The 1031621-nt window shown below is 40.8% G+C and overlaps 23 protein-coding genes, 5 long non-coding RNA genes, 21 other non-coding genes and 2 pseudogenes across 71 annotated transcripts; 12 read left to right on the forward strand and 39 right to left on the reverse strand.

Moving 5' to 3' along the window:
- Positions 1-1307: 1307 nt before the first annotated feature.
- On the reverse strand, positions 1308-6341 carry LOC145419944 (uncharacterized). The gene is made up of 3 exons (XR_013901200.1): positions 6278-6341; positions 1561-1690; positions 1308-1474 (listed from the first exon to the last, which is right to left on the reverse strand). It is a non-coding gene; the product is annotated as an uncharacterized LOC145419944 (long non-coding RNA).
- An 82445-nt stretch (positions 6342-88786) lies between these two features.
- On the forward strand, positions 88787-598280 carry lsamp (limbic system associated membrane protein). 3 transcript variants are annotated; one of them, XM_026192044.2, is made up of 9 exons: positions 88787-88987; positions 345627-345705; positions 520216-520360; positions 525089-525176; positions 559005-559130; positions 581247-581378; positions 584196-584334; positions 590521-590669; positions 594632-598280. In XM_026192044.2, the coding sequence occupies exons 1-9, from the start codon at positions 88924-88926 to the stop codon at positions 594727-594729; spliced, it is 1020 nt and encodes a 339-aa protein (XP_026047829.2). In that variant the 5' UTR covers positions 88787-88923; the 3' UTR covers positions 594730-598280. The 3 variants fall into 3 exon arrangements, with proteins under 3 accessions (XP_026047829.2, XP_026047828.1, XP_026047831.1); XM_026192043.2 differs by lacking the exon at positions 88787-88987 and having other exon boundaries at positions 344698-345705; XM_026192046.2 differs by lacking the exon at positions 88787-88987 and having other exon boundaries at positions 344710-345705; positions 584214-584334.
- Positions 457699-460095, reverse strand: LOC145420231 (uncharacterized). Its single transcript, XM_080289277.1, has 2 exons — positions 458831-460095; positions 457699-458659 (listed from the first exon to the last, which is right to left on the reverse strand). Exons 1-2 carry the CDS (start codon positions 458940-458942, stop codon positions 457851-457853), a joined length of 921 nt encoding a protein of 306 aa, XP_080145403.1. The 5' UTR covers positions 458943-460095; the 3' UTR covers positions 457699-457850.
- Positions 477538-486052, reverse strand: LOC113018439 (uncharacterized). 2 transcript variants are annotated; one of them, XM_080289276.1, is made up of 6 exons: positions 485737-486052; positions 484992-485064; positions 481109-482169; positions 480871-481026; positions 479757-479849; positions 477538-478755 (listed from the first exon to the last, which is right to left on the reverse strand). In XM_080289276.1, the coding sequence occupies exons 3-6, from the start codon at positions 482138-482140 to the stop codon at positions 478438-478440; spliced, it is 1599 nt and encodes a 532-aa protein (XP_080145402.1). In that variant the 5' UTR covers positions 482141-482169; positions 484992-485064; positions 485737-486052; the 3' UTR covers positions 477538-478437. The 2 variants fall into 2 exon arrangements, with proteins under 2 accessions (XP_080145402.1, XP_026017291.2); XM_026161506.2 differs by lacking the exons at positions 484992-485064; positions 485737-486052 and adding an exon at positions 482404-482760.
- Positions 575616-576326, reverse strand: LOC145420232 (uncharacterized). 2 transcript variants are annotated; one of them, XR_013901544.1, is made up of 3 exons: positions 576184-576326; positions 575909-576092; positions 575616-575822 (listed from the first exon to the last, which is right to left on the reverse strand). It is a non-coding gene; the product is annotated as an uncharacterized LOC145420232 (long non-coding RNA). The 2 variants fall into 2 exon arrangements; XR_013901543.1 differs by lacking the exon at positions 576184-576326 and having other exon boundaries at positions 575909-576177.
- Positions 598281-601241: 2961 nt separating the features above from the next.
- Positions 601242-614173, reverse strand: gap43 (growth associated protein 43). 2 transcript variants are annotated; one of them, XM_026192051.2, is made up of 3 exons: positions 613742-614173; positions 606552-607170; positions 601242-602569 (listed from the first exon to the last, which is right to left on the reverse strand). In XM_026192051.2, exons 1-3 carry the CDS (start codon positions 613769-613771, stop codon positions 602490-602492), a joined length of 729 nt encoding a protein of 242 aa, XP_026047836.1. In that variant the 5' UTR covers positions 613772-614173; the 3' UTR covers positions 601242-602489. The 2 variants fall into 2 exon arrangements, with proteins under 2 accessions (XP_026047836.1, XP_026047837.1); XM_026192052.2 differs by having other exon boundaries at positions 606543-607170.
- A 7039-nt stretch (positions 614174-621212) lies between these two features.
- mpzl3 (myelin protein zero-like 3) lies at positions 621213-635544 on the reverse strand. The gene is made up of 6 exons (XM_026192050.2): positions 635096-635544; positions 631348-631514; positions 626076-626289; positions 624982-625138; positions 622351-622420; positions 621213-622144 (listed from the first exon to the last, which is right to left on the reverse strand). Exons 1-6 carry the CDS (start codon positions 635163-635165, stop codon positions 622064-622066), a joined length of 759 nt encoding a protein of 252 aa, XP_026047835.1. The 5' UTR covers positions 635166-635544; the 3' UTR covers positions 621213-622063.
- Positions 635545-638903: 3359 nt separating this feature from the next.
- Positions 638904-663453, reverse strand: LOC113036034 (myelin protein zero-like protein 2). Its single transcript, XM_080289278.1, has 4 exons — positions 663080-663453; positions 644272-644441; positions 643657-643867; positions 638904-641877 (listed from the first exon to the last, which is right to left on the reverse strand). The coding sequence occupies exons 1-4, from the start codon at positions 663327-663329 to the stop codon at positions 641702-641704; spliced, it is 807 nt and encodes a 268-aa protein (XP_080145404.1). The 5' UTR covers positions 663330-663453; the 3' UTR covers positions 638904-641701.
- A 2140-nt stretch (positions 663454-665593) lies between these two features.
- Positions 665594-669657, forward strand: LOC113036444 (T-cell surface glycoprotein CD3 epsilon chain). Its single transcript, XM_026192809.2, has 5 exons — positions 665594-665998; positions 666403-666585; positions 666668-666811; positions 666980-667032; positions 668190-669657. The coding sequence occupies exons 1-5, from the start codon at positions 665914-665916 to the stop codon at positions 668250-668252; spliced, it is 528 nt and encodes a 175-aa protein (XP_026048594.2). The 5' UTR covers positions 665594-665913; the 3' UTR covers positions 668253-669657.
- A 3171-nt stretch (positions 669658-672828) lies between these two features.
- Positions 672829-675583, reverse strand: LOC113036372 (T-cell surface glycoprotein CD3 gamma chain). Its single transcript, XM_080288404.1, has 7 exons — positions 675454-675583; positions 675064-675135; positions 674875-674910; positions 674554-674748; positions 674173-674322; positions 673749-673807; positions 672829-673665 (listed from the first exon to the last, which is right to left on the reverse strand). The coding sequence occupies exons 2-7, from the start codon at positions 675116-675118 to the stop codon at positions 673609-673611; spliced, it is 552 nt and encodes a 183-aa protein (XP_080144530.1). The 5' UTR covers positions 675119-675135; positions 675454-675583; the 3' UTR covers positions 672829-673608.
- Positions 675584-676475: 892 nt separating this feature from the next.
- tmem25 (transmembrane protein 25) lies at positions 676476-685342 on the reverse strand. Its single transcript, XM_026192417.2, has 9 exons — positions 683421-685342; positions 681963-682080; positions 681247-681591; positions 680881-681171; positions 680560-680691; positions 680410-680443; positions 680015-680124; positions 677216-677305; positions 676476-677098 (listed from the first exon to the last, which is right to left on the reverse strand). The coding sequence occupies exons 2-9, from the start codon at positions 682039-682041 to the stop codon at positions 677025-677027; spliced, it is 1155 nt and encodes a 384-aa protein (XP_026048202.2). The 5' UTR covers positions 682042-682080; positions 683421-685342; the 3' UTR covers positions 676476-677024.
- A 1334-nt stretch (positions 685343-686676) lies between these two features.
- sik3 (SIK family kinase 3) lies at positions 686677-727387 on the reverse strand. Of its 3 annotated transcripts, none has more exons than XM_026191504.2 (26): positions 726866-727387; positions 707610-707726; positions 706928-706991; positions 705661-705822; positions 705351-705475; positions 705001-705124; positions 704508-704626; positions 702068-702178; positions 701847-701981; positions 701489-701566; positions 701015-701124; positions 700594-700750; positions 700343-700492; positions 700175-700248; positions 699091-699225; positions 697543-697684; positions 695939-696058; positions 695447-695505; positions 695188-695297; positions 693589-693755; positions 692928-693055; positions 691415-692175; positions 691108-691262; positions 690490-690619; positions 690283-690409; positions 686677-690122 (listed from the first exon to the last, which is right to left on the reverse strand). In XM_026191504.2, exons 1-25 carry the CDS (start codon positions 727370-727372, stop codon positions 690288-690290), a joined length of 4062 nt encoding a protein of 1353 aa, XP_026047289.2. In that variant the 5' UTR covers positions 727373-727387; the 3' UTR covers positions 686677-690122; positions 690283-690287. The 3 variants fall into 3 exon arrangements, with proteins under 3 accessions (XP_026047289.2, XP_026047288.2, XP_026047290.2); XM_026191503.2 differs by having other exon boundaries at positions 701489-701569; XM_026191505.2 differs by lacking the exon at positions 699091-699225 and having other exon boundaries at positions 701489-701569.
- Positions 727388-729606: 2219 nt separating this feature from the next.
- sidt2 (SID1 transmembrane family, member 2) lies at positions 729607-748937 on the forward strand. Of its 2 annotated transcripts, XM_026191436.2 has the most exons (27): positions 729607-730009; positions 730180-730450; positions 730543-730664; positions 732939-733103; positions 733229-733274; positions 739104-739205; positions 739452-739535; positions 739627-739792; positions 739959-740052; positions 740951-741009; positions 741232-741258; positions 742012-742050; positions 742134-742211; positions 742771-742886; positions 745254-745327; positions 745520-745586; positions 745689-745762; positions 745846-745969; positions 746097-746214; positions 746531-746667; positions 746767-746875; positions 747133-747209; positions 747395-747441; positions 747530-747635; positions 747736-747846; positions 747942-748055; positions 748162-748937. In XM_026191436.2, exons 2-27 carry the CDS (start codon positions 730205-730207, stop codon positions 748222-748224), a joined length of 2565 nt encoding a protein of 854 aa, XP_026047221.2. In that variant the 5' UTR covers positions 729607-730009; positions 730180-730204; the 3' UTR covers positions 748225-748937. The 2 variants fall into 2 exon arrangements, with proteins under 2 accessions (XP_026047221.2, XP_026047222.2); XM_026191437.2 differs by lacking the exon at positions 741232-741258.
- A 193-nt stretch (positions 748938-749130) lies between these two features.
- cep164 (centrosomal protein 164) lies at positions 749131-768447 on the reverse strand. 5 transcript variants are annotated; one of them, XM_080289279.1, is made up of 29 exons: positions 768285-768447; positions 767816-767899; positions 767463-767574; positions 766086-766157; positions 764534-764759; positions 763313-763477; positions 763108-763218; positions 762954-763034; positions 762684-762788; positions 759406-760290; positions 758796-758849; positions 758228-758358; positions 757440-757979; positions 757114-757245; positions 756827-757022; positions 754856-754933; positions 754589-754711; positions 753570-753713; positions 753360-753443; positions 753215-753283; positions 752872-753131; positions 752506-752682; positions 751831-751987; positions 751644-751751; positions 751231-751333; positions 750448-750834; positions 750272-750344; positions 750052-750171; positions 749131-749905 (listed from the first exon to the last, which is right to left on the reverse strand). In XM_080289279.1, exons 2-29 carry the CDS (start codon positions 767892-767894, stop codon positions 749809-749811), a joined length of 4869 nt encoding a protein of 1622 aa, XP_080145405.1. In that variant the 5' UTR covers positions 767895-767899; positions 768285-768447; the 3' UTR covers positions 749131-749808. The 5 variants fall into 5 exon arrangements, with proteins under 5 accessions (XP_080145405.1, XP_026047220.2, XP_080145406.1 ...); XM_026191435.2 differs by lacking the exon at positions 766086-766157; XM_080289280.1 differs by lacking the exon at positions 759406-760290.
- Positions 768448-776487: 8040 nt separating this feature from the next.
- Positions 776488-778990, forward strand: apoa1b (apolipoprotein A-Ib). 3 transcript variants are annotated; one of them, XM_026192101.2, is made up of 5 exons: positions 776488-776686; positions 776777-776986; positions 777528-777579; positions 777692-777836; positions 778012-778990. In XM_026192101.2, the coding sequence occupies exons 3-5, from the start codon at positions 777537-777539 to the stop codon at positions 778610-778612; spliced, it is 789 nt and encodes a 262-aa protein (XP_026047886.2). In that variant the 5' UTR covers positions 776488-776686; positions 776777-776986; positions 777528-777536; the 3' UTR covers positions 778613-778990. The 3 variants fall into 3 exon arrangements, with proteins under 3 accessions (XP_026047886.2, XP_080145410.1, XP_080145409.1); XM_080289284.1 differs by lacking the exon at positions 776488-776686 and having other exon boundaries at positions 776965-777046; XM_080289283.1 differs by lacking the exons at positions 776488-776686; positions 776777-776986 and adding an exon at positions 777002-777185.
- A 1109-nt stretch (positions 778991-780099) lies between these two features.
- LOC113036061 (T-box transcription factor TBX1-B-like) lies at positions 780100-783030 on the forward strand. Its single transcript, XM_026192100.2, has 8 exons — positions 780100-780291; positions 780387-780561; positions 780673-780774; positions 780942-781113; positions 781338-781493; positions 781640-781707; positions 782028-782137; positions 782471-783030. Exons 1-8 carry the CDS (start codon positions 780258-780260, stop codon positions 782629-782631), a joined length of 978 nt encoding a protein of 325 aa, XP_026047885.1. The 5' UTR covers positions 780100-780257; the 3' UTR covers positions 782632-783030.
- Positions 783031-784043: 1013 nt separating this feature from the next.
- On the forward strand, positions 784044-799209 carry bace1 (beta-secretase 1). Its single transcript, XM_026192099.2, has 9 exons — positions 784044-784493; positions 791788-791876; positions 791973-792189; positions 793339-793476; positions 793996-794130; positions 794241-794342; positions 794454-794603; positions 797425-797596; positions 797728-799209. The coding sequence occupies exons 1-9, from the start codon at positions 784182-784184 to the stop codon at positions 797964-797966; spliced, it is 1554 nt and encodes a 517-aa protein (XP_026047884.1). The 5' UTR covers positions 784044-784181; the 3' UTR covers positions 797967-799209.
- A 6882-nt stretch (positions 799210-806091) lies between these two features.
- On the forward strand, positions 806092-820933 carry pcsk7 (proprotein convertase subtilisin/kexin type 7). Of its 3 annotated transcripts, XM_026191641.2 has the most exons (18): positions 806367-806387; positions 806892-806980; positions 807111-807418; positions 808467-808709; positions 809690-809824; positions 810310-810475; positions 810584-810674; positions 810783-810837; positions 811001-811139; positions 811248-811348; positions 814618-814785; positions 815817-815921; positions 816015-816117; positions 818322-818478; positions 818634-818728; positions 818830-818935; positions 819045-819162; positions 819702-820933. In XM_026191641.2, the coding sequence occupies exons 3-18, from the start codon at positions 807170-807172 to the stop codon at positions 819957-819959; spliced, it is 2289 nt and encodes a 762-aa protein (XP_026047426.1). In that variant the 5' UTR covers positions 806367-806387; positions 806892-806980; positions 807111-807169; the 3' UTR covers positions 819960-820933. The 3 variants fall into 3 exon arrangements, with proteins under 3 accessions (XP_026047425.1, XP_026047427.1, XP_026047426.1); XM_026191640.2 differs by lacking the exon at positions 806892-806980 and having other exon boundaries at positions 806092-806387; XM_026191642.2 differs by lacking the exons at positions 806367-806387; positions 806892-806980 and adding an exon at positions 806126-806230.
- A 598-nt stretch (positions 820934-821531) lies between these two features.
- tagln (transgelin) lies at positions 821532-827360 on the reverse strand. Of its 2 annotated transcripts, XM_026191643.2 has the most exons (6): positions 827089-827256; positions 824096-824139; positions 823116-823304; positions 822797-822968; positions 822430-822532; positions 821532-822345 (listed from the first exon to the last, which is right to left on the reverse strand). In XM_026191643.2, exons 2-6 carry the CDS (start codon positions 824105-824107, stop codon positions 822207-822209), a joined length of 615 nt encoding a protein of 204 aa, XP_026047428.1. In that variant the 5' UTR covers positions 824108-824139; positions 827089-827256; the 3' UTR covers positions 821532-822206. The 2 variants fall into 2 exon arrangements, with proteins under 2 accessions (XP_026047428.1, XP_026047429.1); XM_026191644.2 differs by lacking the exon at positions 824096-824139 and having other exon boundaries at positions 827089-827360.
- Positions 827361-831801: 4441 nt separating this feature from the next.
- On the reverse strand, positions 831802-834781 carry cbln18 (cerebellin 18). The gene is made up of 7 exons (XM_026193136.2): positions 834668-834781; positions 833293-833392; positions 832993-833172; positions 832748-832906; positions 832573-832661; positions 832393-832473; positions 831802-832298 (listed from the first exon to the last, which is right to left on the reverse strand). The coding sequence occupies exons 2-7, from the start codon at positions 833390-833392 to the stop codon at positions 832170-832172; spliced, it is 738 nt and encodes a 245-aa protein (XP_026048921.2). The 5' UTR covers positions 834668-834781; the 3' UTR covers positions 831802-832169.
- A 5323-nt stretch (positions 834782-840104) lies between these two features.
- LOC113036956 (complement C1q tumor necrosis factor-related protein 3-like) lies at positions 840105-841482 on the reverse strand. The gene is made up of 4 exons (XM_026193593.2): positions 841398-841482; positions 841202-841306; positions 840982-841122; positions 840105-840897 (listed from the first exon to the last, which is right to left on the reverse strand). The coding sequence occupies exons 1-4, from the start codon at positions 841429-841431 to the stop codon at positions 840464-840466; spliced, it is 714 nt and encodes a 237-aa protein (XP_026049378.2). The 5' UTR covers positions 841432-841482; the 3' UTR covers positions 840105-840463.
- Positions 841483-843179: 1697 nt separating this feature from the next.
- Positions 843180-844766, reverse strand: LOC113036907 (complement C1q-like protein 4). Its single transcript, XM_026193495.2, has 4 exons — positions 844701-844766; positions 844253-844360; positions 844017-844157; positions 843180-843929 (listed from the first exon to the last, which is right to left on the reverse strand). Exons 1-4 carry the CDS (start codon positions 844705-844707, stop codon positions 843505-843507), a joined length of 681 nt encoding a protein of 226 aa, XP_026049280.1. The 5' UTR covers positions 844708-844766; the 3' UTR covers positions 843180-843504.
- A 3323-nt stretch (positions 844767-848089) lies between these two features.
- Positions 848090-852628, reverse strand: ftr86 (finTRIM family, member 86). The gene is made up of 11 exons (XM_026192091.2): positions 851977-852628; positions 851560-851655; positions 851225-851458; positions 850982-851135; positions 850779-850904; positions 850620-850670; positions 850452-850493; positions 850313-850354; positions 850066-850128; positions 849784-849986; positions 848090-848662 (listed from the first exon to the last, which is right to left on the reverse strand). Exons 1-11 carry the CDS (start codon positions 852484-852486, stop codon positions 848327-848329), a joined length of 1857 nt encoding a protein of 618 aa, XP_026047876.2. The 5' UTR covers positions 852487-852628; the 3' UTR covers positions 848090-848326.
- A 422-nt stretch (positions 852629-853050) lies between these two features.
- Positions 853051-856362, forward strand: nudt8 (nudix hydrolase 8). Of its 3 annotated transcripts, XM_026192098.2 has the most exons (6): positions 853109-853189; positions 853628-853695; positions 853909-854733; positions 854836-854968; positions 855307-855384; positions 855616-856362. In XM_026192098.2, the coding sequence occupies exons 3-6, from the start codon at positions 853910-853912 to the stop codon at positions 855799-855801; spliced, it is 1221 nt and encodes a 406-aa protein (XP_026047883.2). In that variant the 5' UTR covers positions 853109-853189; positions 853628-853695; position 853909; the 3' UTR covers positions 855802-856362. The 3 variants fall into 3 exon arrangements, with proteins under 3 accessions (XP_026047882.2, XP_080145413.1, XP_026047883.2); XM_026192097.2 differs by lacking the exon at positions 853628-853695 and having other exon boundaries at positions 853051-853189; XM_080289287.1 differs by lacking the exons at positions 853628-853695; positions 855307-855384 and having other exon boundaries at positions 853051-853189.
- On the reverse strand, positions 856348-876106 carry mfrp (membrane frizzled-related protein). Of its 3 annotated transcripts, XM_080289286.1 has the most exons (14): positions 876089-876106; positions 862136-862236; positions 860790-860898; positions 860289-860426; positions 859907-860074; positions 859613-859832; positions 859096-859226; positions 858883-859008; positions 858123-858199; positions 857815-857963; positions 857564-857694; positions 857344-857478; positions 856983-857113; positions 856348-856877 (listed from the first exon to the last, which is right to left on the reverse strand). In XM_080289286.1, the coding sequence occupies exons 2-14, from the start codon at positions 862187-862189 to the stop codon at positions 856653-856655; spliced, it is 1794 nt and encodes a 597-aa protein (XP_080145412.1). In that variant the 5' UTR covers positions 862190-862236; positions 876089-876106; the 3' UTR covers positions 856348-856652. The 3 variants fall into 3 exon arrangements, with proteins under 3 accessions (XP_080145412.1, XP_026047881.1, XP_080145411.1); XM_026192096.2 differs by lacking the exon at positions 876089-876106 and having other exon boundaries at positions 856983-857110; positions 862136-862691; XM_080289285.1 differs by lacking the exon at positions 876089-876106 and having other exon boundaries at positions 862136-862691.
- Positions 876107-876255: 149 nt separating this feature from the next.
- On the reverse strand, positions 876256-878786 carry LOC145420233 (uncharacterized). Its single transcript, XR_013901545.1, has 2 exons — positions 878484-878786; positions 876256-877777 (listed from the first exon to the last, which is right to left on the reverse strand). It is a non-coding gene; the product is annotated as an uncharacterized LOC145420233 (long non-coding RNA).
- An 18624-nt stretch (positions 878787-897410) lies between these two features.
- LOC113036216 (uncharacterized) lies at positions 897411-902423 on the forward strand. 2 transcript variants are annotated; one of them, XR_013901546.1, is made up of 5 exons: positions 897411-897660; positions 899092-899211; positions 899468-899556; positions 901193-901364; positions 901441-902423. It is a non-coding gene; the product is annotated as an uncharacterized LOC113036216 (long non-coding RNA). The 2 variants fall into 2 exon arrangements; XR_003274429.2 differs by lacking the exons at positions 897411-897660; positions 899092-899211; positions 899468-899556 and adding an exon at positions 900280-900433.
- Positions 902424-903701: 1278 nt separating this feature from the next.
- trnaq-uug (transfer RNA glutamine (anticodon UUG)) lies at positions 903702-903773 on the forward strand. Its single transcript has one exon. It is a non-coding gene; the product is annotated as a tRNA-Gln (tRNA).
- A 10745-nt stretch (positions 903774-914518) lies between these two features.
- Positions 914519-914601, reverse strand: trnal-cag (transfer RNA leucine (anticodon CAG)). The gene has a single exon. It is a non-coding gene; the product is annotated as a tRNA-Leu (tRNA).
- Positions 914602-936614: 22013 nt separating this feature from the next.
- trnal-cag (transfer RNA leucine (anticodon CAG)) lies at positions 936615-936697 on the reverse strand. Its single transcript has one exon. It is a non-coding gene; the product is annotated as a tRNA-Leu (tRNA).
- A 2912-nt stretch (positions 936698-939609) lies between these two features.
- trnal-cag (transfer RNA leucine (anticodon CAG)) lies at positions 939610-939692 on the reverse strand. The gene has a single exon. It is a non-coding gene; the product is annotated as a tRNA-Leu (tRNA).
- A 9420-nt stretch (positions 939693-949112) lies between these two features.
- Positions 949113-949289, forward strand: LOC145420254 (U2 spliceosomal RNA; annotated as a pseudogene).
- Positions 949290-950537: 1248 nt separating this feature from the next.
- Positions 950538-950728, reverse strand: LOC113037058 (U2 spliceosomal RNA). The gene has a single exon (XR_013901573.1). It is a non-coding gene; the product is annotated as a U2 spliceosomal RNA (small nuclear RNA).
- A 1083-nt stretch (positions 950729-951811) lies between these two features.
- LOC113037064 (U5 spliceosomal RNA) lies at positions 951812-951924 on the reverse strand. The gene has a single exon (XR_003274563.1). It is a non-coding gene; the product is annotated as a U5 spliceosomal RNA (small nuclear RNA).
- A 1882-nt stretch (positions 951925-953806) lies between these two features.
- LOC145420250 (U2 spliceosomal RNA) lies at positions 953807-953997 on the reverse strand. The gene has a single exon (XR_013901575.1). It is a non-coding gene; the product is annotated as a U2 spliceosomal RNA (small nuclear RNA).
- A 1094-nt stretch (positions 953998-955091) lies between these two features.
- LOC145420255 (U5 spliceosomal RNA) lies at positions 955092-955204 on the reverse strand. The gene has a single exon (XR_013901580.1). It is a non-coding gene; the product is annotated as a U5 spliceosomal RNA (small nuclear RNA).
- Positions 955205-957084: 1880 nt separating this feature from the next.
- LOC113037060 (U2 spliceosomal RNA) lies at positions 957085-957275 on the reverse strand. Its single transcript, XR_013901576.1, has one exon. It is a non-coding gene; the product is annotated as a U2 spliceosomal RNA (small nuclear RNA).
- Positions 957276-957764: 489 nt separating this feature from the next.
- On the forward strand, positions 957765-958283 carry LOC145420024 (uncharacterized). Its single transcript, XR_013901302.1, has 2 exons — positions 957765-957897; positions 958178-958283. It is a non-coding gene; the product is annotated as an uncharacterized LOC145420024 (long non-coding RNA).
- Positions 958284-958369: 86 nt separating this feature from the next.
- Positions 958370-958482, reverse strand: LOC113037061 (U5 spliceosomal RNA). Its single transcript, XR_003274560.2, has one exon. It is a non-coding gene; the product is annotated as a U5 spliceosomal RNA (small nuclear RNA).
- Positions 958483-960373: 1891 nt separating this feature from the next.
- LOC113037054 (U2 spliceosomal RNA) lies at positions 960374-960574 on the reverse strand (annotated as a pseudogene).
- An 8817-nt stretch (positions 960575-969391) lies between these two features.
- On the reverse strand, positions 969392-969503 carry LOC145420259 (U5 spliceosomal RNA). The gene has a single exon (XR_013901584.1). It is a non-coding gene; the product is annotated as a U5 spliceosomal RNA (small nuclear RNA).
- Positions 969504-971393: 1890 nt separating this feature from the next.
- Positions 971394-971584, reverse strand: LOC145420251 (U2 spliceosomal RNA). Its single transcript, XR_013901577.1, has one exon. It is a non-coding gene; the product is annotated as a U2 spliceosomal RNA (small nuclear RNA).
- Positions 971585-972678: 1094 nt separating this feature from the next.
- Positions 972679-972791, reverse strand: LOC145420257 (U5 spliceosomal RNA). Its single transcript, XR_013901581.1, has one exon. It is a non-coding gene; the product is annotated as a U5 spliceosomal RNA (small nuclear RNA).
- A 1880-nt stretch (positions 972792-974671) lies between these two features.
- LOC113037050 (U2 spliceosomal RNA) lies at positions 974672-974862 on the reverse strand. Its single transcript, XR_003274555.2, has one exon. It is a non-coding gene; the product is annotated as a U2 spliceosomal RNA (small nuclear RNA).
- Positions 974863-975956: 1094 nt separating this feature from the next.
- On the reverse strand, positions 975957-976069 carry LOC113037065 (U5 spliceosomal RNA). Its single transcript, XR_003274564.1, has one exon. It is a non-coding gene; the product is annotated as a U5 spliceosomal RNA (small nuclear RNA).
- Positions 976070-977962: 1893 nt separating this feature from the next.
- On the reverse strand, positions 977963-978153 carry LOC145420249 (U2 spliceosomal RNA). The gene has a single exon (XR_013901574.1). It is a non-coding gene; the product is annotated as a U2 spliceosomal RNA (small nuclear RNA).
- A 1094-nt stretch (positions 978154-979247) lies between these two features.
- Positions 979248-979360, reverse strand: LOC145420260 (U5 spliceosomal RNA). The gene has a single exon (XR_013901585.1). It is a non-coding gene; the product is annotated as a U5 spliceosomal RNA (small nuclear RNA).
- A 1881-nt stretch (positions 979361-981241) lies between these two features.
- Positions 981242-981432, reverse strand: LOC145420252 (U2 spliceosomal RNA). The gene has a single exon (XR_013901578.1). It is a non-coding gene; the product is annotated as a U2 spliceosomal RNA (small nuclear RNA).
- Positions 981433-982526: 1094 nt separating this feature from the next.
- LOC145420258 (U5 spliceosomal RNA) lies at positions 982527-982639 on the reverse strand. The gene has a single exon (XR_013901582.1). It is a non-coding gene; the product is annotated as a U5 spliceosomal RNA (small nuclear RNA).
- Positions 982640-984521: 1882 nt separating this feature from the next.
- On the reverse strand, positions 984522-984712 carry LOC145420253 (U2 spliceosomal RNA). The gene has a single exon (XR_013901579.1). It is a non-coding gene; the product is annotated as a U2 spliceosomal RNA (small nuclear RNA).
- Positions 984713-985806: 1094 nt separating this feature from the next.
- LOC113037063 (U5 spliceosomal RNA) lies at positions 985807-985919 on the reverse strand. Its single transcript, XR_003274562.1, has one exon. It is a non-coding gene; the product is annotated as a U5 spliceosomal RNA (small nuclear RNA).
- Between the last annotated feature and the right edge of the window lie 45702 nt (positions 985920-1031621).

The following is a 1031621-nucleotide window of genomic DNA, read 5'->3' on the forward strand; positions in this document are numbered from 1 at the left end:
GTGTCCTTGGGCAAGACACTTCACCCGTTGCCTATTGGTGGTGGTCAGAGGGCCCGGTGGCGCCAGTGTCCGGCAGCCTCGCCTCTGTCAATGCGCCCCAGGGCGGCTGTGGCTACAATGTAGCTTGCCATCACCAGTGTGTGAATGGGTGGATGACTGAATGTGTAAAGCGCTTTGGGGTCCTTAGGGACTAGCGCTATACAAATACAGGCCATTTACCATTTGTGTTTTGATTCTAAGTCCTTTTGTCTGAGATGTTTGTAGAGCCCACACTTTCATCTTCAGCTAAAGTTTAAACAGCAACAGTTATGCAATTTTTTATAGCACCTACTCTGTGAGGGACAGTTTGAAAAATGACTGCCATTTACAGATGCTCTATTCCTGATTCAGCGGATATTGATGTTTTCATCTTGAATAGAGCTAACGAATGTCTGGTAAGAACTAATTGAAAAAGAGACAAAAAATATGATGTGCCCTTTTAAAGTAAAACTAATTCTAGTGTTTCATTTTAGGGCTTTGAAAGGGGATAAAATGCTACTACATAATTTACCCCAGTGCTTACATTGAAAAGGGATTATTCAGCTAAAGACGTTAAGAATTGATGTAACTAATCTGCTTTTGATGAGTTTTTTTCCCCAAAAGAATGATCATTTTTTAAAGTCCTTACCCACCTCTAATCTAAAATTAAATCCTGTGTAGCGTACCGTCCTGCGCTCTGGAGCAACTGTTTGTCTCTGCTCAGCTACAAAGAGGAGAAAGTGTCTCGATAAGCAGCCTCTTACAGTAAAGCCTCACAGACACACAAATTTACAAATTACTCTTGGATCTTTTTTTTTCAGTCCACTTAAACTAGTGTTGTTGTAGTATTGTTGTTAGAATTAATGTCTCTACTTAAACTGTATCATACAGTGAAATGTTTACAGTGTGTGGTTGGTGGACCCTAAAATGAAGTGAGGTTCAATTATTATTTATCCTATTAAATTATTTATTTATTTATTGTAAGTGTAAATGTACCTGTGCTTCAGCACCTAATCAAAAGCCACTCATACAAATAGCCATTAATCATGAAACCCCGTTTTCTTAAGACTAAAAGAAGACTAAGATCTGAATGTCTGAATGATTAGCACATAATAAACTTGCTTCATAGGACATCAAATTTCAGCATCCAGGCTTGTGTGGCTTCCTGATGTCCGGATGACATCAAGTCAAACACATGAATCTCTACAACAGATTCACTTGTTTTCTCATTGTCTTTGTAGAGCTGAATATTTTTTAACCGTATATACCGTAGATTAAAATATGGGGAATGAGGACCCAGTGTAATTTATTTACAGTGAAAGCTGTAAACACAATAAATCCCCGCTGCTCCCTTGACTCCCGTGTGTGTGCTCCCCTCCGACGTCTGTGCTCGTGCTCCCCGCTGTCATGTTTCCGCACACCCCGTGCGTGCTGCCTTTCTGGTCCACTCTTCCACCTGCAGGAAAACCACAGAAACAGCCGTCAACACTGACCCCCGCGAGCATACACAAACTGTACTCTTATACACTGCCACACACTAACTTGGGATGACAACGCAATGATCCCACGCCGGCGGGAGCTCCAACACTCTCCCAAGTAGCTCCCCCGCAGAGGCCACACCCATCAGGTCTGCAGGTGGCTGTGCTCCATCCTCCAGCCACACACCCACATCCTGTCCATACATATAATGAGTGGAACACAACGATAATAATAATAATAACAGTCAAAACTGCTCACGGACCCCCGAGTCCTCCAGAGCTGGGTCCGTGACAAATATTTCCTGATTCAAATGTTTTCAGGAGCTTCACTGATTTTTTAAGATACATGTTTGCTGCTTTATAAAGAAATCCCTCTGTAAAGCTATAACATCTCCCTAATCTTCAATGGTTGAAGAAAATAAGAACAACCCTAGGTTTCTCTTCAACACTGTGGCCCTGTTGAGCCAACCATTCCTTTAATGTTAACTAGTAATGACTTCATGAATTGAATTGTCCCAAGTTAAGCAATAATATCATAAATGTTCTCAGAACATTTAACATCCAAACATTTCTGAATGTAATCGGCTGTATTTGTATAGTGCTTTACTTAGTCCTTAAGGACCCCAAAGCGCTTTACACTACATTCAGTCATCCACCCATTCACACACACATTCACACACTGGTGATGGCAGCTACATTGTAGCCACAGCCGCCCTGGGGCGCACTGACAGAGGTGAGGCTGCCGGACACTGGCGCCACCGGACCCTCTGACCACCACCAGTAGGCAACGGGTGAAGTGTCTTGCCATGTAGACTTCACCAATAGCAAAGATCGCAGTAGAAGTAACATTTTTTATTTGTTTCACAACATTATTGCCAACATTCTGGATATATAATCGTAACAAAAGAATCAGAGCCTGTAAGAACAGAGACTGTACTTACAGTCAATTACTGTAATTGAAAACCAATCTGATCCTTTAGATCAGATTGGTTTTCAATGGAAAACCAGTTTAGATATACAGTTTAGATATCCAAAAGCGTTGTTGAAATCTAACAGCGTTTAAAAATCATTGTGAGAAAACAAATTCTATTTATGCATCCAGATAGATTATTTTGTGATGACATATGACATTTTTTTTTCTTTTTCTGGCAACAGCTCACTTATTTCAGCAAGACAATGCAACATTCCATTCAGCAAATAATCCAAAACCAAGGCTCCATCTTTGCATTTTCTCCAGAGCAATTTCTGAAAATTAATTGAATGGCAACTCTCTCGCTCTGTCTCTCTCTCCACGGCTCTCCTTCCCCCTCTTTATACCACTAGCTTTATATAAGCTGTCTGTCTTCAAACTGACACTTATTTGGCTGCAAAAAGATTCCCCGTTCCACCCACCTCTTTATCTTTCTCACTTACAGAATCAGCCACTCACCCGGTTGATTCATAGTCAGCATGAGTGACAGGCCAAAGTTACACAATAAAAAATGTTTTCCACCCAGACGTCTGCTTGAATGTGAAAAAAAAAGGGATCTAATGGTTTATCCTCTACACAACCACCTTTTTCTTTGAAATGCTGGACATACATTATGATTATTGGCAGCAAGATGTCACTTTCATGCAGTATCAATATCACATAAGAATCATTCTTTCATTTAAACTGTTAAGTGTACATAATACATCCTGTGAATGTTCGTGGCTTAAAATGCCAACATACAGTAATCCTTCCTGACATCATTTTGGAATAAGCTGCTCATTAAACTGTGTCTGTCAGCAAATTCACACCGGCAGCTTTATTAGCGTAGTCATATAGACTTAAGACAGATTGAAACACTGACCATTACACAGTGTATTCCCCAACATAGATGAGCTATACCTACAGAGAGTGATTTCTTTGTCTTCACTTTAAATTAATGAGCTGTTTGTAGTCACTTTTATATTTCACATTTCTTTATAGAAACAGAAGAGATGAAAAAAGACACGTGCATACTTTCATAGTTCAAATTTTGGTGTTTTGTCTTGCCCTCTGCTGTGGATTTTAAAAATGAAAATGTGAGAAATATCAGGTTACATTTTAATTTTATTGTGTTTTTTCAAGGATATCCAATTTAGACTGCAGTGAAAGGAAGTCAATCGAAGCGATGACAGTTGCAGTGCTGTTGTCGTGCTAGAAGAGAAGATTTTGAGTAACAGACGTATCTGAACAGACCTGAAGCAGCTGTCAGTCAAATCAGCACAACAGCAGTCACTACCTGTCATGACTGTTGTTCTAGTTTGGACAGCTGCTTTAATAAATTGACATGTTTCCGGTCCACATTACAATAAATGATTAAAAATACCTTTTTAGACTAGTGTGCTGCTTCCAAGGTAAAGTCTCCACTGTACCTTAACTTGTGAAAAGTGGGTTTTGAGTTCAAATACTAATATCAGTCTGAACTGATGTTCTTACGGTTGGTTTTAACAACCTGAGTATGTATAATTGACTAAATGGTTAGACCTGAAATGTAATCTTAAATTCTACAAAGTTAGAAAAGTTAAAGGAACTTACCTACTTAATCTTAATTTAAGTTCATGTAAATAAAAAAAGAAAAGAAAAGGAAGAACTGCATGCAACAGATTTCCTTTTTTTTGTAATCGCTCAAGTGTTCTATTTATTTTACAGTGTAAAATGATTTTTAAAAATTAAAGGATTATGTGGTCAGTGGGTGGTAGTCTGGTGACTCTATAACAATATAGTATGGAAGTAAAAACATATCATAAAAGCAAAAAAACAAAACAAATGTGCATCCATATTAATATTTCATGCTACATTCGGTAAGTCAAGAGGCTGGTGGATTTGTCTGTGTCCTGCAGGTAGCAGTCATTATCCAAAGCTGTATGAATTAGAACTTCCAGATGGGTGCTTCTTCATTTGACTCCTTTTGTGGAGTCAGAGTGATGAGCATGTGCCAAAAACTGACTGGGATGAGCGGGGGTAGCAGCCAGTGTCATTAAAGCCAGCTGGCATCCACCATTGTTCAGCCACCCTTTCTTTTCTAAAGGACTTTTTGTCTGCAAATGCAAAACATTCATCCTACACACCATCCACTAGTATGTTCCCATCTATTTAATGATGACCACCCCCAAAGAAAGGAAGAAACCCATCCACAAAACCCTTTGTGGATGAGGTTTGTCTTGTGGATTTAAAAACATTTATACACTGCACATTCACTAATATATAAATGTATAATCACAATAATTCTGGAAGAATTGTGTTATACTGAATCTAAATTTGTCCTGTATGTACAGCAATTGGTCAGTTGGTTCACAACACAAAACATACACTACTTATCAGCATGTTTTCTTGAACATTTATTTCTTTATAAGTATACATTAGAAAAATTGTGACTCCAAACTTTTAGTGAAGCTGTCCTGGTGAGCGCAATTTTTGTGAAATACCCACTTATACACACACACACACACACATATATATATATATATATATGTATAAACAGAAGAAAAATTTCCCCCCTCGCCCCTGCGGGCGGTCTATCCTTCAAGCTCGGGTCCTCTACCAGAGGCCTGGGAGCTTGAGGGTCCTGCGCAGTATCTTAGCTGTTCCCAGGACTGCGCTCTTCTGGACAGAGATCTCCGATGTTGTTCCTGGGATCTGCTGGAGCCACTCGCCTAGCTTGGGAGCCCCCTCACCTAGTTCTCCGATTACCACTGGGACCACCATTACCTTCACCCTCCACATCTTCTCGAGCTCTTCTCTGAGCCCTTGGTATTTCTTGAGCTTCTCGTGTTCCTTTTTCCTAAAGTTGCTGTCATTCGGAACCGCTATATCGATCATTATGGCCGTCTTCTCCTGTTTGTCTACCACAACTATGTCCAGTTGATTAACCATCACCATTTTGTTCTTTATGTTCTTGACTTATTGACTTGTATTTATTCTTCAACGTTACTCATCATTTTAAAACTCTTAAAGCGCTGCTTTCACGTCCCTGCATACGTTTCCTGTTGCCTTATCTGATCATCAACATCCTGTACACAAAACTGTCGCTGCTGCAAGTTCCTTAACTCTGATCTAAAGTCACCTTTCACAAGAAAATCATTATAAGCGCCTATTCTACTAAAGGATCCAAGAGAAAACAACCACTTTAATCAATTAAGTTTAAGCATATAAGCAATTACTCATGCATAAATTTCATCATAGCTAAACGCTGCCTTGAAACAACTCCTGTGTGTTAACACTAACTTCATTTTAAACCTCACATTTCCTATGTTATAACCTGTTTTTGGTATAGCCTTTTTACTTCATTTTGCTCCTTTTGATGTAACAATACCTTCTAATTCTAGTTTATCAGACTTAACCAAAATATATGCTTTCCTTCCTTTGGTCCTTCTTTAAAGCAAGAAACTCCTATCCAGTTCCTCTTTTCTGTCACTTATTACAGGGCCAGCTCAAGTTCAGTTAAATGCTAAATGAATTTGAGGCCTTTTGCCTGGAATCAATACTGTCATGTGTGTTTATGGACATATACAGTATATGTCTGTAAGCATGTGCAATCCTTCAATAACTCATATCATCCTCACAGTAGATTGGCCAATCATAGCGCTAGCCAAAGGCTCGTGACCCTCAAGAGACGAATTGAGCCACAACTCCTTTAAGGCACAAAATGCAATATGTATAAAAATCATTTCTACGTATAAGCTCTCCCCTTTATCCTAAAATAAATCTATGTACTATCTGTATGTGTAAGCCTACATTATAACCACTTCTTCTAGAAATCAAAAAGAAATCAAACCTTTTCTGCTATGCTTCCTCCCCTGAAAGCCTCAGTCACACACACACACACAGGAAGCTTCTTCGTCACCACTCACTCCAGCTAATTTGCATACTGAGTCATATCTCAATAAGTTGCCGTAACAAGAGAAACATATGTCTGTGAAGGTTCTCAGTCATCCAGGTCATCGTAGTCAAAGAAGCTTGCAAAGAAAAGCGTCTGGACTTCTTTAAGTTACTTGAAGACGTTTCACCTCTCATCCAAGAAGCTTCTTCAGTTCTAAGGTCAAATGGTGGAGAGTCCCAGATATAAACCTAGTGGGAGTAACCCCCCACAGAGGGACAAAAGGACCCCCTGATGATCCTCTAATCGCCTGAGCCAAGGTGTGAAACTGGGTGTGGGTCCCAATCAGCCAGAGTTTCGGGTGAGTTCATTGTGAAACCTGGCCCCACCTTATCATGCGAATTCCTGAGGTCAGATGGCCAAGGATGTGAGTGGGCGTTAAGGCGCCTGGGAAGGGATCTCAAAACTGGATTATAGATGGCAGAGAGTTGGTGTCGTAAACCCCCGCCTCTGTTCAAAGATGGTCGCTCACAGTGGACATAGATGGCTTCTTTCACTCCTCTTTCAAACCATCTGTAAGAGAAACATATGTTTAAACATTACCAACTTATTAAATTATTTTATTTCTTTCTATGGTGATCACTGGTTAAGTCACGCTTTTAAAACTACTTTAATCACTTCTTTGTTTTTTCCATAACTCACTCCCTTTGTCATATAGCTTCTTTGAGTTATTCCTCAACTTCAAACTCATATGTATTTTATTAAACATTCACACCATTCTGTCACTCATACAAATAGCAAGCTGATCTTCATTGCGTATGTTTGTGTTCTTAGCCAGGTTTAATCAATGTCTATGCATTAATCTCCACGAGCTTGTCCTTTTAAGGTTAATGCATTTTCTGCTTGTGTATGTGAATTTGCATATGTTGCTTTTGCAGTGTTTCAGACTCCTCCACAATTCTCCACTTAAGTTTCAGTTTTCTCTTTCCCAAATTTGCTAACCCAAATTTTAAGTTCCCACCTTATTAACAACATTCCTGGTCCTCAAACATAGGTCGGAGTTTGCTTGTGAGGTTCAGGGACACATGGCGCTGTGAACAATTCAACCAGAAACTTGCCTTGACATATCCAGTCATGTTAACCTATAGGTTTCTTCCGACCGCTGCATGTGGAGAATTGATCCAGGTCTGTTTCGCCCCTGAAGAAACACAACTGAGACATTTTCATTATTATCATAAGTACTTAAACTACCCGTTTCCCTCTCTCTGGTCAGAAATACCAACTTATGTTATGTGTATAAGTGTAAGCATGTCTTCATTGCGTTTTTCTATGTATTCTTGCTAATGTTCAGTAAGTGTAAGCTGCTTTCTTCATTGCCTCTGTATGTTATAATCAGGTTTAATTCATGCATCTTTTCACTGATTTCTTAATTCAAAACTATCTCACGTCTGATTCTTTCCAAAAATAATTTCCCATGTAACAATTTGTGTATGTGTGTTTTCTATTCATTAATGTAATTGTCAGTTATTTTCTCTCTTTATTTTAACTTCTTTTTGTTTACCTCTTTGTTTGTCACGTGGACATCCCTAAACCATCCTGAGTTCAGGCTTCAATTTCAACCCAATTATACCCTCTATTCTCGCAGTCGAACTCGTCTGGGCTTCACCTCTCACTGGTCCCTGTCCCTCTCTTCACAGTGTCCTGTGTGGCCTTCAAATCTCCAACAAACACAGTCTGTTTCTTCTCTGTTTCTTCTCCGTATTTTCCTTTTAGATTAAGTCCCAGCCTGGCAAAATATCACATTCAGTGCCTTTAAACAGTTATGTCACACTGTTCTTACCAGCCTGCCCTTCGCCGTGCATCTTTTCATCACGTGGTTTCTTCTTCTCTGTTGATCCTTTCAGTCGTCTCTTTCAAGATTACTCCAAGCATGGCAAATATGAAACTCAATGTCCAGTGCTTTTCCACAGTTCTTTATCCCACTGTCCTACTGCCCAGTCTGTAATTCACAGTACATGTTGCATCACGTGCTATTCTTACATGCTGCTGCTGGTGTCGTCAGTGTGGTTTCAGTTGCACTGTCTTTTGCCTGCTGTTAATTCTTCAAGTCCATGATGTTCTGTTGGTCTTCATCAGGAGATTAACTGTCCTTTGAGCTTCTTCTCAGGATCGGGACAAGTGGGAGGTCAAGCTGTAAAATTTTAAGCCAAAATCTGGCCTATTTTCCTCCCAATTATGTTAATCTATGGTTTTGCCGCTGTACTCAAAATTCCAGGTTGAGAAAAGTCCACCTTTATTTATCTGTAACCAGTGGCGTGTCCAGCGTGTCCCCAACCAGACTGGCCACCCCAGGTGCCACCCCAAAGGCAAAACAATAAAATTCAATCAAATATCAAATGTCCGATTATGTTTTCACGGGGAAGCTCAGATATCCGAGTGTAAGTGAATGCAGCATCAGCTTCTGCGCTATGCGCATCACGTTAGCAAAGGTAGGAGAGTCAAGCACGAAAGACAGCACTGCAGGAAACAATTTTTCGGTGAAAGAAAATGAGGACAGAATAAATGTCCCGGTAAGTAATATTAAGTTTGTTGAGTTTAGTAAACTTCGGTGAAATTAGAATACCAAGGAAAAAATAACACTTAAAGAATTATTGCAGCCCTCGAATATTTCAGACAGTATGCTACTGAGGGCAGCTAACATAAGAGTTATGAGTTATAAGATATAATCTAAGTCGTAACATTGCTGTATGGAACTGCAGATTTGGTTGCAGGTTAACATAGCTGGACTGGCCATCGGGCATACCGGGCATATGCCCGGCGACTTATTTTTTATTTATTTTTGTAAGGGCATGAACAATGAGAGGTGGTGGATTGGCCAGATGCAGGTCGATGTGTAAAAATAACTCAGTTGTTTGGTGGTGGCTATGGCGGGGCTTCCACAGAGGCCAGCAGGTGGATGAGGGAAGGGGAGGCAGGAGGAGAGCCCCGAGGCGGCCACCAGTCCGAGTGTCAGGTGAACTGAACTTCAGGTAAGAAGTTATGACCTGCAGTCTATCTGGGTCAGATATGAACCAAGTTTAGGTGGAGTTTATTTTCGTTGTGCTGACTTTTTACCCTCAGTTGCAATAACTCATACTGCGTTCTATCCAGCTTGACGGAGTTTATATACAGCTGGGTGGGTGCTATGATGTTACTGATAGTGAACTTTATTTTATTCATAAGGTTAGTAGAGTTGCCAACGGCTCCTTAAAAAAATGGAATGGTCCCTCAATCAGAGAAAATATTACACGTTTCGTATTGAGCTGAGAAGAGACGCAGTTTGTCCCGGACTTTCGCTATGATGAAAAAAAGACACAAAGCTGGAGTTATTCTGTCGTTACGCTGCACAGCTGCCTCTTCTTCTCTCATTCTCTCCCCCTGCCTCTCCTGTTGCTACTTCAATCATGAAACTGATCAATAATCAGCTGATCAGCTTTTCTCTCTTGTTTATTTATCGCCCACTTTGTGCCAGAAACAGGAAACTAGCGGATGTCGCGCTAAACAACAGCAGCACGTTTAAGCTTGATCAGCTGTTGTTAGAATTTATTTAATATTAATTTCTAGTATCAGCTGATGTTTGCTGGAGCCACAGCTGTAAAGCTGCTGGTCATGATATCGGTTTGGATGTGTGATGAGAGGGAAACATGAGGATGAAACCAGGAGATGTCCTTACTGAATCATCAGAGCTGAACAGGTGATAGAGAAACAGGTTTACCTTTTAGGTGACATGAATGAGTTGAAGGGAAGCTATGAACTGTTTCTGAGAGACAAATAACACCTGGATCCTTTTTCTACGTAGCTGACAGCTGGTAACTGTGCAGGGGCGGGTCTAGGAAAGTTTTGCCAGGGGGGCCAGGTAGGGCATTAACAGGGAAAGGTGGGGCACAAAGAAATACTTTTCATACATATACCAACAAGACAGTGTACATCACTGTCACAACAGCATTTGTTTTCATTCAAAGGCTTTATGGCTTTAATACCTGGTGGGCCGGTCTGTAGTCAAAATGCCCGATTTTCTGTCCCAGTCCAGCCCTGCAGGTTAATACTGGCAGTGTCACCATGCCAGCTGACTGGATTTCATCATCAGCCAGTGTTGTTCTTTATCAATATTACCAAAGTTTACCATAAGGCAGCATAGAAAGTATTTACTTGCGTTCACGTTTTATTCAAATGTTAGTCTTTTCAGTTGTTTCCCCACTTTTTTCCTGTTTCAAAATCAAACACCAGTTTGTGAGAAGATTATCTTCTTTTTTTAATAGGCAGATAAAGTTTTACATTGGAACTGGCTAATTTGTCAATTTTTTGTTACAAATGTTCGTATTTTAATATTCAAAAATGTTTTTGCCCAAAACATATGTGCACTACATGTCAGTAAAAATACTATGCAAATATTGCTGTCCTTGAATGCTGAGTAAACATTGACAAAGCACTGATTGTATCTCTTGTACTTTATCAACGCAGTATCTAAAAACTTTGCACCGTAGTGGTCCAACCGTATTAAATCCTTCAGCGGTCCAACCGCATTCAATCATTTAAATCCTCAGTACTGTCATGAGATTTTCATCAAAATCAAAACAGACATTTACCGGCAACTTTTACTGAATAGACATTTAATTTCATCATCCAATTCAGCACACTTCGGATAAAATCAACAGGCCTGTGCCTACCTCTTTTATAAAGGCGCCTATCCACTGAGTTTGGTTGCTGGGTCTCACGCCTGTCTGTCTGACCACCACGGACCACCGAATTTCACCGTCTACACCTCCAACTCTCTCCCTCCTCAACCACCGGACGAAGCCCCCAAATGTTAAGGTTCAAATATTGAGGAAGGAGAGTAAAAACAACCATGGTCCAACAAGAGCTTGGTCAAACAATTGATTTTAATGAAATCCGTTCGCAGACAGGGCTGATCTTCGATTACTCAAAGCATAAACAGATTTTTTATATCATCAGGGTTTGAATTTAATGACGCCCCCTCATGCGTCATCAGATACAATATATGCATACGTCAATTCAAAACCACAATGACTTTTAACACAGTTTGAAAAGGAACATTGTCTCTATCTTCATGGCAGGTGTTTCCTGTCAACCTTTCACCAGAACAGAGGCTCATCCTTACATGTAATCCTCAGAATAACCTGCCCTTAGACTCTGCTTTCGGTTTCAGTTCTGCAAAAGGAACACTCTGCAAACCTGCAATTTCCTGTCAGCCTGTGGCTTTAGTCTTTCTGAAAGACACACACTGTTTAAACATCTGAATGCAATATCAATACTGTAGATTATATTATTAATCTGGACAATAGCAGTAAAATAATTTCCCTGATCTCCACACCATCTGTATCTGGAAGTCCCACAGGATCTTAGCTCGGTCATTCTCCACCACCCTAGGGGGCGTCTCCCATTTTGACCTCAGAACTTCCAGGTTATACTCGACTCAGATGTTTCTGTATGCCGGCCGCTTGGTTATGGCTTTCATCTTGCACTCTGCTGTTATGAGCTGGATTGTCAAACAACTCAGTTTCCTTTTTTCTTCTATTTTAAACCCAGTAGTAGCACTGCAGTGGTATTGGAAATAAAAATTGAGAATAGTCAACCAGGTGAAACGGTTGAGGTGTCTGTGTATGATTCTGCTTCTAAAGAAATGTTTTTTGGGCATGGGGCAGTTTTATCTCCTGAGTAGCTTAGAAAAGTTTAAGGCTTCCCCTAAAATAGTTTGAAGTGGTATCAGGGAGGGAGGTAAAACATGGTTGGATGGATGGATGGATGGATGATGGATGGATGGATTAGAAGTGTTTGATTTTGACACATAAAGTTTTCACTGTGCGGCAACATCAGCTAACACTTTTATCATTTCTGATGTGTCTTTGGATTTGATCTCAAATTCAGATATATTTCTGAAAGCAGGGAGAGAGATACAAAGACTAAGGTGGAAGCCTGATGTGTGTTGATGATATCTACACTTATTCATGGAGCAGTTCCTTGAATCAGCTGTTGTGAGTAGAGCGCCTCTGCTTAGTGTTTGATTTTGGTTTCTCATCTTCCTTCTCCTGGCTTGTGTGCATATCAAAGCTCTCAGGTAGAGCCCTGCCTGCTCCTCCACACTTTGCCTCTGATCTGTGTATTAGTGGAGACTGAACTTGTTTACTTAAAACTTATCTCTGTAGTTATTTCTGGAAAATAATACGTAAGTGATGCAGTCTAGTGAAAGCAGCAGAGATTCATCACATTTTATTAATAAAAATAACGAACACTGATGTCAGGCCAGTTCTATGATGCAAAATGTCAGCTAAACTAACCAGAAGGCCTCTGTGATGCACTGGCCAGCTCCACAGTGTTGAAAGGCCTGGAAACAAAAGACAAATATAGTGGGTCATCACAGAAAAACAAAAGAAAAAGTCATTATATTTACAATCATCATAATTTATTTAACTACTTTTGAGTTTCTGGAAAAGTGGGACTGTGTAAAAACAACTGTAATTCTTAAACAGTTAATACAGTCCTGTTGTCAAAGACTTCACAACAGCTGCATCTTAATTTTGTTGGTTTAAAAGCAAGTTTGGTGGTGTAAATAGACAATATTACCAAATTTGTGTCATTACCTATCTATTATGGACCTGACTGTATGAATCTCCCAAACCACATTTGCGGGGCAGATCCAGATTCTCCAACACATGAAAAAGAAGATTAGCATCAGAATATGTGCACCCTGTTATGATAAATAATCTTTTACATTAGTAACACTAAACTTTCATCTTGGCTTGAATACGAGTTGTTCAGAACACAGTCAAATTATGATATAGAGCTGACGTAGAGCTCAAAATGTAAATATATTTTACTAACCCGGCGTGATATTTTTTCCACCGCTCTCTCATGTCAACGTGATAAGATCTGATTTGACATCATGCAGCTAATCTATTGCAGGGAAGACTTCTCCCCCCGCTGTCATCAGGCGCTTACTCGTAGGTATCTGTCAAATAGAGTTCTCTCTCCAACGATGTACAGTCTTGAATTTGGATTTGTGTGTGTGTGCCACTACTCAGAGGTGTGGACTCGAGTCACATGACTTGGACTCGAGTCAGACTCGAGTCATTAATTTTATGACTTTAGACTTGACTTGAAAAAATGTTCTAAGACTTGTGACTTGACTTGGACTTTTACACCAATGACTTGGGACTTGAATTGGACTTGAACCGGTTTACTTGAAAAGACTTGATATTTTACCCCAAATATAAAATTTAACATGCATATTATATAGAGATTGAAAATGTGACGTCATTCACGGGTAGAACCGCAAAGGATTCTGGGAACTCGTGGCAAGCGGTACTAGCGCACGCAGGCTTTCAATTAAAATCAGTTACACAGCGATAAAAAGAAACACAAAAATGTCAAGAAGCCGTTGTATTATTAACTGCAATAGCCGGTCGCATGACAGCCACGGGAAGCCGACGGGTAAAGAGATCGGTTGTTATCGGATTACGTCATTGAAGAGAAATTGTTCGAGCCATGTTTCCGAAGTAACAAAGACGCGACGGATGGCCTGGATTGCAGCCATTCAAAGACCAAATATAACGTCCCAGAACACTCCAGCTCACAGGTTAGTCTGCTCCAAGCATTTACACGAAGGTCAGTGTTTTTTAGTAGTTAATACGTCATTTTCATAACATAATTGGTGATATAGGTTACAAGCAAGTCTGGCGCTGAACAGAAATTGTTGCGCTATGCTCCTTTATTTATTGTGCATAAATAGTGAATTGTCCTGACACAATATTGCGTTTCGCTTCTGTTATTATGGTACATTGACAAAAACATATACTTTTATTCACAGGATAAAACAGGTTTTTTGTATCACTAATTGCCCAGTACGATTACAGCATACAATATTATTGTCACTGCTACATTTCTGTGATGCTACCAGAAATTATTTCCACTGCTAATTAATTACCGTTGAGCTCAAAGGTCCTATTAATAAACGGTTAACGAATGTGTATTTATGAAGACGATTTGTGAGACTGGTAAACTTATGATATGTACGATGGTCTTTCGTTCTACACGGTGCATTTCAAGGTCCTGTACCCATCCGGCGGTAAACTGTACCTGGGCTTGTTGCAGTGACCTGAAGTTACTAAACTTCATGAGTGTATGCACTCACTCCAAGAACCGTATGATTATAAATATGCATATAAATATGCTAAGATGAGATAGCTGACTTCATCTAACTAGCAAATGTTGTCCAGGCTACGTTGGTGATACAGTTTTTTTTTATGTGTATGATATTTTTGTCCTGCGATTTTAAAGCTGGTCCTACAACCACATCCAAGAATAACATGCAGCTTATCTCAGAACTGTTGGTGAAAATTATTCTTGGAGCTAGGTTTAATTGAGCTGCATTTTAAAGAGGTGCAATTTCACAATTTGTGTATATTTTCTAAGTTCACTATTTTGTCATGTGTTGAGAAAAACACAGATTTAAGATTACATGTTCTAATATTTACATTTAGCATAACTGCAACATTATTTTTTCGTTTGTTTTTTTTAAAGACTCGAAAGGACTTGAAATTCAAAGTTTCAGACTTGTGACTTGACTCGGACTTTTACACCAGTGACTTGAGACTCGACTCTGACTTGCCTGACATTACTTGAGACTTGACTTGAGACTTGAGGATAAAGACTTGAGACTTACTTGAGACTTGCAAAACAATGACTTGGTCCCACCTCTACCACTACTTTATGCACCTTATGGCTGTACTACAGATTTTTTTTAATCTCACTTTATTTTTCCTGCTTAAATAAAGTTAAATACAAAAGTAAAATCAAATTCTTGATCGCAGCTCACTTAGCCGAATGTCTTGCAATGAATACAGTCTTGATCAAGGTTTATAAAAATAAAACTAATCTGACTTGAAAATGAGCCATTTTTTAAAATGCACCATTGGGAGAATAAAGTTTAAATGCTCTACAAGGCATTAGAACACAGCTGCAAACACATGTGCCTTTAATGGGGTTCCTTCTATAATTCCTCCTGTATTGTAGTGGCTAATATCCGTATGTCTATTCAGACTACTGAAAAGATGCAGGAAGAAAAATAGCTACAGAAAGAGATTACCCGAAAAGATTTATCGTCTTCTTAAAAATGTTGCTCTCTTATTTTTATCGGCATCTTTGGTTTTGCTCCATCTTCGACATTTTAACCAGATACTTCGATTTTTAAACAAGTCCTTCAACTGTGACTGAGTGGTCTTTTGTTGTGTTGAGCTGAGCTTTTCATTGCTAATGCTGTTCTCGGCTTGTGAATATCTGTAGTGCTGTTTCAACTGCTGTCTGTCAGATTTGTCCTGCTGTCACGAATGCCTCCTGCTCTGTTTACTAATAGTTTCTATTTTCTTGGTCTGGTTTCTGCCATTACTTTAAAACCACTGGCCTGAATACGAACTGATTGCAGTTTCCAGGATGATGATAGCCTGCTGATGCAGTTTAACACTGGTACAGAATTAACTTTTTTTTTCCTTTTTTTAGCATTTGTGAAAAGCTCAGCAGACTCCTCTAATGAAGACACCTTCGCTTATTTTTAAGCGTAACAACACCTTCAATGCAAACAGTGGGCAACTCAGAACTAAATCATGACTGCTGGTTGTTTGGGTGTAGTCCTACAGTGTTTCAACTCATTATTACATTGGATCAGTCCTTTACTAGCAGAGCTGTGTTTTCAGTCATGCAGACAGAAGATCAGATTAAAACTTGCACAAAAGATGACAGATAAAAGCCCAAACACTTGAAAAAATTGCACAAGGCAACACAGCTGTGACAGTTTTGGACACAAAGTTGTTTTGTAGATGCATTTAGAAATCATCACTTTAAAATCAAGACAGTGCAGAAGTGCAAGCATGTTTTTTGATAAGGATGGATAAATGGTTTCTTTAAAGGGAGATTCGATTTCAATAATCTGCCTGACCATGGGATCTTCTTCATGTACTGAGCCTTGAGCAAGAGAAAAGGCCAGCAGTCGACTGTGTGTTTGAATTTTGTGTGAAAGGGTTCATCAGCTCATGAGGTCAGTTTTATAGAGAAGAAACTTCTCACAGCAGTTTTCACTGCCAACATTTGTGATTCAAAGTTTTGAAAACTTCCTTTGATGGACTATATAATTTTCCTTAACGTGCTCTGAGTGTTTAAAACTCAGCAAAGCAAGAAGACCTCAGAAAATCCTTTAGATTTGGATTGGCTATTTTAACTCTGGTGTACACACTGGCTTTACACAAGCTTTTAGGTTAATCATTGTACGACCGTGATGAAAAGTCTCTACTTATCTGATCCATTTTACAGGAACATTCAGCCAATGACGACGCAGCCTTGTAAGATATTGATTACTCCCATTATTTTCCTAATATCCTTATCATAAAGTGTCTCATGTCATCCTGTGTCCTGAAGCTAGGCTAGGCTGTTTGGGCTGGCTCCTGTTTGCTGGATAGATGAAGATTTCGTTCTTGGCTTTTAGTTCCAAAAGCAGCAGCTTTAAAATCCTGTTGATCAAAAAAGATATCTGCGATTGAGGCTCTTTGTGCCTTCCGCTCACTCTGTTACTCCGTCCTGTGTACACTGTGACACTAGTTTTATAATAAGCTTACTCATCATAATGAAAGACTGAAAATGTCTTTCTAAAGAATGAAAGACTCCAGCTTATGCAATTCAATTTTATTTATACAGTGGCAAATCACAATAACAGTCGACTCAAGGTGGTTTATATTGTAAGGCAGACCCTACAATAATACATACAGAGAAAAACCCAACAATCATATGCCCCTCTATGAGCAAGCACTTTGGCGACAGTGGGAAGGAAAAACTCCCTTTTAACAGGAAGAAACCTCCAGCAGAACCAGGCTCAGGGAGGGGCGGGGCCATCTGCTGCGACCGGTTGGGGTGAGAGAGGGACACTAGTTAATATCCCATACCCTTACCCTAAACTGATGCCACTTCTATCTATCTGTCATACCTGGCCAGTGCTTGTAATACGACACCAATAAATGAGTCAAGCATAAGCATATATATGACCCATACAAGTATTTCTCTAATACAATGTTCACATTTGGCCATAAAATGATAAAAACTGCATTTCCCAGTGTCAGGGAATAACTGGGCATGATTTCCAGGAACAAATCCCATAGACTCATGCATATCACTGTACACAGGAAACTGCACACATAGAGTAATCTATCACTAATGTGATTATTGACAGAAGAGCAAAAGCACTAGGGATCTTCTTTCATTTACTTTCATCCTGTTGTTGACCAGTTTCAAAGAAACTCATATTATTCATCCTTTGGTATATTTCACCCTATTCCCCCTTTCTCTATCTAATGTCTTCTTAACAAGTTTTCTTTTCATGAGTTCTGTTACAAGCCAGATTTTCAGCCTTTCATACCAGATATCTTCAGCATTCTTTTTTTTCTCTTCAGTATCTTCAAAATGCCTGAGACTCAAAATACACAAAGAGGTATAATGTGTGGAGAAAAATAACAGAAGAAATCAATTTCAGTCGAAAGTGGTTCCAGTGTTCTTCTTCATGACTCCTTTTTTTCTCTCTCCTTCACAATGATAACATTTTTCAAGAGTTGTTGTCCATGTTTTCTGAATCCTCTGAGGCATTTTGGTACATAATGTGCTGTCAGTGTATGCTTTCTCAAGTCTTCATGTCTCTTTTGGGAACAATTTTTGAAGTCCATTGTCATTTCTGTCAGTCCTTTTATTGAAAAAGAAGATAACAAAATACGGATACCGCTGTAGATATATATACCGATGAGCTGCAGCAATGTGAACATTAAAGCTTGTCTGTAAATTCCAGTATTTAGCTCTCATCTCTGCTGTCCACTGAGAACTAAAAACTGATCTGTTCAGACTCCATCTGTTAATATAGCTAAGCCTTCCTCTTCTCATCTCAAACCTGACTTCGGGCCAGCCTCTCTAATGCTTCCATGCCAGGCAGACTTTACACAGATAGCCTGGCGTAGATCAGAGTCTATCAAGGCTCTGCTCCTGCTGGAGAAATAAGCTAATTAGTAAACAACAAAGAATACCAGAGATACGTTTCTAGCAGCTAGACTGACAGAGATGAAATCCAGTTAGAATGCTGATTTTAAACTACTTTATAAACTGTCAGTGTTAAAAGGCATTTCTTAATTGTCTTGCTTTAAATTCCCTTTCATCTCCAGTAAGTTTATACCAATGATTTTTTTAAAAACAAAGTACCCATGCTCAACACAATGAGTAGAACCTGACGGTGTGACTGTGTGTTTGTGCAGATATATGATTCTATCTCTTCTCTTTCTCTCTCATTTTTTAAATATCATCATTTGTTTTACTTTGTTGAATTTCATCTCGTTTGTATTCATTTACTTATTTTCCGGTTGCTTCGCTCCTGTTTCGGGACCCGCTTCATCCGGCAGGTAAGACATGACTAATGCTTGTGCTAGTGAGGTGTGACAGTTTGCATGTGAGTTTGTGTTTATGTTGCACTGTGGTCAAATTAAATGTGAGAAGACTTGTGTTTGAAGAGTTTGTGGGTGTCAATAGAGAACAACATAGAGTGGCGATACTGCAGTCAAACGTCTCCCCCCCACAGTTAAAGTATGGTATCTGCTCACCTCACTACACCCCACCCCTTCTTTCTTTTTAGACTCCCAGTGGCTTTCCTTGTTGTCCTTTAAACAGAATCATCCACGTCACTTGCAATAGGAGTGAGTGGAGTTGTGTGGGGACCCCACAGGGAGGTCAGGAATCTCCTATTGTCATTGCATACCTTTGCACATTGTCACTGTTGTACGTTCTTGCCTGAGGTCCTAAGCAGTTGCCTGTCTTGCCTGCTGGCAAGAGGCACTTCTACTGATATGCACATGCACTGTCACACATGCACCTGGCACTGGGAAGGTGATTCTTTTTTTTTAATATTAGAATGATTGATATTTACTTTTGGGGGGTTGGAATGCATTTCACCCACAGTTGATGGCAGTCTTGTTTCTTATTTTCTAGTCTTTTGTTGATTGATTTGCTGATGCTTGTGTAAAAGCACCTGTAACACTAAGGAATTTGGGCCATATATGGCAATCAATTTTGAGAAATCTATATTTATGTATCTTTCTTCATCTGCAACTGTCAAAAGATTGAGAATACACTAGAGTTACAGACACACACACACACACACACACACACACACACACACACACACACACACACACTCGTATACATGTATGCATGTGTAATTTGACTGTCCTTTTGCATCAAAACAACTACAGCATCAGAAAATGTCAGCGCGCACACACTTGTACTTCCATCAGCTTATAACCTTTGCTCTTAAGCAAACCAAAGGCTCTGTATCTTTGTTCTTTCAGCTGTCATTGCTGTCTGTTTGTGTGTGTCTCTGTGTGTGTGTTCTTCGAATTTTGTCTGAGCTCCGTGGTGACAGCAAACACAGTGAGCTCCCCTGACATTTCAGTGAAGTGCTGATGCAGATGGTGTACTCAGTGATGTTAACATGCACAGGTTAAACACAACAGTTCCCGGCAGCCTGTATTATCTGGGTGCTGACAGAAGATCAGAAGGAAGCATGGGCAGTGCTAACAGGGTTCTGTTGTATAAGCTCTAAATATGGACAACAGAGAAAGCACTGAGGGGATAAGGTGTCTTTCCTTTTACAGTTTGGGCAAAGGACAGTATTAAAAGACAGAATTCCCCCCGAGGAGAGTTTGCTGATAACATCCCTGCTCCTTTAACCTCTTGACCCTATTAAGAAACCACACAGGTAGGCATCTATAAAGACAAAGCAGACAGTTTGCTCTTAATTATCTATGTAGGGCCCATGTGGACATGCTGGTAGAGTTGTACCAAGCCTTTAGTAAAAGAGTGATTCTGAGGTTAAGCTATGTGATGGAGGATTTTCTTTTTTCATATATACTGAAGCTCTTCACATAATCTCACTGAAACTGTTGTTGTTGATCAAAACATCAGGCATTTTCACTACAATAGAGTTTTTAACATGCTGGCAAACAATAGTGTATAACCATCATTAAATACACAATCTGGTATTTCTAGATTGTTAAAAACAGTCTTTTCAGCTCCGTCAAAATAAACCTCATAGTCATAGTCACAGTATTGCATTTGGATACAGACAAAATACAAAGAGCTGAATTTGATTTGGGTCAGGCACTGTTAGTGTTTTTGAGATGAGGTTCAGGATGTTGGGATGTTCTTTCACCTCCAGCCATGTTTGTATACTATGCAGAGCCATTCAATTGGAATAATTATCAAAACATTGTTTGAAATGGAAATAATTAAACATGATTCTAGTCAGCTACTTTTCTTTAAACCTCTTATGCCATCAAATGCACCAACTGCTCTCCATTGCTTGTTCAACCACTCTGACCCCGAACTTCTATGGGATAACAGTTTTATAATTAATCATGAGTGTAACGTCTCCAAAATTTTACTGGAGCAGACACGCAGTGAGGTAGACATTAATTATAAATGAGACACCTAAAGGTCATGGGCTTGTAACTTTGTGTACTAGCTAAGACTGGAGTGGACTAAACTCTGAATCTTAACTTCCTCTTTAATGAGGCTATGCAATGATGTCAGCTTGGTTTACTTACCCTCATCTGAATGACTGTAAAAGATAAGCTCCCTATAATTAAAGATTCCACTTTTCCACTAGAGTCTGCTAAAAGCCTTTTGCTTTCTAGTTCTGTAATTTTGATATTTGGGAGAAATGTAATAAAAATAATTAAGAAAAAAATCTCTGATCAGGAATCTGACATCGAAAAAATTATCTATCTATCTATCTATCTATCTATCTATCTATCTATCTATCTATCTATCTATCTATCTATCTATCTATCTATCTATCTATCTATCTATCTATCTATCTATCTATCTATCTATCTAAATTTCTTTGATAAGCAGTAAAGTACTGGGTCTCTCCAGTGGGCGTCCAAGTGTGCAAATGCCAGCTGTCTTCAAGTTTCTAACATCAGTGTTTACAGTTGATGTTTTGTTATCACCAGATGCCCAGTGTCTTGTTAGAAGTGAGAAATATATGGAGTATAAACCCACAGGTCAACTGCTTTAGTCAAGTTGGCCCTGCTGCCATGGTCACTTCCTTAACGAATGTTGTCATTCAAAGATCAAAAATGCCATCTGCTGTTTTCACAGGTCCTTGTAATATTATATAAGTGGAGTAAGAAGCAAGGATCCTACATTATCTGTATGTCCTCACTGTAGAAAAACTTTACCTGGTTAAACTGCATTATTTGCATTATATGGCTTGAAATACTCCTCCTGTGCTGGTAATGAATTAACAAGGCCACCTAGAGAACCTTTAGACCAGCTGGTGAAAAAAGGCCCTGCTACTTCAGACAGATGTGAAAGTGAATGTTGTTTTCAAGCGATGTCAATAATGCCTGCTTTTATTTCATGCTGGTAACAAAACAGTATTCTTACTTCAGATGTGGCAAAGTTTAAAAATAAACATAATAAAGTCTAAAAAGTAAAAAAATTAAACCTAGAATTTTTTGTTTGTTTTACAAAATACTTTTACGTATATTCTCCCGGTTTGACCAGGACCTTGGACCCACTAGTTGAATTGCCCTTGTATGACACATTGAGAACATACAGGAAATGTGAATGTTTCTAAATGACTGTATTTAGGAAGTATCAATATGCCACATACAGATTTGTCATATAAAACAGGACTGGTGTGCTGGTGTGCTCCAGGCAGCAATTTTCCGTGCCAGCATGGCAAAGAAATGTAAGAACACTAAGCAGAGCCAGCAGACACTCTGTTGTGTTGAACATTATATTAAAAGGCCAAAGGGGATATGAATGAGTTTAGATGCACAAACAAATGAACACACAAAAGACACTCGACACACAAAGCGATGAAAAAAAGGATTTTTTAGTCAGTCTCTGACTAATTCACTCTATTTACAGATGGATCTCAAAAGACTCTTTGACTAAAGCGTACAGACAGCTTTATTACAGTTTACAGCTATCAATGACGTTTAATGAAAATGTAGACATACAAATGTATAAATGTATTTTTCCATATTCCAGGTTCCAACTTTAGTACCTCTTCTTACAAAGATTATAATACAATTTCCCCATGCAACAAGTTGTTATTCAAAATAACCTGCCTGCAAAGTCTGCGTCTTGTCTCTGCAAAGATAGTTTTAATAAATGACTTGGATTCTGCATCTTAGTGTAGGTCACCTCAGGACCTCAGGACGGGTGTGACCTCAGGAAATCACATGATAGGGTGGGGCTAGGTTTCACAGCGGATTCACCTGAAACCTTGGCTGATTATGAACTACACCCGTTTTCACACCTTGACTCATGTGATTAGGCAGAGGATCAACAGGGGTTACATGACACTTGGGGACACTCCCTTGGACTTAAATCTGGGACTCTCCACCATTTGACCGTAGAACTGAGGAAGTTTCTCGGATGAGAAGTGAAACGTCTTCAAGCAACTTAAAGAAGTCCAGACGCTTTTCTTTCCAAACTCTTTAGACTATCATGACCTGGAGACTGAGAACATCCACAGACACATCTACCTAGACATTATTTGAATATCATTTATTGAAATATTATCTATGAGTATGTAACCTCTTAATAAACATTTAAAACATAAATTATTGTAAGCATGAAACAATCTCAGCTGCATGTATGGTCTTGTAGAAGAACCACTGACTTTGGTTTACAGATTAAATGCTGAAGATACAAAGAGAGTATCCACAAAGAAAAAGAGACAACACAGAAAGCAAGAATAAACGATACCGAGAAACTTCTTGATATGAAGCAACAATGCTAACCAGTGCCCCAACTTTTCATTAGATTATCAGCCCCTGCCACTTTGATTACACATATATTGCTATGCTGTTTTTAAACAAAACATGACATTATGGGTATCTGAAGATGTCCAATGTGGTTTGCCAGGTGAATTTGAATATTACATGTTTTTTACAGGACCTACTTTTTAGTTGAATCTGTTGAAAATGAAATTGAAAATTCAACTTTCTGAAGTTGTTTTATCTGTTAAGTCTAGCTTTGCAACATTTTGTCACTCTAACTGAGTATGGTCCACATTGTGGCTGTCAGCTTTTTCATCTGGTAGTAAATTGGCTTATTTCTACCCACTTGCAGCTGTTACTGCGGCATCCCAGTAAGATCTAAATCTGTGCAGTCCCATATGAGAATCATCAAATTGCTGTGAGGAAGGACAGAACAGACAGTGCTCCTACTGTCCAATCCATCTCTCTCATTCTGTGCTACTGTATCATTGATTACAGCTGCAGCAGTGACTTGATTTTTAGAATATTTCTTTTTTCCCCAAAGCATGATTGTTCGGCCCTGGTCGCTTCCATTTCCCTTACACTTGGAAATGTTTGGAATTTAATGACATGCAGAGTTTAGTCCGTCAAATCATCTGCTCCAGATCCTTTAGTAGCATGTAGCATGGGCGAACTCCTTAAAACTTGTCAACGTGCTTTTGGTGTATTTTATATAGACACTGGAATGAGCAATTGTAATATAAACAATATGAGTGTGTCTTGTAATACAGTGCTGCCAAAAGTCCCTCCAAAGATTTGTTTTACAAGTCAACTATATGTTGGTAACTATGGGTGTCTCAGGGTGTGCATTGCAACGTAGCAGTAGCAATGACAAGCAATAATGGACTGAAAAACACAGTAATGTGTAGAAATATGTTGCATGTTCCTGTCTTCAGAGCAGCACAGCATGTAAATACATAAACAACCAGTGCTAGGTCAACTGATTTTCATACATGCTGGCTTCAGTTGTTTGGAGACAGGAACCCTGACTAAATGTGAGGAAAGTAATTACTCTGTGCTTTTGGCAAAGAACATATTGACATGTAATTATTTTGACGGCATTACTGAGTCAGAAAACAAGTGCAAAACGGCCGTTCCATATTCCAATATAAATTATGTTCAAACACCAAAAATGGGAAGCTAGCAATTTAAACAAAAAAAAAAAAAGTAAATTAGGACCATACAACATATAATTCACTGGTATCTGTTTTTTCCACTTTGGAGACTCATTGTTATACTTTTGCTTGCAGCCATGTTCTTCATTTTGAGCCAGAAGAGACAATATTGGAAGGCTAAATTATCAGCTAACACTAGCAAACTTTGTTAGCAAACTGTATCTACAAATTGTGCACATGCAGCTCCCAATATTGCAGGTTAATAAAATATCAAAATACACACAAACTGAAACACTGTAAAAGGCCCTAAGATCGCACAAATCTGTGACTTAAATTAGCGGAGATGAGGCCAAGAAGACAACCATCAGCAACAGCTGACTCTGTCAGTACACCTGTCAATCAAAGTGACAGTCTCCATTTAAACAATTCACACCTTATATAGTTGTTAAGGAAAAGCTTTTTTTTTCTTTGCAGCAGACATCAAAGCATTCCCAGGCCAGCCGAGAGATATAATCTCTCCAGCGTGTCCTGGGTCTGTCCCAGGGCCTCCTCCCAGTGGGACACCTCACCCAGGAGGCAGCCTTGTCAGATACCCAAACCACTTCAACTGGCTCCTTTCGATGTGGAGGAGCATTGGCTCTACTCTGAGCCCCTCCCGATTGGCTGAACTTCTCACCCTATCTCTAAGGGAGAGGCCAGCCACCCTTCGGAGGAAGCCCATTTCTGCCGCTTGTATAACCATAAGACATCCCATAATAAGTCCCGTCTTATAACGTCCCGTATTGATTACTGCAACTCCCTCTTATTTGGTTTCCCTAAACGGTCCCTTCATAAACTCCAACTTTTTCAAAATTCCACAGCTCAGGTCATAACTCGTACTCCTTCAAGAGCTCATATTACCCCAGTTCTTCAGCAGCTTCACTGGTTGCCCATAGAAGCCAGGATAAACTTTAAAATCTTACTTCTCACATACAAGTGTATCCATAAATCTGCTATTTGTGTGACCTGCTCCATATCACCACTGTTTCCCGCCCTCTCAGATCCTCATCTGCTATTCATCTCACTGTTACGTCCGCACATCTTATCACTATGGGGAACAGAGCCTTCAGTCGCTCTGCTCCTCGGCTCTGGAACTCTCTTCCTCCAGCCATAAGAAATATAGACTCTCATTTAAGTCACAGCTCAAAACACATCTGTTCGAACTGGCTTATTCGCTTTAGTGCTAATTTTATCTGTTGTCAAGTTCTGTTTTGCAATTTTAACTTATTTTATGTATTTTATGACTATAGCTCCTTTTATTAGTTTTGTTCTTTTGTAAGGTGACCTTGGGTTTATGAAAGGCACCCTCAAATAAAATGTATTATTATTATTATTATTATTATTATTATAATTATTATGATTATTATTATTATCATCGTCATCTTCATCATCATCATCATCATAGGGTGAGGGTAGGGACGTAGATCGACCGGTAAATTAAGACCTTCACTTTTACACTCAGCTGTCTTTTCACCAAAACAGATCAGTGCAGCGTCAGCATCACTTCAGGTTAGGTTAACTGGTGATTCTAAATTGACCTTGATATAAGATGTAAGACTTGCCCACTACACAGTGAGAACAAAATGATAACGGATATAAGTAACAGTTTGTTGTAAACTGATTTAAGAAATCAATGATACATTTTGAAAATACATCCTGGTATTTGCATTCTTTGACTATGCCAGAAGATTACAACCAGATAATGTGCTGCTTTCTCAAAGAGACACCCCTATGTTGCGTAATGTATATATTATAGAGTCCTGGATCACAACATGATGTTACATCTACAAAATGCATAAAATTCGTTTATGCTTGTAAAATTTGTTATTTGAAATGTAAAAATAAAAAAATGCAAAACGATTTCAGAGAAGGAATGATCTTTCTCGTAGCGTTATGCTCTAGGTGATTACAGGAGTTTGGTTTTATGGTGTGTTATCAAAAGTATTACAGCTGCACAGCAAACATATCAATTTAGGGATAAGTACAATTGAAAATCGCTTGGAAATTGTTATCCTCTGGTGACTTTCCTTTATGCAAAGCACTTTTGTCCCACTATAGTAAACAGAAAGAAACATTGATCAATGAAGTATTTTCAAGCTTTTTAAGGCAGTAATTTTGGCAAACTGGGCAGTTCAGTAGCTTGGTTTCCACTAATTCCATACTGCATTTCTTTTTAAAAGGGACACAGAGAGTCTCACAGTGAGTAACCAGCCACTCTTTGTCTTAATAACATGACTGCAGCTCCAGACAGCTCATCTCGGGGCAGTGATTTTAATGATTTTCATGCTAAATAATTATTTATTTTCTGACAGTTTTGTTTCAATTAATTTATTCCACTCTGTCCAAACTGCAATGGACAAACCCGAACAATCATGTGTACAACTGTTTGATTTTGCATATAGTAACATTAACAAATGTGTTCATTAAACAAAATTTACCTTGCGCGTTTGCGTTATAAAGTTGGAATAAGGTTGTTCCTGAATTCATCCAAGTGCTGGCTGAATTGAATTAGCAAGGCTTAAGATAAGATGACATAAAGTGAACAGCATGAGTAAGCTATGACTGGAAATAAGATGTAGACCCCAACCTTTTTTGTGCCACGGACCAGTTTATGTCTGACAACATTGTCAGACATAAGATGTTGCGGATAAATGCAACAAAATAAAACTAGTACCGGTATACAAAAAAAAAAAAAAATCATAACACACGGGAAAAGACCCAGGGAAACCAAGTTAATAATAAAAATGATAAAAAAATAACAACACTAAAAACTGATAAAAACCCTGAAAACCATAAATTTCACACCCGAGCTTCAACTCCCGCAGCCCGGTACCAAACTCGGGGGCTGGGGACCGCTGTTGTAGTCAACTCAATAAGGTTTACAAGGAGATGCAGTAACATTATTGAAAATTCAAAAGAAAATTGAAAAAACTCCACCAAACAGCTGGCTCTGTGTTTTTTAATTACTTTCATGTGGTTATTTCTGTCATTTTCACGTCCGTTTATTGGCTATAGCTCTAAAAACAACCTGGTTAGTTTCATAACGATCATGGCCCTGTCGAAATCTTAACCCTGCATGTTAAGAAATTATAGATTTAAATATAAATGGGACCTGTTGTAAATTGAAGATGAATTCTAAATAATTTCTTTAGCCCCAGAATATTTTGGTATATGCCAGTAATCCAAAATTTTCTTTCTTACCTTCTTTCTCTGAATTTCTAATATTCGTATGGCGTCCAGTCTTACAAATTAGAAGCACAAAGATGGGGACGGAAAATGTTGCCTGGCCTCTCTCATACCTCACATGAAATATTTATGAAGGCATTTGAATAATGTGATTTTGTAATGGCAAAATACCGTTTGGTGAAAGGAACAGTAGAGGGCAGGGAGGTGACGAACGTCAACAAGCAGAGATTGAGGAATCTTCCAAATGTCTCGCTGGTTCTTGAGGTGCTGCTGAACAAACAGATGAATGATATTAAATTGGAAATCTATTCTATGATGATGTGGGTCTCCGTGATGACACACATATAGTTTTGAAAATTCCTCACATGTAGTCTTTTGAAAGATGAGGCAGGAAAAAACGTCTAAGATTAGAAATAACAGAGGGCCTGCAATCATCTGCTGTCAGTTTAAATCAGAAAATAAGAGGGCTAAAGTTGCAGGAATAACTAAAACCTTCCCCCAAAGTACAACTCAATTAACATGTATATGAACTGTCAAAGTTAACAGGAATCTCGATGTTTTTATTTGCAAATCATAGCATCCCATTGTTTTGACATAGCTTAATATGTATAGACGAATGGAGGACTGTTGTTTTAGGGATGATGTACAGTCTTACACACTATTAGGAAAGTGCTTAAAAGAAATCCTAACCGGGTGTTCTGGAAAACACATCAGGTTTCAGCACTCATATTATTCTTGACATAGTGATGGACGTGAAATTCAGTATTCACAGACAGAATTTAAAATAGATGAGGGATCTGAAACATTAATTCGTCAGGAGAAAGGACACGTTTTATCTCTATGACTCCTTCAGTGTGAAAGAGAAGGAGAAATAGCAATAGTGGGACCTTAGGGAAGCAAAAAATACATATACAAGATCATAGAACTTATTTATAAATATCTTAAATTGTTTTGCTCTATGTGTGTGTTTTGCTGGCTGTCCTAGCAGACATTATATTGTAATATTTGTTGTTCAAGTCACTTTTATTTGGATTCTCCATCCATTGTCTGTTTTATGAATTTCTGTAGTTTCTCCCTCAAGAAGCTAAAGTTGAGTAGACACTGGAAGCAATTCACCTGTCACACATCCCTTTGAAGGTGACAGCTAGTCACTTGCAGTTACCTAGGTGATCCTCTAATGTATTTACTCACAGGTCATATGTCAGTCAACAGTATTACTTACACTCACTGGTAATCCCTTTAGTTGCTCAACCTGAAGAGCAGAAGGTTTATCATCCATAAGCAACACAGTGAAATAATGCTAGAATATTTTGCGGATTGAAACTATTTAAGAGATAACAGAAAAGGCCTAAATATTAGTAACTTTTCTCACAAAGAAATATGCAGCCAGTAATTGTTTAGAATATGAGGTAATGTACTTGGTGATCTTGTAAAACACTTGAAAATGCTCAATTCTTAAATCAGTTGAAAGATTTCAAATTCTTATTTTGAAAACTTCAACTTCTGATTGAGCACATATAACCGAGCACAATTTAATAACTTTTTAATACAAATTGTCAAAACAATTGGATCGTCTAATAATAATAAAATAAGAGAAAAAAATGCATACTATAAACGTCTTCTCACATTTCAGATTTATAAAAAATAATAACTGGTGTATAAGCTAATTTGAAATATGGGTATAGACTTCTAAACACACACAAACAGAAGCAAAAGCACAAAAACCAAGAAGCAACTGAAATCTTCACTCAAAGACGAAGAGCGGTACGGGAGAGATGACTGACTGGTAGTTAAAAACAAATAAGAATTTTTTTTCAGTGTTTAGCTGTCAAACAACAAATTGGAAACATAGCCTGTAGTATGATGGGTCATTAATTGAAAGATGCACTCAGGAATTGGTATCTGCTTCATCATGTACACTGTCATCCTCCCGTGTAACTCGGCATACTGTATCTACAATGAAATACATTTACATTATTTAGCAGCAAGCCACCACTCTAGCATTGAAGCTTGTCAAACCAGCATTTATTATTAAACGTATCTGTGATGCAACATCAGATAAACTACAGATATCTCTGACAGAGACAGCTTTAACAAAGCTAATGAGATAAAACCTCCACACTTGTACATCTAGCCAAACGCAGTTCACAGCTTGTTTATTAGTAAGAAACGTGTGCACAGTATATGAGTATATAATGATATAATTATTATAAAACAAACTGCTGATATTGCACTTGGTTTAGGTTCATGTAGATATTTCACAACCAACAGCGTGATCCCTGGCAGAAACTGTTTTGGTGAAAATAGGACTAGTTATAGTCTTTGCTAGTAAGACGACCTTTGACACTGATTGTAATGCTTGTGGGGAGAATTTCAAGCAGGAGGTTGGTGTACTATAAAAACAAGGCTGTCTATCTTTCCTCTTACCCTCACCTATGACAAGCTGCAGGTAGTGGCTGAAAGAATAAGACTGAGAATACAACTGGCATGTGCTTTATTCAGCCAATGTGTGGGCTTACCCCCCAAAAAAGGGAAGTGCTCATTGTAGAACTGCTGCGCCTTCTCATCCAAGTAAATTACTTGAAGTGGTTCACTTGCCTGATCGTGTTTGATCATGTTGTCTCCTGGGTGAGATGCCTCCGAGGTATATCATACTGAGACCCCAAAGCAGAACCTGAACATGCTGGAGACGTGTTCAGGTCTCTGGTTTAGGGACACAAAGGTAAACTCCTATAGAAGGACGGAGGCAGTGGATCTGGAGAGTGAGTTACTTTATAGAGCGTTTGTTTTTTTTCAGCCAAAGAACTCTGATCAGATTGATCTTGTCCACTCTTTATAGCCACCGACGTCTGACCATCACATAAAGATAATTGCTTGCCTAATGAAAACAGGGGAATGTGGGAAATCAGATAACTCCTCTAATGAAGAGGCCTAAAAGGACGATCAACCAATTGCATGCTGTGTTATGACTATATTATAATCAATTAGCTTAATTTACACACAACTGTGTCTAATTCTGACTGTGGTTCACAGAATTGTTATGATAAAGGGGTATTTGGTTGAGTACAGCAATGACACCCAAGCAATGACTCTTAAAAAAGGGGGAAAAAACAGTAAAGTAAAACAAATGCGTTCTAGCTGCTGCCTTCTGTGTGCAGATTTTGTTTCTGTAATCACTTAAGAGAATAGCAATGTGTATGCTAAACGATGTGTGACAGCCATTGTGTGAGGGGTCTGCTTCGATTCGAGAGCATGAATGTGAGCCTCTGGGTTTGTGTGCTCTCTAATTTGCTGTGACAGTGGAGACTTCTCTGCTCGGATACTACGCTACAAGAGCACCACAAGTAGCTCCTCCGAGCAGACAAGAAAATATTCTTGTCTGCATTCTTGTGTTTCGTGGTTTTCATCTTCTTTGAAAGTACTTCTCTGTTGGGCTCCAGTCAGAGGAGTTGGTTGGCCAGTCAAACGCATTAATAGCATGGTCAGCAAAGCATTTGCTAGTAGTTTTAGTTTAGTGGACAAGTGCTCAGTTCTGCTGGAAAAGGAAATAAGCATATACCTAAATTTTGTTAGCAGATGAAATGATTAAGTTTTCTAAAATCTCCTGGTAGACACATATGTTGACTTTGGACTTAATAAAACACCGGGAGATAGCCCGACATCACAAATCATCACAAACTGCATGAACTTCACATTGGACTTCAAACACTTTGGATTCTGTACTTCCCCACACCTCCTCCTGACTCTAGGAACTTGATTTCCAAAAGACACACAAAATTGAATTTGAAAAGTGGACTGTTGCTCAGTGTTCCTGAGCAACTGTTTTTTAACTTTGTTATAACTAACACTTGTAACACTTCTGCCAGTGTCTATTGTTTCGAATTGGCTTGGTATTAGGAATGCGACAGCTATCTCTTTCCATCAGATCTGTGTCATGGCTCCCTGTGGGCTTACACTAGCCTCAGTCTGCTCCTTAGTATACGGTTGTCCATGTAGCAGTTTCCTACCACACGTTTCCCTTTAAATCAACTTTCCATTAAGAAGCTTCAGTGTAAGCTTCGGTGTATATAACCAGCCTAATCAGCAATAATTCTTACTGGCTTACCCTCCTCAACGGTATTGATAATTATCTGGCCAATTATCAACTCAGCTATCTACCCCATGATTTTGGTTGTATGTGCTGAACTACACTGAGAGATACATTGTGTCTGAGTTCAATAATGTTTGATCCACTTCAAAGAAAGTTTCACTAATGCTGGCTAACACCTTACAGACCTTTATAGGGTTACTGAAGTTTGGCTAGCTGGTATATAATGATGTGATACGTGACCGCTAGCGACACAGCTATGTTAGCATAATATAAACAGTGAAGCTGGAGGATGAACACTAACTTTTTTCCACTCGATAAAACTTAACGTGAGGGTTCCCAAAGGTTAGGGACAAATGGCAGGATGCTGTAAACGGACCAAACTTCAGTCCGGAGAACAACTGAGATAATCCATCCACAATATGAGGTTAGTCATTAATAGACTGCTGGGCTGTAGTTACATCGTAAGGGTTTAAAAACTGAGCTTGATTGAATTGATTAGCTGTAATAAAAAACTGAGAGAGGCCAGCAGTGATCACTGACTGTTTTTAGGGGCTTGTTGAGATTAAATAGAACAAGATACAAAGCATTAAAACGTGTTAAATACAAACAGGATTCATCATTTTATCACCTAAAGACTAGATTGGTCTACATCTGTTTTGTTTTCCTGTTTTTAAATCAATGGCAGTGAATATTTTATCAGAATAAACAGTAGTTTTTGACACAGATGGGAAACAATATTTCACCAACTGATGAAGGTGTACAGAATAAAAGTGTTTTGGTTTGCTTGAATAATTTTTAATTAAAGCAGAGTCTCAAAAGAAACTCAAAAAATTAGAAAAATAAAAGAAAGTTGACTATATATAACAATAATAAAAAAGTTAAGGGGAATAATTTAAATGAAATCAATAGTTTAATTAAGGACTTCGACTTTGGCAGCTTTCCCAAGTTATAATAAGCAACAGCAACCGTGTTAGTAATTCAGTGGAAACAATCAGCAACATCAAGTAAATCTTGCCACTTACCTATAATTTAGGTTTGTGAGGTTAATACCCCATCAGGAAATCTATGAATTAAAGCACTACTTGGACTGAAATCTAATTAGTAAACTCTTAGTTTTGATTTTTGTAGTACTATAAAATATGAAGATAACAAAGTATTTACATTTTTGCATTATTCCATGTCTTATGTGGTGTCCTGTAAAAACAATACATCTTTCAGACAGATATATAGATATATAGTTTCTCTATTATAACTGTTTAAAAAATGTGTCTCATTGTCAGATCCTCCTATTATATTGAATCCCTCCAGTTCCACAGAAGGTTATAATTCTCAGTACTGAGACAGATTACATTTATTTCTTGGGTTTCTGCAGACATATGTCAGCAGATCTGAGAAATGTGATTTGACTTCTGCTGCTGGGTGTAAGGCAAATGAGAGCTAATAAAAAGCTGTGGCAGCTTGTAAGTTGCTGTAAACCTGTAATGAGAGTAGAAGGAGACCACATCTGACAGAGCAGTGGAAGGACAAAGCACAAGAACCAAAATTATCACTGGTATCACTCTATGAGAGAGACATTTGGTGGGTTACCATAAATGGATGATAAACACTTACAGATGAAGGAATTAAAATTATGATACTGCTGATGTCATGAGCAATATGCCCAGTGTCAACCATGATGTTATCAAAACATGGTGTTCTTCCAACTGGTCATCTTTAGAATACCCTGGCACCATAAAATCAATCCAAGCAGACATGAAGGTCTAAGATCAAGTGTTTCTTCCCCTTACTCGTAGATATTAAATTGGTGGTATTCTGTTATTGAAACCACGATACATCCCATGACACTGATGCTCAAAGGTGGTCATAGAATAAAACGTGAAAAACACATTTTAGACCTTACTCGGTGACACTTGATTCAGTTGTAGGGGTTTTTCTTATGTGTTCAAAAGTAATTTTCAGCCTTGAAAATGTCATGTAGATACCTTTTGTGTCCTTCATTCTCCTGTGAGAGCACCGGAAATCAATCTAGGTACATTAGGTATACTGTGGAGGACAAATAAGAGAGGAGATAGCAGGCTTGCTGACAGAGCTATTATCGAGGACACACAGCTGTAGCTTTTGAGAAAGTGTTATTTTTGTTGTACAAAAGAGACAACACTATACAAACCATGGCAAGTAAAGTACTGTAAACAGTTGGCCCTCATTATTTATAGGTTCCATCTATCCGTCCATCAATTGCTAACACAGGGACAGACAACAACATTACTCACACATGTAGTTAATTTAGAACTGCAAATTAACTTAACTCGTGCATGTGTTTGGGATGTGACACTGGCTACTAGACTGGAGTAGCCAGTGTCCATGGGCTTTTTGTGGGTTCTCTGTCCTAACCTTGAATTTTTAGAACCAAACTCACATGTCTACTCCACAATAAAACTGGTATTTTGATGATACAGAGTCTTAACTTAATGTGGAGTATCAGCAAGAAGGAAAATCCTGATGTGAGAAACATACAGTGATACATATTTATTTCCTTTTTACGGTGAGCAGAGTGGATTCCAATGTTTCAGGCTTTTAATCATGTTTCTGCAGTACAGAAACGAGTACACAATGCATGCCTTTTCTTAGCAGTGCACACACAGCAGCTTTCCTGTTTCTTTCTCTCTCTTCTTCTTTGTTCTCCCAATATATATACTTCCCTAATACATAACATGAAATATGCAATACATTATGTCTGTTAAATTGTCATTGTTTTGAAGATGGCAGATCTGGTTCCTGTCTCCAAAGCAACCACTCTCTTCTGCTTATCCAAGTCAGGGACTTCCAGGCCATAATTGGCACAGATGTTTCTGTATACTATGCCGGCCACTTGGTTATGGCGTTCCATGTATGCCCTGCTAGCATCTTGCACCCTGCTGTTATGTGGATCGTCTCAGGGGCATCTTTACACATCCTGCACCTGACGTCTTGCCTGGTTTGATGGACGCCAGCCTCTATGTCTCTTGTACTCAGAATTTGCACCTGCGCTGTCTTTCAGTCCAGCTTTGTCCAGCCACTGGTAGGATTTCTGGATGTCAGCCACCTCCTCTATCTGCCAGTGGTACATACCGTGCAGGGGCCTATCCTTCCATGATGGTCCCTCCTCTTTCTTGGGTTTCTGCTGCCTGAAGTATTCACTTTGCTCACTAAATACCGTGTATATATATTTCCCTGTCATGTAAAGTGTGTGCCTGAGCTGGCTGTTTATGCATATTACTTTCCAGATCTTAATTTAATAGAATATTTTTTATGATGTTGCAAATTTAGGTTTTTATACATTTGCTTTCATTAGTAGTTCTCACTATGTGTGCCTTGGTTTTAGGCTTCCCAACATCACAGATGTAAAATGGTGGAGCCAGGGTTGATGTTGTTCTCTTGGCATACAATCAGGAGATACAGGCTAAAAAAAAAAAGAAAGAAAGACTGAGGCCGTTTTCTAAATAACAAGCATTCTTTGGGGTGCAAACAAAGGATTTGTATATCAGCTGTTGTCAAAACTCCTTCAGAGAAGACAGAGATAATACCATGAACAATCATGGAGGAAACAGAGAACATTAATTTGCTGAAAAAATAAATGTTGAGAGACTGGAGATCACACAAAGCTCATTATTATTGGGGTTTTTTTTTCAGCTTCTTGTGTGATGATGGAAAGGTGGTAATTTACTCTGTTCCTGATTCAAACAAGGTGAGATTCCAGCTTTGCTTGCAATGACTACTTGTTTTCTTTCTTGAATGTAATACACTGAATATTTAAGCAATAACTGACACGAGGTGCTTATGAGAGAGTTGCAGTCATGCTGAGAAACTACTTCACTGAGTTCTGGATTTTTTTAACCATCATCACACATTAAAAACAAATCCCTTGAAAATGTTTTGATTTACTTCAACAATGTTAAGTATTCATAGATTCTAATCAAAACATTTATTTCCTCATTTATTTTAAGAAAACGATCATTCCAGGATCAACAAAAAAATTGCTCTGAAGTTATGGTAGGACGGGCAGTTAACATAAGAAGTTACCATATCAGATATACCTGCTGTGGTAACCCCAGAGCAAAAAGTGTCATTCAGTGGCTAAACTTTAAATATTCTCAGTTCCATTAACATCATCGACTATAGATTTCAATATGACTTATATACTATATGGCCTACTGAAGGTTAACCAGGCACAACAAGAGGATGATGTTCAATTGAATGACTGCCAGTGTTAGAGAAGCATTGTTGCCTCTGATTTAGTATTAATTAGTATGGTGGGTTTTGGAATTACAATGGTGACCAGAGCTCAGAAGAATATTTCAGTGCAGAAGTGTGCTTGATGTCACCTTTGCTGATCCTAACAAAGCTTTGACAGTGCGCACTGCATATGCCAATCCACTGTGTCCATTTCACGCTTTGCCTCTCCAAAACATGAAACGTACACGCATGGAGAGGTTGCAGTAATCTGCAGTAACAGCAGACGGCGATATTAATTTCAAGCCAACATGAAAATTATCACGGGAAAGTGTTGAAACACAACACATTTACATGTAAAGGCCCCCGTGGCTTCTCTATATATAATATATTATTTCCCCCTGCTAGTAATGCAGTTTCTGCATGCGTGTCCATGTCACGTTTCTGAGAGGCAAAGCATGAAAATGGACACGGTGGACCAGCGTGTCTATTACATGTTTTGCCATGAAACTGGGTTGCACTGCACTAGTTACCACAATGGTAGGTTTCACACAGACCTCCCACTGAGTAGGCCTGACCCTGAGTGATAGCTGTATGAATAATAACCCTGTCTTTAACAGCAATGCAAGCCTACCTCTCTGTTAGTGATTATAACTCGGAGCAAAGAGGAACTGATTGACAGCTCACAGTGAGTTAACATCACCTCCAGCTGCATGAGAAGCAGGAACTCAGAGAATTGGCTGCTGTGAGAGCTGAGCAGACTGACGAAATTGAAATCAAATAGAGGAAACAGACAAAACCAACAAGTCTTCAAACTAAAGGATCATACCAGACTTTCAGTCTTACTCCATACCTCAAATAAAATGTCCATTTAAGCAATCCCAAAATAAACCGCGAAAAATGAGCAACAAATTTATCCTGATGGTTTGACAAGTATTCACATAATTCAAATTCAAATGTATTCACTATAGTGTTTGAATGGGGAAATAAAAAGTCAATTCTTAAGCCTTGAAAGTGCTTAAGAATTGAATTGAAGAAAATTTAAACTTTCCATAATGTCTAAGTCCTAATTTCCAGCTGTATCAGACAAATGGCCACGGTTTAAAACCTTTCTTTTCCCTGGACTCTAGATATAGGGATTCAATTCAGGAAAATGGGAAATATGTGCATATGTGAAACCAGCCTACATGGAAATACCGTATATAAGGCAACGTTTTTAGAGTTTCTACAATTCTAACGAGCTTGAAGTCAATATGTGGTATAGGCACCTTTATTTTTCAACATAGTCTGAATTTTCTAAGGGAAGCTTTCTGGTTATTTCTTTAAGAAGTTATCAGGAATAGTTCTCCAGGCTTCATGAAGGACATTCAAAGTTCTTTGAATGTTGGCTGCCTTTCATTCTGTTCTCTGTCAAGATGATCCCACACTGCTTCAATAATGCTGAGGACCGGGCTCTGGGGAGGACAGTCTATGACTGACAGCGTTCCATTGTGTGTTTTTTCTATTCAGGTTTGCTTTTACTGCATAGGCAGTGTTTTTGGAATCATTCTCATGCTGAGAAAGGAAGCCATTGCCAATGAGACACTTTTCAGGACAAGACCCCAACAGCAGTGGTTGAAATGGAGCACATCGTGACAGAACCTCCACCATGTTTTATTGATAGCTTCAGACACTTACTGTTGATAATTAGAGCCAAAATTTTCAAATGTGGATTCATGAATCCATAAGACCTGTTACCACTGATTTTCAGCCCACTTCTTGTGTAATGAGGCATACTGCATGCAGCCTTCCTGCTTGTTTCTCTTCTTTGAGAATAGCTTCTTGACAGCCACACTTCAACTGAGACCATTTCTGATGAGACTTCAGTGAATAGTAGATGGATCAACTGAAGGGTTGGACACGCTGCTCAGGTCTATGTCAGGATTTCTCTTTCCATATTTCTTAAGCACATGACTTTCAGATGCTGTTCATCCTTTGTAGATATTTTCTTAGTTCTGCCACATCTCCTTTCTTCCTCCAATTCTCCAGTTTCCTCAAATGTTTTAGGGGCACACTGCACACCATGCCAAGATGCACCAAGTTTCTGCCTCTTACGTAATCACCTTATTAGTGCAAAAATACTATTTTATAGTATCACCCTGTGCTATCTTTGGAATTTTTTGTAGATTCATCTAAAGAAATGGAAATAAATTGTGTGTTTTCTGATCACTTAAATAATCGGCTATAATTAAATGTTGAGTTTTATGATTGTATCAAGTGATCAAAAGCTGTCAGACTCATGCAGATCTTTTGGTGGTTTATATCATATGGGTTAGATGATATCTCTCACTAATTCTGCCACACTCCCCAGGATTACACGAGTTTAAGCTTCAATAAATGATACAATTCCAATGCTGCGTGGATGTTTTTATTCCAACAAAAATGTAAATATCTTGTTAATATCAGTATGTGTTAGGAGATTGTTTTATGTGCAGGAGGCAGGTTCTGCATCATTCTTTATGATGAAAATGGAGAACAGGTCTATGTGTAAGGTTACTGTCTTGCCAGATTAAAAAAAAATTTGGTCACCTCTCTCACTTTTTGCACTCTAAGAGGAAATTTAATTGAATTTGAATGTGATGTGAATACATTTGCGCTCCCTCCTTTTCTGCTTCCTCATAATTTTACCCTCTCTTTGGAATCAATTCATCATGATCTAAATGAATGATCTAAATCAAGAAATATTTATGTCTTAGTCATGAAGTTTGACAGTATAGGTACACCCTATGAAGTGATGTGTGCACTGTCTTACAGAAGACATTTACCATCAATCCATCCCTTTTTGTGTGGTGAAGTGCAAACACCTCTCAGCATTTAGGTCCGTAAATATAAAAAGAGAACATTGCTTCAGTTTGAATCTGTCACTAAAAGCAGAATCTGATCTAGAAACAGGCAAATGCACTGTTGTTCGATAGGTGTTACGGAGCTTCATAAGCAGCAGCTGTCTTTTACTTGTGAGTGTGATGATGATAACTGTCATCAGATAGGCCCGCTATAGTGTGGAGAAAATGCATATTCATGTTTGCTCTATTAGGCATACTCAGTTATTATAAATGTAATGGGCTTGCATGCATCCTGATGCTGTTGTTATGCAGTGATGAGACGTGCATGATACCTTAGCTGTAGATGTTGCCTCCCTCAGAGAAGGTCAGCTTTAAAGAGTAACTGGATTATGTGTGAGGTGAAAACGGAGTCATTCATGTTCATCAGTTCATCAGTTTTATTATGCAAGGCTGACAAACTGTCATCCAACTGAAACCTTCCTGAACAGGCTCGGTTTGTCTGTGACCCTCATTACACAGTTGAAGGGAGAAAATGACTTGGTGAGTTACTGGAGGGTGGATGGGCAGATAAAGCCATAAAGCCATAGCTTCTGTCTGAATACAAATTAATAGCTTAAACTGACAGAAACTTTAGAAAAGAAGCACTCCATTTTTTTCTTTGTTTGTTTTTGTTGGGGTTTTTTTGGGGGGTTTTTTTAAGCTACGAACTGAATTTAGTGACCATACAGAGTGGCTCGGGGTTTGGAAAGAAGCCATAATAACTAATATAACATCTGCTTGTATATTGTTGAATTCAGTGGGATGAATCCACAGAGAGCACTGAGCCTCAGAGCAGCAGCAACATGTCAGCTAATCACAGTCTGTCCACAAAGAAAAATCTGCAAGCACCAATAACACAAATTATTATACAACTCATTTCTGAATTATTCTTTTCCCTATGCTGGACTAGATACGAGACCATAGGGTATCCCCCACCTGTCAGTTCCCACTTTAATCCCTGAGCATACAAGTAGCAGCTCTCTATTCTGCATTACTTGAAATAGTGCCAGGTCTACTTTTTTTTTTTTTCTACCGAAGCTGCACACAGCATGTGAGGAGAACGGTAAATCAGGCACACAAACTGTACAGAGAATCTAGTAAACTTTCAAAATTGAAAAACTGGATCAACAGCAGCGTGGTGCTGATGTTGCTTGCTTGCTAAAAATGCACTTTAAAGTTCAGAAAGCAGAGGTTCTCATTAAGTCGAGGGGGATTCCGGAGTTACCCGAGTCATTGATTTCACTTCTGAGCTCACGATGATAGATAAAGTTTCCATCTCAGAGACAGAAAAAGATTTAGAAGATATAATTACCTCACAGTCGAAATTGTCGGAATAGTCGAATTTGACTTAGTAGCACTGTAGACGTTTACCGTTAGCTAGGAACAATCTAGGTTCGCAAGAGCAGTTCTTACTAAAAATTCCATACTGTGAATTCTGAACTGCCAGCTAGTTTATGGAAAATAGAATACACAGAAATATACATAGAACTTCCAGTGCACTTCATCTGTTACATACACATCCCAGAAGAAATTAAATAAAACAAGGAGGCATCCATCCATCCTTTTTCTTCTACTTGTCCGGGGATGGGTTGTAGGACTAATCCAAACCCCTCCCTGTAATGGTGGCGATAACATCACCATGCTTATCGATTGATTGATCATTTATTTTGAGCATGTGTGCACAAATATACAAGATAGTACAACAGGTGCTCGAAAAGGAGTGGGAAGAAGTAATATACCCCTATCCTACCCCCTTCACATATTCTTTGCCCAGTCATGTAGTTGTGCAGCTGCTTCCTGAGGATATGTAATATTTTTTATAACAGTGATAACTTATCACATTGAACATTTCTATACTGAAAACACCTCTTGTAGTCATGCCCTTATCCCTGTACAGTGTGAAAATCATATCTTTGTACACAGTTTTTCTGGATATCTGGACATTGCAGGTGCTTAGCCCCTAACCCATTCCACAATTGCACCCCACAAACAGACACACAAAAACATTTCCTAGTACACCGTAAAAAAAATAAATCCTAAAAAAACAGTAATATTCCGGCAGCTGGGGCGCCAAATTAATACCAGAAAATAACAGAAAATACGGTTATTTTCAGTAATGACAATACAGTTTGTTGCCCTAATTTTACATGGGATTTTGCCTTTTTCAAGTGCTTTTAAACATTAAATTAGGAACAATTTAATGTGATTAAACAATGAAATTACCTATAAAAAAAAAAGGTCAATGAATGTGGCAATATGAGTAATAATACTTAAATATACAGAAATATACAGTTAACCGTTGGTCTCAATAACAATGGATTGCATTCATATAGCGCATTATGAGACCCTCAAAGCGCTTTACAATTCCCCTCTGGCCATCACCAGTAGGTGGTCGGTGAAGTGTCTTGCCCAAAGACTGAGAGGGGCTTGAACCGGCAACCTTCTGATTACAAGGCGAACTGCCAACTCTTGAGCCACGACCGCCCTAAATAACAATAATGATAATAATTATTTGATGTAAAAAAAGTTTATACGGATCATTTTATATATTTTTCCATAGCATTACATTTGAATTTAACGGTTCAATCTTTCAAATAACAGACAAATATTTGTGAAATTATGATGCATTTGTGAATGTGTTTTAACAATCTAAATATGCATATGTACAGACAGATACATTTAAAAAACAAGAAAATTATGTTTTATTACATTTACAGTGATTTTACGTTAATTTACAATTGATATGTAAAATCACAGTCTATTTATGTGAATTTAATGATATTCTAGAAGAACAGTACAAAACTGTAAAATACACAGTAAAATACTTTTATATCACGATTTTTTTTACAGTGTAGTTCACTTTAAAATTCTCATTCCTCCTCAAACTGTAGCCCACATCTCTCTGGTTGAAAATATTTTGAATATTCACTGGTAATAGATAATTTCTAGCTCTAAACGTTATCTGTGCTGTATTGTAATTAACCAAGTGCTTATTTGCACGACCTAAAATATTGGCTTACACATAACAAAATATATAAAATACACTGCTTGAAATACACTTACTAAGTGTCATTTTAGCTATCGGTGGCTTCAACAGTACATTTAGTAAAGAACACGAGGGAATAGCATGATAACTGACATCAAAGTAAACAACACTGACTCACCAAATCATCTCAGTCAAACATGTTTTATCAGCCAGGAACGAAGGTCAGAACATCATTACCCTCAACAGTTTAAAAAAAAAATGCATCTGTTCCCAACTTCATCTGTTGTTTAATCTCTTTTTTGCTGTTTGTGCTCATACAGTCTCCTGCTCACTCTCGCTGCTGCTTTTTTCTTTTCACTGTTGCGTGCTGTGGTTACAGTGTTACAATTTGACAGATGAACAATACACCAAAAACAAAGGTTACAAAATTTAAAAAGCAATAAAACTATAACAACTCGCACCCATTTTGGGACAATTACTGCAATAACTATATTATCACGGTGTAAGCAGTGGATTCGATAACAAGAAGAGAACACTCAGAATGTGTAAGTTGTCTGCTATATATTCTCGTCTTATTCCAAAGGTGTACTGCAGGATAACTTTTTTATGAATCTCATATTAGAGTTTGAAAGCTCACATAAAGTAAGCTCATATGCTGCACTGCTGGTGAAGCTTTGACTCTTCTTTTGTTATAACTTTGCAGATTTTGAGATAAAGTGGATCAAAAAGAGGAGTATGATGAAGAAAAAAGAAATAATACAACTCATCATTGGACGAGGAATGAAAAATACATTTTTTTTCAGAGATTAAAACTCCTCGTCAGTGTAGTTGAAGTGTAAGGACAGCATTTGTGTTAACAGACAGTTGAGAAGCAAGACAGCAAATCATTGGAGAAATTAACAAGATGTCAGATTTACAGTACTGAACACGTTGATATGTGAAAATAAATCTTATTGATAATTAAAGATGAAATAGCATTTTTTTACTTATTCATTTAGATCTCTGTCATAATGACTGCATTGCTTTCTTTTTTAATGAGCTAAGCTAAGAAATATATCTTTAATAGGTTCAGCATGTACTAATTTTTTATTTATATTTTGTCTCTTAGCTTTTATTTAAAAGTCAGTGTTATTAACAATGCTGCAAATATGCAAATGTATAAATGCATGCATGCACATTTGGATATCATGTCAGCATTTTGCTTGGCAAAGTTGAAAAACTGGCTTATTTTAAACAAGATTTTCTTTCATTGCCAGTATTTCCTTATAATCTTCAACTTGAAGAAGCAACAATATGTTGAGTTAATTTAATCAAGAAATTACCATCACCACACAATGTCACCATGGAAACCTCTCGGAAATCTTCCAAGGAATTACAAAACTTCGTCAGCTACTGGCTTGTTTAGTATGCCTTACAAGAAGGCATCCCTATTGCAAAATCAAGGAGAGAAGTACCAGAAAGGCTCAAACCTAAAACTAATCAGCCACCGTTCAGTATGTGTTCTCCCTAGTCCTCTCTCTCTCCACACACACACACACACACACACACACACGCACACACACACACAAAGAAAATGGAAATCATGTTCTGGGAAACTTGATTCGGTTCAGTTGGGTGAATGATGAACACTTCTCCCACAGAAAGCATTGCATCCAAATAAACTGAATAAACTTTCTGGGATTTTCTTACCTGGATTGTTGAACAATCCTCAGGACATTTTGAAAATCACTTGAAATACCTGAAAGTACCCGTATGTATACACTGTCCGTTGTGGATACATTTTCCAAAAACAAAAATTACCCTAATTTTTTTCCACACAGATGTAAACACACAAAAAATACTCAGTGATTTGAACTTAAAAATATTCATTATGCAGTTTTTTAAAACTCTCAGTTGTAGTCTTGATTGGACTGTCATTGCTAAACCACTTGAGCCCCAGAAGTGTTTAATAATTTGTTCTTGTAGGTCCCGATCTGGGCTGCATCTTTTTTGTCAGAGTGCAATGAAGAGGTCTTCTGATGACTGTTATCTCCTGGCTGTTGGTTATACTGACTCTGAAGTGTCTTTGCAATCCATTTAGCCCATAATATGCCCTCTCACATTCATGAAAGCCTCCAAGTAGAATGTCTCTGGAGGACACACATTTAAAGGCTCCCGGTGCTTCTTTTTCATCTGCATCTGTTTATATAGCCGAACCTTTTGTCAGTTTCAGGATTACCTGAGGAAGAGTATTAAAGCTGTTAACAGACCTCAATTAATAGCCAGTCACACCTCTGATGCAGTTTTTTATAACAAAGAAAGTCCAGTTGATTATCTGAATGGGTCTTTATAAAACATTAATATTTCAGGATTCATGAAACTGTTGTTATATACAGCAGGAAGGAGGAAAAACAGTGCAGTGTGCTAGAGGAGTAAAAAAGGGTCTTTTAATGAGTCTAAGTGGTCATCAGTGGTACACAGATAAGTGGCTACTTGTCTTTTTAGTAATAAACATATATTACACTGGAAAACGGAGGTTTTTATTAAGATAAAGGTGGAGAAAAAAATCTGGAATTACTCTTTTTTTTAAAAAAAAAAGGGAAGAAAAAATCAAGTGAGAGTCTCCCACTCATTTTGCATGTGGGGAGATTATATTCATAAATTCCTTTCTGAGATAATATTTGATGAACTATAACAATCTGCATTAGTTTGCCAAGGCTACTTGTTATCTTTGAGTGCTTTTTAATGATTTTCTCATCTTCTTTGCTTCACTGAGGAACTGACACTGACTGGATCTGTTTTTTTCTTTGTTTTTGTAGGATTTTCTCTACATTTTTATTTCCTCCCCCATATTTTCCCTTTTTATAAGAGATGATTGCACCAATTTTAATACTTGACGTCGACAATGTTTATGTTTAGTTTTTTACATATATGTACATTTATTCACTTAGATATCTTACAATCTCATAATTCTTAAGAAACTTAGAAGATCGATTAGAAAGTTTTATTAAAGTTTAAAAAAGGACGAAAGTAATCATGCTCCCGCCAAGCAAAGAGAAATGACTCTAACACGGCTCTGAGGTGGTCCTACACACAGCCCACAGGCAGCTTTGCAGGCCGGCCCTTGCTGATGGTGTTGTTGGACAAATCACAGTGGAGGCCAAAGTTATATACATAAAGCTGAAGTGAAACCGAGTGTTAAAACAATGAGAAGCCACCACTGCTGCTCCTATCTGTGCTTATCCTTCTGTGTTTTTTGATCCTTGGTGGGGTTTTTGTGCTTCTCTGCCTCACTATTCCGGCCCACATTTCAACCAATCATCATTTGATTTATTTGCACATGAAGCCGGGTGCATTTGGGTTGGGCTTTTGGAAGACCACACACAAACCTGTTCACGTTGGTTGCATAACCCGTGCTTATGCTCTATGTAGCAAAAATCCTACACAGATGCAGCCCCGTGAAACAAGCATTGGCTGGTCAGACTGTAGGTAAAATCTAGCCCTTTGATTTAATACATCAGCAATCATTAACATATTAGCTTCAGCCTGAAAAGCAGCCAATTTATCATTCTTCCTGCTCTTTCACATTTGCTCTTTTCTCAGCTTTCAAATTGGATGGTCAATATATTTTGGCTGCTACTTAAATAATGTGATGATTATCTGTGAACGAGAGTCCCTTCAGAATTGCTTTCAGCCGTTCACCATCTTTCATCCCATTTTGTATGAGTAGAACACGGAATACTTTTTTCCCTCTATATCCACTGCCTGAAGCATTTTATATCCTCCTCAAAGTATACTCAGAAGGTTAAAAAAGTCAGAATTTTCTTTTGCCTTTAACCAAGGTTTACTTATAAGTGGTACTCAGAATGCAGCATAATGGATGTGACAAAGGAGATGGAACTGCAGTGAGCCTGAAAGTAATGAGATACAGATACAGCTATCTATCACTGAGTAAGGAAGGGGCAGACAAAGATGGGGGACACGTGAAACAAGAGAGACGTATGGAACAGCTGTATCGAAAAAAGAAAGACAAGTTTCTTTATCTTTTTTTATACATATTTGTGTCATATGTCTTAATTTTTAATGACTAAATTAAGTATTTTGGGGTCGGGCATTTTCGGGCCTTATAATATGAAGATAAAAATCTAAAAACTCATTGTATTTAAGCTATTTCTTGGTGTAAAGCAAGACTGTAACCTCTTTTCCTCTCCTTACTGCACTGCACACTGGCAATGTTTGGAATATTTTACAATCCTACCTTTTTACACTAACCCTCCCTTCGCTTAAAAAATGGAGGGTTAGTGTATTTAATTAACCTGTTAAGGGTTGGTATAAAACTTGAGAACAAGGGATTATTTTTCCCATGGTGTCTCTGCCTGGGGAACCTGGTACAGAGTTGTGACTGGTGACCTACACTGTGGAACAAATTCTGTTGGCAACTGGGGAACAGAAAACCCACAAAAAATCTAATGTACTGCCCACAGATGAATAACACCCATGTTGCATTTGTAAGAGAGTAGCCTTGAGTTTACAGGTTTGCTGAAAACATCCTTATATTAGATTAGCTTTTGTTGTTGCTGCTGCTTTTTGTTCCAACATTAGCAACTGTGTTTGTGACTTTGGTATGCTCTCATTTGTTCTAAATGGCCTCACTGAAAAATATCTTACTCATTCAAAAAATTGGCCGATTTGTCTGAGTTGCAGCGTGTCTCGTAAGTGCAAAGAAATGAACTGATGTATTTAAAAGTATGTGCTTTTTGCCATAAAAGTGAGCTTTGGCAACATGAAAGGCTTCAAGTGCTTTGTGACATTGAGCATTAAGTTCATCATTATCACATATTCAAAAGGTAACAGCAGGGAGTAGCTCAGGTTAGTAGCAGCTTATAGGCAATGCTATTAATGCTATCAGTGGTAGCCTGCAGGCAAAGCAGTAGGCAGGTAGCAGAAGAGATCCGTACTTGAAATGAGCATCAACACAACACTGACAATGAAAGATTCTTGTTAGTGACAAATTTGGTGTAGATGATGCCGAAGTTTTTTTTCCATGAATTTAGAATGATCCATAAACTGTTTTGCTTATTCTGCTAGCAAAGCGACAGACAAATCAACTGAAAAGATTACATACTCCTTCCCTTCAGAGGAAGAATGAATAACCACTGTTATGATACCCATGTTTAGGTCTTGTGGAGCCAGCTATTTCAAAGAAAGCTTGGTTGTGTTAAACTTCCTTTGTACTATACCTCTCTTTGTTCAGTTCAATTCAGACATTTTTTTTCCATTGTCTGCCTTCAGGTCCTGCATTTGGGTCCTCTTTTACATACTCAGTCACAACACAAAGGGTGTCTTTTTCTTGGAAGGGGTTCACTGTTCCTTTTTCTGCTATTGCCGAGTAGCGTAATGTACCAAACATATCTCATCAAGTGGGTAGAACTGGCATCAAAGATATAGCCTTTGTGTTCAAACCAGATTTCTGGTAATAATAAAATTTAGCTTCTGAAGCTTTAAGATTATTTACTAAATTACATGAGAAACTCACAGTTTAATATTAACTCACCTATAATAGTAACCAGGGTTTGGTGTTGCACAAGTAGTTTACGTAAGCACTAGCCAGTTAAAATAAAATGACAGAATGTAACACAAAGACAGCCTATTTGAATCAAACTTTTTAAATAGGTTAATTGGGCCCTGAATATCACCATGCAGGGACAGTCTGTTTCTATTAAACCCTAATCATTGCCCATATTTGTACTTCAACAGTCATCTAATTTATGACAAGGCCTTCTGGGATTTTTTAAATGTTTTTGAAATTAAGAAAAAATCTTTTTAAATCATGAGCTCAATCGTGGGCATAGATTATAATCTGCTTTCAGCAATTCTACAATTATACATTAAAAAGAAATGAGAAGATCTTCTTTCACCAATTAGGTTTGAGTGCTCAAAGACAGGATTAACAGTGGAATTACCAAAACCTGGGAGAAAGGTACGACAGCATCATATATCTTTTTACTTGAAAAGGCAAAAGAAGCTTTTGTTAAAAATGGAATTTCTTCTGTCAATAATGTTCCAAATTTTAAAAACTTTAGGATGAAATATATAATATACTGTGTATATTAAACTCCACATTTATTTAATGGGACCAGCCTTCTTCTTCCAGAAGAAGGCTGGTCTACTTACAAACTGTTTTGTCTACTTAGACCAGTTTAACTTATTTTACAGATTATGAAGTAATTGCTGTATGTCTTTCAAAAGGATGGATGCAATGATTATTATTGTCATTATTTACAAGAACGGATTTAAAGACATGGGTCTATTGTATCTGGATCGAGAAAAAGCATTTCATATTGTAGACTAATGCTTTTGCTTTTTTTGTTTTTTGAGTTTGATTAGCACACCACTCCCAGAGAGACATAAGGCAAAGGCATGCTGTATGCTCTCACCACTGAAACCTTTCTTATCTTAGACCAGGTCTCTCTGTGTTAACCTCTGCTGCAGATTGGCTTCTCTGTTTATGCTGATGATATAATTTTGTTTGTTAGTCACTATAATATCCATATAATCATATATTGGATCAACTACCACTATATGAGAGAATCCGTTAATGGCTACCATCACAAAATCTGAAAACTCATTCAAACCTTCAATGCTCGTCTATTGGCTAATGTAAACCACCTGATTCATGCATGCATGAATGTAAAAACTGTCAGCTCTGATAAGTGAGAAGATTCTCAGCAGATTGTCATGGCTTGGAATGCTGGAATCAAGATGGCGTGATGTACATGCACCACATCCTTCTCCCCAAGGCATTGAAATGATATAATTATCCCTCATGAGTGTCAAGTTACAATGCTCAACCTATGTTATGTTGTGTCAGAAGACATGGCATTTTAATTCTTGTTACTCAAAAACCTTGCTGAAAATTAGTGTGTCTAATCTACCACCTCCCCCAACAGTCTCTGATCTTTAATTCCCTCCACAAAGACGATTTAATTTATTTCACCACCGAGCAGCTGCACTTTAATCTGACATTAATTAGCTGTTAATGGGCTCAGTGATAGACAGTGCAAAATATTATAGAGAAGATTTTTAATTTCTTGTGCCATGAAGTGTATCTAACCATTACAGAACATACCAAAGTCACCAAAAACTCTGCAGTGCTTTAACAAATCCAGATGTTCTCCTTTTAAAGAGCATTCCATTGTTCCTGATGTACCCCAGTTATTTATTTAGTCATTCGTTCATATATTAATCTATTTCAAATAATCACAATTTGGTTTTGTGTTTTGCTTTATGTGTATGATATGAGGGATTTTATAGTTTGTGAATAAAGTATGTATTGTAAACATGTATTGTACAACTACTAAGTATTGCTAGTCATTTATACTCTGGTTAAAATCACAATTTCTTGCTGGTCTAGTTTTTTTTTTTCCAATAAACATGGGAATGTAATGAATCTGAGAATAATACATTTGGAAAATAACTAGTTCACTAGGCTATTATTCTCATGAACTTTTAGAGAGGACTTCAAATGAGCTACACTTAGATGCCTCATTTGGTTTCCAAGGTTCTTTTGCCCTTTGGATTAGGTGTTAATTAGAGGGCAAATGAAGTGTGGCAGAGAGATTATTAAAGGCTATTCTCCAGGTATTACAATGTCTGCTGCACACAGTGGAGATTGTGAGAAAATCCCGCCAAAAGCCAATTCTTATGAATACCAAATTGAACCATATTCCTTGTGAATTGTTGGAGAATGCTGTTTGAATATTGTGTTTCAACAACTATAATTTATTTAATTTCCTCATTTTAGAAGCATATGATACCATGTCTTATAAAAAAGAAATCCAGTAAAGATCTCTTTAAAGCATTTTTAAAAAACATTTAATCAGATATATTATTTGAAAAGTCACTATAATAAACCCACAGTGCTCGGTTTCAGCTTGAAAAAAGCTTAGCTTTGTGTGTTTTAGCAGTTCAGTGCCCATTATTTTTCACTATTGATCTCCTGTTTAAAGTTCGTTGAGCCAAGCTTCAGCTGATATTGGAGCATCTATGGCAGATTCACTGCTAATAATTTATCTATACTGAAACACCAGTGGAAATACACACAACACAATCAGTGAAATGGGCAAAAAAAATTATATCTCATACAGTTTTAGCTAGTAGAAAACATGAACCACTCATACATATTCATCATTTACTCGCCCACTTAAGCTTTAGGTACTTATTTTCAATGTTAGTTCAGTATTTTTGTCTGTTTTATTATATTTCTATGCCAGAGTACTAAGTGGCTTTTGACATTGGCAGCCCACTAGTGTATCTTTAGTCATTGTTTTGCACCTGTACCAGCACAAAGACATTGGACTGTTATCAGTGATACTTTAGCAGGGTGGGAAAAAAATGACAGCATTGATTTCAGTAAACAGCTTTGCTTTCTCCCTCTCTAAACCAGTTCTGGCCACCCTAAGGTTGCTTAGTTTTAGGACTTTGTCCTATATCTCTACAGTAAGGGACAAACAACATTTGACACCAAGGTTCTGCGTTGCTGGTTTTGCCACTTCTGATTTCCTTTTTCAGTCTCTCCAGCTTTGTTCTGCTGCTCAGATCAGTTACAAGTAGTAAATACAATTATCAACAAGCATCTAAAACTGAGTATGTAATGTCTGAAAAATACCTAATTTTGAGAAGAAAACAGTAAAGAGCAAATCACAGTCATTAATTTAAAGGGTGTGAGTATTAAAACCAGTGATGATGAGTCATAGAATAGGAGTAACCTGTTAAAAGTGGTCTATTCATTGACATCTCCTTTCACTTATATTTTTTTGTTGATCTCCATCAAAAAAGTTACATTATAATCATTAGATTAAAATTGCTGTAAAAAATGAACAAGGTTTGATATTTCACTGAGAAAGCTATCCAGTCACCTGCCAGAACAGAAAAAATACTCAGACACAGAAAAGCAGATCAGGCCATTGCTTAATGTGCATGCAAATAAAATTAGCACATGAAAATGTTAGTTCAAGAAAAGAAATGATTGATTTTTAACGTGTATTTTAAAGCAACAGTCTCACATTCTCTTTACCTTCCAGGTATGTCTTTCTCGGTGTAAATGTCACTTTGTTTTGGTTAATTATATAAAGTTTAAGGAATCATCACTTCAGCTCTAAGTAGTCTAGCCATTTAAAGAAATTCACCTAAGAAACCCAGTATAGGCAGGATTGAGTAAGGGGTCATTTGTGTGTGACTGGATGTGTGCTTATATGTGAGTGTATGTTTATGTTTATGTGATATATACTTTATGAACATAAATCTGTTTACATAGCCACATTGCTGGAACCTGGCATACTTCTGGCAAGAGAAAAGCATGGCAATATGCTGCAAGTTAATGCAGATTAGCCTGGGGTGTGTATAATTAGCTGCTGTAAGCTACAACAGTGCGAAAAAATAAAAGAAAAAAAGGGGAAAACTTTGCTCCAGAGTTTAAAACAAGAGACAATGCCAAAGTGCTCAACAGATGGTCATTCTCTTTTTATGCCTTATACCGAAAGCCTGAGAGGCAATATCTTGTGCAACTTTTCTGTTATAACACAATTAACCCAAATTATGAAAATAACTCAGTTTTCAACATGCAATTGTACATATCCAATATAGGTTTATAATATTATGTTTCAGTTTTATTTTGTCATTTTTATTTGTTTTTATTTGTAAATCGTTTCAGTGTTATTGGTGACTTCCAGTCAAGAGCCCGTTCAAGTAATTGTTCTCCGCAAGATATTAATCACATTTCATCAGTGGTCACAAAAACTGCTCTCTTTAACTTTCTCTAAGAAGCTGAATCCATTTTCCTTATCAGATGAAAAAAGAAAAGAATGGAAAGAAGGGAATGAATATAAAGAGACATACATAAAAGATGAGCAAAGTTGCTGCATTAGATTTGAGGACGTGCTTTTATTTGACACATCTTGGTATGCGGTGACTATGTTCCTCCAGGAAAACTGTTTGGGAAAAATTGGGAAAAGAAAGATACAAGGACACACAAAGAAAACCAATGCAGAAACAACTGCTAGATAAAAAAAAGATAGATCTCTAGATTGAGATCTAGTGACTATGGAGACCATCTAAGTACAGCAGACTGACTGTCATGTTCAAGAAACCAGTCTGAGATCATTCGAACTCTGGAACATGTTGAGTTATCCCCCTGGAAGCAGTCATCAGAAGATGGTTATCACAATGTTGATAAACGGTGAGCAACAATGCTCAGGTAGTATATTCATTTGGCACTAAGGGGTTGAGAGTGTACCAAAAATACCCCCACCCAAAGCCAGAACTATTGATACAAGCAGGGTAGATATTTCTTTTCTTTTTGACTGTTTTTTCACTAGTTTTGCAATTGGCAAGGTTGATTGTCATTCATGGTACCACCAGGTTATACTTGGTCCCCACAAAGTCCAGCACCGCCAGGATGGCACATCAATATGTACCATTGCCAGAAGGTTTACTGTGTCTCCCAGCAAAGTCTTGAGAGCATAGAGGAGATTCCAGGAGACGGGCAGTTACTCTAGGAGAGCTGTACAGGGCTGTAGAAGGTCTTTAACCCATCAACGGGTCCAGTATCTGCTCGTTTGTGAGAAGAGGAACAGGTTGAGCGCTTCCAGAGCTACAAAATAACGTCCAGCAGGCCACAGGTGTGAATGTGTCTTACCAAACAATCAGAAACAAAATTCATGAGGGTAGCCTGAGGGCCAGACATTCTCTACTAGGCCCTGTGCACATCAGTGCACCATGGAGCATGATTGATATATGCCACAGAATACCAGAATTGTTAGGTCCACTGGCACCCAGCGCGTTTCACAGATGAGCGCAAGTTAAACCTGAGCACATGCAAAAGAGAAGGTTTGTAGAAGCATGAAGATGACCAGTTTGTCAGTGATGATCTGGGGATGCATATCCATGGAGGGATGCATCGACTTCTACAGGCTAGGCACTGGTACCCTGACTGTCATGAGATATCGAGATGAAATCCTCGGACCCATTGTGAGACCCTACACTGGCCCAGTGGGTCCTGGGTTTCTCCTGGGTCATGCCTGACCGAAATGAAATGGAACATTGTGTTGAAATCCATTTGACACCATCTGGTTGCACCTCATACATCAGCAATGCTTACAAGCATGTTTGGAATTTTCTATTTCAACCTTCATTTTGTGTGTAGTCATTTACATTTCTAAACAATGTGGTGTTTCATTCATAACACGGTCCTTATCAATATAGATATCCAGCATGACTTTGTTCTTTGTTTTCAAAGTGTTCCTTTAATTTTTTGAACAGTACACAAATACACAGAAACCTTACTTTTTGTTTGAAGTGAATATTTTAATCAATCTCCATATATATCTGAAGCTCAGTACCTGGTCATATTCACTGGATTTATAGTATATGACTTTGAGTTTTGGGATAACATGGGATAACCATCTCCTTTCCTTTCAAGGATAGCCCAGTGTACACTGCACAAAAGAAGGTAATAAAGAAAGCACTGAGGGCGCTTTCCTTAGTGTTTAGAGAATTTAATCAGCTCTTATTAAGGCAGCAACTCGGACACTTCCAGGTCACTTCACTCGGTTAGGAAGCCTCTTAAGAAAAATTGACTTTTCGGCTGCAACCACAGCTTTCATTTGATCATTTGCCTCAAGTTTGTGACATCATGGCTGTGACAGACACTGGCAAGAACATTCAAAGAACACAGAGGTTCTTATGCAATAACATTTTTTTCCAACATGCTTTTGTTTTTAATATACATTCCTTTTGCAATGGGCAACTCAACAACACAGCTAATCGAAATAGCCTTGTTAGTGGACGGTTGCAAAGTTCATGCAGCTAAAACTGTGTTATTAGAAATAATAGAGAATCATAAAAATGCTTTCCTGCCACAGTTCAACCATCTGTTGTTGTGGAAGCGAAAACTCACTCTCACACAACATATTTTAAATTACATCCGTTTGGAGAGAAAATTAAAATGAAGTTCTCCGCTGCCCCTGCCATCTTGTCTCCACTATTACCACACATGTCCTCCCTTAAGGCATAAAACTTTCAAGTCCACCAGTCACATTTAGATAATAAGAATGAAGCTGAGGGAAACAGGGAAGAAGGGTAACAGATTGTGCAGTCAGCCTTGCAATGAGTCTTCTGGGCAGTGCAGTAGTTGACAGAAAGTCAGCAGTTTTAATATGAGACGGCTGTTTACAATGTTAGATAAAGCATAATTATAACTGTAATAATCTATTGTAAACACCTCTTTGAATAAGTTTCACATTCTTTGTGGTTTCAGTTTGCAATCCACTGTAATATCTACAATATGATTGTCAAAAGAAGAATTTCTTTATTTTTTCAGCTGTTGCTGTTTCCACGTTACTATGGATCACACAGCTGTATCAGAGTGATCTAGTATTTTACAAAGCTGCACTTTTCAGTTTGCTACATGAGACAACACATCCAAAAAGGTGGTCATATTTCAGAATTTGAAGGCCCTCTTACACAAAAACAATGTGCTGCACAATTAACCACCCTTTGCTCCCACTCAATAATATCTGATTTGGTTAGTTATAAATCAGTAACAATGCTGACTTGGTTAAAATTGACCTCCACTAAGTCACCATGGCTACCTCTAATGAGGCTCATCATGAACCAACACCGATGGCCAAGGTCATTATAGATGTAATTTCCCAGCTACAGTGCAAACACTGCCCTTTATTTGGTCTCTGTTTCAATATTCTGTTCTATAATGATGCATAACTTTATTTATTAGTTTCTTTCTTTCATCGCTTTGTCTGCCTTTATTCATTTACTCTTATCAGTCTTGATGTTATTATTATTTTTGCTCCTTCTTTTTCTTCTAATCGTTATTAATAGTGTTATTATTATTATTATCATATGCTTTAATGAGTCCATACTACATGGTCTGTATTTTGCAATGCTTTTACCCAGGCAGAATTCATCTAACAACCTGGTGTCTGGCTCTTCATCAGGGTGGCATGGAGCAATTAATTAGGACAAACTGAAAATAAATCAGTCATTTTAATGACTGATTTGTTTTTTTCTCGATTTACAGTGAAAGATGAAGAGGTAGGAGGATACCCTACACTAAATTGGCCATTATTGTAGTTGCTACTTCAGGAGGTGAAAATGAAATCCACTCCATATCAAGTAATACAAAGTTGTTATAAAAGAAAATCTTTTCTTAAGGACACAACTGAGGAAAAAGTCCTGTAGGCTTAATCTGCATCTTATTTAATGAATATGTTGTCACGTGCACACTGACATGCAGGTTTACTTCTCTGACTGAGTCATTTCTGTGGTAGCTTAAAACCAGATGGCTGTGGAAAGCTTCATGCTGTAGTAGGGTAATATCTTTGAACAACAGCTGGTCTCGTGTTAACTATGATTCAAACAGTTCGTCTCATGTTTGACAGCAGAGTACATACCTCTATCTGAACAGAGGGAGCTCTTAAATATCTTGCAGTAGTTGTTTGGAGATACCATACGCTTAACTGCACTGAGTCAATAATTGCCAGACTACCTTTGATAATCTGTCAAGATATTGCATCGACATTCTCTGATGAGCCACACCACTGACAAGTGAAGTTCATCAGTCATTTTATTACAGTGGATTGTGGTGCTAAAAAACTCAGGTCTTGGGCATTACTTTGACAAGTGACACTAACCTTTTTGCTGAGCAAGCACATCATCCACATTAAGAGAGGCATTCCTTAATGACTATGGCCTCTACTACACCACTAAAACACATGCTGTCACAGTAAAAATTGCATCGTGGAGCATAACCCAGCACTAAGCTGGCCCCTGACCTTCTTAGATCCCTATTCAATTGAGCATTTGTGGGATAAACCTAAACAAAGTCAATCACCAAACAGCATCTCGAGATCTTAGAAGAGTTCAGAAACATGAATCCAGGTTATTTACTATTATTTACAGATATGGTAAAAAATTAATTTACAAATTCTAGAGAATGATGTTGTTGTGACCGTTTAACTGAGACCAGTTCTAACAGCCATTTTCAAATGGCAGTAACCGAACATTTATGACCTTCTGATTCCTCTCACAATGTCCTTTCCTCTCATCGTCTTAAAGAAATCCTTCACATTATTGAGCCTAAGACTTTACTTTTATTAGATTTGCCATCAGGCTGTATACCAGCTGCTTTCAAACACACTATTGTGTAGCCTGTTTTTATAGAAAGAAATCTTGATCCAAATATCCTTTCTGACTATAGGCCAACATCTAAACTACTTTTTGTGTCCAAAATGTTGTTTTTAATCCACTTCAGAACTTTTTAGACACTTGTAATGGTTTAGTTTTAAATCCCACTGCTGGTTTTCAATGGTTTGCTTTTAATTGTTGACAGGTTGCTCTACTGTTTTAATGTACCTCAAGGGACCATTTTGGGTTCCACTCTATTTTTAGTATGTGTGCTGCATTTGGTATTTATTTTCAGGAAGTAACATGCTCCCTTTCATTGTTATCCTGATGACACCCACATTTATTTCCCTGTTAAACTGGATGTGTCTTTCCCAATGCAGCTTGGTTTTAACTGTCTACACAAGATGTCAAAAATTGGTCAACAAAGAATTTACTTACCCTTCATGAAAAAAAGACTAAAATCATTGTATTTGGAATTCATACAACTACGGATGAGTGAACTCATACCCGTCATCTTCTTATTATTCCCCCACTGTTGGAAATATTTAAATGTTTTTTGACATTTCTTTTAAATTAGACATGCAGTGACCCCAGTTATGAAGACCATTTTTTATCACTTACTCCCAACTGCCAAAGCAAAACCCCATCTTCCTGTCTGAAAAACACATTCATGGCTTCATCACCAATAGATTGGACTACTGTAACTTTCTATATTTGGGTCTCACTCATCTCTCCACCACTTGCAGTTAGTCCTGTAGTAGTAGCTCCCTGACCATTTTCATATTGATTATGAGATTCTTTTACTTACTTTAAAAGTTTTAAATGTTTTGACATCCACCTATTTAACCAAGCTGATCAATTATATAACCACAAAAGAGGCTAGCTTAGAGCTCTAGACTCTGGAATAACCTGCCACTTCATATGCGTACTGCAGAGTCTATATGTTATCCTGTCTTTTTAGGGGTTTTCTTACCTTGCTTTTAGTCAGTTGTATTGCATTTACTTATTTTACATTTTATTGATTTTATTGATTATTTAATTATTTATCTTGTCAAAGTAATTTGGAAAGCACTTGGGTCAACGTTGTTGCTTTTAAGTGTGCTATATAAATATAACTAAGATTGACATTTATAGTATTTATGTCTACACAGCTTTTAAAGCATGGTCTGAACAAGGAAAACAGCTTTGCTAAAGTGCTTGAAGAAAAAGAAATTCACCTGCAATTTTTGAAAGTATGGTAGCAAATTGCAGTTTCGTAGCTATTCCTGTGAACTCAGATGCAACATTTGTCTTTGTTAGGATCTGCTCAGCTCAAGTCTCTTTTATGCAGATAATGAATTCTGTTTATAAGTGTTCATCATCAGCTGAGTATCATTATAATCAAGCTTGTACATTGCCCACTGTTGCACCTACTCTGTAATCATCTGCCAAAGCCTGCTCAGAGCTTTTCTTTAAGTGAAGAAAAGAGACTCGAGAAAATCCAGACTTGTTCTTTTTTCCCCAAATAAACAATAAAGCACTATGGAAAGTTCTCCACACATGTAGCAGAACAAGGGTTAAATGGAGAAGCATTATTTTATATGTAAAGGTCTTTTAAAGGTCTTTTATGCAAATAAAGTTAATCTTTTTAACGTTTTTCCCATAATACACACATAATACACTTCGACCCTGTTCTATGTCATTAGGCATTGCATACTTAAGGCTTGACTCTGCCTGACTGGAAATCTAACACTGAAGGAAAATGTAGTAGCTGCACTGTACGAGGCATCATTATCCATATTTGCTGCTGAGGTGAGGAACAAGGTGATATGTAGTTTTAGTCTATACATCCCCAGACAAAAGAGGTATCCGTGTCCTCTTCTTCTTGACTGTAGTTTCAAGCAGGTGAAATTCTGTAAAGGTTTTGCTTCACTGAGTCCGACATTTTTTAGCTGTCACTCAGCTCTGCAGAACCAGGTGAAAGCAGATGGATTTTCTCTTTTTTACATTTTCTACAGGAGAGAAAAAGAAAGAAAATTTAATGTTAATGATGAGCTTTTTTTTTTAATGTAAATAACAAAAATGTAACGTTTGCATTTTAGGGAAAGACTCTGAATCATGTTTTCTTTTCTTTACGGCACAGAAACACTACACTGTCACTATGTCCAGATTTAGAGCTGACAGCATTGGTATCTACAATAAAATAAGAATGATGCAGAAGTTAAGAGGTTTTCCAATATTAAATAAAGACACTTCTTTTACCTGAATTTCACAATGTGCTCACCTCAAAAAAAACCCAAAAAAACCCAACATAAAATACCGTTTTTAATCTACATCCACACAACAGCACTGATGGGTCTCAACAAATAATATTAGAATCTGACAAAAAAAATCAGATCACTGAAAGTTGCATGCATCCAATACAATACTTGAAGTACAAATATATGTCAAAGTAAAACGAGATGTCAAGAATGAGCCTGGAAGTAGAGGTGTGTCTACTAAAAACATTGTCAGGATAATGGTTCGACTGGTGAAAGAATGTCCAAGGACACTCACTGGTGAATTGTAGAGGTTAATTGAGTTTTGGTATCAGAAAGTCAACAAAAATGCCAACCACCGCAAGGTTTTTGGGGAGCTGCCAGAAAAGAAAGGCTCTGCTGTCAGTCATGAACAAAGCCCTTATAGTTTGACAAATAATTACAATGGTAAAGGATTATGTGGTCAGACAAGACCAAAAATGTCCTTTTTTCACAACTACAAAATGTGGCTTGGAATCCATACAGAAACAAACCTCACACCCATTGCCACATGTTATGATGGATTTTGGATGTTGTGGGTTTTTCTTTTCCTCACAAAGACCTTGGTAAACACGGCATCATAAACTCCAGGGAATACAAATGATATTATGAATAAATATTATGATAGCTGAGTAGTTTCTCCCAAGATACTTAAAACAGGCCATCAGTGGACCTCCCAACATAACAGTGATCCCAAGATCATCTCAAAGCTTAAACAAAAACTAGAAGAATACATTGTTTTCTGATCAATACAGGTCCCTGTCCCCAGTCAAATATAGATGATATGGGAAGAGTTGAGGAGAGCCTGTATGCAATGATCTGCGTAGCTAATGGAGCTGAAAATATCCTCTATGGAGGAATGGTTTAAAATCATGTGTTTCAAGTATACTGATATCAACATAAATCACAGTATAAGACGTGGAGCTGCTATTTCAGCATATTCTAAAATGAAAAGCTTCCAATAATTATAACACACATCCTTTAAGTCTCCCCTATGGAAATAAGTAGACACCCATACATAAAGCAGGCTTACATATATTAATGCCAGAGGTTGTTGTGAACTGAAATTATCAGCCTGTAGGTGAAGTTCATGAATAACATGAACAGCCTCTTCAGTGAATCTGCCTCTCTCAGTCAGCCTCTCTGTGAGAGTTGATGCTCATCAGGCCTTCCCTTCACCCTCACTGATGTGGACCTGGCATTTACAGAGAGAAAAGAAAACCTGCCAATTGCTTTTGGACCGACCCTCCTGAAATATCTGATAATGGAAAAGCAACAGGCATAGATCCATGTTTTGCTGTGTTGTTGTTGTTGTTTTTCTTTTGATTCCGTACAGTCTTTTCCTTTGTATGTCATTCACACATCAGGCATAAAGACACTGACAATGGGAGATGTAAAAACAGCGAGGGGGGATCCAAGAGAAAGCAAGAGTGAAAATCCATTAATGCTCAGATGAGATCATTGTGATTTTCTTATTTTAAAAATAAGAATAATTTCTTTGCATAATCTATTTTCTTTTTTAATTTTTATTTTACCTTTAAATATGTTTAAAGCATAAACCTTCACAAATCTGGGAAACAAGTCAGTAAAAAGAATTACCTCCTCAATGTATTGCAGTCCTCAGCGCATGAAATCCTCCCTTTCCAAATTTGAATCTTCAGCACTTATATAATCTGGAGTATATTGGAGTATATGTCTGGGTTTTTCAGGGGGGGTCGTGATGGTATTTGGTGGGCTCTCCAGTGAGATGTCTACCTTTCGGGTAAATTGTTGCATTAACTTTAACAAAACTGGTAAATAGCTCCTTTGTGGATTGGTGAACACAAAAGGGGCAAATGTTTATCTGGAATTGGATATCTGCTGGACTCTGGAAATTGGTTTTCTCCATTAAGATGTGTCTCTGTGACCAGCAATAGGTCTTGTCCTTGATTGTTTCACTTATTTACACGTGTTATGAGGTGTGAGTATGCATAGCATGGCATGTATAGTGAAAGACAAAAGATGATAAAAAAGAAGAAGTTATTTTTACCTTTCTCCTTTGTTCCTGCTCTAAATCCTAAACTCGACAGCAGGGAATTTGCATTTAAAAAGGTATACAGTGCAGTGAAGATAAAGTGTGAGGCAGGGGATATTTTATTGTTGTAAGTCATCATATCTGCTGTCTATATGAATTAATAAAACAACTCCAGGGAAAACTCGTGAGGGCTAATAGAAGAATTGAATCTTAATGAGCTTCAAAAATATTGTATTTTTTGACAGTTTTGTCAGTCTTACTGTTAGGCTACTGTTTTCATGAAGCATACAATGCCCATGGGTCTTCTGTATTATCAATATTCTGGATACAATGAAATGTTCCATGTCAATGTATAAGCTGGAAGAGTTGTCTGGGTCTAGATGAATGCAAATCCTGTCCCTTCAAGCAAATACTGGGGATTACTTCTGCACACTGTTGTGTACTTATCATCATATGTTAATTCACTTTCTTTGCACACAAAGTCTTATGCACAGTTTGAACCAGACCAATATTTGGTTGCCATTTGTTATCCTCGTGACACAGAATGACATAGATAAACTGAATTTTTAGAACGGTCATGTTAGCAAATTACAAATGTCAGCAACCATCAGATAGACCTATACTGAATAACAGTGGTAATTTTTCAAGTTGGAAGTCACACATTTCATTAAAACTGGAACTGACATGGCAGAAAAAAAAAATAATTTGGGGATCCAACCTTTGAATTTCAAGCTTCACTTTCAACGTAATTGAGGCCCACAGCAGTGAAAACACCTCTTATTTGGAAGGTGTCAGAGTCTTATCAGCTGAGAGAGGAAATGTGTATTTGTGTGTATCCAGGTGGAAGCGCACACAAGAGTGAATGACAAAGGTTAGGAATATTAATGTTTAGAGATGGAGCAGTGGAAGGAGCTCTGTCTCCTAAAAATAAATTTTTCAATTTCTATTAAACTGCATTTTCAATCACATTTGAAGGGGACTGTATTTTCTCTAAGATTACATTTATTTGTGACATTGAAAAAAAAAGATAAATGTCTCTGTGGTACTTTTGCCCTTCCTCCCAAACCTTCTGGGTGTTTTTCTGCGATATATAATACATGGCATGTAATGCATGTTTGTCATGTGGTGCTTCAATGCATACAAATCTCTCAACACCTGAAGCAGACAGAGTCACATTAATAGTATCAACCCAGTGATGTTCTTTTCCTTTTGATTAACACAGTCTTTTTCTTGTGATGATTTCTTTTCTTCTTCTTTGTGTTGCAGACATTAAACATTGTGCTCACATTGGCACTATAACCTATCAAAACACAAGATCTGGCTTTCAGGTTTTCTTTTTTATCTTTAACTATGTAAAATTATCATATTCCATCCATCTACATTCAGTATGTCTCCTGGAAATGCAGCACTTACAGCAAGAATTTATACACACAGCATAATTCTGTTTCCTGCCTACTTATCCATGGTTACCATCCCACCAACCCTGATGGCTCTTTGATTACATTTCCATCTTCTTCTCTTTGTCCCTCACACTTAAAAGCTTTCTGAGTGTGTAATTCCAACCTGTTTGATTAGAGCATTTAGAGAAAAGCACCAACAGTGATGATGGTACGGGAAATGTGTATTGGTTTCTGTTATCCTTGGGGATATGCAATTTAATGTGTAGACATGTGAACTGTAGAATAAGTGAGTTGTGGCAATATATTCAACTTTTGAAGAGTTAAGTTGAATGCTAAGTGCACTACATTGCGTAACACCTACAGAAAGAAATCCCCGAAGCTTCCGGATCAGTTTTTCTGCTGATGTTAATGCCAGGGGAGGTTTTCTTGCAATCTCATAATGCACCTCAGCGTGGGCTGACCCCACTCTATAACTCAGTGCTTCAATCTAGGTGCTTGGTTTCATGGCTATGGGTTTGAAAAAACAGTGATTAAGAGGTGCTGCTCAGTATCAGTATTTTTGTCCATATGACGTCTTCTCTTGTATTCCCTCTCCATTGCATGCTTTTATCCATCCATCCATCTTCTTCCACTTATCCACGGCAGCCTAAGCAGAGAAGCCCACACCTCCCTGTCCCTGGCCACCTGCTCCAGCTTGTCTGGGGGGAACACCAAGGCGTTCCCAGGCCAGCCTTGGTGTCCCCCTGGTGCATGCATGCCTTTAATCTTCTTTAAAATGATAGCGGATTAAATTATTATTATTATTATTATTTATCAGTGTTAGCAAACATCAGGTCAATCATGGTCACATCCATTCATGCAGACTTTGTGGACCTGTATCTGGTGGCCTAGTCTTTCTAATTTTTGAAAAAATATGTTTTATGGTCTCTTTAATAGTTCAATAGTCTCTCTGTATGAGTTATAATAAATTAAAGTCAGGTGGCAGTTTTGTAGTGAGTATATTTTACACAAAAACAAAATTCTACTTGTCATGGAGAAAGAGTTTACATTATGCCATTAAAATATTTAATGTTGACTGTCAAATTTGTTCCTGGTTTAGCTAGAACAAATCTAATTGACAGTGTTTTCGCCAGCCTCAACCTTGAGTGCACACATCAGTCACGCCATATAGTGGGATGTAATTTCAGTATGCCAATCAAGGATATTTCATTTTGGCTGTGTTTTACAATTTACTGCTATTGGCATATAAGTCATACTGAAAATCTGCATACTTGCTGTGCACAGCTGTATGATTTTCCCTGATGACACAAGACTGAAGTCTGCATCGTGAAACCTGAAGCACTGCAAACCCATCGGCTCAGTGAAAAATGTAACTTGGCTGCCTGTAACACGAGACATATCCTTGCACTGTATTCCTTTTGTATTGTGGTTTACTCCATTGCTCTTTGTGATTTTTAATCAATGTGGTAGGACTCGACTTAAGCGGTCAAAGAAGTGCAGGAGACTGATGCTGTCCAGTGTAGCAAGTGATTTATTCACCATTCTGTGGCCCAAGAATATTTACAAAGAAACAAATAAGAAACTGAACTCTATAATTAACTCAATTCAAATAAACATAACTGAACTTAAATCAACGGAAATTAAGGTCAAACTGCACACAGCTACACTGACCTGAACCCTTCTTCTGAAACACCCGAGTTCGTCTGCTTAAATAGTCCCCTTAATCAAACACTTTCTCCTCTGGACTATTCCATTCAGTAGGTAGGTGAGATGAACATGATTATATTCATCCTCTACTACTCCTCTTGACTGGCAACATAAACTCTGGTGTAATCAATACATATCACAACATTAAATCTATTTCTTTATAAACCCTTTAAAATCAACTTTATTAAATTATAAGAATGCTTCCCCTCCTGCCCTTGGTCTCTTCCTGTGACCTCAGATGAACCCAGAAGGTATAAAGCAGGAAGTAGAACTACATTTCCTCCTTTTGCTTCTGGAAGACAGGTAGGTAAAGGTAAGTTCAAACAATACAAATTAACAGTTGAAATAAATAACATGTTAACTTAACAAACTTGTATGAATTGATTTAAACCAAGATGTTATATTATATAATCTGTAAAAGTGCAGAACATAAACAAACCCGGGATAGTAGATGTTTGCCTATTGCAGATTACATGTGAAATATGGTTAAATCAAAACAAGAATGTTAACTAAGAATGTAGACAAATGGTCTTCTCACCCACTTTGTCACAATCAATATACCAGTATTATTAAGGACTAAAAATATGTCATCTCAGCTTTAACATGCTCGTCAGGTGACTATGACACTACACTTCTTTTTTAGATCCCAAATAAGCTTTTCACCACCAAAAGGGAGTCTTATACTGGCTGCACACCATTAGGAAACCTGGCACATAGAGCCTCAGCAGTGGTCCATGTCCAGTTTACTCTCTGTGCAAAGACTGACATCAGTCTTAGAAGAATAAAGGATGGTTTGTCAGCAGCCCTGGTTTACACAGATAACTTTTTGACCTTAACACCGCGCACGCACGCACGCACGCACGCACACAGACACAATTTCAAAGCTATAATTTGAGAGGAACAAGTGTTGCAACTAGACACTCACAGAAATAAACAACACCCAGTCCGTCATTTGAGTAACAAAGACATGCTGCATGAACACAAAGAGTGTCCTCCACTGCTGTCCTCTTTTTTTATTTACAAGGGTGACAAGCACAGATTAATGATAAGTGGAATAATTGTGAAATTTTGTAGGTTGTACAGCTTGGTTTGCTAAACTTATGGCAAAGTAGACCATTTTTAGAGCTGGTTAACAATGATTCACTTGCATTTAGGGGCTCTGTATCCCATGATATTGACGCATGCTGTGTTCACTTCAATAGCAGATAAAAGTCTACTAAATAGATCAACATTGAGTACTGGCACCTTTGGTTTTCTTTTCTGACAAAACGTATGATGTGAAAAAGGTGTAGCCTGTAGTTTTTAGTTGATGCCATCCCTGCACAATTGTAGTGACACTTTGGTTCACTTTGCAGCCAAAAAGTCCAACTTTTTCCTGATTCCCTTCAGTTCCATTTTATTTAAATGCAGCCAAATCACAACAACAGTTGCCTCAAGGCACTGATGAATGCTGGAATCTGCCAAGGATGCTCCTTTTTAACTGATTCTAATCATAATATTTATGAAGGGAGTTTCTAGGCACACAATTTCTAGAATGGAGGGTCAAGAGTTCAGGGTTTTTTTGTCTTGTTTTGGGGTTTTTTGCAGATGATGTGGTTCTGTTGTTCTGTTCTTTATTGAGCCATGACCTCCAACTTTCACTAGGGTGGTTTGCAGCTGAGTGTGAAGTTTCTGGGATTAGCCAGTTAGCACCTCCAGGTCTCAGGCCATGGTATTCAGTTAGAAAACAGTGGAGTGCCCACTCCAGGCAGGGAACAAGATGGTGCCTTAAGTGAAGGCATTTAAGTGTCCTGGGGTCTTGTTAATGAGTGAGGGAGAATGAGGTGAGAGCTTGACAGACAGATTGGTACAGCATCTGCAGTCACTGGGACTGATCAGGAGTGGTGAAGAGAGCTTTGATTTATGAGTTGATCCATGTTCCTACCCTCACCTTCAGGCTGTCTTTCAGAGAAAGAACAAGAAGCTCAGTTATTCAAGAGAGGCTTGGAGTAGAGTAGAATGCCTCCTGGATACTTCCAAGGCTCCAGGGCACGCTGAAGAGCTTCCATCTCTGGTCTGACTGGTGTGTTTATTTCAGTTATTTTATCTTTTGGTCAAAATGACCCTTAATGACCATACATATGTACATAATTGTATCTTTACAAAAAATAACAGTAGCTGCCAATCTTTTTTCCTTTAGATAACATTTAAAACAGCAAACAATGTTTTGAGACCAAATGTTTATAAAATCATTATTTTGCTGTTATGATTGCTTCTTACAGTAAATACCTTTTGGAGTCCGCAGGGACCACATTTAGTAATTCATGTATGTTCAATATGTCTGTAAGATGAGGGTTTAAAAGTGAAATAATTTCAGGGGGTTACCTTAAAGAACTTTAATATGAGAAAATGGTTAGGCTTAGTCTTCCTAGTGTCAATCTTGACAGTAAATATGCACTCTTCCTTTGTCTGTTTCTTTTCAACTGCCTGAAGTAATGACCTCTCTAGTGAGCATCTTTCTCCAGCTCTATAATGATTTCATCATAGTTATGGGACATTTTCCCCCAGAATAACATTTGACCTTATTATAAACTTCTAGTGAAGGTATAACAATTTCACTTCATTTCCTCTGAGCTGCAGGAATCTCCAGACTGTTACAGGCACCTCTTCTATTGCTCTGATTTAAAGCTTTTTGATAGTTGGTTTAATCACCCCGATCATTTAAGTAGAGAAAGTGAATGTTTGTGCGAGTGTTAGAGTAACATGGCGGTTCACCTCTTTGGGACTCCATAGCAAATTCAAGCGAAATACAAGTATATTTTCTTGTATTGAAAAGCCTGTGAGATGTCGTGGGACATTCATGCACACCTCATTCAGTGGATGTTACTCATTTGGCCAGGCAGGTTAAAATGGGGCTTGCTTACCTCTGTTGAAATGTAGATATTTGCCATTACTTCATTTTTTTTTTGACATATTTTTAGATTTACAAAAAATAAATCTGCAGAAGGGAAACCATTCATCCATCTGATTTTCATTTTCCATATACCTGTTAATGTTTTGTAATACCTAGAAACTTAACTATATATGGGGAGGAATTGTGAAAAATCTCTTATAGAAACTGATATTGTGCTCAATTTCATTTCTCAATAGTCTCAGATTATTTTCTGGGACTCCAGAAGTTCATAGTCATCTGTGTAAAAGGAGTGAAAAGGGGAAAACATGAGAAAGATGTTTCTGAGAAAATTTGGTAAATAATTATTATTTACCCTGACACCACAATTTCACGATGCTTATTTGATGTTTGTCAAAAAATAAAAATCCAGGAGGACTCTGAAAGTGTTTTTGCTCTGTAGGAGCTCTTGGTGTTCACAAAGTATCTTTCTATTTATCCTGGCTGGCTCACCTGCTGGATCTCCAACTGGCTACATTATTTGTGTTGATCAGTCTATTACAATGATGGGCAAATAGCTATTCTCTTGTATTTATTCACTTTTTGGCAAGGATCTTTGAGCCACAGCCAAAGGTAGATATTTACATAACTGCCAGCTACACACACACACACACACACACACACACAAGCACAAAATCCTCCACATTAAACGAGGTTATTCACAAGAATTTCACCAGCGAGCTTAGTGACTGCCATTAGCAGTGATGCCATGGCCAAACGAGCAGCTTGAAACAGCAGAAGGACCCTGAATAGAACCAGTTGGGCGATAGCAGACTCTTTCCAAAACGGAATGTATGAGACTTGCAAAGGGCGTGATGCTGTTAAAAAAATGAAAAAATAAGGACACAGTGGATTTGATGAGTCAGAGAAAACAAGAGAGTTTCTGACTCGATTTACGTATTATGTAATTTGCAGGAGTGATCTGTGATCATTAGCATTAATCTTGACAAACAGTCAGATATCCCTCACGTATGTTTCAATAATTTTATATCATGCAGCTGCAGAGGACATTTATTCAAATATTACTGCTTTTTTGTTTTGTTTTCATGAAAAACGATCCAAAATTTATATTTTAAAAATTGAAAAAGATCAAATAAAATACTGTATAAAATTTACTGTGTGAAATACTAATACTCATGTCACTCACAACAGCTTCCTTAATAATGTGTAATGTTTATGCTACTAATATCACCACTCATGATAATAACAATAACCTTAATATTAATTTAAATCAGCGTTTGGTGTCTTGATGGAGCAATGGAAGTCACGACAGAAGACAAGGATTACCATTTATGTACCCTGGCTATTTTTATATTTGATTCTAAGCAGACTGACTTTGTTTGAAGTTAGGCTGAAGTGGTCATTCCAGAAACTGCAGTATTTAACTTATCTGCTCTGGTTGCTAAACACCAATTCAAATGAATTAATAACACTAAGGATGAAAAAATTTTCAGAAATGTTTTTTTCAGCACTCATAAACACGCACAAAGAATACCAACAAAGTTTATAAATGTTTGTAGGAACACATTTATCTCTGAATCAAAACATGATGCCGTGTCCATTTTACTGTAGGTCTCTCTGTGAGTATTGCCATTCCCTCAGCAGCCTTTCAGGCAGTAATTTTGGAAAATAGACTGATTCCCCTGCTCCACTCTGAATAATTTCATGCTGCACTTATCCTTGAAAACAAACGTCAGTGGCAAACAGGAAAATAAAGAAACAGGCATGGGAAGAAAGATTACTAAGATAACAGCCACACAACCAACTCCACATTATCACATGGTGATAAATGGAAACTTTAGGAAGATTAATGCAGATTTGGTCCAGTTTAACAATTAAAGTCCTAACATTACTATTATTCTATTATTATTATGAATATTAGAAATTAAGACAATTTTATTCTGTGAGAGAAGATTGAATGTCAGTCAGACAGTACATCCAGACACCACACTGATGTTCTTACATTATCAGTAATTTAAAAAAAATAGAATAAGTAAAAACATAAATGTAACAAAACTTTCAGTGGTTGTGTGATGCCCAAACCCATGGCACACTCTACTAAAGTCAGTAACTCTTATGTCCTTCATCTAAACACAGTGACACACTTTAGTTTATAATAAGGTTATTGATTCGTTTAGATACATTTGTTCTATTTGAAGTGTGGACATTTAGTTTACTTATGTATTTATATAACTCATTTGTTATTTTTAGTGTCATAGTGATCTGATCACCCATTATATATACACTTGTGTGTCATTTCCTGGTTAGTTCAGTTATGTTTGTTTGGACAGAGTAGGTTGAGTTCAGTCTTGTTTTTTTAACCTCTTTTATGAGCTTGGAATTTATCTTTTTTTTTTTTTGGTAAATATCTTTTTGGGTTAAATAAAAAAAAAAACAACAACAACAAAAACACACAGCCTGTTTTTTTAATCATTCCTGAGTCCTCCTGCTTCTAAATCGGTCCATCACAGGCAGCGAGATAACAATCCTCAGAATGTCAATTTTGAGGATTTTTTCTACTCAAATGTTTATCAAACTTTGCTTCAAATCAGAGAATCAAACATGTTTTAAAAATTCACAGCGCTCTGCAATAAAGTATCCTGAGATCCCAAAAGTGTAGCAGCCTCAGCATTCAGTCAAAAGCCAAATACAGCTGTAACATTTCCCTTTTTAGATGTGCATCATCTTCACTACAGTGTCTCAGAAATACTACACTCTCGCCAACGCTTCCAAAGGAGCTGAATCGACCTTCTTTATGGCTCAGAGCACAAAAGAAAAAGGGTAGGAGGAAGACAAGCACTACTCAGAGAAAACAGAGACAGTAAAATTTGAAAACGGGCTTTGATTTTGTTTTTGTTAGGAAGAAAATGCTCTGCCTGCATAAAATGGCGTGGTCAAAAAGTAGTGTAAAAATACAATGGGTAGAAGGGAAATAATTAAATGAGATGAAGAGAGGTAAAATGAAGGAAAACAGAAAAAAGAAAGCAGGAGTAAAAACAGACTAAATGCTGTGCCATGCAGGTCATGCAGACAACAGACATCATCCTTTTTATTATGTAGAAAAACTGACTTTTTCCCCAAACTACAAATAATAATGGTAATAATGGTATAATATGTGTTTCTCACTCTGTACAGTGTATGTGGTTGTTGATAGTGCAACCACACATACGATAAACGTTTACATTAATGATACTTTCTAATGATAATGATTCTTTTGGGTTATTCTGTTTTTAATATATTAATAATGTGTGCACCACTGGGGACAATTTACAATTTATTACTAGAGGACAATGCTAGTATTATTTAATGCTACTGTAAAAAAAATCTTACTAACTCATGTCAACAGTCTTTGAATGCATTGGTCTTCATTTAGTGTGTCTTTAAACTCTGATGTTGAGGATCTACTGGAAATACATCTGTTTAGAGCTGCTTATTGAGTATTTACATTTTAATTTCAGCCATTAATACAAAGCCAGGTTACTTCATCGTGAAGCCTAAATTGACATCCATTGACTTCCTTTGACGTTACTATACTGGCAATAGTTAGTGCAGTAATTATGGAGACTTACTTTAACAGATATAAACTCGATCTAAACAATGGGTGGAATTGCAGTTCTAGTTATTGATATATTATTTTTGTAAATCTTTTGATTACCACATGGAAAAAAAAAGGTCAAATTTATTTTTCTGCAGTTTATAGAAACTGAGAAAATTCTTCACTTTGAAACCTTTGTTGCCATCTTAATTTATCGCCAGGGTCTGTGAGGCAGAAAGAGGCACCGGGACACTGTTTTTTAAGAGGTGGTGAGTGATAGAGAAGGGTATCAGGCTATTGCGCTTTTACAGCAAAGAGGAGGCTCACAGCACTCTGGCCACATATAAAAATTGTGAGCATTTGTTCCCTTGCAATAAAGCTTCTGTTCCAATATTTTACAGCATTTGTTTTATGTGTACTTTGTGGAGGTATGAAGTGAGAGCAGAAGATGTAAAAAACAAAACAAAAGAGAAAAGTAAATATTTGATGTGGCAACTTGTGGGCCTTTCTGGAGATCAATAATATACTGACTGCAGCATGACTCGGTATTACTTCAGAAAAGTAATACAGAGTTGATTTGTTACGATGAAATCTTGATCTAAAGCCTATTAGAGTATTTGGTATACTAGTTCATAATTTAATTATAAACTTCACTTAAACAAGTTCAGACCACAAACACACACACAGACACACAGGCATGATTTTCCCCAGTCTCATGTTTTACTTGTAATCCAATCTATAACAATATAAATTTGTAAAACAATATAAATTAACATGTCCCTGTCCTTCAATCTTTCATCTCAAAAAGCACAATTTCAAAATGCTGTAACTTTAAAAAAAAATAATTAAATATTCTGACGCAGCAGAGCCATAAGAAAACGGTACTCATTTAATCAGAGTATAATTTCACTAAACTCATAATTTAGAAGCTGCAGAGACATAAACCACAGAGGCAGAAATTACCCCAGATCACTGCAATGGACTGGTGAGTTGTCTTGGCTTTACCCCATTTCACATTTTATAGCAGCTGAGACAGGTATTCAGTGACACAGCATTCAATAAGCATTTGGGAAAATGATGGAAGTGGGAGAAAGGAATAATCTAGGAATGACTAGGTTATTTTCATGGGATAAATGAAAGGTTACATAGGTTTAATGAGTCATCTGCTAAAATCCCAACAGGGAACTCTCATGCGCACCTGTTGTCAAAACGGTCTGAAAGTAAAGCCTGGAGAGTCTTCTTTGACATGTTATGTTCCAGGCTCTCCAAATGTCTCCCAGTTTTCCTGCTTTATGCCACTCTTTCCTCTTTCAATCATGGCATGACATTCTTGTCAAGATGTTAATGTTTTGCACCATAATCACTGCATGACAGAGAATTGTAGGCACAGAGACACAGTTCCCACACCCCAGCTGTGTGCTGTTTGATACTTGCTGTGCTTCACAGAATACCATCTCTACTGCCTGTGGTGGGATTTGTTGGTGCTCCTTTATGCTTTCCAACTCGAAGTGTGTTTCAAATTCATTTTAATAAAGTTTCCAGACTTTACCGTGGTCAATCCTGCTTTTAGCAGGATATCTAATGATCAACTTCCCTTTTGCTAACACTATGCATATATTGTATTTTGACTATAGGGACTATTTTGTTCCTTGAGACACTATTGGAATAATAACATTTTCAACCTAAACCTAAAATAGAGAAAAATAAAATAATTTTAAGTCACGAGTGAACCAGCACGATCAACAGAACTCACCTTCATGAAATGGAGTCATTAACATTGCTATTTGTGTGGAAAAAACAAGTCAGCTTGCAAGTCAAGAGTAGAAATATATAAATATACAGATGACAGCCTGAAACACATGTGAAGTATCCTAGAACTGCAGCATAGGCACTATGTAAATAACACGGCTTATCTCTAGTTTTCCAGAATCGCTATAAACATTACTGAAGCTAAACTGTAACCTTTTGTGAAATTGAAGTTTTCCACTGCTGTTTGATTAATTTCAGGCTTTTCACTGGCATTACAGAAGAAACTAATAGGCTGTAAAACAAAAACTGCAGATAACAGATTTTGTTAAAGTTCATGCTTTAGAAGAGTTCAGGCAATTACAAGAATGCAAAGCGTAGAATATCAGACAGTGATTATCTGGTGGCTGATCCTCTGTTGCCTGCATTAACTTTCTTTACATCTGGGGTGCAGTTCCTGTGATGTAGCTTGCTGTTTTAACATTTTCAAATATAGTAGGTTGGGCTTTGGATAGAGCTATAAGCTTTTTTTATTTGTTCAAGTTCAAGTTCAAGGTTCAAGGTTCTTTATTTGTCACATGCATAGTTATACAAGTATAACACACAGTGAAATGTAGCCTGACACGCTCCTCGACATGTGCAAAAAAATTGGGGGGGGGGGGGGGTGTAAAGGAAGAACATTATATATATATATAGTATTATATATAGTATATTGTGGCGGACCACCAGGTGGCTCCACTCACACCCAAGTTGAACGGAAGTGTTGGGGTGGAGATTTTGGCGCTCAATATATGTGAAGTTCTGAGAGTCAGTTAAAAAAGTTGGAGTGAGACACAGAGACTTCTCCTGTCGTTATTACATACCTCCACATTGGTGACCCCTGTAGCGAACATGCTAAGGCTCGACGACAAAGCCAGCTCCGGCCTGGAAGCATCGGCTGCCGCCGGACTTTCACCTCCGCCGATGGCTGCGTTTGCTGTGGCGCTTAAATTGCCTCCGGCTTAAATGGACTCCGGCTCACAGAAGAGCCTTCTTCTCCCGGCTGGCTCGGACAGGCTAGCTGAGGGCTGTGGGCCATTGCTAACAGCGGCTAATGGCTCTCCCATCAAAACCTTCGGTGAAAGGTTGGTGACTGTTTGCTTTCACGACCGTGACTTTCAGTGGAACTTTGTTGCTGCTGCTAGCTCTGTGCCTATAATAGGCGCTGATTTTCTTTGTGCTCACAGACTGCTGGTTGATGTTGCTAACAGACGTTTAATTGATGCTGTGTCATTTTCCTCATTACCCTGTTTGACTCGGGGTGCTCAGCCCGTGGTGCATGCTAACTCAGTAGATTCAGGTGACGTTTTTCAGTGTTTGCTTTCTGAGTTTCCCTCACTCTCTGTCCCCACTTTCTCGAGCACTGTGACGAAGCATGGGGTGGAGCATTACATAACTACAGTAGGGCCCCTGGTGTTCGCGCGCGCGCCGCCTCAACCCTGCCAAACTGGCTGTCGCTCGGGAAGAATTTGCCACCATGGAGCGTCTGGGCATCGTGCAACGTTCGAACAGTGCCTGGGCTTCTCCGCTACACATGGTGCCTAAATCTGATGGTCGGTGGCGACCTTGTGGGGATTTCTGCCGTCTTAATAATGTCACAGAGAACGATCGTTATCCCATTCCCCACATCCAAGATTTTTCCGCCCATCTTGCGGGGACCTCGGTTTTTTCGAAGATCGATTTGGTACGGGGATATCACCAGGTTCCCGTGCGCGCGGAGGATGTCCCCAAAACCGCCGTAATTACACCTTTCGGCCTTTTCGAGTTTCTGCGCATGCCGTTTGGCCTGAAAGGTGCCGCCCAAACCTTCCAGCGGTTGATGGACTCGGTCTTGCGCGGGCTGCCCTTTGTTTTTGTATATCTTGATGATATACTGGTGGCCAGCAGCTCGAAGGAGCAGCACATGTTCCATCTGCGGCAGGTTTTTCAGCGTTTGGCGGCGCATGGACTGATTATTAATCCGTCTAAATGCCAGTTTGGGTTGCCCGTTCTCGATTTTCTTGGGCACCGTATTTCCGCCGAGTGCGCGGTTCCGTTGCCTGACAAAGTCCGAGCTGTTTCGGAATTTCCGCGTCCCACAAATGTTAAGGCACTGCAGGAATTTTTGGGGATGGTGAATTTTTACAACCGTTTTCTCCCCAGAGCGGCACATCTGCTGAAGCCCCTTTATGGGGCGTTAAAGGGTAAAAAAGCTAATGACTCCGTTGACTGGTTTCCGGAAAGCATCCAAGCGTTTTCTGATGCTAAGTCAGCGTTAGCTAATGCTGCCCTTCTGGCCCACCCATCCCCCTCAGCGCCGATTGTGTTGACCACCGATGCGTCCGACATAGCGGTGGGTGCGGTGCTGGAACAGCGAATCTCGGGTGTCTGGCAACCGCTCGCCTTTTTCAGCCGTACGCTACGTGACAGCGAACGCAATTACAGCATTTTTGACAGGGAGCTACTGGCGCTCCACCTGGCGACTCGTCATTTCCGTTTTTTTCTCGAGGGTCGTCACTTTACCGCATACGTGGACCACAAACCCTTGACGTTTGCCATGTCCAAGGTTTCTGATCCATGGAGTGCACGCCAGCAGCGCCAGTTGGCAGCCATTTCTGAGTTTACCACGGACATTTGGCACGTGGCTGGTAAATCCAATCATGTGGCTGACTGTTTGTCCCGTGCGCTGGTTTCTCCCGTCTTTCTCGGCATAGACTACTCCGCCATGGCTGCCGATCACAGCGGTGACCTGGACATCCTCGCGCTTAAATCCACCCAGACGGGCCTCATACTAGAGGACAGACCCGTGCAGGATGGTGGTCCCCTCCTCGTCTGTGACGTTTCCACCGGCCGCCCTCGCCCAGTGGTTCCCGCTTCCTGGCGTCGTCAAGTTTTTGACTCGGTACATGCTCTCTCTCATCCAGGGGTCCGGGCCTCTGTTAAACTGGTCAGCTCTAAATTTGTTTGGCCAGGCCTTCGCAAATCTGTTAAGGAATGGGCGTCGGCGTGCATTCCCTGCCAGCGTGCGAAGGTTCATAAACACACCAAGGCGCCCCTGGAGCCGTTCTTCATACCCGGCAAACGTTTCGATCATGTGCATGTCGATCTGGTGGGTCCTCTGCCGCAGTTACAAGGTTTTACGCACCTTTTGACTGTTGTTGACCGGACCACCAGGTGGCCGGAGGTGGTTCCCCTGGCGTCCACTACCGCAGCAGTGGTGGCCAAGGCGTTTTTGTCAAGCTGGGTCTCGCGTTTCGGCCCACCCGCGGACATTATGTCAGACAGAGGCCCCCAGTTCATATCCAAGCTTTGGTCGGCCATGGCTGATGGACTGGGGGCTAAAGTCCACCGCACAACCGCATACAACCCGCAAGCTAATGGGATGTGTGAACAGTTCCACCGGTCGCTTAAGGCTGCTTTTCGCGCCTCCTTAAAGGATGGCAATTGGGTTGACCGCCTCCCGTGGGTTTTGCTTGGGCTGCGCTCTGCGGTTAAGGAGGATCTCGGCGCTTCCCCAGCTGAGCTAGTGTTTGGTCAGCCCCTCCGCGTGCCTGGAGAATTCTTGCCCGAAAATCCTCCTCCCTGCTTCGATCCATCGGTGCTATCTCTCAACCCGCTTTTGCACTCGCTTCGGGTTCCTGGTCCGGTGCACCATTGCGTGCCTGAAACCTTTGTTCCAAAGACTCTAGAGGCTGCTAAGTTTGTTTTTGTCAGGCACGATGCCCACAGGACACCGCTGCGGCTGCTGTATGACGGCCCAATCAGGGTTATTGAACCGGGCCAGAAACATTTTGTTTTGGATTTTGGGGGTCGAAGGGAGACTGTGTGTGTTGACAGACTTAAACCTGCACATGTTCTTCCGGACAGTAATGTAGTGCCGGCCCAGGCCCCTCGCCGTGGCCGCCCTCCTTCGATGGGGTTGACAGACTCTGGTTTTCCCCCCAGGACTACCCCCGGACCACCGGTGTTTGAGCCTCCTCCTGCCTTTCCTGCTCGCCTTCACCAGCCTCGTTCACAGGATGGACCTTCCTCTGCATGTTCTCTCCCTCCCAGGTTCAGTCGTTCGGGTCGTTTGCTTAGACCCAGGGTCCTGGACTGAATAGGGACCTAACTGTGTGTTCAGGGGGGGGTATGTGTGGCGGACCACCAGGTGGCTCCACTCACACCCAAGTTGAACGGAAGTGTTGGGGTGGAGATTTTGGCGCTCAATATATGTGAAGTTCTGAGAGTCAGTTAAAAAAGTTGGAGTGAGACACAGAGACTTCTCCTGTCGTTATTACATACCTCCACAATATAGTATATACATTGGGTGAATGTGCAGTAGTAGCAGCAAGCAGGTGAATTCTGTACATTAATATGAATAGACATCTGACTATTTTACAGGATAGACAATATAAACATATTTAAAATTAAAGGAATTGAAATGTACATTGTGCCTTGGTTTAGTGTCTGGAAGAGTCCTGACTCAGTCAATTATAGATGATGTGAGAGGGCGGGTGTGTGTGTTTAGGGCACGGATGGCTTGGGGATAGAAGCTCCTCTTGAGTCTCTCTGTCCTTGCCCGGATGATGCGGAACCTTCTACCAGATTGCAGAAGTTGGAACAGTTTGTTGCCAGGATGGGACGGGTCCTTCAGTATCTGCGCTGCTCTAGTCCGGCATCTCCTGGTGTAGGTGTCCTGAAGCGGGGGGAGAGCAATCCTGCAGCAGCGTTCTGCTGTACGGATCACTCTCTGGAGAGCTTTTTGGTCCTTCACACAGCTGTTCCCAAACCACGATGTCATGTTCTGTGTGAGGATGCTCTCCACAGCGCCTGTATAGAAAATCCTGAGGATCTTTGGAGAGACCCTGAACTTCCTCAGTTGACGTAGGTGATACAGGCGCTGCCTAGCCTTTTTGGTCTGGACCTGAATGTGGGCAGCCCATGTCAGGTCTGAGGAGATGTGGACACCAAGATACTTGAAGGACTGCACCCTCTCCACTGGAGCTCCATTGATGATAATGGGCTTGTAGTCTCTGTGCTGACCCCTTCTGAAGTCCACCACCAGCTCCTTGGTCTTGCTGACGTTCAGCTGGAGGTGATTGTCCTGGCACCACGATGCCAGATTCTTCACTTCATCCATGTAGGCCGTCTCATCGTTGTTGGAGATGGCACCCAACACCACTGTGTCGTCAGCAGTGTTGGGTAAGTTACTTTAAAATAGTAACTTAGTTACATTAATAGTTACTTCTCTCAAAAGTAACTCAGTTACTTCAAGTTACTCGTTACTTTCAAAGTAACTAGTTACTAGGGAAAGTAACTTTGGTTTTACTCAGAATTCTCTTGTTAATGTGTTGCTTCCATAACTTTGCCAGTCTTCTAGCTTGTTTACTTGCCACAAGTGCACTGTGCCACCGACCAATAGAAAGAAAAAGATAATGTGCACATTTCCACGAGAGGAATCCCACGCCTGGACCGTCATTGACTGCTGCCATGATTCTAGCCTACGTCACAGAGTCATGTGCGCCTTTTACATCCAACACAAAAACTGCAGTCGTGGTGCTTTGATTGTACTCAGAACTCAGAAATTCTGCCTTCTGAATAGGAAGATGTAGGCAACACCAGACTGCAGATGAGCTGCATACAGGGCTGGACTGGGACAGAAAATTGGCCCGGGCATTTTGACTACCACCAATATAGGAAAAATCATAAAGCCTTTGAATGAAAATAAACACTGTTGTGACAGTGATGTACACTGTTTTGATGGTATATATGCATCAATCTATCAATCGTTTGTTGTAAGATTCAGATAATTATTTTTTAAAAGCGAGACATTTTAAATGAGAATAAGAAAGAAAAGTATTTCTTTGTGCCCCCCTCTCGCTGTTAATGCCCTACATGCCCCCCTGGCAACACTTTGCTAGGCCCGCCCCTGCACAGTTACCAGCTGTCAGCTGCTTAGAAAAGGATCCTGGGGTTATTTGTCTCTCAGAAACAGTTCATAACTTCCCTTCAACTCATTCATGTCACCTAAAAGGTAAACCTGTTTCTCCTTCACCTGTTCAGCTCTGATGATCCAGTAAGGACATCTCCTGGTTTCGTCTTCATGTTTCCCTCTCACCACATATCCAAACCATATCATGACCAGCAGCTTTTTTGCAGCTGTGGCTCCAGCAAACATCAGCTGATACTAGAAATTAATATTAAATAAATTCTAACAACAGCTGATCAAGCTTAAACGTGCTGCTGCTGTTTAGCGCGACATCCGCTGGTTTCTTCTTTCGGAGCAAAGTGAGCGATAAACAAACAAGAGAGACGATCAGCTGATCATTGATCAGTTTCATGATTGTAGAAGTAGAAACGGGAGAGGGAGGGGGGAGAATGAAAGAAGAGGCAGCTGTGCAGCGTAAACACAGAATAACTCCAGCTTTGTGTCTTTTTCATTGTAGCTGAATTACGGGACAAACTGTTCCTTTTCACCTCAATAAGAAACGCTAATATTTCTCTGAATACCAGACGGGACGGTTGGCAACTCTAATAACTTATGAACAAAATAAAGTTCAACATCAGTAACTTCATAGCACCACCCAGCTGTATAGAAACTCCGTCATGCTAGCTAGTAGCAGTACGGAAAAAGTCAGAATAACGAAAATAAACTCCACCTAAACTTGGTTCATATCTGACCCAGAGAGACTGCAGGTCATAACTTCTTACCTGAAGTTCAGTTCACACTTGGACCGGCGGCCGCCTCGGGTCCCCTTTCCTTCATCCACCTGCTGCCTCCACCACTTGCTAATGTTACTGAATCTGTGGAAGCTCCGCGATAGCCACCACTCGAAGTAACGAGTAACGACCCTATCTAAATCCCAGTAACGAGTAACGCGTTCCTGATTTTGGCATAATAACTAGTTACCGTGCTCGTTACCACAATAATAACGTAGTTACTGTAACGCGTTACTTAATAACGCATTAGTCCCAACACTGGTCGTCAGCAAACTTCACAATGGTGTTGGAGCCATGGGTGGCCACACAGTCTGAAGTGTAGAGGGAGTAGAGCAGTGGCGAGAGGACACATCCCTGAGGTGCTCCTGTGTTGATGGTGATGCTGTTGGAGAAGCACCTGCCCACCCTCACCACCTGAGTTCTGCCAGTGAGGAAGTCCAACACCCATGCACACAGACGGCTGTTAAGTCCCAGATCCCTCAGCTTTGTGAACAGTCTGCAGGGCACTATTGTGTTATTGAAAACAATATCTATAGAAATTCACTGTCTAATGGGGTAGGGATGATTTGTTGCATTTTGTTTGTCTACTACCTACTGGCTACATGCAGTTTTTTTTTTTCTCTGCGTAATGTGTGGCCAAGCTGAGCTGGTGAATATTTGTAGCACTGAAAGTAACTTCCATAAATGTGGCCTTCAGCAGGGTACGTCTGCTAGCCTGAGTGGGAACTAGGTTCTGCATGAAACCTTTTCACTATAGACATTTTGAATCATAGCAGGAAAAGTAAAGATGAGACAAAGTTTGCAAATCTGCATAGCCAATTCTATGGAAGAAGGCACTGAAGTCCAATGATACCAATAATGAACAAGCTGAAACAGCAATAGTGCCAGTGGCTGGAGCTCTTTTAAGTTACCAATTAGTTGTACCTGTGCTTTTAAATGTTGAACATAGCTGTTTTGGGAGGTTTTTTGCACACATAACATTAGCCGTCCTCATTATCCAATAATCCACTGTATGTTTGTGATTTTCACAAATGTTCACGATTGCCCTCATCATCGGAAGCAAGTAGGGTCATCAAATAACCCTTATGAGAGTCAAAAATACTGTGCACTGATCCATACAAGCTATCCGGTCTTTAAGTGATGACGTGATGAATCCTGCTTCTGAGCCCAAACTACCCTCCGTTTAATAAGGCTGTTGTGTTTTTAGCATGTTTTAATGCTCTTGCTCTATTTAATTTAAAAAAAGCCCCTAAAACCAGTCAGTGATCACTGTCGGCCTCACTCGATTTTTATTACCAGTATTCATTTTAAAGCTCGGTTTTTAAAACCTTACGATGTAATTAAAGCCCAGCCTATGCAGCAGTATATCAATGACTAACCTCATATTGTGGATGGATCATTCGAGTTGTTTTCCTGACTGAAGTTTGATCGGTTTAAAGCGTCCTGCCATGTGATTGCATTTGTTCCTGACCATCGGGAACCCTCAAGTTAACTTTTATCGAGTGGAAAAAAGTTCATCCTCCAGCTTCACTGTTTATATTATGCTAAGATAGCTGTGTCGCTAGCAATCACGTAGCACATCATTATATACCAGCTAGCAAAAATTCAGTAACCCCACAAATGCCACTGCTGTTTACTTTGCTGTCTTCATTCATGTCGGAAGTGATAGCAGAGGTGTACGTCTTAATTGGTTTCAGAAATCTCTCAGTCAGAACATGGTGTGTTATATTTAGATGGAAACTAGCGAGCTAACTCCCTGGTAACTTCTAACTCCATTCCATTTTCATGGATGCCTGGATGTTAAACTTAATTGTTACCCCTGGTAGAGCAGCCACACTGATCACTTTATTACAGATGAAAGAATTTAGACAGTTGTTCGACTCTCAGTGATCCTGCAGTGATCGTTTGCCTTAGGGACCTGCAGCGGAGTTTGGGCCCAGACGCGGCTAATGACGTCAGACTTGAAGACTGGATTGCAGCTAATCAGTAATTACAGCAACACTTGGCTACAAGACTAAAGGAATGGTAGATTAAAGACTTTCATCACTTCACAAGCATAAACTATAAACCTTGCTTTATAATAACAGACATAGCACATAGTCTTACGTCTATTCCAAAAAGGCTTCTAAAATTGCAAAATTGTTTGCGCTGACTGCTAATCTTATATTTCTGCCACCTTTGACAGACTCTGTGAATAATTTTGTTTTACTCTGAACTTCTTTCTCACCCAGTTAAAATACTCCCAGTGACCTTTTAACCTGCTGAACATGTATATATTACAGCATCAAATTCTTCCTCTACTACAATAAGATTATAAAAGATTTTATTGGCTTGTGGCTCATCATCATTCAGGTTGTAAATCATGTTTTTAAAAAGTAACTAAGTAACTAAGTAATTAATTACTCTTGAAAATAAGTAATCAGTAAAGTAACAGGATTACTTTTTGGGGGAAGTAATCAGTAATTAGTTACTGATTACTTTTTTCAAGTGACTTGACCAACACTGATGTGGACAAACACAAACTGCTCTGTAACCTGTAAAGAAACCCGCAGGAGTTTCTACCACTTACTGAAGTGTGATTTGGAAAAAAGTGCAGTAAGCACTGATTATCCTCTGAAGAATGAAAACCTCTGCACCATGCTCATCGTCAACTGTTGTGCCGAGGTACTACTAGATGTCTATGAGCTTCTTTTTATTTATTTTATTTACTTAGTCTTAAATACAGAGTATATGCTATTCCGTCTGTGGTGAGGGAAATATTTTTAAAGTCTTTAATGAGGCTACTTCCTCTCCCCTCTGTCTAATCCTTTTGAGGTGATTTATGTCTACAAAACATGCACATTGTGCCTTAGTTAATAATGTAGTTCATGGTGTTGGTAGGATTTAATGAGAGTTTTTCAATAAAGAACTTGTCAAAAAATGATTTTCGAAACAACATTTAGCTTTCAAAGAAATGTCGTAATTTCAAAGAGGTTTTAAACAAGTGTTATTTTGGGAACTCAGCTATCACCATTCTTGCTCATTGTCTTATGCAGTCTTGTTTCTATAAGGTATCTTTGTGCTGAGATAAGAGTGTGGAATGTGGGGACAGGTCCTGAGAAAAAGAACCATCTTTTCATTTTACATAACAGGATGTTGCAAAGGATGAATAATCACTATAATGCACTAGCAAACACTAACACACACACACACACGCTCATGCAATGATATGTACACAACAATCTCAGTCCAATTTTTGTTTTGTTACTGTAACATCTGTGACTCTACAGACAACAGCAGACTCCTACACATTTTAAGTGTTGATTTTCCACGGAGACTCCGGATGGATACGCTCTGATTTTTCACAGTAGTGTTCCGATGAGATCATTTCATGGTTTAGAAAGCTGTGCGTGCTTCTGTCTGTGTAGGTGTTTGTTTGTGGATGCGTGTGTGCGTGGAGGGTTGGGGGCTATGATTGTGTTTGCGTTCTTATCTTTCTTGTTTTGTTGGTGCAAATGGCTAAAATTATACTGTAGTTAACAAATACATACAGAAATGATGAAGTCAGCTGATTTGAGCTTAAATCAGATTGGTTTGCAAATAGAAATTGCTTTTAAGTGCTTTTGCATCCCCCCTATTCCATATTGACTCCTCTAACATGCATTAAAACATCTAGCTCTAGCTGTAAGGAGAAAAGAGCTTCATTATTCAGCCTGCTGGTATGCTTAGTCCTGAGAGGTTTGAAGAATCTCATATATCCAGATTGTTGACACTCATGCTCATCTGGTATGAAATGTCACTGTGTTTGTCATAACATGGACTGTTGAGACCTCTGGCTTCACTAAATAGATCACCAAGACTTTCTTATGACGAGTCAGTGACAGGCAGCTGAGTGGAACCAAGCAGAGGGGAGAAATCAGTCAGTTTGACAGTTCCCATCACACATCTCACACTCCTCACCCAAAAAGCAGGTGGAAAATGTATAATGTGTGTATGTGTCTACATTTGCAGGCAAGTCATTTAGCAGAAAAAAATATCACTCTTGAGTTTGTTTTACACACGAAGGAACTTTTTTTTTCTAATTATGTACTAGAGCGGATCCCAGTGATTTCACAGGAACTTACTGCAAGAGTGTTTGCCGGTGAAAGACTTCATAAGCGTGCTTTCATTTTATTTATTTACTTAATAGTATGTAAGAAAAAAAACATTATCAGTACATGTGGGTTTTCTGTATTTCCTGAAATAAAGAGCAACTTGAGGTGGAAAGAATGACAGTATAGAAAGATGCTCATTAGCGAAGAAGCAGCAAGTCTGCTTGGAGAAAGATGAAAAGAGAAAAAGGTAGATAAGAACAAAGGTGGACCTTCAGCTGTTGAACATGTCCACGAGGATCTCTGTTTGTGTTCATGCAGCAGGTATCTGTATCCTGTTTCTGGTTCAGTTACTCTCACTGGAGCAGAACGGTTTTTATTCAGCATGTCTCCCCACCTGTCTGATCCTATTAGACCACAACACGTCTGCTTAGCTGATCAGGGCTGGAACCCAGCAGAGTGTGAGCTGATGACTGTTGATAATGAAGAAAATGAGGATTAAATCACTTGGTAATAGAAATTAGATGAGTGCATGTGACCGCTCTAATGTAATGGTGGTTCAGACCATTTTTTTTAAAATAGGGCAAAGTACAGTAGCTCATATACAAATTCATTCCACATTATCCCATTATGCGAAGATCGTGACTCCCTCTGTCTCTCCGACACTACCACCTCCAACAAACAAACACGCACTTCCATGTTGTGTCCTTTAAACCAGGACAAAGCTCCGTGTATCCTTCAGTCATGTCACTGTCTGTCTGTCTGCTTCATATCAGAGAGCTTTGAATAAAATAAATAAAACAACAGTGCCATTCTATTGAAAATAATTAGAGATGTTATTGTCCATTACATCCACAACTTTACATATAAATAATTTTTTAATGTGACATAAAAAAAGATTTATCTTGAATTGAATAATGTTTTATTTACTGTGAATTCTTTTAAGTTGTGTTTTTATGAAAGGGCTGAGGAAAGGTTATGGAAATAGGCTGATGGCTGCATTTCTGTTTAAGGAGTCAAAATTTCCCAGCATTCCCAGGCTTCCATTGAAGTTGCAGCTTGAGTAATTGTTCATCTTTATCTCCCTCTGCTCGGTTTTTTTCTGCTTCCTTTCTCCTACCACCTGCTCCTTTTGACAGTCTTCCTAACTGAGCAGCTACAGACAGTATGGTAACAAGTGTTAACCACTGTGCTGCTAGTTGTGAAAAGAAATAACATCAAATTACAAATGAGCCTCATTTGTGCAGCAGGTTCAGCTCAACAGAGCCTGAACACAGACCGAAAGCTAAACGAGTAAATACGGGTGATGAACAGACTCGATTATCTTTAACAGATGAGACTATTACATTGGAGCTTAAAGTTAATACGTTTCATCATATATATCTATATATCTACATGTATGTGCTCTCACATTTCATTAACCTTCACAATCATATATTCATTGACCAATTTCTTTTTTTTATTCGTTTTTAAAGAATGACAAATGCAGGATTAAAATGAATGCTTTACTTTGCCTTCCAGTTTGAATTGATGAAATATAATAACATAGTTAAAGCAGTGGTTTTGTATGGATGATGGTGATTTACTGTCTTAACTGAACCTGTGGACATTTTTTTTTCACTAGATGGGCATCGTTTTTATTCCTCTGGCATCTAATATTGCTGTTCTGTCAAAGCCACTGGAATCTCAGAGTGCTTGTGTTTGGTCCTTGTAGTGTTGTAATACTCAAGGTATTGATAACTGTGAGAAAGCTCCCATTGAAACAGCTCTAATTACCAACTCATGACAAACAACAGGTATTTATCCAGAAGTATTTGGACAATGATATTCCATCTTCTTCCTCTTATCCAAGGCCAGGTCGCGGTGCAGCAGCCTAAGCAGAGAAGCTCAGACCTCCCTCTCCCCAGCCACCTCCTCCAGCTTGTCCGGGGGAACACCAAGGCTATCCCAGGCCAGCCGAGAGATATAATCTCTCCAGCGTGTCCTGGCCCTGAACCTTGGCCTCCTCTTGGTGGGACATGCCTAGAACACCTCACCCAGGAGGCGCCCAGGAGGCATCCTTGTCAGATGCCCAAACCACCTCAACTGGCTCCTTTTAATGTGGAGGAGCAGCAGCTCTACTCTGAGCCCCTCCTGGATGGCTGAACTTCTCACCCTACCTCTAAGGAATAGGCCAGCCATACTTCGAAGGAAACTCATTTCTGCTGCCATGACAATGATTGTAATTTTACTTCTGCGCAGTGCTATAGTGGGGTTTACACCAAAAATTCAAAATGTGATCAAAGTGCAGACATCCAGCTTTAACCTCACTCTCTGTCAGTTTCAAGGAAACTTCAGATCTTCCAGGATATTAACAAGACAGACGGGACGGCTCATTGGTGAGCCCCAATCACAGAGGATGTTGTAGTCCACTGAGAGTTACTGCTGATGCAGTTCCTGTTGTTCAGATCATCATTTTCGAATGATGCTCTTTAGAGAAAACTCACCACATTGATATCAAGCTTCTTCAAGACTTCATAGGAAAGATTGTTTGATTTATTCTTGTCAGCAACTTGTGATGCAGTGCTCGCAAGCACCGTTAGTGCTGTTAGTTACTGAGGATGTGTGACATTAATATGTGAAGCAATTAGTGGAGTTAAGCGCAAGAACAGTTAGCTTGTAATTAGCAAAGCACCATCTGTGGTTACCATGACGAGACATCGTGGTCGGTGTTACTTCATTTTGTGAGGTCGAATATTTTCATGAATCTTACTTTAAAGGCATTTTTATGATTTTGCCTGCAGTGTAGTGAACAATAACAAAGCCCGGAATATGTTTGCATTTCACATACCTCTATGAACGTTGCTCATAGTCAGATTTTGCACCTACATCTCTGATGGTTATACATTTTATGACTTTGCCCATGTTAGGAGCGCTAAGCTTGCATACATACATTTGGCACCACTACACCTACATATATTTAGAAGTTGTTTGTGCAGGCCTAAACGGAAGCCGGTACAGAAATGGGGAAGCTAAACCAGGGTAAAGGTTGTTATACAGAAATAGGAGAGGCAGATTACCACCCCAGATGGAAAGTAGCGGGCCGAGAGGATGGGACCAGCCCGTGTAAACACGACACAGGAAACTGATCTTTGACACCACAGTCGGGAACCCCTTTTACAGCTAAGAAACAGCAATGATGAAGTGAAGAAAAAACACTGTCATTTTAATCGCTAACTTTTTATTTATTATATTTTTGTAGCTGTATATGCTTGCCTCATCTATCTGTTCTCTCTATATTTGGGATGACCTCTGTTAGAACTGAAATCAAGCTCCCTGTTGGAAATAAAAGGCCCAGTGACAGAGTCCAGCACACTTTAACTATATCTGAACCAGAAGGTGGTGCTTTGCTCTGCAGTCATTTGGCTCTCTGCTGGATGTAAAGCATAATGAGACCTCAAAGTCTTTAGGGAAGCTCTCATAGGTTTTTCATGCCAGCTGAGGGCTGCAGTGTTGCAGCGGGGAGCTCAAGTCTAATAAGAGAAAAACAGTCATAAATCAAATGTTCTCAGAACAGGCACAGGTAATCAGCTGGGGTCTGGTGTGGTGGAAAACACTGGGGTGGAGTCACTAGAAATAGACAGAGCAACTCTTTATTGAGGACACAGACCAACAGCAAAACTAGAGCTCCAAGAGTCATTAGCATCAGAGTACCACGGAGCATCTGTGACTTTACTGTAAATGATTCCTTCCTGGAGGATGCAACGCAGAGTGGAGAGAGTGCTGTCTAATGTGGTGTCATATTTAGAGGTTAAATCAATAATTATCTTTTCTGGGCTGTATCCTGATACTTGATTGATGGAAGTTGAAGCTCACACTTTGGGAAGGAGTGCCGTCAGACATGATGGACTTTGCTCATCATTACTCCCCATGTGATTTTCGCAGCGGTACTTACAGGAATGGTGGACACAGCTATACACTCACTGTCCATTTTCCATGACCTTTGGACATTTTTTCAGTTTTATTCTCTTAAATCTAGAATGCAGTTGGAACAATCTTACAGTTATATCTCAACGTGACTTGTTAAAATCTGCAGGAGGCAGTAAACATACTGACCGCTCGTAGGAAGTAAATGTACCAGAATATTAATCGTTCTCTTCACATTTCACCTCTATTTAGCATCACATTGGCTTTTTGCTTTGAGGGATAAATGCCATCTAATGTGCAGACTTGCTGGGATGGATATTTTTTGCTCTCACAGGTGATGTTCAGAAAAGTTCAAGGCTGCAGCGCGTGTGTGAAAATGGCTACAGTTTGTTACCACTCCAAGCACCAAAAACGGGTGGCGGCAATCTGGATTTGAACAGAAGCTGCAAGCAACACCTCAAGATAACAGTTTAGAGCAGAGTCTGTGAAATAACTCAGAACTGACTCAACTCAACTCTAAAGTCTGTGAAATTACCAGCTCTTAATATTGCCTCTCTCTACTCTTTTTTTCTGTATAATTTTCTTTCTTTGATCTTTCTGTCTTCAGTCGTCACTTTCTCGTTATTTCTTTGTCTGCACTCTGAGGTGTGTCGATTATTTAACAGAATAACTAAGCCTGACGTGTGTTCTACACAGTCCTGTATCTATAGTCCATCATCACTGCAAGGCTACATACTTCCTCATCAGAGGGACCCAACAACTTCTAATCACAGTCGGCACAGGCTGAAATTCATTAGAATTAGCTTAAGGATTTCACACTCACATTCAAAGGTTTGCCTGAGGACAGAAACACTGTGGGCTGGAAATTAATTATGAATCAGGACACTTAGCGGTCAGGAGCTTTGACCTTGGCGTTCAGTGTTAGACATGAGTGGACGGCGCTCACTGTTAAAGGAATCAGAATGTTTCTTTTGAATTAATGGAAAGGAATAAAGATGGCATGTTCTGACTGACCAGGCCCCTGTAACAGCTGGGAAATTGCCCGGAATTAGTTAGTTTGATTAGAACGGCTACATTTAGCTCATTTCTGGATTCATAGGACATCAGTGTCTTATTCCAGAGTTGGCAACATTCCGTTTTTTTTTTTTTTGCTTTGAAGCATGCAAAGTAATTAATGTGAAATAACCAAGCTAATAATTACAAAGAAAAGTGTTTAATATTCAACATTTCAGTTTTTATTTATACATATCTTTATGCAATTCACATTGAGAGAAAGCTGAGAGATGGTCAGTGATTACCACATGTGAAGGACTAAGGCTTTGACTGAAGATTAGTATTATGAGCCTGTTTCGAGGCTTTGAGGAGCACTGAAGATATGAAGAGGTCCATAAACCCTTAGGTAGATATCCACATGCACAGAGAGCTCTGATATCCTGTGGATGTGAATAATGCATAAAAGCATAATACACTTTTCATCCATCTGGCCAATTATTTATTTCTTTTTAATTTTTTTTTTCTAAAACGAACTCGAACATGAAACGAATCTTCCGTCTGACAATCAGCACTCAGTTCTCTGACAGCGGGTTATATTTTTCAATGTGCCGCTTCGGTAGGATACCATCTAACCTTTGCTGCTGGCGTGTTATCATAAAAGCACTCCAAACTATAAATGAACACAGTGATGGAAACAGGTGGGGGAATGTAAATGAACTCTCTGAGCACAATCCCCCAGTGATATGAGGTCCTGTGGGTGAAAGCGTCACAGGTGAAAATGAGCAGAAAAGTGCAAATAATAACACGGAGCTCCAAGCAAGTGAGTCTTGTACAGGATGGCAGAGACACAAATTAATACTGTGACATTAAACATGTAGACTTTTTTTTTTTGCTAATTTCTCTGCATTTATAAAACAATGAGCTGGTCTAGAAAAAAAGTCAGTTGATGAAAAGCTTTGAGTGCAGTGAGGTCTTTATATATTTGGACTTAAGTGTTGCAACTTTGCATCTGAATGTCAGCACAGTGGGATAGTTTTGTTGTACTTCAGTCACATGTTGGTAGTTTTTGTGATTTACAGAGGCGAAATTACAAACAACGCGATGTAATTTCTTCTTTGCCTTGTGGCTGTGACTTGTCTGATTTCAGAATGAAAGTCCTGGTCTTATTTTGCATCCAGAAAAAAGAACCAAACTCATTTAAAAAAACCAAAAAACTACTGTAAGATTTCGGAACAGCCTGCTGCAATTACAGTACAGGCGGTCACATAAAATATCGTATTAATATTGCGTATCTGTTTATAGTGTCTATATATTTTGTACCATATGAAGCCACATGATAGCCTTAATCCATACAGTACGAATACATGTAGAGATGTGAGTATGAAGGGATGAAATACGGGACATCCTTCTTTTTGAGTTCATATCTAAAATTGTGAATACCTGTAAAATATTTGGATCATAGCTGTAGTGCCGCCTCAAAGTGAGAGCCACCGGGGTGACTGTAACGTGGGTGAGATGGAAGATTCTCGGTAGGGGTCGCTAATGTCCGCGCAAAGGTAGCAGAAGAATCAGTGACGGTCTCAGGCTCTCCTACTCATCAGCTCCGCTCAGGCTGGGATTTCTTCCTCCGCTCGGCTTCATCTGCAGCGCTTTCTCGTCGGGAAACTTACCGCTGGAGACGGAGCCTCATCTGGAGGAGCGCGGAGCTTTTGCACCTGAGTGAAGGAAACCATGGCTTACTTCTGGATACACACCGCGTGGATCGCCTGCGTCGCTTTCCTCTTTGGATTTCAAGGCAAGGGACCGTTTTATTCTTTTCATTTGGTTTCCCGCTAGGAATCACTGGAGTTAAGAGGAAAATGACATCAACAGTGGATATTTAATGTGCGTCTGTCCGTCCGGTGCTGACTCGAGTTATGAAGGTATGTGAAGAGACTTCCCTTCCTGTGAAACACCTGACAGGGCAGAGAAGTGGGGAGTCCTCGCGGTGAAGCTTCTCACTTTTACTGTTACAGCAGAGCGCCGTTTGGTCTGAATAAAGTTAGTGGTGAGTGTCTCGGAGCTGAGCTGACAGCAGTGAGCGCGCAGTAGCGCCCTGTGACACAGAAAAGAGCAGCACTGGAGGCTGATACCCCTGACAGCTTCACTTGAGTCTCCTCAGCAGGGGAGTAGAACATTGCAGAAACGTGGAGGGTGCTGGACTGTCAGCTCAACAGTTGTGGTTTTGTAGTGACGCATACTGTAGATCAGTTTGGATCATTCGTTTATGATCCTTTGCAGTCTTTTTGGCACTGCGCTCATCGTGGCAATGAGCCCATTACTGTGGATATGTGATTCATGTGGACTGTTGAGGAAGGGAAAAAACAAAACAGTGTGTGGTAGAAAACGAGTAAAAGAGGATAGTATGTTTGCAGTTAAAGGGGAGATTGGTTTTCGTGTCTTCTCGCTTGTCTATTTTAGCAATTAAATGCCGGCTTTAACTAATGATGCTCTCCAGACTGTGAGCAGATCGGCACTAAAGGAATTTAGGAAGAGAGTGGTGACAGAAGCTGCTTAGTCTGAACTGACGAGAAAAACATTTTTAGGTAAGAAAATATTATCAAATACTTAACAGTCAGCTGGAATAATAATAATAATAATAATAATAATAAGAAGAAGAAGAAGAAGAAGAAGAAGAATTAAAAGGTGATAGTCAGTGAGTAAGAGCAGTTAACACGTTTCTGTTTAAACCAAGGCACGTGCTGAAGTGTTAAGGATGAACACCACTGAGAGAACCAAGACCTCCATCACCTACAAAGCTGCCTTCCAATTATGTGCATAGATTAGCTTCACCCGCAGCAAATTCTTTCTTGGCAGGACCACAGATGCTGAGGAATGTGTGCATGTCAGTCAAAAGCAAGCAAAAAAAAGCTTATGAATTGTTGATTGGTATTATATTTCAGGGGCGTTAGCACTTAACTCATTGATCTGCTGATGGAAGAAAATGATTTCCTGGCTTGAAGACAGTATGGAAACATCCATCCATACTTAAGCAAGTATATATGGATAAACAAACAACCTACTTCTTTTAAAACCATTGTATTCTCCTCTAAAATGAAACAACATTCACTGACAATTCTGTGTGTCAGTGTGTGCATGTTCTCCGTGTGCTTGTGTGGGTGTCCTCTGGTTACTCTGGTTTCCTTCCACAGGCCAAAAACATTGTCGTACTTCTGAATTGGCCATACGTAGACTGTGAGAGTGTGTGGTTTCCTGTCTCTGTGTCTCAGCTCTGTGATAGACTGAAACTGATGTGTCCATCCCAGAGTGTAGCCCTCCTTATCATTTGACTTTTGTCAAGTGACCCAGACTCAAACTTGGATAAGCAGTTAAAAAAATGGATGGTGTAAGAAAGTGGTTGATGGATGCGTGCCGCCCACTGCAGCATGACATACTTACACTTTTAGAGTTTTTGCAGTATTTTGGTACATGCTGAGCATGTTTAATGATCAGCGACGGTACTAAAAACCACCTGGCTAACATTGTGTCGGTACACCTGCAAAAAATGTTCTGACTCATCACAGCATTGACACGGGACCTCAAGGGGTATTGCTGGGTTTGTGTGGATGACTTGAGGCACATAGCAGTAAAATCTTGTAAAATTGCAGAATCTTTAACCTCCTAAGACCCGAACTCTTCCACGGCATGCATTTTTAATTTATCTTTGATATGGCTGATTAGGGTCCGATGAATGAAAAAACAAAGAATTACCAGATTTATTTTTTTTTACCCATTTTTGCTTCTAAGAAAAATGAGAGCCACAAATAAGGATATTCGTTTAAAATTTCGATAGAACAGTAGCAGTATAATGTCTTTGTAAGTGGATATCAGGCCCTTGTAGAGCAAAATTGAGTATTTGGGTCAAAATAACCAAAAATGTGATGTCCACATATGTGGACGCCAGGTCCTAGGAGGTTAAAAAGTTTGCAACTAATAAGTAATGAAAAACAGTTCCCTTTTTACTGTGGGAAGAAAGAAGTCTTCAGAACTGAGTCAGTCTACAGAAAGATTGTCAGTGCTATGAATAAAAATTGGCATATGTCTACATTAGCAGAATTATGCCTATTATGTTAGCATTGTGAAGAAGCCAGATGTAATCACTGCCTATTGTATTTTCTGTTCACTGAAGCATTATAATTTTGCTATTACTGTCATGCAGACCAATCACACTAGCTGTGGCGTGGGTTGCCACAGTTTGTAGTTACATGTTTAGGAGGGTGCAAGTCAGGTCGCGATGTGGTCAACAGTGTAAGCTATGCTGTAGGTAAGATTATGCTGCAGGTTACAGCCACAAGTATGGGACTACGCTATACTGAAGATGATGAACACAGTATTATGAATACAGCTTGACATTAGCCTCTACTATACAGCAGCGACAGACCAAAACCAAAAAGAAAATATAGCAGTTCGGGAAAAATATGAATTCATTTTGAATTTAAAATTGATTTAAAGATTTAAAATTGGAGAAATCTCTGTGCCCAGTGGACAAGGATGAAAATCAATGTTAAATGCCTGTGATCTTTGGGCCCTCAGGTGGCACCGCACAAAAAATGAGGTATGATTCTGTCATTGACCCATACCTGATTCCACGGGCTCGGGAACGTGTTCAGAAACAACCCAGTGTGCCATGCATTCCACAAATACAGGTCAAATGTCTATCACGCAAAGAAAAAGCCATATTGGAACATGATCAAGAAATGCTGCCGTTTGCTTTGGACCAAAGCACATTTAAAATGCACTGAGGGGAACTAGAAAATCCTTCTGTGGTCAGATGAATCGAAATGTTTATTTCTTTTTGGAAAACATGAATACAACATCCTCCAGACTAAAGAGGAGCAGGACCATATGCTCCATTTCCAATTACATGTTTTTCAGTGACGCTCTTGCATATTTCAGCAAGATAATTCTAATTTCTCTACAGCAGAAAACTCCCATCCCAACATTTTTGAAATGTGTTGCCACCATCAAAGTCAAAATAAACAACTATTTTTCTTAAAAAGGTTCAATTATTCAATTTAAGTTTTTTTCAATCATGGGTTTACAAGATTTGTAAATCACTGCATTCTGGTTTTATTCAAATTTTGCACAGTGTCTGAGCTTTTTGAGTGGACTTGGATTGTATTTTCCGAACTCCTAGAAAATAATGACTTTACCTGTTGAAAACCTGAACTGCACGAGTGAGGGGCAAAAAAAGAAAAGATAAAATATCTATAGTTAGGATTCCTGTCACTATCTCTTACATTAAACTACGAGTTAGTAAGCTGTCAAAGTTTTTCTTTTTTCTCTTTCCCTCCCCTTCAACATTTCTCTCATTCTCTCATGAGCTCCTTATTGTCCCTTAGTGGCTTTTTGAAAAAATCTTTGTCGACCAAAGCCATCCTTTCTTTGTTTATATCTAGACCTCTACTGGAATTATTTTCCCAGTGCTGCATGCGCATGACAGACAGTAAAATCATTGACTGCAGGCTGAGCCATTGTTTCCTCTGAGGGGAGCAGTGATAGCCATCTCTCTGCAAAGCTACTTTAAAACTGTCATCTGCTGTGACTTCAATTGATTTGGATGTTGACACTGTTTGCTGCCGGCTTTTCAAAGTGCAGCCAATGAACCAGACCGCCTGATAAACCAATTTCATGAAATAATATACTTGCATGAATGTGGGGTGGGCTTTTGGGAAAGACTTTGAATTTTATGTGTATATTTGCCCTTTTCCTTAATTATGTAATCAGCTCAGCTACTTTCTTCAGTTAACAAGTATTTATCAATCAATCAATCAATCTTTATTAGCAGACTTGATGTCCATAAAAACAAGACAGAAGAAACACACAACACCCCCCCAACCCCCACCCCACCCCCCCACCCCCCCAAAAAACCCCACAAGGTATAAACCTTAAAAAAAAAAAAAATATATATATATATATATATATATATATATATATATATAAAGCATTTGTAAAAATATAAAACCATAATATACATAAAACACAATTACTTAAAAGAAATCAATAAATACACAAGCACTTCAACCAGTGCTTTCTCAGACTGGATGAGTAACGGGTACTACTCACTGTCAGATCTGTAAGTGCTAAAATTATACTGTTACTCGAACCATCCAGTCGTTCTCTAAAATTGAACATTAACTTTCTTAAAAGTGCTTTAAAAGTCCAAACACCCACAGCTACAAACATCTGTCTGGCACTACCCCTTCTAGGTATCCTGCAAAGGATTCTCATCGTATAATTATATGCAACATGCAGCTTCTGCATGCTACATTGTTTGTAGGATGACCACAAGGGGGCAGTATATAGCGGTGTGCAATACGCTTTAAACAAAACTTTTTTTAACTGGAAGTGAACAAAAGCTGAATTTGCGTGCAATAGTATTTGCCTGCACATAGAGCTTACACCGTTGTCTGTATATGTCATCATCATCATTCATTTGCTCAGTAATAAAATGACCGAGGTATTTCACCTTTTTATGAACTTTTTTTGTGCCAGTTTAAACAAAGGGAAATTTAGTTGTTTATCCTGCTTGGTTCTACATATCAAAACAGCACTTTTAACAGCATTGTACTTCATGTCATATTGCACACCATATTCAGTACAGACATTGAGAAGATCCTGTAACCCAGCACTGCTTGGACTAAAAACAACCAGATCATCTGCATACATAAGATGATTTATCAATGTTTTACCTAATATACACCCAGTGTTACAGGCTCTCAGCTGTATGGACAAATCATCAACACATAGATTAAATAAAATTGGAGACAAAATCCCACCCTGTCTAACACCATTGCTGACACCAAAGGGGGCAGAAATACTGCTTCTCCATTTAACCTGCATGTTCTTATGAGTGTAAGAGAGAATCCTCACGATGTATTGAGGAACTCCCCGTCTCTTCAGTTTATCAAAAAGTTTTCTGTGGTTCACTCGATCAAAAGCCTTAGAGTCATCAATGAAACACATGAGGACAGATGAATTTTTAGCCCTATACAAACTGACTATTTCCTTGAGTGCATATATGCACATGTCAGTGCCGTGCTTTGGTTTGAAGCCAAACTGATTATCCAGAGAAGAGATGAACACACTAACTCTGTCAAACAAGATTCTTTCTAACACCTTAGACAAAATACTGGCGAGTGCAATCGGCCTTTAATTATCCAAACAGCTCACTTTTGCAGCTTTGTCCTTCATAACTGGTACCAGTAAAATACACAGCATTGAGTCTGGTAATATGCCATGAATCATAAACCCAGTGAAACAGAGTGCTAGAAGAGGAGCTAGCCTCAAACTAGCATGTTTTAATACCCAGTTTAATACCCCTCCAGGTATTCTACCTCTGACTATAGCTGTGCTGAGATCAGTTGTTGATTCCCCCACTCCCAAAAAACTTGCATTTAGACAGTTAAGTTTTCCCAAGTCCTGTTTGGACAACCATGTCTCTTGCAAGCATAAAATGTCACAATCTGCAAGCAGACTGTCCACAACAATCCGTCGAGCTTTATCCCCTGCACTCTGTCACAAACGTAGACCACGACAGTTGTAAGATAATACCCGAATAGACATCTTCATGTTGATACGTTGGTACCAGAAGGCGCCGTTATCTCCCCTGCTGGATCCACTGTGCTTGGCACCACCGTACCGGGCTTACGAGGTTCATAAAAACGCCGGACCAGAGCCCCTTCAGGCCAGAGTTCAGGATTGTACATTTCACCCACATCATTACATTCAGCAGTAACCTTGAAAGAGCCGAACCTGCTACGTTTACTAGCAATTTTTTGACAGGTCACATCTCTTTTGAGTTTCTCTCTCAAATACAGAGCAAGAGTTTCTGCATCTACATCCAGGGCAAATTTAGTGGCAAACACGCTCACCAATTTAGTTTTCACAGTTCTGATTGTACTCACAGCTCCAGTGCCGATAATCGATACAGGTCCAGGCCTCTTATTGTGTCCAGTAGTAGCAGCATGCATTCCTGAACCCGGATTAATCTTCTCCGGCTTGTGACGAGACTTGCCATTTTTCACAACTTTACTCTATTGTGGGGAGCATGTAAGAAGTACTGTCTCAACGGGATCCTCTGTTGTTGCTGTAGTTTCCATATTACGACCTGAGGCTGTCGTCGGAGCCCGATCTTTACCACATAGCAACATCTCCGGACAAAAAGCTGACACTGTGCTTGTCCCAGTCCTTGAAGCAGCCAAAGCTCCGGCTCCCTGCCTTCCGCGCGGGCCGCCTTTATTTTGACTCCCCCACCGCTTCTCTGCGTGTTTCCCCAGGGGAAAGTGGGAAGCGGTCCCCGACCCCATTCAGAGTAACAGGCTCAGCCGGTACCTCAGGCCAACACTCAAGAGCAGTCACACGTTGGTCGACCTCCACAGCATCGGTCATAACTTGCTCTCAGACATCCGCCTGTAGTTTAACTACATGTTTTAAAGCACCCACCTCAGCATACAGCTGGTCCATTCGCCGTAGTAGACAACACACATCCATGCTGGAGTATGTAACAGGCGGCAAATCATCCAGATGATGAAAGACAAATCTTGGGATATTCTCCCCACACTCATTCAGCACTTTAAGACGGAGTCTAATATTGTTGGCGTCTTTATGCTGTCCTTTATATCCAACGCACCGCTGTGAGGTACTGGGGCAGAGCTCAGGGGGGCGACTGTGGCTCAGGGGGTTGGGAAGCGTATCTGTAACCGGAAGGTCGCCGGTTCGATCCCCGGGCTCTCTGCCCTGGTCGTTGTGTCCTTGGGCAAGACACTTTACCCTGCCGCCTACTGGTGTGGGCCAGAGGGGCCGATGGCGCGATATGGCAGCCTCGCTTCTGTCAGTCTGCCCCAGGGCAGCTGTGGCTACAACCGTAGCTTGCCTCCACCAGTGTGTGAATGAATAGTGGCATTGTAAAGCGCTTTGGGTGCCTTGAAAAGCGCTATATAAATCCAATCCATTATTATTATTAAAACTTTCTTGGAGGCTTCAATCCCCTTGGATTCAAATGTGTTCGTGGCCAACAACACAATTTCATCCTGACTTAAAGTTTTTTACAGCAATGAAATTAAGTAGTTCATCCTCTACAATTACCCTTCCATCAGTTGTTTTATATATCTCTGGTTTTACCGCTTGTGACCGTTTGAAAAGTCGGAGCTACGTCTGCACCACCACCTGCTACATCCACCATCTTGTTTCGTCTTAGCCTTATTTATCTTCTGCTGAGCATCAATTTTAATCACTCAGGTAGATTTGTGTTCCACCTACTCTGTCTCCCTCTAACAAGGCCAGCTGCTAAAATGTGAGTAATAATTCATCACCAGCGCGGTGTATGGATTCTCGTTTATATTTACACTATATTAAGTAGTTAAATTGAAAAATACTGCATTTATCAAAAGCCGCAAACAGGATAACTGAGGAGTTATAAGTGGTCCTGTTTAATAAAGTGAGACAATGCAGTAAGAGCTCATTCATTATTCCCTTGGCAGTATGAAACAAAGCTCTTGGCTTTCATGAGCTTTAATGATGCTTTAGCATCATTGTATTTTTTAATGAAAGAACAGAGATCAGACAGACTGTTTAAATCATTGACGATGTGACCAAAACGAGTTTAGTGGATTTCACGTTGGTGCTTGTAATCCCAAATTTGCTTCACTGAAGAGTACCTGTCACTGATATGTCATCTTGTCTGTTAGGTTTTCTAGTCTACAGCTGGGAGAACCATTTTCTTCCTCTCTGAGTTTTAATTTGCTGCAAAAAGTTGTGCTTCAGTGATTATGACATATTTTCATCATTGGTGGCCCAGGCTTTGTGACTTGGGAATCACTGACATTAGAATCATGCAAACACGCATTTGTTTTCTTAGCCAGCAGACGACTTCATGGACGGTTTACAGGGAGAGAAGTGGATCTGTCATTGGAGATGAAGATGAAGATTGCTGCACTTCCTCTGACTGTCGGTGGTTTCTAGATAATATACTCAAACAAAGTTTCAGGCTCTTCAGCTGTTATCTTCTCTCTAACTAGCCAAAACAAATTTCTATCATTTCAAAAGGGAAATAAATCTTTTGAAAAGTATTCTTTTCTCAACTTTTAAAAATAAGTGTTTTGGTCACTGCTTTATTGATAAGATCCATTTGCTGTCTAAAAGTGGACTTTATCTGTCCTATTAAAATAAGATAAGGAATGTCTGTTTTTGCCTTGTTGTGTGGCCAAAACTAGTTGTGATATCTAATTCCAATGAAGTCTCTTGAGATGTAAAAAGTAGATAATCACTCCAGTGATCAAAGCCCTTTGACTTTAGGCAATCATCAAGCATGAATTCTCTTTATTTTTTCCTAATTAAGACCTTTTAACCATTTATAACACCCATACCATATCAATCACTTGCATGTATATGACATATATAGATAACAAAAAGTGCAGCTTCTGTTTTCCTTCCCTCACTGCATGTACACTCTAATAAGTACTTTTTAATGTCAAATGTAATTATAAATGCCTGCAGGTCTGTGGCGTAGCTTGTGTGATTCATAGTTTGCGACCCTGTGTATTTTGTTTATTTGGGTGAACGCACTTGATTAGTGTTAGATCATTTATGCAAAGTTACATTATGATTTCATTTCATTTCATCTGCATTAACAAAGCTATCAAATGAGCTGACCTTAAGTAAGTCAACTGTTGCTAGGAGGTTGCTAGTTCTGACATAACATATCTGCCATGGTTGGAGTTTTTGAAAAAGACTAACAGGAAGTAACATATCCTGGCATACTTTAAACCTGTGGAACCAATGCTCAGGAAAATGGACATCACATATTCAACAAATACAAACAAATACAGCATTGATTTGTATTTATATCAAATCAATGCTGATACTGCGTATCAGTACTCATCAAACAAGAGTAAGCTCTGAAAGGACTTGATGTGTATACAGACACCACACGGTTTATTAAGTCATGGGCTTGTATGGGCTTGGACCCCTTTTTACCTTCAGAACCGCCCTAGTTCTTTGTGGCATAAAGTCACACGGAATTGAGATCTTGTAACATTACAAATTCAAAAAACAAGCTGTAGATGGTCTAAGGAGCTTGGAAAGAAAAGCGTCTGGACTTCTTTAAGTTTCCTTGAAGACGTTTCACCTCTAATCCGAGAAGCTTCTTCAGTTCTAAGAGCAATTGGTGGAGAGTCACAGATTTTAAGCCCTATGGGAGTGTCCCCAAGAGGGTCATGGACCTCTTATTGATCCTCTACCTAATCACACGAGCCAAGGTGTGAAAACGGTTGTGGGTCACAATCAGCCAGGGTTTCGGGTGAGCTCATTGTGAAACCTAGCCCCACCCTATCATCTGATTTCCTGAAGTCAAATGGCCCAGGATCTGAGTGGGCATTAAGGCGTCTGGGAAGGGATCTCAAAAGTGGATTATAGATGCCAGATAGTTGGTGTCGTAAGCCACCACCACAACTAATTTTAACATGTTGTCGCCTCTTGGCCAGGACTCCCTTGAAAAAGAGGTTTTTAATCTCAATGGGACTTTTCCTGGTAAAATAAAGGTTAATAATAATAGTAATACCACTTCTGTTCAAAGATGGTTGTTCACAGTGGACATAGATGGCTTCTTTCACTTCTCTTTCAAACCATTTGTTTTCTCTGTCCAAAATGTGAACATTGGCATCCTCGAAAGACCTTTGTCCTTTAAAAGCAGATGAAAAGCTGAATCCTGACCACCTTGACATGAGTCTCAGCTGTTCATCTGCATCTAAAGGATGCCAATGTTCACACGTATCAGGAATTGGGCAAATAGTTTGAGTTTAATTGACTTTGAACTACTTGCAAAGTATTTTCCTTTTTTTTTTATTTGAAACTTGTAAACTGCTGCCTAACATTATAAATGCTCACACAATCGCAATTTAAGGAATGTTATACCTCATAGTAATGTTAGTAGGCTACTCAGAAATCATCCTAACATTTTAGCCCGTGTTCTGACAACAAAATTTAATTTTCACATTGTAAATAAATGGTCTGCCACCACCATGCCTGTTTAATAAGGCAGTTCTGATGTACATTGAGGTCCCAACAAAGCAAAAATCCATCCATTATGTGCAGCATGTGTCCCGGTCGTTTAGCAAGAATGTTTTTTCTGCATTGTTGTACTGACTGTGTTTAACACTCATGTACAAAACAGTAACACTGATGTATCTGGTGAATACCTAACACAATATTACATTAATATTACACATGCATAAATAAAACCTGCCTCTATACATGACAGACTGCCAGCAGAAGCAGTGTTTGTTTTCAATGTTTCCTACACACACCTGCTGCCTGTAATTTACAGTTTAACTGCTAATGCTAAAGATGTTATGAAATCTTGTAAGATCTGATAAAATAAACATGCTGTGTTTTCTAGGAATCCAAAACTACTCCGTCAGAAATCATTTAAAAATGATTAATTCTTTCATTATGGTGACTTCAACTGAATCTGTCAGTGTAAGGCAATTAAAAATTTTATTTAGTCGATTCTTTATTTAATTAATGAAAAATAAAGTAAAGTGCTCTGAAAGTAAATAGAAATATACAACATTTAATGAACAGCAAACATTTTGGGCTAAAAAATAGGCTAAAAAAATGACTTTACCAAAATACTGTAACATTTTACTGAGACTGTTATCTCTTTGGTTCCTCACAATAAACAGCTGTACTGATTTTTATAGCATTATTCCTGAATTAAGTGTTTACCCATTAAATATATACATGCATTTATTTCCTATTAATCCTACTTTCAAACTGGTTAATCCTCTTCATGAAAACAACCCTAATACTGTGTTCAGCTGATGGATTCAAGCAGTTTACCAGAGTGCAGACAGTTCTACCATTGGGCAAGATTAATGGACTGGTGAACCATTTAAAATCTAATTGTTTTGTCAGTTTTTTGCTCGTTTCAGAGTGAATGGAAAACGATTTTTAAACTGTTTAATGTGATTTTTTTTTTGATGCCATCTATCTGTATTAGGGCATGGGGCTGTACATGAGCCGGAAACTAAATCTTTTATAAACCATTTTTCTACTCTCTATTTCTCATAAAATGTCCTGATTTGCAGTTTCCTCCAGCCCACCAGTTAATCTTATACCATCCTACTGAAAAAATCCTCAAAACATGTACTTTGTCTGGATACCATTTCAATTTCAAGAGCTCTAATGTGCAGCCATCAAATTTAGAAATAATCAGAAGCACTGAGGATATATACTTTGAGTTTCAACGAATTTTTTAATTGCTATTATTTCTCGAGCTTTTTTCAGCATCAATGTTTCCGTAATGTTTTTTTTTTCTTCATAGTTATACTTGAACTGCTCCTCTTGACTGAAGTAGGTGGCACTTGATCAGCACATTTTCAACAGAAGAAACAAATGATGTATCACATGCCTCTCTGGCAGAGAGCGCACTGAGCGCACCTGATTTTAAAAAATGTTATCAAAGAGATTCAGTAACTAAAGTCATGATAGCCATTATCTGTGAGTGGGATTTTAGGTGTTAACAGAAAGAAAATCTGCTCCGTGAAACGTGCTTTATAGTACATCACTTAGGCCAAAAGTCGTTTTTAAATGAAACATTTGGTTAATCAAAAACGAAGAAATAAATCTGGTTGAATATGTAGCACCATAATAACAGGTCTTAATGATGCCTAACAGTGGCTTATAAAGCCCAGAAGTAAGAGCTGGACATAAACTGGTCACATTTGTGAACAAGTCTGTGTGAAAATTGCTGCAAATTCTGCTGGACACTCTGCACACGCTGTTGTGATCAAAGCCAAATGCAGTGATTAGTTTCAGTTGCAATCCTGACGTTTCCTCTGTCCAAACATGTCCGATTGGATTTTGCCTGCGGTGTAATGCCAATCGTACTGGGCTGACAAACAGAGATTCTACAGTAGCTCAGTCTGGATGACAGTGAGAGCATAGTTAGTGGACCTACATGACTGGAACAAACAGATTCAGATAACACACTAAGCAAGTCTGAAAACACACTTAGCTTTCAGCCAGTATTTTAGCACATGTCAGGATGCCGAATACCATAATTTGTAGATGGAAAGGAAAAAACGAGAAAATACTTTCAGCAGAGAGGATCATACACTGAGGAAGAGGAAATAAATGGATGTGTGTCACTCCGTGCTGCATGCGAGGTAAGGCGTCTTTTATAGCCATCCTACATGATGTGTGGGTGTTATAACAGACTAGATTTATACAGTCAAGAAGCTTAATGATGCTGTTGAGCAGCACTCTGCATGCAGAGTCACACATATACATTCACACTTATGTGAAACAGAAGAGCAGGAACCTGCAGTACCGTAGAAAAGGAGAATTGCATTGTAGATATGTGTTACTACTGTTACTATTAGGGTGAATCTAATACTAGTTACTCAGCAGTTACTATAAAAAAAAAATCAGCTCTGGGATGAAACGTGAGTTCATATCACTTAGATCACATAGGAGCCTTTAATCAGAAAACTTATCAGTTTTTCCATAAGCGTGCTTAAGGTTTAATAATGTCTAAGAGCTGTTAAGACTAACAGAAGAGTTTAAGTTTAACTGGGATAATTTATCACCTCGAGAAGAATGCTGTTGTTGTGATTTGTCGGTATATAAATAACATTTAAATCAAATTGAACTGATTCATTTACCAGATGTCTGTGAAGATAAACCTCATTGAGTTCTGAACAACATGACCCCGTGCAAGCATATGATTCATTATTTCCATTGTTCCAGTTCTGAATAGGCTTCAGAAACTGGTGGTAGTAGGCCATATCAACACAGGTGGGCATCTTTGTTTGTCTTGCGTGCTGCAGTAAATTTACATAAGCCAGGTTCTTTCTACATAAACATGGTCTTGCAATTTTTTGACAAGACACAAACCACATTAGTGATAATTAGCTTTTCTTTATCCTATTCATCAGTAAATAAAATGGACACATTTAATTATTTGTAACATTATCACATTGTTTACGACAAGCGGGGGAAAACAGGTGTGGAGCTTTCACAAAATATGACATTCATGTCAGAAAGATACGGAAGGAAGTCTCATTAGGATTGGGTTTCATTTTTCAGGAGAGACAATTAGAGCGCAATTATAGACAGATAATATGAAAATCCATTATACATTTTCAGAATTATAAATAACCTCTGCAAGATTGATACTTAAATAAAACATTTTCATGAAAAAGGAGAATGTAACTTATTAGGTTTCTTTTTTCGTGCTGCTAGTAGAAGCAAAAAAAAGATTTATTTTTGTGTGAAAATCCAAATCCCCGTACCTGAGAACAAAAAAATGCAACTGCTGTTGTGCTGTGATTAAATCCTGACTTCTCTGTAGGAGTAGCAGTATTTGACTTCAGGCATTATCAAGCACGAATAAGTATAAAACAATAAAAAAAAAAAGTAAAATATTGTATTCAATGAATTTGCACATTGCTTTCTGCACATGTAATTTTGCATTAATTTGGGGTATACACAAACACGAGACACTTTCTAAATCCTCTACAACAGCTAGTGGGCATCATTTTGACCCTGTCCTGCAACAAAATTAGTAATGACATTAGCAATGACAACAAAGGTATTTTGTGAAGAATTTAAATGGTAGCCTTCATTTAGATTAGACAAAATCATAATGTAAGATTAAGTTTCAGGGGGTGTATTTTATTTTCAGAGTCTTGTATTTACAATACCACAAAATAGCCTTGATGTGATTTTAGCCAGACACTTTAAGCCACATGTTTGGGCTTGGTGAAACTCTGAGCACAGCCTCAGACACTCATTAGCTCAGGTATTCATTAGCTTTGTAACAGACTCTCAGTTGCAGATCTTTAACATTTTCACATCGCCTAACAGCTCATCTTAGGCTATCAGCTCTACCCACAGATAACAATGTCTCAGCTGTTAAAAGAGGGTGATCTCTCTCAGACAGTCTTGCTGCTTTTCCATGTCCACATTGAAGTAGAGAAGAAGAACAAGGGATAGATGGAGATTGACAGCCGACTTCTGTTTCTTTGATTCCAATTTGTCATTAGTTCCTCCAAAAATTCAGAAGGTTGAAATGCTGCACAGGAGGCATGAGCAACCCTGTGTAGCCATCCAGCCTGAGAGAAGAAAGGCTTTTTTTGTGCTGAAAACCAAATGTATGTACGTCTGCTTTCACAGGGTGTCTTTAGTGGTTTCCCTCTTTTTATAATGCACATTTTTTTCCATCTGATCTCCTCATCTACTTTACATAGCCATTCATGGATAATTTATACTACCATAAATAATTGCTGGACTTTAAAAAAAATCTATTTGTAAATTCAAATTCACTTTATAACGTGCATATTAGCATGACTCCACTGACAGTTCTTGTAAATGAGTTTCTAATGATTGTTTGGAGTTGATTTCCACCGCTGTACATTATTTTTGCATTAACCGTGTACTTTGTTAAAAATACAAATAGACATGAAATTGATCATACAGAACATATTATACCGTGTCATTATGTTTTTTTTAAGAAAACAACTAATCCAAAATGCAGAAGTAGTTTGTGGTAAAACTAAATACACCCGTACTAATTCTATAGAAATTAAAAGTGTAAGTAGCAGCCAGGTACTGCTAATCAAACTTGTAATTGATTACTTGATGAGCACCTCTATAATACCAGAACAATTGTCCGTTTGCTGGTATAAAGCATCAAGGCGTGTGTTTGCACGATGTCAAGCAGAAGACATTGTTTTGGGTGGCTGTATCTCAGGAGGTAAAGCAGATGGCCTCATCTACTCATCAAAATGTTGGTGGTTCCAGCATACATCATAACAGGTCTCACTTCCATTTTATAAGCATTCCCTTTCACTCTGACTTCTATCTTCTTTCTTCTATCCTCGTCTCTACCTGCTCAATCCTCCCTGCTCTCAGTTCTTCACATCTCCTGTGTATGGTCTACTGCTTTGAATCGCTGACTACAGGTATTTAAACTCCTACTTCTACTTTTTCCAGCTTCACCTGCTTTCTTCTTATTCACACATGTATTCTGTCATGCTTTTACTGACTTTTCTCTTCTCTCCAGAGCGACCTGCACCTCTTTAGGTCCTCTTCCTCTCTTCCACCCAATCATCACTCCCACTGCACACCTCACCACCACCTTATTTTATCATCTTCCAACTAACACAGTGCAATTCCTTTTGACCTTCTCTATACTTTATTATAGATACAATATACTCTCTCAGGACTCTCACAGCAAGCATCACAACTACAGTGCTCGCGAAACTTCAACAAGCGTTTTCCATACCTTCTTGGTACGGCTGATCAACTTTATTTCTCTGCAGTTACTACAGCTCTGCAGATCACCCTTGTTTTGTGACATACTTGTAATTATGCTGCGTGATGAAGATAATTCACAACAGAGTGGCTGAAAAAAAGTTGCAATAACCCAGACCTCGATCTGGTTGAAATTCTTTAGAGAAAAAGAGGATGTACTTTCTTTTTCACATGACTGTACTTGGGATCCTTTTGGATATGTTAAGATGTTGAGTTTACTAATTCATCCACTTCATATTATCTAAGAAAATACAAGGCTGGTTTCTCTTGAGTTGTTTATATTCTAAGGATGTTCAAAAGCTGATTTTATAATAGATGGAGACTTAGCTTGTTCTCAATTAAGATGAGCTGATTGCAAATTAGAGTTGAAGTCTAAATGAAGTTTGATTGAATGATTCAAATAAGCAGGTTTAACTGTTGCTTAACAATGTCTGTAAGGGAGCATGTGCTACTTGAAAGGCCAGATTTACTAAGTGAGGCAACAAGATTTAGACACTTCTAACCTATCAGCTTACAGTAAAAAGTAATAGAGCCTGCTATGAGATGCATATGAGTGTTTGGGATCAAAATATATTCTTTCAGTTCAGTTCTTTCTGTTATTAACAATAGTGAAAAATCTGTGGGTGAGCAGCTTTACAGCATGCGTTTCCATGGATGAGCAGCTCCTGGAACTGTAAGGTGACTCGGTTCTTATCAATTTATTGTATCTAACTGAACACCAACATAGAGAACAGATACAAGCTGGACGAGTACTATTTTTTTTCAATATGACTAATCTATTACTTTTATGTTATAATTTTCATTAATCTTGGCATCTGTAATCTTTAATTGTGATTTATCTTTGATGTGCTGCTGTGTTCATGGTTTGTCTCAACTCACTGTTCGATTTCCAGGTTGCTCTTCATCACATTAACGTTGCTTATGGTCACAGTATGTATATGTATGTGGACATCTGAAACTGTAGAACTCATTATTGCACTGTTAAGATTCATTATTGAGGAAGGGTACAAGAGGTGATCGAAGAATAACCACACCGATCCGGCCGGGTGAAGTCAAACGATGATTTTAATGAATACACGCGTGGGAAGACACTCTGTACGCAGACAGCCAGTAGTCTTCAACTTAATCAAAGCATGAACAGATATTTTATAGCATCAGGGTTTGTTTACTGACGCCCCTTCATACGTCACAGACACATTTTATACATAGATCAGATCAACATCATCATGACTTTTCACCCAGAAAATCATCTCCTATTTTCATGGCTTGGTACTTTCCGTTCTTATCTTAAAATGAATTGTTCCTCTTTCTTGTCGAGACAACAAGAAACGGTTCCTCTTTTACCGAGACAATTTTGTAGTTACAACCAAACATAACTAACCTCTTCCTCTAAATAAATCTAATTTAAAGTGTGTGTGTGTGTGTGTGTTGACCTCACATGCTCTTTCTCAATTCACCTGTTGCACTTCTGACCTTTTACCAGACCAGAAGCTCACTGAGACTATGTGTATGTCTTCTACTAAATAAATGTTTTAATCAAGAACCTCTACTAAAACCTTAATATAAAATGATAAAGCTATCTGTTATATTGTTAAAGCCTCGTCTTAGCCTGCGGCTCAAAATAACTTCCTGCTTCTTTCTGCATACAACTTCCTGTCAGCCTGCAACTCAGTCTTTCTGAAAGAGACACTGTTTAAACCTTGGAGTGCAATATCCATGCTGCAAATTATATTATTAATGCAATAACAATTATTTAACAATAGCAGTAAAATAATTTCCCTCCTCGACACTCCCCCTTTTGACCTCTGGAACACCAGAGGTCACAATACATTGTGTCCTCACGCAGACCCTTCTCTGGTGGTCTCGAACCTCGAGATCTCCAGGATCCTCGCCCCTCCTGTGGTCGCCGAGATCTTCTGCAAAAGAAACAAAACACCTTTCCTGCATCTCCCTAACTTATCCTATCTGGGACTCTTTAATCAAAAGCCTGATCCTAATTATCTTCTTAACTTATTGACTTGTATTTATGTATACTCTTCAACGTTACTCATCACTTTAAAATTCTTTTAAGCGCTGGTTTCACGTCCGGTTGCTCGCTCTATTTTCCCTTATCTGATCATCAACATCCTGTGCACAAGTTGTCGCTGCTGCAAGTTAATCTACTCCAAAAGAAAACAACCACTTTAATCAATTAAGTTTAAGCATATAAGCAATTACTCCTGTATACATTTCATCATAGCTAAATGCTGCCTTGAAACAACTCCTATGTGTTAACACTAACTTCATTTTAAAACCTCACATTTCCTATGTTATCACCTGTTTTGGTATAGCCTTTTTATTTCATTTTGCTCTTTTAATGTAACAATACCTTCTAATTCTAATTTATCAGACTTAACCAAAATATATGCTTTCCTTCCTCTTTGGTCCTTCTTTAAGTTCAGTTAAAAGCTAAATGAATTTAAGGCCTTTTGCCTGGAATCAATACTGTCATGTGTGTTTCTTAACTCTGTGTCTGTAAGCGTGTGCAATCCTTCATGAACTCATATTATCCTCACAGTAGATTGGCTAATCATAGCGCTAGCCAAAGGCTCGTGACCCTCCAGAGACAAATTTGAGCCACAACTCCTTTAAAAGCACAAAATGCAATATGTATAAAAATCATTTCTATTTATAAGCTCCCCCTTTATCCTAAAAATACCTCCTATGTAATATCTGTATGTGTAAGCCTACATTATAACCACTACTTCTAGAAATCAAAAAGAAATCAAAGCTGTTCTACCCCTTCAACCCTCACTAATTTTCCCTCTAAGATTTATTCACAGCTTTGAAAAACCGGCATTGTACCTTCTAAACAGGATTCAGTTCTGTCATGGTCCTGGGCCATGTTGGCCCAGTATTCTTGGTTCCTTGTATTTTCGCTCCTTATTTAGGCCAGGTTTTCTGAGGTGTCCTGTTGTAGTGTTCCCTAAGTATTTTTCCTTTGTGACTCTTACCCCTTTGTGCCCCTCTGTGTATTTATGAGCTCTCGTCTCTCTTTGTATTTATTCCATGTTTCCCCCAGCCTGTTATGTCTGTGTTCTCCCCGTACTTTTTCTCCTCCTGTCTGAACCTCTGTGTACTTCCTGTTTTACTTTGACAGTCTCTCGTCAGTATGCGTAATGTTGTGTTCACTCCTGCCCTGTCTCGTTATGTTTATCAGTGTCACCTGTGTTCCCCACCTGTGTGTAATCTCCCTGTGTTCTCTGGGTGTATTTAAGTTGTGTCTTCTGTTATGGTAGTTGCTGGTTTGTCTGTGTTGTTTCCCCTCGGTCTCCCTGCGTCTCGTTTCTGGTTTGTGTTATTAGCTTACCCAGTTTAGGTTTCCGGTTTCTTGTTTTTCCACCAGTGCTGTTTTGTGCCCACCGTTGTAAATAAATATTCACCTGCACCAGAGGTGCCGCCTTTTGGGTCCTTTTCTACAACTCCACACGGCTTGCCTCGCAAACCGTGACAAGTTCACTTTTAATCCTTTAACCTTAACTTAAAAATAACAGTTTCAGTTTTACCATATCCAAATGATCAAAAACCCAAAAGGTCCTAAAATGATCCTAAATTATTAAACAATTAAATTATTAAACCCTAAACCCCCCTTTATCTTGATACATTTCATGTGTCAAGATACTATACAAAACTTAAAAATGCTCAGTTTCCCCACTCATGATCCAATCTATGTCATAAAAATAAACTTAAAACAGAACAGTTATCAGTCATGTGCTTCTTCAAACAATGATAACTGAGTTACATCAAAAAATATTTCCCCTTTAGCATTTGGCATTCTCCCAACAATATACTATAATCCCATAATCTAACCCCACCTAATAAAACAAAACAGAAATTTTCTCTGGTAAAAACAAATTGTTTATCCACATTTATTCATCCTCACCTTCATCCAGTCACACATTCACTCACATGCAGTCACACCATGTATTTGCTGATAGTGGAGCCTCCCGCATGATCAGATACTCCACCCTCAGCAAAATGAGCTCCGTCATTTTTTATTTTCCATAGGAAAATATTTCTTTATGCTTTTGGACTGGATTGACTCGCATAAAATCCTTTTTACAGGGACTTACGACCTTGATCAGTCCCCACAGGTAGCTCTCCTCAGCCAATTGTAATCTGGAAAGCCCCCTTATATTTGCTCTTCCCGAGAATTTTCAGCGCTGTAATTCACTGTTGCAGGCCTGCTTAAAACAGAAATGAAAAAAAAATAGAGCTGATTGTTAGCTCATAAAAACAAAACAAAATCACCTGACAGGTTTTCTTTAAGTGCACTGTTACAAAATAATGGGCCCAATTTTAGACATGTCCATGTTTCCTAAAACTCCCTCTATTAAAAACAAAAATAACAACAACAACCTACCTGACAGAATCAACCCATCACCACAACAACCTTAAACACACAAATCTTGCCACCACATAATTTCACCTCCTCAATACACCAAAAGTCTCATTAAAACCACTCAATTTGCACACAAAAATCACCCCCTTATACTCTTAAATTCAGCATAAGACCCCTTACGACATCATATAATCACTAAACTATAAATTTCCTACCCCAATCTGCACTTCTCGTCTCTACTATGCTTCCTCTTCCTGAAAGTCACAGTCACACACACACACTCAGGAAGTTCTTTCGTCACCACACACTCCAGCTAATTTGCATACTGAATCATCTCTCAAGAAGCTGTAACAACAGAAACATATGTTTAAACATTCCCAACTCATTAAATCATTTTATTTCTTCCAACAGTGATCACTAGTGTTGATCACTCAGTACGAGAGCACTCCTAAGTCACTCTTTTTTTAAAACTACTTTAATCCCTTTTTCGTTTTCATAACTCCCTTTGTCATATGGCTTATTCTATTCCTCAATTACAAACTCAAATGTATTTTATTAAGCATTCACACCCTTGTATCATTCATACAAAATAGCAAGCTGTTCTTCATTGCCTATGTTTGTGTTCTTAGCCAGGTTTAATCAGTGTCTATGCATTAAACTCCATGAGCTTGTCTTGTCTTTATAAGTTTAATGCATTTCCTGTTATGTGTGTGTGAATTTGCATATGGTGCTTTTACAGTGTGTCAGACTCCTTCATAATTTTGCCTTTAAACAGTCAATTTTCTCCTCCCCAAATTTACTAACCCAAATTCTGATTTCCTACCTTAAATAGCAGCATTCCTTGTCCTCAGCCAGAAGGTAGGGCTCCACTTGCCACTTTCCACCTCCACCCTAGCCCAGCGGCCTTACCCGTCAGGACCCGTCTTCTTACTGAAGCCGAGTATTCGTGACTGTGCCTGCCTTAGGTTGTCCCAGGGTTTCGAGGTGGGATCTTACCCGTCATGGGCTATCCAGCCTTCCATACTCGCCTGATACGGGGCCCAAGTGGGCAGGGGAGGGAACACACTGGCTCTGGGAATTAAAGGAATGTAAGCTGCTTCCTTCATTGCATCTTATATTAACCTATCTCTATAATAAGCTATCTCAATTCTGACTCCTTCCTAGAATAATTTCACATATGGCGCTTTGTGTATGTGTGTTTTCTATTCATTAATGTAATTGTCAGTTATTTTCTCTCCCGGTCAGGGAACCACATTATTTTCTCTCTTCATTTTACCTTCTTTTGTTTGTTTGTGACGTTCTACTTTAGCTCTACTAAGCCTTGATGTAAAAACAATACTCCCTTATTTCACGCACACACTCTGCCTTTTGCCTACACACACACTTCTCTCTCAGACTTCCTCTGTTCACACATCACCTTATATGGGCATGCAAACTTCCTGTCACCCACACCATTTCCTGTTACACACACACCGCCCGCAGCTGCTCAGAGCAGCTCAAACTGCTTTGCTGTTTCTCCAGGCTAATCAAACTTATTTTGTATTTACAATCTACAAACCCTCTGTAATTCTACTAACTTTTGACCTAAAATGTAGCATCATTCACACAATGATTTCATAATCCTCTCACACACACCTTTTAAATAAACTAAACTCTTATAACATCACTCATGCCTCTCTCAAATTAAAAACACTTTCAAAGTTTAAAACGTCCTACTTTACATCACCCAAGAAATACCTCTCACACCTTCATTCATCATTCAAAACCTTCTAGTCACCGCATTCACACTTAAACTGTGACTAGAGTTGAAGAATATAACTCAAAACACAATTTCCTAAGAGTATTTTAGACATGCTTGTCATAATCAAAAAAGCAAGTAAAAAACAAACAAACAAAAAATTGAAACCTCCATTAATTCTCACCGCACACACAAGAAATTGAAAAAATAAAACCCACCAGCAGCTAATGCTGGAGAACAGTTACTACTGAAAGTCATGTGTTAGTCTTAAGTATATACAGTGCACTCAATATATTTATATATCTACATCCAAACTCAGTCAATTACTATACATCCACTACGGCAACTCAAAACTTTATTTATAGTCCTCTAATAAACATAAATGGCATTTGAAACACACACTCAACAATGTTTGCAGCCGTATTTGTAAAACCAACTGTGGCTTAAACAGTTCACTGCTTACTCATTTGCATTTTCACTCACACACACCTCCAAAAATAGCAGCAGGCAGTCAGTGCATTACTGACTCGACACACAGAGATCTCTTATTACAAAGACGTCTTATATTTACAACTACTGTCAGATCTGTCAGCTTTAGCGCCTAACCAATTTAGACAAATTTAAAATAACCGCCCACCAATTAACCAGTATCAAGACTTTAACTGTTTCTGGCCTCATTTCTAAAATCCCTAACTCAATTTAAAAGCGTCAACCAACCCAAACTTTGCCTGAAGCTCTATTTTTGGCATTTCACAGCCAAGGCTTACCTCGAAGTGTTAAGTTAAAGTTACACGCCCGAAGACCAACTTCTCCTGTCCAAAAAAGCGCAGATACCGTTGCAAACGGTAAGGAGATTCTAACTCCTAGTTATTCTGGAGTGCCCCAAACTCCACAGTGACCAACTGACTATCCCTCTTCGAGGACAATGTCTAAGCGTCCTTGACATTGGCAAGCGTTACCTCTGAGCACTGCGCTTCCTAGCAGACTCGAACTGCCGTTCTAGAATAATTTATAATACTTTGAAACAACAATCAACACCCGAAACAAGTGTATAACTGAGGCAGGTGCAACCTAGTGGCCAATTTGACCGCTCAGGTCCACTCTTATGACCAAATTTGGACTCTAACCAACACAATAACCAATTCCCTACCAACTACTTGAGACTCTAACTCAATTTCTTTGGGACTTCAACCCATTATTTAAACTTTTCTTATCAGACTCTTAACTACTTTCATTTCTTCTTAGCAGAACTCTAACTGCTTCAACTCATGAGATTTTCATCAAAATCAAAACAGACATCCACCAGTAACTTCAGTGAGTAGACTTAAATTTTATCATGTCCAATTTGGCACACTTTGGAAATAATTCAACAGGTAGTGCCTTACCTTTTGGATAAGCCGGCTTATGCCCACTCACTTAGACCACTGGAACTCATGTCTGCCCGTCAGACCACCCAAGACCACCAAATTTCTCCATCTAAACCTCCAACTCACCCTCCTCAATAACCGGACGAAGCCCCCAAATGTTAAGATTCATTATTGAGGAAGGGTACAAGAGGTGATCGAAGAATAACCACACCGATCCGGCCGGGTGAAGTCAAACGATGATTTTAATGAATACACGCGTGGGAAGACACTCTGTACGCAGACAGCCAGTAGTCTTCAACTTAATCAAAGCATGAACAGATATTTTATAGCATCAGGGTTTGTTTACTGACGCCCCTTCATACGTCACAGACACATTTTATACATAGATCAGATCAACATCATCATGACTTTTCACCCAGAAAATCATCTCCTATTTTCATGGCTTGGTACTTTCCGTTCTTATCTTAAAATGAATTGTTCCTCTTTCTTGTCGAGACAACAAGAAACGGTTCCTCTTTTACCGAGACAATTTTGTAGTTACAACCAAACATAACTAACCTCTTCCTCTAAATAAATCTAATTTAAAGTGTGTGTGTGTGTGTGTGTTGACCTCACATGCTCTTTCTCAATTCACCTGTTGCACTTCTGACCTTTTACCAGACCAGAAGCTCACTGAGACTATGTGTATGTCTTCTACTAAATAAATGTTTTAATCAAGAACCTCTACTAAAACCTTAATATAAAATGATAAAGCTATCTGTTATATTGTTAAAGCCTCGTCTTAGCCTGCGGCTCAAAATAACTTCCTGCTTCTTTCTGCATACAACTTCCTGTCAGCCTGCAACTCAGTCTTTCTGAAAGAGACACTGTTTAAACCTTGGAGTGCAATATCCATGCTGCAAATTATATTATTAATGCAATAACAATTATTTAACAATAGCAGTAAAATAATTTCCCTCCTCGACAGCACCAAAGGAGGTAGCTGAACATATCTAAAGCAGCATTCCTGCCTGTAGTGGCAGATGAGTGTGACACAGACTGGCTTTCACGTTCCAGCATTTCATCTGGAAGTGATGCATTTGTTTATCTCATATGTGTTTATCTGAAAATTGAAATGATGTACAGCAAAAATTAAATGATTAATAAATCTGGTTGATATTGCAGCTTGTGGTGATTAAACTTCTCGTAGTAACAGTTACTTTGTTACATTTTTACATTACATTGTACACTCTGTCAATTTGTCTCATTATTGGAGCAATTGTTCTACTCTTTGCAGCTTTGTGTTATTACTGTTAATGATGATGCTTAACCCAGATGTGCTACTTACTTACCTTATTCCAGGACTCTGCAGTGTCTGACTAACCTGAGATTGAGCCACGTGCCACACTGAAAGACACTTAAACATTTGTGTTCTTGCTTTTATGTTTGCGTCGAGACCAGCGAAACTGCACATTAATTATTCCGAAGTGATAACAACAGATTTAATGCTGGTAATTCCTGCCAGGTGGGAATAGCAGGGAGATAAATGATTACTCTGTGGTCTCATTATTAGTGATGCTTATAGCTTTTGTTGATTATATCAGAGATTATACTGTTGTCTACTGTATTACTGCTGTACAAACTACAGCATAAACAGTCGATTCCTATTTTTTTCTTATCCAGCAGTGAGAATTATCAGGTAAAATACATGGAGAAATTATGATATGATCCACCCCACAGAGGGTGTTGATGAGTGTGTGTGATTTGACATGATGATGTGAAGAGATGTGTTGATGTTAATTTGGCTGAACTGCATCTTATTTTCCATCATTCTGTCCTTACTCACCAGGGGTTGTCTTGATTATAGCAAATGCCTTAGGTACCTCCTCACCTGTGCCCTCTGTTAACACGGCAGATGCATGCTCTGCTGTATCTTGAAGTAGTGTAACTTAATGTCATTCCTTATCAATAGAAGTGTGTTGGGGTTTTTTAGTTTAAAAAAAAAAGTGGGACAGTGTTGTCTCTGATTGGTTCTAGTAAATTCATTTTTTAAATTTAAATATGTTATAACTCATCAAGAGAGATCTAAAGTAATCGTACCTACTTATAATCTGGAGACAATTATTGTTAAAGCACTGCAACACACTTAAGTGCATATTTTGCATGGCTATTGGAAGGATGAATCTAATAATGTTGCTCACGTCATTACAGTGACATGACATTAAAGTGTAATATTAAACAACTTTACATACTATTCTTAATGCTACAGCTTATGTTAGACTCCTAATTGTAAAAGCCAGAGTGTCATATTTTAACCTGTTAAAGCCTGAAACATAAAATATATCACAAAATTTTTTATTTATTTATTTTTTAAATGGAGCGTTTATTGAGTCTTTGGACAAGTAAAAAGATAAAAGTATAATCTTTAAAGACAGTTCTAAAGGACTCACTGATGGTGAGTTCTCGGTACGTGGCACTTTCATGTGGTCTCACAGATCCATAGCCTGTTCATGAAATGTCTTCTTTCCTTCATATTCCACAATTAGCTATAAGAGGTGTTATTGCAAAGTGACAGACCATGTAAGGTTAGAGTGAAGCTGCCAAACACTGAGTGTGTAAAAGTCATTAGCTGACTCAATAACTGCAGAGTTCAAAACCTTCTCTGGCATTAACATCAGCCGAAATCACGTGTAACAGGAGCTTCATGGGATGGGTTTCCTTGGGAAGGCAGCTTATAGTATAGGGTTTTTTTCCCTGTACTTTTGTTCACATAGAGTGCATTTCACATGACACATTCAGCCTGTTTACAACTCTGCCCAGCTAAAGCCATAGCTTTCATAATGCAGTTTTTTTCTTTCTTTAAGTGTTTGTTTGGCTTGGCCAACACAGAAAAAAAGCGATCTGTTTCCCCCTTTCACAGGTCCTATCATACATCCCCCATCTGTCTAGTACAAAGATTAAAATTCACTTTGACAGAAGGTTTTTAAACACTTTCTTTTTATTTTAAGGAGAGACTACATTTAGAAAAGTGATACAGTAAGTTAAAATAGTAATTCATAGCACATATGGCTTTAATGCAGTAATAACATCCCAAGGTACAAATGGACTTGCCTCCAGGAACACTCATGTGCCTTGCCATGCCATTTGGGAACCACTGATGTAAATGATATACTAATGGCAATGCTAAGTAATGTACCAATGGATTTAGCTGGGAGGAGTAACACACAATTGATTTTGCCTTAATGGTCTCAGTTGTTGAGTAAAACTTCAGTAATGAATCATTGTCTACTTTTAGCAGAAAATAATTTGTCACGTTTACTTTTGATGGTTTTCACCTCAGTTGCTGTAGTTCAGAAGGGCTCAGGCTCAACACTGTGTTTATAGCAGTAAATTTATGTCCTCTCGAACTGAATTTTCAGTAAAACATGAGGGCAGGTAGAGGTTATAATGAAAAATATTTTGTTGCTTAAAAATAAATTGTATCTTTGGTGGATTTTTGAGGAAAATGAAACATAAAGTTTGTCTTTTTTTATAATTTGCAGTCCTCTTCTCTGTTTCAGCTAATGGTAAAATAGTATATTACACATAATCTATGTGAGAGTATAAAAGTCAAAGATGGAGAAAGATTGAGTATATATATCACAGCAAGACTTTACCCTGAGCCAAAAAGGCAATATTCTCACATTTATCTATGTATACTATTTATCTATGCCTTCTTAAAGACTGGTTTGTATGTTGATGCTGATGTTGTTGTCAGATCCTTGAGTACTGACCTCCATCATTAATGTCTAAACTGCAGAGCCTAATGAAGGAAGTGTGCCAAATTTAGACTTATAATGTTGCAAACTCTCAGACAGATTGACTGAGTTTTAGAATGATGTAAAGTTTTTGACCAGTTCAGGAACTCCACAAACTTTTGCAAAAGATACAGTCTTGGAAGTGTGAGTAGCAGGTAAAGCTAATCTCTGTTTTTCTGTCTTTTCCAAACTAGCTGTGATGTTTTTAGACAGAATTTTTCTGTCACCAGCTCCCATCACATCATTGTGGTGTGACTACATTGTTCCTAATATAGTCCATTAAGGACAACTCTATAGAATTGGATTAGTGATTAACCAATTGCTCTATAAATAAACAGTCATGGCAGGTTGGTCTATTGTAACAAGAGAGTTTGTTAGTGTGGTTGCTTTGTGTTTGAAAAGTTTGGAAAAGAAACTTATGGCACATCGCAAAGAATGGCACAAAAATTTTAATTTTTCAGATGCAAAATTGCTTTGTAGCACATATACAGACTGAAAGTGTTGGAATTTTTTGAAAAAAATCATCCAAAAAAGGCACATCAGTCAACAATAAGTTGGTCCTGTTGTTTTCTAAGCATGAAAGAATCGAAATCGAGATTTTGGGTTCATCCTATTCTCACAAGAAGGCAGCAGCAAGGAGAATTTCATGGTTGGATCCAGGAATTAAAGCTGTATCACAGCTGCTTTCGTACATATTTCAGGATGTCAGTAGAGCACTTTGAGGTCTTGTTGGTAGAGTTTGGAACACATCTGAGGAGCCAGACAAATCATTTCAGGGAGCAGATTGAGCAACATCTAGCTCTGTCTGAGGTAAAACAGGATTTTTTTTTTTTAGAATTTCCATATTGCTCAAGACTGGTGCACTTTTTGAACTGTAAGTGCACTTTTTGCCAAATGCAGTGGTCTAATTGGTCAGATCTGTCTAGTCGCATGCAAAAAATCTGAAAAACTGCAGTTGATTTGTAAGAACAAAATACCTGAAATTGCGGTCAGTGTGGATGGCTTCATTAAGAAAAGGTGGGATGAAAAACAGCTTTAAGGCACAAAATTGTGTGTAAAACTTTACGTGTCTGATGTAAAGACCTTTAGTCTGGGACAGAAATACCGCTTAGCTGTGCTTTTGTGGGGTTTTTTGTTTATATTTGTCTTTGCACTCGAGCACGTTAATATGATATATTAACAGTAGTGAGTGAGCTACCAGAAACTAAATATGTTTTTGCACTAAAAAAGAGAAACCTCTCACAAAGGCTTAAACATGACTCACCAGAGCAGTTTATTGTCTGAAACCTCATTTTTGCTGAAGAGACTGTGTGATCGAATGCAACAGCTTTTCATAGGACTCTAGACCTTATTATTGTTTATCTTATCCTCACACACATTCTTCTCACACTGAAAAACTGGGCTGTTATTATTAATATTGTTAAGACAGTAAAAAAAAAAGGCAGAGAAGCATGTGTGAAGTAACAGTAACAGCTCAGGCCCATTTCTGTTTAATGAAAAAATGTTTAACGCATATTCTCCACAGAGCAGTTCCACATCATGTTAGAGATATAGCTGAAGGTATTTTTACTCCACTAACTTTAAAGGTTCAGACATCCACCGTAAGACATGGACTGAATTTTATTATTCCGGTTATTAATCATACAACTTTTAGCTTTGAAATTCAGCTAATTGTTCCTTTATAGCCTTAGATTTGTTTCTCTTGACTCTCTTGATGATTCCTCATTCTCTCTAGCTTTTCAGTGTTTTGTTTTTGTAGTATTACCAACACATTGGGAACAAAAAGAACCATATTTAGAATCAGATCAGGGCTTTGATTTGATTTATTTTCTTTTTTTTTTTGGAGGGGGGGGGGGTTTGACATAGTAGAGGGGAATAAATTAAGGTAATGTAGCTTCCATAAGAATAAGATTATCACCCATATTTAATTTATAAACCACTCTGAGCTGAAGATTATAATGCTTACAGCTTACTGAGATGTTCATTTGTGTGTGTGTGTGTGTGTGTGTGTGTGTGTGTGTGTGTGTGTGTGTGTGTGTGTGTGTGTGTGTGTGTGTGTGTGTAAAACATCTGTTCCACATTTGAAGTGTATCAACACCTGCTGGAGGATTTTATTGGTAATTTGCCAGACATGATCAGTGTGTGTGTGTGTGTGTGTGTGTGTGTGTGTGTGTGTGTGTGTGTGTGTGTGTGTGTCAGTGAATATATGTTTAATTTCAGCACAGAAAAACACATAGAACCTTATCAGTGTCTGTTTTCTCTACCTTCATTGCTTTCTTTATGCTTCACTTTTTGACTTTTGAGCTGCCGATCTCTTGTAGTCATCCTTAAATTATTGTTATACTTTCATCTCTTGCTGTCTGCATTATGTTTATCATATCTGGATGATATAAATGTGCTCTAGCTCTCCTACCTACTCAAAGCAGAGCCATATTGCCCCTGGCAGCATTTTTCAAATGCTTTGATTGATTTAGGAGTTTCCCAGAGAGCAGAGCTTCATCAGTCAAACACATCTTATGTAAGCTTTTGTTGCTATAAATGGTTCAGCTTCCTGTGACATGTTTCTCTGACTTTGATTTATTTATTTTCTTTCAACAACGTGCACATTAATTTATATCAAAAAATTTAACACCTTAGTGAACAAAAAATTTGCTGCTCTTGAATGATTAACAGAGAGACATTAATTAGACTTTATTTTAACGAAGGCCATCATTAATGAAGACTTGACTGAGCGTTAGGCTCAGTTTCCTTATTTTAGCTCAACCTGAATAATGTTTTTATGGCGGCTTGTTTCTCTAAAACACTACACCACAGCCTTTGTTAACAATCCCACATTCATCAGAGTTTATCTAATGTGCTATGAGCAACATTAGAACAATGTCAATGGCGGTCAAACTGTCTATTTGCTAACATGATGCATTATCATCAACTCCAGTAATGGACTTATCGGACATCAGCTGAATGACAGCCATCCTTCTGCTGTGTTGACTGATTGGAGGCAACCAGTTGGCATGGTGCACAGGTACTGGGATGTTAAAATAGAGCTCAGTGGACTGATGGTCTCTCGGTCTCATGTTAGACAGGTTGTTATAAGCTGTCAGTCCAGAACCTCAACTTCATCTGCTCATTTCTTCAGTACCAAGCTGTCAATGCTCTTTCACACACTTTCACTCATGAAAGGGTTCAGCAGTTTAATGCTTGTGTGTGACAGTTAGGAAATACAGTAGATAGTAAGAATAACATTAGTGTCAGTCCACAGCTTTGGACCTTACTGTTTACATCTCTGTATACAACCTCACTGTCTTCCTCATATTTTCTTATTTCATAAGAAAATGATTGCACACAATCCAATTATCTTGCATACACTTGAGGTATTCACACACACAACCTACACACATACACTTCTTGGCATTATACCCTCTCTTTGGGGTTTAGCTATGGGAATACAGCAGCAAGATTAGCATAATAAATGAACATCAGAAAGTCTCACTGTTGCAAAGCTAAGACCAGCTCTTTATCCTTAATGCGCCCCCTGTTGTTAGCTATAACACAGCTGACCATTCTGAACACAGCAATACGCATCTTTGCATAATTTCCAGCACAGAAAAAACAGGGTATTTTTAAAAAACCAAATACACTGTACATTTTTGAATCTATAAGACTAGTGGCCCTGGATAACAACATACATTAATGCATAGCTTTCCAAAGTGTGAGCCATTGCAGCGGGGGCGCGGTATGAAAAGGGGGAAAAAAATAAAATGGCTTGGACACTGCTAGCATGGGGCGCCTACACAAACGCAAAGCAGGAGATGAAGCGTCGCTGAATATGTTTCCAAACCAACATCATTCTAAGCCAAAGACTAGAAAATATGGTGAAGCATATCTTCCCTTTGGTTTCACCTGCACAAGTGCCAAGGTAGGTCTCCCTGCAGAATCCCACATTCTTGATTTTTAGTTCACAAACACTTGTTGTAATAACTAACTACTCCTGACATTTTGGAGATGTTAGCTCTTTATACAGTAAAGTTACAGCGGGATACAAATAACATCAGACTGATCCTGCCACGATTTGTTCCTTCGGTTCAAATCACGGACAAACAGCATCCAACAGTTGTTTATGATTTAAACCCATTTTGCACAGAGAGGCACTTTTTGAAAAATGTATTGACAGCAATGTTGAACATTATTACACAGGGAAAAAACAGCTACACCTAAAATAATCGCACCGTGACGCCTCTGCCTTTGTAAATGGAGGGACAGTAACTGCGTGTGTATATGTAAGCGTGTAAAACCTGCAGATAGTCAGATTAACAGTAACAGTAAATTTTGTCTCTATCTGCCATTCTGCAATTCATCTCATGTAAACAATAACGTGGCGCACAGCGTGACGTGAAAAAAGGCACAAATCTTTGATGTTGCGTGATGAACTCTGTATTCCTCGTCCACACGTAAACGCAAAAAAGGAGTTTTAAAAAAAATCTCCGTTTTCGGTGAACATTTTTCTTGTACAACAAAGGGGGGCCTAGCAAAAAAAAGTTTGGGAACCACTGCATTAATGGACTGTATACACAAACACATATCTGCCACTTAAGTTCTAAGTAACACAGTTAAAATATTAGAATTTCACTCACCTCAAAAGAAGGACAAGGTTCTTGTCCTGTATGTACATCACAGCAAACCATATACTTGTCAGATAATGAAAAATGCTGCAAATGCCACAAGAACATAAACACAGCTGATAAAACTAGTTCAGTGTCTTAGCAACAATGAAGCATAGAGATATCAGTTAGCTCTCTGTGTTGACACATTTGCCACTCAAAGCAGCCATGTCCCTTTACCAGTAGCCAAATAATCTCTGGAGATTGAGCCCAGCTCTTCTACATGCATGAGGCCTCTTAAACTTTAGGTCAACAGTTTGTAAAAGCTTTTTTTCTTTTTTTCTTTTCTTTAGGTTGGACAAAAAATGTGGTCTAAATCCTGTCAAACTTGTTAAAATTAAACTTGAGATTTTAATTTAATGCTTGTGTCATGTTTTGGTAGGACCGAGTGCTACTCCACACATTTAATCATTTATAAATAACCTGTAGATTGGGCCATTCTGGTGTCTTTTCCGTTTCCTTAATATAGGTTCTGCTCACCTCGATCCGTTCTGGTCAGAAGGTGTGCCAGCAAAGGGTTTGCTACCATAAATTTAAAATTTTATTTTTAAATTTAAATTTACAATGATTGCAGTGTAAGCACAGAAAAATACAATAGAAAGATGTTTTTAATGATTTCTATAATTACATGCTCTGTCAATCTTTTCTTATATATTTTCTATTAATTTTATATATATGTATGATACTTTTAGATTTTCCTACAACAGGGGTTAATTAATAATATCCTTTTTTATGTTATTCTCAATATTCTGAATAAACAGTTCTCATCTGGATGAAGGTCATAGAGGAATTAAAGAAGGGCCATGGTCTGCTTTAACACAGAAAATGTCCAGCATGACTTTGATGATATATACAGTGGGGCAAAAAAGTATTTAGTCAGCCACCGATTGTGCAAGTTCCCCCACCTAAAATGATGACAGAGGTCAGTAATTTGCACCACAGGTACACTTCAACTGTGAGAGACAGAATGTGAAAAAAAAATCCATGAATCCACATGGTAGGATTTGTAAAGAATTTATTCGTAAATCAGGGTGGAAAATAAGTATTTGGTCAATAACAAAAATACAACTCAATACTTTGTAACATAACCTTTGTTGGCAAGAACAGAGGTCAAACGTTTACTATAGGTCTTTACCAGGTTTGCACACACAGTAGCTGGTATTTTGGCCCATTCCTCCATGCAGATCTTCTCGAGAGCAGTGATGTTTTGGGGCTGTCGCCGAGCAACACGGACTTTCAACTCCCGCCACAGATTTTCTATGGGGTTGAGGTCTGGAGACTGGCTAGGCCACTCCAGGACTTTCAAATGCTTCTTACTCCTTTGTTGCCCGGGCGGTGTGTTTTGGATCATTGTCATGTTGGAAGACCCAGCCTCGTTTCATCTTCAAAGTTCTCACTGATGGAAGGAGGTTTTGGCTCAAAATCTCACGATACATGGCCCCATTCATTCTGTCCTTAACACGGATCAGTCGTCCTGTCCCCTTGGCAGAAAAACAGCCCCATAGCATGATGTTTCCACCCCCATGCTTCACAGTAGGTATGGTGTTCTTGGGATGCAACTCAGTATTCTTCTTCCTCCAAACACGACGAGTTGAGTTTATACCAAAAAGTTCTACTTTGGTTTCATCTGACCACATGACATTCTCCCAATCCTCTGCTGTATCATCCATGTGCTCTCTGGCAAACTTCAGACGGGCCTGGACATGCACTGGCTTCAGCAGCGGAACACGTCTGGCACTGCGGGATTCGATTCCCTGCCGTTGTAGTGTGTTACTGATGGTGACCTTTGTTACTTTGGTCCCAGCTCTCTGCAGGTCATTCACCAGGTCCCCCCGTGTGGTTCTGGGATCTTTGCTCACCGTTCTCATGATCATTTTGACCCCATGGGATGAGATCTTGCGTGGAGCCCCAGATCGAGGGAGATTATCAGTGGTCTTGTATGTCTTCCATTTTCTGATGATTGCTCCCACAGTTGATTTTTTCACACCAAGCTGCTTGCCTATTGTAGATTCACTGTTCCCAGTCTGGTGCAGGTCTACAATACTTTTCCTGGTGTCCTTCGAAAGCTCTTTGGTCTTGGCCATGGCGGAGTTTGGAGTCTGACTGTTTGAGGCTGTGGACAGGTGTCTTTTATACAGATGATGAGTTCAAACAGGTGCCATTCATACAGGTAACGAGTGGGGGACAGAAAAGCTTCTTACAGAAGACGTTACAGGTCTGTGAGAGCCAGAGATTTTCCATGTTTGAGGTGACCAAATACTTATTTTCCACCCTAATTTACGAATAAATTCTTTACAAATCCTACCATGTGGATTCATGGATTTTTTTTTCACATTCTGTCTCTCACAGTTGAAGTGTACCTCTGGTGCAAATTACTGACCTCTGTCATCATTTTAAGTGGGGGAACTTGCACAATCGGTGGCTGACTAAATACTTTTTTGCCCCACTGTACATTAGTTTCTATGCTTAAACATACATAGTTACGTAGAAATAAAAACAGCTTTTCACTATAGCAAGAACCAGACTGGCATTTAAGTATTTATCACAGTCAGAAACAGAGAGAAGCTCAGTTATAGATGTAAATGTCTACAAAAAAAATGAATGATGTAACTTGGAGTATGCAATCCTTATAATCTAGGATTTGACATGTTCCCATAAAAGAAAGCCTAGAAGAAATCAAAGATTAATGACTACATTAATGCCACTTTGACATTATTTGACACATTATTTTGACACTAATTTGGGATGTCACTGAAGCCAGGTGTGTTACTTTCCTCGCATAAGATGGAATCCAGTGAACACATCAAAGTATGGGCCATTTGAATGATTTGGGACAAATTAATGAGGCTTTAGTTGAAGAGAGAAATACTTGTGTGTGTGATTCTTGGCTCTTGTTACTTGGAAAGACTTGGTGAAGAAGAGCTGAGAGACTATGGCAGGCACAATCTGAGTTTTAACATAACATCATATTTTCTCTGTATGTCGCCATATGTGTGCATGTATATGTCCTCCATCTTCATATCCCTGCCTTCAGCAATGGATAGATGAATGAATGCACCATTACGTTCTTCAGTTTTGCTGACGGCGTGTCTCATTTTTCCACCCTTTATGTCATGTTTACTTTTCAGAGTAAAGAATGGTGCAAAAAGTGCAAAAGAAAAACAAGAATTTGTCTTAGTTAACTATATGGAAGATTAAAAAAAAGAAAAGAAAAAAGAGATAAAATACCAGGAGATATGAATAAAGGGGGGAGAGGAAGACGAAGAATCCTGAAGCTCAAATGATGTAATGTCATGTAATGTGCCACAGAAAGACCTCTGTGAAGTCATTCAGTCAAAATAAGTAGTTAATACAAAGAATGAACTTTTTACCAAGAAGAGATGCTTTGAAATCTAACCCAATGAGTCTGGAAGATAAAATGATTCTTTCACTTAATGTCACTAAAATACAGCTTTTGGACACAGTTCTAATTTTCATTTGATAGAAATTTGCCTGAAAGCTTGTTGGAATCAGTGTTTGTGAAATGTCCTTTAAAATAATTTCTGACACGTAGCACTTCATAACCATTGAGCCGTTACACCTACTGAAGCTAAATTACACATTTCACTCACTTTGACTGAAAGGTAAGGATAAATATAGAAGGAGATGCAAGGTTTAATAACCATGTGACAGAGAAAGCACAACGTGTGCAGGCAAAATAGAGAAGAAAAAAAAAACTGTGTCCGTCTATGATCTGGCCTTTTGCTACAGGTCATTTTTTTCCATAAATCGTTGGATCAAACTGAAAATGTTTCCACTTAGATTGAAATCCACAGCAGTTGGCTCAGCAGTGATTGGGTTGAGAATGGGGCAATAAATGCTGCTGCTCAGCGTCCATCCTTTGGCAACACTGTCACTCAGCATTCAGCATCCGTGGTGTTCATCGTCTCTTCATTCTTGCCCTTGATTGTGGCAGTTTCAGGCCTTTTTTAAAATTTTCTTTCTGGGTGAAACATATCTAGGGCAGATAAGCAAAGGACTGAGTGACTGACCTGTGAAGCCAGTTCTACTGACAATTCATAAAATACTTTGACCCACCAAACATACGAAGGTCAGGTGCTGCACTGTTTGGCTTGGATTGCATTCCTCCATCCTTCTACTGCTTTAACAGTTTTAAACCTAGTTTGAAATCCTGTTTCTGTAGTCATTGGACCAGCACCAAAGCCATTATATTATCTGTGTGATCTTTTTCAGAGCTTTGTTAATAAAGGAATTGAACAGCACGGGGAGAAAAAAAGAAACGCTGCCTGTGAAGGAACAAACAGAAGATGTTGACAGGGCAGCGCTCCTCTGCTTTCAGTTATTGCAGTCAATAAAAACTAGATCTATCTTATGAAGCAGTCAATGATTTCTGCCGGACCTCCATTCAATAATAATCAACCCTGATTCATGTTCATACACAGGGTCATATATTCAGGGTCAGCTTCAGATTATTTTCTGAGCACTGATTTGATTGTAGTTGTTCCACACAGTATCTATTACAGTTACTACTATGGTATGTGACTTTGATACGTCTCTGTACGTAGAATGAGAGATATAAAAGTTTATGAAGCGCAGGATTTAAAGATTCTTCAGTCTGAACTATTAGGATAAGTGTGTTATTACCATCGAAACGTGCAGTATATGATAAGATCGGATTTATATATGGGATTTCAGGGTGGCTGATCATGGCCACGTTTTCCATGTTGAGCATTAGCTCGTGCCAAGCTTATGTAAAATACATGCAAGATAGTTCTGCCTCAGGAATTAATATGCCCTCATGGTCTCCTTTCTGCCGCTATAGTCCTCTTTTTTAGTATTTATTTATTTATTGTCATTGTCAAGAACAATGAAATTGCGTTTGGGGCTTCCATACAACCCAAAAAAAAGAAGAAAATAATAAATACCCCTTAAAACCCAAGTGTACATATTTAACCCAGTGTGACTCCAATGCACAAGGGGGGCAAGTATACACAGCTAAAGACAGCTGACACTTGGGACCTTCAACACAGTAAGATGATCCAGGTGTTTTATTGCAAAATAGTGGAACACAAACATGAAATTTAATTCCTCTCGATTTTTTAAATCTTTTTCTCCATTTGAATACCTACATTTCACCAGATATAATGAAGCTGAACCTTAAAAACACTTGAGATGTAAGCCGTTTTCATGCACAACCAGTCTTTTTGTAGCTACTTTCTGTGTAACCTATTCACCAGCCCAGTAATGTCAAGGAATCAAGCCATCAGGTGCAGGTGCTGATTATCCAAAAGGGCAGAGAGTGGTGACCAAAAGAACACATTTAAATTTGCTTGGACGATAAACATGATGTGAATCAGATGGATTAAGGTGACTGTTTTCGTTGGTTTTGCTCCAACTTCTCTTTTCCAGTCCCGCTGTTTTTTTAGACTTGTTGTTTTTAGGCTTGTCTGTTTTATGACGTGTGTTGAGGAGGTGTAGTGAGAGTCGTCTAGTCTTTCAGTTTAGAGCTAATGATGCGATGCTGCGATACTTCATTGAAGTCATCAGTCTGCGGAGGAATTTGAAGTGCTGTTTGTTTCACTTGTAGAGATTCGGTGCCAACATTTAAATTGCAGGACTTGAGCTCATACCAATGAGCCTGAAAGTTAACATTATGTCACATCCAATAGAAAACATCTTCTTGTCTGGAAAGCAGTGTGTTATTTTTTCTGTTTGCCCCATTAATCAGTATTTGGAGAGTCTCTTTGTTCGCTGTTTGATTTTGGTTTCTAATCTTCCTCCTCCTGGCTTTTCTACATGTCAAAGTCTGAAGCTACAGTCCTGCCCGCTCCCTCTAAGGCCAGTGTTTTGGGTGTGTTTATTCGCTGCACTGTCTTTTATTTAAACTTCAGTTTTAGAAATGGAAAGGTGCGTATAGGGGTTTTGTCTCCCTCAGGTTACATGCTCTGTAAGTTTTGATCATTTTGTTACAGTATCACTTAAATCAACAACTATGCAACTGCAACTCTGATTTATGGGTTGTGACAACACCGAGACACTTCCGCCATATGACTTTCTAAATATCTGATCATCCAGCAGGCTTCTGCTACCTAATTATGCAGCCTAGTCTGAAAGTGACTGTATAAAAACACATTAGGGATTTTGTTGTGAAAATATGTCGTTTGACAAGTGCCTGGAAATAAACCTTCAGAGGAGCCATTACAGGAGCAAATCTTTATTTATATTCCTATGAAGTGCGCCATACTGCTGCATATTTGAATAGGTAAATAATGGTCCTTGAATCCCAGTGTCACTCTCATTATCCTGCTGTACGTACAGTCATTTTCAAAATAAAGACATCAAGCACCGTAAAAGTGAACAATATCCCAGAGGCAATGTTATTCCTTCTTTTAGCAAACAGTTTCTGCGATGCTGAAACAACTTTCTTTTTCTGAATATTAAACATTAAGTCTAATCATTGCAAGAAAATACTTTTGCTAATTTTGCTCCTGCCAGTGGCAAAACATGGCAGTACTGAAGGCATTACTAAAAGAGTGAATAATGATTGTACCTACCCATTCAACTCGTTTGAGAGCAAGTCAGCAAAAGGGCAAATGTTTTTACTTTCTCTGTTTTTTCACTCTGAGTCTCTTTTTTGTTCATTATTCAAGTTCAAGTGTTTGCTCCAGGGTCCATTACCACTCACACATCTTAATATTCACTTCCAAAGTTGTTTATAGGCAAACACAAGATAACCCAAATATAAACTTGCTAACATCTTCCACTCATGATACATAATACATGTATGAAGATAGCAAAAAACAAAACTGTGTAGTGAACAACTTCAGATGATTCAAGCCTATAGTACAAGTCACCATCAAGTGTGGGATCTACCAAGGAGATGCCCTGTCCCCACTGTTTTTCTGCATAGGCCTGAATCTCATAGGATCACACTACCAGGAGGCAACATTTCAGACAATGAGTACAGCTACAAGCATCTGGGAATCCCATGACGAGGTCGCTAGGAAAGCCTCAACCACCAAATACCTGGAGAACGTAAGGCAAGTCCTGGGGAGTCAGCTAAATGGAAATAACATGATCCGGGCTATTAACACATATGATCAGGTACCCTGTGATCGACTGTGATCAGGTACCTTGCTGGGATAATAAGTTGGACAAAGGAGAAGCCACTGACATCAAGACAAAAAAGCTCCTGATCATGCATGGAGAGTTTCACCCTAAATCCAACAGCCTGAGACTATCCACTAAGGGAAAGAAAGAAAGCCAAGGATTAGTTAGTGTCAGAACCACTGTGCAGGATGAGACAGCAAACACCTATGAGTACATGAGGAAGATGGCTCCAGCAGATCCCAGGAACAACACTGGTTGAGAAGAGCACAGCTCTGGGAATAGCATAGACCACCTGCAGGGACAAGAAGGGAGTTTAATTTTCACATTTTTTTTTTAATTGGTCCAACCATTAGCTTGCTTGGGGGACAACTGGAATTGAAGAAAATGATGGTCTAATCCCCAATTGCCAGAACTAGTTATAGTCAGTACATCACCTTTACATGTTAATGACAGCAAAACCTGGAAAGGTGTGATTACGTATACTGGCTGGATCAGGTGACCCTGAATCCTCCCTTACTTATGCTGCGACAGGTCTAGGCTGCCGGGGGCTTTCCGTGATTCACTGACTGTTTCTTGTGCACTCATGTCTTCTCATTCTCTGTGTTTATACATCGTTTTGCATTTAATCATTCGTTATTATTGATCTTTGGCTTTCCTCCAAAGTGTGTTTTTCGTCCTGCCTCTCCCATTACCCTCAACTGGTCACAGCAGAAGACTGCCTCTTACTGAGCCTATTTATGCAGGAGGTTTCTTCCTGTTAAAAAGAAGTTTTCTGTTCCCGCTGTCACTAATTGTTTGCTTAAAGAGGGTTGTTTGATTGTAGGGGTTTCCTCTGTGTTATTGTATGGTGTTTACCTTAAAATATTAAGTGAATAAGATGACTACTGTTGTGATTTGGTGCTATATAAATAAAATTGAATTGAATTGAACTGGGAGGAACCCAAGTGCTGCTTCATTAATGGGCTTTGTGAGCAGTTCAAGGAAGGTTTGGGCTATTAACTTCCAGTGAACTATGTTCCCTACCTTTATTGCTGAGGGGGCAGTGATCATAGGGTGGCTGGTGTCTTTTCATGGCAGCAACCTCTGAGCCAGATGCTTTACTCCGGAAGTGAAGGGAGCTGTCAAGCAGAAGGAGTCTTATTGATCTTGGCTTAGCTTCTGGGACTCAGCTGACAGCTAATGCCAGGCCCAGTGGAGTGTGGTTTGGGCAGTGCCTGAAGCGAGAAACTGAGATCTGCATTTGGTGGGGCAATGGAACAAAACTTTCTGTCACTCAAGAAGCTCAGGAGATGAAAGCAGTACTCTACAAACGATCATTAGATGTGGGATGGAGTCTTACTAGCTGTAGATGTGGATATAGACAAGTTTTGGAATACTTTGGGAATCTGCTAAAACCTGTTGACATACCATATTCCATAGAAGAAACAGTCTGGGGGTGAGGGGGGCAATAAGGCTATTGATCAAGTTGTCTCCAAGTCAGACTGATAGACTACTTTCGTATTAAGCAGTGAAACCACAAAATAATCTATTAGCCCTAATCAGGGTGTAGCTGGCTTTCCAACAGTGAATGATTTCTGACTGTAACTGCACTGTAGGGGCTCCAGGTGCATGGGAGTAATTAAACATTAGTGTTCATGAAAATCTAAAACTTTATTTTTCTTTTCTGTTAAGATGCCCTTCAAGTGTTTTTTACCAGGAGGGATGTCAGCTGTCATTTATCTCTGCTGTCTGATACTGACCTATGCTACACCCCAAGCTCCACTAAAGCCATTAGCTTCCAGCCATTTGATTAAATGTGGCCATTGATTCCCACAGGAAATGAGTAAAGTACAGCATCACCTGATCAGAGTTGCCAGCTCCCTAATTGAGACTAAGAGGGAGAGGGATTGTAGGAGGTAGAAATTCACACTCACAATGAAGCATTTGAGAGGTAGGAGGGGATGAAATGGCTTAATGTGAAATACATACAGTGAGAAACATCCAGCACCCTATTGTTTCCGACTCATTGACAGCTTCCAGCAGCCCAAGGGCTTCACATATTGTTGCTTTAGCGATGAAGAGTGAGCACGTTTAAACACCAAGGCTTCTGATTTTACATTTGCTTTCTCTAGAAAAAAGTGGGGAAAATCATAATCCAATAAAACTGCTGTCATTTAAATTCTGCATGCGCCTTTGCTCTTCTGTTTTGACTGAAACGATATGCCACATTGTGATTCATATTTAAACGAATAGTCTTTATGTATCTGAAACGTGTTCACCACCAACATGGTTGGTGAAAAAAAAGATGTCACTTTCTTTTTATTTTTTATTTTTGTTTCTTATTCACATGTATTTCTTAACTGTGTTTTTTTTTTTTTTAGAGAATAGCATACAAAGCATTACTACAGTTCTACATGCAGCTATCTTAGTTTGTTGTCCGGCATGTTCATAATAGCAGTGTAAGGAGAGGCTGCGGGATACCAAGGAGAGCAGAGCAACACAATCCACTATGGAGGTTAAGTATATGCACAAATCCAGAATGGGGGAGTAATCGGTTTCAGAGCTATGATACAAGACTGCCACAGGCAGTGAAGGAGGTGGTGGGACCTAAAATTGTGTTTCTTTTTCTTTTTATGCCCCATTCCATGCCTATGTGAGGCTGGCTAGATGAGGGACAGAAATGGTAACATCAAAAATAATAGTAAATAAAAGTAATTTGTTCATGAGAAAGTCTTAAGTAGGGCTGGGCCATATTATACCGTTCACCGGTATAATGTTGGGCAATGATAAGAAAATGAAATATCACGATAGAATAATGGTAAAACACGCATGTGAAGTGCTTTTGTTTTCACGCACATGGCGGAAAAAGCATGGCGGCGACGGAGAATGAGGTGGGCGAAGGCTAGGGTTGCCAACCGTCCCTTAAAATACGGAATCGTCCTGTATTTCGAAACAAAAGTACACGTCCCGTATTGAGCTAATAAGGGACGCACTTTGTTCCGTAATACAGTGAGAATCAAAAGTAGTCTATAAATGTTTATGGAATTAACGCTTTGTTTGAAAACATAATTCCCAGACCCTCTCCTGCTTTGTGACCAATGAGCTGACAGCACACTTATGACAATTCGAGTATGACAATTCAGATTACCGCTCATCTCATTGGTCGAGGAAAGGTCGCTTGCGGAGAAAATACCGGAAGACAACAGATGACCACAACAAGAAGCATGGCCAACAGGGAAACAAACGCCGACACTGCGGTGCAAGTCTCGGACGACAGTACACCTAAAGCTGGACAGACACTGTGCGATTTTCAAACTGCACGATTGACTCGCAGGGGTTAGAAGTTGGTAGGTCACGATGCAGGGTCTCACACTATACCGCCCGATGCTCTGATGCGACCTGAGTGCTCACACTGTGCCTCCATAAAATGAAGGTTATAACAGAAAATCTGTCGCTCTCTCTCCCTCTCTGTCTTTCACTCACACAGACACACCACCACCATCAACTTTGCTAAATTGCTAATGAAAAACATTGATCAGGCAGCTGTGATTGAACAGCAATGTAAATCCAACTATTTTCACGGTTGTTGTGGTCGTGATCATTTTGTGATGCCACATCGAAAAGGCTCGGATGAGCTTTACAAAGTTCTACAAGTTGTGCCTCCATTGCTTGTGTCCAGATCACACGCTGCACAGCCGTGCTGCTCAGTCTTTTTCACCGACGTTTACATGTTTGCGAGTGAGCAGTGTGAGCGGCTGCGGTGACACGTCACGAGCGATTGATGATCGGGAGCTGGTCGTGAGGTGTTAATCGCTTCTCGTTACCCCACGTATACTACACGATGCATGATGAAGGCCAAAATCGGGCCGATCACCAAATCAGTCGCACGACTCAAAAATCGTCTCAAAATGGGCCTAAAACCGCACAGCGTGAGCCCAGCATTAGAGCAGCAATGTTTGTTCGCTCAGAGAAAGGAAAGAATGGGAAAAGGAAAACACCTGGCTGGAAAAAGTTAATATGGGCATGTGCAGTGAAAATCAGCGCTATGTGGCCAGAAGTGTGATAATATAACTTATTTTGTGTAATAAACAACTGCAAGGCTAGATGATTACAACAAATAGATCACTAATACATAAAAGTAATACATAGATGAATAATGATGATGAGTTAAGATGCTTAATCATGGGAACAAGCGGGTTTACAAACAGGAGCAGCTGATTAGCATTAGAAAAGCTGAAATAATACCTCAACTGAAGCCAATTGTACTAAATGCACTAAATGTGCACTGTTACAAGAATATTTTTCGTTCTATTGCTTTCTATTAATTTATATAATTTTAAGTTAAGCAGGACAGAGTTCTTTTAAAGAAAGATTTACTTATATTCTCAAAAGTTAAGCATGACAGGCTTCTGTTCAAGAAAGAGACCTGTTTTATTGTGTTAATGTTGTCATTTTGAGCTAAAAATAAATGGCTAAATGATCATTTGTTTCACATGTGTTCATATCACAAAGAATAGAATATGCATCTACTTAAATCAACTTCAAGTCAAATGGTTAAAAAAATAATTTCACACACAAAAAAAGAGCTAGAAAATTCACCACACTGGGAAGGGTGAAGACAACTGGGTCGCCCGGCCCTGGCCACGAGGTGTCCCTTATTTATTTTTCAGGGAGTTGGCAACCCTAGCGAAGGCGGATCGCTGAATGAAACGGATGAACCAGAATTGGTTTGTAAAAATGCTACAACTTCAGTGGTGTGGAACTGGTTTAGCTTTCGTCCATCAAATACACAGCAAAGCACTATTTTTGGTAGCACATGCTAGTGGACTGTCGTTATTACCGTGTTTTTTGGAAAATACGGCACACTTAAAATCAATCCTTTGATTTTTCTGAAAGTCGACAGTGCCCCTTATAATCCCGTGTGCCTTATGTATGTATTCTGGTTGTGTTTACTGACCTCAAAACGATTTTATGTGGTACATGGCGCTTGAAAAAGAGTCAAATGTTTTAGCATGACTTTGCTAAGCTACGAATCCGCACCGTTGGATGGATTGTCGGAGCATTACGGCTATCGTAGATAGGAGCCTCGCGGAGTGATACGTACTGTGCTTCAACATAATATTATCGTATTGTGTGTGTATAACCTCTTTTTAAGTTTTGTGGATATTATACGTTTTTATGCTGAGGATATGTCAGCCAATTTCCACTGGAAATGCCTTTTGGTTAAACTGTCAGAACTGTTACATTTTTATATAACTTTAATGCACATAAAAAACAGCTGCTTGCTTAAGTGAAAATACATTGATGTTTTTTTTTTTTGCACTAATAAAGTTGTGGAGTTGTGAAGTATTTTGTCTAGTGTCAATTATATCGTCAGTTATATCGTTATCGCAAATTTTCAAATGTATATTGTCATAAATATTTTTGGTCATATCGCCCTGCTCTAGTCTTAAGTTATAATTGTTGTTGAATAAGTCGTTTTATACTTTCTGTTTTGTTAGATGATGCCTGTGTTTGTCTGCGTGGTCTTCTAAATACTTTTGTGATGTTTGAAGGAACGTGAAATTGATGATTCATCTTCTGGCAAATTGAAAAGGTTTTTTAATGCGTGTTACTACGACTTTGCCTGTCATGTACCTGTGCCCTGAGACTCAAAGATTGTTTCTCCGTCGTCTTATGATCTTTTACTTATAAAATGTAAATATGATGGTTGTTCTGGTCCATCAGGGAGCCTTTTCTGTGTTAGGAATATAATTGATACTTTGCCACAGCCACTGCTGACTGAAGTTATACAATTTATACAAGTTCTAATTTGTACTTGTATAACTTGTACTTTATACAAGTTATACAAGTTATATAATAAGTATAACCATGAATCCTGTGGCTAGAAAGCAAAGGACCATGTAATAAGGAAATAATTGCACTTAAAGTTTTGAGTATATTTTGTAATAATTACTTTAATATGTGTCTATTTATTTCCAATTTTTTAGAACACGTCATTACCTTAAAATGCATTTCTGTTTCTTAGAAACAGCCAAAAAAGCCTGTTGAATAACATGCTACTATAGGCAAGGCAAGGCAAGGCAAGTTTATTTGTATAGCACAATTCAACAACAAGGTGATTCAAAGTGCTTTACAGAGACATTAGAAACAAAAACAAATAAAAAGCATGATTTAAACTTGATTAAAACAAGCAAACAAACAAACTAACTAATTAACAAACAAACAAAACAGTATATAAAATCAAAACAGATAAAATCAGAACAATAGATAAAATCAGTAGTTAAATGTAAGTTTTGAAATTTAAGCTTAAAAGTGTGGATTTGGTGCTTTATTCAAATGCAGCTGAGAATAGGTGAGTCTTCAACCTGGATTTAAATAAACTGAGTGTTTCAGCTGATCTGAGTCTTTCTGGGAGTTTGTTCCAGATATAAGGAGCATAAAAGCTGAATGCAGCTTCTCCGTGTCTGGTTCTGACTCTGGGAACTGATAAAAGACCGGATCCAGATGACCTGAGGGATCTGGAAGGTTCATACTGGGTCAGGAGGTCACTGATGTATTTTGGTCCTAAACCATTCAGAGCTTTATAGACCAGCATCAGAACTTTAAAGTCTATCCTCTGACGGACAGGCAGCCAGTATAAAGACCTCAGAGCTGGACTGATGTGGTCCACTTTTTTGGTCTTAGTGAGGACTCGAGCAGCAGAGTTCTGAATGAGCTGTAGTTGTCTGACTGATTTTTTAGGTAGACCTGTAAAGATGCTGTTACAGTAATTAAGCCTACTAAAGATGAATGCATGGACTAGTTTTTCCAGGTCCTGTTGAGACATCAGATCTTTTATCCTTGAAATATTCTTGAGGTGATAATAAGCTGACTTTGTTATTGTCTTAATGTGTTTTTCTAAGTTTAGGTCTGCATCCATCACTACACCCAAATTTCTCACCTGGTTTGTGGTTTTTAGGTGTATAGATTGAAGTTCTCTGGTGACCTGTAATCGTTTTTCTTTGGCGCCAAAGACTATTACCTCAGTTTTGTTTTTGTTTAGCTGGAGAAAATTGTGGCACAACCAGTCATTGATTTCCTCAATGCATTTACCAAGAGCCTGTACAGGGCCTCGGTCTCCTGGTGACATTGTGATATATATTTGTGTGTCATCTGCATAGCTGTGGTAGTTTATTTTGTTGTTCTTTATAATCTGTGCCAGTGGGAGCATGTAAATGTTAAACAGAAGGGGTCCCAAGATGGAACCTTGGGGAACTCCACATGTGATACTTGTCTGCTCAGATGTGAAGTTACCTATTGAGAAGTATTTCCTGTTTTCTAAGTATGTTTTGAACCAGTTTAGTACAGTTCCTGAAAGACCTGCCCAGTTCTCCAGTCATTTGAGTAATATGTTGTGGTCAACTGTATCAAATGCTGCACTGAGATCCAGTAAAACTAAGACTGACATTTTTCCACTGTCTGTATTCAGACATATATCATTGAACACTTTGGTCAGAGCGGTTTCAGTGCTGTGATTCTGTCTAAAACCTGACTGGAAGGCATCGTAGCAGTTATTCTGTTTTAAGAAGTAACTGAGCTGTTGAGAAACTGCTTTTTCAATGATCTTACTTAAAAATGGGAGATTTGAGATCGGCCTGTAGTTGTTCATTTGTGTCTTGTCAAGATTGTCCTTTTTCAGTATAGGTTTTATTACAGCAGTTTTTAGTGGTTCTGGAAACACGCCTGATATTAAAGAAAAGTTGACGATCTGTAACAGGTCTGACTCTAAAGTCTTTGAGACCTTTTTGAAAAAACTTGTTGGCAGGACATCTAAACAGCAGGAGGAGGAGTTCAGTTGACCTAAGATGTCCTCTAGGTCTTTGCTGTTAATAGTGTGAAACTGTTTCATGGTGTTTAAACAGTTTTTCGGTGGACACAGTACATATTCTGGATCTGCTGTTGATGTACCAATTGCTTGTCTAATTTTTTGGATTATAGAGAAAAAAGCAAAACAAATACAGAGCCGCATATTACACATGCAACAGTCTGAGAATAATAATTCAGCAGTTGTTCTTATGAGAACTCTGATCTCAAGAGCACATAGGTTTTTTTTTCCCTCAATAACCCACCACTAATATTTATATTTAATGATTATTTAATGACTGTTACATTCAGTAAAATTGCCGCAATAGGCTCCAGCAACCCCATTACCCTGAGTTGGATAAGTGGTTAAGAAAATTCATGAATGGATGCAGTGAGTTCTTGAAATAAATGTGTAAATGGCATGCCTGGTCATTCTTTGTCCTCATTCAACAATGAGTGTTCTTTGTCCTCATCCAACAATGAGTGTTATGATTAAAGTTATTCTTTCTTAGTGAAGAAAATTGTTCACAGAAATGGTAAAATCTGTTTTATTTTTCATCTGATTTATAGTTCAACCTCAGTGGGAATGACGAGGAAAGTGTCCATGCTTCATGCACTGCAGATGCTTCGGGTTATTGTATTTCCCAACAGAAAGATATTGAGGCATCTAGCCACCTAGAAAAGCTTTAATATGCATTAATCTTCATCTGTGATATAAGTTAATCTACATTAGTTGAATGAAGGGAATTTACCTACTGTCAGTTTAGTGCACAAAATAAGGTGTCCACTGGATTCATGTGAAATGGTCTACTTTACTTTGCTTCATTGTAATTTCTTAAAGAGATTCAGCTATTGTCCTCTTCCCAAAGTCTTGCCTACTACTTTCGTAATAGCCTTGAATATACTTAGTTTAATGACATAATTCTGAGTTTCTGGTAAGTTTTTAAGTTGTAAGTATACTGCTACTGCTAAAGGAATGTTAATGAGTCAAGGTCAAGTAACAGCCTCTGTCCCTGTTGCCAAAGAATGTGAACAAATTGTCTTCCTGTCACTCATTCAAAAACAGATTGAGCAGTGGGAGGCTCATGTTAATTTTCCAGGTGGGCTAGGGGATAATTACATTTTACAATGAAGCATTTTATTTTTTGCAGTATTTTTTTTTTTTTAATGTAGCTCTATATGTCATATGTGAGCATAGATGTAAGTGTATTGATGTACTTAATCATGCTGGCAAAACAATCTGTACTTTAAACTGTATAATTTATGTAAGAAACTAATGGATACAACCAAGAAGCCATCTGATCAGTATAGTTACTGCATTTTCAGTCCAAATATTGTATATCTTTACAGTCCCCATTACAAGATCATGGTCAGATTAATATACATATGACACCAAAAGCACTTTTAGGGAGCAACCGATGTAAAATCTCCATCTGTTTTATACCCCAAATTTATAATAGCTTTCCAAAATTGAAAAGATAGTCCATTACTGAGACGTGATGTTGAAAACAACTTGAGATGGAATGTATCTGTTTCATTTGTACAGGAATTAAGTGCAAGAAATGCTTCCAATATTGTGGTGCTAATGAGGGAACCACACAGCATCAATTAAATTATGTTTTCTAAAGCACAGCCCATGCATGTTTTCTGAACCTAGAAAAAAGAGACTCGGGTCATTTATAACTTTGTGGAGGTTTTGGCAGTTGGATAGTGGCATATGTTTGTCTAAAACCATGTGACTCAGCATTCATGGTGTTTTCAAAGATGTGATCACATAATGTGCATGAAGGCACCCTGAAAATAGACTCAGAATAGGCAAACTAGATTGCCTATTTCGTGTATCAGAACTCATCTGGTTATTCACTGCATCCATTGTGTCCATGAACATATTCTATTGGACAGTAAGAACATAGCTGAAAAAACATATTGCTGGCTTCATGCCTATCTGTCTTTTAACCACAGCACACCAGTATAGCATCTGCATCGCTACAGACATTGCACCAGTCTGTCTGTCAATCTCTCACTCCCCTCACTTGTGAACATGACCCTGAGATACTTGAACTCCTTCACTTGGAGCAGCAACTCATCTCCAACATGAAGTGGGCCTCAGACTTGGAGGTGCTAATTCTCATCTCTCCACCTTCACACTCATCTGCAAATGGCCCCAATACAAAGGCGGAGGTCACCACCTGAAGTTGGACTAGTTCATCTGCTAAAAGGAAAGAGGAGATTTTGAGGTCACAGAACCAAAAAACTCTCTGCCATCTTTCTATGCCTGGAAATTCTCTTAACAAAAGTTGTGAACAGACTCGGAGACAGAGGACAGCCACGGAGGAGTCCAACACCATTAGCTTGAAATGCTCTCTCGGTGATAACCTACCAGATAGCCCATACCTTAAAGCACAATAAAATGCAGAGGACCGTGGTATTGTTCCTTCTTCTCGTCCAGAATGCACATATAGACTAGTTGGGCTTCCACGCATCCTTGAGAATACTCATGAGGGTAGAGACCTGGGTCAGTGTACCATGAAGTGTAGAACATTGTCCTCTCAGGGTCAATGTCCCAGCCTCCCTCAGAATGTTGTTAAAGATGGGATCTCAATTTTGATATTGTCAGTGGTGGAAGCTGGACTGGGTGCCTGTGTCTAGATAATTCATTGGACCCTCATTACACCTTTGGACATGCCAGGCCTGTGTCATCCACCCCAGCCACCTGTTCACCGTCCAGCATTAGAATATAATTCTTATTCAGACAGGCACCTTATAGCACCCCTAATTGTGATCTGTTTCAGTTGGCTGTCAGGGGTTTCGACCATGGTGATCCAAACCCTTTTTGGCAAAACTAGCTGGAATAAAATTAAACGTTACTTTTTTTGTGTGTCAGTTTGAGATATACCAGCTAGGGATAGCTGTGGTCAACTTAACAGCATATTTGATTCTTCCACGGTATATGAGAGATTTGTTTCCCTACACCCTCGTCTTGGAGAATGGTTGAGACACTAGAGCAGGTTCGACTTTCCAGTAGCCCGCGTATACTTATATTGTATTCAGCTTGTTCTTAATTTGTCTGAAACTAAGAGGAATAAATGTAGTTTGGCTGAAAAGAAAGTGTGTCTTTTAAAAGAACAACAACAACCTCAACCTTTTTTATTTGTCACATACACAATTATACAGAGTACAACATGTAGTGAAATTCTTGTGTCCGAGCTGGGGACAATTTGCAGACATAACCGCGCCACTTCAGGGCTTGGTTTTAGCATGGGGGGTCTAGCTCGGACCCTTACTAGATACTGGGTAGGAATTAAACTTGTGACTCCCGCTCCGAAGGTGTTTAGTCTTACCATTACACTATCCAGCTGTAACAGAGATCAGTTTATTTCACTATACTCCTACATGGTGGTTTGTAGTGTTCAGTTCAATTCAATTCCGTTTTATTTATACAACGCCAAATCACAACAATAGTCGCCTCAAGGTGCTTTAAGGTAGACCCTACAATAATACATACAGAGAAAAACCTAACGACCATATGACCCCTTATGAGCAAGCACTTTGGTGAAAGTGGGAAGGAAAAACTCCCCTTTAACAGGAAGAGACCTCTGGCCATCTGCCGTGACCGGTTGAGGTGAGAGAAGGAAGACAGGATAAAAGACCATGCTGTGAAAGAGAGACAGAGATTAATAACAAGTATGATTCAGCAGAGACAGTGTCTGTCTCCCAAATACAATCTGGAAGCCGGTTCCATAGGCTCTGCCTTCACTTTCTACTTTTAAATACTCTAGGAACAACAAGTAAGCCTACAGAGCGAGAGCGAAGTGCTCTAATCATAGTGATATGGTACTATCACCATACCACTATCATCAACACTGGAGAAACATTTTAGTCAGTTCACAATTCAGTTTCACAGATATTCACCCCGTCTTAGATTTATTCTGTCTTTTTTTTTCTTATTAAGTTTCACTTTGTTCTCATGTACACAGCCCCTTGCAACTCCTTCTCACTTATCCTGCCAGTTGATGCAGCACTGTTAACATGGCTTGTAACTTCCCAGAGCTCCCAGTGGGATGTGATTACGCTGTTGACTGAGCCCAGTTCAAAGTCAAACCAGTAATATGCACTGCTGACAATAAACAGAATTTCCAGTAACTAGAATTTCATGCCTGTGAGTTAAGAGAGAACTTAAAAACAAGCTGATCATATTACATGTAATTAAATATTATAGTTTGTTTATCCTTCACAGGTGAGGAATCAATGACTCTCTTCTCCTGACTCTGTAATGACATCCTCTATTATCTTTAATGTTCACCTTTACTCTTATCTCTTCACTTAATTGCGGTGATATAATGAGACAAAATTAGCAGAGGATAAAAAGGAGACTGTAAACAACAAGCTAAAATTGCAGGCCAGCAGCATCAGGTCCAGGAGATACGCAATAGCTGAATTCAAGCAGCAGTCTGTTCAGTATAGTCTGAATTAAATAAGCTTTGGCTGATACGTGTTTACATGACTGTGTAATGTGTAAAAAGATAAGGTTTTGGGAAAGTTGTTGCTTTGTACTAAAGTTAGATCACTGCTTTTCTTGAGTTTGATGTGGTAGGCGGTGGATTATGAGCTGCAGTTTTGGTTTACAAATTGTTCTCTTCCCATCATTCTGGTACAAATCCAGTGGTTGAGACCTTGTCATAAACCTTCTGTATTTCAGTTCATTAAGGCCTCTGTTGATTGTTGAAATTAACTATGCTAGGCCTACCTTTAGACTGTTCCACACTTGGCTAGATGTTGTGAAGGAGTTTATTCATCAAGGAAGGAATTTTGTCTTTTGACTCAAAGCATTTTATACAACTTGTCTCATTCACCCATTCACATCCATTCCTATGAAAGGTTTTGTCTATCCTGTTTCTACGTAAGTGCTTTCTGTCATTAGAGATGCTCATGAGTTTATGAGCACATTCATTCTTTTTTAAATGAAGTTGGGATGCTTGAAATCATCTCCATGTTTTATCTGTCAGTCATGTTTGGTAACGGAATAAAGAGTGAATAGGTCTCAAGTAGGTCTTTATAGGTCACTATCAAATCATTAAATTTATGAAAACTGTGTAATTAGTGTAATTATATAATGTTGTAATTATTCCCAAATAGTAAATGCAACAGTTTTCTCACAACCCTTGAATTAAAGCCGTAAGGCTGAGTTTCAATTAATCAATCTTTAAAGTTTAATTTAAAATCCACTGTTGTGATATACGGCAGCAAAATTACAAAAATGTTTCGCATCACTGTTGTTTCTTTCTTCGCTAACTCTTTTTGTGATGCTTGAAATATAATAAGAGTCTTGGTCTGCGTTTTTTGTTATTGTCTGTGCTGATATGGAGCTTTTTGAAAGGTGGTATTAATTTTTATTATATTATTTACTATATTTATTGTCAGTCTTATTTTCAGGGACAACTCCATGAATTTTCTTGGATTTCATAGGTTAAATCTGATTCTACTGAAATATTGAAGCTCTGAAGCAGAATTAGAATTATCGACTCTATGAATTAAATGTTGATTGTATAGAAAATAAGTATAGTAGTCTCTTCCCTGGAAATCAAATGAGTGCATAATCTGACAGATCACACAACATTAAAGTGCAGTACAAATCACACAACAGCTACAATTTTAATGTCCAAGATGATCAAGAATGGGCAGCACGATGGCACGGTGGTTAGCACTGTTGCCGCACAGCAAGAAGATCCTGAGTTCAAATCCACCATCAGTCTTTCTGTGTGGAGTTTGCATGTTCTCCCCGTGTTCGCGTGGGTTCTCTCCGGGTACTCCGGCTTCCTCTCACCGTCCAAAGACATGCAGCTTGTGGGGATAGGTTAATTGGATAATCCAAATTGCCACTAGGTGTGAATGGTTGTCTGTCCCTGTGTGTTAGCCCTGCGACAGACTGGCGACCTGTCCAGGGTGTACCCCGCCTTTCGCCCTATGACAGCTGGGATAGGCTCCAGCGCCCCCCGCGACCCTGAGAAGGATAAGCGGAAGCGAATGGATGGATGATCAAGAATTCAAAAATGCTAGTCTGAGATCCTTCCATTTCTGTTCTGATTTAGACAGCACAGCTAAATTTCAGTTACTATTAGTGTTAATTTCAGAATTGGCTTCTAAGCCAGGCCATCATTCAATCACAGAGTATAAAACACCATCTTATGCCACACCTATCTGGCATAAGGTGAATGTGGAATTATTAAGGGGTTTCTGAGAAATATATTGCATACGTGTGGCACTTTGGTCTCTGATTAATAAGTATAATTTACTGTAAGTGCTCATTTTATATAAACTGAAAGTGGAGCTGTTTTTTTATATATTTGAATGATGTATGTTTTTGACATCAAAATAAATATCCGTTGAGTTTTTTGTAGCAGAAATGTTTAAAAAAGCTCTTCAGAAAAAGCTTTACAGCTTATGAAGCTTTAGCATACTGTATATGCTTAATCTTTATGAAGATAATGAAGTAGCCATGCCCCGTATAAAGGTATAAAGTGTGAATAACACATAGTTATCCTTGAGTTAGCGCTATCATTTGAATTTTTGTGTGCATGATGAAGATTTACTGAACCCCACTGGCACCAAAGAGTTGCAGGGTTGTGACTGGAGGGCCTGTTTGACTAGATGAGCTTGTTAAGTTCTTCATTTACAGTGTGTCAGATAGTTCAAGGAAAAAGATTTCAGTGTTTACACATTACAAAAAGTTTCGTACTAGAAAAGAAGGCCTTGTGTTATTATCAGCCTTGGCATTTTTACTCATCATTATTGAGCTTTGGCTTTCTACCTGCATTTCTCTCTAATTCATCCCTATGCCCTAGTTAGCCTCAAAATGGGAAAAAGATATTTCAGATCACATGAATACTGTAGTGTCACACCTCTCTAAGCAAGTCACTAATGAATTTTATGCACAGAAATAATTTACTTAGATAATAAATGGGAAAATTTAAAACAGTACACAAATTAAAATAACAATTTTCATCAGTCCACCTTTTCTAAATTCCTTTATCATTTGATTTCTTTGTGTCCAGAGTTTATTTATGGGTCTCTTATATCATTCCCTTTGAGTCTGGAATGTTTTGGACTATTCTTCATGAGCTGTCAATGACTACCACCCCATCTCTGGACTTGATTTCAAACTTTTTTCTTTTCTTTTTGATCATTTTTGCCACTCCCGAAGGAGAGGCAAGTGTTCACAAGTGCATCTGGTGAGAAAATATCTGCAAGCTATTGCGCTTGTTTCCATCATGTCCTAGCATACAGGTCATTTTTGAAGGCAGCATGTTGGGCTTTATCAGCAGCAAATGGTGAGGTGCTAATTTTCGAGAAGGCTGAGCTCGGTTCACGTGGTTCGCCTATTTAATCATACTTTGACTCTTATGCATGCGTTTGGAGAATGTCATGTGTGAGTGTCTATAATCTTACTAGGTTGCTTAGGATCGTCTGTACAGACTCGCCGTGCCCAGACACTTCCTTTATGAGATGTGACTGGGCTGTTAAAAAATTTATGCCCTTCTTCTGCATAGCCTTTTCAGTGTATGTGACTGGTTAATGTTTTCAATGACCTCACTCAACTCAGTCTCTGCAGCAACAAAATGTGGGCCATTATCAGAGTGCGTCTTCCAACCCCTACTCTCAACTTCCCTGCCGCAGTTGTGTGCACAAATCCAGGTTAAATGCATTTGTTAATTTTGTAGTTTGAAAGACGAGTAAGCTCTTTATACCATTTCTACCATTTCTCAGTTTACCAGTCACTGATTTCTTTCTTCTTCTTCTTTTTTCTTTAAAAAAAATCCCATTTGTGCTTTTCTTTGCAAAGATCCTTCAGAGGAACCTTAGTAGGAAATACAACAGGTGGCAGGAAACAATATGCAGAATGCTTTTACTGGTCATTGTCTGGTCCTGGCCCTGTAGCTTGATACTGAGTGTGAATGTGTCATCGTATTTTCTCATTCAGTGAGCAAGGCATCATGAATGAGAGTTATTGCCTAGGTTATTGCCTCTATGTTCTGCAGCAATTGCTGACAAAAATCTTTTGGCTATTGTTTACCTGTTTTGTGAGATTAAAACCTCCTTCTATACACAACTCTCAAGGACTCTTAACCAGGGAGACATCTTTGTCTTTTTTAGACAGATTTTAAACTATGTAGAAGTTGCACTAAACTATTTCAGCAGCTTGTAGAGGTGTGGCATGCTTCCTGGTGTTCTTTGTAGAGTATAAGAAGCAAGACTAAGAGGTGATTTTCATCTGAAAACGTGCGCTGGCACCTGATATTCTTTCATCTGTGCACTAAGACTGCCATCTGACCACCACAAACATTGCAGTAGGTGGGAATTTTCTTCGAGAACCCTCACCTAATAAAAAATTTAACGTCTGCCATCATTGCTACAGGCTCGTCTGGAAACCTTAGCAAGACACCAATTGGTGAGGTCAGATCCCCGTAGTAAATGACCATCCAGTGACACATCCTGGAATGATGTTGTGCAGTCAAAAACTACAATTTTTTCTTTTCCGCAGGTAATGCACCCGTGTTGTGGAACATATCAGACTATTGTTATCCTGGTTTAGCTATTCGTGGGGACATTTAATTTTTTTTTACCACCTCAGTTCTCAGATTCCTACAGAGTAATGTTCATCTAGAAACCTTTTATCTGCAAGTCAGTGTCGTGTCCATTATCAGGGGTCTTGCTGCTGCTCTTCCTGCCTTGGGCTCCTGAAGTATGCGCATATAAGTACAATGAGGTACCAAAGCACAGCCCACAGTGCCAAATGCAGATGGAATAACGGTCCTAGTTTATCTGAAATAATCCTGATAGAACTAATCCTGGCAGAACTGTAGTGTTGCAACAAAGAAGAAAAATGGGGTGATGAAAGGGATAGTCAGACAGGCTGTGAGTATGCTGAATTCAGCCTCAGCTTAACAGGTTGTATTTTAAATATTCACAAATTTTCTCAGATTTTCATTGTTATCCTGACCAGTCGCTCTGGTGGTTCCATTTCCTAGTTTCAGGGACTGTCAAATTGAAATCACATGTAACTGAGTCTCTTTTCCATATCACAGATCAGTTATGAAAATGAAACTTTGCAGCAGATCAGTTAACATTTCTAAAATGTATCTGGTAGAGCACGCAACCTGACATGTGCTCAGACGTAAACAAAAAAAGGAAAGTGGAAAGCTAGAAATAATTGATTGGCTGTGTAGTTTCAGGTCTGTTGGTTCCTAAACTTGCAAAGTTAACACGTGTTTTTATTTTCCATCTTTTATATGCTTTTCTTCTTGCTATTGAGTGTTTGCTAATTTGTTCTTTTTCTTTGTTTTGTTTTGTTGCCGTCTCCTGTTCTTCTCCACGCTGAACCTTCGACTTCAACCATGGCGCCCGAAATACAGGTAAAACACAATTAGTTCTTATGTAAACGACACATAAGGCTATGCTTATGTTTGAAGGTACAAATGTATGAGCGTGTGCATTTTGTGTGCTTGTGCATATGCTAGCGAAAATGGCTTCCTCTTACTCTTGGCAGAGTTTCCCTCACTGCTTTACATGGTTTCATGTTGAAGGGTGGACGATGAATCATTCCAGCCCCCACAGCTACTTTCAGCATTGGATTGTGTTGACTTTGACCAGTTGCTGCTTGTTTGTGTTGTTTCACCTCATGCAGTGACAGCCATATGGTGAGTTTGGGTTTCTGTGATGAATTACATTCATCAGTTTCAGCTGCCTTGGAGAGAGAACAGCTCATAGCACAAACCCAAAGATCTAAATAATGGCTGCACAGCAGCCTCATTCTCACAGTGCTAAAAATGTCTATGTGTAGGGTCCTGTTTTTCCTGCCCTGGGTAGTCAAAAGATATTCAGGCAGCAGCACTGGGGTAGCTTGTCAGTATTCATGAGAAGACGTCAGATTTTGCTCTGCTGTGACTTTTCAAATGTTGGTCAAGCGGCGTATTTAATTCCGCACAACAGTTTAGCTCATGCATAATAACCTGGTGTATAGATGCAAAGTGGTGTGTAGTGGGAGAGTTGGTGTAATTGAAAGAGACTGATGTATTCTTTCTGTCATGGTCGTGTTATTGCTCAACCTGAGTGTGAATGCTTCAGAATGTGGGAATAGATGCATTTGCCTGGGAGCTGGATATACTGTATGACATCCACCTCCATACTAACTTTGAATTACTTGAACTGATTAGCATCATCCTTCATTACAAGACCAAATTTATCCCACTATTTGCTTTCAGAGCTATATAATCTATACATACATTATTCAACACTAGAAAAAATAATAATGTTCTCTAAAAATACTTTATTATGATCAGAAAGTTGTGGATACTTAACATACACAGACTTATATTGTGCAAGAGTCAATATGATGACCCAGATAAAGCATTGAAGATACACATCAGAAACAAAGCTGGACATGACTGACATGGCCAGCATGGTCGGTGGTCTTAATCTGGAGGGAGGATTCGATCTGACAGGAGATGTGGAAGTGAACAAGCTAACAAGTCAGCAGAGACCTGAAAGGAGAATCCTCAGGAGAACAGCTGAACTCTGCCTTTTTCCTCCTCACACAGTTCAGGAAATGCGGTTGAATCCAGCTGAGCGAGGAAGACAAAATGCGTGCGTAGGTGGAGGGTAATGTTATAAAAGGTTGAACTATGATTTTATGCTCGCAAAGATGTTGAAGGAACTGCTAAAGAACAGAATATTTGTCAGTTTGCTCACTGATACAAAGGTTACACATCTTCAGGCCAGCTTCTGCACGGCATTTCTTTCTTCAATTTATGCCTCGGTGACTGTCTATCAGTAAACTAAAGGCTGTCCTCGAATGTTAATTCTCAAAATGAACAAAATGTTCTGTCAAATGTCAGATTTCCTGTGTCAGCTAGTGCCGAAATGTTTTCCTCTAAGCAGCCTCATCAAAGGCAGCGGTTCAGCGAAACACAGATCTCCAAGATCAGTGAGACATTCTGGATTAACTTTAACTGTTTTGTCTTTATGACAATTGGTCTTAGGCCTGTTAGACATGTTTTTTTCTTTGTCAGAACTATTGATCCATGACGAGATCTTTGAAAGCTGGAAATAGAAGATTTTTTTGTTTATTTGCTATTTTTTTCCTGTATAAGGACAGTGAGATTTAAGGGACAAACATATTCATAATGTAAAATGTTGTTTCAACTAAAGGCTGCAGTGCATTTCTTTATATATAGTAGAATAAATTCAGTCCACTCCCTGGGGGCTTTTCCATGGTGAGTCTGAACCTACTGTCAGTTCAGACTCACCAGTTAACTAACAGGCATGTCTTTGGGCTATGGGGGTGAAGACGGAGTACGCTGATAAATCTCATTCAGAAAGAGGGAGCCAATGCAAACTTCTGAGACCTCTTGTATGTTCAGAACACATTTCACACGATGAATATTGTGTGAGGACTTGAGCAAGATTTTTACCTAATTTAAAGTTTACAGAATTTAATATAGGCAAACACAGTGGTGCTGTGATTAGCAGTGTTGGATGTCCTGGCCAGGGACTTTCTGTGTTGAGTGTTCCTGTTCTCCCCATGTTTGCGTGGGGTCTCTTCCTCCAACAGTCCAAAGACATGCAGTTAGTGGGGTTAGGTTAATTGGTAATTCAAAATTGCCCATAGGTGTGAATGTGATTGTGAATGGTTGTCTGTCTCTGTGATCTTGGCCCTGCGACAGACTGGCCACCTGTCCAGGGCGTACCCTGCCTATTGCCCTATGGTAGCTGGGATAGGCTCCAGCACCCCCGCAACTCTAACAAGAAGTGGAAGAGAATGGATGGATGGATGGATGGATGGATGGGGAATTTAATACTCTTTATGAAAATTCAAAAAACCGTGGCTAACAAACCCTCCAAATGTCTGACAGTGAAATCCAGTTTAGATATCCAGCCCTCGCTATACCTCAAGATTTATGAATCAAGAACTTAAGCAGAAAAGATTGCAAATTGCAAAATTGTGTTCAGTTATTTCAAAGAGAACATTTAATGTTATTTTAATGTTTAACACCACCAATAACTTCTAAACAGGCCACAGGGGAGAGATCATACAACATAGAAAAGTAGACAAGATGAACCAGAAAGGAGGGTGCGGGACGGAGCTTCTTCCCATTATCAACCTTCCTGTTAAAACCAATGATGACTGTGAGCGCATGAAGAATGGTGGTGTGACAGTTTAATAAAGTTAAGAGGTTTTAGCTGTGAAGCTTTAGATCTATGCATTCGGCCACTGTGGTCAGACATCGATCAGAGCTGAACAAGACAGAGAGAAGGAGAAAAAGACAAGCAGTTTCTTTTACACTTAAAGTCGAGAAGTGTGTCTGACTTCTCTTGAAAAGTGGTTAAAAAATGTTTGTGCATATACCACTGAAAAGCATATGAGACCTTGTGGTATTTTATTTCTTTTCTTCAACAGCTTAACTTAAGGCATAAGGTTTCTGACTTAAAAAACAGAAAAAAGCAGTGAAGCACATTTATTTTTATTCCTGAACAGAATAAAAAAATACTTTAGTGGTCAAATGTTGTTCTGGTTAAATTCTGACTTCTCAAAGAAGTCCAGTTTGGATATAAACATTTGAATTCAATTCAAGACTATTTTTAGACTTTTTAAAATATTTATATTTTCTTATTTTTAAAAGAGGTATTTTAATAGATTCGTTAATCCTTATATTTCTACATTTTTGATAACATTTATACTTTGTGCTATTTATTTCACTTTTAATTTCCCCCCCTAAGAATTAAATACAGATATTTCCGTGTGACCATGTATTTTCATACAGTCAAAATGACAGCGTAATGAATGTGTCAGATAAAACAATGTCTGAGCTTTACTGAACTACCTCCTTTTTATACTCATAATTAGACGTAATAACTTTATTTTTAATATTTAATCATTAGACAGCCATTCAAAATACATTTAGAAGAAATTTTATTTGGGTTTAGCTTATGGAAGATAAAGAGTCAGATTCTGGAAGAAGTCACATTGCAAATTATCATAGGTTAAAGTGTTACATGAAAAAAACAACAATTGCATTATATTCAACTATTTATTCTACATACATTCAAACCCAAATGACCCTGCAACTGAGCCCAAGAGCCAGATACAAACCTTTGAACTTACACAGAATATAGAAGCAAATGGAGGAGCGTGTTCAGAGTGCTTCAGGACAACATTAACAGAAATATCCATGAAACAGATGTTCTCTGCAGAGTCACAGATGATCAGCTGGGCGTCTGGCATGGCACGAAGTAGCAACTAGCCTACAAATCTAAGAATTACACAGAGAAAAAGAGAAACTCTTTATTCAAAGATCAAAATCATCAAAAGTTTAAAAAGGCATTGACATCAATTGTAGCCATTGCAGACTGTCTGCAGCTTTACTGTAAATTGTACTATTTCTTGGCAGGAGTAATTATGTATAACTGTTTTCAGGGAACAGCATCCACTTAATCAAATTCAGTAATTTCTGTAATTCATTCTGATACATCAGCTTTTGGAGACAGAAAGAAAAAACTATTTTCATCAAAGGTAGCATGTATTCCATAGAAAAAGCACTGATTAATAAACCCTAATGGCACAGCTTATAACAACCTATAGCTATGCTCATGTTACCATCAAGATCAGGCCATGAACCCATTACCACAGCCTAAATTGAAAATAGAAAATAGAAAGCTATGCTTCAATGCATAACAGACGTAGTGAGAAAAAGAGAGACAAGTGAATAAATTGTATGCCAAAATCGATCTCACTCAATGGTAAACAGTCATATATTTCATACCTAATGCTTCATATACACTGAGCCTGAAGACTGAAAAGAATTAGCACCATGTGAGAACTACATTTTTCAGGGATAGTAACCACAGCTGGCTGTTTTATTTATATCTATTATATAATATTATTTATTGTATCTATTACTAATATGGGCAGGTGTTCTTTGACAATCATCTAGAATAAGGATTGTATTTTTTGTGCTGAATGAAATCTATTTTATGAGGCTTATGACTTACATTATGTTATGACATCATACCAGACACAGTACAGTAAACAAAGCCACATTTTACATTTTCTGCATCAAATCTGAAAAGTGCATTAGCACATTTACATACGACAATATCAAACTGATCATTCTGCCGTCTTTAACTACACCTGATCTCGACCAAACTTTCTAATAAATTGGCAGGAATCAACAGACCCTACAGTGTTACTGTAGCTGGGCTGGATAAATCCTGTATCTATGTTATTATTTATGATATGAACAAGTTATTATTTACTATTATTTCTTTAGACAGAAAAATGAGAGAAAATTCTGAACAGACAGTGTGCGGTGTACAGGGAGTGCAGAATTATTAGGCAAGTTGTATTTTTGAGGAATAATGTTATTATTGAACAACAACCATGTTCTCAATGAACCCAAAAAGCTCATTAATATCAAAGCTGAATGTTTTTGGAAGTAGTTTTTAGTTTGTTTTTAGTTTTAGCTATTTTAGGGGGATATCTGTGTGTGCAGGTGACTATTACTGTGCATAATTATTAGGCAACTTAACAAAAAACAAATATATACCCATTTCAATTATTTATTTTTACCAGTGAAACCAATATAACATCTCCACATTCACAAATATACATTTCTGATATTCAAAAACAAGACAAAAACAAATCAGCGACCAATATAGCCACCTTTCTTTGCAAGGACACTCAAAAGCCTGCCATCCATGGATTCTGCCAGTGTTTTGATCTGTTCACCATCAACATTGCGTGCAGCAGCAACCACAGCCTCCCAGACACTGTTCAGAGAGGTGTACTGTTTTCCCTCCTTGTAAATCTCACATTTGATGATGGACCACAGGTTCTCAATGGGGTTCAGATCAGGTGAACAAGGAGGCCATGTCATTAGTTTTTCTTCTTTTATACCCTTTCTTGCCAGCCACGCTGTGGAGTACTTGGGCGCGTGTGATGGAGCATTGTCCTGCATGAAAATCATGTTTTTCTTGAAGGATGCAGACTTCTTCCTGTACCACTGCTTGAAGAAGGTGTCTTCCAGAAACTGGCAGTAGGACTGGGAGTTGAGCTTGACTCCATCCTCAACCCGAAAAGGCCCCACAAGCTCATCTTTGATGATACCAGCCCAGACCAGTACTCCACCTCCACCTTGCTGGCGTCTGAGTCGGACTGGAGCTCTCTGCCCTTTACCAATCCAGCCACGGGCCCATCCATCTGGCCCATCAAGACTCACTCTCATTTCATCAGTCCATAAAACCTTAGAAAAACCAGTCTTGAGATATTTCTTGGCCCAGTCTTGACGTTTCAGCTTGTGTGTCTTGTTCAGTGGTGGTCGTCTTTCAGCCTTTCTTACCTTGGCCATGTCTCTGAGTATTGCACACCTTGTGCTTTTGGGCACTCCAGTGATGTTGCAGCTCTGAAATATGGCCAAACTGGTGGCAAGTGGCATCTTGGCAGCTGCACGCTTGACTTTTCTCAGTTCATGGGCAGTTATTTTGCGCCTTGGTTTTTCCACACGCTTCTTGCGACCCTGTTGACTATTTTGAATGAAACGCTTGATTGTTCGATGATCACGCTTCAGAAGCTTTGCAATTTTGAGACTGCTGCATCCCTCTGCAGGATATCTCACTATTTCTGACTTTTCTGAGCCTGTCAAGTCCTTCTTTTGACCAGTTTTGCCAAAGGAAAGGACGTTGCCTAATAATTATGCACACCTGATATAGGGTGTTGATGTCATGAGACCACACCCCTTCTCATTACAGAGATGCACATCACCTAATATGCTTAATTGGTAGTAGGCTTTCGAGCCTATACAGCTTGGAGTAAGACAACATGCATGAAGAGGATGATGTGGACAAAATACTCATTTGCCTAATAATTCTGCACTCCCTGTATCTCTCACTGCTTGTCACTTCCATTGCAACCTGAAAGTTTATCTGTGTTCCACCCACTTTGTGTCACCAGCAGTTATTTCACTTGAGTACCAATGTACCAATGCTTTCTTCCCTTGATATTTCCCATACATATCTAGCTGGGAAAGACTAAAGAATTTAACATTCAATAGCTTTTATATGACTTGTTGAATTGTTTGTGCATATTATTGCTGCTCACCGTAAGGTTCATGCACTTTGAATGATGAAACTTTAAGTGACAGACAGTCAAGATGATTTTCATAATCATATGGATCATTACTATACAGTACAATTAAAATAAGTTAAAATCATATTGTCAAATGAATACTTTCACATGTCCATAACATTGAAAAAAGTCAGATCTGTAGAGGCAAAATAACGTTAAAACATCAAGGCACTGCACCTGAGATGTCTTCTGTGTGAAGCAATATAAAACCCTGTGAATATGCTGCACTTTTTACTATTTTATCATGACATTTTGCAATCTCTTCTTCACACCTCCTGACACTTTCCCTCAAAGTCTCAAAGGATTCCTGACCCTCGAACACCAATCTCTGCCTATTCTATCTGCAATAAACCACATAGACTCTAAGTCTAAATATTTGCAATAGAAAAAAAAAGATAAGATGGAAAGAAGCAAAAGCAATGAATTGTTATTATATGGGCTTAAAAAATAAGAAAGCTCTGGCAAGTCTGTCACATCTAGTTTGAAAGACCCTTTTTCAAAACTCAAGGTCAGTGAATAAATTGAGTGTGTGCAACATTTACTCGTTTTATAAAATCTAAAACTTTTATACACACAGTGTATATACGGCATATATATAAAATCCAAGTATCGAGGGCTGAAGGAACAACTGGAGCAGATGTGAAAGTTAGGCCCAAAGTTGTTATAAAATATTACATTGTGTCATTGTCTCATCTGTATCTACACATAACAAACAATTAGTGGTGCAGACATTCAGTTGTGTTTTAACAGGTTCAGTGAAAGCACTGCATTAACTTTTCTTTTTTGTTTATTTTCATTACACACTTCTTTTTACAGACGCAATTTTCACAAGGTCAAAAGTAACTGTACAATCTCACTGAATTTTAAATATACAGGGAGTGCAGAATTATTAGGCAAGTTGTATTTTTGAGGAATAATGTTATTATTGAACAACAACCATGTTCTCAATGAACCCAAAAAGCTCATTAATATCAAAGCTGAATGTTTTTGGAAGTAGTTTTTAGTTTGTTTTTAGTTTTAGCTATTTTAGGGGGATATCTGTGTGTGCAGGTGAGTATTACTGTGCATAATTATTAGGCAACTTAACAAAAAACAAATATATACCCATTTCAATTATTTATTTTTACCATTTATTTTTACCAGTGAAACCAATATAACATCTCCACATTCACATTTCTGATATTCAAAAACAAAACAAAAACAAATCAGCGACCAATATAGCCACCTTTCTTTGCAAGGACACTCAAAAGCCTGCCATCCATGGATTCTGTCAGTGTTTTGATCTGTTCACCATCAACATTGCGTGCAGCAGCAACCACAGCCTCCCAGACACTGTTCAGAGAGGTGTACTGTTTTCCCTCCTTGTAAATCTCACATTTGATGATGGACCACAGGTTCTCAATGTGGTTCAGATCAGGTGAACAAGGTGGCCATGTCATTAGTTTTTCTTCTTTTATACCCTTTCTTGCCAGCCACGCTGTGGAGTACTTGGACGTGTGTGATGGAGCATTGTCCTGCATGAAAATCATGATTTTCTTGAAGGATGCAGACTTCTTCCTGTACCACTGCTTGAAGAAGGTGTCTTCCAGAAACTGGCAGTAGGACTGGGAGTTGAGCTTGACTCCATCCTCAACCCGAAAAGGCCCCACAAGCTCATCTTTGATGATACCAGCCCAAACCAGTACCTCCACCTTGCTGGCGTCTGAGTCTGACTGGAGCTCTTTGCCCTTTACCAATCCAGCCACGGCCCATCCATCTGGCCCATCAAGACTCACTCTCATTTCATCAGTCCATAAAACCTTAGAAAAACCAGTCTTGAGATATTTCTTGGCCCAGTCTTGACGTTTCAGCTTGTGTGCCTTGTTCAGTGGTGGTCGTCTTTCAGCCTTTCTTACCTTGGCCATGTCTCTGAGTATTGCACACCTTGTGCTTTTGGGCACTCCAGTGATGTTGCAGCTCTGAAATATGGCCAAACTGGTGGCAAGTGGCATCTTGGCAGCTGCACGCTTGACTTTTCTCAGTTCATGGGCAGTTATTTTGCGCCTTGGTTTTTCCACACGCTTCTTGCAACCCTGTTGACTATTTTGAATGAAACGCTTGATTGTTCGATGATCACGCTTCAGAAGCTTTGCAATTTTGAGACCGCTGCATCCCTCTGCAGGATATCTCACTATTTCTGACTTTTCTGAGCCTGTCAAGTCCTTCTTTTGACCAGTTTTGCCAAAGGAAAGGACGTTGCCTAATAATTATGCACACCTGATATAGGGTGTTGATGTCATTAGACCACACCCCTTCTCATTACAGAGATGCACATCACCTAATATGCTTAATTGGTAGTAGGCTTTCGAGCCTATACAGCTTGGAGTAAGACAACATGCATGAAGAGCAATTTTAGCTCTCACACACACAACTGAAACGCTCTCACACACACACTACTGAAACGCTCTCACACACACTACTGAAATTTTAGCTCTCACACACACTACTGAAACGCTCTCACACACACACTACTGAAACGCTCTCACACACACTACTGAAATTTTAGCTCTCACACACACAAGTGAAACGCTCTCACACACACTACTGAAACGCTCTCACACACACAACTGAAATGCTCTCACACACACTACTGAAATTTTAGCTCTCACACACACAACTGAAATGCTCTCACACACACTACTGAAATTTTAGCTCTCACACACACAACTGAAACGCTCTCACACACACCACTGAAACGCTCTCACACACACTACTGAAATTTTAGCTCTCACACACACTACTGAAACGCTCTCACACACACTACTGAAATTTTAGCTCTCACACACACTACTGAAACGCTCTCACACACACTACTGAAATTTTAGCTCTCACACACACAACTGAAACGCTCTCACACACACAACTGAAACGCTCTCACACACACTACTGAAACGCTCTCACACACACAACTGAAACGCCCTCACACACACTACTGAAACGCTCTCACACACACAACTGAAACGCTCTCACACACACTACTGAAACGCTCTCACACACACTACTGAAATTTTAGCTCTCACACACACTACTGAAACGCTCTCACACACACCACTGAAACCAGAGGCATTTCTGCTGAACAGGAAGTTGTTTCCTGACAAGGAAACTGATGGAAAAAGTGGTATATTTCAAAACACTACAAGGATTTCTACTCAGCAACCTGCTAGTACAGCAGTCCCCAACCTTTTTTGCGCCACGTAAATGATATAAAAATAAAAAAACGATAAATACCATGAAAACCATAAATAGAAATGTGTTCGAATTTTTGTGGAGGAATAAAACCCATTACATAGAAAGATCTCAGCTTGTGAAGGGATACAATAAAGGTGGTATCAAAACTCCAGAATTGGAATTTCTGGTTGGCACCCTTAGAATTAAATGGTTAAAATCTTGTCTGTCACAGCCAGACTCTACTTAGCTCCACATCCCATGATTCTTGTTTAATAAAATAGTATACAGGATTAGACTTTATTTTGAAATGTGATTTTGCGGCAAATAAAATCCCCATAAAGATATCAAACTTTCCAAAACAGACGTTGCATTTTTGGGAAAATGAGATTTACCCACAACTTCTCCCCATAATTCAACCTTATGGAATAATAGGGTAATAACACTTAATCAAAAATCAATTTCCAAGAGTGACTGGTTTGAACAAAAATATTATATTCATAACAGATTTGTTGGATGATAACGGTGTCATTCTAAGTTACACAGACTTTTCAGAAAAATATTGTGGAGGAACGCTAAGCCTTCTCTCCCTGGTTTTATTGATGATTTTAAGATATTTTTCTTTGCTAAAAAAGACAAAAAGCACATATGCCAAAAAAAATAACCAGGATAATGCACGTCTCCCGCTATTCTAAATTTTGACTTATGCTGAGGCTAATATATTGTTAAGTAATGCAGCTGTCTCACTAAGGTCCAGAATCGATTTGTTCCACGATTCGATTCAATTCAATTCGATTTGATTATGGGGAATTTTGACAGTCAGAAATATTATAATTCAGATCAGTACATTTACATATTTTTGTATTTAAAAAAAGGAAGCTGACACACGCAAGACTTTATCAAAGGTGTGAGCATCACAGCAGATGCCTTTGTGTCAAAGTAGCTGAAGATAAAACACATAAAAACATGAAGGTGATTTTCCTGGCCTGGGATTTTATAAAAAATATTCTGCAGTACATCAAAAACGAAAGAAAACCATTAATCAACATATGAACGTTACCTCTGACGTTACAGCGGTTTTATTAGAGACACGGCTAACGTTTTGCATTTTGCATAATTTTAAAAAGTTTAAATTTATTCAGTATTGAACGGCAGAAATTAGGTTTTCTTTTCGGAAGTATGTAAAATGAAGAAAAAAAAAACAGCGGCCGACTGCGCTGTAAACAACAGTAGACTTGTGCATAACAAGCAAGCGAATAATACAGAAAACAGATTTTTAGACGAGAAACTGTTCTTGGAGTACAGAGAGAGAAAGAGAGGGTTGTGCATGACGTGCGATTTTATCGTGGTGGAAGCAAAACAGTGAGGGAATTCATGACGATGTTTATGTGAAGCGCAGTTTGGATCTTCTTTTGCTGCTGGTTCAGTCAATATTGTTTGGAAAGAGATAAAACTAACAGCTTTAGAATCGGCGCAAAAACGGCGTGAAAACAAAGCGCGGACCTGCCGACAGATCAGAGTCAGCGAGCTGTCGGCTTTCAGCCCCGACCGTGTCCGTGCTGTCGGGTGAGAAAGGCGACATCTCACTGATTCTGATCCGCGGGTCCGCGCTGTGTGTTTACGTCTTTGTGCAGAAGCCGTGTACCTGCTCTCATTTACTGTCTTAGCTGTTTGGTGGTTGTTGAAATTTTGTGAGGTTTCACCAGAGATTCTGGCATTTCGGGTAAAATAAATTTATATTAAAAAAATCAAAAAAAAAAAAATCGATTCAGGATTTTAATGAATCGATTTCACGTTATCCAAGCCAGAATCGATTTTAATCCATAAATCGATTATAAAAACCCACCCCTAACTAACAGGTTGCTGAGTAGACATCTGTGTAGTGGTTTGTTTGAAATCTAACACTTTTTCCTTCAGTTTCCTTGTCAAGAATTAACTTCCTGTTTAACTGAAATGCCTTCCTGTTCAACTGAAATGCCTTCCTGTTTAACTGAAATGCCTTCCTGTTCAACTGAAACGCTTTCCTGTTCAACTGAAACACCTTCCTGTTTAACTGAAATGCCTTCCTGTTCAACTGAAATGACTTGGTTTTTCAGTAGTGTGTGTGAGAGCGTTTCAGTGGTGTGTGTGAGAGCGTTTCAGTTGTGTGTGTGAGAGCTAAAATTTCAGTAGTGTGTGTGAGAGCATTTCAGTAGTGTGTGTGAGAGCGTTTCAGTTGTGTGTGTGAGAGCGTTTCAGTAGTGTGTGTGAGAGCGTTTCAGTAGTGTGTGTGAGAGCATTTCAGTAGTGTGTGTGAGAGCGTTTCAGTAGTGTGTGTGAGAGCTAAAATTTCAGTTGTGTGTGTGAGAGCGTTTCAGTTGTGTGTGTGAGAGCGTTTCAGTAGTGTGTGTGAGAGCGTTTCAGTAGTGTGTGTGAGAGCTAAAATTTCAGTAGTGTGTGTGATAGCGTTTCAGTTGTGTGTGTGAGAGCGTTTCTGTAGTGTGTGTGAGAGCGTTTCAGTTGTGTGTGTGAGAGCGTTTCTGTAGTGTGTGTGAGAGCGTTTCAGTTGTGTGTGTGAGAGCGTTTCAGTTGTGTGTGTGAGAGCGTTTCTGTAGTGTGTGTGAGAGCATTTCAGTTGTGTGTGTGAGAGCGTTTCAGTAGTGTGTGTGAGAGCTAAAATTTCAGTAGTGTGTGTGAGAGCATTTCAGTAGTGTGTGTGAGAGCGTTTCAGTTGTGTGTGTGAGAGCTAAAATTTCAGTAGTGTGTGTGAGAGCATTTCAGTAGTGTGTGTGAGAGCGTTTCAGTAGTGTGTGTGAGAGCGTTTCAGTAGTGTGTGTGAGAGCTAAAATTTCAGTAGTGTGTGTGAGAGCGTTTCAGTAGTGTGTGTGAGAGCGTTTCAGTAGTGTGTGTGAGAGCGTTTCAGTAGTGTGTGTGAGAGCTAAAATTTCAGTAGTGTGTGTGAGAGCGTTTCAGTAGTGTGTGTGAGAGCGTTTCAGTTGTGTGTGTGAGAGCTAAAATTTCAGTAGTGTGTGTGAGAGCGTTTCAGTAGTGTGTGTGAGAGCGTCTCAGTAGTGTGTGTGAGAGCGTTTCAGTAGTGTGTGTGAGAGCGTTTCAGTTGTGTGCGTGAGAGCTAAAATTTCAGTAGTGTGTGTGAGAGCGTTTCAGTAGTGTGTGTGAGAGCGTTTCAGTAATAATGTCCCTTACGGCACCTCATACAAAGGCCTACAATCACGCGTATAGACTAACATGCATGCATGAGTGCAAACACTCACAGTTATTTGGGATATTAATTAAATTGTTTGTTTCCTTGTAAATCTACTACATGAGTATATACGGAAAACAGTGACATTTTGGCATCCTTACAGCAAATTGCTGCCCTGAAGAAAGGACGTTTCTGATGAGTGAAGGTGGGGTGGGAACCAATTTATAATTGATGTATCAATAGGAACCCCCAAGCTCTCAGAAAGTAGGGAGTTTTATTTTGTTTTCCACCAAATAATAATTCTAATGCTGTAGATGGCGAGGACGTACATGGAATATCTTAATTTAACTGAGACAACATCTTTCATATGACCTTGGCTTTTTTCTCTAAAGAGAAATTTTATCTTTAACCTTGAGCGGCTTTTACAAAATAACCATATTTCTTGAATATCGCAAATTGATAGAAATATTAATAATGGACATGATCCCGTCGCTTAGATGTCAAACTAATATACAGTCCCCACATTGTTGAAGATGTGAAAGGATGAAAATGTCAGAAATCATTTAAAAATATATGTTGCTCTGTAAGAAAATGTATTGTCATAGAATAAATGCAATCAGAGCTGAGATGCACCCTTATTTGTATGTGAAACCTACTTTCAGTTACACGTTCATAAATTTAAGGCATAAAAACCATAATCACCCATCAATAACCTTGCTGTTTCCTTTATGGTAATGTTTATTTAAAAGCTCCCTGACCTCTTCAGACTTGCACTACTGTCATTTGTTATCTAATACTGAATGGCTGCTTATAATAACTAAACAAAGAGAGACCAAATGTTAGAAGGGGGTTCTTTGAATAGGTTACATTGATTTCTTCACTATGTGTAATAAGTGTTGTGATAACCATGATCTTTGTACATGACAGCATTGCAGGAAATGCAGACTAAACCTTGAGTAAATGAAACTGGAATTGTTTATGACTCTATATGGACACATCTGAAGTTGTTGCCCTTTAGAGGAGCTTGTTACCTGACAAGAGTCAGATTATTTCAGACTGTTTCAAATATAATGTCAGGGGTTTGATGCTGGATGAGAACAGTGAGTGACACTTGTAGTAAAACAAAGATAAGAAATGGGGAAGGTTTGCAAGATGTTAGTGAGACCTGCTATGATGACGGTGGAACTGATAAAAAGACAGGAGGCAGAGCTAGAGGTGGCAGAGTTGACAATGCTAAGACTTTCACAGACCAGAATGGACAAGATTCAAAATAAATATATCATAGTCAGACAAAATATATGAAAACACTACAGTGTAGCGATCAAAATCATTTTATAATGTCTGAAAAACCAAAAAACCAGCACTGTGATACTCCACTCCACTCCAAATGGTAGTGCATATGTTGATACGAATAACTGAAGTCACCGAGATCACGGTCAGCTACCCTGTCAGTTTTGATTGTAGCTGTGGCCAGGACTGCCTTGGTGTTGTGGGCAGGAAGAGTGGGCAAAGTGTTACATCCCGCACAAAAAGCCCCACACAGGATGTGCAGGATGTATAGCTGGTGAGGGCTTGTCTCTATTTAGGTTCAAATTAAGTGTTGGTGGAAAACAAAACTTGAAAGGAAGAGACAAGAATCTGAGGTCAGCTAGTATAACTGCAGCCTTCAGGACACACAGACAAACAGCATTTACCAGAGACATGGCTGTCTGGGTCCTATGGCATTTTTTTAAAGATAAAAAAATGTATCTTTTATCAAACTGACAATGAGAAGTTTTGTTTCTTTAGGTTTTGAATGATGCATGCTGACCAGGAAATCAGAGCAGACGTGAAGTATGAAAGACACCAACAGTTACTGTGGAATCAAAGAGTATTTGATAGACATTGTAGACAGAGTTGATGCAGTTGGTGCAGTCTAAAATGTACTGTTGTGCTTCAGCAGAAGCAAAATTTATGAGACTAGGGTTGATTAGTTTTCAAAATTGAATAAAGCATTTGCTTTTCATCATACAGTGTGACGACATCAACACTGAGCCCTTTACTTGTTTTGCTTTTTTGTTTTGTTACTCTTTTGTTTGTTTGTTTGCAAATTTTTACTGCTACTGCTAAAAATTCCAATCATTAAATTGAACAAGAATTCACATACATATATAACTGGAGTGTTTTTTTCTTCTTTTTATGATATCATAATGCAAAAAATAAGAAAAAACATTTCAGTTGTAATTACTTTTTAATTACATGGATGGTGGCTTCATTGTTCTGTGACATAAAAATTGATGATTTAAAACTTAAATGCATTTCTAAAATGTAACCTTTGCGGGCATTCATGTTGTAGGCGAACTAGCTAAACAGTGAGTGATATGGTTTCAGCCTGCATTGGTAAATCCGCATGAGGCTTTGGGCCTATAGTGTGCCTGCAGATGTATTTTTACATTACAGGAGTCTTTGTCATCAGAGCCCCAGGGCTCTAAAACAAACTGCCTGGAAAAAAGAAAAGAAAGAAAAAAATTTAGTGCAGTGTCTTAAATTCCAGTGTAGAGCATACTTTTATTGATAGCAAAGTAGATGGCACATATGGTGAGTGGTTGTGAAGTCAAATGCCTGGAGCAGAGTAGAGAAGCATTCTTGTCTGGAGACTTTTTTTTCCTCCTTTTCTTTCCCCTTCAAGCCATTCCATGTAAGGTGACTCAGTCTCCAGATAAAGAGAAACTGACACTGATTCATATGCATGCATGCATGCATTCTATTTTCTCTGATTCTTGGGTTCTTATGGTATTTTTTATTTATTTTACTCAAAAAAACAAAAAAAGATTAATCATACTGTATAGTCACAACAAAATTACTCATCGTTTACAGTCACCTGATACTTGTCTTATCAGGTGACATTATTCTTAAAATTATGGATCTTTTCTGTGAAACAAGCTGTGAATGCAGTTCCAAGAGGCACAAGTGTCACTGTAGCATCATGAATAATGCATGAAAGCATTCACTTGTGTTTTCATGCTAAAATACAAATCTTTTACACTTCATCCATTTGACCAATCACCATTCCTGGTTTGACTCTCAGTGAGAAGTCCTGTCTTCTATAACATAAAAAACTCAAATCTAAAATGTATTCAGTTTAAGTTTTGTTTTCGCCTTCACATTACTTTTGGCAAATTGGAAAAAACAACTTTTGTTTTCTTTTATTTAAGGTCAAAATTACAAACAGGCCTTGTGAAAGAAAAAGGGGGGAAAGAGGAGAATGTCAATTAGCTTTTACAAGTCAGTCTGTGTAGGAAAACGCAAAACTCATGGGTTTGGTTTAAAATATGTTTGCAAAGTAGAGTTTGCTGTGCTTTCATATGCCTTCATTTGTATTTTTATTATATTTTTTCTTATACAGAATATAAACCACATTGTCAGGACTGAACTTGAATTGATTATTTTTCAGTTTTTTTTATTAGCAAAATCCTTCCTATAATAACTCCATGTGTTTATCGAAATTTGGTCACAAAATGACAAAAATTATCCCTGATTTCATGTACAGTTAGCACCATAGTTTTTTGAAAGTGAAACACTTCCTTTAATTTTTTCCGCTCAGCACTCCCACAGGGCAGTTTAACCAGTGGAGTTAGTCAGCTTTAATTCAGCAAAAGTATTCCATTACTTTCATGGTTTTAAGCTCCGGCACCTTGTTTTGAGGTATAGACCAGGTCTATACAGGGAGTGCAGAATTATTAGGCAAATAAGTATTTTGTCCACATCATGCTCTTCATGCATGTTGTCTTACTCCAAGCTGTATAGGCTCGAAAGCCTACTACCAATTAAGCATATTAGGTGATGTGCATCTCTGTAATCAGAAGGGGTGTGGTCTAATGACATCAACACCCTATATCAGGTGTGCATAATTATTAGGCAACGTCCTTTCCTTTGGCAAAATGGGTCAAAAGAAGGACTTGACAGGCTCAGAAAAGTCAAAAATAGTGAGATATCTTGCAGAGGGATGCAGCAGTCTCAAAATTGCAAAGCTTCTGAAGCGTGATCATCGAATAATCAAGCGTTTCATTCAAAATAGTCAACAGGGTCACAAGAAGCGTGTGGAAAAACCAAGGCGCAAAATAACTGCCCATGAACTGAGAAAAGTCAAGCGTGCAGCTGCCAAGATGCCACTTGCCACCAGTTTGGCCATATTTCAGAGCTGTAACATCACTGGAGTGCCCAAAAGCAAAGCACAAGGTGTGCAATACTCAGAGACATGGCCAAGGTAAGAAAGGCTGAAAGACGACCACCACTGAACAAGACACACAAGCTGAAACGTCAAGACTGGGCCAAGAAATATCTCAAGACTGATTTTTCTAAGGTTTTATGGACTGATGAAATGAGAGTGAGTCTTGATGGGCCAGATGGATGGGCCCGTGGCTGGATTGGTAAAGGGCAGAGAGCTCCAGTCCGACTCAGACGCCAGCAAGGTGGAGGTGGAGTACTGGTTTGGGCTGGTATCATCAAAGATGAGCTTGTGGGGCCTTTTCGGGTTGAGGATGGAGTCAAGCTCAACTCCCAGTCCTACTGCCAGTTTCTGGAAGACACCTTCTTCAAGCAGTGGTACAGGAAGAAGTCTGCATCCTTCAAGAAAATCATGATTTTCATGCAGGACAATGCTCCATCACACGCGTCCAAGTACTCCACAGCGTGGCTGGCAAGAAAGAGTATAAAAGAAGAAAAACTAATGACATGGCCTCCTTGTTCACCTCATCTGAACCCCATTGACAACCTGTGGTCCATCATCAAATGTGAGATTTACAAGGAGGGAAAACAGTACACCTCTCTGAACAGTGTCTGGGAGGCTGTGGTTGCTGCTGCACGCAATGTTGATGGTGAACAGATCAAAACACTGACAGAATCCATGGATGGCAGGCTTTTGAGTGTCCTTGCAAAGAAAGGTGGCTATATTGGTCGCTGATTTGTTTTTGTTTTGTTTTTGAATGTCAGAAATGTATATTTGTGAATGTGGAGATGTTATATTGGTTTCACTGGTAAAAATAAATAATTGAAATGGGTATATATTTGTTTTTTGTTAAGTTGCCTAATAATTATGCACAGTAATACTCACCTGCACACACAGATATCCCCCTAAAATAGCTAAAACTAAAAACAAACTAAAAACTACTTCCAAAAACATTCAGCTTTGATATTAATGAGCTTTTTGGGTTCATTGAGAACATGGTTGTTGTTCAATAATAAAATTATTCCTCAAAAATACAACTTGCCTAATAAATGTGCACTCCCTGTATGACCTAGTAGTAAATACATTAGAGTTACCAAGGTGCAACTGTGTGCAAGTGATCAGTGGTCACTGTGTGATGGATGAATTGCTTCCAGTGTGGGCGGAGCTTAAATGATTCTGTACTGAAACATGCAGTATCATGATGAAGGAGGTGGAGTAAAAGCTGGAAGTTAGCTCTAACGATAGTTTTGTTTCCAATGCAGTATTTCGAATTTTGAACATTGAACAAACCCCTGAATTTTAAATGTGACTTTACAGTTGGCTACAGCAAAATAAGAAACACATTTTAACATGTTATCCCTTCCACCACCGGATTTGTAACCTCTCTTTGTCATATACTTTCGACTGTGCTTCGCCACAGTGTGAAGCCTTTCGCTTCCTCAGCCTTGCTCCACAGTCCCGGAACTCATCCGATTGGGCTGCTCTGCTCTGGAATTTACTTTTTACTTGCTCGGATTAGTTTGCCAATCTAGACTCTACATGGTTCAGCTAAGGTTTCACGATTGCTCTACACAACCAGCAGCTGGCCCCAGTCATCCATTCTGTCTCATCTAAATATTCCATCACATTTAACCCTCCATAATTATTCATCTTCAAACTGCAGTCCACTATATATTTATCGATCTGTCTCTTCTAGCTTGGTCTGTCTTGTGATATAGCAGTCTCGATAGCAAAACGTGTATAAAAAAATGTATTACTGTCTGCATATTGTTTACACACACTTAGTCGATCAGACATGCTTCTTAATACTAATATCTGCCTTGCAGTGTTTTTTATTTACAGTTTTGTGGTGCAGCTTTCCAGCTGCTCTGCACAGCACACACTCCCTCCCTTCAGCTCCGAGCATCCTACTGAAATAGGAAGGCATGACTGATTGATGGAGAACAGCTGTGTGGGTCAGCCTCCCCTGACACCACACCCTAAACCCACTGCTCCACCCCTCCACAGCAGCTGAGCCACAAACTACACCCCGCCACACCCAAGCTCTACTTTTTTACCTTTTCTATATCAGCGCTTTCTATCGAACATTCAAACACATTCTGGTGTATGAATCGGAGAGTATTTGGGGGTTAGTATCTTGCCAAAGGATATTTGGCATGCAAACTGCCAGTTTGGATTCTCCACAGAGTGGAGCAGGAGCAGATAAAGATTTGACTCACCCCGATGGGAGTCCGCTCATTTTGTTCGCTACAAGGAATCAACTCGTAGAGCCAGCTCGTTTATGGACGACACATCGCTAACAGCTGAAATATTTCTACTTTGGATACTATACTAATAGAGGTTTACTTTGAGACAGGCTTAAAATGAAATGGTCTGGAGTTTATGTCACATTTCGCACACTACAGGTCAGAGAGTAGCTGGCCAGTCTTTATAGACCAGTCCATTGCTTCCATGCAGACTATGAGTTACTACAACTTCCATAAACCTCCAAACAAACACTTGCAACTGTTTGGGGAATATTCATTTTTCCCTCATGACTGGTGGTTTCCAGATGGTCTGTAAGCCTGTGTGACTGATTCTGCATCGTCAACATGGTTGTTACGCGTCCAAAATGGCTGACAGGTTAATGTCACATGATTACTGGTCATATCAATCCAAAACCTCAATAATTAAGCACATGATTTGATACTGAATTGTAAGAGGTTCATGACTCCATCAGTTGTCACAGTTTGTCAAAATTTCCCCACCCATTGGCAGGTCTACTGTTGCTTTTTTGCTTGTTTTTGTTGTTGTTTATTTTGTAGAATAGCACATAATTTTGTATATTTACTGTCTTTTGATTATTTATTGCTGTTTAAAAACAATCTGATTGTTGTATGCCACTAATGAAACAGTAATTCTCTAAAAAATGTGAACATCTGAGATGAAAATAAATAAAAGATAAATCAATAAGGACTTAATACAGTAGAAGAGTGGTGATTACACTGAAAGACCCTGCTTAGTACATTGATTTTCTTATTAGCCTTTAATTTAGTCAATAAGTGTGTGTGCACACATACATAGACACAGACAAACACACCCATCCATCCACACACCCTCACACACACACTCATTCAAACCCATAAGCACCCAGAGTCAGTAATAAAAAGTAAAGCAAAAGTTTCTGAGCTCAAACCTACAATGCATGAAGTCAGCCGTCAGGATTTCTTGGGGTAAAACACTGCATTTATATGCACACAGCTAACTACCTTTCTCCAGTGAGACCAGCCAACATCCTTTTTTACTCTGAACTGTAACAAATACAGTTAAACCAGGCAAGAGCCTCACATGAATCCACTTTCACAATACACTCATGGGAAGTCCCATTCACATTCCCTCATTCATTCATCATTATCATATAACATGACACATCAGTTTTGCTATTCTTTGTATATAATTGCATGAAATAATACACATAAGCTAGCTTTAGTTATAACGCTAAAAGGCTGGCTGATTTATGTTCTGTTTACACTGTATGAAACACATTTACCTGATAAACATAACCATGCTGTTAGCATTGCTTACAGAGAGAATATTACCTGGGGTGAAGTTTAAGGCAAAATCACTTCTTGACAAAGGGGATGAATTTAAATAGTAACTGAAAACTGGGTTTACTGTACAAACGTGTTTCAATCGAATAACACAGTATGACCTGCCTTTGGGAGTCACGAGTGGTGGGAAAACCACAAGCCTTCCTGATGTCACAAACCCTCTTCATGGTGCATACACCGTGGGACGGAGTTACAGGGTACCACCTTTGCAAACATCTTGTGCCCAGAAGTAGGTTGGTTGGTTGGATGGATGGATGGATGGATGGATGGATGGATGGATGGATGAATAGATCTTTATTTATCCCTTGGGTATGTTCCTCCGGGAAATTCAGTTTCCAGGAGCAGAACACAGACAGAAATTTGCATAGTAAGAAATAAGAATAAAAATAAAGGGGAAAAAGAAAATATGAATATAGGCATAAATATAGCATATATAAATAAGCAATGAAAGTTACTCGTTAATAAGATAAGGCAGCCAAATGTCTATACCACACAGTACAACTCCCAGTGATGAATGATTTGATGTGGTATAATATGGGCGTCACTTGTACATTGGGTTTTTGATGATATTACTGCAGAACTTTTGTGTTCTCAGTGTGCTACTGTCAGTAATTGTGGTGTCTTTATTGTTGTGGTTAGATTTGTCTGACAGTCACAACAAGGCACAAATAAAATTTCCATTTGTAATAAGACTAGTGTAACAGTCTTATTTGCGATACAATGTGAAAATCTGCTGCTGTACAATAGACCACTGAGCAGTGAAGCTTACCTTAAGTTAATCTAGTATGTTCTCTGTGCATCTTGTTAAAAGTACAGAGTAATTTCTAAAACAGTTGTTTCAAAAATGTGCCAAATGGACAGGTTAAAAAAAAAATCCAGCTTTTAGCTTTAGCTACAGTTCTCCTCCTTCCTCCTGTGGTTCCTCAGAAGTGACCTTATTAACCCAACTCCACTTCACTACATTTAACACAGGCCCGGAAAATTACAGTTAGTTGCTGTGCTGACCCTCATATCCACCAGGATTGTTACCCTAACTTAAATGGGTGGCTGAAACCAGGCTGAGTTCAATGAAAAGGCATGGCTGATAAAGTATTACGAAGGCTGACAGCGATTTTCTCTCCACAGATTATAACTTGATTCTCATTCTGCCTGCTCACTAACACAGATTCACTACACTGCAGGTGACTGGAGGCAAATTACACACAAAAGCCATGGCCAATAAATTTAGCTTTTCTGACAATGTTGGCCATGGCTAAAAGATCCATCTGTAATTATTAGGGGACTACAGCACACGGAGTATTTTCTGCCTGTGATTTTGAGTCTAACCAAGCTGCAGGGGGACAGCATTAATCATTCTGAGCAAAAATTTAACTCACATTTAGGCTTAAGTTTGCAGTATGAGAGACATTTGTTTTAGTTTTCTTTGTTGTTCGGCTTTGTTCATATCTGTTTGCATTTTCTTTATTGTAGAGTGTACGTGTATGCTGGTTTATTATTTGCATTGTAATCACATAGGTAGCAGTGCCATCTCCTCTGTCTTCCTCTAACAGTACTTCATGCTAATTTAAGATGACTTCTCATTGGAAGAGCTTTCTAAAGGCGGACTAATTAGGTGAAAATAAATGTTACTAACCCCCAACACCACCACCTTTAGGAAAGCGCAATTCAATTTGTCTCTGTAACCAATTCTGAGGTTCCACAACAACATCAAGGATAACAAAATAAATGATCCATTAGAGTACATTTATTTGCACTGTGGGCAGCTCTGCATCGGTTTGTAAAGTGGCTTGTCTACTAATCACAGGTTTAGCCATTTAATCTCCTCGCTTAAAAAAAACAAAAACACCCTGATTAATACCGGTGTTAAATTAATAAGCCGTATTCTTCTGAGGAATAGACTGAGAATCATTTCTTCTCCGTAAGGCAACATCATGCTTGACTTATACATGAGAGAGACCTTTGTGACCACATTTTTTTGTTTAATTATAAAACTGTGGCAAAAATACAAGTAAAACATGTCAGTGTAGCTGGTATCTAGGACCTTTGAGCTTTACCGTTAGCTTCCTAACTGCCATGTTAGCTCTCCTGGTAGTGACCTGTGCACTGCTGGTGATATTTGGTGTAGTAAACAATAGGGCTGAGTCATATTATACCGTTCACGGTAATACCGGTATAATGTTAGGCAACGATAGGAAAATGAAATATGAATATGAGTAAAACGCGCATGCGCAGTGCCTTTGTTTTCATACGCACATGGCCGATTGTTGAGTGAAACAGATGAACCAGAATTGGTTTGTAAAAATGGTGCAACTTCAGTGATGTGGAACTGGTTTGGTGTTTGTCCGTCAGATACACAACAAAGCACATTTTTTTGCAGAACATGCAAGCGGCCGTTCTAAGATGCTCTTAAATCTGGGAGTAATCTGGGTCCTAAACTCTGTATGCTTCAGGTCAAACAACACTGCAGCATCACTTAGAGTTAAAAACTGTCTAAATTCTTTCATCTTTAATAAAACGATCAGCATTGCTGCTTTACCAGGTGTAACTATAAAGTTTAACTTCCAGGCATCCATGAAAACAAAATGTATTACATTTAACGGAGTTAGAAGTTAGCAGGAAGCTAGCGGAAGTTAGCATTAATGAATCAATGGTACAGAAGTGGAGGAAGCAAGAAGAATGAGTTTAATAAAGTTTGATTTATCTGACTGCTTTGTTTCGCTTAATGTGCCTTATAATCCCGTGCACCTTATGGTCCGAAAAATGCGTACTGCACACTGCAGTTTAATGTTGCAAAGCACCTCTTTTTAACTTCAGTGGATATTATACATGGTTATGCTCAGGATGTGTCAGCCCATTTCTACTGGAAATGCCTTTTGGTTAAACTTTCAGCAAGGAATTTGCATTTGCACTGTTACATTTTTATAAAACTTTAATGTACATAAAAACCAGCTTCTTGTTTAAGTGAAAATAAATGGAAGGTTGTCTTTTTGCGCTAGTAATGTTGTGGAGTTGTATTTTGTCTCGCATCAATTATATCGTCGGTTATATCGTTATCGCAAATTTTCAAATATATATCGTGATAAATATTTTTGGCCATATCGCCCTGCTCTAGTAAACAACATACGGTAGAACTAATTGTCACTGATACATCCATTGAGGCTTTTAAACTCAGCAATATCCAGTTAAAATACTGGAAAATGTATAATATTGGATTCATGCATCAATGCAATTGAAATCTGCAAGAATATGAGAGTACAAGTGACACATTTTAGCAAAATTAGGAAACAAATGGATCAAATATCATATGCATTTTAACAGTATCAGAATTATATGCCAGGCTATCTAATGGGGATCAGATGTAAATCTTCCAGAAATGCAATGGGGAACTATGTGTCGGCTCCTACTGCTACCTCTCTTCATGGAGAGATGTTAATAGTCACCTCGTAAAGGTGAATATCAATTATTACTTGTGTCGTTTCCTCTGGCTGCCTAGTGTGTAACGTTTATTTTTCTTTCTTGCTACAGATTGCTCTTGCCCTTGCTCTCTTTCATCACACAGACACACAGATGGATTTTCCAATATAGCTTAGTTTTCTCATAAGGGATTATCATCAAATACCATTCATCAAACAAATATGAATGGTTTCTTAATTTTTCAAGAGTAATGTGAACTTGGTCCTTACCTTGAAACACCATGAGAGCCAAAGAGGTGCTATTAAGAAAGCCCCTTGAAGTGGCGGGAGACTTGAATGTGTTTTGTCGGGATGAAATATTATTTTACTGTTACTATTCATGATCATTATTATTACTGTGTAAATATTACACCCCAAGCATTGTCCGGGGAAGATCGACGCTGTTTGAGTGATTGTGCTCGACTTCCCCCCATATGTGTTTCAATAAAATTCTTGTTTTGACGCACCTTACTGGGACTTTGCAGTCGTTTGTCTTTTCCTCAAAAACGCGAATCGGGACAGTTTCATTTCTAAAATAAAAGCTTCTAAGGTTTTGAACTCCAGTGTGGCAGGTTGGCTGTGATAGCAGCTTGCGAGTGACGGAGATGGTTTGGAAATTGTACAAAGTGTTTAAGTGAATCAGTTAAGATGTAAATGTTGTAATGTGTGGTTAAAGTGGTTTCAGACAATCTAATTTTAAATAAATTGATAGTTTAAAATAACATTATTAAGGTTTACACCATTTATCACAGGCAGAATTTCACAGAGGACAGATTTTATTTATTTATTTATTTACTGGTCAAAAGATTAGCAGTACTTCTGTTCTCATTAGGAATCTAAAACAGGACCAGATTACAGATTTTTAAAAAAGAGGATTTAATGTTAAATTAGTCTTTTAGATGATTGGAGGAAAAGTGAAACTCCTTGATTTAGAAAGCAGCACTTTTAACTTGAATATTAATTGCATGTCATCTTGGTCAATTTAAGATCCCAGATGTTTCACAGCACGATAATGATGTGAAGATAATGACTTCAGATTTTTCTTCCCTTTGCCAAAGAACCATGTAAGGATTTGACTTGCAAACTAGTGAAGTGTGAAGAGAGGAATTTCAGATTATCTGGTTTTTGTTACAACTAACATCAGATCCATTCAATTTTAGTGTGTATTTTGGGGGAATAGCTGCTGTAGCTGTTGTACGTTTACATTTACAGCAGTAAAAAAGATTTAATCAAAAAGACGACCGAACAGAAGAGTTATAGGTCAGGAGTGTCAAGATCAAAATAATAGCAATGAATAAAGATTTCAGTGTTTCATCTGGAACAACTGAAGAGTTGTTTAAAGGGTGTAAAGAAGGCATTGTGTGTTTTCATTTCCTCACTGCGCTCTAATGCTGAGTATTGGTGAAAACAAGTCTAATTACAGCCTCATGCATAAAAGAATAACAAAGGTATAATTTCAGTAATTTTCCTTAAAAACACTACTGGGATAGACGTTTTTAATCACAGTCCCAAAGCACTTGGTTTGAATGCTGCATTTTAGTAAAGTGTGACACAGTCCTTGTCTAGATATGTAGAGCCCGTGGCCATGCGGAGGAATAAAGCAATCACAATCTGCGTACACTTTTTGATAAATGTAATTACGTGTCTGCTGTAAATGCCTTCAGGTTGTGTGCAGGGCTGCTGGTGTAATTCATTTTGTTTACCACTGTTTATTTTGAAACTGATTTATTTATTTTTTTAGCTTGTGGATGAATGAGATAAATCTGTACAAGGCAGTTAGTGGATATAGAGACAGGGTCATAATCACGTAAACTGCCATATCTTTATATATACAAAAATACACAAGCTGGAAGGCATACACGATTATCTGCAGCACATAATAAATCAGTCCTTTGAGCCTGATGTTCAATTAGCGTTGGTTTAGTGATATGATGGCTACCGCTTTAGAAGATTGGATTTTTTTTACCATAGTTATGAGGCGATTGTTAGACTAATTCTATTCTATAGACTTGTATTCAGGTAACATTACCATGAGTGTCAGTGCAGTCGTAATCATAGAATAAAATTTAAAGACCTAAACTCTTATTCCTTTAATATCATTTGATTCATCAATGAGAATGTTCTTGTTCCTGCCTCAATACTTTTGGTCAGCTAGGGCTTCCCTTTCCCACGTGTGATTTCTTCCCACACTCCAAAGACAAGTATACATATTTATGTAGCCAGAAGGTTTTTTGCTCAAACATGGGGATCCAGAACTGTGAATGTAGGAATGTTGGAATAATTTGGCAGATGGGAATGTGGCAGTGAACGAGAAGATTAAAATGCACGGCTATATCAAAAAATGGCATGATTGTATAGAAGGATCCCTAAACCATCCTTTGCAGATAATACAGACAAACGAAACACTTCATATTACAGGTTTGGTTAGAAGAAATATTAGAGTTCTGACACATCACATTTATAGCCACCTCACCTGGTTGAAGCTGTGTGACTCTACATACTGTATTGCTTTAAAAGGCATTGCAAAAAAAAAAAAAAAAACCAACACAAGATTTTAACCTGTGATCATCATATCAGATAGTAGTTTCAGTACTGTGATCAACTTGCACAAGCTTACATACTTTAGTGTTCCATCTACGAATGAATCAGGCTGCTGTTAAAAGCTTCAGGTTTCTGTAGCTCATACGAATAGGTGTACCAGAGGCAGCAGAGGGCATGTCTCGCTGTATCTAGAACAATACTTTATCATAACTAAGCAGTTGTCTATCCATTAAAAAAGATCTAATATACATTGAACATAATGTATTTAAATTGGGCTTTTTAGAGCAGTAATTTTTATAACTCCCTATTTTCAGTTCACTACACAAAATGGATGTTAATCTGGGGGAGATTCTTCAGATGATGTATTCTGATCAAAGGTGACTGACTGAGTGTTTGATGTTTTCATGGTGTCCATTACGACTGTGTTAATAACTCATTACAACAGCCTTTTATATCTTAAGCTACACTGAATAAGGAATGACTTTCCTTTATTGCTCTCAAGAAGAGAGTGAGAGGAAGTGATTGATTGAGTAATTTCAGCAAAGGGGAGTGAAATCCTCTTGTGATTTAAATTAGATGATCAGAGGCCCCAATCTACTAAGTGTGGCGTTTATTTATGTTTCTAATCTTGAAAATACTTTCAATGTTTTCAAGTGTATAAGTATGCTTTAATGTTGAGTCATTTATTATAGAGACGATTTCATGGTCTTGACACCAGGTCTGCCACACATCTGAATCTGAAATAATCAGAAGACTATCGTAATTAATTTGGCTCATTCATGCTCTTTGGTCAACAGCTCGTTCTTTGTGTGCAGACGAAACGACGGCCAGGGTTTGCATTTTGCTTGGTTTATCTGTGTATCTATGTATGCTTTTTAATAATTATTAAAGTTATAACATGATGCTTAATTTTGGTACCAAATAATATAATTACCATCGCATTAAGAGGAAGACCACATGGATGTATTACTTGAAGTTGGTGTGACAGAGGAGGAGGTTGGAGATGAGGTGAGATGGAAGCAGGTGATCCACTGTGCCAACCCCTAAAGGGAGAAACCAAAAGAACAAGAAGATTAAAATTAAAAAAGAACACATTCTAAATAAATCCATCTCCTTATATCGATTTTAGACCGAAAATGACAGTTTTTCACTTCTTTAATATAAGCTTCACATTCAAATGGGATTATTTCTTCTGTTAAGAGTCATTCATTTGCTTCTCTCTCTCTCTCTCTCACACACACACACACACACACACACACACACACACACAGCCGCACAAATCCGCTCACACCACAGTAGAATTGCCCTGGGGACATTACACCATTGGGACATGCATGTTCCACGGTGCCAAATGAGCTCTCAGAAGCAAAAAGTGTGTCAGTCATTGCTTGGCTCAGGAGGCTGTGGACTGCACAGAGCTCATATTCTATCAAAGCTGAGTGGAGATCAGAAATGTCTTTGATTTAAAGAAGGAACATTCACACGAACATGCATAGCTACAAATTTAGTATGGTAGGATGTCCTACAATGTGTTTGATGTAAGTTGCTTTGAACCAGTTTTTCATCCAAAAACAAAAACACTTTCCAATTTGATTATCTTTAATAAAACTGTGATGGAGACCAAGGTAAGACGTGAGATTGGAACAGCGATAAAGTAGATGAGATATTAGGGCAGAGTTTTTTCTTTTTACATATGTGAATAATACCTCTAGGTACAGCTACTATTTTTTTTAATCCATCTTGTGATTAATTTGGCCAAAAATTTGATACCATATCGCTCACAGACCGTATCCTCCAGAATCAGAACCAATCATCATCAGCTATGCCACCCAGTTATCAAGTATTTCACCATAATATTAAGCACTTTGGTCAGCACTTGCTGTTTCAATGCACTCTGTAAATAAAGCTGGCTTGGCTTCATTTTGTCAAATACAAAAAAAAAAAGCCTGGAAAACCATTTTTGAAAGCAAAAACCCCAGAGTTGTGTTGCATGACACTGAATCAGTGTCAAAAACATTGTATTACGGATTTTCTAGACTGAAGGGAGCTGCTGCTAAACTAAATGTTCAACTGTTATTTTGAGTGTTGGTTGGATAGAAAGCCCTGATGTTATATGTCTGACTGGTTTAACAGATTAAGATGTTTTCCATGTACATTTTGCTAGTTGTGTTAATGTGAAGCTGACATTAGGTGATCAATAATATTGGCAGCACTGTTGTTAAATAGCTCCAATCGTCTTTCTGTTTTGACACAATCCTACATGCTTGTTAAAGTTAAAGTAGTTTTTTTAAGCTTTTTTGAAAAAAGAAGAACATTAAATTCAGCGTAAAATAAATTTTATATCTTCTAATAATGTTGATGGCATAGACCTTTCCAATCTCTTTATTTTTAAGAATAGAAAAACTCTAATATTTATGTTTTTTTATTTATTGGACACTAAAATAAAGTATTCACAGTCTTTTTTAATATTAAATTGCAAGCCTTCCCCTAACCCCCTTTTCTTTTTCCATTTAAGTACTTGTCCATGCCCAGCTACTACTCAGGTAATGAGTTCATAACCTCTTTATGGAAACAGATTCATGTCTCTAGGTTATTACTGACTTGTGACTTTATTGTTGAACTTCTGTTTTAGTTAATTATCCATGTTCCACATCATGATATGGGTATAGTGATTTGCTGAGATTTGTTTTCTTCTTCTTTTTTACTCAGGGTGCGGGAGACATTTCTTGCCATCAAGTGTGAAAATTAATTACAAAGTGGAGCAAAATTGGTCTAATGCTACCAACACACCATATCCACTCAGTAGCACTCCCTCTGAATGCTGCAATGTAAAACTGTTTCTTTTACAGATGTACACATACTGTGTGGCTGTTGCACTCTGGTGCTAATGACTTTTGGAACTTTTGGTTGTCAGTTAAGTGCTTTAATGGCTATTTGTAAAAATACGACTGTGGTTCCCAGCCTATCTGACCCACAGCTGAATGCATGCAGCTCTTCAAGAGTATTGATTTATAACCTCATTACTTGTATTTTTATTATTATTTTGCCCAGATCTGTAGTTAGCATCTATAGCATTAGTTTCTATAGTCAGCTTCAGCTTCTTTGATTACATATGTGATCACTATATTACATTTTACATATGTCTCCACATTACCAAAAGCACTCTTTATATATACAAGCTAACTACTCTGTAATTACACTGGCAAAGTGCTCTGAGCTGAATGCTATCTTTGGGATGGTCATAAACACAGTGTTGAGATTGTTGATACTGTAATTTTTAACACATGGAAAATGAAGGAAGCCTTGACCTGATTTGGTTCTAGATTAAAAAGAAATATCAAAAGACCACATGAGTTATAACCCTCAATAAACCGCAAAATGTGGGGTGTGGTGGGGCTTTCCAGATTATGGACCTTATAATGTTTTTATAACATTTTTTGCTACTTAAACTCAAAATTCCTGTGCCACCCTAGAAGCAACCATAGAGGGATCTAATAGACCGAAATAGACGAAGGGTTCCAGAAAGTGCTGATAAAAATAACAAGAATAAACTCCATTATCTTTGATCCAGTTTGGATCTAGTACTGCTTAACTTGATTTCTCAGTAGGGTGAAAGAGGCAGGGATTAATTCAGAGCTTAGTGGACCAGAGTCAGGCCTGTGCATTCCTAGGTGAGATGTCCTCTAGTGGGATAAATGCACAGCTATTGGTCCACACTCTCTGGAGGACAGAGAATGAGATGAGTGAATCTTAATATACAGGCTGTGAAAGAAAGAGGAGATTTTATAATTGGCATATGCACTTGATTGCGTCTGCTTTTCCTGTACTTAGAGATACCAGTGTAGTTAGACAAGCACTCCACTTTATTCTGTATGTGTAAAATAGTAAATGTCTTTTTTTTTAGCACCGTTCCATCATACAATTGTGTCATCACAGGTAAAGGCTACCAAGAAGCTTAATGATGCCTGTTTTAGCCCAGGAGCCCCGGCTGTAACAGCAGGTTAGATACAGAGCAACAGATAGAAAAGCTGGACTTGCTCATCTTCAAATAAAGGCACTCTTAACTGTGCAAATTTAGCCCTCTTTGACTTCTGAGGTGTGTGATTTAAGTAAAATGTTGTGTAGCACTGTTTTTAGCACTGTTCAATATGCTTTTTTGAATGTTTTAAAATTTTGTCATGAAAGCCGCACATTAATGCTGCACAGATAAAAAAAAAATTTTTCATAATCAGTTTAACATTTTTATTTTCACCAAAGGGAAATCGCCCTGTGTCTTTTTCAGCTCACCTTGGACCCATCTGTTATGCTGAGTAGCATCTCTGATAGCCTATTTGTTAAGAAGTAAAGTAAAATAAAATTAAATAGAGTAATATAAATACCCAACTGTAATATTTGAGATACTTCAGTAGGAGTCTAACAAATTGAATATCTTCTCTTGCTATGGCCTCAGAAATGAGAACATAATTGAATGAACCCTCACAATATCTGCAAAACCTCCAAAAGCTCAATGATTAAGGGATCTATTGCTGTTTTATTGAGTTATACTGTGTCACACATGTCTAAAAAATAAAGTGGTGATTTGGTAGATCTGCTGGCTATGATTTATTTATATTTATGCTTGTGATGTATTAACACTTCTCCATGGCTGTCTTCATATGCTGCACATGTCAATGTTTGTTTTCTTTAGCTCAGCAGGCCACGATTTCATGATTTATGGTGGTGTCAAGCCAATATCTCTCCTGTGGCCCTGGCCTGGTGCTATTCCCTCTCTCAGACTATTTTCACAAAAACCATTCACGGTTTTATTTCTTTGAATCCCTCTTTGTCTATTCCCCAATCGATTGTAGTGTTGTCCAGCAGAACTGCACAACACTTGACAAATAACTATGCGTAAATCACTCATTCGGTGATGATGATTTCCTTTTATTTACACACAGATTGAGATATGAGGACGCTTGCATACCCCACAGTAGCTACTATCGGGTAACTAACATGAACGTTAGTTATGTAATGGTAAATTAAGCATTTGTATAATGTTAGCTACTGCAGAAAGTTTAGCCGATGTGACAGATTTGATATCAAAACAGCAATGCCAGCTCTCTTATCATTTATTCCAACATAACATAAGTAGGATCCTTTTTTGAATTTGCCCAATGTGAGCTGAAATTAATTTACATTGAATTCCTTAAACAGACTTGGATGTCAGACGTTTAGGTTCTTTGCTTAACTGGAAGTACTTCCTCCATTGGCCTGTAGCATAATATCATTTGAAAAATCTATTATCAACACATGGTCATTCACCTTGAACACAAACTATTCTCTTACCTGACATATTGCCTTTCTTATCAATGAATCAAACTAACTGAGTGAAGCTATTCTGGCAGCTGCAGGAGTCATTATCTTCCACATGTAGTTTTTCCTTTGCTTGTAGGAATCCTTCTTCCCCATCTAAGGATAGACTCGTTCACTCGTAAGCATATGCTGCACAGGGAGGATTGCAGACCTCTTATACAGATCCTACAGTATCTATGGTTTGTATATGCAGAAATCTGGTATAGAAAAGATATTTTAAGTACTTTGAACAAGTGAGTGTAGGCCCAAAAGTGTTATCTCAAGCCATCTATATGTCCAAGGTTCAAGGTTCAAGGTTCTTTATTATTTGTCACATGCATAGTTATACAAGTATAACACACAGAGAAATGTAGCCTGACACGCTCCTCGACATGTGCAAAAATTGGGGGGGGGGGGGGGGGGGTGTAGAGGAAGAACATTATATTATATATATATATATATCAGAGGTGGGACCAAGTCATTGTTTTGCAAGTCTCAAGTAAGTCTCAAGTCTTTATCCTCAAGTCTCAAGTCAAGTCTCAAGTAATGTCAGGCAAGTCAGAGTCGAGTCTCAAGTCACTGGTGTAAAAGTCCGAGTCAAGTCACAAGTCTGAAACTTTGAATTTCAAGTCCTTTCGAGTCTTTAAAAAAAACAAACGAAAAAATAATGTTGCAGTTATATGCTAAATGTAAATATTAGACCATGTAATTTTAAAATCTGTGTTTTTCTCAACACATACAAAATAGTGAACTTAGAAAATATACACAAATTGTGAAATTGCACCTCTTTAAAATGCAGCTCAATTAAACCTAGCTCCAAGAATAATTTTCACCGACAGTTCTGAGATAAGCTGCATGTTATTCTTGGATGTGGTTGTAGGACCAGCTTTAAAATCGCATGACAAAAATATCATACACATTAAAAAAAACTGTATCACCAACGTAGCCTGGACAACATTTGCTAGTTAGATGAAGTCAGCTATCTCATCTTAGCATATTTATATGCATATTTATAATTATACGGTTCTTGGAGTGAGTGCATACACTCATGAAGTTTAGTAACTTCCGGTCACTGCAACAAGCCCAGGTACAGTTTACCGACGGATGGGTGCAGGACCTTGAAATGCACCATGTAGAACGAAAGACCATCGTACGTATCATAAGTTTACCAGTCTCACAAATTGTCGTCATAAATACACATTCGTTAACCGTTTATTAATATAACCTTTGAGCTCAACGGTAATTAATTAGTAGTGGAAATAATTTCTGGTAGCATCACAGAAATGTAGCAGTGACAATAATATTGTATGCTGTAATCGTACTGGGCAATTAGTGATACAAAAAACCTGTTTTATCCTGTGAATAAAAGTATGTGTTTTTGTCAATGTACCATAATAACAGAAGCGAAACGCAATATTGTGTCAGGACAATTTACTATTTATGCACAATAAATAAAGGAGCATAGCGCGACAATTTCTGTTCAGCGCCAGACTTACTTGTAACCTATATCACCAATTATGTTAAGAAAAATGACGCATTAACTACAACAGCAGACTGACCTTTGTGTAAATGCTTGGAGCAGACTAACCTGTGAGCTGGAGTGTTCTAGGACGTTATATTTGGTCTTTGGATGGCTGCAATCCAGTCGCCTCTTTGTTACTTCGGAAACATGGTTTGAACAATTTCTCTTCAACGACGTAATCCGATAACAACCGATCTCTTTACCCGTCGGCTTCCCGTGGCTGTCATGCGACCGGCTATTGCAGTTAATAATACAACAGCTTCTTGACATTTTTGTGTTTCTTTTTATCGCTGTGTGACTGATTTTAATTGAAAGCCTGCGTGCGCTAGTACCGCTTGCCACGAGTTCCCAGAATCCTTTGCGGTTCTACCCGTGAATGACGTCACATTTTCAATCTCCATATAATATGCATGTTAAATTTTATATTTGGGGTAAAATATCAAGTCTTTTCAAGTAAACCGGTTCAAGTCCAATTCAAGTCCCAAGTCATTGGTGTAAAAGTCCAAGTCAAGTCACAAGTCTTAGAACATTTTTTCAAGTCAAGTCTAAAGTCATAAAATTAATGACTCGAGTCTGACTCGAGTCCAAGTCATGTGACTCGAGTCCACACCTCTGATATATATATATATACACATATACACATATATATATATATATATATATATATACACTTTTATATATATATATATATATATATATATATATATATACACATATAGAATATACACTGGGTGAATGTGCAGTAGGGCTGCCACGATTAGTCGACTAGTCACGATTATGTCGACTATTAAAATCGTCGACGACTAATTTAATAGTCGACGCATCGTTTGAAGCTTTATAAGATCACAAAGGACGCAGGAATGAGTAGTAGGATTTAAGAGTGTAATAACGGACTGAAACAGAAGATGGCAGCACTGCATGTACAAGGATGCCAGCTGCCGTTAAACCCCGAAGAAGAAGAAGCTGTGTCCCAGAATTCATAGCGCAGCCCAGCGCAGTTGTCAACAATGGCGGCAGCTAGTTAGTTTTAACTTTACTCTTATTATTCTTTCTGGGTCACAAAATAAACGTTTAACATATTTTCAGGCGAGAATGTAGCTGTGTAAACCTCAAATATCTGCTCAGTTTATCAAGACACCACATATTTTCAAAAGCGCTCCGACGTTTTCGGAGACGTCTGTTACCCACTAGCTCGTTAGCTAGGCGGGGGCAAGGCTAACTAGAGCCGTGAGAACACCGGACTCCCGGCAAATCGTTTTCAAACCCACCGCCGTCTTTTGCTAGTCAGGTTAAACATATATATAAGTCACTTAGATAACTTAAAAATGTTATTGTTTGGCTTTCTTTAGTATTTTATTTGTTCCTGAGTAAATCGGTTTGGCTGAGATTAAAGTTATAGTTTTTGCACAGCTAAAACTGTCAAGCAGACAGCTGATTATCAGAAGTGTGAGACGCTGGAGAATATACTCCGTTGTCCTGTTATATTTTAGAAAGCAAGGAGTTTATTAAACTTCACCGAAACAATCTGCAAATTTCATTAAAAATTAATAAACTACCATCTTGTCTTTATTTTTAGTTAGCACAAACACTTCAAGCTGTAAGCTAATGATAGTTATATAAGACCAGATGCTGCTGGTGCAATAAGCTGTACGCTGTACGTCCAATGGATGATGATCTGATTAGTCGACTAATCGCAAAAATAATCGGTGACTAGTCGACTATCAAAATCGTTTGTGGCAGCCCTAATGTGCAGTAGTAGCAGCAAGCAGGTGAATTCTGTACATTAATATGAATAGATATCTGACTATTTTACAGGATAGACAATATAAACATATTTAAAATTAAAGGAATTGAAATGTACATTGTGCCTTGGTTTAGTGTCTGGAAGAGTCCTGTCTCAGTCAATTATAGATGATGTGAGAGGGCTGGTGTGTGTGTTTAGGGCACGGATGGCTTGGCGATAGAAGCTCCTCTTGAGTCTCTCTGTCCTTGCCCGGATGATGTGGAACCTTCTACCAGATTGCAGAAGTTGGAACAGTTTGTTGCCAGGATGGGACGGGTCCTTCAGTATCTGCGCTGCTCTAGTCCGGCATCTCCTGGTGTAGGTGTCCTGAAGCGGGGGGAGAGCAATCCTGCAGCAGCGTTCTGCTGTACGGATCACTCTCTGGAGAGATTTTTGGTCCAATTTATATATATGCATATAAAAAGAAAACACAAGCTTGTATTTCTTGTTGGCCTGGATTAAAAGGAAGCCCTGATGAATGGTGAATGGACAACTATTGACTGTTGGACATTTCAAACACAGGCTATTACAAACACAGAGCTGTGTAGTGTGAAATTGCCAAGTGATGTAGTTTAACTTCGCATTGACTTTGGAACCAGTGTCCACAGTGGCTCAATCATCCATGCAGGCAGTGAAACCTCACAAAAGACATTTGTTGCCTAGTGTGAATGCTCCTTAACACACTTCCAGTCATTAAATTGAGATTGAGTTTTTCCACTCCCGTAGTTAAACCAGGAAATTATCAGTGATCAGATAGTACTTCTAAACAACAGGCTGAAAAAGCTGGCCAGCTATCTGCATGCTGTTATTCTATTTCTTTCAGTGACAAATGCAAATTGTAGAGAATAACAAGTGGGTAGTGAAGACAATAAGGGTGGATCAAAGTGAGGCAGGGAAGCAATTGTTGTGGCACCATCAAAGGTTGTGTCAACAGTTTGCCACGATTATATGAAATTCAGGTGTCATCCATTTCTTTTCAGTGGCTTCTTTATTATCGGTTAGTAATATTCAGAAACTATTGCATACACATGGCTCAATGTTTCTAAAACCATACATGGTTTAGCCTAATAATGTCATCAGATTTGCTTCTGCAAATACACATCTGAAGAGTGATGAGTGCTGATGAGCATTGCAATGGCAGCTGTTTTGTTCAATGACACCAATTCTAATCAATGACTGGATAGTGCTGTGTTCATGTCAAGTCTGCTCAGGCTGTAAATCCATGCAGCCAAGTGGGTAAAGAAATGAAAACATCCACATGAGTCTCCCAGTTGGTGACATTAGTGATTTATGACAAGGACTACAGAGGAGTCGCCTGCTTTAATCATGGCTGAAAAGTACTGCTGTGTTAGATACAGCTCCAGTATTAATAGAAATAGAACAGTTGAGATAACACTCCTTGTTTTCACTTTCTAACCAGCTGTTAAATGCACATGCAGTGCTGTAAATAATAAGTAGTAAAGTTAGGGGAAACTTTTTTTGTTTTTTGTTCTTGCAGTTCTGTTGGCGGTGAATTCTGAATTCCTGAACATGCACTGCATTGTAGCGAATTGGTTTAAATTTTCTATTATAGATCTTCTGTATAGAGCTGGGCGATATGAGATTTTTTCATATCACGATATGTTTTTTTCATTTCAGGCGATAACGATATCTATCACGATATAAGCCAAATAACTATATTTGTAAGATTTAAATGTGCCGTTGCTCACAAGTAAAATGTGAAATAATCAGCAGCTTGTTTTTATTTAAATATTTATTTCCCATAATAAGTTCAACAGGGTAGATGTACTTAAGGAACATGAGACTTTTTCAGATAAATAAAGGCAAATATTGCAAACTACACAAAAGGCAGCCGCTAAAGCGTTTAAGTTTCAAAATAGAACAAACGAAACAGACTAAATTGTCAATTCCACTTAGAAACAAAATATTAATTCTAAAAATAAATCTTAGTTTGTTTTACAGAAGAACAGACAAAACTGACTAACTTTTGTCAATATCAAATAAACTGAGAACTAAAAGGAAATTCTCAATCTCTCCTTGTTGTATAGCTGAGCTTTTCAAACAGTTTTAACAGTTACTTTAGTCTGACAAAAGCCAAATGACGAATTAGCGCTTCCAGTCAGAGACTGAGGCTACGTCCACACGTACACGGGTATTTTTGAAAACGGAGATTTTCCGTTTTCGTTTTAAAAAATAATCCCGTCCACACATAAAGGCAGAAATGAAGGAAAACGCTGCTATGAACATGCCAAAGCAGCAGGTGGCGCTAGATTCCTAACCGTGCAGAAATGTTGGCCAATCAGAAGTCTAGAAGCCTCGGTGGGAAAAAGTAAACAAAGCTGGGGCATAGAAGCAGAACCGAGTCGTATGTGTGGAGTTACAGTAACTGTGTGTATATGTAAGCATTTAAACACTGCAGAGAGTAGAATTAACAGTATTGTAGAAATTCATTTCACCGAAACAATAACGTGGCGCACAGTGTGACGCATGCACCAGTTTATTGTATTTCCAGACTTGCTTTCGGCACATTTACAGTGCACGCTACTCTGTTTTTGTCAGACTTGAAATAGCCGAAATACCTTCACACTACGGAACTTCTATGGCTCTTCCGTTCGACAATCTCTCCGGCATTGGAACCATCATCTGTTTTCTCTTCGGTCGCGCTCGGTTGATTTTTCTAGTCGGCACACTCATTTCCTCCATTACGCGCTGGCTCCATTACCCGCTGGCTGCTTCCCAAACAAACACACGTGCGGCTTGGCACTTGTGCTGTACGTAACAAGTCACGCGACGTGACGCTGCGGCTGTGATTGGTTCGGCTCTGCGCTGCTTAATTTGGATTGGCTGACCTTTTTTTTTTAATTTTTATTTTTAAGAGGACAAGAGCGGCGAGGTCTATCGCGATAGCTTAATTTCTCTATCGAGTAAAAGTTATATCGCGATACATATCGTTATCGTTCTATCGCCCAGCTCTACTTCTGTAGCATAAAAGGAATCGCTTATTGGTATCTTTTGTCCTTCATGGAGTCAAACATGAAGGACAAAAGCAAAGTAAAGGCATAGTCTTATTGATAACCCCTAGTTTAGTGCCATCAGTGTTACATGCTCTTTAGAAGTTTTCCTTTGGTAAATTATCATTAAAAAGTGTCAATTTTCCTCCTCCGGGTTCTACTGTTCATCTTACTACCGCACAAAAGACAGTTGGTTTTGGCGCCAAACAATAACAAATACTGTGGCATGCTACTTTGAATTCAGCACAAACACTACTTTTTATATAGAACTGTTCATCACAGTTTAATGGAAGGCTCTTCTTCTTTTTGCCAGATCGTTTTAAATAAAATACTAATTGGATGAGAAGTCCTTTTTGTATATTTAAGTCTTTATTTAATTGGTCAATTAGCTTACCGAATCTATCATAAACTTTAGGTACTCAGCCACAAAACAAGTCTGACTTCTAGCAACTTGTTCTCACAATCTGCTGTCATCATTTAGTTGAGGACCATTTCACTTTTCAATGGTTAGTCACAAATGAGTGCAGTCATGCCTGTTTCTTTCACTAAGCAGTATTTGCAATTCTAAATTAAAGATGAGGGATTTATCTTTATCAGTAGAAAAAAAAACACAATTAAATACGCATACATCTGGCATGTGTATGGTGGTGATGCACGGAGGGGCATATAAATTGCTTTTGAAGCAATTTGAAATATGCTGTTTTCTGTCTAGGTGTTGGACTGTCATTTGCATAGAAATGTAGCTAATGGATAGTCTGGTTTTCAGATTCTGTTGCTGTGTGAACTAAGGAGGCACATTTGGCTAGACTTTTAATTCCTTAATATGGCGCTGAAGGTCTTTTGTTTCAACACTGGTGCACATTAGGATGCAAGGCTTGTTGTAATGACTAGGAAGTCATCTCTTGCCAAAACCCCTACTACCCTACTCTTTTCTTATGCAATACTAAGAAATCTACTGATTAGCAGTCTGTTAGCTGAATGTGCTATTATTTGATGTACTGCCAGTCCTCATTTGACAACTCTATCTATCTATCTATCTATCTATCTATCTATCTATCTATCTATCTATCTATCTATCTATCTATCTATCTATCTATCTATCTATCTATCTATCTATCTATCTATCTATCTATCTATCTATCTATCTATCTATCTATCTATCTGCCTTTTTTGCTCTGTATTCCTTTTTCTTCTGAGTGTTAATAGTGCAGTGTAACCTTGAATGTGTCTCCAGTATAGAAACATGAACTACTTTCCTATTCAGAGTGTGTGTGCTGCAGTAATGTCTGTCACAGACCATTTCCCTCTAGAATAGAAAATGCCAGCTGACACACAGCTCGGGATTAACCGCGCTGTATGTCAGTGTGTTGACTCTGTGTATGCGTGTTCTATTCTCACCCATTTCAAACATCCACATTTCTATAATTTGGGCCTATAATGAAATGAAAGTATTATTATTGTTTTCTTATCCTAGTCTTTAGTTAATAATAATTTGTAGATACATGACATATAAAGATTGGTATATTAAGCATAGGAAATTTGGAAGTTGTTAAAATGCTGAGTTGGGTCAATACAGCACATCCTGAACGCTTTTGGACAAAGTTTCATGTAATTTCTTCAAATAATCTCCAAGAACACTTCTGCGGGCGTCATAAGGAAAGCTCAGAGCTCTTATTTGGATGTTGGCTTCCTCTTGCTCCATTTTTTTGTCTAGATAATCGCACACTATTTCAATAATGTTGCGGTACGGGTCTGGGTGGCCAATCAATGACTCATTGTGTTCTATTAGATGTTTTTCTAACCATTCACACTGTATTTGGGATCATTGTAATGGGGAAAAATGAAGCCTTTGCCAATCGGACACTTTCCGGATGCTGAAGCATGGTGGATCCAAACCTGATGGGTTTTTTTCCTGCATTTATACTTCCATCAATTTTAACAAGATCTCGGACACCACTGACTGAAATTTAGCTTCGAGCCATGGCGGAGGACTTCACCATGCTTTACTAGCTGTAGCTGTACACACTCACTGTTGGACCGCTCTCCTACATATTGATGAGAATGAGGAATTTGGATTCATGTCTCCATAAGACCTTTTGCCACTGAGTTATTGCTTAACTTTGCATATCATAGCCTTTTCTCACTGAGGTTTCAGTAAACAGTAGATAGAACAACTGACAGGCCAGCTGGATCTGTCAGACCCTGTGTCAGGCCTGTCCTGTTTCTTAAAAACATGCTTTACATATACTGTTCTTCTGGATGAAATAGTAGACTGTTTTTAGGCCTGACACTTCTTGTGTCCCTACTTGTCCAATTTCCTTAAATTTTTAAAGGACTTAGCTCACATCATATAAAGACAGATCAGGTTTTCACATAATAACTCTTTGGGAATTTCCTTCTTGTTTCAATAATACTATTCCTTCCTATTAAACTGTGTGCTCTTTGGCTTTGTTCCAGCTTTTGCAACAGGCTTTTTGTAACAAAGTGTCTAAAGATAAAGTTTAAGACTGGTTCTTTGGTGAGTATTGTGTATAGACACACCACCCGTTCATCTATTTGTTTTGGTGCCTTTTTTAGTCATAGATCATTGTTAAGTGTCTTAACAAAGAAAGAAAGAAAGAAAACAAAGTGTTCCTCTGAAATTGGTCACGTCAAGTCTAGTTCATTAGGAAAAACATATTAAGAATGAGTGACAACACATACTGTGTTTTGTGTACGGATATTTTTCTCCTACTTCTGCAGGTGTATAAGCATAAGCTGAAATTCTGTAAAAGTACTCTAAACTTGCAGTTGTGTACATATTCTTGGTTGCTTTGAACCACTGGGTGTTGCATGATATTACATTATGCTGAGAGGTGTTTTTTTGCCTACTCTATTTGTAAGAGTGATGACTGGACTTTCACTGACTGCTCATGTCCTCTAGTGGCTTCTTGACAGTCAGATCACATTAAAGTACACTGTTAGTGTCTACCTGTGTGCTGTGAATAAGGTGACAGTGGACTGCACTGTCTCAAACAAATCACCCGTCAAAGTATTTTCACTCTGATTATGACAATATTTTAGTGTGTTTGCTTCACATAAGTTATGTGCAATTAACATGCCGGGATGTTTAAATAAACTAACACTAATACACACAAGGGGAGACTGCCTTGTGTCATGCATTACCTGTGTATATCAACTTTAGACTGCCATTTATACAGTGATAAAAATAGATTCTCCCTCTTGGGTTTAAACATAAGAAATTCCACCCACCCTATTCCTCACTTCGTTCTATTTAACATATACTTAAGCTGAGCCATCTAAAATGCCATTCCAGAGGTCCAGTGGTCTATATTAGACTTATAAATCCTTTCCATTAGGAACAGTCTGTGTGAGGAGAGGATATAAAATCTCCCTACAGCACCTTATCTGACACATTGAATGTCATTTTAATCAGTCAGTCATAGTCTAAGCCCACCCCACCCTCTTTAACCTCTTATCCCATACTTTTTTTTGGTTCCTTTATTCTTCTGTCTTTCACTTTAAATGCAAAACCAATTTAGGAATATATTGCTCTGCCAGACACCATATTAACTCATCTTCATATGGGCACTTTTGGCCTGTAGTATTTTTCTCAGTCTGATTTGCTCGGTGCAGAAACTTTGGTGAGATCTACCTTGATCTTCCTTTCAGTTTCTCAACAAAATACACCTACTTTTTGCTTCAGTTAGCTTGTATGAAATTATAATCAAAGCACTGAAAAGAAAGCAAAAAAGTCGTGAAACAGCTGCAGCTTGGAGAGAGGCTAACCCTAAGCAGGGACCTGTGGGCCTGAAAGAGAACGCAAACATAGAAATCCTGAAAAATACAATTTTTTGGTCAGCTCCCGGAGGTTGACTACAAAAGAGAATTTGTCACTATAGACTTCCTTAAAATGCCTAACTTCATGAAAGAAAGAAACACATTGAAAGGTTACAGCGAGCCAGTGAAGTTAAACCCAGGACCTTCTTGTGTGAGTAGACACTGCTAACCACCAAAGTGCATTACAACCATGAGTTGTCTGCTAGGCTTAAGTTACTAAAATCAACCTCTTGACCATGGTAGCATGTAGCATATTTGTTGCAAGTAATATTGCTTACTCTGCTTTTAATAGTCCTAACAAATCCACTCATTGAGGGTGATATGTTTCTTGGGTGAGATTCTAGTGCTTTATATGTGTGATGCACCTATACAGATACAAGTTCCTAACCAAGTTTGATCACATTAGGTGAGTATGTTGAACTTTACACTCTCTTTTAAATATGGAGTCATTAGTCTGGTCATATTGTTAAAACAGAGGCTTCAAAACTGAACTTTGCAAAATAATTGAATATACGGTATAAACAACAGAGAAATGCACACCTTCTAAGTAGAGTGATTTGGCTTCCTGCACCACAAAAGCAACATATGAAATTGCATTATCAACCCAGTCAGAATCCTACATAAACTTTATTAATTTAACTTCTATTTAGATACATAAAATTCTCTTATTTTTATTTCCATCTTACTCTGTAGTGAATTTTGACATTGGGATTCAATGAAATGCAGCAGTGTACAGAAACATTACAATATTCAGATAGGAACTTATCGCAGGGCTTTGTGTGCAACTGCAGTTGTATTTTGATTGAGTTTGCTGCCCTTTGAAGACTTGAGCGTGTACTTTGGCTCAGAAATGATTTTAGCAGCTTTAGTGGTTACTCAAAAAAAGACGTATTTTACATTCATTGATCATTTAAATGTGTGTTCAAAAAAAACATGTGACATTGAGAATTATTTCTCTCTTATGTCCTTCATAAGCTCATTTATATGAACAGGTTGAACGCATTGAGTTCCATTTTAAAAAAGCAGTCCAAAAGCAGTTATAAACAGTATAAGCAGTATATAAAAAGGACTCTTAGTTGTCGAAATTTCCACCTATAATTATTTGGATATCATCATGTAACAGTGAATGTGTGGTCTGCTCAAGGTAAACAGAATGCCCACTTGGCCAAAAGCTAACAGGCTTTGTGTCCGGCAGTGCCAAGCCCAAATGTCTAAGCAGGTTCAGGGTAATGAAACACCCAGCATGCACTGTCATTACCCACTGAGGTTCATCACCCTGGAGAGTCCATAGACAGGCAACACAACGTCCTGAACTACCAAGTATCCCATCACGAAAAATGCTGCACAGAACATTTGGAGAACACGTCTTAGAATGCATTTTCTTATAGTTATTTAAGACAAACCCTACCCCAGCTAGAGGGCCCTTTAGTAAGATTTGCTAGATATGTAACAGGTAAAATAAAATCATCTGTAAAGCCCATTGGGTGAAAATATCTTCTCTACCCTTATTTATTTTATTGTTATGCAAATAAATACATTCAGCGATACTTAGGCAAACTGAAAACTCCATAAATAGCTCAGATTTCCACCAAATACACTTTTTTGTGTTAAATAACAGAGTGAGACAGGACTACGACCTAGATAACCTGCCAGTATATCACAGGGCCAACATTCAGTTAAATTCAGTTCAGTTTATTAGAGTTATAAATTTAATTATTTATATAGCGACAACTTACAACAACAGTTTTCTCCATATTCTTTATATTGTAAGGTTACCTTACAATAATACAGAGAAAGCCTAACAATCAGATTACCTTCTATGAGTAAGCACTTGGCAACAGTGGGAAGGAAAAGCTCCCTTTTAACAGGAAGAAACTTCTGGCAGAGCCAGACCCATGCAGTGGTAGCCATCTGCAGCACACCGTTCAAAGACCGGTCAAAAGATACACTCTGGAAGAACTAATGATTACATGCAAAGTGGTGTACAAAAACAGAGAGAGAAAAAAATTCACACTTACAACTACAGTCAATTTAGATTCCCCAGTTAAGGTAACCCCATGCATGTCAATGGGCTGTGGAAGGAAGCTGGAGTACCCAGAGAGAACCCATGCAGACATGAGGACATCATGCAAACGCCACACACAAACGACCTGGCTGATGGTGGATTCAATCCCAGGACATTCTTGCCATTTTCATGCAGTGTAACAATTAACTATGTTGAAAAAAAGGTTGTTTTTAAACAGAGCTCTGCTTTTTTTTGTTGTACGATATATTCTGGCTATCAGCCACATGCCTTAAGCACATATTGGATAAATGATGTGTCATTTATTACATTAGCCAACATGATTATGTGGTTTTTAGCTATTTGTGGATGTCATTCTTTCTGTCTTTAAACACGATAGATTGAAAGGCTAATTAATTCTGATAAAACTTTGAAGTGGAGTAGTAGAGGTCATATTAACCAATCCATTAAAGTTTGGCTTGAATCTGCCAAGGTATTCAGCGTCAATATAATGATGTACTATTCAAAGTTTTAGAGAAAGCATTAGAACTTAGAAACTATGATTCATACAAGTGTGGTGTGTATCGTAAACATATAGAAAGTCACATTTGACCTCTTACCTTTCCTTCAAGGTCAATGATTGCACTGAAGGTTGACATGATAGTATTGCTATATAGAGCTACACATATAGAGCTATTTAAAACTATGTTTCTTATTGTGTGTATTGGCAACATATATTTGTATAAAATATTATATATGTGGATTCTAAATAGCACGTAATTTGGATCCCAGACCTGTCCTTCAAGGTCAAATAAGACCAAATTTTCATTAGGTCAGTTTTTATAAAGTTTCTGTTATCGTTAATATTATTCTATGCAGCCTTGAAAAAACCTGACATACTGCTTGTGTGTCAGGTTTTTTTGAGGCCGCTCTACTAGAGCGCCTGTACTAGATGCGCCTGCTCCCTGTCATTTCAAAGAGTATGTCGTTTCCACAATTCTGCTTTCCTCCCGAGGTCGTCAGAGCCATAGAAAGGAATGACTTACTCAAAGGTTCTGTGTAAACTGTGTCAAAAAGTTCAGTTATGCCCAGAAAATTTTCTGTTATTTGGTTGAACTTAGTGCAGCTGTAGGCTTCGTTTAGCGAAGGTGTGTCGCAGTACACAGCGGTCAAAGTTCAGCTGGGTTTTGCGAGTACTCTTCAGGAAACTGTTATTGCACAGCACAAGCAATAGAAATGAATATTTTTGAAGGGGCCTTTATTTAGACAGAATGACTTTAATCAGGGTCAGGTGTACCGATGTCTTCTGATTTCTCCTAACTACACAGTAAAATATTAAGAACAAAATTAGCTTTTGATCCTTCTATTTTAACTAATAAAGGAATGTATGCTGTATTTCGAAAGTTGCGAGACATGTGAGTTAGGAGTGTAGGAGCACTGTGCAAAGTCTCCACAGAATTATAGGTGGCTGACATCTATCATGCACTGCATCCTCCTGCAGTGTTATATGTCCAAACAATTAGAAGGCTGACATCCAGCATATTGTAATGCATAACACATGAACAATACAAAACTGCACCATTTAAATTATGTGATCACAAGGATGAGTGAGAAGTGGAGAGAAAAGGGCACAACATTTCAAAAAGCGATGCATTTTAAAACGTGTAATAATCTTCAATCATGTAATTCATTGTGTGTGACCTTTGAAAACAGGCATAGATGGAACCATGCAGACTTTATGTTTATGAATGTGTGCCTTCATACATTCTTTAGGTTTAAATGTCATAAGAGGCAACTCTGAAAGAACAAACAGTGTGCTAAAACTTCTACTTGAAGTTATATTAACTTCAAACCTCAAACTTTTTTAGTTTTAATTAGTTTAAGGCATATAAATCATGCACTAGCAAAATGTATATTAAGATATTACATTGTCTATAGAAGTGAAAAAATAACCTTGCAAGCTTGAAAGTTAGTCACTTTGTCATAAACCATATACAAAATGAAGCTAAAGACAAAGTCCTCTGCAGTTCACTGTTACCTTTAGAGATGATAAAGTCTAATGGCCCTGATCTCTGCCATTTGGAAGTCATAGCCATCATAGAGAAACAACTAATCACTCTTCAATGAGTCATTCCCTGTGATGTATGGAGATGATTTGGAAGAAAGCACAGTACAGAGTCAAAATCCTCCAGAAAAGAACATTATGAGGGAACATGAGGATGGTAGAGACTGCACTCGTAGATCTGGTTTCAACTATAAAAAGCTTTGGTTTGGATAAATGGCTAAATTCTCCAGCTCTGTAACTGCATTGCAGTGGATGATTTATTCTGACTGTCCACTGCTCTATGGGTGGGGCATTTCATCAATTACAAGAGCACAAAGTAATTATGCTAGAGTAGTGCCTAGAATGTAAAATGCTGTAGTGGCTGTACAGCAGTGATACAAAGTTGTATTTTTTTGCATCATAAACAGTCTTTAATAAAGGACAGGCTGGTCTTGGCAAAAATAAAAATTGAAAATAATATTTTGGACTGTATTCAAGTGAATTGTTAATTAATTACTGCCGATATGACCTGTTTCCAGGGGCTCATTTTAAGCACTGAAAGTAATGATTAGAGTGGCTAAAATAAGGAGCTGCTTCCTGAATGTTTGCAAACTGACTGAGACAGAGAAATAACGGATTTATTAAGCTAATTGGCTTGGGAGATTTTGCCCACCCAGATGTCAGAGTCAGTTGCTGGTGTGAACAAGTGAGTTTTCAGGTTCGCAACCTGTGATTTGACCCTTATTTATATATAATGCGATATAGGTTCCTGGTTTTGGCCAGCCTATATTTAACCTAGTCACACTACCTAGTCAGTTTGTAGTCCTTCACATTTAGTGGCAGTTTGTATAGTTTAAAATGGAAACCCCTGAAACTGGTGATCTTTAAACCTTTATTTCGGCATTCCTTCATTAAAAGCAAACAAAATTCCGCTGTTAAAATCAATACACGAGTTCGCGATCCCTTCCTAAAACCACTGAAAAAGTTTTAACTCTTCTATGCAAAGCAAAAAGATACAAACGTAATCTAGAAACAATCTTTTAATGGATCAAATTGATTTAAGATGCACTGAGGGGAAATGGAAAGTTGTCCTGTGGATTCACTATGTAGATGGTCCTGCTTTATTTCTGAGACAATGCTAGTACACAGTTTGCACATATTCCAAGAGCATGACTCCCTTTTCGTATACTATAGGTGCCTTTCTTACCACTCAGGCATAAAAGATTGATGGGTTATTATAGTCACCCTGGTGGGGCAGGTGAGCAGCAGGTCACCCAAGTTTGTGAATGGGCTAACTCGACGAATGAGGCAACATAGGACTTTAAAATTCCTACCATATCTGCATCTACTAAAAGCCTCAGAATGGTTTGAGTCTTAGTGACCCCATGGGAAAGATCAGAGGTATTTTTTCTGAGGCTGTGTAATGAGATGGAATTTATGCAGCTGATTTTTAGGTCCCTTTATGTCCTGATATCTTGTTCAGCCACCTGCTGAAGGACATTTCTATTGCACAAAGACTGAAATACACCTTGAAGCTGACTAATATGATAAGCTGTAGGCACAGACGAAGGAAAACTCGTGGGAATGTGTTGAGGTTCAGAGGTTTCAGTCAGGAAGAGCTGAGAAGCTTGATACACTTGGCTGACTCTACTCTGGCTTAATGGAAGAAGTTGATCTCAAAGGTGTCATTTAGGGATTGTTTAGGGATCTCAAAGGAGTCCATAACGGAGTCTCTATAAACAGCAAATCAAAGGCTCAGATATCTGACCACTAGGTTTAAGAGAACATCTCAGAGAAACAGAAATCACACAACACTAATACAAAAGACCAAACTGCTGCAACCTCCCAGAACAAGAACGAATCAAAAACCAAATGGCAGACATCCAACAAAACATCTCCAGAATAAAGAGCTGGAAAACAGCAGCACCTGTCATGATCCACATCAATTTATTAAAAAAGCTAATAGCACTCTGAATCTCTAAATGCCTCACAGCACAAATAAAAGAGATTCAAGCAGCATGTAATCATCCCAATTGCATGATGCAGGGTAGAATAATCCTGATCTTAAAGGATAAAGGATTCAGGAGAAGGCACAAGGGTGTAACACCATCAAACTACCAGCCAATTACCTGACTTCACAACATGGAAGCTCTTCTCAAGCATCATTGTAACCAAGCTGAGGCATTGGAATAACTCCAGGCTCAAAGTCCTAGCTACTGGTTGATAGAGCAAGTACAACCGGATTAAGACTTGACAGCTCTGCCTGACTACTTGGCTACGAGAAAACCTATGCCTCAATAACCAGCTCTACCAGCGGCCATCAATCACTTCCTGTACATGGATGGCATCAAAGCCATAAATCACCTCACCAGGATCTACAGTGAGGATACTGGAATCACATTCAGACTGGATAAGTATTGCCGATTGGTTGCAAGAGAGGGAAGGTGATCCAGTAAGCCTCCAGGGTGGAGCTGATAGAAGGCAGATAATGAACATTCGGGACAGCTTCATGTAATTGGGCGTCCCAAAGGCTGATAGGATCAGTGATGAAGATGCAAGAAGGTCAGAGCCATAATCCGAGAGTAAACACAGGGCATCCATGAATAAACTGCTCCAATGGTTTCCCAGCCCGCTGAAGACAGCCAGTGATGAGGAACGAGGAGTCTGTGTCTGGAGGCGATGTGCCTTTGACACATAGACAAGGTGACTACTAGTGACTAGAAAACGCCAGGTCAAAGCACAGACACTCTGATTATAGGAGCACAAGAACAGGTCCTAAGCACCCAATCCATACAGACAGGAGAATAAAAGCTGTAACAGCATACACTGAGACTCACAACCAAATGGCTGGGATAGTTTACGGGAACATTTGTGCCACATATGGATTAGACATCCCCAATACCTATACCTACACCCAATACCAGATGCCAAAGATGGCTAATCAGGGCCAAGGTCCTGTTGGACTGCTGGTGCACCCAGCAGACATAGTGAACAGAAGACTGCAGTTGTCATGTAGCAATTTCAGTAGACAGGAGCAACACAAAGAAGGAGCACAAGAAAACAGTAGTACCAGTGGCCGTGCAGCTACAGTCACCTCCACCCCTTCTTTCTCTGTCTTGCAGGCTCTTGTTTTTTCAGTTCACTGGGTTACTCTGTTGACTTCTGATTCCTGCTAGGCTCATCAGTGCTTTTCTTTTAATAAAATAGGCCTTTCAGTAGTTTCTGTACATAATACAAACCTCTCTGGTGGCTCTTCTGCTCTGTATATTACTAACTCACAAAGGAAGATAGCTTAGTCAAGCCGAGCAGTATTATGTCGCTAAATTAGCATTTTTAAGTAAGAGAAGAGCAGCAGTTTCAGTTAAGTCTCTTTCAATGGTTGCCGCTCAAAAATCTAATTAGTGCTCATTATTGTCCTCTTAAAATGAGTGTTCTTATGAGAATGTGCTTATGTGATTAAAGTGCTGGGGGCTCAGCTGGGCCTTGGACTGACTTACTTTTTGTTATTTTGCTTCCCAAATCCCATTATGGTTTCTCCTTTGCTCTACCACAGTTGTTTTAAACAAAAAGTAGTGATGACTCTACAATTAATACCACAGGACTAATGAGACATGATTAATTCTACATTGTGCATGCTGCAGGAACACCATCTTGTTTCCCTATAGCCTTAATTACAGAGAAATAAATAAGGGGGGGAGGGGGTCTCATGTAATCAGTATCTTCTTTGTCAAAATGTAATCTAAATGGTAATTGTTTATCCTCTCTCACACAAAAAGCAACAACTCATACTCGATACAAAAGCATAGTATTCTGTTCAGTCAGAAATTATCCATAGTGTGTTTGCGTTTCAGCCTCCGGAGATATGCAGTGCTGTCACTGAATAACAAGATTCTTTTTGCTCCATTGATCTCAAGCTGTGTACTTCCAGTATCAGACATGGCTGTGTTAAGCTTTGGCTGCAGTAATCCCTGTATTTACAAAGTCATTCTCATGTTGAGAGCTTTGCTCTGTTCATGGCCACTGAGCTGTTGACTTCAGGCTTTATTCATGCAACAGTGTAATGGACTCCAATGGGAAATACATGTAACTCTATTTAAAGATCAGTAACTACACTGGGACAAAACCAACTGGTGGTATTCATCTTTACACTGCTCACAAAGACATATGACAATATATGAGACAAATGCAACACAAATTGTGTTTCTTAACATAAAAAGCTAACTCAACTCAGTTCACATTTGAGCTGTCATAGGGTGAGAGTCTGGGTACACCAGACTAGCACACCTGCATTCAATTTAGAATATCCAGTTAAGCTAACAAGCTAACAGCTAAGCTAACAGTAAAGCTAACAAGCATATCTATGAAGTGTATATGTGTGTATGAAGTGAAGAGTATCTTGCAAGAACCTATGGGGGTATAGCAAAAACACTAACACTCCACACAGAAAGGTTTAAACCTAAGATCTACTCTCTAAGGTAAAACTGCTTTGCCAGGTTATATCTTTGATTTTTTTTTAAATTAATCTAATAAAAATGTGTTTTTGAAAGCAACTGTTCATTCGTTTATACTCAGATTGATGCTGTTCCGAGCTGTTGAATTATTCCAGCTTGTGAGAAAATGAAAAGAATTTTGACTCTGCCAAAACTCTGTATTTATTTGTTTTGATTTTCAATAAATAGAGATTAAACAATTTTAGTTTTAGTTTTTATTTATTTATTTCTAAAGTCTTTGTTGTCATCCACAATAACTATACTGACATTGTATTGTGTACTGTGTGTGTATGTGTGTGTGTGTGTTTAGTACCGTAAAGCCAAAAGTGGACATTGCTACATGTGTGACTTCCTTGCAAGATGGGCACTTAAAATGTTGCGTTCACTGACAAACTCCTCTTGTTTTCCCTATGAGTGAAACCCTGACAACGAATTACACCAAAACTGCTTTCCTTATTCATCTATTTATTTATTCATTCATTCCCGTGACGTAGTCATGAATTAATTTGGTAGGTGAGTCATCAATGTAATACTAGATCACTGTCAATAACATCAATTTGCAAGCAGGATAAGACAGCTTACCTCTGTAATGCTGTTATTTTAATGTGTCACGGAGAAACTTTCAGTATCAGCTAAATGACAACCTTGTTGCTGCTGCTTCTAGCTGTGACTGTGGATAATTAGTTGGTGCAGTCTGTGGGTAGTGGCGCACTGAAGTGATGTTCAGTGGGTTGATGATCGCTCTCTGGCCTCTTCTAAAGCTCAGTTTTATGTGCACTGCCAGTCCACTGCTTTGACTTTCATCTGTCCATTTCTGCATTCTCCATGCTCTCAGTGCTCTCCCTCTTGTACATGTGCATGAACACTTGAAGTAATTTTTTGGGGTGTGATACCTACTGAATATAATTGACGGATCAGAAATATGTTAGTATAAAGAAGTGGACGTTCCAAATAACCCCATTTATGTTTGCATACAAATCACAAGGAAACAGTAATTATCTGAAATATAAGATCTCACACTTTCAAGCACAGTTTTTATTCCGCTGAAACAATTTCTCTCTGGAATATTGATATGCTTATTTAAACTGCAACAGCAAAAATGCAATATATATATATATACATACATACACATACCGTATTTCCCGGACTACAAAGCGCACCTAAATATTAGCCGCACAAGCTAAAATCAGGGGAAAATCCTGTTTTGTACATACATTAGCCGCACCTGACCAAAAGCCGCAGGTGTTTCAATGTTGACTTATCATATGTAAGAGAATATGCACAAAGGGAATTGTCAGGAAAGAGATGGCTGTTTGGAGACATCACTTTTATTAATATTTTGAAAAACAAGTTATGGGTACATATTTGCACATGTAGTACATTGTGGCGGACCACCACATTTGTGACCCCGACGTGATCCAATGTGGAGGTATGTAACAACGACAGGAGAGGTCTCAGTGTCTCACTCCAACAACTTTATTAACTGACAGAACTTCACATATAGTCAGCGCCAAAATCTCCACCCCCACACTTCCTTTCAACTTGTGTGTGAGTGGAGCCACCTGGTGGTCCGCCACAACATAACAATAACCTACAGCACACCAGAACAATAGATTCGGACTACCTTTTAGGCTCAGGTGCAGTGACACAGCTTTAACAAGAAGAAAAGTCAGTCATTCACCACCATCTTTCTCTTCTTCCGCACTAAAACCACCAAAGTCCTCTTCTCCAGTGTCGGATACAAACAGGCTCATGATGGCTTCGTCATCCACTCTTCTTCTCTCCTTCGTTGTCACTTTCAAAACCAAAGAAATCCTCATTGTCAGTGTCAGAGTCGAACACCCTCAGAAGGGCCGTGGCGGTGTCCTCCTCTCCATCATGCAGCAGTCCAGCCCTTCAAAATCCGTTGGTGATCGTGGATGTTTTCACACTTTTCCACGCTGTCAGAATCCACCGGTGGAGTTGGGCATAACTTGCTTTTTGGGCATAACTTGCAAGTTTATCGCCGCTCATCATCCACGACTCCCGCTGAACGCGTAGCGCTACTTTGAAGTTTGTTTTTCGCGCTACTTCGTACGGCACTACGTTGCCTGGCGGACGGACATGTGACTAACATACCACTCTTGAACCCCGATCCTTCCGCCAGGCAACGTAGTGCCGTACAACAGCGGAACACACAAAACAAATCGTCTTACGATATCACAAAAATCACGGACAATCCATAGAAAAGCCCCACCTGACTAAAAGCCGCAGGGTTCAAAGCTTGTGCAAAAAGTAGCGGCTTATAGCCCGACATTTACGGTATATATATATATATATATATATATATGTCCACACAAATAAAAATAAGTCAAGCATGCTTTGTGTAATGCATATGCATGCATAAAGCTTTCATACTTACGTTTGACATCAAACCCACTCACTTGCTCTTCAGCAATGCAAAGCCAAATTAGCATGCTGAATTAATGTCAGACAACATTATCCAGCCTTTACTGCCTCTCAGCTCCAAACTTCAACAAAGTCGTTATCTTCAATGTGTCCCCTGCTATCAGCATGAGCACAGCTGACCACTCTGTACACAGTATGAGTGACCTTGGTATTGTTTTATCCCCGGTTAGCCACTTTGACATCTCAATAGCAATAAAGAGTTGAACAAAATGTTCAACAAAAATGTTATAAATACATGATTATATATAGAAAATTCAATCAATGCCTCTTTAATGTTCATTATTTTTTATGTGTTTCTGTCATTAGTATTCTGTTCAAGCAGATGGTGAAAAAAATACATCGGGCGTATGGAAACCACTCTGGAGGTTCAGCTCCTCCACCTACACAGAACAGACTAAATTGAAGGCTAGCATCTGGCAGAAGTTTGCCAAAGGAAAGACCATTTTTTCTTAGATTTTTCATGTAGCTGTGGAAGGACTTACAGAAGATTTACCTAGTTTGTCTGAATGTCCTATTTTGCTTAATTTATGCAGGCAGATATTAATGCTATTCCAAATGCACAGAGAACAACATCAATAAAAAGCCAGGAAGGCATAGATCCTGACCCAGCTTTAGGTTAATTGCAAGGCTGAAAACAGTCTCTGAAGCAAGGTGGTCTACTTCAAAATCCCCATTACATTTGTAAGTCAGGACAGCAAATTTTTTTCTCCATTTTGATTGATGATGGTGATGAGTGTGCTTTGGCTATTTAAGTAATGAATATAAATACTTCAACACTGCGACTTATAACATGTAATAGTAGTTCAGCTTCTATTTCCAAGGATTGCGAAAAAGTAGTTATTGCATTTAAGGCATAACAACGAAAAACAACATACCCCATAAATGTATGTTGTGTGTATATGCTGTATTTCTCTTTTGTAGTGAATTTGCTATGGGTAATACCAGTGACTTTAGTGTAATTAAAGCCAAACACTGTGAATCCCAGCACTCTCCCTCAGTCAGATGGGATGGAAGAAACTAATTAGCTGAACCTGCTGTTGTGTTTAACTCAAGCAAAACCTGTAGTTCTACACTATTCTTAATGGCCACAGTTGGGGATCACAAATTTGACTAGATGACCTTGTGTGATTTTTTGTGTTTTTCAAATTTTTTGACACAACTAACAATAATAATTAACTTGATTGCGCCTCTGTTCCTTTCCCTGCTTGTTTTCCCTCCTGTGCAAACACAACTATCTGCAAATGTTTGTGCGGGCGTTCAGTGAAATTAATTTGTATTATCATGAGGCAGTTTCTGTAAGCAAACTTTGTCTCTGTTGGTATCCCCCTCAAAAAAGAGGAGAGAAGACGTGAAAGCTATAAACACTCACTGTACCTCTTTGAAGAAAAATCAGCCATTAGGCTTCTGTGAGTCAGCCAGAGGTTCGACGGTCTCTGTCGCTTTTATGGTATCTCCATCTTTAACAAGTTTACTTCTTACAGACAATCTACATGTGAATGTGATAAATGTTTTTTGTTTTGTTTTGTTTTTTTAGCGAGGCATTAATATTTATCTGATTTTATAGCTTCCTTAAGAGGAAAAAAATAGGGACAAAAAAAAATGAAGAGAGAAATGAAATATGTCAAGGAGAGAGACAACAAATTGAAGCCGGTTTACTGTGCTCTGTCCCGGTTGTCTAATTTGTCAAGCACATAAATGACAAAACAGAGGGGAACGCATTTCTGGAAACTAGAGAATAATATTATGCTAATTGATCACAGTGCACTTTGGCACATTATCTTACACTGGCATGTTAATGTAAACCCTCATCTCTTCTCCGTCAACTCTTGCTGATTATATTTCTAATAAATATCACAGCGAGGCACCGAGCTGGCTTCTTAATTTATTCCAGTCCAAAGTAAACCTTCTGGTAGGTCCTCGTAGAATAGGTGTCATTACAGTGATTATAGTTCCTACAGTGTGTGTGTGTGTGTGTGTGTGTGTGTGTGTGTGTGTGTGTGTGTGTGTGTGTGTCTGTGTAAGGGTTTATTGAATTAATTACACAACTGCTTCTCTAGGAGATTATAAAATGTGCTCACCCCTGTGTACAGTAACTGTGGTGCTGGTTGTATAAATATATCTGCACGTCTGCATTCGCTTCTGTACTAGCTTTGTGATTGCACTCATTAGTTGTTACTATGTGCAGCTCACGTTAAACCACACAAATGTTAAGGCAAGTGTAGCTCCCAGGTATGTGTGTCTCGTTGTGATGAGGGCTCTACTGTAGATATGATATGAGGTTGTAGCCTTTTCAGTAGGTTCACGTTAGTCTGCTGGTATCAGTGTGCGACAGCGCTTTCTCTCCAATCACAGTCATGACTACAATGGCAGATCTAGTTAGTAAATGGATAGCGGCACTGGCTGACAGTATAAAAACATTACTTCTACTTGTTTGTTGGGCCATGTTTCAGAGTGTTGGCACTGCTTTCGATGCATGATAATAGTTTAAGAATGGCACAGGAGAGAGATTTTCACGAGCTGCTTCATTCACACTCAACTGTTCATTGGTCTCTCAGCTTAAAAATAATGCCCACACTGACCTGCTCTCATTGTTTTAAAAATTCTATTCGATCCCCATCTGTCGGTTGTTTTGAGATGGAGAAGATACATCAATAATTTATAAATTCCCTCAAAAAGTATGAAAAAAAAGTGCTCATCCTGAGTTTTTTGAAGAACAATGAGCTTGGTGGGCATTGAGATTATCAAAATCAAATCAAATCAAATCAAATCACTTTTATTGTCACATCACATGTGCAGGTACATTGGTACAGCACATGTGAGTGAAATTCTTGTGTGCGAGCTTCACAAGCAACAGAGTTGTGCAAAATACAATAATGTAAACAAGCAAAATACAAGAATGGCTACATCTGAAACTAATAAATATATGTACAATATATAATAGTATATGCATTTCTGGATGTGTATACTAAATATTTTTCTACGTGTGTGTGTGTGTGTGTGTGTGTGTGTGTGTGTGTGTGTGTGTGTGTACACATACACTCAACAAAAATATAAACGCAACACCTTTGTTACTGCTCCCATTCCCCATGGGATGGACGTAGAGACCTAAAATTCATTCCAGATACACAATATAACCATCCCTCCCAAACAGTGGTCACAAATCAGTCCAAATGTGTGGTAGTGGGCACATCTGCTATATTGAGATAATCCATCCCACCTCACAGGTGTGCCACATCAGGATGCTGATCTGACATCATGAGTAGTGCACAGGTGTACCTCAGACTGCCCACAACAAAAGGCCACCCTGGAATGTGCAGTTTTGTCTCACAGCAAAATGCCACAGATGCCACAAGCAATGAGGGAGCGTGCAATTGGCATGCTGACAGCAGGAATGTCAACCAGATCTGTCGCCCGTGCATTGAATGTTCATTTCTCAACCATAAGCCGTCTCCACAGGCGTTTCAGAGAATATGGCAGCACATCCAACCGGCCTCACAACCGCAGACCTCGTGTAACCACACCAGCCCAGGACCTCCACATCCAGCAGGTTCACCTCCAAGATCGTCTGAGACCAGCCACCCAGACAGCTGCTGGAACAATTGGTTTGCACAACCAAACAATTTCTGCACAAACTGTCAGAAACCGTCTCAGGGACGCTCAACTGCATGCCCGTCGTCCTCATCGGGGTCTTGACCTGACTCCAGCTCGTCGCCGTAACAGACTTGTGTGGGCAAATGCTCACATTCGATGGCGTCTGGCACGTTGGAGAGGTGTGCGCTTCACGGATGAATCATGGTTCACATTGTTCAGGGCAGATGGCAGCTGAGAATGTCCCAGTTCTTGCATGGCCAGCATACTCACCGGACATGTCACCCATTGAGCATGTTCGGGATGTGCTTGACCGGCGTATACGACAGCGTGTACCAGTTCCCACGAATATCCAACAACCTCGCACAGCCATTGAAGTGGAGTGGACCAACATTCCACAGGCCACAATAGACAATCTGACAGACTCGATGTGACGATGTGTTGCACTGCATGAGGCAAATGGTGGTCACACCAGATACTGACCAGTTCTGGGTCCCCAGACCCCCAATAGCGCAAAAAACTGCACATTCCAGGGTGGCCTTTTGTTGTGGGCAGTCTGAGGTACACCTGTGCACTACTCATAATGTCAGATCAGCATCCTGATGTGGCACACCTGTGAGGTGGGATGGATTATCTCAATATAGCAGATGTGCCCACTACCACACATTTGGACTGATTTGTGACCACTGTTTGGGAGGGATGGTTATATTGTGTATCTGGAATGAATTTTAGGTCTCTACGTCCATCCCATGGGGAATGGGAGCAGTAACAAAGGTGTTGCGTTTATATTTTTGTTGAGTGTATTTTACAAATTAAATAGAGTAAACAATAAATAAAATATATAAAATAAAATATACAGAGTGAGACATGTGCAAAACAGTGGCGTTACTGTACAGTATGGAGTGCATAATGTTAAAGTTCCAGTAGTATTTTAATAAGACAAAACAAGGCAGAAATTCAGAATCTACTAGCATTATAACTGTTCATCTTTTTCACTTTGAAATTCAGAGCGAACAGTGGGAAGCAAAATACAGCTTGAAATTCTACAATGGAAATAACCAATTAAAATCCTTAAAAAGTTGATAGTTGATTTCCCACAGGCTTGTGCTGTGCTCAACAGGTCTTACCTACAGCTGTAATGGCATTGACCCAGTGTTTATAGAAAGAAAATTAGCACTGCACACTGAGTCTCCTGTACAATAGCAGTAGAGAAAGTTGATCTCAATGCTTTGTCCATTTCCAATTAGGAGTGGGCTACTGAGGACTTCAAAGGAAGTACAAGATGCTGTATTTATAGTATACTTAAGAGTTTTGTTTTTAACACAGTCATAATTTGAATTTGTTAGCATGTAGCTGTGCATGCTCTAATAAATTTTACAGATAAAGAGCCTTCTAAACATGTTTGTTTAAATAAACTATGCTATGTAGCTGCTGCTGCCTTTGCGTTCTTCATGGCAGACGAAGGGTATGCCTGATGTTGTTTAGTGAAACATCTTATAAGAGAACAGATGGAAGAAGGGCGACCAGATCAATTTGTTGACCTCAATGGGTCAAATTCAGAATTGCTTTCCCTCAGACCATTTACCCACAGTTAGAACTCTCTGAAGCAGTAAATAAGTTCCTCGAGTACAATGGCAAGAACAGCTACCACCACTGGGTAAGGCTGCTTGAGCACTGAGTACTGCGATCCTCCCTTGTGAACATGATTTCCATTAACACTCTCTGAAACTTCTTCGCACTCAAGGAAATGTATTTCTTTAGTTCCCAACTAGTTATGATGGCTGCAGTATTATAAACGCACTTTCACTGTGACTTTATTGATGTTTGTTTGTTTTTTAAATATTCTGCTATAGCTGCAAAAAGGTTTATTAAATTCGTCTCATAAATCAGTCTAATTTCTCTTGTAAAATATCCTAAACCTCCAATTTGCAACTCACGTTCACAATTAAATAGAAAACTTTGGCTTAAGTTACTATATCAAGGTTGACGGGATTTGGAGAAGCTGGAAGCATTCACTGTACAACATAGTTAATAGATGACACAAAATGAAATACACACAACAAAATCTAACAACATGCATTTAATTCAGTTTCTGAAAGGACTGGATTTCCTCTATATGTGTGTGTTTGTGTGTGTGGCTCTGTTTAAAACCAGTTCAAGGTGATTTTTTTGGGATAATTGTGTCCTGTGAAAACAGTTTGTATGTAAGAAGTGCAGTGAACGCTGGTTAAAAACCACCACCGGATGTTTAATAAAAGAAGACTTAATGCACTTAATTAGATATTTGACCTCAAACACGTCGGCCTTGGTTTCTTTTATGTGAGGAACTTTATAAAAGAACATGTTTTCAAGGAATGCATTCTGTTTAACCCCTTCAGAGATTTATATTACATATATGTTGTTCGGGTTCACTGGAAGCAAGGTTAATAAAAGTATTGATCTTCACTGGGCTTGCCTCAATTTTCAGATAGAACATTTTATTTAAGATAAATAAATAAATAAATAAATAAATCACATGTGGCGGTTTCTATAAAATATCTTGTTACCTTTTACTGTGTGTGTTTACTTCTCAGCAGCTGGAAAACTATAGGAGTAAAAGGAAAGTCCTACTTGACCAAGAAAGGTTGAAATCATTCTTGTCTACATGAAATATAAAAATCCAAGGCTGAAAGAAACTTACCAGCCTATGCTGCTGTAATGCGGTGATTACTGTTGTGTGCAGTGCTGTGTTATTAAAACTCTTTCATCATGACAAGGCCTTACACAACTGCAAGCCTGCAGTCCAGCCTGCATCAGGCAGGCTTTTCCACCTGATGAAGACGAATCAGCTTCAAAAACAGACATCAGCCTTCAAGGCTCCTCCTTTGCATTGTAAAGCAGGTCTGTGAACCCTGAGAAGTCTTTTTGAAAAAGCGAGCTCTGTCAGGGAACGGAAATATATAGTAGCATTTTTTTTTTTTCTTGTTACGCTAGATGTTTTCACCACTCCTGGTGGTATAGTGTTAGTAATAAAAAAGGTCTTTTAAAATCTGTGTCAAGGTGTCACAAGCAATATATCAAAGGTTTATGCATCTAGGGAGAAGATTTTTTTTTTTCTTCTTCACCCCATGTTTCCCAGAAGGCTCTTGGTGGAGGCTCATGTGCGAGCTGATTGTTGAAAAATGAATCCCCAAGGGAGGAGAAACACTCACAAAGAAACAAGTGTCTTGCCTCGATCCTTACACAAAAAAGGACAGGGTTTTCTTTTCATCTCTCACAAACAGCTGAAGTGAAAAACCTTAAGCTATAGAAAGGGTAACTAAATTAAAACATAAGAAACCTTGGTTTCATTCCTGGTCTAATCAAACGATTAAAAAACATCCATGCTTATAGGTGCTGTATGTACTTGCTTATGATTATTGGAGGTAATGCTAGCAATAATCATCCCTTTCTACTATGACAGCAACTGCTGCAGATTGTGAGACTGTGCTTCATTTGTGTGTGCGTGATCACTACTATCTGCTGATGAAAGGTTGCAGCAGACCCAAGTCACTCGCTGAAATGTCATATTTTTTGTTCACTTAGATGTAATCACTTTCATCTCTGGCACTATAAATTCATGGTGTCTGCTGGGACATTTGAGTGCATCTCAGAGAAATCAACCACAAACATTATCATACGTCCATATCCTTTCTGTAATGAAATAAATTGCCAACATTTCTCCTACACTTTTGTCTTTCTGCCATTTTCTGTTCTACTTGGGAAACTTAAGCTTCTTAAATGTTTTCTTTACCACCCTTAAAACCTTCACAGAGGAATGTTCTTAGAGGATAAAATGAATGAATGAATATTATTTGTATGAGAACTTTAGTAATGATGTGAAGGGTAATTTTTTAGGGAACGTCATAATTTGGTCTTTATCTAAGACTTTACAGGCCTCAGTTACATTACTCATGTGACATTTGAAATTTCTTGAAAGTACATTTAGAAAAAGATTTAACAAGTTTAGCTTGTTTGGAAAGACTGCCAGGAGGAAGCCTCTTCTCTTAAAAAAATTAAATAATCCCCTGGATTTCTGGAACAGTAAGTGAGACCAAAGTGAAGATGTTTGGCCATAACACACAGCACCACATCTGGAAAAAACCAAGCATCATCAAAAAAATCCCACTTCCAACTAATCTAAGGAGCGTGGAAAGAAAAGCATTAAGTCCAGTTGCTTTTCTTTCCAAGCTCCTTAGACTACAATGACCTGGATGACTGAGAACCTTCACAGACACTTTCAAGCTACCAACTATCAAGCTAGGTGATGGCAGGATAATGATTTGGGCTTGTTTTGCAGCCATGGGACCTGGGCACCAATCTGACGGCTAAAACTTAATTTTGTAGTGTTACAGGTCAGTGATCGCAAGCATAGCAGCAACTCTACAGCAGAACGGCTGAAAAAGAAAAGGTGTTGCAATATATGCCCGCTCAAAGTTCAGACCTCATCCTAATTGAAATACTGTAGTGACCAGCTGTACATCAACAAATGTATGCAGCTTTAATGAGCTGAAGCCACGCTGCACAGAAGAGTGAGTCAAAGATTCATCAACAATGATGTGAGAAACTGCTACAGTCATACAGTTAGTTGGTAGTTATTGCTACTGCCTGTAGAATGTTGAGCAAGACATTATTATTATCTATTGCATATTGATAATTAAGAATATTTACCTGATTAATCAGGACATCTCATAAGTACCGACTGAGTGTGCAGCCAACAGCCCAAATCCAAAGTTGCCCAAAGACGTCATTAAATCTATTCTGATGGCTTAGCCTGCATGCATCCTGCATACACTGGTGAACTTGTTCTAACTAGTGTATGGAACAAAACAAATTAGTTTTCTTAACATTAATTTAACTTAGGTTAAGTTTTGTTGTTGTTTTTATTGCATCACATCAACAGAAGCCAGGATTTGACATCAAACCACCAACCTTTTGTTTTTAACTTCTGATCTACCGTCCTTGCAAAAATCCAACTTAAGATTTCTACAAGTCCTAATATCGTAGACTTAAACTATCCCTGCTCGATAATAGCACTATTTAAATGTCAGTGAGGAAAGAATAACACTGGACGACTCCCGGTGGATTGTCTTCTTTCTGTATTTCTAACAGAGCAGTGTGTCTGCTCTGTAGGGGATCAGGCCAGTTGATCATTTCAATTTTGCAACATGCCATCTCCTGCTAAACTTTTATTCATAACAAATCAATATCTTAACCTGATAGACTTAGTTTCAGTCCAAGACCTTAAGTCATTGTGCCAGGATAAGCTGTATAACACCAAATAGGCTTATGTCAATGTGTCATAAATATTTAATCAAAATTTATGTAAATACAAGTATGGGATCAGACTCGGCAGAAAAAGATCTGGTGATATCTCTACTGAAAGCTAATCAGCCACATAATGCATGTTGTAAAAGGAATATTTTCATCTTGTTTCTTTTTGTCCATTTACAGTTTCTCTCCTCTTGTCCTTTTTGTTTTAGGTAAGGCCAAAGTCTTGTGAACCTGTGCCCACTGTCCATTACAGTAAGTGTGTCCATACTTAAGTGTGTTGCCTAGTTGTCCTCATTGTCTTGGATAATATCAGCATTACACACATACACACATGAACGTACGCACGCATAGCTTGCTAAGGCTCCTTCCTGCCTACTCATCTTTCGAAGAAGACCTCCATCCTGGTGGCTCTTTGATTTGAATTCATTTAGTTTCACTCCAAGTTCTTTGATTAGGATTTCTAATTAAATCAGCAGGATGTGAAGACAATCAAGGCTTCTGTAATCATGCTGGATTGAAATGTTCTTTTATTTTTCAAGATGAAATCTTATTCAGGATACTGCAATAGTGGAGAACATGCAGACGACGGATGTGCACCTGTGCTACGTAATTAGTTTTCAGTGAATAGACATGCCTATTCAATTCAACTAGTCACACTGATAGATTTGGATTGATTCAAATTTTGGTGATTTCATGTCCACAGTTTCTGTTTTGTGAGACTGCTTTCAGCAGGGAGTGCAAAACAGTTGAAATGCAATAACTTGTAATACAGAAAGATCACTTAACGTGCACTCAAAAACTGTGACTGTGGGTGGGTACATCACATTGTTCTGATGGAGAACAGAGCACGTGAGTTACAGTGTGATCGTTCACAATATGAAGACAGAGCGTCTCTTTAGGACGTTTTCATGCCTTTCAGGTGCACATTGCATATTCAGGAGGTGTAAATGAATGTAGTATGTATTCAAAAAAGCATAAAATTGTAATGACATTTCAGGAATTTGGAGGTGAACCTTGAACCCACTATATGCTCATTTCCTCTTTGGTAACTCTCTTTAGGTCATCACCCAGGAATTAGTCTGTTTCCTCTTTGGATATGCAAATGAAATTCATTTACAAGTAAATTATTACAAGACGTGCATTTCAGAATTAGGTTGTGCAGGTCTTTAGCAGGATATAAAAAAATTTTGTGCGCTATTCATTATCTATACAGTCATAGCATATTTAGGGAAACTGTTTCTGGAACTTTTTTTCCATCTGTGAATGTTTTGCATGTGAACATCTATTTAAAAAAGGACAGTGTTTATGTGTTTGGGTGTTTGAGAGAGATTTCTTTCTATTTTAATCCCGAGTTACAGTAGCTCGTATAGTATTCTATGTTTAGAACTAGTGTAGTCAGTGATACTCATCTACAGCTGTGATCTGCTTCACCACAGGGAAGGGCTGAATATTCTCTGTATTGTGATAGAGACATGCTGTGAAGCTGTGAGTGTTTCCATCTGTCACGTTGTCACTTGGCTTCTCATTTTCAGCCCCCCTTTTCTATCTGCCACTTTCCATGTTTGTGTTTGTTTTAATTTAATCCCATATTTTTTTCTCTCTGCGTCTTTCGTTCTTTCTTACTATCTATTGTTGAGCTAATTCATCAACTAAATTGTCTGAGTTCCCACTATGAATTTTTCTATTAAAAGGACAACCAGTTCTCTCAGCTTTGTGCCCAAATAGGATGTTCATGTCCTTCTACTTAAGAATTCAGTCTGTCTCTCTCATCTTGCTTTTGGCACAATTGTCACATCTTCCCTCCTCTTTGTATTTTCTTTCACCCTCTCTATTTTGACTGTAGAGCATTACATCTATCTGGTGTGCACCATGTTTGACTAATTTGATTGGATATTCAAAACCATTTCACAAAACTGGGCAAAGGACAAGTACATGTCCTTAATATTGCTCTTGTTCTTTGAATATTTAATCACAGCATTACTGTGAATACAAAACCTGAGCAGAGAACATGGTCTGGTCAGATCTCTGAGGAACACTGGGCTCTTGGAGAAAAAAAATGAATTCTCCTTGAGTAGTACAGAAATCAATCCAATGTCTCAGTGTGCCAATAACAGGGTTCAGAGAAAAAAAAGTGCGTCAGAAGCTTTGGCTATCTGGCTATATAACAACCCCAGAAAAATTCAAGTGTTTAAAGTTTTTCACATGGTCATTTTACGCAGCCAAAATTTCATCTAATGTCAAGTATTCACTATGTGATTTGGACTGTCCAAGATAAAGGAGGATAAAAGAATTGTGTCATCTTTTTGACATGGCTTCACAACAGTGCTCCTACATTGTACAGAAAGAGGCATTGAAAGGTGACTTTGTAACTGGGAAAAATTCAGGATGAGAGGATTGTGAGATTGTAGCATGAAATGGCTGACTGACAACACTGGCACTTCTTAAGGAACCTAGAGTAACTCAAATGGAGTAGACGAAAATTGAAGTTTTTTTTTTTTTAACCACAAGCCTCATATCATGACTGTATCGGTGTTAATTTTGTTGACCAATAATTTTCAAGTTTTTGACAAAGATCTTTTTTGGGGTATTAACACGTTCATCAAGGAAACAAAATGAAGATGTACGTGTTCTGGACAGACACAATCCATCAGAACTGATTCAGGTGTGTAGAAAGGCAGAGAAATGTTTGGAAGTCATCCAATCAGAAATAATCTCCTTTTGCATGCTTCGATGTGCACATTCAGCTAGTTTACATACTTCTCTTTGAAAAACATTTGTGAAATTGTAAAAAGTAAAAAGTATTTTTTAAATAAATCATATAATTAATGCATGTAATACTGTGACAGGTAGAGTGCGGTTCAAGAACAAGGTTTGCTGTATACACGTGTCTATTTTTCCCCTTCTTGTTTTTCTTCATTTACTTTTTTCTTCTTCTACTGCTTCTTGGGGTGTATAGCTAGCATTACAACTTGCAGCTGAAGTGCCTGGTGTAGTTTTGTTGTGGTTTCAGCAGAGTCAAGGGTGAGAAGAAATGTTTGAGCTACAGGGATGCTTAAGCTGTAGGCAATCAATAAGGGGTGGGTGGCGGTATGGGCTAATTTCTATGTTCCTTTGCCTTTGCAATAAAGTAAAATTAAGGAGTTTCATACATGAACAGAGTTTTGAGTTTTTGAGACCTCCATACTTCCGTTTAGCATACAGTCTCAGGGTGTTAGACCTCAGGTAAAACCCTCCATGCATGGTCAGCAGCAATGTCAGTGGCTTCTATCTCCTCCTTTGGCCAACTTATTATCAAAGCAGGGTACCTGATCACGGGCAGGGTGTAGGTGTTGATAGCCCGGATTTTGTTCGTCACATTCAGCTGACTCCTCAGGACTTTTCTGACCCTCTGCAGGTACTTGGTGGTTGCAGCTTTCCTAGCGGCGTCTTCATGGTTCCTATTTGCCTGTGGGATTCCCAGGTACTTGTAGCTGTCCTCGATGTCTAGCACAATCCCCTCAGTTCTTCTCTGTCTTTGTTGCCATCCAATTACACTTTTCCAATCCGAATGACATTTGTTAATGATCTAACTAATGGGGTTCAGGCCTAAGTAGAACAGCAGTAGGGACAGAGCATCTCCTTGGCAGATCCCGCACTTGATGGTAACTTGTGCATTTGGCTTGAAATTGGCCTCTAGTGTTGTTTGCCACATCACAATTGAGTCCCTAATAAATGCTCTTAGGGTCCTGTTGATTTTGTAAAGTTCTAGGCATTCCAGGATCCAGGTGTGGGGCATCGAGCCATATGCTTTCTTGTAGTCAATCCAGACAGTGCACAGGTTGGTTGGTATTTTTTTTAAAGACATTCACATTTATTGTGACACTTTGGATATTAGTTGGCTCTATATTGCAATGCTGTTAAGCTGCAATGCTGTTGCGCCTGACAAAGTATGATTTGATCAAGTAGCCTTGAGTCACTTTACTTAGAAAAATGATCCCTATTTACTGTTCATTTACGAAGCAGTGGGAGTTAATGTCAGGTCCTTGTGGCACTCAGGTTCCTTCTTTTGTTGTGTGTTTGTCTACCATCTAATCCTTCCTCTAATCTGCTGTGTCCACAGAGTAATTTCTCATGCAGAAAAAACAAACAAATAAAGAAGGAAGGAAATCAGTGTAGAGTCATTCTGGACATATGTACTTTGATAAGATGTTGCTGGGCTCCTGTGGGTAATATCTGAACCTGATCAAAAAATAACAGACATGCTAAAAATGTTATGTTGTTGTCTTTACGTGCATCTAAGAAATGTATCTACTTTTCACTGTAGGAATGTTACTTCCCTGGCATGTTTTCACTGGTGTTGTCAGTAAACAGTAATGTTTGTACAGTGAAGAAGCAGTGAGTAACTGGTTTACTGGTTTACAATTCTCTCAGAAACAGAGGGTTTTAGAAAACTTTGTGACAGAACTTGGTTATTAATTATTAACTTTCCTTTGACTTATTTTATGAATACATTGAGCCTTTAAATGTATTTTTTACACTGTGCATATCTGACAGTTTGTAACTATTCCATGCTCGTTCACTGGAATTTCTAAACCTGGAGTAGAACAAAAAGGCCTGCTGTGAAAAGACACATTGCACGTTTTAAAGCAGTCCTGTAAAACAAGATGTTAGCAAGTGGGAAATCAGACTGCTTTATATAACGTGGTCTGGTCACAGCCCCTCATCCCTGATGAACCAAACTAAGGAGGTTGCAATCTTCATTGTTCCAGCTTAAATGATACAGAAAAACCTGTAAAATATAAAAGGTCCAACCAAAACACTCGAGTTCTGACAGGTTTCCAAAGGCTAAACACCATCCCTGGGCTCATCTTTGATTTGACAGATCCTACACACTAAACAGATGTTTTATGTGTGCGTTAATCAAACTATCAGTGTTTTAGATTAAGTGCATGGCAATAAATTAGTCTTTAAAAGTCCCACTGAATGATTTATGCAGCTGCAGTTTTTATGGAGTTGCAGTGAGACAGACTGTGATCCACAGAAGGCGATACTAGAATTTTGCTGTGAAGCCGTTTGCCAATATACGACGTGCATGGAAAATGCTGTTTCAGCCCTGTCATTAAAATAACAGTTAACCATTTCACATTTTGTTCTGCGTGCATGCTTTTCTCTCCTTTTCTGTTATGCAGGCTTTCCCTTTTTGCTGTGTAAGGTTTTAAATGTAATTGCTGGAAAAAGGAACTGCAGCCTCATGTGTACCAATCATGTGATGGGTCAGGAGTTAATTTATCTTGTGTTATCTCTGGAACCTCCTCATTGCTCATCAGATTATCAGCCTTTGTTAGAGCAGTTTGATATACTTCACCTTTTTTTGCCTTTGTTGAAATATCTCTTCAAGCACTGACAGATAATGTGATTCTTATTCAAAGCCGCTGGAATTGATAATCCCATTAGACTATAGGAGGTAAGAGTGGAGGATCGACGGGGGGTAAAGCTATGCATCTTCAGCGGGGTGTCATTCCAGCTCACTGCAGGGTTATCTCTGCCTCTGAAGACAACTGCTGAGCTTGAGCTGTGTGGCTCTTGGGATGTGTGCGTCACTCTTTTCCCACTATCCTCAAGACAGCTGCATTACTCCATGAAGTGCCTTTTGTGCTTTCTGCAGTCCAAGTGGGGCATAACAAATGGAACCAGTGATAGATCACCTGATCTGTCTTTAACAAGTACATTTTTGGACCTCAACCACTCAAATTTCCAACAAGAGCATTCAGGTATTGGTGGCCTTTTAGAGTAAATCTTAGACTACCTTTCCTGAATTCTGCATAAGAAAATGTCTTTAAAGTCATTCTCTTAACAGTTTTTACATTTAAGTGCTAAGCTGGTGTGTGAACAAGTTTTATCTTTACCAGGATTTATTCTTAACTATGAGGAAGAAAGTAAATAACTATATGAATTTTCTCTGAGCTCTTTCACAAGGACTTTGTTAAGCTTCATTGTAATACAAAATTATCAGTGCAGTCTTGATCCTGAAGGACTTCAGATATTCCACCATAATAATGTTTAACTTCAGGGAAAATTTAGCAAGTGAAATGGATTAGAACATTTGCTCCCAAATTAAAGCTGTCTTTTACAGGCAGCTAAATTAATGCACTAAGAAAGCCACACGTCTAATCTCTCTTGTTCAGTCCCCTCCCACTCATCTTGCTACATCTTCTGCTCTTTAGCCATACTTCTTCTGGTCAAATCTTTCAATTATATATTTTGATACATGGGCTTTCAATCAGCCCAAAGAAGGTTTTCTTTTCTTTTCTTTTTTTTCTTTAAACAGATCACCTTGTGTGTGCTTAGGTGTGTCAGGTCTTGATGGAGCCTAAAGCTGCTCAGTTACAATGATCCACTCCACTGAGCTGTAGGAAGCTATTGTGAACTCCGGATTAATAGCAGTGACACTAGCATGCCCTTCAGCCTCCCTCAGATCTCATCAAGCCTACTTTCAGTTACTCAATCGAGTGAGGAAAAGACATTTTGCTCTGACTGCAACACTGGGTTTACAGCAGAGAGACTATGTACTGCGTGAGGCTTGGTTAAAGCTTATTTGTGTGTCAGCGTCTGCCCTTATATTAATCCGATTCATGGTTGGTGGCATGACATAATCTTCTTGTCTCTTCTGTAATGTTTATCTGCTCAGAACAGTTGTCATCAGGGGACCTGGACTTTGTGCTCATATCTTTCTAGCTGGACTGGACTGTTTACAATAGCCTGCACTCATATTCACATATATGTGAACACAACACAGACCCTGTAGCTCACACACGAAAAAAGGATCATATTTCAGACAGGAAGATAATAACAGGGAGAAAAAGAGAGAATAAGAAAAATACATTTGTCATTTTAATACAATATTCTAAATTTGTGCATCCAGACAGTAATTTCATGATTTTTGATACCTTCTGAAATATGGTCAGAATGTTTCAACAAAGGCCCAGTATGTTTCCAAAAGTTGATTCTGTTCATCTGGACTTTTGGAGATTACTTACCTGGATGATTGAGCATGCATCAAGACGCCCAGTATGTTGCTAAGCAACATAATTAAATGGCATGGCATGGTCTATTGTCATATAGGTTAAGTAGCTTGCCATCAGTCACTGATGGTAGTAGATGTTCATTTGTGTGTTTCCATTAGGTGTGTGTTTATAATTTGTAATCTGGTCCACAACAACAACTGCAGGAAAAGCAGTGTGCATCATCCTTGGAGAGTCTTTGATCATGTTACGTCTCCCTTGTGATACTATTGAATATATTTAAATACAGTGCATATTAAAGTATATTTTCCCACCAATCTAATTCAAACATTTGCCAGAAAGTCTTAATCTATGTTTAATGGGTTGCCAATTAAATATGGTCAAAACCCCACATGATCACTCAGTAATCTTTTACAACAGGTCCAAGTTTTACTTTACAGTAACAAGAATGCAAACCAGTTTATGACTTTCATTCAATATATTTTCTCTTATGGATATGTAGTTGATATTCTGTCTCTGTCCATTAAAACAAACAAAGAAAAAAACCTACCATAAAAATCAGAGACGGGTTCTGTGTGAGTGACCAGGCTTAAAAATTCCCCATTGGATCACATAATCTGTATCTGCATATTGCCTGTTCATCTTCCTATTGTTTCTCTGCACGATGCAATAATAATACAATGGTTGCTAAAACTTATTTTAATCTACGCTTCATTTAGCACTCGTCAGTGAGTGGGAGACATCTTCATTATAATGAAAGACATTTGCCCATTACCTCCAGAATAACTTCTAGAAGCGGAATCTTTCTGTGAGTTACTTCCAGAATAAAAATACTTTACAAGTTGACACTAGTGCAGTAAAGATTTATGACAGGCAGACAACAGAGAAAGCATTCTGACTCTGTTATAGTTGTTTTTCATAATAATTTAATATAGTTCTTCATCATTACTTTATATCAATTGTACATTATTGAGACTGACAAATTGTTGTGAGTTCCAATAGTGTTTACAGTATTCATCTTAGTCCTCCTCCTGTGCCTCAAGCATCTCACGAAGGTTACAAAGTCAACATTAAACATTACATCTCCTTTTTCCTGACTTCTAAGCCTTATAGACTTTAAAAACTGCTACTCTGTTTAATAAAGAACAGAATGGAGCGTACCAGATATGAGATTGCTTAGATTAAACAGAAACAAATGGTTTTCTGGTCTAAATCCACCACGGAGCTCAGGTGAATTGGAGTTTATTATTGGGAACAAAAATAAAACCAAAAGTCATGCATTTCGAACACTCAAATCCTCAGAGCACTGAGCCACACTTCCTTTGTTTCTTGACTTTTTGCTGATAAGCATCAGATCTACAAAATGGTGTTTGACTCCCGCTGCAGGGTTTAGAAGTGATAAGAACCAGTACAACGTTAGGGCTCGTGCTCTGGAGCCTCAAACCTGTCGAGAGAAAGAGTTTCACTAAAGTCCAGTCAAATGTTATGGAGCAGTTGAGAGAAAATGTAGCAGCACTTTCACGGCGGGCAACCGCAAGATTGTCAGCAGTTGAGATCGTTTGGTGTCACTGTTGTGAAATATGGTTAGGTTGGTAATTTGTCTAACAATGACGCAATTGGTAGAACTTTACCTCTGTAAACGGTCTCATTGGCTTTTGTATCAAACAATCAAAATGTGATTAATATCAATTAGAAATTGCAGCCCTTTTTATATAGTCAAACTAAGTTGACAAAGTAACACGATATTAAATATAGGGATTGATTTTAACAGTTGGATGAAAACCCTTTGCAGTCAGTGACTGTCTGGAACCCATGGACATCACTAATGACTTTGTTCTCTCCCTTGAGATCCTCTGCCAGGCCTTTCCTGCAGTTGCCTTCATTTACTGCTTATTTGTGGGTATTTCTATGTTCTGTTTTGTGTTTAAAAGCTGAAGAGCGTGAGCTCAATGACATGTGTATCCCTTTTTTTATTTTGAGAAAATCTTGGATTTCTTTTTTTAGTATGCTTCTGGACATTATTAGTTTGCACTATGATGTACCGTCTGATCAGTTTTGAGGCATTTAGCTGAATCTGAGCAGAGTATAGTCCTGTGCACATCACAATTCATCCTGTTTCTTTTTTCAGCAGTCACATTACCAATAAACATCAGTGGTATGGTTTCACTGGAAGCCACATATACCCATGTCATAACATTACCTCCGTCGAGCTGGACACATAATGTGATACGCTCTTTTTCTGCTCATACATGTCTCTTCCTATCATACCTCCACAAGAATGTGCTTGACTTAGATTTTATAAAGTTGTTTTTCTTAACCATGGAAATGAATCTGTCATCATCATCCACTGTGGCAGTGTACAGAGGCCAAACTACAGGGTGGGCCATTTCTATGGATGCACCGTAATAAAATGGGAATGGTTGGTGATATTAAAGTCCTGTTTGTGGCACATTAGTATATGTGAGGGGGCAAACTCCTCAAGATGGGTGGTGACCATGGTGGCCATTTAGAAGTCGGCCATCTTGGATACAACTTTTGTTTTTTCAATAGGAAGAGGGCCATGTGACACATCAAACTTATTGGTAATGTCACAAGAAAAACAATGGTGTGCTTGGTTTCAACGTAACTTTATTCTTTCATGAGTTATTTACAAGTTTCTGACCACTTATAAAACGTGTTCAGTGTGCTGCCCATTGTGTTGGATTGTCAATGCAACCCTCTTCTCTCACTCTTCACACACTGATAGCAACACTGCAGGAGAAATGCCAGCACAGGCATCCAGTATCCGTAGATTCAGGTGCTGCACATCTCGTATCTTCACACCATAGACAATTGCCTTCAGATGACCCCAAAGATAAAAGTCTAAGGGGGTCAGATCGGGAGACCTTGGGGGCCATTCAACTGGCCCACGACGACCAATCCACTTTCCAGGAAACTGTTCATCTAGGAATGCTCGGACCTGGCACCCATAATGTGGTGGTGCACCATCTTGCTGGAAAAACTCAGGGAACGTGCCAGCTTCAGTGCATAAAGAGGGAAACACATCATCATGTAGCAATTTCAAATATCCAGTGGCCTTGAGGTTTCCATTGATGAAGAATGGAGCCACTATTGTTGTACCCCATATACCACACCAAACCATCACTTTTGTTGTCCCAACAGTCTTGGAGGGATCCATCCAATGTGGGTTAGTGTCAGAACAATAGCGGTGGTTTTGTTTGTTAACTTCACCATTCACATAAAAGTTTGCCTCATCGCTGAACATAATCTTCTGCATGAACTGAGGGTCCTGTTCCAATTTTTGTTTTGCCCATTCTGCAAATTGTGTGCGCCGATCTGGGTCATCCTCGTTGAGATGCTGCAGTAGCTGGAGTTTGTAAGGGTGCCATTTGTGAGTAGCTGATATCCGCCAAAGGGATGTTCGACTAATGCCACTCTCCAGTGACATGCGGCGAGTGCTACGCTGTGGGCTCTTGCTGAATGACGCTAGGACAGCCAGTTATGTTTCTTCATTAGTGACAGTTTTCTTGCGTCCACATTTTGGCAAATCCAACACTGAATCAGTTTCACGAAACTTAGCAAGCAGTTTGCTAATTGTAGCATGGGAGATGGGTGGTCTCGTAGGGTGTCTTGCATTGAAATCTGCTGTAATGACCCGGTTACTGCGTTCACCAGATATCAACACAATTTCGATCCGCTCCTCACGTGTTAACCTCTTCGACATGTCAATGGCTGTGATGAAAAGAGAAACTTGTAAATAACTCATGAAAGAATAAAGTTACGTTGAAACCAAGCACACCATTGTTTTTCTTGTGACATTACCAATAAGTTTGATGTGTCACATGGCCCTCTTCCTATTGAAAAAACAAAAGTTGTATCCAAGATGGCCGACTTCTAAATGGCCACCATGGTCACCACCCATCTTGAGGAGTTTGCCCCCTCACATATACTAATGTGACACAAACAGGACTTTAATATCACCAACCATTCCTATTTTATTACGGTGTATCCATATAAATGGCCCACCCGTACATAAATTGTGTGTTTGCTAAAGATATTAGGGACCTAACTAACTAACTATACCTGTTGATTAATGGCTGTGATTGTGACAGCTGAGATGATTCCATGAACCCAGATTCATTATTGGTGGAATAAAGACTTTTTCTCCCTCTTTGCTCCAAAATGTTATTGAATATCTCCTGTATGTTTTCTTCCCTTTACTACACATTAAGCTCCAAAACATTCCAAACAATATTTTCATGAGGATTTCAGGCGTGGTTATACCGTCATCTGCCTTTCACATCATTTCTTATCAACTATAAATTCAAAGGAGTTTGTGTATCTTTGCGTGTGTGTGTGTGTGTGTGTGTGTGTGTGTGTGTGTGTGTGTGTGTGTGTGTGTGTGTGTGTGTGTGTGTGAGAGTGTCAGTGCCTGAGTGGACTTACTCATGTGTGAAGCATCAGCTCCATTTATTTCAAATCGTTGGAGAAATGATACTATGTTTCCCTTCCTCGGACAATTTCCTTTCAATAGTTATCCACAAAAAAGAAATAGGAGAAAAGACAAAAGGCAGACATGATTACTAGTTATTTGTTTCCTGAATGTAAGAGTAGCAGCAGACTATTGATATTCACTTCTCATCCTGTTGGGCTCTGTCCAGATTGCGGTGTTAGTTGACTGTCAGTAAGTAACGGTATGCAGCAATTGTACTACTAATGATTGTGTGATAAAAGAGTATTCTACCTTGGATTATGAAATTTACATTTTAATAAATGCTTAAAACAAAGTGTTAAAAACTGCAAAAACAACATTAGAAACAGCATTCTTTATACTGTAGAGCCATCTAGTGCATATAAAGACAGAGCATATTGCATTAAAGTACCATCATCGCCATATGTCATAACAGCATGAAAAGTTGAAAATAATATCCATCATTCTGATGTATACTAAGGCAGTCATTTTTAAGAGCCACAGTCTGAACTGCAAAAGCAACTTCAGTATAAATTTGCTCACGGACCATATAATTTCTTGAACCACTAAACTGATAAACTTTTTTCCTACAAAAAAATGTTCTTCTTATCTTCTAAAATGAAATGACAGTATAGCCTAAAATTCATTCAAACCTTTTTTTCCATTAAAAGTTAAACATGATCATCATTTTCCGTGTCATTCAAAAGCCCAGACTCCTTCTTACAGAACAGTTATAAATCCTTTTATCATACAAATGGTCATGATTTGGAAATCAGAATTATTACATCACTCTCTCTTTATAAGAAAAGCACATAACATAGAACAGTCTATTTTGTTTTATCTAATTCCACCTACAAGTTTTCTCTGGTGTTTGTTCCAAAGTCTAAGAAAACTTTGGTCTTCTTGAGTATTTTAACTTTTAATCAGCAATAGATCTAAATGAATAATAAATAGATCTCTTCTGAAGATGTAGGATAGGCTGGTAATGTCACAAATACACCCGGCTTTCAATGGACTTCTGAGCTTTTTTTTTTTTTTTAACTTTTATGTTCACTTCCTGGTTAGATATTGGCTGCAGTACACTTGGGATGATCTGATATCGTCGTGTTGGTGTTGTTCCCAGATCATCATGAAAATGTTGTTTCAGGTTCAACATCGCAAGTGACCAATCACATTGTTGTGACCTTATTCTTTTGCGCGCCAAGCCATTCGTGCATTTATGAAATTCCAATGTTGCAAGGACAATATCAATTCTGTTTACCGTTTATTAAAGGGTTACAGTTAGGGTTAGGGTCAGGGTCCGTTGATCGGCGGTTTCTCACAGCTTAAGTACAGTTTTTGGTTTTACAGTGGTTTTTCCCGAAGTCGCAAAAGTATGACGTCACAACATTCTGATTAGTCACTTGCAATGTTGATCCTGGAACAACATTTAGTATGATGATCTGGGAACAACACCAACACGACGATATCAGATCATGCGTCCACTTGGACATTACCTTGGTTTCTATTGGAGCGCTTAATTGTCCAGTGATGCAGCAGGTTAACTTATTCTTATGATGCTAGAAAGTCTTCTATTTCATTTCGCAGAGGACAGTTTTCCGTCAGTTTTTTGTATAGTTATTGGCCATTAAAATGGCAGCCTTGATGATGGGCAATATGTAAGAAAAATACCTGCAAATTAAGTTGAGCATGCAGGTAAGCCATCTGTCTGAAAGTGTTGGTAAAAAAAAAACAAAAAAACTACTGCACTAAATGCTGCTGTATAATCATGGACCTAGGTGAGACTTGCACTGTTATCCGAGTGCAGGAAAAAGAAGAAGAAAAAAAGAGAAATAACGTTAAATTATCCTAGAAAAGGAGCAGAGTTCAGTCATTTGATCACTTAAATTGCTTTTATTTAGGGTAATAAGGCTTACTACATAGTATTGTCTCTCTAAAACACATAAAACTGTAATTGTAGTCTGTAAGAGCAGAGTGGGCCACAATTTTCCAAGAGCAGATGTGTAGCTGCCTTCATTCCCACAGTGCTCTCTCCCCTGTTCGATGGAAATGCTGTTGATGGTTAATGCATTTGCTTGTAGGATCAGTAACACTCTACATGGTGCTCTTCTCTTAAAAAAAAAAAAAAAAAAAAACCTAGAAAAAACAGAAACACAGTAAAGGATATGTTGCGACACAGATAAAAACAGGGTCTGTTGTTGTGATGATAAGGGTCAAGCTGGCTGTGTAGTGGGTCTGGCCACAATATCAGGAGAGGCTTCAGAAGTGGATGTGATGCACAAAGAGATTAAAAGAGATACACCAGGCACATGGCCATGGGGGAGAGGCAGAACATCACTGAATGTGAGAGTAGCATGCATTCTAGTATAAAGAGGTCTCGTCTATTTTCTGGTTTCAATCTGGCTTAAGGAAAGCAGCAGTAGTGGCTGCTAGCTAGATCCTCAAACGTATTTGAATTTGCTTTGCAACTAGCGTAGAAAATCTAAAATATACTAAAGAGCAAACTGCACCCAGGAAAGAAACAACTGGATTATGCTGCTAACACAACTTCGGCTCTTTGCAAGCACCTGAGCAGATAGCATGCTAATGCTAAGCTAGCCAAAAACCCAGAACAGATTTAATGCCAGTTACTTTATAATCATTCCTCTATTTCCTCTATCACCGGATGTTTCTGTCTGTTAAAATGGGTTCTTCCTTCTCACTGTTGTCAAAGTGCTTATTCATAGGGATTTGTGTGGTTGTTGAGATTTCTTTTTCTTGCTGATTTGCAATTGCATGTCTTTTTTAAATCAGTCAAGACTAAATAGTTGGGTTACAAGAAAGTTAAATTGAGAAATATTTAGGTACTATGTCAACACTATAATAACTTATAATATAAAACCAAAGGCCTGCACTACGAAGCAGGATTTTCTGTTATCCAGATAACTTTGGGGTTAATCCTGGGTTTTCTGTACAACATTGGTTAATTGGTTAATTTCTTACCGGGGTGTATCCCCAAGGTAACTCCGAAACTAGCTTGCTTGAGAGGAGGTCGATGTAAGTGAAACCAGACTTCTCTACTTAGATTTTTTTTCCTAATAGGGAACATGTTAGTTTCTATAATAAGACACATTGCCAGTTACGTAAACTACAATTGTCTATTTCTGAGTACAGTAACATTATGGAAAGTGTCTTTTTACCCATTTACTTAATGCAGTTGTTTGTGTGTTGCTGACACAAAGACCTTTATGCCGAGGAGAAGAAGGGCAGTCTCACTGTGAACCATCTGCTCATTCAAAGTGTTGGTTGCCTTTGATAGCGGAGCAGAAAGTCACACTCATCCATGGGGAACAATGAGAGACAGGGAACAGCAGGGGAGTCACCAGAAAGACAAATACCCTTTCACACATGCAACCTGTGCAATATTAGGATCACTCTTTCTTGAAATACAGTTGGTTTTAACACACAGATATCATCTCTACACATTTTCTGTAAGGACACATTCTATATTGAGTTCTTTCCCTCATTACATTGCAGTTGTGGACAGATTCTCCTCTACTGTTACTAGTGGTGCAACGGATCACAGTTGATGCGTAATCCGAACCGATCCCACTCCACGGTTCGGCACGCACGTGATCCGAAGAGTCGAAAAAGAAGAAGAAAAAGTATGTGTATGGTGGTGTGGTGGGTCTGTCAAGCAATAGTTATGGCCAGCGCTAGTGATCCAAGTGGAGGAGCAGAGAAGTTTGCATTATTTAAGCAGCCCTTTGCTGCCCAGTCCGACCGGGCTAACGCTATTACAAAAGCTATTGGGGTGTTTAGCTGCAGACGGGAGGCCGTATTTTTTTGATGATGAACGTGCTTGAGCCACGCTATGATATCCCGTTGCGCGTCCACTTTAGTGGCAAGATCGTTCCAAGCATGTATGAGCAGGAAAAGATTTAAGTTATGGCTGAACTGTCCCAGGCATCTTCTGTTGCCCTAACTACTACAAATGGGTGGACCTCCAGGGCAACGGAAAGCTACGTGACCGTGACAGCTCATTATATTACAGCGCAGTGCGATATAATGAGCGGTATGTATTATTGTAGGGTCTACCTTACAATATAAAGCGCCTTGAGGTGAATGTTGTTGTGATTTGGCGCTTTATAAATAAAATTGAATTGAGTGGGAGATACAAAGCCCTGTACTGCCCTATATTGTACCTTTTTTTTTTTTAATAATTGCGTGGAATGAGTCTTAAGTTTAATGTTTTAAACAGGCAAAAAATACTTCAATAAGTAAATAATTAAATGTTCAATTTTTGTCTTTTTTCTTTTTTTGCTGATCCGATCCGTGACTTAAAACCGTGATCCGATCCGAACCGTGAGATTTTTGACTAACTGTTACTCATCATGTGTGAGCAAGGCTGAAGGACCACAGGAGAAGCTTTTTCTGGTCTGCTTGTCTTCAAAGGAGGACAATTGTTATTAATTATTATTATAATTATAAATTACCTATGTGAATTAAGTTTTAAATTCCTTTTTGGCTACAACGCAACTTTATTTGTTAGTATAATTTCTGACTGCTGACACGACGTGTACACTTGGCTCTTTTAAAGTAAAGCTGTGTGGAACAATAAATGGCCTCAGATTCACTGGTTGTGGGGTGAGATATATGGACAATCTATAAAACATCCGTTGATTGATTGATTTTCTTTTCTAGATTTACCTAAATGTGAAAGTAGATTTAAATTATGCATGCAATGCTTTTGTCCAAAATCAGGTATTCCAATAATATCGTATATTTTCACTGGTCATTTTAAACCCTTCCTTTTAAACCCCTCCCTGCATTGTAATAATAGAATGTTAAGATCTGAACTTTATGCCCCTTTTGTGAACGGTTCAGTGAAATGTGTGTCATTTGGTCACATAAAAGTTTTGGCTGAAGAATTACTGAGTTTCCTGCTATAGGCCATAACTGAAAGTTCCTCGAGTGATATTCACATTTCTTTTGTTCACAAATGACTTTGACTTGCAAATTTTCCAGATCACTGACTTATTCAAATGGAAGTCTGGGAGTATCTGTTAGAAAACTATACAAAACTGCACAATGACAGAAACTACACAAAAGAAATAAAGAGAAAGGTGTGAGGTGTATGCATCAACAGAAACAAGCCCAGGTCAAAAGTAAAAGCGTATACTTCGAATAAATGGAATTCACTTGAGTACCCCACCCAACATTCGTGCATTCACGAAGCTAGTGTTATGCTTCTAAGTTTACATGACTGCATGGCGTCCTTAAGGACCATCTTCATTCTTTGAGAGACAGTGAATAGAAAGCTTAGATAAAACAAACAGTTTCCACATCTACTGTATAATTGATTGGGTATTGCATGGCTTTTTTGTGTTTAAGTGCTACAGAGTTGGTGGTGCCTGAGACTCTCTGCGTATCCCGGCCTGAAAAGAAAATCCATCAAGCGGGTTGAAAAATGTAGGCTCTTGGGCAACAGAGAATGTTTGTTATCTTAAAAGGATCCAGCTATAATGGAAGAGATGAAGGAGCATTTTATTCCATGCCTGATACAATGTGGCATACCCATGCCAAGGATCTTTTGATGTTTTATGAAGAATAAAAGAGGATATTACTTAAACAGATAGAGCCAAAGTATCTCTCATACCGACTTACTTGAATGAAGGCATCAAAAGATAAAAGATGAAGCTTTCTTTAGAACAAAGGGTGGATGTGTTTGCTTTAAACTGGAAATCAACTGATGTGGGGGAAAATGATGCAGAGGTTAATTGTTCACTTAGAATCTTGTGAAGTAATTAGGCAACAATATTTATCTGTGTAGAATGCTTTTGTAAATTAAATGAAAGTGACCTTATTGTATACCTCTTGAGAGAAAGTATTAGCTCAGTCCCACAGAGGCTAAGAACAGTTGGACATAGTTGCCCATATGTGAGCATGTCATTTGCAGCATCATGCAAATAGAAAAGATCTAATCTACTGCAGTTATGTGGTAGTAACTGCATGCGATGCTGGCTACATGGAGCACTCTCGTCTCAGTGCTTTATAAACCAAGTCAATCACGGTACCCTCAGGGATCCCTCTGTCTCTGTCTCCCTCTCTAAGGTTAAAAGGCCAAAGAAAAGCCTTTTAGACTGTCCGTTGCAGAAGTTGAAGCTAGCCAGCAGAACAGATAATCAATACAGCATGTTGATTCAACCCACTTTACTAAATGAGTGGTCTACTACAGATAGGCATTATAATTAGAGCAGTTTAAAGCATGGAAAAATGCAAAGTAGGTGGATGCTGTGGAGACCCATTCATTTTGTCCTAACTCAATGTGTATATATATATATCTATATATATATAGATATATATATATATGATAGGGGTGCAACGATACTCGTATCAATATTGAACTGTTCGATACAGTACTTTCGGTACGCATATGTATCGAACAATACAAAATTTTTAATTTATTTTATCAACTTTCTTCTGACGATGCTGTCTGTGTTGAGCACTCAGTGGATCTGCGCTCGACAGTGCAGCCTAGGCGGAGTAGTCGAACGCAGATTCACTGAGTGCAGGGCAAGCTAGCGAGACAGAAGTTAAGCTCTCCTTGCAACATGGCAAATGGAACCTCCCCCACCCTCATTCAGATCTGGTGTTTGAAACTATTTTGGTTTTCATGTGACGTATGACCCTGAAGGTAAGCGCGTCATGGACAAAAGTAAAACAGTATGTTGGATGTGCCACGCAATGCTCAATTACATGGGTGGGAACGAGTGCGTTAGCGCAGTTAGCTCGTTAACGTGTTGGCCGTCCAGCCCCACGCACGGGGCGATCCACAGTAGCTTGTTAACGGAGATTTGCCATGTTGTGGCGTTAACGTCATTTCAACGAGATTAACGCTGACAGCACTAGTGGGAACACAACGAATATGACTGCACATTTACTCTGACAGCATCCTAGTGCAAAGACAAGTGGAAGCAGACAAAAACAACAAGCACGCATGCTACAAACTTTACCCGAGTCATTTAGACAGCCATTAGCACATGATTCTCCTTATACATGTTTAATATGCTGCTGAGAATATAGCCCAGAAGAAGCGTATAGTATAGCTTTTATTTTGGAAAGAGCCATTTCTCTGTAATAAACTCTCTTTTCCAAAGATGAGTGATTTCTCAATCAGGGAGATTTATTTTTTTTATCCCCTTGTTGTTTCAGCAACATTAAATTTAAAAACTGTACTTTTGAGTTAAAATGTATATTTATAATTTTAATAAATGACAAATTAAAAAGGCATGAACATTTTTTGTATCGAAAAAATATCGAACCGTGACACCAAAGTATCGAACCGTGAATTTTGTGTATCGTGTCACCCCTATATATATATATATATATATATATATATATATATATATATATATATATATATATATATATATATATATATATATATATATATATATTCATTATGTCTGCCAGCCTACTCTTATCTCTTTTTTATGTGTATATATATATATATATATATATATATATATATATATATATATATATGTATATGTATATGTATATATATATATATCAGGTAAAGTGATCCATAGTGTAGCCTGCGTTTACATCTTAAAATAGAGTTCTTGTCTAATTCTGGAAGCACATGGATGGAACACATAAAACCACACGAAACTTTAAATAAGAGGTTTCATATTCCTGTGTGCATATAAGACACAGATAAGTGTGCAATAAATAAAGACATTGCCAGGACTGGAATTAGTTTAATAGCATATAAACTGTTCAGGCAATGATATTGTGGGATTTAACTAGTAGGTTTTAGAACAAGAACAAAGTTCATAAAGTGCCTTTAAATTTAAAATAATTCACTTAAATTGATGTAATATGAGTTTATTTAATAGTACCAGCGACAAGAGCTTTGATCATTTGGCAGCCAGCAGTGACAGATATGGTGAAGCAAATAGTAGAGCATCTGAAATGAAAACAAGTGAGAAGAGAAATTTGATTAAAATTATTATGAAAAAAAATCTTGCTATGTATTAATTTGATAATGAATGAATTTTAAATATGCCTGTTACGGCTGTGGCCATGTGTGGCCTGTTTTCTGTCTGTGTTTTCTGTACTGTGCTTAAGACAATATTACAGTAGATTGAGGATATCTTACCTGCTTCTCTTTTTTCAATAGAATGACAAATTCATTTAGGAACAGTCAGATGGACTTGTTAAGTTAATAAGGGATTGTAATGACTATTGTAATGAACATCTAAAGTACCTAGTTTTGCAAAGTATTGACTGTACAGTGCAAAAGCCCAGTGAGCTGCATAGTTTAGAAAGATCACATGTGAACCCTGTAGGCCTTGCAGAGTTTAAACCTAGAACATCAATTCTTTGTGTAGTTTAATTAGACATCCTTGTGGCTGACAAGCGGGTGAATTTATTTTCCTGCCAGCGTAACTCAATTTCAGATAGATGTCATAGATTGCTAAAAATTTGAACTTTGTGATATTGGCTTGCAGTTTTCTGATAACTGACAACAGACTGCAGTTCAAACCATCATGGGTGTTACAAAAGTATACAAAAGTATATGTGTGTGTGTGTGTGTGTGTGTGTGTGTGTGTGTGTGTGTGTGTGTGTGTGTGTGTGTGTGTGTGTGTGTGTGTGTGTGTTCACTTACGGGAAGGAACTGTGTTGTGTGTTGAGGCAAGGTTTGCCATGGAGGTAGCAGGTTAAAGATTTACAACTTGATTCGACTAGGAACTTCATATTAAACAGGAGCACAGAGTGAGCAAGGACACTTTTCTCATCTGTTAACATTCCCCTCTTTCATCTTGATCCCTCCGTCCCTCCCTCTCACCCTCCCTCCTGTCTACTCTTCATTATGTCTGCCAGCCTACTCTTATCTCTTTTTTGACATTTGTGTTAAGGATATGCTTGCAGGATTTAGTCATGAATTTGTAAACTAACAAATTTTTAAAAAGATATCACTGGAAACAATTTTAATATAAAGGTATTTTGTTTTTATTTATTCATATACCATATTAAGTAATTTAAGTATTAATAAAATTAATTTTTTATTAAAATATTAATGAATTTGACAGAGTCAAATTTTGTGACATATGGGTGACCCCTCAGAGTTGTCAAACAATTTGAATTAAAAAACATTTAAAAAACTTTATCCATGCCTTAAATGAAGAACGTGGGACAAACACAAGGGTCTTTTTTTCTGTGGGTGTGTGTTGCCAGTGTTCGGGAAACCTTCCTCAACTTAGACTAAATTTTACAACGGCTCCTCAAAGGCATCTGGTACAGATTCAATTTAGCCACACACTGCTAAATGTCCAAACACTCTCTGGCAGCTGAATGGCATGTAAATCCTACAAGGATGCCAAACAAAAGTAGCTAGCTGCCACACAGCTAGAAAAAAAAACCAAAAAAAGAAGAAAAATCTCTCAGACAATACCAGATGCCTGATAGAATACAAAGCAATACGAGATCAGTCTGGTAAACGGAATTCATAAAACTACCTGACAGATTGCCTCCATGCATGGCTGCACAGAGATAAAAAGTGTGTGGGAGTGAAGATCCAGCCCTATTAACTGACCATTATGTTACTATTTGCTGTCATGGTGAATATCCAGCAACAGAGCAATTTGCATTCAAAGTTATGCCCTCCATTTATTTGAACAAGGACTGGTATGGAGGATTATGGGATGGTGATGTCAAAGATGTATAATTGTGGAAATAAAGCACTCTTTTCAGCACAGCGTGTGCTAACAATGTCTTGGGTTTTCAGGCGGCCAACTAAGAAGTTGGCTATACTGATTTTGAATACACTGCATTGCACAATTAAACTCTGTGGTTCCTGTGCGTAGCTCAAATTAACTGGTAGGAAATCCCTGAAAACTCTTCACAGAGAGCTTAAAAAAACAAAGGCTTGCCAGACAAGTGGCCCACTATACCTTGCATATGAGATTATTCAGACTAGACTGTTAAACGTGTGAAATGCAGAGCTGAAGTCAATGTCATGATGATATATCTGCAGTCTACATTATTCTATAAAGCAAATGCCTTTTTTTTTACCATACCACTGTACTATAATGAAAGTTTACACACAGAAAAAGAAAATCACATAAATAAATGTCTTTTATAAAGCATTGATATTTGACAGATAAAACTGCTCCCGTTGTTAGTGCTACCAAGATAAGCCGCTACAGTAATTATAGGGATGAGACCCACTGTAGTAGTGACTTGTGCTGCTGGAACAAATGTCAGGACAACACTTCGAAGGTACCCAAAGACATGACAGAGAAAGGGGGCTTTACTTAAGGCCTTTTCCTCATTTTAGCACTCATCTCCAAACATCACAGAGAGCCTAGAAAACACCTGTCTATGTGCTTATAGTGACACACCAGAATTCCTATTCAGTCAACTGTATTTATTTATATGACGCCAAATCACACAAGGGAAAGATCCTACATTAATACAGACAAAACGCCTCCAATCACATGACCCCTTGTGAGCAAGCACTTGGCAAAAGTGGGAAGAAAAAACTCCCTTTTAACATGAAGAAACCCCTGGCAGAATCAGGCTCAGGCAGGGGAAGCTATCTGTCCTAAGAGGGTCGGAGTGAGAGGAAGAAGACACGACAAAAGACAAACTGTGGAAGAGAGCCAGAGTTTAATAATAACTAATGATTAAATGCAAAGTTGTGCATAGAGAGTGAAAAAGGTGAGTGAAGAAGAAACAATTCAACATGGAATGCTCCCATCTGCTTAGGCTCATTGCAGCAATACTAGGGAGCAATGTTCCCTCTAAGCTGCGCGCGTGCGCAATTGCACACTGCTGACACGGTCTCTGCGCACAGAAAATCTGCATTGCGCACAAAAAAAAATCTAACCGGAATTGAAATTAAAATAAATTCGTTAACAATTCTGTTTTGCAGTGTTAGTCAGTGAGTGACTGGCTGCTCCCGTATGGGATCAGAACAATGCCACCTTATCCCATAGTCCAGCCAATGATGCGATTGACATTCGTATATACGCAGCTAATCAACGTCGTTGACAGGCTATGACAGCGTCCTTATGTGCCGACACCGGCGTTTTAGCAAAGCAAAACAACTGTTGGAGATGTGAGCACTTTATACTTTATATCAGTTTTTAAATTGTGTTGATAGGCCACGTAAAACCAGGTTTATGATAAAAAAAATATGCAATGTTTGTTTTTTTTCCTGAATACTATCGTTGTTTATATTTACAGCGGGAAGAAACGGTAAAAGCGGCGTTTTATAAGGAAAACGCTCGAAAGCACTCTCCCCCGTGAGCAAAGACAAAACCAAACACCCGTCACCCCCCCGTCCCCCTCACCCTTTCCTATTGGTGGAAAAATGTACCATGTCGACCAATCAAAAAATGATATGGCAACATGGCATTTAGTTGACCAATACTCAAAGTTGTATACCAGGAAATATTCTTTCAAGAGAAATTACCAGATACTATGAAACAAGCCATAATTTCTGTGCTGTACAAAAAGGGTAAGAATACCTCACAATGCAGCTCCTGCAGACCGGTGAGCCTCTTAAATTGTGATTACAAAATTCTCACAAAAATCTTAGCTAATAGAATCGATCTTATACTGCCAAAAAGTATTAATCCTGATCAAACCAGCTTTATACCAGGGCGACAGTCATTTTATAATATGCGCCGCCTATTTAATATTTTATATGCATCAGAACCAAAAGAAAAGTCAGAAATAATAATTTCTCTTGATGCAGAAAAGGCCTTCGACCGTATAGAATGGCCATATCTTTATGCGTTCCGAATTTGGCCCATTGTTTGGAAAATGGATTAAAATACTGTATTCCTCTCCAGTTCAAACCATCATGGGTGTTACAAAAGTATACAGTGAGGACAAATAATGTAACCTCTGACATTTTTCAGCTTAGTAGAGGCTGCAGGCAAGGCTGTAGTTTATCTCCCTATCTTTTCAACGTAGTAATCGAACCTTTAGCTATCGCTCGTAGGGAGGACAGTTAGGTTGCCGGAATCTCTAGGGACAGGACAGTGCACAAAGTATCATTGTATGCAGATGATTTATTGCTGTATATATCTAATCCAACGGCATCAATCCCTAAATTGCTCAAGGTATTAGACCACTTCGGACGCATATCTGGATACAAATTGAACTATTCAAAAAGCCTACTGTTCCCTATTAATAACATAGACCAAGATTTCTCTGCCTTCCCTTTTAAATTAGAAAAAGAAACATTTAAATATTCGGGAATAAATAAAACCCGCACAATGAACGAGTTGCGGATTCATAATTTTGACACTTTGTTAGAACAAACATCACAAGATTTTAAAAAATGGGCAAAACTTCCAATCTCATTAGCAGGCAGAATAAATCTAGTTAAAATGGCAGTCTTACCAAAATTTCTCTATGTTTTCCAAGTGGTTCCTGTTTTTATAACCAAATCAATTTTCAAAGATTTAGACAGATTAACAGCAACATTTATCTGGAAAAATTCAAATCCCAGAATAGAAAAAACATATTTGGAAGTACCAAAAGAGGCTGGTGGGCTAGGGTTGCCAAATTTTATCTTTTACTACTGGGCGGCTAATATCACCAAATTATTGCACTGGAAATATGTTTATGAAAATAGCGAGGGTGAGGCTTGGGTAAAAATGGAACTGATGTCTAATCCACTTCCCCTCTTAACCTCATCCCTAGCTCTAAATCAAAAACAGAAAATAACAAATCCAGTTGTAAGAACATCTATTAAAGTATGGCTTCAATTCAGAAGGCACATCTGTTTGCAACAGGTTAGTAATTTTCCCCTGTTGCTTTTAACCCTTTTTTTGCCAACCATTTCAATATATACCAATATACCAACCTCACATATGTTTAGATACCTGCAAATACAAAGTTTTGCAAAAACATTGTTTCCTTCTTTCCCCTACCTCCCTCCTAAAAATCAAGTGGATACCATTTTGGAAATGGATCGTTTTGGCAAAAGGAGAATCTACAAACTGATACAGAGCTTAAGGCCTATTACTTGGGAAAAAACTAAAAATAATTGGGAAAAAGACATTGGGGTGGATTTATCTGATGATGAGTGGAGATTTTGTTTGAATCGTATACATACTTCCTCCCTTTGCATTCGCCATGTTTTAATTCAGTTTAAAATTCTTCATCGTCTTTATTATACAAGAGAGAGGCTTTCAAAATTTTTCCCAGAGGCCGATCCTGCCTGTCCCAGGTGTGGACATAATCCAGCAAATGAGGGTCACATGATGTGGTCTTGTCCGAACCTGGATAATTACTGGGGAAATATATTTAAAGTATTATCTCATATCAGTGAGCAGAATTTAGTGCTTGATTTCCGCATTGGCATTTTTGGAGTTATGCCATCTCAATACAAAATTAGTAAATCTCAGGAAAAGGCCATAGCATTTGCTACATTGCTTGCCTGTAGACTTATTCTATTCCACTGGAAGTCTGATAAGGCTCCTTCATACATACAATGGTTAAAGGAGGTGCTTTTCTTTTTACCACTGGAAAAACTTAGATACAGAGTTCTCTCATCACAACAAAAATTCTCTGTGACTTGGAACCCATTTATTGACTATATAAAAACGTATTTTCCAAATGTGTGACATACATTTTTTGTTTGTTTTGTTCTGTTTCTCTTTACATGAGCCTCGGGTGGGGAGGGAGGGGGGGGGGGGGGGGGGGTTCTTTTTGTTTTTTTGTTTTGTTGTTTTTTGTGTTTTTGTTTTGTTTTTTGTGTATAATCGCAACATTTTCATTATGTATTGTGACCATGATTTGTGAAAAAAAAAAAGTTGTGTTTTCAAAATTGGAGTTCAAGTTATTTTTACTTCCAATAGTGTTAACATACTACATGGGTCATGAACAAGATTTTTTTTAATTTTCATTGTAAGTGAGCTAAAGCACTTAATTAAAAGTAGTCTAACATGAATGTAAATGCTGTAATTTGATTATTTTAATAAACCATGTAACTTGGATGCTGGCGTGACCACAGTGCACACATCTAATGTTGCTCACAGTGGTCCAAGGGACCGCTCAGGGAGTTTGTGTGTTCGCTCAGACACATGAAAAATTAGAGGGAACATTGTGAGGGAGGGTTCTGATTTGCCTGATCCAGCCCCAACTATATGCTTTATCAAAAAAGAGTTTAGTTTTAAGCTTAAAAGTAGAAAGGGTGTCTTTCTTCCAAATCCAAACTGGGAACTGTTTCCACAGAAGACGGGCTGAAAGTTGGAACCATAAGTAAGTCTTTAAGATAAAATGTGACCTGATTATTCAAGGCCTTGTAGAAGGATACTGAAAACCAAGGTGAGTCTGTAAGAGAAGGAAATAAACAGTTAGTGCGGGCAGGCTCAACTGTGAGTATGCAGTTGAGAGGAAAAGGTCTTACTTGCTATTTGAAAAGCAGGGGAAAGACAGAGAAAGGGTTTAGTGTTGGGTCTTTGGTGACTGTTAGGAGCGGCAGTGAGCGGGCAGGCAATGTGGAGACAGGGAGCAGCTAGAGACACTGATGGCTGACTACTCGGCTGTGTTTCCTTATAGCAAAACCAGAGAGAAGCACAGGTTGTTGTTAGGGTCGGGATTATAAAATTAATCTTTAGTTTAATCAAGGATTACTGAACTGATTAGTCAAAGTAGCTAGAGACAAAGAAAGCCAGAGAACTACAGAAAACATCCTCTACCGCCACACCTGCCCAAACCCTGACAAATTCCATAAAACTGAAACATCTCAAGCGATTTTCTAACTATTGTGATGGTGTACTTGCCTGTCTAACCATTCTGGTTCTATGCTGCAGCACTTGGGTGGGGGGCAGACATCTGAGTCCACTGTTTGCTGGAGAAATCCCCAAACTTCTGTGGATGTGGATGCCAATGTCTCTCTCTGTCATCATGGCCTCAGGTCATGACACTGTCTATCCAGCAGCTCACCAGTTGGAATCTACTGTAAAATACTCTACTTTGGACTTTTTTCCCAACAGGAAAGTCAGTCGTGTGATCCTTGTCATCCAATTTGCTACACTGTTCTGATATTGAGCTGGCGTTGTGCCTAGAAGTAGGACGCACAAAGCAATGAGCTATTAGAGGAATATTGATCTTCACCGAGGCAGTGCCACAGAAGTCAGATGGATGATTCAAAAGCCACAGTTTGTTGGCATGATAGTCTATTACAGTATATGACTGAGACAAGAGCTATGATAGAGTTGTCAGCTAGCAGCCACTAATTGTGATGGCCTATTGCAGTATCAAACACTATACATTAATCTGAACATTGTAATGGTTAATAAAGACTGTGCTCAATGAAAACAGCTTTTAATGTATAGTTATCTAAAGTCAGCACAGCGCACTGTGTGATAAGGAGCACAAGACAATTCACTGAAATGTTTAGCCCCTAGAAGCTAAAATCCTGTCATTTTCACAGCAGGGTTATGAATGTTTAAGGAGATTAAAGTGGAACATAGCAGCCAAACCTCCCGTAGGTTTGCACCCCTGGTGACTTGTTTTCATTCTCTATTAGTTTCTTCTTTCCCGCTGAGAAACTGCAACACAGACGTAGTTCTACCCAAAGAAATGCATCTCTGAATCACTAGATCAATCATGGTTTGCTGTTACACTTAAGGGTTGGGCCTTTCAGTTACTACCAAATTTTCCTCTCCAAACCTTTCAGGAGGTTAATTCCAATGAATAGTCTGATCGCTGGTTCCACTTCAATTAATTTCATGTTGCACTCCTGTTAGAAAACAAACATCACACAAATAAAGAAACATTACTCAGAAAGCAGCACAAACTCTCTGCGTCTGTTTGTGTAGTGAAAAGTGTTTGTGCTCATCCACTTAGATAACCCCCCCGAAAAACACACGCACAAACACACACACTCAGAGTCATCCACTCCTCTCATTAACATGGTTGCAGCTGTGCCTAGAAATCTGCGTGGGGAGATTAATGGGGATTTGACGCAACAGAACTGTTTGTCCCTGACATGATAATTATCATTATTTAATCAACTGCAATTGCATTAATCACTAATGAAATAATGAACAATTAACTGCAATCCATTTCTTTGTGGTGGTTATTTTTGGTCTCGGGCTGTTCTCTGAATTTGATTGACTGGAGTTGATTTGATGAAGCCTTCCAGAGTATGTGGCCTGGATGGAAGCTTTTCTAAAATCTAAGAAAACCCTAATGATCTCATCAGGACAAACCAATGCAGTATTATTTGGAAAGCTTTTAGGTTACTGGCATGACAGAACAATTTAGTTTTAACGGTAGGAAACAAAATTTCAGAAAGTCACAATTCTGTTGAAAATACTTTTTGCCACCACTGTATTTTCTATGTGGCTGAAATGGCAGTTAAAACAATATACAACACATGTTAAGCTCTTTGTTTCCAGTAGTCTTTAGAATGCATCAACCAGCAATAGGTTCACCAAATGCTGCATTGACATCCCTTGAGACTCGAGTTGCATTTATTACACTGCTTAATGTTACAGTCAGACTAGGAAAAGCAGTTATTAGAAACCAGGTCTGCAACCACTTGCAGTCAGTTGCCATCTTCAGTGATGCATCAAGTAATAATAGTTGTAATAATATGATTTAAATGGGTCAAGTTGGCACTTTGTTTGCAATCTGTTTGTGACAATGTGGTGATTAACTTTGGTAAATAAGGGAAAATTGCCAATGCCATCTATGTAAGCAGAAATTCACATCCACTTCTTACATTTAGAGTTTAGCTAGAACCTCATAGAAACAAAAATTCTGAAATTCTTTCGCAAAACTGATCGAGTTGCTGCAATATGGCAATGCAAGCGCAAGATGGAATGATTGCAACCTGTTGATAATACTTGTGCATTTGTAAATTAGCATTTATCTGTGAACCTTCGTCAGTCTGAGAGTGATTATTAGGAGACAGGCTGCCTTGCACCGGGTGACCTGTGCAATTGCCTTGCAGGTGAAAATCTTTGTTGCAACTACTTGACATTGACAGCAAAAAAAAAAAAAAAAAAAAAAATCAACACAATCGCAGAGAAACCACCTTTTATTCTAGTCACAAGAAGGTTGCTTATTTTTACTCTGTTTTGACGGAGACACAAGTAAAAGCTTTCCTTCTACAGGAATACAGGAAAAGACATGGGAATAGAATCATAATCATCATTTTCCTTATAAAGGCCACTGCTTTATATGCAGGATTTTATAACAGCGTAATAGTTGCAGGGGATGATCTTCAGGGGTGCAAAGGGGGACCTGCCCGCCTGCTGTACAACCTCGCCCCTCCAGCAGCAGTGGTACAGTGCAGTGTTTTTGTGTTTTTATACCTTTTTGTTGCTTCTTTCTGCAACACACTGATAACCTTCAGTCATTAGAAACTAATAGAGCCTAATACAGCCTTGAACCCATACTTTACTTCGGATTGAAACGACAGTATACCACCTGAGACCACCGGATGCTCTGTGGGTTATTGTTTGGAACAGCAAGGGACACAGATGGCGCAGAGTTGGCTATCGCATTGAGCTCCGAAAACAACACCACAAATCTCAGCTTCCATCCATCTTCCTCACCATTACCAGATCTTTTCCAAACAAAACGGAGGACCTACATTCAAAGACTTACTGCAACCGCTTTGTCCGGGAGTGTTCTCTATTGATTGTGACTGAATCTTGGCTCCATCCAAACATCTGCCTCAGTGGGGTTACCGGGCTGGACCTTACACCACCAGGACCGCAACAAAGACTGATAAGGGAAGGAAGGGGCAGTGAGCTCTGGTGCCATAACAGCAGAATCATAGACAGTCAATGCTCACTGGACTTAGAGGCCATGTCCAGTAATTGCCTTCCCTTTAATCTACCTTGTGAGCTAAGGGTAGCCATAGTTACCATTGTTTACATTCCCCCCAATGAGAGCACCAGAGGCATGTTTGAAATCTCTACTCCCCAAATTCCACCACTGAGTTTAATAGACTCAGTGAAGAAACGACAGGAAAGCAGGGGCAGAGAGAGAAGGGGGAAGACATGCAGCAAAGGCTAAACCGGGGCCCGCACCAATATGTTGAGTGTTCTACATTAACTGCCGGGTAGATAATGTTAAAGTGACCACAGCCACCAGGGTTTTTTTCTAAACGAAAACCTTGGATAAAGACTGAAGTACAGGCTCTGATCAGAACTCTGAGGGACAGTTCTTGGTGCAGCACTGCCGGAGCCAACTTGAGGAGGGGCATCAAGCAAGCCAAAGAGGCTTACAGTAAGCGGATAGAGGTGTGAAAAGGCATCCAAGCCCTCACCAAACTCCCTGACAGTAACCTCAAACTCGGAGAGGACCTCAACACCTTCTTTGCTGGGTTTGAGACCACCCCTCCCACATTCCCCCTATCTGGCATCACCTCCTCACTCAGCATAACTCCCTTTCCCTCCAGGAACATGAGGTCAGGAGGAGACCGAGAGCAGTGAACCCCAGAAGAGCTGCCTTATGCCACCAATCTCACCTGTCTGAAGGCCTGCACCATCATTCCCATCTCCAAAAAGACTGGCATAGACAGCTTGAATCACTACAGACCTATAGAACTCATCTGTAGTCAGCACCAGATCCCCGCAGGGCTGTGTTCTCAGCCTCCCATTGTACGCCCTGTATACCCATGACGACTATACACCAACCCACCCAGCCAATGTCATCGTCAAGTACACAGATGACACAACCATGATTGGGCTCATCTCTGATGGAGCTGCCCAGCAGGTAATTTACCCTGCCAAATAAATCATTGACTGCCCTCTGGCACCCTTCTAGATCATCGCCAGATTCTCCTGTATTAGGAAAACCAGGGCCAATACAGGTGACCCCTTGCATCCTGCCCACCACCTTGTTGACCTTCCTTCTGGTTGGCGCCTCAGGTCATTCAGGTCCAACACCTTCAGATTCACAAATAGCTTTTTCCACTGGGCCGATCAGACTCTTAAAAACCACTATTCCCCCACACCCCACCCCTGCCCACTCACTTTACCAATCTGAGCCATGTTCCCATTAACCCCCATCACTCTTTACAGAAAAAGTATTTTTGCTACTTCCAAGCATTTTGCAACTTGTTCGCTGATGTGTGCCTTTCTAGGGTTTTTGTATATATTTCTCTTGTTTTGTATATATGCCTCTTGACTGTATACATTTCCCCTGTTTAGTATTTATTCCTGCAGTCTACTATTTATATTTTATTCTGGCACAGTGGGTGTAGCACACCCACAATTTCTTTGTACATGTACAATGACAATAAAGAGCTATTCTAAATATTGTTAATTTAAAGTCTTGTTTTAAAAAGTCCAACTGTCATTCATGAATAGAGCCAGAAAGCAAACAGTAAAAAAACATCTAGTGAGTGTAAATAAATTAAAAACACAGCTAAAACAATGAAGAAGAAGCTACTCTCAGCTGCCCCCATATTCACAAGGGGTCACTAGAGGAGCTATGTTTGATTTGGCAATTCTTTTTTGTAAAAGGGATTTGTGTCTCCAATGGGGAGGATGTTTTTGCTCTTTTGGCAAATGTGGAAATCACTACACTACACAACCACTGAAAGCACAGCACAAAACTGTCAGAATGAATATTTGTTGCATTTTCTGTTGTATGATTTGATCTTATTCTGGTCAAAGCCCCTCACTCAGCAGGATGTGCACGGCTTTCTAGTATTTATTAAGTGTTTTGCTGTAGTAGGTGTTTTCTGCATTATCTGGCTCTCCCACATATTGATTTACACAGTTTAAACTGATGGCTTCATTTATTTATTTATTTATTTTTGTTGGGGGGGCTTTAGTTTTGTAAATGTAGGCAACTGCCAATTAAAACTCCTGTTGCTGCCTCTTCTCCCCCTGTCACCGTGACTCTCTCATTATTCAGCAAATGATTGCTATTCAGATGTTGCATTGAGTAATTTCCATGACCGGGGATGTGGGAGTAGAAACCCTCCGCTGGCCTCCCTCACACATCTTTCCCTCCTTCCAATCTCCAAACTCATCATAAATATTTATGACATTATTTGAATAATGTGAATCGGAATGACACAATATCATTTTGAGAAGTGAAGAGTAGAAATAGGAGGAAGGTGTGGAATCGGAAGCAGCAGAGGTGAAAGAATCTTCCACAACTGAAATGTGAGTCAGGGGTCATGCTTTGAGACATTGGAGGTGCAGAGATATGAGTGCTCATCACACTCTGTGCCCTTAGGGGAAAAAAGAACAAAAACCTGCGGTGTGATCTTTACCACAGCGTGTTATCTCTGTGACAGGGATACTTTGACACATCACATATTTACAGTAATTAGGCTGATGTCACTGTTCACCTGCAGGTGCTTAAAACTAATGCATCATTCTGTTATCTGAAGGCTGTCATTGGAATAAAACAGACTGTTCCATATTAAAGAAAGAAAAAAAACAAGTGACAAGAGGGGAAATGGGTGTTGGTAAATGAGGTTTAGAAGTGGCAGTCTCGGAGGGACAGAGAAGTGAGAATGAGATTAGGTACCCATGGAAAGGTGAGTGTTGCACTCAGAGAAAAGAAAAAGATGGGGCTACGGATAAAGACTGAGATGAAGATGGAGCCGAGTAGTGAGGGCGTGACGTGAAGACAGCATCTCTCAAGAGGGAGAAAAGTAAGAAGGGGGGATGTGTGTGGTATCCCTGTCTGCAGCCTGTGTGGATCTGATAGACAACAGAAGCTGATTCTCTAGTTGTGCAAGTGACAGGACAGCCTTGATGTCTTCCACAGGGAGAAACCTGATATTCCAGGAACAAGAAAGTCTTTTATGGAGGAGAACCTAAGCTTTCTGATATGTGCCTGCTTGAACCTACCTCATCTTTGTCAAGCAGAAAGGGAAAAATGTGAAGAAGCAATCCATATACAGCAAAAGCTGGAAAATGAAACAATGTATTGTCACTTAGGTTTTAGATTAATTAAAATCTTGATGAGCATTTTCAATAAACCACTTGTAGCATAATTTTGTTTTAGAGTCAGGCATTTGAATATTTGAAGTGTCAGCAGACACTGACAAAAGGCTAAGATGTGAAATGATTCATGTTAAAGTACTGAAAAGGAAAAGTTACAAACGAGTAATAAATATATAGTTTTATGTCCACAGCCTCTGTGAGCCTGGGATGTTGTAAATAAGTCCTTCGCACAGTTTCAAAGGACAGCAGGATAGTTTGAGAAGTAGATTTAGCTTGCATGAACTTTTTTATTTTGAAAACTGGCCAGTTGTCCTATGTTTCTCATGCGTTTCCTGTCCTCCACACATGCTATGTACAGGTTCATACAGTCAAAAGACTTGGCACAAGATTTTTTGGCTCTATGCAAGGCAGACAGTAGCTTTTTCTTTTTTTTCTTTAGCCACAATGCTTCTAAAGTAAATTTGTTGGAATTGCTACCTTTGTGTTTATTGGTCTGCCTCAATCTCCCAGATGTAGGAGGGAATGGTGGAAAAGGAGGAAAGGGATTCCACTTTGTGTGCACTTTTATTACTATTATTAGCAATGGTCATAGTAACAATAGCCAATGAATAAGGATTGCAGAACTGAATAAAACGATTCTGTTACAATTCTCTAATATCAGTTTTCAAGCTCTTCCATTGTTTTTCTATACATATATGATGAGCATTTTGTGTTCAGATTCGTTGTCCCTTCTCTACAGCATTTCCTGACTCTTTAGTGTTGTGACAGCGGGTACTTTCTAAGTATTTTATTATTTTAATTTGTGGGTAGTAACTTATAACCTATGCTGTTCTGCATATATTCTTTATCCATCCTGTCGGGATGAACAGGTTGACGATCTGACACAGGGCTAACACAAAAAGACAGACAATCGTTCATACCTATCGGGTAATTCACCCATTAACCCAGAGCTTCCCGAGGTGTGGGGCCCGCCCCCTAGGGGGGGCGCATAGCCATTGCAAGGGGGGGGGGGTATGAAAAGGGAAAAACAAACAAACTCTTGGACACTGCTAGCACGGGGCGCCCACACAAACGCAAAGCAGGAGATGAAGCATCGTTGAATATGTTTCCAAACCAACTTCATTCTAAGCCAAAGACTAGAGAATATGGTGAAGCTTATCTGCCCTTTGGTTTCACCTGCACAAGTGCCGAGGTAGGTCTCCCCTGCATAATTGGTTTTCCCATAATGGGGAGCACGCGTTGGGCTCTTCAAATCACAGACAAACAGTATCACACATTCTTGATTTTTAGTTCGCAAACACTTCTTGTAATGACTAACTACTAACTACATTTTAGAGATTTTAGCTCTTTATACAGTAAAGTTACAGTGGGATACAAATAACATCAGGCTGATCCTGCTGATTTGTTCCCCTGGTTCAAATCCCGGACAAACAGCATCCAACAGTTGATTATGTTTTTGAACCCATTTTGCACAGAGAGGCACTTTTTGAAAAATGTATTGACAGCAATGTTAAATATTATTACACAGCAAAAAACAACTACATGTAAAATAATCACACCGTGACGCCTCTGCCTTTGTACATCGAGGGACAGTAACTCTGTGTGTGTATATAAGCGTGTAAAAACTGCAGATAGCCAGATTAACAGAAACAGTATTTTGTCTCTATCTGCCATTCTGCAATTCATCTCATGTAAACAATAATGTGGGGACAGCAGAGGTGTGGAATCGAGTCACATGGTCTAATATTTACATTTAGCATATAACTGCAACATTCTTTTTTTTTCGTTTTTTTTAAAGACTCGAAAGAACTTGAAATTCAAAGTTTCAGACTTGTGACTTTACTCGGACTTTTACACCAGTGACTTGAGACTTGACTCTCACTTGCCTGACATTACTTGAGACTTGACTTGTGACTTGACAATAAAGACTTGAGACTTACTTGAGACTTGCAAAACAATGACTTGGTCCCACCTCTGGCGCACAGCATGACGTGAAAAAAGGCACAAACCTTTGACGAACTCTGTATTCCTCGTCCACACGTAAACGCAAAAAAGGAGTTTTAAAAAATCTCAGTTTTCGGTGATTCGAAACGCTGTTTACGTGTGGACGAAACAGCTGCATTTTCAAAAATACCCGTGTAGGTGCGGACGTAGCGTAAAAGAGTTTTTAGTTTATTTTATTACTACCTGTAATTTATTGCAGATTACTTGAATTTGCTTAATTGTTTACTAAATATTTGAGGTGTGAAATAAACCGCCATTTGTCAAAACATTAACCCTTTTATTGTAAAACAACTGGGGGCCCAGTAAAACAAGTTTGGGAACCACTGCATTAACCTAACTCCACTAACTGCATATTTCTGGACTGTGGGAGTCAGAAACCCAGAGAGAACCCATGCAGAACATGCATATGCTAAGGTCCCGGCCAAATTGGGGAAGTCAAACTCAGGACCTCCTTGCTGCGAGCCAAAGGTGCTAAACATCCAGTAATTTTTCATCCATCATGAAATAAATGGGCAAGGTGTTTCATGCAACAGATTCACAAATTATTGAGAAAAGAGTCATCTAAGCTGCAAACTATATAAAAACCCAAACCTCAGGAGTTCTACAATGAATACAAATTTAGTTAAGCATCACATGAATAGGAATTAGTCACTTTTTTTCTTCTTTTTTCTTTCTTCTTTTTTCTTTTGTCAGAATGAATGCAATGAACTTTGCATAATGAGTTATTTAGATCTCCATCAGTCTGAGCACTGTGTTAGCCACAGAAACTCCTGTCCTTGCTCCAATCTTCTGAAAGGAGCTGAATCTAGTTTCCTTATCACTCTGAGCAGAAAACAATGAGTTGAGAGAAAGAAAAGACCTCAGTGAATGGAGGATGTGGGGAAAAACATAATAGATAGTAGTGGAAATTGATTTTGAACAAGTGCTTTTATTCGACAAAAGCTTGGCATCTGAGGAGAAAATGGTCTCCTTGAATAAGTACCGTGGTGGAAATGTGGTTTAGACCTGATAAAAGGATGCCAGGGGGAAGGTAGATGGAGACAATGGGTTGAGAAAGGAAGATAAAGAGTGATTAAAGAAAATGAGAAAAGAGGCAAAGCAGAAGCAAGAAAAACAATCTGAACAACAAGATTGGGTGGAGGAAGAGAGAAAAATGCTGCGAGAAAATGTAGGTGGGTCATGAAGAGGAACAATAGCTCAGTGCCCTTTGGGTTTAAATTGCCAACATACAGATAAATTTGAGATGTCTCTCTTTTATTCTTAACACCTTATTCATCACTGCAATGCTATTAACTAAAGGTGAGTCAGCCAGAAGTTCTAAAGGATGTCCTGATTCTGCACTGATTTATTCAAGAAGAAATAGACACAAAGTGCCTGCAAGAGTTGGATGCAAGGTAATAAATTATTCATTAATGCCACCCAAAGAAATGTGTTAAAAACTTTTGAAAAGAGTTAATGTGTAAGTAAAATATCACAAGAGAGGATCTGGGCAGGTGCTTTAGCTGAACATAAGTGAGTTTGGCTAAAGGTAAAACCTACATGTAAGAGAAGTAAGATGCGTGACTAGATAACCTCTTATGCTTTAATCTAACTTTTTTTATGCATCTTTTTGAACTGCCAGAGTTTTATCCATTTAAGGTAAGTCTATTACCCCGCTATGTAATCATCACAATGAATGTATCTAAAGATCAGGTGCCTTTCGCCTTGTCTTCCTCCTCTCACCCCCATCTGGTCACACTAGATGGCCGTCCCTCCCAGAGCATTGATCTGCTGGAGGTTTCTTCCTGTTGTCGCCAATTCCTTGCTCATTGGGGCTTGTGTGATTGTTTAGGGTTTTTTACTATATTATTGTTGGGTCTTTACTTTACAATATAAAGTGCTCTGGCATGGCTGCTGTTGTGAATGGGTGCAAAATAAATAAAACTGAATTAATTTTACTAGTATTACCAGTTTATCTGCCAAAGTATCATCATTCACTCCCAGTTTGTCCCTATCCATACTCGTTAATGATTTTCCAGGCAAGAATTTGTGTACTTAGCCTCTAAATGCCACACTTTTTTGCACTTACTCTGTCTGCCTGCTAATTGTTATTGAGCAGGTAGAATAAAATGATGGGTTTGTATAGCTTTCTGCTGAAAGCAGCTGTTGATACGAAGGCAATTAGTGTGAACCACCAACAAGGACGTTGCAGCTGAGAAAATCGAAATAGCAAGCTGAATGTCTGTAAAAGGCTATATTTGAAAGAACCCATTTGATATTCGTCAGCGCTAACGTTAAAAAATAAAGTATTAGAGCAAATGTAGCCTCTCTATTAAAACTATTGAACTGTGTTACAGAAATTGTCCTTGTACCTTTTCATTCTGTACTTTTGAAAAATATTCAGTTGTCACTGAGCATTATGGGAATATCTAAAACTGTCTACAGATATTTGTGTAACGCGCCTTATTCATCTAATTTTGTGAGCCCATCTTTCTTCCCCTGCCAACTTTATTTTGGTACATGCTACCTTTTATATGCCGAGCTGACAATGACAGACTGACTGGGCTATGTATAGTCTTCTGCAAGCTGTGGGCTGAGTCCTATTAAATTAATTAAAAATTTCCCCAAAATCTTCTCCTTTACCTTACAACTCAAAACTTTTTTACTAACACTTGAGGCCTTCAAACGTCATCACGCTGTTTATGACACACAGACTGATGAGATCTGCAAACATTTATCATTTTTATGCCATTCCAGTATGCTGCTTTAGGGTTTCCACAGACAAGTGGATTGAAATTAATGTGAGTGACTCATGCCACTTTAAATAGCGACTTTAACCTCTTTCCACATGTTTGTGCACCTGCATTATTTTTAGAAATCGAGTACTATAGTGACTGAAAATATGACATTGCCTCCCCTGCTGTTTTTCAAATGCAACATGGCCTCTCTGGCACTTAAAATCTGTAGGCAAATCACCTATCAATCACTATCTGCATGGGGGCGGGAAGTGCTGTGACATCGTGAATGTGGTATTAAATGAAGAAGAGCGATGGAGAGCAGAATCATGCATCAGGTTATTGTCTTTCCCAGGCAAAGAGGAGACTCTCAGCAGTCGGGCCACATAACAGCCTTGTTACCCATTTCTCTTCTGCTTTAGTTGTCATTTTCCATTTGGCTTTCACCTTGGAAGACCGACATCTTTTTTCAGTCTGCCAGCATTTTCTACATTGGTTCACAAACGAGGGTGTGCTTGAATATCAATTCTCTAAGTCCTTTCTTGCTCCTTCTGTCTCTCTCCTTCCTGTTCAGGGAGGTAATGATGTAAGCAATTACTCATTGTAGTTTATTAAATCTGCTGTAAGTCAAAGGAGAATGTTATGTTGTCCCGTTGTTTGCATGATTTGTTGTGCCACTTACCGTGTCCTTTAGTGGAAGATCCACATTATGTATGGCTGTGCACCTTACCTAATACATGGATGCACTTTTTCTTTCATTGTTTTTCTTTCTGTTTTTACTGTATTTGGAAATGTAAATATCTTAGTCGGAAAACGTTTCAGTTCATTTTAACCATTCTAACTTATTATACACAGGCACACAGAACATTGATGGTCTGTAATGGCATTCATAAGTATTTGAAAGGCGTGTTGTTCATAGTTTTATGTTAATTTGGATTAGTGGATGAGCACCATCCATCAGCATTGAGCAAGCTTTTTAGATTTTAAGCTGAATATGCATTGTTTAAGCAAAAGTAAAGAAAAAACTGGGAAATATGACTGGTGTGTTCTCACAAAAAGGGAGCATTATTTCATTCTTATTCATTTCATTTTTTTTTCATGTGACTGATTGGTTGGTTATAGGTGGGAAGCTACAATAACTAATTTGTAGAATGTAAGAAAACATCCTGCGTTTTATGTGTATGCCATTATTAGTTTGGATGCCTGTGGTTATTTAAGTTCAAAGTTGGCCCAGCACGGACATGATATGAAGGCCAGTGAAGCCCACATAAGGTGACCCGAGTTAATAATTTAGTCACAACTCCTTCTTTATTCTGGGGCACCGCTGAGAAACAATCTCCCATTAATTCACAACTAAAGTTAGACGGAGCCAAAGCAGTTTCTTTAAGGTCAGGACCAGTTGCAAATTTAGAGTTTAAAAAATGGGGTTGTTAGCAAGACAAGGAGAAAAAACTGTGAAACGTTTCTCATTTTAACTTAAAACAACTGTAATAATCAGTGTGGTCCAATGCTAAAAAACAAAAAATGTATTAATTAATTAAGAAAAAAACCTAGTAGGAATGAAAATATTTTCACTGAATGATCAAAAACACTAAATAAACAAAGAATCCAGATGATTGTTTTTAAAATTTATGTAAATTACAGCCAGAGCTCCAAGTTGAATCTAATGGAATCCCACTACAGGCTGTAAATTTCATTGTAAGCAGTGACAGAAGCTTTTTCACACAATAAGATTTTATTACTAATAGTAGCAGCAAAGTTGAACATACAATTACATTAATTTCTTCATTTATTTCTTTTCCCTTTTTTGAATAGCCTCAACAGACAATTGTCACTCATTGACAACTCACTAAATGACCAGACAAATATGCTGAAAGAATAATTTAATTAAATTTTTTTATCAAATAGCTTCAAACCAAAATTGCTGCTAAAAGCATCTGACAGTCAGAATTGTAACCTGATGATGGGGCTAGCTGAAACGTCAGGGGATGAGTTGTAGTCCATCATGAGGGAAACTTCAATGTTAAATTTCCAGTCAGTCAGACAGTTTTCCACGATATATCACTAAATGGCAAATATGTCAATCGGCTGTTGCTCCAAGAGTAAAAGTAAAGGGATCGTCAGAGTGAGTTACATTCACCCTGCAGGGACAGCAATCCATCTTAAACTTATTGAGATATTTCCGTGTGGACTGACATGATGGACTGTTACGCTGACTTGCCACCAGCATTGCTAAAATAAAAATACACTAGCTTTTACAACCCACACAGAGTGCCAGTTTACTGTGAATTCTTCACCAGTTTCCAGTCAATCAAACTGCCTTCTTGTCTTGCAATTTCATGCTTCAGCTAAATCTAAATTAAACCCCAGACTGTGTTTGGTTTGTCAGACTAATGTACTCTTGATAATTGTCAGTTATTACGCGTTTGTGCCAAATTCAAAAGAAGCATAAATCTTTCTTGACAAAAGTCCTTTTGCTTTGCCAAGTGCAAACTTACCGCAGCATGCTTATCTGCTGTGACCCTCAACCTTTGTCTCAACTCCCTCCCTCTTTGGATGGCAACCACTTTTCTTTTCAACACGTTTAAGGCCCTCTACCTTGTTAATGATGTGTAATTATCTTGGAGTGTATGTGAGGTGAAAACTGATTTCTCCATGTCAGGGCTGTAGACAGGTTTGACAAGAACATAGGGCTGACCGTCTGTCATCCCAGCAAAATCTTCTGGGTCGACATTTGAACTGTGAGGGATACTCGGTGACAGAGTTCACAAGGCAAAATGGCTTTGTGGCTTTTTCGCTTCTCACGTCCAACGAAAATCAGCTACAGCGCTCTCTAAATGCAAATTAGAAGCTGGGCTCGCTGACCGAACAGTGGCACTCCACTGTGAGGCCGGCTGGGTGGGTGGGGACTGTTGAAAGTGTAGGTTCTGGCTGAATGTCATCAACTCACGTGGATCCTCAATCATCCTCGGCATTGAGCAGCTCTTGCAGCAGAATCGAGGTCCTTGTTCACAATACAACACTGAAATCTTTATTTCTGACAGATACTGGCTGCCTCCAGTGGTGCAAAAAGTATAGACATCCGTCACTTACTGTAAGTAGAAGAACAGATACTTGTGGGAAAAAATACTCTAGTAAATGCTCAAGTACTGATTCATCGTCTTTACTCAGGTAAAATGAAAAAGCACAGTGAAATATGCTCATAGTGTAAAAATAAAAAATAGCTCTTTTGGGGATATTTCTAACAGTTGTTTTTGTGCACAGGGAACTAAACTTCATGACTTAATAATATAATAATAAAGTAATATTTATGCAAGTATATGAATATGAATGTGTGCAGCTTGAACACGTTGGACATTTTAGCCATCTAAAATCAACAAGATCTAAGAAGATGCTACAGGAACTGAGATTTTCCAAACGAAGACGGTACAAAGCTAATAAAAAGTTGGAATTCAGTGAGTGAATCTCCATCCTCTTCTCCATTCTAACTAATTTCATGCAACCCTTGAATAAAACAAAGTTACAATATGCTACTTTGTTTTGTAGGACGTTTCACAATGACCTGAAAGAAAAAAGACAACTGAACAACACAAACTCTAAAATGAATGGTGACATTTAGTATGTAACATGCAAATAACAGATACATAATAATTATAAATAATATTATGTAAAAAATTATAATGTCCAGTTTATCAGGTATTACTGAGCAGTCCTCACTTCGAAAAATAATCTACTTTTTTCCTCCCTTTGTCTCGTCTTCCTTACATCTTCCTCCATCTCTAAGTGAGGTTCTCTCACTTACAGAAGGGAGATACAGAAGCTGTACTTTCAGACCAACTGTGTGACAAACTGCATCCAAACAGTGTGTTTGTTAATATTTGTTCAGCTTTTTGAGAGTTGCATTTGAAATGACCTGCCACTTTAAATCATTACTCCCTTTGTGCTCACTCGTTTTCTTTGCTGCTCGACAGACGCTTAAACGCTACAACCAAAATGTATCAGCATTGTTGCCTCCAACCCCTGAGTTGGAACAATAAATGATACATAAATTGTATATCTTTGGCTCTCATTGTGTGATAAGCACCACTGATGGATACACAAATAGGATTGTCTTCGATGCCTTATTGTTCCCTCTATTTAAGTTCAAATGTGATTGGATTTTTGAAGGCGTGCAGTAATGATAAATAATAACTCCCCTCAAGTACGTTAAACCTAAAGTAACAAACCTGTTTGGAAAATGTAAGGATTAGAAAGTAGAGATATTTGTGTTAAACATACAGAGTAAAAGTAAAAGATTGTCAGAATCAAAATACTCAAGTAAAGTTTTTAAGTACAGTAGCAAAGTATTCATCTACTTTATTACTTACTCTGGGTCTTGCCGGCTGAAAACTCAAAGCAAATGTTTGGTCTGTGCGAGGATTTTATGCGCAAACAGCAATTTTTTGTTAAAGTTAATTAAGTGGTGCCACTATTGATCAGCTCCACAGTAAATAATTTATCAAACATTCTGCAATGATGACATTTTCACCATTTTTCCTTCTATTTTTCCTTGAAGTAAAAGAAGGAAACACACTTTTGGGATGAACCGAATGTACCGAACAGTGAATGTGGTGACTTAATGAACGGCTCTGAAGTATTTTTGATGAGCGGATCAAAGCATCTCTACCAGTCTAACAGCTCAGTCTGCATGCGATGAACCATTGCCTGAAAGTGATAAAAGAATATATGGCATATGAACTGTGAAATGAATGCTTTGTCTGCCAGTTTCCCTGTGCACTGGGCTAAAAAATTATATGAAATTACTCATTTATCAGCTTCAGTTCAGATTACTGAGATTCACCAACTTCCTCGCTGTGCCAGTGTTATTATGTGAACTTTGGCAGAGCTAAATTATATCCTTATCTCCTCCTTTCCTGCTCTTAGATATAGATCAGCAGCCGTGATGATATTAGATTTTCTCTGCTCCTCAAAAGCTTTTCTTGCTTGTCTTTTAAAAGCTACTGCCTCTGTCACTTGCTTCTGTGGATTACTATAGAAGGACAGTTAACTGACTCATCAATATCGACATGATTTTAGATTAAAATGTGATTAGAAATACAGACATTTTCAGTATTTGAAAGGGCTTCGATTGCTGTCATATAAAGCGTTTGGTATATCTATATGCAATGCTTTTTCTTCACAACTATTACACCCCATGTGATTTACTCCCTGTAGAAAATAATTTGCTACACTGCTCATTACATTACTGGTAGGTTAATTTCCAAGATTCTCTGCAATGCATTGTGGTTTTCCAGTAAACTGTGTAATAATAAACGCTACATATGCCCACATATCAAATCCCTATCTCAATAAGGACGATACACACAGGCTCTTTAAACGTTTCATTCACATTTTTGTCTTTTTGAGACACTCTTGTTGTTGTTGATGTTTCTTTTTCTGTCTTTAATGCCCAAAATTAAAAATTGTTGGATAATGCAACATTATTTTGTAGTAATGTAAAGTAATTACGTTATTGTGTTTCTTCATCATGCATTATGCCAACAGTTTTATTATTGGACATGAAATCTCTAAAGCAAATGGAAAGCAACACTTTCCGGATGAAAGTTTCACTTTGATGTCGACTTAGGAAGGGATCACAGTATGTTGCCATGATTTGAGAGATAAATCCTCTAGATAAATCATTACATCTGCTGTAACTATTAATCAGTGCATCATCTTGATCTCATGTTTGCTTTTGTTCTTTTCTCTATTTTAGGTAAGTGCTGCCAGAAGCTTCGAGGAGGGGTGGGAAGGAAAAAGGAACTACTATACAGGTTATGTTCTGTTTCTATCAGTTTCCTAGTTTTTCTGCATATTGAGTGGTTATAATTCTGATACAATGAGCAAGATGATGATCCCCAAGCCTCTTGCTGGGACATAAGTGTATTTCCTGAGTTAAACATTTGGGTAGATTAAGATTCAGTAGATTCAGTAGTCAGAAGTTCCATCATCATATCATCATATTGTCAGGGCAGACTGAACGGACTGAAGTGCAGGCTCAGAAAGAGTTCAAAAGTTTATTTGCAAAACCACAGTGCTGAATATATAGGTGCAGGGCAAAGGGTCCTGCACCTTGCCCTTACTACCGGGGGTAGGAAGGGAAGGGAACAAACTCCACGGTGCAATATATACAGGTGCGGGGAAGGGGGTTCAGGGCTCCAGGGGTAGGGAGGAAATCCACACACTCGCACACTCCTCTTCGTGCTCGCACACTCACTGTTCTTCTGCTGCTCACGCTTTCCCGCACTCCATGCCACTCAGACAGACAGGTACTTCAGAGCGGTTCGGGGACAGGTCCAGGGAATTCAGGTAGCTCAACAATCTAGCAATGAGAAGCTCAGAGCCACCACCTTAAGTAGTGGCAGGAAACTAGGTCAGTGAGCAGCAGCTGGTGGTAAGCAGGCCAGGTGTGTGGGGCAAAGGCAGGAGCCCATAATGAGCTCCGCCCAGGTAGACAGGAGAGTGAGGAGAGAGAACGAGAAGAAAACAAAAACAGCATGTGGCCTTGAGTGAGACAGCCGGAGAGACACAGGGACCACGACACATATTGATTTATTTAGTCACAATTAAACAATTTTGATTTTCATAGAAGAACTTTTCACATCCAGTTGTACCTGAATGTAGCGTTTGGCTTGACTGTGTGAGCTGCTGCACATTTCAGTTATGCTTGAAGGTGTCGATTTTCATCAGAGGCTGACAGTTTAGGTCTCTTTCCAGGGCTTGGCAAAGTGGTGACACATCAGAATAAGTTGTCCAGTTCTGTGAACTGATGATCCTGGAATCTGTAGTCATTTAGAAAAGGTGTCATCAAGTATCTGAAAAAGGCCTCCCAAAGCCGTTACCTCAATCCTTAATATTATGTGGACTATGCTTAGAAACTACTTCTGTGCCAGGAAACCAACCAGTTTAAATGAACTCTACCAATTCTGCCAGGAAAACTAGTTAAATATTAACCACAAGCTTGTTGCTGGCAACCAAAAGTGTCTAGTTGACATGAAACTAAGGGATATTTGGGATACCAAATATTAGATGGATTTTATGCATAGTTTTAGGGCTTTATATATTGGCTAGACCCAATTCCTGTTTTTTAAAGTCATTAACAATGTGTGCTGTACAATCATTTTACCCTGGAATGACTGTACAGCACATTTGCTTGTTCCTAGTAGTCCTAGATTTCACGTGGCAGGCAGATTTGAGCCATCATCGTCACTTTGAGGGGAATGGAAAATTAAACTGGATGTTCATCAGTTCTTCTATAATATGATATTCACATTTTGGCTCATAATTCCAAGACTGTGAAACTCATTACATCTATATAATGTTTTTCATCATATTTGTTATTTCCTTGAATTCATATTATGTGAAAATACTGTTTTATGGAAGTGGGTGGTGATAAACATTACTGTGCAGCTCGAATAATGCAGTAAAATGTCATCAGATATCGCTCCAAATAAAAGAGGAAATTTTTAAAGTGAAAAGGTCACTTTTAAAAGGTGCGTGCTGACTTAAGGCAGCGCTTTTAAAGGTTGTGTTTAGAATTGAAGAATCTTAACGAGAAGTAAAAATAATTATCAATTTTAAAGCAACAAAAATTTGTTACATTTTGACTCAGGTTTATCTAGCCACTTTCATCTGCTGTTCTTTATATTAGAGCTTCTTAGGTACAATCTAGCACCTCTATTTCCATAAATTTTGATCATGAAGTGAACCATTTTGCCCTAATTTATAGCAAGACACTTAGTGCTGGATATACATTGTAACTTAGCTTGATTCTGTATAGATGGAAGTGGAGAGCTCTGTGAGTAATCTGCTCAATCTGCAAACAGCCACGAGCGTACACTGCAATCCAGTAATGACCAGTGCAGTCTGCCGAGAGCTGCGGAAATTAACAGGTCAAAAACAAGCAGACCAGATGAGGGAGCAGGTAATCTATTACAAAGGAACTGCACAGTTAAAGTCCATGGTTTATGCATGTGTTTGCCTTCAGTAACGGCATGGAAATTCAGAACAACGAGAGACAGCTGAAGGAGAACTGGTATCTTTTTGATATAAAGGGTGAACTCGTCTGTCAGATCTTGCTGGGGAGTGTGTGGATAAATGTGTGATCTGTTGATAAATCTGACAGCTCAGGTGGAGCGCAGGATTCATCCAGAGGGAGGGTTCCTGTATATCAAACTATTCTGTATAGGCCTAAAATCTGTTTGTAACAGCTTCAGAAAAAGAACACAAGCATTATTTACCGTCAGATCCTGGTCCGACCCTGCGTTAATGATGTTGCTGTCACTGTGCCACATAGATAAATACGGACATTGCTTTAGTGTTTTCTCCCTGCTACGCGAGGCAGACTTATTTTACAGCTCAAACATTAGTCTTAAGATCACTTCAGATCTAGAGGTGGGAATCACCATACACCACGATACGATATTATCACAATACTTAATGCACGATACGATATTATTGCAATTTTTTAAAATATTTTGCGATATTCAGATTCTGTACATAAAGGTAAACTTTATCAATATTCATTTTATCTAATATCAAAGTCTCACACTCAGTCTTTCTCTCATTTCAGTCAGTTTTATTGTTGACAAACTGAATGGTTTGTATTACAGTCTAGTCCAACTTAACTGAATGCAACCATCTGGTACAATTATAGCTATTCTGAACTATGCAATTTATGAAAACTATGCAGCCCCTTCAGCAACTGAAGAATTTGAAAGTAAATTAAAACAAAATATAATTTTACGGTAAAAAAAAAAGTTTTAAACTTAATTAAAATAAAAAATGTCTTAAATTAAAATAAGTAAACTGTCATGTTTATTGCTGCCATAAAAAAAGTTAAACACATTTGGACAGTGAAGGAATGTCAGGATTCTTGCTCAGAAAAAGGATCAACATGCTCTGAAGTCAGAGCACAAAAACCTTTTCTGTAACAAAATATCGATTTCTGCTGTCCCTGTATCGATACATTATTAGCAAACAAAATATCACGATACTACACAGTATCGATTTTTTCCCCCACCCCTATTCAGATCTGTCTGCGTCTTGTTAATTACTGTATTTTGGCACACATTTCAATATGGTATGGTGGAGACTTAAAGTTTATAAACAGCCAAGTGGGCATTTTATTAAATGAAGACATGATTTTAAGCTCCAGAAGTGTTATAATGGAGACAGAGCAAGGTGAAGGACTCTGAGTTCCTTTTTAGTTAAACATGAACAACTTATTTAACATGTGTTTGGTTAGATATTAGATATATGCCAGGATTGAAAACAGTCACATTCAAAAAAAAATGTAGCGCTTCTACTTGATTTGAGCGTTTTTGCAAGTAATTTTGGTTCATAAAGATTGCAGTTATTTTTATTCACGCTAAGGAACATAGTCGTTACAGGTGATGGGTTTGATTTTTGTCTGTGCTTTGGAAAATGAAAAATTGCCCCCTGCGTTAGTGATTTTGCTGTCACTTTTGTTAAGTATGTGAGTAATTTTGTAATGCCACTTGGCCCACCCCCATCCCACGAGGTAATTTGTTCCTCAGAATTGTTGGCTGTTGCAATTCAGGCTGAACCCGGCTCCAATACTTTGCCAGAGCGAGGTGAAGGGGCCTTGTGATAAGTGTTTGTCTGCTGGCTGCTGGTAGAAGTGAGTGTGAAGTGTCTTTGCGTTGCCGTCGTCCATAACAAGTCCTCTCAAATTCACTAAAACCTTCAAATGTAACTTTCTGAAGGACATGGATTCAAGTGGAACGAAGCTTCATCACTCAGCCTGGTGACTTGTTTAGCTCGGGAGAGATTTGTGCAGATTGTTGACATTCTTCATCATCTTTTGTACAGCTTATACCATTACTGTCATAATGTGGACTATTAAGACTCCAGCTTCGGTAAATAGATGCCTAACCTTCAGCACTTTCATGAAGAGTCACTGACGAGCAAACAGCCAGACGTCAGGCAGAGAGGTTGTTGCGTTTACTTTGTATCACCATGAATATGCTGTGTCTGACACTCGGCCAGTCAGCGAGGTGATGACAATAGGGAAAAGAGCCGTCACTGAATCATCTGAAGCACGACCACGCTGCCATTAGAAGACCCTGATCTTTTATGTCTACCTTTGTGGCCTTGCAAGAAAATTTACCACAGTTAGCAAATGTTAGCAAGAAGTCAGAAAAATGGGGATAAAATCAAACCCTAACCCCAAAGTTCTCCCAGCTGCTTTTTAAATTAGGGAAATAAAGACTTTTACACGTCACATAATATGCATGTCTGTTAATATAAGCTTTATGTCCCGTTACATTCATGCCGAATGAGCTGCTACAGTATGCTTTTTGTCTGACAAATTGAGTTCATTATTTCATTCCCTAGCACTGTCATATTTTAAATCTATTTTTAATACTGTCAATTGGATGACAGCTTATATTCTAATCTGCTCCTTAGATCTTGATATGCATACGAACAATCAGATATAATTATCAAAACTGACTCTCAAATGAAACGTAATAAGTTTTGATGAAATGGGAGCATTTCAAAATTCTGACAGCAGTAAATTAAGATTGAGTGATGAAAGCACAAACATCCTGTTTCCCAAGTGTCAATGTCATGTGTTTTTTCCTGCGTTTATTAATACCGATGGTGAGTTTCTCTTTTAATTTCATTGAAAGTTATTTATCTGACAAATTATGATGAGCAGCCACCATCCGCATTGAATCTTAATACCCACGTAGACTCCACACTGTTGGTTGATTATTGACAGCAGGCTGTCACTTAATATGCACATCATACAATCATATTAGATAGCAAAGCAGTCAAATGTGGCAAATGGCATCATTAAGAGGTGGAGTTAAATATAATACTTTTTTATCAAGATTTAAGTCAGTTATAATTTCCTCAAACAAAGCTTATTATATCCCACATCTAATGGGCGTTTGCAGTCTTCTCAACTCCACCGGTAGTAATATTAACTCTGTGAATAGTTCCCAATCTCTGCCAGTTATTATCCCTGTGAGCTCACTCTGTGTATTTCTTCAACTGTGCTACCTCTCATGGCGTGGAGGTACCAGGGTGTACCAGGGTGTTGCCCAAACTTGTCAGGTTTAAAAGTAACTTGTGGTTTGGAAGTAGTGTTACTAACTTCAGCAGTCTTAAATGATCAATAAAAACATACAGTAGTGTAAAAATCTTACACATTCTGCTGTTAAAACAAGAAAATGTGAGCTGACACTGGCAGACATTCTTTGATTATGTTTTTCATAGATCTAATAACTGAACATTGTGTTGTCCGGACATACATATTTGCAGATTTGGCTGATTTTACGATTGAAATCTGTGTATTTTGTTTTTCCCTGGTGTACCATAGGTATAATGCACACAATTAGAATAGTTCCCCCTAGCAACCTCTGGGGAAAATGTGTATTTCCTGAATGGTTGGAGAGTGCTTGGTGGAGGCTGCTGGCTGTCACTGGGTGAAATCTGTTGCAAAAAGGTTATTGCTCCTTTGATTAGGGACGCAAACCAGAAATACAGAACACTGTAACCCAAAAATAAAAGATGTGCCTTACTATTGTACAGGAACCAAAATATTTCAAAAAGCACAACTTTCATTTTGAATGCAAATGGTTTTTGATTCGTGTCACATTTTCCCCACTTTTACTGCTGCTTGGCGATTAGCTAGCCAAAGTGTACTGAAAAGTTCATCACCCTTCAAACTACAGACCACCATGTCAATCTGCAAGCGACCAAAGCAATTGCAAGGAGGTTTTTGCTGTAAAACTGCATACGTCTTTGCTACCAGTTTTACCTGGTGTCTCCCAGCAACCACCAGCAACCAGTTTTCCATTGCCAGCTGTGGTGGCCAGATGTTTGGAGACCAGTCTCTAGATCTCACTGGAGTCTAAACAAATGAGTTGCAAAGTGAATAAATAGTAAATAATTATTTTTACTTGATATTTTTATTTTGTTCTTTAAACCTTTGGTGTGCTGCCTGGCATCTTCTTTAGCTAATTTTCTGAAGTGCCTCCATCAAACCACACAATGATGTAAAAGGCTGTAGTGTAGCGTACCATAATGTCAAGATGTTTTTATAATAATTTATTAGAGTTGAGGTTTGGTGTCTGTACTTGCCACTTGAATATAAATATAATACAAACACTCTTCTGCTTCTTTATTTAGTCTTTGGATAATTGTTCTGATTTGGTTCATTATCCTGTTATATGAAAAAATCAAGTCAGGCAGTTCTCCTCCTTTAAGATGCCTTTAAAACTATAGTCATGTCCCATTTTATCAACACCAAAGAACCCCCCCCCCCCCCCCCCAAACTAATCTCTAATTTTGCCACCATGCATGACAGATGTTAAGCACTCCTCTAACTTTCTTTGTTCTAACTCTCACAAATGTTCTTCTTTTTGACCCAAATACCTAAAACTTTTTTTTCAGTTTCTCTCTATCTACTGTCTCTATCTACTGCAAAAACTCTGTTAACCGAATATAAAGCTTATCTAATCAGCAGACCTGCTGTAAGGAAAAAATAATGAACTTTGACTAGGTTATGCAACGTGACAGTTCACGTGAAAATGATCTTAGAGATGCACTTGTTATTCTCGCCTCTTTGCTGATGTCTTATATCCTTCACTTTCCCTGTATTGACCAAGACTTATGTAGTTCTAATGGATGTATTTCAGCTGTAAATTGAATTGAATTTTGTCTCTAGCACAAACAATAACCGAGTTACAGTCATTTCAAAATGTGCTAGCAGCCTATGGTAAATAAGAGGTTAATGCACCTGAATGCTCCAGGCCAAAAACTGCCAGAACTCTCTAATGACAAACGACTCAAGTGCATTCGATTAAAGTAAAATGGTTTCATATGTTACATTTTGTAGATTACCTCACGTTTTATGTACCTAATTTTAAAACCTCCTAATGACCATTTTATTTTTATTATGTCCTGACACCTAAAACTGAAGGAGGGTGTACCTTTTTTTTTAATATATAGCCCCAGTGTGTAATCTTTTGCCCTGCAGTCTTGTTTTTTTCCTCCTGTTCTCCAATAACTGATCCAAAACTGGACAACTGTCCTCACTTCCAGCCCATCTTCCTGCAGAGCCAAAGGGCTGTAGCTGTTCTCTTACATCCTGTCAGTTGTTGGATATCAAATCTCTCTGTATCTTCTCCACTAGACTCCCCAGACAAGGCGAACCTCTGCACCCCCCCCACAAACACACACACACACACACACATACTCCCCCCTCCACACACACACAGGCTGACCTCCATGTTCTGTCCTTCAAACTGCAACAGAACTTTATGTCTCATTTAAGTCTTTATCACTGCTCTTCCTTCTGCTTTTGCTCATCGTTTCATTTTCTTTTTCTTTTTTCGGGTGCAACTTACCCAGTTTGCATAAATGTTATCTATTTAAACATTCACAGTATTCAAAGCTCCCAGACTGTGACTATTCTCTCATATTCTGGTCAAATGCATGCATCATACATTGCCCCCCTGCCCACCCCCAAAAAACGCATTATGTGCACAGATGGTTTATTATGTTTATTCTAAATGAATGGATTTCTTTTTATTTTTGACATTGCCAAGCAATTTATCTTGAGGACAATTTCTTCCTATTTTCCTCATCTTCCTCTCATTTCTTCTACCACCTGCTCCTTAAAATTCTAGTCTTTAATAGTGTAGGGTAAGGCACTTCACTGAACCTTAATGAATCTACTTGTTTTTCTCAGAATAACGCAGTAATGAACCATGGATGCAACTGGCTGGGTAAAATTAGCAGGATTTCTTGTGTAGAGGAACTCTAGTGCAAAAGAAAACTAGAGACGATCATTTCTGACCCCTCCACTGAGTCAGGGGGAAACAACAAAAGAAAGGACAAAGAGGAAAAACAGAGGAGGAGGAGAGGAGGAGAGGCTCAGTCAGTTAAGGTTTTGTCTGCTATTGACTGTGTGTGAATTGGATTCGGTCCAGACTGTAGTGGCAGTTGTTGAGGAATTCACCAAGAAAGAAGCAACTATGGCATTTCGGCAGGGACGTACTTGAACAGAGGACAGCATCTAAGATGTGTGGAGTCTTTGGAGGATGAAACAATGAAGTGCATTGTCAGGAAATGTTGAACAACTATCAGAGCAATTTGGAGTGGGAAATACAAAAGAACAGAGGGGGAAGCTGAGGATGGATAGAGGACATGGAAGGTAAACAGGGACTTTAACTGAAGATAGAAAGAGAAACAAAGCTAGGAGAGATAAAAAAAAAGAAACAGATTAGAGAGAAACAGCAGGAGAGATGCCACGCTGTGCTGCCCCACCAGACAGAGGAGAGCACTGACTGTTAATCACATTGTGTGTTTATTTTGTTTCCTCTTTTCCTTTTTGATGTAGATAGCATGGGTGTGCATTTGTGGACAGTGTGCCGTCTAAACTGGCTTCTTGACAATACTAAGAACATGTCTCTGTATTTTTGTTTGTACGCAGGGATTCGGTTTCCCTAAAGCATGTGCTTTTCGAGGTCTTTGGACATTAAGATGTTTAGTCTGAGACTTACTTGGTTAATGACATTTTTTTAATCTAATACTCCAGCACAACCATTCAACTCTGAATTGACAAATCAAGGAAACATACATTGATATCGCATGCTGCACGTAGAAGACCGCCTGCTATGACATGAAGTAAAGAGGAGGAATTAGAGGCTTTCAGGCGAGAGCAGTTCCTCAGCCGCTGACAGGTCTCAAAGTAGAAATGTTTGCTATTCATGCTGAACCGCCGGTGGGTGTTTGTAGCTGTGCTCAGTCTTCTACGTTGCACTGTCTGTGCCTGACAAGTTCCAAAAACAGTCCTTTTCTTTCTTTTTTTTAAGCTCATGAATGCAATGCCACCAGTGGGTTTAATGCTAGTGATCTTCCCTTTCGCTTTGTTCTCCTCCTCCCAAATTCTCTCTTTTTCACACAAAGTCATTCAGTCTCTCGAGTTTCTGTTCACCTTCACTCTGAAAGGAGCGTTTTGTGTATTTTTCAATTGTTTTTCATCCCTCATGAGAGATGGAAGCAATTCAGCGTAGAGCCTGACTTTCATTACTCATCCTTCACACACACACACACACACACACACACACACGCGCGCACACACACACACACACACACATACACACACACACAAGCAGCTGTTGATGATAAACAACTCATTGATGAAATTGGATACAGTTCAGTTCCTCTTGCTGACCTTTTTTATGCTTCCACTCGTTCCTCAAATTTATATCATTTTACAAATCTGTCTGAAATAATTTGTTCTGTGTTTTCCTAGTCATGGAGCATGAAGATGTTCACATTTCTTCTCCTAATAAAACCGAGCCCTTTTCGCCTCATCTGAGGCCTGACCGCAATCAAGCCTGTCCCATCCTGCCATGTCAGAGTGAGCTGGCACACACACTATCTCACCCTGGCATGGACCACACTCTGTCAGCCTCTGTTCCTACAGGAGAAATCAGCTAATTAGTCTGAAAAAGAAGAGACAAAGAGCTTTCAGCAGCTGGACTGAAAGAGGATCAGCTTTCCTGTCCCCATCATCCTTATTTGAGCTTTGTTTTTTTTTATATACCAAGTGAGGGGGTATAAAATTGTTATCAATTTTTAAATCAGAATTTAGTTTTGTTTTTTACTGCTCAAAAGCTATAGGAATGCTTAAAAACGCCAGACCTCATTGGGAAAAACAAATCATGCTGGATATCTATACTTATATGGACTGGGTAATGTGTTAGGGATGAATCGATCCCACTTCATTTATGGAAATGAAATTATTAACCTACAGAGGTCTGAATTCAAAGTGACGCGACCCAGTTTTGCCAAAATTTTATTGCAGCAACTCAAAATGGTACTCAGTAGTTTTCAATGCCCCTGATTTGCTTGCTGAATGGCAGTCAGGGTGGCATTGACTGTAGAGGTCTGTGTGTCCCTCCATGTATATGCCTCCACAGAGCGTCACTGACCCACCATGAAGCCTGTCATGCTGAACAGTGTTACAGGCAGCATAACATTTTCCATGGCTTCTTCAAACTCATGTTTGTCACAGGCTCAGCTCTCGTCTGTTGAACGCAAACAGGGTTGTGAACCTGCAGATTCTGGTATTCAGTGACAAATACCAATCAGACTCAGCAGTACTAGGCAGTGTGCATAGGGCCCACTAGAGGGCATAGAGTCATGAAGTCTGTTTCTGTTTGTCTGTACAGAGACTTTTACACAAGTGGCCTGCTGAAGGTCATTTTGTAGTACTGGGTTCTGGATCTGGCAGTGCTCACTGTGTTCCTTAATGGATTAAACACCTATGGTCCTGTCCAGCTTTGGCTGTCTCCTAGAATCCCCTCCATGCTCTCCAGACTGAGCTGGGAGACACAGTAAACCTTCTGGTACTGGCACGTATTAATAGGCCATCCTGGGAGAGTTAGACTAACTGTGAGACCTCTGTAGGGTCCAGACTACTTGTCAATGTCGCAGAAGTTTACTTGACTTTTACCTTTAATTTTTTATAGTGCTGTTGTCCAAAGTACACAACTGAAGTGCTTTCTGTCAGAAAGGCATCTGTGTCCAATATATCACAAATAAATATTATTCATTCACTTTTAGACTTTTTAAACATTTTTGTGACTTATAAGTAAGAGTTTAATCAGGTTCAGATGACAAAGATATTTTTGACTTATTTATTTTGGTTGTCAAACAGAAAAAGATTTGCAGTAAAACATGTTCTTTCACGATGGCATACATGTTTAAAGAAGGCTTTTTTGGTTTGAAGACTTTTGGCAGAAAGCCTTAAAGAGAAATTAGTGGCAGCGGGGGGGGCACTTAAGCCTCCGCAGATGGAAAAACAGTAACTTAGAAAAACGAACGTGGAAAGAAAATTTATTTAGAAGCTTCATTCTAAAGTTATAAGTGAATATTGACATTTGGCCAAAAATAACAAATATTATGTGCAATTAAGTGTGTTTAACTTGCCTTTGCAGTGAACTTCAGAGAGATTCTCCTTTTTTTTCTCGTGTAGTCATAAACACAGCAAACAAGTGAAAAAATGATTGTGATTTCTTTCTTTTTTTTTTTTTGGTAGGGGGTGATTTTCACCTGTGTACATGCTAATTATCTCTCTTTCTCTCTCTCTTTCTCTCTGTATTTTTGGGGATCCTTCTGATTTCCATCCCTGTGGGCCTGCTGGATGCCTGAAACATCAACTCCAGGTAAAACTAATGGTAGAAGTCTGTATGACTGGGTTTGTCGCTACTGATTGAACAATTTGCAGAAATATGGTTTGACTGCATGTTGTGTGTGCGTTTGCAGCAGTACGTTTAATCAAATATGCTCTGTGTGCCTGAACACAACATCAGCATTTATGCCTTTCCGTATTCATGACTGTTTTTACATAAAGCAGTGTTTCATCCTCTAAATGATGTCCATGGTAGGTACTTACATGGACATTTGTACTGGACCAGAGCGCAGGCAGTGAGGCTGTTGCACGAGTAAGTGCACTTCTTCATGAACTTGATGTGCTCACGAGCATAGCTATTGTAGAGTTATGGCAACTATCCAACACAGTATAGGCAGTATATTCTGATCATGTGGATTTACACATTATTTAAGTTCATCACTTTGTTTTTTTCAAAGAAAGAAAAACTCATCAGTTAAAAACCAACTTACTGGCTGCACATTCATGGACAGTCATCCATCGCTGTTTGTGACTTGAAGTTTTATTTTTAAATAAAGAAAGAAAGAAAAAGGAATAAAAGGTGGTGTGCTTCAGTTGAATTATTTAAGTATACATTCCATTAAAATGGAGGACTTTTTTCTGTGTTTTTATTTATTTTATTTTATTAACTTGTATTTAACTTCTGGTCAGGTCACACCCATCCTCGCCTTCCATAACATTCAAACAAATGAGATGAATTCACTTCGACTCGCCATAAACCTAAATGGATTAGGTGAAAGTCACATTCCTTGTCTCTAGCAGCAAACTGAACAATAAAATCCTTGTAATCCAACTTGGATGCGACATCTCTGTCGTGGGATAGAACAGAAAACCCCACACTCTCGGCTCTGCTACACAGTGATCTGTGTAAATGTAGGTTTTAATTAGTTTCAGCTTTGAAAAGCTTTGCTCGCCAGATGCCACCATTACTGGGAGAGCCGTAAAGATCTTGAGGACAGTGATTTGGAGAAGTTCCTTAATTTCTTTTTAGGAAATAACATGTTTGAAGGGCTGTAGGTATTCCCTCTAGAATGCTTGCACAAATTTGTTTATTTCGATTTTCATCACATGTTGCAGTGGCTTTTGCGGCCACACAGTCTGTTATTTCTGTATTTTTGCATTAAGCCAGTTAGTGTAGTTTGCTACATCTAGACTACATCCAGTTGTTTCTTCCTGGACTGCAGTGCTGATGAGCATACAACATACCCATCTGATTATTTCATGCCGTTTGGAATATCTAATATTGCATTAAGTCATTGTAATGCGAGAAAGAACCGTCCTATTTTAAGACAACATTTTATCTTATCTAATAATAAGTGCATATTTTTGCAAGCGCATCACACAAGGTATACCTGGGCTTTGAAATGTAGAATATGGACTCACACACACTGATTTGTTTTTTTCATACTGAGCCCATTATTGCTTCCATGTTACTGACAGTCATTTATGTTCAGTCTATAAGAGCCTCTAGTTCACTCAACAGTGCATTTGATATTCCCTTTTCAGTGTGCCTGTTTACCGGAATGAAATCAATGAAGGGTAGTTCGACAGTCTAATAATGCCATATTGACAGAAAGCAGAAGCGGTGACATTTGCTCTTGGTGGCTTCTGTCTGCTGTGCAGTAAAGTACACCAGACGGTCTTTCACAATAGACTTTTTGATGTCTGTGGGACAGAACATGGTTTGTTAAAAAGTCCTGCATGCTGTGCATTAGTGTACCTATTTATTTTGCCTATAACAGGTTCTTGCGAAGAGAACTCTGATTTGTTGAACATCTGTATTAACCCTCAAAAGGCAGCAGTGTAATCTTCATGATCCTTTTCACATGTTCCTTGAAATGCAAAAATGAAATTATGTTTAGAGGGATAAATCTGAAAACAATGCAGCAGTGTGCCTTTTTCTATTTTTGTCATTTTAAATAGCAGTTTTGCAGTCTTGCAACTTTTAGCATAGCCAACTAAATTATTTTTAGTACAGTGATATCATAAAAACTATATGTTATAATTAGATTCACTGGTTTCTGAATGCATCTAATTTGACTGCATTTGTCTGCATTCTAGTCACTTGTTTTCAGCTTGGTTGGTTGCCAGGGTTTTTTCACCCCCATGCAGTGACAGCCATATGGTCAGAGCATTTGTGGAATGAGCAGTGTCCTGCTCATCCAGTCCAAGCTCTGCTGTCATATTTATTTATATTGAAAAATGTCACCAGTTACTGTTTAAATGCACTCAGTGCAAGCACTGAAAAGCACCTGCTTGTTATTGTGTCACAGAAACAGCTCTAACCTACTGGGGCATGGCCTGTGGGGCTGTGTTGTAATGTCTGGCACAGGAGCGATGGCAGGGGTTCTTTTGGGTCCTGGCAGACGTGGGATGGTGACTTTGTGATAAAAAGCTTGTTAGGGTGCTTTCTCAGATTAGAGATCTGTGTCGTTTGGAGGCAGGTGTCAGTGCCCTGGGCTCATTTCTGAGTTTTGTTTTTTTTTTTGTTTTGTTTTTTTACTATGTAGGGGGGGATTTATTCTGTTGGGCAGTGAGATAATCAATTTCAGTTACATGTCATTCATTTTAATTTTCAATTTTCATCATTCAATGCTTGCTGACGTATTTCTTTGAAAACCACAAACCACAAACCAAAAAATAAAGATAAAATTAGAAAAAAATCATGATGTGAGATTTATTTTGGCACTTCGTAAGCTACAACGCTGATGTGTTCTTAACCACTTCGGTTGACAATATTTCCAGCGCTGCATGAAACTCCAAATATCAGATTTCTTTGGGAGGGTGAAATAATGAACAAAAAACATATGAGGCTACTGCTGTTGTGATTGGAGCTCTGTACAAGTAAAATAAAACTGAATCGAATTGATTGTCATGGTGTTGATGGTAGTCATGACAACACTAATATGATGTGTGAGTATATTTGAAGTCCCAAATACAGAAATGGTGTGTTTAGTGTACAGAGTAACACATATTATTTTTATAATTGCCATAGTGTTGGGAAAGCACATGTTAGCATTTTTATTTTAATTATTTTTATTACTCATGTTAAAATAGAATAGCATTTGCTAAACCTTGAAATTCATTTATAAGGATCTAATGTATTCATGTGGATTATTAGACACAAACTGGGGAAAAATCAGAGCTAAACACAAATATGTGAGATGGTGTTGTGGAAGGGAAATGGGACGGATTTTGATTATAGATTTTTTTTTCTGCAGACTGACATGGACTGTCATTTTCTGATTTCAGAATTTGCTAAATTTTCAGCACTTGAAGGCGTTTTTTTCAACATGCCCACCCGCCTTGTTGTGGTCAGCAGGTTGCAGGTATTGGAAAGTCATTGCACTGATTTGATTGGGCAATCGCAAACTATTTTCAGAGTCTGAGTGCGTATTACCAAATAAATGGAGCCTGTCTACATGCAGAGACAGCTCCTTCAGGGGCATCCTATCTTTGATGCCTCCCAAGAGATTTTATATTTGCAAGTTGTACAGAAATAATCCAATAGAAGGCTGTCCTGCATGGTGAAAAGATGCAAAGCAACAGAATGAATTATTCTCCATCTTTCACCAGAAGTAAAATATTAGCCATTACTTTGAAATCACCGGCAGTTTCATCAGAAACTAGAAATGAATTTTGTTTAATCAGTGACTGTAACAGATTACAAATTTATTTATTTTGTAAGTTAATCACATAATTTGTACATGTAATTACTTGCTAGTATGGTTGAGTAATACTGCAATAATCTGCTCTGTTAAGAATGCATTCAGCTCACATAACAAATACCTTTGACAAAGAGAGGGAGAGAATACCACTGTCATTAAAAGCTATTAGTAACAGCCTTCCTGAAATTGCTGTCAAACAAAGGATACATTTTGAATGTTGTTGCCATTTGTGCATTTTAATGTGTAAGCAAACGTATTTCTCAGTTGTTGAGTGTAATTATTTGGCCATGGAGCGATACCAGTACATACTGACACAGGACAGAAAGGTGAAACTAATTGAAACTAAGCACTCAGAGGACTGATGAAGCCTCCAAACTGTCCACATTGTCCAGTAATTGCTCCTCTTCTAATGCCAAAAAAGTCCCAGACAAGTGAAATTTTCTGGCAGCTTTAGTCTTTGTGCTTGAGGCTTTGAAATGTTGCTGTTAACAAATGAATCACTACATTCTCGTTTTTTGTTGTCAGAAATCTCTTTCATTGTTGTGGTTACTCACTCCTCTTAATCCAGTTAATTCCCAGAGCAGTACTTATGAAACATGAGTTCAAAATACATTTGTAGGATAAAGTGTGTTGTTTAAAGGCTCTATAGTAAGTAAACCATAATGAAGGTCTTTGACTTGCGTTACAACAAACCCGGCGCATTTTCCAATCGATAGAGCCGCATTTAAAGGGCTTGCTGCCATTATTGGTTTGCATTTTTGTTTTCTGCTCTACAGCAGAAGGACTAAAGTATATCTGAATTCGAAGATTTTCTCTTTCAGTGGGTGAAAGTAGTTATACCAGCTCTTTAAAAATTAATTTCAGACGGGCTGTTCCATCTCCTCAAGATAATTGCATGGTTAATGAATAAAGGCCAGTATGTGCTTTTTATTTGTAGTGTTTTCTGTGCTTTTACGTTTCTAGTAAATCATATCAGTAGCGTCACTCATTAGATTACAAACATGCTGAATATCTAAGTGCTGCATATAAAGAGAAACAAGGCTAGTGTAAGTGTTTGCCTCTAATCAGCCATTCTCAAGGTAGAGTAATTCGATTCTAAGCCACCTCTGTAGACTTGAAATTAAATCTACATGTACAATCACATTATTAAAGTGTGATATGCAATACTGTGCAAAAGTAAAAGTGAACTCACTCCTCATTCCTTTATGTTTTGCTAGGGAAATGTGAAATACTGTAGGTGCAAATGTGTCCAAGCATAAATGGAAATGCAGCATATAAGGCAAAAACAGAGTTTGCGAAGTACTGCAGCGCCTTTACTCTGTAACACAGTCAGAACTCTCTTAGTCAGTCTTCAGGAATACTTCTCCAGGAGATCTAAAGCTCTTCTTTGGGTGTTTCTGGCTTTTGTTCTTTTCTCTGTCAAGATGAGGTAATGTTGAGGTCCGGGCTCTGGGGAGGCCAATCCACGACTGTTTCATTGTGTGTTTTTCTATCCAAGTGTGCTTTTACTGCATCTGCAGTTTGTTTGGGATCATTGTCATGCTAAAGAAGGAAGTTGCTGCCAATCAGATGCTATCCAGATGGTATTAAACAGTGGATCAAAATCTGGCAGTACGTGCCTGTGCTTATAATTTCATTAATTTTGACAAGATCTCCAACACCACTGGCTAAAATGCAGCCATGAGAAAGCTGCAAAACTGTTTTGCAGATAACTGTAGAGACTCATTGTTGTATCGCTTGGATAGTCTTCTCCATTCATACTGATGTCGATTTGAACATAGAATTTCTCATTTGCACCCACCCAACCACACCCCAGCCCAAAGACCTGACACAATGGGCCAACCCTAACCCCTGAGAACTGGGAAGGGCAAGACACTGTAAGCACCGGGACAAACCCCCACCAAAGCTGGACCAGCCCACAAGTCTCGCCACAAGTCTCGCCACAAGTCTCGCAGTCCCTATTCTTGTGGATCTCACCTATATACTTTTTTTTTTGTCTTTTTTTAAATTGATAAACAAATAATTGCTGATTCTTTCTTACAAGCAGACTAGTAGTGTATTTTAAAAGTACGACACGGTTGTGTAGTAGACACAACACTGGTTCATTCCTCCGCTTAGATGATTCATGTGTTAAGTATCTTTGCAATCAACCAGAGAAAAATTCTCCTGAAGCTGATCAGGTACAAGAAATAAACTAAACATGAGTGAAAAAGCAGCCAATGTGCAACTAAGAACTTTGAAAAACTTTCAGAAAGTATTACACACTTACTGCTTTATTTTCTTTACACAATATGTGAATAAATTACATAAATCAGCAGTTCCAGCTTACAAAAATTGTCATTTGTAAATCATTGAAACTCCTCTCTGTATTTTTAGCCTGTATTTTTTGTGTGTTTGTGTATTTTTTTTTTTTTTTAGAATGACCAGCTGTGTCTAGTTTGTGTTCTTGCCAGCATTTTTGCTGCTCTTTCTGTGACAGCCATATGGTCAGTGTGTTTGTCAAATAGTCACCTTTGTCACATAATAACCTCTAGTTGGGTTATTTTCAGCATTTCTGAGCAGTGATCAGTGAGCATGTCAGCATGTGAGGGAAGAGGGCAAGACACAGAAAGTCAGTTTGCTCACTCATAGGAAGGTTACCGACATGCAGATCCGTTGTTGCTCCTTATTTTCTGGGTTCGTGCTGCTCCGCTTGCGCTCGTTTAACATATGACAAGGACATTTCAGGCATTCGTTCAGGTGAAAAGATGGAAACCAAAACTGTGATTTTATTTTTCCTCTTATTGTAGGTTTTTTTGAGCTCTGTGTTGTTTGGCTACCTGTGGGGTTCCTGCTGCCCTGGAGAAATACTTTTCATTTTGAGGATCTGAGATTTTGGAGCACATACATCTGTGTACACACAAGCAAACAAGCTTGCACACAGTGACACTTTGACCCAAGAAGAAACTTTATCCTCACTCTTTTCAGTCTCTACAAATTTTCCTACTCTTGCAGTGTTGCCTAGAAATTCACACAGAATCCACACTGATATCCTGTCTGTACCTTCACCCTCCTGCAGTATTAAACCTACTATTGCATGAATCCAAGTAGTATGCTTCTCTCTGTCAGCCTTTTTGTCGTTGCAGTGTGTGTGATATGAATTCAGACTGTGTTCAGGCATGACAGCAAACACAGTTCCCTCTTCCTGGATGTCACCGAGTTGCTGATGCAATAGAGTGGCTAGAATCCTCATATTAAGACTTGTCCTCTGCAGTGTGGCTTCTCCAGACCGTGACAGAGGCTCCTAAGGAAGCTCATTCGCATTGCAAAAATCATTCCTCTCTACAGCGTGTGTGTCTGTGTGTGTGTGTGCCACAGTATGTATGAGGAGAAGTGCAAAAAAGTGTGCACAGTGAGTCGCCTGGGTTTATGCATTTACATCTCAGTATCTGCATTTATGTTTCTTTCCTATATAGCTTGTGTGTCTGCATTAGTTCTGTTCTTCTTTCCCCTATTCAAGATGAAAGGTCAAGCTGCACCATATGTGCTGTATTATAGTATGTGTCTGGGTGTGTCATCTTGGCAGCACCGTGCAGTGCTCAGTAGAACTTGCTTCTTCGTCCATGTCCGGCTGTATACCATTAAACTGGTCTTGCTTTGTTTAAGCTGATGCATCCGCTTGTTAATGTTGTCATTGTTTCTGGGCCATATGCTGTTGATAGCAGGCGCAGACTTTAAAGCTGGGGCGCAGTACACAAACAAGACAGAAAAGATGCACATCTATCTAGTTATGTATTCATCTATGCGCAATCTTCTGTCTGCCAAATGACAACCAAGAACATTTGTCAGACATTTAGTCACACCAATATACAGCTGAAAACCTGCACACCTGCTCATGCATATAATGCTCTCTCTGTACACAGACAGGGATGAGTGGAAATGAAGTTGTTTCCCATATAATTAAAGAGGACATCCATATGATGTTTGCAGCTGGATGCTACAGGCAAAGGGGGGCACATGCGTGCACATCTCCTTAGACAGACAGAAGCCACACATAAGCAAATTCAGAGGTGCCAAACTCAGTTTGTGTCATGGTCCACACGCAGCCCAGTTTGAGCTAAAGTGGGCTGAACCACATGTCCACATGTTTTCTACATAAGGAAATGCTGCTGTAGGAAAGTCAAGAAATGCAATGGCATGACTCATTGGACTGAAAATGTAAGAAATAAACGTGTAAAATTGCAGAAAGGTTTTGGCAGCTCATTGCCCAGAATGTCCTGTAATTATAAATTCACAGAAAATGCCTTGTTTTATTTTATTATTTTTTTACTCTTAATAAATTGTATAAAAAAAACAGATATTTCTATAGTAGATAGTGAAAAAAACAGGCACTTTTCTGTCATTTAATTGTTTAACTATAATTTCATTGTTGCAGCTACTGCAAGCTGTAACATTTATGAAAATATAGTTAAAAGTAAAAAAAGTATTTTCGCCTTCACATCTTCCAAAGATGTCCAGTGGGCCAGATTGGAGTGTTTTGGTCTCCGGGCCTTATGTTTGACACCGGTGCTTTAGACTGACAGTTTTCTTTTTATACCTGTGTCACAGCACGTGAAAAGCTCACCAGAGAAGTAGACCAAGAATCCCCGCTGCGCATGAAAAGAGCTAAACAATGAAGTACAATTGACCTTAGGAATATTTTTAGTGTTTGTCATTTTTTCTTCACTGATTACAAATATCTCTCAAAATCATGAGCGATATTTGAGAGAGGCTTTCCGGCTATGAGGAGAGGTGGTGATGCAGGGGACCTTTCCAGCTTTAGACTGTGGTTATAACGCTGTGTAGCTTGTGAGCGACCAACCAGCTTCTTGTATACATAGAGCTGATTTTATCTGAATTCTTTCACCATTACTAAATCATAACAGTTCCAATTACAGCCACAGTTTTTAAAAGATAGATAAATTAAATCTGTTTTAGAAATTAAAAAAGTGAAAATTTGAACATTTCTCTGCAGGTCTAGTTGCTTAGTACCACAATCCTACCATGTCCTCAAATGAAACTTGCACCCAAAGTCATTTTCCACACGCGCCCAGATTAAAATGCTTAACTTTGAAACAGAACTCAGCATGTTTTAACAACAGCCTTGTAGAAGAATGATGAAAACTACACCCCAATTTCATTCTCGCATTTAAACGTTATTGAATGTCAACACAGGCAGCTGCTTTCTTCAAGGCTTTCCACTCAGCAATCTGGACCTACGACCATCTTTGTGGTATTGCTGGTATTGGGGATCTTTTCTTTTCTTTATTGTAAGTTGAAAACATTTTAACAGAAATATCAGACAAAAATATTAGACTGTCACATCCAAATATGATCACTTCTGCCACCAAAAACAACAACCAAACAAAAAAAAAATAAAACTGGTAGTTCATAAACTGTGGTCTTGAAATACCAAAGTTGATTGGTTGGTTGGTCAGCTGGTTCGTGGTTCCACCCTTGAAGTAATGAAGTGAAGTAATCAACTTGAGATATCACAAATATCAGACAGGTCTGAATTTACATTCATTTTTGTCCATTTATGGTTGTCAGGGAATGCCGTTCATCACTTTACATATTTAGCATATCACTGTAAGTTAAATATAATTTACTGTGGCTATATTGAAGGAATGTTGCACCACCATAGCCTTTACTAAGTATCCATTGCTAAGCAGCAGTTAGGATCCTAAACTAGGACGGTGAACATGAATGTGCGCATAAATCTCATATCTGTGCAACAGTAACTTTTTTTTTTTTCAAGCTGACAGTTTGTTTTGGATTTTTTTTTTGTTGCAGTATTCATAGCTGAAGTCAAGGAGCTCTTTCCTCCCCTGTGCTCAACCTTGAGTTCAAGGTTAAAATTGATCGACTGTCAGCCACGTCGGTTGTGAGAATTCTTTGTTCGGGCTTCATTCATGTGCATGCACGACGTGAAAGCATGCATACATGCACATGAATGTCGGCTAAATGAAATTCACCTTTGCTATCAGTGAAGCTGAGAAGTGCACATTGTTTAATTTGCCCTTATCACGGCACCATTGTAGGCAAGGCTCTGGGCCATAGATTAAACGTCATTGTTTAATGAGAGGAGAACGGGATGGATGCAGCATGTAATTAGAACGACACATACACTGCTCTGATATATCCATCACCCTGGGCCGAAGATGGCTGTGTGTGTGGGAGTGTATGTCTGCTGTGAGCCTTCTCTTTCAACCCCCTGATGAGTGTGTGAGTATGCAAACACTCAACACATTAGGTGCTCTTCATCAGTCTTCAATTAAATCTGTTTTTGTCGCACATGAACTCTCGCACACCTGCCCACACATGCACGCACCTTCGCGAGCACACACACACACACACACACACACACACATTGACGTGCTCAAATGAGCCGAATCATATTTGGAATCTCACTCCCCTAGGAAATATGCCAAGCAGGCTCTCTGGGAGGTAGAATTCACTCAAACTGGGAATGTTAGCACCTGGGTGTTGCCGGTTGAATATGTTAATGTTTGGTAATAAGGATGTCTTCCATGACTAATGGTTGGAGTCACTATCTATTTCTCTCTGTCTCTCCATCTCTGCTTTTTTTCCTCTTTTTATCCCACTCATTTCTTCTTAAACACACAGAAACACACACACACCATCACAAAAAATCAGTGTGAACCCCATTCATCAAGCGATAATGTGACATATTGGGCACAAACATAAAAATACAATGGCACACAGGAACACAGTGGCACACACATATCTAATACTGTATGAGTACGTACAGTAGATGAACTGTAAGTTACAGTGACGGTGCAATGCACGGCAACAATTGCAAGGATCTGCTGACATCTAGTGGTCATAAAGTATCATTACATATTTAAATCGTGTGGTTTCCGGTCATTTAAAATGCTTTATACACGTGCATGGGAGATATAACTATAAAAATAAAAATAAAAATATACACTGCAAATGCTCTCACATAATTCCATAAAACTTGTGTGTTTTCAAGATTCAAGACGAATGTGCTGCTGGCTGTGATCACCCGGGCTCATTTGAATATGTAAAGCAGTAGTGGAAACAAGAGATGATATTGCAGTTGTTATAGGGTATTTTATTGACTTGTCATTGGATTTGACACACTACCGTTGAAAGCAGTACATCTGAATGAACATGCCTGTAAAGCCTTTGCAGTTTTTTTTTTTTTAAATTACCACGGGAGACCACACGCAGCTATATAACCCAGAAACCCTTTGCATGTCAGAGGTCATGTCAGAGGTGACGACCGGGGCGATTGTGGCAGGTCATCTATTAGGTCATCTGTAGGGCGATCGTGGCTCAAGAGTTGGCAGTTTGTCTTGTAATCGGAAGTTTGCTGGTTCGAGCCGCGTCTCGGTCGTTGTGTCCTTGGGCAAGACACTTCACCCGTTGCCTGCTGGTGGTGGTGCCGGTGGCGCCAGTGTCCGGCAGCCTCACCTCTGTCTGTGTGATCCAGGGCAGCTGTGGCTACAATGTAGCTTGCCATCACCAGAGTGTGTGTGAATGACTGAATGTAGTGTAAAGTGCTTTGGGGTCCTTAGGGACTAAGTAAAAGCGCTATACAAATACAGGCCATTTACTATTTGTTCTGTATATGAATGCATTTTAACAGATGATATAACAGTGTCCACGTGTTTGATGAGTTGCCATTTCTTCTCTGAGGTCAGCCTGTGGTTCACATTCAAAAGAGAGTGCGGAGTTTAAAAAAACATTTAACGAAGGCATAGATAAATAAATTAATAAATACACAGCAGTTATTCAGTTGTGTTAAATCTGAATCTGTAGTGGGGGTGAGAATGTAGCTTGAAAGTTTAACTATTAGAAAGTTTCTAACAGTTTCGGATCAAGGAGTCAACAGTTTGACTAGACTGAATAAATAATGGAAAGAAACACACCACTCGATGACCTCGCAACCTTCATTAAAAAGTAAACAGTAAACATTTCAGCAATGGAGAAGCTCAAAGTCAGGGAGAACGCTTTATGCATCACTGCACGGCATTTCACAGGTTCACATCTTTAACTTTGCCATGCCCTTTGTTAGATCTTTAAGACTCCTGAATTCGGCATATGCCAGGAGCTTTCAGCATGACTTGAACTTGGGAATTAGAACTTATAAAAGAAAGTTGGATGTCTTTCTAACACATGTCTGTGTGCATCTGATCCCGGTGACTCTGGGCCACGGTGACATTACAGACACAAAGTTTGAAAGTTTGAATGTCTGAAACCAAGGTTGGTGCGTGCATGCACACACACAGCGTGAATATTGCCTGGAAAAAAATGCTTGTAGCCAAACTCCAAGCTGACACAGATACACAGACAGGTGGAACTGGTTTAGTATGTGTGTTTCTATCACTGTAAGTCTGAGAGTCTTTAATGCTAAGTATGATAACACAGCAACATTAGGACCGCATTATGAGCACATTACAGTAATTTCACGGAGTTTTTGAGTGCTGAACACACTGAATTCTAACTTGTCGTGCTGGATTATACCTTCTGTTTACTTGATAAGTGCGTGCATCTGGTGTGGATAGATTTTTATGAAGTTTCAAGCTCATTTGTTTTACAAAGATAAAGCAAGACTACTAACTGAAGAGAGCAGTTGCTGGCAGGAGTATGCGCCTTTGTGTCTGCATTTTCTTTTTTGTACTGTTTATACTAGAGTCGAAGATGCAGTTTAAATGAGGTTTTTTTGTTTGTTTGTTTGTTTGTTTCCAACCACTTGACACTTTGCATATTCAAACCTCAAGGAGAAAAATTCAGGCTAAAGGAAATCACTGTATAAGTGTGCAGTTGAAGTTGAGTGTGACTGATGCAAAGGAGATCTGTTATTGTTTTCCTGTTATATGTCGGGCGTGCAACTAATCCTCATGAACCTAAAGCTCGGGCTTTTAAGCAGTTTATTTCTTCTTCTCTTGGATCTTAATGATACAATTGAGATGTGATCATCTCATCAAGCTCACAGCTCCGACTGTGAGCACGTAAGCCACAAACACACGCTGATCAGGCGAAAGCTTAAATGTATGTATGCAGGAACAGGAGATAGGCTGAGAGGCTCGACATAAGTCATACAAAACTCTAGGTCCTGCAATAAAAATCAACTGGACATGCTTGACAGCAGTCTGACTTTGTTTTCACCTGGATTATTAGGCTATCTCAGATTTCTCAGTCAGACATTACTGTCCTTTGAAGCTAAACACGTGTGACTTGCAGCAGACGTGCAGTACACATCACTGCTCCTCTAGCTTAGACAGAAACAACATTGCTTGTGAAGCGATGCATCATCTGTTTACTTGATCCAGATGGAATCATGTACCAGTCAAGCTGAAGTCAAATGAAACATTAGACACAAATCAGCGTTGGCCATCATCATTTTAAAAAAAAACACAAACTACATGTGTTGCAGCAAAAGATTTGCTTATTTATTTTTCAAATTTTACTCAGCGTGAATGTTGATTGTTGAAAGTTCAGGGTCGTCTATCATTACTATGAATGGTTACTACTTCAGTTGCTCTGCTGAAGTTGGTGAACAAACCACAAAAAAATCATCATCAGCTGATACGCTTCTACTCTCATATGCATGTGCATGTGTTTCTGCTTTTCTCCTCCCCTGCTGACTTTGTGTCATATTTGCTGTCAGTAGTGCCTGATCTGTTCTGTTGCTCTCGCTGCGTTACGCTTTCCTCGCATTTATATAGAAGGATGGGGAAGTCCCACCTCTGAATCATACCACTAAATACGGATTACTGTAGCTGGAAATTACAACCTTCTTTGACTGTGCTTTCCTGACTGGATTTGACTGCAAAAAGTCCGACCGCATTGTTGAACGGAGAGCCTTTTGCGGTGTTTTGCAAATGTCACACTGTGTTTAATATGAGTGTTTGGACTCCCGTGCTTCCACGGCAGCCAAATGTCAGCGAACGAGAATGTTCGTGTGTGTGTGTGTGGCTGTGTGGGTGTGCATGTGTGTCTATTTGTGTGTGTGTGTGTGCAAATGCTCTGAAAACGGACTCTCAGTCAGATGCGAAGTGCTGCAAGCTTCCACGCTCACTGCACACACAAGAGTGTGAGTACACACTCTACTCATTAGACACAGCCCGACAGTCTTCTTTGAGATCTCACTCTGTCACAGTCATACTCATGTGCGCACACACACACACACACGCACCTCTATTGCAGCCTCTCTCTCTCTCTCTCTTTCTCTGATGTTTCTATAGCAACAGCAGGCAGGCCCATAAGTGGGAAAAGGGAAGCAGCTGTATTCAGAACCCAGAGCCAATTAAACACCGACTCAAAATCTGCATACAGTACCAGTCAGGAGTTTGACTAAACCTTTATTTTTCCCTTATGCATCCCTGCTTGCACGTCTAGGAATAGACTTAATAGTAATTCATCAAAAGCGAATTCAGTTAAAATATTTAGAATTAATCAGCTTAATCTCTAAAACAAGCACCCAGGGCACTTTATTAGAACCACCTGCTTGTTAATGCAAATCGTTCCTGCATCTGTGCAGCAGAGCTTAGTTATAGCTCAAAATACTCCAAACCAGACAGAGACTACAAGCCCTACTAACTTTCACCTCTGGAAGTGTGAGAATGATAGTTGCTTGGGAAGATGGACTTTAGAGCCTGCCTCCTTCATACATATCTGGTATTTTGGGTAATTAATACTCTGAACAACAACTTGAATATGGATGATGTTGCAATCAAATCAAATAAGCGAGCTTCATTAATTAGTTACCGCAGGGCCGTGATCAACTTTATCCAGTGGGTCAGTTGAACAGATGAAGCACTGGAAACAAAATGTTAGTATGGGTTTGACCTGTGCCTGGGTCTGTGGTCTACTAATTGGCTGGTGCAATGTCTTGGACTGTGCCGTCAAGTGCAATAAACCACATCCTGAACCGTTTTGGATTTATCAAGCATCTAATCTTTTCGCTCATTTTATGTGCTGTGCTGTAGTAGCTGTAACACTCTATGCTGGATCATGGCTCTTTGGTGACTCCTACAGATCATGTTTATCCAACTTGCTTTCTTATTGTCTCCCAAAAGGATAAAACACTGGGCTTGCCAGCATGTGCAGGGCAGATGGAATATATAGTACTTTAAATTCCACTCAGAGCAGACTTGGCAGCCACAGTGCACAGTCGCTTTAAACATGGACCTGTCTCATGAATTAGGTTGGCAGCATATGGCTGCAAATGGGAGATGTCGCACATAAAACCGCTGCATGGAAACAACAGCGAGCAGCTGGAGATGAATACGGCTGTGTTCATTAAAAGCGGATATGAGCTAAATTGATAAATAACGAGAGAAGTTCAAATACTTTATGGATCTGTCTATGCAAAAGCAAGTGAAACAAATGAAGACACATGTCTTCCTGCATGCACACACTGACACACATGCATGGCTGCCTCCTGCACACGCTCAGGTGGACACAGGTGAGGTCTGCCAACATTCCTGCGGCCCATAATTCTATAAATGGCCACTTGGCTCGCACCTTGATGACAGTGTTTATCTCTCCAGTTTAGCCCATGCACTGTCCTCACATGTGTTTTGTTCTCATTCTATTTAGTCTAATTAGAATCCTTTCCAAACCATGTCCCTGTAGGCTTAATAAGGCAATGTTGCATGTGATGTTTTAATTGAACTCCTGTGGTTTTTCCATTATAACACAATTAATAACTTAGTGAAATTTGGTAGATTTTTTTCATGGAACAGTAACATACTGTGCTCATACTGGGTTAGACTCGCCTTTGTCTTTTTCCTGTATTCACATGATGCTAATGTGATGCCAATCGTCTGTTCCACCACATCCCACAGATGCTCTCTGTTACACTGTGGCATTTGGAGTGCAGTGAACTCATCGTCATGCTCAAAAAATAAAGTTTGAGATGCTTCGCATTCTGCTGCTCTGCTAGAAGCAGCCATCATAAGATGGGCAGACTTAAATGGATGGACATGGTCAACAACAGCACTGAGGTAGGCTGTAGCCTTTAAAGAATGGTGAGCTGGTACCAAGGGGAGTTTGCCAAGAAAATATACCCCACACCATTACACCCCCAGCAGCCTGAACCATTGATACAAGGCAAAATGAACCCATGGTTTCATGTTGTGTTCAACAAATGCCGACTCTGCCATCCAAATGTTGCAGCAGAAATCAAGGCTTATTACACCAGTTGGTGTTTTTCCAATCGTGTACTGTCTAATTATGCCGTGACCTGAGCTTCCTGTTCTGGACTGACAGTGTGGTCTTCTGCTGCTGTAGTCCATCTGCTTCATGTTCGTTCAGAGATGCTCTTCTGCACACCTTGGTTGTAACAAATGGTTATTAGAGTTATTGTTCCTGTCCTATCAGCTCAAAGCAACCTGATCAACCTCCTCTGACCTCTGGAAACAAGAACACGTTTCGCCCAGAAAACTGCTGCTCACTGGATATTTTCTCTCTTTTGGTTCGTTGACTATAAACTCTAGAGATGGTCGTGTGGGAAAATCTGAGTAGATCAACAGTTTCTGAAACCATCCCTTACATCCATGCCACATTCAAAGATGGTCTTCTTTATTCTGATGATCGGTTTGAATTAATCTAATATTCTAATAAAGTTCAAATTTAAAGCAGCACTAACTTAGATATTGAAATATTTGATTAATTTATCATTAAGTTCATTTAATAGTTTATTATTATTTTTTCACAAAATCATAGAAGAGAATTCTACCATCTGGGATGCACTGCCTGAGAAACATCATCATCATAATTATTTAATTATTTTTCCTGACAAGCATCATTCACAGGAGCTGTATTTTATGTTCTACTGGAACAAGTTGTTTCCTTGACTGCTGTAATTACTGACTTATGTGACTCCTTCAATGCAGATTTTTAATGCGGTAGGTCTACTTTTATTAAAAAAAGATGAAATTTGCACCACTAGGCCGTATTTTCTGTCCAACAAACACTCATCACATCCTGGTTATATACTGGAAAGCCCTGTATAGAGTTGTAAGACTGCTGGTAACCAGTAGATGTCTCTGCTATACTGGGGAACAGAACACTCTTGACAGACGCCTCCATATTTAATCTCAGGTTCTCTCAGAGTATATAGGCTTATCTGAAAGACAGAGTGCTGATAAACAGATAGGATCACTTTTCCCATCGCTTTGAATGAGGCAGTCAAGTTTGATGGATGGGCTTATCACATCTTCTCATGATGGAGGGTGGCAGCAGAATTGCTAATCAGGTCTTCCATGTCCCTATCTGATCTATTATGATCCACCAAGTAAAACTAATAAGAAATCTCATTCCTTCCTGTCTTTCCTGCACTTTTGTTGTTGGCAGATTGAAGTGAGTTATGGAGGCACACTTGGGACTCGGGAACAAAGAGTTCAGTTTTACATTGAACATTATCTTTTACTACATTTTACCTGTGCTGATTGGTGTGTTTTTAGTAACAGTTTTCCAGTGGAAAAAATGCCTAGAATAGGACAGATAGGGCCACAATGAATAATGTTCACACATTTTCCACGGACGTTAACAAATCAGTTGATGTATGCCAGCCTTGTGGTTGTTAGCAGATATTTGTGTTTGATGTGATTTGAAGTCCTACACACTGTAATTGGCATGAATCAGTATGCTGTCGATAGGGCTGCACTCGTTTCAAGCTCCCATAAGAAATAACTTAATAACATGCTTACATCTATATGGAGTTTACTGGAGGTTTTCTAGGAACTAGTCTGAATAAATGGGGATGGAGTCTGTTATTTAGACTCTGCAGTCAACTCTGTTTAAAAAGGAAGCTTCAAAAAGCTATTTGGCCCCAAAATAAGGTTCAAGAAGTTAGTATACTTCTACTACACACTACTACTACTTGACTGTTGGGTCAATTAAAGCGTCATCGGGAACATTGTCTCAGACTCATATCACCAGAGCACTAAAAAAAATGACAAGCTAGGTTCACAGTTAGCAGAGGACTTTTTGATTTGGCTGTTGATTAACTATTTGGTGGCAGAAGTGAGAGACCTGTCTATATTTGCTCTTACAGAAGAAAGTGCCTCAACCAGCAAAGCAGAGTATACCCTCTGTTTTGGCCAATGTGAACTGGCGTTTCCCATTTCTGTGTCTTTTAAAAGTCGTCAGTATCACTTCTTCTTTGTCATGATTAATGCCAGAGGTTCAGAATGGCACTTTGGTTCCATCTAATTAGTCTGGTGTTCTCTGTTCCTGCTAGATTTTTTCTCCGACTATCCTGTTACATCCATGGCTTGGAGCTTATGATCCACATTTTGCACTTGCACTCCTAAAAATAGAAGCCGTAAGCCGTGTGGCTGCTCAGTGGCACAAAACAGAGTCTGATGAATGCTGATAGTAGAATCGAATACAAGGAATTTGTCTTTAGTGGGGAGGACTCTTTAGCGGAATCTCCATGTTTTAAGTATTGCAGCTCTGGATTGTTTTGGACACACACAGACAGCTGGAGTAGACATCACACACCAACAATGATGGGTTTGTTCATTGTGTTTGTGCCAAAGAAACACAGATCCAGTATTATCTGAATATTAATAAATTCCTAAATTTGGGTTTGATGATACAACTGGCATGTATTTATGACCCCATTCTTCAATTCTTTTTAGACTTCTGTGAATGTGCTTGTTAATTTTGTTTTTTTAACTCATGGAAGGCTTTGTAGTTTGGACCATGCTTGGGACACAATATTTCACTTACTTAAAATTCAGAATTTTTAGTAGTTTCAATAAGGACATGAAAGCTGTTAAAGAAAAAGTAAACAGAGCATGGCACCATTTGAGTTAGCGGTTTCTCCATCTTCTTAGCAAGTCAACAAAAAAAGGCATATATATTATTTCTTTAGACATTTTGCAGGCAGTTGTACTGAACATAGATCATGTCTCACCCTTTATGCCAAAAACAGGGAACTTAGAAAATAATTTATTTTGTAATAAAATGTTCCAAATATTTTGCAAATCAAATCGAAACACCTCCTTAAGGCATTTAAAAGTTCTGGAAAGTTTTCAGCTCAGCATTGCATGCTTTTTAGTCACTCTTCAAACTAAAACTGTTTTGGCCAAAGATAAATACTTTTTTTTACCCTCTAGCATTTGTTTGAAGAATGAATCATATATATATATATATATATATATATATATATATATATATATATATATATATATATATATATATATATATAACTATGTAAAAAACTATGTCCAATCCCATCAAGAGCTACAGCTAGAGGCAAATTTAGTGGAACCCAAAGTTACAGTCTCCAATTTCTCTCTCTAGTGCTATTTTTATTTTTGGACAAATTGCTTTGAAGTAAGGGAAACATAAGACTTTTTTCCTGGGTTTAAGAGATCAATGATAAAAAGCCTTCTGAACTATAAAATATTCAACTACTGTTTGCATGTCCACTGAATTCGTGTCACGTACAGGCAGCTCGGGACAATATGGAAAACAGACAAGTTCTTGACTTAACCTCACGCTGATGCACCGAGACCCCAAATCCATCCATCACCTATTTTTTTCTCTATCTTTGTAGGTCACTTTCTTCACCTCAGACCGAAATAAGGTTAGAAAACGCTTAATGGGTCACTGTCATATGATGCACCAAGTCTGTCCACATTTAGATGTCTGAAATATCCTTCAGGAATGACGTGTCAGAAAGCTCAATTTGACCGGAGTCAAATAATTCAACACTTTTCTGAGCGTACTTGTCAACCAGTGAAGTGATGATTAGGTGGATACTGGAGGATGAGGGCTGGTCATATATATACGGCTCTGTGAGGGGAAAACAAATCTTGGCAGGTGACAGAGAGTAGGGTGAAAAGGCAAAAACATCAGTGAAATAAACCCATACGATATGTAGGTGGTTAATAATAATCACCTGTAAAGCTGAACACACATAAATGTTCTTTCCATAACCTTAGACTTTAAAGACTCTAGAGACTTTTGTAAGGTGCTAAGGAGCTGGTGGACAAATTGACTGAGGGATAATATGCCTATTCTGACTTTTCACATGTTTTCCTCTTTTTTCCCTCTTTTCATTTTCTCTTCTTTGAGTCTTACTTATTTATAAAGATCGGATTACAGAAAGGATACAATGCACAATGATAATGTCTAACCACAGCTTCAAGTCTCACTCTGTTTTCGACACTGAACACAACAGTTGCAGTATTTATTAACTTAAAAAGAAAGACATTGCAATAATTCCTGACACTGTATGCTTGAGAGGGAGGGTTAAATATATTCACTTGTCGTATAATCAGCTGAGCAGGGATAGCTCAGTAGGTAGAGTGGTGGCCCCATGATCGGAAGGTCGGGGGTTCGACTCCACTGAGGTGCCCCTGAGCAGGGTACCGTCCCTACACACTGCTCCCCGGGCGCTGCATTGATGGCTGCCCACTGCTTCACTGGGTGAATGGGTTAAATACAGGGGAACTCTTTCCCTATGGGGACTAACACACACTTTATTTAGAATGCAGTGTGTTGTGATTCAGAATTAGTGTGATTTAGTGACCAACATGTTCCACGAAGCAGGTCTTTCATTCTGTAGGTAACTTCTGAAAGACTTGCAGTCGTTTTCCCCCCATCAGATAATTTGTATCTAAAAATCTGCAAAGTAAAATAATATCAAGAAGTCTTATGTTTGCGATTTTTTAATACCATTTTTGTCACTTGACAAATCCTGTAGGACTTCTCAACCAGAAGCAGAGGTGTCACTCAGTGAGTTAAGCACCTGAAAAGAGTGGATGCACCTCAGATATCTCCATATTTTTTCATACTTCACTACTAGATTTCTAAATATGTCTCCCTGTCAAAATCTGACAAAATTTATTTTAATATCATAGATGTTAGACCACAATAGCGGATAAATACCAGGGGTGTTTTATGTGATCATTAAAAGCAGTAGGGGATGTCATTTTCACAGAGCTGATGTTATACGATCAACCTTATACAGCAAATGATTTCCACCTATATATGCTGATCTGGAAGACGTGCTAATGACTTACACCACCATGGTATCAGTTTTCCTTTTTCTCGTCACTTGTCTCTCAGATCTCTCAGGTTATATGGATTTTTGAAATGTTGCATTTTTTTACCTGAAATAACCCAATGTTGATCATAAAGCTCCCCAAATGTAAAGGAGACAAATTTCTGTGTCTGGTTTTTATTTTTATCTAAGACAAAAGCTCAGTAGAGTGTACCAAGGATATATTAGTGTTGGATGCAGAAAACTCACACAATGTGCCAGGAGGTTAGGCACATTCCCCTGATCTTTTGTTCCAGTGCAATTGTTTTAAAATCTTTTATGAACAAAATCCAAAAAAAGTTCTATTTTTTTGTTTGTAATATCATGCATGCCTTCTTTAACTGAGTTTCTTGATACTGTGTGGTGTCATAGTGATTCAAAATCTTAGTAGCGCTATTGAGGGAGGGCAATTTTTCATCTATACACGGCTGCACAGGTGTCTTACGTCTGTCTGCATTTCCTCTAAGGCACATAATACATTGGCAGGTTATCCATCACAGCTTACTGACTGATCCTCAAAGTCTTTGACAACGTGTTTTTTCAAAGTCAAAGAGGAAAATAAAGCATTTTCACTGCTGCTTCAGCTTAACTACAGGGGGTAAATAGAGATTCTTGGTTTTGCTTTGTGCATCTCTGTGCAAGTGTTGGTTAGTCTGCGTAGATACTACACATTTAGGAGTGTATTGATAGATTGACCCATTCAACCCAGCCACTCAGAATTAGCAGAGCATCTCTGCTCCAGGCAACAACCTCCTACAGTTTATCCACTTTCCTCTGAAACACTGTCTGCTTTCTGTCACTCTTAAGAATCTTTAATGGGTTGTAAACCGATTCTACCCTGAGGTGAACTTGTTGGCATGAGGCAGAGGTTTGCCTCTGGGCATAGCTTTGGAAGAGAAAGTGGCTCGAAAATGTTTTTATCGCTGTAAAAGTAACAGGTGCATGGGGTTCAGTAAGTTTCTGAGAGAAGCTCAGTGAAACTGGGATTTTAAAGATAGGAGGCTGAGCTGCAGTTTCATTAACATAAAAGCTACAAATGATGCTCAGAGCAAAATAATGTATTGAAGGAAATTCTACTTTTTACAGAAGGAAAATCACAACAATGCATAAGGGAGAGCCCATGAATGTGTCACCACTTTAGTTGTGACATTTCAGCAACATGGATGCACTTGGTTGGTCATGTCACTTCATTGTGTATTATGGGTCACAGCTGACACTGACCTGTCAGGCTGTGAGAGTCCAGTGTTCCACTTCACTGCTGTTCCTGTTGTCCCCATGGATTTCCCAACGGTGACAATCTCTGCTCCATCATCTACAAGCTCTCAGATATAGTTGTCTTTCTGTAACTTTAGATATAGTATGTTGATATGTAAACATCTCATGTATTCTTTAGGTCAGCGTGCAGGCACTGTCAATGCCCAGGTGATCGCGATTAGGCCACACTGCACCTTTGTATCGTCTACAGGTACTAAGAATAAGTTGGGAGGGGTTTAAAATGGAGATATGAATAACAACATCCTTTAATCTAGCTAACAAAACAAGTGTATGTATTAAAAATGATTGTTAAAGGTAATGATGCAGTGATAAATAAGCAGTATTACAAGCATGTCCCTGTAGAGTCATTATGTTTGTACCAGATGAGATCAGAGGGAGAGGTAGAAGTCCCTGTCTTTGATTGAATATCTCTGTGTTTAGTCCTATGTACCATCTATTTTAATAGATATACTGGGGCTATAAGCCAGGAAGGGGATATATATCTTTATACAATCTTTGTCAAAATGCAGATAGTCAAGAATGACATTTCCATAAGATTAGCCAAGACCCGGGTTGGCGACTGCCACCAGTGCTGTTGGAAACTGAACTACTGTCGATCAGAAGAGAGACAGAGGAGAAGGAGAAGCTTGGCGTGAAAGAGCTTCTTTAGATATGGCCTCTAGAATTGTTCTTTGAAAAAACAGGTTTGTGTAGCTTTATAATGAACTGATGACCTGTCCAGAGTATGCCTTGCCTTTTGTCCTTTGAGAGGATCCCTAGTTTGTTGAGCAATTTTTTTAGACAGCTAAACACACAAATCCCTGTTTTCTTCATCCATTGGTAAGATGTTACCAGTGAGATGCAGTCCATTTTTTAATGCGTTCAACATTACACTAATGTTTCATTGAGTAATTTACAATTGTAGGAAAGGAGAGGAGTGTTGGAGTCTGGAGAAATAGCTTTTGACCTTTGTGGAAGAAGGATGAAAGGTCACTTGTCAAGTAGTCTCTGTGTTCTGGAAGTATATCTGATTGCAATCTAATGTCCAATTACAGCTGTGAAAAGCATGCCTACTTGATTCATTAAAATCCCTTTTTGAATCTCTCAAAGTTTAGTATTTTATGTTTCTCAAGTTATATAAGTACTTTCAAACACTGTAATCGTACTGCAAAGCCACAATAGTCACAGTAAGGGAAAGTAAATACAAGGGTACAAGCTAGTGCCCTCCTTCTGCAGTTCCATGCCCAGATAACATCTAGAGGGTCAGGAAATGCATCCAACATAAAACCTTGGCTTAATCAACATGCAGATCACCAAGAATGAGACTTTACAAGATCAGTTATGGTCCAAGTTTAGAATGACTCCCTCCACTGGCACGTTTTTGATGGCCAAAAAGGTGCAGGTGGAACCTGTGCTACTGTTGGCCAAAGACAAAGGAAGAAGAGAGCGGAAAGGTGTGTTTGGAGGCAGCAAGAGAGAAGGAAAGGTAGGAGTGTGGAGGTGAAAGTAGGGACTTTAATGTAGGGACTATGACTGGTAAAGGGAGAGAGCTGGCTGATACAATGGAGTGAAAGAAGGTATATTAATTATGCATGAGAACAGAGGGAAGGGAAGCAAGGCCAGGGGCACTGGAGGTGGATTCAAACTGTTCAACCATGGTGTAGATTGGAAATGGAATTGATAGGGGTCATTTGGAAGGAAGAATATGTGAATAGTGTTGTGGAGGTTAAGAGAGTGTCGGAAAAGATCATGAGTTTGAAGCTGGGTTGATGCTGAATATTGTAAGTGCGTCTTCTCAGTTCAAAGACAAAGATGACTAAGTTGGACGAAGTGGTAGAGAGTGTCACCAGGTGGAAAGAGTGGTGATTGGAGCAGACTTTAATGGACATGTAGGTCAAGGGAACAGAGCTGAGAAGAGGTGTTGGGTAGGTATGTGTTAAAAAGAGAAATGCAAATGATTAGATGGTAGTGTATTTTTGCCAAAAGGATGGAAATGACTGTTGTGAACATGTACTTCTAGAAGCAGGAGGAACATAGAGTGGCGTGTAAGATTGGAGGAAGGTGTAAAAGTTACAAGATAGGGGGTTTATATCTTAAACAGAAGTTGCCGTCTAAATGAGATGCAAGACTCCATGGTGCTGTTAGGGGAGAATATAGCTATGTAACATCAGATCATAGTATACAGGATGGCTTTGGAAATCAAGAAGAGTAAGCAGGCAATTATTAAATGGTGGAAGCAGAATGGTGGAAGAAGGAAGAATTTTGTAAAGAGTTGAGATAGGCTCTGGGTGGTAGTGAATAATTACCAGATAACTGGGAAAGTACAGCTGAGGGAAACTGCCAAGAACGTACTAGATGAATACTCTGAACAGAGGAAAGAAGACAAGGAGACTTGGCTTAGCAAAAAATAAAAGTTGGGTAAGCAGAGAGATGAAGAGAGAAGGCAGGAGTACTGGGAGGCTTTTAACCTAAAAAAGGTGGCAAAGGAAAAGGAAAAGGGTTATAGTGAGTTGTATGTGAGTCTATAGGCTAGGCACTAAGGAAGAAGAATTAAACTTGTAGCTAGGCAGGAAGAGATTGAGCTAGAAAGGATGTGCAGCAGGCTAGGGTGATTAAGGAAGGAGGTGGAAATGTACTAACAAGTGAAGTAGAGTGTGTTGAGAAGGTGGAAGGAGTACTTTGAGAAGAGAATGAATGAATGAATTAATGAATGAATAAATGAAATGAGAGAAAAGGGAAGACAGGTGGAGGAAAGTTGGTGAATTTTAAGTTGACGATTATTAAGGAGGAAGTAAGGGCAGCTCTGAAGAGGATGAAAAGTGAAAAAGCTCTTGGTTCAGATGATATAACTGTGGATGGAGATGTCCAGGGGTGAGCAGGATGGACTGATTTAAAAATGTCAGCAGGACAGCCCCGGTTGAATGGTTTGAAGAGAACGTTAGTTCAATTCAATTTAGATTCAGTTTTATTGATAAAGTACCAAATCACAAGTAGAGTTGCCTCACTGTGCTTTATATTGTAAGGTAAAGACCCTACAATAATAGAAAGAAAACAGACAACCACCCTCTATAAGCAAGCGCTTTAGTGACGGTGGGAAGGAAAAATTCCCTTTTAACAGGAGGAAACCTCAAGCAGAACCAGGCTCAGAGAGGGGCAGCCATCTGCCAGGAGCAGTTGAAATGGTCTGGATATGCACAGACGAGGGATAGTGGATAAATTGGGGGAATGATGCTGAATATAGAGCCAGGCAGGAGGACAAGAGGAATACCACATGTAGTGAAGGATGACATGCAGATGGTTGGTGTTACAGAGGAGGATGCCAGGCGTAGGATGAGATAGAACCCAATGATGCTGATGTAGCAGCCTTTAAATAGAGCAACCAAAAGAGGAATAATTTAAACATATGTATATGCAGACCACATAGAACAAAAAGGTTAATGCACCATAATTCCTATTTTTCAATTTTCTTCTGACCTTACACTAACTTTAGTGTTTCTGTTAAGGATGATACATGTCATTAATGCTTTAATGACATTTAAAAGACTATTGAAGTTCTCTGAAAAGCGCTGACTCAGTGGGCAGGAAGAAGTGAGACTCTATTTAGTGGTTCCAGACTGCTGCTGTATCTAATTCTATGGTTTGCAGTAACTGCAGTCGGAGAGTAGCAATTCTCCCGCAAGCATCTCTGGTGCAATATTAACCTGCTATAGTCATGTAATTCCAATGTGGTCAGCTGTGTTTTGTACATTCAGTAAGTCTTACTCCTGCATACATCTTCTGAATGAAAGGGGATGTGAAAGGGGCCAGAGCCTGAGCTGCAATTGGATTGAACCATTTCGACCTAAGGTGTGAATAGAGGTGGAGAGTGTAGCTGTTGCCAAACAACAGGTGCTGATTGAAGTCAAGGAGCAAGGCTTTCTCTCTGTCTTCCACTCTTTCTCTCTACATACTTTTGTGCTCTTACTCTTCAGGCATTTCTCTCATAACTAATTTCATTTTCCTTCCTCCTGCTTCCTGTCAGTGTGTTGCCATGAACCCATAGGGTTTCATTGGTCTTGTTTGAAAAAAAAATATGAAGAAAAGAGTATGAAAAATAAAATTGCTTTTGTGGTAATGTAGCCCAAAATAGCTAATACAAATGCATCTTTACATGCACCTGTGAGTCATTAAAGGACTATAAAAACAGTTTGTATCACATGTTACTACTTTGTCCTGATCAGATATTAGCTCAACTGATGGACAATCCACTATGATATTTTTAATTAAGCTGACACTAGGGGCTACTTGGTGTTTCCTCCTGTTTCGAGACCAGGAGGAAACACAAAGTTCTTTTGGATTGTTTTAGGAAATTAATCTGAAATATAAACTGACCATATCAAACGGGTGTCAAGTGATATGACAATTTGGATTTCTATTTCTGTTTTTCAATTGTAATATTAAATGACTAAAATGTATGTTTTAGCATTATAACCTTTGGGTTCATGGACTGTATCTTGTGAGTATGCATAGTGGGTTTGCTTGTTTTCTTTTTGTATTTTTCTTTCACTGATATCTCTTTTCCTTTGCCTGTCTCTGCTTTGGTATATTTTCTCTGTCATACCTGTTATTCTTTTGTCTATTCTACTAAGACTCCAATCTGAGAGGAGCAGAAAGAGATACACTATAACTCAGCCTGACCTCTCATACAGCATTGCAATGCTGTAGTCATCTGTCACTTAGATACCAGCCCTCCATGACCAGAAAAAAATAAAGGCTTGGCTTTCAAACAAGGAACAATCTCACTTTTCTTTTACAGACCCCTAGTATTCCCCTTTTCCTTTCTCTTCCTGCCTCACCACCCCACTCTCTACCGCTTTTTTTTGTCATTTTGAATTATAGCTCTGATGGGAGTGAAGTAATCAGGCTGCCAAGTTGGCTAGACATGGACAGCATGGTGTGCTTTGATCTGGACTTTCTTTTACAGGCACCACACACTGATACAGTCACACACACGCATACACACAAATGCCAGGAACAGAAACTAGTTCATTTCAAACTGTTTTGAGGTTAGACATGCTCAGTTTTTCTGCTGATTAGAGCCATGCTGGTGACAGAGCTACACAGTAATAAGGTTTATGCCAGGATGAAGGATCATAAATGCCAATGCCATTTAATAACAGCTGGATTGCATTTAAGGAAAGGAAAGATTTAATAAGCTGGGGAAATTAGCACGAGGCCACAGGTGCACAAGAGTAAAGACAGGTGTGGAAAGTTCTTTGGGTCGGCTAATAACAACATTTTCATTTAAAGACACAGCCGGTTTATTTGAGTTACAGACACATTCTAACAAAACCAGCACAAATGATCGGATCAGAGATAAGCAGAGCTAATGAGGATATGAGAAGAGATTTACCTTGTTTTTCCTCCAAAAATAGCATGATACTTTGAATCAACAATAGCAGAAAGAGAATAATTATGTTTTTATATAAGCTCAAACTCTTTTGTTAGCAGTTGCAGGACTGTGTGGGTTCTCGTGAGCTCAGGAATCTGACAGTTAAGGTGGTGCGGGATTAACTTGGAGTACGGCCGCGATAATACTGACTATTCCACCATATAAACCAAAGTCTGATCTGTAGGATGTGCAGAACATTACTTAACATCAGGTCTGGACCATTAACATATTAATAAATTGCTTTTACTGTGCCACATCATCATTATTTTTTTCTTTATTCTGTATTCAGCTGCAGTCAGCATTACATGTTGTAATATTCAGACATTGATCTGATACACCTCACATCTGTCCTATTCATTGCTGCATTTTGACAGACATTGTATTGTGTTATGTAACAACTACATGAAAGTTAATGTGTGATATATCAGAGCTGTGTGTGCCAGTACGTGTGTGTGTGTGTGTGTGTGTGTGTGTGTGTGTGTGTGTGTGTGTGTGTGTGTGTGTGTGTGTGTGTGTGCCTGGTGACAGAAACACTGCAATGGCTCATAGCTAGTATTTTATTTAATGGGATATGCCTGGTGTGCATCTTTTACTGTGCTCTTTTCCTCCCTTCAACACTCCACGCTCAATTATGTTAAGGTCAGTTAAGTTCTGGTCTGTTACATTAAACTACTTTATGAGGAGGAGAATTATTTAGAGCTTGGTTCTAAACATTCAGGGTGAGGACTCAGTGAAGAGCTAAAGCACTGTGCAAAGAGGGAAAAGGGTAGCTCCTAAAATACACATACAATAAGACTAGCAACAAAAATATCTGTGACCAGATCTGTGATGTATGTTCAGTTGCAAAACTGACACTGAGCCTCTTTAGTAAATCTTCATTGTGACTTTTCAGGAGCAAGACAGTGTTTTCCCTGCATACATATGATGGACATCCTGTTTTAACTTTGACAGAAAAGGTTAGCAGCTATTTATAAATACAAAACCTACTAAAAACTTAGTTCCAGGCTTGAAAAGTGACCTATGTGGTCTGTGGATTTCTCTGGAGGTGCAAATATGTGATTTTGTCTGTGTATGCAGTCCCAAAGGTTGTAGTATGCTGGGATTCCCTTACTCATCTCCCCTAATTATATAAAGGTTTCAAGGTCTAAAATGCAATTTATGTGTAAATTCCTTTATGAAGGTGTGGATTGGACAGATTAATTGCATAACTGATATGCAAATCCAGATAATCTTAAGAGTCAACTCAGTTAATATGGTCCTTGTTTGCCTTTTACGTAACCTGGTTATTGTTGTTTATGTAAGCATGGCATCTGTGTATGTGTTTAGTCATGAGTGAACCCAGCCTCCGTGCAGATGGTGCGTTCAATAGTTTCCAGGTGCTCGATGTTCCAGCTGTTCTTAACCTGAGCAGTGACAAATTGCCATGGATTATGTGGCCTGATTCTGAACACTGCTGTCCAGACCTAGTTTTAAAAAGCTGTGGTTAATACATGTGTTATTTATTATATACTGGATGGTTTCACATGTTTGACATACTAATGCCATCTAATTAAGCCAAGAAACAATTTTCTTTTTTATATCTTTTCTTTCAGACTTTAACCCTTGTTTACTTAAATAATTCTGAAAACCTATGACCAGTTACATCATAATAGGTAACGAAATGTGGTTTTACTGTTTAAACACCTTCAAAATACCTTGCAGGGCTGCCGATAAACGTATTATTCGCAGGCATATAGCTTTAGCAATAGCCAGCAATCATAAGAGCCATTCAAATGACAAATGTCCAGCTCTGAGTAATTGATGTATACAGGATCAAGTTGTCGGGCTCCTTCCTCTGCATCATCTCCTCAATGCCCTGCTGTGGTCATTTGGTATTTATTCGCCCGATCAGGTTCCTTTATGGCCCTGCTCTGCTTAATGGGCCAAAAGAGAGGTGCATCTCAGAGTGCACCTGCCTTCAAAAAATGATTTATGATATAATTCTGCTCAGACACCTTAAAGACAGACACAATTCACTGGATTAGGAACTTAACAGATTCCTTTATAAGACATATTGCGTCATGGTCCACCTACAGATGTGTTACTGCTCTCCTCTTCTCAGGGTTGGTGTGCAGATTAAGCTTGATTGAACATTGACCTTTCCTTTAAGGGTGCAACGATACACAAAATTCACGGTTTGGTTCGGTTCGATACTTTGGTGTCACGGTTCGATATTTTTTTGATACAAAAAAAATGTTCATGCCTTTTTAATTTGTCATTTATTAAAATTCTAAATATATATTTTAACTCAAAAGTACAGTTTTTAAATTTAATGTTGCTGAAACAACAAAGTAATAAAAAAAATAAATCTATCTGATCGAGACATCACTCATCTTTGGAAAAGAGAGTTTATTACAGAGAAATGTCTCTTTCCAAAATAAAAGCTATACTATACGCTTCTTCTGGGCTATATTCTCAGCAGCATATTAAACATATCAGGTCCCCATAAGGAGAATCATGTGCTAATGGCTGTCTAAATGACTCGGGTAAAGTTTGTAGCATGCGTGCCTGTTGTTTTTGTCTGCTTCCACTTGTCTTTGCACTAGGATGCTGTCAGAGTAAATGTGCAGTCATATTCATTTTGTTCCCACTAGTGCTGTCAGTCCAATCAGCTGGCTATACACAACAACAACAATGTGCAGGTTGGTGTTTTTGCATTCCATTCAATCAAAATCTGCATTATTAGTCAGTCCTATGCCCAATATTGGTCCACCTTTTAATGCTTAAACAGGCCTGGCCCATTGACTCCACTAGTCTCCTGAAGGTGTCCTGTATCTGGCACCAAGATGTTAGCAAAGCATCGTTAAAGTTCTGTAAATTGTGAGGTGAGGACTCCATGGATGACATTTGTTAGAGACCAAGTAAATACCTCAAACCTGTTGTTGTGCTCCTCAAACCATTCCTGAACCATTTTGGTGCATTATCCTGCTGAAAGTTACAGCCATCAGGGAGTGATGTTTCTGTGAAAGAGTGTACATGGTCTGCAAAGTATCTAAGGTATGTGTCTGTCAAGGATGGATGGGTGATAGAACCCATTAGGACAAGGTTTCCTTACAGAACATTGGCCAAAGCATCACACTGCCTAAGTATCTGTCATTTTTGCTGTAGTGACATTATGTAATCACTGCAAAAACAAATATGTATTTGATGCTGAGAAACAAACAGCTGCCTAACCCTAACAGTGACATTAATACATCATTTTGTAAAAATGTGTTTTGGAATCAAGCACACAAAGTGCCTGACTAAAAACCTGCAGCTGCTATCTGAAGATACAGGGCTGTGGTTAGAATTACTAGCAGCCCCCCACCCCATCTCTATCCTCTTCTGACTCATAGAGAAAATGCGACCATGAGGCCTCCATTCACCGTGATGTATTTATCTCTGGCTTTCTACTCATGACTGATGCTTTTCCATTAGCATGGGGAGACGGGAGAGGATTTTAAATCTCCACTGCTGGCTTGCATGGCTCACACCTGAATAATTTCACCCTAGCTTTTCCAGCTCTCCTCTCTCTACTTTCTCCATATCTCTGTTACTATCCACTGATCATGTCTCCTCCAGCCCTTCACTCTCACGACCATCCTCTCTGCTATCTCTTTATCAGTCCTGTTGCAGTCCTAGCTCTACACTCCTTACCCCTCCACCACCCTTCCCTCTGTCTAGCCTAAACCGGGCCCGTTCAGTGCCTCGATAATCCCCCTAAGTTCTTTTCCAAATGGCTGACAAGTCCAGCGCTGTCCCCTAAAAGACTTAACATTATTGAATAAAACGTGGTAAATGCCGCCGCTGGGAAAAATTAATGCCACATCATATCACTCTCACCCTTCATCTCCTCCCATGTGGCTGGCTCCACTATTGTTTTTATTGAAGAATTGGAGCTGAGGACTGATATTCCCTGTTTCTATCCGTGTGGCAGTGGGGGTGGCCAAGTGTAGTCAAACGCAATAGAGAGCTGTCACTTTTGATCAGCATATGAAGATGTTTTTTTATTTTTTCGTCTTGTAAGTTATCATTCTTCAAATGGTGCCTTTACAGAAACTCATTTCTATTCATTTTGCGTTTGCCAGGTGTGCTGAGAGACTTTACAGAACTGTGTAAAACTAGCAGGAAGAACAGAAACATCCATTTGGACCAACCCTGATGAGAGGGCACGAAATGAAACATTAATCAGTGTTCCTTGAAGGTGCAACAATGCAATGCTTTGATGATTCACGTCTTTTTCTTTAACGCGTTGTGGCTGCACAGAGCACATGAACTCATCTAATAGCTTTTATAATGATGAGGTTCTAGAAAAGGCCCAAAATGGTGCTCACGGAAACGTAAGGTGAAATTTTATGCCCCAGACTAAAATCTGACAAAAAATACATAACTGACTAGTTTCCATTTTTCTCTCTTTTTTTAAAGCTTATTCAAATTTCAAATCCTAAGTGAGCTTTCAGCACATATTCTTTGCTTACATTTATTATTTGGAAAAGTACAAAAGAGCACTGCATAAACTCCTCATTTGTCTTCTGTTCTTTGAATTGGCTCACCAGCCAATGATTTCTCAGGTCAGAACAGACAGCTGAAAATTAAACACCTTTTTTTTTTGTCCAAAGGTACATAGCAACATTGAGCAGACAATGAGATGTTCTGAAGCTACCTGCACTACCTGTGTCTACTTTCAATCTCTATGCTAATTCATCCTATTCCAGAATCCTGCAGAAATGTTCGAACCGTGTTAGGTCTCGTTAGGCAAATAAATGAGGCTCCAATCACTGTGAGTAACTATGGGAACAAGGCTACATATCACAGCAGGCAACACACCAGTCGAGTCTAAGCAGCTCATCAATGAGAAGAGGAAAGGATCTGTGAAAGGCTCAGAGATTGATTAAGTATCGAGACGTATCTTCTAGCTAAGATTAGCATTTTGACTATGTGTCACCTTAGGTCAGGGTCATTTATCAGGTATTCAGTGTCAACTGTTTATGTTAATGCAGTCAATGACAATTTAATTTAATGCTAGATTCATACTGTCTACTGGCAGCATATAAAATTAGTTATGCATGTGCATCATGTTATAAGCTGCTGATTATTATGTTTTTTCCCCAACTGGTATTAAAAAAGGTACAGGACTAATTAATTCCCTGAGTTGCCCTGCCGTTTCACCAGTGTTATTACAGTTGCCTTGTAAAGAAGCTACATTACAATCAGTATTTTGCATTGTTACATTAGCCTGCTGGGACCACTGTCTAAAGTCAGGCTCGTCCACTTCAAATTATGTTTGTCTGCACAAATAAACAAGGAAATGCTTTTCCTGCAAACACAAAAAACAGTAGGTGCTGGATTTTTAATGCCTTTCTTTTTTTCTTTCTTTCTTTCATGACTGCACAAAGATATTTGGTAATTGCTTTTGTGTGTACCTTGTGTGTGAAGAGGCTCGCCATCTTGCAACTGAATCTGAACTCATCAGTTCACACGAGCTGACTTGAATAACTGCATTCAGCTGGATGCAAAAGCTGCATATTGTTTCTTCAGTTTTGTGCCACTATTGTGGAACATTTCATCTGTTCAGCTGGTAAACTGTGCAATTTGAAATTATCACAGTTATAAACTCTCCCAATTTATTTCTGTCTCGCAGCAGTGCCACTTAATGTAATAATAATAAGGTGAGAAGGTCTTTCTTTCAAAAACAAAACATGCCTCAGTAGTACATTTTCCCATCTTCCTGTATGCCCTGTACAGGGACACAGTTCATACAGGACTCAGTCCCATGCAGGAGCTTATTCTGGCAACTGACTTGCGCCACACTAGATGTAGTTTCTAAATGAGACATTTCTGATTAACTTTTGTGTAAAAGTGAAGTCCATTTTGTAGTAATACTACATTCCAACATATTTTCAAAGTGTTTTAAATTGTTAGTGATGAGAGCTCCTTGGTTAACAACTGCCTCTACGTGTAGTCATCTTTCAGTGTAAATTTGAACCAGAAAAGTCAAGTGACAGGAAAGATCAGATATAGATAGAAATCATCCCAAACAAAGTTCCTGAGCTACTCAGTTGCTGCATTTAAGACACATTCGTGTTTGGCTGACAAGAAACCTTTTTGTCCCCACCCTGAACAAGACAGGCCTTCTGAACAGTTTTGAAAGAAGCATGAGAGGCGTTTTTTGCAGAGAATAAAAAGCAAAAATGAGATAAATTGGAGTCAGGATTCATTTTTCAGGCATGAATCACGCCCACAACCACCCACTCATTCCTTTGTGAATTTAAAATACACCATAGGTGCTGAATCCTGTTAGTTCCGAGCACGACCACATGTTACGTCCTATTCATAAGAACTTCTGGGAAAAAAATGAGCTCATCTGTGATGACAAAGTCATTTTAAGTAACATTTCTTTTCTCCAAGACAGTACAGTTAATTCCCCTTCAGCTGCACCCTGGAAGCAGCCGTATGAGATGAGCTGTGGAAATGTCCCCATTTAAGCAGTATTCAGAAATCTCTTTGTTCCCCTCCACCGGGTTCCAGCCTAAGCCAGCATTACTTTGTATAGAAAATCTGATGCTGGTGTAAAGTACCACTGAGCGTGTGCTCGTCTTTGTGTGTGCATTCGCCCATGTGCTCAAATGGGCCCATGATATTGCATTTGTCCACTCTGTGTTTTGATCCTTTCATCCTGATTTTGAATTCAGAAGATCAAAACAGTAGCTGTCCTACATAAGCTGCGGCAAAAACAGAAGTAATATCAGAAAAATGCTCCATATTGTCCACATAGTATATATATATACAGACCATATTCTGCACTGTGTTGGGTTATTTAAATCTGAACTTGCAAATCAGTTTAAAACAAGTGTCTGGACACAAGCTGGACACCAGCCGTACTTTCCCTAAACACACTGACAAAGCATGTCTACATGTCTGCTGTTCAAACTATGACTTTTATGGTGCCACCTCTATACTATAATGGCCTTGGTGCTTGAGGTCAGGCTGTTCTGTCCACTGCGGCTAATTAATAAAGGCCTAAAATGTACTCTTTCGGACAAAACACGATTTTTAAGGACATGAATTATCTGTGATGTTAAGCTTTCATGGCAAATACACCACAGCTGACATCCTGGATGACCATATCAAACAGAATGAATACAGAGGAAAACATGGTATGCTAATCATCACCGGGTGTTTGCTGTTCTCATGTCCTAACTCTGACTTAATGGCTTCATTGTGTGTTACCCTGGTTGTAAGGTTCACTAATCTAATGACACAGACATACATACTCCTGACTGCTCTGTCAATAGAGGCCATGTACTTACACAGATCGAGATAAGGAAGCTCTGATCGTGTACGTGGGTCTTGTCTCTGTGTGTTTGTGCGAGAGTCTTTTTTGCAAATGAAGAAGTAGGTGCATCTTTTATTGATGCGTCCTGGTCGTTGGCAGGGAAGGCGGTATAGTGTCTGCTCTTAAATCATTGGGCCCCTGTAATCACTTTTAAGACCACTGGGCCATTGTTTTAATCAGAGCTTACGCGTTAGGGTACTTTACAATTTTACAGGCAAGCCTAGGGAGTGAAATAGAGTGTGCCTGGAGTTGGGTTTTCTACAAAAGAAAATACACTACAAAATAGCAGCTAAAGGAATGAACTTGATCCCATTGTTTCCGTTTAGCTATTGGTTCTTCTAAAAAGGAAGATCCACATTACAGTTTTGCACCAGAAGGCAAAGCTTTTGTAACACACATACAAAAAAAATGTGCATCAAGCACATGTTTTACCTCAAAGATCACTGAATCAGTCCATCCCTGTCCACAGTGCTTTTTAGACACATTCAATTACAGTTCTCTCTGCGACACAACAAAAAAAAAAACAAAAAAAACTCACTCTCACCAGATGATAAGGCCAAACCCTGTGCCTTTGAAAGGCCAAGATAAGACCTGCATAGAGATTAGAGGTGGCCAAGGTTAACGTGAAGAGTCAGGAACTACTAATGCTGGGCAAGAGGATAATTGAGCTCTTGTGGACTGGCGATAAGGTAACTTTTAATCTCTCCTGACTATTTAATCCAATCTGAAAATCCCTCTGCATTGTCAAGAGAAGTTGAGCACTCCAAGCTGCAGAAATGAGAAGAAAATAGATTTAGGGATCGCCTCCAACCCTGTCCAATTTCTCACAGCACCCATTTTTTTCAAGGTCAGGATTATAACAGCATCTCTGGTTACAAAAGCAGCAAAGTATGCACAGTTTGCTATTTAAAATTTTACGATGCAATTTGGGAAACCTTGCACAGGACTTGCAACAGCCATTTGGCACAAGCCATCTTAATTGAGAAGAAATTCATCCACTCTGACATTCAAAGTGAACTCTGAGATGAAAGTTTAATGATAAACTAATGCTTCTATCAGAATAATCAAATGATAGGAGATTAAATTTGGATGCTTCCTGGTTTTGGCTTTTGATGGCATAATTACTTTTTTACCCCTATTAGAGAACATCAAAGAGACAACATCCACTTTTTGACACTTGAAAAATAAATTAGACGTTAAGGACAAGAGCTCCAACACAGATAGAGGTCATGCTGTGTTTGAATTAATTTCAGAGCTCAGGATCAGCAGAAATAGCAAAGATGATCACACTGCATCAACTGGAAAAATATCTTTTATATACGGTCAAGTGTCGGTAGCATCTGTATGTACATCACTGAGTCCATAATTCAACTGCTAATAAAGAAAGGTTTTTCTCGTAGTAGCAAAGCCACCAGATATATCACTTTACCACAGTCCATATTATATAAAGATTCAAATCTATCAATTAAAGTGTGAATATAACTGTAGCATAGCTCAAAATACATTTTGATGGCTGTCAAGAAGTGATACAGGGAGAAGGTGGAGGTATGCCAAATAACGTAAAAACTGGACGGAAAATCTGGGGCTGCAGGTCTTATGAAGTGATGAATCCAAATGTAAATTTTCTCCTTAAATATGAATGGAGGAGATCAGGAGACTGTCACGGGGCCGAGTGGCCTGTACTGAACAGGACTCAGGTGCAGAAACCCAGAGCAGAGACAGCAGATGATGTAACAATTTATTAGGCTTAAGTGCAAAAAAGAAAACGTAGCAAAGACAAAAAAACAATAAGACGTGGAGTTTGACGAGGCGTGGCCTGGGGAACGTGGCTAGGGCGAGGGAATGAGGCCTGAGATGCGGAGTGGAGCTGAGCAGGGAACAGTCACACTGAAGAGAGAAGATAGAGTTAGGGAGGCAGTGGAGGCAGCTCTGAAGTGGCCAGTTGTAAGAGTAGTAGCACAGAGAGATTTTCAGAATGATTGCTTGGTATCCTGAGTCCGGAGGTGGAGCGTGAGCCAAGATGAATCCAGCAACTGCAGCACAAGAGAGTCGTGTTAACAAGATAGCTCACAACAAGAACTTGAAGTATAAGGCCTGTTACCAACATGTGTTGATGACAAACTGGCAGTGAATGAACATCAACGTGTGGTTTAAATCCCTCTGGTTTGATTGCCTGCAATAGGCTCCAGGTGTGCAGGAGCTGGAGTTGGCCCTGCCCAGGGGCGGATCCCAGGTCAGTTCAGAAGCCTTATGGAAATTCCAGCCACCCACCGCAGACCATGACAGAGACAGATACAACAGTGAGTGACTACAGCCATCTGTAAATCAAAGGCAGCTCTGACATGGCTGACTTTAATTACATTCAGTAATGTTGGGAATCTTGTCAAAACTGATAGAATTATGAACACTGAAAAGTCAGATGTCGATCCGCCACCCAGTGTCATCTGGCAAGCATCTGATTGGCAACAGTTTCAAAAACACCCAATGGAACAGTATCAGTATTTATGTAGAAACTTACCCAAATATGACTTTTTTCAACACATGACATAAATATGACGCTAGAGCACAATGTGCAAAACTCACTGTGTTTATGTTGTGTTTCTAAAAAGAGACGTTTTGTTTATTTATCTTTATTACAGTCTGTATTGCTGTCTCAGCAAACATTTAGAGCTTTGTTAGGGGCTCCTTTTAGCTTAACATATATACATATATACATATATATATATATATAGTGTATTTATCAACTCCCTCAGAAAGGATGTGGATAAATGAAATGTGAATAGTAGTAATTAAGAAATTCGAGCGTAAGCCTCTGGATCAGACCTACCTGGAAAGTGTTTTCACAGCAAGTCTTTATTATTGCTGAATGCTACACGTCGCATAATGAAACCTTAACTGAATCCAATGACATGCGTCGTGACGGCTAAAGGGATTACTCTCCTCACGTCTCGCCCACCAGCACTCACCGCTGGCATCCCTTGGAACAAGACGCTGACTCAAGCCTGCGCCCGTTTTGAACTTACCACATACAGTAGACTTCAGTTACATCAATTTATTATGTGGCAAACAAGAAACGGGAGCATTTTCTTCTATTTTCCACGTGTCATCTCAATTTTCGCTCTCGCTTGTAACATATTTACTGTGATGTTACACTCTCATTATAAATGCCCCCTTTCATTTTGATTCAGTCATTTATCCAATTTTGTCTCCAGCTCCGATACTCCTTCTGTGCCATTCTCTTGACTGAGTGATTAGTTAGTTTGGAGATGGGTTTGCTTCATTCTGATATCATCTTCCGCTCCAATCCCAGGTGAAATTAGATAAGAGCTATCTGTGCGTGGATTGCATTGTGTGTATGTGAATGTCTGCAGGTGTGTCTTGGTATTCCCCTGCAAACCAAAGGATACAGACAAGTAATTTAATCGGAACTTTGTGGGAGTATCCAAGGCACTCGTTTTAAGGATGGACACAAACGATTGAATATGAGCCCAATGTGGGTATTTTGTACATGACAGAGAACTCACTGCTCTTTAGGTGAGCTGGCTTTGAAATTAAGTTTAAGAAGATTGAAGTTATTAATCATTTCATACAGCACCCCTTCAGCAGCAGGAAACACAAAAGTGAAAAATAAAGTATCGTTTTTGTGGAAATTTCTGTATCTTTTTGCCACCAAAGCAGTGCCAGGCAGCCTGCGGAGAGAGATGTCCCGGCAGGGAAACTGTTCAGCTTGTGACTTGGTGCATGTATGCACCAGAATGTCTATGTGCATGAGTGTGCATGTGTGTGTGTGTATGTGTGTGTTTTCCCTTACTTTGGAGAGCACCAGAGCACACGCTGTTCCCAGACTTATTGCTCCAACATAATTGAGCCTTTTCATTTTTTTTTCATTTTTAACAGAAACATCTGAGCCCGCGTGTGTGTGCCTGCATAAGCGTGAACTCAGCACTGTAAATTTTTGCTTTGTCAGATGCCTGAGTGCTGATGAAAAGAGGGAAAATAAAAGATTTACACCCCTTGACATGAAAATGCAACCTCCTCATACCACCACCATCTGCATTAGCAAACGGCATTATCGCTCACTCCCTCATTTCTTTCACTCGTGCTCCGTCTTTATCTTCGGAGACCTGTGAGACGTGCACGTGGGAATGGTGCTTAACCGCAGATACTAATGCGATGAGCGCCTGAGCAGGCACTGTGACCCGACAACCTTTCCGCTGCAGAAGACAATGTGGATGAAATGATGAATAAAAAGCCTGATAGCTATTTTGAGGGCAGTGAGATGCAGCAGGAAGACGGGCAGGTGTCTGCCTGAACTGCACATTTTAAGCATAGTTGAGTCATGAAAGATGCTCTAGGGCAGATGTTTTTTTTATCCCAGTAGCACAGCTATATTAAACTGCACCTAGCTGCAATATGGAGAACGAATTTTAAACCCGACTGTCTAGAAACCTTGGAAATCTCAGCACAATAATCATGAATACGTTTCTTTTTCTTTGTTGAAGTCAAATCTGGAAAAGAGATTTGATAGATCGCCCTGCATTACTTTGAACACTCAAAAGCCTGGTCTTTGGAAATGTGCTTCTCGAGACGAAGAAAAGCGTTTCCCCACAGACATTAAATAATGAGAGGTCGGGGCAAAGCACCCGATTCTCTCTTTTATTTATCTTGTTACGTAAGGAAAAGAAAAATAGTGGGCAGGACAATGGCACAAGCTAAATGGAGAATTTTATAGCTGACGAGAGAGCCACTCTACGAGTGGTCTGGTTAGTGTTGATAGAAAGACTCCCCTTGAGGAATGTCTTAATCACAGTCTATGCCTGCAAGCCGTGCGTCACATAAACTGTTTAGTGGTAAAGATGAAGAAATGTCAGGTTATGCAGAGACACAGTGAAACACAGAGAACAAAAAGTAGCATGTTTGCATGCATGAGAGTCTGTGTGCTGAGGGGAAGGGGGTCTTGAGTTCAAGTTTTCCTCTCTTCCTTCCTTTTTCCTTCCTTTGCAATTTTTCTTTGGTGCCCGGAGGACAAAGCTCCCTGCACTTTTTTCTTTTACTCTTTTGTGCTCTCTCGCTTTTCTTTCCAGGCCCTTTCTCTTTCATCTTCTCTTGGACCCTTTTCCCTCCTCCCTCTCCTTCGCTCACAATTCAGAGTGAACATGCACACACACACACACACACTTGGATGCAAATATCCGTCCAACATTATGTCTTTGTTTGAGGAAGCGGAGCTGCCCAGCATACCAAAGTGTGAAAGCCACCTGTGAGGCTCGATCCCCAGCAGCAGGAAGGAACTGATTGGTATTGAGCCTCGGTGATGGAAAGATGAACTTTCCTCACAAAGACAGGAGCACATACATGTACAGCTGAGTGACCTTGCTCAGGCTTCCTCGTGCCTTCCATTAAGGCTGTAATGGAGTTTTATCTGAGGCTTTTTCACAATGTGTTTATCAAACACAGAAAGAGGCACGGTTGCCATAGGTCACCTCTTCAGTGCACTGCAAAGGGTCTATGCGGAGTCTTCTTCTGTTCAAATTTCACTGTGTAACCTTTTGTTGTGAGTCATCTGTTTTTGTCACAAGTGCTGCTGACTGAAGGGTATAAATGTGCAGCATGGCCATCTGCTAAAGATTGCACCTCAGCTGTTTACAGCAATGTTTCCTGGTGGCAAAAGTATCACATTTTTCGCATATCAAACCTTGTTAGTGGCTTCCCACTCGTAATCTTCTAAGCACGATGTACTGTGTCAACTATTTGTTAGCTTTGTTAGAACTTGGTAGTAGTTTTAATCACGGCTTCCCAGCAAGTTCGTTGGTCACTTTGTTTGAGGCACATCAAAGGGGATACCTTGTTAAAGTTTGATCACAGGAGTTATGGAATAAGTGAAGCTACTTAACACTGTCGCCTTGTAGTTGGACTTTGTTTCACAGCTCAAACACAGTGTTAAAAGAGGCCTTACAAGTCTGCTGTTGGCAGACAGCTCACCAGATGGGCTTAGCTCTGATAATGTGTGTGTGTAAGACACGCACACACACAGATAGTCCTTCTAACCCCCGTGTCAATGTGTGCGCCTATCTCAGTACGACTCACACGCTCACATGGAAGTGTACACTCTGCAGTGTAATGCAGGAGCAGCAAACACAAGCAGAGAACATCTGCGGGGCAAGAGAAAGCCAAATCCTCTCCGCTGGGAGACGGTGACCACGGACATGCAGGCATATGGATGGGCCAGAGCTTTCCAACGAGGCCAAATAATGATCGATGCTTGCAGTCGCTCGCTACACAACAGTCTGTGCATTCCTAATCCACCAGAGAGCCTCTGTCGCAGCCAAATGAGCAACTAAGCCATAATTTTATTTTCATTGACGATTAAATTATCCCGCTAGTCTAATTTGGACCAGGTTGTCGATGGTTACTGATTTCCTGTTTTGTGCTATCGGCCATTGGGAAGGAAAGAATAATAAGAATGATGGTATGCTGTGTGTGTCATTGAAGCTCTTGAGCTCTGCGTGGCATCGCATCTTTTTTTGGTAGAGTGTTGAGCTAGAGGATGACGAAAAGTTCTGAAAGAGCAGCAGCCATCTTAAACTTACAAGACTCAGAATAAATTATTTTTAGCAGCTCAAAGAACTTCAGGATTACATTTTCTTTTTTTCAGGAAAAATCCAACATTGTTACACCCCAAATCTATTCTGTTTGTTATTTATGGTTAGCTGCATTTATCATTTACTGCATTAGATAGATAGATAGATAGATAGATAGATAGATAGATAGATAGATAGATAGATAGATAGATAGATAGATAGATAGATAGATAGATAGATAGATAGATAGATAGATAGATAGATATGAGCATCATGATATCATTAAGAATGTATTTCCAAAGCCATTTTAATTCATAGGGAAGTCTAGATTATACTAGCATTTTTCAGATGCCAGATACTTTCACATCAAATTTCTATCTAAATGTAGTTTAATGCGATACTTGCATATTTCAACTTCTTCCCTCGCTGTATTTTTTTAATCTGCCAGCCAAACTGTGTCCTTGCTACACAGAACTGACAGCAAAGTGTTGTTAGATTCAAGCAGATGCTGCCTGCATCTGTTCTATCATTTTTAGCGACACATGTGGTGCAAAGTATGGGTCGTGAGCACTGTAATAAGGATTCAACCCTGTAAATTGACGATGGCCTGATTTGAAGTTTAGTGTAAGTGTTTTATTGAAGGTGGGAAAAAAAAGTTAAACCTCTCTAAAAACTCTTGTCCAGATTCATCTGAATATGCATTTTTTAATCACTCTATTTTATTTTTTCATGAAGATAAATTGTGGTTTTTAATATGATTAGACAGGAAAAACCATTAGGAGTGACTGTGTAATAGCTTAGATTTAGAGCACGTTCTTGCTAGTTATCCATTACTGCCTCTAGGCTGTAAGGCTGAATAAATCTCAGCAGCCAAGTGAAGACAGCAGGGCTGCTATGTGTGTTCCATCTGCAGCTTCTAATTTGAAGAATGAGCTGTGCGTTTTCAAAGCTTCGCACAATTTTAAAAGTGTCACTTAATATGGCTGCCTGGGTTAAATGTTTTGCAACAATCAGCATACCATTTACACACAGGCAGCGGCAACTGCTTTACTTGCTTTACCCATCGGTGGCTGAGCTACTGTCTTCATCAGGAAAGGAAAGTCAGAAACACGAAATTGGTAAGACTCAGCTGAATGAAGCTTTGGTTTCCAGATACAAAACCTTTTGTCTGTACGTCAGAAAGCTCAATTTTTAGCTGGCTATCACATGGAAAGTTGCACAGCATTCATCAATCTGGATGCCTCCATAGTCTGAATAACCTGTAAACTTTTTAAAATAAGCCTGAAGATTTCTCTTCTTTCCTTCCTCCTAACCTTTTATTCCTCTCCCTGTGTGTTTATACACCATTCTGAATTGAATAGTCATTATCACTCTCTGAATCTCTTCTACGTTCTGTGTTTTGTCATCTCTGCTTCCCATCAGTAGATGGTCGCCCCTCTCTGAGCCTGGTTATGCCAGAGGTTTCTTCCTTTTATAAGAGAGTTCTTCCTTCCCACTCTCACCAAGGTCTTGCTCATTGGGGATCTTTTGATTGTTTTTTCTGTGTTATATTGTATTGTCTACCTTGCCATGTAAAGCACCTTGAGGTAACTGTTGGTATTTGGTGTTGTATCAATAAAACTGACATGGAAAATTGAATTGAATGTAGCTCTCATAGCCTTATTAAGACTTGCTGGCATGTAACAGTAGAGCAAGGACTTCCACCCAGTCTTTTTATACCTACTGATACTGTCGGGTACCCCCACGCCATCCAGCTTAGTCCAATTTCCAACTGTGTCACCCTTGTGGCATTAATTATAGTCACAAGTGAGCCAATACTGTCAGCTTGTACTTGTACAAGTGTGCACTGACTTTGGGTCCACAAGCCTTTAAGCCACAAAAGACCTCAAGATGCATAATGCCTTAGAGGAACAAACCAAACCTAAACTATTCTAAAAGCATGTTAATGAGACACTGCTATGTGCTACTTTCACAATGACCAGCTAGAGTAGAGACAAAATTCTCTATATTTGCTTTATAATCACGGTGCAGCTTTGTCTGTTGAATTTGCGTTACACTGTGGCTTTCAGAAGAAAAACAATTAGGCTTCACATTCAGCCTCTGCATACTGCTGCCTTGTGTGACCACATCTCTCGCTGCACTTTACACTGCAGTCTCTGAGGACATCTCCGGTGGCTCAGTTACTCACGTGAATAAGTACTGTGTCCCTACACTCCTCCATTGTCGGATATATTTCTGCAGGAGACAGTAGTGCTTAAAGGGCACAGTTTTATTCTAATGTGTCTGTGGCGTTGTGTGGCCTTGCTAACATGAAACCCAAATACTCTGTCAACCAAAGACTGAGGATGTCCCCAAAGACACGCTAAAAACTGACATGTTGGTTTTCATGTCTTGCGCACACATATTATCTCCTAGATCACGCGCACACTGTGTCATTCCTGCACAGCGCCATTTACCGCAGTTAGTTTGACAGTGTGTACATATGTATGCTTGTGTTATATAATTAGAATTGCAGCCCTCTGAGAAGGTGTTCAATGTGCCTCTCCTGCAGGAAGTGAGATTCAATAAGCTACCCTGTTATTATGTAAATATTGACATAAGTAGTAGGAAGTGTGTTAATGTCTGGATTAGCTGCATTTTCAGTTGAAGGGCCTTTAGTTGCTGAAGGTGATAATCTTGTGTCCCAGTGGTTGTGTATTAAGGCTCTTTGGACGTTGAAAGCAGTTTTCTTCTTTCTTGCACATCCTGTTGTTGTGGAAACAGTGGCCAAATTTCCTTTTCTCCATCCATCATCCACATATCCATCTTACTGTCTCCATAGTTTGCAGGCTCTCAGCTCTCTCCAAGGATCCACCACCACCCTGGCATGTTGCTCCTCTCAATTTATCAGCATCTCACTGTGCACTATGGCTGCCTGAACCACGCTCTATAGAGCCAGGCTTGATAAATGACCGTGAAATGGCACACAAAGTTACAGAAAAAAAAGCAGGAAAGTAAAGTTTACAGTTTAGACCTAAGGAGTCATCTTTAAGAATGATTCCAAAAACCCAGTATCATTAATAACAATGATTATTCAGGTTTCTGTCATGTTTAATATCAATTAATCAAATTATATGTTTCCATTCTGTAAAAAATAAACACTGGTGTGTGTATATTTACATGTAAATATATGATTTCTAGATAATATAAATTGTAATTTATGACTGATATGACAGCACGCTTCCCTTCCAGGATGTCATTGTTTGTGGTTTCATAACTGCCATGGATACTCTTATAGTTTGATCTTCCTTTGATGTCAGTCATTAGGAATCACTCCATCGCAGCTTGACGGTATGTGTTTGACAAAACAGCCAAGGCCAAACATTTTCTAATCATAAGTTTGTTGCAGGCTCTCTCTACATGACCTCACTGCAGTAATCCTCCCTTAAACAATACGCTCATATTAGCATTTTGTATTGTCAACTTAACGAGGTTTGAATGCTTTGTACTCCTCCCTGACACTTGCGAGGAAGCCTCAGTAGACCAGAGCAGGACTTCCCATGACCAAGACTTGCCTAACGATGAGTGAAAGCACCCTTGTGTTTTCAACTCATAAATATCTGTCTTTCCCTCTCTCTGTGCGTGTGTGAGTACCTCTTTGTTTTAGCGCACTGCAGGCAGAGGAGCATCTACCAGGCTGTGATTATACCCATGGTAGCTGTGAGCAGCCGTGTAATCATCAGCTCCTTATTGTTGCCTGTAAAGACAGACTTTTATTCTTGCAGAAGAGGGGCGACAAAACTGGCAAAAAAAAAAAAGATAAAAGGCATAGAGAAAGAGAGAGTCAGACAGATTGTTTAGTTCACCAGGGACTCTGGGAGGGACTATTATACTCAGTTATGCCTCACTTGTGCAGGAAAATGTTTAATACATTTTTATCCAGTTTTCAAATGTTTTTCCTTCTCTTTTTCTTCTTGACCAAACGACTCTAACACCCTCGTCCTAATCAGTGCCCACCCTATTTGTAGCTCTTCTAAAATTTCTCCTTCTTTACATCACAACCTCAAACTCCAACCATGGGGAGACTGAAGGTAAAGAGAGGAGTGTCAGTGGAGTGGCTTACAAGCAACCCCTCACAAGACTTTTTTTCCTCCCTCTTTCATTCTTTTTCATTGGTGTAAAAGTACAAGGCTGACAGAATGTTCAAAGTGCTCAGGATCAAAGAAGAGAACTCTGCTTTTCTGAGTGATGGGGGTGGGATTGGATCCAGAGGGTTCGCTAGTGTCAGACCGAATCATGCCTCTGCTTTCTCGCCATCTCCCACCGTCTCTTTTTCTTTCCCCTTGTTCTTCCTGTCGTTTGTTGTCCTCCTCTACACGTTCACTGTATCCCACTTTATCTCTCTCTGCCTGCATCTGCTTTTCTGTTGACGTGCTCTGTCTTCCTTTCACTCACTCCTCCTACGTAGCTTTGCTGCTTGCCATTTTTCTCCTGTCCTTCTCCTCTACCTGCGACTGTCATTATCCATTTTAGTCTTATCATTTAGCCCTGCTCTTTTCTCCTTCTTTCTCTTTCTCTCTCTTCATGTGTTCCTCTGCGTCTCCTCCATCTCTTTCATGTCCCACGGTGGCCCATAAGGCTGATGGCTGTTCTAATCAGCTGTAACAGTTTCAAATGTGGTTCAACATCATTTTCAAATTGATGGTAAACCATAAATCAAAAGGCTTGTAATATTAAATCGCTGAAAGGAATCGGAGTCCTTGAGCGGGCATGCTTACAGCAGAGGGCTTTTTTTCTGTGAGAACATGACTGGATACAGTGGAGAAGTCAAGTATTCAATTATATGGCATGTCTAAGTCTCGTTAACACTTTCAAACAGCTGAATGAGGATTACTGCACAGGTTGGGCGGGGGTCATACACTTCTAAGGCACAATGGAGCATAAATCAGTGTGAACAGCATTTTCTCTCAGTATGATTCAAGCGTAGGATTCATCTCTCGGTTTTTCCGCTGGTTTTCATTACTGAACGCAGCGTGTTGCCAATAAAGCAGAAAAGTGTAAAAATGATTTCCAAAGTGATGATAATTTCTCCTCCCGCTCGGTATCTCCTGAGGACAGATCAGTGTCAGTCATTTGGCTCGTCTTCTGATCTGGCTTGCGAGGGCAAAAACATTTAAAAAGACATTTAATGAGGCATTTAGGCCATGTCCTCACTAATTCAGATCCATTTGGGATTTTTTTTTCTGTCCTTCTCCCAACACTGAGCCTGCGTTTCCATCCTAGTACAAGCTTTATCAAGACTGGATGATTTCCAGCACTGCGGTGTGCTCAAGTGCAGTTTTCTGAATTTAAAAACTTGCATCCAAACACTGCATCCAAAAAAACATGACAGAATATTTTGTGTCATATGACATGCAGTTTATGATATATGTCCTCATGGGGAATGTGTCTGTGTTTTTAAGTGCCTTCCAAATATTCTTAGAGAACAGTTATATTTTACATTAAGAGAGAAAAGATTGTCAGACCTTTCGTTTCTTATTTTTGCTGTATTATTGAAAGAGCGAGACTAAATTATGCAATGCGTATTTTACACTATTGATGGTGGTCTCGGGCCAAAAAAGTCATGTGTTTCAGTAGACCTGACCCATAGTTTGTTCACTCCTCTGTTGCCATGGGAAGATGGGTTCACTGTGGTGAGATGGACATGGTCAGCAGCAATAATCAGGTAGTTTATAGTGCTTAAAGTATCCCTCACACCATTACACCACAAGCAGTAGCCTGGACTGTTGATATAAGGCTGGGTGGATGCTGTCATGTTGTCTATGCCACATTCTGACCCTACCATCTGAATTTCACAGCAAAAATCACATCTCGTCAGACAAAATGACATTTTTGTAATTTCCTCTTGTCCAATTGAAACCTGTTTCCTGCTTTCGGCTGGGAGTAGTGGTAACCACAGTCTAGTCTTCTGCTGCAGTGGTGCAGATGTGTTGTGCACTCATAGATGCTCTTCTTTATACCTTGTTTGCAGTAAGTGGTGATTTGGGTTGCCCTTGCCTTTCTGTCATGTCAGAGCAGCCTGGCTGTTCTCATCTGAGCTCTGGCATCAACATTTTCACCCAATGAACTGCCACTCACTGCATATTTTCTCTTTTGTGGACCATTGTCTCTAAACTAGGGATCGTTGTGTGGAAAAACCCAGCAGAGCTGCAGATTCTGAAAGAGTCACACCAAACCATCTGGCACCAACAACTATGTCATGTTCACGCTCAGCCTGAACTTCAGCAGGTCGTTTTGACCATGTGTTCATGCCTAAATGCACTGGGTTTCTACAAAGTGTGTTAATGAGCAGGTGAACAAGTGCACCTGATGAAGTGGTTGGTAATTTTGCACCATATGGGATATTCTCTGCTTATTTTAACAACTGCAAATACTCTGTTTGGTGCTACCTGGCCACAACATGCTGTGATTTCTTCAGACAAGTGTCCATGCTGTTCTTACATGAAGCTCACGCATTACTGGGAGGGAGTTGGAAGATTAAAGATAATTTAAGAGATAATAGATAGGGCCGACTGAGTTATGTGTCAGAGCACCATTACAGGTGTACCAACAAATTGTTAAGGCTCTTTATTACAGACGAACATGGAGTGGGCTCTACCAGTCTTATGGCATTAAAAAGTAAAGTTTATGCTGCTTCTGTCTGTGTCTGTCACATTTATGATCTTGTAGCTGAAGGCTTGGAAAACAGGTGGAGCTCAAGTCACAGATTAAGGAGTGCTATATGACAATGAAAGACAAAAGATCTGACACAAAGAAACTGTGACATACTCAGCTAAAGTGAAATAAGTAAGACAAAGATTAGGTTTATGCATTTATTTACCACATCTGTCTAAAATGTTACATTTCAAGCCCTCGTCCCTTTCAGTCAAAAAATGAATTGTAATGTTTGCCACTGCTGATGTTAAATGTTATTGAGAATTCATCTCTCATCTCTGCTGTGAATGGAACATTATTTGAGCCAAGAACAACATTTTCAAACGTGTCTGCGTTGCTGTGAATAGACTCTGTGACAGCAAAAGAAGGAGAAGTTATTCGAGACTTTCAGCTGCTTCAGTGTCATTAATGAGAAACTAACATATTCATTTGAACGAGAGAGTAATGACATTTTAAAGCTCACACATGAGTGATGTGTAGCACACAACAGTCACACAAGAATCAACCTTGTACGTTCTAGTGAGATGACACAGAAGATGACACCGTTGTTGGCGTCAGCATTTTTATTGTCTTTTTTCGAATGACTCACAGTCCCAGTGATATTACACCTGCATTAGCTGTGTCAAATAGGCGAGATTACAGATGAAAAGGATCATCACATGCACACGGTCTCGCAGGCTCACAGACGCATGCGGTGAAAAACAGCGTGCCTGTCTGGATCTGACTCTGACATTATGAGAACACCAGGTGCTCTGAGCAATAGTTCTTCTGCTCGATGTGTCCCCTTGAAGTGTATCGTTTTATGACTTTGTGTGTGTGCGCGCGTTTGTGTGTCTGTGTGTTTGAACTGAAAGATGAGGTAACAGGGTTATAGAGCTGTTCTTAGACAGTGGCTACCCTCTGCAGTGTTACAGCTTCTCAGATGCTGATCATACAGTGGGGCAAAAAAGTATTTAGTCAGCCACCGATTGTGCAAGTTCCCCCACCTAAAATTATGACAGAGGTCAGTAATTTGCACCAGAGGTACACTTCAACTGTGAGAGACAGAATGTGAAAAAAAATCCATGAATCCACATGGTAGGATTTGTAAAGAATTTATTCCTAAATCAGGGTGGAAAATAAGTATTTGGTCAATAACAAAAATACAACTCAATACTTTGTAACATAGCCTTTGTTGGCAATAACAGAGGTCAAACGTTTACTATAGGTCTTTACCAGGTTTGCACACACAGTAGCTGGTATTTTGGCCCATTCCTCCATGCAGATCTTCTCGAGAGCAGTGATGTTTTGGGGCTGTCGCCGAGCAACACGGACTTTGAACTCCCGCCACAGATTTTCTATGGGGTTGAGGTCTGGAGACTGGCTAGGCCACTCCAGGACTTTCAAATGTGTAGCGCCCCTGGCTGTGTACTCCACTATAGCCGGGTACGCCCTGAGTTCTAGTTATCTTAAACTTACTTAGTTGCCCTCAGTGCAAGTTCCCCTGATTTACACACGTATAACACACAGATACACTTTTACCTTACTTTGAACTATAGATAAGAAACAGTACTAGACACAAAATCTTATGTTTAAACCAAGCAGGTTTACTGAATGAATTGGTAAACACCCAATAAATCAATAAAGTAAAAAGTCTCTTGCAATGACAAAATATAACAATAATAACAGTTACACAGTTCTTTACTGTAATGGGCCCCACACACACACACACTCTCACACCACCCAGTTTCCCAAGTCCCCTCGGTGCAGGCCTGGATCGATGCTAGGGTGCGTAGGAACCAACGGTCCTAAAAGAAAACAAAATGGTGCTCCTACCTGGAAACCTTAGTCTTTTGTCCACAATACCCTCACGGCACACCGAGAGGTCCGTCCCTTAGGTCGCCGAGCTGCACGCTTACTCCTTTTAAGCAGCAAACCTGATCAGCCCGCCTTGGCAGTCAGTAGCCTCCCACTCCGTGCAGGTCAGGTGACGTCCAGCGAAGTCCACCTTTATGGCTAACTCCGATTAGCCAAGTTAGCACGCCGCTAACTAGGGATATTTCGAGGCAACAGTGCAAACCAGTCCGGGCTGCACCACCTCACAGTCACGCTCTGTTACTCAGCCGTGGGCGTGGGATGATTTATCCTCACTGTCCATTGGAAAAAAGTCTCTGTAGACGCTAGCCGCATCTCGAGCACGCTTTTCTCTCTCCTCTCGTGGCTGCCTCCGCTCTCTCCGCTCTCTCCTTCCGCTCGCTCCCTTTCAAAGTAAAAGCACCTCAACACACTTTCTTATTACTACTACAACACAGTAAAATGAACAAGAGAACTATTCAGATATATCCAACTGGAAATAAAACTTAGCCCCATAAAATATACCTGGGCTACAAATGCTTCTTACGGAGCCACTCCTTTGTTGCCCGGGCGGTGTGTTTTGGATCATTGTCATGTTGGAAGACCCAGCCTCGTTTCATCTTCAAAGTTCTCACTGATGGAAGGAGGTTTTGGCTCAAAATCTCACGATACATGGCCCCATTCATTCTGTCCTTAACACGGATCAGTCGTCCTGTCCCCTTGGCAGAAAAACAGCTCCATAGCATGATGTTTCCACCCCCATGCTTCACAGTAGGTATGGTGTTCTTGGGATGCAACTCAGTATTCTTCGTCCTCCAAACACGACGAGTTGAGTTTATACCAAAAAGTTCTACTTTGGTTTCATCTGACCACATGACATTCTCCCAATCCTCTGCTGTATCATCCATGTGCTCTCTGGCAAACTTCAGACGGGCCTGGACATGCACTGGCTTCAGCAGCGGAACACGTCTGGCACTGCGGGATTTGATTCCCTGCCGTTGTAGTGTGTTACTGATGGTGACCTTTGTTACTTTGGTCCCAGCTCTCTGCAGGTCATTCACCAGGTCCCCCCGTGTGGTTCTGGGATCTTTGCTCACCGTTCTCATGATCATTTTGACCCCACGGGATGAGATCTTGCGTGGAGCCCCAGATCGAGGGAGATTATCAGTGGTCTTGTATGTCTTCCATTTTCTGATGATTGCTCCCACAGTTGATTTTTTCACACCAAGCTGCTTTGCCTATTGTAGATTCACTCTTCCCAGTCTGGTGCAGGTCTACAATACTTTTCCTGGTGTCCTTCGAAAGCTCTTTGGTCTTGGCCATGGCGGAGTTTGGAGTCTGACTGTTTGAGGCTGTGGACAGGTGTCTTTTATACAGATGATGAGTTCAAACAGGTGCCATTCATACAGGTAATGAGTGGGGGACAGAAAAGCTTCTTACAGAAGACGTTACAGGTCTGTGAGAGCCAGAGATTTTCCTTGTTTGAGGTGACCAAATACTTATTTTCCACCCTGATTTACGAATAAATTCTTTACAAATCCTACCATGTGGATTCATGGATTTTTGTTTTTTCACATTCTGTCTCTCACAGTTGAAGTGTACCTCTGGTGCAAATTACTGACCTCTGTCATCAATTTAAGTGGGGGAACTTGCACAATCGGTGGCTGACTAAATACTTTTTTGCCCCACTGTACTATGATCAGGGTAACTATTGGAGAAAGGAATATGTGTTTGTGCCTGCACATGTGTTTATATTCCTGTAGGTATATGCATACTCTATATGTATGGATATGCATGTATATGTGTGTACCGGCATGTACTGCACCAGCCTGTGTCGAAGAATATTTTAGCCACCTTTGCGCAGAGTCCCCAAGGTTTCCTCTGTGTCTGTCAAGCTCAGTCTTCCTGTCTCTGTGACTTGTGTTCCTTCTCCCTCTGTGCATCACTGCCCAAGCAGCCACTTTGAAATGCAGAGAGCATCAGCAAGGACTGTGGCTAAGCCAGGGCTTGATGCTGTCTTTCAGATAGGGTGAACTTTTAAAGAGCTGGGGAAATAGTCAAGGGCTGACGGCTAGAGAGGGAAGGGGAGGTGGCATGCAGTTGGGATCAGACCAGAGCAGTGTCGGATCTCAGGGGCCAGTCATAAATAAATGAGGCTGGCCACTGAACTGACTGAGGTCTGGATGTTTGGCTGCAGGGAGGGAGGAGTTGTGTGGGTGGCCGCGGAGTAGCCTCGAAGCTTTACAGCACTTAAGCTGACTGAATGTAGAATGAGTGGATGTAGAATGAGAGGGCAGTTAAACGATTCATGGAAGCGGAAACGAGGCTCATGTTTTTAGTAATTGGTGGAGTTTGTCGGTCCCGGCAGTTTCCGCTTTTGAATATTTATGTTTGACAGAGAGAGCCGATTGTCGCTTCGGTATTCAACTTCAATCTGCTAATATCTCGCTTTTTTGAGAACACGCATTTGGTTTGTAAATGGTGCCATTAATGACCTCTACTTTCCAGTGTAAGGGGAACATAATAGCAGGCAGACACAAATGTTGCTTGAATGAAACACATCCACCCCCTCACACACACCCTTTATCCCTCCACAGTTGCCCCACCCAGCTGCTGTCGTCTGACTCTAATTCAGTTCTGTCTCAGTTTCTGCTCAGGGATATACAATCAGAGCATAAACCACTGACAAATTCCTATTATAAGCAATTTCATGGGTGATAAACCCATCTGAAATCAGAACGATCCCCTGAATGTATGCATACTGCTTCCTCAATGAGCTCATTATGTTTTTTCCCCTTTTCTCTTTTATGTACTCTCTCGTGAAATGAAACTGGGCAGAGAAATGAGCTGGGAAGAGTGTGACTGTCTTTAGATAGCAGGACTCTAAGAAGTAGAGATGCTACTTCCTAAAGAGGTTTTTTGGCAGATATCTCATTGCACTGCACATAATTGCTCAGACATCCAGAGTGTGTCCAGCTGTTCTTTTAACTACAGTTTAGATTAGCTTTCATCCAGTGTCATTTGGAGTCATGCTTCGATACAGTAAATAAGAAGTTCTGATCTGCAGTTTTTTGGATTTTCTTGAGGAAATAACACTGGCTGACATATTGCTGTTGCTTTGATCACTTCCACGGGGGAAACAAGGCATTGTTTTTGCTAGCAATGAACTTAAGTAGCTTCATACTGCCCCTAAAATTGGCCTCTTCAATTTTCTATTGACAAACCAAGTCACATGTGAATGAAATTTCCCAACATTTGCACTACTGTGATCAGGAAATGAAAGCAACAACAAAGCATGTAAACACTTCTCTGAGAGTGGGACAAACTCAATCACAGTAGAAACGGTCACCAAGGCAACACGGGAAACATGTTTTGTATTTTTATTTTTTTTTCTCTGCAGCACATGTAAATATAATCTCCTTTCTCTAATTTGACTCACACGTCCATATTCCTTTCATCCATCACCACATCTGTAAAAGTACATCCACCCACATTACTGCGCGTCACCGGCACAGCACGAAAGTACGTTGCGTTCATTCAAAGTAATTGAGTGTTGCAGTGACGGGTTTTCTGATATTCAAGACTGGGAAAGTGTAAAAATATCAAGATTGGGAAGATGATTGAAATGCATTATTCCGCTGCTGTTTCTTTCCTTTGCTCTCCCAACAGCACAAACAACGCCCCCAAAAAGTCGCACTCCTTACAGTTGGATCCTGTTGGAGGTCTTTTTGTAGTTCATTGCTTAATATACAACATGCATCACTTTGCCTTTGTTGTAAACATGATAAATCTTCTGATACTTTCAACTCACACTCTCAAGTTGTAGTTTGTCTAACTTCACAGCTCTTAACGTGAGTGTTACACAGTAGCAGATTTTTTTAAGGACAAAAAAAGACAGAAAAACTTGTATTATTATGTCAATTTCCATTTTGTGTAGATGATACATAAACTGAACTATTAATTTATCACTTCTTCCTTAACTAGCCCACTCAGAACATCTATTGTATCAAAAGTCTGGTAAAAAGAACATTCATTCTTTTCAATAGGATTTGAGTGACGCATACACTTTTGCTGGAGACCCAGTGTGTGAAACACACTAGGCTATAGATTATTTACAGGTTTATTTGCATGTGCTGCTGTTGCTTGCCACACAACACTGCACTCAAGTTAATGACATTTCTGCAGAAGATTAGCAGACAGCTCCGAATAGCCTCCAGCCTACTTAGTAATAGGTCTGAGCAATGCAGCCATTATGCTTCCTCATTTTTCATCCATTCTGAGACTAAAACCTCCTCTCAGGAAAACTGTAATTGTGGCCTCATCAATTGCTGCCACTATAAACTAATTGCAAACATCCAGATATGATTATGCGTCTATGCTTCTCGACAGTAAGCGCCACTTTTGACATAATGCTCCATCTCCCCAAAGAACAGTCTGATTATACTGGCTTTCTGCTCTTTAACTTAGCTCAATCACAGCATCATCCAGTAAGAAAGCTAATGTCCCCGGGCATTTTCCAGACCCTTTTGACAAGAAAGTCAACCTGGCAGCAGATCAGCACTTGCTTATTGGTAAGAGAGCAGAGATGGGGATTTTCTGTGAGTCTCTGTTTATTACAGGTTTTAACCAGTAACTGTGCTGGATGGCACTTTATGCCGTTATTCTATTTTTCACATTTATCTAAATTTTACCTCATGTTACATCATGTCTCCTCTTGAGCTGAAACAAACAATGATTGGGTTTTAAGTGATATACAGTAAGTTTTATAAGATCGTATATATGTTTAACAATTTTTTTGACCAACCGATTATATTAAGAAATGCTTTTACAGGTATCCATTCAGCAGAAGGTATTGAGAGGCTATGTTTTTTAAACTGCACAGATTGTGTTAATTTATAAGCAGTAGTGAACCGCATAATTGCATAATTTGAAATATATAATTAATGTATGTATCAGCTTAAATTCCTGAATACAGCCTGTTTTGTTCTTGAAGATTAGATGTCTTTGTATCTATTTAAAAGGAAGCTATTCAGACTTTTCCATTAAAGAGCACTGTGTTAAAAGCTGCACATGCAACCATCATAGGCTTCAGTATGAAAAAGAAAGTGTTAACAAGTTGTTGTCTCCTGTTTCTCATCTTTTCTCTTTTCTTGCCCTTCTCCACCGAGTACTTTTACTCAATCTACCGTTGAAGCTCAACTTCTCTGAAAATCGCTTTTCAGCTGGTAGAATGAGTTGCTGTGCTAAGTGAGAATAACAAGTTGTGCATCCACCTGGTTGTTTTGTAAAGCTGTGCTGATGGGAGGTAGAATAGATAAAATAGAAGAAAACAAAGTTTGTTACTGGCCAGGTGCTCGGTGTTACATCTCCCTAGCAACATTGCCTGCACAGACAAAACAAGGTTTGTTTTGGTGAGCCTTGAGATGAAGAATGGTGCTGTCAATTGTTATCAGTCCAGTGGTGATCAGACCTCACGTGTAGCCGAAGCTGAATGCAGGTCACTGTCAGGGCACTGTCACTTCTGATTCATCACCAGAACCCCACAAAAGGATTTCAGATTTAGGTTTCTGCATAGTGTTAATTTGTTCCCAAGAGCCTCGCTGCCAACAATGGTGGGTGAATGCTGGCAGTTATATTCCAGCAGAACTGCTGAATTAGTCTTCTTATTATCCTAGTAAAAGGCCTTCTTGTGCCTTTAGAGCCACATTCAGAATATAAATAACTTGTTTTTTGTTTAAATACTAATACAGTGTTTGAAGCATCAATGTCCCCCAAAAGGTTATTTATGAGTAATGTCTACAGCCCCAAATATGGGGAAATAATAATGTTACTGATAAATATTATTATTGATATTAGCTTGTAATGAGAGATGGGCACCGGTGAGCCGTGGGGCAAATAATCAGAGGTGGAGTGTTGGGGCTTTGTCTCCTGAGTCTTAAACAATATTTGAATAGAATTTTAATAAACCACACTTTGAAAGTTGTCTGCTTATGAATGTTACCGTGCAACTGATTTTAATTTGGATTTGAAAGTATCTGGTCTTTGAAATTACAGATAGACACTTGGGGGACTTTTACATCTCATTGCGAGAGGCAGGTGGTTCTCGTCTCCATCTGTTTCAGCAAACAGGGTCAGTACTTCGGGTAATGATGACAAGACCAATATAATAAGGCATGAAAACTGACAAGCAAGCAGTCTTGTCTGCTCAATTTAACTACAGCAGCGTTGATGTACTGATCTCTCACAGAACTTGTGGTTAAAAGAAAAAGCACCGTCAGATAAAAAGCAGCTAAACCTCTATTTGAATAATTGTTTGGAATTTATTTGTTTTCAGCTTAAAGTATTCAGCATAATTTTGTAGTTTAAGAGTTAAAGCTATATAAGCTGTGCTTTGGTGTTTCATACCATAGCTGTTATAAACTCAGCCGTTCTTTATAAGAAAGTTCTGCTCCATTGAAAACTTCAGTGTGCAGCTCAATGACATTTGCTGATATTTTTGGACTGGCGAGGCCCTTTATTCTCTTTTGTTCCCTTTTTTCTCTCTCCAGACTAGTTGTGATGTTTGCAACAAAGAGAATTAAATATGAGTGACATGTTGGCCAAATATGAAGAGAACAAAGTGGGACAAAGAAATGCCATACAACCCATTAATTAAACTACCATAAAGCTCATTCAGTTCCTGCAGTATTTGGTTTGAATATTTTCTCTTTTTACCAGTTTAATAACTGAATCTGCTTTTAAGTTCAACTGGGTTTATTTGGGAGGGGGCGGAATGCACAAAATACCCATACATAAGTAAAAAAGAAAAGAAGTCTTACTTCTAAACAATTTTAGTGATTTTCACTTCCTCTGGTGGATTTGTTAACTTGTGCCAGGATTAAGTCTGTTTGTGCTCAGAGTAGATTGGCAATGTGGTGTCAAAGTAGACCTTGAAGAGGAAAGTGTTCATTTTTATAAAGGCTTTGAGACCAATTTTAAAGAAGAACATGCTGTATATAATTATTGATTTCTCTTCAGATTCTAGGCATTATCTGCCATAGCTTTTCAGCTTTCTTTGTTGTTGATTGCTCATCTTTTCTTCCTTCACTGCAATCGTTGGTTGCCTTTGTTACATTAAAAAACCTCATACGTTTTCTCCTCTGTCATGAGAAAAAAGGAAAGATATTCATCAATATGTTTTTACTCCACTTATTTGGTCTCCAAGCACGATTGCTGTGCATGGTTTTGTTTTAAATATTACACCCAGTAAGAAATGAATTTAGTAGATCATTTATTTTGTATGTTCATTCATCCAAATGTATTTGCTAGACAAACTACACTGATATAACATGACTACAATTGCAACATGAAGCTAGAGTTGTTGTAAAAGGATGGTATGCTATCTTTAAATTCTGAAGCTTTACGTATCAGGACAGAAAGAAATCATATGGTTCTTAGCAGGTCTTCAAATTAGGTGGGTAAACTCTTAGATAAATTATTGAATGTGACATATCATGCCGTGACATTATTTATTTAACAAAAATGAGGTCAAAATATAGTACACCCTTACTGCTTCCATACAGATTAAGAGGGTAAGTAGTAGCCAGATGCTGCTGATCAAATGTACTTGATTAATTGATGATCAGCAAATATGGGGAACTCTATAAGGGCAGTTTTGGCAGTTAGGTGTTCTGGAGCTGTCAGGTTTGTGTTAACGCAATGTTAACGGGGAAAGACACCATCAATCATCTTAGAGCTCATTTTGCTACCCATCAGCCTGGGAAGGGTTATAAGGCCATTTTCAAACAATTTGAAGTCCATCAATCTACTCCTGAGAAAGATTACAGTTTCTAATTTTCTCGGAAGTGCATGTTCCAGCAAAATCACCCCAAGATCAAATTCTGAAATGCTCTGAAACGTTGGAAAAAACCCGAGAGCTGCATCTCTTGCTCCGCAAGCCTCAGCGAGCAGGTTAAATGTTAACCTTAGAAAGCCTGTTCTCTGTAAAAAGAATATGACAGCATGGTTTAGGTTTACAAATTTGCAAAACTAAGCCTAAATAGTTCTGTGTTGAAGAAAACACAAATCTTACTGAAAGAGATGACAGTAAAGTGAAGATGTTTGACCATAATGCATAGCGTATATCAGCGCACACCTTTTACCCATTACCCACACATTACCTGCAATGTAATCCATTAACAGGTCGTTTACATATTCATTTTATATCTGTAGTGGCTAGTTTAGCTTCAAGCAGCAATAAGTATAAAATAGTAATTTAGTACAATCAAATCCTTTTTACGTCCTCATGTCACTGACATTCAAACTTAGTCTTCAACCTAAATTAATAAAGACATAACATTTCTTGTTTGTATGCAAATTATGCAGCAGTTCACAAGAAGTGTTCATCAGTTGATTTTTGATATTTTTAACAGTTTTCTAAGTCCTGTTTCACTATGCGACCGAGTATTAGGGCCACATTAAGAAAAAATATATATTGTTGATCATTTTGAGAAAAAAGTCTAAATGTGGGGATTACCACTGTTGTTTCGTGACAGAATGCCACGGCTGCTATACACTCTAAAAATACCTTGTTTGGATGAGTTGATGAAACAAATTGATCGGCCATCTCATTATACAACATACATCATCTTTACTGCAAGGGTATTGCACCATCGATAACCTTGCATCTGTCCATTACAACCCCATTACATCCCCTTTTGTGCAAATCCACTCTTCTTTAATCTCGAAATTTCGACTTGCTTCTCAAAATGCTCTATAACATTCTTTCTTGGTATGGCCTTGATACTCCTTCGCATGGACACTTTATTTCTACAAATAACATGTAGGTTGATGGAAATGTTCAACAGAGAAGTTTTGAGGATCATTTTGCTTGCTGCTATTTTAATTTCTGAAGAAGAAAGAAAAACTTGAATAACTAAATTTGTCATTGGCACTAAAAAGGCTGAGTAAGAAGTGCAGCAGGGATTTAAAAATGTCTTTGTTCAGTCCTTTTTTTTTTTTTTTGCTGCGCTTTGTCAGAGGAAATCAGTTGTTTCAGTTATTGTCCAGTCTTTTTCCACAGACATTATTACCAAGAGCGAGATGGCTGCACATCTATCTTTGGCATTGTGATTATTTAATAATTTAGTTTTGAGCATCAGCCAGTTGCAGACAGACACACAAATGTGGGAAAAGTTAGACAACTCACAGCTTTGTAGCAGCAAAGTAATAAATCAAGCAACCATCAAAACAACATCTACTCACATCTAATGAATCACCACTGGAAGATTTCCTAATCCCAGTGTAACAGAAACAGCATGCAATAATGATAAATGGCATTTCTACACTAAGGGCTTTTGTTGGATTCAGTCAGTATATTGAAACCCCATTCATTCCAGCATCAGAACAAAGCAATACAGCGAGGCGGTCTAATACATCAGATATTTCCATATGTAGCATTACTCTGCCTCATTTTCACTCCTTCTTCTTAAAGACCTGTTTTAATTTGAGAGCCTGACAGTTCTGTGTCATGCTCTTTCTGTTTGAGCACTGTGTCATAATTTGTATTATCTGAATAAAGAGTCTACTTCACAGTCGTAACCCCCGCCTGCTGTAAAAGAAAAAGACTTTCAGCAATGCTTTCAAATGGCATTGGTATAAAAATAGATCCAAAGATTTGGCTGGTTGTCAGGTCGTTTGTTACAGCTTGATACTAATATCTTTAAAATATTAAAGGTTGTGTATTTTCTATCCTCACAGTATCACTTATTTATTTTTTTATTTTTTTAAAAGGCCAGTACCAATCCTTCAACTCGCTCCATTTTATAGTGTTAAATCAAGTTGATGTTTGAGGCACTTATTTTGATTTAACAGTCATTGTAGTTTATTGCTTAAACCCCATCATTTGGATAAGAGACAGCGAAAGCTTTATTAAAATGATAAGGCACCAACTAAAGCAGAGGATATAATATAAAGCACAGACAGTACTTCTGCCAACATGAGCAAAGACTTTTTGAAACATGACCAATGTGGAACACTTGGAGACTGAATTGTTGGAGACAGTTTTAGCTGCAATCCCAAAGCTTGATCCCTACAGAGTGAGACATTTTTGGCTTGTTCTAAAGACTCTAGATGTTCAGAAGTTTCCATTTCACGATCAATTCTTGTACCATTAGAGAAAATAACAGGGCTGCACAGTACTTGATATTCTTTTTCATGTCTTCTATGCAGAGGTGGGAAGTAATCAAGTACAAATAGTTTACTTGAATCTATATACTATACTGTGGGGCCGCACGGCATTAATGCGTTAGCGCGGTTAGCTTGTTAATGCATTGACGCCGCCCAGGCGATCCGCGCTAACTCGCTAACGGAGATTTGCAGCGTTAATGTGGTTATGGCGTTAACGTCATTTTAACGAGATTAACGCTGACAGCACTACTTTGTACAAACATTTTTAGTAGACTTGTCCTTCAAGGAGCAACTTTTTACTTTCTTACTTTGAGTACTTTTCACGGCCTGTACTTTTTACACTTTTCCTTGAGTAAAAAAGTGACTTTTACCTAAGTGAAGAAAGTCTGTACTTTTGCCACCTCTGCACCTAAGAGTTAGTCAGAAAAGACTGGAATGACTATAGGATTCCTCTTCAGCTTGAAGTGGAAAGTTTTTTTCCGATTTCCTTCTTTTTTTTAAAAAAATGTATCTTTGTTTAGTTTTTGTTTTTGTTTTTACAAAGATAAAGTTTTGTTTTACATACTCTATGACATTCTAGTTTTTTGTATTTTTTGATCTACTTAAGAGCTGCCAGTCCAGAGCTGATCATCAACATTAAACGATCAAATCTGTCTTTTGGAGTCTGTGTTTTGGATGTGAGTTATGAAGTCTCTACCTGACTTAATTGGGGTTAAACTCTGGTGATAACATAAAGTCGTTTTTGTCCTCATAATGAATATTAAGAATTGTGCTTTGAGTCTCAGACTAGAAAGTATAACTGACAATTTTCTGAAGATCTTCACGTTTCACTAACACCTAACACCTATGCTGATGCCTTTTATATCAGCGTGCTTACGTTTATGTTTATTGTTCAGTTTTTTTTGCCCACTGGATGCTTGGAGAAAATTCTTTGACTGACTTTGAGAGAGAAGCCAGAAATACAAGATAGACTTGAAGAACAGACGGTGGCATTTTTATTTATTTTTTTATCTGAATGAAAATTATTCTATACACACTGGAATTTATGCTGCAAGACTCAAATAATAACTGATAGATTTGGTGAAATTAAACCCTCAGTGAGCCCTATAGACTGATGAAGTTTACTTCTTTGCCCCGTATAATGTGTCATATCTATGGTAGGAACCCAAGTAAGAAATAAATAAATACATAAAAGATTTAAAAAAAAGATCAGTCACATTTATAATCATACATAAAATAATTTATGTAATCTTCTTCAAAGTAATTCATTTTGTAGCGTCTCAAATTTCTTCAAAACAGTGAGCATCTCTGGGATTAAATTGGTGGGATTAAATTAGGACTCTGCCAGTCACAATTCAAGATACAACCTGAAGCAGCACAACTTTCTTTCACCATTTCTATCCTATATAAGCAAAAAAGTAAACTAAACTTGGTTTCACAAAGCTGATTTAATTGAAAAGGTAATTTTCAATTAATCTCTGTACTTAATTTACACATTACATTAAGTGTACTAATGTAACATAAGTGTAATTCCATCAGTACTGAAAATTTAAGACAGTTATAAGAACAGTACTAAATGGATCGGCAGTGTTGTAACTAGGATTTTAAAAAAAAGTTCTCTAAAATTCTGAAAACCAGAATATTAACATCTATAAATACTTCACAAAGCCACATTTTAAATGAATCTTCAGAAATTAGAACATTCTTTTCCAGATGTCATCTCATGCATACACTTAAACTCGCACTACCCTTAAAATCGCTACCGTTAGTGTATGCCAAACATTACCAGATATGATTCTTGGTGGGTATTCATGATCTACCCTATTCTGCTAGTATGGAAAGGAACACCTCTGGACAAGCTGAAACTGGTGCTTAAAGCTCATTATTATTTACCCATTTTAGTCCAGTAATAAAAATGAATACTTACCACTGTTTCTGACACTGACTAAAACCTGCGTCCTGTTTAGTGTGAGTGATGAGCAGCTCGTCACATGTCTTCACACTGGTTGGACCTAAACTAGGAAATACTTCAGCTGCTAAGTTCATCCTTGTCCACAAAAAGCACTGGCTTGTTTCAGCCAGCGCAGTGTGGCCAATGAATTCCCCTGACACAACAAATTGATTCAGCCACACAGAGCACATCTGCTTACTCTCATTGTGAGATGATTGGGACCTGAAGTCTCCTACATCGCTTTGTGATTTAGTCTAATATGAGTGTACTTCAGTACAAACCTCTTTGCTGGAGCACCTGTCAATTGCAGGGAGACGTAGCTTCTGGGACTGCCATTAACAAAATGTCAAATTGACACTTTGGGAGTGAGAACGTGTTGCAAATTGAACACTGACCTGGCAGTATGAAATGCCAAGTTTTAGCTTACAAATCAGTGTAATCTATCACTTACCTGTGATATACATGGTTTACTATGGTGATGTGAGTGTTCACATGCCTGTACAGTATATGTTTCTTTCTCTTTTATTAGAAGCTGCTGAAATGTAGGCGATGCTTCCTGCAGATAAATGTGCAGACTAGTGCGTCATCATGAGCGCACAGGACTGTGCGATCCATGCCCTTTGCTAACTGCCTAACTTGAGTGCTACACTGCACTGCTACTCTTCTGCACCAGACCTGTGCATCTGTTCCATTTGTCTATGTGTGTTTCCACCCCGGGACTCACCTCTGGCTCCAAACCATAACAGACGGCTCTGGGTCATTATGGCAGGTAGAGGAATGACAAGTAATGCAGTGATGGATTATAGTTGGTGTCAAAGCTGGTGTGTGTGTACATATTTGTCTGTGTGAATCAGGTCACCTCCAGTCCCTCCTGACTTTCCTCAGTTTCCTCTAAACCTCATTTCTCCTCCCTTTCTGTCGCTTCTTCACCTCCTTCTCAGCAGTAGATCTCTGAAAAGGTTATTATCGCAGCATGAGAAGCCACAACGCTTTTAAAGTCAGGAATCCACACACAGCACACATTTGAATATATGCTGAATAAGTCAGATGGGATATTGCACAGGAATGAGCAGCAGTACAAACTAAACAGTACAAAAGTTTTTGTTTTTTGTGGCAGATGTTACAGTATTGCACTTTTTTTAAAAATATAAATATCAATAAAGGGGAGTGACCAGTGCAGATTATACAGTACTTGTGAAGCTGCAGGGTAGCTTCTGAGTGCGTCCTGTGGAGTGTGTGTGTGTGTGTTTAAGTGTTGTGGTTGAGGTGTCGTATGGCTTGATGGTAGAAACAGTTTTTAAGTCTTGTAGTCCGAGCAGACAGGCTCCTGTAACGTCTGCCAGATGGTAACAAGGAGAACAGCTGACGTGCTGGGTGGCTGTGGTCCTTGATGATGCTGTGTGCTTTACGGAGGCATCGCTGAAGATAAATGTCCTGAATGGCAGGAAGCCTCATGCCAGTGATGTGCTCTGCTGCCTTCACTACCCTCTGTAGTGATTTACGGCTGCTGGCAGAGCAGCTTCCGTACCAAACTGTAATGCAGCTCGTCAGCAAGCTCTCGATTGCACACCTATATAAATTTGAGGTGATGTTGGCGTTCATGCCAAACTTCCTCAGCCTCTTCAGGAAGTAAAGCCGCTGGCGAGCTTTCCTGATAGCAGTGTCTGTATGAAGGGTCCAGGAGAAGTCCTCGGTCATGTTGATTCCAAGGAATTTGAAGCTGCTGACCCTTTCGACCTTGACACCGTTGATGTGGATGGGCTGGTGTTCCCTGACTGGTCGTTTCCGGCAGTCCACTATCATCTCTCTAGTTTTGCTGATGTTGAGAGTCAGGTTATTTTCCAGACACCACTCGTACAGTGCCATCACCTCCTCTCTACAGGCCGTCTCATCGTTGTCTGTGATGAGGCCTATGATGGTTGTGTCATGCGCAAACTTGATGATGATGTTGGACTCGTGTTTAGCAACACAGTCGTGTGTGAACAGGGAATATAGGAGGGGGCTAAGCGCACAACCCTGTGGCTTACCCGTGTTTAGGGTGAGTGGTGAGGAGGTGTGCTTACCAACTCTCACCACCTGGGGCCTGTTTGTGAGGAAGTTTAGAATCCATCTGCAGATCGGTGTTCCCAGCCCAAGGTCGACGAGCTTCGTGGCAAGTTTTGAGGGGACGATGGTGTTAAATGCTGAGCTGTAGTCGATGAAGAGCATCCTTGCATATGTATTCCCTTTTTCCACGTGAGTGAGGGTGGTGTGCGTTGCCAGGGCGATGGCATCCTCTGTGGCTCTGTTTGTCCGATAGGTAAGCTGAAGAGGGTCCAGTGTGTCAGGGAGGGAGGAGCAGATGTGACCTTTGTGACCAGATGTGACCTCGTCCCAGTGGCCCCCAGGATTACAGGCCCGTGGCACTGACCTCCCACATCATGAAGACCCTGGAAAGGCTCATCCTGGACCAGCTGCGACCCATAGTAAGACCACATCTGGATCCCCTTCAGTTCGCTTATCAGCCTCGTCTCGGAACAGAGGACGCCATCATCTACCTGCTCAATCGTGTCTACACCCATCTGGACCAGCCGGCGAGCACTGTGAGGGTCATGTTTTTTGACTTTTCCAGTGCTTTCAACACCATCAGGCCGACCCTCCTGGGTGATAAGTTAGCAGCGATGCAGGTGGATGCTTCTCTGGTGTCCTGGATTGTTGATTACCTGACAGGAAGACCACAATATGTACGTCTCCCACAGTGTGTGTCTGACAAGGTGATTAGCAACACAGGGGCACCACAGGGGACTGTCCTCTCCCCCTTCCTCTTCACCCTCTACACCACAGACTTCAGCCACTGCACAGAGACCTGCCATCTTCAGAAGTTTTCTGATGACTCTGCGGTGGTTGGATGCATCAGCAGGGATGATGAGACAGAGTACCGGGCTGTGGTCGACTCCTTTGTCACGTGGTGTGAGCAGAATCATCTGCAGCTCAACGTGGCAAAGACCAAGGAACTGATCGTGGACTTCAGGAAGACCAGGAAACACTTGACCCCTGTTTCAATCCAGGGGGTCAGTGTTGACATTGTGGAGGACTATAAATACCTTGGAGTACACATTGACAATAAACTGGACTGGGCTAAAAACACCACAGCACTTTACAGGAAGGGCCAGAGTCGTCTCTATTTTTTGAGGCGACTGAGGTCCTTCAACATCTGCCAGAAAATGCTGAGGATTTTCTATGAGTCTGTGGTGGCCAGTGCGATCCTCTATGCTGTTGCATGCTGGGGGAGCAGGCTGAGGGTCGCAGATGCCAACAGACTTAATAAACTGATCCGTAAGGCCAGCAATGTTGTGGGGATGGAGCTGGACTCCCTCAAGGTGGTGTCGGAGAGGCGGATGCTGTCCAAGATAAAGACAATGTTGGATAACACCTCCCACCCACTCCATGACATGTTGGTCAGTCACAGGAGCTCGTTCAGTGAGAGACTGAGATTACCGAAAAGCACCACTGAACGACACAGGAAATCATTCCTGCCTGTGGCCATCTCCCTGTACAACGCATCCACTTAACACACTGTTTGCTGCTACAACTACACATGTTTCTTTTCCAAATATTTATTTATAAGTGACTTATGTATGTATGTATGTATATATATGTATATATTGTACTATTCTTAGTTAGCGTATTGTCTGTCTTGTCTTAATGTTGGTTTAAAATGGAGCACTGTAACAAAAAATAATTTCCCCCAGGGATCAATAAAGTATTCTGATTCTGATTCTGATTCTGATTGACCAGCCACTCCAGGCACTTCATGATGACAGATGTCAGTGCAACAGGATGGTAGTCATTCAGACAGGAGACAACTGATTTTTTGGGAACAGGAATGATGGTGGATGCTTTGAGAGACGTGGGGACCACTGACTGCCTCAGGGAGAGGTTGAAGATGTTGGTGAACACCTCTGCCAGCTGGTCGGCACACACTCTGAGAAGCCGGCCTGGGATGCCGTCCGGTCCTGGAGCTTTGTGAGGATTGACCTTTTTAAAAGTCCATCTCACAGCTTCTGTTTTCAGAGTTAAAGTTACAGCCTCACTGTCCTCCTGAGGGTAGAGGATCTGCTCTCTGTTGTCTGCATCAAAACGAGCATAGAAGTTGTTGAGCTTGTCTGCGAGAGATGCAGTGGGCTGAACACTGCCTGTGTTGTCCTTCTTGTAGTCAGTGATGCAGCACAGTCCATTCCACAGTCGCCTGGTGTCAAAGCTGTGGTAGCTGGACTCCATTTTGTCCCTGTAGTCCTTTCTGGCCTTTTTTATGGACTTTCGGAGGTCATACCTGGCTGCTTTATATGCATCAGCGTCCCCGGAGTTAAAGGCTTGGCGCGAACATCTTTATTTACCCAGGGTTTCTGATTTGGATATATGCGGACAGTGGTTTTTGTGATGGTATCATCCATGCACTTTCCAATATAACCAATGACAGAGTCTGTGAGTTCATTGATGTTGCCATCAACTGCTGTCAAAGCAGTCCTGTAGGACCTCCTCAGCCTCACTGTCCCATTTGTAGATGACCCTGGAAGCTGGTTTTTCCTGTTTTAGTCTTTGTCTGTATGCAAGTTAGACTGCAGAAGGCCTTTTATTGTTCAGCTTTGTCTTCTGTGATCAGCAGTGTGCACCGAGGCTGTGAGTGTGAACTTCTTTTTCACACTGTTTATCTTAATCTGCTTTTGTTTTGCTGTATTGGCGGAAATGATGCAGGTCACTGCCCTCTGGGACGATAACTTGAACTACAGGAATCAGTAAATGAAACCACTTTGGAGGTCAACGACTTCTGTTATTGCATGTTATACAGTTTTGCTCATCTTAAGTGATTTACTTAACAATAGCCAGAAATGCTGGAAAGCTGCAACATAAGCAAGATGTATAGTCACTTGAGCATTACATTGTCTTACTAGTTCTTTTTCCAAAAGATATCTAAAAGACTGCTCAGGTCTGCAATTAAACCAAGAGGAACACGAACGAAAAGTATGGGGAGGGAAGAAACAGTTCAAATAAATTAATAACAACCAGAAGTTTACTGCAAAAGCCACCCAGGAGTTTGTCAAGTCAAAGAATGGGATATTCTTCAACAGCCAAGTCTATCACCTGATACCAGTTAAACAGCGCATGTTTTTCAGTTACTGTACGGGTGAAACTGAAGGCAAAGAGACACACTAAGAAGCAAGAGTTCTAGACTTCAGGCAGTCATAGACCGCAAAAGACTCATCGTTTTTATTTTTACTTGAGTAAAGACAAAGTAAGTAAGTACTTTTATCAAACTATTTTAACACAAGTATCAGTACTTTTGTCATCATCCGTCCATTCCCAAGCTGGTCCAAGTTATTCGTGCTGATACGCTGTGTTTGGTCTTCTGCAAACGTGCTGCTGTACATTGGAACTACACATCTTTACTTCTCATCTGTCCAAAGAACATTGTTCAAAAAGTCTTGTGTTTTTGTTCAGATGCAACTTAATTGGAGATTATGTATCGGAATTTCAGGAGCAGGACCACGCCTCCAAACACGCTCCTTCCAGCTGTCATCTATATAGGTTCCCCTAGTTCTGCAAGCCGATCATTCTCATTTACGTGCCCCACCCTCCGTCCCTCCTTCTTCTCCATTCTTCAACTTCTTCACTTCTATTTAGTACATGGGGATCTGCCAGGCCCGGGAGCCATCGCCAGTCCCCTGGGCCCAGCTAGTGAAATTAAATTTCTGTGAGCGTTGCATGTTCTGAGCTTAGAGTGGATTTCCTGGGACGTCCATTCATGGGAAGTTTGTGGCATTTTGTTAGCACACAGCTCAATGGACCAGTCCAGCAAACTGCCAAAACCACTGCTTTTAAAGAGCTGCTCACACTCGTATTATCAATTCATAAAGTACATTTGATCATCAGCACCTAGCTGCTACTTAACCTCTTCTTGTGGAAGCACTTCATTTTTCAGAGAATTGCATATGTCAGACACAATCCCTGTTTTTGTGGGGAGAGATGTTTCAGTCAGGCAGCTGGGATGATGATTATGAGTGTGCAGATCACTGAGTGGAGTGTGGGTCATCTTCAGATTTTTGTTATATAATGTAACACATACTGGGCTGAGAAGGTGCATAAAAAATAAACCATGTGAAATTTTATTTTAGCCAATTATATATATTTACTGTAAGAGAAAAACAGCAGGAACACGCACATGGCTCAGTCAGACACCAGGGACTGACCGGCCCATTGGATGGTTAGCACTGATATCAAATGTAGAGAAAAAATGGATTCATACTCCTTTGTAATTTCTGCTTGAGACTGGAAACTTTGCTCGTTCCCTTGCGAGTCTATATGTGTGTGTGTACTCAAATGGGGTCACCAATTTGTCACATCCTGTCCCTCCTCTCCTGTCATTTTTACTTTGGTACGTTCTGCTTTTCACGCTGAATGCTGAGCTGACAGTGTTCTGTATAAATTTGCAAAAATACGAACCTCACAAGTGAGCAGCCTGCTGCCTTCAGTGCTCTGGTTGAAATATTAGATTCATTTTTTTTATGACACAAGCATACATACAGTTCAAAGAGAAAATAAAATAAAGAAAAGCAAAAAAATGACCAAAAAAACAATTAAATGAAAAGCTGCCGTTAAGAAAAAGCACTGTTCTATTATGGTTTGCATTCAGATTTGTCCGGGGTATATAGTGTGTCACTCTGGTGGGTATTTCTGTATCCATTGTTTGGTTTGTTTACGTGTGACTGGGTTGCACCAGCTACACATGAATATATTGCAAACAGTGTGATGTTCTTACCACAGCAAGGCGAAGACTGTCCAATTCACTGTACAGTACATAACAATACTTCTTTGCTTTATAGTCAAGTGACTCAAGCTGCCAAAACTAAAAGCAGCATACATCATATCCTTTTTTTTTAGCAACTGTGATTGGATATTATTTTAGCAAATTGTTGAAAAGTTGAATAGTGCATTAATTTTGTCGTTTCTTGGATCTTTTTGACTGCGTTCCCTTGTAACCGACATGAATTCAGCTCCCCTGGGTCGGCCTTTGAAGCCTGCAGAGCCCTGATATTTAAAAGCATCAACTCCTGGGTAGACTACACTTGAGTGAGATGTGCGCAGAATAAATCTTTGGGAGAAAGTTCACCGCGGTACACCAATTATGATTACATTATTATGCTCCGTGGGAAAGAGTGGAAGTGTTTTGTCATTACATCAGGACATATTTCATTTTGTGTGAACTTTGAAGTAATGCAGACTGTGAACTGGAACGGAGCGCCGATCTGTTGGAAGAGAAAAATGACACTTTGTGCTACGCCAAGGCCAGCAGAGAGAAGGAGTAAATTAACAGCTGAACATAATGTGCTTTAATGGTACTTAATATAATATACACCTGTTTATTGGAAAAGCTTTAATAATGGCCCGTGTGATGATATAGATCTTATTTTATTGCAGCTATTAGTTTATAAGTTTAACAAGAGTAGGATCTCGTGGGAATAGTTTACAACACGAAAGAAACTACAGCCATGTTTGAAGACAGTTAACAATACAAAGACAGACGTGGCAGTGTGAGCGGGTGTTTGTTTTTGCAAGAAACAAAATTGTGTTGTGTCAAAAAAATTAAAATTAAACAGGCTTCCTGAACAAATCATGACTTACATGATTCACATGACTTAAATACTCACAAATCATTACATGAAACATGAATAGATCTTCGTCAGCATTTTTATTATTCCTTCTTCTTTTTTTTCCCTTTATGGCCTGACTGTCACTTTTAGTAATCTTCTCTTGTTTGCATGTTTTTTTCGCAGATCTAAAATCTTTGTCATATTTGAATCAGAATCGGAATACTTTATTGATTTGGCAAAGTTTGCAAGGAAGAATATCGCAAAACAGCATTAAACAAATCTCTAAACTTGTCACCGCTGTCACACTGATGTCAAGACTTGGACTATGTCAATTCAAAGGCTCTGAAGGGACTTATTTAACGCGGTGCTATAGACTGTCTGAACATGATCACAGAGGTACGCAGTGCTAGAAAGATTTTATAGTAAATTGGTTTCTGTGAGAACATTAACCTAACGTTCCCTGAGGCCTCTATGTTAAACAGGGCTCCCTTGTACATTAAACTTCTTGCATCATAAGCTGATATATTGAAACGATGAAGAGCCCTTGGGTGCTGTATGGTATATTGTACCCAGAGGGCCCAGACTTGTCATTCCATTTACCTTGCAATTCACTGTGGAGAGAGACATGCACACACAGACACACACAGACACACACAAAGAGAGCTACAGAGAGATTAATTTCTGTCAATGCAGGTTTAGAAGGAGATTCTAGTTTCATCTATATTATTAGGTATGAAATGAGGCTGTTATCCCTGTTTCCCTTTAACACCTAATAAGAACTAAGTCATTCACAGTTTTTATGTCGAGCTGTTACTGACTTCTGTAGCTTGTGACATTTCTTTCTCCTTTAATAATTTACTCTGCCCTTCAGCCTCTTGCTGTTGCCTGTGCCTCATTACGAACCATGCAGATTAAAACTTCTGTGTTGATGAAGAAGACGATAAGCTTGGAAGGGAAAATGGCGACGTTGACGAAGATGAAAAGACAAAAAGAAATGTGACTCGTGGAGGAAAAGAACGTCGGGAAAAGAAGACGAGGGTTTGCCACAGGGGAGGGGCAAAATGAGAAATCTGCAACAGCTGGGTGAAATTACTGTGCCTTCTTGTCCATAACCTGCTAATTAAGAGAACAGAGGGAGAATGCAGATTAGAGGGGTGGGCCTGGAGACTGGCCTGTGGCTCTCTAGTCCTTGGGGAGAACCTCATCCAGGGAATTGCTGTGTTCATACAAAGCAGTGAGGGAGTCTACATTATTCATCTCCGGAAGTAAGACGCGGCAGGCAGTGAGGGAAAAGGATGGAGTAAAACAGGAGTGGGAGTGAAGCGATAAAATATGGTGTTTAAAATCTGCATGTATGATTTTGGGCCCATGCTTTCTTTGTTTATCCAGTTGTTGTTTAGCTAAGGCTTCTGGGTAAATCCTAATGAGAGGGGGGTTTGGGGGGGATTTTTGTTTGTTTTTTTGCTATTTTACATACTTACCCATGGATCAAACCCTTCTCAGCAGCACAGACTCTCAGCCCGTCCAGCTACCAATCGCATGCAATTTACCAAGCCTTTTAGCTTTTAATGGTTCTTCTCTGCTCTGACAGCTTGGAGTAAAAATAACAGGACTGCAAGAACGCGCTCGCTTCTACAAGCCGTTAAAAAAAACAAAAAAAGCAGATTCCTCACATCAGATGTGTATCTCTTGGCTTTACAGCAGATGTTGTTAATTTGAAATGAATACATTTCAGGCCATAGAAATCATTATCCATCAAAGCATGAACACATCAGTAGGAGTGTGTTTGGCAGGTGTTTAACTTACTCATTAGATGTTCCTCTTAGCCTTCAGTACTTTTAAATGAAGCTCTCGGAGTCCTATCAGTTGCTCTGTCAAAAATGCGCCTCTGGTTATTGTGGGGATGATAGATGCATTAATCTTAGCGGGGGGTTCCTGGAAGAGGAAAGTCGAATGTACTGGGATCCACCCTGCAAATTAGTGCACATGAAGTTTACAAGGAATGTCTGGGGGGAAAAAAAACATTGTTTACCGGAAAAGTTGCGCAATAAACTGCAAAAACACTCATGGTAAATCTGCCTACCGCCATGTTAAATTATACTCATTAAGCATAATTTCATTTTGTTTCAGATGGACGGTGAAAAAAGACCAAAGCTTTGACACGTAACAGATCAAAATGTCTATACGGGGGGTTTTTGTTCTCAAGCCTGTTTATTTAACTGTGAGTTTATTACTGATGCATAGAAAAAACAAAGCTGTTGCCTCATTAAACGAGAACCTGTGGTGCTTTTTATTGAAGCTATTTTGATGCAGCTGAAGTTTAATTTAATCATTTGATCAAATCAAGTTATGATTCTAAATCCAACACGCTGTCATCCTCTCCAGGGTGTAGCCCACCTTTTCCAGCCCTGTGTCTTTAAACTGGATAAACCATAAACATTGGACGGATGGATTCTGAACCTTTGTTCATAAGTCACTTTTATTTTTCACAATTATTTTTCTATAGATGCTAAGTTTTCAACAAATTCATGGACACTAACATTTTACAAGTCAGTGTCTTATCATTCAGATAAGACACTGACAGCCAATAGAGAGAACTTTTGAATTGTTTTGTCATTTCTAAGTAATTTCTAAGTATGGATATATACTTTAACCTTTCCACTACATGCCCGACCTTCACTGTGGATGAACTGAAAAAGTGTTTTGCACAATATACAGTGGGGCAAAAAAGTATTTAGTCAGCCACCGATTGTGCAAGTTCCCCCACCTAAAATGATGACAGAGGTCAGTAATTTGCACCAGAGGTACACTTCAACTGTGAGAGACAGGATGTGAAAAAAAAAAATCCATGAATTCACATGGTAGGATTTGTAAAGAATTTATTTGTAAATCAGGGTGGAAAATAAGTATTTGGTCAATAACAAAAATACAACTCAATACTTTGTAACATAACCTTTGTTGGCAATAACAGAGGTCAAACGTTTACTATAGGTCTTTACCAGGTTTGCACACACAGTAGCTGGTATTTTGGCCCATTCCTCCATGCAGACTTTCAACTCCCGCCACAGATTTTCTATGGGGTTGAGGTCTGGAGACTGGCTAGGCCACTCCAGGACTTTCAAATGCTTCTTACGGAGCCACTCCTTTGTTGCCCGGGCGGTGTGTTTTGGATCATTGTCATGTTGGAAGACCCAGCCTCGTTTCATCTTCAAAGTTCTCACTGATGGAAGGAGGTTTTGGCTCAAAATCTCACGATACATGGCCCCATTCATTCTGTCCTTAACACGGATCAGTCGTCCTGTCCCCTTGGCAGAAAAACAGCCCCATAGCATGATGTTTCCACCCCCATGCTTCACAGTAGGTATGGTGTTCTTGGGATGCAACTCAGTATTCTTCGTCCTCCAAACACGACGAGTTGAGTTTATACCAAAAAGTTCTACTTTGGTTTCATCTGACCACATGACATTCTCCCAATCCTCTGCTGTATCATCCATGTGCTCTCTGGCAAACTTCAGACGGGCCTGGACATGCACTGGCTTCAGCAGCGGAACACGTCTGGCACTGCGGGATTTGATTCCCTGCCGTTGTAGTGTGTTACTGATGGTGACCTTTGTTACTTTGGTCCCAGCTCTCTGCAGGTCATTCACCAGGTCCCCCCGTGTGGTTCTGGGATCTTTGCTCACCGTTCTCATGATCATTTTGACCCCACGGGATGAGATCTTGCGTGGAGCCCCAGATCGAGGGAGATTATCAGTGGTCTTGTATGTCTTCCATTTTCTGATGATTGCTCCCACAGTTGATTTTTTCACACCAAGCTGCTTGCCTATTGTAGATTCACTCTTCCCAGTCTGTTGCAGGTCTACAATACTTTTCCTGGTGTCCTTCGAAAGCTCTTTGGTCTTGGCCATGGCGGAGTTTGGAGTCTGACTGTTTGAGGCTGTGGACAGGTGTCTTTTATACAGATGATGAGTTCAAACAGGTGCCATTCATACAGGTAACGAGTGGGGGACAGAAAAGCTTCTTACAGAAGACGTTACAGGTCTGTGAGAGCCAGAGATTTTCCTTGTTTGAGGTGACCAAATACTTATTTTCCACCCTGATTTACGATTAAATTCTTTACAAATCCTACCATGTGGATTCATGGATTTTTTTTCACATTCTGTCTCTCACAGTTGAAGTGTACCTCTGGTGCAAATTACTGACCTCTGTCATCATTTTAAGTGGGGGAACTTGCACAATCGGTGGCTGACTAAATACTTTTTTGCCCCACTGTATCTGTGTGGCTACCACCAGGTCTTTGTTTTAGTTTGTTAAGTAATGTTTTATTAAAATGAATGTAGACAAACTTACAGGCTTGTCAAACAAAGAGTTACCTCTGTGGAATATGGACCGATATCTCTGTCCTGTATTAATTCTTTGGAAACACTGAACAATGAAATGAACTATATTTTTTTAAAAACGAAAAAGGTTTTGGTTTAACGGATGGAACTTCAATATCACGAGAACTTAATAAGTCAAACTAGCTTTCTGTCATGATGTCTGGCATTTCCCTACAGTTTAAAAAATTCAATTAAAAACAACTTTATCTAAATGTGGCAATTTAACACCAGTGAATTTAATTCGTGTAGATAGTGCTGAAAGACAATTGGTGTGTGGAACAGTGCAAACTTAGAAAGTCACAATTAGTCAGCCATCTTTTTTTTAAATGCTTCCCATAACTGAGAGGATGAAATGTATAAAGAAACAACATCACGAGAGAAGCGTAGTTGCAGGATGGTTCCACACTCATAGAGTTGCTTTGTGTTTGCAAGGACAAGCCTATTCGATCCATCAAAGTGGACATCCTCGCAGGTCTGCTAAGAATTCATCTTGTTACCCGGTAGGCTTTCACCTTGAACATTACATCTGCAGCTAAACCAATCCTCTCCAGCAAGGTCTCTCTGTGTGCCTGAACTCGCTAATAGAACTAAATAGTGAGAGAAGGGATGACCCTCAGGGGCCAACTCAGACCAATTCTTTTGCAAGAAGATTGAAGAGATGCTGTGTGTATGCGCATGTGTGCACGTCTACGTGTGTGTGTGTGTGTGTGTGTGTGTGAGATCACCTCCAGTAGATGAGATGGATAATGTACTGAAAGCTGAGGTCAAACTTGATGCACAGATGTGGAATTGGAAGAGAGGAGGGATGACACAAAAATAGTCTGAGATAGTTGCTGAAACAAACCACGGGGTATATTTCAAGAATTCTAATAATGCAAATGTGCTTTGGTTCACATCCACTGCATGTTTATGTAGGACTCAGCCTTAACTTTGAATTTTTTAACCTGAGATTTTGCTGACCAGCACACTTTGTATTGGAGCTTTGAATGAAATGAACCAGCTCAAAGTCAGAAGCGATTGCTCAGTGCGAATGAGCCAGAAACAATGCAAGCAGCACCATGCTGCATAATATAACTCGGAACAATAGTGCTGGTTGGGAATATGTGCACTTTATACTTTTGGTTCAGGTCATATTTGCACTCAGTTCACTTTTTTTTTGCACAAAAAGCCTGCATGACAAAAAAATTATAATCCACAGGAGGAAAATTACATTGTTATAGAAAAAATATCTGTGGTTTTAGCTACTTTTCTGTTTGTGAGGCACCATGAAGTGTGTGAAGTGTACCTTGGGAGTATAACAGCATTTGGCAAAGCACATATTGCTGAGAAGTCTGAAGCGAAAAGGAAAACCTAATAAATAACTGAAATACATTTTTGATTGTGATATAATGCAAAGAAAATACACTCACTCAAAAAAAACCCTGAAATTCAACAGCATTCAAGCAGAAGGAGAATATCCAAAACTCCGTTATGAAAAAGTTATAGATGCCATTAAAGTTGAATAAAAACAGAGGGCGGCGGTTTCCTATATTTAATGGAATATATATATATAGAAACACAGCAACATACTGAACTTTAAAGGGGAAGACTTTTAATGCTTTTTAATGTTTTGTTATATGTGTAATAAATGCAAATTTTAGTTTTTATTGCTAACAGTTAATTTGGCATCACATCATCCTTTATAATCGCTCTCATACTGTTTGGTATGCATGGTAAAGTTTTAGCTTGCACTCTCCAAATTTTTATTGATATTACATTGTAAAAATAAAATTATACGCTGAAACTGGTTACTCTTCAATTCACACGTTCATATCATAGGAAACTCCTAGGTGATGCGCCAGTGTAATGTCTGCAAACTTTATCAAAGAAAACGCCCTTCATTAGCTAGCCATCCACTTTTAATTCCCATAGAAAACAGCATTACAGCTGCTGCTGCTCAACATCTGCTCACTCGCATAACAACACACATGCCAGATGAATCTTTGTCAAGGTTACATTTTTGGCTTTTAACCAGGCTTTTGGGATATGTTCTGATGCGTGATGTGTTCTTTGAAGTGTGTTTTGTGTTATGTAAAGAGGTTCTGGCAATCTTTGCAAGCAGGCGCTATGCCATTGTAGGCAGGTACCTTTTGGTAATGCAAAACTCAGATGGTAATCTTGCCAAAGCAGGCGTTACATACACAGTATAACCTTATGTTGCTGAATAAAGGTTCAGTCACTATTTTATTAGATATTGTACGGGAAAGTGGGTGCTTTTAGTATATTTAACAGTTGTGTTAAATGAATGCAAAAAATATATGCTAAAGTCTTCGAAGTGTAATTTTCCAACTTAGACCTCCTTTTTTTAGCATGTCGTCCACAATACAGCAAGCTTTTTGGCAAAGTTTTGCCTTATTTTGTATTTCTGCTGACACAGAGATACAGGGATGGAGAGCAAGAGGCTTCAGGCCAGGGTGCGTTGTGCTGCATTTGTGTGTCAGAGTGTGTGTGAGATACAGCATATTGCTGAGTATGTTTCTGGGTATTGCTTTTCCAGCATATCATGCATTTTGTTGCCAAGAGTCTGGTTTTGATCGGAATGCCAGGGTGAATTATGCATACACTCTTTCTTATGAAGAGAAGAAACTTGTTTTGTTTTTATCAGGAATCTTAGTCGTTGTGTCCCTTACACACACCTGGAGTACATTTCTGCTGGGGAGCATGTGTTCCCAGTGCAGCCTAGTCTAGACTGACACAGAGTGCATTTTGCTTAAGAAACAACAAAAAAAGAGAGATTGGAGGGGAGACTTTGGCTCACAATGGAGCCGACTGTCATTTGTTTTCACACAGAGGTTAGATAGTGCACAATGAAGGTGGGTGAAGAATCAGAATCCCATTATAGATCCTGCTCTCTTGTTAAAAGCGGTGGGGTGTTTGGGCTTCATAAGCCAGTATTGATTGGGGGACTAAAGATGGAGAATGTTTTGGAATACGATACACCCGTAAGTGGGGGTTTGTTCCACAGTAATGCACAGCATTTAAACATGAAACACCCAAAAACTCACTCAGTCAAAGAAGCTGACTGGAAAAATTGAGGTGGAGAGTCACGCTGCGGTCTCGGACATTAATGACTGAGGTGGAAAGGTTTGCTCCACTTTTCTTTTGTTGCTGTGAAGTTTCCTGTTAACCCCACTGGTGCATTTGTTGAAATCAAATCCTGCAAAATCCTGCATGTTCCCACCAACAACAGCATTAGTTTCAAGGCCAAAATTAAGCCAAACATTTGGCTTTGAATGCAGCCACGTGTGTTTATTGGCAACCCAGGGATGTTACAGCTTTTGCACAGCCTCATCGCTCATTATCCCACATTATGCACAGTTACTTGCAGGAGCAGTTGCAACTTCTTTTGGACGCTCGTGCACAATTAGAGCGTGCCAGTAACAACTTCTCCTCCAGTTTGTGTCATCCCACTGTGGCTTCCATCTGTGGGCACTATTAGCTGAGGAGACTGCTTTTTGCACTCAGTGGGATATTTGACAGTGTAACAGCAGTTTAACAGTCCTTGTGAAATGCCATATTTTTGCACAAACTGTGTCCTCCTAAGTTTTGTGACTTTTTTCCCAAGATGCACTAAACAAAAAGAGAAGGGTACAGTAGTGTTTCAGCAATACACCTTCCGAATGGTGGGCGATGTGAAATGTAGACTAAAAAAAGAATAGTCAAAGGAGCTGAGGCTGAAGTGTTCTGGCTTGTGGTTTTTAATATAGGTCATGCTTCAAAAGCACAGACTTCCCCTAATGTAACTTGACAGTGTCTTTACTCTAAACCCTTCTCTATATTGTTAACATTCCCATACTTAAAAAAGATAAGAAAAAAAAAACAAAACAACTCCAAGCCTGTTACAGCACTACTCATTTTAATATCAAAGTTCTTTTCACTAGCTTGACAAAATTCCTCCAGAACCACTGAACTGTTTCACAGTTGCTTCATTTAAAAGGACAAACTGCGGGTTTTTAAATACTCACGTGGATAATGAAGAAAGGTTCTCTTACTATATTCCTGTTCCATACAAGGCACCGAAACATAGCCTCTTCTATTACCTGACACAAGGCTCTGTGAGAATGGGATGTCAGAAGAAGCAAGAGTAGTAATAGTGGTGAACCCTACATAATGTTATAGAATGGTTTTAAGAACAAGAACAAAAGGCACAACTCCACCTGTAATACAACACTTTGTTGAATCTTAACTGCTTAGGACTGAGTTTGTGTGGCAAAATGAAGCATTTAATAGTGAAGATAAATATGCAGGATGTGTTTCCTGTTGCTCAAGTGAAGCTGATGGCAAAATTCATTTTAACTCACGTATGCAATCATTACCTTTAAATTATTAGCAGTTTGAACAAGAAAAAACGATCCTAGCTTGTCCTTTCTAAAAAGTGTACAGTATTGATCTTATCTTGGTGTAATTATTTGTTTCTGTCATGACATTTTACTCCTGTGAAAGTCTAACTGTGACTTTTTGTAACTGGTGTACCCATCCATTCATTGTATTTTGCTCAGTCGTAAGTTCAGGGTCACATGGGAGTTAGAGTCTAGCCCAACTAGCATAGGGCAAAAGGGTGGGTACACACTCACATTCACACCTACGGACAGTTTAGAATCACCAGTTAAGCTAACCTCACTACCTACACATAGAGAACATACAAACTTCCTACAGAAAGATCCAGACTAGACAGTGGATTCAAACTCAGGATGTCTAGTCTAAGTTTCGCCTTTACAATAAAAAATAAAGAACTGAGTATAACGGAGCAAACTACTCACTGACTTAAGTTCAGTTTTTTTCTTGGAAACGTTGAATCGGCTGTCATAAGAGTGACACATACAAACACAGACAAACTCAGTATTAAAAGCTGTTTCTCTGTTCTTAAATCAGAATTATACATCTACACTGTACTACATGTTTATCCCTTCTGTTTTCAGCTCTTTTGATCAAAGCTGGGTCGCTCTGACTGAATCATTATGACTCAATGAAATGGGGAGGAGTGCTTAAAGCACTTCATAATGTGCATTATGAAAATCATTCTACAGTCCCTGCCCTGTGATGCAGATCTTGTGTTAAAAAAAAAAATACAAATGCCAGGGTGCTTACAAACATTTTCTGGGTTTCAGTGTGATTATGATTAAGTAGACCCATGATTTGTAGTTACATTAGTAACTGTTATATTTCAATAACATCACTTCCTAGAATGTTTTCTTGCTGCCACTTTTTTAAGCTGAAATACAGAGTTGAATGATAGATCATACTGTATGTTGCTTTCCCCTCAAAGAAGTTAGATCCCCTTATGCTGCCATTGTTTGATCATTTATCAGGCACAGGCTCTGCCACTTATAACAGAAAATACCAATTACTATGTATTTCCCCTCACTGTACCACGCATTAGCGCTTCCATTGTACTGAATACTTCTCTTGGGTGCCGTGTTGTAGGAGCGCAGTGTTTTAAGATGATAGAAATTGTTATATATTGATTTGCAGAAAACACAGTTTCATCCCCTGTGTCAAATTCCTATTTTAAAGAAAGCATCAGTATGGGTTCATTTGAGCAATCTGGTAAATTTTGATGCAAATTTTAGTACTTTGTGCATACATTTATTATGGAAGTAAATTTAACTAAAAAAGAAAAGAGCTAAAACAAAAAAGAAAAAGAAAATCGAAGCAAAGACGATTCAAAATCTACAAGAATATAACGCAGCCAGGTTCTTGGCTCTATGATGTTTTTGTCTTCCAGATTTGAGAGTCAGTGTGTGACAAGTTTCCCTGATATCGGGCTACTTTTTTGTTTCTTACCTGCTCACTAAAAGTGTTAACTTTAACAAAAAGATTTCTGTTCATGTCCAAAGCTTTCTGCACATTCATGCATGCCTCAACTATGTTATTGAGCCTGACTGAAAACAGACCCAGGCAACAGCACATCTAAAGTTAAAAAAAAGAATCCAAAACTGGCTTCCAGCTATATTGTTTTTCAGACATTTTTGGGAAACGATTTCCTTTTTCTTTCTCTCTCCTCCATTCCTATCAGGCTGCTTGCATACACACAGCCAGAGGAAAACATGAGAGGATGTGCAGCTTTTTTGTTGATATCAAAACACTGTATGTGCGCGTTTTTGTGTTGCAGGCTTAATTATATTTACCACAAAACATTCTGTGGTTGTATGAACTCATAATTCATATTCATATCTTTGGGAGGGAAAAAGACCTATTGTTGAAGAAAACAACTCATCTGTGTGTGAGGCATTGTTATTGTGCATAGTGTTTGTTTTTTTCTTAGTAACTCCCCTGCTTCTTTCATGCTTTTATTGGAGGGGGACAATGTATTCTAAATATTAAGACATTTCTCCTATAGAGATATAAAATAGATACAGAATTGATATAGAGATATAGGTCTCTGGGTCAGCTGTACAAATAGGGTGGCACCTAAGGCAGGAGACCTGGCAGGACACACCCTACAGGGACACAATCAAGGGAGGCCCTGCTAAGGGCCATAACAGTCCCTTAGCAGTGTTGGACCTCGACCAGATGGTTTGGTAGCCACTAACAAGCTCCTGGAATAATTCTGGCTGGATATTTGAGCATTCTCCTTGGCAGAATTGATAGCATTCACAAATCTTCAGTAGGGTTGTAGTCTTCCAAAGCTTAATGTTAGCCTGCTTTATCGATTCCAAAACCAGTTTAGATTTGTGTTTGTGATAATTTGTCCTGTTGGAACACTCAGCTGTGTCGACCACCAAGGACTCAATCTTTGTCTTGTCTGACTTTTCTCCAGAAGGCATTTGACTCTTCCATGTGGACTAACTTAAAAGAGCTGATTTTGGAGCAGTGGCTCTTTTCTTGGTACCCTCGCGGACCCTGGTGACGTAAACCTCACTTCACTGTGGACAGTGACACCAGTGTTCAAGCAGCTCCCAGTTCATTTTAGTCTTGAATGCTGGAGGATGCTGGGTTGTTGTTAAACATCCTAACCAATTTCCTCTCATCTGAAGCTGACAGTTTGGGGTTTCTTCCAGATTTTGATAAAGTGGTGACACATTTGAATAACATTCAACTTTTTCTGCACTTGTTTAGAAATGGCCCATTAATCTTCTGGATTGAACTTCCCAAAGCCCCGACTTTAACCTTATTGAAAATTTGTGGACTATGTTTAATAGCCATCTATGTGCCAGAAACCAATTAATTTGAATTAACTGTACCATTTTCTGCCAAGAAGAGTCAAATATCCAGCCAGGATTCTGCTATAAGCTTGGCTAACAAAAGTTTCTAAGGCACATTTAAATATAGTGCCAAATATTAGTGAAGGTATATGTAAATATTTGAACCTGTATGTATACTTTTGAACTTGTGTGGATTAGAGAAAACTGTATGCAGTATGTATAATGTACAAACATCCCACTCTGGAAAAAGAACAGTTGAAAGAAATCATGAAAAGCCCAAAATTATAATGACATTCATCCATGAATGGTTTATGTAAACTTCTGACCCCAGCTGTGTAGAATGTATGCCAGCATGAACTAGCAAATAAAAAGGACTTTTGCCTCTTCTGTTGTGTCCTTTTGGCTCCCAGCTGTCTGCAGACTGAGGGGATCTTATTTTATTTTGTAATGTAAACAGCAAACAATGCATCACATTGTTCTACATGTCATATTCTGGATAACGTACAATATGTTATGTACAGTTTATTTTGCGTGCACAAAAGGAGAATCCATGACCACGTCTGCTATTCAAACTCCAACACCAGCATAGCACCAACACAATAATAACTGCTGTGTTTCCCTGCATTCAGTTTGTCTCTGTGTGAGTGTCTGTGAGCCTTTAGTACAGGGAAGGCCTCCAGGCGTCAGTGGACTTCTGATAAGACCCGGTTAAAGCAGCTGTTTTGTTGGCCTCCACTCTGCCATCTCGCTGCCATAAAAGCAAGAATTCAACTTATTACACATATAAAGTCTCCTGGATCACCAGCGCACTTTTGAGAATTTATAACTATAAATAAAGCAAAAAGGCATGTAGGAGTCATCCCTACATAAATCTGTATTTCACAGAGACCCTCTTCTCTCCTCTTGTGAACCCAGTAAACCTTTTAAAGTGGTCTTAATGCATATGCTCTTTCATAAAGTGAAATCACCAAGATAGCTTAAACCTCTAGAAGATGAGGAAAACTGTAACAAGCACTATTTATTAAGCACCAAGTAGGGAGCAGCTTTTCAAGCGTCCCTCGTTGTAAACAGTTTAACACTTCTCAACTAATGCACTAACATAAGCACCTCCATACATTTACTGACATAAATTACCCCAGTGGTCCTTATCAGTTTTACTCTCATGTGCTCTTCAATTTTTCTAATGCATCCAAAAAGTCTGCATTAAAAAAGGAGGGTAAAGATGCTTCGAGAGGCTGCTGTAAAACAGGCAACTGATTGTGTCTGATTGTGTTTTTAAGCTAGCTGGAGTAATTGCAATGTTAAGAACATATGTAATTATTCTACGTTCAGGTCATGACCTCAGCAAGTGCTGTGCTTGTATCAGTGTGACTAGTTTAGAGCACTACAATTAAAGAATTAAAGTGTGATTCTGAATTATTAACTGCATACCCCCAGAGGCAAAAAAAAAATTAAAAAAATGGGAGTGCACTATGTAGCGAATGACAATGATTCGCATTAGTATTAATGTATTTGCAGAATCAAATAATGCTAAATGCACTGCCTAAATTGTTACACTGCACTTCATTAAGCACATCGTCAACTGAGCATTAGATCAGGGCCTATTAAGCCAGCGTTTGATTGGCAAGTGGTGAAATTACAAGCTCATCCTGCATTCACATGTCTGCATAATTGCGAGGCGTGCACCTCACAAACTTGTGTCCTTGCTTATGCTGAAAGTGGATGTAATTACTTATCAAGCTATGGCATCACAACAGTCAATGCTAATCTTGACAAGAGGTGATTATGTCTGGTTAAGCTATTCACGGCTCCGTATCATCCTCAAAATGGTAAAAATAAGTATAATTTTTTTTTCTATTATATATAGAGAATGCTTCCAAAAATATCCTTTGGTTTAATTTCATGTCTAACATTTAATGGAACATGTTAAATGGAATTGTATAATGCAAACAACAGGCTCTCCACCTAAATCATAATTAGGTACAAAAAGTATCCACTGGAGATCTCATGGTCCACTGCAAATCTGCTAGGCATGGAAATGCTATGGGAGCTAATGGTGTAAATGAGTGGATACCTGCTGTAGATAAATGAGCTTGTTTGAAGAGTAATGGTACTGAAGTGATCCTCAGAGGGAAAGCGTCTTTCTGCATGGTTTCACCTCAAGGAAGGAAAGTTTTCTAGACCTATTTAAAACTTGAAGTTTGGGTTGTTTTTATTATATTTTTTTCTCTGTTTGTGTCCAAAACCTGTTCTGATATTCAAGACGCGTAATAGCCTTCATGGATATTCAGATACACAACTCGATTCTTTTCTTCTGTTGAATATTTTTGTTTTTTTTATTCTCTAAAAATAAAAACAAAAATAAACTTATTCCACGGTGTTCCTCGGTCCTCGTTCGGTTGTGTCTCACCGAAAGGGACCTCAGGTGGTGCTGTTGTCCTGACAACCAATAAGGGGAGCATCGGAGTCAGACGGCTGGATAATCTGAGAGAGAGAGAGAGAGAGAGAGAGAGAGAGAGAGAGAGAGAGAGAGGTAGGGGGTGGTGGTGGGGGGTGATTCTCCCAGACTCTAAACAGAAGCTTGCCTCTCTCCATCGTCGCTGTGCCGTGTCTTTACGCGGAGAGCTTTGTGCGTCACTGGAGTACAGAAGGAGGATTTTGCCCCCCCCTCCCCCTCCAAAAAAGTATTTTCGGAACCTCGTGTCACCCATTCATTCCGAACTGCTTTGGACCTAAAAACATTCCCGCGTTTACCAGAAGTGTGGACAACTACGACTGTTTCCCCCTACCCCCTTTTTCACCCTTGGATTTATAACTGCAGAAACGCGCGCGCGCTCCTGTGCTTTCAAAAATGCAAGTCGGACGCAAGTCGTGCTGGAGGCAGTTACAGGCTTCGTTTTTCAGACTGCTTTGTCTTATCCCCACAGGATTCCCCGTCCGGAGTGTGGATATGCAGAGGGCCACCGACAACATCACTATCCGACAGGGCGACACGGCGATTATAAGGTAAGACTCTGCTTCCAACTTTCCTCTGCTGCTTCCCCACACCCCCGCCTCTCTCTGGATGCTGAGCAGCAGCAGCAGGATCCTCCGAGCGAAAGATTGCAGCTTGTTTTATGCATTTATTTTTGTTGTTGTCGTTTCTTTACGAACTTTTTTTCTCGTTTGTTCAGTACAGAGAAGTGACGGAAATGTTGAGCGATTGCATGTTCTCCGCTTGCGTTTCTAACTTTTGTGTCACAACCTTTGTGAGAATCTTTGTGACACAGGACGCTGCGGCGGTGGTCACACCGCTTTATGAACTTAAGATCAAGATGCTCTTGATAAAAGGCAAAGTGCGTCACCGTGACCGTGGCAATCGTGGTGGTGGGAGGGTTAACGACAAAGACTGATTACTGATTGCAGACAGGAATAACATGTTGAAAAAAACGACGTGTGACGAATCCTCCATTAGATGTTAGGAAAAGATTAACTGCCAGCAGTCTGCAGGGGGGCAAGAAGATGAAGTAGCAGCAGTGCAGCTGAGAGCTCGTTTGAGGGTTTTTTGCTTTTGCAGCTTTGTTTGTGGCCCCGCAAATTTAAAGATTCTCTCTTTACGCGGGTTTTTTGCTTTTTACATTTTTATTTATTTATTTATTCAGCACATATGTTAAGACATCCCATGTAATCACTTCGTAAACAATGGAAGCTGACAACTGTCTTATTGTGATACTGCTCGGCACGTCTGGGTAAACACGTGATGACAGCCATGCGTTTTTGACAGGCTATGAATGCAGAAAGAGGATTTGGATTGTTTTGTTTATTTATTTGTTTATTCATATGTTTTGTGCACAGGGCTTTTCCTCAGCAGCCCCTCTCACCCACTCTCCCCAATCCTTTAAATGTACTCCAAATCAATTAGTTCACCACATAGTGACTGTGGCAATGGCAATTTTCTTTATATTTCATGTGTTCATTACATGCAAATTCAAAATGCTTAACACATATGATAAAAAACATGACAACCTGTGTAGGTTTACAGTGCCTCTAGGCTGTGAGAGAACAAACTGCGGTTATATGCTGGACTTTTAGCACAGCCGGTCAACAAAGCCTGCAGGCATGGACACCGCTTCCCCAGCCCCATATAAGAGAAAAAAAAATGCAAGCACACACATTTCCGCATTTCCTCACATGTGCCCTGAGCTTGCATACACACAAAAGCTGTATGCCCAAACACACACACACACACACACCAAGAATAAATCCCTTTAATGGATTCCTTCTGGTGCACAGGTGCCATCCATTTAGGTATCTGCTGATCAAGTTAGTCATCTGACTCAGTTACTGTTGAACTCAGCGGGGGTCACAGCTATTTGTTTCACTTTCCACATCCAGTTGACTGCCTCTTTGCTGTAATCAGCCATTTGCCCCCACCCTAGTCACTCTCTATTCTTTAAAGGTGAGGTAACGTGGCAGGCTCTGCGCTCACCTGCCGAATTAGATTCCACTTTCTGGGAAAACTGTATCCCCAGTCCACTATTTCACCTTTATATCTGCCAAACGATGTTTGAATAATCTGTGGTAATCGCTCAGTGAGTGTCATAATTAATTTGATGTTTGCAATGCATCTTGTTGGGACTGATGATCAGTCTTATTTATCGTAAGGTAGACAGCGATAAGCTCTGGCTCAGAGCCCCGTGGCTCTGCTGAAAAACACAACCATTTTTCACACCCAGTTTCCACCTGACAAATAGGATCGAGAGGGGGTTTGGTGGGAGGTAGTTGCAGGACCACTAAGGCTAAAACGTACAAAGTTTGAGCAGGCGTGGGAGGCCGTTGGCTAGTAATTTGTCGTGTTACACAGTGTTGCTGATTCCGTAAGGGGGGGGTTGTGAAGGCTGAGGGGTTATTGTTGACCCGGGGGCGTAATAAGGCCTGCGCTCCTTTAGCTGAGCCTGTGGCTGCAGTCGTGACACGAGAGGAGCGATGCAGGAGTAGAGAAACAGTATGTGGCCAAACAGCCGCTGTGACAGAGCACACAGCAGCAGGGCCTCGCTACTGAAATGAGAAAGGAAATTTATTTTTACCAGGGGCAGAAGTGTGTCATGCTGAGTAAATAAGCAAACTAAACTCTTTCTCCTCATGCGCAAAACTTTCAGATTTGTAGCACCGTTGTGAGTCACAGTGAAACACTGCATCACGAGTGTTTATTTAAGCTCCGCGAGGCTGCAGATTCATCGATGTCATGAGAATAATATAAAGGATTGCATCAGCTCTCTGCTCTATATTTTTATCAATACCACAGTCATAAAGCAACAATCTGCACTGGAAATCACAGTGGACACTCAGTCGAGTTATAGCTGACTGATTTATTATTACAAGATTTGAATAGTAAGTTATATGTAGCTAGGCTAGGGTTAGGATTAGATGACCAACTAATACTTGATGTGACAAGCGCATATACTCTAGCCTGAGCCTGACACAGTGCTTTGCTCACAGAATCTCATTCATTCTGGATCAAAAGTGAATGTAGGCTAGATATTGACACATATCTCTAACAACCTGTGTTGTACAGAACAGCAGAGAATCTACATTGATTTTTACTTGCATGGCTTCTATATCACAAGGCAGAAATTTTAGCAGTCTGTTTTCCAGCACTATATAAAAAGAATAATCTACACTCTTAACCACATTTAAGTCTATATCTGAAGAATATCAATGGCTCAGATAAATATGTTTACACCATCGGTTGTAGTGTGAAGTAAATCAGAATCATCTGATGTTCAGTAGACTTAAAATCTGTTAATTCAAACTATGTGAATACTGAGGTTTTGTAACATAGTTTCTTTGGTTATCTCAGACGCAAGAAAATTCCATCCTAAGTTTGCTGCTATCTTAATGATCTTGTGCCGCTGTGTGCTGTTCAAAGATCTGTCCCTAAGCTGTCTTCTTGCTCTAAAGGAGGTCTTTTTATTTAAATCTGCAACTGCTTGAAGTGACATTTGCCTCTGGAAAACACGAACACAAGTCCTAGCATATTAAATCCAAGCCTGTATCCCAGCAGTGATGTTGCAAACCTATAAGATTTAGGTCGCTGAAAAGCACCCCATATTTCAGCGCTTGCTTCCATGGTGACTTAGCCTTAGCCTGTTTTTACAAGGATGATGCCAACAAGTGAAATCAAACTGTTCTCATCCTTAGCAAAGCACAAGAAATAAATCTGAGGAGAGGAAAAAGATAAGTTTCACCACATTTCTTGAAGCAGTTTCTCTGTGTCACAACAGTTTACTTTTTAATTTATTTTTTTGTCCTTCTCTATGCAGCGGCCTTAAGGAAGAGGTTTCAGTCTCAGGCGAAGCCTTTATAATTGACAATTGCTTATTAAACCACTGATAGTGCAGTGCCTGTGATTGCGCTCCTCTGGGTCAGAAATCTGGATGTTAACAACTCATTGTGCTTCCTTGTTACTTCCAGGGACGATGGTTCTGTATTTGTGCTTTTGCCTCAAAGGATCTTCTTTTCCAGAAATTTTCCTTTAATTTTAGTCAGAGTTGGTCAAATCGGGCTGTGACACAACTACAACATGATGTTAGTCTAACAGATTCACAGTTCTGAAAAATAGTGAATGCAGGTTTTTTTTTTTTTAATTTCAATTTCTATTTAATATTATTAATTTTTTTTTTTAATTTGCATGATTAAAACTTCCACTTTTAGCCAAATTGACTGCATAATGTTTATTTCGTTTGATATATATTTAAATATGCAGCTCTCCTCTCTGTATACAGTGGTGTTAACCCTTTAAGACCTACCATAGAACCAAGTCCACCAGAGCTTATATTATATTTTTACATGCTGTAGTGCCATTTTTGGGAGTATTTCAAGTTGCTATACATTAATACAACCATTATAGCCCAAATTATAATAATATGTCTGCATTAAGTGCATAGTAATTACATAAATTGCAAAAAAGTGCAATAAACTACAAAAAAAATTAAAATCGTTTTTGGTTTTTTAACATATATTTCTAATTAGAAAAATTTAAGGGGCTTATCCCTCAAAACTGTAAATGCAAAAAAGTTGCACAAAATAGTTTCCCACCACAGGAAATTTATTTTGAGTGTCTTCATAGTTTTATTTTTGAAATACACCATTTTTTATATACTGCAGGAAAAACGAAAATAAATATTATACTGCAAATTTGCAAAAAAGCAGCATATGCATCAAAATAAACTATTTCCAGCAGTGCAATATGAGTTCTAAGCATCCCAGAAACGACACAGAAAGTCATAAAGTCAGACATAACTTTTAAAAACACAAGTATAGGCTTATGAGGCCCTGATGGTAAAAAAAACTACATTTCGCGCTGACGTCTATTCCAACGTAGGAAGTGTTACAAACAGCTGATCGGATCGGCAAAGCGTGTTTCTGGGATATTATGTTTTTGTTGCTGCAAGTGCTTTTTATGCAGTTTTTGAAAAGCTATATGTGGAAGGAAACTGTGACCTAGGACAAGCTGATGGCATAAGATGTAAGTACAACTCCTCCGGTTTCATATGCAAAAAAAATTATTGCGCTAGCTTATGTGGTTGCAGTTCTACAGGGATTTAAAAATAGTTGCACAAAATGGAGCGTGCCCACTCTGACCGGTTTTAAAGGGTTAAAAAAGTGTCCCTGATTTCCTATTTTTTTATATCTCATGTAGGTTTGGAATTTTTCCCCTTAATATTAATCACCTTCATTTAGAAACTGCATTTTGTGTTTCCTTGTGTGATCTTTGGCTAATATTTAAATTGCCTTGATGATCTGAAACATTTAAGTGTGACAAACATACAAAAACACCACTGTATCTATGTGTGTGTGTGTGTTTTTGTCACGTGTGGTCCCGGGACAGTTCTGGGCAGTATCTTAACTCTTCCTATGACTACACTTTTCTCGACAGAGACCTCCGATGTTATGCCTGGAATCTGATGGCGCTACTCTTCCAGTTTTGGAGTTCCAGCTCTTCGTGCTCATATTACCACTGGGAGCAGTTAGAACTTTACCTTCCATGTCTACTCCAGTTGCTCCTTCAGCCCCTGATATATCTCTGTTTTTGTCTTCCTGATGTTTCAGTCTGCTGGGATTGCTACACCCAACACAACTGCAGTCTTCTGTTTCTTTTCCACCTCCTCTATGTCTTGCATGTTGGCTAGGAGCTGCTCATCTGTCTGGAACTCAGAGTCCCACGAGACCTTAGCCCTGTTGTTCTCAACCACCTATCGGGACTTGGGGACTTATAGTCAGTATTTGGTACAGATGTTCTTGTACACCTTCCTGGACACTTAGTTGTGTCACTCTATTTAAAATGCAGCTTGGATCCTACATCCTAGACCTTTGCATAGTCTGTAACCTGTGTCCGCTTGGTTGTGGTAGACTCCAGCCTCTATGGATCTGGTGCTTAGGGCCTGGTCTTGTGTAGTTCATGATCAACAGAGCCTGTGTGCTATGCTTTAGGCTGGCCTTTTCTGGCTGCTGATAGTATTTCTTGATGTGTTCCACTTGCTCTGTCTATTGATAGCAGGGATTTGGTTGTCCACGATAGTTCCTCCTCCTGTTCCTCTTCACCTGTTCGTCTTCAGCTGCCTGAGGCATTCATGGAGCAGCTTATCTTGGGTGCAGTCTTCCTGATGTCTTCGTGAATGCTCTGTTATATCTTCGGCTGTGGCTCTGACAGTCTGGTTCTTGCCCTTTCTCTTTCTCGTGCTCATAGAGCCTCAAGAGTTTTCAGGAGTTGTGAGGAGTTTTTATGTCATTACATTAGTGGCATCTATCTCCTCCTGTGGTCAGCTTATTATTCCAGTTGGGTATCTGTAGGGATTATGTATTGATGGCTTTGATTTCATTCCTAGCATTCAGCTAGTTTCTTAGCACCTGACAAACCTTGTTGAGATATTTGACTATGTCTGATCTTTGTGCATCTTTATCATGGTTCCTATTGTCCTGTGGGACACCCAGGTACCTGTGGCTGTCCTATATATCTGCTCTTCAGCTATTCTGGCAACTTCACACCTTCAGTTTGGACAGTGGTTCCCAAACTTTTTTTGGTAGGCCCCCCTTTTTTTAACAAGAAATATGGTTTGGAACGATATTTGGCAACGCCTCATCCTCTGCTTTGCGTTTGTGTGGGAGCCCCATCAAAAACCTGTCCATTATGCTAGCAGAGTCCAAGCATTTATAAGGTTGGGGAAACCTGCAGTCAGCTGAGACTGAAGAAGTCACTTGGATGAGTGACGAAACGTTTCTCCCATTGAAAACGCTATGTCCAGATGCACAGAATCAACTTTTGGGAGTGTCCAAGCATTCTTTTTTTTACCATTTTAGGTCTGCCTGGCCTGAGAGTCCTGGTGTCCAGTGTACCGCTTTAATAACCAGGAGTGGGTGCTTTGTCCCTCTGGTGTTATTTGTTATTTCCAGTTGTGTTCTGATCTGTCCTTGTGATGTGCCTACTTCCATGTCATGGAGAGACAGGTAATTGGCCGGTAGAAAGAGAGAGAGTCGGGTACATTAGAGCTGTCAGAGCTGCATTAAATTAATTTTCAAGCATGGACTGGTGGTGAACGCTGATGCTACAGTGATGACTATTTAATGGTCTCATGCATAGCATCAAGTTCCACCACAGCTCCACAAAACTGACCTATCATCAAAATTTCTGTCACAGTAATTTACAATGAAGATGCAACGTCAAAACTTTGACAAATGCTTTCATAAGCTGAAATTTATATAGCGCAGTATGTAGTCTAGACAGTGGTGGGAGGAAAATTGAGCAAAAACAGATCAATTTCTGGATTTCCTGACAGAGGGGCAGCAATGGAACATCATTTGGGATATCCAGTCCCCAGGGGGCTTTACTTTTCTCTCTGCAGCTCATTAGATTGGTGAGCTGCTTTCTTTCTCTCTCTCTCTCTCTCTCTCTCTCTCTCTCTCTCTCTCTCTCTCTCTCTCTCTCATTCTCACTCTCTCTTGCGCTCTCTCACTCTTTAGAGTTTAGAACCTCCCTAGGCATCTCTCTCAGTCCCTCTTTGCTCTTCACCACCCACCCGTTGTCCTTTTCTCCTCTCCCTGCCAACATTAAATTGTCCAGCTGTGTAGTCTTAACCTGATTCACAAAGGGAACATGAAGTCAGATGAGATGAAACTCATAGATGAGTTTCTTCACAAGGATCTTAAAGGAAAGCCCTGGAAAGGGTACGGCTGGTAACTAAAGAGCTCTGACCAAGGAAGAGTCACAAACAGAGAGGGAAAAAGGAGTACGATGAGTAGAATTAGTATAGGAAGGAGGGAGAGGGGAAGGATGCAGTATTAGTACAATCAGCACAATAATCCCTTCTGTTCCAGCCTGGGCTGGGGTAGGATTTTCAAATCAATTTCATTTTCACTCATCACGCTACAGTGGGACAGCTGACCGGCTGCCAGTTGGGTCATTATCGTCTTTGGCCTGGGACTGTGCAGAGGTGAGAGAAAAAGAAACGGGGTTTTGGTTGATGTTTTTGCCAACTGTGTAAAGTTTCACGAAGCCCTTTGGAACAGCTCCGAAGCGTCACAAGTTCCAGATGCTTTCATCTTGGTCAGAAGGATCTGAACGATGGCCTGCAGAGACGGTGCGAAGTCTTTTGGCATGGCAGATGAACAGAGTGTTTACGCTGTCATCTCGAGCTCACAGTCCAGTCCAGTTCAGTGTGCTGTCTGAGCCACTGTCAGAAATCCCCAACCAGATGGTTGTAGTTGGATTTTGCTGCTTCATCCTCAGAAAACATACCAGGACATGCTGAGCTCTTTATTATGTGGTTGCAACATGTTTTGTGAATATCTCAACCAGGGAATTCAGATTCTTTTTTGGGGGGTGTTGGGTGGTGGGGCAGCTGAATACTACAGCAGTGCTTCTCTCTAAAAGCAATTCCACTCCATTCCCATCTTCACATAGACTATTGTTGGACAGGCCAGGCTGTCTCTAAGTGCATATTTAAACTACTCAGCAATTTCTCACTGCCTCTGGCTGCCTATGGGTGAAAGCGGTGGAAGTGGAGTGGAAGAGTATTGTTATTACACTCTGAGAACCTCAAAATGTCATAGTGCTACATAGCTGCAGTAGATGTACTATTAAAAGACAGAACTGACTCAAAGGGTATGTTTGAAGTAATTACCAGTCGTCCATATGGTATGTGGTATATAGCAGTACCATGCATGTGTCTTTCCCACTTTACTGGATGATTGTATCTAAAGTTCACCCAGGCTTTGTCACTGTAATGAAACTTTCATCTCTGAGTGGTTTGTTAGCCATCTTGATTAATGACCAAATCGGTGCATCTCTTTTAAAAGCAAACACATTTTTTTTCCTTCTTACAATTTCATGCAAGTCAGCGTTTTTGACAAAAATATGAAAGAACAAAGCAGGACTTTGGATTCACATTTAAAAACTTTGCAAGTAATCTTGACATGAAGTAGACAAATGAATAAAGTGCATGAGCTGCGCTTAGCTGAACCATGGAAGCAGGTTAAATACATTTAAATCTTTCCATCAGTCAGAGTGAATTAAAGCTGAAACATGTGGGTTTGAGCTGTCTCTGCAGCTGTAAATCCACATGGCTTTAAAGCAGATTAGAGGCATGCGGTAAGTATAGTCCTGGATGAGCGCACTCATTGTTTACTTCCAAATTTTTCCAAATCAGCAAAAAACTGACTCATTGACAGATACTTTGTGCAAGTGGCCTATATGTCGTCAGCAGTAAGCGGAATGTCTATTGCTCATTTATTCATGACACACAGAGCATGCAAGCCTTTTCATTATGCTGAACCTAGTGTGTCTGCTTTGATAACGGGTACGAAAAAATAGTTTTCTTCTTCTTCCTTTTAACTGCAGGTATCACATTAGCCAGTGTTGCAAGATGTGTGTTTGTTGTGAGAAAACTAGCTCCCATGTTTGATGATGATTTCAATATGTTTTTAGTTCCAGTTTCAGCTCTCATCATTGTGCATGTTTTGTCCCTAATTAAACATTATGTGTCTCTTTAGGCCTCGGAGTGCAGTGGTTTGGGGTGGGTGATTTAATTGGCACTTTAGGCAGGTTAATTGAATATTATTTTTAATTAGGCTAGAATTAAATTGAGCTGTTCATGCTTTTTGTGACTCATAACTTGGACCTTCGTGTGCAATTATATGGATTTATAACTACTTAATTTATAACTACTTGGTTTCCAGTTAATTAAAAAGCTAATACTCCAAGCATCTTTCAAGCCTGCCCGGTCCTTATGTGTATAGAGTTTTCTGGGACTAATGAGTTATTTTGCTTACACTGTTCTTTATTTGTATTTGTCTTGAGTCAGTAGCAAACCTATTCAATGGTTTGGTATTTTCATTTATTATTTTACTTTAAAAAACAGAACATTATTTTAGAGAGCAGTTATGTCATTTCTAGTTTAACCTTGTAGGTAAGTTTATCTCGCTCTTACAATTTCTTTTCAGACTGCAGTGATACAGAAGTGTGTGTAGTTGGCCTAATATCACAGCAACTTGGTAGTAACGGAGCTGGGACATGGTTAAGTTAAGAGTGAGGTACGTTCAAAGCTTTTGGAACTGGAGAAAAAGAAGGAAGTGTCCTTGCTTCCACAAGCTGAAGGATAATCTAAAAAAGGTTGCAGTTTTTACCCAGAATAAAAGCTGAAGCACTCCCACAAGAGGTACGGAAGATGCCTAGTCTGTAAATCTGTGCTTGACACTATTTTTAAAATAACTACAAGTAATCAGTGGCAACAATTCTGAATTATTTTGATTTGGTTGGAAGGACTTTATGAAATGTTACAGCTGTTTTACATGTGAGACGAATGTGAAATGTGAAATTTGAAAAATACAACCGCAAAACACTTTTTGTTATATTGCTTATTTTGAGTACCCACTGGCAGCATAAAGTGTGTATGGGTGGAAGAAATAAAACCCATGCATTTATTTAACTGCCCCATGCACAGCCACAGTCTTGCAGTGTGGAAGCAGATTAACTAAAATTTATACTGCAATAAACAAAAGATAAAATATGTAGAAAACCGTAGTGCTCTGCAGTATGGGAAGCTTAGATATGTGCCACTGACATTTAAAGTCAATGGAGGCCTTTCTTGGTTATTACAACAGTGGTATGCAATGATCCATAGTTACATAGCTGCACTTTGTCACTGTGACTTATACAGTATAAGTGAGCTTGTACTCGTTCCTGACAATAAAGATTTTTATTCATTATTGTGTATTTACAGTTCAGTCTCTCAAAATGTGTATAAAAATTCCTGTAATTCATTTGTGGTTAACACAATATATTTCAAAATCTGCACTTTAAGCCCAAATTTATTGTATAACCCAAACCTTTATATATTTTGGTACACAAAAACCTTTTGGTAACAAAAATTGTGTCAGAATTTCCCTTTGTGTTATGTTGTGTTAGATGGTCTTTGCTGCAGTAAACTCGATGGCTGCAAGATGCCAAATATAGGCAATGGTACTGATAATAAGTGTTGTTTAGCTAAATTAATATTAAACATACCAAGACTTGTCTAATTTTCTGTTATGAAGAAACTAGTTTTGTGTCATAATATAGCAAGATGGTCTTTGATTGATGGTTCTTTGACTTGTTGTTCATTCTGTAAGTGAATGCTGCAGTTGCAAGCCAAATGCGTATTTATTTATGGACTTCTCTAATTATATGGTATTAAAAAAGACAGAGCAGCAAATAAAGCACGCTTTGTTGTAAAAACAAACTGTTCTGGATTTAAAAGGAAAGATAAAAGTGAAAAAGCCAACGTTTTGGCTGCGACAGCCGCTCCTAAGATGGACTTACTACCGAGGAGCTTATTTATCTGTAGTTTGCAGCATTATCATACAAGTTATGCAGGAACTCTGAATTTTGATATCTCCTAAAAGGGCATTTCATGCACTCAGTATCTCCTTTCACTGCTCGAGTTGATAGGCCACGCTTTGAAGTTTCCTGTTTTTGTTTTGTTTTTTTATATTCAAGCATCAGCAAGATACTTCTGAGATAAATTTGAATTTGTATTAGAAAAGTATTCTTTGTTGTTCTGGATCAGCGTGTTAAATTATGTTTTCGGCTGTATATTCATAACCTGCACGCAACATCGCGTTGACCCCTGGGGAAACTGTGCATTTGTTTCAAAGGCATGCTCTAAATGGCCTTAATGGCAACATGTTTTGATCTGCATTATCCCACTGAGTCTTACTTTCCATTTCAAAAGAAAATGATCTGAAAAGCCACAGTGGTAAAGGTGTGGGAGATTAATTAGAGTTTCTCTCTTGAGCATTTGGCATTTGGAAATGGAAATGGGGCTGATGCCATCGCCTACTTGCTTTTACTATCCCATCTGACTTGTAGAGCATAAATGTGTCAGATGTTAAAAAAAAAAAGTTTAACTGAAGCACTTTTCTACTTTATATAGCACATTGACATTCAAGCATTCACATTAACATAAAGAAAATGACAAATAAGTCAGCATTGCTTGTCTCATTTAATCCTTTCCAGTTCAGTTTAATCCTCTACCCTGTGGATCAGCATTGTTTTTGACTACAAGAACATTGCTTCTGTTTCTGTGTGTTACACAATTACCTACAATTAAATCAGGTCCCCAAGTGAACAGTTTGGATGTTGATTCTGTTAGCCCAGCTATCAGGGACCAAGCAGCCAAGAGCATACAGGCACATGTGTAATCTTCAAAAAATGGGTTGTATTATACCCCAAAAAGGACAAAATTATTACAAAACTTCTAAATGACAAAAACAAACTATTTTACCAACCACGTTGGCACATAAACTAAAGGCCAGGTTAACAAAATTCGACTCAAAAACCACTTAACAAACCATAACTCGGCAAACTTTCCTGCCCAAATGAGAGACAGCTCCAGTTATATAGCTATCGAATGCCCCATTGTATACACCAAAACCACAGAGATAATCGCTAATCATAATACAAGAAGAACCCTATTCTCCCCTGTGTGGTCATAACAGATGGTTAAGTCCATTTTATTGGCCTCTACATTTAAACCAGCTCCACCCTCAGCCTCCTCTTTCACCCAAACCAGGAAGGATTGGAGCGGCAGCCAGGTAACTCAAAAGGAACAGAAAATAATTAACAAAGCATATATCCATATTACCGTAACAAACAATACAAAACAGATTCTGCGCCATCATTTGGACTACAGCTTACTGCTGTCATGTATTACAAACTACTAACTCCAAATTAACTTATATTCACTGAACAATGTAAAAATAAGACAGGAAGGTAAACATGAACCCGAGTATTTGAGTTGTGTGGTTGCATGCAGCCATCACACCAACATTCATAAACTGTCCTCTAACTGTGGTTTAAAAAAGTACCATTGAACCTCACCAAGTCCTTGTCAGCTCCCACCTATTGGCTTGTGTTGGACCCAAGAATACAATGCAGGGTTGGCTAATTCATTATTAGCTAATGTTCAGCACTTAAACTGCATTAGATAAAGCACTGCAGGGCACTCACATTTAAATGGCTGTTTGCATACAAAGGCTCTCTCATCAAGGACTTGAGAAGCGATGGCATTTGACTTGAGAGCACTTGTCTAACTGAATATCAGTGAAGTAACCCTAACATAGAGTTTCCACAAGTGACAATACAATAAATCTATCTTTTTGTGCAACTGCGCAGATATTTAATGTAGATTAAAGAAATGTATTTTACTATTCTATTTTTTCCGCCTGTGGTAAACGTGAAAACACCACGAAGAGGCCATTTAACAATATATTAGCTGCAGTTATTATATCGTCATCTGAGCCCTTAGCCTTATACTTTCTGATAAGTTGAGACGTAAAATATTACCATGGAAATGATTAATTGCTGCAACTTGACCTATCTAATTCATGTTCACTTATAAGAATGATTGTGTATCTTATTATACACAACATAACAGACATACAGACACATATTTAATATGTATGTAAATTGTGCTGTATAAACGGATTAAAGTGGACCAGAACCATCTGGAACAGCATCCTGACACCTTCAGTTAATGAGCCATTAAATCTGATAGGCATGTGAGACTTTCCTGGTGAAGATGTAGATAAAGTTTTTGGTCATGGTATTTCAGCGTGTAACATTTTAAGTGGCACGTAATTGCAAATGAAACTTTACAGAGAGATATCAGCAAACACAAAGTGATGTCAAATGTACAGCTTGACACAAAATGTGTTTCTGAGCTAAATGTATGGTTTTTGTGTTTCACTGGGAGAGGGGGAACAAAAGTTAATATGCGACACTGATAGATAGAGAAAGATGCAAGAAAGAGGAAACAAGATGAAGATGAGAGATCATTTTCAAAGGTAAGTCCTGCTGAGCAAGTGTTACAGCAAGTTATAAAGTGTCAATTTGAATCTTGCATGTAATGTCCTCATTTATTCTAAGGTGCCTTTACTAGGTTACATCAAGTATAGCAGACACTAATTTATATCTACTTTTTTATTAATAGGTTTATAGTAGGTACACGTATAGCTCAAATAACATCTGCTTATATTTTCCTGAATTCAGATGGGTAAACCCACAAAGACCAGTGAAAGTAGCAGCAGCATATTATTGTGTTGTTTTCCCGATGCTGCACTGTTCCACCCAAATTTAGAGTTCTCCCACCTGTAACATCCCAGGTATATACACATCCCAGGTATATACACATTACAGGTCCTGACCTAAATAAATTGTATACAAGTTTGGGGTTTTTTTTTTCTTCACGTATATGAGTGGGAATTTGCCTCTTGCCCTATGGGAGCTGGGTTAGGCTCCTGCATACCCCACCCCCATCCGTGGCTCCGACAAGGACAAGCAGAAGAGAATGTATAAGCAGTGTATGTGGGCAGAGTCCATTTATGTTTTTCCTATCTTTAGTGTACGTTTCACTTATGCTCTGTGCAAGACCTTATTTATGTAATTGTGTCTTAATACTCGTCCACACGCCTTGTTTTTTGCATTCATAGTTTGACCTGTTTTATATGCAAATGAAGCACTTTGATGAGTCTAAAGTTCCTTAAAACATGTTAAGTTTTCAGTTTACTTAACAGATATTTGCATCGCTTTGTCTCGTGATGCTAAAGGACATAACACGATATGGTATGCCTGAAATAAACATTCTGTCCAAAGACTTAGAACAGGTGGCCAAGCACAAATACAGTCCCTTGGAGAGATGGCAGTAACACACTTCCTTTGTGTCTTCAAACAAAAAAAGGAAACCGCTCAGCCACTTTTTCAAAAATATTGTCTGTTTTATTTCTTGAGGGTATTTCCATTCAGTCCTACGACAGAACCTGTCAAAAATAAATCATACAGGAACAAATGGTGTTGTGAATCTGGTGATATGTTTGGCATGTTTGAAGGAAAGTAAGGAGAACAATTTTTTACTTGTCATTTACAGTTGACACACAAATTCACACAGGAGTGCTGCAGTCGCAGACACAAAGCCCCTCCCCTCATGATAGTTAACAGTGAGTTGACACAGACAGCTCTGTATGTCACGGGGCAGGCAATTAATTTTCCACATAAGAAACTGGGACTGTTGCACACCAATAAGCTGGAATCAGTTTTGCTCATTATTATATTCATCTCTTTATAAGCTTATTGGTTAATTGCCTCCTCTGTGACATAAAGTGTTGCTCAGAGCTGTCAGTGTCATCTACTTAAGCTGCTGCTGGGGCTGTGTGTGACTATCTGCAGCACTGCTCTGCAGATTAATGTATCAGCTGTAGGAGGTGAAGACAGCACTGTTGATATAGATACTGTTGCTTTATGAGGACTTTAAACAAGTCAGTAATGCTCCAGTTTCTACATTTGAGTCTTAAGCAGATGTCACACACATTAAGCTGGTCTGATCCACAGGCAGAATAAAAGATGGACGTAGCAGGCTGGTTTATATGGTATGACTAAAATTTACCAAAAACAGTCATTAAATTACAAGGTTGCAGCTAATGCTATGGTTAATATTAAAATTATAATCTTAATGTTGAAGCTAGGCAGTCCTGCTCATCATTAACAGAAACAGTCACTGTCTACCTTGCAGCTCTATTTGATCAACACAGAAATATGGCACCAAGTCACCAGAAGCACAGGACTACCTCACACAACTCAAACAGCCCTACTATCTAATCATCAAATGAACTTACAAGCGGATCAAATAATAACTTCCCCTACTGTATTTTATCTTTTATATAGAGAACTATATTTGGAAGTACAATTGCCTCCAAATAAATGAAAGTATGAAGGTAATAAGAACCTTGCTTTTCCAGATATGTTGCTGGTCCTTTCCTTTCATCCCCAGCAACATCCTCTCCACATTACATTTTTCTTCCTCTCCTCCTCTTGGCTCACTTCTCCTCTCCAATATCCTTCTCTCTGCTTCCTCCAGAGGAAGCCAGTACTTCTCCTTAATTGACTGGTTTTGTCAAACTCCCATGTCTACCATTCAAGGACAGGACTGGGAGCTGGATTGTGTGTGTGCTAGTAACTCAGTTTATTAGCTATTGTTTCCATATATGTACCTGTCCAATTATGTTTGTGTGCGCTCACAGCATATCACTCTGCTGTGCTTGCCAACAAGGGATTATCCACCAAGTACGAAGTCATTTTTTTGTTTGGAGATGAAATACTTCAAATCAATTTATGACTTTTATTTAATTTGTTTTTTTTCTGTCTCTCGCAAAATAAAACAAAACCATTCATCAAACAATTAAAGCAGAATATATGCACCCATCCCTTACAGCAGACTGACGAGGCGAGGCTGCTATATCGTGCCATCGGCCCCTCTGGCCACCACCAGTAGGCGATAGGTGCAGCGTCTTGCCCAAGGACACAACGACCGAGACTGTCTGAGGTGGGGCTCGAACCGGCAACCTTCCGATTACAAGACGAACGCCCAACTCTTGAGCCACGATCGCCCGTTAATACAACAACATTCTTAGTGCTGCTCTGATGTTGACAGTGACCATTTCCAGTATGTCCCTGCAGTTCTCTGACGCACCCCACTGTGCTGTGCTCTGCTGGATGCACATTCCACTTCAACTCTTACCCGGTTCATAATTCGTCTCGTCTTTGCCGCTTTCCCCTCCTGTCAGTTTCACTTGATGTCCCACTTGTCACAAAAAAGAAGCTGTATTTAAAATCTAAAATCTGCTCTGCTCTTTTGAGCGACTCCATGAAACTATCAGCTTATTGATAATCAAATAAGACACTTTTGTACAGTTATTAAAAAACTTGCTTTGCTATTTTTTTTAACATGTGTTCAGTGTGGCTTTACCCATTTGCCTTAATTCACATTGAAGAGCTGGGTAAAAACAGCTCTGATATCTTTAGGAGTGATGCAGAGGTTGGGATATTTTCAGGTCATTTACAGAGCAGCAGTGTGTTTTATTCTCTTTCATTCTTCGCTCTCTTTTCTTTGCTTTTTTTTTTTTTGTCCTGGCTCTTAGTTGCAGTTCTGGCCCGCTGCACCACATCTGTGTCATTTCTTAGACACATCATAAAGAGATATGATTTGAGGAAACCATTAAAAGGGGGTTCTCCAGAATTATGTCACACAGCACAAAGACAGATAGTGATGAAAAGTTGAAGATGCAACCCAGAAGTTCCAGGAGTTTCTGCTGCTTTCTCCCCAGATACCTTCTGTCATGCATTTATCATGAGGTACCTCTGATGGAAAGTTTTCTCTTCTCTTTTTCCTTTTTTAATGCCGTGGTTGCTTCAGAAAAATGACGCTAGTTCTCTTTTCATCCTGAAGGTGTATGGTAGACCAATCCACGCCGCCGCATGCAACCTTTTTTTTTCTTTGTAGGTTGAAACTTGCACTTCCCAAGGCTTTAACACAGTAAATGTGAAACAGCAAAGGACACAGGATCAGGCTCGTGAAGCAGTGCGCAAGACATTAATGAAGATAATGATCTTATGCATGAGTATGAGTGGGACTAGTGCTTATGCTAAGAAATTGTCATCCCAGATAATATTCACATTTTTTATTATGGTACTGAACTTTCCAATTATCATTATCAGTAGGACGCTTTCATTAATGTCATTTATGATTGATTGTGATGTACTTACATCATTTTGGGGGGATTAGAACAAAGTTGATGAAAATATTTTTTTTGCCATCATTTATCACCTTAAAGATCATTTTAAAATCCGTTTAAGTTATTAAAAGGGACAGAAACAAATCACAGTTCAGGGATGTCATCTAAAGCCTTGATGATAACTTACAGAAATTATCCATTTATTAAAAACTCATCTGCACACTGGCTGTTTTGGGGGGATTTAAGAAGCTGAAAGTAGCACATATATTAGAAGGTGGGAGTTACTTTTTTTCTCTTTTGTTTCACTGCAGTTAGATGAATATAAATATTGTTGTTTTCAGCCTGGTCTATTTCTGTTTTGGCTCAGCGTCTCTCACAGAAGTAAATATGGTAGCACTAAACTGCTTTATACCTACAAGTCAGCATGAATCAGCAACACAATGAGCAAACAGAAAGGAATGCATCTGTACCAAACGCTGTTGGGCAGTTGTTCCAAAAAATTTCAGCAATATTTGAGAAATGTCCACAGATAAGTTTATAAATGAAGTATGCAGTCACGGTGACATCCATGTTTTTTTTAAACCTCACGTGACCATATGTGGATAACAGGCTCAAGTGCTGAGTTACTACCTAATATTTTAAAGCTTAATTAGGAATTTACAACCATAACCTTTAGAAGAGAATTAGCTTTAATATACGAAAAGAATAAAAATAGAATTCCAAATATGAGAAGCGCAGACTTCCTGAACAGTTAATTACCAAGAAAGCCAATTAGATTATTTGTCAGATTTAATTGCATTAGAAATGCACCAAAAACCCCACAAACAGCCCACAGGTCCAGTTCATTGACAGCTGAGGTAGGGCCTAGCAGACAGCTAGTAACTACAGCTAACACCAAACAGTGCATATACACATAATAAAGTAAGAAAAGCTTAATTAGAATTAAATCTATTTAAACAAACTAAACTTAACTTTATTAACTTTATTAATAATGAAGCAACAACCTAGGTAGCTGTAAGAGAGGCTGACAGAGACAGAGAGAAAAGGGGAGACAGGATGGAGCACAGAAACAAGATCATGTACTATGACTCGAATGTGCTCCAACTCCAGACCTTCAGATATCTCCATTTGTTATGAATGGTTACGCTGGCTATATAGACCAAGAACTAATTATTTGTTTATTTTACACAGCTCTAACATGTTTATTTCTGCTGTAAATGAGGGCATCTCGAGCCAGAGGAACCACCCTTTTTATCATTTATCAAACAACATTGGTTATCTTTTTAGCTCTGCTACTTGTGTGTCAACTGCTGCCACTACATATAGCAATGTAATCAAGTTTTCGGCTTTATTAAGAACATGCAAGTAACTGTGGCGACACAATTTGGGATGGATGTACAAGGTCTGCAAAGAAACTAAATCTGATCAGAGATACCAAATTTTAAAGCAAAAAAAAAAGAAAATTTAAGAATGAAATAAAGATTCCATTGATTGGAGAATTGGAAAGTGTTTTTATGAGGTAATTCAACCTTCACACTTTGCTTCCCCACCTTCACACTGTTGGACAGTCAAAAACACAACAATATGATTCGTAACATCATTGCATGCCGTGACTGAAGAAGTTGGCTTTTCTCATCCAGACTGGTTAAACAAAAAAAAAGAGCAAACTCTTCTGTCGTGGGAAAGTCTATTGATTCTGTGAGACTAAAAGCAGTTTGACATGGTGCGAGATCAGCAGCTCCCACCCTGCCTGACTTATGTCTGATTCAGGGCTGGTTAATCCAGCATATGGACTGCAGTGAGAGACTGATAAATGTGGTGTGTGTATGCTGCGAGGAGAAAGAGAGGGAGAGATCACAAGGATACAAGTAACAAGGCGCGCTATCACAGCTAAGATAAAAGAGGCACAAGCTGAGGGATGTGTTTCTGTGGGCGTGCCTGCTGCCTCCTCGGGTGGTGCGATTTAATAGGAAGTGTGTGTTCAACTACACCAGATGTTTGTGAGAGCGTGTTGAAGTTTTTGCACTGTAGTTGCTGGTGGAGAAACTGATACACCCCAGCTCTTCCCACCCATCATGTACACATTTAACCTCTGTTCTTCCTCATTACGGAAAACAATGAGACGGGATGCCAGTTTTGGCTATGACACACGAGCTGACACTTGAAAGGAAATCGGCCTCATATGATTTGGCAACGATAGAGTGACGAGAGCCAGAGTGAGGAGAGAAGCAGAGAGGGAATGAGTTTGAGGAAAGAAAGAGATTGATCAACGAGGGGGTGGAAATAGCATTGTGCTCCAGGCTATGCATTTTCCACTTGTGAAGCCGTCATTTGTGCTCTTTCTCACACTGGTGTCTAATGCTTTCTCAGACCTCACCTAGCAAACAACTCCAGTGTGTCTGTCTGGCTTTATGTTTCTGTTCCACACTCTCCCTCATTTTATTTCCTCCCTTTTTGTATCGCCCACAGAAGCAAAACAGACAGATTTCCCATCTTAGTTTAGTTTAGTTTATTTTTTTTAACCATCTGATCTATATTATATATCAGTCATAACATTATGACCACTGACAGGCGAAGTGAATAACACTGATATCTCTTCATCATGGCACCAGTTAGTGGGTGAGATATATTAGGGAGCAAGTGATTGTTCGGCTCAAATTTGATGTGTGAGAAGCAGAGACGGGCAGAAATGCTATTGTAATCCGATTACTTTTTAAAGTAACGAGTAAAGTAAGGGATTACTATTGCAAAAAAGGTAATTAGATTACTGTTACTTTCCCGTAAGCACACTGCGTTACTAAAACCGTGATTTTTTTACGAGTGTCTCATGACAATGACGTAAGCGAGTGCGACATTCGTGGCAACAGCTGTCTGCAGATCAACAATGGATAATATATCGAGTGCGGGAGAGAGTATGAGCGTGCAGCGTTTAAAGCGTGGAAGTACTGACCTTACTTTGAGTTTGATTCCATATAAAGTGACAAAAACATTAGTGTCCGCTGCTCACTGCGTGGGAGGAAAACTTCTTTTTATAGTGAAAAAACCCCTAAACTTCTGAGCAAGCACCAATACGCTGCCACTGGAATGTGAAATTCACGGAGAAACTGCCGTATCCTTCCACTGACCGCTGCGACACACCTGCACCAGGGCAAACCTCCAATTGCCTCACTCCTGCTATACAGGTGAAAACAGAGCAACAGGACCGCTGAGTCTTTGATTTTATTTATTTTCTGCTGTGTTTTACTTGCATCTATTTGAAAGAGTGAGTGTAAACACAAAAACCTATTTTATTTTATGTGCTGGAATGTGTAGAAAATAGGTTTAAATGTTAAACAAACTTCTTCCAGTCAGAGAATGTTGCATATAATTTAATGTTTGCTTGATGCATAAAGTTAAAAGATTAAAACTAATAAAAGTTTTAAAAAGAGACTTTTTCATTTGATTACATTTTATATGATGGATTATGCAGAAAAAGTAGAATTGGGCTGGAAGATCTATTGCTTTATTACCTATTTAAATCATGTTTTAAAAAGTAACTTAGTAACTAATTACTTTTGAAATTAAGTAATCAGTAAAGTAACGGGATTACTTTTTTGGGGGGGATCAGTAACTAATTACTGATTACTCTTTTCAAGTAACTTGACCAACACTGGTGAGAAGTAATGTAATGGCCAGATGACTGAGTCAGAGCATCTCCAAAACTGCAGCTCTTGTGGGGTCTTCTCCGTCTGCAGTGGTCAGTATCTATAAAAAGTGGCCCAAGGAAGGGACTTTGGTGAACCCGTGACAGAGTTGCCAAGGCTCATTGATGCATGTTGGGAGCCAATGCTAGCCTGTGTGATCCGATCCAACAAATGAGCCTCTGTAGCTCAAAGTACCAAAAACTTTAATACTGGTTCTGATAGAAAGGTGTAGGAATAACAGGGAGGGAAGTTTGTTGCATATGGGACTCGAGAACACCTGGCACCAGCATGCACTATGGGAAAAAAGCAAGTAGGCAGAGGATGAAACTGATGTTTTCGGCAATGTCCTGCTGGGAAACCTTGGGTCCTGCCATCCGTGTGGATGTTACTTTGAAGCATACCACCTACCTAAGCATTTTTGCAGACCATGTACAACCTTTCATGGAAGCCATTCCCTGATGGCTGTGGCCTCTTTCCTGGGATAATGAGCCCTGCAACAAAGCAGGAATGGCTCAGCAATGGTTTGAGGACAACAACAACGAGTGTAAAGTGTTGACTTGGACTCCAAATTCTCCAGATCTCACCAAAGCACACCTTCACTGGTCTAGTGGAGTCCGTGCCTTGATGGGTCAGGGCTGCTTTGGCACCAACACAATATTAGGCAGGTCGCCATAATGTTATGCCTGATTGGTGTATAATCATAAAACAGTGGCATGGTTTTTAGCTATCACATCACAGGAAGTAGGTCCAGGGTTCAAATCCACTATCCTTACTATACTGATATACTTTATTCAATAGCACAGCTAAATATCTAATAAGAATTCTTTTTTTTACAAGTCCTTCCCTTTCATCTCCAGCAACATCCTTCCTCTCATCCTCTTGGCTCACTTGTCCTCTCCAATATCCTTCTAAATTCAGAACATGATACGCTTAGCTCAGTGGCATTGTTGAGAGGGGGATCCTCTGGGCTGCAGCCAACAATCAGACAGGTACACATATACAGCACGCAGCAAGCACAGCTGGAAACCTGATGTTTATTCTCCACTCAGGCTTGTTTGTTGATAGGATATTCATGCCGTTTAGACTCGGTGGACAGCAGCTAAGCCCTGGGGTTAGCCTTCAGTAAAGTCTGCATTGTGCACAGGATGGGTCTAAGAGCTTTGATCAAGTGTGTGTTGTATCACTGACACAGAATGCATATATTGTCCATCATTTCACATCAACACCAAATTGGTACTTGCAGTGTTCCTTAGCAGTGCTTAAGTCTTCTTCTCTGCCATACACACAGGCACTAGTTTTCCCATATTTGACAATAAAATTACAAAATTGTGCTTTCCTCTTTTCTGATTAGTTATTGTTTAGTAAAAGCCGGAATCCATGTTGCATAAAACAAAGCTATTATGCAAGAATTTCTTTCTAGTCTCCTTTTTGATTACAGAGCTGGCAGGTTGCAAACAAAACCTACTTATGCATTTTCTACTGTGGGATCAGTGCGTGCCTGCAGGCCAAGCTTTGTGCCAGATGCACTGGCCCCTATGACAATCCTCCTAATCTGATTAATCTCTGTCCACACACTGAATCGCTGTATTTGTGCAGTGATATTTCTCCCTAGAATGTGTGGGTTCTGACCATGACCCTCACTGATTTAATGTTCAGCTTTTTTAACATTTAACAAAGGGTGTTGCGTTTGCATGCATACTATTAATAAATGTGCATGTGTTTTCATTATGAAAAAAAAGCATCTGTGCACGACCTCAGGATTTTAGGAAGAATGAGAGAAACGATTCAGCAAGATACCTTTGCCTGCTATAGCTAAAATAAACTTTGTTGGGTAAACTGTTACAAGCAACAAAGAAACTTCAGCTCCTGTTGTTTTGTCCAGACATTATACATTCTTTGAGGCTCCTTCTTCTTATTGGCTTATTGGTGTGTAGGAGTTTGCCTCAGGACACCAAATATGACATCAGGTCAACTTGCAACGCCTACTCACACCTAGATATCTGTCATAGTGCAGGGTTGAGGCAACTAAAAATTGTGACTCTTAGCATAATAAGTAAAAACCATACTTGATTTCAGTTTGAGCCATGCCGCCTTTAAGGTCCAGTTCCTATGGATCCCTTGAACACATCCAGCGGAGAGGCTATTTTTAGCTTGTTGCAAAGTAGTGTGTTCTGACCTTTGGTTAAAAGGATCTGACTTTTGTAGTCAGGGTGATCACAGGTGATGAGAACCTGGCATCAACCCAGTGACAAAACAGTTGTCAGAGTTCACAGGCACTTAAGTCAGGAGTCTGACTACAAACATGAGCATGGAAACTGTGCAATACCACAGGGTTGTGCATTTTCAGGTCAGACTGTAAACGCTCCTACTCTAACATCATGAGCTGATTGAGGGAGAACATTTGGCACCAGCAACTAGGCATCCAGCCTTTCCCATTTTTCCTGTGATACAGATCTGGATATCTGCCAATACTGAGTACAGATTCAATTCAACCAGTGTTATTGTTAGTGTCTGTGGTGGGGCGTGGTCTGCGGTGGCGTGCAGGGAGGGCGGACGCATCCGTAATCACATCCGCCGGGTTAAAACACGGGGACTCAGGTGTGTGTGTTGTGTTGTGGTGAGATGTGAATAAAGATGGCTCTAAATGATACTCCGTGGTCCCGCCGTGCCTTATTCTCGCCACATTGGTGCCGAAACCCAGGAGGCGAGGCCCTTATCGGAGCCAGGGAAGGGAGGAGCTGGCCCAGAGGGTGGCCAAAATGGCGGGCGCCCAGCGGGAGCAGGCGGCGGAGGTGCGTCGCTGCTCTGGGCCTGGGCGCCACCCCCACAGGTGTGTCCCGAGGACAGTGAAGCGGTGGAGGAGTCGCGTGAGGCACCTCAGCAGCCGGACGTGGCAGACGAGGCGCGCGGGGATCTGCACCTGCCGGAGGAGGGGGAACAGGGCTGCTCCTGCCGGGAGTGGTGGAGGAGCCGCTCCCGCCAGCGGTGGAGGAGGGAGATGGCGGTCCCCGTGTCAGGGAAGCCTGCTCGACCTGGGCCCGAGGTCGAGGATCGAGCTGCCCCGGAGCGTCAGATGGTGTAGTTGAACTACCGGCCTCCGGACCAGTTTCGCCGCTGCTGCTGGAGGCGTGGCCGACCCACGGACCAGCCTCGCCGCTATTTGAGGTGTGGGCGGCCTCCGGTTGGGAACCGGTGGGGTGGGGGAGTAGGTTCGGCCGGATGACTCGATGGGGGTGTGTGGTGGGGCGTGGTCTGCGGTGGCGTGCAGGGAGGGCGGACGCACCTGCACGGCATCCGTAATCACGCCCGCCGGGTTAAAACACGGAGACTCAGGTCTGTGTGTTGTGTTGTGTTGTGGTGAGATGTGAATAAAGATGGCTCTAAATGATATTCCGTGGTCCCGCCGTGCCTTATTCTCGCCACAGTGTCATCTCAAACTGAGTAATTAGGTATCTGTATGCCACTGTTCCCTTGCTATCACTCCTTAATATGCCACTGGTTTTTACAGTGAAATTAGTTTCTATCTTCTTTCCATACCCCATCCAGCTTTTTGACCCAGGTTAGGGCTGATATTGGATCCAAGTGGATTAGATCCAATCTCTAACAACTCCCTTTTTACAAACTGTGCTCACTACCTTCCATCTTTCAACGGATGATGCGCTGGAACCAGTATTATAGGACTCTCTGAAAGATATGAATCTTTTTATTTTAAAGTTGGTAAAACTGCGACCGTGGTTCAGGGGGTTGGGAATGGTAAATGGTAAATGGTAAATGGCCTGCATTTGTATAGCGCTTTACTCAGTCTCTAAGGACCCCAAAGCACTTTACACTACATTCAGTCATTCACCCATTCACACACACATTCACACACTGGCAATGGCAAGCTACATTGTAGCCACAGCTCCCCTGGGGCGCACTGACTGACTGAGAAGCTCATCTTGTAACCGGAAAGTTGCCGGTTCGATCCCCAGCTCTGTCTGCCTTTGTCGTTGTGTCCTTGGGCAAGACACTTCGCCTACTGATGTTGGCCAGAGGGGCCGATGGCGCGATATGGCAGCCTCGCTTCTGTCAGTCTGCCCCAGGGCAGCTGTGGCTACATCTGTAGCTTGCCTCCACCAGTGTGAGAGTGAATGAATAGTGGAATTGTAAAGCGCTTTGAGGGTCTTGAAAAGCGCTATATAAATGCAATCCATTATTATTATTATTATTATTACTATATGACTTCACCTTGTTGGTGTGACCTATCTTGCAATAATTCACTCACCACACAAAATTCAACTGACCTATATGACACAACCATGAGCAAAATAAGGGATTCAAAATAGGTGCAACTGAGTAATTTGAGATTAGTTGGAGGACTAATCTGACACTTCACTAGCTGGGACCACATCCTCGGTAACGATGGGCGATGAGGGATGAGGAAGTGTGAACTGGTGAAGCGGGTTGGGGAAGGCCTCGAAGGAGACTGGCGAGGGCTCCCGGGCTGGGCAGATCCCCATGTAGTAACGAGAAATGAATGAAGGAAAGGAAGAGAGGAGAAGAGAGGGAAAATGAGGGTGGGGCATGAAAATGAGAACAGCAGGTATTGGAGAAGGGGGGCTTTTATAGCCTGAGGCCAGAGGGGGCGTGGAGGAGGAGTGGTCCCGCTCCTGAAATTCAGATGATATCTCCATTTAATTATATGACTGTATTGGCAAATTCAGTGAAACATTTGTAGCAATTATTACATACTTGTTTAAATATTTACATACAACTCTCTTGGCTGCTTCCTATACTTTATTAGTTATTTTTTAGTAGTAATTGTGAGAGAAAGAAGAAATGTTGTCATCAGTGCTCCCCCCGCCAAAAAAAAAAAAAAAGAACAACTGGCTTAAGCAAAGGATTTCCTGTTTCTCTCCCAGTTGAGGAGCTATGTGCCGGAGATGCTGTTGTATCATCACAGGAGTGGGATGCCCTCAACATCCACCTTTTCCGGCCCATTCACACTGAAGATAAGATATGTTGTTGTTGGGTTTGTTTGTTTTTTGAATTTAAGTCTGTCTGCAGACTAGAAAATACAGAATAGAAAAGTTTGGCTATTTTTGTAATGCCAGCTGTGAATGCTAGTGTACATGTGTTTTTATTATTACCGATGTGCCATTGTTTCACATCTTAATACAGGCGTCATACCGCTGTACGAAAGATAGCACCACAGTGTAGAGTGGTTTTCAGGTTGGGTGTATTTCTGCTTTTTATATTAACTAAAAAATATAGAAATGTTCAGGCCTGATTGTAACCTTTGGCCTGTGTTTTTAACTCTCCCCGTGATTACATTTGTAGTCTTTTAAGAGTGTGCACATCATAAAAACTTTTTTTTTTAAATCAGTGTTCTGGCCAGAAATCCTCTTTGGTCTAATTGATTCCAATAGGAGAACAGATCTTCATCTTTATCCTGCCCTGGGGGATAATTTTTAGACAATCTCATTATAGCGGTTCATATTTCTAAGCACGTCTATGTTTGGGTACAAGTTGTCCTTTCATCTTTTCCTATGTGGCCCTGCTAGCACTTACCACTAAAGGCCGGGTGGGGGTGGAAATTCACCAAGTTTTTTTCAGTTTTTCTTTATTTGCTTTTTTTTTTTTTTAAATCAGTTCCCTTGCTATCACTCCTTACCTTAATTGAGAGATGCTGCCTCACTGAACAGAAGGCAACTCAGGATATAGCAGAAACAAATTGAGTGCACAATCTACCCTCCAACTAGGACCATGGGGGAACTGAGGAAATTAAACTCTTTATGATTATTTTAAAGGGAGAAAGAAAACCACCTTAGCTGAACTTTGTGATGAAGATGATGCCCTGAGCACAGCACATGTTTTAACTGCAGAGCCAACTAATGACTGCCAGGACTTGTTAGGGCCCAAGCACTAGAAATGCGAAGACCCTTTTTTATCAGCACTGTTTATTATTTTCATTCAGGCAAATGAATCGTCTTTTTACGTACTGTAATAGCTTCATACATGAGTGTTTCAAAATGGCTCTAGAGCGCCACCTCTGCAGGATATTAAGCAGCACTACAGGGACATAGTTTGAGCTACATGTACGAAATTTTGTCCACATGTTGTAATTTAAGACGATGAACAAAAAAGGTCGGGACCCATCAATGTTAAGCCAACAGGAAGTCTGCCATTTTGGATTGAAAATGACAGTTTTCAATCCAACCCACTGGCCTGCATGCAGCATCAAATAATCTAATGGTGTTTTTTTTTTCTTATTTTGATTCATACACTATCATGTAACAGGCATCTGTCAAGAATCCACATGGTCATGTTGAAGTTTACTCACGGATTGTAATTGTAAGTGTGTGTTGGCATGAGGTTTTCAATCCAGACTCCTGGATCTTCTACTTGCACCAATATCTGTGTGGCTGGCAGAGCGAGGACTCAAACACAGGACTCTGAACACAGGGAATAAACCAATAAGTGTTTTTTATTAAACTACACTAAAGAATAAAATAACAAAATTAGACCAAACCATTGACCCAAGGAGGAAACCATACTGCAAGGGAAGACACAACCACACAACCCCTACATATAACGAGGATAACGAGGGAACATGACACAGGTGGGAACACAGCTGACACTAATCCAGACGAATGAAACAAAGGAAGCAAAACTGAACATAATGCAAATGAGACGAGGGACTGTCAAAAGAAAACAGGAAGTGGCAAGTACACCAAAACTCAGACAAGGATACGTGAGGTTCACACTAGGACAGACATGAAACACATGACAGAATGAATAGTTCAGAAACCCAGAACTATAAATGCAAACTCAGAGACACTGGAAAGTGACATGTTCAGAAACTAAAAAACAATGAACTTATACTTTCAAAGAAGTAAATAACAAATCCAAAAATTAAAATCCAAATCCAAACAAATTTTAAAAATGTGATCTTTCTGGAAACTATTTCATAGTCCAGGCTTTACAGGGTCAACTGCATCTGATTTACTGCAGGATTTGATACTTCTCACACAAACATGCGCACACACACACATACCACTGCCACCATAACCACCACCGCATGGGTCCTAGATTACAGTGACCTACATGTGGTGGATATTATTGAACTAGGTTGCTGCTAATCAACTCCATGCCCATAAGCATTGTGAGTGTGTGTATGTATGCGCTTATATGTGTGCAAAGAGATGAGATTGATTGGGGGCATATTAGCCTGGTAGCCTGTGCATGTACTGTTGTGAATCTTTCTGTTAATTTAGCACTGTCTCCGTGCTGCCCTGTAAAGCTAGCTGTAGCCAATCAGCAAAATTGTAAAAAAATATATATATATATACAACTCACTCAGTTTTTATAATGAGATTCCCTCTAAAATATAATAAACTAACTCAGTGATGGCTTTCTAAACATCCTCTGCTAATCTGGATTTCTGCCATGCTGTGAGCACTTCTATATTCAGCCACTTGTGCGTCGATTCGCACACATGTACAAGCATCGCACACTGTATGAGATGAAAAAAAGCAAGCTCCAGCTGTAGTGTAGCCATAGAGTGTAGCTGGTTTTAAAGCCACTGAAAACTCATTACAGCTGCCCTAGATACTCACATTCACTTTCCTCTGATATTCTGCATGCTGTTAAGCTCTAAATCCATCCCCATCCAAAAACATGTAAAGTCAAAATATCTGATCTACTGGTCATTCTTATATAACTTTTTAGCTAGCTTCTTCACAGATGGACATCACATAAGCAACAACAGCACAACCCGTATTTACCATACCACATTTTGCCTGACATACTTTGTCTTTGCAATTGTATTGCGCTGACATACTGCAGTACAATTAGACATGTTTTTTTCCCTCCAGCTCTGTGCTGTTTTGCTGTACTGAAAGGCTAATGGTCTGCTGCTGCTACACCGAATTGCTGGGTCTCTTCACACTCCAAATGTTGTTTTCTGTGAGCTTTAATTGTTTTGTGGTTGCCTTACAGATTGCTTGTCTGTATGCCTGCGTGATAAATTGAATTGCATAGGAAAATTTTGCACTTAAGAGGGATGGAGCGAGCTGCTTGCAGATGCAGTGATAAAGAGAAAATCTATGATGGAAGTAGTGTGCTGTCAAACGCCAGCTCTCACTGGTGTTTGTCAGGGTTAGTGAGATTTTGACTGTTAGTGTCTTCATTCCTCAGGTTCATGACCCTAATAAAGGCCATGAGCCTTTCAATAAGGTTGTTCTATGTCCAACAAGTGCCGCGGGCAGTCTGAACCCTTCAGACTCTATGCACATTAGGCATAGCCACAAACCTCTACTCTGCCTCTACTGTCTTTTATTATTTTATTTCTCAGACATCCCAATATGTCAGATACCAGTTTAATTGTTGGCTATTTCTATTTTTCCAGCTATTCACCCTACATCTCTGCTGAGGGCTTTCTCGTCTTTGCTTTGATTTGGTAGTTGCTTTGCAGACACCAACGTCATTTGAAACTCAAATTATTCAGAAATCACAGCTTTGCTTTTTGCTTTGCTTTTTGAAATGTGACATGTGGCAGAAAGGTGCTGGATGCAAATCTTGTGGTTTGAAATGTTATATCTGTGTAAACTTCTGTCTAGTGTATGAATTCAGGTTTTGTCACACCACAGAAAACTGTTTTATTAACCATCATTTATTCAATTCAGGGTCACAGGAGACAGAGCCTATATATTGTATCTGTCATAGGGCAAGAGGCAGTGTAATGCTCAGTTAGATTGCCAGTCCATCACAGAACAGTTACACAGAGACCTGTTTTTGGGTTGTGGAGGGAAGCCTGAGTCTACTGAGGGTGTTGACTGGGGCCATTCCTAATATTAGGTGCCATTTACAGTTAGAACCACATGATGGAATATAGTGCATTTTGTATACTAATTCACCAATACTTAATTTTGAAGTCTTGGCTTACACTACCAGCCCTTCTCTACCATAAAAATTATTTCATTTTACAGTAATCACTGACTTTTGAGGAAGCTTGAACATAAAATAAAGTCATGGTCATTTATTGACATAGCAATATTGAGACACATAAGTGTTGGGTCTGCGCTTCAGCAGGCCTGCTAGTTCAGAGACGCATAACCCATGAAGAAAGCAAGACAAACAGTTTAACCAGTTTTACTTGCTAGCAAGGGAAGCCCTTGGCAGCATCTCTGCCCTTGCTCTCAAACGACTCCAAAGACTAGCACCCCCCTGCAGCCTTTTATTCTGTGGCACACAGTTTCACAAACACCCACTGTAAAACCCTCCTATGTTGCGATAAACCTAAGGCACTAAGTGTGCGTGTATGCATGTGCGACCCTGTATATGGCTCCACCCCTTTTTAACAGTCTCACCATACACAAGCACAGGTAAATAAAGGGCAGGAAGTAAAACATCCTCACTAAATAAGGACAGAGAATCTTCACATAGGATGTCCCTACAGTTAAACACTACAGCCAGTTATCTCCCCCACATAGTTGTCGGCCGGGGAGGAGGACAGAAACAGAAGAATGTCTTTGATCATACAGTTTGAACCAAGGCTTACAAATTTAAGTACAATAATGGCAACATTTAACAGTTTCAACCTAACAATAAGAAAAGACTTAATGTGGAAGAAATGACCGAGTATACATAACGGCACAAAGTAACTTGGTAGTGGACATATGGATGCACTCATTTCAGAACACTAGGCTAGAGCATTCTTTACTGTGTGTGAGCTATGTTAGCACTGATTTAACATTTCTCTCAGTATATTAAATTTAATGTCACTTTGGCATACGTAAACCTTAAGCACAGTCGTTGCTGGTGAGGTTTCACAGTGTACTGAATATAAAATAACAATAATAATAATAATAATAATAATAAAAATGATAATAACCATTATATCTCCATTTCTAATCTGATCATACTTTCTTTAGTATGATAAGGTTGGGACCAGAAACCCAGCAGGCTTGAACATTATTGATTTAACCTTTTAACAGCTTCCTTTGAGCAGCTTCCGGTTCCTTGGAGTACATCTGGCTGGGGATCTTACGTGGTCAGTACACACCAGAGGTGTGGACTCGAGTCACATGACTTGGACTCGAGTCAGACTCGAGTCATTAATTTTATGACTTTAGACTTGACTTGAAAAAATGTTCTAAGACTTGTGACTTGACTTGGACTTTTACACCAATGACCTGGGACTTGAATTGGACTTGAACCGGTTTACTTGAAAAGACTTGATATTTTACCCCAAATATAAAATTTAACATGCATATTATATAGAGATTGAAAATGTGACGTCATTCACGGGTAGAACCGCAAAGGATTCTGGGAACTCGTGGCAAGCGGTACTAGCGCACGCAGGCTTTCAATTAAAATCAGTTATACAGCGATAAAAAGAAACACAAAAATGTCAAGAAGCCGTTGTATTATTATTATTATTTTTATTTATTTTTTTTTTTTGGCCTGTCCCGTTTGGCTCTTTTGCCATCAGAATTGTTGTCTAAAGGCAAAGAAAGATGCCCAACGGATTTACTTTACCAAACTGACCATCCCAGCCTTACCGTAATGGTCCATTTGATTCACCTTTTATTGTTTATTTTATTTTCACTTACTGAATACGGGACAGACTTGACTGGGGGAAAGAAGGGGAGAAAGAAAGAGGGAAAGAGAAACAGCTGAGAAGAGGGACGGGGGAGAAGGGCAAAAGACAAAAACCAACCGAACGGGCAGAGAAAAAAAAATGCATATATCAATCACCTGGATCACCTGCTGAGAAAGAAAAAAGAAAGCAAGCAGAAGAGAACAAGAGTAATAGAATAAACAACATCACAATGATATATGGGAATATGACAGTAAATACTAAATGTTAAACATTATTGTGCAGCACATAAGATCAACAGAACACAGTGTGCTTTCAGGTAGGAGCCAAAAAGGGTGTAGTTTGTGGGTGTGATCACCCGTGTGTACACCTGTGAGCATGGACGCGCTTGTTTTTTGTTTTTTTAAAAGGTTCCTTCATGTAATAATCTGCTAGAGGGTGTGGGGGGGCCACAGCCCCGTCCTCCAGGGCATGAAGCAGGTGTGGAGGAGATCAAAACTCCAGACATCCAGAGGCCCCCCAGAACACAAGAGACCAAGGAAGACCAACAGAGGGGCAGCTGCGCCACTGTCCCGGAAAGAGCTGAGGAGAGTCCCAGATGAGGGCTCACTCAGCAGCCGCGGAGCAGAAGCCAGGGGGAGTTGCAGTGACGCGCCCGTGAGCTCCGCCGGCAGCCAGCTGCCCCTGAGTGACCGAGCCCCAGGCCGAGAGGCTGGGGGCACCCCACCTCCGAAGTGGCCCGAGCGAGCCCCAGGCTCCAGGCCCCGATAAGCGGCCGCCAAGGAGTGAGCCGGTGTGTACCTGGACGCCCATCCCCGGACACAAAGAACCACCAACGCACCGATGTCTGAGGGGGTCCGCCACTGGCAGGGGAAGTGGTGGTAGGGGGAGATAGGCCTCCAAACCTTGGAGGGCCTGAGATGTCCCCAGAGAGGTGGCGCCTGACACCCAATCTGACATATAGACACAGACATACAGGCACACACAGATACAAACATCCATTCCCACCCTCATGCTCTCATATGCACTTACTCCACACTCAACCAACGTGGAGACAGACATAAAGAGACGTTGTACACACGATCACACTCCCCAAGCGTACTCTACAAACCGGGTCTAGGTGCCCTCGCCCCTGGAGGGGGGAACTGCACCCAGACCCAGGTGGTGTTTCCCTTTTCCCTGCGGTGGGGGGAGGCAGACCGCCCCGACTCCGCAGCAGCAGGAAGGCTCCACACTCCAGACCGCAGTCGGACGGCCAACTCCTCCTCCTAGCCCCCCTGCTCCAGCAGGTCGCAGAGAACGGGGGTGAGAGAAGACTCCAAACCTCCCTCCACCCGCTCATTGTAATGTTGATGCATGTGTGTTCTAAGGTGCATTTAAAACCCAGGAGGGCATGGAGCTACCTGCCAGAGAGCAGCAGGTAAGCGCATGGTCCCTCCTGATAGCCCTCAATGTCTACGTGTATTTAAAATTGAGAGGTGGGCAACGATGCCAGGGGTGGGGTGTACACCCTGATGGTACTTTGGACTCCGTGTATCGTGCCCACCCCCAAGATCCTATATGTATGTGTAATGAGAGTGTGAGTAATGTGAATGTCTAAGTTGTGGGATAAAATTGAGGCAGAGGCAGCCAGAAGGGGACAGAGGGGGGGGGGGGGGGGGTAGCCTCCTCTGCACCCTGGTGACATACCCCTACTCCAAGGCCCTGCATGTGTGGGTGGTTGTGGTGGAGCGGGAAGAGGGAGGCAGCTGGAGATGGGGAGGGAAGGAAGGGAGGGGCAAGTGACCCCTCCCTGGGGCCAGCTCCCCCGCTGACCCCAGTAGGCACCCCCATACTCCGCGACCCGCCAGGGAAAGGGGGCCCAGGCCCATCCAGACCGGGCCCAGTGCAGCAGCGCCGCCCGGCCCCACAGAGCCCGGGACAGTCCACCCAACCCCACCACAGAGAAAACTGCACCCACCCCACCATCCACTCATCTTCCAGACTACATAAGACAATAAACACCCAGGCTGAGATCTTCCTCCACCTCTCCTGTATCTCCCCCTCCTGCAGAGGGAGCTCCTGAGGAGAGGAAAGCTCCTGCAAGATGTGACAATCTCCCCCACCAGTTGAAGAGCCCCCCAGGTGGCTCGACGCACCGGCGGCACCCTGCTCCAGGGCTGGGCCCCCATGCACCCACCCGCCCACAACCCCGGCAACACACCAACCAGGACCCAAGCCCCCGAGGCCCAGTCCAGGTCCCAGCCCAGAGACAGAGCGCCCCCAGAACCTCACGCCCATCCCGGACCCACCCAGGGCCAGCCAGGCTACCAGGTCAGTAACCCACGTCCGTCAGCACAGACCCTCCCCTAGCCCCGCTGCACGCAGCCGCGAGGAAACAGTCACCGGAGAGCCAACAGAGCCCCTAACCGGACATGACCGCTACCCCGGGTTGAGCCCCCCAAGGAAGATGCCTCCGGGGAACCCCCCGACGCCCTAAGCCTGTCCCTACCCCCACACCAATCACAACAGTGAAGGCGGGACCAAACTATGACCCCCCACCCCCACTAGGTGATGGAGCTGATCAAAGGAGCCCAGAGCAATTGATCTGATGTGGTGGCAGAGGCTGTATCAAGACTAATGTAATCTAATAGATAATTTCTATATTGGTTAGAATTAAGATTATTTTTATTTTTCCAGTTCATGAGGACTGTTTTCTTGGCTATGCATAGGGCAGTGAAAACCATATGGGCGATATTCTTTTCTGAAGTGACATTATCTAAGCTGCCCAACAAACACACTAAGGGGGAAGTTGGAATGTTACATTTCAGACACTTCGATAAGTCTTCACATATCTCGCGCCAAAACTTCTGAACTGGTGGACAGAACCAAAGAGCGTGGATATAATTGTCCGGTGAATTGGTTTGGCAGTGTGAGCAGTTGTTGGTAGACGTAAAGCCCATCTTGAACATCCGATGACCTGTATAGTGTACTCTATGTAATATTTTGTATTGAATTAATTGAAGACTGGGATTTCTAATTAGATGAAAGGTTTTTAAGCAAATCTGAGACCAGAAGTTTAGGTCTAAGTTAACTGATAAATCCGCTTCCCATTTTGCAATAGGAAGTGATATTGATTCATCTGTTTTAGAAAGCATTCTGTATATTTTGGATAGTAATTTGGGGGGTTTAAGAGTAAGAAATTGAACCACACTTGGTGGTGTTTGTAGTTCAACTTGACCCGGTTTAAATTTCTTTTTTACTATGGATTTAATTTGTTGATATTCTAAAAATCTTTTCTTGTTGATCCCATATTGTGTAACTAGTCCGTCAAATGAAATAAATTCTGTTCCTTCTAGTATATGTTCTAAATATTTGATTCCTTTATCACTCCAATCTGAAAAGTTTATCATATTATTGTTTTGTAATATGTCAGGGTTGTTCCAGATAGGTGTACGTTTGCATGGGATTAATGAAGACGCCGTCAATTTTAGAAACTCCCACCATGCTGTCAGAGAAGAGCTGATGTTGATGCTTTTAAAGCATTCATGTCGTTGGATGTTTGAGCTGATAAATGGTAGGTCTGAGATCTCTAGATTATTGCAGAGTGCTTGTTCTACATCTAGCCAAGGTTCATCTAAGAGGGTGTGTTTTAGCCATCCTGAGATAAACTGAAGCCTGTTGGCTAAGAAGTAGTGCTGAAAGTTAGGCAGTTCTAGTCCTCCTTTATCCTTGGTCTTTTGTAGTGTTTTTAAGCTTATACGTGGGGGTTTATTTTTCCAAAGGAATTTGGACATACATGAATCTAGAGATCTGAACCAATCTTGTGGCGGTTTAGTTGGGATCATTGAGAATAAATAATTTATTTTTGGTAAGACCATCATTTTTATAGCGGCAACCCTTCCCATGAGTGATATGGGTAGACATTTCCATCTAGCCAGATCATCTTCTACCTTCTTTAAAAGTGGGATATGGTTTAATTTAGGTAGATCTGCAAGCTTGGGAGAAACATTAATACCTAAATATTTTATATTTCCCCATTGCAGTGGTGTAGAAGAGGAATTATGGAAGGAGCAATTAATCGGTAGGACTGTAGATTTTGACCAGTTAATTGAGTAATCTAATATTCTTGCAAAAGAGTTTATCAATTCAATCACCCCAGAGATATTGGTTTGTGAATTTTGGAGAAAGAGTAACACATCATCCGCATAAAGGCTGATTTTATGTTCCACGTTCTTGCATTTTATGCCCTTAATTACTGAATTCTGTCTAATTGCTGCTGCTAGTGGTTCAATAAAAATTGCAAATAGTGAAGGGGAGAGTGGGCATCCCTGCCTGGTGCCCCTCAAGAGACAGAAGCTGGAGGATGTCTGGTCATTTGTTCTAACACAAGCTGTTGGGGAATTATATAATATTTTTAACCAGTTTATGAAAGAGGATCCAAAACCAAATTTGTGTAAAGTTGCAAATAGAAATTTCCAGTTAACTCTGTCAAATGCTTTTTCTGCGTCTAAAGAGAATATTGTAGTTTCTAGGTTTTTACTGTATGAGTAGTCTATCAAATTAAGTAATCTACGTGTATTTGTTGATGAGTGCCTACCTTTTATGAAACCAGTTTGGTCAGGATGAATTAAGAGGGGGGTTATTTTCTCCAGTCTCTTTGAGAGAGCTTTGCAGATTATTTTAAGGTCTACATTTATAAGGGATATTGGACGATAGCTTGAGGGATATACAGGGTCTTTGCCTGGTTTTAGCAGGAGATCAATGTTTGCAGAATTCATATTTGATGGAAGTCTGCCCTTTTCTTTAATTTCCAACAACGTTCTGTAGAAAACTGGTGCTAGAATCGACCAGAATTCTTTGTAGAATTCTGCAGGAAAGCCATCTGGACCTGGAGCCTTATTATTGTGCATACTTATCAGGGCTTCCTGGAGTTCACCTGGTGTCAGTGGTGAATCCAGTGCCATTGCTTGAGTGTCCAATAATTTTGGAAGAGTTATGTTGTCCAAAAACTGATCAATTTCTTTTTTAGATGGGTTTATTTGTGGTGAATACAACGTTTTATAGAAATCCCTGAAAATGTTGTTTATTTGTATCGGTTCATATAATGTGTTCCCAGATGAATCTTGAACAGCACATATAGTTGTTTTTTCTTTATTTATTTTTAGCTGGTTTGCTAGAAATTGACCGGATTTATTACCATGTTCATAATTTTGTAGGCGTAGTCTTTGTACTAAGAATTTTGTTTTTTTATCAATTATCTCATTTAATTCTAGTTTTGTTTTGCGTATTTTGTTCAATGTTTCCTGATCTTGGTGGGACGCGTAGGCTTCTTCTAGTGATTTGATGTTTTTTTCTAATTCCTGAATATTTTTGTTTTCTTTTTTCTTTTTATGTGATGAGAAAGAAATTATTTTACCTCTCATCACAGCTTTCCCTGCTTCCCATAGAACAGAAGCTGATGTTTCGGGAGTGTCATTATAGTTCAAATATAAAGTCCACTCTTTTTTAAAATATTTAATAAAGTCTTCATCTTTAAGTAGTGATATATTAAATCTCCAGTTTTTTCTTGGCGTAGTATTATTCTTGTGCATTAGTGTTAAAGATACAGGACCATGATCGCTGACAGCTATAGGGTGAATCTCAGTGTCTGAAATGTCGTTCAGCAGTGAGCTGCTGACCAAAAAATAATCCAGACGAGAGTAGGAGTGATGGACATGTGAGAAAAAAAGTATATTCCTTACTGGTGGGGTGAAGGGAGCGCCATGCATCGCAAAGACCAAAGTCGCTCATATATTGTTTGATTATATTTGTGGACTGCCAATTACGCTGAGTTCCCGCTGTATTGAGCCTATCCATGTCTTCATTTAGTCCAAGGTTGAGGTTAATATTTTTATGTATTAAAATTGCTGCTCCCCTTTGTCTAGAATTATAACAAGCTGAGAACACATTAGGAAACTCAGGCGTTTTAAGTTCATTCGAACCTCTAAGAGGTCTGTGGGTCTCTTGTAATAGGACAACATCTGCCTGTAGTTTTTTGGGTTGGTTAAATATTTTTAACCTCTTTTCTCTGGAGCCAGCTCCATTTATATTCCATGTAATGAACCTCAGTGTACCCATAGATGTTTGTGTATAACTAGGGATGTATGCTGTGTGCGTCGCTTAGACAGGTGGAGAGAATACGTCACTTGTTCATAAATAAAGAGAAGGAGAGAGAGAAAAAATGTGTGGCGAGATGCTCCCTGAGTCTGACTTTGTGTATGCATAGTTACTAATATGAGTAGGCTTGGCTTAAGTGTGTGTGTATCTTATATGACTGTGTGCGCTGTCTGACTGATGTAAATGTGCTGCCGTTGAGCGCATGGTGCGTATGTGTCGAAATAAAGGATGTTTGTGGATGAGTGTCGAAGCAGGTGATCGAGGCAGTGAAAGGAATAAAGAAAGAAACCAAGGACAGGGGTGAGCAGCATAAAACCAAGAGGGGGAAAAGAGAGGAGGAAAAAAAAAAAAACGAGAAGAGAAAAAAAAAACAACAGAAACAAAACGTAAACATTCCAATTAAATCACTGACGGAGAGTGACGGTGTTAATTCTGCTATGAAATCACACTTTAAGATGCGATTTGATACTGGTAAGTTAAACAGATGTTAATGCAAGTTAGTGTGAGTGGATAGGGAAATGGTGTAGCTGATTCTTATCTGGTGTGAGGTTAATACAGCCACGGAGTGATGTTGGGGTCGCGGTGGAGCTGTCCGTCCACGTACAGCCGGTCCACAGCGATGACAGCGCGGGAGCCCTTCTGGATGAAGCCGCGTCGGATTGGGAAGAGGACCCTGCGTCGTTCCAAGATCTCTTTGGGGAACTGGTCGTTCACGCTGAAGTCCGTTCCTTTTAATTCCCTGCCGCGGCTTTTCACATGTTGCTTTTGTTTGAAGTGGCCGAATTTGGCCACGATAGGACGTGGTCTCCCGGCCGTAGCCCGAATGGGGCCGAGGCGATGTACCCGATCGAAGACGATGTTCTTCACAGTGTCCTCCGGCAGCTTCAGGTGGGTTTTGATGAAGCTTTTTACCGTGGTCTCCGCGTCCTCTCCAGCGGCTTCTGGAATACCAGAAAATACCAGATTATCACGCATGCTACGAGCTTGTAGATCGATAACTGTTTCTTTTATTTTTTTATTTTCTCTATTGAGCTGGGTAACATTATCTGTGAGACATTTCACCGACTCCCTTAGCGTGGCATTTTCAGCAGCAAGCGTTTCCACCTGCTGCTGGCTGTACTCCAGGGATTCTCGCAAGCATTTAAATTCTCGGTGAAGAATCTCCACCAAGGACAGCCTTGCGTCGAAACTGGACAATCGCTTGTCGATTGACTCCAATATGTCGGCAATATCTTTGCCGGCTGGCGATGTTGAGCCGGGGGAATCTGCCGAGCGTTGTCTTTTCGACGACGGCGTCTCAGCTTTGGCCGGGGAAGCTGCACACGGGGTCTTCTTCATCACGAGATCCTGAAAGCACTGATCGATGTAATCTTGGAGAGTCTCTAAACTCTCCTCGTTGTTCTCCAGGGTGTTGGAGATTATTTAGACAAATAGTGTTAGTTATAAGACAATTGATAAGTGTATTTGGTAATGCTGAAGCTTAAATGAATTTGTTCAAATCTAAACTACCATTTGCTTTAATTTTCCGCCAAAATCTCCGGCGTCTGACGTTAGTTACAACATGAGTCGCTTACCTTGTCCGTCACTTCCGTCACTTACTCACCTGCTCCCAAGCCGTTGTATTATTAACTGCAATAGCCGGTCGCATGACAGCCACGGGAAGCCGACGGGTAAAGAGATCGGTTGTTATCGGATTACGTCGTTGAAGAGAAATTGTTCAAGCCATGTTTCCGAAGTAACAAAGACGCGACGGATGGCCTGGATTGCAGCCATTCAAAGATCAAATATAACGTCCCAGAACACTCCAGCTCACAGGTTAGTCTGCTCCAAGCATTTACACGAAGGTCAGTGTTTTTTAGTAGTTAATACGTCATTTTCATAACATAACTGGTGATATAGGTTACAAGCAAGTCTGGCGCTGAACAGAAATTGTCGCGCTATGCTCCTTTATTTATTGTGCATAAATAGTGAATTGTCCTGACACAATATTGCGTTTCGCTTCTGTTATTATGGTACATTGACAAAAACATATACTTTTATTCACAGGATAAAACAGGTTTTTTGTATCACTAATTGCCCAGTACGATTACAGCATACAATATTGTTGTCACTGCTACATTTCTGTGATGCTACCAGAAATTGTTTCCACTACTAATTAATTACCGTTGAGCTCAAAGGTCCTATTAATAAACGGTTAAGGAATGTGTATTTATGACAACGATTTGTGAGACTGGTAAACTTATGATACGTACGATGGTCTTTCGTTCTACACGGTGCAGTTCAAGGTCCTGTACCCATCCGTCGGTAAACTGTACCTGGGCTTGTTGCAGTGACCTGAAGTTACTAAACTTCATGAGTGTATGCACTCACTCCAAGAACCGTATGATTATAAATATGCATATAAATATGCTAAGATGAGATAGCTGACTTCATCTAACTAGCAAATGTTGTCCAGGCTACGTTGGTGATACAGTTTTTTTTAATGTGTATATTTTTGTCATGCGATTTTAAAGCTGGTCCTACAACCGCATCCAAGAATAACATGCAGCTTATCTCAGAACTGTCGGTGAAAATTATTCTTGGAGCTAGGTTTAATTGAGCTGCATTTTAAAGAGGTGCAATTTCACAATTTGTGTATATTTTCTAAGTTCACTATTTTGTCATGTGTTGAGAAAAACACAGATTTTAAAATTACATGTTCTAATATTTACATTTAGCATATAACTGCAACATTATTTTTTCGTTGTTTTTTTTTTTTAAAGACTCGAAAGGACTTGAAATTCAAAGTTTCAGACATGTGACTTGACTCGGACTTTTACACCAGTGACTTGAGACTCGACTCTGACTTGCCTGACATTACTTGAGACTTGACTTGAGACTTGAGGATAAAGACTTGAGACTTACTTGAGACTTGCAAAACAATGACTTGGTCCCACCTCTGGTACACACAAACAAAACAGTGAAGAAGGCGCAGCAGCGCCTCTTCTTTCTCAGGAGACTAAAAAGATTCGGCATGAGCCCCCGCATCCTCAGGACCTTCTATCACTGTGGCATTGAGAGCATCCTCACTGGATGCATCACCACCTGGTATGGCAACAGCACCGCCTACAACTGCAAAGCTCTCCAGCGAGTAGTGCGGTGCTCTGAACGGATAATTGGAGGTGAGCTTCCCTCCCTCCAAGACATCTACAGGAAGCGCTGCCTGAGGAAAGCGGGGAGGATCATCAAGGACTCCAGTCACCCCAGCCATAAACTGTTCAGACTGCTTCCATCAGGAAGGAGGTTCTGCAGCATCCGGTCCCGTACCAGCAGACTGAGAGACAGCTTTTTCCATCAGGCCATCAGACTGCTGAACACGTCATAGACACCTCAGCTTCACTACTGGAACTTCAACATTATGCACGCCACACTGTATATAAATGCCACTTGTTTTGCACATATTCAACTCTGTATATTTTATTTTATTATTATTTTTATTTTATTTTTTTTTTTTTAACTATTTAATTTGTAAAAATGTGTACACACACACACACACACACACACACACACACACACACACACACACACACACACACACACACACACACACACACACAGGAAAATATTTAGTATACACATCCAGAAATGCATACACTATTATATATTGTACATATATTTATTAGTTTCAGGTTGGCCATTCTTGTATTTTGCTCGTTTGTGTTGTTGTGTTTGCACATCTCTGTTGCTTGTGGGGCTCGCACACAAGAATTTCACTCGCATGTGCTGTGCCAGTGTGCCTGCACATGTGATGTGACAATAAAAGTGATTTGATTTGATTTGATTTGATTTAACATACAAGCATGCAATACTGTAACTCTTTGACAAGTAATAAACATGCAAATGAGAATGCAAAGCAGGTATACCTGATTATCTGATTTTAAAAGCAAATTACAGTACAGTGAATAGTTTAACATACAATACAGCATGTCCAATGAAATAAAAAATCTGAAAGAATTACTCTGACTACTCCGTTTTTGTCAGTCTGTCAGGGCTCTGTGTGCGGGCAGGCAGAGATGAGGATCCAAATGCAGGACTCGAACACAGAATTGAAACTCAAAAAACCTCAGCTTTATTGCTGGCAGAAAAACAAACATGGAGTGAGGATGGAACACTGAGACCAAGGACACACAGGCATAATTCTGAGGGTACGACGCGACACTGAGCATGGGAAAACACAGGGCTTATATACACAGGGTAGTAACGGGGGAATCGGCAACAGGAGGGAGACACAGCTGGGAGAGATCAGGGCTAACGAGACGGGGGAGCTAAGCTGCACACACTAACATAAGACAAAGAATGAATTACTAAACAAGCATGCAGACTTTACACTGAGAGACAGACAGAATGACACATGGAATCTGAACTAAACTAAACGTGAGATATAACTGAGAACAAATCCTTAAGCACGGATAAACAGAAACAAGAAATAATAATCATCATCATCACTACGAGAAGAAAACAATCCATGAAGCAGAAATAAACCAAAACATAATAAACTCAAAATACTGGGTCCAACGGACCCAGAACCGTGACACAGTCACCAGAAGATTTGTCTTTATTATGGAGCGCCTAACCTTGTTATCCCCTGTTGTCATTTTCGTATTAGAAGCTAATGTGACATTTCCATTTTGCGTTTCTTCACACATTGTTTTTCTTTAAAAGTCCTTTTGGATGTGTAAATCAGCAAAGATTATTTCCTTTATTTATTTATTTTCGTGGAGTGCCACCTCTTTTGTTTCTGTGCGGCCCTAATTGTCTCGGGATGTGCCGCGCATTGAAAACAGATGATGGTTTCGGTCTCAACACTAATTTCTTTGTAAAGGTCAACTTAATAAGAGGATTAGGGAACTAGGAGGCTTACACATCTGCACCCTACACGAAGATGGGGATACACCCCCATGAATACACATATCAAGCAAATGAATGGAGATTAGATTTTGTGTAGGTTTTAAAGAAGTTTAAGCATATAAGCCTCTATTGTCTGGACAGGACAGAGAATAAAGGCTAACTTGGTGTATGGGCCACACGCTTGACCAGGTGAGCTTTTGTTCTTTAACCACACACATGAAAAAACAGTACTGATACATTGTATAGCTTGAAGTTCATAGATGAAGGGGAACTTTAAATACTCAGGTGCTGAAAGACTTTCTAATGAGCTCATTAGTCAGTGGTTGCTAATTCTTTCTAAGGGTGGGACATATATGCGCAGATGAGAGCAGCCTAGATGATATTTACTTCACCTGCAGAGCCTCCTTGTTGCAGATTGTGCAAGAAGCTTTCTACTTTCTACCAAAGTCTGATGTAACTTGTTATCGGTGTGCATTTTTGTTGCTTTGATTCAAGTTTAAAAATAAACAGTAATTAAGGAAAACTTCCCTTTTCTAGTTTTGCACGGCACCAGGGGAACGCACCAGTGTAGATTTTACTCCACAGACACCGATTTAATGTACATCGACACGCATGCAAAAGAACATGAATTTTCAACTTCGGGTTTCTTAAGAATTCTCAAACGGAAACATTACACACATGTACACGTATAAGGTTTGAAAAATAAAGCTTTAAACTCTAACCCCATACCTCTAGTAATTACTGTGCAAACTTCCTCTCTGAAGCAGAGTGAAGAGGCCCCCATATGTACTTTTTTATATCAACAGAGCTTAGGAGGTGCTTTGAAGAAGAGATAAATCACCTCATTACTTTGCAATAACTTCCACATAGCGATAATAAAAAATGCATCACGTCTCAAACTTTAACATAAAGGGCCAGTTAGGAGACAAATCGCTTCTGATGATCCTTTTTTTTTTTTTTTACTGCGGTGCCTCTCTTAACCTTTGAACATGATCACCTCCTGCTGAGTGAAAGAATGATACATGCGTTTTCAGAGAAATCCTAATTAGCTGCCGTTGTAAATGTGCATGTCCCCCCTTTCATTCCCGCCGCACCTTACATAGTTCGTCTTTGACTGTGGCATTGCGTGTGATGTAGCTGGAGTTGATCTTGGGGAGAAACAATATGCGAATATCTTGCTGGAGATCAGTGTTTCAGAGAATGTATGGGGAGAGAAGAAATGGAAGATTTGCAAAGAAAGAAAAAAGAAAAGCTACAGCATAATGCTTCCCGTCTTCCTCCAAAGATAAGCACAGGTGTTAAAACACTAATTTTGCCATCTTACTGCATGTGTACTGCTCCACTGAACCACTCAAGTCTTATCTCAGGTGGATTATGGTTTACAGATAAAGAAAGGCATGAGAAAAACGATCATTCTGGAAGAAGTTTTTAGCTTCATGTCCTTCTTTATTTCACTCAGTTCAGCAAAGCTGTAATTGGCAGCGTCGAACAATGTATAATTGTCACTTTCATAATTACTGTGAAGAAAAATCAACAGAGGATTTCAAGAAAATGCTGCCAAGTTGTTCTTGTAAGCTAAGTAATGATACCTTTGCAAAAAAAACTGGTTGTTAAATATTCTTAACTTAAATATCTGCTTAGTATGTGAAGCATGTGTCACACTGGCCTTGTATTAGTATTGCAAACAGGCTTGCAGCTACTTCAGTTACTGATTTTATCCTCATTATGCTTCTGAAGACATAAATTCACCTTTATATGCAGTAAGCACATTCTCCTTCTCATTTTTAGGGGCTTCTCCGACTACTCTGTGTTTGATATATTTATTTTGTTCGGTGTCCCAAGAAAATGATTCACTACTCAAGATGCAACACATCTAATCAATGGAGACGTGAGTGGTTCGTGAAGTGTGTGCGAACTCTGAGGGTGACTGCCGTAATGAAACGACTTGCGGGAGATGGAAGATAAATTGGTTTGCGACACATCTAATGGTGTCATTTCAATATCTTGGCTTCATTGAGCTGATTGGGTACATTCTCGCACATACACAATCACATATACACATCCTTCATTGGCTTTTAGGTTTAACTGTTCAACTTTGAAAAAAGAAATGTGGCATTTCCTTGCGCAGTGTGAAAGTTGTATTTGTGCATGTGGATATAGAAATACACTGAATCCAAGTATCAGGGTCAAGTTATGATAAAGTCTTAAGATGTTCTGACACTGACTTAGGCGGCTGAACAGACGTTAGAAGTATCAGAGTTTGTGATGACAGAGAGAGGATGGTGTGGGTTTTTTTTTTTCACTTTCCTTATCATTTCTGCCACGCTGTCTGATTTGATATCCACTCTTTTCACTGTCAAAACTGAAAAGTTCTGCTGAACCTGTCACAACAGCGAGCCATAAATGGGGCTTTGTGTGTTTAAAACAAAAATCCAGAGTTAACACATTTAAAGTCTCTTTACTTTGTAACCATTTGTGTGCCCACTAGTAAAGCCAGCAGTTTGTTTGGCGTCCATGCTTTCTGTCCTCTGTGCTGCATGCCCTTGTATTTTTCTTGTGTATAGGGGGAAATGTGAAGTTATTGATCCACATTTTATTGCTTCATAACATGCACTCCTGTAATGTGCCATGATGTGCTTTTCGCTAATGCACCGTGCGTGCAGCAGATTGTGGAGTCATGTTAAAATGTCTAACCTCAGGCCACAGTTATACTGCTCTGTGAGATGGAACTTTTTCAAGGTAGCGGTTTATTTGTCTGCCTTGTTTGCACATCTGGCCAGCAGTTTAAAATAGTCAGCAGAGGAATAAGGATTCAAATCAGGGATTGCAACAGTGTGTTAGTTAAGTGCAGATCAGGTTTAGATGAGGAACACTTTCAGCCATCCTTTTTATGATCTGCTCACATTTTGAAATTAAATGACTTTTAATGCGTGCAATTTGCGCACTGAAGAATATGTCACCCTGGTAACGAAGAAAATTGCAGCTAATGTTGTTTTATATGGTATATCGTTGTAACTCATCTTCAACCCTTGTATTTTCCCAGCGATAAACCAACAAGCTATGAATGAAACAGTGAAAATGAACTGTTGACTTTATATGTAAGTCTACAAATAGGGGTCATTAAAGAAACATGTACGGTTTAGTTTTTCAGTGACTGGATGTGATGTATTTGCCATCTATCTGCTGAGTCACTCTTTAAAACTGCTGGCAAAGACTTTTCTAAAGCTTTTTGGCAGGTAATATGTCTTTAAAACGTATTATCTTGCAAACATATCTTTAATTAATTGCTCATGTCTAATTAATAGAAGTCAACCTAAGATTTATTTTAAAACAACAACAACAAATGAGCAAAAGAAAAAAATAGTTGGAATTAATTTCATCGTTCACTGCAATGTCTGTAATGCTGTAAATTTTTAATGTGAGCAACTTTAAAAATGTTCTGTGTCGACATTCATCTGCTGACAATTGTCTTACAGGCACTGCAAAGGCAAAGAAGCTGGTTTGATTTGGGAGCAACAGTAGTGATTGGCAGTGCGTGAAAAAGCAAAGATGATAATTGCAACATCAATGTAACCTTCAACACAGGCATCCAAAGAGAGAACAGCTAAACTAATAACTTAATTTATGTTCGGTATTTCAGGATGTTGCGATATATTTATATGTTTGCTTTGTCGCCATGAATTAATGTAGCTTCACGTGGCTTTGCACCACTTGGTGGCTAATTTTTTTATCCAATTTTCTGCTATTCAGTGATCAGTGGCATGCCAGTACAAACATACCTGCATCTGGAATTGCTTTATTTTTCAGGAAATTTGAAAAAAATATGTTTTAGTTTTTTTCTTATAAGCTGGCATTTTGTTGTTATTTTGTTTTGTTTTTACCAAATTATGACTTGATGAATGAAGACATGACAAAGACACACACACACATATATATGTATGTGTGTTTGTCATTCTTATCAACTCCAGGCTATATGTCATGTTGCAGACAACAAATAGGAGATATGTAGGAGTAATCCCTGATGTTTCCATCATTATAATCACGTGTGCAGTTGCATGGATTTAGACTAACGCCTCAAAATAGCACAGGATACAGTACATATGTACGACTCACTCCTTTGAATGTATAAGTGCATTAACACTGACGAGTATGGCTATGAAATGTGCACTATGAGTACTCATAATCCTAAAAGGAGAGTGCAGAATGCTGTACGTCCTCAGTGGTCGCAGCATTGGGTAAGTAGCAAAAAAGATAGGACCATTAACCAGTTTTCCACCATTAGCCAAAGAATATGTACCAGCAACACTGACGGTGTTTGTGCTAGCCTGCAGAGAGTCCCATTTAATACAGATATTCTGAAAATATGTCTGCTCGCACAACAACTGCTGTGGTCAAATGCTGTGAAACTCATTTCTGGTACTTGCGTAGTGTGTTGGATTTAACACACCATGTTTTAAGTACATAGTGCAGACTAATGAAAAAATACACCAAAACTTATCACATGCAAAACAATTGGCCTATACTTAGTGTTGGGTTATACTATGGCACAACATCTGTATAAATCTATGCATTCGTGTAAAGATTAACCTTGTTTGTACCAATCCCCCACATTCCTTCTAGTTCCTCTCTGACTCTCTCTGATTCCCTAGAGGGTGTTTCAAATTTATGAAAATTGACTCTGCGTCTTTTGGAGCAGATGCTCCTGCTTGGCAGCGAGAAACGGTTCATTAGTTATTTAAATCAGAATAGCCTGGGACTGCATATCAGGCACTAAATTAATTTGATATATGGCAAGAGAAAAATAGAGCTATTAGTGGAAAAACAAAGTGTTGGAGGATTCGCACTGCCGTACTGGTAACCTTTGCAGCAGTATATCTGGATCTCTATATCTCTATCTATATTTGTCACAGTCTTGGAAAATATATGCTGCACCCAGTATACCAGGGGTTCCAACTATTTGTCAAGGTGTATGTCGCAAAGTCTTTATATCTCTTCAGATCATGAATTTTATATGTCAACCAGTGCCTTGGCATGAATGTCATCTGTCCTCATGATGATGTGTGACTGCAGGTGGTTATGGGAAATGGTCCTTAAAATGCAAGTATGTATTATAGCAATGTGTGTTTCTAACTTTTGCATATAGTGTATTATTTCAGATCTTTTCAGCCAGTAAAAACTGCTAATTACTTGTATTTGGAGGGCATATTCTTGGCTCTTCGGAGCATTTCATTTGTCACGTTGGTGAGAAAGCAAAATGAATATATGTGTTTTGGCAGCTCTTCAAATGAATTGAGTTCCACATCAGCTGTGTGCACGTGTTCAAGCATGGCACAGCCAACCATTGCTAGCTTTGGGAAGCAAGAAAAACAAGACATAGATTAGTGTTAGGTTCCATCTACCCTTCCTTCTGAAATTTGCGCATCCTGCAGTCACTCCCCCAACCACCATTCAACCATCCTCATGTCCCTTTCTCTCTAATTAGGACTTTTCCTCATCCCCTTAGCTCACTGAGAGCAATCTGGATTTCACTGCTAGTCCATGTGCTCTGACTTAACACAACATCAGTAACAATTTGTGGCTTGTTTATATGGAAATCAGTATTGCAATTAGGCTAAACAGCAAACAGTCGTGACTGTCAATACTGTCATCCCGGCAGAGTCCTGTGATGGAGCGCGCTCAGCTTTATGTCTTCATTTACCGCAGTCACCATGGCTCCTGACATCTTTTTTACCTGCCTCGTTGAGCCCGGGAATGATTGAAGCTATATTCACTGAGCACTCTCCTATCAAGGACAATACTCGGAGAGACATCCAGTTAGCGTATAAGTATCCAAGAGACTGTTGGACAAAGGGATAAATTAGCAGTTCTGCAAGATGAACTTTTCTTTGTTCTTTGTCTACTGCTTTTTTAATTTTTTTTAACAAGGCATCATCTTTCAAAAAAGGATGACTAGGCTTAAAAAGCTAACACTCTGAGATATGGCCTCTGCAATTATACTCCTTTTCTCAGATTAGTCTGCCTGCCGCTCTATAATCCTTGTGGGTTATTATGAGCGAAGGAGCCTGGTGGAGAGGTTTTCGGTGATCAATCTTAAACCATCCTCTCTAATTTTCCACGGTCAGCGCTTTCATCCTGCCTGCCCTTGTCGCTCGACTGCGCCAGCCAATTACGGCGCTAACTATGTCAGCTTATTACAGGACAGCCATGGCCCTTGCCGCCGTATTGACCTGATGCGATAGGCTTGGACCTTCCAACCTCCAGGCTCCAATTAATTACTGCAGTGCCCTTGTTGAGCATGCAAACCCAGAGAGGGTTGAAAAAATAACGCAGTCAGCGTACCTGGTTGTTGTTATTTTCTTTCCATGTGGATTAGGTTTAATTAAACTGAACACATGCATGAACACTGGAGCCTTATGACAGGTAATAAAGACGAGATGAGACTTCATTGGCAAGGCATTAAAGTGGCAGATTCCTGGACTTGTTTCCTGGCCTGCGCTGATGTGCTTTATGCTGTCTCTCCTGATTTTCTCCCAGGCTCATTAAGGACAAGAATACCAGAGAACTGACTTCCCTCAGTGTGTGTGTGTGTGGCTGTTTACTGTTAGCTAATATGGGGGAGATTGGAAATGTCTGAAGTGAAGTACCAGTTGCACGTGTAAGGCACCGTATTGACTGTTCACTTTGTTATTATGACTAAAACAGGGCTTTCTGGATATTATACCAGGCATCTATGATGAGAGACAAATTGCTGACCTGCAGGCTTCTGAATTAGGACAATGAGGAAGAGAGATATTTTGTGTATGTGCGTGTTTGCCTATGTATCTGTGTGAGGAGCTCAGTAACACTCAGTGAGGCTATTATTGATTAGACAGTTCTATTATTAGCTGAAGTAGACCAAAATCTGGCTAGCTGATTGGCTATTGCATTGGGGTCATTTCATACGCTGACCTAACTAACTAATTGGAATTATATCTCTGTCACCAGCACACAACAGGCATTATATCTGATAACCAAATACAGAGCAGAGATGAAGGTTTGTAAAGGTGGATTTTAGCAACCGTAATACAATCATAACACACATAGAGTTAAACATCAAGTCCATCAAAGTTCTTTTCTTTGTACGTACTCCCAGCCAGGTTGCCAGGTTCCAGTGCTTCTTTGATTTATTTAGCTTTTTCACCATTGCTGCTTTTGACTCACTGTTGACTTTGCCTGAGAAGTGCAGTCATGTGACTTAGTTTTTGATTACATACAGATAAAGAAGTAGAGGAAGAGAAAGGCAGAATAAATTTTAGGAGTCTAGTTGCATTAAAAAAAGGATAAAGGAAAAAGTTATGAACAGTGAATGTTCTCAGAGCAAATGTTGAGAGACAGCAGTGTGTGGCTGGAGCTTGTCCTTCAAAGTGACAGATCTTACCCTCTTCTAAGCTGACTGGAGTCTCTTCACAACATGAGCCCAGTGGATGCTTATTTTACTGCCTAATATTTAGGAAGCCTTTTATGCCAGTGTGAATATTACACAAAATAACATAAAAATGGCGCTGCCTGTGAACAGCATGGACACATGAGCGAAACCTAGTCCAGACCAGCTGCTGGTGGAGATAAGAAAGCTGAAGGACTCAGTCATTAAAGGGACAACTTTTTTCTTAATTATTTTTGCTAGTGAACATTTGACAGGGATGTTTTCACTGGCGCAGGCATTATCCCTGAGCTGTTATGATGAGTCAACGTTTCAATCCACCTCGTGCCATTTGGCCAAGGCATTCCCTCGGACAAGAATAGTTGTTTGTCTCCTTCCTCAGTGGAAAGATACGGCGAGTCAAGCTCACGTGGGGCCATGAGTTCCTTTTCAGTCTTTGCCTCTTTTCACAAGACTTTCAACTTCTTTGATGGCACCCTCAATGTCCTCCCTCTCTATAAATGTACCTCTCTATTTTCTCTCCACTTACCCTTTCGCCCTATTCTCCTCCTCTCTGCGCCCGCCTTTTCAGTCTGCTGTGGACCTTCGGTCTGTTGTGTGTTTGTGTTTTCTGTGTGAGAGAGAGAGGCTGAGACAGAAACGGACAGCATGAGGGATGGCAGAGCTGTACCACTGTGATGGAGCAGAGGGAAGGAGGTGTTTAAGCCATTACTGACGGAGGCTAAGTGGTGCCACACAGTCCTACTGCCTGCCCATCTTAGTGCCATGCTGGCCTCTACCCAAGTCATTAAAGTCTCTTGTCCCAGCTGTGAAATAAAAGGTCATATCACCGAGGGAAAATCTGGGTATGTGTTAAATCAAATTTATTGCAGCTGTATCATTGGTTCTCTGTTCTTACCTCCACTTGCTGCTGAGAGGAAGATGGCTCCTAACCAAGAAAAACAACAATAATCTCCTCTACCTCTCAAAGCAGTCACCCAACTGATGCCTCAATCTACAGTCCCCAGCCAAGTCCCCTCTATTATATTACTGCTGAATGATAGCTCCATTCTCAACCTTGAGTGTCATTCTCAATATTTGAGTGAATAACTTAAGAGGCAAGCAGTTTAGATGGCAGGAGTGCAAAGATGAAATTGCTGCCTGTCAGTGCCAACCTTGAAAATAATCTCTCTAACTCCACACACCCAACACTTTGAGTCTTTAGCCTCTGCTGTCAGCGCAGGGTTCTGCTCCATAATTAGTGGCCGGCTTATTATAGGTTGCTCGAACCAGGCTAGGGTTCCTCTCCTCCGGGAAGGCGAGGGGGAGGAGCAGGGAAAGGAAGGGACTAATTGTTGGCTTTACTGTGGAAGCTTCGTTGCAGGATGAATGAGCCAATTAATATGCAAGGAGTGCAATGTCCTCCCTGCGCAAGGCTAGGGAGGAATAGCAGTAGCTCATTCGCTGGGTGTGTGTTGAAGAGGGGCCAGAGCTAAGAGGCCCAAAAGACACAAAGAATGCCTCTGTTTGAAGTAGAAACCGATGCACAAAAACAGAGAACTGAAAGGCTTTCTTCACTCTTAAACTAAACGATGCAAATTGTGAATTGACTATAATGAGCATACAAGTTGGAAGTTGACTTCGGGTTAGAATTTGATTAGCTTTGCAGTTTATAGCATATTCTTAAAAGAGATCATCAGTAAACCCCATGATAATTTTGACTCCAAACATAATGTGGAAAAACAGATAAGCCTTTAATCAGCCTAGTCCCAAATAATATGATCAAACAGAATATCACAGTTATCAAACTGTTATGTCCTCACATCCTTGTTTATTCACTTTGAGCTCACGGCTCCGTTTGTGTTGTGATTAAAATGTGCACCGAAGGTTAACAAGATGCCATCATCCCTCAAGGTAGGAACTTTTGTAATTTTAGGCACAAGGCTGTCATCGGGATAAATGTTTTATCAAAAGTAATAATTAAAAATATATATATTAATAAGAGCTTCTTTCCTTTCATTTTAGTGCTGGAAACTGTAAAAATGGAAGTGAAAGTCAGTTTTTTAAGGTTGCACATGAACACTGTAATAACATAATCTAAGTCAAAGGCTTTACTGGGTTTTACAGTTACAGTTATCACGTCAGCATTATTCTCCTAGTCATTCGAGTGGTTATAAATCAGTTCAGCACTAATAAAGTAAGGAGACTGTGAGGGAATTGATTCAACGGGAGATTTTGGACAGGAATAAGGAGTTATCGGTTTCTTTTAAGCATGCATTTAATTATTTCTTCTCCTTTTTGTCTCAATTGTAGATAAATACTCACATACAAACAAACCTAATCACAATGCACTTAATACAAAGACACAGAACAATAGTTTTTTCTCTCTGGGCTACACAGTAGAGCGTTTCTTTTCTCCTCCTCACAGGAAGCAGGGACAATGGCTTTATCAATGTCCATCTTTGTTCTACTGGATGACATCCACTCAGTTGAGTCTTTACAAAACACATTCCCCGGGCTGTGAAAGAAGCTATTATTTTGCTCAGTGTTGTATACTTGAAAGACGCCGCCGCCTAATTTCTTCTGCTAGCTGCAGAAACAGTGTTGCTTTTGTTTTGGTATACAGACACTACTGTATCAGCAGAAAGAATGTGCTGCTGTTGCTATTGGCTATCAACACATCAAATGAAATCTAAGACAGCTGCAGACGTCAATGTCAGCCCTTCCTACTCAGCACTGTGGATGGGCGCCTACTCCATTTGCAGTCGCATGTGTGATTTCACTACTGTATCGATGATTACGCAGAGATGCCTAAGGCTTCTTGTTGAGACTACAGGAAAAAAATTAGAAAGCCAGCGATGAACTTGATAGAATGGCATGTAATGATTCAGAGGTAAAGAAATATGATAGCCTCATGTGTAAAATAGATGCATTGTTCCATTGTCTGTCAACTAAGCAAACATCTACCCCATCCGAGGACTCTTACTGGCAGAAGTGATTTAAGATTCCTGCTTTTTTTAATTTAGTTTATGCTCATGTGCTCAAACATCTTGCTGCATTGTTGCACTGTGGGTAGTTACTATCAACAGCTTTCTAACAGGCCTGCGGGCATTTCTCTAAGAACATTTTTATTGGGCTCCAAACCAAACGGATGAAAGCAGGAAGCGATCCTTCAGCTTGATGAAACCACTGCAGTTGTAGCTAAACATGGTAAATACGCACAGAAACACACAGTAGTAAAAGATATATACTATGTATATATAGAGCTGCTCAAGTGCATCTAAAGTGTTCTCTGATTTGACTTATATATCACATTAACTTGCATATAGAGTTGATATGACAGGGATATGCAATACAAGAGATAGGGTGCGATGGAGGAGGATGATTCACTGTGGTGAGCCTTAAAAGGAACAGGAGAAGAAGAAGATGCACATATATGACATCGGACAGCCATACACCTTGTTGTCTGATCGTGTCTTTATGTTTATTATACCCATTATTTTGGTTCTTGATTTCAATTGGCAATCTCTACATTTACTCTGTCACAGGCTGAGTACATTTTGTATTTGTCTCATTTTAGATTTGTGATTAGTTCATGTCTCATTCTTATTTAGCTTTTAGTTGAGGTTAAAGGCAGTCATTATTTATTGTTTCCTTGGTTTGTGTTTGGGTTCTTGTATCGTTCATCACATGTTAGGTCTGTTAAGCTTGTGTTGTCATGTCTAGTTTCAGTGTTTCCTGTTTTTGTCACGGTCCGCTGTGACGGACCAAGTGGAGAATGCGTGTAATGGACCCAGGTGCGAACACAAGCGAAGATACAGGAGTGGATTAAACAAAAGCGAGCCTTTTATTATGGCTGATGAAAGGAACAAACCAGAGTGAGGGCAGCATAAGAGTAGTAGCTAAACAGAAACCTAAACTGGACATAAACTATGGAAAGGCTATGGCTGGAGATATGGAACACAGGGGGTGGGGAACACAGACGACGCGACGCAGACTACATGAAACACAGAGACTAAATACACATGAGGAATGATCAGGGGAAGTGGCCACACATGGGAACGCAGCTGACACACATGAACTTAACGACAGGACAGGAGGAGTGAAACTGAATACACTGACAGTGAATGCAGGCCTTCAAAGTAAAACAGGAAACATGAGACATGAACCGAGGAGACGTAGTACAGGGGGAGGTGACATAACTGACAGCATGAACTTGACAGTACAAGACACACAGACATAAACACACGAAGGGCAAGGGAGACGTAATGCAAGGGTGGTATATACAGATGGCTGGACTAACTTAATGAACCTAAACAATCAATAAACATCAAAATAGACTAAACACAAAACACTGGGTCGCACGACCCAGGACCATGACAGTTTTACTTTGAAGGAGTCGTGTGTTCTTTGTTCATTGTATTTAGTTTCACTTCCCCTGTCCTGTCATTAGGCTCATGTCAGTCAGCTGTTCTATGGCGTTATTTTTGTGCCACTATTCTGAGCGCACGTAGAAAAAAGTTTGCAGGTGCAAGTGTTGCAATTTGAGGACAAATTTATTTTGAGCGAAGAAAAGCTCAATTTGGGTGAACAAAATTAATTATTGAGTGCAAAAAATTTATTTCAGTGTTTGCTATTATCCACACACACACAATAGCAGCCCCCTCGCTCAGTTTTTGCATTTGCGCTCGCTCACAATGTATTTTGCTCGCGCTCTCAACATTTCTGTCCGTGCGCGCACAACTCTTTCTCTACACCGTTATATTTGTGCCACAAAACCAGCCAATCACAGACTTGGATGCAAAAAAATCTGCTTGGCTGTTCTGGTCTCCAATCAGCTCGAAATGACGAAATGCAATATCCCAGAATCCGAAAGAATCTCCAAAAACGTTAGAACACTTATGCAAATATGTGATGTCTTGATGAATCGAGCAGGTATTAGAAGTTCACACAGCAACATTCTCACATGAAAATATCTTAAAAGTTTATTTTGTGACCCAGAAAGAGTAATATTTCAAACTCCGCCACTCTGTGTTCCTCCACCACTGCCTCATTTGAGTTTTGGACGAAATGGATTCTGGGATATTGCATTTCGTCATTTCGAGCTGATTGGAGACCAGAACAGCCAATCAGATTCAGCTGATTTTAAAGTCTTTTATTAGTACAGCTGGTGTGGCTGATGGGGGATTGCCCCTGCTTGCATGTAGAAAGTTAGTGAGTGATCGTGGCCTTGCTATTGCAACAGAGATTTGTACTTGCCTGCAAGTAATAGAGGGCTTGAAAGACTCTAGGTCTCAGCACATGCTGAAACTTGTGTATCACAGAAAACACATGGCTTCCCCTGGTACACATCAGGTCAGCAGTAGACGTGGCACTGACAAGGACTGCAGAGAACAGGGAATTTGCACAAACCCTGAGGAAAAGAAAAGCAAAACATGACAGAAAAAAACTGGCAAGCCAAAATGCCATGCCGTTTTATTCTGGACACGACATAGGAGATAAAGCCTTCACCTAAAGTAACTCTTTCTCATTTACCACATGTTGAAATGTTGGCTACCTTGGTCAGAAATGATCCTAATTACAGCTACTACAAGAAAAGCACCTCCAGCAATCATTTACATACTAGACCTTTGGGACTGGAGGTAGACTTGACAGTATGTCACAGGCAGTTCTCACACAATGCTCCACTTACACATCTATTGCAGGTCTGCGCTGGCCTTTCAGTGAAAAACCTTTTGATCCATCTGCTCTCCTGCATGAAGAGAAACTCAGCATGGCAAAACACGGAAAGGCAACAAACAGAATGCCAAATGATCATCCACAGAGTTTAAAACATCTTCTCTTTTTCTTGTATAATTCATCATTCTTTACTGCTGAAATTGAATTGATTAAAAAGAAGATTCCTCTAAATAAACTGTCTAAATTATCTTCAGTGGCCTGAAAGGTAGTATATCCCCCCAAAAATGGCTATCAAATGAAATGTGAATTCAAGAAAGGGCATGCTGTGATGTCTCCAGTTTATTAGCACTAATGATCACCAGAACCAACGGTAGCCATCGAATTCCTGATCTTCTTGCTTCCCCTGAGACTCTGCTGTAGAAACTTTTACACAGTTACCCTTTCAAATCAATACAAGTACTGTTAATGTTTAATGGGCCTGTTAGTGTTAGTGCACTTCCTCGCGTCCTGTATTTGGAGGGTTTGACTTACTCCTCAAAAATGTGACCATGTTTGAAAGTAGAAGGCGGGCTGCAGATTGTGTGTGGCAAGTACACTTCAAAGACGTTTTCCCCTCATACATTCCTGTGTACACAGACTTCATTTTGATCATCGTTTTAAGCTTAATAACATGGAGGGAAATCATATGCAAACAAAAGCATGCTTATCGATCCAGTCATCACGAAGACTCCCAAACAGGGACAGGTGAGAACGACACCCCATGCCGTGCTCCTTTTGTGTGCCTCAACAATGTTTACAGGACCAGATCTTCGTTGTACATCCATTCACAGTAAACCGATGTGATAATAGCCCTCGTGGAGTGTCAGAGACTGCACAGAGTGATGCTTTCTGACACTAATTGTTCTTTCATCTTAAGCAGCGGCCTCTTAGACAATCTCCAAAGTACTCCGTAATGAGGTCTGTTATGGTGAAGGGAGGAGGCGAAGGAGGCAGAGGCATTGAGCTGACTGTTGACATTCTGACACGTTTTGTCATGAGTTTGTTTATTTTATTTTTTCCCTGTGGTCATATTATAATAGAATTATCTACCCTGTCCTCCCTTAATCCTGCACTGTTATTGCCTGTGAGGTGATCCAAGCCTGTTCACTGAAGAACATCTGCAAACGAGGAAGATGTGTTCTGCTGGCTGGCTCGCTATATACTTTATAAAGTGGATTTTGAGATAACAGCCATGAGATTAAAATCCAAATTGCTTGACCAAGCAGAAATAACTATATAATTTACCAGGAGTGACCTTGTGCATGAGAGGAGTCCAAAGTTGCTCCCATTTTTCATGAGCTGAACTTAAAGATCTGAAACATTTTCTACATACACAAAGGACCCATTACTATCAAATATTGTTCACAAATCTGTCTAAATCTGTGTTGGTGAGAACTTCTCCTTTGCCGAGATAATCCCACCTCACAGGTGTGGCATGTCAAGGTGCTGATTAGACAGCATGAATATCTCACAGGTGTGCCTTAGACTGCCCACAATAAAAGGCCACTCTGAAATATGCAGTTTGATCACACAGCACAATGCTACACATGTCGCAGCTTTTGAGGGAGCGTGCAGTTGGCATGCTGACTGCAGGAATGTCTACCAGAACTGTTGCCTGTGAAATGAATGTTCATTTCTCTGCCATAAGCTGTCTTCAAAGGCATTTTAGAGAATTTGGCTGTACATCCAACCGGCCTCACAATCGCAGACCACGTGTAACCACACCAGCCCAGGATCTCCACATCAGCATGTTCACCTCCAGGATGGTCGACCAGGTGGAGACCAGCCACCCGGACAGCTGCAGCAACAATCGGTTTGCATAACCAAAGAATTTCTGCAAAGACTGTCAGAAACCGTGTCAGGGAGGTTCATCTGCATGCTCGGCATCCTACTCGGGGTCTGGACCTGACTGCAGTTTGTTGTCGTAACCAACTTGAGTGGGGAAATGCTCACATTCGATGGTGTCTGGCACGTTGACAGATGTTTTTACTGTTCAGGGCAGATGGCAGACAGCTTGTGTCGTGTCGTGTGGTTTGCTGACATCAACGTTGTGGATTGAGTGGCCCATGGTGGGTTATGGACAATGAACACAAGTGCATTTTATTGTTGGCATTTTGAATGCACAGAGATACCGTGTTGAGATCCTGAGGACCATTGTTGTGCCATTTATCCATGACCATAACCTCATGTTACAGTATTATAACGCACGGCCTCATATTGCAAGAATCTATACATAATTCCTGGAAGCTGAAAACATCCCAGTTCTTGCATGGCAGCAGACATGTCACCCATTGAGCATGTTTGGGATGCTCGGCTTGCCGTATATGACAGCACGTTCCAGTTCCTGCCAATATTCAGCAACTTTGCACAAGTATTGAAGAGGAGTGGACCAGCATTCCACAGCCCACAATCAACAACCTGATCAGCTCTATGCAATGGAGATGTGTTGCACTGCGTAAGACAAAGGGTGGCCACACCAGATACTGACTGGTTTTGCGACATGTGTAGCATTGTGCTGTGTGATCAAACTGCATATTTTAGAGTGGCCTTTTATTGTGGGCAGTCTAAGGCACACCTGTGAGATATTCATGCTGTCTAATCAGCACCTTGACATGCCACACCAGTGAGGTGGAATGGATTATCTCAGCAAAGGAGAAGTTCTCACCAACACAGATTTAGACAGATTTGTGAACAATATTTGATAGTAATGGGTCCTTTGTGTATGTAGAAAATGTTTCAGATCTTTAAGTTCAGCTCATGAAAAAGTGTGCGTTTATATTTTTGTTCAGTGTAGATTACAGGAAAGAAAAAAGCATCAACCTTATCCTGTATTCTGCTCAAAGCTGATAGTGTGGCATCATGGATGTGGTAGTCGAAGAATTGGGGAAAAGTGCTTAACAGACCACCTTTCATAAAAGACACATTTTATTAAAATCAAAGGTTATATTGTTATTTATTAGGCAAATAAGAATCCAAATTCACGTTTTTATACTCAAAATTTGAGTTGGCATGCTGGACTTCACAGACAAGTCCCAAACTAATGAAGCTCAGAAATCCAAGAAAATAAGTATAATTGTGTAACTCCTTTACTCTTTTTTCTGCTTTTCTGTAAAACAGTGAATTTAAACATTCATGGATAACACTAATTAACCATTAAAGAAACATAAAAAATGATTTTGGTCATTACCAATCCCGTAAATTTAGGCAACTGTGGCATAAACCTTACATTGGGTGGTGATCTAATTAATTTTGTTAAGCACTCTACATAAAAGAGACAGATGGTGGTGGCTAACCAGACCATCGTAAGCCGTGACAGTATTTTAGTTCCGTCGGTATGGGCTTCCCTTCAGGTGTGAAAGCTCGACACAGATGAGAAACCTCAGCACATTTTATCAAGACGCCAGATGGCGACATGGCAGTGATGCAACTGCACTACATCTACTCTTACAACGAAGGCTTGTGATGCCAGAGAAAGCTTGAACACTGGTACAAAAGCTTAATTGGAATTTAATTTGGATTACACCCCACACATCCAGAGTCCTCCTCTGATGTGCAGCATTTTCACACGTTTGTTGGTATGACTTTAAAGGCTCTCAATTCGTCTGAAAATCAAGAGACATAACTAAGAATGTGTATTCTAATTACATGTAAGCATCTGAGCTCACGATTCACTTCATCTAACTACTTTAATTGGGTATCAAAGATTAATCCAGTCATTGTCACGGTGGCTGGTGAAAACGTAGCAGTAAGGCAGTGCTTCTTGAGAAGCCATTACTGCTCCAATAGGACGCCTCGCTCATTATCTTCCCCTTTAGTAAGGGAATCAGTTAATAGTTTACAAGGAAATCACTGAAGTTAGAGGAAAGGACACCATGGTCCTTTTTTTCATTCTTTAAGCCATCCATTGTTGAAATCGATTGTTCCGCTTTAGTGATTCTCTAAGGAGCCATTTAGACTGAGTTGGCTGTGGGCTGCACCATGTGCTCTCTCTCTTTTTCTTTCGGTCTCTCTCTCTGTTTTTCCCTCACTCTCATTCACACACACACACACACACACACACACACACACACACACACACACAACACACACACACACACTAGAAACCAGTGGCTGAAGGTGTTCTTAATGGGCCAGAGTTTGATCTACTGTCAAGCAGCCAGAGATATACAGTTTCTACTGACTAGAGAAGCACCCCCAGAGGTGGATTTATTTTGTAAGGGGAAATAAATCCACCTCTTGGAGTGTAAGCCTTCGTGTGTGTGTGTGTGTGTGTGTGTGTGTGTGTGTGTGTGTGTGTGTGTGTGTGTGTGTGTACTCATTATCTTCCAAAAAGCGTGTTGTGCATAATTGTAATGCACACTCTTATTATCTGCTTGCACTTTCTGCAGTTTCTGTCTCAGCATACTATACCTGTGTATTTACATACATGCTAACACACACGTGCACACTGTGGTTTAGTATATTACATCAGTTGCTGCTTTGTGATTAAAATGTTTGAGCTGTTAGCTTGCAGCTTCCTTACCCCTTAAGGCTTCTTATGGGAGTATTTGCACCCCACTCCCAGAACCACAGAGGTCCACACACTGTGGGATTAATTAATAGCTAAACCCATACAGCACACTTGCACACATACATTCAATATGAATGGAGGGATACGGAGCAGTTGGGAAAAATGCAGATGCAGAGGGTGGAGAGTGGTGGTGGCTCGCGATGATGAGTAAAAACATCCACTGAAATGGAGAAGACAGAAAGCAAGGTTTGTCTTTTAGGTGGAAACAAAACAAGATAGAGAAACAGCGGAAGAGGGAGAGGGTTACAGCTGGCGAGAGGGGAAAAAATGTGTAAACAGAGGATACAGCACAGAAAAATAGAATTAAAGCAACAAAGCAAGGGTGCATTGTAGATTTGTGGACAGATTCTATCTGGTATGTTGGTCATGTCACACAAGGGAGGCCTGGCTAGACAAGGCTGTGCATCCACTATGCTCCCCTCTGCTTATTGATTATGTCAGCAAGTCCCCTAGCTGGGTTCTGTGTGTGTGTGTGTGTGTGTGTGTGTGTGTGTGTGTGTGTGTGTGTGTGTGTGTGTGTGTGTGTGTGTGTGTGTGGCTTGATATGCACACAACTGTGCAGTCTGAGTATCGTTCCTTTTAAAAGACGGTTTAGAGTAATGCCATAAATCATCTTCGCAAACATATCATTTTAAATCAAAGTTGGCTTTTAGGATTAACTATCCTGTAGTGGTAATGAATGCCATTACGCACGTGACGCAGCGCAGAAAAACAACTCAAAATTCCACATTTTGCTGATCCAAACTTGTCATAACACACTGAATGCACTGCAATTTTGCAAAAAAAAAAAAAAATCATCCTCCAAAAAATTAAGGGAAAATAAAGTGATGATAAATTCTTCCTGATGCTGCTAAAGAAAAGGAAGAAACACAGATTCTGGGTTCATCCTATTCTCACAAGAAAACAGCAACGGGGAGAATTTCAAGGTTAGATCCACGACTCGAAGCTATATCACGGCTGCTTTAGTACATATTTCAGGATGTCAGGGGGGCAGATTGAGCTCTTGTTGGCAGATTTGGGCCTATATCTGAAGAGGCAGAGAAATCATTTCAGAGAGCTGATTGCCCCAGAACAGCATCTAGCTGTGTGTCTGAGGTAAAATAGTATCATTTTACTATTTGCATATCATTAAGTACTAGTGTGTATTTTGAGCTGCAAGCACACTTGTTAACAAGTGCAGTGGTCCAATTTGGTGTGAACAGCTTCATTAAACATAAGTGAAAAATATTTTTCAATATATTGAAAGACGGACATCATCCTCATGATGTAATGTATGTCTTTCTAATTTGTGTTGGATGACCTTAAGAAGATCTTTATAGTCCTTCTCCCAAACAAATAGTTTTGGTGCCTTAATATGGTCTTGTACTAAACTTGAACCCCAATCATTGGGTTGAAAGCCTTGCAGGTTTGTTCCAGTCCCCGCAAATACACCTAGCTGCTAACATGGAAAGGAGAACAAATGACTAGTACAACTGCTTTGCTGGTGAATGACCAGTTTCACAGGAGGACTACAAATGTGTGTTTGTATAGATATATATATATGTGTGTGTGTGTGTGTGTGTGTGTGTGTGTGTGTGTGTGTGTGTGTGTGTGTGTGTGTGTGTGTGTGTGCATGTATTCTATGCCTCCTTAAGAGCTTTTAAATAAAAATAACTATTGCTCATAGCATCCCAGAGGCTGTGATCAATCACTGTCATCAATAAAGACAGGCCAGTTTGTCAGGAAGCACCCACTAGCCTTGGGGTCTGGCGGCAGCTGCAGAGGAGATTTCAAATCGTTGATGGTCTTTTAGTTGTACTAAAGAAATTGTCTCTGCATTTTTATCCTGCTGTGCAATTAACACTTCTCAAGGCTTGGAGAAACAAAAAAGCCGTCTTTTGATAAGTTAAGAAACTACAATTTTTGTACTGTCATGAAAACAAATCACTACATGTATATACAGTAGGCCGTATGAATCATTTCAGAGCCGACTAGCACAGTTCATTGGTTAACACTTTGGTTCGTTGACATGGCTTGAAGCCAGCAGAGCTCCTTTCTACTTTGGAGGGAGAGGTAGTTTGTTGTATTTGTCATATTAAAAGATGTGATGAGGCTTTTTTTAACTAGTCCAAAAGGAGAAAATAGAAACTATTTATAAGCACATGCAAAAAGTTTTGCATCCATTTACGACAACCTAATACGACTGGTCACAGATGGGATTCGTTAATTTAGATGAGATGAGTTCCCAAAGTTTCAACAAAACTTGGGGAACTGACAAATCCCTTCTCAAACTGTCAAAGGTAATAAAAGCCCAAAGTGTTGTATTTTCAGTTGTTTTGCCTATTGGTGGACAAAATATGCTGTCATCAACTGTCACAGGACTCATAAACTCATAAAATTTGGGTAGATGTAATCTGGCATGGGACAAGTTCTTAAGTCTGTGAAGGTTCTCGGTCATCCAGTAGGGAAGGAAGAGAGTAATGCAGAGGGAAATTACTCTCTGCATTTAACCCATTCACTCAGTGAATGTGAGTGCGAGTTGGTTATCACAGGTAGAGAGAGAATAAATGAGCACAAGCACACATTCATGTATATCTGCTCAATCAAAGCGATCTCTCAGATCCACTGTACAGCATCCTCAGTACTACACTGAAATAATTGTAGCTATTACCAGGAGTCCCATCTTGCTTTAGCAAACAGACAGTTTAACCTTTAGACTGAAGGTACGATGAAAAAATAGATGCTTATATTTGCCAAAGGAACTACAGTAGGTTTTTTGATCTGTACAGGTGCATTTAGACATAGCAGTAGTTTGAGCTAAATGCTAGATGTACTCTCAATGTTTACATGTTCTTGAAGCAAATTAGATGTATTCTTCACATACTGTAATGTCCTTTTTATATTACAGTATTAGCCCCATGAAATAAACACTAAACACATGGTACAGCTCAAAGTGACGTCATTCATTTTGAACAAATGACACAGGAAAGGGAAATTGTTGCCAAATTATGACACTAGAGGTGAAGAATGCCTGCACTTAACTTTACAGCAATCTCTCTAGTTGTTTGTGAGTGACCATGAGAACACATACTGCAAATACAACGTACCGAGCTCTTGCATCCCTATCAAACTTATGGTCCATAATCTGCTACATATCACCGTGTTGTCACGGTGTTGTTTAACGGGAGGGGCGTCCAGCTGTTAATCTATCGAGACAATAAACTGCTGTGTGCAGTTGTTTTCTCAGCATTTTGCAACCCTTTCTCCACGCACACGCACACACACACACGCACACACACACACACGCAAAGAAACATATTGACTTAAAGTTGAACAATACAGGTTATTTAGCCTTTTAAAGAAGCTACAGCTCAGATTTGAGATTATAAACTTTGCTGTGTGACTGGATTTCATATGATTTTTACCACAACTGAGCTTTGTACAGATGCAGATCTGGTGTCACTTCCACAGACATATTTTTAAATCAAATCAAATCAAATCACTTTTATTGTCACATCACATGTGCAGGTACATTGGTACAGCACATGCGAGTGAAATTCTTGTGTGCGAGCTTCACAAGCAACAGAGTTGTGCAAAATACAATAACATAAACAGGCAAAATATACGAATGGCTAAATCTGAAACTAATAAATATATGTACAAATGGACCTCTGTTGGTGAAAGCTTGTACATAAACAACTTCAATTAGTCTTTTAAATATTGAGGGTATTTACACAGCGATAGGTAGAACAAGGAGAGGACAGTTTGACTATTGTGTGCGATGTTTTAAAGTAGAAGGCACACAGCAAAATCTCCAGTGTTAAATTAACACTAGAGAGTGTCTATATGGGTCCACACCTCTGAGTGTTAAATACAACACTGTTGAGTGTTAAATTAACACTTTTGACAGTGTTATATGTTTAAAAGTAACCTAGTCAGTTTTGAAGGTTAACAATGGCTAACACTGAGCAGTGCTGATTTTCTAACACTGGAATATTTCTAACACTTTGAGTTATTTTCCAGTGTTAGAAAATCAGCACTGCTCAGTGTTAGCCATTGTTAATCTTCAAAACTGACTAGGTTACTTTTAAACATATAACACTGTCAAAAGTGTTAATTTAACACTCAACAGTGTTGTATTTAACACTCAGAGGTGTGGACCCATATAGACACTCTCTAGTGTTAATTTAACACTGGAGAATTTGCTGTGCAGGAAGAGAGTGATAAATCGAGGGATTGAGAAGTGTTAAGTAAATGCTGACACACATCCACACACACACATACACATAAATTCCACAGAAGAGGAGTAGACACAGGTCGTGCTCAAGTTCAGGCCTCCTGTGCCATCATCAGCTTTTTCTTGTGCTCTGACCTTTGACCTCACTTTAATTCAAATGGAACACTCCTCGCTTCCTGTCTGAGTGCGTCTCTGTCCCTCTCGGTCTTTATCTTCTCATTGTCATCATCTTGCAAACTCTGAGCTCACAGTTCCTGAGTACATCACACAGTGTATTGCATGTGTGTCTTTAGAGGCAGTAGAGGATTTTGTAAATGACTTTTAGGCTGGGAATCTATTAAAGCACAAGTCAAGTGAAGGGAACATTAGACTTGAGCAAGTGTCCTAAGTAACACAAATCAACTCTCAGGATTTGACTGATTTAAACCAATTTAAAGCCACTGCAATACTTTTCATTAGTGACACAATAGTGTTATCTTACTGAGAAAATTAAATCATTTAGAATGTAGTTGCTCTTAAAAGTTGTTCTTCAAAGTCTGCTTTATGATGACTGAATAGACTTTCAGGATGTTTGCCTGAAGACAACCACTTGACATGACTTTATAGCAGATGTAAAAGTTGATTGCACAGGATTTTGTTGAAATAAAAATGACTTAAGTACTTAAAAAATTCATTTGTTCAGTAAATCCAGTTAAAGAGAATTCCTTAAAACCAGCAATAGTGAAATTTCAGTTTGTCACCATTTTTATTAACACCGTTAGATATTTTAATAAGTATCCTGCCAGTTTATTAAACTTTTAACATTTAGGTTGGTTAATTTGAACATCAGGGTCTAGTTCATGGGAGAAGGAGACTGAGAGATGGATTGGGTCGTGGCTAGGGATGGGTATCGAAAACCGGTTCTTGTTGAGAACCGGTTCCCACTGTTTCAATTCCTTGGAATTGTTTGCCATTTATGCAAACGATTCCCTTATCGATTCCAGTCGCCCCGAATGACGTCACCACGTTGCGGAGCGTCATTTACCTGGCAGGAAACACGGCGGCTCAAACGCTCAAAAGTTTGATTATACTTTACGAGAACGGATGACAACAGGGCAACTTGCAATACTTGCAAAGTAGATATTTCATTTAAGGGAGGAAACACTACGAATATGCAAAAGCATTTGCTCACAAAACACACGATAACCTTAAATGAATGTCGTGTTTTTAATTCCGCTCCGGACTCGTGAATCTCAGCCCAGCAGCAGCGGTAACGTTTGCACGTCCTCTCCCATTAATGCGGCAGGTAAATAATCAACTAACAGTGCATATTATGTTAGCGCGATCTGCCTTATTACAAAACCTGCCATTACTGTGCATTTAGGTGACCATGATGAGAGAGACAGACAGAGTCTGGCTCAGATGCTGGCAGCTCTCGCTGCAGTCTACCGGTAGCGTCTCCTTTCAGGCCAGGATAGACGAATGTCACCGAGCAGTGACTAAGTTTGTGGTTAAAGGCTTGCACCCATTTGTCACAGCAGATGCCCCCGATTTTCGGTAAGTGAATGTGTTTAATTGTAGGCAGGGACATTACTGGATATTCTTGTGTAATTGCTACAGAATAATTTATGTTATACTTTGTTATTGCTACAGAAGAATATTTATTTTATTATTTTACATTTACAATTTTTTCCCGGGGACCCTGTGACACCCCATTGAAGAGCCGTAGGCTGGATCTCTTAAGCTCTCACTGTTGGGTTTGTAAGGCCATGTTACTCCTAAATTTCTATCTTGTTCAAAGAGAAGATATAAAACAAAGTTCTAAGCTAATCGACTTTAGTGTTCTCCTTTTTTAAAAAGAATCGATAAGAGAATCGATAAAGAATCGAATCGTTAAACAGAATCGAAAATGGAATCGGAATCGTGAAAATCTTATCAATACCCATCCCTAGTCGTGGCTGTTCGTTCTGGTGAAGAGAAGGCTGAGTTTAAAAGCAAAGCTCTTGATTTACCGGTTGATCTAAGTCACTACCTTCACCTGTTGTCACAAGCTCTGGCCGAAAGAAGGACATTGCAGATACAAGTGGTGGATATAAGTGATTTTCTCCATAGGGTGGCTGGCCTGTTCCTTGGTGATAAAATGAAGAGTTCAGTCACTTGAAAGAGGATCTGAGTAGAGCCGCTGCTCCTCCAGACTGAGAGGAGTCAGTTAAGGTGGTCCAAGCATCTGACTCAGATGCCTCCTGGGCACCTCCCGGGGAGGTGTTCCAGGCATGTCCTACCATGAGGAGGCCCCAGGGTAGAGCCACGACAGGCAACAGTCTCACATACCCAGCTAAAGAAAAGAGTGCCAAAAAATCAAATTTCTTTTTCTAGGATCTTTCCATTGAAATACATCTTGATTTCAAACAAAAGATTTACCTCCCAAAAATGTTTGTAGAGCAAAAATTACAATCTGCTTTCCATCTGACCTCCATATGTGTGGGCGGATAGAATAAGTCATACTGCAGTCAGGGCTTGTAAATTGGCCAGTGAAACAGTCTAAATCCCCTACGCATGAGAGTTTCTGTGAGAATAATCGGTAGTAGTGTGTGTGATATCTCCGCACATGTAATTCTAAATTGAAAGATTGATTTTTTTTTCATAATGAAAGGCAAAGGGCTGGGAGGGAGGAGTGAAGAGTGTAAGCGCAGATGAATGGATGGATAGATGACACATTTTCCCACATTTCTCCTCAGGCATTCAAGCCAGAGATGGTGCAGAATGCAAAGTGGGTCCAAGCCGTGCACACCTATATGTGTGCATTGTGTCTCAGTGTGTAGGCGTGTATTGATTGCTGCAGGTTGATGTTTTATTAAACAGAGGTGAGGGCAAAGAAGGGAGTGTCAGAGAGTGCCCCTCACTGTTGGTAAAGCCTCTTTCAGTTGGCCTTTTGCTGCTTTTCCTGCTTCTTCCTGCTTCCATTCATCCCTTTAATCAGTGCTCATCACCTCCTCACTTCTTACTTTCTTTTTTTATCCATTTTTTTCACACTCATTGAATCCAGCTCACAGCTTTTCTGTTTCTGTTATAGTCCTCCTTTACAAGCAATTAACTCACAATGCTGACATGTGCTTCTTGTGCATGTACTCATCCTGCTCTTTGCATTTTTGCACTGCACAACCTTGTCGCCTCCTGCTTTTTCACTCAACCTCAGTGCTTCTTTCCTGCAGTCTCTCTTTACTCTTTCTTTCTCACCCTTGTCCTCCCACTTCCCCGCCTCCCCTGAGGAAAGCTGATAAGTTGGTTAGAGCAGACACGCCTTCACGCTCTCCTTCTCGCCTCTCATTTCCTCCTCCTACATCTTCCAGTGTTTGAGATCCCGTAGACCCCCGTGGGATCTATGAATCCCTGATGTCTCTCTATCCCTCATTCCTCATCTTCAACCCTTTCATTCGTCTTCCCTCTAGTCCAGGAAGTGAGATAACGCTACATGCGTCCATGAACTTCTACTCGCTTTCTTCCTCTTCATTCACCCACACTCCTCTTTGGCTCCAGAGGAAAAGCACACACAAACACAGACACACACACCCACTGAGACCCAGCAGTAGTAACCATGCTGCATCTTGTAGAGATTGTGCGCTGTTTGTTGTCAAACAGTTTAAAAACCAAGTATTGTGAAGCATTCCATGCATTTGTGTTCATTTCCTACAGTGCCCATTTCAAAAATCTCGCCACTTTTCTTTTGTACGTTTGTACCCTTAAAACTATTCTCCCTATCTTACAATCTGGGAATAGGGGTTAAGAGGGGGTTGCATGTTGGAGAGCCAATCAGCTGGTCCAGTCATGACTAGGGATGGGAATTGATAAGAATTTAGCGATTCTAATTCCATTATCAATATAACTTATTGATTTGATTCCTTATCAATCCCAATCATTGGGATCTCATTGGCTCCGTTTTGAGAGTCACCACCATTGTTAAGCAGAAATAAAGACATTATATTCATGCAAATTAAATTGCATGCTGTGGATCACATGTTTGAGCATGTTTGTTGAGGTATTTCCCCTCTTTGTTGTGATCAGTGTTGGAGTCATTACTCAAAAAAGTCATTGTTACACATATTGCATGAAATAAGCAAAAGTAATGCAGTACTTTCCTTAACTTCTGGGAAAAAGTCATTCATTATAAAACTCATTACATTACTTTCATGTTACTCATGTTTTATGTAAAATAGCTGAAACACACTGTCTCATAATCACCATTTAACAATTTTTACTTGAGTCTACAACCCCACACACCAACACAAATCCTAATGAGATGTTTGTATTCTACTAAGATCTTTCTCTTAGTAGAATACGAAGCTGGACGCACAAAGCAAAAATAAAAACCAGCACAAGAAAGCAATCGCCACAGTGATTCTGCTTTAGAAATGTGAACAGGTAGAAAGGGAGGCTGATTACTCATCATCTTGTTACCTCTTAATGTTGTGGCTGACTCATCTATATACAGTTTGTAAATCAGAAAATATTATTTAGGTTTAAGGCTAGTTGCAGAATCCTAACCATAACCCTAACCTGTATTCAGTTTTAATATTGCCTTTTTTAGACAAAGATACTGTAGAATGTCAGTTTGTTTTGTTTTGGGGTTTTTTATTTCTTTTTACTGCCTTAGGGTACAGATATGTTAGAAATCAGCTGGTTATTGTAATCTGTACAAAAAGCAAATGTATTTAAAGTTGTTTAAATATTTTTCGAGCATTCTGTATCTGCAAGCAGACTGCATCTTAAATTGGGCTGCCATAAAATGCTCTTCCTGTGCCCACTGTTCTGGCACTGGTGTAGAAAATACCCTCAGCAAATAGGACATGGCTTCAGACAAAACATCTACAAGTGGGCGTTTGGCCTTAAGAGGCCCGCGTACAGTAATTGCTAACTTCACACCTCCTATTCAAGCTCAGTTGAGTGGAGAAAGGCTCATTTCTATTTTTGAGTCATATTTCCAGCAATTTGAAAAACATGCAATCACACATGTGAATGAAGCACTAAAACATTGCAAAAGACGTTTGTTGTGACTTGTAGTGGCAAGACAGGCCTTTCCCTGGCTTTCCAACCTCCTTCTTTGTATTCCCTCCTGTTTCTTCCCACCTTTATGTTTAAGAAGAGTGGCGCACATGTGGAAACGGCATGTGTCGGTGTAGCAGCAGCTCTTTCAGGGTGGCCACTGGCCTATTGATTTTCTCTTCGCTTTTTTTCCCCCTCTCTCCAATAATGCCTAGCAGAGGATGTCAGACAGATTGATTGGGATAGTGTGGTTTGTGTGCTTTTGTGCCGGCACCGGCCGCAGATCACTCTTCGTCATCGTTTCATGTTGAATGAAATGTGCAATTCGAACACTTGTCCTCCCCTTCGGACCGTTGAACAAAATGCCACAAACAATCAATGGCAAAATCAAACACACATACTGTAGACGGAACGCAAACACCAATTGTCATCCGACTCCCGCCCGAGAGGGACATTCGCTGATAGAAATCAAACACGGCGTTCAAAGGCACAAACAAAGCTTTAGGACAGTTCCTGATGAAGTACTGTAGATCGGCTATTGTAGCAGGACCATGTGTTGTTTAGCTGAAACGTTGCAATTTGTTTTTTGAATGCAAACTAAAGCTATCTTGGGGGAAAAGGAAAAAAAGATTGAAATGTCTATTTCTGCTCAGTCACTGAGATTATTTTGCTGAAAGTGCATTTCTGAAATCCCAACGTGCAACAGCTTAATGGCCCCTGAACCTCAAACAAAAGCAGCTTCTCTCCAACACTGTTTCACTCTGGACTCATTTCTGCCTGTACCGCAATCCATTTCATACAAAGAAAGGTTGTGTTTCTGTGAGAAAACCATCTGAGAGCACCAGCAAATGGTAAAAAGAAAAGTCTTTTCAATCCCCAGGACTCGACTGAAATGCTGTGACACTGAGATGAATGTTAGGAGGCCGATATAAGAAGACATAAGCAGCTGAAGCATATCTTAGAAATGGTTTTAAATGGAAAGACATTTGTTCCCTGCTGAGTCTCACCTTGCTTATATATGTCATAACCAGAGCTGAAAGAAATCAAAAACTTCAGTTAAGTTGTTGTTAAGAAATAGAGAGATATTTTTTAATGCGTATCTGCTCGTTAGATTGTTTTATGAGAGGCCCAGACTTGACTAGGTCACAGGCTGACCAGAAACTGCATGTTTTTGCAGAATATGGGGAAAAGACAGAGTGAGACTAAGTTTAGACAGGTTGCCCTGGCAACAGACCTTAGAAAGGGGAGGTTCTTGCAAGCTGCACAGGAAGTTTTAGTGCACAGGCATATTAATTAATAAGACACAGAAAAGAGGAACTTTGCCATATAAGGAATGTTGGTATCGAAACTGTGTGACGTGTAAAGTACCGAAATAACACCATATAAGACACATGTTGAGATTCGAATGTTAGAGATCCTGCAACTGGCGTTTGGGCTGTGCAGGGGTCTCTCTCTTCCGGAAGATGATTGAATAAAAAGAAATATAAAATGTTTTGACCACTATGAGTCGGGTTTTCTCTGTTCTATCATGGGGACAAAAGAATCGGGGTTTAATATCGTTTTGGTGAGAAAGAGGTTGATATCAGCTTTATTATTTTGAAGCTGAAAAGACAATGAGACCACAGTTGTTGCTTCTTTTGTTTCCTGATCAAAAGGTGGTTTCAGTTATTTCAGTATTGGAAAAAATATAATTGAAATCTACACTGTTGGGAGCGAAGAAGTAGAAGAAATAGAATCAATCTCCCTGACCAGACAAAGATGAAAACAGAGGTCAAACTTTTGAAAGATTGACCTTCAATTTTAAAATTGTTCACTATCTCCAGGGACACTGAACAGAAACAATCCGTGAACAATGATAAAAGGGAAAATTGTGTCATTTTCAACAAGTTTTGCTTTGTTTTTCTTTTGTTCATATCCAGTCATGTACCTTTGTGTGACTCCATTAAACGTATCATACGTTTTTCAGCCCTAAACAGGCAGTTCAGATTTTTGCCTTTAAACTCAAGATCAAAACCTGCCTGCCTATATCACAGCAATGGACCTTTTAGATGTCCATAACTCTCAATATGAACGCACAGTTAATTAAATGCCAGCTATGTGTCACAGCTTCTCTCTGGCCTGCTCATTAACCTTCCCCATTCAATATGTCAGAGGAAGTAACCTTTTCACGGCTCACTCGTGGGGCTGAGACCCTGTTTTCTGAAAAGCACTTTTCCCATCGCAATGCATTTATTATTCTTTTATGATTGTATAGTCTGCCTGAATAATATTATCATGGCCTGATTTTTAACTGCCTCACTAAAACACACAGGCCAGCTAGCTTACGTCGAGCCACGTCAGCTTACCGAAGGAGTCAACCGCGCATCGAGGTCGTGCATTGAGGGGGAAAAGGATGCTTAACGTACGTGACCAGCCGGCCTTTTATTAAAGTGGGTCACTTTTAATTATAGCCGGCTTTCATTGTTAGCTTTGCTGGCTGAATTCACATCATTAATTTTGCAAAGCCGTGCTGTTACTAACGCAGAATGAATTCATGTCTGAGAGGCAACTGCACACGCTTTATGATCAAATCAACAATCAATTGAAACTGTGGACTCACAGCCGTTTTCTTATTATACGTATAACCCAGGGGAACCAAACAGATTACAGGTCGTCACGGAGAATCTCATCTTGCCATTTTATTAGGTTATTGTTAAGAGAATGTTATTAGTAGAAAAAAGCCCAGGGTGGTCACCAGTAATTCCTTATAATGCTGTATGTGTGTGTGTATACAGCCTTCAAATCCTAGTATATTCACACTTGTCAACATGTATACAGCACATGTGTTGACATCCACTTGTTCATAATGGCTGAACAAAGGGTATGCGACCTTGCACAAGGACACGCCTTCTCAGGCTCTTAAGTCTTCTGTCTTTCCAATCAATACTCTGCCATTTTACCTTCACAGCGCAGGCTTGGCCCCCTCCACAACTCAGCACCTGTCGCTGGAACGGTAGAGATCTGTCACAGACCTTTCCTCATTGAAACACGAAATCACCACCAGGAGCAGAGAAACGGCGCTGCCATTTATAACCATCCCCCATTCCTTTGTAAGACCCCCACGGGGGAGCTGCAATGAGAAGTGGGGGAAGTTGAAAGGTTACACCCTTTGAGAGAACAGACTAGACCGGGATTTGGGATCCAACCTGAACAGGAAATGGAGCCATCTCCATCTGGCAGGTTGTTCATCATGAGGTAGCTTGTCAGATATAGTTCAGGCATTGGGAATTGCTTCAACTTTCTTCCTAGCTAAATTTCTCGAAGCTTTAAAAATGACTTTACAGCAAAAGGTGTGAAATAACTTCTCATGTTACTCTATGCGTAGTTCAGGGAGGAAGTGCCAGCGAGCAGGGAAAGCTTTACACGCACTACTGACACAACTAGTTTATTAGAGAATGCCAGTGTGGTCGTGCGTGTGTGTCCTCACAGAAATACAACCCACACAGGCGGTTTTATTCATACATAACCTTTGTCAGTCTTGAAAAGGGAGAAAGCACCTTAGAATTCTTGGATAAGGCTTTAAAGTACACACAGTACTTCGCCCAGCTTAATCTAAAATAAGTTTTGTACACCGGGCTGATTTCTGCCACAAGAGGCTTTAGGATTTGAGGACTGATAATGATTATAGTCTTGGGGAATAGTGGCTGTGATGCTGATGGTGGTGGAGGTGGTGCTGTTACGGCCTGTGGCCATAAGAAGTCCGTGTGAGCTGCTGTGTTTCTGTGTCTCTTTACTGTGTCTTAAGACTCTCTGCAGGTTCTTCCCCTAATGAAGAGTAGTGAGCTCCTGATTGGACCATGGAGCACGTGACTGGGTTCAAAAAGCCGCTCTGACAGGAGAGAGAGAAGCGAGCGAGCAGTTTAGACAGCAGAACTGGCCCTGGTTTCCAATTTTTTGTGTTATGTGTAAGCGTGCTCTGTGAGAGCCGCTACTGGTGTGTATAAATTCAGTGCTTTATGCGTGCATAGGCTGAAGCTGAAGGGGTTGAGCCGCCTTTTCTTTTGAACTGTTTTTCTCCTTTTTCTGGGCTAGGAAGCGAGGGATAGTATTGTCATTTGTTTGTTTTGTTTCTTTCTTAGGGTTTAGTTAGTTTTCTCTGGCGGGACATAGTTGGTTTTGTTTATTATTTTGGCCTGGGCCTGAGCTATGTTTCCTGACACTAAATAAAATCACCTTTTTTACTCATAACCGGTTTTGGATGTTTGGTTTGGGAACCAGGGCGGGTACTTGCTTCTCTCTCCTCAAATCTTATGTGTGTCTCTACACGCCTAGGCTAGGGGCGTAACAGTGCAGATACTTTTTCTGCTGTGATGGGACTTCTTTGGGAATTCCTTAAGAAAATTTATTTGTATTTTTTTTATTCTATATAATAATTTATAGCCTGAGCAATACGGGATTTTTAAGACTGAATGTCAATATTTGATGTGATTTAAAAATCTGATATTGGCCGATGTTTCTTTCAGCCACATAGAAAATTTCCCTAACAATTATAAAAGTCATTTATTTACTTACTAAGAGTAGCAAGTAAAAATAAACTTGTTTTTTTGTCACAAGATGTCAATTACGATCTGCCTGACTAAGCTCGGATCTGCTGGTTAGTTTGTTCACCCTCTCCAGAAAGCTACAGAGTGCCCTCTGGTGGATAAACTGTGTAATATTCATCAGTATGCATGGCTGAAGGGTGTTTCTACCATCTCCTCCTTGCATTGTTAATTTTCATTTAGCAGCTTAACAATGAAAATGAAAAAAAAAATCTATTTTTTCAAATATTTGCTATTAGTAGCAAATCGGGGAATATTATTGGTCAAAAATATTAGCTGGTCAGGTCCTATAATCAATCTCGTTCTTGAAATATCTTCTATTGTTAAGAAACACAAGACTTCATAGCTTCCTCTTGGATTTAGTTTGACTTGCCATTTGTATCCTGCTATTCTAAGCACATTCATTGTACAGGTAAAAGTTACGTAAGACAGTGCAGTATGATTTGAGCTTTCTCTGTCACATGTATACCAACTAAGGTGTATGTGTTTGTGTAGAACTGTCACCAACATAAAATTATTCTGGCTAACAAAGCCTTTATTTGTCTTTTTCTTTCTTTCTATGATCTCCTGGGGATGTCATGTGTCTCCATCATCCACCTGAATGAACCATGTGCCATGCACTACAGGTAAGAAAAGATGTCTCCTTTTTATTCCTTTTATATAATAAAAGGAGGCCTCCAGGATCATTTACTAGTTATGATCCATAATTCAAATCAAAGTTTGCACCATTGACGCGAAGATAAAGCCAAAGACCGAATGTGAACCTGCATTTGCATAATCAGTGCGTGCACCCCTGGATCTCATTGAATATTCATATGGTGCCGAAAACAAGTCTCTGAGTTTGAAAAAGAGATTGCTGTCACAGCCTGTGAATCACGGAGCAATTTTAGCTCTTGAAGGCAGTGTAATCAGTGCTGCCTGCTGTCATGCCTTCTTCACCCTCACAAAGACAGAAAAGCACTCGCATACACATACACTGACACATGGGCACATACTATATACACTTCATATTGCTGATGTCTCCTTTAGACCAATGGACAGTTTTAAGAAAAACCCAGTCAAGGGTTTGTTGCTTGATGTGTCACACACTATCACTTCAGTTGCACTCCTCTGTAATCTCTCTTCTAAGGGGCAGACCTAATAAACCCAGTGGACAGCTACAAGCTTGAAGTGTCATGCAGCATCCATCCAAATACTTCCCCCAACTCACTCTCAGATGTGACTGAGGGATTCTTAAAAGCAGCGAAAGTGTTTATCTCCCAAAACCAATAGTCGGAGTACAAAACTTGGGGAAAGTGGAAAAGATTAGAAGCTGTCTCTCACCACTTCTGCTGCTGTAATTTCTTCTCTCCTAGCAAGTTGTGTTGGAAGTCTTGTCGCTTCCTTTTTAATGTTAGGAAATATGCATGACAGCAGCAAAATATAGGAGTCTTCTCTTTGTTCTTTGACAATTATAAATGTCTGAGAAGTTAGTGGACCTGCAATGAAACTGGTTAGTCTACAAGGATGAAACAGAGTTTGTGGAAAAGAGTAGAAATAAGGATTAGGAATGTAGAAATAACAAGACAAAAAAATCAATGGAGTGAAAGGAAGGGAAAAATGGATAAAGTAGTGAATCGATGACATGTAGCAGATTTTGTTACTGATGTGAGAGAGCAGTCGTTCTGTCATCTTCTTTTTACAATATTTATAGTGACATGTCACCGTGTACTACAGTTGAGGCCACTTATGTAAAAGTTTTATGAGGTTGTGACAAAATTTGCAGCAACAAATGAGAGTGTCACTGCAGTCTGGTTGACAGTGAGTGTCTCAAGGTTACTGAATGGATTGCCATGAAATTCATTTACAACGTTTTGCGCAGGTTAAGGCAACTAAATATATACTGTGGCAATTAAATACTATAATACTGTCAGTTTATTAGTAATAAAACAGCATAAAACCAAAATACAACAAACCTACTTAAGTGGCACACTCACAACCATAACTACATTTGTAAGACGCTGGGATGTCATGTTAGGAAAGACAGCTGCTCTCAAGAAATTTTCCACATCACACATGCATTCTCTGTGTGTGTATATTGTATATTGACTGTACACTCATTTATCTGGATGAACTCCTTTGCTGTTCTGACCTGTGTACACAGAGTATCACTGAGTGAGTAATAGCTAAGCTAATATTTATGATTTGATAATAATAATAATGGATTGGATTGATATAGCGCTTTTCAAGGCACCCAAAGGGCTTTACAATGCCACTATTCATTCACTCTCGCATTCACACACTGGTGGAGGCAAGCTAAGGTTGTAGCCACAGCTGCCCTGGGGCAGACTGACAGAAGCAAGGCTGCCATATCGCGCGATCAGCCCCTCTGGCCATCACTAGTAGGCGGTAGGTAAAGTGTCTTGCCCAAGGACACAACGACAAGGACAGAGAGCCCGGGAATCGAACCGAACTTACAGATACGCTTCCCAACCCCCTGAGCCACGGTCACTCCTCAACGCATTTTGTATTTATATAGGTTTTCCTACATATACTATTTACTTGGGTGAGTTTTACTGGCCACCACATATTTATATTTAATGAAATTCTTTTATTTTTCTGTTTACTGTTGGCTGATCTCTGAACTTTTATTTTGAAATTTCAGTCTCCTAGCACACTTCCTTTCATTTCCTGACTCCTATTTCTCTCAATAGGCTCATGTCTTCTTGACTGAATTAACCTCCACTGACTTTGACGAGCTTTTACTGATTCATGTATTTATTTATATACTTAGTAAGATCTTGTTTGTGGACACTGGAGGATGGATTGAGGTGATCCATGGGTCAGTTCTGACCCTCGGGCCATGTGGCCTTAGACTCTCTGCATTTGTAGATTTAATAATTGTGAGGAAAAGTTGGTTATAATGTTCCATATTGATCTTTTGTTGCATCACTTTAACCTTTTCGCAGTGGTTTGCTTTAACATTATACAGATTGAGTCATTTTTCCCACTTCAGAGTTGCTCTGAATTGCAGCAGTGCAGCAGTCAAGAAAGCTTTAAGTAACACACTCTTATTGTGCCAGCATCAATGACGTCTTACCTAGCGCAAGCGTCTAATCATAAATGTGATGAGTGGTTGTATAAGGGCCATTAGTTTTCTGTTATTATCACCATGAGTAATTATATACCCCAAAATATATATTTAAATAAATAAGTGCAGACTCATTTATTTAAAAAAGAGACGATGAGAAAAGATGTCAGCCCAGCACAGCGGCGCTGTAGACATTTGTCTCTCCCACAATGGCATGACGCGCAGCCCTCAAACTCCTGATTGCATTTGTAAGTCTGGCTATACTGAATACTCTGCTCATAAATTGCAAATGTGCTTCTTCACAGTGTTAAGATATATAACTTGCTCAGCCTCATAAGTAAATCATTGTTGGTGTTCCCTCTCTCTTGCTATCTCCCAAAATTGATGTTCAACAAGTCAAGCTGACGTATACTGGTTGTCATTCTGTGGTAGGCGCTCGTTGCTGCATTGTAGATGATTTTGTGCGTCAGTGTCCGGGAGTGTGTTGGTGTGTTTCGGTGTATCTGGAAAAGGACTGGTTTTGCTCGTTTATCTGCGTCGCAGGGATGGACACTGAACGGTGTGAGCAGCTCTGCTTCTCTGTCCGCTTGGTAGCGTGCTGAAGAGGGCATGAGCGGTTGAGGCGACGTTTCACATCGAGAGCAGAGCTGTTCATTTAGATAAGAGCAGGAGCGCTTTTGGGACGTGAAACAGAGGGTTACGGCCACGGCCTGTAGATCAGCCAGCAGCCCTGGATTCGCTGGTATTTCAGGAGGAATTTAGTGGGAAAAACTGGGACTAATCCTGTTTGTAAAAAGTCACAGGTAGAGGGATTAAGGCCTGTTGTGTTGTCAGCCTCAACATAGACACAGTCTTGGCAATAAGGAGAGAGAGATATGTACTGGTCTGTGTGTGTGTAATGGTGTTTATTGGTGAGAAGTGCCAGGGGGATTTAAGAGGTTGGGTAAGCATAACTGACCTTCAGCAAACACACTACATACACAGGCTGACACACACAGGCGCATGCTGTGCGTGGATATTGCATTACATGCTTATTCATTCATTCAGAGTGTGCCATGTGAGATCAGAGAGAGTCTGTGGTGTTGTTCTCGGTGGCTTCGTTGAGTCAGCAGCAAAGAAGCCACAGATTCACCCTCACATATGCTCAGTTCTGACTTTAAGTTGGCACCAAACTTAGATTAGTATTAAGAAAAAGAAAACCTAAAGATTTGCCTATTAATAGTTACTTCACTGCTTAGGCAAAACTCAAGGTTACATTTTATTTCCTTTTTTGCAAGCTGTACCAGATTTGTGTTGTTAAATTGCTTATTTTGGATGTATTGGCCTCATTAGGCATTACTTACAGCCACTTTAACAGCAGCAAGGTTACTAAACAAAATCCATTCAAGAAGAAGAAAGTTTATTTGTTTTTCCCTTTAGGCCCTTATACTAAACAATAGTCATGCAGAGAAGGTTGACTGTAATTTAATTGCATGTAAATTTTATTATGTAATTTTGTTGAAAACTAATCGACAAATTAATACCCCAGCAATTAAAAAAAAATATCACTATCATGTATCATGCAGTTTCTACACTAATGTTTGACAAATAGTGCTCTGGACCAAAGGTGCAGACAGACAGCAAGACAATAACTGATGTTTGATATTTGCAACCTTAATGTGCCATCATTAAAAGAAGGACAAAGAAAAATATGCAGTCATGGTTGTACAAACTGTATGTGAAGCTGCTCCTAGCCTAGACTTTATACTCTAATCTCTTATTGTAATATAAAGTAGTATCTTGCCCAAGGGTATTTCGACATGCAGACTGGAATAGATGGAGTTCAAACCATCAGTTTCGTTTATTGTCGTCTCCCATTTTGCACATTTTATACTGCAAGCTATAACACTATTGTGATTTGTGAGTTGAAAAGGAGAATATGTGCATATTTGCATGGTTTTAACTGTGTATCGAAGATACGGCAATAAAAAGATACTAAAGTTCATAAACATATGACTGCAGGAATAGCAGACAGAGGCAATTATGGTATAAGTGCCTGGCAAAAACATAAAACCTAAATGGTCATTATTTTACTTTGTAACTCATGCAAAGGTGGTCCAGTAGAGCATAGGAATAAAATGGGGAGTTGGAAATGATAAAATGAGACCATCTTGCACGCTGTTATCTTACAGTATGTAGAAAGCAGACTCTTAGAGGCTAGCAAAAAAGCGTTCAGGTGCGAGGACTGAAAGTGAGCGTTGCATTATGGGGCTGAAAGGTTACCGTCCACAGAAAATTAGGTAGTACTCATGAATGAGTTTGTGTGTGTGTGTGTGTGTGTGTGTGTGTAGATATACGCATTTCCTCACCGCACCCCCACCCCACCCACACACTGTTACCTAAGATCCGCCACCAAATGTCCCCACCTTCTGCCTCATTTAACCTGGCAGAGCTCCCTGTAACAATTCTGCAGATGGCCACCTCTACTTTCTCCGTCTCTGTCTCCCTCTTTCACACATGATTTCCACACATTTCCACAGCCATTTGTCTCTCCCTCCTACATCCAAATCTGCAAATCTGGTTCCAGCTGAGAGCCTCTCAGTCTCTTGGCCACATTACTTTCCTCTAAGGTCTTTGTTTGCTCCCTGAACTTAAGCAACAGTAGTTTTATTTATTTTATTATACAAGATCTCAAGACTGAAGGCACTATTCTTCTGTTATAGGCGGAAAGGTACTCAGACCAACTGCAGTTTTATTGGAGAAACTTCAGCCTTTCATGCCTCTGCAGGACTGAAAGGGAAGGTGCAATGAAACTATAATGAAATGAAATCATCGCTTCCTGTGATGACAGTAGTTTGACTAATTCTTTAACAAAAATATGTAGAAAAAGACTTTGTTCTTGCATTTTGTCTGTCCAGCACAAAATTCAATCTTAATTTCAAACGCTGATAAATCCCATCAACAGAGCCTGCTATGATAGTCTCTCAAGACAGGACATCAGGTACACATGATTATACTCCAACGATGCAATTTCCAGTACCAGTGAAAGCAACAAATTCTCTCGCTTTCACACTCACACACACTCCGTCTCTCACACACACTCCCCATCCAAAGTTGCAGATAAAATAACTGAGAAAAGAGAGTCGGGAAGAGATAGGACTCCAGCATCATACGAAGTCGGGCCAAGCCAGCCAGCACTGTATTCCTCACTTATTAATTTGACTTCATGAATGAGCCGGCATTATGCTGTGAAAATGACTGGAGATTAACACTGATTAAAGAGGGAAATCAGTTAACATAAGAGCCACCCCCACATCCTCTCCAGCATCCCTCCTAATTAAATGCAACCATGTGGAGCCGGGGCTTGTCGAGGCCGACTCTCTCCTGGGCCTCAGCTCCACTCCTGAAACGCGCATATCAAATATGTAAACCAGTTTCGATAGCGGACAGATGGAATTAATTATTCGCTGCTACTTGACTGATGACGCTACATGAAAGTTAGCATGGGCAATTATTTTGACATTAATGGTGCTGTGTTTTTATGCGTCTTCATCTTCACATCAGGCAGTACGAAGAGAAGACGCCGCGGCTTGTGGTGAGAAACGTGTTTTCCCTAATGTTTTGTCATGTTCCTTTTATCGTCAACCGAAGGCGTGTTGTAAAATGGATTGGAAGCTTTGCCTTCATAGCTCATGCAGGAAAGTATTAAACGGTTATGAAGTGTTTAGACTCGAATTCAAAGCTAAGCCGTGTGAAACGTTTGGATGTGTGATGTTGGAAATGTTTTTTTTCTTTGCAGTAAAATCGTAAAAAATAAGAAATTGTTAAAGTCACTGTGACAGCCTGGTAGGCGGACCCAGAGGGTCACTGTCAGAGTCCACCTTTCATAACTTGCCCAAGGCGAGACACTTGACCCATTTCCTGCAACAAAAGCAGCTCTGTTGCCTGCTGTTCTCCTCTAACCCCTTTACCTTTTATGTCCACGTGGATATTTGTCAAACAGTGATACGCCAAGAAGTACATTTCTTCAAACCCACTGTGTGTGATGGAAATGTACTGCTAACATAATTACTGTAAAGGGTGCTCTTTTAAGCACTCGAAAGCCCACTTACATACAGGAGCCACATTACTTCCTCTGGGATGTCAGTGTGACCCTTGAAAATTCATAATGCCTTCGGCACCCTCCATGCCTGCATGATGCATAAACATGAAATCGTTCATTCTGCTTGGGTTACTGGGAAATTTAGGCCAGAGGCAAAGCGTCATGTTGAAAACTATGTTTTTAACCAATCAAACGCATCCCAAGCTCCGCGGTAAAACAAATAAAAGCGTACTTTGCCTCAACTTCCACTTTGCCATGCACTTGTTTTACCGCACACACTGAAGCGTGGAACACCTTTGGTAATACGGAGGAAAGAGGCGGGGAGGGACAACCGCGCACCTATTTGCTCCAAGTCACCGGCTCAAATGTAAAATGCGTGAATTTTGCATCCGCATCCATCTGGTTGAGACGGGTGAGCGAGGACATGCGCCATGTTTTATGAATGAGCTGGAAAGGATGGAAACCAAGAGAAGAAGATGGCGAGAGACTTATCACACAGAGATGGAATCGCAGAACAGAGAAGGCCTACGGTGCCACTCTGTTGTTCTTCAAGGAGACACCTTAGCGTGGGCTAGTAGCACTTAAGAGAGTCTGGTAAACAAACAGAAACCCCTCGGCTCACACACAGTCATCCTCTCTGACTTGGTACATACACAGGAAACCCGGTGTGAGATCCTTAAGGCAATTGAGGTTTGGGGAAGATGTTTATTTTTAGTTTCTAAGGAGCTGTAGAGTAAATAGGAATTCACTAAAGCCCCCACAGAAAAATCTGAGGGGGAAATGACTCCTGAGTGCACCTGACCACAGCTGAAGGCATATCTAAAATAGCTGTAATATGCAGAGTTTGAAGGTGTACTTCACAGTGTGTGTGTTGGATATTTTTTGCCTTAAGCTGCTATGAGTTTAGAGAGAGCACGGTAGACATTTCACACAACAGCTTTAGAAACTGGAGACTGGCAGGATTTGACAAGACATGACAGTCTCATCCATAGCCCGTGATTGATTCCCCCATATATTTTGGCCATTTCTTAATTTGTAGCAGCAGAATATGAATACATTAACTAATTTTTATAGCAATTTTGCTATGTTTCTATTAAGAGGTCAGGAGGGCAGCTGACCTGAATCTTGCACATATTAAATACTAATTTAAAACTCTTAACTTTGTGAGGTGCTTAACATTATTTAAATAGTGCCTCTGCTTTTTGAGTTTCTCTTTGGTTGTGCATTATGTGAAAGAAATACAGAGAAAACATCTGACAATCTCTGATTGATGTACTTTACCTAATGTGATCTAATGGATTTGTTGCACTGACTCTGAGAAGGATTTTAAATTCAATTTTACAAAAGTGACAATTTCTGTCTCTGTGTGTGTAATTATTCAATTCAATCCAGGTTTATTATATAATGCCAAATTACAACAACAGTCTCCCCAAGGCACTTTATACCGTAAGGTAAGGACTCTACAGTATTCTGGAAAACCTCCAACAATAAAACAACCTTGGTTATAGTGGGAAGGAAAAAATCTCCTTTTAACAGGAAGAAACATCCAGCAGAACCAGGCTCAGAAAGGGGGGCTTTTTGCTACAATCTGTTGGGGAGTGAGAGGGAAGAGAAAAGAAGAAAGAGGAAAAAGAAAGGGAAGAGTAGGAAGATGGGGAAAAAAACACAGCCAAAGGAGAGAGAAGATAAAAATTTAATGATATGTTGCAGTGGTGCAGGGACTGATAAGAGGTGAGTGGAGGAAAAGTTCTCAGTGCATCACATGAGGTCCTGCAGCAGTCTGAGCCTATAACAGTTTAACCAAAGGAGTGTTCAGTCACCTCATCCAGCCCTTTCTATTTGCTTTATTAAAAAGGAAAGTTTTAAGCCTAAACTTAAAAGAGTAGAGAGGGAGTCTGTCTCCCAAAATCGAAACTTGGAGCTGTTCCACAGACAAAGGCTCCTAGAAGCTGAAGGCTTCTCCTAGGCTGCCTCCTATTCTACTTTTAGAAACTCTAGGAAACAGAAATAAGCCAGCAGTCTGGGAGCAAAGTGCTTTGTTGGGATATTATGAGGCCTTTAAGATATGATGGAGCCTAAGCATTTCATGCTTTGCATGTGAGGATTTTAAACTGAATTGTGGTTTTAACAGAAAGCCAGTGAGGAGAAGCTTATGTGGGAAATATGTGGTTTCTCTCATTATCTGAATCAACTAGGATCACTTTGAGACAGGATGTTTCTCATTTTAAAGATCATTTGCAGATAAAAGAAAGCAGTCCCATGCACAGTTTGTTTAATGTGAATAATACAGGACATATCAGATTTCTCATTGTGTAGGCCAAGGTAATCCCAAATTGGTTAGAGGTCATATTTTTAGGGTCAGATATGATAACCTCAGTTTTGTCTGAATTTAGAAGAAGAAAATTACAGGACTTTCAGGTCTTCATGAGTAACTGATTTGTGTCAACTGGCTTCATAGATAAATATCACTGGGTATCATTTACATAGCAGTGAGTATGTATGCAGTGTTTTCTAATAATATCACCTAAGGAAGCATGTATAATGTAAAAATGTAAAAAGCATTGGTCCCTACACAGAATCCTGTGGAGTTCTGACTTTCATGTGTAAAGAAAGCTCACAATTTATATGCACAAGTAAGAGTCTGTTAGAAATATATGGTTTGAACCATGGCAGCACAGTACCTTTCATACCAACAGTGCCACTGTTGGTATTTTGCTGTGGAGATTAGATCCCACTGTGGGATCTAATCTCCACAGCAAAATGATCAGTGGTATCAAATGCTGCACTGAGGTCTAGCAGGACAAGCATAGAAATGAGTCCCACTGTCAGAAACCATAAAGAGATCGTCCTTACCCTCAGTAATGTTGCTTCTGTGTTATAATCCACTCTGAAACTCTTCAAATAGACCATTCCTCTGGAAATGATCAGTTAGCTCTTTTACAACTCCTCTTTCAAGAATTTCTGAAAAAGTTGGAGATTGGTCTATAATTAGCTAAGACAGCTGGATGAAGTAAAGGGTTTTTAAGTAGCGGTTTAATTATAGCCACCTTCAAAGCCTGTGGTACACAGTGTTGGGCAAGTAATTAATTATAGTTACTAGTTACTTCTTCAAAAAAGTAACTGAGTTAGTAACGCCGTTACTTGTAACGCCGTTATTCCCATCACTGGTGCTACATCGTCGTAAAATTCATCGTATTCGTATCGTAAAAGTAAAGCTTCTTTCTTTCAACAATATTACAGAAACAGTGTCTAATAGACATGCTGATGATTCAGAGGAAATTATTTGGGTCTGTTCATAAAAATAATAACAATTTAAATAAATAACAGCAGTTTTTAACGTTGCTGTACTTAATGATACCTCTGTGGGAAGGCTATGTAGCATTTTTTGGTTAAAATGTGATTTTTAAGAAATTCAAAGTATGTTTGTATGTACTTTGTCAGCCTGCTTACCATAATGAAGATAAACCTCCAGTATGTTCCTGTTTTCCTCTGTGCTTCCCAAACAAGTTAAAGTTATCCATAAAAGTCACCTCACACTCACTACAGACTGATCATAGCAGGTATGTAAGCTCAGCAGGCAACTGAAGAGATCAACACTGCGACTGAGAGTAGGAAAATTGACCTGAGATGAAAGCATGGCAGTTCAAAGAGTCCAGAACTTTAAACAGATGGAGAAAGTCTTGTTAAAGCAGTTCAGACTGTTGATATCAGATATCATTTGTGACCACGTGGATATTCCCATATAATCTCTTTGATTTAGCTCGCTAATTCCAGAACTCAATCGACAGGAAAACCGTATATTTTCACTTTTAATTACAGCTGTAAGAGATGGCATGAGAACCAAGGTGCGATTGGCTGCCGTGTCATGGAACAGATGCAAGGTGGTGCAGGAAGCTGTGGAGCGTTTTTTTTCTGAGGGTTTTTTTTTTTCTTGTGGAGTCAGGGTGACAGCCAGTAAAATTCCTTAGACGGGGAGAGTCCTGTTCATCCAGGAAGATAAATTTTTGGGCAGCCTAAGCATCCTGGGAGAGGATGAAATTAGGAAATTAGGACCGTTCCTCTAGTGCTTGCTCTTTGGTGCTGTGGTCCAGAGGTCTGTTTGCTGAGAGTAGACTCCACTGGAGCCTTTGGTTTGGCATCTAAAGGCGTCCAGGGATTTGAAATCGGGATTGGGCTAGTCATTGTTCTGGTAGAATCATACGGAGCCCCGCAGGGGACATGGGAGAAAAAAAAACTAAGACGGACTTTTGCGAGATCTCGCAAAACTAACTCGGGATCTCGCAAAACTTTTGTGAGAACTCGCAAAACAAACTCGGGATCTCGCAAAACAAACTCGGGATCTCGCAAAAGTTTTGCGAGATCTCGCAAAACTTTTAGCCGCATTCTTCCCGTTAGCTCGAATCTAACGGGAGGTCGAGACCTACTACAGCCGGGAGGAACACTGCTTTCCCGGCACATCGTGCCTCGACCTCCCGGTCGGCTTCGAGCCGGCGTCCAAAGAATGCGGCTAAAAGTTTTGCGAGATCTCGCAAAAGTTTTGTGAGATCCCGAGATAGTTTTGCGAGATCTCGCAAAAGTCCGTCTTAATTTTTTTTTCTCCCATGTCCCCTGCGGGGCTCCATAGAATCAAGCTCTTCTCTGGTTGCATAGCAATTAGCAGGGCTAATCGTTACTAGAGAGTGAAGGAGCTGTTCATCTTCTTTAATCTGGTAGAGGGTTTAGATCCTTTGTTCAGTTCTGCAATTTTGTTTGTTTGATACAGAGGCGGCTTGTACACCCAGGCAAGGACGTAAGTGATTGCTTTCTAAAAAAGTCAGTCAAATAATTAGCCTAGCCATCAAGCTAGCAAACACAAACAAAAATAAAACTGGGTTAAGCTAGCTGAAACAGTCAGTTATAGCAATGCTTGATTCTGTCTATATCCGGATTCATCTAATTGGCTAAACTTAAAATCTAAAAGAAATGCTAAATGAATTGTCAGGCTATATTCACACTGCAGGCGAAAGCGCATCAAATTTTTTGACCCTATGCGACCCATATCCGATCATGCTATGACAGTGCACAAATCCAATATTTCCAAATCCGACCTGGGTCACTTTCGTATGTGGTACTGAATCCAATACATATCTGATGTTTTAGAAAGCGACTGCTGTTTGAATGGTCATGTCGCATTAAATCTGTCTTTTACATCACTGACACAAGACAGACACCAATTATCAGCGCCGGAGAAGTGGCTGAGAAGACATTGTGAACGCTTCCTGGCCAGCCATCCAGTGTAAATGTCAGTGAAACTGTTGGTCGTTGGAGAAACGTGAACATTTTATTTGTACTGTTACTGTATAATCTGCAGATTCTGACAGAAATCTGCAACTATCCTTTGAAGCACCGCTCCTCTCTAAAACAGCAATAAGGATAATTATTAGTCCATCTGTAAATAACACAATAACTTTATAACTTAATACAAAACTGCAAAACGTAAAGTCCGAAACAAGTCTTTATATTAAGGGCCATCAGTCAAACAATGCTGTTCGGTCTGGGTTTAAACAGAGCGCGTTGTGTGTAACGTCTTCTTTTGCGCATGAGGCCGCTTTATAACACTAGAACGTGTTTGCTGTCACATTTTATTTGTAGTGTGGACAAGCAGACCAAAAAATCAGATTTGATCAAAAAATCGAAATTGAGCATTAAAACCTGCAGCATGAACGTAGCCTTAGACATAGGACCTGCTTTCAGGTCAACAGAAACCTGACTTCTTTGGAATGTCGTGTACAAATATATATATAATTATTCCCCCCTCGCCCCTGTGGGCGGTCAATCCTTCAAGCTCGGGTCCTCTACCAGAGGCCTGGAAGCTTGAGGGTCCTGCGCAGTATCTTAGCTGTTCCTAGGACTGCGCTCTTCTGGACAGAGATCTCCGATGATCTGCTGGAGCCACTCGCCTAGCTTGGGAGTCACTGTACCTAGTGCTCCGATTACCACTGGGACCACCGTCACCTTCACCCTTCACATCTTCTCGAGCTCTTCTTTGAGCCCTTGGTATTTCTCCAGCTTCTCGTGTTCCTTCTTCCTGATGTTGCTGTCATTTGGAACCGCTACATCGATCACTACGGCCATCTTCTCATATTTGTCTACCACCACTATGTCCGGTTTGTTAGCCACCACCATTTTGTCCGTCTGTATCTGGAAGTCCCACAGGATCTTAGCTCGGTCATTCTCCACCACCCTTGGGGGCGTCTCCCATTTTGACCTCGGCACTTCCAGGCCATATTCGGCACAGATGTTTCTGTATACTATACCGGCCACTTGGTTATGGCGTTCCATGTATGCCCTGCCTGCTAGCATCTTGCACCCTGCTGTTATGTGCTGGATTGTCTCAGGGGCATCTTTACACAGCCTGCACCTGGGGTCTTGCCTGGTGTGATAGACCCCAGCCTCTATGGATCTTGTGCTCAGAGCTTGTTCTTGTGCTGCCATGATTAGTGCCTCTGTGCTGTCTTTCAGTCCAGCTTTGTCCAGCCACTGGTAGGATTTCTGGATATCATCCACCTCCTCTATCTGCCGGTGGTACATACCGTGCAGGGGCCTGTCCTTCCATGATGGTTCCTCGTCTCCCTCCTCTTTCTTGGGTTTCTGCTGCCTGAGGTATTCACTGAGCACTCGGTCAAATCAAATCAAATCACTTTTATTGTCACATCACATGTGCAGGCACACTGGCACAGCACATGCGAGTGAAATTCTTGTGTGCGAGCCCCACAAGCAACAGAGATGTGCAAACACAACAACACAAACGAGCAAAATACAAGAATGGCCAACCTGAAACTAATAAATATATGTACAATATATAATAGTGTATGCATTTCTGGATGTGTATACTAAATATTTTCCTACGTGTGTGTGTGTGTGTGTGTGTGTGTGTGTGTGTGTGTGTGTGTGTGTGTGTGTGTGTGTGTGTGTGTGTGTGTGTATACACATTTTTACAAATTAAATAGTAAAAAAAAAAAAATAATAATAATAATAATAATAGTAATAATAATAATAAAATATATAAAATATACAGAGTTGAATATGTGCAAAACAAGTGGCATTTATATACATTTATATGTCAGTTGGGGCCATCTTCCCAATGTATTCTTGGATGTTCGTTGTCTCATCCTGGACTGTGGTGCTGACACTCACCAGTCCCCGGCCCCCTACCTTGGGGTGCTGGACTTGGGGTGAAACCCTCCATGCATGGTAAGGAGCTTTCTTGTCTTTATGTCAGTGGCTTCTATCTCCTCCTTTGGCCAGCCTATTACCCCAGCAGGGTACCTGATCACGGGCAGGGCGTACGTGTTGATGGCCCGGATCTTGTTCTTACCATTCAGCTGACTCCTCAGGACTTGCCTGACCCTCTGCAGGTACTTGGTGGTTGCAGCTTTTCTAGCAGCCTCTTCATGGTTCCCATTCGCCTGCGGGATCCCCAGGTACTTGTAACTGTCCTCTATGTCTGCAGTATCCAGCTGTGGGGCATTGAGTCATAGGCCTTCTTGTAATCAATCCAGGCAGTGCACAGGTTGGTCAGTCTGGTCTTGCAGTCTCGGCTGATTGTTCTGTCTACCAGTAGCTGGTGTTTTGCACCTGTGGTATTCTTGCCAATTCCTTTCTGTGTCCCGCTCATGTATTGACCCATGTGCCTGTTCATCTTAGCCGATATGATGCCTGACAGGAGCTTCCATGTAGTACTGAGGCAGGTTATTGGTCGGTAGTTGGAGGGGACCGGTCCCTTCTTGGGGTCCTTGGGGATCAAGACCGTCCGGCCTTCAGTTAGCCATTCCGGGTGTCTCTCGTTAACTAGCAGCTGGTTCATTTGTGCTGCCAGACGCTCGTGGAGTGCAGTCAGCTTCTTCAGCCAGTAGGCGTGAACCATGTCGGGCCCTGGTGCTGTCCAACTCTTCATACTGGAGACCCTTTCTTGGATATCTGCCACTGTGATGGTTACTGGACCCTGTTCATATATATATATATATATATATATATATATATATATATATATATATATATATATATATATATATATATACATACTAGGTTAATTGGAGATTTTAAATTACCCAAAGTTGTGAATGGTTATCTGTCTTTCTGTGTTAGCCTTGCAAAAGACTTGCAAATTGTCCAGGGTGTACCTTGCCTCTCGACCTATGATAGCTGGGATAGACTACATCTGCCGCACGACCCTGAATTGGATAAGCAGAAATGAAAGGACGGTCCTTTCTCTCTCAGACCTTAAGATTGTTCGCATGCATCTTTGTATGTAATGATAACTTATTTTGACTGTGCATGTGTGTGCACAAGGATATCTATCCAGACATGCACTGAAAGTCATTTGCAAACCAATGAATTCCTTCACTGAGTCCCCAATTTCATTTAAAGTAAAATTCATATTTTACCAAACAAGAGAGTCAGCAGTGCACTTCCACAGTTCATTTCCATCCTGTGTGCCTGATAGGAAATGTTTCCACTTCTCACACTAAAAGAACGATGCTGACTGGCAGGTCCCTATAGGGGCCCTACTTGCCTAGTGGGCTGTTACAGTACTTAATCAATATAGCAATGCATCAACCATGACTTCAGTATCAGCAGAGGGAGCTGCTCAGTGCTGACAGGATGTTTTCACTCACCGTTGGAGCCATCACAGGACTATTTGATTCAGGCTAGGAATATAATACAGGACAAACAATGAGTACCTGTAAGGAAGTCTCAGGCAGTGTCCCACTGAATGACCATGAATGGTAGATGAGAGAGAACATCTTTAATCCACAGAATAGTGATTATTAGCTCACGGCTGACTCATTTAAAACAAAGGTATAGTTCCATTTAAAGCCTGAAAAGAAATTGTAGTTTCTGTCATTGGAGATCAAACTTAATGGATGACTTAGACTGCAGAAATTACGCATTCTATGTCAAAATAATTAAAATATGTGTTATTTTGGGTGTTGATTTTATGAATAATTTCTAACTTCTTAGTTTCCTCTGTATTTATTCAGTGTAATGACTGATAAAGTGTTGCTCACACAGAGCGAGACTCAGAGCATATTCAATTCAAATGAAACTGCTGAGCACAAATCCGAGTATATAGTATGAGATGAAGTTCAGATCTGTGTGAAGCTGATAACAAAACTCTGATACTACTTTGCAGCAGATTCTTACCTTTGCTTGAAGATTTTGCTTGTCCAATGTACAGTCAGCAGAATACAAGCAAGCATCTGCGGTAACTCACATTTGCATATACACGCAACAGCACACACGTTGTTCCCGTACACAACTATCGACCATAGCGTTAGCCCCCCATACGTACGCTGAGAATGAATTCCATCATTGACACACATAAGCAGCACCCCCAGAATGAACTCCTGATAACTGCGACCATTACACGGTGTGGTGACATTGAGCGTGGGTTCATCACCTGCCGCTCTATTGCAAAGTGAAGTGTTTAATTGAGAGTGAGCATGTGCTGCTTTTGGCTCCACTCCACCCAGTGGCTTGTGAAATAGACTGTATTTCATGTCATTTCTACCAACAGAAGGAAATAACACTCACATCTCAGTGCCATCTCCTTTGCTCGCTGAAACATAAACACCTGAAATTTTTTCATACGTTTACTTATTTCATGCATTTCTCACCTCCCTATTTCACTTCAACGCTCACACGGCTCAGCGAATCCACTCATTTGGGGTGAGCCAGCGATGTGGTGAAGCGAGAGAGAGTGAGATGGAGCGTTGTGAGAAAGTTGCTGAGGTGATGACCTGATTGATTTTTAAATGAACTTGAATTTGTGGGTTTATTGCCTTTGCTTACAGCTTGCTGGCAGTCCTGACCGCCTTGGATTTTGATTTTGTTAACGACAGCTCTGGCAGGTACTGCAAATAGCAGAGATGACGAGGCGGAGAATGACATTCAGTGGCATCCTTAGTCCTTTTGTATACTGAAGAATCTATTATAAAATAAAATTAAGTAAAATAAAACCTTGAAAATTGTCTTCTCATAGTTAGGAAGTGCTTCCAGTGCTCCAGTTATTTTTAGACTTTAGAAAGTGTAGGTGTAAATCGGGGTGTGAATGACTGTCTGTCTCTCTGTGTTAGCCCTGCATCCTGCATTAACGCAGGCTTTAACAGGATGCATGTTGTTAACATTCTTGACATGGAACTGGCACAAACACAAAAATGAAACACGTTCATTAATTATGTAGAGTCCGACATTTTAACATGGGATTTTACAGACTTTTCTTAGATAGTATCAAGACGAACTGGACTTGGTTTCATTTTTCACCTCGTGAAGTTTTCCCTTAAGATAAACCCAAGCACTGATGCCCATTTTAGACCTCAAGGGCGCATGTACTGTGGAGATATTGTAATAGGAGCAATGTGATCCCTATAAGTAATTGCCAACTCCAATTTATGAATAGTGGACTAGTGGCACTGGCTAGACTCCAAAAAAGAAAAAGAACTGCCTGTGATGAAAGATTTCATACTGGGTCTCAAATGCATCTTTCTTCTAATTTACCAAGAAACTTACCAACACATCATATTAAACACAAATAAGTTGACACGTGTTTCTTTGCAAGGATATGGAAGTAGATTGTCCTCTGGGGATGATGTTGCAATAAATTCATTATATTACCCTGCCTTACAATTGTTGAAGCATACAAAAGCTCATTAAACTAGTTGACTAAGAGACAGATGGAACTGTGCTTGTTTTTTCTTCTCTTCTAATGAGTGATTTCTATAAGGAAAGGGTTCAGTGTGTGTGTGTGTGTGTGTGTGTGTGTGTGTGTGTGTGTGTGTGTGTGTGTGTGCGCGCGTGTGTGTTCGTTTGTTTAGGGGAGTATGGCGTGTGGTAAAAGACTTAAACTTTTCTTCAGGGAGTGACACAGTGAATGTGTCAATAACTCTGGTGTATTTGCCTTTGTTATGTAGAAAAACAGTCTTTGCTTTGATTCTCAGAAATTAAAGCTGCATTTAATCCTTTTTGCTTTGAGCCAGGCTACACAAATGTGCTTTTTTTGTCCACTGTCAGAGGCTGTAGCCAAAATATATCTAATTGTCATTCCAAGCAATACGAGTTGCCATGGCATGCTGTATTTCCATGGCAACAAACTAAGTTATCGCTATTCTTGTACAGGAGTAATGTTGTGCCAGAGTGTTAGCGTCTGACCTCTTGATATTTTTAAGGATAATTTTTCATAAAGAGTTGACGAATCCCTTTAGGCTGTGCAGTTCTTGAAGAAGGGTAGGAACACTTTCAATTTAAGTGCGCCACGTTTCGAGACGAAAGAATAATTGAAATCAAGTGTTGGCTTATAAATTTCTTTTTGACTAGCAAATTGTTGTCAATTAAATTTAGGCCCTCCTGCTAAGTGCATGGTTCTTATCTTAATTTCTTTTGTGCCAGTTTTCATTTTCCTGATACAATATTCTGCGTGGTTTTTCGGTATGTAAATGTGATGGGATTACTTATGAAGAGATGCCCTTGTGAATAATTTGCTAACTGATGTTTTTTATCCCAGAGACTTATTGATTCTTCCATCTTTAGGCAAATCTTTTTGACCTGTCTCTTTCTAAACAAGAAAACAGGCATCTCGTGTGAAATGAGTATTCAAGAATAAAACACTGATGTCCTTTTTCTCACCATTAGTCTCTAGTCTGAACAAGGAAGTTTAAATGGTGGATGGGCATTTGTTTCTATTAAAATGCACAACACAACAGGAAGAAATGGCTCAGGTTAAGGCTCCGACTTACGCTGGACATTTTTGCCAAGATGCTCCAGTTCAAAGCTACTTTCTCTCTATTGAGAAAGTGATATTTAAATCAAGGCGAGAAACTGCTGCCACTCTTTTACTGCTAATGCCATCTGGTAAGATTATCATTAGCACAGATTTGCTCCCAGAGAGCCATTACACAAAGACCAAGGAAGATGTGTGGAGTACGAAATGTGAAAGACAATCCAGTACCATATGGAGGCAGCCTAAAGCATGTGAAGAAAAAACTCCTCCGTGACAATAACTCAACGAACGCACATGAGTTTTTGCTGAATGCTTTCCCTAAACTCCTTTTTTCAGTTCATATAATATTTTTCCTGGATAAAAAATTGTCACGTCTATTTCAAGTCTGCGTGTTACCACTTTTTTTTCCTTTTTTTTTTTTGCAGGGAACCTATAAAATTAGCTGCCACAAGGATCTATAGACTGCAACAGTGATCAGGCAAATGCTTCTAAGGAGATGGATGGTTTTCATTAAGTTTTCACAATGAAACAGACCGGCAACAACTTGCTAGTTGAAGTTAAATTGATATATAGCAAAGGTAAATTTAGTCTCTCTGCTGCATTTCTTGTGCCATTGCAAAGAATCTCAGATGATCTTAGTCCCTCTTTGCTGTTGTTAATTGGATGTTCATATACATACAAGAGTGTGGCAGGGCTACAGTGCGTGGAATTTGCATCCACAAGGTTAAATACTAATATTATCCGGCTAAGTTTTTGAAGGTGGCCAAAAATGGTTTCTTGAGGAGGAAAGCTACAGTTGCTTCACTATATTACAGAGAAAAAGTGCAAGACAACAGTAGATATTAGGGCTGCTCAATTAATCGAATTTTAATCACGATTACGATCTGGGCTTTCAACGATCATTAAAAATGACTGAGCCGATTATTAGCCCCACCCTCATTTATCCGCGACACCTTAAAGGCCGGTCCGTGAAAATATTGTCGGGCATAAACCGTCCGTGGCGCAAAAAAGGTTGGAGACCGCTGATTAAGAGGACCCGAGGGAAGCTCGGAAAGCTAAGCAGAAGTTATTTGGAGAGGAGAGTGACTGCTGTTGGTTGAAAAGAGAGGTAAAAAAAAAACTTCAGTGGTGTTGCACACTATTTTATATTATTTTTTAAAGTCATTGTTAACCCTTTAAAGCCGGTCAGAGCAGCACGCTCCGTTTTGTGTAACTATTTTTAAATCCCTGTAGAACCTGAACCGTGTAAGCTAGCGCAATAATTTGTTTTGCATATGAAACCAGAGGAGTTGTACTTACATCTGATGCCATCAGCTTGTCCTCGGTCACGGTTTCCTTCCACATAAAGCTTTGCAAAAATTGCATAAAAAGCGCTTGCAGGAACAAAAACATAATATTCCAGACACACGCTTTGCCGATCTGATCAGCTGTTCGTAACACTTCCCACATTGAAAAAGTCCTCAGCACGAACTATCACATGTCCGCCATTTCCTGGCCGAAACCGGAAGTGATGTAATTTTTGAGGAAATGTAGTTTTTTACTTGTAGGCCTTAAAAACCTATACTGGTCATGTTTGACTTTTCTGAATAGTTTCTGGGATGCTTAGAACTCAAATTGCACTGCTGGAAATAGTTTATTTTGATGCACATGCTGTTTTCTTTGCAAATTTGCATCATAGGATTGTTTTTTCGTTTTTCCTGCAGTATATAAAAATTGGTGTATCTCCAAAATAAAACTATGAAGACACTCACAATAAGTTTCCTGTTGTTGTAAACTATTTTTTGCAACTTTTTTGTATTTAAAGTTTTGAGGGATAAACCTCTTAAATTTCTCCAAGTAGAAATATATAAAAAAAAAAAAAAAAAACGATTTTCTATTTTCTTGTAGTTTATTGCACTTTTTTGCAATTAATGTAGTTACTATGGACTTAATGCATACATATTATTAAAATATGGGCTATAATAGTTGTATAGCAACTTGAAATGCTCCCACAAATGGCACTACAGCATGTAAAAATATAATATAAGCTCTGGCGGACTTGGTTCTATAGTAGGTCTTAAAGGGTTAAATAAATATCGTCAAATAATCGAGATCTCAATTTCAGTGAAAATAATCGTGATTATCATTTTTGCTATAATCGAGCAGCCCTAGTAGATATTTTCTTTTTTCTTTCTTACTTTCTTAGTTAACACCAAAAGGCTAATGTTTGTTTGTCTCTGGTTTGTCTCATGCCACTTCACAGAGGACTCTTTCATCTGCAGGCTAATACTAAAAGACCGAATAGTTTCATCTTAATTTGAAAAGACCGGAGAAAGTAGTTGTTTTTTTTAACCCATTTCCTTCACGTACACCTTTTAACTGCTGAAGTTCAAACCTGACGTTTGAATGGTAATTTGAGGGACTTTGAACATGGCATGGTTCTTGGCACCAGATAGTCTTCTCTGAATATTTTAGAAACTACTAATCTACTAGCATTTGCATCTGCAGAGTTTATAGACAGAGCTACTTTCAGCTGCCACTTTGCTAGAAGAGGTCACCACAGTTGATTTGGCAGAGTTTTTCACCAGATGCCCTTCCTGACACACAGAGGGGATTTGTGTCTACAGCTGGAACCGAACCATTGAGCTTTCAGTTGCCAAGCAAATTTGTTAACCACCGCATTATTGGGGTGCTGGAGTTTGCTCTCTATGTTTGTAGGGTCTTTATCTGACATTATAAAGCGCCTTGAGGTGACTGTTGTTGTGATTTGGCTCAATTTGGCATTTGATTTGACTTAAAATAATGAAAGTCAAAAAATATTTTCTTTTGATAATATTACTGTGGTCGCAGTATAGTTTTTTTTGAGTTATAACTCCCACTCCCAATTATAAGTGTTTCATTTTTTCACTATTACCCTTCAATTCTCCTACTCCTCAGATGGCTTTTCACTTTGTCTTTTGGCTCAACAGAGCATCCATGACTCATACAGATGATATCCTGTAATTTAATATCAGTGTACATATGTCATCCAGAATGATGAGTCAGATTTCTTAAGAGCGACTTGTCACACTCCACCTCCTGACATAATGTTAATTCCATCCAAAAAGTCCTCATTTCAGTCTTATCAGTTCCCAAAGGAGAATCCATCCCTTAAAACTGCAGATAATCATTAATCATATCTGCCTTCAGCTCATGTCAGCAGTGCCTGTGGTACTCTCCCAGAAAGAGACTGGAATTGATCATGCATTTTGAAATAAAAGAAAATAATAAAAATCGTTTTCATTAACTCATGAACACTAATAAGTTCTCAGTCTGTGCTGCACTTGCAGGACAACTGAATGAAATGCAATATACTACTTTGTAATGTGATGCAATATGAATTTGATGCAACCCGTGTCAAAATGCAAAGCAATTAATTAAATTGCTAAAGATGAACTGAAATACTTCCTCTTTCTTGAGTACTGTCACATTCATCTCTTCTTTTTATGTGATACTTCCAGTTTGAAAATGTGCTAACCTCAACAAAATAACCCTGAATGTCGTCACATATGCCAACACTGGGTAAAAAGTTTGACATGTATTCTTCCTCCAGTTTTCCCAGGATGAACTTCTCTGACACTTCACGCCACCACTGCCAGTAAAACAGAATATCATTTTAATTCCCAGTACACCTGAGGTGAGCTTGCAGAGATTTAACTGGCTGGGCACAAACTGCCAGAGGTATCACAGGAAGCGAAATGACGCTATTTTTACACATGCCAAACTGGTGCAATTTTTTTCTGTTTAGATGGTCTGGCCATCAAACTGCCAGTTAGAGCCAGCTGAGCCCAGTTTGCTTCTGTCACACATACCCCAGTATCTGGCACACAGTGCCACTGGGTCTGCCGTGAGTGCTGAAGCTGTGATCGTTCAGCTGGAGCTGCTCAGAAAGGTGTGCTCTGTTAAAGATCTACAAATTAAGTTCACGAAAATGCTCTTATAATCTCAAAGCTTGCACAGGAGTCTATAACTATAGTGGACTGTCTGTGGGTGCTCATTCACCCCCACACAAACAGTTCACTTGTGCCTGCTGGCATACCTCTACAGCTTGCAGAGTCATGCTGACAGCCAGAGGTTGTCAGCCCAGGATGCCTGGGTCCCAGACAAAAACACACAAAATTCAGGAATTCTTTTTGTCTCAGTGGAAAGCATGGTGCTCTCTAACTCTCCGCCTCCTCGTCTTTTTCTTTCCTGCTGTGTTCAGCAGCATGAGCAGGACTGTATTAGCCTTCTACCCACGCATTAACATCAATTTCCCAACCACTTGCTGGGGCCACCCACCAACTGAGGTGACATCTGCCAATCAGCTCTGTGTCAGCGACCGGTTAGTCGGTCAGTCAAGTCAGCATATCAGTCTATTAAACTGTCGGTCGTGTTTGCTCGCTCTTTGCTGGTACAGTCAGCCAGTCAATCGCTCAAACTGACAGAATGTCGTTCAGCTGCCCCGTCAGTCAGACACCGTGCCACGACTTTGTCTTTTGGTTTCCATAGAATATACGGAGGTGTGTGATTTTATAAGATATTGACATAAACATGTAAGCCTCAGACAGATAGTTTTTTTGATGGGATTATCAGCTAACAGCACTGTAATGTTATTAAAAGTAACTGAATTTGTCACTTGTTTCCTGAATGAAAGATTGATTGTTAGGGTTTTGCAACATTTGTACACAAGCATGAAAACACACACACACCAGTATCGACACACAAATAATGAGCGAAAGAAGGGACAAGAGAGCAATCTTGTTTATTTGTGAGTGAGGGAAGCCTTTTTTGCTGTTCTTGTTGATTGGAGTGATTTGGATGGATGCTTCACCGCTGTTTTTGCAGACAAGTGTGTGCGTGTGCAAGTATGTCTGTGTGTATTTTTTCATTTTTCCACCATATTAAAACTGCTGGAAAATTGTACATTTTATTGAACACATCATCTCACAGCCAGATTCATCAATCTGCTATAAACACCCACACATACCTGTTGCATTCTCACATTTTAAATCAGCCCGAGAAAAGATGGCTGACCCTGTCAACCTGTCACAGCGGTAAATAGATGGAGAATCAGCACAAGACAGACCTCTCTCCAAACTTTGGCTAATTTGGAGTTATAATTATGGCAAAGCCCTATTTATTCTTTCCTCACTGAAACAAAAAGGCTCAAGAGATTAGCAGATAGAAATAAAAGAGCAACAATGGAGTACTGCCATCTTGAAGGCGAAGACAATATTCATAATTAATTTCTAAAATTCATAAACAAACACAACCTTTTCTCCTAATCGGTCCCAGCCATATACAAATACATATTATTTAACACGCTTCCTGTTTGGCCATAATAGATGGATTCAGAGCTCAAAAACTATTAACGATTATCAAGTAAAACAATGCTCCAGTGCAGCAACTGCTCTGTTTAGTCTGCTTAACCTCCTAAGACCCGAACTTTCATGGCATGCAATTTTAATTTCTCTTTGATATTTGGGCTGATTGGGACCACTTAACGGCTACCCTGAGGTACCCCTGAGCAAGGTACCGTCCCTACACACTGCTCCCCGGGCGCCTGCTTAGTGGGCTGCCCACTGCTTCACTGAGTGAATGGGTCAAATGCAGAGAAAAACAAGTAATTTCCCCATGGGGATCAATAAAGTATCCATTATTATTATTATTATTATAAATATGAAAAATGAGAGCACATATATGAGGATATTCGTATAAAATTTCGATCGAACAGTAGCAGTATAATGTCCTCGTAACTGGATATCAGGCCCCTGTAGAGCAAAATTGAGTATTTTGGTCTAAATAACCCAAAATGTGATGTCCACACATGTGGACGCCAGGTCCTAGGAGGTTGATTATATGAAAATGTTTTTGTTCAAATTCACATTTACAAACATAGGAGCATATGTAACTTTGGGACGCTTGTGGCCATTCTGCAGTAATAATGTCCACTGCCAGCCTACATGAGGGTTGAATCACCTCTAACTGCTGCAGAAGAAACTGAGGGATTTACAGCACCTGGTAGAATCAGACCTTAAGTGAATCTGTGAATGCATCTGTGGCTGTGTTGGTGGAGGGATTAAATCTGCCTGTGAGTTTTCCAAATTAACTATGAATGATTGTAAAATTTCAATGCTACCCTCCACTTCTTTACTTCTCTCCTACCATTTCTGGCTCACCACTATTGTCTCCCCAACAACGCCTGTTGGAAAACAATCGCCACCTTCCAGCTTAATCTCAGATTTATTGTCTACTGTTTTTACGGTGCAGCTAAAACATGTGGAAGTTTATTAAGAGAGGTTTTAATGCAAAATAGAACACATGTTTATCTCTTTGCCTGCAAAAGTAATACTTTTTGGGGGGGGTTGAGAGTGGCAATGCGAGTAAAGTTTCAATTCCAATTCATTTTACGATTCTAATTTTATTTACCCAGTTTGACTTTGCATTTTCATTGGTTTTCCTTTGGTGTTGTGTTTCCATAGTAATGTAACTATGTTCTTTATCTGGTTATCAAAACAGCTGTGGGTAGAAATGTCCCATCTCAAGGTTTGTTATCTTTGTTGTTGCTTTGTTGTATTGACAATACAATACCTGCTGCTGTGTAGATTTTTAACCCAAAGATATTTTGGTCTCTACAGCTGCACAGTAAAATTGTTCCTCAGTGCTACTTAAAACATGAAAAATATCCTCAGAGACATCAGTAGTAACTGTATAGTATGCAATACAATTAGTAGAAATCCATAACATTCCTGTTTTAAATATTTCAATGTTATACTGTCGTTCTGTTTCTGTCTTTAACATTTATCAAATAATTTGGAGCTGTGGTGTTCTATCAGGGCAAGCAAGGTAGGCAGTGCTTGCCCAGTGAAATCTAAAAATTAAAACATACAAAAATAAACATGAGCTCTCTTTTGTACATTTTAAACAGCATTCAGTCTTGTAAAAGATCTCACATTGCCGGTTTGTGTCCATTGTGCTAATACTTGACTATTATCTTTGGAACCTAGCATGACTCCAAGCCATCGGAATCTTAATTTGTGTTTTTCTTGGGTGTGTCTGTTTCCCATTAACAAAGGATTCAGCTTGTCACGCTGAGAGGCCTACAGCTTTTTCTGGTTATTTGCACGAGCACATTATGGATAAGCATTTAGCACATTAGCAATAAAAGCTATGATGGAGAGGGCACATCAATTATTACCAGCATTTTCAGATTAGATCTGTGAGAAACCACTTAATGGAATAAATGAAGTTGAACATGCTGTTTTTCCTAATATGGCACCTTCATTTTACATTAAGATTTTTTTTATGCTGCAGATCTTGTTAACACTGTCACAGCACTCAAGCCTTAAAAATTCAGCTGTGACTTTTTTGTTTGTTTGTTTTGGTCCCCACACACAGACACATTAGAACCATATGATTTTATAGAATATGATACATTACAGTACAATAAAAAGACTGTAAAATTTCAAATGAGCTCAACCTTGAACATGTGCAAAAATTATATTGATATCATAAAAACACTGCTGGGGAACATTTCTGCAGAGTGATTACTTTTACTTTTCCAATTTTAAGTAAACTATGCCAATAACACAGTTTATGTATAATTAACTCATTCACTGCCATTGACGTCTATAGACGTCAATTGAAAAACTTACGTTGACTGCCATTGACGTCTATAGACGTCAATCACGTTTTTCAATGGGAGGGGCTAGAATACAACCTCGGGCAACTTGAAAAACTGAAGCCCACCAGCAGTAAAAGTAGACCTGCAAGGAGGTGCAGGGTTTGCGCACGTAAGGGATTGCGCAGTGAGACAAAAATGTGGTGCAAGTCTTGTTGTGTGCCCTTGCATCCCGGAAAGTGTTATAATGATTACCACACAAAAGTGAATTATTCATTGTGAATAAATGTTTCACTATGTACATTTTATTTTTTCATATATTTGTAAATAAATAGTTTTGATAAAACATAACCTTTCTCAGTGTTATTTCTGTTTTATAGAAGTGAAAAACTATTTTATATGTTAGAGGTGTCACAAAGCAAGAAATATTAGTGTCAAAGGCACTTTTCTGCTTGAAATGTATTTTTCACAAAAAGCTCGTTTTCTCCCTTTTTTTGGTCAAAACAGGCATTTTTGGTGGAACCCACCTCTCTTCTACAGCTGATTACTAAAGAATGGAAAATGGTAGAAACAAGCTTTTTTTTTGGATGAAGGAAGAGAGTCTGTTCTTCATTTTGGTAGGTTCAGCGTTTATATGATCATAACACACAGTTTTCTGTGGCTCTTCAAAAATGAGTAAAAATGCTCAAAAACCCTGGCAGTGGGGAGTTACCTGATTTGAAAATGGCTGGCAGTGAATGAGTTAAGTGTTTTTATAGTTTAGTATTGTTAGCTTTACTAAACAGATCTAAAAGATAGTGAAGAGTCAGGTCTGGGTTTTTTTCCCTATCAGCTAATGAAAATATATTATATATAATATGTATATAACTATAGAAATTATAGAAAGAATAACAGTTGACAATTCATCAACCAGGAGGAAGTGGAAAAGGATCCCCTGTAGAGTTCTGCAAGGTGCATGAGACTGTCAGGATATATTCAACAATAAAAGTCAGGTAGAGCAAAATCATGATCATCATCTGTATATTTTAAACGCATTTATTTATTTATTTATTTTTAGGTGGTAACTTTCTGTAAAGGTTGCAGCTTTTTAAAATACTAGTTGTACAACTTTTAAGTGTTTTAGTTGCCAAATAAAATATATCAATTTCTTCATAAAGTAAACAGTGGAGGCTTCCTTGCACTATTATTATGTTTCTTTTGTTAGGCTTACCTCACATTGTGTTCTGCTGAGTGGTTGTGCTGCATGCTTATCATGAAATGAATGGTTGAGTAGCATGCAGCTTATTATTCTTGAATGAAATTTAAAGGTTAATAAAAAGTCTGGTTAAAGCCGAATCAAAAGTTAATGGTAAAGCGATGCCCATCTGCCTTTGACTCTGACAGTATGAGGTCAAATATCAAGTGCATAACTTGAGTATAGCCTATAGTGGGATGCTTTTTCATCTGCCCAATCCAACAGTTGCTGGAATGGGGTGTTGCTCTCCTCTGACCAGGGTGTTGCAGGGAAATGAACCAAAATATGTCACCAATCAAGCAATCATTACTTAACTGATGTCCAAAATAATCTCTGTAAGAGTAAAGCTGACCAAACATCACATTGTGCATGTTAGGAAACATGACATCCCTATTACTAATCAATATAAACAACTTAACAAATAGCAAAAACCTTCCCGAACAAACACGCCCTGGCTGGTTAGTTGGTTGTTCAGACTGGTTTGTTCATATCTGATTCAGGTTAGCATTCAAATAAGGAAGCAAAACTGTGAATATTATCAGAAAAGCCATTGTGTTTAAAACAGAACATATTTGATAGAGATAATAGTATCACCAGTGCATCCACCATTATAGCCTGAATGAGGACTGAAGTGAAGATAATGGTCCAAATAATCATTATGGGGATTCATAGCTGACTAGAATAAGGATTCCATTAAAAAGATCCTCAGTAATTCATGCCTGTGTTGTAGTCAGGACCAAAAATGTGGAACTAATGTGAGTGTCAATGCAATGTAGGCTCTGGTATCTTTTTCTACTAATAGCCTTCATGTTGAAAAAACAAAATATGCTTGGACCACCAGCTGAATACTGAGAGCAATCAAATTCACCAGTGCACATTTATACCTAATGGAAGTGTTTATTTTCCTGCCTTGAAAACAAATCATTTAACTAGTATTACTCATTCGAAGACCAGTTTAGTTTAAAGCTGAAACATAAGGGTTAGCTTAAATAGCTAAAATCACACTCGTCTGCGATTTTTGTATGTGTGCGAACATACACAAAGGCTGACATTTTGCACTTTTCTCCTCCTGTGATAATAGGATATTTCTGTGCCTCTATCTGCTTTCTCTTCTTGCCTCAATATGATATTTTTACCAGGTCATGAACATTACAGACTGTTCACCCCAGGGTTGGAGAGATCCTCCCCTTACATCAACTAGGTCTTTTAATGATGGTGGCCTACCAGCCTGCCAGGGGATGCTGCCAGGGGACAGCTGTGGCTGGCCAAGAGTTCCCAGCCCCAAACACTCTTGTCCATATGGCTTCTATTAAGAAGCAAGCAACAATACAATCGCCCGAGTGGTAAAGACAGCTAAAATCTGATAATGTGTTTTCCGTCATTTTAAGAATGATAGGTAGAGGGCCACAGATAGAGATATAAGTTATTGTGTGCATCTATATTGTGTTTATTCACATGCCCACTGATTGGCCAGAATAAATCAGCAAAACTGTAGTCCAGTATTGAACTTTGAGCCAACAGATGTGCAGGTATGTGCATGCCAGCCTGACATGCCTTTGTGCATAGCTGATGGAGCTACTTGATGTTTGTGCCTTCAGGGTGAGGGTGATAATAACAAACAGCACAATGGTGGCATTCATGTCTAAAACATCTGAAACAATTTGGTTTGTTGAGGGCAATTCAGTCCCTGTGATGAACACTCAGTTGCCACTACCACATGCAAGAAGAGGCTAAAGATTTTTTTTTGTAAAATATGGTAAAATATCATCTTATTAAATGCAAGCCATACTTTTCTGAACACATTTTAAAGGTGTGCAGTCATGCTGCAATCAACAAATTTACACCTAATTAAATTTATTTTAAAAGATAAAGAAGCAGCAGATAAAAAAGTCAGATGGAGTCCACGGATATTTTTTTTATTATATTTAGGAAACAATATTGTTTTAGTATCATTTTATTCTAGGTAAGGAAGAGCTAGGACCACAGTGCACACACAAAGGCAGGCTTTAAACTTAAAAGAACCTTTTATTGAAGGTGAATAATAATCCATGAAAGAATGCAGCAACACTACCCAGCACAGACGCAACACCAGGCTACGAGGCTATAAACACACATAAGAGGAAAAATGAGACACGGGGAAAGTAAAACACACTAAACAAACAGGACAAACAAACAAAGTAAAACAAACAAAGTATTGAACAAAGAGACAAGCACTCAAACATATAAATGTCACACAGAAAGACATGGAGACGAGGGGGCGTGGTTAGCAAGCAATGGCGTAGGACGTTTTTTGGAAGAGCTCCGCACCAGCCTGTAATTTTCTGTTTATACCCATCTGTTTTTTGACACCTTTCTGTTGATTTCTGACGTTTGGATATATCTTATAACAATGACGAAGCCTAAGGCTCCAAAAGCCCGTGAAAAGACTGAGAAAATCGGAGAAGATGGAGGTGAACCAGCTAGTGTAGCTAACGGGCACGCGCTAGCTGGGGAGCCGAGTGCAATTAGCCCCGTAACTTCCCAAGTGGCTAACCCGACGTCCGCCGACATAATGAGTGCAATCACTAGATTGGAGGCTTCAGTTGATAGCAAATTGACTGCTATCTCAACCACGATGAATGCTGTGGAGGCCGCTCTTTCCGCGGTAACTGGGAGGATACATGATGTTGAGGAAGCTGTAAATGGGCATGACGAGAGGATTGCCGTCTTAGAGGCGCTCTGCGACTCGCTCCAGAAAGGCTACGATTTACATCACAAAAAATTGGATGACCTCGAGTCTCGGTCCAGACGACAGAATATCAGGATCCTTGGAGTCGCGGAGGGAACAGAGAAAGGGAACCCGCTGGACTTTGTTTCTGAGCTTATTCCTAAGCTCCTGGGGAGTGAGAATTTTCCGGGCAGGGTCGTGGTGGATAGAGCACACCGTGCCCTGGGCCCCAAGCCAGCTGACGGGGACCGGCCTCGTCCTTTAATTGTAAGGCTGCACTACTACCAAACCCGCGAGCGTATCCTGAGGATGGCAGCACAAAAAGCTCCGCTGCAGTACAATGGGGCGAAAGTTTTTATCTTTCCGGATTTGACCGCGGAGGTGCTGACACGGCGCAAGAAGTTTGAAGAAATCCGCAAACGATGCAGGGCGGCCAATCTACGCTACGGCTTTATTCATCCGGCTCGGTTTCGGGTGACGATGGACGGGGTCACACAGACTTTCGATAAGCCGGAGGCAGCCAAAAAATTCCTGGACCAGAAACTGGCCGCGGGGTCGGATGAGTAGGGCTCTCCAACACAACGGTTTACGTCCTCGATTATATGTTTTCTCTGTATAAGCCTTATTATTGCTGTTCTTCTGGGCGTGTTGCTGTGGACTCATATAGCTTGGGTCAGTATTGTTGCTGATATTGCTCCCTACAATGTGGACAATATATGCCCTCAGGGTCCTTGTTTATTCTTTGATTTGCTGTATGGGAGCCTAGTAATGCTCGCACATATATGGTTTATATGGCTCTCGTATTTTAATTTATCTGAATTTTCGCCTTTTTTTTTTTTTTTTTTTCTTTCTTATAAAGTGTCTTATAAATCTCTCTTTGCTGGTGTGGGGCTGCGGGATGGGTTACGGGAAGGATTGTAGCTACTACTATGTTCCTACTGGGTATGTTGGGTGGAGACGGGCTTCGATGGGGGGGGGCCCTCATTTTTGGTGGGACTGTTTTTTGTGTTTTATGTTTGGATGTTCTTGTTCTATGGTGGTACAAGCTTAAACGTGGTAATTTCAGAGTGTATGACTACTGGTTAGCTAGTCGAATTGGGATAAGTAGCATTTATGTTAAATACACTCAATAAGTCTACACTGAGGTTGATTAGTTGGAATGTGAAAGGCCTGGGTAATCCTGTAAAAAGGGCTAAAGTTCTTGCACACCTTAAACGATTGCAACCTGACATAATTTTTCTACAGGAGACGCATGCTAAACGCAAGGTTCAGTCAGTGCTCCGTGCCAATTGGTTGGGTCAGGCATACAATGCTAATTTTGGAGCTAAAGCAAGAGGGGTTGCAATTTTGTTCAGGAAGAATATTCCCTTCTGTCAAAGCACAGTTACTGCGGATCCAGGGGGAAGGTACCTCATTCTTACAGGTCTCTTGAACTCCTTACCTGTCACCTTTGTAAACGTATACGGTCCTAACTTTGATTGCCCTGAGTTTTTTCAAAGGACTTTTAAGCTGCTGCCAAATGTGAATAATTCTCATATTGTAATAGCTGGGGATATGAATCTGGTACTGGACACCCGCTTGGATAAAAGTGCATCGGCCCATACCCAACAGTCTAAATCCAGTCATGCTGTGAAGAGTGCGTTGAAAAACATGAACATGGTGGATACTTGGAGATTACTCTACCCCACAGGCAGGGCTTACTCCTTTTTCTCTTCCGTTCATGGGTCGTACTCCCGTATTGATTATATCTTTCTGGACTCTAAACTTGTTCATATTATGAGGGATGTCACCTACCATCCCATTTTGATTTCTGACCATGGCCCTGTGTCCATTAATCTGGATTTTGCAGGTTTAGCTACCTTACAGAGACGGGATTGGCGCTTTGACCCAACTCTGCTTAAAGATGAGACCTTTCATAAGAAATTAGAGGAGCACATTTTGGATTTTCTTAATGATAATGATAAAGGCGATGTTGACGATGCAATTCTCTGGGAGAGTATGAAGGCAGTAATTCGAGGCCACATTATTTCGTTCTCTGCAGCTAAACGTAAATCCCAGGAAATGGCTTTGAAGGATCTTGAGTTAAATTTACTGCAGCTAGAACAAACTTATCAGTCCTCTCCCAATATAGAATTACTGGGCAAAATTACTAAATTGAAGTGCGAGTATAGTTCTCTGCTCAGCAAACAAGTTTGCCTTCAAATCACTAAGTGTAAGCAAACATTCTTTGAACTAGGTGATAAGCCTCATAGGTTGCTTGCAAGATTACTTAGAAAAACACAAGCATCGCAAACAATACTGTCAATCAATGACGAGCATGGGCAGACCACTAGAAACCCCCAAGAAATAAACAAGTGTTTTGAAGACTTCTATCGTGATCTCTATAGCTCTAAGAGTTCTGCGAGTCAGTCGTCAATTGAGGACTTTCTGGAAAAGTGTGATCTCCCGAAATTGGATGATGAGGCAGTTGCAGATTTGGAGGCGGACTTTACATTAGATGAGATTAAGACAGCTATTCAACAGATGTCAAATAATAAGGCCCCTGGACCGGATGGTTTTGGAGCAGAGTTCTATAAAGCTTACTCCTCATTGCTAGCTCCTCTGATTTTGCGTATGTTTAACTACTCAAAATTGTCTGGCTCTTTGCCAAGTTCATTATATCATGGGGTAATTTCGTTGATTCTTAAAAAAGATCGTGATCCTATGTCTGTCTCGTCCTATCGACCTATATCTCTCCTTTCTGTTGAGACCAAGATATTAACGAAAGTTTTATCAAACCGCCTTAAGGATTATATTGTTAAACTTATCCACCCAGATCAAACAGGGTTTATCCCTAACCGCTACATTTATTTTAACTTGCGTAGATTGTTTAATCTCATATATAGTTCTGCTAGGTGTTCGGATGATTCTGTGGTAATAGCTTTGGATGCTGAAAAGGCTTTTGATCAGGTCGAGTGGCCGTATATGTTTACTGTATTATCCAAATTTGGATTTGGTGATTCTTTTATTAATTGGATTAGAATTCTGTACAAAGGACCTATGGCCTCGGTGAGGACTAATAATGATGTATCGGTTCCTTTTCGATTGCACAGGGGCACGCGTCAGGGAGATCCCATCTCTCCTTTTATTTTTGCCCTGGCCCTAGAACCTTTAGCAGCCCGTATACGGCTCAGTTCTGATATACAACCGATTATGCATCAGGGTATTCCTCATAAGTTCTCCGCTTATGCTGATGACGTTGTCTTATTCGTGTCGAAACCCAAGACCTCGATCGGTCCACTATTGCAACTTATTAACGAATTTGGCTCTCTCTCAGGGTATAAGATAAACTGGACAAAGAGTGAACTCATGCCTCTGTCGGATGGGGTGGACATGACTTACTTACATAGTACTCCATTTAGAATAGCGCTGGATATGTTTGAATGTCTCGGTATCACAGTCACGCGTAAGGTGTCACAGCTTTTAAAGAAAAATTGGGATAGAAAAGTTAAACAATTGGAGAAGAATATTGAGTTCTGGGTCACATTGCCAATTTCCATGGTGGGGCGGATTAATGCCATCAAAATGGTAGTTTTGCCCAGATTTTTGTACATCTTTCAGTCAATTCCAGTGTGCGTTCCCCAGTCATATTTTAAGAAGTTGGAATCTATTGTATCCTCTTTTGTTTGGTCGGGTAAGGTTCCTAGAATTTCCAGAAAACATCTTGTTAAACATAAGACTTGTGGTGGCCTTGGACTCCCAAACTTTAGGTTATATTATATGGCTGCACACTTAAATGTTTTTTCTTTTTGGCGAAGGTGTGCTCCAGGTGCTAGTTTGGAAGGACAACCCGCATGGTTGATGATGGAACACCTATCTTGTAGACAAACTTGTCTCCCGGCCCTGCTTAATAGCCCGATAAAAGTGAAGAATACACTATATGGCAGAAATCCTGTGGTTCAAAATTCAATTAAGGTTTGGAACCAACTATTGGACACAGTAAAGGCTCCTAAAATGTATTTGGATGCTCCGCTATGTAACAACCATGCCTTCAGGCCTGGGCTGGAGGACAGCACGTTTGTGTCATGGCAGGGAAGAGGGATTTGTTCTCTCAAAGATATTTACATTAATGGATATTTTCCATCTTTTCAACAACTGAGGGTGAAATTTAATCTTCCTAATTCACATTTTTTCAGATTTTTACAGTTAAGACATTTCATCAAAGCATCTGTTCCACGATACGGTCTGATTCCTCGAAGCCCAGTGCTTGACAGCTTCATGTCGGTTGAGCCCTATACTAGAGGTGCTGTGTCCCGCTTTTACAGGGCCTTACTGGATATGTGCAGTCCTTCCTCTGATACTTTTAGGGAGCAGTGGCAGGAAGAACTGGGGGTGGATGTTCCTGATGATCTTTGGCAAGAGTGCATTAAGAATGTATATTGTAGTTCTGTAAATGCTAGACACTGTTTGATCCAATTTAAGGTTGTGCATAGGTTGCACTTCTCTCCCACTAAACTGGAAAAGATATATAAGAACGTCTCAGCCCTCTGTGTTAAGTGTTCAAGTGGTCGAGGAACTTTATCTCACCTTTTCTTTCAATGCCAAAGGCTGCGGCCTTTTTGGAATCATCTGTTTGATTTTTTGTCCAAAGCCATTGGCAGGGTGGTCCCATGTACCCCCTTTGCAGCGTTGTTCGGGGTGTGTGAACTGGGATGGGCAAGGGACAAGACGGAGATGCAGGTTGTGTCAATGACCACACTTGTGGCTAGAAAGCTGATACTTCTCTGCTGGAAGTCTGATAAACCCCCTACCTTCGAAATGTGGTTGAGAGCATTTGGAAATGTACTCCATCTGGAAAAAATCAGGTTTACCCTGTCTAACCGAGAGAGTGTGTTTGATAAGATTTGGCAACCGGTCGTTAGCCTGATGGACAACCTTAATTGAAGTATACTCTGTCTTGACATTTATGTATGATGTATCACCACCTTGTTGACTTGCCGTTCACCTTCTATTGTGTTCTTTTTGAAGGTGATTGTTGTATGCTACTCAATTATAAAATCAATAAAAATATATTAAAAAAAAAAGAAAGACATGGAGACGAGACTGAAAAAATTTAGGAAAATAGTGCAAAGAGGACTAATAAAACAAAGATTATTATTAGCTAAACTAAAATTAAAGGCACAAATAATTAAACCATAGGAAGCCAATACCAGAAGTCAAAATAACAATAAAACTCATGAACAAATGGAAGCACAAAACAGCATTAACAATCTCAGGAACTCACATAAACCCACAAAACATCTAAACTCTGGGTCAACGACCCGGGGACCCGGATACATTTAGCTTTCCTTCAGATCATTAGACAGCCAAAAACAAAAACATAATGGCAGAGCACATTTATTCATTATGATGCATTGAATAAAAGACTGCTTTGTTCTAATAAACAAAATAAAACATTGTTTTCATCTTTGAGGAACATACTAAACCAGACAGAATCAGTGTGCAAGTGTCATGCCCTTTGCATAATGTCACTGTGGTACCAGTTCAGAAAGTTCCAGCGACACTATGCTATCGTTGTTTCTCTTCTGTTAGATGCAGCACGCCCAGGGTAATGGATGGCTCTGGCTCTTTGATGTTTTCAGTCTTTGATGTTGCCATGTTCTTTATGTGCCACAATTTACATTCATGACTTTTGGTAATAGTAAATTATGTACCTCCTCTGGCTTCTTTGTATGCAGTCTCTAAGAACTTGTTGCGTATCTTCTGAAATCGTCCAACAACAAAATTAAGTACAAGTGTCACTGTGTTTGCTCTGTCACTTTCAAGTTAACACCCATATGCAACACCATTAATGTTTTTCAGGAGTTAATGTAAAAACATTTTTCGCAGCCATATCCATATTCAAATATTTTTCTCCTCATGGGCCCCTTTTATGATACGCTAGATTTCTCACCCCTCCTCGAGTGGGTCTGTTAGGAACAGTTGTGTCTTTTCCTCTGATGTGGTCACACCACTTCCTACAAACAAGCTGAATTCTCTAGCACAACACAGCCCTTATTGATAATAGTAATGTGGGCTAACACTGCAACTTTGTGTGGTATGCCCCATTTCAACAGGCATAAAGTTCATGTCCTACACCTCGCAAGTTTTTTGTTTTGTTTTTTTTTTTAGATGAAAAGGGATCCAAGAATAATTTTAAAATAAGATCGGCACAACTTCAGTAAACACTTCCTTGTTTTTAATGTAATGGAGTATTTTAAACTCTCCAATTTGAGCTTCATCCACCGATATTTAGTAAGTATTTTTAAAAGAAATACTTCTGCCAATTAAGGCTATGGATGATAAGGGCAGCTGAATATGTCCAAGTCCAGTAAAGACAGTGCAGAATGATGACACTGTAACAGAAATATAATGTAATAAACATGCAGTATGCCATAGGGTGAGATAGAGAGAGATGATCTGTTGTACATCCCTAAAGGGAGCCGCCAGACGAAGAAGAAGAATGTGTAATACATACACAGTACCGCCAAGCCTGTCAGTTCTTTATATTTGGCTATGAAAATGGGAAATGTGTGCAGTCATTTATTGAAACATGTACACACATACATAGACATAGAGAAAATGCGACAAAACCAGAGTTTGTACAATTCTAACGTTCTTGAAAGTCAATATTTGGTATGACCACATTTATTCTCCAACACAGCCTGAACTCTCTTCAGTAAGCAAGACCACTTTAAAATTGATATGAAGTCTGGTTCCTTGGAAGCAAAATATAAAGAAATGGGTAACACTTCATTATAATGTCACACTACTAAGTATTAGTAAGGTATTAGTAAGTGCTTAATTCATAATCTATAAAACATTGTTCCTCCTTAGTCTGTAATTTATCAACACAAATATCAATGTTTTATGTTGATTGTTAAGCTCATATATAACATGTTCACAGAATCATTTATAAAGGCTGAATAAGTGATTAACAAGATAATTACATGCACATTTATATTTGTATATAATGATTAAGAGTGTATTAATAGATTTTGATTAATACATATTCCATATTGGTCATCTGGTTTATTTAGGAAGTTACTAGTTGAGTGTTTTATGTGACTTCTTAAGAAAGAATGCCTAACCAAAGAATAGCCAACTGTCCAGGTACACCAGGAACAATTTTCCTTCAAAATTCTACTGTGTAGTTTAATTTCAATTACAAAAACCAGCAGTGAGTCATGGGGAAACTTGGGGATTTAAAAAAGTGATTATTTGCATAATTCCAATATGACACGTTTTGTGTAGTTGTTACACCCCGGCCTAGGCAACCGGGGTGCAACGTAGAAAAACAAAGATAAGGAAAATAAAAATAAGGAAAATAAAAATAAGGTAAAAAAAACACACGAGAAAAACTAATACGGGTTTCCACAAAAATCATCCCAAAACGACCACCATTTTCTTTAAAGCAAAATGATATTTATTTACAACGCAAGGCGCCAAACTATTTACAACGGGGGGGGAAGAAGATCGCGACCATGACAACTGACACACAGGGCTTAAATACATGGAGGGAACAATCAGGGAATGGACAACAGGAGGGAAACACAGCTGGGGCAAATCAGAACTGACGAGACAGGGAAAATGTAAACTGAACACACTAAGATGACACAGACTTTCAAAGTAAAGTAGGAAACACATAACAGTCACGCAAAAACAACACATTACCAACGCCAAATCGTCAATCCCGGAGGAGCACCTAGACACTCAAATCCACACACAATTACGGTCACAGCCGTAACACCCCCTTACCCAAGAATTAACATTAACCCCAAAATGTTTAATTCAAGGAAACACCCCCAAAAAAAACAAACATTTAAAACATACAACCCCAACGAAAAATGTTTGTTCCATGTCCAGCCCATACGGCACCGGCCACCGTCCCGCAGGCGACGCTGATGACTGGACGGGTCCTCCAGTGGAAACGGAAAACCGGAGCGGGCCCTCGGATCCTCCAGCGAAAACAAACGAAGCCGATGAAGGCTGGAGCGGTCCCTCGGACACTCCAGCGAAGGCGGATGAAGGCTGGAGCGGTCCCACGGACCCTCCAGCAGACGACGAAGGCTGGGGCGGTCCCTCGGATCCTCCAGCGACGGTGGATGAAGGCTGGAGCGGTCCCACGGACCCTCCAGCAGACGACGAAGGCTGAGGCGGTCCCTCGGACCCCCCAGCGAAGGCAAATGAAGACTGAAGCGGTCCCACGGACCCTCCAGCGGAGGCAGATGAAACTGATGGAGGCCGGAGCGGTCCCCCTGACCCTCCAGCAGACGACGAAGGCTGAGGCGGTCCCTCGGACCCCCCAGCGAAGGCGGATGAAGGCTGGAGCGGTCCCACGGACCCTCCCCCCAGCGAAGGCGGATGAAGGCAGACGAAGCTGATGGAGGCTGGAGCGGTCCCACGGACCCTCCAGCAGACGACGAAGGCTGGTGCGGTCCCCCGGACCCTCCAGCAGAGGCGGATGAAGGCTGGAGCGGTCCCTCGGACGCTCCAGCGAAGGCGGATGAGCAGCTCACTAGCTGCACACACGGACACGCAGCCCACCAGCTGCACACACGGACACGCAGCCCACCAGCTGCAGAAGGCTGGAGCGGTCCCTCGGACGCTCCAGCGAAGGCGGATGAAGGCTGGAGCGGTCCTCGGACCCTCCAGCGAAGACAGACGGAGGCTGAAGCGGTCCTCGGACCCTCCAGCGAAGGCGGATGAAGGCTGGAGCGGTCCCCGGGCCCTCCAGCGAAGACAGACGGAGGCTGAAGCGGTCCTCGGGCCCTCCAGCGAAGACAGACGGAGGCTGAAGCGGTCCTCGGACCCTCCAGCGAAGACAGAAGGCCGAAGCTGTCCCTCCTTCGGACCCACCAGCGATCCCGGACGAGCCCCCATATGTTACACCCCGGCCTAGGCAACCGGGGTGCAACGTAGAAAAACAAAGATAAGGAAAATAAAAATAAGGAAAATAAAAATAAGGTAAAAAAAACACACGAGAAAAACTAATACGGGTTTCCACAAAAATCATCCCAAAACGACCACCATTTTCTTTAAAGCAAAATGATATTTATTTACAACGCAAGGCGCCAAACTATTTACAACGGGGGGGGAAGAAGATCGCGACCATGACAACTGACACACAGGGCTTAAATACATGGAGGGAACAATCAGGGAATGGACAACAGGAGGGAAACACAGCTGGGGCAAATCAGAACTGACGAGACAGGGAAAATGTAAACTGAACACACTAAGATGACACAGACTTTCAAAGTAAAGTAGGAAACACATAACAGTCACGCAAAAACAACACATTACCAACGCCAAATCGTCAATCCCGGAGGAGCACCTAGACACTCAAATCCACACACAATTACGGTCACAGCCGTAACAGTAGTCTATGCATTTGTGCAAATGTTTCATTTATTTTTTACTATACAATTCGAGATGCATTCATGAGAAAACTTCATACTGTAAAACAAGGCACAAACCACTGGTTCCACTCAAAAAACTAAGACTCTTGCAGGAAGCATCTAAAAGAGCCTCCACAGTTTTAAAAACAAATATTTGGACAGATGAAACCAGCATGACCTTGAATCAGGGGCATAATTTCCAGGGGGGTTGGGGGGGTTATGACCCCCCCAATAATCAGACCCAACCAATATAACCCCCCTCCCCCCAATAAAATTATGAATTATCTTGCATTAATAGGCCGTTTCTTTAGTCATTTCAGATATTACCAGCAAAATAGTTGCATGTTTAATCATCTTGGAAGTTACCCAGATTTATTTATTTATTTAGACAGAGATCTTGACACCCCCCCCTCCCCCAATGTTCAGCACAAAGTTACACCAGTGACCAGAATGATGGTACAGAAAAGGAGAGAAACAGCTCGTGATTGGAAGCATAACAAAAACGCATAATTCGAAAGCCATTCAAGAGTTTTTCAAGGCAAATAAGTGGAAGATTCTTCAATGACTAAGTCAGTCACATGACCCACAAATGAGCAGCAACTGAACACACCTGCACTAAGGCCTAGCAGAGCATTTCAAGTCTGGAAAGCATTTGGTGATGCAAATGCTTTCCAGACTTTAGGCAGTGAATGACTGCAAAATATTTTCTTCGAAGTATTAAATACAATCCTTAGAAGTTAACTGGAAGCCTATTAATTTTGAGCCTCTGAAAATGGGGGATCATATAGAAAACTGGCCATAATTCATAGGTAACACAATACTTTTGTTAAATCCCTTGAAATCTTCAATTACACGATGTACAGATATGTTATGAGATTTGTTATATTTGCTATGTTTTTACATTAAAATCAATGTAAAACTGGCATTGTGTAGATTTGTTGTAGTGGTAAAAAAAACAAAAAACAACCGAATTTCAAATGCTACACTAGACAACCGCTAGTCCTTTTGTATATGTTAATGCAATAGTTAGTGATATCTTTTTTTGCATTCAAACTGCTGTTTGCTAATTAAGTCAAATTTAATTTAAAGTACCATAGAAATCGTATAGAGAAATCTTACTCAGTTAAGGTAATGCGCTGCGGTGAATTAAATGATGACATCTGTATTTCCTAAAGTTGCAACTGAAAATTAATACCAGGCTCTTTTCATTTTGAAGCTGTTCTGGCCCTGCTTAAATAGGAACGTAAACATTAAGAAACAGAAGAAGAGCTTCTATTTCATGCTCCAGTGAATCTACACGGGAAAAAAACTAAAAACCTATTAATGTTTGTTTCAGATTGAACATTTTCCTTATCGCTAAACAACATGAACCAGAAGCTGAACCGTAGCCCTTAAAAGCAACAACAATCACCATCAAAGCCCTGACTTTCTTTTGTTGTGATAGCTGTTATGGATCCTGGTTGAAAGATCAAGCTTTGCAGAGAGAACGTATGAAGGAATTTTTTAAAGGAGGGGTTTACAGCTAAATCACTGTTTAAAGTTATATACTTGGATTATCCTCATTTTTGTTGTGCAGGGTAAGTTGCCGCATTATTCGCTGCTAGATCTGTGCTTTTCTCAAAAAAAGATAAAAGTGAATAAATCATAAGGAAAAGAGCAGCCGGTCTCTGTACCGGTGATATAATAAAGAGATCCTCAGCTGATGTAAGACTGCTGTCATGGTTGGCATATTTTTAACCCCTCTCTTGGGGAAGCTTGAGTTTGGGTCTGTGTGTGACACGGTGTCTCGGAATATATCTTGAAAATAACACGAGGTGTGACCGTGCTGTCTGGTTGGCACCTGAGTGGCGCGATCACCTGGAATAAATGGAACTATTTCAGTTAGCAGGGGAACAATGACACACATGCATGAAGGGAGAAGGTGTAAAGTTAATATGGCACTAACCAAGTTTATCTGTACTTCATCCTCAGCTCACTTTTTCAGGATTAAAAGGAAAAAGAATCATAAATGGATCTTTTAAACCAGCAGTCAGAGACAATGCATTGTCATCATTCCTGTGAAATTGTTGTTTTATAGTGAAGAGTTCAATTCAGTTAAGATGTCCTAAGAGGAATCCTAAATGTGTCCAGCATATACGGAGTCATCAAGGACAAACGGTATGTCCTTTGGGTGGAATTAAACGTCCTGGAGACACTAGTTGCCAACACTTTTATATTGGAAGGCAATAATCACAAATGCACTTTATGTGTTATCATATTTCATTTCAGAAAAAAGTTGTGTATAAACCACTAAATTCATTTTTTTATTATTATTACTAATACGAGGCCCCCGTCAGGGAACAAGTAAACTTGAACCCACAGTTAAAGAGTGCTGACTCATTTCCTGCTTTTATGGCCACACACTGTAAATCTCAATCATGATTCTAATATTAGAAGACCTTGTGTACACTATTATTGGAGTAAAAAAACAACAACCTTAAAATCTTTTAATGTGTTTTTGGAGACTGTGTAATAAACAGTGCTGGTTGGTGCCACTGTAATCAAGTGCTATCGTGCTATTTTGGAAAAAGGATTTACTCATATTCAAAATACATAAATGACAATGTAAGAGAAGAACAGGAAATGACAGCAGCACAGTTTCTGTTTATCTGTATAAATGTAGCACATTTCTCTCATATTGGTTTCTCTTCTTTGACACCCTGTTAAAGCCAGAGTCAAATTTAAAATCCTTCTACATGCATACAAGGTCTAAAATAAACAAGTCCCATCATATCTGAAAGATCTTATAGTACCATATCACCCCGGCAGAACACTTTGCTCTGAGTGTCATGGCTACTGAACGGACTCACGCGCAGACAGTTCTTTCTAAGAGAACAAAAGGAGATTTATTCACAACAGGGATCACCTTAGTGCTATATATAGGGCTTTGGAGTTGACGTCACGCCGCAATGCATTGTGGGAGCACAGCTCCATTTTCGGGGTCTACGAATCAAAACAAACACACTGTGTTGGAATGACGACGACGACGACAAGAAACGTGCTTAAAAGCAGCTCAAAAGAAAACGGACGGTATAGAGACCGATTGCGTCCAGAGGCGAAGCAGCGGTACTTGAAAAAAAATAGAGTGCATCGCAAATCTGGACCCATATGAAATACGGCAGTGGAGTAAAGACCCAGACGACTTACCGCCACTGTCCTACCCCGATATCTTCACGTATCTTGTTTGTGGAGTAAGCGCTTACACAGCGAACCAGTTTCGTAATTACAAGTCACTAGAGGCGCATATCCAATTTACAAATGGCTGGGTGCAAGATTTGGCTATTTTCAAGCCGCCAAACTCTGAGTACGTCGTCAAAGTAAGTCAGCTGGAGTGCATCAAGTGAAATAGCCATTTTCCACCCCCCACCATAATTAATGTTACACATTTATCATTGAACTGCTAAAATATCGTTATCATATTATATGCCCATAATTGTAAAGTACATGCAAATTAACACATTGATAATCGGGTAAATTATTAACGCCAATTTGTGTCCTTCCTGTCTCATTTCATTTATTGTCCTTACATCAACCAATCAAGTCACTCCATTCTATGTTTGATCGCAATTTCTATAACTTCCGAGACCACCAACGATGATATTATTCAGCTATAAAGTGTGATGTGAACATATTTAGAACTTACCGCAATGAAAATGTCTTGAGCACCAACTGATATCTGGAGACGTAACAGAACTTGATATCAGCTCGTCTCACGGCTGCTATCCAGGCTAGCACTGGGATTTCCAGGCTTCTACCGTTCTACCTTTAAAAGCCGGAGAGCAGTCAAATGCTGGAAGTGGAAGCTAAATTGGCTAGTCATTCATATGTATATTAGGTCGTTACCTAGGAATTCTGGAGGGAGGGGAGTGGGGGTGAGTGATTGAGGGGGTGGGGGAGTGGAGTGTTTCAGTTTGCCATCTTAGGGAGAAATCAACACATGTCCTTTGTATGTCCTTTGTTGCTGACATTTATTGATGAAAACAGTACAAAAAACCAACCATTTGTACACATATTTACAAATAATGATAAAAAGTGAGTGAGTACATTTCAACATTTTCAGCAATCACTCACAATCCTGGCACTGCCACGGTATCTGTCGTCTGCATTTACCACATGTGTACCTGTAGCAGTGAACACATCGCACAGTGGCCTGATTTTTTTTGCATCTGTGTTTGACCTGACACGTGGCCCTTTTTCCAGGGCTCGGTGTGGAGGGTTGTGTCCGAAGCAACTGATCTTTTCTTGCCTTCTTCGCAGCTACATGAGAGCGAGCCAACTCCCTTGCAAGCTCCACCAGGAAGTCCACCCGTCTTTCCTTCGTCCCGGTGCATGCTTGATACAGCACATGTGCATTCAGTGCTGCCATGTCAATCATGTTATAAAACACGGCGACTGGCCAGCGCCGTGTTCCTTTGCGGACAGTGTACTCCCGAACCATCTGGTCCATCACATCCACGCCACACTTTGTTTTGTTGTAAAGGGTGACAGTGTTTGGCTTCCTTTTGGTAGTGTTATCAGTCTGAACCACGCTGTGCATGCTGCTAAGAATATAGACTGTCTTCTTCCGTTTGGCCGCATACGCCGTCAGCGTGGCAGCAGAGGTTGAAAACACCTAAGAAATAAGATAAATTGTTATTTCCATAGCCCTTTTACACAGAATTCTTCAGGGCAATGAAGGATTAGGCTAAGTGCAGTGAGATTGTATCATATATATATACCCTTGATCACAATTGATCAGTGGTCCATTGTGGCATCGCTTGCAGTGTCGCTAAGCGGGGTGTGACGGGTTGCCCTGGAAAAAGAGCCACGTGTCAGGTCAAACACAAATGCAAGAAAAATCAGGCCACTGTGCGATGTGTTCACTGCTACAGGTACACATGTGGTAAATGCAGACTACAGATACCATGGCAGTGCCAGGATTGTGAGTGATTGCTGAAAATGTTGAAATGTACTCACTCACTTTTTATTATTATTTGTACATATGTGTACAAATGGTTGGTTTTTTGTACTGTTTTCATCAATAAATGTCAGCAACAAAGGACCTACACCCATGTGTGTTGATTTCTCCCTAAGATGGCAAACTGAAACACTCCACTCCCCCACCCCCTCAATCACACACCCCCACTCCCCTCCCTCCAGAATTCCTAGTTAACAACCGAATATACATATGAATGACTAGCCAATTTAGCTTCCACTTCCAGCATTTGACTGCTCTCCGGCTTTTAAAGGTAGAAACGCCTTCGTTTGGTAATATCCGATACATGAGCTCCTTCATGTTGCTTCCAGGTTGGGAAAGCATAAAAAGACAATCGAAACTTATTCCCGTGCCGGTCGTAAGATCGAACATTGCAGCCGACCGACCACACAGCAAGTACGAACCATGTCTATGCTTTCGCTCCTTACTTAGACCCCCAAAATGGCGGATCGGGCCAAAATCCTTTCCACGCCCACCCCCGTGACATCACGCTCCAAAGCCCTATATGTACAGTGAGTTGGGAGGGGGGGTCCAGGGCTCCAGGGAGAGAGAGGGGGGGGGGGGGGGAGAGAATACACACACACGCTTCCTCTTCCACACAGTCACCGCCACAGCTCCTCCGCACACACGCACTCCTCTTCAGCCGCACTCGCTCCAAAACTCCACACACGCTGCCACACTTGGGCAGGTCCCGTGATTTGGTCAAGAAGAGGGATATCTACACACAGAAGTTAAGGTTAGCTCCACAGCAAAATACATACAAGGGATTCTTTTGAAAATGCCGAGCGCACGAACTCAGGAGGTTCAACGTTCCAGCGGTGAGCTGCTCTGTGCCACTGCCTTAAATAGCAGCTGGGGAAATCAGCCAGATCAGCAGCAGGTGGACTAGGGCTGGGCGATATATCGAGTTTTTTAAAAATATCGATATATTTTCATACGAGATATAAGATGTGACAATATCGTTTATATCGATATAGTCTATGTTACGTTATAATTATACTTGTGGAGCCGCAGGTATACCTCTCTTTCGTCCACTTTTGTCTCTACGCAACGTTACTCGGCCTCACCTCTCCTTCACTGAACACAACTCCCCCCTCCCCCTTAGCTTCACCTGCAGGCAATGACAAGATGAAAGCGGAATATCTCCGTTAGCGAGTTACCGTGCGTGGGGCTGGACGGCGTCAACGTGTTAGCGAGCTAACCGCGCTAGCGAGCTAACCGCGCTAACGACATGCAGCCAGGAGGGGCTGCACGGCCTAAAATCCTTTCATTTTCTCAAAAATCGACAGTGCGCCTTATGTATGAATTCTGGTTGTGCTTACTGACCGCGAACCGATTTTATGGTGTACACAGCGCTCAGCAATCTGTCAAAAAATGTTTTAATATGACTTTGCTAAGCTACGGAGCTGCACCACTTGATGGATTGTCGGAGGATTACGGCTACCGAGGAGGAGCCTCGCGGAGTGATACGTACTGTGTGTGTATAAGGACCACAAATGGCACCTGTTCAGAGACGTGGTGCAGCTCTGAAATCTGTCTCTTTGTTATTATGCTCAGCGTCTATTAGTTTACATTTTGACTGCACAATTGTGAGCTTTTTGTTATGCACAAAAACAACATTGTTTTCTTTTATTTATGGACCATGATTATTTAATAAATGCTGATAATTTATTTTTGAGTAATTTCTTCATGTACATCTACGCTGTATGTAAATAAAAGTGCCCGTGTGACATCTGGGACACAGTGTGACTAGGAACTCTCTTTTTGTTCTTAACTTATGGCTTTAAAAAAAAAATCGAGATATATATCTTATATCGCCATCCAGCTAAAAAATATCGAGATATGAATTTTGGGTCATATCGCCCAGCCCTAAGGTGGACACAATCACACAGGTGCGTGGGCCAAGAGCGAGAGCCCGTAACGAGCTCCACCCAGGCAGAGAGGAGGAGGAGAGACAAAGAAAACACAAACAAACAACAACAACAAAACCTGGGTTGATCTGATATCCTCGTGTTGGTGTTGTTCCCAGATCATCATACTAAATGTTGTTCCAGGATCAACATTGCAAGAGACCAATCAGAATGTTGTGACGTCATACTTTTGCGACTTCGGGAAAAACCGGCATAAAACAAAAAACTGTACTTAAGCTGCGTGAAACCGCCTCTGTCCGCCGATCAACGGACCCTGACCCTAACCCTAACCGTAACCCTTTAATAAACAGTAAGCAGAATTGATATTGTCCTTGCAACATTGGAATTTCATAAATGCACGAATGGCTTGGCGCGCAAAGGAATAACGTCACAACAATGTGATTGGTCACTTGCAATGTTGAACCTGGAACAACATTTTCATGATGGTCTGGGAACAACACCAACACGACGATATCAGATCATCCAGCCAGTGTGAGCCAACCAGAGAGACACGGGGACCGTGACACTCAGACTGCTGGCTTGTTTGTGGTTCCCACAGTAATTTAAAGTAGAAAAGGAGGTTTTCAGCTTAAAGGTCACCCAGAACCTGCTTCTGCTGGAGGTTTTTTCCTGTTAAAAGGGAGCTTTTTTTTTCTCACTGTCACCAAGTGCTTGCTCGTAGGGGTCTTCCTTATATTACTGTGGGATACACTCTCTTACATCGGTACCTTTCTGAGCAGGTTGAACTTACTGCCTTCCTCTCTGAGCTAAAACTCTTCTGTAAACCGACTGAGATTAACTCGATTCAGTTCGTGCCTGACCATTAGTGTGCATCTGTCTCTGTTTTTATGAATCAATATGTGGGTGTTGTTGCTTATCGGTTGACTCAAGCGCTAAGAGCAGCAATTAAAGGCAGGTTACACTGAGGTAAATGGGATAATTTTCATGTGGCTGCACAATAATCTGCTTTTTTTCAGTTTTTGGTATTTTAAAATAGGAAAATACAATAAACTGAGTAGAGAAGATCATGTAAAAGTGTGCATGTGTGGGCTTTGTGTGTAAGAAACTGAGGTTTTCACACAAAAAAAACAATTAACTATTGTTTGTGGGAGTATTGATTTATCAAGCTGAGAAGTGTAACAAATGTGGCTCTAATTTTAATTACATTTTTCAGAAAAAAGGTTAGTTAGTACATCTTTCCATCCACTGCAATTAAAAGAATTTCGGGAGTTGATTCATCAAGATAAACAGTAGGTGACACCAGGGTGCCACTGAAGCACTTGAAAATATAATTAGATTTTAAAAAAGGCAGCACAGTTGGAAGCAATTAGCTGTAATTAAAAGTGCACTACTCCAGGCTTCAAAAGGTGGAAAATAGCCTTTAAAAAACTTGCTTCATGTGTTCAGTTGATAAATGTTTTGGTTTCCTCATCCCTCCGCACACAGTTTTATTTTTCATATGATGCTGTTTTTCATCTCTCTAGCAGAGCTTTATCTGCATCTTTTCTGTATTTTTTTTTCATCTCTGTTTCTAATGCATTTTGTCAGGTGTTGCTTCATAACTGCATCTCAGCCCTGTGTGAAAACTTTGCAATACTCCCAGAGTTTTCAAATATCAAAATTGAAAACCTGCCTAAAAAATACAAAATAAAAAAATACACATTTGTTTCTGTCTGCGCTACAGGAGGTGTTTGTGTGCGTTTGTTCCAGATCCCACTGAAAAATGTGCACCGCTCCATCATTTGCCTGAACTTGAGAAACTATAACTACACCCTGCTCGTGTGGCTCTGTGTGTGACAGGGGAAGAAACGATAGAGGAACATAAGGAAAGAGAGGGGAAGTAGCTTTACTGAATGATGACAAGTAATGATTTTTCTACTACTGGAAGTGTATTTTGTTATATTAGTAGAAAAACGCTGAGCAGCTCATTGCTGTTGTTATTGTGGCGACAGGTTGCCCAATCCCCTGCTGGACCAGCCCTTTGTGTTGTTGGGGAGTTGCAATAAATAATTGAAATGTTGACTCAGCCCAGTGGTCTGGGTCAGAACAAGCTGTAGTTGAGCTTATGTGTGTGTATATGTGTGCCACCCTGGTGTATGTGGAAAAAACCTAAGAGGCTTCTGTCTAAAAGGCAATAGTGTATATTCAGCGGGGAAAGAGGAGCATTAGGCTTGGACAGAGATGGAGGTGGTGGCAGGAGAGAGGGGAATGCAAACTAAAGAGAGTGTATGTACAGAGCGCGTGAGAGGAAGTGTGAAATTGAACAGCTGTTTTCCATCGCCTAGCTGACGTGCCTTTAATGGCACCATCATTTAATAATGCCTGCGCTTGCCGAGAGTGCTGTGTACAGGCACACGCGCGCACACTCATACCCACACATACAAAAACCTGCCACTGGCTTGTGCAGCAGAGCAACCACAAAGACGAAGTTAGCATCAGCTGGAACCTGCTCTGTGTTTTTCAGGACTTAATTTATGTCTGCAATTAACTCAGCAAAGAGGCTGGAAGCTCTCTCTTGGATGCACATTTCTGGAGGTACTGCAGGGCACCCTGAGCCTCACTGTTTGATTCCAGCCAAGCAGAGATGGATAGGCATTAACAAGTCCCTGAAATTGTATTAGGAAGACCACCATCTGTTGAGCTGAATGACACAAAGATATCTAAAGTCAGTCTTTAGTTCCCTTGCCAATTTAGTTTGTTGTAACATTTGTACTAAGAAACATTTTCTTGCCATTTGGTGTCAATATGGGACGCACAGATGAAAACACATTTTTTCTGTCATTTACTGGTGATGTAATAGGTCATGGAACATTTAACTTTGAAGGAGTCACCTTAACGAAATGGCTTGAACCTGTAGTGGACTTTAAATATAGAAAGAGAAGGTGCTACAGCTGGGAATACAGTTTGAGGGTGGATGTACAGATGAAGTGCGGGAAACAATTATTCTATTCCCTGTGTACGTTTTTTCCACTTCGGATTTACAATCACGTAATATTGTGCAGTCCGACAGATAGTAAATGCACCGTAATTTCATTCTGATGTCCCAAGACCCATCTACGACCCGTCCACCATCTTTCTCATGACCATCCTCACCCCATGAGCGAAAGACCTTGGATGGAGCGATTGATGGTCATTTTATTTTTCTTCCATTTTCAAATTTCAAATAATTATTTCCCCCACTTCATTTGTTTAGCTTCATACTTCAAGTAAGGCTACCTTCTCACCGAGGCAAGTCAATTTCTCTGATCCTCCTTCCTTGCATGCAGTATAGAAATATCCACCGGCACAGTAAACAGAACAGTAAAACCTTCAGACTATATAGAAAAATGGATTTTCAGACGGATTTTCTATATAGTCGGAAGGTTTTACTCTTTTTTTTAATAGCTGATTGACATGTATGAGATAATCTGCCACAGCATTTAACAGTCGACACAGAGGGGAAGGAACCACCCAGCACAAATCAGAGTGCTCTGAAATCCTTTTATGCACACTTTAGATTATCCTGCTTACAGCATGCTCATTCGGCAGCAGTTTTAAATACTTGCATTATTTCCTTACACTTTTTTTCTTTTTTTGTTATTTTTTTCTTTGCTATATGTGTAATTTAAAATTCTTAATGAAACATTTGCTATTAGTTTTCTTATTTATTTTGCTATTGTTTTGTTTATTACCACGTCAAGCGAATTAGGTAAACAGAGAGCTGCAGCTTCTCTGTGAAATCACTATAGGCATAAATGTCTCTCAAAACAATACAAGAACTGCAGTGAAAGAAATATAAATAAATAAAGATGACTTGACTGGACTTGACTATGGGATTTATCAAATGCCAAATGTAAAAGTAGCAAGTGTGCTTCACCAGGGTAACTTCACCAAGAGAAATTCATACAAGCCAAACTGCTTAACAGGTGTGTAGATTCGATTATAAGGGTACAGCCCATCCTGTTGTCTCTAGCGTCAAATAACAGCTTTTACTCCAATATGTCTAGTCTGTTTTTGGATTTCTGTGCTGCAGTAATGTGGTGACACCAGATGGGATCTGATACCAGATGGAAAAGAGGCTCTATCTTAGTTCAGCTCTTGGCGTGGCTGGTCGGTGCAATGATGGAGCTGGAGAAAGGAGGTTACTGTATTCATCTTCCTCCTCTCTTTCTCTTTCTCTCTCTTCCTATTTTCCTCTGATTACAGCTTTCCATGTGGTAACAAAATGCCATCCCCGGTCCATGTTTTGGAACAAATGATTATGCCTTAGCATTTTTCAGCCTAACTAGATCTGTACAGTTCCACACACAAGGGAGCTGTGTGTGTGTGTCCACTGTGGCTTGTGGCCATACTATGCCTTTTCCTGAACGCAGTTTCCCATCTGTTTGCTGAAAATATAGCATGGTGTCGTAAATGGTGAGTAATGTTTTCAATCTAGGAAACTGACTCAGTAAACAGAGTTTTGGGGAAAAACAGTTTGAATACTTTGTGTTATTGTAGCACCGTCAGTTCACTAATGCCCTTTTATGAAGCCCCCAAACCTGCACTTCCCCACCCACACAGAAGTAGGTTTGTTCAGTGTTTGTTTGTTCACCATTTTCTGGGGCGGTGGGGGGTGAAAGAGTTGATCGAAAGTGACAAAGACAGCCATGGTATGCATGCAGGCTTTGTCGTGCATTCAAAAGATTTGTTTCTCTTGTGCCGGGACTTTTTTTTATCTCTGCATTTGTCACAACAGCAGGGTCTGTGTTTGTGTCCGTTTGCCTGAATGGATGGGCTGCAGTGTGGGAGACAGACCGTGTGAGAATTTATGTTAAAAAAAATTAAATACAATAAAAACTGGCCATACTTGAACAGACCTCCCAGGTATTGTAGCCTGCATAAAAAAATAAAATTCAAAGGTCATATTTGTAATAATGGACATAGAAGCATGCAATAAATTTTGAACTACATGGGTGAATATGAAGTTTTACATACAAAACTTACAATGTTCACAAGTGCTCAATATCTCAGTCTGGACGCACAGCACATGTCCATACAATACGATACTTTTGCAAACGTGTCTAGAATCACTGCAGCCACTGCTGTTGTTCTGTTGCCTACCAGCAACCACATGAAAATCATGAGCCTGGTGCAGACTGGTCAGGTTACTGTTGTGCTGTAACCCCCAATAACATTCTACTGCCTCAAATCTACTACAGTCTACTACTACAACTTGTAGTTGAAATCTATCTGTTAAATGAGGACCCTGCTGGAGAGGCAGCTGATTATTGATCCATTATAGAGTATACCTGCTGTATAGATGGTATTATTTATAATATAGTGGCTCTACAGTATTTTATATATCAGTACTACACCCCATTTCATTTCGAGTTGTAGTACCATATACCTATCCAGGAGAATCCAGGAGTTCTTCCAAACAAAACAGATGTGGAGTTTTAATCTTCAGTGTGCCTGTCCTTTAATGCAACTTTGTGCAGTAAGTACTGCTCCAGCCTTGTCTTCACCTGTCTGACCTATAAGGAAGGGTTATCAGGGTGTTCATTAACACATGAACCCACATGTTCAGATGCTGTCAGAAAGAAGTAGCGTAAAAAGGAGCGCACGCCAGAAAGGGGCTCGATTTCTAGTCCCCAGACTCTTTTTGTCTACATCTCATTCTTTGGCACTTTTTTCTGCCATCTGTAGTTCTCACTTTTGCTTTCTATTTTTTTTCCAAGACCGCCACATTTCAATCCCACTTTTTTCTCCATCATTTATCCTGCCTGAAGGCTGAGTGACAGATTGACACCCAGAACCCTGCACTCACACTCCTTCTGTCACCTCATCATCTAGACATCACAGGTCCTTCTGCTATGCTTGAAGCAAAGAAGTTACACCCCACAGGTGTGCAGGACGGACAAGGAAGGCATGGGAGAATCACAGAGCGTTGACATGGAATGGTATAACCTGAAATAAAAGACTGGTTTTAAGCTTTATTTCAACTCGCTTCACTATGATGGTTGATGGTTAGAACTTATTCTCTTGTCATCCTGCTATAGATGTGTGCGTAAAATAAAATATTAGGGTAGTTGGATAGAACCCACTGTAAAAAATCAAAGGAAAGTTCTGCTCTCTCGCCAAACTGCTTTCCTTGCAATGATGTTAAATGCACAGCCAGCAGAAGAAAAACTAACGAATAAAACAAAGGCTGACGCTGTCATTGCTAGAAGGTGATGTGTGGCGCCTGAATATATGCCTGTCTACACAGCCCTTTATTATTTTTTGCATAGACTCTTTGTATTATAGTTATTGGCAAGTTAAATGGAATTCAAGCATAAAGTGAACTCGATAATAGTGTGAACTGCTGACTCCATAAAGACATACTTCAAAGAGTAAAGTAAACTATGATGACAATATCGTTAGAACAATGCAAATACACATTAAAAAGTACACTTATTGGGTTTAACTACAGCTCATTGCATCCTCAAATTGAATCCAAAGGGATAACTAATGCTGTTGGCTCATTAAAGACCACAGTACAGTGAAACCATATGTGACAAACAAACAAATTACCCGAATGAGAGCACCAGGAGATTATCAGATGAATCATGCCCATAAAATGAGCTTTATATTACATACGTACATACAAGAGTTAAAAAAAGACAACTTTGCTTGTCCTTAGGCACTGGGTTAAAAAGTTTAGTATCAACATATCCGTCAATGTGTTTTCAATGCCTGTTTGTGTTATGTGCGTGTGTGTCCACACAGATGTGTTGTGGCATCTGTAGGCGGGTGGAACATTTGTTTGTTGGCGGCATCTTTCCCCTAAATCCTGTCTAATGTGGATAAGGGAATGGCCTGTGGCAAGATAGATAGAAGGATGTTGTGTTTCCAGCGGTGTCCACGGGCTACAGCCTCAACATTACCAGAAGAGGAAGAGGGAGTTGGAGAGGAATTCACCAGAGAAGAGTCATGATGAAGACAACAAAGGGGGTGTTAAGAAGCTGAAGAGAATGGGGGAGATTATTAGGCGAGGACGACTATGCTGGGGAAAGACATGATGGAGATGGCAATGAGGAATGACAGAGAGGTTTTCAGTGTTGTTTTAATATCCTCATATGTATACTTGAAACCCTCCTATCCACAGCTGGCTGTTTTCAGGCCAGCAGAAGGGAAAAACCACCATGGCTGTCTGAATCCACATCAGTCCATCCAGATGAGTCAGTTTTATTGTCCATGAGTGGACAGCTTTATGGTAATATAGCCTGATATAAATGTTTTTTTTATTATGCATGAGACTATGACACAATGACTCAGGTTGTATATCTAAGCAATGAAAAAGACAGCAGCGAGACAGCTAACAAAATTCAGACTGATAGCATTGGAGGTATTAGAACAGGGGGTCCAACGTAAGGCCAGAAATGGCCTGACAAAAACTTGTTTTTACTTTTAAATATATTTTACAAGTTTCACTGACAGAAAGAGGGATTTCACTGGTCTGGCCTATTTGAATTTTCCAAACTTCAATTACAATATATGTAAAGCAATTTTGCTTCTGCTATATTTATAGTTAGTGATGTTTTAGCTGTCTAAATATCTACATAGTGTCTTTTTTCTCTTTTTGGTATAAGCAGCTAATTAGAGAGTTGAATGATAAATTCCTCAGCAGGTGATGTTTAAAACAGTGCAGATAAGAAACTGGAAGACCAAATTTGTTTGTAACATTTGCATTGACAGAGTGTTTCAGTGATTCTATCTGCATCATAATTAGCTGCTGAAGCTCTTGAAGACATGCCTGCGCTTTACTCAGTTTACTTTGGAATTAAAATTGTCTCAAATTTGATTAAAATTCACATTAAATGACGCTCAGCCAACTTTATGTTTTTCTTGCGCATCCCTGAGCTGACACTACTCGAGTTTATGATTTGCACTTTTGCTTTATTTTTGCTTCCCACAGAAATACTGGATTTTCTATTGTAATATTCTTGGCTCAGAGTTTGTAGTAGTAAAGTAGTAAACATTTTACTGTCTACCATCCAAAGTGCACAGTCATGTGGAGCTTGCTTGTTCTCTCCAGAGTACTCTCGGGATATTTGGGCTTCCTCACACATTCCAAAGACATGCATATTAGGTTAACTGGGGACTCTAAATTGCCTGTAGATGTGAATAAAGCAACCTGTTCAGGGTGTACTGTACCAAGCCTGTTGCCTTATGACAGGACAAAAGGCTGGGATAGGGTCCAGCATCCTTGCAAACCTAAATTGGATAAGCAGTTAAAAACATGGACAGGTGAATGAATGAAATATTTTCCTTGGCTGGTCTCAGAAGATTTATGATTGGCCAAAGCTGAAATCAAAGACTAGAGGAAGTGCGGGGGTGTAATTCATTCATAGACATATTGAATGTTTGTTTTTTACAGTGATGCCAAAAACATACTTTAAATCACTTTATGTCAATGAGTTAGGGCTACACAGCAAATCAGAAGAAGAAAGAGTGGCCACAGTGTGCTGGTAAAGAAAGAACCGCAGACAACAAGCTGCACACCTCCAGCACCCATTGTGTGCTTCATAAAATTAGATCACAATTGCTCATAGGATAATTGAAGTGATCCAATAATGACTTGACTCCCTATCAAAACAATATAGTGTGAACCTATGTGTGTACTTTTGACTCTGTGTAGCTAAAGTCTAAAATAAATTCAAACTTGTGCACCCAATTCTTGTTTTTTAAAGCCTTTGAACATGTGTATGCTGGACAGTTGTTTTATCCCAGAAAAAGAAAAGGTCTAATAATTTTTTTTCCTCCTGTTCCATTTGGTTCTTTTGCCATCAGAATTATTGTCTAAAGGCAAAGAAAGATGCCCAACAGATAGGACTGTTCGATATAACGATATCGGATGACGATATAAAAACGTCTATCGTTTCATTTTACGCTATCGTTTGTTTCGTGGTGTCGCAAAACAAACTGTTTACGGCAATATTTTTTCATCGTTTTGATGGTCACTGTAGTGGCTATATTAATTTCTTAAAGTTCTCTCTTTCTCTTATATTTTATATAACCACACTACTGACGGACAAGCGCCTGTTTTTATGCGTTGTCGTTAGCAACAACGACGGTAACACCATCGCGTGTCCGCTTGTTTATTTTCCACATAAACCTTTCACATTAAAGCTCAAGATCCTGTTGAGACTTTTCAAAATAAACTGAATCACGTGAAAGAGTATGCAGAGTATTTACGGATGAGAAGCAAAAAAGAGCCGCCAGGTGCTAAAAAATAAACCTTAGACCCAAACGTTAGAACAGGCTTTTCGCCACAGCACACTATGTAATAAATACTCACAAAGAAAACGGCGGCCGTTACAACTTATGTCTAAATATGTATCGTTTCATGCATCGGTTAAAACACTCTAGGTACACAACGCCCAGCTGGAAACACTTCACAGAAGTCGAGCTGCCCGAGATTCACAGAATTTTCAGAAAATGTAAAATTTTTGTGATTTATATCGTTATCGGGACGATAGATGTCTTAATATCGGGATATGAGATTATGGTCATATTGCACAGCCCTACCAACGGATTTACTTTACCAAATGGACCATCCCGGCCTTGCCGTATTGGTCTATTTGATTCACCTTTGCTTTTATTGTTTATTTTATTTTCACTTGCTAAATACGGGACAGACTTGACTGGATCACCTGTTGAGAAAGAAAAAAGAGAAAACAAGCAAAAAAAGAGAGCAATATAATAAACAACATCATGATGATCTATGTGAATATAACAGTAAATACTAAATATTGAATATTATTGTGCAGCACGTAAGATCGACAGCGCACAGTGTGCTTTGAGCTAGGAGCCAAAAAGGGTGTAGTTTGTGTGTGTGAGCACCCGTGTATACAGCTGTGACCATGAGCGTGCTTGTATTTAAAAGGTTACTTCATGTAATGATCTGCTAGAGGGTGTGGGGAGCCACAGCCCCGTCCTCCAGGGCATGAAGCAGGTATGGAGGAGATCAAGACTCCAGACATCCAGAGGCCCTCAGAGCACTAATAAATTATTAAAAGCCCCAAATTACCATGATATTTATGCCCATGATGACTGTATGTAAACTTTTGACCACAACTTTAAATGAACATTTGGGATTAGGAGGGGTGAGCAGGAGCTCATGTATCTTGTCAGATGCAGATGATGGATGAACAAACAGCTGTTGGTGCAGAACGTACGCCAGGTGTAGCCAGCTAGTGTCGCATCATAGTCTGTCAGTATCTTTTCAGTAAGAACATAACACAGAAAAAATATCCATCCATCATCTGCCCATCATTCCTCTCAGTGTGAATCTGTCTGTCATATGTTTGTCTACCCATCCATCTGTTCTTCCATCGACACAAACAACCATCAGGTCTTTCAAACTGGTCTATTCAGTTCCCTAGTCAATATCCGGCAGCTATAGCGTCATAAAAGTTGCTGCATCAAATTAAACCAGACATTGTGGCCACCATGCTTTCTGTTTGTACCAACAAGCCTCTTGAAGCTTCATAAAATACACTACGCATGTCAACATTTCCCATTCAGGCTTTTCCTACACTACTACAATTGCGAGAAAATCACAAGCATGTATTTGTTTTTCTTCTTCGGGGAAAAATCCTGACATTTTCGAGTTCTTGTCTGCACTCAAAAAAATAAAACATTAGATTTACTTAAAAAAGTTATGTCAAGTGGTTCCACACAACTGCTTTAAGTAACTTTTAAGAAATGTTGTTACTTAGTTTGAACTCAATACTGTTAAGTTAGATTTACGTAAGTGTATTGGCTAAATGTAACTTAATTGCAATGCTTAGCTGATACTTATCTTTGTTGCTTTAAGCCTACATAACTTGTTTAGGCAATATCTTTGTAATACTGTTACTTAGCTGGTACATAACTTTTCTGCTTTAGAAGGACATAACCTGGTTAGGTAGTATCTTTGTAAAACTGTTATGTAGCTGCTACATAACTTTGTTACTTTTGAATTATATAAAATTGTTAAGTAATTTCTATTCAATACAATTACAAATAAATCATTTACACTGGTTACTTCCATACAAAATAGCAAAGTTTCTTAAAAGTTACTTAAAGCAGTTATGTGGAACCACTTGACATAACATTTTTAAGTAAATCTTAGGGAGATCTTTTAGGAAGAAATGAAGACAGCACCCAAATTATCAAACACAATCCTGCCTTTAATAAGCACATTCAGTGCATATAAAATACTTTTTTCCAAGCACAACAGCTTAACACAAAGTGCAATCAATGCAACTTGTTACAAATTCCAAGTGAATATTTTGTGCAGAAAATGTAGATCAGTATAAAGTGCTAACCAACTTGTCGTCAAACTAAAATGATTAAAAAAAATGATCCAACAAAGTCCTGTCTTTACTAAGCACATTCAGTGCATATTAAATACTTGTTGACAGACCGAAAAGACTGTAGAGCCGTAGCTTAACACAAAGTGCAATCAATGCAGACAACTTGTTACAACTTTAACTAAATACTTTGTGCATAAAACAATATTTTACTTCAAAGATCAGTGAAGTGCTAACCAACTTGTCTTTCAACTGGTCCAGAAAGCATCCAAATTATCAAAAAAAATCCTACATTTTACAGGACGTTTCAGGAATTCTTTTCAAACACTGATAAGCATGAAAGAGCAAACTAAACTCATTTAAAACAGTGAAAATTGGCTGTTTTGTTCAAAAACTGTACTGTAAAACAGTGCTACTCAGTTTTTCAAGTTATGGTTACATCCCAAGTTGCAGACAGCTGCCAAATATCACATTCTTTGAAATATCAAATCACAGCGGCCTAACCGCTAAAACTTTTTAAAATGTCTGTCATTTTCTGTATGTTGTCAAGTAGCAGTAGAAGAAGTGCAACACCAATTTTTTAAGTAACAGTATTTTGCTAAAATGCAAATGAACATTATTGTTCTCTAAAACTGGTGAATGTTCCCAAGAAACAGTACTGACAATGAAAAAAAGTGTTTATGAACAACTTAACTATACCTGAACGTAAAGCATTCAAACTAAGTTAAGCAATAAGGGCCTCCCGCTTCCTCCTCTTTATTCAAGGAGTTTGTTTCTGAGCACTTGAACTTTGTTTGATAGCTTCTTAGCATCAAGTCCCATCAGTACTTTCTGAAAAAACTCAAAAGTGTACCTGAGGTTGGATGGGTAGCTCATGTTTAAAGTGTAGATCAGGCCGAACAACAACACAACAGCAGTGGCAACATCAGGAAGATCTCTGAGCACAGCGACACCCTCAATTATGATACCAATGTCTTCTGCCGGGTCAAGGTCACGCTCTCCTTCTGGTTTGATGACGTAGATGCCAATGAGCGTCTTCTCCATTTCACTTTCGGCCTCATGGAAGTCCACATCCTAAAAAAATTAATAAGTAAATAAACATAATAATACAAGTTGCAGGGTTTCATATCAATTAAAGGGATATTCCACCCAAAGTGGAAATTTGTCTATTACCATAAATTGCCAAGAGTTAGATAAGTGAGAAAAAAGCATTTTGTAACCAGCACAGTACATTTCTGATCTTATACCCATTGTTCCTGGTGAGCTCAATAATCATGTCGACTGCAAATGAAAAGTAAAAAGTAACACGACGGATTTGCAGGAGGAGGCGATTTAGACTTGGGCCTACATTACGGTTACGCCAAAGCACCCTGTAACCCGCCATGGCATAGCACTTGGATACAACAACAGTGGTTGAAAAAGCCTCTGGTTTCCATAAATAAACACATATTCGAATATCCATGCACCGGCGGCTTACAGTGTTGTATGTGGTAACCATAATGTATTCCCAAGTCTAAATCTACTCCTCCAAATCCTTCAAGTTACTTATTACTTTTCATTTAAAGTCGACATGATTATTGAGCTCACCAGGAATAATTCGTACCATTAAAGAGTCATTTGCAACCAAAATGTTTATAGTTCCCATTCACTCCATTTTTTAAATGCTAGGCAAAAGCAAATAGACTGCTGCCGGATCAGGAGAATTATTGCACTGGTTACAAAATTATTTTTTCTCACTTATCTTACTCTGGGTAATATGGTAATAGACCAATTTTCACTTTGGGGTGGAATATCCCTTTAAGCTGCAAAACAGTAGACAGCTCAGAGCGAGATGAGAGGTGTTGGTCCATCATCTAGATTACACGGCAGAACAACAAAGCAGAAAGACAGTACACTCAGCCCACATTACACCCCAACTGTAATGGCAAGGGTCACTCCCGCATAAGCTTGTGCTTTTATATCTCCAATAATGTTCTAATTTTAACTTTTTGTTATAATCTAATGAATGTGTGTGAGGAAAAATTACCGTCAGTTAAATTTTTATTACTGGAAATTGTTTCTATTTGATTACTTGCCTGATATTCTTTGATCAAGCTGTTCGGATCTTCATTGAGGTAGACTGCAAGTCCTTTCAGCGTACACACTCTTCTCATTGCAACTGTGTCGTTCTGTAAAACATAAAAGCAAATTTTACTTAGCTAAACTTTAAAGACATTTTCAGTTAACTTCAGCAAAATAAATGTATATAATGGTTTGAGAAAAAAAGTCCATGACACACTACAGAAGAACAACAAAATTTAAAATAAAAAAAATTAAGGAAAGAAGGAACATTATCATTTGAAAAAATGTGACGAGCAAAAAAAGGTAACCACAGGATCCCAAAAAAAACAGAAACCCGACCAAAAACAGCAGCATGAAGAATCCAGTGAGGAAGAGGATGAACAAGAGGTCACACCAAAGCCAGCCTGAACAGAGGATTTTTTTTTTAAAGTAAACCACTGAGTCCACTGATCTAAGGCTTAGGAGGAGAGTTCCAGAGTTTGGGGGCCACAGCAGCAATGATCTGTCACTTTTGGTCTTTAGACTGTTGTGCACTACCAGGCTTTGATCACTGGACCTCAGGGACCTGCTGGGGGTGTTGGGACTGAGAAGATCTCCATTGTATGATGGTGCTTGTCCATGTAAGGCCCTAAGGACCAGAACCAGGATCTTGAAATGAACCTTGAAGTTGACCAGCAGCCAGTGACGCTGGAAGAGAAGCGGGGTGACGTGGGTGTGTTTGGAGGACTTGAACAGGAGGTTTTGCAAGGACAAATGAAAAAACAGTTGTAGTACTAAGCTCAGAGACCTCCCTTTATCCCGTCTTGGTTTGAAAGGTGCCTGATGGCAGTTTATTCTAGCTTCAGCTTTTCTACTGTAAATGCCAAAATTCTCCCCAGGGAGCCGCGGCAAATCCCGTTTTGGAAACGCTACTGTCCTGTAAAAACAGCTTTTAATTCTGGCAATTTTTTTTATAAAGTATCCAAATCAACTTAAAACTTTATTACTGTGACAACACTATCATGAAAAGGACAAAGAATAAACAATCCCATAATACCAACATTAAACTTTACCTTACAATAGAAGGAGACAACAAAATCATATGTATTAAAAGAGGGAATGAAGCATTGAAAAAAATTAATTCCAAACCTCATCAATTGCAGCCATGATTTCTGTGATCTTGCGTCCAGATGTTCCTCCCTTGTTTCTGAAGACTTTGGTCAGTTTGGTTGTGTTGTTGTCCAGCTGTGCCATAAATGTGGATGTTAGCGGGATCGTAGTGATGCGCTGGAATTCAGCATTTATCTGTAAAATAAACAAATGTTTAGCGTGATGGGTTTAAAATATTGCATGTGGAGTGCATTTGCAGATCAACTGATTCAGTTACCTCACGTGGAGAAAAAAGAGCTGGCCATCGGCTTTTAAAGTCAGCTACGAAGGGCATGTCCTGAAGAATTTCTTGCCTCCGGTGAGGAAAGGTTTGGGCCATTTTTGCTTTGATGGTTTCATTGTTGTTCTTCTTCTTGAACTCTGAAAGCAGCACCAACCTTTCTTCTTCCTGACTCTCTCGGGTTTCTCCAGCTGGATAATCAGGGCAGAAATTCACCTCTGCTCTCCTGGGTTTCTTGACTTGGTTGGGATGCACATTACTGTTCCCTCTTCTTTTGAGAGAATTGATGACCAACTCACTACACCCTAAGTTCTTCAGTTTTCCACGATAGTTTGACATTTTATACTTCAAACTGATCTTCCATGCAGAAAATCCAGTTTCTGAACCCTTCTCTTTCAAGCATGGATGCTTTACAACCAAAGCTTGGCAAACATCACTAAGATTGCTGTCTGAAGGGTAAGCTTTGTACTTCATAATTTCTGAAGACAAGCTCTCTAAAATGTCAGACTTGAGCTTTGGTTTTAGGGTTAAAAGTGTTCCATTGGCTCGGAATTCCTGGTTGCCTTTTGTCAATTGCAGCTCTACATCGAAGCTAAACTCAGGTATGCGAAAGTCCAGTGGCCAGGCTTCTGATCGCAGCGTGGAGTTTGCTGAGCTCGAGGAGCTTGATGACCTGGATTCTGGCGATGACAGTATATCTGTGTCATAATCCGGGTTGTGGCCAGAGCAGGGGCTACCCAAGTTAAATGAGGACACACTGCTTTCATTACTACCAGTGGATGTTTCTGGAACACCTGTTTTAATCACTTTTATTTTGTCCATGTCTTTTAGATCAAATGTGGATGTCATGTTAAGGAACTGATTAAAATCTGTGTCCATGTACTGCAATCTGAACTGTTCAGAAACTCCGCACTGATTTTCAATCTCCGCTTTGAGCTCGTTAACATTCTTTGGTATCCCCAAAGGAAGGGTTAACTTGAGTGCGTTGTTCTCCCCCAGGATTATCAGAAGCTTTGTTGGGGCTGTCATTTCTGATGTCCCAATCTCCAACTGTTACTCTAAAAAATAAGTGCAAGAACATGAGCAGGTGGTTCCCAAACTTCAGTACATGTTACATTTTTTTAGTGGTATTCAGAATTTTGCAGCACAATTTTTTTTCTAGTATTTTTACAAGGCTTGAAACATATCCGAGTAGATTTAAGTTCTGGTCCAACTATTTTTAAGGACCAAACTTTGAGAAGAACTGCTATACAGCACAAAAATTAAATCGGCAACATGGACATTAAAATTACCTGAACAGTGTATGTATCTCTTTAATGTAACCATGCGAGAAGCTCCGACTTGGTAGTCACAAAGTGGATAACAATCCACCAGATCCTCATGTGCAACAAGAGAAATTTCCTTTGGAGATGGGTCAATTTTGAAGGATCCATAGTGTTCAGTGTACCACGAGCTCAGTTTTTTTACTATAAACACCAACGAATCTGCCAAAATACACATCTGCAGGATTTCAGCAAACTCTGGCAGACCCCCCAGTGATCCATGTACTATTAACATGCCCTTCCTGTAGTAGATGCCTGCAACAGACACACTCTGGGCAAGGCTAACTACAGCTGTGTCAGGGTACTTTTCAGCAAGACAATGTGCAATTTCACGTTTGAGAAGTTCTACTGGGACTGCCGAGACTCATGAAACCTCAAAAGTGGCTTTGCTACAGCCTGATGAATGCATGTAATGGCCAATCATGAGCTGGTGTTTGGTTGACAAAGACAGGGTTATGTTTTTGAAGCAGTTTGTGTGTCTAGCAACTTTTTTTAAAAACGTGTGCTTTGCCTCGAATCTGATTGTCCATAATAAGGCAAGTGGACCAAAATGGCGAATTATTGAGGGATAATGAGCCAGAAAGTGATGTTTTGGCAATGGTCTTCTATCTGGGCATACTTCTTTGTACCTTTGATGGTGGTCTAAAATCTTACTCTCCAGGTATGCAACTGAGTCACTGTTATGAACAGGACACACAACAAGCTCAACAATATCCTTCAAATCTAGTAGAAGTTCCCAAGCTGGTTCGTTTTCAGGTATGTGTTGTCCAATAATAAGTGGCAGAAGTCTTAGTAAACACCAATTTTCATGTGCATTGCCACCAACAGTTTTTTTACTAAGAAAATTGTGAGGCAATTTCTGAGGGCGATTAGTCTGATCCCCTCCTTTGTAGGGAAATGACTGAACAAGTCTATTTAGATTTTCAAAAGTGATGTACTTCTTGCCTATTAGTATTCAAAGGCACTCAGCTATCTCAAAAGGCACAATACCTTCAAAAAGGTCATGTGCAAGATCAGGGGGGAATCCTGTAGTGACCTTGAAGAAAGACAGACTGTCTGCTAAGACACACGAGCTTTTCACACCACAACAAGCTACCCCTGTCTCACGTGCAGTTGCTATGTGTACACGATGGAGCTCCTCAGTTCTCAGAGAAAAGTCACTATTTGTAGCTTTTGATTCAATTTCTGAGCGTGTAGCAGTACAAAACCTGCAAAAGTAATCTCCAGAAAAACTTTCCACAAAACCGGCCAATCCATGAGCTCCGAGGCTGTCTGCCACTACATATTGGACAGTGCCTTTAAAGTTGACCCCTAAATTGTCAATGAACACTCCCTGCTGCTCTAAAATGACAAGGTCTTGCAAAAGTGGCTCAAATATTTTTGAATAGCCAAAGGTCCTAAGGTCCTCACTTTTGCACAAGAGAGCCAAATAAATAGAAGAGAGGGATGAATGACTACCTGGTGGCAAGTTACCTAAAATCCAGTAAACTGAGCAAAGTTTATGCTTTTTCCGTGATGTCCCCAATGGATTGCAAATTTCGAAATCATCAACATAAAGACAAATAGAGATTCTTAGTTCACCGCCTGAGAAAAACTCATTATTTTGAAAATGTAGACCATCTTTATATGATGTATACTTTTCCTTATTTACAAAAGGATTCTGATTGTGGCTAGTGACAAATTTGTTCAGTATGTTTTCTTGTTTAAATATCTGCTGTAATGATTTTAGAATAGGAATATACTGAAAGGTCCTCTTGCTTTGGGAGTCGAGAATGTATTCAATTGGATCAATTACTTCAAAATGTTTTCTGTAATACTGTCTGCGTTTGAAGGCAGTGGCAAGTGTGCCGTCCTTTTCTATGGCTTTTAACAAAGGGTTAAAAGAAACTGCCTTTGTCAGTTCTTCAATAACAGGCTGGTCTAGACAAAGGTTATGATTCTTGAGTATGTCTACAATTACTTGATTTGTCAAAGGCACTGATGCACAGCTTATCAGGTAGTGCAATTCTGAAAGCAACTCGTCAATTGCTATGCTGGGAACATGAAAATAGTTTTCCAACTTAAGTAAAAGAGATGCAAAATTAAGTTCTATTACATTTGCCAAATCTTCAGTCTCACTTGTAGTTGTATCGTGATCAATATTTGCACTTATGTCCTCTTCTACAATAGTGTCTGTACTGTCATCAGCTGATGTTTGGCCTACAATAGTGTTAGCAATACCGATTTTAAAGTCTTTTAAGGTATAAGGATTGTGTTTCCTATTTCGATGAGACTTGAATGTACCATAGATATTTGTTTTGAAAGAACAACCCTCAAACATGCAATGCACAGTCTCGTTATATTTTAGATGGTTGTTAATGTGAGAAAAATACTCCTGCTCCGAAGCTATGTTGCAGCAGGAACACAAATGGCAGTTAAATGTTGCCAAACTCACAGACTTGTCTAGAGTTCTTTGGGTATGTGATCTGCTTAAGTGGCTATGTAGAGCATTCCATGTTTTGAAAACACAGACACAATCAGAATAGGCACATGGATACTGCTGTCTACTATGAACTAACCTGTAGTGTTTTAATAACAGAGCTCGTGATGACACCACTTTTTTGCACAATTTGCACTGCCACATCAACGTATCTGGGGGAGAAGCACAAAAGACATTTTCATTACACTGTCCCTGAAAAAACTAAATAATTTGCACATTGTTAATGTTTCATATTAATCAGTTTTATTTTTAATATTGTATGCTACAACAATGAATTTATTGATCTACATCATCACCACTGCATATTGTGTAAATGTGTGTGTAATCTGACATTAAAAGTCGAGTGAGAAATCCCATGGACATTGTACAACATTAATGCAGTTCATCTTACACCAGCTTACTAAATGCTTTCTGCAAGCTACATCAAAACGTAAGCTGAAATATTAGACAGAAAATACACCCTAACCTGTCTGCTAGCGAGGAGCGCTTCTCCACTGTTGTTGGCTAAAGTGCAACGCAGTCAGGCGTCCGAGTATAAACTTGGCGCGAAAGTGCGTGCCGGACCGAATGCGCTGCCTGTACCGACGCATACCGACACATACCGACGCTAGCGCTACACTACATTTGGGCTGAAAACAGAGCTTTGCTATTGCAATGGAGTCCCCTCCAAAATTATTTGGAAACTCACGTGCAGCAAGTCCACGTTAGCAAACCTTTACCGGGCAAAACCCTGCCTGTACTCTTTTCTTAGTAGCACTTGCGACATTAACTGACGTGTGAACATATATATGTAGACGGGCTTTACAAGAAAAATGACTTCTTACCTGATTTTTGGACAAAAATGCGGCTGAACCAGTCCACATGGCGAAGAAATAGCAAGCTTGAGAAAGAGGGTGGTGCGCATGCGCATTGGCCCTTATTTAGGCGGGCTCTGCACGCAGCAGTATGTGCAGAGGGACAAACCTGTGAATTTACTCAACAATGTTACGTTGACACAGTTCAATGACTTTGTGTAACAACAAAAAGTAACAACATTTCATTAAATTTGCACAAACACTTTAAGGATTTTTGCAAAATCGAGTTTATTAAGAACAAACAACAAAATCTACTTTAGTAAAAGCAGAGATAGGCTGAGTTCATTTTTTTGAGTGTGTGCTGACAGAATAACAAGCCCTGAAGCACTAAAATACTTCTCAGCAGCACACAGACACAGAGACATGCACAAGTACACACATTTGTAGTGGCACAGCCCGTGTGCTGAGGATCACTGCTATCTAGGAGCAGCCCTTGGGCAAGTCATTCATTTTGGAGACCACCCCTGCTTAACTTGCTTCCCAGGTGGAAGAGCAAACTGGTGAAAATAAATATTATTTCATGCGTTGCATGTTGGGTAGGTGGAAGGTCTAACATATCTTATTGCTCCTGGATATCTATTTAGGCGTTTAAGCTCTAGATGGAAGTTTGCTTCTGAAAAGAAAAAACAGGAGAGAGTATTTTTCTTTTTTTTGGCAAAGACGTGCAACTACTCCTGCAGAACAGACAGGTACCTCAACGGTCCGAACTGAAATTGTGCCTAGTGTGGGTTTGACAGGAGGACAAATATGGCTTAATACAAATTCAGTGATGTAACTATACTGCAATCATGAGACAGCATGGAAATTACGCTGTCACCTATTCACAGAGTTTGTTTCAACAGCTGCTTCAATAATTGAGTATCCCTCAAAATGTTGTGGGTGTTCTGTATGATAATACGACATTTCTGATTACAGTCATTTATCAGTGTCTTTGGTGTTGACAAAAGTGAAGCATTTAGTTGTCTGGGGAAACATGTTGATATTACTTCCTTGAGAAACCCTTGCGAGAGTTAGCTAATCCTAATGAAAGCAAAGAAACATTTTTATCCTTATGTGTCTCGCAATTTTAAAAGTGAAGATCCAGGATTTGAACGTGCTTGAAAGTCATGTTTCCTTCACCTCTGCTGAGCTTCAGTAAAGTCCTGTGTGTGTATATATATATATATATAAAATACACGCTGAGGCGTCATTTTTAAAAGCTTTAAATGTCATCTCCAGCAAGAAAATCAAGTCGAATACATAAAAGTTCTTGCAGTCAAAAATGTTACTCAGATAAAGAGAATGGGGAAAATAAAGGCGCCCAGTCAGATATCTTCAAATTTCAAAGAAGAAGAGCTAGGGGATTCTAGCACATAGGTTGGCAAAGTCAAAGAAAATAGGATGGATAAAGGAAGATACGAAGAGCGAAATTCCAAAATCAAAGATGATAGTGTTTAAGCCAAGCTGCAGTCTGTTGAGAGAAAAAGAGTTGGAGGCCTTGCGAAATGAATCGCCCAGCTTATACTAGAAAGACATTATCATGATGGATATAGATGAGAATCCTCCAAAAATGTAATCATTTTCTACAAGTACAGCTCAGTTTAGTTTTATTTGTACAAACTCAGTTCACAACAGTAATTGTCTCAGGTTGAATATTGTGATCAAGATGATGGATCAGAACCCTGCGATTGAATCCCTTGAGAGCAAGCTTTTAATGAAATTGGGGGTGAAAAACAGAGGGTGGTTATAAAGTGTGAAGGGAAAAGGAAGAGAGAAAAGAAACGAAACAGCACACAATTCAGGAAGAATCACATAGCATCTTGATGTGACCACTAACTGCTTACCTGAAAGCTACACAGAAAGTCCTGACAAGACTTTCCAGTATCAAAAAGTTTGGAAAAGCATTACACACTCCGACAAAAGAAGGAAATTGTTATAGTAGTATTGTCTGGGACAACGGCTTAGCTAATATGCTCAACAGGCCGTTTTTTTCTTATTTGCTAGTATTAAAAACACATTGCTGAAAATGTTCTCCATTTGACTACATACACTTTCTAATCCAGTGACTTTTAAAATGTACTATCAAATGAGATACCCCTGGGACACGCTACACTCCTCCCTACACAACACACACGCTCTGCAAACAGTGTGACAAGGCACTTCATTAGCCAAGAAGCTGAATGCCAGAAATGCCTGGCTACTGTGCACTCTGTGTAATAAACTCTGCTGTTCCTTTCTCAGAGGATACTTCTTACACAGTCATGCTCAAAAGTATACGTACATGCACACAACATTAGCAATTCGGTTTGTGGATGGAAAGTAGATGCCAGCATGGAAAGCTGACAGGGACATCAAAACTCCCAACTCTAGATCAACTGCCAGCGAATGGTCACCACGCTGGCAGTCTACACGCTGCTGCCTGTGACGTTCACCTTTGAGAGACACCCAAGGGATAATTGCCAGGCTCCTTTCACCTCTCTCGCTTTTTCACTGCCAGGAGAATGTTGTCCTTTGTAAGGACTCCTGTGGAGTTCAGATGCACTTTCTTTCTTTGTTCTTTCACTCCACTGTGTGTCACCACTGTACACTCTTGGAGATTAACCCCTTTTTAAAAAAAAAAACAAGTGATATTTTTCTTCATAATATTAAGATAAATCTGTAAATCTTATGCATCACTTTTTTGGCTGCCAGAACAAATATTGAGTTAATATCTTTTTCCTTTTTTTAAGGAGCTTTTTGATTTTGTGTATAGCTGCAAAGTATTTTCATATACTCTTTGTTAAAAGCTCTATGTAAGCCTCACTACTGATCAGCTTCCAAGGTGAAACACAAGTTACTCATGCAGCTGTCTGCGGAGTGTGTAGAGCGCTGTTTTCACTTAAAAAAAAAATATATATACACACACACACACACACACACACACACACACACACACACACACACACACACACACACACACACTTAAATGACTATTTTCTTTTTCCCATGAAGTCTTTGTGCTTTCCATGTATTTTGCTAAACATTAGTTGTGCCATGCCCCAAAGCAGCTTTTGTCTGCATTAGTGAGACATCACACAGCTCAGTCTTCCTGAGGGTAGTCTGACTCACTGACCTGGCACAACTCATCTGTCAGCTCCTCGGAAATGGCCCAGGGTTTCTCCCAGTTCGATGCATTTATTCACAACAATACCTTTTCTCAGGTGATAGCATACACAGTTCCTGAGATATTTAATCTGTTATATGTTATATGTATTTTCATGGCATGATGTGGATTTAATATACAGTTCCTTGGAACTTTAAGATTGTATAATATAATGGTCATAGTGATGTTTCGATTTTTAATTAGCACTGTGACGTCTATGTCATCATCGGTGATGAACCTAATCATTTCCTAACCCTGCATTTTGGAGAAAATCAAAAATGACTTTTAAAACTCTTGAAATGTTTTTTGATGGTTTACAATGATTATTTTCTTTGTTCCTTGATTTTCAAGATGAGAGAGAACAATAAAATAAAAAATAAACCCAAAGATGGCATATAGTTAGGGATAGGGGAAGGTTGGAGTTGGGGTTGTTACCAATGATAACTTAGACATGGGAGGGCTAGCAATAGTTGCCACAAATTCAATACAAATTCAGTTATTTCACTAGCTGGGACCAGTGTTGGTCAAGTTACTTGAAAAAAGTAATAAGTAACTAATTACTGATTACTTCCCCAAAAAAGTAATCCCGTACTTTACTGATTACTTATTTTCAAAAGTAATTAATTACTTAGTTACTTAGTTACTTTAAAAAAAACACGATTTACAACCTGAATAGGTGATAAAGCGATAGATCTTTCAGCCCAATTCTACTTGTTCTTCATAATTCATCATACAAAATGTAATCAAATGAAAAAGTCTGTTTTTAAAACTTGTTTTATTAGTTTTAATCTTTTAACTTTATGCATCAAGCAAAAATGAAATTATATGCAACATTCTCTGACTGGAAGAAATTTGTTTAACATTTAAACCTATTTTCTGCACATTCCAGCACATAAAATAAAATAGTTTTTTTGTGTTTCCACTCAGTTTTTCAAATAAATGCAACTAAAACAAAGCAGAAAATAAATAAAATCAAAGACTAATGGTCCTGTTGCTCTATTTTCACCGGTATAGCAGGCGGATGTTTGCTCTGGTGCAGGTGTGCCGCAGCGGTCAGTGGAAGAATCCGCGAGTTTGTCTGTTTCTCATTCCGTGGTAGTGTACTCGGTGCTTGCTTGGGAAGTTAAGGGTTTTTTCACTGTAAAACAAAGTTTTCTTCCCACGCAGTGAACAGCGGACACTAATGTTTTTGTCACTTTTTACGGAATCAAACTCAAAGTAAGGTCAGTACTTCCCCTTCTCCCGCACACGATATATTATCCATTGTTGATCTGCACACAGCTGTTGCCACGAACATCGCACTCGCTTACGTCACTGTCATGAGACACTCTCGCAAAAAAATCACGGTTTTAGTAATGCAGTAACGCTTACGGGAAAGTAACAGTAATCTAATTACCTTTTTTGCAATAGTAATTCCTTACTTTACTCGTTACATGAAAAAAGTAATTAGATTACAGTAATGCCCAGTAATTATTGCCCATCTCTGGCTGGGACCACATCCTCTGTTACGATAAGCGACGATAGGGACCGTGTATTGGTGCTGCGGTTTGGGGAAGGCCTCGGAGGGGACTGGCAGCTCCTGAAATTCAGATAATATCCATAAATCATCCATAAAGGTTGCCATGTTGGCATCATCACTGTAGGCTCCTAATGACTGATTTCATGGATGTGTGGGTTACACCCTTCAAAGAGTTATCCGGTGTCAGGATGTGATGGCTGCTGGTTTGTTGCAGACTGTTGCAAATTATATAATTGTGAATGTCTAAAAATACGTCTTACAAGTCTACATTGTGACACTGGGGGAATTCCCCTTTAATAATGGAGGGAACTGACACTGTGCTGGGAGGAGATTACAATCATCAGTAGGACAGTGCTTGTGATTCCCAGTGACGTCTTGGAAGGATGGCATGAAGCCGAAGACCTCCAGACAACATTAAAGCTGAACCTTCACGTCTAAAGTTACATAAAACGACACCCTGAGCTCGCATCATATTGATTGAACCCTGCACTTGAAATGAGACTCTCATAGTGTTTGCTCACCTCAATGCTCTTCTGCTCAAAATACTGATAAAGCCATAGCTGAATATAACATGAGGTTTATTTGAAAAATCCTGAGCACTATTTTTCAGTTTTATCTTTACACTCCAGAGGGCATCAGTGAGGTCAGTTATTTAATTTCCCATGTATAATTAAAAAAGCATGATGTCACTTACAGACGCTCTGTTCTCAATGAAACTACGTCAGAAAGTATGAATGAAATTGTAAAAGCAAAAAACTAATATATGGACTATATCGCCAATACACACCAACAATAAAGCTATATATAAACACTATATAGACATATATAAGTGTCTGGCCACACCTCGTAGTCACTGAATTCAGGTGTTTCCACCAGTCCCATTGCCATAGTTGTATAAAGTCAAACACCTAGCCATGCAATTTGCAATGGATACCACTTTAACATCGAGTTTAATGCTGATGGATGTTAGGATTCACGATCGTGCTTCGGTCAGAACCTATATGATATGCATGTAGTAAACTCTCGGGTTTACTACAGGTAACCCCCAGTTAAAACCAGAGGGTTAAATGACACCTTAATATTACATAAAATAGCTCTGATCCTGTGGACTACTGCTCTGCAAGCCGATTGCATTGATCCCCAGAGCCCAGAATCTGGGACTCTCCACCATTTGACCCTGGAACTGAAGAAGCTTCTCGGATGAGAGGTGAAAGGTCTTCAAGCAACTTAAAGAAGTCCAGACGCTTTTCTTTCCAAAATCCTTAGATCACCTGAGGATGCTTTTTTAGTTTCAGTTTTCTTGTTTTCCACTTTATTATGAGTTCTATCACCAGTTAACTAACATAAACTAATGTAATTCTATTAGCAGCGACCAACAACACAACCTTATGGACTGTGCCAGTCCATAAGGTTGTGTTATGGAGTGGATGACCCTACACATGATCTAAAAATGTAAACTTTAAACATTTATTTCTTAAAATTGAGCCTCATGGACATTTGTAGAGGCGTTTTTAGAGGAGAGCTCGATAGTGTAAATTTGTTTTAATACATGTAGTGTTTTATGTCCACTTGAGAGTCTGTCCACTTAAAATAAACTGACACAAAATGTCCACAAAATGGTGCGGGTGATTTTTTTAAATTTGTTTTACTTTTTTTTTTTAAATTTACATTTACTGTCTTTATTTTATTTTTATTTTTTAACTGCTTGAGGAAAAAACAGGGTTTTGGCTAAACCCTCACATTTTCAGATGTTGAAAGGCAAACTTCTCCTGTCTGCAGCTTGTTTCTGTCAATTGTATTCAGCACTACAGAAATACTGCAAAACTGACAACAACGAAAGAGAATGTTTGACCAGCTGACCTGCTTACACAGTCTTGCCTCCAGTCCAGTAGCAACGGTTGACCATGACTTCCTGGTGCACTCTGCAAAGAATAACAAGCATAACTGCCTGTTGGGGCAATGTCTTAAAATATGACATCAAGTAGTGTATATTGTGAGAACGATGCTCCCCATATAAGAGCAAAATCGTGTGAATATACCCTTTAACCATCTGCTATTTAAAAAAAAAAATCACTTTAATTTTTCATCTGTGTATTAATATGCTACCATAGTTTGATTATAAAAAGGCAAACTTTGACAGAAATCATGTGGATTAACACCACCTGGGTCTGGGTGCAGTTCCCCCCTCCAGGGGCAAGGGTACCTAGACCCGGTTTGTAGAGTACGCTTGGGGAGTGTGATCGTGTGTACAGCGTCTCTTTATGTCTGTCTCCACGTTGGTTGAGTGTGGAGTAAGTGTATATGAGAGCATGAGGGTGGGAATGGATGTTTGTATCTGTGTGTGCCTGTATGTCTGTGTCTATATGTCAGGTTGGGTGTCAGGCACCACCTCTCTGGGGACATCTCAGGCCCTCAAGGTTTGGAGGCCTATCTCCCCCTACCACCACTTCCCCTGCCAGTGGCGGACTCCCTCAGACATCAGTGCGTTGGTGGTTCTTTGTGTCCGGGGATGGGCGTCCAGGTACACACCGGCTCACTCCTTGGCGGCCGCTTATCGGGGCCTGGAGCCTGGGGCTCGCTCGGGCCACTTCGGAGGTGGGGTGCCCCCGGCCTCTCGGCCTGGGGCTCGGTCACTCAGGCACGGCTGGCTGCCGGCGGAGCTCACGGGCGCGTCACTGCAACTCCCCCTGGCTGATATATCAATCACCAGGTGATCCAGGTGATTGATATATGCTTTTTTTTCTCTTTTTTTTTCTGCCCATTCTGTTGGTTTTTGTCTTTTGCCCTTCTCCCCCGTCCCTCTTCTCAGCTGTTTCTCTTTTCCTCTTTTTTTCTCCCCTTCTTTCCCCCAGTCAAGTCTGTCCCGTATTCAGTAAGTGAAAATAAAATAAACAATAAAAGGTGAATCAAATGGACCATTACGGCAAGGCTGGGATGGTCAATTTGGTAAAGTAAATCCGTTGGGCATCTTTCTTTGCCTTTAGACAACAATTCTGATGGCAAAAGAGCCAAACGGGACGGGAGGGGAAAAAAAAAAAAGAAAAAAAAATTTAAGAGAAAAAAAAAAGAAGAAGAAAAAAAAAAGAAATCATGTGGATTTTGGGATTATATGACGCTAAATGTTTGGAGCTATTTTAGTGAGGGAGAAATGTGCATCCCGCTGATCCTCAGGTGCAGTTTTGCAGAATTTACTGTTTTGTTTTGTTTTTAACAAGGGCTGGCAGTTTTTCTCTGATAAATCCAATGTTCCACTATTCTATTGAATTTCTGCGACTTCACTAAGACACTACGGACTTGTGGAGGTGTAAAGATAGAAAACAAATGGTGCACAGAAATTACTGACAGACCGGCAGCTCTGAAAGAAAGGATAAACATCATGAGGCTGTGAGACGTGGCCAACATAAAAACATACACCACAAACTACACAGCAGTCAGCCTACATGAGTTTAGCCTATGTTTTAAGCATGAGCATGTTGTGTTGTGTGTTGTGCTGCAAAGATCACATGTATATTTGTGTAGTATTATTGATGAGCAAGTCTAAAAGAGTAGCACTAGAAATCTGTACAGTTTTCATGCACATACTGTGTCTTCTTAATGGGATCAATTACTGTGTTTAAGAATGACAGTAATGTGAAAACTATTAGTGTTGTTTCTGTAAAGATAAGCTTTTAAAAGTGTGTTTGTCTGAAGGTCAACATGTTGGCAGATGTAGCAGAGGACAATGGCTTTAACTTACACAATTTATATTCTCATATAATCTTTTATGACAAGCATAAGCCTGCACGAAAGTAGCTCATTCAGGACAATTGTTGTGTTAGCATTAAGGTAAGGTAGAAATCGAACAAATAATCAATTTCTATTAGACAAGTCAGGCACTGCAAAATTGTATTGTACTTTGCTGTCCAAAATCAGCTTCATATCACTTCCTGTGAAACGTAATTTTAAATGAGCCACAAATAAGAGCAAATAACAGATCAATTGTAGTTGTTATGGTGGTGTGATGTGAGAGGCATATGTAACAGCAGCGGAGCACGAGCAGAGAGGATGAATGCTTAAACCAGCCTGCTGAGTTAGTGACATTTCAGTTGTTTTGTGATTCCATAAGAAGAATGCATAAAAGCAGAGAGTTAATTACATACAGTTGTGCGAAGAAGTGTTTTCTCCCTTCCTGGACTCATGTGAAACAATTATTTAACCCCCACTTGTTAAGTCATGAATTAACTGTGTGAACCTATCTGTCAGTGTGAAGTAGGCATCCATGGGAGTACCAAAGCTGACCAAAATGAACAAAAGGCTCGTCTCACTTTTTCCTAAAAACACCTTGATGATCCTCAAGACTTTTGGGAAGATATTCTGTGGAGTGACAAGACAGAAATTGAACTTTTTGGAAGGTTCTGTTACATCTGTGGTAAACCTGACCGACCATTCAAACATGGTAGTGGTGGTCCTGTGATGGTGGTCACTAGCCGTAATTGATGGAACCAAGTAATTGATGGACCCAAGAATTCCACTGTCTTCCAGAAAATGCTGAAGGAGAATGCCCAGCCTTGTTTGTGCCTTGAGACTTAAGATCACTTGGGTTATGACAGTGATTCACATCAACAACTAAACCTCTGAATTACTAAAAAAATAAAAAATAAAAATAACGGTTTTGGAGTGGACAAAGTCCAGACTTAAATCCTACTGACATTAATTGATCCGAATATCAAAAGTATTGATAACACCGCTGGAATTGTTATTGGATTTACACTAGCACAATAGATATTGATAGTTTGTTTTCATTCTCCAATATTAGGTGTTGTCTACTGAACTGTGTTATATATTCTATTTGGAAAGGAAAAAATATAACTCAGATATGTACTATAAAAAATCTCTGAACCTTTTGCTAGAGTACATTTGTAGCCTGGAGCCTGATTAAACAGAAAGTTATTAACAGTTGTGGTGGAGTGGTAAACTGTCCTAGAGTCTCCGTTCCACAAAGTGGAAGCTCTGTCCCTTCAGTCTTCAGTCTTGTACGAGGGATAACTAATAGATTTTGAGCTTGTGAACAAAGACTGCGAGCAGCGGTGCGTTTGAGAAGAAGCTGAGACAAATAGTTTAGAGCTTGTCCATTTAGTGCTCTTTATGTAAGTGTGAGAAATCTCAGCTCGCTTTGCTGAGTGTCTCAGGAGTCTGGCATCATCGTTCTGTATTGCTTGGAGGTGTGATGGAGATGATTTGTTTATCCTCGTAAAGAGAGCATTACAATAATCTAAGCACGATGATAAAAATCCATGAACAATTTTCTCTATTTCAGAGGAGGAGACTATAGCTCACAATTTAGAAATTGTGAGCTATAGAAACAAAACGGAGCGGGAGATTGATTTTATATGTGTGTCCAAGCTCAAGGAGCAATCAAATACTACAAAAAGATTATGAACTCTAGTCTTTACAGATGAGCAAAAAGAAGCAATCACTTGACTGGTTCTTAAGTGTATATCAGGAGGAGCTATGATCATGGCTTCAGTCTTGTCAGAGTTTAAAACAAGGGAATTATTGGCGAGCCAGTCACTAATCTGGGATAAACTGTTAACTAGGGCGGACAGCCTATCCAGCTGGTAAGGCTTAAAAGACATGTACGGTTGAATGTCATTGGCATAAAAATGGTTAAAAAAATGCCAGAGAAAGATTGAATGATCCCGGCTAAAGTAAGCATGTAAAAGGAGAATAACAATGGACCCAAGATAGAACCCTGAGGGACCCCACAGGTCAAACAATGTCCTTGCAGATAAATAGGAGGAAAACCATTCATGTGCTGAGCCAGAAATACCAGCCAAAACCTTAAGCCTATTAAGTAAAATATTATGGTCAACAGTATCAAAGGCAGCAACACGAGTACAGAGCAATTTCCTGAAACAGATGCCATTAATTATACACCTTTAAAAGAGCAGTTTCTGTGTAGTGCTGCTTCTGAAAACCAGACTGAAAAGTATCAGAAATCCGTACTGTGCTTAATAAATATCTGAATGGATTTTCAACAACTTAAGCATAAGCTCTGGAGTCAGACTCGAGCTACAGAAATAGCATTCACCATATGACCATGATGTTATCCCATTCTGTCACACCGAGGTGAGACATAGGCTATGTCCACACGTACCCGGGTATTTTTGAAAACACAGATTTTTCTATGCGTTTGCACCTTTCATCCACACGTAAACGGCGTTTTTGGTCACTGAAAACGGAGATTTTTAAAAACTCCGGCCAGGGTGGATATTTTTGAAAACTTCGTTTTTGCATTTAGGTGTGGACGAGAAAAACGGAGAAAACGCAGAAAACGCAGCATCAAAAGTGTGCGCATTTTTTAACGTCACACTGTGCGCCACGTTATTGTTTCGGTGAAATGAATTTCTACAATACTGTTACTGTTAATTGTACTCTCTGCAGTGTTTAAATGCTTACATATACACACACAGTTACTGTCCCTCCACACATACTACTCGGTTCTGCTTCTATGCCCCAGCTTTGTTTACTTTTTCCCACCGAGGCTTCTAGACTTCTGAATGGCCAAAATTTCTGCACGGTTAGGAATATATCGCCACCTGTTGCTTTGGCATGTTCCTAGCAGGATTTTCCTTCATTTCTGCCTTTACGTGTGGACGGGATTTTTTTTTTTTTTAAAACGGAAAATCTCCATTTTCAAAAATACCCGTGTACGTGTGGACGTAGCCATAAAGTCCAGATGCACTGAAACGCCAAACGTAATCATGGCTACATGTGTGTGCGCATGAGAGAGCGAACACTAAGCAGTATATAATCATCCCTAAGCAAAACCTGATGAATGTTCCCATGCCTCTGCTGGGTTTTACATGTCACCTAATTAAAGTGGCACAAGTGGTTTGTAGTTATTTAACATTTCATTCATTTGCAGTTGCCATATGTTATAGAGTGATAACTATCAGAAATCCAACAAATAAACTATAAAAAGACAACAGATATAATTGATACTTTCATAACAGCAGTGGATTAAATGACTAATGTGTAATTTGAATGTAGTCACTTATTGCCACCCACAGAGAATGACCTCATTTACTCTGAAGTTCCGCCCTGCTTTACAAAGCTGTAAAGGAGAGTATTTCTCACTGCTATTTTACAACATTTTCCAAGCAGACAAACACAGTTAGCAAACATAGTGTGGCATCTTCCCCAAAAATGGAAAATTAGAAGTGGCCAGACATGACTCTCATTAGAAGTTCATGTCACAATTTATTTCTTTTCTATTCCCTCTAAGAAAGGAATTATTCCTGATCCAAGCATTACCCGTGAACTATAGAAAAATGATTTTTAAAACAATTTTGAATTCATAATCTTTTAAGTAAGTGCTAAGCATTATGCTGACAACTATGATCATGAAAGGTTTCTTTTTTTGCAGCCACCATAAGCATACTTCATATTATCTCGATGTACTCGATTAGGGCTGGGTATCGTCACTGATTTCTAGAATCGATTCAATTCCGATTCACAAGGTCCCGAATCGATTCGATCCGCGATTCGATTTAATTCGATTCGATTCGATTCGATTTGAATCTGGGAAATTTTGACAGTCAGAAATATTATAATTCAGATCAGTACATTTACATATTTTTGTATCTATTAAAAGGAAGCTGACACACGCAAGACTTTATCAAAGGTGTGAGCATCACAGCAGAGGCCTTTGTGTCAAAGTAGCTGAAGATAAAACACAGAAAAACATGAAGGTGATTTTCCTGGCCTGGGATTTTATAAAAATAATCTGCAGTACATCAAAAACGAAAGAAAACCATTAATCAACACATGAACGTTACCTCTGAAGTTACAGCGGTTTTATTAGAGACACGGCTAAGCGTTTTGCATTTTGCTTAATTTTAAAAAGTTTAAATTTGTTCAATATTGAACGGCAGAAATTAGGTTTACTTTTCGGAAGTAAGTAAAAGGGAAAAAAAAAACGTCGGCCGACAGCGCTGTAAACAACGGTAGACTTGTGCGTAACAAGCAAGCGAATAATGCAGAAAAGAGAGAGAGAGAGAGCTGTGCATGAAGTGTGATTTTTATCATGAAAAGTCAGCAAAAGTCAGAGGAAATTCTTGACGATGTTTATGTGAAGCGTAGTTTGGATCTTCTTTTGCTGCTGGTTCGGTCAATATTGTTTGGAGAGAGATAAAACTAACAGCCATATGATCAGCGCAAAAAGGGCGTAAACACACAGCGCGGACCCGCGGATCAGAATCAGCGAGCTGTCGGCTTTCAGCCCCGACCGTCAGCTGAGAAAGGCGACATCTCACTGATTCTGATCCGCGGGTCCGCGCTGTGTGTTTACATCTTTGTGCAGAAGCCGTGTACCTGCTCTCATTTACTGTCTTAGCTGTTTGGTGGTTGTTGAAATTTTGCGATCTTTCACCTGAGATTCTGGCATTTCGGGCAAAATAAATTAATATTAAAAAATCGATTCAGGATTTTAATGAATCGATTTTACGTTATCCAAGCCAGAATCAATTTTAATCGATAAATCGATTATAAAAACCCACCCCTATACTCGATATTACCAGTTATCCTATAGTTCATTGCAAAATTGACTAGGATCATGCCAAGGTTTATGTCTTCTACTGTACAATAAAATGGCTTATGTAATAAAAACCCCTTGTGTTTACACTGGCAATAATTTTGTACGCTAACACAGCATTCATTCAGCAGTAGTGTATAGTAGGGTAAAGATTTCAGATGCAGGCAGAAATTAAGTCAGGTGAACTATAAATTGCTGAGTGTGTGTGTGTGTGTGTGTGTGTGTGTGTGTGTGTGTGTGTGTGTGTGTGTGTGTGTGAGAGAGAGAGAGAGAGAGAGAGAGAGAGAGAGAGAGAGAGAAAGTGTCTGTTGTTGTCCCAAATCAAAACAGTGGCTTTATAGAACAGGCTAATTCTGGGTTACAGCTTTCTTAAGAACTTCTGGTCCAAATAACATCAGTGAGTGATTGCTCATGTGTCACAGGAAACCAAAGATACACATATACACGCACACACACAAGAACCCCTCTAGGGTAAACACTGGGGTGTTTCTCAATATTTATTGCAGTTTGGCATCAGTTTCACTTTATATTGTGTGACACATAAGGTGCTTGAACACTGGTGTTTTTGGAGGGGGGGTTTCTTACGGTCTCCAGTGGGTAATTTGGCACATCCAGCTTTGCCCTTATGTCAACAGTGACAGCACTTAAAAGTCAAAGCCTGTATTGATTGCAATGATGATTACGTATTGCTACACCAGATCCTATAAGTGCAGCCTTTATTAGCTTCACCTGCACTAGCTGGAGAATAGCTGGCTTTCAGGGGCATAACACCACTAAGTGCAGGGCAGGAAAGAAAGCACGCACATGTGCTAGGCAAACTGCCAGTCCATTAACTGTGGTTCCCAGCAATGATCTACTAATTGTGATGTGCATTGGATGATGATGGTTGTCAAGTTAAGCAAAGAACACATGGATGGATGGAGAAAAATATTAGCTTGATGTTTCAGGATGAAACCAATGATTGTTAAATTATATATTTTAGTAAGAATAATTATTTAACAATGCATGACAACCATCACACCACTGATGACAGCATGGTAACATTTTCAAAAGTCCACATGAATTGAGTGCCATGTAACTTTAATTACAAAGACTTTACAAAGACTTCACAAAGGTGGAAGTCCTGTTCCCCGAGAGGAAAAAAAAACTTGAAGAATTTCTCTTTCTAAGCCTTCATGTATTTCTGTAAGAGTGCAGAGAGAAACATAGCAGAAGCCAAAACTGCAACTCCCTTTCAAATACTGACGTGCTTCATGTGGAAAAAAGAAATTCACAAAAAAAAAAGACTAGCCTCATAAAATTCTCTTTGTGGACAGAAGGAGGGCAGCTAACAGCCAGAGGCATTTCCAGATGTAAGCATACAGTCCAGCTGTTTTGAGAGTCTGATACTTTGATGTCTTAGTTGTTCATGTGTTCTGTCTTAGGTGGTCTTTCTTTCTTTTTTAACCCTGATTACTGTAAAAACAAAGGGCGATTTGAAAAGCCATATCAATCATTTAAACTCTGTTCCATAATTGTAATTAGACTTCATTAAAATGCTGAGTGCTATCTGAAGAGAAGGAGGGGGAGTTATATTAGTTATAGATAAGGTGTATTTTATTTAGATGTTTATCAGTGCAGGTGAGTATTGACATATCAGTTCAGAGAATGTGCCCTCGTCTCTGGCCCTGCTCAACTGTTTCCTATGGCGTTGGAGGGATTTCTGACTTGAGTGATCTCATTTGGCCATAACTTTGCTGCCAGCACCAACTGCAGCGAATTCCCTTTGAAATTTTTTTCACATAATCCTTGAGTTTGTCTGCCACTGTGCAAACAGTTTATTGTGTCTAAATTACAAGTCACACCAGACAGAAAGATTCGTGTTTGACTCACCTTGTATCTTAGATATTGCATCTTTGACCAAAAATACACTCTAACAAGGCAGTTAGGAGAAACATTGTGCTAGCCAGTGTCAAAGCCAGTGTAATAACCTCTAACTTAACACACACAGAGACTGATGAACAGTGCATGCTTTAGTTTTTTATATATTTGTAACAGAGTTCGTTTCCCTCTGTATTTTCTGTGGTTGTTACACAAAATTGGATGGTTGTGAAGTTAGCAGAAATGAAAGAATACATATCAAATCCCTGTCTGTTTGAAAATATAACTGAGAGATCCCCAAATTAATATTACATTAAAGATTGTTACATAGTTGAAATAAAATTAGTAAAAACCATGAAAATCAGATGTTGGTTGCATACTATAAGTGGATTCTATGAGTTTGGGTAAGTTATTTAAGAGCAACATGTTTGCAGCAGGCTTGCTGCAAAAAGAAAATCTCAAGGATATTCTTCAGTGACCAAGTCAGTCTCCTGCCCTTAGCCCAACAGAGCATAGCATCTTTTTCACTTCCTAAAATCATACTGAAAACAGAAGAGCCAGAAACAAGCAGTAACTGAAAATAGTCATAGTAAAAGCCTGGCAGAGCCTCTCACGGCAGAATAGAGAGTGTTTGGTAAAAGCCATAGGTTATAGCCTTCAGGCAGCCATTGACAGCAAAGGATTTCCATCCAAGTATTACTAACAATATATACTTGGACCAATGACTTTTGAGTCTCTGAAAATGGGGTAGTATATGTACTTTAATTGCTAAACAAGTAATGCAGTATTTTTTGAAAGCCCTTGAATTAAAGCGCGAAGTCTGTACTTGAATCCCATTTTGATTGTTTGATTTAAAATCTACTATGTAAACACATAATATTAGAAAAAGAAAAGAAGCAGTCAAACTGTACAAAAGTCAGACCTCAAGCAGGCCCTTGTGGAGCACAGTAGCGTAAAAGAAAAGGATCACAAATGTGGGCTCTTGAAGGGATAAACCACAGCTTTTAGCGAGCAAAGCCTATTCATAAATTACAGTGATTCAGTTATATATAGAAAAAAGTAAACAAAGTTTTTGGCCCCAAAGAGTTTTTATCTGACTCTGAAACTTGGCATGAACTGTGCTACTTTTCCCTGAAGCAAATTTGGCTGCAGGAAAAAGCTCATAAATCTGTTTCATGAAGTTCTATTCACATCTAAGACAGAGCTACTTCATCACTGAGATTTATTTTATTTTTTGTGAAATAATGCTGCTCCAATGTTTATTCTGTCCAGGCTCCCCTTTCTCCAGAACATTTACAACTACATGTAAATCCATAAACTAACATCTTAGATATTTTTATCTGAATTAAAGCAGAAGCAGGGCAATGTCCAAGTGATTAACGCTCACTCTTTATCAGATACATCAGACGTTTCCCTTTACATGGCCGTGTCCCTGACTGTTGGGCAGATTATCATTGAATACTCTAATGATATCAAAGCTTGTACAGATACATGTTAATGAACAGAGATACATTAATAAACGCGTACATACAAACCTATAAAATGCTTGCCAACAACCTTTTTTAAGCAAATAAGCCAAATAAACATCATTTCCTGTGTTATGATTCCAGTAAATTCAGTAACTGTTTTGTCCTTTTCTATGCTTTTTAAGTAATGGCAATCAGTGATGATAGAAAACAACTGATTTAAGTGTTTTGGAGTGTTTGGTTTCAGGGAGCCACTATCTATAATGAAATAATCGTGGTTATAAAAATGTCTTCACAGATCACAGTATGAATTCCACTTCTCAGCGGTTACATTTCAGGCTCCATTTGCTGTTAGATTGTCTATGACAAGCTAAGAATCCAAGAAATCACCTGGCTGGTATTTGGTCGTGCATGAATCTTGTTGCACTGCTTATACTTGAAAAGACTTCCTTGTCTCACTTCTCTGAATCAGAGGATAGCCTGTGAATGACTGTGTAGCCATAGAAGCGTCCATAAAGGCTTATTAGGTTGAGTAAACAGCGATCAAAATAGCAAAGACCTCTCTGTGTCCTCAGAGTTTAGCGTGTTAAATCCAACTCTCTGTGTAGGTAGTTTATGATCATTGTACGTGCATTAGTGTGTCTTTCAGTCTGAATCTACCTACTGAAAGCAGTTTTTTTGTTTGCTTGTTTTATAAGCGTTTGAATGTCTCAGTTTATGTCCTGTGTGTGTTTGTCAGTTACGCGTATACGATTGGGAAAAGCTAGTTCGTTCTTTCTCTGTGGGTCCTTAGTGGGTGCAAGGAGACTGAACTGATTCGCTACCTTTCCCCAGCAAACCGTTTAGCCCTAAGGACTTTTTTTTTTCCTCTGACTGAACAAAGTTCTTATGGAAGGCGACAAGAGCATGTGGCTGGCACAAAGTGATTTCCCATTTTACTGTCACTTTAAAGTGATATGCTACATGTCGCACAGTCAATTCCCCACTACCTGTGACAGATAGAAATTGGCCGGGCTGAGGCCCCGCAAAATGGGTTTTTCAGCTGATGTGAGCGAGAGCACCAAAGCAAACGTTGGAGGGGAATCAAAATCAGCAGGAGTTAGGATTGCTTCGAGTTGTAATGGCGGCCAAGTGGCTTGCTGGTTACCTTCGCTTATATTGCGGCAACACTACCAACGGATCCATTCAATGTTATAGGCTGTTGAAAGTTTGGTTCATTATCTACTTCCCTCTCTCCATGAGTACCTTTTAACAGACCGATGCTGAGACCTGATGAAGGATGGAGTTTATTTTTCAAAAATGTACCGCCCTAAAACAGAACACATGAAGGTGCCTATTTAACCTTGTTTACAGGTTTAGTAAACCATGCCTTTGGCAAAAAGTGTGGATCTGAAGTATTCATTGTGCTTATTGGTGACTTCTACATGCTGTTCTGTTGCATTAAGCAGTACTATGTGAAAAAGCAAACAGTGTGTAGCATTTCGTTTTAATGTTCAAAAAACCCTCCTAATCCTTGTTTGTGCCAGAGGCTAATTTCCCCCTGCACAGAGTTGGCGTTTTACGGCAGGGCCATAGTCTCTTTTGTTATTAAACCACCACTGTGATGAAATTACATTCTTCTGCTTGTTTATTGTCTAGAGTCTATTGAGTATTTTAGCATGATTATTAGCTTCAAGCCTTTACTCTCTTTCTCTGAGATACAAGCAGAAGGAGGCAAAAAAGAAGGGATGATTTCAAGCTCAGAAAAACACATTCTTCTTCCTGCTCCCTCTCATCCCTTTCCCTGTCAGGGCTACTTGGCATTATCTGCTGGAACAGTGTGCTCTGAGGAAGAAAGAAAGTCTCCTCCCGCCCTCCGTCCTCCTCCCCCCTTCTTTCTCCTCGCCCTGCACAGAAGAGAAAGCAATTAAAAGGGAATCTTGTGATTGTCTGTGTTTATGGTATTGCAGAGAAGGTTCCTGGACTGCTCTGATAATGCGTTGCGGGATCATTACCCAGAATCTTCGTTCTACTTGAGCTTCTTTTGCTCTGCAGATGAGGCTTTTAGAGTTGTCACACACACCGCTACAGATGACAGGGGTTGAGAACACAAGTCCTTATATTCTCAGCCAAAGTTCTACGTGTTAGAATTGATAGATATAAAACTGATAGATATAAATAAATAGATCTAGATACATCTTTGCTGCCTTTTGTGTCTGTCATTTCCTAATTTTCTCTCGCTTGCTCTCTCCTGTAACCTTTTGTAAGTTTCTTAGAAGCAGGTACTCGGATGAATGCAATTAGCAATAATGAAATTATTATTATATTTTTTCACCCATTTTATTATTTGCTACATGTTTTGACAGCTTTATTTACTCCACAAATCAATCCCGCTCTTCATAAGTGACAATGTGCTCATTTTTATATACCAGTAGATGATAAAGAAAAAATAAAGCTTGACCATTTCAGCAGTAATAAAACAAACCTAGTGGTTTTCTTATGTTGTGAGGGGTGGCCGTCCCTCCCCAAGCCTGGTTCTCCCAGTTTTCTCCTCTTCCTGCTAAAAGGCTGTTTTTTTTCTTCCCACTGTAGCCAAGTGCTTGTTCATAGGGGGTCATTGTTGGGGTTTTTGGGGTTCTATATTACTCCAGGGTCTTTGCCTTACAATAAAAAAAAGTGCTCGAGTACTTCATACCAAACAAGGTGTCAAATATTCCCGTTGACAAAGCTGTCTGTGATAACGATAAATCACAGTGTGCTAAGAAGACAAGCCTCTCATCATTTTTTAAACTGTGCTATCTAATTAAACAGCAATTTAGCTCCATGATAAGATAATAATTTCTTTCCATTCATTTATAACCCCCCATCGTGTCTCCATTATGGTCTTAAAGTATCATTATTTTGTGGCAATGAGCTTTAAAATATGATCTAATAGCACTTCAGGGGCCATGTGTTGCCACATGAATAACCAAATCAATAATTGCATAGATGTACACGTCATAATCATCACCCTTTGAGATTCGGAAGACATCGCAGTGGTAAAGCCTACCTAATATAAAGGCCTGTGTTAGAGCACTATAGATACCAAGGTCAGTGTGGGCACATCAGACTGTATTAGGCTCATGGTTTCCTTGTTCTTTGATTTTTAAGACCGATGACAACTCAGCATATAGTGAGTAATTAAAGATCATTTTAAGAAATCAGCCTTGTACTGAGTCAAAGCCTTTTACATGTGAGCCTTTTGTGGCTTGCAGAGGTTGTTAACATTAGTTAGCCTTGCACAGACTCAGGAGACCACTTGAACTGAGGAGCTATCCTTGGCGATAACTGCTGTGAAAACCCTTTGTGAAAACAGTGAGATTCATGCTGAGCGCATGTAGCACAGTCTGAAATGGCCCTGCTAAAAACGTATCATTAGACGGCATGAAAAACACTAAACATTATAGCTGTTGCAACACATGTTGTGAGTGTATTCTATTGCTGCCATGGCTACATCAGTTGATGCTATAATTAAACAGCAGGAGCTGGTGGTCCTCTCTTGTTCCACGCAAACAAATTTTGTGTGACAGATGCAGATTATAAGCAGCACAGATTTTACAGTGAGTCTTTAGGGTCTATGTTTACTAGTGAATCCCTCTTCAAAATGTGACAAGTGCACATACAGCCCCAGAACTGCTCCAAGGCTTAGCTAGCATCCACGCTACTTATGAAGGCATCAAATGAATTTAGGTGTTCAGAGATGTGTTGACATCTTGATATTTTAGGATGCGTGCATCCACTAAGCCAATAACAGTGACATACTTCAACTGTTAGTGCAGTTACAGTTGTCACTGTCTTGACATTACAGCTCTTGAGATTTGCCATCGTTCAACTGCCAGTCAAATGTGACCAAATCGTAACCCCCATAATGCGGATAAAGGAGACTGGATTTAGGGCCGGTTTTACTAAGCGGCACAAATTACTGGGTCAAAATCAGCAGCTGTGATAAGGGAGAGAGCAATGTACTACCCAGAATTATACGGTGTAGGTGCAAGTATTGCATGTGTTTTCCATATCAATGAGAGGCAGCTGAAGGAGAATCAATATGTTTTTGATGAACAATATGCCTGGGACCATGTGTGGTGCTGTAGGTTTGGACAGCAGTCATATGGAGCCCAGGAGGGCTGCATTGTTACATTCACATTATTCAGTTTAATTCAGTTCAGTTTTATTTATAAAGTAGCAAACCACAACAACACTCACCTCAAGGGGCTTTATATTGTAAGGTAAAGATTCGACAATAATAGAGCAAAAAACCCAACAACTCGACTACCCCCTTTGATTGTGCAATAGAATCATAGCACCACTATGTGGTTGTTACAGAGCCAAAAAGCAGGCTTTGGGTGTTTATTAAAGTCAACATTACATGTTGTAAGACTCAGCCATTCATATAGCTCACTTTAGAGTCCCTTTATTACCTGCATTTTGATACACATTTCATTAGAGCATGTAGTGAGTACTAGTAGACAGGTATATAGGGAGGTAAAGAAAATAAAAACTGTACAAAAGAACCCTGTGCACACAGGTGTCTCCACTGTGGACTGACAAAAAAGTTGCAAAAAACAGGGACCCTCCAAAGGCATCGTTCAGTCTAAAAAGTAACTTGAGACCCTGTCAAACAAGACACATGCTGTATTTTTGTGTCAAAACAAGATTTCGTGCTGGTGCAGACTGCTTAAAAATCTGGCTCTATCCTTAGCACCAAGGATAGTTCTTGAGTTCAGTTGTTGCCCTGAACATGTAATGGACTCACTCATGTTAAGAACCACGGTGAATCACACAAGACTCACATGTAAAAGGTTTCAACAGCTGTTTTACTTTGAATGACTTATGCTCCTGTTGTTCGAGAGTGGATATGCTTTATCAACCCATCTCTGGCAAACAATCTGAAGAAAAAAAAAACACCTGACGTTAGGATCTTTTATTAAACAGGGCAATCAATCAGAAGGAAGTTGACTTAAAGTGGGAATGGAACGCAGACAACACCAATTCTCAGTATAAAAGAAATTAGGATTATTATAAGTAGCCATAAATAAAAATTAAAAGTAGAAATAAGAGTTGAGATCTGAAGCCAATGTTATAAGGTATTTATAGTAAAAAATACAATTTAAAAAATAACCTTAAAGTAAGCCGCTTATGGCCTAAGGCAAGTCATCACAATCAAAGTAAAAAATAATTTGAGCCGTGTAAAAAACAAATAGAGTAATTGCTTTTTTCAAGCCTGCTGTATTGATTGACTGCAGTACATCACTCAGACTAACCTTTTATATATTTTAAGGAAATGTGTAGCTTCCCCATTAGCTGATGCATAGGCAGGTGTCAACATGTCATGCTCCTCCCCAAACACTGGCATGTGAATAAGCTCTTTTATTCCTAGCAGCAAATCACAGAGCTTTTTGACCTTCTCGCTTGACATGGCACCCGTCAGTCAGTCATTTGACATTCCGAATCCCGCTGGCTAACCTTTAAAGCCGACCCGCAAACGCTGAACATCGTAGATGCGGTGTCAACTCAGCGTCCCCCACAAGCTGCTTAATCAGGCTGTGCTTTTGAAAATGAGCCCACAAGGGAGAACCGCTGATTAGTGTGGCAACAGTGTATCTCACATAGGAAATGATGATGAAACGACCTGCACCCCAAGCTCTGATTCATACGTAATTATTGAAAGCACATCTTGTGTTACCTTTGAGATAAAACAGACTCTGAGTAAGAAGAGGTAGCAAAGCTCTTGGCTTATGTTTGTATGATTTTCCGAGCTTTGCTAAAGCTCTCCAAGATGTGTGCGGAATCTCGTTGATGTAGTGCGGGGTCCTGGTAGTCGTACTTCGTACACTATCAGAAGCTCTCCCAAGAAACACACATAGCATGCCGGGCCAACAAATTCAAATAAGCCTATTTCATTTCAGACAGAATTTATGATGCCGCATTTCATTTCGCAGCCTAAATAGAGGCAGCCAGGTCTGGAGTATTTTACCTCTTACAAGAGCATTTCGGTTTTTTCCCTCTGTTGCCTCTGCTCTCATTCAGTGCTGCTGCATCATCAACCGATTCACCTCTTTGTGCCAGTACTCCACCAAAGCAGAACATAGTGATGGATCGCATAAGAGGTAAATGTGGAGAGCAGAGAAATGAGGTAATAGTTCCACAGTGTCACACTTTGAGACAAGGCCTTATGTGACATCCCGTAGCAATCAGAGTGAGTTGTGAGTCGAAATGAAAAAGCGGCCTAAAGAACGCAAAAGGTGGGCAAAAGCCAGCCCTCTGCCGCCAGCACATGCAGAGTCATGAGCATCATTTGCAGCTGTGAGAGGCAAGTGGATTACATTAGGAACAATGTCTTTCTTCCCTATGCTCGTGAACTCTCATCAGCACAAAACAGCAAAAACAGAGGCATGAGGGCAGATAGAAAATTTTGATGCAACGCGCTGCAAGGTGTTGCGTGCGGAGCAAACATATGGTAACTTTTATTTGTGTCAAAATTTAAGACCGTTTAATTACCACTATGCAGCTGCAGGCAGTATGACGAAATTACAGGTTGCTGTTACTTTGCTCATCTCTTACTTACGCTGACTGCTGTACAGGCAGGCCAGCTGCTTAGGGGAGTAATAAGTGGGTAAAGAAAAAGAAGAATGAGAAATGGGAAAGAAAGGGGGTAAGGGCTAAAATGGGGAGCAGTAAAGCAGAAATTATGAGGCAAGCATAAATATGGAGAACAGAAGGGGAGAAGCAAAAACAAACAGAGATGGTACAAAACTGCATAAAGATAAGAAAGCAGAATGAGAGTGACACGGGTAAGGAAGATGTGCCCGAGGAAGGAAGCACAGTACATCTCCTGAGATTTAATAGCAGCATCCTGCCCTCACCATAGATCCTACTGCCTACATCTCAGTAAGGCACCATCTGTCACAGGCTCGTTACATCCAGTCACTTCTCCCTCACACTCCAACCCTACTAAAAAGCACAACACAGACACAGATTGGGGTTGTGCTCACTTTAAAATGAGAAGGAATAGGTCCACTGGCAGGAGAGGTGTCAGAGGCTTCTGCACCGCTGACGTACAGTATGGAGTGAGAACATTGATCAGATCAGCTTTTTTGCTGGCCGATAATGTTGCTCGAGAGACTTCCGATCTTGCACAGCAAACCCGAGCACAACATCCATTTGGATTAGCTTCAGAAACTTTGAGAAACAGAGCGCGCACGCTGGAATTAAACTGCTCTGGCGCTTGCAAAGCCTTCGAGGTGAAATCACACCTGCACCAAGCAAATTTGAATCAAGCAGACCTGCACATTCCTGACTTGTTTATAACCGGTTTTGATTAATATTTCCCCCCGCCCCGCTAGCTTGGCAGGCCAAGTCTCAAAACAATCATTTCTTGACCTGATTAATGGCTTGCTCTAAGCAGTGATACATGCCATCCAAAGATGGAGGGGCTTCATGAAAATTATATCAGGATTTGTGGCTATCTAGGGGCTTTGAAGTAAGGGAAAAAAATCTACTGGAGCAACAGATATTAAGTCTATTCCCATGCATTTAGATCACTACGGGTTCCCTACAAACTGGCTCTGTGGTATCAAGAAGTTAAAAGGTGAAACATTTGCTAATTGTAGGCACAGGTAGACAGCAACAGGCGTGGTGTGGCCTCATCAACAGATAGATGAACTTTTGCAATCCTGGGCCTCTTACAGGGGAGGAAGTCAAGGGAGGGCTACTTCCTGTTGACTGCAGCTTTGTTTGAAATCACTATTAATAAAAGCAGGCAGTTTATTACCCTCAGCACATCACCTTCATCATTCCTTGCTTTAAATGCCTTTTTAAACCTCCAAAGAATATTTTGCAAACGAGCTTCAGACACTTTTCTAATTACAACAATTAACGTGACCTGTTTGCAGGTGATGTCGACACCAGTTTACAAAGGCTTGGAGAAAATCTGACCTGTCAGTTGTCAATTAGCACGTAACAAACATGAGCACATGTAGCTGCACAAGTAGAATACACTCTGCAGTTCTATCATTTAACACCTATTATTAATTATTTCTTGGTTTCTCTGTAAAGTGTTAATTGTGTTCTTCAATGATAGTTTCTTCGTACCAATCAAATGGAGAGGATCGTAGTGGAAGGTGAACTCTGCAGTAGTGATGTGCGGATCGATCCTGAAATATCGATTCCTCCGATACCAGTCATTTATGTTCTAGAATCGATTCTCACATTAAAATATCGATATTTTAGTAATTTAGAGTAAATTTGTAGTTTATCATTAACAGGAACACAGTGGAAAGAAACTATAACATTCGGATTGCCTACATTCATAGGAACTACTTCCTCTTCCGCCTTTCATAGTCATGTGCGAAATACGGCTGTATAAATGTCTCGCAGCCCCTTGGCGTGCGCACTCACAACAATGGCTGAGCGTAATTGTGCGGATGTATTTTACCTCCACAAACAGCTGAGCCGTGGTTTGCAATAAATGTGGCAAAAAAAGTGAGGTGTTGTGGCCATACTTGCCAACCTTGAGACCTCAGAATTAGGGAGACATTCAAAAGGGCTGTTTGGGCGGATAAATATATTTTACAGGGTTTATTTATCGGATAAAATACGTTAAATGTCACCGTTATTATTGGCCGGCCCGGAAACAGCGGGGGTGTCCAAATTCAGAGGCTGCTTCCACCTGAGGCACCTGTTGTGCCAAAAAGTGATTGTCTGCCAAAAACTGATTTCCAGTGTTTCTGTGTATTTTTTATGTGTAATATCTTTACGTATGTTCGTAAATAGACTTCGGTGAACAGGGTTTACAAAGGGGTTATATAGAGAATTAAAACAATATCTGTTTTTCAAGTATCTTTACAACTCTCTGCTATTGTACTTACATTATAACCAATCCGGTCCTTTATCCCCACTTAAAATATTTTTACAGAAATATTGTAATATTTGCTGCCATTTCTGCTGTGCTCTTGGCCAACTTACTCTTACAAAATACATTTTTAATGTTAATGAGATTTTTTTAACTGCATAAATAAAGGTTATATAAAAGTCACTGCCAAAAACTGATTGCGGCTTCTACCTTGTTACACGAATGTTGTTTGTGGCTCAAGATGACTTTATGTCATCCATGAGGGATGCATTTGACATATGTTTCACATATTATAGCCCAACAAGTTACTTATAGCAGTTTAAATACGAGCAATCAGTTTTTGGCAAATACCGGAAATCAGTTTTTGGCAGACAATCACTTTTTGGCACAACACCGGCCTTCGCGGTCTAAAGAAAGCCGGGTAGTACGTCACGAGCTCCCTCGGTGGAGTGAAACTCTGCCGTCTGCTCCTTGCTGTCTAAAATATAACCGGACACTGACGTAAACTCTTCTGTTTAATCAGTTTTCTGTTTGACGTTTATTCAGCTGTGTGAAAACCCCGGAGGAACCCTCCCGAGGGAATAATAAAGTTTAATTTAATTTAATCTAATCTAATAACTTTAATCTCAGCCAAACCGATTTACTCACAAACAAATAAAACACTGAAAAAGCCAAACAATAACATTTTTAAGTTATCAAAGTGACTTGTACATCATGTTTAACCCGAGTGGTGAAAGACCGCGGGGGTTTGAAGACGATGTGTCGGCTCAGATGTTTGAAGTTTACACAGCTACATTCTCACCTGAAAATATGTTAAAAGTTTTTTTGCGACCCAGAAAGAGAAATAAGAGTGATATTAAAACTAAGTCGCTGCCGTCATTGTTGGAAACTGGAATTGGCTGGGCCGCGCTATGAATTCTGCGATATGGTTTTTCAACTTTGTTGTCCGGGTGGAAAATCTGGAGAAAGGTGGGATTCTCCCGGAAAAATCGGGAGGGTTGGCATGTATGGTTGTGGCAACATCACTAACCTTGTCAAACACCTCAGAGTAAATCATATCACAAAATATGACGAGCGTATGTTGAGGCGAACTGAAGAGGAGGAGAGGGACAGGTGCTGCTAGGGTGAGAGTCTCTCACGGAGTCCTTTAGTCCTCCAGGCAGGCAAGGTGTTCAAATAGCACACAACTTTAGTTTTTTTATTTCTATATGATGAACTCTGCATTATTAAGTGATAAGAAGAAGGTATTCTGATGTCCTGTAATCATTATGACGCTATAATTTGAGATACAATAAATAAAATCCGTTTTGTACAAAGTATCGGTATCGGATCAGTATCGTCGATACCACCCTGAATATTACTTGGTATCGGATCGGAAAGGAAATCAGTGGTATCGCACATCACTACTCTGCAGCAGAACGGGGTTGTAGCAGGCTCTTCAGCGAGTGCTTTGTTCTGCTTAAGCCTCGTCCTAGGGGAAAAACTTAGACCTTACCTGAAATACTTTCAACCTGCTACTCAGAAAATATGTGGGGCAAGAAAGTGCTTTGAGGGCTATAAAGGAGGCCCTGGTTTGATTTGATATCCGGCTTTAGCTGTGCTCTCACCTCGCACCTTTTTATTTTTGAGTACTTTTATTCTCTGGTGCATCTTTTCTATTTCTACCATCTGGTCTCTTGCCTGACTGGATATCTATTTTGTTTTTGTCCCTGTGCCTGCCTCCTGACACCTGTATGAAGTTAGAAGCACCTCTTGCCCTTCAGGCTAGAGTTAGGCAGATCAGGTCTAAATAGCTAGTGCACCACTCTTACTTTTTACTGATTGCTGAAGCAAAGGGTTTGGCCATTTTTGAGAAAATAATTGAGATTCTTCATAAGTGGCAGGTATACTATTAGTTGCAACTTAGTCACAAAGACGTGCATGCACATTAACATGTCTTTGTGAAACAGCCTGTCCAGTCGAGGATGAAAGGGGTGGAAAAGTGAGAGGAAGAGAATGAGTAGGAGGCAGAAGGTTGAAAAGGGTGGAGGGCAGAACATGACAGAAGCACTACAATGAGGAAGTGGGGAAAAAAGACGGTTTGGAAAGAGGTGAGAAGTGTCAAAGGCGGAAAAAATGGAAAGAAAAGATGAGGTGAGATAAGGAGAACTGGGTATTGATGGAGATAGCGGGTGGTGTGACTGTTCTGTCAATCTTGGCACATCGTTCCTCTCATTACAGTTTCACTCCCTGGCTCTGTCCTGCTCTTTGGTCCTCCCCCACGGCTAGCCCTGGAGCAGGGATCCATCCAGCCCAGCCCTCCTGTCAACACAAACGCAGCTCAGGCCCAGGCATCTGTCAGCCCACACAGTCCACCTTCAGCCATAGTCTATTGGCCAGTCCATATTGGCACAGCACAGCAGGGCAGAAAAGGAATGTAATATAGCACAGCAGAGCATCCATCAACAAACCCCGGGGTAAAACAGCACAGGACAGCAGCTTAGGCATCCATCACATGCAGACCCTGGATAGGCCAAACCGAGTCTCTGGAGGGACTGGTAAACAACTATTGTACTCTGCAATAAGATAGTTAATAAGATAGATTTTCATTACAAATCGTTAAAAAGCACCTAGTTTTTCCAATTAAATCAAGTTTCCTGTAAGCGTCTTGTTGAACGAGTCCGAGCAGACCGACCAAAGACAGCTGTGATCTTCTATTCTGGTCCAGTGAAGTCGAGACAAACCTGACCCTGCAAAGACATACCTTGACAGTTTCTCTGCCAGAAAGAGGCGAGAGCTACAGGCAGACAACCGCACTGACAAGTAATAGGAAGTCCTCCAGTTTCTCACTCATTAGTGAGAACAGAAAATAGGTATTACTGATCATGCACCAGAACCACACTCTGAAGGTGTGAGCAGTTCTAAAGAACGGCAAAAAGCAGGATGTGGCACAAAATCCCAATATGTATGCAAGTCAATGCATTTTTTTTATTATTATTATTTTCTGTTGCAATCTGTTCAAGATGAGAATGCTTGAATTAGCAGAATATGGCCCTAGTTAAAGTCTGACTGTTGTGATACTTACTCCATCAAGTGTAATGGATTTAGTTTTCTGCTCTGTTTCCTTGACCCATATCGAACAGCATATAGTGGGCGCTAAGATAAACGAGGTATTACAGATTTGGGTGTTTAATAGTCACCTATAGTAACCCAAGAGCTCAATTTAGAGGAAGCGCACTAACAGTATGAACCTTATTAATGAAAGCAGAAATGTAAAACTTGCTTTGCTAACTGAAACAGAGGGCGTAGTTAAGTTGTTGATTAGCTAACTCGATAGCTTCACATGCAGGCTTTTTTTGTGCAGGTAAGATTTCTTCCTCAATGCTGACTTATTACTGTAGTTGTACCAAAATTATGATACTTTTTAATAAATTCTTTAAATAAGGAAATACAAGGCAGTTTAGTTTAAATAGGTATGCATTTCTAAAGCACTGAAAGATTAAATCACCGCTAACGCATACATCATGCTAGAGAGCCAGTTAATGTAAGTATTGGCAATAGCTGCTGGTTTTGTTTAAGCACCACAGTGAGTTCTTGTTTTTCTCTAGAATCCTTAAGTGAACGAGTAAAGATTACAATTGTGGCAAAATGGCTCCAGGTGCATGCACATCCCACACTAGTTAACAAGCTGGCATGTAAGCTAAAACTGGTATTGCTGTTGCAATACTAGTTTTACTTCATTCATTCATGAAAATGCTGTACTGTCTAAAATAGTAACAAGATGACTGATGCTGTTTACTTTACCTGTCAGTGGCTGATCGGTGCACAGAGTACTTGAATACCCACGTTTTGTCTTGTTTAAAATTAGAGCTAAGCAAAAATCAATAAGATGGCTATAACTAGACAGTAAAGGAGGAATTCATCGTCTGTGATGACCTGGGAATACCTCCTTAGAAAACCCAGAGCTAAACAAAACAAATGTTAAGAAGCTTCAGCCAGAGGCAAGCCTTCTCACAGAAATTAAAGCACCTGACTCTGAGCCTAGCTGAGAACTTGACGTTGAAAGCTAATTTGTAATAGGTCTCAGATGTTCCAAACTTCTGCTCTACAACCTGATAACATAAAGAGAATTCCGTTATGTTAATAACATAACATAAAGTCTCATTGCCCTCATAAGACATGTAGTAGCTACTGGATATGTTCTGGATGACTGGGGGGAAACTGGAGACCTGTTTTGAATGGCTGAAGCGTCCAGTCCAACCAGTGCCACTACTCTGTGTCTAGGTGAAAGCTGATGACACAGCGCTCAGGTTGATGGCAAGAGTAATCATAAAATAAGTGAATATATAACTCTGTGTTGAATGTCTCTCTAAAAGCCTTTTTCAAAAGATTTCAGCATTAATAAATGAATATGTATGCAGGAAAGCAGCAGAAGTAAAGCAGGGTGATAAGCATGTATCAGGATCTCAGGTAAAGTTCTAAGTATGAATTATAAAGAGCCATCGGGTATTAAAGTCAGTCTTTGGATCGTCAGCACATACAACATTTTAAAGGTCACTGTAAGAAATCTTGAGGTTTTTTTTTTGTTTGTTTTGTTTTTTGTTTTTGGCCTGTCCCGTTTGGCTCTTTTGCCATCAGAATTGTTGTCTAAAGGCAAAGAAAGATGCCCAACGGATTTACTTTACCAAACTGACCATCCCAGCCTTGCCGTAATGGTCCATTTGATTCACCTTTTATTGTTTATTTTATTTTCACTTACTGAATACGGGACAGACTTGACTGGGGGAAAGAAGGGGAGAAAGAAAGAGGGAAAGAGAAACAGCTGAGAAGAGGGACGGGGGAGAAGGGCAAAAGACAAAAACCAACAGAACGGGCAGAGAAAAAAAAATGCATATATCAATCACCTGGATCACCTGCTGAGAATGAAAAAAGAAAGCAAGCAGAAGAGAACAAGAGTAATAGAATAAACAACATCACAATGATATATGGGAATATGACAGTAAATACTAAATGTTAAACATTATTGTGCAGCACATAAGATCAACAGAACACAGTGTGCTTTGAGGTAGGAGCCAAAAAGGGTGTAGTTTGTGGGTGTGATCACCCGTGTGTACACCTGTGAGCATGGACGCGCTTGTTTTTTGTTTTTTTTAAAAGGTTCCTTCATGTAATAATCTGCTAGAGGGTGTGGGGGGGCCACAGCCCCGTCCTCCAGGGCGTGAAGCAGGTGTGGAGGAGATCAAAACTCCAGACATCCAGAGGCCCCCAGAACACAAGAGACCAAGGAAGACCAACAGAGGGGCAGCTATTTTGATGTAATTTAATAACACAGCGTGCAATTGTAGGGGGTTGAACTCATTTTGTAAGACCTGAAACCAAATTTTTTAACTAATTAATTAATAAAGTAATTTAATGCTGTGTGGGGAAGGGTGAATTTTTAATTTTTTTAAGAGAAGTAATAAACTTTTTCGATTTAAAATTTAATAATGCACAAAAAACTTCATGCACAGTGTTGTGTAATACTGCCTCTGTGTGCACAATTTTACATTGAATATTTCAGTAACAGTGGTTATACAATTGGATAATGCACAGGGGAGAGAGTCTATTAAATTAAAGTATGCGCACTCAGTTATCAGCACTGTTACATGTGCTTGCATGTGTTTATATAATCTGCAAAGCTGTTTCTATCAACTTCACTGCTGTGGTTTTTTTTAGAAAGTTCCATTTCTTTTTTATGATGCTAATTTCTGTTAAAATAGCTGCCCTAACCCACACTGTGAATTTTTAATCATATGTCAAAACCACCAATTATCTAACATTTACATAATAATTATATTATGAGTACCAATTTGGCAGTCTGAGAACTGAGTTTTTATCAGTCACATGGCATCAGTCAGGATGGTTTTCCTCTCAACAGGAAAACACAAAATGTGGATTTGTCAGCGCTACAGCAAAAAGTAGATTTTAATATATGTTGATGTTAACAACTGCATTCAGTAAAAAAGTTCGGGTTCAGTAACAGGCTGCGCTTTAATGTGATCGAGAAAACGACATTAAAGCGTAACTCTAAACGAGCATCATGTCCATTCGTGTGGTTGTCTTTTTCATCTCGTTTTCTTTTCCCACCTCCTCGTGGTTACTTCACAGTAGGCGACAAGCAGTAATGAGGAAGGAGAGGAAACAAGTGCAGTACAAGGAAACAAGATGCAAGCATTCAGTCAGCCAGGGCAGTTTATTGCTTCACTGCAAGCAATTTGTCAGTGTGTGTCCATAGCTTGCACTAATGTGGAGGAGCTGTAGACGATTAACGTCTAGAGCAGCAGATTGTGTGGTTCAAAAACAGCACCAGAAGGTTTTGATTATTAGCGTTGAGGAATAGTAAACTACACAGGATTAAACTAGTACTTTACTACCTGTTTGATTGAATACCCGCCCCACCTGGACTAGTTCCTGGATGTAACCAATAGGACATCATCTGCAGGGTCTAGGACTGTGGTCAGTACTTTGTTAGGGTGATGTTGAAATGTGTGTGACCATGTTTGAACAGGAGACTGGCATTATAAGTTCAGGTTGTAGAGTGTATGTTAATTAGTGTTGAGTAACAAATCAAGTAAAATATTAGAGTTTCCCTCAACAAAACTGGAGCACAGAGTTCATGGATTTTAGTATAATTAACCACACTGAAAGTCAGGTTTATTTGTCAGATAACTGCATAAAAAATGCATCAAAAGCAACCAACACCAGAGACATGAAACAGAGATCCAGTGTAGTAGCTGAAAACCAAGCCAAGTGTTGCCCAGCAGACAGCTAGAGGCTACAGCTGCAGCGTCTATATTCTCCTGTCATTGGACATGACCACACCCTTTTCTCCCTACTATAATTAGAAGGTTAAAAGAAAAACATCACAGTCTCTACAATCACTATAAAGGAGAAAAATGGCAGCAGAGACCAAAGGGTTTTTTGTTGTGGGTAACAAGCATGTTTATTTCTGCTGTAATTTTTTTTGGCATATTAATGTGGGAGCCTATGAATGCAGATTCACTTTTCAAGCCAGCGTCAAGTGGACAGCTTTTGGCAGGTGTGCAGCTTCAGTTTTGTGCACCCAAGAGTTGCCAGTTGGTGAATGGTAGTTTACAAAGCTTTCAAAACAGTTTCATCAATACTAATGTGATTGTGGTCAGAAAGAAATGGTACTTTCATGGGAAATTGATTAGCGAGTGAACTATAGGTCTTTTATTTAACTGCATGAAAGCACTTTGAGGAGCAGGCACAGACATGTCATATGCTCTCAAAAGGATCAGTTCTTTTGGGTGTCACACGTGAACAACGATGTTGCACTGTCACGACACACTTGCATGCACACGTACAGAGAACGGCCATTTATTAGGTACACCTTTTGAACTGCTTTTTAACCCAAATGCATTGAGTTGCCACTGATTGGTTGATTAATCTCGATTTCTGTTGCAACATTCAGATGGCAGAGTCAGCATTTAATCCAAACAATGTGAAAGAATGGATCCACCCTGCCTTGTATCAACACCTCAGGCTGGTAGTGGTGGTGTCATGGTGCAGTTGATATTTCCTTGGCACATTTTGGGGCCTTGGTACCAACTGATCATTGCTACCTCAGTACCTTTACTGAGTGTGTCCCTCCCTTTATGGCAGTGTAACCATCATGTGATTGCTACTTCCAGGACATATAGAACCACAAAGATCAAAACTTATACAGTATATAAGCTTATGATGGTGTTAACATATAAGCTGCATGCACACAGCTCCACACTGTCACATCCTTCATGGTTTGTTTTGAGAGGCTAATGGACTGAAACGATTTATATTTTATGCATTTGAATATGACTCTGTCTGTTCTGTACCCCTTGTTCCCTCTGGCTTCTAGCTAGCTTTGGAAAGGGGCAGTTCATAGAACTTTCTTTGATTACAGAAAAATGTATCTGAATGAGCATAGCGAGCTTTTGAATTGCTTCTTTTAATTAGAACACTGAAAACTCTTGAAACAAAACTGGAGGAACACTTTAGAGTGACGCAATAGGAAGATAGCTGTCAAAGCGAGTCAGTAAACACAGTGAGTTATCTTGGTTCCACACAAAGGGAAGGAACATCAGTAGGGATTAAAGCTGCGTGTACAAACCTTCAACAAATCTGACATCCAGCTCCCGCTGTGAAGCAGACTAGGGTGACTGCACCAACACTTTTGTGCTTCACCCGGGGTCACCTGCCAAAGACAGCCTCACTCCACTGCTTCACTAAGCTACTCTCTTGTAGCTCAACACAATCCAAAGTGGTGTGCGCAGCCAAGGCTCGGCGAGTTGCCGGAATTTGCATGTGAGGCGCATTCACTGTCGGCTTGCATTACAGCTGATATCCATTCTCATTGATTCCGACTTCTTCTCACATTTACATTTATTCATTAGGAAGACGCTCGGCTCCCTTCGCTCCCGTGCAAGATGTCTTAGCTTGAGCTTACTTGGTGTAATGCGCTGACAGCATGCAACAAGAAGTAAACAAGAGGATACCGGTGTCCCTTCTTATCCACAGGAATAACATACTGTTAAAGGAGATGTATTCATCAGAGAAAAAGGGTGGTAAAGAAAGTGAAGGGTTCAGGAGGCTGTACAAGGGGGTGTGTGGGAGGAGAAGAGAAAAAATGGTCGTTCACTTTGGTTTTTACTCCAAGACATTGGAATTAGTAGAGGCCTTAGGTGTCTGCTTAACTTAACAGTCTTTGTTAGTCAGTGGTATCAAACATAGCAGTGCTGAACTATATTAAAACATAACCAGCTTGGCTTATTATTTCAGCACAACTGTTTGTGTAAACCTTACTCAAACCACCTTTGACTTCCATACACCCCCGCCTACTCACTGGATTGCATAATTGCTGTGATTTGTTTGCTTTCCCTATCTACAAAACTCCACACTTCATTTTGCCTAATAGGATTACATATCATGAAATGGAAAAAAGTTGCATCCATTTGTTTCCCCTCGTAATGAAGAACCGGGTCTTGCTATTTCTCACCTAACCTGTTTTTGTTCTCGCTGCAGGTGTTATGTTGATGACAAAGTCTCCAAGGTGGCTTGGCTCAATAGATCCAACATCATCTTTGCCGGCCAGGACAAGTGGTCCCTGGACCCCAGAGTAGATCTGGTCACTAAAGGACAGCTGGAGTACAGCCTGCGCATACAAAAGGTAATGTTGACAATAGAGATTTAAAAGCTGAACTGAATTATTGTGCAAAACTGATTCAACCAGAGCTGAGTTGGGTTGTCATTTGCATTTAGATGTGGAAGAGAATTTCTTTTTTTTTAGTTTCAGGGATGTTATTCAACAAGTCATGAAACACAACCTTATTACACACACACTTTGACTTAAATTTATTCTTTTTTTAGCAGCAGATGTTGTTAAATATTAATCTATTCATTTATTCATTTATTTATGCAGCAGGTTCAGTCAGAGGGACTTTTTTTAAACTACATTCTTAATTTTTGATTTTTCACTGTCTGCATGCTTTTACAAGTATAAACATAAGCAGTGACGGGATGGGAAGACAGGAGTGTTTTCACATCCCCTTCAAAAAAAATCTTTCCTAGCATAAATTAGCGCTGAAGAAGTAGTTTGACATATTGGGAAACTTGGTTGCCAGCTAAATATGAAACTGGAGCCGGAATTCATTTTATTTTAGCATAAAACAAATGGTAAATGGCCTGCATTTGTATAGCGCTTTACTAGTCCCTAAGGACCCCAAAGCGCTTTACACTACATTCAGTCATTCACCCATTCACACACAGGCAATGGCAAGCTACATTGTAGCCACAGCTGCCCTGGGGCGCACTGACAGAGGCGAGGCTGCCGGACACTGGCGGCACCGGGCCCTCTGACCACCACCAGTAGGCAAACATGGGGTTAGTATCTTGCCCAAGGATATTTGGCATGCAGCCAGGAGGCAGCCTGAGATCGAACCACCGACCTTCTGATTAGTGGCTGACCTGCTCTGCCACCTGAGCTACAGCCACAAAGACAGAGTAAAGGGGCTAAGCATTAAAAATCTACTTATTCCATCAACTTATTCATCTCTATATTGGAGATACTTTCAAATAGAAATATTTATTTTAAACTTACCTTATTACTGTCAGCATGACAGAAGGGCAGAACATAACATGTAGTGTATATAGTCTCAAATGTAAAATTTGGAAAGGCTATAGAGAGCAAGCAAAGCAAAGCTACATACAACTGCAGAGGTTATACAAAGTGCAAGACTTGGCATAAGTGACGGGCATTTGCATTCTGAGTCCCGAGTGTGGTTCGCTTTAGGCAACGAAAGCAATGTTGTTTGAATGACAATGAGGTAAACACATCCTGCCCTGTTCTTCAAGTCGCTTAGCCAAGACAACAATGGTGTGCATAACCATGGACACATCAAAATCACAAATTTTTTTTAATGATGAGATTGCATTATAATAGGATAAAACACATTTTGTTGATTTACTCAGGAAATCAACATTTTGGACTTTGCCAAGTCCATTAATTCACAACATTTCCTCATTATGTTAATGGAAAACATAACCTAGGCTCCAATACATGTATTTCCAAACATATTTGCTGTTTTGCATTCCTAATATCTAAAAGTAATTTGCATGAGACAGAGTTGCTCTGCTATTTTATGGGGACATGGATAGGGGTGACTGGCGGTGTGGCCATAAATCTGACATTTTTAGAATCTGAAGGGAGAAAAAAGCACACATTAAACTACAATAAAGTTCATATGCCTTCCCCGCAACAATTTCAGCTGAGAATAAAACTGATGGTCTGTCAATTTTTTCAGTTTCTTAATGCCAGCATTTTGTACTTCATTCAAAACAAACAACAAAAAAACCAACTATTATTTAGTCATTTCAATATCACAACTGTTTGTAAGTGCTTTCCTCGATCCATTTCTTTAATGGGGCTTACAAACACTATTTCCTGTCCTGTTTTAATGATTCTACTTTCAAGTCACCTAACAGCATTGACATTTAATATGTAATATAATATATAAAATGTAATGTAATAAGTAAGTGAAATAGTCATGGTAACCACATTTAAACAGACTTAAAGTATGAATAAGCCGAAACAAAGTACTTCAGAGTTTGCAATGACAAAGCAAAAATGATATTTAAGAGGCAGAAAAATATTCAGTGAAGGGATCGTTCAGGAACCTTTTCTACTTTCACTAAAAGCAACAATATATATAAACAAAATATATGAAAAATGAAATGAATAAAAGTAATCTCATAGTTATGTAACAAATATTTGTTTGGTTTTTATTGGTTTGATGAGAAAATTCTGATAGTGGTTAATCAGTGTGCAGTTCTTGGTCTTTCATAAATACTTTCTTTGAGTGAAGTGTAATTCAGATTAAAGAGGATGTCAGTTTAAAATGACTCAGCATTTTTGTGACATGGGAAGTGACTTGCTTTTTTGTTTTTAGGAGAAATTACAAAAGACAACAATAACAATCACCACATGCAAAATCTCTCAATCCCTAATTCCCATCCAAACTTAAATCCGGGGCTGCCCCTGATTTAAGTTTGGATGGGATTGAGGGAATTTGGAGTAAGGATTAGTCAGACACACAGACTGCTCCACAATTACAGTAGCAGGATAAGGAAGGAGGGAACTCAAGCATTGTGGGGAACAGCAAAATACAACAAAAATACCAGTCATACATCATGGTTTCTCACTCTCAGGGCTAATATATGCTCAGATAGCTATTTATCTTGGTAATCTCTTTTCATTTGAATCTTGCTGTATTGTCATAAAGTCTGTATCAGGCTGTGTGCATGCCTGTGAACTCTCTCTACATGATCAGGAGTTGAGCAACTAAAACAGGTCCGTCTTAGGCCCCTGAAGGTTCTTATCGATATGAAATATTATGTGTCATGAAGCAGGCAGGATTGAGGACCCAGAATGCAGACTCTTAGTGGCAGGACTAACTCAAAACACAGCTTTATTGCTTATTACAAAATACATGAAAGCAAACTGGAAGAAACTAGGAACTAAACAGGCAGGTTTAGTTCCTTAACCTGCAAGAATGAGGTAGATCGGGGCAGACGCAGACATACACACAAGGTCAAACAAAGGAACAAACCACATGGGGGAACATAATCTAACTAACGAGACAGGGGAAGCACAGCTGAACATGACACACACCAGACAAGAGACTGTCAAACTAAAACAGGAAGTATGAGACAGATGAAACACTGGGAAAAAAGTGAGGAGAGAGAGGACAAGAGAGCAAGGAACGAGACGGACACACAGAGACATGACCAGGGAAACAGGCAGATAAACATGAAGACTAGACTGACCTGACAGAGGACACACAGAGGCAAGACCAAGACAAACAGGACACGCAGGCGAGACCAGGGCATGAAAAGGAACCTAATAACTAACTAGACAATCTGAACTACAAATACAGAAATGCAACTAGGAAACAATTCACACAGAGAAAACAAGTATGAATAAACAAGACTCAAACAACCAAAAACACAAAACACTGACTCAACATCCCAGGTACCCTAACAATTATGACAGCATCAAGTTGCCTAGTAACTGCCTACAAGCATTCTTGCACATAAGACCTTTTTAAGAATCTCCTCATTTTAATTTCACAACAGTAACATCTAATTTTGTAAATATTTAATTTACTACATTTTGATGTCTCCTAGTTATGATGTTTAGAACATCATCATTTGATATCATTTGACACTCTTTTTTTTTTTTTGCCTGTCCCGTTTGGTTCTTTTGCCATCAGAATTATTGTCTAAAGGCAAAGAAAGATGCCCAACAGATTTACTTTACCAAATGGACCATCCCAGCCTTGCCGTAATGGTCTATTTGATTCACCTTTTATTGTTTATTTTATTTATTTTTTATTTTCACTTGCTAGATATGGGACAGACTTGAATCAGGAAAAGAAAAGGGAGAAAGGAAGAGGGGGAAAAAACAGCGGAGAAGAGACAAAAAAAATACATATATCAATCACCTGGATCACCTGTTGAGAAAGAAAAAAGAAAACAAGCAGAAGAAAACGAGAGCAATACAATAAACAACATCACGATGATATATGGGAATATAACTGTAAATACTAAATATTAAACATTATTGTGCAGCACGTAATATCGACAGCGCACAGTGTGCTTTGAGGTAGGAGCCAAAAAGGGTGTCGTTTGTGTGTGTGAGCACCCGTGTGTGCACCTGTGAGCATGAGCGGGCTTGTTTTTAAAAGGTTCCTTCATGTAATGATCCGCTAGAGGGTGTGGGGGGCCACAGCCCCGTCCTCCAGGGCATGAAGCATTTGACACATTAACGTATGACTAAGTTTACTGTTGTTAGTGGGTATATTGTACATTTAATGTCAGATAAAGAACAATATAAATATACTTAGGGAAATGGGATTTCTAGCATGCATTTTTTCAGGTGCATGGTATCGACATGTACTGTGTAGCTAAACCACGGTGTACATAAACTGCAATCAGAGCAAGATAAATTAAAGCTTTAATCTTTAAATATATGGGTGCATATTCAGTTGAAAACAGTCATGCCAACATTACCAACATTTCATTGTCCGCTCAGTGGGGGTGGACAGTGTCTGGCCAATAAACGTAGCAGTACACTTATATTTTTTAGAAAATGGACAACTGTAGTTTAAACATTCAAACATGTTAACATACAACAATCCAATATTTATCTGTTCATTTAAATTAACATCTACCACCCACGTTTCTTTTTTGCTTTTGGCTTAATGTATTTACTGTATGAGTTTGCTACTAGGAAAAAGATATCATCTATTTAAAATGTACACATTCTCCCAGTAGCATTGTCGCAACCAATTAAATGTTGTTTTACACTAATAACTAATATTCTGTTTTAATGTGTTAGGTGGATGTGTATGATGAAGGCTCGTACACCTGTTCCATACAGACTAAGCAGCAGCCCAAGACCTCACAGGTCTACCTCATTGTACAAGGTAAGCTACAAGCTCCTGCTGCAAGGCAGAACGTGAACATATCGAATGAAGTCTTTGTCAAAGAGTTCACAAGCAGCATACACAAATGTTAATGCAAAAAGTCATTTCTATTGCATTTGTTTTGTATGGTGTCTGGAAAGGAAATTACAGGAATACATTTCGTGAGAAACAGCATGCCTTGTTTTACTTCAGCTGAGTCTTAAGTGCACTTAAAAATCTTAAGCAGTTTTTCACTTCAAAGAATGTGAAGTTGTCTCTCTTTAATTGGGACAGCTGCAAAGATGAGAGCAGGAGGTAATCAGGAAGAGTGAGAAACGGTGATATTTTTCCCTATTAAATCTAGGTTTTTTTGAAGTTTTCCTGTGGGTACGAGGCTTTTGGCTCATGAGATTACAGTAGAAACAATTCTGTGAACTCATCAACTTTTTCTAGCTGAGAGGCCTGATGAAAAGGTATCAGCCTCAATGCACAGTCATGTTAAGCTGTTCATTACTCCCCTTTTTAACTGGAATTGTGAATGGTCCCTGTAGGCGCTGGGAAGCTATATCTGCTGATAGTCAGACCCATACATACATTTCTTAACTAATTTTGGATTTGTGGCTTAAAACTTGACTAATTATCTCAACATGGAACATCTTAGTTCAATTACATGGCACATACTACTTAGATATCAGGAAATGGCTGTGGTGCTTAAAACAAATTAATAACGGCCTTGGATGTGCCAAAATGTCTGAAAACGAAATACCAGATAAAGCAGGAGTAAATTTTGTGCTCCCAGATCACACCACAATCGATTTTTAGGTCAAAGAAACAAGTTGAAACTGAAATGCAGACTTTCAGCTTTACTTCAAGGTGTTTGATAAAAGTATTGCCTTTTGTGTTTAGAAATTGAATTGAAGTCATTTTTATTTATAGTCCTATAAGTTATAGGACAAACTAATATAGCTTCAAATAGAAATATTGTTATTTGGATGAAAATCTGTTGTAGTCAGAGACTGTGTGAAGTTTAAAACCCATGGGTATCACCAGCTGCTGTGCTTCCTCCTTTGTTATGCTCTGCCAGGCCTTTACTGCAGCCACTTTCAGTTGTTCCTTATTTGTGGGTCTCTCTGCATTCAGTTTTGTATTTACTAACTGTAAGGTATTCTCTGTTGAGTTAAAATCAGGTGTGACTGACTTGCCCATTGAAGACTATCACATTTCTCTTCCTCATGAAACTCTTGTGTTGCTTTTGCAATCATTTTTGAATTATTTGGCTGAAAGTGGGCAGCATTGTACAATCTGTCAGGAGTCACAACATCAATGAACACTAGTGGCCCAGTTCTACTACACTCTTTGCATGACCAAAGAGTGTAATCAGTGGTTTGCATGTTGTTGTAAACCCTCATTGTTTCCATTCATGAAGGTGTCTCTTGATTGTAGACCTTGACCTTGATACACCTACTTCCTGTATATATCCTCACTTGGATTGTTTTAGGAAGCTATTTTTCTTAAGCATTGAAATAATTTTGTCATCATGCACTTGAACTGGCCAGTGCATTCATTCTCTTTAAGAATGCAGATTCTTGATTTGGCCACTCCTAAAGTTTGTGTTATTTCTCTGATGGGTTTACTTTGATGTCCTAACTCGCTTGTACTAACATGTCTTTGGGCGTCATATTTAAAATTACAGTGAAAAGCGGTAAATGATATTTCGTCTGCACTAGCTCTGTTATGGTAAATGGTAAATGGCCTGTATTTATATAGCGCTTTACTAGTCCCTAAGGACCCCAAAGCGCTTTACATATCCAGTCATCCACCCATTCACGCACACATTCATACACTGGTGATGGCAAGCTACATTGTAGCCACAGCCCCCCTGGGGCGCACTGACAGAGGCGAAATTATTGTCATACAGTACCAGCAAACCTCTGATAAGACAGAATATTAGCTTACGTCACATCAAAATACTGATTTTCTTTCTAAAGTTACCACTTAACGCTCGAATTCAGGTATTTATTATGATTTTCTTTGTCTTATTATGCCCTTAAGCATTTGCAACATAATTTCTCTGCCTGTAGTTTTTCCTGCCTATTTATATCTACACACTGTCTCAGAAAAGCAAATCACAGCCAGGAAATAATCTTGGCGATAACAGTCTCATTAAAACATTTATTCTGATGTTCACACTTGGCTGTTATACAGCAGCTGCACACTTTTTCAGGGTAACGGTTGGCCTTTTCAAGCCTTGTTCAAATCCCTAAGTTGTTTTTCTTTTATGAATCGCTTATAAAACAATAAGAGCAATACAAACACGCAGTTGTGCATCAAGGACAAAAAGGAGAATTTATTATCGATCAAAATGCCAAGTCTCTCAGTTTGGCTTTTTCAAAGCCACAGCTGGTTGACAGAATTTTCTTGTTTAAAGAGTCTATTTTATACATGCATGCAGAATGAGTTCTCACAATTGGATTTCCTATGGTGTCTTTGTTTCCTTGCATGAATGTGGGGGTTGAATTTTTGCATGCTTTTTCATCAAGCTGTGAATGTCTGAGCTTCTCAACTGTCCGTCACCCAAAAAGTGACAGTAAATGTTGATGGAGTGTTGTATACAGCATGTACTTGGATACATTTAATGTTGTAGCTCAATCCATTTCACCAGTGCTGGAGTTTTTTAACTGCCCTCTCCATTTTGAACCTCCTTACTGTGAGATGTGAAACCCAACCGCAGATAACTGCTACAGGCTGTCAGTGGATGAAATGCATCACAGTGCAATTTCACCACACACAATAGTCTACTGAAGAACTTATCATCCAGCTATGAACTGAAGATATCATCCATTAACAGCATTTTTAAAGGTCAATATCTGAATTGATGTTGCTCTTCTGGGATCCATGGCAGCAAATTGCCTCTCCTTCCCAGAATCCATCGTGTCCGATTATTCACTGCTTGATCATTGGAACGTCCTGTGCCGGCTTCCAGAGTTTCTGACGGCGGTCTCATTCATCACAGCTAATGCGACGGTTATGGCCAAACATTGATTCTGTTGCTTTCATTACCTGCTAGTTTGTCCTTTGCTCTGCCTCTCAAAGTCCCATTCAGTGTTGATGCCATTGTTATGCTCATCTATTGTATTTCCCTGCTGTGTGGGTGTAATCTTCTCCTTTAAGTTCACTTCAGCATCTTTCATCTAAATTGCCTTGCAGTGCTGAAGGCGTAGGTTTCTGGCAATTACAGTGAATGTGTTACTGTGAACAAATACTGGGACTTTTTATTTACTTTGAAATTTTGATCAAATAATGAACGGAGATGTGCTCAAACAAGTGAATGCAGCATACAGGTTAACTAGGTGTACGTTTGATTCTGATTTGCAAATATCCGACTGTTCAGCTTTTACTAGTTTTATCCACTCTTTTTGTACTCTAACTATAGTTGTTTACTAAGAGGACAGGACAATGTCTCTTTGTTTGTGGTACTATAATGACATTACAAGCAGCAACCTACAGCAACCCCCACAAAACCCAATCAGCTCTGCGGGATAATAATTCACCCCACCTTCATCTTTTAATGGGTATGAAAATGTTCCAAGCTTCAAACATTGCCCCTGGTTACAGACCCAAGAGCAGGTTCACATAACCAAAGCTGACAATTTTCTGCTAGCAGGGACAGGGTCGTAATTGGAAAACAAATGATCAGACAAAGTAAATTTGCCGTGGATGGAAAAGTGGCAGACTCGCGGGGCTCAGACGAGCGATACCAGGAAGCAGGGTCACTGCACATGACAAGAATCGTAATATAAGGGCGGGCTTTTCACCCCAATCCAATTAGATTTTTATGAAACACAGAATTTGGTTGATCGGCCAGTCTAAGACAGTGCTTTTATGAATTGAAGGTTTAATGGCTCCTTAAGCTACTTAAAAGAGTGTGTATGTGATTGATTGTAGATTTGCAGTGTTATTTGATCTCCTGCTAGATGTGTAAGTTTGCTCATTTAGAAGAAATCGAACAGTCTCTAATATTTTAGAGAGAGAGGATATCAACAAAAATCCAGAAAAAAAATCACATTAGATAAAAGTTATGAACTGATTTGCATGTCATTGAGTGAAATAAGTATTTGATGCCCCGTCTTCCACTCCAACCTCTCCACCATCATGGGCAAGACCAAAGAGCTATCAAAGACTGCCAGGGACAAGATTGTAGACCTGCACAAGGTTGGAATGGGTTACAAGACCATCACAAGAACACTGTTCCTACAGTCAAGCACAGAGGTGGAAACATGATGCTTTAGAGATGTTTTTCTGCTAAGGGCAGGATGAGTTCACTGCATTGAGGGACCATGTATCATAAGATTTAGACAAGGACATCTTTCTCTAGACCAGAACACTAAAGATATGTTATGGATGGGCTTTCTAGCTTGACAATGACCCACAACATTACAGCAAGGCACAAAAGGAGTGGCTAAAAAAGAAACACATGAAGGTCATGGAGTGCCCTCCAAGGTCAATCGCATAGAAAATCTGTGGACTGAGCTGAAGCTTTAAATTGCCAAACAGAAGCCAGGAAATATGAAAGATTTACAGAGTTTCTGTAAAGATGAGAGTGGACCAAAATCCCTCCTGAGATGTGAGCAAACGAGGTGGCCAACTACAAGAAACATCCTACTGTGTTTGCCAACAAGTTGTGTTTTTCTAGGTGATATATATTATATTTTATTCAATGACATGCAAATCAATTCATAACTTTTACGTGTTTTCCTTGGGGTTTTTTGTCTGTATCCATTAAAATTAAGATATTTAATTATTTCTCTCACTGTACAAATGCAGATTAATATTAGATTCAGAATATCTTACATTTCATATAAAATCCTACCTGATTCACTTTCTCATAGCCTGTGGAGAGGTTTTATCTAATCATGTACACTTGACAGACTTTGAACTTGAACCTTATATAACTAATATTAAATTACATCTGCTCTGCGCTGCTGGGGTTTTTTGGAGTGTGCATAGAGTTCAAGCGAAATTCTCCACCACTTCAACAACTAAGAAAAAGTACACTTTAGATGTATATAGATCTAATAGCAATCCCTGAGGGAAAACAGTTTCTAGGGTTTTTTAAAGATGAAATCCACAATGTAAAAAAAAAAAAACCCTGTCCGAAGCCCATAGAAACTGCTTACTTCATTAATAATACCAATTAATAACTAAAGGATGGAAGGAGGCAGTATATTTTCTCTGATGGCAAATATTTGACATTCTAAAAAGTTTCACAACTTTTTCCTTTAACACTGTCATAACAAATAATCTAAGGTTTTCTTCAATCTTACAGGAATAAGGGAAATTTGGGATATTGAGTGACCCTCAGATGCTGCCCTCATAATTTCCTTTTTTTTACCATTTCTGTTGGTATTTTGAATTTTTACTCAGTCAGCTTATTTACGCACAAGGTGTCCTTGGGTTAAGTGAACGTGATCTCAACTCATCATTATGTGAATCAGCAGGGTTGCTTCAAACTATGACCCTAACCAAGAGTGTATTGATTTTAGAGCTTAAAGCTAACTAAGCATATTTGCAGTAGAATTAAGGGCCGAACCCTATCCAGCAAGTAATAAATAAAAACCAGGGTCAACAAGGAAACAACCCCCATATGGGGTTTTTAACATCTGAAAAATGTGGTCATTATTTCTCAGTGGCCAAAGTACCCATGACTGGAACGTCAGAGCACCGATGTTAAAGGACACCTTGCATGTAATGGGGAATCAGGAAGCACCTGACATAATGCTTCTGACTTGCTCAACATCACTTTCCCTGATACCATTAAACAACTTAAATGACAGTGAACAGCTAGCAGTGGAACAAAATAAGATGAGAGCAAAAGGGTGAGATAGTGAGCAGACACAACACAGTTGTAAAGGATAATCAAACAGCATACGTCATGTTCAAATAAATATGTGATATGATTAAAAAAAGAGGTATTTTGTTTGTAAATACAATATATATGAACATTCTTTTAAAAAACATTTTTTCCTAACTTCCCCAGTGTTGTTGAACATTGTAGTTCATATAGCAGTGGGTACAATAGAGAGGAATCAGGAAAGTAAAATCCGAAGTGTTGTCTCTGTGATTGATGGAGTATGTGCCGTATTTTTTTCTGAATAGCCCCTTTAAAAAATAAGCAGGTACTACCTGCAATTTATTTTTCTAGTTCTTGCCATGGATAGTGTCTGTTCCTTTGTGGCAGAATAAAGAGGCAGGATTGGTACAAACAGAGACAAATCAGTGATCAAGGGCATTTATGGCTACAGCTTTTTAGACTTTGGAAAATAAACAGCATCAGTATTGAATGCCTACAGTGCTGTAAAAAGGATTTTCTCCGTTCCTGATTTCTTAATTTTGGCATATTTGTCACACTTAAATGTTTCACATTGTCAAACAAATTTTAACCCTTTCATGGATGAATTATGACAACCTCAATCAGGATTTTCTTTCATCATTTTTATTCATTTTTAAGCATGAAAAGATGAATAAATATACTTGAGAAAAAAATACTGATTGATGTTGTCATAATTCATGGATGAAAGGGTTAAATAACAATAATTACAATGAAACATGTCATACATATATAGTAACATTAAACGACCAGTGGGTGGCAGGGTATGGAGTGACACATCAGTGTCCAGTGTAGTGGTTTATGTGCAAGTATACCATCAACACTGACACAAATACAAGAAAACAGCCTTTGAATAACTGTCCACTGTAGTGACCAATATGCGTGAAAGGGTTAATACTAGACAAATGTAACCTGAGTAAATACAAAATGTGTTTTTAGGACACTGATTTAATTTACTAAGGAAAAACGTTTCCAAACCTTATGTGAAAAAGTGATAGTAGTTCTTTAAACTGGACATTTACTTGTCTGTTGCTATTGGATGGGCTGAATTAAAAGTGTGGATGAACATTTTCAGAGATGATTTGGGATTGTGAGATCCGAAACCCTTGACTGTTTGATCTGATGTGACCAAAGTGTGGCTATGTTTTTTTTATAGCACATGTACTGTTATTGTTAGCAAGCATTTAGTCCAAAAGAACCGCCTCAAAAAGCTCTGGGCCTAAATCTCACTACTACATTATTTTCAGCAATTAAACCAGATCTTCTGTGAATCAAAAAAAGAACGAGGTGCAGTGCAAAGTACAATTAATATTTGAGAAAGTACCACATAAAAAGAGACATAAACCTAAATATAGCCTAAATCCCCATGCCAGTAATTTTCTTGTAGCCTTTTATGCAACCAGATCTACAGCAGCACTGTTTTAGCAAATTCAGCAACTCTTACTATGCTATGCTAATGTATTTCATAAAATGCAGAGGCCAGGGAGTGATTCATTCATCTCATGAGGTCGTCTTGTAATACTCGTTCCACACGGCTGGAACTTTTATTTTATTTAGTCGGCACTGCAACCGAGTCCTCCAGCAGCTGCTGACCCCACAATCAGAAATGTTCAAGCTTGTTGAACTCTGATGTCCACTTGTGTATCCAACATTTGACGTGCTGTTTCAACAGTTAGACAAATAATGGTGTCCACAGCCAGCATGTGGTTCAGCTTTCAGTGCTCAGTGCTTCAGATCATTGGCGTAATCACTAACCACAAGTAGATCGAAAGTCATTCCGTTGGCTTGTGCATCCCACACTAAATGAGGCATAACAGCTGGACTGACTTTGACTTGCTCTTTTCTATTATTATTATGCAATAAATCCATGTGTGTCTACGTGCATGCTGGGGTGTCTTGGATGTTTCCCATATTCCTTCAAGTCTGTCAATATTATTGATCCTGTGTTAGTCTCCAGCTGCTCTTTTGGTTCCTTATTTTTGTTTTCTTCTGTTCTTCTTCTTTTTTTATCTTTCCTTTCTCTAGTCATGATCGTGCTTAATCAGCTGATTTAAATCAGCATTGATCTCATACTGTAGTTTTTGAGCGAGAGTCAGCAGTTTAGAATTTGCATTGACCTTTATAACATAAATCAAGCCATTAATATCTTTTAAAAAAAATATTGTGATTGTTATCCATCTGACAGCAACCAGCTAAGCAATTCACTTAAGACTACAAATTCTGTTCGCTGAACTGCATGTTCTTGCTTAGTTTTCAGTGCAGCTTTGTAAGTGTTATTATTGTTGGGTGTATGACCAAAGCTAGTCTAGCCAGGCAGTCTTAATTATCTCTTCAAGCTACAAGTTATCGCCCAAGCCTTCCTTGCGAGCAGGTATCCCTCCAAGACATATGGCATTATCCCTTCATAAATGTCACAGAGACAGAATGACTATAAAATAGTAGACAAGTTGAATAGTCCTATAAACAGCTGTTCCCTGGCTGCTGTGATCTCATTCCACTGAGAAATGGCACATGTTAATGTACTGCAGACACTTGTTCTGGAGCACAGAGAGCTGGCAGAATTAAACAACAACAGGATGTTGTGTGTGTGTGTGTGTGTGTGTGTGTGTGTGTGTGTGGTGGGGGGGGGGGGGCACAGAGTTTTATTCACTCTGTGTAAAAACGGCGCTCAAAGAAGACCTTTTTGGTATCTACCACCATTCCACTCTGGCATGTTGGTTGCTTTAACCTTTATTTTCTATCTAGCAAAAGCTTTGTTTTTACTATTATGAGCCTTAACATTATTACTGACTCTAACTTAGCCACAAGGAACAACCTTTATCCAGCCTGAGGATCACTGACTTCCTGACTAAGATCAACCATCAAATGCTCCCGTCTTCAGCACTTATCCAGCCTTTCTTCCTTTCATGTCTTCCATCTTTGTATCACAATGCCGTGATATTTAAAGAGCTAATCCGCAGAACTCTCCAAAGCCAGCTGTGTCACCCTAAAGAGCACGGTAGCAGGAGAGGACAGAGTGTGCAGACTCATACGTATGTGTGTCTCTGTGTTTGCACATATCTTTTGCTCCGCATTCTGGGCGAGGAGGAGGACTGACCTTTTTACAATTATCATGGGACAATCAGAAGCTTTCGGTGGTGCCTGTGAAGCCATCTACCCACTATCTTCCTCTTCACCACTTCCCATCTCAAGTCATCTTTGCTCTTTTCTTCTGCCTCTGCACAGCCCTCACACTTATTCATCTCAGACCATCCCTTATCTATGCAGTTACCGGGGTGTTTTGTTACCTCCTCTCTCACTAACCATAGGGTTACACAGAGAGACAAGGGAGATAGAAAGACTGAACTGAAAGAAATTTGATGGTTTAGAGTGGATTAGGTAGTGCATTGCTTTCATTAATTCTAGATATCGGCAGTCTGTCTGGCTCCACTGCTTCAACACCATGATCACACCCACATACACATTATTGCTTGTACTGCCCCCAGCCATGGAGAGCAGACTACAGTCTTTCTACTGGATGATTCCTCTTTACCCATCTGAAAAAAAAGAGAAAGAATGAAGCTCTGACTAACTAAAGAAAAACACATCAACAAAATTTCTTCCAGTAAAAGCTCCACAGTGTCTACAGCAACTTCACAAGACAGTGCTACTGCACATCAAGGTCTTTAAAGCCACAAAGGGACACATGAAATATAGCTCTTTAGCACAAATTATATTCTTCTGATGGTATACACCAGGCTTCATAGTATTGAATTCAGTTTCATTTATATAGCACCATTTCACAGTAACAGTTGCCTTAAGGTGCTTTATATTCCAAAGCAAAGACCCTTGAGTGTCAGTGGTGTTAGAGAGAAAACTCCAACAATCAGATGAACCTCTATGAGCAAGCACTTGGCAACTAAAGGAAGGAAGAAATCCCTCTTAACAATGAGAGGCAGGCAAAGGAAGGGACGGCCATCTGTCATGACTAGACTTGGATGTGTGATGTGGGACAAAATTATAAATGGACTAGTACTTATGTAGTGCTTTTACTACTCTGTGTGGGGTATATCAACTTGTCTGCTACCTGAAATGATGCCAAAGGAAAAGTGAAAGAAACAAGAACAAAAAGACCAAAAATAATGACACAAAAACTGTAGATTTGGGTTATAGATGTGCTTTGACATACACAGAGTTCCACCTTACAGTTTGTGGCATATGTTAGTGTAGAACAATAGTAAGTTTACTAGAAATACCAACCAGTGCACTTAACCAGTTGCTATTTTAGCTACATTGTGGTGAGAGATGTGTAGCAAAACCAGTGCTATCTAAAGGTAAAGGCCTTTAACCACCAGAGGCATAAAATTTGCCATAAAATCTGTTCAAATTTTTCATGTGTTAAAAATATTTGTCAGACTTACCTATTCATAATGCAGCTGATCACACTGATGGCGTAATTTCTCTGGATGAATTTGCAACATTTATTTTTATTTATAGCTTGATTTTTTGGATTCGAATAAAAAGATCTGATAAATCAGACCATGCATTTGGTAGCAAGTGCACTCGTAGCTCAAAACGGCACTGAATATATAATGATATAGAGATGGTAAAATAATACTATTTTAGCTCAGACACTTAGACGCTTCTCCGGGTAAATCAGCTCTTTAAAATGGTTTCTCTTATGTGGTCCTAACTCTGCCAACAAGAGCTCAAACAAATATGGAAGTGTTTTTCTCAAAAATGCAACATTTTTGATGTGTATACTTTGGTGTGAAAAAGTGTTTGCTCCTTCTTGAGTTTCATTTTTTTTGTATTTTGTCACACTTATGTTTAGAATTAGAATAGAATTCAACTTTATTGTCATTGCACATGCACAGGAACAGGGCAACGAAATGCAGTTTGCATCCATCCAGAAGTGCTTTAGTGATATAGATATATTACAATATATATTAGCAATAATATAGATATGTGAGTATATTACAGAAATGGGTCTATTATGTTATAATGTACACGGTATGAGGTATGTTGTGAATATTCTATAACTATAAGTATGTACAGGCTGTAGTGAATACAAGCTATGTACAGGCTATGAACAGGATATAAATATGAAAAACTATACAGAATATGAAATAAATAACTTTACAGAAATCTGAGATATACAGCTATACAGAAATGGGAACTATGCAAGTTGTAAACAGTTGTAGGATTAAAAATTATCGAATGTACAGATTCAGATCATCCAAAAAATTTAAATATTAGACCAAGATTAAACTAGAAAAAACAACATGCAGTTTCTTAATGAAGCTGTTTATTATTAAGGGCGGGTGGGGGTGTTCTAAACCTACATGGCCCTGCCTGAAAAAGTGATTGAAGTGAGCCTTCCCAGGAGTGACTGACAAAAATTAATGACTAAAGAAATGACTCATCCAAGAGGTCACAAAAGACCCCAGAACAACATCCAAAGAACTGTGGGCCTCACTTGCCTCAGTTAAGGTCAGTGTCAGTGACTCTAACATAAGAAAGAGACTGGGAGAAAAAGTTCCAAGGCTGGTCTCAGTTTTGCCAGAAAACATCTTGATTATCCCCAAGACGTTTGGGAAAATACTCTGTGGACTGACGAGACTAAAGTTGAACTTTCTAGAAGGTGTGTGTCCCATTACACAGCATTTCAGAAAAGGAAAACATGGAAAACAAATGGAACCATGAGTTCTGCTGTCTACCAAAACATCCTGAAGGAGAATGTCCAGCAATCTGTTAAAAAAACACCTTAATTTAGAAACTGCATTTTGTCTTTACTTGTCTTATATTTGTCTAATATTTTAATTTGTTTGATGATGTGAAACATTTAAGTGTGATGTTTTGACGCACACTCAATCATCCAACCATCCATTTGCAGATTAATGATCAAGAAACTGACCTCACAGCCAGTGGTTTTAGTTTCAGTCCAGATGAACAGAATCAAGTTTTTAGGATTAAAGTGTGACAAACATACAAAAAATAGGAAATCAGGAAGGGCGCAAACGCTTTTTCATGCAAGTTCAGATCTGGAAAATTTGGAATTTCGTGCTGCATTTGTGTGATTAATTCTTTAATCACAAAGATGCAGAACTACTGCAACCATTTCTTTCTGGAGACAAATCACTGTTCATTCAGAAGTAAAATAAGCAGTTAATTTTACTTCAAAACATTCCAGATGTCGTATTTTTACCAATTCTCTTTTCCTGTTACTTTAATTTTAATCTGCAGCACTTTGGAGCCAGCACTTTAAGGTGGATACTTCCACATCAACTCCAGCCTTTAGTTGTGATAATTGACACTACCTTGTCAAGAGCAACTATTCATATATTTAGAACAACACTTTATCAATTGTTCATGTTGAGTTGCCGGTTTAAACACATTTGAACTGCACATCGCTATCGCACTCAACTAATTTTAGCCTCTAAACATTCTTAATAATAAGAGGAAGTTCGGTGTTTTACTGTTAAAGCACTTTAAAACCTCTGCAGAAGCACTGGCTTGGTGAAGGACAACAGTAAGCCCCGCCATGCCTCATTATGTCTGCCGTGAGCACTGTAGCAGATCGGCAGCTATACACGCATGCATTTACAAAAACGCTTCAGGGACAAAATTACAAGTAGTTGTCACACTGTCCATTATTCCATCCAAGTCGAGGAAGAAGAGGAAAAAGGCAGAGAGCGACTGTGGGATAAAGCAGCCACACGCTTTTTTTCATTGCCTTTGAACCTTTATAATGAAACTGACTCCTTGAAGTTTTAATGAAAGCAACAATTTACCATTCGCTTTTTCTCCCTGGGCTGCTGCAGCTTACGTTGCTTAGACTGATTCTTTAAAAAAAATGTTTTTAATAAAACTGCAGTCTCCTTTAATTTTATTTGTGCTGGCTGCGAGAGGTCCTCTCATGCATTTAAATGGGGTCATCCCATGGACACGCATGACAGCTGAGTATCGACAAGGGCTGCAGGTGAGCCAGCAGTGCTATATTTCACAAACTAACCAGGGGAGCCAGTGGCCATCGGTTCTGGCCAATATCTCCCTGGTGTTATTTGTGATATAGAGGACCACTATTTCTTTTCCATTGCCTCCGCGCCCTGCACGCACCCTCATTACTTCTACAGGACCTGCCAGTATCTTTTCTCTCCATCCCTCACCATCTTCTCTGTGTGACCCGAGCCTGTCAAATAGATGGACAGCCCTTTGGCACAGTTCTTCTTGCACCCACGAATGCCTCTGAAAGCGAGGATTGAGTGGCGCAGTTAAACATGACCCCACTTGCTCTCTCTGAGGAGTAGACAGGAGGTTAGGTATATGTAGAGGTTGCACCTGTGTGACTGTGTCACAGCACGTAGGACATGTCCTGTATAAGTAAATCTATGGGTTTGTGACTGCCTTTCAAGAATATCCCCCTTGTGCACAACACCTATGTGCTTTTAAGCGTTTCACCCTTGCTGTGCTTTATAGGTTGTGCTCTTCTTTTTATCAGTGTCTATGACTGCTACATAACTCAGATTCATACTCATTTGTGTAGCTTTTGGTGGCTGAACTCGCTGTCCACCTGCTATTCAGACCAATACTTTCGCTCGCTTCATTTATAAGAGCAGAAGCACAAATAGGTTGTACTCATGACACAAAGCGCCACTATTGAAAACTGTGTGCTAGATATTAGCAGAAATTGCTCGTCCTGTTCTGGTGATATCAGTAGATCCCTCCTGTGGTCTATTAATGACTTCTACAAAGCCTCTTACATGTTTCCAAGCTCATGAAGCGGAGAAATCGGCAAGGATACTGAGAACTGTCTTTCTGTGGGCTTTCACAGCACACACTGCACTTCAGACACAATGAGCGGTATCTGATTTCAGATGCCTCCTGATGGCTCAGCTGTATCAAGCTGAACACTGCTCAGACCTGGATGCAGTCTACTTCCCTGCTCTCCTTCCTACTCCTGTCAGCAGTTAGATCAAAAAGAAAAGGTTTTCTTCAGTGGGCACATAAACTATTCATTCCCTTTTTAGAAGTGCTAGCGGTATGGGTCAAGGGATGGCAGGATTTCATTTGTTGGTCTGTCATAGTTTGGAAAAGGCAGGCAGGACTCATAAACATGTCTGCGATGGAAATTATACTACTCAACAGCCAAAAGAGAGAAGCCCAAAGCAGAGTTTATAGACAAGGTAACTGGGAACAGGTACGAATAAAAACTAGAGTTCAATAAGGGGTGGAAAAAAATACAATAAATAATGAGTGGGAAGCTATGGCAGACTTTAATCTTACTTTAACCTTAAGAGCACCTCTGACTAGCATGAGCATTGAGTTAGCCATGATTGTACTGTAGCTTTTTGTAGGTTCTCCTAGGCAGGCACACCAAGTGAAAATATGTCACTTAAAGTGTCCATGTTATGCTCTTTGGATTTTATCCTGTCCTCTATCTTGTATTTGTTGTATTTTATATGCTTAAAATCTGTTGCACCTCTGTAAACAAGTGTCAATGGGAACTAAATCAAGTGAAGTGCAACTACACTCATCTCTGTGGGTATGTGTGCTACTACATTCCTCCCTCACAGGCTAAGAGAGAGGTCCCTTCCCTTTGATACAGTTGACCACAACATATTACTCAAACGACTGGAGAACTGGACAGGTCTTTCAGGAACTGTACTAAACTGGTTCAAAACATACTTAGAAAACAGGAAATACTTTGTATCAATAGGTAACTTCACATCTGAGCAGACAAGTATCACATGTGGAGTTACCCAAGGTTCCATCTTGGGACCCCTTCTGTTTAACATCTACATGCTCCCACTGGCACAGATTATAAACAACAACAAAATAAACTATCACAGCTATGCAGATGACACACAAATATATATCACAATGTCACCAGGAGACCAAGGCCCTGTACAGGCTCTTGGTAAATGCATTGAGGAAATCAATGACTGGTTGTGCCACAATTTTCTCCAGCTAAACAAAAACAAAACTGAGGTAATAGTCTTTGGCGCCAAAGAAAAACGATTACAGGTCACCAGAGAACTTCAATCTATACATCTAAAAACCACAAACCAGGCGAGAAATTTGGGTGTAGTGATGGATGCAGACCTAAACTTAGAAAAACACATTAAGACAATAACAAAGTCAGCTTACTATCACCTCAAGAATATATCAAGGATAAAAGATCTGATGTCTCAACAGGACCTGGAAAAACTAGTCCATGCATTCATCTTTAGTAGGCTTGATTACTGTAACAGCATCTTTACAGGTCTACCTAAAAAATCAGTCAGACAACTACAGCTCATTCAGAACTCTGCTGCTCGAGTCCTCACTAAGACCAAAAAAGTGGACCACATCAGTCCAGCTCTGAGGTCCTTACACTGGCTGCCTGTCCGTCAGAGGATAGACTTTAAAGTTCTGATGCTGGCCTATAAAGCTCTGAATGGTTTAGGACCAAAATACATCAATGACCTCCTGACCCAGTATGAACCATCCAGATCCCTCAGGTCATCTGGATCCGGTCTTTTATCAGTTCCCAGAGTCAGAACCAGACACGGAGAAGCTGCATTCAGCTTTTATGCTCCTTATATCTGGAACAAACTCCCAGAAAGCCTCAGATCAGCTGAAACACTCAGTTTATTTAAATCCAGGTTGAAGACTCACCTGTTCTCAGCTGCATTTGAATAAAGCACCAAATCCACACTTTTAAGCTTAAATTTCAAAACTTACATTTAACTACTGATTTTATCTACTGTTCTGATTTTATCTGTTTTGATTTTATATACTGTTTTGTTTGTTTGTTTGTTTGTTTGTTTGTTTGTTTGTTTGTTTGTTAATTAGTTAGTTAGTTTATTTGCTTGTTTTAATCAATTTTAAATCATGCTTTTTATTTGTTCTTGTTTCTAATGTCTCTGTAAAGCACTTTGAATCACCTTGTTGTTGAATTGTGCTATACAAATAAACTTGCCTTGCCTTGCCTTGCCTTGCCTTGCCTTGCCTTGCCTTGTCCTGATAAATTCCTGCTGTTATACAGCAACATCACATTACAAAATAAAACAATAAAACTATAAAATAAAACTAAAAACCAACGAATAAGTCTAAAAGCTGGTAAATATTACTTATTAAAGATCACAGTATCAATATCATCAAACCTTCATATATACTCAACTGCTTAACGCTCAGTTTGAGCTACAGTAAAGAATTTTACAATCACTGTGTGTCTGGAGTGATTTAAAGAGAAAGTCAGAAATCACTGACAGACATCAAGTGCTTTGCATGCATTACGTGCTCATGCACATCCTCGTGTTTTTTTAGTGAGTCTACTTGGCTGCTTCATCTCCCAGTGCCCACTGCCCCACCAGATGTCTGGCATGGTTTTCAGTTCAACATATGGTCGCCGGCGCTGATGCAGTGCTTTACATAAAGAGTCTTCTGTGAGGCAGGAGAGTGCTAAACACTTGTTATGGAGCATATGTCTTGTTGGATGTGTTTTTGATTAAAGGATGCTTTTTGCAAATGGTGAGGGAGGGACAAGTTAAGAGGATTCAGGCCTCGCCAGAATTGTTGTCAGCTGATGTCCTTTTGTATCAAATACGGTAACATACGACTGAAGTGAAGGTGAATTTCAAAGCGTCTTGAAAAGTGTCTTGATATCACTTAGTCAGTTTAAAGTTTAAAGAATACACATGCTCTTTAATCTCAACAGAAGCCCTGAGAGACACTATGAATACACCTCACTAATGAGAATAATATTGCTTATCACTTACTGAAGGAAAATATTTATGACACTTCATCGCTGTGTGTTGCCGCTCTCCACTGCATAGCCGTCTAACAGCTAAAAGTAGAGTCAGGAATGTGTCTCTTCCTTTGATGGCACAGCTACAGACTTGATGGGAAGTATCTGTTCCTAGGAGGGTCTTTGTGAGTTGGCATGGGTCGGCTGCTGCAGTGTCCACTGTAGTAAATAACATATGGGCTTGTTATCTCTCCACAGAGCTAGAAGGCACTCGATGCCAGCCGCTTACTCATTAGACTGCAGCTCAAGGCAAAGCACAGGAACAGAGAGAATGAACAAAACAGTAAGGAGAGGAGACAGGGTAAAAGTGACAGTGATGTGGTAAGAGTTACGGAGATGGAAGGGCAGCAGGGAGAGGTAACAGCAGACCGAGGTTATGCTCATGTAAGATATGTCTATAAACGTGTAGGTTAAAGGCAGTCACATCTCAGAAGTCACAGGAGGGAAAGTGCAAATACACTTCGCCTATGTATAGCAAAAGCAGCAGCTAAACCAGCTGTAAGCTCAGTCTGAGGATGTGTGTGTGTGTGTGTGTGTGTGTGTGTGTGTGTGTGTGTGTGTGTGTGTGTGTGTGTGTGTGTGTGTGTGTGTGTGTGTGTGTGTGTGTGTGTGTGTGTGTGGCATCGTGGGGTAGTCTCCAGCTGAGTGTGTCAGGTGTCTACCAGCTGTTCACAGCTCTTCACACAGCAAGAACCAACATGCTCGGTGGAAAGTCCACAAATCTGGAACCTGATCAACACAAACACTGACAACAGTGCTTTGTTTTCACGTTTCTGAGCCAATCACCCAAAAATAAATTTTTTGCAAACTCTGCTTGCTCGAGATTTTTTAAATCAGCGCTGTCCAACTTAATTTTAGACCGTTTTGTTGTCATTAGGTAGCTGTTGACCTTAGCTGCTGTCTTATGTTGGGACATTACTCACTCAGTAATTGGTTTTTAAACAGTTTAAGGTGAACATTAAAAAAATAGTCCACAATGGAATATTTATATTGGCTGTTCAAACAACTATGTCACTTTTTAAACATTACGGATAAATATCTCGGCAATGCCTGGAACAAGGAAGATCATACATTTACTGCAGGTATGGTATGCACACAAGTACTCAATGATCTCAGTCAGGCTCGACCCACTGAGCACACACCCAACCTACAGGGTGGCATCCTGGTGCCAGATGCCACAAGACATCCCAGATATCCAGAGCAGACAGACAAGGGGTTTTAATGTTGTGGCTGATCCTTGTATCTTTGGAAAACCACAAATTCCTTCTGTCGTGCTTGATAAAGATAAACAAGCCGATTCAATCAGTTTCAGATTAACAATTTTTGTTTAGATGTGTGTCATCTTTAACTTGCTAGGATGGTATTTACCAACCAGCACTTTGCCCTCAGCATTTGCTCTTGCAAGAGGAGGAAAAGTACCAGTTCATGAAATTTCCTGTGACAGCCTCCTGGGCTAGACGCTGTGTTGTGAATGTACTGTACTATTGTGCTCACACAGGCACTAAACCGTTAAAGTGCTTACTGTGTCCTATGGATCAAGAGTAAAGCGCGCTGTAAGCTGGTTATTGCAGCGTCACGTCACGGACAGCTGTAGGTATGTCCAGTTTAGCCAATTAGAGGGAGACCAGAGGCCGATGGTTGACTTTTATGGTTACAGGTTTGGAGGGAAGAGTTATGTGAAATATTTTGAAGCTTAAATTAAAACTACATTGAAACCTACTGAGACACATTTCCTTTTGTGACTTCATTTAAAATAACAGAGCGCTACGGAGGGGAGAATTTTATATTAGAAGAACGGCCTTATTATTGAGGAAAGTTCAGACTGTCTTTTTTTTTTTCTTGCAACACTAAATCTTTAAATATGCACATATTTTCATGCAGAAAGCCACTAAAGAAACTACAAAATTAATTATGGTAACACTTTATTTTACAGTTCGTGCACACTTTGATTAATTTCCCCTGACATGAAGTAAAACTGAGAGAACATTCTGACACATTTGTTTGAGTTTAGTGTTGAGTTACTGAGTGAAAAATCCCTCATAGGAAATTTTAAGCTTTTTTAAAGCTTTAATGTAGGAAACTTTTACCTGAAGTGATGTGTAATCAAGGAGAAATCATTTCGGTGATAGGAGCTAAGTGTGGAGATTTAATTGTAAGTGTACTAAATGAACAGTGTCTTCACATATAATTAAAGATATTTAGGCCCATAATCTGCTGCTCCTCATTTTATTTCCCAGAGGGCATCGGCCAAACTGTCTGTACTGTCCTTTATAATGTCTAAATGTGCATTTGGGTGAGTGGTTTTCTTTAATTACAGATTACATCATTAAGTGTCAGGTGGCTTGTGCTCATCAATCCCTTTGGTCGTTTTGCTATTAGAGCAGCGAGAGTCCATCACCGCTGCGGACTGAAGTAAAGAACCTCTGGACCTGCTCTGAGGTTAAAAGTTAATAGCTGCTATCAAAGGAGTCTGGAGGCTTCTAGTCTGGTGAGGGGACTGAAGTGTTAACGGACATAGACACGCATACACAAACACAGAAATATCCAGACACGTATGCACGCTTGATGGTCCACATTATGGGGTGCGCTTCAATTTAGTGAATTGCTGCAAATGGGGGCAAATCAGGTAGTATTGATTAGTGAGTACAGATTGCTGGTTTAAATTCCTCAAGGGCCTCTGAGGATCAGGGGAGTAACTCTGAAAGGCCATCTGAATGTCACAATAAGTCAAGCTGTAATTTGATAGGCCCACTTTACTGCCCAAGTGGACAAAGAGAGAGAACATTGTGGCTTGAAACCTCTAGTTTTACTTCCAATTTGCATAAATCAATAAGCCACTGTCTCAGTTTGGAAGAGCAGTGTAATAAATCAGTGCTCGGTTTATATATGCACTCACTTAGTGATGATGGAGTATTTCTTTTTTTCAATCCTACCACCACAGCGCCTACCCGTTTATTAAAAACATGTAGGTAAACATCGCTCATCCTGTTGTTCTTAGTAAACAGTACTAACAGAAACACGAAAATGGAAAACCATCCTGCGCTGCAACTTTTGGTTCCGAGGTTTTGCTGAATCAGCTGTACTAAACGAGACAGGGAATAGGTTTGGAGTTAGAAAGCGGGGGTGATGGTCGTTTCACAATGGAGGGAAAATGGAAAGTAGTTGGTTATAAAAGACGTCTGATTTGAGCTGCATAGGTGTATGGATTGTGGGAGGTCTTGCCCGCTCCAGTAACCCTTATATGGACAAAGTGACATCATGAGCAATGGTGCTTGGAAGCAGAAGAGCAAAGGCCAGGAAGTGGTATTAAATAACTATAAAAAAATGGTTCCTGTGGAGGGAAAGATGGACAACGCAGCCAAGATTCAGTAACCTTGGATTTAGCTTGTCTGGCCATCTTTGTTTTTCTCATTATCATATTAGCGGTGTGATACCATAAACCTCTAAATCATGTGACCGCTTGAATACAAAGTCTGCTTTGCCTTTTGTTGGCAAGTCCCCTACACTTCACAGGTGCCAAGCTTAAAGCGCAAAGCGCCTGAGCAAGGGAAGGATTTACGGAGCTACCTCCGCTAGGCCGAGATAAGAACAACGCCTCTGTGGAATGTATAAACGCAGTTATTTTTCATGAGGACAAGAGCTGCCATTAGTTGATTTTATAAAAGAAGTAAAAAAAAATACTTGGCAGCGTATTCACTTCTTTGGTTCTCCTTGGTTGATAGTCTGGAGCTTGTTAGGAAAAAACTGTTACTACACTTTTCTACCTTCCACCTTCTGTTTCATCTCTTTCAATGCAAACACCAATTAAATGTTCGTATGATTTATGAGTTGCTGCACTGGCAGGACCTCCATTGGAAAAAAAACCCAACTCTTAAAACAGACTAAAAACAACAACATCTCCTTAATTATTCACCTTGGTGTCCCCGAGTAGCACAAGGTCTACTTTATAAGGAATGGGCGGAGATGTGTGAGGCTCAAACACCTTCACTAAAACACTACACAGAAAGGGTTTTTTTCACGCCTTTCTCCCCGACTTCCATCGATGCCTCCAGCAGCCATCCGTCTCATATCCAGTGTTCTTTTGAAAGCTTCACTGGCATCTTGGGTTTTTAAAGCACTGCTGCTGCTAATGGCTACGGCTGGGATGAAGGAGAGGCGCTGTCTTCTTCTCTGTCATCACCTCCCTCATCTCCTGTTTCTCCTTCTTCTTCTCTTCAATTTTAGAAACAGTGTGTAAGGGGAGGAGTGGATCCCAGCTGGCACTGCCAGGTCACTCGAGGTTCTTCTCCTGCAGCTGTAGCAGCAGCAGCCAATTTCGCAGACCTGCTCTCTTTAGTTCAGTTCTGCAGAGGAAACAGTGTGTATGCATGTGGATCGCTGCAGAAAAGCAACCCTTGGTGTCTCAAAATCTCCCTGATATTTCGCCTCTGTTGCAGTGTTACAGTACAGTCAAAACAGTTGTTCGCTTTTGTTTGTGTCAGTCACGTAAGCGCAGGTGTGTCTTATTACATTGAGTTAACATGATAGATTACTTTGAGATAAGGTGTGTTTGAGAGTGAGTCTGTTTAGGGGAATATAATCAGTGGTTCAGCCACAAGGCCCCGTGCACACATTGCAGATGTTTGGAGACGTAGACGCTACGATTACAGCTTGCTCTTTACTTTCCTCTGTCAGTTTCTGCGTCCTCTGGCCTCCTCTGCTCTTTCAAAAATCGATCACTAAGCCATATTATTGTGTAGGGGTGCCAATTCTTTGTGGCAGATTTATCAAAAACTTTTCTGTTAGCATTTTATTTACTTTCCCTGTGTGTTTGACCCCAAAGTTCAGACAAAATGATTTCTAAGTGCTCTCCTACTTTCTACAATAACAGCTTGCCATGTGAGGTCAAGGTGCTAAAGTGGAGATGCTGAAAAAAGCAAAATCACACAAATGTGAACATAAAATAACACCAGCGTTAAGGCACAGCATGCAGCATGTGCTTGTTTGAACAGTGACAGCTCCAGTCAGCTGGTTATATTGGTTTTTTTTCCATGGGGGGGGTTCGGAGGGGAAAGTTTTTAGCTGACCTTGTTTATAGCAGACAGGTAATTGGCGGTAAAGCTTCCAAGCACTAAAAGCTAAAGAGCTGCAAGTGCTTTCTCCTGATTATCTTCTAATGGTTTCAAATTAGCTGAGCATAATCGTACGCCTCTTCTGCACTCGCTGCCACATCACTCCTCCAAATGTCACACTGAGAGCCAGCGGGGGATAAATGTCTCCGAGAGCAAATCAGCCCAAGGGGGGGAAAAAAAATCCAAAACATGTAACAATATTCACGTTTTACTACCGTAAAATAACTTTAAGTTTTTAATATGAAAGACCCAAGCCATGCGATCTTTCCTTGTAAAAAAACCCAAAAAAGTACCGATAATGTTCTGTTATTTTGACACAGCTCCTCATTTTCTGTCGAATAAAGTCACTTTTGTTATTTTAAGCAGTGGCCTGTGATGTAGCGAGGTAAAGCGAGTGAATTTCGCAGTTGCTGCACAAAGCTGTCTTGTTGTTTACTCCTTCTTAACATGTGTCCTAAAGAGCGGAATAGAGTTTGGCGCCGTAATCCGTGAACTGTAATGAACAGTTTAGCTGGGATATAAAGCAGTCTGACAGAATCCATGTAGGCAAAGTTGCATCCTGTTTTCACTCCTGCCATCCCTGCTCCTGTTCAAAGCCCTATTTAACGCTCACTACAGGTTTATTTGCGAAAGCCCAAGCAACAGTAATAGTCTGTTTGTTTTTGTTTTTTTCTGTTATGCTTCACATGTTGGTCCACTCTCTGTGATATCACCAGCTGATCATGCTGCCTGTGTGATCTGTGTATTTATTTGGCTTTAACTTGCAGGTCAAAGCACTTTTCTAGCTTTTTCGTCATGAGTGCCGAGTGTTCACAGCATTAATCATCATCCTCCTCCCCCGTGTTGCAACGTTTCTTAAAGTGAAGGAGGCAGTTTTGAAAGGGCCAAATCAAACGTCTTTGTTTTGCTAAATTACATTTAGCTGTAACTCGAGTTCGCGCTACACGCAAATTCAAAGTCACTCTTTTTCTTTTTTTACGTGCACTTTCTCCAGATCTAAGGCAAACTGGAGACATTTCTGTAAATTGTTTCAAATGAGCACATTTTGCATTAGAGGAGGAGACGTTTTGTGATTTGTCATTGCTCGTTGCACACAGTCATGATTGCATGTATAATTAATACAGACTGGCAGCACACATTGACAATCTGTTCTCTGCGTGCTTTGATTTTCCAACCTTATTAGTAGATATGAACATCAATTTTAAATGATTCTGCAAAGTCCATTTGGCTTACATTTAGTTTGCAGTTTCACACACCATATCTGCACATGTTAGCTGTTGTATTATTAAGGTACTGTGGTTATGGTAAATGCATGATGGGTAAGCTATGATAACACAGCTGAATGTTCCCAGCGACTGCAGCGATGCATACATTCATGATTAACACCACCGCCTCTAAATGCTCTTTACATATTGTGCGTGGTACTTCATGCATTGCTTTTGATGCTTTTCTTGGTACTTACGGTGCAGCGTGTCCTTGAATCATCTTCTTTTCAAGAAATGCTGGATTGGAGTGTCAGCATTACTCACCAAATAGTTTAGTGAACGAATTCAAACTGAATGAACAATTTGTGAGTTTTTGTTGGTATTAACGTGTGAGTTCTCTGTGATTAAAGGAAGGCAGGTGGTAAAATGCTCAGATTCTTTCCTACAAATGAAGCAGATTACCGGCATTATTTATTGGCCACAGCTGCTTTTAAATTGTGTCAAAGTGCAGCTCTCTGCCTTGATGTGCTGGGGTTTATGTTTTTTTAAATAGCTATAGACGATAAATCATGAGCCACAGTTTCATTATCTGATAGCAGCTGATATAATGTGCAATGTCTTGTTGTTATTATTGTTGCTTAATTGTTATTTACAGTGATAACAGTTAGTCCTTATATACATAATCTTTAATCATATCCATTATCCTATTATTGGGATTTTATACACAGATTCAATCTAATAAACAAGTCACCATTACCTGCACTGTGCAAGTGTTAGAATGCAAGCTGGCCAACAGGACTATAATTTTCCTACTTTTACTTCTGTTGTCTAACAATGCTGTTTGGTAACTTGTGAAGAACCTGTTGTGAATGTGAGGTAGATAAAGACCATAAAGTGTATAGAAAGAAGCACTGTATGACTGTATGGGTAAATGTTGTGTAAAGTGCCTCTAGTGGTCAGTAAGCTGAGAAAAGGGATATACAAATGCCTGCCTACTTCAATTTTTGATAATGATTAAGCATAAAGTAGCAAGTACGTTTACAGACCAGACCTTGTTCCCAGCAGCTGCAGCATAGAAGATTTTACTTAAGTTATCAATCTTACGGTGATTGGTATGTAGTCACTTGGGTTAACATTAGAGATGCACTGATTGCAATTTTCTTGGCGCATTTCATTTTTTTCTCTGTGACCTGCCAATTCTGATTTTCTTTCGAAAAACTATAATTGACAGGTATATAAAAATGTAAATCTACTTTTCTTCAAAGAAGTTTCTTAAAGAAATCATTCAACTTTATAATTTCCTCTAAAACTGCAGTAAGTTACAGGCTCTCCCTTCACTTTTACAACTGAATATAAAATGCTGTGCTGCTGGAAGAAGGTACAAATGATTAACTGAAAATGAGTTGTGGTACACCCACCTTTACATAACATATTGTACTTCATCTCACTAAGCAAAAGCAACAGCACCAGGTGCATGTAACAAAACAAAATTCAGGCATAATTTTCCAGTATGTTTATATCTTCACCAGATAGCAGGGCATCCAGCCTTGTCTCTGCATCCACTTGTCTCTGCAATTTGCTCATACCGAGGCTGCTGGCTTGTGGGTTTGTGACTGGCTATGGGTGCTGACTAGCATTAGCTTTCCCTTTTCCCCATCTTTAAAATGTCCATATTCCAGTTATGAAGGTGATTTAAATGTCTGATTAGTTTGGGGGGGGGGGGGTTTGTTCTTTTGTTAAATTTTGTGTCTCCAGTCACAGTGAAATGCTAGAAAGGGACCAGACTGTAGTCAAAGGAGCTTGGAAAGAAAAGCGTCTGGACTTCTTTAAGTTGCTTGAAGACGTTTCACCAAGGATAAAGGACACTCTTTCGAGGATGCCAATGTTCACATTTTGGACAGAGAGGACAGATGGTTCGAAAGAGGAGTGAAAGAAGCCATCTATGTCCACTGTGAGCGACCATCTTTGAACAGAGGCGGGGGTTTACGACACCAACTCTCTGCCATCTATAATCCAGTTTTGAGTTCCCTTCCCAGACGCCTTAACGCCCACTCACATCCTGGGCCATCTGACCTCAGGAATTCGCATGATAAGGTGGGGCCAGGTTTCACAATGAACTCACCCGAAACTCTGGCTGATTGGGACCCACGCCCAGTTTCACACCTTGGCTCAGGCGATTAGAGGATCATCAGGGGGTCCTTTTGTCCCTCTGTGGGGGGATACTCCCACTAGGTTTATATCTGGGACTCTCCACCATTTGACCTTAGAACTGAAGAAGCTTCTCGGATGAGAGGTGAAACGTCTTCAAGCAACTTAAAGAAGTCCAGACGCTTTTCTTTCCAAGCTCCTTTGACTACGATGACCTGGATGACTGAGAACGTTCACAGACATACGGACCAGACTGTAAATGGGCACACGCAAGGCTGACCAGGCACTCAGCAAATAAGTCAGTTCTGTGCCTTAAACTCTATTTAATACGATCAAACCACTGGGCAGCATGGTGTTTTGGTGGTTAAAACTGTAGTCTCATAGTCTAAGGAGCTTGGAAAGAAAAGCGTCTGGACTTCTTTAAGTTGCTTGAAGACATTTCACCTCTCATCCGAGAAGCTTCTTCAGTTCTAAGGTCAAATGGTGGAGAGTCCCAGATATAAACCCAGTGGGAGTTTCCCCCCAAAGAGGGACAAAAGGACCCCCTGATGACCCTCTACCTAATCACATGTTTAAATCTGGGACTCTCCACCATGTGACCCTAAAACTGAAGAAGCTTCTCGGATGAGAGGTGAAACGTCTTCAAGCAACTTAAAGAAGTCCAGACGCTTTTCTTTTCAAGCTCCTTAGATTACGATGACCTGGATGACTGAGAATCTTCACAGACATGTAGTCTCATAGCAAGAGTCCTGGCTTCAAACCTGGGTAGGGCCCTTCTGTGTGGAGTTTGAATGTTCTTACAAGTGCATGCACAGGTTTCCTCTGAAAGTTCTGATTTCTGCCCAGGAAGTCTCACAGAAAAGATGTTGTATCTCAAGTGTTTCATTTTGTGTTTATATTAAAAAAACAAAGTTGTTTTTTTTTTTTTAAAGTGAGGTAAATTAACACTCAAGTTGTTTGTTGTTCGGACAGAGACACAGCTTCTCTAATAACTTTGTTGGACAGACTCTCTTATTTTACAATAATCTCACCAAACTTGAAGCTATTACTGTAAAATATAATCTTATTTGCTATAATCAGGGTGTTCTAACAGGTATGCACAAAGTTAGCGTCACATGCAAAACCTATAAAATAACATTACCACCCCTATAAGGTCTCTTTATCATTAACCTGGGGCCACTCTGTTACTGCTTCTGTCACTGGCACTACTCACAGTGACAGGCAGAGGTGGACACTTTCATCAGGACTCACCACCACAGTAATAATATCACCACTAAAAATCAGAGCACACAAATTCATGTTATGAATACTTATCACATTATCATCTTGGTTTGATTATTCTGTAATGTAATAGATGTCTGTATCTAGAGACAGTGCTAAAGGAAAGTGAGTTGTTATCATACAGAGACAGGCATTTTATTGCTTTCAATGCCCAGCCCACCAAGCGTCTCTGTGGTGAATACTCAGTCACAAGGACTAAGGAACTGCCTGTGGTTTCTCTTTCCTTGTGCGTGCCCACACACTTAAAGAAGCAAAGCTAAACCATAAACACATTCCTCCTTAATTACTCTTCTCTGCCTCGTTCTGCTGTCTCTCACTCTGTCTTTTGCACTCTTGTCTTTCGTTCTCTCTTTGAAGTTTGAAATTTGAGTTGAAAGCAAGGTCAGCATATTTATACTGTTTACATCACAGATTTATTTATTTATTTATTTCCAAACAAAACAGGAGATCATTAGCCAAAAAAAGACATATATTATTATTATTTGTTATTTTTAATACAGACCTACTGAATCTGAAATGGAAAACTCCTTTAAACTGTAGCTTGCTGTATTTTTATCTATGAATACTAACAAACTTTATTTTTGGAAGTGGAAGAGAGAAATGAAGTTAAAAGTAGGTCCACTTGAGAATACAGTTCCCGACGTGTAGAGAAATGATTGTTCACGTGAAATTGTACACGGTTAAAATATTAAATATATTTTTCCATGACTCACACAAACCCTGCCATCGTGCAAACGTCAGCAGAGATGCTGTGCATCATTGTGGAATTCATCCTTCCTGTAGTTGCAGATGCAAAGTGGAGTTTCAAAAAGCTGCCCTTTCCAACATTGCTCCTTGAAGGTTGACCTATGACTAAGATTACAATTCACAGCTTCCTTCCCCTCCACTCCTGACATCTGTACACCAGGCACTATATAGCCACCGGAGCTGAAATGTAATGCACACTTCTTTTCTTTCACTATTGTATTGCTTTGTACAAGTCCTCTCCTCTTCCCCCCAGTCTGGCCTTCCCTCCCATTTACAGAGGCGACAGGGTTATCAGAGTATGAGCAGTTGTTTTTTCCCCAATCCATTTTTATCTATGCTTCAGAGGATTAATTCTCCAGTCACACTTTCTACTCAGCCAATCAACTTTCCCACCCGCTGCTGGTTGTTTTTGAGGTTGGGGAGAAAAAAAAAGTCAATTGGGTTTTTTGTCACCTCGATCGAATGTTTCCGCCCCGCCATCCCCCTGTTCCATCTCAGCATATCTGATGAACCCATCTTCATTTTGGCTTGGTCATTTGACTACAGCGATAACTCTGTATGACTTCATTTAAAAGGCCGTTTGGAACGACTCTGTCTTGTCATTTCGTATTAGAGAAAGCGTTTGCTTGGGGTCGCTGTGCACCCATGTGTGTGCATGTGTGTGAGAGTCAGTGTGAGTGTTTTGTGAGATAGCTAAAGAAAGAAAGCGAGATGCCAGTTCAGTGATGCTTTTGCCAGCTATTACTGATGCTGTACGGAGACAAAATTTCTATAATAACTTTGCTGGAGAAACAATCTGAAAGATACAACCAGTGAAAAATTGCTTCTTAGAAAAACACGGTCGATATGGAGGAACATGGCAGCTTTATTTCAGGTTAGCACTGCAAGTCCTATCAGATTTAAATAGCAGATGAATTCCCACTCAGTTGCTACAAATGTGTTTGCCACTTATGTGTTTGTTAGTTATACAATCAGCAGCACAATAGGCTTTCATATACAGCGGGAAGAATAAGATTTGAACAAGTCATTAATTGTCTGAGTAAATGTATTTCTAAAGGTGCTATTGACATGAAATTCTCATCAGATGTTGGTAACAACCCATCCAGTCCACATGTGTCCATAAATTATGTGTACAATCAGAAATGACACAGGGGAAAAATATCTAACACATAAAGAGAGGGAGGTGCAGAAAGGCACAGAAAAACATGACAACAGTTAGAAAGCATTCCTGCCACTTACTTTCAGGCCCTACTGACTATATAAAGATAGCACTGCTGGGGCAATAACCTGGAAGTGGAAAGAACATCATTTCACCATAAAGTGGCCACGACCAGGTGCTCCCCACAAGAAGTGAAAAGAATTATGAGAAGCGTTGTCCAAGAGCTAAGTAGCACTTGTAGAAAGCAACAGAAAAACCTGGAATCACCGGGTACAATTATTTCAAAGAAAACAATAAGTAAGCCACCATGGTCACGGTCTCCACGCAAGACTATGTTGGTGAAGACAAAGCTTGCTGAGGGGCGTTTAAAGTTTGCTAAACAACATTTAGACAAGCCTGGGAAATACTGTGAGAGTATCATCTGGTCAGATGAGACCAAAATTAAACTCTTTGAATGCCATAAGACACTCCATGTTTAGAGTTGTAAAGGTACTGCAACCCTAATAACACCACACCAGCAGTGAAGTTTAGGTGTGGAACATGATTGTGTGGGGCTGTTTTCAGCATACAGCACCGGCACGCTTCATACAATTGAAGAACAGATGAATGGTTAAAATGTACCGAGATGAAAAAAAATCTGTTGCCGTCTACCAGGATGATGAAGATGAAACGAGGGTGGACGTTTCAGCAAGACAATGATCCAAACACACAGCCAAGGAAACTCTCAACTGGTTTCAGAGGAAGAAAGTAAAGCTGCTAAAATTTTTCCAGTCAATCACCTGAAAAGAACTAAAGGCTTTTGTGCAAATTATTAAATAAATTTCAGTTAGTGTGTTCAATACGTTTTCCCTGTGTCATTGGATGGGTTGTTACTGACATCTGGTAAGAATTTAATGTCAACTGCACCTTTAGAAATATATTTATTTAGAAAATTGGTGACAATTCAATGCTTATTTTACTCGCTGTAGGCATCAGAACTCAATGGTGCGATATCTAAAGCAAACCTCACTGCAAAAAGAAAACTAAGTACACCTGCTGGTGTGGATAACACCAACAACCAGAGCACAGTTGGAGCACAGTCTTTATTGTCGGGCCAATGAGTAACTTTAATGGAGCAGTAAGGGTTTAAGTGCTGTGTTTATGGACAAATTGACAGCAGTTGTTGAAAGCTGGAAGTGTGTTAAATTTCCAAAACAGCTTTTTACAACTGATTCTGGGGCCTTTGACACTTTCAGGCAGATAAACAATACATTTTAATGGTTTACTTTGATTTTTATGCATAAATGACAAGCCCACATTACTCTCATGCACATAACAACATTGTTTTGAGTAATGATGCTGTTCTAATATTTTGACAACTTTACACCTCCTAAATTCATACTTCGCCGGAGTGATAATTCACGTCTCTGTGATGATGAAGACAGAGTTGTTGTTTTTTTAATCAGAGTTCGCTGTGGGGTGAGATAGAGACATGTGTGAGCATTAATGCAAGTCAGTCAAAATGGCTTCAAATTTAATTCACACATCTCTGGTTTTGATAACATCTGTTCAACACCATCCACCATCTCCAAGGCAAGCTTTCCCAGATGAATGTGCCTGATCCCATCTGCTGGTGGATCACTGACTTCCTGACGGACAGGAAGCAGCATGTGAGGCTGGGAAAGAATGTCTCGGACTCCCGGACCATCAGCACCGGCTCCCCTCAGGGCTGTGTTCTTTCTCCCCTGCTCTTCTCCCTGTACACCAACTGCTGCACCTCCACCCACCAGTCTGTCAAGCTAATCAAGTTTGCAGATGACACCACCGTTATTGGACTCATCTCGGACGGGGATGAGTCTGCCTACAGGAGGGAGGTTGAACGTCTGGTGTCCTGGTGCAGCCACAACAACCTGGTGCTGAATGCCCAGAAGACAGTGGATATTATTGTGGACTTCAGGAAGCACACAGCCCCACTTCCCCCCCCCCCATCATCCTGACTGACACCCTCATCACCTCTGTGGACTCATTCCGCTTCCTGGGTACCACCTAGGGCTGGGCGATATGACCCAAAAGTCATATCTCGATATTTTTTAGCTGGATGGCGATATAAGATATATCTCTCGATTTTTTTTTTTTTTAAAGCCATAAGTTAAGAACAAAAAGAGAGTTCTTAGTCACACTGTGTCCCAGATGTCACACGGGCACTTTTATTTACATACAGCATAGATGTACATGAAAAAGTTACTCAAAAATAAATTATCAGCATTTATTAAATAATCATGGTCCATAAATAAAAGAAAACAATGTTGTTTTTGTGCATAACAAAAAGCTCACAATTGTGCAGTCAAAATGTAAACTAATAGACGCTGAGCATAATAACAAAGAGAGATTTCACAGCTGCACCACGTCTCTGAACAGGTGCCATTTGTGGTCCTTATACACACACAGTACGTATCACTCCGCGAGGCTCCTCCTCGGTAGCCGTAATCCTCCGACAATCCATCAAGCGGTGCAGCTCCGTAGCTTAGCAAAGTCATATTAAAACATTTTTTGACAGATTGCTGAGCGCTGTGTACCACATAAAATCGGTTCGCGGTCAGTAAGCACAACCAGAATTCATACATAAGGCGCACTGTCGATTTTTGAGAAAATGAAAGGATTTTAGGCCGTGCAGCCCCTCTGGGCTGCATGTCGTTAGCGCGGTTAGCTCGCTAGCGCGGTTAGCTCGCTAACACGTTGACGCCGTCCAGCCCCACGCACGGTAACTCGCTAACGGAGATTTTCCGCTTTCATCTTGTCATTGCCTGCAGGTGAAGCTATGGGGGAGGCGGAGTTGTGTTCAGTGAAGGAGGGGCGAGGCGAGGCCGAGTAACGTTGTGTAGAGACAAAAGTGGACGAAAGAGAGGCAAACCTGCGGCTCCACAAGTATAATTATAACGTAACATAGACTATATCGATATAAACGATATTGTCACATCTTATATCTCGTATGAAAATATATCGATATTTTTAAAAAACTCGATATATCGCCCAGCCCTAGTACCACCATCACCCAGGACCTGAAGTGGGAGCCCACCATCACCTCCGTCATTAAGAAAACCCAGCAGAGGATGTACTTCCTGAGGCAGCTGAAGAAATTCAACCTGCCAACACGGACGATGATGCAATTCTACACTGCAATCATCGAGTCCATCCTCACCTCCTCCATCACCGTGTGGTACGCTGGAGCCACTATCAGGGACAAACAGAGACTGCAGCATGTTGTGCGCTCTGCTGAGAAGGTGATTGGCTGCAGACTCCCATCTCTGCAGCACCTGTACACCTCCAGGACACTGGGGCGTGCAGCTCGGATCTCAGCTGACCCTTCTCACCCTGGACACAGTCTGTTTGACCTGCTCCCCTCAGGCAGGAGGCTCCGGTCCATTCGCACCAGAACCTCTCGCCATAAGAACAGTTTCTTCCCCTCTGCTGTTGGCCACATGAACAATAACCATATGATTGTTCCCACCACTAACACATGACCCTACGCTGTGTTCACTGCAGCATTCCATGTTTGGCACTGTTCACCACCTGCACTCATGTATATATCTATCTACTTAGCACTTTTAATTCTTATTCTTATTTTTATTTTCATGTCTATTTAAGCGTTATATGACAGTATGTTTGCACTAAGTACCGCAGCAATTTCCTAATGTTGTAAACCTGCTCAACATTTGGCAATAAAACCCTTTCTGATTCTGATTTAGTTGTTTTAAATTAACAGTGGCTCCATTTAGAATAAGCAACAAACACAGTTAGGAATTACTGAAAAATAAGCAAAGTCATTTGGATTTTCTCAATGCTTTGTCAGATAAAGCTCATTTTCACATACACTACACTTTTTTTCAGAATAACTGAAAAACTAACGTTTTGTGCATTCAAGTCCTTCCTAGGTGCCAGGAGGAAATGACATTGTTTCAGAAGGAGCTGTAAAAATCCCACTTCTATTAGATGATTGGCATCAGTTGTTTCATTCATGCCTCACAATCACCGTGCACGGCTTATTGTCTGCTGGAACTTTCACACTAACACAGGCGACTGTCAGAGTTCGCTTCACCCTGCCAGCCTCCTTCCTGGTGGCTATATTATCAGGAGTGTTTGTAAAATGGGAACCAACTGTTCTTGTGTTGGATTCAGAGAGTTCCTTCAAAACTGAACTATTTGACAGATATGGGGGTTCAGTTATTAACAAAAACATAGTGGATGAGAGGATAGCTAGATAGAAAAGACCATTCTTCCTCCTCCTCCTTCTACTTCTTCTACTTCTTCTTCTTCGTCTTCTTCTTCTTCTTCGTCTTCGTCTTCTTCTTCTTCTTCTTCTTTTTTTTTCTTTTCTTAGGTAATAATGATACCCTGGTCAGTTAGGTAGAAGGATTGCCAGTAACAACATGCAGCAAGCGCTTATAAGTAAAGTAAACACCTACTGATTCCTGCTGACTGTAATAGAGATCTGTGAGTCTGTGCATGTGCCTCATTTAATATAGCCGGGTTTACAGTTTGTTGAGCCCAAAGGAATATAAATCTGACACACATACGTATGAACACAGACCCTGAAATTAGAATAATAAATCCATTTATTGTACTCATAGTAACTTAAAGTTTTTGAGAAAAAAAAACAGTCAGTATTGCTGTTTCTCCTGCATAATGCATGTTCCAGCATTCATCTTATTCCAAAGTCATTGATCATTTATGTATTTTTTGGCCTCTCATCTGCATATACAATACTTTATCCTTTAAAAAAAAGAAAACAACACTGATGCTTTCCCTCTACATCTTTCATGATTGATTGCACCTTAGCTGCTGACTCACTTTAACACTGACTGTAAAGTCTTAATTCTTTTATGGGATTTTTGTGGCGCTTGTTTGTTTTCAGTGGGGGGAGGAGGAGGGAGGGCACAGGAAAGGACTCTCCTTCCTCTGTGTGTTTCTGTTTGTCTGTGCGGGTGTGACAGCAGCAGGAGTGATGTGTAAATCGGTGATTGCGAGGCAGGATGATCTGTGACGAGATGAAACGGCGCCGTGTCGCTTTGAACATCAGTGTCAAATTCACACGCACGTATAGCGGGATCCTCATTTCAGCCTTAAATTTGGATTATATATTAAATAAAGCCTACTTCCCTCAAAATAAACTCAAAGTGAATCTGCGGCAGCCGTCTGGTGGGTCCCCATATGACAAGACAGGCAATCTGTTTTTATGGGCTCAGGTCCCGGGGCAGGGGATTAAATTGCTTATTTGGATCCTGGGTTAAGAAAGTTTACCATAAGTACCTCTGAGGGTTATAGTAACAGGGGCAGAAAAAAGTTCTCTAAAGCTTTTTTAACACCTACTTTTAACTGAGAAGATCCAGGTTAGCTTGTGTCTCCATCTAAGAGTTTTTATGCATGTATGGTTAAGAACAAAAAGCAACTTTGTGTGTTTGGTGAGAATATGCATGGGTTTGATGACAATTAACATCCTCTGTCGTTCATGCTCATATTTAATAGCATTATTAATCTTGTTGTCATTTCTCTTGTGTCTTCAGTTCCAGCCAGTATCTACCAAGTGTCAAATGACATTACGGTGAATGAGGGCAGTAACGTTACACTCAGTTGCTTGGCCAATGGCAGACCAGATCCTGCAATCACTTGGCGACTGCTCAACCCATCAGGTAAGAACTGTCAATCAGTACTCATTATCACATTTGAATAAAAGGTTTTTGTTTTCTTAAGCAAACCATGAATAAACATCTTTTTTCTTTTTGGGTGCAGAAGATTAATGTCTGTCAACTTTACTAAAGCTTAAATTTGGTGGCATGACTCTGTTCTGAGACCCAGAGAGAGCAGAGGCGAGAATCCCATCACTGAAAATGGATATGGCTACAGATAGATAGTTGAAAGATGAATCTCGGGTCAGGCTAAAGCATTTCAAATACTATATTATATATGAGATATGAGCCAGTTGATGGAAGGGTAGGTGGAGAAGTGTATCAGCTAAGATACCAGCTAAGACTGAGATCAGCTGATCTGCGTCGCTTGTGGCTGAAACTGATTTTGCAGCCAATTAACTAACAATGTTGGATTTTTCTGGATCAATTTGTATGTTATGATTTGTTTCATAGCACACATTGGATTGGCAAATACTCAAAACAATAGGAAAGTCCAGAGTTGAGCTATTTGGCCACAATGGCAATAGGTATATATATGGAGTGGTAAAAGTGAGGAACAATGAACCAGCTGTCATGCATGGTGGTGGCAGCATCATGCTGTGGGGCTGTTTTGCTGTGAGTGGTACTGGTTACAGTACATTGCACAACATGTTTGGAATAATGACTACATTCAAGTTCTTCAACTTTACTTTAAATCAACCGCATGATGTTAGAAATAAGTTTTCCAATAGGACAGTGATCACAAACACAAATCAAAACTGCTTTTTGGAATGGATAAAGTAGGCTAACATTAAGGTAGGCTGCGTTAGAACATATTAACATTAATGCAGTCTCGAGAACCTTTCCTAGCCACTTTAACCCTCACTCATACCTTGCTTCAGGTGCCCTCAGTAGGTCACATGATAAAGTGGGGCAAGGTCTTATAATTTTTTTACCCTTAGCCCCCGGTTATGGTAATGACCCACACTTTCTTCATGCCTTGGCTGATGTGATGATGACCAGTAATGTATCCTCACCTGCCAAGGGTTAAAATCCGACCACTAGCTGTTAATACATACCAGCTAGTTTCCACCTTTTGTTTTTAGAGCTGAAGAAGCCTCATGGAGAAGAGGTGAAATGTATTCACAAACTAAAAGAAGTCCAGTTGCCTTCTTTTTTCAAGCTTTTAACCCGCACATTGGGCTACCAGACTGTTTTCCCAAAGCCCCAACCATTTCAAATAAACTACCAATTCTGCCAAGAAGAGTGGTCAAATATCCAGCCAGGATTATTCAAGATGCTTATATACCTTAATAAATGCATGTAAATTTAACTTTCAGAGAATCCCTATATTAGCTTTTTGCATATAGTTGTCAAGCTGGTGTTTATGAATGCCATTAAAGTGTACAGGGGAGCTGGGTTGTGTTGCATCGCTCCATACATGTGCATCCCTCAGATATTGGCGACATTGTTGCTTTGGGATTTAATCCAATTTCAGAGAAAAGATAAATGTCTCGAACTGCTGATAAGCTTGTAGTTTGATGGATGAAGATGCTCGAGTTGACAACTTCGTGGTTTGATCGCAGCCTTGCTCTGATTTAAAGTCTTTCTATTTATGTGTCTTTATCAATTACTGCATCGGTTTGTCAGCACTCCAGACAGCTCTCATCAAATACATCCATTTCCTGCACCTGGAAGCAGAACAAATCAGAAGTTTCCTTTTCTTTTTTTTTCTCTGTTTGCATTAAAGAAGAGTGATTTTTTTTTTACCCACCACCTAATTCTGCAAGTCGTATGGATTCGACTGGCTGCTTTAATGAAAACTGAAAGCACCCTCCTATTTTCTGTCTGCAAAGCTGAAGGGGATCCCACAGAGTTCAGAGTTACTGCAGGTAAAGTTCCTTTGTAAGTGTGAACAGCTTTTGTTTCAAGGAAATTGATGGAAATGTGGAAGAGGAAGGAAAAAGCAATGTTCAATCGTAGATCTCTCACTCTGCAATATACCTGATCTTCATAAGTACGCCTCTGCAAGTTGTGTATAGTTCAGTAAGGAAGGTTCACTTTTTATTATCTAATTTCTCTGTGATTTACTGAGGATACAGGATGTAGGCACCTTCGATAAGTCTTTGTTATTCACTGGAACACTGTGATAGAAGGAAAATCCTGTTGGTGTCCCGGCTGTATTACTAGTCTACACATGCACCTGTGGTTCCACACCATTTTAAACATAGGCAATTTTGATGTTATTGTTGTTTCGGTGTGCTGCCTCTTTCTTTCCAGAATTCATAAGTCTGACCCAGTTCAAGAGAATATGAGGCACTGCTGGGCAAGATAATGATGGCAGCCTGTAGTGTGACTGCTTTACGCCTTTGCCTGCTAAGGTGACAACGCCGCTTCCCACACCTAGCGATGCTCTCAATTATTTTCTAAGGCCACAGATGTTCATGAGACCCAAAATTCCAGTCCAAGTACAGGCCCAAATCTCTTACTCTGAGCCTTCACTCAGTGTTAAATATCCAGTGTAAAGAGTAAGTTTAAGTCCATAACAGTATGGCCACATTTACCGTGATGAGCATTTCTATTTAACATACTTTAAAACAACATCGTTAATCTTCACTGTAAACCACAGCAGAACATCTGTGTCAATAAGTGGAAAAACAAGACGTGTTCAATCCGAGATATATGCATGTTCAACGACAAGGTTACTACAAGCTTTTACTGCTCATTACACTTAACTGACTCTGATGATTTGTTAGGTATCGTGGTCATTCACGCCATACGTTCACCCTAACACAAATCAGTGTTATAAAGGAACAGGGGAGGAATATTCATAATGTTTTATTACTTGTCAAGTAAACTCTTAAAACGTTAAAGATAACTTTTACATTTCGTGACTCTTCTGCAACCTCGAGTGTGACTCACGGATTCTACTGCCAAAGTCTGGCTGAAGCTCATTATTGCATAACCACATGAATATTCATATTCCCACTGATGACTCTTTTTGTGTATGTTGCTGTGCATAAATGTGTGAAAATTTATTGGCATCCATACACACACATACAAACAGAAGATAAGCTCGGCACAGACACGTTCCTTAGGCTTCTGTCTTTTTAAGGCCCTTCTTTGATCGTGATCGTGCGCATTCATGTATTTCCAAAGTCTGATCACCGTCCAAACCCTAAACTTTCAAATTCGATGTATTTGGAAGAACTGCCAGGAACCCAAACTAAACATGACAGAATAAAGGAAAGATCGATGACAGACATAAATGTACATTTGACAGACTTTCTTGTCTTACCAAGTCAAAAGCCTCTCCAGAACTAAGTAACTAAGTATTTAAATTATTTACATTGATGAAACAGTCCACACTTTGTATGGCTTGGAAACACGTACAGAAAATTCCTGTACCGTGGGCTGTAATATACCAACCACCAATCGAATTAATCCATGAAGTTAGTATTTTTAAAAGCTTCCAAACAAAAAGAAATAATAATAATTGAAGTGACTGTTAACCTGCTTGTAACCTAACAATGACAATTAATACAGACAGCACAACGTTCTACTTTAAATCAAACTGACCAAACCATAAAAACCAACAAGCCAAACAGAGAGTAACAACTCAAGAAGTCAATAAAAAGCAGACAGTGAGCCAGCTCTGGAATACAGCATTGTAAAGTTTTGTCTGTAAAACTTCTTTTCTCGAGGGCTCACAGATAAAGCCTGAAGCAATTTCATAGAAACAAATAAGTCGAGTGACAAATGATGCCTCGAATGCCTTAGCTGAGCATTTTCAACCAACTGTCCGGGTTGATATCCCAACCTAGGATTTGTTTATAGGATAGTTAATAGCAGGGTTTCTCAGGCTGTCCACACTGATTATGGCTGTCATCTGTTTCCACGGAGACATCCAGTCTGAAAGTCAGCATTTCACAGTCTTTTGTCTGTTATTGTTGCTTCTTTCACTGGTTTTCATGAAGCTAATTTGATCAGAACTGACACATTTCATGCACGGTGGATCATTTTTTCCTTTCTGTTTATCTCTCAATTCACCTTGCATGCAATTTTTGTTGCACATCATTCTGAGGTCATATAATGTTGTGCTTGGGCAAGTCTGGCAAAGACTTTCAGACCTGCTTTGTTAAGAGTAAAGAGGACCATGCTGCAACTCGGTAAGATTTTTAGCATGATTTGAGATGATAGTGATACTACATTATGAGTATAAATGTGGAATAGAGGCATCTCATTTAAAAAAAATGACAATTGATGAAATCAGCATGGCAGCGTGGTGGTTAGCACTGTTGCATCAGGTCCTGTGTTCATATCCACTGACTTGGGGGTAATCTTTCTGTGTGGTGTTTGGAAGGAAGCCAGTGTGCCTGGAGAGAACGCATGCGAGCAGAGAACATGCAAAGACGACTGCCAGTTTTAAATTAGTTGTAGGTGTGAGTGGTTGTGTGTCTCCTTGTGTTAGTCCTGGCAACCTGTAAATGGTCTACCTTGCTTTTTCCCCCCACGGCAGTGTATCCAAGCTGCTGCTGATAGGCTGCCTCAGCCGGACAAGTTAAAGAAGATGGATGCACAAAAACAGCTGAAACTAAAAGCCAGTTTTAACAGTATTTAAGTACGTTATATCTTCCTTAACGAGTGGGCCAGTCTGAATGAAACACTGCACAAATGTCATCCTACATACAGCAATTATTAACATCCATATGTTCTTTTTTTAAGATTTCTTATTCATTAAAATAATTTTTATTTTTTTATTTTGTTCATGTCATCATCCTCCTGCAAATGCGATGTTATGTTCTCTGTTTGTGTTTGTTGCCCGTGTTTAACTGTACTTTTATGTGCACACAGACTTCTGTTCCAGTGACCGCTAAATGTAAAATGAAGAATTAGAAATAAAGTCCTTAAATATCACAGACATATAAAGGTAAAGCTAAAAAAAATGTAACGACCATCTTGACTGCATGAACCCATGTGTTAAGAAACTGCGATAACAAAACGTTTCACTTTAACATGGAGAGACTGTCACTTTGTACTTAAACCTTTCCAGTCATTAACCACTGATTAATTTGTCATCAGACATTTGCGATCATTTTTGGAAGGAACTGGTATATGATGTGAAGATGATAATGCTGATAGTGGTCTCAACATAAAGTAGGCTGCTATGAGCTGTTAGAAATGACATATTTTGCCCCATCAGTTGGGCGTTTTGGGCTTTTACTTCAACACTGTTATCTGAGCTTTAAAGTCCTCTGGCACATCTCCTTAACTCTGATAAGAGTCTATCTTTGGTAAATCAATGGCACTAATGGGTTTAGCTGGATTTTCCTTATCACTGCTATTCATCATTTTCTACTTTCACTGCACTTTGTACATTGCATTTGAAAAATGCAGACTGCTGTGGGATCAGTTCATTTCTTTCCTCGTTTCTTATGATTGCCAGACTCCACAGGACAACTTAATTTAACACATGTACATCAGGCGTCTCGTTAAATAAGTCCCTTTGACCACAGCCATGAAAGGGAGACTGAAGACCTGAGAAAGGACAGGGTAGGTTCTCCACTGTGCTCCACAGGTTCAGTGTAACTTTTAGTTTAGCTGCTTGATACAGGGCCATGCTGACTGTACCACACTATCCTGTCATTCTTGTTCTTTTTATCAAAATACTTTCTGTTCAGCCCTTGCGAGGGCTCTGCTATAAATATGGGCTTAATAACTCTTTGCTTGAACTGAATGTGCAGAAGGGAAGGTATATTCATCGCAGTGGAAGGATTGAAAAGAGGGTAAGGAGAAGCAAAACATGAGTGCGTGAGGGAGGCTGAAAGCACGTGTGAGACACAGAGCAGTTGTTCAGTGCCTACAATCTTCCTCTGACATGCATCTGCTGAGATCTGCAGACACAATGGGATAAATCTCTGTAGCTGGCTGGCTCCTAACTTGGGCCCACTACTGGTTTTGTTTTGGGGATTCTTTTTTCTAAATCTCCTCGTAGGCTAGAGTTCCTGGGTGGTGGAGGGCTGGAAGGCATCGAGCACGATGAGGGGAGAAATAGAGCTACTGGTCAAGCAAGGAAACTTTCAGAGCACCAAAACAGAAGTCAGACAAGTATGAAAAATACATGCCCTCTGGCTCACTCTCGCTCTCCATGACACAAGAAGGATCCATGCAGAGCTGTAAAGAAGGAGGAAGTGGTGAAAGTTATGCTATCCTTAGGGAAGGAAGGAAACAAAGAAAAAAATGAAAAAGGGAGCAAGGCAGGATATAGTGAGAGCTCGAAAAGAAGGACAGAATACTGCTTTAATATTTAATAGAGGTGCCATCATTCTTATCATCAGTTATAGCAACTCCAGTTGTTAATTAATGTTCCGTTATGCAATCATGATCCTCTCAGCTCTGTGGTGTAATAGAGTTTACCAGTTACCCAGCACCGTTGGGAGACTAACCACAGTGAACCTCCGGTCCGCACAAGCAAAGACGAGCAGGCTGCAGTGAGAACAGTAAGACAACAATGATTAAAATTCAGGTCATAAAGAAGCATCGACTTATTAACTGTACTGCACATTGGCAGCTGAGTGGAAAAGGGGCCACTAAGAGCCTCCTGTAAGCAAAATATCAACACTTTAAGTCCCTCGATGCCTATTCCCTGTCCATCAGCAGTCGTGTTTACTGTCATTGTGTCCTTCAGCAACACCCTGAACTCTTAAGGCGTTCTGGATAATAGCATCGGCTAACTGTAAATTGGTAAGCTATGAATCTACCCCAACAGTTTCATTGCAACAAAGACATCTGTCCAAATGAATTGATTTGGACCACAGCCCACGTTCCTTGGCTATATGATCCCCTGAATATTGAAGTCATAACCCTTTTATAACAGCGTTTGGCAGGGCAGCCGTTCAGAGATTTGATGCTGAGTGCCCTTGACACCCTTCGTACATCAGCCAGAGCGCTGTCGGCCGTGCTCCAAGACCAGGCTCGGGGAAGTCTCCCCAGGACTGTCACCTTTTCTCGAAAGCTCTCTCTCCCCGTTTCTTCTCTGCGACTCTTTGTCTATCCATCTTGAGCTGTTGTGCCGTCCTCCTCTCCTTCATTTTCACTCTCACTGCCTCCTCCACTTTCCATCATCCTCCAATCTCATCCTTTTGGCAGAAGTGTGACAGTCATTTCAGTTGTCCTTCCTGCTCCTCAATTCACTGTCTGGGGAAAAACGTGGTGTTAGCGAGCACAGCAGAACATGCTCGTGCACAGCCGTCCACATGTATCTCTGCACTCCAGGGGGAGTGGAGCAAGCAAGAGTGCAGATACATAGATGCCTCAGTAGTGTCGTAGGAGTGGGTGTGCAGATTAGTCGGGAGACACACACACGTATCATTGTGTGCCAAGCTGTCAGTAACAGAGTGTAGCTGACAAGCCAGCTGATTGTAAGAGTGAAGTGTAAGGTGGTGACAGGTTCTTGTCAGAGCAACCTGGGTCAAAGCTTCCACTCCACATCTCCAGCTGTGTTCATGTGTGTGTGTGTGTGTGTGTGTGTGTGTGTGTGTGTGTGTGTGTGTGTGTGTGTGTGTGTGTGTGTGTGTGTGTGCAATCAATGGAACGCCAGCCCCTTTAGGAAGCAAGGAGAAGACAGCTGCTCATCTGTCTCGCAGCAGGTCTCAGATCTGCTGACTGTCACTGTTCACTTGTTTGTTTACAGTCAGCGCCATCAGCAGCTGCTCTGAAATCAGTCTGATGCCACATGCTATACAGGACATTATGAGCACAGCTTGCCCTGTGTCTGCCTAGCCTCATTAGGTGTAGACACCGCTGAGTGGGCTGAACACTAGAGCTCAGACTTGTTTAAAGTCACGACTATGTTGAAACTGCACTTTTTGTCGAAGCCATAACCTTTTATCAGGTTTGAATCCCTGCTGAAGAAACAGAAGCAAGAAGAACAAGAAATGAGTTAGGTAATGCAGGTCGAGTACAAACTACTGACAAACATATGGAAAATCTAATTAAACTGAGCAGAGGAACAAAACAAATCCTGCCATGGCAGTAAATGGTTTGATGAGCAGGAAAAAAAGGATGGGATTCTTATACTATGACATATGCAGTAAGCAGCACTCAGTGTCATGGCCACCTGTGGGAGATTTAACCATTTTATGTGATAGCAAAGGCTAAATGATGTTCCCGAAGCTCTTAATAACATCTAAGCATTTACCTTTATAATAGGCGTATCATGATATGATTTGTGTTCTTCACAACAGTAGTGCAAGTTTTTCCTTCTGGAAAAAAGAATACGTCTGGATCTAAATTTACATAGAACAGGCACAGCTGTACTGATATTCCACTTGAACATCAGCATGGCTAAAGAAGTTTTTATCTTTCGCGTTTTTCATCTGCGCGTGGGAAGCAAAGCCTTGCTTCAGTAGGACATTGTGTTAATAAGTATTATTGCAAGAATTAAATTGCAATAACTTTGTTGTTGGATTGTTAATGAGGATAAAATCACAGTGCTTTAAAAGTGTTTTCATACCTTTCACGCTTTTTAATGAATGTTCTTGTAATAAGCATCAATTAATGAGTAAAGAGGCACTAATGAGCCCTTATAAGAGCCTTAATAACATATGTTTGGTTAGAAAAACTAGACTAATTATGACTGACAGACAGATAGACAGAATGCTAGCTGGTGATCACTTCATAATATATACCATTACTTCATGTAAATAATTTTGCATAATACTCAAAGACTACAAAAGCCATTCCAGCTTGTACAAATAACATATAACAAAATGCCCCCTAAAAACAAGCTCATGAGGGAACTAACTCTGTAACGACAAATCATATCCTCGCGTAGGTGGTACAGAAATATGTTCAGTGCTACAAAATCGCAGGACCACTACATCATGTTTCATATTGTTAAAGACGGCTGCTACTGGCTATTCCCCCTTAAGCCAGCAGATCGCACTTATTTTCTGTTTCAGTTTTATCTGCGTACACGAAACCACGTGGGCAGAGACACTCTGACCTTGCTCTCCTCGCTCTCCCTGTGTAACACAAAGCCTCTCTTTCCCATGGCAAATGCAAGTCTATTGAATCAACCCAGACAGTAATGAGAAGCCTTCCCACAACAATAGGCTAGATCCGTTTATCAGCTGTGTTTAAGAAAAGCCAGACAACCCAACTCTCCTTCATGGGAATTCAATCACTTAAACCCTATTCTGCTTTATCAACAATTAATCTCCTTCTAAAGCCTCACACTTGAATGGGACAAGACAGCAAACAGCACACAGTGTTATACGGTGTGATGCCACACTGAGAGCAACCCCAGCACTCCCTCAAACAAACAAGAAGAAGGAAAATGGGACAGAGAGAGGAACAACAACGTTCAGAAAAACAGACGGCAGCGTCGCTTCGCTGTGCATGTCATTTCTTCGGCTCGAGAAGCGGCAAATAAACAGCCGTCTTGTTTTTGGCTCCAACTCCTGTGTTATTTCTGCACTGCCAGCAGCAGTGGTGGCAAACGGCTGTGAACAGAAGTGGAAGTTTTCCTTTTGTCCTCGGACTGCCGATGAGCTATCGCTCATGTACCGTAGGGCTTCTTGCTGCCAAGAACAATAGGACATTAGAATTCAGCTGACAAAGCACAGCACATTAATACAAGAAGTCACTCAAAGACTCAATATATATATCTATATTTATAGAGAGAGAGAAAGAGAGAGAGAGAGACATTGGAGTGTTCGCTTAAAAAAAACATGAATTTTTATGCTGTAGGAAAAGCATAAGATCTTCATTGACATTAAAGGGCATTTGTCATTGGAAGACAATGTCAGACACACAGAAATCATATGCATTGAAACTTTTAAGAAGATCGCAGCATTGTGCCCCATGGAAAGATATTTGCATTTCATCAGGCATTTGTTTTTGGCAACACACTGTCATAAAAAACTCGTTTACGTTCTGAGCCGCTCGTGTTTTCATTATCTCCGCTGCGAGAAATCTGTTGATGAGAATAGTTATTCAGTAATTATGTGCTGACCCATCATTTAAATCACAGCGACTCCCGACAGATAGATAGCTGCCATGTGGCTGTGTTAGATAAAGCCAGGACCAACTGTCCAAACACAATCGCACACACGCTCAAATGCACGCACACACTCTCACACGCAGAGTTAAAGGGGTGATCATGGGTAGGTGCGCATACATGGGCACGGGCGTGCTGTCGCGCTCGTGCAGACAAAAGAAAATAAATGTCGCGGGGTCTTTTATGCTACTTGACTCTGAAGTTTCTCAGATCAGCTGCTTAACATAAATTAGCATTTGCAAAATAAATGTAATGTTTCGCGCCGTGGCGAAGCGGCGCCGATGAATGATGCATGAGGACATGCAAATGAGCGCAATCCAGCAGAAGTTTGCTCGCCGCTGTGCGATTCACATCCCTCGTCCACATCCTCCTCACTACCCCACTGCCACTCTCCTTCTTCCCCTGCTTCCTCTCCCATCCCTTACTTGAAAAGGTAGGGCGGGGGGGGTGCACAATGTTTTCCGGTTGTGTCCATCCCTAAGCAGTCCCTCACCCCTGCAAAGTGCTTTAATTGATATGGAAAACCTCAAGTTGTTCGTGCAAACTTTGCAAACAATGCAAATCAGTATCCGGCACACATTTGCTGAAGTGCACTTCTTCCAAGCTGCTCAACTCGTCCCAACTTGCTCCCAGAAATCCCACTGTTGCATGTCCCAGAGGCCGCAGGGGCTCTCGACAGTAAAATGTGGGTAATTATGTGCATTGTCTTTTCAGAATGGCTGCATCGCAAATTAGAGAATGGCAGAAAAACAATTTGAGCTCAGTGTCCGAGAAGTAGTTAAATACCAGCTTAAAGACCAGCTTTCAATTTTGTTATTAAAGAAATCAGTAACTGATCTGCATTCAGCTGATGCGCTCAGCTATGAGCACAAACACTGAATGCTTTACACACCTGGGACACAGGCTTTTTCTTCACTTTCCAGTCGAGTTTTCCACCAAATTTCACATGCTTTAAAACGATGACGGCAGGGAGACGAGCTGGCTCGGCTGCTCCATTTAGGGCATCACTTCTCAACTGCGGGCAGCTGTAATGCAGCTTGCTGTATAACTTAATCATTCGCAGATGCTTCCTGTAATTCTCCATCATTTCACGCTTTCCATTTACAGTATCCTGTTGTTTTCGTGCATCTTTGAGGGGGGTTACGTCCGCTGCAGTCCAAATTCACACGGCAGAGGTATTACTTTCCAATTCCTCCCTGAAACAGTGCTTATCAAAGAAGCGGTTTCCAGTCACCAAGCACATCAGCAAAGGTAATTTAATTTTAGGTTTAGATTTTAGCCGTTATGGTATAGAGTTCCCTTTGATTAGGAAATAGTTTCTCCCTAAGAGCAGCAGTAGCTCCTAAAATCCAATATGTCTTAATAAGAAGAAGAAAACAGGAACAAATCATGACACTTAGCATTTTCACTGGAAAAATAATAGCTGCTTCCCAGTGTTGTTCATTGATCTGTTGTGCATATAGAGAACAATCCACCACCTATTCCCTCCGTGTTTCTCATCGAGCATTCTATTGTTAGAGCAGCTCAAGGCTACCGGCGCACCAAATGCCCCCACTCCAAGTGCACTGGGAGAAAAGTTGGAAAGAAACACTCTCACTAAGGAAATGTAATCAATAGACTTGTAGCAAAGGCATTTCAGGCAGGGGATCAACTCTGACCTGTATTCAGAGATATTACAGGTGCAAGGGGAGGCACATATATGTGTGAGCTTGGAACAAAAACACAAGATGTAGTTTTAGTGTTTGTGCTGCCAAGAAAGCCTTCACTCTCAGGAGTTTTTCACAGCCATTTGAAGAAATAAAAAAAGAAACCTAAGCGTATCCTGGGTTTACAAAAGAATGTACAGATATAACATATACATGCATAAGTTCGACCTTAACCTCAGATGCTGGGATTAACCCTTTAGCAGAAACACATTTTTGCAGGTGTTCTAAAATTGTCATCCATCAGACTCTGACAGCAGTTTTATGAAAGGCTTTCGTGAAAAATTCCTTCAGCTGCAAAATATTTGTGGTTTCTCTCGCGTCTGTTTTGTCTCCCTGCGCAACATCCGAGTTTGATTCACACATGGGCTTTTTTTAACTGGGGCACTCAATAAACCTACATTTCTTCTCTTTGAGCCGTTGAGTTTGTGTGCTGGTGTGGCTGGGGTCATTATTCTTTGGAAAGATAAATTTCTGGGTTAACTTTCAGCTGTCAGACAGATGGTCTGACGTTATCTCAAAGCACCATTTGATGATGCTCAATTTGTTGTTGAATTCATTGCTTAGTCTTTGAGGGAGTATCGGAGGTCCATCTCATTACATTTTTACCACTGTGCCTCACATTCGGTGTAAAGTTCACTTCCTGGAAAGCTGTGTTTTGTCTGTGGCAAACATGTCCCCATCTTTGACTTAACTGTCCGTTGCTATTTGTCTGCATGTGTGGTGACAAACCATTAAAGCAAAGCCTCCACCGCACATGCTGGTCACATTTGTGCAATCTCTTTGTGACTGCACATGCATCCACTTTGAAACTAACAGTTGCGAGAGCTTTTAGTAGATCTTGAGATGAAAACCAGCTGGTTGTCACTTGAAAACGAGCCACCTGTCGATGAAGTTCCTTTCAGTGGAATGATTTAGTTCAAATCACAGAGATCTTTTTGTAAATCCCTTGCTAGCCGGTCAGCAGCCATAGAGAGAAAAGAGGGAAAAGGGTATTTTTTTTGGAGCCACTTGTAACTGTTCTGAGTACACTAATTGTTGTTGCAAGTGCACAAGATGTCATTTGCTCCACACTATACCAGTTTTCTCCCCAACATGCTAAATACTCTACTACAGTATTAACAGATTCAAATCCCCCCAAAACACAACTTAGTTGAAACATAAACCAGGTTTCGCTCCATTTTTAGTCATGTAGTAATCACCACGTTGCCCATGGTGATGTTTGTAGTGGTCCTGGGTTCTGGTAGGTTTGGTCAGAAAGTGATAACGCAGCATTATAAGTTATAAATAACTGTGCCTGCAAAAGAGTAGGCTGTGATTAATAGTCCACCATCCCTTTTGGCAGTGTCTATCACACATACACACGCACACACACTGGAGGAGGCAGGTCTTCAAATGCCCTGGCTATCAATAATCTGCATCGCTAAATTATAAAGTAACCAACATTCATCATACACCTCTCTGCTATTAGGCTAAGAAACAATCAGGTAGTCTAAGGAGCTTGGAAAGAAAAGCGTATGGACTTCTTTGAGTTGCTTGAAGACGTTTCACCTCTCATCCGAGAAGCTTCTTCAGTTCTAAGGGTCAAATGGTGGAGAGTCCCAGATTTAAACCCAGTGGGACATTCCCCCCAAAGAGGGACAAAGGACCCCCTGACCATCCTCTACCTAATCCCATGAGCCAAGGTGTGAAAGCGGGTGTGGGTCACAATCAGCCAGGGTTTTGGGTGAGTTCATTGTGAAACCTGGCCCCACCCTATCATCCTGAGGTCAGATGGCCCAGGATGTGAGTGGGCGTTAAGGCGTCTGGGGAGGGAACTCAAAAACTGGATTATAGATGGCAGAGAGTTGGTGTCATAAACCACCGCCTCTGTTCAAAGATGGTCGCTCACAGTGGACATAGATGATAGATGGCTTCTTTCACTCCTCTTTCAAACCATCTGTCCTCTCTGTCCAAAATATGAACGTTGGCATCCTCGAAAGAGTGTCCTTTATCCTTAACCCTTTAGAGCCGATTGGAGCGGGAACGCTCTGTTATGCGTAACTATTTTTAAATCCCAGTAGCACTGCAACCACGTAAGCTAGCACAAAAAATTTTTTTGCATATGAAACCGGAGGAGTTGTACTTACATCTTATGCCATCAGCTTGTCCTAGGTCACGGTTTCCTTCCACATAAAGCTTTGCAAAAACTGCATAAAAAGCACTTGCAGCAACAAAAACATAATATTCCAGAAACACGCTTTACCGATCCGATCAGCTGTCCATAACACTTCCTACGTTGGAATACATGTCAGCACGAACTTTTGCATTTCCGCCATTACTTGCCCGAAACCGGAAGTGACGTCATTTTCGCGGAAATGTAGTCTTTTTTGCGATCAGGGCCTCAGGGCCTATACTGCTCTTTTTAAACGTTATCTTTGACTTTATGACTTTCTGTGTCGTTTCTGGGATGCTTAGGACTCATATTGCACTGCTGGAAATAGTTTATTTTGATGCATATGCTGCTTTTTTGCAAATTTGCAGTATAATATTTATTTTCGTTTTTCCTGCAGTGTATAAAAATTGGTGTATTTCAAAAATAAAACTATGAAGACACTCAAAATAAATTTCCTGTGGTGGGAAACTATTTTGTGCAACTTTTTTGTATTTGCAGTTTTGAGGGATAAGCCTCTTAAATTTCTCTAACTACAAATATATGTTAAAAAATCAAAAACGATTTTCAATTTTTTTGTAGTTTATTGCACTTTTTTGCAATTTATGTAATTACTATGCACTTAATGAATACATGTTATTAAAATCTGGGCTATAATGGTTGTATTGATGTATAGCAACTTGAAATGCTCCCAAAAATGGCTCCACAGCATGTAAAAATATAATATAAGCTCTGGCGGACTTGGTTCTATGGTAGGTCTTAAATTAAGATGCAGATGGACTGCTGAGTCTTGTCCTGTGGAGGTGGCTCTTCTATGGTGTGCCATGCGCTTGTGAAGTGGCTGTTTGGTCTCTCCAATGTAGAGGTCTGGGCATTCCTCGCTGCACTGTACAGCATACACCACATTGTTAAGTCTGTGTTTTGGAGTTTTGTCTTTCGGGTGAACCAGTTTCTCTCTGAGCATGTTGCTGGGTCTGAAGTACACTGGGATGTCGTGCTTGGAGAAAACTCTCCTGAGTTTCTCTGATACACCGGCTACATAGGGGATGACAATGTTGTTGCGTCTGTCTTTCTTATCCTCACTCGCTGGTGTCTGATCTTCTTTTCTGTGCCTCTTTGCTGACTGTAAAAACGCCCATTTAGGATAGCCGCATGTTTTGAGTGCTTCCTTTACATGCATGTGTTCCTTCCTTCAGGCTTAGAAGGAACATGTTCTGCCCGGTGGTGTAGGGTCCTAATTACTCCAAGTTTGTGTTCCAGAGGACAAATCTCAGCTAGCTTGGAAATGCCTTGGTGTTCCCCCAGAAAAGCTAGAGGAGGTGACTGCTGCTCCTGTGACCTTAACTCAGACTGATGGATGGACTTTGTAGAGAAATTTTACAAGCCTAGTTTTTAGTTTTATTTTAGTCAAGTAAAACGTTTTGGTGTTTTCAAAATCAATGAATGCAACAATTCCTATCCTGCTGCCTGCCCTTTGACAGTTGGAAACAGGACATTTTTTGCATTTAATTAATGTTTCAGTAATTAGAAAGCTTCAGGCTTCATGTACTTTATCTTGTACATGTAAAAAATGTATTTTTTTCTCTATTATGGTTTAACAGTCATTAGTGTCCATTTTTTGTCTGAAGGTTGTAGTGAGCAATAGACCTTGGCATGTTGATAACTCACATTTCATCCAAGAGGTTTAAACAAGAAAGTTTTTACCAGTTACTCCTCTATATAAGGAGGCTCTATATAATAATTGCTGTCTGGAAACTGGAAACTGAAGAAATACAGGAATGCAATAACTTTCCATGTTATGAAAAGGTCAACAAAACGTTATTTATTTAAATGTATCAACACGCATGCTATATTTCAAAAGAGGCTCAAATGTTTACTTATCTAAATTGTGCAAAATAGCCAACAGCTATGAGATATTAAAGTATTTTTTCAAGCAGAACATCAATATCAAAGTGTTTCATGAAATCTGAAGGCCTCACTTACATTTACATAATTACCATTTGCAGCGTAGCAGCTGAAAGCTTACAGTTAGTTGGTAAATCCTAATTTACCGTAGATTTAATGACAATTATTGCCAACTGTCATTGTAGCTCTGTTAAAGCTAATAATTGGTACTTCTGTGATATGGTGACACCAGAAGGCAAACATTTAGTCTGTCTTGTTATTCTTATTTGTGGAAGTAGATATACAAATTATTAGCTTGTTTTTTATGATAAATTAGTAAATTGTCTGTGTTTGCTTTCAAAATCTAAAACTAGTTCAGAATTTTCCTGTTTTAGTTTTTATCTCGGGAGTTATCAAGAAGCAAGTATATTGCTATAGGTTGGAAACATTCTCGGCTGTGAAGTAACTTTTACTGGCTGTCAGTGACGCTAATGGCATTATTAGCTATAGCTAGCTATAACTCCTGTCTTGGGTTAGTCAGATAATACAGCATTTATCAAATGTTGATATAAGTACTTTCAGCAATTACAGGCAGAAGAATTAGTATAACAGTAACTTCTGAACATCAAAAAGGGTGATATTGTCACGGCCGAGGCCGCTTCAAAAGGTGACAGGACTCAAATGCAGGACGCTGAACAGCACGTAAGTAGTTTTAGAGACGATGTTTAATTACTCAGAAAATATTCATAAACAGGAAAGTGAGTTTAACAAGTACGAAGTGCCACAACTGAATCAACAGGGGTCTTAAGCCGCCTGGGCTAAGTAACAGTCTGGTCCTGGTCAGTGGGAACAGCAGTTCCGGGGATTGGGCTGGAGAGCGAGTCACACTAGGTCCAGGAAAAGGGTCAGGGTCACTGTAAACAGAGTACAGACGTTCAGGTATGGATAAGGAGACATATGGATACGCTGTTTGTTCAAAATCCTTCTTCGTACTGCGTACTTGCCGCGGGTGGTCGGAGATGACGTGGAGGGGTGAGTGGTCCGGGTGTGTGGTCCAAAACTCCTGGCGTGGAGGCAGAGAGGCAGGTAGGTGGTTCGGGTGAACAGCCTGTGGGACTGTCAGGTGGTCCAGTATCCGGGTTGGAGCTCTTCGGCAGAGATTAGTGTTTGGCAGCTTGGTGTGGCTATGAAAAAGACGCACAATGAGACAAACACACAATGAGACGAGGTGATTCACAAAGTGCATGCGGAATCATGGTGGTGGCCTGCACTGACTGGTGTTAGCTGAGAATCTGGCGAAGAGAGGTTGAGTGCGCTGGCCTTATGAGTCCCCGGCTAAATTACCCACAGGTGTGAGCGATCAGCAAAACACTGAGGCTCCTCCCAGGGGTGGAGATGCCGGCTCGGAGGGAGACACACTGGCACACACCCGGACCATGACAGATATATGTGAATATACAGTACAAGTGATCTTTCTAGCCATGCATAGCTTAGCTCTGATGCTAAATGTTTCAATATAACAGTAAACAGTGGAAAGATCAGGTTGATGATAGACATTTGTGATGTACAGCGAACGATTACATTTTAGATCCCCTGTCTGGTTTATGACCAAATTCCCGTTAGCCTCAGCTGTGTTCAGTCTTTAATGGTAATTTTTAGAAATGTGAGCGTGCTAGCACACAAAGTAAACCATAACATCAGTGTCATCCTTGTGTATACTGCAGGAGAAAATGCTTCATTTAGGTAAAGCAAGTATTCAAAATACATTCACGGCATGACCTTGCCTTACTTAATGTATTCCTTTCCTATCTGACACCCACTCACTCTCTACTATCCAGATTAGCATAGAAATGTGATGATATAATATAGTGTAATGCCAGGTTTCATGGGGCTTTTCTAATGTGCACACTTTTGAGTCAGTCCCCGCTCTCGGTGCTCCCTGAAAAACCTTCAAGGAAATCTCTGTTCACCCCTGAATTCATGCGTGCAGGCTTCATACTCACCATAGAGACATTACGCCTCTGCACGCAGCGTGGGCACGTGTATGTACACATGCGCTGAGATTGTACACACACTCAAATCAATTCCCCTTAGACAAGATTAGCCAATCTATCTTCATTACGCTTCATTAAATAGATAACATGTGACGCGCTCGCTCAGTGTGTAGGATGTATTCTCCTGTGGGCGCAGACAAAGATGTGTGAAATGTAATTAATTGTTTCTTTACACAATACGTCTCGTTCCATTAATGAAAGTGATTGAGTTCCTCTTTATACACTCCAGGTTAGACTGGTGACAGTTCATTTCTACATTTTAACTAGTCTAGCTACTTCCTCTCATCTTGTTCAAATTTGCTCCTCTCTTCACTTTCTGTCTCTTTTCTTTGATCTTTTGCATTCACCTGGTCCCCCCACCCACCCAGCACTGAAAACCAAAGTGCTGAAGAAGATAGTGAGCTTCAAGACAATTTCCATGGCAACAGATTTTCAATCATACCTCTCCAATAACATTGCTCTGACAGTTCGTCCAGGGAGGGCTGAATATGATGTGGCTTAGACTTTGATCACGATCCCACTGATCTTTCAATCAACGTCAGATAATATTGAATCTCAGCTGACCTCCATCTCCATTAAGCAGCTGATTTAATCATTTAGCTTTCTCTCAGTTTCAAATATTGAAACTGCACACTGGGTTATAGATATCTGAAGGCATAAAATAATGCGACTAATTTTTATGCAGTAGTCATTACCTGGGGTTTTTCTCTGAGATTTATCGCAGAGATGTCAAAAGCAAAACTCCCATTGTTTGACTAACCTCCCGTGTCAGAGTCCCTGACACTTTCTCAGTGTTTCTCAGGGTGAGCGGTTCTGGGTTTCACAGAGCCTGAAGCCCCCTCGCTGCAAACTTTAGCGTGGTCTCGCCCACAGCTGAGACCGCTGACATTTACTGTTGTTACAAACAGCGCATTTTCTCACTCACCCGTGAGATCTCCCCTCTGCAATTTATTTCCACCACCACGATTCCATCATCCCACATTTCTTTTTAGATTAAGTGAAGTATCAGTCGATGTTGTAGTAGATATTATATTTCTCTTGGTCCTCGGAGAGTCCCTCTCCAATGCAGATAATTGCATCTTTTTTGAAGAAGAAGAAATTCACCAAGATCTGAACTTTTGGTTCATCTGCTTTTTCAAGAAGTTACTGCAATTTCCTAAAACTTCATTTACCACGAGGTGTAGATGTGTAGAATGGATACTGAAGTAAAGCTTGTTATTTTTGTTTGTTTTTTGTTTAGACCCAAATTATCACATATCAGTCCAGTTAGTTCCGATGCCACACATTCAACACATGAATTAATTGTGATATTACACACAATGATAGCACCACCTCTATGACTGAAGATGAAACACAGTTAGCATGGTAGCACATCAAAGAATGTGCCATTGTTACCTCCTGACCCCACCCATAGATCTCTAATAAGACATAGCAGATCTTTGCTAATGAGATGCCGAGCCACTGTGTTCTTTACATGGGTAATTAGCCGGATTGCTCGTTAAACAATTAGTCAGATATCTCTCTGGTAGTCTCTGTACACTCTGTTCACACACTTTGTCCGACATTTGCAGATGCCCATTCCTACCTTAATTGAAGCTTTCAGACAAAGCAACTAATTCAAGTCTGCGTAACAAATTGTTGAATATTAGCTGCACTTTCACCTGTACAGTCCATCTAAGTCAGTTGGAATTTTTGAGCATGAGCCGACTGTGAATTTAAATGTTTGCTTCTGTTGTGGAATATGAGCATGAACGCATCCTATAATTTAAAATTGTCCCTTATTTATTTAGGCCTTTTTCTTGAGTGAGCCTCAAACAAATTTATGGTGTGAGTGCAGTGCATGTGTGATGTGTGGCTACAAATACCTGTTTACTGGTCCAATTGGGACGCCGTACATGACAATTCCTGCAAATCCAAAAATCCCACAGGCACCCCTTTGTGACTGACCAGGTGTGTGGAAATGAGAAGGCTTTGTCTCTCTTTCTCGAGTTGCAGCGGGTGTGTGTGTTCACTGCCTAGTTCTACATCAGTAATGCCTAAGGGCAGAGACTACCTCAAAGTGCTCTCCGTTTCCCAAGTGTGGCTAATTAGTGCAGCTACGAACGAGGACAACACTTCACATAAGCAGGCTGTCACCTTTGAAGATATATGTCATATCACCTTGAAATGTGAAATAAGACAAAGTTGGAAAGAAATACATACATTGCATAATATTTGAGCCCCAAAGCTTCTAGTATATTTAATATCTGAGTCAGATTGGCCATTTTGCCTTTCATTCTAAACGTGGCCATGCAAAGCGTGGTGGAGTGGGCGGCAAAATAATGGCAGTAATCTTATTAAATCGTATATCATGAAAACACTGGTGAATTCTGTTTTGTTGGTTGTTATGTAAACTATGGGGGAAAAAATCATATAGTCTGAGCGTATATTAAAAAAGGCTTAAATAAACTGCACACAGGAGCGTCACACATTCAGTAAAGTGACTGTATGTAATGCCATGTGGCTCCATGCAGCTTTTTGGCTATCTGAGCTGGCTGTTTCTTGGCTGAAAGCAGACTTCCCACACTGAGCTCATCAAAGAAAAAGCAGCAACACAACTTTCAAGAGGCCCTTCTCGTACCCAGGGAAACAAATACTGCCATTTTGTAAGGAGCATGTTGTGGAGACGAGTCCCATTGTTAGCTAAACTTAGTTCTTCACTGGCAGCGACGTATATTTTGGGTCATAGTCATGTTGGAAGACAAAGTGACCACCCAGACTCAGTTTTGCTGCTGATTGCTTGACATGTTCACATATTTCTTCCTTCATGATTCCTTCCACTTTGATGAGATTCCCACTTCCAGTCTTTGAAATTTTTGGCTTCCTACTTCTGCGTGGCTTTCTTTGAATTTCTCCATGATACTTCTCACCTCAGTTGACACTTGGAAACTCTGTGACAACTGTGTGGATCCATCTCCTGCTTTATGAACATCAGCGGTTCTTTTTCTCAAGTCTAAACTGATTTCTTTTGTCTTTGACAAATTTGATACTTTCTAACTAACAGCTCAAACTGTCGCTGAAGTTTTGATACTATGTGTAAATTGGAAAATAACACTCATTTTTAACTTAAGCTTTGAGCATTATAAAGTTTAAGCACTTCATGGCAGTGGTTTGTGCTCTGGCTCACTAAAAGGGTCAGTTGTTTAAGAGGGCTAATAATATAGATTCTGGTAATTTGGGTTTTTTCTGAAATAATTCTTTTATTGTGTAAAAATATATTTTTAAATTTGCCTTTTAAGGAAAATTAGGATGTTTAGAAATGCTATGGTGAAAATCCCATGCTCTGTTAAAAAAGACTTTGGAAAATTTTTAATAATTTTGTTTGATTGCCTTATATTGCTTCCTTAGCCGGTAATCATCTTGTGCTAAACAATCCAGGCCTCAGAAGTCTTCAGTACAGAACAGGATCTCAGCTTGTTTCACTTGCTTGTGCTTGCTCTGTTTTTTCCACAGCACAGGACAGAGGCTCTCTTGTAGAGCACACGTAGGTTCATGATTGTTGGAAGTGGCAACACATTCTCCACTCACATGACATACAAATTTGTTTGAATACTCAATATGGCAATTTTTACAGCAACAACTGTTGTTGAGCAAATGTTGGAATCCCTTGCTTGAACCCTACATGAACCTGCACACTAGCTTAACCATGTCCGTGCATAGTGTCTTTTCCAAAATTTAACCATGTACTTTTTCTTGCCTGAAACCTCACAATCTTATTTTATTATTATTTTTTGCCGAAACATTCCCAAGGAGTCAAAGCAAAAGTAAAAAGCAATGAATAAGTGAACAGTGAGCTTCCAAATGGGACACAAACCCCACATCTACGCAGCTTATGCATCACTAATGCCAAGGAAAACCTTGTGCATCTGACAGAACAGCCGTATTTGATGCATTCGGATGAGAACACCTCGGGTTTAACGCAAATAAAATAGGGCATGTTAATTATTGAGCTTAAGACTTGCTGTTTTCTGCTGTTTTCATCTTTTTTGCTAAGCTAGGCTTTTGGCTTCGAAAATAACAGCAGTATCAATTTCCACAATATGTTGAGCTGTTCCTTTTAAAATTGAACGGCACTTCATTAGTCATTGTTTTACCACTGATCATACAGCAGAAATCCATCATTTAGTCAGTTTCTCTGTCACTTTAATTCGTGTACCCTCCCGCTCTGCCTGCTCTCTTTGTTCCTCTCCCTGGTACCTCCTTCACTCATACCTCCACCTCTTTTGTCTTTCTGTCTCACTGCAGCCGAGCCGTTGGACGGAGAAGAGTACCTGGACATTATAGGCATCATGCGAACCCAAGCAGGCCGCTATGAATGTAAGGCCAGCAACGACGTCGCCACTCCCGATGTCAAATACGTCAATGTGATTGTCAACTGTAAGTAAATACAGAGCGCAGTGCGTGCTTTATTCCAAACTGAACACTGATCAATATCCTTGACACATTTAATGTCAAGCATTTAATATGACGATACACTCGGTGGATAAAAGCCTATAAAAGTCAAGATTGGAGGATAGGCATATGGGTAGAAGCATATAGAGTGTAACAGTATGACATGGAGTGAAGGACGTATGTTGAAATTTTTGGAGCACCCTTCAATCTTCTCAAGATGAGTCCAGGTAGAAAGAGAAGCTCAGTAACATTGATTGCAGAAGTCATTGCCATGGTAATTCTCACATAACACATCATCATTTAAAGGATACTTCAAACTTCTAAACAAGACCACGTAATCACGTCCTTTCCACGGTTTATATCCTGTCAAGTGTTAATACACTCGTCGGCTGTTCAGGATTGATGAAGAGCTCATGAGCCATCGCAAACCAACACCTCCCCCGAAGAGAAGTTACAGAATTCTCTTTGATCTGAATAAATCATGGATGGCTGTTTGCCCAAACCGCACTTTAGCCAACACTGAGTGCCTGAATTAAATGATAAAGATTATTTTATTAAACCATTTCCTATCCTGACTGGAAAATGGGCATTAATCCACTTGGGACACATTTTTGGCCATTGGGGTGGAAAATGATTATGTGTGGATGATGAATGCTAATATACTTGATAAATGTGAACTCAGTCGATTAAGTTCACTGATTAATCGAGACCTGGATAATCTGTTTGACATCGTTTTTTGAGCTGTGAGAGCTAAAACTGGAGCAAAATCTTACACTGAATCTACAAAATGTGGCAAACACTCAACTCACAAGTCGCAAAAAGTTGATTCTGTTCACCTGGACGTTTGCAGCGTTTTCAGTGGGAGAAATGTTTTGTCACTCATTCAAGTGACTTCTTCAGTCTCAGCTGACTGCAGGTTTCCCCAACCTTATAAACAGTACATTTGCACAATAACTGAACCTAGAGCACTAAATGAACAACGGGCTATAAGATCAGTACCTTCATCACTGATTATTATGCAAATTATCATGACCATTGATCAGAAATTGTTTATTTTTTTATTTTTTTATTTTTTGCCTGTCCCATTTGGTTCTTTAGCCATCAGAATTGTTGTCTGAAGACCAACAAGGATACCCAATGGATTTATTTTGCCAAATGGATCATCGTGGCATTGCCGTATTGGTCCATTTGATCGACCTTTGTTTTTATTATTTATTTTATTTTCAGATGTTACAGACGGGACAGACATGAGTGAGGGATAGGAAAAGGAGAAAGAAAGAGGAAGGAAAAGAAAAACAGAAGGGAAGAGGGACAGTGAGAAAGGGAAAAAAATAAAATAAAATAAAATAAAATCTACTGGATCACCTGTTGAGAGAAGAAGAATAGAAAACAAGCAAAAAAAACCAAAGCAACATACTAAACACAACACCATCGCATTAATCTAGCTAAGTGTAAACAGCAGTAAATACTAAATATTCAATGTTGTTGTGCAGCACGCAGGACAGACAGCGCACAATGTGCTTTGAAGTAGCAGCCAAGAAAGGTGTAATTTAAGTCTACGAGCAGTGAACACCCGTGTGCACACCTGTGTGGATCAGCGCGCTTGTATTCAAATGGTTTCCACATGTAATGGTCTGCAAGAGGATGTAACGAGCCATAGCCCCGTCCCCCAGGGCATGAAGCAGGCATGGAGGAGATCCAGGCCCCAGACATCCAGAGGCCCCAGAGTGCAAGAGCCCAAGGAGGACCACCGGAGGGGCATCCGTGCCACCTTCATGGGAAGGGCTGAGGATCCCCAGACGAGGCGTCACCCAGTAGCCACCGAGCAGAAGCTAGAGGGGGCCAGCACTGCCGGCAGCCAGCTGTGCCAGAGTGAACCGAGCCGCAGGCCCAGAGGCCGGAGGCCCAAGGGCCCCCCGCACCCCGGAGGAGGCCTGACCGAGCAACAGGCGCCAGGCCCCGCCAAGTAGCCACCGGGAGTGAGCTGGTACATACCTGAGCGCCCAGCCCCGGACACCAAGAACCACCAATGCACCGACCCCTGAGGGCATCAGTCACCGGCAGGGAAATTGTTTATAAGGTTGGGGAAACGCTGCAAACGTCCAGGTGAACAGATTCAACCTTTTTACTTGCCTGGATGATTGAGCATGCATCAAGTCAACTCACAAGTGTTTGTGATTAAATTCAAATTTCCTTTGCACCGCACTCACAGTTCTGCTCAGAAGTTTATGTACAGTCATTGTGGACTTGACCGTCAAGGTCATTTGGGGATTTAACGATGTCTTTGAACTGTTCTTTTTCATGACTTGACTTTTTAATTACAAAAACTGGGAGCACAAGTTTGAATGTACTTTGGATTTACTTTGAATTTACCTCCACTAATATCTGGTTTAATGTTCCTAAGCAAATTGCACCTCAACCAGATGCTACCAAGGTTCTGGCATTCTGGTTGTTATTTCTCTTGACAGAATCGGTAGAGTTCATTTAAATTGGTTGGTTTCCTGGCACAGACTCTACTTTTAAGCCCAGTCCACAAATTTTCAGTGGAGATGAGGTTGGAGCTTTAAGTCATTACAATCATTAAGGACATGTGCTGTATAAACATTCCACTCTGGAAAAGAACAGTTGAAAGAAGTCATTAAACGACTCAAATTACCCCGACATTTATACCCATGATGAGTGTATGTAAACTTCTGACCACAACTGTATATTAGTAATGCTGTTCAGACATGCTTGTCACTATATTAGTCTGACTATTTCAAAGATACCTATCCCCACACATTAACGTGTGACTTATGTCAGCATTGCGTGACTCTGCAGATCCTCCAACAATAAAGAAAACCCAGAGCTCCGAGACTCCCGTGGGCCGCAACGGGACACTGCGGTGTGAAGTAACCGCAGTCCCCACACCAGAGTTCGAATGGTACAGAGACGATAAAAGGTAAAAGCATTACCCGCTTGTTTTTTTTGTTTTTTTTACACTGCAAACCACACTACACACTACTAGAACTGCATAAACAATGACTTGAAGGAGAGATAACACAACATTCAGCTGTCAAGATCAAATTTCAGTGAAAAATGCTGGCAGTCTAAAGTTGCAGATAAATAGAGTTCACATAGTGGCTCAAGTTCAGGTTGTAATCTCAGCCTGTGTGTTTTCTTTGCCTCCACAAAGACCAATCAAGGGCTAAGAGTGAACTAAAATATTAATACAGTTGAAACAACAACATCAGGCGCATACAATCAAGCTGTGTACCAACAACCCATTACATAGAGGGCAAGCCATCAGCCTCCCTTACCACAAACAACCATGGCAACTCACTGACTGATGGTAATGAACTCCTGTAGTGTTTCAAGACGGAAAACCTTCTCTCATTTAAAATGACTGGAAACTGCACAGTCCTGGAAAAAAGCCTTCACGATGTTTGAAACGCTCATACTCGACGTGAATTACAATCCTTTCCTGGAACCTTTTTATGTCTGATCATTATTAATTAGTTACAGCTAAAGTGCTGCTGGTCACAGGCAACTGATGAAAGCGTGCGGAAATGACTCTGAATGGACTTGACCTCTCTTGGCCCAAGGCAGTCAGAAAACTTGATTTAGGTTGTTGGCTTTGCACCTAAAGTAATCATAGAGGCTAAATAGATTTTATAAGAATTAAGTGCGAGTAATGAATTAACTCACTGTATGAGCTGTCTTTAAATAACAGGGCAACAGCAAGGTCCTGCTTGTTGTTGTGCATTAAAAACGGCTTCCATCAGTATCGTTCTGCATGGTTTGTCCTGAGTTGATCCCTTCTCAGCCTCTAAGTGTTTTTTTCATATTTTCAGTGCTAGGCATGCTCTGTATTATGACCCAGTGGTTATAATGGATTGCTTTGATTCCTTTGTCAAATGTGCTCTTACAGTGGTCCCCATTGTCACACCCTTGTCTGGCTTTGATAACATCGTCCGTGTAGTTCATTGGTGAGTAATCACCCACTTTATCGTTCACTCTGCTGCTATTCTGTTGTTAATTGAACATCGCAGCAGTGGTTTCTGTGACATTCTTTTGAGAAGAGAAAAACGACACCAGATCGGCCTTGCTGCTACTTTATATGGTGTAGCTGCTGAAAATCTCAGAAACTCTTTTCCTTTTCTTTTTTTACTGAAAGTAATTCCACTGAAATGGAAATCTGGATCCCTGCACTGTACTGTCTCCTGTGAAATTGCCAATTGTGTGACCAGACACAGATGTTTATTGGAAAGCTATCTCTTTTAAGTGTCATGCGTGTGCCTGAAAAACACTTGAAGAGGAAGGAAATGTAATGACATTCAAAGGGAATGACAAGCCAGTGCCTCAGTTTCAACACTTGTCATTTAATAACCTGAGAAATTTCCTCCTCAGCTGCAGACTCAACGGCTGAGTCAGTGTGGGAACGCAGAGGGCTCGACGGGAACAAGCTAATGATAAGAAAAAATAAATAAAGACGAAAAATACATGCTGCAGTAAAAGTTCACCGAAGACTGTAGGAAAAATATTGGAAGAGTGTTATCACAGATATACTCTCTAAAGCAATAGTCCTATCATGACAGTGCTTGAAAAGAAAGATTAATGGTAGTAGCTGAAATATTTTTGCATTATCTGTTGTTTCCAACTCTCATCCATCTCAGTTGTTTTGTCCCGCAGAGGATTTTGGCCGTGCGCCCATTCAAGGCACCCTTCTTCCTCTACGCCAGTGGAAAATGTTATTGCTCTTTCTCCTTGGACGATGGTGATGTTAATGCACAATAATAATATCATTTATCTTTGCTTGGCTTTTTAATTTTACTGCCTGGTTGTGTCTTATTTACCTGATTCTTTACAGGAGGTCTTGCTCCTGCGCTTGTTTCCTCCTTAATTAGTTTAACCTCGTACACACACAGATTATCAGATAATATCTGCATTTAAATTCAATTGTATGTAATGGGCTGTTGCCCAGTCTTAGATTCTCATATGGCATATATGTGGTTAAAGGTGTAAGATTTAGGGTAGATCCTCATTTCCAGTTGCCTACTTTTTATGTCCGCAGACTTCAAGTAAAAGATTATCATACCACCCGTTTTGGAAAAGTGTGTACTTCCTAATTGTCAGCAGGGGTTTATTCTTCTTCTTCTTCTTTAATCTGCTTATATAAAATCTGTGGCTCCAACTTGCTATGTTGGTTGACAGCATCTTCTGCTATTTTAGTGTGATACATAATGTTTCTGTATGAATTACACTGAAATGAGAAGAGGCCTAAAACATGTAATATTGGGCAAAAGCACGGTCTATTAAAAGAGAAATGTTCTAGTCGAGTGCCCCGGCCTCGACAGCTAAATACCTGTAAAAGATAAACAAGGTTCTTCAAGTCTGTGCTACATTGAATTAAGGATAAACATTAGCTCTAATATTAATAATAAAACAGTTCAGGATATTGCTCTTAGTATTCATATTTTTAAACATATTCAAATGTTATACATTAAATTTTAGCAACATCAGAAAAGGCTTTGATAATAAAACTTTTTTGGCTAATGAAACCATACCTTTGCTAATGTTCTCAAGTTCTTCACTGTTTAAAACAAAGGAAGCTGCTGTAGCTAATGAGCAGTGTGCCTGATCTTTAGAAGGAACACTTCTTTGCTATTTAGCTGGTGTGCTAACAACTGCAGCTCAGGTTTATGCTGATAAACACTGTGCCCTTTTTGATTGGAAAGCTATAAAAATCTCTAATGGTCATCATTCATTCCCTTTCATCTCAACTTGATGAAATCTTTATAGGTGATATCACTAATAACAACTGACAAATTAACAACTCTCCTATACTCCTTTGATCAGATAAGCTCAAAATCAGACAGCTAAGTTCGGCAGGGAAGTGTGTTATAATTGAAAGGAAAGAACTCTTTTCTTCTCATTTCTACATTTTTTAGAAGTATATTTAAAAGTTCCACTGAAGTTTTCTCATTAGCTTTGGTCTTTTGTTGTGTTAAGCCTTGTTTAATCCTTCCTGTACATGGTATTTAGGTAAACAGGGTCGCTATTCTAATTAGCGAAACCTCTCAGATCTAGGATTATTCTGGTTAAATCTCATTGTATTTGATAACTTAACTCCTTTAATATTTTTATACTGTTTCTTTCTTTTTTATTGGGACTCACTGATCTGCAGTAAAAGGTGTTGTAAAACAACTCTTTCAGTGGCATTACAGAGTGGCGGCCCCACACATTGCAAAGAAACTTTGCCTCCTCGTCAAAGTCAGCTTAGAAGGACTTCAGCAGTTTTTGTAATCACTACCTCTCCCGGGTTTGTTTTATCCCCTCCAAAAAAAAAAAAAAAAAAACACAGCAGCTTGCCTGGAACGGGACTGAGGCACCAATTTTTGGTTCCAAAAGCTTTGCTCTCACCTGCACCGAGCAAACTGAGGAAACAAACAATCCAGAGTTTGAACAAACTGTTTGGCACGAGCTGGTGAACACACAACGAGGTGCTGAACTCTGAGCAGAGAAGCTTAACTCCACTAAAACTGCAAACATCCATCTTCTGTCAGTCTCGCTGAAATCTCCTCAGGTGATGAATTGAAATTCATGCTATGAAACAGAAATGAGCGTTACTTCACAACGCCTCTGACTTTGCTGGTCTCTGAGAATCTTCACAGTGCTTGAAGACCCAATTAGCCTCAGCAGAGACAGATACATCATGAGTTTAGAGCAGTGATAATGCTACCTGGATGTCATGACCCTTCCTGCACTTTTTGCATTCTCCCACTGCTTCCACATTTGTAAGTTGTAAATCAGTACACTACAAAACTTAGAATCAGCATCTGCCTATCTCCAAAAGCATCTAAAGTAGGATGCTTCTCCTGCTCTTTGAACAGTGATTCGCTCCATCCGTGCTCCTGACATGAGAAAATCCAAACTGAGTTGTCAGCTAGTGTGACAGACGGATATGTTTGTTGTTTTGTCAGCTGATGCGTGGCTGTCACAACGACCAGAGCATTTTCAATCATCTCTGGGTTACAAGTCTCAGCAGGACTCTCCTCTTGATTTCATTTATCACTGGCCCTGAATCATGACAGACCTGTCACTCTCCTTGGCGCTGATGACCTACTTTAGATGCTCCCACAGGCTGCGGAATCTAATCTGTCGTCCGATGATTTGCTTTGGTCTTTCATCTGTCCCGGCCCGAGACTGCAGCCCTCGTGAGCGCACCACATGCCCTCTGCCAAATAAACGGGGTCAAATCATTTCAGTTCAGGGTTTTATTGTAGCTTCCTTGCATTAGGAAACAATGGTTGGAAGATATCCAGTAGAGCTCTGCTGCCCTCTGCCTGTGAGGAAAATCATCAAACATAAAAGCGTCCCTCCAAAAATAAAGGGGGGGGGGGGGGGGGGGGGGGGGGTGAAAAAAAGGTTGACATCCACAACTCCTGCCAAATTTCAGATAATATATTCCAGTGTATTATGCCAGATGAAGAACCTGGCAGACACACAGGCATATTTGAGGATGAACTTGAAATCAGAAGTGATGGAAGTCGTGAAGCTGCGTGTGCCAACGCGTTAAAAGTTAAAATGTTGAGCTCCATAAATGCAAATATGGAGAAGGTGAACTCTGGGAGGACACAGATCCATTTTAATTTTTTTTTATTATAACATCGTAGTTTTCTGCAGCTGGTTAAGTGAACTAACAGCCTTTGTAGCAAACTGTGAAAACAAAAGAGACTTCTATCTTTTCTGTCTGCGTCCATTCAGACTCTTGCCAGAGCATCACAAATCATGAGCTGCAATCTACTGTAAAAAAAACAAACATAGGTGTTTGTTTTCAGCTCCCTGTAGTGCTGTGCATTATCTAGATCGCTCAGCATGCTCCGTAGGCAGGCAGGCCTTTTTAATAGTGCACTCATGAAGACACACTGGAGAATATATCTTCTGCTGCTGGCCTTATCATCAGAGAGGGAGGGGGAGACTGTGCCGGTGCACTTGCCCCGTCTTCTCTTACTTTCAAACGCACACACACACTGTTCCCAGCACTCCCAAGGTGTCCCTGTTGGAAGGACCTCAACACTCCCTACCGCCACCGCAGCACCCCGGCAAACCAAATTATGCTGTGCCATGATGTGCCGTTTCCTTTTTATGTTAATACTTCCTATCAGCCTCGTATGTGTCAGCACAAACTTCTCGCTCCTCTGCTCAAATTCCGATTACCACATTACCCCGACTTAAGTAGGATTAAGTTGAGGCGCCTTGAATGAGCCTCACCTCATTCATGATATGAAAGCGCTCAATCAGCCCAGAACAAGACGAATCCATTATGCACGGCGTGGCGTTAAATTAGTTTTATTTAGTCGTGATGATATAAGGAGCAGTTCATCAGCAAGGTATACAGTCTGAGTCAGCAAAAGCTGTATTGATTCATTTGCTGTGAGTGGGGTTCAAGGTTGACATCAGCGACAGTCAGAAGTGTGACGGTCGCTAGCAGCGTGTTGGTATTTCATCTGGACGAAAACAACTGAAAGTATTCTTTTGGTTGGTGTTAAAGAAAGAAAATTAAAATAATGTGAACAGTGACATTTGAATTGTTGATTTAGAGAAAGAAAGTAACGCATTATTTTTTCCACTCGTTTGCAAGTTCTGCAGGTATTCATCCAAAGCTAAATCTTCACAGGCGTTTCCCCTCGCCCCGTGCGAACTGCATGTTGTTCTCTTTGCTCGATAGGACGCTGCATTCACCTGCTGGTAAAATGCAGCGTCCTATCAAACTGTTAATGAAAAAAATTTGTTCCAAAATGAGAAAGGCTTATCTCGCTCTTCTGAGCAGCCACAACGCCTACGCTCAGAGAGTTCAGCAGCGTGACCCCCGCTGATGCAAAGTAACGTCCGGCTAGAAGGTACAACTTGTTTTGGAATGTAATTAATGGGCTTGGCTATCTGAAGACCTTTACTCCAGTACAGTAACAGTCCATTAGCAAAACATTGCAGGCAGACATGATTATAAAACATATGGACATATATAATGTATCACTTTGTAAAGACATTTTGAATGTTGTTTCAAGGTTTCTGGTTTCAAGACCTAATTTTAATCTTTGTTACTTTGAAGTTTCTTAAAACTGTCTGGTCTACGTCTCCTCTCCAGGCTGGCTAATACCCAGAGCATCACCATCCAAACTTCTGGAACTACCACTAGTCTCACGATTGCCAACATCACTGAAGAGGATTATGGGAACTATACCTGCGTGGCCTCAAACCGACTGGGAGTCCAGAATGCCAGCCTTTTCCTCTATAGTGAGTATATACACAATAAAATGGTGAATAGACTAGTACCTATAGAGTACTTTTCTACTCTAACTGAGCGATCAAAGTGATTTATACTACAAGCTTCATTCAGCCAATCACACATATATTCATGTGAGCACTTTTTTCTATAGCTAAGCACTTGTCTAACCCCCACACACCCTCAGGGCAACTCTGGATTCAGTATTTTGCCCTAAGGATACCTCAAAACAAGCTGGAGTAGATGGGAATAAAATCACCAACTTTCTGATTGGTAGACCTGCTCACCACCCTCACTACTTCCATGTGCTATTTAAATGTGACATTAGAGGCATGTCTTACAGACATAAAGACCTGGGTGACCTATGATTTTATGCTTGTGAAGTCAGACAAAGCTAGAGTTGCTGTATTTGGCCATAAGCAACATGTCTAACCAGATACTTAGATGTCTGCTAGTACCACCCTGGTGTCCATTACTAATGTCATGATCAGGAAATGTCCGCTAACACACATTTTTAGGGCCAACTGAGTTCATCTTTGCCATCTTTGCCAACTTAAGACTCATTTATTTAGATTGGCTTTTAATTCGATTTGTGCTGTGTGTTTTATTATTAATGTATTTTATGTATTTCTGTTTTATATTACTGTGAAGCACTTTGTGGTTTTTATCCTGTGAAAAGTGCTATATAAATAAATTGATTTGATCATGTCAAAATTAGAACCATCCTGTCTCAGAGTGATGCTGAAAAACTAGTCCATGCATTTGTTATTTCCAGGGTGGACTACTCGAATTCTCTGTTAACCATTTGTCCTAAAAGCTCCCTGAAAAGCCTTGAAAACACAGAAGTGAGGTCATATTTCTCCTATATTGGCTTCTCTTTATTGACTCTCCGTTGAATCAAGGAATTAAATTCAAAGTCCTCACGTACAAAGTCCTGAAAGACCAGGCTCCATCATATCTTAAAGGCCTCATTGTATCACATTGTCCCAGTAGAGCTCTTCGCTCTCAAACTGCAGGCTTACTTGAATTTGCCAGTTTTTTAAAGTAGAATGGGAGGCAGAGCCTTCAGCTATCAGTATCTCTCTGTGGAACCAGTGTCCAGATTATTTGGGAAGGCGGACACCTTCTCTGCTTTAAAGATTAAGCTCAAACTTTTTCTTCTCTGTAACATTTATGGGGCTGGTCCCTTAGTTAAGCTGCTGTATACTCAGGCTGAGCACGTATCCTCCACCCCTTTCTATGCAGTCCCTGTGTGTTCATATATAACAATAAGACTATAGTATCATCACTACACCATGTATGACCAAGACGTCACCTGGGGTGCTGGTTTTGCTCACTGGGCGTAGCAGGCAGCCCATACGCTATAATGCTGTTGCAGATGCCTGGGTGTTCCTTTACTGCACCTCTTTTTTCCTGTCCTCTGTCACAAAAAATCACCTAAAGGATAATGAATATGGAGGTTAAGTGTTAATTTTTAAGTTTCAGACTAAAGTCAAAGAGAAGCCAAGTCTGTTTCTGTGCTCTGTGATGCAGTCTCTGCCCTTAGAAACGTTATTTAAACATGCAAAAAAAACACCACAAAAGAACTATTAATGGGAAAAAACCTCAGGAAAAGCAAAATATTCCTTTCCAAAGGTGAACAAACGTATTTTAAGTGAAGCATATGGTTCATTAGGACATGGAGTGAGGTCAGACTACAGAAAAACCAAGAGGCAAAACTCAAGAATGCTAACACACATAAAGGAAAGACCAACGAACACAGACACAGAGAGAGAAGACTCTCCCAGAACAGTAGCATGTCCCCCCAGATTGTCCTAATCCACCTTCAGCACCCAAGAATGGGACAGACACACAAAGGCACCCTCAGCTCGGTGGTGAAGATTTAAAAGGGAAGAAGGGGGATCGGGCTAGATGTAACCAAAGCTTGTCTCAATTCACAAGCATCAAAACTAAAATTAGATCACAGTGCGGATGTCTTTAATAACTGAGCTGCATTCATAAGCATGTAAATGTTTGCAATATTCATGAAGCGTTCTAGTTCCATCACTGATTTTTGGCCACTTGAGGGTATAAAAAAGCATGTTAACAAGCTGACATACACAATCACACACACGTCTCTGGCACCTAAACTTCTCAGACATCCAGATCCACAAGAGCAGCGCTGGTGTCAATTTGGAGTTCTTTTATTTGGAGCAGTGGTTAAATCCACTTTGATTTATTTTACAGACTATTGATTTCATGGTTTTTCTGAATATAAGGCTCTTTAGCTGCTCAAACACGGTCGGCAGCTGGGCATCAAATGGCATACAGCGGGGTTATCAGAGTTGTTTTGTTGGTAATGAGAACATGTGGGGGTTGCTGAGAAGATCGAGGAATAAACAGCGCTCGTAAATGGTTCAGCCTGAAGAATCGTGAAGCTGCGCAGGGCCGCAGAGCCGGGTGATGATTCCACCATTACTTTTATGGTTCGCTGTTAATATCATATTTTTCACATTGGCAGCTGTCAGAGATCCCACACAGTTGTTTCACTGAGCACAAAATTAATGCTGTTTGAATTGCTTTCTTTGAGCTTTCACACCCCAAAGCCTGGCTGGCACAGTGCTGCTTTGAGCTCAGAGGGCCGTCGTGTACCCAACATTTGAATTTTATATCAAACTGCACTCAAAAACAACACACTTCAAAATGATGGGTGCATGTATAATATGCCACGAGCGCCGTAAACAATACCAGAGCAACAAACCCACATTTCCCGTGGCCAGCAGTGGCTCCACTCACTGTGACAAATGTGTCTCGTTGTCTCTGCCAGCACTTAAAAGCTGTAAAAAGATGAAATCGTGGCAGGGAGGCAAAGCCAAATGGAGACTAGCTCCCAAAGGAAGACATCTGCACTGACACTGCAGACTGGGATTTGAACAAAAGGGAAACATGTTTGAAAGTTAAAAGAGATGATCAATTTATTTTTGGTGGCAATAAAACCTCCTTTTTCGTGATACTCCAAAGAAAGAAAGAAAGTGCCAACATATAGAAACAAAGTAGTAATATATAATAAAACAGTAACAAAAGTCCCACAGAACGCCTGGATACAGATCAACATTAGTCCATGACAATATTTCCTTTGGATAAGTTAGGTCTGTGTTTTTGTTGAGTTTAGTGACATCTAACATTTATTTTACTGGACTGACACACAGGAAAAGGTGATAAGTGTTTCTTTTACACTCAAAATACTGTCTAAATGTCGGTTTATTCGCTCCATAAATCTTGTGCAGAAGAGTGGTGGAAGAAAGCTGCAGAGATCAAAAGTCATAAAAAGCCAGTTTGTGGGAAATGTGAAGGAATTTTTACTTTCCATATCATGAACTTGGTAGAAATGCAACATATGGAGGGCCCAAACAAGTTCTGCAATTATTATATGCAACTAGCAGGTAAAATTTACTTTAGTTGTGTTTGTTTAGCATTCAAATCACATGATTTTCACTGATCATATACCTAACCTGATAGCCTGGCTACTGCTGACTTAACTTAGCTTGATGAGCTACAAACATGGCAACAAGTATTACAGGCAGTTGTTAAACCAGCAACTTGCAGTTTCCTGTATTCTGCAACAAGACTGCATTTATTTATTTTTTTCTGTCATATTAAGCTTGATCAGCAGGCTCACCGGTTTATGCCTCCTCTGTGGTTTAAAGCGTTGAATGATCACTGAATAACACAGCGTCAATGGCACAACATGGCCACTAGATGTCACCAAAAACTCCTGCAAAAGGCTACAAACACATGTTTATTTTCCAGTTTACTGTGTAGAATGTCTGCTAGCAACAGAACAGCGATGCAATGACCCTTTTTTGTGCAGGATTAAAAGGAAATAAAACTGTATTGTTCTTTTTCTTGTTCAAACCAATATTGTGGTTGCTCTAGAAGTCTGAGTGAGCTCTTATTAACCCTGCTGCCTTTCTCTCTTTGCTTCTCCACACAGGACCCGGGACAGGCAGAGATATCAACGGCTCTGCCTGTGTATCTCAATCACTGTGGCTCCTGCTAGCCTCCTTCGCCTGCCTTTTCTTGAAGTGTTAATATCCCTGCCCTCTATCCTTCCCCTTCTCTCCCCCCAGCCTCGCACCTTGGCCTTCCGCCCCATTCGCTCTTCTTCTTCTTCTTCTTCTCTCCAACTCACCGGCATCCTTACTGCTACCTTATTACCAACTTTGCCGCCCTCTTCCCCAGACTGTTTGCATCATGATACAGAAACCTTACGTGCTGTCGAGCACTGCTTACAGGTGTGAAAAAAAAACGATGGGTTATGAGTAAAATGTTTTAGGAACAACAACAAAAAAAAAAAGAGTAAAATGAAGGACAAAACAAACAAACAGTGCTTTTTAAAGAATTGCATTGTTCTTTTTGATTGGTATGCACTTCTTTTGTTTCTGCTTTATCTTGTCTTCTGGGTCTGGGTCGGGCTTTGGGAGGGGGGTTGTGGGGGGGTTGTTTGTTTTTTTGTTGTCTACATGGGAATAAAAATGAAGGTGGCCTGGCTCACAGGGACACCAAGAAAACAATCATTTGTCTCTAGGACTACTGAAGACATGAGGTGTATTTCTTCTTACTCCCTTAGATGTATTATGTTAACTTAAAGCGTAGATTTAACCGAGTGTTTATAACCAGTGCATTAATGAGAAACACGTAAAGCATCTGCCAAATATACACGTAAATTTCAAACTAACACATGTGAAACTCAAAGGGAAACTGCTACGGCTGATTTTGCGATGAGATTAGAGCTGTAATTTGATGCTACTGTGCTGAAACACAGATATAGTGTTAGGCAGATACCTCTGCAATCAGTGTCATTGCAAGCGGAGCCCAGAAATATGGGAACAGAAACAAACCTGAAGAAATGAGTTTGTCTGGAGCTCTGTGATATCTTGCGACCCTTCCCCATTATTCCAAAAAACAACCTGTTTTTCTTTTTCTTTCTAGACTCTCACTTACAAACAACAACAAAAAAGAGAACAGGGAAGAGAAACACACAGTAGGTTATAATGATGCGTATTGTACATAGTAAAATTTTGTATTACTCTATGATAAGAAAACCATGATGTGCAGTTTATCTCAGAGGCTGCACCGAGCAGTGTTTGCATTCAGTCGATGAGTTTTAGGATCATTTTATCCCTACTGCTGGAATTTGGATAAAAATGTATGACACCAATGAATGACTTACTTTTTTGTTTTTCTCTTAATCAAAAACACGTGTTTTCATACGAAAATGATACAGAAAAAATCATAATATATAGATATTGGGGGTATTATTTTGTGTGCACCTCATGAATCCACTGTCCTTATATATGAAAAAAGCTCATTTTACATGATTCTGAATATGGTTGTGATTTGTTGAGGATTAATGAAATGCAGACCTTTGGACCTGGCAGATACCCATTATACAACAATGTTTTTTATGTTGTTTTTTGTTTTTTATAATTCTGTGCAGTAATTATTGTACCTGTCCTTGAAACGAGATGAGTGCTAGCTTAAATGATGTTAAACAGAGGGAGTATTATGAGCTTCATAATGCTCTTACGCATACCTGAGATTTAATATGACAGAAGAAACCAAATGAATACTGAATGCAGTTCCCCTCAGTGTCACCAAGGCCACTGTGCTGAAGGCCTTATGGGGAAAAAAAATCAAACAAATGAGAAATAATGAGAATAATAGTGCTGTTACCTCACCGTGTCCTACAGCAAGATTTCTAATCACTCTTTTGCCAATGCTTAGACTGAACAGTGAGTTAGTTTCTTTATGAACAAAATGGTTAAATAAATATGTTACGTGTTGATATTTTGAAGAAAATCTTTCAAAGGGAGCAGCTCGTAGGCCGTAGCTGTTAAAGAGACAGCACTGACACTGGTGGTGACTAATAGCGTTTGGACTCCAGTGCCCAGCTCAGCTCTTTGATTGGATGTGTGCGTTCAGGTCTCCGCTCTTTCAAACAACCAAGCCGAGATAGTACTGTAAAAACACACGTGTAATTAATGTCATCCTTGTCACGCATTAAAAGACTCGTTCCCAGTGTGTTCTCTCATTGTAAATGCTTCTGAGGCCATGGCTGTGTGTGTGTAGTGTTGGTAATGCTCCAGTCTAAGCTGAGACGTACAGAGACTGAAAACCCACCGCGTTTTTAATCAAAACTGAAGCATTTATGAATTCATATTTCCATTAGCTCCATGAGACACAACGAAAACAATGTCTTGCGATCAGATCTCTTAGAATACGAAAGAAGCTGCTTGTTTTTACACTTTTATTGTGTTGCGTGCTTTTTTTATTATTTTATCTTATTTGGTTTTATTTTACAACTGTGCGAATGAGTCCTGGTGTTTTTATACTGCAGTCTGCAGATTGATTTTTAGGCTCTAACTTAACCATACTTGAGGACGCTATTGTAGTTTATCAGCAGTTATCTTCTTACCTTAATTAGAGCCGAATGATCTGGTAGCTATGGTGAAATAGTTTTTCATGATCAGTTTCCATAAACATGGTCTGTGCTACCAGTGAGCTTTACAGAAGAGACAAAATAAATGTGTTGTCTCTTTGTTTTATTTCAGCGGGGGAGACCCTGACAGACCAAAAAAGCTGGGTCAGATATCCTCAAATTGCGTTCTGCATTTAATTTCATGAGCCTGCATACAGGTCATTGTCTAGAATTTCTGCCATTCAGGTGTGTTTTCCAATGAGACTAAGCTCACCGATGTGGAAGTGCTTCCGTGCGGGTTAAAACCAGCTAATAAGCACTTGACTTATAGGACCACTGATGTAAAAGCCATGGAGCTCTGTCTTATCCATAAAGCAGCGAGAAAAAAGGAGATCTGGTGTTATTCCATTGCTCATAGAAACCAACAGCCAGCCTATAATGACACAGCACCAACCCCCTGCAGACAGACCTAGATATCTACTCAAGACTGTAGATACAGCTATGTAGTTTACTACTCAGCATTGCCTCAAAACATCGCCGAACTGGCTTGTGTATGTGTGCGTGTGTACTCATCTGTTTATATGATTAACCTGCTGGAAAAGTGGCATACATGTGAGGCATGAGATAAATGATGAGTTGGCCCAGCAGCTAACTATCTACTTTCCATTGAGCTATGGTTACACTTGTAACCCTCTATATTAAGTTTAGATTGTTTTTTTTCTCTTCCTCTGTGTGTATATACAGCATTATGTTTCTACTGTAGAATGTTGTAAAGTCAGCAAATCCATAAGATTGTGTTTATACAACTCTACATTTAAAAGTTTAAAAGGCAAATGTAACTATCATGTTTGTACTTCCTTCCCTTTGTCGCGGGGAATTAAGATTCAATCATGGATTAGGACACAGCAATGTCCCTTTTTTTCTATTTTACTTTATTATGGTATAAGGTAATTGAAGTCAGTTTCTAAAAAATAAAATATGACATGTAATAAAGGTATATGAGAAATGTTAACAAAATAAAGTTGTTTGAATTCAGTGTTCTGTATTTGAATGTGACATGAAATGTCGAAGCAAAGTAACCTTTTCTTTCTGGAGACAGCTTGGAACACATGTTGTGTTAATCACCATGTAACATGCAAATAAAATAATATATGTATTGTTATGTTTTCTCTGGGAGACGTTTTTGTCCGCGGGAAACGTGTGAAAATTCTGCTCATTAGCAAGGGGAATGGTCCATTTTCACCTTTTTCTGGTGCCAAAGACAAAGACTGTGGTGTTATCACTACCACATATTGCCACACATTAATGACAATATGGCTCAGGCTCTTTTCACCACAGAGATGTGCAGCAAGTGCTGCAATAAAAGGTTTCGCCACTAGGTGTCACACTAAACCAAATTATGCCCTACATGAGACTTTTCTAGTCTTACTCACTGCTCCTGATCTACAAGCCACACGGTGCAATGTTTTTGGAATGTATGCAAACGTTATAAAATGTCAATTTCAGAAAAACATGTAGGTTCACATTTTTCAATTCAAACCTCACACACCAGTAGGGAAAATGTAGCTGTTCACCATTGTTTTCATACCTGAGCACAGTGGGTACAGTTTTTTTGTTTTTTTAATTTCATTTTTGTTGTTGTCCTTTTTAAATAGAAGGTGCTAGCAAGCATTCTCTTCAAAGTACAGGGATTTCAAATGGGAATGATGAGTGACAATGCAGGAAGATAAGAGAGTATGAGGATGGTATGAACTAGCCATTTTAATTGAGGAGATTATGCTCTTCTTGTTAGCACTTGACAAATAGATTGCGGAAGGCATTTATGTAAATGTTATATTCAGGTCTTGCATTTTTCCATGGAGTCCTTGAGCCCTGATGGGACCTATAGCATTTGCATACACAGATTGCTTGTAAAGGATTAAGTCATTCAGATTTTAATCTAGAGATTTTAAAAAAATCAGTAGGCTAATGCTCAGTGCAAAATGTGCATGTAAACATATGTAAAGACTTATGTAAAGACTTTGGAGAAATCTGGTAAAGGAGTGTGAGTGTACCTAAAAAATATCACCTGGTTCTTAGTATATCTTAAGATTAGCCACAGGTGCAAATCATCATCCCTCCTATTCAGTTGGTACGGTGATTGGTTGGTTGGTGCTGATTTATTGTTTGATTTTAGCCAATTGTGCATTATGGCCAAATGTGTCAGCCTTGGTCCCATCTTTCCAAAGGATGTTGTTCAAACAGTCTTGTGGTTTATTCAGATGCAACTTTGGAAACCTGGGCCGTTCCCATGTTTCTCCTGGCAGCCCTTCCAAACATACTTGAGCCTTCTTTTTTTCTTTTCTTTTTTTTTTTTTCATTGTCGTGAACGTTAACATTTAAGAAGCTAACTGAGGCCTGTGAGCGATGTGTATAATGGCTGGCCTTGGGGTGAATTTGGTGGTATTCCTGGGAAGATCAACAGCTTCCTGGAATGTTTTCCACTCAAATAATCTTTCTCACTGTAGAATGATGGAATTGAAACTGTTTGGAAATTACCTTATAACTTATAACAGACTGATGGGCAGCAACATTTACTTCTCTAAGATCACTGATTATGTCGTTCCTTTTTCACATTCTGTCAACACATCCCTGAACTGCCGAAAGTTCTCATTTTATAGAGGTGCTCACACTTGCTGATGATCAGTTATTCAAGTGCATTTCATGAGCAACATTTGGCTGCGACTTACTCTTATAATTCCTTTGGAAGATGGCAGAGTATGCAGCATTGGTGAAGGTTACAAATGATCTTCTTATGGTCTCTGATTGTGGACTCATGTCTGTGCTTGTCCCGCTAGACCTCAGTGCAGCGTTCAATACTGTTGACCATAATGTCTTATTACAGCGATTACAGCATGCTGAAGGTACTACACAGCAGTAGTTTAAATCATATCTAAATGGGGACTTGTCTTCACACACTAAGATTAATATCTAGTTCCACAGGGTTCTGTGCTGTTACCAATTCTGTTTACATTATACATGCTTCCCTTAGTCAGTATCATTCAGTGGCATAGCACACGTTTTCAGTCCTATGCACTGTAATCCATAAAGCCAGAAAACAAACATTAATTAGTTAAAGTGGACAATCTCTAAATTTCTGCTTCTAAATTCAGACAAAACTGAGGTAACTGTACTCTGTTTCTTAGAAACATGGTGTCTAACCAAACACTTACGTCTACATGGCCTGACTTTGGTCTCCAGTAACACTGTGAGAAATCTTGAAGACATTTTTGACCAATATATGTCCTTCGATGTGCATATGAAACAAGCATGTAGGACTGCTTTCTTCTACTTGCACAATATCTAAATTAGAAACACCCTGTGTGAAAGTGATGCTAAAAGCCAGTTAATGTATTTACTACTTCTAGGCTGGACGACTGTAATTCATTGTTATCAGGCTGTCTTAAGATTTCCCTGAAAAGCCTTCAGTTAATCCAAAATGCTGCAGCACGAGTACTGACAGGGACTAGAAGGAGAGAGCATATTTCTCCTATATTTTCTTCTTCTCATCAGGGCTCATCTTAAAGACTTCCTAGTACAGTATTACCCCATTAGAGCGCTTTGCACTCTGACTGCTGGCTTACTTGTGGTTTCCAAAGTATTTAAACTTAGAATGGGAGCCTTCAGCTTTCAGGCCTCTTCTCTGTGGGACGAGCTCCCAGTTTGGATATGGGAGTACTTGCTCATAAGGGATCATCTAATTGGTGGGGTCTTCTCTGTATTATTGTAGGGTCTTTACCTTACGATGTAAAGCGCTTTTGTTGTGATTTGGGGCTATATAAACATAACAGAATTGAATTAAATTGTATTTCCCTGTGTAAGTATTGTTTTAATGTACGTTTGGTGCAAGAGCATCTAATCTTACAGGAATACTATCCATTCATTTTCTTCCACTAGTCCACTTCAGGGTCGCGGCGGGCGCTGCAGTCTATCCCAACTGTCATGGGGCAAGAGTTATAATAAAACCACACATGTGTGGTTTCGTGATGGATTCAGTGGAAAATATACATGATTATTGGAAACTGCCGGGTGTTTCAAAGTGACAATATGTTTCTATCAGGCTTTAAACAAACTCCACAGCTTATGATGGTAATTGGCACATTTGCTTTATTTTGAAAACAGACATTGAAACCATTTTTTATTTTTTTCATATTTTTTTTTCTCACAAGTTTGAACTCCTCGATAAGATTGAAACTGGACATTGCACTCACTGGAACATAGGAAATTTTTTTGTTGTTGTTGTTTGCTCATTTGTTTGATTTTTCTCTTAATCTTTTTTTGTAACATCAGTGCAAGAGTATTTTTCCAATTCATATAAACTGTCATAACAACACCAAAGACATCAAAAAAGAAGCCGCCACACCTCTTAAGTTTTTTGTGACTGCGAAAAAGTTCCTCTCAGAGGGAGAGTTCCCATCATGCATCTGGTTCAATGGTTCATGCTATGGCCTCACGTTTGGTTGGCAGAGCACAAATTGTAATATGTAAGAGCCAGTTACATCAATAATATAGTTGATTTCTAGAGTTTTTATTATATGATCACATCATTTAAATGGCAATAGGTCCTTTATTTACTGTAACTGTGAGTATACAGAGTTTGTAAAAGGGGTGTAAACCAAGCTTGAATGACTCAAGCAGAATAGAGAAAGTTGAGTAAATATTGTTTTTGGGATTCAGGATAAAGCTGCCCCAACTGGAAATGTCACACATTTAATCATACATTCTATTATCCATTCAGTGTGTCAGTACATTACCTCTTTGTTGTGTTCTCAGTACACTTGGATCGTGTCGAAAACATGAATTGCATTTATAAACCTGGTTGTCTTTTTGTGCGTGCATTTGCAATACGGATTTCATTTGCAAAATGTGTCTGAAGAAAGAAAGTGCATTACAATGCAAATACAATACGGCGCATTGGCAATGCATTCTTTTTTTGAAATTTTAAATGTGTAAATATCCAGTTGGAAGCGTTCATTCCACCCCCGGTTTTACATCAAATAGTGAAGATGTACCAAATGAAATCATCCACCTCGACATCATCACCATCACGGTAAGAGTCGCTTTTCATAAACATCAGCAACATCAACATCATCATCACCGTCGTCGTCAGCATCGTCATCACTTGCGCATAGTACAGTGTTAGCTTGAGCCAAAAAACTTCACGCTGGAAACTCCCCCAACATGAGAAAATCATTGCCACACAAAAAATGACAAACAAATAGAAACGGACTGCCTTCACATTGAGAAGGCAAAGAGCAACCTTTTTAGATTTTTCGTTTTTGTGGTATTCTTCATACTTTTAATTCTGCTTTCATTAAGTTAGACTTTAGCCTTAAGCATCCTTGGACTCGGTGGCCTCCGCCTCTGCATCTGCCGGGGTGGCCTCCTCTCCTTTAGACTCCTCTGCAGCATCTTAATGTAAGAAGTGGTGGGGTAGAGGGTGTAAGGGTAGAGAGAAGGGGTTTGGGGCGGGATAGATGAAAGGAGGGTGGAGAAAGAAGAGAAGAGGAGAGGTGGAGAGGTGGTTTTACATTGCGAGTAGAGTAATAAAGCTCTGTCTGGGGCGCCTGAGATACAGAGCTTCAAAGATTTCACTCATGAGCAGTAACTTTTGATGTTTTAAATATTTCACCCTCTATATGAAAAAAAAGCCATGTAACATTCGGAAATTCTCAAAATATTCACATCTTCCCTCTCAAAAAAATTATTCGCACATGGAATTCTGTGTTGTTCACAATGTGTCAGCTCCACTTAAACTGAGAGCATGTCTGAAGCCCGCACTGACTGTGTAAATAATAAAAGAAGAGCTTGCTCCTAATGGACCCATGAAGCATTTGAACGGGCATCACAAAGCTAACAGGAGCATCTTGGCCTGTCACATCTGATACAGTGTGATGCCCAGAGTGCACTGCACTATGATAGCAGGCAATGATAACTTGCTAAGAGGTGCACACTGCTGAGTAGCAATCCGTGATACATCACAAAGCAAATGCTAATGAGATTCTTGCTCAGGTACTTTATATTTTTCAACATTAAATCATAATATCCTTCTTTAATAATCCTGTAGCTGGTGCGCTTTTTAGCTCCAAAAAAGCAAAGACATTCTCATTTATACTTAATAAAGACCTTCTTGCACTATGCAGGAGCTACACTGATTTTGGGGTCTTTGTTGTTCCTGCCCAAACTCGTTATCCGAGTGATCTCATCGGGGTGATGTCACACCCCGATGAGATCATATTCTTTTATTAGGAGGAGACATCAAGGAATGATATCATTGCAATGGAGACCAGGGTGCATGTCTCCTGGTGTGTGCGTGTGTTTGTGTGTGGGAGGGCGAGGGAGGGAGGGAAAGAGAGAAGTGGGGCAACGGTGTCTGCACTAATGCGCGATTGTGTGTGTGACTCAAGACAGCATGACTCATGGCAGATCTTCCAGGTAAGAGATAATTAGCTTGTTAGCCACTGTGACAGATTTGAGAATGTCCTTCACTACAGCCACTGAACTGTGCGATGCAAATCCAATTTCACCCAATTTACAGAGCCAAAGCCCGTCATTTCTTGTGTCTGACATCAGCGCGAGCTCACTTTCATACACCAGTTACCGGCTGAAGTGACAGTTTAGCTTTGCTGCTGGGTTTGTGTATGAAGATTGCAGACAGGGAAACAAACATTTATAAGTGTTTCATCATTTCTACTCACTGACCTCTTAGTCTTTAGTAAATAAGACTAATGAGATCATGGCAGAAAAAATATGAAGCGCAAAAGCTCTTTTCAGACGGATAACATCGCCAGCTTTAAATTCTGTCATTCGCACTGAGGTATGTTTTACATAAATGGTTCTCATAGCTTCATTGAAACATATGCAGGAGAGTTACAAAAACAGCCACACAGCAAAAGACTTGTTGCATTTGTGACCATTGACTCAAGTGAAGTGTAACCACACTTTTGAATGGTTGCTTTTCTCCATCATTGTCACTAAAATCTGAGATCAGAGAGAGCTAGTGCCACCCCTCATTCTCAAAGAGAGATTGAAATCTCTACTGAACTGGAAATGGCATCCTTTTTTAATCTTTTTTGGATTTACAATCAGAGTTGATGAGATAAAATGCTATTATATGCACGTTAATGTAGTTTAGGGCACGCTCTACTAACACAAGCCATTCACAAAGATGTGAGAGAGGACTTCTAATGATGTACAAGCCTGTCTTAATATGACAGCCTGCTTTCAGATATTGTGTCATTTTAAAAGTGCTGGGCAAACATTAATAGGTCTGATCTGGTTAGACTGTGGTCTCATAATCGACCAGGACGTTCATTCAGATGTAAAGCAGGTAAGTCCAGATAAATCGGATTTTGAATGTAAACATGTTCATATCTGAAAAAAGCTGATAAAAGTGCCAATATCCATAAGCATGGTATTAATTTCACTGCTATGCAGATGACACCCAACTCTTAGCGTTATAATGAGCTCTTGAGAACCACATATCTGGTGTTACAACTGATTCTGATCTAAGTCTCCATCTGCATATATATTTCATTAAAGGTACGTTGCAGCTTGTTTATGTGTTTATTATTTAATATAGTCTATAATCTGCTTTTAACAGCTTCAATGCTCTGTTTCCCAAAAAAAGAGTTAGAATTCACTAGATACATATAAAAACCTTATGTCACTCTAGGGTTTTCACTCAGTAGCACCCTGAAATCCCCCTGCTCACTGCTGCTCGCTGTGCCAAAACAAAAACTAAAATACATCTGACTCAGTCTGGAGTGGAGACTGAAGAAGTCACTTGGATGAGGAACGAAACATTAATCCCACTGAAAACGCTACAGAGTCAGCTTTATCAAATAAAGAAATCATCTTTCTATATCGTCTCTGAGTCACTACATCTGGACAGTCCAACATCACTGATGGCTTGTTTATAGTGAGAATCTGTTTCTACTACTTGTTACTTTTTCTAGTTAAGTTCTAGTGTTTTCTTTAATGTTTTTAACTTATTTTTCCTGCCTCCTCTTTTTAGTTTTCCAAATTAATCTACTATTTCTTTTCATTATTAATGAATCTGTTGCCACCTTTTAATGTAAGAGAAGTGCTCTATAAGTGCAGGAATTCGATAAGAATTTGTGACATAGAGACCGCCTCATAGAGTACCCATCATCCTTGTGGATGTGACTCTTTTCTGTGTGCAACAAACCTTAACTGAGCGATTTGGTCATAAATATTAATTTTGGTCTCTGAGTCACTTTGGTAAGTTAAGCAGATTGTAGACAGCAGTGAATTCTTAATAAGCAGATCTTTGTCAAGTAGTGTTTGTTTATGGCAGACTTCCCCAGTGCGGATCGTGACCAGTAGGGATCATTAATCATTCATTTAAATCAGAGCACCTGTTCTACCCGCACTGCTCCATGCAGGCCAGCTATCCCATCGAGGTGGTAACTATGACAACAGGGAGACAGTGCTGCCTAGGTGACCTACTTTCTGTGTAGTTCTCCAGTTGGTGTATGCATGTGTGTGTGTGTTTCCCACCTCATGCCCCCACCAGCTCCAGACTGAGCATGCTCCATTAACTACCTGTCTGACCCAGTCTGAGAGTCCTTGGACCAGAAATATGAGTTCATGTCAAGTGTATCTTGTGACAGTGTTGTATCAGTGGAATAATATCATTTAATCTCCAGTTTCTTCTCAGGTCCACATTCCTGCTGTAATTGGACATCACATGACAGTGCTGGAAGACTTTTTTTTTTCTTACCAAATAGTTTAACGTGATGTACTTTTAAAAAAAAAAGAAGTTTAACTGGGTCATCCATTACAACCGTTTTTCATGACTATGGTAGCAGTCAGGTTAATATATCACACCTCGTGTGAAGGCATCTGAGAGCTTTATTAACCTCAGTGATTTATAATTCATGCTGCTTTTACATTATGCAAACAACACATTGCTTTTTATCAATAGCTTTGATCATTCCCAGTATAACAATATCAGTGTGTACCACACTCTTGACCAGTGCTTATCATTTTCTATGCCGGCCTCTGTCTAATCAGTATGGAGTTTTCATCTTGCAGAGGCTGAGCTACAAGGCTGTCTAATCTTATATTGAGCTGTGTCTCTGTGTTAACCAGTGAATGGTGGAGCACTGCCAAATATCTCTAAATCCCAAAGACACACCAAGCGGCTATGTCCTGTGGAGCCTGCCAAGCAGACTGTGTAAAAGCTCACCTATTCTTCTTGATTTTATATTTACAGTAAGTAATTGCTTTTTGATTGGTGGAAGTGGCTGGAACTATTTTTAGCCCTGAACTCACTGCCCTCACGAACATGTGCATAAGTGAGAATGTGCTGGTAAACCTTTCTTCCTGACCACATGGAGCTCTCTCCTATTCTGCATACCTTGTTTACCTTTTGTTTGGTTAGGCTCCTCCTTCTCAGCTGTCGGACTGACAGCAGCAGGCACGTCGGCTTGTCTGGCCTCCTCCTTTTTCTCTTCGCTCTTCTCCTCCTTCTTCTCTTCAGCTGTGGCCGTGGTGGGACTCTTGGCTGGGGCCTCCACCTCTTTGGGCTTCTCCTCAGCTTTCTCCTCCGCTTTTGGCTCCTCTTTCTTGGGTTCAGAGGGCGCTGCGGCGGCCGTGGGAGACGCAGCAGCCGGGGCGGCCGCTACAGGAGACGTTGCTGTGGCAGCAGCTGCCGGAGAGTTAGCTGGCTTGTCTGCCACAGGGCTTTTGGCTTGGTTTGTCTCCTCTTCCTCCTTCTTAGCCTCTTCTCCTGCGGCTTCATCCTGCTTAGCAGGTGCCTCCTCTCCCTCCGCTTTCTTTGCCTCCTCTCCTCCCTCTGTTGCCTCCTCTGCAGCAGCAGGACTGTCACCCTCTTTCTCCTCCTCTCCGTCTTTCATCTTTTTCCGAGTTATATGTCCACGGAAGCTGGCCTGTATTTTGGTGGCAGCCTTGTGGGCCTTGTCCTCGGGTTTGTTGGTGGTGCCATCCTGTTCAATCTTCTGGTCCGCCTCCTCATTCTTCTCCACCTGGCAGGCGATAGACAACATACCAGGTTAACATTTACTGCAAGAGTTGAAAAGGTTGCGCTGAATGTCTTTATTTTGCTAGTGTCCAGTTGTTGCTGTGTTTGTGTGTGTCTATCCCTCTTTTTGTTGGCATGCTGCTTGATCACGAGAAGGCATGCTTTATTTCTGTTTGCTAAAGTATGTAAAAAATAGTCAAACTGAAAGGTCAGAAGTCAAGAAAAGAAAAAAGTGTATATCGTGAAATGGGAAAGCTTAATAAATATATATATATTTCTAACCATTACATGACAATCATAGGCTGGGAAAAGGTTAAAATTTCAGGACATGTTTAGAATAAAAGTGCGGGATGAGATGAGGAGCAGAGTTAGGAGTAGGACAGGAGACAGGGTAATATTGAAAGTCTTTCCTTGATATTACCTTCGGTTACTGGATCCAAAGCTGTCCATCAAATAGTGGGTTGTGCTATGAGTCATATAAATCTAATGAAAAGAAATCAAATCAAATAAAGGAATGAATGATGAGCACTGAAAGTGGCAACACAAAATGAATCAGTACATTCCAAATGAATAGGCAAACAAATCAAGGTAAAATATTCTCTCGCAGGTGTTGGAACCAATCGAAAGCCTCAAATGAACGTGAATAAGTGTAATGAAGCAAAAGAACACAAACCGTCAAGCAGCATGCAGACTGTGTAGCATCAGTTATACCAAATGGAAAAACAAAGTGAGAAAACAACACAATCTATTTTTTATTTATTTATTTATTTATTTATTTATTTTGGTCCTTCCAGGTATCAAGGCTTAGCTTGACCCTACAGCATTTTATCATTTCACGTGCCAGAGTGAGGAGATTTATTGTCTCCACATAATAAATCCAAGGCGCTGTGATTTTAGGTTGTGACAAGTGTCTCCGGGCATTTATTGCAGTTATTCAACCCAGGCATGAGGCTGATATTGTCCTCCTGATAATAACCCTGAAAATAGATTTAGTGAATAATTAAACTTAAATGTAGACGCTCTCCGTGGCATCCATTAATCTTTCCTGCAGTCTCTGCTAATGATATCCTCAAAATTATGAGCAGTGCTCAAAATCGGAGCCAATCTTTATTCTCTGGGTACAGTATATAGCAGCTCCGTGTCTGGCTGCTAGGGAACGAGCTCCCTGCTACAATCTCCTCACCATTCACTGCCATACCCCTCCCAACCATCAAAGGTTACCTTGACAACCAGAGTGCTAACTCATCACAGAGCCTGTCTGCTGTTCGGTGCTATGAAAGACTATATGTCACCCTGATTGGCAGTGCGCCTGACCCCTCGGGGGGAGCGGGCCAATAGGAACTCGTAAATCAGGTGGAGTAATCAGCATGGAAAAGCCAGGGATGCGATGAAGCAACGGTAGCAGCGGCAGGGTGTGGCGGTAGGGGGCAAAGGGGTAAAATGTATGTGCTTACATTAATGTCTGTGTCACCGAGATCTGGCAACGTCTTGTTTAAGGCCAATGAATCTGGGTGGAAAGAGCTTTCGTGCCTCTGCATCCACCCCCTATGTATGGTCTCCCAGTGTGTCATTATGTAGGATATGAGCTTTGACTTGGACAGCCTGTGTGAGGGATCACATCTGTGTGGAGTGATTTAAGACCCCGAGGCCCTAAATCAACACGTCTTCCTCAGGGTCAGTGTGTCAGTGCAATATTGGAGCAGCGAGGGCAAGGTGCAGCTGTATTGGTATATTCAGCTCCTCCGCCTTTATTCCCCCGGGTTCGGGTTAATATACACAGTCTTCCAGAGTAATATTGTGCAGTGTGAAATTATAAGACAGATAAATGAAATACACACTTAAATGTAGTGATTCACATTTAAAATCTGAACTGGAGCTAAACAAGCTACCGGCCAGTGGGTGTGGAAATAAACTTCAGCAGAACAGAGAGCTGGCAGACAAAGCACCACCACCACCACCACACCCTCTGCTCTTAATAATATGCACGTCTCCAGTGACTTATTGGGCTTTTATTGTGTCTGATCTCATAGGTGCTTACAATTGCCAAAAATCTGACCCGAGCACTTAACTCTTAATAGAATTACTTACTGGCTGGGTTCAGTGAGTCAGACGGAGAAAGAGAAAGCGATGGATGAAGGGTGTTTGGGAATAAGGGGTATGACATCATTATTGGAACAGAAGAGCGATGTCATTTATGTTAGAGGTTGGGGAAATGTGATAAAATACCAGAGGAGCACCAGATGATCTCATCTGGTGGTACGAAGACAGGAAGAAGCATCACCATCACAGTTTGACCACAGCTGGAGCGTCATCACTTGAATTATTGATACTTGTGTGTGCATCACCCTTAAAAAAATAAAAATAAAAAAATGCCGTGCTGTGATTTTTCTTCTTCTTCTTCATGGATTCACTTCTGAGATGCAAAACCAAAGATTACTTGACCCAGCACAGCTGACATTTGCCTGCACTGTATTTAAATCCCAAACAGAAGCATCATTGCACATCATTTAAGACCTGCACCTTGAAGCCTCTGACCGGTAATTGAACCCCGGTCACGTACCCTCCCTGCAGGCGCTTTTGCACCCGGCATCTATGTGGTGCACATCTCCATTCATAAATAAGGCAAGACTTAGTGGCTGTTTAAACTCTTCCTTGATTAATTTGCAGTGAGACAACATATTTGCATTATGAGTTAGTCAAATGGCTTACTACAATTAGCCTGCAGTGCTTGCTATTTGCACACAGTCGTTCTGGTTGCCATAGATACACTACTTTAACCGCTGAAAAACTGCTTTCAATCTCCAAGAAAATGTGGAATGTTTGCAACGTAATAGTGCAATTCTTGCAAGATTATGAAGCCAGCAATTATGCAATCTTTGTGCAATTATATTAGCTGTAGTATGATGTAGCAACATTAAAAAGGCTTGCTCCAGGATAAACTGACACTGTGCTATAAAAGCAGCTGACCTGTGACGAGAGAATCTAGTTCACGGGTTATCAAAATGCAAGAGTGCCATTCACCACAGGACACACACACACACCCTCTCTGTCGGATTTGTCTGCAAAGATAATAAATGGACATGGTGAAATGCGCTCAGTGCATTATCTGACTGGCTGGATGTGTCTATTACAGCTGCAGTCTGAGCCTCTCTCCCTGTCCGCCTCTGTCCTTGGGTGGGCACCGGCTGTTGTAAGAACCACACCCCACAGTCAATGGCTTTATCCATAACCACACACTCACACACGCACCATCCCCCCAATGGTGACACAAGTAACAATCCACCACCTTCCCACTGCCTCATTTAGAGTGCCATTAGGGACTTGTTTCAGGAGGCGGGGGGGGGGGGAGGGGAAGACACAGTGGAAGCAGCGAGGTTAGTGCCATCGGACCGCAACTCACACTAATGCATTCGTGCATGCTGTCTAATGATAATGTTGGGGTTTTTCTTACTTATTAATATTATTACTATTACTATTGCAATCCATTCAAGTCCTGAGATTATTTGCCTCTCCACTTCACCCAGCATTGAATGCCTCAAGCGAAAGAGGAGAGAAATATTAAAGGTAATATTTGCATGCATAATGGAGATGCTTGCTTTGCAGACACCCCTTTTTTTATTATCGCCAAGCCAACAGGTGCAGCTGCACTTTAATATGGGAGGCTTGTATGTAATAAAATTAGAAGTCATAAAACAGACTGTATAGCGCACTGGCACTCTTTGAAATAAAATGGAAAAACTCCACCGAGCAGTTGTCATATTACCACAGCTCCACCGAGCAGGTGGAGAGAGACTGTCAGCCACCCTTGCCGGTGGCACACGTTTCTCTCTGCAATGGCACCTCTATCTTGTCTTCGGCGTGATTTCTGTGGCCGTGTCTGCTTTCCTGCAGGAGCCATCCAGACAGCAAAGACTGAACTGCTGTCTGGAACTGCTGAATATCTCCCTCTTTCTCTCCCTGTCGTCTTTCACTCTCCATGAGCAAACTGCTACCCACTCATTCTCCCTCTCTCACACACACACATACACGCACATAGGCACAGCGGAGCACCACACCCTTTTAGCCGGCTATCTCCTGCAGATGAGGAGAGGGGGGCTCAGGTGGTGACTGCCACAGCCCCCGCTCGCCGTCTCTCGCCATCTCTCCCTCCTCTGACGCTTTTTTCCTCTTCCTTTGACGGTGAATTGATGAGCAGCCGTAAAGGATGCACTGTTTCTTCTACGATGGCCCGGGAAAAGATGCTCCACAGCAACTAATAAGCAGCCATATGCCGGCCTCATTACGTCCTCTGGAGCAGCCTTTAATTCACTTACATCAGCTCTCTGGCTGAACAAAGGCTCTGCAATCGCCACTGATCTCATCGGGGGCTGGAGATATATATGTTTCTTTCTTTCTTTCTTTATTACAGCCTAAAGCAGAGGAAAGTCTCAGTTGAGACTAAAAACCTTGTTTTCAAGAGTGACCTGGGCAAGAGAGCAGCCAGTCACACACTGCAAATGAGTGAGCACTGTATCCATAGGTAACCAGATAAGAGACGGGGTAGAGGAGAGAGGAAAAGAAGGTGATGCCTGAGGGAAAGGGCAAGGGTTGCGCACGGTGGTGGTTGTGTTAGTGGTGACGTGTGATAAGAAGTAGAGATGGAGAGTTGAGTGTTAGAGGAATAGCTCATTTGGGCGGGATTTGATTCTGCTTAAGTTCTGCTTATAAGCACAACCTGGAACTGGGTTCAAGATGTTGAGGTGAGAGCTGAATATTGTTGTAAAGCTGCATAAAAAGCGAGGGAGGCAGATGGGACTTAAACTAGGTGCCCGTAGCCACTCCCATATAGTGGAGATGTTGCAACAGCACTTAACACTCCACAATGGCGGGACCCCACAGCAACGCTGCCATACTCCAGAGCAGAAAATCATGCTTTTTGCTCATCCATCCGTGAAGACCGCGCAGTCTGTCCGGATTCATTTATGCTCAAATGCAGGAGCACGAAGATAAGTGCTTGTAGGCTGGGAGGACGTTTTTTTTTCTTTTTTACCCTCCCCTGTGGTGCACGCTTGAGGCGGCGACAGCCTTCCGTAGGAAAAAAAAAAAAGCTAGTGCCTCACCCACATGGCTGCAGTGTGCAGCGTGCCGGCTTCTCTTCCTTCAATGTTTCCTCGTGCTGCTCCCTTTCTCATCTTCGCGCCTGCTCACCTACTCCAGCCACCACCACCACCACCATCACCACGTTCTCGCTCCACCACATATCTGCGAGTTGTAGTCAGCCATCTAGTTTCATTCCATCTTCACCTTTCTGCTTTGTTGCATTCATGCCTCTCCCTACCTCCACCCCCCCGCCCATGCCCCATACCTCACAGCCTCCACTCCCTGTCCCAATCCCTGTTTCACCTCTGTATCAGCGTCTTCTCCCTTTTCCCCCCTCCTCCATCTAGCTCCATGTGCACCACCCTGCTTCTGTTTCTCCCTCTTTCTCTCCCTGCATCCTGCTCCACCTGCATGGAGTTCATCTGGCAAGCCTTTCTTTCCTCTTTTTCTCTCTCTGCCAGAGCTAATATGACTCATCCGGGCTGACATTTAAGAAGCAATCAGAGTGCCATCGGAATCCAGCGTGTTATGGCTCTGATAAAAACCCTAATCAGTTCTGAGATAGCAGCAGGAGCATCGCCCGCGATCACATGCAGAACCACCGCGACAGCTGCTGAAATGCTACCTCAGTGCAACACCTTTCTTTCATTTCATATTCACTGCCGGGACAAGACTGGCCACGGGTACCCAGCACCACCCTTTCACACCCTTTTAAATGAGTGCTCACTTCATAGAACCCTCCATTGACAGCAACCACTCAAAAAGCTGGAGGGCTATGATAATCCATTTATGCTCATTTATTCCCATTGTATTCCCCCCTCGAGGCCACTGACATGATGGAGCTGCTCACTCAGTCAGTACCCCACCCTTTTTTCCCCCCTTCACACTGTGGAAATGATGCACTTTCCTCTGTCACCCACTTCTTCTGCTTAACATAAGACTAATACAGAAGATACCTAGACCTCTCCCCTGCCCCTGTTTAAGGCGTAGGTTAAGAGAAAACTGTCATTTATCTAAAGCATCACTCGCCGGTGGATGAGATTGGGTTTAGTGGATAAATCAGAGTATTTCAGCTTTGATATTGAAGACAATACATAATCTATCAAGTGCCATTCAGTAATAGTTCACTTTTTTCAAGCACTTAATCAATAAGAGGGAATACCGTCGGCCCAGGATCACATTACATTCTTGCTGCCTTTCTACAAGTACGGTGTGAGGTCTGAGAGGCATTGTGGCAGCATCCATTCATGCAGGATAATCACATTAACTAGGCGTGTCTGTGCTCCGTGGATAGATTTCTATAAAGACAAGTCAGGCCTCAAGTCACAGAAAATTACACCAACATTTTGGCTAATCCCACCTCATGCCTCCTAATCTCACCAAAATTGGCAAAAAAGAAAAGAAAAGACAAAACTAAAAAACAAACCCAACAGTCACAAAGTTCAGAACTGAGGTGAAGCTGAAAAATATTGATAAAGCAAATCAGAGCAGTTTACCGGTTTGGTTCTTCTTATGCAGCACAGCATAGTTGTAGTATCCTCCCTTTTTCTTCTCTGCTTCTTTTCTTCCCTTTTTTCTCCCTTTCACTTCTCTCTCACCCTCTCCCTCTCTCTCTCTCTCGCTCTCGCTCGCTTTCGCGCGCACACACACTCTCTCGCTCACTCGCTCTCTCTCTCTCTTTTCTCTCTCTGGCTGTATCAACAGCTAAGCCGCCCAGTACATTTACTCATCCCAGTTTGCACACACGCGCTCTCCCGTCAGTCTGCCGGGGTGCGACTCTCTCACTCTTTCTTACTCGCTGCCTGACAATGACTGCGAGCCCACCCTTTAAACCCCTCCCTTCTGCCTCCCTCCTCGCTCCATCATCCCTCTCGCTCTCTCTCCTCCTCCTCCTCCTTTCCTTCTTCTTCTTCCGCCTCCTCGTCCTCTTCTCACTCATAGTGATGACCCCCCCACCACCACCACCACCACCTCTTTTAGATCGGCACTCCTCTCTTCTACATCTTCTCACCCACCTCCTCCTCCTCCTCTTTCTTGTTCCCTTACAGCCTGGCTCCAGCAAAAGCTGCGGCCCCACCCTAAAAAAGCCTCTCCCTTAATAAATGACTGGATACCTCCCCTCAGTTTGGTCTATTGATACATCTTTCTTTCAGCCGTTTCATTGTCTCTCTTTTTTTGCCCTCAACACCCACATAGCCTCACTACTTTATCCCCTCCCCTTTCTATAACATTTAAGGAGGTTTTTCTTCTTCTTCTTTTTCTTTTTGTTAAGTGGCTCCCAAATGGAAGTTGCCTCCTCTGATTGCTCAGAATCCCTCTCAGACTCGGAGTGTTACAGACTCTGGATCTCAGATCAGCATTATAAGCCCGGGAGCCCTGTTTCCAAATTACCACAGCAATGCCAAAAGCATGTTTTCTGGCACAGTCAGGGAGCAGCTCTTGGCCAGGATAGACGTGTGAAAGAGAGCAGTGATGATCGTTCAAACGCACGCACGCACGCACGCACGCACGCACACACACACACACACTCTTTGCTTTTAGGACACGTCACCCCACACCACCGATCCGCCAGCCCACCCCCCCCTTCCCTTCCCTTCGCTTCCCCGTACCAGCGCTCTCTGTTCTCATGGAAACACCAGCAGATAGACTCGAAGAGCAGAGGAGGAGGAGTGTGTGTGTCTGAGAGAGAGAGAGAGAGAGAGAGAGAGAGAGAGAGAGAGAGAGAGAGAAAGAGATAGACATAGAGAAAAAAGGAAGGAATGAAGGTAGGAGGAGGAAGCAAGAAGGCCGGGTGTGGCAGACAAGCAGGAGAAGCAAACTGCTTTTTTTCACCCCTTTTTTTTGTTTTGCATTTCTTTCCTCCCTCTGTGTCCACATTTGCACACACTCTGGGCTTAATAAGCAGGCACTAGGCATGCATTATCCCTAGAATCACATCTCAAGCCATTACCAATACAGTGAGGCTTGCAGGCGCATGGTCATGCAAACACCCACACTCTGTATTTGCCTTTCATAATGCACACAGACACGCACAGCGGTGTCAGAAGAGTCCCCACCCCCGCTCTGACACCGGCGAGCACCAGCAGATGCTACAGACACAATGAGGATGCAGGGAGGGATGGAGAACACGGGGGAGACAGACTGAGCCAGGGATGGAATAGGGAGGCAGGGAAAAGAGGAAGAGGAGGAGGAGAAGACCTGAGGGGGGGTTGCGCTTTGCTATTCTTCTCTTTTACAGGATTATTCCACATGCAGTTCACTGAAGGGAAATCATTAACCTGCAACGCTGAGCCTCAGCCTTCTCGGTGGTCACTGCTGCCACACAGGGAAGGCAAAAAAAAAAAAAATCTAGCACCATTACTTGGCCATCCTACATCATCACGATGTGTCATCATGGCAAACCACGGCCAGTGACACAGATACTGTAGTAATGCAGGGTTCTGCTGAGTATGCATGACTCTGCCCTGCTTTACTTTTCCACAGTTGTGCACATTCATACTAAAGATGTCCAGCTCACAGTCCACATCCCACATCCCGCTGTAATAACCAGATAAGCGCTTTCCTGAAGGGGAGGTGCCTTTTTCTGTTCTGAAGCAGTTCAGATATCCCGCTTCTGTAAAGTGAAGCCAACATCAGATGTTCTTTGAGGGTGAAAACTATGTGCATAACTGGGAAATGAAGCTCTGACACTTATCATCTCTATTCCAAGAGCTTTCTGCACCAAAATAGGCAGAATGATTTACTTTTAAAGCAGGAGGCCTTGCCGCGATTCAAACCCAGGAATTTCTTTTCTTTCTTTTTTTTTGCTGTGAGGATCCATTCTGGCATCCACCAAGGAAATGTCAACATTTGTTGACTTTCTTCGACAGTATTGCAGATATCACTGGTGTGGCGAGCACTGCTGCCTCACAGCAACAAGGTCCTGGGTTTGAATCCACCATCTGGCCGGGACCTTTCTGTCTGGAGTTTGCATGTTCTCTTCGGGTACTCTGGCTTCCTCCCACAGTCCAATGACATGCAGTTAGTGGGGTTAGGTTAACTGGTGATTCTAAATTGCCCAGGGGTGTGAATGTGAGTGCGAATGGTTGTCAGTCCCTCTGTGTTAGTGCTGTGACAGACTGGAAACCTGTCCAGGGTGTATCCCGCTTCTTGCCCTATGGCAGCAGAGATAAATGACCCTGAATTGGATAAGCAAATGAGGATGGATGGATGGATAGATGGATGGATGGATGAAATAAACTGACTATCAAATCTAAAGTGAAAACCTGACTGTCACCTCACTAAAGTAATTGCTGTTTCGCATCAAAATGATTATGATTCTGTTTACCCAGAGGTTTTCATCCAAACACAGTCGGAATTTAAATAAATGCAATTTTCTTGCATGTTGATGATCAGCATCAATATTTAAACATCAAGTGACACTTCAAATCAAATGCCCACTGGGAGCAGTGCTACAAATCATTTCAGAGAGGAATACAAAACACAATCCTAATCTTCTTATTCAAAAAAATAGAAAGGGGAGGGGGGGGTATGTAAATGAAAACTTAGGAATTGCAAACACTCAAATTCCAAAGAGCCAGATTAGGCTCGCTGTGTGATCTGAAGAAGTGGCAGATAAAGAAACAGAGCCAGAGTGGTTGCTCCTGCAAAACAATCCATGTGCAGTTGCAAACAGACTGAACAGCAGTTGACAGGAAATAAACCCAGCCCAAAAGAAGCTGCTCACTCTTCACTGTATGCTAATGTGTGTCCAGTGACTTGATTGTTCTGTTAAGCGGCTGAGTCTGCTGCTGCACCGACCACAGAGATCAATAACACAACAGCGATCTGCCAGTACTGAGAAACGCTCAAGAGCCTAGTTCTGGCAACAGTTAAGTGGAAATACAGACAGCTTCCTTTTTTGTGATTGGTGTATTCTGTCATTAAATATAACGTTCAGGACACGAGTCGACACGTTTGTCTAATGATCAGCTATTCGTTTGCTGCTCGGTCTGTTTGTGCGTGCTTCCTCACAGAGCAGTGTTATATAGATTTATATAAACCTGTAGCATATGCAGAGCTCAGCCCAAAGGCAACTGAATACTAACTAATTAACTAACTAACTTATGAGCTTGTTCATATGAAACCATTAATATTGGTTTTTGAAGGGTTTTTTTTTTTTTTTTTTACATGTAAATCCACAGTGTGTTGTATTTGTTGCAGTGCTGTCTGCCCTTTCAGGCTAGTTGTGATGAAGCTCCTCATCCGGAGTATGAAAGGTCACTGTATCTGTGAGAGACAATGAGATTCTACCTGCTGCAAATTATACATGCTGCAGGAATATGAATGCACAAACCAAGGGCATCTAATCGACCATCACCGTTTTAATCAGTTCATTTCCTTTAGGATGAGGACCTAAAAGTCAAAGGTACAAATGAGTGTACTTAATCAGTACTGTGGAGCACACTACACTTCACAAGTGGATGGAGTTTAAAAGTTGCAAAGAGCTTTTTTGCGAAATTCAAATAAAGTACATAAAGTGTACTACAAGTTATTTTTAACCAGTGCTTTCAGTCCAGGCAACATTCACATGCATCACTCACTCAATGAGGGCGTGTTCTTAAACAACATGATATTAAAGGAGCAGCAAATAAACAGACTCTTTAGGTGTTCTATAAAGGCTGTCGGCACCGATTGCATTGCTTTATAACCCACATAACAAACCCAGAGCATAAAGTCCCAAACCATCAGAATACTGGAACTATCTATACAATGATATGAAAGTATAACACTGATAGGATGGCACTGCAGTGGTAAATCCAGGCCTGTCTCGTGTCTGGTGACTGACACGGCAGCAACGTTGATTACAGGGATCAGCTGTCACGTTAAAGCAAATAAGTGGCCTGCTGAGCGGCCTGCCTGCACTCAAACGTATTATTACCATGCAAGGTGACTGGTCTGATGCTTTCGCCTGCTAGGTGACGCATTGTGTGTGTCACTATTCCGAAAAAACTAACATTGGAGAAAAAAGGGGGAACAAATCTTGTGGACTAAGTGGAAGCAGACACAGCATCACAAGTAATAAAATGACTCACTGTTGAGTAAATTTTAAGCATGATTGGAAAGAAACCACAACTGAGATTCAGTGAAAGTAAGATCGAATAAAAGTAAATACTAAGAAAAAGCAGTGATGCAAAGATGGATATGCACGGGTGGGATGTGTGCTTGTGTAGTGATATTTCTCTTCTTTACTTTCTTTCATATGTTTAAGAAAGTGTAAATACATATGCACTGCAGTACTATATAGACAGTAATTTTATGTTTAAAGTTGTTTTAAGAGAGCACAATGCTAAAAGCAAAAACAGAAGGTTACGGGTGGAGGGAGCGGGGAGTTTTTGAATGTTTTCTGCTCGACCACTTCCAATTTGCATAAGAATGTTTGATAAAAATGCAAGGATCAATCAAATGTAATGACTGTTGTGAAATTTTGGGATTTTGTTTCATATTTCAAATACTTTTCAATATGTATTGTTTTGAAAAACGGTCCGTTGACCCACATTCAAGCCCCACTTTTCATATATCAAAATCTGAGGCAATATTTGAACATGAATATTTCAAAAACTGTTAAAGATAAAAGCCTTTTTTCTTCTACTGGTCTTTCATGCTATCAAAATGAATCAGATTCTAAAATATGGGACAGATATATTAAAAAATGTCAGATATGGTTAAAATATGAAAAGTCCACATCTGGAAACTCCAGAGTTTTGTTCTGTCTGGATTAGACTATGTGCTGATTTTTGTTTTTTTCATTTTTGCTCAATCCAGCATGAAAGTTGATGAAAGTATCACTCTCTTTATTTTTGTCAGTAATTATTCGTGTTCTATTTTTGCATTATTGTGAAATGTAACAACACACAATCTGATGTATTTTATTAGCATGTGCTCAAGTATGGGACTTTTTTTTTCATTTGAACTGAACACTCAGACATTTTTAATGTATCTGTTCCAAATTAAATATCCTGAATCATGTTAATGATTCAGGAAAGAGCAGTGAAAAGTCTTATGTCTTTTTACTTCAATAGTTTTTGAGATATTTATGTTCAAACATCGCCTCAAATTTCAATGTGCAAAAAAACGGTGCAAAAGTGGGTTGATGGACCATTTTCAAAAAAATATATCTTGAAAAGTATTTTATATATGAAGCCTTTGGACAATAATATTGTCTAAATTAAGTGGTGGAGGTGGTGTTGTGGCCAGAAATTGCAGTGCTCCAACATTTTCTGCTCATGTCAAATTACATGTTTATGCTAGCATTGAAGGCAACTTCAATGCTAGCCTGAAACATTACCACTGTTGCTGACATAGCTGGTCATCTTCCCCCCCATGGAAAAAACAAATGTCCAGGGTAATTTGTGTATTGAGTATTGTATTTGAAATCTTGCCCTGTCTACATAAATCTAATTCACTTCAATGAAAATACAGACTAAGGCTAATCATTAATCATCAGCAGGCAGACTGTGCTAGTTTACACCTGCAGACACAAAAACTCGATTCTGCACTCTCTGAATGTCTTATTGATGGGCAGGCAGAGTGCAGATAGCTGTGTGGAGTGATCTGGGATGAATGATCTGTTTCTGAATGCGACACCATGTGGACACAGTGTGTCCGGAGAGGCAATGAAACAGCCATTTGAACTTGTCCACCAGTTTAATGGTTTTGGACCCAGTGGTTCCAGATTCTTCCAGGTCTATTACTGAGACGGAAATACGCTCACAACCAGTTTACACTCACCAGTTGCACCAGCAAGTATGTCTTTGATGTAAAAGCACAGGGAGAACAACCACACAGGAAAGTCCCCAGCTGACCAGGACTTTCAGTGTCACTGTGCCAATTTTCCACCCTAAGCTCACTGCTTGCTCTGTTTACACGTGGGATATCTGCATTATTGAATAGCACTTATTGCTTTTGCAACAGGTCGAATAATACAACGCAAACGATAACCATGTGTGTCTGATTTTAGGTCCAAACATAACACTTACGGGCTATAAAGACCATGTGGCAATCCTAACACTCAGTGGTAGTGAGTTTTCCCAGTGGGGGAGCAGATGGTTTATTGATCATTGTTGGGTCTACTTTCCACGAGATGCTGCTTTAGAGGAGTTTCTTTCAACACTTTCTCCGATTTCCAGCCGGTAACAATATCCGACAGCACAAATAAATTTAGGTAAATAAGGTAAATCTGCAGCACTTCCACTAGGGGAAAGTCATAATCGCTACTAAACCCAAAGGCAGACTTTAGGTTGATAAAAACAGATGTTCTGCAAAATGTTTTGCATAATTGAGCATTTAGAAAGATGGATGTTATGTGGCTCAATATTTGGAGCAGTAAATCTCTGCAGGTAAGTGATATTATGAGACAGGAGTGATACTATATCCTCTTAGCATGGAAAACAGAACATCTGAAGCGTCTCCTAAACAAGGTTTATCCAGAAATTTGAGTCCGGGCAACAGTCCAACGGTTTCCTTTCTTCAATCAGTTTTTTTAAATATATTTTTTCCCTGCTTGACACGAGTAAGCTGTTGCCATGGCAGTTCAGATGAAGGAGGAATAACTGTTTCACCATAGCAGTTTGTGAATTATTAAAACCTAGAGGACATGAATGAGCAGGCTGAGAAATAGAAAAGAAATGAGACAGATTGAGGACTTGTCGCTTTCAGTGCGTTTTGCTGGAGACTGTTTATTGGATCTTTTCATGTCTCTCAAGGCCCACGACTGTGTAGATGAGACAGACGCAACCACAAATTTACAAGTAGTTCCAAGACTCCAGCGTGTCCTCAGAGTTTTTAAAGGAATATTCAAGAACGTTCATGAATAGTTGAAGAGATCCATTCATGAATAGTGCAACAGAGCAAACAAGGAGAATAAGGGAGAAAATGGTGGCAGTGCGCCATGAACTTCAACATCAAACTGTCTCAATAGAAGTTAAATACAGATCCATCACTTTAATAAAAAAAAAATAAGAATAAACAATTTCTTTATATTAAAGTACAATCATTTTTTAAAGCATTCTTACAAAGCCAAAAGAATCAGCTCAATTTATTTGTGAAAAAGAGATGCAAAAGCACGGTGTGCATCCAAAACCGTTATATTACATTACATAACCACATCTGCAGTCAAACACAGGACTTCCCTCCAAACAACTATCCAAAAGCAAATGCATACAGTTATTGCTGGAAGTGAAACAGAGTACTGACTATAAATACCATGAGTGATCTCAGTTAATGTTTAGTTTTTATTTATTTTTTTACAAATATTAATGATATGACAGAAATGTTCCACAAGAGTAAAACAGAGACACTGACAGATATCACACAGCCACTCTGATGGAGGCAATAAATTAGAAAAAAAAATGTATGCATCTCCAAAAAACTAACAAAAACAAAAAAAACAAAAGAAAAGAATATTTGTGTTTGCATGCATTGCATACACAAGGACAGTTTGCCAAACAGTACCAGCCATGGTGCTTTGTGCACACAGAATAAAAAGTAAATACCATATTCACACCACAGACTTTAGATTTCTCTTCATCCCCAGCTCCGTCGTTTTTTTTTGGGGGGGGGGGGGGGGGGGTGCATGAGCTTGGGAATACAAAAGAAAATCTAATTATTTGCATAGTGTTAAATATATGGAGTATTTACCAAAGAGGTCACCAAAACAAACCTCATCACCAAGTGGTGGAGTGGCTGAGTGGTGGACTGTGACATAGAAGATAGAAATCCTGCATTGATTTCCTATAAAGCACCAGGCTGCAGTTACATCTCCTGACCACCGGGGTTCTCTAGCAGTGGGAGTCAGCATAGCCTTCGGCTTCAGGAGGCCTCTTTTTAAAGTCTTTTAAGTAATACTCTTCGTCTGAGTCCTGGAAAAGAAAAGGAAGAAATACTTATGGACAGGTACACACAAAGACACAGAACAGCTACACAGGAAAAAATTCATCAATAATTTACAAATCCCAAAGTCCTGTTGTCAGACACCGAGGTCGTGTAAAATGAATCATGTGAAATGTATCTCGCAGACATGTCTCAGTAAGTTATTTATGGCTTTGTAGAAATTCTGTACTCTTACCATCACATATAGGTCACGGCATTTGGCCCTATCTTCTTTGTGTGTGTATCCTGGGATGCCATATTCATCCCTGATGAATGCAGAACGGACAGCAAAGATAGTTAAGAACGACATAATCACATGTTTGCAAAGTAAAAACCTGCCTGTGCTGTTTAGATAGAAGTACGTACAAATCACCTTTCAAGCCCACAATAAAACACGTACTTTTCAACTGAGGCTCTCCATTTGTTGTTTCCACTTATGTCCATGTTTGCCACATTCAGTCTATAATTGGGCAGCAATTTAGGATATATTATCAGCTGTTAAACTATTTGAAGACCCAGTTTAGCTTTTTCCTCTTCATCTGAAAGAACAATGCCATCTGCCATAAATCTAATAGTGGACTATTACCTTCCCGCTGGCTCACTCGCTAGGTCACCATTGTGGCAGTCATCGATACGTCACTGATGTCTCGTTAAAGAGTTTCTCATGCCACAGTCGCATTGACTCCAGCTGTAGTATTTATTTTGCTGTGGAGATCCGCTGCAAACTAGGGCCACTCTGGTTTCAACGTTTCCTTCTAAGCTACAGGAGAATTGTTTCATGTTTTGTAGTGTGAGCTCAGAGCAGAGCAAGGACTACCATCATGGACGTTCATCAGAGGGAGGGAGGGAGGGAGAGGCAAACTGATTTTAAAACCCTGTTATTCAGCTCCACAAAGTAGCTGTCCATTAAAATCTTTGCACAAGAGCACCTTACACACTATATTATTTTAAAGTATATTTCCAGACAGACAGCAGCGTGTGCACATTTCTGATGCATACATTTGTATAAATATGTTTATATACTGGTACAAATGAAATATGAAACTGTGGGAAACACTGGATTTACACCACAAACAGACGTTAGCACTCAGACAATTATTCCTCAATAAATACAAAATAAATGTTTGAAATTATAATTCCCTATTAAAATGAATCCCATTTAATTATGTCAGTTAAGCATTAAGATGACGCAAGCGCTCAGTTAGCTTGGCAAAGCATAAAGACCAAAAACAAGGAAGACAGGCTAGTTCACCCAAAGGTAACAACATCAGATTTTCAGCAAATACAAAGATCACTGATAGATATATTCTAATTAAAATATTTTGGCCTTTTTACAAGTTTTCTATTCAGTGTTAAATAGCCAATTTTTGTTATTCTCTTGTTTTTTACTGTAAAGGTGTATTTGAGTGTAGTTAACAGTATAAAAACAGGAAAAAGTCAAAAGACAAAGATGAAACAATTTTTCAAAAAGATAATGGTAACAGTGGCAAGCTGCTTATATATATACCGTATTTCCCGGACTACAAAGCGCACCTAAATATTAGCCGCACAAGCTAAAATCAGGGGAAAATCCTGTTTTGTACATACATTAGCCGCACCTGACTAAAAGCCGCAGGTGTTTCAATGTTGACTTATCATATGTAAGAGAATATGCACAAAGGGAATTGTCAGGAAAGAGATGGCTGTTTGGAGACATCACTTTTATTAATATTTTGAAAAACAAGTTATGGGTACATATTTGCACATGTAGTACATAACAGTAACCTACAGCACACCAGAACAATAGATTCGGCCTACCTTTTAGGCTCAGGTGCAGTGACACAGCTTTAACATGAAGAAAAGTCAGTCATTCACCATCTTTCTCTTCTTCCTGCGCTCTAAAACCACCAAAGTCCTCTTCTCCAGTGTCGGATACAAACAGGCTCAGGATGGCTTCGTCATCCACTCTTCTTCTCTCCTTCGTTGTCACTTTCAAAACCAAAGAAATCCTCATTGTCAGTGTCAGAGTCGAACACCCTCAGAAGGGCCGTGGCGGTGTCCTCCTCTCCATCATGCAGCAGTCCAGCCCTTCAAAATCCGTTGGTGATCGTGGATGTTTTCGCACTTTTCCACGCTGTCAGAATCCACCGGTGGAGTTGGGCATAACTTGCTTTTTGGGCATAACTTGCAAGTTTATCGCCGCTCATCATCCACGCCTCCCGCTGAATGCGTAGCGCTACTTTGAAGTTTGTTTTTCGCGCTACTTCGTACGGCACTACGTTGCCTGGCGGACGGACATGTGACTAACATACCACTCTTGAACCCCGATCCTTCCGCCAGGCAACGTAGTGCCGTACAACAGCGGAACACACAAAACAAATAGTCTTACGATATGACAAAAATCACGGACAATCCATAGAAAAGCCGCACCTGACTAAAAGCCGCAGGGTTCAAAGCTTGTGCAAAAAGTAGCGGCTTATAGCCCGACATTTACGGTAAGTATATAATGTTTGTAGAGCACCTAAGATTAATGTGAACCACAGCTGCAAGCCAGTACTTGTTTTAAAAGCTTCTTCCTGTGTGAACCAGTGAAAAACAAGCCAGTACTGGCTGAAACCCTATGTGACTTCTAATCACATGACATACCAGCGAGAAGTCAGTTAAAGAGTGATTGATAGCCACTCTTCAGAAGCAAACACCCATTTTAAAAACTTAGATTCCTGTTTAACGTTTATTAAATCCATTTGAAAAAGCATGTCTATAACCATCAATCCTATTTATCACCTGCTGTGACCATCATTATCCCCTGGAGAGCCTCACCAGTGATTGGCAGAATGCATCTACTCACCCCTCTGTGACCTCTATGGGTGATCTGTGGGCCTTTGATTGGTTACGCTCTTTCTTGGGACACATCATCCGTCCAATAAGAATGAGGGTTATGACAGCAGAGGGAAGGAGGATGAAAAAAAGGAGGACTGCAACATCTGAGAAGCGAATGCTGGGCACTGAGGAGGAGGAGAAGAGTGTTTGGTCATCAGGGGCACAGTTACATGATGTTTATGATCACACATCTACAGGACTTCATACAAATCTGCACTTGGCAGTCACCACATATACACACACACACACTGTCACACAGACTGTAAACTGTATACATAGTATATACAGCAGCTCTATGAGTGCCACTATACAGTTGATGATAGCACGGAAAACGTGAAACAGTTTGTAATATTCTTGCAGAGAAGAGATGAAAAGACACATGGCTCACGTCTTTACAGTAAATATGCAGCTGAATCCAGCAGCTGATTAGAACAGCTTGCCTGTCTTTACCCATAGGTAACAAATCCACCAACCAGCATATCGCCAAAGCTCCCTGACAAAAAGTTCATTGCTAAGCTGTACAGAAAGAGAAAAAAACAACAATGGGCCATTACAGTGGGGCTACATGCCAGACTCTTCCCTGGCAGAGAATAGCAACTTCCTGGTTGGGTGGAAGCCGTTCCCGGAAAAATACAGTCAACATTTCACATGTTCATTTTACGTACCAGAGTTACAAACTGCACAGACAAGAGTGGGTTCAATCTTCCCTTCTAGGTTTTTATAAGCAATTCAAAATGTGATGAGCTACACTCCAGTCATTCTCTAATCATCTACCGTACACTCATAGCTGACGCAGGTTAATACATGTGAGACCAAATGCTTAAATCATGACAGGCTTACACAAACACAACATGGATGTTTGGATTAGTCTGCCATCCATTAAACTGTGAGGCTGGCATTGGAATTTTAAGCCTTTCCTAAGTCAGCCCAGTGTCTGCATGCACACACTGTACAACTGATAATGAGAGGCACCAAAACCAGACACCTGAGTTGAAGTCAGGACAAACACAGAAAGAGTCTGAATGCAAGACAAGGATTTGACTTGTTAGGTTAGCATCTTACCCCTTGGTGTGACAGTAAGTACAGTGTGTGAAGTCGTGGACCCGTGGACATCAGGTGGGTTTCTGACTGTGCATGTAAAGGTCCCATTGTCATTCAGTGTGGCATTGATTAAAGAGATGGAAGCATCTCCACGTGCCGGGGTGCCTTGCCACCGGATTCGACCGCCGAACTGACCCTCTGTTGGCGGGTACGCTCGTGAGGAGAAGTGGAGAAACTGAAAGGAGAAAAAGACATCTTACATCTTTATATGAAAGACAGAGGAGTGGTTAAATAGCCTGAGCAAGCTGAAAATGATATTTGAGTGTGCAGGAAGGCTGTGCAGTGAAATGTGGCTATGCATTGTGCATATTTCAACCTGCTGTGTCACACTAGGAGACTAACGCCTAAAACTGTGTAAATTAATGATCATTTTCCTGTTCAGAGAGCACATAATACTACTCATCATTTGCAAATCTAACTTGTCTGGAGAAACAGATGGCGGTTGGACATCCTTTCCTTGGGCAACATTGTTGACAGAGGGAAGAGGGCTCCTTGTTCCGTCTGAGAAATACGAATAAAATCCAGCAACTCCCAAAGGACATTCACGCTAGTGCACAATTCTGCAGGAGTCTTAAAAAATGAATCTACGTCTGTGTTTAACATTTACCACATCAGTCTGTTTTCAACAACAAACTCCATCCCTTTTATCACTCCCACATCAAGCTGACCCAGACCTCTCTACAACATGACATCCGGAGAATGAGTGTGCTGTGCATGTGGGTGGAAAAGAGGGGGATAAAAATGTGTAAACACGACAGAACATGTTTTGCACAGAGTAAACTAAGAGTGCAGAATGTGTGCTTTATTAAGTTTATGACACAACAATACGCACAGACATGGAGGAAAAGAAAATGAAAGTAAACAAATAAAATACAAACAAGAAAAGGGTAAAGAATACAGTCTGAAAGTATGTATTTGTATTGTCATGGTTTTCTGCTCCTGTTTGAATAATGTGAATAAAACTCCACCAACATGAAACACAGGATTTAATAAGAATCTCCTTTATTAAGATAAAAACATAATTATCTATTTCCACAGCAATACCAGATTTGACCTAAACACTGTTGTTATTTATAATCGCACCAGTTTCCACCTTTTTTTACTCTCAGTATTACTGCGTGCACGCCTCCTCAAACACAGATGATATTAAACAAGATCACAACAACTTACAATGTTACAGTAAGTTTTAAAAAGCAAAATCTTAACTAGTGTTGATCTGAACATCAAAAAAGTGAAAGAGTTGTTGACAGAGCTGCCGTCAACCCACTAAGAAACTGTTTGCAGTTATGTCACAACCCACTGAAAACACGTGCAAAGTTGTTGGTGTCGCATGCGCAAAATACCTACAAATTGTTGAGTGTGTGCTCTGTTAGCTGACAGTCACCCATAGTTTGCACATGAAATGCCGACAAACACAAACTACTCACCAAATGGTAGTGAAACTGAAAAGTGTGGTGCAAACAGGAAACGCAGACCTTTGAAATCTGTTTGTTGTAGCAGTAAAGCAAATGTTCTCCATTTCGGTTTGCACTGCACTTTTCACTGCCTGGAGAGAAAAAGCCAGGTGTTTGGAGAGAGGTTAGCATCTTTCATGCAAACTACAGATGGCTCCAACAACCTGCTAATAAACAAAGTTTTTAGTGCTCTTTGCGACTGATTTCACGTGGCTGATGCCTGAGCTGTCCTCGCAACTCATACTACGCTTCTGACATATGGCAATTTAGACACAGAACATTTTCCGAACAATTTCCAATATAAATACAGATGAATCCATGCCCAGAGACCGCTAAACATACATGTAATTTCCTACAACTTAACCAGACAAGTATTTGAGCTAATACACATAATGACAAGTAGTACGCTCACGTAGAACTGATAGCAGAGATAATCTAAGCCACTAATGCAGTGATTCTTTGTGCTCAGGAAATCTGATAAACATGAACCATTCACAAAGTGCTACAAACCCTAAATATAATCCCTCCCTTTCCTGAAAAGTACATGAAAATAAAACTGAACAAACACAATAAAGTTTTATATTATTTATAATGTATTCAAACTGGCTTCACAAACTCAGAACAATATTTACTTTGAAAAAAATCAAGATTAGGTAAAAACGTTTGCCTTGTTTGAAGTTTATACATTTACTGCCTGAAATGTGCAAATCTCTGTGAACACTGTCAACAAGGATAACTGCATATGATGTTCACAATAAACTGAGGCAGGAAAAAAGCAAAACCACAGAATCACCTGGATAATTACTAGGATTGATAAGGTTTTATGCTTTTACAGCCTCGTGCTGTAGAGGCGGGCAAAGATAAAGATGGTCATATCAGTGTTGCTCACTCTTGGTTGATCATTTAAAAGTTGGCAGAGCTCAGCCTACATGAGAAAAGCTTGAAATCAGTTACTACTACTAGACTCTGCTCAGGCTGAAAACAAACATTAGACCCAAAGGTACTTTTGAATTCATGAGAGATGCTGCAGCATGACTAAGGATGGAAGACTGTTTTCAACTGAGACCACCTACATTTAAACAAATGCTTCCCCTGACTTGAGAAGCTTAGCAGCAACTTTTAGATCATAATAATAGATTTTAATGTAACATTATTCAGCAAAACCCAATAGCCAAATCCTTCAATTACCATCAGCTTCCACTGATATTTGATTGAACATTCAGCCTCTCTTCGCCAATCTACAAAATTAATTCTCATCAGGACTGGAGGTAATTATGTAAGCCACTGAAGCACTGCAGCAATTCAGATTGACACTAAAGCTTTGGCAGCAAAATTATATTTTCTGATAGAGGTTTTCACATGCTTATTCATGGCCTCTCCCAGCATGATATACGAGCAGGGACACACAGGCCAATAAAGCAGCCAAAACTGCAAATGAAATTGGATGGGAAGTAAATGAAGGCTTAGAAGCAAGTCTGGAAGTTTCTAATTGTTATTTGTATGTACTGGTCGCATCAGGAACCTGCCTCTTTTTATTTAGGTTGAGTTAGTTCTGATGAACTGCAGGAAAAGTGGGCTCCTTTTTTTTGTTAGGAAGCAGCTGGCTCCTCCTCCCAAACAGCTGTATGGCTTTATCAAGCAATTACTGCAGACTGACACCCCAACGCTAATATAACATGCATCTCTCCCTCCACACAACTACATCTTAATGAGAGTGAACCAGCAGAACTCCATATCTGCAGAGCCACAAAGCATTAGCCTCTACTTTACTTCAAGTGCTCCTATAGGAAATGGTTGCATAGAGGGTTGCAGCTACCACACTATGGATTCTCACAGTCCAAATGCAATTACACAGAACCACAGTGGATGGCTATCTTAAAGTACAAATGGAAATGCTTAAATGATGTGGTGTGTTTCCAGTGGATTGGTCAGTGAAACTCAAGCCACACTTAGAGGACTGAATGCAGTTATGGGTTAGGATGGATACATTTCAACGCACTTCGAACAAGACCACAATTCCATCGCATGAGGAGGGGTCTATTAAGGTAGCTCACTTTCTGGGGTTTTACCGAGGAAGCCACAAAAGATGGACTGGAACATGAATGGGTAAAACGTGGACTTTTCTTTTTCTCTTCACACCGAGGCTCATAAATCAGATGAATTTGGCATAAACAAAATTGTAATTAAACTGAATTTGCTTGAGGGTGTTGCCGCTATCACAGCAGGTGTACAGGTACGTTCAGAAATCAAGTGAAGTCGAGCTGGCCATGAATGCAAATAAAGCAATCACATATTCAAACAAGCTGTGTTTGCACAAAGTGGCAATGCGTGTCACAAGCCTGTCTTATGAACAATTTCTGTGTGAGGCCCTGCAAGTTCAAAAATATTTTATGTCTGTTAAACTGTTTTTTGGGGGTGTTTTTCAGATTTTCAGCTGAAGAAATGTGTACAAATGATGTGTTTTGCAACAGAGGGCCTAAAGATCAAATTTAAAATGGGCTCTTTGCCAAGATGTCTGTTACGTGTAGACATAGCACTGGTTCATCCCATGAGTTAGGTGCCTTTTCAATGCTTGAATGATTCCTAGGTCAGTGTTATGTTGCTTATGAAGGACTGTACTGAGAATAAGTGAAAAAACAACCAGTGAGAAAAGAAAATCTCTGAAAGACTTTATGACAAGAAACTCTGGCCCCTTGACAGCAAGAAAGAAGACATGAAGTGCAGGTCAGGAGGACCTTAGATATATAAATACTGTCTGGAGTCTATATTTTATCTTCCAACTATAACTTCAGCCTACAGTGATTGTGAAGCAACGTATCTGACATGTTTCACAAGGATTTTCTTGTTTTGTCTTGTTTTGCCCCACCTTAATAATCCATAGCTCCTTCCCTGCCAGGCTGAGTCATGTTTAGTTCAGCTACACTTTTTATTTCAGTTCAATGAAATCTAATTACAAAGACTTCACAAAATGCATTACATTTCTACAGTCAGTGTCAGAGATTTTGTCTTAATCTCTGGCTCTCTTCCACAGCATGAGCCTGGTTCTGCCAGAGGTTTCTTCCTGATAAAAGGGAGTTTTTCCTTCCCATTGTCGCCAAAGTGCATATGATTGTTGGGTTTCTCTCTGTATGTATTATTGTAGGGTCTACCTTACAATATGAAGCGCCTTGAGGTGACTGCTGTTTTGGCGCTGTATGAATTAAATTGAATTGAAAAAAAGTCTTACCAGCACTCCATATTTAAAAAAAAAAAAAAATGTATAGACAGACAGCCACCAATAAATGAATCTATGAACCGTTGACATAGAAAAATCGGCTACTGAGAACAGTAATTATCCTGCGAAGGAAACAAAAAATAAAAAATCACCAACCCCATAATCCTGTTTATCTGTTACCAAATTATAGTCGTGGTCTTCTAATTTTCATGTGTGATAATAAGTCATCATTAGTTAGTTCAGTAAATAATGTCATTACTGGAAGCACAGCTTTGATCTCTCTATGATCTTTTACAGAGTAATACTTTCAACTGACATCTACATTCAGCCGGTGCACTACAGTGTTTATTTGTTCTCTTGTCCAATTATCTTTTAATGTGTAAAGCTCCCAAAATGAGTCAATTACAGGTGTTTTAGAAAAAATGCATGTTTCTGAAAGAGCTGACTGAACATTACAGACTTTAACATTTCATGGCAGTTATGGCTGCAAATAAAGCACACACATTATTTTGCAACACTGGCTGCAACACAGCCTTGAAGTTAATTTGGATAAAAGTATACTCACCATCATTGGTGGACCTCCGCTCTGCGGCCGGTAAGACCAGTCAACTGTCATCCTACTAGTTGGCCTACTTGTGGAAGTAAATGAACAGGACAATGTGACAGTATCTCCTTTAGATGCATGGACCTCTGGTGGTGTAGTCACTGTGATGGAGGAGACTGGGGAAGGAGCTGGAGGTGAAATATTATAGTAGAAAAAAAAGAAGAAGAGAGATCCGCTGGTCAGAGATGAAAGCCAGCCAGAAAAAAAAAAAAGAAAAAAAAATGGCACTATCATGTACAGATTTATGTATATTTGTGTGTAAAGCAGGAAGGAGAACACAATGTGAGTGACGTTTTACCCACTGCAAAATAGAGTGTGCAAATATGCTCACACCAAGGTAACAACGTCCTCCGGATAGACACAGAACGCACTGACGCTAATGCAAGTTACTCATCCGACTCTCTTGCTGAATTGGACAGACCTTGTTTTACATTTGTATCTCTCAGAGGCCTTCAGCTCTGTCTCGCTCTAGATGGCTTTTCATTGTCATTTCTTCAGTGATAATACCAAGGGACTCAACATCAGCACTGTCCACAACAAACCGCTCAACTACACTTATAAACAAAACAAAACAAACAAACGGCTTCTCTTGCTAGTGCTTGCACACACACCATGAAGACTGGATTCAAAACACAGTGGACAGACTGTGCAGCAAGGTTTGAAATTTCACCCTGTTCAATATCTTTGTTTAACATGTTGATTGCTACTTAGCAGTAAAAATAAAGTGCAAAGTTTGGCGCGATGTGACACTACATAAAATAAATAAATAAAAAAAAAATCAGTTCCATTTACCCTAATAGGACCTTAGGGATCTGTGGCAAATTTCACAGCAATCTAGCCGACAGCTTTGCCAAAATGATTTGTTCTGAACCACAGACACCAAGCTTCTCGTGGCCAATCCATCCAGACATGGTTATTTCAATAAATGCATAAAACTGCTGCTGATAGCAATACAGAAAATGTAGAGGATCGCCAACATGACCAGGAATGATCCTTGAGAGACTCTGTGCATCTGGAGCCATTTTTTTGTTTTGTTGTTTTATGCAGTAACTGTAAAGGTATTTTCAGTCTCAAGATGAAATGTCAGCATTGCTGTGGTGCATGCCACAGTCACCTCCTCTGGGGCTCATGAGAATTCTGGCTATGTGATAGATTTCTGACTGAAGCTATAACTGGTAGACTGATAAAACAGCCTGACCAACTTTGACTCGAGCTAAAGTGAATAAAAGCATCATCGTGGTGCAACATTGTCCCCTTCAAGACAAAGTATTTATGTGAAACCGGCTGCATTTTCCCTTCAGCTATCTCTGACATTAACACACTGCTTTTGGAGGGCAAAAATGAAAGAGCCCTTCATTTCCAGAAAAAGCCTCAACATGTATTTTCTTTAAGAATTTACCAAAAGCAAAACAGAGCGATCCCCTGATGTAACCAATCTTATTAGAACAACACCACTGCTTTCACCAAGCATCCCAAGGGACATGATAAGGCCAAAGTTTATATTAAACACATGAGCAGAAGAGATCTCATCCAATCAGCCCGATTCATCGACAAAGACCTTGGGGTGACTTGAACAAAGCAATCTCTTCAAAACAGTGGAAATCAAAAAGCCAAACCACTCTTGAACTTGAAGATAATAAATGCTGATAATATCGTAATCAGTGCTGGGACAGGAACACCGGCAGCTCATCGTTGGGCATGTTGACACTCGTTTTTGGACATTTACTTGAGTAGAAGAGCGAGGATGAGAACACACACACAAGGAAAAACTCCCCATATTAGTACAACCTTGATTCCACAAAATTTGGATGCTCTGTAAAACGTAAACTCAAATAAACATATTTTTTGACAATATAACACACAAAACGTGTTTTGAAACTGAGGCATTTTACTCTTTCATAAAATACATAAGCTCATTTTGAATTTGATGGTAGCAACACGTCTCAAAGAAGTCAGGATGGGGAAAACAAACACCTGGAAATGTAAGAGGCACTAAAAAGAAACAGCTGGGGAACTTTTTCAACCAATTAGGTTTATTGCAATTAGGTCAGCAGCATGATTGAGTATTAAAAACCAGCTTAGAGAGGCTGATTTCTTTCCACATTTTTTTTCTTTAGCTTATGCTGGTGGGCTGAATTTCACTAGTCTGCAATAAACGGCATCTTTAAATTGTGAAACAATTTCAAAAACAATGTTCCTCAAGGTAAAATTGTGAAGAATATGTTAGCATCTACAGTACATTCACTATAAGATTCCAAGAATTTGGAGAAATCTCTGTGCGCGAGGGGCAAACACACAAATTCAGGTTAAAGCTATCATGCAAAGAAGAGGCATCAACACAATACAGAAAGGCAAATCCACTTAAAACAGAGACAGAACATAAATAATCTGACCACAGAATAGCATTAAATTTTAAATTATTTTTGGAAATGACACCACATCCTTTGGACTAAAGAGGAAACAGGAACAATCTGGCTTGATATCACTGCTCACTTATAGGTCCTGCATCTTTGAGAGTACAGTGGTGCATTAGTGCCTATGGAATTGGCACCACCATTGCTGAAAGGTATATACAGGTTATAGAGCTGCACATGCCCCCATGCAGACAACGTCTTTTGCAGGGAAAGCCTTCCATATTTTAGCAAGACCATGCAAAACTACATACTGCAGATATTACAGCAGCATGGCTTCATAATAGAAGAGTCCAGGTGCACAGTGAAGTCCCCGGTCTCAATTTTTGGGACACATTGCTGCCGTCAAATTCAAAATGAGCTAATGTTTTTCTTAAAATAATACATTTCCTCAGTTTAAACATTTCATATGATCTCTAAATTCTATTAACAATTAAATTTGGGTTTATGAAATATTTGAATCATTGCATTGTTTTTAGCTACATTTCACACAGCATCCTAGCATTTTCACAGAACTGCGTTTGTGGACGTGCTGATGTTACACCAACCTCTCCGTGTTTTATGTTGTCCACGACAGTCATGACTATTTTCACAATTTATTTTTCTTATTTTTTGAAAGTCTGCCCACAGTTCAGCGCCATCTTTGGCAAAATGCCGTGGTCTTGTGTTACTGAATACCAACTGTCTGATTTTTTTTTTTTCATAAGGTCTTATTATTATGCTTATTATTAAGAGCCGAGCGTGTGTGCCTGCCCCCACGGCAGCTACATTAGCAAGCCTCTGTGGATTATTAGGCTTATTACCACAAGAGGGAATCATTAATTAGTTGACAGTGACTTAACACTTGTCTGAGTACAGTTTACTACAACTTCGTGGTGTTTACTGGATTACATTTAGTATATTTTGTATTCACTGGTTTGTATTATATATTCACTGGCAGTGTTTATATCTAAAACGAAAAGCTATAAACGAAAAAAACTACAAATAAATATGGCGTGCTAGGTCTATGGAAGTGTTGAGTAGGCTTTAGACCCAGAAGGCCTCCATTGCCTTGGGCATTTATGTGATAGCCTTAAAAACGAAACGTGTAATGTACAACTAACAGTGGTGAGCTAACGACACTGAAAACTCAAACGTCAACTAAATTTTAAACAGCCTGTGTTTAACGAGTTATTGCGGAAATGAGACATAAGTGCCAGCCTACCAGCCCAAACTTTGAAAGACGCGACAGGGGTTGTGTGAGTATGGAGGCTCCAGTTTAAAAACAAGACAGCCGAGCCCGGGCTCGGTCTACTCACCCAAACAGCAGAGCCAATACAACAGCAAAACCACGTTCAGGGCGCTGGTTCTTCGGAGCGGTCGACGCATTTTGAAGTTGGGGGGAAAACGGGCTCCAATGCGTGAAGTTTAAAAAAAAAAAAAAGGTCCAAAGTTGCGTCAAAGCTTCAGTAAAATTCCGCCCATAGTCAATTTTTCATGACTCAAGTCTCCGATAGCGTCGCCTAGGCGGACCGCCCTACCACTACCTGCCAAACAGGTGTATCAGGAAGTGGCGCTCAGACAGTAAAATTAATTTTAAGCATAGGCGCTGAATACAAGTAGACGCAATTTATGATAGCTATGCAGCTATGACCCTCGCCTGATTCGTTCGTGTGTTTTTTATTACTCGCATGAGAAACTCCATGAAAATGCCACGATGGGACGCAAAACACTCGCGTAGTAACCCTGTTTTTCAGAATAAAGCAGCGATAACAAACATATGAGACCACCCGATGTCAGGTTTATGCCACAGCTGCCCTAAATTAACAGTATTTGTAATTACCAAAATATTTTTTTGTTTGTGTAATGTTTAATTTGGCAGTATGAACAAGCTCTTTAATCAACATATTGTTTGGAGTGCTAAAATGTAATTATTGTTTTTTTATCCACGAATTCTCAGATTTACTATTTAACAAAAAAAAAGAATAACGCATATTATTTTATTTATTAAAATGCCCAATTGGAGTTATTTAATTAATAAAGCAAATAAATATGTTTTAGTGGTTGAGGATTATGCTTAATTCACTTATGATTCATCAGAAAAGGGCAGTGTGCCAACTCTTGTGTGTTGATGCAAGTATATGTGAACTTGTGTTGTGTATTTAAGATGGTTAATTTCTAAATAATAATAATAATAATACAACAAAACTGTTTTATTACGCCTGTTTTGAGGTTTTTAAAATAGACATTGGCCAAAAAGTGCCGAAATGAAACCACATTAAACTGCAATAAACTCCCACCCACCCACTCTCCTCTGTGTGTGGAGGCCTTATCTCCCAAGCCAACCCTACCCAGCGATGCTCTACTGGGACCTCTCCTGGTATTTCTAAGCATATTACACCACTATCGCTGTCCCCAATCTCATGTTTTTACCACTATAATTATATCCACTGGGAGAACGGGTTTGTTTTTCTAGCCTCAGTGTAGTTTCAGTGGGATATTATGTTTTATCCCCCAATTACATGTTTGCACACATCGTTTGATGTTTGTGTCTTTATTTGGTCTGAATTCTCAGCTCCATTCTTATATTCAACTGCTCTGCCAGGGACCTTTTTCCCCTCTAATCTGACAGCAGCTATGGTTGCTGTAATGGGCCTCCATAACTTCATTTTACGACACATCAGCGTAAGAGCAGCATCCTCTATTACAGTGGCTCCAGCTCTCTGAAATAGTACATGTAATATATCAGCAGGCTAATATAATTGTTTGTAATGTGCAGTTCAGGATCTTGGGGGAGGGATTGCACCATGGCATTAACTTCCTCTGCAAGTAATCCCTTCTTTCTTAATCTTAATCTCTAGGAATCTTTCTTAATGTGTTTCATGAAATGGTAAGAGATCAAATAGATTTGTTCTTATTCCATGTAAACTTGTGAGATGTGAGTGTGGCGGAGGTGAATTCTGCCTAAAGACATCACCCTGGGATGGATGTACACAGTATTTGTTTTTATTTTTTCTCTTTTTTTGGACAATATTTGTATCTACCAAAGGAGGGCTCTGCAGGGAAAAACCGACTGAGAACCACTTTGGTTGGTCAATTGCAGAATCTAAATTGATTGCAAAGTTTTTGTCCCCTCTCTCAGAGATGAGAGGCACAGGCCACAGGCTTTCTCCTCCTCCTCCTCCTCCCGTATCCATTCACAAGTACACTGTTTGTGTTGTATCTGTTAACAGTATTATGTAACAGTTCCCACACTGAGGCAGGGATACCACCTCTCTTTTTTTTTTCTTTTTTTTTGAATAGATGCTGAGATGCAGGACTCCTGGCTTACCAGGAAATGAGCACTAACACCTTCCATGTAGTGGGATATCTTATAATCTGATCGAGTATAGCCTCTTACCTAGATACATGCAGGCACATCAGATGAATACAGGGGCTCTCTGTCTGGTTACAGTGGCGGGGTCTCAGTTTCAGCTGAAATCTTCTCAGTCACAATGAAGTCTGTCCCCGCTCACTGACTCTCCGGTGGCTCTGGTGGACAAGAGGCCCGTTCTTCTGTTGTCAACACTGGATGGGGCTAATAAAGGTGATCTTAAATTGTCATGGGCCAGATGGTATATGGGAACCATCATCCATCGGGCAAAAAGACAAGAAAAAGCAAAAACCTGAGAATCCTGCAGTCTTTTCATCAGCTGATTTACACTGAAAAGCTGGTAAAAAGAACAAAAAGTCGAATCTGCTGCACTGGTTTGTGTATTTTAAAGGTTTTGCATACAGATGCACTTTCCTCAAGGCTGTCACAAGTAAGTACAACAACATTAGTCATAGCTGTACAAGCTGTACCTCTCACTGAGAATAAAGCTGACTCTCTGCCTTTAAAATAAATGTATTCATAACCAGTGAGTGTTTTTTTCTGCAACTCACTGTGCATGTTTTCTGTGTGCACACAAATGAGTGTAAAGTCATTTATTTCTACAACACTGTGCTAGGTACAGCCCACCTCTGGAGTGTGGAGTGCAGACTGGAAGGAGAAGGAGGAACGGAGCAAGACACGGCACAAGCAGGAAAAGGGAGTGAGCTCAAGAAAGACACGAATCATTTCTTCAACATTTACTTTACTGTGCGCTCCCCGTAGAATATAGAGGTGTTTTCTGGGTGCGTGGCAATGCTGAACACACTGTGAAAGACAATGGCTTGTTAAATGAGTCATGGGCGAGGAATGGCTAAGAGCACCTCTCCTGGGAGTTTAGTTCTCAAATAGGTAAGAGGGATGAATGCACAAAGGGCAGATACACAGAAATCAATCACCTCGGTCGCATACGATGTGTTTCCTTTCAATGACAGGAGAGGGGAGGGGTTAAGAACAACAGCTGCATTGAAAATTTAATGCATCTATCGTCCTTCCCATCATGTTTCTGCTTGCCTGGCCAAATAGATTGATAGCACAGAGAGTGGTGTCATTAATTTGCCCAAAAGTGTTTTGGGTGTTGCATTCAAATTTGGTCAATGAAGATAAATAATGCTCTAGAAAGTCAAAAATCCAGGTGTACATTATGTTATTTAAACATCCACAGTTGATTATTATTATTATTATTGTTGTTGCTCTTTCTACTATGAAATATAATTATTTAACATCCCCCCTTCCATTTTTAGTTAACCCTCCTGCAGACTTGCTGACACTGTTAAAGTCTGTCACTCAGTAACTAAAGCTGGCCAGACTTTGATCGGTGCTCACAAATGGACTGCCAAACACACACACAAACACACAGACAAATGTATAGAGTGACATATTTGTAGACATGACCAATCAGAATTCAGTAAACAAACCCAGACTGAAGTGACAAAGGCAGGTATGAGCATACTGGACCTGCAAGGAATGAAACAGTGATTCAGGACATTAATGTTTACAGGTACAACAAGTGTAAAGCTCTCTAGACGCACAATAAACACGCAGCTGTAGATAATGCATTAAAGATAATGATGCATAATAAATGCTGGATAACAAGATTACTCTCTTACATAATAGATGACATATATCAAATCACACTGAGCTCTAAGTGAAGGTCTGCATGTCCGTGTCTTTTTTTGTGCAGTGAACTGAATGTAGTCAAGAGTCAAGGGCCATGATTATTAGAAAATTCTCTTTTTTTTATTATTTTCTTTATAAAAGCTCTATAACAAATACATAGAATGACACTTTTTTAAAACAACATGATAAAATATTTCTGGCTTTATCTACAAAAGAAGAAAATAAAAATCTATAAACATAGTGCTCAATATTCAAATAGAAGTAAAAAGTCTGTCACACAAGGATGAAAGACAGGCAGCAAATTCATTTGTTAGTAGACACGATGCATTCACAGGCGCATGGAGGGGGGGGGGGGGAAACAGGCTCTCATTTTCAAATCAAAAGGGTTTTCAGATCTGACTGTGCGCTCCCACACAACACTCAGGGCAGGTGCATGCGCAGCTGCTTGCTCATGGATCAGATATTTGGCCTTGAGAAAAAATGGCAGCAATATTTATGCTTTGTTTCTCCATTTGATATGACACATTGTACGCATCTCTGTGTACTCGAGTAGGACAAAGCTACTCCTGACCAGTACTCGCAGGCTGGCGTCACGATGGTGTGCATAACCGACTGAAATGGAAGACCTCCTGTACATTATCTTTAATGACATTTAACTGTAAAACAAAGCCACTGTGTGAAAGATTAGCCCACAGGTACCAGAGATACTCTCCATTAAGACGATGAAAGAAAAAAAGCCTCAGTGCAATAAAGATCTGCATATATGGCTGATCATCAGCAGTGGTGTCCTTCTCTTTCTATCTAAATACAGTTCACGCCAATGTCTTTAGGGAAATCGATCGCTTGGTGCAGCTGATTTTGGTATTGACTTCCTACATGTAACAAGATCCACGTGTCACCTGGGAGACAGCTACTGATTAAGAATTGTCCCCTCTTCCCTTCAGGACAGTAGCCAAGAGTTCAGGGTTACTTCCACAAACCCTGCACTTTTACTCACACATTTCTCCCCACATATGAATATTTCCGGACTCAGTCAAGTAAAACGATTCTACTTTTGTTCTGTGCTCATTCAGCCTTGTTCTAACCTCTCTGTGCTTGCTTGGAAAGTTTTCAAACTTTCAGTTTTCCTCACAGATTTGTACAGACTGCACAATTCAACCTCAGCTGCAGCACCTTTTTAATCTGACCCCCGCTGGGCCTGATGGCGAGGTCCGCAGGTATCATCTGGCATCCCTCCGTCGAGCTTCCTGGCTGGCTCTGCTTCAGCTTCTCCTCCTCAATCTGAGTCGTCACCGCCATCATCATCATCCGAGCTCGGGCCTTCTTCCTCGGAGGAGCTCGAGTCTCTGGTGCTGGGATCTGAGATCATGCCGTCTGAACTGTCAATCTCTATGGAGGTCTCTGATAAGAAGAGGTGGACGGCCCTCGATGGGTGGCTGTGACAAACACGCACACAGATATGCACACGCAGGCGAACGGGGGAGACGAGCGAACACGGCACATATAGACACAACGGGATATGCATTCATGCATGATCATACATGTACACACCCACAAGTCACACACATTGGGGGGGCGGGGTCAAAGGACAAAGACAAGCAGACACAAACACAGCAGCAGGGACAGAGGGTTAGCATCAGCTAGGAATAATCTGTCCCAAATTAAGAGGAAAGGTTGGATGAACATCTCTCCCACATGAGCTCTGATTGGGTGCAATTATTTCCTTCTTATACAACTTTTTTTTTAAGCAAGAGAGACACTTTGACTAAATCTGATCAGCGACAGCAAGAAGAACAAAACTTCCTCAACACCTTTCGCTTTCACGGTGTGACGCATTACAGTAACACTGTATTTCATAGGAAAAAACAAATAATCGTTGCACCTTTTACAGAGAGATCTGAAAACCCAAGAGAGAAGCAAAGAAAACTCCAGCGCCCAAGAAAAAAGGTGTATTTTTGACAAATTAGCTCATTGTTTGAAACAGACAGAAGGCCATTAAAATGGTTCAAAAGAAAAGAATTCAGAGCTGATCGTGTTAATGTTTCTGTGTTGTTATTGAATTTATACAAAAGTGCTGGTTAAAAATGTCTGTTTCCAACAAAGCAGCTCACCAACAGATCTTGATTGTTTCAAAGCACCTCGGTTATATTACACCAGTCACAAAATCGGGCTAACGATGACACAGGATGTCAGAGAAGTACAGCAATTTCACTTCAGCAGTGGAACAAAACAAAACAGAATCGTAAACCAGCATCCTCCTGCAGCTTCACATGAACCACGGAAGACTGAATCACACAGCCAATATTAATGACTAATGAAATAACAGCTTTGTGTGGGTTTCACAATATTACCATCATGTGGTGATTAAAGGAATTCAACAGAAGCGCTTTCATTGTAGCATTGTTTCTATTGTTTGCTGAACTACTATAACAAACATGCGCTGTGGTGCATTGCTATGTAGGAGTTTAAAATGCATCAGTAGGGAAGTAAGCAACAGGAATACACCATTGTTCTAAGTTTACATCAAAAGTTTACTCCAAACAGGAAGTGTGTTTGGAAGCACATTTAGTCTAACAGGAAAAGAGGATGCGATTAAACAGTCCTTTCTGAGAAAGGCGCGTGGTGATTCGCAGCAGTCTGGCTAAAAGGTCAGTGTCTACTGCTTTCAGCACAAAGGCACATTTTTCATTTTATGTCTGCTTTGTAAAAGCTGGCCCTTTGATTGGTCCAAATCTGTAGGATCCAAAGACTGCAGTTGGAGAGGAAGGAAGAAAGTGAATTGTCCGATAGGAAAAGAGCTGCAGGGAGGACCACAAGCCCTGATCCCCAGAGTTAGACTGAGAACGGGAGAGAAAGTGTGTGATTCTTCTTTTTTCTTTCCCTTTTGTCTCTTTTCTTACCACGCGGTGGGGTCTTTTCGCTCTTTGCGCGGGGCCTCCTCATTCCCTTCCAGCTCCCTTTGTCTCCTCCTCTTGCATCTCCTGCAGGATGCGATGATGAGGAGGAGGATGACTATGCCGGAGATGGCGGCTGCGATGGCAAATGCCAGCAGGAGAAGTCCGGAGAAAGAGGCTGAAAGTGATAGACAGGGATATTTATTTGAAAATAAACAACACCCTCAGCTCAAAGGCACTTTAACTGTGCTTTTCCAATATGTGTCTCCTGTAAGCCGGTATAAATACAAAAGCACTAGTAAGGCTACCAGGGCATCTTTAGAGACGACGAGGTCAGTGAGTCCACAACTTTGGTCGAAAGTGAAAGAAGTACAGCCTTTGCTTTTTGTATGTGCAGTAGAGGAACTTCCTCGTGGTGCCAGTATCACCAATTGCTCCAGCTATATTCACCTGACTTTTTAGCCCAGCTATGACAAATCACTTGGACAGTTTCTAGTTCTGTACCCAGGAACACCTGCCAAAACTTTGTGTTTTTCATGCTAAGACTGTAAGATTAAATTTACTTCCCCTGTTACACTACGTCAGCATTCTAGCACTCACTCAGGTCTGCATACGTGACATCTCATAGCTGCTAGCACTGCTTTGTCTCATCTTGTTGACTGATTTTTTTCTGTGTTTAAATACTGATGCATAAAACACCAATCAGTCATAACATTATGACCACTGACGGGTAAAATAAACACTGATTATCTCTTCATAGTGGCACTTGTTAGTGGGTGGGATAGATTAGATGAACATTTAGTCCTTAAAGTTTATATGTGGGAAGCCGGAAAAAATGTTAGTGTGAGGATTTGAGCGAGTGCGACAAGGGCAAACTTGTGATGGCCAGATAACTGAGTCAGAGCGGAGTGTGGGGTGTTCCCAGTCTGCAGTGGTCAGTACCTATCAAAAGTGGTCCATTAAAGGAAGAGTGGTGAACCAACGACAGGGTCGTGGGAGGCCAAGGCTCACTGATGCATGTGGGGAGTGAAGGCCGGCCCGTGTGCCCTGACCAACAGACAAGCTACTGTAGCTCAAAGTGCACAAAAAGTTCATGCTGGTTCTGATAGAAAGGTGTCAGAAGACACAGAGCAGTGTAGTGTTTTGTATGTGGGGCTGCATAGCTGCGGACCAGTCAGAGTGCCCATGAAAGCACCAACAATGGGCACGTAAGCAGAACAGAACCACAGAGCAATAAAGGAAGGTGGCCTGGGCTGATGAATCACGCTTTCTTTTATATCATGTCGATGGTCTGGAGAACACCTGGCACCTGTTTTAGGCAATGTCCTGTGGGGAAACCTTGGGTTCTGCCATCCATGTGGCTGTTACTTTGACACGTACCACCTACCTAAGCATTTTTGCAGACTATGAACACACTTTTATGGAAGCAGTATTTTTTGATGACTGTGGCCTCTTTCAGCAGGGCAATGCACCAAAATGGTTGAGGAATGGTTTGAGGAACACAACAACCAGTTTTAGGTGTTGACTTGGACTCCAAATTCTCCAGATCTTAATTCAATCGAGCATCTGTGGGATGTGCTGGACAAACAAGTCGGATACCTGGAGGCCCCACCCTAAACTTACAGGACTTCTGCTGCTAACGTCTTGGTGCTGGCTACCACAGCCTTCACCACCAGTCTCTTTTTTTCAAGGATATTATTACACTAACTTGAATTTATTTCTAATTATTTATTTATTATTATCTTTATTATGCTTTTTATTATTATTTGATAAAATTAATATTTATTTCTTTAACATTTCTAAACTTTTCAGGTGAATTGCACATTGTGTTTTTGCTGGTTTAACTTGCGTTGCCATCAAATGTTTGACTTTCCACCATGACATAAAATGTATAGCTAGAAACGTTCAATGAAGGATGTACGAAGGAAAATGTTGGCTGAAAATTCAAACTGCTGACCTGTTTCAACTACTCTCAGTTTAATTTCTCCATCCGGGCCGTGGACATCGGGTGGGTTCTTCACTTGGCAGATGTAAGTGCCGTTGTAGATGAACTTGACCTCTCGAATTATGATGGAGGCATCGCTGCCCATGATGTCACCAGCCCAGGAAATGCACTTTCTGAAGAGTCCTTCTTGTGGAAGAAATGGTTTCCTTTGGTAGTAAAATACCTGCAAGAGAAAATTGGTGGATACATTTAGATAGGGTAACGATGGCAGGGAATAGTCAGAAGTTATCAAACTGAGTCCTCTGCTGCTGCTGCTGCTGCTGCTGCTGCTGCTGGAGAGTGAAGACATTTTCTTCCAGCAAAGAAAGGAAAATAAAAGCCCAGACTTGCCCAAATCTCCCGCTTCTTACTCTGTCTATTCTCAATATCCCCACACACAAGTATACAAACACTGGCTGTCTTGAATGCTCCACAGGGAGCCAGATGACTCACCGGTTCCTCTCTTACTTGGATGAGGGGGCGGATGCTCCTTGACACAATGAGGGAGGTTTTGTGGTTTGTTCTCACTTTTTTTTGTCTTTGCAAAGACACAGACACGCACACATTCACCGACACGCACACACTCACCGACTGCCTTGGACCCCCCTTAAGTGGCCTGAAGCTCCACGTGATGACGACATCATCGGGTTTGATGGGAGACGAGCTCTCGAAGGTGCACCTCAGACGAACGTCTGTGCCGTTGACCGCCTCAACCTCCTCAGATGTGTATATACGCATCCCGCTGACCTGCAGCATGCCTGCAACATGTGAGCATAAATTGCAGCAGCAGAATTAACACAGTGGGTGAGATCAATACATGCACACGCAGATGGCGGGTAAAATAATCTCTGGAATGCACAAGAAAAAAATACAACCCAATAGGTGTTGTACAAATTCACCCTCATCAGTAATTCCCTTCTTTTTGAGTACATGCAGTGTACTCAGTGACCCTGCTTCTGCCTACGCAGTGCTGCTGCAAGAAAAATCACTAAGTTGTCACTGGAAATACACAGTAGCCTATATTAGATACAGAAATCCTTCAAGTGCTAAAAGTAGGAATTTACTAACGCACAGCTACGATCAGAAATCCGCTTCATCCCATCACATTTGCTGAAAGATTTCAGATCAGGAGCCAATTCTGTGACACTTTGTGAATAATGGCCAATTTGATCACTGCGACTGAGAGAAGCCGGAAAGTGAGAGCCTGCAGTATATTAGGTGGATGTGGACCATGTCAGTCTTTACAGTACGGTGGAGCTATTAGACGAAAAATGGATGGACCTGAAGACCGGGGAGGGATATTGGCAACAATTTGGCTCCTCCATAGTATGATGGATAGAGCTGCCCAGAGTCAGCGCTGTTACACATTTACACCATGTGGAAACACACACACCTAGCATGCGGTGGGCCATGAATAGACGTGTTTAATGCTGACTTTCCGTCTGGCAGCCCATCAGTATGGCATAGGGAGCCAGACGATTATGTTTTCCCTCTCCCAGAGATCACAGACTCTGACAGCAGATCCTTGATGAAGTAGTCTCCTGAGTATGTGTGTTTGTGTGAGTGCAGGTTGATATGGAAGTCTGTGTGCGGTTGTGTAGTTAAAGCCACCAGGACTATTTATAGAGAGAGCTCTATATTCTAAAAACAACAGAAGCCATGTCTAGTGTTTTTCAATACCAAGAACACAGCAGACATCCTTCTGCAGGGCTAGTAGCTGCAGTGAGCTCAGGGTAGCCCAGACTTTTCCTATTGCCATTAGCACTATCTCTACAGATTAAGCCAAACACTTGAAAAGAATCGTACGTCTGATGGAAAAGCCCTCTCTGGCCAGACTGCTCACCTCAGTGTCTCATACCTGGCCTTGATTTTATACATACTAGGTTATAGTGAAGTATTTAGTCATCAAAACATCAGAATTAAATAAGGAGACGTTATTAATCAGTTCATTAGAAAAAAAAAAAGGCTGAACAGTAATTACATCTTTGTGACAGTGTTAATTATTAAAGATGTGAATAATATATAATATAAAGATGGATTAAGCTGTCCTTTACAACGTAAACTCTCAGTTAAGTAATTTGAGGTGGCTGGTGAATATCAATATAAGGCTTCAGGCACAAAACATCAGCAGCAGCAGCACAGAAATTAGAATAGTCTTGCAAAGCAGGCAAATTGAGCCATATTGTTACCGCTGGTTTATAATCACTGTGTGCATTAAGGCAGGAGCTTGCTGGGAAATGTTCAGCGGGGGCTTAGCTCCTTGGGCAGTGTGTTTTGTTCCCTATCAGGCTGGAGAGAGTTTCCTGTGGGCCGGGATGAGACCAGGCAACCCCTCGCAGCATTAAACAGACGAGCTTCTCTCTCCCTGACAGTGCTCTAACAGCCTAATGTGTTTTAAATGAGTCTGGTGAAACCTGGGAGTGCTGCGTACGAGTGAGCAGAGCAAGGCAGAAGATACCAATCTTGAACTTTTCAGTGCTTTGTTGGATGCACTTCAGAGGCTGTAAGCCTTAATTCACCACCTTTCCACCTCTTTCCTTCCCATCACTTGGCTGTGTGTATAGGAGCATGGAATTAATGGAGAGAACTGGCTGTGTTTAGGATGTTCATTAGGTCAAGAGCATCGACACTGGCTGCATCAGCACAGCCGCTTAATGACTCCCTCTCGACGGCAGGTGTGCGGCCGTGTGCACTTCTTCAATCCTGACACTTGAGTCCAGGCCACAAGGATGTCCAAGAAAAAGACAGGGAATAGCAGAATCGAGCAGGGGTTTGGTTCAAAATGAAATATTTAAAGACCTGCTCAATTTTGAGTGCTATGACTCCCTAATTTTGAGTTATCAGTACAGATGACACCGCATGGCATGGTTTCAAATCTGCTTTGAACCGGCCATGGCGTTCCCGAGGTCTACTCTTCTAGCCTGTTTCAGTGTGAAACCAACCAGTGGCTTAATTAAAGGAAAATGAATTAGACTCAGAGCAGCAAGTCATCACATTTTAGAAAAGCATCACAAAAAAACTATAAATATTACTACTCAGTGTCATACAAATGTCTGCTCATCTACATCTGAATTCCCTGTGAACGTGATATCTTCTTATTTTGACTTGTTGAACAGAAGTCGTGCAGTGGGGGCGTGTTGCTATCTCCAACATACTGCGATAAAGACTCAACGTGCTGGACATCCCTGAAGAAATGTTACGCTTTGCAACTGATGGAGAGGCTCCAATTCAGAAGCGCTAAGTGACCTGATCAATCCTAACCACGAATCACTGGCTGTCCATGATCCTGTAAAGCATGTTACAGAGGCAACGAGTCATTTCAGATGTTTGCCAGCTGTTTGGTTCTATCTCAAAGTCTAAAAGCCTTTTTGTTTATCTTAGTAAATGGACCAGGGGTCGCCTATCCTGTCTGGAGATTTGCAGAGATGTAACTAAAAGACAGGCAGCACACTATAGATGAGCCCTCATAGCAAACAGCAATAAAAGGAGGCCTTGTTTCAAAGTTTACATCTTCTTTCTTGAAAAAGTAGGAATATACTTCAGCTTTCTATTTAAGTATTCATTTATTTGGGGGGACAGCATAATGTGCTGTTGCAACTTGAGATTATGTCGTATTAAATATTTAAGTTGGCACGACTGATCAAATGGCACTATTGTTTAGTTCTGGCATGCTAAACTAGCAATAAACTGTTTATTTTGTTGTAAGCTGCATTGATCCCCTGTGGCCATAAGATACAAAAGCACAAAACAAGACACTGAGAATATTGTGCAAATAGCTTCATTTCTTTTTAAAGGAGATGAAATATTCTTGCAAAAGCAGTGATTAAATTTTTAAATTCTACAAATGTTACACTGACAGCAGCAATAAATAATAATTAAGCTAACAAGCATCATAGTCCACTGCGGTTCCATGTGCTGGAATACAGTCCCCTGCTGAATTTGTAACTTTGCTGACTTGCAAAGAAATGAACAGTCTCTAATTTTTATGATAGTTTAAATTTAATGGCGATGGAGAGAGAATATGAACCAAAACTCCAGAAGATAAAAAACACATTACATCATTTCCATGTCATTGAGTGAAGTAAGTATTTGATTCCCAAACAAAGCATGACTTAATACTGGGTGGAGAAACCCTTGTTGGCAAGAACAGTGGTGAGATGTTTCTTGTAGTTGGTCACCAGGTTTGCTCAGCAGGGATTTCGGTCCACTCCTCTTTACAGAAACTCTCTACATCCTTTAGGCTTCTTGGCTGCTGCTTGGCCACTAAAACTTCAGTTCAAGTCAATTAAATTTAATTTATACAGCGCCACGTCGCAACAGCAGTTCCCTCAAGGTGCTTTATATTATATTATTGTATTATACATACAGAGAAAAAACAACAATCATATAACCCGCTATGAGCAAGCACTTTGGCGACAGTGGGAAGAAAAAATTCCCTTTTAACAGGAAGAAAGCCTTCCCTCCACAGATTTTCTAAAGGAGTGAGGTCTGGAGATTTGCTAGGTCACTACATTACCTTAACGTCCATTTTTTGCCTTGGTGATATATTTTGAGTCACTGTCATGCTGGAAGATCCATCCATGACTCATCTTCAGTGTTCTGGCTGAGGGAAGGAAGAGGTTGTTTTCCGAGATGTTATGGTACATGCCCCCATTCATTAGCTCCTCAGTGGAGTGAAATTAGAAAAGTATTAAGGTCTCCACTTCTGTGTTTGACTGTGGGGGTTGTGTTCTTTGGGTCATACTCAAAATCTGTCTTCTTCCAAACAAAGAAACATCTTGAGTTTAGTTTCATCTGAATACAGCACCTTCTCCCAAACCCTGTCTGAAGCACTTAGATGTTCACTGGCAAACCTAACAGGGACCTGTACATGTGCCTTCATAAACAAGTCCATTAAAGTGTAGTGTGTTATCAGTGGTGGTATTGATGTCTATTGTCCCAGCTGTCTTCAAATCATTAACACTGTTCTCCAGTGGACTTTTGAGAGGATCTACCATCTTTCTTTCTTATAATCTCAACATCTTGGATGGAGCTTCAGATTGAGGCCGATTGATGGTCATTTTATACTTCTTGCATTTCCAAATAATCTCACCAATAGTTGTCACCTTCTCACTAAGCTTCTTGCTGATGGTCATGTAGCCCATTACAGCCTTGTGCAGGTCAACAATCTTGTCCTTTGACAGCTCTTTGGTCGTGGCCACTGTGGTGGAAAGGTTGGAACACACGCAGATGATTCTGTGATAGGTGGGCTTTATATACAAGGTCTCAAGTATCTGTAATTGACTGACTGTAATCCGTATCAGTGACATGCAAATCAATTTATAACTTTCATCTAATGTTTTTTACGGACTTCTGGTTCACATTCAGTCGTGTCCAATAAAATGGAACTACTGTAAAAAATGATAGACTAAACATTTCTTTGAAAGCTTGCAAAGTTACAAATTCAGCAGGAGATGAAATAATTATTTCCTCCACTGTATTGCAATTATACGACCAGCACAGAGAAGAAGAACCAGAGAAGAAAGGGGGTACATTTCTGGTTAGAAGTCAGTACTCACAGCTAAGCTCTTTTATTTTCACATCCGAGAAGTGACAGAGGACCTGGAAGATTAGCAGAGTAAAAGTGCAGTGCCTGTGCTCCTCTACCAAATTGTTTAAAAGCTTACACTGAAATGATTCACTGTGCTTCAAATGCGAGCGGAGGAAGCAGGTCCTCCGGGCCATAACACCTCATTTCACATTTCTACCCTCAACCAAGTCTATTTTCGAGTACATGAATTTAAATAAGTGTTACTAATCTCTTTTTGAGCAACAAAAAAGTACGCGCTTTCAACTGTGCCGTCCTTTTGACGCACGCAGAGCTGATTAAGAATTAAGGTTAATTAGGTCTTTTTAGAGGGAGAATGGGTATTAGCACGACGACAGCAGCATTAGGGTTATGTACAGTGCTTCTAACAGTAATTTGTCCCCATAGCTAGAAGTGTGTGATCACTATTTAATTTGCCATTAGCAGGCACTAATTGCTGAGGGGGACACATGCCGTTACATGAGTAAAGACATTACCAGTGTTGAACGGACCCATTTGGGGAAAGAAACAAGAAATAAGCAAGAAGCATAGGAGTGACTTATTAGTGCATAGATGGAGCTAGAGATTAGCCATGTCATTCTACACAGTTGCAGTCTGTAAGGATTAGATACGATAATGATGTTTGTTTGCTTGTATGTCCACTTGTCTCCTCCAGCATAAGTTTCTGTCCAATCTCGTTTGCTCAACTGTTTATGTCTGAACATCCTGTCCAGCCAATGCCGACCACACCCAGCACGCAGAGACAGAGAGGGCTTTCACAGCTTATTAAGTTGGAGCTATGTAGACTACGGAAGAGGGCATGGGAAGATTACAGGCAAATTGATTTGTCCTATTTGTGTTTGTGTGCAACTTGCTACTTTTTTCTTTTATTTGTGTGATTTTTTTTTTTTTTTGCATTTTTTTTTTACTCTTTGCAGGCAGAATGAAAAACTTTCATGTAAAAAGTTTTATCTAGAAAGAGTTGGATTCCTTTACAGAAGGAAACAGAAATTCAATTGTCAGGATGACAAGAAAACACAATATTTCAAAAATCCCACAACCTTTTTTTTTCTAATTGGAAATATTAAATACTGTGAAGCATCTGAATGACATCAGTTACATTCTTCACTGGTAATTAAAAAAGACCAAATTAGAGTCTTTGTGTGAAATGCGTCTGTAACCCGACGCCGTTACAGTTTAAATGAAAGACTTTCCCACATGGGATTTCCCGCCAGGTCAAAGTCTTATCTCTCCCAGACTTCTGGAGAAAGTGCGTATGTGCATGCGTGTATCCTTGTGCATATTTTTGTTGATGTAAACGTCAGCTGTTCGTGTTCCTGAACCAATACAGTATCGGATACAGCTAGGATCATAAAATATTGTCTTTCGTTGTTGAGTGGATATCGACCTGTGTGGGTTCGCTGGGTTAAGCCCAAGGGCCCATCTGTTGGCACAAGTCCACATGCACCCACACACACACACACACATTCACACACACGCTTCATTAGCTGGTGTTGGCGCAAGTCCAGAATATCTATCAATATCCCTTATATATCACAATAAAATGAACTTGCTGAACCTTTAATGCACTTTATTCTACCTGTCAACACTGCTCGGTACAAACTGCTCTGGCCCACTGTTCTGTCTGCAGCCGGAGAGGGTAAGTACTTTCATCTACTGTAATAATAATCTAACAGAGTCCTCTTGGCTGTGATTGGTTTTGCTTGGCTTGGCGGTCATCCCATGACTCTATGAAGCCTTGCAAAGACACAGAAATTATTAAGTACTTTCTGACCTGCATGTATGTATTTCAACCGGGGGCAGTGAGTGCAGGCAGGTTTATGAGTGCACAGCCTCATTCAAGGACGCTTCAGTGTTGCTTTTAATCTCACACTGCCAGACATGCAGGTATGTGTGGAATGAAGCAGTTGGCAGGAATCACTTTTATTCTTATTATTCTTATTAAAAGCTTAAAAATATTCTGGTTTTGGTATTCTAAAACTTTCTTTTGTGCGTGGTAGTGCACTGGTTGTTCCGGGTGCTATGCAGAGGTTAGCAGGCCTATTTCTACATGAAGCTGTCTGCTGTCACTTAGAAGCAGCGCCCAGAATGTGTGGAGCAACCAGAGTGTGGGGTCTTTTCATGTTTCCACTTTCATTTGGTCCCAGCTGTGAAAAAGACCAAAGTCATAACATAGCAAGAACTAAGGGGCGAAAAACATCAATAATTGTCCTTTGTGTTCAATATTTGAGGCTCCTGCATCTCCTTTGTTGACCTTTCTGACCTTTTAAAACCAATTTAAAACAGTCAGAATTTCAGAAGTTACTGCAGTTTGAGCCTTAACACAATCCGTCTCGTTACATAAACAGGGTTCCTTAGCAACCATTAGTCACTAAGGAAGGAAAAAACTGAGGACTTTTTATCAGTACTAACTCCTGAGCCAAGGCTATAAAGTCAAAAATGATTATTGACTAAAGAACCATCTGGGAGAAACTATCTCCGTAGTTAATGACTACTGCATAATAATCTGTGAATCTGACTCCCCATTTTCATCTTAAAACGACAATATGTACTTTTTCATTACAGATTACATTATTATTTTTTTAATTATTCTTTTTGTGTTGCTTCAAGCTGTTGATTCACATTTAATCAAGTAACTATGAAATAATGAAGCCCTACCGAGTAAATACTGAGGAACCAGCAAATATGAAGTTTCACTTTAGTTGAAAAAGTTAATTAGATTATCCTGAGGAAATAAGGACGCACTGAGAGTGACGCATCACTGATCTGTTCCCAGGCTGGATTTTTTCGTTAGTTATTAAAGTTATTTACATTTTTTTTTACCCTTGGAAGATAAAACTGAAGTATTTTTATTATCCAGGTTAAAAAAATACCATCTCATAGAGTTCTGCCAAGGATGCATATCACGTCCTTCCATCCATTCGCTTCCGCTTATCCTTTTCATGGTCGCGGGGGGCGCTGGAGCCTATCCCAGCTGTCATAGGGCGAGAGGCAGGGTACACCCTGGACAGGTCGCCAGTCTGTCGCAGGGCCAACACACAGGGCCAGACAACCATTCGCACTCACATTCATTCGCACATTCACACCTAGTGACAATTTGGATTATCCAATTAACCTATCCCCACAAGCTGCATGTCTTTGGACGGTGGGAGGAAGCCGGAGTACCTGGAGGGAACCCACGCAAACACGGGGAGAACATGCAAACTCCACACAGAAAGACCCCAGCCTGATGTTGGAATTGAACTCAAGACCTTCTTGCTGTGCGGCAACAGTGCTAACCACTGTGCCACCGTGCTGCCCTCATAGCACATCCTGCACAACATATTTTTCACTCACTTGCTTTCCTACTTCGTCAACTGACCTTTCTCTCACTCGTTGGTAAACCTTAGCTAACCAAGAGGCAGGCAAACAAACTAAGACCTCTGCTGACTGCAATATTTTGCTTTGGTTACCAACAGCTGTACTTCCACAGCTTAAACATTTCCAGGCCGTTCTGGGTGTGTTTCACGCTGCAGAAAGGCAATGCTGCGTGGTATATAGAGCTCTTATCACAGCTCCTCAGCAAACCTTCTCTGTTGGGCTTTGGGGTTTGTTGATGCAGTTGCTCATAAATATGCATCTTTCTAAAGCAAGGGGAACAGAGCTAGTTTAAAAACAGAAGACACCATTGATTAGATGGTAAAGTATATCCACTAAAGTATATCCAGGCAGCTGTGAGTCACTGTGTAAGTGGTATTTTCTGCCAACCTGCGTTACAATTTGCAAAGAGGACGTTAGGTCTTATAGGGAGGCAACACTGCAGGAGAAATCGAGCAGCTGACACAACTCTCCGAATCAGGAAATTGGTTTCATTACATTATTTCCTTGTTGTGCGTGTTTGTGCCTTTCCTCTCCTCATTACGGCTCAGAAACAAAACGGAGCGCCGGAGGAAACCTGATTCTCTGTTACGCCGGTTTTGGAGGAAACACTTAGGACAGGAGCAAACACACAAAGAGCTCAGTGGATTACAAAGAGCCTCTTCTCTTCTTTGTAAGATGTTTCACAAGCCCAGGTTAGTTTTCCCTGGTTTTAACAAGGCCTCGCTTTCATGAGGGGCTGGACTGAGGGCTGGGAATAGCAGGTTCAGGTAACAGTGTGTTCACAGAGGAGGGGGACACAGGGCTGAGTGTTGACTGGTGTAATGGGAGGGAACCCCTGAATGAACACAACTTTGTTTGAGATACTGACATGTATGCTTTCTTTATACAATTCAGTTTTATTTATATAGGCCAAAATCACAACAGTGGCCTCAAGGTGCTTTATATCGTAACCCCTTCAATCAAATAACCCCCCTATGAGCAAGCACTCGGTGACAGTGAGAAGGAAAAACTCCCTTTTAACAGGAAGAAACCTCCAACAAAATCAATTCAATTCAATTCAATTTTATTTATATAGCGCCAAATCACAACAAAAGTCGCCTCAAGGCGCTTCATAATCAGGCTCAGGGAGGGGCGGCAATGTGCCAAAACACGATGGGGGTGAAGACAAAAGACACGCTGTAAAAAAGAGTCAGAGATTAATACAAATTCCTCAACCCATTAGAGAATGCTCTACACTCAATTTGTTTAAGGCAAAGGTTAAAAACTGGTTATGGACAAATCAAGTGTGTGATCATGTATGAGTTGTATAGTTTTAATGTTTTATTTGGGAACAGAATGGTGTGTATGTGTAAGTTTGGTGATGGAGTTTTTATTATGAATGAATGATGAATTTTTATGAATTATTATGTCTATTTTTTATGCTTAAGGACAACAGATGGAAATTAGCCCTTGGCTATAATCTGGTATGTTTACATTCATGTAATTTTTTTTTACATTTATGTTCATTAACATGCACTGTCCTAAATAAATAAATAAATAAATAAATTTCCATTCACTCATGAACAGCTGGCCTTAAGTGATCTTTCTACTTTGTACTGTTTTACAAAAGTTACGGCAGCCCTGAGAGTTCAAACGCACTGCAACTTGAGAAAACCAGCAAATGCGGCTCACAAAGCTCACACAACTCAACAGAATTTGAACATAAAACAACAGAAGAAGAATTACAAATGAGTGTGTTTTTGGGAAGACAATAATGAGAGAGGTGAGGGTAGGTGAGGGTACCCTCACCTATGGCCACGAACTGTGGGTAGTGACCGAAAGAACGAGATCGCGGATATAAGCGGCAGAAATGAGCTTCCTCCGAAGGGTGGCTGGCCTCTCCCTTAGAGATAGGGTGAGAAGTTCGGCCATCCGGGAGGGGCTCAGAGTAGAGCAGCTGCTGCTCCACATCGAAAGGAGCCAGCTGAGGTGGTTCGGGCATCTGACAAGGATGCCCCCTGGGCGCCTCCTGGGTGAGGTGTTCCAGGCATGTCCCACCGGGAGGAGGCCCCGGGGCAGACCCAGGACACGCTGGAGAGATTGTATCTCTCGGCTGGCCTGGGAACGCCTTGGTGTTCCCCCGGATAAGCTGGAGGAGGTGGCTGGGGAGAGGGAGGTCTGGGCCTCTTTGCTTAGGCTGCTGCCCCCGCGACCCGGCCTCGGATAAAGCGGATGAAGATGGATGGATGGATGGAATAATGAGAGAGACCAGCTCCAGAAGTAACCCCCCCCCCCACCCCAAAGAGCAGAGGATTTGTCTGTGTTGTGAGGCAGAAAATTATGCAAGGTACGGTGTGTTTTAATCACACGGTCCATATAATCATTTATTACATGCTTAGCTGTTTCCTGCCTGACACTTCCAAAGCTGTTCAGTCACATTCATTTCTCCCCCAAAAAACTTTCATATTTGTGTATCAAACTGTCACACAGACCTGTTCCATTCAGGTGTCCACACCTTTGGCCATGCTGTGTTAAGACATGAGGTCACTTTGAGGTGTCTCTTTTCTCTTGTCCATATTTAGGTCTGAAAATTAAACGCTGAACTGCTTGGTGTCATTCTTTCTAGTAACCACCAGGGGGCTGCACCAAAGGGACAGCACAGAAGTCAATGAAAAAATGGCCCTACATCTCTCCTGATTTATGACCTTTCCTAAGGGGGTTATGATCTCAGTCACTACTGGACTGAGGGTGTCAAGTCTTTTTTAAAGACAGCATGCTGCTCAGTTATGGTCCCATTTACTGTGAAATTGCTAATAAAGCTGGGTGTGCTATAGGGCTTGGCTTCTTTGAAAATGACAAGTTACTAGCACATGAACACTCAGCGTCCTATTCTTTGAAAAAACTAGTTTAATAGCCAAAATGTTCAACTTAAAGCTTTATAAATTGCAATAAAACCCAGTAGTTACTGTTTTGTTGGTGTGGTCTATTCTTTGCATACAGTCTATGACACTGCCGCTTATTCCAAATAAAGCTGAAATGTAAAATTAATTATTAACAAGACATGACAAGCTAAAAGCTTTGATTAATTTACTTTGGAAAGCTGTTCCTTGTTTATAGGAAGACAAAGAAAAATATTTCTCCCAATAAAACAAGTCACAAATTTTGTCACTGCAATTTCTTTCTTATTGTGATTTGAACTCTTTAGACATGAACTATGCACAGCTAATGTGTCTGAGTACACTTAAAGGTCATTCCAAGCAGGGACCAAGCATCAATCTCTTTTTGAACACTTTCTTCCTCGTCTTTTTTCTCCCACTCCCCCTACTTCCTCCTGGCCAATTGTAATTCATCAGGCGACGGTGTTCAGAGGAAACGCGAAGTGGGTGAGTGAGGATAAGAGTTTAATCCATCAAACCTCTTCCACTCCCACCTGGCGGCTGACTCAGCTCCTCTTCGGGATTACAAACTCCTGAGGGGTTGGGGGGCGAGGGGGGTCCAATGAGCACACTTCGATCCAGCTCACCCACAGCCCTCAGGCTTCTCTTGGACAGACAGTCCAACCCTTAATAGACAGCCTCACATATTTACTATGCAGCAAAAAAGATGTAGGTTTTGCGTGGTATGAGTCAGACTGCATGTGGTCTTGCTGTGGCTTTCACCTGTGCCCCCCCGCCTCCCCGAGCAGATAAATAAGTGAGGCAGTGACAATTTATACACAGATCAGAGACCAAAGTGTGGAGGAGGTGCAGGCCTTTGCTCTCAGCTGGCTGCCTTAAAGGGGAATGGGCCAATTTTACAAATAGAGATCGCTTTACTTCAGAGAGAGGAAAGAGCTACTCTGTGAAAAGAGTTACATAACATGGTCTGGCTCTGTCTGGCTTTTTAGAAGGAATACTATGTAACTCAAGATGGAGGAAACAAAACATGGTTCCTGTAAAATGGAAAGTTGGATTTTAGACACACTTGCTTAGTTCTAATGCTGGTTTGTTTGTTAAGTCGGTCTAACAGAGTCTCACTGCATTTAATCAAAGATTCATGTTCACTGTTTCTTTTTTGTGAACAAGCACACAGACAAAAGTAGCTATTTCATAAAAAACTAATTGTATCAGTTACAGTGTTTCGATTTTTACTCAGAATTCACTGAAGAAGCTAAAGTTGAAATCCTAAAGGCGAAGGTTCTTTTTCTCTGGTATCACTTTTACACAGAGGTTATGTTTTCAGATACTTTTTGGGCAGTTTTAAGGAAAAGTAACGTCTGAATTCTGTCTCCACACTGAATCTGTGCATCTCTTTACATTCTGCCTCGACTTAGAGCTCAGGATGACACAGTGTCTTCCAGTGATTCAGCTCATGTGATGTTGTGGACTGATACTGTGAGGTCGTTTCACAGACTGTGTGGCTCTACTGTTGCAAAAGGTTTTAGAATTAGGAATTATACGCTGTCATCTGTTCAGCAGAAGTTACAAAGTTTGCAGGAATCCCATTTTTCTCTCCAGTGGGATTTCAGCCTATCATGGGTAGTCCAAGTTTCAGACTTGGGGTGAAGTTGAAAAATGTTGGAAAACAGGGTCTAAAAAAGTGGGGCCAAATCCTCCCACATGAGTCCTTTACCTCCTTTTATCATTTTCCTTCTCATTCATTTAAATTGTGATTACAGCACAAAAGCTTACAGCGGCTTTTGTATACACTGAAAAAATTTGCAGCCAACACATGAAAGTCAGAAGCTAAACAATGGAAAGGAAAATAAGGCAAAGTAACTCTCTCAGCTGGTGAAATACTATCGTCATGGCCACAGTTATAAGTTTAGTATTTCCTAATTCGTTTTTCTTAAATTTCATTTTGACTTTTCGTTTCTAATTCAGTTTAGCTTCAGTTAGTCTCCAAAGTTCATTTTCTTCATTCAGTTACATTTTTATAGTTTGAAAATGTTTAGTTTTTAATACTTTCAGTCTTTTTAATTATTATTGAAGTCAATTCAGCTCAATCCAATTTCTTTTATACAGCTCTAAATCACATCAACAGCCTCAAGGTGCTTAAAGACCCTACAATAATACAACAGAGAAAACCCCAAAAATCATATGAATCCCTATGAGCAAGTGATTTGGTGACAGTGGGACGGAAAAACTCCCCTTTAACAGGAAGAAACCTCCAACAGCACCAAGATCAGGGAGAGGCGGCGATCTGCCGAGACCGGTTGGGGTGAGGTGGGGTGGGGTGCATGACATATGTCAGAGGGAAGATTCAGGAAAATCAGCGCAGGCATTACAGTAAAGTCACAGCAGTTTTATTTTTTGAAAGCAGCTGACGCTCTGTCTTCTAGCCCTTTAAGACCTACCATAGAACCAAGTCCGCCAGAGCTTATATTATATTTTTACATGCTGTGGAGCCATTTTTTGGAGCATTTCAAGTTGCTACACATCAATACAACCATTATAGCCCCAATTTTAATAATATGTCTGCATTAAGTGTATAGTAATTACATAAATTGCAAAAAAGTGCAATAAACTACAAAAAAATTTAAAATCGTTTTGATTTTTCATATATTTCTAGTTAGAGAAAGAGGCTTATCCCTCAAAACTGTAAATACAAAAAAGTTGCACAAACTAGTTTCCCACCACAGGAAATTTATTTTAAGTGTCTTCATAGTTTTATTTTTGAGATACACCACTTTTCATATATTGCAGGAAAAACGAAAAAATATATTATAGTGCAAATTTGCAAAAAAGTAGCATATGCATCAAAATCAAATATTTCCAGCAGTGCAATATGAGTCCTCAGCATCCCAGAAACGACACAGAAAGTCATAAAGTCAAACATAACTTTTAAAAACACAAGTATAGGTTCATAAGGCCACAATGGTAAAAAACAACATTTCCGCAAAATGACGTCACTCCCGGTTTCGGGCAGGTCATGCCGGACATGTGATAGTTCACGCTGATGGACGTAGGAAGTGTTACAAACAGCTGATCGGATCGGCAAAGCGTGTTTCTGGAATATTATGTTTTTGTTGCTGCAAGTGCTTTTTATGCAGTTTTTGCAAAGCTGTATGTGGAAGGAAACTGTGACCTAGGACAAGTTGATGGCATAAGATGTAAGTACAACTCCTCCGGTTTCATATGCAAAAAAATTATTGTGCTAGCTTACGTGGTTGCAGTGCTACCAGGATTTAAAAATAGTTACGCAAAATGGAGTGTGTCCGCTCTGACCGGCTTTAAAGGGCTAGCTCCTACACTCTCTTTTTTTTTTTTTTTTCTTTTATGTAGAAACCTTTTATTTTCTGAGACTCCATGCTTATTTATGCATGCACAGTGCCATAAAATTGAAATATTTGGTAAGATTTTGGCCTCATTTTATTCACACAATTCCCTTGGACTATATTTACTGGATGAACAAAGCATTTTCACTCAGATACTTTTTTTTTTTTTATTATTATTTTTTGTGTGTGTTTATTGAGATCCCACACTCTCAATAAACACTTCAATCAGCGCCTCATCGGGCAAGTTGTTAAAATACTTTTACCAAACCAACAGACGGGTCATTCTGCTCCAGTTTGTATTAAATTGTTATGGTACAAAGTTTGAACGTTTATAATGATTGCTCTAAAACTATAACTTCATATATTAAATACTTTTGAAGATTTTTTTTTTTAAATGTTGGTCTACCTACTTTTTTGCGCATTGAAATCTGAGAACATGAATATCTTGTAAAGTATTAAAGGTAACAGCCTGAAATTCTCCCAGGTCTTTATTACAATCAAAATGAATCTGTAATTTGGGACAGATACAATAAAAAAATGTCTGAGTATTGGCTAGTTCAAATATTGTTATAAGGCCCAGCACTCCCACAAAGTCACATATTTGATCACACACTAATAAGAAAAAAAAAAGTTTCCAGATGGTACTGGAATTATAACTCACAAAATCATTTTTCTTAAATATATGTATAATTCTTCATGTTAAAACCTGGTTATCACCATCTCAAATCAGGAAATTATTGGATGTTTTTTGCTCAATTAGGTATTATTTGAATTAACTTAATGTAATTTTTGAAATATGGTTTGAATTTTTAGCTTATTTTTAGTTAACTATAGTCACCTTGGTCACTACTCCTCTGTTGAGTCAAAAAACGGTTCAACTTAACGATAACTTAAGCGACAAAAATTCTCAAGGTCCTCCTCCCCGCAGATAAGATGACTACGAAAGAGCTGCTGATATTCTGTGGAAACTGTCGAGTTATGTCATGCTGTAAACGTACTGGGGTGGGTCGTTTGAACTTGTACATGTGCGTGTTTAAAGTAACTCTAAACATCTTTGGGAATGATTGGCCAGCCAACAACTGAGTGCATGTAAGAAAAGTGACTACACAAGCCAAAAAAGCCACTCTCACAAACATACGGGCTTTGCATTTGCACGAGACGCAGCGACTCAAATGCTCCCTGCACCCAGATAAAGGCATTTCAAACCCCTGCTTCCATCTGGAGCCGAGCACAGTTTCTTGACATAAGTGCGGGGAGCACCTTGCCGTCATTGTCAAATATTTTTCACATGGGCCTCTAAACCCTCTGTGTTGGGATTGGTGCACCCTTGCATACAAGGCATTCGTCACTGTCAACTTAACACACCCCTCTAAGGTAATTCCAATGCACCACAAAGGCCAGGCGTCCCTCTAGTATGTCAACACAGCACGGCAAGTCAAAAAAAACCACAGTCACACTTTGTTATGTTGACCTATTATTAACATTGTTGTGGTGAGATTAGAGACCCGCTGGCAGGGAGATAACAGCTACATCCCAGTCAACAGAGCCTAAAGAAGCTGCTCCTTTACTGTCAACAAGGCAGAGCTAAGAAAAAGCTTAAACAATCACCGTTTATATAGCCCGGCCTGGAAAGTCGCAATCGTCAGCAGCCATTTGTTCGCATGTCTGTGCGTCTGTATGTGTGTTAAACCTGTAAGTCGGGACAGGCTGACACACATTAGTCAGTGTTTCATGCGTCGAGGATCATGTTTAAGAAAGAAAAGAACAATTGAAACAAAGCGAGAACAACAGAAACAAAAAGAGACGTACAGTAAGCAGAAGGGGATGGAAAAAATGTTCAGTTGGCTGTCTTTATTTGGATGATGAAAAGGAAAAATGAGAGAAATCTGGTCTAAGTGTTTGTTTTTGCTCTGTTTTTCTTCTTCTCAGCTGGCAGCGAGTACATGTAACTGAGTTATTGCTCTGCTGGCTTTGAAGCTAAGTGGTCAGACGTGGGGGAGAAAAAATATGCCCGAACTCAAACCCCCACTTTCATAACAAATGGATGAATAATGCAAAAGTACTGAACAATTTAAACAGGCCCTGTCTATTCGCTGTGACATGTCTTACAAATTGGAAAATTCCAGAGGAAGTCTGGTCACTGTAAGATTACGGTTCAAATCCCGCTTTCTCCTTTAAGACATTTAATCAGCACAAAAGAAGAGAGTAATGTGGGGCTTTTAAGAAATGGCATGCCAAACCGCTACTGCTACAGATAACAACAGCAACTGCTGTTATTTTCACTTCATTTCCTGTTTCCTGTATTTATGTATATCATTAACTATTTGATTTCTTTATAAAAGAAAAAAAAAGTCTGTTGAAAAATGTGTTTCAATTGATGCTGGATTGCCTCCAAGAGGCCTGTGCTGCACAACAGGTCAAACAGACTGCAGTTTAACACTTTGATTTGACAGCTTTCAGGGGAAAAAGCTCTTTGTGTTTAAACTCCTGTGTTTTTATTCAGTTTGAATCTACTCTAACACCCTCCACCTCCATCACGAAGCAGGAAAACACAAGAGCTTTCCACAAAGCACAAATGCACTACCGAAATAAAAATGTATCCAAATTTGATAAGGATCAAACTAGCTGAAGAAAATGAGCAACAAAAGAAACCCCATTGCTCTTAAATATGTCTTGATTTAAATATGATTTACTGAACTTAAAAATAAGAAATCCTGCCAACACACACTTTTCAAAAAACACACACAGCAGGAGTTCATTACGGTTTTCTGAGCCGTGAAGGATTTTTAACACTTGGTGACGGTGATGTTTAGCAGCAGCAGTGTGATTGTTCTCTTTGTTTCATCCTAAATCCCATAAAACTGACTTTTCTGTTTGCAGCAAGTCTACAAATGAATACAAACTGGCTTTGATCGCACGGTGACAGGCTTTTGCAGTCGAGAGAGAAACATCCCATTTATTTTGCATAGAGGGCTGCATATTTTATACCCTACATGGCTCGCAAAAATGTTGCGCTGGCTTGTTTTGTCATGCCTGCCCTTTTTTTTTATCAATAAAGCCAAAGGCAATGGTAGTGATTACAGCACAAAACGCTCGAGAACTGAGGTGCTGCTGAGCTGTAATCAGTCCCAACATGCTCCTCTTCATCCACATGCTGTTATTTGAGGATCCGTTCCTCTGCATCCACGCGTCCTCCTGCTCCGTCAGTGTCAGCCTGTGCTGTGACTGATCTGCAGGCACATGCTCATTGTAAACATAAGCAGCTTGCCACTACAGTGAATCCCTACATGGTGCTTTGGCAGTGGATGGACATGTTCAATCAATATAATCCACTCAACCGAGATGGACAGAGATTACTTCAAGGTTAAAGCAACCTGGCTTCTTGTGAATGAATTGCCACTGATTGATGGGCCAACTGATGCTATTAAAACATGTTCCATTAGTCGTGCCAAAGCAGTGATTAGATGTTGGCTGGAACTTTTTTTAGAGGTGGATAAGATCTATGATTGTTCATTTCCCTGCGCATCTGACAAGTTGTTATGATCCAAATTACATATCCTGAACACCAGCCCCCCTTCTCTTACGGCCCCTCTCTTAACGGGAAGCAGGTGGACTTATCTGAGGCCAGCGGGCCACTTCAGTCTCTGTGTATGTAAGCACGTTAATAGACAGGAAAGGAGTTTGCGTGAAACCACAAACACAATGGGTTCAATGTCGGTAATTGCTATTAAACCATTATCTTGTCTGGAATGGGCCCCACTATGGGTATTGTAAAGCCTTTACAGGAATTCTTAAGTGACCCACCCAGTGCCACTGTGCCAAGTTCCCCACTTCCCAGTGACGCAAGACACCGGTCTGAGATGGAGGTTAAAGGTCCCTGGGGAGCTTTAAGTAAAAGCCAGGCAATCAGCGTTTTTACTCTGAAGCTGTTATTATTGGAAGCTCTCAAGGGTCAACCCAGATATGTAACACTGTGTAAACTTGTGGAAAGCACAGACGCAAAAATATACGCGCAAATTGCCAGATAAACCAGGCGTAAGTGTCCTTTGTATGAATATAAAACAGCGTGTTATTGGATAACTTTTAAAATATTAACATACATTTAAAAAAAACAACATAAAAAAATAAATAAATTTATATATCACAAAAAATATGTCAAACGGCAACTCACATTAAACCAAAATCACCGTTTCACTCAAATGAGCGGCTCTCACCTGACGCTGCGAGTCCAGACAGGACGGTGAACACATAGAGCCCCTTTACGCACATTGGATGGACGGTAAGAAAGCGACCGGTGGCGGTCAACCGAACCACAGAGACGCGATACAAATCTGTGGAAGCCCTCTGGAGAGGGATTGAATCGTGAAGTCGCGGTGATTCCTCGCCTGCTCCTCGTCTCCCAAAGACGCGTCCCAACTGGCCACTGCCCCCTCGCAGTTCATTTTTAGCACCCTCCCTCCACATTTTCGGGCGGAGTAAAAGTCATCCACTTTCCTCGCCGCCCTCTTATCTCCTTTTCACATGTAAAACTTAGAGACGGAGAATTCTTGATGGTCATACAACCTAATCTACAGCTACAGGCTTGATGCCACGCGTGGACTCTTGCGTAAAAATTTAACCTGGAGGCCAAATCAGTATTAAAGAGTTTATGGAAATGTACTAGTTCTTTTACAGCATTATTATATTCTCGTGTTATATGATGTAATGTGTTATCATTAAATGAAACAGCAAAAGCATGTATTTATTTATTTATTTACATACATCTACATTTTCTTTAACGTGTACTTATTTAGTATTTTACTTATTTTTTATTTTGTGTATAATAGAGACAACAGACGCATTTAAGAACAGTCTGGATGTGATATATAGAATTTCCACATATTGAAGCTACTGTAACCGTGATATTAAATTGTAGCTTTCAAACTAATTTGATAGTTTATTCTTTACATGCTACAAATATGATTTTAATATCAAAGTGAATTACATTGACTTCTAAAACCAAACTTACTTGAACGGCTGTGCTCATGAAACAGGAGGATGTTACTGTGATGCTTCTTGTTGACCAGCAGAGGTATGTGCGCAGTTTACCGCCTTGAGCCACTTGGGGGCAGAGCCGCACTTTGATGTGAACACACTGGCTCTGTAGGTCCAGTCAGAAGCCAGTGAGGAAGACTGGTTTTCAGATCTCCCCCTTTTTTATTGCTCAGATGCCAACATGTTCTGTTGCATTTTGACTTACAGACATAAGTTTGCATGATGTGAATGAAATTGATACAGTGGGAATACAAGTTAATTAGTAAAGTGAGGAATGGCGGTGACCCAGGAGAAGGTAAGGAATCTGCTCGCCGGCTGGGCCGATCTCTGTGGAGCCTGCATGTTCTGCCTGTGCCTTTCTCTGGGTCCTCTGGTTTCCCCTCACAGCACAAAGACATACATGTTAGGTAAACTGTGATGGATGCTAAGTGTAGACGTGAGAGTCCATAGCTGGATTGTCTGTTTTTTGATGAACATGGTGACCTGTCCAAGGTGCCATGGTCTACTCTGCATCTGTATAGGTTGAGCCCCCTGCTACCATAGCTGGTTAAGCTAGGCCAAGTTATCTAAAAATAGATGTACATGCAGTGATACTGCCTTTTGTATTACTTGTACTTTGTATTTGTACTACTTTTTAAACACTTAGTTTATTATACATTTTTGCCAATAGTTGCTAAACACATCTGTTCTGTGTCTTGACTGCAGACAGGCGGGTGAGGTGAGTGGAGCAGATGTGTTGCAGACACACAATTACAAATGGACACGTTGAAGGCACTCGATAGGGGCTCTAAACAGCAATGTCTCTATGCACTTGACTCATGAGCTGATCACCTAAGTCACATTTGAAACCCGGTAGTGAACAGTCACACTGTTTAAGGGTTTATTCATAGTTAACACACATTCTAAAGCCATAGTTATTAAAATGCTTTTTCAGTGCCAGGGTCTTGACGTCTGTCGCCTCCAGACATGTTCGACTGCATGACAACATTTTATTATCATCTGTAATTCTAACGGAATATCTGAAACTCTTATTGGTCTTTTATCAGTGACGTTTTTCTGTTTGGTTATTTGAAGACAACAAGAAATGGGGGAAGGGACGTTACATGTAAAAAAAAAAAAAGACATCCACAAGTCACACACAAAGCAGGTGCTGTTTAAGAACAGGAACCGCCATGTTGGCTCAAAAAATAGCTCAGACACTTGTCACAGAGAGGTTTTTCATAACCTAAAAACTTCTTTTATCCATCATTTCGAACTGATCTATGAGTTGTTGTTACATACTGATGCATATAAGGCACAGTTTGTGAAACATACAAACTGCAGCTTGGTTGTAAATGTTTGATTCTTTGTGATTTACTGGAGTTAAATGTTGGTATTTTAATCATGCACATGGAAAATGATCAGAATGAGAAGTTTTACTGATCTAAGGATCTTTACAGTAGTGCATCATATGTTTTGCAAAGCCGCCCCAAACATCACTGTGAGCTGCTGTGAACGCCGCCATCCTCACTCGTCACACACTGCACATAAAACTAATTCCCATCAAAGATTCAGACTGTGTTTTCAGACTAAACAATATCTGCATGTAAGGGGGAGTTTAGGTGCAAACTAAAGAGCATGGAAAGATACGCTACACTGTAAATATGAGCTACTCATTCAAGCGGTGTGACGTTAGCTGCTGTCATTTGCAGTTTATTGTGTTTTTGATCTGTAATGAATTTGAAAACAAGCAGAAGCATTTCTATTCTGTATACTTCTTCAGTTTGACTTCATTTTGAGGTTTAACCGTGAATTCATCTTTAAAAAAAAAACACTTCCTGTGGGTGCAACGTGTGTGTGTCAGAACAAGAGAGAGAGAGCGAGAGAGAGAGAGAACCTCCTCGTCTAATTTGAAGCTTTTCGTCTCATTGAGCAGCATTTTGATGTAACTGAAATCTTCAAGTGGAAATATTCAAAAAGTTATAGTCTATATATCAGAAAGCTCTAGAAAACAAAAACAGGCATCCTGAAGAAAATGCTCAGCATGGGTGTCCAGGCCGTGCTCGTCGTCGTCCTCCTCGGCGTTGCTACCACGATGGCTCAGGATTCTACCCCTCAAGGTAACAGTCTGGCATTTGTTTTAATTCATATTTTAAAGTCATTGAGTCTCACTTAACTTCTCTGGATTTAGAAACATGAATTCTGTCAACAAACTAGGACATCTAAGAGCATTTCAAAGAAATTTCTACAATTTCCTGTATGTCAACGATATGCTTTAATGTCCACATACACTTTTTGACATTTATATACTTTTGTCTTTGCTATATTGAACACATTTATTGTGAGCAGACATGGCCTCTTTTGGTAAATGTTAAAGGATTTCTTTTAATAATAATTTAGAATGATGTGTATTCATGCAGGGAAAATTCACAATGTGCAAAAGATGAGCCAAGTTTAAGGAAAGTGTCTCACATTGTCCCTTTCTGTGTGAAAAGTATCTTAATATCTGTCCATGTTTTTTCAGGCGAAGTGGAATTCTGGAGGAGCAAAGTCAAACTGACCTGTCCAGGAAAGGGGGAGTGGTTTTACAAAAATGAAAAAGTCTATAATGAAAGTTATACCTATGAATTCACATATACGAGTAAAGGCGACTACAGATGTGAATACGAACCTAATCAGAAATATTATTTCTATGTTGAAGGAAATGGTGAGTGAAAAAGAATCTTTTCATTTCCTCACTTGTGTTAGCTGTTCATGCTGCTCTAACACTTGATGTCTTTTACCTCCAGTGTGTGAGAACTGCTTTGAGCTCGATGGAAACACATTATTTACGGTGATTGTCGGGGACTTACTCCTGACAATAATTATGATGGTCATAGTCTACAGGTGCACTAAGAAGAAAAGCTCAGCTGGACCTCCTCAACCTTCCAAAGGTAAAAAGTGCACTTGGACAAATGAGTGACAGTCTACTAGTTTACCCTTTTGTCTTGGTTGAGTTAAAGGTTACCTCATGTCCTTTATACACCTTTAATTCTTGAGAAATTCTGTTATTATTGATATTACGAGCGTTAAGTTGTATTTACTCTGTCATCATCTTCCAGCACCTCCTCGATCGGGAGGCCGAGGTCCACCTGTCCCGTCTCCTGACTATGAGGTACGTACTGGATAATAAAAATTCTGTTTTACCTGGAATGTTAAATCCCCAATAATTCAGAAAGTATGGCTTTTATATTGTTGATGTTTTCATAGTTTTCATGGTTTCTCCATCTAACCACCCATTCATCCATCCAACCATCCATCCATTTTCTACCGTTTATCCGCTAGATGAACGGAGCAGGTTTAGCAGGGTATTCCAGATGTCCTTTTGCCTTTAATACTTTTCTCTTCCTTCCTGGGAATCCTGAGGTACACTCAGGCAACAAGAGATATTAATATATTACAGTTTGGGGGAAAGAAGAGAAAGAGAAACAAAAAATGCAGCCAAACTAATTAGTGATCTGAATTGGCAAATTGGCACTAAGTAAATAAAACTGAATTGAATTGTATTGAACTGAATTATTCATACTTTTTTTTATTTACCAGATGAAACAATTAATGTCCTGAAATGGTGTTTTCATGTTCTGTGAATTTTTTTTACTTTTCCACACATATTTTAATGTTGTTTTACATGATATTTAATGATGTGGTGCAAGGAGTGATAAAAATCAGAACATGTCATTTGATAAAAATCAAATCTGAATGACTAAAAAGATATTTTTAGCTTTGTTTGCACTAAATTCTTCCAGTTCCTTCATGTAACAAATAAGACTGTGTTAGACGATATTGGAACGAGACCAACGTTGCAATTGAATGGAACTGGATTAATTCCTGACCAGAGTTAATTAACTGTTTATCAACATAGAACATAGTTTACACTAAATATTAACACTAATTTGCCAAGATGTGATTCCAAAGCCTGCTATGAGCAGAGTCCAAACTTGCCCAAATATTTTATACTTTCCCTCAATTTTGAGAGAACTAGCAAGATGTAATACATGCAAAAGTGTTAGAAGAAGAGATTCCCCTAAATCAGCTACTCAGATATGTTGGGATTAAAGAGCGTGACTCCATTTTCACCTGGTTCATGGATCTGATGTAGTTCTTTAACCACTTATTTTCTTGGGCTTTCTGGGTGGTTGATTAAAATCCCTCCCTCCCGTAAATAAATAACATTATTTAAGCATATTGGACTATTTACCCACTTGGTGATGTGTACCTTAATCTGGCATCCTAAAGCAAAACATTTTATTGTTTGTTTTGTTTTTCTTGCAGGCACTGAACCCTCAAACTCGCGCCCAGGACACTTACTCCACGGTGGTCACCAGGATGGGGTAGAAGCACTTCAGCTATCGACTCCGGGTCTCTGCACAAATGAAGGAAAACAATCACAAAAGACACACAAGAGTATCAGTCATGATCCGAGTAGCGTGCAGTGGCTTCTTCTGTTTTGAATTTGAAGGGTCACCTTAGCCAAAAGCCAACAAATTTTCTCCGTTTCCCTTTGACTTACAAGCAGGTAGAGTTCAGGCGGAATTTGCATTGAGATTCAAAAGTTAAAGATATTTCATTTAAATATTATTTAGTATTATAGTATATAGTATTTAAATACATTTTTTTTTGTGAAAAAAGTTAAAATAACAGATTTTATCAATATAAAACCATTTTCCAGTATATTTTGAGAATTGTTCAGTATAAAGGAGACGTTTGTGTATGTCGTCAAGTGGTTTGGAAATGGTGAGTTGGTGCTGATTTTAAATGAATCAGTGATGATCTGCCTGTTTTCTAATGAAATGATATTAGCATCGTGACATGATGAGTGCCTGAAAAGTAGCCTGCAAAAAGTGAGTAAAAAACCAAATGTAACATGAAACATGTCCAACAGAAAGAAAGCGTTAGCACTGACATTAACCTAATGAACATTACAAATTTGTATTTGTTGTCGTGAACTGTTAATGCCAACAATGCCCATTTGCAAAGATGCTACCATGAAGCACGTAGAATACATAAACTTATCTAAAATGACTGTTAGGGGTACATCAAACAACAAAATATTCAAACTGATATTGTAGACTAAATATCATCTTTCAATATTGTGAGCCATAAAAACAGTTGTCAGGCTAATGAATAAAGAAAGACGCCGTCAGAGGCAAAGTTAAAGAAATCAAATTTTTTTGTGCTTATTGTACAGATTATTAGGTGTACACAGAAATGCAGTACAGCATTGCGACTGCAAGTTTGCTTTCTTGATGCCTGTAATATTCATGTTTTGCTTTTAAATATATTGTTTTGCTACCGTCATGAAGTTTTTAGTGTTAGTTAGTTGGTTAGTGGTGAGGGTGCACAGCAGCAAATAAATTTATTACTGTGTTGACATGGAATTGGATCACATCAGTCTGTAGGAGTGTGCCTGATAATGTGGATAGCCAAATATATGTGTTTATGGGCATTTGAGTATTTTGATCTTTTAATCTAAACATTGGCAGAAAGGGCTGTAATTTAGAGTGATAAAATCATATCAACTCAAATATACTTGCATGTCTTGTACATATATAAATAGAGTATATGCAGCATTTTAAGCTCTGACATGTAAAAAGAGCATCAGATATGTAACATGCTGCATGCACAGACCTTTGAGGCTTACTTCTTTGCTTCTTCTTTCATTACATTATAATGTGATAACCTTTTTGTTACTGTAATGGACAACGTGCGTCATTAATATAATAAACCACAGTGAACACTGCTCTCATGTATGTCTTTGTTCATGGTTGAAAACAGTACTGGGATGGTTCAGCAGATAGAACTGTAACCGATTCATGAAGCTGCCTCAAAGCCACAGCTCATATCCGTAGCACCCCAGCCCCCATCACACAGTCATCACCAGTATGCCTTCGTTTCTGCTGTGACAGTCGCACACATCACCATCTCTGGAAACATCCGATATATCTCTGAAACATTTCTCAATGCATAAACATATTTTTGATAGTGTTAAAGACACAGTGGAAATATCACATCATGTCATGTTTTGGGTTCTGTGTGATTTTTTTTTCCCAGCAGTGACGGAGCACAGCTGTACTGGTGGAAACAAAAGAGGGAAACACAACGTAATGTTTCGTCTCCGTGCAGATTATTAATGATTGATAAATCTGTTACACTGTAAGCATCTCAGAAGAGCAGTGTTTAGTGGAAACACACCCACACTTACTGCTCAGTTATCTTCATTTACATCTTCTCTATATTTGTGAGAGAAAGAAGCAAAGAAAATAGGAGGGGGGTGGTGGTGTGTTCTTCTCTCTTTGTTGAGTCAAACCGCTCCCACACACAGACCTACATCTGCTCATCTGTTAGTGTGCACGAGCACACACGTTCATGTTGGATGAGAGCGTGCATGTGCTCGAAGGTGTGTGAACATGCCCTGAGTCAGAAGTTGGTTTTGTGTGTGTGTGTGTGTGTGTGTGTGTGTGTGTGTGTGTGTGTGTGTGTGGATCAGGTTTGTGTTTCAGAGCCGAGCTGCTTAAAGCTCCACTGTCTGATCTCTTCTCCGGCTCAGGTAGAAAACAGTAGTTTGTAGTTTTGTCACAGCAGAGTGAGGAAGAAGACGAGCTGCTATCAAAGATTATTTAGATTATCTGACAGGGAGAGGGAGGGAGGCCTCTGAGTTTTTCTCCTCCTTAACTTTTGTGTTTCCTGCAACACTTTGTTACTATTTTAACCTTTCAGTTTTTTTAACCTTTCTCTCTGCTTTTCTCTTTGCCCTTGTTGCGTAACTTTCTCTTAAGAGTAAAAATTTAACTGATTACAAGTCTTACGCAACTCCACATTAATATGATTGACTGGCATTATGTGCAAAATCTCCAGAGAAGAAAAAAAAAAAAAGCTTATTAACAGCCCTACAAAAAAGAATAAAAATAAAAATCAGTGTGGCACATTATAATTAGGTTCACATACATTTACATGCATATTAATTTATTAACCATTAAAATTACAATAACATATTAAAATGGTCATAAATAATTCAACTAAGTGACCATTCTTACTTAGAACATGTTACATGTTATTGATCAAAACCTTAAATAGGCCTCAATGTGTTTTTCAAGCAGAGGTTCTACTCAGTGGTTTTACATCAAACAATTAAAAAGATGAAACCGGCATTTGCTATCTGGACTCAGTATTTGTTTTTAGTTGCAACTATGGTGTTGACCAACTTTAGAAGAGAGAGTGAAGTGCTAACGCTAGCAAGCTTGGTTATAAACTGCTAGCTAAGCTGCCTCTATAAACTGTGCAACACACAGACACAATTACCTTCTCAACAGCATGAAGCTCATAAAATACTAGCATTTAACTCACCAGAGAGTAAGTGCCAACATCTTGGATTGGATTTTTGTGACATAATACCAATAAAATTGGTCCAACTGCACAAAGATGGTGTAGTGACACAAATTAGCATAGTTAGTCAGACATCTGTCAGTGTCTGCACACCTGTCAAACTAAGCAGTCACGCCCATAACTAAGGCTTTAATCTCAAACTACGTGTTAAAAAAAATAAATTAAAAAAATTAGTCACGACACAGATATCATATTTTGTCCCAGCTGTAAATAGCTTTAACACACAGTTGTACATTTTAATATGTCTCTGAGGACTGACACACCTTTGGAGGCAACCACTCTCCATAAAGAAAGACAGGGAGCATTCTAGGACTGACAGACAGCATAATGGTTATTCTACATTTATTGTAACTTCTGTGGTTACAAGAACCTTTTCCAAAAAGAAAAAGAACCATGCTGGAACATGGTGAAATTAAGGTCTTCTTGTTTCTGTAGCAGCATCACGATAGTACCACTGTCACATCCAAACACTTGGGCTGTGAAGAAGGGGGCTCTTCAGTCAGCAAGTTTAGCTCTGTGGTTCTCAAGCTTTTTTTTTTTATCTCACAAGGTACACAGTTGAAATGAAGTGTTTCCAAAAAACAGAAGATCATGAAGAATACTTTTCACTCCAAATCGCACCTGTTAGTCAGGTGCATAAAATAAACTGAAAACGTGTTAACAGTGGGATATTCACATCAACATTTTGGGTGGATTTTTGGATGATGTGTTAACATTTATGATGTAACCTCTGTGCTGAAGTTGAGCTCAACCTCGTTTTTTTTTCAGCAAAGCATTGGCAAAATATAATGTAGATACAGTTTTTGCACTGCTACTGATAATACTACTAATAATAATAAGAACAATAATAATAATAATAATTGAAACTCAGATTGTACATATTTTGATTATTTTGATCTGGTACAGATCAGTTTATTTGAAAATGGTACTATCATTGGATGAATACGGAAAGATTTCTGCACCGGACTCACTGCCATTGTTTCACTGTTACAACAGCATTGATCCCTTCATGGACGCTTATGGAGTCTTATTAAACCCCGTTATTCTGTAAAAGGTTAGTAGCAAACAGCATTGCGTTATTAAGAAATTAAATATGTTAATTATTTCACTAAATATGCTGTTCTTAAACTCATCTATAAATGTTCAGTCTCCTTAGATGCTCAGTGACCTGGAGGCTCCTCCACATTGAACACGAGAGAACTGTCAGGCGTCCTTATCTAAAAGATAATTCTGAAAATCTGCTTATTCAGTTTGAGGGATTTTTTTCATCAAATGAGTTTGTGTTACGTTTTTAGTCCCTGTGATATTGTTAAATTTGTGGGGGGGGGGGGGGGGGGGGTCAAAATGTATATCGTGCTTTTTACATATTGAACAAGCCCATGTGGTTTGGTTATAAATGATTTGACATGTAGCTAAATTTGACATATTCACGTTCATGCATATTGAGTGAATGGACAACAAAAATCAAGAAAAATAGGGCTGAAAAGGCATCTAACTTATCACTTAATTGAAACCACAGAACAACTGGTTTAACATTAAATAGTGCTTTATTTTTTTACATTTACAAATAATTATATGTATATAGACATACTGGGGCGTTTTCAGATTTTCATGTCAAAATAACAGTTTGAAGAAATGAATAAGGATATGTATCAAAACACAGGAATAATAAAAATAATAGCAATAATGCCATCAGTCAAATTTATCTACAACTTTGTCGAATGCGTGAGATCTTTATTTGAAATGAGTTAAAAATCAAACTACATTTATATTATCATATGTGCATTACTTACACAATGTTAATATTTATTTTTTAAATGTCACAATTATCATCAGTACATGGTTATGGTGACACCATTACAATATAGGGTATTAAAAAGCACAGTATAAAGCTCATTTATACATTAGGACTGAATTATAATATAGCAGTTACCTTAAAATTGTACCAAAGAAAAGTATTAGAGAAGTATTCACCACTAGCGATAGCATAACAAGACAACGCAGTCAATTTTATTCCTTGAGTTTTTCATTTGGGTACCAAGATAATCCTAGTTTTTCATTAATAAACAAAAATAATACTACAGTTAATATTGTGCCTCGATTTTCTGGCGTCTGAAAAGCATTGTCTTACAAGCATGATGAAAGTAAAGCTGGAAGAGACTTTACATTAGAAATGGGCATAAACCAAGCTAAACATAAACCCTGGAAACAGTTTTTCCCTCTGTCGGGGGCTGCTGTCGGATGTTTCAGATGTGAGGACTCATGGAACTTCAGTTTCCAGCGATGGACCTAGTGAGCATCCTTCCGTTTATTTTCTGTGGACGAGTTCGTCATATGTATCTCTCTGGCCAGCTCTCCTCAGAGGCTGTTGCAGAAAAGGTGTCAGTTGTTGTTTTCGTTATTAGTGGTATTTTCACATTTACGACGGGTGTTCGTGTTTCAGCTTACCTGGTAGTGGTCATTGGACGGTCCTCTGCTTTCAGAAACAAGATGCTGTCTGTCAGAGCCTGAGGACACATGAATTATTATTCACCATTCTGCTGATGGCAATTTGAGTTAACAGTAAAGCTATTATTAATAATAATGTTTTTAGGGTATTTGTGTGCATTATTTAAATGACTATAGTTTTTAACTCTTAGTGATTTGATTCGGAGTAATTCTGAATTGTAGCTGGAGCTCTATTCTCCTCTACCAGTGACCAATATGACACTCAAATGCTAATTGTGCCCAATGGGGCGAACTAATTAAAATAATAGCACAACATTCTTAACCAGTGACTAAAGACCAATCCTGCAGGGTGTTTAAAAATATACTACATCTGTTATTTAGAACCAATGTTTTCCACGGTAAAAGACAGATAGACAGTCTTTACTTTTACTCTTTCTGTTAGAGACAACGGGGCCGGTTCGAGTCTGAGAGGCGAGGAGATAGACACCCACTCCAATCACAATGGTGGCCACCACATTTCCTATGACCATGCCCACTATAGACATTATGTCAAGCTCTACACAGTTGTCACAGCCTGCGAACACACACAAACAATAATTACATTTATTCACAGGTATCCTGACAATTTGACATTTTTATCAGATTCAGTTCTGTCAGGAACCTTTAAGTATTACTGTAGGCTACTTACTTTACATTATTATAAAGAATGAAGCCAAGTAAAACAAGTACAAAAGAGTATGCATACTAGGCACAATAAAATGGAAAACTGAAGTTTTTTTCATCACATTTCACAAATACAACTTACTGCGAAACTTCACATAGATTTTCAGTTCCTCTGTCCCAGACTTTTTGCATGTGTACTCCTTGGTGTTGTTGTCTCTTTTTTCCAATGTTATTTCTTTTGGTTCGTAACTGTCAGGACAAATCACTTTAATTCCCTCAGCGAGCTGGTTCACTTTTATGTCTGGTGTGGAAAAAATAAATAAATAAAATTGAACACCTCAAACTTGCATGTACTTTAAACGTTTTAACGTTTAACTGTTACTTGTACATTACCACATAGTTCATATATTTTCACACACATCTATAATGCTACATAGTCACATGAAAAAAGTAGTCTTCTTACCGTTTTTTTCACAGCTGACAAACACTGCAAGAAATTCTGAGAAAAATATTTTTAAAAATTGTAAAAATAAAACCAACATGTACCTCTGTAACATTCAAAGTTGAAATTAAAACCCTGTCACTGAATTATGATTCCTACAATGATTTTCTTTTAATGTCAGTGAGGGGTAAAATGGTGTGGCAGGCCTACCTGTGAAGGTCCAAAGCAGCAGCAAACAGGAGGCCAAAGCAAAGTGATTCTTCATTGTTCCTGTGAGTTCTGCTGCTGATAGAAGGAAACAGTTCAGTTCCCTGCAAGTAAGAGCGAGCGAACTACAGAGCAACAGGAAGTACGCCATTTTCTACTCCATGTCAACCATTTATTGGACTTACAGAGACAGATAATAGATGATGAAATACAACATTTAATGTGCTATTCAGAGGAAATCGTTTTAGTTGGCCAACAAACTCTGAAACCAGGTTTAATTTGTTTTATTCCTAAAATTCAAGCTGTACACATTATTAATTCTAAATTAAAATAACAATATCAACACTCAATATCAACACAACACAATATCAACTTTTAAATAAAAGCACTGACCACAAAATGAAGAACTGTGGGTCTCAGCCACCGAGCATCCAGTTTCTGTCTGTCAGTGTCTCAGTCTCTCTGTGCATGTGCATGAAACGGAAGTGAATGTGATTGGTTTATCTTCTGTCTCAGCAGGCTTTGTTGATTCCTACATCTGGAGGAGCCTGACTGTGACTTTGACATGTTCAGATGCACTTAGCTAATGATATTTATTACACTCTCACCAACACAAGCAACATTTTAAGTTGCAGTCGAGTATTTTGAACTTGTCACAACAAAAATCAGTTTGTGCAGTTTCAACACTAAAGCCTCACTGAACTGTTCACTCATTTCCTGTTTGATCACTAAACTTCATGTTTGTTGTATATGTAATAAGATTAAAATGTTGTGGGTATCGAAACTCCTTTTTTCCCCTACCCACGTGATTTTTTGTCATGGCAGCTTTCACATCTTACAAAAAACACAAACAACAACCGGAGAAGAAAATTCCGCCTTATGGGAATGACTGATCAGCCTGTTGACAGTAATTGCTGCTTGGTGTACGCTTGCTCTGGGATATGTTCGTGCCGGTGGTGGTGAGCAGCTCTATCTGGTAAAACGAAGGCACAAACACAAGCGTGTGTGTTCAGATGAATATTTTAATTCCCCCGTGTGTTGTGAATGTTTTCTTTTCCCACTATGTGTGTGACAGACTGCATTTACTGTACAGAGCAGAAGAAAAACAGAGAGAAAGCAAATAGATGCTCCCACAACACAATTCGACTTCCTGTTTGATGAAAAGCCACAGGAACCTGTGACCCAGAGGTAACACCTGGCACACACACACACAGTTAAACCTAAAGAGCTAGATTATTCTTCTCCTGCACCTGCTACAGCTATAGAGTACCCAATTACGTTTCCCCCAAATGCAACAGTGCCTTCTCCATCACACAACACTTATTGCTAGAACTATGCCAACAACACACGACTCTCATCGTAAACCGCTCTGCAGCGCCCCCTGGTGAGTGTTGATTGCAACCACAGCCACAGCATTTTCCAGCTTTTGCCTCCACAGTCTCCATATTATCTTTATTAGACATCTTCTTTTATACACATATACATATGCATACAAATATACAGTACATTGCATCTTAACATTTCCATGACCAAATACATATTCTATAATTATGCACCATTTTATTCAGGTATCAGTGTTAGCATAGAACATTTAATGCATTCCAGTAATGCAACACAGAGGAGGGACATTATGAGCATGTTTACAGGAGATCATGTCGAAACAAACTGTAGGATGAGCGCTTCATTTGCAGTTCATACTATTGAGACAACATGTCAGCAGTGTAAATACCGAGCACTTGGTAACAAACACACAGACAGTTTCCTTGTGTGGTTATGAAACTTGTGATCATGTCGATGCGGTCAGCAGAATGGTGTTAAACTCCACCAACAAGATCCTGGATCCTGTTCGTGTCAGCCCAGCCTGAGTTGTTGGTTGAGTGGCAGTTGCTCTGGGTTTCCTTCGGGATGGCTGGACTGTTTTTAAGTAGCATGCATGTACAGTATGTGTGTTACATTCAGGGACGTCAGAGCCAGATCTCCTCGCTGCTTGTGCTGTTCACCTTATAGATGTAGCCCACCATCGGATATCTGGCAAAACCTGGAAACATTAGGGGGGAAAGGAAGAACGCTAATGTTCCTTGATACAAAAAACTTATGTTAAAGTATTTTAAAAAGTGGAGAAAAAACTCAACAGGATCAGGAGTATTTCCCTGACCTCTGGCAGCATAGGCTAAAGATAGATCTTCCTCCTCCTCTTCCTCTTTCTTCTCCTCTCCCACACTGTTCTGCTGGGCGGCCTCTCGGGCTACAAAAAGTGATACAGGAAAGATGGAGGATGCAGTAGTATGTAAGATGTTATCCTTTTTTTTGGTGGGGAAGCTGTGGTGAGATTTTTAAAATCAAGTTAAAGTGTATTCACATTACAGTAACATTACAGTAACATTTGGGATAGGCTCCAGGAAGTGGTTAGAAGGATGGATAGAAACTGATACAACTGTCACACCCAGCTAGATACTTGCTGTAGCTAACAGGCTAAACGGAATCAGAAATACAAGTAAAATGGCTAAAAAGCTAAAACATTCCATTGAAGTGTACAAATTAACACACTATCAACTATTTATTTAACCTATTGAAAGCAGTCTGTAAAAACCCAACATGTAACAATGCATTTCTTGGAGGGGGCTGATGTGCTGCAGTACTTCCTGACCAATCACAGTGTATGCTAAGCTAAATTTATGTTAAGCTAAGCTAGGTTTAGCTACCACACGACATAAATAATAAATAATAAAATAAAATAATCAAAATAACTTGCCAAACCGAAAAATAACTTACAAAGAATTCAATGAAATTTGCATCTCTGTGTGTGTGCGCACTCTAGATAAAAACAAAACAAAAAAAGTTAAGACAGATAAGTCTAGCTAACGTTTTTCCTGACCTTCTGTTTGCTTTACTGACAGATAAGCAGGTGATTGTTCTGGCGAAGAACCAGACTGACTGGTACATTGGCGGCTGTCTGGAAACCCAGAGAAACAGGTTTCAATAGACACATCTCAGAAGTGAAGTCTGGTTGTAATCCTTTCTCTAACTGTGAGCAAAAAAGCAAACAAGTTCCCAAAAACTGTTTAGCATCTTCATTTTTTTTTTTTCTTTTTTTTTTTTTTTTTGGAAGTGACATCAGAAACAGCAGCATGTGACATCACGTGATGGCGGAGCTTCAGTTCATCCTTTGTCATCCTTTTTTTTTTTTTTTTTTTTTTTTAGGACAGGGGGAAAGAATGAAAGAAAGAGGGGGAGAGAAAGAAAGAAAAACAAAGGGGAGAAGAGACGGTGAGAAGGGGGGAAGAGAGAAAAAAAAACAAACAACAAAAAAACTCCTGGGTCACCTGTATGGAGAGAAAGAAAAACAAAAAAAACAGGGGAGACAGCAAACAACAAAGAGCAACATAATAATAGAAAAAAAAAAAAAGCACCATCACAATAAACTAGCTAGTCATAGATATCAATAGTTACTAAATAATAAACGATATTGTGCAGCACGCAAGATAGACAGCGCACAGTGTGCTTTGAGGCAGCAGCCAAGAAAGCTGTAGTCCGCATCTGTGAATACCCGTGTGTACACCTGTGTGCATACCTGTGTGGATCAGCATGCTTGCATTCCAAAGGTTTCTCCATGTAATGATCTGCTAGAGAGTGTGGGGAGCCACAGCCCTGTCCTCTATGGTATCAAGCAGGTATGGAGGAGATCAAAACTCCAGACATCCAGAGGCCCCCAGAACACAAGAGACCAAGGAAGACCCACAGAGGGGCAGCCGCGCCACTGTCCCAGTAAGAGCTGAGGAGAGTCCCAGATGAGAGCTCATTCAGCAGCCGCGGAGCAGAAGCCAGGGGGAGTTGCAGTGACGCGCCCGTGAGCTCCGCCGGCAGCCAGCTGTGCCTGAGTGACCGAGCCCCAGGCCGAGAGGCCGGGGGCACCCCACCTCCGAAGTGGCCCGAGCGAGCCCCAATAAGCAGCCGCCAAGGAGTGAGCCGGTGTGTACCCGGACGCCCACCCCCAGATACAAAGAACCACCAACGCACCGATACCTGAGGGAGTCCGCCACCGGCAGGGGAAGTGGTGGTGGGTGGAGATAGGCCTCCAAACCTTGGAGGGCCCGAGATGTCCCCAGAGAGGTGGCGTCTGATACCCAACCTGACATATAGACACAGACATACAGGCACACACAGACACAAACATCCATTCCCACCCTCATGCTCTCATATGCACTCACTCCACACTCAACCGACGTGGAGACAGACATAAAGGGACGCTGTATACACAATCACACTCCCCAAGCGTACTCTACTAACCGGGTCTAGGTACCCTTGCCCCTGGAGGGGGGAACTGCACCCAGACCCAGGTGGTGTTACCCTTTTCCCCGCGGTGGGGAGAGGCAGACCGCCCCGACTCCGCAGCAGCAGGGAGGCCCCAGACCGCAGTCGGACGGCCAAACTGTTTAGCATCTAAAGCAACTCTTGTTCCCTCTCACCTTCATGTAATCTCCTTACAGAATTAAATGTATTTAAAAATATGACATCAGGTACTTTCACAGTAAACTTTCTGGGATCATTATCATTCATTATCCAGTTTTGAAATGGTGTAAATCCTGTGCATTACTAAATAATTATTTTCCCTCTTTGTGATCTAATTGATTTTAATAGAAGAACATAACCACAACGGGTCGGCTCATTTCTGAATAAAAAAGCATGGATCTAATCTAAGTAGTGCCCGAATGGATGCCCAGAATTCCAAATGATCAAGAAATGACAGACTGATTGCTCTTAACAAGATCTTGGAGAACACATTTTACACCAAGATTGTCAGATAACGTTGTCCTGCTTCTTCCGTCAAAAGGTTTTTGCACCTGATTATCGGACACTCAAAGATATAAGTGAGTGATTTATTGTTAAAGTGTTGTATTCTTAAACTGTTAGCACGGTCAGATTCTGTGCTGCGGTTAAACTGTGGTAAATGTACCTTTCTTTAAAGTGCTGAGGTCGTTGAGCTGCATGTTTGAAGGCAGGGACATGTTCTCTCTGGGGATGAGGGTCTTATCAGTTTTATCCGGCTTCAGATTGGCTGACTCGCTGTGTGGAAGATATCAAACTTGGATTAGAGATGGTATTGATCTGTAGGATGCACATAAAGTATTCTTAAGAGCAGAGAAATGCTTTCAGCAGTGTTTTCAGTCCGCTAATGCGCTGAGGTGGAAATTATTAAGGGAGATGTGAAATATGGATGCGCTGGAATACAGAGATGGTGTCGGTGTGGTGTCAATCAAACGTTGAAGATTTAGAAAGAATAATGGCAATGACTGCTGAGATTTCCACTTTTTTGTGCTGTAACATCACAAGTCTGCCCTCCTTGCTTACCTCTTCTTGGTCATCACAATCTCCACTGTATCCTCTGTAACATCAAACGGGGATGTGTGTTAGTCTGCTGAAGAATACCTTAAGAATACATGCTGCAATCAAATTTTCCAGCTTGTTTCTTCACTGCATGCATGCACACTTGAGTCTCACCAATAGACTTGCTCTTGTTTTTTTGCATGAGGCAGAGAACTATCAGGCTGAGGATGAGCAGAGCCATAAAGGCCATGGCTCCTCCGGTCACGATTCCCAGCATGGGCACCTCCACACGAGACTGCAGGAACTCTGGAGACAGAAAGTGGAGAGTTTAAAGGAATAATTCCACATGTTGGGGTTTTTTTTTCACTTTTTCTTTTAGTGATCTCATATTTGCATGGTAAACAGGAAACTAAGGCCAAGAGATGTGCTGTAGAGGTCCTGATGACTGTATTATCATCACATGTAGTTTCTGAAGTCATGGTAGATTTGTCTCACCTGCCAGTGTGAGGTTGCTTTGCGCCGTTCCCACGCTGTTGCTGGCATTCAGCGAGACATTTCCTGATAGACTGCTGAGCGTGACTCTCAGCGTGTGATTGGTCAGCCAGGGGTAGCTTCGTGAGTCCAGAATGAGGAAGTCAGAGGTATTGGCCACCAACTGGCCGGACTGGTCAACAAAGGTGATCGTGGCAGGTGGATTTGACCGCACCAAGGCGAAGAGGACCAGGGAGAGTCCGGGGTCTGAGGTTTCACTATAGTGGGCATTCACCCTGAGGATTTCTGGCTGGACTGAGACACAGAGAAAGAGAAATTCAGCATTTCGTCAAATGCATCAGGTGAAGACACATTGGCCCACATACTCACACTGTACATTGAGCGTGACCGTGGCGTTGTAGCTCTCGCCTGTCCTGGGGTTTGATGCGACACACACCAGTTCCCTGTCCCACTTTCTGGCCCTCAAAGAGAAGGTGCTGTTGTGATTGGACCCCGGACTCATCACCTCAGAATCCTCTTGTGATGTCATGACTAGACGGCCACGGTTTGGCGATGGATCCCTCTGCTGCTCGCCGTTCAAATACCAGGTCAGCATGGGAGGGGCGTGGGGGTCCCAGCCATCTGAATGGCAGTTGAACCGGTGTGTCACATTCTCCTGCAGCGTCACACCTCCCCCGTGCCATCCGTCAATTTTAGGAATGGGCTCAATTGCACCTATAGGTACAAGAGTAGCACTAATATATTATGGTTCATTCATCCATCCAACCATCCATCCTCGTCACATGACTCCATGTGAAAGAACTTTGCAGGCTGGTAGATTCAAACACAAAATCTTCTTGCTGTGAGGCAACAGTGCTAACCACCAATGATTGTGCTGCCGGTCTACTTTATTTATTTATTTATTTTCATCATCGTCATCTTGGTCTTTTGAAACCACGTGATCAAATATGATATCCCAGTTATAGCTTCCATCTTTTATATAAAGTCTGTATATCAATGACACCTGTCAGCTATGACTAAACTGGAGTCAAGATCATAATTAGTACGACAGATATAATCAGGACTGAAGCTGCCATGTTTCTTACCTGTCCAGGACAGGGCCAGTGTGTGAAGGAACACGACGGCCGAGCCCGACGTCCACCTTCCCAGACACACACACTCCATAATGGCCCAACAGAGCACTACACACACTCGCACATCTACCTGCAGAGACAAGAAATCACATATATTTTTTAAATCAAGAACTTGCTGCGCATTGTTATTAATGCGAAACATAATATGGTAGCACAGTGCTGAAAGATCATCCCAAATGAATCGCAACCTCCATCTATGCAGATCAGTTTGGTTCTACAAGAGCAAATGAGGCCAGTTCAAGAAAAGGCAGGGATATGGTTTTTGTGATGCAAATTCAACATTTGAATAAGGCAGATGTTCTCACTCATCAACTCCACTGTCACTGGAATCAAGCTGTTACATTGTTCACAGCTGGATTTCTCACACGTAGAACACAACACAGTTCTCACTTTCGGCTAGAGTGACAGAGTTCAGGAGGCAGGAGATATGATGCCCCCTCTAGTGCACAAATCCACTTTTTTACTTTTTTACACCGGATCAGTCCAACCTCACCTGGACCGTGTACCAGTGAGCATAGGTTTATAGTTTAATATACTGTTGTTCTAAGCCTGACATTTTCATTCTCATGTGAATGAGAATAAATAAATTTACTTTTTTAAAACAGCTTTAAGGAAAAACTCCAGTAAATATGTATGAAAATTGTAGGTAGCCTTTTGTGCCTCTAGAGGGAGCTGTCAGAAGTCTGATTATTGCCTCCAGCAGTGTCTTTCCAGTCTGTGGCCCTGCTCCTTGTCTCTTCTTAAGACTAACAGCTCAAGGATTCAATAGGACCTACAAGAATACCACCCAGCTCTTGATGGTCAAATTGCATTGTGGGTAAGGTGGGCAACATGTTGTGCAAAGCTTCACTGTAGGTTTAATATATATGTATATATAAAGCAGTTGACGGGAAACTTTGAATGCAATGCAGTCTCTACACAGGCACTGACAGGCCCATCATTCTTTAGTATCTTGTCAAATATAGGGTATGTACCATGTACCCCATCACTACAATGCAAAACACTGACAGGCGGCTGGGATCAGTACACGCAATAGCAGAGAAGGAGGAATATCTAGTGTTTGCTTTCCTGCTGTATAGGTCATGTGATCTGTGGGAGAAACCTGGAGGAGAGCAGGAACTGAGGCACCTAAGAAACACACACACAATCCAACATGTATGAGGACAACCAAGAAAATTCTTAGCTGGGCTCATATATGCGCAAGATAGCATCGTACAGATGTTTGCAGCCAGGTGGAAGAGATGCTTTGCACTGACAAGCGTAGGAATCTGATCGCCAGCAAGATGCTATATATTACAGTGCAGGTCTACACACATGCACACACACATTATGCACTCTCTTAGGCTGCATGCAGTGCAGCTGTGTGCGCTTAAATACACAGCAAAAGTCCTCTATAACACACAGTATTACCTCAGCCCTTTCTGCAGATGCTGCTGCGATTCAGCCTGCTGGAGCTCCATGGCAGCAGAGGAGGAGGAGAGGAAAGGATGGCGATGACAGCGGAGAGATGAGAGGCAGCCCTCCCTGACTCAGTTGCTTTCCCATCTGCGTGCACTCATACACTTACACACATACACGCACACACACACACACACACACACACAGGGATCTCTGCAGGATACGGCAACCTCCAGTAGCAGCTTTCACTAGCTGGCAAAGGCTGGCTGACGCAGGCAGTCACAGTGTCGCCACTCGGAGGAGAGGAGAGCAGAAGGGAGGGGAGGGTGGGAGAATAGGAGAAAGAAGAATGATGTAGAGAGAGAAGCGTAGTAAGGAAGAAGAGAGCGGGCACAGAGTCATGAGGGAAGAAAGAGAAAGTGATGGTATGGGGGAGGAGACAAGGATGCAGCGTCGAGTAAAGCCAGAAAACTGTCAGTTCCTAGGGATTAACACATCATTTCCTGTCATCCATCACCCAGTTCCATCATTAGGCATGTTAAAGTGAACCCATGTTCTACAAACACAGACACATGACAAGTCAGCGCTCGGATACCACCGACTGAAAAGCCTCTGCAGTGCAGCTGCACAGATCAGAGCAGCAGCATGCAGAGCACTGCAGCCAGAAGGCAGACAAAAGAAACAAGCTCATACAGTAGGGGGCTATGTTTCCATTGTGTCATCAACCTGTGACTTATAATGAGAACTTATTCATCTTAAGGGTACAGCAGCCTAATTCTCAGTAAAGAAGTCACTGATTTAATTGTGCAGCTGTTATTCATTCAGTGGAAACGCCTCTCTGTGTGCTCTTTTCTCCAGTTCAGTCATCTGTGTGATTGCATAGTAGAGGGTTAGGAAACATTTAGAGGTTAGGAAACATTTAGAGTTTAGGACTATCGTGGCTCAAGAGTTGGGTGTTTGTCTTGTAATCAGAAGGTTCCCGGCTCGGACAGCCTCGGTCATTGTGTCCTTGGCCAAGACGCTTCACCTACCGCCTACTGGTGATGGCCAGAGGGGCCGATGGCGCAATATGGCAGCCTCGCTTCTGTCAGTCTGCCCCAGGGCAGCTGTGGCTACAACTTTAGCTTGCTTCCACCAGTGTGTGAATGTGAATGAATAGTGGTATTGTAAAGGGGTTTGGGGGGTCCTGAAAAGCACTATATAAATGCAATCCATTATTATTATTATTAATATAAACAGAACGTTTCAGTGTGTACAGACAGCTGTGTAAACCGTGTCAACACACTTCTACACTCACCCAGCTGACAAGACTGCTTAGTGAAACGCACCATTCACCTGGACGCCATTAATAAAAGGAATGTGCTCGGTTACTTCACAAGCATAATCAAACAGACAGACCTACAACAAGTCTGATCTGCATTACCTGTCAAAGTGACGATTTTTGCGCTTTGTCTTATGTATTTGCTTCTCTCTTGAAACCTGTAGGTTTCTGTTTATTTCCAGGCTGCAGTGATATGACATCATTAGCAATTTCCAAGACTTCAAATGAGCCGTTGTCAAACTGAAGGCAGGATGTCTTATTGCACATATTTCAGTATTGGAATAACTTGAAGATCTTATAGTGTCATCACTCAAATATCTAATCCTGTTTGCTTTAGTTATTATTCAGGTAATTGCTTTAGTTATTATTCAGGTAATTAGTTCTTGAGCTGACAATTTGATTGGCATTCTCGTTTGGTAAACTGGCATTTGATGTAGTCCGTAAAGACAGCTGTTTAAAAATAAATGCTGAGGACTTACAAGTCAGTTCCATGGACTTCTGCAAGATTCCATCCAACCATTGATTCTCTGACGCTTATCTAGGTTTGGATCATGGGGGTAGAAGTCTGAGCAGAGAAGCCCATACTTTCCTCACCCCAGCCATCTCATCCAGCTGGAATAACAAGCCAAGCCAGTTGAGAGATATAATCTCTCCAGTCCTGGGTCTGGGGCCTCCTCTCAGTAAGATATGCCCAGAATGCCTCACCTAGGAGGCATCCATGAGATATATTAGTGGAGTTCGATGTGGAAGAACATCAACTCTATTCTGAGTCCCTCTTGAATGACTCTAAGCTGAAACCCCGGCCACTCTTCGAAGGAAATTAATTTCTGCTGCTTGTATCTGCAAACTCACCCAGAGCTCATGACCATAGGTGATGACAGGAACGTAGACCGACTGGTATTTTGACAGTTTTGTTTTTATGCTCAGCTCTCGTTTCAATATAACATATCAGTTCAGCATCCACATTATTGCGGACGCCGCCCCTATCAGTCTGTCAAAGCAACTCCCCCCCCCCCCATTATACCCTGAGGGACCTAGTCAAATAACTTGTCCAGGTCCACAGAAACACATGTAGACTTGCTGGACAAACTCCCACACACCCTCAAATATTCTTGAGAGGATAAAGAACTGGTCCGGTGTTCCAAGACCAACCCAGGGGCCCTGCCACTGTGCAGTAACCACATCAGTGATGGGTGAGTCATCCCCTTCCTCCCCAGACTCTGCTTTAATGATAGAAGGCCTATAGGATTGAGGAGGTCCTCAAAGTGTTCTTTCCACCACTTGACTAAATCCTCAGTTGAGGTCAGCAGCATCCCACCACTCTAAATAGTGTGTGTGTGGAATACCAGTTTCAATTGAGGTCAATCAAAAGTCTTGTTCCACGGTCTCACTGAAATCCCTTCAACAACTGACAAAACTGACAGAAATTTGGAAGTAGCAGATCTCTTAATAGGGTTGAGTAGCTTTTGCAATTAAGGCCTTGGTAAGGGAGGAGACCAAGAACCCCATCGTCCCTTTGACACAGCTTCAGCCCTCAGCAGCCCAAAGACACAGTGGTGAAGATGGCTGTCTCAGTTACACTTAATCAGCTGCATATGGAGGAGTAGGCCTCTCTTGGATAAAAATAGACAGTCTACTTTGTGCTGGAGCCAAACTGCACTGCTCTGCTAATGCCCTCCCTACAGTGAAGCACAATGGCGGCATCAAGCTGTGAGGAGTAACAGGGATGTCCTTGAGGAACAAGAACTATGTAGTGCATGAAAAATATTAGTAGGAAGAAACTGAGTGTGCAGCCTACACTAGAGTGTCTTCAAACCTTGTCTGGTCATGTCAACGTTTGGCCAAATCACTCTTGACCCTACAGTCACGATGTTGTAATTCGGGCACAAGAAATTTCACTTGATTCACAAGTTTCGTGCGAGCAGGTACAACAAAGACACACTGGTCAACCTTTTTAAATTATTTCTTTATTTATATATATTTATTTATTCATCTCAGTTTGGTTGATATTCTTTTTAATCATTGTTGTTGCACTTTAGTATTTTTGTACTCAACAAAAAAGAAAAATAAAAACAACAAAAAAGTAGACAAAAAAAGAACCAATAGAAAACAAAATGAACCTAAGAAACAGGAGTGGAGCAGAGAGCTGGCTTGCTGGGATGGAGAGAGAAGATGGAAGTCAGGGATGGAAGAGTTGATACACAAATTAAAATAAAACAAAAAAGAGGAAAGATCATTCTGATCAGGCAGATGTGTGCGATTCAGCTCAGTGCTGTGCTTTCCATTCCAGTGTGCTCCCCCTCGACCTTTACATACAGCTCTGGAACTGGACACAATGCAAACAACAAGAGGAACTTCTGGAGTTGCGTCTCTTGTCCAGCCAATGGGACGAGAGATGCATCTTCCATCCCCATTATTTCCCTTTTCCATACTCAATCCTTTCCCCTTCAGTTCTTGATTTTGGCTTGGTGTAAACAATGAGGAAAAAAACAAAAATAACAGGAGGTCAGATCTGAAAGAGGAACGACTGAGATCTGGAGGAAACTCTCGAGTTAGATTGGAAGGTTGTCTTCTGTCCAATTAAAACACGGTTTGGAAGGAACAGCATGCACATCAGCTTCCCTGTTCACATCTGTGTGTACACTTTGTTTTAGAGATACAACTGCTAAGAAGGAACCGCGGGCCTGAATAAAAGCGAATGTCAGTAAACAGGAAGTGACATGCTGCAAATGGAAAGCGCAAGCGCTGCATGACACCACCTACAGTTCTCGGGCGTATATAGCGTACAATATGGAGACCAGCGCAGCAATGTTCTGCGGCGTCTCCCTTGTACAAGCACACAAGTGGAGCTCGATTGTTTTGCGCCGCAGTCCACTTGCTGGCCCAATATTGAGTATTGATTTATGAGAGGATAGATACAGAACAAACCAAATTTGAAAAACAAAGAGGAAGAAAAGGGAGGTGCAGTCCTCTGCTGTGGTCCCCAGTGTGCTGCAGGGCACGCACCTTGGGAGACTAGCGTAAAGGTGGGCGTACCCTCCCAGCTCAGCTCTGACCACACCTTTCCTTTTTTTTGGAGAATCCAAATAATTCATTCCTATGGTTACCTCCTTATACATTTTCCCTTTTACAGTTCGGAGGGATGTCCAGGTGTATCCAAACTGTTCATGCAGCCATCACCTCCACCCGGGGTTAGAGTGAAACAAAATCACAAATGAATCCAAAAGAGGGGAACGTGTGGGGGGTGAGCCGCAGCTGCAGTGTCCTCCTTGGTGGTAACATTGTTAGCCTGGGAGGAGGGGGCCAAGTCTGTAAGGCGCCGTCTGATCAGAAGCCGACATAGTAAAAGATGGCGGGGAGGATCACAGCAGACTGGTAGGTAGGGCAGCAAGAGGGAGAAATAGAAGTGGGTTTATCCGTGACCACACTTGTGATGTTTCTTTTTTGGATGATATGTCAGCTATTTTACAAGATATTCCCTCATTTTTTTGTCTTTTTTGTAGTTTGTTTTGTTTTTCCTTTAAGAGCATCAAGTCAAGTAGCACCCGAACCAACCCAGACAAAAGCCCGAAAGCCTGACCCTGTAAAGCCTGCCACAACTAGCCCGTTAACAGAAAACAGGCCCCCCAACATCAACGAGAATGACAGTCACAACAACATCGATTGAAATGATACTTTAAAAAGCAACACAAAATAATTACTCTCCTCTTATTCAAGTGTCTCGATATCATAATAACATTAAAACAAATAAGAACAATCGCTTTTTTTAACGACGCAGGAAGAGCACCGTCTCTCTTCTCTCTGTCCTCTTTTGGCTAGAAATCTCAAGATTCATAAAACAAGAAGAAAACATTTTTTCTCAAGACATCAAAAAAAAAAAATACAAATACAAATGATAAACAATACCAATATACTTTTTAAAAAAAGAAGAAAAATAAAGCCTCCCCAACATCATCTAAAAACAAAAACAGAACAGAAACTAAAGTTTAGATACAGAAATTTGCAATAGCGTTCTATACATGGCATCACTGTACAAGGAAAGGAGCAAAATGTCTGGTAAAACTACCCACAATGCAATACACTGTCACTGACGTGGGGGGAGGAGGGGGGGGGAACACAAAGTGGGGAAAGTTTAGAGGTTGGAGGGGATTGGGAGGCTGGATTGAAAACCAAGCTGACAGTATGGCAGAGAGCGAGGAACCGCGATGAAGGGTGGAAGCTGACGGAGGAAAGCTGGAACCGAAAGTGCTGAATTACTTAAGTCAAAGAACAAAGTTTGTATTCCTTGTAACACAGAACCGTTTCCTTTAATAATAATAATAATAATAATAATAATAATAATAATGATAACAATCATCATAGTAAAACTTCTTTTACAGAAAAACAGTAATAACAATAAGAGTAACAATATCGAACATAATGCCAACGTGGACATTAGCTGTAAAAATGAATTTTAAAATAAAATAAAATTTAAAAAAAGAAACAAAAAGTAAAACAATAGAAGAAATGAAGCCAGAAAAATAACAAAACAATTAGAGCTGGTTTGTCCTGTGCGATGTCACTGAGCTCCATCTTTGGATAGAGCGCTTTTGTTGCCCATTTGGGAGCCTGACCCAAAACGCCCGCCGCCTGGCCGGGTGAGGGGGCGGCCACCGCTGAGGTTTCAGCCCGCTCTGGAATGATCTGCTGCAGGACAGCAGGAGGAGAGGGGAGAGGGGAGGAGCAGACTGAAATTCATAGACACCCTCGGCTCACCCCTCTCATTCATTCACACACACAAACACACACACACGCAGTCGCACCTAATGTGAATACTTTGGGTTTGTGGCAGCAGTGTGGACGTTTCTTTGTGTCGCTGAACTCGACGTTCTTGCAAGTATTACTGTATCGATGCATCGGCCAGTGAGGCACATAATGAAGTATGCCGACAGAGAAAAGGGGAGGTTTGGGTCAGGCGGCTACAAGGTGGGTGTGGGGTGAGCTGGGCGGGCCAGATTTGTAGATAGGGGGGAAGAGGGGAAAGGCGGGTGGGGTCGAGATGAAAAAGGGAAGAGCGGAGCCCCAGTCTACCCACGGCGGGAGCTGCGAAGAGGAGACGACCTGCGGGAATGAATGCTGGATGTCTGTGCAGAAAATGCTGGCACTTTGACCTTTGAACCCCGAGGCTCCACCTGAGACCCTCACCCCTCTAATGTCTACACCCACCCACCACATACACCCACACCCTCTCTCGCGCAAACTGCCCTCCCAGGGGACAGATGGAGACAGACAGATGGACACAGAAGCACCCCTGCTTGGGCAGACGACGATGGTTTGGCGTGATGCTGCACAACTCAAGTCAACACAACTCAGGATGGCTGATATGGACCGATGGACACAGGATACACCGCTTCCTGCAGGAAGACAGAGGGAAACAAGAAACAATGTCCTCAATCATTTTGCTGCTGATATACCAAAATCTACATCAGTTGTTATCAAGTATTTAAGATTAAAGAAGTGATGTTTGAGGCTTCACACAGACTTTAAGGTTGACTTCACATTCACTGTGTGTACCTGTGCTAGACCCCAGCCTGCTCCATGCTGTACTGCAGGTCAGGGGGCTTGTAGCTAAGGAGCATGTCACTGGTGCAGGAGGAGGGATAGCAGGCTGCCGCATGGAGCTCCCCTTCAACGTCGCACACTGCATGGGAAACACAAATCTTTAACTGATGAGGAAACAGAGAATACTGTTTTTGGGGTAACTACAGGTCTCATACTGACCCGATTCTTCCCGCTGGTGTAGCTGCTGGCTTCCTGTCAGCGATGTCTGGCTGAGAATGTCCGACATGCGAGCGGAGCTTAGCGCCTTCCCAGCCAGCAAGCTCATCCCAGACATGGGGTCTGCCTGATCCTGGAACAGGAAGCGAACGACAGTTTAGAGGCAGGAAAAATGAATCGTGTTTAATAAACGGCTTCTAGCGGAAACAGTGAGTCAGAATTTGGATGTTGTGAGCATCCTTGCAGTGTGTTGATGCCCTCTTAGTTCATTTAGTCATACAAACAAACATACGCTTTCTTCGTTCTGCTAAGTGGGTGTTCTCCAGCACTGCACTGGCAGAGAAAGTGAGCTAAGATCCCATATCCTCCAAAAGGACATCGAGCCAATATAAAAATGACATACAAATGTGATTGTTTCTGCCAGCCCTTTTCCATGACCCACCAAAACAACAGGATGGAATTTAACACTGAATTGTTTTTATTTTACCTAGTTGGAAGCTGATGTAAATGTAAAAAAAAAAAAGAAGCCCCAACAACAACAAAAACACCCCCAAAAACCTACTAGAACCCACACTTAGTGATCAATGTAGTGTGTAACCATAGCAGCAGTGTTTGACTCACATAAGCATCATCACAAGTCTGGATGGTGTGGTGGCGCTGCAGCTGTCCTCTGGATCTGTAAACCTCCCCCTGGGGGCCTCGCGAGTAGCCCACACCATTATGATCAGGCACTTCCATGGCCTGTCCTTGAGGCCTGCACTCCACATGCTCAGACTCTGAAAAGGACATATTTGTACAGGTTTACCTCGTGGCTTTAACATACAGGAAAAGAACATGAATTTAAAGGCGGGAAAAAAATATTCCAGTTAAGACAGACACTGGATTCCAGATCTTTGGAGAAAGCATTGAAATTGGGGTAAGGTCTCACCTCTGTTACCTGTGCCAGTTCTTATGTAGCCACCATGCCTGTGTGTAGGGGAGGTGTAGGGTGGGGTGCCTCCTCGGGGAGGCCCCAGGAGCTCATGTCCTTCTCCTGTCTTGGCAAGAAGGCCTTCGTGTGGGTGATGGTAGCTAGCCGGTACCTCGTCCTCCTCCATGCTCTCTGAGTGAGGTAAGCTGGGGCACGGTGCCTGCTGCTGTTGCTGGACCTCCGGGGGTCTGATCTGAAGGAGGTGGTGGTAGTGTTGCCCTCCAGAGGCACCCTGAGGTGCCTGTGGTTCCAAGCTTTCTCCTGGGCCTAGCTGGCGGAGAAGCAGCATATCTCCATACTCTTGTGGCGCACCGCTGGATGGTGTCGGGGGTGCCGGACATGGCCGGGGGCTCTGCCTTTTCAGCAGGGCAGCCAGGTCCTGTGGGGGCAGTCTGGGATCGGCGTGTCCTGTTAAAGAGTGGCGGGGAGACAGGAGGCCCTGCAGGGTGGGAGTGACGTGCTGCTGAGGGGGGCGGTAGTCCAAAGGAGTCGGGGAGAGGAGAGCCTGCTGTAGTGTGGAAGGGGCTCCGTAGTTGTTGGTCCCCACCGCCCCGGTCTGGTAACCCTCCAGGCCGGGAACTTTAAGGGAGGCTCCCTGCAGGTAGGGGCTGTAGGACCCCACCACGCCTGAGGCGCCTCGGGAGGCAGCGTCGCCAGAGTAGAGGTGGGGATTGAACTGGGCCTGGTCGTAGCCCGATGTGAAGCGGCCAAGGCTGCGGCTAAACAGGAGGGAACACACACAGTAATTACCTACCTGCTGTCTAACAACAATGTACTCCCAATCCTCTGTATACACAGCAAACACATCACCTAACGTCCACCAATCTGCTAAAGATCCACAGAGACAGCCTAGAACACACATCACACGCTGCTCCAGGTTCAAGTATTCACTGAGAGGTGTAACATATTTCCAAAGGATGCTTTTTAATAAAGATTGCAACTTCAAGATTGTAACATGCTCACTCAGTGAAGGTAGTCCTGGCTACAAGGGGCAGTTATGGGATAATGAAGTCAGGGGTGGTGGTCACAGGTTTGACTGACCTCCTACTCGAGTTGATGCTCTGTTTACATGCAGAAACTCACCCAGATACACTGAGCTGGAGAGTTTGTTGTTGCTGTCCACTCAGCACAGACGATGAGGGATTTACAGTCATTTTAAACACATTTCAAACAAAGTTATAATTCTTACGTCTGCTCTTTTACGAACAATGTCCAGAGCAACGAGTTTTCAAAATACAGTGGTAGAAAAATCATTTAATATGGAAGCAATGAAAACACAACAAAAACAAAAAAATGAGAAGCATACAGTGAGAAAAAAACAAAACAAAAAAACAATGCAATGAATGTGAGAGAGGGAGAGTGGTGAGTTCATGCAATCTAACTAAAAGGCAAAGAGGAGGACACAGAAACAGTCCATTGCTGGCGACCATCAGGGGAGGGGGGGGTTGTGGTGACATGATGCGAGCGTCACCTGTGCGACTCGGCGTTGTCTGCGCTGAGCTGCTTCCCGAGGACTCTGTGTCCGCCTGGCGTGGACAGAAAGTTGCTCTGCCTCTGTGCCCCACCTCCCAGCTCCACCTCCTGCACCTGAATGGTCACCTGCACAACAAAGGATGGTGTTCGTTAGTGACTGCAGCATCGCTTCACGACTAATTAAATACATTCTAGCTCGTGACAGCAAAATTTTAAAAAAAGTCAGATATTATGTTTGATTCGGTTATAGGAGGGATTCCAAACTCTTTACATCGTGGGCCATGTTCAACCCACTTTGACCTTAAGTGGGTCAAACCAGTTGAAGCAGAATTGCAATTTTTAACAGCACGTCTCAGTTTTTCTGTATAATAAACGTGTCAGATTAGTGAAAATGTTCTGGTAGCTCACTGCTCAGACATTCCTGCAGTTATAAAACAGTGTTTCTGTCATTTAACAGTTTAACTGTTACCCAGCTACTTTGGTATAGTATGAATGGCACTGGTGCACTCCTTTACATTTTACAATGCCATCCAGTGGGCCGGACTGAAGTCTTTGTCAGGCCAATTATGGCCCCTGGGCCTCATGTTTGACACCTTTGAATTAGAGGGAATTCCTCAGAAGACAAAAAACCCCACATTTGATTGGCTCTTTGCAGTCACCTGCTGTTGTTGAGGTACACCCTGTGCCAATGGGACAGTGGGGCGGGCAGATGCTGCTTGCGGATTGGTTTGCAGAGACACTCGAGGAAGGCCCGTGGGAGGCGGGCTGCCACTCTGGCCCTGGTACATGGCTGGAGCGCCATGTTGGTACTGCACTGATGATTGACCTGAAAGAGAACGAGAGAGAGAGAAGGGGAAAATGATGAGAGCAAAATCATCAAAATTTTTTATAAATTTAAGCTGAGCAAAAAATTCCAAAAATAAAAAATACAACTAAATAGAATAAATAAATTCTCTTAAGACTTTTCAGCTGGAAACTGCAAATGACACAACGAGAAAATAAAAACAGCTGTTAACCTATCACGCTAATCACATGTTATTTTGTTCTTGACGACTGAGGTGTTTACTCACCTGCTGTCCCTGAGGAAACATTTTCATTGAGTCAGCATAAGCTATATGCTTTCTACTGCATTATTCAGAACACACAAACGAACATGGCAGTGCTATTGTACAGAGAACAAAAGCCAGAAATGAATAAAGAGCTTTGTTTTTAAATTAAATATCTGCTCTTTAGCTGCACAGCAAAACCCAAACCGTATTTTAATTAACTTATAAAGTATGAATTGTGACTATAACATTTAACATTTGACCTCTGTAGCATCTAAAGTCTTCTTGTGTCCACTGAAGGCAGGCATAGATTTAATGTAATTAGGAAACTTTCTCTTACTGTTACATTAATACTGACGAACGAGTGTTTACAATCGGACACCATATTAAAATTGTACACTATTCGTTCAGGTCGTGTCACAAGTTAAATGCATGGAACTGAGAATTGGAAATCAGTTTGTATTGTGCAGATATTCATACTTTGATTGCAATTACAAGTTTAAATTAACACACTATAACTCCAGGTGGGCAACTCCAGGCTTCGAGGGCTGGTGTCCTGCAGGTTTTATATATCACCCTGGGTCAACACACCTGAGTCACATGATTAGTTCGTTACCAACACTCTGGAGAACTTCTCCTCCTCTTGAGGAGGTCATTTAGCCATTTGAATCAGCTGTGTTGGATCAAGGGCACATCTAAAACCTGAAGGACACCAGCCCTCGAGGGCTGGAGTTGCCCACCCCTGCAGTATAATATGTTAAGATCAACATCACACTCATGCACAGAGACCCAGGGATCAATAAAGTATTCTGATTCTGATTCTGATTCTGATACATGAACAATATTTCACTGTGTCTAGCCACGTAGCTTTGAGTGCAAAGTGACTTAAAGATTCCGAATGAGATTGCTTGTTTTATCTGGATAAAACAAATGATGTCAATGTATGTGGAAGATCTGGATCTTTTAGTGAGTCAGAATAATTACTTGTTGAAGTCTACGCACACTGGGATGCAAACTAACATGTGTTGAATCAGAAATGCAATATGCTGATCATTAGGTTTTTCTTTCTAGGTTAAAATAGATGTTCTAATAAATATATAGCGAGCTGTGAATAAGCCAGTTAGTTTTATATTTACAGTTTAATCACTGCATTTCTGTACAGTCACATCACCTACTAAAGCATTTAAGCACTCCGGCGGTAGTATTACTAACCGTGCCCTTGCATTATTCCTGCAGAGCCAGGCGGAGAACTCTGATTGGGCTGTCTGAAGAGGTGGTTGCTGGGCTGTGTTGGCGGAGGGCTAGAGGGCTGGATACGCAACCTGAGGGAGGACAGGACAGAGTAGGAGAGGAGAAGAGAGAGATACGACAGTGATGTAACACTTCAGTCGATAGCGCTGCACCACGGTATCAGGTTCATTGTTCACCGTTCAATAGCTGATGAGTAATGTGTGTGTGTGTGTGTGTGTACCTCTGAAGCTGGTGGGTTAGGTGACTGGGCTGGCTTTCTCCATGGCCTAAAGACAGACCCTGCAAGTAAAGACAAATAACCAGATTATGGCTCACAGGGCAGACTACATAACATGACAAAGCATAACACGCATGTACACTTCTCATGCCTCCAAAAAAAACACATTAAGTAAAATGAAGCTACAATGCACTGCAGCCAAGTCTAAGGTGATCCAGATCAATAAAGTTTCATCTCACATGTGTTTCTCCTTCAACAAGATAAGCAACTTTTGTTTCCAGGAGCATCAGTAATTGAGTGCAGTACGCCCAGGTCTCATTGCAGCAATAATCAAAACATAATTCTCCCTTTTCTGAGTAAATTAGTAGAATACAATAATAATACAGTGGCGGATGCTCATAATAAACATGAGCACAACAGGTCCACTTAAGAGTTTCATAACGTGGCCCAAGTTGATGTGAAGACACAGTGCTTCATATCATTAGCTTCACATACCTGGATTTGCTGGTGGAGGATTTGTTGCTCTTGCTGGTACAGGATATGCTGCTGCTGGGTGTGCTCCAGGAGTTTCTCATCCTGCTGGATAGCATACATTTTCTGGAGCTGCTCACACTCCTATTGGAAACACAGACGCGCACCCAGGGTGTTTAATACACATGCTAACAAGGCACAAAATTACAAGTATCCACACTCTACACGCTCTCAGGTTTGAACAATTACCAGTCTTGCCAGTAATTAGAACAAAAATCCAAAAATCCAAACCATTCAACAGTTTCACCTCAGATTTGTTTGCCACAGGTGTGCTCATATAATTAAGATCACCCTGTGTTTAATGATACCAATCACATTTAGCTAATAAGATTAATTGTGTTGCAAAAATACCACATTTTCCAAGTGTTTCTTAAGTACAACCTCCTGATAACACCAGCTTTTTCAGTTTCAGCTTTAATGACCAACGAAGAGAGACGTAATTTACTGTAATCTAGTTTTACGGGTGCTTTCCCAGGCATAGGTCATGTATGTGCCTCTATTCTAAGCAATATTAATCCTGAATGCTCAACATGAAGCGCCCACCGATTCTGATCATTATCTCTTTCCCCACCTACGCCTCCTAGTGGGTGAGGTAATCTCATTGTGGGATTGCTGAAAATGATGCGACATCTCAAGAAAAGTTGTGGGTTTTGTCAGGTCAGAGATTCAGTTTGGTCTCATTTTAAGAAAAGCTGATGCAGTGGATCCAACATTGTTTTTCTTTTAAGAAAAACCTTTAGTTGGCTAACAGGAATCCCCGCACACTTAGTGGTGTGAAGACCAAACAATAAAATGAAGCTGTTGCACATTATCACAGCAGCCTGTGCAAACATGTCAAACAGATTTGGCCATGTGATGCACATAAAAGCAAAAAGGCAGATGTTACAAGAAATTCAAGTTAAAAAAAAATATGTGTGTGTGTTTTTTAATTGAGTCTTGCTTGATTGTGATAGTCTATTGTTGTGCTACTCTGTGTGTGTGTGTGTGTGTGTGTGTGTGTGGGGGGGGGGCATCCAAAAACATGAAGCAAGAACAGACAGGTGATGTGAAGCAAATGTCAGACTTCAGGTTTGATGATTACTGAAATTAAGTTAGCATGAGTGCAGTAACAGTCCTCCCAACAAGGAGTCACAACAGTGTTCAGATCCCATGGATGACTTGCCAAGACTATCTGACTGAATGCATCGCATCAGAGTCCTCCACTGCTAACAAAGCACATATTTACAGTGTCAGGGATCTGTTTGTACTCGCCAGCGATTCAAACTTGCATCAGAGCGACTGCAAACTATTTCCTGTTCTGCACTGTTGCTCTGGGAACCATGTTTTGCATACAATATAGAGATATAGATATATAGATATATATAATATCAACCCTAAGGGGAAAACAGTGATTTGTTTAGCCAAGCAAGAACAGTGATACGGTTTCACTGAAAATCCTTAATCTTTGAATGTGATTGTTTTCTAACTGGTTAAAAAGTAAAAGTAAGCCATATATTTTTAACTCCCGCACAAATATAAGGATGTAAACAAGTTAATGGCTCTAAAAGTGTACAAGTAAGGTGATGTACCTGCTTGAGTTGCTTAATGAGGCTGCTGTTCTCTAGGTGAGCCTTGAAGGCCTGAATGGTGGCAGCCCCGTCAGAGAACCGTCTGACAGGAGAGAAGCGCTCCATGGGCAGATGAAGGGTGTTACAGTCCTTATAGCTGGATCTGAAAAGGGGGCCATGGGGAGCAGACACAGACAAGTGTGTACACAAATACACACGTGCACGCACACACATATACACGAGACGTAACACGACAGATACCATAGGTACACCATTAGACACACGCATTCAGCCATACAGACAGAGATAAGACACAGAAACAGACATGTGAGCACTTTAAACCTGCACAACATGGTCATATTCAGGTGTTGTCATGGAGGCGTAGTCCAGTGTGTAAAAAGCGTAAGGAGCCCGAACTTATATGTCAAAGGAAACCTCGAAATTTCACCTTTCCTGTAAATCATGCCATGTAAGCCTGGTTACATTAGATGATCTTCATGCCAGGTTATCTAAGGTCAACACTGATGATATATATACACCAATCAGCCACAGCATCAAAACCTCTGACAGGTGAAGGGAATTAAACATCTTACTAGGATGATTTGTTTTTATTTCTGCAGTGGGTTTTAATCTCATACACCCAAACCACCTAAACAGACCACACACATACCCAGTGTTACAATGGTACTCCCTAAGAAGGACAACACACTCAAGGAAGCTCAAGGAGCACAAAGAATAATCCAAGATGCTGACCTGTTGTTTTCCCTGCAGAAGGAAGCCCTACCCTATTGGGAGGTGGGGGTTTAATGTTGTGGCTGATTGGTGCATGACAGTAAGTCCCCTCTTCAGCTGAACACTGATATAGTTATTTTTCTGTACAGAGCTTAGACAATACAGATCATTTGATGGGATTGGATAAAGCAGCTGTGTCTGTCATCAAGAAATTCATATTCATAAAAAAGAAAGACAAAAATACAGCTGAACAGAACATGCGTTCTTTAAAATTCAACTTTTACCCATCTATAGCCCCATTTTAAACCCAAGGTTAGGCTGCCTTGGTAGAAAAGTACACTCAGTTTTGCTGAGCTGAGGGGGAGGATAATGACACCTATAAGGGACAACAGTTAAAACTGCCAGCATGACAACAGTAAAATATGGCTGCTATTGCAGAGAAAATGTACAAATGTAGTGATTTAGCTCTGAGATGTTGTTCATACCTCCAAAAAAACCCTCCAAAAACCTCCAAAAAACAAAAAAAAAACATCTGGTAAACTCTCTGTCTTCCCCCAGGTTTGTGAAAATGAAAGAGTTCTACTAAATCCTGGTTTACTGGTGATGTGAAGATACAGCATTTGCGCCCTGTGTCAGAAACTCCATCTCTACCATCACTCTCCATTGGTGGGTATGGATCACATCCTTTGTGTTGTTTGTGATGTGTTTGCAAGTGATGAGAATGTGTGTGTGACAGTGTGTGAGAAAGAATTGGGCTTAACTTTCCATTCATTTAATGGGTCTCAGTGTTTGTGTGTGTCTGTGCATAGAGAGCTCGGAGTGGGTGTGTCCCCTCACCGGGTGTGTGTGTCGGGGACCCAGCCCACCCTCTGACGGGGGCCTTGGGGCCGCTGTGACTCTGCCGAGGGCTCGCCATGCGATGTGCTCATGAGCGTGTGCGTCGTGTGCCGCTTGGAGCGGTTCGCCAGGTACCTGGGCCGCAGGGAGGGGGGGAGGACGGGGGTGAGGGTGGGAGACAGGAAGCAGCGCTGGTCAGCTCTCTGTCCTCATTGGCTAATGGAGATGGGGAGGGAAGGCCCACCCCTTTCCACTTCTGCCAATAGGTGCCATGATTAATATCATCTTAGCCAATCAAAAAACAGTAAACAAAAAAATTACACCGGTCGATGGATGTTATAGCTTATGGGTGTCCCGCAACGCCCCAGCCTTCCAATTTTAGGATTGGACTGGTTGCCATTTAGTATTCATTGGTTTTGCAAGCTTCAGAGTTAGCAAAGCTGTGTGAGAAAGAGTGAAAAGGTCCAGAGGATAATTTGGCACTTACTGAAATGAGAGAGAGAAAGAAAAGCTCTTGGCCAAAGAGTATGAGTGATAGGAGGCACTGTGTCTGGTGGCAGATTCAGTTTAGGACTGTGGCAGAAGGCACTTGCGCAATGGAGAGAGAAAAGATGGGATAAGCACCGCAGCAGAGTGGCCACCTCCCGTTGGGGGGGGGAAAAAGCAGAGCAGCCAGAGGCACTCACTCCCAGCAACCCAGGACACCAGCGAGGTCTACAGAAGGTGCTGTCTGAAGAGGATCGGCTGGGAAGAGCTCACCTAGACTCAACAGCTCCATAAAAGAACCCAGCGCCCATCATTACCCCAGACTAATGTCAATGTTTTTCCACATTATTTTTAAAAACTAAGTCAAACATAAAATTGTCATTACATGACTATATTCATGTGGGTTTTTTACACTTTGTTTTATTCAGTTACCTGGTTATAAAACCTCCTCTATAAACTTTAGACTTCAATATCTTGGCCGACCCAGATCTCAGTACTTGTACTTGTCGTCACAGGTTATGAGACTTCCACAGATTCTCATTTAGACAGCACCTCTGTACGGTATTCCCCTTCACCAAAAACCGTCACCGTGGGTTACCTCTGTACTGCCTCTTGATCTGGCTCTCCGTCTGAACCCTCCTCATCCACCGGAGCTACTGCAGGGATAGGATGCTAAGAGAAGCAAAGAGTTTACTGGTCAACGCCTGTTCAGCACATAGGAGGACGACATACAAGGTGGACTACATTCAGAAATCCAGATCCTCACCGGGCTGGTGACAAGTGGCGAGGGCCCTCGGGGCCTTTTCAAGAGCTGAGCGTGTAGCTGAATGTTGGCCCCGCCGTCGGAAGCTCTTCGACCCAGAGGCCCCATGCCGTTGAGCAGTTGGAGGGTAGGCGGCTGCAACAATGATTGCTCCTGGAGGATCAGCAGGCACAGGAAGTCAGATTAAGTAGGAAAATAAATAAAGTAAGCTGATGGCTACCAAGTGAAATCCGGTCTAACCCAGCTTACTGTACCTTGTATTCCAGCTGCTGTGTGGGCTGCAGGCTCTGTGTGGGCATAAGAGTGTGCATTTGACCCATAGTGGGGGCAAGAGGGATGAAAGGGGGCTGGGGCAGCGCACCACGAGGGAAACCAGGTGGCAGCTTCTGGAGATCTTCCTGCATCTCTGTCCTGTTAGGGAAACGGAGAAAATGACATAAAATGAGTCGATGATTGTTTAAGATTAGTGAGAAAGCAGCTAATATAATTACTTATGCTTTAATGCTCCTCATTCTTACTTAAATTTGCTTGAAATAACCCACATGTGCACACCCTAAAATATATTACCTCATCTATAAATAGCTGACAGTCAACAAATCAGAATGCAATTGTGCTGCACTATTTTAGACAAATACCTAATAATGTGAGTGAAAACAGTGTCAGTTCATGCCTAACCTTTGGTCTGGTACCCCCACAGTGTGCCGCCTCATTGAAAGGTAGCGAGCCATGGCCTCAGGAGATGGCTCCTCCCCTTCATCGCTGTCCAGAGCCATGCTGCCGTCAGGCTGAACGATAGATAAACACACAGCCAGTGTTTGGTAATCAGAAGTGATCTTTGGTACTGTGTGCTGCATGCTTGTGTGCATTTGTTACTTAATAAAGACAAAGTTCACATTTTAAATGCATTCCATGTTTATATAAACATGCATAAGTGTTTTCTATTAAAACAGAACACATTTTTACTACATAGCACTGACTAACTGAAATCAAAACACAGTTGAAGAGTCTAAAGAGACTCCCCTTATTTCTCATCATACTATATACACTGTTGCAGTTTATGAAGAAATTAGCTAGTTCTAGCTTGTTTTTCAAGCTGCTGCGCACCTACTCCCAGGCTGATGCAACCACTTGACTCCACTGCTAACTCACCTCAACAATCTGGTTCTCTGGATTGATGAGTTGGACGTGGGGAACGGTTATGCTAACAGGATTACCTTGTGGGTCTGTCTGCTGGGACACACAAACACACACACACACATAGAGAGGTCATAAGGGTTGCGCTAATTTGATAACAATCTTCTTAGCCCAGAGTGATTGGCAGATATGGGTTAAAACCATTCAGCGGACAGACACCAGGACTACAGTAAGATATACTGATGGAGGAGGCGCCTTTACTACATCTACAGCTCAAGTGCCTCGCTTAAAATTTATTCCTAAAATCTGTTGATATAAAGACAATTTTGTATACACAGAATCTGCAGAAAACTACACTGATGTAATGAGTCACCTGTACAGCATTTAGAGGATAGCTAATGGGGCGCAGTGTGGGTTGAGCAACACGCAGGGTCTTGTGTTTCTTGAGGCGGTCAGCCAGCAGACTGTAGATGGCACTGTAGTGATCATATGCATCTGTTTGTAGAGACTGAAGAAGAAAAGGCAAGACATTCATAAGCTGTGCTATTTATTTTGACAAATAAACAAAAAGGTAGAGATGAAACTTTTCGCCACCTGAAGTGTGCGCTCTCGGTCCAGGCCCATCTCACACATGGCCATGAGCACTTGCTCGTTGATGAGCTCCATCTCTCTCTCCGTCTTCACCTGCTCACACTCCGCTATTAACTGGAAGGGAGTGGAAAAACATGGCAACGCTTTACAGACTGCAAATAATTGCTGCTATTAAACAACAATAATGATCAAAGCATTCACAATTTATTAGTGAGGCCAAAACTTAAGTTGATTTATGTCATTAGCTTGTGTTAAACAAGTCAAGATTTAATGAAGTGTGAACTATTTTATGTGTAATTACAGCTGAAAAGAGATGATAATTGCATTCTGATTACATCCACACCCATAACACTACATATCCATTATAGTATGAATTTTTAACGATCACTGTGGTTTGTGATCATGTTTTCATTACTCCTCCTCATATGCTCAGCTACAGATACTGACATTAAGTCAAAAGATCAGTATATCTTAACCCAGTGGGTTTTTCCCCCTAAAATAACCAAGTAGATTTGGTCCCTGAACGCAACCTAACCTAACAGCAAGTGAAAGCAAACAGACAGTGAAACCAAAACCAAAAGGTGAGTACTGGAATATAAACTACAGCTTTCAGGTTCACAGTCTTGTGATTTACAAACGTACAGGTGAGGACAAAATTAGTTTTTGCCTATATGTTTCCAAAGGCTTTCTTTAAAAAAAAACCAACAAAAAAAAAAAATCATAGTTTTCTTTAGAAATGATCAATTATTTCTATTTTTAGAAAATAACCGAGGTCTATATTATTAGCCACCCCTAAAAACTGACCATTTTATTGAGCTAGAGCATAAACCACTGCCATGATGACATTTTGTAAAGTTAAAATGAGTGTTATTTTCCCATTTACACACAGTATAAAAACTTCAGTGACAGTTTGAGCTGTCAGTGAGAAAGTATCATGTCGAAAACAAAGGAAATCAGTTTAGACTTGAGAAAAAGAACCGATGACGCTCACAAAGCAGGAGATGGATATTCAAATGTATCACAGAGTTTCCAAGTGTCAAGAACTGGAGTGAGAAGTATCGACAGCCACACAGTACAGAACGAGCCTGGCGGAGGTAGGAAGCCAAAGAAACTCGTGAATGGCTTATCCAAGACTGGAATTGTAGTCTTAAACAAGAAAATCTCTAGAATCCTGAACATAATGAATGAACTGGTTTGCAGATCAAGAAAAACTTGATTTCTGTTTAGAGACACCTTGAAGTCAGACTGAAGTATGCTAAAGACAACACAGAGAAATATTCCGCATTGGGCAGCACGGTGGTTAGCATTGTTGCAGCAAGAACGTCCTGAGTTCAATTCCACCATCAGGCTGGGGTCTTTCTGTGTGGAGTCTGCATGTTCTCCCCGTGTTTGCATGGATTCCCTCTGGGTACTCCGGAAGTGAATGGATGGATGGATGCTGGAGATTGGTCCTTTGGTCAGATGACATGAAGCTAGAGCTTTTATCCCATAGAGATGGGCGTTTACTCCCCCCATAGTGAAACACAATGGTGGGAGTATTATGCTGTGGGGATGCTCCAGTTGGTCTGTAATAGGGAATCTCATCAAGATGGAAGGAATCATAAAGAAGGAAGGATATGTGAAGATTCAGAAAGAAAACCTTGTGTAGTCAGCAGCAAAACTGAGTCTGGGTCATCGCTAATATTATTATTGTAAGTGCACAATAATTCTGAGCCTGGTAGTTTTTGGTTTTTATGAAATAACTTTAATTATGTGTGCAAAATAAGGGGAGCCAGTAATTCTGTCCTCATCTGTATAATCTCTTAAAAACAGGTGTTGCAAAGACCAGTGACACTTTTATAACCATCCATAAAAAGGCTTATTTGATGAACCACAAACTACTTATTAACCATTACCAAAGTTAAAGACATAAATGTTTATAAATGTTTATAAAAAGTACGTTCTTTCATGTTGTTAAACCATTATCTAAAGCTGAACTATAAATTTAACTTTTATAAATGAGTTTAACATTTTTAGATAATGTGCATATTCAGTTCCTAATGATGCAAAGTAACTTTAAATGAATGATTCCTTGCAAAGGGATTAAAGAGGGCTAGTTCAAGGCTAGCTGTTAAGCTTAACTGGTGCCTGACAGTAACTATATTTAACATAATATTTAATAACTCTGGGGTTCATTCTCATTCAGCTTTCAATCATCTTTAGTGCAACCAAATTATCTGGCAAATTAAATATGTTATTCGTGTAACACAGAGTAGCCACTAAATGATGGGGTGAGTCATTTTTGCAAAAACTCTGCTTTCTGGCAAGAGTTTTGCCAAATCAACATATTATACTGAAACTGTAACAGAAAAAAGCGCGCGCGCACACACACACACACAGACACACACACACACACGAAGAACAGAAAGAATGACTTTGTGAAATTCTTTTAAAAAGGTCTCACCCGGTCAAAATCTGGGTCTGGGTCCCCCTGTCTCATCCACTTGTTCTTACAGATCTGCTCCATGGTCAACCGTCTGCTGGGCTCCAGTACTAACATGTGTCTAATTAAGTACTCACAGTCTGTAACAACACATAAGCATACATGATATGCATTTATATCAGAGTATAATAGTTCAAATATTTAACTAATAAGCCTAAATCTTTCATGTGGTGACAAACGATCAGAAAAGGCTAAAATGATTTGCATTGTTCAAAAAAAAGAGATAATTATTAATTTATTAATTTAGTTTCTGTTAGTCCAATTTTATTCTTTCCTCTCATACAACATAAAATGCTTTTTCCAAAAGAAACTTTTGAAAATCAAAAGCTGGCCAGGCTTGGACTTCAGCGGCAGCTGTTAAAAGTCTTTACCGAGTACGTCACGCGGAACAAAGGTAAATTTGTTTTGTCTGATTAAAAACATGGAGAAGAATAAGAGTTGACTGCAGTCCCACCTGTGGACATGAAGAAAGGGATGCGGAACTTTCCACTGAGGACACGTGCCCGCAAATTTTGTAGAGTGCTGCCATCAAAGGGCAGGGCGCCGCACACCAGCACGTATAACACCACACCTAAGCTCTACACAGAGGAGAGGGAAAACAGCTGTGAGCACATCACTTTGAACAATTTGAAAACCATTCATTTATTAATTTTTTCCAGAGCTCTGTGTATTATTTAAGAAATGTGGTCGTCTGTGTTTTTCTTTTTCTTTTCAATTCAGCCGTACCTGGAACATTCAAGTCAGCTAGCCACACCCCACGTTTGAGCCCAGCAGGGCCTTCTGCGTACCTAAAAGTCGACTCACCCATATATCTACTTTGGGACCGTCATACTCCTTTCCCTCAAATAGTTCAGGAGCAGCATAGGGAGGGCTGCCACACCATGTCTTCAATAGCTGGCCTCGAGAAAACATGTTGCTGAAACCAAAATCTGACAGGGCAGACAAGAGGTTGATTTAATCTCACCAGTTGCCTTGACAGAGTAAACATTTTGTTCAAAACAGAAAAATGCTCCCTAAGTACATGCTGACACTTGCCTGCATCCACATCCACCACTAAATTTAACCTACCCACCCATTCGCTCTTCAGTGCAAACACACACGTGCGCGCACACACCTGCGATTTTGATGTTGAGGTTGTGGTCCAGTAGCAGATTCTCTGCCTTCAGGTCTCTGTGGACAATGCTGCGGCAGTGACAGAAATGAACCGCTGCCACGATCTGCTTGAACTTCTTCCTGGCATCTTTTTCTGCCATTCGTCCGTGAGCCACCAGGTGGTCTGTACATCCAAACAAAACACAATTGCTGGATTTAGGAAGGGAACACAGTGTTTCTACTGTCTACCTGTTCATGTACAAGATCCTGTGCTACAAATGTCCTTAAATTAATTCCCAAGACTGGCCAGGTGAACATTAAAGTGTACAGCTTTGGTGGGATCTGGGATTTTAAAGCACAGAGAGGGAATTTCATTTCATTTTTACAGGAAAAACTTTCATTTTAATTACAGAGAGTCTGCAGATTTAAATAAATTAGACTCTAAAACCTTTTTAATTCCACTTTAAAGGACATTTAATACCAAAGCTACATTGGAAACACATCAAACACATTGATTTACATTCAACATGAACATTAAAGTAAAATAAAAGCTTTTGACTGACGTTAAGAAACTTGTGTTTATTAAAGAGAAAAATCTCGATGTTGTCCTTAATGGTCTTCAATGTTATTTTGATTTATCTGCATTTCCAAACACTGACTTAACATTGTTTAGTAAAATACACAATTAGTCTTAAACTTGCATCTTCCCACGTCTGAGACTAGCTAGCAAAGGCCCCTTTTAATCACCATTACCTTTTTCATCAGACTTTCTGGCAGTGAAGCACTAAACTGAACCTCTTTCCCCTCTGAACACATTGAATTTCAGTTTTGTTTTTTCCCCCACATTAAGTTTCAACTGTTAGATAATGCTTCTACTCCCCATTAGCTGTTTTTACACACATATTAAAAAAGAGAAAAGCTTAAAGAAGTTATTAAAAAAAGAAAGATTTTACTTAATAACACAGTTATTCATAGCTGATATCAGCCCACTTAGATCAGCATTTAAATTCAGCTTGGAGTTCCAAAGTAGCAGAGCCCAAATGCTACAGCTGCATTACGTGATCACAGTGCAGTCGTGAAAGCAGCGGTACTGTGTGTGGAAAAAGTTCCTGAATTTAACACAAAACGTTTCAGTCTGTGTTTATCTATAACTTTTACAGGACCTGGATGCACTCTGTAATTAGATTACAATTTTGTTTTATGTATGTTGACACATTTAAAAATCAAAGTAAGAGAAAGTCAACGACAGAGAATCTACATTATAAGGTGACAGTGGGGGACTCCCTTACCGAATATCTCTCCACCGCTAGCGTACTCTGTTACCAAATAGATCATCCTCTCCGTCTCCATCACCTAAAGATATAAACAAATGATAAAAACCAGGACCTGCAGACCCTCTCACAGGCCAACATCTAGTCATGGGCAGTTCATGCGTTACATAACTGAATGACTAAGCACGGTTTGGCATACAAACAAGAAAGATGTAAATAGAACAAAAACAGCCATGTACTTAAGTGTACTGATCAACCTATGCGTGTGTGAGGATCAGATTGTTAAAATTTATGGTAACGTGATAAAAAAGCGTGCCTTCAAATTGCTGGGGGCTATTTCAGATCAGGTGCTGGGACACTGGTAGGGTGTTACAATCCTCATACACTTGGAAAAGTATGAAAACAAACAAAACTCTCACCTCTAAATTTCTATCACCGAGTCTCACTAGAGTGAGGTTTTGGGCAGAAGGTTGTAGTTGTACTGCCCCCCCACTTCCCCCCACACCCTCCAATACTTTTGAGACTTTTTCAGGTACATTTTATAATTGAACTGTCAACACCCCCAGAAAACAATGTCTGGTAACATCTGGATTCTTCTACACTTCAATCATCTATTTGCTCACATTTGGCCACAGGTCCCGGGTGGAAGAAGTGAGCAGAGATGTGTTAAAAGGCTCTGTGGGTGAGAGTGACTGTGTACCTGGTAGAGGCGGATGATGTGGGGGTGCTTCAGCAACTTCATGATTTGCACCTCTCTGAAGATCTTTTTCAGGTTCTCCTCGTCCAGCTGGGTCTTATCCACTATTTTTATAGCCACCTGGAGACAGAGACGCGAGAAAAAAAGAGATGGAAGGAGATGAATGATGGGAGAAAGAGAGATGGCGAAGTGGTGAAGAGGGTGAGTTTAAAAAAAGAAACACGGAGTACAGAAGACAGAGAAAAAAAGCAGAAACAATAACGGTTAGCAGAGAAGGAGAGAATGCGTTTTAAAACATACAATATGTTTGTCAGCTCTTATGTCTCTAAAGCACTCATGACAACGGTATTTTGCCGACACCTAAATTACAGACAACACATCTAGGGCACAGTCACAGTGTCTTAACAATATTGCTGTGATGACACAATAATCAAAGAACAGTAACAAGCCAAGTAAATTACCAACAAAGGGACTAAGGGCATGCAGCCCAGGAGACTTTACCCATTAAAAAAAATAACTTAAAGACAACTAAAAATGAAAACTAACAGGGGACACCGACACTTCTTGAGGTGATTGGTCGGCAAGTGTGCTGTCAGACTGTGTTATTCCTGATTTCCAGCTTATTTGGATAACGTGACCCACACCGTGACCTTCGACTGCAAGCGTAATGCTTGCGTAACTGCTGAGCCCCTCGACAATAGCTCCGGCAATGCGGACTGTGATAATTTGTGACAGGAGCTTTGCTCCGCCACTTAGGAGTGGGTAGATGACTTTAATGACTTAATCAAGCAAAGCTAATGGGGATGCCCCAAAACACAGCTTCTGCTTCTGCTAGACAAGTGTGGACAGAGTACATGAAAACTATGCTGTGATCACACACACACACACTCAGACACACACTCACACACCAACTCATTTGTCAAATTCTGTGAAGTACTATTTCGAGTACTCCTTTTAGCCATGAAGATGAGGCCACCTGAAGCCTGGCAAGGCCAACTTCCTGGAGCAGACAGGAAGGGGAAGTGAGGAAGAGCGGACGTAGGGGCTCCTGAGAGAGCACAGGGCAGCAAGTGTGGCATTCATCCAGCTTATATGGTGCATTGGTGTGTGAACTTTCCTTTCAAAGGTATTGTACAAACTGTGACAAACATTGGCACTTGGTAGAGTTCATGTGTTCACTAAATTTGGCAACTTACAAAAACAACGTGTCAGGTGGGCAGAGTTGGTGTTGTTTTTTTTAAAAATCACACTTTATTTGATAACAGCACTGAGCCCCACATACACAACTGCTATTTCAGTTCTAATAGTCGCGAGATATACTAAGAGTATCTTAAATTGGTTAAATAAAAATAAAAGAAGCTTGAAAAACAAAATTCCTAATTAAATGAAAACAGTTGACTTATCCAGCCTGATTGACCATGTTTGTTTAGTTTAAATAGATAATTTTACAGAGCATCAAAACAAGACTGAAACAAAAATCACCCCCCCTCTCATGTATGTAAGCATCTGTTTGGAACGTGTGAGTCTACGAGGTATTTTAAGCCCTGGAAATCTATTGTTAGAACTGGCCATCGTCAAGCCTTGTTGACGTAACTGCTCCCCTCTGCATCTTCTGGACGGTATCAACAGGACATCTGGATCACACGAGAATGAGCACAATTATTATCACTTTGGGGGGCAGCGAGACCTTGTGAAAAGGTGGAAACAGGGCAGCAAGTACAATTATACAACAATGACATACCCCAAAAAAGAGGAAGAGAGGAAGATTATTCATTTTTTGGCACCACAAAAATAAATTTGAAGTATTCCCTTTTCTCCATGTTCTCATACACACTAAGGCATCCTGTAAATTTAACTTGTTCTTTTTCCAGTAGTAGCATATGGGACATCAAAATAAATATCTCAGCCACAAAAAAACTAACAAAGGACAAGCCATTCTTTCCTAAAGACACACAGTCATTTTTCTCCTTTATACGGTAGGATCTGGCTTGAAGTGAGATGCTGGATCAAGATACGTTTCCAAGGACAGAGCAAAGATACCAGTTACCTCCAACCATGATGTTGATCTTGGCTGAGACGGAATTCATGATAACACATTCGTGTCTGTTTGCACAGGCATTTGGCTGTGCACGGTGAAGGGTTTGAGGAAAGCAACCTATGCAGATTTGCTTGCGTGCTGTCCTCCATAAAACCCAGCAGCATGTAGCCCGACTACCGTATCATGTACAGAATGCCGATTGCGAAGTGGATTTGGACGGGAAGGGAGTGACTGGAGCTTACCACAATGAGCAAGAAATACAAAAAATAATCAAAGTTTCAAAAAGCATCATGGGAAGCACTGAGAGTGGCTGCAGTGGAGCCCCCTCATTATGACTTCAGTCTTCTCCCTGATAGGAACAACAACAGCACGAACACACACGAGAAGTAGCCCACAGACCAGCCTGCAAAGCTCTGCGTAGGTCCAGCATACAGCAATCCCAGTCCCCTTAAGCCTTTCAGGTCCAGAGGCAGTTATAACATGTTTTAAGGTTGTGAGGAATGAGTAAAGGGTGCGGTTTCACACATGCCTTGCACTGAATATTTAGTATTAAGTGAAGAGAAATATTGGTGGCAGATACACAGAGACAGAGAGAGAACAACTCTATAGAGAATGTTAGCGGGCGGAAAAAAACAAATGTATAATGTTAGACACACATACACGCGTCTGCTAAATGTCATTTGTACTAGTGAAGCAAAAGAAAACATTTAGTCACGTTTGACAGAAAACTCCAGATCATATTGGTCCCGCTCTGGAGCCTTGTCTCTCTCTCTCAGCACAGACAAAATCCGGCCCATGACAGGAGACTTTTTCCAGTTATTCGGTTAGTAATATCTTAAGAGTATAAAAACTGAATGTGTCCTTGCAGGAAGTAAGACATGGCTGCAACATGGTTTAACTCTTTATCCCATAAAGACATCTGATGACTGCTGCTGTACCCTTAGTTCTGAGACCTCAGTATATATCAATAAACACATGGTTTGGCAACCATTACAATTGTTTCTGGGGTTTTCCAAGGGTAGCTGTATAGGTAAAGACCTCCCTCACTAACCTCTGATGCACACAGTCATTTTGTTCTATAAGCAGGTCTGAAATGACACAAAAACTGATCAGATGAGAAAAGAGATTCAAGGGTTACTCCTAGTGAGCTTTCATGGGGTACGGAGTTAAGCACAGGGTGCATGAGATCTGGTTTTCATACCAAAAATTCAGTTACTTTCTGTTGTTGTGTTTTTAGCTGCTGTAAGACGTGCTTTTTCCCCATCTTGTCTGGTGGATGAGGTTCATTGCAGAGAGGTGATAACGAAGAGCTGTCCTTTTTTAATTCCCCGTTTTCTTAAATATTAGTTTCCTGAATTTTCCCTTGAGCAGCTTTCATTGCTTGAGATTACCACAGCTAGTAGAGTAGTAGAGTAGAGTATGTTCATTTTATTGTGTTAACAGGTTAACCAACTTGCCCTGAGGTGAGGTTAGCTCTAAGCTCGACTCCACTGCCAAGCATGCGACAAGTGCATGTCTGTAAAGTTCAGTTTCAACCTTCACTAGAGTTTGTGTACCGAAGCAGTTTTGGGATTTTCATCTGCTTTGATCCAATTTCCATGGCTATTTCTGCCAAAATACCTGCGCTCTCTCTCTCTCTCTCTCACATACACACAGGAAGACACACACACAGACACACGCACGCTCTCCTGGGAGGCCAGCTGCAATGAGACGAAGTGTCATATAGCCCTTCTGATCACAAGACAGTGACCTCAACACAGCACCATGTCCGAGCAGCTGATGCCCAGAAGAGGAGTCTGGACCCGTTACTACACACAGACACAGACAAGTTTCGGAGAACACAACAGTGTAACCACGAAGTGTTCAAGAAATGGCTCCTTTAGTATTTAGTGTAAAGCACCATTCATGACTCAGAGCTGGAGGAAGAGTACTTTCTATACCCAAATATTTTAGGATGTGCGTTTCAAAGTAACTGTTCCCAACTAATAACAACAGTAAATAAAAGTTGGTGCTCATGTAGATACAAAAAACTAAGCTTTTGATTTTATTTCATTTTAGTTATTTCACTGCGTCCACTGTTAAATGAACTTGTAACATGCAGCTCAGGAAAGGTTAAACATCATAATTCCGTTATAAGAAACTCAGTAATAAGCTAAGATGTAAAGTACATCCAAATCTTATCACTCTCCTTTATTGGCGGTTTCAGTTGTACAACAACGACTCTGCTACCGTATAGAGGACAGCAGGACTGAGATTATTGGGAGCTTGTTAGGAGCTTATACGCAAGTTAATGACACAGTGACTCTTAAATGTCTCCCTGCATAAACACAGTGGACACCAACACAGACACAAGAAGGACTGAAGTAAACACTGCTGCAACAACAATTTAAAGACCACAGCGCATTTCTTGTACTCCATCTTTGCTGTGAAACATGCCTGCCCTCATGCACACGTGTTTGTGGTTGCTGTTGTGTGGCGGGGAAATCTCATTGTCATTGGTTAGCAGTTACAGTAAAAATGCCTTCATTTTCAGCAATGCACTATTTATGGAAAAACATTACACTGTCTTATCTTGTGTATTACTGTACATCTACTATGGGCCACGATCTCTGTCATGCTGCTCATTTCTAAGAAACTGTGTACACAGAAAACCATAAATCAGCTTTTTCCAAGTTACGGAAAACACCCTCACTGTGATTCTTGAAAATACCATCAAGTCAACATTTTTGCCCAAGACACTGAAGATAACTGCATTTAGGCTGGATTCATGCCCTGATCACACTAGATAGTGTGCATCACAGATGGGCATTATCTGTAAGCTGCCAAAAACGATCAATATGGCATTTTAAACCCACTTTACACTGGGACTGGACAGCTGTGTTGAGGTGAGAGGAACTGGGCATCACTTCGCAACATTTTCCAAGTGTGCAACCCATCAGAACAACTCTGAAGAGACTAAAATTGTCTGAAGTTATCCTGGATTTTAAATAACACTGGATTCCTGCAGCCTATTTTTTATCCCGGCATTAACTGACATGAGCGACCATAAACACAATCAATGTATCTATATTGAATTGAAACAAACAGTGCAATCGACAGAAACACTAACCTCGCATGCCTTTGGTCAACAAGGTCTATCTTTGAGGAAGTAAAAGTCGTAAAAGGTTTCCGCGGGTGAAACTGTGGAAGCTTTTATTAACCTTCTATTAATGGTTGCCTGTAAATGCCTTTGTCTGCGGATCTCAGGCGGTCTCTCGCCCTTGTCAGTTTTCGGCTTGGTGCGGCTGAGGTGTAGGTGGCATTTGGCTTCGGTTCTCCATTGTTCTCTCTGGTGCTAATGTGCTAGTCTCAAGACTGCTTGACTTCCACACCGACGTCTGCTCAGCCAAGAAGTGTATTCTGCTACAGTAAATTGAAACAGTCTTGCTGACCACGCAAAGCACTTTAGACTACACGCCACATTTAACCATACATTCATACTGTTCTTATTCTCCACACTTCAAGCACTTTATCAACAAGACAACCACAAACTATTCAGAATTGCCAATTAAGCTAACACGAATGTGTCTGGACAGCGCTGAGGGGTTTACAAGCAAGCCAGTCAGAGCATCTCTACTGGAAAAACTGTTTGATGACACCATTTTTAAATTGCCCTCAAGCATGTTTTCGGCATCATCTTCTGTTAAAAAAAACAAAAAAAAAACAGAGAGTGCAGGGAAATACCTGACAACATATCTATAGAGAACCTACAGATAACATGAATGACGAGCTATGCTCTGTGATGCCTGTTCGCGTAGCTTTCAGGATCCTTTAGGACTTGAACTTGAAAACATCCATGCATGACTCAACTATGATTCTAAAAAGCAGAACTTGGTTTATGTAATGTCTACAGTGGGAAGCCTGGGAAAGTGCATCTTGTGTGCTCATCTGTGTTCTCACACACACACACACACACACACACACACACACACACACACACACACACACACACACACACACACACACACACACACACACACACACACACACACACACACACACACACACACACACACACAACATGGTGTGGTGTTAAACTGTATGAGGTTAACATTCATCGACAGCAGGCACAGATTACGACACCCACAGAGGGAATAATGCTCAGGCTTAACCCACATCAGCATGTGAAGGCGTTTTAACTCACATGCACACAAAAACCCCAGCTCAACTGATAACCTGCCATCCAATGTTTGCTGTTAAATCTCATATTTTCAAATATAAACACTATAAAACTGAGTCTGAGTCTTGCATGCTTATGTCACAAAGACATCACGCACCATGAGGCCACGTCAGGTCAGCACAAATGGCGTTGCTCTGGCTGTGCTAGGCATGAGCACGCACAGTGATGTTACAGGCACAATGAGTCAGCAGCACAATGCCTTTCAGAGGTGTTTTACTGGTGTGTTGTGCACTTGTATGAGTAAATGTGTCGAAATGACTCAGCTGAGTGTGTTGAGCTGAAAGTACAAGAAAGGGGACATGCTACAGCGCAGAGAAAAAAACTGGACATCACATTCATCTGCCAATTTGGCAGCTTTTTCCCCTTCTTAAATAGCAAAGCAGGCATTTTATGGTGACTAAACTCTGTGGGATAGAAATACCTCATCGTGAGTAGCATTCACCACTGAGCTTTGATGAACACAGACATCACAAGAACCACTCCTCCGAAGCTTAATAACTATTTTATTCGATTTTTATTAATGACATTTTTATATCAGAAGTAGAAATTGGAATTAATGCATACTTTACAAGGAGACGCCACCTGAAACAGCATCAGTCTGCATTAGGCCTGTTCGAATGAACGATCAGCTTGGGGATTGGCAATGTTCAGAGTAAGTGGCCACTATCAGCTTCTTTTTTTTAATGTCTTAAAAAATATTATTATTAAATTAATATCCAATTTAATTTGACCCGTCATAGTTTTGCATCAGCATTCTATGACTATAACTGCTACTTGCAACACCTACACAGTAGACTTGAATAGTCCAGAGCAGCAAGTCTTTTGTGGCATGCTCAGCTAAACGCAGTTTTCAATGTGCCTGATTACCATAGACAGCACAAAAGATGGAGGTAACGACCATGCCATCCCCGGTGGCTTTGGACTCCACATTTTGAAGCCTCAACAACAATCTTTCTTTAGCATTAAAAGTGGAGACAACACGTCCTTCATCAGGATGCTACAAACATACAGACACATCTATATAACATTCAAATCAAATTTAACCAGCAACATACTTACTAAGACTGCAGTCAAAAACTGAACAGGTGCCATGCAAAGACACATATGCTGGCCAAGGCACAGAAAACTGCTAATTACTGGAAGAAATGTAACACCAATTACATGCAAGTAATTGTACTGTCCTGTTAAATTATGCTATTAACTTTTCACAAGGGTGGGATTAATAATGTTTGCTGCATAGCTCCCAAAACTAACGTGGGTGTTTTTTTACGACCTAAACCCACTAGCTGCTACCTTAATGATAACTTAACAGACAGTTAGTGTGGGTGATTGATAGTGAAAAGCTAACTTTAGCATGTGTACACCATTGTGCATGTTGAACATACTGTGAACTTCCCATGTATTTACTGCAAATATAGTAACCAGTTATCCATCCTTTATTTAACATCATTGCTCTCTGCAGCACTGCACATATAAATACGCTAAACATGTTACTGTCTTTACTGTCTGTTTATATTGAGAACAAGAAAACAAAACAGAGCCCAATTTCCTGTATTTGGACACATACTTGGCCAGTAAAGCAGATTCTGATAGCTGTTAAATGCTTCGATGCTGGTGAAATGAGAGCCTTATTGACATCTCATATATTCTATAAAAGTGTTGTGAACTTCACTTAGTTCAGCTGCTAGTGAGGAGTGGGTCTGTGTGTAATGCTACTGTGTGAACTTGTGTCTCAAGTGGAAGAGGCAAAGATGGCACTGATGGCATCAAAACCACTGCAAATGAGCATCTAATCCAATAGTAATTTTTGGTGTTGAATAGTAACTGTGCATATGCTTTTTAATGATGTAAACTTGGGCATTATAAGACTGGAGTCTACAGTGACAGACCTTTGGAGCTGACTTCAAGCAACACCTGGGGAACTCAAGTTTTTGGCATTTTTGCATCGGCTTTATTTTTCAGCTCTAGAAGCTGCCTCCTGGCATTTACTTAGACCATCTATGCAAAGACACAAACCTATGCAAATCTGTGACCATCAAAGCAAAAAAGGGAGTAAAGGAGTAATCACTGGGCGATCGTGGCTCAAGAGTTGGGAGGTCGCCTTGTAATCAGAAGGTTGCCGGTTCGAGCCCCGGCTCTGACAGGCTCGGTCGTTGTGTCCTTGGGCAAGACACTTCACCCGTTGCCTACTTGTGGTGGTTAGAGGGCCCATTGGCGCCAGTGTCCGGCAGCTTCGCCTCGGTCAGTGCACCCCAGGTGGCTACAATGTAGCTTGCCATCACCAGTGTGTGAATGTGTGTGTGAATGGGTGGATGACTGGATGTGTAAAGTGCTTTGGGGTCCTTAGGGACTAATAAAGCGCTATACAAATACAGGCCATTTACCATTTACTTCCTGCTAAGTTCTGAAAGTATGTTACTGAGTCGTTCACCCATTTCCAAAGTGCAACCAGTAACTGGAAGTTAGTAGTTCTCCCTTTGCTCCAAAAACACTCCATAAACTGTATTCACACATGTAACATGAAGCAAAATTTCTCCTTGGGTTTGTCTGCACACAACCATTAGACTTGTCCTTGGAGAAACAACACACATTTCTCCTGATAATGCCTGATGTTGAGCTGATGGTTCCACTGATATAGAAACCAGTACAACTAAATGCAGTAGCCTTTCTTCTACTAGGACCAGTGCCAACTACAAGCCCTGTGTGTGAGAGCTTTATCCATCATACAGGTAAGAGGCTACAGAACAGGGACTTTGCATGCACTCTGAGGCAGAGCCGTAGCTGATTTTATAATTCGACAGGAACACAATGTGATCGTATTGACGAAGCCTCGAGTGCCCTCAAACGTGCGCCGCACAGTCACACACATTCTGGTGCGTGTTCTTCCTCTTTTGAAGCTGCAGATTCACTGAGACGCGGGAGAAGACAACTACAGGGCAGGAAAATAAGTCAGGCAGAAACGTAGCCTTTGTCGTATTACTCACCCAAATGAAATCACATTCGGGCATGTGTATATGTGTCTGTGAGAAAGCGAGAAGGATTGCTGTATCTTTGAGAGCTGTGTGTGAGTGTACTGAGGGAGTGAGTGAAATTGTTACACAGTACATTAGGCCTGTTACCTAACGCTTGCCATCCTGTCGGCCCCCTTCCTCTTGCTTGTTTCTTACCAAGAGCACAGGGGAGGAAAAGGGGGACAACACAGGAAAAAGGACAGAAGGACATGGGGAAAGGCCTGCTTCCCTAAGAAACACACAGGTCAGGGTGTGCCACACAGCACCGTGTACCTATCATGACACTTTGCAGTTATTTCAATGACAAAGAAACCAAGGACCCAGTCCGTCTGATAATAGAAGCGCACTTTGTTCATGGCAGACAAAGACCATAGCCAATGGTAAATCACTCGCATTCAAAATTGGTGGTTGGGGTCTGGAACCACCATCATCACGACTGAAACCATGGAAACCAGTTAAGACTTCAATGAAGCGACCTTTCTCCAACTAGGAGCCTTGGCAACACACTAGGGCTGCTCGATTATGGCAAAAATGATAATCACGATTATTTTCACTGAAATTGAGATCACGATTATTTGACAATATTTATTTAACCCTTTAAGACCTACTATAGAACCAAGTCCACCAGAGCTTATATTATTTTTATTTATTTTTTTTACATGCTGTAGTGCCATTTGTGGGAGCATTTCAAGTTGCTATACATCAATACAACTGTTATAGCCCATATTTTAATAATATGTATGCATTAAGTGCATAGTAATTACATAAATTGCAAAAAAGTGCAATAAACTACAAAAAAAATTGAAAATCGCTTTTGTTTTGTTTACATATATTTCTACTTGGAGAAGTTTAAGAGGTTTATCCCTCAAAACTTTAAATACAATAAAGTTGCAAAAAATAGTTTCCCACCACAGGAAATTTATTTTGAGTGTCTTCATAGTTTTATTTTGGAGATACAGCAATTTTTATATACTGCAGGAAAAACAAAAAACAATCCTATGATGCAAATTTGCAAAGAAAACAGCAGGTGCATCATTTCACTGTGGGAAGTGTTACGAACAGCTGATAGGAACGGCAAAGCGTGTTTCTGGAATATTATGTTTTTGTTCCTGCAAGCGCTTTTTATGCAATTTTTGCAAAGCTATATGTGGAACGAAACCGTGACCGAGGACAAGCTGATGGCATAAGATGTAAGTACAACTCCTCCGGTTTCATATGCAAAACAAATTATTGCGCTAGCTTACATGGTTCAGGTTCTACAGGGATTTAAAAATAGTTACGCAAAACGGAGCATGCTGCTCTGACCGGCTTTAAAGGGTTAACAATGACTTTAAAAAAATAATATAAAATAGTGTGCAACACCACTGAAGTTTTTTTTTTTTAAACTCTTTTCAACCAACGGCAGTCACTCTCCTCTCCAAATAACTATAGCTTTCCGAGCTTCCCTCGGGTCCTCTTAATCAGCGGTCTCCACCCTTTTTTGCGCCACGGACCGGTTTATGCCCGACAATATTTTCACGGACCGGCCTTTAAGGTGTCGCGGATAAATGAGGGAGGGGCTAATAATCGGCTCAGTCATTTTTAATGATCGTTGAAAGCCCAGATCGTAATCGTGATTAAAATTCGATTAATTGAGCAGCCCTACAACACACAGTCGCCGCTGACAACAAGTAGCACTTTGGATGATGACGGCACAGAGTTGTGATTTTTAACTGCCGGCTTCCTGTGCCTACAACTCAACCCGCTGCAGAAAAAGCCCAACTCGACTTTATTTTTAACCAGATCAAACAAGACCACTGATCACACCTCCTTCATCATGATGCTACACACACGCATATAACATTCAAATCAAATTTAACCAGCAACCTGCCTGTTAAAGCATCACACAGACTAAGACTGGAGGTGTTTGTTGTGATCGGTGATTTGCAATAACCATGTTTACAATTCAAATAAATAAAGGTTTGTCATGCAGATAAAACGGACACTATTTGGTGCTGCATTCTGCACTCCGAGTTCATCATATGTCCTTGGGTCGCACATCAATAAATTATTAGCGATGACCTCTTACCTAGAAACCAGCAAGGACCAAAGACACTGTAGTAGCAAAGATGAAACGTTTCACTGATTCTAATTAATTAAATGTGCATAAACAGTCAATTCCATAAAACATCTGACGGGCACTGTTAAAAGGATATGCAAAAAGGATGTGCAAATTTGCCACCTGTTAAAGCGGTCTGCACTGTAAACACAAGGTGACCACCTCAAAGCCTGCACCCTTATGTCCTAAGCTAACAGGAAAATTGTCCATCTCTATGATATACAAGCAACATATGCATTTGTTTTTCATCGTGTCTATATAAATCCTAAATCACTCTTTGGAATCTTTTTTATAAAATGTATTCAAGATTTTAATGACATGACATTTTGTTTACAAATATCTACAAATTAAACATATTTGTTTTAGTTTGTCAGTTTGACATAGAAAGTAGGGCGGGGCCATATCATACCGTTCACGGTAATACCGGTATAATGTTGGGCAACGATAGGAAAATGAAATATTGCGATAGAATATGGGTAAAACGCGCATGCGCAGTGCCTTTGTTTTCATACGCACATGGCAGAAAAAGGGTGCCGGCGACAGAGAATGAGAAAGGCGAAAGCAGATCGTTGAATGAAACCGATGAACCAGAATTGGTTTGTAAAAATGCTGCAACTTCAGTGATGTGGAACTGGTTTAGCTTTCGTCCGTCAGATACACAACAAAGCACTATTTTGGTGGCGCATGCTAGCGGGCCGTCGTTATTACTGTGTTTTTTGGAAAATACAGCACACTTAAAATCAATCATTCGATTTTTCTGAAAATCGACAGTGCCCCTTATAATCCCGTGTGCCTTACGTATGAATTCTGGTTGTGTTTACTGACCTCGAAACGATTTTATGTTGTACACGACGCTCGAAAAACAGTCAAATGTTTTAGTACAACTTTGCTAAGCTACAAATCCCGTAGGCAGGAGCCTCGCGGAGTGATACGTACTGTGCTTCAGCATAGTATTACGGTATTGTGTGTGTATAACCTCTTTTTAAGTTTTGTGGATATTATACATGGTTATGCTGAGGATATGTTGGCCAATTTCCACTGGAAATGCCTTTTGGTTAAACTGTCAGCAAGGAATTTGCATTTACAATGTTAACTTTTTATATAACTTTAATGCACATAAAAAACAGCTGCTTGTTTAAGTGAAAATACGTTGATTTTTTTTTTTTTTTTTTTGCACTAATAAAGTTGTGGAGTTGTAAAGTATCTTGTCTCGTGTCAATTATATCGTCAGTTATATCGTTATCGCAAATTTTCAAATGTATATCGTGATAAATATTTTTGGTCATATCGCCCTGCTCTAATAGAAAGCAATTTAAAGTTGTGATCTTACTACTTTCTTAGATCACACTTTAAAACGAGTGTGCGTGTCTATGTATTCTTTACATTTCAGCAAGTGCTCTTTCAAAACACTTTGCGTTTCAGTGAGTGTGTATTGCTAACATGGGAAGGAAAGCTGGTGGTAATTTTGGAGGAATCTGAATAAGTGATTCTTCAGAAATATAAATAATTGAACAAATGACATTAAGGTGACTCCTTTAGGTGTGGAGCGACTGATAATGACAACAGTGCATCACAAAGATGGCCGTGCAGAGATAGGGATGGATTCTATTGGAGAACAAAAGCTTAAAAACATCAGTCACCGTCACCTAAATCACCTACAGTGTGGGGTTGTTAAAACAGAATCAACACTGCAGTACTTTGTAAGCTCTGCAACTGGAAATGTCTTTTCAAATCAGCTCAACCTGCAGTGCTCCGGCTGTTTCCTGTACTGTGTTTACTGTAACACGGAATTATCTCATATCATTTGATATGCCAGTTGTAAACTCTTGATGTGGACCCAATATCAAAGTTAGACCCCCTTCTGGTTTGGATCTTCATTCTTTCATTTGAGAATAAACGCGTATTAACTGCTTATTAAATGTTGTTTTAGTATCAGAATAAACAAGATCAGAAAGTCTAACCTAAAACTCTCTTTGACTTGCTAGTAGGGCTGGGCCATATTATACCGTTCACGGTAATACCGGTATAATGTTAGGCAACGATAGGAAAATGAAATATCGCGATAGAATATGAGTAAAACGCGCATGCGCAGTGCCTTTGTTTTCATACGCACATGGCCGATTGTTGAGTGAAACAGATGAACCAGAATTGGTTTGTAAAAATGGTGCAACTTCAGTGATGTGGAACTGGTTTGGTGTTTGTCCGTCAGATACACGACAAAGCACATTTTTTTGCAGAACATGCAAGCGGCCGTCGTTATTGTCGTATTTGTCGGACTAAGATGCTCTTAAATCTGGGAGTAATCTGGGTCCTAAACTCCGTATGCTTCAGGTCAAACGAACACTGCAGCATCACTGAGAGTTAAAAACTGTCTAAATTCTTTCATCTTTAATAAAACGATCAGCATTGCTGCTTTACCAGGTGTAACTATGAAGTTTAACTTCCAGGCATCCATGAAAACAAAAGTTATTACATTTAACGGAGTTAGAAGTTAGCAGCAAGCTAGCGGAAGTTAGCTCGCTAGTTTCCTAAGCATGATATTGCATGTTCTGACTGAGAGATTTCTGAAAAAATTCAAACGTACAGCTCTGTTATCACTTCCAACATAAATGAAGACAGGAAACTAAACAGCAGTGACGTTTGTAGGGTTACTGAAGTTAGGCTAGCTGGTATATAATGATGTGCTACGTGATCGCTAGCGACACAGCTATGTTAGCATAACATAAACAGTGAAGCTGGAGGATGAACACTAACACTTTTCCACTTATAAAAGTTAACGTTAAGGTTCCGGATAGTTAGAGACAAATGCAATCGCATGGCAGGATGCTGTAAACGGACCAAACTTCAGTCAGGAGAACAACTGAGATAATCCATCCACAATACCAGGTTAGTCATTAATGTACTGCAACAACATGGGAATAGAGCAGCTGCCAGAGAATTCAACATTAATGAATCAATGGTACAGAAGTGGAGGAAGCAAGAAGAATGAGTTTAATAAAGTTTGATTTATCTGACTGCTTTATTTCGCTTAATGTGCCTTATAATCCAGTGCACCTTATGGTCCAAAAAATACGTACTGCAAACTGCAGTTTAATGTTGCAAAGCACCTCTTTTTAACTTCAGTGGATATTATACATGGTTATGCTCAGGATATGTCAGCCCATTTCTACTGGAAATGCCTTTTGGTTAAACTTTCAGCAAGGAATTTGCATTTGCACTGTTACATTTTTATAAAGCTTTAATGTACATAAAAACCAGCTTCTTGTTTAAGTGAAAATAAATGGAAGGTTGTCTTTTTGCGCTAGTAATGTTGTGGAGTTGTATTTTGTCTCGTATCAATTATATCATCAGTTATATCGTTATCGCAAATTTTCAAATATATATCGAGATAAATATTTTTGGCCATATCGCCCTGCTCTACTTGCTAGCTCCTGTGTCTTATCAAACCTAAGTGAGAACACATCGGTAGCTACCAGGTGTATCCGCAGCAAGCCTGTGGGTGTCCCCGGTCCTGTCCTATGTATGCTCCAATCAGGCACCAACCTCACCTAAACCAAACAGCGCTGTAGCAAGAGCACATCTAGTGTGGACTAAATCTACTATGTGCTACATATGAGACAGTATAAAGTCCGAAAACACTAAAACTTAATTCGCCTGACACTCTCCGAAATGTCCGTGGGAAAACAGTGACCAAGATTAAATGAACAGATGTAGCATTTCAAATAAAATTTCTCATATTTATTTGAGGTAAAAGCTTTCAAATAATTGATGAATTAGCTTTTACATTATTCGATTATCGAGTCATGCGTTGCTTGAGAAAAGTTTGAGGAGCAATGTTCAAGGCCAAGCAATCAAACAAGTACAGTGTTAATTATATTTTATAAAATGACTGACCAAAGAATTGTTTTAATTAGTTACATCTTAATACACGTTAATTAGGCATTAGTTAATGCCTATTATACCTAACTACATGAGTATATCCTGCTTGCTAGTTTAAATGTTTACATATTCATTATTATTATTTCTATTAGATGAAGGCACATTGGATATTTTTGTAAATAAGGGCAAATCAAATGGCTCTTATTGTTGCTATAGTTGAAAAGAATTTAAAAATAAAAGCAAAACTCAATGATGGGTCACAGTTTACTTAGTCCCCAAAATTCACAGAACTATGAGTAACAGATTTAGTCTACAATGGGTAGTTTACAGTGTCACAGTATCAGAGAGGACTAATAGGTTTTATTAATGAGCCACGGCTAGCAAGGATGTTTGTGGATACCCTGAGCAGTAAAGCCAACATTTATCCACATGCAACATGTGACACAAACTGCGTGAGTGTAACAACTCTCTTGTTTTGACTTCCACCTCACAAACTGATCTTGTCTGGGTGAAATGAACTTTCACTATTACGACATCAAGGTGCACCACACCAATTGTTTGCTTCTCAAGGTCTGTGCTGTGTGACTGCCTCCGTTTTACTAAGCATGTAAGCCAAAAGCCCCAGATTTCCACAAATGTGCACGGCAAAAACCCAAGTTGAAGTGCTATTGGGAAATTAAACTCTGAACTAATTGCCCATCGAATTGCTCAGATTTTATAAAACATCAGAGGGGGGAATGAGGCTTCGAAAAGGGACCATCCCTTTCTGTGCTTGTGAGCCACAGAGTATAAATATCCAGGTTCTCTTCTGTGTGACTGCACTGCAGGATATCACGCAGCTCCATCTGAGAACGGGGAGTTGTTAGGCTGTTTATGACTAGTCAGCATTTCTCTTCAGATCGTTATAGAACCTGGGCCATGAAACAAAGCTACCCGTGCGCATTTCATCTGATGGCTGATTACCATATCCATATTCATGATAACTACGGGCACGTTAAAGCACGCTGCTACTCTTCTGATATCCGTAAGCCAAGTGGGGACGCTGAAACCCCTGCGATTAGGGGTGGGTTTTTATAATCGATTCATCGATTAAAATCGATTCTGGCTTGGATAACGTAAAATCGATTCATTAAAATCCTGAATCGATTTTTTAATATAAATTTATTTTGTCCGAAATGCCAGAATCTCTGGTGACATCTCACAAAATTTCAAGAACCACCAAACAGTAAATGAGAGCAGGTACAGGGATTCTGCACATAGACTTAAACACACAGCGCGACCCGCGGATCAGAATCAGTTAGATGTCGCCTTTCTCACAGTCGGGGCTGAAAGCCGACAGCTCGCTGATCCGGGTCCGCGCTTTGTGTTCACGCCCTTTATGCGCTGATTCTAAAGCTGTTAGTTTGATCTCTCGCCAAACAATATTGATCGAACCAGCAGCAAAAGAAGATCCAAACGCTTCACATAAACATCGTCATGAATTCACTCTTTTACTGTTTTGCTTCCATTGCGATGCGCAGCTCTCTCTCTCTCCCTCTCTCCCCCCCCCCCCTCTCTCGAACAGTTTCGCTTTCTTCATTATTCGCTTGCTTGTTACGCACAAGTCTACTGTTGTTTACAGCGCTGTCGGCCGCTGTTTTTTTCCCTTTTACATTCTTCCGAAAAGAAAACCTCATTTCTGCTGTTCAATACTGAACAAATTTAAACTTTTTAATATTATTCAAAATGCAAAATGCTTAGCCGTGTGTCTAATAAAACCGCTGTAACGTCAGAGGTAATGTTCATTAATTAATGGTTTTCTTTCGTTTTTGATGTACTGCAGAATATTTTTATAAAATCCCAGGCCAGGAAAACCTTCATGTTTTTCTGTGTTTTATCCTCAGCTACTTTGACACAAAGGCATCTGCTGTGATGCTCACACCTTGGATAAAGTCTTGCGAGTGTCAGCTTCCTTTTTATAGATACAAAAATATGTAAATGTTCTGATCTGAATTATACTTCTGACTGTCAAAATTTCCCAGATTTAAATCGAATCGAATCGAATTAAATCGAATCGTGGATCGAATCGATTTGGGACCTTGTGAATCGGAATTGAATCGATTCTAGAAATCAGTGACGATACCCAGCCCTACCTGCGATTGTTGGTGGAAATTATGAGGTTACTGCGACCAACCATCAACAGACAGAAAACAGGGCTTATTTCATTCTCTCAGTGATTGTCATCTCTCAGGCTCAGACAGACACACATCAATACAAGTGAAAACAATAGACATTGTATTGTTATTGGAGGAAACTAACAACATCTCCCATAAATTCTGGCCTCTACATATCATAGTCAAACACACACACAGGTAGTCTTTCGAGCAACATCCCCAGGATTAAAAACATCTCCACGGCTCACCGACCCTTGTGTATTTTGTCATGAAACTAAATGGAGGGTTCAGTCTCTATGTGACGCAAAGCATCCAAATGCCCCGTGTCTACTCGTCTGTGTGTATGTCAACAAAAACACCAAGGTAAAGCTACACACTTGGCAGCTTTGACATACCTCTATTTATATCATGTCAATAAAAGGCTCTTCATCATATATTGCAGGCACCGCTTTCAGTAATCGAAGCCCTGAGTGTTCACCTGCACATCGATCACTACTGATCCCAATACTCCCGATAACCTAAGGAAGGATTTTTAACGCTGCTATACTAATCTGCTGCAAATCACAGTTAGTATTAGAAGAGACCTCAATGACGCATCTGTTGTCAAATATGCCAGCAAAGGCCTTCTGATTTGTTTGGCACTTTTTAAGGTTACATTACCAACACAGCTGATAACCCAGTGGCAACAGACTGCTCAAAGACAAATAAAGCCTTACAAAAACTCAGGCACCGCACGCGATAGGTCAGCAAAACTTCAAAACAATACTCAGAATTTGTGAGTGCTGCCTTTTCTTTGTAATGCCCCCAAACGTGTCGCAAACAATAAGATTTTTTTAAAGCACTGAGTTGCGGCCAACTTCAGTGTAAGGCTGAAAGGCATCTACTCATGAAGGATGATTTTGTGTTTCATTAATTTTCTGACAGTAGCATCTGCCATTAACTATGCCAATCGTTCAGTATATTTCAAACTGTCGCACACACCATGCAAACGCGTTTATGTTCCACTTAAAACTGTATAGTGACCATTCTGAAAACACTTTCATTTTTTTGGCCAATGTCAATATTTTCCTGTCCACGAGGACTCAACGCGCTGTCATCTAGCTATTAAACCTGATATCTAGTACTACAAAATCTGATATGTACAGCTGAAAATGTTCCAACAAACTGGTTAAGGTGTACGAACGTATCTTTACGCGAAACGGTACATGTTAAGTAGCTTGTTCACCCAATTCTTTAAACAGTTAAGTTTATTTTAAAGCCCACAGTCTTTAGCTTTCCTATAATATAGTGTGACAAAGTTTCGATGGTACTTTATTGGGGAATTCCTAAGAGGGATATTAAATCTTGGGCCAAACACAAACCTATCAAGTTTGGAAGTTCACGGTTAACTTAACAAAAACAATTGCCCAAACTTTTCTTTCATCCTTGACGGACTGGCATCTTTCTCAGAGGTATCTAAGTTGTACTAACCGGGTAATTAGCCATCAAGCTAAGCTAGCTACTAGAAAATCGACTCATCTTTTTTATCTTCGTCGATACCCTTCTCTCTGTCCTTTGCGCTTTGCTACACATTAACCTCGGGCCTTTTAAGCTTTCAGAAAAAGCACTACAAGTGGATAGATGCGAGCTATTATTTACGTTGTGATAAATAAATCTGGATCCAGTAGCTAACGGTGGTGTCCCGTGTCGAGCGGACCTCCGCTACACCGAGCAGCGGTGTCACCATAGCGGGCTGGCCGCTGCTGTCTCCCGAGCCTGAAGGCCCCACCGTCATTCTACTAAAGCAGCCGAAAAGGCTCAGAATAAATCAATGACAACTTATAATTGTTCACCTCTGATACTCGGACATCAATTGTCTTACCTTTGCTTTAGTAATGATGTGTGTGGCCAGTTTAACAACCGCGAAATTTCCCTTCCCGATGGTCCGCTCGATTTCGTAGTGGCCCACTCGGGCTGGGGGTGGCCTGGGGACCGAAGTGTGGCCAGGATTTGTGATGCACCCAGTGGCTGTGCTGGTACGACCGGAGTGGCTGATCCCGGAGGATGGCTGGGCTCGGTTCTGGGAGCCCATGCCTGCGTGGGTCGGTCGGGCAGAGTGCGTAATCCCGGCCGCTGCGGACCCAGCAGCACCTCCGCTTGACACGGCCGCCATCTTCTCGCCTCTCTGCGGGAACAACAAGCAGCCGTGCGCAGCGCGCATCGCGGGCACGCCCCCGCCCTGCGTCATTTTACGTAGAAAGCTCTTCCGCAGCGCCCTCTCTAGGTTGTAACCATAGTAACGAGCGGCGTAACAAATGACTTCATCCAGAGAAACGTATTGTGGTTGCCCTGGTGACAAAGAAGTGCGCATTATCACTCCGGTTCCCATGATTCAGTGATTCCTTGCAAAGTGCTGCGTTCTGTATGAGCAGACGGTTTTTAAAGTGTTTAAAGGTGTACGCCGCTTTACCCTTACAATGGCGGACGAGAACAACGGTCGCTTTGTTATTCCACTGCAATACAAATATACATCTGATATGAGTATGTTTCACAAAAATATGACTACAGTTTCTAACAGCTGAATGCCATGAAGAGATCCCAAATAGAAAAATTACAGCCATTATGGCGGTCGTCCACAGGCACTGTATTAGCTATTTTGGCTGGGGGTTTTTTGTTTTTGTTTTTTTGTTTTTGTCTTCGATAAATTACTAAAAACGTGTACTTAAACAACAAAAAAACAAGCAAACCTTTAACTTCCCCCAGAGATGTAGGTGTCTTTATAATGCTGATAAATGGCCCTGACCTTCTGAGGAGGCTTTGATAAGATCTCTTAATGAACACAGAATCATTAAATCAGCGATTAGCTGTACTTCCGTGGTGACTGGCCTGCACTCATACGAAAACATAATCACTGTGTCCCCACCACAAGCGTGCAGTGATACCTGCACAGTGACATAATAATAATTATGCAAAACTAAATGTATGTATGCGAAAGAATAAAAAGATAAATAAGCGGGGTCACTCACACCATTTATAGAAAGATGCATTACCTGAATCCACTCATAGAGCTAATTTAACATAAGGATAATCTAAGTAAAACGAAAGGAAACATTTCAAAGCTCGTTGCAGTTAATTTTATTCTCTGGTCCATAGGCTCTCTCACCAGACTGTAGACAGCACCCCTTCATGGTGGAAAAGAGTTCCTGCATCCAGGCTGGTCCAAAACAGGAAGGTGCCCTGTGGCTCCCAGACCGCAGAGAGAAAGCAGACTTGTTGTTTGGAATTAGATAACTCATTGTAAATAAGTTTCGTCATGTGCATTTCTAAATGATCGTGTGTAATGCATTTCTAAAGGAAAGTTTTGTAATGTGCAGCTGACTTGTATTTTAATGTAGGAAGTGGCGCATGTTAAAGGCGCCAGGGAGTGCTCTGGGTAACAAAAAGAGCACTTGCTGGTTTCTTGAGGAGTGAATTAATGAATATGTGGGTGGTGTGGTGGTGCAGTTGTTAGCACTATCCTGAGTTCACAGCCGCTGACTGGCTGGGGCATTTCTGTGTGCAGTCACAATGCCCAGCTTCCTCCCCTCCTCCCCAAGTGTTGATTTTAAATTGACCGTAGGCGTAAATGAGGTGTGAATGATTGCTTTTTTGTGTCAGCCCTGTGATAGACTGGCGACCTGTCTACCCCACTTCTTCTCCTATCCTCCAGTGCACCAATGACCATGAGTTGTATAAGTGCCTGGGGTACAGTATTTTGTAGTTTTACTTAAACTATAACTAAAAGCTACTTAAGTAGCTTAACAGTGCACAGGCCGCATTTTCAACTATATTTATAGCTGCAAACGTAAATGTCCTAATGTGTAATGATATGTTTCAGAATGATCATGTAACATGACGGTATTCTTACTTTTATTAGTACTGTTGTTGTTTTTGGATAATAATGTATTATAATTATTCATTTGTTGACGTGTATATCTAGCAGTTCATGGTGATTCTAATTCCTTATATATTGATTGATCAACAATAATGTAATTTATCAGCAAAATAATGTGTGACTAAAAGTTTTATATGTGCTGGTTCTATTCATCTTCGCCTACACACAACAGTTTTTTTGGTGTGCATTCTGTTATTTAGACAGACTGCTGGCTGCAGAAGACAATGGAAGTCAAGGAAAGGAGTAAAATTTGAATCCAACAACTTGGTTTGCGTGAGGATCCTATGATCCAACATATGCATACATAGTAACACATTTTTGCCTTGGTATATACATAAAATAGATCCAAGTCCTTGGGACAGTAACCACTGAAATACCTTGAAATGTCCTCTTCATCAAGATTAGCTGTAATAAAAACATATTACATGAAAAAATAAGGGAGTGTAGTTCATACCTCGTGATTTAGTATTTTCCTGATGTATTCCAGCTTCTTTCAAATTGACCTGGTTAATACTTTACCAGTTTTGTATTATTATTATTATTATTATTGTTATTATTATTATCGTTGTTGTTGTTGTCGTTATGCCTGGTTTCAAGTCACTATATAGGAAACTCACACATAAGGCCAACCCCACATACAGCAAACATGCAGACCCAGATATTTGACTGCTGAGGGTCCAGGAAGTGTCGTCATTACGTCGTGCGTCGGTTTGTTTACTGTCTAAGCGTGCAGGGAGGGTGGGCGCTAACGGCACAGATTTTCACACTGAATCTCTTCCCCCCGCTGGACCAAAATTTCTTGCACAATGCAGCGGTCCTACGAAACCCGATAGTGACAGCCGTTCGCAGTTTTACAGGAAGGCTTTTGTTTTCGACGACAGAACCGAAGTCCGACATGAAAACATGAAGCTGCCTAACCAGCAGTGCTAATGCTAACACGGCGAGTCAGCGAGCTGTCAGATTTCAGGGTTTCATATAGAAGAATTGAGTGTCGCTGGTTTTGTTGTGTTGAAACTTGGCACTGGGCGCATGACTGACAGCGTCTACTTCGTTACGGATGCCGACAGGACGACGCGCAAGTTTATAGCAAATGTAAACACTTCACTGTGTCACTAGCTTTCATTTAGCACCTGCTGTTATTGTCTGAAGGGGCATAGTTGAGCTAGCCTGCCTGCTGTCCTTGTTATTGTTGCTGAATGGGGTGGAGTTATTTTATAGCGTTGTCTCTCCACCCTAGAGTAACTTAAGATATCGTTTCCCAGTTGTAGGAAGACGGTGTCAGGCAAAATGGTGTTAAGAAGCTCCTGGAAATCACGACATAAAAACAGCTGTGGACCTGCTCCCCGTTGGATCCGACCAGGATTGGCTGCCCTGCTCTGGTTATGTGCGATTCGGTTAGCTTGCGGTATTGAGGTGGGGGAGATCAAAACCATCATCCAGAAAGATGCGGAGTTTGATGCCAACTATAATGACATGGTTACGAGTGAAAACCAGACCATTTACGCGTTTAATCACACCATCTCTCGGAATAAGGTGAGTTCGCCTCCTCAGACTTGTCGGTTCGTTTTTTCACCACTTAAAGATTATTATCAGTCCTTTCTCCTTTTCCCTCTCTTGACTTTCAGACTGAGGGAGTGCGTGTGTCTGTGGACGTGTTATCCAACAAGTCGGAGAGCCCAATCTTGTTTGTAGTGCGACAAAAGCAAGGCGTCCTGTCTTTTCAAGTCCCCCTCATTCTCAGAGGCCTGTGAGTACCCCCCACCGTTTACATACATAACATATATACATCACACGTATGTGATGTATAAATGTTAATGTTTTTTCTTACAAAAATCAAGTAATTTAAAATAAAAACTGATGTGGTCTGTAATTTGGTCCATCCCTTAACTCCTTTAACTTCACGTTTTTGTCTAATTGCATATTAAGCTTCCCTTCTTTGTATGTAACCAGAGATGGCCACTCACTGTTATTTTAAATCCTCTAAGTTAGCGTCAAAGCATTTTAAAAGATCTATGTGTTACAGAGTTGAAATTGAAATTGAAACACCAGTATGCATTATGCTTAGTGAGGTGTGGAGTCAATTGTCTAGTCTACAGTAAAGCCAGCAGTAGTTAAACTTACTGTGCCCATGGCAATTTTTAAGTCCTATTCATTTATGTGCAAGTGACATAGAAGAAAGATGAGATACAAAACAGAATATGTGTGGTATGACATGCCAGCTTTTTTGTGTTTTTCTGGACCCAGCAAATGTTTCCTTTTCTTTTTTCTTAATAATGTCTACATTAGTTACTTCACCTTATCCAAAACCTTCTACCAAATCATCTTAAATCAGTGTTTCTCCCCAGATGAGATAAAATGAGTGTATTTAGCTTGTGGAACCAGGTTTTCATTGGCAAACATTTCCCAGCAGGTTCATGTTGACAGCCCTAGTCCAGTTGAAGCCTTTCATGATAGATGCAACTAACAATTGTTTTTTTTTTTCACTTTCCTTTCTTGAAGTACACAGCATGTCTTATCCTCTTTGCAGACATTCAGGGCTTTTGTTATGTCAAGCTCCAAACTGCCAACCATCCATCAGCTATGTGAGCAGACTTGGCAGAGGTTTTCAGAAAATGCCCCTGTTTGGAAAATGAGAGCCCTTAGAGCTCGAATATATTCAGTTACAATTCTTTGTGCCATTTTTACACTGCAGCAGTGATGTGGGGCTGCCAAAGAAAATATCACATTTCAAATTTGGGCTTGCCTAGAGGTGCATTAGTAGGGCTCAGCACATCATTTGGGACTTCTTACATTAGGGCGTGTAGTTAAATATGACATAATTATACAAGATGTTTCCCGGCTTCTCATCGCAGCATTGCTTTTCTTGGGCCTCACTAATGTAGTGACCTATCACAGATATAACCATATTTCAGGATGTCCTGAAAAAAGGTACTTGGGCGTAATTTAAGAACGGTGTCATCTCAGGCTCAGGCTGCACTTTCCACATGTAGCATCACAGCTGTGAAGATAATGGTGTGAGGTCAAGCTGTCTCCTCAACTTTGATTATTATAGTGTGAGGTATCTTCCTAAGTTTTTCTGTTTTCAATAGAACAAAGTTAACATAAAGTAGTATTAAAAATAAACAATAACAGCCAGTATATCGACATTCAATAATTTTTTTTTTAGTCCCCAAACATCAACATTCACCCTAAAAACCTGTTGTTGTTTTGGTGCTGGTAGCTTTATCAGGTTTGTGAACATAGACTATTGTTTGTGATTACAGATGGATTAAATGTAAGCAAAGGCTAATAAGGATGTCCTCTTCCTAAACGCCACGTAGGCACATTTTATTTGAACATGTGTTCCAAGGTTCTTTTTAAGGAGTGTCGGGGTTTAGCTGTAAAAGCAGATGTAGTGGAGAAAGGTGACGAGGCAGTTCAGTCTGCAATCAGTAATTCTTTTCAGAAGTGTGACGGTCATTTGACAAGTTTTGTACGGAGGAAACGGCAAAAACCACTGCCTGTAATGTGCTTGGGATTGTCTCCAAGTCAAACGGCTCCTGTAACCTTACTTCATTGTGTGCAGCGTGATAAAAGGTTCCTAGTTCTGGAGTTTATTTGCCATTGGCCAACAGTCCATTTGTGATGTGTTCCTCTCTTGCACTGGAAGGTTTTGCAACACCAGAATCACCCCGCTGTCAGTCATTGCTTTGTTGGTCTCATGGTCAGACCACGTTTTTAGCAGCTCACTAATGAACTTTGGACTCTCACTTCCTCCTTTGTGAACCACCAGTGCAGAGATGGGGAGATAATGTCATTGTGAGGTTTGCATTCAACCACTTTTAAAGGAAAAATTACGTTTATGTTTCAACTTGTCAGATTGTGTAACTGTCAAACAAAAAAACCCACCTGATTTGCTTCGTTCTTATAATATTAGAGAATATACAAGAAGGAAGGAATGAATGTATGAGAGGTTATGGGAAACTTGATCTTTGTTGTCCCCTCCTTTTTTTTTTTTTTTCCTTTGTTCCTTTTTCATCAGCTATCAGAGGAAGTACCCTTACTACGATGTGGGCAGGACACTGTGCCAACCTCCAACCCGGGCCGCCTCGGAGACCCAGTACTTCTTTGTGGACGTGTCTACCCTGTCCAGTCAGGGTACAAACTACCAGCTCAGAGTGAGCCGTGTTGAAAGTTTCACCCTGCAGTGAGTGTTATCTGTTATGTAATAAATCAAACACAGTACGTGGTACCTGCCTGAATTCCCATCTTATTGCACTGTACATCAGCCTGTGTTATTTGAATGACACGTTTTGTTTAACTTGATTACAGAACAAACAAGAAATTCAGCTTCACTGCATCACCATCCCAACCTCAGGTAAACTGCCTGGTACCATAGCTCTGTGTGACAGTAGGCTCCTTCTTTACATAACTGTGTTGAGTCAAAGAAATGTGCACCACAGATGGGGGAGTTTGTGGGTGGGGGAGGGACTCATGACAAGAAATGTGCAGGAAGCCAGCTGAAAGTATACATGTGAAAGAGGATGTTATGAATGCAGGGAATTTCTGATTTTGTGTAGTTATATTACATTAAAAAAATCTTTTTCTTGAGTAAGCTCTGTTTTCTGCACATCCAATCATTTAAACAAAGTTTTGCTTTCTTTTTGGCCTTTGATGACACTTTCATTGGATCGTGTTAGGTTTTTGTTTTGGATGTGCGGGGTGTGTAGATTTGTGTGGATTGCAGGGCTTTAAACTCAGTTTTACCTCACATCCATGTGTAGTTAATGGACACCTTTTAAGAACATAACCTTCTCATTTCCAGTTTGAGCCACGTAACGTCTTCAGACAGTCAACAACAAAGATGTTCAGATATTATACTATTTAGTCAGGCATAATAATGCAGTCTGACTGGAGTAGTCTATACTGCAGCAAACAGAACAACCTGTTTCACAAGCCTTTATGTGACAGTTACTGGGAGCATGGGTTGTTTATTTAACCCAAATACACACTTATGTTAAAGCTAAATAATGCTTTCATTTTGTATGCGCATGTGTTTCTAAAAAGCAAACTATGTTGCTGAGCATGTAGTTTACCTCTGGCCTACAGCTTAGGCTTCCTGCATGATGGTGGCTGCAAAGAAAGAAAATAACCACTGCAAATAAACCTCACAGTTTCTCTAAAGGTTCCAGACTCTACAGGGAGTGCAGAATTATTAGGCAAATGAGTATTTTGTCCACATCATCCTCTTCATGCATGTTGTCTTACTCCAAGCTGTATAGGCTCGAAAGCCTACTACCAATTAAGCATATTAGGTGATGTGCATCTCTGTAATGAGAAGGGGTGTGGTCTAATGACATCAACACCCTATATCAGGTGTGCATAATTATTAGGCAACGTCCTTTCCTTTGGCAAAATGGGTCAAAAGAAGGACTTGACAGGCTCAGAAAAGTCAAAAACAGTGAGATATCTTGCAGGGGGATGCAGCAGTCTCAAAATTGCAAAGCTTCTGAAGCGTGATCATCGAACAATCAAGCGTTTCATTCAAAATAGTCAACAGGGTCGCAAGAAGCGTGTGGAAAAACCAAGGCGCAAAATAACTGCCCATGAACTGAGAAAAGTCAAGCGTGCAGCTGCCAAGATGCCACTTGCCACCAGTTTGGCCATATTTCAGAGCTGCAACATCACTGGAGTGCCCAAAAGCACAAGGTGTGCAATACTCAGAGACATGGCCAAGGTAAGAAAGGCTGAAAGACGACCACCACTGAACAAGACACACAAGCTGAAACGTCAAGACTGGGCCAAGAAATATCTCAAGACTGGTTTTTCTAAGGTTTTATGGACTGATGAAATGAGAGTGAGTCTTGATGGGCCAGATGGATGGGCCCGTGGCTGGATTGGTAAAGGGCAGAGAGCTCCAGTCCGACTCAGACGCCAGCAAGGTGGAGGTGGAGTACTGGTTTGGGCTGGTATCATCAAAGATGAGCTTGTGGGGCCTTTTCGGGTTGAGGATGGAGTCAAGCTCAACTCCCAGTCCTACTGCCAGTTTCTGGAAGACACCTTCTTCAAGCAGTGGTACAGGAAGAAGGCTGCATCCTTCAAGAAAAACATGATTTTCATGCAGGACAATGCTCCATCCCACGCGTCCAAGTACTCCACAGCGTGGCTGGCAAGAAAGGGTATAAAAGAAGAAAAACTAATGACATGGCCTCCTTGTTCACCTGATCTGAACCCCATTGAGAACCTGTGGTCCATCATCAAATGTGAGATTTACAAGGAGGGAAAACAGTACACCTCTCTGAACAGTGTCTGGGAGGCTGTGGTTGCTGCTGCACGCAATGTTGATGGTGAACAGATCAAAACACTGACAGAATCCATGGATGGCAGGCTTTTGAGTGTCCTTGCAAAGAAAGGTGGCTATATTGGTCGCTGATTTGTTTTTGTTTTGTTTTTGAATGTCAGAAATGTATATTTGTGAATGTGGAGATGTTATATTGGTTTCACTGGTAAAAATAAATAATTGAAATGGGTATATATTTGTTTTTTGTTAAGTTGCCTAATAATTATGCACAGTAATAGTCACCTGCACACACAGATATCCCCCTAAAATAGCTAAAACTAAAAACAAACTAAAAACTACTTCCAAAAACATTCAGCTTTGATATTAATGAGTTTTTTGGGTTCATTGAGAACATGGTTGTTGTTCAATAATAAAATTATTCCTCAAAAATACAACTTGCCTAATAATTCTGCACTCCCTGTATTAATATTAAAACTTTCCTTTACTGAGATTTAGCTCTGAAAACCAACCAAATAACCAAAAAAATGAACATATTTTGTTGTAGTTGCTTGCCTCTTTGTTTCGCCCTCTTTTCCTTGTCTGTGGCTGTATGGATCTATAATCATCTATACCAGGGGTCTGCAACCCTAGGCACGTGTGCCAACTGGGTTAACTGATGGCACGAACATAGCTGGACTGGCCATCGGGCATACTGGGCATTCGCTTTTTTTTTTTTTTTCTCTTTGTAACGGTATAAACAATGAAAGGTGGTGGATTGGCCAGATGCTGGTCGGTGTGTAAAAATAACTCAGTTGTTTGGTGGTGGCTGTGGCAGTGCTTCCTCAGATTCAGTAACATTAGCAAGTGGTGGAGGCCAGCAGGTGGATGAGAGAAAGGGGAGGCAGGAGGAGGAGAGAGCCGAGGTGGCCACTGGTCCGAGCATCAGGTGAACTGAACTTCAGGTAAGAAGTTATGACCTGCAGTCTATCTGGGTCAGATATAAACCAAGTTTAGGTGGAGTTTATTTTCGTTGTGCTGACTTTTTACAGTCAGTTACAGTAATTCGTACTGCGTACTAGCTAGCATGACGGAGTTTATATACAGCTGGGTGGGTGCTTTGATGTTACTGATAGTGAACTTTATTTTATTCATAAGGTTAGTTAGTGGAGTTGCCAACCGTCCCGTAAAAAGACGGAATCGTCCCGCATTCAGAGAAATTATTACTCGTTTCGTGTTGAGGTGAAAAGGAACAGTTTGTCCCGGACTTTAGCTAGAATGGAAAAGACACAAAGCTGGAGATATTCTGTGTCTTTGCTGCACAGCTGCCTCTTCTTCTCTCATTCTCTCCCCCTCCCTCTCCTGTTTCTACTTCAATCATGAAACTGATCAATGATCAGCTGATCAGCTTTTCTCTCTTGTTTGTTTATCGCCCACTTTGCGCCAGAAAGAGGAAACCGCCGAATGTTGCGCTAAACAACAGCAGCACGTTTAAGCTTGATCAGCTGTTGTTAGAATTTATTTAATATTAATTTCTAGTATCAGCTGATGTTTGCTGGAGCCACAGCTGTTAAGCTGCTGGTCATGATATCGGTTTGGATATGTGGTGAGAGGGAAACATGAAGATGAAACCAGGAGATGTCCTTACTGAATCATCAGAGCTGAACAGGTGATGGAGAAACAGGTTTACCTTTTAGGTGACATGAATGAGTTGAAGGGAAGTTCTGAACTGTTTCTGAGAGACAAATAACCCCAGGATCCTTTTTTACGCTGACAGCTGGTAACTGTGCAGGTGCGGATCTAGCAAAGTTTTGCCAGGGGGGCCAGGTAGGGCATTAACAGGGAAAGGGGGGCACAAGGAAATACTTTCTTATTCTCATTTAAAATGTCTATCTTTTAATAAATAATTATCTGAAGCTTACAACCAAAGGTTTTTATCTGATGTAAAATGTATAGAAATCATACATATAACATCGAAGCAGCTGGAATCCACAGCTGTGCGTGTTCATGCAGCTTGCATTTTCACCTGCTGGACATCACTACCTGACAAGTTTAACTGTCTTCAGAACATTGCAGAGGCCTTATTGACAGTATTTGGCTCTACATATCTGTGTGAACAGATCTTCTCTCACATGAGTGTCCTCAGGCAGCCGTCTGAATGCTTGACACTCGGAGACCTGTGTCTCTGAGTGGGAGACCAGAGATCACATCAACATGTGTGTCTCTGTATTAACAGACATACCATAATGGCTTAGTTTATTTTTCTTACCATTGTTGTGAGGAGACCATAAATAGCATTTGCATTTTCTGTTGTACAGTTCTTGTTATGGATAAAAAGTCTTTTTTTTTTTTTTTTTTTTTTTTTTTTTTTTCAAAATAGCTGATAACTATTCGCTGATAGCTCCCAACATCTGCGAACAGATATAATTCTATAAAGTGGTTCTATATATTGTGTAACTGTTAATATAGAGCGTTATTACATTTATTGCTAATGCAATCATATGGCACACTGACCTCTGAGGAAATTTTAAATGGCACTCGTCATCAGAAAGGTTGCCTACACCTCATCTATACAGTCCTATGTAAAAGAATGAAGTAAAACTTGTCATTCAGTAGCTTACAGTTGGCTTTTGGAAGCAATAACTTGAAGTAATTCTTTTCTGTATGACTTTATCAGTATTGTCATGGAGTGAGTTTGTTGCTGATTTATGCAGAGCTCTCTCCAGGTTCCTTCACATTTTCAGTCAGGTTGAGGTCTGGACATTGCAACACCTTGTTTCTTTTCTTCTTTTTTTTTAGCTGTTTATTCTGTTCTAGATTTGCTGCTATGATTGGGGTTGTTGTCCTATTGCGTGACCCAGTTTGGACCAAGCTTTAGCTCTCACGCTGGTATCCTGACATTTGAATCACGAATACTTTTGTAAACAGAGGGGTTTGTGGTCAACTCAATGACTGCATGGAGCCCAGGTTCTGTGGTTGCAAAACAAACCCAACCCATCACCCCTCCACCACCGTGCTTCGGGGTTGGTCTGAGATGTTTGTTCTGATAAGCTTGGTTAGCGCCAAACGTGTTGCTGTGCGTTATGGATAAGCATCTACACTTTAGTCTCGTCTGTTCAAAGGACATTGTTCCAGTTTGAGTTTTTTCTAATTGTCCTGTTATGAACTTTAACATTTAACTGCGGCTTGTAGCGTCTGAGATGTCGCTGTTGGGTTTTTTGCAGTTTCTTTAAGCTTTGCACGGTGTGACCTTGGGGTGAATTTTCTGGCATTTCCACTCCTGAGAAGATGGTGACATATTGTTAACTTACCTGTGAATGCTCCTGAGCAGCAAATTGCCAAAACTTCTGCTTTTGCAGAGGTGCTCACACTTGCTGATGACCGAGCAATCAAGTGTGTTTGATTATCAGCACCTGGCTCCTCCTTACACTCTTCATTCCCATAGCAGCAGTATGGGTGCACTGAGTTATGCTCAAAACTGCCAATCCTGTGAAAACCTTACTTTTCACACGACTGTATGTTATTTGAAAACGGAGATCAGCTTGTGGCAAATGACTCCATGACTTTCTTTTGACACTTGATGAAGACGTTGTCAGTCTCTGACCTCTTTTAAGACAGTCTGCTTTCTGCATCAGCTTTGCTTCGTTCTCCCAGTCTGTGCTTGTAAGCTATCAGGTCAGCTCATTTGTATGCGTGAGGTGCTCTGCAGTCGAGGGCTACAACTGAACTGGATAAAACCTTTTGAGAACCTGGAGTGGGAGGCTCTCAGTAACATATCACTTATCAAATTGTGCAAATGGCCCGTGGGGTGACGTATTGGTTTAATGGTTTATTGTGCTGTCAGCAATTAAAACGCCATCCTCAAGTCGATCTTTCTGAAAACTGCCTCGCTGACTGTTGTCCTCTTCTTTCCCTCTCCTTTTCTCTCAGTATTTCAAGTATGTCTTCCAAGACGGGGTGGATACTGTGATCGTCAAGGTCAACTCGGACATGACTTTCCCCTGTTCTGTCATGTCCATCCAGGACATCCAGGTACAGTTATCCAGAGCACACATTCAGCTGTGCTGCAGCAGCCCTCAAGAGGCCCCTCCCTCAGCCTCAGTGGTCAGCGTGCAGTAGCACTCTGAGACCACATGAGGGCATCACAGTGGATACCACAGCTGATTTCTTGCTGTTCAAAAATGTTTTCTTATTTACTTCTGAAACAATCCATCTGAATCTTTCTTTTTTCACATCTAATTCAGTTTTTTTTCTCCCTCTCTCACTGTCTCCATTCAGTGCCCCATTTATGACCTTGACAACAACGTGGCCTTCATTGGGATGTACCAGACTATGACAAAAAAAGGTGCCATCACCGTGCAGGTAGTGTCCCGCAGAAATTCAGAGCTTATTGGAACCGGTTGCGATAAATCCTGGTGTAGATTTGAATGTAGGTGTTTCTGCCTTTATCTAGAGGAAAGATTTCCCCAGCAACAGTTTCTACGTGGTGGTGGTGGTAAAAACTGAGGACGAGGCATGCGGCGGCCCGCTGCGCTTCTACCCTCTGAGACCCGATCAGCTGATTGACGCCGGCAATCGCAGCAAGGCCCTCGATGTGATGGTCTCACCCGCAATCAACTGTAAGTCACATGGCTACATATGTGAAGCGCTGAGGGTTAGCATGTGCTAAAAGAAGCAGAGATTTCTCTGCTTGTGTTGTTTAGATTTGGTTTTTTTGGCAGCAGATACAGAATGTTGTGTCTTACTATGCAAATTAGCTTACAGTTAATATGTCCTCCCGTGCAGTGGAGGCGTACGTGATGGGAATGCTGTTCTGTTTGGGGATCTTCTTCTCATTCTACCTCCTGACCTTGCTCTGTGTCTGTCTAGAGCGTGCACGGTAAGGTTTTGAAATTGCCTCTGCAGCAAAGTCATCATTTGCTTTGTTTATCTGCTACTTGTACAAAAGAGTTTCCAGTTGCGGCGGTCGTGTTGGAATGTTCTTCACTTAGAAAAGCCATCTCTGCATCTTTGTCTTCCACTATTGCATGAAGCTTGATTATGTTATACTCAAAACCCAGAAAAAGTAAAGCATATGCATATATAAATAAACTGATCTCACACCTGTAGGAAATATCAGGCCTGCATCTTTTTTTCTGTTTTTATTGTGTCTCCCTTTTTTTCTGGCTTGTTTTCGGAGTAGAAGGAAGTACGTGCTTTAGGGTGTGCCCTTCCAAACGGACCTCAAAACTCAACAGCATATGCAGGAGCTTTTTAAAAAGCTGCAGGTGGGCAGAAGGAATAGCTGATTAATTGAAAAGAGCTGAACAGTAAACGTCAGAAATGGCTTAACCGTTAGCTGTCATGCATTTATTTTTTTTGGCTGTTGAATTTCACTGAAGTGAAAGCAGAGCAGGGAATCAGGAATTATGTTGTACACATCTGCAAAACCCTGTGAGGAAGATGCAACTTTTAACCAAAGTCTTCACCCGAAACACAGAATAGAAAAGCCAGGGTGGCAACAAAACAACCGTCTTTGCAAATCTGCACCGCAACAAAAAGACGCAGGCAGACGGCAACTTGTAGCTGCCTGAAAATGACAGAAAGTTTTGCACTTTGGTTGGAAAAACAACAACTAATTTCCAACCTCCTGTACATCAATTAGTCCCTCTCCAGCCCACGTTTCAACCCACGAGGTCGGACGTCATATTGTCAGAGTAGATCTGCACTGCAGGAATGACACTGCACTGAATACAAATTGTGTTCATTTGCATTTTTCCCCCTCTCTGTTTCTGCAGACTGAACAAGAGGAGAAATGTGTTTCTGAATCCTGCCGACATGTCACCTGCTGAGACAGGTAACCCAGCAACTAGCTCTGATGGACCGGCCCATTAGGAGCAGTGTGCACTGACCACAAACCAGCAAGCTTGTTCTGTTCTGTTAATTAAATACCAGAGTAAATGTGATCCTAAACTGGACTGATCATGCAGTCCCACAGCTGTTTGCCACTCTTTTATCTCAGAGCTGAATGTTTAAGCGTGTACTGAATGTGTATCTTTCTCTCCCCCCTGCCATTCAGCCTCTCTGCTCGGGAAGAACAGCGACGGTATACAGACACAGTTACTCCCCTTGTGCACTCGTTGCCCTCTCTCAGTCTGTGTTGCTTGTCTGCAGATGCTCTGCATGCAGTAGCTTCCATACTTTACCCTACAAAGAAGAGAAAGAGACGTTTTCGGCTGCAGGGCTTCATGGACATAAACGTGGCTCTGTTCTGAGGCTTTTCTGGCTTTACAGAGATACAGATATGCACTCACATGGGTCTTTGTTAGCTTCTTTTGCCTGTGTTTGTAACAGTGTTATCCTTTTGTAGTCCTCACAGCTTCATGGCTTTGAGCTAAAGAAACACGTGAGCATATTTTCAGCAGCACTCCCATTAAAAGCATGAAGGCGCTAAGATGAATGCAAGCGCTGCTGATGTGCTTTTTTTGGCTGCTGGCTGCCTCCCAGTGTGTATCTGTATCTATCCACTGCAGTAGTTGCTGCCACTGTTTGATTTTAAACCACTAGTTTTGAAATAATCCTCTTCACTGCATCTCATTTCTCAGCTTTCACACTTTTGGAGATTAATAACTTTTTTTTGCCCCCAGCCAGAAAAGAATTTAAGGAATTGCATTTTTTCACTGGATTCCTTCACGTGTTTACGTCCGCCTCACCTCCCTGTTTTCCTGACTAACACAGTGATCATTGTGCAGTGTTAGGATACTAACTAAACGTTGATCGTAGTGCCGCTTGTTTGTGCATGTGAGCATTTGGGAGCGTGTATCCTTTCTTGGATTTTTGAAAGTTTGTGTCTTTACAGGAAAAACTCCAGCCTCACCAAATGAATATGGCTCATTTGGTGAGTATTTAAAAAAACAAACATTTAGTCTTTGTGATGTCATTGTTTGATTGCCAATGAACGAAGAGTCATCTCCTCCTCAGCCGACAATGGCAGCACAATGAGTTCAGAGGCCATTACCGACAGCGCCACTTCAACTGACAACAACTATGGATACATGGGTATGAGCAAACAGAGACTCACACGTCCTTTTTTCCGTCTTTCTTGTTTTTTTGGCCCACTCTGCAGAGCGGCTTGAACATGGATTCTTAGCAGCTCCACACCCTCACTGGTTTTCTGTGTGTCTTTGTTCATTAGGACAGGAGCCTTTCAAACGTCGACCAATCCTCAATCACCTTCACTACATAGCCATCCGCATCGGTGACACGCTACCATATAACTAGCCGAATCAGCACCCCAAACCAATCAGCCACCATGTCAATCAAATATCAGTGGAGTTAAGAGGCCGGGAAAGTGGCCACTTCTCTCCACTGATGGCACTCAAATGAACAGCGACGGTGATCTCATCAACGCAAAGATCATCTGACCAAAAAAAAAATCATTCTGGTCATCTATTTAATCATTTTGAAAATTGAAGATCATTTTTGAAAGGTGTGATGTGTTGGATCACCTTTTTGCATCAGCCTGCAACTCCCTTAAATCCAGTCGTTGGTCTGCCTGCTCACGTTGTGCCTCCACTAGACAGAATGACTCTCTTTTGCTCTTCCCTCCTCCAATCAGAGCGATCGCTGGAAAGTGTCACACGGAGCAGGCAGGAGTCTTTGAGCTCCATTGAGGAGGATGACTATGACACACTGGATGACATACACTCCGACAAGAACATTGTTCGCACAAAGGTACGTGAAAATCATTTTTCCTGCCTCAGAATGGCACAGATGTGGCTTTCTGCACATCTGGCTTATTTAGAATGAAAAGATCTGTGAATGTGCAAAGTAGTCCTCACCTCTAGTACCTCAGGGTACTAGAACAAAAACATCCATCTGATCTGTTTGGTCACTAACAGATTGCTGGATTCATCTGTGGAGATGGTGAGCCAAACTGGAAACTGGAGGCATAACTTTTTTTTTTCTTTGATAACAAACATTCTCATTTCCATTTGTGTCAAGTATTTGCCAAGTTTCGCTACATCTCTGAGAGTTTAAACCCCAGCCGGGTCTTTAAAACTCGAGCAGCATCCTAAAAACTTGGTTTTGTTCATCTGGATCATCTGGCGTTTTCAGGGGGAGAAATGTATTGTCACTCATCCAGGTGACTTCTTCGGTTTCCCCAACCTTATAAACAGTACCTATGCACAATGACTGAAACCAGCCCCACTGAATGAACAATGTGCTGTGAGGTCAGTTTCTTGATCATTAATATGCAATTTGTCATTCACAAATCAACAGCCACTGATCAATGGTTTATGATCAGTGGCTGTTGATCAGTTGCCATGAGTCCCATTCACAGAGAGTCGGGGAATGGCTGCAATCGCAGCATTGTAAGATGGTGAAAGATGCACCCTTAGGCCCCCTCCTCGATTCAGAGATGGTCTTTCCTTTTTCACGTAAATGGCCTCTTTGACTCCGCGCTCAAAACCAGCCTTCCTCCCTGTCCAAGATGTGTCCTCATCATTGAAAGAGTGCAGTCTATTCACACCTACAGGCCAGTGGACAGAGTCCAGGAGGTAGCTCTCCTGTGTTGTGCCATCTGCTTCGCCAGAGGTTGTTTGGTTCCCCCCCCCCCCAATGTATAAATCACAGCAATCCTCCTGGCACTTAACAGCGTATGCTACATTACTCCGTTTGTCCCGAGGGACCCGATCCTTGGTGTGGACCAACTTTTAGCGCAGTGTGTTTTGGGGTTTGAAAGCTACAGAAAGGTGCCTTCCCAGCTTTGACAAATGTCCAGTTGGGATAACCACATTTACTCAGGGCCTTCTTGGTATGATGTTCTTTTGCTTCCCTGGCTGCTGTCTGTGGGGGTGGAGTTTGCGCTGTGTTGTAGTGTCCTGATGACACAGAATTTATGCTCCAGTGGATGATGAGAGTCAAACCTTGAATACTGACATTTGATTTTCACCCAGATGTCACCCACGTACTTGAACCAGTGACTTGGTACTGAACCATCCTGTAATCTCTTACAAACGACCTTCACTGCTTCAGTAAAGACAGATGTAACATCGTACAAGACCTTTGTTTCATCTGCCTCCATAATGACATCTCTCACCTTCTCAACAAAATCCAAGCTGTTCTGGATGTGGTGTTCAGCGGGTTGAGGGTCGAAGCCAGAAACTTTGAGATGTTATAGGTGACCGAGTTGATCATACAGACAATTGGTCTTAGAGCTACCTCCTGTTTATGTCTCTTCAGTAAACCATACAGACTTGGTGTAGCTTCTCCTGGGTATAGCCTGTGGTATGAAGTCCGGTCAGTAGCATTGTCTTGTTCTTTTTTTTATTTTTATTATTATTATCTCTTTTATTGGGACAGCTGTTGAACATAACAGTAGTTAGCCTTTTTACATTTTCTTTGCTGTCACATTTTAACTTATAATTGAAAAATAAAGAAGACAGGAAAAGAAAAGAAGAAAAAAAACAACAACAAACAAACAAACAAACAAACAAAACTAGGGTTAGGAGGCAGCAGGGCAGGTAGGTTTACGTAGAACTCAGGGTTGTAACATCATACACAAAATCACACCTCATATGCTTAACATAGTCTGTCCATTTAGACCATATTCCGTAGAAGGTATCCCTCTGAAGTTTAAGAGAAAATGACACTTAGCATTGTCTTGTTCTAACTGCTTCAGACAATCTATCACATCTTCCTGTAACCACTTCCTGGGTCTCGTTTCAGGGGCTCATAAGTATTTTTCTCACTGACCAATGACAAAATTTTCTCATGGTCTTTCTGGTTTAGCAAAACCATCAAGCAGCATTCCCTTCCATAAAAGCCAGCTCTGAGCTCACACACACGTGCACACACAGTGTAAAACGAAGAGCAGGGCAGCAGATATTCTCATACTGAGCTCAAATGAAACAAGTGCACAGAGACAATTTAATAATGTGTTCCTTCGTTATATTAACCCTCTAAACCAGAGTCACAAATTTAAAAAACTTGTCAGCAGTAAAGAGTTTGAACATTAATTAGGCGAGGTTAATGCTTTCTTCATCCAGACTTTAATAAAGTAATCAAAGTAATAAAGTCCTCTTCTTCCTCTTACAGAAATTTCTGTACGTGGCGGACTTGGCCCGCAAAGACAAGAGGATCCTCAGCAAGAAGTACCAAATCTACTTCTGGTGAGTTCTCTTGTTGCACCCATGATAAGAAACATGATATTCTTTTATATCTAAGCCAAATCAATTCACAGTGAATTAACCAAGCCATAGTTTGACATTATATGAAACATTAAAAAAATTACTGATTATTAATGAAGTGCTGCAGATCTGATGGTTGTGAGTGGCTGAAAGTAATAATTGTACCCTCTTCAGGAACATTGCTACGATTGCTGTGTTTTACGCCCTGCCAGTCGTCCAGCTGGTCATCACCTATCAAACGGTAACAATGATTTTATAAAGCATGGCGACACTTTTTTTAAAAAAAAGATTCCGATAAGCCGTCAGCTCGCTAATACGACGTGTGCATCTCTGTTCTCCACAGGTTGTCAATGTTACAGGAAACCAGGACATCTGCTACTACAACTTCCTGTGCGCCCACCCGCTCGGAGCTCTAAGGTTTGCAGTCGAGCACAGTGTGTTAACATGTCCAACGTCATCAGCTAACCCGCGTAAAGTAACGATTAACTAATTCCACACAGCGCTTTCAACAACATCCTCAGTAACCTTGGTTACGTGATGCTGGGGCTCCTCTTTCTCCTCATCGTCCTCAAGAGAGACCTCGCCCAAAATCGTGCTCTGGAGCGGCATGACGTCAACGCGCTGGTGAGGCACACGCACACTGACAAACGTGTAGTCATTTGTCATGAAGATGTGTTTTTAAAGATTTAGATGATGATGATGATGATTGACAGCGGTAGTTTAGTTATCAGGTTGTCTCTTCCTCCTTCAGGAGTGCGGTATCCCAAAGCACTTTGGCCTCTTCTATGCCATGGGAACTGCTCTGATGATGGAGGGTTTGCTCAGTGCCTGCTACCACGTCTGTCCCAACTACACCAACTTCCAGTTTGGTAAGAACGATTGTGTCCTTACTCAGACTCGACATGGTTACAGTTGTTTTTACCTTTGTCAGGATCAGTAGTCTGAAGAGAGTTTTGGCTTTAAGCAGCTGTCACTTCAAAGGAAGATGAGGTTTCCTGGCTTTAGTCTGCATCAGTTCTTTGTGCGGTTACATTTTTACTGCTTCAGCCAGTTTCTTGAGTTTCTGCTGGCTGTAAAATTTGTGAATGCATTATTTTTTTGTCTCTCTGTCTGTTTACTTTGAGTCCTGGGCTGAAAAAAGTTCAAGTTGCATGCGGTACATTTGAGTTGTTCTCCTCCCTGCAGACACCTCCTTCATGTACATGATTGCTGGACTGTGTATGCTGAAGCTCTATCAGAAGAGACACCCGGACATCAACGCGAGCGCTTACACCGCTTACGCCTGCCTCGCCGCTGTCATCTTCTTTTCTGTGCTGGGAGTGGTAAGTACGCACACACAATACAAAACCTGAGTTATGCTTTATGGTCTAAAAACACGGATTTCTTAATAATCATTGTGCTGTGCTTTTTTTTCCTCTCAGGTATTTGGGAGAGACAACACAGCCTTCTGGATTGTTTTCTCTGTGATCCACATTCTGGCCACGCTGCTGCTCAGCACACAGCTCTACTATATGGGTCGATGGAGGCTCAGTAAGATCACAGAAAGAAAGCAAACTCAGTCCAGTGGGCTTTACTGGCTTAAAATGAGTCACGTTAGACTAATAACTGACTGCAACTAAAGTAGTCCAGGATTATATTAAGGCTGTCGTGTGAGCGTGTGTCTCACATAAGCTAGCAAATCAGAGTAACTAACATTTAAATCCACTTATCGGGATATTCTAATAAAATAAAGCAGCTTATAATCCTTGTTGTTCTCTCTCCTTCCTCTCTGTGTGTTCACGTATCAGACGCTGGGATCATGCGTAGGATAGTTTACGTCATCTACACAGACTGCATCAGGCAGTGCAGCGGGCCGATGTACATTGTGAGTAACGGCCAGAAAATCCAGTATCAGTGTATTGCATAAGGTAGCAGGTCCTTCTGCCTTTACCTGGTAACTCAATTATTATCTTATCTTAACGACCGGTAGTTGCAGAGAGCAATAAAAGGCATCGGTGAGTCCTGATGACCTGCTTTTTAATCATTTTTCCGCCGGTGTATGTCTTTCAGGACCGCATGGTTCTGCTTGTGATGGGGAACATAGTCAACTGGTCTCTGTGAGTAAAACAAACTATGTTTTCAGCTCATTTAAATCAGCAGAGTGCGGAGGAGGCAGGTGATGTGTATCTCGCTATCTCTCTGCAGGGCTGCCTACGGCCTCATACAGAGACCCAACGACTTTGCCTCGTACCTGTTGGCCATCGCCATCTGTAACCTGTTGCTCTACTTTGCCTTTTATATCATCATGAAGGTTTGTGTGTTTAGTAACTCTGCGCATGTGAGAAGCAACAGGAGAAAGTAGCAGACATGTTTGGGACCTTTGGAGCTCACAGTTTTCTGTTTGTGCCCAGCTGCGGAGCGGTGAGAGAATCAAGTGTCTGGCGCTGGTGTGTATTCTCTTCACGGCGGTTGTGTGGGGCTTTGCGCTGTATTTCTTCTTCCAGGGTCTCAGCACCTGGCAGGTTAGCCACACACACACACACACACACACAAACCTATGAGATTTGGGCTCATGTGAAAAGACACTTGGATTACTTGTTTCTCTCCTCTGGTACAGAAAACTCCAGCTGAGTCTCGTGAGCACAACAGGGACTGCATCCTGCTATCATTCTTTGACGACCACGACATTTGGCATTTCCTGTCCTCCATCGCTATGTTTGGATCCTTCTTGGTATTATGAGTCATGTTTAAGTTTGTTTAAACATGCAGGATATGCAGTTGGTCTAGAATGAGGCGTTAAAACCTTAATATCCAATATTACCTCTGCTCCCCCTCAGGTCCTCCTGACCATGGACGACGACCTCGACACCGTCCAGAGAGACAAAATCTACGTCTTCTAGATTTGCCAGATCTGCGAAGAGCTCTGCTCTTTCTCTCTGCCTTATCACCCTGTCTGTTTGCATCCCCTCCATCTTTTTCAAAAAGCACAGCCAGTAGCCTGTTTCTGGGCTGTCGATGAGCACCTCTCTGCCTCGTGGAGAGTCGGGGAGGAGCAACAGGCCCCTCCCTCTACCTGCGTGGACACTAATGTGCCAATAGAAGCCGGAACGTCGTCGAGCGATGCTGAAGTGTTTCGTCCTCTCGCTGCCATCATCGATGTAACTGTTGTGAGCACCGTTTACTGCTGACGATTAACGGTGTGCATTCTCGCTTGACACGAAACTCGTCCACTTTAACTTATTTTATATTGTCTGCATTACATTTGGCCTGGAAGTCAGCAATGTATTTTAATTACTGTTTATATGCTGTGTGTGTTTGTACAGGTGTGTGCGTGCGTGCGTGTTTTCAAAAATAATTGTGGGAAGATGAATCCTGTCCAGTCTGTGGCCTTCAATGTTCTAATCATAGTAGTCACAATACTGTGTTCTGATTGGTCAGATCTGCAAGCTAGCCGTCCTCCTCCTTGAGGGAATATCCATGAAGACATGATTGTATTTACTTGTAACTGCCCTTAAGTGTGACTCTTAAAGGTATTTTTGCACTCTACAAAAAATGAATTTTATTGTCAGGCATTGCAGTGAAAGGATACTCAATAATAAAGGTCTTTTCTGAAGTGTGGTCTATTTTTCCAATACCTGGCTTTGATAAGATCATCTCGGGCACAACAGCTCCACCCACCTGCTGTTTGGATCTTCTGTTTGAGAGGGGCAGCCATTCAGAAGTAACCTGGCTTAATTACTGAGCCCAATTTAGAGCATTGGAAAAAGAGCAGCTCACAATTTAACCACAAGTTTTTCCACTGGAAATCATTCGCACATTAAAAATGTTTTATTAAAATATTTCATAGAAAAATACAATATTTACACAAATATGTAACAGGCACAACTAGTCGACAGCTCACTATTACTGATATGCAAACACCAGGAGACTGGACATTAAACATTTTTCAAAGTGGATTGGCTTCACTGTCTTTACAAAAACAACAGGAAATTCAGTCTCTGTTAAAAAGTGCATTACATAAACGGTTAACCTCCATCAGGCCGTGTTGTGGAAGGAAAGGTTTCAGCAATAGAGAAATCGCACAGGACACTTCTCTGTGATTGTCTTATACTTATTAGGAAAACCCAACCCGACACAAGTGAACTACAGCTTTAAAACACAGAGTGGATAAGTTCTGGCATGGACCTCTAACCCTGAATTTGTTTGCCTGAAAAAATAAAAGTAGTTTCTAGTGTTGGAGGATAAAAGTCCTCAGCCCTCTCAGATATGTAACCTCCCTGAATGAACAGCCATGTCCTCTAGAGTGATCTCTTCCTCTGGGAAGAGCAGAGGAGGCTGAACGATCCCTGAAAATTTTCTGAACCGACATATTTAATTTTAAAAGAAGAAGAAGGAATGTAAACATCACGATGCAGACGTGTCACAGTCAGTAATACAAAGTCCTCGGTAACGGTCTCGGTAGAGGGAGGCCGTGCATCATGTTGTCAGTAATGATAGACTCTGATCTGATTGTTGTCATCCAGGCCCAGCTGGACCAGCCCGCTCTTTGAGGAGGGAGCCTGATAGCGGGTGAACAGCGGTCTGAACGGTGGAGTTAAAGATGGCAGGTACAACCCAAGGTGAACTTAGACTAGAGATATTTGCAAAGTGAAAATTTTAAAAAGGAAGTTATATGAAATAAAGGAGAACTAGAGGATGGACTGTGTGTTAGAGTGATGGAAGGATACATGCTGGTGTCTTTCTTGCGCATTTCCAGCCACCTCTTGTTGCCGTCTATCAGCCCCTGCAGCCTTTGGCCGTCCATCTCAGCTGATCTCGGTGTGGAGTGAAGCGCCCGGCTGTGTTCACTGAGACACACACAGGAGTTACCATAAGTACACTTAAAACAGCGTTTGTGTGGAATCTGCTACACAGGCTTGATTAAAGGTGTATTGTAGGTTGCAGTACTTCAGAGGAGTGTATGATGAGTAAGCCGTGGAGGGTCTTGTTGTGCTGGAACCGAGCGGGGCAACAGCTGCTCCTGGACAAGAGAACAATGACACAATTTGTACAACTTTGGTTTTTTTTGTTTTTTTCCCCCCAACGAGTGCTGTTGTTGGTGCACCACTAATCCAACAACATACCAGGGAATATCTGGCTCCAGCGGCTGTTGAGGGTGTCCCTGGATGCCCTCAGCTCACTGCTGATGGGCGTGCTGAAGAGTGGGGGGGCTGCAGGGCCGCTCTGAGTCGCCCAGCTCCACGGTGGCTCTGAGGGCCTCTCCAGAGGAGGAGGCGAGGCTAAGGAGCTGGTTCCCAGGTTGTACATCTGAGCAATGACAGGAGCTGATGAGGAGGAGGTAGGAGCTAGAGTGGAGTGAGGATGAGGTGGAGGGAAAGCTGCGTAAGGTGTGGTGCTCTGCTGCTGGGTCAGTGAACCCAAGGCACCCAGGACGGTGTTGAGCTGGCCTGAGATCTGCTGCAGTGACTCTGCTAATTCCTGGACTTTGGCTGGAACGGTGGGAATATCACCTGAAGAGAGAGGGAGGAGGAGAGTGTAGATTTGCAGAGGTAAGAGAAAATACAACAGGTGAGTTCTTCAAACTGGTAGGAGCGGCTCTCTGGGGACGCACTAGAGCCAAAATGATTGTCTATTAACAGCTGATTTGTGAAGTTTATATACAGAAACATTGGCTCTGACACACAAATCAAAGGGACACTTATAGTCCCCAATCATAAATCAAAGTATGGTATAGGTTACCTTAGATCTGCTAATTCAGTATACTTTGAAAGGGGCTTTACTCTCAGCCCATAGCTACAGGGGAACATGTTACTTCCATCCATCTTCTTTTGCTTAGCAAGGGCTTGTTTGTTGGATTTAGACTGAAATGTGAAAATCCTGTTCATTGTCTGGCGAGCATGCATTACCTGTCCCATATGGCGGTTCCACGGTGCTGCTGAGGTCTGACTCACTCACATCAAAGGTTACCTTCCTTCCTCCGGCGAGCCGAGACAAATCCTCAAACAGCGGCTACGTGGAAAAAGCACCAGGGCGTTACAGTCATCACGACATTCCATTAAAAGTGTGAATTCCCTTCTGCTACACCTTAAATCTAATCCAGGTTATATTTCCAATCCACTGAGACACATTTCATCCTTGCATATAAAGTGTTGAGTGGCAGAAAGGTACCATGCTGCTAAATGTTCTGCTTATTTTTATAGCTTTTCATCAATTTTACTTGGTCAATATAACCTTCTACACTGATTACACAAGCTCATTCCAAGTGAGACTTTAAACAAGCTCACAGAAGAGCACAAATACATGCTGATGACCTCCTGACCTCTTTGGCTATAGAGTTCTCTAGCTGCAGAAGCTGCTCCTCTTTCCTCCGCAGGAGACTGTTTCCTCTCTGAACCGTCCGCTCCAGCTCCGCCACACTGTTGGCCTCCTGACAAAGGGAGGGGAAATTCCCATCTTGTTTAAAAAAAAAATCCGATTGAGGTTTAACACGTAAGGCTCCCCCTTACCTGCTCAAGGTTTATCATCGTCTCTTCGGTCGCTCTTCCCTGAGCGGGGTGGGCCTGCAGGGCCGCCTGCCTCTTCATCAGCCGGCTGCTCTCTCTCTCCAGGAAGAGTTTGGTCTTCTGGATGGAAGCGCCATGTGAGGAGATGTACCGCCGGAATCTGGACACGTTAGAGGTGTGGGGATGGGAAGTGTTGAAGGTAGACACGCACCAAAAACTCAAATGTTTTGATATTTCTATCATACAAACATTAGAACTAGAAACATGCACGCTTCAAAACAATGAAAGGAAGAGTTTTAATCAGTACAACATCAAGTCACTTAAACTTCTGGTATTGGTCTTGTTAGTTAAGTAGCAGAGGGGGTTGTTACGGTAGTCAGTTTTAGCTGATTTAGTACTGAGGACATAAACAACAAGTGCATAAGAGTGGTAACAATGAAAAAAACCCAAATCTGTAATGTCAGATCCGGGAGGAGCTCTGCTTTCACAGCATCTGTCATCTTATTAGGAGTAGTCTACCTCAAAGGTTTTTCAATTTTTAGGATTCGGCTATTTTTTTAGATTGACAAAATGATAAGAACAAAATGCTGGAAAGTACCAAACCATAAACAAACCCCTAATCCTGAAAATTTATAACTGTTTATTCTGTGATTGGTACTGTGTGTGTGCTCCCCTTACTCATCCATGCTGCTGTTGCTGTCAGGTACAGGGGAAAGAGGCGGCTCCTCCAGGTCATCTACATGTAGTGATGTGTCTCTTCTGTCACTGGAGGGCGGCGGCGTCTTCTCTGCCGCCTTCTTTCTGTCCTGCTCTTGTTCCGCGGACGCGCTCGCCCCTTCACCTCGTTCCAGCTCACTGAGAAAACGACAGCAGACTTTTCACATGGAATCATATTTAAAGCCATTAAAAAAGCTAAACAAATACAAAACAAGACAATTCTACATATGCAAGGCGACAGTCATTCTGTCATTTAATACTGAGGCAAATCTATGAGTACCAATCAGAGCTTTTATTTTGAAAGCTATTAGTGTAGGAAGCCTCTACCTGACTCTGTGGCTGAGGCGGTCACATCTCTCCTGCAGCAATGCCACCTTGGTCTCCAGGTGCTCCTTGTCCTCCCTGGCTCTCCTGCTCTCTTCCCTGGCTCGGTCCAACTCCTCCCTAAGCCTCTCCTCCTTCTCCTTGGCCTCACTCCTCTCCTCCCTGGCTCTGTTGATGAGTTCTCTGGCTTGGGCTGTCTCTTCTCTCATCCTCTCGAGTTCCTCTCTCAGCCGGTCTCTTTCCTGGATCAGCCGAGGTAAGGCCTGACGGAGGAAAAAAGGAAAGTTGGCAGATCGCAAAGCAAGTGAATAAAATCTGTTCATTAGGAGAGAGCATGGCTTCACACCTCTATCTGTCGGTCCACTTCCTGCTCCTCTTGTCCAAGCAGCTTCCTCCTCCTCTTCAGATCTGCTGCCTGATAGGAGACAGAAATTGATTAGTCCATGTGGTTCAGATACCTCTTAACAGAGCACATATTGTTTAAAACGGACCTTGGTCTGCAGCATGGCCTCCTGGCTCTTCAGCTCTTTGGCTCTCAGCTCCAGCTGATCCCCCAAATCCTGCAGCTCTGACTCCTACACAAAGAGATAAGATGACTTCCTTTTAGAAAAGGCTAACCTTTACCCTTCCTTGGCACAGCTTAGCAAATATTATGTAAACCCCACCTCAGAGTTAGCATTCGTGTGTCTGTCCTGACTTACCTTGCGTGAGTGTGCCAGCTCAGTCTTTTGTATCTGTGCATCCAGCTGTAAGCGGAGCTTCTCCAGCTGGACAGCATGTGAGGCCTGCAATCGCTCTCTGTCCTCCTGCAGAGTGGACAGCAAGCGCTCCCTCTGAGCCGTCTCCTAGGACACAGACACAATGACGTGACTGATAGTAAGTATCCTGCTTGTTTACAAAAAAAGCCTTGAGGCAAAAGCTTGTGATACTAGTCCACTGTTTAAAATTAAACACAAACGTGACACCGTGTGAGAAAAGCTATTCTTTACTTTAAAGTCCAAAGCATGTGTGGTGTTGTTTTAACAGCTCAGTCTCTCTTTTCCTAGATTCAGACCTGTTATACGCATTTCCAGATTGTTTTTTTCACAGCCTCTCCTAGAGTAAGTTATTTAGCTCCTCTTAAAGTTCTACCTGACTGAATCTGACCAACTCCTCTTAAACAGAAGATGGAAACAGCAGGTGAGTCAGTCTTCTATGCCTGAGCTGGCCAGATTAAGGAAATCTGCACTTACTAATATCATTTGGAGCCAAGAGTAGAAATAAACTGCCTCTTTAGAGCAGTCTGAAATGCTGATATGCCAATCAGACTGATATTAGCCATTTGCTGACATATCAAAAATGTCATTTATGACATTTATGTACAAAGGAAGGAGAAACATCCTTCAACCATGTTATGAATGTTGATGTTGCATACTTTGTCCACCAGAGGGCACTCTGCAACTTTCCTTTTGGCAAAAAGCTTGGTTGGAAACAGATGTTAGGAGCAGAGTCGGGTCGAGCATAAACAAATCATTCAGTATCTTATTAAGCACTTATAAATAACGATATGTGGAAATCTGGTTATGTTTGGTGAATATCGGCTGAAACAACAGTTTTTTTAATCGGTATCGGTCTTAAAAATATCAGCCAGGCTCTAGTCTGAAGATCATTTCTTACTTGAAAGTTTGGCTATATGTTTATAAGAATCTACAGTACAACTAAATCTGAAACGCTCCCTGACCTCGTCTAGATATTTCTCTCTTATGCTGTTCATCTCTCTCCTGTGGTCGTTCCTCAGCTGCTCCAGCTTCCTCTCGTGATCCCGCTGCACTTCCTCTCGCACTTCCTGGAGCACATCGGTCAGCTGGGCAGCGGTGCAGAAAAGGGGGAAGGAAATTTTTTTAAAAAGAAGTTATAACCCATTCTAATGCTACTAGTGCTTCACGCCCTTTAAGCTCATATTCACAGAGATGATGATTCAATGCTGTATAAAAATGTGTCCTCTAACCTCGCGGTGGTACTCGGCCAGTTGCAGCTCAGGCCGCGGACTCATCATCAGCTCCCTCCTCCTCTCTGTGCTTCTGACCTTTATACACACAAAAAAGTGCAAACACAGACAGATCATTAATCCGTGTTTGTTGTGTTCGTGTACTATCAAAGCAAACCCATGGATCGGTTGGTTTTAATGTTTACATTAGTATATCACACTACCACTGGCCACAAAGATCATTTGGCAGTTTAAACTGAGACCATTTAGATCCTGGCAATGTCTGTCTTTTCTGTCTTTACAAAAACTAAAAAAACAAAGCTACAACTGTATGGTGACGCAGACACTTTAGGACTTTAGGTCATGGACATAAAATATGTTGGTATGTTAGTACCACTGTGATCAAGAATTCTTGCCCTGAGTGACAAGTCTAACTAGAAATGGAGTTACAAGGACTAGGTCACAACAAAACTGACTTCTGGAGTCCTTTCACTACACAAGACAACAAACATCCAGGTTTAACCTACCAGCATCTAGTGTGAGTCAGTGGTTTGTTTTTCAGTCCAGATTGCTTCATAACAAGGACAATATTTGACTATTTACTGAACCCAACTTTAATCTTGATTTCTCCCATGAAAGCAGCTACAATACATTTGCTTCCTTCAGAACGTGTATGATCACTTTTCTATAAATCGCAATAACAATCTTAATAAATCAAGATAGGAAAAAAACTTTCACCTATCAGGGGCGGATCTAGAGAAAGTTTCGTAGGGTGGCATCAGGATGGCATGGAAATCAAATGGGATGGCAAAATGTAAGCCTTTTTTGAAACACATATGCAGGTGTTACACTTACTGCATGATTTAAATGCAGTAAGTATACACATGCTTCATATAAATATAGTCTATAACTTAATTATTTTCTGTAGCTCACATAATTAAACTTTTCAGTTACATAACACGTGAATTTTTACTTTATGTACTGTATAGCCTGTATAATAAATAAATACATATAAAAATATCGTTTTTTAATCAGAAGTCTGGATTTAGTGGCCTGTCACTAAAATTTAAAAACTGATGTATACTTTGAAGTCCAAACTTTCAACACAAGCTGAAATAGAGACTCAGCGTGGCTCCAGCTTGTTGCTATGTCAGCTTAATCACATGCCGGTCCTGCAATTCGGAGGTGCAGCACACACAGTGTTAAGAACAGTCACCTTCATTCCACCTTCAAAGTGTTAATGCTATCTTATCTTAATAAACAACACCGTCATATGCAAAACTAGGGTGGCACTAGAGGTGGCAAGAGATCATTTTAGGGTGGCACATGCGACCCCATACCACTCCTCTAGATCCGCCCCTGTCACCTGTCACCAACAGCCCCGGGTTTGAGTTCCCTCACCTATAATAAATTATCTCCCACATGGAGACAAGATTAATCACAATATAAAAGCAAATGTGTACTTTATTTCAGACAGGTATATGACACACAGTTAGTTTAATAGGATTCTATTAAAGGGATACCTTCTCATAACTACATACAGGATGTGGCCTCTATAATTATTAAAGCAGCTATCAAAATATAGCCCCCACAGTAAGAGAACTCTCACCTCATGCGTTACATGTCACTTAACATTTTATTTTAAAAGTTCGAGCATTGCTGCTCAGCAGTCCAGGGTCTTCTTTCTCTTACTTGCTTCATAATGTGTCAAATGTTTCAGGATGGTGAAAGGCTAGCATTGTTACAGATGCAGTATGCGGTTTAGCATTGTCTTGCTGAAATATGAAAGGCCTTCCCTGAATCTGGATGGGAGCATGTGGTGCTCTAATTCCATTCCATCACAGATGCAGGATTTTGAACTGAGTGCTAGTAATAAGTTGGATGGTCCCCCTCCTCTTTAGTCCAGTGAACACTGTGATTTATCTGACCTAAATATCCCTATAAAGACAAGCTGTCTGAGGATAAAAAAAAATCAGCAGCATCAACAGTTACCTCCTGTTTCAGAGAGTCCAGTTTCTCCTTCCTCTCTCTCTGGAGCCTCTTCTTCTCTGTCTCCAGCTCTTCTTCTAACTCCGCCTTCAGTCGCTCGATGTCCCGTGTCTTCTGGGCCTCCAGTCTTTCCCGCGCTGCAGTTTGCTCTTCCTCTAGAGTGACACGTACCTCCTTTAACAGGACTTCACTCTCTTCCCTGCACATGACGCAGATGTTCATGTTAATACAGGGATTGTGTTTTTTCACTTCTTTAGGGGCGACTGTGCTGATGTGTTTTAAGCGTTGACCTGAGTTTGTGTTGCTGCTGCTCCCTCTCCCTCTTCGTAGACTCTCTGAGCTCCTCCAACATTCTGTCAGACTCCTCGTTCAGCCTGGTCTCCTCCTCTCTCCTTCTAGACAGGAGGTGCTGCCGTAAAGCCCTGAGGGAGAGGCATGTAAATTCAGAAGCATTTGTGTATGTAGTTACAACAAAAAAAACCTTTGGAAGCAAAGGAGCTTCATCAATTCGCGGATTCACACCTCATGAAATAATAACAATAAAGAGCAGGAAGTAAACAACACAATACAAAAACAAATTTAAAGGTGCTGTCTTTGAGTTTGACCTCCTACCAACCTCAGTCTTTCCTCAGTCTCCCCCCTCAGTTTCTCCTCCTCCTCCTCCTCTTCTCTTTTCAGCTCTTCCCGGAGCAGACGAATCCTCTCTTCTTTTTCCTTAGCTATGCGCTCCTTCTCCTCCTCTATCTCTCGGTCAGCTTTCCTCCTTTCCCTCTCCATCTCCTCTCTTTCCTTCTTACTTCTCTCCTCTCTCTCTAGCCTCTTTCTCTCCTCTTCTTCTTCTTTCTCACTCTCTTTCTTCTCCCCATCTTTCCGGCTTCTCCCTCCCAGCTCTTCTTCCAAAGCCCTCTCTTGTTTTTTTAAGGAGCGTTTAACACCATCAGCTTGGATGCTCAAAAACCGTGCCTGTCGGCCCCTGGAAGTTTCAGGCCTCTCAAATCCCAGAGGTACGCCGAGGCCCTGGGCCGTTTGCCTGGGGGTGACAGCCTGGTCTGAATGCGAGGAGATGGAGGGTGACGGTGAAAGGCTGGACTGGTGAAGGACAAGCCGGTCAACTTTATGCACTGGGGATGTGTCTCTGTCTTTGGCCAGCACATGGCTAAAATAAAAGAATGAGAGCAAAAGAGTTAAAAGGTGTTGTATTTGTTCATCATAATTCTATGAACAGGCAAGAAGGGCATAAGTCTAAAGCTTTCTTTATAAACTGTAAATGTTGTAAAAAGTAGATGTTTCTTTACTAAAAAAACAAAATAGACCGAGTGCTAAGTGCAACTTCTTAAGAGGATAAAGTCACATAAAATCAACAAAGCAGATATTTTTGAGGACCAATATGTAAACCAAAGGCACCTCTTGCTGCCCTCTCCTCCTTTCCTTTCCCCCTTTTCTCCTTTCTCCTCCTCCTTCTCCTCTGTGTCAGTTTTTTCCAGTGGACTGACAGCATCAGACAGATCGTTGATGTCCAGAGCCTTCTGCGACAGCTGAAAGACAGAGTTTGAAATCTAAAAATCATTTATCAGATGTGTCGCAGCTGCAAATTTTTGCTTCTTTTTTTTTTTACACTGGAAGAATAAAAAGAGATTTATGCAGTTAAATGAAAGGGAAGCTTTTTGGATTTTGAAATTCTAAAAAGACATTTATTTTCTGAACCCTTTAGACCATTATAACTTGTCCAAGCCTGCCTATCAGTGGAACACCACAAGAAAAAAAGTGTCATTGTCCCCACATAGCCTGTTATTAAAATAAATAAAATGTAACACCTCATAAAGGCTTTTAAGAGGCTTTTAAGATGAAATGAGTCGGGTTTTTAGGTCATGACCATGCCATATTTAAAAGAGTCTTGGGGGATTTTTGGGGGGGGTTTGTTTTGGCTTTTTGAGCACAGTAGGTTGAATGGTAAATGAGTTAGGGTGCATACCTTGTTATCTATGGAGGACGACGCCTCCTCAATGTTCTTACTGGCTTCAGAATTCTGCAATAGTACAGACAGTGATCATGTAACGTTCTCGCTGATAACCTATGTCTAAACAACTGAACTGCCCACAAGCAACACTGGACATCCAAGCATGCTGTCTCTACCAAAGCCACAGAAAGACACTAAGGGTGATTCCAAGCTACAGCCTACATGCAAACACAACCAAGGCCAGACTGCAGGCAGGCACACTGCAAAATCATTGTGCAACTAAAGCAAGCACACTCTCCAGGTGAAGGGCAAGGTTGTGGGATATGACAGTTCTGTCTGAACAGAAAACTCAAACCAGCAACTTAAGGTCAGGTCAGCTTAATAAGTCTGCACTGTCAATGGGAAAATGCTCCAATCCAATCCTCAGGGGCTCAGATAGATTGACCTTTTGCCCGATTTATCATTCAGTGTGTGAATGAAGACTTCCAGACAGGAAGTCGCAGGGCAAGTAGCAGCCCCTAAGGCAGTGGAGTTGGAGCCTGAGAGCTACTACATGCACCTGCTTGCAAAAATCAAGCAAGACTAAGACTGAGAGGCAACACAGAGGCACAACATTGGACCCTACCTCTGCAGGAAGGGAAGAATTTTTTGTCACATTTTTCATCTTCCGATCATTACTGGCTGGTTGGTCATAAGCGCCTTCCTCTTTAAACCTCTCTATAACCTCCTCCTCCTCCTCCTCCTCCTTGCTGTCTAATGCTCTCTGGCCAACTGAGTCCTCCTCTAGCTCCACTCCCCCCCTCTCTGTGTCTTCTCCTTCGCTCTGTACACATCTTTCCAACACCTCATCACTCTCTGTCAGTTTCCTCCGGCTTAGAGAGCACCTCTCCAAAACCTTATCGCTCTCCTCCTCCTGCCCTCCTTTGCTACTGGTCTCGACCTCCTCTTCCTTTCTCTCACTGTGCCCTCCGTCACTTACAGTTCTCTCAAGCTCATCCCTCTCTTTGTCAGTTCTGTCCTCCTCCCGACTTTCTCCACCTTGATCACTTTTGGAGGACTTCTTCACGACTTCACTGCTACTATCCTCACATTCCTCTTCTTCTATTTTTTGCTGCTCTTCTTTCCTCTCTATGTCTTCATCTTCGTTCTCATCCTTATCTTCACAGCACTCTTCCTCTAGCTCATTATTTTCATCTTCCCCTTTCTTGTTCTCTCCAGCCGCTTTCCTTTGAGCATCCTCTATCTCTTTCCCCTCCTCTTGGCTTTTTCCATCTTCCTGTCTACCTTCCACATCTCCTTTTGTCTCTTTTGCTCCTTTTTCATCTTTGTCTAATGTGCTACCCTGCTGCTCTTCTTCCTCTGCCTCATTTAACTCCTCTGCTACCTCCTCTTCTGAGTGCTCAGCAGAGTGTTCAGGATCAGGAGTGACAGCATCAGCCCCTTCCTCACTGACATGATTTCCACTGCCTGTCTGTGGAGAGAGGTGGCTGTGGCGACCCTTCAGAGAATCCTGGGTGGAAGACAATGGGAAGAATGGTCCATCCATCCCACACCTTGTTAGGCAGTCAGCACATAAAAATAAATCCACCAAACAAGAACATGCATGTCTGCACAAACAAAAGACACAAACATTGTGGTTCTGGGACTCACATTTAAACACAAGCACAAACACGGGGGATAGTTCGAGCAGGTGTGTTTTATGACTGTGATTTCCTTGTTTCAGCACTGAATCAGTACACCTTTACGCTGACAAATCAACAGGGAATTCTGTTATTCTCCCCCAAAACACACCAAATTTATGACTTTGGGTGCAAGCCTTGATTTGGTGAAAAAAAAAAAGTCTAAATAAGTTTACTACAGGTAAAGAAGCTAGTGATACAACTGCATTTACAGTTTTTCTCCTTATTTATCCCTTCAGCATTTAAATCAGTCATGCAGCATAATTCACTAAGGTGCATATAAAAGAAGCAAAGGTGCCTTAAACCGGCATTCCTTATAAATAAATCAGCAGGAGGCGACTCCTCCAGTCATGAAAAGAAATCTAGTTATAGAGACATCTAAGAGAAAATGACCCTTCAGCTCCCTGTGACTTCTGCAAACACTTTCTTAATGAGCTAATAGACTTAATTACTAGTTTAGTCTTACTCAATCCAACATAATGTTCACTTTGTCCCCATTAGAGTCAAGAAAGACGATAGAGCAGGGTATGGGCACACAGTGTCCCTCAGCTTCTCAGTCAGACTCAGAACTCGAGTCCAGTATGAAGACAGAGGCATCACAGCTGGACATTTGGCTAACACAGTGGGTTATGTAATTATTACTGGGTCCATTTTAACCTCACATGGCAACAATAGTTGTTGCTAGGGAAATGCTGCACAAGAGCACGGAGCACATAGCAGAAATGAGACAATTTTCTCAACTTGTGTTAATTTATTTGGCATGTGAGGAAAAACTGGTTTTATTTGAAAGGAAACTCAACCTCCTGAAACATCCAGCTAAACTAGAAGGAGTCTGACTTCATGAAGCCAAGCGTGGCTTTATAAACTTGTTTTTTCACATAAGCATCAAATCTTAAATGAAATCCTCAAATTTTGTATTTTTTTCAGAACCACAGAGCACATCACTGTTCTACTAGACTACTTTTGCTAGCCGAACATTTTACAGAATATTCGTTTAGCTCAGTTGGATGAGCAGGCGACCATATGCTGTACGGCTGAGAGCCGACAGCCTGGGTTCAAGTCCGAAACGTGGCCCTCCTGTCAGTCTTCACTTTACCTATCCAATAAAGCCATAAAAAAAGAAACTGTTGCACTATCCTTAGGGAAAGGCTACAAAGTATCTGTCACTGTCCAAAAACTTATGGACCCTTCTCTAACCTCTCCTTGGTCTACTCTTCCACATTTGCTTAGGGCATAAAAACTACACACATATTAGGTCTGTCAGACTTCAAGCAACAAAGATGTGCCCGCGTTCTCAACTTTGAAAGCCATCTGTGCTCCTTTTGGTGATTGTGTTTTTCAATATAGAAATAAAGTGTGTCACAAATTTGTGCATCATTAGTAAGTAAATTGCATTTTATCCCTCAACACTTTTTTAAAATTTAATTTGGCCCGATTAACAAACCTGGCCGTGTCTGTATTATATATACATTTCAGGAAAAAAAACTATTTATATGACTTATTAAATTACATGATATAAATACAACTGCTCAGTGGTGATGGTAAGGAATTATACTGTGAATGATATACTTAAATAAATAAATTCATGAATGAGTTTTGATGGCGATGGCCCATGCTCTTGCTGTTTAGAGAGCAAAGCAGTAACAGTGGCAGTAGGAGGACAGAAGGACAAAGAGGAAGACACAGTAACAGCCGTGCCCGTAGGACAGATCCCAGCAGCACAGCAGCTGCAGGGACACACATGGGTCACAGTGCAAAGGTGAAAGGTTTAAAGGTCAAAGAGACACAAGAGAAGCAGAAACATATGGTTTAGAGACCACAGTTAGACAAGACAACAAGAAAAGTCCCTTCTTGTAATCATAAAAACACTTATAATAATATAGCACCAATACCCATTAATAACACTTCTAGTTAAACAGGCACTGAAAATACAGCAGTGTTTGTGTATTTTCTAAATCTCTCACTCTGCAGTTTTACCAGAGGAAAGGTACCCGAGACCCCCATTCTTCACAAACATATTCTGATCTTTGTACAAAATCTCTGGTTTAAAAAACAGAAACACAACAATCATTATAATACCTCGAATGTGCCGCACATTAAACAACACACCACAGCCGTTCAAAGACACACACACAGGTGAAGAGGGCAGAAGTGGCAGAGAGGTTTTACTTGTTGAGAGCGAGAAAGAGAGAAATGATGCGTGGACACTGTTGTGTGCTTTTACTTGTTGTGACTGCGGTTCAGGGCTGTGGTCACCAGACAGGCCCAAATCCTGCAACTCGGGCTCCGTCCTCTCCTCAGCTGGTGCTGCGCCAGTGGCATCACTTTCCTGCAGTAAACATTTACACAGGAAACTTTAACACGGACACTGATAAACCATTAATTAGGAAACATAATTATACTTTCTATAAATGAGAAGGTGCATAATGGTCAATGCAGTTATTTGTGCCTAAATTATAACTCAGAGTAGTAAAAAGCTAGTAATCCTGTCTACCTCATACTTTAGGCTTCCTCCGAGGGCATCCAGATCCAGGTGGAGATTCTTCAATAGTCTGTCTGAATCATGAGGACTTGGCTGGAAAGAACAGTCGCTGGTTACAGAAGGACGTGAAGTGTATTTCCTGGGAGCTACAGGAAGCTAAACCAACCTCGTTTTCTGAGATTTTGTCATCATCACTGTCAAAATCGGGCAAAGTAAATGACACTCTCTCTTCCTGTCGGATGCCGAGTATTCTGGTTGCTCCACTGGTTCGAGGAGCCTGAAAAAGAATGAATGGAAGGAAGAGATTCAGATGGGATAAAAAGGGAGAAGCACAACATTTCATCCATAACGTAGCATGATGGCTCTTTTACCTGTAGGGGTTTCTTGAGGGGTTCCAACCCCCCAGAGCTGCCGAGAGACCCCCGCAGAGCAGTGGCAGATCCAGAGAGAGCGCTTTGGCTGGGGGCATCTAGACCTCGCAGGGGAGCCAGGCTGGTAAGCGAAGATTGCAGAGGTCCCAGAGACGAACTGAGGGCCTGTAGGAGAAGAGACGCAGTCGGTGATGTGAGCTCTCGCTTTTCAACAAACCCTTTTTTAGGAATGCATCGTGTTCTCTGACATGGAAGTCTAGTTTTAATATTGCAGTAGAAAGAAAATGTATTTGGGCTCTTTAGATGTTTATATTTTAATAACGTAATACCACTAATTAGACATTTCCACAACTCCTTCTGCAGCAGTCCAAAATTCCAGCCTGTGACATAAAGAACTCTCTCAGTCACAGGGAGAACACAGAGTTCTGCAGCAGATGGCCCGGACCCCAAGAGAGCCCCGATTACAACACCGAGTCAGTGGGGATTATGCAGAAGCAGATGCAGAAGACACTGAGGCAGCATAACACTATATAAAAACATTGATAAAGTGTCCACAATGTTAGAAACTGATTTTGCAAAGTGTGCATAAAAGGACCTTGGCGGGCTAAATCTGAGCATTTTAAGGGCTAATTGAAAAAAACAACAACAACAACAACACTGACAACACGACGGTGGAGCAGTGGTTAATCTCACAGCAAGAAGGTGTTGGGTTCAAATCCACCATCTGGCCGGGGCCTTTGTCTGTAGGTTAGTTTAGTTGATGATTCTAAGCTGCCCACAGGTGTGAATGTGAGCATGAATGGTTGTCTGTCTCTCTTTGTCAGCCCTGTGACAAACTTGCAACCTTTCCAGGGTGTAGCCCACCTCTTGCCCTATAGCAGAAGAGATTGGCTCCAGCATGGTTAAGTGAAAGAAGCTGGATGGATGGAGGTTGGAGTTGTGAATTTCAAACTTTAAGAATCAACAGGCTAACCCTTATGAGCTCAGAAAACCTCCTAATAACCCAGTAACAAACAGTAGTTTGTTGTTCGGCTACAGTTTTAGTAGTGAAAATACGAACACACACATATACATACACGTTTGTCCCTATAACCACTTAATCAATCTATACACATCTTATTTGCAGTCCACTTATACTCTGATGCAATGTTGCTCGATAAGTAAACATAAAATTTTTGTCTAAAACAAGAAGGAAGAAAATAAATCAATAAAACCACTCACCCCATGAGTTTTGAGTGGTTCCTTCTTCTTCTTCTCTTTCTTCTCCTTCTTTTCTTTCTTCTTTTTCTTGTCTTTCTTGGCTCCTGCGCCCCCAGCTGTGGCTGTGAGCTGAGCTCGCTCACGCTCCTGGGCCACCAGGCGTCGGTAGTGCTCGTCACAGGGGTGATCCCAGGTGGACTGACCCGTGGAGAAGTTGAAGTAGTAGATGTCCCCTGTCACGTCCTGGCTGTGGGTAAGGAGAAAGGAAACGGGAGTCATTCACTGTTCTATTCAGTCTTGAGTCACCCCACATTTCTTTATAATTTTACTTTGAAGGTATCAGACATTCTTGAAATTATTTAAAATGGCCTTGTGCAACAACACCATTAACACTTACCAAACTGAAGGGATGAACCAGTGTGGACAACTAAAGCAAACCTGTTGTAGGAGGACAAGCTGGTGGTGCTGGATGGATCATATAACCCCACCTCCTACATTTTTATGTCCATTAAGCATTACAAATGATTATTATGCTATAACTGTCTTAATAATTATTTAGGTTTAGTTAATACATTCAGTTAAAAACCATAGAATCCATTCTTACAGTTAACACCACTCTTTGAGGACATCATAATGAAGCTAAATTATATAAAACACATGAGCCAAGAATTAGAAGGATGGCTATGTTAATCTATTACGTTAATCTATCATCTATCTACAAGTAATAATAACTGCTTTGTAAGCCATGTGTTGCTGGGTTAGAGGCATTATTTTGTCAATAGCTCTGACGTCTCCCTGGAGAATTTGATAAGAGATGGTTGCTACACACTTTGGCATTCAGTTGTCAACAACAGACCCTCACTTGTAATTAGCTGGAAATTACACTGTAATCCACACCTTAAAAACACTTTGTAAAACACCTGAATTTGCCAGAGCATACGTGAAAGGGGACTTATACAGAGGCGGAGCCAGACATTTGAAACACCCGGGGCTTAGCCCAAAAGGGTAGTATGCATGTGGGATATATATTTTTGTGTGTGACTGAAATGACTGAAAGATTAATAGGCTCTGTTTTGAGTTTTGTTCAAAAAAGAATGACTTCATATAGGGAAAAATATATATCACATATGCAGGACACCTTGAACTAGGTTTTTAATTAAGCAGCAAGGCAGAACAAAGTCGGGGCTGTATCAAGACATGAGGACTAAACCCCAATTCAACCAGACCCAGAACTGATCCGGAATTAAAACAGGACTACAACAGTTCAAAATCAGGACTACTGAGGACTTAACCAAGACAGAACCAGAATCAGAACTAGATGATAGTAGCACTAAAAATCATCATAGACCTGCACTACGATTATTTTTTAATTCTACCAAAGCACACTATTTAGATTCAGAAAAGTTTATATAATAATTTAGCCTTGTTGTGCAAACAAGTCTGCATAACGTAATAAATATAGAATTTGAAAAATAACAAACCTAAAAAGAAACACTAGGTACGAGATACATGAGTACCTATGATACGGTGATACTTTTGGTAAACAACCATTTGACTAACATGTGTGTCTCACCTGCTCTTGTTCCACCTCTGTTCTGTCCTCATTCTCTCTCTCCCTCTCTGTTCCTCTCTCTCCCTCTTTGTGCTGACAATCATCAAATATACAGTTGAAACCAGATATTTACATACTCTTCAGATCAAAACACAAACACTTTAATTGTAACATCAAATCAGACTAAATGTTTATTTTTTTAGATTGCTAAATATAAAAAACATATTTGTTAACTTTAAGAGTAAAGAGAGAAACTATCTGTATTTCTTAATTGCAAATGGCACCAAATTGTATTCAAAATTGAGCCACACTTATGGAGCTCCACAGTTCTTTTCCTGGTGTTTTGGTTGACATCTCTTGATTTTCCCATTTTAAAGAAACAGGCTCTGTGTTTTGCCTTATATGCATCCACAGCTGTGCCACCAATTTACTCACATGGACTCTACTAACCTATCAGAAGCTTCTTCAGCTCAGAATGGAATCATCTGGAGTTTCTTATTAATTAACAATAAACTTAGTGTATATGTGCTCCTAAATTTGATGAAAGTGATAAAAAATAGACAGCTCTGTCTCTCTTTATTCTGACATTTAACTAATTCAAAAGATATTTCAATATTTATTTATCCAAAACAAAACAAGTTTACTCTAAATTGATGTTGTGCAGTAAAAAAATGTTCTTGTGTTTTCCATAAAGTGTATGTAAATATCTGGTTTCAACTGTGAATATACTGCTGTGTATTGAAGTTCCTCTTGTTTTGCATAGAAATATACTGAACAACATACAAAGCATAATATATAAAATACTACCAGAGTTTTTTCTTTGAAAGAAGCCCCTTATGTCCATTCTTGTATATCAGTACATTACTGAAACCGATTTATTTAGCCGTGGAGGGTAACAACTAAAAATATGAAATAAACATACATGTAAGCTAAGAGTCTCTAAAGAAACAGCATTGTTGTTGTTCGGCTTTTCATTTCACCATTTGTTGATTCACTCGAAGAGCAAGTAACGTAATATGGGCCAAGTGATCAGTTTGATATCAATCTTTCGTGATACACCGTCATATTTACATTATTTGTACGGTACGAATGATTTGCTTTGGTACCTGATCGAACTCTGCCTGGCTCCGTTTTAGTGTCTGAGCTCGGATCATACCAATATTAGGGGGGATTTACGCACAGTCGTAAATTCCCACAGTGTGCACTATGTGCTTCGAATATTGTGTGTAGTTTTTGTTTTATACAGTTGTCAGCCAGGCATCTAACTATGAAAAAATTACACCCCAAAAGACTTCTGACAAAACAACCCGGGCTTAAGCCCAGTAAGCCGCCCCCCGCCACTGGACTTATATCTCTGGTGCTTGAGGTCCACTCCCTGGGTGCTTTCCCATTACTTACCAAGGCTTCCACTCAGGAGGCAAAGGGGCGACGATGCCCTCCCTCGCCAGCCACAGAAGCTCGGGCTCATTGTCGGGGTCAATGCCAATCTCTCTTGCATACTCTTGGATCTCTGATCAGAAGAAAAGAAGAAGAGCTGAATGCAAAGTATACACCATCATGTAGCATAGTTTTGGAAATCTCCAGAATTTAAGCCATAAAGCACTGCAGTTCTGCATGAGCTCTGTTTATGGAACCTGAATGCAACATGTTCCGGACTAATATTAGTTCAGCGTTTAGGTGTGAATAAACACAAGTAAGCCACAGTGCAGTTTAAATCTCATCAACTGTGCTGTTCAATGATGCTGGGGTACCTTGTTCAGAGGGTATATAATTCTCATCGTATTCCTCTTCGAGGATCAGCTGGTCTCCTACGAGAGCAGCTGCAGTCATGGTTACTGCAGAGACAAAACATAATTCACGCACATATTATAAAACAATGGCGACGCCGTTTGCATCAACATCTCTTTTGAAAACGGCAGGTTTTGCGTTGTCGTTTAGCTAAAGGGGTAAAATTTACACATTAGCTAACTTTTGTCGGATATTTGTTGTATACTGACTAACAATGTTTAGCATGGGGAAAAGGGCTTCTGGGCTAAAGCCACAGTCAGCATACAATCAACATATAATCCTTGCTGAGGACAGCAATTAGGGTCGGGGAGTAAAAGGAGCGAAATAAATCTAATTAATCTAACGTTAGCATCTCAGCTAATTTCCACGTTAGCGTAACGTTAGCTCAGGAAGCTAAGTAGTTGGAAAGCAGATTAGAGCCGAGCCGTTTACCTTCCCAACTTTAAATTAACCTCTGTGGAAGCAACGCTTAGCAGTCAGTTCTTTGACGGCGGCATTGTGCACAAAGACAGGGGAAAGATGCGAAAGTTACACTTCTAACAACATCTCCAAGGACGCTTCCTTCGTTTCCTGTTGGAGACGTTTGAATCTGACTGGCTGAGCCACTCGAGGCGTTCACATGTACTCGGAAACTCAGCAATTGTCAGTATATCCAGTTTATGTGTATTACAGTACATGGTGAAATTAGACTTTAACAGAGGTGTTAACGGTGAGCATACTGTCATTTATTTTAGTTTACGCATATAGACTCAAAATAAAAATAAAATGTCTGAAATATATGAATAAAATCTGTTCATATGATACGACAACGTTAATATGAAAGGTATGGTTTGCAAAATGGTTTTGAGACTTGCTATGATGTATCTCTTGGAGACTGGTACTGGCAAAAACACAGGAGGCCAAGCTATAGGTGATAGAGTTGAGGATACTCAGTGACCATAATGGATCAGATCCGAAATGAGTATGTCAGAGGGACGACTCAGGTTGAGCATTTTGGAAAAATAGTTACAGAACCAAAGCTATGAAGGTTTTGATATGTGCAGAGGAATGACAGTGGATTTATTAGAGTTTTCTTTTTTTTTTCTGCCTGTCCCATTTGGTTCTTTAGCCATCAGAATTGTTGTCTGAAGACCAACAAGGATACCCAATGGATTTACTTTGCCAAATGGATCATCGTGGCATTGCCGTATTGGTCCATTTGGTCGATCTTTGTTTTTATTATTTATTATATTTTATTTTCAGATGTTACAGACGGGACAGACATGAGTGAGGGATAGGAAAGGGAGAAAGAAAGAGGAAGGAAAGGAAAAACAGAAGGGGAGAGGGACAGTGAGAAAGGGGGGGAGAAAAAAAATAAAAATCTCCTGGATCACCTGTTGAGAGAAGAATAGAAAACAAGCAAAAAAGACAAAAAAAACAAAACAAAGCAACATACTAAACACAACACCATCGCATTAATCTAGCTAAGTGTAAACAGCAGTAAATACTAAATATTCAATGTTGTTGTGCAGCACGCAGGACAGATGTGCTTCGAAGTAGCAGCCAAGAAAGGTGTAATTTGGGTCTACGAGCAGTGAACACCCGTGTGCATACCTGTGTGGATCAGCGCGCTTGTATTCCAAAGGTTTCTCCATGTAACGATCTGCTAGGGAGTGTGGGGGGGCCACAGCCCCGTCCTCCAGGGTGTGAAGCAGGTATGGAGGAGATCAAAACTCCAGACATCCAGAGGCCCCCAGAACACAAGAGACCATGGAAGACCAACAGATTTATTAGAGTTTTCAGGCAGAGGAAAAAGAGGAAGGCCACAGAGATGATTGACGGGTGTAGACAAAGAGGACACAGCGAGAGGATTGATACAAAAAGGAAGAATGGAGGGATAGAGTGAGAAAGAGGCAGATGAACCACTGTGGTGACCACTAAAGGGACCAGCCAAAAGAAGGAGAAGAAGACGAAGAAGCAGATTCTGTACTATGTATGTGCAATATTTTGCAGTGCACCTGAAAGCACCAATAGTTCTACAGCTTCAACCTGCCCTTACTTTATTTTCCAAGGGTTTGGGGTGTAGGTGTGTGTTGGAGGGAACAAACCTTTAAAGGGGCTCCAAGCTGAAACTTCCTAGCTCTACATTTTATTAGTAATTCTTACACCGGGATGACTACCACATCCATCCTCCTCTCGCTCATTCCTCTTGTGTATTGTAGGAGTAAACTAGGACTGAAATAGCTATGTTATACAGTTATGTGATATTACCTTTGAAGAGAAATATCTTTATGTAATATGGAATTTTCTACCATATCTGTGGTGAAGTTTAAAAATCTATTCTAAATCCCCCAGTTCCCTTTTTTAACATGTCCCTTTTTAGGTCGAAGGTCACAAGGCAGCAGTTGGATCTGTTGTTGGCTCTCACACACTGGATGTGAAACCCTTTCTCTGTTTTGGAAATCACATGGAAATAACAAAACTACTCTCCCCCTGCTAATGAATGACGTTCGTTAACATTAATGTCACAAAACAAAGACAATCCCCCCAAAAAAGAAATCAGGTGGCAAGAAAGAAACTCCCGACCTTTTAGCACGTCATTGTGACAACTGATTCAAAGAGCTGCTCATTGTCAAACATGTGCTAAAACTGCTTTAATGGGAGCCAGTTTATTTTTACAGCAGGGCAAGGCATGTGGCTTGCAGGCGTTATTGTAGGGGGAGTTAAGTGTGAGGATCCTGTGGCTGTGTCAAATGGCACTTTTTGTCCTCTGAGCTTCTCACTCCATCAAAGAGGCGTTGCCAAATGAAGCTTTTTTACAGATCCAGAGCCAGGATGTGATATCAGATGCTTGACACCTATCCCATTCAGCCCTTTGTTGACTGCTGTTTACAATAAAGTAGCTCCCGCAGTATTTATTTATTTTTTACACTGTTACCAAGTAACATTTGCACAGAGGATTATAGGATTGTAAGCTTCAGAAATATCCTAGCGTAATAACCTAGAGTCTTAACCACAAGAGGGCAGAGGAGGGAGAGCACACAGCAATGTCCAGACCCCTTTCTGATAAACAGCAGCTGTATTAATACACTGAAAGGACTAAATTATTCTAAATCTTTGGCTCAACACAGTGCCAATTATCTCTCAAGTTTCCAAATACTCCCTATTCTTCTTCGCTCTTTTGAGTTTATGGCTTCAGTCATCCTGCTCTTAAGCCACCCATCGCATTAGTAAGAAAAACACGGTCACCTCTCTAATGACATGTGTTCAGCAATACATATTACGCAACAAACTCCCAGAGTATTGAGAAAAAATGCCCGGGTTCAGGGGAAATGGCTTTTCTTCTCCAGCGTTTGTTTGCTTTGTCTTTGGTGTGGGTGGTTTGGTTCTAGCGTCAGGGTGAATAACCTCCATATCTTGGGCAATGGCAGCTAGAGGACCACAAACTGGCCTTGAAACTTCGATGATCACCTCAACACCCACGCACATGTGCACTTCTTATGTGAGGCTGCGATGCCATGTAGGTATTGAAAAATAAAAAATAAAAAAGCAATGACAGTCGAGTGCATGTACACCAGGTAAGCGGAGCCAGTAAAAGTCGAGACGTCCAGATCATCACCAAACTCTTTGCTTTCACTTTTCCATGAATTTAAAGAGCCACATGTTCCTTTTCTGCTGAAAGGTCCTAATTGTGTACTAATTATCTATGAGCAGCAAATAACTGCAGCGCCTCATAAACAGGGGAGATAATGTTCCCTATCAGAACGGCTGGCATGGGAGATGCCCTGGTGTGTCCTCGTTATTCTCTGATTACATGAGCATTTGTCAAGCGAAAGAGTCTGTGTGTGTAGAGACTTACAGTTGAATCAGAGTTCTCAACTGTATATCACCATGGCTGCACTTCTCAGGTTATTCGAGTTCACGGCAGATTTTCTGCTGTACAGCATCGCCCTGTCAAGCTGTACAGCCCACAGGGCGATGCAACCTACAGTGACACTCTCCATGCAGGGCTCTGGGCCAAATATCTGTATTAAAACCAAAGGGGCCTCAGCAGCTGTGACATTGCAAAACTACCTACGGACAATTAAACAGACGTGCGTATGGCCGACCTGAAGCGGCGTGTATGTGTTTGACAAAGCCAGTGAGTGCGCCGCACTGTTGCTTACAGCTGAGATAACCTCCCCTGCTGATCAGAGAGCAGTGCTCCATCATGGAGGCAGCTGGAACAGTGACGTGACCTTTGAACCTCAGCCAGTGCCTGATCAGACGGTGGGTTTGAATGATGAAATATTTATCAACGTCCTCTGAAGAAATGAGGCATACATTAAAACTGACTTGAAAACTAACTTCTTCTTTTTTTTGCCCCAAATATCTACGTCTCATAGGGAAATCAGAATAACTCACCTACTATATCCCCTCAAACGCTTGTCAAAATGATGATGACGACAAAGACAGGAGCATAATATCAGAACTTTCTGTTTGCATAAGAGTTCACTTATATATGCCTCGTTCGTGGAAATCTCAGCAGAGGATTGAAAATCAGCTTGTTTTGGAACTCATATGCAGATAATGAATGTTCAAATTATGTTTATTAAGCATGTATATTGTCTGACAGTGCTTTTAATAAGCTATAATGAGCTCATTTGAGCTTGGTTTTAACATTATTCTTACTCCATCAGAAGAGTTCAGTGTTGCTACACAATCTGCAACCTCAGCAGCTGAGTCACCAGCGAGGAGTCCTGAGGTCCTATTGATATCAGTTATGACAGCAGTAATGTAGACGGACTGCTCGGTGTGGATGCTGAATCAACGTCGTGCGACGCAAGCAGTCTCAAAGGTTATTCTTCCAGATAAGAGTCATTCCTCTGATGAGATTCCTGCTCAGCAGCTCTGAGCAGCTGATATCCAGAACATTCTAATCTTATGGTTCAGGGCAAAAGCCCACAAGATCACTGCAAAGTGACAAGACAGTCCAAGTACTATATTTATCCAGTTTTTATGGTAGAATTATTTTAATTGCGAGAGACAGAATATCAGCCAAAAATCTAGAAAGAACACTTTACGTAAAAAGTTATACATGTATATGCCTCTGAAATTAAATAAGTAATTGATCTCCACGTAAAGCATGGCTCAGTAATTGGCAGAAAAACCCTTGCACACGTCTCAAGACAGATTTTGGTCCATTTCTCTTTACAGAAACTCTCTAAATCCTTTATGTTTCTTAGCTGCTGCTTAGTAATTCAAAACTTCAGCTCCCACCATAGATTTTCTATAGGACTGAAGTCTAGAGACTGGCTAAGCCACTCCGTGACTTTAATATGCTTCTTCTTTAGTCACTCCTTTGTTGTCTTGGTGGTACGTTTCGGTCATCCATTACCCATCTTCAGTGTTCTGGCTGATTAAAGTCATCTAAGATTTTAATGGTCAATGACCCCCCAGTGAGGTAAAGTCATCCTACACTCTTAGCAGAAAAACACATAATGTTTCCACTGCCGTGCTTGACTGTGGGAATGATGCAGAGAATGGTGTTCTCTGCATCATACTCAGCATTTCTCTCCCTCCAAACACAGAAGTGATGCCACACAACTTGATCTTGGTTTCATCTGACCACAGCACTTTCTCCAAGGCCTTCTCTGAATCATTTAGATGTTCACTGGCAAACTTAAGACAGACATCTACATGTGTTTTCTTGAGTGGGGTAAACAATGTGGGTGCTGTAAGATTTCAGTTCATCACAGCGTAGTGTATTAAAAATGGTATTCTTGGTGACTGTGGTTCCAACAGCCAGATCACTAACAAACATTACAATAAAACTTACTAAAAAAAAAAGTTTGTTCACTTCATTGTAAATGAGCAAACTTAAAATTTAGCAGGCGTTAAAATAATTAAGGGCATAGAGATAAGACAGGAAAGCCAGGAGGAGGGGAAGAAAAAGAGTAAAAGGGCAGGTTTGAACCCAAACATTTTCATTAGTCTGACAGCATATGGTCACCAAATCAACCCAGTGACCTAACGTGGCAACCAGTTCTGCCTTTTAATGTGGCTGGTGTATCAAGTGGGAGCCTGCACCAAACGATTATTTTCACTGAGGACTTTTTTTGTCAGAAAGTCATTGAAAGTCCATCTCACAGCTTCAGAGCTCAAGGCAGCATCGCCAGATTGCATATATTCCAAATATGTAGGATATATGCAATGACAATAAAGGGCTATTCTATTCTATTCTATTCTATTCTATAGCCTGAGTAAAGCAGTAATTTGTGACATTGCAGTGGCATAAAATACTTGGCTTTATAAATGGAAAACAACTTACCGATGTAATCTGGCACTGGTGCAGTGTTTTTATAATTAATGCATTCCAGGCTTCCATCAAGATGTTTACCAGTGATTTGTGTTTCACCTTGACTGCTGGCATTTGTTAATTGGTGTCAGACAAATGGCAGGTGGTGATTAAAAAAGAAGAAGCTGTGAACGTGGTAGACGTGGGTGACTCCTCACCGAGTGACTCCTCACCGAGTCACCAGGCTCAGCTTGACTCCTTGCATACTTCAAGACACGGGGGTAGAAAAAAGACACCAAGGTGTCAAAGAATGAACAGCAAAGACAAATGAAAGTGGGGAGAAAAAACATTTAGACTTTTAAATGAATAGAACTGCTGCTAATTGTGAAAATACACCAAAACTAATCTGGAATTTTGTTCAGGCAGAAAACTCAAACACAATGTCACAAACTACACTGAGCTTCACATCAGGCCATGTGCAAACACTTTTTTCTACTACTGTACATATCAAGTCAACATTTGATTACTTGAATCCTCTATATTTCTACCTCTACGTGTGTGCAGAGCTGTGGAGGAAAAGTCGATGTTTCCAGTTTTTAAAAATCATTTTAAATCCTTAATATTTTTTAAGACTTTATGAAACAAGGAATGATTCTGACATGAAAGTCTAGAGTCAAAGCCTTCTACTGTCTTCATTTTGCAGACTTTATAATACTCTTCCATTAGGTAAATTCTTTGGGTAGTATCCTGCAACATGTTGCTTGCTCTTATGTTGCAATCACACAGAGATTGCATTCAAAGAAACGTTCACTGATTACATAGGCTTCTGGAACTTTTATTGTGCAACACTGCACCTAACAACCCAGCAATACACAAGTTTTAAATCTGCAGATATGGCCCAGAGTATAATTCAGTTAAATTGTATTCCTTTTTTATATATAGTGCCACATCACAGCAATAGTGACCTATTGGTGTGTCGTATGCCTCATGAGCAAACACTTGGTGACAGTGGGAGGGAAAAACTCCCTTTTAACAGGAAGAAACCTCAAGCAGGACGAGGCTCAGGAAGGTGCAGCCATCTGCTGGTTGGGGATTAGGGGAGGAAAATAGGACAAAACACACACTGAGCCAGAGATTAAAATTGAAATGAATCACTATGAATGAATGCAGTAGTCATGTATAAACACATAAAGAGCGAAGAAAAGGGGAGTGAAGAAGAAACGCTCAGTACATCCATGAAAGCCCCGAGCAGCCTAGGCTTATCATAATGTAACTAAGGGAGGATTCAGAGTCACCTGATCCAGCCCTAAGTATATGCTTCATCAAAGATGAATGTTTTAAGCCTAATCTTAAAAGTAGAGATGGTGTCTGTCTCCTGAACGCAAACTGGGAGCTGGTTCCACAGAAGAGAGGCCTGAAAGCTGAAGACTCTGCCTCCCATTCTACTTTTAAATATGCTAGGACCAAGTAAACCTGCAGTCTGAGAGCAGAGAGCTCTATTAGGATGATATTGTACTATGAGGTTTTTAAGATGTAAAGGCCATAAAAAGGGCATTATTGATGTTCACTAGTGCTTGAATGAAATTCTTCAAATTGACTCTACATGTCTCTCTATGACTTTCCTCAGGTACAGAAACCATCTCAATATTCAGATTTCAGCACATGAGCGATGAGGGGCTACTAAAATACAACTGAAATATAAAAATTATGCTCCCATCTCTTTTGACAGCAACTTCTTTTCAAATAAAAACGAAAGATATGAAAGTACTCCCAGTAGACATATTCATGCACAGACTTAGAGACAAATCTTTGCACTATGTTCATTCCTATTCCCAAAATCACATGAAGCTACAGTGACAAAGTCCACCGGGGATAGGACAACAAACAACAGCATAGCAAACATCACTCTTTGACCTCATTAGTCATCATCGCAAACACACCAGTGAGAGAATTTGTTATCTAAAATGAGTCTACATTTTTTTAGGTTGCATGTTATGTGGCATTGCTTGTGCGTGAACGCGTGTGTATAGTTGCCGCCTGTGATTTAATGACTTTAGATTTAATATGACTGCATTTCTGAGCTGATTGCATCAAGTCACTGTCTTCTGTTTACTCGTGTCTGTTTACCCTGGCAGCTTTTTTAGAAAGGAGTTGGACTGTGAAGGATGTGGCTTTCCCCATTACAGAACCTGGTGTGAACTGAATGTGAAAAATGTAGAAAAATACAAGAGACTGCTGGGAAATGTGTTTACCCAGGTAATATTTTCAACCCTTGTCCTCATTTTCACCCCCCTCCCACCTTCCCACCAGCCCAATCAAGCTCTCCTCTCGTGTCACCCTTTACACCCATAATAATATTCGCACTTCCTTTCTAATTTCACAATCTTCCTGGCTCAGTCTTCACACTGAACTGGCATTTTTACTTTGTTCTTGTCAGCCTTTCATGTTTTTCTGCAACAATTTGGTCACAAGACAAATGAGAAAAAGTCCTCGTGAAGCAGAAAAAGGTGCTGACAGATGTCCCAGAAGAAGCAGACGGAGTTTTTTTTTTTTTTTTAAAGAGAGAAAGAAAAAACTGGTAAACGGGGAGGACTGATTCACCGATACGCATATGATACTGATAATGTATATTTGTGTGTTAATGGTGTGCGTCGATGCGTGTGTGCAGACTGATCTCCTCCCACTAGATGACCATTGAACTGTCACCCCAGTCCTCCTGCTGATGGAGATAACAGGGGGCTGAGGTCCACCTCCACGGAGACACACAGACCTCACACCTCCACCCTCCCCCTTCTCCACATGGACTCGTCCCCCACCAAGGGACTATAAAAAGTCTGCCCCCGCTGAAGTTGTTCAGTCTCGTCCAGAACTCCACCAGGTAAGAGAAGCAACTTTGCGGTACTCGCAGAACAGAATTGGAAGCCGGAGAGGACTAAGTGTAGGGGAACTTTTTGTTAGAACTAAGTTGATAAACAAAGGGAAAAAAAGAAATTGCTGGAAGTAAAATTCTTAATTCTGACTTTTTGTATTTTTTATTTTATTAGATATAACTTTGGGGTTGTTCTCTTTAGCCTGAGGTAATTTTGCAGCAGTGCTTCTCCACCAAGAGCGTCTCCTGCTAATTCTATGACCGTGTTTTACAGCAAAAGCTGAAACAGGATTATGTAGCAGCTTAGGTCTGATCTCCTTAATCATCCTCTGTAATCTACTCAGATTACAAGTTCCTTTAATAGCTTGCTATACATTTAGTGCAAACTCATTCAGGCTAATTCAGCAATGTGCTGGGCTGTTAAGACATTCTTACTTCTAAGACTACTGAGTCTGCTTTAGGCACAGGATTCAAGCTCTGTTGGATTAATGAATTCCCACTATTCAGTTGGATGTTCCTTTCCTAATCATTAACTGCTTTTCTGCTCTAGACCATCACCATGAAATTTGTGGCTCTAGCTCTCACTCTTCTCCTGGCTGTCGGTGAGTACTGAACGCACCCTTTCCAACCTGAGGGAAATCATTTAAAATGCAGGTGGAACTTTAGCAGGTCCACTTTACCCTTTAAAAGTTTTTCCCTCTTCGCTTGCCAAAGGCTCTCAGGCTGCCTCCCTGCAGGCTGATGCACCTTCCCAGCTGGACCAAATCCGGTCCGCTGTGGATGTCTACCTGACTCAGGCGAAGGACGGTGCCATCAAAGCCCTGGACCAGCTTGATGACACTCCATACCAAGAGCTCAAGTAAAGATTCTCATTCTTGTCCATCAGCCGCACTTTTTTGTAATTGGTCCATGCATTGCCAGGGGTTCGTTTAACTTCCTGCCTTAGTCAGTTTTTACACTTTGCAGTCGACATTTGGTGTGTACACTTAGCTTAACTAAAATGGCTTTGCTTTCCTATCTCTGTTCTCTCTCAGGACCACCCTGGCTCAGCGCCTGGAGGGCCTGCACACTCAGATCAAGACTCTGCAGGCTTCCGTTTCTCCTGTGACCGACAGCGTCTTTACCACAGTCTCTGAAGCCACTGCTGACTTACGTAACAGCATTGTGACTGATATTGAGGCCCTGAGAGTCGAGCTGGAACCCAAACGTGCTCAACTGAGGGAAGTCATTGAGAGACACATGGCGGAATACCGCAGCCAGCTCGAGCCCATCGTCAGAGAGTACCATGCCAAGCACAATGCTGAAATGGAAGAACTGAAGACAAAGCTGGAGCCCGTTATGACTGAGATGCGTGAGAAGATTCGCACCAATGTGGAAGAGACCAAGGCTGCGTTGACACCCATTGTAGAGAGTATTCGTGCCAGGGTTGCTACACACGTGGAACAAGCAAGGGAAAAGTTGGCTCCCTATGTTGAAGAATACAAGGAGCAGCTGAGGCAGGCCTACGACCATGCACAAAACGTCAAAACTGAAGACCTTACTGCCCTGAAGGAGAAGATTCATCCTCTGACCGAAGACATCAAGGCAAAGCTCCAGCAAATCTTTGCAATCGTTTCCGAAACCTTCAAGAGCTAAATCCTCCCTACCCTGTTCCTATAACTAACCTCCCTTTCCTATCATGTCTAGATCCATTCCAAATTTCTCTCGATTCCTTCTTTCTTCACAAACAGACCACTTCCCTAAAATTTAGCCTTGCTGATGAATTAAACGGCAGGACTCTCTCTTCCCCAGCTTACTTCATGCATACATGATCAAGCACAAGCTCCCAAACACACAGACGTGTAGATACTCAGCACATAATTGCTCTATTCTTCACATTCTGTGCCCAACTTTTTGTGTAGCAATCATATGTGAATTATTGCACGTGCTCAAACTCCTGTGTAATGACGCTTGTCTGACGAAAAGTGTGCCTTGATGAATTACAGCTCAATAAACATCTGACTGTTTATACTACTCTGAAATGATTTTTCTCTCCTATATGATATGTAAAACTTTTCCTCATCCTAGAATTCCCCAACAGTAGCATTGAACATCTACGCCTTTTTTAGGGTTATCAATGCTCATATTCAGATTCATTAGAGTGTTTAAGACCTCAGTGAACCCCTAAGGTTATGTCACACAGACACACACAGCATTTTAAGAGGTCATCATTGATCAGAAAGGTCTGCTAGAGAAGAATATTAATACAATCAGTTGTACTTAGGAATGGTGTACGATAGCACATGAGACATTTCTGTTTGTGAACACCAAAAGCCGTGATTAATGACTTGATCACACAGTGACCGGTCTATTGACAACTTATGTCTTGTGCTTTATTGGAGAAAAGCATTCTTTCTGCTGTGTGCTGCTACCCTCCAGGCTGGATCCCTTCAACACTGTCCCATTGAGCTACACACACACACACACACACACACACACACACACACACACACACACACACACACACACACACACACACACACACACACACACACGCATAGAGTTCTTATAGTCTGGTCATCATGCAACCCAAGATGATTTGCACAACAACACTGTGAGATGAACTTTCTCCAAAATCTAAAAAAAACAACAACAACATTCATCAGTGGATCCTTGACAAGAGATGATGTTTAAACATGCCAGAGTCTTGCTTCTAACCAGCCTCAGAAATGTATACCTTGGTCAGTGTTAAGGAGTAACCGGTTCGTTAATTAGTAAGGTGTTGAAAATCTGCTCCCAGAAAATACTCTGAATAATAAAAAGCAGCTCGATGATGTCCTCATCTGTCTGCACCCTGTAACACTGGACCGATTAGGGTGTTATTAATGTGCTAAAGGTTGGTTAGGACGAGCTTCACTTATTGCTCCAGGCCATAAGAAACAATAGGTAATAGAGCAGAGAGTTCTACATGTGTGTGTGCACGCGCACATTTTTGCCTTAACTGTTCTCAGGGCGGCAAGTGAGTGCATCTGTGATTAGTGTGTGTCAATGGCACCGTGAATATTGTAATGGATGAGTCCACCATGGAAGTCCCCAGTGAGAGCCTCATGGTGTATAAAACCAGCTTGTTTCTCACTGCAACCAGACACTCCACAGACCTGGATGTACATCTACTGCAGCACCTGAAAACTGGAATACAAATTGTTCTTTTCAGTCCCATGTTGCTTTGCAAAACTGTGGGTGAATGTGTTGACTAGATCTGGATGAAAAGACTGGAAAAAACAAAATAGCACCTCCATCTATGTTATCAGTAAGAGGTGTTGAAATTATGAATGGTAAGTGTTTCGCACTCCAAGTTATCGCATCAAAGCTCATGGGCAGAATCTGTTCCAACAAATATGAACAGAATTGTATTCTCTCTTCTCCTCAGGTCTTCAGCTGTCTCAGAGCTGCGATCTGTCTCTACCCTGCTGCGCAGACGAAGGGTCACTGTCGAACACAAAGTGCCCCCAGATCAGTGGGGTCAGAGTTCAGCTGGAGATGCAGGCACTTTGGCAGCAGTTTGACCAGCTGGGCACAGAGATGATTGTTACCAAAGCAGGAAGGTGATGAGAATCCTCACATTTATGCATACTCCTACTAAACATCATATCTTGTATGTTTCCTATTTGTCTTCCTGCACTACCTCTCACTAGAATCTGTTTGTTAACTTGCAGGCGGATGTTTCCGACATTCCAGGTACGGATCTCTGGGATGGATCCCTCTGCCGAATATGTTCTTCTCATGGATTTTATCCCTGTCGACAGCAAAAGATACAGGTCAGAAACACAACCTGCATAACTGTGTTTAGTGTATTTGTGATGTTTAACAGTTGTGTTATTTGTACGAATACAATTCTGCAAGCATCGATGCTCTGTAAGTCCTGCTTTGAACATTTTACACTTTTGTGTGTGTGTGTGTGTGTGTGTGTGTGTGTGTGTGTCAGATATGCATTCCACAGCTCATCCTGGTTAGTGGCGGGAAGAGCAGATGTCGCAGCCCCAAGCAGGATGCATTTCCACCCAGACTCACCTGCCCGTGGAGCCCAGTGGATGAAGCAGACTGTGTCCTTTGACAGCCTAAAGCTCACCAACAACCTGCTGGATGACAACGGACATGTTAGTGAATGTCTTAAATGAGGGGCTATGATGCTAAACGGGCTTTTTCGCACAGAACATTAACTGAGGAGCTGTAGTAAGGATTATTTTGAATTGTGAATCATGCAAAGCTTCGCTAAAAGATTCCAATGGAGCAGACTTTGAAGGCCAGAAAAAGAGATCATAGCAGTGTGCAACAATAAGTACTAAGCTATTTGTGTTTTCTCATGTCCCCCCACTTCCAGATGATACTGAACTCCATGCATCGCTATCAACCGCGCTTCCATGTGGTGTATGTAGATCCAACGCCGAACAGCCACTTGAATGCATACAAGAACTTCTGCTCTTTCTCGTTCCCTGAGACACGCTTCATGGCTGTAACTGCTTATCAAAACCACAGGGTACGGAACTGAGTGAACCAAGATGCAAGCTAAAAAAAAATTATGACATTACAATGTTTTTATCTGTTTGATTTTTGATTATTTTTTTTGTGTGCATTAAGCGATTCTTTGCTTTTCATGCCATTTATTTTAACCTCTCCTCTTAGATCACTCAGTTAAAAATTGCAAGCAACCCATTTGCTAAGGGCTTCAGGACTACAGACCCCCAGGCTTGGTGAGTGTCACACTTTCCCTGCACTTCACCTAATTTAATAAACATATCTGTCCCTAGACCATAGACCAGAAGAAATCACGACATGATGACACTGTTTCTTTATCACTTTTATCACCCGTTAAATAGTGATAAGGCGAAAGTCTTGATGATAGCTAATCTCTGACCTTTGTATACAAAGAACTGACGTTCATAGATGACAGGTTATACATGTCCGGGATGAACACCTTTGCCTGCCATGTATTTAATTTGTGTGTGAGGTTAAGGTGAACACTTACCTCTCCTCTTTCTCACTATGGTTTCTTGTGTGTGTTTGTATGTAGGGCGGGTAATCCCAGTCCTCTAGCAGTGTGGTGTCCAGCAGAGGGCAGAGCAGAATCTCAAATCGACAAATCTGGAGAACAAATAAACTGTGACTCAAAGACCTCAACCAGTCAGTATCTTTTGCATTTTTTTAAAACAGTGTTATATGTGGTTAAAGTCTTTTTAGCTCATGGAATAAAGAAATTTTAACTAGTAGATACCTGTTTGAATTCAACCTACTTAATGAAACTGTACGGAGAAGGATTATTTAAGGAAAAGACTGTAAAAACGCAGCCTGTTTGGGGCTTTATTTGCCCACCAGTCCTGCAGTGTTTTAAAACTGGATAAGAACAACCACATTATTTAAATAAGCTTTTGGCAAATGATTTATATTTATTAGACAGCAGATTTGGTCTAAATGTTCTTCAGTACCTTTCTAAAGATTTTTCTTCTCCATCTTCAGGGCAGGAGGGCCTGGACCCGCTGATGATGGAGCAGTGTGAACTGTTTCATCACAGTAAAGACTCCATGGGAGGCACGGAGAGGAAAGGTGGGAGCAGTTTTTTAGCACCTGCCTCCTGCCTCCATCTCCCCTCCTTCTGGGACCGTGCAGGGTCATCATGAGACCACCAATCTGTCAAGGTTCAAAAGAAGTGTTTTAAATGAAAAAGGACCCTCCTGTTATATAATATTATGTGATAACTTCACACTGTGTTCATTGTCATTTTTAGTAACTATTTTACAAAATAATGCCTAATGGATACTTATAATCATTAATTGTAATTATTATTAAGTGTAACATAAAATCCAATGTCTACATGAATTATGACAAACACTGTGAATAATACCATTCAAGCACTTCAAGGACATAGTAGGGTCTAGTGTTAACGCCGCAGTTATACAGTTATAGTGTTATGTTATCTATGCAGTTATAGTTCGTCTCCATAGCAATATTTATAAAATCGTGTGCAACGTTTGTAATGCATCTGTTTGTTGTCTGAGATAATAAAACAGCACCCTGAAGTTTTGTATGAATGTTTGGTGTGTTTCTGATATTGGAACTGATGACTCGTGATTTGCAAGGGAGTACTGGTGAAAACTACATTCCCCAGGATGCAATGTTTCTTAGGGACAGTTTCCAAACAACCTGCGAGACCTACAATACCGCGGCTTCAGAATAAAAGACGATATGAAAGCATTACAGGCTATACAGAAAGAAATGTCGAGGAAACAAGAGCGATTTAATTTAAATGGAACCAAGTGTAACCTTTTCTGTTGTAAAACTGAAAACTAAGGAATTATAAAGAAAGTACTGTAAACCAGGCAGTTCCTTTTAAACAACCTTGTTTTAAGTTAAATCCTCTTTAAGAAAGGCGTATACTCCAAGCCTTCTGCAGTGGTTTGACACGTGATGTGTTACCGTCAATGTGTAGAGCTGCAAATAATCAGTGCCGTCTAATTTTAGAACCCATTGGGGTAAAAATGTGGGCCTTTCATGCTTTTTTGCTTATGCAGGCGTAATCGGTGTAAATTGTTTTATTTTGAAAAGTATTAGAGGAAATTGTGTGGCTATGTAAGCTAACTTGACGGAGGTGATGCTCGCGCTCTTGCAGCTCTGATGGATGCAGAGGGGTAGATGGAGGAGGAGGAGGAGGTGAAAGACTTGAAGGCGGAGAACAGAGAGAACGTGTCGGGCAGGGGGAAGGATGCGGATTATGGCAGCCTGCCGACCGTCCTGCCTGTCAGCGGTGAATGTCGTTTGACACGAAGATGCGCGGACGGAACTACGCAGGCCTGCAGTTTGTTGGCTCACGGAGGCACAGACTGTAATTTACGCGTCGGTGACACCAAGGATTGCCTGGATCAGCTGTGAGGGCGATTTATTATTATTTTTTATTTTATGCTATTTGATTTATTACTCATGCTAGTTGTTGTAGCATGAGTATCCCCCCCTCGACGTGTCATTTAACATGAAGAAAACAGGAGTGAACGCAGAGTGACCTCGTCTCTTCGTGTTTGTGGTTTAACTGCCATCATGCTTTTAGCCGTCATCTTAGCATCCTCACCACCTGAGCTCTCCCCCTGGGTTGCTGCGGACTGGATGTCAAACTGAAGCGAGTGTCGTTAAGTCAGGCTTGAACACGACAAAATCAAAACTTTTACCCGGTTTCACCATGGACATGTTACAGCCTCGCTGGTTAACGGGTATATTTATATGGACGACTTTATGTCTGCTCAGCAGCGGTCAAACCGCCCCCAACTCCTCGGGCCTGTCTCTAGCCATCCGCGTGCCACTGCGGCAAGGTGCTCGCGGCGAACAACCACCGCCGCTGCCACCTGCCGCCTCCGCGAGCAGGAGCCCTGCGCGCAGGCGGAGAGGAGCGCCAGCGGGCGGTATCAGCTTCGTGGACATGATTGATAACCTGCGTGGGAAGTCTGGCCAGGGATACTACGTGGAGATGGCCGTGGGTTCTCCTCCGCAAAAGGTAGAGGTTTCATTCACAAAGAGTAATTGATTTGATGTCCCCTGACTCCTCAGTGTGTATCTCATCACCTTTTTAACCAATGAACACACACCCACTGTAAGAAAATCAATGTAATTAACACCAGGCACACCCAAAAAATCAATATCTTATCCTTAAAACATCCTTCTTTAAGAGTACTCAGACCTATCAGGCAAAACCAGCTTGAAATTATCATTGGATCCAGGGTTATCAATTAGCACAAGACATACCCTGTGATGTTATCTGTATTACACAGTCACCTTAGTGTTGCATCAGTGTGTCAGCATACATGCTCATATATATAGTCTTTGTTAGAGTACGTGTGTGAATCCCTGTGAAAGTGTGAGAAAGGACTGAATGATACGGGCAGATAATGGAACCATTAATTCTGCAGAGTGAGGACTGCCAGCTGGGTGCAGCTGCGGTGTACAGGCTGGCACACAAAGGGCGAGCACGGAGGGAGAGATGGAATGAGAGGATCTGCCAAAAGAGAAGGAGGAAAAAGGAAAAGATGGAGTGGGGTGACAGGGACAGAAGAACATAAACAGAGGGACAAGGGTCAAAGAGAAGAAAGTGGGAGTTTGAGAGTGGAAGAAGAGGAAGGAGAAACAAGTGTGTGTGTGTTACAGAGGGAGGACGTGGAAGTCAGACAGGCAGCTTTCAGGAAACAAAAGCAATGAGATGGTGTGGGAGATGGAAGGCCGAAGGTGCTAAGCGGAGGTGTCACTTTGCCACTGATTCTTCCTGTGTCAGTGAGAGAGACAGAGGGTGAGAAGGAGATCTGTCTGCTGCAGATCAGTCCCCGACAGCAGAGGCCAGTCAGCACTGACAGGCAACACTGTGTGTTGGTGGCTGGAGTGATTGTTATTTATTCATTATTCTAATCTTTCAGCGCAGGAAGCCAAAGTCTGACGTTAAGTGAAATATAGGAAGCCGTGCAGGAAATCTGTCTTCAAAAAAATATATTGATTGTAATTTGAGGAATGCGTCAGAGACTGTTTGTTGGCATTTTCTGAATCTTTGTGTTGCAGACATAACCTTCTAAAAAATAGAAAGAAAACAAAAACAGTGACCTTTGATATGTAGCCGTGGAAGTAAGAAAGAGCATCCAAAATTTAGAGGTGTTAGAAGCTCAGTGAGGTAACCACCCACAGAACACTTTTATTTACTTTCATTTCTGTAATATAAATAACTTTAACTAAAAAGCCAGTCTTCTAGTTTGTTATCTATCATAAATTCTTTATGAGTCAAAAGGGTGTCTTTTTACTTTTGAGCCTGATCATGCCAAAAAAAATCACTGTCACCCTGGTAACTACCAGCTCGATGGCCCCTGACCTGAGGATAATCAATATGAATTCACTTAAGGGCAAAATCCAATTTTGTTGAAAGCTCGTCAAAACTGTAGCCACCATTTTTCTTTCTCCTGCCTTTATTTCTCTGTGGTATGAAATAAAAATGTGTTTTAACTAACTTTAGGAATTTTTAAGATAGATAAAGGTTCTAATTCTCAAAGATTTTTTCATCTGTGTGGTGTGGACGTAGCTCTGAGTCTGAAAAGTGAACCCAGGGAAGGCTTACTTTAAATCTGCAATGTTTTTAGAGGTCACCAGGGGGCGACTCCTCTGGTTGCAAACTTGGCATCCAGCTGTGTAGTCTGTGGGGATCCTTGTCTCTCTTGCTCTGCAACATCAGAAAACATTGATGAGTTTATCGGCTCAGTCACTAGTGTAATGTCTTAATGAGTAAAATATTAAGTTAATTCTGTAAAATTATTGTCATTGTCACAGTCACCCTAACCCTAACCCCCAAAATTATCAAGGTATGTCAGGGATGTGTGGTGTCTTCAGCTTCACAATCATTTTCGCCACTTTCTCTTCCCTTCTGGTTTAAAAACACTGGGATGGAAAAACACACGGAAAAGTCTTGCTATGAAGCCTCAGTGGGTGACTTCATAGTAGCTGCTTTAATCTTTTATATACAGGTCTGGGAACATTTGGAAAGAACCTAAACACTGTCATCACACTTTGATTAAAATGTGGGAAAATCCTTGTTGATACTTGGAATATTGAGACATCACTCACAAGAGATATGTTTGACATATGTTTAACAGATTACAAGCCAATAAGTCATCTATTAACGGTTAAATACCGACAGTTGTTTTTTGGCAAATACAGTTAATCACTCTCTGGCAGACGATCATGGCGGAGTCTGCAGCTTGGATATAAACATTATTTTTATTGCACAAATGGATGAGTCCGATGGGAAAGTACAAACTACATCCAGAACAGAATGAACTTTGTTAAGCTCAAACTAGAGCTGGGCGATAGAACGATAACGATATGTATCGCGATATAACTTTTACTCGATAGAGAAATTAAGCTATCGCGATAGACCTCGCCGCTCTTGTCCTCTTAAAAAAAAAAATTTAAAAAAAAGGTCAGCCAATCCAAATTAAGCAGCGCAGAGCCGAACCAATCACAGCCGCAGCGTCACGTCGCGTGACTTGTTACGTACAGCACAAGTGCCAAGCCGCACGTGTGTTTGTTTGGGAAGCAGCCAGCGGGTAATGGAGCCAGCGCGTAATGGAGGAAATGAGTGTGCCGACTAGAAAAATCAACCGAGCGTGACCGAAGAGAAAACAGATGATGGTTCCAATGCCGGAGAGATTGTCGAACGGAAGAGCCAAAGAAGTTCCGTAGTGTGAAGGTATTTCGGCTATTTCAAGTCTGACAAAAAACAGAGTAGCGTGCACTGTAAATTGTGCCGAAAGCAAGTCTGGAAATACATGCGTCACACTGGTTTCGGTGAAATGAATTTCTACAATACTGTTACTGTTAATTCTACTCTCTGCAGTGTTTAAATGCTTACATATACACACAGTTACTGTCCGTCCACACATACGACTCGGTTCTGCTTCTATGCCCCAGCTTTGTTTACTTTTTCCCACCGAGGCTTCTAGACTTCTGATTGGCCAACATTTCTGCACGGTTAGGAATCTAGCGCCACCTGCTGCTTTGGCATGTTCATAGCAGCGTTTTCCTTCATTTCTGCCTTTATGTGTGGACGGGATTATTTTTTAAAACGAAAACGGAAAATCTCCGTTTTCAAAAATACCCGTGTACGTGTGGACGTAGCCTCAGTCTCTGACTGGAAGTGCTGATTCATCATTCGGCTTTTGTCAGACTAAAGTAACTGTTAAAACTGTTTGAAAAGCTCAGCTATACAACAAGGAGAGATTGAGAATTTCCTTTTAGTTCTCAGTTTATTTGATATTGACAAAAGTTAGTCAGTTTTGTCTGTTCTTCTGTAAAACAAACTAAGATTTATTTTTAGAATTAATATTTTGTTTCTAAGTGGAATTGACAATTTAGTCTGTTTCATTTGTTCTATTTTGAAACTTAAACGCTTTAGCGGCTGCCTTTTGTGTAGTTTGAAATATTTGCCTTTATTTATCTGAAAAAGTCTCATGTTCCTACCCTGTTGAACTTATTATGGGAAATAAATATTTAAATAAAAACAAGCTGCTGATTATTTCACATTTTACTTGTGAGCAACGGCACATTTAAATCTTACAAATATAGTTATTTGGCTTATATCGTGATAGATATCGTTATCGCCTGAAATGAAAAAAAAACATATCGTGATATGTAAAAATCTCATATCGCCCAGCTCTAGCTCAAACACAACTTCAGCTCTTTGGAAACATCTGCACAGATCATATTTAGGTACATTAGTAACATATCATTAATGCTGCAATCCCGAACAGGTTGGAATTCAGAGATTTTGCGTTCCTAGTTGTAAATGTTTTGTGGAACGTCCCCAACAATCCAAGATGGTTGCACTAAATGTAAACAGTGCTAAAACTTTAAACTTTTAATCTGTACAGCCTAGAGCAGGGCGATATGGCCAAAAATATTTATCACGATATATATTTGAAAATTTGCGATAACGATATAACCGACGATATAATTGATGCGAGACAAAATACAACTCCACAACATTACTAGCGCAAAAAGACAACCTTCCATTTATTTTCACTTAAACAAGAAGCTGGTTTTTATGTACATTAAAGCTTTATAAAAATGTAACAGTGCAAATGCAAATTCCTTGCTGAAAGTTTAACCAAAAGGCATTTCCAGTAGAAATGGGCTGACATATCCTGAGCATAACCATGTATAATATCACTGAAGTTAAAAAGAAGTGCTTTGCAGTCTGAGGTACACCTGTGCACTACTCATGATGTCAGATCAACATCCTGATGTGGCACACCTGTGAGGTGGGATGGATTATCTCAATATAGCAGATGTGCCCACTACCACACATTTGGACTGATTTGTGACCACTGTTTGGGAGGGATGGTTATATTGTGTATCTGGAATGAATTTTAGGTCTCTACGTCCATCCCATGGGGAATGGGAGCAGTAACAAAGGTGTTGCGTTTATATTTTTGTTGAGTGTATATGTGTGTTATCATTTTGGATGCCACAAAGGGAAAAATTCCCTGTTAATTTCCTTCTGGTGACTTGGTACCATATTTTCATTGCTGATATTTGTGGCAGCTAGTGGACTTGTCTCAACTTAAGTCAGGGACTTGAACCATAAGACTTTCAAACACAAATAGCTGTTATCCTGTAATCTTAACACTGTCTATTAACAGTATTACAGATGGGGAAAACATTTGCTGCCTACCTTCAGGGCTGAGTTTTATCGTTATAATTTTTTATTTAGTAATTAGATTTTTTTTTTTTCATTTTTACTCATTTTTTAAAAAATTCTGTTTACTTTCAGTCAGTTTTCAAAGAGGTTTGTCTTATTTCAGTTTTTATTGTTTGAAAATGTTTAATCTAGTTTAATTAGTTTTAATCTTTTAAAATGATTAAAATGTGGAGGGCATATGGCAGATGCAAGATTTAGGAAAATCAGTGTAGGTCTTATAATATAGTATATACAGTATACAATAGAAATGCAAAACCTTTTGAAGGCAGTTGTTTCTCAGTCTTTTAGACATCCAGAGTCTCATCCATCAATGACTGATCAGGCAAGTTGTAAGAACATTTTTACTAACAAATACAAAAACTTAAGATACTGCCTCTATATTTTTTATTCTTTATTTTTATTAATTTTACAAGTTCACAAAATTGTTTCAGTTAAATTACTTTTTGCTTTTTATTTTTATTTTAGTTGACTGAAATGTGTTTTAAGATCTACTTTTAACTAGTTTAGTTTTAGTTCACTATAATAACCTTGTTATTGGACAACTAATGTGGGTTATGTGGCTCATAGTTAAATGGCTAACGTGCACCAGTCAGGTTAACATTTATGGTAATTGTTCAGTACTTTAGTATTAAAGAAACATATGCTTTACTGATCTCTTGAAATTCTTCATTAAAAAAAACAGGTGATAATCTTTAAGATGCTTCATCAAAGTTTGTTGTGCTGCTGTTCACACGTTCAGCTGCTAGTGAGGGGAGGGGCATTGTGCTGGTCTGCAGAGCTGCAGTTGTTTCTCAGCTAGAGGAGAGGAAGATGCTACTGTTGCAAATGAGTATCTAATCTGATTGTAGTATTTAGTATCAATTATCCAAGTAGCAAAACTTTTTCTCCTATTCATTACAAATGCTGGCTACGGTACCTGTGGTACTGAAAAAAGTTCTCAGAATTTTGGTATGGAAAGGTACCACAGGTATGTGTTCTGGTGACATCCCTGGTGACAGTCATGTCAGAATTGCTACTGGGCCAATAATAATGTGTATGTGAATAATGCTTACAAAATGCATTTTTAATTGCATTTTGGTAGTTATTAAAACAAAAATTATTCATAACAAGTTTATTTGTTTTGTTTTGACTGTCCGTCACACACCCCTGGAGATCCTCAGAGCCAACTTCAAGAAGTAAAATATAGAGTATACAAACCTTTGGATGTAGATATGTATGTGTTAGAGATTAAGAGTGGCACTATAACTCAGAGCACTAGATGAATCATTTGGTCAGCGTTGGCCAAATGGTCTTGAATTTTAATGAGCACATACAGAGACACGAAGGAGACACTTTACATTTATTTATTAGAAGTAATGTTGCGGAAATGACCCTGATCCATTTACAGTAACTTTCAAAAACAGAATGTAGGTTGCATTCTGTTCTCGTAACTGCTAAATGATTTCTCCTCCATAGTGAAGGGGGAAGGGTGTATAATGGATGGAACAGACAGGCACTCTGCCAGAGAGGACAGGAAGACAGATAGAGAGAGTGCAGGGAGAGGCATGAGGTCTCAGTGTGTCAGGATGCAGTGGCTTTCGTCATTTGGGATCCTTGTGTGTGTGGCCCCGCGCACATCTCGGTGACTCAGGATGCGTGTGTGAAAGATTCAGACCTATAAAGTGTAGTCAGCAAATTTCTTTCCAAGAAAGGAGGACAGGGTGCGTACAGAAATATGGCTGACCGTGTTTTTGGGGAAAGTACAGGTGGATGTCAGTGATGTGAACATATGTATGTCTCTGTGTGTGTATGTATGTGTGTGTGTGTTGGTAAGATAGACAGTCAGGATTTATTCTGGGCTTTCAGTGCTGGCCCTTGAGACTCCAGCACTTCTCTGGATATTTAAAGAGCCAATCCATTATTGAACAGCTTGCTGTTGGTTCAGTGTCTGCCTGTGTGTTCATCTGTTTGGGTTTCTCTGTGCCACTCTGTCTCTGCTCTCAGCTGAAGTCTCGGTCTTTCTCTAAATTTCTCATTTATCAATAAAATGCAGTCAGAAATGGTGCTGTGCAACATGGGGTACACAGTCATGCATAGTTGTAAATGATCGTGTAGTATTATACATAATTAACATGAGGCAGACGTGGCTTATTTCTCTTCTCCTCGCTGTCTGCCGCGGTGCTCCATTCATACTTTTACTAACTGTTTTGACCGACTACGCAAAATACGATACTTGCATTAGAGATGCTGACAGAAGAGGAGGAGACGGGGAGTAGAATGGGCAACCTGAGAGGAGGGGAGGGTTGGAGTGGAGACTGAGAGGGGACAGAGAAGGACATTCAGGTCAAAAGGAAGCATCACAGGACACTACAACAATACAGTGATGTGTACAGTAAATTCCTGAGGTGAAAAATGAAAGTCAGTTAGAGATGAGGCTAATTACTTGCCAAAAACAGCCTGTAAAACCTTAAACTATCTATAAAATATTGATGTTTTCGATTGTAGACAGCAAACGTAATATTGTTTTACAAACTTGTGGTATGTGTTTAATAAATCCCTCTCTCTGCTTTCCTGCATTCAGTTGAATATCCTGGTGGATACTGGAAGCAGTAACTTTGCAGTCGGGGCGGCTGCTCATCCTTTCCTGCGCAGATACTACCATCGATCGCTGTGAGTAGAGACTCAGTCAGATATAGAAGTTGTTCGGAAACATTTTATGAAGGCTGGAGGAGAGTAAAACGAATCCTGCCCATTGTTCATTAACAGCTCCACCTCGTACCGCGACCTGGGTAGGAGTGTGTACGTTCCCTACACACAGGGACGCTGGGAAGGAGAGCTGGGCACCGACCTAGTCTCAGTCCCGCATGGACCCAACGCCACGCTGCGCGCCAATATTGCTGCAATCACACAGTCGGATCGCTTCTTTATCAATGGATCTAACTGGGAGGGAATCCTGGGGCTTGCCTATGCTGATATAGCCCGGGTAAGAATCACTCTGTCTTTCCAAAATATGAGAAAAGAAAATCTCAATTCAAACTTTACAAGACACTTACAAATGCCATTATCCAAAGCAGCCTAACATATTAAAGTTAGGGCTAGAAGTTAGATTATGTCTCGACTGCTAATACGCTTACTTAAAAGTGACATGTGATGAAATTATAAAGGAGAACAAATGAATGTGAGGACATGCAAAATAGATTTTATTATCACATCATACATCTATATTTAGCTCTTGTGGAAATTAGTGAGAGCATGTGACCAAACTGTCAAGCGGCACAGTATCAGATGTGGGTAAGCGATGCTACTAATCTAGCAAAAGATCAAGAAACTATTGAACTGGTGATGAAAAAAGTTTGGTTCTTTCAATTTAAACCTAAACCTGTGATTCGATTTTGTTACTCAGATGTCAAAGATCAGTGTAGTTTTATTACATACGGCATAAATGCCCACTTTATGATACAATAAAAAGTAAGTAATTTTATTCGCGACAGTAAGGTGTTTGGGGGTTTTGAATATGTAATTATTTGGGGCTGTGACAGTGGTCTGAATTAGGTTCACTTGTTCATATTTTCATGCACAATTTCCACAGAACATGGAAGTGGATTCAAAGTCCAAGGAAAGACCTTGGACTTTGAATCCTGTATCACACTTACACCTATTGGCATAATAACTGCCACACTGACATCTGCAGAAAAGTAATATGTGATTAGACAGCAGAACTGCTGATGTGTCAGGAGGAGGATATTTAAGAAACTGAAAGCAGGTTGGGACGGGACAAAATATTGACCCGGCAATATATTTCATTGCATCCTCCCAAACATTATTTACAGAGAGGTGCCAAATATTAACATTTTTATTGAAACATTTACCTAAAAAATTACAATACTGAACTCTATTAAAATGAGAAAACAGTGAACACACACATTAACACCACAGTGCAGTCAACACATAGTTTTTGCATCTTTCCTTTTTTAGGGTCCGGTTACACAGATGATGTCATGTGTGGTAGATGATTATTCTTTATAATCATTGCTGTATAGATGTACCATTTATATCATGATAGTATTGAATCTGTAGCTATGGTCTGATTCCCGGTTCTATTCTGGACTTATTTGTCTGTGTTTCCCTCCAGCCTGATGAGAAATTGGAGCCTTTCTTTGACTCTTTGGTTCGCCAGACTCCTGTCCCCAACCTCTTCTCTCTCCAGCTGTGTGGTGCAGGCTTCACACAAAACTACTCCCTGGGCAGCGCTACAGTTGGCGGAAGCATGGTGAGAAACACTTATAGCTCTTTTCCACTCGTACCTACTCGACTCGACTCGAGTCTTCTTGGTTTCGGTCATTTTCCATTACAATTGAGCACCACCTAATGCTCATGGGTCGTTATAGCAACACGCCCGAAACTCCTGTGACTTCATTTGTATCTAACACAAACACAAGACAACAGTGGGGGACGTTGAGGCGATGGTATACCTGCTTCTCAGTATATGGCTGTTTGTCAGATTCAGGTACCACGTGGGGTTTTTCATGTAACCATTGCCCTTGTTGCCGGGTTTCAAAAATGGTGGTTTATTTTCATGAAGAAGATGCTCTCATGGTTCATCGAGTGACGCCAATGACTAGCCAATTGGTGACATGCAGTCTGCTGACGTCACATTTTCAGATGGACTCAGATTGGACAGGGCATAAGTGGACAACTCTAAAAACCAAGCAAAGGCAAGCAGGGTTGAGTAGGTACTAGTGCACATGTGTTAGGCCGGATTGGACTCTATTATTCCCCTTGCTTTCAGATCATTGGAGGTGTGGATCCATCACTCTATGTGGGAGAGCTTTGGTACACACCCATCCGCAGGGAGTGGTACTATGAGGTTATCATCGTACGTATTGAGGTAAACGGACAGGACCTGAACATGGACTGTAAAGAGGTGAGGCTCGATAAGTAGATTCCTACGAAAGCTAAAAAAAACACAAACAGACTAATGAAGGATGTGTAAGAAATTTGAAATATGCCTGACTGTGTCACTGTCTTCTACAGTACAACTACGATAAGAGCATTGTGGACAGTGGAACTACCAACCTTCGACTGCCTAGAAAAGTGTTCCAGGCTGCAGTCAAAGCTATTGAAGCTGCCTCCTCAGTCAGTACTACTATAATGTACCATCACGTTTATATCACCGCCCTGGTCGTCTGGTTTGTACTGAGTGGATTATGAGAACCAACTAATGTCCTTCCGACCCTGATTTTTCAGACCGAGCAGTTTCCCTCTGGGTTCTGGCTCGGGGAGCAGCTGGTGTGCTGGCAGGCTGGCACCACGCCCTGGCACATCTTCCCCGTCATCTCCCTCTACCTGATGAGCGAAGTCCGTAACCAGTCCTTCAGAATCTCCATCCTGCCGCAGGTAGTCACAGCAGTCTCGCTCTGGATCTGAGTATAATTTTATAAAGCTGGAGTTTTAGAAGGGTCAGGGACATAAAGCTGTATTGCTCAACCTTGAATTCTCTCCGGGTGATGTGAAATTAAATGTTATTTTGTAAGATCTTTTGATAAGAAGATTACATTTAAAAATGTTATTCATTTCCGTCATTGGTGCAAGACGCAGTTATGCAAGAATGTAGTTAGCATAACCACTGTATGAGGTCTCGACACCGTGTATTCATCAGTAAGTGAAAAGTTTTAACTTTCATTTGGACTTTGCACAGTACAAAAACTGTGGTCAGAGCAAACACACCAATATATGCAGTTCCACTCCTCATGGAATGAAAGCACAACTAGAAACCGTGACAAAAGAAAAGAGCACGTTTGAATGTCCTTTGAATATATTTTCTAAAGGTTTTAAAAGTAATTCAACGTCCTTTTTTTGTTGTTTTTTTATAAATTGGAAGCCGCTCAGACAGACCTTGATGGTGACGAGATTAATAGAATTTGAGATGTCAAAGAAAAGTTCACTGCAATAAATATCTGAGTGGGTTGTGACCTTGATACTGTCAGAAAAATTAAAAGCTTATTTATTTTACTTTGTGTCCCTCTGTTTGAATGTCTGTAGCAGGTATAATACAGTGAATGACTTTGCTATAACAACTGCATATACAGGAACACTTGAGCTGGAAAAATCTGCCTCTGTAATCTGATTGTTATTTGTTCTGAATAAGATCCTTTAAATATGAAAACATATGATCGCTCTCTAGTGGACAGCTTTGCAATTACATCATTGATTCTAGGTCATAGCTCAGTACTGATCAGCAAACAATATCTGCTACTAGTCCAGTGTGGCGTTATAGCCAGGATGTTCATATTAAACAAGTCCGGTTAGTGAGGTTAGTGTATGTACAGTCAAACTGTATGAGCCAAAAAATCATACGGTCAGCTTTTGTGGGGCAGCCACTGAAAAGGAGGTTGACTTAAATAAAGCTAAAACAGCTTGTTTCAGGCAGCTGAGGGCACTTCAGTAAGGCCCGGTACAAGATAAATAAGGATTATTTCCCACTATGCAAAGCTACTCTAACAGGCTCTAAGAATAAAACTGTGCAATGAGAAATTAGGGTGATACGGGCATTTTAGTGAGCTCTCTAGTCTCTGTATAAAACAAAGTAACCAAGTTACTCAAAACACAAACCTTGTTGTAAGTAGGGATTTAAACGGTGCTTAAACGGTGCTCGAACCGGTGCTCAAAGAATGGAAAACACAAACTTTGTCCAAAAACCTCTCATGTTTAACTGTTTTCCACTTTTTCTTTGGTCATTTTAGCCTTTTTGGCCAGGGTGAAGGGAGCATCTGCCATCAAACAAGAAGACAGCCGCATGTAACTACGACGGTGTTTGCTAGTTCACCTTACGTGCATTAATGTAATAACATGGTTAGCCTACTCAACGTAAATTACACACGGACAACATTAAGCTACTCACGCAGAGAAGAACGGCTGCTGCTGCCGTCATCATCCATCATCATTTCTGCTACACTGGCAGGGCTAGGTGCCAGGACTCTCCTCTTCGGGTTCTTGGGGGATGTTGCTCCGTGTCCAATAACAGGCACCACACCCGCAGTAGATGTGCTCGATGTGAGGTCTCGCAGCAAGCTATCAAATACGGTGCATTTCTCGGCTTTAAAAAAAGCTCTATGTGTCAGGTGTTTCATCAGATTTCAGGTGTTACCTCCTTTGCACAGTATCACAGTATCACCTTAAAGCACTTGTTGCAGGCTGCTGAGTTTGTGTCTTTTGCTGTAAAGTACAGCCAGACTTTTGACCGCTTCGCCTTGAGCATTTTTAATCTGTAGCTCTGCTCTAAAAGAACGTACGTACCTGGGCCCGCCTACTATCCTCAGAAAGGTAAAATGATTGGCTAGAATCTGAAGTGTATGACATCTCAGGAAAAAAAAGCACCGAAATAAAGCACTGAAATGTGCGCTGCTTTTCGGTCTGGTTACTACCATCTAGTTGTGAGCACTTTGGTTTGGGAACTATTTTCTACACGGACATTTCTTTCTGCAGATTGATTTTGTTTATGTCAGGAGAAAAAAAATGCTTTCTACATTTTATACCATTGTCATGATTTCTGGAGACATCGCTGCTATCTCTCGTTCAGCTTCATCTAGCACTCTGACATTGCAATATCTGAGCATGATGCACAAACTCTCTGTCTCTTTGCCTGTGAATTCCTCCTACACATGCAGGAGTTGAGCAACCAGGCTTGACAGGTACATCTTAGGCCCCTGAAGGCTTTTATCTATATCACATACTAAGATGTTTTTTGAATCTGATAACTCAAGAATGTAGTTGGTACCATCAGTGCATCTACTGGGAGGCTGAGGGGTAGCGCTGGGTGTTGCCCGTATTTTTAATATTTATGCACCTCTAACATCTTATAAAAGCATAGCATTGTTTTAATTTCATGACAATGACATCTAATTTATATCCAAAAATTTTGAATTATGGATGATGTATTACTTCGTCATGTTGCCTAGCGACCACCTAACAATGAGCCAGGTGACCCGCTTTTAGCCATGAAGGCACAATATCGTTTTAATTTCTTTACCGTGTCCTCAAACGCTGTTACAAAATAGCTGAGATGTTTTGTAAAGAGTAAATAACAACAACATGCAGTGATTTGCAAATCTCACATGATGGTGTATTTTAAGAATGAAGTAATGGTGATTACACAAGGGCTGTGCATGCCTGATGCTGGGTGTCTGACTCTACTTTTTTTCTTTTCTTTTGTATGCAGCAATACTTGCGTCCAGTGGAAGACGTGGCCTCTGCTCAGGAGGACTGCTACAAGTTTGCTGTGTCCCAGTCCAGCACCGGCACAGTGATGGGCGCCGTCATCATGGAAGGCTTCTACGTGGTGTTTGACCGCGAGAAGAAACGCATCGGATTTGCTGTTAGCACCTGCCATGGTGAGGAGCAGGGGATGGAGGGATGACAGAGAAAAAATGGGAGAAAAGAGAAGGAGGCAGAAGAAATGTAGGTAGTATTGTTCTGTTTCTTGACTACATACAATCCTATTTTGTTTTTTTTGTTTTTTTAGTGCATGATGAGTTCCGCACAGCCTCCGTGGAGGGTCCGTTCCACGGGGTCGACCTGGAGGACTGCGGCTACAACATCCCCCAGACGGACGAGTCCACCCTTATGACCATCGCCTACATCATGGCGGGCATCTGCGCTCTCTTCATGCTGCCGCTGTGTCTCATGGTGTGCCAGTGGCGCTTTGCCCGCTGCCTGCACCCACATGGGGACTTCGCTGACGACATATCGCTCCTAAAGTGAAAAGGAAGACGTGGAGGTCATATAAAGACATGTGCTTGAAAGGCAGGATAAACATGGACTGTGGTTAAAAAGTGTTTTAAAATGTCGGTGCTGTTAAAACAGGAGCTTTGAAAAGATTTTTCAGCTAACGTTAACTAAAGAAAATGGTGACAGCCTTGCTGCCCTCAAGTGTTTTGCAAGGATAACTAGAGCCGTTACAAAAAAGCCGTTTTCATCAGCATCAACTTTGCCTGTTTGAGCTACCTATGCAGATCAGCATGGCTATAGAGAGCAGATGCAGGAAAATGTGAAATGAAAGAATAATGATTATAAATAGTATATAAATAAATCACAACAATGGATTTGTTTTGTAACTCGGAAAGGTTTGTCTCTTAACATTTGGAACTTGAGGAAAGAGCATTTAGAAACATTAAAACACTTTTAATGAAGAAAATCACGCCAGATATGAGTACTGGATGGAGATAATGTAAACATATGGACGTATGAACTGGTCACTGTGTGCGTGTGTGTGTGTGTATAGATGTTCTGTTTGTGGCTTAGAGTGAATGAGACGAGTCTGATACATGTGAGCATGCCTGTAGATGTGCGCAGCTGTACTGTAAGTGAGAAGTGTACTGAGAGGTTTAACAAAAATGGAAACATGATAATAGCGCCAATGAAATGACATATGCCAGCAAATGAATCCTGCAATGCAAAACAAGTATGCATAACGTGGCTAATTTGATTAAATATCAGACGTTATATTTAAAGTATAAAAATCGGTTTTGCTTTGTGTGAAACTGAGACTACTGAACACAGCAGATGTCACTTTTTCTTATTATATTGATGGCTTCAATTATCTACTGTACATAAAGGTTGTGCATTCCAGATCATGTATTTGCGCAGACACACACAAAACACACAGAGCTTATATCCCTGCATATGACTGCTGCACCATCTGATGATTACCACATGTAACAAGAACACATGACAAGCAAACAAACCAAGACTTTATAGGGCTTTTTTTCCACAAACACAAACTGAATCACTCACCACATCTTTCAAGGGGGACCATACATGTATGCTTGGACAAAGATACCAGCCCAACGTATGTTATACACTAAAGAACACTATGTATGTCTATAAGAGACTGTTTGTATTGTCTCCGAACAAGGTGTAAATAGGTCAACTCAGAACTGTTTATTTATCTGCCAGGCGCTGGCAGCACTGTTGAACCAATAAAATACTAATTGTAACTGGAAAATGTGTTGTCTATGTACGTGTGTGTGCGGAATTATTAGGCAAATGAGTATTTTGTCCACATCATCCTCTTCATGCATGTTGTCTTACTCCAAGCTGTAAATGCTCGAAAGCCTACTACCAATTAAGCATATTAGGTGATGTGCATCTCTGTAATGAGAAGGGGTGTGGTCTAATGACATCAACACCCTATATCAGGTGTGCATAATTATTAGGCAACGTCCTTTCCTTTGGCAAAATGGGTCAAAAGAAGGACTTGACAGGCTCAGAAAAGTCAAAAATAGTGAGATATCTTGCAGAGGGATGCTGCAGTCTCAAAATTGCAAAGCTTCTGAAGCGTGATCATCGAACAATCAAGCATTTCATTCAAAATAGTCAACAGGGTCGCAAGAAGCGTGTGGAAAAACCAAGGCGCAAAATAACTGCCCATGAACTGAGAAAAGTCAAGCGTGCAGCTGCCAAGATGTCACTTGCCACCAGTTTGGCCATATTTCAGAGCTGCAACATCACTGGAGTGCCCAAAAGCACAAGGTGTGCAATACTCAGAGACATGGCCAAGGTAAGAAAGGCTGAAAGACGACCATCACTGAACAAGACACACAAGCTGAAACGTCAAGACTGGGCCAAGAAATATCTCAAGACTGGTTTTTCTAAGGTTTTATGGACTGATGAAATGAGAGTGAGTCTTGATGGGCCAGATGGATGGGCCCGTGGCTGGATTGGTAAAGGGCAGAGAGCTCCAGTCCGACTCAGACGCCAGCAAGGTGGAGGTGGAGTACTGGTTTGGGCTGGTATCATCAAAGATGAGCTTGTGGGGCCTTTTCGGGTTGAGGATGGAGTCGAGCTCAACTCCCAGTCCTACTGCCAGTTTCTGGAAGACACCTTCTTCAAGCAGTGGTACAGGAAGAAGTCTGCATCCTTCAAGAAAATCATGATTTTCATGCAGGACAATGCTCCATCACACGCGTCCAAGTACTCCACAGCGTGGCTGGCAAGAAAGGGTATAAAAGAAGAAAAACTAATGACATGGCCTCCTCGTTCACCTGATCTGAACCCCATTGAGAACCTGTGGTCCATCATCAAATGTGAGATTTACAAGGAGGGAAAACAGTACACCTCTCTGAACAGTGTCTGGGAGGCTGTGGTTGCTGCTGCACGCAATGTTGATGGTGAACAGATCAAAACACTGACAGAATCCATGGATGGCAGGCTTTTGAGTGTCCTTGCAAAGAAAGGTGGCTATATTGGTCGCTGATTTGTTTTTGTTTTGTTTTTGAATGTCAGAAATGTATATTTGTGAATGTGGAGATGTTATATTGGTGTCACTGGTAAAAATAAATGATTGAAATGGGTATATATTTGTTTTTTGTTAAGTTGCCTAATAATTATGCACAGTAATAGTCACCTGCACACACAGATATCCCCCTAAAATAGCTAAAACTAAAAACAAACTAAAAACTACTTCCAAAAACATTCAGCTTTGATATTAATGAGTTTTTTGGGTTCATTGAGAACATGGTTGTTGTTCAATAATAAAATTATTCCTCAAAAATACAACTTGCCTAATAATTCTGCACTCCCTGTATGTATGTATATATATATATATATATATATATATATATATATATATATATATATATATATATATATATATATATATATATATATATATATATATATATATATATATATATATATATATATATATATATATATGTAGGTGTGTGTTATTAAACTCAACTGCAATAGCCTTGCAAGATTTGTAATTTAAAATAAGCCCTACATGTTTCTTGGCCTTGATGTGGCCCTCTATTTCTTCCATTGTCTAAAACAAACCGTTATAGCTCAACTTTCTTCTGATTGGCTGCCCCTTGCAATCAGAAGAGGTCGATGGGGCTTCTGTGGTCACAGACAGAGCTGTGTGCAAAGGATATTAGGGAAATCTCCCATTTAACATAATTAAACATAAAAAACTATCAAACAGTAATCATTTAGTAACTACATAAGCACCTCGTATTAGAATGATATCTTCAAACTTAAAAAACGAAACAAAAATGACAGAAACGTTCCTGTTTTTCTCCTAATATCTACAATAAAAAGTACAGAACTTTTTCTGTGCTTTTACACATTCCCTCCTGCAATGTAAGCCCAAAGATATGGGATCAGAACGATGCCACCTTGAAATGAAACCGAAAAAAAAAATATTGTAACTGAAATAAATGTACTGAAAACTCTTGTATTGAAACTGAAAAAAATTGATAGTGAAAAACAAATAATTGAAACTGTAATTTTTTTGTTTTCGCTTACAAATTTCTTTTTTTTCCAGTTTCAATCCATTTTTCGGTTTCAAACCATTTTTCAGTTTCACTCTGCTGGCACTGTTTTGGCGTCCAGGGGCGCGCTGGGGGGCCTTCAAGACCTTTTCAAAGTCTTGAAGGCAAGCTAAGCCTGAAGGAAAAAAGAAGGAACACACACATGTAAAGGAAGCACTCAAAACTTGCAGCTATCCTAAATGGGCGTTTTTAAAGTCAGCAAAGAGGCACAGAAAAGAAGATCAGACACCAGCGAGGGAGGATAAGAAGGACAGACGCAACAACATTGTCATCCCCTATGTAGCCGGTGTATCAGAGAAACTCAGGAGAGTTTTCTCCAAGCATGACATCCCGGTGTATTTCAGACCCAGCAACACGCTCAGACAGAAACTGGTTCACCCGAAAGACAAAATGCCAAGACACAAACTTAACAATGTGGTGTATGCTGTACAGTGCAGCGAGGAATGCTCAGACCTCGACATCGGAGAGACCAAACAGCCACTTCACAAGTGCATGGCACAACACAGAAGAGCCACCTCCACAGGACAAGACTCAGCAGTCCATCTGCATCTTAAGGATAAAGGTCACTCTTTCGAGGATGCCAATGTTCACATTTTGGACAGAGAGGACAGATGGTTTGAAAGAGGAGTGAAAGAAGCCATCTATGCCCACTGTGAGCGACCATCTTTGAACAGAGGCGGGGGTTTACGACACCAACTCTCTGCCATCTATAATCCAGTTTTGAGATCCCTTCCCAGACGCCTTAACGCCCACTCACATCCTGGGCCATCTGACCTCAGGAATTCGCATGATAAGTGGGGCCAGGTTTCACAATGAACTCACCCGAAACTCTGGCTGATTGGGACCCACGCCCAGTTTCCCACCTTGGCTCAGGCGATTAGAGGATCATCAGGGGGTCCTTTTGTCCCTCTGTGGGGGGTTTCTCCCACTAGGTTTATATCTGGGACTCTCCACCATTTGACCTTAGAACTGAAGAAGCTTCTCGGATGAGAGGTGAAACGTCTTCAAGTAACTTAAAGAAGTCCAGACGCTTTTCTTTGCAAGCTCTTTTGGCCATGGTGAGTATATCCTTCTCTCATCCTCCCCCTCTTCTCACGAAGCTTCTCCTTCAACCTCAGTTCTCACCTCCTCAGCAAAGAGAAGCAGAGAAGACATCTGCACTGAAGAGGTAAGTGCAAAGAGGTGCAAGGTAAGTGATGACACGTTCTGTGGCCCTTTAAGGGGACGCTGTGGAGCGTGTGAGCAGCTTCAAGTTCCTGGGAGTCCACATCTCCAAGGATCTCACCTGGACGACCAACTGCTCCAAGCTGGTCAAGAAGGCTCACCAGCGCCTCTTCTTCTTGAGGACTCTGAGGAAGAACCACCTGTCCTCAGGCATCCTGGTGAACTTCTATCGCTGCACCATCGAGAGCATCCTGACCAACTGTATAACAGTCTGGTACGGGAACTGCTCTGCCTCGGACCGGAAGGCGTTGCAGAGGGTCGTGAAAACTGCTCAGCGCATCGCCGGAGCACCACTTCCTGCAATAAAAGACATCTACAGGAAGCGGTGTCTGAAAAGGCCTGGGAAAATCATCAAAGACCCCAGTCACCCATCACATGGACTCTTCACCCTCCTGCCCTCTGGGAGGCGCCACAGGAGCCTCCAGACTAAGACCACCAGGTACCGGAACAGCTTCTTCCCCACAGCTGTCAGACTCCTGAACTCTGCCTCCTGACATCTGACCCACGTTAACACATGGACTGAACATACCCACACCCACAATGGACAACTGTACCCTCAAACACACAATAATAACATGGACTGAACCACCACTCACAACCACTAGCACTTTATATAGCCTCTGTAGAAACTATCTACACCCTCACTTATCTTAACTGCACTACTGTATAGCTCTGTGTAAATAATCATTCTGTACATTCGATAATCTTTAATCCTACAACTGTTTACAACTTGCATAGTTCCCATTTCTGTATAGCTGTATATCTCAGATTCTGTAAAGTTATTTATTTCATATTCTGTATAGTTTTTCATATTTATATCCTGTTCATATCCTGTACATAGCTTGTACTCACTACAGCCTGTACATACTTATAGTTATAGAATATTCACAACATACTTCATACCGTGTACATTATAATATACCATAATAGACCCATTTCTGTAATATACTCACATATCTATATTATTACTAATATATATTGTAATATATCTATATCACTAAAGCACTTCTGGATGGATGCAAACTGCATTTCGTTGCCCTGTACCTGTGCATGTGCAATGACAATAAAGTTGAATTCTATTCTATTCTATTCTATTCTATTCTATTCTATTCTAATTGTATAATATTACAGTTTGTGATGCTTTATACATGTTTTTATTGCTTCATTTCAAACTAGGAGATATAAAACAAACCAGTTTTCATAATAGTTTCTGTCTCTTTAGTTGTTTTCTTAATAAGTTATTTGGAACATCATTGCAACCCGTCAGCTTTTTATTGAGGATTTAGAAAGTTGCTGGTGGCCCGAGTGTGTACAGTGGGGTGTTGTTTTTGTCACATGGTGAAAGTGACCTTGGGGGGAGCAAAAAGAACAACTGCACAATTTAGGGATTCACAGACTTTGGTAATCGTTAAAAAAAATGAAGAAAAATTGTTCTGTGTGAACAAGAAGCTCAAATATAAACCCTACTGACACAAATGATCTGCTATCTGTAAGCAGGAAAATGTTTTCATGAGCCTGGGTGAAGCTAATTTGTATGAGTTTAACCTCCTGGTCAAAAACTTTTAGAAGATTAATACGTTCACCTGCTGATTCTTACTTGGCCTGAATGTTTGAATGTTTGCAGTTTCAGGTCCTACTGATCAGTTTTAAGTACTGTAGAAAGTGAGCAGCAATTTAATCGAGTCCTGGGATGAAATGGGACAAAAGGGTAATGTGACAGCCACATTAGTTCCCTTCCCTCGTTTAACAACGTGTAAGCAGACTGCTTTAACCTGCAATTTACTGCATGTTGTTAGGCTGCATGATACAACCACAGTCTGCTAACCACCCGTGGTGAGCGAAGGCTTTGAGGTCTTGCTCGAGCTACTGATGAAGCTTTATCAAAGCTTGTTAAGTTTCCCAACCACATTTCATCTCGATGGTCCAAGGCTTACATCTTTAAGTTCACAAATATACTTCTGTAATTAATCAGTAACCAATTTATTACTTTAAGTTACAGTGTGAGGGGCATTGATGAACATAAATTAGATTTAACTGGATTATGTGTTTAGGTCAAGAGACACAGACCTTCATCTTCAAGAGGCTCTTCTTAAATGTCTGATTACGATGTTTGTGTTTGTCTGCAGCATCACTGTAGCAAAGAGAGTATAACACAAGGCCACAGTCGTGTGGTATTCTGTCCTGCTATTAAGTGAATAAAATACTGAAAAAACATCTAGACACTAAATACAGTCACTGGCCACTTCATTAGTTACACCTTGCCAGTACTGTTTTGGACCTTCTTTCACCTTCGGAAATGCCTTAATTCTTTGTGGCGCAGATTCAACAAAGACCTGGAAACATTCCTCACAGATTTAGTTTCATATTGACATGATAGCATCACACAGTTGCTTCAGATTTGTCGGCTGTGCATCCATGTTGCAAATCTCCTGATCCACCACATGACAAAGATAATCTGCTGGATTGACATCTGTTATAAGATGAGTATACTGTGGTCATAAAACGATGGGCATGGTCAGCAGCACAGCTCAGGGAGGTTGTACCTCTGGAGAGGCCCCTTCCTACACCTGAAGTTTTTACCAGTGAAAAGAACGGAGGTTTCCTCACAGTGTTTCCTAGTGTTTCATCAACAAAGGAGAATTTATTCCTTAGACTGTGCAAAATTTCTTTCATGGTTATCCTGCTGCAAGGGTGAGCTCTGAGATGGGCCCAAGCCATGCTTGCTCCTCAGCAGTCTTTATTTAACCTGATATGTCAAACCCAATTATTGTGGAAGACTGCTCCGACTCTGGTTATGCTTTCTGTTTTTTTAAATGAGCAGAAATAATACTTGCAATAAATGTAGCCTTTATGCAGCTCTGGAGGCTTGGATCGCTGAATTGGAAACCGAAAAAAAAAATGGTTTGAAACCGAAAAATGGATTGAAACCGAAAAAACAGTTTCAATTAATTGTTTTTCACTATCATTTTTTTTCTGTTTCAATACAAGATTTTCAGTACATTTATTTCAGTTACAATATTTTTTTTTAGGTTTCAATATTTTTTTCGGTTTCATTTCAAGGTGCCATCGTTCTGACCCCATACAAAGAGTGCTAAGAAGATTTCTTGCATTCAATAGAGCAGCAATTCTTTTATCTTGTACAAAAACAAAAACAGACATGCTGTTGAAATTGCACTTCTTTTTTATATTGAGGGAAAATTGTTAATGATTTCTTACGATAAATCTTCGATTACGATAAATGCTCCAAGTGTTTTGAATAACTTGCTGTTGTTGTTTTAACTGCAGTGCTTTACGCCGTGGCTCTGGGCCAATCAGGAAGCCCACACGACGTTTTGCGCAACGCGTGACGTAGCACCTAGATAGCGACTTTTCGAGCGTTGTACGGAAATGAGATGATTACCTTTGGTTCCCTGAATTTCACAAACGGCAGAGGACTAAACGGGGATTCAGTGGAAAACTAAGCTGAAGGTGTCTGACTACAGATCATTTTCAAACAGCTACTAATTCGTACTACTTTATCTAATAAAAGAATAGCGAGCTTACTCGTTAGCCGCCAGGACAACTAGCTCGCTTACTAAGCTATGATAACAACGAGGCTGGGAACGAAACCCGACTCCCTCTTCAGGTTGTTGACTTTTTTCCTCTTTCTTTTTCTGTTCTTACTACATTATAATTTTATCGAGTGTACGTGGCAGTGTTTTCACAGACACTGTAATTATACAACAAATCTCGGTCAAACGTACAGCTAGCTAGTAATCTGAATAAAAACAAAACAAAAAGAAGTAATCAAAACTAAGAAGTCACGAGAGCGTACTGTTGGGTGACAAGACAGCTAATGCGTATCAAAGAGAAAGAGCCACGATTTAAATAGCCGTAAATGCCTTTTTAAGGCTATCAATATCATAATTCAGATTTTCGATAGGGCAGCCATCGGTAATGTCTTCGGCTGTATGTCTGATGTGGTTATAGATGTTACATACGCACATTTGCGCAGACTGGACGTTTTCCTGGTGATTGATTTGTCACGTTATTTGGTTCTGTGAAAAAACCTGAGGCATACATGTAGTACAACCTGTTGTTTGGCTAGAAGAAACCGCCCACAACAGGTATGATTGATGTTGTTTTGCAGGTGTTGGAATGCACTGTGTGTCTCACTGGTGCAAAGGCTTTGATTTAACCACAGGGTTTATCTAACACAGATGGCATCGAGTTAGTAAGGTGCTGTGAATTTGATACATTGCTTCTGAATACAGCATGCAGATGATAAACACCAAGGCGCACTGATTCACAGATTGTCCTCACTAATGACACCTTTTTCTCTCCCTGTCTGACTCTGTCTGATGTTCAGGTCGCTTTTCCAATGAGGAGAACTCGCCCTTTTGGCCCCGTGCATCACCCTTCCTCGCCATGGCAAAGCTCTATCTGCCTACTTTCCTCTTACTGATTTTTCTGTCCTCCTTCGTCCTCCTGCTGCTCATCCTTCTGACCCCTGTCACCCCCTCACTTCCTTTAGCGCCTGCCTCTGATCCCTCACTTTGGCCGTCACCCTCTTGCAGTCCAGGTCAGTCCTGGGCGGTTCGACTGCACATTGGTCTTAATCACAAGGAAGAAGATGGTGAACACGGTGCTGTGCACATGGATTTCATAGCCAACAAGGTAGAGTACTTCATTCATGCTTTTTCAGATTAGACTTAAGAGCTTGCTATTTGCTGTTGATATTGTAACCATAATAGGCCATTTCGTACACTTGCATTTGGACTTAACACATTCACATTCATTAGCTTTTCATTTCACCAAACCTTTCAGTTGTTTGTTTTTTGCTCCCTGTTCGTATTCTCTTTTTATCCCATGGTCTCTTATCTATGTAGTGATTTGACAGGGTTTGTTTTACAGGTTTGCTGTAAAAATGCTTTAGGACCAAACAGTTCTGTGAAGCATTCTCACTACGATACTTCCCACAGAACTGCATACTGTTAGATCTTTTACGTTTTCCTTTTCTTCTTTTTTTTCCATTCACACAACTGATTGCATTTCTGAGCAACATATCCAACAGCCAGCCAGCTGTTGGCATAACAACAACTAAGCTACAAACACAAGAATGAGTTGGAGGACGCTGTGATTTGGAACATGTGTTTACTGAGTGTCAGGAGTTTCATGATAATGCTGTAGTTGAAAATTAGAGATGTGATTTGGTTCACTTTTAAAATGCATAACATAACATTACAAGTGACTCATTACTTACATGTTAAGTACCGTATACAGAGAGCTGCTAATCTTACACCGAGGCTTCCTGCAGTTCCTGGTGCTGCTCCTGATTACCTCCAAAACCCCACTAACCAATCACACCTACCCACATTAAGAGCACATGCCAGCCTGTTGGAGTTATATTCCAGTAAATCATACCAATAGTGATTCACTTTCATGATCTTCTCATGGTATGTCAGTTAGCACCTGCCAACAGTTCCTTCAGTCTGGATACACACACACACACACACACACACACACACACACACACACACACACACACACACACACACACACACACACACACAATTTGGACTTCCTCCAAATGTTATAAGATCTATAAAAAGGTTTCTCTGGACCAGCAGTGCCTTACATTAGTCTTACATGAAGGTGGCCACGTTTAGATGCATTGTCCTAGTTTAATTTTTTCAGTCGTCATCTTTGTTCTCTCTTGTCACAGGTAGCGGAGCAGGCTGGGCTGCACAACCATGGCCAGATAGGACACCTGGAAGGCCACTACTTGCTGTGCTCTACAAAGCCCGGTGCTGGGTCTGTAGGACGCATCAAGAGACAAACTCTCCGGCCTGAGGATGTTTTAGCAGGACACCCTCATGTTATGTGGTACTCTCAGGAGAGAGTGCTCAGCCGCTCAAAGAGATCGATGGCCTTCAATGACCCCAACTACCCCAAACAGTGGCACCTGGTGAGGATGCATATTAACGAGCGACCGTGGCTCAGGGGTTGGGAAGCGTATCTGTAACCGGAAGGTCGCCGGTTCGATCCCTGGCCTCTCTGTCCTGGTCGTTGTGTCCTTGGGCAAGACACTTTACCCTACTTGCCTACTGGTGTTGGCCAGAGGGGCCGATGGCACGATATGGCAGCCTCGCTTCTGTCAGTCTGCCCCAGGGCAGCTGTGGCTACAACTGTAGCTTGCCTCCACCAGTGTGTGAATGTGAGAGTGAATGAATAGTGGCATTGTAAAGCGCTTTGGGTGCCTTGAAAAGCGCTATATAAATCCAATCCATTATTATCATCATTATTATTATTATATGACTGACTCTGTCTTTATGATGAAATGTGGCATTAACATTTTTAACTAATTCAGAGGCTGACAATCAATTCATATCTTAATTAAAAAGCACTTTTAGCTCTAAATTCTATTTTAACAACTCAATCAGAATGGAATTTAAGCCAGGCAATTTAAGTGTGAATCAATGTAACAATCTGTGTGCGACGTGACATTTGGTGTTATTTTTAACGGTTATGCCAAATGCTACGGAGCAATATCAGACAGCTTACCAAGGAGAGAGAAGGAAAGTAAATTGTTGCCTAAAGTGAGAATGAAGTGCAAAGTGAAAAGCTAAATACTGCCTCTCAGTTGATTGTAACCTTTGAGCTTGCGCCTCTTTTATAGTTTCCTGATTTATAAGCTTATTACTTTGTTTTTCACAGCTGTCCAATATGTGGGTACAAAAACACAAAACAGCCATAGTGGATTTCAAAGCTCTGATTGGCTTCACAGAAATGCTTGTTGTACAATAAGACCCATACTGCCAGATACACCACTTCACCTTTTCTCCTTCTGTTCTCTTGTTTTGATTTTTGTTCTCGTTTTGATTTACCTTGACATTTCTATTTCCACCTCTTCCTCTCATCCTTTTTTTACTCTGCCTGTTTTTGCAGCACAATGACGTCAGTAAGGGCATGGACATCAACGTGACAGGAGTGTGGGAGCGTAACATTACCGGCCAGGGAGTCACAGTGGTGGTTGTTGATGACGGGGTGGAGCACACCCACCAAGATATTCAGCCAAATTATGTAAGTCAAAACTGTCTAAGCAATTTTTTGATTTATTCCTATTGCTTAACAATGGGAACTGGCATGGATTTATTTGTTTCGTAGGGAATCCAGTGTTGAATCACTGTAATCGATACTTTTTTTTTAGTCAATTCTGCCAGTGGGCTTTTGTATTATAGTTTAGCAACTGCAGGCCAGACAAGAATCATCTTGCTGTGGAGGAACTACTGTGGCAGATTTAACTTTAAACAGCATGTTGTAGATCAGAGGAAAGTTATAAAGTAGAGAGAATGTCGCTGTCAGCAGAAGGGAAGCAGTTTTTTTGTTTTGTTTTGTTTTTTACAGTGTAGACAGACTTACAGTCCGCACTAGTAGAAAGGTGATCACACAGTGAAGAGAACATCAAAGTGAATTGGATAATAAGAAGTTCTAGTTGTAATAGTTTTCTTGATTGTCTTATTAACGATTCTAGTAATGTTTAAAAACTGATTTTATGTCCTCCTTAGAGTCCAGAAGGCAGCTACGACCTTAACTCAAATGACCCAGACCCCATGCCTCACCCTGACATTCACAGCGACAACCACCACGGTACTCGGTGCGCTGGGGAGATTGCAGCTGTTTCCAACAACAGCTTCTGCGCAGTGGGAGTGGCCTATGGCAGCAAAGTAGCAGGTACAGACCGGAAAATCTTAATTTTTTTTTTTTTCCGTTGTTAAAATCTGAAGATGACAGAGTTAATTCTGAATTTATCTCATTTGTGACTTGTTGCTTGCTTCTAAGGTATTAGAGTGCTCGATGGCCCGCTGACAGACAGCCTGGAGGCTATAGCCTTTAACAAACACTACCAAGTTAATGACATCTACAGCTGCAGGTCCGACTGTTTCCCCTGTGTAATTAAGCGGTGTTTTAATATGCTGTAATATCATATTAATGAAGGTTCTCATGTTCTTGCTGATGTTGCTCGTTGTGTGTTTTTTAGTTGGGGTCCAGATGATGATGGGCATACTGTGGATGGACCTCATCCTCTGGGCAAGGTGGGGTCATCTATTCACAGAACTCTTTGTCCAGCAGAGGGCAGTAAAACACAACAGCTCAGCAGCTTGGACATGTAGAAGACCACTGCAGATTTTCACTTCATGTTTTTGTTATTTTTTTTGTTTTTATGCTAATGACTTGTTTGTTGTCCCTGTTCCACAGGCAGCTCTGCAGCACGGGGTGATTGCAGGCAGACGAGGATTCGGGAGCATCTTTATAGTTGCCAGCGGTAACGGTGGTCAGTACAACGACAACTGCAACTACGACGGGTACGCCAACTCAATCTACACCATTACAATCGGTAAGAACCGGACATTCTTAGGCGTGCCTGTGCCCGCCCTGTTTCTGCAGGTTTATTTGTGCAGTATGTGTGGCGCATGCAAGTAGTTTCTGTGTTTGTTTGATGCAGGAGCGGTCGACGAGAAAGGCAAGATGCCATTCTATGCTGAGGAGTGCGCATCCATGCTGGCCGTCACTTTCAGCAGTGGGAGGGGCTCTTTGAGGAGCATTGTAAGTCTCATCAAACAAAGACAACTAAAAGAATTAAGTGCATGAAGCGAGTCAACTTAGTTTAGCTTCATTTAGCTGGGTTAATAGTGGCCATGACAGTGGTTTGACACCTTACATGTTCGGTGAAATTCAGACTAGAGGTGTGTGCGTTCTGAACTAGACAAACAGCTTTAAATCATGTGCATCATGTGTAAAGTAAGCAACTAGACAGAGATTGACTCAAAGGTGAGTCTTGGCATTCTTCAAAGTGGATGTTAGCACAGTTTGTAGATAACTACAGCATTGCGTGATGCTAAATGTAGCAGAAATTTAAAAGTTTAACTAATATTTGAACTGCAGTCTTTAAAGAAATTTGTGGAGGCAGGCTGTTCTGTATCTCCACTCAAGCTGAAATAACTTGTTACATGATTACAAGTATAATAAAAAGTTCCCAAAAATTGTTACTCTCTCCAAAGCCTTCTTTCCACTAGCACAGACTTGGCTTTGCTTGACTCTGTTTTTCCATTAGGTGGTAGTAGCAGGAGGCCAGGGTTCCAACTGTTTGCGTTGCATGCAAATGATGTTACGGGACTTCTGTGCTGCTGTGCGGCACCAATGACCACACCCACATTGAGGTGGTGCTAAATTTTAATCAAAAATCACCAAAACAGAGTAAAGTCGAGCCAAGGTGGCACTGGAAAGGAGACATAAAGTTGAGTTGTGTCTAGGTGAGCTGTCAACCTCTTGGCCAGTGTGAGTGAACAGATGATCGCCAATATAGAAAATCTATATAAAATTTTCAAAAGGGTCTGTTTCTTGCTCTACATGTTTAAAAACTGTTGTGCTGCGTATATTTAACCTTACTGATTAAGCCTGCAGATACCAAACTCCAAGACATGACATGCAGACCAGTGTGTTTGAGTTCTCTACTGGAAAGGTCTAAAACTGTAGTGATGGGGACAGCTGTTTGAAAGAGCAGCTCCACATCAAGAGCAACAGGGAGTGTTTTCATCTGAAAACCATGACTAATGTTGACAGGGGTAAGAGCCCATTGAAGCCGCTGACTTGTATTTGCTGTTGTTTGTGCATCACCACGGTAACGCAGTTTGGAGCGGCGGATGTCATCGCCTGAGGGAGAAGAGCTTAGCCAGGAGTGGGCTGCTGACCACAGTATGGTCACAGGCCAAATGCTGTCCAGACGCTGCCTGTTAGTTCAATAGTCTCCAGAAACTTTTACCAAGAACAGCTGCTGTCACCAGCGTGCTGAGTTGGGATTTATTATTGAGTTTATAACATCTGGACAGTCATGAGAAAAAAAAGTAGTGATATCTTAGAAATTACTTCTAAGCTGTTGGCAGTTTTTGCATCTTGTACTAATGGAGGATTGAAGATATTTTAAGGGCTTCAACTCTCATAAAAATAATGTAAGTCCCAAATAATAGCTGTGACTAATTAAAACATGATGCTCAGTGTTGGAGATGAAGAAATTCAGTTGTTTGAAATAAATACACCATGACTATTTCTAAAAGACATGTGGGCCTTATAAAACCTCGTATATGAGTTAAAAAAGAGCCTCTAATGCTTTGAACAATGGTGACCACGGTTTGGCAGCATATTTTGTTTCTCATGTGTCCATCACATACTGACTTTTACATCAGTGTATCTGGTAGATAGCAGCAGTTGTACTGGCAGCATTTGATTGACTGAATGATTACACTTTGCTACCTTCACTAGGTGTCACCACAAATAGCAGTTATATCGTTGTAGAACGGCGCTTCATTATTCATTACTGGACAACTACAAGGGGCTGCAGTCTGCGTAGCTTTGCCAACAGCTCTAATACCTGTAGTGGATGTTGTAAATAAGGAGGTTGAAAGTTAGAACAAATGATTGGATGTGTAACTATTAGACTCAGGCAATGCATTACCCACTTAAATAGGTGGCTCAAGGATGGCTTCCTTCAAGGAATGATAGTAAGAGACTGGTTGATTATTTTCCTCAAGCACAACTTTCTAGGGGCAAACAGTTCTTTGTTAATGTTGGCTGTGTCATCTTTGATCAGTGGGACTATAAACCCAAGATACTCATGAACAGTTTACTGGTTACTTTGTTTTCTGTTCACTGTTGTTATGTTGCACAGCTCGCTGAGCTTAGCACTCTGTTGGATTTGCGTGTTTAAGGTTTAGTTTGTTCTTGTTTTCATCAGCTGAGAAATATTAGTTGCTGTTCATGCTTTTATCTCATCTTTGGACTATTGTAATTTACTCTTCGTCTGCCTCAGTAAAACCTCCTTGGACCATCTATATCTTCCACAGATTGCTGCTGGTAGGCTTACCAGATCCCCCAACGTTGCTCATCTCACACAGCTGCTGATCTCAATGCACTCACTCCCTATTAAATTTAGAATTCAATGCAAAGTTCAACTTTAGCACCGAAATATATCAGTGAACCTTTGCAGCTATGTGTCACCAGTAGGACTTTCAGATGTTCTGATCAGGGTTTGTGTCCAGCCATAAAAATTCCTCATTTAAAAAGCTAACTGGGCCTTAGTATTTTATTTTGTCTTATCGTCTGTTTCGTTTTTAATTGTCTGTGTTTGATATGAACCACATTGTGATTTTCATCTTAAAAGGTGCTATATAAATGAAACGTTCTTAATAAATTACTTATTGTGGATCAGGAGACACTGCACATTGGTGGAAATTTAACACAGTGCAACAGCACAGAAGACCAAAATACATCATCTTCTTACTAGCTAAACAGAGAGTGTATTGAAAATCATACTGCAATACCACCCACATCCAATCATAATTGCCTTTTTAAAAACATTTTTGAGACCCAGTACATGTACAGCACTGCGCTGTATTTGATGTCCATGAGAAAACAGCAAAAGATCAACAGCTGGGAATAGCTGTTGATCTTTTGCTGTTTGCTCAAGGAGGTGTCTGGATTGTCTTTGTCTGTGTATACACATTTTAATGTATTCCTCCCTGTGGTTTTGTTCGTTTAACCTCATTTATTTTACTTTTTTTAATCTTAATGTGGCTCTTAAATTCTTCTCTGGGTGTTGCCAGTGTCAAATTGTACTCCAATAACTGCACATACAGAGGGCTGAACTCTGGTTACATTCGTTCAAATGGGTCAAGATGGCTTTTTAAAAGGGTTTGAGGGTTTGATAACAGTTTATATTCAGACTCCTGACAGTTTTTACTACCGTGACACTGTTTATACTGTGCACAGTTTCTCCAAACTATCCTTCCAACACTCAGCCCATCTGTGTGGTTCTTCAGGTGACTTCAGACTGGTCCATGCAGGGGGGCACAGGTTGTACCGAGGGCCACACCGGTACGTCTGCTGCAGCACCCCTGGCAGCAGGAATGGTGGCACTCATGCTGCAGGTCCGGCCCTGCCTCACCTGGAGGGATATCCAGCACATCATCACCTTCACTGCCACCAAGGTAAGCCTGATGAAATTCAGAAACTTGGTTATTACAGTACACACACACACACACTAACATTTGCATTATTTGGTGTAATGTAATTGTCGAGTATCTTTTTGAGTAAAGCCCTTGTGTGTTCTGTTGTTCAGCCAATCAGGTCACAATACCAGCTGTTCACAGAATGATTCAAAATGACATGTCAAAACCTGAAAGGTGAAAATGGGATGCAAAGTAAACTAAATGTAGGCTCTGACACAATTTAGCTCACAGTTCTAACAGTGTTTTGAAATCTTCCCTTAATCTTTTTTTCAGCAGTGTTTTGCTTCAGTGGATAAAAATCAAGAGTTATTGGCTTATAAAAATTTGTGAGTCTTCATCGCTGACATATAGAGTGCAGTAAAAACAGACAAGCGGGAGAAAGTGGTGATTTCAGTAACATGCAGCTACGGCCCAGCCAACCAGGAATCAAAGAGAGAACTCGGCTGATTAGTCCCTGTGTTAAGTCTTGTGACTGTCGAGCTCCACAAGTTATTTTTATTATTAAGGAATTGTGTGTAGATTGTCAGGATATGGTGACAATTTTTTTTATTTTAATTTTTTTCGTAGCGTTGGAAAGTCCTGCTAATTTTTCTGCACTTCCGATATCGTCAGCGTGTGATGTTGAATGCATTTTGATACATATGAAGCCTCATCTACCCCCATTATTGCTAGTTACTCTTCCAGTAATCATAAATAGTAAAGCAATGCTTCGAGTGTTATGAAGGCCAGATAAAGAATCAGCTTTTATATGGATGGGTAAGCCCTGTCCAAACTTACTGCTGCTATATTTACATAGTTACAGGCAGCAGCCAGTTTATATGAGACTCAGAGAGCCAGCCTTTGTCCAGGGGTAACAAAATTTGCCTAAGAGGAAAGCTGGCTCATTAACGTGCCAGATCTGATGTATCTCATTTCCCAATACTCCTGGAAGTGGTCTCTGTTGTTTATTTTGTCATTTCTGTTGCTCAATAAAAGCATAAACTCGATCTTGGCTGTGTTTGTTTTGACAGTGCGACAGTAGTGCCGACTGGAAGGTGAACGGAGCAGGATTTCATCACAGCCACCAGCACGGCTTCGGTCTGCTCAACGCGTGGAGGCTCGTCAATGCCGCCAAGGTTCACACATACGCACGTAGAGACACAGCCACTGCTCTCAATAAAGATGTCCACTCCAGGTTAGGCTGAAGATGTCTCTGGTTTCTGTTTCAGGTGTGGGAGTCAGTGCCATTCCTCTTGTCCTATCAGAGCTCTGTAATAAAGGAGGAAACCCCCATTGTGATCTATCCCGATGAGCTCGTCCTTACCTGGGAAGGTAACCCTGCCTCAGTGTCTACTCTTCTCTCTCAGCTCTGTACTGGACATTTACTTGTCAAGTTTACGCACTGCACTCATGTAGCTAACTCCCTCTGCCCCTCCCTCTCTGCCTGCCTGCTCCTCAGACAGGCTGCTTGTCCATATTTGGTAATGTTCTCTTTGTTTGTGAGTTCCCTTGGCGAAATTATTTTTCCAGATTTCTTTGCAGGTTTTTTTTTCCCATTTTCTTCAATTTTTTTCTGATATAACTACTTTAACATTTCTCACTATTCATTTTGTTCCTTCATCACTTCTTACCGCTCTGAATCTCTCACATTCAGCTATCTGTGTATGTAATCTTGTACAGTTTTTTCGCATATGGTGACCTCATTCTAGCAGAAACATTTCCTTCTCCCTCATCTCCTCCTCTCCTCCCTCGATCTGTATCTTCCCTCTTTTATGGGCTTGTTGATTTCAGGAATACAGCCAGATGTGTGTGCGTCTGTGTGTGTGCGCACAAAGAGCTGCTGTTAAAGAGGTGCTGTACTCCACATTTTCTCCTTTAAGCGTCGTTTCAGTCAGTATTGGTTGGGGCTCTTTTTTTCTTCACCACTGACGCTGTTCAGACCTGCCCGTCACACTACTCGGGGTTTGTTGTGGTAGTTTCTATGTGTTTTGGCTGACTCACTAACACGCCCCCTTTAGCTTTTCAAAATTTCTTCTTCCCATGTGAACATTTTCTCCACTTGTAAGCGCACGCTGCAACTTGCTCTGACCTGTTCATGGCCAGTCACATCAGGTTTCATCAGCCCAGCTCAGGGCGAGTGGGTGACGTTAGTTTACAGACAACTTGAGTTTGACTTTTCTGAGGGAGAGAGGATGTGTGGGAGCTCGCAGTCTCACGTTCCTGTGAAGAATAGAGGTTTTAGGTTGCTGCAAAGTGAAGGAACGCCAGTGAGTTAGTTGTAAAAGAGAAACACGATGGTAAAAGCTCACAGCTGCTGCGTCATCACATTCTAACCCAGAGCAGTCATTTAGCAGAGTTGGTTTGTGTGGTATACTCAAACCTGTCATCTCAGACAAAAGTTGGGATTGAAAAAAAAAGTTTCAACAATCTTACATCATTTTTATAACTCTACACTGAATTTATTTAGTTTGGCCTAAAGCTCATGACCAGCCCAATGACAAAGATATAAAAAAAACCATCATCTGCTTATTTAGAAAAGCATGCAGTCTTTTATCCCAGGATACATCTTCATCTTCATGTGTCTTCCCTTCTTGAGCTATGAGCACAGGTCAGCAGCGTGCTGTCTGGAGTTTATTATGCACTCACCCCCGCACCCTGTTTATTGAATGCATATCAAGTTTCCTTAAAATTTCCAGTGAAAACCACTGCCAGACCAGTGCATTCATGGAAAATCTTCCAAAATCTGAAGTTGATTTGAACTCTGAGCTGTCAGAGCTTCTAGCATTTAAAACTTTTCTCCAAGCTTCTTCTTTGTCCTTTATTTCATTTCCCCTCTACAGTTGCTTTCTTTTCCTTCTTACTTTCCTCTTCTCCATGTGTCTCCTTGTCCTTGCTGCCCCTCCCTTTTTCTCTACATCTGTCCCATGCCTCTCCATCTTACCGTCCACACCTCTGTTTACACGTCTCCTCCTCTCTCCTTGGGCCCTCTGCGTCCTTCCCTGCCCCGAGGATGTGTTCAGCCCTACATGGTCAGATAGAGCCATGGCCCATTAGCACTCAGAGCCCAGGAAATACCAAGAAATTACCAGACACTCGCACTGGGAGGGCAAGAGGTGGTCAGGAAGACTCACTGATAACAGATTCACGTTTGAGGGAAGATTGAAATTATAGAGTGGTTTTTATTGATTTGCTCTGTTTTAAAGTCTCTCCAGATTAGGACTGATTTCATTCATTAGCTAAACTCTAATTGTTTTTAAAGGAAATGTTATTTGCTTTGTCATAACAGCAGCAAAGAAGTTTTACTGAAATAAAGTTTTGTAAATAATAGGATGAGTAGAAAATTGAATTCTTATCACTGCCGTATTGTGAAGCAGCACTTAAAATGACGCTGGTGAGCCCTGAAATAGAAACTTAAACATGCATTCTGAATGATTTCAAGCATATTCACATACTCTTCATTGTTTACCAGGTTAGAATAAAGGGTCAAACTGTCAAACATACAAACAGTGTGAGCCGCTCTGTCTCCTCTCCATCAGTCTCTGCTGCCGACCTGAGACAATCTGGAATGGAGACCCTGGAGCATGTGGCCGTGACCGTGACAGTCATCCATCCTTGCCGTGGCAACGTGGAGTTCGTGTTGATCTGCCCCAGCGGTATGACATCAGTCATCGGGGCTCGCCGTGCCATCGACAGGTAGTTTCTGTCTTTGAGCTTTGTAAAACAACACTTTACGGAAAATGGTAATTGTAAAACGTACTCACGTTTAAGGTTTCTAATGTATCTCAAGATTGCACTGAAAATTGTTTGTGCTGCAGTCTAATGTAGCTGTGTGTGTTTTGTGCTCATAGAGATAATGCAGGCTACCAGGACTGGACTTTCTCCACTGTGCGCTGCTGGGGAGAGAGAGCCCAGGGCCTCTACACCCTCAAGATCTCTGACCACAGTGAGTTTCTGCCCTGCTTACAGCTTGACTTGTTTGGGTTTTTAAATTTTTTTATTTGTTTGACTCTTCATCATGACCTCCTCACTCCACTTTTTCTGTAGAAGATGAATCTTCTGTCCAGTGTGCCGCTGTGGGAGTGCTGAAGGAGAGGAAGTTGACTCTGTATGGTTCATCTATGTTGTTCAGCGAGGTCAAGGAAAGACAGAGGCAAGAACCGATACACAGTCGGCATAACACTTGCGCAGATGTTTGGAGTGAACATGTGATTTTTAGGAAGATGTTCTGTGAGTTTGATGGGCTGTGCATCGATTGACAGGCTGGTGGAGGAGGCAATGACTGGGAAGTATCTGCACAGCAACTTCTCTCTGCCCTGCCCTCCAGGCCTGGACCTGCCTCCAGAAATCACCAAGCCCTTCACATCCAACAACCTCAAGGTAAACAGCGCGGCGTTTACGTTGCACACTCAGACAAGCCGCGTCATGGTTACCATGCTGTTGCCCACTGTGTGCTTCAGTCTTTTGAGTTCTTTGCGGACTGTGTTCATTTTCTCCCTGGGGAGGTGATGTGTGTTTGTTGTTGTTTTTTAACATGTTTCTTGTACAACTTTCATGGTTTTAACCATCAATCAGGGAAGTGTTTATCATAAAGTCTCCAGTGATTAAATATATCCTCAGGCCTTCATCTTTCTTATTTAGTTAAGATGTGCGTAACTTAACTTAGCAGTAGGATGGTGGACATGTGAGAGGGTAACTAAAATCTGTGAGCCCCTGGAGAAAAGGGTATAAAACAAATCGAGTATTGATTAATTAACCCTTCAGCTAACCTTTAGGTGTGTGTGCTCCTTCTCCTTTTCCATTCTTTATCAGCTCCCTTCCTTTGCACTTTACCAGCACATTCAGCCATCACTGATTGACTCTTCCTGTGGTGATTTACATTCCTTGTTTCTATAACCTGTGTCCTCCTCCTCTTCCAGTTCATGCTGTTGCTTGGCTGTTTTGCTCTCTTCTGGTCCCTCTACTACACATTGGAGGTTATGATGGCCCACGTAGACTTCAGGGTCCTTCTCTGCTTGCCCAGGAGACAGGGTGGTCACAGGAGGGGGCGACAAGGGAAAGGAGTGGAGGAGGCACTGATTGGGGATGAGGAGCAGGACTCAGGGGTGGAGTTGCAGGCTGTGCTGGACTCTGATGTCAAAGAGCCGCTTGCCAGTGGAGAATGGCTGGCAACATAGCACTGAACCAGATTAAGGGCTAAAACCATCACACTGTTAGTCCTTATAGGACCTCTCAGGCTTACACCTTCATTTTGCCACTCACCAACTTAGCCTTCCACACTCAGCTTCCAGCAGTGGTGTTGGAGGGTCAAACCAGTGCACTCTTGTCCTTCTTTGCATTCCCCTTAAGAGTGGCCTTCAGTGTGTTTGTGCTGCACGCAAAGGTGTGTGGCTTGTGCACATCCCCTTAATAAAGGTGATCACATTTTTTTTCTGCGATCTCTTTAGACATGGAAGAAAAATTTGGTACGAAGGTTAAAATTCCTGTAAAGTAAGTTAATGCACAGGTCTGGTATGACCATCAGATGGACTTAACAGGGTTCCTGGTTTAATTACATGTGTGAAAGTGTTCATTTGCTCATATGTTTAAAATGTAACCTCAAAGAAGAGCTTGATAGGATACAATACACCTGTGGAAGGAAGAACTGAGATGTGCACTTAAAAAAAAAACAGGTGTGAAAGTGTGTGTGTGTGTGTGGTGTAACCTGAGCGATTGTGTTTGTGATATGCAAGGTCTTCCATGGAAAAAGTGACCTATGGTAAAATGTGAGGCTTCAAGTGGGTACTGTATTTCAATAAAAAGATTGCTTTTTGAGGAAATTCCTTTATGCATTTATTTTTTTAAGCCTGGTGTTGTTTTCTGTGGCTTATCTACTACTGAGAATTTACAAATAAAAGAAAAATACAAACTTGAAATGGGATTTTTGCATTGTGGGATTTGCAAATCAATTTTTTAATAAAGTATAATATATAGACAATGTGCCTGCTGTACAGATGTACTATGCTGATGGTGTTTTTACAGTGCTTTTTTTTTTTAAAGACTATTAAAGAAGTATAATTTTTTTAATGTAAACAGTGTTTGGAGTGATATTGAAAACCATTACTGTGCAAGTCACAGGCAAGTTCAGTGATAATAAACAATGCTTGATTAAGTTTTCTCTTTGACTGATTTTTGTACTTTTAAAATAGTTTTAAAACCAAGTTCACACAAGCACACACCTCCAGTAAGTCACCTGTATAAATTAATCTGGTATGGTAAATGTATGTGTTGAGTGGTTTTACACATTTTTTTTAATCGAATAAGTCATTTGAATTGAGTAACTGACTACATTTCAAGGTAATCTGAAACAATCCTGGGTATGGTTACAGAGGTTTTTAAAGTCTATTATGGTAACAGTTGCAACATTAACTTGCACTGAACACAAACAACAGCATGGATACAAAGTAAAGCAAAAACAAAGAAAAATTAACCAATGGGAATGTCAAATCTCAGAACTGCCAGAAGACGACTGTTTTCCCGTAAAATAAGACTTTCCCATTTTTGAATTCTTTTATGTCGACGCTTACACGCCTACAGATAAAAATGTGATAAGTGTTCCCCGTTGCAATGTATTCTTAATCTGGGTCATATAAACATGCATGCATGCATGTTGGTGCGTGGGTTGTTTGAAATATTAGTAGGAGAGATCCCACCCCATTTTCCAACAAGGGAACCCTTAAAGAGCTGGAAACACAAAGTCAATTCGGAGATGTATTTCAAAGTCATTATTTAATAAGTCAATGTACAAAAATATGAGCGCTGATACAGCAGGCGCAGCGATGTGGGACGTGTACTTGACACGGTAGCAGTAAAAATGAGGAGCATTGGTGCAACATGGTTGTGCTTGTAAATTTGAGAAGAACGCTTTACGGCATGTAAACGAATTCGTATTTCTGTCAGAACCCATCAAAATTCAGGGAGGCAGATGCAACACGAGTTCCTTATCGAAGGAAAGACCGAATCAACTTTTGGTATGTGAAAGGTTTTTGTTTGGTTTAACAAGACACTTTTTGGTCATTTTTCATGGCTACAATTGCAGCTTAAGACTACAAACATTCAGTTGTTACTGGTCCGAAGACAAAGCATAGTTGAACCCTGCATTGATCACCAGTGCGAGCATGTAAATAAGGGCTCTGTGACAGTTATTAAGTTTAAGGAGGACCAAAGGGTGTAAGAGATCGTAAAAAGCACCAGAGGTTTTGGTTAAAAGAGGGGCTAAAGAGGTTTGGGGTACTGATGCAAGTGCTGCTCGCTGCAGACAACAGGTTTAGCTCCATCTCTCTGAAGTTGGAGTTAGGATGGTGGCATGGCTGGACCTGGAGATGGAGTTGGACCAAGCCAGTGGCTCTGCAGTGAGCGCCCTTTCCACTGGCGGCTCAGTGACTTTACAGGATCTGTCGAGGTCTTCCGTAGCTCATGCCCTCCTGACTGGCTCCCTTATTGGAGCCCATCTGTAAGCCAATCACATTTTTGCCAGCCTTCATCTGCTCATCGCTGAAGTCTCGCTTGTTCTCCTGTGCCTTCCTGCAATGCAACATTGAAAATTGTCACAAAAAGGTGCCGGAGTCATTGTGTTAACAGGGCTCCGTTTAATTTTAGAGGACTCACTTGAAGAACCAGTTGGGGTCTCCCTTGTATGTGCCTTCATCCTTGGTAACGGCCAAGCTTCCCAAAGCTGACAGGGTCCTCTGCACCGCTGCCAAGTCCTTACCTGTCCCAACACACCATATTAACAACAGCACCAGTCAAAATATCAAATATCAATCTCTGAAAACTAAAACCAATATGTGGAAACAACTAAAACCTGCTGTTCCTCTAATGACCACCTCCTCTAATGGCAACACTCTGAAAATAACACGTGGTGACCACATTCATTAACAAAAAAAAAAAAAAAACATCTATGGTTGCACCATACAATCCAAGTGCCTAAACCCTCCACTATTAAACAATCCTGAGAGCATGAAACCTGTCTGACCTTCCCAAAGGTCCACAGTCTGGAACATGTCGGTCTTCGTGACGCCGTATTTCTCGGCAGCGTTGAGAAACTGGGAGATCTGTTCCATCTGCTTGAAGGCCATGGGCGAGCTCTGAATCTTCTTCACAGGCTTCTCGCCGGCAAACAGACTGTTAATGAGCTCGCTCAAGACCTGGAGAGAAAAAAAATGAAACCAAAAAGGAGAGTAGAAAAGGGAGGGCAGTTAAAGGGAAGAAGAAAGGAAGGAGAAGCACAAATAAAAGATTTTTATCTTAAAGCAATTTCTATTAGAAAACATCCGGGCAGCTTGTGCACTCACACATCCGTCCTTGAGCCAAGCCTGGAAGCCCTGTTTGCCGGGCTCTGGCTTCCCCACACCAGATCCACACTGACGGCTGATCCACTCCACCAGGATCTGCTCCAGCTCTGGGTCGTACTTGCTGTCGATCTTGTCCTGGACCTGCCGACTCAGGCCGTAGGATGGACCTTTGTTAGCCATGCCGGCACCCTGGGGCAGGCGAGAGAAGTGAAGTGAAGGATGGAAATGAACGAGAAATACATGCCTTCAAAGAAAAAGGGCTAAAAGTTATGATCCCTTGATGTCATGTAATGATGGGGATTTCAGTCTCTCTGATCTTAGTCTTACCTGTGATCTCTTTTTATCAAATATTGTCACTTCTATCTTTGTCTTGCATATACGTTTATACCTATTCCATTCATAGTTGCTTTTAGCAGCTCACATGTTTGCACTGCAGTATCATTTAGGTTGAGTCTAAAGCATATGCAGAAACATGCATAGTTGTGCAAAGAATTTAAATAAAGCCACATTTACTCGGGAACACGCATACACCTCCTCCTGACTATATGCTGTAATCATGATACACCAGTACAAACATTAACACCATGCATGTCAGAAGCGTGTATAGAAGCGTAAATGCTCAGCATTCAGTACAATTATAAACCTTCCCAGGAGCACCAGCAGTAACAGTGCTGCGTCTCCCAGTGCAAACCATTCAGCCCCGTCAGGATGGACGGTGTGCAGAGGGAGCTCGCTATCAGCCAGCTGATTTTTGCATATGTTCCTCTGTAATGCCAGCACACACACACTCTTTCTTCCTCCCTCTCTCTTTTTTTTTGGGTTTTGCTTTGCACCAACGCACAAACACACATACAGCCAGCACTTGTTTTTTTTTTGTTTTTTCTCTCCATTTTATGCTTCTGTATTGCCTTTGGGCCAACAGCCAATGAGTGCAAATGAGTGCAAAAACTCATATCAAAGTGCTGTCTGCACCATCCAACCTTTGTTGCCATCTTGATGTCAGGTCACGTCAACTTCCCTGTTCCTGGAGAGGTTTAAAGTCGAAACATTGAAAAGGTTAAACTTCTCCTCTGGCTGGAGTAGCGACTCGTTCTGGCACAGGGTGAGGAATGCTGTTGTTCTGTTTTTACACAATGCACAAGTTTTTCTGATTGGATTCTTTCCACTGTAGCAGAGGCCTGTAGGGGTCACTGACAGAAGATAAAGTTGGGACTTTTTTTCTTAAAACGTTCCTTTCTTTCACATTCCTCTTATTTTCATTTGCTCATTTATTCTTTCTCACTCAATGATTTGTGAGGCATGGAAACCTGTGATGGAAACAACGTGCAAACACAATACTGGCACATTCCCACTTTGGAATATTCAACCTACTTTTAGCTCCATGTTTTTGTTTTTTCAGTTTTAATTTCACCCGTCTCCTACTCGTTGCTGGATATGCAGCTGATGAGTGAGCCAGTGTAGCTGTGTTTATGTAAATTGCAGATTATAGGCTGTACTTTATGGATTTTTACATTACATTTCAATGTAATTACTTATTTAGTTTAGTTTGGTAAAGGGATAAAAGACATGTGGATTTTTTTGGTGTCGTGGATATGATAAATAAAACCATTGTACCATTGTACGAGTACATATCCCCCATGTCTGCGTATTAGAGGCTGAATGCCAAAGAAGTGAATGGCTCCCAGCCCAGAACGTCCAGAGCTCGTTACCTCCAGCCCAGTTTCATATTCTCTGCATACTCTGTGGTGCTTTTCCAGACCACAGGAAACCAAACACACATGCTGGGGAGCACGCTCACTTACTTACAACCACAAGTTCAGATATTATATCTCTTCCTCACACACACACACTCATACCTCTCATTATTCCGCCTGACATTTGCCATTATATAATTATTATTTCAAAGCAATGTGTCTCTGGTATAATTTCAATCTGTCCTTTTTTTTCTCTTTTTAAACACTGGCCCTCCTGAAACACTCTGTGGGCTTTGACCACGAATCCTTTACGCTACACTTTTTTTAAATAGGAAAAGTAATAGACGGCATCTTTACCACACTGTGCACTCAGTGCCTTCTCCCACCACGAAGAGGAGAAAGTGTGCACTGCATAACAACCAAACAAAGCTTATATAATCTTTTTTTTTGGAGGTTAAGTAAATCCATTAAGGCCTAGTCTCTATTTCTGGTATTTATGTGCGTCCAGGGGCCTGATGTTGTGTTTGGGACCCGGCCCAGGTCCAATAAATATCTGCTAAACAAGCTTCTGTGCTGTCTGGCTGCTTCTGCTTAATTCTGCTGCATGGGGAGCTTTTCATTTATAGCGACTTCTAATGCTTTGTACTGTAGAAAGAAAAGGATGGAGATTTTTGTGTAAGAGCAATATGGCAGTATGAACATTTAAAAAAAATAAAAAATAAAAATCACCAAAGATGGCCAAAACCACAGATTTGAAGTAAAGGCGAGCCTCAAATACCTCTTCTCAAAACTCCCAAAGAGCTCTATCCCACAGTCATGACTTCATCACCTCAGTCCATTCATCTCTCCCTCTCCTGTGTTTTCCCCCGTCTGTTTCTCTATCACCATGGCAAATGTGCCTAATGCCAGAACAGGAAACCAGTTTGAGGGCTGTGGCAACTGCGGCAGCCCGAGGGGACGTGGCATCGGACAGCCTCGCCTCCTCTACAGTTAACCAGCTAACCGCCATCTAATGATTTGTATGAATAAGCTGTGGGGTGCTTGTGGAAGCGGCGCACGCTCTATCCTTTTGTTTCTCAGCTTTTTAGAGAGTCAGGATTTGGCGTAAATCTGCTGAACTTTGTCAGCTGAGTCATCTGGCTGAAGGATGCCATCCCAGCTTGGTGATGTGCTGGTTTTATTTTATTTTTCCAGTTTATTCCAGGGGCACAGAAAAGTTTACTCCGACCTGCCACTTTCTGAAAGCCCTTTGCAGTTCTGATCACTCTGACAAACTTTACAACAGTTGTACATGTGAGCTGATGTACTTCTAGTGACTGTGTCATGTGAGCACTGCTGTCCGGCTCACAGCAACTATGCACTCTTACAAAGACGTGATCAGTCCCTGGCTTCTATAAACCTCTGCTGTGTTTATGTACTGCTCCTGGATTGGCAGCGCAGATAGTGTTATCTCCTCCTGTTGCTGCTGTTCAGAAACTCAGCTACCCACTAATACTCCTTCCCCTCCTCCTTCCCACTGCTACTGCTGGCTGGCTTTACTGGAATCACTGGGTGTGCTGCCATCTTTGATGATTTGCTCATTATCTTCTCTCCAAACGCTGCTCCACATCAGGCAGCAGCTTCATAATGTATTCATAAAGACAGATGGAAACTTTGGACAGCTCTGTATCCTCATTATATAAGTGGCTGTAACTGTCTGCTCTGTAACTCATTACGCCTCAGAAGCTCATGTATGGCAGTGGATCATTTGCTTGTACAAATAAAACTATGCCGATGTGGAGATATATGAAATGCTGTCTGGCTTTTATGTCCTTTCAGTTTAAGGGAAAATATATATATCAGCCCTCAAATAAGATATGCACCGCATTACAGTTAAACGGTGAGTTTATTTGCACAAAGTTTTAAGGTATGTATATAAAACGGTACAACCAGGCTTCCCGTACAGCAGTTTTTAATCAGAGAATGAAGATTATAAGCAGCTGTACTCAATCACGTGCAGATATTTGCAAACTTTTATTCAGTCAAATGCGCAAAAATCTTTAGTAAACCCGATAGTCTCTGCATACGTCGTAAACCATTGGTGCATATGGATGTTTGAGCTCCCATCTGCTCCTGGATTTTTCATGCAAACAGCCCCTTTGACCTCCGAAGGATGAAATTAGTCATATTCTGTATGTATTCCTTTTGATATGAATTTAACACCCCGCATCTGACCATCATCAACCAGACAACCATCACTTCCAGGAGTTTTACAAGGGAAAAAAGACAAGCATACTCACTGTGTGAAGCAATAGGTGAGTTCTCCGCTGGTGAAGGCGTGAGTGTGGATGCTTGACTGAGTGTTTGTATATGCTTGGCAAGGGACCTCCCTCTCAAAAATGCCGGCTTAAAAGGAGCAGATGAGGCCAGATGACTTCACTCCTCTACTGAGAGAGTGAGAGAGGGCGGAGGAAGGAGGGAGCAACGAAAGCCAAGAATGAGGGCGAGTGAGAGGGAAAAAAAGGAAACTTCATCCTTAAAAGGGCATGGCCTTTCAGCAGCTCCCTCTCCCTCTGCCTGTTGCGTCTCTTCCTCTCACGTCTAGTCAGAACGCCCAGCCTTATTTGGGTACGGCTGTTCCACGCAGAGAGGAGAGAGACGGCAGCATTGGTTTGGTCGGCGAGAATTCCCCAAATAGTTTCGCCGCATTGCTCTTCGTTCAAAGTGGCATCAAGAAAAAAAAAAGTGACAGCAAGATGGCGGAGGGAGAGGCTGGAGGGAAGCGGGGAGGAAGGGTGATGGGATGGAGGTGGAAAGAAAAGAGAGGAAGTGACAATTGGTTGTGGGGGAAATAACTAAAGTATTGTTCTATACTACTGTAGGGACTGAGCAGTGTCAAAAGTGACTATTTCCACATTTGTGTACACTGAGGAGGGAAGGAGGAGAGGAGAGATAAACAGGATGGGAGTAAGAGAAAGTCATCAAACTTTGAGACAGAAAGCTCCATGTAAGTCCAGGGTGCGTGCATGGATCCCACCGCAAACATTCATGACATTTCCATCACCTCCTTTCCAGTACAAGCACATTTCAGCACGATGCTCCTGTGTGCATATGAGAATTCAAACGTATAGTTACAAACTCTCTGTGAAGCTGGACAGATCACAGAGCGAGAAGCTAGTTCAGACCACTCCTACATAAAACAAAGCATCTATTCATACTGACAATGACAAAGTTACACTCTTAAACTACATTTAATAAACTCTGCCAGCTGTCATACATTATGTTTTGTCCACATACCTGATAGAAGTAATGAATCGCTTTGCGTCGCAATCACTTTGTCGTGTCACAAAACATCTGTCTTATGATCATTGGTTTCCATCTTTAGCACTCTAATATTCAAGTTACATGACTTTGATCTTCTCCTTTAATCCTGCTTCCATAAGCTGTAAAAATAAAAGGAGAGCCAGATGTTTCTGTGTGCTTCATCAAGTGTTTTATTGAGTGACTATGAGATATGAGGTATGTTAGTCTTTGATAGATGAAGACGTAAAATGGCAAAATAAAAACGAATCAAACACAGAAAAGAAATGCACAACAACGTCTCATATGTGCTTCTTTGCACGTGTCAACAGTGTAGGAATAAATCTTCCACACATGGCTGTGCGGTTGGTACTGGTGGTTTTTGTGCTTCGTGCTCAGTGTTGCAGAGTAATCACATTACAGTTACTAAGCTAGCAGTCATATTATTAAGGCTTGATAGAAATCTAAAAAATGTGCAGGAAAACAGCTAAAATCGCAAACAGTTTCCAGGCCAGAAACAACTGCTGACAACAGGACAGCTACTGCTAGCATGCATCTGCAAATACAGCATGCTAACACATAGCTAGCAGCTTGTGGTTTTCGCCTTTGCTCACACTCGAGCACAAAAATCTTTCTCTTAAAAAAGAGTGCTATGTAAGTGTAAGCATCACCCTTTGAAAATGTACCAACTCATGTGTATTTTTTTACATATCTAGTAATATGTTTGTATAAATGACTTTTCATTGAGTAATACTCCCTGTACCAAACCCCAGCCCCAGTAGTACTTGGCGCCATCCCAGTAGGTAGTGCCCAGTTCCTTAAAAGGACGACTTGAAGCTGATTCCAAAAGTGAGTCAGTTCCCATACACCCCAAAGTAAGACGCTAAGCTGCAGCAGAAATAAATACTTGTGCTAAATTTTGCATCCTAACCCTTCAGGGTGTGGATTTTTTCTTTATATGTTACCTGTTTAAATAGAGTTTTAAAGTTGTGTGTTATCAGACTTGAGCATGCTTTAAATGATGGGGTCCCGACTTAGCCTCTTGCTGTCTGCAGGGAGTCAACTCAGCGTGACTGGTGTTTGTAGTGATAATCAGAGACAGGCTGATGGGGGGAGGTTTGGGTTGTTTTGCATATTTTGTTTTTCTTTCTAAGAACTATAAGTGAGATCATATATCATTTATACAATTTCCTCCAACCTCCAATCTGCAGTAAGTTGGGATCTTCTCTCACTTTAACGACTAAAAATAAAGTGCTCTGCTACCGCAAAGAGTACAGTTCTGTACATTAGTGAATGAAATACTCAGATGCAATTGAATGCAGACTTTCAGCCTTATTTTAGCAGGTTGAACAAAAAGTTTACATAAAAATGCTAGAGGAAAATGCTTTTTTAACACGATCCCTTCATTTCAAGGGATCTAAAATAATTGGACAAATGAAATAACCGAAGATAAAATGTTCAATACTGTTGTTATGCTTCTTCGAAAACCCTTTGCTGGCAATGACAGCCTAAAGTCTTGAACTCATTGACATCACCAGATGCTGGGTTTCCTCCTTTTTAATGCTTGCCAGGCCTTTACTGCAGAGGCTTTCAGTTGCTGTTTGTTTGTGAGCCTTGCTGATGATGATCTTGATTTCATCTGTCCAGTGAATGTTTCCCAGAACTGTGCTGGCTTTTTTAGATGTCTTTTAGCAAACTCCAATCTAGCCTTTGTATTCTTGAGGCTTATGAGTGTCTTGCACCTTGCAGTGAACCCTCTGTATTTACTTTCAAGCTGTCTTCTCTTTATGGTAGACTTGGTTATCTATATGCCTACCTCCTGGAGAGTGTTGTTCACTTGGTTGCATGTTGTTAAGGGGTTTCTCATCACCAAGGAAATGACTCTGTGATCATCCACCAATCACAAAACTGTAGACTTTGCCACTCCTTTTTTCAGTTTTCACAGCTCAAGGATTAAGGATAGCTTGTTTCACCTGCATCGAGAGCTCCTTTGAACGTATGCTGTCGGTTCACAGCAAAATCTTCCAAATGCAAGCACCACACCTCAAATCAACTCCAGGCCTTTTATCTACCTAATTGAAAGCTTTAACTTGCCTTTGTTGGCATCTTTAAAATATCTTTTTAAAAATCTGTCAGTTTCATTAAGTTTGTTGTTATCGGCATTTTTGTTGTGGTCCCCGTCGTTTTACTTTGATAAACTTTGTGTATTCACTCACAGTGAAAACCTTCCACAGTAAAGACAGATTCAGGGGAGCATTTTAATCCAGTATCACATAGCTTGTACTGTTGTGGTGCGAGAAATTCCAGTATTTTATTTGAGTGTCTCTAATTAGCACTTTTCTAAACAAGCTAGCTAGCATTAGTGATCCATCCTCTTGTGTTAGTGTGTTCATCGCAAGGTCTAAAAACCAGTAACAACACCCACTTCAGAGTCTGCAAACAATTTAGATAAAATGTGTGTCATTAGGAGCAGCTGCTTGTTCAGTCTGGCTTAAATATTCACCATTATCAGGAATTTAATATGCCATGAGTGAGCCTGTTATCTCTGTTTCTGTGGTCAGAAATGAACTTTGACCTTAGTTTGATAATAGAATGAAACTGTTCTCATTCCCAACGCATAACATACCGATGATTTGTCACGTCCCGAGGCATCACATAGGAACGTGAAAGGTAACCTTCTGCATCCATATGGATTGTGGATGGAGTCCAATAGAATGATGCTCCTGGCAGTAACACACGTTCCAGCCTTGGATTCCAGCCTTGACCCTAACCATAACCTTATCCCTAACCTCAATCGTATTAGATTGTGTTTTCCAAAGTGATTCATGATGAGAAAGTAAAATAAATGTACATGTGTAGATTCATTCCAAATAGTTCTCATGTTTCTGAACGAGTAACATACCAACGATTTGTCACATAGTGTCAGTATGTTATGCTTTGGGATGAGAATGTGTTGATAGAATAACGGATCTGGATCCTGATGCAAACAGGCAACACTTAACATGTTGTGTGTCTTGCATTGAGTACAAACTGAAGAAAACAAGAGGCTAGCTGTTCGTGTTTTACCAGTCTTTGTGCTAAGTTAAACTCCTCTGAGAAGTAGCTACATATTAAACAATTAATCATATATTCACAAGTTTACAGCTTTTCACAGCAATAAAAACCTCTCTCATGGTTATTGGTATTATTAGATGAACAATTAAGTAACATAAAAGTTCCAGTTGTAAGCCTTTGATTTACTACAGCAGCATTTCTTTCATGTGTAGGATAAGAAATGCTCTTTTTGCACCTTTTTTCTCATATTCAGATATCTCTTGAACTAAATGTATAGTTTGGAGGACTTCCCTTTTCTAAGCTCAAACTGGGCTGTATGTGGTCCATGATGTAAAATGAGTTTGACATCCCAGCTTTAAAGTAACAACATGGACCCACCAGCCTGTGCTTCTGGCTTCTACACAGAAGCTTCCTATTGGAATGACTGGTATGTCCAATTTCTCACAGCATGTGCGTGCATGTGTGTGTAATCTGCTCCTACATCATGTGTTTGTTTAACTGAAGGTGGGTCGTGGCCAGATGCCATCAGCAGTAGCAGCAGCATTGTTATGATCCACTGTCATCCTTCCTAATTTTTTAGAAAAACCTCTCACTGCTTTTTCCATTCATGGATGTTGCCTATGTGAGTGTGTACGAGTTCTGAAATTAAACACACGCCATCACTGTCAACTAAGCTTTTATTATGTCATAACCCAAAAATTTCACACTTTATCTTTATACAGACAGACTTTGTATCATTTATTGACACAGATTTAGATCTTAATCATGGAAATAACTTTGAAGAAGTGATTTTCTTGTTTTTCTTCTAACTATGCACAAACTGTGTTTCTTGGCATATTATGTGATAGCAACAAACATCTTTGTAGTTTTTTGTTTAAATCTAATGCAGGGGCTCTTAAACAATGGGACCTGCCCCACAATAAATCACAAACCTATATCTGGTGGGTGAACACTAGTATTTTGATTTCAATCCATTTAAGGTCCTGGAATGAGAAAGATGAAGTGACCTGGCTCTCCAGGTGGTGTATTAGGCAGCAATGTAGGGGTACAGGATGTAACCAGTGAAGACATTGTACTGAAGATTTGTACAGAGTTTCCTCCCAGACGTCAGGTCAAGGTAGACCTGATCGCCCCTCTGCATTTCCAGTGCAACGACCTGAAAAACAGATGGTAAATTGTGTTTCTCACTGTTTCTCTCAAAAATGACACAGTCTCACATTTAGTAACTGTATTTGTAGCAACCAATTTACCTGCGTGGCGCTGTCCTCCGTATCCTCTCGATTATTCTCCCACACACTGGCTCCGCGCTTCCCATTCTTCATAAGCTGGACCTGCACAGAAAAGTAAGGTACAACTCATTTTGTTGTTGCTATACAGCGAGACCAGTCAAATGTTATCTGATATCAGAAATTTCAATCTGCTTTGTTTACTTTATGGTAGAGGCGCCCATTCTCTCCCACAGATGAGTAGGTTGTGAAAGAAAAGACGTAAACACCAGGAAAGGGGGCAGTGAAGATACCTGAAGAGACAGAGAGTGCAGAGTTAGTGAGTTAAACTCATAGGAGTCATAGGAGTTTAAGCCTTCTTTTTCTGTGTGTGTCTTACCCAAGGACGGGTTATATCCATTGCCACTGTTGAGAAGGACAGAGTTGAAGGGAACTGGAATATTAATATTGAATGGACCAAAGCAACGTTCTGTTGATCCAGGAACCATAAGGGCAATATTTGGGTCCATTGTGGCCTTGAAGGCAACCTTGATTTTATCTGACAGCGAGAAGGGAGAATTAATACTGAACAACAGAGGTCAATGGCCTCAAAACACTTTGAATTTAATAAACAAGGGTGTTCACCTGTGAGTGACTGTACTCTGCCTTTCAGTGTGCTGATGTCATGCCACAAAAAGGTCATCCTTTCTAAGATATCCTCTTCTAATTGGAGCATGTCCCTTGCTGCACAGCAGCAGCCGCGCTGTTGATTGAAAGTGCAATTGCAGTCCGATGTTTCACAAGTCAGAGCTCCCTTCCAGTTAACTGGAAAAAACAGAGGAACACCAAGAAGGGCAAACAGATATGGCTTCAGCCGTCAAACTAAAGTTACTAAACTTAATGTTATATAAGAGTTTGTCAACAAAATAAGGCCGGATAACATACGTGCTGCCTGTTTCAGCATTAAGATGGTGTCGGACTGGGCCTGCACTGGATTACAGAGAAACAGTGACCCCAACAGGAACAAAACTGGTAATACAACCATCTGAAAAAAACAAAAAGCAGAATCCAGTATTTTATCAGACTAGAGAGGCCAAGTACTCCTTTCTTATAGATAGTAAGCTAAACACTGCTGAGCTAATGCAAGCATTTTCAGGCCTATCAGCACTAATTCTCACACCTTTAACTGAGTAACTGAACTTTTTAACATAACTGCTGGAATTACCTAAAACTAGCTACCTACCTTACCATACAACAACTTAAGTATTGTGTGTAAAGTGAAGAAGCTCATGTTTACTCAGAAAATTCTACTTAGATTTTGCCAACCTTTAGCAGTGTATTTTTGATCTTCATTCTGAGGTGTGTTGTAAGGAGGAGTTAAATGCTTGAAGCCATTCCCACCAAACAACAATGGTAAGGACGAATGTGCTGCGTTACTTAAAAATGCTGGTTTCATCTCTTGCTAATTGAGTGTGTACAACATGGCTATTACTTTTCAGCCACATTTAGTGTGGTTTAGGCTTAGTTTTGACCTGCTCTGAGCTATGTTATCTGCCTAGCCAATTAAGCTAGCTGCTAGCAAGTAAAAATACCAAAACTTATGCTTTCCTCAGAAAAATCCCAATAAGCTAGTATATACCCAGCTTAAACTCTAAGAACATGATGTTTATGTCGGCTAGATGTCTACTTGGATTTTTAGCCCTCTGTGTATGGATTCTTATTTCTTAAGAATTTTTTTGTCATCTAGGCTAAGTCCAAGTTTCACATTAATATTTCAAAATTTTGACTTACACAGGCGTTACTCAAAATTTTTAGATGTTTCATAAATTTTAATTTCAAGATTGTCTCAAAAAAGTTCCACTTAACTCTGGCTGGCAAATTTTTTCAGTATTAGCTTTAAAATATGACTGACTTTGTAACTCATACCGACTTTTTGGACTGCTTTTTTAACCTAAATTAAAATGGGTAAAACTGAAATGTAGCAGAAAGCAGCGATAATGAATTTGACCTTGATAATATACATCAATCTGGTACCCGTGATACTCATTATCAAGGCCATAAGTCAGTAGTTGAAAGCTAGAGTGTTAAGTATTTTGGTTATCTTACTGTAATCATCATAACATGTATATTAGTTAATGTCTGCATATAAACAATTTCCTTTTTCAGTCCCACATACAGCAGTATTTTTTTTTAAATTTTATATGTTTCAAATAAAGGTTAATTATATATCATCCCCCTGCGAAAGCAATGTAACGTTCTTCATTTGTATTTGTTTCACATTTTTATAATGTATATGTAAGGACTTAATCATAAAACTTACTGTTTTTCTGGTCCTCTTCTTGTTCTGAAAGACTGGGCCTGTGTCAGGTTCTTGTGAATTTAAGAAAGTTAATGGCGGAGGATGAATTCAGCTTCTTATTGTTACACTTTGGGTGATCCAGCCCATGAGGGTGCGAATGACAGTAGCTCCACCTTTTCACATGAACACACACACAAACACACAAGTAGACATTGGACAGCTAAGCACTAGCTATCCAATCCCTGCCACGGTGACAGCCTCAATTGCCTCTGTAATACAGTCCTGTAGATCATTTTCCTCTAGTTTAAAAGAACAAAAAGTGTTCTCACAGCACCTTTTAGCACTTATTGTGTGGACAGTAATACTCGTTTTTAGGACAGCAGTATCTGGTTGCCATTGTTCAAATGATGCCAGCTGCTCAAAAATGTAGATAGTTGTCAGGTCCCCGAGAATATAATAACACTGAGATAAGAAGACAAATGGAGCTGAGTTTTATCTGATTTAACAAAAACAATATACAGTATTGCTTTCCCACGATTGCTTTCTCTTTAAGTATTGTTGGAAACTCAGATAGTGGTAGTAGCCCAGTTTATCATCGATATGAGATAAAATAAAAATAAAAAAAGTGGGAAACACTTTAACCTGGTTCAGAGAATTGGCCTAATAAAGTCTTTTGTTGTGCAAGAATATGTTAGCTGACTGCACAATCGTCATAAGATATTGCATTCTGTTGAGGCCTATAATATGTGCCTAGATATGTCTATGTGTAGATAAGAAATCACGATTGCCATTATTTGGGAGTAGATTGATAACATAGACACTTCATTTGTTATCTCACTTAGAAACTTTGATCGTTTGAGTATGAAATTTTGCTTTACAGAGGTTAAACTCTGCTCTCCATGTGGTAGAATGGTGAAGTTGTTTCAAGTGAAATACTTGGAAAATAAATGAATGAACTGCACCAAAAACATTTGGTGCAGAAAATCATATTTTTTAACCAACCACCATTATTTATAGAAATATACAAACATAAGTGGTAGTACAGTGTATATAAGGCAAATCTGAGTTTTTACAAAGTATTGAGCTTGAAAATGAATATTTGGTTTGACCACCTACTCAATCGTTCTTATAATTTCTATAAGCAGTCTTCAGGAAAAGTTCTCCAGACGTCTTGAAGGAAAATTCAAACCTTTAGATCTTGGCTTCTTTTCATTCGGTTCTCTGTCAAGATGATCCCACATTGCTTCAATAATGCTGAGTTCCAGGCCCTGGAGAGATCAATCCACTCTTTGTCTGTTATCCAAGTATTCTTTTACTGCATTGCCAATGTGAGTAGGGTTATTGTGGTGCTGAAGAATTAAGCTGTTGCCAATTAGTTGCTTTCCAGATGGTATTGCATTGTTTAAAAATCTGACTGTACTCTTCTGTACTCATAATTACTTCAATTTTGACAGCATTTCCAGCGCCACTGGCTGATGCAGCCACAAACCATGACAGTGCCTCCACCATGTTTTAGAGAGGCTGTAGGCACACTAGTTTACCTCTTTACTCAGCTCCTTCTTGACAACCAACCTTTTACTGCACAGTCCAATATAAAGCCTTTGTAGACTAATAGATCCTTTGAATAGTAGTAAGATGCAGAGCATGCATGACCAGCTGAGGCCGATGTTGTATTTCCAATTAAAAAAAAGATCCTCTAGGCTATAAATAGACCTTGAACTAAGCATTTTCACCACCACCATCTTAGTGTTCGAAACTTGACATGATGAATAAGCAGTGGATCTGACTGCACTGAGGATATATCCCGGCTACTCTAATTGAAAACAATTTATTAAAATAAATAATAGTTTTGATTCACTAGGACTTGAAACTAGCGACTGTGTCTATAAAATCATTTACAGAGAGTTTATTGAAAAAGGGTTCTAGGAGGCATTTTCTTAGACTTCTGTACACCCAAACTTCTATGTAACCAGCTGGCCACTAGTGACTACCTGACAAGATTTTGTATGGTAAATGGCCCAATTGTTAACCCATTGTTAGCTATAAAAATGAATTGCCCCATCATATGGGGAAGCAAATAGATAAATCTGTGTGTGCGCTTAATACAACATCATCCTTAGCATGGAGTTAACAAATAACGTGATTGTACCAAAGTGTATATATTGAAATCATAGTTGGATATTTTTTTACGCATAAAAGTTAAGCATTTAAAATTAAAATATTGGCCCCATTAAAAAGGGTTTGCTGTACAGCAGATCCTCATTCACCTCTACTGTTTGTTATTAACCTGAAACCAGGTGTTTTGTTCAAAAAGACGTGGCCCTATTTGATAACAGGGTTTTTCATGTGTTGACAACCACATTTAAAAATGTCCGTACTCCTGGAAAAATGTATTATACACTCAACAAAAATATAAACGCAACACTTTTGTTACTGCTCCCATTCCCCATGGGATGGACGTAGAGACCTAAAATTCATTCCAGATACACAATATAACCATCCCTCCCAAACAGTGGTCACAAATCAGTCCAAATGTGTGGTAGTGGGCACATCTGCTATATTGAGATAATCCATCCCACCTCACAGGTGTGCCACATCAGGATGCTGATCTGACATTATGAGTAGTGCACAGGTGTACCTCAGACTGCCCACAACAAAAGGCCACCCTGGAATGTGCAGTTTTTTGCGCTATTGGGGGTCTGGGGACCCAGAACCGGTCAGTATCTGGTGTGACCACCATTTGCCTCATGCAGTGCAACACATCGTTGCATGGAGTCTATCAGATTGTCAATTGTGGCCTGTGGAATGTTGGTCCACTCCACTTCAATGGCTGTGCGAGGTTGTTGGATATTCGTGGGAACTGGTACACGCTGTCGTATACGCCGGTCAAGCACATCCCGAACATGCTCAATGGGTGACATGTCCAGTGAGCATGCTGGCCATGCAAGAACTGGGACATTCTCAGCTGCCATCTGCCCTGAACAATGTGAACCATGATTCATCCGTGAAGCGCACACCTCTCCAACGTGCCAGACGCCATCGAATGTGAGCATTTGCCCACACAAGTCTGTTACGGCGACGAGCTGGAGTCAGGTCAAGACCCCAATGAGGACGACGGGCATGCAGTTGAGCGTCCCTGAGACGGTTTCTGACAGTTTGTGCAGAAATTGTTTGGTTGTGCAAACCAATTGTTCCAGCAGCTGTCTGGGTGGCTGGTCTCAGACGATCTTGGAGGTGAACCTGCTGGATGTGGAGGTCCTGGGCTGGTGTGGTTACACGAGGTCTGCGGTTGTGAGGCCGGTTGGATGTGCTGCCATATTCTCTGAAACGCCTGTGGAGACGGCTTATGGTTGAGAAATGAACATTCAATGCACGGGCGACAGATCTGGTTGACATTCCTGCTGTCAGCATGCCAATTGCACGCTCCCTCATTGCTTGTGGCATCTGTGGCATTTTGCTGTGAGACAAAACTGCACATTCCAGGGTGGCCTTTTGTTGTGGGCAGTCTGAGGTACACCTGTGCACTACTCATGATGTCAGATCAGCATCCTGATGTGGCACACCTGTGAGGTGGGACGGATTATCTCAATATAGCAGATGTGCCCACTACCACACATTTGGACTGATTTGTGACCACTGTTTGGGAGGGATGGTTATATTGTGTATCTGGAATGAATTTTAGGTCTCTACGTCCATCCCATGGGGAATGGGAGCAGTAACAAAGGTGTTGCGTTTATATTTTTGTTGAGTGTATTTGTCTTTTGTTCATCACTTGTGTGTACGGAGTCTCAAATCAGTTGACCTGGTTCATCGCATGGTTTCATGTTCTTCTTATCTGATCTTCTCAATGCCAGGGTATCTCAGGTGTTTTATGTCTGATTTCCTGTCCTCGAGATAATTCATGTAGCACCTGGGGACAAAACTGGCATGCAGTGTTATAACCTCAGATGTGATTTCAAACCAGAGATTGTTTGATACGGGTGTGAAAATGTGCCCGAGTTCATTTCAGTATGACGAAACCCATCCAGAAAAAGACTGCTTTCTTTTGGAGTAAAACAACTAGTAAAAAGGTCCCACTGCTGTTTGTTTGAAAAGTATAATGAAATACTACTAATTCTTTGAACAGTTTTCATTTCTTTTATTTTTCAGATTTAATAATTCAACTTATTGTGACAGAATGTATAAAAACTGCCCAGCAAATTTAACTTCTTAACATCTAGCTAGAGGCAGTTTTAGACTTAAGACGCATTTTGGCCTAATTTTTAGCAAGTTTTAAAAACTCTTTTGATCACGAGTCACGGCTATTCTACTGATGACTTTTCTACTGATCACGCTATCAAAAACTAATGTGGATATTCAGTCTATTAAATGTCTTTGTGATTCAACTCGGGTATCATCCATCCGTCGTGCTTATCAAGAACCTGGTCGTGGGACCAGCAGCCTAAGCAGAGAAGCCCAAACCTCTCTCTCCCCAGCCACCTCCCTGAGTTCATCCAGGGGAACAAAGAGCCATTTCCAGGCCATTTGACAGATATAATCTATTCAGCATGACTTAGGTTTGCCCCAAGGCCTCTTTCCAGTAGGAAATGCCCAGAGCACTTCACCCAGGAGGCGCTCAAGAAACTGGGAAGTGCTAATTCTCATTCCTGTCGCTTTACACTCTACGCTATGAACCGCTCCGGTGCAACCTATTTCATTTCGACTCAACATGCCCAGCGTCCCTGCTTTTGAAGTTCTGCCTCAGGTCGGTGTTAAAGATCCCACAGACCGGGCCTCTGCCAGATTTTCCAAGTGCACCTTCACTATACGTTTGTATAGTGTCCAGCATCTTTCCCCAACTTACCACCAGTTGATATGGACACCTTTATGGACAAATCACTATTTGCAAAGAAGTCTTATGACAGACCCGCCTTCGGGTCTCACTATTGTTACCGATGTGAGAATTGAAGCCCCCCTTTAAGAATCACCAGATGACTCTAGACCACTTTGGTATACAAACCATGGCCGACTCAGTGACTATAAGGTGCCCAGGTCAGCATGTACTTGTACAATTTAACATGTAAAAACATGGTGAAAGTCCTTCACCCGAACATCGTTCTCTGAACCCCTGAACAGGTGACAGGTATAAGATCAGGTTTAAGGTGGTACCGGATGAAAGATTAGTTGGATGCATCTGACTGATGTTATTGGGTAAATAAAATAAAGTATATTAAAATGGACTGAAATCCACCATATACTAAATGTTAAGACATTCATCTCATTGATACTGTATGTGTCATGTATGTCTGTCACCAGAGTGGTAATATGGTTTAATAAGGCTTCATATTCATGCTCACTGTGTGCAAGATTGTAAATAAAGTTTTTTTTAATTTAATTGATATATGTGTGTTACTAAATATAGTTCAATATAAAGTTGGTCTGTGGAAAACATCAATACCTAAAAAAATAAACAGCATAGTACCATCAGTATTTCAATAGTTTAATTTTCCAAACAATCACACAATTGTTCAGGTAAAACAAACCTTTTGATTACAGTTCATGTAATTTTACAAGGTGCATGGCTGCTGATTGTATATACACATTACAGGCCATTACTGAAACAAGAAAATATATGTTTTTTTCAGAACAAAGATACTCTTATAGTTTCTTGGTTTAAGCTTTCAGATTGTACAAGCTGAATCAAAGCACGATGAATTTAAAACCGGGACTTTCTCAAAAGAATCCCCAAACAATAGACTGATGCAGAAAATTTCACCTAGCAGACTCTAACCTTAAAAGTGGAGCAAAACTTGCAATAAAAACCAACCATCCTCCAACTTATTCAGTAACATAAAGCAGAAAGCCACTGAAGGTGTTGTAGTAGCTTTCATCACAGAGATAGCAGCCACTGCTTAAGGTAACAGTCACCATGTCTCCAACTTTCAGGTGCATGGCCACAACTATGGTGGCGCTATCTTCTTGGTCATTGGTATTAAACTCTTTGGCTCTTGCCATCACTTTATTGTTAACCTGCAGATTGGCACAGGCAGCCAGCATGTTGCCGGGAGACCCTGCGTCACTGAAGATGGTGACTGCGAGACTGTAGACGCCTGAGAAAGGAACGGTGAAGACGCCAGTGTTCATGTTGTAGGCTCCGCCCAAGTTAAGGAAGGCATTTTTGTAGATGACGACCTTGTTCATTTCGCTGAAGGGGCCGTAACACTTAAAATTCTCATCGCTGAATAGAGAGAAAGAGAAGGCAACGCGGCTGGCTGGAAATGCAAAAGGGAGGTGGTGTGTTAGCAGTGCAAAAAAATCTGCTTTTGCTGTTATGTCCTTTATAATTGATCACTTACCTTCAACCACCCTGAGACTTTCTTTTGTCTTTTGGAAGTCCTTCTCCAGCTCAGTCATGCTCTTGTTAAAGTAGGTCTTCAGCCTGTTCACCTCTTGCACCATCAGGCAGCAACCACAGGAGAATTTGTCCGTGCTGCATGCTGAACACAAAGACACATTAACACACTTGCAACAGAGAATATATGAGCACACACTTTTTGTGCAGTCACAGTTCCTCACCACTGCCTGCGTTGGGGTCGGGATCTGGAGCAATCCGGACGGGTCCGTTCCAGGAATATTCGTTTTGAGCAAACGCTGCATTCAGCAGACACAGCAGTACAAGAGCTGTGGAGAAAAATGTGAAAGAGATAAACCAATTAAGAAAGAGAAAGCGCTACTTACTAGATACCTGTTTTGTGTGTAAACGTAGGCTCACCTCTCATGCCGACACTAAATGATGGCAGCTTCATGAATGAATGAAAGGTAAGAGAGACTGATGAAGCTCAACAAGAGTCATGGATATATATTTTTCACAGCGCTCCTCCCTTATTGCCTTCCAACTTTGACAACGCCCCTTGTTGGGTTTTTTCCCTGTCCTTTTTACCTGTGCAACTGATAAAGCTGTATCATCACCACTTGATCTCAGCTTTAAAAATCACACAGAAGCAGGTACACACCCTGACTCTAAGGCTTTGTTGTGGATGCCGGTGAGGTGTCATCTATCATCTGGAAAGAGGTGTCAGTGTGTTCTCATTAGCAGACAAGGTGTAAAGTGCTGGTTGATAGTCTAGTGTACTTTTCTATGCACAGTTCTAACCTGCCTTTACAAAAGCACTGTCATTTTACATGCTTGTGCTTTCAGTGTGATAGATAAGTTGACATATTTTTGGTCCAACAGAAATGTGTTAGAAGGGCTCTATACACATGGCAGGTAGGAATGATTTCCTGTGTCATTCAGTGGTGCTTTTTGGTAATCTCAGTCTCTCACTGAACGTGAGAATATATGTATATAGTAGGAAGACTGGAGCAACGTTCTACACTGCAGGCTTATACTGTGTATATTATACAGTGTGGTGCTGTGATCATTTTTACATTAGGAAATAATCTGTGTAGATTAGAGTGAAATGAAAGGGTGACAAATGAAGCTGCCAGTACTCGTAGTTTCACATGATTTGTTACATTGTTACAGCATCTTAATTAGCTACAGAATGTATTCAGAATTATATACACCAATAATATATTTTAATGCTGCACTGTTTGTTGCAATTTAGGACATGATTAAATCTTGCTTTAGTCATCCATCCGCTTCCGCTTATCCTTTTCAGGGTTGCTGGTACGGACCAGCTGTCCCTGGATACCCTGGACAGGTCGCCAGTCTGTCGCAGGGCTAACACATAGACAAAGACAACCATTTGCACTCACATTCATACCTATGGGCAATTTAGACTTTCCAATTATTCTATCCCCACTAAGTGCATGGCTTCGGACTGTGGGAGGAAGCAAGAGGACCCACGCAAACATGAGGAGAACATGAAAACTCCCAACAAAAAGTGGTGTAATTGACCTCAGGACCTTCTTGGTGTGAGGTAGCAGTGCTAATCACCATGCCACCATGCTGCCCGTTATTTAGAAAGCATCCATCCATCCTATCAAATTTAAGATAGAGGGTTGACTCAAGTGAGTTGTCTACTAATTGGATCAGTTCTTGGTCCTCCAAGGCATCCTTGGGCAAACACACATACCCCCAACGTAACCCTTGATGAATCTATTAGAGTGTGTGTAAATGTTAGACACAAAGTACGAAAATAAAAGTGCAGTTTGTGTGTGTGTGTGTGTGTGTGTGTGTGTGTGTGTGTGTGTGTGTGTGTGTGTGTGTATATATATATATATATATATATATATATATATAGTGAATGATACGTAGACTCTCTGACTGCTCAACTTGAGGAGTAGTAAGCCAGTACACAAGTATCATTTGATTTGGGCAAGAGTTGGATTACACCCTGCGCTGGTTGCTAGGCCATCACAGGACTTATTGGGAATTTCATTGGTGTGGAATAGCATTTATTTCAATTTATCTTTTTATTTCACAAAGAAGATAATGATTATATATCCTCTATTTTCCACTCAAATTGTGAACAGCACACTATGCTAGTACCACCGTTACAACTTTGCTTTATTTGTTACAGAATGGATCAAAAATTATAACAAAGGCAACTGTGTTTTTTTAAAGATCTGATTTATTTCATCATTTTTATAGGCTTGACAGATTTCACAGACAAGTAATATAACATTTATAACTAAATCAAAATCAATAACAGTTATAGCCAAGACACTTCAACAATCTAAAAAAAAGATACAGCTGTAGTAATTCAAGGGTTAATCCACATAAGAGTGTTTAAGAAACATCTCTTCAGCATAATGACATACAATCTCAGAAAGAACAAAACAAGTCACTGATGTCACCATAGAAAATTTTCATCTAGCAGGCTTACATTTTGGCTGTATTAGGCAAACGTTGGTACAAAGCACACTATGCCAACTTAATCAGAAGCATAAAGCAGAAAACCAGTGAAAGTGTTGTAGTGGTTGATGTCATCGCTTAAGGAGCATCCTTGGAGCAGCCTGGCAGACAGCTGGTCCCCGGCGTTCAGCTGCACAGCCACGACAACACTGGTGCTGTCTTCAAGGTCCTGACCACTTCTTTCAATGGCTTCAGCCACATTTTCGCCGTTAACCTGCAGAGTGACGCAGTTGCTCAGGGTTACGCGAGCAGAGCTGTAAACCGTGACGGAGAGGCTGTAGACGCCGGAGCGGGGCACGGTGAAGATGCCAGTCTCCACATTGTAGCCGTCTCCCAAGTTGATGAAGACATGTTTGTACTTAATTATGCTATCACTGGAGAAGGGGCCATAGGAGACCATGGCTGAGTTGTTGTTTAGAGCGATGGAGAAGGCGCTGCGGCTTCCTGGAAATGCAGAGAAGAAATAGCTTAGCGAAATGAGAAATCTATCAGCTTCGACTTTTAGTTTATTGGCCACTTGATGTCACTCACCTCTCATATTGTTGAGGATCATTTTGGAGCTCATGAGCTCGTCCTTCAGTTTGTTAATGCTCATGTTAAAGAACTTCTCCAACCTGCCTATTTGTTTCTGCATTAGACAGCAGCCACACGACGCCTGGTCAGTAACACACACTGCATACACACACAAATGAGTAGGTTTTCAGGTAAAAACATGCAGAGCTATATTGAGACATGAATGCAGACCTTCTTATTTAACAGCCTCTCACCTTGGCTTTGAACGGGGGCTTGCTGCGGTACATTCTCCAAAGGTCCAAGCCAGGAAAACTTGTTGTCCTGACCGAAAGCTGCATGCAGAAGACACAGCAATACAATTGCTGGAGAAAAAGAAGGGCATCAGACATCTTTGTTATTTTGAAATGTTGAACTGACTCTAAACCACTACTATTTTCTACCTTTTTTCAATTTGTGGAATTGACGAGCTTAATTGGAGATATTCAACATCCCAAAATGTAAACGATTCTTCTAATATACTTTTCATTTTCACATGGTTTAGTTTCCTAAATGTAAAATTCTAACACGCAGTCTTTAGTCCTTTTTGCCTACTAGAGTCTGAATATTTTGAACCTGAGCTAAATCCATTAATGTTCTTTGCAATTAAAAAATCTTCCTCCAAAATCTTATTTCAATGTAGATACAGCGTCCATCTAGTCTCACCTCTCATGTTGATGCTGATATATGGCAAATGATGATGCTTCTGAAGGGTGGAAGTTTGTACTGACTGATCATGACACGAAAGTAATGGATATATAGTTTTCTAAAAGCCCCTCCCTTGTAACCTCTTTTCACACGACTCCTCCTCTCTCTTTTTTCTTTGTTGTTCATCCCCTTTCCCTCTGTGACTTTATAGCTCAAGATTAATCTGTTTTTTTTTCATCACTAGAGGCTCTCATTTTCTCAAATCCACACATTGACAGACAGCTTATGTGTGAGTGCTGCTCCAGGTTGCCTTGTTTGATGTTACACACATATCTTTGCTATGAGCAATTTTTTTTTCTAGTCAGATTACTAAACATTGTTTTTGCACTCTCCATGTTCATGATTGAGTTAAAAACAAACAACAAACCTGCCTTTTTGGAAGGATAAACTGTGCTGATTGTAAGCAGGATTTATTTCATTAAGCTGCTGCTGAGATCAGCACGACCCTCTGACTGCCAGTAGTCCTACATGGAAGCTCACCTGCATGTTGTTAGAGTCAGGTAGAAAACAGCAATGCTTTGAGGTAAATCCTAATGCCAATGCTAACATATTTATGATCAAACATTTCATTAATCATGTACACCATCTTACCATGTTAGCATGCTATCACTTTCTAATTAACCTTATAGGTAAAGTACAACTAAAAGACATTCATTCTTACTTATGCTGATGAACTATTTCAGTCCAGACCAATTTGTTTGGGCGGATCAATATTAGAGTGCTGCACCACTATAAGCTGTTGAATTATTTAAATAATTATATGCTGTGGACTATATACTTGGTCGCTTTGGAATCACATGATTGATACCATTGTCATGACTGTGTGGCTGTAATTTGCTTAGTAGAAAGACTGAAACAGAGGGAAATATGTTTAATTATGTTTGAAGAGGTCTATGCAAGCCATAGACAAAATAAAAAAAATCTTTTGCTTTCTTTGCTGAAAAACAGGCTATTCAGTAAAGAGGGCCAATGTGGAGATTTTGATGGCAGAAAAATTAAGACACGTGTAAGCCCCGTGTGACTCAACACAGAACCTGTACGAGCTGATTGGGTGGCCAGTGGTCACTGCGTACCTGCTTAATGCCCAGTAGAAATCTGTATTGAGGCACACAAGTAGGAATACAGTGGAACCACAGTGTGTCTCATGTTTAAAGCCTTTCTGTTAATCTCTGCTAATTATCTGCTTCTGATAGCTTTATACTGAGCAAACAGGGGTATTGCTTTCTATGCTGAAATGAAAGCTTATAATTACTCATTAGTATTTACAACAGCTGAATGTTGTATGAAAACACTCATTTAAACTGTAAACAACCCATTAAATTACAGTCTACCTCCAGATCGGAATCACTGTATTTAAAATTCAATGCTCTTCTTTATAATGATCATGTGTATTAGTGCATTACAGTAACTTACGATTCACTTTCCCCTTACTTTTGGCAGATTGGTTTTACTTGTCTGCCCTAATGCTTTTTCATGTGTCACCTGCAGACTTTCTTGGGCTTTCTTTGACCTGTGATGAATCTAAGATTAATAAAACTACTGTACTTTCTTATGCACAAAAAAAGTACTACTCCACAGGAAGAGATTGTTGACTTGAATCCAGACTAATGTAGTTTGCGTGGAATTTAATCCAAAGAAAAAGTAATGCAAATCCAAAAAAATGTCCTTCCTGCAGCTTGACCTTGGTTCAACTTGCAGCAGTTTCCAACTATGTGAGTCTCAGCTAAATAAACCAAACCAAAAGTTCAAAAAAGATAAGAAACTAAAGAAGTTAGCGGCCATTTGCATGCTCGACTCTCAAAGTACAACTTAGTGGCTCAAATGATGTTGCTGGAGACAGCATAGTTTAAAAAGCAGAATCATCCTGTTCCTAATCTCTGCTTGAAGTCTCAAGAGAATATTTGCAATTTTAGCATGAAACAAGAGAGAAGAAAGCAGATAAAATGAAAGACCTCTGCTTTGTTTTTTTGATACTTTTTAGGATATCCATCCATCATGACTGATAAATATCAACCACTAAATCAATTTACAGCTTTCTGCTGTTAATTGCACAGGTTTAAACAAAACAATTTACACTACTGTTACTTCAGATAAATGTGGATGATATTTAAAGTTTATCAGTGAGGTTTAAGTTTCCACAAATCCCAGAGCAGCTTATTTTTCCTTAATTCAGTCAGTAGCATACAGCAGAAAACCAGGGAAAATGTTCTCTGTATTCTACTGCCACCTAACAGTTAGCCTGCAGATCAGTCACCTTCATCCTGTCAATCAATCAATCAGTCAATCAATCCATCCATCCACTTTGTTCATGTAAGTAGGAAACCTTCTGCTCACAGTAAGGTTAATAATGGAGTTCCACAGGGTTCTGCACTAGGACCAGTTCTGTTTATATTATACATGCTTCCCTTAGGCAGTATTATTTGTATCATTTTCTGTATCTAAATTCAGATTAAAATAACAGCTGGCAAAGAAGTGAGATATGGAACTCAACAAAACATTTACCTCACAGCAGGTGCGTTTCCTAAAGTTGCATCTTTTTTCTAACCATATCTAGTCTCACCTCAGATAATCTTGCTAACAGCACGCCAACATGTGCACCTCCCAGGTCTTTTGTTGTCATTGTAGGTCAGGTATCACCTCTCCTCTGGGCCAAAAAAGGTGAGTGTTTTTACTTTGTGTCCACAAGTACATGCTTAGTCATTTTGCACTGAATATACTTTTGTGGTCATATTAATGATTGCAACACTAGCGTCACCAGGTTTAACCAATAATGCTGTAGTATATTTATATATATGAGAACAGTGCCATTCTAAAGCATATGTTGTTATCTTAGAAGGCTGGGATTTGTTGTATCTATTTAGCGTGTCCAACTTTTTCAATCAGGGCGGGGTTGCAACAAACTGTTGCCAAAACATGTAAAATGAGCTCTTCCTTGTTCTCCTGTGAATAGTGTTTGATTACTAACTAGTGCAAAGCAAGATATTTTCTGAATATCTGCACTGAGAGAGAAAAGACTTACACAAGAGTTTCCTTCGGAAAAGTAACAAGTCAGTAAGGAAGAACCAGAGTTAAGGCTAAACAGACCAAACACAAATCAGGACTTTTCAGCTCATCGTATCTGTGTGTGGAGAAAGATCGAAATAAATATGGGAATACTAAATATATTGTAAGTGCAGAATGGAGGGGAAGCTCTAGGCATAAAGGTCAGTGAGATATAGAGAAGATCAGCATTATATTGGTTATGTGTTTGGTCACATAAGAAGGAAGAAATAGACCCAATGCGCTATAAGATACAGTCAGTCAACTCATTTAAAAAAAAAAAAAAATGCTAAAACAGATCACAGAGGTATGTGTTGCAAGTTTATTAATCTTTTATTTACTTACATAGACATATTAAAATTAATTTATATTACATGAATCATGGTTGGTGCAAAATCATTATGTAAACAAGAACTGACTGAACTAGTTCTCTCCAGAGCAAGAAGGCATCCTTGACATCCTTTTTAAAAACCTTAAGCTGTTACATTCTTGCAGCCAGATAAACATCTTTAATCAAAAACATCAGATAATTACTCTTGTGCACATCAGTCTAATTGGCAAATGGTTACTGTAGCACCTACTCTTGCCCAGAATCTGAATCCTGGGAACAGAGGGCCAGTGAACTGCTGCTGGTGTCTGTGGATGAGGGTAGCCTGGTTTTGGGTGATGCTGTAAAAGGCCAGAATCCCTGCATGCTGGTCCAGGTAGATGCCGATCCGTTTGGCCTTTGGTGCACCCAGCAGTTTTTCCTGGTTATTGTGCCAAAAGGAAAATCCGCTCCCAGACCAGTACAGACTCCAAGACAGCTCATTGTGGCCCAAACGGCTCTTGTCATCATTACTCTTGCGTTCTATCTCTTTGTAGGAAACTCCGATGGTGACCTGCATGATGGGAGTGAGGAAAATAAATTCAGTGAGGGGCACAAACGTAAGAGTCGTTTGCTAATCACTTTAAAAAACAAAAAACAAAAAGGGAAACAACAGAACTTTAAACTACAAATTGAGACCATAAGATGACTAAGAATATATTTATCAAGGTCATAAATAAATTCAAAAGTAGGATCAAATTTTCATAGATTTTTATACAATGTTACTTTTTCTTTTGCAATCAGAAGAGTCGCCCCCTGTTGGTTATTAAAAGAGCCTGTTTAATGCACAAGTGCATTAAACAGGTTTTCAGAACTGGAGGTCATGTGGCTCTTTTTTAAAAATAACCTACAAAAATAACATATGACAAATATGTATGTTGAACAGATTGTGTCTTTTAACGAGCGCAGCCGTGACTAATAGAAATGTCAGTAATTTTTGTATTTATAGCACTTCTGTCCTTAGGGCCTCTCTGGTACTCTAATACAGTATGACTTGGCATAAACTATGATGCAACTCTGTGCATTGTGTGAGAAAATGAATTACTTTCCAGGCAGAAAGTAATTGAAATGATTGGTTTCCTTTGAAGTTTCTGTATACATGGATTCCATTAGCCAATTAAAATGGAGCACAAAGGGCAGTTCCCTCTATTACCAGACTACCTGTGTAGACAAATGCTGGCTGCATGATTTAAATCCTCAAAAACATTTATTTTAATTAAAATATATAAAACTAAAAATGCTTTATAGCCAAAACCTATCCTAAAAGGAATGGTAGGACATAGAATATTGATTTAAGCCTTCTTTAGTCAGACTTACTATTGTGAGACTTCTATTTTGCTTTTAGGTCTGAAGACTTTTATGGCATTAGAGTTCTTTCATAACCATTACTTAGCACTGACTGGGCAAACAAAGCATGTTAACTAATTCTACGACTCAAACAGTTACAGTTGAAAAACAAACACACACACACACACACACACACACACACACACACACACACACACACACACACACACACACACACACACACACACACACACACACACACACACACACACACACACACACACACACACACACACACACACACACACACACACACACACACACACACACTTAATCATATCCAAGCACCTTCTGCCCAGTCCACTCCACCTCCCAGTAATAAGGGCTCCCTCCCAGCGGCTCTTTGCAGAGAACCTGTCTCCAGAACTGGAATCGATCAGGATGGTCTGGTGGGTTCAGGTTCTCAGCCCGCATCGTTGCCTTACGATTGCCATCCGACAGCAGAACGTGGCGATACACTGTGTTGGGGTCCATAGTGGGTTCGAAACGAACTAAAGAAAGAGGATTTGTCATTTTACCTAAGACTGGAACAAATAAAGGGGTCTGTATTCTGGAGTACAAAAGACTTACATTTTATGAGTTCATCTCGAGTTTTTGGTTCTGGTTTCATAAATCCCACTGATGATACAGAAGCTGTTAAGACAGAAAAAAAATACACCATTGTAAAAAGGAAAAGTAACATTTAACCCCAAGATACTCTAAGAGGTATCTGTGAAAGGTCAGGTGAGCAAAGCTGTCCACAGCCAGCTTTTATCTCCTACAAGACGGGGTAACTGCCTGACGTGGATATCGTCAATGATAATGTTTGTGCTTTTACCTTGACGTCGAGGAGCAGGCAAGGGTGGAGGTGGGGCTGAAGCTTCATTCACAGAGAGAAGCAACAAACAGAACAGTTAAACTAAAGCATATCTAAACTCTATGACAGCCAACATTAGAGAAACCCTTTCAAGCATTACCTTGAATGTAAGCAGAACCACCAGACCTTGAAGGCAGAGGCCCTGAGGTGAAAAAAAATAAAAACAAGAGTAAAATATGAACTCAGTGTTTTTTCAAATGCCACATTAAAGTATATTCTGTGTGTGTGTGTGTGTGTGTGTGTGTGTGTGTGTGTGTGCATGTTTTACCTTGAGGTCGCAAAGGTGGCAAGGGTGGAGAGTCTGTTTTCATTTCATACACTACAGAAGAAAAGGGTTTACATGTAAAAAGGTGTCCTTTCCACAGTCAAAAGCTAACAGTCAAAATAAAGCTCATTTGTGCTTTTATTGGACTGGTATTTAACGTACCTGTACTTTGGGCAGGAACCTGAGCTGGTAGCGGGCCTGCAGGTAGTGGGCCTGTTGGTACTGGTCCCGCTGGTAGCGGGCCTGCTGCTTCCGGACCACTGGTAGTCAAAGCCAAGGGGTTATTCACTGCAAAAGGAAAATTTTGACCTTATGTTATTAAGAGAAGAGAAAAGACGAGAAGAGAGTAGAAGAGAAGAGCTGACCTATTGTGATGATTTTTTCCAGGCTGCCTTTGCAGAGATCCTGAACTGACTCCTGCAGTTCTTTCATGACTGAGCGGACTGACGTCACCATGGTTTCCTCCTGCCCAATCACTGTGGCATCAGTCTGAACCAGCGGCTCCATGAGGAGGAAGTTCTTGAGAACAAATACCACAAATTCCACAGTCAGAGACTACAGATCTAGTTTAGCACTAAAATATGTGCACTCCGCTTCACACTCGTTACCTTCAAGAAACAGACATCGTCCTGCATGTCAGCCAGTCTGCTCAGCTCTTCACTCTTCCAGTTGAGCTGTGCAACCTGCTGCTCCAGTCTGTTGAGGTGCCCCTCAGCCTGGCTGCCTAAAGAGGCCTCGTGGGTAGAGAGGAGCTCGCTGACCTGGGTGCCTGTTAGATTCACGTTCTTGGCTAGCTCCATGAATAAATCTGTGCTCTCCTTCTCTAGAGCCTGGACCAAGGCCTGGTAGTGTAGACAAGCAAGATGAGGACATATTGTCACCACAATTTCATATTTTTCAAAGTAAACAAGGATGGCATGAATTAATAAGGTTTTCTACATGCCTTGTCTTGACGTGCAAAATGTGGGAGTTCCTTAATCTTCCTATCCGTCTCCTGGAGCCTCCTCTGTACCTCTGCTTGCATCTGAACAAGCTCTTTCTATACACAAACACATGCACACATACATTGTGAGGCAGTAATGACTGTACTTGAGACTGTACAGGCTATTTGTGATATTGTTACATAGTTTTGCTGGGAATCACTATAACATCAGTAAGGCGTGCTTCAGACTTGTTTTTCAAGTCCTTCAAGATTAGCTTAAGAAATGTTTTAGTTACACTTGGAAACTGCATTTATAGTGGTGTATTTCTTTTACCAGCATTTTACTTTAATTTTAAAAGTTGTTTAGAGACCCAAAAACAAATAAACAAAAATAAAAGCAGAGTGAAAATATCACCTGAAATAATTACAATTACACACCTGTCTTTCTTTTCTCTCGTCTCTCGGTTTGACAACACGGTGTCCACTGTGTCCATGCTGGCAACACACGTCACACACACACTCCCTGTCGTCATGGCAAAACAGGTCCAGGGGTCGGCCGTGTTGGTGGCAGGGTTTGGGTTCCACAGAGGGAAGCTGTGGGTACACGCTGCCCTTTCGTTGCATTGTATCTGGCTGGACCTCCAAATAGACCGGCATGGATGGTGGGCCGGGGGAAGGAGCTGTGAAGGAGTGCTGCTTCAGGCTGTTGGTCCTCAGCTTCTCCATAGCCTCTGCTAGCAGGGTGCTCTTGGCCAGTGAGGGCCGAGGGTTAAACACCTGCCTACACTGGGGGCAGCTATACTGACCTTTGCTGCCCCCTTTGTCCCAGTGGCTCTGAATACAAGCCAAGCAGTATGAGTGTCCGCAGGGTAGAGTGGCTGGATCCTTCAGGGTTTCCAGACATACTGGACAGGCAAAGCTTTCCTCTTCAGTCCAACCTGAGGCCATGCTCGCTGGGAGGAGATGAGCTTAAACTTTCTTTGTATGGATCACAAAGTTCTCTGTGTGAAGTCACGGAACTGATACTACAGCAAACAGGTCAGAGAAATTAAAGCAATGACACCCAACAAATGACGAGGCTAAAATGCCAGTTCATATGAATCACCTGCTGCTTAAAACATGAAGAAACGGCTCAGGGTGGGGCTGGTTAAACAGGTGGAGTGAGGAGTCTATCAATCTGACATCATGGGTTTCAACAGTTTGTTGGAGCCTCCTAATGGAAAAATGAATTTTGCTGTTGATTTTTGCTACTCAAACGAATTAATTAAGTTTAATCATCCAGTCACATTCATTCTTGCCAGGCAGTCTGCCCATAGGCAAAAAACTGTAAAGAGCGCCTGTTTTAGTCTCCTCTGTAAAGGAAGCGGGCCTACACAGTCCAAACGAGAAGGACTGGTTTTAAAAACCTGTTACATAAACTGACATCATTTGGTGCTTTCCACGTGATTTAATCACTAAATAACGTAAACGTCGTGTCTTAAAACCAAACTTCGGGAGGGGACAAAGAAAGCACAACAGGCTAAGCTTGAATGCTGTGCAATAAGTTTGGCGTCATCACGACGTGGTGAGGGCAACACTGACGCGAGTGAAGCTAGCCGGCGCCATATTGACTGCTGGCAGCCGCCCAGCCGCTGCTGATTCAGCTTTCAAGGTGAGCATTTTCTGTGTTAAAATGACGTTTTACTGTCATACTTGGCACCTTGGTGTGTTTTCTGACATACCGTGAAACACGTTGGGGCTTTGTCATAAGCCAAATCTGAGTGTTAGCTTTGGGGTATGAGCTACTTCAGCTGTTTGGTTTTTGTTTTGATCGCTCGGTCAGTTAGCCTGCGTGCGCTCCTTACTCGTTTTAAAGACACTGAAGATTTTCTCGCCCAAAAAGCCTTCTTTGCATGGGTTTAGTTGGCGATGAGGACGTCTGAACATTGACAATGTCATATTTTATATATATATATATCGTCATCACTGCTAACAAATGAATACAGCTAGCTAGCTAGCTGTATTCAACCCAAGTTTGGGAGAAACTTGAGCCAAACGTGAACTCCGTATTCGAAGCTAATATATAAAATACGTTTCTGTGTCTTAACAGCTTTGAACAACAGTGAAACGTAACACCGAGATATGACTGTGAGAGCACAGTGACCAGTATTACTGTAGGTAGGTTTGGGTGAGCCTCTGATCTCGGTTAAGCCAGGGTATCTTCAGCCCTGTTTACCCATGTTATCTGATCCCTCACCTCCCCTGCTGGCAGAGACGAGCAGATTTTAGTTCATCTTTCACTTCTTTCAAGTTGGTTTAACTAGCTGATGAACACAACTAATTGACTAATACATTTACGATCATATCGGTATGTTTTGTTTCCGTTTATAGGATGTTGGCAAGTTCTCGGATTCTGACTTGGTCTTGCCCCAAAAGATCATTACAGCTGTTAAGAGACTCTCATCTCTGTGGTTTTTCCGAGATCACATGTGCTGGATGGCAGGGAGCAAATCACGAGAAAGGAAGGAGACACTCAGAAATAAGTGGAACAGGCACCCACAAGGATGGACCATCCACAGAGACTGTTTATAGTTCAGCACCAGTATCTTTTTGTAGCTTCAATTATAAGCTGAGACAGACACGGTTTGAAAACCCTCTATTCAAAGCCATTTTATTAAACCACCACCATTCTGCCTCTACAAAAACCAAACAAGTGTGTGATCCTGTGCGCACTTACTGGAACTGTTTAGTCAAAATAACCTGCCTTCAGCGCTGGAGAAAACCTTGGGACTTTCACCTGCCTTCTTTTAGCCGCACCAGTAAGATTCAGTGTAGCCTTCTTCAAAGCCATTTAACTCATGGACAGGACTTCGTTAGACCTCTCAGCTTGTCAGCACATAGTCCCTGGACTTTAGAAAACAAGCACAATAAACCACAACTCCCTAGCCTCAGTTTCCACAAAACCATAGCTACTCATCAGGCTGCCACGTGCATGTCAGATACCTGGAGAGATTGCTTATCCCCCGGGAATGAAAACAGATGTCGACAGCACTTGGGCCCTAACTTGAAGCTCTACGAGTTGCAGAAGGGGAGGAAAGAACGAAATCAGAGATGGGCATCCGTCCTGGTCTCCCTCTGCTCTCTTGATGGGGAGCCTGCATTTCTCTTCACCCTGCGGTCCAGCACTCTGAAGGGCAGGCACAAAGGAGATGTCAGGTTAGTGGTAGATTAGAAGCAGGCTATGTCTTAAATCTTACTTATTGGAGTACTTTATGAGTCCTGCCTTTTTTTTTCTTTCTTTTTTTTTTTCCCGTCCAGCTTTGCTGGAGGAAAGAGTGATCCTTCAGACAGCGATGTGGTGGCCACAGCATTGCGGGAAGCCAGGGAGGAGCTGGGTGTAAATGTGAGAATAGAAAAGGTGTGGGGCGTCCTGAAGCCACTAAGAGATGCGGTGAGTGGAGCTGTGCTGGTAGAACTCTCAAGTAGAAATGCATATTAAAAAATAATTGACAAAATCATACCATATTTATGTTACCCTAAATAAGCACTTACCACTTTTCTTTTTGTAAATTCATTGTTTGGTTGATAAATAATGGTGAAAAAGGATTATGTGACATTGTAAGAGCTCTGTGTTGATTATTTGGTCTGACCATCTGCCCAAAATACCCAAAGATTCCTTATACAAGTAGATAAAATAGAAATGAGCAGGAATTTCTGTAAAAACCTTCAAAACATTCGAATACCTGAGATAAATTTGAATGAAAAATCTGTTCATGTGTTTCGGTCCAGTCGGGCATGGTTATTGCTCCTGTGCTGGCTAACCTCGGTCCTCTAGAGGAGCTGAACTTCAAACCAAACCCTGGGGAGGTACGATCATCTGCCATTTTCTGTCTGTTTGAAAAGAACAGGGTGAGACTAGAGTTGACTAGTCTCATGTTATTCTTGACCCTAATATATAGTACTGTGCAGAAGTCTTGAGCAACTCCTCATTGCTTTATATTTTGCTTCCAAGGAGCTGGACAATTTTTAAAAATATAATTACTGAAGCTGAATCGAATAAAAATGCCAAAAGTTTGAGAGTCTGTTTCCCGCTTCCAGGTGGATGAGATCTTCACCCTGTCCTTGTCTCACTTGTGTAACCCCCAAAACCGAGGCTACACACACTTCCGCACCGGTGACAAATACGGATACACTCTTCCGGTGTTTAGGAATGGCAAACATCGAGTGTGGGGCCTGACTGCTGTTGCCCTAGACCATACCCTGAAACTCATTGTCCCTCCATAATAGAGCACAACAACTGAACTCAACAACTGAAGGATTATTCTGACAAATATAAGCTTTGCACCAAGTGAATCTGAGCAAATCCAAAATGGTTTAATACAGCCGCTTTTGTTTTGGAAGGTAAATTCCTCTCTTGAATTTATTAGAGTGAGGAAGAAGCTCTTTCTGCTAGTGCACTTTCTGAGCCTTAAATTTGTATGATTGTTTAAAAATGAAAAGCAGGTGTTGGAAGCTTTTCTAAGGAAGAACGTGAACCTGGTGGGTCAACGTTATAATTTTACACCGAGTGATTCTTATTCAAACTCTTTACGTTTTTAGGTAAGTCTTTTAATTATTTCTATAATAAAAGTTACCACCTGGGTTAAAATAAAATCAGTGAGTTGCTTTCTCAGATCAATTATGTCACATGACTGTGAATTGTTAAATGTTTGTCAGGGCAGCAAAGTACCGCTGTGACAGCCTGTTTCCTGTGTTAGCTAACATTAGATCAACTGAAGTAATCGGAGTATTTAGGAGTGATGTGGTGTGTTGAAGAACAATGCAATAAACTTTGTTTTAAACATATTTTCTCTGCATGGTTTATTTAATTTACAAGATTGACATCAAAGCATTAAATAAATACAGCAATTTACAGTAAAACAGTCTGATTCCCGTCGGAGATCGAAAGCTTTCATTTTACTTAGCTGTCTACTTTAAAACTGCATGTGGTCTCATATATACTGAGCACATGTATTACAAACTGTGTTTAAAACTGTAAACCTTTGTTTCCACTAAGGTAAGTAAGGTCCTCGAACGCTCTGGTATTTCCTGCCTGGGCCTGATATGATCTCAAAGGTAACTGGACTGTCCCAGCTTCAAGGCAGTGAGCACTCCAAGGGGTCCTGTGAGTCTGGGAGAAGGTGGCAATTGAAGGGCCAGCTGAAGGAAAAGAGATCCAGGGCTTGGCTGCATTGCTGCTCGGCCGAGGAGCAGACTGAGCGGCAGGGTTGGAGGACGCCGCCCTGAGGACTACACTGGGGCAGAAACATCCCACAAACCAGCCTCTGCAGAGGCTCAAAGCACGCCAGCTCCATCAGCACCTGGATGACAAAAGGAGGGGAGGGAGGATGGTTCGATGCCTGGTTTGAAACAGTTGCCAGCTATAGCTCCAGATGTCTGATGAAGCTTTTTGATGTGACTTTTACCCGATACTGTCCCAGGAGGGTGGCCGCTTCTCTCTGGTCAGCAATGGACAGCCAGATGTTGGGGAATGAGGTGAAGTTGTAGCTGAGGCCCCGACACATCTCTACTTCAATGTGCTCACAAGACGAGGCTACTTTCATGAGAGGAAATTATTCATTCAGAGAAACACTTACAAATAGAAACCACAAAACCATGTCGACATAGAGGTGAAAAGTGGTAACATTTCTATTTGGTGGTTTTCTCAGAATATGAAGCCATCGCCAATTCCTGTTATTTCAACACTTAAGTTTCTTCCTGCTGCTTTTCATTGGCAGTGGAAACAAAAACTGGCTGTGATTGAGGTCAGAGATAAACCAGACTCACTAAAGGGAGGATAGGTGGAGTTGCCACAGCCCTGTTCATCCGCACCATCGGGGCAGTCGTTCCAGCCGTCACACAGCCACTGCTGCTGAACACACTCCCCTGTGCTGCAGGCGAACTGCCTGGGGCCGCATGTCCCTTTAAAAATAAAAAGGATGTAAAAGAGGTTTATAGAAAGCTAATGCAAAAAAAAAAAAAGTAATATTAAAGTATGAAAACTCACTGCCCAGCACAGACACAGCCTGGTATGTTACATTGAAGCCACTGTCGGCCACTCCCTCATCAGCCACAAACACCACTGTCATGTGAGGGCCAGAGGAGGTCAGCTCTGGGGGGAAGGTGGTACCACAAAACCTGGCACAAAGGGAGAAGAGACACAAAAGGTACTCCAGAAAACTGGTTGTTTAACTAGCATGAAGGTAAATGTGTTTGTCCTTAGTTACCCTCAGAATTAAAGACTGTGGCACTTCTCACCTTCCGAGGACTCTTCCAGCTCCGGTGCTGACGCTATCATGCACCTCCACATAGTCAAACTCACACACATCCTGAGTCTCCAGGCTGAAGTTTCTGAAGCTCAGCGTGATCACGTGACCCTCCTCAACAGATATATGCCATATACACAACTGGAAAACATCAGATTAGTGGAGAAAACTGCGTGGTGTGGTGTGGCTGTCGGACTGAGAATGTGTTATGCATGTGGAAGTACTTCTGAATCTTTATAATTTTGGTGTTTTCAATTACTATTAGGATTATTTTTCAGTTTGAATGGTTTAGAATGTAACCTGCTGGTGAGGGTAAGGCCCGGGGTGGTTTGGACTTGCCAGGTAACCATACGGCCCAATCTTCTGCCCACCGCATTCTGTGAAAAAGAAAAGCATCTCTTCAGTGGCTCCCTGTTAATCCCAGAATTGAAGTAAATCCTTCTCCGCATATACAAGGTCTTGAATAATCAGACCCCATGTTTTCTTCAAGACCTCATAGTACCATATCAACCCAATAGGGCACTTTGCTCTCAGACTGCTGGTTTACTTGTGGTTCCTAGGGTATTTAAAAAGCAGAAAAGGAGGCAGAGCCTTCAGCTTTCAGGCCTCTATTCAATGGAACCAGCTGCCAGTTTGGACTCGGGAGACAGACACCCTCTCCACTTTTAAGATTAGGTTTAGCACTTTCCTTTTTGTTATATCTTATAGTTAGGGATTGATCAGGTGGCCCTGGATCCCCCCTTAGCTACACTGCAGTAGACTAGGCTAACTGCTGGGGGATTCTCTTGATGCAGATGATGGCCGCCCCTCCCTGATTGTGGTTCTGCTGGAGGTTTCTTCCTGTTAAAAGGGAGTTTTTCCTTCCAACTGTTATCAAGTGTTTGCTCGTAGGGGTTCATCTGATTGTTGGGATTTTCTCTGTTATTGCAGGGTCTTCATCTTCCAATATAAAGCACCTTGAGGTGACAGTTGTGATCCAATGTTATATAAATAAAAGTGAGTTGAATTGTGACCTTTGACCTTTCCTGTTTCTGTTTTAGTTCCATATGTGGACTCTCACCCTTGTGCTTGTGGCTGCAGTTTGCCTCGTCCATCTGGTCGTGGCAGTTTGGATGACCGTCGCACACAGACACAGGCAGCAGGCAGCGGCCGCCGTCGCACATGAACTCTTCTCTGGAGCAGCTTTCTGAGAAAACACAATGTGCTAACTTGAACATTGTTGCAAAACATATACAAGAGTGAACGCTTGTGCTCCCAGATGCAGGCTACTGACTGTGTCCGGGGAGTACCGCCCTGTACTGGGCAGTGAAGCCGTTGCCTGCGATGCTGCCATCAGAGTGGAAGGTGACCCACACCGTACTGCTGTTTGTGTTGGCCGTCGGTGGCGCTACGTTACCACAGAACCTGCAAGGGAGACATTTGTTTTTGATCAGTCTCATTCTTGTTCAGCTTTGGATTGAACTTTGTGCCTGAGCCATGCAGCTATAAATTCTTAAAAGGATTTGTAAGCAGGAAATGTGTTACGTAGTTAGAGGAATTTAATGAATCACGTTACGACACTGTCCAGGAATGTGAGCAAAAAGGTCAACGTGTTGATACGTACAAAATTTCCAAAAACCCTTCAGTACATGGAAACGCTTTCCAATGATGCACGGGCTTTTGGCGCCATCTATCAGCAGTTTAGTGAAACAGCATAATGCTCCTACTCTGATTGTGTATAAAAATGTTGCTTGTGGAAATATGGAGGTGTGAATGATGTTCATAAGAAGGTATGCTTCATGATCGCTGACCTGGTGACCACAGAAGTCTGCTCGATCTGCTCCCGCACCTCCACCCAGTCAAACAGGCAAGGAGAGGGTCCCTCCACAGTCAAAGAGGAGACATGAATCTGGACCAGGTAGGGGGGCGGGACCTGAATCACCCACACACACAGTGAGTTTGGGGGGTAGGACGCAGGGTGATTTGGAGAGCTGAAACTTCCTTCAGTGTCAGTTAAAACACCTCCACATCCTGAGAGGCAGAGAGAGAGAGACCTTGTGTCTTAGGTCAACAAAAAGTATTTTGGGTAGAGAGGCCAGACCTACTTGGTTCAGATGGAGGGATTCTGGCAGGTTGTGGTGCAGCTGTACTGTCCTCTTTACTTCTATTGATAGGGACTGTAGGTAAAGCTTGGGACTGTCCATCTCCTGCATGCTGTAGGCCTGAAGTGGCAGTGGTCAGCACCTGATCCTCCACTGCCTGGTTCTTTATCTCTAAATAAGGAAGCAAATACATCTGGGTCAGAAGATTTTTATGATGTGCAGTGAGAGCACTAGTCATGCTGAGAAACCTTTAAACTCCAGTATCTGTGAGTTCATGGTGTACTTTGAGGTTTTAGCATGGATCCTGGGTTTATGAAATCACTCAATACTTTTAATCAGTTTGAGATTGTGGTAATGAAGCAGTTGATGTGCAGCAGTGACTCACGTGTGAGAATGAGGACCAGCATCAGTCCTAGGGCTGCTAATAGGAGCAGGACAGCAGCAGAGACCACTACCACCCCCCAACCGCAGCCCGGAGCACGCACACGCATCACACACACACCGAAAAATCCCCAGACTAGGCCTGAAAGAAATGCATAGTACATCTGTAATCTCTTTTCCCCCCACTTTGTTTTCTTTTTTGTTTTTCAAGAACTGTATTCTGGGAAATGCATTCATTTGGAAATAAGGACATCACTGAAAACTTCCAAACTCACCACGTCTATTTAAAGTTGACATAACCCTGATGACATCACTATGATATGTTTATGGGATTTGTTTCCTTTGAGAACAGCTAAAGAAGGCATCAACTGTACACTTTTTACAACTTGAGTACAATTATCATGAGGCCACATTTACCTATATTTCAAGAAAACTGAGCTTAAGTGATAAAATGATCCCGTTAGGGTAGAGGCACAAGAAGCAGCAAGCTGATTGGCTGACTCACTTGGTCCTGGTGGTTTGATTGGCTCAGGAGTAGAAGAGGCTGTCCTGAATCCCTCCACCCTCTCCTCCTTCTCCCCCTCCAGCTCAAAGGCGGGATTGCAAAAGACATTCTGCGGATGTAAAAATCAAAGATTCACACAAGTGCTGGTTTAAAAAAAAGCTTTTTTAAACTCTTCCTCTGCTTTCAAATAAAAAGCAACAAAACACACCTTCAGTTATTAGAACACACACATCTTATGGTTCCATTTCACTACTGGTCGGGTTACATGTAACATTTCATATGACACTGACCCATCATTACCTTCAGATCTGGTTAGCCAGATATCTGACTCCTTTGTGGCTAAATGTCCAGGTATGTTAACCAGCTAGTTACTGTGGAAGTTAGTTTTTGCTACAAAAAAAAAAGGATATTCTAACTGCATCACTGAAAAATTTCAAATTATTTTCTCAGAAGCTTGTGTTAATGAGTTGAAAGTTTGAGATATAAAAATTTGTTTTTCAGTAGTGTAAACAGCTTCTATATGTTATTGATTGTGTCTGATGTTTGCGTGGGAACCCTGCTCTTTGTTATAGCTATAAAGTTAGCCACTTGCTAAAAGAAAAAAAAAAACAGCAATGAGAAAAAGTTACAGAAACTAAACTATGACCTATGACCGGGTAAGAACTTCTTTGTGAGATTACCAGTGTGCTTAGACACTTTTCTCACATTGCTGTTTTGTAAAAATTCAAAAAAGCAAACAAATCATTATAGTATCATAAGAAATGTCCAGGAAAGAGCCAGAGTTTGCAAAGCCACACAGTGGGCATAGATATATTTGCAGTATACTCAAACAGCAAAAGTTTGTTTTCTAGACGACAAATACATGTTTCAAAGCAGAGGCAGAATGTGCAGGACAATAACTGCCAACATCGTCTCTTAAGCCTATTAGCGGCTCACTTAATGTGCAGACATTTTACACTGGACTACCTTTCTATTCTTGTTTCAACAATATTACCCAGTCTTCATCATCTGAAGTGAAACCCTTAACAGATTAATCTCCACAACAGCTGAATGGCTTTACTCTAAAGGCTGACAGCTGTGGAAAACAAGCTCGACGGCAGCCTTGAGCTGAGATTGTTTTGTCAAACCAAACTACTTAAGCTCTTAAAACTAGATTTTGATATAAGGCCTTTCTACAAATTACTAAAGTCCAAGTGATGCTGACTAAAGCACGAGATCTGAGCCTTTAGAACATTTGCCCAGTTTGGTAATCCAACTACAACCAGGAAAATTGGCGCCGTAGCTCCATAACATATCCGGTTAAAATCCAAAAACATGGGGAGTCAAAATCAACATATCCTACTCACCTTATAAATGTCTGAGGAGTCAGGGTATACAGCGACTTGGCTGAGTTCAGACATCTTTACTCTCTCAGTGCGCTCCTCTTCTTAAAGACTCCAATGTTGTTCTGAAAACATTTGGGATATGATCCTGAAGATATCCTTTTATCCGCGAGGGAATTTTAAAGATGGTCCCCTGAGTTTTCTTGTCATTGTTCACTTTTTTGCCCTGACTGCAAACCTCCACATGAGCTGTGAAAGCCTACAGCGCTCAATCCCCCAGCACAGCACAGTCCTTTGTTTAGACCCCATCAAAAATGGGGCCTAAACACTGCTAGAAATGAGAGAAAAGTACAATCAAATTCTGATCTTCAGCAGTAGAGATGACTGTGGTTGCTGTCTGTCTAGTTTATCGCAGTAATTATTATTATTTTCTTTTACGTGTGTTTGTGTGCCTGGTTAAAAAGGTTTTAGAAACTTGCTCACATTGCTGAGCAAATCCTTGTCAGGTGAGAGGACTGAGCCCTGGAGGAGGCGGGAAGAAGGACAAGGAATGCCAAAGATGGGGTTGGGGTGGAGGTGCGGGGGTCCCTGTTAAATCTCGGTAATCCCCTTAATGATGGTTTAAGCTCCTAAAATGTTTCACTGAAATGTGCACCTGCGCACAGCCGAGTGAGCAAACACACGAGAACGCTGCTGCAGAAACGGAGCAGTCTCAGTCATCTAACACGGATTCTGGGTAAGATGGCACCATAGCAACGACGGCAGCGTTCAGTGTGGAGAAGCAGGAGTGACATCTGATTGTGAGATCTGAAACTGTGTGTTGTGCCAAAAACTGATCATCTGAAAAGAAGTGATTTATGATATTTGTGGGGGTTTTTAAGGTCTAATCTCTTTCTTTTTTTTTTTTTAATTAAAACATTTAAAAAACAATGTAAAAAAAAATTGGTTTTAGTTTAATTGTTTTAATTAAATTGTGCTTTTTATGGACCTTCTGTTTTTAAATATATATTTTTATTTTTTGGATCAATTATTATTATTATTTATTCATGTTTGTGTTTTATTATTTTATTTTATTTATTTTTCTGTAATTTTATTCTGTCCTTAATGTTTGGTCAGCATTTACTGTTTCAAAGTGCTTTATAAATACAGTTGAGAGAAAAGCCGATAAGCTGATCATTGATCAGTTTCATGATTGAAGTAGAAACAGGAGAGGGAGGGGGGAGAATGAGAGAAAAAGAGGCACCTCTGCAGCAAAGACACTCAATAACTCCAGCTTTGTGTCTTTTTCATTGTAGCTGAAGTACAGGACAAACTGTTCCTTTTCACCACAATACAAAACGCTCTGAATACCAGATGTTTCTGTTTTTTACAGGACGGTTGGCAACTCTAATAATTAACCTTATGAACAAAATAAAGTTCAACATCATTAACATCATAGCACCCACCCAGCTGTATAGAAACTCCGTCATGCTAGCTAGCACGCAGTACGGAAAAAGTCAGAATAACGAAAATAAACTCCACCTAAACTTGGTTTATATCTGACCCAGAGAGACTGCAGGTCATAACTTCTTACCTGAAGTTCAGTTCACACCGGCGGCTGCCTCGGGTCTCTCTTCCTTCTGTCCCCTTTCTCTCATCCACCTGCTGGCCTCCACCACTTACTAATGTTACTGAATCTGTGGAAGCTCCGTGATAGCCACCATACGAAGTAATGAGTAACGACCCTATCTAAATCCCAGTAACGACTAACGCGTTCCTGATTTTGGTGATAGTAACTAGTTACCGTGCTCGTTACCACAATAATAACGTAGTTACTGTAACGCCACTGGTCTATCAAAATTTAAAACAAATTTCCTCTTATGTGGATCCAATTTTTCTCAGAAACAAAGATCAGATAAAAAAAAAAAAATCAGGTAATTCTTTGTTTTTACACTCATCAGGTCCCAATCAGCCCAAATAGCAAAGAAAAGTTAAAAATGCAGGCCATGAAAGAGTTCAGGTCTTGGGAGGTTAAATATGCTGTCACATTAATGTTGGGAGCTGTGATGCAGGGTCCCACATTGCATGCAGGTCTGGCACGGATCTGGTGTCAAGCCGGCACTGCTGGCTTGACACCAGATATGGGCCAGGCCTGGCATAGATGGCACTGTCTATGTGATGGCATGCCATATCTGGCTCAATTGTAGTTTTGTTTATGTCGCCCAGGCTCATAGAAATCAGGCCTGGCCCAGATCTGCCATCAAGCTGTCACTTCTGACTGACTGGTGTCATGGCCGGGTGTATGTCTACCAGATGTGGGCCAGGTCTGGCAATGAGGCACTATTTATGTTCCTATTTTCCAATTTTAGTTAGAAGACCCAAATGCCACGTTGCAATACTATACTGCTATGGTAGCCAACGTTTTAAATGCAGATTTGACAGGTTTGTGAGTGTACACTTTATCCAAAACCTAGTGAGGGTTTATGCACGTCTACCACAGGCTGGATGTAGCTCAGGAGGTACAGCAGGTCACCTGATTGGAAGGCTAGTGGTTCGATCCCTGGCTCCTCCAGTTTGCATGTCAAGAGTATGATAGTACTTAGGAAGCACGTCATGTTCCTTTTGCACTATTATGTTTCGGCACATGTTGTTATTACGTGGCTTGATTAAGGTACACATTAGGCTGACATCTGGAGCCAGAGCTGAAGCTGGGCCAGCACAGGACCACCAGTGTGTCTGCAGCTGGTCCATGTGTGGGCCACCAAAGGGCCATCATTCTTTGCGGTATGTGGGCCATGTGTAGGCACATTGTGTGGGCCACCAAAGGGCCATCATTCTTTGCGGTATGTGGGCCATGTGTAGGCACATTGTGTGGGCCAGATCCGGGCAATACCAGTTTTGCTATGTGGGGTGCTGGTATCTTATTTCTGAATAAAAATGTTCCAAAGTGTCACACCTTATTTACCATCCTGCAAACACAGAAACATCCCTCACTCACTTTAGTTAGGATGGATTCTCTCTCGTTTCTCCACACAGTTCTGTACATTTAATTAACGTGGACATTCATGTACGCATACCTGATATCTATGTCTGAAATGTTATCTCTTATCTAACTTATTATAATAATATGTAAATTAATATGATAATGGAAATATGGTCTCGAACCTAGAATGTTTATTCCAAACATCTTCAACATGAAACAATGGCTGATCTTTCTATGAAAGATTTTGGTCTTCCAAAGTGAGATTTATTAATTACTCAGGTAATAGCAGAGCCTGTACTGCACCTTTTTAACACTTGATTACAGTGAGTACAGTTGTGAGCAAAGTACTGGTGGTGGCACCACTGTTAAAACAATTTTTAACATTTATTTGCTACAAAAAAAAAGGTTTTGAAACTTTTGAATTTCCCATGTTTGTTCTTCGCAACATCATAAGTTGCCCTAACTTAGTTATCTTAAATGACCTTTACTTAGTCTTTTTGGGCAACAAGTTTGAATAATTTATTTAAAGTTCTGGGAACTAATTCGATTTTACAGTGTAGAAAGGTGTAAAAAACAAAAAAACAAAAAACAAAAGAAAAACAACTGCAAAACAAACTTTGTGTCACTGACAACTTTTGTCCACAGCTGTACAGATTTGTTGGAAACAGCTGTTCAATCCATCATAGGCTGTGTATAAATGAGCTTATCAATAAGGTGAAACTTAAGTCACATGGTTTCTGGGAAATCATGTGGTGTAGCCATTCTACTTTGACTTTAGTTTTTTTTATTACTCATTTGAAACTCATGAAACTCCTTATACATCTTATATGACATCTCAGTTATTGGGAGCAGATGGGAGGAGTTTGGGAGGAGCCTCAATTTTATCCCACAACTTAGACATTCACATTACTCACACTCTCATTACACATACATATAGGATGTTGGGGGTGGGCACGATACACGGACTCCAAATTACCATCAGGGTGTACACCTCACCCCTGGTGTCGTTGCCCACCTCTCAATTTTAAATACACGTAGGCATTGAGGGCTAGCAGGAGGGACCGTGCGCTTACCTGCTGCTCTCTGGCAGGTAGCTCCATGCCCGCCTGGGTTTTCAATGCACCTTAGAACACACATGCATCAACACTACAATGAGCGGGTGGAGGGAGGTTTGGAGTCTTCTCTCACCCCCATTCTCTGCGGCCTGTTGGAGCGGGGGGGCTAGGAGGAGGAGTTGGCCGTCCGACTGTGGTCTGGAGTGTGGGGCCTCCCTGCTGCTGCGGAGTCGGGGCGGTCTGCCTCCCCCCACCGCAGGGAAAAGGGTAACACCACCTGGGTCTGGGTGCAGTTCCCCCCTCCAGGGGCAAGGGTACCTAGACCCGGTTCGTAGAGTACGCTTGGGGAGTGTGATCGTGTGTACAGCGTCTCTTCATGTCTGTCTCCACGTTGGTTGAGTGTGGAGTAAGTGCATATGAGAGCATGAGGGGGGGAATGGATGTTTGTATATGTGTGTGCCTGTATGTCTGTGTCTATATGTCAGGTTGGGTGTCAGACGCCACCTCTCTGGGGACATCTCGGGCCCTCCAAGGTTTGGAGGCCTATCTCCCCCTACCACCACTTCCCCTGCCAGTGGCGGACTCCCTCAGACATCGGTGCGTTGGTGGTTCTTTGTGTCCGGGGATGGGCGTCCAGGTACACACCGGCTCACTTCTTGGCGGCCGCTTGTCGGGGCCTGGAGCCTGGGGCTCGCTCGGGCCACTTCGGAGGTGGGGTGGCCCCGGCCTCTCGGCCTGGGGCTCGGTCACTCAGGCACGGCTGGCTGCCGGCGGAGCTCACGGGCGCGTCACTGCAACTCCCCCTGGCTTCTGCTCCGCGGCTGCTGAGTGAGCCCTCATCTGGGACTCTCCTCAGCTCTTTCTGGGACAGTGGCGCGGCTGCCCCTCTGTTGGTCTTCCTTGGTCTCTTGTGTTCTGGGGGCCTCTGGATGTCTGGAGTTTTGATCTCCTCCATACCTGCTTCATGCCCTGGAGGACGGGGCTGTGGCCCCCCCACACCCTCTAGCAGATCATTACATGAAGGAACCTTTTAAAAAAACACAAGCGCGTCCATGCTCACAGGTGTACACACGGGTGATGACACCCACAAACTACACCCTTTTTGGCTCCTAACTCAAAGCACACTGTGTTCTGTTGATCTTATGTGCTGCACAATAATGTTTAATATTTAGTATTTACTGTCATATTCCCATATATCATTGTGATGTTGTTTATTCTATTACTCTTGTTCTCTTCTGCTTGTTTTCTTTTTTCTTTCTCAGCAGGTGATCGATATATGCATTTTTTTCCTTTTTTTTTTCCCCTCTGCCCGTTCTGTTGGTTTTTGTCTTTTGCCCTTCTCCCCCGTCCCTCTTCTCAGCTGTTTCTCTTTCCCTCTTTCTTTATCCCCTTCTTTCCCCCAGTCAAGTCTGTCCCGTATTCAGCAAGTGAAAATAAACTAAACAATAAAAGGTGAATCAAATGGACCATTACGGCAAGGCTGGGATGGTCAATTTGGTAAAGTAAATCCATTGGGCATTGTCAAGTGTTCTCTGACTGTGAGGTGCCCACACTTGAAAAAGACCAGACTTTGAATTTCACTCAACTTTATTTTGACCAGGTAGATAGGTAGGTAGCAGCAGCAGAGACTTTCTGAAGTGGTGGAGGTGGGAAAGCATCGGAGCCGCTTGCCAGCCGAGATGTGGAGGGTGTCGTTGTGGGAGCTGCCAGCCAGGGGGTAAAGAAATGACGCTTGCAGAAGAGAGGGAGATGGAGATCGTGAGGAATGGCCTGACTTACTCAACTGGAGATGACCACAACAGTGAACCGCATTGGCATGCCAAATACCCATGGGTAGAAGATCCAGCAACCTTGTCAAATAACAGGAGAGCAGTAGAAGCAACATTCATCAGAACCGAGATGAAGCTATCTAAAGAACCTGAATGGAAGAAGGCCTATGCTGCACAAGTTCATGAGATGGTAAACCGCAGAGCTGCAGTGAAGCTGTCCAAAGAAGTCCTGCAGAGTTGGACTGGGCCAGTATGGTACATAAGCCACCTCATCGCGCCAAATCCACACTCTGTCTCTACCCCAGTGAGGTTGGTGTGGAACAGCAGCCAGAAGTACAGAGGCCTCAGCCTGAATGACATCCTCATCAAAGGTCCTGATGTCCTGAACCCGATAAGAGCTGTCCTGCTGAGGTTCCGAGCTGGTGTCTACGCCGCCCTTGGTGACGTCCGCAAGATGTACAACTCCGTCTGGCTGGAAGATCGAGAAGTCCACTTGCACAGATTCTTGTGGCGTGACACAGAAGATGCAGACATAGAAGACTATGCCATAACAAGAGTCAACATTGGAGACAAACCTGCTGGTTGCATAGCCCAAGTCGCCATGAGAGAAACTGCAAACCTACCTTCATTCAGTCACTTCACAGAAGAGAAACGTGTGCTGGAAGAAGATGCTTATGTCGATGACATCCTGACATCACACAATGACCTCGACCATCTGAGACGCCTAACAGCCAACATTGAGCACATCCTGAGAGCTGGAGGATTCTACATGAAGCCTTGGGTCTACTCCAGTCAAAGTGGGAGGGAGGAGTCGAAGAAAGAGTTGCCTCGATCAGAGCCAAAGACTATGATCCTGCCGAACCAGCTGACGGAAGATGACAACAAAGCCCTTGGCCTTGGCTACACCATCAATGATGACAAGCTTCATGTCATGGTTGCAGTGAACTTCTCAAAGAAAAGGAGGAAAATGCGCCTTGGTCAAGACCTGCTCAGAGAAGAAGTCAGAGAGCAAACACCTGATCCACTCACCAGGCGAGAACTGCTAAGCCAAGTCTCCGGCCTATACGACCCACTCGGTCTAGTGACTCCCGTCAAACAAAAGGGTGCCATCCTGGTAAGGAGAGCTTTCCAAGAAGCAAAAGTAAAGCACTGCCTCGAAGACACATGGGACGCAGCCTTGTCTGAAGGTCTCCGAGAAGACGCTATAAAGCTTCTGGAAGAGTATGCTGACCTGAAGAAACTGCATTTCACTAGAGCCCTGACTCCACCAGATCCTTGTGCAGAGCCCAGTGCCATCACGTTCTCTGACGGCAATGAACATGCATATGGTGCAGTGATGTACCTTCGCTGGAGCTGCAGCCATAGTGTCATTGTGAGACTAGTAGAGTCCAAAGCCAAACTGACGCCTCTCAATCACAAAGGCGATCATGTTAAAGCAGAGATGTGTGGCGCAGTCTTTGCTGCCCGTCTGAAGACCTACTTCCAGAGACACTGCAGAATCCAGGTCAAAAAATGGTACCACCTCGTTGACAGCCAGACCGTCTTGGGTGCAATCCAGCGTGAGAGCTACGGTTTCCAGACCTTCTTCGCAAACCGCGTTGGTGAAATCCAGAGTAGCACTGATGTCCAAGATTGGTGGTGGATTCCTGGGTCAGCAAACATTGCAGACATTCTCACCAGAGGGGCCAGTCCAGATGCCCTAACCGAGGACTCCGAGTGGCAGTCGGGCCCAAAGTTTCTCCAACTTCCTGAAGATGAGTGGCTGAAGAAATCCGCCGGAGAAGTCGCTGCCCAAGCTCGAGAAAAGGTCACAAAGCTACAGAAAAAGACTTTTGTTGCGGTCCTTACCAGAGTCCACATCAAGGCAGCTCAGGACTCAGCACACGTAGAGTCGAGAAGACCACGAGGAGTAGCAACCCAACAGCTAATCGACAAAAGGCGATTCAGCAACCTGAGAAGGCTGATTGGGACCGTGGCGTGGGTCTGGAGGGTTGCCAAAAAGTTCATGAGATCCAAGACCAGAGACCAAGAAAAGTGGGAGGCAGTACCATCTTTGGGTGTCCTCACAGTCTGCGAGAGACGAGATGCTTTTCGAGACCTTTGCCTAGCAGCACAAGAGGGCGTCAACTTCCCAAGCACCACAACAGACAGACTAGTTGTTTACAGAGACCAAACAAGTGGACTTCTAGTCTGTGGTGCTTTCTTTGCCTTTAGACAACAATTCTGATGGCAAAAGAGCTAAACGGGACAGGCAACAAAAAAAAAAAAAGATTAAACAGTACAGCATGGATACGGCTTTACTCCAGTCTTAACCCTAAAGATAGAAACTGAGTTTTCAATTCCAGAAAAATAAGCAACTTTCACTCTAAAGCCTTTACTGTTTGTGTTGCAGCTAAAACCACTTTAAGAATAATACTGGAACAAATTTAGGTTACACTGGATTTTGGACTGCAGACAATCTATATGTGATAGCATTTCATGTTGAAATAAGTTCGGGCTTTGAAATACTGCTATTAAATAGATTAAATGGTGCTATAAACAATATTTTTTAAATGCAAACAGAATATGGATAAAAAAGTTTTGGTTCATAATTTTTATCAACACATCTTTACCACCAAACTCATTATAACTGGGTCAGCTGGGAGGAGTTTGTGAGGGGCAGACCTTTCATCAAATACTGATATCTGATCAGTATTTAATGATACTGATCTCTATATAAAGAACAGTGTCTTGTAGGATTCATAAGAAGGCAAGTGGAACTACAGAAAACGGAGGTGAGTTAATTATTATTTGGTAACATTTCTGTTGTGTGTGTGTGTGTGTGTGTGTGTGTGTGTGTGTGTGTGTGTGTGTGTGTGTGTGTGTATACGTACCTGTGTTTTGCCATCCCTAGTTTCTCTTCCAAAACTGTAAAAAGATGCATCAGAGCCAGCAAACCTGCAGCAAAGATAATTAATCACCTACATAATGTGATCTTCAGTCAGTTCTTCTTCCTGACATCATCACCTTGTGTCTGTTGGTAAAACCTCAAAATCCCATCCTTTCGTGATGGTCCCGCCCCAAAAGTGCTCTAAAAATGTTATATATCAATATTTTTTTCTACTTTAAATTAGTCAGTCTTTTAAAACTACTTCTGCTTAAAATATCCATATCAACTTTTAATTATATTTTCATTGTTTTAACCCTTTAAATCCCAGTTTTATTACATGAGCGCCCTGTTTTTTTAGCCCCAAAAAACAAAAAAACTAAATATTTTCCAAAAAAAAACATTTGAAGTAATATTTGTTTGTTATTATAGTTAGGCCTTTAGATGGACTAAAGATTGGCACCAACAGTCATTTCGATCGCCTTTTATTTTTTTTCCAGGAGCGCATTTCATAAAATGCACACTATCGACCACGCCCAAAAAGTGCTATAAAAAAATTTATATATTAATATTTTATTCCACTTTAAATTAGCCAATCTTTTAGATCTACTTCTCCTTGAAATATTCATGTCAAGTTTTAATTACATTTCGCGGATTTTAACCCTTTATATCCCGGTTTCGTCACATGAGCGCACTGCTTTTTTTGCTCCAAAAACATAAAACATAAAATATTTTCCAAAAAAAACATTTGAAGTAATATTTTATTGTTATTATAATTAGGCCTTTAGATGGACAAAAGATTGGCACCAACATTAATTTCGATCCGGTTTTAATTTTTTTTGCAGAAGCCAAAAATGTCCCCAGGCGGCGCTGCTGCTCCTGCTCCCCCGGGGAGGAGTGCCTCTGCCGCGGGTGTGTTTCGCGCAGCGCCGGAGCATATGGTTCGGTTCCCGTGTCTGCAGCACACACTTCCGCTACCACGTGAAAACAAATACGTCATTTCCTGTTGATTAAAAAAAATTAATGCACCCTCAAACGATCCTAAGGTCAGAAAATGGTCCGGAACGAGCAGCGGGCCAAGCTGCTGCTGTACGCGGGAAATTAGTCTGCCTTTTCCGGGTATCTGTCTCGAGCAGGCCGCTGGAGAAGGTGTGTATGTTCCAGCGGGCGTCACATGTGGAGCAAGGGCGCCACCCGGTGGACAAATAAAAAAATTACAACTCTAAGGCCTGTAGTCCAAAACGAAACCTAAGCTGGAAACCTGACGATCCCTTTGACCGTAATTTTTCTGGCGTGAAAAATAGCGTTTATAATGGGTTTCAATGGGGCACAAATCGGCCACGAGGTTCGATAGTGGATGTATGCCTTTTATTCAGCCATTTAAGCTCATTTAAAAAACTCAGACTGAAATTTTAAAATAAAATGGGAAAAAAATACATGTTTGAAAATTTGGCTATACTCCATTAAACACAGTGGAAATGGCGTGGAATTAAAAAACGGAAAGGCCACGAAATGGTCCCAGGTTCTACCAAGGGTTTTAATGAATCAATGGTACAGAAGTGGAGGAAGCAAGAAGAATGAGTTTAATAAAGTTTGATTTATCTGACTGCTTTGTTTCGCTTAATGTGCCTTATAATCCCGTGCACCTTATGGTCCGAAAAATGCGTACTGCACACTGCAGTTTAATGTTGCAAAGCACCTCTTTTTAACTTCAGTGGATATTATACATGGTTATGCTCAGTTTTTTGGGCCGGATTGACTCGGTGCAATCCTTTTAGACTCAGAACTTCTCAGTGTTCCCTATAAGTGAATTTCTCCCAAGCCAATTACAATCATGGAGAAACACACTTTGCAACTGTTTACAGTAATAATATTTTATAGCGCTTTAAACCTCAATCTTTCAGGCCTGGTTTAAAGAGCTGATTGTTAAATCATGAACTCCCAAAATATCAACATATCACCACCGGTGGATCACACCTCTCAGATTTTCTCCTCAGTGCACTGTAACAAAAACAAAAACAGACATAACCAACAAAATACTACTAAAATAACACAAACTAGGGCCCGTTGCAGACATGTCCAGCATAAAGTTATCCCTCTCTCGCTTACGAGAAAGAACACAAGCCAAAGCTCACTGATAACATCAAGCTAGCGCTAAGCAAAACCAAAAAATCAACCAGAAATTCACAGGAATGTTTTGCTTCCTGCCGGGACAATATTGTGTGGGAATGAGAACCTCAGGTGCCGTAACACCTTTTGTTCCTCCTTGAATTAGATCTCAATCACAGACAATGCCATACTCCAACCTAAACTTACCCTATTAATTCATCATCTTCACTCTGTGCCACTGTTCCTCATCAGGGCTGTGTGAAGCACAGCAAAGAATTCAGTCAAGGCCTTGAGCCATAAACAGACATCACGCACAGACATTGTTTTCATAACCAAACCGTTTTAGAGCTTATTCCTAAAATCTACACAAATGCCCTCTGAGTGACATATAACACATTCTAAGTAATCAATGGTAATCAATGGCTCCTTATAAAATTATGCATCTGGATGTTTGTGTGCAGCATTTTGCATATCAGCATAAGCAAAGCATTCTTCATTGCATCAGCGTGTATGTGTGTGTGCGTGTGGATCACTCTTCATTGCACAAGCGTGTGCATGTGTATGTGTGTGCATCACTTCTCAGTGAATCATCATTCCCATGTGTGTGTGTGCGTGTGTGTGTGTGTGTGTGTGTGTCATTTCTCACTCACTCAACGAGTGCCCGTGTTCATGTGTGTATTTCACTTCATTCTGAATCTGTGTATTTGGAGACGTGTGTGTGTGTGTGTGTGTGTGTGTTTGTTCATCACTTTCCTGTTCTGGTGTTCTGGGTAAACCACGGCCTGAAGCATGCCCTGGGGTCCTGCCCTCCTCCTTTTCAGTTTGTTTGCGACCATTGCTGCTGCTGCTGCTCAAAGTTCTGTCCGCCCTGGTTCTGACCCCAATTGGGGCAGTCCTTTCTCCAGTGTCCATGCTCACCGCAGGTGAAACCTGCATCTTCTCCTGTGTTTTTTTGTCCATTCTGAGGTGCCTTCTGACCTCAGTTACTCCTCCTGTCTCGGTCACGCCCTTTTTGCCGCCCGATCATCCGTGTTGGTCCATCACTGTCCTGCACAGTGTAAATGCAGCGTTATCAAGGTCAGCATTCTTTTGCTCGGCCTTACTTTTCCTCTGGGCTTGGCGGGCGTCTCGTCACAGCTGAGCTCTGTCAGCTGACGCAGTCTGGGAATTTTCCCCCGTGTAGTGAAACGGGCCTTAGGTCTAGTGCTCTCCGTCTCGTCTGCATGAGATCACATTCATGCAGGTCTGTTGACATTTTCAGGTCGTTGTTGTGGGTCCAGCTGTTGCAGCATTTGGTCAGTGTCACGTATGGGGGAGAGCAGGAGTCCAGTCAGCCTCGGCTTTCAGGGCCGGCAAAGCAGCCTGTAATTAAACATAAAGAGAAAAACAAAAAACAAAAACAGACAAAAAACAAAAGCAAACGAACAGGAAAATGATGTTGTGTTGGCTGTATTTCAACGAGAGGGGAGAAACACCGGGACCAGGCCCTGTGTCAGCCTTCTCTCCCCCTTTTTTTGTTTTTTTTTCTCTCCCGATATAATCAACTCCTAACCCACCAAGTTGACAGGACAACATGCACCTGTTAAAATTCTTAAGATCATGTTTAAAAGCCCAAAAAGAAATTTTCTTTCATTCAGTAATCACTTGTGATCAATCAGCAGAAAACATGTCACAATTTGAATCTTTTAACCCCTAAATTTGTTGTGTCTTGCCTGGTTGGTTAGACCAGTGTCCCCTTTTTTTTTTTAGTTAAATTGTTGTCCTGCAACCCAGAGGGTTTCTTTGTCAGTAATGTATAGACTTCATCATTTAAGTATGTTAATTTTTCTTTAACCTTGCTGGAAAATCTTCACGTGTTCATGAGTGTAAGCTGTTTCTTCATTGCGTGTGTGTGCATTTGTATAAAAGCAGGTTAATTTTAACTTTTTCTCAAACTAGGCGTTACCTTAAAAGGAGCCTTTCTCTCAGATTTCTCTGCTTGTGTATGTTTTTGTTTCACCTTTTTGTTGTGATGCTCCGGACGCCTTCCCAACCTCCACAAGTCCGTTGGCCCCAATTTTATGAGTTAAAAACTTCTCTTAATTCTCTCCTTGCTGCTGTCTGTTTCACAGCTGCTGATTCGTGCTGGGTGTGGTTCCCATTACCTATAATTTTGCTTCGGCCGCTGTGCTTGTGGGGGCAGTTGGTCCAGGTCCGCAGCTTCCTGTATTAACACACTAAGAGATTTATTTTAATTTCATTTTCATCACTTTTAAACCGATAAGCAGGCAACACGCCTACCTCGACAGCGTAAACTGCACGCCAGTCTCCCAACACATTCCTCTCTCTACTCCTCCATAAGTCTCCACTACACACCTCTTACTATCTCTCCTTTTTATTTTTATTACACCACAGAGTAATACACCCAATTATGCCCGTCTATCTCTATGTGGCTCCAAATTCCCTCTTTATTTTAATTTCTCACTCGTCAGGGGACAGGCACACAACAATTTTAACCACTGAAACGAGGAATTTTAACCTTTTTATTTCTTTACTAATCTATGTACCTAAAATTTTACTTTGTATTATGACCGCAGCCCTTAAAACTCGACTGACGCCACAAACCACCGTCAAACCTCTATCCAATGTACTAAAATTAGCACCAACCACTACTGCACTTCACGGCCGCACCACCGGAACACGGCCGTATCATAAACCAAACCTACGGACGTGTTTCGCTCTCGCGTTGCCAGCGTTCAACTGCACCGTGAAGCCAGCATCTGCTTTTCCTTAAATCAACTTCTATTTCATAGCCGGCAAAAGCCAGGACGTCACTGACACCATAAACAAAATAAACAAACCTCGACTTCAATGTACTGGACTAATGGCCGCGTCTTCAGAAGAAATTCTAACGTATTATTGCTACAGAAGCCAGTATTAGACAAAATTAAATGTGGAAGGTAAAGTGGCTGCAACTAGTCCAACGTAGTATGTTATTAGTATCTCGGTAGAAGCAGTTTACTGCAACTAGTCCAACGTAGTATGTTATTAGTATCTCGGTAGAAGCAGTTTACTTAACACACTGGAATTCAGCCTCAACTTATGTTGTTAGTATCTTGCGCCAAAAACCAGACACCGACAAATTTACTGTGAAAATACATGTGACTCAGCGAACAGATTAATTTGGAAAGCCCAATATGCACATTTGGTATTTATAATACAACAGGCTGTGCTTACCTTTCTGTTTTAGGCCGGCCTTCTGATCACCTCGCCCCACGATCTCACCAAAAAGCCAAATCTGCACTTCCTCAGCACACCAAAGATCCGGGTCACACGGCACCAAGTTGTTGAAATCTCCCAATTCTTTGAATCTTTGGGCTGAAGGAAGGACAATACTCGGTGTATAAATGCTCAATCAACAATCATTTATTTCCATAGAATTCAACACTTATGAGCATTTAAGCCATCATGATGGGGAGAGCTGCATGCAGAGGGTCACAGCAAGTCTCAAAATGGTGACAGGTTGCTCAGCTTTTTATAGTCTCTAGTGGCCCCCATCTAGTCGTAAAAGCCAAAACATCACATTCTTTCTCTGTTACAGCTCCTAAGTTATGACCTCGGCAGTTGTCTCTCCGCTTTTCTGTAAGGTGGGGGTGTGGAATGTGGTCTGTCTATCTCCCCTGTCTTAGACACAGAGTCTCCTGCTTACAATCTTCTCTTCATGATTCAACAATTAAGCATGTAATACATTCACAGCAGATCAAGGATACAGAGTGATGCACACTTATCTAATAAACTAATCAGTGAATATGTTCTTTTAACTCAAAAGTATAACGAGAACTAAACTACATACAGATCACACACTCTATATTAAAGGGTATAATATGATCTACAGCAGTATTCTAATTCAACTACTTTGATTACATATATAAGGTAACATATAATAACAGAATAATATCACAATATGTCAGCCCATTTCTACTGGAAATGCCTTTTGGTTAAACTTTCAGCAAGGAATTTGCATTTGCACTGTTACATTTTTATAAAGCTTTAATGTACATAAAAACCAGCTTCTTGTTTAAGTGAAAATAAATGGAAGGTTGTCTTTTTGCGCTAGTAATGTTGTGGAGTTGTATTTTGTCTCGCATCAATTATATCGTCGGTTATATCGTTATCGCAAATTTTCAAATATATATCGTGATAAATATTTTTGGCCATATCGCCCTGCTCTATGCACGACCCCCCCATCCCCTGGAAATGAAAGAAATAGCTCCATGGGGTGTAATCCCGATGAGGTATTTTATGGTCTGTGTACCCTTGTAATGAGAGTATGTTTGTGCGCGTGCCTTTAAATTAGATGGTCTTTCTGTTCGAATCTCAAAACAGTCAACAATGATGGCTACTCGTTTTCCAAAAGTTTCAGTAAACTGTGGAGGCATTGTCGCCTGCAGACAGTGCCTCTCAGGCCAGTGCACCAGTGCTCCTAAGTGGGCATACAAAACATCAATGGTATCGGTGAAGACAGAAGACAGTGTTTTGTATGACACATGGAATAGATGACAAAGATGCTGGACTGGAAGATCAAGTCTCAGACGCATTAGTGTGAGTAAGAGCATTTGGAAACCTGTCAGTTTCTTCGATATTGGCAGGAAATCTTTGACAGTGTTGAAGAGGGACATCAAGACAGCATAACAATGTAGTCCAGTGTAATATCTTACTTTTTCGGTATCGTCCTTTAAGAAAGTTTCATTCAGCTCTGTCTTTTGCAACTGTGCTCGAAGCAGTCTGTTCTCCTCCAACAGCCGGTTTATTTCTGCTCTGCCCTGTTGACTGCACACACAGTCCTTCGTCTGCCCTTCAGCTTCCGTGACGCTGTCACTCCCATCACCACTGGATTTGTTACATCCATTTCATATGCTGGTTTGCCTGCAATAATGCCAAATCAAAAGCTATTCAGTCGACATGACGTGGTTCTGCAGCATCACACATTAGCATGTTTTATCTCATTATCTATGACCGCAGCGCATTGAAAAACCCCCCACTAAAAGCCTTTTAGTTTGGTCCTTTTACAGCATCCTGCCATGCGATTACATTTGTTCCTGACCACCGAGAACACTCACGTTAACTTTTATCGAGTGGAAAAAAAGTTAGCGTGTTTATATTATGCTAACATAGCTGTGTCGCTAGCGGTCACGTAGCACATCATTATATACCAGCTAGCCCAACTTCAGTAACCCTACAAATGTCACTGCTGTTTAGTTTTCTGTCTTCATTTATGTTGGAAGTGATAAGAAAGCTGTACGTTTTAATTTGTTTCCAAAACCCCGCAGTCAGGACATGCTATATTGTATTTAGATAGAAGCTAGCGAGCTAACTTGCTGCTAACTTCTAACTCATATGTCATAAATTCCATTTTCATGGATGCCTGGATGTTTAACTCAGTTGTTACACCTGGTAGAGCAGAACGCTGATAATTTTATTAAAGATGAAAGACTTAAGACAGTGTTTTAACTCTCAGTAATGCCACAGTGATCATTTGATATATGGACCTGCAGCAGAGTTTAGGCCCAGACACGGCTAGTGACGTCAGACTTAACAATCGGATAGTGATATGAATTACTTTAGAACTCACCGGAGAGAAAATGCCGCGAGCAAACCAACAAAAAGCTGGGGATTGCACGGAACTCGATATCCGCTCGTCTCACCGCTGCAATCCATGCCTGGCGTCTTTGTTTGGTGATATCGGATACATGGGATCCCTCACGTTGCCGCCAGGATGGAAAACGATGAAAAGATTAATCCAGTTTCTTGCCTTCACGGATCGTGAGCTCTAACGTTGCAACCGACTACACAACAGGTACCATAGCTGAAGCTGTATCCTTTGTCTGGCCTACTGTGATGGCGGCGGGGGGCGTGGCCCGCCTCATGTAACGTCACGCTCCAAAGCCCTGTGACGTTTCTGTGTTCTGTGACGTTGTCCCAAAGACGTCCACCTCTGTTGGAGGGAGTAATGTGGGTGACTGTGTAGTGTAGTTGGTGTAATAGTTTTCGACTCCACACAGTCACTGCTTTGCTGTGCTTCTGCAGCTATCCAGTAATGGTGACAAATCCTCCAGCGTTGCAATAGGAAGCTGCTCTTAAGCGCAGAAAGAATTGTTTCCAGGGATTTCTATTTGTATCCAGCTTGGCGTGCAGGATCCTTTGTGTAATCTATGCTTACATATGTATTTTACACACAGACAATGTGAAAAATACAACACATTGCTATGGATTGATGCTGAAAGTGCTAATTGCACTAAAAAATTTAGCTGAAAAAATAACACCAACTAAATAGATAAGCATGTCTGTTAACAAAAAAACCCAAACGCTTTACCCAACTGGGGTTTTTCAACTACCTCAGGGACAAAGCTTTACCAAAATCTTCCAACTCAGACCCTGTGACAAGGTCTGTGAAAACCACGTTTTTATGCCTGAAATTCTACAGTACTACACTCCCACCAGATGAGCTCATGCAGCCTGTCACGAACCGGGACATACAACCATGACAAAACAGGAGATGCACACACAATTTATTGTGTTATTAATTTAGATCAACTGTGCTAATATAGTATACCAAAATGAAAACAATAACTCAAATTTCTCATGTACACTTTCTACAGAGGCACCATCGAGAGCATCCTGTCGAGCTGCATCACTGTGTGGTTTGGAGCCTGCAATGCGTCCTGTCATAGAACCCTCCAACGCATAGTGAGAGCTGCAGAGAGGATCATTGGTGTCTCTCTCCCCTCCCTCCAGGACATTTACAGCACCCGTCTCACTAAAAAAGCCCTTTGCATAGCGGCTGATCCCACGCACCCAATGCAAAGCTTCTTCAAGCTGCTGCCGTCAGGGAGGAGACTGCGGAGTCTCCAGGCCAGGACCAGCAGACTGAAGGACAGCTTCATCCATCAGGCTGTCAGGAAGCTTAACTCCCTCCCGATTCTGCCCCCTCTCCCCTCCTCTCCTCCATGGTCTCACTGAACTCTGTCACATACACACACACACACTCTCTGACTCACTCACTGGCCTGCACCAGTTACCAGTCACTTTGTGGAGCATTGGACTGCCATTACCTCATAAGACTTTGTTGTTATACTATCTCTAACCGTATATTACTAGATCTCCATTTGCACTATTTGCCTATTTGCACTACTCTGCCTGGTTTACACTCAATGTCATTTACCCTTACCTGAATATTGTATATTGTATATTGCATAGCTTTCTTGTTAAATTGTATTGTATTTATTTAAATTTTTACTTTTTAATTATTTTATTTGCATTTTTTAATCACTCTCTTATATTTAAATGTTCATTTGCTATTTCATCTAGGGTTTGAGAGTAACGAAATTTCTATTCTCTGTATGTCCTGTACATGTGGCAGAATTGACAAATAAAGTTGACTTTGACTTTGACTTTGAGATATTTGAGGTTGTGCTGAAAATAATGGTGCCAAATAAGGCAAGAAAAACATATTTTAAAGGTGAAATATAGAGGTAAAATCAAAAATAGTCAAGAACGGCTAATTATACCCTGGACCACAGAGGGTTAAATTTGAAAACGGTTTAAAAAAAAACATCCCCATTCTAAAATGTCATGTGACAATCTGATTCATGAAGAGTGATGATGTCACAAGGACATGTGATGATGTCACAAGGACATGTGATGATGTCACAAGCACATGCCTTTGAGCCTTTGAAGTTTTTCTATAAATAGGGGTCAGGAGCAGCAAGTTTTAGTCAGTTTGTTCGCAGCCTTCAAACGTTCGACCAGAGCTATATTTGAAAGTATTTGTAAACCTCTTCAGAGTCACTGAAATTTTTTTTAAACGTTCTCACCAATTCACTGAGCAAACAAACACATTTCGGTCAAGATGACTTTCACCTCAAATCATCTTGAAATATGTAAAGGGACCCTTTTGGGAGGTCACTACAAGGTCGAGGGTTTCCTTGAAGAAGGGGGCTTTGGTATTGTAACCAAATGTTGCAATACAAAAACCAACAAAGTCGTTGCTATTAAAGTCAACAAGAGCGACCCTGAAATTCTGCAACAGGCAAAAATGGAAATTTACATACTGGAGAAGCTGCGAGGCTTGGATGCAGATAGATGCAACATTGTTAAATGGAACGACTTTTTCATCGACGGTGACCGCATCTGCTTAAATTTTGAACTCCTCGATGAAAGCCTGTGGCAGTACATGCAGTACCGGAGGAACCGGGTTCTCCCAGTAACAGAAATCAGGCCAGTGTTATTTCAGCTCGCAAATGCTCTGTCCCACCTGGGTTCTTTGGGAATAGTGCATGCTGACCTCAAACCTGGAAACATAATGGTTGTGGACCGCTATGAGTGTCCCATCAAAGTCAAACTTATAGACTTTGGTTTTGCATGTCCCGCATCTACAGTGATTCCTGGTGACTGTGTGGGGACGGTTGGTTATAGAGCACCTGAGGTTATGATTGGTAGTCTATTTAATGAAGCAATAGACATGTGGTCCCTGGGGCTGGTAGCTGTGGAGCTTGCTACAGGGTTTCCTTTCTACCCTGGGAGAAATGATTATGATGTTTTGAAATTCATCATACAGACCCAGGGACAGCCACCAGATCATGTTTTAGACTCTGGCTTTTACACTGATAACTATTTCATAAAAGACAACTACAACGGACAACGCTGGACATTTAAGACCGAAAGACAATTTCAAGATGAGACAGGTTGTCAGTCCAAGGACACTCGATCCATAAAACTTAAGTGCCTCGATGACCTTGAACAACTACTGAAGATATGGGGGTGTTGGGAAAAAATCCAAAATGTATTTGTCAGCCTAATCAAAGAGATGTTAGCATTGGATCCAAACCAGCGCATAACACCCTCGGAGGTTCTCCACCACCCCTTTTTCAATCCTGGCCTCTCTAAGAGTTCTCCCTGCACTGACATGAGTAGCACAGGGGGACAAAACCTTGTGGTCTCTCAGCAGCCTTCTAGTTGCAAAAGAGAAGAATCACAGAAAATCAGCTGCAGTTCCCAATACTCAGAAGAATTTTCTCAACAAGAATACGTCAACGCATCATCCAACACATCCTCCTCTATAGATGATCTTGAAATATCTAAAGGGACCTTTTTGGGAGGTCACTACGAGGTCGAGGGTTTCCTTGGAGAAGGGGGCTTTGGTATTGTAACCAAATGTTGCAATACAAAAACCAACGAATTTGTTGCTATTAAAGTCAACGAGAGAAACCCTGAAATTCTGCAACAGGCAAAAATGGAAATTCTCATCCTGGAGCAGCTGCGAGGCTTGGATGCAGATAGATGCAACATTGTTCAATGGAACGACTTTTTCATCGACGGTGACCGCATCTGCTTAAATTTTGAACTCCTTGACCAATGCCTGTGGGACTACATAGAGGACCGGGAAAACCACTGTCTCCCCATAAGCGAAATCAGGCCAATTTTACATCAACTCACAAATGCCCTGTCCCACCTGGGTTCTGTGGGAATAGTGCATGCTGACCTCAAACCTGGAAACATAATGGTTGTGGACCGCTATGAGTGTCCCATCAAAGTCAAACTTATAGACTTTGGCCTTGCATGTCCCGCATCTACAGTGATTCCTGGTGACTGTGTGGGGACGGTTGGTTATGAAGCACCTGAGGTTATGATTGGTAGTCTATTTAATGAAGCAATAGACATGTGGTCCCTGGGGCTGGTAGCTGTGGAGCTTGCTACAGGGTATCCTTTCTACCCTGGGAGAAATGATTATGATGTTTTGAAATTCATCATACAGACCCAGGGACAGCCACCAGATCATGTTTTAGACTCTGGCTTATACACTGATAACTATTTCATAAATGACAACTACAACGGACAACGCTGGACATTTAAGACCGAAAAACAATTTCAAGATGAAACAGATTATCAGTCCAACGACACTCGATCCATAAAACTTAAGTGCCTCGATGACCTTGGACTACTACTGAGTATAATGTGGGGCCGGGAAAAAATCCAAAATGTATTTGTCAGCCTAATCAAAGAGATGTTAGCATTGGATCCAAACCAGCGCATAACACCCTCGGAGGTTCTCCACCACCCCCTTTTCAATCCTGGCCTCTCTAAGAGTTCTCCCTGCACTGACATGAGTAGCACAGGGGGACAAAACCTTGTGGTCTCTCAGCAGCCTTCTAGTTGCAAAAGAGAAGAATCACAGAAAATCAGCTGCAGTTCCCAATACTCAGAAGAATTTTCTCAACAAGAATACGTCAACGCATCATCCAACACATCCTCCTCTATAGATGATCTTGAAATATCTAAAGGGACCTTTTTGGGAGGTCACTACAAGGTAGAGGGTTTCCTTGGAGAAGGGGGCTTTGGTATTGTAACCAAATGTTGCAATACAAAAACCAACGAATTTGTTGCTATTAAAGTCAACAAAAATAAACCTGAAATTCTGCAACAGGCAAAAATGGAAATTTACATCCTGGAGCAGCTGCGAGGCTTGGATGCAGATAGATGCAACATTGTTCAATGGAACGACTTTTTCATCGACGGTGACCGCATCTGCTTAAATTTTGAACTCCTTGACCAATGCCTGTGGGACTACATAGAGGACCCGGAAAACCAGGGTCTCCCCATAAGCGAAATCAGGCCAATTTTACATCAACTCACAAATGCCCTGTCCCACCTGGGTTCTGTGGGAATAGTGCATGCTGACCTCAAACCTGGAAACATAATGGTTGTGGACCGCTATGAGTGTCCCATCAAAGTCAAACTTATAGACTTTGGCGTTGCATGTCCCGCATCTACAGTGATTCCTGGTGACTGTGTGGGGACGGTTGGTTATAAAGCACCTGAGGTTATGATTGGTAGTCTATTTAATGAAGCAATAGACATGTGGTCCCTGGGGCTGGTAGCTGTGGAGCTTGCTACAGGGTATCCTTTCTACCCTGGGAGAGATGATTATGATGTTTTGAAATTCATCATACAGACCCAGGGACAGCCACCAGATCATGTTTTAGACTCTGGCTTTTACACTGATAACTATTTCATAAATGACAACTACAACGGACAACGCTGGACATTTAAGACCGAAAGACAATTTCAAGATGAAACAGATTATCAGTCCAACGACACTCGATCCATAAAACTTAAGTGCCTCGATGACCTTGGACTACTACTGAGTATAATGTGGGGCCGGGAAAAAATCCAAAATGTATTTGTCAGCCTAATCAAAGAGATGTTAGCATTGGATCCAAACCAGCGCATAACACCCTCGGAGGTTCTCCACCACCCCTTTTTCAGTTCTGGCCTCTCTGAGAGTTCTCCCTGACATGAGTAGCAAACGGGGACCAAACCTTGTGGTCTCTCAGCAGCCTTCAAAACAGAAAGATCATAGAGAATCAATCTCCAGCATTGCTTCAACCACGGACAAAAATGACAAAAACACAAACAGGGATTGTAAAAAGCCATTAACAGCATATTACATTGCAAGAATTAATTAAGCTGCTCCAATAATGATCACTTTGGCTTTTTTGTCTTTTTTAATTTTCACTCCCCCCACCCCAACCAGTCGCGACAGATGGCTGTCCCTTTAAGAGCCTGGTTCTGTCGAAGGTTTCTTCCTTTTAGAAGGGAGTTTTTCCTTCCCACTGTCGCTCATTGCTTGCTCATAGGGAATCACTTGATTGTTGAGGTGGCCAAAACTCTAGGGGAACTAGCAATTCTTGTGAAAATTGAAAAGGGAAAAAAAGCCTAAAAACATAAAAACAACTGATGAATATGTTCTTGAACTAAGGCACAATTTTGCTTAAAATCCATTAAGTAATCTCTGTGTCAAGTTCTTACCAATATTCAAAGCGGAGCAGCGGACAACTTACCATTACATCAGTCCTTCAACCAGACATAATTTGATCCAAATTGGAAATAAACTGGATGTTTATTAAATAAACCAGCTTTAAGCATCATCTAATTGTTGTTTGTAACTCTTTTTAAATATAGTGCTAATCTTTAGCCTCCTAGTAGACATACATGTTTTATAAATGGGAAAATCCTCTTTTCTTTAGAAAAGTTAAGCTCTGACCTTGAAGTCAAGGTCCCTGAGATTTAAACCTTACAGAGATTTTTAGTAAATGCTACCATGGTATTAATTTAAAAATTCTACATTGTCTCATTCTTGAGTTATTGCATTCACAAACTTGGGTGTCCACAGCGCCCCGCCATATACCAGACTCAAAAGATTATGAGGTAGGTGTTTTGTTTTTGTTTGTTTGTTTTTTAAGTTTTTTCATAAAGATTACAACATAAAAATAACACAATTGGGAATATTATTGTCATTTTTGAAAACACTATTTTGATGTTATCTAATGCAGTGCAAAAAATAAATAACTAAATTGATAACTGGCACTGAGTCTTCTGTGTGCACACATTCTGCATCAACACACAGGGAGACACTGAGACTTCAGAAATTTTTCACTGTGTTTGTCTATACAGCCACAACTTTCAGATTTTTCACAAACAAGCAGCACGGATTTTGTCCTCATCATTTCAGCTAGAAGTACTTTATAAGGGGGTCTTTCAAGTGAACATTGAACAGGTACAGGTGCTTGAAATCCTTTAAAATGCTCGTTCAGGAGTTAGGCCTTTTTCATACAATCCCCCCATTTTCAAAGGCTCAAATTGGATTGAACAAGCAAGTTTTTTTGTTAATAATTTGGAGTGTAGAACTCATAGATATCAAATGTTGTTTCCTCCCTTGCGAGGCCTTTACTGTATCTGCCTTCAGTTCTGGTTGCTTTGCACTGTGAAGCTATTTGAAAGTATTTGTCAAAGAACAATGAGCACTAGATATCCACTAGATGGTGTTATAGTAAAACACAAGCATAACCCTCACTTAGACAATTTTACCTGATACACAGTTTGTGACCATGTATTTACTCTTCTGGCACTTTGCCTTCACAATTTTGTATTAATTTCACTACCTTTTGGCATGATCACCTTTTAATTTGTTTCTCACATTTGTGACAAAGACACTGCACTGGAGGCAAACAAGACTGTGTAAATACATTCAGCAAGTTGGATTAGTTTCCAGTTTCTGCTGAATACAAGCAAAAACCAGTCACTTCAGAAAGATGTTCAGAATAAAAGCTGTAAAACTGCCAAAGAGCAGCACGTGAAGGTAACCGACATGAAGATAACAACAGGGTAACAAATGCAAGTGAATATGAGCATCTTTTTATTCGCAGCCTTCCGTAAAGACGCTGAAACACAGTTTATTGCTGTTTATCATGAGAGCACAGGTCAGAGATAAGATCCCTCCAGGCTAAACCCTTTAAATCTAAATGCAAGCCCAAACCGATTGTCATATTTGCATGCCAAACACTGAGTAGCGCAAAGGCCTAGCACTCAGTATTTACATGAAAACAGGAATACTTATTTTCTGTTTATGTAAGAATATAAGGGTGAGAACTGTGTGTCCATGTTCTCATTAAGTAATCCTCCCATTGTTGTCACTGAAGCTTTTGTCTAGCTGTTTATTTATATCTAAAAGCAAAATGACTGTTTTTGTATTTTGCTGTTAAAGCCGCTGCTCCTCATGCCAACCACACCCCTGCAGCAGTTCATTTGTACTGAAAACGCTTCGGGCTCTTTAATTATTTTGGTATCAAGTGTGAAATTAGAGCTGTCATCGCAACAGGGGCCCAATTGATTTTAATTACATGTCTCTCTGGGACCGGGGCAATGAGCAAACTGCTTTCCTGGATCCCATTTCACCTGATGAGGCAGACACGGGATCACTTTTCTGTTTTAAATATCTCGAGCGTACATTTCAGCTAACGGCTGCAGCGGGCTATCAGCCAGTCAGCATTCACCTGTCTGATTCCCACGTGATTTTTTTTAAGCAAAGATGTAACCAGGAGCTTTTTTGGAAACTATCAGAGATAAAGGGCAGAATTCTGCCCTTCTGTCGTTTAAACAACCGCCAGATTATTTACCTGTGGCTAAAGGGATTATTTTCTGTGCACTTTTTGCAAGTTTAATCTGTGTGAAGGCATTATGGTTTGTAATTTCTCCATTCCCAACTGTAATATTAGAGGCTGTTCCCGTGTTTTTACACACTGCACACTGATATGTAACACCTAAAGTTTGGGATTTTGAGACAGAAAAGTTTGTTTGGAAACAGATGTGTGCACTATCTCCTCGTTTAAATATAAGACATTTAAAATAACGCAGTTAAATAGAGTTTCAGCTGACAAAGAGGCGTAAGCTTCTATCAGAAAACAAAAAAATGAAATAGCGGTTGTACAGTATTGCACAATCTCCTGTTTGGGGATAATTACAGATTTTTTATCTCAGTCTAATTTGTTAATTCAGATTACAGAGCTACACGTTTTGTGAAAGTAAAACATTTAACCACTTTGCCACCTTCATATTTTCAAAACGAATGTTGCAATATGAAATAAAATGAAACCATCAACAATTAAGATAGAGCCCAATTAGACTCGATTAAACCTAAATGAAACAAGCTTTGCGTAAAAGCTCACTTTGGGCACTTTGAAATGGGATACTCCCTAAAAATGAGCACAGGAAACACAAATGAGGTTTACACAACTTATTTTTTTACACAGCATTAGAGCTGGGTGATAGAACGATAACGATATGTATCGCGATATAACTTTTTCTCGATAGAAAAATTTAACTATCGCGATAGACCTCGCCACTCTTGTCCTCTTGAAAAAAAAAAAAAAAGAAAAGAACAGCCAATCCAAATTAAGTAGCGCAGAGGCGAACCAATCACAGCCGCAGCGTCACGTCACGTGACTTGTTACGTACAGCACAAGTGCCAAGCCACACACGTGTATTTGTTTGGGAAGCAGCCAGCCACCGTACCGCCCGGGTAATGGAGGAAATGAATGTGCCGACTAGAAAAATCAACCGAGCGTGACCGAAGAGAAAACAGATGATGGTTCCAATGCCAGAGAGATTGTCGAACGGAAGAGCCATAGAAGTTCCGTAGTGTGAAGGTATTTTGGCTATTTCAAGTCTGACAAAAAACAGAGTAGTGTGCACTGTAAATTGTGCCGAAAGCAAGTCTGGAAATACAATAAACTGGTGCATGCGCTACGTCCACACGTACCCGGGCATTCTTGAAAACGCAGATCTTTCTATGCGTTTGCACCTTTCGTCCACACGTAAACGGCGTTTTTGGTCACTGAAAACGAAGATTTCAAAAACTCCGGCCAGGGTGGATATTTTTGAAAACTCCGTTTTTGCATTTAAGTGTGGACTAGAAAAATGGAGAAAACGCAGCGTCAAAGGTGTGCGCATTTTTTGATGTCACACTGTGCGCCACGTTATTGTTTCGGTGAAATGAATTTCTACAATACTGTTACTGTTAATTCTACTCTCTGCAGTGTTTAAATGCTTACATATACAGGGAGTGCAGAATTATTAGGCAAGTTGTATTTTTGAGGAATAATGTTATTATTGAACAACAACCATGTTCTCAATGAACCCAAAAAACTCATTAATATCAAAGCTGAATGTTTTTGGAAGTAGTTTTTAGTTTGTTTTTAATTTTAGCTATTTTAGGGGGATATCTGTGTGTGCAGGTGACTATTACTGTGCATAATTATTAGGCAACTTAACAAAAAACAAATATATACCCATTTCAATTATTTATTTTTACCAGTGAAACCAATATAACATCTCCACATTCACAAATATACATTTCTGACATTCAAAAACAAGACAAAAACAAATCAGCGACCAATATAGCCACCTTTCTTTGCAAGGACACTCAAAAGCCTGCCATCCATGGATTCTGTCAGTGTTTTGATCTGTTCACCATCAACATTGCGTGCAGCAGCAACCACAGCCTCCCAGACACTGTTCAGAGAGGTGTACTGTTTTCCCTCCTTGTAAATCTCACATTTGATGATGGACCACAGGTTCTCAATGGGGTTCAGATCAGGTGAACAAGGAGGCCATGTCATTAGTTTTTCTTCTTTTATACCCTTTCTTGCCAGCCACGCTGTGGAGTACTTGGACGCGTGTGATGGAGCATTGTCCTGCATGAAAATCGTGTTTTTCTTGAAGGATGCAGCCTTCTTCCTGTACCACTGCTTGAAGAAGGTGTCTTCCAGAAACTGGCAGTAGGACTGGGAGTTGAGCTTGACTCCATCCTCAACCTGAAAAGGCCCCACAAGCTCATCTTTGATGATACCAGCCCAAACCAGTACTCCACCTCCACCTTGCTGGCGTCTGAGTCGGACTGGAGCTCTCTGCCCTTTACCAATCCAGCCACGGGCCCATCCATCTGGCCCATCAAGACTCACTCTCATTTCATCAGTCCATAAAACCTTAGAAAAACCAGTCTTGAGATATTTCTTGGCCCAGTCTTGACGTTTCAGCTTGTGTGTCTTGTTCAGTGGTGGTCGTCTTTCAGCCTTTCTTACCTTGGCCATGTCTCTGAGTATTGCACACCTTGTGCTTTTGGGCACTCCAGTGATGTTGCAGCTCTGAAATATGGCCAAACTGGTGGCAAGTGGCATCTTGGCAGCTGCACGCTTGACTTTTCTCAGTTCATGGGCAGTTATTTTGCGCCTTGGTTTTTCCACACGCTTCTTGCGACCCTGTTGACTATTTTGAATGAAACGCTTGACTGTTCGATGATCACGCTTCAGAAGCTTTGCAATTTTGAGACTGCTGCATCCCCCTGCAAGATATCTCACTGTTTTTGACTTTTCTGAGCCTGTCAAGTCCTTCTTTTGACCCATTTTGCCAAAGGAAAGGACGTTGCCTAATAATTATGCACACCTGATATAGGGTGTTGATGTCATTAGACCACACCCCTTCTCATTACAGAGATGCACATCACCTAATATGCTTAATTGGTAGTAGGCTTTCAAGCCTATACAGCTTGGAGTAAGACAACATGCACGAAGAGGATGATGTGGACAAAATACTCATTTGCCTAATAATTCTGCACTCCCTGTATGGCTGATCAAACTTCCCACACCTCTATAGCCGCAGAATCGGAATTTTCAAAGCTAAGTTAGACAATGCCACATTGACCACACAGTTCTTCATGTTGGCAGTAGTTAAACCATCACTCAAAAATCATCACTTGACCCAGCTGTCCTAGCCAATCATAGGCCAATCTCCAACTTTAAATATCCCCACAAAAGCAGCTGGAAAATAGCCACAAAGGAATGCCTTATTAAAAGAGTTTCAGTCAGGTTTCAGAGCACATCAAAGTATGGAAACAGCTTCGATGACAGTTAAAAAATGATCTTCTTAAGGCCTCTGACAGTGGATTGATCTCTATGTTCAATACTGTTGACCATAACATGTTATTCGAAGAATCCTCCCACACACACAACACTAACCATTGAGCTTCACAAGGTTTCACACCAGGATCTATTTCTATTTACATAACACATGCCTCCTTCAGGTAGTACCACAAAAGACACAACATACCTCTGCCGTGCTGATGACACCCTCTCTCTCATCCAGTCATGAAGCCAAACAACACACACCTGTCAGTCAACCTAAAGGAATGCTCTGAATGGCATTACCTTGGTCTCCATTAACACTGTGAGGTTTCTTGGCCCAATATGCACTAATATGCACTTTTTAAGGACTGCTTTCTTCAATTTCTGCAATATCTCTAAAGTCCTATCCCAGAGTGATGCTGGAAGACAAGTTCATACATTTATTACTTCTAGGCTGGCCCGCTGTAATTTGTTATTATCAGGATGTGGTAAAAACTCCTTAAAAAGCATTCAACTATATCAAAATGTTGCAACATGAATACTGGAAGGGACTAGAATGACAGTATATGCTCCTATTGACTTCTCTTCATAGGCTCCTTGTTAAATCTGTTGTAAATTGCCATCCTGCTCCTATAGTACTATATCTCCCCACTTGACTCTCAAACTTTAAGCTTACTAGAATATTTAAAAGTAGAATGGGAAGCCAGGCCTCCAGTTTTTAGGTCTCTGTTTGGAGTTATTATTAGTTATTATCAATCTCTGGCTCTCCTACACAGCATAGTTTTTGCCTTGTCTCTTTCTCCTCACCCCAGCTGGTCACAACAGATGACCACTCCCCCCTGTGCCCAGTTCTACTGGGCATTTATTCCTGTTAAAAAGGGAGTTCTCTTCTCCAAATTTCTTGCTAAAAGTGGGTCAGATAAATAATCATGTTTTATTTTTGCAGTTTATCCTTAGATAATAGAGTGGCTTTAGATGACTGGCATCGTAATTTCATGCCTGTTCAACCTTGAGTTGAATACTATACAGCTTGACAGCCTTTGTTCTTATAGAAAAATAGCCATTGAAAAGCTAAAACAGCTGTATTAGACTAATAAAAACCTTTCTCAGCCATGCATGGATTTTCAGTTTATAGACACTAATCATAAAAATTCCCTAATTGGACCTTGTTACACATTTTGGTGGTGGACTCTGAAGCAGACAATTACTTCACACCCCATTTTCCTTAACTTGAATGATAGTAAATTTTGGACCGTAAATAATACATGTAATTGGTATTATGTTTACAATACAGCTGGATGGCCATGATGAACATTGAGACCTCCTGAAAAACAAACAGTTCTAATTGCATTGTAAAAGGTCTACTTCAACAGTTTGTAAATTTGTATTGTACTAGGTCAATAGTCGCTCACCTATAGAGGTTTAATCATACTGACTCAACTCTGCCTTACCTTAATCTTCTCAGTTTGCCCCATACCAATGAAAAGTCCTTCTCTTTCCTCGGCTTTTTTTTTTTCTCTTTTTCATGTTCCTTGTCCAAAATGACCTTTTCGGAAATCCAATTTGTACTTGGTTGCCAAGTGCCCGGTCAGACTGCATGTCCCTCCTCAGTGCTTCAAACTCTACCATTGCACACTGTAACTCAATCAATCAAAGCTTTATTCGTCACATGGAGGTTGTGCTGCAGTGAAATGGAACCCCCCCCGACCTTACACACACAGCACAGACATTACATGGGGATACAAGTCGGAGATCGGTAGCGTTACAGAAAAACACTGAATTGTACACTACAGTGGGAAAGTACAAGAGGGAAAAAAGAGACCTCTACTCATGCTGTGCTTCCATGGTAGGACAGCATGGGAACAGGAAACAAAAAATCTCCTCTGCACAAAAGCACATAAATGTCCACAGCACAACATTGTGAGACACATGACAAGCCACGGGGTTGGGTCGGGGGTGAGGAGTCATCTGAAGCGAACACAGCAGCCATCCTGCACAGCGCTACCATTCCAGCGCGGCACACAGACCCGCCGTGTTCCCGCGCAGGAAACAAGCATCGAAGGCGTTTGGAAAGGGAGGGGGATGAGTGTGTGCTTATCAGTGTAAGTGTATGTGTGTGTGTGTGTGTGTGTCCAGAGTCAAGCTGAGACACTGTCCTTCGCCCTGCCAGGCTAAGTAAACAGTCTTCCAGCCAACTCAGGTGGCCTTGCATAGGATGGGCAGGAACAGACAAAACACAATCATTATCAGGGAGTTTTTGTTCAGCTCCAGCCTTGAGCCCACAGCTGGCGCCGAAGGGGTAGCTGCATGAAATGATGATGGTTTTAACTTTAGTGCGAACAGCTCATAAGAATTTCAAAGCTGTTCTAACAGTCCAATACTGGTCTCTCAATCTGCCGTTGGAGAGCCGTGAGCTTCCTATGATGTTATCCAAACTTACGTTCCGTGGTGTTGTCATTCTTGTGGTCAAAGAGCAGGTTCTGAGAACTCACAACTGCGGTGCACTTCCCAAGATGTGTTCAATTTGCACCCAGAGGTGTTATTCCGAGCTGGCCCCTCCAGATGTAATCAGTTTGCACTCAGAGGTCTTGTTCTGAGTATTCACGGCAGCCGTGTGGTTCTCCAAGATCTCATCCGTGTTGCACTCAATGACCCATTTCGAGAAACTCGCGCCTCATCCCATCGTTTTAATCCCAGTGGGCAGCTTTGTGGGGGTTTGAACTGCCGGTTCCACTTCCTTAATTCTTCGATAAGCCAGGGCCAAGCCAGCTCCGATCAGCAAGAACCCTGTTATCATGGTTCCGAATAGGTGGATATCTTCAGCAGTCAGGCTCACCCAAGCCCAGACTTCTCGTTGAAGGGGTGTCAATTGCATTCAGAGACCAGTTGATCAATCCATAATTCCTCTTTTAGGTTTTAGAGAACAAACTGTGAGAGAGTGTTCCAGGGAAAAGTAAAAGTTTTGTAATAGATGGAAGTTTTCTTCCATCACTCCTGTTCTCACTGGCTTGCACTGGCTTCCAATTAAATACCGCATTCAATTTAAAATGTTACTTTTCACCTACAAAACCATTAATAACTTGGCGCCGAGCTACCTCAATGAGCTTCTCAAGTTACACACTCCTGTCCGAGCACTTAGATCTGCTACCCAAATTCTTTTGGAGCAACCTCGTTCTCGGCTGAAGTCTCGCGGTGACGGCGCGTTTGCTGTAGCTGCTGTAGCGGTCTTATGGAACAACCTTCCTGTCGCTATCCGGGCGTCTGACTCTATGCCACTGTTTAAATCACGGCTGAAGACTTATTTGTTTAATCTTGCCTTTCCAACCTAGTTAACACTTGGTGTGCGTTGGTACATTTTTATCCGTTATGCTTGTGAACTACTTATATCTTATGATTGTCAAGGTTTTTATAATTGATACGTGCCTGGTCCTTCCTCTTTTCCCTCCCATCTCCCTTTTCCTATTTTATTTTTGTCAAGCACCTTGGTATACCCTTGGTTTTTTAGTGTGCTTTATAAATAAAGTTTATTATTATTTATTATTAATAAAAGCACGAGACAAGACGAGGACATAAGAAGCTAAGCAGGGAAGATAAGGGAGAGGAGAGGAGAAAAGTGCGACGACCTTCGCTGAGAGCCAAACGAGAAGGAAACTAGAATAGAACTAGAATAAAGTAATTTAGTTCTGCAGTTTTTGCTAGAGAATGCATTTGAGTACTTTAAATATGTCAATCCACAGAAAACTGGACCCTGCCACACACAGGAAAGATCATTTATGCCCCATTTTTCTAATTTGAGGTTTGCTCATTTTTTGCTGGGGATGAGGCGTTAACCTCTTTCCCTCCAAAATATCGGATAATTTAGATTTTCTCTTCTGTTTTTTGTTCATTCTTTGGGAGAGTTAGCAATTTAGCTCTGCTAAGCGATTTGTTTCTCCCCCTTTGCCAATGCAGTTAAGATTATGACAGAATCCTTTGCTGCTTTCTCCTCCACACTGCATTCATTTTTATTTTTCTTCCTTTTGAAAAGAACTACAAATTGCACACACACAGAATTATAGCACTGTGGATAGTTTAGTGCTGCACGTTTAGAGCTAGCATCTTACTTCTAGCTTCAATATAGGAAGATAATCTGATAAAAGACAGATTATTTGTCATATCTGCATACAGATTTACACATATGTACACATTTGCACCCACACAGTTACATACATGTCAGGAGGATACCCAAGAGCAGTGTACCAGGGTCAGAAACAGCAGATGTTTCAATTTCTCATTTTGTGTTACCAGGGATCCTGAGTATCATCAGTACCTCAGCTTTTAGTAAATCCCCATGTATAGGTCTCATCCCTTCAATAATGCAATGCTCATAAGGTGATTAATAACTTCTCTAAGTTTACTTATCTGTCCCATGCCCTACTGAGGTTCTAATGCTCTGTGTGTATCTGTTCTAGTGTCAATGGGAGTCATGTCTGAGCCCTTTATGTATTAAGCTGTGCCGATCTGTTTTATTTACATGAATCGTCAATCCATTGCCGGAGGGTGAACCGGTGAAACTTCTTCACGGTCATCAGCGGGAAGGGTGTGTGCGTGAGGAGGAGGGTGAGGGGGATCTACTCGCATTTGTATTGGCTGATCCTTTTAGTGGGCGTGGCTAACCGTCAATAACAGTGCTTGATAACGAAGTTAATCTTTAATGGATAACTAGACAGAAATACATATTGGAAATACATTACTACCAATTATCCTAGAATATCATTTGACAGCAGTCAGAGGGGATAAAAGGGGGAAAATAGTACAGGGTTTTTTTTTATTTTCTAAGAATTCCTTATAAGTATTTAAAGGTTGTGGGGTAAATGGTGGATATTTAAACCTCAGGGTGTAGACTTCACTTTCTTTATTCCCACTATTCACATGGAAAACAAAAGAAATGACAGAGAGCACAAAAGTTTATTTGTCTGACCCACTTTTGTTAAAACAGCCCATTTCTGGAAAAATTTGACTTCATTATGAGATCAAAAAATGACTTTCACACTCAAACTCCTCTCTACTTCAACAAGCTCATGAGTACTTCAGACTAATCCCTTAGTACACCTACGCTTGTTCCTCAAATTAAAAGGTGCCGTCATCCTAAATTGCCATTGAGTTCATTAACTGAAATCCAAATGGAATAACTTCAGCTGCTGAGTTTGTGTGAGATTGTTTACTGATGGACCAAAATCAATGCAGAGGTTTCAGCCTTTGACCTTTAGACAAGCTGAGCACTGATTAGGTGGGTGGTGCACTTGCTTCGTCATGTCTTTGCAGTGTAACTGAACAGTACAGCTTTAAGTGTTTTTTTTAGGTAAAACCTGTTATGTACAAAATACACACAATACTGTTACTTTTTATGCTTACAGCACAACCACCAACATTTCTCTCCCAACAAATTCAAGGCGTATGTGATACCCACCAATGTGTGATCACATTTATGTGAATTAATTTAAGTAATTTCACTTTCAATGTAAGTGATATTTCCATTTGGAAATGCCCTAAATAACTACAGTAATTGTAACAGGAAACTTGGTAACTACCCTGGGATATTTGTAGCGGACGCTTCATTTTTATACCAATAGGTGGCAGTGTGAGACCATGGTTTGGCCTGTTGTTAGCAGCCTGAAGCGCATGCTCCGCGCTGTTTTCTCATAATGGCGGAGTATTCAGGAAACGGCAAGCCACGTCTCCCTGTCTGATCATTTCTTTCCTGTTTACAGGTTCGTATCGTGCCCGAAATAGAATATAATAGCAATCACACCCATTATATAGCATAGACTAACCATTACGGTTGGAAAGTGAAAGCGTACAACATTGTGTCGTACAGTAAATTACACTTTTGTAAGTATTTGTTTACGGCTTTAGCAGCATGCTAAGGTTAGCATGTTAGTTTGGGTCACACACCTATGCTCTGTGATGTTAGTGATCGGCTCCACCGTTATTCTGTATTGTTTTAGTATCTTGTTTCTGCCATAAAGTGTTTCCGTGAATTCAGTGCACATGTCAAGATGGTGCTGATTACACCATTCTTTCAAGCTATTTGAGATTTATAGATTTGTCCTGTTGGAATTCATTTTAAGATAAGATAACCTTTATTAGTCCCACACGTGGGAAATTTGTTTTGTCACAGCAGGAAGTGGACAGTGCAAAAGTTATGAAGCAAAAATTAGGATACAATAAGAATAAATACAGTACACAACTGTACAGAATAGAATAAAATAAAATACTATATACAGTAGAATAAAATAAATATACAATAAGATAAAAATAGAATACAAATATAAATGCTATATACAACTGAGTAAAAATACAACGATGACAGAAAGGATTATTGCACTTAGTATTATTGCATATGTATGGATGTGTGTGCTCGATCAGTTAAAGTCTTTATTATGGAGTCTGACAGCAGTGGGGAGGAAAGACCTGCGAAATCTCTCCGTCCCACACCGCGGGTGCCGCAGTCTCCCACTGAAGGAGCTGCTCAGTGCTGTCACAGTCTGCTGCATGGGGTGGGAGATGTTGTCCAACAGTGATGACAGCTTAGCCACCATTCTCCTGTCACTCACCACCTCCACTGGGTCCAGAGGGCATCCTAGAACAGAGCTGGCCCTTCGGATCACCCTGTTCAGTCTCTTCCTGTCCCCAGCAGAGATGCTGCCGCCCCAGCAGACCACACCATAAAAGATAGCAGAAGCCACCACAGAGTCATAGAAGGTCTTCAGGAGTGGGCTCTCCACTCCAAACGACCTGAGTCTCCGCAGCAGGTACAGCCTGCTCTGCCCTTTCCTGTAGAGGGCGTCTGAGTTATGAGTCCAGTCCAGTCTATTGTTCAGATGAACACCAAGGTACCTGTAGCTGTCCACAGCCTCAATGTCCATACCTTGGATGTTCAGTGGTTGCAGTGGAGAATGCTTGTGCCTGCGGAAGTCTACCACTAGTTCCTTGGTTCTACTGGCGTTGATCTGGAGGTAGTTCAGCTGGCACCAGTCCACAAAGTCTTGGGTTTGAACCAACCATTTTGAACCAACCAACCAACCATTTTGAACCAAGTCTTACAAGAAAATTGGTCATGTTTATTAGATTTGGAATGTGTTAATTCCCTTTAGTCTAGATTGTAACAGTTGGTAACACATATGGAGAATGTGTGTGTGAGCTATGTTAAGAATAAGTAAATACACAGTTGTAATACTGTAAAAGTAATGAAAGGAGTGCATAATTGTGAATTTGAATAAATAATGGCGGAGTATTCAGGAAACGGCAATCCACGTCTCCCTGTCTGATCATTTCTTTCCTGTTTACAGGACACATATATAGCTGTCTACAGGTGCTGCCACCTGTAACACGTACATTTCAACACTTTGGACAGTTCCCACACTACTTTTGTTGTGCATGCTGGAGTCAGTCTGACCTTTTCAAACCATAAAAGGAGAGACCCGGGGTCAGGCGCCCACTTTGACCAGAGAGAGAGACACAGAGACACAGGTGAACTGCAAAATTCAAAACAGGAAATGGCAGTTATCACCCTTGAAAAGTTGCATCAAGAAGAAGAAGAAGACGCTGAACATCTAAAAATATCTACAACAGATTAAAGCATTTGAAAGTCATGCCAATGAGAAATAAGAAAAAAAACAAAAACAAATGCCAAATTGCACAAGAACTGCACTAAAAATCAGTGGCAACATGCTTTACGGATGATGAATCCATATTTGAATAATGGAAAATTATGGAGTTATGAAAAAAGAAAAGTACCATCAGATTTTGATCCACCATGCAATACAATTTAGAAAACATCTGATTGGCAACAGCTTCATGTTTCAGCAGGAAAATGATGCCAAACACGCTGCAAATGCAGTAAAAGCATACCTGGATAGACAAATGAGTGCATCTGGTTATTAGATATTGGAAATAAGCCTGTTTATTTACTCTTATTTTTACATGCCTCGCTGTAACTCTTCAGCACATTTTCTTAAAAATGAAAGAAATCAACAGCTTTTCATTCCAGCTTACTGACTCAAGTCAGGTCACTCATTTCACGAAAACATGATGCTTTTTCTAGTAATAATAAACCAGTGATAAACAACGAGACTTCACTCTTTCTGCACTCTGAGCACAGCTGCTCTTTAAAAGTATTTTTCCTCTGAAAGAACACAGTTATCCTGCAAAATTTCTCCTTGTGATCTTTTAAAAAGATTTTAATCATGTAATAAGAAACTTTGGAGTTTTTCTTATTTCTCTTCTTCCAAACACAATATGAAAATAGATTTTTTTATTCAATTTTTTTTATTCAATAGAGACAGAGGACATGAGTTGAACATGAGCAGGCCAATGACTTGCAGCAAAGGGGACATGCTGCTTAGGTCAGCCAAGACAGTCTTTGTTTTGCCGCCATCTTGTGGATAAATGTTTTACCTGGGTGCAAAGACTAGCCAAGTGAATACGGACAGCCAGTGATGTGTAAACTGTGTCCTGCCACAGGCGACTTTAAAGTCTGCCTTATCAGTGGGTTATACATATATGCTGAGGTCAAAGGAAAACTAAATATACACACACCAGCACTTTGGTGAATTAACTCGAGTCTTTGCTTTAATCTGTGCTAAGTACAGTAGGAGGTTTGGTAGTACATATGAAGATAAGTTCACACATGCACAGAAACATCAGAAGACACATGACAGTATAGATATTTCTATTTTAGAAAAAAAAATCCATAAATTCTTTTTACATTTTGTTTTGCTTTGAATACTACAGATATTATTTGTCATATTATCGGTAGTGTTTGTAGTTGAATAGTGTTATATTATTATTATGTGTTAGGATTTGATCAATCCATGACGTGCACAAATGCATTCACAATGGTCTTTAAAAGCAAATACATTTTTTCTCTCTAACAGCTGCTGTATTTACTTTCCTCTTCAGTCCTTCCTGTACTTGGTCAACCTCCTCTCCTCTTCCCAGTCGGTGTGGCAACTGCTGGGCCGACAGTCTTTGGCCAACAAAAGCGAATACACCCTGAGGGAGATGCCAACCTCCATACCTGTAAGTGTTTTTCTTCTTCTTCTTTTCCACACACTGCAGTTTTTTTTGTCATCCATCTGAGGGCATGTTTGCACTTTTTAATTGGCCTCCAAACACCACCCACCCATTTGTTTTACTTCAAACGCATTCAAATAAACCCTCTCACACTGAGACTGATATACGTTCTCCACCTTACCCATTGTAAATTTCCACACAGTTTTCGTTTTGCACCCTATCCGGTGCATTCTTGTTCAAAGCCTCTCATTTTACTCCACAGGATTTGATTGACAGACTGATTGCCGTGAATTCGGATGGGAAGATTCATTCTCTCTTCCACTACGAAGAGAGTCACACATTCGGCCTAAGGTGGGATTCTTTTTTTTTTTTCATATTACTTAACATCAGTGGGGAAGTACACGATATCAGATTATCACCTGGTGACTGCACACACACTTCAGCCTCTGGCAATAGGAGACTGGCATGGTTCTTTATACTTTGATTACCCAGCATTGAAAGGCTGATGAAAGGATTTCTCTGGATAAGAGAGAAATAAGCTGGTGTGTGTGTGTGTGTGTGTGTGTGTGTGTGTGTGTGTGTGCTTGTGTAAATACTCACATCAGCCTGTACTTTGCATTCTGTGAGAGCCGTATAAAATACAGCAATGCATAAGTGTTTTGAATGAATAGAAATGTGACACATGAGAAGGTGTGTCTGTGACTGTTCCTGTATAACTTATTTTCAGACTAGTTAACAAGTTATGCTCCGGTCATTTGATGTTACCAAGATAGATGTCCTTTTGTAATATAGTTAAATTTTCTTTGTACATTTCATTTATCCAACATCATACATTAAGCCAAGAAGAGTTCATTATACTAACAAGAGGTATCAACGCTGGGCCAAAGTGCAGCACGTGGTTAAAGTTTGTAATCCAGCCGGGGTGTAAATATCACTCAGCAGCCAGTCGCAGAGATGAAGCAGGCAGCATCAACACATAAATCTACTCTACCCGGCTTAAATCAAAAGACCACCTCTGACTGAAAAGCTGTAGATTTTACTTTTTTGCACAAATTAATTCAGATTCACACTAATTCTGTTCACAGCTCCAACAAAATGAGGAAGAGGAGGGGGAGAAACACAAGTAGATTGAAGTACAATTGGATGAAAGTCGAGGAGAAGGAAGTTTAGGATGAGGAGGAAGAAAAGCAGCAGGAGCATCTTTAGGGATCCCTATGATGTCATTGAGGTTTATTTCATTAATATTGTCCTCTCACAAAGAAAGATGACTTGTTTTAGTTCACCTACCTACTTCCTGTATTAAATAGTGATGTGCAAAATGTTGTGGAAAACCACGGAGCAGGCACGTATAGTGCATCTGCAGGTAAATGAACATCAGATCTCTCAGACTAAAATCTGTATTATACTTTTAGTCTTAAGAACATATGTTGTATATTTATCACCCTTATGATAAAACCCATGTCAGCCATTGGTTTATGGACTTTGTATTTAGAAGCCTCAACATTTGCTTTATTGCTATCGCTATGTTGTTTTTTGTGAGCCTTTTAGGACCATATTAGGACAAGGGATCAGAATCTGGAGTCGTGCACACTACTGTTTCATTTAGCGTGTATCCATAAGATTTGTGCAGCAGATCCAAGTTGTGCCTTGAAAACAGGAAGGTTGTCTGCATAGAGGAGAACTTTAATAGCAGGCTTGTACAAAGTGAGGCTTTGTGCTCACATTTGCTGCAAACACTCGTTTTAATTCTGTTACCCTGTTTTGATGCAGAATTGGGTTGAAATCAGGCACCTTCTGTTTTAATGTGTTCTTGTGAATTGATTGTGTATCGCATACATTTGATTTGACTTTCTGCGAGACAACAGTCGTCCGCTGGCCAAAAAAAGTTTTCCAAATACCTCCACGTGATCAAGCCTGGATTTAGAAAACAATAGCAAAAAAAATCTGCACCTCCTGCTTCACATGCAATTTGTGTTTGTGTGTTCAGAGGCGGCGGCGAGAGGGGAGACCTCGGCTCATCCAGCTGGAGAGCCTGACCAGGAGGAGTCGAACATTAACTCTGCTCTTCCAGGGCACCCTGCAGACTTGGCTGCTGGCATTGGCGAGGGAGTGCGGCCGCCGCTGGGATGACGTGAACGCCAATCATAGGTCGACTGCAGGTATGCGAGTCAGACCTTCTCAGGAGGGTTTCACTTTTCTCTCTTCTTTATAATTGACCCTTGTTTTCTCTCTCAGCTCCTTGTCTCAGAGTGGGAGGGATTTGAAGCACAAAGGGAGGAGCTTGTCGTTTGGTTGGCTGATATGGATGTCCACCTGAGTGAGGTTGACCAGCTGACAGGAAACACCTGTGAAAAACTGAAACAACTGCAGGTGTGGGGTTGTTTTGATATGACATATATTTGATATGATACATACGTCATCCTAAACTGGACTAACAAAGAACCATGAGTCCAACATGAAACTTACCTTGCATAAGCAGGGCTCGCAAAATTTCAAAATCCCTGGTAGCCCTTCGGGCAGGCACTCTTCAGTTTTTGGTAGCCCAAAATAAATTTAAGAAGCCCAAATAAAAAAATAAAAAAAGGAGGACAGTTTTTTGATTGATGTTTTGTTTCCTTTACAATATTGTAAAGGAAACAAGACATCAATCTAAAAATATTTAAAACTCTTAGACTGTTGGAATTGGTTCTCCACTGATATAGAATTGCCAGTTTCAAGTGTATTTTGTCACAACAGTAAGAAGTCTCCAAAGGTTGATTCTGTTCATCTGAATGTAGCGTTTTCAGTGGGAAAAATGTCTCGTCACTCATCCAAGTGACTTCTTCAGTGTCAGCTGACTGCAGGTTTCCCCAATCTTATAAACAGTATATTTGCATAATGACTGAAAGTAGCCCCCTGAAGGAACAGTGGGCTTGGAGGTCAGTTCCTTCATCACAATTATGCAAATTCTCATGACCATTGATCAACAACCACTGATCAAAGACCCATGAGTACCAGGAAGAAAGAAGTGCCAAGATACAATTGTCAGAAATGGGATTCAAACCTACGCCTCCAGGTGAGACTGCGACCTGAACGCAGCGCCTTAGACCTCTCGGCCATCCTGACACATTGCAACAGCCAACTAGTTGAATAATCCCACGCAGTTGCTGATTTCCATTTGACATACTTGTATGTTAAGTGCATGTAATAAACAAATAAAAATAATTACTAAGAAAATATATTGATTTAAAAGTTTGTGTTAAATGTTGTAAGTCAGATCGAAATAGAAAGATCAGGTGTGGTGGACAGGAATGATTAGATGTCAACAACTTGATTGGATGGCCAAAGTGTGAAATGTGACGTCCTGTGAGGGAAGCGTGAAAAAGCGTGAGCAGGTATAAAAAGACATTCTGGGTTCTTCTATTTTGTCTTTTGCGAGATGAGCAGTTGGGAAGGTTGGATCTAAGAGGTTCACAGTTGAAAGTTCAAGCAGACACGCTAGAGGGGGAACCACAGCCCAACCTGTGAACTGGTTTCAAATGAATGCCCAGCTGCTTTCCTGTTGGGTGGAGTGGAGGAGTGGAGGATGTAGTTGCAGCTGTCCTGCAGGTGGAGGTGGTGCCGGACAAGCAGAGCAGCAGATTTGTGAGTGTTTTGGACTTGAATTAAAAAGACCAAGACATGCTGATGAGGCTGCTGTGTGATCTAGAGACAAGTATAAGGATGTGTATAAAGATTGGGTCTAGCTGTAATACTCAGGCTGCGCTACAGCATCTATTCACAGGTGCGATCCCACTACTGAGCGACACGGGGGCTTTGACCTGCTCCGACTCCAACCTGGGCCGGTGCACCCCTCCTTAGGTGACCTGGTGGTCTCAGGCTCCCCCAGGATCACCATATCAATGCCGAACGTAATGCGGACACCCGATCGACATAGCCTGCTGCAGCTCAGAGCTCCTGAGCTCAAACGATCCTCAAACCTCAGCCTCCCGGTAGCTTGGATTACAGGCACGCGCCAACGCACCCAGCGTGAAGCACTTACGTTAACAGGGCTTTTAACCATATCTGAGGTAACATCATGACACTAACCTGCTGCCCATCATTAGCAAAGTTGTAATGATGGGCAGCAAAGATGAGGAATGAATGGTGCACAATTGTTATATGCAAGTTTTTAGAAAGCTCGTGGTTAACCCAAGAGTATTTTGTCACAATATCAAGAAGAGTAAAGCTTCAATGTCAGAAGTGGGATTCAAAGCCACACCTCCAGGGGAGACTGCAACCTGAACGCAGCGCCTTAGACCGCTCAGCCATTCTGACATTGCAGTGCCAGTTTGGTGGAGGTTACCACTGTTAGATACTTTGGAAGAAACACACATTATCCTTCTCATAACACATATAGCAGCTGTTCAGCCATGGAAACGTAGTGCGAATAATCTACAATGTCATCCATACTGATCATTTGGCTGAATACTTTTAGGCAGGTTGCCATGACATGACAGTTCACACAGTTTCACATCGGTTCCATGGTGTAATGGTTAGCACTCTGGACTTTGAATCCAGCGATCCGCGTTCAAATCTTGGTGGGACCTGCTTATTGGGAGGTGAAACCATACTGCATGTCACATAGTGATAACTTGTTTTTGGTCGCCAAGCGGGCGAAGGCACTGCGTTCAGGTCGCAGTCTCCTCTGAAGGCGTTTGTTCGAATATAGCAGCTGTTCAGCCATGTAAACACATACTACGAAGCTCGTGGCGCCCACTTTCTGTGCTGACTTTGAGGTCGGAAGAGGTTTGGAGCTGTACAGTTAGTGAGTCAGCAGAGTGTTTGTGACTTTTGCGCACAAGCGCACCTCAGCACTCGGATACTCCAATCTGTAACTTTGTGTGGGTTGTAACTGAATTTCAGACAGCTCTTTAGTACCACATAGTGACTGACAAGTGAAGGAACTCTTTAGTGATTGACAAGTGTTTTGTAAAGGCAGACGTCATGGTTAGCTGCTTGATTTTATAAAGCTCTCACAGAAAACACAAGTCATACAGAAATTCAATGTGCCAGAGAAGACATGCAGTATGGTTTCACCCCCCAAAAATCAGGTCCCACCAGATTTCACTCCATAAGAGTTTCCTCTTTTCAAAACTCTCCCAATTCATCCAGTGACCCTGCTTGGCCAGCGCTATGGCTCTGGCGTGTCTTACTGTTTCCTCCTTTCGACACACCTCCTCCACCACCATTTTTTGACGTTCGGTTACAGATGCCTGTTGCCACCGAGGTTGCCAAGACCAAATCCTTCTCTGCCCTGTTGGACGCGACCCACCATGTCATTATGGCTCAGAGCCGATTTGGCCTGTAGCACAGACGTGGCTGTGGTCCACTTCCTCCCTGTTGCTAGGGTGGGAGCAGCGCCCCTCACTATGGGGTCCCGGGAGTCCTTGAGTGACATCTCAAGCCTCACTCAAGGAGTGCAGTGTTGTTAATCCGCCTGAGGTCATTAGCCAAGTTTTGCCTTCGTTTGTCAAGTTGCCAGGTATCATTGAGGTCTACATTATACCACCGTCCCAGGCTCTTGATGGACATCTCTTAGACTGTTGGAATTGGTTCTCCACTGATATAGAATTGCCAGTTTCAAGTGTATTTTGTCACAACAGTAAGAAGTCTCCAAAGGTTGATTCTGTTCATCTGAATGTAGCGTTTTCAGTGGGAAAAATGTCTCGTCACTCATCCAAGTGACTTCTTCAGTCTCAGCTGACTGCAGGTTTCCCCAATCTTATAAACAGTATATTTGCATAATGACTGAAAGTAGCCCCCTGAAGGAACAGTGGGCTTGGAGGTCAGTTCCTTCATCACAATTATGCAAATTCTCATGACCATTAATCAACAACCACAGAGAGTTAATCCCATACAGCTTATGACAAAATTTGATCCGAAGTGATTGATGGCCCTAATCACGACCTTTTGACCTCCCGCCCCTCCCCCCCGGAAGCGTGTAATGAGCGTGACGAATCGCATCCGGAGAAGGGGGGTGGGAAACCCCCCGCGTGACGAATTGCATCCTGAGAAGGGGGGGTGAACCCCGGAAGCGCGCCATCTGTTGCTAACCGTGTCGAATTGCATCCTGAGAAAGGAGGGGGGGAACCTCCGGAAGCGCGTCATCTGTTGTTGGGGAAAAAAAAAGTTTTTAGAGGGAGGGGGAAACCTCCGGAAGCGTGTCATCTGTTGTTGGGAAAAAAAGTTTTTAGAGGGAGGGGGAAACCTCCGGAAGCGCGCCATCTGTTGGAGGGGAATAAAAAAGCAGAGAGGTGGAGTCCGTCACAATTTCTAAGGCACAGACACAAGATGGATTTCCTTCTGCAGCCCTGCAACGTTCCTGTGTCTGATGAGATCTGCTCTCCCAAAGAAGAAGGCTTTGAATATGACATATTCAAATACAGCATATTTACTATGGAAGGCCTCGATCCGGACCTTATGACCCTACCGGAAATACTCCGGAAGTGTCTAGTCATTTTCAGACCTGTTGCGTCATGTTCCCTAAGCACAGCGGTGATGCAGCAGATGATTCTGTGATGTATAGAGAGACAGAGCGGATGTAATTTTACTTTCTTAAGCTGCACCGGCGTTTGTAATGGAAATAAAGAGTGACTTCCTGTAGAGATTTCAATAGTATTTTATTTTCCTATAATACAGACGCTGTAAAAAACCTTTAAGATACACCATAGCTTGTGATGAAAAGAAGAACTTTCTATCCGCTTGTAACCTACAGGCTGCCTATGTGTAAAAAACGAATAAATATCCCTTAGTGAATACTACTTTTCCTTTTGAGAGACTGAAAAACAAACCAGCGACAGGCGATCTTGTTTCACTCACACACACACACACACACACACACACACACACACACACACACACACACACACACCCCGCGGGCCAAGGAGGAGTTTTTTTCTTCAATACTTTAACAATAAGTTTTCTCAATAGATAGAAAATGATGACGCTGAGGAGTCAACATCCGATATTATCATTGCTTGTAACCCGGTAAATAATTTCGTACATCTCCCCATAAAACAAGTCTTAGTGGAAAAAAGCTCATTTTCGAATAAGTTTATTAAAGCACCCCCCCTCTGTGGGAAAGAGTCAACCATGAGGCGAGTTTTGTCAACAGCAAGAACAACTGTTGCCCATAAAGTAAAACAAATATCCGCCTCAAAGTCGTATTTTACCGTTGCAGAATGTGGAAAACAGACAGCCCTCACAGGAGGCACCATAGTTAAAATATTTAAATTTCAACTAAATTTGTAGTAATGATCGGATTTCCTCACTTATCTACACCACACTCCTTGTCCTTGATTTCTTATCGTTTCTTATCATTCCTCTGTCCCTTAATAGAAACCACATATATAGAAACTATCCTCCCTTTCAGTTGTCTTTTGCACTTCCATATCGCAAAGCAGTTACTGTAGGTTATTTTCTGCTTATGCATTAATGTAATTAATTAACTTATTTATCCTTAAGTAAGGTAATGACTTGAGTTCTAATGCTTTTTGTCTCTTGAGTTAGCTGTCAATGTGGGATTTTTTTCCCCTTTTGTTCAGTTAAAGCTGCCTTTCATTCTTCAACACAGCTTAAACTCTAATAGTTAAGCTTTCTTGTAATTTCTTAGTTCTGCAGGCTTCTTGAAAGACATCCGAGACTCTTCTTTGGATGCTGGCTGCCTTTTGTTTTGTTTTCTGTCAAGATGATCCCACACTGCTTCGATTATCTTGAGGTTCGAACCCTGGAGAGATCAATCCATGACTGATGCGTTGTTTCATCCAGGCATACTTTGACTACATTGGCAGTATGTTTGCGATCATTGTCGTACTGAAAAATGAAGTTGAAGCCAATCAGACACTACGTGGTATTACATGGTCGATCAAAATCTGGTGGAACTTTTCTACATTCATAATTTGATTAATTTGGATAAGAGCTCCAACAACACTGGCTGAAATCCAGCCTCAAAGCACGGTAGAGTATCCACGCTGTGTTAAAGACGGCTATAGACATTCACTGTTGTATCTCTCTTCGGACCTCTTCCATGCATATTTCAAATTTGGAATCATTACTCCATAAGACATATTACAGCTGATTTCTTTTTCCAGTCAATTTCTTGTGTAATTTGGCACACCTCAGCCTTATTTTTCTCTGTTCTCCTTCCTTAAGAATGGCTTATTAACAGCCACCCTTCCAACTCAGATAACTTTTGATGAGGTTTCATGAAATGTTTACAGCACTTGAGTTACTCGCCACGGCCATCCTAAATGCTAAAAACACTAAACTTTAATTCTAAATTACGTAATTAACGTTAACCAGAAAAAACAAGCCAAAGTCGAAATGTTGCTGAGCTGACCTGTGGTATGCTATGTCTTCTAAAGCACGTATAATGTAAACAGAACTGGTCTTTGCACAGAAGCCTGTGGAGCTTCATAATTAACCTCAGTGTGTGAAGAGTACTCTCCATTTAATAATAGCTGTAATAAAATGTTATGGCCGACGGTGTTAAACGCTGCACTTGGGTCTAGCAGGGAAGATTTCAACTTTTCAATACGAATGAAGGCTGCAAACTGATTAGATTAATGTCTGATGATCTTTTCCGTGCTTCTTCAAGTTTGTAACACCAAACATATTAAAGGATGATGTAAGGCTCACAGGAAGAGTTTAATTAGACACACATTTACTATTTTCTTTATACTCTTTCTTTCTTGACATGTTTAATATGATTACTATCAGAGGAGAAAATGAACCTTGTGTAGTCTAAAAACTTTTTTATTTAATCAAACTGTAATGTTGTTGAACTCTGACGGACGTGTCTTTTAATCTTGTCAACAAATCCTTAATCATCTAAATCTGCCATTTATCATCTTGTAAAATGTTCCCTCTGCTTCTGTTGCACATCTCCCCCCGACACTCTCTGCTTCACCAGCCCTGTGCAGCTGGTTCAACCCCTGCCTGCCTCCTTAAACTGGGGTGTTTAAATCTCTTTACCTCTGTTGTGAACTTCACACAAAGTTTGTGGTAACAAAATCAAACTGACGAGGATCTCGTTTGAAAAACACACACACTCACGAGACAAAATAAAAACAGACTGCTCAAAGCAAAAGCAGAGCCCTCACAGCTGGTAGTACAAACACAGTGACAACATGCGTATTAGATACCCTCAGTGCCAGAAGCATAAATATGAAAAAGGTGGGATCACCAAGAATATCCTAAAAATGGCGTTGAGGTGGGTGTTACAGTGAAAAAAAACAAAAAGTAGCCAAATTTTCATCTGAAAATGTTGAATTTTAGTAAAAACAATGCTCTGTAGTTTGATACTGTCGTTACAGACAAAGCAGATGTTTAAAGCCTTTGAACGCTCATTTAAAATGCGCTCATTCTCCTTATCAGCTGGAAACATTAAAGCCGTAAAATGACTTTTTCAAACGGATAAAAACTATTGAACAGCAGCAATGATGAGCCTGTACCAGAATTTGAATGTACATGTGTTGAAGGTGCGGGTCTTGTTGAATTATTAAACATACTTTCTTTAATTTTTCGAGCCACAAAAACAACAACTTTTAATTTTCTTCTGCTTGAGTCTCGGCCTCGGGTAGCTCTACTTATCATTGCTCAATCAGTTGTCTGTTTGTGCTACTTTTTCAAGGAGCAGCGGATTATTGGTAAGGGTGACTTTATGTGTTTAGCTACTTAAGTGGAAGTACTGTGGATAGTTTTACCTTACATACATAGATCTACCAGTACAGCTTCTGAGGTAACTGTTTACAAAATGTTATAATCTATTCAAAGGTTCTTTGCAATTTTACATTGATAAACATTATCCTTAACACATTTGACCCGCATAAAGTGCTATGGCCATCACACTGTCATTTAGAATTGTTTAAATAACTCGTGTCTTAAGTCCTTCCATCAAACAGAAAATAAAAAAATAAAAAAAATAAAAAAGTCGCATGGATCACTTTATATTTCTAACATTTTGTGATATAAAGTCGTTCATAACAAACTGAAAGGCTGGGAGTTTAAAATGCAAACCGATGGAAGCAGCAGTAGAAGACTATAATGTCACAGAGCACACGGTGTCTATTATTGTGTAGACAATTATAAATAAGAGCTTAATAAAGATGCTTAATTTCTTAAGAAATAAACAGGTGGAGGGATCTTTATCAAAAGTGGATCTTGCATCTGTGGCTAAACCCCTGTACCCAAAAACTTTAAAAATCTACTGTGTGTGAGGCTGTGTAAGTAAAGCTTGCCCTTCACACCCGCGTGTAACAAACCATTTGTTGGGGGTTGTGGATTTGACACCTCAGCATTGTGAAAGTGGGGAAACATGTTTCTGGCTGTGCATAAGATTTCTGCTTACAACTTAGAATCTCAGTTCTAAATGAAATTCAGATGTTTTTTAAGTATGGCTAATGTATTATTTGACTTCTAAGGCACGCACACACACGCACACGAACAACAACACCAACACAGAGAAGAAGAAGAGGGGGTCGGCAGACTATGAATAAATCTACATACTCTGATATATGGTATGTGTTTTATAAAAACCTACTCTACACCAGCTGAGGAAGTAATTAAACACAATGTTTTGCCAAGTTTCCCCTCTGGGAAAAAGTCTGTCTTCATTTATTCAGTTATTGTACTAATGTATGCACATTTCTATGCTATTAAAGGTACTGAAAAGCTTTACTTACACAATACTTTGGGTACTGAGTTGACTTACAACAAAGATTATGCTGAAATGCTGAAAAAAAAAAAAATATATATATAATAAACTATATAAATAAAAAGTACTTTTAATAAATTAAATTATTTTTTCACATGAAAACAATATTTATATTAATAAATTCTCGTTTAACAGAAATCTCTGATAATGTTTGTGGTGTCAGCTTTTTCCTTTTCAAACTGTGCGAGAGAAGAAGTATCTCATGACATTCACGCCTAATGTGTTCAGCATATTCTGCACAGTCTGCATCGTCACTGGTACCTGTTTAAGGCTGACGGGGGGTTGAACAGCAGGCTCTGGACACGGGCCCCAGTGAGGAACCTGAGCCCTGATGATGGGGAGGGTGAGTGCAAACACCAGAGCCAAAGGTAGCTTCATGGTAAAGATGTGGCTTTATTACCTAAAGAGAGTATGAAAGAAAAGCAGGTAAGGTAACACAAACCAAAAGAAACATGGCCAACGCAAACAAGATTACTGCTACATCAACTCAGGCAACATTTTTCTTGGCAGAAATAATCTAATATTAACTAATTTATAGTTTAATCCTTCGCATGTATCTCCACAGATTTCTCTTACCTCTGTGTTCCAGTGGTTCAGATATGTGCTCTGTCTTTAGAGATAGAGAGACAAGGCCGTGTGACCGATGGTGACATGGAACTGAATCTGAGCCCCAAAGAGAGAATAAGAGTTATGCTTTTGCACCATATTGTGTTTTCACCGTTCTTTCATAGCAAGAAGAATGATTTTCAGTCAAATGATCCCTACAATCAGTATATTTAATTTCAAAATCAGCCACCCTGGAAATCAACCTACCATCTGGATAATTGTCAGATACTTCTTCCACCACAGGTACTTTTGGATCTTAGGTCCACAGGAGGCAAGACTGTAATACAGGTACATCAGGACATGGATCATCGCATATGTGCACCAAAGAATGCTGCAGTAGAAGAAACAATAAGTTTTTAATTTTGTTCTGCTTACTATAGTTAAAAAAAATCTTAAACTGAGTTGCTCTGAACTCCTGCTGTCTGTATCCAATAAAAAGACAATAGTTGAGGGGGTGGGAGATACAAACAAGTGTAGGTCCAGGGGCCCATGAATCCAGATTAAACTATCCAAGCTACATATGACGATACTATGCTTGTGGGTTTCAGTGAAATTTGTCATCTAGCTTCCTCATCAGTGTTCAGACTCAGTTTACTCTCAGTCACAATCATCTACTTGCAAATATACATATAGCTGCACCTGTGTTTACTAATTAGCAAGTGATAGCGTGTTATCATGCTAAATACATACTGTGAACATGATAAACATTGTACCCAATAGTAAACTTCAGCGATTAAATGCTATTACTCTCAACATGTTGCCTTGTTGGCATTAGCACTTAGCTCAAAGTGCTCCTCTGCCAATGGTATACCTTTACAGAGTTGCTAGCATGGCTGTTAATATGCAGATGCATATTATAAAAAAATAAAATAAAATAAGCTCAACAAACAACAATAATGAATACATTAACCAGTAGTGAATAAAAGGTTTATAGACAAGTAGCTCCACATGTTTGGTTTAGCTTCCTGAAGCATCCACCAAGGCATTTGTGTCTCTTCCCAGCCCTCACCCAGTATAAACCACAAAACTACAGAGCCGATGAAGGCTTTATCAACAGCAATGCTGATAAATTCATATATATATCATATAGCTGATGTCTGCTGTGTTGTAAGCTACTCACACTGTCCTCCTGCCACCCACTTGATGCCAATCCACCAGAGCGTGAACATGGAGCAATGATGGTAGACGTGCAGGAAGGTGACCTGGTTAAATTTTTTCCTCAGGATGAAAAACACAGTGTCCAGATACTCAATGCCTTTGGAGATGAAATACCTCCACAGAGTTCCTGCCACCTGACTCCCGCAGAAATAAAGAAGGGGAAGAAAAAGACTGTTAACATATGAACATATATGATCAAGAGCTACATGTGTGTGAACTCTGATTTTGGAAATCCTAACCTCGACCCGAGACTGACTCACTTGTGGTTTCTGTTTCAAACTACGTCATAGAGCAACAGGAAGGAAGGTGAAACTGAACACCATTCAACTCCGGCTTGTACTTTTTTCTGATAACAGACCCGTGCTCTAAATGTATGGATGCCTCTCATGTTTCTAAAAGCTCTCTGAGTGACGTGTCCCTGGCAGGCTGACTGTAATTTTCTGAACCATGGGTACAGTGGAGAATTATTAACAGGTAGGGATCTGGTTCCAAGGAAACTAATTATTGTAGACACAAAAGTCTTAAGATAGTAAGTTACATAAACAGCTGAAGTCCCACTACTATATTCAGAGTTTATCTATGCAAGCGTGTGTGTGTGTGTGTGTGTGTGTGTGTGTGTGTGTGTGTGTGTGTGTGTGTGTGTGCAGTCGGGAGAGTTGGGGTATCCAATTTCCTTTTTTTGAATGCCTTCTTGTGAACGCTGTCTGTTTTCCACATTCTGCAACGGTAAAATACGACTTAGAGGCGGATATTTGTTTTACCTTATGGGCAACAGTTGTCTGGCTTTGTTCTTGCTGTTGACAAAACTCGCCTCATGGTTGACTCTGAGAAAAAAACTCTTTCCCACAGAGGGGAATAAACTTATTCGAATATGAGCTTTTTTCCACTAAGACTTGTTTTATGGGGAGATGTACGAAATTATTTACCGGGTTACAAGCAATGATAATATCGGATGTTGACTCCTCAGCGTCATCATTTTCTATCTATTGAGAAATCCCATTGTAAAAGTAATGAAGAAAAAAACTATTCTGCCGTCTCACTCCTCCTTGACCCGCGGTGTGTGTGTGTGTGTGTGTGTGTGTGTGCCTTCTGTTTTCCGCATTCTGCAACGGTAAAATATGACTTTGAGACGGATATTTGTTTTACCAAATGGACAATTGCTGTTGACAAAACTCGCCTCATGGTTGACTCTTTCCCACAGAGGGGGGTGCTTTAATAAACTTATTCGAATATGAGCTTTTTTTTTCCGCTAAGGCTTATTTTAGGGGAGGAGATGTACGAAATTATTTACCGGGTTACAAGCAATGATAATATCGGATGTTGACTCCTCAGCGTCATCATTTTCTATCTATTGAGAAAACTTATTGTTAAAGTATTGAAGAAAAAAAACTCCTCCTTGGCCCGCGGGGTGTGTGTGTGTGTGTGTGTGTGTGTGCCTTCTTGCGAACGCCGTCTGTTTTCCGCATTCTGCAACGGTAAAATACGACTTTGAGACGGATATTTGTTTTACCAAATGGACAATTGCTGTTGACAAAACTCGCCTCATGGTTGACTCTTTCCCACAGAGGGGGGTGCTTTAATAAACTTATTCGAATATGAGCTTTTTTCCCCGCTAAGACTTGTTTTATGGGGAGATGTACGAAATTATTTACCGGGTTACAAGCAATGATAATATCGGATGTTGACTCCTCAGCGTCATCATTTTCTATCTATTGAGAAAACTTATTGTTAAAGTATTGAAGAAAAAAACTCCTCCTTGGCCCACGGGGTGTGTGTGTGTGTGTGTGTGTGTGTGTGTGTGTGTGTGTGTGTGTGTGTGTGTGTGTGTGTGTGTGTGTGTGAGTGAAACAAGATCGCCTGTCGCTGGTTTGTTTTTCAGTCTCTCAAAAGGAAAAGTAGTATTCACTAAGGGATATTTATTCGTTTTTTACACATAGGCAGCCTGTAGGTTACAAGCGGATAGAAAGTTCTTCTTTTCATCACAAGCTATGGTGTATCTTAAAGGTTTTTTACAGCGTCTGTATTATAGGAAAATAAAATACTATTGAAATCTCTACAGGAAGTCACTCTTTATTTCCATTACAAACGCCGGTGCAGCTTAAGAAAGTAAAATTACACCCGCTCTGTCTCTCTATACATCACAGAATCAGCTGCTGCATCACCGCTGTGCTTAGGGAACATGACGCAACAGGTCTGAAAATGACTAGACACTTCCGGAGTATTTCCGGTAGGGTCATAAGGTCCGGATCGAGGCCTTCCATAGTAAATATGCTGTATTTGAATATGTCATATTCAAAGCCTTCTTCTTTGGGAGAGCAGATCTCATCGGACACAGGAACGCTGCTGGGCTGCAGAAGGAAATCCATCTTGTGTCTGTGCCTTAGAAATTGTGACGGACTCCACCTCTCTGCTTTTTTATTCTCCTCCAATAGATGGCGCGCTTCCGGAGGTTTCCCCCTCCCCTCTAAAAACTTTTTTTTCCCAACAACAGATGACGCGCTTCCGGAGGTTCCCCCCCTCCTTTCTCAGGATGCAATTCGACACGGTTAGCAACAGATGGCGCGCTTCCGGGGTTCACCCCCCCTTCTCAGGATGCAATTCGACACGCGGGGGGTTTCCCACACCCCTTCTCCGGATGCGATTCGTCACGCTCATTACACGCTTCCGGGGGGGAGGGGCAGGAGGTCAAAAGGTCGTGATTAGGGCCATCAATCACTTCGGATCAAAGTTTGTCATAAGCTGTATGAGATTAACTCTCTAACCACTGATCAAAGACCCATGAGTACCAGGAAGAAAGAAGTGCCAAGATACAATTGTCAGAAGTGGGATTCGAACCCACGCCTCCAGGTGAGACTGCGACCTGAACGCAGCGCCTTAGACCGCTCGGCCATCCTGACACATTGCAGCAGCCAACTAGTTGAATAATCCCACGCAGTTGCTGATTTCCATTTGACATACTTGTATGTTAAGTGCATGTAATAAACAAATAAAAATAATTACTAAGAAAATATATTGATTTAAAAGTTTCTGTTAAATGTTGTAAGTCAGATCGAAATAGAAAGATCAGGTGTGGTGGACAGGAATGATTAGATGTCAACAACTTGATTGGATGGCCAAAGTGTGAAATGTGACGTCCTGTGAGGGAAGCGTGAAAAAGCGTGAGCAGGTATAAAAAGACATTCTGGGTTCTTCTATTTTGTCTTTTGCGAGATGAGCAGTTGGGAAGGTTGGATCTAAGAGGTTCACAGTTGAAAGTTCAAGCAGACACGCTAGAGGGGGAACCACAGCCCAACCTGTGAACTGGTTTCAAATGAATGCCCAGCTGCTTTCCTGTTAACAGGGCTTTTAACCATGTCTGAGGTAACATCTAGCAGCTGTTCAGCCATGGAAACGTAGTGCGAATAATCTACAATGTCATCCATACTGATCATTTGGCTGAATACTTTTAGGCAGGTTGCCATGACATGACAGTTCACACAGTTTCACATCGGTTCCATGGTGTAATGGTTAGCACTCTGGACTTTGAATCCAGCGATCTGCGTTCAAATCTTGGTGGGACCTGCTTATTGGGAGGTGAAACCATACTGCATGTCACATAGTGATAACTTGTTTTTGGTCGCCAAGCGGTCGAAGGCACTGCGTTCAGGTCGCAGTCTCCTCTGAAGGCGTTTGTTCGAATATAGCAGCTATTCAGCCATGTAAACACATACTACGAAGCTCGTGGCGCCCACTTTCTGTGCTGACTTTGAGGTCGGAAGAGGTTTGGAGCTGTACAGTTAGTGAGTCAGCAGAGTGTTTGTGACTTTTGCGCACAAGCGCACCTCAGCACTCGGATACTCCAATCTGTAACTTTGTGTGGGTTGTAACTGAATTTCGTTGACCGCGGCCCTGCAGAGAATCAGTGCCAAAAAAACCAAGGTACTCCGAGTTGGCTATGCACGTGCCCGCATTCCTGTCATGATCAACCAACAACGTGCTGAAGAGGTGGAGAATTTTACATATCTTGGCAGCATCATCTCGAATGACGGGGTCTCTGATCGGGATGTCGACGGCAGAGTAGGGAAGGCAGTTGGTGTCCTGCGACGTCTCCAACCTATTTGGAACTCGACCTCCCTGAATGTAAGGGTCAAGATCAGACTACTGAACTCTATAGTCTTCCCTACTGCACGTTACGCTAGTGAAACCTGGCGCTCAACAAGTGCAATTATTCAACACCTGAACGTGCTTCAACAACGTGGCTTGCGGCGAATCCTGAGAATTTCCTACCGGGACCGAATAACAAATGAGGAGGTCCCACGAAGAGCAGGCACCCGCCCATTAGCCGATGTTGTTGCAGAAAGGTGCTTTCGCTTTGCGGGACATATTTTACACCTACCCCCTCATCGCCCAGCTAAGATTACCATGACATGGCGTCCACGCACTGGCAAGCGAAAGCAAGGCCGACCAAAGATCACATGGCGTCGAACATTTATGGACGATCTGAGAACTGTCGACATTGCCTGGGACGAAGCTGAAGCAGTCGCTGCTGACCGACATCGATGGAGATCACTAGCTGCCCGATGCGCCGCTCGGCGTAGGAGGAACATAGTACTAAGTAAAGTAACTGAATTTCAGACAGCTCTTTAGTACCACATAGTGACTGACAAGTGAAGGAACTCTTTAGTGATTGACAAGTGCACTCTAAAAACTATTGTTTAAGTTCAACAAAAAAAATTAACGCAACAGTTTCCATTAATCTTTTTGCGTTAAGATAACTTGTGCAGAAATTACGTTGAACCAACAAACTACATTGAGTTAGAGGAATGAACTTTTCCTCTATAAGTAAAGGTAATTTTAATTACCATATACTTAATAATTGGTAACTTAAAAACATGTTTTTAAGTTGTTTACTCAAAAAATTTATGTTCCTCCAACTTCTTTTTCCATATTATTCAAAACTATTTTTTAAGTGTTATGTAATTAATGATAGTAGTTACGAAAACATTATTTTTAAGTTAATCATTTAAAATATTAAGTAGGTGATTTTCTTCATTATCATCATAATTTTAGCTTTTTCTTGTTTTTATTATTGAACTAGCTTTTAAGAATGGAATGACTTCAACATTTTTAAGCAATTAACTTTTTTTTATTGTTTGTACAGTTTGTACAATTTATATTTTACTTTAGGCAATTCAACACCTTATATTTAAACAGTGAAAATAAACCAGAAATCCACTTAGAAAACATTTGTACTAAGTGTTCAGTAAATGTTAACTTTCAGTGTTCAAACTTTTATGCAGTAAACACATTTAAGATTAATTTTACACATACAGGACTCAAAATGGTTAACAATTTTTGAAACAGAGTCAACATGTTTAACATAATGCTGGTTCATTCATCAGCACATCTCTTTGAGGATTAAATGCAGGATAAGTGTTAAGGACAGGGTAGTACAACAACTGTCAAGACACATTTCTTGAATATAATATCAAAAATAACTAGATAGAAAACAATTAGTGTCTTCTATTTTTTATCAACACTATCATTTTTTCCCAGTGGACTTCCAAATACAAAGCAACACAATCTGAATAAAATTTCTTAGTGCTCAAAACAAGTGACATCTTTAGAACATACTGTTCTTGAGACTTGTTACTTTTGCACTGGCTCGCAGTCCATCAAGATCAAGCAACAGCTTCTGAAAGACTTCGAAAGTATATTTCAGTTCCTTGCAATAGCTCAGATTGAGAGCATATATTATGCCCATGAGTAACGCACAGCAACTTGGGATATCCGGGCCCTCCAGGATTTTTGTTCCTTCTACCACAATGGTTGCAGTCTTGTGGTCAGATCCAGGGGTATACCGGTCACCGATGATGGCAATTTTCATCACCTGCCTTTCTAGGTTGGCCTCAAATTCTTCTGTGTCCTTGTAAAGCACATTTAAAAAATAGGTTAGTTGATTATAGATTAGACTTTTATCCTTGCTGAATCTTAATAATTCAGAAGATCAGTGCACACACACACACACACACACACACACACACACACACACACTGACCCAAATAGGATCTATCAATAAGCATGAGACAAAATTATGGTATCATAAGACAAATCAATAAAAATACAGCCCATTTTTTGTTTTGATTTTTTTTAACCACACAACATGAACAACATTTTCTATGACCAGTTTGACCTGCTCTACCTAAATCGATTTCTAACATGGGATTTACTTGCTTAATGTGAGGTTCACTTGTGTAGGCCTAAAGACAACATTCTAGTTTGTTTTTAAGAAAACTAAACAACAGTATGCCAGGTTTGGTCATCAATTTAGAATGTAAAACTAAGGAAAACAATAAACTCAAATTGAACATATACATAATTATTAGCTTTGACATATTGGATTAGCTGAAATGATTAAGTGAAACGCTACAATCATTAGTTGAATTGTTCATACAAATTTACACTGTGATCAGTGTGGATTTATTTGTGTTTAAGATGCTGAATTACTTACACCAAACTCCATGAAAAGGTCTTCTTCCTTCTCTCCAAGGTATGTGATAAGGCAGCGGATGGCTACTTCTCTGCGCATTTCAATTGTATTGTGCTATTCAAGAAAAAAAAAAGATAAAGTATGAGTATAAACTACATGGGTGACTGCCAACAAAGTGCATTTCAAAGATAACACAAAGTGCAACACAAAGTCTAAATAGTTATCATACCTCAAGAAGCATGTCCTTGATCTGCCTGATTCTCACTCCTTTAGCTCCTCCCCTTGATGAAACGACATCCATCAGTTTTGGGGTGCAATGGTCAAGTTTAGCCATAAACGTGGATTCCAGGCTTACAGTGGTTATTCTCTTGAACTCTTCCTTTATCTGTAGATGACACAAACAGAAGAATTAATCCTTGCAGAAAATTAGCTATATTGCATTAATGAATGTTCTAATACATTAGTTAAAGAGGAACAACTAAATCTGTATGAACCACAATAGTAAAATGGACAACATCAAAATGGCCCACTATTACTGATTGTTTTTTTTCCCCATACTCTTTAAATGAGTCACTTGTGAAAAGCTGGACCAGTTAAATACTCTGTTATAGGAAACTGCAACCATTATTCCAAGCAAATGTCAGACTTCACCAAAATTATCTTTAAAAGAAACCTGTTGTTTTCAAAGCATTTAAGATAAACTTGCTTTAAACTGATAATCCATCACATTCATCATTTAATTTTTTTACATTTTATTCTGTACTGTTGGAGTCATGTTTCTGCTTATTTACTGTTGCATTCAAAAATATTTGTGTATGAGAATGTTTATTTTTTTTACTTTGTGCATTAGGATTAAGATTGTAATCAGAAAATCAAATATAGAACATATGGGGAGTCATATGAGTGTATTATGTATGAAATGTAAGAGAAAAATTTTTGGTACCTGTGTCGCATCAAATAATGCAGGCCAACGCTCCATGAAGTTCCTGATAGCGGGTGCCTCATATACGATTTCTTGCCTGCGAAGAGAGAATGTCTTACCCATTTTCCCTGCAATCACCTGGCAATTTTCCCTTTTCGTCACTTCACACAAGAGGTCCACTCTTTCCTTCTCCAAACTTCCACTTGTTTCCCCTTGAGGATGTGGAGGTAGGTAATTTACTTCAGCCTTTTTAGGCTTTTTAACATTTTTAGCAGGAGCCTGCTCATGTGCTGGTTTCCTCTTGAGTGAGTTCACCACAATTTCGGGGCAGCCAGTACCTCGAAGTTTGGATCTGAAGTTGTTCATTTTATATTTGAGGCGCTGAATCCATCCATAACATCCATGAAAAGAACCTGGTTCTTTGAGGCAGGGATGTTTTTTAGTCAAGGTCTCTGCTACTTGACTTAGTTGTGCACTTGATGGATAAGCAGTGTACTCAAAAATAGCCTCAGCTAAACTTCCAAGGATGTCTGGAAGTAGTGTGATAAGATCTTTAGTACCAAAAACAGTCCCAGAACAAATGAAGTTTTGATTGCCAGACTGCAGCAGAATCTCCGTACTGGTAGAGAAACGAGGGATTGGAAATTCTATGGGCCATCCATTTGATCGCTGGACTGGTATTTCTGTCTCTAATTCTGAAGAGACAGGCAATGTGTCATGTGACAATGCAGATGAGCAGGCATCATCAGAAAATTGAAGAGGATCATCAGCAAGGCTTGTAAAGGATCTGTCTACATCTGTTAAGGTCAGAGTTACTGTAGGAGGTTCCTGGATATAGATCACCTTGATAGTGTCCTTATCCTTAATGTCAGTTGTTGAAAGCAAGGAGAAAAACTCATTACCAAAATCAGCATCCTTGTAATGCAAACAGAAATCCCCAGAAATCCTAAATGTATCTTGAACAACTGAATGAAGTTCCTCAACTGTTCCAGGGATTCCAGATGGTAATGCCAGTTTCTGGACATCATGTTCTGAAAGAATCACTCGTAGATGGGCTGGTTGTGACATTAATGAATGTGTAATAATAAAAAAAAGGTATAAAATGTTTCAGTGAGCACCATAACAATGAAGGTAAGTAAAAAATGCACAATAGCGTTTCCCACAGAGTTGGCTTCACAAAATACCAGGCCAACACCAAACTCTATTCCTTCTAATTTTTCTCAATCTGTTTTAAATGAAAACATGAAGACTACATTATAACAACGTCAACAACAATAACATACTATGTTCTTGCACATTATTTGCATCTTGTACCCACATCTTAATGTAATGTCAGGCTGATCATCATATAAAAGTTACAAATGAGAAAACCCTGTTACTGTCTTTTTGTTCTGGACTTTTGTTGACTTCCAAATTTGACAAGTCAAGGCTATGTTGGCATTCTATGGGACATAAATGTAACATTTCAGGGTTACAATGCTTTTTCCACCAAGCATGTGTAACGGGTGTATTAAAAAATAATTTATATTTCACCAAAGATCCATCCTGCAGTGTTATCTCGCTTTGTCAGTATTGGTTATGTATATGTGTTTATTTATATATGTTTATTTTCTGTATTTATATTTTGGGAGCTTTTATTTTATTTGTGTGACCTTTGACTTCCCATGAAGTCACTTCCTGTAGCTGCGCGCTATTTTCCTCAGTCGCCTAGAGGCCCCGCTGAGGAGAGGTGAGCGTACGCTAGTGTTCTCAGTTACAGAGCAAATAAACACAGTTAAAGTAACTAAAAGTAATTCAAACACTGCTTATTCCCTTTGTGCATTTTGTCTCATAGTTCTGTTTGATGTTTTAGTGTGAATTATTGTTTCTCTGTCGAGTACAGCACTTTATTGTAACATGCTAGTTAGCATGTCTCAGATGAGAGCATAGGAGCATGCACGTGGCTTCTCATGTGGTCCGCTATCCTTCTCTCTCCCTTGAAGGTGTTCATGCAGAAGTCCAGTAAAGTGAAGTTGCTGTACTGTTTTGTTTTTATTTTAAACAGGTATGTGAGCTCCCTCTTTTATTTTTGTGTCATGTGAACTGGTTATATCTTCTGTTTGTTTGTGATTCATGTTCACTGTTTCAACTTACTGTAAATATGTAAAATTGCCACTGGTAAATGAAGTCTCCCTAAAGTATAATTTTGTTGATGAGGTAATTGTCACTATATGTTCACGATGCAGTGCATTTTTGTTTGTTATATATGAATATAAATACATTTTAGCAGTATTATTTGGTAATTGGATTTGTTGTAATGTTGCACCTCAGTCGCCTAGAGGCCCCGCTGAGGAGAGGTGTTCATGCAGAAGTCCAGTAAAGTGAAGTTGCTGTACTGTTTTGTTTTTATTTTAAACAGTTCTGGGAGAATAAATCCACCCAGCTGGCAAAGTGAGAGCTGACTCCTCTGGTCATTCGCACAACACAACGCAGAGAACTAACGGCAATAAGAGTTTAAGGCCAGACCGGCTACAGTGGTGCCGTGACCCGGATCCACACCACTTCAGACTTGCTCATCGTGGTTCGTGGAGACGCGATCAACATCAGTTTGGTCACCAGAGGTTGCTGTAATGGACAATTTAATGTAAGCTCTGAACACAAATCCCAAGCGTTCGAGGAAACACTTGCACTTTTTTTTTTGGACTGTTGTTTACAAGGTAAATTTAATTCTGCTGTTTGCATTGTACATATGTTATAACAATGGATGATGAAAAAGTTTCAAGTGACGGGTTCAGCTTTGCCATGGGAAGAGGGAGGGTAATTGAGGGGTTGCCTAGTACACCTGTTTGTAGTGCAGGCTCCCCAGCTTTCTGTTCCACTCGCATACTTGGTTGCACATCTTCCAGTAGTGGTAAAGGTAACTCATTCTCAGACCCTTCAGCTACAGCAGACCCAGCATTAAATGACCTGATAACACATATAGCTCAACAGGTGGGGCAGACCATTAGGGATCAGTTGAAAAAGGAATGTGGGGAAAGGGATGACGGGGCCGCACAAGCTCAGAGCAGTGTAAGCCAGCCACCCAGCGAGCCCACTTACCTTAACCTGACTGGGGCAAAGCTAGTCCTGCAGTCAGATGTGAGAGAGCCTCCAGTCTTCAGAGGAGATGGGTCGGATAAACATACAATCTGTGAGTGGGAGGAGCTGATGAGAATGTATGTCAAGAAGCGAGCAACACCCCTTCAGGAACAGTACCAAGAAATAATGTTCAAGTTGATGGGCAAAGCTAAGGACATTGTAAGAATAACTCTGAGAAGCACCCCATTGTTAAAACCTTGTGAGAATCCAAATGTTATATATGACATACTGAGGCAACATTTCAGTGACATGACATATTCGTGTATGCCTATGGCCGATTTCTACAGCACAGTTCCAGTGCCAGGAGAAACTCCTGTAGAATATTGGGTCAGACTGAATAAGGCAGTTGATGCAGCAGAGGAAAGCCTGAAGAGACTCGGACGGCACATGGAGGATCCCTGCCAGGAGGCAGCCATGATGTTTGTGAAGTACTGCCCTGATCCCACCCTTGCTGCTGTTTTCAAGTTCAAGGCACCAGATAAGTGGACAGCCAGTGAGATTCAGGAGCAGGTGAATCGGTACCAGCTTGAGATGAAAGAGCGTATGCTCCCCAGGTCTAAGTGTCTCACACCAGTTAAAGCTAACATCCAGACCCCTGCAGCTGATGGTCTAGCGACATCGATGCACCCGGGAGAAACACAGGTGCAGGCGGGATCAAATGAGACAGTAAAGTCCCCTTGTAATGACAGTTGCCTGAAATTACTAATCAGCCTTTTTGACCATGCTTTATCGCAGAATAACCAGGTTGCAGACAAGCAGCTTCCTCCAGGTCAGGCCCGACCCAGATGTTGTAGAGTATGCCAGTCCCCTGAACATTCTACCCTTGTGCATTGTAGGCAGAAACACCTATGCTTTGCATGCTTTGAGCCAAACCATATTAAGAGAAACTGCCCTCGTCGCTCACCGATTCAAAGGCGCCCTGCCTCCCAACCTAATGACACCCAGCCTTTAAACTAGCTGGCCCGCATTTGGTGAGGGGATGTGTGGGCACAGATGTTGAAACCCTCGGCAGTGATGATGTTGAAAAGCATTACATTAAAGCATGTGCAGCCGCACCAGATGGTGTTAAGGTGGTAGTACAAAACACACAGAGAGTTGGCCCGTTTGACAAACTGTTTTACACTCCTGTCAGCATTAATAACAGACACCACATGCAGGGTATGCTTGACTCTGGTTCCATGGCGTGCACACTCAGTGAGCAAGCAGAACAGAGTATGCTGAGTGAGAATACACTGCCAGAACCCACTCCCCTGCCTCAAGAAATAGTGCTAGTAGGCTGTGGTGGCACACTTACCAAGCCCAAGTGCATGTATGAAGTTGAAATGAAACTGTATGGAGAGACCTGTATTGTTCCCATCCTTGTAGTGCCAGGTCAACGTGATGATATAATCATTGGCACAAATGTCATCCGGTTTCTCATGCACCAGTTGAAAATAACCAATGACTATTGGCGCCTCGTGTCAGGTGGCGGTTGTCCCCCAGAGTGTGAGCAGTTTCTTGACCTCATGGCTAATTCATCCCGATGGAGAGGTGAAGAACTCCCAGACAAGATCGGCACAGTCAAGCTTCAGCAGTCAGTCACCTTGTTAGCAAGACAAGAGCATCTAGTCTGGGGCAAGCTGCCGAGTAATGTTTCTATGTCACCAGGGAGCACAGTGATTGTTGAAGCCACTTCATCAAAGTCCATGCCACGTAACATCATGGTTGGCCGCATCATAACGCCATTGTGGGGTGATAGGTGGGTTCCCATGAAGGTCACTAACCTGTTGGATAAACCAGTCACCCTGAAAAGAAACAGTAAGTTGGCTGACGTGTCCCCTTGTGTTGCTGTTGAGGATTTTGAAGTTTTCCAGGGCACCTGTCGACCCCAGAAATCTGTGCAGGAGGAAGAGAAGGATGATGCCCACCTCACTGATCTTAAACAGAGACTAAAACAGGTTGGGCTCAGCGAAATTGATATTGACCTGTGCCATGTTGGTCAAGGGGGGAAGGAGAAACTGGTTAAAATGCTTGAGAAGTACAATGACATTTTCTCCAAGCATGCACATGACTGTGGCAAGGCCGAAGGCTTTGTACACCGCATCAGGCTCACTGATGAGAGGCCATTCCGCCTTCCTTACCGCCGAGTCCCTCCAGCACATTATCAAAAGCTGCGACAAGTTTTGTCTGAAATGGAAGAACAGGAAATCATCAGAAGGTCCGTGAGCGAGTATGCCTCTCCACTGGTGTTAGTGTGGAAAAAGGATGGTAGTTTGAGAATCTGCACTGATTTCAGATGGCTGAATGCAAGGACCCTCAAAGATGCACACCCACTGCCACACCAGTCTGACTGCCTTGCTGCATTGGGTGGAAATACCTACTTCAGCACCATGGATCTGACCTCGGGATTTTATAACATCCCTATGGCAGAGGAAGACAAGAAATACACAGCATTTACAACCCCAATGGGATTGTTCGAGTACAACAGAATGCCCCAAGGACTCTGTAACAGCCCCGCCTCATTCATGCGAATGATGCTCAGTATTTTTGGGGATCTGAACTTCAGTAGTCTGCTGTGCTATCTCGACGATCTGCTTGTATTTGCTCGGACAGAAGAGGAGGCCTTGGAGCGGCTAGAAACTGTGTTTCAGCGCTTGCGCATCCATAACCTCAAACTAAGTCCTAAGAAATGCCACTTAATGAGGTCATCAGTCAAGTTTTTAGGCCACATTATAGATGGCAATGGAGTGGCTGTGGACCCAGCAAAGGTTGAGGTCATAGCAAAGATGACAAAGGCTGAATTGATGGAGGATGATGGCTGCACCCCGTCAGTTAAGAGGATTAAGTCATTCCTGGGGATGATATTCTACTATCAGCATTTCATCCCTAGCTGCTCCACTATGGCCAAGCCTTTGTTTGCCCTCACTGCTGGACAGAAGAGGAGAGGGAGAGTTAAAACAGGCACCAATGCTGGTGTATACAGAAAACTGAAGCCCTCTGACTGGACAGATGAATGTGACGCAGCTCTGTCTAATCTGAAAGAGAAGCTGTTGAATTGTGTAGTCCTTACACATCCAGACTTTTCTTTGCCTTTGATATTGTCCATTGATGCTTCATTAGATGGGCTCGGTGCTGTATTGTCACAAATACCAGCTGGACAGCAGAAAGCTCGTCCAATTGCTTTTGCAAGTAAGACCCTGAGCAATTCACAGAAAAAGTACCCAGCCCACAGGCTAGAGTTTTTGGCATTGAAATGGAGTGTGTGTGAGAAGTTCAGTCACTGGCTAAGAGGTCATCCGTTTACAGTGTGGACAGATAACAACCCTCTCACCTACATCATGACAAAACCAAGGCTTGATGCTTGTGAGCAGCGTTGGGTGTCCAAGCTTGCTCCTTACACATTTGATCTGAAGCACATACCTGGTACCAAGAATGTCGTAGCTGATGCTCTCAGCAGAGACCCCTTTGCAACAACAGTCAGCCATAGGCTGATCACAGAGCAGTACAGTCACCTCCTTGCTGAATCTGAGAGTGTCAGTTCTGAGGGAATACAAAATGCATTCCGGCTGAAGGTCCAAGGTCAACACGTGGACACACCACCTTTCCACACCACAGGACTGCAGACGCCCTCGTCTCAGCCTGGGTGTGATGCTATGGATGTTAAGGCAATCCTGGATTTTCACAGTGAGTGGGATCTGGCTGCTGAAACAAGGGCTGTGGAACTGTTCCAGTCTGTTCAGGACCTAGTGTGGCCAGGACAGGAGTCATTTTCTGTGTCCACACTAGAGGAACTCCAGCATAGCCAGGAACTTGATCCCAGTATTTCAAAGATCTTACCATTTGTCACAAGGAGAAGGCGACCTTCCAGGCGTGAAAGGGCAGGATTTGATGTGAAAGCCATGGTGTTATTTAAACAGTGGGAAAGGCTTAGGGTCCAAAATGGAGTCCTCTATCGGATCACAAAGGACCCCCTGAGTAAACAAAGGAGACATCAGTTTGTTTTGCCTGACAGTCTCAGAGCAAAGGCACTGAATGGTGTCCATGATATTGCAGGACATCAGGGGCAAGCGAAGACTTTATATCTGGCAAGACAACGGTTCTTTTGGCCGAAGATGGAGTCTGATATAAAAGAGTATGTCAAATGCTGTCAAAGATGCATCCTGGCCAAAACACCAGAACCCTCTGCTCGAGCCCCACTTGAGAGCATCAGAACCTCCGCCCCTATGGAGCTGGTGTGTTTGGATTTTTGGAGTGCGGAGGATAGTAAGCAACGCTCAGTAGATGTTCTTGTCCTTACAGATCATTTCACTAAGCTAGCCCATGCCTTCCCTTGCACAAACCAGACTGCAAAGCAGGTGGCTAAGAAACTATGGGACCATGTTTTCTGTGTGTATGGGTTTCCTGAGCGGATTCACTCCGATCAGGGGGCAAATTTTGAAAGTGAGCTCTTGGCAGAACTGCTCAAGTTTTCAGGGGTCTCCAAATCCCATACTACGGCATACCATCCCATGGGCAATGGAGGGACTGAGAGGTTCAATAGGACACTTGGCAACATGCTTAGGTCCTTGCCCCTCAGAGAAAAGAACAAGTGGCCTCAACAAATACAGAGTCTGACATTTGCATATAATGCAACTGTACATGAGACCACAGGTTTTGCCCCATTTCAGCTCATGTTTGGCCGCATCCCGAGGCTCCCCGTTGATGTGATGTTTAAACAGGTGCTCTGTGATCCTGTAGTTGTGGATCAAAAAAATTATGTGAAAACACTCATGTCACATCTTCATGAGGCAGCTAAGATTGCCCAGACTCATGCCATCAAGGAACAAGACAAACAGGCAAAAGGATATAACAGAAAAGTAAAGGGCACGTATCTGAACATAGGAGACAGAGTACTCATTGCCAATAAGGGTGAAAGAGGAAAGAAGAAACTTGCTGACAAGTGGGATGCAACAGTGTACACAGTCAGAGACAGAAATCTGCAGACTCACACATACAAGTTGGAAGATGACAGAGGCAACATAAAGGTGGTACATCGCAACCTGGTTTTAAATATCAGCTTCCTGCCAGTAGTGACCGCTGAACTGTGTGACACTGGATCAGAGGGAGGGTCATGTGCGTCAGACCAGTTAGATTCCTTGGATGAGGAGACTGCAGAGGACAGGACCAGTGCTTGGATCAACTCAGATGATGATGAGAGTCAGGAGATCCTGAGTGAGGGACTCTCGGGATTGGGCAAGACAAGTCAACAAGCTCCAGAGGTGGTTGCAGGGGATTCAACCCAGTGTTCCCTGGTAGGAGAGGACTACCCAGACAGAGACACAGACTTGGACAGTTTGGTAGCAGAACCTGACTTGGACCTCCCGTCTGTGTTAGACACACTTTCAGAAACTGCACTCACTCACTCACATCCATCAGACACAGATCGTGATGCACACACCAAGCCCCTATCAGTAGTCCCTGTGCATGTCGCCGACACGCAGATGCCTCCAACGGATGTATGTCATGATGTAGGTCCACAAGGACAGCCACGGGCAGGCCCGGACAATGTTGTCATGACGCGAGCCGGCCGAGTTAGTAAAAGAGTTAATCGACTCATTGAGTCCATGGTTCAAAAGCCTTTTGGCTTTAAGCGTTTGGCAAATTCAGTTAGCAGAAGGTCTCAGTCTCTTCTTACGCTGTTTTAAGTAAACCCAGGTGTCTAGAGATCTTTCTGTATTTTGATTCTAGGGGACAGTATCATTATGGCACAATTAGATACATAGTGTGTTTTTAAGGTATTGATGTGTGTGGATGGCTGGGAATGTGTGTGGTGTAAATGGCATCACACTGATCTAAGAAAGGCTGAGGCCTGATCACCCTCATGCTCTTTCTGAACCTATCTGGTAGGTGGCTTATACAGCTGATACTAGAGCTTATAGCTCGGAGGTTTAAACCCGTGCCCAGGAGCCATAAATTCTGTAGATTTGTCCCTGTGTTCCAATTAGATTGTTCACCTGACTGTTCTGGATTTTGGTGAAATCTAGGAGGGGAGGATGTAACGGGTGTATTAAAAAATAATTTATATTTCACCAAAGATCCATCCTGCAGTGTTATCTCGCTTTGTCAGTATTGGTTATGTATATGTGTTTATTTATATATGTTTATTTTCTGTATTTATATTTTGGGAGCTTTTATTTTATTTGTGTGACCTTTGACTTCCCATGAAGTCACTTCCTGTAGCTGCGCGCTATTTTCCTCAGTCGCCTAGAGGCCCCGCTGAGGAGAGGTGAGCGTACGCTAGTGTTCTCAGTTACAGAGCAAATAAACACAGTTAAAGTAACTAAAAGTAATTCAAACACTGCTTATTCCCTTTGTGCATTTTGTCTCATAGTTCTGTTTGATGTTTTAGTGTGAATTATTGTTTCTCTGTCGAGTACAGCACTTTATTGTAACATGCTAGTTAGCATGTCTCAGATGAGAGCATAGGAGCATGCACGTGGCTTCTCATGTGGTCCGCTATCCTTCTCTCTCCCTTGAAGGTGTTCATGCAGAAGTCCAGTAAAGTGAAGTTGCTGTACTGTTTTGTTTTTATTTTAAACAGGTATGTGAGCTCCCTCTTTTATTTTTGTGTCATGTGAACTGGTTATATCTTCTGTTTGTTTGTGATTCATGTTCACTGTTTCAACTTACTGTAAATATGTAAAATTGCCACTGGTAAATGAAGTCTCCCTAAAGTATAATTTTGTTGATGAGGTAATTGTCACTATATGTTCACGATGCAGTGCATTTTTGTTTGTTATATATGAATATAAATACATTTTAGCAGTATTATTTGGTAATTGGATTTGTTGTAATGTTGCACCTCAGTCGCCTAGAGGCCCCGCTGAGGAGAGGTGTTCATGCAGAAGTCCAGTAAAGTGAAGTTGCTGTACTGTTTTGTTTTTATTTTAAACAGTTCTGGGAGAATAAATCCACCCAGCTGGCAAAGTGAGAGCTGACTCCTCTGGTCATTCGCACAACACAACGCAGAGAACTAACGGCAATAAGAGTTTAAGGCCAGACCGGCTACACATGTAAGGTGTTAAGGGGAAGATATCAGACAGCTCTGCTGGCTCTAGCACTTTCACAGTGTGTGTTTTCTCAAGAACATAGCTCCTGAGATGCTCAATTGACCAAGAACTTAAGCATTTAACAATGAATACAAGCATGCCCTTCACAACAACTATTTGGATCAACTCTCCAAAATCTGTCACACCACCCGTCGAGCCATTAGCCAAAATCATGCCAACTGCATACTTTGTGCCGCTATAACATACATTGTTGGCTATCTGAATGCGTGTTTCACCAGCAAATTTAGCATGCAGTGCTTCCTTGATGTCTTCTCTTAGCACAGTAACATCTACAGTAGACAGTTGTGTGGCCTGCAAGACAGGTTTCACAGCACTGGGATCATGCTGGTTGTATGCCATCATCAACTGATGTTTCATGGACAGTGACAATAGAATATTTCGAAAGCTGTGAGTGTGCCTAACAACACGCTTAAAAAAGTTGTGTTTGGCCTCAAACCGCATGGTCCAAAGCAACACAAGTGGACCATAGGCCCTGATCAGCTGTGGATAATGCTCCAGGTAGTGATGTTTGGGGATTAATTTTTCATGTGGGAAAACCTGGAGAAACCTGTGTCTGTGTTCAGAGATCTTGCTGTCTAGGTAACAGATACTCTCCTCTGTGTGAACATGACTTACAACAAGCTCAGCTATGTCCTTCAGTACTAGAAGTACTTCCCAAGCTGGTTCACCCTCAGGGATTTTTGATCCAATTATGAGGGGTAGGAACCGCAGCAATGACCAGTTTTCATGGGCATTCCCTCCAACACTTTTCTTTGCTGCAAAATTCAGAGGGACCTGTTGTGGAGCATCAGTCTTGTCTGACCATTTGTAGGGGAATGTTTTGATGTTTTTGTTGAGTTCATCAAGAGTGAAGTATTTACTCTTAATGAACACTTGAAGACACAGAGCCAGCTCACGAGGGACTATACCTTCAAACAGATCGTGCAACAAATCAGGTGGGTATCCTGTCAAAACATTGAAGTACTTCAGATTCTCTGTAAGTGCACACTGTCTCTTGACTCCACATACATGTGTCAAAGCAGGGTTCTCCTGCACATTCTGGATGTGCATTTGATGCTGTTCTGTGGTTCTGGGTTGAAATGCGCCTGTTCTTACTTCTGCCACCTGAAACTCTGACTGCTCAGCCAGACAAAATCTACAAAAGTAAGAACTGCAGAAGTTTTCTACAAATCCTCCCACAGAATGGGCTCCAAGATTATCTGCAACAATACTAAACACTGTTCCTTTAACTTTTCTGCCTAATGCTGGGACATACAGGCCCTCCTCCTCCAAGCTCACAAGGTCTTTCAGCAGTGGCTCCAGTACAGTACTGTAACCAAATCTTTTTACATCATCAGCCTTGCAGAGAATTGCTAAGAAGATGGAGGTCAGTGAAGATCTGAGCTGTGCAGGAATATCAGCTATCACCCAGTACACAGCAGTGACTTTGTGTTTTTTCCTTGACGTGCCCAAGGGATTGCATATTTCAAAGTCATCAATATACAGAATAATAGCAATGGTAGGATCTTCTCCAGAAAACAACTCATTTGTTTTATAATAAATGCCATCACAAAATGCCCTGTACTGTGTTCCATCTTTACCTTGAGGTTTTTCATCATGCAAGATCAAATCCTGGATCTCTTTCCGTGTCATAGCCTGAAGCAATGACTTCAGAATAGGAACATACTGGAAGCTTCTGTCTTCCTCCCTACTAAGTGCATACTCCACTGGTTCCACTACAGCAAACTGCTCCTTAAAATATGCCCTTCTCTTGTAGGCAGAAGAAAGTGAACCACCACTACACAAGGTGGAGGTAAAGGGGTTGGCCTCACAAAGCTCTGTCACCATATCTGACACAACAGATTCATCTATCTCACAATTGTTCTTCCTCAGACAGGACTGTAAAATCTCTTTTATGAGGGGGCCTGATGCTGTTTCGGTGATAAAGTGTAATTCCTCAATAATCTCATCAATACACTTGTTAGATACATTAAATTTGCTCTCCAGTTTTAGAAACAACAATGCCATGTTTTTTTCAATGATATTTGGTAGATCTCTCACATCATCATCGTTACCTTGACCATCATTGGTAATCGATAATTCCTCATCCTGAACATCCATATTACTACAATCTTCTGTATTTGAAGAACACACATACCTTTTTAACAGGTTTTCCTTGAAGTCTTGCAGTGAATGAGGAGTATGCCTTCGGCTTCTGTGGGAGGCAAATGTTCCATAAACATTAGTGCTGAAATTGCAGTTTTTAAATACACAAATGACCGTTTCGTGTTTTTTCAAATGTCGACCAAGGTGCTCGAAAAACAGTTTTTCTGTGGAGATTGCACTGGTGCTACAACTCTGGCAAGTGAAAGACAGAGTTTCTGCAGATCTGACTCGTTCCTGAGTTTCCTGAGAGTGATTTCTTGATAGATGTGATCTAAGGCTACCCCAAGTTTTGAAGGAACAAAAACAATCTTGGTGAGGACATGAGAGACATCCCCCTCCATAACTATGGCGTAATCTATAATGTTTTAGCAGCCCTGTTTTTGTAGTGGTTACAAATTTACACAATTTGCACACCCAGCCCATTTTGTAAAAATGTGTACTAACTTAACAAACTACTAATGACCCTAGATAATCATACTATGTACAAACTGCTTACGTAAAGTCTTAATGTCAAGTAGGTTTACATAACCTATGCCAGAATGATGCTGTCGGAATCACATTAACAATATTTCACACAACCTGTGTTAGAAAAAGTAATAAAGCTAGATATAACTTTAAAGATCAAGAACAATACTTACTTTAAGCTGTATCCCAATAGTAACCACAATAAAATGTAATATTATTTAAGGCGTCTCGTTATGCAAGTTTTATAAAGACATAAAATAAGTGAGCCAGACAGAAAAAAAAGGTTTATATGGTTATCCCTCTGACAAAGTTATTCACAGCTTAAAGGCTTCCAATTTAAAAAAAAAGTCAGCCTAAAAAAAGTCACAATTTCTGATCAAAATTAGATTGCATTGTGTAGCAAAACTTCAACCATGCTTTTCCTAGCTACAGCAACACTATCTAGCTAAAGACTTTTGTCAAATGAAACTTTATAAGTCTTAACCACTCCTGTGCTAAAGTTTAGAATGGCTAGCATTAGCTACATGTGGTAGTGCAAAATATTTCCTCAAGTGTATCAGCATAACATCATACACAAATCCACCAATGAGACTAGCACAAATCCTTTGCTTTAGTAGAACTGTTATTTGTAAATTAAATGTTACTTACCTTGAAATTTCTTTTACATAAGCTTGCAAGTCCGCCATGCAAGCACAGTCTTAATATGTGAATTTGCCCGGGCACGTTAAGTGAGTAGGGGAGGGAACTTGAAATCAGAAGTTACAATGGAGAAAAAATAAGTTATCTATTCAATTTCTTTGAGTAATTGCAACTTGAATTTTGTTTTGGACACATTAATATTGGGATTTAATTTCATATTACATACAAAATTAATTTGATGTAATTACCAAAATTATTAATTCATCACAACCCCAAAAATAAAGTTTGCAACTTAGAAGATCTATCTTAATCAGTAAATTTGAATTTTTATCTTGCAACCATGGATTTAATCAAGTGGTGGTAAAAGGCCTGATGAATTACTTTTTAGAGTGTGTTTTGTAAAGGCAGACGTCATGGTTAGCTGCTTGATTTTATAAAGCTCTCACAGAAAACACAAGTCATACAGAAATTCAATGTGCCAGAGAAGACATGCAGTATGGTTTCACCCCCCAAAAATCAGGTCCCACCGATTTCACCAGATTTCACTCCATAAGAGTTTCCTCTTTTCAAAACTCTCCCAATTCATCCAGTGACCCTGCTTGGCCAGCGCTATGGCTCTGGCGTGTCTTACTGTTTCCTCCTTTTGACACACCTCCTCCACCACCATTTTTTGACGTTCGGTTACAGATGCCTGTTGCCACCGAGGTTGCCAAGACCAAATCCTTCTCTGCCCTGTTGGACGCGACCCACCATGTCATTATGGCTCAGAGCCGATTTGGCCTGTAGCACAGACGTGGCTGTGGTCCACTTCCTCCCTGTTGCTAGGGTGGGAGCAGCGCCCCTCACTATGGGGTCCCGGGAGTCCTTGAGTGACATCTCAAGCCTCACTCAAGGAGTGCAGTGTTGTTAATCCGCCTGAGGTCATTAGCCAAGTTTTGCCTTCGTTTGTCAAGTTGCCAGGTATCATTGAGGTCTACATTATACCACCGTCCCAGGCTCTTGATGGACATCTCTTAGACTGTTGGAATTGGTTCTCCACTGATATAGAATTGCCAGTTTCAAGTGTATTTTGTCACAACAGTAAGAAGTCTCCAAAGGTTGATTCTGTTCATCTGAATGTAGCGTTTTCAGTGGGAAAAATGTCTCGTCACTCATCCAAGTGACTTCTTCAGTGTCAGCTGACTGCAGGTTTCCCCAATCTTATAAACAGTATATTTGCATAATGACTGAAAGCAGACCCCTGAATGAACAGTGGGCTTGGAGGTCAGTTCCTTCATCACGATTATGCAAATTCTCATGACCATTGATCAACAACCACTGATCAAAGATACATGAGTAGAAGGAAGAAAGAAGTGCCAAGATACAATTGTCAGAAGTGGGATTGTGGGATTGTCAGAAGCCTCCAGGTGAGACTGCGACCTGAACGCAGCGCCTTAGACCGCTCGGCCATCCTGACACATTGCAACAGCCAACTAGTTGAATAATCCCACGCAGTTGCTGATTTCCATTTGACATACTTGTATGTTAAGTGCATGTAATAAACAAATAAAAATAATTACTAAGAAAATATATTGATTTAAAAGTTTGTGTTAAATGTTGTAAGTCAGATCGAAATAGAAAGATCAGGTGTGGTGGACAGGAATGATTAGATGTCAACAACTTGATTGGATGGCCAAAGTGTGAAATGTGACGTCCTGTGAGGGAAGCGTGAAAAAGCGTGAGCAGGTATAAAAAGACATTCTGGGTTCTTCTATTTTGTCTTTTGCGAGATGAGCAGTTGGGAAGGTTGGATCTAAGTGGTTCACAGTTGAAAGTTCAAGCAGACACGCTAGAGGGGGAACCACAGCCCAACCTGTGAACTGGTTTCAAATGAATGCCCAGCTGCTTTCCTGTTGGGTGATTTTCATCAACACAGAACACGGGGATAAATGCATTTTTGGTTCCATCCTCTCTCCTCACCAAGGAAATGTCCTACTTTGAGTTTGTCTCCACCTGCTGGGCGGTGGCGTGTTTAGAGTGGAGGATGTAGTTGCAGCTGTCCTGCAGGTGGAGGTGGTGCCGGACAAGCAGAGCAGCAGATTTGTGAGTGTTTTGGACTTGAATTAAAAAGACCAAGACATGCTGATGAGGCTGCTGTGTGATCTAGAGACAAGTATAAGGATGTGTATAAAGATTGGGTCTAGCTGTATTGCTCAGGCTGCGCTACAGCATCTATTCACAGGTGCGATCCCACTACTGAGCGACACGGGGGCTTTGACCTGCTCCGTCTCCGACCTGGGCCGGTGCACCCCTCCTTAGGTGACCTGGTGGTCTCAGGCTCCCCCAGGATCACCATATCAATGCCGAACGCAATGCGGACACCCGATCGACATAGCCTGCTGCAGCTCAGAGCTCCTGAGCTCAAACAATCCTCAAACCTCAGCCTCCCGGTAGCTTGGATTACAGGCACGCGGCACCAGACACGGCGAGAAGCACTTACGTTATCAGGGCTTTTAACCATGTCTGAGGTAACATCATGACACTATCCTGCTGCCCATCATTAGCAAAGTTGTAATGATGGGCAGCAAAGATGAGGAATGAATGGTGCACAATTGTTATATGCAAGTTTTTAGAAAGCTCGTGGTTAACCCAAGAGTATTTTGTCACAATATCAAGAAGAGTAAAGCTTCAATGTCAGAAGTGGGATTCAAAGCCACACCTCCAGAGGAGACTGTAACCTGAACGCAGCGCCTTAGACCGCTCAGCCATTCTGACATTGCAGTGCCAGTTTGGTGGAGGTTACCACTGTTAGATACTTTGGAAGAAACACACATTATCCTTCTCATAACACATATAGCAGCTGTTCAGCCATGGAAACACATACTACGAAGCTCGTGGCGCCCACTTTCTGTGCTGACTTTGAGGTCGGAAGAGGTTTGGAGCTGTACAGTTAGTGAGTCAGCAGAGTGTTTGTGACTTTTGCGCACAAGCGCACCTCAGCACTCGGATACTCCAATCTGTAACTTTGTGTGGGCTGTAACTGAATTTCAGACAGCTCTTTAGTACCACATAGTGACTGACAAGTGAAGGAACTCTTTAGTGATTGACAAGTGTTTTGTAAAGGCAGACGTCATGGTTAGCTGCTTGATTTTATAAAGCTCTCACAGAAAACACAAGTCATACAGAAATTCAATGTGCCAGAGAAGACATGCAGTATGGTTTCACCCCCCAAAAATCAGGTCCCACCGATTTCACCAGATTTCACTCCATAAGAGTTTCCTCTTTTCAAAACTCTCCCAATTCATCCAGTGACCCTGCTTGGCCAGCGCTATGGCTCTGGCGTGTCTTACTGTTTCCTCCTTTCGACACACCTCCTCCACCACCATTTTTTGACGTTCGGTTACAGATGCCTGTTGCCACCGAGGTTGCCAAGACCAAATCCTTCTCTGCCCTGTTGGACGCGACCCACCATGTCATTATGGCTCAGAGCCGATTTGGCCTGTAGCACAGACGTGGCTGTGGTCCACTTCCTCCCTGTTGCTAGGGTGGGAGCAGCGCCCCTCACTATGGGGTCCCGGGAGTCCTTGAGTGACATCTCAAGCCTCACTCAAGGAGTGCAGTGTTGTTAATCCGCCTGAGGTCATTAGCCAAGTTTTGCCTTCGTTTGTCAAGTTGCCAGGTATCATTGAGGTCTACATTATACCACCGTCCCAGGCTCTTGATGGACATCTCTTAGACTGTTGGAATTGGTTCTCCACTGATATAGAATTGCCAGTTTCAAGTGTATTTTGTCACAACAGTAAGACGTCTCCAAAGGTTGATTCTGTTCATCTGAATGTAGCGTTTTCAGTGGGAAAAATGTCTCGTCACTCATCCAAGTGACTTCTTCAGTCTCAGCTGACTGCAGGTTTCCCCAATCTTATAAACAGTATATTTGCATAATGACTGAAAGCAGCCCCCTGAAGGAACTGTGGGCTTGGAGGTCAGTTCCTTCATCACGATTATGCAAATTCTCATGACCATTAATCAACAACCACTGATCAAAGACCCATGAGTAAAAGGAAGAAAGAAGTGCCAAGATACAATTGTCAGAAGTGGGATTCGAACCCACGCCTCCAGGTGAGACTGCGACCTGAACGCAGCGCCTTAAACCGCTCGGCCATCCTGACACATTGCAGCAGCCAACTAGTTGAATAATCCCACGCAGTTGCTGATTTCCATTTGCCATACTTGTATGTTAAGTGCATGTAATAAACAAATAAAAATAATTACTAAGAAAATATATTGATTTAAAAGTTTGTGTTAAATGTTGTAAGTCAGATCGAAATAGAAAGATCAGGTGTGGTGGACAGGAATGATTAGATGTCAACAACTTGATTGGATGGCCAAAGTGTGAAATGTGACGTCCTGTGAGGGAAGCGTGAAAAAGCGTGAGCAGGTATAAAAAGACATTCTGGGTTCTTCTATTTTGTCTTTTGCGAGATGAGCAGTTGGGAAGGTTGGATCTAAGTGGTTCACAGTTGAAAGTTCAAGCAGACACGCTAGAGGGGGAACCACAGCCCAACCTGTGAACTGGTTTCAAATGAATGCCCAGCTGCTTTCCTGTTGGGTGATTTTCATCAACACAGAACACGGGGATAAATGCATTTTTGGTTCCATCCTCTCTCCTCACCAAGGAAATGTCCTACTTTGAGTTTGTCTCCACCTGCTGGGCGGTGGCGTGTTTAGAGTGGAGGATGTAGTTGCAGCTGTCCTGCAGGTGGAGGTGGTGCCGGACAAGCAGAGCAGCAGATTTGTGAGTGTTTTGGACTTGAATTAAAAAGACCAAGACATGCTGATGAGGTTGCTGTGTGATCTAGAGACAAGTATAAGGATGTGTATAAAGATTGGGTCTAGCTGTATTGCTCAGGCTGCGCTACAGCATCTATTCACAGGTGCGATCCCACTACTGAGCGACACGGGGGCTTTGACCTGCTCCGTCTCCGACCTGGGCCGGTGCACCCCTCCTTAGGTGACCTGGTGGTCTCAGGCTCCCCCAGGATCACCATATCAATGCCGAACGCAATGCGGACACCCGATCGACATAGCCTGCTGCAGCTCAGAGCTCCTGAGCTCAAACAATCCTCAAACCTCAGCCTCGCGGTAGCTTGGATTACAGGCACGCGCCACCGCACCCGGCGAGAAGCACTTACGTTAACAGGGCTTTTAACCATGTCTGAGGTAACATCATGACACTAACCTGCTGCCCATCATTAGCAAAGTTGTAATGATGGGCAGCAAAGATGAGGAATGAATGGTGCACAATTGTTATATGCAAGTTTTTAGAAAGCTCGTGGTTAACCCAAGAGTATTTTGTCACAATATCAAGAAGAGTAAAGCTTCAATGTCAGAAGTGGGATTCAAAGCCACACCTCCAGGGGAGACTGCAACCTGAACGCAGCGCCTTAGACCGCTCAGCCATTCTGACATTGCAGTGCCAGTTTGGTGGAGGTTACCACTGTTAGATACTTTGGAAGAAACACACATCATCCTTCTCATAACACATATAGCAGCTGTTCAGCCATGGAAACGTAGTGCGAATAATCTACAATGTCATGCATACTGATCATTTGGCTGAATACTTTTAGACAGGTTGCCATGACATGACAGTTCACACAGTTTCACATCGGTTCCATGGTGTAATGGTTAGCACTCTGGACTTTGAATCCAGCGATCCGCGTTCAAATCTCGGTGGCATCTGCTTTTTGGGAGGTGAAACCATACTGCATGTCACATAGTGGTAACTTGTTTTTGGTCGCCAAGCGGTCGAAGGCACTGCGTTCAGGTCGCAGTCTCTTCTGAAGGCGTTTGTTCGAATATAGCAGCTGTTCAGCCATGTAAACACATACTACGAAGCTCGTGGCGCCCACTTTCTGTGCTGACTTTGAGGTCGGAAGAGGTTTGGAGCTGTACAGTTAGTGAGTCAGCAGAGTGTTTGTGACTTTTGCGCACAAGCGCACCTCAGCACTCGGATACTCCAATCTGTAACTTTGTGTGGGTTGTAACTGAATTTCAGACAGCTCTTTAGTACCACATAGTGACTGACAAGTGAAGGAACTCTTTAGTGATTGACAAGTGTTTTGTAAAGGCAGACGTCATGGTTAGCTGCTTGATTTTATAAAGCTCTCACAGAAAACACAAGTCATACAGAAATTCAATGTGCCAGAGAAGACATGCAGTATGGTTTCACCCCCCAAAAATCAGGTCCCACCAGATTTCACTCCATAAGAGTTTCCTCTTTTCAAAACTCTCCCAATTCATCCAGTGACCCTGCTTGGCCAGCGCTATGGCTCTGGCGTGTCTTACTGTTTCCTCCTTTCGACACACCTCCTCCACCACCATTTTTTGACGTTCGGTTACAGATGCCTGTTGCCACCGAGGTTGCCAAGACCAAATCCTTCTCTGCCCCGTTGGACGCGACCCACCATGTCATTATGGCTCAGAGCCGATTTGGCCTGTAGCACAGACGTGGCTGTGGTCCACTTCCTCCCTGTTGCTAGGGTGGGAGCAGCGCCCCTCACTATGGGGTCCCGGGAGTCCTTGAGTGACATCTCAAGCCTCACTCAAGGAGTGCAGTGTTGTTAATCCGCCTGAGGTCATTAGCCAAGTTTTGCCTTCGTTTGTCAAGTTGCCAGGTATCATTGAGGTCTACATTATACCACCGTCCCAGGCTCTTGATGGACATCTCTTAGACTGTTGGAATTGGTTCTCCACTGATATAGAATTGCCAGTTTCAAGTGTATTTTGTCACAACAGTAAGACGTCTCCAAAGGTTGATTCTGTTCATCTGAATGTAGCGTTTTCAGTGGGAAAAATGTCTCGTCACTCATCCAAGTGACTTCTTCAGTCTCAGCTGACTGCAGGTTTCCCCAATCTTATAAACAGTATATTTGCATAATGACTGAAAGCAGCCAATTGAAGGAACAGTGGGCTTGGAGGTCAGTTCCTTCATCACGATTATGCAAATTCTCATGACCATTGATCAACAATTACTGATCAAAGATACATGAGTAGAAGGAAGAAAGAAGTGGCAAGATACAAATGTCAGAAGTGGGATTCGAACCCACGCCTCCAGGTGAGACTGCGACCTGAACGCAGCGCCTTAGACCTCTCGGCCATCCTGACACATTGCAACAGCCAACTAGTTGAATAATCCCACGCAGTTGCTGATTTCCATTTGACATACTTGTATGTTAAGTGCATGTAATAAACAAATAAAAATAATTACTAAGAAAATATATTGATTTAAAAGTTTGTGTTAAATGTTGTAAGTCAGATCGAAATAGAAAGATCAGGTGTGGTGGACAGGAATGATTAGATGTCAACAACTTGATTGGATGGCCAAAGTGTGAAATGTGACGTCCTGTGAGGGAAGCGTGAAAAAGCGTGAGCAGGTATAAAAAGACATTCTGGGTTCTTCTATTTTGTCTTTTGCGAGATGAGCAGTTGGGAAGGTTGGATCTAAGTGGTTCACAGTTGAAAGTTCAAGCAGACACGCTAGAGGGGGAACCACAGCCCAACCTGTGAACTGGTTTCAAATGAATGCCCAGCTGCTTTCCTGTTGGGTGATTTTCATCAACACAGAACACGGGGATAAATGCATTTTTGGTTCCATCCTCTCTCCTCACCAAGGAAATGTCCTACTTTGAGTTTGTCTCCACCTGCTGGGCGGTGGCGTGTTTAGAGTGGAGGATGTAGTTGCAGCTGTCCTGCAGGTGGAGGTGGTGCCGGACAAGCAGAGCAGCAGATTTGTGAGTGTTTTGGACTTGAATTAAAAAGACCAAGACATGCTGATGAGGCTGCTGTGTGATCTAGAGACAAGTATAAGGATGTGTATAAAGATTGGGTCTAGCTGTATTGCTCAGGCTGCGCTACAGCATCTATTCACAGGTGCGATCCCACTACTGAGCGACACGGGGGCTTTGACCTGCTCCGTCTCCGACCTGGGCCGGTGCACCCCTCCTTAGGTGACCTGGTGGTCTCAGGCTCCCCCAGGATCACCATATCAATGCCGAACGCAATGCGGACACCCGATCGACATAGCCTGCTGCAGCTCAGAGCTCCTGAGCTCAAACAATCCTCAAACCTCAGCCTCCCGGTAGCTTGGATTACAGGCACGCGGCACCAGACACGGCGAGAAGCACTTACGTTATCAGGGCTTTTAACCATGTCTGAGGTAACATCATGACACTATCCTGCTGCCCATCATTAGCAAAGTTGTAATGATGGGCAGCAAAGATGAGGAATGAATGGTGCACAATTGTTATATGCAAGTTTTTAGAAAGCTCGTGGTTAACCCAAGAGTATTTTGTCACAATATCAAGAAGAGTAAAGCTTCAATGTCAGAAGTGGGATTCAAAGCCACACCTCCAGAGGAGACTGTAACCTGAACGCAGCGCCTTAGACCGCTCAGCCATTCTGACATTGCAGTGCCAGTTTGGTGGAGGTTACCACTGTTAGATACTTTGGAAGAAACACACATTATCCTTCTCATAACACATATAGCAGCTGTTCAGCCATGGAAACGTAGTGCGAATAATCTACAATGTCATGCATACTGATCATTTGGCTGAATACTTTTAGACAGGTTGCCATGACATGACAGTTCACACAGTTTCACATCGGTTCCATGGTGTAATGGTTAGCACTCTGGACTTTGAATCCAGCGATCCGCGTTCAAATCTCGGTGGCATCTGCTTTTTTGGGAGGTGAAACCATACTGCATGTCACATAGTGGTAACTTGTTTTTGGTCGCCAAGCGGTCGAAGGCACTGCGTTCAGGTCGCAGTCTCTTCTGAAGGCGTTTGTTCGAATATAGCAGCTGTTCAGCCATGTAAACACATACTACGAAGCTCGTGGCGCCCACTTTCTGTGCTGACTTTGAGGTCGGAAGAGGTTTGGAGCTGTACAGTTAGTGAGTCAGCAGAGTGTTTGTGACTTTTGCGCACAAGCGCACCTCAGCACTCGGATACTCCAATCTGTAACTTTGTGTGGGTTGTAACTGAATTTCAGACAGCTCTTTAGTACCACATAGTGACTGACAAGTGAAGGAACTCTTTAGTGATTGACAAGTGTTTTGTAAAGGCAGACGTCATGGTTAGCTGCTTGATTTTATAAAGCTCTCACAGAAAACACAAGTCATACAGAAATTCAATGTGCCAGAGAAGACATGCAGTATGGTTTCACCCCCCAAAAATCAGGTCCCACCGATTTCACCAGATTTCACTCCATAAGAGTTTCCTCTTTTCAAAACTCTCCCAATTCATCCAGTGACCCTGCTTGTTTTACTGTTGCACCCAACCATTCTACAACTGAAATGCCTTGGACTGTTAACCATTTCAGGCAAGTGGAGTGAACCATATTATTCAGGTCTCGCTCACATGTTTGTCCCTGGTTTCTCAGCCAAGAGGAGCTTGAACTCCAGATACTGTGAGTTCTTTTCACACATTGAGATCATTGATAATTTTTAGCAACGACGTGATCTTGTAGAAATAATTAGGTGTCATGGATTTAGCTATAAATGCGACTCTTATTTTTTACCTTACTGGAAAACATTTCTGCATTTTACCCATATTTTATTTTTAACTCAAAATCAAAAATTCCAGATTCTCCTACATGTTGGTTTTGGACCAGATAGGACGACAGATTTCAGGTGGCCCTGTGTTTTTCTCTATTACATCTGCCACTGAATCTCGATAATCTTTGTGTGGCTCCTCCTGGGTTCTCACCCTCTCCTATCTGGCTCACATGACTCTCATCTTCTGAAAAATCTATGTTTGAATCTCGCTCAATTATTCTGTTGAGAATTTTCTCTGCCTTTGTTAAAGAGTTGTCTACTAGGAAAAAGTGAAATAAATATAAGTACAAAGTCCCGACGTGCACTAGAGTACACATTAATAAATTAGTCATTTCCTCTGTGAAACTAAATAAGCATAATTCTTAAGAACCCCTCAAATTATTTACTAGATGTTTATTTTTGAAAATTAATCAAGATCTGAGTTTAACAAAACATTTTAATTGTATCAAGTTTACCTTTCTTTCTTCCATAAAATGTGCTTGTGGGCATGCCAGCCATTTTGAAAAGGTGGGGGGAAAAAACAAAACAATTGGCAAGGCCACGCCCCCACACATTTGATATAATTTTAAAGGTACTGTTGTCCTCTCTAAGAAACATCAGGACTTAGATGAGTGGTAAGTAGAGTATGAGAGCTACAAGCAAAAACTAAATGTGTACTAGTGCGCAAAAATGAAGTACTGGGTCATCAGGAGGTTATGAGGGACATTTATAAAACTAAAAATCCCACAAACCTTGAAGGGCACTTGAAAAGCTCACACAAGAAGGCTAACCTAGCTTACCTTGAAGAGCTCATCAGGGGGAGCACACTCCCCCTCCTTGAAGAGCTCCCCCACTCAACCCGCATCCCCAGAAAACAGCTAACCCCAGATAAGGCAGCGTGATGCATCCCGAGACAACAGGACGGGGACACCTATATAACTGTGTGAGTCAATCGCCTTCAAAAAGTTTATCAATTCACTTGAACCAAAATTAGGAGCACCCGGTGCTGCAAGAGTTAATAGTCTCAATACCCAAGGATAAGCAGAAGAGCATGACTGATATGATGGAGCTGGGATTTGGTGACACTTAATTTTTGCAAAACACTACTAAAACTATAACTGGCGCTAATCAAAACATTTTTATACATATTGCAGTTTGTTGCTCATTATAGAGTTGTGCTCAAGTTAATAAGGGTTAAAAGCTACAGTCAGCACGATGTCTGGCTGATCTATGGAGGGGAAAGGCTTCGAGCATGGAAGGCCGCACGCGCTTACATAACACTGATATCATGTTATTCTCTGTGATCTTTTATTCAATTATATCTTTAAGTTAAGTTTTAAGTAGTGGCAGTTAATTACACGAGATTCATTTAATATTATATACCTGAGTCAGAGAATCACATGCAGATCAACTTGACAACCTGGGAGACCTTGTAGCTGCAATATTGTGTCTCCATAAGGGACAGTAGGCAGAAGCAAACACATGATTTTTGGGGGGCAAATGTTAGGATTAAAAATGGCTAATTTGTTTTTGATGTCTTTTCTTAATATGAGTGGCTTTAGTAATTTTCAGACACACTTTGCAAATGTGCTTATAATGAGTTGGCACTCAGTCTTTTGAAGGTCATAAGCTTCGTTCGGCGTGATGGTCCGGACTGATAAAGTGTAGGAAATGCCTTGAGTGCAGAGGGCTAAATGCAAACACGCTTACACACACATAGGATATGATTACAATAAGTCCCTGGGACATTCTGAATATTCTAAACCAATTCTGAATCACTAGAAGGTCAGTAGATAACAACATTAGGTTATTAGGGTTAGGAAGAGAGGTGTTTTGGTTTTCTGTCTCTTACAGAGAAAGGAACAGACACCAGACGAGGTCACAGATAGGCGAGGATCCTTCGCAGCAGAGACGGACACAGTGACTGCCGAGACGCCAGCTGGGTGCAAGTGTCATGGCGTTTGGGCTCCAGCTAGTCACCTCAAAAGGATGGATCCCATAAACACAGCAATAACCATGAAGGGGTTGGCGGAAATCCGGGAACACCAGACCAACGAGGTTCGAGAGGCTCTTGGGCAAAAGGGGGACGCATTCCTGTTCTTTTTCTGGAGGATACACAGGACACACAGGACCCGAGGATACACAGATCGTCGTTTGAAATCGAGGCAGAATAATCCCCTGATCTGTGCCACGACTGAAGGGTTGTCTAACCCCTGAGGTTGAAGAAAGAAGAGCAGAGGATCACCCAACTGGACGACACTGGTAGCTGCAGCAATAAAATAAAGGCTAAAAGCTCCTTGGACAGAGGTTCTAGTCTGAGTACGTCTGAAGGGTATAAGGTAGCACCAAATAAAGCTGTGGGAGAACTGGGGAGTGTCATCTGTACCGGCTACTGTTGTAATAATAGTTTTTCTTACATCTGAACTGCGCAAACTCAGAGGTCATCTCACATGTGGTTCGCCCATCAGGGGGACAAAGGACCTCAGGAGTAAGAAGAAATGAACCCGGCCACACTGGAGTACAGGGTGTAGGTGAGCTCATTATTCTAACGAGCTCATCAGGGGAAGTGTTAGATTATAATATTATTTTATGCCATGTTAGACCCCTAATTAAAGGTTGTGAATTATTATGTAGTTTTAGTTTGCATTATTCTCCTGAATTAGAAGAAGCTGATAACTATTGCATTTGTTAAACTGATTTGCATTACATTAGACTGCTGATTTATTGTGGATGAATGATGTTGTTTTATGATGTTATAAGAAATACTGTTTGCAGAAAGTCATCGCCTTATTTGTCTGATTAGAAGAGAACGGAACATGCTGGAGTTTTCTGCCCCATCTCAGCAGGAGCAGATAAACAGGGAGCCAAGGTCGTAGCTTAGGCGCCGTGTGAGAGAAAGCATGTGAATGTTTAGGCTTTTATGATAAGGTGGGGACACCAGAGGCTATAAGAGTTTGATCAATGCTCCACCATTTTGAGATCTGAGGCTGTCTGCATACAGTGTCCATCTCCCACGCGTGTGACTATTAAAATCATCGTTTGACTTAACCCGGCCGGACCAGTGTTGTTATTGTGGTTTTTCCTCTTGTCTCCATCCCCAATTTTGAACTCGTAACAACAACTACACGAAGTTTGCAAAACGATGGACATATGGCCAATCCTTTTGGTCAGGGGATAACCAAAATCGGATGTCTGGTGTAGGTTTTTTGATTAACAATAAAACTGTTAATATAGAAAAAGTGGAGGTAGTGGTGGACGGAAGAGCTTTATGTGGACATACAGAGTTGAAAGAACGGACGGCATTATTTCAAATATTACAACCATTTCTTTGTAATAGAAGACCAATAATAATGGGTGGGGATTTTAACTGTACACCAGAAACAAGTGGAATCCAGGGGGCGGCTTCAACAGTGAAGAAAGATTCAAGCACTTGTGCATTAGATAATTTGATTAAAGACGGTAATTTGAAAGACGTGTTTAGATTTCTTAACCCGTCAGACCCTGGATATACCTGGTCTAATAATAAGTCCTCTTCACGGATTGATTTTTTGTTTGCCAGTGAAGGCTTAATACCCCTGTCATGTAAAGTGGAACCAGTACCTTTTTCTGATCACCATAAGGTCATGTGTGGATTTAGTATTCAATCTTCTTTTCAGTCGGCCCCAGGGCCATGGAAACTAAACCTGAATCTATTGAAGGACGGGAAGGTTACGGGAAGGTATAAACTTAAATTACAACAATGGGTCTCTCTACAACCACTATATGAATCTGTAGGGGAATGGTGGGAGAGTATAAAGATTAGGACCCAAGTATTTTTTAGTCTTGAAGGGAAAAGGCGGGCAAAGAGGAGGTTATTGAGAAAGCAAGAAAAATTACAAAGGTTTTACAACCTCCTGAATTTGGGCTTTGATGTTAGTGAAGAGATTACAAATCTGAAAAAAGAAATGATGGTAGTTTTAAATGACAAAAGCAAGGGAGTATTAATATGGAGTAGGGTAAAACATGTGGAAGAAAATGAAAAATGTACGAGATATTTTTTTTAAAAATTGTATAAATCTAAACCTGCTATTGACAGCCTGATTAATGAAGAAGGGAAAGAAGTGAAAAGTACCCAAGAAATTTTAAAGGTAGTATATTCCTTTTATATCAACTTGTACAAAGAACAAAGTATTGATGAGGCGATTGTAGAATCCTTTATCTCAAAGTTAACACAAAAATTGGATCCAGAAGATGGTATAAATTTAGATGAAGGTATAACACTAGAGAAAATCACAAGAGCCATGGAAAGTATGCAAGATATCAAGTCACCAGGTATGGATGGCTTACCTAAGAAATACTATCAGGCCTTTTGGGAACAACTTAGCCTGTCGTTGTGCAAGGTTTATAAAGAAGCATGGGATAAAGGTGTATGGTCAACGTCCATGAATACAGGAGTGATTTCCCTGTTATGGAAAAGGGGTTCTAAAAAAGATTTGAGAAATTGGAGACCCCTGACATTGTTAGGGGTAGATATTAAGATTTTAGCAAAAGCCCTTTTTTTTCGTTTACAGACAGTAGTACCTAAGTTAGTTGGAGTGGAACAAACATGTGGGATACAAGGACGTAAGATGACAGATAGTTTAGTGATTATAAGGGATAGCTACCTTTATAGCCATGAGCGGAATATCCCCCTTTGTGGGTTAAGCTTGGATTTAGAAAAAGCCTTTGACAATGTCAGTCATGCCTGTCATGAATTAGATAAGCTGCCTGAAAGTTTTAGAATGGGTTTAGTCACACTCGTTCATAAAGGGAAGGATAAAACTCTCTTGGGAAATTGGAGACCGATTACGCTTTTAAACTGTGACTGTAAATTATTCAGCAAGCTTCTAGCAGAAAGGACAAGACCGGTTTTGGACCAGATAATCCACCAAGACCAAGCATGTACTGTAAAGGGCAGGAAGATCACGGATAGTCTGGTGTTGATTAGAGACACGATTTGTTTTGCTCGAAAGAGAAACAAGCGACTGATTGTTTTGAATTTAGACTTTGAAAAAGCCTTCGATAGAATATCTCACCGGTACCTTTTTAAAGTTTTGCAGAAGATGGGTTTCCCAGAAAGGCTTATATCCTGGGTAAAGTTGTTGTACACAGATATAAAGAGCAGATTTGTCATGAATGGGACCCTGACGAATGCAGTTCAGGTGAACTGTGGTTTACGACAGGGATGTCCCCTGTCCGCTCTTTTATATGTTATTTGTATTGAACCCCTGGCACAAATTTTGAGGAAAGATAAGAGTATAAACGGGATGAACATACCTGGGAGTGGGGGGCAGGTGGCAAAGTGTGTACTGTACATGGATGATATTAGCATCCTGTGTACAGACATATCCTCGATGAGAAGGACTTTTGAAGTTACGGACTGGTTCGGAAGGGCTTCGGCCTCTAGACTCAACAGGGGCAAGACTCAGGTACAATTCTACGGGCCATGGGAGACTATAGAATTGACTGGACTTGGAATAAATGTGACACAAACCGACCAAAAAATTTTAGGGGTTAGATTTGATAAGGATGGTGGAGGAAAGGCAAATTGGCCGGGAATGATAGGAAAAGTGAATCAACGATTAGGCCTATGGAGACTGAGAAAGCTGACTCTTGGAGGGAAGGTTTTAGTAATTAAGGCAGTGATTTTACCCTTGCTTCTTTTAGTCAGCGCAGTCTTTTTGCCACCAAAGGACGTATTGTTAAAACTAGAACGAGCCATCTTTTACTTTCTATGGGACTCCAAATGGGAGAGACTTAAAAGAGGGATAATGAAGAAATTAAAGGAAGATGGTGGCAAAGGAGTCCCAGATCTGTATTTATTCATGGGAAGCCTCTATACAAGTAGCCATATGAGACAGGCTACGAGTCCTAATAGTAATCCTCTGACACAGGCATGGGTTAGATTTTGGTTAGGTAGCTACCTAAGACAAAAGAAAATCCTGCCAGTAGATCTTAGAGTCCCCGTCTCCTTTGATGTTCCTGAAGCCTATGTAGAGCTGAAATCCTTTTTAACCTCCTTTAAATTGGAAGATCAGAGTTTGGACATTTTAACAAAACATCATTCTCTCATTTCAGTTGTGCAGGAGAGGGGAGAGGTGGTCCCAGTCAGAGGCCTCCCTATTGGAGAGGCCATAGAAGTGTGGCGTCTGACAAACCATCCCGTCCTTTCTAACAGGCTCCAGGATGTGTCCTGGATGGTGGCTCATGAGATTCTCCCAGTCAGGGCTGTCATGTACTCCAGAGGAATGTCGACAACAGAAATGTGTCCCCGACCGGGTTGTGGCGCGCCTGAGACGGTGAGGCACCTACTCTGGGAGTGCAGTGCTGCTATAGACCTGTGGGACATGGCCGGCTCCTTAAATTTCCCGTACTTACCAGCAAGGGAGGTCCTGACAGCAAACCTAATCCTCTATGGGGTGAGCCAAGGAGTGAAAACGCAAAGAAAAGGCTTTGAAAAGCAGTGGCTCGCCCTTGCTGCTATAAAAGACGCCATTTGGACCTCCAGAAACTTGTTGGTGAGCAAGCACATGCAGATCCCCCCGTGGCTGCTCTCCGAATGGCAACAGCAACAGTAAAAGAGATCTGTGCCAGAAATACTAAGTTGAGAGAGCAGCCGCAAAGAAGAATCGCCTCTGTGCCCATTCGGATGGAGGAGCCGGGTTCGCACATAGAAAGGTCTAAGCAGCAACAGCCTGGCTCTCCGGGAGAGGTCGGTGTGGAAGGAGCAAGTTGGGGAGAGTCCCCTCTGAGCACCGGAAGCTTGTGAAGGGATGGGATGGTTTTTTTTAAATAATTTAAATTCTCTATGAAAAGAAAAAAAAAAAAAGGAAAAAACATTTAAATATTTGTTTTCCTGTTGTATTTTAAAAGGGGATGGGAGATAATAAAGAAGTAATCCTTTTAAATGGGGTGGGCTTATGAAAATAAATGAGATGATGATGATGTTGTTATATATCTGAGTATCAATAAAAAATTTTCCAAAAGAAAAAAAAACAAAATCTGTTCTTATCAGTTTAATATCTGATACGCCCCCGATTTGGGGGCAACGTATTAAATGCATTTTTAGAACAGGGAGCCGAATTAGCATGTGCAATAAGAGGAAACAGCGACCTTTGAGAAACAGCGCTCTCAAAGGTCTGTATTGTTCGTATCATCTCCCTCACACTTCCATCATCTTCCAAGTAAAGAACTGTGTCGTCAGCGTACTGGGAGATCTTCAACACCTCCCCCCTGGCAAGGGCACTCCTCTAATTTTCTCGTTTCCTCTTATTGCACATGCTAAAGGTTCTACATATATAACATAGAGTAGGGCGGACAGGGGGCAACCCTGCCGTAGCCCTCTCGTTTGTTGTACTTCCTCTGTTAAGTGTCCATTTATCTTTATCTTGCAGATTATGTCAGTATACATCATACTTATCCAATTCAAAAATTTACCTCCTATATCAAAATTTCTCATCACCCTCCATAAGAAATCATGATTGACCCTATCAAAAGCTTTTTCCTGATCAAGTGTTACGCATATTGTTGTCAAGTTCCTCTCTTCGATGTATGTAAGCACATCTCTATGTAATTGTAAGTTCCAACCAATCTGCCTGCCCTTTACCCCGCATGTCTGGTCTGCATTAATAATAGCAGGCAAGACTCGGGCCAGGCGTCTTGCTAGAGTTCGACTCAAAATTTTGTAGTCCACGCAGACCATTGAAAGAGGCCTATAATTTGAAAGCACAGCAGGTGAGCCTTTCTTATGTAGAAAACTTATCACACCCGTCCTCATACTCTTTGGCATTCTACCCGTTTCACACATTTCTTCAAATACCTCCAACAAGTGGTCTCCGATGAGATCCCAAAAGGTGATGTAAAACTCCTTTGTGAGTCCATCTATCCCAGGTACCTTGTTATTCTTCATTGTCTTTATCGCCTCGTATAGTTCGTGGTTTGTTATGCTCCTTTCCAAAAGCTTCCTTGCGTCCTCTGGTAACCTCTCTTTCAGAAAACCTAAAACCATTTCTTGAGCCCCTCTATCTATTTCTTACACACCAAACAATGAACTGTAGTACTCCTCTACCATCTTCAAAATATTATCCCGTCCAGTAACCGATTTCCCTTCCCTTTTTCCTCTTTCTTTTTCATTTGAGCAAAAAAATAGGCCGAGCACTTCTCCTGTTGCATATACTCCTCCTGCATAAATTTAAACATTCTTGTTTTTGCCCTCTCCTGAAACAAAACCTCCTGTTCCTTTAATAATATATTCAGTTCCTCGCTATCTTCCCAGTTTTTTTTCCTTATTTGTCTGAGCTTCTATCCCTGCACTTTCGCCGCTTGCGGCTGCTTTCTGGCTCTTGGTTTGGCCGACCTTACTTTGTTTGGCTTTCTTGCTTTTGCACAAAGTCAGTAAAGGGGGCACCGTTCCCGGAGGCGCTGCAATACCGGGTCGATGCGTGGAGCGAACGGAGCGAGCCCCTTATTCGGCTCCCTGTTCTAAAAATGCGTTTAATAAATTGCCCCCAAATCGGGGGCGTATCAGATATTAAACTGATAAGAACAGCTACTACACTTGATCTTAGCCAAAAGGCCGAGAAGCGATGGCCTCCCGCAGGTTCCTGGCAGAGCCGCCTTCTTGGGACACTTCTCGCTTGTGACGGTGCGCTCTTTCACTTGGCTCACAGGGAGGGAGCCGCTTCAAATCTCCGCCCACCTACAGTACGTCAGAGGCCTGCGGAGCTTCCTGGAACTGTGCGTGTAGCTGAGATATACTGAGTGTGAACATTCTCAAAACTGTATTGTATATAGTTGATTTATTTTTTATTGTGTAAATTTAATTTATGTAAAACTAAGGTTCCACGTGTCACTGTTGAAGTGGGGCATTAATCAGTGTGACGCCACTTGTAAACATGGGGTTTCCCAGCCAGAGCTGCATGGACTCCACACTGGTGAGGCACACTTTCTGTAGCTCCTCTCCCTGTACTAAATTATACATTTAAATTTGGTGTATTTTTCTTTGCTAACTATTAGTTCTCATGGCTAAAAGCTCCCAAAGTGTTTTTGATTGCTTTGAACGAGAAAAATAGTAATTGGAACTGCGTTTTATCTGTTACACCATCCGTTTATGTGGTCCTTACTTGTGCTAAACAGGGATGAGGAGAGGCCTGCTGTTGCTGTGTGACACTGATTTTGCTGCTGCACTTTGTCTTCTAGGTATGTGTAAATGTATAGGTTATGTTTTATGTGTATAATGAGTTCATCACCTGAGGCTGCACACTGCATAGTATTTTCAGCCATGTTGAGAAAAGTTAAAGTTGTTTGAATATGTATTGTGTAATTGATCCATCTTAGTGGGGATTTAAATATTACAAGTTATTATTAGTGGCTTCATATTTGTCTCTGTTTGACCCCACTATAACATTTGACTTTAAAGTGGCTGTTGGGAGAATCGTTGTTTTGATAGATTGTATTTTCTTTTATATATTGTAAGCAGAGCTGCATGGACTCCACACTGGGATGAGGAGAGGCCTGCTGTTGCTGTGTGACACTGATTTTGCTGCTGCACTTTGTCTTTTAGAAATAAATCCAGTTTCCAGCCAGTCTGTCGTCACAACGCAGTCAACCATTTGAAATCTGCTACACGCGCTTTCTTCTATTTCTTCTTTTGAACAACGAGGAGAGGGGCCAGCCAGACGGCAGACCCTGCCAAAAATAGGTGCAACTCCTTAGCCTCACTCTCCACGGAAGTCTTTAGTAAAAGGCGAAAGACTTGTACGTTTTGAAGAGAAGCCAGAGTGTGTGTTTCTTTGGCCTCGCAGGAAGCCGCAGTGACTCCTCGTCCCGGCTTCCGGCGTCACGGTAGGCCCTGTTTGCTTGGCTGAAGGGGCAGATCTCAGGCCCCGCCTGCTCTGCTCCAGAGTTCCACTTTGACAGGAAAGGGGTGACTGGAGAGGAGCACATATGTTACTGTAATACATCACATCCAATTTCAAAGGGATGTATTGGACATCCCTCCCACCTTTTGATATTGTCTGATACATAGTTGTTCTTTTACATATTCATACCCCCCCCCCCCATATTAATTTAAAAATTCCCCGTGTTAGCACCTTCCTATGAGTCTGTGGCATTGGAAAGACATATGCCAAATGGAGTAGGGCAGGTAAGATGTCAGCTTTTACGGCCAAAACTTTGCCAGTTATAGTGAGCTTTCTTTTTGACCACATCCCCAATTTCTTTAAGATCTTCGCTATCTTCAAATCCCAGTTGTAATTTGCTGGATTTCCAAAATCAATGCCCAGGACCTGCATGGACCCTTCACACAAAGAAAGCCCGCAAAGCGTCTGTCTCCTACCTGCCCATCGTCCCAAAAATGTATATTTTGATTTCTCCTCATTGACCTTTGACCCCGCAGCGCTCTCAAAGGTCTGTATTGTTCGTATCATCTCCCTCACACTTCCATCATCTTCCAAGTAAAGAACTGTGTCGTCAGCGTACTGGGAGATCTTCAACACCTCCCCCCTGGCAAGGGCACTCCTCTAATTTTCTCGTTTCCTCTTATTGCACATGCTAAAGGTTCTACATATATAACATAGAGTAGGGCGGACAGGGGGCAACCCTGCCGTAGCCCTCTCGTTTGTTGTACTTCCTCTGTTAAGTGTCCATTTATCTTTATCTTGCAGATTATGTCAGTATACATCATACTTATCCAATTCAAAAATTTACCTCCTATATCAAAATTTCTCATCACCCTCCATAAGAAATCATGATTGACCCTATCAAAAGCTTTTTCCTGATCAAGTGTTACGCATATTGTTGTCAAGTTCCTCTCTTCGATGTATGTAAGCACATCTCTATGTAATTGTAAGTTCCAACCAATCTGCCTGCCCTTTACCCCGCATGTCTGGTCTGCATTAATAATAGCAGGCAAGACTCGGGCCAGGCGTCTTGCTAGAGTTCGACTCAAAATTTTGTAGTCCACGCAGACCATTGAAAGAGGCCTATAATTTGAAAGCACAGCAGGTGAGCCTTTCTTATGTAGAAAACTTATCACACCCGTCCTCATACTCTTTGGCATTCTACCCGTTTCACACATTTCTTCAAATACCTCCAACAAGTGGTCTCCGATGAGATCCCAAAAGGTGATGTAAAACTCCTTTGTGAGTCCATCTATCCCAGGTACCTTGTTATTCTTCATTGTCTTTATCGCCTCGTATAGTTCGTGGTTTGTTATGCTCCTTTCCAAAAGCTTCCTTGCGTCCTCTGGTAACCTCTCTTTCAGAAAACCTAAAACCATTTCTTGAGCCCCTCTATCTACTTCTTCCACACCAAACAATGAACTGTAGTACTCCTCTACCATCTTCAAAATATTATCCCGTCCAGTAACCGATTTCCCTTCCCTTTTTCCTCTTTCTTTTTCATTTGAGCAAAAAAATAGGCCGAGCACTTCTCCTGTTGCATATACTCCTCCTGCATAAATTTAAACATTCTTGTTTTTGCCCTCTCCTGAAACAAAACCTCCTGTTCCTTTAATAATATATTCAGTTCCTCGCTATCTTCCCAGTTTTTTTCCGTATTTCTCTGAGCTTCTATCCCTGCACTTTCGCCGCTTGCGGCTGCTTTCTGGCTCTTGGTTTGGCCGACCTTACTTTGTTTGGCTTTCTTGCTTTTGCACAAAGTCAGCAAAGGGGGCACCGTTCCCGGAGGCGCTGCAATACCGGGTCGATGCGTGGAGCGAACGGAGCGAGCCCCTTATTCGGCTCCCTGTTCTAAAAATGCGTTTAATACGTTGCCCCCAAATCGGGGGCGTATCAGATATTAAACTGATAAGAACAGCTACTACACTTGATCTTAGCCAAAAGGCCGAGAAGCGATGGCCTCCCGCAGGTTCCTGGCTGAGCCGCCTTCTCGGGACACTTCTCGCTTGTGACGGTGCGCTCTTTCACTTGGCTCACAGGGAGGGAGCCGCTTCAAATCTCCGCCCACCTACAGTACCTCAGAGGCCTGCGGAGCTTCCTGGAACTGTGCGTGTAGCTGAGATATACTGAGTGTGAACATTCTCAAAACTGTATTGTATATAGTTGATTTATTTTTTATTGTGTAAATTTAATTTATGTAAAACTAAGGTTCCACGTGTCACTGTTGAAGTGGGGCATTAATCAGTGTGACGCCACTTGTAAACATGTTGCGTGTGTGGGGTTTCCCAGCCAGAGCTGCATGGACTCCACACTGGTGAGGCACACTTTCTGTAGCTCCTCTCCCTGTACTAAATTATACATTTAAATTTGGTGTATTTTTCTTTGCTAACTATTAGTTCTCATGGCTAAAAGCTCCCAAAGTGTTTTTGATTGCTTTGAACGAGAAAAATAGTAATTGGAACTGCGTTTTATCTGTTACACCATCCGTTTATGTGGTCCTTACTTGTGCTAAACAGGGATGAGGAGAGGCCTGCTGTTGCTGTGTGACACTGATTTTGCTGCTGCACTTTGTCTTCTAGGTATGTGTAAATGTATAGGTTATGTTTTATGTGTATAATGAGTTCATCACCTGAGGCTGCACACTGCATAGTATTTTCAGCCATGTTGAGAAAAGTTAAAGTTGTTTGAATATGTATTGTGTAATTGATCCATCTTAGTGGGGATTTAAATATTACAAGTTATTATTAGTGGCTTCATATTTGTCTCTGTTTGACCCCACTATAACATTTGACTTTAAAGTGGCTGTTGGGAGAATCGTTGTTTTGATAGATTGTATTTTCTTTTATATATTGTAAGCAGAGCTGCATGGACTCCACACTGGGATGAGGAGAGGCCTGCTGTTGCTGTGTGACACTGATTTTGCTGCTGCACTTTGTCTTTTAGAAATAAATCCAGTTTCCAGCCAGTCTGTCGTCACAACGCAGTCAACCATTTGAAATCTGCTACACGCGCTTTCTTCTATTTCTTCTTTTGAACAACGAGGAGAGGGGCCAGCCAGACGGCAGACCCTGCCAAAAATAGGTGCAACTCCTTAGCCTCACTCTCCACGGAAGTCTTTAGTAAAAGGCGAAAGACTTGTACGTTTTGAAGAGAAGCCAGAGTGTGTGTTTCTTTGGCCTCGCAGGAAGCCGCAGTGACTCCTCGTCCCGGCTTCCGGCGTCACGGTAGGCCCTGTTTGCTTGGCTGAAGGGGCAGATCTCAGGCCCCGCCTGCTCTGCTCCAGAGTTCCACTTTGACAGGAAAGGGGTGACTGGAGAGGAGCACATATGTTACTGTAATACATCACATCCAATTTCAAAGGGATGTATTGGACATCCCTCCCACCTTTTGATATTGTCTGATACATAGTTGTTCTTTTACATATTCATACCCCCCCCCCATATTAATTTAAAAATTCCCCGTGTTAGCACCTTCCTATGAGTCTGTGGCATTGGAAAGACATATGCCAAATGGAGTAGGGCAGGTAAGATGTCAGCTTTTACGGCCAAAACTTTGCCAGTTATAGTGAGCTTTCTTTTTGACCACATCCCCAATTTCTTTAAGATCTTCGCTATCTTCAAATCCCAGTTGTAATTTGCTGGATTTCCAAAATCAATGCCCAGGACCTGCATGGACCCTTCACACAAAGAAAGCCCGCAAAGCGTCTGTCTCCTACCTGCCCATCGTCCCAAAAATGTATATTTTGATTTCTCCTCATTGACCTTTGACCCCGCAGCGCTCTCAAAGGTCTGTATTGTTCGTATCATCTCCCTCACACTTCCATCATCTTCCAAGTAAAGAACTGTGTCGTCAGCGTACTGGGAGATCTTCAACACCTCCCCCCTGGCAAGGGCACTCCTCTAATTTTCTCGTTTCCTCTTATTGCACATGCTAAAGGTTCTACATATATAACATAGAGTAGGGCGGACAGGGGGCAACCCTGCCGTAGCCCTCTCGTTTGTTGTACTTCCTCTGTTAAGTGTCCATTTATCTTTATCTTGCAGATTATGTCAGTATACATCATACTTATCCAATTCAAAAATTTACCTCCTATATCAAAATTTCTCATCACCCTCCATAAGAAATCATGATTGACCCTATCAAAAGCTTTTTCCTGATCAAGTGTTACGCATATTGTTGTCAAGTTCCTCTCTTCGATGTATGTAAGCACATCTCTATGTAATTGTAAGTTCCAACCAATCTGCCTGCCCTTTACCCCGCATGTCTGGTCTGCATTAATAATAGCAGGCAAGACTCGGGCCAGGCGTCTTGCTAGAGTTCGACTCAAAATTTTGTAGTCCACGCAGACCATTGAAAGAGGCCTATAATTTGAAAGCACAGCAGGTGAGCCTTTCTTATGTAGAAAACTTATCACACCCGTCCTCATACTCTTTGGCATTCTACCCGTTTCACACATTTCTTCAAATACCTCCAACAAGTGGTCTCCGATGAGATCCCAAAAGGTGATGTAAAACTCCTTTGTGAGTCCATCTATCCCAGGTACCTTGTTATTCTTCATTGTCTTTATCGCCTCGTATAGTTCGTGGTTTGTTATGCTCCTTTCCAAAAGCTTCCTTGCGTCCTCTGGTAACCTCTCTTTCAGAAAACCTAAAACCATTTCTTGAGCCCCTCTATCTACTTCTTCCACACCAAACAATGAACTGTAGTACTCCTCTACCATCTTCAAAATATTATCCCGTCCAGTAACCGATTTCCCTTCCCTTTTTCCTCTTTCTTTTTCATTTGAGCAAAAAAATAGGCCGAGCACTTCTCCTGTTGCATATACTCCTCCTGCATAAATTTAAACATTCTTGTTTTTGCCCTCTCCTGAAACAAAACCTCCTGTTCCTTTAATAATATATTCAGTTCCTCGCTATCTTCCCAGTTTTTTTCCGTATTTCTCTGAGCTTCTATCCCTGCACTTTCGCCGCTTGCGGCTGCTTTCTGGCTCTTGGTTTGGCCGACCTTACTTTGTTTGGCTTTCTTGCTTTTGCACAAAGTCAGCAAAGGGGGCACCGTTCCCGGAGGCGCTGCAATACCGGGTCGATGCGTGGAGCGAACGGAGCGAGCCCCTTATTCGGCTCCCTGTTCTAAAAATGCGTTTAATACGTTGCCCCCAAATCGGGGGCGTATCAGATATTAAACTGATAAGAACAGCTACTACACTTGATCTTAGCCAAAAGGCCGAGAAGCGATGGCCTCCCGCAGGTTCCTGGCTGAGCCGCCTTCTCGGGACACTTCTCGCTTGTGACGGTGCGCTCTTTCACTTGGCTCACAGGGAGGGAGCCGCTTCAAATCTCCGCCCACCTACAGTACCTCAGAGGCCTGCGGAGCTTCCTGGAACTGTGCGTGTAGCTGAGATATACTGAGTGTGAACATTCTCAAAACTGTATTGTATATAGTTGATTTATTTTTTATTGTGTAAATTTAATTTATGTAAAACTAAGGTTCCACGTGTCACTGTTGAAGTGGGGCATTAATCAGTGTGACGCCACTTGTAAACATGTTGCGTGTGTGGGGTTTCCCAGCCAGAGCTGCATGGACTCCACACTGGTGAGGCACACTTTCTGTAGCTCCTCTCCCTGTACTAAATTATACATTTAAATTTGGTGTATTTTTCTTTGCTAACTATTAGTTCTCATGGCTAAAAGCTCCCAAAGTGTTTTTGATTGCTTTGAACGAGAAAAATAGTAATTGGAACTGCGTTTTATCTGTTACACCATCCGTTTATGTGGTCCTTACTTGTGCTAAACAGGGATGAGGAGAGGCCTGCTGTTGCTGTGTGACACTGATTTTGCTGCTGCACTTTGTCTTCTAGGTATGTGTAAATGTATAGGTTATGTTTTATGTGTATAATGAGTTCATCACCTGAGGCTGCACACTGCATAGTATTTTCAGCCATGTTGAGAAAAGTTAAAGTTGTTTGAATATGTATTGTGTAATTGATCCATCTTAGTGGGGATTTAAATATTACAAGTTATTATTAGTGGCTTCATATTTGTCTCTGTTTGACCCCACTATAACATTTGACTTTAAAGTGGCTGTTGGGAGAATCGTTGTTTTGATAGATTGTATTTTCTTTTATATATTGTAAGCAGAGCTGCATGGACTCCACACTGGGATGAGGAGAGGCCTGCTGTTGCTGTGTGACACTGATTTTGCTGCTGCACTTTGTCTTTTAGAAATAAATCCAGTTTCCAGCCAGTCTGTCGTCACAACGCAGTCAACCATTTGAAATCTGCTACACGCGCTTTCTTCTATTTCTTCTTTTGAACAACGAGGAGAGGGGCCAGCCAGACGGCAGACCCTGCCAAAAATAGGTGCAACTCCTTAGCCTCACTCTCCACGGAAGTCTTTAGTAAAAGGCGAAAGACTTGTACGTTTTGAAGAGAAGCCAGAGTGTGTGTTTCTTTGGCCTCGCAGGAAGCCGCAGTGACTCCTCGTCCCGGCTTCCGGCGTCACGGTAGGCCCTGTTTGCTTGGCTGAAGGGGCAGATCTCAGGCCCCGCCTGCTCTGCTCCAGAGTTCCACTTTGACAGGAAAGGGGTGACTGGAGAGGAGCACATATGTTACTGTAATACATCACATCCAATTTCAAAGGGATGTATTGGACATCCCTCCCACCTTTTGATATTGTCTGATACATAGTTGTTCTTTTACATATTCATACCCCCCCCCCCCCCCCCCCCATATTAATTTAAAAATTCCCCGTGTTAGCACCTTCCTATGAGTCTGTGGCATTGGAAAGACATATGCCAAATGGAGTAGGGCAGGTAAGATGTCAGCTTTTACGGCCAAAACTTTGCCAGTTATAGTGAGCTTTCTTTTTGACCACATCCCCAATTTCTTTAAGATCTTCGCTATCTTCAAATCCCAGTTGTAATTTGCTGGATTTCCAAAATCAATGCCCAGGACCTGCATGGACCCTTCACACAAAGAAAGCCCGCAAAGCGTCTGTCTCCTACCTGCCCATCGTCCCAAAAATGTATATTTTGATTTCTCCTCATTGACCTTTGACCCCGCAGCGCTCTCAAAGGTCTGTATTGTTCGTATCATCTCCCTCACACTTCCATCATCTTCCAAGTAAAGAACTGTGTCGTCAGCGTACTGGGAGATCTTCAACACCTCCCCCCTGGCAAGGGCACTCCTCTAATTTTCTCGTTTCCTCTTATTGCACATGCTAAAGGTTCTACATATATAACATAGAGTAGGGCGGACAGGGGGCAACCCTGCCGTAGCCCTCTCGTTTGTTGTACTTCCTCTGTTAAGTGTCCATTTATCTTTATCTTGCAGATTATGTCAGTATACATCATACTTATCCAATTCAAAAATTTACCTCCTATATCAAAATTTCTCATCACCCTCCATAAGAAATCATGATTGACCCTATCAAAAGCTTTTTCCTGATCAAGTGTTACGCATATTGTTGTCAAGTTCCTCTCTTCGATGTATGTAAGCACATCTCTATGTAATTGTAAGTTCCAACCAATCTGCCTGCCCTTTACCCCGCATGTCTGGTCTGCATTAATAATAGCAGGCAAGACTCGGGCCAGGCGTCTTGCTAGAGTTCGACTCAAAATTTTGTAGTCCACGCAGACCATTGAAAGAGGCCTATAATTTGAAAGCACAGCAGGTGAGCCTTTCTTATGTAGAAAACTTATCACACCCGTCCTCATACTCTTTGGCATTCTACCCGTTTCACACATTTCTTCAAATACCTCCAACAAGTGGTCTCCGATGAGATCCCAAAAGGTGATGTAAAACTCCTTTGTGAGTCCATCTATCCCAGGTACCTTGTTATTCTTCATTGTCTTTATCGCCTCGTATAGTTCGTGGTTTGTTATGCTCCTTTCCAAAAGCTTCCTTGCGTCCTCTGGTAACCTCTCTTTCAGAAAACCTAAAACCATTTCTTGAGCCCCTCTATCTATTTCTTACACACCAAACAATGAACTGTAGTACTCCTCTACCATCTTCAAAATATTATCCCGTCCAGTAACCGATTTCCCTTCCCTTTTTCCTCTTTCTTTTTCATTTGAGCAAAAAAATAGGCCGAGCACTTCTCCTGTTGCATATACTCCTCCTGCATAAATTTAAACATTCTTGTTTTTGCCCTCTCCTGAAACAAAACCTCCTGTTCCTTTAATAATATATTCAGTTCCTCGCTATCTTCCCAGTTTTTTTTCCTTATTTGTCTGAGCTTCTATCCCTGCACTTTCGCCGCTTGCGGCTGCTTTCTGGCTCTTGGTTTGGCCGACCTTACTTTGTTTGGCTTTCTTGCTTTTGCACAAAGTCAGTAAAGGGGGCACCGTTCCCGGAGGCGCTGCAATACCGGGTCGATGCGTGGAGCGAACGGAGCGAGCCCCTTATTCGGCTCCCTGTTCTAAAAATGCGTTTAATACGTTGCCCCCAAATCGGGGGCGTATCAGATATTAAACTGATAAGAACAGCTTTTTTTTACTTCTTTTATTTTCTTTCCACAACAATTCAAAAAACTTTTTCCATTTCCATTACAAAGACATATTTACATTTCATTTCTTTCCCACATTCATTCATCGCAAACCAATCATTTTCATGTAACATATTCATATAACTTATTGCTTTTCATTGCTCCTTTTCCCTTTCTCCCTTCCTTACTCTTTACCTACCACCACTTTTTAGGTGCCTTCGCAGTAAAGAAGGAAGGGAAATCTTTCCATCTATCCTTGATCGTGTCTATTCCCCATTTTTGTAGTTCATGCCAGTATGTCTTTTCGAATTCCCTCTCTACAGCTTTAGTCGTACCTATTTCCCCCTCTTTATATCCTCCCATTATACAACTCTGTCTTGCCTTCCACAATTTCATTTTTACAATTGTTAACAACATACATCGTATTTTATATCTCTCTTTTTCTATGCTGTTAGCCCTGAAAAGGGTAATCTCTTCATAAGTCACCGTGCCCAAACCTTTATACTTCCCCTTTACCCTTTCCCATACCTTTTTTGCGTATTCGCATCCCCAAAGTACGTGTTCTATTGTTTCCTCTTCTACGCAGTTGTCCCTCGGACACTTTTTCTGTTTTCCCAAGTTATGTGCATACATGGTGATCCTCACGGGTAACCTTTTGTGTAAATGCATCCAATTAAAATCCTTCAAAACATTTTTAAAGGTCTTATCCTGTGCACATTTCCACACTTCTGGACTCACCGGTACCTGGTTATAATTAGCTTTCCATACCATTTTCTTGTATAAAAGTTTATGGTTTAGTACGGTATCCACCTCTTTACATTCAGCATGTTTCTTTCCCCATCCCAGCATCCTCTGAAAATATTTTGGTCTAGTTTCCGCCTTTGGTCCCTTATTTTCCCACCCTATCAAAAAACGGTATGGAATCGCTAACCAAAACCATAACAATATTTGACATTTATGGACATAGTTCTGTTTCAATAGCTTGCATACATTTGCATAAAACATTGTGTCTAACTTCAAAGGGACATTTGGTACCCCTTTCCCACCATCTTCAATTTCTTGATACATTTGCGTTCTTTTGACATACTCATAACCCCCCCAAATAAATTTAAATATCGCTCTGGTTATTTGCGCTCTGTAGATCTGAGGCATCGGAAACACATAGGCCAGATGTAATAACTTTGGCACCACCTCACTCTTTATAATCAGAACCTTCCCCGTAATTGTTAATTTCCTTGCTTTCCAAAGGCCCAGCTTCTTTTCTACCGCACTTAACCTTTTTTTCCAATTGCTAAGCTCATCTCCTTCCTTATTTCCAAAGGTGATTCCTAAAATATTCATTGGGCCTTGGCACAAAGTAAAATCACAGATATTATCTCTTCTACCCTCCCATGTCCCCAAATATTTATACATCGACTTCTCTTTATTTATCTTTGATCCAGTCGCTTTTTCGTAAATATCTAAAATTTCTATCGCACCCTTTAAACTATCATCATCTGCCAGATATAATACTGTATCGTCCGCATACTGCGATATCTTTAAAACTTCCCCCCGCGGCATCGGAATCCCTTTTACTCTCTGGCTTTCCCTTATTGCGCAAGCCAAAGGTTCAACATACAGTACATAAAGAACAACAGATAATGGACATCCTTGCCTCAAACCCTTTGTTTGATACACTTTTTCTGTAAGGAATCCATTTACTTTTATTTTCAGACTTATGCCGTTGTATAAATTTTTTACCCATTTTTTAAATTTCTCTCCCAAGCCCATATACTGCATTACCCTCCACAAAAAATCATAATCTACCCTATCAAAGGCCTTTTGTTGATCTAGGCTCACACATAGTGCTGGCAAATTTCTATCTCTAACGTATGTGAGTATGTCTCTGTGTAGTTGCACGTTCCAAGACATTTGCCTCCCCCTGACCCCACACGTCTGATCCTTCTCCACTATTTGCATCATTACTCCCGCGAGTCTATTTGCCAATATCCTACTCAGGATCTTATAATCCACACATAGCATAGTTAACGGTCTATAATTATCAAGTTGTTGTGGGTTACCTTTCTTGAATAGAATAGAAACCACACCCGTCTTCATACTCTCTGTCATCTCCTTTCCCTCCATGATTTCCTTAAAAACTCCCAACAAATGTTTCCCCACCATTCCCCAAAAAGTTTCGTAAAATTCCTTTGTTAATCCATCTATCCCTGGCACTTTGTTTGCCTTCATTCCTTTTAATACTTTATATGCCTCCCCTATTGTAACTTCCCCTTCTAAACTGTCGCTTTCTTCTCCCGTTAATCTCTTTTTTATTTTCTTTAAGAAAAAATCCCCTTTTTCTCCCTCTAATTTTTCTTTTCTAAACAAGGCCTCATAATACTCCTTCGCCGTTTTAAGCATATTTTCCTTCCCTTCTATCATTTTCCCATCCTTCTCTAATTTTATTATAACTCCCTTTTTTTCCTTACTTTTCATCTTTTTAAAGAAAAAGGCCGAACATTTCTCGTTCTCCTCATACTCCTCCTGCTTTATCTTATATGTTTCAGCCCTTGCCTTCCTTTCAAGTAGTTCTTCCTGCTTCAATCTTAAACTTTCCATTTTCTCGTCCATGTTTTTGTTGTTTCCTTTTTCATTTTGTAGTGTATAAGTATATTCTATTTCTTTTTGCAATATACGAAATTCCTCTTTCCTTACGCTGGACCTTTCCGTACAATAATCCACCGTGAACTTTTTTATTTTGTTTTTTACATCCTCCCACCAATGCAGTTTATTTATATATAAGCTTTCCATCTCCTCCCATAAAGGGAAGAGCTCTGCAAACCTTTCCTTATATTCTTTTTCCATAAGTACTTCGTTATTCAGTTTCCAGTATCCTTTTCCATAATCTATTCCTTCTATCTCCAAATCCACCACTATCATTTGATGATCTGTGAACAAAGCCGGTATTATTTTCCCTTGTTTTATTTTACACTTTTTCTCTATCAAGATGTAATCTAATCTACTTTCCATCCCTCTTGTGTTCTTCCATGTGTACCCCACTCTTTTCCCTTGTAGTGTGGCCATTACATCTATTAAACCGTATTTTTTTATAAAGGTCTTAAAAGGGAGCGAAGTTTTTATTTTCTCCAGTGAACAGTTGAAATCCCCTCCCACAAAAATATTTTTCTTTGTCATAAAACAAGTGTCCATTTTTGAAAGAAGTTCTCTTCTTAATTTGGGATCCACATATGCATACACATTTATTATACGGTTTTGTGTCCCACTTTTTTCCACATCTACAACCATAACCCTTCCCTGTATTAAAGTATAACTGTCCTTTATTCGTATACTTTTATTCCCACATAACACTCCTACCCCAGTCCCATGTACTCCCCCTATACTCCAGACCGATTCACCTCCTCTCCATTCCTTCGTAAAGAGGTCAACATCCCCCTCATCTTTTAAATGTACTTCCTGCAACAAGCAGACATCAAAATTATAATACAACAAAAATTCATAAACCATTTTTCTTTTCCGAGCATTCCTAAGTCCCCTTACATTTAATGTTATTATTCGAAAGTTTCCCATGTCTTAACACATAAATCAAAAAAAAAAAGGAAAACAAAAAAAAAGGGGATCTCAAAAACAAAACCAAAAACAAATCAAAACCATAGAAGTTTTATTTCAGTATCCCCATTTTTAACTCTTCATATTAACCTGCGCCAATAAGTTCTTAATAAAGGAATCTTCCGATTTTTCTTCGCTTTCAGCCTCTTCCCCCGTATCCCCATCACTAGTGAAGTCGCTTAAGGGGGTATGCATGCATTCAGTCTGTGTACCCCTCAAAACATGTCCCTCCGTATTTTCCACCTGCTCGATCCGTTCCTCCCTATCCTCTTTATTTTCCGTTTTTGTCTCTTCTGGAGAAGCACCTGAGCTCACCTTTCTCCGCCTCTTTGCTGATTTTCTCCGCGGCTTCGCTACTACTGCCCACACCTGTCCGTCCTCCGCTTGTTTCTCTCTCTCGGCGTCCGATTCACGTAATGTTTCTTCCTCCTTATTCCTCTGCTCTACTCCACCTTCCTTGCTCCCAGCTCTCTCCTCGTTAAGGTGATCTTCGGCAGCCGTTGACGCCTCCTGTGTTCTTTTTCTGATATCAGCTTCTGCATCCGATTTTCTGTAATGTTCATTTCCTGCCGCTTCAGAATATGACCTTGGCCTAGTACAATCTCTTGCCATATGGGTCTCTGAATCGCACAAATGACATTTTCTAGGTTCCTTACAGTCTTTAGTTATGTGGCCTATCTTCCCGCAACTCCTGCACCTCATTTGTTCACACCTGTCCGCATTATGTCCGGTACTGCCACATTTTCTGCACGCTTGGGGCTGCCCAGCATACACTAGGAAACCCCTATCTGCTCCTATGGAGAATACCGCGGGTGGATGGCAATATCCGTCCTCGGTAGACGTATCCACATTTAATTTGACTCGGAATTGTCTTTTTCCGGTCCATAGTCCTAAGCCATCCTTTATTTTGCGCACTCCTGGTAGTACTGTGACGTACCTTCCTAAGAAGTACTTAATTGTCTCTTCCGAAACCCAAGGGTTATACATATGGATCGTTAAAATCCTATAATCATTTCTGTACAAAGGAGTTACCGTATATTTCTTTAGTTCTTCGTTTTCTTCTCCGTGAAATCTCCTTCTCACCTCCTCCGCACATTCTCCCGTGCAAAAGGTTACATCATAATGTTTACTTGCCGTACTCTGCTGGAGGCAGTAGATTTCCTCAGGCTTTATCTTTAAAGCCTCGTAAAGGATCCTTCGTCCGAAGTTAATTCTGTCATGAATCTCGTCCTCTTTCTCCATCAACTCGAATCTCAAAGTATTTCTTGTACCTTGCATCCATGTATTTCTCTCATGAAAATTGGCCGACGCCGCCGCCATCCTGCATTGCTTCTCGCCTTGTAACTGATAAGAACAGATTTTTTTTTTTTCTTTTTTATTTTTACTTACAACACCATCTTACATTTCCATTTGCTCAACATTCCATTGAATACTTTTCATATTTCACAAAAACATCTTTTACATCATTCATAATAATCCTTCCACCTGTCCTTAATCGTGTCTATTCCCCATCTTTGTAATTCATGCCGATATATCCCCTCAAATTCCCTCTCTATATCCTTTATTGTTCCCATCTCTTTCCATTCATACCCCCCCTTTATATACCCCTGTCTTGCCCTCCATATCTTAAGTTTTGTAATTGATAACAACATACAACGTATTTTATTTTCCTCCTTCTTTTTATCCTTAGGCCTAAGATAAGTTATTTCCTCATATGTCAAAGCCTCTAGTCCCTTATACCTCCTCTTCATTCCAGCCCATACCTTTTTTGCATATTTGCACCCCCATAGGACGTGTTCAATCGTTTCTTCCTCTGTGCAATTATCCCTCGGACATTCTTTTAACTTCCCCAAATTATGTGCATACATCGTAGTCCTTACAGGTAATTTCCTATGTAGGTGCATCCAATTAAAATCTTTCAAAACATTCTTATAACTCTTATCCTGTGCGTATTCCCAAACTTCCGAACTCACTATCCCCTGGTTGTAGTTAGCATTCCTCACCAGTTTTTTATACAGAAGTTTATGATTTTGTATTGTATCCACCTCCCTGCACTCTATATGTCTCTTTCCCCACTTAACCATCCTCTGAAAGTATTCTGGTCTTGTCTCTGCCTTCGGCCCCTGATTTTCCCACCCAATTAAAAACCGGTATGGAATAGCTAACCAGAACCATAACAATATCTGACATTTATGAATATATGGCTTCTTTAACAGCGTACACACATTTGCATAAAAAATCGTATCTAACTTTAACGGAATGTTCGGTACCCCTTTTCCCCCATCGGCAACCTCCTGATACATTTGTACTCTCTTTACGTACTCGTAACCTCCCCATATAAAGTTAAATATTCCCCTCATTATTTGTGCTCTAAATACTTGTGGCATCGGGAACACATAGCCTAGATACAATAATTTCGGCACCACCTCACTCTTTATCACTAACACCTTCCCAGTAATTGTAAGCTTCCTCATTTTCCATAGTCGTAATTTCCTTTCCACCTCTGCCATCTTCCCCTTCCAGTTCCAAATAGCATCGCCCTCCTTATTCCCAAAAGAAATTCCTAGAATGTCCATAGGACCTTCACACAAAGTATAATCACAAATATTTTCCCTTCTACCTTCCCACGTCCCCAAGTACTTATATTTTGTCTTTTCCTTATTTATTTTTGATCCTGTAACTTCCTCATATATTTTTAATATTTCCACAACTTCTCTTAAACTGTCGTCGTCCGCTAAATATAGTATAGTATCATCCGCATATTGAGATATTTTCAAACATTCCCCCCCCGGCATCATTATCCCCCTCACTCTTTTATTCTCCCGAATCGCACAAGCCAATGGTTCAACATATAATACATAGAGTACCACCGATAACGGGCACCCTTGTCTCAACCCCCTCGCTTGATGAACTTTTTCCGTGAGGAACCCGTTCAATTTGATTTTTGAATATATCTCTTTATAAAGGATCCTCACCCACCTTATAAATTGTTTTCCCAAGCCCATCTTAGTCATTACCTCCCACAAAATTTCGTAATCTAGCCTATCAAATGCCTTTTGTTGGTCTAAACTTACACAGATTGCCGCCATTTTTCTATCCTTTACATATGCAAGTATGTCTCTATGTAATTGTATATTCCATGAAATTTGTCTCCCCTTCACCCCACACGTTTGATCACTTCCCACTATGTCCGACATTACCCCTACCAATCTATTTGCAATTATCTTACTTAAAATCTTATAATCTACACATAACATAGTGAGCGGTCTATAATTATCAAGTAAATGAGGATTCCCTTTCTTAAATAATAACGAAATCACACCCGTCCTCATACTCTCCGCCATCTCTTCCCCCTCTAATATTTCTTTAAAGACCTCCAACAAATGTGACCCTATCACTCCCCAAAATACCTCATAAAATTCTTTCGTTAATCCATCTATTCCTGGTACCCTATTTACCTTCATTCCCTTTACCACCTTATATGCCTCTTCCATCGTTATTTCCCTTTCCAGAAACTCCCTATCTTCCTCTACTAATCTCCTCTTTAATGACCCCAAAAGAACATCTCTTTTTTCTGTCCCTACTTTTTCTTTTCTAAATAAATCCTCGTAATATTCTTTTACTACCCCCAACATGCCTTCCCTCCCTATAATCTCCTTCCCATCCTTTTCCAATTTCTCTATAACCCCCCTTTTATCCCTACTTTTCATCTTTTTAAAAAAATATGCGGAACACCTTTCATCTTCCTCATACTCTTTCTGTTTTAATTTATATGTTTCTGCTCTTGCCTTCCTCTCTAATAACTCTTCTTGCCTCACCTTTAAGTCTTCAGTTTTCAAATCTACATTTTTTTCCTTCCCCTCCTTTTGTATAACATAAATATGTTCTATCTCTTTTTGTAACATATTAAATTCTTCTTTTCTACGTTTAGATCTATCTATACAATATTCTATCGTAAATTTTTTTATCTTGCATTTTACATCCTCCCACCAATCCCCTTTTTTTCCATAAAGTTCTTTTACTTTCACCCATAAAGGGAAGATCTCTAAAAATTTATCCCTATAATCTTTTTCCTTTAACACCTCATTATTTAATTTCCAATATCCCTTCCCGTATTCCATCCCTTCTATCTCCAAATCCTACTACACTTGATCTTAGCCAAAAGGCCGAGAAGCGATGGCCTCCCGCAGGTTCCTGGCTGAGCCGCCTTCTCGGGACACTTCTCGCTTGTGACGGTGCGCTCTTTCACTTGGCTCACAGGGAGGGAGCCGCTTCAAATCTCCGCCCACCTACAGTACGTCAGAGGCCTGCGGAGCTTCCTGGAACTGTGCGTGTAGCTGAGATATACTGAGTGTGAACATTCTCAAAACTGTATTGTATATAGTTGATTTATTTTTTATTGTGTAAATTTAATTTATGTAAAACTAAGGTTCCACGTGTCACTGTTGAAGTGGGGCATTAATCAGTGTGACGCCACTTGTAAACATGGGGTTTCCCAGCCAGAGCTGCATGGACTCCACACTGGTGAGGCACACTTTCTGTAGCTCCTCTCCCTGTACTAAATTATACATTTAAATTTGGTGTATTTTTCTTTGCTAACTATTAGTTCTCATGGCTAAAAGCTCCCAAAGTGTTTTTGATTGCTTTGAACGAGAAAAATAGTAATTGGAACTGCGTTTTATCTGTTACACCATCCGTTTATGTGGTCCTTACTTGTGCTAAACAGGGATGAGGAGAGGCCTGCTGTTGCTGTGTGACACTGATTTTGCTGCTGCACTTTGTCTTCTAGGTATGTGTAAATGTATAGGTTATGTTTTATGTGTATAATGAGTTCATCACCTGAGGCTGCACACTGCATAGTATTTTCAGCCATGTTGAGAAAAGTTAAAGTTGTTTGAATATGTATTGTGTAATTGATCCATCTTAGTGGGGATTTAAATATTACAAGTTATTATTAGTGGCTTCATATTTGTCTCTGTTTGACCCCACTATAACATTTGACTTTAAAGTGGCTGTTGGGAGAATCGTTGTTTTGATAGATTGTATTTTCTTTTATATATTGTAAGCAGAGCTGCATGGACTCCACACTGGGATGAGGAGAGGCCTGCTGTTGCTGTGTGACACTGATTTTGCTGCTGCACTTTGTCTTTTAGAAATAAATCCAGTTTCCAGCCAGTCTGTCGTCACAACGCAGTCAACCATTTGAAATCTGCTACACGCGCTTTCTTCTATTTCTTCTTTTGAACAACGAGGAGAGGGGCCAGCCAGACGGCAGACCCTGCCAAAAATAGGTGCAACTCCTATGCTCACTCTCCACGGAAGTCTTTAGTAAAAGGCGAAAGACTTGTACGTTTTGAAGAGAAGCCAGAGTGTGTGTTTCTTTGGCCTCGCAGGAAGCCGCAGTGACTCCTCGTCCCGGCTTCCGGCGTCACGGTAGGCCCTGTTTGCTTGGCTGAAGGGGCAGATCTCAGGCCCCGCCTGCTCTGCTCCAGAGTTCCACTTTGACAGGAAAGGGGTGACTGGAGAGGAGCACATATGTTACTGTAATACATCACATCCAATTTCAAAGGGATGTATTGGACATCCCTCCCACCTTTTGATATTGTCTGATATATAGTTGTTCTTTTACATATTCATACCCCCCCCCCCCCCCCCCCCATATTAATTTAAAAATTCCCCGTGTTAGCACCTTCCTATGAGTCTGTGGCATTGGAAAGACATATGCCAAATGGAGTAGGGCAGGTAAGATGTCAGCTTTTACGGCCAAAACTTTGCCAGTTATAGTGAGCTTTCTTTTTGACCACATCCCCAATTTCTTTAAGATCTTCGCTATCTTCAAATCCCAGTTGTAATTTGCTGGATTTCCAAAATCAATGCCCAGGACCTGCATGGACCCTTCACACAAAGAAAGCCCGCAAAGCGTCTGTCTCCTACCTGCCCATCGTCCCAAAAATGTATATTTTGATTTCTCCTCATTGACCTTTGACCCCGCAGCGCTCTCAAAGGTCTGTATTGTTCGTATCATCTCCCTCACACTTCCATCATCTTCCAAGTAAAGAACTGTGTCGTCAGCGTACTGGGAGATCTTCAACACCTCCCCCCTGGCAAGGGCACTCCTCTAATTTTCTCGTTTCCTCTTATTGCACATGCTAAAGGTTCTACATATATAACATAGAGTAGGGCGGACAGGGGGCAACCCTGCCGTAGCCCTCTCGTTTGTTGTACTTCCTCTGTTAAGTGTCCATTTATCTTTATCTTGCAGATTATGTCAGTATACATCATACTTATCCAATTCAAAAATTTACCTCCTATATCAAAATTTCTCATCACCCTCCATAAGAAATCATGATTGACCCTATCAAAAGCTTTTTCCTGATCAAGTGTTACGCATATTGTTGTCAAGTTCCTCTCTTCGATGTATGTAAGCACATCTCTATGTAATTGTAAGTTCCAACCAATCTGCCTGCCCTTTACCCCGCATGTCTGGTCTGCATTAATAATAGCAGGCAAGACTCGGGCCAGGCGTCTTGCTAGAGTTCGACTCAAAATTTTGTAGTCCACGCAGACCATTGAAAGAGGCCTATAATTTGAAAGCACAGCAGGTGAGCCTTTCTTATGTAGAAAACTTATCACACCCGTCCTCATACTCTTTGGCATTCTACCCGTTTCACACATTTCTTCAAATACCTCCAACAAGTGGTCTCCGATGAGATCCCAAAAGGTGATGTAAAACTCCTTTGTGAGTCCATCTATCCCAGGTACCTTGTTATTCTTCATTGTCTTTATCGCCTCGTATAGTTCGTGGTTTGTTATGCTCCTTTCCAAAAGCTTCCTTGCGTCCTCTGGTAACCTCTCTTTCAGAAAACCTAAAACCATTTCTTGAGCCCCTCTATCTACTTCTTCCACACCAAACAATGAACTGTAGTACTCCTCTACCATCTTCAAAATATTATCCCGTCCAGTAACCGATTTCCCTTCCCTTTTTCCTCTTTCTTTTTCATTTGAGCAAAAAAATAGGCCGAGCACTTCTCCTGTTGCATATACTCCTCCTGCATAAATTTAAACATTCTTGTTTTTGCCCTCTCCTGAAACAAAACCTCCTGTTCCTTTAATAATATATTCAGTTCCTCGCTATCTTCCCAGTTTTTTTCCTTATTTCTCTGAGCTTCTATCCCTGCACTTTCGCCGCTTGCGGCTGCTTTCTGGCTCTTGGTTTGGCCGACCTTACTTTGTTTGGCTTTCTTGCTTTTGCACAAAGTCAGCAAAGGGGGCACCGTTCCCGGAGGCGCTGCAATACCGGGTCGATGCGTGGAGCGAACGGAGCGAGCCCCTTATTCGGCTCCCTGTTCTAAAAATGCGTTTAATACGTTGCCCCCAAATCGGGGGCGTATCAGATATTAAACTGATAAGAACAGCTACTACACTTGATCTTAGCCAAAAGGCCGAGAAGCGATGGCCTCCCGCAGGTTCCTGGCTGAGCCGCCTTCTCGGGACACTTCTCGCTTGTGACGGTGCGCTCTTTCACTTGGCTCACAGGGAGGGAGCCGCTTCAAATCTCCGCCCACCTACAGTACCTCAGAGGCCTGCGGAGCTTCCTGGAACTGTGCGTGTAGCTGAGATATACTGAGTGTGAACATTCTCAAAACTGTATTGTATATAGTTGATTTATTTTTTATTGTGTAAATTTAATTTATGTAAAACTAAGGTTCCACGTGTCACTGTTGAAGTGGGGCATTAATCAGTGTGACGCCACTTGTAAACATGTTGCGTGTGTGGGGTTTCCCAGCCAGAGCTGCATGGACTCCACACTGGTGAGGCACACTTTCTGTAGCTCCTCTCCCTGTACTAAATTATACATTTAAATTTGGTGTATTTTTCTTTGCTAACTATTAGTTCTCATGGCTAAAAGCTCCCAAAGTGTTTTTGATTGCTTTGAACGAGAAAAATAGTAATTGGAACTGCGTTTTATCTGTTACACCATCCGTTTATGTGGTCCTTACTTGTGCTAAACAGGGATGAGGAGAGGCCTGCTGTTGCTGTGTGACACTGATTTTGCTGCTGCACTTTGTCTTCTAGGTATGTGTAAATGTATAGGTTATGTTTTATGTGTATAATGAGTTCATCACCTGAGGCTGCACACTGCATAGTATTTTCAGCCATGTTGAGAAAAGTTAAAGTTGTTTGAATATGTATTGTGTAATTGATCCATCTTAGTGGGGATTTAAATATTACAAGTTATTATTAGTGGCTTCATATTTGTCTCTGTTTGACCCCACTATAACATTTGACTTTAAAGTGGCTGTTGGGAGAATCGTTGTTTTGATAGATTGTATTTTCTTTTATATATTGTAAGCAGAGCTGCATGGACTCCACACTGGGATGAGGAGAGGCCTGCTGTTGCTGTGTGACACTGATTTTGCTGCTGCACTTTGTCTTTTAGAAATAAATCCAGTTTCCAGCCAGTCTGTCGTCACAACGCAGTCAACCATTTGAAATCTGCTACACGCGCTTTCTTCTATTTCTTCTTTTGAACAACGAGGAGAGGGGCCAGCCAGACGGCAGACCCTGCCAAAAATAGGTGCAACTCCTTAGCCTCACTCTCCACGGAAGTCTTTAGTAAAAGGCGAAAGACTTGTACGTTTTGAAGAGAAGCCAGAGTGTGTGTTTCTTTGGCCTCGCAGGAAGCCGCAGTGACTCCTCGTCCCGGCTTCCGGCGTCACGGTAGGCCCTGTTTGCTTGGCTGAAGGGGCAGATCTCAGGCCCCGCCTGCTCTGCTCCAGAGTTCCACTTTGACAGGAAAGGGGTGACTGGAGAGGAGCACATATGTTACTGTAATACATCACATCCAATTTCAAAGGGATGTATTGGACATCCCTCCCACCTTTTGATATTGTCTGATACATAGTTGTTCTTTTACATATTCATACCCCCCCCCCATATTAATTTAAAAATTCCCCGTGTTAGCACCTTCCTATGAGTCTGTGGCATTGGAAAGACATATGCCAAATGGAGTAGGGCAGGTAAGATGTCAGCTTTTACGGCCAAAACTTTGCCAGTTATAGTGAGCTTTCTTTTTGACCACATCCCCAATTTCTTTAAGATCTTCGCTATCTTCAAATCCCAGTTGTAATTTGCTGGATTTCCAAAATCAATGCCCAGGACCTGCATGGACCCTTCACACAAAGAAAGCCCGCAAAGCGTCTGTCTCCTACCTGCCCATCGTCCCAAAAATGTATATTTTGATTTCTCCTCATTGACCTTTGACCCCGCAGCGCTCTCAAAGGTCTGTATTGTTCGTATCATCTCCCTCACACTTCCATCATCTTCCAAGTAAAGAACTGTGTCGTCAGCGTACTGGGAGATCTTCAACACCTCCCCCCTGGCAAGGGCACTCCTCTAATTTTCTCGTTTCCTCTTATTGCACATGCTAAAGGTTCTACATATATAACATAGAGTAGGGCGGACAGGGGGCAACCCTGCCGTAGCCCTCTCGTTTGTTGTACTTCCTCTGTTAAGTGTCCATTTATCTTTATCTTGCAGATTATGTCAGTATACATCATACTTATCCAATTCAAAAATTTACCTCCTATATCAAAATTTCTCATCACCCTCCATAAGAAATCATGATTGACCCTATCAAAAGCTTTTTCCTGATCAAGTGTTACGCATATTGTTGTCAAGTTCCTCTCTTCGATGTATGTAAGCACATCTCTATGTAATTGTAAGTTCCAACCAATCTGCCTGCCCTTTACCCCGCATGTCTGGTCTGCATTAATAATAGCAGGCAAGACTCGGGCCAGGCGTCTTGCTAGAGTTCGACTCAAAATTTTGTAGTCCACGCAGACCATTGAAAGAGGCCTATAATTTGAAAGCACAGCAGGTGAGCCTTTCTTATGTAGAAAACTTATCACACCCGTCCTCATACTCTTTGGCATTCTACCCGTTTCACACATTTCTTCAAATACCTCCAACAAGTGGTCTCCGATGAGATCCCAAAAGGTGATGTAAAACTCCTTTGTGAGTCCATCTATCCCAGGTACCTTGTTATTCTTCATTGTCTTTATCGCCTCGTATAGTTCGTGGTTTGTTATGCTCCTTTCCAAAAGCTTCCTTGCGTCCTCTGGTAACCTCTCTTTCAGAAAACCTAAAACCATTTCTTGAGCCCCTCTATCTACTTCTTCCACACCAAACAATGAACTGTAGTACTCCTCTACCATCTTCAAAATATTATCCCGTCCAGTAACCGATTTCCCTTCCCTTTTTCCTCTTTCTTTTTCATTTGAGCAAAAAAATAGGCCGAGCACTTCTCCTGTTGCATATACTCCTCCTGCATAAATTTAAACATTCTTGTTTTTGCCCTCTCCTGAAACAAAACCTCCTGTTCCTTTAATAATATATTCAGTTCCTCGCTATCTTCCCAGTTTTTTTCCTTATTTCTCTGAGCTTCTATCCCTGCACTTTCGCCGCTTGCGGCTGCTTTCTGGCTCTTGGTTTGGCCGACCTTACTTTGTTTGGCTTTCTTGCTTTTGCACAAAGTCAGCAAAGGGGGCACCGTTCCCGGAGGCGCTGCAATACCGGGTCGATGCGTGGAGCGAACGGAGCGAGCCCCTTATTCGGCTCCCTGTTCTAAAAATGCGTTTAATACGTTGCCCCCAAATTGGGGGCGTATCAGATATTAAACTGATAAGAACAGCTACTACACTTGATCTTAGCCAAAAGGCCGAGAAGCGATGGCCTCCCGCAGGTTCCTGGCTGAGCCGCCTTCTCGGGACACTTCTCGCTTGTGACGGTGCGCTCTTTCACTTGGCTCACAGGGAGGGAGCCGCTTCAAATCTCCGCCCACCTACAGTACCTCAGAGGCCTGCGGAGCTTCCTGGAACTGTGCGTGTAGCTGAGATATACTGAGTGTGAACATTCTCAAAACTGTATTGTATATAGTTGATTTATTTTTTATTGTGTAAATTTAATTTATGTAAAACTAAGGTTCCACGTGTCACTGTTGAAGTGGGGCATTAATCAGTGTGACGCCACTTGTAAACATGTTGCGTGTGTGGGGTTTCCCAGCCAGAGCTGCATGGACTCCACACTGGTGAGGCACACTTTCTGTAGCTCCTCTCCCTGTACTAAATTATACATTTAAATTTGGTGTATTTTTCTTTGCTAACTATTAGTTCTCATGGCTAAAAGCTCCCAAAGTGTTTTTGATTGCTTTGAACGAGAAAAATAGTAATTGGAACTGCGTTTTATCTGTTACACCATCCGTTTATGTGGTCCTTACTTGTGCTAAACAGGGATGAGGAGAGGCCTGCTGTTGCTGTGTGACACTGATTTTGCTGCTGCACTTTGTCTTCTAGGTATGTGTAAATGTATAGGTTATGTTTTATGTGTATAATGAGTTCATCACCTGAGGCTGCACACTGCATAGTATTTTCAGCCATGTTGAGAAAAGTTAAAGTTGTTTGAATATGTATTGTGTAATTGATCCATCTTAGTGGGGATTTAAATATTACAAGTTATTATTAGTGGCTTCATATTTGTCTCTGTTTGACCCCACTATAACATTTGACTTTAAAGTGGCTGTTGGGAGAATCGTTGTTTTGATAGATTGTATTTTCTTTTATATATTGTAAGCAGAGCTGCATGGACTCCACACTGGGATGAGGAGAGGCCTGCTGTTGCTGTGTGACACTGATTTTGCTGCTGCACTTTGTCTTTTAGAAATAAATCCAGTTTCCAGCCAGTCTGTCGTCACAACGCAGTCAACCATTTGAAATCTGCTACACGCGCTTTCTTCTATTTCTTCTTTTGAACAACGAGGAGAGGGGCCAGCCAGACGGCAGACCCTGCCAAAAATAGGTGCAACTCCTTAGCCTCACTCTCCACGGAAGTCTTTAGTAAAAGGCGAAAGACTTGTACGTTTTGAAGAGAAGCCAGAGTGTGTGTTTCTTTGGCCTCGCAGGAAGCCGCAGTGACTCCTCGTCCCGGCTTCCGGCGTCACGGTAGGCCCTGTTTGCTTGGCTGAAGGGGCAGATCTCAGGCCCCGCCTGCTCTGCTCCAGAGTTCCACTTTGACAGGAAAGGGGTGACTGGAGAGGAGCACATATGTTACTGTAATACATCACATCCAATTTCAAAGGGATGTATTGGACATCCCTCCCACCTTTTGATATTGTCTGATACATAGTTGTTCTTTTACATATTCATACCCCCCCCCCCCCCCCCCCCCCCATATTAATTTAAAAATTCCCCGTGTTAGCACCTTCCTATGAGTCTGTGGCATTGGAAAGACATATGCCAAATGGAGTAGGGCAGGTAAGATGTCAGCTTTTACGGCCAAAACTTTGCCAGTTATAGTGAGCTTTCTTTTTGACCACATCCCCAATTTCTTTAAGATCTTCGCTATCTTCAAATCCCAGTTGTAATTTGCTGGATTTCCAAAATCAATGCCCAGGACCTGCATGGACCCTTCACACAAAGAAAGCCCGCAAAGCGTCTGTCTCCTACCTGCCCATCGTCCCAAAAATGTATATTTTGATTTCTCCTCATTGACCTTTGACCCCGCAGCGCTCTCAAAGGTCTGTATTGTTCGTATCATCTCCCTCACACTTCCATCATCTTCCAAGTAAAGAACTGTGTCGTCAGCGTACTGGGAGATCTTCAACACCTCCCCCCTGGCAAGGGCACTCCTCTAATTTTCTCGTTTCCTCTTATTGCACATGCTAAAGGTTCTACATATATAACATAGAGTAGGGCGGACAGGGGGCAACCCTGCCGTAGCCCTCTCGTTTGTTGTACTTCCTCTGTTAAGTGTCCATTTATCTTTATCTTGCAGATTATGTCAGTATACATCATACTTATCCAATTCAAAAATTTACCTCCTATATCAAAATTTCTCATCACCCTCCATAAGAAATCATGATTGACCCTATCAAAAGCTTTTTCCTGATCAAGTGTTACGCATATTGTTGTCAAGTTCCTCTCTTCGATGTATGTAAGCACATCTCTATGTAATTGTAAGTTCCAACCAATCTGCCTGCCCTTTACCCCGCATGTCTGGTCTGCATTAATAATAGCAGGCAAGACTCGGGCCAGGCGTCTTGCTAGAGTTCGACTCAAAATTTTGTAGTCCACGCAGACCATTGAAAGAGGCCTATAATTTGAAAGCACAGCAGGTGAGCCTTTCTTATGTAGAAAACTTATCACACCCGTCCTCATACTCTTTGGCATTCTACCCGTTTCACACATTTCTTCAAATACCTCCAACAAGTGGTCTCCGATGAGATCCCAAAAGGTGATGTAAAACTCCTTTGTGAGTCCATCTATCCCAGGTACCTTGTTATTCTTCATTGTCTTTATCGCCTCGTATAGTTCGTGGTTTGTTATGCTCCTTTCCAAAAGCTTCCTTGCGTCCTCTGGTAACCTCTCTTTCAGAAAACCTAAAACCATTTCTTGAGCCCCTCTATCTACTTCTTCCACACCAAACAATGAACTGTAGTACTCCTCTACCATCTTCAAAATATTATCCCGTCCAGTAACCGATTTCCCTTCCCTTTTTCCTCTTTCTTTTTCATTTGAGCAAAAAAATAGGCCGAGCACTTCTCCTGTTGCATATACTCCTCCTGCATAAATTTAAACATTCTTGTTTTTGCCCTCTCCTGAAACAAAACCTCCTGTTCCTTTAATAATATATTCAGTTCCTCGCTATCTTCCCAGTTTTTTTCCTTATTTCTCTGAGCTTCTATCCCTGCACTTTCGCCGCTTGCGGCTGCTTTCTGGCTCTTGGTTTGGCCGACCTTACTTTGTTTGGCTTTCTTGCTTTTGCACAAAGTCAGCAAAGGGGGCACCGTTCCCGGAGGCGCTGCAATACCGGGTCGATGCGTGGAGCGAACGGAGCGAGCCCCTTATTCGGCTCCCTGTTCTAAAAATGCGTTTAATACGTTGCCCCCAAATTGGGGGCGTATCAGATATTAAACTGATAAGAACAGCTACTACACTTGATCTTAGCCAAAAGGCCGAGAAGCGATGGCCTCCCGCAGGTTCCTGGCTGAGCCGCCTTCTCGGGACACTTCTCGCTTGTGACGGTGCGCTCTTTCACTTGGCTCACAGGGAGGGAGCCGCTTCAAATCTCCGCCCACCTACAGTACCTCAGAGGCCTGCGGAGCTTCCTGGAACTGTGCGTGTAGCTGAGATATACTGAGTGTGAACATTCTCAAAACTGTATTGTATATAGTTGATTTATTTTTTATTGTGTAAATTTAATTTATGTAAAACTAAGGTTCCACGTGTCACTGTTGAAGTGGGGCATTAATCAGTGTGACGCCACTTGTAAACATGTTGCGTGTGTGGGGTTTCCCAGCCAGAGCTGCATGGACTCCACACTGGTGAGGCACACTTTCTGTAGCTCCTCTCCCTGTACTAAATTATACATTTAAATTTGGTGTATTTTTCTTTGCTAACTATTAGTTCTCATGGCTAAAAGCTCCCAAAGTGTTTTTGATTGCTTTGAACGAGAAAAATAGTAATTGGAACTGCGTTTTATCTGTTACACCATCCGTTTATGTGGTCCTTACTTGTGCTAAACAGGGATGAGGAGAGGCCTGCTGTTGCTGTGTGACACTGATTTTGCTGCTGCACTTTGTCTTCTAGGTATGTGTAAATGTATAGGTTATGTTTTATGTGTATAATGAGTTCATCACCTGAGGCTGCACACTGCATAGTATTTTCAGCCATGTTGAGAAAAGTTAAAGTTGTTTGAATATGTATTGTGTAATTGATCCATCTTAGTGGGGATTTAAATATTACAAGTTATTATTAGTGGCTTCATATTTGTCTCTGTTTGACCCCACTATAACATTTGACTTTAAAGTGGCTGTTGGGAGAATCGTTGTTTTGATAGATTGTATTTTCTTTTATATATTGTAAGCAGAGCTGCATGGACTCCACACTGGGATGAGGAGAGGCCTGCTGTTGCTGTGTGACACTGATTTTGCTGCTGCACTTTGTCTTTTAGAAATAAATCCAGTTTCCAGCCAGTCTGTCGTCACAACGCAGTCAACCATTTGAAATCTGCTACACGCGCTTTCTTCTATTTCTTCTTTTGAACAACGAGGAGAGGGGCCAGCCAGACGGCAGACCCTGCCAAAAATAGGTGCAACTCCTTAGCCTCACTCTCCACGGAAGTCTTTAATAAAAGGCGAAAGACTTGTACGTTTTGAAGAGAAGCCAGAGTGTGTGTTTCTTTGGCCTCGCAGGAAGCCGCAGTGACTCCTCGTCCCGGCTTCCGGCGTCACGGTAGGCCCTGTTTGCTTGGCTGAAGGGGCAGATCTCAGGCCCCGCCTGCTCTGCTCCAGAGTTCCACTTTGACAGGAAAGGGGTGACTGGAGAGGAGCACATATGTTACTGTAATACATCACATCCAATTTCAAAGGGATGTATTGGACATCCCTCCCACCTTTTGATATTGTCTGATACATAGTTGTTCTTTTACATATTCATACCCCCCCCCCCATATTAATTTAAAAATTCCCCGTGTTAGCACCTTCCTATGAGTCTGTGGCATTGGAAAGACATATGCCAAATGGAGTAGGGCAGGTAAGATGTCAGCTTTTACGGCCAAAACTTTGCCAGTTATAGTGAGCTTTCTTTTTGACCACATCCCCAATTTCTTTAAGATCTTCGCTATCTTCAAATCCCAGTTGTAATTTGCTGGATTTCCAAAATCAATGCCCAGGACCTGCATGGACCCTTCACACAAAGAAAGCCCGCAAAGCGTCTGTCTCCTACCTGCCCATCGTCCCAAAAATGTATATTTTGATTTCTCCTCATTGACCTTTGACCCCGCAGCGCTCTCAAAGGTCTGTATTGTTCGTATCATCTCCCTCACACTTCCATCATCTTCCAAGTAAAGAACTGTGTCGTCAGCGTACTGGGAGATCTTCAACACCTCCCCCCTGGCAAGGGCACTCCTCTAATTTTCTCGTTTCCTCTTATTGCACATGCTAAAGGTTCTACATATATAACATAGAGTAGGGCGGACAGGGGGCAACCCTGCCGTAGCCCTCTCGTTTGTTGTACTTCCTCTGTTAAGTGTCCATTTATCTTTATCTTGCAGATTATGTCAGTATACATCATACTTATCCAATTCAAAAATTTACCTCCTATATCAAAATTTCTCATCACCCTCCATAAGAAATCATGATTGACCCTATCAAAAGCTTTTTCCTGATCAAGTGTTACGCATATTGTTGTCAAGTTCCTCTCTTCGATGTATGTAAGCACATCTCTATGTAATTGTAAGTTCCAACCAATCTGCCTGCCCTTTACCCCGCATGTCTGGTCTGCATTAATAATAGCAGGCAAGACTCGGGCCAGGCGTCTTGCTAGAGTTCGACTCAAAATTTTGTAGTCCACGCAGACCATTGAAAGAGGCCTATAATTTGAAAGCACAGCAGGTGAGCCTTTCTTATGTAGAAAACTTATCACACCCGTCCTCATACTCTTTGGCATTCTACCCGTTTCACACATTTCTTCAAATACCTCCAACAAGTGGTCTCCGATGAGATCCCAAAAGGTGATGTAAAACTCCTTTGTGAGTCCATCTATCCCAGGTACCTTGTTATTCTTCATTGTCTTTATCGCCTCGTATAGTTCGTGGTTTGTTATGCTCCTTTCCAAAAGCTTCCTTGCGTCCTCTGGTAACCTCTCTTTCAGAAAACCTAAAACCATTTCTTGAGCCCCTCTATCTACTTCTTCCACACCAAACAATGAACTGTAGTACTCCTCTACCATCTTCAAAATATTATCCCGTCCAGTAACCGATTTCCCTTCCCTTTTTCCTCTTTCTTTTTCATTTGAGCAAAAAAATAGGCCGAGCACTTCTCCTGTTGCATATACTCCTCCTGCATAAATTTAAACATTCTTGTTTTTGCCCTCTCCTGAAACAAAACCTCCTGTTCCTTTAATAATATATTCAGTTCCTCGCTATCTTCCCAGTTTTTTTCCTTATTTCTCTGAGCTTCTATCCCTGCACTTTCGCCGCTTGCGGCTGCTTTCTGGCTCTTGGTTTGGCCGACCTTACTTTGTTTGGCTTTCTTGCTTTTGCACAAAGTCAGCAAAGGGGGCACCGTTCCCGGAGGCGCTGCAATACCGGGTCGATGCGTGGAGCGAACGGAGCGAGCCCCTTATTCGGCTCCCTGTTCTAAAAATGCGTTTAATACGTTGCCCCCAAATCGGGGGCGTATCAGATATTAAACTGATAAGAACAGCTACTACACTTGATCTTAGCCAAAAGGCCGAGAAGCGATGGCCTCCCGCAGGTTCCTGGCTGAGCCGCCTTCTCGGGACACTTCTCGCTTGTGACGGTGCGCTCTTTCACTTGGCTCACAGGGAGGGAGCCGCTTCAAATCTCCGCCCACCTACAGTACCTCAGAGGCCTGCGGAGCTTCCTGGAACTGTGCGTGTAGCTGAGATATACTGAGTGTGAACATTCTCAAAACTGTATTGTATATAGTTGATTTATTTTTTATTGTGTAAATTTAATTTATGTAAAACTAAGGTTCCACGTGTCACTGTTGAAGTGGGGCATTAATCAGTGTGACGCCACTTGTAAACATGTTGCGTGTGTGGGGTTTCCCAGCCAGAGCTGCATGGACTCCACACTGGTGAGGCACACTTTCTGTAGCTCCTCTCCCTGTACTAAATTATACATTTAAATTTGGTGTATTTTTCTTTGCTAACTATTAGTTCTCATGGCTAAAAGCTCCCAAAGTGTTTTTGATTGCTTTGAACGAGAAAAATAGTAATTGGAACTGCGTTTTATCTGTTACACCATCCGTTTATGTGGTCCTTACTTGTGCTAAACAGGGATGAGGAGAGGCCTGCTGTTGCTGTGTGACACTGATTTTGCTGCTGCACTTTGTCTTCTAGGTATGTGTAAATGTATAGGTTATGTTTTATGTGTATAATGAGTTCATCACCTGAGGCTGCACACTGCATAGTATTTTCAGCCATGTTGAGAAAAGTTAAAGTTGTTTGAATATGTATTGTGTAATTGATCCATCTTAGTGGGGATTTAAATATTACAAGTTATTATTAGTGGCTTCATATTTGTCTCTGTTTTACCCCACTATAACATTTGACTTTAAAGTGGCTGTTGGGAGAATCGTTGTTTTGATAGATTGTATTTTCTTTTATATATTGTAAGCAGAGCTGCATGGACTCCACACTGGGATGAGGAGAGGCCTGCTGTTGCTGTGTGACACTGATTTTGCTGCTGCACTTTGTCTTTTAGAAATAAATCCAGTTTCCAGCCAGTCTGTCGTCACAACGCAGTCAACCATTTGAAATCTGCTACACGCGCTTTCTTCTATTTCTTCTTTTGAACAACGAGGAGAGGGGCCAGCCAGACGGCAGACCCTGCCAAAAATAGGTGCAACTCCTTAGCCTCACTCTCCACGGAAGTCTTTAGTAAAAGGCGAAAGACTTGTACGTTTTGAAGAGAAGCCAGAGTGTGTGTTTCTTTGGCCTCGCAGGAAGCCGCAGTGACTCCTCGTCCCGGCTTCCGGCGTCACGGTAGGCCCTGTTTGCTTGGCTGAAGGGGCAGATCTCAGGCCCCGCCTGCTCTGCTCCAGAGTTCCACTTTGACAGGAAAGGGGTGACTGGAGAGGAGCACATATGTTACTGTAATACATCACATCCAATTTCAAAGGGATGTATTGGACATCCCTCCCACCTTTTGATATTGTCTGATACATAGTTGTTCTTTTACATATTCATACCCCCCCCCCCCATATTAATTTAAAAATTCCCCGTGTTAGCACCTTCCTATGAGTCTGTGGCATTGGAAAGACATATGCCAAATGGAGTAGGGCAGGTAAGATGTCAGCTTTTACGGCCAAAACTTTGCCAGTTATAGTGAGCTTTCTTTTTGACCACATCCCCAATTTCTTTAAGATCTTCGCTATCTTCAAATCCCAGTTGTAATTTGCTGGATTTCCAAAATCAATGCCCAGGACCTGCATGGACCCTTCACACAAAGAAAGCCCGCAAAGCGTCTGTCTCCTACCTGCCCATCGTCCCAAAAATGTATATTTTGATTTCTCCTCATTGACCTTTGACCCCGCAGCGCTCTCAAAGGTCTGTATTGTTCGTATCATCTCCCTCACACTTCCATCATCTTCCAAGTAAAGAACTGTGTCGTCAGCGTACTGGGAGATCTTCAACACCTCCCCCCTGGCAAGGGCACTCCTCTAATTTTCTCGTTTCCTCTTATTGCACATGCTAAAGGTTCTACATATATAACATAGAGTAGGGCGGACAGGGGGCAACCCTGCCGTAGCCCTCTCGTTTGTTGTACTTCCTCTGTTAAGTGTCCATTTATCTTTATCTTGCAGATTATGTCAGTATACATCATACTTATCCAATTCAAAAATTTACCTCCTATATCAAAATTTCTCATCACCCTCCATAAGAAATCATGATTGACCCTATCAAAAGCTTTTTCCTGATCAAGTGTTACGCATATTGTTGTCAAGTTCCTCTCTTCGATGTATGTAAGCACATCTCTATGTAATTGTAAGTTCCAACCAATCTGCCTGCCCTTTACCCCGCATGTCTGGTCTGCATTAATAATAGCAGGCAAGACTCGGGCCAGGCGTCTTGCTAGAGTTCGACTCAAAATTTTGTAGTCCACGCAGACCATTGAAAGAGGCCTATAATTTGAAAGCACAGCAGGTGAGCCTTTCTTATGTAGAAAACTTATCACACCCGTCCTCATACTCTTTGGCATTCTACCCGTTTCACACATTTCTTCAAATACCTCCAACAAGTGGTCTCCGATGAGATCCCAAAAGGTGATGTAAAACTCCTTTGTGAGTCCATCTATCCCAGGTACCTTGTTATTCTTCATTGTCTTTATCGCCTCGTATAGTTCGTGGTTTGTTATGCTCCTTTCCAAAAGCTTCCTTGCGTCCTCTGGTAACCTCTCTTTCAGAAAACCTAAAACCATTTCTTGAGCCCCTCTATCTACTTCTTCCACACCAAACAATGAACTGTAGTACTCCTCTACCATCTTCAAAATATTATCCCGTCCAGTAACCGATTTCCCTTCCCTTTTTCCTCTTTCTTTTTCATTTGAGCAAAAAAATAGGCCGAGCACTTCTCCTGTTGCATATACTCCTCCTGCATAAATTTAAACATTCTTGTTTTTGCCCTCTCCTGAAACAAAACCTCCTGTTCCTTTAATAATATATTCAGTTCCTCGCTATCTTCCCAGTTTTTTTCCGTATTTCTCTGAGCTTCTATCCCTGCACTTTCGCCGCTTGCGGCTGCTTTCTGGCTCTTGGTTTGGCCGACCTTACTTTGTTTGGCTTTCTTGCTTTTGCACAAAGTCAGCAAAGGGGGCACCGTTCCCGGAGGCGCTGCAATACCGGGTCGATGCGTGGAGCGAACGGAGCGAGCCCCTTATTCGGCTCCCTGTTCTAAAAATGCGTTTAATACGTTGCCCCCAAATCGGGGGCGTATCAGATATTAAACTGATAAGAACAGCTACTACACTTGATCTTAGCCAAAAGGCCGAGAAGCGATGGCCTCCCGCAGGTTCCTGGCTGAGCCGCCTTCTCGGGACACTTCTCGCTTGTGACGGTGCGCTCTTTCACTTGGCTCACAGGGAGGGAGCCGCTTCAAATCTCCGCCCACCTACAGTACCTCAGAGGCCTGCGGAGCTTCCTGGAACTGTGCGTGTAGCTGAGATATACTGAGTGTGAACATTCTCAAAACTGTATTGTATATAGTTGATTTATTTTTTATTGTGTAAATTTAATTTATGTAAAACTAAGGTTCCACGTGTCACTGTTGAAGTGGGGCATTAATCAGTGTGACGCCACTTGTAAACATGTTGCGTGTGTGGGGTTTCCCAGCCAGAGCTGCATGGACTCCACACTGGTGAGGCACACTTTCTGTAGCTCCTCTCCCTGTACTAAATTATACATTTAAATTTGGTGTATTTTTCTTTGCTAACTATTAGTTCTCATGGCTAAAAGCTCCCAAAGTGTTTTTGATTGCTTTGAACGAGAAAAATAGTAATTGGAACTGCGTTTTATCTGTTACACCATCCGTTTATGTGGTCCTTACTTGTGCTAAACAGGGATGAGGAGAGGCCTGCTGTTGCTGTGTGACACTGATTTTGCTGCTGCACTTTGTCTTCTAGGTATGTGTAAATGTATAGGTTATGTTTTATGTGTATAATGAGTTCATCACCTGAGGCTGCACACTGCATAGTATTTTCAGCCATGTTGAGAAAAGTTAAAGTTGTTTGAATATGTATTGTGTAATTGATCCATCTTAGTGGGGATTTAAATATTACAAGTTATTATTAGTGGCTTCATATTTGTCTCTGTTTTACCCCACTATAACATTTGACTTTAAAGTGGCTGTTGGGAGAATCGTTGTTTTGATAGATTGTATTTTCTTTTATATATTGTAAGCAGAGCTGCATGGACTCCACACTGGGATGAGGAGAGGCCTGCTGTTGCTGTGTGACACTGATTTTGCTGCTGCACTTTGTCTTTTAGAAATAAATCCAGTTTCCAGCCAGTCTGTCGTCACAACGCAGTCAACCATTTGAAATCTGCTACACGCGCTTTCTTCTATTTCTTCTTTTGAACAACGAGGAGAGGGGCCAGCCAGACGGCAGACCCTGCCAAAAATAGGTGCAACTCCTTAGCCTCACTCTCCACGGAAGTCTTTAGTAAAAGGCGAAAGACTTGTACGTTTTGAAGAGAAGCCAGAGTGTGTGTTTCTTTGGCCTCGCAGGAAGCCGCAGTGACTCCTCGTCCCGGCTTCCGGCGTCACGGTAGGCCCTGTTTGCTTGGCTGAAGGGGCAGATCTCAGGCCCCGCCTGCTCTGCTCCAGAGTTCCACTTTGACAGGAAAGGGGTGACTGGAGAGGAGCACATATGTTACTGTAATACATCACATCCAATTTCAAAGGGATGTATTGGACATCCCTCCCACCTTTTGATATTGTCTGATACATAGTTGTTCTTTTACATATTCATACCCCCCCCCCCCCCCCCCCATATTAATTTAAAAATTCCCCGTGTTAGCACCTTCCTATGAGTCTGTGGCATTGGAAAGACATATGCCAAATGGAGTAGGGCAGGTAAGATGTCAGCTTTTACGGCCAAAACTTTGCCAGTTATAGTGAGCTTTCTTTTTGACCACATCCCCAATTTCTTTAAGATCTTCGCTATCTTCAAATCCCAGTTGTAATTTGCTGGATTTCCAAAATCAATGCCCAGGACCTGCATGGACCCTTCACACAAAGAAAGCCCGCAAAGCGTCTGTCTCCTACCTGCCCATCGTCCCAAAAATGTATATTTTGATTTCTCCTCATTGACCTTTGACCCCGCAGCACTCTCAAAGGTCTGTATTGTTCGTATCATCTCCCTCACACTTCCATCATCTTCCAAGTAAAGAACTGTGTCGTCAGCGTACTGGGAGATCTTCAACACCTCCCCCCTGGCAAGGGCACTCCTCTAATTTTCTCGTTTCCTCTTATTGCACATGCTAAAGGTTCTACATATATAACATAGAGTAGGGCGGACAGGGGGCAACCCTGCCGTAGCCCTCTCGTTTGTTGTACTTCCTCTGTTAAGTGTCCATTTATCTTTATCTTGCAGATTATGTCAGTATACATCATACTTATCCAATTCAAAAATTTACCTCCTATATCAAAATTTCTCATCACCCTCCATAAGAAATCATGATTGACCCTATCAAAAGCTTTTTCCTGATCAAGTGTTACGCATATTGTTGTCAAGTTCCTCTCTTCGATGTATGTAAGCACATCTCTATGTAATTGTAAGTTCCAACCAATCTGCCTGCCCTTTACCCCGCATGTCTGGTCTGCATTAATAATAGCAGGCAAGACTCGGGCCAGGCGTCTTGCTAGAGTTCGACTCAAAATTTTGTAGTCCACGCAGACCATTGAAAGAGGCCTATAATTTGAAAGCACAGCAGGTGAGCCTTTCTTATGTAGAAAACTTATCACACCCGTCCTCATACTCTTTGGCATTCTACCCGTTTCACACATTTCTTCAAATACCTCCAACAAGTGGTCTCCGATGAGATCCCAAAAGGTGATGTAAAACTCCTTTGTGAGTCCATCTATCCCAGGTACCTTGTTATTCTTCATTGTCTTTATCGCCTCGTATAGTTCGTGGTTTGTTATGCTCCTTTCCAAAAGCTTCCTTGCGTCCTCTGGTAACCTCTCTTTCAGAAAACCTAAAACCATTTCTTGAGCCCCTCTATCTACTTCTTCCACACCAAACAATGAACTGTAGTACTCCTCTACCATCTTCAAAATATTATCCCGTCCAGTAACCGATTTCCCTTCCCTTTCCAGTTCCATAATTGCCCCTTTTTCCTCTTTCTTTTTCATTTGAGCAAAAATGAGCAAAGACGTCAAGACCAAGATCCTGTGCCGCGAGTGCCGAGTGCACGTGTGTACAAACTGCGCCGCTTCTTCCCGCGCCGCCGCTCCCCAGACGCCACCGACGCCGTGATAACACAAGCGCCCCACGGTGGTCCTAGCGACCCCCCCCCCCACCCTATCATCATCATCATCATCATAACACACATATGCCCCGAGGGGGGTCCTAGCGACCCCCACCCTAATCACCATAACACACATATGCCCCGAGGGGGTCCTAGCGACCCCCCCCTACCCTATCATCATCATCATCATCATCATCATCATCATAACACATATATGCCCCGAGGGGGTCCTAGCGACCCCCACCCTATCATCATCATCATCATCATCATATTTTTTGTAATTTTGAATTCCAGTTCTTAATTCTCATATTTTCTCCTATTTCCACCCCTAAAATTTTCAACGTTTCTGATTTTTCTTGCAATCCCCATTTTTCTTTAATCTTCCGCCACTTAAAATAAATCACCTCACTCTTCTCTTTATTCATTTTCATCCCTGAGGCTGCTGAAAAAGCTTCACAAACTGCCAAACTTACTTCAATCGACTTATTGTCCGTAAGCAGCAGAGTTATATCGTCCATATACATGGAAAATTTAATTTCCAACCCTCCGCTACCCGGTGGGGTCAACCCTTTAATTAGCTCATTAGCTCGTAATGCACACGCTAATGGCTCCATCACCAATATAAATAAGGTGGGAGACAACGGGCATCCCTGCCTTACTCCAGCTTTCACTGCAACTGTAGTAGTCTGTACACCATTCACATTCACAACACTACTACAACCAGAATACAACACCTCAATCCATCTCTGAAAGACTTCTCCAAATCCTAATTTATCTAGGACTTTCATCAGAAAGGCATGACTGACATTGTCAAAGGCTTTTTCTAAATCCAAGCTTAACCCACAAAGGGGGATATTCCGCTCATGGCTATAAAGGTAGCTATCCCTTATAATCACTAAACTATCTGTCATCTTACGTCCTTGTATCCCACATGTTTGTTCCACTCCAACTAACTTAGGTACTACTGTCTGTAAACGAAAAAAAAGGGCTTTTGCTAAAATCTTAATATCTACCCCTAACAATGTCAGGGGTCTCCAATTTCTCAAATCTTTTTTAGAACCCCTTTTCCATAACAGGGAAATCACTCCTGTATTCATGGACGTTGACCATACACCTTTATCCCATGCTTCTTTATAAACCTTGCACAACGACAGGCTAAGTTGTTCCCAAAAGGCCTGATAGTATTTCTTAGGTAAGCCATCCATACCTGGTGACTTGATATCTTGCATACTTTCCATGGCTCTTGTGATTTTCTCTAGTGTTATACCTTCATCTAAATTTATACCATCTTCTGGATCCAATTTTTGTGTTAACTTTGAGATAAAGGATTCTACAATCGCCTCATCAATACTTTGTTCTTTGTACAAGTTGATATAAAAGGAATATACTACCTTTAAAATTTCTTGGGTACTTTTCACTTCTTTCCCTTCTTCATTAATCAGGCTGTCAATAGCAGGTTTAGATTTATACAATTTTTAAAAAAAATATCTCGTACATTTTTCATTTTCTTCCACATGTTTTACCCTACTCCATATTAATACTCCCTTGCTTTTGTCATTTAAAACTACCATCATTTCTTTTTTCAGATTTGTAATCTCTTCACTAACATCAAAGCCCAAATTCAGGAGGTTGTAAAACCTTTGTAATTTTTCTTGCTTTCTCAATAACCTCCTCTTTGCCCGCCTTTTCCCTTCAAGACTAAAAAATACTTGGGTCCTAATCTTTATACTCTCCCACCATTCCCCTACAGATTCATATAGTGGTTGTAGAGAGACCCATTGTTGTAATTTAAGTTTATACCTTCCCGTAACCTTTCCGTCCTTCAATAGATTCAGGTTTAGTTTCCATGGCCCTGGGGCCGACTGAAAAGAACGTTGAATACTAAATCCACACATGACCTTATGGTGATCAGAAAAAGGTACTGGTTCCACTTTACATGACAGGGGTATTAAGCCTTCACTGGCAAACAAAAAATCAATCCGTGAAGAGGACTTATTATTAGACCAGGTATATCCAGGGTCTGACGGGTTAAGAAATCTAAACACGTCTTTCAAATTACCGTCTTTAATCAAATTATCTAATGCACAAGTACTTGAATCTTTCTTCACTGTTGAAGCCGCCCCCTGGATTCCACTTGTTTCTGGTGTACAGTTAAAATCCCCACCCATTATTATCGGTCTTCTATTACAAAGAAATGGTTGTAATATTTGAAATAATGCCGTCCGTTCTTTCAACTCTGTATGTCCATAGACATTAATAATCCTGAGTTTACTCCCATTTTTTTCTACATCTATACATAAAGCTCTTCCGTCCACCACTACCTCCACTTTTTCTATATTAACAGTTTTATTGTTAATCAAAAAACCTACACCAGACATCCGATTTTGGTTATCCCCTGACCAAAAGGATTGGCCATATGTCCATCGTTTTGCAAACTTCGTGTAGTTGTTGTTACGAGTTCAAAATTGGGGATGGAGACAAGAGGAAAAACCACAATAACAACACTGGTCCGGCCGGGTTAAGTCAAACGATGATTTTAATAGTCACACGCGTGGGAGATGGACACTGTATGCAGACAGCCTCAGATCTCAAAATGGTGGAGCATTGATCAAACTCTTATAGCCTCTGGTGTCCCCACCTTATCATAAAAGCCTAAACATTCACATGCTTTCTCTCACACGGCGCCTAAGCTACGACCTTGGCTCCCTGTTTATCTGCTCCTGCTGAGATGGGGCAGAAAACTCCAGCATGTTCCGTTCTCTTCTAATCAGACAAATAAGGCGATGACTTTCTGCAAACAGTATTTCTTATAACATCATAAAACAACATCATTCATCCACAATAAATCAGCAGTCTAATGTAATGCAAATCAGTTTAACAAATGCAATAGTTATCAGCTTCTTCTAATTCAGGAGAATAATGCAAACTAAAACTACATAATAATTCACAACCTTTAATTAGGGGTCTAACATGGCATAAAATAATATTATAATCTAACACTTCCCCTGATGAGCTCGTTAGAATAATGAGCTCACCTACACCCTGTACTCCAGTGTGGCCGGGTTCATTTCTTCTTACTCCTGAGGTCCTTTGTCCCCCTGATGGGCGAACCACATGTGAGATGACCTCTGAGTTTGCGCAGTTCAGATGTAAGAAAAACTATTATTACAACAGTAGCCGGTACAGATGACACTCCCCAGTTCTCCCACAGCTTTATTTGGTGCTACCTTATACCCTTCAGACGTACTCAGACTAGAACCTCTGTCCAAGGAGCTTTTAGCCTTTATTTTATTGCTGCAGCTACCAGTGTCGTCCAGTTGGGTGATCCTCTGCTCTTCTTTCTTCAACCTCAGGGGTTAGACAACCCTTCAGTCGTGGCACAGATCAGGGGATTATTCTGCCTCGATTTCAAACGACGATCTGTGTATCCTCGGGTCCTGTGTGTCCTGTGTATCCTCCAGAAAAAGAACAGGAACGCGTCCCCCTTTTGCCCAAGAGCCTCTCGAACCTCGTTGGTCTGGTGTTCCCGGATTTCCGCCAACCCCTTCATGGTTATTGCTGTGTTTATGGGATCCATCCTTTTGAGGTGACTAGCTGGAGCCCAAACGCCATGACACTTGCACCCAGCTGGCGTCTCGGCAGTCACTGTGTCCGTCTCTGCTGCGAAGGATCCTCGCCTATCTGTGACCTCGTCTGGTGTCTGTTCCTTTCTCTGTAAGAGACAGAAAACCAAAACACCTCTCTTCCTAACCCTAATAACCTAATGTTGTTATCTACTGACCTTCTAGTGATTCAGAATTGGTTTAGAATATTCAGAATGTCCCAGGGACTTATTGTAATCATATCCTATGTGTGTGTAAGCGTGTTTGCATTTAGCCCTCTGCACTCAAGGCATTTCCTACACTTTATCAGTCCGGACCATCACGCCGAACGAAGCTTATGACCTTCAAAAGACTGAGTGCCAACTCATTATAAGCACATTTGCAAAGTGTGTCTGAAAATTACTAAAGCCACTCATATTAAGAAAAGACATCAAAAACAAATTAGCCATTTTTAATCCTAACATTTGCCCCCCAAAAATCATGTGTTTGCTTCTGCCTACTGTCCCTTATGGAGACACAATATTGCAGCTACAAGGTCTCCCAGGTTGTCAAGTTGATCTGCATGTGATTCTCTGACTCAGGTATATAATATTAAATGAATCTCGTGTAATTAACTGCCACTACTTAAAACTTAACTTAAAGATATAATTGAATAAAAGATCACAGAGAATAACATGATATCAGTGTTATGTAAGCGCGTGCGGCCTTCCATGCTCGAAGCCTTTCCCCTCCATAGATCAGCCAGACATCGTGCTGACTGTAGCTTTTAACCCTTATTAACTTGAGCACAACTCTATAATGAGCAACAAACTGCAATATGTATAAAAATGTTTTGATTAGCGCCAGTTATAGTTTTAGTAGTGTTTTGCAAAAATTAAGTGTCACCAAATCCCAGCTCCATCATATCAGTCATGCTCTTCTGCTTATCCTTGGGTATTGAGACTATTAACTCTTGCAGCACCGGGTGCTCCTAATTTTGGTTCAAGTGAATTGATAAACTTTTTGAAGGCGATTGACTCACACAGTTATATAGGTGTCCCCGTCCTGTTGTCTCGGGATGCATCACGCTGCCTTATCTGGGGTTAGCTGTTTTCTGGGGATGCGGGTTGAGTGGGGGAGCTCTTCAAGGAGGGGGAGTGTGCTCCCCCTGATGAGCTCTTCAAGGTAAGCTAGGTTAGCCTTCTTGTGTGAGCTTTTCAAGTGCCCTTCAAGGTTTGTGAGATTTTTAGTTTTATAAATGTCCCTCATAACCTCCTGATGACCCAGTACTTCATTTTTGCGCACTAGTACACATTTAGTTTTTGCTTGTAGCTCTCATACTCTACTTACCACTCATCTAAGTCCTGATGTTTCTTAGAGAGGACAACAGTACCTTTAAAATTATATCAAATGTGTGGGGGTGTGGCCTTGCCAATTGTTTTGTTTTTTCCCCCCACCTTTTCAAAATGGCTGGCATGCCCACAAGCACATTTTATGGAAGAAAGAAAGGTAAACTTGATACAATTAAAATGTTTTGTTAAACTCAGATCTTGATTAATTTTCAAAAATAAACATCTAGTAAATAATTTGAGGGGTTCTTAAGAATTATGCTTATTTAGTTTCACAGAGGAAATGACTAATTTATTAATGTGTACTCTAGTGCACGTTGTGTCATGGTCCTGGGTCGTTGACCCAGCGTTTTGTGTTTTGTGATTATTTCCCTCTGTTCTAGTTATTCTGTGTCCTCCCCCCTTGTGTCCGGTTCGGGTTCTAGATTTCCTGTTTTGTTCTGAAAGTCTGTGTCTGTTGTCATTGTGTGCGATTACCCGATTACCTTGTGTGTGTGTGTGTGTGTGTGTGTATATATAGTGGGTGTCGGTCTGTGTTCGTTGTCGGCTCGTCTGTGTTTCTTGGTATCCTGGTCCTTGGTCTGCGTCTCTCTGCTCCGCTCTCCGTTTTGTAAGATTTCAGGTTTGCTCTTTAGTTTCTCCCAGTTTAGGTTTGTCATTACTCATGCTTCATTGCCTGTTTTTGCCACTGCCACCGTGTAAATAAACTTCACTCGTATCATCAGTTTGCTGCATTTTGGGTCCTCCTTTTCCTCCACTCCACACGGCTCACTCCGCCAGCCGTGACAGTACGAGCCGACCAAACATGGACCCAGCGGCATCCGCACCTCCCGAGGAGCTTCGGGAGGAACTAATTGACTCTGTTTCCAGGTTGGTTAACCTATGGCTCGAGCATGAGGGGGAAGAGTGTCTCCGCGCTGTAGAAGCCAGGCTACAGCAGCTCATCTCTGCTCACTCCTGGCTGCTGGACTCTCTTCACCCGCTCGCACAGGACTTCATACTCAACGAACTGCACCTTCACCCACCAGCCGCTACCGCTTCCCAACTCAGCCCGGCGGCGAAGATTTTGCCCGGCCCGCCGGAGGTTTTGCCCGGCCCGCCGGAGGTTTTGCCCGGCCCGCCGGAGGTTTTGCCCGGGAGGAAGCGACGATCGCGCCGTCGGCGCATCACCCCACAGCCGAAGACTAGGACTTTGGAACTGCCAGCTGTGGTGAGTGAAAAGGACCCTTTTTCTGTTTTGGACTGTGTGTCTGTTTATTCCGGGGCTGTGTTTTTTGAGTCGGCTGCCCTGCCGGTAGCTCAGTTAGCTGCCCAGCAGCCACTAGCTCAGTTAGCCACTCAACCGTCACCCCCATTACAGTCACAGCCAGACCTATTAGACACTTGGTTACAATCCATAGCTCAGTCAATAGCTCAGTTGACAAGAGACTCATCCGCCTTATTATCACCTATTCAGCCATCACCAACTCCTCCTGCACAACAAGTTAAGTCCATCCAACCCGGAAAGAACTATTTTTCGCCTGTTCATGTCAAGCAGAGAGACACACCACATAATATTGTAATCAGTCCTCAAAAGCTGGCCAGCCCAGAGACTGTGACACACTCCAGGGCCTCCCCAGAGGCTGGGTCCCAGCCCCCGGCCGACTCTGGACCCCTGGAGATTAAGAAGCCAGCTGAGGACTGTATCCGGCTGTCGCTGCCTGAGCTGAGTCGATGCTCTGTGCAGCTGCAGTCTGCTTTGTGTTTGCCAGAGGCCCGTGCGCCTGCTGGCTCTGAACTGTGCCTGCCAGAGGCCCGTGCGCCTGCTGGCTCTGAACTGTGCCTGCCAGAGGCCCGTGCGCCTGCTGACTCTGAACTGTGCCTGCCAGAGGCCCGTGCGCCTGCTGACTCTGAACTGTGTGTTCCAGGGGCCCCGGTGCCCACTGGTCCAGAGACTGTTTTCGCTGGGGGGCCCGAGGAGCCCGTCCAGCCTCCTGCTTCGCCTGCTGGGGGGCCCGAGGAGCCCGTCCAGCCTCCTGCCTCGTCAGCTGGGGGGCCCGAGGAGCCCTCCCAGCTTCCTGTCTCGCCAGCTGGATGGCCCGAGGAGCCCGTCCAGCCTCAAGATTCATCGGCTGGAGGTTCAGGAGAACCTAGCCAGCCTCCTGTCTCGTCAGCTGGGGGGCCCGAGGAGCCCGTCCAGCCTCAAGACTCGTCAGCTGGGGGGCCCGAGGAGCCCGTCCAGCCTCAAGACTCGTCAGCTGGGGGGCCCGAGGAGCCCGTCCAGCCTCAAGACTCGTCAGCTGGAGGTTCAGGAGAACCTAGCCAGCCTCCTGCCTCGTCAGCTGGGGGGCCCGAGGAGCCCGTCCAGCCTCAAGACTCGTCAGCTGGGGGGCCCGAGGAGCCCGTCCAGCCTCAAGACTCGTCAGCTGGAGGTTCAGGAGAACCTAGCCAGCCTCCTGCCTCGTCAGCTGGAGGGCCCGAGGAGCCCGTCCAGCTGCCAACTGCAGGCTCATCATCCTCGCCAGCTGCAGCTTCATCCACGCCACGGGCAGCAGCAGCTTCTTCCACGCCACGGGCAGCAGCAGCTTCTTCCACGCCTGCAGCGCTACAGTCTCCGGCTTCCACGCCGTCTCGTCTGGTCCGGCCTCCGCTTCTGCTTCAGTCTCGTCTGGTCCGGCCTCCGCTTCTGCTTCAGTCTCGCCTGGTCCGGCCTCCGCTTCAGCTTCAGCCGCGCCTGGTCCGGCCTCCGCTTCAACTTCAGCCGCGCCTGGTCCGGCCTCCGCTTCAGCTTCAGCCGCGCCTGGACCAGCCGCTGCTTCGGTCTCGTCTGGTGCTGCGACGGCCACGCCACCTTCGGGTCCCGAACTGCCGCCTCGACATCGGCGGTCATCTACCAGGCCGCTGGTGGAGCGTCATCGTCAATATGGACGACCTCCTAGACGCCGCCGCTGCCTTCCGCGCGGTCGGCCTCCAGACTTGTGTCATCGTCGCCATTGCTGTCCGCACGGTCGGCCGCCTGAACGGTTTCCTCGTCGCCGCCGTTGCTGTCCGCACGGTCGGCCGCCTGAACGGTTTCCCCGTCGCCGCTGCTGCCGTGTGCACAGTCGGCTTATGGATCTACGTCGCCGACGTGGCCGGCCTCAGAAGATGAACTGTCCTGGACTTCTGAGTTGTCAGCCTCCGGGCCGGCCTCCTGAACTGTGTTTTGTTCTGGTGCTCCAGCGTGTGTGTTTTTGTTTTGGACAATTCTCTCGGTTCGCTGGAGCTTGTGTTGGTCCCTCCGTCCTGGGCCCCCGCCGCCCGCCCTGGGTTGGTCGTCTGTTTTTGTTTTGGGCTGTCTGGAGCCAGCCCTTGGAGGGGGGGTACTGTCATGGTCCTGGGTCGTTGACCCAGCGTTTTGTGTTTTGTGATTATTTCCCTCTGTTCTAGTTATTCTGTGTCCTCCCCCCTTGTGTCCGGTTCGGGTTCTAGATTTCCTGTTTTGTTCTGAAAGTCTGTGTCTGTTGTCATTGTGTTCAGCTTGTGTCCTCCAGTCATGTGTATTCAGATCAGCTGTTCTTCCCTCCTGTGTGCGATTACCCGATTACCTTGTGTGTGTGTGTGTGTGTGTGTGTGTGTGTGTGTGTGTGTATAGTGGGTGTCGGTCTGTGTTCGTTGTCGGCTCGTCTGTGTTTCTTGGTATCCTGGTCCTTGGTCTGCGTCTCTCTGCTCCGCTCTCCGTTTTGTAAGATTTCAGGTTTGCTCTTTAGTTTCTCCCAGTTTAGGTTTGTCATTACTCATGCTTCATTGCCTGTTTTTGCCACTGCCACCGTGTAAATAAACTTCACTCGTATCATCAGTTTGCTGCATTTTGGGTCCTCCTTTTCCTCCACTCCACACGGCTCACTCCGCCAGCCGTGACACGTCGGGACTTTGTACTTATATTTATTTCACTTTTTCCTAGTAGACAACTCTTTAACAAAGGCAGAGAAAATTCTCAACAGAATAATTGAGCGAGATTCAAACATAGATTTTTCAGAAGATGAGAGTCATGTGAGCCAGATAGGAGAGGGTGAGAACCCAGGAGGAGCCACACAAAGATTATCGAGATTCAGTGGCAGATGTAATAGAGAAAAACACAGGGCCACCTGAAATCTGTCGTCCTATCTGGTCCAAAACCAACATGTAGGAGAATCTGGAATTTTTGATTTTGAGTTAAAAATAAAATATGGGTAAAATGCAGAAATGTTTTCCAGTAAGGTAAAAAATAAGAGTCGCATTTATAGCTAAATCCATGACACCTAATTATTTCTACAAGATCACGTCGTTGCTAAAAATTATCAATGATCTCAATGTGTGAAAAGAACTCACAGTATCTGGAGTTCAAGCTCCTCTTGGCTGAGAAACCAGGGACAAACATGTGAGCGAGACCTGAATAATACCAGTAATTAAGAGTTCTCTCCAAAAATAAAGAAAAGGAAGCCCCAATCAGATGAGAATGTAGCAAAATATGGTTCACTCCACTTGCCTGAAATGGTTAACAGTCCAAGGCATTTCAGTTGTAGAATGGTTGGGTGCAACAGTAAAACATATGTGAGATGTGGGAAGTGCCAAATGTTCCTTTGTGTCTCCGAATAAAAAAAATCACAGTACTTCCTCAGATATCATAAATGAATTGACTTTTGTGAAATAGAAAGCCCAGTGCAATCACTTGTTCCTGAACCAATGGCTTACAGCTAGTGAAATGTCAGTGTATTCTAAGTTGATCCCTGATCTACATTTTTATGATATTGTTATATAAATAAGTTTTAATATCCTGCTTACAAAAATTTCAGTGGAACATTTAATTTTCTTAAATAGCTCTTGAATTTTGTTAGTTTCACATTCATGATCAATGAACTCCCCTTGTGCACTGTAGTGCACATATTGTAAAATTTCAATAAAATTAGTTAAAAACAATTTTGATTTTGTAATGTGTTTTTTTTTTACCGTCCCAACACTTGATTTATCTTAAAGAAAAAAGAAAAAGAAAAAACGAAAATACTTTTTCCCTTTTTTTTCTTCTCTCCCTGGGTCTCAGGAGGACATTGTGTCTCTTTCCACTACAAGCCACTTGCTATATCTAAAAAACAGTCATATTCAAAGTAATCCTAAATTGGACTCTGGCGCTTTCTCCCGACTTTTCCTGACATGGTTCTACGCGTGGACGGAGCAGCAACACAGACGACTTGACCAACGTTCTGCCTTGACTTCACTATTGCAGGGCACGCACACATCAATGAAACTAAACACATTTTGCTATAAATCCAGTTAAGTTTAGTTAGTTTTGTGAACATTCATTACAGTTTTTAGTCAGTTTTCCTTTTTTGTTTTGATTTTATTTTCATTAACGCGAATGTTTTTCCACTTCTAGTTTTCGTTATTTCATTTGTTTTCTCTAATAATAATAATCTTGCTCTGCACACTGGAATAAACATAATCAACATGATCAACATTTTACTGCGTGTCAATTCACCATCTTATCGATTCAAGTGCTCCATCCTTATGTGGTTTGTGACATTATGTTTATCTAAACCTCCACTCTGTCTCTAAATGTTTGAAGAATTTTTCAAGTTCGGGGTCAAATTTTGAGAATTTGACCATAAGTGAAAGTTATGGCGTTATCACCCCCGTTGGGGCTTACCTTTCCCAGTTTTGATGGTATTCCTCCCCATTCTCTATTCTTTGCAAGTACCCCTTTTCGGTGGCGAGAAACTGTTGGTGTGGTCAAGCGGGTGCTGTAAAAACAAAAGCTCAGGACAGAACAGTCACCAGTCATGTACTTCATACAAAATTAGCATATATCGAACTTCATATTGATCCTCTGAGTGTAATGGTACATTTTAATTTTAATTTCTCAAAGCTAAACACAATATTTTTCTTTATTTTGCTCTTGTTCTTGTGCAGCACCACCCCTCAGCACATGCCCCTGTCGGTTCTATCTTACTTTTAAATTGCTAATTATTTCAAGAAAGCACCCAAAAGTGTCTATCATTACATATCTCCATTTTGAGTGTGACAAATCTATCATTCCCCTGTTATTCATAGACCTCAGTGGAGGTTTTTTTTTTTACCTCTATAAAAGTTAATTGACTCTTTACAGTGACCCGCTATGGTTAATAATAACATGTTCAGTCATGAGTGAAATCAAACCTTTTCTTCACTTTAGCATTTAACATTCCCAACCATATAATATGATACATTAATCGAAACACAGCTACTAAAACACAATTTTCTTAATGTAAACATCAGTAACTCAAAATTAGCAACCAAAGGGTTAAGTCTGCAGTTCACACTCCTGTGAAGCTACAGCCTCCCTCTTTAGTCTCTGTCCTCCTTCTGTTCCTGCAAAAACAAAAACAAAGCAAGACAAAACATCCACCCTTCTTTTACAGGCTGGGTGAATTGTCTATGGACATCTACTAATCCTAAAGTCAGTACCGTTTTTGTCTCAGTATTAAGTCAGTTAAAACTTTTAGTCGTCAGTCCGTCACAGTCCAGTCACATGCATACATCCACACACATTTATACCAGGTATTGCTGATAAGGGAGTCTCACGAAGAGTGTCACGCGCAACCTATTCGAGCCTCCATCACCAGCAAGATGACGTCATCATTTTAAAGGAAACAGTTCCTTGTTTGTTTTTTCCTTCTTTGGACTGGATTGACTCACTGCAATCCTTTTAGGCTCAGGACTTCTCATTCGATCAGTGTCCCATATAAGTGAATTTCTCCCAAGCCCATTATAATCATGGAGAAAAATACTTCGCGACTGTTTTCAGTAAGAACATTTTATAGCACTTTAAAGTTCAATCTCTCAGGCCTGGATTAAAGAGCCGATTTGTTAAATCGGGAACTCACAAAATACCAAAATATCACCACCGGTGGATCACACCTCTCAGATGTTCTTATTTCAGTGCACTGTAACAAAAGCAAAAACAAACGTAAACAATAAAATACTCAAATAATAACAAATACTGGGGCCCATTGCAAACATGTCCAAGCCTAAAACCATCCTTCTCTCTCTTAGAGAAGGAAAACAATCCAAACCTCACTGATAGAATCAACCTAGTGTCAAACAAAACCCAAAAATCAACCAAAACTTCACCAGAAAGTTTTTCTCCCTCCCGGGACAATATTGTGTAGGCATGCAGGTACTCCTTTTTGCACTGACAAAAACATGTTGGACACTGGTTGCACACAAATGCTTTGCTTTGGCAGAAACTTAAACAACTGAGTTAAATCAACACAACCTTTTCATATTCTCTCCGAAATAAAACTCACACCGTTAATTCATCATTTTCACTCTGTACCACTGCTCCTTATGAGGCTGTGTGAAGCACAATAAACAATTCAGTGGAGGCCTTAAGCCATAAACAGACATCACGCACAGACATTGTTTTCACAACCCAACTGCTTTAGACCTTGTCCCCTAAATCTACACAAATGCCCTCTGGGTGACATGAAATGCATTTAACCAATAAACAATCAATGGGTTCTTGTTGTTGTAACCGACTCCATATTTGGATGTTTGTGTGCAGCATTTGTTAGTAAAGCATTCTTCATTGCATCAGCGTGTGTGTGTGTATCACTCTTCAGTGAATTGAATCAGCATTTCGATTTTTTGCACGTGTGTGTGTGTCATTTCTCACTCAATCAACGAGTGCATATGTGCATATGTGTGTTTCTCTTCATTCTGAGTCAGTGCATGTGGATGTGTGTGTTTGTGTGGGTGTTTGTATTCATCACTTTCCTGTTCTGGTGTTCTGGGTAAACCACGGCCTGAAGCGTGCCCTGGGGTCCTGCCCTCCTCCTTTTCAGTCCGTTTGCATCCGTTGGTGCTGCTGCTGCTCAAAGTTCTGTCCATACTGGTTCTGGCCCCAATTGAGGCAGTGCTTTTCTCCAGTGTCCTGCATCTTCTCCTTGTTCCGCTCCTCCTTAACTTGACCCTTTTGCTTCTGTAGCTCCTTCAGGGCTTGCTCCTGCTGTTGGAGCTTTTTCGTCAGGTTTGGTGACCTCCTGCTCAAGCAAGGTCCGGCCTGATTTCAAGTCCTGTGTCTGGGACTCCAAGCCTGATGGGTTCGATTATCAGCCAGCTCCTCCTGAGCCATGCTCAGTTTCTGCTCTGATGACTTGAGAAACCTCAGAGTCTTTTCCGTACAAGTCAGATTGAAGTCCATTGATGTTTCCCTTGCTTTGCTCCACGGCCTTCTACAGCTCTGCTGTTCGGCTCTTCTCAGAGGTCAGCTCCTGGCCGAGCCCCGACACCTGTGCCTTCAGCTTATTTTCTCCTGGTGCCTTTGTTCATTCCGAGGTGCCTCCTGACCTCAGTTACTCCTCCTGTTTCTGGCACGCCCTTTTTGCTGCCCGATCATCCGTGTTGGTCCGTCACTGTCCTGCACAGTTTTAATGCAGAGTTGTTAAGGTCAGCATTGTCTTGCTCGGCCTCACTTTTCCTCCGGGCTTAATGGGCGTCTCGTCACAGCTCTGTCAGCTGAAGCTGTCTGGAAATCTCCCCCGTGTAGTGAAACGGGCCTTGGATTTAACACTCTCCGTCTCCGTTGCATGAGATCGTTTTCCTGCAGCACTGTTGACATTTTCAGGTTGTTGTTGTGGGTCCAGCTGCTGTAGCATTTGGTCAGGGTCACATCAAAGATAGTAGAGGAGAGAGCAAAGATGGTAGGGGGGGAGAGCAGGAGTCCAGGTCAGCCTCGGCTTTCCGGGCCGACAAGGCAGCCTGTAATCAAACATACAGAGAAAAAACAAAACAAACACAAAACAAAAACGAACGAACAGGAAAATGATGTTATTTTGGCTACGTTATTCAGAGAGGGGAGAAACAACGGGACCAGGCCCTGTGTCAGCCTTCTCTCCCCCTTTTTTTGTTTTTTCTCACCATATAATCCACTCATGACCCGCCAAGTTGACAGGACAACACAGGTACATGTTAAAATTCTTAAGATCATGTTTAAAAGCCCAAAAATGGGATTTTCCTTCATTCAGTAATCACTTGTATTAATCAATCAGCAGAAAACATGTCACAATTTGAATCTTTTTACCACTAAATTTGTTGTGTCTTCCCTGGTTGGTCAGACCAGTGTCTTTTTTTTTTTTAAGTTAAGTTGTTGTCCTGCAACCCAGAGAGTTTATTTGTTATTAGTGGATAAATTCAATTCAATTCAATTTTATTTATATAGCGCCAAATCACAACATAAGTCGCCTCAAGGCGCTTCATAGATACAGAGAAAAAAACCCAACAATCATATGACCCCCTATGAGCAAGCACTTTGGCAACAGTGGGAAGGAAAAACTCCCTTTTAACAGGAAGAAACCTCCGGCAGAACCAGGCTCAGGGAGGGGCGGCCATCTGCTGCGACCGGTTGGGGTGAGAGAAGGAAGACAGGATAAAAGACATGCTGTGGAAGAGAGACAGAGGTTAATAACAGATATGATTCAATGCAGAGAGGTCTGTTAATACATAGTGAGTGAGAAAGGTGACTGGAAAGGAAAAACTCAATGCATCATGGGAATCCCCCGGCAGCCTATGTCTATTGCAGCATAACTAAGGGAGGATTCAGGGTCACCTGGTCCAGCCCTAACTATATGCTTTAGCAAAAAGGAAAGTTTTAAGCCTAATCTTGAAAGTAGAGATAGTGTCTGTCTCCCGAATCCAAACTGGAAGCTGGTTCCACAGAAGAGGGGCCTGAAAACTGAAGGCTCTCCCTCCCATTCTACTTTTAAATACTCTAGGAACAACAAGTAGGCCTGCAGAGCAAGAGCGAAGTGCTCTAATAGGGTGATATGGTACTACAAGGTCATTGAGATAAGATGGGGCCTGATTATTTAAGACCTTGTATGTGAGGAGCAGGATTTTGAATTCAATTCTGGATTTAACAGGAAGCCAATGAAGGGAAGCCAAAACAGGAGAAATATGCTCTCTCTTTCTAGTCCCTGTCAGTACTCTTGCTGCAGCATTTTGGATTAGCTGAAGGCTTTTCAGTGAGTTTTTTGGACATCCTGATAATAATGAATTACAGTAGTCCAGCCTGGAAGTAATAAATGCATGAACTAGTTTTTCAGCGTCACTCTGAGACAGGATATTTCTAATTTTAGAGATGTTGCGCAAATGGAAGAACGCAGTCTTACATATTTGTTTGATATGTGCATTGAAGGACATGTCCTGGTCAAAAATGACTCCAAGGTTCCTCACAGTGTTACTGGAGGCCAAGGTAATGCCATCCAGAGTAAGAATCTGGTTAGATACCATATTTCTAGGCTTTTCAGGGCCGAGTACAATAACCTCAGTTTTATCTGAATTAAGAAGCAGAAAGTTAGCGGCCATCCAGGTCTTTATGTCTTTAAGACATTCCTGCAGTTTAACTAATTGGTGTGTGTTATCTGGCTTCATGGACAGATAGAGCTGGGTGTCATCTGCATAGCAGTGAAAATGTATGCTATGTCTTCTAATGATACTGCCTAAGGGAAGCATGTATAATGTAAACAGAATTGGTCCTAGCACTGAACCCTGTGGAACTCCATAATTAACCTCAGTGTGTGAAGAGGACTCTCCATTTACATTTACATGAACAAACTGGAGTCTATTAGATAGATATGATACAAACCACTGCAGCGCAGTACCTGTAATACCTACAGCATGTTCTAATCGCTCTAATAGGATATTATGATCGACAGTATCGAATGCTGCACTAAGGTCTAGCAGGACAAGCACAGAGATGAGTCCACTGTCAGAGGCCATAAGAAGATCATTTGTAACTTTCACTAAAGCTGTTTCTGTGCTGTGATGAGCTCTGAAACCTGACTGAAACTCTTCAAATAAACCATTCCTCTGCAGATGATCTGTTAGCTGTTTGACAACTACTCTTTCAAGGATTTTTGATATGAAAGGAAGGTTGGAGATTGGCCTATAATTAGCTAAGACTGCTGGGTCTAGAGATGGCTTTTTGAGTAAAGGTTTAACTACAGCTAGCTTGAAGGCCTGTGGTACATAGCCGATCATTAGAGATAGGTTGATCATATTTAAGATCGAAGAATTAATTAATGGCAGGACTTCTTTGAGCAGTTTTGTAGGAATGGGGTCTAAAAGACACGTTGATGGCTTGGAGGAAGTAATTATTGAAGTTAACTCAGAAAGATCAATTAGAGAAAAAGAGTCTAACTTAACATCAATGGTACTAAGAGTAGCTGTAGATAATATTACATCTGTGGGATGATTACTGGTAATTTTTTCTCTAATGATAAAAATTTTATTTGTGAAGAAGTTCATGAAGTCATTACTAGTTAACGTTAAAGGGATTGTTGGCTCAAAAGAGCTCTGACTTTTTGTCAGCCTGGCTACAGTGCTGAAGAGAAACCTGGGGTTGTTCTTATTTACTTCAATCAGTGATGAATAGTAAGATGTTCTGGCTTTGCGGAGGGCTTTCTTATAAAGCAGCAAACTATTTCTCCAGGCTAAATGATGATCCTCTAAATTTGTGACACGCCATTTCCTCTCCAGATTACTAGTCATCTGCTTTAGGGTACATGTTTGAGAATTATACCACGGAGTCAGGTACTTCTGATTAGAGACCTTAGTTTTCACAGGAGCTACAGTATCCAGAGTCGTACAAGATAATCGACCTCTGTTGGGGTAGCGTTCAGATAGCTGCTCTGCTCTATGTTGGTATGTTGGAAGATGATAACAGTGGGTGGATTATATTCTTAAACTCAGTTACAGCGCTTTCAGAAAGACATCTACTGTGATAACGTCTACTCTCCACCGCTGTGTAATCAATTATTGTAAATGTAAATGTTATCAGGAAATGATCAGACAGGAGAGGGTTTTCAGGAAACACTGTTAAATGTTCAGTTTCTATGCCATATGTTAAAACAAGATCTAGAGTGTGATTAAAGTGGTGGGTGGGTTCTTTTACATTTTGAGAGAAACCAATTGAGTCTAATAACAGATTAAATGCCATGTTGAGGCTGTCATTTTTAGCATCTACATGGATGTTAAAATCACCCACAATAATTATTTTATCTGAGCTGAGAACTAAATCAGATAAAAAGTCTGAGAAATCAGACAGAAACTCTGTGTAAGGCCCAGGTGGACGATAGATGATAACAAGTAAGACTGGTTTCTGAGTTTTACAGCTGGGGTGGATGAGGCTAAGCATCAGGCTTTCAAATGAATTAAAAGTCTGTCTTGGTCTTTCATTAATTAATAGGCTGGTGTGAAAAATTGCTGCCACACCGCCCCCCCGGCCTGTGCTTCGAGATTTCTGGTAGTTAGAATGACTCGGGGGTGTTGATTCATTTAAACTAACATAATCATCCTGCTGCAACCAGGTTTCTGTAAGGCAGAGTAAATCAATTTGTTGATCAATTATTAAGTCATGTACTAACAGAGACTTGGAGGAGAGAGACCTAATATTTAATAATCCACATTTCACTGTTTTACTCTTTGGTTCAGATGTGGATACTGTATTGTTCTTTCTTTGTAATTGTTTATGTTTAAGTTGTTTGTTGCTGGTTTTTAGTTTGTTTTTTGTCTTTTTGGAAGCTGACACAGTCTCTATGGAGATGGGTTTTTGGGGGGGGTAGCAGGAGGAGAGAAGCTGCAGAGAGGCGTGTAAGACTGCAACTCTGCTTCCTGGTCCCAACTCTGGATAGTCATATTTTGGGGGGTTTAATAAATTTGTCCATATTTCTAGAAATGAGAGCTGCTCCATCCAAAGTGGGATGGATGCCGTCTCTCCTAACAAGACCAGGTTTCCTCCAGAAGGTTTGCCAATTATCTATGAAGCCCACATCGTTTCTGGGACACCACTCAGAGAGCCAGCAATTTAAGGAGAACATGCGGCTAAACATGTCACTCCTGGTCTGATTGGGGAGGGGACCAGAGAAAACTTTATTATTCAACAACAGGTGTGTGTTAAGTTTCGCTACTTTAACCTTGTTGGAAAATCTTCACGTGTTCATGAATGTAAGCTGTTTCTTCATTGCGTGTATGTGCGTTTGTAGGTGGGTTAATTTAACTTTTTTTTTCTCAAACAAGGCATTCCTCTAGCACGTGCCTCTCTCTCACATTACTCTGCTTGTGTGTGTTTTGTGTTTCACCTTTTTGTTGTGATGCTCCGGACGCCTTCCCAACCTCCACAAGTCTGTTGGCCCCAATTTTATGTGTTAAAAACTTCTCTTAATTTCTCCTCTAATTCTTTCCTAGCTGCTGTCTTTTCCACAGCTGCTGATTCTTGCTGAGTGTGGTTTCCATTACTATAATTTTGCTTCGGCCGCTGTGCTTGTGGGGGCAGTTGGTCCAGGCCCGTAGCCACCTGTATCAACACACTAAGAGATTTATTTAATATCATTTTCATCACAATCTTACTCTGCCGACTGAAGTGCCGGTCTAAATCATGCACGATTTGTCTCTTCTATATCAAAACCCAGCCAAACATCAAACATTCAGCGTAGTCATTCAAAACCTTATTTGTAGTATTATAATCAGCAAAATCAGCGTTTTAATTACAGGCATGTATCATTGTTTGCAAATCATAATTATAAAACTCAATAACACGCTAAACAGGAAGCAAAAGTCCTCTGTGCGCTTCACAGCAGCCACCTCATTTGCATGTTCACACACCGTCTAAAAATAGCTCGCAGCGCTACAGTGCGCTGTCGTCACACACAGTCTCACACAAAGCTCTGTTATTTTATATTACAAAGACGTCTTATATTTACAACCACTGACAGGCCTAACAGGTTTAGCGCCTGTTAAGGAAAATGTTCTAAAACACTTCTTCAGTAAAGACTCAGAGAAGAGAGACACACAGAACGTCTTGCTAGCAAGGGCAACCTCCAGACAGAGAGACTCGCGCTGAGCACTGCGCCCTGTCTTTATTTTATACTTCAGTGTGTGTGTGTGTGTGTGTGTGTGTGTGTGTGTCCTGCTGATCAAAGGGTCATATAACATGAAGGCACAAAAGGTACATCCTTGGTCACAAAGAGGGCAGTCTCCCCCTCACCCTAAATAACATGGTGAGGAAGTCCAGCAGTTCATCTATATGTAAAGAAGCACTTAAACTAAAACAGACATAGCTACGTTAATCCTACCGTAAAACAATAAAACAAGGTACGAACTCTCATGCTCCCAGGACGTGGGGGTGCATTCCTGGAGTGCACACCAAGCCTGCAGCCTGTTAGAGATCACACATAATTGATTATATGCCTCTAAGTATACATGGTTGAATATTTCCTAATACAAATAACTACATGCAGTATTCTATCATATGCAAACTTATATCCAGTGTTGGGAAGGTTACTTTTAAAATGTATTCCATTACAGAATACAGAATACATGCCCCAAAATGTATTCTGTAACGTATTCCGTTACCTTACTCAATGACAGTAACGTATTCTGAATACTTTGGATTACTTAATATATTATGCTATATCATGCTTTTTACAACAACGTGAATGTACTATTGCTGTGTGATTTATTACTATTACTGAAGGTCCGCGACTCCGAACTGTAGTAAAGGGACCTCTGACTAATACGGCGGGGTCCCTGTCGGCTCGTAGCCAAAAAATAGCTTTACTTTGTTGTGTGGGTCAACTTTTCTTGCGAGAGACAGAGAGAGGCGTTGAAAGACTGCTCCAACGGAACTTATTGTTTTCGGAGGAAAACACGAACACGGTGTACAGTCGAGTCTTAATAGCTTACTTACAACTGGGCTCGTCAGGCACTCTTCTTGGCTGAAGTGGTTATTATTATATTTACATGCTTCCAGCTCCCGTTTTTCCTCGATGACAACGCGTACCTTTCCACTCCCCTTTTACTCCCTCCTCGCACTCACAGACCCATAACGGGTATGGCAGTGCATTCTCCCTGCAACACGGACTACACTGCCCATGATGCTACATTCTTTAGAGCTATGCTTGTAGCATTCTGCCTGTTAGCTTAGCACAACAACAACAACAACAACGAAAAGGCGCTCTCTCACCCAGGAAACACACAGTCGCAGAGAGAGAGAGAGAGAGAGCGTCGCCCTGTAACCATGGCAACCGTAACGCTGCCACCTGGAACAACAGAACGTGGCTGTCAAACAAAACCCAAACAGTCCTGACCTGCGACAAAATGAAACAGGAAAGTACCGCAGTGTAATCCATTTATTTCAACAAAGTAACTGTATTCTGAATACCACCTTTTTAAACGGTAACTGTAACGGAATACAGTTACTCATATTTTGTATTTTAAATACGTAACGGTGGTACATGTATTCCGTTACTCCCCAACACTGCTTATATCACTAAAAGATTATACTGACTACTAAATACAATTTTCCATTGACAGCGCCTATACAATTTCGACAAATCTAAGTTAACGGGTCTCACCGAAGAAAGTCTAAGCTACGACCTTGGCTCCCTGTTTATCTGCTCCTGCTGAGATGGGGCAGAAAACTCCAGCATGTTCCATTCTCTTCTAATCAGACAAATAAGGCGATGACTTTCTGCAAACAGTATTTCTTATAACATCATAAAACAATATCATTCATCCACAATAAATCAGCAGTCTAATGTAATGCAAATCAGTTTAACAAATGCAATAGTTATCAGCTTCTTCTAATTCAGGAGAATAATGCAAACTAAAACTACATAATAATTCACAACCTTTAATTAGGGGTCTAACATGGCATAAAATAATATTATAATCTAACATTGTCCATAAAGGGAAGGGCACATTCTTGAAGAAGACAAATGTCCCCACCCGTGTCATGTAATACATTAAAGACAGATTGACACTTCACTGCATCGTTCAACCGTCTTGTATTGATTGTCGATACATGAAAAGAGTTTATGTTATTACTAAATAGGGGGAATCTTTACACTCTGGCTTTTATTAATAAAGTCTCTTGCTATGGTTTTACCTTCTTCTTTTTCTTTTTCCGTGGGAGCCATACTGTAAACGGAGCGCTCACATCATTACTTTCCTGCTGACTTTCCTGAACAACTCCCTGGGTAGATATCAGTCTTTGTTCTTCAAGTACGGGTATTGACGAGGAGTCTATTTGGTCCTGACTTTCTGAATCCAAATTCCCTGTAGACGACTCGGTTGAAGTGTTTATCTGTCGTTTTTGTGATGTCAGCGCTACACTTACGTTTACTTGTGGTGACAATTCGGGAAGAATTGTCATGTTATCTTCAATGTCGCAAGTTGGTTGTTATGGAATTTTTACTGTTTTATTTGATTATGCTTCAAATGTTATGTTATACTTATGTTCACATATTTCACCAGACACAGCTTTCTGTAAAAACAGGAAGCTGACCCTGTGACACTGTAACATTTACCGCAAGAGATCAGTACAGAAATACACATCCGCAGAAGTTGACTTGCATTATCTTATTCTTAGAAATTGACTTGTAGCACACACACACACACTTTGTGACACACACACACAGCTTACACACAGACAGCATCAGGACCTGCGTAACAGGAAATGTGATTATATTTGCATATTGACGATGTAACCTATAAAAATAAACGAATACTGCAGTACGATGTGTCTCTCTGTCTGAGATTCACCCGTGCCGCACGTTATCAGTAACAAGTGTCTCAGTGTTGTTTACTCACCTGACTGTTTGTTAACTGTAAATCTCTGACATTTAATTGGTCCTTCGAAGCCGTTAATGGACTGGTATTAATAATAATATTATGCTCCATTTCACAGTGGTATCCTTCCTCAAGTCCCGACGCCGTGACAAACCTGCGTTGAAGCCTCTGCAGAGCGCCCTCCAGGAAGGGTTGAAAGTCCAGGGACGTTAAAATTCGGGTCCTGGCCAACGTCTTATACAGGCCCACGGTGGTGGGGCTTGAAGGAGGACGCCCGACAGACCGGCAACAGCGAAGCCAGGTGATTATTCCACATTTGACACACCTCGCGTAAAACGATCGGCTGGGACAGTCTGTCTGGTCTAAGTATATTAAAATAGGAACTATTCGCTAACAAGAGTCTATGGAAAGACTGATTTTGTCCGCTTGCCTGAAATAGCGGCTCAAAGCCCGACAAGTTATCCGCTCGCCTGAAATAGGGCTAGAAGCAGTATAACGGTTAGCAGCTCGCCTGAAAGACGGCTGGTAGCAGATACTAAAGAGACACCCAGACTGTCCAGCATAAATTTTACGCGCATAAACTGTTTTTACTGTTTTGTTGGTGGAGTAAGTTGATTTAACAGCACATTAAGGTGGCTGAACTACTCCACTGAATTGTTTACCGTTGATAGCTCACGTACTGGCTGAATGAGAAAAAAAGTTGTGCGTCATCACGTAAAATCGACAACCGCTTTCAAGAATAGCTTGAAAGTAGAAGCCTGTTGTTGATAACTTATCTCGTTCTTCGTGCCAGTGACAGCTTCACGGGTCAGACTGTATATTTAACTCAATAAAATACCTTGTAAACAAACCTTCTACAAAACGAAACCAAATGGGTAATAACGAAACTAAACTCACGGCAGATGAACAGTGGTTAGACAAAAAATATCCCGGCGCCGGCCGAATAAGTGCAGGTAGGTGGAGAAATCCAAAGAAACTAAATTGTCCTGCGTGGGAGGGGAAATGCAGTCCCTCTGCAGTAACTATTTTAAGAGGAACCTTACAAACAGAACTAAACAATGAAATATAGTTGGCATGACGATCATGCCCAGATTGTATAAAATAAACAAAAGGAAATCATTCACATGAAAACCTTTTCTATAAAAAAAGAGAGATGCATAAGGTAGATTAAGACTGTGTCATTGTTCAGCCAAGGAAAGTGTGTGAAAAGGTAAATGTCTCCAGCATCGCTACCTTATCGTGGTGGAGGGGTTTGTGTGTCCCAGGGATCCCAGGGGCTATGTTGTCTGGGGGCTTTTGCCCCCTGGTAGGGTCTCCCATGGCAAATTGGCCCTGGGTGAGGGACCAGACAAAGAGCGATTCAGAAGACCCTTATGAAAAGGATACCGAGGGAACAGTTTACCCTGCCCGGGATAGGGTTACCGGGGCCCCGCCCTGGAGCCAGGCCCGGGGAGGGTGCCCGAGGGCAAGCGTCTGGTGGCCGGGCCTTAGTCCATGGGGCCCGGCCGGGCACAGCCCGAAGAGGAGACATGGGCCCATCCTCCCGCAGGCCCACCACCCGCAGGATGCGCCATAGGGGTCGGGTGCATTGTGTGCCGGGTGGCGGCCAGGAGCGGAGGCCCTGGCGGACTGACCCCCGGCTGCCAAGACTGGCAATAGGGACATGGAATGTCACCTCTCTGGTGGGGAAGGAGCCTGAGTTAGTGCGTGAGGTTGAGAGGTACCGGCTAGATATAGTCGGGCTCACCTATACACATGGCTTGGGCTCTGGAACCAGTCTCCTGGAGAGGGGCTGGACTCTGTCTCAGTCTGGAGTTGCCCCTGGTGAGAGGCGGCGGGCTGGGGTGGGTATTCTAATATCCCCTCGGCTTGCTGCCGGTGCGTTGGGGTTTTTCCCGGTGGACGAGAGGGTTTGTTCCCTGCGCCTTAGGGTCGGGGAACGGGTCCTGGCTGTCATCTGCGCTTATGCGCCGAGTCGCAGTTCAGAGTACCCAGCCTTCTTAGAGTCCCTGGGGGGGGTGCTGGAGGGTGCTCCACCTGGAGACTCTGTTGTCCTGCTGGTAGACTTCAATGCTCATGTGGGTAACGACAGCGAGACCTGGAGGGGCGTGATTGGGAGGAACGGCCTCCCTGATCTGAACCCGAGCGGTGCTTTGTTATTGGACTTTTGTGCTAATCACAGTTTGGCCATAACGAACACCCTGTTCGAACATAAGAGTGTCCATAAGTGCACGTGGCACCAGGACGCTCTAGGCCGTAGGTCGATGATCGATTTTGTAATCGTATCAGCAGACCTGCGACCATATATTCTGGACACTCGGGTAAAGAGAGGGGCTGAGCTGTAAACTGATCACCACCTGGTGGTGAGTTGGATCAGGTGGTGGGGGAGGACGCTGGACAGACCTGGTGCACCTAAACGCGTAGTGAGGGTGTGCTGGGAACGTCTAGCAGAGGCCCCAGTCCGCGAGATCTTCAACGCACACCTCCGGCAGAGCTTCAACAGCATTCCAAGGGAGACTGGGGACATTGAGTCCGAATGGACCATGTTCAGCGTCTCCATTGCCGAAGCTGCTGCTTTGAGCTGCGGCCGCAAGGTGGTTGGTGCCTGCCGTGGTGGTAATCCCCGAACCAAATGGTGGACACCAGAGGTGAAGGGAGCCACCAGGCTGAAGAAGGAGTCCTATCGGGCTTGGTTAGCCTGTGGGACTCCGGAGGCAGCCGACAGGTATCGACAGGCCAAGCGGAATGCGGCTCGGGCAGTGGCTGAAGCAAAAACGAGGGTGTGGGAGGAGTTCGGAGAGGGCATGGAAAAAGACTTTCGGACTGCCTCGAAGAGATTCTGGCAAACCGTCAGGCGTCTCAGGAGGGGAAAGCGGTGCTCTACCTGCACTGTGTATAGTGCTGGCGGAGCGCTGCTGACGTCGACTGAGAAAATTGTCGGGCGGTGGAAGGAATACTTCGAGGACCTCCTTAATCCCACTGACACGTCTTCCGAGGAGGAAGCAGAGTCTGGGGATGAGGGGAATGACCCGCCAATTTCCGGGGGCGAGGTCACTGAGGCAGTTAAACAACTCCTTGGTGGCAGAGCCCCTGGTGTTGATGAGGTCCGCCCCGAGTTCCTGAAGGCTCTGGACGTTGTAGGGCTGTCCTGGTTGACACGCCTCTGCAATGTTGCGTGGAGATCAGGGGCAGTACCTGTGGACTGGCAGACCGGGGTGGTGGTCCCCATCTTTAAGAAGGGGGACCGGAGGGTGTGTTCCAACTACAGGGGGATCACACTCCTCAGCCTCCCTGGGAAAGTCTATGCCAGGGTGCTGGAAAGGAGAGTTCGTCCGCTAGTCGAACCTCGGATACAGGAGGAACAATGCGGTTTTCGTCCTGGTCGCGGAACACTGGACCAGCTCTTTATCCTCTCCAGGATACTTGAGGGTGCATGGGAGTTTGCCCAACCAGTCTACATGTGTTTTGTGGACTTGGAGAAGGCATTCGACCGTGTCCCTCGGGGTGTCCTGTGGGAGGTGTTGCGGGAGTATGGGGTGTCTGGCCCATTGCTACGGGCCATTCGATCCCTATACAACCGTTGCAAGAGCTTGATTCGCATTGCCGGCAATAAGTCGGACTCGTTCCCGGTGGGTGATGGGCTCCGCCAGGGCTGCCCTTTGTCTCCGGTTCTGTTCATAAATTTTATGGACAGGATTTCTAGGCGCAGCCAAGTGGCGGAGGGCTTTCGCTTTGGTGGCCTCAGAATCTCATCTCTGATTTTTGCAGATGATGTGGTTCTGTTGGCTTCTTCGGGTGAGGGCCTCCAGCTCGCACTGGAACGGTTCGCAGCCGAGTGTGAAGCAGCGGGAATGAGGATCAGCACCTCCAAATCTGAGGCCATGGTTCTCAGCCGGAAAAGGGTGGAGTGCCCACTCCGGGTCGGGGATGAGTTCCTGCCGCAAGTGGAGGAGTTCAAGTATCTCGGGGTCTTGTTCGCGAGTGATGGGAGAAGGGAGCCGGAGATCGACAGACGGATTGGGGCTGCAGCTGCAGTAATGCAGACGCTACACCGGTCCGTCGTGGTGAAGAGGGAGCTGAGTGTAAAAGCGAAGCTCTCAATTTACCGGTCGATCTACGTCCTGTTGAAATCTCCCAATTCTTTGAATCTTTGGGCTGAAGGAAGGACAATACTCGGTGTATTTATGCTCAATCAACAATCATTTATTTCCATACAATTCAACACTTAAGAGCATAAGGACCATCATGATGGGGAGACCTGCCTGCAGAGGGTCACAGCAAGTCTCAAAATGGTGACGGGTTGCTCAGCTTTTTATAGTCTCTAGTGGCCCCCACCTAGTCGTAAAAGACCAAACATTAACATTCTTTCTCTCTTACGGCGCCTAAGTTATGACCTCGGCAGTTGTTTCTCTGCTTTCTGTAAGGTGGGGGTGTGGAATGTGGTCTGTCTATCTCCCATGTCTTAGACACAGAGTCTCCTGCTTACAACCTTCTCTTCATGATTCAACAATTAAGCATGTAATACATTCACAGCAGATCAAGGATACAGAGTGATGCACACTTATCTAATAAACTAATCGGTGAATATGTTCTTTTAACTCAAAAGTATAATGAGAACTAAACTACATACAGATCACACACTCTATATTAAAGGGTATAATATGATCTACAGCAGTATTCTAATTCAACTACTTTGATTACATATATAAGGTAACATATAATAACAGAATAATCTAATAATTCCCCCTTTTGATCTCTTAAAAGAGATCACTTATAACCTACACTCCAGGGGTCGCAAGGTCCAGTTCTTCTTGGTCCTGAGGCCCTCTGTCCCCCTTTAACGGGTGGACCATATGTGGGATGACCTCTGTGTTCACGCAGTTCAGATGCAAGCAAAGTTAGACTTACGACCATAACAGCAGTTACAGATGACACTCCCATCACTCCCCAATTCTCCCACAGCTTTATTTTGGTGCTCCAGTTTTCCACCCCCTTTTTAATGTCACCTTATACCTTTCAAATGTACTTAGACTAGACCCTCTGTCTAAGGAGCTTTTAACCTTTATTTTTATTGCTGCAGCTACCAGTGTCTTCCAGTTGGGTGATTCTCAGCTTCTTTCTTCGACCTCCGGGGTTAGACCACCCTTTAGTCATTGCACAGTTCTGGGGATTATTCTGCCCCGATTTCAAACAAGGATCTGTGTGTTTTGGGGTCACCTCCGTGTCCCCCTTTTTGCCAAGAGCCTCTTGAACCTCGTTGGTCTGGTGTTCCTGGTTTTCGCCAGCCCCTTCATGGTTATTGCTGTGTTTGTGGGATCCATCTTCTCCAGGAGCCCAAACGCCATGACACTTGACCCCAGTTGCTGTCTCGGCAGTCCCTACATCTGTCTCTGCTGTGAAGGGTCCTCACATCTCCGTGTCCCTGTCTGGTGTCTGTTCCTTTCTCTGCAAGAGACAGAAAACCAAAACACCTCTCTCCCTAGCCTTGATAATCTAATATTGTTATCCATTGTTCTTCTAATGATTCAAATTTGGTTTAAAATATTATGTTCAGGACCTATTCTAATCATAATCTATGTGTGTGTAAAAGAAATCAAAAATTAGTGAACCCTTCCTAAGTCTAACACATTATAAGCTTAAGTGTCTGTGAAGGTTCTCAGTCATCCAGGTCATCGTAGTCAAAGGAGCTTGGAAAGAAAAGCGTCTGGACTTCTTTAAGTTGCTTGAAGACGTTTCACCTCTCATCCGAGAAGCTTCTTCAGTTCTAAGGTCAAATGGTGGAGAGTCCCAGATATAAACCTAGTGGTAGTGACCCCCCACAGAGGGACAAAAGGACCCCCTGATGATCCTCTAATCGCCCGAGCCAAGGTGTGAAACTGGGCGTGGGTCCCAATCAGCCAGAGTTTCGGGTGTGTTCATTGTGAAACCTGGCCCCACCTTGTCATGCGAATTCCTGAGGTCAGATGGCCCAGGATGTGAGTGGGCGTTAAGGCGTCTGGGAAGGGATCTCAAAACTGGATTATAGATGGCAGAGAGTTGGTGTCGTAAACCCCCGCCTCTGTTCAAAGATGGTCGCTCACAGTGGACATAGATGGCTTCTTTCACTCCTCTTTCAAACCATCTGTCCTCTCTGTCCAAAATGTGAACATTGGCATCCTCGAAAGAGTGACCTTTATCCTTTAGATGCAGATGGACAGCTGAGTCTTGTCCTGTGGAGGTGGCTCTTCTGTGTTGTGCCATGCGCTTATGAAGTGGCTGTTTGGTCTCTCCAATGTAGAGGTCTGAGCATTCCTCGCTGCACTGTACAGCATACACCACATTGTTAAGTCTGTGTTTTGGCGTTTTGTCTTTCGGGTGAACCAGTTTCTGTCTGAGTGTGTTGCTGGGTCTGAAATACACTGGGATGTCATGCTTGGAGAAAACTCTCCTGAGTTTCTCTGATACACCGGCTACATAGGGGATGACAATGTTGTTGCGTCTGTCCTCCCTCGCTGGTGTCTGGTCTTCTTTTCTGTGCCTCTTTGCTGACTTTAAGAACGCCCATTTAGGATAGCCGCACGTTTTGAGTGCTTCCTTTACATGTGTGTGTTCCTTCTTTTTCCCTTCAGGCTTAGAGGGAACATGTTCTGCCCGGTGGTGTAGGGTCCTAATTACTCCAAGTTTGTGTTCCAAAGGGTGATGGGAGTCAAAGAGTCAAAGAGCCAGATCAAGATCAGCCAGACCCTGCAAGAACTGGAAATCCTTCTACCCTCTCCAATCTTAGAAGAGGTTTACAAGTTTGTGGACAAGGCTCAGCGGGCCCAACACTCTAAAGGAAAAGAAAGACAACGCAGGAAATTCCACACCTTGCTTTCAAAAACACACACTCCTCATCCTGAATCTACACAACCCAGAGAAGAAAACACACCTGAAGTCAGTCAGGAGAAATGGGTGAAGAACTTTTCAGACAGGATTCTCACTGAACCTGAAAAGAGAGTATTAGCCAAAGGACTCAATTTTGCCATTTCTCCACAACAGTTGCCCATAGTGGACCTCATCACAGCCACAGAATCTGCCATACGGATTAATAAATTATCACAGACAGAAGCAGAGCAAATCAGGATGAAAGTCTCAGCCACGCTCTCCAGTGCCAAAGTCCCTCCATCCAACCTCACAATACAGGAAAAGAAGGCCGTCGCTTCCCTGAGCAAAGACCACAACATCACTGTTTTACCAGCTGATAAGGGAAGATGCACCGTGGTCCTAAACACTACAGATTACCATACAAAGATCACTACTCTCCTCAGTGACGACAATACCTACGAAGCCCTAAAGCGAGACCCCACAAGCAGCTACAAAAAGAAAGTTATAGCTTGCCTTCAAGACTTTGAAAAGGACAAAATTATTGACCGCCTTACATATCACCGCCTTTACCCAGGAGATGCCATACCCTGCATCTATGGACTTCCAAAGATCCACAAGGAAGCTGTCCCACTCAGACCCATAGTCAGTAGCATAAACTCAGCCACTTACAACATTGCTAAACACCTTGCTACCATCCTTGCGCCTCTCGTGGGGAACACCCCACACCACATCAAGAACTCCACCGACTTCACCGACAAGGTCCAGAAACTTACCCTGGATCCAGATGAAACCATGGTGTCCTTTGATGTAGTCTCTCTCTTCACCTGCATACCCACCACGGAGGCCGTGGAGACTGTCAGAAAACGACTACAAGAAGACAGCTCCTTGGAGGACAGGACCAACTTCACACCCGATCAGATCTGCACACTGTTAGACCTCTGCCTCACCACTACATATTTCAAGTACAACGAAGGCTTTTACAGACAAAAACATGGCTGTGCCATGGGCTCCCCCGTGTCACCTATTGTAGCCAACCTTTACATGGAGGAAGTGGAAAGGAAGGCTCTTGGCTCTTTCAAAGGAAGAGTACCCAGCCACTGGTACAGATATGTGGACGACACCTGGGTCAAAATCAAGACACAAGAAGTGGAATCCTTCACTGCGCACATTAACGCTGTGGATAAGAACATCAAGTTCACCAGGGAAGACACAAAGGACAACTGTCTGCCTTTCCTGGACTGCGCCGTGCACATTGAAGAGAACGGCAAACTCAACATCGAAGTTTACCGGAAGCCCACACACACGGACCAGTACCTCCTCTTTGACTCCCATCACCCTTTGGAACACAAACTTGGAGTAATTAGGACCCTACACCACCGGGCAGAACATGTTCCCTCTAAGCCTGAAGGGAAAAAGAAGGAACACACACATGTAAAGGAAGCACTCAAAACGTGCGGCTATCCTAAATGGGCGTTCTTAAAGTCAGCAAAGAGGCACAGAAAAGAAGACCAGACACCAGCGAGGGAGGACAGACGCAACAACATTGTCATCCCCTATGTAGCCGGTGTATCAGAGAAACTCAGGAGAGTTTTCTCCAAGCATGACATCCCAGTGTATTTCAGACCCAGCAACACACTCAGACAGAAACTGGTTCACCCGAAAGACAAAACGCCAAAACACAGACTTAACAATGTGGTGTATGCTGTACAGTGCAGCGAGGAATGCTCAGACCTCTACATTGGAGAGACCAAACAGCCACTTCATAAGCGCATGGCACAACACAGAAGAGCCACCTCCACAGGACAAGACTCAGCTGTCCATCTGCATCTAAAGGATAAAGGTCACTCTTTCGAGGATGCCAATGTTCACATTTTGGACAGAGAGGACAGATGGTTTGAAAGAGGAGTGAAAGAAGCCATCTATGTCCACTGTGAGCGACCATCTTTGAACAGAGGCGGGGGTTTACGACACCAACTCTCTGCCATCTATAATCCAGTTTTGAGATCCCTTCCCAGACGCCTTAACGCCCACTCACATCCTGGGCCATCTGACCTCAGGAATTCGCATGACAAGGTGGGGCCAGGTTTCACAATGAACACACCCGAAACTCTGGCTGATTGGGACCCACGCCCAGTTTCACACCTTGGCTCGGGCGATTAGAGGATCATCAGGGGGTCCTTTTGTCCCTCTGTGGGGGGTCACTACCACTAGGTTTATATCTGGGACTCTCCACCATTTGACCTTAGAACTGAAGAAGCTTCTCGGATGAGAGGTGAAACGTCTTCAAGCAACTTAAAGAAGTCCAGACGCTTTTCTTTCCAAGCTCCTTTGATTATAAGCTTAAGTTTTACCATAGCTAAATTATTAAACACAGAAATAACGTCATAAGATGTTCATAAAACCATTGTTTGATGTTCGGACTCAACTCCCCCCTTTTTGACACACTCCCATGTGTCAATTCATTGGCGCTAGACAATTAAAAGAGAAGGTTAGTGACATCATATCTCAGAAAGTATCAGAAATTCTTCTCTCGAGTACCGTTGCTCCAGCCTTGTCATCCCTGAGGATCTTCAATCCCGGAAATTTCCCTTCTCCTCATGTAATAAAGTCTATCATCCTTCCATGCCCTGGTAACTGGTCCATCCAGAGCTGTAACATTTTGAAATGTACATACAACAAGCCAAACCACACCTTGGTCACACCAACCCTTTTCTGCCCTGAAGATGTCCAACGCCATCTTAGTCTGGACCAGGGTTGTAATAGTTTTGCAATTTTCATTAGTTTTTATTTTTATTTAGCTTCGACTTCAGATTTTCAATTTTATATCAGTTTTAATCAGTTTTTATCAATTGTTTGCTAGTTTAGTTTAGTTTTGATTAGTTTCAGTTATAGTTTTAGTCGTGTCTGCAATAATTAAGTGTAGCAAAATCCCGGTCCCATCATATCAGTCATGCTCTTGTGCTTATCCTTGGGTATTGTGACTATTAACTCTTGCAGCACCGGGTGCTCCTAATTTTGGTTCAAGTGAATTTATAAACTTTGTGAAGGGAATTGACTCCTCTGCACACTAGAATAAACATAATCAACATGAGCTACATTTTACTGCGTGTTATTTCACCATCTTATTGATTCAAATGCTCCATCCTTCTGTGGTTTGCGACATTATGTTTATCCACTCTGTCTCTAAATGTTTGAAGAATCTTCAAGTTTGGGGTCAAATTTTAAGAATTTGACCATAAGTGAAAGTTATGGTGTTATCACCCCCTTCGGGGCTTACCTTTCCCAGTTTTGATGATATTCCTCCCTATTCTTTGCAAATACCCCCTGTTGGTGGCGAGAAACTGTTGGTGTGGTCAAGTGGGTGCTATAGAAACAAAAGCTCAGGACAGAACAGTTATCAGTAATGTACTTCATACAAATTTTGCATATGTTTTATTTCATATTGATCCTCTGAGTGTAATGGTACATTTTAATTTGAATTTATCCAAACTAAACACAATAGGTTTTTCTTTCTCTACTTTGCTCTTGTTCTTTTGCAGTACCACATCCTATCAAATGTCCCTGTCGATTATATTCTACTTTTAATAACTTACTATTTCAAGCGAGAACCTAAATCACGTGGCCCAATGTTTATTATTGCATATCTCTATTCTGAATGTGGCAAGTCATTCATAGGTATTGTTAAAGTTTTGGCGATTTTCCTCTATAAAATTTAATTGACTTTTTTACAGTGGCCTGCTGTGGTTAATAGTAACATATTCCAGTCATGAGTGATATCAATAGTTTTCTCCACTGTAGCATTTGGCATTCCCAATAATATAACATGATACCTTAATCAAAACACAGCTAATATAGCACAGTTTTCTTAATGCAAACATCAGTAACTCAGACTCAGCAACCAAAGTGTTAAGTCTGCAGTTCATACTTATGTGAAGCTACAGTCTCCTCCTCCAGTCTCTCTTATCCTCCTGCTCCTGACAAAAACAAAACAAAGCGAAGCATCCACCCTTCTCTTGTCCGCTGGGTGAATTGTTTATTGGCATTTACTAATCCTAAAGTGGGTGCAGTCATTGTCTCAGTATCAAGTCAGTCAAAACTTTTAGTCGTCAGTCCATCACAGTCCATTCACATGCATTCATCCACACACATTCATACCAGATTTTGCTGATAACGGAGTCTCCCTATTCGAGCCTCCATCACCAGCAAGATGACGTCATCATTTTAAAAGGAAAACAATTCTTTGTTCTTTTGTTCCGGATTGACTCGCTGCAATCCTTTTAGACTCAGGACTTCTCATATGATCAGTGTCCCCTATACGTGAATTCCTCCCAAGCCAATTACAATCATGGAGAAACACACTTTGCAACTGTTTTTGTAAGAATATTTCATAGCGCTTTAAATTTCAATCTTTCAGGCCTGGTTTAAAGAGCTGATTGTTAAATCATGAACTCACAAAATATCAACATATCACCACCGGTGGATCACACCTCTCAGATTTTCTTATCTCAGTGCACTGTAACAAAAACGAAAACAGACATAACCAACAAAATACTACTAAAATAACACAAACTAGGGCCCGTTGCAGACATGTCCAGCATAAAACTATCCCTCTCTCGCTTACGAGAAAGAACACAAGCCAAAGCTCACTGATAACATCAAGCTAGCGCTAAGCAAAGCCACAAAATCAACCAGAAATTCACAGGAACGTTTTGCTTCCTGCCGGGACAATATTGTGTGGGAATGAGAAGCTCAGGTGCCGTAACACCTTTTGTTCCTCCTTGAATTAAATCTCAATCACAGAAAATGCCATACTCCAACCTAAACTTACACTATTAATTCATCATTTTCACTCTGTGCCACTGTTCCTCATCAGGGCTGTGTGAAGCACAGCAAAGAATTCAGTCAAGGCCTTGAGCCATAAACATACATCACGCACAGACATTGTTTTCATAACCAAACCGTTTTAGACCTTATTCCTAAAATCTACATAAATGCCCTCTGAGTGACATATAACACATTCTAAGTAATCAATGGTAATCAATGGCTCCTCATAAAAATTATGCATTGGGATGTTTGTGTGCAGCATTTTGCATATCAGCATAAGCAAAGCATTCTTCATTGCATCAGCGTGTATGTGTGCATCACTCTTCATTGCACAAGCGTGTGCATGTGTATGTGTGTGTGCATCACTTCTCAGTGGATCAGCATTCCAATGTGTGTGTGAGTGTGTGTATGTGTGTGTGTGTCATTTCTCACTCACTCAACGAGTGCACATGTATTCATGTGTGTATTTCACTTCATTCTGAATCTGTGTGTGTGTAGACGTGTGTGTGTGTGTGTGTTTGTTCATCACTTTCCTGTTCTGGTGTTCTGGGTAAACCACGGCCTGAAGCATGCCCTGGGGTCCTGCCCTCCTCCTTTTCAGTTTGTTTGCGACCATTGCTGCTGCTGCTGCTCAAAGTTCAGTCCGTCCTGGTTCTGAGCCCAATTGGGGCAGTCCTTTCTCCAGTGTCCATGCTCACCGCAGGTGAAACCTGCATCTTCTCCTGTGTTTTTTTGTCCATTCTGAGGTGCCTTCTGTCCTCAGTTACTCCTCCTGTCCCGGTCACGCCCTTTTTGCTGCCCGATCATCCGTGTTGGTCCATCACTGTCCTGCACAGTGTAAATGCAGCGTTATCAAGGTCAGCATTCTTTTGCTCAGCCTTACTTTTCCTTCAGGCTTGGCGGGCTTCTCGTCACAGCTCTGTCAGCTGACGCAGTCTGGGAATTTTCCCCCGTGTAGTGAAACGGGCCTTAGGTCTAGTGCTCTCCGTCTCTGCTGCATGAGATCACATTCCTGCAGCACTGTTGACATTTTCAGGTCGTTGTTGTGGGTCCAGCTGTTGCAGCATTTGGTCAGGGTCACGTATGGAGGAGAGCAGGAGTCCAGTCAGCCTCGGCTTTCAGGGCCGGCAAAGCAGCCTGTAATTAAACATAAAGAGAAAAACAAAAAACAAAAACAGACAAAAAACAAAAGCAAATGAACAGGAAAATGATGTTGTGTTGGCTGTATTACAAAGAGAGGGGAGAAACACCGGGACCAGGCCCTGTGTCAGCCTTCTCTCCCCCTTTTTTTTTTTTTTTCTCACCCTATAATCAACTCATGACCCGCCAAGCTGACAGGACAACACAGGTACATATTAAAATTCTTAAGATCATGTTTAAAAGCCCAAAAATGGACTTTTCTTTCATTCAGTAATCACTTGTATTAATCAATCAGCAGAAAACATGTCACAATTTGAATCTTTTAACCCCTAAATTTGGCGTGTCTTCACTGGTTGGTCAGACCAGTGTCTTTTTCTTTGAAGTTAAATTGTTGTCCTGCAACCCAGAGAGTTTATTTGTCAGTAATGTATTTATCCTTTAACAACAGGTGTATGTTAAGTTTCGCTGCTTTAGCCTTGCTGGAAAATCTTCACGTGTTCATGAGTGTAAGCTGTTTCTTCATTGCGTGTGTGTGCATTTGTAGGCAGGCAGGTTAATTTGATCTTTTTCTCAAACTAGGCGTTACCTTAAAAGGAGCCTTTCTCTCAGATTTCTCTGCTTGTGTATGTTTTTGTTTCACCTTTTTGTTGTGATGCTCCGGACGCCTTCCCAACCTCCACAAGTCCGTTGGCCCCAATTTTATGTGTTAAAACTTCTCTTAATTTCTCCTCTAATTCTCTCCTCGCTGCTGTCTTTTTCACAGCTGCTGATTCTTACTGGGTGTGGCTCCCATTACTTATAATTTTGCTTCGGCCGCTGTGCTTGTGGGGGCAGTTGGTCCAGGTCCGCAGCTTCCTGTATTAACACACTAAGAGATTTATTTAATTTCATTTTCATCACTGTTAAACAGATAAGCAGGCAACACGCCTACCTTGACAGCGTAAACTGCACGCCAGTCTCCCAACACATTCCTCTCTCTACTCCTCCATAATTCTCCACTACACACCTCTTACTATCTCTCTTTTTTATTTTTTTATTTTTTTATTACACCACAGAGTAATACACCCAATTATGCCCGTCTATCTCTATGTGGCTCCAAATTCCCTCTTTATTTAATTTCACACTCGTCAGGGGACAGGCAAACAACAATTTCAACCACTGAAACAAGGAATTCAACCTTTTTATATTTCACCTATGATAGAACTCAACCTTAGATGTAAAAGCATTCTCTTGTTCTATTCCAGAATAAATGTGAACCCGTGATTACACGGTCGTTCCAGTGTTATTCTGTAGCTATGCGGGGGTCCTCACCTCCCCAAGTCACCACCTCGGCATCCGGACGCCGCCGGGCCTGCCCGCGCGTCCACGAACAGGAGGGTTGCCACTCCTAGGACAAAATTATTTTCCACAGGTACACTAGGCGTCAACCTTAGATCTTAAAGCATCCTCTTCGCACTAGTGTCCTCCTATTCAAACACATCAACCGTCACTGTCACTGTGTTTCACGCTTCCCCCACAGAAACACACTCAGAGCGCGCCTCACACACTCAAAACAGTGAGACCCACAGAGAGCGCTTTTCATCAGCAGAAATTTGCACAGAAACCTCTGAGCTCAACTGTTAGAATTCTTTTGATGCACAACAACCATAGACCAAAATACCCCTTTCTCTGCGCTTATGGCCGCCACAACGGGGCAAAATCGCATCATAAAAGTGATGCCTGTGTCCCCTGAAGTTATACCAGACACCATAAACCAGGTTTTGCTCTATGTACTTCTTGGCAAGTAAAATTTTACTTTGTTTTATGACCGCAGCCCTTGAGACTCGACTGACGCCATAAACCACCGTCAAACCTCTCTTCAATGTACTAAAACCAGCACCAACCACTACTGCACTTCACGGCCGCACCACCGGAACACGGCCGTATCATAAACCAAACCTACGGATGTGTTTCGCTTTCGCGTTGCCAGTGTTTAACCGCACCGTGAGCCAGCATCTGCTTTTCCTTAAATCAACTTCTATTTCATAGCCGGCAAGAGCCAGGACTTAACCGACACCATAAACAAACTTCAAAACCTCGACTTCAATGTACTGAACTAATGGCCGCGTCTCCAGAAGAAATTCTAATGTATTATTGCTACAGAAGCCAGTATTAGACAAAATTAAATGTGGAAGGTAAAGTGGCTGCAACTAGTCCAACGTAGTATGTTATTAGTATCTCGGTAGAAGCAGTTTATTTAACACACTGGAATTCAGCCTCAACTTATGTTGTTAGTATCTTGCGCCAAAAACCAGACACCGACAAATTTAATGTGAAGATACATGTAACTCAGTGAACAGATTAATTTGGAAAGCCCAATATGCACATTTGGTATTCATAATACAACAGGCTGTGCTTACCTTTTTATATTTGGACCGGTCCTCTGTTCACCTCGCCTCACGATCTCACCAAAGGCCAAATCTGCCCCTCCTCAGCACACCAAAGATCCGGGTCACACGGCACCAAGTTGTTGAAATCTCCCAATTCTTTGAATCTTTGGGCTGAAGGAAGGACAATACTCGGTGTATAAATGCTCAATCAACAATCATTTATTTCCATACAATTCAACACTTAAGAGCATAAGAACCATCATGATGGGGAGAGCTGCATGCAGAGGGTCACAGCAAGTCTCAAAATGGTGACGGGTTGCTCAGCTTTTTATAGTCTCTAGTGGCCCCCACCTAGTCGTAAAAGACCAAACATTAACATTCTTTCTCTCTTACGGCGCCTAAGTTATGACCTCGGCAGTTGTTTCTCTGCTTTCTGTAAGGTGGGGGTGTGGAATGTGGTTTGTCTATCTCCCCTGTCTTAGACACAGAGTCTCCTGCTTACAACCTTCTTTTCATGATTCAACAATTAAGCATGTAATACATTCACAGCAGATCAAGGATACAGAGTGATGCACACTTATCTAATAAACTAATCAGTGAATATGTTCTTTTAACTCAAAAGTATAATGAGAACTAAACTACATACAGATCACACACTCTATATTAAAGGGTATAATATGATCTACAGCAGTATTCTAATTCAACTACTTTGATTACATATATAAGGTAACATATAATAACAGAATAATCTAATAGTCCCTACCCTCACCTATGGCCACGAGCTGTGGGTAGTGACCAAAAGAACGAGATCGCGGATACAAGCGGCAGAAATGAGCTTCCTCCGAAGGGTGGCTGGCCTCTCCCTTAGAGATAGGGTGAGAAGTTCGGCCATCCGGGAGGGGCTCAGAGTAGAGCAGCTGCTGCTCCACATCGAAAGGAGCCAGCTGAGGTGGTTCGGGCATCTGACAAGGATGCCCCCTGGGCGCCTCCTGGGTGAAGTGTTCCAGGCATGTCCCACCGGGAGGAGGCCCCGGGGCAGACCCAGGACACGCTGGAGAGATTATATCTCTCGGCTGGCCTGGGAACGCCTTGGTATTCCCCCGGATAAGCTGGAGGAGGTGGCTGGGGAGAGGGAGGTCTGGGCCTCTTTGCTTAGGCTGCTGCCCCGCGACCCGGCCCCGGATAAAGCGGATGAAGATGGATGGATGGAATTATCCTCATTCAAAAGTCATGTAAGAACCTCATTGGTTTACGGAATTCTGATGTCACAGGCTTCTAAAGCTTTGATCCTTTGAAGCTTTGATCCTCATGAATTCTTAAGTAGGGGTGAGGAGGTACAACTTTTAGTCCGTTATTTGCAGCACTTATGTTAGCAGCATTCAAACGTTCACCAGTAAAGCATTTTCAAACATTTGGATCCTTTTCGTACTCATGGTATACAGACTCCAACATGTCTCAGAAAGAGCAAGAAAGACAAGAAGCTGACCCCAGCTCTATTCCATGGTATGAGTCCCTAGACCCTTACATCAGCTCTCTTCCTTGGGACAAACACGTAGAATTAGAGGAAAAGCGATTGGAAGAAATGGAGAAGGAAAATCTCATGAACAGAGAAAAGATTAAGATCCTGACAGAAGAAAATGAGAGAAAGAGTGCTGAATTAGAAAAATTATCCTACCAGCTTCAGGAAAGGGAAGGTATTATTGAGGAGAAACAATGGGCTCTCCAAGATAAGAAGAATCACGAGCTCCAAGAAAAGCTTGATGAAGCTCTAGAAAAAATTAAAGATCTGCTCCAAAATGAGAAAAAAGAGAGCATTAAAGGGGATAAAATGCTCAAGAAGAATCAGGAGCTCCAAGAAAAGCTTGATGGAGCTCTGGAAAAAAATAAAGATCTGCTCCAAAAGGAGAAAAAAGAGTGCATAAAACAGGAAAACATGGTCAAGAAGAATCAGGAGCTCCAAGGGAAGCTTGACGAAGCTCTGGAAAAACTGAAAGAAATCCACCAAGAATAGAAGCAACAGTCCACACAGCAGAGAGACATGCAGAGCAAACTCCAAGCCATGGAGGAAAAATACAAAGCGCTGCAGGTGAAACATGACAAAACTCTGCACAAAAGTCAACAGTTGCTTCAAGACAAGAAGAAAATGGAAACGAAACAGAAGGAAATGGACTCCAAGCTTGACGAGATGGAGGAAAAACACAGTTTGCTCCAAATCAAGCTTGATAAAACAGTGCACTGAAATAAAGAGTTCATTCAAGAGAGAGAGGAACAAGAAATGCTCGAGAAAGAAGCTTGAAGTCTTGGGAGAAGAACTGAAAATGCTCCAAATAACTCTTGAGGAAACACTGCTCAAAAACAAAGAGTTGCTTCACGAGAAAGACCAACAGAAAATACAAAAGGAAGAAATGGATTGCAAGCTGAGGAACATCGAGAAACAAAATGAAGGCTTGCAAGTACTACTCGATGAAGCTCTGGAGAGAAATAAAGAGATCCTCCAAGACAGGAAACAAGAGCCCGTAGAGCAGAGAGACCTGCAGAGCAAACTCCAAGCCATGGAGGAAAAATACAAAGCGCTGCAGGTGAAACATGACAAAACTCTGCACAAAAGTCAACAGTTGCTTCAAGACAAGAAGAAAATGGAAATGAAACAGAAGGAAATGGACTCCAAGCTTGACAAGATGGAGGAAAAACACAGATTTCTCCAAATCAGGCTTGATAAAAAAGTGCATGGAAATAAAGAGCTGCTTCAAGAAAAAGACCAACAGAAAATACAACAGGAAGAAGAAAGACTTAATCTCCAGAGGAAAAATCAAGCACTCCAAGAATTGTATAACGAAACGAAGTACAAAACAACTGTACTGGAAGAAGAAAGAAAAAACTGGAAAAACAATGCTCAGCGATGCAGAGTAGCATCAATGAGATGCTGAGAAAAAATACCGAACTTGAGGAACTTTCTAAGACCTTGAAGTACAAAAACACTGAAATCCAGGTGCAAAAGCAAGAACAACAGAAAACACATAAAGACCTGCAGTGTAGACTTCAAGAAACCCAGAAGAGAAAGCAGCAGCTGGAAGACATGCACACAGATGTGCACAAGGCAAAGCGAATAGAGGAGGCAACAGTTAAAGAACTGAAAGACAAGCTTAAAGAAAAACAAGATTAATTAGAAGACATGGTGAAAAGATGCAACAAACGAGAAAGAAAACGCAGAAACAATCGATGAGCTGAAAACCCTCATCATTGAAAAAAAAGTGCTCGTGGAAGAGTATTTGAAAAAGAAGAAAAAACGCTTCCACTGGTTCTGGAGGAGGGGCACTGCTGCTTCTCACCTGATGTAACCTCGTCTTCCTCCACCTCTATTCCATCTTCATTTCCCCCCTTCCCCTCCCTCCTTTTACTTTTTTCACCCTCACCCCCCGACCAGTCCCGGCAGTTGACTGCCCCCTCCTGAGCCTGGTTCTGCCATAGGTTTCTCCTTTAGGTTTCTTTCACTTTAAAAGGAGTTTTTCCTATCCACTGTCGCCTGGTGCTTGCTCAGAGGGGATTGTTGGGGTTTTCTCTCATCTCTCTCTTTCATTCTTTCTATTCCCCCCCCCCCCCCTTCTGCCTTTTCCTTTACCCAATAAACACAATTGCGCACATTTTACATGTGTTTGAAAAATGTCTTCATTCAACAATAATTCATCCTAGGTATAAAAACAAGAAATAGGTAATAGCTGCATGTGTGTTTGTGTGTGTGCATAATATACATACTTGTTTCCCAGAAAGAATTAATACTAGATGGATAGAGACAGGTTTTAAAGACTAGAAATGAAAACATGTGAGTCCTGTCTGTCACGGTCTGCGGAGGCAGACCGTGCGGAAATGTGTGTGGTGGACCCAGGAGCGAACACAAGCGAGGATGCAGGAGTGGAGTTAAACAAAAGCGAGCCTTTTATTCTGGCTGATGAAAGGAACAAAACAGAGTGAGGGCAGCATAAGAGTAATAGTTCAAACAGAAACCTAAACTGGACATAAACTAAGGAAAAGCTATAGCTGGAGATACGGAACACAGGGGGTGGTAACACAGACGACGCGACACAGACTACATGAAACACAGAGACTAAATACACAAGAGGGATGATCAGGGGAAGTTGCCACACATGGGAACACAGCTGACACAGATAAACATAACAAGACATGGCAGGAGTAAACAACACTGACGGGAGACTGTCAAAGTAAAACAGGAAGTACACAGGTGCAAACAGGAGGAGAGAGAGAGCGCGGGCATAGTGGGCTGGGGAAACATGGAATGAAACAAGGAGGGGAGATGAGGGCTCACAGATACATAGAGGGGCACACAGGGGATAAAAGTCACAAGGGGAAGTCAAATAAGGAACAACACAACAGGACAACTTAGGAAACATGGCCTAAATAAGGAACGAAATACAAAAATATAAGAAACTAAGAATACTGGGCCCACATGGCCCAGGACCATGACACTGTCTTTAAATAAAAATTTATAATTCCCTATATTCCTATCTATTCCAAACAACGGTAATAAGTAACAAAGTTTCAAATTTGCTTTGGTTGCAATCAGATTGCCATAGTCATCTGCAGTTTGCATGTTGGATGCCAACTACTCACAAAGCGGTGGGAAAAGTTTGGTTTGGTTTAGTTTGGCTTTCATCTTTACTTTTGCGTCCTTTCTAAAAACACTAACATATAGGTCTGGTCTACCTGGACTGGCAGCATGCTCGAGGTGTCCCAGTCTCGTCTGTTTGGTGACGCAGTAGATGAGCTCGCCCGGCTCGCTGTCCTGGTCGCTGGCTGACAGCTGCAGCGTGGTCAGCTTCTGAAAAATTACATTTTCTTATGTTGCAAGTCTCAAATCTTGATTGCCTGGATCCATTTAGTGTTTTATCATATGTGCTTTAAGCAGTAAATCTCAGGTAAAATGAACTGTTCTATCTGCCAGGAAGGACACAAACACAGACCCAAGATAAACAAAGACTGGATACAGTCTTTACATTATCTGCATGTCGTTTGAAATCTACAAGACATGCTGACTCCATGTCTGTGTAGGTTCCTAGTCAATCAGGTCATGTTTGTCTTAAGAGAGGCAGCTGGACTCCTTTAAAACATTTCACTTCTCATCCAAGAGGTTTGTTCAGCTTGAAAAACAAAAAGGTGAAGAGTCCCAGCTATTTAAACCCTAATGGAGGTTGTTCTCTATGGAGGTGGTAGCTGACCTACCTACTATTAATCATGAGCTAAGGTTTGAAAAACCGCATTTGTCATTACCAACAGGGGTTCCAAGTAAAACCACTGGCATCATGGGAGAGTGTCTGCATCTAAATTTCACTCTTTCATGGATGCCAGCATATGCTTGTCAAATAAAGCCTGACTTTAGTTTAGTTTTCCTTCTATAAATAGAGATATTTCTAAACTGGAAATGTTCAAACTTCAAACTGGCGCAGAAAAACAATTCAAAGGGTATTGAGTGTCTGATGGTTCAAATTACCTTGAAGGACGATCATTGCAGTATACTGTAAAATGAAACACTGCATATACATATTATACTAGAGAGTACCTGTGTGAAGTATGAATAACATAACCACCACACCAGAGGTGTAAGCACCTTTTGCAAGGCACTCAAGGAAACCAGTGAACAGCCTCAAAAATAAATGAACAGGTGGAGATGCAGACTGTATTTGCAGATTACAGCTCCACCACAAATCAAACTTCCATATTACAGCGAGACTGCTCAGCAAGGAAAAATAGTCAATTTCAGTAAGACTGAATGAAGACAGACTAAAAATTAATGGCATCTGCTCACACATTACTCAGCTGTAAGGTTTTCTAAGTACTCAGATGTAACACTGTGGAGGAAAACCCAAAGAAATGGCAAACAGAAGTTCATTCTAATAAATTGGAAATGTGGATAAAGTCCATCAAAACATTTTAATTAAATCATTAATAAAACAGATAAAAATATTAAGAAGACTCTGTGTAATAAACATCTTCAGGTATGCTGGGTTGTCCTTCTTGCTACCTAACGTGAGCAGACAATGCAAACCAGCTTTCTCGAGCTCTCTCCTTGTCCATCTATTGACAATGGAGAAAGTTTTTTTCAAATCCAAGCAATGACATGTAAATAATGCACAGTGTGTGTGTGTGTGTGTGTGTGTGTGTGTGTGTATGTGTAAAGACCTGGTAAAATCTGTGAGTCTTCAGTAATAAAGGAAAAATGTAACTTTTGATGCCTAAAGTGGGGGTCTGGGTGCTTGACTTTATCCTTTTAGAGGGAACCATCATTTTAAAGTAGTGTACTTTTTTTTTTCTGAACAATCACCTCTTCAAGGTGAATTTAACATTTACAACGAAGAGAGTGAAAATAATGTAAGATGACAGTGCCATTGGTGGGTCGCGTCCAACAGGGCAGAGAAGGATTTGGTCTTGGCAACCTCGGTGGCAACAGGCATCTGTAACCGAACATCAAAAAATGGTGGTGGAGGAGGTGTGTCGAAAGGAGAAACCAGTAAGACACGCCAGAGCCATAGCGCTGGCCAAGCAGGGTCACTGGATGAATTGGGAGAGTTTTGAAAAGAGGAAACTCTTATGGAATGGCTGAGCGGTCTAAGACGCTGCGTTCAGGTCGCAGTCTCACCTGGAGGTGTGGGTTCGAATCCCATTTCTGACAACTGTATCTTGGCACTTCTTTCTTCCTTCCGCCGGGTGCGTTGGCGCGTGCCTGTAATCCAAGCTACCGGGAGGCTGAGGTTTGAGGATCGTTTGAGCTCAGGAGCTCTGAGCTGCAGCAGGCTATGTCGATCGGGTGTCCGCATTGCGTTCGGCATTGATATGGTGATCCTGGGGGATCCTGAGACCACCAGGTCACCTAAGGAGGGGTGCACCGGCCCAGGTCGGAGACGGAGCAGGTCAAAGCCCCCGTGTCGCTCAGTAGTGGGATCGCACCTGTGAATAGATGCTGTAGCGCAGCCTGAGCAATACAGCTAGACCCAATCTTCATACACATCCTTATACTTGTCTCTAGATCACACAGCAACCTCATCAGCATGTCTTGGTCTTTTTAATTCAAGTCCAAAACACTCACAAATCTGCTGCTCTGCTTGTCCGGCACCACCTCCACCTGCAGGACAGCTGCAACTACATCCTCCACTTTAAACACGCCACCGCCCAGCAGGTGGAGACAAACTCAAAGTAGGACATTTCCTTGGTGAGGAGAG

The sequence above is a fragment of the Astatotilapia calliptera genome, chromosome 14, assembly GCF_964374335.1.
Source record: "Astatotilapia calliptera chromosome 14, fAstCal68.1, whole genome shotgun sequence".
Classification (NCBI taxonomy): Eukaryota; Metazoa; Chordata; class Actinopteri; order Cichliformes; family Cichlidae; genus Astatotilapia; species Astatotilapia calliptera.

Coding starts and splice junctions, on each gene's coding strand:
- LOC113036444 (XM_026192809.2), top strand. CDS start 665,914: ATGCTCAGCATGGGTGTCCAGGCCGTGCTCGTCGTCGTCCTCCTCGGC. Junction 666,586..666,667: donor TTTCTATGTTGAAGGAAATG/GTGAGTGAAAAA, acceptor TTTTACCTCCAG/TGTGTGAGAACTGCTTTGAG. Junction 666,812..666,979: donor ACCTCCTCAACCTTCCAAAG/GTAAAAAGTGCA, acceptor ATCATCTTCCAG/CACCTCCTCGATCGGGAGGC.
- LOC113036061 (XM_026192100.2), top strand. CDS start 780,258: ATGTTATCAGTAAGAGGTGTTGAAATTATGAATG. Junction 780,775..780,941: donor GTCGACAGCAAAAGATACAG/GTCAGAAACACA, acceptor TGTGTGTGTCAG/ATATGCATTCCACAGCTCAT. Junction 781,494..781,639: donor CTGCTTATCAAAACCACAGG/GTACGGAACTGA, acceptor CTCTCCTCTTAG/ATCACTCAGTTAAAAATTGC.
- LOC113036034 (XM_080289278.1), bottom strand. CDS start 663,329: ATGTGGAGGGAGGGTGCTAAAAATGAACTGCGAGGGGGCAGTGGCCAG. Junction 644,442..663,079: donor GTCTGGACTCGCAGCGTCAG/GTGAGAGCCGCT, acceptor CACATGTTGCAG/GCATGCTGCAGGTCAGCGGG. Junction 643,868..644,271: donor AGGGGGGTCCAAGGCAGTCG/GTGAGTGTGTGC, acceptor TTTCTCTTGCAG/GTATTTTACTACCAAAGGAA.
- tmem25 (XM_026192417.2), bottom strand. CDS start 682,041: ATGGAGTGTGTGTGTCTGGGAAGGTGGACGTCGGGCTCGGCCGTCGTG. Junction 681,172..681,246: donor GGTCACGCTCAATGTACAGT/GTGAGTATGTGG, acceptor TCTGTGTCTCAG/TCCAGCCAGAAATCCTCAGG. Junction 680,444..680,559: donor AAACAAGAGCAAGTCTATTG/GTGAGACTCAAG, acceptor TTGATGTTACAG/AGGATACAGTGGAGATTGTG.
- LOC113018439 (XM_080289276.1), bottom strand. CDS start 482,140: ATGACAGCCCCAACAAAGCTTCTGATAATCCTGGGGGAGAACAACGCA. Junction 479,850..480,870: donor TCATGGCTGCAATTGATGAG/GTTTGGAATTAA, acceptor TATGTTTTACAG/AACGACACAGTTGCAATGAG. Junction 478,756..479,756: donor GCTTGATCAAAGAATATCAG/GCAAGTAATCAA, acceptor TAATTTTTTTAG/GATGTGGACTTCCATGAGGC.
- nudt8 (XM_026192097.2), top strand. CDS start 853,910: ATGTTGGCAAGTTCTCGGATTCTGACTTGGTCTTGCCCCAAAAGATCA. Junction 854,969..855,306: donor TGAAGCCACTAAGAGATGCG/GTGAGTGGAGCT, acceptor GTTTCGGTCCAG/TCGGGCATGGTTATTGCTCC. Junction 855,385..855,615: donor TCAAACCAAACCCTGGGGAG/GTACGATCATCT, acceptor TCCCGCTTCCAG/GTGGATGAGATCTTCACCCT.
- mfrp (XM_080289286.1), bottom strand. CDS start 862,189: ATGTCTGAACTCAGCCAAGTCGCTGTATACCCTGACTCCTCAGACATT. Junction 860,899..862,135: donor ACTCCTCAGACATTTATAAG/GTGAGTAGGATA, acceptor TTACATCCGCAG/AATGTCTTTTGCAATCCCGC. Junction 857,964..858,122: donor GGCCTTACCCTCACCAGCAG/GTTACATTCTAA, acceptor GATGTTTTCCAG/TTGTGTATATGGCATATATC.
- cep164 (XM_080289279.1), bottom strand. CDS start 767,894: ATGACTGCAGCTGCTCTCGTAGGAGACCAGCTGATCCTCGAAGAGGAA. Junction 758,850..759,405: donor ATTCTTCCCTTCCTGCAGAG/GTAGGGTCCAAT, acceptor GTACTATTGCAG/AATTCTGAAGCCAGTAAGAA. Junction 753,284..753,359: donor AGGCCATGCTGCAGACCAAG/GTCCGTTTTAAA, acceptor GTCTCCTATCAG/GCAGCAGATCTGAAGAGGAG.
- mpzl3 (XM_026192050.2), bottom strand. CDS start 635,165: ATGCGTCGACCGCTCCGAAGAACCAGCGCCCTGAACGTGGTTTTGCTG. Junction 626,290..631,347: donor GCGGAGGTCCACCAATGATG/GTGAGTATACTT, acceptor TTCTCCTTTCAG/TTTCTCCACTTCTCCTCACG. Junction 622,421..624,981: donor CCCATAGAGGTCACAGAGGG/GTGAGTAGATGC, acceptor TGCATTCATCAG/GGATGAATATGGCATCCCAG.
- ftr86 (XM_026192091.2), bottom strand. CDS start 852,486: ATGGCCTCAGGTTGGACTGAAGAGGAAAGCTTTGCCTGTCCAGTATGT. Junction 851,656..851,976: donor ACGAGAGAAAAGAAAGACAG/GTGTGTAATTGT, acceptor GTTTGTGTATAG/AAAGAGCTTGTTCAGATGCA. Junction 848,663..849,783: donor TGGAGTGGACTGGGCAGAAG/GTGCTTGGATAT, acceptor CCCATCATGCAG/GTCACCATCGGAGTTTCCTA.
- apoa1b (XM_026192101.2), top strand. CDS start 777,537: ATGAAATTTGTGGCTCTAGCTCTCACTCTTCTCCTGGCTGTCG. Junction 777,580..777,691: donor CACTCTTCTCCTGGCTGTCG/GTGAGTACTGAA, acceptor CGCTTGCCAAAG/GCTCTCAGGCTGCCTCCCTG. Junction 777,837..778,011: donor ACTCCATACCAAGAGCTCAA/GTAAAGATTCTC, acceptor GTTCTCTCTCAG/GACCACCCTGGCTCAGCGCC.
- sik3 (XM_026191503.2), bottom strand. CDS start 727,372: ATGGGAACCGGAGTGATAATGCGCACTTCTTTGTCACCAGGGCAACCA. Junction 699,226..700,174: donor GATCAAGAGGCAGTACAGAG/GTAACCCACGGT, acceptor CCTGCGGCCCAG/GTACCTGGCGAACCGCTCCA. Junction 693,056..693,588: donor GTGTACCTCAACAACAGCAG/GTGACTGCAAAG, acceptor TTTGTTGTGCAG/GTGACCATTCAGGTGCAGGA.
- tagln (XM_026191643.2), bottom strand. Junction 822,533..822,796: donor GACTGTGGACCTTTGGGAAG/GTCAGACAGGTT, acceptor GTGTTGGGACAG/GTAAGGACTTGGCAGCGGTG. Junction 822,346..822,429: donor GACCCCAACTGGTTCTTCAA/GTGAGTCCTCTA, acceptor GTTGCATTGCAG/GAAGGCACAGGAGAACAAGC.
- cbln18 (XM_026193136.2), bottom strand. CDS start 833,392: ATGGTTGTATTACCAGTTTTGTTCCTGTTGGGGTCACTGTTTCTCTGT. Junction 832,907..832,992: donor CAGAGTACAGTCACTCACAG/GTGAACACCCTT, acceptor TCTCGCTGTCAG/ATAAAATCAAGGTTGCCTTC. Junction 832,299..832,392: donor CGGAGGACAGCGCCACGCAG/GTAAATTGGTTG, acceptor TCTGTTTTTCAG/GTCGTTGCACTGGAAATGCA.
- LOC113036907 (XM_026193495.2), bottom strand. Junction 844,158..844,252: donor AGCCCCCGTTCAAAGCCAAG/GTGAGAGGCTGT, acceptor GTGTGTATGCAG/TGTGTGTTACTGACCAGGCG. Junction 843,930..844,016: donor GATCCTCAACAATATGAGAG/GTGAGTGACATC, acceptor CTGCATTTCCAG/GAAGCCGCAGCGCCTTCTCC.
- LOC113036956 (XM_026193593.2), bottom strand. CDS start 841,431: ATGAAGCTGCCATCATTTAGTGTCGGCATGAGAG. Junction 841,307..841,397: donor ATTTAGTGTCGGCATGAGAG/GTGAGCCTACGT, acceptor TTTTCTCCACAG/CTCTTGTACTGCTGTGTCTG. Junction 840,898..840,981: donor AAGTCTCAGGGTGGTTGAAG/GTAAGTGATCAA, acceptor TTGCATTTCCAG/CCAGCCGCGTTGCCTTCTCT.
- sidt2 (XM_026191436.2), top strand. CDS start 730,205: ATGGTGTTAAGAAGCTCCTGGAAATCACGACATAAAAACAGCTGTGGA. Junction 733,275..739,103: donor CATCACCATCCCAACCTCAG/GTAAACTGCCTG, acceptor CTTTTCTCTCAG/TATTTCAAGTATGTCTTCCA. Junction 746,668..746,766: donor TCTTTTCTGTGCTGGGAGTG/GTAAGTACGCAC, acceptor TTTTCCTCTCAG/GTATTTGGGAGAGACAACAC.
- gap43 (XM_026192052.2), bottom strand. CDS start 613,771: ATGCTGTGCTGCATAAGAAGAACCAAACCG. Junction 607,171..613,741: donor GCATAAGAAGAACCAAACCG/GTAAACTGCTCT, acceptor ATCGCCTGCCAG/GTGGAGAAGAATGAGGAGGC. Junction 602,570..606,542: donor CCAAACAAAAGGTAAACAAG/GTATGCAGAATA, acceptor TCTTACATTAAG/ATGCTGCAGAGGAGTCTAAA.
- pcsk7 (XM_026191640.2), top strand. CDS start 807,170: ATGGCAAAGCTCTATCTGCCTACTTTCCTCTTACTGATTTTTCTGTCC. Junction 810,838..811,000: donor GACCTCATCCTCTGGGCAAG/GTGGGGTCATCT, acceptor CCTGTTCCACAG/GCAGCTCTGCAGCACGGGGT. Junction 818,936..819,044: donor GAGGTCAAGGAAAGACAGAG/GCAAGAACCGAT, acceptor ATCGATTGACAG/GCTGGTGGAGGAGGCAATGA.
- bace1 (XM_026192099.2), top strand. CDS start 784,182: ATGGACATGTTACAGCCTCGCTGGTTAACGGGTATATTTATATGGACG. Junction 794,343..794,453: donor CTATTGAAGCTGCCTCCTCA/GTCAGTACTACT, acceptor CTGATTTTTCAG/ACCGAGCAGTTTCCCTCTGG. Junction 797,597..797,727: donor TGCTGTTAGCACCTGCCATG/GTGAGGAGCAGG, acceptor TTGTTTTTTTAG/TGCATGATGAGTTCCGCACA.
- LOC145420231 (XM_080289277.1), bottom strand. CDS start 458,942: ATGGGGGCTCGTCCGGGATCGCTGGTGGGTCCGAAGGAGGGACAGCTT. Junction 458,660..458,830: donor CCGTCTGTCTTCGCTGGAGG/GCCCGAGGACCG, acceptor GGAGCGTCCGAG/GGACCGCTCCAGCCTTCTGC.
- LOC113036372 (XM_080288404.1), bottom strand. CDS start 675,118: ATGAAGAATCACTTTGCTTTGGCCTCCTGTTTGCTGCTGCTTTGGACC. Junction 674,749..674,874: donor TGTCAGCTGTGAAAAAAACG/GTAAGAAGACTA, acceptor TGCAAGTTTGAG/GTGTTCAATTTTATTTATTT. Junction 673,808..674,172: donor CTCTAACAGAAAGAGTAAAA/GTAAAGACTGTC, acceptor ATGTGTCCTCAG/GCTCTGACAGACAGCATCTT.
- lsamp (XM_026192043.2), top strand. CDS start 345,551: ATGCAAGTCGGACGCAAGTCGTGCTGGAGGCAGTTACAGGCTTCGTTT. Junction 520,361..525,088: donor ACAGCCTGCGCATACAAAAG/GTAATGTTGACA, acceptor TTAATGTGTTAG/GTGGATGTGTATGATGAAGG. Junction 590,670..594,631: donor TGCCAGCCTTTTCCTCTATA/GTGAGTATATAC, acceptor TTCTCCACACAG/GACCCGGGACAGGCAGAGAT.